Genomic DNA, 1,014,065 nt, shown 5'->3' on the forward strand with positions numbered 1-1,014,065 from the left:
TATGTCACCTTTAATACTCCATACAACAAAGAGGTGCAGATAAGCTGATAAGCAAGATCTTTCACAGTCTAAAACATTGGAAGCTCATTTACTTAGTCTGTTGCCTTTCCTTCCTGAATGTGTTACAGTATGCTGTGCCTGATGGACGACTGTATATCATCCTGTCTGAGAAGCAGAAATACAGACAGGTTAGGCCTCAGTTTATTAACCATAATGTTAATTATGGAAATGTTATCAAGTTATAAATGAAATACCCCTAAATTTTTAGAAGGAACTGAACCTAGAAATATTAACTAGTTGGCTCCAGATTATTCTGGGAGTGAGAAAGCAGGGAATAGAAAGCAGGTCTCTTGATGCTTGACCCTGTCCTTTCTTACTACACCAAACCCATGCTGCTTACCAGTCTGTTTGTTTCTAGGGATTATTCAAGGAGGGTCATTGTCTCTCATTCTCTTCCATTAGCAGTAGTAACCTGAGAGTATGTGCTTTGGATGACCCAAGACAAAAACTGCCACCTCCCTCCCACCTGCTTCCTTGAGTTAGCCCATGGCAGTAGCTTGAAACAGGGCTGTGGAGTGGCCAGGTGTTAAATAGCCCAGCAGTCCACAGGTCTTGTCTCATTGCCCACGGGGTTAGTCTGTCTCTCCTCCATGGTGCCCCTGGGATTCCAATATCTCCTGTCCTTTTCAGTGGGAGTATCTCTTAGAAATATAAGAATCCTCATATTTCTGTAGAGAAACTCAGTATGATACGAGCAATTTCAAAGAGAAGGCAGTTCTTTGAAGAACATTTTATTGATGGGATTTTTTTTACCCCTTAAGGAACATGAAAGGTTTGGTCTGAGAAGCCCAGGTATTAAACAGAATCATTTATACTTTGGGATTCCAAGGGAATGTGACCATGTTAATAAGCAAGCAAAACGTATGCAGAATCACAACACTCAGAAGCCAATTTATTTATATTATATATCAATTAGTAACATGTAGATGTCCTAAAATTGGTTGTGGTTATATATTGCAATCATTTCTAATCTGTTGCTCATAAAATGACTAATGAAGTTATGAAATACAGCCACAGACCTGATTCCTCTAGAGTCAGTGTGCTCCCATTCTGGCTCATTTGTTCATTTTCTCTCTATATATACACATATGAATGTGTATGCACATGCACGCGCACGCGCACACACACATGCACACACGCACACACACCCACCCTTCAACAACTTAGTCAAACCTGTAGCAGATTGGAGATCAAAGTTTATGCACTTCTAATTTGAAGTTTTCTTAAATAATTAATTCCAGTCTGGAATCACTTAAGTTTTCAGAAATCTCAAATGCTTTTTTTCAAACCACATTTTACCTGGTTTATTAAGGAGGGTAGAGAGGAAAGTTCATTGGATTAATGTTCGGGTAGTATGAGAAATATACCAAGTCAAATCCAGGATCATGTGCATCTATAGCAAGTGTTCAACCAGTTGGACTCAATTGTGGGTCAGAAATGTATGCAACTGTACATGAGTCAAACCTTCAGATTTCCCGTATGCTCCTTTTGATCATGTTTTGGGCTGTGGTAGCAGTTTAACTTCTTGAGCTGTGGGGGGAATATTAGAGGTGTAACCATGTTAATAAGCAAGTTACCTTACATCTAAGAATCTCAGTTTCTCCATGTACTGGTATATCTTTTCAATTATGGTGAGAATTAGAGATAATAGATATGAATTTCTAACATAGTATTTGTCACATAATAGGAAGTTATTGCTGTTATCATTCATAATAATAATAGCAGAGCCTTTGATCTACTCTGATAATATGAAAAATTAGCTGATTTTATAGCACAATTAGAACAGTCATAATAACTGGAAACTACTTTCCTCTACATGCAATATTTTCATTTATTTTTAATTCTCAAAGAATCCTCAAACAACCCCAGAAAATTTGTACTCCGTGATTTTCAGGAATATCATGCACTGAAAACAGCAAACTGACACTGTTTCTTGCAACATAATGGTGCTTCATGTCTGCCCAATAAATTAATTTCATTTTGATTGGCACTTTTGATGGAAGTAAATGTAGAGCCAACGAATGAACTGATCTGTGAACTCTTCATTAGCAAAATTCCATGTTTTGATGTCTTTTAATTTAACATATGTTGATATGTGGCAAGTTATTCTCTTTTTTATTGTGTGCAGGGTCAGTTATTGACCTTCATCTGACATTCTGTGTAATAGAACATATGTCACTAGAAAGATCTTTTGACATTAGTCCTGAATAAGCATTGATGCTGTAGCTGATCCTTTGCTCCACAGGAGTTTGCACAAATGGAAAGACCAATGTGAATGGCTGCAAGCTGCCTTCACAATCTAGGGAGGTAACATAATTGCAACAAAATAGCAGAAAATTTTTTCCAACTTTTCATAAGCCAGTCATAGTCCCTAAAGATGGAGATAATTATGCATTATATTTTCTTGAGACTAAGAAAGCTACAACAACAAAAAAGAGTCACAAAAACGCAGTAAGTAGTATCATTTTTTCCTCCTAGTTCATCTACTATTCAAAGATAAAATACTGTCAATGTGCATTACAATAGTCTATGGCTCTGTTATTTGGATACATTTCCAGAAACTGATGCCTCTAAAACCAAAAGCACTTCACAGGAGTTATGAATGTTAAATAGCATGTAGGTTTGTATTAATCAGCTTGTACTGCCATATAAATATAATAGCCAGAGCCACCTAAAGAACATGAATTAATCTTCTTACAGTCCTAAACACTGGAAAGTGCAAAGATTAAGGTGTTGTCATCTGATTCAGTTCCTGGCAATGGGATTTTTCTTGGTTTACAAGATGACTGAATTCTTGCTGTGTCTTAGGCCACCAATCCTATTGGATTAAGGCCCCACTCTCATTTAACTTTAATCACCTTTTAAAAGCCCCATATTCAAAAGTAGTCACATTGGGGGTTAGTTCTTCAACATATGAATTTGGGGCAGGGAGGGCACTGTTCAGATCATGGCAGGTGTAGTTTTAATATCATGAATTAGAAGAGTAGGAAGGAAAGATACACCAATGATAGGACAGGAGATGAATTTTGCAGGGTGTGGAGAGTAAACATTAAGGGGCTGGGGATACAGCTCAGTTGGTAGAGTGCTTGCCTAGCATGCACAATCTCCAGTACCACCCCCCCCCCCCAAAAAAAAAAAAACTAAACTGAGAGTAAGCATTAATAACTTAGTCTTTCAGCCCTAGAAGAATGAGTTGCCCTTAAGTTTATAGTCTCAAGTTTTAGTGCTATGAACCAATATTAAGGAAGAAACATTTCCTGGCAATCTACCCCACACAAGGGTGTGAACAAGCATCCTACTCTCAATGTTCTCCAGAATTCTCTGCTAACTGGCATTGTTATAGCAACCAGAGTGCCACTGCAAGTAGTCATGGTCATGGTAATCATCAAGCATCACTATGGCAACAGAAACCTCTGGAAAGTAAAAGAAAAAAATCTTAGACTGTCAAATGGAATCAAAGAGGTTTACAAGGGAAAGAAGGCAGAGTCTGAAATGAACATGAGGCTAGAGCAAGGTCCAGGGTAAAAAGAAATGATTATAGAGAAGCTGAACAAACAAGAGAGAAAGGAAACAATAAGGAAAACAGAAGGCAGAGATGTGGCTTGCATAGGAAAGAGGAAAGCAGGAAGGAACACATAAATATTAATAGTGAAAAGCATGCTCCAGTGAGAAGGGTTCATAGTATGTATTGATTTTAATAGCTCAGAGTTAGCTCAATATGGGACGGTAAGGTCTATATGGAAACTATTCAGTGTGCTAATATTAATATTGAAGAAATATTTAGAATGAGGCCACAAGTTAGTAAAAAGGGTAAACCAATTTGTGGAGTGCGTTTGGCATAGTGTCCTGCTGACTAGGAATTCTTATAATATTTGGTGTTCAAAGGTACCACATTTGAATGCAGATCTTTTTTTATTGGACATTGTTATTGCTTCAGACAAGGGCATGTTGCCATTTGGTCCATTACAAATATATATTTCCTTCATTAAAGGATCTTAATGGATTTTTTTTTCCAGGAGAGAATTAAGGTAATTACTTTAATACTATTAAAGAGTAAGTGGCAATGTCATTTGGAATTAACATTTCACTGAATATTTTCTGTTTTATTATCATTCAGTCAGGATTGAAGTTTTTCATGATCCAATATTAATTTTTGTGAAGTGAAAATATATGCTTTACTTAAAAGTGCCATGTAAATGTTGTTACTTTTTTCCTAGAAGAGTTGATCAAACGAGATTAAAGAAAGAATGCAGATAGAGACAGGGAAAGACATGATAGATGTAGTCATAAAGAAAGCAAAAGAAAAATAATAAAATCTTGATATTCAAGTATAGAAATAAAACTAGCCATTGGGGAGCTTTGGGGAAACGTAGCCCCAAGAATTTTTATAGGATTTTTAAGTGACAGGCATTTCTCTCTCAAGTACTGTGTTTTAGGTGTCATTTGCTAACATGGTAAGGGTAGTTTGTGGCCATTCTCTCTCTGCTCCAAATAAGTCAACTGGTTGTTGGTAAAGATGAGCAGACCTCTTCAGGAAGGACCAAGTGGCCAGTGGCCAGGGGCCCTGCCAGCCCTTTCCCAATAGTACAAACCAGGCAACTTATAGCACCACAAGACCACTGTCCCTCTGACACTTAGGATACATTCCACAAGCCTGGGTGCAAACAATACAATGCTTCTTTTCAAAAGTTCATAATTTGAAAAAAAAAAAAAAAGTGCAAACTTTCTGCATTCTCAAACAAAGTTAATTCTTCAATTGGATATTATAGGTATATTCTAATATTTTTCCTATTTCCCTCCAACACACACACCAAATATTACTATTTGTAAAATATGTATAAAATTCAATGAAAAACCTAAATAAAATAGGCAAAATAACCAATGTCCTATGTGTCCAAGAACTGAAACAAACTAAAAACAAAGAAACATGTGAATTGAAGCCAAATTAGGGATTATACCTTTAAAATAATTTGTCAAGTATTATGTATAAAAATGAAAATGCATAAATTATAAATGCATTAAATAATAAGCTGCATAGTGATTACACCTACTTAATCCTCACCCAGATCATCATATACAATATTAAATTATACCTTTTTGGTATTTTTCTCATTGTCTAAGAAAAGAGTTTTGACATATTTTGTAATCACACTCATTTACATTGTAAAATAGATAAATAAATAGAAAATATTGCACTGTAACTCCTATAATGCTTAGGAATTTTTGTACCATGTGCAGAGAGAGACCCCTACTGGAACAACTTTTTTTTTTAAATGCGAATATCTGAATCAATCCAGACAGAGAAACTTTGTGGTGAAAGAAATAGCCATGACACTGTAGGCTTTAAGATAAAATTTCAGAATGTATTTTGTCCCAAGATATAGGAGATGTTTAACTTCTACCACAAAAATATTTCTACAGCAGGGAAGAATTTGGGGGTTTTCTTAGTATTTTTTTCTTTGCTTATTTCCGTTGATCTTCAAGCTTGAGTAATAACATGGTCTGACTTACATCTCTGTCGCTTGAGATCTCTATTTCTTCACTCCTTACCAACCTGATCCTTGCACTTACCACGTGATGCAGTTCTAGAAACCTCTGCCCTGCCAGGCTGCCATGGCCACTCTGGGCTTTTCTTTGGCACTATTGTCTAACTCAGCTATTTTCTCAAACCATGGGATACACTTTCTGGGGAGGCAACAGTTGACTCCAAAGTACACACCTGCGTTTCATAATCAGGTGGCTCCGCATCACGTAGGCGTTTCCATGGGGAGATTTGATTTGTTCTGGAATTTGGTACTGTGCACATGTCCTTACTAGGATCCTCCTGATGATGTGTCTGGGATCTGTGGCTGGGAGTTACAGACTGGATTTCCAGGTAGCCCCGCGTGGTGAGGGTGCCCACAGAGACAGCAAGCCCAGAGACTTAGGAACTGGAGAAAGAAGTGCACAGAAAGTCCCCCAGGTTGACATAGGAAAGGGAAAGGCGGAGCAGTCCCTGCCCCAGCTCCTGGCTGTGGTGAAGTCCTTATCAAGGGTTCCTTAGACAGAAAAGGACCCTTGTTCCTGAGGGAGTCTGGGCGCACAGGGTGCAAGAAGGATGCAGATTTGAGAACTCACCTGAATCCTGAACTCCTCTGAATTGCCTACTCTTATGCCATTCAAATAGTTTTTCTATGTTTCTTCTCTCAGCAAAAACCACAAAAAATGTCACCCTGACCCCCAACCTAGGAGGCCACCACGTTCTCATCCCTCTCTCCTTCTGGTTTGAGCACCAGACTGGCCTCTAAATATGGCATTTTCTTCCTTTCTCCCAAACTTCCACCCAGTCCTATTGACCCCTAATTCCATTTTTTTTTTTTTAGACTCATGATTTCTTTATTTTCTTTTAAAATGTTTTTAAATTGAAACTAAGTGTAGGACTGGGAATGTAGTTCAGTGATAAAGGGCTTTCCTAGTCTGCACAAGGCCCTGGGTTTGATCCCCAGCACTGAAAAAAAAAATAATTGTATATATTTATGGGGTAATGGAGTGTAACATGATATTTTAATACAGGTATACAATATGTAATGATCAAATCAGGGTAAGTACATTTTCCATCACTTCCATTGTTTATCAATTTTTGTGTTGTAAATATTCAAAATCCTCTCCTCTAGCTATTTTGAAATGTATAATAAATTATAAACTATATTCATCCTACTGTCCTGTAGAATACTAAGACTTATTTCTCCTTCCATGTTTTGTTGCTCTCTCTATCCCTACTCATGATCCTCATTTCTAAACATGTTCTGAATCTACTTACTTCAATTTCTGGATGCTCTTGGGCTGCCCAGGAAGGCCACCATAATTTTTCACCTGGACCACCATGACAGTCTAAGAATTGATGTCTCCAACTAGTCAGTTCTCCAAATGACATGAATAAAATTGTAACTCTCTTATCATGAAAATATTCCATTTCAGTCCTGAGTGCTTTTTAGGTCAAAACTTTTTGGAGCAGCATGAAAAGACTCTATCCTCAGGACACTTGTTGGGTTTCTTGTTCTTTCTCTTGGTAGACACTTCCTTGCATTCTTATACTCTCATATAGTTTCAGCTGCTTCGAATTTTCTGACCATATTTTTGTGTGTATTGTTCCAACAGGAATATCCTTTGTCCATTACTAAGTATGCCAACATCATAACAAGCTTCTTTTAGAAACTTTTATAATTCTTCCTTCTCAACCCCAGTTGAAAAGAACAATTGCCCTCTGCATGCTATGACTAGAACTTGTACGTACTTTTATGGTTGCCCCTTTGCCAATTTCTTGGATCTATTTATTTACCTGCCACCTTGTCCTAGCTGGAAAGTAAATCTGTGAACCTGCTTCTGAGTAATGTTCTTATTCCTTAGCCTGGAGCTTGACTCGTAAAAGATATACCTTAAATATTTGTTGGGGATGAGGTTGTGATTCAGCAGTATAGCACTTGCCTCGCATGTGCAATGCCCTGGGTTCGATCCTCAGCACCACCTACAAATAAATAAAATAAGTGTATTATGTCCAACTACAACTAAAAAAAAATAAAAATATTTTTAAAAAATTGTTAAATATGTGGTAAAGTGCTTTAAGACTGAACCCTAGTGATTCTGAAGAAGTGATTGCTGAAATGTAGAAGACTTGTTACTTTAGGAAGGAGTCAGACTAAAATTTATTTTTTAAAAATGTATTAATGGTATTTTGTTATGCAAAGTTTAAGACAAATTTATTTCTATTATATCCAAGTCAGAACATAGAGCTAATATGAGCTGTCTTGGCATGTGCAATAGATTGTGATCATTTTGGTTTGAATGGCATCTTCACATATGATCATGGCATTCAAGGATCATCAGATTGGAGATAGGTTGATGTGAGTGAGGAATTAACATTCCCCTCCCTTATTGACATGGTCAAAGGCATTTCTAGTTTGAGCACCAGACTGGCCTCTAAAACATGGCATTTCCCCCTTGGGGCTAAAGAGGAAAATGGGCAGCAGACCTGCCCAAGGAAAGTCAAGATTTTATATATATATATATTTTTTTTTCTCTTTCCTGTTTTGTATTTTAATTCTTTCCTGGTGCCCCAAAGCCTCCAATTATACTTAACACTCTAACCTGGATTCAGTTGAGTTCGGGGGAAGTAGTGAACGTTGAGGTTCACTCTCAAGACAAAGCAGCTTAGGAGCCATCAGGGTGCCTTATATAAGAAGCTCTGGGTGCACTCATCTGGGCTGCTGTTTGCTCTCATGATACTGTATTAAAAACTAGAAAGGGTGCTCATTCTTCAGCATCCTTTCTTTACTTCTACCAGGGAATTGATTTAATCTACTGAATTTGTTAAAGCAAAATACTTCACTCCCATCTGATGGAAAAAAAAATGTTACAATAAATCCATAATGTTTGTAATGGGAGTGTCCTCTCAGATGTGGTACACTTGCACATTACAGACCCTGTGTACCTACACAAATCCTCTATGTTAATGAGATCAGTAGAATGCAACACATCAGCAGTCCAGAAGTGTTTGAGGGTGAGAACCTACTAATCTGGGCAAGTGAGGAGGGATGAACAATGAGAACATGATCACTTCCATTTGCACGAATGAATGATGTCTTTAAACCATCACAAAACTGTGTACAAATTCACCAGCCAGGGCTAAGAAATAGATAACTGCACCTGTAGTCCTGGACATCTACAGTTACAGAAAAGACTCTTTTGAAGCCAGTCCAAGACTTTTCCCCAGACACTTCTTTATAAAAGAAAGGCTGAGATGTCTGATCTTGTTGTTCCAAAGAATAGGATCCCTGCTGACTCTGACTGAATCTTCTCTACCCTAAAAGATGTAAGATGTCCAGTATTGTCTATTCATGTCTGGAACCATCTATTTTTATTTTGAAGGCAGTACAGACCTGGAATATTAACCAGACAGGAGATCGGTGGCAGGGCAAAGCGTGAGCATTGGCCAGTGCGAGTGAAAGGCAAAGGAGAGTCGCATTTTGCAATCAGGGACTGGGCAGTTAGGAAGAATGAGCTAGCTTGGAACATTTGATGTCATCAGAAGCATGCACATCAGAAACAGAGCAGTGAACAAAGACTGACTTGGCAGGGTTAGGAAGGAAGAGGAGGGATTGCTGGGATAATGCTGCATAGAGGAAGCACACTCTATATGGAGAAGCTCATGGGAAGAAAGGGAGCAGATTAGGCCATACTAGCTCACAGAGGACGTCTGTCACCATTCTGTCCAGAAGCCAATAGTTAGGGTTCATCCAACAGCTGAGAGGCAGAACTCCACCTCTCACCACAGCATCATCAGTGAGACAGATGCTCCTTTACCCAGTTCCCTGGCAGCGAGGACATGGCACGTTGCCCAGTATCAGCCGACTGTCTGCTCCTGCTCAGGAATTTGAAGTTGAAGGGTGTGACACTGACTTAGCAGAGGTTCCCTTGGAAACAGAAACTGAGGAGAAAAAAAAAAAATTAGATGTCAAGTTTTCACTGGGAAAGTGCAGTCAATCCCAGGGAAACTCTAGTGAAAGGGAGGAGGGAAGTGAGGGAGAGCAGGAGAGAAGGAAAATACAAAGGGACACATTCCCAGACTGGCATGGCTTCCCAAGAAGGCACAATGGGTGACTCGATTTTGTGGAGACACGTGACTACAGCAGGTGCGTGGAACCTATCCTAGGGCAGTTTCTGGGCAAGGCGTTGGTGTGGACGGGTTAGGCCAGCACTGGAGCTGCTTGGCTCCTCCACTAATGGCAAGATGCTGAGTGTGCAAAACCCAATCCCTTCCCAGGGGAGACTGATAAAGGAGGCCAACTTGACGATAGGTCAGTAAGAGAGTGATAAAACAGGGGAGAGATGATGTTTGCAGCATCGTGGTTAGCACCTGAAAAAGCCTGAACTATCTGCGGGACTGTTTGCCTGCGAAGCCACCTGGTGGCTTTGGGGTGCTACAGAAACTGGATTGGACACAAGTAGATAGTCAAGGAAACCCATAAAGATGACTTAAGGACACTTCTAGTATCCCAAGTTGGCTATTCCAGCATTGACATAACTGCAGTTGTCTCATGGCGAGAGGATAGTGGAAACAGGCAATTATTTCTGAGCTCTTTAGGGACTTTGTAAGCTACTGGTCATTTTCACTTAATCCACCTTCAGCTTGAGTTACTAGAGTGGAGTTTTCTCGCTTTGAAACCTTTTTGTCTGTCATAGCCCGTTATTCTGTAGTTTACTTGCTCTGGGGAAGGGTGCACATGAGCACATGCGTCATGTAAGCACCTGGGATAGGCGAACATATTTGTATGACTCTAGAATAAGTCATCAAGGAAAATTTGAAAATTTTGAAAATCATTTCAAATTTTTTAAATATTAGAGGGTAGGAAGAAAGGGACTAGCATGTGTTGGAAGCTACCCAACGTACCACATAGCCAGAGCTACACAGGCACCATTAATTGTCACTTGGTGGAAATCTAATTTTGTAATGCCCTCTCCCACCTATATCTTTATGTATATTTTTGTTGGTATCTTTGGATTTCTTATTGTATTTAATGCTATCTCTCACATACTAGGAAATGATGTTCAAAAATGTTCAGCAAATGGCAATGGAATCATGCCATATGCTACTCAAAATGCCTTTTCCAGACTAAGTAAAAACCTACTTTGTATTCAGTCTGCATACTGCAGCAATGTCATTTTCTTTTGGACCATGCAGAGCATAGTAATCTTGATGTCTCATCAAGCCTATTAACAGAAGAATTTACCTGTCTGTGTGTGTCTGTGCATGCACAAGTCTTTTGTTTTGGAGAATGACAGTGACTGTGATTACTACCTGCAAATCACTAAAGTGATGGCTGTGTAATTAACAATCATTTCCACATTGTACCCACAAAGATGCCCATTTGATTTTTAACCCATTGTTAATATTTATCTGATGTCTGCTTTTCTCATCATCCTCTGTAACATGCCACTTAGAGACATATTCAGGCAGCATGTTTTAGGAAACAGTGGAGTATCTCTTGTCCCAACAGCTCCTGATGCTGTCACACTCACTTATTTGGCAACTATGTGTGGAGCACCTACTGAGGGCCAGGGACTCTGAGGGCTCAGTTGCTATGTGGGCTTTAGAGAATGGTGAGCATTCCCTTAATTCTCCATATGGATTTTTGTGTTGGTTATGTTAAAACGTAAGTTGTGGTGATAAAGAACCCAAAACTCAGTGAACTAAGGGAAGTTATTTCTCTCACCTTATGGTCGGTCCAAGATGGGTAGGTGGGCTTCTCTGTTCCCGTGGCTTCCACTCCATCTTGGCCCTCATCTGTATGGTCAAAGGCAGGTCACAAGCATCTCCCTTGTACAGGACAAGTGAGGAGGAGACGGCACGTGCAGTGTCCTGAGGTCCCGGCTTAGACATGGTGCACATTTGACCTCTGTCCACACTACATTGGCTACATCCAAATGGAGCTTGGGAAATGGCTGTCATGCAGGTATAGCTGCATTCTCATGGAGGAAGGAAAGAGTAGCAATCATTATAATCCTAATAGTCTGTCACAGCTTCTCTGGACAGTCAGGCTTCCTCATGCTTCATTTTGTCAACTGAGTACTCAAGGTGACTTTTCACCATCACCCAAAGTCATTCTGAGGCTTCGCATTTGTTTGTTTGTTTGTTTGTTTTGGTATTTGTGATTGAACTCAGGGGCACTTGATCACTGAGCCACATCCCCATCCCTGTTTTGCATTTTATTTAGAAACAGGGTCTCACTGACTTGCTTGGTGCCTTGCTTTTGCTGAGTCTGGCTTTGAACTCAGGAGCCTCCTGCCTCAGCCTCCCAATCTGCTGGGATTACAGCTGTGCGCCACCACACCCAGATGATGCTTTGCTTTTGAAAACACAATTTTGATGACCAACTTCTCTAAAAGTTCACGTTGGTCCAAAGGAAATCATCTTTCTTCCCCATCCTGGATGTAGCTAGCATTTTCCTTTCACCTTTTTATCCTAGTTTCCTGACCCCAAGCCAGCACACATCTGCCCTCTCTCATTAATCACAATAAATTGCTCTCTCAGAAACTTTTTCTGGTTAAAATTTATTATTAATATTAATCTGGGAGAATTTATTAAAATGCATATTTATAGTTTAAAAATTTTGTTCTAACTAGTTATACATCACAGTAGCATTATTGAGATACTAATTTGTATGTTTTCCATTACTAAAAATTTAGAGAGTGACATGTTTATGTTTTCTCTGTAATGTTTATTTTTTTAATATGGCCAGGCCTCTTCCCTTCCTTGCTTAAGTAGGGGTGGGTGTGATATAGTGAAGGCTAAAAACAGAAGTTACCTGATGGTTTTGTTTTCAAGAGTCTGAGATAATTGGCAGGATTGTGCAAGGTCAGTTTTCTTTTCTTTTTCTTTTTTTTTTTTTCCACATTTAACCTTGCATCACAATTACTTGGAGTGTTTGTTAAAACACTCACCACTCTGCCCCTACCTCAGAAGTTCTGGTTTAGTGGTCCAGGGGAGGGCTTGATAATTTACATTCCTAATAAGCTCCCAGATGCTGCTGCTGCTACTGTTGCTCTCATCATATTTAGAAATGTGATACAGGTAAATCTGAGTGTGCCAAGAATGTCTCAGAAGCTGCATCGTAAGAAAGGAAAACAAAGTCTCCAAACTAGAAAGGGGTCAGAGATCTGGGAACTGGACGTCTTCATGCTGCCCTGGGGAGATACCATCAGAATGTCATACTCTGGTCCAAGGAGGAGCAGTGCCCCTGACTTAGGAACCATGTGAATTTTGCTGATGCTATAACAAAAGGGACCCAACTCTTTCTCTGTTTCTCAGGCCTTTGAAAGTTCTTCTGTGCATAGGATTGGCAGGACCATGCTCTGACCTACTAAAAGACTGTAACAAATTATGACATAGGCTGAGATCGAATGTTATTTAAAGCATTCTATGTGATAAAAGTCCTGTGTACATAAAATTCCTATATACTCCATAAGTTGCTAACCAGTAGTTTGCTTAGAACATGAGCTCTTTTCTCTCTATATAAATTATTCTGAAGCTGCAGGAAAGTGCCTTGAAAAATTACTTGGAGCCCTTGAATTAGCTCTGGAAGGGCACTGAGGCAGAAGGGACATTTCTGAAGGCTGTACCCAAGACCCTGACCCTCATCCCATTGGAACCCAGCTTGCACAGGTGTCTTGATGTTACAAGGGAGGTGACATGTGGCCCTGTTCAGCAGACTTCCATCTGCTCTGGGCCTCAGGGCTACCCTCTGTTGCACCAGCATTTCAGCAAACACTTTGACATTTTAGCAAGAAGGGGAAAGCTTTTGCAAAAATTATTACTGTTCCCTAATTCTCCCAAACAAAAGGCCATTCTGTACACATCAAGATGTTTAAAACAAATGTTCCCAATCAGAAATGTTTTCTATCCAAACATTATAAACAAAGAAATGTTTCCAGTTTCCATGCACTTATTCAAATAAAATGCTTTCTGGAAAGCATGTTAGGAAAATCTCCAAAATATCTGGAATATGTCATATAATGCTTTCTTCTGTGCCCTTCAAAATTACACTTCATTTTGGTTTGGCCAGCATTTTATTGACTGAAGCTCTAAGCATAGCCAAGAATAATGTCTGTTTTCTCAGTTATTTTCTGGCCATTTTCACAGAAACATGTAAGGACATGGTCACTATGTTTAAAGGAGTTGACAGGGAAAAGGAAAATGATATAATAAGATTTAAATACTTATCAAGAATTGAGAGTGAGGAGATGGTGCTTTCATAATGGGGACACATGGTTAAATAAAAGTGGAAAACGTCCCATTATAGGTTCATACAGGATCATGCTCTGTACAGACCACACGACTGATTCATGTAGAAACCTCTAAGTTTAGTCTTGGGCCAAACTTTATGATGCCACTGTTCCTCACTCTCTGCACACATTTGAGCTCTTTTAGGTCACATACATAGGACTCCTTTGGGCATGGCATAAGTAGAACGCAACATGCATTTATCCCTCAAAAGGCAGCAATCTATTATTTTTAGTCTCTTCTAGATTGTGTCCCATACATTTTTGGTAGCTATCAAATATAATCAAAGGTGTGAAGATAACTGTACACTGAGGACTACTATTGGTTCATTTTTCTCATTACAAAGTAAATTAGTAAAAGTAGCAGCTTCTGCTGTCATAAGGCACCAGTAGACCCGGAGTCTTGTGTATCAGAGACTTTTCTAAGTCAGCTGAGCAGTCAGCTTCCTGTCTACTGTGGTTTCAAGCTCTGTCCTGTTTGGTTACAGCATAATGAGTTCTTAAACACTACACTAGGAATCTTTCTACTTCTCATCTGTGTCCCCCAACATGCTCTGAGATTAATGCCACTGTTATCCCCAATTTATAGATCAACAGAGGCTAAGAAAGTTTCAGCTATTCAGTGGAGGGGTCAGGAACTGAACCTGTTCTATCTCCAGGTTCTGGTCATTAATGGCCAGACTACTTCATGGAGACACCCTTGGGATGACTTCTCACTGGGTAATGTCAGCATCCCAGAATTCCCAGGCTTGAGCAGCTTGTGTGCACAAGTGGAGACACGGTTCCAACTGGACTCTCCTGTCCTGCTCATTCAGGGCCTCATCCCTTATAAATGACAACCCTGCCATGCTCACAGAAGTTGGCTCCTGTGAGCAGCTATAGGTGGGCTTCAGCAGCCTAGTCTCTGCTCATACTCCTGCCCTCCCTAGTCACCTTCCCCAACTCTAGCTGAGACCCTGGAGATGTCCAGCTTTGTGACTTCCTACTGGAAAGGTTTACTGAGTGTTCCTGTCATTGTATGTTGTTCTCCCACAGTAAGCAAGACAGAAAATAAGAAAAGAATCAAATATCAAGTCAAAATCAAATATATATACATATATTTATATGAACATATATATTATATAATATATACATTTTGTATGTGGGTATGTGTGTGTGTATACATATACATATATTTGATGTTTTATTCAGCTTTTTCATCACTGTGACCAAAACACCTGAGAAGAACAACATAAAGGATGAAAAGCACATTTTGGCTCATGGTTTCAGAGGATCAGTCCATGGTCAGCCGACTTCATAGCTCTGGGGCTGAGTGAAACAGAGCATCATGATAGAAGGGTGTAGGGGAGGAAAGCTTCTCTGCACATACCAATCAAGAAGCAGAGAGAGCATTTCTGCTCACCAAGGACAAAATATAAACCCCAAAGACCCACTTCTTCTAGCCACACCCTCCCTGTCTGCAGTTGCCACTCAGTTAATCCATATTAGTGGACTCATATGCTGATTAGAGTTCACCTCTCATAATCTAATCATTTCACCACAGGACATTCTTGCATTGTCTCTCACATGAGATTTTGGAGGACACCTTGTATGTAAACCATAGCATTTGAATACATAATTTGTATATTCTTTTCTGAATGCTATGGTCTGAATATCTGTGTCCCCCTCAAAATTCATGCTGTAAATTTAATCCAATATATCCTAGGAGATGGAGGCTTGGGAGGTGACTAGATTGTGAAGACAGGGCTCTTGTGAGTGGGATTAGTGCCTTATAAAGGAGATTTCAAGAGAGCTGCCTATTCCTTTTGCCATGTGAGGACAAGGCTAGAAGGTACTGTCTATAAACCAGAAAAATGGGCTCTTACCAGGCCCTCAACCAGCTGGGAACTTGATCTTAGAACTTTTCATTCTCCAGAACTGTGAGAAACAAACTTATGTTGTTTATAAGAAAACCAGTTTATGACGTTTTGTTACAGTAGCCCAATGGACTAAGACTTGAGCACATTAAATAATAATAATAATAATCCCAAATTTGGAAAAGGGGCCAAAAATTAGCATGTAACCTTTCAAAATCATAGTACATTAGTGGTTATCCAGCAGAGGCAATTTCATTCCCCAGGGGTCATTTGGCAGTGTATGGAGACATGTTTCATTGTTAATTTCAGATCCCACTCACTTTAAACAGGTGGGCCTGGGAATGCTGCAGTTTATTTCACAACACACAGGATAGTCCCCGCAATAAAGTTGTTTGACCTAAAATGCAAAGGTGGAGAAAACTTGTCCTAAGACATTGTCTGCCAAGCCTTATTAAGGGTTCTGATGCACTGGGTGACTGTAACTTTGACTTTCCATTCATTATGTCTTATACTCAGTAGAGTAGATGTTAATTGCTAGAAGATTGACAAACAGCACATCATTTCTGTCTGGTATAAAAGTTTTATTATCCGTGTGGTCATTGACCAATTTATTTTATCCAATTTTTCAGGGTTTTTTTCTGAAAATATATACACCTGATGCTCATTATTCCAGGTAGTTACAGTCTATGAAGTCATCAAGAAAACTTAATTGGCCAATACCAAAGCTTTGCTCCCAGAGGAAATAAAAGACTAGTTTCCTACAAGCTTTTGGTCATAGCATTGTTGTGGGTTGATTGATAGATAACCTTGTTTTATGTGTTTCTATTTAAAGACACTTATGTGGTTTATCTTGTTGATTTATTAACTATGAACTCATGGCCAACAGCACTGCAACTCAGAGATGAGCACTTATATTTTCCAAGGCCCATCAGGGCCTTCTTACACTTAGGAACAAGAGATAGCACACCAAAACTTCTCATGGGGGCTATTTTGAACAATGAAATTACCCCCCCAAAACAAAACCCACAAAAATGTGTCACTAAAGAGACCATGAAAGAGACCCTTGCTTTAGTGGGAGTTGAAACAAGAAGGAAGAGAATTTCCTTGCTGGACCGCTGTTGGAAACTTGCATGTTAGGGAACTGAAACATTTTGTTATCCGCCCATGACTTCTGCAGGTTTGTGAGAGTTCTGCAAGTGACCTCAAAAGGGCCATGGGTTTTGACTTTGGGGTTACAAAGAAATCTTATCAAGTAGGTACAAACATGGGGTGCATTCTCAAGTGCCAACTCTATGAATAATAAAGATCAATTGTATCCCTTGCTCCTATTTTTCTGTGAAGCAGCTTCTCATCTAGTTGGTTCCTTCATTAGTGAATCAGAGGAAATTTGACACCTGCTCACCATAAACATATAAGAATTGTATTTTTAACTTGATGAAAATCAAAATAGACAACTGCATAGATTCCAGGTGTTAACATTTATTATTTAGATAGATAAACACTGGGTGATTTATGGGGCTTGGGGGCAGTTGTTCCCCAGGGCTTATTTTAGTGACACATGTCTCAACCCAGTTGGGGCTGGCTTGGAGACAAATGTACATGACAGACAGCTCACTGGACTTGGAGCATCTTTCCTTCAGGTGTCCTGGGCTGAGTCCCTGTGTCTGGCTTTTTTTTTTTCCTCCTTCAGGAGGCGCTAGTCCCCAGGCAAGACTACTGTGTGCTACAGAGCCCACCTCACAATCCCAGAATGTCAGACTTGCCTGACTCTTAGCCTAGACTCAAGCTGGGACTCCCAGAGACAGGTAGGATGCCAGTCTTTGGGGTCATAGTAAATACAACCTCAGGAAATCTGAGGTCAGTAAGGTTTCTACAAGACCTCTAAGGGGAAAGGCTCTTCCCTGGGGTGAATCCTTTACCCACTGAGGAAATCTTTCAGCACAGAGCTTTCTGGAAATTAAAGAAAAAAGGCCTGGGGCCTGTAGCAAAATAAACCTAAAGCCTCCTTAGAATACCAGTGGGAGCTGGTCAGAGAATTTACATGTTAAATCTTGGCAAATAGGAAGTTCTGCCTTTTCCAAATGGGACTGCTAATAGGAAAGCTGAAGTCTTGAGAGTGGAGATAAACTTAGAGTAATCCCTTCATGCCCAGAATCATTGTGGGCTTTATTTCTTGATGCCATTATATTTTGTGCTTAGGGAGTTTTAGAATTAAAGATGATGTTTTAAAAATTCAGATAACAAGTGGTGTTTTCCTTTTCTACTGCTTCCTCTCCTTGCTGCTCTCCTACCCCTTCCCCCGACTTCCAACTCTCTCTCTTTTCATCATGCAGATCCTAAATCAGCCACATAGCCTCAACCAGGAGGGATTTTTCTCCCTAGGAGACAGTAATAACTGAAAACATTGTTTTATAATGGCAGGAAAGGATGGGGTAGTCAGGGGAATGCTACAAAATATCAGTAGTGCCAAGATTAGGCTGAGAAACTCTGGTTTACCCAGGGCCCCTGAACCTCCTCTGTTCGGAGTGATAATAAGTACTTCAGGCTACATGGTTGCAACTACTCAACTTGTCCCATTAAACAAGACATATACAAGGTATCAACAAATAGGTGCAGCTGTGATCTAAATGAAGTTCCAAAACTTTATTTCTGGACCCGGAAGTTTGAATTTCACATAATTTTCATATTCACAAAAAAATTATGCATTGGATTTTTTTTCAGTGATTGAATAACATAAAGACATTCTTAGCCTGAAGCCCAGACAATAACAAATGGAGGGCATGATTTGGGCCAAGGTTCCAGCAAACAGAAAGCCTTTTGCTTCCATCTATTTTAGAGGAAGCACAGTATTTTCATTCAGCAGAACTATTTATTCATTTTTTTATTCACTTAAAGCATTTTAAAGTATGATTTGTGTTGTGTTAAATAGCAGTGATTCAGCTAAGAGCTGAGGGTGAAGAATAGTCCTTTTCATATGAGCAATGATGTTCTGTTCTGGTCATTAAGAACTGCATTTTTAATAGCCTCATGGACTGCAGAAATTATTCTTTTTCTTAAGTGTTTATGATTTGCTTATTTAATCTTGGTCTACTCTTCCAGCTTTCTTAGCTTCTGTTGGCTACTGCTAGATTTTCAGAGTGAAGCCAGACCCAATTTTCTCTGGGGCTGAAATTTCACCAGGGGCAAGTTCATTCAGATTCTGGGTCATTTACATTTTAAGTCTGCAATTTGATCTGATTATCACAGGCTGAGAAGAAACACTAAGAGCTTTTTTATGTGGGCTGGATTGGTTAACCCATCCCAAGGGCTGGGGTAAAACAGGGAGAAAGTGGAATCCAGAGAACAGTTGCTTTCTTTTTATTTCTCAGAAGGGTAATATTATGGTAGAGTTCCATAAACACCATTTTCCAAAGGACAGCTGAGAAAATCTTGAAAGTTTTACTGGAGAACCAAGAAGGGAAAGACATTTCCAGGAAGGAACAACTGGAGGGGAAAGGGATTATTATGGGACAGGCTGAGACATGCCTAAGAGAAGAGAAGGGGTCCCTTATTATGCTTCCAGTACTTTCTCCTTTCTTAAGTGGTATGAAGAGGGCCTGAAAACATTTCAAGAACCAGGCTGGGGATGTGGCTCAGTGTTGCACTTGCCTGGCACGTACAAGGCCCTGGGTTCAATCCCCACTCTGGGGAAAAAAATAATTAGAACTGATGAGAGAATGGCTAGTGACCAGATACAATATGAATATGTAAAAATCAATAATTAAAAAAAATTTATTGGGAGACATGATAAGGAAAACAAAGAATCTCCTTTTTAATGTCAATAAAAGACATAAAATAGCTAAGAATAATACTAACAAGAAATACATAGAACAAACATGAGAGGGTTTGCCTCTTGCTGAGAGGTACAATGAAAAATTTGAATAGGTTTGAGATGTAAAATATCAGAAGATCAGTCAAGTTTCCTTCAGTGAAGCAAAACTATCAGGAATCCCATGGGGTAGATGATTTATTTGGTTGTGGGGACCCATTGAGAAGTCAAGGTAAGGCTTTCCTTCTGCTCTAATGTGGGCCTCACATCAGCAGATCTGCCAAATGGGAACAACAACAAAAAAAATGGTCCTGGTTGTGGCTCCGAGGAAGAGCACTTCCCTAGCATGCATGAGGCACTGGGTTCAATTCTCAGCACCACATAAAAATAAAATAAAGGTATTGTGTCCATCTACAACTAAAAAGAAATATATTTTTTTAAATGGTTCTAAGTCAGGGAAAGCAGGGACAAAGCAGAATCTATGTCTTCCTTCACCTCCAACCCCAATAACATGGCTGATCTGGCCATGTAAGCTGGTGCCCTTCATGGGGAACCCATCACATGGACCTGGCCCAGACTCAGAAAAGCTGGAGGAGGAGATCTGGCATGAACTGGAGTTGTGGGCCCAGTTCCTGCTTCACTTCCATGCTCCAAATCTTGCACAAATTTATCTTTAGGTCAGTTCAAAGCAAAACCGTATGGAGAGGGAGAAAATGGGAAGCAGGGTTCCAGCTTAGCCAAGTTTTCCTTGTATAGAGCACCTCTGCATCCCATGTCTCTGGGTACTAATAACAAAGTAATAGCAAACACTTGGCATCTACTACATGCTAATAAAAACATTCTAAGTGTTTTACATAACTTTGAGAAATAATTTGTAAATAAAATATAAACTTCATATCTTTTTAAAACTAGTTTCATTTCTAAAAATCCAGAATATGATGTCAAAGGATTTACATGAAAGGAGTTTATTCCAGTATCATTAATAATAGTAAAAAACTGAAAACTATCTTAGTGTCCAAAAATATTCGCAGAAATGGTATAAAAAATTTAATAAAAAAAGGATTAATAAATTCATGTCAATGCATATGATAGAATATTATATAGGCATAAAAATGATTTTCAAACAAATTTTTAATCCCAGTTAATTCCTAGGAAAACGAGCATGACCACATCACACCTGAAATGCAGGAGACTCCAAGTAGAAGTAGAGGTGGTTGTTGCTGTTGCAATAATTTGGCTTCATCTCTAAGCTTTGTGGCCTTGGCCGAACTACTCATCTATCACCTTTTTTTTTTTTTTCTTTTACTCATTGGTAAGATAGAGATAAAACACTGCTGCAATCCAGTGACAACCTGATTGGATTCTGAAGCAGAAAAAGGACAGTAGTGGGAAATTGGTGAAATCCTACTGGAGTCTGTTTAGTTAATATTAATGTGACAAAGTTAATGTCTTAATTCTAAAAAGGGTGCTGTGGTCATGAGAGACACTGATGTTAGGGGAAAGAGAACAGAGGGCATACAGAAACTGTGTGCTACCTTTGCAACTTTCCTATACAACTGAAAAGTATTCTAAAATAAAAGGATCCTTTAAGGGGCAAAAAGAAAATGTGCATGGCATAGTGCTGAATAGAAAAACCAAATAAACATTTGGTTTTACTTTTTAAAATATGCATAAATAAAAATTTAGAGTAAAGATTAACAATGCTATCTGTGCTTATAATTCTTGTTGGTGAGACAATTAGTGGTTGAAATTTTCTTCCTTAGACTTTAAATCTCACATTTTCTTGTTCAAATAAGAAAAATGAATCAAATTCATTTTAAACATCATTGTAGTGGTAGGGAAACTGCTGATCAATGAATGGTTCTGGTGATCATTAGTACTTCTGCTAACAGGTATAGAAGAGCAAATGGATGGGCAGAAACCCAACGTGCATAAGATCTTATTTAGTGATTTACAAATCAAAGGACAGATATCATTGAGCAAGAGTCAAGCTCATGCCTATGACTTGGATATGTGTAAAAAGGAATACCCTGCATGTTCCATGGTTGCATCTTGCTCTACCCTTTCTCATGCCTCTGGAAGGTAGAATAGATTTGATTTGTCAGCTAAAGTTGTCTCCATCTCAAGTAGTTTGAAATAGTATGTTTTGGGTAATTACCCTGTACTCCTTACGTAATGGGTTTTTGGTTGTTGTTGTTGCTGATGTTTGTTCGGTTTTGTTGTTGTTCTTTTCTTCCATTTCTTCCTTGTCTAGTTGATGTAAATCTGGGATATGGAGAAGTGTCATTTGGTCCTTACTGGCCCTGGTATGATATTTCACTTCATTTAACCATCTTATCTTTTAGCCTCTTAGTCATATGGGTCCTGCTCCATCAACCCCAGGGGTGAGGTGCGTACCACCTGGCCTTTGGAACAGTATTTGCCATTGATGTTATCACACCAGCTTTTATTGAGCACATATTGTGTACAAGAGCATTGGTCTAACAACTGGAAGTGTACTAACATTCAGAGTTGGCATTTGCGAGGTTCTTGGGTTTCGCAGGACCCTCATGCAGACTCCACACTGGTGGCAGTAAAGCTGTAAGCCGGAAAACCCAACAACCCCACTGCAGCTGGCTTGAGTGTAACAGTAGCAATGAGAAACAAACTCAGAGAGGGGGCCGTGGACAGCCAGTGACAGCGCCAGGGTTGTGCACGAACTGACCCTCTTCTTTCTAATACTTTGCTTCCCATTGCACAGAAAGAATGTTGTGTTCCGTGGTGTGCAGAAAATATTTGCAGTTCATTTCTTCTGTGGGAGCCGGGAGGTTAACAATGAGCCAGGTGAGACCTTTCATTTTGCCTACATGTCTGGATTACAGGTGGCGGTGGCCTCATGCAGGGGATAGGATCAACACTCTTTCTATATCAAAGGGCTCAGACTCGTGTTATTAATGCTGTTCAACTAGTAAAACCCCGATGCTGCTTTCTCTCTTTGGAGACTAAGATTTATAAAATAAGTTTGGCTGTTGGCCCTCAAGGCGGTTGGAGCAATAAGATTATAAAACACAGACAAATGTGGACAAATGGGACCCAGTTGGGGGTTTATCTGGGTCCTTTTCTGCCATGTGATCACTTTCCCAGAACATGACAGAGGAGGAAGCAGAGGAAGCGGAGGAAGCTCAGTCAGTCAGCTGGCTAATTATAAGGTCTCCAGGAAAGGCTGGACATAGTGGGGAAAACTCTTTTTTTTTTTTCTCCCTTTCCCTCTCTTTGTATTTGCCTGGAGTCCACTTTGTGGTCTGTCCCACAGTCCCCAGAAGCATGGAAAAATCCACAGTTGGCCACATCCAAAGCTGTTGCCTCACAGCCTGGTCAGGCGAGAACAACCTTTGGTTTTGTTCCACTATCACCTTTTCCTCACCCCTCCACACCCCAGTTTCAGGTTCACTGCCACAGAGAACCCCAAACTGGATTCCCATTCCCAGCTAGATTTTTAGCTGATGATCAGAAACTCGAGAATATTACATACACCCACACACACTCACACACACACATACTCACATACTTAAACCACACACATATACACCCTCACACACACACATTTTTCTATGTGTGTGTATATTTTTTTCTAGTGTAAGCATATATATGTGTTTCCAGTAGAAAAAGTAACCAGAAAGAATTCCCTTTCACTCAGGTATTATTACCACAATATTTTCAATCAAAACATTTGCACCTAAAAATTGAGTCCGCAGACAATCCATGCCTCTGTTAAATTCACTTCTGCTTTGTTTTGAAGCAGTCAATTAGAGGGAGGAACAATGCTTCAAGACATCTTTCCCTTCCCTAAAGACCAAGTTCTAGAGTTTGGAAGTTTATCTCAATTGGCGTTAATAGTCTTCCTCCTTCTTGCTTCTTTGAATACATGGCATTTATTTTAACCCTCATTTATTACTGAAAATGAACAAAATCCCTCTCTCCTACCACGCTGGATGACGGGTTCATTCAGAGCCTTTTTACATTTTTTTTCCCATGCCCGTGTCCATCTGTGTAATATCCTACTCATCTGGGGCCAACTCCATCCTTCCCTCTGACCTCTGCTGGGAGAGGCTTTTAGGACAGTGATCACAGGTGTCTGCCAGAGAGTCAGAGTTGCTTCATTGCAAAGAAGCCCAGGAATAATAATAATAATAATAATAATAATAATAATAAAGTTTATGCCTGTCAAAACAATCTTTGGAGGGCAAAAAATATAAACACATAGATAGTTGAAGGAAAGGGAATGTGAAATTCTCTTTAACACAGATGCTTAACTCAGGACCATTCGTAAGAGAGAAATGCATATTTTTTAGATAAACTCATCACTTTGACAAAGACCAGTAAGTCTAATAACTCTTTGTTAAGGAGCCTGCCATGAAACAGACACTGTGAAAATCAGTGCTGAGATTTGGCAAAATTGGACAAAGATGCCAATGCATAGAGTTGTTAATCTATAAATTCAACTTCCAGGAAATATGTCCACAAAGTGACAGAGGTAGGAAGTTGTTCATTGCAGTCTTGTTTGTAATACCACTTTTTTGGGAAAACACCTTAAATCTTTACTAATAAGACACTGGTTACATAAATAGTGGTACATCTCTACACTGGAATATGAAATAACTTTTAAAAGACTGAGGAGATAGATAATGACTTCTAATTATAAGTAATAAATAAAAGTAATGAAAGGGGAGTCTATTACTTTCTGGAGTGGTTGGAAGAGCGGTCTATGCACATGTACTGTATTTTCTTAGAGAAGCATGCCGTACCTCCAGAAGGATATATGGAAACTAATGGCATGTGTTGCCTTCACAGAAGGGAACTAGAGAGCTGTGGAGAGAGACTTTTCTCTAAATTTCTGTCTACACACACACACACACATACACACCCCCCCCACACACACACACTTATGCGTCTGACTTTTAAGCCACACAAATGTATTCTCTATTTAAAAATGTAAGTAGCAAACATTTTTATTTTTAAGAAACACAATATCATCTTAAAGACAGTGTATAGATCAAATTTCCCAAATATGACTATGTCAATATGTCATACCTTTTAAGCACTTCCAATTAGGTGCCATGGACACTCTTTGAATCTGGTGATTTGGGGACCATGTGTAAGAGACAATTTAAATCTCAAGGGTAAATCCTAAAAGGCAACAGAGATGCCCCCTGGCTGTCTTCTTCTCTAGGGATGCTTGTCCTCTGCATGCAGTAGTTACCAGGTTGTAATGAAGCCAGGGAGCCCCTCTGAGAACTGACGTCCCAGCTGACAGCCAGAGTCAAGCAGGGGACCCCAGACTTGGGAGCGTTCCCCCATCATAGCAGGACCATCTTCGGTTACTGTTTTAAAAGTCACCAACTTCTATTGACCATGGAGCTAGCAGATCCTAATAGCAGATCGAAACATAGATTGTGAAGGATGAATTCCTATACTGTGGCTTTCTATTTAAATTCATTTTGTGGAGTAGCAATACTATACCATTCTTGTTAGGCACCTGGATTCTGGAGCCAGACTGTCCTGCTAAATGGAGCGCCACCACCGATAACTTTATGAGGCACTCTCTCTAACAGCAGTTCCTGCCATATCAGGCTTGTGTGAGTTTTAATAAATTAGATGTGAAGCACTAACTATGATGTCTGGCACAAAATAAATCCACAGTGACCAATGACACCAGACGCCAAATCCACAGTGACCAATGACACCAGACGCCAGATCTGACATCCTGCGGGATCTATCCTAAATGCAGCCTATGTCAGTAGAACTTGTAACCCAGGTGAATTCAGACAGTGTGAGCAAGTCCTGGCCAAAAGTTAGAAGCAAATGGGAAAGTCCTTTCTATGGCTAACCCTTTGATTCCTGTCTCTGCCTGTACCTGAGAGGAAAGAAATGTCATGGATGGGATAGGTCAGCATTCGGCATCAGTTCCACCTCCTGCCTGGGTGCCTAGAGTCCTGCAAAATCTGGTGAACTAACACCTACCTTTCCCAACTTCTAAAATGGGATATAAAAGCCAGAGAGTCTCTCGGGTGCAAGAGAGACATGGCCATGATTCTGTTGCTGGGTCTCTTTCTATTGGCACAAATGGCTGTGACTTTTTCTGGAGCAGAAGCCCTGTGTTTGCCACCCCTCCCCCCCAGTTGTGTGTTGAGAGGCTTCAATGACAGGCAAGCAGTGGCTACAGCTCCCTGATCCTGAGTCCTAGCATCAGCAGTGGGTTTTGAAGTCATCAATCCAAACATCATCTCCAGAAGTGCCATGTGTCCAAATCCTCTGAGGAAGCAGATATTCCATGGTGCTGATTGGCATCTTTTCTGGACTCTTCTCCTGCAGCCCCTGCAACAATGACGTAGGTACCCGGTCCCTTGCATTACATCCTTAAAGCACTTTTTCTTGCAGACAAATCCTTACTGATTCCAACGGGGAACCACAAATTTGTCTTCCCCGCAGCAACCCTGTTAAAGTGACTCATTTTTCTGACTTATTCATTGTGACCTTGCTGAGCTTCTCTTTATAATGGAATAGAACAAGAAAAGGAAGGAGCAGGCCGAGGTTGTGGAATGCTAATAAAGCAGGTTCCCTTTACAGCAGTCACAAACTGGTCCATAAGGTGGAAAACCTGCTGCTGCAGCACTGTGAGGGGGTATAAGAGAGTCTTGGAGTGAGAGCACCCAGGGTCACGGTCACACCCTGAAAGTACTGTTTGACTTTATAAGTTGTTGTTAGATATTTTCATTTCATCAAAGACTCAGATCGGTTTCAATCTCCTCTGCTATGCCACCTCGAAAAACTGATTTTTAATGCCTCTCATTAGTCATCCAAACAGCCTCCTGCACTGGGCTCTCTCAAAGCTATTCTAAACACTTTTTTCCTTGCTGCCTTCCTCCACTGAGCCTTCACTCATTCCTGTCACTTCTTTTTCCTTAGCAGTGGTCATATGATCCAGTTTTAGAGGAACCCTGCTTGAGTTGACTTCTAGAAAAGCTCTGGTTTTCCTTAAAAAGGAACCAATATGGTTAATGAGAGTTCTCTTGTTCTGTTCCTCCTGTCTTGAAAGTAGCAGCCATTTTGTGACCATTAGGTGACAAGCCAATTCACCAAAGATTGCAAAAGGAGAATATTTTAGAATGAGCTAGGACCTTTGGTGACACTATTGATCCTCTGCATTTACTCTGTATTCCAGACCCCTTGAGGCCTTTCCTTAAGTAGGAATAATGAACCCCTGTTCGATTAAGTAAGTCATACCTTGGTTGGTTGAATTCATGTATGTATTACCAATGGATGTGGAAAGCCAACTATATATTATTTATACCACTTGGAGTTTTTTTTTTAGGAGCACAAAAAGATAACTGGTGTAAAAGTACGTTGAAAACTATAAAACAAGAGCTAATCTTAAAGTCTTATTCTAAAAGGAATCAGATGATTTTCTGAGTAGCACAAGGTAGCAGAAGTTTCAGTGAAATGATAAATGATGAAATAAATGTGCCACATATTCCTTTCAACAACTCAGATGAAGGCCTGCTTCTCTCTTAAATTATTAATAACCCATTTAGTACTTTCAAAGCGCTTTGCCATCATTTGATATTTAATCCTCAGAATTTCCACAGCAGATTGTAAAGTCTCATTTTACAATGGAAGAAGAGAAAACAAGGTTTTTCAAAGACTTTCTTAGAGACGCCATATGCCTGTGCCAGACTCAGAACTAAAAATCAAAGAATTTAGCAGATCAGTGTGTAATTGGCTTTCTCATGTGGGTTTGATATGCAGGGCATAGCATGGCCCAAGGAAGCCCTAAGCATTTCGATTTTGTTTTTTCCTTACATACATATTCAAAGTGAAGTCCAGCTATCATATAGGATTCCCTATACTTATGAACAAAATGCCTTTACTTAAAGCATTAGAAGAGAAGAAGAAAGAAAACCTGCTACCAGTAATGAACTATATTTACACACCACCATCTTCATTCAATCCTGGTATGAAATAGATTGTATCAGATTACTTTGTTGTTTTCCTGATGTCCTGGTGGTAAGAAGTAAAAGGGTAGCTCCTTTGATAAGTGTGGGGGGACAGTGGGGGGGAAACGATGACAAACTATAGAGAAATAGCTAACTGCCTCAACAGGAAGTGGTTCATGTTCACCCTTAGGGACCAATACATACATAAATAAATAAATAAACAAACAAATAAATAAAAGCAGAGTTATTCATGATCAAAAATTCATCCACAAGTGTAGTGCTTGGAATCTTCTACCTTCAACCCAAGAAAATGTTCTGGTAATTTTAATCGTGTTTTGTTTGATGGAACAGAAATTTGGCCTTTTACTAATTATGTTATTTTCAAGGAAAATAAAATGTATGCCAAGCTTTTTATCCCAATTCTGAGTTAGATTTACATGATATGAGATCAAAAGGGGAAGAAAGAAAAAAAGGACTCAAACAGAAATACAAAAAGGCCTTAATTAAGTCTACATTATAACTATCTTCCTTTTCAAATCAAGAGAAGCCTGATCTCAGAATTTTCCAGGGCATCCCTGCTATTTCTTAGCTGTGAGACTTTGTTGAAGTTACCTCCTCTCCACATGGAAGTTCCTCATGAACATAATGATAAGAACCTACTTCACTGGGTGTTTGGTGGATTAAATGGAATGGCATAGCATCTTTCCAGTTTTGTCACTGCCTGCCAAAGCTGTAGACAGAAGGTCCAGCTAAGAAACAGGCACACAGAACAACTGCTATGAAAGCCATCTGAAGGTCTAGCCAGGTTGGAGTATGTGAGGGCAGCTCTCAGGACAGACAGCTCCCCCGGCCCCCTCCTGGGTTTCCCTGACTGTTGTTCAAGTCTTTCCTTCCTTTCATCTTGTGCCTGGCAAAATTTATCTCCAGCATATTTGGTAAAATACTAGGGGCAGGTCCTTGAGAGGTGGCAAGGGACACACCTTTGTCCATTAAAGGCATTAAAGGCAATGCTGGTCACTAGACATTAAAGGGGACACAGCTGAATTTTAGGAAGGAAGAAGGTGATGCTTAGCAAGATCTGGGTGTTTCTGAATAATGGAGGACATGGTCAAAAATTATTGAAGGGTCATTATTTGCCACAAGGAGTAGAAGATGACCTGGAAATGCACTTTGCAGAAGAGTAGAACCCCGACATGCCCTCTGGATTTCTGGCTGAGGGGCACGAGCTTATGAGAACAGAACACGCTTTGGGAGAATGGGAATTTTGGGAGACGTTTAAATCTCTGACACCTGGAGACAAGAAGGCTGTTGGGTATGTACCTTTTATTAAGTACCTCTTCTGCACTAGTTTTAAGCTAATAAAACTAGTGTTTTAGTTTTATTAGCATAAAACTAAAAGCAGGGTGTGCGGCTCACAACTATGAGAGAGGCTACCCTCTTGCATGTTTCTCAGAGCAGATATCCCCAGGAGATTGGAGCTGGGAGAGAGTAGGAGGAAAATGAGGCCAGACACAGACAGAGCCTCAAACTGGGCACACACCTGAGATACCATGCATAGCCCATTGATGTCAGGGCAGTCTTGACTTCTAAACGTTGTCACTGCCAGGAGGGCCCAGCAAAGGACTCAGCCCTTCACGCTCGGGACGCCATGACCACTTCTGTGCTGTCTGTCTGCCTTCCTGGTGGCTCCTCTGGGGATCCACCCATTCTCTTGTGACTGAAGCTAGGCTGAAAGGGAAAATAAGATGAAGGCAAGGAAAGAAGACAGCAAGGAATGAGAGGGCTCTGATGGAGAAGAGAGAGGAAACCAAGGAGAAGGGAAACCAAACAAAGGGAGGAAGAAATGAGATAAAATACAGCGAAGCAGTTTGCAGGGGATGGGAAAAGCACAGAATCAGAAACCAGTGTCCCGGGAGTGGGTATGTCCAAAGAAGGGCCTGGAGAGTGCCAGGAGAGAAGGGGGACCTTGTCTCAGGACCCGTGATGGAAAAGAATGTCAGCACATGCCAGTCAAAGACATAGAGGTCTATTTAGGAAAGCAGACACATACTCAAGGGAGAAGTGGGGGCAACTGCCTTTGGGGTAAAGCAAAGAATACAAGTTTAAGAGCAAAAAGGAGGCAGTTTCAGAGGGCGAGACAGCAACCTGTTGGTGTGGGTGTTGGCATTTTTGGAGGGACAGTCGCTAGGGCTGCCCTGGAGGTGGAGCTGCGCAGGTGTTCTGCCCTCAAGTTACTTCTGACAAGGGACCAGGACTCTGACTGGGTCGCTCAGGAGTTAACTTCATGGCTTTCATGGCTCAGGAGTGCTTCTTTGAGTTCAGAATCTCTCCCTTTATTCCTACATTCCTATCTCCACTAGGCACCTGGGGGTGCTGCTGTGTTGATCTAGACGCAGGAAGGGGACACTGAATCTTCCAGGGACTTGGAAAGTTGGACAGATGGCAGCAAAAGAGGGCTAGAGGAAGAAGACGCTCTCTGTTGTTCCAGAAGTCGGGATCAAAACGAACCATCTCAAGTCTGCTGTGTCATGGCTTTTAGTGGCATTGTGGTCAGAACCACATCCACTCGTATTTCAAAACAGCGATGCCCTTGCATGAGGCAGCATCTGTGCAGGGGAGGAGGAAGCCTATGAGCCAGGAGGGAGGAGAGACAGGTCAGTCCTGTGGGACCCCGGGAGCGGCTGCCGCTGAACCCTTGGGAGCAGAAATGATGTAACATCTGTGGGAACCAGCAGGTGTTTATTTTGCAGAGAAAGAAAAAAAAGAAGAAGAAAAGGAAAGAAAGTGAGAGGAGGGTGGGAAGGAAGGAAAGAAAGAATGAAGGAAGGAAATAGGGAAGGGAGGGAGGGAGAGAGGGAGGAAGGAAGGAAGAAAGGAAAAAAGAAAAACGATGAGGGCACTGGCTCTACTCAGTCGTTTCCTAAAACACATTATCATATAATTTATCCATCCTTGGGTTAATTAACTGTCGGGTTAAGCATTTGACACATGTGGTAGTTATTTACATGTGATATTATGCACAAGTTATTTTACTATTTTTTAAATTTAATTTAATTTGATTTGTTCATATATATATATATATATATATATATATATATATATATATATATATATATATGGCAGTAGAGTATATTTTGACAGATTAAACATACCTGGAGTATAACTTATTCTAATTAAGATCCCATGCTTGTGGTTGTACATGATGTGAAGTTTTAAAATTTTAATTAGGAAGTCATTGGGCAGAGACAGCTCCAGTGCTGTGGGTTTCTACACAAGCAAACAGGAACTGACTTCCGTGTCAGTAGTACAATGAAGCTTCAGCTTAACCCGACATCGCCAGCTGACCCCAAAGAGAGGCCTGGCACTTCAACCAATTAAATATTTTCTATCTTGTTTCCTCAAACATCTTATAAAAGTTTCCCCCTCATGCCTAAATTTCTGGTGTTTTGGTGATGCCCAATACACGAATCCCTGTTAACTTAAATACATTCTTTAAAAATTTAATGCATCTAATTTTATCTTTTAACACTTTTTTGTGTGTGTGTGGTGCTGAGGTCCTTGAACCCAGGGCCTTATACGTGCCAGGTAAGCACTCTAACAACCAACCTATATCTTCAGTGCAACACTATCTATTTTAAACAAGCTTCTGGTGCTTTTTTGTTTATGTATTTGCTTTGTTTACTTTATGAGATGGGTCATGCATTGCTTTATTGATCTACGAAGCCATCTCATAGACCAGAGCTAGATAGTATCAGAATCATTTGGAAGCTTGTTCAATACAGATCTCAGAGTCTACCTACCAGAATTTCTGATGTAGTGAATCTGCGGTAGGCGAATCTACATTGCTAACAAGTTTCCAGGTGATGCTTATGTTGCTGGTCCAGCCGCCTCACTTTGAAAACTACCGTATTTAACGAGCAATAGAATGTTTGGGTTGGGTGCACATACCATTACTATAGAGATACTTAAGTGCCAGATTGTGTTTCCAAGGATGACATTTTTAAAGTTTAGAAAAATTTTGTCTGAAGCATTAATATAAAAAAGTGATTAATTAAACTTTTCTATCAATATTAAAATGAAAGAATTATGTGATGTTTTATAGGGAAAGCCTCTGAAACTTGAAACTTTCACTAATTAGAGGTTGCACTTGGAGTTCTGGCCTTCCCAATGCAGTTTCTTCAGTTTTAAAATCTCGGACAAAGAGCTGTAGAGGAAAAATTTCCCTTCTTCACATGATCCCAGTTTGGCTCAGAGAGAAGGACACAGTCTCCCAACACTGTCCTCTTGGTACAGTCTTGTGTACTTGGTGACGAAACTGTGTCCCTCTCACTCCTGTGAACATAATATAGTTCGCTTCGCTTGGCCCATGGTGTACGCCAGAGGAGTGTATGTGACAGACAAGTCACCATCTTTCTTTGACTCCCTGAGCTCTCAGGTAAGTGAATCTTGTCTCCACTGCCTCCCTGCAGTGAGTCCACTGGGGCAGAATCCTTGCTCAGTAGACATCCCTCCTGAGGACAGTGGACAATGCAGGCCTGTCCTTGCAGTCTGCTGGCTCAGGGGACTCAGAATCTCATGTGCTGGCCAAATACCCTCAGTGGAAATGCTCAGAGATTGAATGTAAGAAAACTCCAGGTCTGAACTGAATTCCCCAGCTAAAGCAGGAAAGCTGCTAAGCCTTTAATACAGTTGACTGTCCTTTGGTGTTTCCATCATCAACACCTGGAGGGAACTGGGAGAGTATTTTAGAATTATTAAATTTCTAAAATACAGGCTGGGAAACAAATATATGCATAAAATGGGCACTTGGGCAGCAAAGGGTGGCGCAGAGAGGTGCAGGATCTTTGCCTAAGACCTGGTGGCCTGCTTAAGCTGGGCAGTTCATGGTGGCTTTTAACATGACCATAGCTAGTTCTCAGGTCCAGGCCTGTTCAGAGGCTAAGTTCCAGTTGAATGCCACCTCAAAACAGGTGGACTTACTATATGAGGCCTTTTGGGATGTTTATATGAAAAATGATTATTGCTTTTGTAGTTTTTTTCACCCCTCCTTATATTTCTCAATTACTTCTGCAAAGGCAAGTGAATTTCCCTAGGAGCACAGGACACTAATGTATTCGTTCTGGCCTCTGGCTATCAGGGTCAGCATTCAGGAGCAGTTCCAGATCAGCTGCTCCAAATTCGTTCTGCTTTATCTTGCTGTAAATGATAATAAGATCCGACCAGTATCTTGGGCTCAGACCTCTGCACAGAATTCTAGAAATCCTCTACCTCCAGGCTTCAACTGGGCCTGAACTGGGTATGCTGTAAAGTCTGCTCCTGGGTATGGGTTTTAGGGAAATTGATTATAGCTTCAAGCACAGAGGAATAGTAGAACTGACCAAGAGGAGTATAGATCTTTTTCTATGGGGAATATGCCACAATTGTAAAAGAAAGGTCAAAACAAAACAAGGCAAAGACTGAGACAGTCATTTTAAGATTTTGATGGAGAACACTTTGTTATTAGGAATTTGGATTGCTTAGTGATATATCAAAGAAAGAAAACCCTTCGCTAAGAGGTTTGAAGCTGGGCGTGTTGGCACACATCTGTAATCATAGCTACTTTGGAGACTGAGGCAAGAGGATTGCAAGTTTGAGGCAATTTAGCGAGCTCTTATCTCAAAATAAAAACATAAAAAAGGGCTTGGGCATAGCTTAGTGGTAGAACACCCCTTGGTTCAATCCCCAGTACCATAAAAAATTAAAAAATAAATTAAATCAAAAAAATTTGATCTTGCAAACAGACCAGCAACGAGAAGACATGGAAGCAAAAATAAAAGCATATACACTGAGAGAGAAGCTGAGGTGGAAAATTTTTCTCCTTTGAAGAAAGTTTGAACTCTTGAAAAAAATTTTGGAGTGGGAAAAAAGGAAATCTTTTAGCCCTTACTTGAGGAGGAAGAGTTTGGAATGAAGTGTCCTCAAAAAGATCAAATAAAGAAGACAAGATTACGAGACTTAACTGAGTTAATCCCCACCCGCCCTCCATGAGAGCCCAGAGAAAACTAGGGTTTTCTTTGAGACAGCCTCTTGTCTTTTATTTCACTCTTATTTTTTAAAAAATGTGATTATGGAAATTTCATAAGCACACAAAAGGAGAGAAAATTATATGGTGAGCTTCCATTTGCCATCTCTCAGCTTCAGCAGTGATCAACATACAGCGAGTCTTGTTTCATCTGGACCTCCCCACTCCTCCTCCTCCAAACCCCATTTTACAATTAATCTCAGGCATCATGTGACTTCATTTGCATAACTTCAAAGAAATAAGAACTTGAAAAAACAAGATTTAATCACAATACCATTTAGCATCTAGAAATTATTAATAGTAACTTTTTCTATTTATAATGTCTAGCTAGTTTTCTAATTTTACCATTTATTCATAAGTTTCATATATATATATATATATATATATATATATATATATATGAATATATATATATTTTTGTTGTTGTTGTTAAACCAGGAAAACTTTTGAATTCCATTTAGTTAACATGTCCATTAAATTTCTTTTCATCTAACAATAGCCTCAACCTCCCTCATTTTAAAATTTCTTGCTATTTATTTCTTGAAGAAATGTCATCATTTCTTTTCTAGCATTTTGAGGGGTTGACCATTAGAGGTGCAATGAGAAAGCAGGTGGGAAGCTTCCTGGAAGAGCTGCATGGGTGATTTCAGAAATGTTGGAGACTACATGTAGGTTAGAAGCATTAAGAAGATTAGCAAACTATGCATAAGCATTGTTAGACCAGCTGGAAGGGGACACTCAATTTAGGTGGCTAAGCTCGAACCTCCATGATTTGCACTGGCAAAGGTGCCCATGTTTGGGTAAAATAAAGCACAGTGAAAAAGAGCCAGGAGTTTCAAAAAAGTTCAGTTCTGAGCCAGAGTTAGCTGCTGGGCTGTTAGAAAGTGCCTTTTGGGTAGAATTATCCAACTCTTGGTGGTGAAGCTAGCTAAATATGTCTAAACAAAGAACGTATTTGCCTGAGTTAGCTTAGAATTCATTGATTTCCTATGGGGAGTTCTAGAACAACTGTCTGGTTTAAAAGTGGGAAAAAAAAAAAGATAAAAAAATATAAGATCCTTGCTTAACATTTGGATGGCCATGTTAAGTGACAGTCACCATTTTAAGGAAAAAGTTTCCCTTTCCCACCCAAGGGCCTTTCTGAAAAAGGCTCTCCACTCCCTCATACCAATCCAACCTTTAACTGCCTGCATTAGGACCTGCTGGGTTCTGATACCTGAGCCTCTCCCATAAAAATCCCAGAACTCAAGTCTGTTTTGCCTCTTTCTCTTAGAGAGAGATAGGCTTTATTGGTCAGCTCTGAATTTGTCTGAATTTGTCAGCTCTTTATTTGTCTGTCTAAGTGGCTTGAGTTAACATTTTTCTGAGAATAATTCTTCAAATGAGATCACTGGTGGTAGGAAGGAACTTCATCTGTAGGATAGGGGTCCTAGCTTAAAGGAACTTTGGGACCAAAGCTGGGCAGCTCAGGACTAAAACTCCCTTGGGATTTAGCCCTGGGAGGAGAAATATTGTGGATGGAGAAATAGAGTAGGGAAGAAGGGTGGGCAACAGAATTCAGGCTGTGAATGTGCCTAAGGAGGGAATGGCTGCTCTGTCACTGGGCAGCATCAAGCTCAAGGAGGAACAGGCTCCTCCAAATGCAATGATCAAGAGAGAAATTAAAATGCATTGTGGAAATTTCCAACCACACACCAAAGTAAAGAGAATAGTACAACATGTTCCCATCATGCAGCTCCAAGAACCATGAAATTGTCTCCCTTCTCATTTTACCTATTATCTCCCATGATTTTATGGTGCAATATGTTAAAGGTCTAAATGTCATATTATTTCACTAATACATAATGAAATTTTTAACATACAGAACACAGGGGAGACCAATACAGCTTTGGATTAAACAAGGGGAGTAGAGGTGCCAGCCCTGTACATTTTGAAGTTTTCGAACAGAGTATTTTAAATGCTATTTTCTAATGGTAAGAGAGAGAGAGTTATTCAAGTGATTTTCCCATTGGCCACAGAAGCTCAGTGTCAACATAAATAGACAGCTTCTCCCTTGGAGTTTGAAATTCCCTGGTAGTGACCCTAGACCACTTGCATAGTTATATCTATGTTGATCAGCGTGACACCAAAAAGATTTTACCTGTGACTTTGTATTTTCATCATGTATCTGCTTCTCCCTAGAATAAAATTCTGCAGTGTTTCATGACAGAAAATAAAGAATGGGAATCCGGAATGTACTATTTATGAAACTAGGAACAGAAAATTTTGCATAGGATAACTGTTCTAATGGCACGAAATTTGCTTTCTTGTCCTTCCTGTTCTTTGCGCAACGTGAGTAATTTGTGGTTGGGTTAATCTAACTTTGTAGTTGCTAAAGTTCTAGTCGTTCTTGTATCATCTCAAAGGTGGCTCAAAACATCACAGCTGCGGAGGCAAATGTGACCCCATCAGAGTGAGACCAATCCAATGAATGTGGAAAGCAAGAATAGAACCAAAGTTGAACTTAATTTACAGGAGGAAGGGGATTTTGATTTAGAATTTTAATGTTTTTTTCATAATTTAATAATCAAATATGACATTCAAGTTCAATATTTTGATTCTTGGGGTGTAAAAAGAATACTCTTTTTCTGGCCTAACAGTGGTATGGTTTTTTTGCTGAGCTGGTTGCACAAAAGCTTAGTACAACTCATGATCCAAGCAATTAAAAAAATTAAAAAATGAACAGGAGTAAATTTCCACTCTTTGATGTGGGATGATGTTAAGGTAAATTTAATGTTCCCATGCTCCTCGTAGGCCTCAGGGGCATCAGTGAGACAGGTCCCAGGAAGATACAGAATGTTCAGGAACACAGGAACAGACCTGCTCAGGTGCAATGCTGCCTTCCTCCTGGAGCAGGGGCTTGGGGTGAGGAGTCAGTCCTGCCCCTGGCCAACCACAGACTTGGCACTGTTGAGGCTCAGAAAAAGATACCTCAAAATGTGGCACTTTTATATGAATTAAAGCAGCAGCCTCAAGATCTCTCTGTCCTCCGCTCCGGGTCCTCTTTCTCTCTTGCAGCACAGAGAGGAGCTCTTTCTACTCCTCCCTTTTCTGACTAAGGGAGTTAGTTCTTCCAGAAGGAAAGTGATTGTCTTGCATTGCCTCCCTAGAATCTCATTAACCAGGGACGATTAGTCACCAGAGAAGCAACTCCATGCCATCCTCACCACACCTGCCCAGACACTATCATCTACTCTTCTGGGGGCTCTTACCTGAGAGCCGTTATTTGTATACCAAGACAGCCTTTGTTTGCAGTGTGGTTCCACAGTGGTCACCTCTTTCTCCACAGCTCACTTTGTCCCAGGTTACTGTGTGTTCTTCAGCACTATTCGTACCCCTAAAAATTATTCATTCCTCCTCTAGATGTGCCTGCAGCCCCCACGTCCCTGTGAGGAAAGACTTACAGACTTTTGATGCTCATTGGATTATGGGTGCTCGTTTTTCATTCTCATGACCCACCCCCCATGCACTTGTACATAATAATCTTGGATGCCTTTTCTCCTGTTAATCTATTGCCAGTTCATTTCAGCAGAATCACTTACACAGCCTTCAGAGGGCACAGAGGAAGTTCCCTTTGGCCTGATAGCAGGCCAGCTTGGCAGAATTGGAGAACAAACACTTGGGGAGAGTTACTGGGGAACCTTTCTACACTGGTCCCCACATTTCCAGAGTGGTCCCTGCAGGAAAGAACTTCTACCTACACTTCTGATCTATTGGAAGTGCCATAAGGGAGCTTCTGACCTTACACTTGATCCCTTGGGTTAGGAATTGTTCATGAGTGAGCCTGGCATCCCATGGTTTCAGCCAAACCCACAGAGCTGAGTTTGCTGGGCTCAGGAGCAAAGATTGAACCTTTATCTCTCCTTCTCTGACCACCAAAGTAAGCCCACAGGTTGAGGGGAATGGATGGAGCCCTGGAAGTGTCCCAGCAGGAGGCCTCCCTTCTTAAGGCTGAGTATATGGATGTAGATTCTGCATAGCAGACCAGGTTGGACCTTAGCAGAGGGGTGGTCCTCAGCCTCCTTTGAAGTGAAGTCTAAGCCACATTCTCAAACACGTTCACCCGAAGTCTTACATTCTCCTTGGGTTAAGATGGTAGAAGGGAGGACACAGAGGTTTAGATTGTTCACCCTCAAACAAAACAATTCTGTTTTCAACACAGCTACATCCAGTTAAAAGAGTAGATGTTGATGGAATCCACTATTGTCGGAATCTTAAATTTCTGACAATTAGTTGGTTCTACAAATTCTACAGTTCTCAAAACTGTTGTATCTTATCTAGATAAAGTTGAAGTAAGTTCAAAGTATAGTTAGGAATTTAAAAAAAAAAAGTTTATTTAACATTTAAAACTTATTTATTACATATGGCCCCTTAATTTTGAAGTCCAATTTTACTGAAGAAAAACTATGCAAATTATCCTTTTAGCAAGCATCCAAAGGATAAGCAATCTCCAGTGATTTTGTTGGGATCTGGGGGTCCAGAATAGATCTTCCCACATAACCACAGCATAGCATTCTTTGTGGTAGCTTTCATTCAGATTTTTAGATCCTGATTATATTCTGAGAAGCATTCTTTCCCACACTTACCTGAGCACAGCAATGAGTTATGTAGATACTTGGATCTCCTGACTGGATGATATAGTTTTGTTGTTTGTATATCCATACTTATCCTAGGCAATCGAGAAAAATTCTTAAATCTACATGTGATATGAGAAAAACACAAACTATATCTTTCTTTGAGAAATTGTTGTGTGTTTTCCTCACAATAATGCAGAACAATTTTACAGAAATAAAATAATATTGTCCTATGGTATCCCTTGAAAACCTGTTGTTCTGGATTTGAATTAACAAGTACCTCTGTTGTTGATTTAAGATTCATTTAGAAAACCCCAGGTGAGGGCGTCCAGCATACTATGTGTTTGTACGTGCAAATACCAAGTTACACCATCTTCAGAGAGTCCTGTGTAATTTTAGACTTGAATTTAAAGCTTACACTTTAGATATGATACTGCCATCATAAAATGGCATTTGAAAGCAAAATGAATTTCTTGTCCACAGGCGACCTGGGGACTTTGTTAACTTTTTTGGCCATAAGACATGATTTGCTTTCTTATCTAAGAGAACCATATTGTGTGTCACAGAATTTATTATATAATTTAGTTGCCTTTTGCATACATAAAATTCATCCTAGGTGTTACTTAAGGGGTGTTTTTGAGCATATTTTTAAGTTGAGTTTTTTAAAGCTAAAGTGCACGGATCCCAAAAAAGATGTGGGTGAAGTGAGGAATAGATTAGGCTACAATGAAAATTTAAATATTGTTTCTGAAAAAATGGCATTACCTAGTCTTTTTGCAGATGCCCTTGCTGGTGATACCTGGGATTGTCTGTAATTAAATATCTGCACCAAGTCCTCTCAGGACTTTTGAGGTTGTGAGGGGATAGACAGATGTGAATGTGGGGAACCTGACATTAAGAGAATAATTCTATAAACCAGGCCCACTCTGCTGACCCCCACAAGCTTTCTTTTCTGAGAAGCAATTTACCCCGCAGCCCTGCCTGGCCTCAGTGAACAGGATATGTTACATTCCTCGGCAAACTACCTATTCACTGCAGGAGAAATGCAGGCTCAGAATAATATTGATAAGAGGAACCCAAGGTGCCCTGAAGGAGAAGACTTATGACCAGATTCTGAAACTCTTGAGAGATAAGGATAGTTCCTTCTAACCTAAAAATCTGTAAGAATGTATGGCTAAGAATTCAATTAGAACTGGTTAGCGGGTGTCAAGGTGACCTAGAGTTGCCATGTCAGTGAGGACTTGAATGTCTGAAGTCACCCGGCTGTCAGTCCAAAGTCATGAAGTGGACCTGTGCAGGACTCTCTGCAAACTTCTCTGGGACCCCAATAAAACTGGAGTGCAGGAGAGGCACGCTGTCCCTCTCCTCTGAGAAAGATCCACTTTCTCCCTTGAGGGTATTCCCTTTCTCTTTTCCTTAGCTCTCCAATAAACTCATCCAATTATTCTGAGTGACATATCTGAAATCTTCCTGATTTGGTCGTGAGACTGGGTGGTGTCTTTGTGGTGCCTCAGTTTCTCAGAAGGCCCCAGCTCCATAACAAGGGGACCGGAATCAACATATTGCCCAATGGAAGCTGTCTTCAAGGCTAGAGTTGGAATTGATTTAGAAGGGACAAAGAGGTGACTGTTAAAATCTGTTTGGGATTTACATACTTCATTCCAGAAAATATTTCAGCTCTTCCTTGTCTGGGGTTCTGCCTTCTCTCCTGTGTTTTTTCTCTCTTTGGAGAGATGAGCAGCCTGGTACCCTTCTTTGTTAGTTCCCACAGAAATATAACTTAACACAGAGAAGTGATGGGACAAAGCCTCTTTGAGCTAAGGAGGTTGGAGTTATTAGTTTGTGAGACAGAATAGAAGTTTTGTACTAAGAATAGGTGAATTTATCATGTGGACTCTTAATGGTAGATCCAAGAAATGAATTTTCTCAAGTCTTGGATTTCAAGAATATGGAGCTAAAACAACCTGCATCTTAGCGTCTCTCCATCTTCTCCTCCCTGACCTTGGCTCATATTTCATTCTATCCCTGAAGCCTCCATCCTGGGTTAGGGGCAAGCTCCAACCACTGTGACCGGCCTCACTGACCTCTGCTTTTGTAGAGCCAGCAGAGTCCAAACGAAGTGAGAAATAATGGGCTGATTTTTTCTCTTAACTGACCCTTCGAGATGTTCAAGACAGAAGAGGGGACTGATGGGTTGATGCTTATTATTGCTACTGAAGCAAAGCCATCTCCAGATGAAAGGGGTGAGGTGCTGTGGATAAAGATCTATGTAGAAAGAGAGATTGTAAAAAAAACAGGTCAAGAAGGGCCTGAGCTAGCAATCGAGGGTGTCCATCAGGGACCCTACTCATTTCTAAGACCTTAGCTGTAAGGCCATCACCCCCTTTGATGGCATAGGACTGACATGACGAGATCACAGGGACAATGCCAGAATTGCCTTGACCTGTCTCCCCAACAAGGGGGATGCTTTTCTTCTCTACCTCCTAATTTCGCAACCCACTCTTCTCTTAATAGAGCAAGTGCTTCCAGGTGATTGGCTAGATTCTGCAAAGCCGATTGGACCACTTTCCCTAGTGGGCGGGATTGCTGTGCTACCCCAGGTTCCACCACTTGGAAGTCTCCTCTCTTCTGGTCTTTGTTCCACTGGGGCTGAGGGTCCTGCAGAGAGAGAGTATACTTTCTGTTCTTTATCTTTGCTGTTAGTTATTTGCATACTGCATCTGGCAGCAAGAACCTCCCCTTCAGTGGGCAGTGGGTGTCATGACCGGGGTTTAGCAATGACCAATGATTTCTCTGGGCCTTGTGCCTAAGTTTTAGGTTCCATCTCAATTTCATGAGCGAAACTGGCACTAAGGGTTATGGTCCAATAAGCAGTGCCTTAATTTTTATACGACATTCTTCCTTGTGTGAATCTCTCTTTTGAGAATTTCATGAAGAAGAGTTATTTTTGATAATATAGGATTTAGGAATATGGAAAGTTAGGGTGATAAGCTGTCCCTGTTTTCCTGGGACTGATGGGATTCCTAGAACATAGAACTTTCAGCACTAAAATCAGGAAAGTCTTTGACAAGCCAGAATGAGTTCATCATCCTAGCTGAAATGCAATCTTAAGGCCATTAAACCTCACATACAATTGTAATTTTTACTCTCTGAGCAGCCTTGGATATGGTAGCAACCTCATCTGAGCCTTAAAATTCTCATCTGCAGAATGGTTTTCTGAATATTTAATTAGACTAAATTTACTTCCCTAACATATTTCCTAGTCTTCAGTAGATGCTTCACTGTTATGCGTTTCTAATTCATTATCTTGCTGTTATTGGTACATCAGAACAAAAACCAATATTCTGAGAAGAAAGTACAAAATAGGAGAAGCCCAATGATTTTTCTGAGTGAAAGAATGAAAGAACTCTCCTGAGCACCCTCTTCTCAGCTTTCTACCCCAGTGTTAAGCAGAATCAGAATCAGGAAATAGAATAGAGTGGATTCCATTCCTGAAAAACCCAGAGACCACACAGTCGAATGTATGCAGGAACCACACAGAGACCAGGAGTGAGTGAAGGGGGATGAATGTGCTGGTGCAGGCTGGCCACTCATCCCTAACCAGCTATGACCACGTGACAAGGGCCAGGAGGCCCCATCTTACATGTTCTTTCACAAGAAGTTATATGTGTGATTTTTATGTGAAATCCACTAATTTCAATATGTTGACATCAAATTCAGACTTTTAAAAACAATGTATAAACCAATCAAAATATTCCAGGGAATTTTTAATCCTCTTGCTGAGTCTCTGCATTGGGTAGGAGAGTGAAATTGGATGGTCATACAACAACCAAGGAAATTTTATTTCACTCAGATTATTTCACATAGTTGCAATGAAAGAAAACCAAAGTAATTTAATGATTAGATAAGCAAGTAAACAAATAAACAAAAAGAACAGGAAGTTCCTGGGTTTTGCATGTGCGTTATCTTGTAAATCTAACAACTCAAGACTCAACCTGTGGGGTTGCAGAATTATAAAGGTGGAACCTGCTAGCAAGCTCCATGCAACGCTTGCAAGAATTAGCTGACAGGTTTCAAAATAGTTGGATATTAGTCATCACAGAAGTGCCTGCCAAAAAGGGTAGTGCATTGGGAGCACATCTGTGGTGCTCATAAATACCCCCTGCAGAGCTCAACTCAAAGAGGAAATCAGCCTCTAAGTCGCAAAGGCCAAGAAGCTGATACAGCAGAGTTTTATGTTAAGTGGTTGATAAACTCTCTGAGGGCGGAACTGTTCATTGGGAGGTAGTCAGCTCCCAGTGCTATTATGTGTTTGTCCTCTACCTCTTGGTGACAGTGATCTTTTCCTGGTGTATTTGGGTTCTGCCTACTCAATGAATCACATTGTATAAATCAAATGCTAATTCTATCCAAATGCAAATCCTGATGATTAATACTCCTATGTTACCTTGATGTGGTGAAATGAAGAAAACCTACACTTAACCCCAGGATACATCTCATTGCATAATGGGATCCATTTTAAAGGCAAGCAGGTCATAATGTTAGCTAAAAGAGCAGCAGAGACCATGTTAGGTACTATCGTTTTGATTCGCTACATTTCAAAAAGCATAGAAGTATAAAATCAACCAGAACCAACCTGCCAAATGGAGCATAGGCTCTTGTGATTCTGGAACCTTCAGTGCTGGGGTAGCACCATTCATCTGGGACCCAGGACAGAGGAGGTTGTCATCAACCACAGATTTCTGGGGGTCCTGGAGGTGAGGGCCAGAAACCTACTGTTGAAGGAAAAACCCATCCATGCATCAATTATACAGTTTTGCTTTTACCTTTTTCCTTTCCCTTTCTTTTCTTTCTTTCTTTCTCTCTTTCTCTCTCTCTCTCTCTCTCTCTCTCTCTCTCTCTCTCTTTCTTTCTGATTCAGCATAATTAAATGGCACAGTTAGAGACAAGGATAGAATTTTCTTTTTTGACTTAGCTTTCATTTTTCTTGTTAACACAATTGATTCAGAATTTAAATGCTGCTCTCTGACTACCAAGTATAAGAAGCTAAACAAAGAGTTGCATACTAAATTCATGCTTCCCAACTTAAAAAAAAAAAAAAAAAAAGAGAAAAAATCGTACAAGCATTGCAGGTCACCCCCGAGCAACCCATCCACTTCACATTGGCAGATTCTGATGGCAGAGGAAAGACCTCAAGTGTGGGTGAGGTTAAGAACTCCACATTGCCTTTTTGAACCTAGAAAATGTTGCTGATGTAAGGTGAACTTTTTTTTTTTTTTTATCATTAATCTACAATTCACCAGATGCTCAGCTTAAGCAAACTTGTTTGAAACCCTAAGACGTGACTCAAGCAACTCAGAATTGTTGCTTGCAGCTTGCCCACTCGGAAAGACATTTTTCATGGAATGAATCATTTGAAGACAGCAGGAGTCATGATGAAACCACCCTCTGGAGTTTGAAAAGAGACGAGGCTGCTTTAAGAGAGAAACAGGAAGTTGTAACTAGAAGCCATCTGAATATTAAGCCAGGGCAGAATGCTTGTAAAGTAGCAAGTAAAGTGGCAGTGTTTATTCTGAAATTCTCAGGCAGTCAGGCTGTCTTAGGCAGATCTTGATAAACTAGCCTGCTCCAGGTTTTTATCTCAGGAATCCCAACAGGACAGGAGAATGGAGAGGCAGCAAAGGTTTCTGTCAGAGAAGGATGAGTCTCAGTTTCAACATCAGGGAGCGGTCGAGCTGCTTGTCTTTAATTTTTTGCTCATCCTTACCATTTTGACAATCTGGTTATTTAAAAATCATCGATTCCGCTTCTTGCATGAAACCGGAGGAGCGATGGTGTACGGTGAGTGTATAAATGGTGGGATTGATGTGAGACTTGTTGCTTGGGCGTAATTAGAGACTTGTGCTCAGATGGCAAAGTACCGAAACTGGAGAAAATGTGCTGATTGAAATGTCATTAACTTGATGAAGGGTGCTTGCAGCCTGATGAATGCTAATCTCTTTCCAGACGAGCTGCCGAAATTTGCCTTGTCACAGGAGCAAATGTCATAGTCATGTTCTTGGGGAGCACATAATGCCAGTCTGTTGACAGCTGCGGGTCCCTTGTCATGTGGGGAGGCAAACTAGGCTCGCTGTTTGTTTCTGTAATGATGTTGGGAAGTGATGGTCCTGCGATCACAAAGAGCAGCCTTCATGCCCTCACCCTGAGTGCCTGTGTGAAGTTCTAGAAATAACTTCATTGAACATTGGAAGGAGTAAAGCCCTCTCCTGTCCACTTCTTCCAAGAAGAAATTTTGCAGAAACAGACCCCACCCCTCCTGAGGCAATCATTGTATCTAAATCCTTTTTGATTATCTAAAGGATGCTTTATTTTCTTAGATGCAAGGGTATTATAAATACTCTAGGGTTTCCTTATGCAATACTTTACATTCATCAGCCTGATTTCAGACATTCTAATTTAAAATTGTCATAAGTAGTAGTTGTATTTGCCACGTGTCTTTTTCATTTTACTTTTTTGGAAGCCAAAGTGTCAAAAAGCATTTGTCTAAAGTTTCAAACTCCCCAAATATTGCTCTTTTTGTACAATCCCACCATGTCATCCCTTCAGGAAGTTTGACAAAATATGGCAGAGATTAGCCATATCATCTTTTAAAGTAAGATGCAGGACATGAGTGGTTTTTAAACTGATGTCACTGATTGAATTGTTGGCTTTGCCATACCTGCCTCAGCCTAATACCCAGCAGGAACTTTGAATACAATGGAAACAAGTAAGCCGTTGCTATAATTCACAGCAAAGAATATACTTTCTGAGTTTCCCTCATTCTGGAATTCTTGAAGCCTTTTTATCCCTGAGGTTCACGGAACAAAATGAATGCACATTTGATATGCTACCCACGTGATGTCTTGAGGTCAACAATGTGTAATGTGATCTGAGAACAGAAGAAATCCTGTGCCCTAACTAGAGCCTGCTGGGAGATACTTGAGATATAAGGCCAAAGTTCTAGGCCAAGCAGTGTAATTTCTTTTTAGGAAGTCAATGTGCTAATCCATTTAGAGCACCTTCAGTTCCTTTGTATTAAAGGTCTTAAAGCAGACAGTAAAAATTGGAAAGGGGGGTGTCATAATCAGCAGAGAAATAATGCAATAGAAGGGAGGTGATGCTGTTGGAGACGAAGGCCCAGACTCCTGCATTAGCCCTTTTCCATCATCAGTGGACTGGAATCTTTCTGTCTGAACTAATAAATAATTGACAAGGGAATAGGACAAACTCTGAGAAGCCAGAAACCATGTAGCATCATATTAGAGAGCTATGGATACTTTAGCAAAACACCACAGATTTAAGGTTATCAACCTTTATTAGATGGAAAGAGTTCTTCAAAACCCGAATTTGCCAAAACTCTGACTCATTTACCAATTTCAACTTATTATGGTAAGCAGATAGTCTGGTAAAACTGATTAAATTTTGATGGCATTAATTTCTGATTAAATTTTGGTGAATTACTAGAATTCAGACACATTTTGTATTCAAAATTTCTAAAGTGAACTTGGAAAATTCCAGATTACCTTTCATCCCCAAGAACTCTATAAGCTATTTTAGTATTTTAAAATTATAAAATAGGAGTGCATTGTGCATTATTGTTGAGAGAGCATTTCTTTAAGGTATATTCTTAAGGCAGTTTAGGCTTAAAGTTTATAAATGTAGAATTAGTTTGGGCTGTCTAATTTCTGTTCTCCTTTCATGAGCTTTTTTATTTGAAAGCAAGTTCTGAACCAGTGCAATATAAAAAATCATAAAATTAGATACGTATTTACATATATGTACATATATTCCATTAATAGAATTTTGAGTATCTTTTTGAGTTATCTTGAACTATATAAATCAACGAAAAGACATATTTTAGTGTTGTTTAATTTTTGTTGTCAGAATCATAACTGTGGGAATTTAAGAGGATCTTCTCCAACTTCTTCATTTTTCAGAGGCAGAAAATTAATCTCAGCAAAGTGAAGTGACTTCCCCAAACCAAATAGCCACTCAGGGTAGAGTCCATGTCTGTCATGCATTCTAATATATTAGCAAAAAGTCTTCATTTTCATCTTGCAGGACAGTCTTTGAAAACCATCCATGTGGAATGACTTCTTGTGTTTCTTCTTCAGGGATGATCTAAATATTATATCTGAAATGTTCATTAGGGACTTTCTGTCAGGGAGGTAATAAAATGGCTTGAAACTATAACAGAGGAAAAAGAGGAACTCTACTACACACTTTTTTTACTCACAAGGGGATAGGAAATTCCAAGTGAATTAATTGCCCAGTATCTGTAAATGAATTTGGAACTCATAGATGAGAAAGAAACCTTAGAGAACACAAGCCCAATGTCCTCCCTTTGCAGACGTAGAAATAAAGACTTGGAGGGGTGAAGGTCATGTCATTCTTTAGCTGCTGAGCTGGGATTCAAACCATATCTCTTTACTAAAAGATGCTGAGAACTTTAAAAACAAGAACATTCTTCCAGTGACCTTCCAGGAGAGAGGATGTGTCTCTGCAATCCAGATGCTTCCTCCTGCTGTTTACCCCCTCAAGATTGGTCACATAGGTTCTCCTTTCCAGGAGTCCTCCTCCAAAACAAGAATAAAATTTTAGGATAAAAGTATACATATCTCTTTTTCCATCTGAGGATGGAACTCCTGTATTTTTGCAGGCGCTCTGCTGGGGGCATGTTGATAACCAACGAGAAAGAAAGAAAGCCAACTACATTTGCAACTTGGGCTTTTAAATATCCCTTTTCAAGGAGATGACATTTAAGAGAATCCTATGACTCACCATCTTTGCCATGCAGACTTGTAATGAAGTGTGTGAGATTCCGTGGTCTTGCTCCTAGGGCTCATCCAAGAGCTTGCCTAACAGCTACCCGTCTTCTCTGGGTGTTGTCTCTGCTCTCATTCACTTTTGGTATATTGTGTTGTTCGCCCCATGTCAAAACCCAGAAGTCTTTTCCCAAAGCACCAAATTTCCCATAATCTCTCTACTCAGTCCCCCAACTGCTCTTCCCCTGGCATTCAGCTGACATGTGTCAAATGCCCTTTAGAGGACTTAACAGATGTAGATATGTTTAATCAGTGTGGTTGGGAATCCAGTTTAAAAATTCCAGGGATCAAAGGCTTCCAAAATGAGCAGTTAGAGAAAATGATGGGAAAAGTGACCACGCAGAAGGTTTAACTTCTATTTTTTAGTTATGATTAGAAACAACTTTTAATTTGTTCACTTTAAAATATCATATGAAGGGTTGTAAAACCAAGAAAAACCATGCGTGGTGATTAATTTGTCTCTGGGTTGATTGGAAATAAATCTCATATTCCAAATACAGGTAATTCCTTATATAAAAAGTATCTTTTCTCTCATTATTAAGGATCACAGAATGCTTTTAAAAATTAGTGGAAGCATTATTTTCGCTTTAACAGGGATCCTAATGGGTACTTGTTTCTCATGACATTCCATAGCTCGTGCAATTTCAAAATTGAAGGGATAGAATCCATAACTATTTTAAAATATAACCCATGGTGATATTCATTTAAACTGGACTAAAAGCCTGGATGAGTATTAATGGTCAAAATATTGATTGACAGCAGCTGGTGCACTTAGAGCTGTTCACTTAGGGCCTTATATCACGTTCATCAAAGAAAAATTGCTCCTTGCTCCCTGATAACATTAAGAATCACTGGGGACTGCCACACTTTTCTAATTCCATGTATTAGAGGGTTGGGATCTGACCCTAGGGACTGAGCAACTTAAACGTCTTAGAATTCTACCTTTGGCTTCTTGGTCTTCCTGTCTAAGGGACTGTCTCTGAATTCTTGCAGAAATTTTGCTCACTGTTTACTGCGCCCGAAGGAAATTTCAAGCCACAAAGTTTAGATTTTGAATTCATTAAACTATGTCAGACTAAAATATTGTCTGATCCTTTTAAGAGTATGTTTAGCTAAAGCTTAATAGGTCCAATTTGATTTACTCAACAGGACATTTTTCAAAATTTAAAGAAAATATAGTTACAGTTATAAAAGCTATCTTCCTTAAAAATCTTCTGCAGGCATTAGTTTCATCCCTGCTCTCCTCAGAGGCTCCTTGGGATAAAATTAGATTGTTGTGCATGATGCATCTCCACCAAGCTGATCCAAGTTACCCGCCTCCAGTTCAGCCCTACACCCATGGCTTCCAGGCCCATAGGAGATGTTGACTATCACTTTACTCCCTTTACCTGGCTTGGAAGGTCCTTCTGGGGCTCTTTACCATTCAGACAAGAAATGCTCTGTGGAGAAAAAAACTGGAGTGCTCTTTGAGATGTGAGGGCTTTTAACCTTGATGATATTTTTCTCAGTAATTGTTAAATGCGTTACTTTGGGCAAGTGACATAACTTCTGACTTTAATTTTCTTATCCTTAAAATGGGGAGGAAATATCAACACCACTAAGATCCCTTCCAGCTCCTAAAATCCTTCAAAGATCAGGCCAAGACTGACGTCATCCATCTCCCTCTTTTAGCTGCCCAAGCCCAAACCAGCAGCTTGCTTCCCAGAGCCTAGTAGCCAATGAGATCCAGTTCTTTCTCCCGGACAGGATTTTATGTATCATTATTCCATCACTCTCAGTTCTTCCAGGCCTGCTTTGATTTTTAGGTGAGTGCTCTCAGTCAATCTGTGGAATTCCTGTCAGGAAGGTGAGGAGAATGTTCTACCTTCAGTAGAAACAGCGAGGGATGGCTGCATATTCAGAGACCTTGGATGCCTTTCTCATTAAAGTCATCCTGCTTTTTCTTTTAGAGAGAAGAGCTTGATTTTAGGCGAGTCATATATCTGGACAGGGTTTTCCATTGGTTTTAGCTTGGCTATAAAGTGTTTGCCAAATTCAGGATGAAATAGTGGAAGCCCCAAAGGTATTTTTCTCACTGTAGTTTTTCCAAAGTTGGTTTTTAATCAACTTTGGATTCCAAAATAAATAAATAACCTGTCTTTCTGAGTTTCTGAATCTCAAAGGTGTTGGCAGAGGAAGCTTTGCCACCAACTGTTCTGGTGACTCTAGGGTTCACTTCCCAGGCTGGAAAGGGTGCACAACAAGAAAATGAATTTGCAATTCAAAAAGTATCAATGTGGACACTATCTATAATCTAAATTGAATTAAAGTTATATGGTTAATGATGTAGAGACAGAGAACTAACATGCTTGTTGAACACCTATTATGTCAAAAAGTTCATAGATTCTAATGAGGATACTAAAGCCATTAACGTTTATGACATTAACTATGCTGTTGTAAGTATTTTACAAATATCAATTAATTTAATCCTCATAATAACCATTGTTTCCATATTTTTTGTTGGTGCATTATAGTTGTACATAATGGTGGGATTTGTTGCTTCATATTCATGCATGCACACAATTTAAAATATAATTTGACCAATATCATTCCCCAGTGTGTCCCCTTCCCCTCTCCATCTCCTGCTTGATCCCTTTCTTCTATATTATTGATCTCCCTTTGGTTTTCATAAGATCCCTCCCACCTCTCTTTTCCTTTTTCTCTCTGGTTTCCACATATGAGAGAAAACATATGACCCTTGACCTTCTGAGTTTGGCTTATTTCACTTAGCATAATGCTCTCTAGCCCCATCCATTTTCCTGTAAATGATTTATAATTTCAATTTTCTTTTCTATTTTGGTACCAGAGATTGAACCCAGGAGTGCTCAGCCACCAAGCCACATCCCCAGCCCTTTTTTATATTTTATTTAGAGACAGGGTCTCTCTGAGTTGCTTAGGGCCTTGCTAAGTTGCTGAAGCTGGCTTTGAACTCGGGATCCTCATGCCTCAGCCTTCTAAGCAACTGGGATTACAGGCGTGTGCCACTGCGCCTGGAAATTTCTTTTCTTTTCTTTTTTTATGGCTGAATTAAACTCCATTATGTATATGTAAGACATTTTCTTGATCCATTCATCTGTTGATAGACACCTAGGCTGGTTCCATAGTTTGGCTATTGTGAAGTGTGCTGCTGTAAACATGGGTATGCGTGTATCACTGCAGGATAATGACTTAAAATTCTTTAGGATAAATAACAAGAAGTGTTATAGCTGGGTCATATGGTGGTGCCATTTTCCTAGTCTTTTGAGGAGATTCATACTGATTTCCATAGTGGTTGTGATAATTTACCATCCCACCAACAGTGTAAAAGTATTTCTTTTTCTCCACATCCTCTCCAGCATTTGTTATTATTTGCATTCTTGATGACTGTCATTCTGAATGGAGTGAGATGAAATCTCAATATAGTTTTGATTTGCATTTCCCTAATTGCTAATGATGTTGAACAATTTTTTAATATATTTGTTGGCCATTTTTATTTCTTCCTTTTGTGAGGTATCTATTTAATTCATTTGTCCATTTATTAACTGGATTATTTTGGGGTTTTGGTGTTAAGTTTTGAGTTCTTTATATATTCTAGATATTAATCCTCTGTCAGAAGAGTTGCTAGAAAAGATTTTTCTTCCATTCTGTAGGTTCTCTCTTCACATTCTTGTTTGCTTTACTGTGCAGAAGCTTTTTAAATTGATGTCATCCCATTTACAAACTTTTGACCCTGTTTCCTGAGCTTTAGTGGTGTTATTGAGAAAGTTATTGTCTGCAACTGTGTGCTGGAGGACAATAATCATTTTTTAAGATAGAGAAACTGAGGCACCAGAAAATCAAGTAACTTGCTCGAAGTTACACATCTACTAAATATCAGGGCTGGGATTCAAACCTTGGTGGTTTGGTTCCATATGGCCACTTGGGATCACAAATCTGGGGCAGGGGGCAGGAGAGAGAGAGAGACAGAGAGAGAGAGAGAGAGAGAGAGAGAGAGAGAGAGAGAGGGAGGGAGGGAGATGTGTGTGAAAGAGGAGTATTATCATTTTTATGGTACAGATGAGGAGAGTGACCTTCAGAGACATAAAGTAATTGGTAACCAGTAGGGCTGTGCTCCAAACTCAGAAGTATATCACCCATGTTCTTTCACCCATTTTAGACATTTAACCCTCAAATAGTTGCTGTTATTTAATAAATGTCTATTCTGTGCCAAGCAATGGTACCTTAGGACATTACAGAAGAAACAGAAAGAAATGGAAATGAAAAATTAACAGCTTGGCCAAGGCTACCCAGGGTAATGGCAAGTGAGTGACGTCACATTTTGGCCACTGTTGTTCCTTCTCTATCTGCTCACAAAGTCAGGGGTGGGGATGTCGGAGGTGGGTTAGTTAAGTTTCTCTTTTACCTGGAACCGTCAGGAATGTTGCACTGTCCATAGCAAAAGGCCCAGCATGGGACACCATGGGAGAAGTGACGTGGAAGCTGGAGCTGAGATACTCCAGGGGAATTGGGGAGGCTATCTGGAACTGTTTGCCACCACCAGGAAAAGCAGTGCTGCAAGTTCATGGTCATTTGGGTTTTACAGGCCTGCTGTGGTCAGAATGGGCGTGGCAGGTGCTGGAACAGTTTGAGAAGGGACTGTGGATTCACGTGAAGCATACAAAATGGGCTTTCAACATGTGCTAGTTTGACTAAATTGAATTTTTGGAAGTGACCAAAAGCAGGAGCATGCATTATGTCTCTGGGACCTCAAAACTAAATGTGTGTGCACAAGGACAAGACAGTGTGGATTTTGATGGAGTTCCAGGACTACAACAGTAACCATGTGGGTAGGAGCCATTGTCTCACAGGACAGGACTTCTCAGGATGTGGCTCCTGGCCTGGCAGAGCCCTTTCACCTGAAGACTGCTTAGAAAGGCTCATACGTGGAACCTGAGCCGGACAAACTGACTCAGAGACCCTGGGAGTGCGCCCTGGCACCTGCACCTGACGCACTGAGGCTAAGAACTATCACTTCACTTCTGTTCCTCCCATCTTTCTTCTTTTCCACCCTGTTACCCTCCTATGGCAAAGAGGGGTTTGGGAGGCCATCTCCCGGCACTGGCGAGTCCCTATTTCACTGTGCAACACTCTGTAATGTTGCTACTCTTTTGTGTAAACATTATGAAGGAAGAAGGCATTTGTTTAGTCAATATGTTTCTAGTTAGATTATCTCTGTTCTATATTTCTCCTGTCAACTCTCTAAGGTGATTTTCAGCAAGGGTGTTAGCTTTTGAGTAAATTGATGGCTGAAACAGTTTCTACAAAAAGTTATCTGTGATGCCAATGTGAGAAATCCCCCAATGAAGTGTGTATGTTGTGTATATGTGTGTGTTTGTGGGTGTTGTATGTCTGTATGTATATATGTACATGCATGCGTGTATGTTGTATGAGTGTGTACATGTCTGGGGTGTGTGTGTGTGTGTGTGTGTGTGTGTGTGTGTTTGTACATGTGTGTGGTGTGTGTGTGGCATCTGGTATGCATCAAGGGTGGAAGGTGACTATAAAACATCTACCTTGGAGACATTCTGATGGTCAGAACTTTCTGGAATTTCTCATATGACTGAGTTCTGTAAGAAGACAGAAACTCTGAAGGAGGAACAGCTTCATGGATTGGTGCATAATGAGGAATCTTTCTGATAGGTGCCACACACCTATTCTAAAATCATTATGGGACTTTTTCTTCACCAAAGCCGTTCCATAGTGAGCCAGCACACAGCAATGAATTCTGTGTCCCTTTCAGCAACCCCCACGCTTTCCTTTAATCCTTTGAATTTAGGTTGGTAGGAGGGCAGACAAAGAACAAAGGCACTAAATAACGAGAAGGCATTGTGTATTTTTAGTTTCAGTTGCAACCCTGACTAATCTCAGGGTAAAACTAAAGTGCTACAAAGGAAAATTTTAGGAAACACATTTGGACATTTGAGATTCTAATCTTGTCATCTTTCATTTTATTTTATTATTTTTTTTTTTGGTACTAGGGATTGAACGCAGGGGTGCTTAGCCACTGAGCCACATCACCAGCCTTTTTAATGTTTTATTTTGAGACAGGGTCTCACTAAGTTGCTTAGGGCCTCACTGAGTTGCTGAGGCTGGCCTTGAACTTGCCTTTCTCCTGCCTCAGCTTCCCCAACTGCTGGGATTACAGGTGTGTGCCACTGTGCCACCCAGCATCCTGTCATCTTTAAAAATCAGTATTCTGACAAAAAACTTTGACAAGATGGAAAGGGGATGGATAAATATCAAATAAAAAGTCAAAAATTTTGAAGAGGCAATAAAAGCTGATATTTGTTAATATTATCTTACAGAGCATCCAATTTTGTCCAGCAGTTGGCTTTCTTAGTTAATTTATCAGACCTTTGCTTTCTTCATGGCCACATTTGAATCCCTAGTTCATTTTTTGAATACAAATGGCTGAAATAATAGCATCACAAAGCTACTGCCTTGAAGACTCTTACTGTTTAAAGTCCCATGACGGTGAAGAACCCTCTCCATCGAGCTTTATTTTATTCCTTTTATCTCAAAATTCTGTTCAGATGTTGGAAATTGCCCCTCATGTGAATATAAATTAAACCCTGATATCCCCATGTACCTCAATTTTCTTTGCTCCCTTCAAATAATTGTGTCCAAAGGCCGATTCCTCTGCTCCCAAACAGAGCCAACCAGCCCCCCACCAAGGAGCCCACTCAGTTCTTCTTGGGGACCTTCTCACCAACCACCTGAGTACACTTCACTCCTGTGCCATGCAGAGGCCCTTTGGCCCAGCTGCCCTGGGCAACTGCCTGACATGCCTGGTTAGCACTGTGCCTGTCCACCTCTGTGCACTCCCTCCCTCTACCCAGTGAACTCTTGCACATCCCTAAGAACGTACTCTGGGAAGTTTTCCCACCATTCTGTAGGGTTTAGTTGGTCTTCCCTTGAAAGTTCTTTAAGACTTTGTATGTTCATTTTTTAAAATTTGTTTTAATTTGCTGGGGATGTGGCTCAAGCGGTAGCGCGCTCGCCTGGCATGCGTGCGGCCCGGGTTCGATCCTCAGCACCACATACAAACAAAGATGTTGTGTCCGCCAAAAACTAAAAAAAAAAAATAAATATTAAAATTCTCTCTCTCTCTCTGTTTAAAAAAAATTTTTTATTTTAGTTACACATGACAGTACAATGATCTTGACATATCATACATTTGAATCAGATGGGATATAATTTCTCATTTTTCTGAGTGTATAGGTTGCAGAATCACATTGGTCATGCAGTCACGTATATACACACAGCCATAATAATGTTGTTTTTTTTAAAAAAAGAACTTTTTATCTATTAAGATGCAATTAGCTGCAAGTAACAGAAACACTGGCTCTTAGAGACTTAAGTAATAAGATATTTCTTATCTCCCGATAACTCAGAAAGAGTCCACTTCAGGCCTGCTTGATTGGAAGCATATTATTATCTATTGCCATTAAGGGCCCAGGTCCTTTGCTGTTCTCTGCCCTGCCCGTCTCAGTGCTGACTCAGTGAAGTGGGTGTGGTGGTCCCTGGTGTCCTAACCAGGCCTAGTGCCATTCTGAGAAAGAACAGAAGTCATCTCTCCTGTGTCTCTCTCTTAGGATATCAAAACTTTTCTAAGAAGTCACTGGCAGAATTCCCTTTGCTTCTTATGGACTGACATGGGATCACATACCTATTCTAGAAAGAATTCTCTCCAAGGGGAAGGGGAGCAGCCCTAGGGCTGAGAGTCAGGTCAGCTTACCTGAGCACAGATGTGGGGAGGATGGACAGCTAAAAAATCAGGGTTTTACTGGGTCACAAGGAGGTGGGTGCTGGCTAGCAATCAATAGTGTCTGATACACTTACCAGGTAGAAACATGATATTATATCCAACTACATAGTTTCAAGTTTCATTTTCCACTTTAGGAAAGGGGCACTGCCTCCTTAATCAAGATTATCCTTGGGTACAACTCAATTGGTTGAGAGTGAAAGAACTATAAAACTTACTTTTTCCAGTCTTTCTGTTTTAACTGCATTTGCTTTAGGCTCCTAACTTCTTCTAATTCTTTGTAGCATTTAAATGCCCACCTTTGCAATGGCCTAGTTCTGTACATGTGCACCATGGAGCCCGTGTCACCGTGCAGCTGCAGGAAGTACCCCACCTGAACAAAGCATCTGAAGGGAGTGAGCTGGAGCTGCGCCATGCAGAAGGACACTGTGTGAAAGGGAATGGACACAATCACAGTGTCGAATAAAGCCAGAGAGACCAGTGTCGAATAAAGCCAGAGAGACTTTTGTGTTTTAATGACAAGTCCACAATCTGTGATCTGCTTTAGTAAAGAGAGTTTCCATCTCTTATGGTTTGGTTATGAGGTATACCCCCCAGAGCTCAGGTGTCAGCAGATGCAAGAATGTCCAGAGATGAAATGATTAGAGTAGGAAAGATGTAGCCTCATTGGCGGATTAATCCATCAAATGGAGTAATAATTTAAATGGACTCTTAGGTGGTAACTGTAGGCAGGTGGGGGACAAGGCTAGAGGAAGCAGGTCACTGGGGGATTACCTTCCTGGTTGCCATGCGCGGGGCAGCCTTCCTCCACCATGCTCTTCTTCCATGAGGTTCTATCTCCCCTCAGGCCCAGGGCAATGGCCAACCAGGGACTGAACCTCTGAAACCATGAGCGCAAATAAACTTTTCTTCCTCTAAATTGTTCTTTTCAGGCATTTTAGTCACAAATTGACCAACACACCATCTACGTTCCTGGGGAACATCTGTGTTCAAGGGGAACTGGTTATAAAATTTCCGGCTTGTTATAAGGAAATGAGTATACCTTATTCTCAGTGGAAATTAGGACCATGGGATTTGGTAGGAGGAAATGGGCTGGTAGGTTAAGATATTCTAATGTTTTAGGGGCAAGGGCATTTTGTGTTCATTCTTTATAACTCCCACAAATCCTAGAGCAATGTCCTATGTCCGTGGCCTAAAGCCCCATGGAGGGAGAAGGAGAGTGGATGTACAATGTGGATAATGAAAGGAAACCCAGTCCAGAAAGACAGGGCTCTATTTCCAACCGTTCCTTGGTGTGAGTAACCCTGAGGCTGCTTCCTCTTTCCTTCCTCCCTCCCTTCTTCCTGCTTTGATAAACATGCTGTCAACTGCATGTCACACATCTGCTAGGTGACAGTTATACTGAAAGCTCTGCAAGGACAGGAACATGGCAGTATCAGTTGGGAGGTCCCTTAGATGTGACACTTAAAAATGTTGGTAACTGATGGATGCCACAAAGGATCCTTGTCTTCCTAATGCCAGAGGAGTTTGGTGACTTGGAGAAAGTTCAGCTACAATTCTGCCTAACATATTTGTCTTTTCTAGAGGAAATAAGAGCAGCACAGAGCCTCTGCCTTCAACAGTCAGAATGTATAGGCAGGAAACAAAGCCAAGGTCTGTGAAGCAATGCTGAACAATATAAGTTCTTATAAAACGGGCTCCTACAATGTGTGGTTCAAGTTCTAAGGGTTATAAGAACTCAAATATGAGGGCTCAGTGAGCATGAATCCATCAGAGCATGGGTTCCTACAGTGGGGATTCAAGAGGAACTTTCTAGAATAGTGAGTGCTTCAGGATGTCGTCTATCACCCAAGCTCCAGGGTCTGTGTGCTACTGCAGGGAGGTCAGGGTTCCTTAGAGAGCATGTCCACCTTGCTGCCACCGTAAGTGACTTGAAGAAGCTGGGGATGTGTTTAGACTAGAGATTCCGCCTGGAGAAGGCAATGCCAGCCACCAGTCATGAGGTAGATCTCACAGGAGTGTCCAACCACAACCTGGGGCCAGGGCTGTGTGCCCAATATGTGCCCAATTCAGGGTAGGAATCACTTTAGTGGGGGCAGGCTGGCTTCTTTTCCTTCCCAACAAATAGGGTTCCATTTTCTTGTTTTACCATAAGACTGGAATTTTAGGATACAGTATTTCTATATTGTGTTCATGGCCACAGCAAATAGTCTTTCTGTCCTGTGCAAAAGTGATTGGAAGTTTCTTTATCTGTATCTTTGTGTGGACATCAAACAACCTCTTCTCATTGAGAATCTTCTTTCTCTTTGCAGCAGGTGTGCACATGTGAGCACCTGGGTTTGTTAACCATGAGCCTTGATGCTGAGGTTCCACTATCCCTTCCATTTTAATTCCTTTCAACCTTTGGGGCCTGGGGACAAGTAGGGCCAGAGCCTTTTGACTTATGTGTTAAGTTGGGTCAACCAAGAAGTAGAAGCTGAAGAAGATACTTATCAAAAAAGGTTTATTGGGGAAAACTTCTTTGAGAGAGAGCCTGATGTGGGGACAACTGTCACACCTTGATGCAGCCCAGTGTTGGTGGACATGAGGAAAGAAAAAGGTTGGGTGGGGAATCCTTAAGCTGTAATGCAATTATAAGAATGGTTTGATGAGGCTTATGGGGTGAACGTGAACCATGGTTGTCCTTCAGAAGAGTCCCTAACTCCCTGCCATAGAATCCCAGCTGTGCACAGTCATTGGCTGGGAATGGGGTGGAAGTCTCTGCATGGACATGGGATGCAGTAGGAGATCTGAGAGGTGCATTTTTATGGCTATTACATGGGTTCACTTCTGGCTATAAGCAGCTTCCTCCATTTACCTCAGGCTGCTTCTTCCTAAAGGTTGGGACCAGAGCTGGCACAGTGGGTCAGGCAGGGCCATTTCGATTTTGAAGGCTTGTCTGAATTTAGCCACACTATGTACGAGGAACTTGCTACAAGGACATAAACTTGCTTTCCCCACTTGGGAAGTGACAGTGCACACTTCTCGTTTTCTTGTGAGTTCATTGAAAGCATTTTGCCAAAATAAGTGACATATCTGCGGAGAATTTCAAATGACATTAATAGGGGTTCTTTCTGTGCAGAACCCCTGCTGATACCTTCTTGTTCTTCCCTTCTTTGTATCCCAGGTGAGAAGAATAAGCAATCAACAGTGTCACTCGTGGTACCTGTTTAATAACTGTTACCAATGAGTGTTCAAAAGAGGCGTTCTTACTCAACCATCTTAAACCATCAGGAGTGTGGAGGATGCCTTTCCTACTGTCTCCTGTCTGGTTATTTTGTAACTACTTGACAGTGCATGGAAAGGGGCCCACTGGTCTGTGGCAGATCTTGTGTCCAGGGAAGGCTAAGTATGTTTCTATCTTACAAAGGTTAGGATACAATATTTCTAACTATTACAAAGGAACGGGCCAAACACAGGAATAAGCAAGGAATAAGTAAGATAAAAATTATTCTTGGAAGAAATTTATTTTCTTTCATGCTTCTCACTCTGATCTATTCTCCACATTGTTACCAAAGTGATAGTTCTTATATGATTATCTGATTATTGTACCCTCCTGCCTAAAATTTTTCAGTACTTCTGCATTATCATTGGACTAAAACATCAACACCTTTTAGCACAACAGAGGAGTCTTGTGGCCTAGAGTCTCAGCCCCCATCCCGTCTCTCTCAGCCCTTGTTTCTCTCACTCCCCCCCTCTCTCTTCCCCTCTTTTCTTTCTCTCCACTATTCTCTTCTGCTCTCACTGGTTGACTCCCCAAATGCACCAGATCTAAGTCCCTCTTTGTTTATATGCTGAGTTACTTAGGTTATCAGTAGTGATTGCAAACACAGCAATACCAGAATATCAGTGACTACATACAACAGAATTTAGCCACAGGAGGTTCTAGGAACTTGCTACGATGACATAGACTTGCTTTCCCCATTTGGGAAGTGACAGTGCACAATTCACGTTTGGGAAAGCAAGTCTATTTTATTTTTCATGCACTTAGTTGTCCAGTGCACGTAAGCCTGGTTGGTAGATGGCTTCCCTCCCCCCAGTTTCTGAGGGACCCATGCTGTTTCAGCTCAGTGATTTTGTCTGCCTTTGGAGCCTTTGGTTTCTTTCCATTCAGCAGATGGGGGTGGAAGGATAGAAGAGAGAGCCTCCACGCGCCTCTTCACTGCTGCAACCTGGAGTGACACCTATTGCTTTGGCATCTGTTCCACTGGTGAGAATGGTCCAGATGCAAAGCAGACAGGAACCGGTCCCTGCTGAGCAGCCGCTTCCCAGCAGCCATTCTGCAGAGAGAGCTTAGGTCCCAGGAATGTCCATCTGTCTGATATTACCTAGTGCCCTGGATCCCAACTCCATGACTCAGCTTGTCTTGGCACATCTTATGTCACCTTTAAGAGTCATCTCACATGTTGCTTAATTCCAAGGGTTTCAGAGTGTCTTCTCCATAACCTAGAGGGCCTCCCAGCTGGGACAGCACATAACATGCTAACTTCTGATGGCTTATAGGTCTTCACTTACATAAATTGGAGCTTCCATGGGACTGACTGTATTTTTATTTTAAAGCTATAAATGTCAGGCACAAAATACACACCTAACAAATGTTTTATTAGGGAAGTAAAAGGTTATTAGATTTTTTGGATTTCTAAGAGAAAGGTGAAAACTTCAAAATTGTGGGGTTTTTTTAAGAGTGAACTGTGAATGATGTCACATATCAATCTTAACTTTAAACTGAGGATTGTCTGGGCCTCTGATGTTTCTTTGCTGTTTGTTAATAAATCCATATTAGAAGAGTTCACAGTTACAAGACTACCATGAGTAACCGACCAGAGTTTATAAATGTGAAAGTCAAGGATTGTCACTTGGGTTCCCTCTTTATAAAAAGGAGTGTTCTGGCATTAGAAGGAGTTTGAATGGGGTAAGCAGAGTCTTGATTTTTTTTTTTTTTAATTCGAGAATATATCCCATAAAAGAGGTCTAGAACTAGGATAACTTTACTGTGGGCTGGTTGTTCCAGTGGCTCAGAGATGTCATTCAGGACCTGAGGTCTGTCTGTATATTAGTGCTACCATCCCCAATATACTGGCTGTGTCCTTGGACTGGATCTCCTCATGGTCACAAGATAGCTGCCAGCAAAAAATGGAGAAAATATAACCTTGGTCATATCTTGATGAGGACAACAGGTACCCCTCCATGAATACGCATGCTTCTTTTTGGTCTGAAAGGCTAACTGAGATCGGTTAGCTGATAGGTCTGCTGATCTGCAGACCAGAACTCTCCCAGGACAATACCATCTCCTGGTCTGTTAGATTACTCTGTGTCTATCACAGAGCAAAGGTTTTTGTGAAATACTTGGATGGATAGAAAAGGAGGATATCTCTTGTATCCAAAATTTCTGGGTTTGTTAGGAAGAAAAATCCTGGGAATTCATGCTGAGTATTCTAGCAATAGTGTCCACTACAAATATTACTAGAGATTGAACCCAGGGCCACTCAGCCACTGAGCTACATGCCCAGGCCTATTTTGTATTTTATTTAGAGACAGCGTCTCACTGAGTTGCTTAATGCCTCGCTTTGAACTTGAGATCCTCTTGCCTCAGTTTCCCAAGCTGCTGGGATTACAGGCGTGTGCCAACACACCCCACACAAATATTTTAACACTACATTCGATTGACTTGCTATCTATGAGTGAGCAATTTTCTAAACTAGGTAGTGATCCCACTCTTTCTCTTGCCACTTTGAAGCTTCCAAATTATATATTTAAAAGTATCCAGTAGTGAATATTTTGGATTGTTTTCCCCTAATACAATTATTCATTCTTTTTTTTTAGGCCTGATAATGGGATTAATTTTGCGATATGCTACGGCACCAACTGATATTGAAAGTGGGACTGTCTACAACTGTGGAAAACTGTCCTTCAGTCCTTCCACTCTACTGGTTAATATCACTGACCAAGTTTATGAATATAAGTACAAGAGAGAAATAAGCCAGCACAACATCAGTCCTCACCAGGGAAATGCTATACTTGAAAAGGTAAGTGTCCTATTGGGACATATATTTTTGGTAACTGTGCCATGTATGAGTCTCCATATGTAATATGTTCACATATACATATATGTCCATGATTACACTGTACTATTGGGGCTATTTAGTTGACCAAAGTGTCAAAACTTTGGATTATATATACTCTTGTTATAAACTCAATTGTCAATATTTTTTTTCTAGAAGATGGGAAAGGTTCTTATTTTTTTAATTAATTAATTAGTTAATTAGGTACTAGGGTTTGAATCCAGGGGTGCTTTACTAAGCTACTTCCCTAGCTCTCTTTATTTTTTATTTTGAGACAGGGTCTCCCTAAGTTGGTTAGTATTTTGCTAAATTGCTGAGTCTGGCCTTGAACTTGTGATCCTCCTGCCTCAGCCTCCCCAGCCACTGAATTATAGGCAAGCACCACTGTGCCTGGCTTGGAAAGGTTTTTAATATAATTCCTTTGCAAGTCAGAATTCTTTTTAAAAAAATATTTTAAAAAATCTAGCAACTCTGTATTTCTTGATACCCACCCCAGCTTTCATGAATGTGTGTGTGTGTGTGTGTGTGTGTGTGTGTGTGTGTGTGTTGAGTGTCATGGCATACATTGCCAGCTGGCTATTTGGTTCAGATCTCCCGTAATCCAAAAGGAAAGTATAGAGGAATGAAAAAATTTCACTGCAAACCCTGATCTTTTGACTGCCCACACAAAATGCTGGCCACAGTTTATAAATTCACTGACACATACTCTCAAGAGATTGTGACCCCATTGATTTACTTAGAGAATCTTAGAAAACAAAATTACAAAATGACTCTTCTTTTAAAAATGGCTTAGGGCCAGACACCGTGGTGCATAGCCGTGGTCCTTACAACTTGGGAAGCTGAGGCAGGAGGTTCGCAAATTGGAAGCCAGCCTGGGCAACTCCAAGACCCTGTTGCAAATAACCTAAAAGGGTGAGGATGCAACAAAAATAAAATAAAATAAAGCTTTTATTATTGCAACTTTGTTAACTGCTTCAGTTTCTGAAGGAAAACTTCCTGCTGCCCTCAGGACTGAGAGTCAGAAATCAGGTGAGATCACCTTTCGTGATGCCTTGTGTGTCCTGGATTATCTCTTGGAGCAGGGAGTTCCTTTTAACAAACAGGTGTATGCCAGGAACCAGAATGGCACCTGACTTCTTTCAGATCCTGTTGGATTGGAGCTGAGATCTGTCTGATACTGTGGAAGCACCTTCTCTCACTTTTATCCCATACAGACTTAGTTTCTTTATTAAAATATACAAATTTTTCCATTTCTAGAGGATTGGGGTGTGGGTCTACGATTGAGGTCCTAGGTCTGCCATTTCTCTTCATTTAAGATGAATTATTTCTGGTAATTTTTTTGACATAATCTTCTATGGTTATTTTTCTATATTAACTTCCTCAAGCACTTGGTTAGAACTCAGGAAAGTCAAACTAATTATAACAAAGTTAGACTTAGCTAGGAAAATGAATTTAAGCATACAAAAAGCAAGCTAAATAATATATTTCTTAAATCAATAGGAAAAAACATCTAGATTTTATGTTTTGGATTCTCTTATGTGGTTCCTTTTATTCACAAGGATAATAGGAATTTATCTATCCAGGGCTGAGGATGTGGCTCAAGTGGTAATGTGCTCGCCTGGCATGCGCGAGGCGCTGGGTTCGATCCTCAGCACCACAAACAAATAAAATAAAGATGTTGTGTCTACCGAAAACTGAAAAATAAATATTGAAAATATTCTCTCTCTCTCTTTCTCTATTCTCTCTCTCTTAAAAAAAAAAAGAAATTTATCTATCTAGAAATAAATGATTTTAAATGACCTTGTTAACAACACAGGATTTTGATTAAAATGCACCCTCCAGTTTTACCTTGATTCATACCTAGACATAAATTATTTCTCTCTTCACTTTCCTGCCATTTTTATCTGCATTTCTACATAGCACTGTTTCTCCAAACAGGTTGGATCCCTCAAAGATGCTGATAATGGTCCCTGTTGCCATAGCAATTTTTTTCCAATAAATGTCTGATCTGAAATTTTGATATTGTATTATTGACATATTGATTGCTTTAGCAGCCACTGAAGCCAAAGGTTTGCTTTCCAAAAATTAAATCAAGAGATGGAGAAAACGTTTAAGATGCCAGGGCCCTTCTGTTTTGTTTTGTTTTGTTTTTTTCCTGTGGGTGAATTCTGAGTTCTACACATCAAACGTTTTTCTTGACCTTGAATAACTCAGGCATTTTCTGGGTGAACTTCTAAATCATGTGACTCTGAATCACAATCAGCATTTGTTGCTTCTAAGCATCCAGGGCTGGCAATAGGTGACTCAGCACCCAGAGCAAATCCTCTCAGGTTGCTGGTGAGAGGGGGGCTCTCCTCTGGCAAACCTACCATGTTAGATGATTTTAAAGAAAGATGGGTTTGTAAATGGCCAGAATATGTCTTCCTTCATATTTGTTGTTTATGTGCCGATATTGGTAGAACTTAGTTGATCTAAAACAAACGAACAACCCATAGCTTAACTTCCTCCGGGACTTTTCTACGGCATGCAATTGCTCATATCAATCAGCCAATTAATCTATGTTAGATGCAAAGAGATTCCAAAAAAGGGCCCATTCACTGTAAGGCTTATGAAGAGGTAGCATGGATCACTCAGATATGCTATCACCCCTAGGTTCCTTTAACTTTCCAATCCCCAACTTTCTTTACTTATTTACTTTTTTAAAAATATTTTTTAAGTTATACATGGACACAATCTCTCTCTCTTTTTTTTTTTTTTTTAATGTGGTGCTGAGGCTTAAACCCAATGCCTCACATATTAAAGGCTAGTGCTCTACCACTGAGCCACAACCCCAGCCCTACTTATTTACTTTTTAACTGATACCCCAAATTGTATATATCAAGGGGGTCTCATGATGTCTTTGTACATGAGGACAATGGAGACTGTGTAAATCAGGTTATAAATATCTCCTCAAACACATGTCACTTCTTCAGGGTAAAAACAATCTGTTTTTTTTCCCAGATTTTTGAGATATACAGTCCATAATTGTTACCATAGTCACCTAACTACAAAAGGACACCAGAACTTCTTAGTCCCCTCTAACTGGAATTCACTACCCATTGATCATCCTGTCCCCACCCTCCAGTAACCACCATTGGACGCTCTACCTCTGTGAGATCAGCTTTCTTATTTGTAAAGTGTGGAGATTAAAACTCATTTTGTAGGATCGTGTTAGTTATTTAAATGAGATGATGTATGTAAAGTGCCTGGCTAACATGGGGTCTTTACACCTCCCTGTGTCACTGCCACTACTTTTACCACTAGAATGCTACCACCAACATCTTGTCACTTCTACCTCCAAAACAATGGTAGTTTCCACCACCATCGAAAACATTCATGTTTGATGCTTAATATATGTCAGGGAGGAATATAATTATGTTTGGTCATTTATTTAACATCCATTTGGAGAGATACTGTCAATGTATAATATGTTCCGGTGTATAATTTAGCTCTAAATTGTAGCATATGAATTATAAAAACCATAAAAATTTACAGACTAGTGGTAGTGGACGCTTGGGTTTGTTAGGGAGGCTTCCTGGAGGATGTGGCATTGGAGATGGACTTTGAAGGATGGGTGTGCTTTCCATCGGCAGCAGGGATTGAGCCCAGAAATCATTAGGGCAGGGTGGATTGGAGGGTAAGATGGCAGAGTGTGGCTATCCAGATAAAAAGGGAAGAGGACTTTGGGGGAAGGCTGGACACTTTGGATCCACGGAGACTGCTTGACTTATGAGAACAGTATATGGAGACACTTCTAAGATTTTAAGGCTGGCTGGGAGAATACGTGGTCCCAGGGTAAAAGGGAAGGAAATTTAGATGAAAGGGATATATGAAAATGACCTTGGATCTGCATCTAGAGATCACCTAATTTAGAGTAGGAGGGAGTTCTGGCCTTATACAATTGAACCTCATCTTTTTATAGATGATCCAAACAAGAACTTAATCACTAACACCGATTTAAGTCAGTGGTCTGAAATCCATTTGCACTTTAAAATCATTTGGGAACCTGAAAAACATCCCAGTACCTGCATTCTACCCCTAGAGATTGGCTTTACCTGGTTTAGCTTTGGGTTTTCAGAAGATCACAAGGTGTTTCTAATGGGCAGACATGTTTGGAGACCATGGATTTAAATCCTGTGTTACCTTCAAGTGAACAGGGTGAGGAGAGAGATGGTACTTTACCCTTCACCCCCACACCCCTTACTGTTATGGGTCTACCAGCCTCTTCTGTTCCCTCAACTCACTGAGAAAGTTTCTGCTTCACTATCTCTGCATATGTCTTCTGTCTAAAATGCTCTTTGCTCTTGCCTTTCCAAAATCAGGTTCCTTCCATCTCTGGAAGTCTTAGCTTGCAATGCCTTGTGTTCAGAAAGGGCTTGTCCCGAAAATATTCTCACACTGTGTGTTCTCTCAGCCTCTCTTCTCTTTACTTGCAAAGTACTGAGCAGCATCTGAAACTCTGTATGAATTTTCTTGCGTTTTGCTTATTATCATTCTTACCTTGTTTACTGTCCACTCATTGGTAAACTTCACAAAGGCAGAGGAATATGTCTCTTTATTGACCAACATATCAATAAAGAGCCAGTCATGGTGCCTCATACCAAAAAATAGTTGGTGAATGAATTAGTAACTGAATGAATCTGAGAGCTTGGAAATGCACACACAGCTGGATAAATATGTAATATGTGAAAATCACCACAATGAAGTTGGTAGAAATGTAGTTCCTTGGGTATTTACCGTTTAATCTAAGTTATTCTGTAATGTTATTTATGTGTATGCAGATAATAAATTACCATCTAGAAAAATTAAATGATGGGTCCAGATTCCCACAACTGGTGGGCACAGACAGAATAAGTGGGGTCTCAGATAAAGCACTTGATCCTGTGTCCTGAGGAATGGTTTATTGTACCCCATGCTACTGGACAAGCCCTCCAAGGGTCCCATGGACAGAGAAGGAAGGGTATCTGGGGCCAGGCCCTAAGGGAATTTTCAGATGCACAGAGAGAGGGAGATGGCCAGAGCTGGAAAGAGCGGAGATTGTTACAGTTTAGGAAGAGATCAGCCCAGCAGAGGCCCGGAAGCCATCCCAGGGCTTCCCAGGTTCTTTTCCTTCATGGTATATATTCAAGGGAGTATTTGGCCTTTGTTTTAAAAGTTATAAGATTTGAAAATGAGGTTTCCTCTTAAAAGAATATAGTTTGGAGACTTGGATGAAATGCCTAACTTCAGGATTTGGAGAGGCTAGCACGAATTCCTATGCTGTGTAATCTCCTCTTGGAAGATTCTGTAAGAGGACATATATTTCTGGGATGGTTAGGCATTGACGTGTTTGGAAGCAGAACCAGGCTCACGGCTTTATGAATGTTTTCCAGTAAGAAAGTTAAAACTGGAAAGTATGAGAGCTACTGGCACTTAAAAAAGCAGCAATACACCATGATTTTATGCCCTGTATAAACGTACAAAAATTTCAGGAAATACCACATCCCAAACTTGTTTTGTTCGTGCTCAACACAGAAAAAAATGTAGAAAAGAGATTTTTTTCACTTAAAAGACTGGAGAAAGAAGTATTATATGCATTATGAGCAAATGATAAACTCCACGTAACCTTCTGCAAGAATAAAACTAGACCATGTTGCTCTGTATCTATCCCTTCCATGTTTATAATACTATTTGCCAAGTTGTTCTGTGGATCCAAGAAGCCCTCACCATGTCTTAACCCCATGGGGCCAATATTCTATTACACAATGGCTTTATAAATGTTAATTTATTATGTAATATTTAGGGTACAAAAATGTCTGCTAAGTATTTCTGAATTTCCTTGCAATAGAAAGTTCAAAACTTGTTTTAAAGAGCAGTTGATAAAACATTCATCTATTACTGATGCTTTGGTTTCTATATTCGTTCAAAACAAGTGAACTCACTGGGTCCCATCAATTGTGATTCTTAAAGAAGACAAAATCTCAAGGAGTATCCTAGTAAATCAGAGAAAAACACAATGAAGCTGATTGGTAGGGGAATCCACAAGTATGGTTTAAGATAGATGAATGAAGGAATCAGTCTGTGCCTCTCCATACAAAGAAATGAAAAAATAACACTAAAATGCAGGTACCAAGGGAGTGGGTCAAGAAACAAAGGCGCCCAGGAAGGAACAGCATTTACTTGAACTAGGATGATGGGAAAGATTTCGAAGACTGACTCTAAGGATGGTGGTGGTTAGTGGGGCGTGAAGGTGAGAGGGCATTGGAGGCAGAGGGAAAATCAGGATATGGAGGTGGGAAAGGGAGGAAAGAATACCCCAGGAACTATTTCTAATTTGCAAAAGTATGGAAGACCAGTAAAACACAGGTGTTATGCTTTGGATGTGAGGTGTCCCCCTAAAGCTCACGTGTGAGACAATGTGAGAGGGTTCAGAAATGATTGGGTTGTGAGAGTCTTAACCCAATCAGTGAATTGCCCCCCTGATGGGATTAACTGAGTGGTGACTGGAGGCAGGTAGGGTGTGGCTGGAGGAGGCAGGTCAGTAAGGATGTGGCTTTGGGGTATATATTTATATCTGAAGAGTGGAGTCTCTCTCTGCTTGGTGATCATCATATGAGCTGCTTCCCTCTGCCACACTCTTCCGCCATGATGTTCAGCCTCCATTCCTTGAGCCCCTTGGTTATAGAAGCCCAGAAGAGTGGAATGCTGGGAAAGTGAGGAGATCCCTAGGCTGTTGTATCCAGCAGAGACAGAAGAAGCAGGGAGCAGATGGAGAAGAAGGAAGAAAGAAGGCCATGGAGGGTTGGGACCACTTGGGCCCGAGGAGGAAGTGGGAGAGAAGCTTCCTCTGCTTTCCTGGTCTTCTGGGTTCACATGAAGGGGAGGGAGTAGTTTTGCAGTTGTCATCATTTAGGAAATGAAGCTGGTTGGTAGGGGAATCCACAAGTATGGTTTAAGACAGATGAATGAAGGAATCAGTCTGTGCATCTCCTCGTCACTTTCTTTACCACTGACTTGGCACATCCCATGTTCACAATAGCGGGGTGGAAGGGTCAGCAGGCCGTTTGACAGGGAAGGTCTTCTTGCAGACCTAGTAAATTTTCAAAAAGTTGTCAGCACAGTTAAATTTATACTTCCTTTCACCCACAAATCATTTGACTATAGTGACAAAGTCAAAGGAAGCTGCCCAGTGGAAATGTTGCTTCCTATGTGAACAGGCACGCTCACATGGCAAGGGAGATTATCTTTCAGCAATAGGTCCCATTTTTTCCATAAGAAGACTCTTCCAGGCTGCAAATAAGTCAGCAGTGCTCATATCAATTGTGTTGATAATACCAGAAAGTTTTTAAAAAGAAACTCTTATTTATAGAAATAGCCCATTGTATGACTTTGTAATTTTGTTTTTGCTGCATTAAATAAATTCAATGTGATGTCTTGATTTTCCTCACTGTCCAACTTTTTCTAAAGGTGATTTTTTTTAACTTTCTGTGGCTCCTAGTTTTAATTCTGATATATTTATTTGTAAACTACTTTTCTACTTTTCAGTCTTTCTCTCTACTTGATTATCCTAGCCACAGAGGCCCGGGCAGAGCTCTTCCAATAACAGGAACAGCTTGATCAGAGACATCGTCGTACCATGAGATAAATATGGGCAGCTAACTCTAGGACACTCTTGGGAAGGATCAAGAGAGGACTGGAAAGAAATCTCCTTTAAAACTTCTCTAGGCATGCTGAGAGAAAGCAAGCTTGGGATGATAAATGGACATGCAGTTTTTGAAGAGCTTTTGTGAGATGCTCTCAAGTGGAATGGATTCTATGCCTCCGTTCCACAGAGAACAGTGCTTCATGATTTGTGTTTCTCTATCCTGACAATTCTTGGCTCTTAACACACGAGACCGTCCCAGAGAATCGCCAGCTTGGCAGTGGGTAGGATGAGGCTGTTTGGACAGACCGAGCTGCTTTCAATCCTAACCCTTACTTAAGAGATCATATGTTAATAAAGCAACTTAAAATGTATTTATTTTAGCTGTTTTCCTCCACCTTCGTTCAACTTCCTTTGCAGACAGTTGGCCTGCATGAGAACCACAGAATCATTCCAAGACTCTAAACATTCCATTAGGTTCTAATGTCATCATTGAACAACGCAGATGTTCTTACTCATTTAGTCATTCAACAAATACTGATTTGTTAAGAATTCTCCATATGCCAGACATTTGTTTTAGGTACAAGTACAGCAGTGAATGCAATCAAGTCTCTGTCCTCATGAACTTAGATTCTCGGGGAGAGATAGCCATGGGACAGTTCAGCACCAGCATATGTCACCTAATATCATGTGGAGACACATGCTACGGGAGCAGAGTTAGCAACATGAGAAGATGAAGCAAAGAGTATTGAGATGTGTCCTGCAGAGATGGCCTTCCCAGGTGGACAGAGCTGGAGCAGACAGCCACATGCAGGTCAGAGTGAGCCACACAGAGATCTGGAAGGAAAGACTTTCAAAGCAGATGGTACAACGACATAACATGAGGTTCCTGTAACATGGAAGTCTTTATTATTATTATTATTATTATTATTATTATTATTATTATTATTATTATTATTTTGCTATCTTATGTATCAATATTCCAAGAACATTTTGTCTCTACAGACTTTAGGAAAACATTTGTTGCTGTAATAGATAAAAGAAAAGAAGAGAGAGGCCAACTCTTGCAGTGTTTCCTCACCAAATATAAAATGGAGAGAGTTTAGGGGAAGCCTCTCCCACCTGCAATGCTAGCTGGCATGCTGAGAGGGTAGGCGATGCGGAAATTCATCTGACCTCTGGGCAGAGGACTCTCTGCTCCCATCAACTCATCTTCCTTCTCCTTCTTCTTCATAACTCATCATCCTCAGGACTCATGTTCTGAGGAAACAGAGGCCTGGAATATTTTTTCAGGGGGGATTTTATTCTAAACAACTGTCTGATTTTATTTCTTAAAAACAAAACAAAAGTAGTGACTCAAAACAATGTAAAGGCTGTTGGTGACAATGGTCTCTTGGCTGCCATATGATTCGAACACACAAATGTCTCTCACATTCACTGAGGCTGGGAAAGGAAGGAATCTTGTGAACGTGTATGAATTGGGCTGGAACCTCAGGCTGATGCTCTTTCCAACAAACCCAATGTGGTCAGGTAGAGGGGCTGTGGCAGTAAAAGGAATGGCTTTTCAGGAAGACTTTTTGTCTTTAGACCCCACAGAATATCCCAGATTGCCTTGGGGAGAGAAACCTGGGGAGTTCTACCTCTCCCCATGACCCTGCTTTCTCACTTTTGCCTGATCTTAGCACATCTTAAAGCATGAAGAACTTGCTGGTGGCTCTTAGGCTTTTGCAGTTTGACTTGCAGAAACTAAGGGCTTCATCCATCTGTCCTTCTATCTGCCTACCTCCAGAGGGGCTTAAAGTGGTAGCTCAGATACAAGGTGCAGGAACCAGGGGAGTCAGAGTAGAAGAGCTCTCTGAGGACCAGTGCCTCATGGTGCCAAGGAGCTGCCACCTGCTGAGGCCTCACAGCACTGGTTTCACAGCTCTTTGGAGAGGAGTGGGTGGCTGGAGACTGTGGCACTGTTCTGCCCACCTCCTGGGCCCACTCAGGATCACAGAGTTGTCCAAGAGGTGGATCTTTAGAAAGTGTGGCATATACCTTGTTACTTGATTCCATTTTCTGTATTTATTAATAAGTTCTGTATTTATTACATATTACCCCAGAATAAAGTGTCCCTCCTGCATAATCTTTCCAAAACACCAAAATATTATCCCTCTAAGGATCAACAAATATGGTGGGAATTGACATATATGAAGTAGCGTAATATTGTGGTTAGAGCCCCATTCTGCTCTCAGAATGCTGCATTCACACCACAAATCTGTCCAATAGAGCTACTGGTGTCTTTTTTTCTTCAAAGGAGGTAATATTAGAACCTACTTCAATGAGTTATTATGAGGTCTAAATGGAATAATTCATGTGAAGGTTTATATGCCAGACATGGAATAAGCTCTTATTAAATATTAACTATTACTATTAAGCACTAGCCAACTTAGCAGTTAAAACACTGATTTCCAAACTCTTAATTCTGTACCCTGGATCAGTCAGTTTTGTATTACTATACGTAAATACCTGAGGCAGCTAACTTATAAAAAGGAAAGGTTTATTTAGTTCCTACTTACAGAGATTCGAAGTCCAAAAATTGGGCATCCCTATTGGTTTGGTTTGTGATGAGGGCATCAGACAGTGGCACATCATGGTGAGAATGTATTTAGGAACAAATGGTCACATCAGGAACAGGAACACAAAGTAAAAGGATGGGTGGAGCCAGGTTTGCTCCTTTTATAACTGTCTTCTCTAATAACTCAAGTGGGCACACGAGAACTTCCTCATTCCCCAGTGATCTAAGGACCTTGCACCAAGTCCCACTCCCCTCAGATTCTACCACTTCCCAATAGCACCACCCCAGGGACTGCTTTTACCACAGTGGACCTTTGGGGAATATCAACCACTGCCAAACCATAGCCCACCCCAGTCAGTAAAGTGTCTGTGGGCATATGTACATAATACATGCCTAATTATTTACAAATTAGGTGCAAATACTACATATCAATATATAAAATACGTTGTAAAGCAAATATTTTTAAAAGGATGACATACAAATGAAATGCAAAAAAAAAAAAAAAGTTCCAAGTAATTTCTTTCCCCATCCAAATCATCTCCACTCCCTAGAATGAGGACGCCTAACCTAAGAGACCAATGTAATATCTTTACTAGAATTATATTTTTATTTTACTAATTTTGATAACTTCTTAGTCCACTTGGGGCACCCCCTAATGCCCAAATGTCCATAATGGAATAGTACAGGCTGGGTGAGCATCAGGTGAGCGCCTTCTTGTTGTGTTGTGTCATAACATGGTGGAAGGCACCACGTGGTGAGAGCAGGGAGGGAGGAAAGGAAGTGAGCACATCTTTTTAGCAAGGACCCACTCCCATGATAACCAAGCCATTCCCATGATAACTAACCCACACCTGGGATAACAGTTGATCCACAGTAGAGCAGAGCATGACCTAATCATCTCTTGAAGGTCCCACCTATCAACACTGCTGCCTTAAGAATTAAGTTCCTGACACTTAAACTTTAGGGGACACATGAACACCATAGCAATATCCTTCTTTAAAAATCCCCCTGTTTTTTGAAATCTTCAATGCAATATTCTGAGTCTCACAGCACCAGGGGTGCGCATGAGGTCTTGCTCTGTCATAGGGATGTTCTTTGGGACTGATTCGTGGTATGGGAACACTTGCTCCTACTTTCAGTGACCCCGCACTACTGTACTCCTATGTCCAGTGATTGTGTGTTGTAAATCCACAGTCTAGTCTCCCCTGTCATGCTCCATTGTGTCTTAGCTGAGTTGCACGTTTCCGTCTAGGACCCCTCGGGCAGTGTCTGTCTCCTCACTAGCTGCAGGCTCCAGGAGGGGAGGGGCTGCCTCTGAGTAGTGCTCACCTTCTGTTCCAGGGTGCCCGGCACATGGTAGGTACTTCATGGACCTTGATAGATGGCAGATGATGTGACTAGGTGTGTGTCCTCCTCTGCTTCTTGGTGGCTACTTCTCACTGCTGCTCTACCTGCCTTAATGATAGGCTCTTTTGTACCTATATCTATCAAGGGCTTCTCCTGAGGGTGAATACGTGGGCTCTCGTATGGTTGCTTACTACTCAGAAGGCTGAACTGCTACATCTCATCTTCAAATAATTGGGTAGCAAGAGAGGGAAGCAGGGAGAGATGAAAGACAGGAAGGGAGAGAGAGAGAGAAGAGGGAGCTGAGTACCAGAAAGAAAACAGAGAAGGAGTGGGAGGGAGAAAGATTTCCCATTCGATTTTAAACCTGAGTAGATAAAACTTAAAATGGATCTTTCTATTCTTTCGCCTTTGATTTGTTCCTTCTAAAATATTAAACTATGGCAGGAGTGCACATTTATCCTGGCTGGTCTCCAGCCAGTGGTTATATAATGTTTCACCCGACTGCATTTCCCCTTCTCTGGTCAGTAAGAAGCGCCTAGCTTGTGCGGCCACAGGGAGGACCCACAAGGGTCAGGAGGAGTCGGAGCACAGGCATGGTAACCAGGCTGTCTCTGGATGCTATTTAAGCTTGTCCTGAGTTAGGAGTCTCTGCTTCCTCTCTCAGATTGGTCTCTGATCCTGAGGCTCCCCGGGCACTGATGAACCAGGTTCTGGCCCAGGCTGGTATGCAGAACAAGAATGTGCTACACAGTGAGATGTTCTTCACTTTCCTTTGGACTGTGTGCTATTGGGTTCCCCAAAAGCATCATCCTGACATGGAGTTTATTTTAGTGGGCAGAATTCTTACTAAATGCCCTTGAAATCAAACCTATGGACAGCAGAAGCAAGCCTGGGGGTCAGGAGGAGCTGGACTGTCATGCCAGCCAAGGAATCTCTCTGGCTCCTTGGGAAGCTCTGAAGCTAGAATGGACCTCAATTGAACTCAGCCAGGCCTCTGAAAAAACCCAAATGTCCTGTCTTTGGGTATGGCCACTCTGAAAGGGGGTATGGCCTTGGTTAAGGTGGCTGTACAGTCCTGGCACTCCCTGAGGGTGGATCTCACTCCTAGCAGCAGAAGCAACAAGGCTTTCCCAGAGGGAAATCTTGGTGGCACCTCATGGTGTCACATTCACTGATCTTCCGTAGGCCGGGAGCCTTTCTGTAGGTGTATGCCCAAGAACAGGACCTATGTGATGAGTTAACACAGTGAAATGAGTGCAATGGAGGGCAAGAACAGGATTCTCACAGCTCTTACAAGCTGGGAGTATTTACAGAAATTTTGCCAGCCAGATTGTTGTTAAATCATTGGCAGCATGAAATGGGCTTTGGTATTAGTATTTACACCACAGAAATTGGAAATGCTACGAATTAGGACATGTGGAATTTTTTTTTTCCTTCTAGAAATGATTTATCAGCACTCTGCTGAATGTATGCTTGCTTAAGTCTATTTTTAGGAGAAGAGCAAGTATCCAAACACCACATTTTCCACCTCTCTAAAAACTTCTCACATGATATCCATCTCAAAGATCTACTTTCAGAGCTTCCCATCTTCAGCTTAAACCCTAACCACCTCTAAGGTGATGAAAGGAAGAGTATAATGTTGTACATTAGATCTAGGAATGAATCTCATTCCTGCCATTTCCTGTATAGAGACCTTGATCAAGTTCTTTCCTCTGAGCATACTTTTTTTTTTTTTTTTGTATCACTGAGGCAGGGATTTGTGATATCTACTGTAGAGTTTGCTTTCAGAGCCAAATGAGTAAAGTTATCTTCAGTGTCAGAAATGCTGTAAATAGTCTGCTTCTTTTCCTCTTCTACACCATCTGCCCTTGATGGTATGAATTTCTTCTTGGAGTAAAAAGTCTGAGGTAGGATGATAAGAGGAATTTTGGTATTTTTAAAAATACATATGTTTTATATATATTGTATACACACACACACACACACACACAAGTTGTAGATGGACACAATACCTTTATTTTATTTATTTTTATGTGGTCCTGAAGATCAAACCCAATGCCACCACCCCAGCCCCTTGGTATTGTTTTCTAATGCACTGATTTTTAAGGTAAATGTGCCATTTTTAGTAATGTATCACCTTTAATTTTAAATCACCCTTTCTGCTGATTTCAGCACACACACCCCACCCCACCCCCACCCCTCCAACATGCCTGCTCTGATTGTGGTCCTTGCTGACTCAGCCCTTCCCTGCTCGCCTTCCCAGGCCATTTGCTCCCTGACGAGGTCTTAGGATAAGGAAGCCGCACACACACACCTCACAGCTGAGGCCTGATAAAGATAATGCAAAATCCAAAAAGAAAAAGAAAAAAAATGTTAAGCCAAAAAACAACTCTGTGGGCCTGGGATTCTCCTGCATATCCTTAATGGAACACACAGTGTCTTTTGCCTTTAAAGATCTGCTAAAATGAAGATCAAGTTCAGACAGAGGAAAAATAAATCACCCTTGATACACAGGGCCTCAGCTGTGCTGGATGCCTGAGTCCTGTAGAACAAATGGCTCAGGTGAGATGGAGGACCAGGCCCTTCTCACATCTGTCTGTTACATTATCTTCTGTTGCTGATGTCATATCAGCCTTAGAATGGAGTCACCATGTCATGGTAATACCACAGTCACACAAGATGGCAGGGAAGCCCCTACATGGAGGGCAGACCCATAGGAGATAAGCACCACCCAGTCCAAGTAATTGAAGGACCAGGGCTCTGAGCATCTAAGTCAGGAGTAGGAACCCGGGTCATTGGTCTTACTTAGGCAAGAACAGTCAGCATTAGCCAGAGCTGTTCTGTTCAAACCAGGATGTGTGTTCACCTTAGAAAAGAGTCACACAGATAACAAAGGAGGGTTCATGCCTCAAGAACCTTATGAGAAACATAGAGACTCTAGCCATGGGTGATTTGCTGCCATAACAATGATCTGGAAAACCTCTGTGTCCTTCATGGATTTGCAGCCAATGTGAGACCCAATCAGAGTGGAGTGGGTAACCTGAATCCACTCATGGGTGGCTGACAGGGGAGAGACTGTGGTTAAGAGGCCAGCAAATACCACTGACCAGCTGTGTGATCTGGGCTATATGTAAAGCTTTTAGAATAATGCCTGTCTCATAGTAAGTGCTCAAAGTATATTAACTTTGGCTTTCTATCATTATTATTGTCAATTAAGCAATAGACTTGGAAGTAGAAGCAATAGTTTGAGTCTAGCACTTGTTGCTTACAAGAACGTTGGTTCTGTTTGTGTAAAAATTGTGTTTTCACAATGTTTAACTCAAGATGAGTTGCTGTACATGAAGGACATTTTTAAACTGTAACAGCATTATGGGGAAATATAAGTTATTATGTTTTATTATGGATTATTATGATACTTAATTGACAACTGATAAATGTACCAGATTACATCTTCAATGCAAATATATATATATGTATGTGTGTGTGTGTGTGTGTGTGTGTGTGTGTGTGTGTATATATATATATACATATATATATATGTTTCAGTGATCTATCGTTTTTAATAAAATAGTAATAAGTTTTCTAATTGGTGAGACAATACTCAACCTTCTAATAATTTTTTGAAAAGAGTAAAATTAAGTAAAATCTTTGGCCATGGCAAGGGTTACCATTGATCACCTTTCCTGATTCTGTTATCAGGCCCTTTCAGATATTTTATAATACTTAAAAACCATAACAATCCAGATCCCCCCGCAACTATTTTGGGGATACTGGGGTTTGAGCCCAGGGAAGTTTACAACTGAGCTATATCCCCAACTGTATTTTTATTTTTTATTTTGAGACAGGGTCTTACTAAGTTGCGTAGGGCTTTGCTAAGTTGCTGAGGCTGGCCTTGAAATTGCAGCCCTCCTGCCTCAGCGTCCCAAATCACTGGGATTACAGGCATGTACCACTGTGCCCAACTGGGTCCCCACTTCATAACTTTTTCTTATCTTTCATTTTTCATCTTTCATGATTCATTGATCCCTTTTAATGATAACAGTCTATTTCAGATGCTCACAGTTCAGAATGGCTTTCATTAGCCATTCTGTTTTGTTTGTGATATAACTTTCTAGCTGATAAATTTATGGGAAAATCATTTTAGAAGGATAGGAAAGTTGTTTTTTTTTATTATTTTGTTTTGTTGTGAGAGGAAGAATCCAAATAATTCCACAATATCATGTAAGAACTGTAAATTTTGCTAAATTTTCCTCTGGTCTTTTTATATGATTTTTCTACTCAGGTTAAATCAGTTGATCTATAGAGAACTCCATAACTTGCTCCATTTACTTATTATCATAACCTAAACCTTTTATCAAGCTTTTAAAAAATGCAGTGTTATGTGTGGAAATGTACTTAACTTTGAGTTGTTCCTTAATGCTCACAAGTATAAATAATGCTTCAGTGAACATTTATCTACATAAAACTTTCCTTATATTCCAAAGTATTAAGGAGGTTGCCAGATAACAGATACAAAGCATTTATTAGAATAAGTATCTTCTGGAACTTTGAAAAAGCAGTTGACAATAGAAGAAAAGCCAGCAGAAGCCAGTAGGAAAGGATGACCCACCAAAGACCCTTGAGCTTTCCTGGCACAATTGGCTGTCCCATGTGGAAGAAGGAAGAATTAATCCGAGCTCACATTAAATAAATAAATGTAAGATGAATAATGACCTAACTGTAATATCCAAATTACAAAATTTAAGAAAATATCTACTTATAACATGAGGAGAGGGAAAAACAATTAAAAGTCATCCCCAAGATCTCCAATAATAAGTAAAAATGGAATGCACTTTACAACACTACACTTTGAAACTTTTCTATGGAAAAGACAATGTCAACAAAGTTAAAAGACAGAAAAGTTTAAGGAGATAATGAAAAGGGAAGAATGTAAGAATGTGTTTGGAAACTAAATAATCAAAATAGAATAGTAACCAGACTCTCTGCAGAGCTACTCAACAAGAAAAAGTCATACTGGGTAGACAAGCATAGTTCATTAGTAATGGGAAATGAAAATAAGCAATAATGTGATATCATTTTATAATCATGAGATTGCCCCAAACTGGAAATCTGCCAATACTCAGTGTTTGCTAGAATGTGGGGAAATGCTCAATAATCTGCTGTGGGAGTGTAAATTGGTGTGATCACTTTAGAGTTATTTGACAGTACCTACTAAGGTTGAAGATTCCTTTACCTTATCATTCAGCAGTTCTACTTCCTGGTATTTTCCATTTATAGAGAAACTTTCAAGTGTGCACAAAGACCTAAGTCACAAAAATATCCACCGTGGTACTTTTAGGATGGCACAAAATAGGAAAAACCTAATTACCCATCAACAAGAAGGGCTTACATTTATCCAATAGAAGGCTACCCAGCAGTTTAAGTGAATGGACAAGATTCACGTATATATTAATGCAGATAAATGTCCCAAACAATGTTGAATGCAAAAAAGTAGGATAGAAAATATTTATTAAATTTCTGTAAAATTTTAATACTACTAATTGTAGTTTATGGATACCCATATACATGAAGTGTATGAATTCGGACATGGAGGGAAAAGGACACCAATGTCAGAGTACCAGTTCCTTCTGGACAGGGGTGAGAGAGGGAATTCTACTCTGACATGTCACTTAAAATCCTTTGAAGGGCTCGGGGTGTAGCTTAATAGTACAGTGCTTTCCCAGTGTGTGCAAGGCCCCAGATTCCATTCCCATGCATGCAACACCCTTCTCAAAAAAAAAAAAAAAAAAAATTGTTTGGAGCAAAGTTAAGAACATAAATATAATAAGAGAGAAATATTTCTGGTTAGGATTTCTAGGTTCAGTACAGCCTGGGAGTGACCTGGACCTGATACATATTCCTTGATCTCTTTAGGGGACAATATTAGGTCAGGATTTCAATTTTTTTTTTTTTCCCAAAGCAAAACTGGCACAACTTCGTAGTGTATAAAATAGGGAAGCAGAACTGCTCCCCAGGAATGGGAGGACTGAGTCCAGTAGGCTCCAGGCCAGTTGTCCCATTACCACCACCCGTCCACGGAATGGGTGGCCTCTAAGGCAGCTTCTCCATCAGACAGCCCCTGTGTCGACAGCACTAGGCAATTCATGACCTGAGCCTACCTGAGATACAGGGAGAGCCTGCCCCAAGCCAGGCTGTGTAGCAAACACAGGGGGAAAGGAATTAGCCTTTCACCAACCTAATATGGCCATTCCACAGATCTGAAGGTCCTGAAAGATTCTGTCCCATTTTCTAAAAGATTCATTTTCCTTTCCTCTCCCTCCCCTTTCTTTTCTTCTCCTCCTCCTTCTTTTTTCTGCTCTTATCACTTCTTGAACTCCTAAGTTTATTTAACACCTCTTATTTTTGTTGTTGTCACTGGGTCCTGGTTACCTCTCCTGCCTCCTAACTTCCCTCTTCTGACTCTTGTCCCTTTATTCCCATTTTTCATCCAAGAGCCATTTATCCAATTCCTAAAAGGGCCACCTCCTGCCCTCTCCAGTTAGGGACCTGGAGTCTACCACAAATGCTTCCTCTCCACTTGATTCTGCCTTAACCCCAGGACCCACTTCTTGGGTGAAGTTAACCCAAAGAAGCATTTGCACACCTCCTGATTATGAAATCCACAGGATTTCTCCTCCATCCTTGAGCTGCTTCTTCCTGTAGCTGATAGAGGGTTAGGGTAGGTGTGTCAGCTCCTCTCCAGCCAATCCCTCCATCAGCCAGGAACAGAAGTTTCTTTCTTTTTTTTTTTCTTCTGCTCGCCCCTTTGTGTATTCATCCAGTTTCAGATACATAATAAATATGGGAAAATGTATGTACCAAATGCAGAAATTTAAAAAGTGCTTGTTGCCTCTCTGAAGTTCCAGTTTCACTGGGAACCCTGGGTTTGTACCTGCTAAACCTGACCCCCCTGCGTCAGGGAGCAGCAGCTCCTTCCTCCACTTCCCCACCCCCTGGCTTTCAGTGGCACTGAGCTTCCTTCTCCTCACTCTGACTGTTCCTTCATCATCTCCTTTTCTGTCAGTACCCCTCTCCTCCTCCCCAGCACTGTGCTTGGCCCTCTTCTCCTTTCTGTGACACTCCTCAGGGATCCCATCTCTTCTCAGCAAGTCATTTCTTCTCTACCGGTGATTCTTATGTTCACATCATGAAAGGTTCACTCAGTATCTTCTCTTGTGCTTACCTGATTTAGTAACAAGTAGAGAAATAGATTCAGGAGTCAGAAAGATGGAGATCAAAAGAAAAATGCTAGAATGAGCCTTGGTCTGAGGGATGAGGGGACCTTGGCTAGATGCTCTACAAGAACTGACAGAGGAAGGAAGGCAGAAAGCATCAGCGAAATAGGGAGTTTTTAGGGAAAGGCTTGGAAGGGATGTCTGTTACTTCTGTCCACATTTGATTGGCTGGAACCCAGTCACATGGCCCCACCTGACAAGAAGGAAATGAAGTCTACATGTCTGGCCAGGATAGAAAGGAAATGGGTGTGTGAGCCCCCAGCAGTTTCAGCCACACATGCCAGATGTGCTGTTCTGTTTCTTGCTCTTTTGACTTGGCAATAAGTTTTGGAGAGCTACCATGTCAGTTCATGGAATCCTCAGTTTTTCCAACCGTTGCATAGAATTCTGTGTCGTGGATGATGTCCCAACATATTTAACTAGTCTATTTCCCATCATCCTCAAGGGTTTTTTTTTTTTTTTCTTTTTTCCATTCTCTCATCTGCTGTGAATATTCTTGTATCATTCCACACAGGTTCAAGTATATTTGCAAGAAAAAATTCCCATATAAGTTGTTGCTAAATGAAATAGTATATAGACAGTTAATTTTTTTTATTTCTTACATACATGACAATAGTGGAATGTGTTACATTCATAATTATCCATTCACAGCACAATTTTTCATAACTGTATATAAAGTATGTTCACACCAAATTATGCCATTTTATATATATATATACATATATATATCTGTATTCTACTGAACTACTAAATAAATAAACTCTAAAATAACATTGTCTTGATTTTTCTTCATCTTTAATGAACATAGTTTAAATCCATCCCCAGTGGATTTGAGAGAGGTGTATGGTCTGTAACTATGCTCTAGGCCTAACCTCCCCCTCATCCCTTGTGACCCTACCTGGTCTATTTCTGTTCCCCAAGCACAACTTTTGCCTTCTATACACAAACCATTGATTTTTCATTCTATTTATTGTAGATTCAGGTCCATGCTAATCAAAATCCTTTAAATTCATTATTATAGTTAATCCTCAAAAGCTCCTTTAGGTTGTAGGCATTTTTATGCTCATAATGCAAATGAGGAAACTGAGGCTCACAGAAGTCAAATCAATAGACCAAGGTCATCCAATCAGTGTGCACTATATTATTAAGTATTCTGGTCCATTCTGTCTCTCAGTCTGGTGTTTCTCAAGCCAAAGCATAACTTAAGAAAGAGGAAAGAGAATGTTTACCCTTGAGCAGTCTCTAGGTGTGTCCTAAAGCTGCTGCCCAGAGTGAGCCAAGTTTTCTTTGAAGTCTCCTATTTGTATTAAAAATGCATACAGATCTTGAATTTCATTTTTTAATACATCTGCATTTATTTTAATATTTAAAATTGTTTAAATTATTTGCTATCAACTATAACTGAAACTTCAGAAATCTGCCAGCTTCCTCTGTGGCTTAGGGAAAGCAAACCCACTGGCCTAAGTCAGACAAAAGGCATGTTCTGCATGTGGGTGCTCCTGAATAGACTCCCACTTGTCCTTCACAACCTGGCTCATATGCTGCCCCCATTTCAGCCTTTTTGCAAGGCCAGAAATCCCAGAGTGCTATTTGGCTGGGAGAACCCTGAATTATAGCTTAACTCCATGCTCAGAGCTTCTTCGGTTATACAGGGTCTTCTTTTCTTTGGCCACAACCTTCATGGAATCAGTCTCTATTACATAGCATATCTTCATATTCCTTATAGCTTGCAAAATTTGTAATGAATAAATCATTGAAGATGACCAGTCTCTTTATTATGCTAATCTTTTTATTTGTCCAAAAGAATCAGCAAAAACCAAAATAACAAAAGCCCAGTTCTTAATTCTAAATCTGGCTTCAAGTAGTTACATTGGTACAATGATCCCTTGGAAAGCACATATGTAGTTTGACTGTGCATCTACATCCTATTCTCAGTGTCCCGTTGATTGACATTGGGCCCACTATTAATTTCTTCTCCTGTCTCTGGAAAATAACCATAATTTCATTTGCTAGCTACTACTCAGGAATGTTGTCAGAGTTGATGAAACAATGTTTTTAAAAGACCTCTTTGGAAAGACCAGGGCACATAAATCACAGTCCCTCACTAGGATATTTATTTTAGAGTTTATTTATTTAGTAGTTCAGTAGAATATAGATATTTCTTCCCAGATAAGTCATATTGAGTCAGTGCATGCCTTACTACTCAGGTCCAAACAGAATTTTGTATCTCTAACCTTCTGATGAACTTGGAAATTAAACTTGGTACATTCTTTCTACTCTTGGAAATTTTCTGGTTGTTTATCTGTGTGAACATATGTCTAGGCCATTTTTAGTCAAATACTGGTGCACGTGGGAGATGATATTTAAAATACACTGCATCATTGTGAACACACTGATATTTCTCTCCCCCCATAGTATCTTTAAGAATTGAGTTCTGATGTTTAAAATTTTTCACAGCTTTCATGAAACATGCATAATACTTCCATCTCAGAGTCTCAGGTCTGTTTTTCCAAACGAACCACACTTTGGATTGCATAATAGAACATTTAAAAACAAAATAATATGAATTTTAAATTCTGGTAACTGTCTAAAAATGTTCTATTCGATTGCCACTAGCCACCAGTGTTAAAGTAAAAATTCAGTCATTCAGTTGTCCTAGCTACAGTTCAAGTGTTCAGTAGGTCATGTGACTGGTGGCTACTGTTATTGCACAGTCTTAGAACACATCCATCATCACAAACAAGGTCTGTTGGCCAGTCCTTGTCCCTAAGATTTGTGTCTTCTAAGACTAGTGGAAATCCCATTTGGGGAACATTTTTTAGCTTTCTGCTCTTCTTTTTCCTCTACTCTTCCCTTTAGATGCTTTTCTCCTTTGTATTATAATAAATAATTGAATTGTTTAGTCTTTTTAAAAACCCCAAGGCATTGATTTGAACACAGAATATGAGGAAAATGACATGTGGAATTCCCATCTGGAGGTTGGGACAGTGGCAGATCCAGCCATTTCTGAGAAATTGCCTGGGTTTGGAGTTACTCCCAGAATTTTGATTTAGCAGCTCCTAAGCTTACAGCAAGTCTGAAAGGAACACAAATCTGTTTTGTATATACAAATAAATCCTTGTATGCTGCATGCCATTCTCAGCCTGCCAGTTTCATCTGGTTGCTCCAGAAAATATAATTCAATAGCACGTTAGTTAACCTGCATGCAGCGAGTGGGGCACCCTGATTATTGGAATGTTCTGGTTGAGTGATTAACCTGATTTTTGCAGAAAAGCTGCTGAGGCAAGGATTTTCTGTTAGGAGTCTGTGCCACCATGGCTTGCTCTTGCAGATGATCACAGTCGTGTTGCTTCATTCCCCCAGCACTCAGCAATACATCTCCATGCTAAAACCTTCAAACACGCAATTGCTATACTTGCAAGAAGCCTCATAAAAATAGATCAACAGTGGTGTCTCTGATCATCCTAGAAAAGAAAGTAAAGAGAGAAGCAAATTAAAATCTTCATGCATGTTTTACACAATTGGGAAACCTTCAGGACTTCCTGATAAGAGAGCAAGTATAACTTGAAAATATAAAAATATATATATAAAATATTTAAAATATATATAAAATATAAAATATGCATATAAAATATAATATATATAATATAAATATATATAATATAAAATAAAATATAAAATATATAAAAAAGTATAACTTGAAAATATTTCTTTATATATTTAATTTTCTTTAGTGATAACACAAAGTGCTTACTAGATGGCAGGCAATGCCCCAAGGGCTTTACAAAGATTAATTCATTCTATTCTCATAGCCAACTTCTTATTAGATACAACATTATCATGTTCACTGTAAAGATCAGGAAACTGAGACACAGAGAGTTTAAATTCTCATCCAAGTCCCTGAGTTTGGGACTTGAACCCAGGAAACTTGACAGTGAGTATGCATGAAACTATTGTAGACCATTCGTTTTTCTCTTTCCTTACACTGTTGGTTTTCTTACAATAAAGGCCAGAACATCTGAAGGTAAAAAGAGAAATCAAAACATTAATGCTTCTCTCCAAAATCCATTATAAAATTTCTGCACCAAAGGGAAAATTTATTAAGACCCCAGAATAAATCATAAAACACAATACCTGCTAGCAGTAGGCTGGTTTTCCAAAAGTAAAATAATATAATGTTTGATTTCTATGTGGGATGGACAAAGCATTGTTTTTATCTTCTGTGTTGATTGTTGTATTCAAAAGGATTTTTTTTTTTTACTTAGGGTTTTGAATGAGCCAATGTAACAAAAGAGATGACTACAGTGTCATTGTGCCTATATAATGGAAGTGTAAAATTCTTCTAGAAGTATGCAATGTGTGCTCCTGAGAGAAAACCAACCATAAATGAGCTGCTACTATTTAACAGGCACTGACCTCAGGGTTTCATAGACTTGGTTTCTTCCTTTCTGTCATCCCTCGCACCTAATCTGCCCCATTGGGTCTTCCAGTGTCCCTGGAAACTGCCCTTTTCTCCCCAGCTCCCGGCCTCTACCCTCTCTCCTCTTGATTATGCAGCCCTCACCCCCAGGGCTTCTCTTAAAGCTTCTCATCCTCTCATCCCTGCCCCAACCTCCCACTGGGACCTTTTCCATTTGAAATCACTCCTAGCCCTGTTCATTCTCACCTTCTTCTTTGGGCTCACCTCCCCCTGCTCCTTCCACTCTGGCCTTCATTCACAAATCCTTCCTGCTATTTTCCACCTTAGATCTTTGCGGGTGTTATTCTGTCTGCTTGGGGTGTTTTTCACTCATCTCTTTTTGCGGGGGACTTTTCAAATTTTGCATTTTAGCTTAAATGTCACTTCCTCACAAAGCCCTTCCTGGTTGTCCTGCCTAATCCCTCCTTGCCCTCTCTGACACAGCCCTTTGATCACCAGAGCAGATAGTTTCCTTAAGTCCACCTTCACAACTGGCAAGGAGGCTCCCAGTGGCAGGCACTGGGTCCCCACTCTGCCTCCAGTGTCTAGTATAGGGTCTGACAGGAAGAGGTTCTTTATGACCAATGGATTTTCCCATTTGATAGGATTCACTCATTTTTAGAAAACGGCACTGGGGTCGGCTGCCTGTAGTTACACAGGGAGGGTGTGGCCTACTTTGCTTAGGATTCTAAGGACAAAATCTCCTGGAGGACATCAAAGGTGTGGACAGAGTGAATCTTAAGTAACATGCGGTAGCAGAATAAAAGGCAGAGCCTCCTTATGTTGGGCATGCAGAAGGTCAGAGTGTAGGAGATAGGCAGGCCTGGGAGACAAAACCTGGGTCTAGAAGCTCAGCTCCTTCATTTAGTAGCTGCCTGACCTTGACCAGCCTAAACCTCTCTAAGCTTTGGTTTTCCCCTCTATAAAATGGGCCTGTTCACCCTTTTATCTCTGGTGCCTAGCGTACATCCTGGAATGAATGACCTAATGAAGAGTGAATGAATGACCTAATGAAGAGTGAATGAAATGCATGAATTCCCCCGTCTTTGTTCCTGCAGGGACTTAATGAAACATCACATTTACATGCCTGGGAGAGAGCAGGAACTTGGGCCTGCTAAAAAAAAAATCTCTTCCTTTCTCCTGGCCAATCTCTTTTTCTTCTCAGGTGTTCTGTCACAGGTAGTACCCCACCTTGGTCTGGGATAAGCCAAGGGAAGGTCTGAGAGAGCTAAGGGCTTGCTTCCCTGTTGTCTCCAATTCATCCATAAGTTGAACATGTATCTGTCCTATCAGGTGGTGAACTAGTTATTATGTGGAAAAACAAATCAAAATAAGGGCATGTTCCTTGCTGAAGAAATTTGCCTCTTGGTAGGAGAAACTAGAAAACATGGGTGAGACAGTTATCTAGACAAGAAAACTTAAGGCCGTTCACCTGATCAACAGCAAGACTGGGAAGGAAGTCTCTCCATTATTCTCCCTCCTAGAGATGGGTGCACCTGTCACGGCCTCCATTCCTCCTAAAGGGAGGGATTGTGTAGCCCCTGCGATCCCTGGATGAAGGATCTAGAAATTGCCACCTCATTAAAGGCAGTCAATCTAGGCCAGTGCTTATGGTCCTCCCGAGGCCTGGTATGAAAAGATCTGAGCCCATCACATTCCACTTCCCATGGGTTTGAATCATGATAAACTGACATTGGGGATCAAGTGGGCCCAGAGATTACTGTGAGAGTGAGGTCACACTGGCCAGGGAGAGAGCTGAGAAAGAAGCAGAGGCCTCAGGGTCTAGGATGGGGGCCCAGATGACCCCTCTGGATGCTCAGTAATATAGGAGGTGTGGCATCAACAGGTGACTAACTAGGTTTATGAAAGGGAACTAGGCTAAGTTAGGTGGCTGCTTCTTCCTCCATATTTCTCTTCCCATATGTTAATCGGATGAGCAGAGTTGAAGGTCCAGGGAAGGCAGAAAAGAGCCTCTGACATTCCCAGCTAAACCAAAAGGGAAAACCGGAACCAAGAGAGGCTGTTCTTTTTTTTTTTTTTTTTCCTTAAATAATCTTTACCTGTAATGAAGGTGAGTATAATGCATCCTGTTTTAATAAGTGCTTATTTTTCCTTTCCATTTGAGCGAATTATTTACTGAGCAATAAGCCAAACAGTGGGAGGTACTGAGGCTACAAAGAATTGACTAAGGCATCATTGTGACCCTGGATAAGCTCCCGGATTAATGGGGGAAATGGTTAGACACAAGCCACTTGTCATGAGAAGTATGTTAGAAGACACAGATGCTACCAGGAGGGTCCAATGTGCTGAAACAGCACAGAGGAGAGAATGGTCTGCTTGGACTAGAAGACCAGGCTGACTTCACCAGGGACGTATAATTTTGAGATTCAGTTTCAGAGAGGAGTAGACTGAATTCGCACAAAGGGAAGGAAATTACAAATTTGAGTTGTGAAACCCATACAGCAAAAGACTTTTATGAGTATTCTAATGGTGAGAAGGCGACATAATGAATAGCATGTATGAGAGAGAGAGGGGGAGATGGAGGGACGGAGGCTGGGGAAAGGACAAATGGTGGAGAGGAGTGGGAAAAGATGAGGAGAGTTTAGGTGGCTTTAGAGATTAAGAGAATTCTTATTTTCAAATGACCAAGTATGTGGCAGATGTTGGATTCAAGAATTCCTACCTCTCACTGCATTGTATTTCATACTTGTGTCTTGGCCAAGTTTATTTTAACATTTAAGTAAAAACCAATAAAGAAATACTGGAAAAATCCATTTTCATTTTCCAATGTGTTTTTCCACAGTCTGGAAAGAATTTTAAACTTTGAGATAGGATAAAACAGGGAACATGAAAAACCAAATATGTAAAATTTTTGGTTTGGAAAATACTAAATAAATCCCCAGTCAGAAGCCAAAACAATGGAGTACTGTTAATTCCTTTGATCAGAAAAAAAAACAGCATATAATAGAAAATATTTAAAATATGAGAAACGAATAACTAATCAAAATAAAAGAAAACTGTTCTTCCCTAGACAGATTTCATTGAGTTTTTGTTATGATTATTGTTAGTAATAGGATGGAAATTATAAATTCACACTGCATTTATGATTCTAAATTTATATTTTCTCATATTTTCATATCTTCTAATTTAATAGTGTGTTAATATGCCTCATATAAACTTAGCAAAAGCAACCATTGCTGTTTTGTGTTTTTTTTAATGTTTTTAATGGCCTGAAGTAACATTTTTTCTAATTGTACTTTTTGACTTTTCTGGCAGATGACATTTGACCCAGAAATCTTCTTCAACGTTTTACTGCCACCAATTATATTTCATGCAGGATATAGTCTAAAGAAGGTAAATATATAATGATCTTTTCTTTTTCTTTTCTTTTTTTTTTTAGCCTTAAAATAGAGAATTTTGCTTGTACTAAAAGCAAACAAAAACCAATTATTTTATGGACCTACCTATTTGGCAAAAGTATCATTATCTTAGATTGTATAATAAAGATTCAAACATGACATACTCAGAGTTGTTCTGAACCTACTATGTCCAATACCCAGGTCTTAGTCACGTGCACCTATTAAGCCCTTCAAATGTGGCTAGTCAGAATTGAGATGCTCTTTAAGTGTAAAATGTCCAGCAGATTTCAAAGACTTGGTATTTAGGACAAGAATGTAAACTATCTCAATAATATTTTATATTGATTTCATGTAGAAATGTTAGCATTTTATATATATTGGGTGAAATGAAATGTTATCAAACTTCATTTAAAAAGTATTTTTAAATTTATTTTAATGTGGCTGGAAATATTTAAATGACATATGGCTTGCATTATGTTTCTGTTGGGCAGTGTTATTCTAGGTGATTGTAATGAAAGATCTCATGCAATAATATTGGGTTTTTCCATCAGGGTATAAACGTGGGAAATGCTATTGACATTCACAGAGAGAAAGCCTGGTTTTGCAGTTTCTCTTTACTTAACACCACTGAGGCTCAGCCTGACTGCACATTTCATGGGTTAGTCATTCACATACTCTGTGCCACAGGGTGAGGCCCTGGCCTTGAGATGCAGAAGTAATGTGCTGCTTCTCAGCTAGCTACCTAGTCCGACCGGGGAAATTCCTGGGACTGTCCTCCCTTTGGCCTCTCTTCTCCAGTGGCCGGCAACTTCTCCATTACAGATCTGATGGCTATGTGTGTGCTCCAGGCTCCCTCTTGCTGTCAGTGCTGGCTATTCAGATCCCACTAAAGCCCCGAAAGGGAGTTTTCCTAAGCAAGCCTTCGAGAAGATCTAGCAGGCTGAATGGATTGAGGTCATCCACCCTCATGGGTAGCCCCAATACCAGGCATCCTTTCGTGTTTGATTCTTTAAATTGTTGAGGTTTTCTAAAAATGAGTTTCCTCTCATTCAGAAAACATACAAGTTAAAGAAGCCAGAGCTCACGAAAGTCCAAGGGCAACTTAAATCTCTTAAGATAGTTTTTTTAAATAAGGAGTTGCATGCACAATAAAACTTGAAGTGTCCTCCATGAAATGTCCCAGAGTCCTGCATGGTCATTCCCCGAGTCCCTTCCCTCCTTCTCAGTCCATCGAGCTCTGGAAGTTGCCTCATCCCTACCCTGTTGTCTTCCAGATGGCTTTTTTCTCTGTTTCTTTCCTTCTTCCTTTGTCCCCTTGCAATGAAATCACTTAAGTCTCCATGGGCACAGTAAGGCCAGGAATGAAGCTCCAAAAACAAAATTTATCTAAACCATAAGGAAGGTCAAGGCTGGGAAAAACATACATTTGTTTTTATTTCCTGTTCCACTGTGAATGCAGATGTACTCCATGAAGGTTTTATTTTTGTTGTTTTGGTTTTTTTTCTCCCCAGAGACATTTTTTTCAAAACTTGGGATCTATTTTAACATATGCCTTCTTGGGAACGGCCATCTCCTGTATCGTCATAGGGTAAGTGACAGGAGGAGTTGGAGATCCAGGTGGCTGGGGGTCAGGGACCTGTGGGAGGGATCTCACACTTCCTGGATTCAGGCTGGTTGGGCCAGTTGTCTCTTTTTTTCAGTGCATCACATCTGGGTTTGTTTGGTTTGATTTTGTAGTTTGTTTGGTTTTGTTGCCATGCTGGGGATGGAACCCAGCACCCAATGCATGCTAGGCAAATGCCACACCAGTTAGTGACAGCCCCAGCCCTAGGCCTAGTAAATAACATCTTTGTCCATTTTTCCAATTCGGTTCCAAAGTTTACATGTCTTCCAACAAATATGTGGCATCAAATCAAAGCAGACTGCAGTTGGGATTGCTGGATTTTCTCTGTGATTTTTGGACTTCTGATTTAGGGAATGAGAATCCTTTGGCTTGAGTTATATGGAACATATTGTGTTATTTTTCAGCTCAACAATGTAGACATGTTCACCCTGCAGATAAACTCATTTTTTTCCCATCATCTTTGCAGGACCCTACTTGTATTTGACAGAAGTACAATAGTCACTATATGTCAAGGGGGTTCTTTTTAAAGGAAAGTTTGTAAGAGAACCGCATGAAGCCGATAAATCCAAATACCAGCAGAATTATATAATATTGGGATGGCTTTTGGGTTGATACACTGTAGAATGAGAACTTTTTTTCTCCATGTATTTTATTGGTTGTGCCACTGAGCTCTAAGTCAAACTGTAGAGACTCTGACTCGCAGTGCACCATAAAGCAAAACGTGGTCCAAAATGATGAAGCCCATCCAATTCATTTATAATCCTATCGAATATATTAAAGCTCCACTATAGAAAAAAATGTCCAAGTGCTTGCTATGACCATGATGATGTAGATGTCTTAAATTGTCTGTTACAGCCAACTCTACCCAGGGCTTTTACTGCAGACAGCTGCTAAAGCTATAACACAAGAAACTGATGCGGAGCACACCCCATCCATGCCTCTAGCCTTCTCTCATGCAGTGTTTAGTGCCTGCCAGTGGAAAGCTGGGGAGGTGTCAGGAAGTGTCTTCCTGCAAACCTGAAAGCAGGGGGATTTTTTGTTGTTGTTGAATGTTTTGCTGAATTTTTGGGTTCAGACTAGAGCAACTCAATTTACACTATATGAAAATATTCAACAATGTCAAGGCAGAGAAGATGCTAAAGATGTTAGCACCTGAAGATGGAGGCTTGCAAGAATGTAGAGGGGGAGGCTTATCAAGTCTAGACACCTAAGTGGTCTTTAAACTTTGTGTTGAGAGACGCCGTGCACCTGATCCTTCATAAAGCGTATTCTGGAGGGGCTTTTCTGATCTGTGAGTATGTCATAGCTTCCTATTCAAATTTCAAAACTGGCAAGGACCTTAAAGGCTTATGTAATCAAAGCCCCTCACTCTGAAGCTGATTTATCTTGAAAAGCTAATTAATTAGATCATTCTTAGATCCCTGAGAGACAAGGCCATGACCAAGACAAGACTCAGAACTCCAGTTCCTCACACAGCAGGTCTTGCCCCGCCCCCTCCTCTTCTAGAAGTTTCATCCCAGTACATTGAACCTATATACTGACAGAGGTTTATGAGATATGTGGCCTCTCAACAAATGTCAAGTGCTTTCTAGCACAAATTGATTTTAGAAGTTTTATCAAACAGGGATTTGAAATTCATATCAGATGCAAATTTTAAACTATTAGAAAATACTAAATTAAGGAATAATCATTTTTCATGATTACCTTGTTTCCTTTGTACAACTGATTTTAAATATATTTCCATGCACTTATTTTTACTATATACTTTCACTATTATGAAATAGATAATTGTTTTTTTCTTGGGAAATCTTATCCATTCATTCATTCATCTATCTAACCATTAACTTATTTTTGCAGTACTGGGGATTCAACCCAGGGCCTCATGTATGCTAGGCAAGTGCTCTACAACCAAGCTACATCCTTATCCCTTTTTTTTTTAAGACAAGGTCTCACTATGTTGCCCAGGCTGACCTTAAATTTGTGATCCTTCTGCCTTAGCCTCCAGAGTAGCTGAGATTGCAGGTATGCACCATAAGCCTAGATTTTCATGGGTGTCTTAAAATCCCTAAGGAAAAAAGAAACAACACATACTGTGTGTGTGTGTGTGTGTGTGTGTGTGTGTATGTGTGTGTGTGTGTGTGTGTGTGTGTGTGTTGTATATAACTGCTTACTTATAAATATTCCAATTTAAGGGATCTAGTAATTTTCATGTCTTAGAATTCAGAACTCTTAATTGAATTTAAGTGTTCATCAACAATTTTAAATGGAGAGTGCTTTGAATAAAAGTGTTGTCTTGAGAAAACTCAGAACCATGTATTTGTTTGTGCTGTGTATAATAAATAAGAAGAGCAAAAATGTATAGGGTGCCTTTTAAATGTGGGTGGTGAGATTAAAGTGTATAGGGAGAGAGCATAAGCATTTCAGAATCTTTTCTAGAAAGAAAAGGGACATCATTGAGGAGATTGAGCTTCCAACAAGGACAGGCTGGTACTGCAGGAAGGCCACTTTGCTGGTCATGTGGAAGAGGACTTTTAGTGTTGGGCAAAGATGTCAGAGAGGGGACCAATTTTTTTTATTAGTTGCTCAAAACATTACAATGATCTTGACATATCATATATCATACATTTGATTCAAATGGGGTATGAATTCTTATTTTTCCCATGTGTACAAATTGCAGGATCACATTGGTTATACAGCCATGTTTATACATACTGCCATACTAGTATCTGTTGTATTCTGCTGCCCTTCCTATCCCACCCCCTCCCCTCCCCTCCCATCACCTCTCTCTACCCCATCTACTGTAACACATTTCTCTCTCTCTCTCTCTCTTTTTTTTTTTTTTTTTCAGAGAGGGGACCATTTAAGAGGTGATTTCCACCCACCAGGCTGGAAGGGGGCCCAAACGGTGGCAGAAAAAGTTGTCAGTTTGTTGAAATCCTGGGAGAGAATGGGGTCTTCCAGGGCGAGGACATTAGGGAAGAAGGGAGGGACAGAACTCTCTGAAGGAAGGGGACAGGTGCTCACAAAGGAAACAGGAAGTGTGGCGTTCAGAACAGGAAGCAGATCAATGGAGGAAGAGGAAGAGCAAAGGTGGGCAGTACTGGTCACAAGGAAGGTCCCCTGGCATAGGAATTGTAGTTTCCATTGGATTGGGCCCCTAAGAGGTGAGGGGACCCTTGATACTTGTCCTGTGGGTGAAAAATGAAGGATGAATATTGGCAAGTCCAGTTGTTATAAGTAGGTTATGATAAGAAAGGAGAATTTATTTTTATGAGTTCAATCTTGGAATATAATTTCAGAACCTTCAAAAGAGAGACACATACTTAAATTCAGACCAAACCGATAGTATCATAACTTGGGGACCCTATTACATGAGATAGACCCAAACCTTATAAAAGGTTTATATTTTTATAAATATATTTTTATGATACATTTTATGATAAATTAATAGTGGTAAGAATAATCACAAACATTTACTGAATACTTGATATATACGTTATGGTCTGGATGCGATTGTCCCCCAAAAGCTCATGTGTAAGACAATGCAAGAAGGTTCAGAGAAGAAATGATGGAGTTATGAGCACCTTAACCCAATCTGTAAATTAATCCCCTGATGGGATGAATTGAGTGGTAATTGAAGGCAGGTGGGGTGTGGCTGGAAGAGGTGGGCATTGGGGGTGTGGCTATGGGGTATACTTTTGTATATGAAGAGTGGAGTCTCTCTCTGCTTCCTGATCACCATGTGAGCTGCTTCCCTCTGCCACACTCTTCTGCCATGATGTTCAGCTTCACCTTGAGCCCCAAGGAATGGAGCCTGCTGTCTGTGGATTGAGACCTCTGAAACCATGAGCCCCAAGTAAACTTTTCCTTCTCTGCAGTGGTTCTGGTTGAGTCCTTCATTACAGTGGTGAAAAAGCTAACTAAAACATATACCATGCCCTTTTTAAAAGTAATTTACAGGGATTATCTCTTTTCATTCTCAAAATAATCCTATTAAAAAGATATTACTTATTACCATCATTTAACAGATGAGACAACTGAGTTTCAGAGAGAATAACACAGTGGGCAGTAATAGATGGGGATTAGTAATTAAATAGTCTGGCTCCTGAGTGAAATTCTTAATGCCCAAATAACTGTGCTTTGCTTCTGTTTGTTGAATATTCCCATTAAAAAGTAAAATTATGTTCATTAGTCAATATTCAGTAACATGCCACTGTGCTTCTTTCTTAGCCCAGCAGGAGTTGTCAGAGATGTGGGAGATTTTTATCCAGGAATTTCACATTCCTAGGGGTGGGAAGAGAAGCCTGTTTTTATGCAGATGTCCTCTTATTTGCATGAATTGGGCAGGAGGAAGGGAGGGCTCAGGATGTCCCTTAGACTGAACCCTGGTAGAGTGACTTCTTGGAGGAAGTGATCCTGGTGAGTTACTTAGTGGAGAAGGAGAAGGCTGTCTAATTTTGCATGCCAAGCACATTGGTTCTGATGGGTGTGGAGAGCCTTGTGCAAGGTTTCAGGTCAGAGGGTGGGTTTCCCATTGCTTCACGGTCTCAGAGGATGAGGGTTCTGAATGTTATAGTCAGCCAAAAGAAGGTCAGAAAGTCCCAGATCAGAACCACGTAAGAATGGGAAGGCCATGAAAGTGAGGACTACATCTGATCAGACTACAGGCTGGCTTTAGAGTAGGGCTCAGGTGCTTTATAGGAGTTAAAAAAAATTTTTTTTTTTTTTTAATTGAATTGATTGAAGCCAGGGACACTTAACTACTGAGCCACATCCCCAGCCCTTTTTAGTTTTCATTTTGAGACAGGGCCTTGCTAAATTGATTAGGGCCTCCATGAGTTGCTGAGATTGGCTTTGAACTTGTGATCCTTCTGACTCAGCCTCCTAAGCTGTTTGGATTACAGGCATGTACCACTGGGCCTGGCTAGGAATTAAAATTCTTGTATTCATTTGAATGGGTTCTTAATTAGGTTTATTAACTCAATATCATTTCTGAAATTAGATATAAACTATCTTTCATATTACATGGGAAAGTTTAACAATATCCCTTTGGCAATAATATATAAAAAAAAACAACACTTTTTTTGTTTTGTTTTTTAAGGATGAACTGTTCTTAAAAAAATTCAACCACCTTATTTAGTATCATCCCACATTTTGTTGCTTAAGGAATATTATTCTTAACTATATCACTGTTTGTTTGTTTTAAAAACATGTATTTGAAATATTTCTGTATTTAGCTCCTCCACTTTGGGGAGCTGTTCCTTTACCTTTAACCCTACCTCTACCTACACACCATGCAAGTGACAATGACAACTTATACATTTTGTCCTAAAAGTCAATAGTGTCTCTGAAATGCTTCTTTTTCAAGAGCAATGAGAACAGTTATTCTTTTAGTTTCTCTATTAATGGAAAATTAGAACAAATTCCACAATATAAAAACTATTCAGAGAAAGAACCATGAATCTAAATGATCCAACAATGGGGTGTTAATTTTAAAGAAGAGTTATTCTTTAGATTTCCTCCCTGTGCCAGACACTGACCTAAGCTTTCTACATGTGTTATCTCATTGTATTGTCATAATACCCTCATGGGGCAAGCACTACTGTTACTGCTGTTGACTGGTGACGAGTCCTTACTTCCCCGATGTTGAAGAATAACACCAAAGAAGCACGCCAAGGCAAGGTCAGAGTAGAAATAGAAGTTTATTAAAGGACAACAGAAAAGACTTCTCCCGAAGGAAGAAGGGGACCCAAGAGGTGGAATCCGTGGAAGTGCGGCTGTCTCCCCTTTTTATAGTTTTGGTGATGGAATGTAGGTTGGAGGCCCGAGGGGTGGGACACAGGTAGGCTTAATTATCACTTTTTGGGATGGGATTATCACTTCTCTGGGATGGGCTATCTCCAAATCTGTTGGGGCTGTTTCCTGGGCTCCATTAACATTTCTTTGAGGTGGACTTTGGCCTAGGGCCTTTTCAGGACTTCATTAACATTCCTTGAGTTGTCCTGCGTTTTCCCTGAGTCATTCTCAGTATGGCCTCCATTTTAGATTTCACTCAATATTAGATGCGATTTACCTAACTACACTGACTATCTAATTTTAAATCTGGCTTCACTACTATAAGGCTGAGACTTGCCAAAAGTTACACAGCAGGTAATTGGTGGCCCATGGCTGAGCCAGTGGACTTCAGAAAACACATTCATAGGACCTCCACATCCTCCTTCCCTCCTAACATGACAATTTATACTCCCTGTAGTATTTTGCAGTTAATAATTATATCTGCCTGATAAAAATAAGTCTTCAAAAATTTCAGATATTTGCATTTATCATTATGGCTAGCAGTCACAAAAAAAAACCTTATATATTTAACTGTGAACATAATTGTAAAGAGAAATGTCTTTTCTTATTGACATTTTGGTAGGAATTGTTTGAATCTATTTTACTTCTTCAAATTGCTAGACTCTTGGAAACCTGCTTAGGAAAACCTGGATTTATAAACATGAGCTTGTTCACATCATTCATGTCAACATCTTCAGGACTGTTGATCTTCTGTTTGGGTTCCTTAATACCACACTACAGATGCTGTGTCCAATACCCATAGTGCCCTCTGGCCACTATGCCTGCTTACCTGGGGACCTTCCGTCCCAAGTGACCTTGGCACTGCCTTTGGATCTACTGTTGCTCTGTTGTTAACTAGGAGAAGTGATGGCGAGGCTCAGTACCCAGAGCTGGTTTCTAAACCTGGAAGAAGGAACACAGTGTAGTCCAGAACTCAAATCTGAAGGTACTATCTTATTAGGTAGAGGCTAAGTCATACCTCAGTGCCTTAAGCTGTAACCTTGACCAAGAACAAATTACAACTGGTTCTTACCCCAGCAGAAACTCTAAGAGGGTGCATAGAAGGACTTCAGAGAGGCAGAGGAACACCTTCACGTCCCTGTGGGTTTTTCTTGGGAGAAACTCTGCATAGATTCCACCATTGCATCAGATTCTCCAGGGAGTTAACAAAGCAGAGAAGTTGCATGTTTTTCAAGAGCCTAGGCCAAGACATGGTCAGAACAGGGAAGATTTTATGTATCTCCATATTTAGTTAGAACTAAAGGCTTCTCTCAAGGTGGCCATCAAGTCTGGAATTATGCACACTATTTTTTTTTAATCATGGATTATAAGGTAATAGCAGTATGCTATATATTATGTATTTGTCTGTGTTCCCAGACTTGGGGCCATCCAGTATATATTTCAAGAGTGGAAGTACTGGGTTGTAGGTCTACGAACAAATATTTGTTTTTACAAAATAACTCCAAGTTGTTTTCTGAAGCAGTAGTACCAAAATTTCCTCTTAACTTTTTGGCAATCTAATAGGCACAAAATAAAATTATATTATGGTCTTTAGTTGTATTTCTCTGATTAGTAATTAAGTTGGTTATACTTTTGTAAGATATCTTTCCAAACTTTCTTTTTTATTAAATTGCTTCATCCATTGCTTCATTAATTTGCCAGAGTTCTTTATATGTTACAAGTTTGTGTCTTATACTTTGTAGTCAAACTTGCAAATATTTTCTCTTATGGTTAGTATTTTTAAATCTTTGTTTAATAAGTCCTTCTCTACCTGAGAGAAAGATTTTCTTCTTAACTGTTAAAGTTTTGCCCATGTAAGTCCATGTGCTAGACTGATTTTTGTATATGATTGAAAGTAGACATCCCATTATTTTTTTTCTTTAATGAATAGCCAATTATCTCAATACTATTTGTTGCCTGGTTTTACGTTTCCCTAGGATTTTCTGCAGTGCATTGTGGTTTCTTTTTCTAGACCCTTAATTCCATTCAGTTGGTCTGTATCTCTACCAATACTACACTGTTGCTATGTGGCTTTATAATGGGTCTTTATAACTTATAGGGAAGAACATAAAGGATACTTATCTTCTTTAGAGGTATGTTGTCTATTATTAGTTCTTTACTCTTGTAAAATTTTACTCCAGTACATACATTTATAAGTATATGAATTTTTAAAAAGATATGTTCTTAAATTCTTTGTTTATATTCATATACGTCAGCACTGTTTCTAAGCGTTTGCCTTAGGGACCCACATGCACATGAGCAAGAGGAGACATATAGGAGGTTATTTGTAGCAGCACTATTCACAATGGTAAAAACTTGTAAATAACTCAGACTCCATTAGCAGGAAAATAAATAAATAAATTCTCATAACATTATGATTCAAAGGTAAAAAAATAAAATTGTCGCCTATGACAACATACATAAATATCAGAAGCAAAGTCTAACAAAAAAAATGTCTAAAATCAATGCATCAGATTCTCTAAAGCACATGGAGGGTGACATCACTTTATAATGGTCACAAAGGACCATAATTAAATAAGATCATTTAAGCATACGTACAGGTGGGTTTGAAGGTGTAAATGCATGTTTGAAGGTGTAAGTAAGGGGACTAAAACCACAAAATTCAGTGATGTGATTATTTCTGGGGAGAAGCTAAGGAAACAGGATGGAAGGAAACACAGAGCAGAGATAAGTTATTGATAACATTCTGGTTTGTGGGTTGCAGTGTTTTTCCAGTTATTCAATATATTATTATAATAACTTATATCTTCTATATAGTTTTTTGCATGGATCAATTATGTTAAAAAGAAAATAAAAGGAACAACCAGTACAAGGAGGTATTTAATAGATTTGTAAAACTCTGCTTGATTGTGCTGCGTATTTCCCTTCCTGGGGAAATAAGGGAAACTCTGATTCTTCTATTGTTTTTCTCTGTTGGATTTTAAGAAGAACAACTTATTGGCAGGCTGCGGAGACAGATGTGCCAAGAGCAGATTTGCCAATATCCCCAGGTTAGCGCTTATCAACCCCACACCCCTCTTTTCTTCCTCTCTCCTCTTCCACCCATCTTTTTTCTTTTATTTTTCCCTCTCCCAGTCCCTCCCTCCCTCCCATGTTTTGCTTACTGCCCCTTGAGACTGTGTCTGGGCTGCTGCTGTGGGTGACTCCATTTTCCATTGGCCTTGAAAAGGCAGAGCTGGGGAGGCCCAAGCATCCTTTGTGCATTCATTTACTCCCTGGATTCTGAGCTGGCAGGAGTAGCTGTCACCGGTGTCCAAGAGAAAAATAAAAATTCTGCTTCCCACACACAGCCAAAGAACAAAAAAATAACCTCTAATCTATCAAGAACAGCTTCAGCTGCTTAGTAGTGTGGCTTCTCGGGGCCATATCATAGCGTGCAGAGGCTGGGCTTCTGGCAGCAGAGAGGAGAATGAAGTTTATGGGGAAAGAAACAAAAGGCCGGATGGAGAAGGCTGTGGAGAAATCAGAGATGTAGTTTGGAGGTAAAAGAGGGAAGGCGTTGGAGCCCTTTGAGTTTGTACATTATTCATCGGCCCAGTCCCCTGCAGAAACCTGGGCAAGGTTGGGGATAAGAATGACAAGACAGGACAGACAACAAGAAACAAGCTCTCAGGGAATTGAAACAGGAAGCAAGTAAAACCTGACTCCAAGTTAGGAAGAGAAATGTTGAAGAATGTTAGGTAAGATTGTGGTGATGCACAAAGAGAAATGTCTGACAATGAAAGAAAAGTGTAGGAGTAATGGAAAAGAGCTCTATTCCAACAATGAATTTACCTAAAGAGTTTTACTATTGCACAGTCTATCCTAAGGATTCCAACTGTTGGATTCCTTTTTTTAAAATATTTATTTTTTAGTGTAGATGGACACAACACAATGCCTTTATTTTTATGTGGTGCTGAGGATGGAACCCGGGTACGCCCGGGCTAGGCAAGCGCTCTACCACTGAGCCACAATCCCAGCCCTGGATTCCTTTTTAATGGAACATTCGTGTCTTAAAAGTACACTGTTCACCTTTACTCTCTACTACCCTTAGATGGAAAATTGAATATTTTTTTCTCAATTTGACCAAAGTTTGAGGGAATAACTATAATAAATGTGACACAGTGCACATGCATGCACACACATATACTCACAAACACACACACACCCCTCTCAGATAACTGGTATTCTCCCTTATTTATTTTTACCTTTTATCTATTGCTATATAACTAAGTGCCCCAAGACTTAATGTTTTTTTAGGATAACAACCATTTTATTAGTTCGTACTTCTGTGGTTCAGGAATTGAAGCTGGCCTCCTCTGGGCATTTCTGTGGTTTTCATCTGAGGTCACTCATGTGACCATAGTCACCTGGTCATCTGATTGGAATTAAATGCTCTAAGATGGGCTCACTCACCTGTCCACTGGTTGATTTCGACTTTTGGCTGATTGCTCTGGGTAGGCACAGGTGGAATGATTCATCTCATTCCATGGAGCCTTACGTTCCCCAATAGGCTGGCTGAGGCCTCCGTAACCATTAAGCATCAAGTCGGCATTCCAAGATGGTGGGAACAGAAATGCCTCAGGGGCCCAGTCCCAGAAGGCAGGTGATCTCACTGACTACATTGTGTTAGTCAAACTATGACAAAGGCAGCTGATATCCAAAACATAGGGAACCAGGTTTCAGCTTTTGCTAGGAAACATGATAAAAGTATGATAAAAGGGGATGCACACAGGGATGGGAAGAATTATTATGCTGTCTGAGTTAGTGCAGGCTGCTATAACAAAGTACCATAGACTGAGTGGCTTATAAACAACAAAACTGTCTCACAGCTCTGGAAGCTGATGGTTCAAGATCAGTATGTCAGTCTGGCCAGGTTCTGGGTGAGGGCCTCTCTCAGGATTGCAGATGGCTCACTTCTTTTTGTATCTTCCCATCATGGAAAGAAGGTGAGAGAGCTCTTTGGGGCCCATACAAGGGCACTACTCCAAGTTATAAGGATAGGCCCCACCTCCTACTACCATCACCTGGGGGTTAAGATTGCTATATACAAATTTGCATTGCAGGGTCCATCTTTGCAAATAATCTTCCATGAGAACGTGCTATAGAGTCCCTTCAGAAATATTAAGGTCAGAGTTTGCATTAAAATATACTACTCAGACTGGTTGTGGTGCTGCTTACCTGTGATCTGAGAGGCTCAGGAGGCTGAGACATGAGGATTGCAAGTTCAAAGTCAGCCTCAGCAATTTAGTGAGGCCCTGTCTCAAAATAAAATTTTAAAAAGGGGCTGGGGATGTGGCTCAGTGATTAAGCACCCCTGGGTTCTATCCCCAGTACCAAAGAAAGAAAATAGTACTTAGAGCAGGGCATGGTGGCATATGTCTATAAATAATCCCAGCTACTCTGGAGACTGAGACAGGAGGATTCTAAGTTTAAGACCAGCCTAAGTAACTTAGTGAGACCCTGATTCAAATTAAAATAAGAAGGGATGGGATGTAGCTCAGTGATAGGGCACTTGCTAAGCATGTGGCTGGGGTTCGATCCCTAGTACTGCATGAGAAGAAATAAGACCCAGAACCTGGTGTGAAACTTATGGCTTGCAAGTAAGACATGATAGAGAATCAAGCTAGCCATAAAGGGGTTGACACTGGCCTCTTCCAGGAGACTTCTTAGAATTCCAGAACCAGTATACAATGAATTCCTGTCCTGATGATGTAAGTGACTTATTAAGAAGTGTTCTGTAAGGTTCTATGTTTGGATGTGTTTGTGGAAAGTGTATATAAAGCTCAAAGAAGTTGAGTTAAAGAGCAGGACTCTCTAAGTTTTGAATGCTGCCCAAACAAGAGGCATTTGTGGAAAATTGGCCCCCCCACTCAGTCATACTGGGGAGTTATAGAAAAAATTTATTTAATTTGAGAATTTCAATTGCTTTTTTTTTTTTTTTTTTTTTTTTTTTTTTTACTACCAGCTGTTTAGAGAATGAGGAGGTGAGGGTAAGGTGGCAGAAACTCTCAATGCAGCAGCATCTCTGCTGGCAGGCTCTTTCAATGTGCATTTGCCTTCTCAGGAGCTTTGCATCAAGCCTGGTTTGCATCCATGCTCTTCTGGCTGGTGGTGGCACTTTGGAAGAGGGTGGAGCTTTAGGGATGGGGAGGGCTTGATCTTAGGAGCTTATTCACTTTGCTTGAGCAGTTTGAGAAGTGGCAAGTTTGGATGTGAATCTGAGTGCCTCATCGTTGCTGAGGCTGACTTTGAACTCACAATTTTCCTGTCTCGGCTTCCCAAACTGCTGGAATTACAGGTGTGCACTACTGTTTTGCCTTAATTTAATCTCTACAATAAACATCCGAGATACATATTTCTGTTGCTCCCGCCTTTTTTTTTAAGTGACATGCCCAAGGCTAAGGTTCAGATTGTTTTAAGTAACTTTTCCAAAATATGATTAATCCGAGAATTTGTAGTTAAGTTGCCGTTGCAACTTAAATAACATTCTTGGAACTTTAATGCATCAGCAGCATAGGGAGCCTGTTAGAAATGCAGAGTCTTGGACCTTACCCCAGACCTCTGAGTCCTGCATATTAATAAGAGCCCTAGGTGATCAATAAGTAGGCATGCTAAAATTTGCTTATGCTGCTCTCCCAAACCTAGTAGAGAGATTTAACCCCATACTTAGGGTTTACTAAGGATGGCCTATAGGGATGGAGGTAATTGAACCAACACAATCTGTATTCTCCAGGCATCACTGAAATTAAACCAAATCAATGAATTTTATAATTCATATCCACCAGACTTACATGGAACATACCTGGATCAAATAAAAATGTGTCTCATATAAAAGGCAACTGGCAGAATACTCAGTCTGGCCCACAGAGCAATCATATAGAAAATGCTCAACGTTCTGGTCTAAGGATTTTAGCACTTCAAGTATGGGAGGTGCTCAACCTGATTTAGCAATTATGCTCTGATGTCATTAAATTAAAATGGCCCCAATAAAAGGAATAGAAGTCAATCTTAACTACAGCTCGGAGATGTTTTATTGCTCTATTTCACAGTTACTAATTCCCAGTGCTTGAGAGGTATCTATAAAGAAAGTTCCCATAGTCAAGCTGCATTATCAACAGAATCATGAATAGGAATGATGACATCATTGCTTTAGCATTCAGGAGCAAGTGTAACCTTGAAGGTCACTGTTGTTGGTGAGAAGTGCCTAAAATCTTTTAATTTCATAGGATTCTTGATCATTTGTCCACTGGTTGCACCTCCTTCCTTTAAAATGTAAAATGTAATTTCAACACTTTTCTGATTTTGTTCTCATTTTGATTGCAATTTTCTTGGAACCTCTATTCTAGTGCAGATTATTAAATTTTTTCCACATTGTATCCAAGATACCATGTCACTTGTTCTCTCTCCTCAAGTAAGCTCTACACCATACAAGAAATATTAACTGTGACAATGACAATTGCTCACATTCATTGAGCATTTACATTGTTTCACTTGTATGCTGTGAGTACTTTTATTCTTTAAACACACCTTTAAAAACTTTTCTCAAAAATAACACAATATATTCATTTTTATAATAAAATTGTCTCCAATTTGCTTCCTTAATTTAATCTTTACAATCACATAAAGATTAAATTATTCATTAGAATATTAAAGAGGTTGTTAGAGTATACTTTTATAGATATTCTTCTTTATAAAATAGAGTCTTGCCAAACATTTATTAACTTACAATAGAAACTTAGGGATCCCAAGAAAGAATATAGAATGTACAATGCAAAGAGTGAACCCTAATGTACAGTATGAGTTTTAGCTAATAATAACATATTGATATTGACTTACAAATTGTGAAAAATGTATCACACTAATACAAGATGTTAATAATAGGAAAAATAAAGTAAGGGGGTAGATGGGGACATATTTTGAGTACTTTCTGCTCCATTTTTCTGTAAACCTGAAACTGCTCAAAATAATAATGTCTAGTAGCTTAAAATAGAATGTGCACATTACATTTTACATATTTTCTTTCATAGCAAATAGAGTTTTAAAAATATTTCCTATGGCCCTATTGGTCCAATACCCGGAAGAAATTGGAGAGCCTTAATCTCTTTCTAAATGGAGGATTCTCATTCTTTGAATAGTGAACCCCCAGAGCTCATTCAGATTATTCTAGTGGTGGCATCTTGCTTGATCTGTTTTCTACACTTTATCTCTGTCCTTAGATCCAGCTTCCTAAGACTCTCACTAGAAGCTGGACTCTATAAGGCTGTTGAGAAACTTTCCATCCAATTAGCCTCATATATGTGGTGGCCCCTTTCCCAACTCCTTAGAATATGAGTTACAAGTACCATGCTTTCTAATGGCACATGTCTAATCTTATTTCCTTTGTTTTACAGAATGGCTATTAGCCCGCTTAAGGTCTTGCCTCTCTTCAAGTATCCAAACTACCCTATTGATAAAGTCATGAGTGGATAAAAGCTTTGCAAGAGAGCAGTGCTATTGTATTGTCAATCTCCAATTAACTGTCATTCGATAATTACATTTCTGAAGAAAATTTTCTTCTACATTATGACCACAGTATCTTCATTATAATTGTTTTAGTTGCATTAAATATTTTCTTCCTTCCAAATACTAACCATAATATCATCATCACCTGTTACTAACTAGTTCTTTCTGTCCAAGTCTTACTTGCTATTTCTATTTCAAAGTTTACTTATGGTTTAGTTTGGGCTGTCTTCTTTGTAGGCACATCCAAAGCTTGTAATATATGTAGATAAATTGCTTACATGATTGTGAAGGTGTTACTTTTAATTTGCAGCAAAATTGTAGCTATTCTGGATTGCAAATTTAAGGCCTCCACAGAAATCGATGACCTGATTACTTAACAAGTTCTCCACTGCACTTCTCAGGGCTAAATACAATTACAACCTTATCCTAACAGAGAAAAATTAAGAGTTTAGGAAAAGATAAACATTATCCTCTAGGAGTGGGAAGTAAATGGAGACTCATTTGAGAGAATGTAAGCAGTTGTGCTGTACCACACATGCTTTAGGAAATCACTTCTTTTCAAAATGGCCTAACTTCTTTTATTGGAAGGGAACTCTCTCATGTTATAAATATGGAACAAAGGGTACTTTCTTCATAGCTCTTGAACCCCTTCACAAAGTGCTGTCACGTGGGTCATCCTATTTGCATTTCCCAACAGCTAAATGAGATGGGCAGGGTCAGGAATTATCCTGCTTTATGAATAAACTGAGAATAAGAAAACTGAGGTTAAGTGATTTTATCAAATACCGTTATTTAATATTGGTCAAATCTGAGAATAATATATTTTTTCTAATTCCTGGATCTCTGTAAATGCTTTTTATACTTGGTTAAGGGCCTACCCACCCTTGAAGCTCACTCCCCTGTTAATCATTCAAAACAAGTAAGGCTTGTGACCTATGATAGATGTGACATATTATAATAGGATATTATATATGTGTATGTATCCATATGCATATCTATACACACACATGCATATACATAGCACTTTCAATTTTTTATTGAGTCTTAAAAAATATGTGATTTCAGTTGCCCATCAAGTCATCTGGGATATGAAATTTTGCCCCCAAAGACATTGCTGAGCAAATTCCATACATAAATATAAATCCAGGTGAAGTTGTTTAGGACACTGGAAACACAACTTATTGTTACTGAAAGAGTCTAATGCTGGTACTAGTGCTTTGTTCACAGAATTTTGGAGAACTGAGTTTAGGTACTTGAGAGGAAATTACATGCACAGAGTATGCAAGCCAACCAACATTAACTTGTTGAATTGCAAGCCAAATTATACTTTTCAGTAGCTGTGTCTGGAATCTTTTCTTAGACTCAACTGATCTATTACTTTCACTGATATGCAGTTTAGCTTGACTACTTCCATTGAATAGTTTTTTGTTTTTTTTTCTGGTAAGGAAATTGGTTTTCCTGTTGGAAAAAATAGTACAGAAACCTCCCTTAAGGTTTCTCTCTTTTTCTTTCTAAATTTAGCTAATTTTCCACATATCCTATTAGGAAAATACAGTTTCTTTTATTAAAGTTTTACTTTTTACATAATTGCCAGATGATTTCCAGCCTTCCTTTTTCTCCTTCCTCTTTGTATCCCAAAGGGACCAGCATAGTTAGGCACTGATATACAGTTCCCCAAACCATTCTTTGCTTCCACCATCTCACCAAATTGAAAAATTCCAGCATTCAGAAATACTTGTGGGATTTTTGTTTTAAATTCCCACAAAATGAAAGAAGCTCTCCTTAAACATTGAGTGTTCACAGCTGTTTAGATGCTTTAAAACAAGTTTTAAGTGGTGTTAATACTTTTCAAATAATTTAGCTATGAGTATATACCACAGTTTTATCATAATCTTGCTCCAAGCAGAAGCCAAAGAGCTACAAACAGCACCATCTGCAGGTTTTTCTGGCCTGTGAGCCCCATGCTGCTGGGTTGGAAGGAACAAGTACACCAACTGAGAACAAGAGTTCAGAAATAAATGTTCATGGTGATTTGAGAAAATCACTTATGTCTGTTAAATATAGTTTTACAATTCAGGCTCACATTTTGTAGAATATAATATGGTCAGTTATTCAGCATTCCATTTTTTATTGCATTTCACAAAAATATCAGAGTCAATAATTTGAAAATAATATTAATTAAATTAATTATGACTGCTTCATCACAGAGAATTTGAGAAAGCAGTGCTCAGGGAGATCCATTCAAAGATTTTCACTTGTAAAGGCATTTCACATAGGAAAAGAGAATAGTTAGAAAATCAATTTTAGATAATAGTGTTTTAAAAGTTTGGTTAAAAGTTCATGAGATAGATAACTAATTTCTCAGGACAAATCTTAATTCCATTAATGTTATCAGAAAATTAAGCATTTTTAAGGAATGGAATTATTTTTTTCCTAGAAGGAGATTTTCAATGAAAAATGATTTTGACTCAGATAAACTTTGATTCAAATTTTCTTTTACTGGAGTTGGGAAAAAGAAGGGAGCAGTTTGGCACCTAGTATATGGGGAACTACCTTCCCTCCTGCCTGGAGCCTTCACCTTCTCTGGGTGTCAGTTTAAATGAAAATGGCTGCTTTCCAGGAAGGGCCAGTAGACCTGGGTTTCAGGCTTGATCTCTGTGCTAGTCCCCATCACCAGGCTGGTGTTTCTGAGAAAGAAAGGGGCTAGGGAACAGGCCACAAATGCCCTTTGGTGACCCTGTTTGTTCCCCTGAAGACCCAGATTAATGTATCTTTCACCAGATAGATTTTCACATCCTGAATATTGTGAATTGTCTTCCCTTCAAACTTAATTTTTATACTGAGATTATATCTTAGCACTCTGATAAGTGAGTTTACAAAAAGTCTTATGATCAAAAGTGTTCAAAATTTACAGTCTCTCTAAAATAACAAACATATGTCAAGATATATTTTCCTCCACTGAAACAGCACTCTCACCACAGTTACAGGTAAAATGCATTCATGTTGAAAGGAAAATAAAAAATTGCTTTAGAATGTTACTTGGGATGAAAAGAATTCTGATCCCTAAATAGTCCCCTCTTTGTAGGCGCTCTCTGGTCTTTTTAACATCAAATAATATTTATGGGCCTTTTTAGATTTAAATTTGAGCCTTCTTTCTCTAATTGACCAGTTTATATAAATCCACCAGTCTGCAGGAGAAATCATAGTTATGGAAAATAGCTTTTATTTTAAATGGTGCATTACTCGTTCTCTCCCTTTTAAAGAAAGGGGGAAGAAAATATTGCAAATTATATTTCTTAAAATGGAAGAGTTGGCTTTTCAGTGCTTTAACATTTGTATCCAGTATCTGCTTTGCAGTGTAGGTTTGTTTTAATATTTCCCCTGTACAATTTTCCCTTGAACAACTGCACTGTTCAAGTCCATCAAATCACTGTTAAGAACACAATATGGAGGGGTTAATGCCCTCCAGAGGAAAAACTTTACCATTGGTTCAGAGATTGAGAGCTCTCTTAATAATGACCTTTCTACCCCCTCCCTTTTAGGGTAGAAATAATAGTTTGTCGTATGTGTACTAAAATCCTGTCAAACTGCCACTAGTTTTAATAAACGTACATTTTGAGGAAGCTGAAACCAATAGTAAATTAGGCCAAAAATTGTGATTTAGATTTAAAGAACACACATTAACATTTTGAGGATGAAAATTTTTATGTAGAACACTATAAGGATGTGTACCTCTCAGTGTTCCAAAGATTTACATATAAACTAGATCTGTAGCATAAAACAAGATGACTATGTTTCTAGCCCTCTCACACCCACTGAGCTGAAGGCAGATTTTAACTGTGTTTAAAGACACCACAGTGTGTTATTCTAAGTTTAAATCTCAAGATCATTTCAAAGTTGAGATTTTCTTTGCCTTATTGGAAAGAAAAGTGAGAACTTAGGAAAAAAATAACCAATAACCACATGCAAAAAGCCATTTTGGTGAAATTATTTGTGGATTTCAGACTCGGACAAATCCTAAATGTGGAGAACAGAGTGTGGATTCTATTAAAATGGATGTTAGGCAGGAGGGGACAGCTGTCACCATCTAAGAAGCTGAAACTCCACTCCAACATCAACAGGAGGAACTGATCCTGCAGGGTAGATGGCCCACCAGCTGTAGCGTTTGTTTTGTGCCCTCTGGTGGGAAAATGTGTAAATCACAGTTTCAATAGTTCCCAGCCAACTCCATAAAGCTTACTGTTTCTTATCTCTGGGCTTCAGGTAACAATCAAACTGCAACTTCAGGGGAAATAGATGACATCTTCTTGAGACAGAGGGAGTTACCTTGGGTATCAGCTAATTCAATCTCCTAATTTTACCCAGAGATGACAGATGATTTGGTGAGGCTTAAAATGAGTGATCTATGCATTAGTCAGTTCTCCTGTGTCCCAGGGAGAGTATTAATAGAGTACCTACTAAGTGCCAGACAATAAGTAATCATTTCATTTAATCTCATTGACTGAGCTTATTGTAATGCTTTTGCTCTTCATTCTCCCTGTTCCTTGAAGGTGTTCCCAGGCCTAACTTCATATCGACAGCCTACTAATATTAAGACTCTGAGTATATTATTTCTCAACGCCTTTCAGAGAGAGGCCGTTGGGGGGCAAAATAAGCAGGGGTGGGTCGGGGTTCCACCCCCATTCTCCTTCAGGTTAGTGAGACCAGAACCCTGAGGTCTGGGGCATATCCCACAGTTGGTGGTAGGAACGGGGAACCCAACTCCAGGCCACCTATTCATGGGCTAGTTGGAGACAAAGGTCCATGGTGTGGAGTCACATTGGGACTAGGGAAACCAGGAAAGCTGAGGAAAAATGCACCAAGAAGGCAGTTGATCCCTCATGGATAAGTGACAGGGTCCCAGAGGAGGCTGGAAACTCACTGGCATTTCTGACCAGCCTTCTACTGGACTCATGAGGGTATTGCTAGGTCAGTTTGAAAGACTCAGGGTATGTAAAAGGTAAAAAGGTATAAGATATGAAAGCTTTAGCATTAGAAGATGTTACAGTAATTACATGGTTCAGCTTTTGGTTTTTTAAAAGTTGTCTCAATTTTTTCTTTTTTTTAAATATCATACATTATATAATACTAAGAGCTAACATGGGCGACCTCTTACATATTGTGTTCTAATAACTTCACATTTATTAAACTGTTACGTTCTCACACACACCCTATGAAGTGGGCAGTGTTTTGTTCTCAGTTTACCAATGAAGAGACAGAAGCCCAGAGAGAGAAGGTACCTGCCAAAGGTCACATGTCCAGACAATAGGGAGAGCTGGGATTTGAACCACTGAGGTGGTCAGTCCTCAACCTGTGTTCCTAACCAGTACATAAAACCTACATTCTGGTAGGGAAATCCTTGCAAATCCCCGGCCCAACTTAAAAAAATAAAACACATGCTGGAACCTGTGAAGGCTCCTCCCTTGTGCCTTTTCCAGATGTTTTTCCTAGTTGAGTCCACAGGTCCCAACAGGCTGTGATAGATCCATAGGTGGTATTATCTTGCCAGGTTTAAAATCTCCCTATTGTACTGACTTGCATGAATGTTACCTAGAAGTTTACTAGTTGATTATTGATTGAGGCCAACAAAATAAAATTTTTACCTTCTCTTTCTTTTTGTCTTATTTGTGGGTATTACCTCATTTTGAAACAAACAAACCTTAATTTTTTAAATTATACTTGCATTTGAAAAACTTCTAGGATCTAGTAGTCACTCATCAATTGGTAAACTAATCACCATCCTAGGGACAAGGATGCAGTCAGAGAAACAAACAATGGCTTGTAGTAGCTCATGAGAGCTAATGGTTAACATTTCAGGAATTTTGTAAATTAACTGTCATTTAATTTTGTATATTAGAAAACAAGGTTAATAAGTACTAAAAACTTCACTTTCTGATTTTTTTGGGCTGCATTTTATTATCATGTTCTTGAAGATACACACACACACATACATACATATACATATATGTATATGTATGTATGTGTGTGTTGTACCTGCAGGCTAGAAATACAGTGTAAGGATGTGCTACTGAGCATCTCTTCCCAACTCCAGGTTCAGAGACCTCCACATTGGTAGCTTGAAATTGGTCATTGTGTAATTATTTACTCCATGGAAATCAACAAATGCTACAAAATAGGGCTTTTCTGCCAAACAACTAGTCATTCAACATTCAGCAGAACCCCATTAGTTTTAATGAAGATTAGTATACAAAATAGAATTTTGGCTGTAATAGAATCAGTAATTTGAAGAGCACATACCCTCAACATTTAAAAAAATGAATAAATAGGAACAAATGAAACAAATAACAAACCTCACCATGTTTCCCAGCAATGGTGAAGCGTTATCCATCCTTGAACACAGCTAAAATCAACCCCATTTCCATATTCCCAGGAAGTCAAGGTTCTCTGAACTTTACACATGGAGACACAGATTTGATATCGAGCCTGTGAAATTGGAGCCACCCAGGTGGGATCACTTGGGGGCAGTGGTGTATATGAGGGTTCCAGTCCCACCTCTGTGATCAGTTTTCCACAAACTGGACTTGGAGCAACCACTAAGCTTGCTAATCTGCACCTCAAAAATAGGCTCAAGTCTCCTTTATTTGGGTGAATAGGCATCTGCAGCATTTAACCAATGGTGCTATGGGCTGTGATGGTGGTTAGTTCCTTGTAGGCCTGGTTTTCACTTCAGATAATAACTTGGCGGACAAATTGCTCAGGAGCATCCCTGTAATTCTGGGCTTACAGAATGAATTACACATGATTTAACCTGGAATTTGAGGCCATGGACTAGAACCTTCCTTCTCAGATATCAGTATTTGAACACATTCAAATCCACAATCCTTGGTGTACCGGAAATAAGTTTCTTGAATTTTTTTTTTCTAGAACTAAAAATTGTTTTCTGTTTTGCCCCTTTGGTATGCTGGGTGCCTGAAACTAAAGCTCCTTCCTGGAATCCTGTCCAATTCCAGGCTTCAGAGAACCAGGAGACAAGGGGTGGCGCCTCTGGTGCTGGGAGCTTCCTGGGCACCCTGGGGTCACAGAGATGCGGTAGTCTGGACTACAGTTCCCTGTTCACTTCTGTCCTGGCACAAAGCCCCTCTGGGGTTGCCAACAGTCTGGGCCACATCTGTGCCACTCGTGGTCCCAAGGGGAAACATTCTGCTGCCCACCATCCCTCCATGCACACAGATGCATCCCAGGCTGCTCTGCCTGGACTCATGGCCCAGCTGTGGCTCTGACCCAGGCTTGGGCATTTCCTCTTCCTCTTCTGCCCAGTCTGCAGGGGGTCCTGGAAAGGAGTCAGCATCTTCCTCCTCATGGATTCAGGAACGGGATGTAGTCACTCCTCCACCCCTTGGTAAATGAGGAGAGGAAGAAAAATAAGTCCCCCACTGCTGCCTCCAAGGGATAATGGAAACCACTGGCATTCTTTTCTCCTCATTATGTCCACAGCAAGAAACCCAGCAAGGGACAGAAATGGGAGCAGGAAGAAAATCCCCTCCGCAACAAATTCACTCTGAAGGTCCTGGAATTCCTGGTTATGACCAAGGAGCTTCCTGAAGCCTACATCGCAGTAGAGAGGTGTAGTGTAGAGAACTGGTCCCTGTTCAGCCTCTCTAGCTGTCCTTGAGCTCCAGGATCCTTCTCCCGTGTCACCTGCTCAGAGTCCAGGGTGTCCTCTGTGTGCGGTCTAATAACAATGTCATCCATCTGGAGAGTGAGCTTTGCTCAATCAGTCACTCTGCCACTGTCTTCTTTGGGTAACTTCATATACTGTAGGTGGTTGAGTCATGATGCCATCCAAAATGTCACAGGGAAGAACTGCACCTCAGCACAATTGTCCCCCGATGAACATTGGCTCTATTTAGAGAACACACTTCTCCCTGGTCCCCACAGGGGCTGGCAGTGGGCACAGCTCAGCTTGTCCTGAGAAGCCCTGGCAGCTGCTGCTTGCTGGTGCTCTGAGCCAGGCTCCAGGAAGACCATGCTCCAAGGAGAACATTTCCTCTTCTGCATTTTGAGCTGATCATTGGCAATTTGACAAGTGAAAAGCAGTATCTTCTTGTAGTTTTCACCTACATTTCTTTTCTGGGGAAGATGAAGCCTCTTTAAACTCAGGTCTGTGCCATTTATATTTCCTTTTAGTGAGCGACTTTCTTTACATCTTTTGCCTTTTTTCTTTTATTTGCGGGGGGGGGGGGCAGATACTAGGAATTGAACTCAGGGGCACTTGACCACTGAGCCCCATCTCCAGCCCTATTTTGAATCTTATTTAGAGACAGGGTCTCACTGAGTTGCTTAGCCCCTCGTTTTTGCTGAGGCTGGCTTTGAACTTGTGATTCTCCTGCCTCAGCCTCCTGAGCCATTTGGATTACAGGTGTGCGCCACCACACCTGGCTTGCCTTTGTGTGTGTGTGTGTGTGGTGCTGGGGATTGAACTCAGAGCCTTGTACATGGAAGGTGCAAGTACTCTACCAACTGAGCTCTATCCCCAGCCCCCCTTTTTCTTATTGAGTTGTAGGGACTCAACACATTACTGATATGAGTCCTTTGTGAAATGAGTTGCAAGTATTTTGCCTAGTTTGTCATTTGTTTATCATGAGTTTCTTTAGGAATAATTTTTTTCCATATGATTGATGATATCCATTCTTGGTTTTGCAGAATTTAGGACTATCTTAGGCTTTTCCCAGTTAGAATTAAAATTTGAAATTTTCTTCATTTTCTGCTTGTTTGTACTTGGATTACTTGTTTGCCTTAGTATTAAGGTCATGATGTAAGGCTCTAACCTTACATGCCACTGCCATAACCACCAGACACACTTCCATAGGATTATCACCTACTTACTCCTATGGGAGTATTTGTTGAATAACCCATCTCTTGCCCACTAACTCAGAATGCCCTCTGTTACCTTCCATGTTCACACATCTATCTGGACCCATTCAAGAATGGGTCCAGATAGATATCCATATCTTCTATTTTACTGATTTCCTATCTTTTTAGTACCAGTTCCTTACTATTTTAATCATTATGCTTATATTAAGTATGTTTTAATATCTAATAGGCTATTGTCTTTTCCTTTTTTTTCCACAGACATTTTTTTTCTGACTATTCTTGCTTCTTTACAAAATTAACTTGGGATTCACCTGTATAACCTATCTCCCAAATCATCTATAGGCACTTCTATTGGGATTTATAGATCAACTTGTAGAGAATTCATATATATATGAGGTTGAATCCTCCTATTCAAGAAGTATGAGACGATGTAAGCAATTTATTATGAATAATAAAGTATCAATGGAAGGGAACTATTTATATTTTTATAGTTATAATGAATTCCAGGATTCATCTGCATTCACATTATTGCGTTGAGATACACCATCTCTTTCGTGGGAACTACAGTTGCAGGGATCTCCCTAGGAATTCCACCCACCACCCACCTATCTTATCTCTGCACTCAAGGGGGCTGTTCTACATGTGAAAATCATCCCCCTTGCATCACACTGGAGGGGTGGGGGCTGAGTTGCAGCCAGAGCATATGCTTTTATTTATCTGACTCAGATTGCTGTACTTCATTGACCTTTTCTCTGAGTTCTGCCTTTTCAGATCAGTATTGGCCTAACTTGCTGCTATATTTTTATATGCTTGTATGAAATTTTTATTCATTGACTCACATGGAATTATAAGTTAGCATAGCTTCTTAGAGACTTGGGGGCCACAAGGCTGTTCTTAGTAGCACCAAGAAAGCATTTGGAATAGGGTGTAAAAGAAACAGTTCTCATGTTTTCTTGTATTTTTCTCCTGATTATGTTTTGTTTCAAAGGAATGCCTTAGGGGCTGAAGAATAAAACATGAAATAGACTGGGCCAGTATCCACAAGTGAACTCGATATGGGCTTGTCTCCATTTACGTTAACATAGGTGAGGGTTGCGTGAACCCGCCCCCGTCCCTGGGGGCTTGCAGCAAGAGGAGTGAGGCCTCCTGGTGTAGGAAAAGCCTGATGCAGAAAGGAATCCAGAGCAAGTTGAGGTTGTTGAGGTTGTAGTAAGGGTTGAACAAAACACTCAGGTATTTTAAGATTATAAAATACATTATTTTTTTTTAACCTCATCAGTCCCTTATTTCATCTCTAAATACTAGTAGTAACAATATTAACTATTCACTATGTGTCTGTTAAGTAGTTTACCTGCATGTTCTCTTTGAATTCAGGAAACTCTATCATATCTTTTCTTCTCACTCTACAGATGAGGAAATCAAACTTTAGAAATGCTATATAACTGTGTTGCTCTGACAAAATACCTAAGAAAAACAACTTACATTTAATTTTGCTTCACAGTTTGTTTTAGCTAGCTTTTCCTTGTTGTGATTAGAACCCTGGCAAGAATAATGTAGAAGAGGAAAAGTTTATCAGGGGAGTGTCAGAAGTGTCAGTGCATAGACGGTGACTCCATTGCTCTGGGCGCAAGATAAGGCTGCACATCACAGGGGAAGAGCCCAGTGGAGGGAAGCTGCTCAGTTCAGGGCTGGGTCAGAAAGGAGAGAGAGAGAGAGAGAGAGAGAGAGAGAGAGAGAGAGAGAGAGAGAGAGAGAGAGATGGAAAGGAAAAAGAAGGGGCTGCCAAGCAGATGCACCCTTCCTGGGTATGCTCCAGTGACCCACCTCCTCCAGCTACGCCCCATCTGCCTACAGTCACCACCCAGTCTGTCACTTAAAACTAGGATGGACTAATTCGGTAACCACTATCACAATCCAATAAGTTCCCCTCTGAATATTCCTGCATTAAAAGAAGCTTCTGGGGGGGGCATCTCCTCTCCAAACTGTAAGGTTTTAGTTCATGGTCTGCTTGCTCCATTGCCATGGGTCTGGAGTGAGGCGGAGCATCATGGAGAAAGGAGGTGGTGAGGCAAAGCTGCTTACTTCATGACAGCCCAGAAAGCAGAGAAGAACAGAGAGAGAAAGAGAGGAAGGGGCTAGGGACGAGATACAGTCCCTGAGGACTATGTCATCAAGGACCCACTCAAGGACCCACTCCCTTCAAGTAGGCCTTGGCCTCTAGAGTTTCCTCCACCTTTGCTGCATTGGGAACCAAGCCTTCAACACATCAGTGTTTGGTGGACATTCCAGACCAAAACCATAGCAATAACTCAGCTGAGGCCATGCAGATAGTATATAGGAGAACCTGAATGGAAATGTCATCTCTGAACAACCAGGACAGGCTACATCTTTCACAGTAGACTAAAAGACCTGTTCTTAGCTCTTTGCTTTAATACAAAATATTTGTCAAAGTGATAAAGTATGAACTTTGATACCAACTGTTGCACAGTGACAGGAGTCTAATCTTGTTTAAATAAATAGCATTGGAGTATCAGAATTGGAAACTTTTCCAAGAAATCCCACTTCTCCATTTCACCACATTTTACTGTGTAAGGACATGTACACAGCACATTAATATGCCACACTCATCGTTGGTACATAGGACTGCACGTCTGGGTAGCCACTCTGTCTGGGATCTGTGTGTTGTTCTTTTAACTGTGAATAACTATTGGGTTTCTTAAACCAGTTCTTCCAGTGTTTAGAAGAGCTCTAATATCCTATAAGAAGGGCTATGAATGTAGCTCAGTGGCAGAGCATTTGCCTACCATGCACATACCCTGGGTTCAATCCCCGGCACAACAAAACCAACACCAATATCTTGAAGGAAGGATTCTCTTACTATAGTCACACACTCAGGGCAATGTGATACATCTAATTCCAATGGAGTCATCTTTCATCCCCTTCAAAATATAGAACCATCTCAATGTCGATAATTTGGGAATCAAATGCAGTGCAGGTTGTTGTGAAGATTAGGTAAAATGACACTGTGAGATGTATAGCACCCCCAATGCATGGCATTCTTCTGAGTGCTTATCTGTTCTTTCCCTTGGCTGAGAACAAGAGTGAGGAGCCTTGTATGTGTGTGTGTGTGTGTGTGTGTGTGTGTGTGTATGTGTGTGTGTGTGTGTGTGTGTGTGTGTGAGTGTGTGTATGCACCCTTGATGTCTACAGGGGTCAGTGAGTGTGGTGTGAGAGGAGAGGAGGTAGTGGTGTAGAAGAAGGGGAGGGAAGTGGTGAGACAGATGCAGAGGTAGAGCTGGGGGGAATGGCTATGGCTGCCATCTCTCGCTACCTGTCATTCCCTGGTCTGAAATGCACATCAAGCCCATCAAACACAGGAAATCACAGCAGAGCAGCCCACCTCAAGAAAATATATTTTGATCCTGAAACAAATTCTGAAGGAGTGAGAGACTAGGAAGATATAATTACTGTCTATATCGTTATTTCTAAATCATTAGGCTTTTCCTTTGTAATCAGTAGTTTATAAGAAGGGAAGGTGCCAGGGAGATTCACGAAATGATGAAGATGGTTATAAACTGGATATCTAAGTAGCCATTTCTTTGAGGAAATAGATTGTTGTTTTTAAACATTCTTTGAATTTTTTTTAAATCATGCTCTAAAAGATGGGAAGATTCATACTTATTGTTGAAAACATTTTAAACCTTTTCACTTCCATATAAACAAGACTATACTAAAAGTTCTTTACCTGAAAAAGAAAAGAAACTATAGAAGATATTTGTTGAGAGTCCACTGTGTTCTTTCCAGTGGGCCTTAATGCTATAGGTGTCCAAGAACACGATGGGTCCCTAGCTACATGGAGGCGGCCCATGAAATTATTCTCCTTCCCCCAGAATACAACAGTTAATGTAGCCCTTGAAGTGAACTAATTTTTCACACACACACACACACACACACACACACACACACATATACATTTCTTCTGTTTCACAGACAAATTATCTGAAAGTCAGTGCCATCTCCCATGTGCATATGATTGAGAAGGTTAAATAAACTTACTCAGTATGGAATATTGAGGATGGGTGGGGAATCTTCTCTGTCTCCCATGTTCCTGTCACTCAATCCTGCCCATAGATACCTTGACTTGAATAACAGAAAGGAAGTCTGTCCACAGTACTCTAGTCCAATCTCAGTCTCTTCACTCTGTCCCCTGCAGAAATATCTGGAGAGCCAAGGAAGGAATCCATGCTTCCTGAATGACACAGATTCTTTACACACCCTAACCTCAGTATTAGCACAATTCTCACGACTTTCTCCAGCTCAGGTACACCGAAATTGTAGTGGTGGTAATGATCTAGGTTCTACTTTCTCATTGCTTACAGCAATCATGGGTATGACTGCTGCACTTTTTAGATCATTTTGAAAAGTGATAAGTTTATACTGAAAAAATGGAATTAAAGGACACGTGAAAGGAGCTTCAAAACTCCTCTGTTTACCTGTCCATTTACATCTATGAACAGGTATCCCAGTTGCAGAAGGAATCACATTTGCAATTCTTTAATGGTTAAATCAATCAGTGATCGCTAAGTTTAACTGTGATGAGAACAGCCCCTGGACATGTTTTTAATGGTGTGGCAGTGGTGTGACAGAGGAAGCAGAAATGTGCAAGCACTTTTTTAGTCCTCTTCCTGAGCCAAGTCTTCTAACATCCTATTGGCTAAAGCCAGCCACTTGGCTGCAGAGAGTCATGGTAAAGGGATGCACAGGTGGAGAAGTGGAGTCTTTATTGCAGTCATTTATATATATATCCTGCATAAAAAGTATATATGGCACAAAAGTAATATTGAATCCGACCACACAGGGTCTGGTTTGACTTTAAGGTGCTGGAATTGTGTGAAAATAGGTTTTCTTGAGTAATAGTGCTTTCTCTTTCCCTACTAAAGAGTGTATTGGAAAACAAAACAAAACAATGAACAGCCAAGCCTGGTGGTGCATGCTTGTAATTCCAGCAGCTCAGGAGGCTGAGGCAGGAGGATCTCAAGTCCAAAGATTGATAGTTGTCATACAGACCACTCATTAGCACCAACTGATGAGTGATGCTTTATTCCTTTTGCAGCCAAAAAAAAAAAAAAAACTAGTATATAATCGAAATGTTATTTAATTCAGTTTGATAAGCATTTCTTTATCATGTATGAAGTGCTTGTCATGAATAAACAGCCTATTGAGCAGCATAACCATAACAAGAGATCCCCCACCAAACCCCAAATGCCCCCATCTTTTCTAGGCAACCTCCTGACAGTGCAGCACACCTAGAAGATCAGATCCCCAATAGGTGGAAACTTGGGATCGCTCTTGGCTTACATGGGGATGGATCCAGGGGCTTGCAACAAAATACCAGATGGAATGAAAAGAAAATGAAACATTTGGCAAAGCAATTCTTCACCTTTCCAGATCACTGGGACAGCCACAGGGGTCGATGACTGTGTACCTATCAATTTTCCAAAAGTGACTCCGAGGATAGCAGTTGGCTCTGTTTTGGGAGGCAACTTGCATTGTGTGTATTTTGCTTTCCAAAAGAGAAAGCATTAGAAGCATCCTATCTGGAAAATGACAGGCTATTATTAAAATTTCTCCCATCTACTGCATGGAAATAGGCTGTATCCACCTTCCAGAGCTGATATAGACAGTAGGATTTATCATGACCCTTAGCCACCCTAGGGCACTTGTGTCACATGTTGGATACCATCAATGACTTTCTCCATCACATTTTTGATAAAATTAATACCTAAGGGGGAAAAATAGGTTTTCTTGAGTAATAGTGCCTTTCTCTTTACCTACTCAGAGTGTACTGGAAAAAAATTAAAAATAAACAGCCGAGCCTGATGGTACATGCTTGTAATTCCAGCAGCTCAAGAGGTTGAGGCAGGAGGATCGCAAGTTCGAAGCCAGCCTCAGCAAAAAAGCGAGGCACTATGAAACTCAGTGAGACCCTGTCTCTAAATAACATACAAAATAGGGCTGAGAATGTGGCTCAATGGTTGTTGAGTGCCCCTGAGTTCAATCCCTGTTATACTCCACCCCCCAAAAAATCCAAACATTAAAATCCTGTAATGTGGGTTTGAGAAGGAAAGGGGCACAATGTGACAAAGGATGGCCTTCAGGGGTTAGAGATTGGAAAGCATCCTATTAATGATAACCTGGGAAATGTAAATAAATCCTCCTATTTAAAAAGAAGCAATGTGGACTTCGATGAGACTCTCAGAAAATGCATTTTGATGCAAGAAGAATATTCTGTCTGTCTGACTGGAGTTTTCTGTGTTCAGGTTTGTCATCAGCATTACCTCAAAGAATCCACTAGGTGGAGATCCTGAGCCATATTCCGTGGCTTATGACAAGAAGGAAGAAATGGGCAAAACATTTTATTTTGCTTTTTCCTTCAATTTTCATTTTTTTTCCTTTTGAAAGATTACAGAGTGGAATTATTTATCGGTTGGTATATTAAAGAAAATCTGGCATGTACAAACAAGCACTTCAAAGGTTTTTAGTAACACCTATCACTGGAGGCTGAATTGATACCAGGAATCAGGAGTGTAAAACCCACAATGGTTTTTATTATCAAAGAGAAATGGAAGAGGATGTGTTCTCTTGCTAACACCACAGTGACCACATCACACATAAGTTATTTGAACTGATTTGTTTACGAAGACATTCATCAACAAAAGGATGCCTTGGACTCAAAGTTCTTTGTTCAGAGTCTAGTAAGATAAAGTCAAGATGGAAAGAAAAAATTGCGAAAGGATGTAAATTTCTAAGCCTAGAGAGCTAAATGACTCTTACATTAGCAATTGACACAGATATTTGAATGTCATCCCGGTTGCATCTCATGCAAGTCACCTGGGTTCCAAAGGAAGAAGGTAGGGGTCCTCCCTTGGCTCCCACGAAGAAGCGGACATGAATTTCCAATTCTGCACCCTAAATGGGAAAATCAGTACACACAGCCACCAAGAGCCCCATTGGAAGGCTAGCAGTGTCTTGTCCAGCATCCAATGATTCTCTAGGATTCCAAGAAAACCTGAGAACTGATGGTTTCATTCCTCTTCCTCCTCCTCCTCCTCCTCCTCTTCCTCCTCCTCCTCCTCCTCCTCCTCCTCTTCCTTCTCCTCTTCCTCCTCCACCACCACCACCACCACTACCACCACCATAGAGCCCCATAGCACAGCAGGAGTGAAGGCAAAGCCTGGACTGGAATCCTCCAGGGTCTGTTCTGCTGGCTGCCTTTACTCTTCATCTGGTCCATCTGAGTTCCTCTGCTGTAGGCTCGCCTTCTAAGGTCATGAAACCTGTAAAGCATTCTCACAGTGGTGATACAGAGCTTTAAATCAGCGATGCCAGCAGATGCAGAATCCAGCGGTAACCTGGCCACTAAACTGTGTGACCTTGCTCTTTAGGCCTTAGCATCTTCATCTGTCAAGTGAAGAGGGGGGAGAAGAGAATCTCCTTGTACTATCTGTGTTCGCCCACATGCATATTAATTTCTCAGGCAAGCTTAGGTCAACTTGAGAAAATAATCCTGAGCAGTATCCTTACACTCCTTCATAAAAACACAGTTTATTTTAATTACTGCTTAAGGATTTCAGCAGCATTCAATTTTAATGAAATTGCTAGGTTATCCAAATAGTCCAAATGCTATTAAAATTGAAGCCATTCTACAAAGAAATGATATTGGATCTGGTTGGTGGTAGTTATTGTAATTTTGGAACATTTTCTATAAAGCCAGTGTTCAGTGTCTTCTTCAGGTTTACTGTCATCAGGAGATGGTGGGTTTTGTCTGGGACATTTCAAAGGAAGGCCTAAGAGAGAGTCTGGCTCTGAGTCTGTCTGTTTGCTCTGGTCCCTCCCAAGTGGGATTGCTGTGTGAACACTCACAATGAGACCTGTGAGATTTGGGTGCAGAGCTCCAACATGCCTTGGGTTTGTTTAGGTTGTTTTGTTGCCAGTCTTTTCCAGTAGAACATGGAGATCTGCTGGTGCCTACGATATTGTTATTATTCTATGACTAAATATATCTCAGTGGGATTTAGGAAAAGATCCTTCCTCTGCAAGAAGATGGAAAAATGTTGATGGAAGGGATAAATGCGTAGGATAATAAGCTAAACATGGGAAGACAGGAACCAGACTGGAGGTCTCTATGCTATTTCGGCCATGACTGGTGGTGACAGAAACCAATGCAGGGAAGCTTAGGCAAAAAGGGGTGTTTACTGTAAGGATAGGGATGTTTCACAGATCAGATCGAAGCAAAGGAACTGGGCCTCAGGAAGGATCTGGACTAAGGAGCTGGACAATCATTGAGAACACAGGACACTCACTTTCTAACTCTTTCTGCATTCTTCCACTCATCTCCCTCCTTCTGTCCCTCAGTAAACGTGAAGGGAAGAGAGCAGACATTTTATAGTCCCTGCCTTGGTAGCTTCTCAGCAAGAAAAAAAGAAAATTCTGACTGGTTATTTTTTTACATTTATTTATCTTTATTTTTTTAATTTTTGGTACTAGGGATGCTTAACCACTGAATCACATCTGCAACCTATTTTTTTTTTTAATTTTGAGACAGGGTCTTGCTAAGTTACTGAGGCTGGCCTCCAACTTGCAATCCTCTTGCCTTAACCTCCCAGGTCATGGAATTACAGGCATGCACCACCACACCCAGCTGACTATTGTTTTTTAATCCCAATCCCAAATTCTTGGGAGGAGGATCTGAGCGGACTGACCAGGGCCATGTGCCTACCTTGTTGGAGCATGTCTGACCCAGAGAAGGGAAAGTGCACATGTGGCTTTCTGGGGCCCCTTCTTTGGCTGTACCAGGGATCTGTCATCCAGGGAAGAACAGAACATGCCCAATATGGAAGGAAGCAGAGTAACCCAGTGGTTAGAAACAGGGATCAGGATCATCGGACTTTGCTCGAGTCCTTTCTCTGCACTTAGTACCCATATGACTTTGGACATGTTCGTTTACCTTCTCTACCTTGGTTTCCTCGGCCGTGAAGTGAAGGGGGTGTTGTGAAAGTGCAAATCCACATCAAATCCACTTTTGAAATTATCTGACACCAATTATACTCCCAACCCACCACCCCTACCTTGGCTCATTCTCTCTTCTCAACTCACAACTTTATCTCCTCATAGCTTCAATCTTGAACATCCTCGAGATTTTCTCATCTTCTGAAAAATGTGATGGCCACCCTCCTGTCGGTGGAGATGGGTACAGTCATTAGGTCCTCAGGGTAGCAAGGACTCTCAGCTCAGAGGACACAAACAAACAAACAACAGTGAACTTGGAGAATCCATGCCACATTTACTGAGAATATTATCATGGTGATCATTCAAAAGTCATTCCTCTTTCTGAACACAACATTACATAACAGGTGTATTAACCAGGCTGAAAGCAAACAGAGGAGACTTGGGAGAGAGCATCTTTCCTACATAAGTTTTTCATTTAAGGAAGCTAATTATATGCATGACAGCAACCTTGGGTTAGTGAGGGCCGTTGACCATGAGTGGGCGATGGCCTCATTACGTAGAATTGGATGTTATGAATGGTCATCATTAAGACAGGATTCTACCTTTATTTAGAGGCCAAAGACACAAAATTCAGTTTCCCCAATTGGGCATTTGGGGATAGTTCCAAGGTGATGGAAGAAGATGAAAGGGAGCTTTGGAAACCGTGTGGCAGTAGCTGCAGCGAACTCTGGTGCTGCCTTCCCCCACATGCTTCCTGAGCCCTTTCCTTTGCCTGGAGAATGCTTGACTTCCCTTTGATCAGCTCCTCCTCATCATCTTCAGACTTCTTGCCAACCCCTTCAGGGTCCCCTTTCAAATCCAGTCTAAGGTAAATAGAAAGGGTCACCTATTAGTCTGTCCTTGAACCTAAAAAGGATGTTATAACTTTATTATGAAGAAGCAAAACTACAAGGCGAGATGGGACTATGTCAAGAGATGGGAAAAGTCAGCCATGGTGCTCAACAGTGGTTCTGACCTGAGTGGGCGGGTGGCGGGAAGAGGCACCTGTCTGGCATTCTGGGATAGCATTCTTAGTTGTCTGAGGGGTGTTATGACTTTTGGTTCCTGGGAAACCTGAACATTCATTGACTTGCAGTGCACGGGGAATTTCTACACAGGGAACAATTCTTACACTCCAGGTGCCAGTAGATCTGTTGAGAGACCTTGGGAGAGTGGGATACACTGATTATTTCCATGAAGGTTCCGAAAATGGACTCCAAGCCGATGGCTGTGACCAGCAGATGTGTCTTGTTTGCCCTGAAGCATGTCTTATAAAGATTCAAGTTTGCCTCTTGGGAGGTCCATTTTCCATTTCTCCATGAGGCCCACCCCCTGGTATTCCCACCAATTTGCTCATTTGTGCTAGTAATGGGGAACTTGAAGGCATTTAACTCTGCTTGGTGGTTTTGGCTAAGGGGTCACAGATCTTTATTACTGAAAGAAAAGTAAGCCCTGAATTCTTCCTGGCATTGATTTAATTTTTCTTCCTCTGGCATTTGTGAACTGTTGGGCTCCATGGATCATCTCTGGCATTGTTTATGAGGGGGCAGTTCCTGGGACATTTTAAGAATATTCTCCAAGTTCTCTTGTCCTCTGATGAGTCCATCAGTTCCCCCAACAATTTACCCAAGTCACAGTAGAAGGTATTTTCATTTCATACAGACATGATTTATGTCTTTTCTAAAAAGCTTTGAGGCAGCTTACAGTAACAGGACAATTAAGAAATAGGAATGGATGCATTTAAGAAATCCATTAAAAGAGTGAAAACTACCAGGATTAATTTGTTACTTTAGACATTTAGTTTAACTCTGTGCTCCCTTAAATAAACCAAAGAATGGGTTATGTAATTCATATCATCCAATTAAGAGAAGCATATACTCTTACAGAGATGTATTTTTTGAGCTGATATCAAAGTCTTCAAATATTTTCTTGCATGGATTTTGTAACATGACTATTCCTCTTAATACTTTCAGCCTGTCTGTATTTACTGCAACAAAAATAGATTATTCATCTAACAAACCAACGTCCTCCCCAAAGTGCCCTGGGCTCTCATGTGCAAAGGTATAGAGAGCCAATAAACACTTTTGGAAATATAGTCATCCCTTGTGGTATCTGAGGGATTGATTCCAGAAACTCCATAGATTCCAAAATTTGAGGGTGCTCAAGTCCCTGATACAAAATTGTGCAATATTTCATATAACCTATGCTTATCTTCCCATATACTTTAAATCACCTTTAGATTACTCGTAAGGCCTAATAATAATACAAATGCTATATAAATAGCTGTTATATTGTTTAGGGAATAATGACAAGAAAAAAGTCTATGCATTTAGTGCAGATGTGATTTTTTTTTCCCCTGAACATTTTTGATCTGCAGCTGGTTGAATCCACAAACATGGAACCCACAGATATGGCAGGCTGACTCTAATTTGAAAATATTTGGACATTTATATCTACATGCTTAGTACACATAAGACAGGGGTTCTAAGGCAAATGGATGCTGATGCCAAAATGTGTCAGGCAACTTGGAACATAGATATTTTTAAGAAAGCACATTAAAATATGGCACTAGATTCAGATAGTATGTGGGAACCACACCAGTAGCCCCCCACCCTCCCACTCCCACTTTTTATACTAAAACCCTTTCCTGATCACTCAATAGCTTTAATTGGTTTATAGAAAGGATTTCTGAAGACTGATCATTACCACTGTCCTGTGAAGAAGAGCTTTTCCTTCCTGGATCCTGAGGTCTAGTTATGAGATCGTGCCATAGACAGGCCCGCAGGTGTCGTCTCTCTCTGAGACAGTGTGACAGATGAAAGGCCATTTGTTTGACTTTGCATGGGTGCAGAAAGGAAGGAGGTGGCCTGATTGGTCAGAGGTGGTGATTTACCTGCCATGGTCTTCCTGGGACTTGGTCCTGAAGCCAGGGCTTTGTCATCCAAGGCGTGCCATGGAGCAAGTTTCTTCCCAAACCTGTTTCCCCCAAATGGTATGGTATTCATCATTTCCTTTTCTTTTTCTGGGAAGCTTAAAGAGAAATGCAGAGCCAACTTGCTTCAACTTATTTCTTGATCCCCAACACAATTCTTTCTCATTCTTCTTCCTGGTTCGTTTGAAAAATCACACACACATACACACACACACACTTGTACAACATACATATTTGGCATAATGTATATTATGGTATTAAATTCTAAGCAACATCAAATTCTTTTTGAAAGTTGGGTGGTATGTATTATAAACCCATTAGATAAATAATGAAGCATACTTTTTGTGCTTTTTAGCAATCCTCTCATAGTTCTCTCTCTCTCTTTTTTTTTTAATATTTATTTTATTTTAGTTATCGGCAGACACAACATCTTTGTTTGTATGTGGTGCTGAGGATCGAACCCGGGCCGCACGCATGCCAGGCGAGCGCGCTACCGCTTGAGCCACATCCCAGCCTCATAGTTCTCTCTTTTGGGGAAGTACTGGGGATTGAATTCAAGGGCACTCCACCACTGAGCCACTTCCCCAGCCCTATTTTGTGTTTTACTTAGAGACAGCATCTCACTGAGTTGCTTAGCGCCTCGCTTTTGCTGAGGCTGACTTTGAACTTGAGATCTTCCTGCCTCAGCCTCCCAAGCTGCTTGGATTACAGGCACGTGCCACTGCACCCAGCTTCATATTTCTCTTTCTCTTATACCTGTTTAACAGGACATTTCTCTGTGGCCACAGTAAGCATTTACAGAATGAACTCAGGCCCTAGTTATTCTAATAGACCTCAAATGCATTTCCAAAACAGGAGATCATATCAATTTTAATATTAAATGACAGTGATCAAAGTTGCATACTGATTTAGGCACTGGCTCTTTCCCTGTGACCTTGAACGTAAGGTGTAAAACTTCTTGCTCTGAGCTGCCTATGCACGCATTAAATGCTGGAGATCATATCTGTGCTCATATAACTATTTGGAGGTTCACCAAGTCTTACAGATACCTACCAGTGGGGATCCAAATATGTTAACAGAAACCAAGGCAGTGAGCCTGGGCAACCTACTAAGAGAGGAAGTGTCTCTGGCTTTGCTAGGTGGTGGCAGGCAAGCAGCTGAGGAGCCCTGGCAGCTCCCCGTGCTCTCTGAGAAGGGTTGGAGGCTCCTAAATCACTCATTGTGCAAACATCTCTCCACTAGCAAGTCGTGGTTGTAAGATTATACATCCATAGAAAGGGTTTGATGGTGCTGTAAACCACTCAAGCTCAGCTCTTATAATTCATGGAAATATCAGCTCCCCTCAAGGGAATTATAGGCTGATAATTACCATTTGTCCAGGTGCTATAAACCAAGTCAAGTGACTTTGGATCTCTCTCTAGCAGAACTAAATCCCATGTTGGGTGGGGGGTGCACATCTTTGACTAAAACTGAACAGCTTAACGGACAGGAATCATGCCACCCAAATGGAGTCCTCTGGGTACACATCCTCCCTCATCTCTCCTGCCATCCACCATGTTTAAGTTGAAAATCCTTTTTTTGGAGGCACCTCTATGTAAACCGATTCCTTTTCAATACTCCAGAAGCTTCTGTTTCTGCCACCCTGGGTTTTGTCCCAGGACTTGTGGCTGGATTTTCACTCCTCTGTTTCCCCCTGTCCCTTTCCTCTCTCTGCATCTGCCTCTGTCTGACTCACCCCTTTCAGTCCCTCGCTCACATGGGGACAGGTCTATTCTGCAAGGGACCCACGGAGGCCATCATGTCAATACAGCGAATGGGTGGTGGGCTGAACACATTTCCCAGTCATTGCCTGCAGAGGCCTTTCAGAGCAAACAATCCCCAAACCCTTCACATGCAAGAAAACGCTCCAACACTCCCCTGGCAAAACCATCTTGTTGGGAGCTTGAAAAGGGAAACCTTAACAAAGGAAGGATAGAAAATAAACATTGGCAGGAGCTTTCCGGCTATGCACCTTACTCCTGTTCAGAGGGATAAGAGCAAGACAAAGTCCCAGGGCACCCTGGGGTTACCCAGGGTTTCACTGAAGAGAGAGCAGCACAAAGTCTCTTCCCTGTGTCATTGTCACAGATGCCAGGCCATCTTCTACTTGGCCTCAGTTGCCCACTGTTATGGCTCTGGGTGGTTAATCCTGCCAGATGGTGGCCCCTTCCCCATACCTTTGTCTGGAGCCTCTCTTTGACACAAGCTCTGACAGGTGAACCCTGGAGGATGCTTGGGCCTCAACCCCTTCTCCTGGCTTTTGGAAAGAGAAAGAGAAATCCTGAAGCATCTAGACGTGCCCGATTGTAGGGAAGCTTCATTGTTGGTCTGCCCCCCATCTGTAGGAAGTTTGAGTGAGTTCAATGTGTTGGGTTCTTTACCCTTTATTAAAAATATTTTTTCCTCTTTTTCCTTTCTCTGTTTGAGCCAAGGTTTACAAAATTAATTTCAAGACTTTTTTGCATCCATTATTCATATTGATAGATAACCCTCCATGTCAGTCTTACAATCCTAGTGACCCCAGCGAGGCTAGGGATGGCTGTGGCATAGGACTGGAGAGCCAAGTCCCTTCTGGGCTCCACCACTAAGCCACATTCATCTACAGACAGGAGCTGACAGAGACTCACGGTGCTCCTCAACCTGCTATAGCCTGCAAAACCCTCTTAGGTGGCCATGGAAAATGGCCACAGGGAAATGCCAGTTGTGCTCATCAATGAGTGTCCTGAAGGACACTGGGAAAGACCAAAGGCCACAGGTATACAGGTGACTCTGTTGGCCTCCTCCCTTGTCCTCCTCTACCTTATTATTCCATTCACCCAGAGAAGGGGCTGGAGCTCTCTAGCTTGCAAATAATACAGAAAAAAAAAAAGCAGTGTTTTGGATCCATGTTTGGTATCTCTGCAGAGTTCAGCTATCTCATTGCTCCACACCTTGCTTGCGTTTGGTGTGAACAAAGTGGTACATCTACACCTTTGCCCCACATAAGCCAAATCCTCATTTCAAGGAGGCAGAAAAGTCTTCCAAAGGCGGCAAAATTATGAGATGGCAAAGCTGCAGCCCGGAGGCAGATGCGGGCTTTCTCAAAGCACAGCAAAACTTCTTGGAGCCACTCTGCTTCAAGGGAATGGAAGGAGAAGGAGGGAAGGTCTGAACTTCAAAGAAATGTAAATAAAAATTCCTCCCGCTCTGATTTTAATCTTTCCATTGGTCCTTTCTGTGAGGGGGTGGCTAAGTGAGTGGATTTGCCTACTCCTTCAGTAAATCAAAGCCTTTCAAAACAGGCTCATCGGTGGGGACTCCTTACCCCGGGAAACTGTAATTGGAGGTAAATATTAATTCCAGAGGAAGGCCTTTGAGCCCGAGAAGTGCAGCAACAATGTGCCCCCAAGGAGCCCCTTCTTTTCTGTTCCGTATCCGTTGGAAGCGGATTGTGGGAGCAAAGCTTATCTCCCATTTTTATCCATTTTTAACAATGCTCTGCCTACTGCTAGTTAAACTGAGCTGCCTTAAGCTCAACACAAAAAGCTCTTTTCAGAGCATCTAGCAGATAACTTTTTTTTTTTTTTTTTTTAAAGAAAAGAAACCTTTTCACATAGCTCTCCTGGTGCCCTTTCATGCGCTGGGGCTCTGTACAGGCAGCCAGGCCCAGAGATGGCGTTTGGGGACAAAGACATTACCAAGTATTAGGTCTACAGTGTTCTTTAAAGTCGCCGCTGTGATCTGGCCCTTCCTCTTGCCTTTCTTACAGAGCCCACTGTCACCTCCCCTGCAGCAGAGGCCTGCAGGGGCAGAAGCTGTGTTTTGTTTTTTTGTTTTGATTTTTTTTTTGGTCCACTGGTCAGTAAATCACAGTGAGAGTCCCAGGCCTAAGCAGCCTCCCCTTCATCAGCCATGGCGTCTAAAACCCTTGTTCTCATCTGGAGACTCTCTAGTCTGCAGGGGGCTAAGGTGTTCAAAAGAGAATTCAAAGCAGACAGAGTGGTGGCTGGATTCTGCCAGGGGCCTGTGAAAGACTTCTTCATGTCCACATCAGGGTGCTCCAGAGGATTGGAGGATTGTCGTGCTCCCTGACAGAGGGACCCATCTCTGGGATCTCAGCCTCCTTCCACAATAAGGGCAGGGGTGGTGCTGCAGCCGAGGAGATTTCTGAGAACTCTGTGGTTTATTTTAAAAATCTCTGAACATCACTTTGAAGTCAGTCGACTTTGAAGTAACTCTGAACCTGGTTCTGAAGGGTTTGACGAGTGGCTGAGGTGATTAGGAAGGTTCTGGGTAGAGAGGAGCCCTCTCCTCTCAACCCCAGCAGCGCCTTCCTCTCCCCCGCCTGCCATGTTGGCAAGGCCGCCTCAGTGATGGTGCACGAGGCCCTGGCCCAGAATCTCACTGGCCTCCACTCAGTGCTGGGAGGGAGGAGAGCTGCCTCCTGTGTTGCACTCTTCAGTTGTGGCCCTACCTGCTGTCTTCACCTCCTTTCAACATTCTTATGTGGATGCCACACCCCACCCCGCCTCATCACTCTGACCTTGATGAGTGTCAGGCTCTTCACTCCAGAATGAAGCCTCCTGCCTATCACAGGTCCATGTCCCTGGAAGTTGAGTCTGAAGCAGAGGTGTATGTGTGCAGATTGATTAGGGGTGGCCTTGTGATTAAGAGCTGGGCAAGCTGGGGAAGGAGGCGGGTGGCTCAGAGGGAAAAGTTGAGCTAGGGTGCAGTTCCACCCAGAGCCCCAGCTGACCTTAAGGGACAGAGCACCCTGGAGTCAGGATGGCCCCTCAGAGTTGTCCAAGGGCACAGGAGGCTGGGGCTTTATACTTTTTATATCTTTGGATGCCCATGGAAGAAATAAGCCCTGGATCCTGGTGTTTTTCTTTAACCAAGGCACTTCCTATGGGGGACTGAACCCTGTGGGCTGTTCTTGCAGCAGCAGGGGGAGGAGTCCTATATCCCTGAAGGGAGATGAAGACCAGGCACCATCTCTTCCATTACCTTTGGGAGAACTTGCTGGGGACACCCTCCTAGTGAGTTGAAGGTGAAAGACTTGCACAAGGCCACGTTCTCCAAGAGGGTTCAACTCTTCTCCATGTACAAGAGCCTGTTTATGCAGCTGCAAGAACAGCACCTTGACTCACGCTGCCATGCCAAACCCTGGCCCCAGTTGGCCTGGCTTCCAAAGCACAGTTGCCCATTAAGGAGGCCTTCATATCTCATCGAAGCAGCGGCTGAAGTGTGTCTGGGCCAACAGCCCTGGAAACTGGGTCTGCCAGCTGGAGGAGAGAAAGCCAGCATTCGGAAGCAACAGGAAACTTGGATTTCAACAGAGAAAGAAATATATAAATATTTATCTAATCACATAATTAAAAGAAATCCACAGCCCTGGACAGTTGCGATCTAAATGGCCCACTTCGTTAAAATGCAGACGTTCTTGTGAAATGCTTTCAAATATTTTCTCAATAGGCTCTCTCCTCCTCCATGACTTTATTTTCTAAAAACAGAAGCAAATAAATATTTGTCATACATGTAGGATCTAAATTGTATATATGTATATCTGCCTTTCTCTTTCACGCTTCCTGTTTTCACTATAGAAATGTTATTTGTGCTTAACGAAGCCATTACCAAATAGTATCAGGAAACATTTTTGTCCGTTATCTCTACAGGACAGCAGCAAATTTGTCTACACAGGTGAGGGAAATGGAGAGCTGAATTATTCAGTGAATTTGATTAATGTTTATGTCAGAGCAGGAACTAATGTATCAGTAATGGGGAAGTTCAATTAGTGCTTTAATTAATTAGACTTCTGTTTTTAGCCCTATTGTGAAGGATAATTATTTGTTAGCTTTGCTTAGGACCTGGGTTTAAGGCCTTGATTACAGGTATTTTAAAAAATACAATGCAAGGCAAAGTTAGAACTCGGAAGGAACACTAAGCCTATGAGAATTGAAAATCAAGCACATTGTCATTTACTGACGTTATTAAAGCCTCTATTGAAAGTTAGAACAAAGTTCAAAATAAATTATAACAGAAGACAGGATTGCAAGTAAGGTCTCTGGATGCATTAATTGTTCTATTCTTTCATTTGAATTTAGGGCCACTTTTAACCATAGTATCAAGACAATACAGTATTATGCATTTAACTAAGAAGTTGACTTTAATCTGTCTGTCTTTTTTTCTCTGCTAGGAGCTTTTTCTCTTTGAAGGACAATGATAAGCCTACTAATAAACATCAAGATCCCAGAGGCTTAATCGTACAGCAAAATGGAGTAGTACTTGCAAGGGGGGCGGGTGCATAATTTAGATTTTCCCCCAATTCACTGCTAGGGTTTAATTACATCTGAAAGGCAGAATGATTGACTTAAATGCTGGACACCTGCATATGAATTTTTCTTTTTGTTTGTTAGTTTAGTCTAGCCCATGGTCCTCAAACTTCAGAGTACATAAGGATTACCATCTTGAAATACATTCTTGAAACCAGAATAGCTATACTTCATAGACCAGTTAAGGGATTTCCGAGTGAACCCACCCATGGAGTCTAAGTGGCTCTGGGCATCCATAGCCACTGGTTCTTGCCATCCTGCAGGAAGGATGTCAATTGATTAATACTGTGTATAGACAGGTATTTATTAGAAAAGTGAAAAATGAGGATCAGGCACAGTGCAGGTATTGCTTGGACTGGGGCCTCTGGAGAGAGCAGAGAGGCCCTTCCAGAGTCTGGGGTTTATAAGGGTTTGGGGTTCCCTTGTTCTTGCCTTAATTTTGCAACCCCCCTTTAAATGGTTTATTACCCTGTATAGTCCTCAGCTGATTTCCTTTGCGAGGTTCTTGATGACCTAGTCATAATGGGTGGGCATGATTTTGATCCTGAAACAGTAGTTCCCTTAAGGAGTAATGGTAACTATGGCTGGTGTAGTTTGACATCCCAGTTCCCATTTTCCAGATGTTTGTCTGTTTTGTAATATTCCCTGTGATTCCGTGTCCCATGATCTATGGATTATCTTTGATGTATGTCTAAGGTCCTCCCTGTAAGTTACAGTCCCTCATTGTCCTTCCCCTACCCACTTGTTCATGGCTGGCTAACTATTTAACAAGAGGACAATTCATACTATTTGAGAATATAGTAAAAAGCAAATCAATCATTAAGCTGCTTAGGTCTGAAAAAAAGCTGAAAATCAAATTTTTTATCCAAACTAACCCTTCTTCTCTGCTCCAACTAGCTTTCGGGTACTGCAAAAATAATGTGCTTCTGATAATGTCCTGAGATTTATGAATTTTACTGGCTTTTTAATTTTGAATGAATTAAGTGTTTTTGTTTTATTTTTTGGTATGGGGATTGAACCCAGGGACACTTAACTATTGAGCCATATCCCCAGCCCTTTTTTAAAAATATTTTATTTGGAGACAGAGTCTTGCTGAGTTGCTTAGGCCCTCCATAAGTTGCTGAGGCTGGCTTTGAACTTGTGATCCTCCCACCTTAGCCTCCTGAGCCACTGGAATTACAAGCGTCACCACACCCACCTGAGAGCATTTTTACATTTAGTCCAGGAAGCAGCCAGTTTAGTCTCTGGTATCCGTGGGTGCTTTCCTGAGTGGGAGAGATGGAATCCAACTCTAGCTGTAGACATGAAATTCTTAGCCTCACTCTTTGATTCACAGCCTTTTGCTGTGGGTTGTGATTCTTTTAAATGACTGCAGTGTTTTCAAAATGTGATTTTACAGTAGATTTTCTTCTTAACTTTAACCATGTATGTATTTTTTTAAGAAGGAAGAAAACATTTCTCAATTTTGTATGCTGAAGAAGAACACCAGAGCTATTTCTTTCTAAACACACAGCAGTTCCAGTGCCCCAAAATAAAGCAAAGAGATAAATCCATCATTTATAAATATTAATTTAAGATAACATACAAATGCATAATACCATAACTCACAATATTTTTTAACATAATGTTTTATTTAGTCTATGTCTGTACCTTATTACCATTGTTCATGAGAAAATAAAGTTTTGGGGAAAAATACTGAAAAATTCAGAAAGTAGATTGCCATATTTAACTATTTTCTTTGATAAAAAAGAATTATTTTATTATTCACATGCCTATTTGATAAAGTATAATCGTTGCTATATTTTGAGAGTTTTTTGTTTATAATTTTAGTTTATGCCTGTCTCCAACTGGTAACATCGTTATTTTTTATCTGTAAAGGTAAATTATCTTTTTCAACTGTTTTATATAGTTGACATAAATCTGTCCTATTTTACACTACCCTTTTAAGGTTTCTGAAATCTTTTTATGAAGAAAATGTGGGTGTGTATGTGTGTTTGGAATGAAGCAAATTTGAAACAAGCAAGTAAATAAACACCTACATTTTTAAAATCATAGGCACATGCAGACTTGTACCTCTACATGGTAGTATTGGAATAAATCAATGCAATCAGGAAGAAAGCTGTTTATAGATTTGGGCATGTATAAAACATATATATTAAGCATGCATATGCATTAGGTTTATTAGATGTGCTTCTCACTTGCTAGGCTAAAAGAAATCTGTCAAATGTGGTCCCTGCTGTATGGGGCTCAGAGTCCCTGAATAAAAACAGCATATATAAGATATCACGATACCTTGAGGTAAGTTCTAGAAATACATATGTCTAGGCCTGATGGAAAAATAGAAACTCCTCACAAGAAAGATATTCTCTGTTATTAAGGCAGCAAAGAAAAAAAACCAGAGTTAAATCATCAAGCCTTGGAGAGCTTCACTGGAGGGATTAGATTAGATTAGGAAAAGGAAAACAGAGGTGGTGGTGTTGGAGCATCACGAATCGCATACACATACCCTGGGACTTGGGTGAGGACGACCAACCTTTAGGAAAGAGCTCATTTGAGATGGATGACCCACTCATGAAACCCCTGGAGCAACCTATAATGAATAAGGAGAGAGTTATAGAGCAAGCTCTGGACTAGGAATACAACAGGCAACCGGTCAGCAAGATCCCTGCCCGTGGGCTTCCATGGCACCGGGAGAAACATCAGCAAGTAAACCAAGAACCAAAGAAGTGCAGGATGTGATCAGACATGCAGGTGAGGGGACATCAGGAAGTGATAGGAAGTAAGATGTTCTCTGAAGGAATCCAGGCATGAGGAAATATGACAGCGGAACATTCTAGATAAATGTGGAGACCCTGAGGTGGAAAGAGCACAGGGGCCTTCAGAGAGCAAAAGAAAGGAAGGTGAGTTTGCAGAAAGGTAAAGCAGGGAGAAGCAGGACAGAAAGGAAGTCAGAGGGGAGCCAGACCAAGGGCTGTGGTGGAGCAGTTTGGCTTTTATTCTAAGTATGGTGGGAAGTTCTTGGGTAGTCTTTCCGCAGGGGAGTGATGTCCAAGAAAACTGGAGTTGCCTTGGATAAATAAAAACGGGCTTTCATCAGAAACTATTGCAATAGGGAGAAAGAGACCCCATTATAGGACAATATAACAACAACAACAACAAAAACAAAACAGTGGGGATTTAGGACCCAGCTGGGAGTCCTTGGATGGATGAAAAATTACTAAGAGGGAACATCATGAGTAATGAGAGTGTTCTTACCTACCCTCAACAGGTCTCTTGCTGAGAGTAGGCTAGAGAGATGAGATTTCAAGATGGGCTATTCTCAGTAAACTGACATAACAGTATTCTGGCTCCTGAGGAGAAGGCCCAAGGACAAGGCCTCGTTGAAAGAGGGCTCAGAAGAGCCTGACTAGAGTTTGGTCAAGGAGAAAATCTTTCTCAGTCTCTCCTCGTGTTCAAGAAAAGAAGCAATAACATGCTTCATTCTTTTGGGTAATGTAGGTCCATTTTCTCTTTCAGTTGTCCTTTGTTCAGGAAGGACCAGTGAATCTTTTGGTCGTAGGCGATATTGTTGGAGGCAAAGAAGTCAGGCATATAATGAGGACTGGCATGAAAAGAAAAAGAAAAACAAAGATCAATTGTTGGGAACCCAGATTCTGAGTCCACAGGGTGGCCGGTTGAGGAGACTTCTAGATATTGGGCTAGAAGAATCTTTATGTGGTGGAGCGAGCACTGCAGTGACAGTCCTGAGTGGTTTGAATGTCTTTGGTGACAACACTGGTTTTATCAGCTCTGCTGAATCTTGACTTAGCCGCAAGTCTCTAACATTTGTGGATCCTAGGACGGGAGCACAAATGATGGCCCAAAGCCATGGACCTAAATATCTAAAGGTGCAGGTCAAGTTGGCGCACTCCCACTCTACCTTCAGAATGACCTAGAAGTCCAGCTCGACTTGGAATTCTTGAAACTCCAAGTGGACAGCCAAAACATAGAGACAACGGGGTTCAAGAGCCCTACTCTACTCTGACTCCATCCCAGGCTTAGAAAAAGGACCCCTGGAGACCTAGGAGCAGTCCTGGGACCAGTAGGGGATTCTGTGCTCTCAGATGCCTGGACCGTCGACTGGGTGGGAGAATTAGAGGCTCACACACTCCCAGCCTATGGGGGAAGGCCCACTGGACAGGGTCTGTGAAGTAGAGACCTGGAGCAGGGGGCTATTTAGCCAATTTCAGGGCAGTGCTATCTGTCCAGAAAGCTGAGGGGTGAAGTAGGAAGTGCCAGGAGACAGAAAGCAGATTAAGTTTCCAAGGAGAATTCCAGAAATGAGTAAGCCAAACCAGAGCCTGGTTGTATTAGCTTCCTTTGGCTGCTGTAACAAATTACTACACATTTGGAAGTTTAAAACCAACCAAATAGATTCTCACAGTTCTGGAGGTCAAAATCTGAAATCGATATTGCTGGGCTAAAATATAAGCATCAATAGGGCCACTTTCCTTCTAGAGAAGGATTCTTTAGGGGAGAATCCATTCTTTTTCCAGCTTCGGTAGCTGGGGCTCCCAAGAGCCCAACTTCCAATTTTCAAAGACAACAATCTTTTTCTGTTCCATTTCACATCTTTTCCTGTGTGTGTGTGTGTGTGTGTGTGTGTGTGTCCAAATCTCTCTCCCTCTCTCCCTCTCCCTTTCTCTCTCCCCAGCCCCTCTCTCTCTCTCTCTCTCTCTCTCTCTCTCTCTCTCTCTCTCTCTCTCTGCGTGTCACAGGATGCATGTGATTGCAGTCAGAGTCCACTTGAACAATTTAGGGTAATCTCTCCATCTCAAGATTTTCAAATTAATTACATCTGCAAAGTTCCTGTTTTCATATAAGGTTATGTTTACAAGTTCCAGGAATTAGAATCTTCTTTGTTCTGTTTTTTAATTTTTAGTTGTAGATGGACACAAAATCTTTATTTTATTTATTTATGTGGTCCTGAGGATTGAACCCAGTGCCTCACACATGGGAGGCAAGCATTCTACCACTGAGCTACAACCCCAGCCCTAGGAATTAGGAGCTTTAGCTTTATCTTTGTTCAGCCTATCACAGCATTGTACCTGGTCTGATGATTCAAGCAATAGCATATGATTTTAAAAGACTTAAAACATATTAGGGGGAAATTTAATTAAACTCCTTGTTTAGTTAATATAGAAAGAAAAATATTTTCATCTTGGAAATTATAAAGACCATCTTCACTGATGACAGTTTTTAAGAAAAGGTCACTTTTTCCATGATTAAGCAGGAAAACTGACAGCCAATGACCGAGAATGCAAGACTTGTTAAGCCAACTCTTTTTTTCTGATTTTGTTCCTATTAATCAGTGCTATTTTTATTTGTGAGGATCAGGCAGCAAACCATAGCATGCCGGAAAGAAATAATTTGAGCGCTTCTTTAAAAAGGTGAACGTCCTCAAATTGGCAGGGCCTGATGACAAGGTTTTTTTCCTGAGAATTTGAGATAGCAGTCTTAAATTGAATTCAATTCAACTTTTCAATTAAACTCAAAATGCATTTATTGAGAGACTTTGCTAAATGCCAGGCACTGGGCTAGATTTTGGAAATAGAAAGATAAATTGTATCCCATCCATGTCCTCTGAGAGCTCACAGTTTAGCATGTGAAAGAGTCACAGAAACAAACAATTAAGAAAATGAAAATACAATGCATTAGGTTGGGAGGGAGTATGATGGAAAAGCTGGGGATAAAGGTCCAAATGGAGAAAAAGGAGAACCTAAGGAAGGATGTGACCCTCAGGGAGGGCTCAGTACATGTTTCAATGAATGGACTTTTGCCCTCTCCTCCCTGCCCCCCACCCCAACTGTAACCCATCATCATTTTGTGTGAACCACTGAATAACCTCTACACTAGTCCCAAACTGCCATTTTGCCCTCCCAAATCCATTCTCCACAATGGGTATGGTGTCTTCCCTGCAGGAAACCTCCGATTGTATCCAACCTCATTGGAAACAGGATTGCATCCACTTTTGAGATTTTTTCTGCATCTTCATTCTCCTGCCTTCTTCTTCTTCCCAGAACCTCTGAGCTCATTCCTGCCCTGAGGGTTTGCTCTTGCAATAACCCCAATTTGAACTTGACTCCCTTTTTAATCCAGGCTTCTGCCCAGGTGCCTGCCTGGTAGAGGGAACTCAAAGGCACTCCCGGTCAATGTGTTCTTTCCACAGCACTTACCCATTTCCAAAATGATCTCTTCTGTTTATTTTTTTTCCCATCCTCCTTTGGGATGCAACTTCCTTGGGGCAGAGACCTTGTTCTTGTACAACACTGTATTCCCAGTGCCTGTCACATAAGCTAAACTTGGACTCTTGGAATGATATGAAAATTCAAAAATTATGCTGCTCAAGGTTGGTAACCTAAATGGAAAGAATTTCAAAACAAAACAAAACAAAACCCACAATGTCTATTGTCCTAGGCATCGGTCCTAGCCTTTCGGGACGCTTAAGAGTTAATCCTATAAAGATCACAGTACACAGCCGTAAAGTTTTCATGAAGGACAGTTTTAGTGTTCTATTCTTTCCAGTCTCCTCGTCTAGTCATTGAGCTAGAATTATGATGGGAGTAAAAATGAACTTAAAGAATACAGCGTTGCTTTAAAATGAGAACATTCCAACCGATAATTTGAATGTGATCACTCGAATTAGTTATGTCTCTTCTTTCACTTACTGGATCTTTTTTCTGCACTTTAACAATAAACATACCTGTGAGCTCTTTGCAACCCAAGAAGCTTATTATAAAACCACATACTGGTTGCTTCAGTATGCTCAGTGGTCAGCATTGGTCATTTACCAGTCTCGATGCTGTGTTTCTTTTTTCTGGAAGCCTCTTCTCTCTTTCCTTTGAGTTTTGGCCTGAGCATCAAACTGGTCTATTTTGTATGCCCATCATATTAAATTAGAGGTTAAACTGAAAAAGCCTCTTTGTAGAAAGGTCAGGCTCTTTTTGAAAAGCTTCTGGCATTCAAAGTTGAAGCAATAAACAACAACAAAAAAAAAAGAATGGGAAAGTCGAACAAACAGGCCTTAATTGGCCATTAGACTTGGAACGCACTGGAAAGGACTCTGGACTCTGGATTATCCACCGCGTCTAAGGGAGCTTCCCTCAGAGGGCACACCTCTGATAAATGCCATCTAATTCCTCTCTCATTAAAAACTTCCTCTGGATGTTGGCGTGGTAAAGATCTGATCTAAAGAGCTCTCCCTGGCTCACACCTTTCCTCTGATTTTTTCCACTTAATCAGATTGAATCATTATTTATTTGACTAATTCAGGAAACATTTAAACCTGTTTTTCACTTAATCATTTTGACTCAAAAAGCCACTAGACCAGTAGAGATTTTTTGAAGCCTGTGATGTTAGAGCATAAAATAGTGGGTTGTAATCACTCTCTAAATAAGACAGGAAGAGAAAGAACTGGGAAGTTGTTTGAATGATGAGCCCACATGCTGGGGAGGCAGAGTGGGGAGCGGAGATGGGGCCCTGGGGAGCATGGGCCACCTTTCCTATTATCATGGTTCAGCTCTGAAGGGGTTTTGACTTAGGGACACCTGTGTGAGAGACTTCTATGTATGGGTGACTGTCATTTCCGATTAACACAGCCTGAAGTCCTGTGACTAGGGGCCTCTGAGAGAGTCAGTGTCTAAATCAAGAGGCACCATGAGGGATGTCTTTGACAGGGGTGTGAAGCAGCCCTATGCCCTGGTTCCTCAAGAGGACAGGGGGTATCCACAGATTTCTACCAGCCTTATGGATGTCTGAGGACACCAGATTCTAGGAGTACAACCGGGATGTGGAATTGGCATTAATCTGGGAGCATTAAAAATTCTGGGCTTTCAAAGCTAAAAATTACTTTGAGTTCTGTGTTGTAATATCTGGAACATGATATTTAATTGATGTTAGCGACTAGTATTCCTGTTAATCACATTAGCTACCCACCACCTGCATTCATAGAATCCTAGCTGGATGGTTATATGGTCCAGACTTCTGCCTTTAGGGGCTTAGAACTGTCAGAAGTTATCAAGATGAATTTTCCACTTGCATTCATATCTAAAGAGTTGTACAGCAGGAAAAAAAAAATAGCCCTTTTTATTTTTTGAGATAGGCTCTTGCTAAATTGCTGAGGCTGGCCTCCAACTTGGGATCCTCCCACCTCACCCTCCCTAGTCTCTGGGATTATAGGCATGCAACACTGTGCCTGGCCTCCAGCCTTCATTCCTGAAATAATTAGGAATGCCATGGAACACTGACTAGCACATACCAATGCATTCATCCAAATTAGAAGCACATATCAATGCCTTTATGTAAGTTACACAAAAGTGCCCCCTCCTCAGGGGGGCAGCTTATTCTCTTGGCCACGGGTTCTACAGACAGAGTAAGGTTGAGCTTCAGCCCCAGGTTGTCTTCCTAGAATGGCATGCACTGGCCCAGGACTCCACGGTGGTCCTCCTGGAGTGAACTTAAGAGGACCTCCAGGAAACAGACCACAGGCTCTCCTGAAGAGGTGCAATGTGTTTATTTAAACTTTTTTGAAATAATTGATTGGACATTCTTGAACAGTTTTAGAGTTGCAGAAAAACTGAGCATATAATACAGAGTTCTCATAGCCCTTGCCCTGCCCATATGGTTTCCATTATTATTAACATCTTATATATTAGTTTGAAACTCATTTGTTACAACAAATTGGTTCTTTTGGTACAAATAGTGGACTAATATTGATACATAATTACTTTTTGTGTTTATTCTTATCTTTTTTAGTGCCTTATAGTTGTACATGATAGTGGGATTGATTTTGACATATTCACAAATGCATATTACAGTTTTCTTCATTTCAACTGCCAGTATTACCTTTTGCTCTACTGTTCTTTCTTCTATTTTTTAATTAGTGAATTATAGTTATAAATAAAATTTGCATGATACATTATTATTAAATACAATTCGTAAGCTATCCAAATTTTCTTAGTTTTTACCTAGTGTCTTTTCTCTGTTCCAGAATCCTATCTACATATCACATCACATTTACTTGTTGGGTTAGGTTCCTTTAAGCTAGGACAGTTTCCTACACTTGCCTAGTTTTTCATAAATTTGACTGACTTTTTTTTTTTTTTTGGTGCCAGAGATCGAACCCAGGGGTGCTTAACCACTGAGCCACATCTCCAGCCCTTTTTATTTTTTATTTAGAGATAGTCTAACTAAGTTGCTTAGGTCCTTGCTAAGTTGCTGATGCTGGCTTTGAACTTGCAATCTTCCTGCCTCAGCCTCCCAGGTTGCTGGGATTACGGGCGTATGCCACCACACCTGATTGTGATTTTGACAACTTTGAGGAGTATTGGTAAGGTGTATTGTAAAACACCTCTCTACTCTAATCAGTGTGACAGTTTTCTCATGGTTAGGTTGGGATTATGAGTTTGGTGGAGGAAGATCACAGAGGTAGAGTGCTTTACATCCCATCAGATCACCATACTGTCAACATAATTTATGACTTTTGACATTGACCTTGATCACCTGGCTGAGGTAGTGTTGTCAGGTTTCTCCACTGAAAAGTTACTTTCTCTTCTTCCACACTATTCTTTGGAAGGAGGTCATTATGCACAGCTTACTAAGAGGACATAGTTAGTTATCTTCTCCCTATTTTTGGTGGACTATCTGAACAATTTTTAAAAATTCTTCTGCATGAAGAGATCTCTCTTTCTTTCCCTTTGTTACTTTTGTCAGCTATTTGTTTATGTCACTATGGATTCATGGATCTTTCTTCCATACTTTGGTTGATATTCCAAGGCTACTTTATTTTGTTGTTTCTATTTTATTTTATTTTATTTAGAGACAGTCTTACTAAGGACTCTTTCTCATTGATGGCTCTATCAGCGGGCCCCGTGCCTGTTTGACACACTCCCATTATTGTGGAGTTTTGGGAAAGGTGGTGCTGTAAGATGCTCCAAGCTAATGTTGAACATTTCCTGCCCCACACTAGAATCAGCCTTGTCTTCAAGGAGCCCTGGTTCCTTTATTGGAGAATGGTATTAGAACCCAAGATCTGAGCACTAGGTGTGCTTGCTGCTGCTGATAGTTTCTTTGAGGCCCTCTGAATCAACAAGTAAAGATATCTATGTGTGTATCCCAATCTTCATTACGTGCATATCTATAAATCTTTCTTTATGTAGCCATTTGTATCCATATTGAGTTAAACATATTGAGTTCCTATTGATGTCTCCAACTCTAAGCCATTACTACATTCTAGCTTCCCTCCCAGGCTGATCTATCAATTTTACTTCAAAGGTGAAAAACCATTTATTTAATTGGTTAATTCCGGTGTACATGTATAGCAGGGCCTGTGCTTCTATGAAAAACAACCTCATCACCTGGAGTCTAGCACTATGTATGGTTCCATTTGCCTTTAGTCTTATTGACTCCACTCATTTCCCAAAATTTTAGATCAGCCCTTTTCTCCTATCCTCTTTAGTGTGGTTATTTCATACATTAGTAACACAGGATTGTCTTAGCACTCTGTATTCTTTCCTAGAGTTCCCCAGTGGGAAGATATGATCGTTTATTAATTAAATTAATCTTGTGTTTGTCAAAACATATCACTGAAGGTATATAAGATGGTTTTATAAATGGATGTCTTCATTATAATGATATGCATGCATTTTAATTTTACTAGGAAAAAATATGTAACTAGCCTATTAAAACTAAAATTTCATGAACATTTTAAAATTAGGACAAAGGTTAATATATTTAATTTAAAAGCAGAATCATAGTAATGAAAATTGACAGTAACCAAGGAATGGCTGAAGTTTAGAAAATTCAGAATTTATTTATGCATAGGGCCTATCTACATCACACCCAAACAAAGATGTACTATCCAAAACCCCATTTGCCTTCAGTCTCTCCATTTATGACATTCTTGGAAGTTCAAAACAGTCAACAGTCTAGACTTGTGTGAGTGAGTGTGTGTGTGTGTGTGTGAATTATATATATATATATATACACATATATACATAATTATATATATAATAGGTATGTGGTGTGTGTTCTCAATTTTTTTCGGACTAAAATAGCATGCTTCCAATCTCATCTCTTGTAATTTTATGCTACATGAGGCAATCCTTACCTTGGCAACTTCTTACCCAGTTGGCCGCTTCTTAAATGGGTAAAGTCTAGGGAACTCCAGAGTCTTTTGGAGGAGGAGCTAGACTTTGTCAGCATCTTAAATAAGACAGTCTTGGAAGTAACAGTAAATGCTGGAGAAGCAGCATCTTGGATGGAGCATGGGTAGGCCCCAAATATGACATGTATAGAATAGTGTCAAAAAAAAAAAAACCAAATATGAAGAGTTTACTAAAATACAAATCACTGGGACCCATCTTCATTTTCCAGTTCAGTAGTTCTGGGCTGGAGTCCACGAGGGCTCATGTGTAACACATTTCCCAGAGATGCTAAGGCTGTGGGTATGAGGCCCACACTGGAATCATTGGTCCGGTGGTTTAGGCAGTGGCATAGGAGATGTGCTTCAAGAATTGATATTAAAAGTATAATTGCTTGAAGGCAAAATCCTCAAATGGAATTGTAGGTATATAAATGAAATTAACTTTGGACCTTGGAGTGCCCTTCATTGTATTATTGTTACTGATCACAGATTAAGATGACATGAGTAAGGAAGTACTTAGCTTTGAATTTGATAAAAGTGACAATCATCATATCATCATTTTTGCTGTTATTCTTTTCTGTCATAGCAAAGAACCTCAGATTTTAGATGGTGATCCATAGGCCTAAGTAGTTTGGGCAAAAACAAGGAATTTTTTCAATTAAAAAAAAACAGTTTAAAAAATACCTCAAATTTGTTTCATTTTTTTTTTAATTTGACCATTTGTTGAGTATCTTTAAATATGAACACAGAAATTTGAAAGTAAGTCATAGCCTCAGACATACTAAGTCAATTTTTAGGAGTCTCTCTTTACAGCACAAAATGAAATATGAGAAAATGCAGGCAAAGCTTGAGAACAGAGATAATCATTTCAGCATTAAAAGTGAAAATTGGAATTCATCCAAACGTCCAATATCAGGCAACTATTTAAATACCCTATATTAAATGCTAATGATAGGGTGCTTTGCAGCTCCTAGAAGTCAAATGTGATGGTGTGTAAAAAAGAAAAATAGCAAATTGTAATATTTTATAAATGGCATGAGTTACAAATGGGTAAAAATGAATAAAAATTAGACTGTCAAGAAATGTTCCCAAGTGAGAGAGTTTATTACAGGGGTAAGTGCTGCCTCTGGGTGTAAACCCAATGGGAGTCGACCACAGCTTCCACACTCTCTAGCCAGGTCTCCTTAAAGGAGTTTCTGAACCTCTTCATATCCTCTACTGTGACAGGAGAGTTGATACAATGAGAAATAGATGTTTGATATATTTTTTTTTTTGTATCTACCATGGAGCCCTTAAAATCTTTGGATTGTCCCCAGTGGTAGGAGGGATGGGAGAATTCTTGTTAAGGACCTCCTTCTCCTCCATGTGAGTTCATGCTAGTGAAATGTATCTTTCTGAACCCCTGGATAGCTTCAGGATGTGAAGCTCACAGTAAGACCATGGCAACCCAACCTTAGGGGTAGGGAAAGGCCTAGAGTTTAATCACCAATGGCCAATGATTCACTCAATTATGCCTTTATAACAGAGTCTCCCTAGAAATCTTTAAGAGTGGCATCCAGAGAGCTCTGGGCTTGAGGAGGACATCAAGATGCTAGGAGGGTGATATGCCCAGAGAATGCATGAAAGCTCTACCCCTCCCCCATATTTTCCCCTGCGTCTCTCTTTCATCTGGATACTCTCCAGTTGCCTCTTTATAATAAATCAGTATTACTCAGTAAAGCACTTTCTTGAGTTCTGTGAATGGCTCTAACAAATTACTAAACTCAAAAGGGGGTTGTGGAAACCCCTGATATGTAGTCGGGTGGTCAGGATGGTGGGTGACCTGGGTCTTGCGAATGGAATCTGAAGAGGGAGAAATCTTATGTGGAATCTAATGCTAACTCCAGGTGGATGATTTCAGAATCGAATTGAATTCGTGGGCACCCAAGTGGTGTGGAAAGACTTGGAGAATTGCTTGTTGGTGTCAGAACACCCCAGGAATGATACCATTATTAAGCTGTAACAGTCAGAATTTAGTCAGGAAAGCAGATCCACTCTAAGAATTAGAAACAGAAAAGATGTAAGAATAATCAGAGGCTTAAAAAGCTGTTGGAAGAACTGGAAAGGGAAGTCAAGGTGATGGCTACTTGAGTAGCCCAGGTAGTAGGGGGAATTGTGGATCCCATACACAGGTGGGGCTTGTGGGAAACCTTGTGCTATCCAGTTCCATCTAAGCCTGGAGGTACATGGCAGGAGGGAGATTCAGAGGCTATTATACAACTAATTTCTTCTAAGACCCACATGTCTGCCATTGCAGGAGGAAGAAGAATGGTTTCTGTCTCCCTCCTGCTTCCAAGTGTGCTAAAGCATCTTATTAGCTGGCAAGAATGTAAATTTCATGCAGAATTTAAGTGGTAATGAAGTCTAGGAAATGTAGCTCTTGGTGTTCCAACCCCTGTGATAAAGCCCCAAAATGTATAAGAATCAACAATACTTATCACTTAAAAATGACTTAACAATTCTAGCATGTTATCACGTAGGAGTTTTGTGAGGAGTCAATTAAAGAATGCATGTGATGTCTCAGCCATCCATATGGGTAGTTTTACATTGTTCATATAAATATAAGCATTCTTGTGATGCTGATGATGTCACAGATGGGTGAGACTGGATATTCTGTCTTGTTTCAAAACTTTTCCCACATTTTCCAATTTCCTATGGTAAAGCAATTTTTACTTAGGAGAAAACTAAATAAACATCAGCATAAATACCAGGAAGCCGTGTTTTTCGTAGCTGCATATTAAATATTGGTAAAAGAAAGCATATAAGAAACTGTAATATTAGGTCCTGAATAAAATATGTTTTCTACACAAACCAAATATACAGAGCCTCACCCTGGATCTGTTGGAAACTCGAGATTAACACATGTTATCAGGGCAGCCCCTCCAGCTCTGGGAGTTTTAAAACTCCTTAATAGGAGTCTTCTTTGAGGTATTGAGTGAATTCTGAATCAAGGCTTTACGTCTGTGATTCAAACTTAATTATTCTAACCTGCTGTCTTCCCAAAATAAAAATGCTTCCAATTCCTGTTAGAACATCTTGGTAAAAATTGGAAAAGGCACATGACTAACAGGAAGCACATTCAATGTACCTGGAACATAACAAGTAATAGGAAAATGAAAAGAGCTTTTTCTTTTTTTTCCGGTGAACCCGGAGAGACAATTCCAGTTAAAGACCAATTAGAATAGCAAGGCAGAAAATGTTGTTTTCATGATGAAAATGGTATAAAAGATTTAGAAAGTGTGATCCTTCCAAAACGACTCTCAAAATGTGACAGACGGCCATGACATTTTTAATGTGGCATGAAGCCTACTGAGTTATCATTACTATAAATCTTTAATAATATAAAAATTATAACTTGGTATTTTAATCAAAGAATATTATTAGAATGACTCAAAAAGCTGAGCTTAGCTCCAGTTGGTGTATTAAAATAATTCTTTCAAATACACCAATTATGATTGTCAGAATAAGTGGGAAATAATTTATTTAGGAAGTAACCGCATTCTTAATGTTCCCTACCCACTGACTCAGAGCTGATTAATACTTTACAAACCAGATGTGATTAGCCGGCAGCCTGGCTCAGAAGAGTCATCTCATTATGGGCCCATTATTGTGTTAGCCCTTTGCTCAAGTGCTGATTAGTGAGTCAATTAACTACCGTCTCCTTGGTGCGCAGGAGCACAAGGCTGTGATGTCTTCCTCTTTTATGATTTTTACCTACTGTAATCTTATTTCAAACATCATGAGAACTAAGAACAAATAGGAGGGAGACTTCTGAGTCTTCACCCTTTCACTAATAGTTGAAAAAGACCCCAGAAACTTAGATGCAAATCACGAGAGAGTCAATGGTTAGTTCCGCAGAGCTCCCTGTTGAGGATGTCCTTTGACGGTTCAACCGTGTGCAAACACTTGCTTCTACAGCAATATAAGTTCGAAGAGGGGAGGATTTGGTCTTGTTTATCCCTGAATCCAAATGCCCCAAATTGTGCCTGATGTGTAGTAGATGCTCAATAAATGAATAAGTCAACCACTCAACATGCTGGTAGTGTACAAGGCCAAAAGAATATGGTTCTTACTTTTAGGGAACTCCCAGGCCAGAGAGAAATAGACATAGAAACAAATAGATATAAGTGAGTAGGCAATAAATTATTAAAATGTAGATACAAGGAAGAGATTAAATTTGGTGTGAGGAGGAAGTTGAGAGTTGGGAGTTGGGACAGAGAAAATTTCTCAGGGATGAGAGCACGTAGGTTTTAAAGAATCGGCAGAAACTCAACTGTCAAAGGGATGGTTCCAGGGACAAGACACAACATCTGTGAAGTGTGAATTTCTGATTGAAAATACAGCAAGCGAAGTTGTTTGCATAACCCATAAATGTCTGAGATTTTGTGGCCAGGATTTTCAAGTAGAGAAATGACAACTCATGGGGAAAGAATAGACTCGTTGAATGGAGAATCTAAAAGTGGAATTGTTAAAAATCACTGTCAGAGAGACCAAGGTCGAGAGGGGCTAAGCCAATTGCTCAGTGTCACCTGGCAGTGAAGCAGGTCAGGGTGGGAGCTGCGACCTTGTACCCTGACACTGTGCTGTCGGCGGTATTCGCCAGTCATGCATTCAGTTCATTCTTTCATTGAATTTTTATAACTGAAAAATCAGTTATTCAAAGACTTATTTAGGTGGCCATGAAATCAAAAGGAAGCCTAAGATTTGAATATTGTATAGAATCTTATGTTTTCCTCTCGCTTTCATCTGGTTTGTTCGTTCATTCATTCAGCAGTCCTAAGCCCTCGCCTGTCAGGCCAGGGCTGAACATGACACGTGGCACTCTGTGTCCAGGTTTTCCTTGACAATGAGTAAAGCCTAATCTCCAACTTCACTTTTCCCAGGGTCGCGGAAATATTAATGCAAATCTAATTTTACTAATTATTTTAAATCAAGGATTTCAAGCCAGGCATGGTGGCACACACCTATAATCCCAGGGCCTCAGGAGGCTGAGACAGGAGGATACCTCAGCAACGTAGTGAGACCCTGTCTCTACATAAAATATAAAAGGGCTGGGGATATAGCTCAGGGTTTAAGCATCCCTGGATCCAATCCTGGGTACCAAAAAAAAAAAAAAAAAAAAAAGAATCAAGAATTTTGGGATTATATAAAATATTACTTATCAAGCAATTCCTCAACTTTCCCAAAGGGCTAGTGTCCTTTTATTTTAGGACTTTAGGGAGCTGTCTACTTTTGTCCTTCCCATCATTGATTGCAGATTCTTTAATTATTATTAAGATTTTCATTTAGGTGGCTGGTTCTCAAAAGTCAGTTCAGCTACTACTTTCTCTTTGGGGAATGAGAAAAAAAGAGAGTTTACTTTCATTTCATCTTACACAGAGGACAAGAAGTAAGGTCTTCACTTGTCTGACTGTTGATTTTTTCAGAGATTGCATTCTCTGTCACAGCTGATAGACCCTCTTTCTACCCAAAGCAAATGTTTGATTCTGAGGCTGCAAATTATTGTCATTTTATAGATGGGTCCAATTGGGCTGCGGCCAGATTGAAGCAACAGCTTCCCATTCCCCACTCCTCCATGCCCCCTGGTAACCTTTGCTTTACCTTCTGTTTCTGTAGTTTGCCGGTTCGGATAGTTCATATAAGTGGGCTCATACAGCCTTGGTCTTTTGAAGTCTGACTCATTTCATGTAGGATGACTTTGTAGCAGGTTTCAGAACATCCCTTCCTTTATGGCAGAATAAATTCTGTTCAGCGTCAGTTCGTTGAGTGTCTATGTTTTCACCGCCCTGGATTGGATATGTAAAGATAAATAACCAACACCTGGTCTGGGTTCTCAAGTTGTTCACAGGGTGCAAATGGATGAGAGAAGGGCTGGGAGAATGAGGATCGAACAAGTCAATCAATCGTTATTGATCATACGATGTGCTAAGTATGTACATGGAGAAGTAGTGTCACAAGTAAAAACAAACAAGTATTCTGCTGCCTTTCCTGTCCCCTTCCAGGTGATCCTGCAATCTGTACACGTGGTAAAAATAAGAATGCATACCCCACTTGAATCAAATGTATGAAATAGGATATGTCAAGATCATTGTAATGTTTTGAGCAACCAATAAAAAAAAGAACTCTAAAAAAAACCAAGTAAACAATGTAAAACAATAAGTGGATTTATTATCTCAAGTAGGCAGACATGCGGAGGCTGCACATTTGTCAAACTGAGCAACTTACACCAAGGCCAGATTCCTTGCTCCTATCCTCTCCATCCTCTTGGCATCCAGCTAAACTCCCCTCTCAATTGGACAGTAGCTGACACAGTTCTAGGCAGCTGTTTCTCACATAGAGACATCCAGAAGCTGAAAGGGGCTGATCTCTTCCTTGAATCTCCTTTTAAATGCTAAGACACATTTCCAGTCATATTCCCTGGTCATGCCCTGCAGGCTCTCCTCCTGTTTAATTGGCCAGAATCACCCTCCATTCCCATTGGCTAGGTGAGTCAGGGTCATTCACCCAGCATGCACAGGGAGCTACCTGAACACACAGAGGTGTCCCTGGATACTTTGGGACACAGGTGCTATGGGGTGTCACATCAGCCTGAAGTGGGAAGACCCTCAAGTTGAATTTCTCTCAGTGTTCACCAACTAGTGGCTTACATTGATTCTTTGGTAATTAATGATGCTGTTTCTAATATTAGAGAAGTCTATTCTTCTTGGGAAATGTTTACAATAAAAAGGCATATATATATATATATATATATATATATATATATATATATATATATATACATATAAAGAAATAAAAATGTTTTGGTTTTGGTCAGAGGAGGGAAAAGTTTATTTGGCTTGTTTCAGTGCATGGCCCCTTGGAGCTATTGATTGTCCTGTTTGTCTCTCTGCAGGTAGTTACCCTGGGGTGTTGGGGAAAGTTGTCTCTCTATTCCCTGCAAGGCTACCCCACCAGAGACCTGCATGAGGTGGGCGCTCCTACTGGGACCAACCTAGGAACCAGTCCATAAGGCCTGTGTTCTAAAGTCTTCCTGCAGTGTGCTCCCATCCTCCACTCTCACCCCCAGCCAGGGACACACCAATGTGTAAAATCTCCATTCTCCTCCTACACCTATTTCTCCTCCCTTGCGCCCTCCCCACCCAGCCTGGAAAATGCTCTCTGGTCTGTCCTTGGAGTTGAGAGTGGGCAGACTAGAAAACCTAGCTAGGGCTACAGTCTCAATCTTCTCTGATCATTATGATCTGAGTCCTTTAAAGCCTGGGCTTTTGACAAAAACCCCAAAGCCATTTTACTCTATTTATTTGAAAGTTCAAAATCTGAGAATTTTGAAGCCAAAAGCTGAACTGAGGTGAAACAAAAAGAAGTTAATAGTTCCCGGGAGGGATCCGCGGGGGATAGCCATAGCCCAGCGCCAGTAGAGAATTAGGCAAAGTGTGGTCTTCACCTAAAACCGCCAAAGTCATGGACAGTTTCGACTGCTTTTTGACCTTAGTGGTACCACTCAGTATTAAAGTCACTCAGCTTATTAAAAGAAAGTCTGCTTTATGTTCTGACTGGATTTGTTCTAATGATAATCATTGCTATATTTCATTACTTTTCATTTTGATCCGAGTTTTCTTTCTTTGGACTCACACACGGGTCACCATTATTTTCCGAGCAAGAAAACCTCCTTTCAAGAACCCAGCGGTTCCTTGGAGTTCCCCGAGGTGTGGCTGGGAAGGAGGTTAATGAAGTACTTGGATGGATTCTGTTGAAGCGAGCATTTATCTATTGTAAAATTGGACATTAAACTTTTAAGCGATAATTTGTTAATGAGAAGTTATAGTCGAAGTGGTCAGGGGCTGCCCTCAAATCTCCAGTTGCAATTCCTGTGGGTCTCATTGAGACATTTGCACACACAGCTGGAGGCGACATTGTATAAAGCTCTTCCTTAAAGATGAGTGCCATAAACACTCACTTTCATTTATGAGAAATGGGTCATTAATGGTCTTTAAGGTATCCCTGCCATGAGGAGCAGGAAATAAAGAGATGCCCCACTTTTCTTTGCAGGCTCTTGACTTTGTCCATGAATAGATCACAGATTAAAGCCAAAGCAAGAACATTTCACCTAAAATACTAAATAGGACTTGGGAGGCTAAGTTAAGGAACTTTTCTATTTTTAACAGAGAGATGTAAACCAGCACCAAGTTTCAGACAAGCAGAATATTTTCAATACGCGGCACAGTATGCTTACCTTTTGAGATATGAGATCTGGGCCTTTGGTTGTCATCAAGTTCAGCCTCTGAATCAGTGACACATGCTCCAATAAACACCAAGTGACAGCTCCTAGTCACTAACCAGCACGGGGTTCCTGGAGCAGATCCAATCCTCAGGAACAGAAGCCATGTAAATAAACTCTTGTCGGGCGGGTCATGCACCAAAGTGAATCCGAGGAAGACATCAAGGCGGTTCTGGACACATTGTCGGAGCTGAACAGATGGCAGGCAGGAGACGTGCTTATAGGAGGCACTGGAGCACAATTTCAAGTGATGTCTCACAGGCTTTGGCAGTTGGAGAGTGATGGAAGCAAACAGATAATAGTGGGTATTACTAACTAAGGAGTGATCTGGCTCAAGGATGACCTGGGTAAAAGCACATAGCAAGACGTGATCAGAAGAGGGTCCTGGATATAGGGATGACCACAGCTCAGGCACCAAAGAAGGGGACAGTGACCTTTGGGACATTCCTGGGTCAGGAATGTAGCAAGTCACTTTGTCACATCTTCAAAATCCCACGCTCACTGTGGAGCACTGCATCCAAGACCATGTTGACAGTAAGAGCACTTGACAGTAGAAGGGGACAAGTGCAGCCACATACTTCCTGCAACTGAAGTATGGTTGAGGACGTGTAGGGAGGCTGAGCTTGCAGGAGGGCAGATGAGTGACAGCAGCTGTGCATCTGGAGAATTGAGGGACAACAGAAATGAAACAAGGCTGCTAACAAGCAGGCAGACTCTCCCTAGCCCTTCATAGACCCTGCACAGGCCCAGGAAGGAGCAACGGTTCGTTCCAGCCTTGCCAGGGTGTGTATATTAAATTAAGAGGATTGATTGGGAACTTAGACTTGGAGAGCAGATAATGATGACTGACTATTCAACTTCTTTCCTGCTACCAACAAAGCCTGTGTTTTTTTCAGACGTCCACCTCTTACCCCCATGGAAGATGGTGGCCTTTTCCCTCACTCAAGAGTCAATACCTATAGATGTGAACAGGCCCCTGTGAGAGGGTCGTTGGGAATGGGAAAACCAGCTCTGGCCAATGAGACCTGGGGAAAAGGCATCCTCTCTCCTAAGAGGAAATAGCCATTTCATCTCTGGCGATGGCTGTATCTATATATAATGGCTGGAACAACTTGCTGTAGTCACCATGTGGCAGCAAAAGAATCTGTCCTTAAATGAAAATGGCAGAGCTGAAAATAATCAATATAAGTCAAAGGACTTTTTTGTCATTGTAGCCTATGGTACCAATAATGTTTCTTTTTAAAAAAAAAATGTTTTGCTGATTATTCAGAAAGTTTACAGAGGTATGTGTGGGGGTGAACATAGGTCAACCTGCAAGGGTTTATCTTCTGTCCTCTCCATCTCTATCCATCCATCCCTCCATCCATCCACGAATTTATCCATCCATCCATCTACCCATCTATCCATCCATCCATCCATCTACCCACCCACTCACCCCATCTACCCATCTATCCTTTATCAAGTACTTATATTGTGCCAAGCATTTTGATGAGCATTGAAAGCTAGGACAAATTGAGCAGCCTTGTGCTCTTGCATCATCCCAGCCTTGTTAACAGTGATGATATGATATAATGTTTTGTAAAACACCAATGTACAAATGTCTTGATAGTCTGAAGGGTGGAGTGATGAGTTCATATCTCCAGGTCAGTGTTAGAGAAGGACATACAGAGCATGATAGAACTTCACTATCATAAAATGCAGAAGCAAAGAGCAACAGAAAAAAATCCCAATTGCTTCAGCCTAGATGTAAATCTATGTAGCAAGGTAAGCTGTGAGGAAGCACACCCTCTGCATTATACAGGAAGCCCAGAGAATGGTGAACAAGAGCAAGAGGTCATTTTGCTTATTTAGATCCCATAGGAAAGAGGAGGAGGGTTGAGGAGGAAGAGAGGGATAGAAAATAGGCTGTAAGACTAATCCTTGCTCTTGAATCCCACCCGTCCACCCGTCCAAATTACCCCCAAATACCTCCCTTTCATATGTGACCAAACAAGTGAACATTCTCCCTGGAGTCCTCACACCCCACCCCTGTTTCTTCCTTCTGCCCCACCTGGCATTAACATGTGCACTTTGACCACAAAAGCATTTATTTCAACAACCACCTGCTCTGGGTTTGATACAGTTTGCAGAATGAGGTACAGAGATGAAAACCAGATCCAGTCCTTGAGGGCTCAGAGACCAAAATGGAAAATACAAATACATCTAGTAACCATCACATAATCAAAAGCATTAGAATAAAAGTTATGAACTCAGGTGAAATCCTTGAGAGATAGCATGAGGGGACCTGGCCAGGTACAGAGAATAAGTTCTGTTGCTGTTGACTTTGAAGGACGAGTGACAGTAGGAGCTGCCAGGCTGGGAAAGGCCTTCAGCCACAAGTAACAACAAAGACAGGGAACCCCAGGAGTAGGTGTTTAAGGTGAGAATCTTCTAGAAAATGGTAAATCATAATAAGGTGATTTGGGGGCAACAGGTTCTCTCACCTGGGAGTGATACAGGATGGGCAGGGCTATGGACAAAGGTATCATCATCCTAAGGAGTCTACATTTCATTGATTGTCGATTTCTTGAGTATATCCCATGTGCCCAGAACTGTGCTAGGACCTAGAGGTACCAAAAATCAAACCACAGTCTCTGCTGAGGAGGAGGTCTGGACCTGTGGAGGAGACAGACACATCAACAGGAATAGGAGAGCTAACATTTAGGGAGCCCAGCACTCTCCCATGATCACATCATGTATTCTTTGTCACCAGCTGACCAGGCTGGTGGGATGAGCTGAGTTCAAAGGAGCTGGCTCCTTTGAGAAACGGCGAACAAACTACACAAAACACGAACATGAGTTTCTAAGGTCGAGGGTGGGACTGCTCAGTGACCCCAAGGGTCACTCCATACTGTATAACAATGGAAAAAGAGAGAGAACACATCTGGAACCCTCCTATTTATTGAGGAAAAGACATTCAATAGAATATTCCACCCAAATAAGGCAAGGAGTAGGATTTCGAAGGGTGAAGTCTTGCTTGGTGATGTCCTGTGGTCAGCAGATTGATTGACATCTTTACAAGTCACACCCTTCTCAGATGTGGTCTGGGACCACAGGCAGAGCAAGAGGAGAGGCACATTTGCATCGCACACAGCCCAATCAGCGTGCAACGCCAGACCAGTCAGTCCCCTCTTATGCTCAAATGTGCATAGCTCACACACAGCCCATGGATGGCTCGCGACAATTTTCACAACATCCAATGAAAACAGCCAAATATTATGCCAGTTTTGAAGAAGAGGGCCTAAAATGCATAGAAAGGTTTAGTCATTTATTCAGCTAAAATGTGGAGGAATCTAGATTCAAACTCAGATCTATCAGATCTCAGGGCCACAGTAACCTAGAAGGTTGGAAGCTCAGTGAATTGGTACCTATCTCGGGCTGGGTTGTTCAACACCAGTGTCCTTAAGGAATTGAGGCATGTGCTGTTATAAAAGTGAGACCACTTCTTGGTGGTAGGGGAGGTAGGTATTGGCACAGCAAGCAAGGAAAGAGGTCATGAGCCTCAAGCAGGGCCAGGTCAACAACCACCTTTGGTAGAGAAAGTGGGATGTTGTCAATCCTAGAGTGACCAATGGACATCTCCATCATTTCACCACCACCCTACTCCTCAAAAAATCTCCACCCCACCTATTGGGACCACCATTGCCCTATTGCCAGACCTTGAAGATCATCCTTGGAGGCTCCATCTCCCTCACCCTCTTATCAATACTCAGGACTCAAGGCCATTTCTGTCTCCTAAGCAGATCTCTAATCTGTTCCTTTCTCTTTCCTCACTACAGCTTCTCTCCCCCACCTGCCAAACTTAGGCACCATCATTCTTTACCTGGAGGATGAGGAGGGTCTCCTCTGGTGACCTCTGAACCTCCACTCAGTAGCCACAGGTATCTAAAAATAACAGACCACATATTTTTCTGGCTTGCTTGGAATTCTCCTGTGGCTTCTATATATTTCAGAGATTCCAACACCTTACCATGGCTGGAAAATCTCTGCCTTTCTCTCCAAGGTCCCCGCACTCTCTCATCTCCTCGTCCACCTTACTCTACTTCTGGTCAGATCTCCAAATCCTCCTCACCTCAATGCCATGGTCACACAGCTCTTCCTGCCTAGAGAGGTCTAATCCTCTTCCAGAACTTCAGCTGATGTCCTTCTCTTCCTCCTAATTTCAGCTTCAGTGACGCTTCCCTGGATCCTCCTTCCATGGATGGAGGGGATCCCACCATCCCACTCTGATTCATCCTCCATCATTGATATACCTAAGTCTGCCAAATCCCAAGAGGGCATCACCTTATCTGCTTTGATTGAACTCAATCCCAAGTGACAAGCCCAGAATAGTCACTATCCTTAGAAATGGGATTGTTCTCTGTAACTCTACCTACTGATAACTGGAGACCTGTGTACAGCTAAAAGGCAGAATGACCATGGAGAAGAAATAACATCTGTGCAGGAAATGGAGGGAGCATGTCCAGCACTTTGATTTAGCAGGCATAGGGCCATGGTGACCATTCTGGATAGTACCTGGCACAAAATAGGCTCACATAAATATTTGTTGAATAAATTAATGTTTGGTAAATGACTCACTATTGCTGTTGACAGAGACCAATAATCCAATAGTAACAGACTCCTTGATAAGTCAGAGCCCAAGTACAGATGGGCCACTGTCAAAAGCACTTCCTTCATCTGTGAAGAGAAGGCACTCAATATAAGTCATGTTTTCTTTTCTCAGCTGATTTTTATTTTGCTCTCCAAATTCAGAACTAAGATCCACTTTTTAATGGAAGACAAACCTTGCCAGGCAGAAAATTTTGGCAGAAGAGAGGCAGAAGTCTTTCCCCTTGGTAATATTATTTACCCAAGAATGATCTAATAATATCGAGGGAAGCTATTGTAAAGCCTCAAAAATGGTGAGAGACATTTTGGTCCTCAGAACCTGATGCAGTGTGGGTAGTTTAAATGCTTATAATTCAAAAGGGACATCAGCCCAGGCCATTGGAATTGGTTTTGAAAAGGTAACAATGGTTCGCTCCATAGGTGCCCCAAGGAGAGGAGAAAGCATTTTATAAAATTTTATAAACATTTTATAAAATTTTCTTCACTCTCCATTTGTATTTGGAGATGCAGTCATGTACAGGAGCTGCCTTCAGAGAAGATAAGGTTTTTGACTTTTGTCTCCTTCATCTTTGAGGACGCACAGGAACATTGTTTTTTTTTTTTTTTTTTAAATCTCTATCAGTCAACAAATATTTATTAAATGCCTGCTACGTGCCAGACAGTGTTAATTAAAGTGTGTTCTCTTTTGTCATGTTAAAATGCTAGGCTTTTATCATTGTTTGTCTTATAATTAGGGAAGTAACTTTTCCATTTTTTTTTCTTTTCCATTTGCTCATGACTTTCTGTGGGGGTTGGGATCTCTTGTGTTCAAAATCTTGCAAGATTATCTCAAGCCTCTAGGGATTATTAAAAGCCCACAGTAGGTCCAATCCTAGAGGCTCTGGCCTGAGTCCTTTACACTTTATGCTGGGGGCTTTTCCTTGAGAATTAAGGAAGGCTTACTACTGCCTTGGTTACTACACTTCCAATCAACCATATCTTCCCAGAATAGAGTTTCTTCCATCTGTCATTTTATAAAGGAGATAGATCCCCAACCTGTGAAGACATTATTTAAATAATAGACTTCCAACCTATGAAGTTGTTATTTAATTAACTGAATCCATCCTTTCAAAAACTCCACCCACAAAATGTACACTCACCCATCATGGCCCCCTATTCTGAACAAACATATTGCAGCTGTTTCCTAGAGTATTCCCAGTAGAGAGGCATCACGGGCTACATTCAGCATACTCAGAGGCAAGCACAAACCTGATGGTGTATTATGAGGCCAAAAAATTAACAAAATGTAGTAATGGTCCTTATTTTTTTTTTAACTTAAAAATGAACTTTATTGGGGCTGGGATTGTGGCTCAATGCTAGAGCACTTGCCTAGCATTTATGAGGCACTGGGTTCGATCCTTAGTACTACATATAAAATAAAGAAAATAAAGGTCCATTGACAACTAAAAATAATATGTAAAAACATGCACTCTATCAAGGCATAACTTGCATCCAGTAAAATCGCCTTTTTTTAAGTGCACAAGTTGGATGAGCTTAAACAAATGTCCATGTTGTTCAACACCATCTCAGTTAACACATCAAGTGTTACCATCACCCCAGAAGTTTCCATGGTGCCCCTATGCAGTTGGTCCCCCTGCAGCCAGCTCCCAACCACCATTGACTAGAACTATCTCTATAACATTATGACAATACCTGGGCTGGAATACAGAAAAAGACACATCCCCTGCCTTTGAAGTCTTTAAATGCCAATGGAAGAAGAAAAAATGAAGACTAAGAAATTCAACGGCAAAATAATGCTGTACTCAAGTGTGAAGGGTGCATTCCAGGGGTTGGGCAGTGGTGGGTGAAGGGAGGCTGGATGAAGAACAGAGTTCTGATGCAAACTCTGCTCAGAACTCTGGGTCTTGGCTGTCACACACATAAAATGAGGAGCTTGAATCACCAGACCTCTAAGGGCATGTCTAGCATCTCATCATTTATTTTGCACGCAAGGGTTAAGACAGCCCTCTAGTGCCTTGGATTGCCAATTGTGTTCAAGTCCATAATTACTCTGTGGTAGGTACAAAAATGACTGACTTCACTCACAAAATACATTTTCATACAACTTAATTTTTTAAATGTTTAGCATATTAGACTCTTCTCATCAGAAGCAATCATTGGAGTGTTATTTCAATCTATTTACATAATTTGAAATAATTTGCAGGATCTACCTTTTGGTTCAGTTTTGAGAAATATGTTAATTGATGTTTCCCAGTCAGGAAATACTTACAAGACGGTGTCCTCAAGGGTTCTCCTCTTTCCTGCTGGCTGCTCACCTTACTCAATGGTAGCTTTTCCTCAAAATTAAATTTCCAGAAAGTTACAATTCACTGAAACCGGGAAAGAGATAGGTAGGGAAGATATGGGAGAAGAGATACAGCTGTTGTCTTCGATTCCAATAAGGGCAAAACTGCATCTCTAGAAACCAAATGAGCATCTAGAGCCATTATCTAAATATGATCCAACACTTCTGTCCATTAGGGGGGCTTTATTTTCCTTTAGAAAGCATTGCAAACTTGACCAAGTTAGACTTATACTTCTCAAATTCTAATCACCTGGGAATCTTGTTAAAATGAAGATTCCAGTTAGTGGTGTCGGAGGGCCTTGGGATTCTGCATTCCCACCATGCTCTCAGGTGAGGCAGGTGCCAGATGGAGGGGTGATCCCAGTGGCAAAGTGTCAGAGGAACTGAGTAATGGGTCATCTCACCACTCTCATGCAAGTGCATAAAAAGTGCTTAATTTAGAAATGTCTGCATACTTGGGGAACATGCTTTCTGCGAGTTAAATCCAGTATACAGTCAGTGCTATGACATGGCTGGGACTCTTGTTGAAAATAAACATTTTTCCACAGGGTAACCAACCCACTGGTCCAGTCTTCTCACTAGAAAACATGTCATGCTTCAGATGAACATGAAAAATATGAAAATCATCTGCTACCCCAAATCCCTGGAGACCTGTGTAGCAGGTATACAGGTCCCAGCCATCCCCTTCCTGGTCTCTGGAAGAACTCAGACTTGAGGGATGGAGGGCTTGATTCCCTCCATCAGGGCACCTAGGATTTAGGATCTAATTCTGTATATGCAGGCATCCAAGAAAATTTTTGTCTGGACCTACCTTGCTTTTCAACAATGTAGCTTTTATTTTTGAGGGTTTTTCTTTCTTTCTTTCTTTTTCTTTGCCCCCCCCCCTGCTTATTGGTTTGTTGATTTCTAAAAGCAATCTTGGTTCCATCAATCACATTCCCAGGGAGACATATTATTTTTATCACCTAAGGAAGGCAGATGCTGAAACTCAGAGCAGATTTATGTGTTGTTGGGTTTATTTATCTGTGGGGTACCCGAACTAAATCAGCCGTTTGGGCTGACTGGTGAGGAGGGAAGTGGAGGGTGAACATCATCCTGTAGTCCAGAGATGGAGGGGAAAATTACAACTTAAAAGTTGCGTAGAAGGAGTAGGTGGCCTTAAGCAGTGGCCAAGACTGGCGATGTGGGATAAGGATTACACAGGAACTTGCTTTTAAATGAAATAGAGAGTTAGGAGACAGAGAAGTTATTGGCCTCCTGAGCCCTGTTTGTTCTCAGGAAATATTAAAATAGCAATTACCAGAAATAATTGAGCCTGAGGAGTAGAGAACGGGTAAATAAACAGAAATTGGTCTTGGAAAATGTAGCATAGAGACCAATTAGTGACCCACATAGGACAAACTTGGCTCAAAATGAAAAGAAAACTTGGGAGGAATTGGGGAGTGAAAAGAAAATGTCACCAGACAAGAGAAAGGGGAAACAATAGGAAAAGAAAGTTAAAGTCAGGGGGTTTTGATCAAGTGGTTTGGGAGGGAAGCTTGAGACACTGCACTTTTTCTGGACTCTGGGAAATGTGGCCTTTGCCTCAGCCCCTTGCCATCCATTTGTATTGGTGACAATGACTCAGTTTAATCTGCCAGAAGAATTGCTGGACTCAGGAGGAAGGGGAGTGTCACCAGGTTTTAGACCTGCCAAAAATTGCACTTGAACAACCCCCTCTCCCATCTATCAAATTTTCTAACACTTAACATGGTACTGCCACCCCTCATTCACTTGGGAAGAATTGTTTTGGCTTTAAAAAAGATTTCTTAAAGGCTGTCTTTAAAATAATACTTTTGTTTTGCCCATTAGTCAGGCTGCTGAAATATAAAACAAACCTTCTGTTAAAAATAATAATCATGTTTCACTGGGCTGGTCTTCAAAGTTCACCTCAGAAAAGGCTCCACAATTTCCCTGCTTGCTGTGAGCTCTGTGTTTTAGTCAGCTTTTTGTCTCTATGACCAAAAGACCTGACAAGAATAATTTAGAGGAGGAAGACATGGTATCAGGAAGGAGAGAGAGAGAGAGAGAGAGAGAGAGAGAGAGAGAGAGAGAGCGAGAGAGAGAGAGAGAGCGCTTCTCTCATCAGGGTCAGAATACAACCCCCCAAAGCATGCCCACAGTGTCTACCTCCTCCAGTCACACTCTACCTGCCTGCAGTTACCATCCAGTTAATCCAGATCTGTGGATTAATCCACTTAGGTTACAATTCACATAACCCGATTATCACATCGCAGAATGTTCTTGTACTGTCTCACACATGAGATTTTAGGGGAACCACATATCCAAACCACAACAGACTGTGTGTCTATTTTCTCATTGTCCTCTCTCATTTCTCCACACCACCATCAGCTCCTGCTGAGCCTTACACCCTCCCCACCTCACCCCCATACCACCACCGCCATCATTCTTGCTCCTGTGTTTCACTTGCATCCAAGACTGTCCTGAGAGTCTCTACTGCCTTGACTGCTGGAAGGAAGCTGGGGAAACTGGCTGAAGGGACTTCCCCACCTCCACAACCCTATGCAGTAATGCCACTCCCTGGGCCTGGAATGCAGATTACTAGAGACCATCTCCATCTTGCCGTCCATGCGTCTTTCATCTTCCTCCACACTGAAGGCTGCACTGCACCTGCCCAGCCACCACCAGGTTTTCAGAGACAATGCATTAAAAAAGTGTTTCTTTTGACGTTGGCAGAGAAAGGATTAGGACATGGAACTTCCCAGCAGGCTGCTCTCTCTGCCCACCTGAGGGGTTTCTCACTAGGCCCCTGTGTACATCTCCCTCATGTATTCTGTCAGGACCTGGTATGGGAGTGCAGGAGACATAATAGGGATGATTTTAAAGGTATTTAAAAGCTGGGCACCAAGGTGCACACCTGTAATCCCAGTGGCTCTGGAGGCAGAGGCAGGAGGATCATAAGTTTGCCAGCCTCAACAACTTAGTGAGGCCCTGTTTCTCTCTCTCTCTCTCTCTCTCTCTCTCTCTCTCTCTCTATATATATATATATATATATATATATATATATATATATATATATATCCATCCCTGTTTCCTGACACCTCTGTATATCTGTGTTGAATTAAAAAATAGATAGATAGATAGATAGATAGATAGATAGATAGATAGATAGATGATAGATAGATAGATAGGCTGGTGATATGGTTCAGTGGTTAAGTGCCCCTTGGTCAATCCCTGGTACAAAAATAATAATAATAACAGATATTTAAGAGAGACTGGTCATGGTGGTGTATGCCTTTAATCCCAGCATCTTGGGAGGCTGAGGCAAGTTCAACGCCAGCCTCAGCAAAAGCAAGGTGCTAAGCAACTCAATGAGACCCTGTCTCTAAATAAAATACAAACAAAATAGGGCTGGGGATGTGGCTCAGTGGGTGCCTCTGAGTTCAGTCCCCAGTACCCAAAATAAATAAGTAAATAAATAAAAATAAAGGGTATTTAAGAGGTTATGGAGTACAAAATTTATATCTGGACATCATTCTTTTAAGTGAGATATGGTTAAGGAAAAGGCTTAGGGAATGAACTACACATGGGCTAAAGCTTTAAAATCTTACGTTAGTCCTTCCTGATCCTGTAGAGCCAAGACTTTCGCCTACCTATCCCTTTGCCTTCCTGAACTGTACCTAGAAGAGACTGGACATGAAGTCACTTTCCAGTGCTCTGCCCACTCCCTTGTTGAAGTCTGTGTGTGTCTTAGGGGCAGGTGGAGGTGGGGGTGCTAAGGGAGACTGTTGGAAGCAGCAGAGGTGGAGAGGGAAGAGATAGATGCTGGCTCTTTGCCATCATCAAGACGTGTCAAGACAGCCGTGGGCCCAGGGGACTTTTTAAGGAGGCTCATGTTGGCAGGGAGCTCTGTTTCCTGACACCTCTGTATGTCTGGGTTGAATTTAAAAAAATAATAATAAAACTGCACCTGCTCATTTGTTCCTTTCTCAGCAAGCAAGGCCAGAGGCGCTGGCAGCTGCTCCATCCTCCTCGGGTGGCCCCGCCTCGCAGTGCTAGTGCGGACTTTGAGTGCCAGGAAAAGAACAGAGAAGCAAAGCCCTGGGCCTAAGTAAATCTGTTTTTCTTTTCCAAATTATTGGTCATTTCCAAAGCTATATGCAACTCTTAGAATACTTGCCTCATGATACCAGCAAAAGAGGCCGTGAGACTCTCCATCCATCCATCCATCCACTCATCTTTACATCTCATATGGTATCAATATATCATATTACATCACGCAACTCATGTAATACATGGTGTATCATGATCCCTGTTTTTATCCACCTACCAATATATTGTTATGTAAATATTTACGGATTACATGTTATCAGAATGTTTACAAATATCAATTAGGCTTGGCCTAAGATATTCATTTGCAAGCCTTTTAAAAATTCTACCAGCTATTAGGGTTAGGAATTATAGGTAAGTATGAAGGCAAAGGTAGATGAGTTATGGAATGGAATAATTATTGGGTGTCTACTCAATAGTAAGAGCAATTTTTCAGGAGGAAGAGCCATGTATGAGGCCTGTGTTCAATCTGCCATGTGGATCTCCAAGTGGAGGATGATGAAGGGCGATGCTGTAGTTTGGATCTTAAAGGGCTCCCAGAGGCCCATGGGTCAAATGCTTGGTCCCCAGAATGTGCTATTAGAAGGTGGCGGAACCTAAGAGGTAGAACACGGCAGGAGGTCTTTGGGTTACTGGGGATGCGCCCTTAAAGGGAACTATGATTTTATTAGCCCTACATGTTGTTCAACAAAGAATATCATGCACATATTTTGTTTGTAGGTAAAAAAAAAATGAACTGTTTCAAGTAAAATATGGACTTGTTTTAAGTAAAAATATGGACTTTGGTATCTTTCCAACCACCATTTCCTACATCTTTGTTAAGAATCTCACCATCTCTCACATAGGAAAAACAAGCAGATATTCAAATAAAATGATGATTACATTGATCAGGGCAAAGTGATTAAAAACTAAAGATCCAAAACTCTTTTTTAATTTTTTTTTTAGTTGTATATGGTCTCGATGCCTTTACTTGTTTTTATGTGGTGCTAGGATGGAACCCAGTGCCTCACACTTGTGAGGCAAGTGCTCTACCACTGAGCTACAACTCCAGTCCCCCAGAACTCTTATCTTTTAAACTAATTCCTCCATCTGTGAAAGCCCCTACTGGAGAGATAAAGAATATGTCGTGGTTGCATGACTTCTTCTGTAATGAACAATTTATTTTATTACCAGGCATCATCCCTGTGCATACAGTGCCACGGGCTATTGCAGCACCCCCTCCCCACAGGCTTTGGTTTTCTTGCCTTGGGAATACAGGTGACTTGAGGAGTTGCAAGTCCTGTCCCAAAGAGGGAGTAGTCTAAATGATGGCAAGTCACACAACTGACTTCTAAGACCTGTTTGCTCAAGGAAAATTCGAGCCTTCTATCTAGAGCTTCTTAGTGAAGTGTATGCTGAGTCCCCTAAAAATGCAAATGAGAACTGACAGCAATGTTAAGAAATTAATGTCTAAGAAGTCAACCTCCATTCTCTGAGATGCCTACTGTGCAGTAAGCATAACAGCCATCCAGGTTGACATTGTTATCCTCAGTGTGCCAAGGAAGAGACTGATGTTCTGAGAGGCTAAGTTTTCTTAGGTTAGACAGCTACAAAGTAGCAGGGTTTAGAGTTCAACTCAGAGTTTCTGACTGCAAGATGAATATTATATTCAATAGTCACCTGGAAATCAGAAACCAGGGTCATGGAGGAATGGAACTCATGATTGATAATTTTTGATCAAAGGAGGAAGGAAAAAGCCATTTTCAATACCTGAGAGCACCTGTGTGGGCGATCCAGGTGAATTGCTGGAGAACTGGGCCCAGGTAGCCTATAGAGGGCCCTACAAGGGCTCAAAGGGTAACTGCCCTCCTGTAAGTGGACAGGGGCCCCAGAGGTTTCCTCTCCAGATGAGAAGTGCTGGGGAGTCTCCCTGGCACATTACTGCCTGCACTTTAATTCAGATCTTTCAATTCCATAACAAAGGCAGGAATGTTCTCTTTGTGAGGACTCTGTTGGTGTTATAGATACTGTATCAACAAAAGCATGAAAGAATTATGCAAGGAAAACATTTTCCCCTGAGTTTCATCTCAAAATCATACATGTGGGGGAGAGAAATATGTAAGAGGAATAGAAAAATGTAAGTAAACACTGCAAATCAAACCAGTAGGCGGGCTAGCACATCCCAGGATTGCAGGGAGAAGGAAGGGATGATCGCGGTTCTGTGTGTTCTCTCTGTTGCTTTTATTGCTAATGTTTTCAAGTCAGAGGATCCCAAATTTGCCAGTTCCTAAGCAATGTCTTGGGTGAGAAGCACTATCTTCTTCCTTTCTCCCTAGCTTCATTCACTCTCTCCCCTCCCATTCAATTCTCCATGACTTGTTTGATTTTCATCTTCTGTGGTTTCAACTTTTAAATCACTGCCTGGATTCCTTCACCCATTATCATTGAACAGGGTCAACTGCTTGATTTGGGCCACTCTGAGAATGTCATGTCCACATTTTGATGTGTAGGCCTACTGACCATGCTACTGTTTATACAGCTATCTACTTTTGACCCCCTTATCTGTAAATGGACAGGGTTCACCCTGCAACAGAAACTGTGTTCTTTGTGAACTTGCTTCTATTCTTACTCCCGGAGAGGTAGCTCTCCAAATCGGAGACTTTACTGGAAGCAAAACATTCTTCCAATAAATGGGGTACATCTTGGTTGAAAATAATATATCAGAATTCACAAACACAAATGCAGGAAGGAACTAGATCGAGGATGTGAACATTAAAGATCAACGTGAGAGTGCTTCAGATTGTGGTGCACGTGGAAAGTACACCCATCTACAGGAGGCAGCCTCCATTCAGCTCTAATGGATGGTTTCCATGAGGGAACAGTGGCTCCACACTGCCCCATAGTTTATATTTTTACAGATAGCTTTTTTACTGTTAGCCACTAATTCTGACAGTTTAAAAAATACTCAACTACCAGCTTTACAACCTCTGTGGTAGGGGAGGAGTGAAAGACGCCACACTCAGGTGGCACCATGCATTAGGAAATGGTGACCCTATGCATAGTTTAGGCCCTTGCTACTTAAAGTGTGGTCCAGTGACCAACAGCATTGGTGTCACTTGGGATTTAGAGTCTCAGACCCCACTACAGAAACACAGTCTGTAGGCTATCAGAGTTTGAGAAACATTGACACCTGAATGAACAAAGGCATCCCTGGTGTTCCAAGGGGGCCTCTGCCATGACTCACCCTCCCTGGGCAGCACCACCAGAGACTCTGTCAGCTCTAGGAGCTATTTATTCATTGTTTAGCAGCAGCAGGTTGTGGTTCATTTACATGCATCACTTCGGGCCCTTCCTCCTTAGCCCATCCCTGGTCTCACGGTCTGTGGTCAGTGAACACAGAGCTGTTCCCCACACAGACCTCGCACTGCCTCCAAACGACAGCAAAAGAGCCAAGTGAAAGGCTTTAGCAGTTGCTTCTGCTTTCTCTCTGGAGTTCCCTCCTTTCTGCCCCTGTGCCTGCTACACATTCCTTTGGGCGGTACCTCCACATGTCGCGCCTCCCCTTTGGTCATGTTCTTGCATGCTTTTTTGGCTTGTTTTATTTTGTTCTGCCTCAGTCCTTTGTCCATGGTGGTTTAAAAGGCTCCCCGTCCACATTGCTTTCCTACCGTTGTTGGAGTGCTTCCTTAGGATGCTTCTCTTTCTGAGTGTCCTGCTTCCTCTTGGTGCCTACAGCCTCGTGAAATTGCCCAAATCCTGTCTCTTCTCCCAGGCCAACAGTGCCCACTCTTCTCCACTCCCAGGAATCTAGGATGAGACCTGCAATTAATCTCATCTTCCATGTGAACCAATAATGAGAAGTTAAGTGTGTCATCCCTTGGGATCCGTGGATGATGGGTTCCAGGATCCTCCCCCTGTCTTGAATATGAAACTCCACAGATGCCCAAAGTCTTTATATAAAATGACATACTGTCTGCTTATAACCTTGACACATCATCCCAAAGGCTTTAAACATCCCTAGGTTACTTATAATACTTAATATGTAAGTGCTATGTAAATAGTTGTTGTATTTTTTAGGAAATATTGACAAGGAAAAAAAAAGTATGTACATCTTTAGTATAGATCTGATCTTTTTCTTTTATTTTTCCATCCCTAATTGCTTGACTCTAAGGAATCCATGGATACAGAGGGCCAACTGTATGTGATGTTTTCCTAGGAAATACAAACATTTGAAGAAAAAGCATCATTTCTCTCTTGAAAATAGCTCAAGGTAACAGTTCTGTCAAATCCAGCCAAGTTGTGCTGAAGTGTGATAGCTTGGTGTGCTGTAGGATAGAAAATGACATTTTTAAAAATAAAGCTCACATTTTGAAAATGTATCTAATTGAAGATATGTTCTTTGAAAATAATCTCATTGGGAAATATATCTTACCAAAATTTTTAATAACCTACCTCCTCTGGCTTCTCTATGGCAATGAAAAGACACTATGCTGCCTTCACTTCTTCGCTTTGCAGTATGGGAATCCTTGATTGATGATGGTCCTGTCTCTCCAGGACTCTCTCATTCCTGCTTTGACTTGCCCTTCCATTTCTCCCTTCTCTTCACTTTACCATCCCCATAATTTGGTAAATAGCTACAGAGAACCATGTGTACATGATCTGGAAATGGCTAAGACAGCCTGTCTCTGCCTTCATCCTGCTAGGAAAGAAAGAGAAAAGATAATCAATTGTTTAATCCTAGGGTGAGAAGTATAAGTGTTATAAAAGCTTTTATTAATATCATTATCCTAGGCATATGTATGATTGCATGAATGGATTGACTGTGCATAGTGAACAACCAGAGAAATGAAAAGTTGTGCTCCATTTGTATATAATGAATTGAAATGCATTCTTCTGTCATGTATCAGAACAAATTAAAAAAAATTTTAAAAAGCTTTCATTAAGCAGATCTCTTTATAATAAGTCCAGAATGGTTTCCTCAAGAAAGTAATGTTTGAAGACTCTTGAAAAGCAGAGTAAAGAAAAATCATAAGGAGTAGCTCTGTTTGCCAGGGATAGCAATAGTGAGATATCATGACTAAAGCAAGTTCTCTTGGACACAAGAAAAAGCCTCAGTGTTAAATGTGTTGGGCGAGCCTGCTGAACATCCTATTTGGGGCCAGCTGGGAGAGCAAGCCACATCATTCCCCAATCTTGGGGAGTTAAGTGAGTTTTGTGAATTCCACCTCCAACTTGCTGGGGAGATTGAAGTATTCAACATAGGCAAGGATAACTTCATCTGTTCTCATTCTAATCCCAAACTGCAGAAGCTACTGTCAAATTAGGAAAAAGAACTCCAGTTCACAAAATCAATATCCCCTGACTGATTTTGGTCCTATCAGACTTGTTTTTATTTTTGCTCTGATCAGTAACTCAATACTAGAAAATGTTGTTAATTACAAAATTTCTCATCTTCCTCTCTCAAGTCTTTGCCTTTTTTTTAACTTTAGCTTTTTACAAAACCATCAAATTTCAGAATCTGAAATCACCTTAAGAGTTATTTAGTTCCATCCCCAAATTTGTTCCCCCAAATGCACCTTTATCTTTTTTATGGAGTAAGCCAGCATCCATTTTACCAGATACTTCAGAGAAATTTAAGTTCCTCTAGGATATGAAGCTCACTACTCCTGCAGTAGTGCACTTCCACTGCATTCTTTGGGCATTTGTTCAATAAGCTGACCAGACTCTTTGGAATATCTGCCCCTTTTTTCTTTCCTGGATTTTTGGAGCAACACCTGTTAACATTCCTTTTCTCACTTTCTTGTGACCACCTTCCAGTTCCAAACTCTGGGGCCATGTTCCTTCCTGGCTTTCTCTGGCAGGGCAGACGCAACCCTAGAAACATGTTGTTGGCCTAACATGTTTCTGATCCCTCAACATTAGGAGGCATTTTCTAAGTGGGGTGTTTAGAATAGGAAGCTGTGTTAGTGGAGATCTGATCAGTATTGAATATGGTGGGATTAACATGCCCCAAGGGCTGCCCAGTAGGCTTCTGCCAATCCAGGTTCTCTTCCTCACCAGCCAAGTCCTTCTTCTGCCTTAGATCTGCCTCTTGGTATCTTCTCTAATCATTTCACTGGGCCATGGATATTCTGTGTTGTTAGTTGGAAACAACACATGCTTTCCACTATGTGGATGACTGAACCCATGAAGCTATTTGTGACTTTCTGGCAAGCTTGCCTTCGCCATCTTCTGCTTGGGTCCCTTCCCACTTCCTTCCAGAGGACCTGAGACTGGATGTGCTGATGTTGAGAAAGGTGGTCACATTGATACAGGCCAGCAACAAAACCAAGCACACTGTCAAGATCCATTATGAAGAGCCAGTCATCTTAAAATGACTTATCTCTTCCCAGAAAGGTCTTGGCAACTTTCCGTGGTGGAATCAGATGAAAACATGTTTCTGTGTTAAAAGCTGCTTATTGAACACTTCTCTTGGCTGCTTCCAAATGAGAGCCTTTCTCAATTCATAGGTTCTTTGAAGGAGGTAGTCAGTGCTTAGTGGTCTTTTGTGCTTCCCAACAAAAACAACAACTGAAAGAATTTTAAAAAATACCTTGAAGTCATTCAGCAGTAGTTCTTGGTGAACACAGAAAGGGGGACTATTATTAGTATCATCTTATAGACAAGGAAACAGGAGAAGAGGAGATAAGTAACTTGCTTATGGTCAAAGAGCAACATTTTATCTTTTGGCAGATTCCCGTTAGACTTGACTGCCTGTTTATTCCTCTGTTACCCCAGTATATCACCCATTATCTTTCTTTCTTTTTTTATTTTTTTGTCCAACATCTGCCCAGGGTTTTGGGAATATACTAGGCACTCTATTAAAAATGCATTATATAACTTAATAGGTAAACTTGATTCTTTTCCTCTTAAACCTTCTTGTTATAAAGGAAAAGCACTAATTCTTTATGTATTGCATCCTTGAAGATCAAATCAAGCTTGATAATGGCAGATGTTTTGTTCTTCAGAAAATGGAATTAAGAAATCAAATCACTAACTATTGTTCCATTTATTCTTAGCCTTCATCTGCAGATGGTTCTTGTCACCAGGTTCTGTCTTAAAGCTGAATTCAAAGCCCAATCAATTCAGATCAGGTGGAGCCATAGAGAGAGCTGCATATGTTCCAGTCCATGATTAGGAGTGGAAATCCAGTCTTTATGTCAAGTTGGTGAGGGTTAGTGACTGGGGAGAGGGGCATAAATGAAAAGTAAATTATATCAACAGTCTGTGGTACAAACCATATTTCTGGATGGCTATTGGAAATATTCCCATAGTTCAGTTAGTACGGGCTCATGCCAAGTCTAGCTCTAGTCTGGTCAGTTAATGTTATGTCAGGGACACTTAAGAATAACAAAGTCTAGCCAGGTGTGGTGCATGCCTGTTATCCCAGCTGCTCAAGAGGCTGACACAGGAGGATCACAAGTTCAGGGCCACCATCAACAATTTAGTCCTTAAGCAACTCAGTGAGACCCTGTCTCAAAACTTAAAAAATAAAAATATAAATAGAAAGGACGGGGGATGAGACTTTATGGTTAAACACCCCTGGATTGAATCTGTAGTATAGTCAAGAAAAGAATTTCAGCAAACCACATTACCTTATTTAACAGATACTTATATTGCCAGGTAAGTAGGGAGCAGTGGTGACCTCAAAGTTCAGGATATATAAGAGAATAACTTCTATATAAGACTAAAGTTTTTATTGTGCTTTTGTTCTCTAAAGCATTTAGTCATTCCTTCTCTATTTGATTAGTGGGTAACCTCTGTTATTAGAAGAGAAGCCTACGAGAACAATCTGTCTGCTCTGAAAAGTGAATTGAAATATTACAAAAGAAGATCACTCTGCCCCCTCAGAGGAATTTCAAGTAACTAGTTGTATTACATGCATCACAAGCAAAACAGGTCATTTGAAGCTCTCCTTTCTAGATGTAAAAGGTTTCAAAAATATATTGATGTAGTTGGAAATGAATCGAGGCAAGGAATTGATGTTTGATTTTCACCATTCACAAGATAAATTGTTCATTATATCTTGTCACTAATAATGACAATATATTTTAAGGCCATCAATCAAGTGGTAAATAGTATAACATCTTAATTTAAACGAAATATGTTTAAAACATCTACATTATTTATGAGCTTGCTATACTTGCTGAAAAATTGATCGGATTGGGGAAAATCCATAGAGTAGCATTTTCTTGTTATTTGCGTTCATTGCAAACAGCAGTTGGTTTCAGGGTTCCAAATGGTACAGCTGGAGAACATAAATATGCTTTGGGGAATATGAAAAGAGATGGAAAATTCTTCACGAGTAATATATTAGTCAAGTTATATTCAAATCACAGGTTTTATTCCCTTTGCTGAAATTCGGGCAGCAGAGAGCCTTCCCTTTGCCAGTGGAGGTGAACTCTCCAAGGAGCAAACTAGCATTGGTTCTGCTACCAACCGGGTTCAAGTCATTACCTGGTTCAGTCTTGATTTCTATATTTTTAGAAAAAGGGATGTTGGACTGAATCATTCCTAAGTTGTTTTGTATCCCTGATCTCAACAACCGGTCCCCAATAATGTGCTGACTTTTCACTGAGGGAAAATGGCAGAGAACAGGCTGTGGGTGTGGATGGGCCCCTGAGTGCCTTGTGTAGTTACTTCATCTAAGAAAGAACACTGGACCTTGATTTTATCTGCCTCCCAGGAAGGATGAGAATAAACGAGGCAGCAGTCCTTTGTGTGTTTTTAAAGATGAAAAGCCATGGCTAAGGGCCAGGTGTGCATGTATAGGGACAGTGGGATCTCCTTCCTGCACTTGCCTTAATGAACTTCATTCTTTGAGACATTTTGACTAGCATCCTCACTGGTTATACATGAAAGATTATATGTACATATCTGCGTATCCATGTATGGATATATGTATGTTTATATCAACACACACACACACACCCACCCCCCCACACACACACATACACACACACACATTCATACTGCAAATCAGACCTTCTGAGCTAATATAATTCAGCCCAAAGCAAAAAACAAACAACAACAACAACAAAAAAACTACTGTATTGTTTTACTAATCAACACTATTTCCTTAAAAAAAAAACATAAAATTTCTGCTAGGATTTTTTTTTAATATTTAAAAGAAAAATCTTGAAAATTCTTTTTGCCACTTTTTAAAAACTTGGTAGGATTTCCCAGTGACCGGCATCAGAGGTGATGAAACCGAAGCATTCCTCCATCTGTTTCCCTGACAGGGAGCAGTGTTGTCTCTGCACCTAGGATACAAGTCTTTGTACAGCTGCAGATCAAAGGAACACAGAGGTCTGTTCAATTTTACGTATAAATGGGTGACTTCTTTCACCCTCTCCCCCACTCCTTTTCTATGAGGAGCTCCAAATTGGAGTCACAGTCACAGCACCTTGATTCTTCACATGCTACTCAATAATAATCCTATTCAATAATTTTCTGTCATCCCAGATCAGCATGAAGACCAACTCATGAAGCTGTGGCTACTGAGTGCTTATTATGTGTATGTGGGTTGGTTTTAATTGAGTCTCAGGCAAGCACCATTTGTGAATTCTAAGTGCTGCCTTTTAAGACTTCCACCAGGGCATACAAATGGCTGAGCTATTTGCTTACCTAATCACATCCTTATTTACTCAAAGTGTGGTGTGAGATCAGCAGCAAGGACACCATCTGAGACCTTAGAAGGGATGCAGAATGTCAGGCCCTGCTCCAGACTTCCAGATTCCCAGGTGTTTGGCCTGGATATTAGAATATAAGAAGTGGTGATTTAGAACACTTGCTTTGAACCCTAGCTGCATTTAAAGAATACTGATGCCTGAGCCTCTGTTATGGAGATTCTGCCATACTGTCTGTGGGGTGTGGCCTGGACATCAAGATTTTTGAAACCTACTAGTCAATTCTAATATGCAGCAAAATTTGAGAACCAATGTATTAGACCATGTAGCAGTACACAGTGGACACATCTATCAAAATGAATCACCCAACTTTTGCCATCTACTTTCTACACATTACCACTCATTTGGGTGGCTTTTGCTGCCTTTAACTATAGTGATTCCCCTGTTCCTCTGCCTCCTCCCACAACTCTTGTCTGATTTAATCTGATCTGCAGGACAGACTCAAATCCAATACCGTCTTTCCTCTAACTATGGTGCCCCTTCCCTCCTCTCAATCCATCAGCACTCAGCTTCAGCTTTACTAAGCTTGTAATTTTCATTGAGTAGTTTTTGTGCACATCATTCATTCATTCTTCCTGAACCATGAGCTCCTTAACCCCTTACCAGCTGGCAAGGCTGGGTAATGTGAACACGGATTGAGATTGGAGCAGAGGAGGACATGGCAGGCCAAACATATTGGCTGTCTTCCAATTAGTCAGGTAAGATAGGCACACAAGAAATGTGTGGGTGAAATTTAGGATCTGGATGAAATAAAGACAAGGGTTTGGTCAACAGGATCAGAGAATGGATTCTGGGGATACAAGTTGAGAGAAGGATGGCAGCGAGAGATCATTGGTTCTATCCAGGGAGCATGAAATCATGGTCTCTGGAAAGAGAAGTGGAACACCCAAGTATACAGCATGAATCTCTGGGATCACTCGAGTCCTATAGGGTCCATACATCCCATGATATGGTGCAAGCTGACCAGCTCTGCAAGGGAGGTTGCTATTTGGGGTACGTGGTGCCCTTAGTGAGTGTAGCTGGCCTAACTGCTTCATGATTCCTCTGGGTCTTCTCCTGTGTGCTTAGGTAGGTCAGAGAGCAGTGGGCAAGTGGACTTGGTAGCAGATGCAGAGTCAGGAAGTGATCCCCTTCATCCATGAAGGAGCCAGCTTGCTCCTGCACAGCGGATATGAGAAACACAAAATCAGGATGCCTGGTCAGGTTCTCGCCTAAGTGGAGTTCATCTTTGAGCCAATCTCTACCTCCCACTGCATCTCAACCTTGCAATTTATGCCCACTCCATATTCATGCTTGAGATTTATATCATATTTCCTCCAAGAACCTTGGAGCACTTCACAGAAGGGAGGCTTGATCCCCTGCAGGCATCTGCGTGGGTTGCTGTAGCAGCAGGAACTGGCACAGAAATACAGGGATGAGTGAAGTCTGGCAAGGAGGCCCAGGAAGGTGACCAGCGGCAGGAAACCAGGCATCAGACATGTGAGAGGTGGGCTGGCCTAACTCCCTTTCAAGTGTCTCAAGGTGCTGGGGGCTGGGACCCACGCAAGATCAAACAACAGGGTATTTCATTGTGACCTTTTGTCTGTAGTCTTCTAATCTTGAAGGACCTTTGTAGCTGCTTTCAAGCCCTCTGGAAGCTATAGGTAGGAACTGTCTTGAAGAGAAATTAGAGAAGGTGCATGAATTTGGGGAGAGGACCCTCCCAATGTGAATCAGTCCAGAGCTAAGGATTTATGAGTTCCCGGGGAGATATTATTCTTGAATAGATGCCCCAGAAAAAAAGAAAGTGTGGGTCTGACACTATCCACAACCTGTGAGCTAATAAATAGGATACATATTTGCAGATCAGATATCTGCGAGCACATCATAACTCTCATATTGACTGTAGCACCCTCAGGTCCTGGGTTCTCCCACCAAATTCCATGCAGTGGTCTATTTCACAGGCATGCAGGGGGCAGGGTGTGGCTCTTCTGACAGTTAACAGGACTGGTCCATGCAGTTTTGTCTTCAGATTCCCAACAATTCCCCTTGCTTGTTCATAACAATTCAAAAAACTGCCTTTGCTGGTGATATAGCCATAATTTGGTGAAGGCCATATTTAAAGAAAGAAAAGGAGGAACAGGAGGAGTTTCTTTATAAAAATACTGACATTCAGATGACATTCTAAAATCATCAAAATAATTTGAACTTCCTCGAACTTTTTGTTTTGAAACATTTTCACAGTGTGCTTTTAGGTGTGGAGTTTAATAGTGTGAAACAAACACATGAAATTTAAAATCAGTGCATGTATTATAAACACTTAGTAAATTGGGTGTGTTGAGCATTTCTGCAAATTCCTTTTACCTAGTCCCTTCTACTGAAGTCAGTCATGTGACAGCCATCTGTGATACTCAACTGTTTGAGGTCAGGTCATGGATTTCCATTTTTGAATCCACCCTAGCACCAGTACCCTGCTTTTTAAAGAATAGCACTAACTGGGTTTTCCATTTAGCGTAATGACACTAAGTTGAAATCAACGGTAGCAAATTTTGCTTAATAGGCAGCTCTGCTGCTGCACACTGTAACCTAGGCTGTCACCAACCTCAGATGGATCTCTGGAGGACAGCTCACTCAGGTTTGCAATCTTCAGGGAATATCATGCACTGGATTTTACTGGATTTCCTGTCCTCGTCAGACTACATCAGTCCTGTATCCTGAGCCATACAAAATACTTTCTGTGTAGTGCTCACAGAATATACCACTCTGGGTGTGGTACTGCATACCTGCAATCCCAGCAACTGGTGAAGCTGAGACACAAGGATTACAAGTTCCAAGTCAGCCTCTGCAACTTAGCAAGGTCCTAAGCAACTTAGCCAGACCCTGTCTCAAAATTTTTTTAAAAAGTAAAAATAAAATTTTAAAAATGGGCTAGGGGTACAGCACAATGGCAAAGCACCTCTGAGTTAAATTTATAGTACAAATATATATATACACATGTATGTATATATGTGTATGTATGTATATATGTGTATGTATGTATATGTGTGTATGTATGTATATGTGTGTGTATATGTATATATGTACATATACATATGGTATATATGTGTGTGTGTGTGTGTGTGTGTGTGTGTGTGTGTATATATATATATATATGGGTTCACTCTTTTTCTTAAAGAGAGAGAGAATTTTTTAATATTTATTTTTTAGTTTTTGGTAGACACAACATCTTTATTTTATTTTTATGTGGTGCTGAGGATAGAACCCAGCGCCCCATGCATGCCAGGCGAGCACGCTACCGCTTGAGCCACATCCCCAGCCCCTGGGTTCACTTTTTAGCCTCTCAGTTAATGTATTTATAACTAATTTAGTTTTTATCAATAATTATGTAGCAATAATGACAATAGCTCTATTGATAAGAATTCATGGCACATAGTAGGTGCACAGTAATTTTCAACTTATTATAATTAGCAGTGTTAATGACCATTGGTAGATTGTTTATAATAACAATGACCATAATGAGCCCACACTAGTCAGGTTTTGGTGTGTGTGTGTGTGTGTGTGTGTGTGTGTGTGTGTGCGTTTGCTTTGCTGTTTTATATTTTGGTCTCTCTGAAGGAAGCAGCTAGCATAATAGTTACTTTAGGTCCAGGAGTTAATTTGTAGTAAACCAGACATTTGTCTTTTTTAAAGCAAACGAGATGTGTGCTTGTGTGTATGTGTGCATGTTCACACCCATACATCTGTTTCTTCTTATTTCAAAAGCATTATAGAATTGGTAGTTAAGGGTGTAAGGTATACAGGGAAATAAATTTATTCAAGAAGGTGAAAGACCCCTACAATGAAAACCACAAAACACTGAAGAAAGAAAAGGAAGATACTAGAAGATGGAATGAGCTCCCGTGTTCATGGATTAGGAGAATGGCTATTGTAAAAATGTTTATACTATTGAAAGTTGTCTATGGTTCATGGCAATCCCCATTAAAACACCAGTGACATTCTTTGCAGAACCAGAAAAAGCAATCCAAAAATTCGTATGGAAACATAAAAGACCTCAAGTAACCAAAGCAATCTTGAACAAAAAGAACAATGCTGCAGCCATCACAATACCTGATTTCAAAATATACTACAGAGCTAGTTTAAAAAAAAAAACTCTGATATTGGCATTAAAAACAGGCATTTAGACCAATGGAAATAGAATAGAGGATCCAGAAATAAACCCACTCATCTCCAGCCAAGTGATTCTTAACAAAGTCGCCAAAAACACTTTGGAAAAAAGACAGCCTTGTCAACGCATGATGCTGGAAAAACTGGATATCCCCATGTAGAAGATTGAAACTAGACTCCCATCTCTCACCCTGCACCAAAATCAGCTCAAAATGTATCAAAGACCTTAATGTCAAGCATAAAACTTTGAAAGTAGTAGAAGAAAACATCAGGGAAACACTTCAAGAGATTGGCACAGGCAGTGATTTCCTGAATAGGCCTTCAAGAGCCCAGAAAACAGAAGCAAGAATTGACAAATGGGATTACATAAAATTAAACAGCTTCTGCACAGCAAAGAAAACGATAAAGGAAAGGGCCAATCTACAGAATAGGAGAAAATCTTTACATTTTTTTTCATCTTAGAGATGATTAGTATTCATATGTAAAGAACACAAAAAGCTTAACAAAAAAAAAAGAATAAGTAATACAATCAAAAAAAGGGCAAATGAGTCTGCACAGACAGTCCTCAAAAGAAATACAAATGGCCAATAAACATATGAAAAAAAATGCTCAATATCTTTAGCCATCAGGAAAATGCCAAATCAAAACTACACTGAGATTCCATTTCACCCCAGTCAGAATGGCTAATGTGAAAAAACAAATAAATAAAACCAACAAAAAAAATGAAAAATAACAAATTCTGGCTAGCATATGGAAAAAAGGAATACTTCTATACTGTAGAAAACAGTATAGAGCTTTCTCAAAAAACTAAAATCAGAAATACCCTACGATGCAGCTACACCACTCCTGGATATTTATTCAAAGAAATGAAGTTAGCATACAAAAGGGAAACCTGCATGTCCATGTTTATTGTGCCACTATTCACAGTATCCTAGATACGGAATCAATCTAGAAGTCTATCAGTAGATGAATGGATAAAGGAAATATGACATATATGTACAGTGGAGTATTATTCCGCCATAAAGAAGAATGAAATTATCATCTGCAGGAAAATGGACATCATTTAAGAAAAAATAAGCCAGACATGGAAAGACAAGTATTGTATGTCTTCTCAAGTATCTAAAAAGTAAAAAAATAAAATAAAAAGACCTGAAACTAGAAGAGGAACTATTTGGGAAGTGGAAAGGAGCTGGAGAGAAGAAAGAAGAGAGGGAAGGACAGAAAGGGTAGAAAGGAAGGTGGACATGATCTAAGCATGGTATATGCATGTATGAAAGTGTCACCGCAAAACCCATTAATGTGTCCAAATAATTTGTGTAAATATTATAATATTTAAACATGTATAGACTTTTGTGTCCATCTGACTATATTCAAGTCGAGATCTGTCATAAGCTGATTCTGTGACTATGGGCAGGTTACTTAACCTCTCTGATTCCTAAAATTTTCTCGCTTGTAAAAAGGAATAATTACAATATGTAACTCAGAGGATTACGAGGATAAAATAATGTCTGTTGTATATTATATCTTGAGGATAAAATGTCTACTGAGTTCATAATGATGCTTATAATGTACATTGTTTTTATTATGGCTATTATTTTAAGAGAACTGGGGAAATGCAATGAAGCTAACAAGAAGAGGGTCACATTTAATCCCACTTATGTAACTGCATTCATCATTAATAATGGATTACGTGTTTCTAGTTTTTTTGTTTCATAAATGAATACCTAAGTGTAGTCAAATTTATAAAATTTTATTAAATTAAAAATAATTGACTTTGCCGTGACCAATAATATTCTTACAGATAGTTTTAATAGTTGCATATTTAGTCCATCATGTGTATATTCTGCAATTTGTCCTGAATTGTTTACTACAATAAATATTTGTGATCTGTTAATAATCTTTTTATACACCTTTTGGTACCTATTTGATTAATTTATTAATATTAATCCACAGGAAACCAATAAGTTATTGAATATTTAAAATATTAGCATTTTAAGATATAGAAGCCCTGTAATTTTAATTTACAGCAATAGTGTATGAGGTTTCTGGCTTCCTTGTTGTTAAGTCTACGTACCATGAATACATATGTTTTTATATTCTCCATTTTAATGGCTTCTACGCAATATGAAACAATCATTTTAATTTGAGCCTTGGATTTTTAACCTGTAAAATTAACTAATAGATACAGAATCTCAGAAATATAGTCACAGGTCATAAAGTTGACATTGATTCCAGAGCCTGTTAAAGCTCCCTATTTTTTTAAAAAAATTTTTAGTTGTAGTTGGACATAATACCTTTATTTTATTTATTTACTTTTATGTGGTGCTGAGGATCAAACCCAGCACCTCACACATGCTAGGTGAGCGCTTTACTGCTGAGCCACAGCTCTACTGCTCTATATTTGAAATGCAGTTCAAATGAGAATGGATCACGGTGGGCTTGGGCTGACCCCACAAGATGCTGAAGGGCGAAACGAGGAGCCCTTCTGTGGCAACGTCATGACTATCTGGAATGTCCTAGTGTCATTCAGACTGGCAGATTTCAATCCAGGGAGTGACTTGGAGAGCAAATGGAATTTGAACTTCTCTGTTTTTTATTATTTTCCATCCTGTTAACTGCATGTTCCCATGCATCTTTATTCTGTTAACTAATATATTTTAAGCACTTAGTAGGGAGCCTGCCACTTACTAGCGGTTCAACAATAAATATCTATTGAACAAATAAATCAGCTGGACGAAACTATCCTGGGCCTGTCAAGAAATGGCACACTTGCACCCCTCAAGTGGCCTGCCGGGTCAAGCACAGACGACCTGCCAAGAACGAGGCCCCTTGAACTTGCATCTTCACCTCGCCACAGTCTTGTCCTGCTGGCACATTTGCTCACAGATGCTTACCACCTGCAGCCTGAATGAGATTCTGTGTCCTGTGCTGGACACCACACTCCGCAGCGTGGGGTCTCCATCTCTAGCCCACCATAGATGGGCTCACTAGCGCCCTCAAAGGGTAGTATTATTTCTGATTCTTTGGCAGACTTCATTCCTGCCCAGGGCAGCACCTTAGGGGGTGGTTGGACTATAGTATAGGACGGTCAGGTATCATGCTAAATAGAGACCCACTCTTCTAGGCAATACGACGTGGAGGTTAAACCTGACCAGGCTGTGCGCCAGACCTCGATTCAAATCTGGGATTCACAGTTTACTGTGTCACTCACATGAGTCACTTAATTACTGTGTTCACTGTTCTTATATGTAAATGAAAATAGTAATACCCGCCTTATGGGATCAAAGTGTGAATTGAATAAATTAAGACAATGCAAAGTAGAAACTGTAAATAAATGCTAAGTGCTATTTTGATCATTGCTAGTAATAATAATGACATCATTGAGAACTTACTATGTGCCCAACACCGTGTGTTTATTATTTCATTAATTGTTAAAAAGCTCCATGCACATTATTGTTACCCTATCATATGACTAAAGATATTAAAGATTCAAAAGTTTTAGTAAGAGCATAAAATCCTATAGCCAGTGTGTGCTACTGCCTGCAATTGTGTCTGAAATAGATGGATATATTTCACTTACAATTTTGAAATATCTGTATTATTGTTGAAAGTATAATTTCTGATCTTTAACCAAAGCCTCCAACCTCAGAACCATTCTCAAAAAAATAATAATAACTTTTAAGTGAATGTATTTAAATATCCCTCTGTTGGTTTGATAGTCGGTAGTTTCTAAGCTCTTACAGACCTTAGATTATACTGCAGTTCAGTTCACCAATCTCTGTCTTTTCTCTACTAGGTTTTAGCAAAATCAGTCAGCCAAATAAATAAATAAATAAATATAATTTAAAGACTACAGGGTGCCAGAGGATGACCCAAACAGAGGATTTGCATTTCATACATAGGAAACTGAGGTTAGAACATTCAAAACCGGAGCAGCATTTCTTGTAAAACCTCATGAGTGACCATGTCAGCATTTGATTGCTCATCGACATTGCACATGCTCTGACCTAACAGGGCTTCTCTACGAGGGCGGAAGTGCCCTGACACCCGGAGCAATGGAGACTTGTCTATTGTAAAGTGGCTGGATGGCTGTGCCCTGCCAGTGGCCAGTATCTTTCTCCTGAGATGACAGATTTGAAATTCGAACCCTCTGCAGACAGACACCCCCAACAGACCAAACAAGGAAAACTGAAAAGCAATCCATTTACAGATGTCAACACAGCCACTGTATTTGTAGGCATGATTTGTAGTGCCACGTTTGACAGATTATTTTTTAAATCCTTGAGATTTATCTTGTTTCTATTGAAATAAACAATAAAATACCCTGTTACCTTTTGCTAGGTGAATGAATGGTGATATTTGGTTCAGAGATTGTAGTGAACTGAGAGCCAGTGGCCATGAACGGGCAGGATGGGGTGGTTGTACAGAATGCCTGTTCAGGAGGAATGTTTGCAGTGATAACTCCACTCAATATTTAAAGATCTTATTTTTCTCTTTTACAGGTTAATTGTGTATGGTTTTGTCAAGGCGATGATATATGCCGGCCAGTTGAAAAATGGAGACTTTCATTTCACCGACTGTTTATTTTTTGGTTCAATGTTATCTGCTACAGATCCAGGTAACTGCTCAAATAATACATTTCCTTCTTTTTAAGAGGCAAACCTTTAAATTGAATGCTTCTCCAAAGGCCATTACCTAAGTATTCCTAATAATAATTCCTTATTTCTCATCACTTGCAATTGATATATCTGTTAGTGATTAAAAAAAAAACAGAAGAAATTAGTGAATGGTCAGCTAGCTCTCAAGAAATTGGTCAGAATGTAATTTGAGTCATGGGTAAGTTTTTATAGACATTATAACTTATTTCTATAGAACTTTCAGCCATTTTGAGCAAAAGTCCTTAATTTTCCTTGATATTTCTTCTTTCAATAATCTCTTAACTTAAATGTTTAAAAAATATTTTTTATGAATTGCTTACTGTGGAACTTTTCAGGCATATCATAATTAGGGAGCATAGTAAAAATGATCACCATATACCCTTCAGTAGTTATCAAATATGACTGATCCTTTCCTCCCCTCATTACCTCTCATCATGACAGTTGTCTGTGTTAAAACAAATCCTAGACATCATATCCGAAGTGTAAATATTTTGAAAAAATGGATGCTGTCATTCTAAAACCTAAAAATATTCACATTCATGATTTGCTAATATCAGAGATCTATTAGCTGTTCAGGTATCCCCAATTGTCATTATCATTGATAATTATCATTGATAGTTTATGTACAGTTTGTACAAATCAGGGTCCAAACAAAGAATACGCCTTACGACTGATTACTCTCACTGTTGAATTTTTTTGGATCTTTAAATTACTCTCCATTTTTAAATGTCACGTATTGGTTTTTTTAAAAAATAATTTGCCTTGTGGTTGAACTGAAAATAGTTCTTTCAGATATTCCTAGGTGTCTCATATTTCTTATAAACTGGGGTTTAGAGCTGAGGCTTAATCAGATGCAGGTCCAGCTCTGGTTTTTTGTCAAGTTTACTTTAAAGGTGACACTGTGAGCCTTCTATTGCATCACATCAGGAGGCCACAGCCTGATCATCACACTGTTGGATTTCTGCTCCAGCTAAGACCACAGAACACACTTGGAGGGAACAAACACAGTGTTCAGTGCCTGCTGCCGGGAGAGTGGGCACTTGCTCCTCTGTGGGACCATGGGATGATTCAGAGGGACTTAGAAAGGACTTATAAGCAGACCTGGTTTATATTTGTGATTTTAGGGAAGATTTAAGGAATCAGGTTTAGGTAATGTCAGGAAGTGACATTAAGGCAATTAATCTACCTAGAAGAAGAAAGAGTAGACTAAGCCTACAGCAGTAATTGGCAAAGAAGTCCTTTCAGAGACGGGGCTGTTTGGTCAGTTTCATGGTTTGGACAAAGTTCTCGATTTGTGTTTAGACATGATTATGGAGTAGGCTTGTTTTGATTTGGTCCATCATGGTCACAGAGTCACCTCGTCTGATATTGTTCTGTGGAACTGTTTCTGACCAAGAGGAACACAAGGCCTGGCTTGCTAATGTCCAGGGCTGCTTTTCTCTTCCTTAGAATGGTCCTCCGCAGCTGAGTTGGTAATTTGTTACAAATGCAGAATCTCAGGCTCAACCCCAGACCTAGTAAATCAGAATTTAATAGTTTCCCCAAGTAATTCGCATGCACACTAAATTTTGAGAAGTTCCTCCATTTAGAGTTCCCTTTTCTGCCTAATGGCCTCAGTACCTATTGATGGTGGCTGTTTAATCCAATATTTATTAGGGATCACAAACTAGTGGTAGGCAAATTCTATCCTATTATGCAAATTCTATTTATTAGCAGGTACTTTCCTTAAATAAGTCATTTTCCGGCTCAACTATTTGAGTACTCCATGGTATATTATAAATAAGAACCAAAAATAAATAAATAAATAAACAAAAAGTCAGGACAATTGATTTCCTTTATTTTCACGATAAAGAGCTGTTTCCCTTGTGTCCTCTACATGTTTACCCAGGAGATTGGTTCTTTAAAATATATCTTTACTAACACATGGATTTCTTTTCTCTTTTTTTAAAATTTGTTCTAGTTAGTTACACATGACAGTAGAATGCATTTTGACACATCATACGTAATTGGAGTATAACTTTCATTCTTCTTGTTGTAAATTATATTTACACAGATCATGTAATCACATACGCATATAGGATAATGATGTTCAATTCATTCTCTGTCCTTCCTACCCCCATATCCTCTTCCCTCCCTTCCCTCCCCTCTGCCTAATCCAAAGTACCTCTATTCTTCCCTAGCTACCCCCACATATGAGAGAAAACATTTGGCCTTTGGTTCTTTAGGATTGGCTTATTTTGCTTAGCATAATATTCTCCAGTTCCATCCATTTACCCACAAATGTCATAATTTCATTCTTCTTTATGACTGAGTATTATTTCATTATGTATATATACCAAAATTTCTTTATCCATTCATCTATTGAAGGACACTTAAGTTGGTTTCATATTTTAGCTATTGTGAATTGAGCTGTATAAACTTTGATGTGGCTGTGTCACTGTAGTGTGCTCATTTTGAGTCCATTTGGTATAAACCTAGGAGTTGGATAACTAGATCAAATGGTGGTTCCATTTCAAGTTTTCTGAGGAATCTCCATACTGCTTTCCAGAATGATTGCACCAATTTGCAGTCCTACCAACAATGTATGTATGTACCTTTTCCCCCGCATCCTCTCTAACATATATTGTTGCTTGTGTTCTTGATAATTGCCATCTGAATGGAATGAAATGGAATCTCAGTGTAGTTTTAATTTGCATTTCTATGATTGCTAGAGATGTTGAACTTTTTAATATTTACTTGTAGACTCATTGTATTTCTTCTTCTGAGAAATGTCTGTTCAGTTTCTTAGCCCATTTATTGATTGAGTTATTTGTTTTTGTTGGTGTTAAGTTTTTGAGTTCTTCATATATCCTGGAGATTAATGCTGTATCTGAGGTACATGGAATACATGGATTTTAACATAGTTGATGTGTTTCAATCTACTATTGTTATTGTTATTAATGATCAAAATGTTCCATTTTTTGACAAATTTATTTATTTATTTTACAGTACAATGCATTTTGACATATTGTACACAAATGGAGCACAACTTCTCATTTCTCTGACTATACATGGTTCAGAGTCACTCCAGTAGTGTAATCATACATGCAGATAGGGTAATAATATCTGTCTCTTTCTATAACCCCATCCCTGCTTGGATAATTAGAAACCTCTTCCAGTTTCTCCAATAATCTGTGCCATGATCCCAGTGGTCTTTTTAAGCCTCTTGCATTTGGTGGGACTAGATATTCTAACCTTATCTTGTGTGTTTCCTGCACCCTGACTCACAACCAGCCATTCCTCCAACAGGCCTTGGTCCTTTCAAAAAGGAAGTCTGATTAGAGACCACAATCTGGGCAGTAAGGGTTTTCATTGCTCCTGAGCTGGTCATGGTTTCTAGACCCTTTTTGTTAAGGAAAAATCATATCACAAATTCCTATTAGTATGTTCAGTTCAAATTTAGGCATATAGAAATTTTATATTAATTGTCTTGAATTTTAATTTGCATTTGAATTTTCTTCCTTTATTCATCCTACTATATTAATATAATTTCTTCCCTGCTTAAAATATATGCTCTCAAAATTATAATACATATACTATTACTAAAAATATAATCACTGAAAACTGCTTGAGATTTCATTGTGGTTATTTTTAACCTTTAAATATATCCCCCTCGGGATGTACAGTTGAAAATTGTTCTGTTTTAAAATCACTTAAAATTATTCCTCCATGTGGTTCAGCCAAAAGTCAATGCACAATAATGATCATCTGTTTAATTCTGCTTGTTTTAAAATTAGATTTAAAATCTATAGGATTCTAAAATTTAAAAAAAAAACACAGAATAAAACTAATCTATTCACTATCCCTGTCCCGTCTATCCCAACTTTCCAACCATTTTGGGCAGCTTTTAGCTTATACTTTCATTTGTAAGCAAATGCACAAATATACATGCACTAGTATATGCTACTTTACACACGGTTGTCCACCTTACTTTTGTTTAATTAACAGTATTTTGGAGATTACTACCTTGCAATATCTAAGATCTTTCTCATCCTCTTTTGTAGCTATAGTGCACCACAGTCTATTCAGCCAGTCCTTTATCAATGTACATTAATGTTCTTGTCTTTTGCAATTACAAATGGCATTGCAATTAATATCCTTGAAATGAATAGCTTTTCATATTTGCCAGCAATTCTTTGAGATAATTTCTAGAAACAGATTAAAAGGTAAATATATCGGTAATTTTCCTAGATGCCAAAATTCTCTCCATAAAGTGTGTACCCTTTGGCATTCATCCCATGATACGTGACAGTCCTTCTTCTTCACAGTCTTGCTAATACAGTAGTCTATCAAAAGTTTAGATTTTTACCCATATATTAGATGAAGATTTCTACGTGGTTTGACTTAGCATTTCTCTTTATGAGTAAGGTTGAACATTTGTTGAGATATTTAGAGTTTGTAAGAATTTTTTTGAAGACTAATTATTTCTAAGATGTCTTTTCCAATTGAGTTGGTAAGTTTGATAAGCCCTTGATATATTAGGGATTTCTGTAATGTGAGTTACAAATGTTTTCCCAGTTGGTCACCTTTCGTTTTGCTTATGGTGTGGGTGTGGGGTTGTTAACGTATGCCGTTGACCTGTTTCCTAGAAGATGTTGAAATGAAAATGAGTCTGAGGTATGGAACCTTGTGCAATAGAGGATCATGGCCCAGCATGATGTACAGGAATAGACTGCTCCAGCCCCGGGGTTAGGAATGACCTGGCTACTACATCCCTGCTGGGGGATTTCATGTTACACTTGCTGAAAGATTTCACAGCACACTTGCATTACCCTGGGGAAATGCAGTCTTCACTTGGCAGCCACCAGAAGCTTGGACTCAAAACAAAGTATTTCAGTCCATCAGTGATTTCTTGCTAGTTAGGGTCATTCTCTGCCGACACATATGGGTAGTCAGGCTTTCCAAGTCAGGTCCTAGTTCAGGTCACCTTTGCATAAACCTGCATGTTGAAAAGCATCGAAGCCATTGTTTCCTGGTCCCCACACTATAGACTGAGTTTGTTGTGTTCTCTGGAGTGACTCGGCCAGCCACAAGCACAATTGAGTTGTGTTCAAGCTTCGCTCTTGTGGCTGGGGATGTCCCAAAGGTTATGTTTACATTGATACAGAAAAAAGGATTGAAGTGGGGGGAATATCCAACTGGGTGAGATGATTATTTTGCTGCATTGTATCAACCAACTGATCTGACTAGATTTTTTTAGGATACAAAATTGTCTCACAACCATGAAGAGAACCTTGGGAATCAACCAAGCCCCCTGTCCGAGTCTGGTGTGGATCAGCTGTATGACTTTGGGCAGCCAATAAGCTTCTCTAGATTTTGTGGATTCTTGGAGGTGGAAGATATGCAATCTCATCATCTAGCCCTCTATTTTACAGATGAAGAAACTGACTCTTCATCTGTAAAATCAAAGTTTCAACCAGAGTGCTAATATCCTTCTGGCTCTAACGTTCCACGATTCTAATTTCTGTGAGATTGGGTTTTGTTTTAAAGAAAGTTAAAACAAAACAACTTTTGTTTTAAAGAAAGTCAGTCAATCCAAAGTCTGTCACCTGGATATTCTGGGTTTCTAACCCCAACTCAGCAACTGCTAGAGATGATTTCTTAAAGGCAGAAACCCACAGAGAAGCAGGAACACTTAAGTTCCCTTCTTTTACGGGAGCTAATTGTTATCTTAAAACACGCTGAACCCACTCTCTGCTAAATTGGTGTAATTTAAGATCTTCAACAACCTTAGAACACCTAGTTAATCTTACCCCACAATTATTCACTTATTGCCTAAATTCTTGTGACTCACTAATTTACAGAGGAGAACCTCTGCTCTCCAGGGCGGATATTTCTTGGCCTTCTTTAGATTAATTCTTTTCCATTTAGCTAAATCTTAGCTAGGTGTTATTATCTGTTCGTATTTGTCTTTTATAGATACACATTTAGACTTAAATCCAATTCTTCCCACATGTCTCAGACTCCCTTCAGCCAATTTTTAGTTGAGCTCCACTTAGCATGATTTGACTATAATTTGATTAATTTTATGTCCTCTTTCCTCACTGGTGAGGATCTCGCTGCTGATATAAAGGTCATCACCAGCACTAACAGTGAGTGGGTAACTAAGGGCAGAACCCCAAGAGAGAGAGAGAGTTTGGAAATGGCAGGGGAGGAAAGAGAGGGCTTCAATCAGCAGGCTGTCCCTTCTTCAAGAATGTTCAGAAAATGGGGAGCAGGGGGATGGGGCAGAGGAGAGGAAAGAAAATCAAAATGCAAGACAGCAAAAGCTCCAACCACTGACCATGGCTGCTTTCCATAACAGACCTCATTTTGCAGAGGGTGAAAACCTGGGAAGGAACCCTCTGACCTCACCCTGCCCTCCTGTCTCCTTCATGACTGACTCGGGGCCCAGTTGGATAAACTTAGACTGTCCATGATATTGATTCTGATTAATACACCTAATAGGGCATAGGTGAGACAGAGAGGGATCGTCAAGATGTGCAGAAACACAGACAGCCCAAGCCTTGAACAGAGTCAGTCTTGTTCTTGACTCTTCTTGGCATTTCTCCTTGCTCTTTGCCTTGTCTAGGCCTTTGCTCAGATGTTGCCTTTGAAGTGACATCACCTTTGCCAGTGAGACCCCTTCCTGGCTGTCCTCTCAAAAACGGCATCTTCTTCTCCGCAGACAGTTACCTCCAAATTCCAGTGCTTTCCAGGCTCTGTCCTCATCTTACCTGTCTCCACAGCACAAATTATATTTATTTATTTGTCTGTCTCCTAGATGGGAAGGTTTTCTTCTTATTTTTCTGGATTTCTGGCCCGCTCTCTTTTCAGTCTGGTATTTCCAAGTATGTAGAACTGAATCTTTTCAATACACATTTGGGGAATTAATGAATGAACCCCTTTGTGGAAGAAACTATGGGAGCAGAGTGGAAGGGGATCCATTCTCAAACATGAAAGGCGAAGCAGTTGGACCTCACAGTTCACTCTCACAGATGAGAGGTCCCAAGGCCCTAGGAGGGACAGTGACACCAGGTGAGGGTAGAACTCCCAAGCAGATAGCTGAATGCAATTGTGGTTTCTGACCTCTGAAAAAGACATGTTCAACTAAAACCAAAGTAAGTGCCTTTCTCCTTGCCAACTGTGGAGTTGGTACTTCTTTCTCCCGGTTGACCTGCTGGGTCAGTAGCTGAATACTTTCTAGGGAGAGCAAGCCATGGCTGTTGTGATACTGTGGGCTTTTACAGGCTACAAGTTATTCAATAGAGTAGCTTCTTTGGGGGAAAGAAAAAAAAAAAAACTCAGCACATTACATCAAGTATGGAATAATCACCCAGAAAATGCCAGAAACTTATCCTGGTATTTTACAGGACAACTCTTCCCTCAAGGTCTCCAGGAAGCCACTTATTCAGCACATGTGATCTGTGCATTTTCTCACTTCATCAATTTCCCTGTTTCCTATTTGGATTAAAATGCCTTCATTTTATATGAGGCAGCTGCATTGAGACTCCAAACACAGATGCACTGTTTTGAACTCCATAAGTGTTAGTCCAGCATTAAAAAGCTACAAAATAATCCTTACTTCATAGTTGTGGAAGAATTAATCCAGGGTGTCCTGGGTTTAGGTGATGTTGGATAGGGCAGGCTGTACAGGTGTTCTGTCATAGAAATATAAATACACCCCAGGTTTCAAAGACTTAATATGCAAAAAGTAAAATATACCATCAACAAGGTTTTTAATGGTCTTTTTTTATTCTTTTTTCTTTCTTTTTTTCACCCCAGTGCAAAGGATCAAAACTCAGGGCTTTGTTCTTACTAGGTTAGGTTCTTATCACTAAGCTGTTTCCCCAACCCACAGATTTTATATTAATTACATGTTGAAATATTACTCATTCGATATTGAGTTAAATAAAATATCCTATTAAAAATAATTTTACCTTTTTTTTCTTTTTATTTTTTAATATAACTATTAGAAAATCTAAAATTATGTATGTGGCTTGCATTATGTTTTTGTTGGATAGAACTGCTATGGAGCAATATAGAAATGGAATTGTTGTAAGCCAAATACACCATCCTTAATAAAAATACTACAATAATTTAAGATCGAATAGAAGAATTAAGCACAAATACAGTGCACTGTATAGATTATGGCATTTGGTGAAATGCAGGCAATTTATTTTTATGAGATTGAACTAATACGTCTGAAATTTTCTTTGTAAAGTCTCTTTTCTCTGTCTCATTTTTCTGCTCCAATGCATAATAACCCATAAACTAGTTTACACCCATGCAGTTAGAAGCAAAGGAAAGAGAAAGGCAGTAAATATTTGTATGATTTAAATATAATAGATGTGTCATCTAAACCCAAAGTACTGCAGCCTCTGACTTGGGAAAAGCAGATTCAATAAGCTCTGGCCCAAATGTCTTGATTGTGTTGTTTTCCTTAGTAGAACATAAATAACATGTTCTTAAGACCTGACAATCTCAAGAGTTGTTTTTCTTAATGCCCATTACTGTTTTGTTTTATACAGCTTGCAACAAATCCAAGAAACTTGACATTTACGTTATGTTAGCCTTGTTTCAGAGTTTGTTGACACATTTAATGTTCCTGAATTGGGTAAAATCAGAATCCAAAATAAATATTTATCTAAACAGAGTAGATGGAGATGACCTGTGTAGCCAGTTGGGAAAACAGTCCATACCTAACTCTTCATTAAATGTAAAGTTTAAAAATTCAGCTGATGTAAATTATTTGTAGAGTTCTCCAATTAAACAAGACAAAATATACATGGTGCTTAATAGGATCCATTTCTTTATCATCTTCATCCATAAATAATATTTAATAACTAACTAGATTGAAGCAGGGTACAGTGGCACATACCTGTAATTCCAGCAGCATGGGAGGCTGAAGCAGGAGGATCACAAGTTCAAATCCAGTCTCAGCAACAGCAAGGTGCTAGGCAACTCAGTGAGACCCTGTCTCTAAATAAAATACAAAATAGGGCTGGGGATGTGGCTCAGTGGTCGAGTGCCCCTGAGTTCAATCCCCAGTACACCTGCCACCCACCACCCCCCCAAAAAAAAAAAAACTAGATTGAAGAAAGTACCTACAAATGCCTCAAACTACAAAGGGCTCCTTCAGTTTTGCTGAACTGAGCCTCATCTTCTCCATCTACAAAATGGGGATAATAAGATTATTTTAAAAGACTTATCATGAAGATTAAATGAGATACTTTTTTATTGTTATTAACTTTATGAAAGCACTAAGATAAGATTAGTTGTTTTTTTTTTTTTACCATCAGCATAATAGAACAAGATATATAGATTTTGCTAATTTCTCTGGCAATGGTCATAGGTTGCATGAATCTTCATACTTGGTTGGTGGAATGCTCCCCCTGAACAGCTTCACTCATCTGTGAGCTGCTTGTGAACACCGGGAGTGTCATATATGTGATGTGGTCATTTTACTTTGGAAAAAACCCAAACATACTTTTTAAATTTGGCTGGAGCTCAGTGGTAGAGTGCTCTCGCCTATCACTGCGAGGCCCTGGGTTCGATCCTCAGCACCATATATAAATAAAGTTATTGTGTTCAATCACAACTAAAAAAAATAAACATCAAAAAATAAAAAATAAAATAAATTTATTTTCATAGACTGAAGGAAACAATTTTAAAGGTAAATTTGAACGTTGTCGTCTTATCCCATGTATGTGGTATAGCACTCCTTAAAATTATGGGCACTCTTCTAATGTAATCACGAAGCTATTATCAAACCTGCAGGATTTTCCATCACTCATTGCTATCCTTCGATACCCCGTCCACATTCAGATCTCCCTGATCTTTGTTCTCCGTCTTTAATCAGAGCCCAGACAAGATTCACAGGAGATATTTAGTTGTCGCTTCTCTGCCTTCTCTTTTAGTCCAGAGCACTGCCCCCTCCCACCTTTTCTTTGTCCTATGATCAAGGAAATTGGGTCAATGCTATAGGAAAACCCATGCTCTAAACGGGTCTGTGTGCTTCCTGTGGTGTTATTTCATGATCCCTGTATCCTCGTGTTTCTCTAAGTGAAAGTTAGTTTCCCCATTAAACTTTCATGGCATGGTTTCTTATTGATCCTTAGAGCCTATTAGTTTCATTAGGATTGACAAAATAGCAAGTCTGTTCTAATGCTGTCATTTCTGACAAGTTATTAGTTAGAATTATTCCTGGAGCAAAGCCATCTTATGTTCTTACTTTGAGCCACTCCTACATCATCAAAAAGTAATGTACAGCTGTTGTGTGTATCCTCGGTCAAGTAAACAGCCATCAAGAAATTCCCATTTTATATATATGGTTTTGACTTAACCACAAATAATCATCATACCTAAGATAGTAATAGTAACTTTTGTGGTAGGCAAAGTAATAACACTCCCAAGCCCTAATTTCCAGAACTTGTGAATATGAACACATTAATTTACATGACAAAAGAGACATCATAGATGTGATTAAGTTAAAGACCTATGACTCAGGGGATGGATCCAATATAATCACGTGGGTCCCTACAAACCAGGACCTTTCTGGGCTGTGATCAGGAAGATGTGACTATGGAAAAAGGGACTGAGAGATAAAACAGGGCTGGCTTTGAAGATAAAGGAAGGGACTTGAGCCAAACAAAGAATGTAGCTGGCTTCTACAAGCTGGAAAGAGCAAGGACACTGTCCCCTGCAGCCTTGGGCAAGGAATGCAGCCCTGCAGACACCCTGATTTTATCCCAGTGAGATCCAAATTAGATTCAACCACAGAACTATAAGATAACAAATTTTTGTTGGTTTAAGGCACTAAGTTTGTGATAACTTGCTACCAGAGCAAGAGAAAGTCAATACATTCCTAAAATGTTATCAAATATACAGTTAGATTAAAATTTCCCAAATTATCTCATAAAAAAAATTTATAGCTGCCTTCTTACATCAAGGATCCAGAAAATGTCTGCAGATTGTTTTAGAGATGATCCAAAAATAATAAAATCATAAGATATTTTTGTGAAAAGAGACCTTAGGGATCATTTAGTCTGATGCTCTTATATTCTGAAAGACAAAACTGAGATTTAGAAGTGAGTAACTTGGCTCTAGGACAATCGTTTCAAAACTCAACGTTGCAATCAGTCATAAATATTCCTGAGGGTCACCAGTGAATTCTGGGAAAACGGTGACCTTAACTTGCCTCCCTTAATCTTGATTATTCTACTTTAACTTATTTAGCAAAGGTAAAGAGCTGTGGGCCTCTACATGCCACTGAGCACCACTGAAGCCTGAAGATCTGAACAGTTCCCACAGATACAGCAGGTACAAAGCTCCCTCTACTTGAAGTAGCACGACCGTCTAGATGCCTGTCTCAAAGAAGATGTTAGATGGCAACTACAGCCTGGAAAGGGTTGGTAGAAAGCAGGGAGTAGGTTGACAATGACCCCACATGAGTGAACTTGACCTTGATCCCTGGGTAGTGTGGTGGCCTCCTCCAGGGTCCTGAAGAATAGCGCACTTGCTTCCCACCACCAACCTGTCCTCAGCCTGCTGTCACAGAGGGTGGTCCAATACTCTTGAGCCCCTAAATCAATAAAGAAAAATGAAAACACATCAAGACTTAACCTTGATGGTAAGCCTGAAAGGACCAGTTGGAATAAGCAGAGCACACACTCAGGGAGTAAATTCCCAAAGGGCTCAGAAGATGATTGAAAACAACCTTATAAGAGATTTTAAGGGGACCAACGGCAAATACAGTCCACTATTCTCCAAGTAAGCAGCTGAATAGACAAAGAAGGGTATGGAGAAGTTAAAACCTGAATTAGTGGAAGAGTAAATAGAAAAATCACTTTTAAAAGAACAGAACAAAATATAAAAAAGATATAAATTGAGAAGAAAAGAATAGAAACTTGATGAATAAGCCCAAGAGACATTGCATGTGAATAGTACTAGTTCCAAGGTGAAGAATAAAGAATAAACAAATGAAGTACATCTTTCTGGGTTAATAAAATGACTCGAGTCTGCAGATTGTCTGTCTGAACTCACCACATTTCAGACAGCATTGAGGAGAAAATGCAAAAGTATACATCTAGACAAAATTCCTAAATTATAAGAAAGAAGAGAAAGCTGAGAAAACATTCACCCATAAATATAAAAGAATCAGACTGCCATTGTATTTATCATCTGCAACTCTTGATAGTAGAGTAATATCTTCAGACTACAGAAAGACCTATTTTAAGTCAGGCCTCTGATACCCAGCCAACATGTCATTCATCCATTTGAGTGTAAGAAAGCTATTTGGAATAGACAAGAATAGCATAACAGAATGAGACCAGTTAGAAAATAGTCTAACTGAACATTTAAGCCAGTTGTAAATATGATTGAACTTTTTTTTCCATCAGAGAGTCTTTCTGACTGATTACAAATCTACCCACCTACTTATATGTAGTTTACCAAACATACTTAAGAAATGACTTTTTTAAATTATAAGTAAATTGAGGTGCCAAGAGAAACCAGGAAAATGTAAACACAAAGAATATTGAGTGAAAACAGTAATAACAAACAAGGTGGAATTTAAGATTAAAAGCACTGAATAAAGATATATAATATGTGATAAATGGCATAATGGTCAATAAAATGCAGTGTTCACGAAGCCATATGCACACACCAAAATGTAGTTGCTAAATATGTTTAAAATGTTTTCAATGTATGTTATGTTTTTGTCTCTGTGGCCATAATCCTTGACCAGAACAGCTTAGAAAAGGAAAAGTTTATTTTGGCTCATGGTTTCAGAGGTTTAGTATATTGTGGGCCAAATCCATTGTTCTGGGGCAACTGAGGCAGAACATCATTGTGGAAGGACATAGTGGAGGAACACTACTCTGTTCATGTCAATCCATCAATATAATCCATTATACCAACGGAGTAGGGAGAGACCACAGGGAAGATGAACCCTTCCATGGCATGTCCTCAGAAACTCACCTGCTTCAGCCATACCTTCTCTCATTAGAATCACCCAAAGTAAATAAATAAAAAGCAAATGAAAATACCTTAACGTTGAAAATTAAGAAGAAATCCAAGAGGAAACCTATTTAATATCTAGAATGTAAAGTAAAAAAGAAATTTTGGACCAATACCAGAGATATTTTTTAAAAGACTGAAAATCAGAGGAATATTTGTAGTATTAAATATCTTCATTATTGAAGAAAAACAAAATGTGAAGAAATTTAGAACATACCATAAGAAACCAGAAAAATAACAAAATAAACCCAAAAGGTCATAAATAAGGAATTGATAAATATCTGAAAACATTAAAATAGAAAATAAATAACACAAAAAGATAAACAGATCCAAAATTAATTCATTAAAAAGCCATGATGATGGATGAAATTCCTTATGAGCTTCACTGAGAAGAAGAAAGACTAAATATTAAAGACTGCGTGATGGAAAGGAGACATATCCTCAGATAATAAAACAATTAAAATAAAATTTTGTGTAATTCATTAGCAAAAAAAAGTTGACTCTAAAAGAAATTTTAAAACTTGTTTCAGTAATAAATGGGAAATTTGAAGTCTAAATACCACAATACAGATTGGAAAGGTGATTAAAGATTACCACTGATAAGGCACCAATGATCAGATAGTGTCACCAGTAAAATACATCTAACTTTAAAGGAAATAATTCTGAAAAAAAAGTTAAACTATTGCAAGTCACACAGAAATTTGAAAATATCCCAATTTCTTTTAAGATACCATAATCCTAAAATTAAAATCTGAAAAGAACTGCACAGAATAGGAAAATATTAAACCATCCTACTTGTACTTATAAATATGTTTGAAATACAATGCTTTTAAATAGAGCCTACCAATGTTAGTTGTAAAAGTTCAAAGATTTTGTTTATTACTGTATTCTTAGTGATTAGACTGTAACCTGTCTCAGAGGAGACCATCAACAAATATTTATCAAATATATAAAGACATGAAAAGAGTAATAATACTAAGTATAACATTCCATGAAATTAAGAGTGGTCCAATATCATGGAATCCATCAATATAATCCATTATACCAGTAAATTAAAGGATAATCAAATGTGTGATCATATCCCTGAGGTAAAGGCATTTGATAATATGCAGCAGGATTACTAATGCAAATTTGAAATTTATAAAATGAAGAAAATAAAATAATTTAGATGTAACTCAAAGTACTTACCAAAATCTAACAGCAAATATTATTCTAAATGAAAAAATAGAGATTTCAAGAAAATTGTATTTATAGAGAACTCTTTTCAATGATGTAGGTATAGGAAAACCAAAATGAACAGGACAGGAATCAGGAGCTTGGAAGCAGCCAAACAGTTGTTACTCCTAGATTCTAGGTATGAGAGAAAGTGGCCCCTAGAACCCAATGAAAGAAAGTTTGTGAAGTCTATCATCTATGGAGAGCAATAAGCTTCTGATCAGGGACATTTTTAGTTCAAGGTAACACTTAATTGAAAACATCAGGAAATTAATACCTACATTTTTCTTTCCATCATCCTTCTGGTCTCTCCTGGGGCTCCCCATAGGATAAACTTAATCAAAACTAGAGGTCCTGCAAACTTATTAATGATGTTCACGTGGTCAGTGTGGCAAAGCAGAGAATATGTAGAGAAAGACAGAGGCGTGGCGAGACAAATGGAAGTAACTGGCATAGAGATTCTAGCATATTCAGTAAAAAAATATATAAATGGGTAAAAGTTGCATAACAATGAAAATTTAAAAATAAAGCTACCATATTTTGTTGATGTTATACTATTTTAAAAACTATTAGAATTAAAAAGAAAATACTGTGAGGTGCCTGGATACAAGATAAATATACAAAATGCAACTGATTTAAACATATATTCTAGCAACAAATATCTAGAAATAGAATGCAATATCTACAAAATTTGTGCATATTTGAGACTAAATTTAATCAGAAAGAAAATAATAACATTGATGTATATAAAATATAAATTAAGACATGAACAAATGTAGAGATGTATCTTTCTAGGATGAGCAGATTTAATCATGGATGTATTTTCTCTTTCTCCTTTACTTGCTCCTATGTTGTTTTTTTTAATAAAGTATTTTTTAAACAACAAAATAGTTTAGTAAACTTTGTGATCCCTGTTACATCTCATAAGTATCCCAACAACTTCTAGATTATTCTATTTTAATACCACCTCCAAGAATGATTTTAATGTTAGTCTTTGGATACTAATCCCCCTTGGCTTTTTATGCCTAAAAATATCTTCCTATATTTGAACAGAAATTTGACTAGATATAAAAGAGTAGGCTCAAAGTTATTTTTCTTTTTCCCTTATTCATTCAAATATTTCTCTACATATTGATTTTAATCTGCATCTTGTGCTTCTATTATCTGAATGTTTCAACTCTATTTCTATCCATTATGTCTCGGAACATTTTTAAAATATCTTTTTAATCTCTTCTTTCCTGTTTCCTGCTGGCAGAGTTCCTCAATTGAATTTCTCATGTATCTAATTGGTATCTTTAGCTGTATCTTTTATCCTAGTGTCTATTATGTTATTTTTTCCCACTAGTAAATTTTTCATACCTAATATTTCCTTTTAAGTATTTTCTCATTTCTTCATTTAATAAGTTTATTTAAAATGTTGATTTGTCTACTATAATACTTTAGTTTCTGTTAGTTGTTTTTACTGCAAGTTATTATAACTCTCAAGTATTTAATTAGATATATATTGGAGAAGAACCTCAGAACTATAGCTGTCACTTCTTTTCTATCATTTCACTAGCTCAGTAGTTCTTACCTGTAGTGACATTGACTCTGAGGAGATGTTACCCATGAAGACAATTTTTGCTTATTCCAGGTGGGGAAAGGGGAGCACCAGGGATGTAGCTCGGTAGTGGAGTCCTTGCACAGCATGTGCAAGGTCCTGGGCTCAATCACCAGTACAACCAACAACCACCAAGTGGGGGGAGTAGACGAAGGATGCTGTTAAACTTGATGTACACAGAACATCCCCCCCACACACACACACACAGTGGATAATTATTTAGCCTAAATGGTCAATAGTAGAGAAACCCTGTCCTAGCTAATTCCTTGGGCAGGGTTTAGACCCTTAGAAAGGAATGACATTGGCAATTTACAGGCTCCAGGATTTGTAGGTAAGGAGGCTGCTCAGATTCCATCTGTTCTCATCAACTTTACACCATAGATCTTTTGCACTTCCCTGGTATTTCCCTGGTGAACACCTTTCCCCAGGGCCTGGATAATTGTGTGTTTTGTACAGCTAGGAACTGAACAATAATTACTTCAAGGAAATGCAAGTGAACCAAAAGGCAGGACTTAAACAGTTTTTTCCCCCTAATTTTTCTGTTCACCGTTGCATCCAGCTGCCTATTGCTGGAGGCTACTGCATTCTTCTGAGCTCCATGACTCTCTCTTGCACACAGTGACCCAAGACAGCCCTCCTTCTCCCAAGGATTTCTCATGGCCTCTGTACTTGTCATTTGTTCCAATTCCATCTTTCTTTATAGTCTCCCTTATTGGTTTTGAGGAGAAAACCAGTAGTTTATACTAGATCATCATCTTGGTGATGGGAAGAATACTTTCATAAAAGTCACTTTCACCCAAATTAATATTAAAATTCAATACAATTCCAATGAAATGGGACAAGTTATCTTACAATGTATAATGTCGAATAGAAATATGAAACATATCTGTCAATCAGAGATAAGACTATGCTATAAAACCATCATAACCAAATCAATATGATATTGGTCTAGGGGTAGAAGGTCCTGTAGAAAAAAGAGAATCAAGAAACAGATCTCAGCATACACGAGTATTTGTCAGAAGTGGTATTTCAATTCTGTGGGGAAATATGGTTTATATTCAATAGATGGTACTGCACAATTGACTGTCTATCCTTTTAGAAGATGATAAAACTGGACCTGATAAAATCATTTGCAAAAATACATATAGAATCAAAATGTAAATGATAATGTTAAAAATTCCTGTAAGACAATTTACAAATCTATGTTAAGAGATTATGGTCATAAAAATTCTTAATAAAAGATGGAAACCTAGATGAAGAAATAGATACACTTGACTACATAAGAGAAAGTACTTTTAAATGGAAAAATATACTATAAACAAAGTCAAGAGATAAACAACATACTGGGGGCAATCATTTAAATACCAAAGACTACCCCTAATATACAAAGGAATCTTTTAAATGGCAGAAACGTGAACAGAGACTGTGAGGAGGAAACCCACACAGGCCGCAAATGTGAAAGGTTGGATTCCTGGGAAGTCATGGAAATGTAAAATAAAGTAACAGCATATCATTTTATCCCTAGCAGTTTGGCAACAATTATAACACCAACTAACAGTCACTGCTGGCAGGGATTCAGGGAAAAGTGGACTCACACATTTCTAGTGGAAACGAGAATCATTAACAGATTTTTGGAAAGCAATTTGGCAACCGCTATTATAACTTAAAATGCATAGTCCCTTCTGACCCAGCAAGATGACTCCTTGGCAGTCTGTTCCACAGAAGTAAAAACACTAGTTCTGAAGGATGTATAGACAAGGATGTTTATTGCAGCATTTTTTTTAAGAGGATAGATTGTAGGACATCTATACAACATCATGTAGCCATTAAAGAGGATAAATGAGTGCGCTTTCAGTTGACTTGGGAATTTTCCAGGGAGGCATTGTCGACTGGGTAAAGTAAGATGCAGTAAACAGTATACACAATATGATTCAAATTTTAAAAAAATGATTGTCACTCTCGTGTATTTATGCATAGATAACCTACTCAAGGTTACCTACACACCTTGTACCTTGAAAAGCAGGACTTATGAAGTATAACGCCATAGGGACTAGTTTTTCTTCTACTGTTCCCTTTTAAGTGTTCTAGGGCTACTTCTTTCCTACTTGCTACATAAAAACTTTTGTTTCTTTAAGTTGCTCCTTCAAACTCAGGTCAGTGGCGCCTATGTCCAATGTCATGTGATAAAGCAAGTTCTCATTTCTCCCACCCTCCCTAACCTTGCGCAGGCTGTCTGCTTTCAAGAGAGCAGCTGGGTTGGGTTCTTACCCCTTTCTTCCATGCCTTATTTATCCTTTGGTAGATGCAGTTTCTGAATTCTCTATGGTGGGGGGAGAGGTGAGAAAAATAACTTTTTTATTTGATTGCTCATAAGCCACTATCAGAGAAGCTAAATATTCTCAGCCTATGAGATTTCTCAGGAGAGAGGCAAATATTATCCCATGGTGTCCCCAAACTCCATGGGTGACATCTTAAGCTGTATGATCGTCTAGGTGCTTTTCCATAGGCTTGAGAAGAGGGGCAAACATTCCAGCCTCCCCTTGCAGGAGTATGAGACACCCAACTTACAAATAGCAAAAGAACTTCTGCTACAAATCTTAATCTTTAGACTGGGAACTTGAGACCCTTTAGCAATCTTAATATGGGCAAGAGATTGAAGAAAAAATAGTCCCTATGGCTATACCTCATGCAACTAAAAAAAAAAAAAAAGTGCTTTAAGATTGTGTATCTCAGGCTGGGGGCAGAGCTCAGTGGTAGAATGCTTGCCTAGCATGCCAGAGTTCCTGGGTTTCATCCCCAGCACTACAAAAGAAAAGAAAAAAGAAAAATTAAGATTGTGTATCTAACTATAGCAATTATTTTTCTTTCTTCCTCAGTTGCAATATCTCATCTAACATCTGTTAAAAATACATGTGGTAGTTATAACAAAGAAAAGTTTAGTATAAAGAGAAATTGGTGAGACATAAACTAGATTGTAAATATGGATTACTTGTGAAGAGGGGAGATGGATAAGAAAAGATGTCAAAAAGGAAAAAGAAACACATATTATTAAAATAAAACAAGCAAATTAGAAAAGGGCATATACTTTATGACCACATTTATGCATGTATGTGTAAGGACATCTGTGTACTCAAAAAAGCAAACTTCAGAATTTCATAAAAGTGAAAAAATTAACCAAACATTTTTATGCCATGTTAGTAAATCACCAAGAAGTATACTGAAAAGATCTTAAAAGGAAAATCTTCATATTCGATATGATATTGTGCATGACATGAATTTTTAAACATGCACAGAAGTCACATTTTACGTGTAAGTCACACTTCCTGACTTGCTCCAGCAGCTGAAGTGTGCAAAGAATCTAAAATGCTCGATGCAGCCCTGAGCACTGGATGTTGGCTTTCATAAAGAGACTACTGGCTCATGTTAATTGAATTTAGAAAATTCACTGTGGCATTATCCTGTCTGAAGACCAAATTAAATGCATGGATGATAATTCATTTATTGAAATTAGAAGCCAAAAGGAATATGGATACAAAGTCAATGTCTGTTTTGTTAATGTCCAGGCAACCTCCACTTGACAAGTGTCGTAACACCAGGATATTTTTATTAAGGAGTATTAGAAGGCCTGAGATCTAGTTCAGTTCATATTGCAAATGCACAGGGAAAATTCAAGCTGGCTGCTTAAGTTTTCTTGGTTTTATTTTTCTAGAGGAATGTGATGATCGTTGTGATTATTTACTGCTCTAGTGGTTCTCCAACTTAAGCATGCATAAGACTCACTAGGAGAACTTGTTAAAATACATATTACTGGGTCCCACCTCCAGAAATTCTGATCCAGTGAGTCCAGAGTGGAGTCTAAGGACCCTTGCTACAAGTGCCCACTCATGCTAACATAGCTGGTCCAGAGACTCAGTGAATGTAAAAACCAATAAGTGGACTATTTGCTTTTCTGTGTAGGTGTGGTGAATTATAGAGAGCAAAGTAGACTCTGCACTGATGTTTCTGGACATCAATAAATATCCATTTATGAACTCATAGGACACGCATGTCATTTTAAGGGTGGTATGTCTTACTTCTTAGAATAATCATAATAAATCTTCCTCATATGTATTTCCTGCTAAGATAATGTAAACTTATCATAGTTCCCAGGAGCCTAAAAAAAGGGGAGAAAGTTCTCCAGTAGAACTTCTAAGACTTCCGCCTCTGGGAGCTATGTCTTCCAGGGATGCTGGGACCCTGCTGTGACCTGGTCCCTGTCTGTCTCTGAGGTCCAAATGTTTTCCAGCATGCACTACCTAAGACCACTGCTAGGTGTCACTCTAACTCTGGGGTGAATCGGTCTCAAGGGAAAGCATGAGTGAGGACTCTGGATAAGGTAGCCCCAGCTCCTATTTGTGGGTGAAATGCCTAGAGGAGAGGTCCCGGGAAACTGCATAAAAGGATCACAGTGAGGGATGGATCATCAACTTTCAATCTCAAGAGGAACTGCCACTAAAACTAAAATAGGCATGTGATGGGGTGGGAGAGTTATCTAAACATGAGGTGGGATCAGGTCTTCCAGTGGACGGAGCATCCTAGATGTTGTCTGTTCATTACAAGATGAGTATTCATGAGCATCGGAGCATCACAGTTTAGTTCTTCAACTTCTCAGAACCCCACTTTTTGCATCCCTAAAATAGATGCTGTCAAAACAATGAAACAGAGAATGCCTTCCAATGTTTGCCAGAAAGAAGAAATTGTCAGATCAAATGAAATGCTCTATAGGAAATTATTTTTAAATTGCTTAGGTTTAAAATAAATTTTTACTAACAATTCTTCTTCTTGGGGGCTTCATTTGCTTTAGAGCTAACGCTTCCTTAGCCTTCTTATTCATTTATTATTGAGCATAAAATTGCCAGATATCCCGTCTCGTCTGAAGGAGTCATACTAAAGAAACTGTTTTCTCATATTTCATTACTTGCCACTCCTGTGGCAAATTCCAAAAGTAAGGAGATTAAAAAGAAATGATAATCCAATTATATCTGTCTTCATGCGGAATCCACTTTTTGTAGTACTTGCTGAACATTTAAATATTTTAATTCATAGGGGTTTCCCCGATATTTCCAGATGTTGTCCCTGTAGTTGTATCAGGAATTGCAAAGGGTATTTATAAAGACTTCTCTACTTTTCTTTGTTTGGGGTTGTCTAGATCATAGAATAATTAAGCATGGACAATTTATTTCCTTCCCCTCATCCTTTCCCACTCCATCCTGCCCCAACCATAAATTATAAAGCCAAACCCAGATCTTTGTTTGGGTTGGTACTTCACTGCCTTTTCAAACCAGTTGCACAGCTTCTCTAATTAAAGGTGGCTTTCCTTCCTAATTTGACAACCAGTCCACACCCTGAGTCACTCACTAGTTCAGCCCACGAAGGGGTGTCATTACCCATAGCCGTCCTCTCCTTGGGTGCCTGGATGACACAAAATAATGGCTTCTCATTTTGCAAGGCTTCTGAGTGTGGGGTTTTTCTCTGGAACAAATTCTCCAACTTGGCAAAATTATTATTGTCTGTGTGGCACAATCAGATTTCAGAAGCACTAGAGAAATGTGCAGAATTCAGTTTTCATCTTTTCTATTATTAACACTTTGAGGAAATCATAGTGGTCTAAAATGAAAAGCATCTCCACACACCATATTTGCAAGTCACAGTTTTCATTTAACATTTAAGTAGTAGGGAAAAAAAAAAAAGAGCCACCTTTGTCCTTTAAAGTTTACTGCAGTGTAACTATTCCAGAGGTACATGAACTATCTTACCTTTGATCGTGTTGATAATCCGAAGACCCTTTCTATTTGGGGTTACTATGGTTACGGCTGCTCGGGTGATGTGTGAGCTGCACTGCTGTTTTGATAAAAATAGGTATTAACTACCAGTCATGGTGCTTCACATTTCACTGGAGTTCTTGCAGAAGCACAGCATATTTTTAAAGCAGGGGTGGGGAGCATTTCCAAAGAAGCACGAGGGAACATCTGCATAAATAATGGTGATTGGTCATGTGTATAAAAATATTTTTAATTAAATTCTTTTTAATTAAACGGGGCATTTTGCTGAATCCTTCTCTGTTATTTGCACTGAGCTTAGCCTTGAGGAAGATGGCTGATTAACAGACCCCAGAACCTATAATTAAAAGCAGAACTGTTATTTTTGGAGAAAAGCCTCTTCAGTAAGGGTGGCTTAATTGGGCTGTCTCTCATATTTTTTTCATTTGTCATTGAACTCCTCGGTTAAAATCTTTATTAATTTTTGTAAGAGAGGAGAGATGATTGCCAACATTGGTATAACCAGAAGAATTTTTGTGTTCCAGTTTTGTTTTCCTTCAGTCTCTTTGATCACACTTTCTCTTCATTGTTGTGTTTCAATATTTAATTGTGGCCTTCATTTACTTCTTTTGTTTAGATGGTGTCTTCTTTCTAGAACCATGTATTTTTTTTTTAACCTCCCAGCCCTCTCTGTCTCTGCATTTCACATTTTTCAGACTGCACCAGGTTTGTGGCTTTTCATCAGGTGTGTTATCAACACTCCAGATAAGAATCCAAGAGACACTAATTTTCACCCACAGACAAAAAACAAAAACACAACATAATCAACAAAAAAGTCTAATATCTGGTATGGAAATACTGTACTGCTTTTGTTGTGGAGCAGTGAGTGAATTATCCGTGTGCTTTCATTGAATTCCAAGGGGAAGAGAAATGATACCTCTGAGGAGTCAGAGGAACTGATGGCAGTTCACTTCCCACCGAAAGCACCTTCTAGAGACCCAAGACAGACCGCCATCTTCACCATGCAGCCTGTGTGTCACCTGCACATTGTCATTTCACAGTTCTGGACCGTTTTCTGTCCCTATCTGATTCCATGTTAAGCACACTGCGACAGCATCCGTTTAAAAACCTCTACATAAACCTGAGTCTATAAAACACCGTGGCATAAACCCAGGTTCTATTCTTGAGCAAATTTACTCAGAAATAAAAATAACAGCTTGGATTTATACTGTGTATCTCTTTCAAAGAACTCAAATAACTTCCACATACAGGACTTCGGTTCTTTTGACATCATTGTCTTGGGTACAGAGGACCCACTTCTGAGGTGAAATAAATAAGGCACAGAGAAATTTTAGGATCAACTTGCAATTTCATAGCAAGTCAATGGATAATAGATATGAATAGGATTTCTGTTTTCTTAGATTTCTAGACCGTGTTGTTGCTTATATATCATCAAAATATCTTACTGACTCTAGTTAACTTTTAGCCAGTTCCAAAATCAGCCCTGTCCTTATTCCACCCATCAAAGAAATGGCTGCACTGGAGCCAAAGGTGTAGAAAGTACCGAAAGCCACTAATTGGCACACAATTAAAAGCTCCATCTGAATTCGACTACCTGGAGAGCATGTCATCTAGTGCTAACAGTCATTAACTAAGTGTGCACAAATGTATCATCTAATTTGATCACCACCACAGCTATTTGATTTTCCCTGTTTCAAAAAAAAAAAAAAATAGAGACTCTAAATACTTCAGTGCTTTATTTGAGTTTACGAGGCTCATGAGTGGCAGAGACGGGAGACAAAGCATACCTGATATCCTTCATCCTACACCACTGCTATTTCTCAAAAGAGAGGAGTGATGTGCCAATCAAGCTTTGGATGAAAATGAAACCTGACAGTCAAAAATCAAGTTCTTGTTTTATTATTGATTTCCTGCGACAGACATTTATTGATCACCGGCTATGTAGTAGGCGCTGGGGGAGTCACTGAGGCAGACAGTGGTGACCAGACAGAATCTGTTTTCACGAAGCTCTCAGTCTAAGGGGGGGGCGGGCGTGCAGACACACCATTGGCAGTAGTTAAAATATAAGACAGTGGTGATCTAGGCAGCTTCATAAACAGAGGGCCCACAACCACTGGAAGGGAGAAGGCTTGGTCTCCCTCACCTCAAGCCAATATTAAGGCTGAGCGAAGAATATAACACATCAGCAGGAGGAGCTGTGAGTCATGTGTCTTCTCTGCAGGAGACAAGCCTATGATTAGGGGTTTTCCATTCCCATCCAAGGCCACGGACAGCAAGACCTGCTCATCATTAGCAAGGGAGCACTGGGCTCAGGCACTCTTTGGGGTGTCCCGTGTTATTACCTGAGAGGTCAGGGTCAAAGTGAGGACTCGTGCACTTGACATTACGACAGTTCTCTCCTCTTTCAGGCAGAGAAGGGTGAATCTCATGATCACCTGCCTTGATGCTGTTCTGCCCTGCCTTTGCTGTTCTGCATATCATACCCCTGACCCCAGCCCTGCACCAGGGGCCATCTGCATAATTAGGAAATTTTGAACACTTCATCCCTGGAGTTTGGAGTATGAGAATTGTCGACATTTTAGGTGTGGAAGGACCTTAAAGACCATCTTTTTTTTTTTTCTTTTAATTTCTTCTAATTAGTTATATATGACAGTAGAATGCATTTTGACATAAATGGAGTATAACTTCTCACTCTTCTGGTTTTATATGATGTAAAGTTACACAGGCCATGTAATTACATATGCACACAGGGTAATAGTGTCTGGTTCCTTCCACTATCCTTCCTACCTCCATGCCCCCTCCCCTCCCTTCATTCCCTTTGTCTAATCCAAAGTACCTCTATTCTTCCCTCCCCCACCCCTTACTATGAATTAGTGTCCACATGTCAGAGAAAACATTCGACCTTTGGTTCTTTGCAATTGGCTTATTTCACTTAGCATGATATCCTCCATTTCCGCCCATTTACCCACAAATGCTACAATTTCATTCTTCTTTAAGGTGGAATAATATTCCACTGTGTTTATATACCACATTTTCTTTATCCATCCATCTGTTGAAAGACACCTAGGTTGGTTTCATAGCTAAGCTATTGTGAATTGAGCTTCTGTAAACATTGATGTGGCTGTGTCACTGTAGTATGCTCATTTAAAGTTTTTTGGGTATAAATCTAGGAGTGGGTATAACCCTATAACTGAGTCAAATGGTGGCTCCACTTCAATTTTTCTGAGGAATCTCCACACTGCTTTCCAGAGTGGTTGCACCAATTTGCAGTCCCACCAGCAATGTATGAGTGTACCTTTTTTCTCACATCCTCACCAACATTTATTGTTACTTGTATTCTTGATAATTGCCATTATGACTGGAGTGAGATGGAACCTTGGTGTAATTTTAATTTGCACTTCTTTAGTTGCTAGAGATGTGGAACATTGTTTCATATGTTTGTTGATTGACTATTTCTTCTGTGAAGTGTCTGTTCAGTTCCTTTACCCATTTATTGATTGGGTTATTTGAGTTATTTTTTTTCTTTTTGGTGTTAAGTTTTTTTGAGTTCTTTATATATTCTGGAGATTAATGCTCTATCAGAAGTGCATGTGGGGAAGATTTTCTCACATTCTATGGGCACTCTCTTCACATTATTGTTTCCTTAAAGACAGTCTTGCTCAACCTCATTTTTAGATGAGGACCCTAGGACCCAGAAAAAGAAAGTAAATGCATATAAAATAGGAATTAGGTATTTTTTTCTCAAATGCAGATAATCAAGGGGTAATTTGTGAGGGAAAAGAGAGTCAGAGAAGAGTTTATATGCCTTCTCATTTTTTTTTTTCTCTAGAAGCCATTTTTGAGCATCAAAGGGAAAACAAAGTAGAAAGTACCATTCCATTTTATGGACAGACCCCCTAATGGGTTCAACAACATGACCAGTAGCGCTAATAATAAAGACCACTATTTGTACTCTCAATATGCCAGCACTTTGCAAAAAATGAACCTACTTAATCATTCTCCAAAAACTTATGAGGAAGGAAATATTTTTATCCTCATTTGACGACTGAAGCTTAAATGAGGCTTAGTGAGGCTCAAGATCACCCAGTTCATGCATCACGACTTGGATCTCAACCCTGGTTGGTCTGACATCAGAGTCAGGTTCCCAGCCACCATCCTCCACTGCAGAACAGAGTTATGAATAGCAAGGTCTTGGCACCAAGGTCTTGCTTTAGAAGTTGGAAGCCCAGTTTTGGAAAGTTGGCATCACAGAACAGAATTGGAGACAATAATAGATGACAACAAACTATATAAATGCTTCCGGATATTGAAAGTGGATAAAGCAAGACTCCAGGTGTTCTGAGGCTGGGATTTCAAGAACACACTGAAAAACCATTTGAAGTCATTCAACAGCTCGTGGACAGCTGGGAAACAGCTGTGGTTGAGAGAGCTTCTGGCTTGCTGGTTTGGGGAACAGAACGGCTCTGTTTAAATGAAAGCAGTTCATTCTCAGCATCGATCAAAGACAGACCTGCAGGACAGAAGTTTTGAAAGTCAGTGCCCAGCCCACACTTGCTCTTAATGTGTTAAAAGAAGGATGTTGCACATTGGAGCAAATTGGATTCACATAATTTCTTAGAAAATATTTCTTTATGGACTGGATCATTTTTAGGGATCAGCTTGGCTGGAGAGGTCAAAACCATGGAAAGTGAAGCCCCTGTGTAAAATTTAAGGAGCACTGGCTCTCAGGGTCCTGCGAGTGATTTAGGGCGCCCACTGGTGACAGACGGAGATTGGTTCTCCTTGCTCTGTGAAGACTCTTAACCCCAGGGATTTGAATTCCTTGAAAAGCAGCTTTCATCCTTCTAGAACAAGTCCAAGAAGCAACAGAGGTTGAACTTTAGACCTGGGTGCTACAGATAAGAAACATTTTGTTGTTCAGTTTCTTATTTTGAACTGAAATGAAGAGAGCTTTCTGGAACAAGGACTATCAGGTCAATGAGTGGCAAAGAAGTGACTGATCATAAAAGAGAGGGAAGCCACTCGGATCCTCAAGAGTGAACCACGTGGCACGTACCTTCAGAGATTCATTCATTCATTCAATAACAGAATTAATTGCCCACCGCTTGCCAGAAACTATCAAGGCATTGATGGATACAGATAAACAATTAGTAGCAATGATGACCATTTTTGTCCAAGAGGATCAGTTAAAAGCAAAGCTGAAGTGTTTGCAGGATATTTCTTTTCTTTTCTTTTCTTTTTTTTAAGGATAAATGCTGCTTTCGCCTAAGAAAAAGTATTTATCTGCAACTGAAATTTTTAATCTTATATTATTATCCAGTCCAGAAAAGATTACTATGGAGGGCTAAATTTTCAGAAATGGCAAAGCTAGACCATGCCGCAGAATCTGATGCAATATAGCACTTTTGAAGCTGGTTTCCTTTTCCCTCCTTCCCTGACCTTGTAAACTACTGAATTGCAAAGTGTGGTTTGACTCTTCCTATTAGATTCTCTCAAGCCAGAGATGTTTTCCATTGCAAATAAGATAAAATCACAACACTTTTTAAAACACAAACCAAAAGCTTCTGGATGGACAAACTCCTTGAGACTGGTAATTCAAGTTCACTGCATCTGAGGAGGGAGCCAGGAGTCTGGAGGGCATCTATATCCATTGCTGGGTACACTGTAGGTGCTTAATAAGTATTTGTTCATGTAGATCCCCCCGAGGTTGTCGTAGCAATGGCTGGATGGGGGCATCTGATTCTGAAGAAGAGGAAGGAATACACGAGACACTGAGATTACTGGTTGTTTTAGTCAGCTTTTTCATACATGGCACCAGGAAGTAGAGAGAGAGAGACTAAGCTCAACTCAGAAAGTATAAACCCCAAGATACGTGCATGCCCAGTGATCCACCTCCTCCAGCCACAGTTACCACCCAGCTAATCCCTATCAGAGAATAATGCAATGATTCGGTTAAGGCTCTCAGAACCCAATCATTTCACCTCTAACCTTCCTTGAGTTGTCTCATACATGAGCTTCTGGGGGACACCTCACGTCTAACATAGCCTGGGTGTGGGTGAGATTGCTTGGGAAGAGTTCCTAGAGTCAGAAGGGAGCCCAGGATGTTTTCCTGGGCAAGGGACACAAACTTCTCCTGGTCTACCTTCAACCTCTCCTCTTGCTCTTTCCAAAGAGATGGGTTTAAAAAGGAAAGGGCAAGAGGCTGGAGAGGTTGAAGCAACATCAGGAGAGGCTCGTTTCCTCCAAACCAAGGGAGAGGAGCTCTTGGAGAGACAGGAAGTGCTTGCAGTGAGAGGCCACATCAGGACCAGCACTCTGGAGGCCCAGGTGAAGTTCTGAGGAGCACTGGGTCCTCACAGACAGCATCTGTGGCCTTGGGGAAGGGGCACGGAGCACCAGGCTTTATGTTCTTGTTATAGTTTTGTAAACGGCTTCCTATCCTTTCTGACTCTGAAAATAATGCACATTTATTATAGAAAATTCAGAAAAAAATGCCAAAATGCTCGAAGAAGAAAATGAAAAGGGCCATTGTTCACCTCTATCATGACAGCTGCTTTATGACGTTGGGCTGTGTCTCCTGAGGCATGGCTGGCCTGGGCTGTTAACCTTGGATGCTGGTTTGGGCCCCCTCATTCCAGTCTCAGCACTGATTCTTTAGTGACTGTGTCCAACATCCTGTCTGTGCCCAGATAGGATAAGCACTGCAGAATAAAGTGATTTGATGAGCTATAAAACAGGGCATTCTGAGCAAATGAGTGGTCTGTTGTGTGTGACGATGGCACCAGGAGGTGCACACATGGATAATTACATCAGAGCAGAGGGCCTGTGGGCACATATACTCTCAGCCGACAGCGTTGTCATTGGTCCAGGGTTTTCTAACAGCATTGTCATTGGTCCAGGGTTTTTCTTGCTAAGCATGATCTGAAACAGATTTGTCTAAGTGATTTCTTTTCTGCCAGGGGTGCAGTAGGAGCAGGAAGGGCAGAGCTATGCTGAGAATAGGGTTTATCCCAGCCATATCTCCACTCCGCAGTTGGGCCTTGAAAAGCCAAAGGTCTGGGAGACAAAGCTTAGCCCCGCCGCCGCCATTTTGAAGTTGCTATTGTGGGAGGCAGACTGTCTTTCTTTTTCTAGGGCTGATATAAGAAGTTACCAAAGACATAGTGGATCACAACAGCACACATTTATTATCTCACTGTTCTGAAGGTCTAAAGTCCCATTTACCTCAGTTGTGTTCCTTGAGTCTCACCAGTCCAAAATCAAGGTGTTGGCTGGCTGGGCTCTTGTCAGGAAGCCATGAGGAAGAATCTACTTTCAAGCTCCTTCAGGATGTTGGAAGGACTGAGATCCCTGTTTCCCTCCTGGACAAAAGAAGCTATTGCCCTCAGTTCCTAGAAGAACTCTCTCTAGGGCTCTTGCAGATGACCCCTACCTCTCAGATCCAGTAAGTGTGCATTGAATCCTTTGCACACTCAGCCTTCCTAACTTCCTCCCTTTCACATCTCTTCCATTGCACCTTTGACTCCTGTCTACAAACTTCCTCTGCTTTTAAGAACTCCTCTGTTTAGATTAGACTCCACCCCACCCCTGGTGCAGATGGTCTAACATAATATGCCTTTTTGAAGATCAGTGGCCTTCATTACCTCTGCAAAGCCCTCTGTGTTATGCAAGAAAACATTTCAGATACTCCAGGGATTTGTGCTTACACATGTTCAGCCTCTCGGGCAGGGTGACCACAGGGATGGGTAGGTTTGGGATATGGCTCCTTCCTGCCTGCCATTTCAAAACCTTCCTTTCACACCAGCCCTGTGTGGACTCCTCTCAGTATTATTCTTATTTGCTATTGGCAGTTCTGCTGTGCTGTTTCGTGAGCAGCCTTATTCACCCTCCATGTTGAAACAGTTCCCTAATGTCCCTCAGGGTCTTGACCCACCGGTTAGAAAACGATGATATATCTGTTTGTTTCATACTTTTTTATAGCAAGAGAATATTTTGTTTGCAAAGCTCCCATATTTTATGGATACCATAATCATGACTAACACAACTGTCCTTTGATCTGTCTCTTTCTTTACAATTGTTGCATGTAATGAGCCACAGATTTATTTTTACCTTCAAGGTGACGCATCCTAACTGTAGCTTGTTTTTGGATCCACTGATTTGTGAGTAAATATTTGCACACCATGTTTCTTTTTGCAATGACAATGTGGGGTTTGGGGTGTGGCTCAGTGGTAGCACACTTGCCCAGCATGCATCAGGCCTTGGGTTAGAGCCCCAGCACTGCAAAAATACAAAATTAATTAAATAAGGATAAAGTGGCAAAAATGCTTAAGTGATAATAATCCTGATTGGAAGACGTTTATACAATAGGGTGAGTCATCTTCACTCAAAAATGGGCAGACTGCACAGATTTCCATTAAACCACACCATGGCTCATTAAACCTCATTGGTGAGAAAATTGGGTCTTTGTTAAATGTTTATGTTCTTTGCTGATGTTAAACTTAGAATATTCCTGTTGTAGGTACCGTGGGGAAAAATTTCAAAGCACTAGTTAAAGTACCAGCAGATTTCAGTCCATAAGATCCCAGACACAAGACATAAAGAATATTTTCTACCTGGATTTATTTTCAGGTTTCTTCCTTTTCAAACTTTGTTTTATGTCTGAATTTTCTTTTTCATAGTGCCAAAACTCATGACCTTCTGATTACCTTTTTCTACTTTCTGTGACTGCCAGGGGTGGTTGGATGTAGATTATTCTCAAACACCATGCAGCTGTGGTTGAAGTCAAGGATGCATGATTGTCAATATTGTATTATGTACTCATATATTGAAGAAATAATCTCTCCTCTCAAAGCATTTGTATTTCAAAAATGGGCTTAATACAAATAACAGTGACAGAAACATTTCTAGAAGTGGAGTTAATGTAGAAAGAATAATGTACTTCATTTAAGAGTTATTAGAAATTCTCTATATGAATGCCAAGAGAATCCATTGGTTATTGCATGGCAAAAGATATTAAGATCTAGGGAGCCTTTCTCAATGGGAACCCAACACAAAAATGAAGCTCTGCAGGAGAATCTCAGGGACTACTTCCTCATTTGGGGAGTGGGGGAGGGGAGTAACCAGGGATTGAACTCGGGGCACTCAACCACTGAGCCACATCCCCAGCCCTATTTTGTATTTTATTTAGAGACAGGGCCTCTCTGAATTGCTTAATGTCTTGCTGCTGCCGAGGCGGGCTTTGAATTCACCATCTTCTTGCCTCAGCCTCCCAAGCTGCTGGGATTCCAGGTGTGCACCACCACATCTGGCTACTTTCTCATTTTTCTCAGAGCTGATGCTTAGCTTGTGTTACTCACAATGGATAGGAAATCAGTTAGTTTATTATCCACAATGCCTTAGAACAGTAACTCTCAGGTTTTTTTTTTTTTTTGTATCATAACACTTTATAATTTGTCAAAATGAAAAAGGATTCCAAAGAGTTTCTGTTTATGCATGTATTGTGTATTAATATTTATGATGGTGGAAATTAAAATGAATCTTGATTTTTTTCATTGATTTGTTTAAAATAGCCATCATATACATGTTAAATAACATATTCTTGAAAAGTAAATTTATTTTCCAAAAAGATATAGTGACCTTGTTTTTACATCTTTTGCAAAACTCTTCAAAGTGTGGTATAATAGAAGACAGTGAGATTCTATATCCACTGCTGCATTCAATCTGTTGCAGTAGCATCTACCAGGTAGCCTCTGGAAAATTCCAGTGTGCATGAATAAAAGAAAAAGAATGGGAAATGCAAGTAGTACCTTCATATTATTGTGAAAATGATTTTGACCTTGAGGATTTCCTGAATGGGTATTAGGAACCACAGGGGTCCCAGTGTGGCCCTTTGAAAACATTTCCTTGGGCATCAGAGCTGTTTCTCTCAAGGAACCTGGTTGAGAAGGACTGTAATAGTGTGCTTGCCCATACTATCTTCTCCACTGCTAACTCAGTGCAATATGATGCATTAATACTGAGGGTCAAAATAAAATAGCAATGCTTTAAAGCCAAGTCATTTGTGACCTGTCATGTAACTTCTAATTTAAAATGACTTCAAGGAAGGACCAGCTATGATTAGCTTTCTAAATCTGGTGCCATTTCTTCAACCTGGTTCAGAAGGGTTAGATTTTCCAGTGGAATTTCTAGGATTACAATTGCCAGAGTTCGACTGGCAAAACCCATCCATGTACCAATTCTACTGGCAATTCATTAAGAAGGTAGAGGCTCAGAGTAATTCCAGTATTCCAGCTAGCCAGATATCATAACTATTTTTAGAAGCCCCTCCTTAAAAATCTTACCATGTACGATATTTCAAGAGAGTTGGAAAAGTTACACAATTTCATCCTTGATCCTCCCTCGGAGATAAAGAAAATGTATTTTCACAATAATCAATTGGGAAATGGAAAAATGCTTCCTCATTGATGAGAATACCAGGATTCTCCACCTGTCAGGCCTAACATGGATGCAACTGCAGAAGCCTGAAACATTTTTGATTCTCCATGTGTCGCAGACAAGTGTCAGACATACTGATTTGCACAGGAAACCATAGAGCACACTCTCTGGGGACAGCCCTCATCTTGACGGGGCTGAATGATGGCTTAGAATGACAGGGGTAGGAACGATTATGTCTTGTTGTTCATCGACCCAGGCAGATCTTGTGCTAGGTTGCTGAGAACTGCCACATTAAAATAGCATTTGAAATTTAAATATCTTATAAAACAGTGAGAAAATATGGGTCAGAGAGCTGCTAAGAGAGATGCTAGAGAAGGGGCTGTCACTAAATCACCCTGAAGACTTAGAAGCTACTAAAAGAGTCTCAAGAAAGTGGTCATCATTAAAAAAAAAAAATACAGAACATCATTTAAGAATTAATGTGTTGAGCTACTAATGGGGTCCGGCAGTCCCTATCTGTATTTTTATCTCCAAGTGTGATTGTTACCTTTGAATTGAGGAAAGGTTAGTTTTATTGTTCTAATAGAGTTGCAGTATGGGACACAACTCTTGATGTGATGTAGAAACTAATCAAAATATCGTGCTATTTCTGTATTGGGGTTTTTCTCTTGCAGACTGAGAATTATCCTGTACTTGACCTGAATCTTGGTCGTGAACCTTGAATTCATCTCCCAGCAGACATTCTGTACATTTCCACTCTTGGGTGGCCTCTGACTCTTGCATAGGTCCCCTGGCCCTCCTGAGAAAACCCTGCCCTTCTGCCCCTTGGTCACCCTCTACCCTCTCCAGAGCTTGCTGCAGCTATTTCCCCTTCTTGTCTCTCTGGCTTCTTCTTCTCAGCCTGTGAGATTACATATCTAGGAGAAAGCCCCCAGTGGGCTTCAGAGTCCGTTGGCTCCAGCTTTTCCTCCCGTGTCCCTTAGCATCAGCTTCTGAGAGGTGCAGCCCACACCAATGTCGCCTTGCTCCCTACCATCGCCCTTTGCTGAATGGATGTTGGAGCTATTTTCTCAGGGACCTCTGATGATTCCATAGCAGTTCTCAGTTCCTCCAGTACCCTAGAGTAAGGTGGATGTTCATCTCTCTGAGCTCAGAGATCAGAGGCACATATTCCCCCTGATCACCCACCTGAAAGGCAAATTGGATTTTTCTGCAGAAAAAAATCAGGTATGAAAAGGGTGTGGAGCAGAAAAGGAATGCCCAGCCAGGAGTGAACAGGACAACCTGCCACTAACAGGCGAGTGGCACCTACGTAGGAGAGAAGCGAGAATGACCAAGTCCCTTAATAAAATCAGAGGTTAAGAAACCAGATGTGTCTCTCCCCTTCCTGTCCACATAGCATCCGGAGTATTCTCATGCCAACACAGAGGGATCATCTTAAATAGGCATTGGTTTTTAGCCCAGCCTGGCCTGGAGTTGTCCCTCCAAGCCTAGCAAGATGTGCACAGAGCTGCTCTGAGCATGTCCACAGCTCTTCCAAGACATCCTCTCCTAGAAGGTGCCATGGAGGGAGTATTGGACGCTGTGTGTGAGAGTGAGCCCTGCCAGTGGGCTCATGGAATGAGATTTGTTTTATAAGTTCCAAGCTTGGCAGCAGAGTGGGTGGCTAATTTCCTGACTCACCTATTCAACTCATTTGTGGTCCTGACAAAATGCTCCTCCTTGCAGGACACACTGCCTGGCTTTATTTCCAAGCGGTTCCATTTCTTCACAGGGTAGATAGGAATTTGCGAAGTCAGAGCCTTTCCTTTTGTGTGGGATATCGTTTCTGAAGTGGAGCTCAGTTCTTTCTTCAAAAGGAATTGTGGGAATGTCAGAGAAGTTTTGAACTAAACTGAATGTTTAATTAAAAGGCTTTTCCCCAGAAAGGCTTACAGCTCTCTTTGGAAAAAAATGCCAGAGCTCATCCCCATAGGCCAGAGTGGACTTCATAACTGAGGGCGTGGGGGAAGGAACCCAGGGTCTTACATCTCTGCTCATGAGCCTAAGAGACCTCCCCAGAAGTGGAGATGAACAGCAAGTCATTTTCAGATCTCAAAAATACAAATGAACAGCTATAGAGACTAAGTCAACCACAGATCTGCTGTGATAGAATTTTCTATTAAAGAAGAACTTGACTATTATTTCACAAGATTCTAGCAAAAGGAAAAAGCTATTAACTACACCCCCAATTGAAATCTCTTTGTTTTGGTTAGAAGCAGGGCCTTGACTCTAACCTAGAAGGAGAAAGAGATTATTCTGCAGAAGTATTGCTACCAGCCACCACTACCACTGCAGAGGCTGAGGGTTGTGACAAATGTCAAGAGCTACACACTGGCAGAGTAGGTCTTTGCCATTTTACCTGGCATGATTAATAAGACTATTTCATTTGAGTAATGAAATTGATTCTATGCCCAGTTAAAAAAGATGAGGTCTAGCCAAACTCCATGCCAATTCCTGATTTCTTTCTTCTTTTTCTTTCTTTTCCTTTTGATTCTTGCAGTTGTATCTGCTCTAAAACTAGATATTTTAAAAATAAATGAATAAAATATTTATTTTTAATTGACAAATAAAAGTGACATATACTTATGATATGCAACATGATGCTTTGAAATATGGATTGTGGAGTAGCTAAATGAAGCTAATTAACATGTGCATTATCGCACATGCTCACCATTCTTTTTGTAGTAAGAACACTTAAATGACACTCTCTTAGCAATTTTCAAGTGCATATTACATTGTTTTTAAACACAGATACCATATTTTACAGTAGATTGAAATCCAGAGTCATTCCTTCCTGTCTCTCAAGACCACTGATTCTCCATCCCAAATACCTTGGGAGTGCCTCTCCCATCGTGTCCTCACTGATATTACCTCCTGTTCATCCACTCATGAAGGGTTTTCTGTGTAAGCCGTGCTAGGCTGTGGTAGTGATACACAGGGAGATGCGAACCAAGGACTAAGTAAAGTGCCAAGCACTGTGGCCACTGGTCTATCAGCACCAAGGAGCCAGATGCATAAAATGCACAGGCAGAGCATTCTATGCAGGAGTTTGGGGGCCTGAATACAGGCCTCCTCCTGTCCTGGGGCAGCGCCTCTATTAATGGAACCATTGGGAAAGCCTCCAGCCACATGCCCTTTCCCCGGCCCTGCTGCCTGAGCTTTATTTCTGAATCAGACTGTGTCATCTGTCTTATTAAAACCCTTCTGTGATCCCCTCTTGTGGCAGGCCGGGGGAGCTCCAAACTTGATCCTACTTGTAAAACCTGCAAACTCAACTTGCCTTTCTTTTATCCCCCCGCCCAAGTAGCACTCTCTTACATCACCTACTTACTATCCTCCCAGTCCAGGAAATAGGAGAGAATGGAAATGAAAATCCCCACTCTGCCTTAAAATGTTACCATCAGTCTCGTTTTCAACCACCCTCTTTCACCCGTGGCAATCAATCCAATGGATCATTTTCCTAATGATTGCTGTTCACACTTTGCATAACTCTTTCAAATATCAAGGCACTGAATAGCTTTGATGAACACAGATAATCAGCGTGTGATTATTTACTGTCCTGAAGTATTCGCAAAGGCTCGAGGCAAGTGCAAGGCTTATAGTACAGTGCTGCAGGCCACCTGAAACAAGTTACGCTCTTAGGAATCTTGAGTTTGTGCTTCTAGATGATGCCATCTCAGGAGAGTGTAAGAGCTGGGGGCTGACACCCTCTCCTTCAGAGGAGTGGACCACTGCAACAGTATTTATTCATTCATCTATTTTGCGATTTGTGCATTAAACAGTTGCAAGTTAGTTAAATACTATGTTGAAAAGGTGGGTCCCATCCCCAGGGATCTTCTAGTCCCTTCTATGTTAAGTTTGTCATTTGATCCAAATGCTAGGATCTTTTTTTTTTTTTTTTTTGAAAACCACACAAATTTATTTAATATAAGAGTCATGGGACATGAGAACCTTTATAAGGAAATAAAGACCTGAAGAAACAGTTAAAATGTTTTAATAAGTTTGATGAGAATCCAATGGTCATAGAGAACAGTGACAGAGCAAAAGTGTGATCTAATAGTAATAAGCTGAGGGGGATTTAGGAAGGCCTGTTTGCTCAGGTTCTTCTCGGTGACCTTTTGTCTCAGAGATAAGGATGCTCCTTTTCTCCGGTATAGGAGAAAACCTCTCACCTGAGCATCTTATGACTTGCTTTGGGGAGATGAAAATAGGGAAGTCCTGTTTCTGCAGCTTTCTCAAATTCCTTCAGTTTGAACTATTCAGTGTGCCAACATGACAAGTTTTGAGGCAACTTGTCTTGAGGCTATTAATACTGCTTCTCAGTTCCCATCTACAGGATGAGTGTGTTCTTATTCTTGCAAATCCTGGAGGACCTGTTACTGTCCACCCGTGTTCTCCCTGCAAATGCTAGAATCTAAAAGGAATGGACCTCTTTGTGGCTGAGAAGTTAGGGGTTTCAGAAAGGGTGACTTGAAAGATTCTTAAAGAATGAATAAAGGGCTCTTTGGTATCAAGAAGAGTCTGTGTATGTGTGTGTGTGTGTGTGTGTGTGTGTGTGTGTGTGTGTGTGTTTGTTTAAGGAATGGGTGACTGGTAGCAGGTGGATGACAAAGAAATTGATGCCCTGTTAGAAGAAATCAAAATGCAAAAGTAGCTAAGAAAGCATATTGTATGTTTGGAAAGCTGTGGAAGTTCAGCATGGCTTGAGGAAAGCAGCCAAGGATGCAGAGAAGGAGTGCAGAGAGAGACATTGCTGGAGAGTAAGCAGGCCCAGATTGTACTAAGGAGCTCAAATTTGTCAGCACTGGGGAGCCCAGAGAAAGCTCCATGCAAGGGAATGAGATGATCAGCCTTTTGGGGAATAAAGATCTGGTGCCCTGTGATTTGAGAAGACCAGTATTTAATGACTGCTGTGTAGAAGTGACCACAACCTAGAAAGTTCCATACTCTGTCCAACTAACTCTGCATCTTTTTGTGTGTGTCTTCTAGTGACTGTGCTGGCCATTTTCCATGAACTGCATGTCGACCCGGACCTGTACACCCTCTTGTTTGGAGAGAGTGTGTTGAATGACGCAGTGGCCATAGTCCTTACATAGTAAGTACCAGAACTTGGTCTGTGTTTCTTTAACCACGTAAAATATGTCCTCTTAGAGATCATTCCCCATTCCTTTAACATTATCTTTTCTGTATGTCCTAGAGATACAGGCGATTTCTAGCTTTTAAGGAATTGTTATCACAGAAAATCTCCAATAATAGGCACAATTCATTAGGCACCTAATTTCTAATACTACTAATGGGTTTTGCATTTCCAGCTTATTACAAGAAACTACCCAGAGGGTAACAGATTTTTTTTTTCCCCTCACTGCATATCTTTAGCTGATCCACTTAGGGTTCCTCAAATGCACATAAATGAGCTTTCTTCATTTCAAATCAATATCATTTTTTTTTCCTCATACAAGTTACTTTCCAGAAAATACACTAATAGAAGCCTTGGTCTTTATGGGGAGGTGGACAGATTGGAGCTAGAACTTGAGGGTTCAGAACACTTTGGTTTCTCAGGGCAAGTGCAGGCTTTGAATCATCCCAGGACAAATGGAAATGAAGGAGCTTCAAGTAAGACCTAATGTGATGCCCCTTTGTGCTGGAGGATTCGCTGTTTGAGATGAGCACCAGTGTTCTTCCCACATGCACCTCCTCTTTAGACACTTATCATTTATATTTAATAAATGCCACTTTGGTGGCTGTCAGTATGTCAGAGGTCTCTTCTTGGTTTTAGATTAAGAACAACATTTTGGGCAACTGTCAGATATCCCAATGGAAAGTAGCTATCTGATAATTAAATGTGACAACAGGATTCAATTCTGAGCGTTAATTACTTCAAATGCGGTTGAAAATGTATTGTGAAGCAACAAAGGATTTTAAAAGTCAGATCTCACAAGGGGAGGAAGAAAGAGCAGAACTACTCTTTTTTTTTTCCCCCTGCCAGTTGACATTTCTTAAAGTTGCTGCCCTAAAGTCACCACTAAATTCAGCAACTTTCAAGTGAGTCTCCAAATACCTTTTACCTGGCCACAGAAGGAGGGGCCTTTCTCCCTGCCTCAAAGGAAAATATCAGCGAGTACAAATTAAAAGCAAAAGTCACGGGCAGATTCACAAATGTTAAAATGATGCTTTTAAGGAGACACCAAGAGCAATTAATTAGGACATCAGGAATCCCTGTCCAAGAAATACTAACATTAAAGCAACATTTGGAGTAAAAATTTTTAAAAATCTGCTGAGCCCTCAGTTTTACTTCCTGAGCTGCTAAGTTGTAAAAGGCCAAACGAAGCAAAGCCACTAAAGCGTAAATGAGCTCAGGAGAGAACCACACAGCTACAACTGTCCAGCCTTTGCGTGATGGACACTGCTATCCACAGTGGTTTCCCATTAAAAACGCAGACACCAAGGACGAAGGTTGATTCCATGGTGCACAGGCCTGGGGGCACCTGAAACCAAGCACTTCCTGTCTCCTCAAGCCAGTACCTGGTTATTACTGGAAATGCCTCTCCTTCCCCTCTACCCATGTCTTAATAACATCTTCACCATAAAATGTGGTTGGCATGGTAGCAAGGTTCTTTTCTGATCAGGAGACATTGGCCAACCCCCAGCTTCCTAGTTTTGGTGATACTGATACCATGCACAGTGACCCACTGGGTTCTGATTAAAATAAAGGTCATCGTATTTAAAAACATTTGGCTGCCCTAAGTCTCCAGTTCAGATCTACCAGCTCTCCTTTCACCTGGTGCATTTGACCTCACTATCCCCTTCTTGAGCTGTGCTGCATACCCCCCATGCACCCACGATGGCCTTCCTGGGTCTGCACTCTTTTCCTCCAGTGCTGCCTGGGGCTAACCACTTCCTTCCCTGTACAACCTTCCCTGGGTCGTTCTCTTCACTCTCTCTTGCTCCTTAAATGTGCTTTATAGCATGCATGATGATTTCTTTAAAATCTACTCCTACACAATTCCTTCTTGGAATGCCCCATCCCCACCTTCTCTCTTCCAACCATTTTCTAGCTCCCTTAGGAAGTCCTATGCTGATATCATTTAAAGAGTTTCCATGACTTTCAGACCACAAGTTCAAACATTTATCTCCCCACTTTTCTTGTCTTTCACACTGATCCAAGCGCAGCACACCAACACAGCCCTCTGGGAGACAGTGCCATGCCTTACCTTACTGTCCCCTCACCCAGCATTGCCGTCCCAGTTCCTGTCTCTACCCAGTGGTCTCTCAACTCTCACCCACCGTCTGCTCCTTTAGGAACCAGCAGCCCCCAGGCTGAGGCCCAACCTCATTCCTGTGCCTACCTCTGTCAATCCCCTTCTAGCCAGCATTGGACTACATGTATATTTGCCTTTCTAAATTGTAACCTTTTGAAAGCAAAGCATATGAACTTGAAGTGTGTGTTGAAAGAACAAACTAAAACTTGTATATGTGTCTTCCCTTTCTTAGTTCTACTTTTGTGAGATTTTGAAGCTTAAGAATAGTGATGGGGCTGGGAATATGGCTCAGTGGTCAAGTGCTTGCCTACAATGCATAAGGCCCAGATTTGATCCATAGCAACACACACACACACACACACACACACACACACACACAGAATAGTGACAGCTATTCTTGTATCATAGAAAACAAGTTATACATTTTGATGTGTAATTAGGAATACATTATCCCCCATACATTTTAACCATGAGAGAGATATTCCAAGACCTTGATAAGAAGGCTGAAACCTTGGATTTTTATTGTTTCCTTCCCTATATATACATCCATACTTGTGTTAAAGTTTATAAATCAGGCACAGTGAGAAATTTAACAACAATAACTAGTAAGAGAATAATTATAACAATATACTATAATAAAAGTTATTTAAAGCTTTTGAATCCTTTATTTTGTAATTTCCCACTTATATTTCAGACTTCAGTTGACCATGATTTAATGAAGCTACAGAAATCAAAATTGTGGATGTGTAATAAAGACTACTGTAATAAAGAACCCAATTTATTGACAACTATGCCCTTGGCAGTGTCTATAGAACCCCTTTGTAATAGCCATGCACTTTCATTTACCTTCCCATCTTCTTCCAGATAATATTGCTTAAGAACCATCCTCTTTGGTTATAATGTTTTTATATTTTTAATTGTCAGTGTTGTGACAATAGTGTGCTACAGCATTTAGCCACAGACTATGCCGGCCTTAGACTGTGCTTGTCCAAGAAGCAACTAATCATAATACTGTTTCTTAGGTTAAATGCCCTCCAAACTTCAGACAACTAACTTATAATTGAATTTCATGACTACAACTCTTATACATAGCACCAGGTGATAGATGCTACTTTTCTTTCTTTCTTTTTTTTTTTTTTTTGTTCAGTACTGGAGATTAGACCCAGGGCTCACACCTGCTAGGTGAACTCTCTGCCACTGAACTTTATCTCCAGCCTTTATACCATGTGTCCATAGTTGAAAATGATCCAGAATTACTTGTCCCCAAATAGAAGTAACTTTATTTAACACAAGAGTTCTGAAATTAGTTTGCCCCTGAACTATACTGTTATTTCAAGAATACAGGAACATCATGCTTAAACCTGATCCACACTGGCTCAGGAATGAGCCCCACATGATGGATTTGCATTTCCAAAGTTGTTTCATAGACCGTGAAGGTAGGCAGAAGATGTAGTGAAGAGATATGGAGGGGTGTATATTTGTGAAACCCAAACAAAGACATTGATTTCAGGTGCACGTGGCACAGTAGAAAGAAGCCTGAATAAGAAGCCACAAGATCTAGTGTCAGGTTTACCACTGATGAACTGTGCAGTTCTTACAGTTGACCAGAAATCATCCTAAACTGGGGTGAAGAAAAAGGGAGTCCATGTTGGCTGATTTAAATAAGCAGCAGAAATAGAAATGGCTGAGGAAAGGACCCAGAGAAATAAGCTGGACCCTCCTTCCTCATTCAATTTCTCTGGTCACAAGATGGCCGCCGGCATTTGGCAATGCTGTCTCTCTCTTGAAGAGCTGGAGAGAGAATCTCTGTCCCACCATTCCCATCCTAAATCTTGGTACCTGGTAGATTCTGACGCAATTCCAGACCACCTTGGAATTAATCACTTTTGCTAAAGGAATGTACTGTATTCACTGGCTCAGGCCTAAGTTACATGTCCATGAGTTCCAGGGTGTAATTGGCTTGATTTGGAGCTGAGACCAGGAATGTGGTATTATTGTTCAGGTAATGTTGCCATCATAGAGGAAAAGTCGATGCTAGATAGAAACATAATAATAAAACCTACAGGACCATACGGTGATTCTGTGTGGCCATAAACTGTCTGGACTTATTTCCTCATCTGGAAATGTAAGAATAGTTGTCTTATTACAAGATTTATAACAAAATTATCCTAAGCAACATAGAAAGCAATACAGTTGGAAAGGTTCTATATATTTATCATCTATGTAGTCTGGGCTACACAAACTGAATATACTCATATAATTTCCATCATCATTTGTATCAGCGTCTTTCACTGTACTTACACAGATCTCTCTGTTTTCATTAAAACGACTATTGATAGATCTGCTTCCAGTGAAGCATTTCTTCATAAATATGGCGTTTTATGATCCAAAGAATATAGAGAGTAACCATTTTTACATGTGATTTTCCCCCATTAGGAATGAGACAGTTAGGACATTGTCTAAAGTTGATAAATCAAGAAATAGAGGTTGAAGTATATGACTTAAAGTTACAAAGTACTTACAACCAAAATTGATGCTGCTCCAGTCAATTCCAGGAGGGTAACTTCCACACCTCTCAGAGTAGGAGATCCAGAGATGCCGCACAGAGCTGATAAATCAGGAATGGAGCTGTACGCATATTACTAAGACATAGGGCAACCATCAGAAGAAATAAAAACATAAATGGTTAACATCAGGTGCCTGGATGTGTAGGATCATGATTTAGGCCAAGGGGATAAAGATAATTTTACTCTTTATTTTATATTCATCTGTGTTGTCTGAATGTTTTTAATGTGTTTGAATTATATAGATTTAAATATTTTTCACTCAAACAAGATATCAAAAGCAGAAACTATAAAGAAAAAGCCTATTTACTTGATAACAATTGAGTCAAGTCATTCTGTCCTAGGCAAAAACCATGCCAGAAAAATAAACGGCAAGTAATAAACCAAGGGAAGAAATAAAATGCATGTGTAATACACACAATGAATTGTTAATTTCTTCAATATACCACACTCACTCGTTATGTTACCTTGGGTGAGTTACTTAATCTCTCTGGGCCTCAGCTGCCTTATTTGTAAAATGACATTCATTTGTCCTTACCTCATTGGACAGAGTGAAACATGGAACACCTAGACTGAGGACTGGCTCTGGGAACTTGGTACACTGTTGGTTGTTAAATCCTGCTGTTACTCTCATCATTAAAGACTGATAATAAAAGTCAGCATGATATAAAAATGGCAAAGGATATAAGTAGGCAACAAACAAAAAGAGAAAGTCAGACTTGGCGTAAATGAAAGTTTGAGAAATGGGAACCTGTCTATATCACTGGTGAAAAGTGACAAAGATTTTACAAAGGAAATTTAGCAATATTTACTGAGTCATTAGGCTTTGCGAATCATTTGATCCAGAAATTTCATTTCCAGAAAGTTATCCTAACACATAATTAATTTCTCCATGAAAATGAATGCACTGATTAGGGTCAGAAGTTGTACTAGCTTGTGGAGCAAATTGTGATGCATTGATGTCATGGGACCCTATGCAGTCATTTAAAAATGATATATAACAAAATGTGTGGATGCAAAAAGACATTCACAATATATCTTAAAGCAAATAAGAAAAAATTTAATACATACATATATATTTAACAAAAGTAACATTTATATTTAATAAATATTGCTAGGAAATTTTAATATATAATAAGATCCAGTTTGATTAAAAAAATCACAATCAAATATATGTGGGAGTTTATATATTATTAGAATATGCCAAATTATCTACTAATATATAAATACATGAAGTTATGTATAATTATATATTTGTTATATGTAAATTTTGTATGTTTATGTTAGCTATATCAATGATATAACATAAAATATGCACCATTTGCATATAAGTATAATTTTTTAAATATTTATTTTATAGTTGGACACAATACCTTTATTTCACTTATTTATTTTTTACGTGGTGCTGAGGATGGAACCCAGGGTCCCATGCGTGCTAGACCAGCGCTCTACTGCAGAACCACAACCCCAGCCCCCTAAGTATAATTTATATAGATTCAAAGGGTTATGTGGAATCACAGGCAATCTTTATTTTCTTCTTTTGGCTTGTCTATTTTTATTGGAAATAGAGTAAAATATTCACAATCAACCATATTCCAAAGAAAGAATCCCCATTAACATAGTTGATAATTGGCAATCTTCATTTTAATGCAGATTCCACAGAGATAGATATCCAACTTTTTTTTTCTACCCATGAAAGATCAGAGAGAAGATTTTGGGTGGTTTTGGCCGTTTATCTGCAACACAGAACTATTGCTGGCATTGTACTGAAAACTCCACTTGTAAAATAATTCCACAGTGTGCGAATGCCTCCAGATTTTCTTAGAGATAAAATAAGAACCTCATTAAACAGCTGGCTCTTAGATGACAATAAATACATACTTGGTACCTTTATTCCCTGTAAAGCAGATGCTTATAAAGAAATTCAATGCAGTTCATTAAAAGAGAGGGAGAAATGGAGCATCCATTTTCTCATTTTAAATGAGAGTGTTATGCTGCTTGGAAGTTCTTACTAGGAAATGTCATTTAAAGTGTGATGCCAGTGAACGCTTGGCACTTAGAATGAGTGATATTTTGAAAGACCACATTTCTTATAGCCCATGCATCTTAAGGGAAATTTAACATGAAAGTTAATGGGATGACTGTGAGGTTCAAACAACCATGGAACTCAAAAGAGCTTTGAGATATTATCCAGCCACTCAACAAAAATTACTGAGCACCTACACATGCTGGACATTATGCTGCGTGTTGGGGATACAGACTGGATGGGCACAGTCACCCATCCTGCCCTCAATAACCTCCTCACTGAAATAGGCAAACAATAGCTATAACGGGATTTGTTATATGCAACAAACCTTTGCTCTAAAAAATCATCTCAGAAAATGGCTGGGTAGGGATTGGTCATAAAAATATGTCCCAAGGAAACCATCATCTTTGTCAAGTAGCATCACCTCTAAAAAGACTGCAAGCTCATTGAAGGCATGTTACATTTTCTCCATCCCCACAACACACAGCTAATTATTTGGTAGGTTCTTCAGAGATTCTTGAAGGAGGGAATTAATATCTCTTCAGATGCAGATGGGGACATTTTACTAATTCCCTCATTAAAATCTATTCCAGAGGATGGATGTTTAATATTCTTTATTCTGCTCCTTCCAACTATTTGAAAAGCTTTATTCGTTACCCTCATTAGCTCTAATCTTCTCCCATTTGACCCCTGGCTCTACACAGAGGTGATAAGAAGGTGCTCCTTTTTGATGAGAATAAGCTGAAACTGCTATCAGAACCAGAAAGTATAATATTTCTCATGAATCTGCTTAACTTAAAAACAAGTTTCCTGTATCTCGATGCATCTTTCTGAAGGTAATTCACTTTGATATTTGCCTTGGAAACCAATAATCAGCATGAAACTCATTTGTTTTGATGCCTGTCTAGATACTGGTGTGATACATAATTAAATGAAAAATAAGTTATGGCCCTTTTTGCTTAAGGACTCCCTGTGCAGGCAGTCAGTCCCATGCTGACTTCATTTCTTGGACACCAGGTGGCGTCACATGGCAGGAATGGGAAGGACACCCTAGGATCTTTAGAAAGAAGCTGGGCAGCACTGCCCAGCTGACACCGACACGGGGCTGTGGGGTACAGGTGTTGGCTGTCCATGGTCCTCTTGCTGTGGCTGTCTTGTTTGCTTTTTACTTGTTCCTTATCCTGGGTTCCCATTTCCTATGACTCTGCAGTCTTCTTCATCCCCGCTCTCTCTTAATGTCCCTGTTCAGATGACTAGGACTTGACCTTGGTTTTATTCTCTGACTCCATCCCTTGTCCCTGGGATTAGATCTGATGTTTACTCCCTGATTCCCTGGATGTCAGCCCCCCTGTGACAGAGAGCTTGGTTTACTCATGTCAAGCCATGCGTGACAAATTGGCCTACCAAAAAATAAATAAATAAAAGAAATCCCTATTGATGATTTCTCATCTCCATTCCATTGTGCTTTAATTTATTGGTGCATAAGTCAGATGTAACTGACAGGAGCCCAATTCAAATTAGTTTAAGCAAAGGAATTCACTGGCCTGTGTAGCAGGGGTCGAGCTGACTCTGGGCAGGTGAGGCTCAGGGATTGTAATGTGGCTGACTATTCTTTCTTTTTCTCTCTTGGCCCAGATTTCTCTCTGAGTGCTAGCTTCATCCTTTCCTAGTACAGAGAGATGGTTTGCTCTGTGATGCAGAAGATGGTGACTGACGGCATCTCCAGGCTTCTATGTTTTTTAGCTCAAATTAAAACTTCCTTCTTCCAATATTTGCATATTAGTCACAACACTGGCTCAGCTGTATCAGAAAGTCACCACTAGCCCCATGACATAGTCATCTGAGGGAATTAAACATGGTGATCGGTTAGATCTGAATTGTATCCCTATAGCCAATGGCATGGAATCCACTATTAGAAGATAGTGGTTGGAGTATAAGCTAGATGGGCATCCCCAAACAATAACTATCCTATTCCATAATAGAATGTTTAGAACGTGGTGGTTTGAAATCAAACACATAATCCTTAGGCCAGTTAGAAGTTCTTTATTTAAAAAGGCAAGTGTTCTTTTCTAAACGCAGAGTTGATTTTGAAAGAGAGAAAAAAACATTCCTTACATGTGAAAAACAAGGGAGAAATCAAAGCCCAAGTAGGAGGCCACCATTCTAAGGATTTTGTATAGGTTCAGAGGTTTTGGTGCTGGAATCCCATTTCCATGTGGAAATCAGAGCCCCATCTTTTAGTCACGCGATGCAACTTAAGCAAAGTTCTTTCAATAAGGGCTTCGGTTCCACTTTTCCATCCGCCTTAGGAAACAGTAAGGGAACTTTCTATCTGCCTGTAATTTGAGAAATCAAAATCCCTGGCCCGGCAGTTGTGATATAGGAAACGCAAGCCAATCAATTCACATAAGAAGTTTTCAGGACTTTTGAAACGAATGTGCCAGCAACATCCCATCCCCTGCAATTCAGATTATACCAAAACTGATATAAAGTGACACTTTCACACCCAGGCACACGGAAATCCCACAGAAAAAAAAAAGCCAATCCTTCCTGAAAATGAGCTTACAAGGAAAAGGCCACCAAAGGAAATAACTTCAGCAAGACGGAAAACCAGGAGATAAGAAAACAAAAGTCAGTCAAAAGAACAAGTGTCCTAAGGAACTAACCGAACACTACAAAAAGATCATAAAATGGGCATGTTAAAAAGGTTGATGGAGAAGCAGAAAAATTTAGGAGATCATGACATAAGAGAAAAAGAGAACTTTTCAAAATTAGAAAATGCAAATATTCACATTAGAAACTAAATGGATGGCATGAATGTCATATCAAATCAACTGGCAAAACAGAAGATGAAGTTGGCAACTAACCCAGAATGCACACAGACAAAAGCTATCAGAGGCTGGTTAAGAGACAGAGAGCATGAGGAAATCCAGAACAAAACAATAAAATCTTCAAGAGAAGGAACTAAGCAGAAGTGAGGAGAATTGATTTGCAGCAATATTTGAAAAGAGAATGGATAATCATTTTACAAAATTAAAGAGACAAATTGACATATCCCATTATGTCCAGAGCTGGATAAATCTGAACAAATCCACATTGAAACACATTGTAGTTTTTAGGGTTTGTGTGTGTATGTGTGTTTTTAATTTTAAAAAGTTTATTTGACTAGACAGAGATTCATGAATTGGGTAGCACCAACCAGGCTGCAAGTGACTGGGGCTTCGCCAATGGGGCATAAGAGGAAAATGAAAACAATGAAGTTATTAAAGTGAAATGAGATGTGAGATAATCAAAGGCAAATGTGGGAATCTTAAAAGCATTCAGAGAGATGAGACAGATTACTTACAATGAAGATTATTTACACATAGTTTAGATGGCAACAGTTTTTTTCATTGACAGAAAGAGCATAAGAAGACAAAGAAATAATATGTTCAAAGTATCATGGGGAAATAAGCCCTAGTCTAGGTCCTAAATTCAAATAAAATATCATTTAAAAATAAGAATGAAATACATTGACAGATAGCCACTTGTATATAATCAATGATAGAACTTGCAAAGGATATGATTAAATAGAAACAGGAAACTGAACTCAGAAAAAAAGTGAGAAACAAAGGATGTTAAGCAAAGAAATTGGCAGAAACATTCATCAATAAGGGATGACTGTGACAAATATGAGGATGATTAGTGGGTGGAGCCAATTACTCCATAATTCACTACAATATCCAAAGATGGTGGACAGTAGATTGTCATGGAGGGAGACAGAACGTGGAGAAAGTGGAGATACAACAAAAGACCTGTTTGAAACCAATCCAAGTTTCACTTAATTAGCCATATTCATCAAAATATTTTTTTAATGGTGCAAAAGAGTCTGAGGTTGTCAGTTAATTCTTTTCTAGGTAGTATATAAATGTTGAAACCAAGCTCTATCTGCGGGTAGCCTTCAACAGTTTCAAATAGAGATACCTATTTGTTAGAAAACTGATAAAGTACTTTATCTTTCCCTTGGTCATCTTGCTTTCTCTTACTCTCTTCTCTGATTACCTCATGTTCTCTTATGGTCAAATTTAGGATCACACTAGGAATTCACCTATTGAGTTCTGTGCAGTTCTTGGGGAGAAGATAACCCCACTTGTGGTGAGCAGAGGACATTTTCTGTCACACCAATTATTGATATGCTGTGTAATAGAGATGTTACTAGAATTGTTCTTTGTGTGTACAAAATTTAAAAATTGGCTTTTAAATGTAAATTGGAGCTGATATTTCTCAGCAACCAAGCAGTTTTGAGAGAGAGAGTTGGAGGAGGTAGTTCGGTCTTCGGCTGCATACCATTATTAATTCATAGTAGCTCCTTATTCATTTGCGCCTCCTGTTTGAAATTTAGTCTCTCTTGATTGGAGGACCCAGGGGGGATTATCTAGTCTGGGCCCAGAATGACCAGTCATGTATTAAGACAGCGATTGTCACTGAGCAAAGAGTGCATTAGGAAAAGTGGTACAGGGTTCCAATAGAATAACTAAGAAATTACTGATTTAAGGGACCAGAATAGCCATAATAGTATGATCCCTTCATTTTCTTTCTATAGTCAAGCTACTTAGAAAGCTGAATCATAATCAGCATCTACTTTATTAATTTACCACAGGACATTACTGTCATTGGGATTTCAAGTACCCCAAAGATCATATGATAAAAGCAACCTTGCCTGTAGCAGACCTGCATATTAAAGAAAATAATATCCAGGAGCTTGTAGGATGAGCATGGTTTTGGACGGAGGGTAGATTGATGTGTAGGATTTTTATCTGCATCCTTCACCCAGAAGCGGTGTGTTTCCAAAGGGACTTGAAATTTGACGTGCTTGGCAATCCTTCTGAACCGAAGCCAACATTTAGGATAATTAAAAGCTGTTCAATGTGGTAAGATAAAGTAAGTCTGGCTCTTTCCCCACTACACAGAGCTGAGATAATAACTTGCAATGTTTGGTTCTGTGATTCTTCTCCATTCTTCCATGGCTTACCAATCCTTTTGACTGATAAGTGGCACTTTTATAGTAATACACTTGCCATTAATGTCCTTTAATATTGGGGGGTGGGTTACTGGTAGTGCTTGTGCCTCTTTCTCTCTGTTGTGCCCAGGTGTACATTCATAGAATGGTTCTTAGTGGCAGCTGGTAGTTCCAAACTAGGTACCAGGGCTCTCTAGGAGAAGAATGAGTCATGACTTTGGCCTCCTGTGAAGTAAGATTTCCTAAGGCTGACAAGCTGCTTCTAGTAACAATATGATCTTAAATACTGAATGTTAATTTTCTGGCGGAAGTTTAGAAGCTTAGTCTGAAGGAAGTTATGTCTCTCATTTCTGGGGAAAAATGAACATCTAAACAAACAAACAAACAAAAACTCTAAGTAGTTTCAGGAAGTCTGGAAGAACTTTTCATCCTATTTTATTTCTAATGTACTTAAGACTGATTTCTCATTCTGAATCATCAAGAAAATGTCTTTTATTAAAGGTGATCAATTCTGAATTCTGAGGAAAAAAAATTTTCTGGAGAACAAGAGGCCAAATCAATATGCAATCATAATTTTGGTCCAAATTAAAAACTCTCTCGTGTCCTGGAGAATAATCTGTTCCTATTACTTGGGCTTTGTAATGAATTTACGTGGCAGGCTTATTGCAGGTTTTATGTGGGCTCTGCCTTACTGGGGCATGTAATGCTTAGGGAATCTGATTAAAACTTTGGGAAGGAGCAGCTGTTCAGCAATAGAGGGTGAACACAGGGCCCATTTTTCAGAGCCTGACGGCAAGGCCTGACAACCTCAGTAGCTCTTGGATGATAGATGAACTGTCTTTGAATGCCCAGCTCCTGTGCTAATAGCTTTAAAATATCGGTTGTTTATGGGAAAGAAGTTGGGAGCTCTTATCAATTTTCTTGTCCCACGGGGCCCTCAAATACATCGTTTTTTTTTTTTTTTTTTTTTTTTTTTCACTGCCAGAAAGGCAGGCCGTGTTGAAGAGAAAAGGAAGAAATCCTTTTACCACTTTGATGTCCCTCATGGGTTAATAGCAAGTTTCTTATCTTGGAAGATAGTGGAGTGACTGCCCAGTCAATTTTTACCTGAAATGGAATCCCTAAAATTCAGAACAACCTCTTGCTAGCATTATCCTATAGAATCAGAACCAAATATAGTTTCCTCTGATTTTTCTAAAGGTAATGAATCTAAATTGGATGCAGATGAAATTCCAATACCAAAGCCCATGCCAAATGACTTATTTCTCAAATAGCAGATAAACGGTCAACTTGGATCTAGTGCCATTAATGTGAGGGTGCCATATTTGAAGCCATTAATTTACATCCTCACCCTAATTTGCTCATCGGTTTGTCTTTTTTTCATCTTTCTCCTTGTTCCCATCGTCATCTGTCTACTTTGCTTTTATGGATATCAGAATATCTTCCAAGTGGAGTTAATTCTTCCAGCTGACCACTGGGATTTTCAGATGTGGTCTGTTCTCAGCTGTCTATCATTAGTCTTTTCATTAGCATGATTTTAAGAAGACTTTATGGGAGGAAGAAAAGCATGCATTCAATTTTCTTCTTATTAGTAAATCTGGTAAAAGTTTTGGTGGAAAAACATTAATCTTAGAACATACCTCTAACAAGGATTGGTGTGTGATTTGCTTCTCCATGGAGGAGTGGAGGAAGGCTGGGCTGCAGTCAGGATTCAGGCTCTTCTGGTCTGACTTCATATGGTTGAGCAAGTTAACCAACCTCTTCAGCCTGGCTTTCTCGCTTCATCAAGGTGCAACTTTAACATACCTCACCTTGAGAAATAAAAATCTGTTGAGATTTTAGAAGTGAGATTATACTGAAGCTATTAATTATGAAGCACATAAGATGAACTTGATGGGAAAACAAGATGGTAGAAAACCAAAGCCCAAAACATGTACAATTGCTCACTAAAATGAATGTAACAGGCTATGATATCCATCAAACAGGGATGGTTTGAAATTTTGAAAAATGAAATTATAGAAATTTAAAATATGAAAACCAAAAGAAAATATTTAATAGATATATGATTGTCTAATCAGAAAACACAAGACTCAAATGGCAAAATCCTAGAGAACTCAAAAGATCTGGCTGCACAGAAGATTGATAGGCAAAAATCAATAGCTTTCTTAAACTTCAGCAACAATTAATGATAAAATATAATGAGAAAAACTGTTCTGTTCCCAGTAGCACTTAAAAATATGATATAATTAGAATAGCTTTAAATAATAAATGTACAAGATATCTGCAAAAAAAAAAAAAAGTTAATTTTGGTCAAGAGCAAAATAGCCTCAAAAAGTGAGGAGACTTTTTATGAGATAGGATGGGAGGATTCAATATTGTCAAGTGGTTAACTCTCCTTTAGGTAATATATATATTCAGAGTAACCTTCCAAAGTCCCAACAGATTTTGGCAGGGGAAGTACTAGGGATCGAACCCAGAGGTGCTCTATGACTGAGCTACATCCCCAACCCTTTTTATTTTTAATTTTGAGCCAAGGTCTCACTAATTTGCCCAGGCTAACCTCAAATTTGTGATCTCCTGTCTCAGCCTCCTGAATAACTGGGATTACAGGCATGTGTCAATGTGCCCACCTTGAACAGCAGGATAAAATATTTTTACTCCACTGGACTTCCTCAGAACAAACTAAAACTAACAAGAATAAAAAATGTTATAGCACTTGTAACAGGGAAACAATCTCAACTCCAAATCATAAACTATGAAATATTTAAGCATGAAAATATCGCTGCTGAATAATCTTAGACAAGAGATGGAAAGAAGTTGGGCCAAGTAGGTTCCTCTCAGACCTAACCAGCACATCCCTTTACTGAATGGACCAGCCAACGTTCCATTGTTTAAAGGACAGATAAGATCAGGTAGATGGGCCAATGGAGAAATTAAGAAAAACAGCCTGATCCTTGGAAGTGGCAGACAAACAGAAATCATGCTGACCCATTTCTTGTGTCCTAGCCAGGGACACTACTGGAGGCTATTTTCACGGAAGTGGGGCAGGGCAGCAATTTCCAAATCAAAACATAATTATTTCTGCAGTGAGTGGTGCGTTTCTCTACACCACCTCCATCTGAATGTCATGAACTGCAAAAAGATGTATTTCCAACAGAAAGGAAAAAACAAATGCTTGTGACAATGTGTAGTAGCACAGCCCCCAAATTCCTGGACACTACTCCTATCCAGAATGGCTCCCTATGAACTTCCCCTTAAATCTATAGAATACATAGAAGGGATGCTAGGCCAGTTCCCAGGCCCAAACCTTTAGAAACTAACAGCTTTGCTTCCTGTCCTTTGGAGAACTTGCTCTTGGAAGCTAAGCTGCCCTGTAGAGAGTTATACCTGGAGAGAGAATGACAGCCAGCAACCAAGTGGGTGATCCATCTTTGAAATGGATCCTACAACTCCTTCAGAACTGATCCAGCTGATACCACGTTGAACAAAAATGAGCGGAACCCCCTGAGCCTTGCCCAGTTTGCAGAAGTATAAACCAAATAACTGATTGTTGTTTTAAGCCACTAAGTTGTGCACTAGTTTGCAATACAACAATGGATAAACATAACAAAAATCCAAAGTAAAACTTCTGTTAGCCTCAACTTATTCCACCCTAGTTCACTCCTTTTTCTGTATATGTCTTTTGTTTTGTTTTGTTTTTGTGGTGCTGGGGATTGAACCCAAGGCCTGTGCATGTGATGCAAGCACTCTACCAACTGAGCTATATCCCCAGCCCCTGTATAAGCCTTAAAATATCAGTTTTAGTTGTTTTTTTTTTTTAAGATGAGCACTATGGTTTGAATGTATCTCCCATTATGCATGTGTCAGAAGCTTAATCCCCAATGTGCAATGTTGATCTTTAAGAGTCAATTCAGTTGTTAAGAAATCTGCCCTCATAATGTACTAATGTTGTTATTAAGGGAGTAGAGAACTTACCATAGGTCTGCATTCCTCATAAAGGGATGAATTTGGTCTCCTTCTCCCTCTCCTACTCTTTCTCCATTTTCCTCTCTTGCCCTTCCCCCTTCCTCCATGAGATGATGCAGTATGAAAGCCCTCACCAGGCTATTATCACAGAAGTGGGGCAGGGCAGCAATTTCCAAATCAAAACATAATTATTTTATTTTATAAAAAAATGACTACAGAAAATATGATAGTTCCTTGATGTGGAACTTCTCAGCCTCCACTGTAATTAATAAATATTTATTCTTCATAAATTATACTGTCTCAGGCATTATGTTTTAGCTATATAAAATGGACTAAGAGAGTTAGAAATTATCAAAAGGACTCGGGAGTGGTACAGGTTCATCAAAACAGTGAAGTACATATTTTTAAAAACCTAGTACAGGAAATATAAGACAGAGAAGAGCCCACAGCTCTCAAACAAATTTATCAAATGTCATGAAAATATTTTAGGCAGAGTTCCTCATTCTCTTGAAGTACTTACAGATGATATGGATCCATCTCCATTTCCCCCACCCTTTTATCCCCCACTACTTCCTCCTTCCCCCCTCTCTCAGGCAAACAAAAATGTTCAGAGAAGAGATTTCAGATTTCATAGAAGAGACAGAATAATTAAGGGAGATCAAAAGTGTTCTGCCAATGCTCAGAAAAAAAGCTAGAGAGAGAACTAAAATCATGAAGAGGTCAAAGATACTTTAGAAGCAATCAAAATAATATGAATTTCTCTGAAAAGATTGGTATGGACTGTAGGAAATAATACAAAACAAAGTAGAAAAGATACATAAAAGTGACTATAGAAAATATGATAGAAATGGATGACAGACAAATGGATGGTTTTAAAATACATGTAAAGTGTTTTAAAACATAGTCAAACAATATTCTCCTGAAATAATGTAACAAATGGCTTGGAAGAGTATTAAGACTCATTGGACTCCAGGAGAATTTCATTTGGAATCAATAATATAAGGAGATAATCTAGTAATGTTACCGAATGTCAAGTTAAATAAAGAAATATAGGGCATCTGGGTAGAAAATTCAAGTCATTCACAGGAGCAGAAATAATCAGGTTGGCCTTCAACTCAACCACAGTAACATTCAATTTCAGAAGATGGGAAAGCGGCACATTTTTACTTCTGAGGGAAGGAATGTGAAACTCAAGCCAAATTGTTCTTCCGATACAAAGGCAGTAGATTGAGTGTTTTAATAAATGGTATGAGGCAGTGGGCCATTCGTTTGTAAGAAGAAGCTAAATGCTGAATTCATATCATTCCCAAGGAAAAACTGGCAGAAGGACTACAGGAAAAACATTAGGAAAAACCATGAAAATATTAGAAATTTAGAAAATAAGTTTTAATGCTAATGGCCTTTTTAATTAAGGTTCAAATCCTAGAAATGATAAAGAAAAAAATTAAGCAATATACACAAAATTTAAAAGATAAATAATAACATAAAAGATACATAACAGCACAAACAGAAGACAAATAATGGACAAATAGATGACACTAAATAGAAGAAAATATTTGCAATATCTCTGACAGTCTTAATATCTTAGTATATAATGAACACCTACTAATCAATGTGGAAAGATAAAAACAATCTGAATTAAAAGCCTGAATAAATAGTTTATAAATCTATGTGTTTTGTCTGTGTAAATATAAAGATATATCAATATGTGTATGGTCAGTGTTGACAAGAATAAAGAGAACTGGACACTTAGGTACTTTGTATCAGTATTAGCCAAAAATTTAAATGTGCCAAGTAAAGCCGCTTTCAGTAATCTATCTCAGGAAATATTTGCTTACATCAACAAATATATTCATGTACTGCACCATTGTAAGAACTACAAAAATGTAGACAGCTAAAGGGTCTATTGATAAAGAAGGGATTACAATATTTTGCTACAGGCAAGCTATGGAAAACGTTGGAGCCTTTAAAAAGGATAAGGCATGGAAAAATCTTTAAGACATGTTAAGTTACAAAATAAAGTTTCTGAAAAAGGCATATTGTATCATAGTATTTATTAAAAAGCAAATCAGTACATAAATGCAAATAAATGGAACAGAATGGCTTTTGCATTTTTCTTTTTATACTTCTGCAATTGCCTTAATCTTTAAGGCAGAGTATATTACTGTTTTACTTCTGTAATAAAAATGATTTAAGTAATAAATGCATTTTAATGGGAATAAGAGTATCCCTCGGCTCACCCGATACAGTTTTAAGTTGTGTTTACTGCTGTATCATGATCACATGCAACGGGTATAATAAATTGGCCCTCTATCATGAGCAGGTCTCTATCGACTAATGAATGCATGCACAGGTACATAGGATCCAATAGGTAGAGGCTTGTAAAAGGTTTGTAGAAATATAAGGCATTAATGTGCTAGAAAAATCTGATTTTAAATGATGAGACTAAAATCCTTGGATTCATGCATGTGTCTCTAATGCCAGAACAATTGATTGAAAGCTGAAATCTTTGGCCAACCAACCAGTTGTTTAAATGATTAGCTAGGTGATTGAATCAGTGTTCTGGAACAGAATAGACCTAGCCAGGCCTGTTAGATCCCTAACACCCCTACTTAGCATTGTACCCAGGTTTGTGGAACCGTTACTTCAGTGTCCAAAACCATGAGAACAGCTTATCAAGCCAGCCAAATTTGAGATATATTACCCAAGAGTGGACTTCCAAAAATAGAAATAAAACCTTCCCCTAGTATCAAAACAAACTCTAAATTTTCCATTTAGATTGTTTTTCATTTCAAGTTCCAAATTCTCAGCTGTATAAAAATGTTTATGAGATATGAGATATTGGTACCAGAAAAGTATTTTTTTCATAAGTTCAAAGTTTATTGCCATGAATGGAAGATCTAAGTCCTTTGGGGACCAGTCAGGTAATGCAAACGTCTGATGGTCTAGTATGTAGACAACAAGAAGTGTTGGGACCAGGTGCTGAGTGGAAGAATATGCCCTCCAAAGTGATTTAGGTTCCACTGTGATCTTAAACAGTGCAGCAGTAAACCCAAGCACAAACATAACTGGACATGGCCAGTTTGTAACCCCAGGATTAATCACCTTAAACCCTCTGATTTCACTAGGATCTTTTGATTGCCATCCCCATCTCAGGCCACTCATTTCCACTTTTCCTCTTTTATTTCTCCTTTTTAATCAGTCAGGAATTCCCTCCAAGTCTTCTATGGTCAGACAATTATTTTGCAAAGTTAGATGGCATCCCACCTTTCTGGCACTCTCAAGAACTATTCAGCCACCAGTTCCCATCTCTGAGCCCCCAGAGCAACTTTGTTTGGAGTCACAGACTTTCATACGGAGAAAGAGAATAAAGGTCAAACAATCCAGTTATGGACAGGATTGGTTTTTCAGCCTGATGTGACCCTCCCAGATTTGGTGATCTCCAGGGAAGGCAGGACAGCTTTGAAGAGCAGGGAGTCTTTCCTTCCAATCTTCTCTTACTGGCTTCCCTATATCTTCAAGCCATGGACCTGGGACAACCTCTTTGAATCGTGTAGCAACTGGCAGCCTATGTTTTCTTTGGCCTGCCCAGTGTTGACTGATGAGTTTTTTAAGAAAAAATTGAATCTGTTCCCCAAATATCCCTCAGGACAATTACAGGCATTAAGAAATGACCACCCCTCCCTATAACCCAAGCACAACACCTCCAAACATCCAGGATCATTCACCACCGATTAGTGAGTTGGCACAGTGATTATTCATGGAAGAGCTAAGAGGACAGGAGATATTCTTTTGCTTCTCTATCACAGGAAGAAGAGTGAGGACATCTCACTCACGTCACCCACCCAACCCCTGGGGAACTGGAACTTAGCAATGTTCCAGTATGGATCAAGAGCATCCTCTCTTTGATACAAAAACCATGTAAATATTTTAAAAAGCAAAGCTATTGAAAAGAATTAAATGTATTCTCTTCTGCAGACCCTGACCTCTAATCTATAAGACCTGGTTCTGCTTCTATTCATCATCTTAGTGGCTCTCCTGTGAGCAAGTTTGTTTCTATGTTCTCAAAAGTGCATTAAAGTTTTTGACCCAAATGCAGGGATTATTTTTAATCTTTAATAAATTTCTCTTGGATTTATGCACAGTGCTTGGCCTCTCATAGAAACATGTGGACTAATATGGAGAATTTAGAATTAGATGTAGGCAAAATTAAGTAATTGAGTATTGATTCCTGCATCAATAAAATCCAATATTTCTAGCAGCTTGGCAGAGAGTTCTACTTAGGAACTTACTCTGTATAATATTTTTATCAATGGCTGAGATCATGGGACAGACTGTAGGCTTGTCAAATTTGCAATTGATATGAATCTGAGACAGATTGCAAATACAGCGTATAAAGTATCAAGATTCCAAAAGATAGCAATAGGCTGGAGAAACAGAACGCCACCTGTATTAAAGTTTAGTTTAACACAACCAGTCTCTGAATTATTAATTATCATTTTCATAATCATCCTGCCAGATTTGGTTGTAGACTGTTAACTGATGAATAACCTTAGGTAAGAGCATTTCCAGAGAAATATACTACAAATAAAGTCTATAATCTTCAGAAAATACATTAGAATATAAATTCATGTTCTTAATTTGTTAAAATGAGCAAATTAAAAAACCAAACTGTGAATCAAAACTCCATTTCTCCCCTTAAATTTTCACATAATGACCTCAACACAGGCCTGAGAACTCTGGTCATTTTTCCCCATGAACAACATAATTATTAATAAAATGGATATCATATGAAAAAATCTCACAAAGGTCAAAGCTTACCTTCATTCTTCTAACTAAAGGAATAGCTTTGGCCTCTTGTTCACAAGATCATTTCCTCACTCAAACTGATATGTTCAGGGCAAAAAGTATTTGTGGTTATCCTGGAACTTTCTAGAAAATAGCTATGTTTCTAGGATTTATCCCTTTTTTCCCCTTCTTTCTCCCATCTGTAGCATCTCTGTTGTGCCTATGACATAATTGAACAAACAAGTGGTTATTCTGTGTTGTGATTTCTCTGAGTTTTATTTTTTTCCACTACTAAAGTTGATTGGTTTTGGGAGTTGTTTAAATGAGTCCAAACTCTGTCCAGAGAGCTCATTTTGCTTCTTACTGAAGAAACACAAAGAGAATTATTACAAAGGATAACAAAATGTTATCTCTCCATTTTTTTTCTCTTTATTACCCTCACCCTTGACCAAGTGGAAGATAAATAGCTATTGAATTTAACAAAAAAATATACATTTTTAATTTTACATCGAACCTCATATTAGCAACTTGGGAAATAAAAATGGCATAGCTGGATTACCTTCCATCTCCTTGCTCCAAGTGATTTCTCTGCCACTCTGTTTTGACATTCTCAACTGGCCCTTCAGACTTGGCCCTGGGGATGGGAGAACTTCTTTCCTGTTCTCCACTGCATTTCTGGGGCCTGGTGCCTAGATCATACCACATGCTCAACAAAACTATTTCCCTAACATCCTTCTTCACCCAGCACAGTATCTTGCACAACTAGATGCTCAAAGCACATTTGTTGAGCAAGTATATGGAGATCAAATGAGCTATCAAGCTATCAAGCTTAGTAAAGGATCATTCATTAATCAGTTAATGGCTTGAGTGGACAGACCATTTATATCTCCATCACTTTTCCTCCATCTGTGACTGACTGCAGTTACAGTTTAGAAATATCACCGTTTTCCCTGGATGATCTTCCTCAAAGGCAACTTCCACACATGCAGAAGTTCCAACTGAAAATAAGAAGATGGTCACAAATTTACCAAAAAGAGACTTTAATGATTTAAACACAGTGAAGCTCCTCTGCTGATATTTGTGACCATTTTAATCTTTTTGGTGGAAAAAAAAATAATTAACTGAGCTATATTTTTTTAAAGAAGAAATTTTTAGTGTATTAATCTTAAGGAAAATGAAACAGTTTTCACTGTGATGTTTTAAATACATCTTTGTGCTTGATTCTCAGCATCAGTAAAGTGAGAGTGTTGATTAAATGCATCCTAATTTTCTGTAATATAACTTTGATGCCACAAAAGTGTAGTTCAGAAAGTGATTTCATAGCTCAGAAGATGATTTGGTCTAACAGAAATAATCAACTAAAATGACTCAAATGTATCTCTACCGTTTCGTCTTACTAACAGTGTGTATTATAGAGTGAGTCACTGGAATATTCTCTCTCCTTTAATCCTTCCATCTCTCCATCCTCCCTCTAGCTGTTCTTTAGTAAAAGAGCTTCTGCCCCCCACTAACTAGCTCACATTCTAAACAGAAGCATGCTCCCAGAGGGAAAGAAGTATTTTCATAAGGGTGTTTGGGAAGGATCAATGTGCATTTGGAGTGAGCTTTACAGTAGAATATAGAGTACATTAAATTAAGACATTAAATCAGAAATGCAGATTACATTAAATAAACTCTGGCCTGTCCTCCTGGTAGCTTATAGTTTAATTTGGAGCTGTTTAATTCACAGTGAGTTTGTAGTTTTAAGTCTCTAATTAAACTGAAGAAGTAAATATCCATCTTCCTCCTAGCTGTATGTTACTAACTTCTTACCTCTTTTTTTTTTTTTTTGGCTCTTTGTATTTTAGCTGGTCTCCATCAAAGGTGGAATTTTTCATTATTAATTTCCCAGAACTAAATCCATGCATAGGAAATTCAGAAAACTGAAAATAAATTCCATGTGGGACATCTATACAAGAAAGAGACCAAAGGGTGGAAGACAGGAAGGAACAGGGGAGTGCTGGGGAGTGATGTGGTCAAATTATATGATTATATTGTGTGCATGTACAAATATGCAATGACAAATCCCATAATTAGGAACAACTATAATGCACCAATAAAAAATGTGGGATTTTTTTTTTAATTTCATGCTATAGAATAGAAAACAATAATAAAAAGAAGTGGAGAGGTCTGAGGACCAGAGGATAAGACCAGTCTAATTCTCAACTAGTGTTGAGTGCTGCAAAGCCTGACTCACTATAACCCACATGACATAGTCCTTTGGGACCACTCTTCCACCTCCACTTTATCAGAAAGAGTTCTGCCAGAAAAGAACACCCGCCCACTCCCCGGTTCCACTCCTTTGCTGCACGGAACCACCTCTGCACACAGAACACTGTGTCTGTGCTGTGAGCGACAAGGTCAAGGGATTGACCTGTAGAACAAATGGGGCTGCCATGCATCTCCAGAACTGAGTGGTAGCTCTGGACTCTCCACTCTCTTGCTTTTTTTCCTCCATCAAGTTGATGGGCGACATCAAGCAATAGACTGTAAGTTGGGCTCTATCCCCCACTTCAACACAGCACTCTGCCCAGAGGTCCTGCTATGGACACAGCCAGTGATTTTTGTGCCAGTTAATGATCCCTGCTTTTAAAAGCATGTATGGCAACCTTCAGGACATCCCAGAATCTCTTTATGGCCTTCAAAAGCTGGTACTCATCACCCAAAACTCAACCCTCTTGCATAGTTGTTGTGGGATAATCATGTTTCCATTTTGTTTCTCCTTTTTCCAAGAGTGGTTATAAAGCCCCAGATGGACGCCAGTACCCTCTGAGTTCGGATTGAGGCTTCCTGAGGAGCTGGGCTGGGTACTCACAGGGCCACACCCCCATCTCTGGGCCTAGTCCAGGCCCACTGCTGCTGAGCTCTGAGGGCCCCACTGCCCCACTGGTCCACCACCACACAGCCCCCTGGTGATTTTATTTATTTTCAGTTTTTGAGTGTTTACTGTATGTCCGGTACTGTTGAGTGATTTATATGCACTTCTTATTCACATTGGATAGAGGAGAAAACTGAGGCTCAGGAAGATTATGCTCTTTGCTCCAAACTCCTCAATTGGAAACCAGCAGAACTTAGGATGGATCTAGTACTCAGATATTTGGTACAATCAAGTGAGATAAATGGAATAAATATCAAAGGAACGAGATGAAAGAAGTCTCACAAGAATAGGACACTCTCTGCAGATGAACCAAAAGATCATGGCATGATCCCAGAAACAGGAGATACCAGGGGAAAAGGGATTCCTTAGGCCTTCCAGCATTCTGTAGCAGGACACAGCAGTGACCAAGGGTTTGGGGAAAGAATTCCAGGTGACTTGGAGCAACCTGGGTTGGAGCTCAACCAGCCACTTCCTAATGATCCTGGACAAGGTCCTCGGCCAACAAAATACAGATGCAACTTCTGTGAAAGCTGAATGAGACGGGCTCTTTGTTTACCACCAAGGATCATGGACATGGTATTGTCATTTAGCCCTTGGGTCGGTGTGGTCGGAGCTTGCTGAGGCACTGGGAAAGCCAAGGTTGTTCTGAGGAGTATTTCAACCCAGTTCTTACCCAAACTGCTAGCCATGTGGGTGGCCCTCCAGAGTCAGCTGGAAGGTACTGGAGATTAAATAGGACTAGTTTATCCTCTTACCCAAAGCTATTGTCCTGGTAAGATGAGGATTTATGTGCCTTCCCTCAGGATTGACACAGCATGACACCATGAGATGAATTTTTATCTAGGGCATTGCAAAACATTGTACACATGCATTGAGCTAAATAAAAGCCCCTGTAAAGATTTTAATATTTGGCTGCTATGCATGGGAAACGCGCGTGCATTATGTATAAAATGTAAATTTTTGCAAATTTGAAAATCCCATTTTCATCAGACTAGTATAATGGGTCTGGTTTGCTTTGAATGCGCTCCCTTTTTAAATATTAGTTACTCTTTGAAAATGTGTTTTCTTTCCTTTTCTTTTCCCTTCACACACAAATAAAATTACACTGCTTAGAGTATTTATCACAAGTTCCCTCAAAAACTAAGCCCTGTTTGGTATTTTGCTTCAGAAAATTGTAATATTATAGCAGCAGCATTTTGGAGGTTTCCTTTTTAACCTCCTTGCTCCTCTTCTTGTCTCCCAGTTACTCCTTGTGGACATTCTTCAAGAACTCTCTATAATATTAATAAAGCACCGGGCTTAGAAAATTGCCTTAGCAACTCTGCTGAATGAGTTAGACGGAGGCTTGGGGGTTGTTGAGGAAAAAAAAAAAATCTTTTCTATTCTGTAAGATTCTTTTCACTGCTAGGATGAACTCGATTGGGGAAGCCAGCCCAATTTTCAAAATGCAGGGTATCTTGGTTTCTGTCTTTTGATGTGACGCTCCATGGAAACTGCCGTTTCTCCTCTCCTCAGAGAAGTGACCTAAACCCTCTGTGTCTTTCATTCTCTATTTGAAAAACACTAGGCCAAAATCTATAGGAAATTCTGTCTACTTGCTCCCACCCCCCCCCCCCGCCTTTAATAAATAGCTGCTTTAAGATTATCTCTACATTCACAAGTGAAAGTCGATTTCAGTTTTGAAAGGTGCCCTGTCTTCCTGTTAGGAAGCTCAGGAGAGTCTTTTCACCAGGCAAGAGTGACTCCCTCCAGTGCCTCCAGGGAGGCCAAGAATGTTAGAGTGCAGAACTCCAGCGCCTGATTTTGGAGGCAGAATTAGAAGAGTTGGAAGAGGCACTTTGAGTCCCTATGAACTATCTATAGTTACCTGTATCTACCAGCATTTCCAAATCTGGGTTGCACCTTGAACTTCAAGGGCTCTTTCTCTCTTCAGTTGCCCTGAGATTATACCCATGCTAGCCCCACATATTTTTTCAAAGATTTGTTCTTTTTAATTACACATGAGGGTAGAATGTGTTTTGACATATCGTATATACATGGAGTATAACTTCCCTTTGTTGTGGTTGTACATGATGTGGAGTTACACTGGTCATGTATTCATATATGAACACAGGAAAGTTATATCTGATTCGTTGTACTGTCTTTTCTACTCTCACCCCTCCTCACCCCTTCCCTCCCTTCATTCCCCTCTGTCTAATATTGTGTGTTAGCATCCAAATATTAGAGAGAACATTCAGCCTTTGATTTGGGGGGACTGGCTTATTTCATTTAGAGTGATAGTCTCCAGTTCCATCCATTTATCAGCAAATGCCATAATTTCATTCTTCTTTATGGTCCAGTAATATTCCACTGTGTATATATACTACGTTTTCTTTATACATTCATCTGTTGAAGGGCACCTAGGTTCGTTACATAGTTTAGCTATTGTGAATTGAGTTGCTATAAACAATGATGTGGCTGTGTCACTGTAGTGTGCTCATTTTAAGTCCTTTGGGTATATGCTGAGGAGTGAGATAACTAGGTCAAATGGTGGTTCCATTACAAGTTTTCTGAGGAATCTCCATACTGCTTTCCAGAGTGGCTGTATCAATTTGCGGTCGCATCAGCAATGTATGAGTGTACCTTTTTCCCCACATCCTCACCAACATTTATTGTTACTTGTATTCTTGATAATTGCCATTTTGACTGGAGTGAGATGAAATTTCAGCGTAGTTGTAATTTGTATTTCTCTAACTGCTAGAGATGTTGAACATTTTTCATATGTTTGTTGATCAGTTGATGTCTTCTTCCGTAAAGTGTCTATTCAGTTCCTTTTGCCCATTTATTGGTGGGTTATTTATTTTTCTGGTGTTAAGTTTTTTGAGTTCTTTATAGATCCTGGAGATTAATGCTTTCTCTGAGATTCTGGAGGCTGAAATTTTCTCCCATTCTGTCGGCTCTCTCTTCACCTTCTTGATTGCTTCCTTCCCTGTGAAGAAGCTTTTTAGTTGGATACCATCCCATTTATTGATTCTTTGTTTTACTTCTTGCACTTTAGGAGTCTTGTTGAAGAATTACACTTTCGGAGTTGGGTTAAGCTGACATGATGGAGATGTGGGCCTACTTTTTCTTCTAGTATGCTCAGGGTCTCTGGTCTAATACTAGATCCTCCATCCACTTTGAGTTGTATTTTGTGCAGGGTGAGGGACAGGGGTTTAATTTCATTTTGCTACATATGGATTTCCAGTTTCACCAGCACCATTTGTTGAAGAGGCTATCTTTTCTCCATTGTGTGTTTACAGCGCCTTTGTCTAGTATGAGACAACTGTATTTGTCTCACATACTTTTGGGCAGTCTCTTCCAAGGAACTTCTCTGTTCCACCTCAACTTCTGTCATCCCTGGCGGTTCTTGATGAATGAGATGGTCTTGACACAAGTTTCATCAGTGGGCCATGGAAAGGAGGCCCTAAGCCTTATTGCCTATAGGACTCTGTGGAGGATCCCCTAGGGGGATTCAGGAAACGGTAGATGCTGAGCTCTTCCTCCCTCCAGTCCATCATTCTAAGATCTTGTGCGAGTACCTTAGTCCCAGCTGTGGTCTTGGTGGCCATACAGGTACCCCTGGCAGCCCTTTCCTCTTTACCTTCTCTGATGCTTCCTGAAGCCCTTTCCCAATCCTCCCTGGACTTCTTTAGAAGCATCTTGACTGGTCTCCCTGCCTCTGGTCACTGATTCTTCAGCACGCTCTTCTCACTGCCATCAGAGTCCTGCTCTTGCACGAGCCAGTCCTGAAACATCCGTGGACTGTCTCAGACCCCACCTGGCACCCCAGGAACAAGCCCAGCCTCCTCAAGGCACCCCTAGCCCTCCATGGAGTCACCTTGATCTGGCTCTCCAGCCCCTTCAGGAATCGTTGGGCATCTGTGGGCTGAGGTAGACAGATGATCAGGTGGGCTGGGAGGCCACAGGCAGGACTCTGGGAAGATGGAGAGCCCGTGCCTCACCTGAAGGCAGAGGCAGCTACTCAGGTCTGATTTTTGCAGTGCAGAAAAGTAGGTCCAACACTAATAACTCTGATTTTTCAAGACAAATTAGGAATCTATTTTTAATATGAAATCTCAATTTTTAAATGTTGAAAATGATCATTTCTTTTAAACAATGAAAGGACAATGGACAGGCCAAATGAAACAGGGCAATCAGATGAAGCCCGTGCACCACTGGTATGCAATCTATCCATCCCCCACTCCCACCCCCATACCTCGCCATCTACTCTAATCCAGGTTTTGGCAGACTTTTCCTAAGAATGTTTAGATGGTATGTATTTTAGGCTTTAAGGGCCATACAGTCTCAGCAGCAGATACTTAACCCTGTTGTAGCACAAAAACACTATGTATATGAATGAGCATAGCTATGTGCCAACAGAACTTCATTTCTAAAAGAGGTGGCAGGTAGCCTTAGGCCCATAGGCTTCAGCTCCTTTCTGCTCACCCTAAGATATGATACTTTCTCTAGAGACTCCCTGAGAGGGTGAATTTCTGTTCCTGTACCATAATTGTCATCTCCTTCTTCATTCATCTGCCTTTCCTAGGCATCTCTCAAGATGGAACTCAAGAGCGCCCATCCTAGAAACCAGGCCTGACTCTGTAAAGCCCAGCTGTACTGGGGGACTCTGGGTTTCCATTTCACCCTAAGCATTTTTCATGCATCTCTTGTTTCCTCTCTCTTCCTCTCTGACAAGACCATGTTCATCTCTCAGGCAGGCACTAATCTAATATCTAATTTATTGAGCAAGAAGGAAGAATTGATATATGTAAGTGAAATTTAGACATCAAATTTAAAAATGTCAAATACAAGATCTTTTATTTTTTTTAAGTGGACACATAATATTGTATAAGGTACAAGTATATAGGTTACAGTTTGACACCTTGATCCATGTGTGCACTGCACATTGGTCAAATCAGGATAATCAGCATCTCAAACAATTATCATTTCTTTGCTGCTGAAAATTTTAAGATCCTCTCTCTAGCGATTTTGAATTATCATCAACTGTACTTACCTTGCTGGGCCACACCAGAACTTATTCCCCTATCCAACTGTAACTTTGTGTCTGTTCACTCTGCCTTTCATTCCTTTTAGAATAGTACTCCACAGTGTGTCTAAGCCATAGTTTCTTTATCCATTCGCCTACTCACAGACACTTGGGTTGATTCCATACCTGGGCTCTTGTGAGTGGGGCTGACATGGAAATGCAGACATTCCTTTTGATGTACCAATAACCAGCAGGGGGGTTACTAGATTATAGGGTAGTTCTATTTTGAATCTTTTGAGGAACCACCATACTGTTTTCCATATGGCTGTACTAATGTTCATTCCCACCAAATGCAAGTCAAGATTCCCTTTCTCCACCTTCTCACCAGTACTGGTTATCATTTGACTTTTCAGTAGTAGCTATTTTAATGGGAACCAGGTGGCATCATATGATTGGCACCGTGATTGACACCACTGAGCATTGTTTCATAGAGTTGTTGTCCGTCTGTATGTCTTCCTTTAAGAAACATCTATGTAAGTCTTTTGCCCATTTTTAAACTGGATTATTGCAGGGGAGGTTGTCTTTGCTGTTGAGTTGCTTGAGTTCTTTATATATTCTGGATATTTGTACCTTATTAAGTGTGTAGTGTGTAAATATTTTCTCCCATTCTGTATGTTGCCTCTTCACTCTATTGATTGCTTCTTATGCTATGCAGAAGGTTTTTAGTTTGATGTAATCTCATCTATTTTTGTTCCGTGTACTTTTGGGGATTTAACCAAAATAATCTTTGCCTCACCCAATGTCATGAGGTTTCCCTGATGCTGTCTCCTAGGACTCAGAGGTCTCTCTTCTTTATCTGTATTTATGAGAGGCTTCCTAGGATGTGTCACTGAATGTCCTTGGGAGCAGCCAGGAGGAGTTGTCAGTGTCCTGAGCCAGGGGTCAAAGGTGAGGCCTGTGCTCAGCGCTTAACTGGGTCAACCCTAACCCCTTTAGGATCTTGATTATTGACATCTGTAAAGTCAGCTTGACATGATCCCTAAATGTCCCTTATATCCCTGGGAAATGTTCTCAAGATGTTTTAAACATATTGAGAGAGAACTCTTTTCAGTGCCGTAATTGAGTGGTAACCTCAGAGATTCTTGAGAGACAAATAACTCTTTACTTTTTTACTCAATGTGCCCAAATTATTTGTTTGGAGGTTTTATAGGGGATTTTGTTGTTGTTTTATAATATTTTAAAAATAGTTTTCTTTTCTCCTTCTTAAATATCAGTTCCAAGTTTTTTGTTTTATTTTAACTTCTAGCAGCATCTCAACTCTCTCTGATTTGCTATATATAATATCTTACATTTTAATAGCAGCTAACCAGAATTCTCTAAACATCTTTGAATTATGTGGATGGTAAAAGTGAATAAAAGCAGAGTGCCATGTGTTGTGAAATGAACACAAGATCTAAAGTTAGTTGGATGCAGGTTTAATTCCTCCTTTGTCACTCACAGAGTGCACCCTTGGGCAAGGTACCTCACCTCCTTGAGTACCTGTTCTCCTCATCTATAAAAGGAGGATAATTATTCATGACTCATGGTTGTTATGAGAGTCAACGATCATAAACTGTTTATAGCACCTGATACAATTCATAATTAAGACTCAAAAATGACAAGTACTGTGTTTATTGTACAATTATTATTGGCTCTGAGCTATTGCCCTGTTCGTGACTCTTGGGTGGTCCCAGTTAACCAACATGGTTAGGGGCTTTTTCCCCATCTGGTCCAATCACATCCAAGATGAGTGATAGAAACCATCAGGTGTTTAGGCAGTTTTTGCTGGCAGTGCTCTTGGAAGATGGCTCTCCAGAGCATGCTAGTGGCATGTCCCAGATACAGTCAGGAGTCAAAAAACTAGCTGAGTCCAAGGGTGATCATTTTCAGAATATGGGGGGAGGGTCACAACTTTTTTTTTTTAATCTGTATTAATCAGTGACCAAATGTTTTATTTGTAAAGGGAGCTTAAGCTACTTTTGTAAGGGAAAGCTGCATCTGAGCTGATGATAACGTGGCAGTTGCTTTCCCAACTTGCATCCAGTGTTCATGACTATCAAGGTCCGTGGCCCAGCCCGCAGTAACCCAGCGCACCAGGGATCATCATCCACAGCTCACAGGCTTCTGGGTCTGCCAGGCACAGAGATGCAGCTCAAAGGTGAGCCAGGTGACTTGGGTATGCTGTGGCTCATGGGATTCTACTGCCAGCAGCTCCCAGACGGCATCACAGGGGTGGCAACCCTTTGAGAAGCCATGCCCTCTAATTGTAAGGGCAGAGGAGGACAGGAGGGGAGCAATGTGTCCACTGGCCATTTGGTGACCTAGCTAGCAGTATTAGTCCAGGGGTCTATTAGGGAATCTTCTTCCTAGTCCCCATGGATAGCAGCAGCTCAGCTTTCTGTAAATAAGCTTTGCCTTAGTCTTCTTGGTCTGCAGCATCAGGATGCCAGGTCTTCTACGACGAGGCCCCCCCTCTCAGCAGAAGCTGGAGACATGCCAAGAGGCCAGCTCTTCCAGCCAGCGACACATCGAGCCCTCTTCTCCTGAGAGTATCTTACCTCTTTTCAGGGTTGGGACTGTCTGGAAGATGGCGCAGGAGCCCTGAACATGAGAGATATCTCCTGTGCTCATTTTAATACCTGGCTTCCATGATTTTTTTTTTAATTTCAATTTTTCTGAGCTCTTGGCTATCTTTTGAAAAGCCAAGTCAGATCGTATGTGAGAGAACACCTAGCAGCCCACCCGACACGTAAAACGTGCTCATGAGCCTGGAATGTGGATTGATGGTTCTACCACCCATCATGTCAGCGGGGAGATGCCCCATACCCTAAAACTGCGGTCTCTATCTTTCTCATACAAATAAAGAGGAAAAAAAAAATTAAAGCATCCTGGATCCCTGTTGAACACCATGTGAGCAAAGACATGATCCAATTACAGCGCATTCAGAGAGCAATTTCTCCTCTTTTTATTAGGCAATCAGCGAAATGTACTTTATTGTCTGTTGGAGGACTATGAATTAAAGTGCCTGGAATCTGACGGGAGCCCTGTACAGTCTATTTTCCCCCCGGGCTGGAGGTTTCCCTGAATATGCTCTGTGGCTCATTAGAAAAGAGAGGCAGCAATGATGGAGAGCCGGAGGACCAATCACAGGGCCAAATATACAGCCTGCCAAATGAAGCGAAGAGAGGACCTGAGGGGAGAGGCCTCGGGAGGTGATGGAGGCATACCACAAATGAGCACAGGCACCTGGTTAGGAGCTAGCCGGAGCAGGAGCATGAATTCAGCCCAGCAAATACTAGTCCCAAGCCTGAAATGCTGTCCCCATCACTCACCCTGGTGAAGGCTCCCAGAGGAGACTAGGAAAGGACCGAAGCTCATTCAAGTAAACAGTGGCCTTGTGGAGCAGGGCAGACAGCAAAAGACACAAGCAGAGTTAATGTGCAGAACCTGGGAAGGAAATTATAAAATTTGAATAAAGGAGATGTATGCTACGTTCTTTGGTAGGAATGCTCCATATTAAAAATGCTGCCTTGGTCCATTTTCTGCTCCTATAACAGAATACCACAGCTGGGTAATTTACGAAGAATGGAGGTTTATTTGGATCCCAGCTCTGGAGGCTGGGAACTCCAGAAGCATGCTGCGGGCATCCGGCAAGGGTATCTGTGCTGCATCAGCCCAAGGCAGAAGATGGAAGGTCAAGAGAGAACCAAACTATTTTTTTTTTTTTTTTTTGGTACTGGGGATTGAATCCAGGTGCACTTAACCACTGAGACATAGCCCCAGCTCTTACCAATTTTTATCTAGAGACAGGTTCTTATTAAGTTGTTTAGGGCCTTGTTAAGTTGCTGAAGCTTTCTTTGAAAATGCAATCCTCCTGCCTCAGCCTCCTGAGCCACTAGGATTACAGGCATGTGTCCCCACAACAGGCACTTTTATGACAATTCTACTTCTGATAGTTGACCCAATCCTGTGACAATGACATTAGTCCAGTCATGAAGGCAGAAGAACTCTCATGACCTGATCACCTCTTATTAGTAATGCCCCACCCTGTGGATCAGGTTCCCAACACATGAACTTTAGGAAACATATTCAAGCCACCACATCCTGAAGTTAATTTAAAAATGTAATCTACTTCCCCCCAAAAATAACATTTTATTTTCTAATATTGGATAAAATGATTTAAATTTCATATGAACGAATAAGTGAGTTACAGTATCTGAAGCAATTCTGAAAAATAAAAATAATGGAATAATAAGATTATTATAATTATTGCAATGTCATAATGCTATACAGATAGACATGTCAAATGAACAAAAATCCAGAAACAAACAGACATGCATCTGTGGACATGCATGCACTGGAGCTACAGGCTTAAAAGTAGCATTCTAATTCAACAAGAAAAGAGGAAAGAGGTAAAGTTGAGAAATTTAGGTGCACAATTAAAACATGACAAAAAGAAAACAAAGTCATAACTGTTGTCAAGTCTTCCATGAAAACAGATTTCAGGTGATTTTTTTAATGTTAAAATAATATATAAATAACATCATGAGAAATGCCCGACTTGATACTACTTGATACTACTTAGTAAGCCCTTGATCAGTATTTGGGAAGAAATTTTGGTCATAAGATGGGATCACAAAATTTGAAAAGTTTCAAACATCTTGAAGACTCTGATTGCCAGGGCTTTAAATATATTAAAATTACAGATGGTTTCACAAATTCTTCATGATTCTGTACTTAATTTTCTCTTCAGTAAGTCAATGTCTAAAGCTGCCAAAAAATTAAGTACTTGCTATTGATGTTTGAGATTCCTTTTCCTCGTTTTCCAATTCTAAGATTTTGTAAAAGAGACAAAGGAGAAAAAAGAGAGAACGCTTTGGACCCTCTCGAGTTAGACATTAATCATGTGATTCTAGCCATAGTAGGGCACACACCAGGAAAGACATTGGTTATGTTAAGAGTGGTTTGCATGAAATCATGCTTTATATCTTTTTAGCACTTCCTGGAGTCAAGGAATCAAACTGAGAAGAGAATACAGGCTGTATATTATTGGGAGACTATTGCAATCAGCGCAGCTGTTTCTAAATTGTTTGTCACATATTTCAGCCCCTGCTGTGTTATTTTTCTCTCTTTTTTTTTCCCCACCATTAGGAAGAAAAATCCATATTGGTCCAATTTAGCTTTCTTAAAGAGCTTCAAGTTTCTAAGGGAGTTCTTTAAGTAAGTTGCTTTTGAGGTAATTCTTTTTGTTTATGTTTAATATTCAAATTGAAATCACAGTAGTCCCCTCGATGTGGCAGGCTGGAACATTTCTGTGAGTGGTGTCACAGAATTTGCCCTCAGGGATCTATGAAAATCTGACTTGGTGTAAATCAACTGGGAATTCCCATCCCTGTCATTTCAAATCGGCTCAGACTACTGGCAGGTATTTTGGTCTGTTTTGCTGTAAACAAAGGGATCCTATGAAATGGAGGTTTGATAAATACACACCTTCTGTTGGAAAACCTTGAAATAACCTCAGAGAAGCAATTATTTACCTGTGTTTTCAATCAAGTATCCGCATTGTCAGGCTGGCATTCTAATCCCCAGATGTCTCCTGCAAACACAGTGGAGAAGGAGGATGCCACCCTGAGAATCAGTGTGACTTCAAGCCAGGCCAGCACTACACCTCTTTGGCTCAGATGATCCCGGGGATGAGGGAGACTGCTTAAGGACAAAAAGACTGCACGGAGTCCAGACAGATAATATTCCTTCTGAATTAGTTGCACTCGTACAAATTCATGTGCATTCAAGGTTTAAGACTGAAACAAGATGAAAATGCAAAGTTTAATTCTGTGCTGCTTGGGTGATATATTTTTCCCCTCAAGTTGACACTGCCAAGGACAATCACTGGCCAGGACCACTGCAACTCTGCAGCCACCCAGCCCACCTGGGGACAAGCTGGGATGATGCATTGGCCGCATCCAGCACTGACTGTCTGTGTTTAAGAAGATTCTAAACTGATGATTGACCCAAAGCGTTCACTTAAAGGTACTCCCTGCTTTCATCGCCCAGCGCTTCTCATTGGTCTTTATGACATCGTATTCCTTGGGCTCTTGACCTTCCATCCAAGATCTGCTCAGAATCAACCCACTCAGTGTTTTTCCACTCATGCTTCCATGTGACAGAACACTTCCTAATCACCTTGCAGAACAGGATCTAATTTAAAACAACTTTAGAATATCCATAAGTGGATATTCCTTTGAGGTTCCCCCCCCCCCGCTCAAGTATCAGTGATTTTTGAAGTTCCACAGATTAGTTGTATACTACTTTGTTTTCTCCTTTGAACTTCTCTGTTTGATTTTTTGCTGCCTGCTCCCAGAATACAGGCAGAACCAAATGACTCAATGTTAGAGAAAGTTATTTATTTGAAAAACTCTTAATATTCATTGGTTGAAGATAGTGCCTGCCATAATTATTTGGGATTTTTAAAATGAATTAAAGGCAAACACTTGATTATAAAGAATGTTTCCCAGTTGAGGGTGCTAGTGAACTCTATAATCCAAGTGACTGCAAGTTCAAGGCCAGTCTGAGCAACTTCATGAGACCCTTAGCAATCTAGCAAGACCTTGTCTCAAATTAAAAAGTAAGAAGGGCTGAAGATGTAGCTCAATAGTAAAGCAGCCCAGGGTTCAATCCCTGGCATCACAATAAATTTTACAAAAATAAGAATGTTTTCCTTCATTATATCATGATTTTATAACTCTTTTGAACACACATGTACACAATGTATAAATATATATCATACTCAAAAATTGTCTCATACTAAACTTCAAGTACATCTAACCAGTCATCTGCTGTTGAATATAGTTTTATTTTATTGTGTGCTTTTGGCGAATTCTTTCCATCACAAACAAGTGCAGTAATAATTACTAAGAATATAGAAATGGTGTAAGGAAGGAAAAGTGGAAGAAAAATCATGTGGAAATTGACAAAAATATCTTTTTTTTTTTGTACTGGGGATTGAATCCAGAGACACTTTACCACTGAGCCACATCCCCAGTCCTTTTTATTTTTTATTTTGAGGTAGTATCTCAATAAGTCACTTAGAGCTCTGAACTTTCGATCCTCCAGCCTCAACCTCCTGAGTTGCTGGGATTACAGGTGGGCAACACCATGCCAGTCTCACAAAAATATCTTAAGGAAAATGTAAGAGAAACTAAGTCAATAAAAAGTTGATGGTTTTAAAGTAATCCATTCTTTGGAGTTATTTTATTCAACAGGTCTCTTGTAAATTAATTTTTTTCTGCTATCAAGTCCTGTTCCTGGGTTCCATTAAAGATTTTTGCTGTAAAGGTCTGGTTCTCATTAGGGCTCACAGGGGGGCTGTCTCCAACCTAGGTGTTCCACTCATGTAATAGGTTTCAAATATATTCCTTGCTCCTTAAACCTCAATTCCTTTGTCTTTCTTCTGAGTTATCCTCTAGCATTGACTTAAGCTCTAATTTTCAGAAATATCTGTAACCTCTTAACATTTATAGACTCCACCAGATCTTAATATTATGTCACTGTTCTTAACTTTTTCTTTGCAAGTTTTTCCCCATTTTCAAAGAAATTATCTGTCTTCCCTGGTAGAGTGAATGTCTAATGTCTTCACTTGGGGTTCTTGTCTCTTTATACCCATTTTCAGAATGTTTCTTTAAAAAAAAACAGGGAGAATAAAGATCTTAATGGAGGGAAAAAATAATGTTCTAAAATCATCCCTTCCTCTTTCATCTTGAATGTCTTCCCTGGTATCATTTCTTTTTCTTTTTCCTTTTTTCAAATATGCCCATGTGTTCCCCTTCTATAATCCTAGTGATCTGGGAGGCTAAGGCAAGAGGACAGCAAGTTGGAGGCTGTCTGAGCAACTTTATCGTCCCTATTGTTTGCTTTTGCATCACCAAAGCTAGTCACTGAGCTGTGCTCCTGTCCTTTTCACATCCTTTCTTAACCCCTGTAAACTGGCTTCCACCACACCAGTTCTTTACTTGGTTTATTCGATTTAAACTGCCTTTCCTGAGAATGTGGGCTTCCTTCTTCTCTGAAACTCCCACCTACCTTTGAGGGATCCCTTCCATTCTCTGCAGCACTCACCTGATATCTCTCACCCTCTGCCTCTCCTGGACCCCTTCCTCCTGATATCAGAAGGAACAAGCCTTAAACATCTCAGCTGTTTCTCTCTTGGCCTTTCTTCCTTTTGATGACTTGCCGGTTCTCATTGTTTTATGCTCAACCTCTTCATCTTATCTATCCGGGGAAGCATTTTCTTGAGGCATGTCCTTTTCTGCAAAGGGAAGGTCAAGCTGAGTGGATCTGGGGAGAGTTCCTGGTAACCGAGGTCTCATTCTCCCTCATGAATGACACTTGAAGGATTCTAGGTCAGACACCAAGTCACCTCAAATTCCCAAGACGTCTTTCCTTGTCTCCCAGCCTCCATGAGTGCGTGTAGGGCACCAGTGCCGTGTGCCTGTAGCCTTCTGTGATCCATTTTCTGTGTCCCAAGAATCATCGAGATTCTTATTTTTACCTCTTTTGTTTTGAAATCCCACCTCCCTGTGCCTGGATATAATACTCCTTCCCATTCATCATGGTTAGTATTTGATGGGGTCTTTGATTTAGAAACTCATATTCTTCAATCTGAGAAATTTTCTCATACAATTTTCTGGAGAAATTCATCTTTTCTTTTCTCTCTTCTTTTTCCTGAAGTGCTGAGGATTAAACCTAAGGATTTACCACTGAGCTGTACCCTCAGCCCTTTCAAAATTTTATTTTCAGACAGGGTCTTGCTAAGTTGCCCAGGATGATATTGAACTTGCCACTGTCCTGCCTCCACCTCCATAGATCATAGCCACATACCACTGTGCCCTGCCTTTTTCTCTTTATACACCCATTTAATGAACATATTAGAACAATGCATGTGATCTCCTTTTCTCATCTTTTTCTCTCTCATCAATTCTTTATGTCAACCTAAAAATCTGTCTATCTGTGAACATACTTAATGGGAGATTTTCTTAACATAAATGTTCAAATTTTGACATGGTCATCTCAGCCCTGTATTTTTGATTTCTAAAAACTCTTTGACATTTCCTGAATGTTTCTTTTTCTATTCTTCTATTGCTGTTTCCATGAATGTAATATCTTCTCTTGCCTCTGAGACTATTGACAATAGAGTTTAGGAAAAAAAAAATTGATGCCTTAAACCAATTTGGGGGACTGTTTCCTACAAGTTCTTTTTTACCCCCTTGTATTTTTGTTTCCTTATCTTTTTCTCTCACATTCCCAGAGAGGCTAAGCTGAATATTCACACCTAAGATCGCTGGAGGGAGGCAAGGTCTGGGCTGGCCATCTGGTGCACCTCACTGTAGGATGATTGAGAAACCTGGCCTTTATTCAGAGTGCCTCCAAATTGCAGTATCTGCAAGCTGGTCTGTTTCTCCAGGAAATTCCTCTAACCACGGATGTAAATCAAGGGCCCATGTTCCACTAGCCCTGCATACATCTGGGACCCCTCACAGTTGATTCTCTGCTTCACCCGCCCCTCATCAGGGGCCACATCCCATCCCCTGCCCCCCCCCAGGGGGGGGCTTGGTTGTCCCCAATCTAGAAAGCCTCCCAGGTGAGATCTGTGATATTGGCCGGCTGCTCAGAGAAATGGACTGGATATTTTAAATGACAAAATGATGCTGAAGTTCATCTGGAAAAATAAACATTTAAGAATAGCAAAGAAAATTCCACATATTCTGAACAGTGCTAGGGAATGAGCTCTACCAGATATGAAAATGAATTTTGAGGCTCAGCCATTAAAGTCTGGTGCTTGTGAATGAAAAGCTTGGCAGATTTGTGAAAGAGTAGTCAAAAAAGAAAGAGAAAGAAAAACAACAGAATAAATACATTTGGAAATTTTGAATATAATAAAAATGGTTTTCATATCTGTAAGGGAAAGATGAGTTATATGAAGTATTCATTGCAATACTGTTTATAATAGCAAAAAATTAAAATCAACCTAAAAGTCCATCAACAAGGAACTCGTTTAATAGATGTAATATCTGCATATAATAATTTGTAGCTATTAAGAATAATGAGATATATCTATTGAACTCATTTGGAAAGATATCTAATATCTTAATTAGATATGCAATTTACTGAATAGATATGGTGTCATCTAATAGTCATTCTTTGAAAAGCATATGTATTTGCTAATTAGACATAAAACTTCGAGAAGCCTAGGGATATTAACAGTGCTTACCGCTGAGAGTGAGTCTTGAGGTTGGAGAAGTCTTTTACTTTTGACTTTACACCTTCTGCACTCTGACTTCTTTTTTTACTTTTCCCCCATGAGAATACATAGCTTATATAAATAAAATTTTGTCAAAAATTAATAACATTGCTAGCTTGCTGCCCTAATACTAGATTATATAAACAGTTTTTAAATACAATTGGGGGGCTAGGGAGGTGGCTCAAGCGGTAGTGTGCTCGCCTGGCATGCGTGCGGCCCGGGTTCCATCCTCAGCACCACATACAAAAACAAAGATGTTGTGTCCACCGAAAACTCAAAAATAAACATTAAAAAATTCTCTCTCTCTCTCTCTCTCTCTCTCTCTCTCTCTCTCTCTCTCTCTCTCTCTCTCTTAAAAATAAATAAATAAATAAATACAATTGGGAAGCTGGCCTGCCCTATAGCAAGCATGTCCATGAGCTGGGATGTCTTCAAGCTTGTCATCATCCCACACCTTTGCCCTCTGGATGCCTACTGTCAATCACCATGCTTTCTAGCCTGCATTCCTTTTGGGTCATCATCTGTGGTTTCTGGAGCATCCCTTCAGAATTTTTATGGACTGGCTTGTTTAACATGAATGTTTCTCCAGTTTCTGTTCTCTTGGGTCACCTACTCTAGTGGCAGCAGATCTGTACTAGAACAGTCTGAAGGAGGCAGGCTTACCTCAGCCCTGCTGTCACTCACTGGAGTGAAGAAATGGATCAGATAAGGGAGTGTCAGAGCACCACCCACAAAAGGCTCAGCAAACCATGTCCATCATGAGAACCGGAGACTTTACCTATTTGAAATGTCTTGTGTTGCAGAGGAAACTTTTCAAATACGTTAGTTATAGAGAGAGAATAAAATCACCAAGATGTTTCAGAAAGCGGATATTATTTTAAGACTCAAAAGAATAAAATACGGCAAACTTTGTATTCCTGTTTCTTCCTCTTGTCTCCCTTCCCTAACATCCTTCACCCTGCACGTACCCACAGCCTAACATCAGCCAGTTTTCCTTTCATTTGCACTATATAGACTGACTACCATACCTAGACCTATAAACAAACAATATGGAATACTTTTCTATATCTTTAAAATTTTACATAAATGATATCATATTGTATTTGTTTCAGTTATGTTCCATTTAGCTACAAATAATAGGATAATTAAATAATTAAGAGCATTATTTAATCTTGTATAATAAGGCTCGTTGTGAGAAAATGGTCCAGGGGTGGTCCATGGATGTCATCAGAGGTGATAATGATGGTTTTGACCATCCTGTGTGTGACTTTTTCTCTGTTTGTAAATTGGTTATTTCAGAAGTTTACATTTTGAGGAGGATAAAGATGAAAGGCAATGGAAAAAGCCTTCTCCTTGTTAATTTTATCATTTTATTTTGGAAGAGAAAGGTGCCCAGAGATCTTCATTTGCTAGAATTGATGCACTCCTTGGTGTAAAAGAGGGCAAGATGTTGATTTTAGCTTATAAGATTTTGTAGAAAAAGTCATTGGAGAAGAGAAAGCTCTTAGTGAGTTTTAGGTAGCCAGTCAAGGTGCCAGCCATGTTTATACTCTTATAACTTGCTTTTTCCATTCATAATTATGTTTTCTTAGAATGTATAAAACTAGTAATTCTAGCTATAATTCATTTGTGTTAGCTGCTATATAATATTCCGTTGTGATATATTCATACATGTCATAACTTATTTGTGCATTTCCCTATTAATAGAGCTTTAAGTAACAGCTATCTTATTTTTACATAATCACCATGAGAATATCCTTGTATATATCTCTTTGTACTCATGTAAGAATTTTACACATAAAGTTATATAAATTTAATATATGTTATAGGACATAACACATTTAAAACATATGAATCATATAAAACATTAAAATACTCATGTATATTTCATATGTATGCATACATCTTGGCTTGTTGCATGCTTCCTATATAAATGGATCTTTCTCTGCTTTTTGTTTCTCTTTTCCTGTCTTTGTTAGACTGAGTTCTCTATGTCTCTTAAGGTTGTGGTTTTACTGCTGTGGAAATGTTCATTCTAGTTGCTCCCACTATTTTAGTCATTATCCTCAGATTTTTTAGCATGCAAAATCAACACTGTCTGAAATAAATATCTCTAGCATCATGCTGGAGTTAAAATGCTTTAATTGCTTGCATCCCTTCCATCATTGACATCATCATCTAGTATTTGAATTTCCATCACATTTTGAACCACTCAACACTCATTATTATTTTTATATTTAGTGTTCACAATAGTCTCTACCTGCCTAATGTTGCTTTACGCACCAACTCTTCCAGTTCTCTTCTTTCTGAGCCATTTCCTTCAGTGATTCTCTTACTAAAGTTGCTTGTAAGGTCAGGAAGTCATCTCCGTACTAGTAACTTAGCAATAGAGTGTAAACATCTATTTTGTCCCCCACTTTTGAAGCATGACTTATTTGGGTATAGAATTGACAATTGACAAATGTTTTTCCTCTGCACATTAGGTATATAAGAAAATTTTTTCTTAAATGCTTTTGTTATTGATTTAAAATTCTCTGCAATTGTTATTTTTTAATAATGTGTCTTTTCTTTATAGTTGATTTTTTTCTCTTTATAGATCATAATTATACAGTTTTATAGCTGTGAATCTGTGTGTTTGTATTTTATTCCCCTCAGAATTTGACACGATTCTTCAATTCTGTGGAAATTCTGTTAGGACAATCTCTCTCTCTCATTCCTCTTCTTTGTTCTGAAATTCCTGTTAAATATATGTTGGATCATTTCAGTTTATTCTGCATGCCTATTAGTTCTTTGATATTTTATCTCCTTTTCACCCATGTCTAATTGGCCTCTTCAGACCCTGTTCCCTTATTGTCTTCTGAGCTACACTGAGTTTTTTATTTGATTGGCTACCATTTCTAATTTTTTTTTCTGTTTCAAATTGGATAGAGTTATGTTCTTTCATTCCGTGTTGTATTTAATTTTGTGATATCTTAAATGATTTTAAATATGGCTGTTTTAGAGGAGTTTTCAGATTTGCTATTTCTGTATTTTATGGTCTTAATTCCTTCTTTTTAAATTGTTCTTTTTTTTTTTTTTTAGTTTTCTGTTCCATCCATCATAATGATTACTCTGTTTATGTTATTTTTATGTTTTGAATATTTTTGTGAAAAAAAACTAGAATGAAAATAGAAGATATTTACATAGTTCTTAATGAAAACACAAAAACTGATCTCACAGCAGAGTGTGTGCTCAAGTGGAGGTCTCTAAATAGCATCAGGTAGAGTTGATAGTTCTAGCTGTGAGTTTTTCCTTTGGTTCCTACTCTTGGGAATTCTCTCTCTCTTTTGAGTCCAGCTATGTGTTTAAACATCAAAAGTTATTTGCAAATTTACATATGCTAATGCAGGTAGGAATCCTGCATCCCTTTAATACTACAGCTGCTGGAACCCCCATAATGACTCTCTGAGGACACAGAACTTGCTTACACTGCCTGCTACCCCCACCAGCATTGAAAGGTGCCGTAAGGTCACCATACAATTCTGTACAATTCCTTTAACGTGTGCCAAAGACAACAACTGCTAATTTGATTGTCTCAAGCTGAAATGACAAACGTGTCTCCACAGCCAGGTCCCATCTGCAAAAACACTTTGTTCCATCCACACAGTGTTTAAATCTTTTCTATGGGATGCCAGCATTTTTTAAAAATTGGCAGATTTCTCATAATGGTTTAGATGTTCAGATTCCCTTTTTAACAGCGAGCAAACAAGCAAAATATAAAAAGAAAATGTATGTTCCCTCTCTGTGACCCAGGCCAGTATGTGTGAGCAACTTCTGGCTCTGGTGTTCAGGGTTGCTGTCCATCTCCTTGGTTTCCACAGGTGGCTGATTCCTACATTACTAGGTGGGTCCTCCCAGGCACCTGAGTTTGCAACTTCTGGTCTAAAGATGAGAGAGATTTGCAGAGTGTCACTAAATAAATAAGTCACCATTAAGATTGTAAAAAATATGTAAAAGGTCGATTAATCTAGTTAGCCAATGTTTTAGCAAGCAGCCTCTTCAACACCCTGAGATCAGGCTATACTAAAGCCTGGTCCGCAGGGTGCTCCAAAGAAAGTGCATTTATTCTGGGGAGCAACCTGAGGTTCTAGAGAGATGCCATACAGACCATGTATCGTTAGTCTGAACACCAGGGTTCAGTGTGGTTCAGACAAACACTAGGGTGGCTTTCCCTTAGACTTCATATGGGTACATTTGTCCTTTTGGAAGTTCAATGGTCTCTTCAGAAGCCAAGTCTCCAGAACTCTTTACTCTTGTTTTAGTCAATGGGGCTCTCCCCAGAAACTTGCCAGGGTCTGTGGCTAATGAATAAGAATTGGACCCGTTTCCATTTCCAAAGTATTTCTTCTTTCAACCTTGCAAGAATTCAACATCATCACAGCTACGTGGGTGTGCTGTGGACTCTTAGGAAATAGCTGTATTATTCCCTGGTAGGTTAGCGATTTATTAATTTGGTACTAATGTGGAAAATTAGCCTTTACTGTGTTATAACCTCTTCCATATAAATTGTGTTCCCAAATAGTCAGAGAGGCATTTTAATTGTTTTTGAATTGCACCCCATATACTTCCACCTCCACTCCAGCCCTCACAAGAGGCCCACTCGACTTCCCACCATCTCCTGGATACTCCTATTGTCCCTCAACTCGAATGCCAGCCTGTCTTTCTCAACAGGCTCAAGAAAGTCATTGCTTTCATCAGTGTGCCCACGCTGCTTTCCTCACTCTGCAAAGAGCAAGTGTGTCACCTGTCATTATGTAGGGTTCTAGACGCAGCTTTGAGCTTCTTAGGAGCAAGGCCTGCTTGTCTGATTCATCTCCAATTTCCAGAGCCTAGCGCTCTGCACAGCATGTGATGGGCACTCAGCAAATTCACAGTACCCTTATATCCACAAGGGACTTGAGTTGGTTTATAGAGCTAAGGAATATTTATTCCAAACAGGAAAGTTTTTTTTTTAAAAAAAAAAAAAAAAAAAAAAAGGCGTCTCTTTTTAAAATGGGTTATCTGGTACAAATTAGATCCTTAATTCAGAACTAACTTTTGTTTAGAGCCTCCTGGCAACAAAGTAGAAAGGGAAGCACCTCAGTTTATATGACTGTCCAGCTCAGCTAAAGAAAATGCACAAATCTTTAGCACTGTGTGCTTTCTGTTTGTTGTTTGATTTGTTTAATGTTTTTCTGTTATTGAACTCCATGAGACATAAGGCATAGGGTGACACCAGAGATAATGTTTTTGCTGAAGAAAGATGCAGAAGAAGTCTTCAAACTAGATCTTCTAAAATCCATCTCTATAAAACCTAAAAGTAAAGCAATAGTCCTTAACTAAGGAAAGTTAGTAGCATATATAACAGTTTTGTAAAGAAGTTTCCCATTGACCAAGTGTGAAAAAAATTTTAAATAACAATTAGCTATCCACTTCCATGTGACAAATCATCCACCTTTATTGCTTGATAAACTTATATGTATCAGGTCACATTTCTGAGGCTCAACTTAGGCCAGGTGGTTCTGACTCAGTGTCTCCCACAGGGTTGCAGATAAGCTGTTGGCTACAGCTGCAGTATCTGAAGACCCAGTGGGACAGGAGGATGTATTCCAACCTTGTTCATTCTGCTATTGGTCAACAGCTCCAGTTCCTTGCCACACAGCCTTTCTAGTCAAAGCTGTAGGAGACATGGCTTCCCCCAGAGAGGATAACTCCAGAGAATATTAAGAATGTGTGAGAGGGGCAACCAAAATGGATGCGACATTTTTTCTTTTTTTCTTTTTTATTGGTTGTTCAAAACATTACAAAGTTCTGAACATATCATATTTCATACATTAGATTCAAGTGGGTTATGAACTCCCGTTTTTACCCCAAATACAAATTGCAGAATCACATCGGTTACACATCCACATTTTTACATAATGCCCTATTAGTAACTGTTGTATTCTGCTACCTTTCCTATCCTCTACTGTCCCCTCTTCCCTCCCCTCCCATCTTCTCTCTCTACCCCATCTACTGTAATTCATTTCTCTCCTTGTTTATTTTCCCATTCCCCTCACAACCTCTTATATGTAATTTTGTATAACAATGAGGGTCTCCTTCCATTTCCATGCAATTTACCTTTTCTCTCCCTTTCCCTCCCACCTCATGTCTCTGTTTAATGTTAATCTTTTCTTCCTGCTCTTCCTCCCTGCTCTTTTCTTAGTTGCTCTCATATCAAAGAAGACATTTGGCATTTGTTTTTTAGGGATTGGCTAGCTTCACTTAGCATAATCTGCTCTAGCGCCATCCATTTCCCTGCAAATTCCATGATTTTGTCATTTTTTAGTGCTGCGTTATACTCCATGGTGTATAAATGCCACATTTTTTTTTTTTTATCCATTCATCTATTGAAGGGCATCTGGGTTGGTTCCACAGTCTAGCTATTGTGAATTGTGCTGCTATGAACATCGATGTGGCAGTATCCCTGTAGTACGCTCTTTTAAGGTCTTCAAGGAATAGTCCAAGAAGGGCAATAGCTGGGTCAAATGGTGGTTTCATTCCCAGCTTTCCCAGGAATCTCCATACTGCTTTCCAAATTGGCCGCACCAATTTGAAGTCCCACCAGCAATGTACAAGAGTACCCTTTTCCCCACATCCTTGCCAGCACTTGTTGTTTGACTTCCTAATGGCTGCCAATCTTACTGGAGTGAGATGGTATCTTAGGGTGGTTTTGATTTGCATTTCTCTGACTGCTAGAGATGGTGAGCATTTTTTCATGTACTTGTTGATTGATTGTATGTCCTCCTCTGAGAAGTGTCTGTTCAGGTCCTTGGCCCATTTGTTGATTGGGTTATTTGTTATCTTATTGTCTAATTTTTTGAGTTCTTTGTATATTCTGGATATTAGGGCTCTATCTGAAGTGTGAGGAGTAAATATTTGTTCCCATGATGTAGGCTCCCTATTTACCTCTCTTATTGTTTCTCTAGCTGAGAAAAAACTTTTCAGTTTTAGTAAATCCCATTTGTTGATTCTTGTTATTAACTCTTGTGCTATGGGTGTCCTATTAAGGAATTTGGGGCCCGACCCCACAATATGTAGATCGGAGCCAACTTTTTCTTCTATCAGACGAAGAGTCTCTTATTTGATATCTAGCTCCTTGATCCACTTTGAGTTAACTTTTGTGCATGGCGAGAGGAGGGGATTCAGTTTCATTTTGTTGCATATGGATTTCCAGTTTTCCCAACACCATTTGTTGAAGATGCTATCCTTCCTCCATTGCATGCTTTTAGCTCCTTTATCAAATATAAGATAGTTGTAGCTTTGTGGATTAGTCTCTGTGTCCTCTATTCTGTACCATTGGTCCACCAGCCTGTTTTGGTACGAGTACCATGCTGTTTTTGTTACTATTGCTCTGTAATATAGTTTGAAATCTGGTATCGCTATACCACCTGATTCATATTTCCTGCTTAGAATTGCTTTTGCTATTCTGGGTCTTTTATTTTTCCATATGAATTTCATGATTGTTTTATCTATTTCTACAAAAATGCCTTTGGGATTTTGATTGGCATTGCATTAAACCTATAGAGAGCTTTTGGTAATATCGCCATTTTGATGATGTTAGTTCTGCCTATCCATGAACAGGGTATATTTTTCCATTTTCTAAGATCTTCTTCTACTTCTCTTTTTAGGGTTCTGTAGTTTTCATTGTATAAATCTTTCACCTCTTTTGTTAGGTTGATTCCCAAGTATTTTATTTTTTTTTGAGGATATTGTGAATGGAGTGTTTTTCCTCATTTCCGTTTCAGAAGTTTTGTCGCTGATATACAGAAATGCCTTTGATTTATGCGTGTTGATTTTATATCCTGCCACTTTGCTGAATTTATTTATTAGGTCTAGTAGTTTTTTGGTAGACCCTTTTGGGTCTTCTAGGTATAGAATCATGTCATCTGGAAACAGTGATAATTTAAGTTCTTCTTTTCCTATTTTTATGCCTTTAATTTCTTTCATCTGTCTAATTGCTCTGGCCAGTGTTTCGAGAACTATATTGAATAGAAGTGGAGATAGAGGGCATCCCTGTCTTGTTCCAGATTTTAGAGGGAATGCCTTCAATTTTTCTCCATTCAGAATGATACTAGCCTGAGACTTAGCATAGATAGCTTTTACAATGTCGAGGAAAGTTCCTGTTATCCCTAGTTTTTCTAATGTTTTGAACATAAAGGGATGCTGTACTTTGTTGAATGCTTTTTCTGCGTCTATCGAGATGATCATATGGTTCTTATCTTTATGTCTATTTATGTGGTGAATAACATTTATTGATTTCCGTATATTGAACCATCCTTGCATCCCAGGGATGAATTCTACTTGATCATGGTGCACAATTTTTTTGATGTGTTTTTGTATCCGATTTGCCAGAATTTTATTGAGGATTTTTGCATCTAGGTTCATTAGAGATATTGGTCTGTAGTTTTCTTTCTTTGAGGTGTCTTTGTCTGGTTTCGGAATCAGGGTGATGTTGGCCTCATAGAATGAATTTGGAAGAGCTCCCTCTTTTTCTATTTCCTGAAATAACTTGAAAAGTATTGGTATTAATTCTTCTTTAAAGGTTTTGTAAAACTCCGCTATATACCCATCCAGTCCTGGGCTTTTCTTGGTTGGTAGTTTTTTGATTGCTTCTTCTATTTCATCCATTGATATTGGTCTGTTCAAATTGTGTGTATCCTCCTGACTCAGTCTGGGCAAATCATATGACTTAAGAAATTTATCAATGTCTTCACTATCTTCTATTTTATTGGAATATAGGTTTTCAAAATATTTTCTAATTGTCTTCTGTATTTCTGTAGCATATGTTGTGATATTGCCTTTTTCATCCCGTATGTTAGTAATTTGAGTTCTCTCTCTTCTTCTCTTTGTTAGCATGGCTAAGGGTCTGTCGATCTTATTTATTTTTTCAAAGAACCAACTTTTAGTTTTGTCAATTTTTTCAATAGTTTCTTTTGTTTCAATTTCGTTGATTTCTGCTCTGATTTTAATTATTTCTTGCCTTCTACTACATTTGCTGTTGTTTTGCTCTTCCTTTTCTAGGGCTTTGAGATGAAGTGTGAGCTCATTTATTTGTTGGTTTTTTTTTTTTTTTTTTTTTTGAGGAATGACTGTCAGGCAATGAATTTCGCTCTTAAAACTGCTTTCATTGTGTCCCATAGATTCTGATATGTTGTGTCTGTATTTTCATTTATCTCTAAAATTTTTTTGATTTACTCCTTTATGTCTTCTGTAACCCATTGATCATTCAGTAACATATTGTTCATTTTCCATGTGATGTAGAATTTTTCCTTCCTTCTTTTATCATTGATTTCCAGTTTCATTCCATTATGATCAGATAAAATGCATGGTATTATCTCCACCCCTTTATATTTACTGAGGGTTGCCCTATGGCATAATATATGGTCTATTTTTGAGAAGGATCCATGTGCTGCTGAGAAAAAAGTATATCCACTTGATGATGGTTGATATATTCTATATATGTCAATTAAGTCTAGGTTATTGATTGTGATATTGAGTTTTATAGTTGCTTTATTCAACTTTTGTTTGGAGGATCTGTCCAATGGTGAGAGAGGTGTGTTGAAGTCACCCATAATTATTGTGTTGTGGTCTATTTGATTCTTGAACTTGAGGAGAATTTGTTTTATGAACATCGCAGCACCATTATTTGGTGCATAAATATTGATAATTGTTATGTCTTGTTGGTGAATGGTTCCTTTTAACAGTATATAATGTCCTTCCTTATCCCTTTTGATCAACTTAGTCTTGAAGTTGATTTTATTCGATATGAGGGTGGCCACCCCTGCTTGCTTGCGAGGACCAAGTGCGTGGTATATTTTTTCCCAACCTTTCACCTTCAGCCTGTGTATGTCTTTTCCAATCAGATGTGTCTCCTGGAGGCAGCAAATTGTTGGATTTGTGTTTTTAATCCATGTTACAAGCCTATGTCACTTTATTGGACAGTTTAAGCCATTAACGTTTAGAGTTACTATTGATATATGGTTTGTACTCCCAGCCATATTTGATTATTTGTCTTTTTTTTTTAATTTAGTTTGTTTCTCCATGATTAGCTTTCCCCCTGCCCTTTGTCTTTACTGAGGCACTTCCCACTGATGGTTTTGGTTATTGTTTTTCATTTCTTCCTCGTGTAGTGTTTTGCTCAAGATGCTTTGCAATGCTGGTTTTTGGCTGCAAATTCTTTTAACTTTTGTTTATCATGAAAGATTTTTATTTCGTTGTCATACCTGAAGCTTAATTTTGCTGGATACAGAATTCTTGGTTGGCATCCATTATCTTTCAGTGTTTGAAATTCGTTGTTCCAGGATCTTCTTGCTTTCAGCGTCTGTGATGAAAAATCCGTTGTTAACCTTATTGGTTTACCCCTGAATGTAATCTGCCTCCTTTCTCTTGTAGCTTTTAAAATTTTCTCTTTGTTCTGTATATTGGATATCTTCATAACAATGTGTCTTGGCGTTGGTCTACTGTGATTTTGTATGCTTGGTGTCCTGTATGCATCTACAATTTGTATATCCATTTCCTTTTTTATTTTTGGAAAGTTTTTTGTAATTATTTCATTCAGCAGGTTACTCATTCCCTTGGTTTGAATCTCTATACCTTCCTCTATCCCGATGACTCTTAAGTTTGGTTTTTTTTATGTTATCCCATATCTCTTGGATGTTTTTCTCGTGATTTTTTACCAGCCTTTCTGAGTTGGCTAGACTCTTTTCAAGATGATATATTTTGTCTTCATTATCTGATGTTCTGGCTTCTACTTGCTCCACTCTGTTAGTGATACTCTCATTTGAGTTTTTAATTTGGTTTATAGTTTCCTTCATTTCTAGAATTATTGTTTGATTTTTTTTTATAATCTCTATCTCCTGGTAAAGATGCTTAACTTCTTCTTTTATCTGTTTATGTAATTCATTTTCAATGTGTTCTTTCACTGTTTGAATTTGCTGTCTCATATCCTCTTTAAGGTTCCATTCCATCTGTCAGAGGTATTCCTTGAGTTCTTTATTTGACCATTTTTCTGATGACTCTAGGTCCTCCTGAATATTTAGGCTGTCCTGCATTGTTTGTACTCCTTTTCTCCCTTGCTTTTTCATGCTGCTCATGTTACTTCTTATTCTGTTTGACTGCTGAGTTACTGTTTACTCCTATAAATTTATTTGATGCTTGGGAGGAAAGGTATTAGAAGGGAAGGGAAGAAGTCATTGTCGCCACTGGTTTCAATGAAGTTATCTCCTCCAACACGTTTTGGTGACGTCAGTTCTCTGCCATGGTGGTATCCCATGTAAATGGCGACAGTTTGTTCTCTTTGCCGGGTGACCAATGCAATGGGTGGGTCCTGACTGTCTCTCCCAAGCTCTGTTTCAATCCTGTAGCCACTGCCTATGAAGGCTCGGTTGGCATTAACCTCTGTAGGATCAGAAGGGCCAACCAGTTGTTTCAGCGGAATCGTTTAGTGCTGAGTCACAGCAGTTTGTCTGCGAGAAGCAGGCGAACGGGAGCTTGAATTCAGCCGATTCGGGCTCCATGTGTGTTCTGAGAGGCCCAGACTGTTCGCCCCAGATCCACGTCAGCTCAGCATTGCCTAGTGATCCTGAGCAAACAGCATTTAGACGGTTTATGACTCCCTATGCCCGCGCAGCTGAAGAGGTCAGAGACTTGATCTCTCCGCGCCCGCTGCCATGTTCATCTATCGACATTTTTTCCCTTGTAGTCCTGAGGATGAAACTCACTGCCTTGCTCATGCCAAGCGAGTGCTCTACCACTGAGCCACTCCCCCGCAGCCCATGCCATAATCTTTTACCTCCAATCTCAGGTGATACACCATTACATCTGTTCCACTATGCTGATCACACAGACCATCCCTAGTACAATGTGAGAGAGGACTACATGGGTATGAATCCCAAGTGGCAGGGACCATTTGATGCCATCTTGAATCTATAAGAAGGTTTGGTTCTCATAGTTGGTCCTTCTGGAAGCCCAGGTATAAGCACTTTTTAGTATTGGATGAAATCCATGCAAAACTGATTTCTGTGGTTAGAAGTTCATACTTGTGCTATGAATCAGTGATAAATGTATATGCTTCCAATCACAGGAGGCAAGCCGAGACCAAATGGTGTGAAAATGTGCAGATCTGATTTATATATTTCTTTCCCATCTTTGCATTGATAAAATCAATAGTTTTCTCCAAAGAAACTTGAATATGCTCAAGTATTTAAAAGACTGCTGATTCTTGCATATACAATATGGAATAGGAAATGTTGGCTTTAAAAGCTTTAGGTTCACATGTGGTCAGCAGGATTCCCACCCACAAGTCTTGGAAATGCCATTTCAAGTGTGATTTTCAGTAAGACTTGTTCATTTCTTAAAATTTTTTATTTGTTTTAATTAGTTATACATAACAGTAGAATGCATTTATGTATTTTGATATATCATAGATGGGATATAATTTCTCATTTTTCTGTGTGTACATGTTATTGAATCACATTGGTCATGCAGTCATATATATATATATATATATATTATATATATATAAAATATATATATATATACACACATATATACAGTAACAATATCTGTTTCATTCTCCTATCCTTCCTATCCCCACATCCCATCCCATCCCCTCCCTTCACTTTTCTCTACCTAATCTAAGGTGACTATTTTCTTCTCTAGTGCCCCACCACTCATTGTGAATTAGCATCCGCATATGAGAAAACATTCAGTCTTTGGTTTGGGGGATTCACTTATTTCGCTTAGCATGATCTTCTCCAACTCCATCCATTACTGGCAAATGCCATAATTTCATTCTTCTTTAAAGATCAGTAACATTCCATTGAAGATATATATACCACATTTTCTTTATCCATTCATCTATTTAAGGACACCTAGGTTAGTTCCATAGTTTAGCTATTGTGAATTGAGCTGCTAGAAACATTGATATGGCTGCATCACTGCAATATGCTGATTTTAAGTCCTTTGGGTATAAACCAAGGAGTGGGATAGCTGGGTCAAATGGTGGTTCCATATCACCCTGATACCAAAACCAGGCAAAGACACATCAAGAAAAGAAAACTTCAGACCAATATCCCTGATAAACATAGATGCAAAACTTCTCAATAAAATTCTGACAAATCGCAATCAAAAACATATTAAAAAGATAGTGCACCACAATCAAGTGGAGTTCATCCCAGGAATGCAGGGTTGTTTCAAGATTCAGAAGTCAATAAACATAATTGTCATATTAATAGACTTGAAAACAAGAATCATACGATCATCTCAATAGATGCAGAAAAAGCATTTGACAAAAGCTTTGACACACCTTCACGTTCAACACACTAGAAAAAGTGGGGATAGTAGGAACTTACCTCAACATCATAAAACCTATATATGTTAAACCCAAGGCCAGCATCATTCTAAATGGAGAAAAATTGAAAGCATTCCCTCTAAAACCTGGAACAAGACAAATATGTTCTCTTTCACCACTTCTATTCAATTTCATCCTTGAAATTCTAGCCAGAGAAATTAGACAAAAGAAAGAAATAAAAAGGGATACAAATAAGTAAAAAAGAACTCAAAATATCACTATTTGCTGATGATATGATTCTATATCTAGAAGATCAAAACAAATTTCACAAGAAAACTTATAGAACTAATAAATGAATTCACCATAGTAGCAGAATATAAAATCAACACTCATAAATCAAACACATTCCTATACATTAGTGATGAATCCACTGAAAGAGAAATTAGGAAAACTACTTCATTCATAATAGCCTCAAAAAAAATGGGGAATCAATCTAACAAATAGGTGAAAGATCTCTATAATGAAAACTACAGAACACTAAAGAAAGAAATTGAAGAAAACCTCAGAAGATGGAAATATCTCCCATGCTCCTGGATAGGCAGAATTAATATTGTCAAAATAGCCATACTAACAAAAGCATTATACAGATTTAATGTAATTCCTATTAAAATTTCCATTCTTCACAGAAATATAAAAAATCAATCATGAGATTTATTTGGAAAATTAAGAAACCCAGAATAGCCAAAACAATCCTTTGCAAAAAAAGTGAAGCAGAAGGCATTACAATACCAGACCTTCAACTATACTACAGAGCAATAGTAACAAAAATGGCATGGTATTGCCACCACAATAGACAGTAGACCAGTGGTACAGAATAGAAAACACAGAGACAAACCCATGCAAATACAGTTATCTCATACTAGACAAAGGTGCCAAAAAATTCACTGGAAAAGATAGCCTATTCAACAAATAGTGCCAGCAAAACTGGAAATCCACATGCAACAAAATGAAATTAAACCTCTATCTCGCACCTTGCACAAAAACCAACAAAGTGGACCAAAGACTTAGGCACTAAAACAGAGACCCTGTGCCTAATAGAGGGGAAAATAGGCCCAAATCTTCACCATGTTGGCCTAGGATCTGACTTCCTTATCAAGACCCCTGAAGCACAAGAAGTCAAATAATGAATAAATTAATTAATTAAAAGGCTTCTTCTCAGCAAAGGAAACAATTGTGAGGAGAGAGCCTATAGACTGGGAGAAAATCTTTATCCATGAACCTCTGATAAACCATTAATCTCTGGGATATATAAAGAACTCAAAAACCTTAACACTAAAAAAACCCACAAATAACCTGATCAATAAATGGGCTAAGGAACTGAACAGGAACTTCACAGAAGAGGCTACACAATCAATCAACAAACATATGAAAAAGTGTTCCTCATCTCTAGCAATTAGAGAAATACAAATCAAAACTACACTAAGATTTCATCTCACCCCAGTCAGAATGGCATTCATCAAGAATAGAGGAAACAGGGGCTGGGGTTGTGGCTCAGTGGTAGAGAGGTTGCCTAGCATGTGTGGGGCACTGGGTTTGATTCTCGGCACTACATATAAACAAATAAATAAATAAAGGCCCATCGATAACTAATAAAAATTTTAAAAAAGAATTCAGGAAACAGTAAATGTTGGCAAGGATGTGGGGGAAAAGGCATACTCATACATTGCTGGTGGGACTGCAAATTGGTACAACCACTCTGGAAAGCAGTATGGAGATTCCTCAGAAAATTAGGACTTAGTTTTAAAGGGCCTCAGGGACAGGGAAAGAGGATCTATCAGGGAAGGCCAGGTACTGTTATTATTCCCACTGTCCAGGTGGATTAAGCAACTTATGCACAGTATTCAGAGCTAAGCATCAGAGATCATATTCAGCCAGGAGAAAACAGACAACCTCTTCACTTGAAACTACATGTAAAATTCACACCCCCAACCCCATGCCTGTATTTCCAATAGCCATTTAAAAAGAATGATTACAACGTGGGTCGTGAATGAAATATTAATTAAAGGAATTTAAAATAATTTCATAACTATTATTAAGTAGTGTTAAAAGAATGTGCTTAGACAATAAGACTTTCTGGAAGATAAAAGAAGTGTCAAAAATAACTAAGTCCTTTTCAAGGCAGCAAGTGAGTGTTTTGACAACTGACCTCATACAGCTGGCCTCCCTCAATGGGGAGAACTTCTTAAAAGGCAGACTTTAAGATCTCATGTTGAGATCTTGAAAGTTGTTGACCTGGAGTCCTTGGGGCTGAGCCAGAGCCTCAGCTTAGGCCAGGAGCATGCACAGGAAGAGGGCCCTTTGCCCGAGCCAAGACTACGTGCAGCTGGTCCCATAGCGAGCAAGCCTGAGACTTGCCAAAGAAAAATGGCTGAACGGGCTTCCTCTCCCCTGATGGCTGGCTGTTTTGAAACATCAAATATACAACAGCAGAGTTAACTTTTTAACTGTTAAGGACAAATAAAACCTGTAGGAGTAATTTGTTTTTAAAAATTGGAGAATAGCATTGGCTAAGAACTTCAAACAAATAGAAAGTGGACTGTTAGATTCAGGCTGGAAATACCCCAAAGCAGATCTCCAGGAGCAGCCAGGGGCTTCTGCATGCAGTGGGGATGGGGGAGAATATGCAAGGGGTTGTAAGGGTGGCCTGCAGGGTGGGGCCAGACAGAGAGGGATGAGGGGGTGCAGGAGCAGTGAGGAAAGGAGGGGGCTGAGTGATGGTGTTTCCTCCAGAAAAGTCAGCAGGGGGTAGTGCTCTCGCAATTTCTACCTGACGTAGGTGCTTAGAAAACTGTGCAGAACTGGGGGAACCTCATTTGGGTTGATGCTTCCTGGTGGCCAGATAATGGGCTTGATAAATCATGCCCTCACAGCGTGCTTCCCAGGGCTCTGGGCATGAGAACCTAAGAATGAGAGCACCTGGCTTGTTAGCTGGAGTCCATGGTGTTGACCTTGAGTGAAACTCTAGCAGGACACCTGAGTTCTTGTTTGTGAATAGGAATGATGAGAAATCTAGTCTGTGATGTGCCATCCATCAGGCCTCTGTTTCAGAGGATTCCTTTAGCAATAAGTGCCCTTCTCCATTCAAGTCTATCTTGCAACCGGATCCTCATTACAATCCAGATACATAATAACGGAGCTGACACTATTGTGGCTCCCTTTCCACAGAGGAGCCAATAGAGGCAAAGATGAGTAGTAACTAAGCCCCCAGGGTGGCTCATCTAACAATAATGTCGCATGTTCTAAGCCCTGCCATCATCCCGCTGCATTCTTACATCAGCACTGAAAATTATTGTGCTTTGAGAGGTCGAGTAGCACGTTCAAGAAACTGCTGCCTCCTGTGGTAGCAGACTCTCTCGCCAAGCCAGAGGGTGTGAATGCAGCTCTCTGACCCTCCCCAGTGAGGCATACATCGTAACAGAAAAGGCACAAAGCCAGGTGAATGAGCAGGACACCTGGCATCGTTTTTCTCCTCCATCTCTGAATTCCTAAAACAAGTATTCGACCTATTTGGATCTGCAAAACTTGTGTTGTAAAATACTCCCATGCCTTGCTTCTTCTTTGAAATTATAAACATCTCAAACACAGGGGTCACATTTTATCTTCCAGACGTCTACCATTCCAGCCCAGCTCCGGGACTCACTGACTCTGGTTTTTCTCAATTCCTTTTTTGTTCAAAATGCCTTCCAATAGATTTCTTGGAGGTATACTTACTTGGAAAGCACTGTTATACTTGGAATCTGTTGTGCTATAAATTCACATTAAGGGTGGGAGGGTTATATGAATTGTAGTGCTGTTTAAATACTAGATTTGGAAGCCATGCCTAAGTGTACAGATTTTTTTTTAAGTCTATGGAGATGATATGATACAGTGAAAGAACAGGGATTCTGAGGAACATAAACCTTGGTTCCCCATTTATTGTTGAAGTAGATTTGGCTAAATCACAACTTCACTGAACATCAGTCCCTAAAGCTACAGAATGGAGCTCACTGTAAAACTTACTTCACTGAATACCATGAAACTCAGATGAGATACTATTTTAAATACTTTGTAATTCTGAATTATCTTTTGGGGGTAGCAAGTATCAAAAATCATTTCCCATCTCAAGAGACTAGTCTATCTCACCTCCACATCCCCAGTACCTATAATCTGGCAGGTGTTTAGTAGATACTCAGTAATAATCATTGAATGAATAAACATGAACTTCAAAAGAAATAATCATATCAGAATTTTATCCAAGAGAAGACATTTTGAAAACTAGCTCCCCCCCGACCACCAAAAAAATAAAAATAAACTAGCTCCCCCACCGTCATTATTGGGGTTTCTTCTCCTGCCAGCTTCTTATGTCTAAGAGAAATGACACGTGTGCTCAAAGGACCAGGTTTGAGCAAGTCCACTGTGGCCTCTCTTGCCATTTTGTTTTGCTTAGTTAAAAATAAATCACAATGAACTTTTTCCCTATCTGAATCCTTCAGATCTCCAGCAGGCCCTGCCAGGAACAAGAGAGGTGGCCCTGTGGTCTCTTCTCCCAGCCTTGACACAGTGAAAACAGAGAATTTGAAGTAGGACAAAGCGTTTCTGGAGAAAAGAGTTTGGCTAGGGTCTATTATCAGTCTCTACCTCTTCTACATCAGCTCTCAATTAATGTTAATGTTTAAATCTGCTACACCAATGAGTTCTACTTCCTTTTTATTTTTTACACACTTAGAGAATTCTCATCCACCCCTAGAGAAGTTCTCTCAGTTCTTGCTGCCTTTCCGGACAGCTGAACATCTGCAAGAAGCATCAGGCTAGAAGATAACAGGTCAGAAAACAGGAGTGGGGACAGTTGAGTTAGTTGTAAGACCATGAACAAGTGACTTTATGCTCCATGTTTTCTTTGATTTCTGGGTTAAAAAAAAATAACATAAAAGAGCCATTAATATCTTACTTAGAAAGATAAACAGATAAAATATTTGTGGACACTTCAATTTCTTCCAGGTCTTGAGAGATCCATAAGATTTTTGTTCCTTTATTTTAATGATTTCCATTGATTGCATATTCTGTTTATGTATGAAATATTGACAATTTAGGACCTGGAAGGAACTTGGGTTCCTTGTTCCTCATAGCACTTGTCTGTGGCCAGCCAGCAGTGCCATTTTCTTCACAGGATCAATAAGGAGTGAAGTGCTATTGGGCAAGTCACAGAGAGCACCCGAGGCAAGTTGGGACAGAACACAGACAATAGTTAGCTCATAAAACCTATGGCTCCCAGGGATTATTGCAGGTCATCTCTCCACCGCACATTTAATAAGAACCCCCACCACAGACACGGCTGATTATTCAGATGTTAAGCTCGGCCATGTTTCTTTGCAAACAAAGATCCGCCTCACAGAATAAAAGAACCACTATGCTTCCCAAGAAAAATTCTTCTATTTTTGGATTCCTGGGCATTTGGTGATTTATCCTGTTTATAATTCAATAATTTTAGTAACAACAAAATAGCTATAATCAATAGTTTAGTAAAATAGTGTGAAACTCAGAAACAGAATTATGTTTTTTTAAGCCTTCATTGGTAATATGGGATGAGGCAGAGGTCACAGGAAAAAATATATCCTTTTCAGACACTTCCCCCATGAGGCACACAAGCAGGCTCTCCTCCTCTTGGTCCAGATGATACTCTGTACCGAAGTGACAGCAAGAAATGGCCTCCAAGGTCACTGGGGGATAGCTCCTTTGTTGCTTAGAAGGAGGAATTGAGGCCACCATTCCAGAGCAGGGAGTTCTAGTCACTTAGTCATGTAATTTGCGGCATCTGGCCTGGTTACCAAGCAGAGCCCAATATAAAAACAAAAGATTCCTTCCCCAAGTAAGACACCACCCTTTATATGGGCATCTCTATGTCCTGTGGGTGCCCACCAGACCACACACACAGAAAACCACGTGGGACCCGAGATAACCAGGTACTGAGTCCTGTAAGCCCTGCTTCCTCCTATAACATTCTGGGGCAAGACTTGCAGAGTTAGGGGAAAAAAGTGTCTTTTTCAAAGAATGCTTTTGAAAGAAGTCGTGTAAATAGCGATAACCTGGTGCTGATAATCTGCCTGCGAAAACTGGATGGAAATTGAACTCACATTAGCTCTAATTTACCATCAATTCAAATACGGAGCTTTAAACAAAAGCAAAAGGCCTTCTCAATGTCCAGCCACAGCCCATCCTTTGCTTCTGTCCAGACTTAGAGACACATCTCCCTTGTCCTGGTAGGAGACAGGAGACCATTACAATTGGGCTTATCTTCTGATGCCTCCTGGAAACAGCTGTGTTGTCTGTGTGGATACAGTTTTAAAAAAATGAAAATCACCATGGCAACAGTAGCAGCCACTTATTACGGAGCAGTGGAAGTGACGCTGATATTTGTGGGAAAAGCTATGCTCTCAGAATATGCACACCTTACACTAGAGGGGATTTTTTTTTACACTAACATTTTTTATTTTAAAAAGAAAAAGTTACAAGAATGTGCTCAAAAGAAAATTACCAAGAAACTGGAGGGCTCTGGGAATTGGTCAAGTGGGAGTGGAGGATTCTATCTGCAGATCTGAATTGAAACCCACCTGTTTCACAAGAGCTGTGGATACCATGTTTCTAGCAAGAGTAGTGCACAGCCCGATGCCTATTATGTCTCTCTAAACGGAATGGAATTACTGAATAGCAATGACAGTGACGATTAGAATGTTAATTGAAACCAGTCTCCTGCTTCCTTTAGCACCCTGTGTTCCTTAAAGCTTTGTGCAACCTCTAAATCTGAGACCATAGAGACCAATTTGCTCCCATCTCAGTCAATGAGTATAAAATAATTTAAGAATAAGCTTAAGTTTTCTCTTAATTCTGAGATTAGTAGCATCCTTTATGGGCTCATGCCAAATGTGCTGGTACTTTCTTTTTGCTCAACATTAAAGTGAATGCAGAGGAGTGCTAGAAAAGAAAGATGTGTGTGGTGTGTTCAAGGACTCACACATGGAGACAGGGGGTCTGTATGTTGAGTGTTTCATATTCCCTAAGCATGATGCCACATCATTGGCGGGGAGGCAGTGCCAGAGATTGAAGTCAGGGGTACTCAACAATTGAACCACATCCCCAGCCCTATTTTGTATTTTATTTAGAGACAGGGTCTCATTGAGTTGCTTAGCGCCTCACTTTTGCTGAGGCTGGCTTTGAACTCATGATCCTCTTGCCTCAGCCTCCTGAGTCACTGGGATTACAGGTGTGTGCCACCATGCCCAGCTAGATGTCATATCATTTTAATGACCCCCATACACCTTGCCTTTGGTAGAAGCAGCCAGATAATTGAACAGGAACTGTCTAACTATGAAAGATTAGAAAAGAGATCTGTGGAAAAGATAGGACCTTTAAAGACTGGTCTCCAAGACTACAGAGGAATAAACCTGAGTGTAGCATCAAAACCCAAATCCTTCACCCACCTCCAAAGAACTCTTACACCTGAGGAAACATTCATGTGTGTTTACAGGGTGGAGGGAGTACTTACTTGTGTCTGAGTGCAGGTATATGTGCCTTGAGAAGAGATTATGCCTTACATTATCTACTTAATCTCCCCCAAGGTGTGAATCTCTTAACTAAAAGTCAGTCTATATTTTTTCAGTTATGGGCCTTAAAGCATTGGGGTATTATTTTACCATGGAAATTATATTTCATTCAAACTTTACTACACCATTTTGTGCCCTGGTTTATTTTCCTCCATCACTCAGAGCAGGCAAAAAGCCTATAGAAAAAGGTTTTGCCCTGGGCTACAGAAAACTTATCGCAAAAAGGCTCCATCTCATTCTATTCCAGAAAATAATGGAAAACCAAACACTTTCCCTCCTTTAAGCCAGGGATTGTTTTATTTTTATTATAGGATGGGGCAGCACACGGAAATCCACCAGGCGGGAAGGAGCAGGCTCCACTGTCCTCCTTTCTGCCACCCAGTCCTGTCTCCATTCAAACCAACCAAGGAAACATTCACCCAGCACCATCAGAATTGGGGATCAGAACCCCACTCGATGGGGCCTATCCAGGGGAAACTTCCTTGCAGTGTCCTCGCCCATATTTATCCCATGTGTCATTGATCTTGGCAATCAGGATTAATGTTCCTCAGTACGAGCTTTTGCCAGACTGCTTGGTTCTCTGCAGTGTTCCCTGGTGCCCACACTTCTGTCATGCCACCCTAGTCAGTTTAATCATGGCACTGCATCAAAACTAACTTGAGCTGGGTGCGGTGGTGCGCGCCTGTCATCCAGGAGGCTGAGGCAGGAGGATCACAAGTTCAAAGCCAGCCTCAGCAAAAGCGAGGGGCTAAGCAACTCAGTGAGACTCTCTCTCTAGGGCTTGGGATGTGGCTCAGTGGCTGAGTGCCCCTGAGTTCAATCCCCTGTACCCCCTCACACAAAAAAAAAAATCACTTGAGAGGCTTTGAAGAATGTAATTCTAACAATTTTATTTTCACTAAACTAAATAAGAGTAAAGGATGTGTTGACTTAAGTCCTGCTGCAGGAAAGGAACATTGAGAGTAATGCAGTAATACAGAGGGAAGACCATCATTCTCTTCTTCAGGGAAGATGCAGATGAATTTTTCTGGATACAGTAGCTTCAGGCAGATGTTTGACAAGGGTTGTCGGTAGAGAAGGGATCACCCCTGGCATGAACTGCATCTTACTATAATCGCTCATTTAATAAATGTACTCAGCTTTGTTGAACTAACTGTGAAGCCAAAAGGAATACGTTTCTATGAGAAGAGCTCCCACGGTTGAGCAAGAAGGGTCAGGTTGACCAGCTTCACTTAGCGCCTCTCCTGGCGGGCTTGGTCTGCAAGGGGCCTCTGCCTCACACCCTGGTGTGTTTTGAAGAACAAAATGTGCATTACAGGAACAGGGCTCCCGGGTTCTATTTCTCAGTGACATCCTATCTAGATGTACCCAAGTTTGCCTTGGTAACAGGCTTAAATCATTTTGCCCCCAAATGCATCTCCATTTGGCAATACATTCCATTCTGATAGAAAGATAATATTTTAATTATCTGTAAGATTTAGTAGGACAGATACCAACTTCCTATGAGATAACAAAGTAAAAGTCCCACTTTTGAAACATAAGCACTTTGTTACTCCTAGGGGCCAAGTCTGGGAAAAAAGCTAACCCTGTTCTACTTCTGGTTCAGAGAGTCTTCTTTCTTGGGATAACTATTAGGGCCACAATTTTTTTCTTATTTGCCATTAAATAAACGCACAAATAAAAATCAAAAGAAATGTGCAGATAGGAGTTAAACTAGATAGTTTAAAAACTTCACCAGTTGAAACTACCTAAGTGTAGAACTTATCTTTGGGACCACCAACCTACAACTAACCTTTCCTTGAAGCGCTGACTTGCTAAACCATGCACAGCGTGGGGGCGGGCAGTGCTTACGATAGAGATGGCAACACAGGAGATTGGGTAATGTTGGGTAAGACCCTACCACTAGTCCTATCACTTAACTTGCCACATGAATTTGGTCACACTGGCTGCTCCTCCTCAATTTCCCCTTGTGTAAATAATACCATCTCTGCTATGGAGTTATCGTGAGAGTCAACGGTAATGAATACAAAATTCATATCACAGTTCTGGCTTACAAATGTCCTTCCATAAATTGCAGCTATTAACATTGCAATGTAGAAAGCAAAAAAGTCCAAGAGAATTTCAACACTGAGCATTTTGCCAAAAACAGACCATGTATGCTTTCCAAATTTGGTATTTAAGACCAACATTAGGCTGGCACCGTCAAGAGGGATCACTCAATTTACTAACAAACTGTCTTTTTATATCTCACTAATTTATTCTATTATGATTTGAGAAGCCAGGAATTACTCCCCCCCTCCCCCCGCTTATCATTTTGGGATCTTCCCAATTAAACTCTTTTAAAAAAAAAAAAAAATCCAGAATACTAAGGGCTGAATGTTTTCCCTGTAGCTCATTTGACAGAACTGGTACCCTCCTCCTCTCCACTGCCACCTCCACAGAACGGATGGTGACAGAACTGAGGATTGCCAGGCAAATCCAAGGCAGAGAATGTCAAGGGCCCCTGCCCAGTTCTCCAAGACTGTTTCCTGAGCGTCTCCCAATCCTGGCATTAAGCTTGTGGGGATTACCATGCATTTTTCTGTGGGCAAAGTTACCTGGGCCTTCACCATCACATTTCATATGAAGTCAAGGTGATATAATCTCTCCTTGTACCCCAACCTCCCCTGAATGATGCTCATTAGCGTTAAGCGATAAAGGAGGCTTTTTCATAAGCAAAACAGGGATTCTGTCATTTCTCAGCATGTAATTTTTTAATAGTCGCTCGCTCTCTCTCTCTCTCTCTCTCTCTCTCTCTCTCTCTCACACACACACACACACACACACACACACAGGATCTGAAAGGTGCCGCAGTCCTTTATTTATCTTATTTAAATGGTGTTCTCCTCTCCTATCACCTGCCAGCCTGTTTCTATTCTGCTGCTTTCTAACAATGGCCCTGAGGCATTTTTTTTAAAACTGAATTTTCTAAGAAGGTGGTAATAGGCTTGAATGCGAGCCTAATGAATACACTTAATCCAGAGGAGACAGTGAGGTGTGATCATTGAATTCTATCCTTTCTCCCAAAGAATTTGCAGTTTATATATAACCTTAGTCCCACCTGAGAAGCAAAGCACCACTCTCGCTGGTGGCATAGCCAATAGGTCGAAGAATGGGACTACAAAAAGATTAGTAAAATCTACAGGCGTGGCCCGGGAGGAGTCAGTAGAAGCGAATTATCAAAAAGCAGCCCTGGCTACCTCTTGTCCACCCCCCCACCCCCATACGAGGAGCTCATCTGGGGTACCTTGAACCAGCTCCTCCTTCTGACCATCGGCTTCCTGTCTTAGGAGCCACATGAACGGTTCTCTACTTTCAATCAATTTCAAACTAAGTCAACTGCATCCCAAAGGTGTGTTTGTTTGTTTTTAATTATCAAAGTATTTTATTTCAAAATTTGACCTCTGGGGCATTTCTCCCCTCCCATTTGGTCTCATGACATGTAAACAATGACAGTGGATCTTTTGAAGAAGCTAGTCTTGGGTGAACTAAATAAGGTCTGGGGGCTGCTATGTCTCATACAATTTTGTTGACCCTCATTGTTTCCTGCCACATGACCCTGAATGAATTAAAATAATACCAGAAACATTATCAAAGCCATGAAGAGAAACCAGTGTGGATTCAGGCCATAAGTTGAGTGAAGCTTCCTGATGGTACCCTGATGCGACTTTTCGTCATCCCCATGCAGATGGAACCCTTAAAACCTCCCTTTTCCATCTTCATATATATTCTGGTCTGCCATTATTCAGTTACACTCTCCTACATGGCTGCTCACCCAAAGCAGCCACATAGGATTCCAGCGGGGCAGGAAGCATCGAAGGGTCATGGATCAAGGCTCAGGGTTTCCTCCTTGCCAAGGGGCTCCTGTTCCATGTACCTTGCACAGATTATCCAAATCTCCAGCTCTCATTTCTGCAGATCTCCATTTGCCCTGCTTTGGACCACTCCCTCTTTGCTCTGCCACCAGTGTTTTTGAAATTCCTGCTTAAATATTTTTTTTAACCACGGGGAGGGTCATGGGCCACATGAAGGTTTTTGAAAGTTAAGAAATGTCTTTTTTTAAAAAAAAGAAAATGCATGTGTCTATTTACAGATGTTTGGTTCACATCCATACCTGTACTCTGAGAACCATCAATTTCCTGGTCCCCTTACAAGTTGTTTACATACTAATTATGACTTGTTTAACTCATTGTACCTTAAACTTTCTGCTGTACTCCTTGCAACTCAATTACTAGCAAGTCTCCCAAACTACACACTTATTTCCCCAGGCTCTGAGCTAAAGCCTACCTATATATGTGAAAACCATCCTACTGGTCCTTCAAGGCTGCTTCAACATCCAGAGCCCTAGTTTGAGCAATAGCTCGAGCCCCTCCATAGCTCAGCAGTGACCTTGACCGATGAAGGGTTGATCCTCATGCTGAGTCCCTGACTCCAAATTCTAGGAACTGTCTTGATTGCACAGAATGGGAGAAATCTATAATGCTCGAGTTTGGAATGTATCAGTTCTTAGTTCTTGCCAGGTGTACTGGTTTGAGATTTAAATATACCTTAAGGTCTGGGTTCTTAAACAAAGCTGTGTCCTGAAGATTCAGAGCCAGAGATGACTCTTCTGTAGCATATCACTCCCTAGCAACTTCTAGAAGCATATGATTTAAATTAAACTTTAGGTAGAAGACAAATGCTTTTTTGGTAAGATTTGTTGGTCCGTAGGTCCCATGTTTCAAACACAAAATTGAAATCTGTAGGGGTGAGGGAACTTCTTGGTAAGAATATATTTGTTTAAGAAGATAACTGTGTGCTCTGCTCCCAAAGATAACTTGAACTCAAGTGAAATTATCTGCAACTCTAAAAAGATGGATGCAGATTCTTAATTAAATTAAGCAGTGATTTGGGGGCCCAGATGCTCACTTAATTGCTAATAAATGGAAGAACCATGCCAGGGGGAGAATGGGGGTGGCAGGGAGAAGGGCCTGGGGAAATAAGTTGATCAGTGCAAGTATTTTCCAGGAGTTGGCTTGTCACCAGGTAAAACTTGAGTCCATCAACGGTCTCAGGCAGCTGTTGATAATTGGAGCCAGGGTTTGTCTGGTACATGAATGAAAAGGCCTCGGATTAGGGAGGCGGCCCATTGTCAGTGAAAAGTCCTTGGACCCAGCCAGAGGAAGCCAGCACTTCCTTCAGCTGCTCATCGCTGTCCACCGTCCTCTGCACACAGCATCTATGAAACACTGCAGGCTCCAGCCCCTGTCTGTGCCAGGCGCCGACTCCTCTTTATCTCTATGTAACATGCAGTAAGCTGTGAATTGTGGTCGCCATGAAAGCAAACTCCACTGGTTCCATGCTTTCGTCCCTGATTGGTGCCAATCAACAATTCTACAAAACCTTATCAGATTCTCTGTTCCCAAATGTATTTCCCTTCAGGTACAGCAACAGGGTTTCTGTGGAATGTCTACCTCGGTGTCCCCTTCCCCTGAAAGGCAGCTAGAAATCCAGCTGTGTTAGATTGGCAAGACCACTGTGGATCTTTTGTTCTTAGTTATTGTTTCAAAAAAAATTTTACATGCATCCCCTTGTTTGATACTCTCCCAGTAGCCCTGTGTTCTACAGGCCTCATTAAGAAAAAGATGAATTCGATATTTGATCTAGCTGAGCATATTGTTCATTCCACCCCAGAAGATTCTTATAATGTTCTGACACATTAATTGGAATTCCTCAATGCCTCCATGTTCTTAGAAATACAGCTTAGTTTTTATTGATTTCGTTGGAGGAAATGGTGAAAGATATAGCAATCATTTCAACAATAATGTCAGTACAAATGGCAAATAACAACAATTACAACAGCTAACATCTATGGAGTGGTTTGTAGGTCCTAGATGTCATTCTAAGCTTTGTATATGGGTTCACACATTGAATCCCTGCTCCGTCAAAGAGATATGGTTATTATTACCATTTTCCAAGATTCAAATACCAAGCAACAAAATTATTTCTGTAAAGAGACAGTAGCCTTATACAAGAACGGGATGAACAGCCACATGACAATACAGAGGATATATCTCAATTATAATGCAATTTTTTTTCTTGCCAGTTGGGACTAGGAGTCCTAAAATCTTCAACCTCCATGAGTGGTCTTTCCCTCAGTCGTATGAAGGTGAAGCTTTTGTTGAATCATTGTCTCCGTGAGCACGCTCAGGTGATGGATCCAGGTGTTTCTGTTCCCTTGTCTGTATTGTTCACAGACTTTCAATCAGTGAGACCTGAATGGAATACCTGATGTTCCATTTACTAGCAAATTAATTGGGGCCTATGATTTAACCTTCCTGGGTCTTTTTATCTCTAGAAGGAGAATACTTTCTTCATTAGATTGTTGGAAGGATTAAATGAGATGAAATACGGAAAGTTAGTTAATCTCATTAAGAGAGAGTTTCCTCATCTGTAACATGCAGATGATAATAATACCTACTTCATGGGGTTACTCTGAGGGCTGAATGAAGTAAAATATAAAAACGTTTAACATAGTACTTGACACGTAGCAGATGCTGTATAGGAACGACACAGGAATGAACAATAAGAATTTTGATTGCTCAGGAAACCCAAAGGGAGGAGAGTCTGGCCCCCTTCTCTATTTTAACCTTGGGGATTAATGTTTGGTCTTACTTGCACCTGTTTGTGATTATATTTTAATTTTAACTAGATTTCCATCTTTAGTGGCTATTAGCCTACTTTTGCCTATCTTTTTATATCCATTATGACTAAAAGTTTCATGTATCACAGTACTCTTTGGAGCTAAGATTTCATTAATGAGGATGAAAAGAACTGAAAAGTTGGAGAAAAGGTGAAAATTCCCATTAGGCCACGTGAATTATTCTCTCTTTCTCTCTCTTAAATGAAAAGGCTCACAGTAGTAGGATTCAAATTCCTGTTTCTGTTTCAGATGGGAAAAGAAAGAAGAAGAGTATTTGCAAGTTACTTTTATCTTGAGAACTATCTCCAGGTTCACTTTCAATATTAGGTCTAAGAAAATTTCTTGAAGCCCACAGACTATTTCAATTCTGACAAGACTTTTCAGGCTAAATTGAAAAGTAATTTAAGGCCTCCTTTTAAAGAAAATGCACACATAATTCATAACAAACGTCCTTTAACTCTTCTTCCCTTTTAACCAATTTTAAATTCAGAGTTCTCTTTGTCACTTCAGAGTCAGAACTTAATGGACCAGAGCCACTTAGGAAACTGTCAAATAAGCTTTATTCTGTGCAGGAATTCGTAACTGTTCCTGATGTCATTATCAACCTGCTTCAACCTAAGTCATCACAGGCACCTTCATTGCATTGCTGTGGACGCACGTGTCCTCACTGGCCCACATACGCCACCGTTTTTAGTGTCAGGATTTGGGTGAGCACAGCAAAGCTAAGTGCCCTGTATCAGACATGGATGAAGTTGGAAAATAGCCAGTCCATGACCCTTGGGGTGAGAGGTTCCCGGAGGCCGCATCATCCAACTGTCTACAGCTCCCGCAAGTATCTCTTCCATTCTATGGTTAAGCATCTCCAACTACAAAGAACTCACCATCCTTTTGTAGAATCCATCTCATTTTCATTCAGCTCTAAGAATGAGGAAATTTTGAAATGGAATATAAAGCTAACATCTCTCCCTGATGTTTTACTTTGGGACTTCATCTCACCTGCTGGAAACAAAGAATGAGGCCAGTCCTTCCTCTGCATGACCACCTTTCAGATGCTCACGGCCGCTGTTCTGACGAATCCATCTGTCCCCTTTAAACTCTTGTACTTACCCTGTCCTCCTCCTGGCCACCGTGGTCTTCCCCTGTGGTCTCTTCTTCAGGTGGCCACAGCCATAGTGCCCAGGAGAGGCCTGGTGCACAGTGGGGAACAGGTAGTCTCTTGTCCAGGTTTCTCTGCTGGTATTAAAAGACTTCACCTGGAATTTTCCCTCTACCCAACACCCTCCAGTGGCTGTCCTTTCATTCCTAGAAGAAAACACTATCAAATCTGCACCAGAGCTGCCTGGGTCCCCAGTTCAGGACCTGCTTCCCACCCCTCCCCTTGCTCACTTCCCTCCAGCCTTCTGGCCTCCTTGTGGCTTCTCAGACCCACTGAGCCAGCTGGTTCAGGGCCCAGACAGCTCCCCCGACCTCATTCCACACAGGTCTCCACACGAGATCCTCCTCCTCAGAGTGGCCTTTCTGAAGCAGCGCCCTGTCCCTCTGTGTCCCATCTCCTCATGTTGCTTTGTTTTCCTTTCAATCTGTTCTGGTTGAATGCGAGGTGTCTCCCCCACAGTTCATGTGTCAGGCAAGGCAAGAATGTTCAGAGGCTTGAAATCATTAGATCATGAGAGCCGTACCTCATCATTGGATCAACCCATCTGATGGGGAAAAAAAAAATTTACCTATTGGCTTTAGTTTTTCATGTTTTTATTAGTGCACTATAATTATGCATAATGGTGGGGTTCATTGTTACATATTTATGCACGTGCACAGTATAACAATATAATTTGGCCAATATGATGGATGAATAATTTGAATAGACTACTGGTAACTACAGGCAGGTGGGGTATAGCTGGAGGAACTAGGTCACCAGGGACATGCCCTTTGGGGACTCCATCTTGTCCCTGGCTCACCCTACCTCTGGCTCCTGGCTGCTGTGAGCTTTCCTTGGCTGTGTCCTTCTCCCATCATTCTTTGCTTTACCTCAGGCCCAGAGCAATGGAGCTGACCCACCCTGGACGGAACCTCTCTGAAACCATGGGCCCAGAATAACTTTTCTTCCTTGAAATTATTCTTGTCAGGTAATCTGGTCACAGTGACAGAAAGCTAACACACAATTGCTGTCATGAAATCATACATTTACTTGCTCAACTGTTTATTATGTTGTCTTCTCCACTGAAATGTAAAGAACAGGAGGTCAGGAGCTGTTCCTTCCCTGATGTCTTGTCAGTGCTTAGAACAAAGTGTGAGCACCGTACGGGCTCAATGAATATCTGTTGATGAAGGGGACCATTTCATCCTGAGACCGCATTATTCTTGGTAGAGCCCAGATACAATAGCTTATTCTTCCCACCAGAAATTCCCCCTTCTTTTTCTCCTGACATCAAAATAGCAAAACAATATTAGTCAAAGATTTAGAAAAATCACTCTCTGGGTTTGAATTTGGGTCCTTAGGGAGTAGTCATTAAATGGTCCTCCAGAAGCTGAAAGAGTTAATTAATGTGCCTTCCCAAGTCCAGATCTCCACTCTTCAGGGCCATTGGCCCTTGGGAAGGCAAAACCCCGTGCAACGAACTCATGCTCAGTGAACTTCTGGCCAGGACCTCTTATTATTAAGAGGCAGCTCTTCTAACCTCCCAGGGTGCCTGGAACGCCCCCAATTCCTGAAGTCATTATGTTTTACAGCAGGTTCTTCTGACAGAGCTTCATCAGCCTTTGGCAGAACATAAGCCAGAATAATGGGCAGGCAGATGCCAGAATGAATTCCGATGTGTACACACAATTCTTGGCCCCATAAAAATCAATTCCTTATTCATAATTAAGCAACTTCTCTGAGAAAGGGCAGGTTGGTACAGTTATTAAAAGATAAATAATAGATAAGGACCCACTTGTTTCTTTTTCTTCTTTCTTCTCTTTCTTTCTTTCAGGCATAAAGAATTTTAAATGCAAAATAGTCTTGTAATTATTGTTTCTTCTGCTTGGTGTTGCCTGTGACACCAAAGCCCAACAAAACAGAATAGCTTTCACACGTTTTTTTATTACCCCTCCGGGTTGTGTTGCTCCTTAAAATGTGTCTTGAAGAGCAGAATGACCAGGCAGGTCTAGACAGGGAGAAGAGGAACTGGAAGCACTGGGACATGAATGTCACAAGTCACAAGATGGGTTCATCCCGGGGGTCTTTTCCAGCTTCACACATTGGGATCTGGGACAGTATCTGAAAACAACAATAATAAAAATGTTATTGTCTGACTGCATCATAAAAAGAGCAGGAGGACTTCCCAGCTTGAGGACCACATGCATCCTAACTAGCTTAATGAAATGAAGCAGCCTGATTCCTAAAGACCAGGGAAGGATGGGGGCCGGTCTTCTCTGGAGAGAGGGCAGTGTTTGGGGTATAAAGCTTCTACCTTTCCCCATGGGGGCAATTCTTTCCCCTCAGCCATGTAAAAGGGACTTCACTAGAATCACCCAGAAAGATGGGCTGCCAGCTCACTCCCCAGTGAGGAGCAATGTGCAGGAGGGCTGAGGCCCTCTCAAAGCAGAGTAAGGGAAGAAAGATACTGGCTATGGCTCCTCAGACTACAGGATTGAACAAGAACACAGGGACTGGTGCCTCTTCTGCCTGCAGAATAAAGTAGGAGTCACCTGGAGCAGGACCTGGAGGTCCCCTGGGTTGATATGTTTGGGGAGCAACCCAGTGTTTTTGGCCTGGGGAGGGTGTGCCAGGGAACCTCACATTAAGAAAGATGGAGATCAGGAGAAGAGTGAGAGCCACTGAGCTGCCCATTTGGCCACTCATCCCGGCCATGGAGATGGGCTGGGAATGCCTGTAGCTGGTAAAGCAAATGGAAGATTGAGTGAGACCTGTGAGGAAGTTCTCAAAAATTAGTGACACTATCGAGTTGGCAGAGGGCTCTAAGAGAGGCATCCAGCAGGACCCAGAGACTGGGCACCCTACTCATCACTGACTGGGCCAGACATCCCTCCTCCAGCCTCCAACACCAGGGGACACTGGTACCGCCCCTCCTCCTTTCTAAGCTATCCCGTGGATGCCCTAGAAGATTCTGCAGGGAGATGAGGAATCCCGCTTTGAAGATTTAGGCTTTAAGCTGGACTGCGCTAAGTTTTAATCACTAAAAGAAACTAAATAATGGAATTTGACCAAGACATCATTAATGGAACTACTTACCCAGCATGAAGAGGGATTCAATATAGTAAAGCTGAAAGCAGTAATTGGAAAAGAAATAAACCATTTCATATTTATGTCCCAACTAATCAAGAACTCTTCAATGAACTGGTGCCAATAGTTAGAAAAAAAATTTTTTTGTTAGGGATTAAAGATTTGGCAGAGGAAATGGAAGGAATTTAGTATCTACTTGGCTCTAATAATCATTTTCTCATCTTTTTCTTTACTGATTAAATTCATAGAAATTATGAAAGGGACACAATGTGTTTGCTTAGTATTTCCTTTTCATAAGCTTTCAAGTATCATGGATGTCATTCATGTTAACACAGGAGGGAAGAGTGTACAGAGGGGAGCAGAAAACAGTTGTTTTAAGGAGGCACCACGGATTGCAAGAGCATTCTGGGAATTAGGAGGACCCGTCCAAGGAGGACGTGGGTTGAAAGTGCAGAGGCCTGGCAGCTTGAGGTCTGCGGATGGGTAGGCAGTTTCTATTTGGTAGTTTCACTGCAGCAAAGTATTTAAACAGGAGCAGTAAAGAAGAACAGGATTGGATGGTGTTCCATGCTGGAAGACCTTGAGGAAGACTGTCATGATCAAGACAGTGATGACTTAGTAGGATCCAGAATGGGAAGGTGGCCAGAATCACAGAAGGAGATGGCATTGGGTGACAGCACACTTTCAGCTGTTATCTCATATTCACCCTCAGCATCTTTTTTTCTTCCTCCTTCTCTTACTTTTTCCTCCTTCTTCATCACCCATATTTGTTGAGCAGTTACTATGTGCCACATACCATTCTGCACAAAATTATTTATGTGATCAAATGATCCCTGCCTCCAGGAGATCTGGACCCAGGGACCTGTCAGTCAGAGTGTGAGAGACAGGTGACAAAGTTTTAGTTCTGTTTAGACCAAGGTGTTGATTGGACGTGGAGGTTGAATACTTCTTTTAGAACTAAACCAAGAACACATACAGAGAGAAAAACAGAGAAATGAAGGCAGAAAAAAACAGACTGGTCATTTGAAGAAGGCAGATTGACTTAGGAAATGATTGTTTACTTTTTTCTATATACCAGGTGCCATTCCAAGTCCTGAATAAACATTAGGCATTTAATTCTTATAGCAACCCTCTATGGTAGGTACTCTTGCCCTTTTGTAGAAAGGGAGGAGGTAAAGATAGTTTAAGTAACACGCTTAAAGTCACACAGCCAGTAAGATGGTTGAGATCGACACCCAGATCTCAGATGCAGGTCTACATCCTTGATACTCCCTAAAATATTCTTATTCTTTCAAGAAAGTCTATTCTTTCAGAAACATCATACAGACCAAAAGATGGGTTGTTGAGAAACACTAGAAACTTGTTTGTGCCTGTTTTTTCTTAAGTGGTATACTGAAAAAAAAATGATCCTTATTAACTTATTAAAATGATCCTAATTAATTTGCTTCCATCAAAGAATTTGGGCTATATCATTCATTTTCAAACAAAAGATGCTGCACAGGCTTATTTCTGAGTATGGATACCACATAGACTGTTATCAAACTAGTTTTTGCTGAATAATCTGTTCCTGAGTAGACTGGATCAATAACCTGGACTTATTTCCAATTTATGAGCTAAATATTTAAACACCCCTGTGTATTTATGGCCATATCATTTTCAAAGATACTAGTGCCATCCGACTCAAACTTTCATTCCTAAAAATGTGGAGACCGTGGATCCACTTTCACCAGCTTGTGCTCTAAGCAGGGCTTTTGAAGTGTTCCCCCTGCACAGGACAGAAAATCCAATTCCTTTTTCTCTTCTCCCCCTCCAGTATTAACATCCACTGGTTCAAGCATCTCCTGTGGCACAGGGGATTAGGGGATTAGTCCAAAGGGCTGAAATTGCTGGAACAATGCCATCTTTCGCTTGGGTTGAATTTGGAAAACCCCACATGTGCTACCCAGACCCCATGCTGTTTCTAACCCCTTGCATCTGCTGATACCAAATTCAGAGGCCAGTGTTGCAGCTAGAAAGCAGAACCCAGAGAGATGTCCCTTGCCAGGAGCAAGAGCCTAGAGGAACAGCTTTCTAAAATCTTGGCAATCCCGAGAACTGCAGCCTGCCTGGGCCATGAGGCCCCTGCCCACCTTACCTCATTTCTCACCAGAAGACAGAGGGCATTTGCCTGCAGAATACCTCTCACTAAACTCACTGAGGCACAACTCAAGCTGAGGCACCTGGCTTGCTCTCGTCTCTGGAGACGACCCTTGCTTAGCCTGCTGAAGATGCTTCTTCCCTCCCTGAGGCCCTGAATCAACTCCTCTGCAATTAAAGTAACTTTTTCTCATTCCCATGGCCATTTTCCTGGGGCACCCATCTGGTCGGTCCATTCTTGCCTTACACCCACTTCTGTCCCTGTGCAAAGTGACTAGCTCCTTCCTAATGACCTCAAAGCTCATCCCAGGAGGCCAAACACTGTCCTTCTGCTCACAGTCGGAACTGAGACGTTGTTTAGCACCCACAACTCTGCTGTCTGTCTTTGTGAGACCTGTGGAAAGTCCTTAACAGGATGACAAGTCTAGTGACAGTAAACTTTCACTGGGTATTTATTTTGAGGAAAACAAAATAATCACACTCTGTGAAAGGTTCTGAAATCTACAAAGTACATATGTGAGTTTAAATGCGTCTCTGATCCTCACATTTCGAGAGGATCAATACTACTGTCATCTCCATTAACATGGGAACAAATTGAGTCTCTATAGGATGAAGTACCTTTCCAAGACCAGGCAGGCAACAGGTGTCAAATTTGGGGCTCAAGTGAAAAAACACTAGTGTCAGTTTTATTGGTGCACTGACAACCCCCAAAGTATCCACAACATGACTACATATAGTCAGTGCCCAGTTAAAATCTGGTGAATGGTGACTCATTTTGAGAGATGCTTCCTTTCGCTAGCCTCCTTATTTCCTGCCTGACTTCCTTTCTCCCTTCTTCTTCCCAGTCATCAACCTTCCTTCCATCAACCTTTATATAACCTGCCACATGACTGATACCAGGCCGTGTCCTGAGCATATGAAGAGGAACAAGGCCCAGGCCCAGCAAGCACATGAGCAGGTTCCCTTGAGGAGCCCTGACTCATGCCTACTGGGGCCCAGGGCTGACTCATCCCTGTGTGCAGGACCGTGCAGGCCAAGCTCCTGGGCTCGGCTACAGGATGCCAACGTTGACAGTCAGTGCTACTCAGCTCCCTGATATGGGTTCATGTGGGTTCCTAAAATGATGCCGTTTTTAAAGGAAGAAATAAGAGACTGACTTTGTGAACATGGTTTCTGTGTGACCCTAATTTCTCTTTTCCTCAGTCTATTTTATAAAAAGGAAAAAGGAAGAAAGGAGGGAGGGAGGGTTTGCTATACTGGCCCTATTCATCTCTCAGAAATGTTATAGAATTGAACCAAATTAAATGTAGGCGTAAGAGGACTAAGCATTATATCCCTGCGTGGGCTCCTATGTGTTCCGAGCATGGAGTCACGGGCTCAAGATGGCGCCTCCCACACCCCACCCACCTCGCCATAGGCCTGGTTATACACTTCGGGCTCCAGCCCTGATCACGCAGCTACACCTAGAATGTGCCCCGAACTCGCCCTCCTCCCTGCCTTTCTTCACTTTCTTCCCACGGCCTGGAAGACCCTCTCCCCATCACTGTGTGTCCACTTGAAACCTTGCTCAAATAACTACCTCCTTTATGTTAAAACAGTGCCCAATTCCTCTTCTGTCCCATTACATTTTGTGTATCTCTCTCAGCCTCACACTCAGCACTGGGACTAGAGCCATGTGTGTTGGTGTCTTGGCCTTTCTGCCTGGTTGCGACTTGCATGTACCAAGTGTTAATAAAATGTTGAGTAGAATTCTGCTCCCCTTCTCTGTGTGCCCCCTTGTCTGCCCCCAGCACCCTGTACCTAGTACATCACCTAGAACATAACAGAAACCCAGTGAGCCTGTCCTGGGGAGCCATGCATGGCAAATTCAATGGATCATCTGCATAGCCAGGGAAGTTAAGCCTTCCCCTTCAGTTAAGTCAAAAATCATGGGAAGAGTATATAATTGGACACACAGAGGCTGTACCCTGTTGGATGGCCTTCCCAAGCACAGACTCCAAATCAATGGGGTTATGGAGATGAGTTTAGGGAACACGCTGGGGAATTTTTTTTCAAATTATTTATTCTACATTGATTAAGAAGAAATATATTTATTACATCAAAATGTACATATGATAGCGTACATATTCTTTAATAAAATCTCTTACTTTTGAATATAAATGAGTTGATTTAAAGAAAAACATTAGATAAATAATGGTACAGAATATGGCCAAATGATGTGATGGTGGTATATTCCAGAAGCTGCCAGATAGAGAAAACCCTTCTAGGGGTGTGGAGATGGAGGGGAAGGGTAAAGAGATGTCTTTATCCTTTCAGTGGCTCAGATCTACTGGAAGCAGCCCTGGGAATTTCAGTTATTTACAAAGCTGCATTACCATGCAAAGACCTTTGTTTGAAAGGAAGAAAGAAGTGTAGCAGTTTCCTTGTCCATTGTTTCTTCCCTGGAATGAGGAAATCTGCTGAAAGTCAAGGCCAACACTTCAGACTTCACAGTCTTGGGCCCCAGGTTTCCTGATGGCCAGCGGAGGGTTACACCTTTCCCCAGGACTGGCAAATACAAAGGCCCCGAATATGGGTTTGCTTTTCCTTTTTTTCCTGCAAAGCATAACACTTTACAAAAAAGAAAATCACTTCAAAGGCAATCCTTTTCTCGCATATATTTCAGAGCTCCATTCAAGATCCACATTCATCTTCCTTATCCAATTACAGGATCAAAGCAGAAGTGTTTGGCCTACTTTGGGGGTTTAAAGACATCGAGGGGGAAACTAAGAACATTTAAAACTACCTTCTTTATGCCATGTATCTTCCAGAAGGAGAAATGGAATCTGTTCCCCCTGCACTGTCTTAACTAGTCTCTAGATGGAAAAAGTCGGGTCAGAGAGTTAACACGTTCTAATCATCTGAGCACAGAAGATTCAGTTACAGCTCTATAAATCCCAGTTTCATCTCAGTCATTGGGTCTAGTGTATTTTCTCTCCAAACTGCCATAGTCTTTTCCAGAATCACTGCCAAATTCTTGATTTTTCCTGATTAGTTTTAAATACCCCATGTTAAAAGAAAAATTGCAATAAATAAATAACTATTACTTCTTTTGTCTCCCTGAAGTTGCTAGTTCCCATGCATCTTTTCATTTTAATGCTATAATATGGAGTTCACATATCCCCAAAGAAGGCCCACCTCTTTATTCATATTAACACTCTAGGGTTTGAGGCCTTGTTTGTTTTTTTTTTTAAAGTACAATATCCTCAAAAATATTTAAGTGAACAGACTGCCTATTGGTGTATTGATTTTTCTCTATGGAAATAAATCTGTTGGCAGCCACCAGAATTGGGGTATAAAAGATGACCTTGGGCAGCTGCTGCCATTTGTTATGGTGGGAAGATGAGGGTTTTGTCTCTCCCTGGGGGTTAATATTGTGATGTTCTGAATGCCACCAGGGCTCTGTTTCTGAAGGGTTACGCTGGAGAGAGGAAGGCTTTGTGGTTTATGACAAGATCACGGCAGAATATTTTGTGCACGCCGTGATTTGTATCACCCATTTGTGCACAGGCCATAAAAGTGCACTTTTTATCAGGAACATTTGTGAATATATAACAGCACTGAAGACATATGGCCACTAAATAATTCACAGTTATCTATCTTCTCAGCAGATTCCGTATACACCTACCATGTTTTAATGCCTAGTTTGCTCAGAAACAATATTCTTTATGACCCTTCCAATATAAAAATGTTTACTGACTGGCAGAAATATATGAATACCATGGGATTGGACTGTAAGGTAAGAGAAAGCTTTCTGCTTTCTCTACCTCTTCTCCTCTTCATCCTTTCCCCCTCAACCCTCCCAACCAAACTTGTAGGACAAGGTGCCTCTCCCAAAGGGGGTGGGGACTGTGAAACTACTTATCTGGGCCATAAGATGGAAGTCACTGACTAATCTTTCCTCTTGTCTTTTCAGTTCTATATCCATTTACAGTCCCAAGGAGAATCCAAATGCATTTGACACCGCTGCGTTCTTCCAGTCTGTGGGGAATTTCCTGGGGATCTTCGCTGGCTCATTTGCGATGGGGTCTGCATATGCTGTTGTCACAGCACTGATATCCTTTATCTGTCTGTGGAAAGCTGGGGTCTTCTGAGAGCACCTAGTATCCATGGAATGTTTCTGAGGATGAACAACCCCCAGGCCAGTAAATGGTTCAAGTTGGATACAGCACTGCAAAGTCCATCTTGGTTCTGAGTGATCGTCCCTGGAGGCACAAATTGGCACCCAAGGCAGAGGGGGCCAGGATCTTTCTTGTCCAGGGTCAATACTAGCACTCTTGATAATGTCTCATCTTAGACTATCAACAGCCTTTTTAAAAAATGCAATGTAGGGAAAGTAGTGGGCAGAGAACATCAGCATTGGCTATACTAGGGTCGAGAGGAAGAACTGAAGGTCCAGCATCATGGACATAGGATGAACTGGGGGTGATAACCTGGCTGGGCTCTGCCTCCTTTTCATGCTTGTGACAGTCACTAGCCTACAGGATAAGCCAAGCCAGATATCACTACGGATTTAAAAAGTATCCATAACTACTGTATTGAAGGGAACCTGCAAACAATGCAGAAATGACATGTTTGCCATATCTGGGACACTGTGTCCTTGGATCCTTTCTTTGATGTTAGGGAGTAGGGAGGATGGGTAGAGTTCCTGAAGGATCCCGGGTGGGGTGGGAGTGTCCTTGTTCTAGTATGCTGTTCACCTAGAAGAGCTGGATGGGGCAAAAGTGAGTCAGAGTTGGGGAAGAAAGCCAGAAGATCAATGTCAACTGTGAGGACTTGAGGCCAGAGAGAAGAGACAAAAAGACAAAGAACAATGGCCAAAAATCCCAGAGAAAAGAGAAGAAAGGAATGTGGCCCACAAGGGATCAGAGCCCAAGGTAAGAAATGCAAACTGTTGGAGTCTTTTTCCATGAGAACTAGTCCTGAGATTCACTGAACAGCTGCTAAAATGTTCCATTCTAATGAGGGTGTCTACAAAGAGTCCAGATGAATAAAATATGGTGTCTGCCCACAATGAATGGCAAGCTTGGGAAGACGAGCTCTACACTGAGAACTGGATAGAAAGTGCCAAAGCTGTAGGCAAGCTATTGGGACTGTAAAAATTCAGAGAAAGACCACTGTGTCTGGAAGAGTCCAAGAGACTCGTGGCCAACTATTCCAAAAAATAATTTGAAAAGTGGTATTTTTATGCAGAGAAGGACCTTGGCTTGGCCTCGAAGATAGGTAGGATGGAGGCCAGGGCTATGCAGTAAGTACCCCAGGAAGGGAAGACCAGCATTTGCCCTGGTGGAGGTGGGACTGAAGAGAAATGGACAATAAGTTCATACAAGTGGGATGGAGGCTGCCGTGGAATACCTTGGAATGTTCTTTAAGAGGCTGAGTCTCGCTCTGTGGTCCACAACTAGCTGCTGAAGTTTTCTGCTCAGAAGAGGGACTCTCTTGTTTTTAACAAGAGAGAATCTGGTCCAGGGGATGGGTCAAAGGAAAGGGATTCAAACCAAGGGAAAACCACAGCGAACTGTGGAGAAGCATCAGAATGGAACCCAATGTTTAAAAAGGAGACTCTCTGGGACCTATGATAGGTTGTTCACAAGAGATGAAGAAGGGAAGACTCAAAGTCTACACCAAAGCTTGGTCCTGGAACCCCTGGAGAATGACACCTCCCCTGAGAGAAATAAAGTCAGTCAGAACTGGTTTCCAACAGCAAAAGTGATCCTACCCAGTGCTGTGGTATGTCGGGCCCTCCACTGCTTGTTCACAATGAAGTGCCATCCTCAACTAACCTGCACACCACCATATCAACAGTGCTTATTGGGCACTAACAGCTTAGAAAGGATAAGCTGTGGGCCAAAGCCATGTCATCAATAAGTGAGCCCAGAGTGAAAATGCATACTCCCAAACCACTTCTTCCTGTTGCATCTTAATCACTAGCTGGAGTTGCGCTGAAGGTCATGTGTGGTTGAGAACAGAGCAATAATAATGGTGACAGGAACACTTAGGCAATGTCTGGCCATGCACCACCTCACTTGGATCAACCTTGTAGGGCAGGTTATTATCATCCTCACTTGGCACACGAGGAAACCGAGGCATGAGGAGGTCAAGGAGCTCACGATGGGTCATGCACCAGTAACAATGAACATGACTCTAATAATATCATCTAATGTTCATTGAGAGGTGTACCATGTGCCAGAAGTTGCCCTGAGCATCTTGCATGGATTATCTCAGATTTTGCAAGGATGCCCAAAGGCAGGTGCTGTTATTATCTCAAGTTTACAGCTGAAGGAGCACAATTTAGGTTAAACAACTTGGCTAAGGCTGCACAGCTAGGACTTGCAGGGCCAACAGGCCTGAGGGAGGCAGGTGCACTGCTGTCCCTCCACCTGCATCCTCTCATCTCCCTTCCTGACTGAGGCAGAGTCTCCTCAGCTTATAGCTCCAGGCTCTGCACCTGGGGGTTAACTCAGAACCCAGCTACTTTCTAGAGGTGGTTAAGTAAAAAGAAGGCCCTGTAGCCCTTTGAGATCCTGTTACTTAAGCCTGGACTGAGTCTCATCTTTTTTATATATATAATTTAGATTATATATTTATGAATATATTTATATTTACTTATTTCTTTTTTTAAGAGCCTCCTCTTTAAGACAAATCAGAAGAGGAATTCTGAGGAATTCCTCTAAAAACAAAGGCTTCCCTCCTCCAAGCCACAAAAAGGGGTTTTGAAAGGGGCCTAAGGGCAGCCCTTTTTCACTCCATAGAGTTGCTTTTGGGGTCTTGCTAGTTCTATTTTCAGCAAAGATTTTTTTTTTAAAAAAAATTTATATCGCTAACAGAAAAAAATTAATATCACTTTTGTTGCAGGGTGCTTTTCTGAGTTTTTAACATGTACTAATTGGTATAACTGCCAATGAGGTAGACTGTAGTATTACCTCCACTTTTTGACAGGACATCAGAAGCCCAGAGGGGTCAAGAAATGTGGATATGGTGAATACAAACCCACATGGAGTCAGTTTCCGAGGCCATCGAGTCATCCTGCCTCCTGGCACTCTGTGCTTTCTAAACCATTCAAAACATTTTTAGCAACTTCACCTCATTCCACTCTCCACACTGTGGGAACGGGCACTGTCTTTATTGCCAGCCCACACAGGACAGGGGAAGGCCAGGCTGCTCCTTGGGGATCTCCTTCTAGCCATACTCTCCTGGGCTCCTGGGCACCTGCCACAGCTCTCCTAAGGGCACACCCCATGCATGGCCTGAGGCCAACTTCCAGAGGTTTTGCACCCACAATTTACTGGGTTTATACTCTTCGTAGACACCTCTGCTGTCTGAAAACAGGTTTGAATTATTTTCATGGGCATGTTCAGCCCCCAGCAAAGCATGGAATTCACTCTGGTCTTCCAAGAAGGGCCCATGGAGATTGGCACTGAAAATCAGTCTTTCACTCTGAAATATCATTACCAGATCAGCTTTTCTCAGCCAGTATGGTGATGTAGCTATCAAACCAGTTGGTGTTTCCCTTAACACATTTTATCACTTGACCAAATTTACCAAACTGTGTGAGTTCCCAATGCTGGAAACGGGCCTGTTTTTCCTCCTGTCCTGGAGTGCCTTCCTGTCCGCCGAGGCTGCCGGCCTAACAGGTCAGTACTTCATGCCGCACAGGGAGCTAGGGGTGTGTATGTGTGTGTGTGTGTGTGTGTGTGTGTTTATGCACGTGTCTAGGTGTGTACTCCTCCCTGACCCAGCAGGAGGTGAAATGAAGTCTCTCTCAAGGAGTGAATGTGAATGATTTGTTCAGAATCAGCCTCTCCTTGGTACCCTGGGGAGAAATCATAATAATAATCCATCCATTTTGTACATAATAGCTTCATAGAATGTCTCCAAAATGCTCTTCTCTCCTTGCTGGACGGGAGAGGATGTTGAGATGACTGATTTATAGGGGTGATGGATGACTTTACAAATGGAAGTCTGCACTTAGTGGGAAAAGGTACACACACAATCGTTCCATAGAGAAAGACCTTGGCTTTCCACCTGCCATCAGCACAGGATCCAGTGTAGACAGCCTCCCAGGGAATGGCCATCTCCCACACACCAGTGTTCACGATCTCTGCCTGTGTGCTTGGCAAGTCAGAAAACACAGATTCAATGTGGCAGCTTTGCACTTGCATGTCTCTTGGCACAGAAAGTCCACGTAGGGAGTCCTCTGAGGTGGGGCAGCTGATAGAGGGGCAGTCCCAAGGCCTGAGGGCCATGGATCCTGTGATCTGGCTTCCACAATTAGGTCGCCTTTCTGTGACTGTGAGGGTTTACGCTTGAGTAGCTGCAGTGATTGGGTGCTTTTCCATGTAGAAGAATCACTGAGGCTCCGAGCAAATGTCAAAGCTATTTCTCTCCTAAAAGCTGATTCCCTGCTTCTCCCAGGTTTCAATCCTGAATCCCTTGCTGCCTTCTGCATCTTAACTGACAGTCACATGGTGAGAATCTCTGCTAAAGTGTTAACCAATAACGAGACATGCTTCGCTGGGTACTTGCATTTTAGTAGGTGATGCTTTAAGTCTAAATAACAAATAACAATAAAAATTGACCTAAATTGAAGATGGACCATGAGCCAGGCTCTGGCTGGCTGCCTTTAACAGAAGATCTCATTAATTTATAGAAAGATTCAAAATAAGACACTATCTCCATTTTACTCAGTTAACATTGAGTGGTACACTAGGGTTTAAATTTTGCAAATGGAAGTCCAGATTCTGGACTCTTGAATACCAAGCATCACTACTTTGATGGAAGCTCACCTGTGGATTATTATGCAGACCTCCAAGAGTGGGAAGATAGAGTCCTAGGAGCCTGCCTGGTGTGCTTGATTCTGGCTGGTTTGGGCTCTCTTGTGAATGCTGTGACAAATTGTTTTAGCAGTGACAGCCTTCTTCTCTCATCAACTGACCCAACTTACTGCAGAGCCTCAATAGTGCTGGTGCTAGAACAGAAAGCTGCCTCCCAATTCCAAAGATCAAGATTCTGCCCCTATTAGGCCCTTGTACCCAAATTATTTTTAGTGCAAATTCTACTGTGTTAGTACATTGCCATGTTATTATGCATCTCAGAAAAAAACAACAACACTAAAAGAATAATCACATCCCTTAAATGAAATAACATAAACTATTGATATCATTGTCATTCCAAAAACTTGAGAGCCTGCCCCCATATTGTGTGCTCTATTTAGTACTTGTTGTAAAATGATCTAAGTAAAGTTGACAATAAGAATTAAACATTGTACCTTCCTGAAAGGTAAAGAAGTATGTTTAAACCACTGAATGTCTTTTAGTCTGCTGTTGAAGTTTAATGAATGCACATACTCTCTCTCTCTCTCTCTCTCTCTCTCTCTCTCTCTCTCTCTCACACACACACACACACACACACACACACACACACACACTATTGCCTAAGAGTCATACAGTGCATTTCTGTGTGTGAAAATGATCTATCTCAAAATCACATAACATGAGCCATGCATATCATGGGACCGTTTAGTTGAGGATAAATACAAAAGTGTTCTGAGAGAGTTTTTCTGCAAGATAGGGCAGCTGTTTGTTTCTATAACTTGGCAATAAACATGATTCTGAGCTTTCTGGAAGACAAAGTCAAAAGGGAAACATGAGAAGATATATAGGAATAAAAAGGAAATCACACTTATTTATAAAAATAGCAAATGTTTTTTTCCAGTACTAAAATTTTAGGAGAATTTATCACATGCATCCTTATGTAAGGAACTTTGAACATCAGAATGGAAAAAATGTATTTAATGCTACTTTTAGAGAAGATGGAGATTCATTCTTCCTGTGGTCATTTCTCATATTGACCTTCAAGGAAATCTGAGGCTGGTGGTATCAAGTATAATCCTCTGAGTTCCTCCCAATGTAATGATAAAATCTTTTTAGTTCTAGTCCATAGGTAAACTAATGTGATGCAAAGCTAAAATCTGGGGGAAAAAATTTAATGCTCAATAAATGAATATATAATATGGAATGCAGTGAATTAAAATGGAATGGGCTGTTAGTTTATGAATTATTACGTACCAGGCAGCAGTCACGAGCCTTGCTTACATGGTCAGGGCTCACTAAAAGCACTTCACTCCTAGAGAGGATGGTAGTGTGCATGGTACAGAATCCTCTAGCTGTGACCCTCCAAAGTGGGTCTTCAAGGACATCCACCAAGTGAACAGGACTCTAGGCCTGCCACCCCGCCACATAAGATTTCATGTGAAAAAGGGATTTCTGCTGCCTTAAGGAAAGCATACCTGTTTTAAAGTGTAAAAGTATATTTTTTTCATGTTTTCTTACTCCTATGTTAATATGTGTTTGTTGTGAAAATTTTAGAAAATGTAGATTCATGAAAGGACATAAAATTAGAATCACTTATATTGTTATTTCCTATCAATAACTATTACTAATATTTGTCTGTGTCTATCTAGTTAGAAATATATGTACAGATATATATATATGTTTATGTATTAACATATGCATTTACATACACACTCAAATATAGACACAATTATTTGCAAAAATAGCAAACTATATATAATATATATTATATATATATATATATATATATGTAATTACATATGCATGCATGTATTTATAATTATATTCCTGTCATTATTAAGTAATTTGCTCATTTTACAGGACCATTCATGGTGGAAGTTTTTCCATGATATTAAGTAGTACATTAACTCTCCATAATTTATTTTACATGATTGTTTGAAGTCTTTACTATTATTATTGTAATGATAATCCTTACAGCTAGGTGTATTAATTTTATTGACATAACCACATAAGAGTTAATACAAAGAGTAGAATTTTAAAGTTTTGTAGAGGTTTATCTAAATTGTCCTCTGGAAATTTCTTGTCCCTATCTATCCCACCAACAGTGTGGAAGAGGTTTCATTCACCCATGCCTTCTTCAACTTAAGACTTAGTAACCATGGCTAACCTGCTAACCACATTCCATTTCATTTTGGTTGACATTACATTTTTGCTGAAGAAAAGAATTTTAATGCAGAAAAAATTGTAAGCATTCCCTCTAAAAATTGGAAGAAGACAGGGATGCCCTCTGTCACCACTTCTACTTAACATAGTTCTTGAAACTCTAGCCAGAGCAATGAGACAGACAAAAGAAATTAAAGGGATACGGACAGGAAAAGAAGAACTCAAATTATCACTATTTGTAGATGACATGATTCTATACCTAGAAGACCTAAAACATTCCACCAGAAATCTCCTTGAACTAATAAATGAATCCAGCAAAGTAGCTGGATATAAAATCAACATCCATAAATCAAAGGCATTTCTGTACACCAGTGACAAATCCACTGAAAGAGAAACTAGTAAAACCACCCCATTTACAATAGCCTCAAAAAAATAAAAATAAGATACTTGGTAATAAATTTAACAAAAGAGATGAAATACTTCTACAATGAAAACTACAACACGCTAAAGAAAGAAATTAAAAAGACCTTAGAAGATGGAAAGATCTTCCTTGTTCTTAGATAGGCAGAATTAATATTGTCAAAATGACCATACTACCAAAACCACTATACAGATTCAGTGCAACCCCAATCAAAATCCCAATGGCATTCCTTATAGAAATAGAAAAGGCAATCATGAAATTCATCTGGAAAAATAAGAGACCCAGAATAGCCAAAGCAATCCTTTAGCAAGAAGAGTGAAGCTGGAGGCATTACTATTCCAGACCTAAAACTATACTGCAGAGCAATAGTAACAAAAACAGCATGATATTGGCACCAAAATAGACCTGTAGACCAATGATACAGAATAGAGGACACAGAGTCTAACCTACATAACTACAGCTATCTTATATTAGACAAAGGCGCTAAAAACGTACATTGGAGAAAAGATAGACTCTTCAACAAATGGTGCTGAGAAAACTGGAAATCCACATGTAACAAAATGAAATTATACCTCTGTCTCTCACCATGCACAAAACTCAACTCAAAGTGGATCAAGGACTTAGGAACTAAACCAGAGACCTTGCACCTAATGGAAGAAAAAGTAGGCCCAAATCTCCGTCACGTTGGATTAGGTCCTAACATTCTTAATAAGACTCCTTTAACACAAGAATTAAAACCAAGAATAAATAAATGGGATGGATTCAAACTAAAATGCTTCTTCTCCACAGAATAAACAATCAGTAAGGTGAACAGAGAGTCTACAGAATGGGAGCAAATATTTACCACAAGCATATCAGATAGAGCATTAATCTCTAGGATATATAAAGCACTCAAAAACTTTAACACCAAAAAAACAAGTAACCCAGTCAATAAATGCGCCAAGGAACGGAACAGACACTTCTCAGAAGATATACAATCAATTAACAAGCATATGAAAAAAATGTTCAACATCTCTAGCAATTAGAGAAATGCAAATCAAAACTACTCTAAGATTTCATCTCACTCCAGTCAGAATGGCAGCTATTAAGAATGCAAACAACAATAAGTGTTGGTGAGGATGTGGGGAAAAAGGCACACTCATACATTGCTGTAGGACTGCAAATTGGTGCAGCCAATCTGGAAAGCAGTATGGAGATTCCTTGGAAAACTTGGAATGGAACCACCATTTGACCCAGCTATCCCACTCCTTGCTTTATACTCAAAGGACTTAAAAAACAGCATACTACAATATCAAAGTTTATAGCAACACAATTCACAATAGTTAAATAATGGAACCAACCTAGATATCCTTTAGTAGATAAATGGATAGGGAAATTTTGGTATATATACACAATGGAATATTACTCAGCATTAAAAGAGAATAAAATCATGGCATTTGCAGGTAAATGGATGAAGTTGGAGAATATAATGCTAAGTGAAGTAAGCCAATCCCCCCAAAAAACAGATGCCAAATGTTTTCTTTGATACAGAGGATGCTGACTCATAATGGCATTGGAGGGGGAGCATGGGAGGAATGGAGGAACTTTAGATAGGGCAAAGGGGAGGGAGGGGAATGGAGGGGGTAAAGGGGTAGGAATGATGGTGGAATGAATTAGACATCATGACCCTAAGTACGTGTATGAAGACCAAATGGTATGAAAATATTTTGTGTACAATCCGTGACTTGAAAAATTGTGCTCTATATGTGTAATATGACATGAATTGCATTCTGCCATCATGTATAGTAAATTAGAATAAATAAACAATTTAATTTTAAAAAAAGAATTTTAAGTACACATCTGTATTTGTTGGCATTTCTTCTTCAGCAAACTACTTGTCCATCCCCTTTGTCCTTTTCTCCTGTTGAAATGCTGATCTTGGTTTGTCACATTGTGTTTTAATTGCTCTTTACTTATTAAGAAAATTAACCTTTTGACTCTCTTTCAGGCTAGAAATAATTTTCCAATTTATACTTGTACCTTTTAAAATATGAGACATTTCGTTTGGGTCAGGGAAAGTAGTTAGTATGCACATTTTCAAGTTTTGTGTGGTTAATTGTATCTCCTCCTTAGAAAGTCCAAGTGTTTCCTCTAACAATAATATATGCTTTCTTCTAATAGGTGTCTGGTTTTATTTTTACAGTGGAATCCAAATGGAATTTGTTTTGATATGAGGCATGGGGTCTATAGGAATTTAATTTTTTTTCCTGATAGTTAATCACTTATCCTATCAACCTTTTCCTAGAAATTTGGAATGTTTATACCATTTCATTTATTTTAGCTTTGTGGTTCATTTTAATATCTAGTAAATCAATCTCTCATACCCATACCCCATTTTTCAAAAGTTCTTGAGCTACATATTTAGTATTCCACATGGACCTGAAAATAACTTCAGTTTCCAAATAGAAGATAACTTTGGGATTCCAACTGGGGGCGCATGATATTTTTAGATTAATTGAAGAGAAGTGGTGTTTTTATAACCTGAGTCTTCCCACACAGGAATATGTTATGTCTATCCATTTATTTAAGTCATATTTTATGATCCTCAGTAAATTTTTATAGTCGTCTTCACATTAGATCTACAAATTTCTTGTTAAGTATCTTTTTAGCTATCTTATATTTGGGGGTGCTATAATGAATGGAAACTTCTTCCACTGTAGCTTCTAGCTGGTTATCGTGTGTGTGTGTGTGTGTGTGTGTGTGTGTGTGTGTGCGTGCGCGCGCGCACGTGTGCATCTAGATTTCTCTGCCCTATTTGATTGACTTTTTGAAGCTCTGAAATTCAGATCTAGAGCTGATGTGCTGGATTAGGATTAACAGGTAGAAGTTACCATGGGCTGTCAGCTCAACAGCATTAACTGAAGCCTCCTAGCACTCAGTAAATACGTTCTGAGCAATGAAATGAATGATTTTAACTCAATTAAAGGGAAAACTTCCCAAATCTGAATAGCAGACTAGTAATTGATTTATAAGGTCATAAGTGCTTGGCTGCTTGATGACATTCCTGCACCTTCTTTACGTCCCCTGGCCAGGATATTCCTGAAGAGATCCATATATCAAGGAAATGATTTATCATAAATTGTATTCATCTGTACTTTGTTTTCCTAGCTAGCAACTTAAAAATAAAGCTGCATAGTCCTGAGGAGAAGAGCACAGTAAAGAGGGGCGTGGTGGTCAGGTGTGAGGCTGGGCTGCCTGGCACCCCATCTTACTCTCCCTGGGAATCATACCCTGATGTCTCTTCGGGAACCAACCACCAACCCTCCTCTTCTGGATGGCATCTCCTTAACCAGATGTCCCACCCTCCTGTGCTAAAGAGAATGAGGACTCTGAAGCTATGTCAATCAGGCACCCTTTCCCTGGAATGTGAAATCTCGCAGGGAGATGCAGGAGGATGTAAAGCTCTCCACATCTGTTCTTTCCAGCAGCCGAGCCCTACTGAGCCCTCCTACTGATTCTTGCCACCAGGTCCCCAGAACTGCCAAGAGAGAGCTCTCAGGCTCCTTCCACTGACCTCATTCTGGTTTCAGCAGGCGGAGTCCATTTTTATTGCTTACAAAGAAACTGAAATGGTACAAGTAAAAGAGTAAACCAGAAGCTATTTTATCCAAAGAAACTGCATAACTTGGAGACCGTTAGAAAGGAAGTGAGGTTCAAAGGCAGTACAGTCTCCAGGCTGGGATCCTTGGGACCATCTTGTGCCAGGTGCACACTTAGCAACAAACAAAAGGAATCAAGCTTTTAAAGACAGATTGCACGGGGTTCATTATGCTGCCATTCTGGCTGCCATTTCAGCTTCTTATCGGATTCATCACGAGCACTTCACTGGGGGGACATGCTCATTACCACATCTCCTGCATTCACTTCCAGTTGCTACTAATTTGATGATGATCATTTGATTTATTTTGATCATCTTTTACTTCAAGGGCCACATTTGCAGCCACCTCCTCTCGGTCTCTTGCAAATTGCACCTGCAAATGTTCAATAGTCACATGGAAGAACTTGGTTTTGTGGAAACAAGTGGCTTTTAGACATGCAAATGAGGGTTGGTATTTCTATTACCCAGAAGTCTGATTTTCTGCTCTTGGAAATATACAAGTGAGGTTTGAAAAAAAATTTTTTTTACTTGGGAAGACAGGACAGAATATAAAATACAAGCAAGAGGTCTTTCTAAGAGATTGTGCATGTGGAAATGGACTTCAGGGTCTCTATAAGCCAGGAAAATTAGGAAGAAAGAATATATGTGAATATGTCTGCCCTACTTAAAAAAAAAAAATCATCCATGGAGGTATGTCTCTGGTTTCTGGCTCTTCTGACTTGCCCAGGGACTGGAATAAGTCATTCTATTAATTGGTACCTCATTTTCTTCACTACTAAAGTAAAAGGATTTTACTATTTTCTAATGGGAGGACACTGTCCCCATACAGAATGTGCCTTTTAAGTAAATACATGACCCTCAGCTCTCCTCTCCATCAGGTACCCACACACCTGCTTCCCCGATTTCTGATTTTCTTATCCAGAGGCCTATTTACTAAAAGTCATTAGGTTACTGAGCCATTATTTTAAATTGAATATTGAAAATAATTCAGCAGTATTATGTACAGCATAATCTCTAATAGAATTGAATCCTGTCATAGAAGCTGCTTTTCAGTTTATAAAGATAACCAAAAAGCACAGCTGGACAGGTTGTTAGAAAATTCATTTTTATAATCTGTTTCCCAGCTGAGACTTTGGGGGTCAGGTTTTTTTTTTTTTTTTCAAGAAACAGACTTTCAGGGCCTGTCATTAAACACCCGAAGAGTAGGATTTCTAATGGCAACACTGACACCACGTCTAATGACTTCCCTGCTTCCAGGCAGTGCTGGAATAACGGCAGCTTCCATTTTTAGCTTCCTGGGGCCTATTTTATGTTCACCAGAGGCAAAGGAGGGGGAGGGGCCATTGGCTTGGCTTATTCTCTCATACAAAAAGTTAAACAATGCAACCCACTATTTACTGAGCTTAGAATGACCTCCATCTAAGGAAATAAATGTTTAAAAATATGAAGAAGAAGAAGAAAAAAAAAGTCCTGATTACTAAGTAATGGTGTTCAGTGAATCTAGAGAGTAGAAGACTGAAAAAAATTTTATAAATGTAGAAATGTAAAAATAAGTTACACTGGTCCATTCACTAGGGAGTCAGACGGGATGTCTGAAATATGCACATAACACACACGTGTGGAGTTCAACATGAAGGGTGAGATCGGTGGAGTCCCTTCACCCGGGCATATTCCCCTTGGTCTGCAGGCACAAGGACCCCCTCCCACTGTCATGGTAAGGAAGAGCTGACACTTGGCAGCTCGGGTCTGCTTACCTGTTCATCAGCTCAGTCCGTGGAAGGCTTCAGTGGAGTAAGCAGTCAGGAGAAGGGGGTCTTGGGAACATTTTTCTCTTTTACAATAAACAAGAAGGAAAGATTTCCAAATGAAATGACCATGACCAGACACCGTGTGTCTCCACTTGACCTGTGGCAAGAAACTGGTTCTTCACATCTCACCTCCATCAACTCTCAGATGGGCAAAAATTGGTTTGGAACTCTTAAAGAAGGCTTTTAGCTCCGAGGGGGATGTGTTCCATTTGACTATTCCCTGATGCATCAAATGTCTGAGTGGAAACAATATTCCTGGAGCTCAGTAAATACAACTCCAGGAGAGGACTCGGCTTGGATCTTATCTCAAAAACAGCTTCTAAGTACGTATCATTAGGCAGCATTTCTTAGCTTAAAACTTCCCCTGCTTTTATATTGCAAGGACCATGTGATTGCAACTTAACCAACACCTCACCAACAAATGAGGGGCCCCGGTGAGTATCTGCAGAGACAAAAATAAAACCTGGAGGCTCAAAATAATAGGCATTCAAGCTGTGGAGATAGGCACCCAAAATTCTCAAGGGGATTAGTTATCCAGCACAGGGAACCACCGCTGAGCATGCTGGGATGTCATCTCCACAAACACAGAGTACCACTCCTCCTATTGACAACTCCGTGTAACTCACACCTGCTCTTTCTTGAACCAAATTGCTCTTCATTTCAATATGCAAACAACCTGCACGTGCAACGAAAGTAGTGGACAAATTTACCCCTGCTCTCATCACTGTAAATATGTTCAGTCTTGATTTAACATCTCCTCCAGGTGCCAGGAGGCATTAAGAATAAAGAGGAGATTCATTCTTTCTCAAGAACCCATCTATAAGCTTGTAGAAAATTATGAAAAGATGACACAAATAACCTTTATATAAGTGAAGGAGAAAAGGAAGTCAGAAATAATTCCTAGCTCCCCATACCCATTACATCAATGATTCCTTCACCAAATGGGGAGTGCAAGTGAATGCATAGAGGCAAAAGTTCATGGGGTGGGGGGATCCCATGCAAGTGTGGATTGTCCACCTGGCAATTGGATATGCACATCTGGGATGAGATTGCTAGTTAGAAATTTAGGCAACACTGGTACGAATGTGTTAGCGGTTCCAAAGAAATGGAAAGGCAAGGAGGCTAATCCTGATGGATACCAAAACTGGAGGTGAAATGCCAGGGAGCTAAGCAAAAAGGATTTTTCTTCTTCTCCAGACCTCAAGTTTATTTGTATAAATACTCGCTACTACCTTAGGAAGAATTTACCTAGGGAATTTGTTGCTGTTGTTTTGTCGTTAGATGGAGATTGATAAGCCTTTCAGTATAGACATGAAGTTAACAATTAAGTGCATGTGTGTGCTCAGCACTGAAGAAACCAGAAATAAGACCCTGGTTTCCTATTATTTTCTATATTGATGTTCTTATATTCCACAGACTCATGTCTAATCTGCCAACTATGGAGTTGCCAAACATGGCCCACTAGACAGTAATTGTACTCTTTGGAAACTTGGATTCTTTCATATTCCCTGAAGGAGTTATCCATTTTGTTAAATCTTTGACTTCTCAGTTCCAGGTTCACTTTCAGTGGTGGTAGGAAACCTGTCAGAAATGTCTCTTTTTACTAGATCAAGAATAAATAAAAGTGTGGCGTGGAAAAATAACCCATCAACCTTAAAACCCCTCTGAGTACTATCTGAGAGCAAGACACATTTTTTCTTTTTTACTCTCTTTCTGTGTTCTGATGATATAATCAATATTTCCTGTCCAAAAATGCAATATTCTCCAGTCTTAGAAACCCCTCAAGTCTGCATTTAATGTCAAAGAAAATCATGCTCCATGTGACAGACATTTATTTTTCTGCTTCTGAATCTGAAGGCTTCATCAACTTTTAATGAGAAAAGAACTGTGGGTTGTTATCAGCAGCAGAGACCCCAGGTGAGAATAGTCTTTGAATAGAGCATTTGCATATAAGAAGAAAATGGCCCTGCCACTAACCAATCCATATAGATACCTACTTGAATATGAGGATCAAAGTCAAATCTCTCCCCATTCTTTTTTTTTTAAACAAATAACATTTCTTGTAATAGAGATTAATTCCATTGACAAGCCTGCAGATGATCACCCGGTGTTTCCTGGGCACTGTTACGGGTTGGGGAAGTGGGGAAAAGGAAGTTTGTGGACTTTCCCTTGAGGAAAACTGGTCAAGAGGGAGACCCAGGGTAGGCAAGATGACAGAAAGTCAGTGTGAATCTGTGGGGTCTCATGCAATTCTTTCATCTGTTTATACAGATCTTGATGCAGTGTAAAAATGAAACCACTCATATCATAGACATTTAAAATTAGAAGGTGCTTAGAAGTTATCTACCGTAGCATTTGCCAGAGTTTCTTGACAGTGACTGGAAAAAAAATAAAATAAAATAGATTTATCATGCACCATATGCGTGTATATTTATTTTTATTTATTAACCATAAGCATAATTATATTAGAATCTGCAAAAGTGCTGATTAAAATTGTGAAGTTCTCATATTTTCTACCACCCTTCAGTGGATTGTCTCACATGCCCCAATTTGAAGACCACTACTGCTAACCACCTTTTCAACTCAGGACAAAACATTGGTTCAGGCACGACTCCTTATGTGCTACATTTATTTTCTTACATAATTTACCACCACACATTGAACCTTTATTGTATAAGCAAGTAAATAGATATACACAATATGCTCTCTGAGAGGGTCAGGAAGTAAGAATCATGGAAAACTGTGAAAATAGAACTTGTATTGTCCTCTGAAAATTGATGTCTCTGAAAATAATTTACTTACCAAAAGGATCATTATTTTTCCCAAATAATTATAGACCTCCTTATGCTATTTCCTAAATTTCTTTCTTTGCCAATTAACTTAAGCTGATTTGTGTGCTTCTTTGTGGTTTCTCAAAACAGTTCTTTCAGCTAGTGTCAAAAGTGTTGGTTCTAGTTTTGTTCAAAATTTCAGAAATGAGCGCTTGGAGCTAATCCTTTGGGGATCTTGTCCATCACTGGACAGATGCTAAAAGGTAGTCTGTGTACAAACATGAGTCAGATACTCCTATTTTCTCTGATTTCTTTCAGAGTTTCTTATTTATTTCAGGTTCAGATTTTTTAGCATGTCCTACTCCACGAAAACATAAATATAGGTACATGATTCCATTCATTACTGCCATAGGACCCCATAAATACAACTTCAATCCAAGATCTTACTCATGCAATGTACCAATCGCATTGAATGGTGCTTGTCTATCTAGCAGAGATGGAAATAGAATAATCATATTTTATTTTTGTTGAAAAAGAACATGAAGAACTGTTTTGTCAGTAGAGAACAGACAAAGTAGATGTCTAATTTTTATGAATACTAGGACTAATAGAACATGCAAGATACTTTAGAAATTTATAACAATGTTTGACAATTAACCATAGCTGATTCTCCCAAGTTTTGTATTTAGAAATGTTATAGTTGATTGATTTGAGTGTGTATTTATTTCTCATCTATAATGGATTCAAATCCAAAGCGGGATAGTAGAGCATGTTTCCCAGACACCCACCCTGTCCCCTACCTCTCTCCCTTTTCTCATGTTGGGTTCTCTATTCCTGAACCTGCACCCCCAATTTTTTTTCCTCATCTTTCAAGACTCAAATGCCTTTGTGTCCTTCAGGAAAACTTTTCCCTATGCCTCCCCAACCTTCCCAACCCAGAAAGAAGTCACTCCCTCTTGGGGTTCCTATTTTTTTGTGTCACCCAGTACAGTCTACTGGGTTTTAGATGTCTTCGTGTAATATGCTGCCTCTGTCAGGAGACTGAGCACTGCTTGGAGCCTGGGACTAGGTTTACTCAGGCTTGCGCTCCCCACAGGCATGACTGATGCTTGGCTCCTATAGACCTCAACAGATGAGTAGCAACTGCGTGACTCACGGGTAGCCAGGCTAACTCGTGACCATCTGGTACCTTACACTGAGGGCTACTGAGAGTTGTTCAAGTTTGGATTCCTGGGAGTAAGGAGTATGTTTGCACCTGCTTTCCTTGATATTGCACTGAAAAGGAAGAGAAAGCAACCAAAGATTCCTAAAGGTATCAAACGTGGGAAGCTATAGTATTTCTCCCCCAGCCACTTATGGACCAGAGAATATTGTGTTTGTCCCTGAAATGAACTTCTCCAAATTATCCTTTCTTCTCACACTTCTTTCATGTACTTAGGATATCTAGGCTCAATACTTATACTAACTTACTTACTTAATATTCGTCATATTAGTTTATACTCAGAACAGACCCATGAGACAGGTGGCTGCTCTCCAAATGAAAATTCTGAGTCTTCAATGTTAAAGCCACTGGCTCATGCCACCCATTTTATGACAGTGTCCACACCAGACAATGAACTGGCGGGGATGGAGGCCGGAGAGGCCCTAGGGACTGAGAGGTCTGGAACACGCTGATACAACTCTTAGTTTTACGTACCTAGTCCCCATCCTGCATGTTCTCTCTTTTCATGAATCTCTCTGTGTTTAGGCCATACTTTCTTTTTCTTATTTCTTTTTTTTATTGGTTCTTTTTATTCATGACAGTAGAATTCATTTTGATGTAATTATACAAGCATGGAATGCATCTTATACTAATTCATACTCCCATTCTTATAGATGTGCTCTGTGGTGAGATTTACTGTATTATACTCATATAAGTACAGAGGAAAATTATTTTGGATTCATTCCACTGTCTTTCCTATTCCTATTCCCACTCCCTTCCCTTCATTCACCTTTGTCTAATCTATTGAATGTCTACTCTTCCCTGCTCCCCTTGATTAGCTTCCACATATCAGTGAAAACATTCAACTTTGGCTTTAGGGGATTGGCTTATTTCACTTAGCATGAGAGTCTCCAGATCCATCCATTTACTTGCAAATGTCATAAAGTCATTCTTCTAAATGGCTGAATAATATTTCATGGTGTATATATTCCATGTTTTTCTTTATCCATTCATCTGTTAAAGGGCATCTAAGTTGATTCCATAGCTTAGCTGTTGTGAATTGAGATGGTATGAATCAATGTTCATAGTGTGAACCACAGAGTGTGGTCGCATCACTACAGTATGCTAATTTTAAGTCTCTAGGATATAGACCAAGGAGTGGGGTAACTGGGTCAAACAGTGGGTTCCATTCCAAGTTTTCTAAGGAATCTCCATACCGCTTTCCAGAGTGGTTGCACCAATTTGCAGTCGCATCAGCAATGTATGAGTGTGCCTTTCTCCCGCATCTTTGCCAACACTTATTGTTGCTTGTGTTCTTATTTACTGCCATTATGACTGGAGTGAGATGGAATCTTAGAGTAGTTTTGATTTGCATTTCTCTAATTTCTAGAGATGTTGAACATTTTTTCATATACTTGTTGACCATTTATATTTCTTCTTCTGAGAAGTGTCTGTTCAGTTTCTTTGCCCATTTATTGATTGGGTTTTTGGTTTGTTTGTTTGTTTGGTTGGTTTTGGTGTTAAGTTTTTTGAGTTCCTTGTATATTCTCAACATTAATACTCTATCTGAAGTGCAGGTAGCAAAGATTTCCTCCCATTCTGTAGGCTCACTCTTCACGTTCTTGATTGTTTCCTTTGATGTGAAGAAGCTTTTTAGTTTGATGCCATCCCATTTAGTGATTATTAATTTTATTTCTTACACTTTAGGAGTCTTGTTAAGAAAATCAGTTACTGAGCTGAAATGTTGGAGCATTGGGCCTCCAACATATTCTAGTTTGTTCAGGGTTTCTGGTCTAATTTCTAGATCTTTGATCCACTTTGTGCAGGGTGAGAGATAGGGCTTAAATTTAAATATTCATTTCTATTATGTTTTTATCCTATTTATTTCAGATTCATTTTCATGTCACTGTCTAACTTCTTGAGGTAAACAGTTCATTTATTATCAAACTGTTTTCTAATGAAATGCAGGTAAAGCTATAAATTTTTCTCTAAATAGTCATTTGGTTTTTAGCCCATTGATTTTGATAGGGTATGTAGTATGCTTATTATTTTTCATTTCTAAGTAAATTAAAATTTCTAATTTGATTTCCTATTCAATCTGACTGTATTAATAATAATTAATTTTAAAATGCCCAATGGATACATTTATTTAGCTATTTTTTGTTAGTTTCTAATCTTATAACACTTTGATCAAAAGATAAAAACAATTTATTACCTCACAATCACAGGATGTGATTTGTTTGCTTTTAAAAAATTTGTTTTTGGAAAGAGAAAAATTCTTGAACTATTTTTTGGCAAAATATATCATTAATTGTATTCCATGCAAGTAATTTCTTTCACATTCTAGTATTGCTGACTGAGATCAAAAGGAAATAATTTAAAAGTAAAGAAAAAAGAAATAGAATGAAAAAGGAAAAAAAAAAGAAAGAAAAATGTTTAAGTCTCTCAAATGTCCTGGATGATAATTGTTCTCTGAAATGAAAATTATTTCATAGAACTATGTCAATTCTGGAAAGCCAGAGAAAGAAGAATAGAGAACAAAACACAAGGATATAACTTTAAAACATTTTTTAAATATATTTTTAGTTATAGATGGACATGATACCTTTCTTTTATTTGTTTATTTTTTATGTGGTGCTGAGAAATGAATCCAATGCCTCACAAGTGTTAGGTGAGTGCTCTACTACTGAGCTACAGCCCAGCCCAACATTTAAAAATTATCAAAATATACTTATTTGACAAAGAAAGGGGGTAACAGTTACTGTGTCTCTCCTTTGGAGCTGTTCTCTAATTGTCCCCAAATGCTAAGGAGACAAGAATAAGGTGAAAGTCTCTTTTCAGGACTATGCAAGGTCAAGGCCCAGCCACTGCAAGGGTAAGTTGAGACTCATTACTATATTTGGTCAAAGACGTGCCCCTTGAAGTTCTGCCCAGAGACCAGAAGCATGAATGTCTCCTGAGAATGTGCCCATGAACAAATGTGAGCTCTGCCCCATCTCCTGAAGCAGAATCTGCCTTTGAATGAGACTCCAGGTGACTTGGTGACTTAGTGATTTGTATACACACTGACATTGTGGCGGTACCGGTAGAGTTCAGAAATCTCTCTTGCCTGGTACAGATTGCTGGGCCACAGTTGAGCTTCCAAGGCAGGTTCCATGGCACTGAGAGAAGCCAGTCCAAGCCCCAGGACTAGAGAGGCAAAGGAAAGCCAGCCCGGGAGCTCCTAAAAGGGAACTGTGAGGCTGGGATCCAGACCTCTGAGGACTCTGCCTGGCTGCAGCTGCTTTCTCTGAGGGGTGCCATTAAGGCTGGACTAGATGTGCAGGAACATACAAAAACAAAATCAGAAACATCAGAGGCTGGATCTGCCTGTCAGCACCATGGTGAAGACCCACGGCTGAGATGCAGCTGACAAAGAGCAGGCACAGAGGCAAAGTGAGTCCTTCTCTGCTCCAGGGTGCTAGTCTCCCTCCAGGGCTGCACAATGGCAGAGCCTAGCCACACTGGCTAAGGAGAATGTGGTTTGTAGACCTCCAGTGCCAGGGTCAGAGCCAGGAAAGAAGGGTGAGTTTGGAGCTCAGAGCTTGAATAGATGACTGGCACAGAGAGCACCTGGCCCCTTCCTTTTCTTTCTTATATGTAACTGTCTGAGATCCAGGGCATTTAAGAGAGTCATCCAGATGCCCACATAACAGTAGCGCTAGTAGTACTAGGCATGGGTATATAAGAACATAATGACAGTGGAAGTGACATTCTAGCAGGGTGCAGTGGTGCATGCCCGTAATCCCAGTGACTCGAGAGGCTGAGGCAGGAGGATCACAAGTTTGAGGCTAGCCTCAGCAACTTAGCCAGACTTTGTCTTGAAATAAAAAATAAAAAGGATTGGGGATGTGGCTTAATGGTTAAGCACCCCTGGGTTCAATCACCCCCCCTAAAAAGAACATCCCAAAGACAGAAAACTGTCACCTTTCAATTTGTTTCTGTGGCAGAGAGTTTTATAGATGCAGTGGTCCTCTTTGTCCACAGAAGGTTTGTCTCAAGACCCCCCGTCTATGCCTGAAACCATGAATAGTGACAAACCCTGTGTATATCCATCCATCTTTTCATATGATAAAGTCCAATTCAAAAATTAGAAACAGCAAGCTATTAGCAATAACTAACAATAAAGCAGAAGAATTCAAACAATATATTAGACTAGAAATGATTTAACACCTATGGGTTGTTATTTCTAGAAATTTCCATTTAGGATTTCCAGGCTGCTGTTGATTGTGGGTAACTGAAACCCCAGAAAGTGGAACTGCAGATAAGGAGGGACCACTGTCACAGGGGTATTTAGATGAGACATTTCCAAAATGTGTTTGCACTTGTGAAAGTCATACTAATTACAGTAATTTGTGTGATTTAATTAATTACCAAGCTATAAAGTTATGATTACATATGCTAATCCTAAGGGTCAGATCCACTTGGTGGCTTTGTTTTTCTTGTGATACTCAGCCTCTGGTCACACTGGGCTCACTCCTCATGGTTTGTTGTTCGCATGATGCACACATAAGACGTAAGACCCCAGAAGTGTTTAGCCAGGACATTGCTCGATACTGCTCTACTGGAATTAAGGAAAGAAAAACAAATGTGGCAACTGAGGGAAAACCTCCTCAAATGACAAGCCTGGTCAGCGCCGATATGTCATCTTCATCATCAGATCTTTGACCTCATCCCCGGGAAATCCAAAATAATGTTTTTTTGATGGCTCAGGAAGGCCTTTAAAACTTCACAGATGGTCTAATATAGGCCGGAAAGCACAGAGAGTCTGTGGAACGTGGAATCTCGGCTCTGCCACTTCCAAGGTGACCTTGAGTAGATTACGTCAGCGTCTTTCTCATTTGAGAGCAAAAGAAAACGTTCATTTGTGTGTCGGACAGGTACTCCTGGAACGCCTACCACGTGCCTGGTACTGTTCTCGGGGTTAGGGACCAGTGAATCCCTCTATTCTTAATGAGATCTGTATTTCAGTGCAGGAAGGCAAACAGTAAACACAGAAATAGAGCACATGTTAGGTGGCGGTAAATAATATGGGGAAACAGCAGGATAGGTGACTAGGGAACCATGAGGAGTCATTTGTACGGAGTGAATAGAGAAGCTTGCCTGAGAACATAACATCTGAGGGGACACTGTGGAGGAGAGCCTTCCACCCACTGGGACCTGGAAGAGCAGCAGCTCTATGGTGGAACAGGCTGGAGAAGATAGTGCCAGGCTGGGAATGTGGCAAGAGATGGGCCCGGGAATTACAGAGAGGGGAGAATGGTGCCTGCCCAGATCCTGGGAAAACATGGCAAAGATTTGAGCCAAGGACTGACATGATCCAAACATTTCTGGGTGATGAATAGAACCAACTGGGGAAGGTGGAGATTCCAGTTAGGAAGATATTGCCATAATCTAGGCCAAAAATGATGGCGGCTTAGAAAAGGATGTTAAGGGTTTGAGGTGTTGAAAGGTGGCTGAGCTCAGAGTAAACGTGAGAGGACAGGCCAACAAAATTGCCAACACACCGTGAGAGGAGAAGTGGAGGGTGGTCTCACAGTTGTGGCCTGAACAGCAAGAGAATGGCTGTGCCCAAGGTCGTGGGAGGGGCTGGTTAATTATGGTAAAACTGTTGTGAGATGATAAAGTTAGGCAGTAATCAAGAAGATGAAATTATGGCACTGACTGGTAAATGGATGGAACTGGAGAATATCATGCTAAGTGAAATAAGCCAGTCCCTAAAAACCAAAGGCCAAATGTTCTCTCTGATGCTAACACACATCAAGGCAGGGAAAGAGTAGAAGTTCATTGGATTAGACAAAGGGAAATAGGGAAGGGAAGGGGTAACCCCACATCATGTTCAACCACAAGAATGGGATCCTAACTGGAATGGGTTGCACCCCATGTATGCATAATATGTCAGAATACACCCTACTGCCATGTATATCTAAAAACAACAACAACAAAAAAAAAAAAAAAAGAAAGAAAAAGAAAAAGGAAGATGTAAATGCAGCCAGCCTAGTTCAGTCCACAGTACCTATTCAGCCCTCCTCTTCCCTCTGCAACTCTGGTGATCCCGTCTTTCATTTTTGTAAGTTTTTTTTATTTTGTTCACTTTAGTTATACATAATAGTAGAACGCATTTTGACACACTATACAGACATGGAGTATAACTTCCCATTCTTGTGGTTGTACATGATGTGGAGTTATACTGGTCGTGTATTCATAGATGAACACAGGAAAGTGATGTCTGATTCATTCTACTGTCTTTCCCATTCCCCATCCCTCCTCCCGTCCCCTGCCCCAGTCCAATCTGGTGAACCTCCACTACCCCCACAACCCTACCTATTGTGAGTCAGCATCTGCATATCAGGGAGAACACTCATCCTTATTCTCAGATCTCAGAACAAAGTTACTCTTACTCACCACCCTGCAAACCTGCCCTTGCATTCTCTACCTCTTCACAGATCAATATGTAGTCAAAACAGTTCCGCAGCAGTGAGAAGGTCAGCAACCCTCATCTAGAAGACTTTGAACACATTTGACAGAGGTAGATAAATTACATTTTAAAACAAAGGGAAACATTTGCTATCAAAACAAGGCACATGGTCATCCTCCTAGTCCCTTAAAGTATTTAAAGTGCTTTAGTACCCCCCAAAGTTTCCCCAGTATTTTTTAATAGAAATTCTGTGAAGAGGGAAATATAATATTTTATAAGATTTTTTTCCTTAGAATTTATGCAGAGATGCTAAGAAACTGAAATCTTTAGAAATGTTTACTGAATATGTATTTCCTACTTATTTTTATTCTTTTATCTAAAATTTGGAAGCATGGTATTAGGAGCAAATAAGTAATGTAAATGTCTATGTGTTTGTATTATGTAAATATGTCTTAGCAATATTCTATCCAATGCTGACTTGAAAAATAACCAACATGTAAATAGACGCATACAGTTTACATATAAAAAAGATAAGTTCAGTTCTTGAAAATTCTTTATTGCAGATTCATTTGAAATGTCAGTATTCACTTCACACATCTCTGTGCTCTTAAGAATCATCAGCATTTAATTTATGAGTGGTTTTAGATGGAAAGATTCTGCTGTTTAAAATTAAATCTAATCCCCTTGGTCTGAGTTGAGGAATACTTGCTTCTTGCATCTTTTCCAAAGCCCTCTTCTAGGCCCAATTTCCCATCATTAATCTAATCTTGAATCCAAAAGGGAACATGGCTTCTACCACTTCCTCAATCCAGCCCAGGGAAAAAAAACAGAGGGAGTAACAATTCCTGGGACAAATCACATATTTGTCTCATCACTGCTATCCCTGTGTACCCAAGAACCATCTAGTGCACACTGTCTTCTACAGTATTAAAAACTGAGTAGAATGCAATTTAAGAAATGAACCTTACAGCTAGCTGATGGCCCACTGCTGCTGGGCACATAAAAATAACCAGTTTACTTTCGAGGAGTGTGGGTCTTGGGGGATGGTGGATGGGGGTGTGCCTGAGATTACTCAGCCGTGGAAGGACAGGGCACCCAGCTTTGCCAAAAAGGCGAAGGAACACATAGGACTTCTCTCTCTTGCTTGGCAAGTGGGAGCATTGGCAGGAGCCACAAAACCCTTGTTGACTTAGGCCTGAGACTCATGGCTTTTAATATTAAATTATGGCATGATGGGACCCTTTTCAGGCTCCCCAAGGTACACAGTGGAAAGCAAATGTCTGAGAGAAGATATCAATATTTAACATAAAATTCAGCAAAGTAATTGGCACTGGCTACAAGAAGCCTAGAGGTGACTACACTGTCTTTTGTTCACATGTTTCCAAGATAACTTTCCAACTCATGATCAGGGAGTCCTTGATCTCCAAGAAGAATCTGCTTTTCATTTTTGTTAGGAATACTTCATAGTGCCTTCCTTCATGTGTAAGCCTGCAAGACTCATGTTTGAAGCAGGTGGTGAGATTGACCTGGGTCTCATTATCGTGGTCATTATTAAGAGTTTTGACTCTACTGGCACTGAGTCTGTCTTTCAACTGGGAGGGCCCTACCTTCTGACTTAGATGGGAAAGAAAATTAATTTTGACTACTCTGTTTTTGAATTTCAGGGATAGTCGCTGTTCTCTTCTGTGGAGTCACACAGGCACACTATACCTACAACAACCTGTCGTCAGATTCCAAAATGAGGACTAAACAGGTAAAAGAAAAAACTCACTACAGGCTTTGTCTCTTTGTCAGTGTAATGGTTGTGCATTCAGAAAGAATTTTCTTAGTGAAGAAGAAAGTAAGCTTGAGGCTTCATTACGGGTTGGATATTTATAGATTTTTTTTCCCCTCCAGGATAACCATTAACAATTCTCTTGGTAAGCAAAAAATGTAGTTATAATAGTCTCTTCCTCCTGAGAGATGGGGAACATAGACTGTCAGTCTCGAAGATGAAAGGCCTACCATCAGTAATAATTCACAGTCACTTACATCTAAAAGCATTATAAAGCATGTGAGATTGGGTAGTTACAGAGAGAGAAGGAGAGGAAGAATACGGAAGTGATGTTTGGTCTTTAATTGAGTGCTTTTGCTTCTAAGCAAATTCAACTGCCAGTTGTCTCACCAGCAGAATGTATCTCCTTTATTCTGAGAACACATCTGTTTGGTTTATTTGCATGTGAGCGTACATAGATTCCTTCCATAAACGTTATTTACACAGCCACTTTGTGCCAAGAATTCTGCTGGGTACTAGGAATACAAACACAGCATATGACTGCCTTCAAGAAGTTCCTCAAGTCTATGATGAGAATGAAGGTGTATAATGAACAAGAATCCAGTGTTAAGGACTGTGATGGAAACATCTGTGTTGAGTGTTTGAGAACATTCAGTAGGGCATCTTCCACTTAGGACTGGAAAATCAGGAGAAAGTTGCCAGAGATGATGTCCAACCTTGAGCTAACTAAAGTAGTGAGATAAAGATTTGGGGTCCAGCAGGGGGCGAAAGGTCGCAAAAAGGGCACTTGAGGCCAAGGGATCAACAGGGACAAAGTCTCTGACTGAAGCTCTGAAAATAATTCAGTGTGGCTGGTGCTTAGGGTGAGGCTGAATCAAGGGGGATTCAGAAAGGAGAGACCATAGATAGAGCCACAGACCAGCTTATGAAAGGACTCACATACGTTGGGAAGAATGTTATCCTACAGATAATGGGGAGTAGCATAATTAATAAGAATGTATTGTGTCTCACACTTCTCGAGTCCAAAAGACTAAAATGAAGGTGTTGGCAGAATTAGTTCCCTCCAAGGATATGAGGGGAAATCTGGACTATCTCTGCCTTAGCTTCTGGTGGTTTTCTGGCCACCTTTGATGTTCGATTATAAATGCATCATCCTAACTCTGACCTTCATGTTTACGTGGCATTCTCCCTGTGTGCCTAACTCCAAATTTCCCCTTTTTATAAGGATACCAGTTATGTTGGGTCTGGGACCCACCCTCCTCCAATATGACTTCATCTGAACTAATTACATTTGTTAGTTACCTATTTCCTAATAAGATCACATTCCAAGGTTCTGAAAGTTAGAATTTCAACATATGAATTTGGGGGCAGCACAATTCAGCTCAAACATGATGTGTTTTGTTGTTGTTGTTGTTGTTTTGTTTATTATTATTATTATTATTGATTTTTTTAAAAAAAAATAAATGACAGTGGAATGCATTACAATTTAATCCTTAGCAGGAAGAGTGAAGCAGATGACATCATTATACCAGACCTTAAACTTTATTACAGAGCGATAGTACCAAACATGATGTTTTTAAAGGTCCTTAGGCAGAATAATTTTAGGATAGCTGGAGTTCCATTTTAGACATATCACTCTGGAAGACAAGAGGAACATGAATTACAGGCACTTGTATCAGTTAGCATTTGCCATGTAACAAACAATCATAAACATCAGTGGCATCCAACATTAAACATTTATTTATCACCCACAAGACTCAGACATTTTGACCAGAGTTGGACTTAGTGGCTCTGCTTGTATCAACTGAGCTTTTTGTATGTCTGTGGGTTTGTCAGAGGCTCTATTCTAGGGTAAGCTTGACTGAGGCACCTTTGTCTTGTGCCTGTCATTTTTCTGGTTGAAGAATATGCCCCATTGTTGAAGCAAGTTCATTTCAACCATTTTGCCCACATGACATCTCTTAAATATTCTATTGACCAAAGAAAATCATATGGCCGAGTTCAAAGTCAAGAGGCCAAGCAGATTCCCAGTCCACACTGGAAGGGCACTGAAAAGTTACGTGGCATAGAGTAGGGATATAGCATGCTATGGTGTGGATTTTAGGTATCCCCCCACAGCTCCTGTGTTAATGCAGGAAAGTTCAGAGGTGAAATGATTGGATTCTGAGAGCTATAACCTAATCAGTCCAGCCTAGTTTGAATGGACTGACTGGGTGGTAACCATGGGCAGCTGGGGCATGGCTGGAGGTGCTGAGTCACTGGAAGTGTTCCCTGGAAGGGTGCATCTGGTCTGTGGTCCCCTCTTCCTTTCTTTGCTTCCTGGCTGCCATGAATCGAGCACTGCTTCCCCACCATGCCCTTCCACCATGATGTCCTGCCTCACCGTGGGCCCTGAGCAATGGAGTCTGTCGTCTGTGGACTGAGACTTCTGAAAATGTGTTCCCCAAATAAACCTATACTCCTCTAAATTGTTCTGGTCAGGAATTTTGGTTACAGCAATGAAAAGCTTCACATAAGGACTGGTGAAGAATTAGATTGAATGATTCCTCAAATGCAAATGAAGGCAGAGAAGCTGCTCTAATAAACCTGATGACGCTGAAACTTGAGATGTAGAGAAAGCAAAGGGACATCCAAGAGAAACCTGTAACCGGCCAGAATTTCCTAAGCAGGAGTTCCCGAGGGCTTGTTTTCAAGCTCTCCATAGTAGTTCTTCTCATTGCCATCTGTCACATCCCAAGCTCAGTTGGTCCTGATTCTGCCTATACGGGCTCAGGGACTCTACCAGGCCACTATTCCTCCCTGCTCCTCACCTCAGATGGTTCAGAGCAACCACAAAATGCATTTACAGAGGGCTCCTAAGTAAAATAAAGGAAATCAACCAAAAGAAAAAAAATTTAAAAAGACACCAAATCCAAGAACCTCCAATGCATAGTCTTCTAGGATCCTTATCATATTGAAGACTGTTAGTATCCTCTAGGGCTTAAAGGGTTGGTTTTTCCTGGACTCTTCTCATTCTCTGAGCACTTGTATGCTGGGAAGCTGATTCCTGTAGGGACTTGGGCTTTTAAGCCATGCTATCGAGACCGCTCAGCAGAACTTCAGAGATAACTCAACTCATGGCAAGATAGCAGCCCAGCACTTAGGGGAGACAAAGCCCAAATCAGTGCCCTCCAGTCTCTGTTCTCCCTCTGAATGCCTTGACAAGTGCTCCCTGATGGGCTGCCAGGTTTGTTTCACAGCACTCTCCTTCAAGGAGGGAGTCTGTTACAAGTACGTTCTTTAACATCTAGATAATTGCATAACCCTGTTCCATCCCCCACACTGCCTTCTTTGCTGGGTGTCTGGGTCATCCTAGGAATTAACACCTGCTAATTCCTTCCCATTCCCTTCTCATGCCTTTGCTTGCTTCTTTCCTTTCAGGATCTATCATCTTCTATTTATTTGTTCTCTCATAATACATGCATATATAGCGTATGTACGTATTTATATATACATGCATATCTATGCATACCTATGCCCAGAAATAACCTGCACTCCAGTATAGAGACTCCAAGGTCTCCACTCTAAACAAAATGAGCTCAGAGGTCCTTGGCTACATCCGCACTGGGTTAGCATGCAAAGTTCAAATTCCGTGTGGGAAACCAAGTTGTGGAGAAATGGTGAGGCATGTGGTATAGAGATACCTCTGCACCCTATCTGAAACTAGAGGTTTAGAAGGATTATCTGACATCATCACATGAGTGCAGGACACAGTACCTCCCTCTGCATCTTCCCATGCCATTAGAAGGAGTGGTAGCATAGCTTCTTTGCTTCTCTTCCCAGGTCTGTTTAATAGAAGAATAGGAAGTCACTCAGTGAAGTCTAGGGAAAATCCATGGAAATCAACTTTGTGTTTTAAAATCCAAAGGTGATATGATTTACAAAGGAATTTTATTCATCAACTTTGTCTATACCAGCTAATCAAATAACTATCTGGATAGGAAGGTTTTGGAGAATTGTGTGTTCTTTATAGCTTCAAGAATTAGATTGCCTTTTAAAAAATTACATTTTCACCTTAAGATGTTTTGTAAATGATCATTATCCTGGGAATGTAGGTGAACTAATTTTTTGCTTGAAAAAACATTGTGCACTGCTGTGTGTGACACCAGGGAACCTAAAGGAGATCCTGGGGTTGTTACCTGCTATGACAATCTGCACTTTGGAGGCAAAGCATCCTATTAAAGAGGGTGTGAACATGTGCAGCAGTCCCTTTCCCTGACTTGGAGAGGTTGTTACTTTAGTGTGTGCACATTCAGTCCTTGGGACACACAGATCCCAGAAGCCCTGCCTCTTGCCCGGGAAGCTGCATGCTGCGAGGGATGCTCAAGGTGGGCCTCAGACATGGCAGTCTGCAGTCTGGAGGTCTCACCCTGAGCCATCCGAAGATTGTGTGCAGACCCAACAGATCCATTCACATAAGTCCCGGCTGCCTCCCACCCCATCTCTTCTCCTCAGCCCACAGGGCAGGGTGCTAGCTGGTTACCTCGGCCAAACTCCAAGTGTTTCCAGCAACTGTCTTTACCTTGCCTGAGGCTGGTATGCAAAACCATATACTTCTACACCGTCCCTCTTAACTAGAAATTCTCCTTCCCTTCTTGCAGCTCCTGATTAAAAATTATTTCCAACAGATCCACAAGGGTATAGGATATGAATGTGAATAACGAACAGTTATTGTTCATTAACATGTACAAAGTACTCATCTCATTTGCTTTCTTCCTACCTTTTTACCTAAGAGGTAGCTCTTCTTATTACCACTAATTACCTTCACTCATTGGACTAATATTTTCTGAGAGTCTACTTTGTGCCAGCCACTGCTCAAGATGCAAGGCAGGTGGGGGAGATAGGATGGTTGGTATGGAGAGACGGGATTGTAATTTTAGATAGGATGCCCAGGAAATGCCGCAGTGAGAAGGTGCAGAAAGTGAAAGAGGGAGTCATGTGAGTATCTGGAGCAGAACCATCCAGAAATTGGGAAGAACAGATAACAAAGGCCACAGAAGCAAGGGGACCCGTGTGTCTGGAGCAGAGTGAACCAAAGGAGAGAGCACCAGAGACAACATCAGAACAGTGACAAGGGGATGGATCAAAGGACCCAAATGATGGAAGACCACACTGGAAACAAGAACAGGTGTGCCCGAGATGGGATTTAAGTTTTGAAAGAATGGAGGTGTCATTGTCAGGAATGGAGCACAGCTGTGGGACAGCCAGTTGACACAGAATTCTGCAGTTCAGGGGAGAAGTCTAGACTAGAAATACAGTGTTGTTGGTCATAGCATGGAGATGATGCTGAACACACAAGACTAGAGGGGATCAGCTGTAGTTCAGATGTTGAATGTCCCCAAGGACTTATATGTTAAATGCATGGTCCCCAAGGTGGCACTGTTGGGAGGTGGTGAAGCCTTTGAGAGGTGGGGCCTAGTGGGAGCTCCTTAGGCCAGGGACATATCCTTAAAGAACCCTGTGGTACCCCGGCCCCTTTCTCCTTCTCTTTTGCTTCCTGGCCATAAGGTACTCTCCCGCCATGATGTGCTATCTCACCTCAGGTCCCAAGCTATAATGGCCAATCAATCATGAACTGGACCCTCCAAAACTGAGAGCCAAAATAAACTTTTTCACTTTGTAACTCAAGTACTTCAGGTGATTTGTCATAGTTACAGAAAACTGGCTAATGCAAGATCTCAAGGAGAGTGATAGAAGTCCAAACACCCAGCCCTGACGTACTTACCTATTAACTGGCCAAAAACCAGCAAAGGAGAAATCATGGCCAGTAAGAGAAAGAAAAGCCAGAAAAGTATGATTTCCTAGAAGTTGAAGGAAGAGTATGTCTCAAGAAGGGGCTTGATGAATTATGCCAAATGCTGCCAAGTATCAGGAAAGACGAAGAACAGGAGCTATTGATGTCACTGGTAAGAGCCATATTGGTGGAATGGCAGGGGGAACCTGATCATTGTGGGTTCAGAAAGAATTGAAGTAAAGTAGGAAACTGTGCATAGACAAATCTTTCAAAGGTATTTTTCTGTAATGGAAAAAAAAAAAGTAGGGTCAAAGGAAAGACTTTTTATTTTTAAAGTGGGAGAAATAACAGTAATTTTGTGAGCTGATACGGGTGATTTAGTAAGAAAAGATGTCGTCTTAGAGCGTTTGCCATGTCATAAGGTCAGACTTCAAACTCAGATTTTATAATTTGGTGGATCAGATAATTTTGCCTCTTCTTAAATACTCTTTGATTAGTTAGATGGATGGTAGTAATTTGTGAAGCTCAACTGCATTTCCTCAATGAGCCTTGAGTGGACGGATGGGTGAATGAATGAATGTTTAGCTACCTTTATTACATTTGCACTTAATTCAGGTACTCATTTATCTCATATTTGACCCCATCACCTTTGGAAATCTACCAATTTCTGTGCATTTTAATTTTTTGGCTAAAATCCAAGTTGGGTTAGATATAGATGCTCCCGTGCACTTGCTTTTGAAAAGCCAGAGTCTTTATCTGGCATTTATGGGCAAACAATGACATCTTCACTATAGAACATTCTTTCCAGATGCTTATTTTATTTCCTTTTCCTCCCCAGATGATATTTTTAGTTTTTATCACTACTGAAAGGAAAAGCAGCAATGCAAATCCAAATTTAAATTTCCAATAAAAAAATATAAGACAATGGGAGCCAATTTGGATGTGCTGTGCATAACTTTGTAAGAAAACTCAAGTAAAGAATTTGGAAAATGGGAGGGATGAGATGACATGGTGGAAAGAGCACTTGGCAGAGAGTCTCACCCCCACCTCTCCTATTAATGGCAGGGCGTTGGATAATTAATTTAACACACATGAGCTTCACTTTTCTCATCTGTAAAGTAATTTATTGAACCAAAGGACTGGATTTTAAATATCTTTCTCTAGGTCTAATAGTCTATAAGTGAACATGAAGCATACATTCGGTTCTTCCTCCTCGACTAAGGTTGGGGCAGTGATATGCAACACAGGGCCAGGGTTTGCTATTGATCTTGAAGCCACATGACTGGGTAGACCAATTTAACAAGTTGTCAAATTAAATCTAAGGATGAGGCATTCAAACATCCAAATCCTTGGTTCATACTGGGGTGAAAATTTTCATGCTGGGAACTGGATGGTTCTTCTTGGAAAAATTTTCAGCTCCTGAGTGAGTGGTTGCAATGGCTTTTTCTAAGATTGCCGGCTCCACGGGTAGAGAGAACAAACCTCATACTGCCTGCACTCAGCCTCTCAGGGTATGACTGAAGGGCTTTCCAGATTTTCAATTCTAGCATGGGCTGAGAGTATACAAAGCCCCATGCAGTGGCAGCATGGCAGGCACCATGCCAGAAACCAGGGGGACAGAGGCAAAGCAGATAGAATTCTGACCCATAGGAGGTTGTAATATAGCAGGAGACCACACACACACACACACACACACACTTTCTCTCTCTCACACACACACACACACACACAACCTGTGCAAATGCGCACACACACTCACATGCACAAACAACAGTCCTAAGTAGCAGATGATAACAGAGAAGGAAGCGCAGCCTGTCATGGGAACCCAGAGGACTGAAGTGCTTTCTGGAGACAAAGTGTTCAGGGTGAGCTAACTGGAGGGTTGGGGGTTTTAGAGTTTGTGTGTAAGAATAATTCAAAGATAAATATGCAGAGTTCTTGGGGCCTGAAAACAGAAAGAACAGGATATGCAAAAGCACAAAGCTAAGAAAGAATTTGACAAGTCTCAGAAACAAAGAGGTGACACTGTGACTAGAACCTGGGTTGCCTAAGAGAAGTAGGTTGGGGTGGATTGGCTGCTAGTCGAGGTTGAGGACAGGGAAGGGCATGTGGCACAGAGCTGAGAATTCAAACGCAGAGGTGAGTTCAAGGGGAACCTTTGGTGTCTCAGTTCAGTGAATTTTGGAAAACTCTACCCTGTGAGACCCAAATAACCTTCACAGCATCATTGAGGAAAGACTGAACAAAGGACATTTTGGAACTAGAAGTATGCTTGTCCCTATTGGTGGTTTTAAGGGTTATTTTAAGGGTTATTTGGAAGCTCTCGTGGTCCTTGTCTTCCCTGCAGTTCCCTCCAGTAAAGGACTTACACATATCACCTCTAAGTTTACCTTAATCTTTTGTGACTCTAGACATATTTCTGTCCCATCTCATCTCTTAGGATGCTGTGGTCTATGTATAAAGTTTATGGAAATTTACCATTTGGTTTTATCTTGGACTTAGGAGCTCAATAAATTCTTTGCTGAATTAATAAATAAATTAATGAATGAATGAATTATGACCATTAACATTCCGAGATTAAAAAATAGAGAGGAGAAACAATGTATTCCAATGAATGGTTTTATTTAATTCTGATAGCATGCATTAATTTAAATTTAATGAGTTAGAGGCACGAGGCAAGTGTCTAGGGTAATCCTGAGAAATTGAAAGAAAAGTCAAGCACAATTCCATTGCTCGTGTGAGTTTCCTGCAGTGTGTCTCTGCCTTATTGATTTACATTACAGTGGTTTTTGATTATGGTTTTGTCCATTTTTTTTTTCTCCGACACTTAACAAAAGCAGTCACGTTCCATCCTAGTTACCTGTTCTGCAGCCCAGTGGAGAGAGAATGTCCTGGGCAACAATGCCCCTGCCTCCTGGCTTCTGAGAAGATCAAAGATATCTTCATAGAGCATAGAATTGCCTTTATTTTTCACTCTAATTACATGTCTTTTGTCAAGATTCCTACCACTTTTCTTCCTTTCATTCAAAGTACCTTTAAAAATACCATCTCTAGAAGGGTTGAATTTATAAATGATGGTAAAGTGTTTAAATTTCTCCTTAGCTAAGCTGGTGATTCTTTTCAATGAAACTCATTATATTGTATAAAGGACATTTAGTAGTTCGGCTAATAAGTGTTCCCTTTTAAATGCTAATTAGAGTGGAGCTCCCACATCAGGGCAAGAACAGGCTGTACTTTCAGGGCCCGGAAAGAATTATTGTCTGAGCCCCTGATCCAGAAGTCTGTACTCCACAACCAACTTGCAGAGGCCACAGATGACAATTGGCTCCCTAAATAGTGAGGACCTTCTGTGTTCTGGGTACTAGAGCCCAGGCTTAGTGAGCACTACAGACAAGTAGAAAACTCTTTATCTTCCCCTGGACGATTCTTCATGTCACATTTTGTTCTCTGACAACACTGTCGTTGGACTGCTCAATTAAATCTCTCCTGCTTTCTTAATCACACACCTGTGTTTGTTGATGATAGCATATAATTGCAGCTGGGAGTTTTAAGTCGTAAAAAATCAAAGAAGTTCAAAGGTAGGTGGGGCTGTAAAGTTAAAACTCACAGGGAAAGAAGGCTGCTTTGCTCTTTCTCACTTACAGAAAATAAAAATAAATATCATTGATCCTTAGATATCAACATATAAATATATGAGATCAATAACCTTCTATGTATGGCCTGATTTAATACAAAATGCAAAAAAAAAAATTATCTGGATGGACTTTAGAGATCAGCCAGTCTGTTGCCTGACATTCAAGACAGATGGCCATCCGTTATTACCTTAAAATTTCTAAGGATGGCGGTGGCGCAACCCCTTTTAATAGCCCATTACAGTTTTATCGCCCTGCTTGATAGGTGCAGGTATGAAGGGCTCCAGTCTCATAATGGCATTTGGGGATGACAAATGGAAATTACTGTAATTTTTCTACTCATTTTAATTAAATTTTATGAACGCAGCGCAGAAAGGTGGAATATGTGTGCCTGAGTGTGTGTTTGTTTTTTTTTAAATGTTGCCAAACTTGAGGATGCCATTTCCTTGACAGTCTTGAAAGATTGGACATTTGTATTTTAATAAAACTTCAAGTCTTGGGTCAGTTTCTTCAGAAGAGAAATTGAATTATTTCGAGAGGCCCAGCTCAAAAAATCCAAAGAATCCCATCAGTGGAGAGATGATATAGAATTCTGAATAAAGGGAAATCTAATAAGTGAGAAGAAGTTTAGTTTTAGGAAAGTCACTTGATGCAACTATTCTGGGTCCCATTGAAAATGAACTTGATTGGAATCAGGAGGGACCAATCTGTTCTTGTGGTAGAAGAGAATATCTGTTACAATGGCCCTGCTTCAATAGGGAGCGCCCAGGTATCAAACTATTTCTGATATTTTTCCCTTTGATTCCAAACTATAAACAACAACAACAACAAAAACCTATGCCTTTCCCTTTTTTACTGTGCCTTGCTCGGTTCAATTAAAATTTCAAGGACAAACGAGAAGGGAAAAGATACCTGATCAAAGGTATTTTTCTGTTGGGAAGGAATATTTTAGTCATTATAGGCACCTAAGTCTACACAGTTCTCTTCCCCAGAGATCTGTGAAAACAGGGTCAGTGAGACTCACATCTGGAGATTTCCAGGACGTTGATTCTGCTCCTGACTCCCTCACCTTCTACAGATGCTGTGTGGACGACAGCACGGGCCTCCAACACAAGACCAGGGCAGAAGCTGTCTTGGTCAACTGGACACAGCGAGGCAGAGAGGGGTTCAGAGCCAGCCCTGAGGATAGGAACGGGAAGCGTTTTAGCACTTGGAGTTCTGACACCTTTCTGGATAGCTCAAGTTCTGTGAGCAGGGTCTTCCCCAGAGCCACGAGGGTGACTAGGTCTTACCTTTTTATGTCCTTATACAGGTGTTCTCCAACGCTGGTCTGCAGGCTGGTGTCTCAGTGCTTCCTTTTGACCACACTGCCTATATTCATTTCTGGCATACATCAATGATTCACACTACTCTCTTAGGGAAAACATACCCATTTTTCCCCTTTGGGCTGATTTATTGTTGGGCTTTTGGCTTTCTTTTATAATATCAAGTTGAGGTCTGTAGGGGACATGTGAATCATTCAAGTATTCTAGGGACTAAAAGACTTTGAGACCATCTAACCTAGGGAAAATTAGTGTGATTTTAGGGCAACACTTCATTCTCATTGCCTGTACCAAATGTTTCATGTAGTTGCTGTGCCGTTCCTAGGACTCAGATATACTGGCCTACAGAACAAGGCAAGAATATTCTTTAAGGGTGTCCCTTATATCCCGGGCTGATTAAAGGCTCCAGAATGTTCACAGGCACTAACACAGGTACGTAGCCAGTATCCTGGCAATGCAATGCAAGGGGAGGAATCTGAACTTTATCCATAGTTGGGATTCAGTAACATAAGGATTCATGTGTGAAGAACGGGGTAAGGCAAGAAGCCAGAGGCGGGAAAGACGAAACTTAGCTGAAGAGGAAACTCTGTTTGTATGGGCAGGGCTCTGACACAGTGTGAGGGTCAGCGCCTTCTCCTGGAACCCTGAGAATGAAGCTGGCCCTCTCAGCCCACTCCTCCATGGCCAGCCTGCACCAGGAGGAGGAGGAGAGTAAAACCGAGGCAAGACGGGGCAGGACTATTTGGGAACACGAGTGACTCTACTGGAGCCCACCCCTCTTCCCAGAATCTTGAGCAGTTAAAATTGAATGAATTTGAGCAGAGGTGCAAGTAACCTCTAAGGGATTATCCCTGAAAGAACTAGACACACACACACACACACACACACACACACACACACACAATAGAAAACAAGAAAGTTTTCCTATACTGGTTAGAGAGACACAGAAGGAGCAGAGACCAGAAGACAAGCAAATATGGAGCTTAAGGTGCCAGCAGCAGAAATAGCAGGTGCCCCAAGGAGTAAAGCTGTCCTGGAATTGCAGGTGGCAAGTCATCAGTGAGGGGACAGGGAGGCAAGGCAACGGCATGGAACAAAGCCAGGGCAGGCTGGTGCAGGCAGGGTCTTCCCCATGGCCAGGCAGAGTGCTAGGCGGAACTTGGTGGTGGTCAACTCTACACTCTGATGATGTGTGCCACCCTGGCCCCTCCTCTTGAAAACTCCCAGAGCAGTAATTCGCCACCAGTAATTCTGGGTACACATCAGATTTTTTTTTTTTTTTTTTTTTTTACAAATCCCAGATGCCTGGTCTCCAGACCCACAATTTCTATTTGTTTGTTTTTTAAATCTCAGGTTTCAATATTTTTGATTCTGCTTAACTGCTTCTAACGAGGTAGGATTTTAAAAAACACTGAACACTGGGTAAGGAGATGCTGAGGTCCTGCCAGTTAGCGGAGGTTTGGGATCCACCTGATCAGATTCAGAATGTCCAAGTGACTTGAAGGGGGAACCATATGCTGGTGGGCATGGGGAACAGGTTCTCAAACCAGACTGCACATTGGAATCACCGAGAGCTTTAAAAATCTCAACGTCGGACTCATCCTCCAGAGATCCTGATTTTATAGGCGGCAGGACTGTGCTGAGTTCCCCAGGTGCTTCTAATGTGCAGCAACACTTGAGAATCACTGACCTGGGGGACATTCAACTCACTTGATGAAGTTCCCCTCTGGGATCTCTATAAACATTCAAGAGAAAAGGAAGCTCTGCGAGGGATTTAATATTCTGTGTGAGTAAGTAGAGACTCAGAAATATCAAGATTTGAGTTTGTAGAAAGGCATTTATTTTCATGGCGGGGGCGGGGGATAGTTTCCAAAACATCACCCAAATCCTTAAATCCGGGAAGACAGTCACATGCCCAAACCAAAACTTGGCACGGTCCCTGTACAGTGACTGGTTCACGTCCTCACAGTTCACAAACAGAGGTTCAACGTCTTCACAAATTCATTATAGTAATCATAGCATATAAAAGTGTAAACACTACACTAAAAAGTGGGGATCTGTTCTCACTTGTTTAATTTTTGACTTGATAAAATACAGATTTGATTAATATTTACTGAATATTTGCCCTCTACTGTCTAAGGCATTTTAATGAAAATGAGCATATTAATCCTCATGTCACTAGCCCATGATCTATAGGTATTATTTGCACCTATTTTATCGAGGAGGAAGCTGGGGTAAGAGATAACCAATTTACATGCAACCACACAAGTCTAGATACATGGTGAAAATGAGATTGGAATAGATTCCAAGCCCAGTTCTTTTTCCACCTCACCAACCTACCTGTCTTCCATCTCTATTTAGTGCATCCAAAATATCCCACAGGTCTCCTCTCATTTTCCAGTTTCAGGTTCATATACAAATGTATGATGTGTTCATATAGAAATATATATGTGATGCTTTTCATGAACATGCTTTTAAAGTTGCTAAGTATATAATTGATAGGAACTTAGGGTCATCTATCCTGTCCTATACTAAAGACAATCTAGAAAAGAGTAAAAATTGTCCTCTTCTTTTTCACCTGAATTACTGGAGCCCCAGTCAGTAATATCTTCTTAAGAGTCGGTCTTGGGGCTTAAGACACAGAAATCAAGTCTGTAGTTTCATCAACAGAGGTGTTCCTTAAACGACAGTGATTCTAATTAGCATTCTCTACCACATAGAGTTAGGAGAAATCTTACGATATTTCTTAGAAGCTGACTAAGGCACGAGTTGGTAATTTTTCAGAACTGGGCAAAAATAGAACATTTTATACATAATAGAGTAAGTATTTGAAGAAAAATCAAATGTGTATTTTAAGTGTTTAAAGAAAAATCAAATGTATATTTAAAGTTAAAATTTATGTGCAAATATCCTTCATGTTGTGATAAGAATTTTGGAATCTTTCACATTCTCAAGAGTTTCTATCTTAGAATAACTTATTCTGCTCAGCAACTCCCTCCCTTACAAAGAGCACCTTTGAATCATGAGTCGTAAGTATTCTAGAGACCCATTGCACCATAAGGGACATATTCAAGTACTTGATTATAGAGAAAGAACCAGGTTCATCCCTGAAATCCCAGAAACTTGGGAGGCTGAGGCATGAGGATCATGAGTTTGAGGCCAGCTTCATCAACTTAGTGACACTGTCTCAAAAAATAAAAAAGACTAGGGCTGCAGCTCAGTGGTAGAACACCCCTGGGTCCAATCACCATTCCCATTAAAAAAAAAAAAAAAGATAAATAAATTCTATTTCCAAAAGCTTATTTAATATTTAATTTTAAGCAAGTCACTCAATGTTATCTATAGTTAAGCAAACGAAAACAAAGGAACAAAAAACATAAAAACTGATAATTTATAACTGGACATGAAAATATAGCACCCAGATGTCGCATGAGCAGTGTGGGACATAACCTGACTCTGAGTTTCTGTTTTCACATCAGTCTTAACTGAGAAACAATATGTACTAGCAGATTTTGTGATATAAAAACTACACTGATTTTGGGGGCAGAACTTTTAAGCTGTCTTTTCAGGCTTCTTCTAATCTGTGTGTTCATCAGTAGCTTAGTTTTACATCTCCTTGAATATTTATGTTTATATAAGCAGCACCTCCTCAGCACCTTCAAGTGCTTTTAAGTGATTGATTATTCTTCCGAATGTTTTCTTTGGTCAAAGATTCTGATTTAAGTGGTAACCTCCAGGAGTCAGGTATCAGATCTACTTTTAAAAGAAAGGATGGTTTCATTTCCACGGTTCTCCTGAACATTCTGATGATTTATGCCATCAAAGTTACTTTTTCTATCAGTTTTTTTTAAAGACCTCAACCTAGGGATTCTATTTGAAAAGGAAGTGCTTGATTTAAATTGCATCAGAAGTTTCAGCTATGCTACAGAACACACACACAAAAAAGTGACTTTTTTAAAGTTTTTTTTTTTTTTTTTTTTAAACAAAATGTCAGGTGTACCATTTGTTTCCCAGTAAAGGTTGACTTCAGTAAGGGCTTTGATTCAAAAAAAACCTCAAGCCAAACTAAGCATATTTACCCCAAATACATTTTTTCTGATTCCCACTGCCTGTTCCACCTCATTGAATGGAGTTTTTAAATGTAGCAACCACTTGGGCCAATAAAGGAATCCTTACATCTGTCCTGCTGGTCAGCACACAGGGCTTGGATGGATGCCAAGGCATGCTCTGTTGCCATCTCTAGGGAGCAAACCCAAGCTCTGTGGACCAAAATGCCCCAAGGTTTAATAGGAGCCAGTGGTCTACTTGCTGAGACCTTCCACCATCTTTATCCAAGCATCCTCAGGGCTTGACCCTGGGGACCAGCTCCTCCAGGGATCTATAAGAGTCTGTGCTCAGGGAAAAAAACACTTACCACAGGAATCCCACACTTCAGGGCAGCCATTTTGAGGAAACTGGTATAAAATATTCACATTTCACTGCTAGTCAAACTTCACAAAGTCACACTCTACCTTTTGGACTTTGACGTTGATGAAGGGAGAGATGATTTGACCTGTGACTCTTCTGAACAGAAGTTACACATCACTTAAACTCATTTTAGAATTCATTTCCAGATTTTCAAAAGCACCAATGTATCCTGTTGGGGGTTTTTGTTTTGTTTTGTTTTGTTTTTTCATTCTTTTGAATTCCAGATGTACCTGACTCCTGAAACATCATCATGTTTTAATTACTATGAGCTAGACTTGAGTTAGAAAGTATCATCTGATAAAACTGAGTTAATTTCCATGTGTGAAATGCAGTCATTCTTCTCATCAACAGAACTGGTTTTTAAGTGAAATCTGGGCAAGGTGGTTATTATGCTCACTTTTTACTGTATGAAATCTTTAATAAGAAAAGCATTTACCATAGCTTTGTGAATTATTCCAATGCGCAAGATATGACTCAATTTATTCATAGGTGCTTGTGTTAGAGATTGCATTATATTTCAGACAATAGTCTAGGTGGACTAAACCCAGACATTTATTGCATTACAGGAGAGCTCTACATTATTATTTTTTGAAAAATATACATAATAGCTCTTCATAAATGCTCACCTCATTAACAGAAATGCCATTTCACTTTAGCTACAAAGACCTTTCCCTGACAGAGGTACATTCACAACAATGGCCTATTGGAATTCTGTTTCTCCCTCTCTCAGACGCTTTAAAAAAAAAAAACCCTCTACTTCCAAATGATTCAAAGATATATGATATTTAAAGATGTAGGAGTCTTTTTTTTTATTATGCATCAGTAATACAGCCAAGGTCAGTTTTTCTGTGTTTTGCATATGCTTATCTATTTGACTACTTCAATCATTTTAGCCTCAGTTTCTGCATTGTCCTCCCCATCTGTGTGTATTTATCTTTTTCAAAGCATCTTCTCCTGGGTTGAATCATGAGTTTTAGAATCATGAACACTGGCACAACAATGCCTCCCAGAACTCAGAATACACCTACTGATTTCTCCTGGGCGTCTTGAGGGTGGTCTTCATGTAGCCCAGCACCTAGGAAGGAAGGCAGGGAGGGGGCACATGCCCTGGATGGAGGAGACCTGGTTTCTTGGTCTTGCTCTGCTCATGCTCAGCAAGGTCCTGGGTCCCTGTGAACCGTGGCATGTGTGCCTGTGAGCACAGGAGCCGGTTCTGATTTCACTGGTATCACAGTGCCCAGCAACATGCCCAGGGCAGGCAGGTGCTCACTGGACACGCATGGGCTGAATAAACAAGTCCAAGGGTTTTCTTCTGCAAAGGGTCAGGCCCACACTGGAGAGCAGAGAGTGACGATCCTACAGTCTCTGCTCTCAGGGAAGCTACACAAGGCATTAAGTAAGGGACAAAAACATGGTCCCCTGGTATATAACAAAGGGGCCTGACTCAGCAGGCTTCAGAACTGAGCAGGGATGCTTGAGCTGAGGCCTAAAGAACACGTAGGAGCAAACAGACAAAAGATTCTGGAAAGAAAGGGAACAAGGCAGGCAGAGGCCTCATCACCAGAGAGATCAATTCCTCTGAGGGATGGAAAGGCAATGGCCTCCCTCAAGTGATAATGTGAGTGACATGTAAGACCACATGAATGGACGTACCATGAACCATAGTCGTAGGGGGCTGGAGGGAATCCTGGTATTCAAACCAATCCATGTTAGCTTTGACCTATTTGGAAACAGAGGCCCAGAGATGTCTCAGCAAATTCCGGACCTTAAAATTAATTTTTTTTATTTCCCTCCTTTTTCTGTCTGAGTTTCATGCTTTTTTATTTAAAAAAAAAATTCGAGTAGTACAAAAGTTTGCAAAGTAAAATTTAAGTTTCTCCATTCTGGAAGTAAATGCTATAAGAGGTTGGTGTATATCCTTCAAGAAATTTTCTTTGCACTTATATTCCTAAACACAAGTGAGATTGAACCATATAATGGTAGTTCTCAAGCATTCTTGATGACAGGACGTCTTTATACTTGTATAAATTATTGAGGTCCCTAAAGAGCGTGGTTTATGTGAATTATATCCAGTGGGGTGCTACAGCGAGAAGGAACCAGCTCTCAGCTCCAGTTCAGGGTAGCCTGAAACCAGCCACAGTGGGAATATTTATACCATAGAATCAGCTAACATCTCAGAGCAGGACTGTCCTTCCCCAAGAGAACCACTTGTCCCACATTTACCAGGACACCACTGACTATGTGGGTCAATGTTTACTATGTTAGAAATTTAAAACAAGGATTTTTAGAAATATTTAGTAATCAATTTTAAAAGAATGATAATAAACCCATTCCATGTTAACATAAATAACACTTTCTGTTTACATTTTTACAAATCTCCTTGATGTCTGATTTAATAGAAGGCAGCTGGATTCTCATATCTGCTACTGCATTCAATCTATTGTGATACCACAAGTTATAATCTCCAGATACCTCCACCCTGTACTCATGTACTCTGAGAGCTGTCCCTGTACACAAATTCTTTTCTTTTTTACTTTTTACCTTCTAAAGCTTTTTGGGGGTGAGGGGGCTATGATATAAATCTACTTCATGAAAATGTGACATATCATAGATGCTGAATTGCCTAGATCATTTGGTCTTGTTTTTATTGCTATTTTTCTTAATTTATATCCACATATTGTATCCTCTGGAGAATAAAGAGGAGGTCAGGTAAACCATGCTGAAGGTGGCAAATAACACTTCTTTCTGGAAGATTTTTAAAAGAAGCCCCCACACCTGATGTCTGTTTGATTCAATGCCACTTCTGACAGGTGATGCAAAAATTACTAGCCCACACATGGCTTTGAGTCCTTTGTTCTCTCACCTGAATCTCTTAGCATCCTCAGAGATGGGTTCTGGAACCCCCCATAGAAACACAGCTCTGTGGAATCTTCAGTCCCCTAAAAAGACATCTTAGTCTTGGCACCTTCCTGTAGACTTTAAATCATGTCTAGATTACTTATAATACATAATACAATGTAAATTGCTGTTAGACTCTATTGTTTAAGGAATAATGACAAGAAAATAGTCTGTGCATGTCCAATACATATGCAAAAATACTGATTTTTTTCAAATATTTTCAACCCATCATTGGTTGAATCTATGGATTTAGAACCCACAGATATAGACAGCCATCTGTACTCACCAAATAGCTGTTGTTGAATGAATAGGGTTGTTAGGAGGATTAAATTAGTTTTCACACATTAGTTTTTACAGAGTGTTTGTGGTTCATAACAAGCTCTATATGCATGTTAGATTTTGTTGTGGTTGTTTTGTTTTTTTCCAAGTGCTAGAATTAGCCTCATAATTACATCTTGCAGTTCAAGCTTCTGATCTATAATGGGGTCATTTTATTCCATGAAATAAAACTTAAAATGCTAAAGAGAGAGAGAGAGAGAGAGAGAGAGAGAGAGAGAGAGAGAGAGAGAGAGAGAGAGAGAGGTTGACACAAAGCAAATCCACATTATTGCAATTTTTTCAATGAAAGCAGATAGAGCAGCTACCAACCTGAAGCTGTGTTAGATCAGAAAACATGTAGCAGGAATGCGAACCTTGACAGTGCTGTAAGAGGCGGGACCCGCCCCTGCACAGCTGTCTGATTCCTGTCTTCCTTTCCTCGTCATTGCAACCACTATTGGAATGGTGTTTCCAAGGTTTCTGGTGGGATTAAGAAAATGCATGTGCCCCTTGACAACTGGTTAAGGTTTTTCCTTTCAACCTAGCAATTATACCCTGAATATTTTACATCACAATTCATGTGCTTATAGCCACTTCTTGCGTATTAGTCACAGTTCTCTAAGTTTCTGGAAGACAGGTATTTACCTGCTGCTTCCAGGCCAGTGAATATTATAAACTCAATAAATGCAGTTTGCAATAATCAAACCACACTCAGGGTCCTAGTATTAGGAGATGATGTGGGCATTAGACTCCAGGAAGGCCTCAGGCTCCTTGTTCTCATTCCTCCCTGCTGGGGTCATGGGGATAGCGTCCCTTCCTTTCATCTGAAATTCAGAGACAACTTAGGGTTCTCCCTTGACAGACTTTTCTTTTTGCAAAATTGACTAGAAATATAGCATCAGATACAGTACCCAATTCTTCTAGTCTTCCATTTGTGAATTCGTCCCTTTTTAATGTACAGATTAACGAATTTACAAAATACAAATACTACATAAATTTCTATACGTATGAAACCTTTTAAAAATATTCTGGTTTCTCAGTCTCTCCTGAGAAGCAAATAAACCATTCATGGTCACTAAGTCCTTGAAATTGAAAATTATGACTTTCAGGGTCTTGGCTCAATTTTACTTCAAGTTGTCTTACAAATTAAAAGTCCCTACTTTGATATGTTTGATTCCCCCAATATATAAAACCAACCAAACAAACAGGGTTGGGCCTTTCCAACAGCCACTTGCAGATCTTTTCATGGGATGACTTTCCCGAACAGAACTCATAATACATTTGTTTGATCCAAAACCCTAGTGGGAATTGCATATCAAAGACAATTAAAAACGTTTTAGTAAAAGTGGGACTAAAATCATTTCAGATGAATTAAGACATCCTCTGAGTCTTTTCCAAAAGCCAAAATGAACTAGGTCCTTTTTTTTTTCTCTCTCCTATGCTTTTATAATTTTTTTTAATAAAAAACTTGAATTTGTGTCTTTCCTAACTATGCCAGTATTGTGCTACAGGCCAGGAGGTGTTGGCCTCCTTCCAGAAGGCCTCTCCCACCCTGACCACAGCTTCTGCTGTACCTGTTCCAAAGCCATGGCTGTGTCTCTGGCCCTCGAGACACAGTAGATGAGAGGAGTCCGTGACCATGTGACTTGCTGTGGCACCCGCTCCTCCTGGTCTTTAAATGTGCATGCTGTCCTTCAGACTTTTCTCCTTTCCTCTGGAGTCTAGGCCTCTCTCTTGTCCTGTGTCCCTCTTTTTGTGGTGTTGGTTGCTCACCTCTGTGGGTGGAGAACCCCAACCAAGGAACCATACTAGACTGTACCTCTCAGCTAGTGTGCAGCTGGGCACACAGGAAGGGTTCACAGCGTATTTGTGGCCCTTCCTTCCTTTTGAGGTGGAGGGAAAAAATACTTAGGTGGAAATGAATGTGCAGAAAGGTGTGTCACCCTAGACTTCTTCCTAGATGAAATTCACTCATTCCCTGATGGCACAGGCCTTGCAAAAAGGTAACTTCATGCTGCTGAGCGGCTCAATGTTCTGTTGTAATGAACCCCACCCTCATAACCAAGTTAACCAACCATCCTGGTTTGCTCTGGACTGAGAGGATATACTACCAGGATGTAGGACTTTGGGGGCTAAAATGGGGAAAGACAGCCCCAAACTAGGACCAACTAGCTGGTCACCGTGATCATTGCATTGCAGTCAAATTTCTGCATTTTCTTATCTCCTAAATGTAAAAATAAAGAATGTCCAAACTCATTATAATACTCTAGTAGGTAAGATTATTGAGGGCCCACTGTGTACAAATGGCTGAGTTAATTTACTTAATCCTTTCAATAATCCTTGATTATTCTAATTAATTCTCAGTTTTTCCAATAATTCATATCTCCGTTTTACCAGCAGGTAAAAAGACACAGAAAACCAAAATAACCTGACTGAGGTCACAGAGCCTGCAGTGGTGGAACAGGGAGCTGAACACAGGTCCATAGTTAGTACACAAAGGGGCGGGGGGCGCCTACTTCTCCATCCCATGACTGTCTGGGCTTTCTGCCCGAGGAAGTGGTTCCTGGAGGAAAAGAACAGTCATGTTTTCTCTACTCCTCTCTGGCTTTGGTCTCCTTTCTTTGGCCATTCCTGTGCACCAAATATCTACTTTTGGTTACAACCAATCAGCTCTGGCAGGGCCAGAGCCCAGCCACAGCCTGATGACACTTCCCACCTTTTCCTAGGTACATACTGTACAGCTCTTGGTATCATGTGCAACTCCCTGTCCTACTAAGCCTGTAGGCTTAATGTGGGTATGTGGGTGTGTGCACATGTCTTCCCTTTCTCTTCTCTGTGGATCAGTCATTTGTCTTCTAGACAGATTAGTTCTAGGGTTTTAAGGACCCAAAGTTACTTTCATTCCAGTCCTTTCAAACCTTGCTTGGGCTATTGTTTCCTAAGCTGTGACATACATTAGAACTAATTAAAATTAAATAGAGATCAATACTCTGTGCCTCAGTTGTGCCAGCTGCATTTGAAAATCTCCGTGGCCACCCATGGATGGTGGCCACCATATTGAATCACCTCTGCCTGGACCACTGCTCTCTGAAAAGCATTTCCATCTGTGACCCCTCTAGCCTCTAGGTTCTGCTTCCACTGCTGAGTGTCTCGGGGAGGATATTAAGTGCTAGGAGGGAGGGAGGCCTCTTGCTAGATTTGGAAGAGTTTTGAGTCTTAGATGTGATGCTGAGCAGTTTGGCTTTTGTTCAGTGGAATATAAGGAGCCATCCAAAATTTATAAACAATGGCATGAGCACATCTGTTTTAGAAAGGTAAGAAAGGTAAGATGGAAGATGAACCGGAGCAAGGAATCTACAGGATTACTGAATTGTCTTCATTATATGAGACTGAGAAATTTGGATGTAATACCACTAAGCACATAGACACCAAGGCAACTAGTCAATTAAATGGAACAAAACAAAACCCTACTTAATCTAGTTCCTTCAGCCTTGTGCTACTGTTCCCTGATTCTTACTCTCCTGAACCAATGGAAAATTCTAATAATTAAAAAAAGTGTAAGCTTTGTCACCTGTTGTTATGGTTTAGATAAGAAGTGTCCCCCATAAACTCATGTTGAAGGCTTGGTTCCTAATACCAAAGACGTAGGTCTCATGGGAAGTGATTAGATCATGGGGTCTCTGACCTCCTCAGTGGATTAATCCATTGACAGCTGTCTGGACTACTGGAAGGTGGTAGAAACTATATGAGGTGAAACCTAGTCAAAGGGAGTGGGTCCTTGGAGGTGTGCCCTTGGGGACTGTATCTTGCTCCTGATCCTTCCCCTCTGTCTCTTTGCTTCTTGGCTGCCATGAGCTGAGCAATTTCCCTCCACTACACCCCTCTTCCAATCCTTGCTGCCATGCCTCAAGCCAGACAACCTTGGACTGAAATCTCTGAAACCCTGAGCCCAAAGAAATCTCTCTCCCTTTAAGATGTTCATGTCAGGTGTCACCAGGCACAGCAATAAAAAGCTAACTATTACACCTGTCAATGAAACACTTCAGAAGCTTTGGAGCCTACAATGCTTCCAATGTACTAATCTATTTAGTTAAAATCCTAAAGTATAATAATCTGATTGTAAAGCTTTGGGGAACACATTACGTGCTGTATGTGAAAAATAATAAAAGTCAAAAGAAAAAACAAAAGTACTAAATCTATGAAGGAGAAAGAAAGGTACCAAACTGTGCTATCGAATCTTCTCACGGTGACTTTCCATAGGCTTTTGAATCCCAGTAATTGTGTCTACACGTGTGTAGAAGTAGGGGACAGATCTGGAGATAGAAAATCCTATTTTAAAATAAGGAAAGAGCTCCCTAAATAACTCCGATCCTTATTACAAGTCAGATTTTTTTAAATTGTTTTTTTTAGTTGTAATTGTCTTTTTATTTTATTTATGTATTTATATGTGGTGCTGAGGATTGAACCCAGGGCCTCACACATGCCAGGCAAGTGCTCTACCACTGAGCCACAACTCTAGCCCCAAGTCAGATCTTCTTTAAATGAATTCAACACTATCTATGTATACATCCCTGGTTTCCTGGGGTGCCCTAGCCCCTTACCCCACAGGAAGCTTAATATATATTTCAACACATAAGATAGTAAAGACTGTGTCCTGAGCTTCCTTTTATGCCTTGCTGAGTTTAGGATCCTCACAATGGTTGCCAACTCCTAATATTTCAAAGACTGTCTACATTAATATTTTTCAAAGCCCCAAACCTTGGCAAGGAACAAAAATTGTTTTTGAATCTGCTTCAAGAATTAATATTAGAGAATAGGAGGTTTTTCCTCTCAGCAAATTGAAGCTGAATAAATTGTTCTCTGTCTCCTTAGAAATGGAATCGGTTACTGGAGGTAAGCATGGCTCTGAGGAGGCAGGGGGCGGCTGTGCTCTGGGGGACCACACGGGCTGAGAGGAGGCTTCTGTTCTCTTACGTTATGGACAGCTCTGTTTCTCGAAACCTGCTGTAGGAGCTAAATGCAGCAAGTAAGCATATTAGCCTGGAGTTACATTAACGACAACTGGAATTGCAGGGTTATTATTGCCTCTTTTTCTTTTATTACCAAATACCCACTGAGCAGCCAGCTCCTAAGCATTCCAGAAGGTGTGGGGAAGTGTGGGGGCGGGGTGGTCCTGTCCTTGATGCCTTGACCCAGGGTACAGACACCTACCTGTGCAGCCCTCTAGATGGCGCCATTCTGTGGAACCAGAAAGCCAACCCAAGAGACTTCTGTAGCTTTTAGGCCTTGACTTTGCCCACTCTGTGCCCCAAATAAGAGGGTATTTCTATGACTTGAGGGTTTCATTTCTCCAATTGATTCCAAAGATCCAAACATCTCAGAATCGGGCATGGTGGCTCTGTAATCCCAGCAGCTCCAGAGGCTGAGGCAGGAGGATCTCAAGTTCAAAGCCAGCCTCAGCAACTTAGTGAGGCACTTAGCAACTCAGCAAGGCTCTGTCTCTAAATAAAATATTAAAAAGGGCTACAGATGTGGTTCAGTGGTTGAGCAGTCTTGGGTTCAATCCTCAGTAACCACCCCCCAAGCCAAAAAAAAAATCTAGACATCTCAGCCACCTGACAAAAGGTTTCAGGGGTGACATTGATTTTGTTATTTTTCCTACTTATAACACTAACTGGTAAATGTAAAACAGAATAATGAGACTAAAAGAAAGTCCTGCTCCCTCAAGGCAACCTCTGTAACTGCTCATATTTTGTCATTATTGCCTTCCAGTTTTTTGTGTCAATTTTAATTTAGTCAAGCCTAAACCGCATATGTCCAATTTTGTGTATGGTACTATGTACTTGACAACTGTAACCTGAGCACTTCCATTCCAATTTTTAATTCCACTTCTTTCTTTCGTCATTATTGGTCAAATAAATTGATCTAGATAGCATCTACCTTTGTGTTACAACCTGTGAATTTTGATAATTTCATTCTTTCATATTTATGCATCAATTTAAATTGGATTTTGATAATTTCATTTTTTCTTATTTATGTATTCTTTTGAATCATATTCCACAAAAATTCATTGACATTATCTAAGTGAAGTGCTATCTTTTAAAAGGATAGAACGTTCCTAGGAACTCACAGGCCTAGAAATATGCTCCAAGGTTGTGATGACATTTGAATGCTAATTCCCCGCAGAAATGATGAAATACTTCCCGGGAGCCTCACAGAGCACAAAGCAGCTGGTGGGGCAGTTTGGAGGAAGAGATTCATATAGTGCCTCATCATTCCAGGGAAAGCCTCAGTCACTAGACTGACTGAGCCAGATGACTCTTCACTTGCCACTTACTGGCTGTGTGATCCTGAATACATCACTTAACCTCTCTAAGTCTCAAACACTTCATCTACAAAACGCATCCTCACACAGGGTGACTATTAGCCCATAATCCATGCTTTGTCTTCGTTGTTCACTAAGAGGCCCTTTCAAATATGGGTCAATTTAAGTAAGCTTTATAAAAATAAAAAGATAATATTTTCCATAGACCTTAAAAATAGGAGAACTATGCTCTGAATTCAGTGCATTCCCATTTGTCTCGCATTTTTTAAACAGGTAGTGATGTTTTCCCTACCACACAGTTTATTTCAACATCTGTATAGAATTCTATATGCTTTGTTCATCTCAGTAGACTGTGGCTATAGACTCTTTAAGAAATCCAATTTGACTATGGTGTCATAATGATGGGGGCTTGGGAAAGTCCAAAGGATTAGTCTAGAAGAAGTTAGGAATTTTTTTTTTTTTTCAAAAATAAATACACATGAGCTGATTTTCATACTGTCAGGTCTTTTCAAATAGCTGTTGATGTACACAGGAACAACGTGGTCACTGTAAGTTCTCTTCTATAGCTTAAGGCTGATCCCTTCCTCTCTGTCTGCTCATTCTCTACTCCTGCCCCTCCTGCCTGTCTTCACTGATGGACTCAACCCCAGCTTGACTGAGGAACTGAGGCCAGGCTGGGTGGGAGTCCCTCAGCCTCATCCCCATCTCAGTTCAGCCTCCATGCACCCCTCTCCTTACTCAGCCGGGACATGAGACTTCAGCTGTCATTTCTCCCTCTTGCATCTTTGACCCCCAGACATCTCTCAGCTGGTTCTCCTCATTTGTCACCTTAGATGAGATACATCCATCGAGCCCCCTTTTTAGTTGGTTTCTCTGAGATAACCAGTCTTCCTCCTGGTCTTCTCTTCTAAGTCGTCTGCTCTGCTAAGGCATTGACGTCTACATTCACAAAGGACCCCCAAATCATCTTCTCTCAGAATGCTAAAAAAAAAAATGGAACATTATCATTAAATTTCATTGTTTGACTTAAGTAAAAAAGCCATGTGAAGTCAGCTTTCCTTTTTATACATAGGCAGGATTAAAAATAAATATTGTATATACCTTAATATTTCATTACATTCTCCACCTCCTTACATATAAATAATATGTACAAGGTTGTCATGATTTATTGTCTTCCAACAATTGTCATTGAGAAACCCCTATGTGTTGGACATTGAGGGGATTACAGAAAAATCTGATAAGTTACTCTTCATTGAACCCTTCATTTTTGCCAGAAGGTTTACATAACAGCCTTGCATAGTAGGTATTAAATTCCCCAATTTTATGTGGAACTGTGACAAGACTTCAAGTTCTCCAGGTCACATTGTGTGGAGAACAGTGACAGTGATTGGGAGACCAGTGTCTGAGATTAGGGCCCCTGATGACTTCATGGTATGGCATGCTTGGTGCCTGCCTGGGAAAGTTTCTGTGCAAAGGTGCAGGATGCTGGGTTGCTATGGTAATGCCCTTCATGGGGAAGCTCTGTACTAGAGTCTTATCAGCCTCAGCTTTGCTCTCAGGCACACAGCTCCTGGGAATGAAGGAATTCTCTTGCTAAGACAACCACAGTTTTTCACCAGCTCTGCAGCTCCTGAACCTGCCCACATAACAATAACTTTAAACAATGAACTTTCTTGAGAGCTACACAATGCTCCTAACATTGCACATAGCAACTATAGAATGTAACTGAGGAATAAGCTGCATAATGTTGCTAACTCTGTAACTTTCATGAATACAAAGAATAATGCTTGCCTAGTCTTTAATCTGATTAATGAGCATATATAATAAAGATGCTGGTGTAATTCTTTAGACCTGCTTCTCCATCAGAGAGCAGCGCCATCCCATCCCAGCTGTTTATTTCACATTCTGAGTTTGTTAGTCTTATTTCTTCCAAACTCCCATCACCCCTCGCTGGAACCTGCTAGTTTGGCTGTGCTGGTCGTAGCAATACTGCCTGCAAACAGCTGAGTCCAAGCTCTGTTTCCTACCTCAACACTTTCTTTATGTGATCCCACTCTAAATATAAAAAGTCTAAGAGGTACAAATTCTGAGGAAGAATAACTACTGGGAATAGCTTTCGGTTTTGATAGAAGTAACTATAGAATTATTTTTATCTATTTACTTGCTTTTCAAAAAATTAAGGAAAATATAAAGGTCAGGATTTTGAAAGAGTTAAAAAGAAATTACTTCACATTTTTCATTTCAATAAATAAATCCACTTTTCATGCACTTGGAAAACAAAGATTTTTTTTTTCCCACTGTGATCAAAGACCTTACGAAAACAATTTTAGATGAAGAAAAGTCTCTTTGGGGCTCACAGTTTCAGAGGTCTCAGTCCATAGATGGCTGACTCCATAGCTATAGGCCAAAGGTGAGGCAGAACATCATGGTGGAAGAGTGTGGTGGAGGAAAACAGCTCAGGACATGCCAAACAGGAAGCAGGGAATTCCTCTCACTGGGGACAAAATACATAGCCCAAAGACACAGCCCAATGACCTACCTCCTCCAGCCAACCCCTACCTGCCTTCAGTTAACATTTAGTTAATCCCAACAGGGGACCAATTCACTGATTAGGTTAAGGCTCTCATCACCCAGTTATTATACCTCTAAACTTATTTGCATTGCTTCATGCATGAACTTTTGGGAGATACTTCATATCTAAACCATAACAAAAGATAAACATTATTTTGTAAGAAATATGAAAATGAACTCAGAAAAGTTAAAATGTTGGACTTTTGATGGCCACTCCCAACACCTATGGACTAGGAATTTTTATATGATTCAGAGAGTACTAAAGCTGTGTCTCTCTGACAGCTCATTAATTATTGACATTTTCCCTTTTGCTCCCCATAGATCTCTGAAACTGGAAGAGACCTTGTTATATAATTCCCAAATGAAAATAAGCAATGACCTGGGACCCAAATGAAATCAGGGCAGGCCTAATGAGAATCAGTAGGTGCATGTAATGAGAGGCAGGCTGTGGGCCTAATGAGAGATTTAGCAGGCGCTGTCTCTTCTTTTTGTTAACCTTTTTCTATTTCTCAGGGTAATGTTTTAGGTCTGTTTTACTAGAATTGTAATTCTATCTCCTATTATTCTTCCTTTTATTCCTATAGGTTTCTGACACCATGATTATAATGGCATGAAGTGACAAGGCTGTATCTTAGTGTAGGCAGTTATGCAGGACAGTGTAAAGAATCTTGGGCACATCTTTAGTAGGTCTGATTGTTTCTATGCCATCCAACAGTTCCCAGTCTTCTCTGATCTTAGAAGTTGGTTATCTTGTTGGAAATACTAGATGCTTCAGACTCTTCTCCTAGGTCGGGAAGAAGAAGGCGTAAGAAGTGATGATTCAGATGAAAGATGGCACTGTTGAGGTGGACTCCACAGTTGTTTTAAACTCATTGGGAAATAGAGCTAGAGATCATTAAATGTCTGACACAGGCAGAGGAGGGAGAAGTTGTCATGCCCATACTTGATTCTGACCACTTTTGTGTATAGAGAATGTAAGTCCTTCTGTTTGACCATGAACTCCTTGGAGATAAGAACTGTGTTGTATTTCCTATTGTGTCCCCAGTAGCTAGCACATTTTTGGCACAAAGGAGATAGTCAACCAATATTTGGGAATAAATGGAAATTGAGTCAGGGGGATGTAAATAATGGTCTTAAACTATTCTCATGTCCAATATATGGGCCAGATTTGTCCAGTAAATAGGTCTTAACTATGAGCAACTCTTATCTACAGTATCTCAGAAAGCACTGGTGTGTTCTTCATGGAGAAAAACATATCCCTTGAGAAATTCACACCTCAGATTTGACTTTATGAGTATTTGTGGTTTAAATTATAATGCCAGTGAGATCCAAGAAACCAAAACTGAGAAATCAACTTAAAACATGGTCTTAGATTGGAATATTCTAGGAACAAAGGGAAAACAAAGACAAAGCATCTTTGGGAGCCACACTCTCAACCAAGGCCACAAAATGTCACCTTTGCTAAAGCCACCAACATTAACTTACAATCCAAAATGAAAATGTGCAAAGAAGCAAATCACCATGAAAGATGGCAGACATAGCAAAAAGCAGAATTAGACCCTATGCTTTCTAATAATGGAATAATCAGATAAAGATTATGAAATGTATATATTTAAAATGACTTAAATAAATGAAAGATGAAAGCAAAAATTTGAGATGGAAAATTATTAAAAATTTTATCAAAAATAAAATTATTATTACAATAAAATTACCAATAATTTTAAGAACTTATTAAAATAAGGAGAAAACAGATTTGGGAGTCCTTGTAAGGGGATATAAAGAATAATTCACTTAAGTAAAATAAATGTGTTGCAGTAGAATGCATAACTTCCCACCCAGGAGAAAAATAGAAATTTTTAAAAAATGAGTCCATGATTACAATAGAAGGCAAGAATAGAAGCAACAATAAACCCGAAGTATAGATCAGGCAGGGTAGTTTGAAAGCAAATGATAGAAATAAATTCAAATTCATCCATATTAAACAAAAATTGTAAACAAACTAAACTCATGAGTAAAAAAAAAGAGACTATCACATTTGACTTTTTAAACTTTTCACTGAAGTAAAATACACACAAAGAAACAGGCATATGATTGTGCAGTTTGCTTAATTTTCAAAAACAGAACTCACCTATGTAATCACCATTCAGATCATGAAACATAACATTACCAGCACTTCTGAAACCCACTTTGTGCCCCTTTAAGTCACCCTCCTGCTCACCCCACAAAGAGCAACTATCTTGACTCTAACCACATAGATTAGTTTTGAGATTTTAATTCAAATATGATTAAAGATGTAAACATGAGGGGGAAAATTATAAAAATTTCAGGAGGCAGACTATCATTTCAGTGTAGGTTTTCAAAGTACAAAAATTATATAAAGGAAAAATTGACTACATTAAAATAAAGAACTTTTGTTCACCAAAAGACATGATAAAGGCAGTAGAAAGTCTATTCATGGGTGGGAGAAAATGTTTGCAATTTGACAGAAAACTATGAAAGGATAAGTTATCCAGAATATATAAAGAATTTATATAAATCACTGAAGAAGATAACCTACTAATGATTTTTAAAATTAACAAAATAGATCAACATATATTTCACTGGAGAATAAATATCAATGGAAATCAGTGTATCACAAAATGTTCAGCATTGTAGCTACTTGGAGAACTCAAATTCAAATAATTACTAGATTGGAAAAAAAAACTAAATATGCGATGCAGTATCTAAGAGTACAAACTCTGGAGTCAGACTATGTGTATTCAAATACCAGATCTGAATGCTAGTTGTGTGCCTTTAGCAAATTACCACATTCCTTTGGACATTGGTTTTTTCATCTATAATAGGAGACTAGTAATTATTCCTACCTTTCTTAGTCTGTCTTCTATTGCTAATACCAGAGAACCACAGACTAGAGAAGTTAGTTATAAAGTTAATTATGGTTTATGGTTCTGGTTCAGAGCAGAGGGGCCACATCTGGTGCTGGTCCCTTTGCTAGTGGAGTCCGGAGGTAGTGCAGGGCATCACATAGCAAGAGATGGGAAAACAAGAGAAACTCAACCAAAATGACTTCTACTGGAGATGACAACTCTGGAGATGACCTATTAACCCATTAAACCATTAATTAGTGAATGGATTAATCTGTTCATAAGAACAAAGCCCTAATCACCTCTGAAAAGTGCCCACCTCTTGGGAACTCATAATGGGGATTAAGTTTTAACATGAGTTTTGGAAGGGTTCAAACCATATTCAAATCACAGGGCTACCTCATGGAATTATTGTGATGATTAAATTAGTTATTATGTGTGAAGCATCAGAACAGGGCCAGATGCCTAGAGAGTTCATTTGCTAATTGTGTATCTTAGTTCTGGCTGTTGTAATGGGTTACCATATACTGGATGCCTTCAACAGCATATATTTCTCACATTTCTCTAGGGCTAAAAATCCAAGGTCAATGTGCTGGCAGATGTGTTGTCTGCTGAGGGCCCTCTTCCTATTTGCAGATGGCTATCTCCTTGCTGTGTTCTCACATGGCAGACAGAGCAAGAGATGTCTCTTACATCTGTTCTTATTTGTAAGGGCATTAACTCCATTATGGGGGTCCCACCCTTGTGATCTCATTTAGAACTAATTATCTCCCCTCATGACCAAAAAATACCATCACATTATATATTAGCACTTTAACATATGAATCTGTGGGGAGACACAAACATTCATCCACAGCTATGTTAATGATTACGATTGTGGAATGCCCTCTGGCCTCTTACATTTCTATCTGCACTAACCTAACTTCCTAGATAATCTTATTCAGAATAATGGATTTACTTTACACCTGCAGCCTGGCCTCCCAATCTATACTCTTAAATATTCATATGCCTTCTAGACATTTTGATGTGAATATCTAATATTAATCTAAAACCTAATGTGTCTAAAATTGATTCCCGTTATCCCCTTACACTCTCTTATCACTCACCCAAAAATTCATGCAAGCATTGACTTCCTCATTAGGAGCAGTTCCATTCTTCCATGTGTCCAGGCCAAAAATTTTGATCTCACCTATGATTTCTTTATTTCTCTTGTACCCTTTGATCTTTCAGCACATTCTCTCATCTCTATTTTCAAAATATATACCATTTGTTTTCTCTTCTCACAGCTCCATTGCCACCGTTCTGGTCCAGGTGAATGACACCTCCCAACTATATCATTACATTAACCTTCTAACTGGCCTTTCTACCTTCAGGCTATTCCCAACTTGGTCTCTGGAATGATGGCATTAAAGCATAATCAGAGCATGTCTGTTTGTTCCTCAAAACCTTCTAGTATCTTCCCATCTTCCCTGGTAAAAGTCAAAAGCCAGTCCTCCTGAAGTCCTTTAGTCTGCTAGATCATCTCACTCCTGGTTCTCATTCTGGTCTCCTCTCCTTCTACTCTGCTTCTTTGCTTCAACCTGGTGAGATTCCTTGCTGTTCTTCAGGGTCTCTGTGATGACATTCACTCTAACTATAATTTTCTTCTCTTACGTATCTGCTCATTTTCTCCCTTACTATTCTCTTTAAGTCTTTATTTAAAAGTCTCATCTCTGTGATACCTTCATTGCACATGGTCTAAAATTTCAACACCCATCTTGATAGTCTCTCTCTCTCTTCCTGCTTTACTGTTTCCTTAGCTCTGATCACTCGAACATACTCTTTATTTATCTTATTTAAAATCTCCTTCACAGAATTTAAGTTTAAAAGTTAGAGATTTTGCCAGTTTTGTTCACTACCGCATCTGCAGCACCTAGGGCAATGACTGGCACATAACAGGTCTTCAATAGCTTTTTGTTGGATGAATAAGTAAATGAATGGAAAAACAAACATCAAGTTTGGGCAAGGATGTGGAGCAACTGGATTCACATTGCTGACGAGAGTGTAAATTTGAACAACTTTGGGGAAATGATATGATATTATCTAGTAAAGCTAAAGGTGGAGGATATACCTTATGACCCAGAAACTTCACTCCTGATGGACACTCTCTAGTTAAACACCTTATATATGCCTCAGGAGACAGGTGCAAGAACAGTCAAAATTCAACTGTTTATAATAGTAAATAACTGTCCATCAACAGAATAGACAAACACATTTCTGATTATACCACTTAGCATAGAAAATAAGCAAATCCTAACTATAGCAAAACAACATGGATGAATCAGTTGTTAAGGCAATCAAAATGTTGAACACTATATAAAGTGTGATTTCATTTAATATAAACTCAAAAAACATAAATACCAAATAGTATATCTGAGATATTAATGTATGCAATAAAAGTATAATGGAAAGTAAGGAAATAAATTACTCAAATTTAGTACTGTGACCACAACAGAAAGAAATAGGAAGGGATGGGATCACAGAGGACCCCAGAGAAATTCTGAAATGTAAAGGCCGTACCTCAATTGTATCTGAAGTATATAGACATTGTATATATTTATGTTTCACAATTATAAGTATTACATAATGTCTACCCAGTGTACAACAACTGATTTTAAACAAAAAAAATATAAAGAAAAGGAAATACAAGTTAAAGAAGTAGATAGTCTATTCATTAAACAGGAATTCCAATTGGCCAATAGATGTGAGAAATGGCTCAAACTTTAACAGGGACTACAAAATTAAAACTATAGTAGAATAATAATCCTGGGATTAGCAAAAATTGTAAAATTTGATTGGATTGGGTGTTAAGAATATTTTAGGGAACCAAGTACTCCAATATACCACCCATGGAAAGGGAAAACGACATGCTCCTTGGAGGACAATTCTGTGTATCTCTTAAAACTAACCATGTGCAAACCTAGGACCAGCAAACTATCCCTCAGTATATTCTCAATATGATACTATGTTTGCAAAACATGTAAAAATGGTGACATTTATGTGGGGTGGAGAGGAAAGGATCAAAAGAAGCAACCAAATAGGACTCCATCATTGGTACTATTCCAATTTTTAAAAGCATATTTATATATTATTTGTTTAATTAAAATTGATTTTATTAAAGGAACAAACTAAAAGCTGTGAGCAAAATTTGCTGAATACAGCTAATAAAATTTAACATTTAATTGAAATTAAAGCATTTATATCCTTTAATGATTATATCAAAAACCATGAAAGACCTAAGTATAATGAGTTAAGGTGCCAGTGTGAGAGGTTAGAAAAAGAGCACCCAGAACACATCTAGAGAATGCAGAACTCAGCTAAAAATAAAGATAAAAGCAGAAATAAAGGAAATGGGAAATAAAGCTGCAACACACAGGATCAACAAAGTCAAAAGTTGTTTCTTTGACAAAACTAATAAAACAGACAATTTTGATTAGTCAACAGGAAAGAGCAAAAACGAGCAATGCTATAAAAGAGAGAGAGAGAGAGAGAGAGAGAGAGAGAGAGAGAGAGAGAGAGAGAGAACATAACCAGAGGTGCTGTGGAGACAAAAAGACAAGAACTACATGTATAATATATGCAAATCAATCTAAAAACTTAGGTAAAATGACAATTTCCTAGAAACATATAACTTATCAAAGTATCTGAAGAAAATAAAAACTAAAGAGGCCTGTAGCCATGAAAGAAACTGAATCAGTAGCTAAAAAAATCTCTTCACCCAAAACACAAGGCCTGCATTGTTTTGTAGGTGAATTCTAACTTTCAATTTTGTATGAACCTTTAAAGAGAAAAGGCAAGGAGGGATGCACCCCAAATCACAAGGCTAACAATACTTGAAATCAAAACCCATGTCAATAATAAAAATGAAAAGTATGTTCCAACGCAGAGGCAAAGGATGTGAACAACAAAAACAAAAAAAATTAGGGGCTGGGGATGTGACTCAAGCTCGCCTGGCATGAGTGCGGCCCAGGTTGGATCCTCAGCACCACATACAAACAAAGATGTTGTGTCCGCCGAAAACTAAAAAATAAATATTCTCTCTCTCTCTCTCTCTCTCTCTCTCTCTCTCTCTCTCTCTCTCTCTCTCTCTCTCTCTTCTCTTTAAAAAAAATTTAGCAGGCCAAGCTCATCATTATTAAAAAAAAAAAAAATTACTTTATGTCTAATCTGAGTTTATCCCAGGAATAGAAGAACACTCTAATATTAGAAAATTGTAAGTGTAATTTACCACCACATTAACCAATAAAGAGAAAATATAATCTCAGTAGATACAGAAAAAGTATTGAATACAGATATTTCAACACAAATGGATCATAAAATTTTTTAGCAAAGAATAAAAGGGAAGGATTTCCTTTCTCTGATCAAGAATATCAAATAAAAACCATATGAAAAAATAAAAAAAATATGGTGGTGAAGTTTTAGGAATGTAATCCTTTTTCTATAGTTTTATTTAAGTATTCCACTTTTTAATCTATATTTTTGTTGTTTTCCATCCTTTTTCTTTTAAATGTGAATATCCTGGATGTAAATCTATGTATGCTTGTCATATGATTTCCTTAGGATAAATTCCAGTAAGTGTAATTGCTCAGGTCAAGGTTTTCTGTCCTATAAATCCGTATTATGTATTCCTCAATTTCCAAGTGGGATGATTATACAGTTTTAGTGCCACCAAGCACTTCTTGGGAATTCTCATTTTATCCATTTTGTTCTTTCAACAGATGTTTGTAGAGTATTATGATATGCTAAGCTCTCTGCTAGGAAGTGGCTCAGTGACAAACTAATCCAATGTAGTCAGTGTCCTCGTGGAGCTTCAAGACTAGTTCTGAGGTTCTCTTTCTGTGCTCTTTAAGAAGTTGCCTGTTTTATGACTTTACTCACTTTTCTGAGCATCCAGATTGATTTACCAGTGAGGCTTGATTTTAGGGTATTCAACCCTTGAAATGTAAGCGGCCACCAGGATTGAGATTTATTTGGGTAGCATAAATTTATTTCCTAAATAAAAATAGAGCAAGTGGTAGAAATGCACAGTTGTTCTTAGATGCACACACACAAAAAAAAAAGTTTCTAAAAATAGGTCAATCAACAAATCCAAACTGTAGTGTGTCTCATCAGGCCCAGAGCAACTCAGCCCCCAGCTCTCCCTTGAGCAGCCCCTGGGGTTGTATGGTACAATGGTCTGCCTTACAGATGAGCCTTGAGTTCAGTACTTCTGATGGGCGTTGTGACTTGATGCAAATTCAAGCAAGGAGACATTGTCCCTCCTTACCATGTATCACCAGGGATCAATTCCAGCCTCACAAAGGAATGCAAAACTTAGTGCTGATGCAACAGTGAACCAACCTCAGCCAGTTCTTCCCAATCAAACCTAGAGAGACTCCCTCACTGAAGCTGAGCAAGTAGCAAAATCTAAAAGAACAGAGAGCTTGGAGTGGCCTTGCAGTGGAGGAGGATAGCCACAGCAGGACAGCAGCCAGAAGCAGAAGGGTAGAGCACTTCTGGTGGAGATTTTAATTTCTATCCTGGCCCCTTCCCCTTCTTGGGAGTGATCATCACTCACCCCACTGCCACAGCCCAGGGCGCCCACTGTGGTGTCAGAGAGGAAAGCTGATGAAGGTACAAGTTGACCAGTTGCCCTGCAGCTGGGCAGCCTCTCCTGTATTTCTTGAGCCTCCAATTCCCAGGGCAGTTGGAAGATGACCTGAAGAGATGGTCTCTTCCATCATTGTCTCCCGTCTAAGAATTTAAGTGAATTTCTGACAGTAGAGTTGCTCAGTAGGGTATCAAAAATTGGGGGCGGGGGGGGGTAGTTCTAAGGGTTCATTCCTTTCCCTCTCCTGAGAATCACCAAAGAACACTGCAGGGTAGGGGGCCTCTCCCCAGATACATTGCCAGACAAGACTCACCCCAGGAAACCACAAACTCACAGCCCATAAGAGTGAGCTGCCCTATGAGTAAAACCATGATAAAATAGACCAAAAGTTAAATGAACCAATCAAACAAAATTATTGGAAGAGTCAGATCAAGAAATGAAAATAGCCAGACATGGTTGTGCACACCTGTAATCCCAGATGCTCAGGAGGCTGAGGCAGGAGGATGGCCATTTCAAAGCCAGTCTCAGCAAAATCAAGGTGCTAAGCAACTCAGTGAGACCCTGTCTCTAAATAAAATACAAAATAGGGCTGGGCATGTGGCTTAGTGGTTGAGTGCCCCTAAGTTCATCCCCAGTATCCCACTCCACAAAAAAAAGAATTGAAAATAGGCACATTTAGTACACTTAAAGAGATAACGGAGAATATTAGTAATATGAAGCAAGTGTACAATATAAGAACCAAATGGATTTTTTTTTCTTCATTCTAAGGATTGAGCCTAGGGATGCTCTACCATTGAGCTAAATCCCTACTGTTTTCTTTTTCATTTGTGAGACACTCTTAGTAAGTTGCCCAGGCTAACCTCAAATTTGTGATCTTCCTGCTTTAGCCTCCTGAGTCAATGGGCTTACGAGCATGTGCCACCAACCCCAGGTAACGTTTTAAAATTAACATAGAGAAAAAACAGATACCTGAGTGTCTATATACTTTCGTCCAACACAGAATTGGAACCAGTCCATTAATGAATGTCAGATAAATCAAACACTCATTTTAAAATGACACAAATACCTCATATATTTACTTATATAAGTACATGTTTATTTCCAAAGTTTTGATAAAATGGAATTCTATTAAGTTTTTCATTACTGTGACAAAATACTCAAAATAATCAACTTATAGAGAGAAAAGGTTAATTTTCACTCACAGTTTCAGTTCACACAAAAAACCACTGGGCCTGGTTACTTTGGGCCTGTGGTGGCAAAAGTACATCATGGCAGAAGTACAGGGCGGGAGGAGGGCTATTTACTTCATGGCAGCCAGAAGCAGAGAGAAAAAGGAAGGGCCATTTCCCAAGATTACCTTCAAAGGCACGCTGCAAGGAGCTAATTTGTTTCACTAGTCTCCATCTCTTAAAATTTCTACCACCTTCCAATAGTGCCAGTCTAGAGATCAAGTCTCTAACACATGGGTTGTTAGATGACATTTAGGATCCAAGCTATACCAAAAGATAATGCATTTTCTTCTAATGCTTTTGTTTTGAATACTAGAATTCTAGCACACTCCAATATATGGGTTAGAATTTCTAGTTTCAAACTATTTCTGTCTCTTAACTTATGTGCCAAAAGTTAGACAATATCCAAACAACATAAATTAAGAATCTTCCTTCTATATTAAATACATATTTTGCAACGTTTTACAGTTATTTTGCTCACTACTAATTTAGTAGCATTTTCTAAGCAATCCCATTGTATCAAGCCTTCTTACATATTTAATTTAGTTATTTGGAAAACATCAACACTAGCATACTCAGATTTAATAAATTTATATAGTTAAGCACACAATTACAAATACCAATTTAAAACTGGCATAAACAGATTTTAGAGCCAGCATAATAGACTTTTTAAGGGAAAGATTCATGGGGCAAGAGCCCAAGTTATTTGGGCTCACTAGAAAATAGCCTACTGCCATCAGTCTGTATGTTCTACAGAAGGATTGGGGGCATTAATCCACAGAGCAGAGGCTCATGAAGGCTTATCTAGAGTAGAGCCTTTCCCTCTATTAATGTATGTGATTTGTTTTGTATTTTGAAAACCATCACAAATACACATATGACCAAGAGGACTTCCTGAGGGGGCTATCCAGGTCAACAAAAGCACTTAAACAAGTTTAGAACAAATATATAATTGGCCACTAGACCACCAAAATAAGTCAAAGCTGAAGTTCTCGTTCAGAATTGATTCATGCATGCAAGGTTTTTATGTGAAAATAGAGCTTCCTTCATTGGAAACAAAGAGAAATACATTCTTGTACCATAATAATTCATAATTTTTGACATTTTGCCTATATCATCAAGGATGTGCAGTAACTTCAATATGCAGAGGCTTTATGGAGGGGAGCTTTATAAATCTCACTGAAAAAGAAAGCTCACCCAAGTTAATCGGTACAAAAATAAGAATTTTCTGGAGTTCAATATAAGCACTGACAATCTACAGTTGCTATATTTTAACAGTCTATCACAAAGGAACAAGTCAAGCAAACTTAATTTTCATCCGCTATTGATTTATTGATATCCATGCCTTCATAAAAATCACTTGATAGTCATTCTCCAATTGAATGGCTTTACCCAAATGTCATATTTTCTATCTTTCATTTGCATTGATTTCTCTGATTTATAAAGACTCTTTCATACTCTCCAATTTCTCATCAGGCCCAGCTGAATCAATGTTCTACTCTAAGCTTCAAGTCTTCTATTGAAATGCATTTCCAAAGTCCATTCTGCCAGAGTTCAAAAATTGAGCTCAAAATCCTCTGTATTATGGAAATGATTTTTAACCCTTTGTTGCATTTTATGTCCTCTTTCAGTCAAATTCTATAACTATCTACAGAACAAAAAATAAGAGTTTGAATATCAAGCCAAGCATGGGGGTACACACATGCCTGTAATCCCAGTGCTTGGGAGGCTGAGACAGGAGGATCTCAAGTTCAAAGACAGCCTCCGCAATTTAGGGAGGTCCTAAGCAACTCAGCAACATTCTGTTACTAAATAAAATACAAAAAGGGCTGGGGATATGGCTCAGTGGTTTAGTGTCCCTAGGTTCAATCCCTAGTACCAAAAAAGAAAAAAAAAGAGAGAAAGTTTAAATATTGTTGTTTACATTTATTATAAGATTGAGTGTTACATAAATTTATTAGACTTAAAAAATATATTGAAAGACACAAGAAAATATCTGTGCCTCTTTACTTCTGTATTTGTGACATATCTACCCACACATAATTTCTATAGAGTGACCCCAAAGCAAAAGTAAAAGTTTAATAGAATCTTTGATCAAGTTAAACAAAAAATCAGTTTAGTAAGTTCCCGCATTCTTTTTCTTCAAAAATAAAGGATAAGGGAAGAATGGTAAATTTTTTTTTTCTGAAAAAAAGTTCTGATTCCTCTTGTACTATTAGTGAGTCTAAAAAATGACCTGATGTGTAAGGCTTATCAAAGGAATTTAAATATGATCAATATACTAATATAAACAATGGAGTTTATTAGGACTACATAACATAAAGCAAATAGCATCTTGAAATCTTTAAGCTGGTTATACAATTGTTATTTCAGACATGTGCTTCAACTTCTAACTCTAAAACACTAGAGGTGAAATCCGTTTGATTCTAGTGTTCTGTGTTAGTCCTGACAATCTGATGCATTTTACTGTGAAACAGCCAATCATGAAACAATCTTAATAGCACCTTCAAACTTAGATATTTCAGTTTGCAATATCAAGGAAATGGGATTGTACTGAGATATGAAACATAGCTCATGATATCTGGGGCTCAATATTCTGTTAGTTGCCAGTGGTAAATTTGCATGTAGAAAGAGCACATATGTTCTCATAGTAGATGGGGTGGTACACCCTCATGCATGTCTTGAGTGATTGTCACCCAGGTGACTGTCAAGGGCTGGGATATCAGTATTTAATCCATATGCATAAATTCTAAGAATCCTAGATTATTAGAAATCTTAGTTTTTATTTATATATTGTTATGGAATGCAAGTCTATGCCCCCCAGAATTTCAATTAATACGTTGAAATTCTGTTCCCCAGTATGATTGGTATTTGGAGATGGGGCCAATTAGGAGGTAATCAGGTAATGAGAGTAGACCCCCCTCTTAATGGAAAGAATTGCTTCCTCTCCCAGTGCTCTCCATCATGTGAGGATGTCATGAGATGATTGCCATCTGCAAACCTGGAAATGTGGCTTCAGACACTGGATCTGGGCTAAGATGTGGCTATTCTTCATCCTCTCACTCAAGATTTAGCACAGGCTATTTACAAAGATAAAAGACACACAAGTAAGGTACAACACCTAGAGTTACCCTTTATGTCATCTGTGAACTTTGAGTGATAATATCATCTCACTGTGCATTCATATAACAAATAGACCACCCTGAGGAGGCATACTGATAATGTGGGTTATTCATGTTTGATCAGCTTATATAAGAGGTATCTCTGTCCTGCCCCCTCAATTTTGCTATGAATTCAAAACTGCTCTGAAAAGATACTCTTTAAAAAACCGCACCCAAGATGAATAAGAAAGGAGACTGAGTAGCTAATGAAAAAAGTTAAATAAAAAGGAGGAGTATTAACCTTTTAGAAATTTGATAATGTGTGAAAATTTAATAGCAGTGCCTAGTATTAATAGCAGTGTTTCTCTTGATTTATTTATTAAGGGATTTTTTTTAAAGCACAATTTTAATTTCGGCAGAAAAATTTATTGTTTCAACTAGCTAATTTTCTTTAGCGAGTATTTATTGGCGAAAGCATAGAGAAACTAATTATATTATTCACAACTTTTAATTTTCCTAGGGCAAGTACTATTAGGTTTACTGAAAAGACCCTTCTGAGAAAACTTACAAGAATATAATTGTCTTTAGTACAGTCCCCACCCCCAACCTTGGCAGATGCAAAGGCCTCACAGTCTAAACTGTGAAGCCCCCAGAAAAATGTTTAAAAACTAATAAGACTGTTGAATGAAAAGACCAGTTGCTGTCTAAATGGTAGAATAGCCTACTACTACAACAATTCTGATAGAAATCACCCAAAATGCCAGACCCAAGTTGTACCAAATAAAACGATACCCTGTGCAACTTATTTTTTATGAACCAGAGAAATAAAAGTAGGAGAGGTGGTGAAAAGTGATAGAGAGTTAAATTGCAGCTCAACCTATGAAAGATTTTCTTACAGAAACACATAATGTCCAGAAACTCCATTTGCATCCTTAGGCGGTATTGAAGTTTTGGCTTTTGGCAGTGTTCAGTGGCAGAGGGGGTAGCCGGTCCCTCCACTGACCGGAGTGTTGGAGAAATTAAGAATTGGCTAGATGCTTGGACTGTACACAAAATGATTCTCCCCTTGAAGTCTGGTGATTCTAAACTCTGCATTTGTGAGTGTGTGTGTGTGAGTGTGTACACACAAGCACATGTGTATATTTAATTTCAATAAAATATATCTAAAGCCAATCTTATTTTAGGACCAATATTTATTGCTTATCAGTACCCTGGGAATAAACACTTTGCAAAACTGCATAAGAAGCTATTATTAGCTTAATGGTATATTAGCAAAAAATGCAACCTTACAAAACACCATACTTCTGCTTTATTAGCAAAAAAAAAAAAAAAACCTAAAAAAAGAAAAATCAAATGGTGTTTACTGGCTAAAGTAATTTAGCAAATCCAGAGAAAATAGCCTTCCCTTTAAGTTAGAAGCTTGAAGATTTCAAGAAAATCAGGCTACAGTATTTGCTCAGTATTTATTCAGTTTAATGAAGCTCAATTCCTTGCAGCTGTAACTACATTTATTTCTTATATTAACTTTACTTACTTAATGATGCCTATTCATCTTCCTAAAATGTGTTTTGTTGTGTTTTTATAGGCTGTGCTTTTGAAATTCTCGTGGTTTTAAAAAGTAAAATTAGGTTTACAAAAGACAATGAAATGCAAGAGATGAGAGAGGGCTGAGCAGCGGGCAGGGTGTGCAGGGGCCCCGTTGTCTCAAACAGGGAGAAACACCTCAAAGAAGCATGGCAGTGGCATGTCATTGCTACTGTGGGGACAGGACGGGAGAGTCCTGCCAACTTGAAGAATCTGATCTTAGATTTGGGGCCCAGCTCCTACAGGTTGGGTAGAGATGGAACATTCAAACTGGACAAAGTTTATTTCATTTTAGGCACATATGTAATCCATATGTACAATGTCGCTCTCTCTTTCTTGCTACACACACACACACACACACACACACACACACACACATACACATTAAAGCTATGTAGTCATTATCCTATTTCCCTGGAGCACAGTGGAAACTCCAGAATTACTCCAAGGGAGAAATGGGTGATAAAGGGGGGTTATTTGGAAGGTTTGTCTTAAAATTACAAATACATGGCAAAAGCTCAGTTTTTACTCTTGAATGATTGCAGGGTAAGGAAGATGGGAGATTGACTCAGATGGGCCAATTGAAAAAGACATTTGAGAGAAGATAAGATGTCCCATATGAAGCTACTCCTTCTCAATTAACTTCCACTTCTCAATTAACTTCCACTAATTGAGAAAAAGGAATTTCCCTTTTGGGTAAATTTATTTCTTCACTTGAAAATAAGCTTCACTTCATTTGAAAGATGTGGGATCACAGACATCCTTCCAACCCCAGAGTTGTTCTGATGAGCAAACAAAAATGTATATGTAACAACAAGTGCTTCCCCAACAGTGAAGTATTGCGAATGTTCATTAGAAGTTCCAAGCAGATACCTTGTGGCTTCTGAACCTGAATCCCATGCCCTGGGGAAGCCGCTTGCTCTGGGAGGAGTGGTAGGGGCCTGGACAGAACCAAAGACAACTCAGGTCGTCCCTGGGCTGTGTGTGACTTGAGTGACTGTACAGATGCCTTCAAGTGCAGTTTCCACAACTACAAAATGGGAATAATGTTACCAATGCATGGGTTTTCTTGCCTTTATAACACAGATCATTTAAAAAAATATTTTAGAGTGAAACCGCTTCATATATTTCCTAGAAAAATTTAAGTCCAAAAAAATAGAAGCCCCATTAGTGTTATTCTGTTTGAGAAGTAATAATATTGACATTATTACAATTTCCAATTTCCTTTTCCTATAAATCATCAGCTTCATAAGGGAAGGCTAAGTCTGGAAACCACAGCCTTCAGAATATCCTGGTGGCAAAGATTTCCATTCAATTCATCTCCTACACTGCCTCCACAGCCCCTAGGAACTACTGGATTCACTTTGAACAAATTTTCTGAGTATTTAGGACTACATAAATATTAAAATCACAAGAACCATAATTTATATTTTCAATAGAATTTACTGTAATGGTCCCAATACAGGAATAAAATTATTTACTTATACCACAGCTTGCTCAAAATAGTACAGATGTATTCGATAATATGTAAAAATAGAAATCCGAGGTGTTCTCTAAAGAAAAAATCCCAGTTAGGAACAAAGACAAATTTAATAAAAGAAAACAAAAATACAAACCAAAGTTAATTCTGGAGATAAATTTTCTAAAAAAAAAAGAGCATATTAACTCTTCATTTCAAATTTTATTGCAGTTTGGCAAGTTCTTTATCATCCCAGTTAAAATGAATTTTGAGGCCTTTCTTGAAAAATTAGGTGAAACTCAGTAGCTTGTGTCAAATTGTACCAGGCATAATATAAGGTCTGTTGAGGAATTCATGTGAATTTAATTAGCATTGGTTAGTTAGCCAGATATACTGAACTGCTGTATAATTTTTCTGCATGAACTATAATAATGTGATAAAAATTTCATTCTTTTGTGCAATTAGGAGGAAAAAATCAATCAGAGTTGGTGATAAACATATTTTATAAAATAGATATGATCTTTTAAACTCTTAGTAAGAACAGTAAATAACTCAGGCTAAAGAGCATAGTATCTAAAAGTTCTTCAGAGAAACTTGGCTTGCTGACCAAATTAAATTGCTTAATTAACATATGAATGGTTGCCCTGAACTTTCAGAGTTTTTAAAGGTAGATTGTCCTCTTTTGCAGTTTTAATATTTCTCTAGTCTTCTTTAGCACTATTAACTTTTCTTTTCCTCCTAAAGAAAACCTTTGCTGAGCAAAGATTACTTTAATCTGGATTCTCTCCAAAAGCTCACAAACTGAATTAACGGAAACAAAATAAATGTTGTTTATTGTACTGACCAATAGAAAGATGAATCAAGTTTATTTTTCACTGACCCTGCGTGGGGAGGAAGTAGATTGGAGGTTATTTACGATGAATTATGAGTTGACTTGTTTGAGATTTATTGTTTTTATTGTTAATTTTAAAATTACTGCCTTTGGGACAGAGGATTTTTCTTTCCTTTTTCTTCTTTTTTTTTAAATTTTAATTTTCTCTAAAATTAGCCAATATTTTCACTCCTTTAATGATTGACTATCTGGGACCAGATTCTATCAAGTAAGGTCTAATGGTCAAACTGGTTGTCTGTTGGTGTGGTCTGGCTGTTGCTTTAGATTCTCCTTTTGAAATGTCTTCAGAAGATTTTTCCATGTAAAACCAAACTTGAATTTGCCTGCGGATTTTCATTAAGTGCACCAAGAAGGAAATTATAAGGGCTGTTCATTCAGAGGAATGTTTTTACATGCTATAACTAGACAAAGGAGTGCTAATCAGTATGGCTGGGCTGCACTCCTTTTAAAGGAACCTTTTTAAAAATGCTAACGATCATCTACAATTTAAAATAAGTGAATCTATCAGATTGTCAAAGGTTTTTAAAAATTGATTAAAAAAAATTAATGTTGCCAAGAGTGTGGGGAAAAGAGTACCCTCTGCAAAATGAGTAAAGATGCAAATTGGTTCATTCTTTCTGAAGATCAGACTGGTAGATTGCTTAAAAAGGAAAATTAATGTATAGCTTTTGACAGAGGAGCCCACGTCAGGAGTTTTACCTAATCACACAGATGGGGAGAGATGCCTCTGTGAAGATGCTCAGAGCAACATGGTTTCTAAGTGAAAAAATCTGAATACAGGTGTCTAAGAATGCATACAGTGAAACCAAATGTGGTTAGTAGGAAGATACAAAGGGATTTTGTGCTGCCATTCAAAATTGTACAGTAGATTCAACTTTGTTTTCATGGAAAGAGGCTTATCAAATAGTATTGAGTTAATTAAAGTTATCTATACAAACATATAGCCAGATGTATCTGATGTTATTATGCATGATGACTATATACTTATGGCTATACAAACAGAGAGAGCACTGAAAAAGATGTCTTACAAAAGGAAAATTGGTGTTTTTTCTTCTTTCATTATTGTTATTGTCTTTCTTTCTGCACTTGCAAATAACTTTTAAAGAAAAACACTAGAAACAGGTAGAAATGCCTGTAACCTACCCAAAATAAAAAGATGAAGAGTTGCTGCTAAGCAAGGCTAGAGGAAGCAAACATTAGCAAAGGTTTTTATTCTATTTTAAGATTTTTGTTCTAATTTAATCTAGTTCTTAAAGCTATGAAAGCAGCACAGTTTCATGGTATTAAAAAAAAAAAAAAAAGTAAATGTGTTAGTCAACTTTCATTGCTGTGTCCCTGTGACTAAAATACCTGACAAGAACAATTTAGAGGATGAAAATTTTATTTTGGGCTCATGGTTTCAGAAGTTTAGCTCATGGTTGGTTGACTCCATGGCTCTGGGCCCAGGTGAGGCAGAGCTTCGTGGTGGAAGAGTATGGCTGAGGTAAGTTGTCAGCTCATGGCAGTCAGGAATCAGAGAGAGAGAAAGAGGGCAGGAGAGACACAGTCCAAGGCCACTCCCCAAATGACCTACTTCCTCCAATTATGTCCCACCATTCAGCAATCAATGTATTAATCTAGGAAACTTATTAATCCACTGATGAGATCAGAGTCCTAGTCATTGCCTAAAAGACCCACCTCTGAACCTTGCTGGACTGGTGACAGTGCTTTCCATACAGGAGCTTTTAAGGATATTCCAGACCCAGACCATAATAGTAAACCTCCATAAGGTGACGTGAAAGTTTTGTGGATGTGTATAGGAACACACTCCGATGGATTTGTACATATGCAGACCTATCTTTTATTTCTTCAGCTTACCTTTTCCTGTTTAATAATGGATGTTGGATATCTCCTATATCATCAATACATAATGGAATTCTCTAAAAATATACCATTATATGAAGGTATCATTCTTTTTTTTAAAAAATTAGAGTATTATAGATATACATAGTTGTTGGGTTCATCCTGACAAATCATACGTGAATGGAATTTGATTGCACTTCAGGATCCCTCCCTTTTCTCTCCCCCTTTTCCCACCCATCTTCTCTCCTATCACTCATTCTCCTTCATCTACTCCACTACACTTCCTTTCACTCACCTATTTATTTATATTTGATTGGTTGTTTTTACTTATGCATAAAGGTGAAATTCCCTGGGGCATATTTATATATTCATATAACATTATTTTTTGAGAATGGGGAGTCCATCTTGAGTTTTTCAGGATTTGTTATTTTTTCCTCAAATTTGTGTATAGTGTGTGTGTGTGTGTATACATATATATCACATTTTCTTAATTGAATGTGCTATTATTTAAACATTTCTTATATTATGGATGTTTGTTTCCAAGTTATTTCTAATACAATACCTATACCACTTCCTGATTTAAAAATTATAAACAAAATAACTGATGAATTCTTGAATAATTGATAGATAGGTTTGGTATTCTCATGTAAATTTTTCATTCTTCTGTAATTTATTTGGGTGTAAGATGTGAACTAGGAGTCTATCTTTAGTTTTTCAAGATTTGTTAATTTTTTCTCAAATTTGCCAACTTATATTGTAATATTTGCAAAGAATTTATTTTCTCCAAATTATATAACAAAATTGTAATTTCTCTCTAAATTGATATACATTTATGGTATAAAATGAAATACCACAAAATTGACTGGAGTAGGGGACCTGGCAAAAATGAGTTTCACCTAGAAAATTATATATGCAAGTTGAGGTATCGATGCAGGATTATGGTATCAGGACAACTCTCCTTTGGAAGGCAAATAGAAAATCTGGGTAGTATACAGAAAAGGTGGTATTCAGAAGAATTCGAGGGCACCAGAATAGCCAGAATTTGAAAGGCCAGCTACTGAATAAAAACAAATAAGACTAAAGAATGAAGTAGGCAGGAAAAAATAAAGATAAAAGAAATTAATGAAATGGGGGAAGGGTACAATACAGAAAAATCAACAAAGCCCAAGTTGTTTTATGAAAACACTCTTTAAATTGGAAACTCTCTAAAAAGATTTATCAGAAATGAAAAAGGAAAGAGCCAAATTACCAATGTCAGGTGTGAAAGGAAAAACTAGAAGCAATAAAACATGGAGGATATTATGAACAGCTGTATGCTAATAAATGTGAAAATGTAGATGAATGACAAATTCTTTCAAAATAAAATTTACTAAAATGATACAAAATAATCTAATTCTATATCATGGTTTGAATATGAGGTGTCTCTCAAAACTTCATATGTGAGACAATGCAAGAATTTTCAGAGGTGAAATTATGAGATTATGGGACATGTAGCCTAAATCAGTGGATTAATCCACTTATGAAAATTAACTGAGTGGTAAGTGTAAACAGGTAGGGCGTGGCTGGAAGTCAATGGGAGATGCCTTTGGAGTTTATATTTTGTTCTTGGTGAGCAGAGTGCTTTATCTCTTTCTCTGCTTCTTGGCTGTCATATCCTGAGCTGTTTTATTTCACCATGCCCTCCACCATGTTATTCTACCTCACATTGAACCCAGAGATATGAAGTTAGCTGACCATGGACTTGAATCTCTGAAACTGTAAGTCTAAATAAACTTCATCCTCTAAGTTGTTCTTGTCAGGTCTTTTGGTCACTGCAACAAAAAGCTAACAAACACATATGGGTATCTATTGAAATAATTACTTATATAAATAGAAATCTATCTACAAAGAAACTACAAGCCCAGAATTAGTCTTAGTGTTTCAGCAAGAAAGCAACCAATTTTTTGATACTTATATAACTTTAACAATACAATCTAGTGAGTACTACACAATATATAAGCACAGAAACCTTAAACATATATCAAATCCAATTCAGTGGCATATGAAGAAAGGATAACACATCTTGATCAGTTAGGTTTTATTGCAGGAATGCAAGATTGTTTCAGCATTTAAATCAACTACAGTAATTAACTACTTTGAAAGAATGAAAAAAACATATAATCATTCTAATAAGTGAAGAAAAGGTATTTGACAAAAATCAACACATTCTTATTTTTCATATGACTATTCTTAATACACTAAGAATAGAAAGAACTTGTGTAATCTGTTAAAGAGCTTTCTATAAACTTAATAGAGAAACATTGGAAGTGGGGTTTTTTTTGAGATTGAGAATAAAATTAAAAAACTCATATTACCACTTCCATTCTACACTATACTAGAGGTCTTAACAAGTGTAATGAAACAATAACAAAAAAATATAAAAAGATGCAAAGTGTTGAAAGACTGAAAAGGAAGAAAAAAGCCCAATCTTATTTTATAACCATGTTTCTTAAAAAGAAATTGTGAAAATCCCAAAAAAAGAATCAATCAATAAACTGAGAATTATTAAATAAATTTAATAAAGCTATAAATATAAGATCCATTAAAAATCATATTTGTGAATATAGCAACAAACAATTAGAAAATGAGATAGGAAAAAATTTTATTTTTTATAATAATAATAAATGGTATCAAGCACTTAGAAATAAATCTAAATAAATTATACAAAATCTTATTATAGAAATTACTAAGAGAAATTAAAGAAAACCAAAATAGTGATGAGCATGAAAAATGTTCATGGATTTAGAGCTTTAATACTGGAAAGATGTATATTTTGTCCAAATGTATCTACAAATTCAAGGCAATTCCATCTAAAATACTAGTAGGAAATTTTGGGGCAAAGTAACAGGATGATTTCTAAGTTAAAATGATTGTGTCAAGAGGAACAAGAGTGAATCTGAAAAACAACAAAACCAAATGTTGGCTAGAAGATGAAGCAATTAAAACTGCTGATGGAACTTGTGTACTACATGCAGATACACAGTTAACTTGTAGTGTTTGTCAGTGTTGTATTTCAATGAGCTGAGTGAATAAGTCAAATTAAAACCCTGAGTTATCCAAAGGAAGCCAATCTCTAAACTAAATCTTTAAGACCATAGAACCCCAAGTAATGTGTATAGCAAAAATTCTCATCATATCTCAATAACTAGCAGGGACAGTTAATTTGTTCCATGTACTTTTCCTTTCTCATTAGGGTCATAAATAGATTAAAATTGGGGTTGGGGGAATAGTGGGCAACAATAACAGACTGTTATTATCTGAAAAAGTAAAAAGTTGACCCCATGCCCTTCTGTTTATATTCTAATAGAGTGGAAAATGTCTTTAAAAAACTAGTGCAGAACTGTGGAGGGGAATTTTGATTTAAATGATACACCTCTACTTCAAACCAAAATGATTTCTTTGTCTCTTTAATTCAAAAGTCCACAGGTAGATTTTGCTTTGGTGGAGGTCAAATACAGGTACTTAAATAGTGCAACCAAGACCCAGCTTCTCTCACGACCATTTCCCCTACGATCAGAAGAATGGCAGAAGCTTCCTGGACATCATTTGTGAAACCTTTTGATTTCTCATCCAGTGAGAACACAGGAATCTTTGTCCTGCAAGATCTTTTCCCTGCCAAGACCTCATGGAATTTCTTTTGCTCTCAATATGTCACACCCACTTTGGGACCAAACACATTTCCTAGAGAAACACATTGATTTGAGTAATTTAGTCACAAGGTTACGTGCTTCATATCTGAGCTAGGGAGATGATGTTGAACAAGGGAGACCCTCCAGGGGAATATTGGGGTGTCATCACTTAAGAAGAGACCGAGTAGATTCCAGGAGAAATTATATGAATTTAAATTTTTTTTTTCTATTAATGTTAAAAACTAGGTTGCTGCTAAGGATTAAATACTTGTGCCTTCCCCCAAATTTGTGTTGACTCCTAATTCTCACTGGGATACCATCTGGAGGTGAGAATTTGGGGAGGTAATTAGATCTTGGTGATGGAGACCTCATGAATTGAATTAGCATCCTTATTGTCTAGAAGAGACACAGAGAGATAATTTCTCATCTGTGTGAGGACAAAGCAGGTAGGTGGCCATTTGCAAACCAGGGAGAGGGTCTTTGCCAGCGTGGAAGCTGGCATCTTGATCTTGGACTTCCCAGTCCTCCGAACTGTGAGAAGTACACAACTGTTACTTTAATCACTCAACTCTCACTTTTGGAAAAAGTAAGGTGTTGAGGGCCACAGCCGAGTCAGGATGACGCATGGCATTTTTGCCAGAAATAGTGGTTGAGAGGTGAGGCCAGCGAGCCATTAAGATTATGACTTTTGAGTTCTTGCGGAGTTCCCGTTGAGTTCCGCTTGAGCTCTCGTGGGGATTCCTGAAGAGTTCGCATTGGTTGGGGAGGTGCCGGAGGAGGGATTTCCGGTTGGTGGTTCCTGGAGGAGCCACGCGTGGCGTTCGGGAGAGTTCCTGGGGAGCGTGTGTGGAGTGTGCTGGTGGAGTTCAGAAATAAAATTTGTTCCTCTTGAGTGGCTCGTGATTTGTGCCCAGCCAGACTGCGGCAGTAAGGATATAATGAGGTAGAAAAAGGTTGCCCCTGAGCCCATGTTTTCAAGTTTTCTGTGGCTATTTGAGGAGCATGTTTGTTTATATTACTCTAGAAACATAAAATGAGTGCTCAGGATACTTGATGGCCGATGTCACTGCAGAAGGACCATCTTGGACTGAAAAAGCTGTGTCTTTTTTAATCCTTTCTTTCTATTCCTGGTTTTAAATAACGTTCCTGACAAGATTCTGCTTTTCTTTCTGTCAACTGTCAGGGAACAGGTATTGGGCATTATTTGTGGGGCTGTAAATACATTACATGAAAAAATAATGAGTCCTTAAAAAGTCAAGAGAAATGCCTCCAGAGACGTTTACCTAACCATGATTTATGTAGGTCTGGGAATGAAGTTTCAGAAACTTCCAAAATGAAAAGTCTGCAACGTAAAATAAAGTCTCTTCCAAATCTGCCTTTGTTGCCCCTGGACACATTTCCCTTTTACTTTTAATATGGAAGTTGGAGAACGTTTTTCATGTTCAAGTTAAATTGTTTAGTTAATGGTCTAAGAATAACTCTCAGGCGCATCCCTGGGCATAGCACACTCCATTCTTCTGACGGAATTTGATGTATCTATTGTGTTCTTGCTGCATAAACTGATCCCTGGGATTAATCATTTTCTTTTTTTTACCAGTTAAAAAATGTAGACATTTAATGGATATGCCTACATCAGTCAATTTAATGAGTGTCATTGTCTGGGGCTCGAAATCAACTGATCGTTCTAATGCTAAAATATAATCGAAGTTCATCCTTATTCCAAATTTTCCAAGTTTGTCTCTCTCCTGCCTGCCTGAGGAGGGTAATTTAGTCTAAGATTTTTTTTTAAAAATTTGGTTCTTTGGGGCCTGGGTACTTATGTACATCTCCTGGATGATACATGAAAGGGGTTAAGCCATCCTGCATCATTTACTACAACTCGGTTTATGTTTCTTGAATGGAATATTTTGCCATCTTAGTAAGAATCACTGCATGGCAGGATCATGCTGGTTAGTACTACCTGGGGTAACTCTTGTAGCCTCACAGTTGAAAAGAATGGGCATGTGCCCATGCCTGTGGCCTGTGTCACCAGGTAGAGAGAGAACCAGGTAAGTCAACTGACCTGACAGAATTGGTGGGGACCACAGGCCCCAGAGAGGCTGATCACATTGAATGGCTTTCCAGATGACAGAGAACCACCAGTTCATCAAACACAGTTCCCAGAATTTCAGTGGGCGGAAGCCTGAGTGATAATTAATGGTTTTTGGTTTCTGTTTTATTTTCAGTTGTTTGAATTCATGAACTTTTTGGCCGAGAATGTCATCTTCTGTTACATGGGCCTGGCGCTGTTCACCTTCCAGAACCACATCTTTAATGCTCTTTTTATACTTGGAGCCTTTGTATCCTTTGAAATACAAAACATGGGGTGATGAGAGAAGAGAGACAACTAGTGACTTTTAAATGTACGACCTCAGTTTCCCTGTGAGGCTCAAACTCAGGCAGATAATGCCATTTCCAGTCAGGAGAGAAAAACATCCTAGCAAATTGGGGACTTCATTAGATACCTGTAGTTCAGGATAAGACATTTGGAAAATACTGAGGGAAATAAGAGGGAACACTAAAGGAGAGTGACATTTTTAAAGTATTCCAAGTATGTTTAGCTAAAAATTTATAAATCATTTACATAAAAATTATGTCAAGACATATCTTATGGGAAATGTATTTAATTGGAATTCGTACATCAAAAGGCAAGCAGGATTATTAAGCTTTGGAGATGTTTTCATTGCAAGATGGTAAAATTATTTTCTCAATGATGGCCTTGGAACTAACATAGAGTGAGGAACTGATGAAAGTTGCATGATAGATATACTCTCAACATTATAAATATTGTGCACATGTAAAATTGTTTCAATAAGAAAGCATCTTTGCTTTCCCAAGAGGACAGATAAAATCTAGACTTCGTCTTCAATGCAGAGGACTTTCATATTCATAGGCTTGGGGCAGGAAGCATTCCCAATGGGAACAGATATCTGCCTAAAGGGACACTGAGCCACTAGGAATGTCCCCAGGCATGGTTAGCAGCTGCGTCCCTCTTCCTATGTGGAAAATGAGAAGATACCTTCTTGGAGCACTGGTAGATCATCCTCACAGCCAGGAGAGCTGACCCTTCTTATAAAGCTATCCTAACTAAGCACCTGCACTTACCATCTCCTTCTCCTTTCACTGAGCATTCAGCTGAACTCTCAAATTAGCCTATCATGCTAATTTCATCAGATTCTGACTCTGTCTTATTCTCAAATTTTATTCAAAACCAGGATCTAAGGAGAAAGCTCCCTCTTCCCAAATAATGTTACTCTATTGAGAACAAACCACAACAGACCATCAGGAACGGAGTCAAAGACAGCAAAAAAAGAAGAGATGGATACACCAGTATTTTCATAGATTTTTTTTACTTCTACAACCTTGATTTTAATAAAATGCCTCTTAAAGCGGCAGTTGTATCACATATTTAGACAGACAATTCCTCTCAAAATTAAATCCACTAAAAAAGAAAAAGGGAAGCAAAACTGGCTAGATACGAGTGTATAAACTGATGGAAAGTGAGATGCGAATCATGAGCAGAAAAGTGCATTTGTCCTTTCTAAAGCGCTGCTTGAGAAGATAATGCCAGGAACAGTCGCTGCCTCACATTTCACAGCAGAATTGAGGATGGAGCCAGTCATTGGCGCCATAAATGTGATGAGAAAATTCACAGTGATTGAAACGGTATGGGGCTAACAATTTTAAATCAAGTATGTATTCAAAGACAGGCAGAGTTCTCTATGATTTCTGGAAAGGAATTGACATTGAGAGATGACTTCTGGAAGCAAGATGGACAGGTAGGCATTGACATGTTTATCTTTGTTTTCTGGGTCGTAATATAGAGCAGCTTAAGGACACAATATTTAAGCTCAGAGTCAACCCCTCGTCACAGTGACATTTTCCTCAACGCGTCCTTGTGCTTGTCTACAGCTCGCAATTTTTGTTGCCAGAGCCTGCAACATATATCCCCTCTCCTTCCTCCTCAATCTGGGCCGAAAACAGAGGATCCCCTGGAACTTTCAGCACATGATGATGTTTTCAGGTATGTGAACTGCATTGTGCTCACACAGTATTACACAACCAGGGACACCACAAGGAGCCCAGGGACACCACGAGGAGCCCGAGAGACCCACCGTACCCAGCACCCTGCTGGTATTTCCTCAGGGAGAAGTGACAGCAGGATTTCCCTTTCCAAACAGGGAATGCCACTGAAGAGAACTCATTGATATATAGCATCTTGTCAGAAATAGGCCAAAGGTGGCCATTTCACTTTCCCCTGACCTGTTTCAAATCAGCTTCCACACGGAGGAAATTGAATTATCTTTTGGGGAACAGCATGATTAGGGTAAGTGGTGAGTGATCAGTGCCATCCTCATCCAATGTTAAAGTTACTTCTTAGAATCCCTGCTCCTTCCCCATGCCACGGTCCGGAAACTTCTCGTGGTGACCACAAAAGCAAATTGGATCTAAGAATGCTCTGTTATGAGTTGAGAGAATAGATGTGAACTGAGCACTCGGCAGATGCCCAACAGGAGTTCCGGGCTCTGGTTGATGAACCAGCGAGATCTCTGCTCCCAAGGAGCTTATATTGTAATCACTGAAACCCCACCCAAAGGCTCCTTCCAAAAGAGCACAAGATGACTCTTTTGACAGCTGAACAACTCTGGAGATTGAGGTTTCTTTCTATCCAATACGTTTTCCACCCATCACTCTTCTTTGGGTACATAGTTCCTAGACCCTACATGTGTTCTAGGTACACTTGTAGCACACACAGCAGCAGTTTATTGGAGGATATACAAAACCAGAAAAGAAAACTGCTATCAGAATAGTACCAACAAATAGAATCGAGGGCACCCAGGGGCCTATGGAAAAAGTGAGAGAAACTAACACTGATATTTGCTATTTGCTGCTCACTGTCATCAATCCTGCGAAGCAAACATTAATACATTTAGTTGATGAGAAAACAGAGGTTCAGGATCTCCAAGGGGTCAAGTAGCTTGGTCAAGGAGAAAAGCACCCCTGAACCTAGCTCTGTGAGACTCCCACCTCCAACCCCACCAACTACCTAAAAATTCACATTCTTAAAAGTAGTACCAGGCACAAAAGGTTTATTTCACCTTTAGGTCTATTCTAGCCTCTTCCACACAGTGGAACGGGGACAACTCCTAGATTGAGAATGAATTGTTCAATCACGTACAGACAAATGAAGATCCAAGGTTAGAGAGCACCCTCTGAGTTTTCTGGCAGGACTTCCTGATATTTCCAGACATGGTAGGGTGAGAGAAAGAAGCATAAAGAAGGTGATGTGTTTGCTAAGTGACCTTTGGGCTTAAATCAACAATGAACTTTGGCAATGAGTGGACTTTCATTATGGAAAAGCAAGAGGTACATTTGATCAGTTAACAAATAGGAGGCTAAGATCGGGTTGCATTTTTGCAAAGCATTACTAGGATCTGGAAAGCATTCATCCTTTTTTTCCCATCAAAATATCTATAGCTTTAATCTGGAGCACAGCAGTTTATTTTCAAAACTTGGATATTATTTTCAACATTGCTTTTTTTTTTTTTTTGTTTTGACAATGAGAATAATGTGAGGTTTTTGATGATCATGTTGGGAGGCAAAGTGTCTGCTCAAATGGCCACCTGGCTTGATCATTTCTCTGGGCTTTGGCACCTTCTAAGTTTGCTTAGCTGTAGGATTAGAACTTCAGTAAAACCCGATAGAAGTCAGCAGTATGGTGAGTACAGCCAAGGGTTGTGAGAAGAGACCCATAATTTAATGAGGGCTTTATGATATTTCAAAGCAGGGGTTAGCAAACTATGAGACCCAATCCGACGACCCATGCTTATTTTGTTTATGAAGTTGTAGTTTAGCTACACCCCTTTGTTTACATAGTGCCTGAAACTATTTTTGCATTTTAGGAGGGAAGTTGAGTAGTTGTACCATAGACTCCGTGGTTTGCAAAACCTAAACGATTTACTCTCTGCCCCTACTCTAAAGCATTCTCACCCTCCAGAAGGAAAACAATAACACCCCTCACATCAATGGGGTGGGCATTACTAGTTTAATCCATGGGAATGCCAATCAGCTAATTCTCATCATTAAAAAGACCAGCATATCCAGTTTTAAGGACACCTACCTGCATGTGACATTGATGTCCAGAGAATACCACCATTGTGTTGCACATTGAGCATCTTTGTCATCCACCAGACACTGAGTCACCGTTAGTAATTTATCAGCTTAAATGCAAGGGTCGCAGTCACCATGGGTTAAAGTGGGCCTCTTTCTATGTATTTGACTAGATTTTTGTCGTATACACTTTTCACATTAAAATGAATCTGAACAACAAAGAGATTGGTTTCTTCAGATTTTTAACAGTCATCTTATTATATGTTAATAATATTGATAGTATTCCTTGGTAGGGTAGAAAGAACATTGGAATTTCCATTAAACAGCTGTCTTAGCTTTCATGGGAGGACATTGCAATGTTAGCTAGTTACGTAACAGAACCAGAGATGCTATAACTCAACAGTCAATTTTACCTTCCCAGGAGCTTACAAGGACACCAGTTTGAGACTCAACAGTACACAGTAGGATGGGTGTTAGTGTTGTCTCTCTCTTTCAAAAATTTTTTATTGTGGTTACAACACGCATAACAAAATTTACCATCGTAACCATTTGTAGGTGCGCAGTTTAGTGTCAATACATTCATACAGTTGTGTGGCCACCACCACCACCATCTCCATACTCCCTCCAACTCCTAAAATGGAAGCTCTTTACCCCTTAAACAATAACTCTTCACTCCCCCTCCTCTCGCTCCGTGGCAACCACCTTTCTCTTTTCTGTCTCTGATTTTGACTATGCTAGCTGCCTCATTTAAGTGGAATCTTATAATATTTGTCTTTTTGTGACAGGCTTATTATTATGTCCTCAAAGGTTATCTATGTTGTACCAGATTATAGAGTTTCTTTCCTTTTAGAGACTGACCAATATTCCTCCATATGTATCTAACATACCCTGCCAGTCCATTCATCCATCAACAGATGCTAGGGTGACTTCCATATTTTAGCTCTTGTTAAAACCTGTCGCAGTGAACGTGAGTGCACACATGCCTCTTTAAGACTTGCTGTTGGTTCATTTTGATGTATATCCAGAGATAGAACTGCTGAGCCGTGTAGTGATTCTATCCATTCCTACTGTGTTCCAAGGTGGCTGGACCATTTGGCATTTCTACCAACCATGCACAGGTATTCTAATGGTTCCACATCCTCACCAACATTTATCTTCTGGTGTTTTTTTTTTTTTTTTCTTTTTTAATAGTAGCCATACTAGTGGGTATGAGATGATAGCTTGCTGTTTCGATTTGCATTGCCTCAATTGTTAGTCATATTAAGCAGCTTTTCATGAAATTTTTGGCCATTTGTATATCTTCTTTGGAGAAATGTCATTCAAGTTTTTGTGCCCATTTTAAAATCATGTCTTTTGTCTTTTCATGTTGAATTTTAGACTTTCTCTGTTGCCTGGAAACTAACCCTTTATCAGATAGGTCATTTACAAATATTGCCCCTAGTTCCATTTGTTGCTATTTTTACTTGTTGGTATTGTCTTTTGATACAGAGCATTTTAAAAATTTTTATGAAGTCTGATTTGTGTGTCTTTCTTTTGTTACCTGTGCCTTTGGTGTTATACTCAAGAAACTATTGAAAAATCCAATACTTTGGGCCAGATTCAGGGTGCAGACCTCTAATCCCACCACTAGAGAGGCTGAGGCAGGAGGATCCCTTCAGCTCAGGAGTTTAAGATCAGCCTGGGCAACACAGTGAGGCCCTGTTTAAAAAAAAAAAAAAATCTAATGTTGTGATGTTTTTTACCCTATGCTTCTTCTAAAAAAATGTATAGTTTAGCTTCTACTAAGGTTTTTAGTTCATTTTGAGTTGAGTTTTATATGTCATGTAAGGTAGGTGTCCAATTTGACACCTTTTAAAAAATTTGTTTTTAGTTATAGGTGGACACAATATCTTTATTTTATTTTTTACATCGTGCTGAGGATTGAACCCACTCCCTCATGCATCCTAGGCATGCACTCTACCTCTGAGCCACAATCCCAGCCCCCAGTTTGATTCGTTTGCATGTGGTTATTCAGTTTTTCCAGAATCGTTTGTTGTAAACACTGTCATTTCCTCATGACTGACTGGTCTTGGCAACCTTGTCAAAAATTATTTTTCCATATATGGGAGGGTTAATTTCTGTTCTCTCTACTCTACTCCACGTCACCAGTGCCTTTGTCATTTATATGTCTCTCTTTCTGCCAGGGCCACACTGTTTGACTGCTGTAGCTTTGCAGCAAGGTTTGAAACCCGAGTTCTCTAACTCTGTTCATCTTTTTTTTTTTTTTCAAAATTGTTTTGTTACTGGAGATCCCTTGAGATTCTATATGAATTTTCTATTTTTTAAAAAATTTTTAATTTGTTTTAATTGTTTAATGTTTACATGAAAGTAGTATGCATTTATGGGGTACAATTTCTCATTTTTCTAATTGTACATATTATAGAATCACATTTGTCTGCAGTCATATATACATACATAAAGTAATAATGTTTCATTCGACTAACCTCCCTATGCCCATATCCCCTCCCTCCCTTCCCCTCCCTTCACTCCCCTCTACCTAATCTAAGGTAATAATATTCTTCCCTAGTGCCCCCTCATTATGAATTACCATCCACATATTAGAGAAAACATTTGGCTTTTGGTTTTTTGGAGATTGCCTTATTTCACTTGTGATTTTTTAAGGCTAGCATCCTCAAAAAAAAAAAAAGCATTTGCATTTTGATGGGTGTTGTACTGGGTAATACTGACATCTTAATACTATTAAATCTTATAATCCATGAGCATCGGAAGTGTTTCCACTTATTTATGTCTTCTGGAGTTTCTGTAAACAGTGTTTTGGAGTTTTTTGTTTGTTTGTTTTTTAGTTTTTTAGATTTCTTTTTTATTATTTATTTATTTATTTATTTTTCATTACAATTCTTAATGTTTTGGAGTTTTCATTGTCCCAATCTTCCAACTCCTTGGTTAATTCCTAAGTATTATATTGTTTTGCTATTATAAGTGGAAAAACTTTTATAATTTTATTTTCAGATTGTTCTTGGTTGCTATTACTGATTTTGCTGTGTTAACTCTGTACCCTGCAACTTTACTGAATTTATTTATTACCACTAATAGTTTTTATGTGTGTGTGAAATCTATATGGTTCTCTGCATGTAAAATCATATCATCTGTGAATAGAGACTGTTTTACTTCTTTTTTTGCAATTTGAATGCCTTTATTTATTTTTTCTTACCTAATCACTAAGAATAGAATTTTGAGTACTATGTTGAAGAGAACTGATAAGAATGAACATCTTTACCTATTCTTGATCTTATAGAAAAAGCCTTCAGTTTTTCGCCATTGAGTATGATATTTGCTATAAGTTTTTCATACAAGATTCTTATTATGGTGAGATGCTTTCTTTCTATTCATAGTTTGTTGAGCTTTCATTTTGGTGGTATGGAAGTCATAAAAGATAGTTTGATTAGGCTGAGGCTCAGTGGCAGAGTGCTTGCCTAGCATGTGTGAGTCACTGGGTTCGATCCTTAGCACCATATACAAATAAAATAAAGGCATTCTGTCCATCTACAACTACAAAAAAAAGAAATTTAAAGATAATTGGGTTTTGTCAACTGAAAAAAACATGCAGTTTTTTCCCTCCTTCATTCTGTTAATGTGGTTTGTTACATTGATTGATTTTTGTATAACAAACCATCTTTGCATTCCAGGAATAAATCTCACTTGGGCATGATGTATGATCCTTTTAATCTGTGCTGAATTTGATTTGCTATTACTTTATTTTGTTGAGGATTCTTGTATCAATGGTCATAAAGGATATTAGTCCATGGTTTTCTTATAGTGTCTTTGGCTTTGGTGTGGGGCTAGTTATGGCCTTTTAGTAAGAATTCCGTGTTTTCCCTTCTCCAATTTTTGGACAAGTTTTTGCAGAGTAAATATTAGTTCTTCTTTTAAATATTTGGTACAAGCCAGGTGCAGTGACATACGACCATAATCCCAGAAACTCAGAAGTCTTAGTCAGGAGGATTGAGGGCTTGAGGCCAGCCTGGGCAGCTTAATGAGACCCTGTCCCAAAATAGTCATTTAAAAAAGGACTAGAAATACAGCCCAATGGTAAAGCACCCCTGGGTTCAACCCTCAGTACCAAAAATTAAATGAAAATTAAAAAATGAATGTTTGGTATAAATCACCCATGTAGCCATCAGGCCCAGAGTTTTTCTTTGTAAAAAGACATTTTATTACTGATTTAGTCTTCTTAATAGTTGTAAGTCTATTTAGATTTTCTATTTCTTCATGCTCTAGTTTCAGTAATTTTTCTCCCTAGAAATTTATCCATTTCATTTGTTACCCAATTTGTTGGCATAGAATTCTTTACAGAACTCTCTTCTAATTGTTCTATGATTTTTCATGTTTCTAGAATGGGTAATGATGTTCCCATTTCCATGTCTTATTTTAGTAATCTGGATTTTCTTTCTTTGGTTTCTTAGTACATCTAGCTAAAAGTTTGTCAATTTTGTTGACTTTTTCAAAGAACCATCTTTTAGCTTCATTGATTTTTCTCTATTATTTTTCTTTTTTAAATTTCATTTATCTCTACTCCAATCTATTACTTCCTTTCTTCTGGTAGTTTTAGAATTAGTTTGTTCTTCTTATTTTTTCTCCAGTTCCTTAAATTATAAAGTTAGGTTGTTAATATTCATTGCTTTTTAATATGTTTATAAGTATAAACTTCCTGCTTTACTCTATTTTTGTTAAGTCCCCAAAGTTTTGTTACATTGAATTTTTATTTTCATTCATTTCTTGGTATTTTCTAATTTTCCTTCTTACTTCAGCTTTATCCATTTGTTATTTAAAACTAAATTTCTATGAATTCATGAATTTTTTAGTTTTACTGCTGTTATTGATTTCTAACTTAATCCCAATGTGATTGGTGAATTTTGCTTCATATGATCTATATATTTTTAAATCTATTGAGTTTTAATTTGTGGTCTAACATATGGTCTATCCTAGAAAATGTTCTGCATGCTCTTGAGAAAAATATATATGCCGCTGTTTTTAGGTAGAATACTCTGTTCATCTGTTGCATCTAGTAAGTTCAATATGTTAAGCCCTCTCTTTCTTTATCATCTGTCTGGCTGTCCTATTCATTATTGGGAGTAGGGTACTGCAATCTGTGTTATTATGGTACTATCTATTTCCCCCTTCAATTCTGTCAGGCTTTGCTTTGTATATTTTATGGTCTGTCATTAGGTACATACATGCCTATGGTTGTTATTATCTTCTTGCATTGAACTTTTTATTAATATGGGATGTTCTTCTTTATCTCTGTAAACTTGGTTGATTTAAAATATATTTTTCTCTGATATTAGTATGGCTACTACTTCTCTCTTCTGATTACCATTTGCATAGAATATATTTTTCTGTACTTTCACTTTCAATCAAATAGTGTCTTTGGATCCAAAGTTTCCTGTAGACAGCCTAGAATTGGATCATATTTTTTATCCACTCTACCAGTTTTGATTGGAAAGCTTAGTATAGTTGCATTTTAAAGTAATTACTGATAAGAAAGGACTTCTGTCATTTTTCTATATGTTTTCAGATGCCTCAGAACTTTTCCTACTTGTTTTCCACATTATTTTACTCTTTTTTACTTATTTGATTTTTTTTTTTTACTACTACTACTACTACTACTACTACTACTACTACTACTACTTCCTTCCATTTTGTGTATATTCTATAGCTATTTTTCTTCATAGATACTATGGAGATTGTATTTAAAATTTCAAACTCATTACACTCTAATTTTGATTTATGTCAGCTACATCAATAACATAAAAATTCTGCCTCTTTACAACTCTATCACTGCCCTTTTTGGTTGTTGATATCACAAAAATACACATTTTTACACTGTGTTCCTTAAAAATATAAAACTAATAATTCTTTCACATGTATTAGTCTCTTAAACTTGTAGAAAATGTACAAATCAAAGTTACAATAATACTGGCTTTTAGATTTACCATTGTTTTATAATGTATTTACCTCTTAAATCACATAAAGACTGAAAAGACAATGTTATAAACCATGTAATAATACTACCTTGTAAATTGTACATGTGTTTATCCTTATTAATATCCTACTTTTAGATAGCCATGGTGGCACACACCTATAATCCCAGCCACTCAGGAGACTGAAGTAGGAGAATTACAAGTTTGAGGCCAGTCTCAGCAATTTAGCAAGACCCTGTCTCAAAATAAAAAAAATAAAAAGGACTGGGGATGTAGTTCAATGGCAAAGCACTCCTTGGTTTAATTCCCAGTACAAAAAAAAAAAAAAAAAAAAAAAGTTAATTATGATGTGTTTTGGTGTGCCTCTCTTAGAGTTCATCTTACTTTAACTTCACAGACCTTCTTGGATGTTTATATTCGTGTCTTTCATCAGACATCAATGGGAAGTTTTCAGCAATTATTTCTTCTTATATGCTCTTTGACCATTTCTACTTGGTGATATTCTATAGGTTCCTTAGGCTCTGTTTAATTTCCTCTATCTTTTTTTCCCCCTATTCCTCAGACTCAAAAATTTCCATGATTTCCTCTTCAAGTTTATTGGCTCTTTCTTCTGCCTGCCCCAATCAATATTTGATTCCCTCTAGTGAATTTTTCATTTTACTTATTGCACTTTTTAGATCCAGAGTCACATTTTGATTTCTTTTCGTTTTTTTTTTTTATCTCCCTGCTGATATTTATATCTTGCTTAAATATCAATTTATGGGTTTTCTCCACACATTCCATTACTTTAGCATCTTTAAGACCGTTGTTTTATAGTTTTTGTTCAGTATATCTGCCACCAACTTTTTTTTTTCAGGGGATAATTTCTTAAATCACATAAAGCATGTTAAGGTATGAACTTAATGCCTTCTTGGGTCTTCGTGAGTCTGTGACTTTTCCATGACTTTTTAATTTTTTCTCTATATGCAGTTATTTTTTTAATGTTATGATCTTTAATGTCTGGCTTCCAAAATGGGGAAAAGTGCAAAACAAACATATGAGGAATAAAAATAGCACTGGCCTTTAAATCTCCTGGAAGCCACTTCAACTAGTGAGCCAGGGGCCAGCAACAATGGGGGAGGTCCAACAACAACAGCCCCTCACCTCTTTGTCAACAACTCTGTGATCAGAACCAGCACCAGTGATCAGAGCATAAATCCCTGATACCTGCAGGACAGTGTTCTTTTTGCCGTCCTTGACTCCTGCTGGGTGTTTGCAAGCAGCTTCAGGAATACCTATGCCCCTGTGATGGGCAGCTGCCACTGAGCTAAGAGTAGAATCTGAACAAACCCTAACCACAATTTGCTGTCCAAGCCTTCTGCTGAAGTTGCAAACCTTAAATAGACACCAGAGTTCCAAGAGTTACAAAAGCAATTCTACCAGCATAACTGTTGTCTAGGCAGGGAGACAGATTCCTGGCACTTCCTATTCTACTAATCTTCCCAAAATTAGTTATTGGTCCCTTTTGGAAGAGTAAAGAGAGAGAGAGAGAGAGAGAGAGAGAGAAAGAGAGAGAGAGAGAGAGACATGAAGAGATTGGATACCTTGCTTACAATAGCTTAACCAATTAGACATGAAATTGTAAACTGAGCCCAGTCCTCCTGGCTTCAAATTTAGGATCTTTTCATCTACACGATACTACCTAAGATTTACCCTCAAGGTCATGAGAACAAAAGTTAAATTAAAACCATGTCCTTCCTAGCCCAAGCCAACCCCAGCATGTCTAACATGTCCCTCATGCAAACTTGACCTCCATGTAGTCCATAACAAACTGAACACATGGTTAACTCTCCTCCCAGCCCTAGGCGGAGGGTCCCACTGACCCCATCAGAACTATCAGGTGAGTTCCCCACATTCACAGTGGTATTTTTCTTCAAAAGGGAATGCTGCAGACTCAGCTTGATTTTCTGCATGAATTCTGACAGCTGTACCTCACCCAGGACCTACAGTTTTAAGTAAATTTCCAGGAAACAAAGAATTTAAAGGGTCAGTTTAAGATAGCTTAAGCCAGAGGTGGTGTTAACAAAGCAGATCAAACAATACACTGTTCAGCCTTTTCTGTGCATGTGAGCGTAATACCAGCTGACACCTTAAAGGATATTTACTTCAAAATATAGTCTAATGTTAATCATGCTTAGAGTGTGTTTGGTGACCCAGTAAGAGATAGAGACAGTCAAATGAGAACCTCAACTTTCTGTCTTACTCAATGACACCTGCCATTTGATAAGTCCTTTTCCATTATCTTCACTCTCCCTTTTTGCATGCCTTTCTGACACTGGGTAGGAGACAAGTGCTGTGAAGCAGAGGTAGATCACTTGGGAGCTTAATGAACTTAAGCTTCTGTTTGCATCACCTTTTCATGATCCTGGGACAGGTCCTGGTGTTCTAATGAGCATGCTCACATTTTTATATTCTCTTTTCCTAAAAAGAGCCATGAAATGGGTCAGCTTCAGGCCCCATAAAACCTGAGCTGGATTTGCCACCAAATCTAAATGCCTCTGGAGAAGGAATCCAATTGTTTCTTACTCACCTCTTGGTATACAGAGGGTCTTTGTCGAGTTTTGAAACAAAGGCTTGCTGTGTAGACAACTGCTGTGCAGTGATGTTTTCAAGTAAAGATCACATTGTTCATGGAGGACCGGCAGCCTCTGCCACCCTCTGTCCCAACCTCTGCCTTCCTCTCCAGACCCAACCAGACTGAATGAAGCAGCTGTCAGGGCTGAGATTGAATTTCCCACCTGGCATACCCCCCACCCCATTTATTTTGTTTAGACTAGTAATCTATGCATGGGAAGCCTTGGAACATTAAAACGATGAATGGGGTCCCCCGCTAAGAAGTCTGTCCTTCTGTCTTGAAAAATTTTAATAATGCAAGTTCTATTCTTGCTAACTTAGATGCAGTTCAGAGTCAATCAGGGAAGTTTACCCTGAGACACTTTTAAGACCTTCTTTAAATTCAAGGCCAGGAGGCTGTAACTGCTGTGGTGTATCCTGTGACACCAGCACAAAGGGCTTAAGAGAAGTGCTAAGCTCCCCTGAAACTGTTCCGGCTGCTCTCCAGCACAGTCCTAGTTAATGCTAGCAGTGAGCAGCCCCCGCCCCAGCTCTCAGTTCCCTTGAAACCAAAGAGGCAGAGCTCTGTGGTTTAAATTAACGGAGGAGATGTGCTTCACACAAATTAGCTTCCCTATTGATGTGGCGCATATTACAAAGATCAGTCCTCTTGTTTTAATTCAAACCCATGTGCTGCAATTTTTATTTAATTTAAAACTAAATAAGAGCCAGGAGTTGCTAGAAGGAGGGGAAATGCCAAGCCTAATTGAGTCCTGGCAGCCCTCCTGAAACCATGTGACCTGGGAACTGTGGAATAGCAGGCTAGGAAGAGACCATGCAGGGCTGCTCTGCTGTTCAGTCCAGGAGGGAGGCTAGGGAGCCACCTGGGCAGGTGTAGGAGCTAGAAGAAATGTCAAAGAACACTGTTGCCTGAACTCATCCATTTCTGCTGCACTTTAAAGAAGACATGAAACCCTGTCTTATCCTATAACTAGGAAAATGTGAACACAGTACACGGATTTATATGGAACCTCACCCATAAGCTCACATAGCCATAGAAACAAGAGCACCACATTTTGCCAGTCTTTGTGGCTAATATTCATAATTTATTCTATTGTCCACACGCACTCATGAACACTCAAATTGCTGTCAGCACCAAATGATTAAGAGAAAGACCTGGAAGAAAAATTTTCCACTAGCATTAATTGTCTCTTCTCTCAATTGTGACAAGTTGGCCAGTTCTGTTCAAGTTCTGTGGAACATTATGTTCTTCAGCTCATGGAATGCCAGTGTTCTCTGGAAGGATGGCTTAAGAACCACTGCCAAGGTGGAGACCATCTTTCCCTGAGTCATTTTGGTGAGACACCCATCAAGCCATAATCAGAATCCAACTTGAGACTTTGCCCCCAAAGTGTTTTGAACTGACATCAGTGACAACCAGGAAGAAAAGACAAATAAAAATGAGGAGAAAGAAAAATGAAAGTGAAGAAGGAAGGAGGGCATTGTTTTCAGCAGTGACTAGAAACAAGAATCTGTGTCCAGGATTTACCCCAGGCAACTGGCACCCCATTAACCCAAGAGGACTATCTCATAACTATTGCTGGACGCTTCCATGCCTTCTTGATCCTGGATACCCAAAAGTGAGGTCCTCAGATCAGCAGCTCTGGCTGAACCCTTGGGAGCTCATTAGAAATACTGAATTCAAATCTGCATTGTAACAAGATCCCCTGGTAATTCAAGGGCATGTGAAAGTTGGAGAAGAATGTCTCAGAACATAATCACAATTCATGACTTCTGTTCTGAGCCTGTCTCTTCAATCCCTCCCTCCCACCTCGCTGTTCTGCTCCAGACCCTCCTAGATGCCATTCTTGCCTCTTGTTCTTCCCTTCACCATCTGGTCAGCATAGCACTATTTATTTATCCAGTTATTGGGTTTCTTCCAGTTCCTTCAGCCTGCTGAGAGGTCTTTCCCCCTTTATACAAGGCTGTCCCTCTGCCTGAGACCCTGGCCTCAGTCACCCATCTTCACTCTCTGAGTCAGTAATTCCTTGTATCCTTCAGGTCTCTGCTTAGACCTCCCTTCCTACTAGAGGCTTTGTAACTCCTCAAGTCTGAGCTGATGTCCCCCTTCTCTGTTTCCATGGCACCCATTACTTCTCCCCTCCTGGTAGGCATAATATTCTGCCATTATCTCCAGTTTGCCTGGATATATCCCTTTAGGCTGGAAGCTTTGTAAGGACAAAATGCCTCTCTTTATGTCTCAGTCCCCAGTTCACAAGTTGAAACTGAATAGCCTTCTGCAAATATTTGGTGGTTCATAGGTAAATGAATAAATGGCCTACAACATTGACTAACCAATCAGAATTGTACTTTTCACACATATTGCCACTTCAGATCCATCCATTCCTATTTTATTAGCCCTGGGAACTTTCCATTCCAGAACTGCCCCTAGGGACAGTTCTAAGACCAGGCTTACCCGTTCACACAGGTGGGAGATAAGCAACCTTAACTTTAAAACAAGAGATCAACAAATAAAACCTACTCACATCTGGCTCAAAACTCTTCCCTGAAAGTGAGTTGATGACAGGAAACATTGGTAACACGTCCTTAAAAGTAACATGTGGATTTGAGAATTTTTTCAGGTCTTTTCTTGCTCTGGGTTCAGGGAATGTATTTTCCTATTGAAAAATCTCAAATGATTTGAATCAAGAATCAGACTAAACCATTGTTAGGTCCAGGCATATTTCTTCAAATGCATATTGCAAAGGTTATGTGAGAATCTGAGCCCAAGAAATGGATTCTCCCCTTCTTTTCCCCTTGATCCTGATTCCAGAAAAATATCACCCATGTGATGCCGTATTGTGGTCTAGAATGTATTGCTCAAGCCTCTCTCTTGGCAACTCTTTTGCTCAGATTTTGGTGTTCTCTCACCCTCCCAAGCTACATCTCCTACCTGCCCTGGACATACTAGTGTGATTAATTGGGCCACTAACTCTTTCTTACTAGGAAGAGTACTGGGCCAGCCAGTATTAGTCCACTAACCAGTTCATGGGGCACAGAGTTGGAATGTTTTTCCAGTAGAGAATATGAACCTCCACCACACCCCCATCTCTCTCAGGTGCCAACCACCCAGCTTGGGTCAGACATCAATGATCAGGAACTGAAATAGGCCTTTTGAGGTGGTTAAATGAAGCAGGGTTAATCAGCTTATGCAGGAAATGAGCCACAAAAATGTTTTACCAAGTGTGTCAAGAAGTCACGGAAAGCCAGCCTCAGTGGCACATGCCTGTAATCCTAGCAGCTTGGGAGGCTGAGGCAGGAGGATGGAGAGTTCAAAGCCAGTCTCAGCAAAAGTGAGGTGCTAAGCAACTCAGTGAGACCTTGTCTCTAAACAAAATACAAAATAGGGCAGGGAATGTGGCTCTGTGGTCGAGTGCCCCTGAGTTCAATCCCCAGCAGCCCACATCCCCCCAAAAAAAGAAATCATGGAAACGTCCTCTTGGATTAGGGATCAGCGGGGCAACAGTGCCGCGACAAAGCAGACAAGCCCAGCAGGCCCAAGTGAATCACAGCTCCCATTAGGTCCTCAGAGCTGCAAATGCTGAGAAGTGGTTATATGATGACGATGAATTAAGAACATCTGAGAAATAACTTAGAACGGGGGCCAGCTCCCTGCCATTGTTTTTTTCCCATTACTAAATCAAAGCATTATCATTCTTCACTTAGCTCCAAAGTAAATTCACAATAAGAATTACTTGCTCTTGCATTTTTACGTCACAAATTAGGTTTTGCCGTTTGACTCACCACACAATTTTTTAAATGGAAACTCCTGTTTTGACAAAGTGCAAGAACTCGGGCCTTGAAGCAGGCTCAGCCCTTGGGATGAACCCTTTCCAAACCACAGAGATCATCATATTCACCTTAGACAGCACTGAAAACCAAACTAGATAATATAGAGAATGGCCACACAGGTGACAAGACAGCTCCTGGTGCTTACAGAGATAGGGCTCAGATAAACTCCCAGAAAAACGTCCTCTGAGAGACTGAGGCCTTCATTCCCAAGGAGATTGACTGAGACATCCCTGGGGAGGACATAGGCTGAGGTGAAGGCAGGGATGGTCCCTGCTTCCCTCTCTCCCTCCCTCTTGGAGAGACAGTTGTTGAGATTCTGCCTTTGATCCCAGCAGAGACTGATTCCCAGCATTGACACATGAACCCAAGTGTCCTAAATCAGAGTGTCAGTTGTTGGCAAAAAAATACGTTTTGTGTGCCCTCCCCCGCACAGCAAGTGGACACGTGTAAAATGTCACAATCTATTTTGACATTTATTGAGTGTGAGAAAGTGGAAAGACCTTGGAGGTGACCAGACCATCATGTGTTTTGCCCATGAGACCACGGCAGCTTCTGACGCACTAGGTAACCCAAGGCTATGTTCCAGAATCTCCACTGCCACTCCCTCTGTTTCAGAAGGTCCCAGAAGGACACAGGAAAACAAACAATTTTATCACTTGATTCAGGAACTTTCCATGTACACTTAGATTTTTCAGGATGTCCAGAAAGAATAAATAACTGATTGATAGTTATAACCAAATAATCTGCCTACTCAGGTAAACAAATGAACTACATAATTATTTTTCTTCCTGAATTTATTTACTAACTGCTTGCTTATTTCAGCATGGAGTAGGCAAAATCCTAGAAAACTATCAACATAAGCAAACCAACATCAAAAAATTAATCTATCTGTGCCAGGCATAAATCCCTGTAATTCTGTCCTCAGGTTCTATAGATAGAGTTCAAAAGAAGGCAATAAGATTTCCTCAAATGAGTTATATGTGCAAAAGAGCAAAAAGCAGCTACACTTAAAAAGGCCTTGTGCCAAATATCCACAGTCCACTTGGGAATTTTCAGCATTCACTCAACATAGAGAGGAAATTCAAACGCTGGTCAACCAAGTCCTTCACAGACCGACCAAACCCCTGTGAGTGAGCAAGACCCCAAGCCCCACCTCGCAGCCTCCCACTGACTCTGCCAGGAACTCTCTTCCCAAAAGCCTTAAAAAATCAAATTCTTACTAATAACCATAATTTTTTCTATTTGTTTTAATTAGTTAGACATGACATCAGAATGCATTTCAATTCATTGTGCACAAATGGAGCACAACTTCATTTCTCGATGTACACGATGTAGAGTTGCACCACATGTGCAGTAATACATGCACCTAGGGTAATATGTCGATCTCATTCCACCATCTTTCCTACACCCATACCTTCTCCCTACCCCACCCTCTCCTTTGTCCAATCAAAGTTCCTCCATTCTCCCCACACATTACCCCCCCCCATTATGGACCCACATCTACTTATCAGAGAGAACATTTGGCCTTTGGTTTTGGGGGATTGGCTTGCTTCGCTTAGCATGATATTCTCCAACTCCATCCATTTACCTGCAAATGCCATGATTTATAACCATGATCTTTGAGCTTTGTCATCGGTTAAATGTTCAGTGGGGAGTGAGACACAGGTTTCATTGCTAGCTGTACCTTTCACTATGGAATTTTGGCCACACATTTCATCTTTCCCAGCCCCGATTTCCTCTGCTGATAAAAATCATTCTGTGGTTCTACAGACAGAGCACAGCAGAAAACCTCAGGACAGTCTAAGCTGCTGCGACACAAAGACTCCCAAGTTAGTGATGGTAGTCATTCCTTTCTGGCTCGTGTCACAGGCCAGGATTGATATTAACATGAAGGAGGCCTCTTCTCCAGATGGAACTCAAATATCATCAGGCTTCTTCCATCCTAGGACTTTTTAGCCCCCTTAGACAAGCGTTCTAGAGGTATTCCATGGACCAAGTGTGCCTTGGCAACTGGTGAGAAATGCACGTGCTCAGGCCTGCGGCAGACCCCCTGAATCAATCAGATGCTCCACCAGCGGCACCTGGGGATCTGAACTTGAATAAGTCCTCTCAGTGATTCTGATGGGTCTAAAGTTTGGGAACCACTTCATGACTTCATGATTTATATCCAGCCGGTGGGAGGGAAAAGAGAGCTGGGGATAGGAACAACTACTTCTTAGAACCCTGAGCCCAAAGTGACACATATCTCTTCTGCTCTCAGTTCATTGATGAGAAGAGTCCTACGGTAATATCTAGATGCAAGAGATGCTAGAAAATATAGTTAATGCAGTTATCACAGTACACCATGAGCTCTCTATGAAGGTTTTAGTGGACAAAATAGCCATCTTTGCCAGAATAGCCCTGTGCAGTAGGAATATTGCTATCATTTATAACTCTACCCTTATGAAAAAAAGCAACCCTAGATAACCCGGCAAATATTGGTATTTGAGGCCAGATAATTCTTTACCTTGGGAGCTGTCACATACATTGTAGGATGTTTAGCAACATCTCTGGCCTTTAGCCTTAGATAACAGTAACAACCTCACCTCTCCCTATTTCTAGACAATTCAAAGTCTTTCCAGACTGCCAAAGATTCCTTGTGGGGAGGAGGAAATGCAAATCGCCCCAGATGAAAGACACTAGTCTAAATAGAAAACTAAAAGTTGACCTTGGGAACACAATGTGACCATAAGTTAAGCATGGCTCACAGAATGTTAACTTTGTTTTGATCTTTATTAGCCTTTCTCTTGAAATCCTCTGTTGCAGATTTCCACTAGCAGTAAGGATTATTCCACAGTTTACTACCATATCCATCATACCTACATGAAAAGAAACTTCCCAAGCCAGAGGCATCCATGCATGTTGACTTTGAGTTGCAACAGAGCTAATCCTATTTACCGTTACCCTTCCTGACTGCCCAGGGCTTCCAAAAGCAGGCTTCATTTTACACAAAAATATACTGAAGTTCTGTTTCAGTCTTTCTCAGTAGCCTTATGTTTAAATGATTCAAATTCAGGAAGAGAGATGAAGGGGGAAAAAAAGTTCTGCTTGTCTCACACAGACTCAGTTTCCAGAAGAACTCATTTATTTTTGAATGCAGGTTTTGCCACCGAAAACAATCTGTTGGCTTCACTTCCATGTGATAAAATGACGTTGAGTTGAAATGGGAACCATGTACCAAGGTTGCACTGCTCTGGAAAAAGTATTTTGAAACCAGACTGACATTTTTGCTGAATGTAGTTACCTTTGCAAGGTCATGAGACTAGCAAGTGTAAAAGCAATACATAATTCAATTTTAGACCCATACCAGGCTTTGATTTACCAGACTAATGATAAGTATGTGTTAAATCTTTGAAATCAACTCCCTCATAGCAGTCAAAATGAAAGGAAAAAAAGGGATTACAAAGGATTATATTCCAAATGAAAAGACAGGCAGCAAAATAACTCATCGAAAAGGCATTTCTTCTAAAGGACGAATCAGTTTCTCAGGGACATCTCTGCATCCCTGTCCATCTATGGCTCATTTCCTTCTGGGTTCCAGTTGTACTTTCAAATGCAAAAATGACCTTTCCTTCATCCATTCATGCATGCATTGGCTTAGGAGTGCTAATTCTGTGAGAGGTACCGTTCTGGAACTGTGGATGCCACTGTGGATGGGCAAACCAGGGATCTGCCCTCCCCAAGTTCATTTTCTAGGTGAATAATAAAGAAAAACAAACGTGAATGTTTCAGATGGTGATATGTTCCATGAAAGACAGACCAAAAAGACCTGAGTGAATCAGGTGGGGCACCTAGTCGAATGGTCAGGGCAGTCTTTCTGACCTGAGATGATAAGTGGCAATCAAGGGACAGTCTAGGAGGAGTCCTGTGGGTAGAGGGAACAGCAAGTAGAAAGACATTGAAACAAGAACAAGCATGGCCTAAAATAAACTTCACCTTGCTACACTCTTCAAGGTCTAAACTGTCATCCCATTTTCTCACTTTATAGCAAAGAGAGTCTCCTTTCTGCCCTGAACCCTGAACTCACATCCACCCACCTCCTCAGCCTCTGCTTGGAAGATTAATGGGCATCTCCGATTAAAGATGGTTTCAGTACAACCTTTAATCACCCAGTACCCAAATATGCTCTTCCCACAGCTTTCTCCAGTTCTTCAAGTTGCTCAGACCCTAAGTTCTTGGAGTCTTCTCCTCATAGCCCTCATCTGATCCAGCAGCAAGTAGTTACAACCTTCAGCATACATTTAGCATCTACTAGAGGTGATAATGCATTCACTTCTCATCTGAACTAAAGTGCCAGCCTCCTCCCTGGTGACCTACCTCCAACCACCTAGAAATCTATTTTCCATATCAGAGCCAGAGTTATTCTTTTAGGCATAGAACAGATCGTATCACTATCTTGTATAAGACCTGCCTGAAGCTTGCCAACTTAAAATAAAACCCAACTCTGCACCGTGCAAAAGCCCAGCATGATCTGGCTCTATCACCTCTCTGACATTAACTCCTTCCACTGGCCCCCACCCTTGTCCCTTCATCCCACTGAGCCTCCTTGCTGCTGCTCAGATGTGACAGGCATAATCTTCCTGAGAGCTTTGTACCGACTATTCCTGAAGGTGAACAGATCCCCACCTGTCTTCTCCGTCTTTTAAGGTCTCTGCTCAAACATCAACGAACCATAGAGGCTTCCCTAGCCACCCTAACATCCCAGCCCTCACATCTGCATTCTCTCTATCCTCTTACCCTACTTTGTTTTCTTCATAGCATCTCACATAACTCACCTGAAAGCATCTTTACTAATATTTCGCTAATAAACCCTGTCTGGGTCCTGAATGGATGCATGAATACATGAACAGTACTTTCTCCTATCTGGAGGGCCTGAAACCCCTGCAATTGTTTGATTTAAGAGCACTTACTGAGTTTCTGGATATCACAAGAGCTAGATACAGGAAATGTGGAAGGCAGATGTCATTCCAACATTCTAAGAAATTAAGAGTTGCAGAAAAGAACAGATCACATTAAATAAGATTCATCTCAAGCTATTACTTAACAGTACAAGTGGCACAAGTGGGAGGTTGTATAGAATTTCTAAGAAAGAGAACAATGTGGATTCGAATATTCCAGGAAACTTCGTGGAGTGAGATGAGGTTAGAAAGGTGGTTCTGATGGTGAAGTTTGGAGAATCCCCAAAGAAAAAGCAGAATTCCAGAATGGAGGCAAGGGGCTGATAGCGGGGTCCTGGCTCAGAGGCAAGGACAACAGTTGTTCATGGGAAGAGAGGATATTGCCTTGCTTATGGAGTCTCTCAATAGACAAGAGCAAGTTGATGGGAAAGGTGGGCTGGGATTCTGGTTGGGAAGCTACTCATGGTTGCTGAGCTGAACCATGACCTCATGAAGCTGGGTTTTGAGAAAAACCTTCCTGAGAGTCGTGGGGTGGAAGGAGGAGAGAAGAAAAGCTCTGGGGCCTAAACCAATATGTCACAGGGGCACAGTCAGGGTATGAGGTGATGGGCCTTGGGCCAACGTGGCACAGTGGGATGTGGGGGCACCCACCTGAGCTAGGATGCATGGGTTCTCTGCTGAATCGGAATCTCAAGAGTCAGGTGACTGGCCTGAATGACTACATATGTTCTGAAGTCCCACATGATTTTGATGGGCGCTTCTCATTAAAGACCACAAGTCTAGCCTTAAAACCTTTATATAGAAACGAGGTAACAGATACCAGCACTCTTGACTCTTCCCATAAGGCTTTAAGGGTCTCAATATGTAATAAAAAGGCAGACACTGGACGTGCAAAAATAATCACTCAACCATTACATTCAACTAGAAAGTATCAGTCACTTTTCCATATATTATCTGGAATGTGGAAGAATCAGAAGATTCATCTGTTTGTTTCTTTATTCAGTGAATACTTATTGAGCATCTATTATGTGTCTGGGATTGCTCTAGATGTTGCAGGCAAAAAGACAAGAGTCAATTGAAATGCTCTGTAAGTGCCCTGGGGACAAATATGGTTGTCCCACCAATACTAGGCAGTAAAATCCAGGCTTTGCAGATCAGCTATAATTAGGCAAAGTTTGAGAGAGAGCTACAGAAAGAACTGGAGAGAATTTGGGTGAAAACAAACAACTCAAGTGTGCAAAACTGTGTACACAGAGACTCTTACCACTCCATCCATTTCAGTGCCTTAAATGCTGCACATCTGTTGACAGGGTCTGATGAAGCAAAGCAATCTTACCTTTTTCTTCAGTCTGCACTTTCAAAACATCTCTTTTGCACCTCTCATATACCTTGTCACAGTTTACCTTTTAAGAGAGTCTTTTTTTTAGGACCCTGAGCTCAAAAATAGAGGATCCAACCTCCCTCACCATTTCCTTCCCTCTCTGTCTTGGACAGAGCTTAGCATGTAGTGAACACTCAAAAAATGTTTATCATTTTGCCTTATTGTTTTGCACTTTAAATAAGGATGCCCTAAGAGGTCTTTATATTCCTGAGATCTAAATATGTACACAGACAAACACATACATCTGTGACCCCCATCCATTCAGAACACATTTGCAAATTTTTAATCGATTAAAAGCTTCACTTTTGCTCTGTAAAGATAAACAGGAAGCTACAGCTCTCTGCAGCAGGGGTCCTTGCTAGAAAGCCTTCCTTGGTTCAATAGTCTTCTATTGTTATGAATAGAACACTAACATAATTAACATAAGAATCCCTAGGAGGCCAATTTCAAATGCAACCACATTTAATTGTAGGTAATTCTTTTATTCCCCAGGATGATGCTAACTTTCCAACTGGGGATATGAAATATGTCAAAATGCCTGCAAAGTCAACCCATTTAAAATGAAATGCTATAGCCTAGTAACTCCCAAAAGTATAGAATTATTTCCATCAGTTGGCCAAAAACAAAGAGGAAAGGAAAAGTAAGCCAAAGGGTCAAAGTACCCAGAATACAAAATAAAACAAAGGTTTTGATGAGTTCTGAATTTCCCGTTTCCAAGCAAAATAGTATGTATTCTTTGGAAATGTTTCCCTAAGAAGCACACCCTAAGTCAATATTAATTTTTCATTTCTTACTATGTTTCTGGTAGCCTAAGTAATTTGTTTCAATTCTAAAATTCTCTATGGCCCAAATCCATGGTGTTAAGATGATAAGATCAGGTGCACCCAGCCTCCACACAGGAGGTAATCGATGCATATGTATTAGATGAAACAATGAATGGCTATTGATTTGACATTCAGCCAGGCTCCACATGTATAATGAGAAACCTCATAAACGCATCCTCATAAAGGACGAGCGGGACAGAGGCAATAGTTTGTTCTAGCTGGACTTTGAAATTAGCTTCACTTTGTCCACGTGGCAGCCTTACGGTTCCCAAGCCCAAGCTTCCTGCATTGCCAGCCATCTCACATGTGGAAATATTTTAAATGCCACATGTAACCAGGGCTATTGATGGATGATCTCTTCCCTGAGGCCATCATCTTTACATGTTTTACAAGGTGGCCATCATATTCAGAAGTCATCTTGTCAACAGCTTGGAGTTTGGCCCTCAATTAGCAGTGTTTCTCAGCCTGCCACAAGGATATAGCTGTACTTGTCAGTTTTTTCCCGCAGAAATCTCTAAATTGCATGTCCCATAAATAGGGATTTTAATATGTAGGATATAAGTAATAATATAGTATTATATACATGTACTAGAATATATATTATATATAATATATAACATATAATAATATAATATATTAATAATATACAAATATAAAATATAATAATGTTATATATTATATATTATAATTTATGATATATAATATATATGTAATATTATTAATGGGTGTGGCTATGTGATCCCCAGTGATGGGAACACTCTTTCTCTTCATTACAGGCCTCTTAAGTGTTCAGAATTTCTGATGTATAGAAATTCTTTTATTAATATCTACTTCAAATAATATATATAATATATGTACATATATATTATATATATATATATATATAATATATATGTATTAGAAGTCAGATTAATAGATCTCTTTGAGTCTTTTATTTAAACCAAGTACTGCATGCATACAGATAATTTAGATTTAAGGGCATAGTTATGCTAGTTTAACATAATAATGATACATTATTAAACATACTTAGGAAGATTAATGATTCCTTATATCCCGCCCTTGATATTCAACATGAAAGAGTTTACAGTGAGCATGACATAGCACGTTTAATTTGTATTCTGTGTTCTTTTCTTTCTCACACAAAACCAGAAGTAAAAAAAAATTCTCCAAATATTCATAGTAAGAAAGAAAAACAGTGATGTCTCTTCACCTAATGCCTCTAGTATCAGCCAACTTGGAGGTCAATGTTGCTTTCTGGGCATTTCTAGCAATATCAGCTTGAGGACTAGAGAAAATTAAAAGATCACCTTCTATCTCGAGGCCTGCTCTGTGATTGAATGCCGCTAGGAGCTTTACGTTGACCTATAAATTCTTTCTTTAGATACAGAAGTCTGTTGCAAAACTGTTCCTTGAGTCGTTATTCCCAAAGGACACCATTTGTATTTCCTGGAGAGAATATCATTAAAATAGCTCCCACTATTAAGGGCTACCAATCCTCCAGTCCGCCTGTCCCCAGCTGGGTGTGGCTATGTGATCCCCAGTGATGGGGACACTCTTCCTCTTCATTACAGGCCTCTTAAGTGTTCAGAATTTCTGATGTATAGAAACTCTTTTATTAATATCTACTTCAAATGTTATCTTCCTTATCTTCAGGCCATTTCCTTGTCTACATGGAGATTTAGAATAATTTCCCTCCTCCATTACACTTTGTTCCTGGAAGGTATTTTATAATCGGAATGTGCGCTCCTCTCTCTTCCTGACGCTTCCTTGTTTCAGGCAAAATGTATTAAATCTCTCATCTAATCCTCCAGATCTCGTTATGCCACTTGGCTCTTATATGTTCTCAATGTAAAGATAAAAAGAAGCATTGTACTCTAGGTTGGGAACATGGAATAAGAGCAGGATGGTTATAGTTTTCTTCATCCTCCCCCATATCTGGTTTATAAAATTGAGAAAAGATTTGGAAACTTGAAAGCCATGTGCTACAGTAAATATTATAAAAAGCAGACCATTGAAATTTTATGTTTCTAATTAAAAAAAAAATCACTACTCTTGGACTTATATCACTATCATTACAAACCTTTATTTGTCCTGTTACACAACATAGGAACAAGAAAAGGTCTTGCAAGTCCTGGGTTTCTCAAGGGGGACCTTCTACTTTATCTTTTTTCTTTCCTACCTGTTTTTTGTTTGTTTGGGTTTTTTTGTTTGTTTGTTTTTATTTTTGTTTTTTGTACCAGGTATTGAACCCGGGCACTTAACCACTGAGCCATATCCCCAGACCTTTTTTGTATTTTATTTTGAGACAGGGTTTCACTGAGTTGCTTAGGTTCCTTCTAAGTTGCTAAAGCTGGCTTTGAATGCACAATCCTCCTACCTCAGCCTCTCGAGCCACTGAGATTATAGACATGTGCCACTGAGCCTGGCTCCTACCTGTGTTTTTATTACTCTTCACCAAAGTCTACATTTCTATTTTTATTAATCTCATTACACTTGGAAGTTGTAGCATTTACTATTTAATTTACTATTTAATAAATGTATTAAATAGTAAATGTATTTAATATGGATTCAAAGAAAAACCTCTATCAGTACAGTGTTATTAAAGAAGAAAAGGTAAAATAAGAAAAAAGCAGATTTTAATAGATTAGCAAGGGTCACAGAGATTGTAAAAGTATGTATTCAGTCTGGAATATTTTTTAAATGTCTTTAAACTAATTACTAATTTTAAGTCTATAAGTTTAGTTTTCCTTATTTTCTCATACATTTTTTACAATAATTGTTCCTAGGAAGATTCTTTTTTGTAGATATGTACAAGAGTAATCAAAGTTTTTGTAGAAAGACAAAATAATTGGAATAATTAAAACAATTTTGGAAAAAAAGAACATGTAAGAAGAATCACTCTACCCAATGTTAAGGTTTACTATATAGATATAATAATCAAGACAGTTTGCTATTAGAAAAATAGATATATAGCTCAATGGAACAAAATACAGAACTCAGAAACAGAGTCACATAAATATACCTAACTATTTTTTTACAAAACCTAACTCAATGGGACAAGTAAGCATCCATAGGAAAATAAAAAATGAGGCTCAATATAAATCTCTCACTTCATAAACATGCTAGAGCAAAATGATCATGGACTTAAATGTAAAACTATAAAACTTTTAGGAAAAAAAAAAAAACTCTTTTGAGATCTAGGGCTTAGGCAAGATTCTTAGACTTGACTTCCAAAAACACAATTCATAAAAAGAAAACTCAACAAATTAGATATCATCAAAGTTAAAAAATTTTACTCCGAAAAAGACTCTTCAGAAGATGAAAAGACAAGCTACAGAGTGCAAGGAAATACTTCCAAACCATATATCCCACAAAGGGTTATTATCTATAACACATAAAGAATTCTTGCCAGGTGTGGTGGCTTATGCCTGTGATCTCAGCAGCTTGAGAGGCTGAGGCAGGGGGTTCTCAAGTTCAAGTCCAGCCTTAGCAACTTAGCAAGACCCTAAGGAACTAAGTGAGACCTTGTCTCAAAATACAACATAAAAAAAAAAGAGGAATCTGGGGAGTGTGATTCAGTGGTTGAGGCCCCCTGGATTCAATACCTTGTACCAAAAAAAATTTTAAAGCTCTCAAAACTCAGCAATAAAAAAAATCCAACAATTAATTTAATTATTCAAATTTTAAAAGGTAAAGAAGATATGAAAGGCTATTTTATAAGGGGAGGGGGGATGGATAACAAATTATCACCTTAAAAACTGTTTAATTCCTTTAGCCGTTAGGAAAATAGAAATTAAAACCACAATAAATTATCATTTGTACCTATCAGAATGTTTAAAAAATAAGGACACCCCCAAGCCTGACAAGAATACAGAGAAATTGGACAATTTTAATATTGCTGGTGGAAATGAGAAATGGCAGAGGTTCTCTGGAAAAAAAATTGGATAATCTCTTTAAAAACTAAACATGCAAATCTCATTCAAAACTCAGTGGTTGCACTCCTGGGCATTTATCTCAGAAAAATGAAAATTTATGTTCACAGGAAAAACCTATGTGCCAATCTTAGCAGCCTTCTTTATAATAGCCATCAACTAGAAACAGTCTAAATGTCCTTTAATAGGTGAGTGGTCAAATAAACCATGAAACATCCTCCCCAGGTGATACTACTCAATTATACAAAGGAACAGAGTACTGAGACATACAGCAACGTGGAGACCCAGGGAATTATGCTGGGGGTGGGTGAAAGGCAATTCCAAAATGTTATACACTGCGTGCTTCTATTTACATAACAACCCTAAGATGACAAATAACAAAAACATAGGCACCCAGAGCAGATTGCTTGCTGCCAGTTGTTGAGGACACATGAGGGAAGAAAGGTCATAGCAGGAAAGATCATGGAGGTGACAGAAATGTTCTGTATCTTGACTGTTTAGATGTCAATATTCTGGTTGAGATATGGTGCAATAATTTTGTAAGACGCTATCAATAGGGAAAGAAAGGAACGTGCACTTAGGAATGTTCTGGGTTTTTTTTTGGGGGGGGGGTTGTTTTTGTTTTGTTTTTTTGGTACTGGGGATTAAACTCAGGTCCACTTATACACTGAGCCACATCCCCAGCCCTTTTTTATATTTTATTTAGAGACAGGGTCTCACTGAGTTGCTTAGGGCCTCCCTAAATTGCTGAGGCTGACTTTGAACTCATGATCCTCCTGTCTCAGCCTCCCAAGCCACTGGGATTACAAGTGTGCACCACAGCACCCGGCTCGGTGTTATTTCTTAAAACTCCATATGAATCTAGAATTACCTCCAGATAAAGCATTTGGCTAAAAAAAAAAAAAAAAAAAAAAAGTAATTGTGTTAGTAAATTGTAAAGATAAAAGCAATTGAAAAGAAAATGAAGCGTGCAAGGGGCTTATTTTCTCTTTGGGGTTTTCCTGATAGGTTTGCGAGGAGCGATCGCGTTTGCCTTAGCTATTAGGAACACGGAATCTCAGCCCAAACAGATGATGTTCACCACCACGCTGCTCCTGGTGTTCTTCACTGTCTGGGTATTTGGAGGAGGAACGACTCCCATGCTGACCTGGCTTCAGATCAGGTAAGTGGTACTGTTAGCCAAAGAGGTCACTCTGCCCCATGGCCGTGCTATTCAGTTTCTGGTACTGCAGAATGATGGACAGTGGTAGACCTGGATCTCTCCCTAGAGTCGAGTTGACCTTCACTCTCAAGGTGAACCAGTGTGACCCAGCACCAACCAAACTGACTTTTCCAAGAGTGCTAGAAATCCTAGAATGGTGTCTACTTACAACATGTTCCTAGGCATGGGTTTATTCATCTACTAGTTCTTCCACTTCACAGTATTACAGTGTGATGTGTGATGGAATTTCCAAAGAGAAAGTAAGACATGGGTCTTGTCTTCCAGATAGTCTAGTAGGATTATTACAGAAAAATCAGTGATACCAAGGAGAAAATGAACTTGTTTTAATTCCTCACAGCACTTAAGATAGAAATAGGGACATGGGAACCCTTGAATATATCTGGTTGGAGAGACATATGTTTAGCCAAAGGGGTGCTACAGACAGAAGCCAGATACTTTCTCACAGGAAAAAGAGGTCAAGGCTGCAGTCAGGAACCAAGCAGTAGTCACTGGCTGGAAGCTGATTTCTAGAAACCTGAAGCATACAGGTGGCAGACACATAGACAAAAATGGATAGCTGGAACAATGGGCAAAACTATTAGAAGATGTTCTTTATGTAAATGTTTCTGTGACCTGGGTCCTCATTTTCGTTCCCTAGGAGGTAAAGCAGTGTAGGCAAATCACATGTAATTTCTCTAATCCCTACATCTTGAATGTTATTCAGTCCCTCCCTGGATTCCATCCATTCTCTAAGGCAAATTCCTGTCTACCACATCTGACAGGAAAAGGTCCATCTAACTGGAAAAGGACTTTCAAGAAGATCCTTACAGATGAGTCCTCTCTTATAGTTGCCTGACATATAATAGGATTGAGTAAGTAATTGATGAAAAAATTAAGAGTATAATCACAAACATAAATGCTGTTGTTAAGCATTTACTAATAAACTTTTCTATCCACTTGACAAAGAGAAAGCAGAAGCAGGCCTCACACATTGAGAGGAAGAAAGCTCGTGCTTAAATCAGGCCAAGTAGCTATGCATTAAACCAAATTCAAGGGGAAAAAAAGACCTCTCAAAGTGCTGTGAATATTGCTAAACACATAAAAGGGCTTTGACTAAAGGTGAATAGAGAGTGTTTTGAAAGGCTTGTTGAATTATTTTCTAGTCATATAAATGTGGTCTGCAATTCCTTTCACAGTGGTGGTTACCTGTGGGCGCCTATGGATGAGTACACATATTACATTAAACTCTACAGCCCTGGATCCCCTGGAAATTGTTACTTAGATAGTGGTGAGCTGGGTTTCTAGGAACTAAATTCAGGAGGCTGGATCCATGCATGGAAAATGAGGGTGTGGAAAGCAAAGGATAAAGGATGCCAGTGCCCACAAGATAAAAGTCTTAAAATACTCCATCAGGTAAATCTAGAATATCTAGAACACAAGGTAGCAATGGCAAGGTTTTCTTAAAGTATTCAAATGCAACTTGCTTTCTGTTGTTTCTGTCTTTACCCTGTAGAAATTGCAAATCAGTCATGTGTTTTATCCTAACTCTTCTCTATACCTTCCAAAGACTTCAGTGGAGACTTCCAGTAGGTATTGTGACTTACGTGGTCTCTTGAGCCTGGTTCCACAGGGAAAGGGAAGTATAATAAGGGCCTTCAAGATGTCAGGACAGCTATCCAGATTATAAGACAGATTTTGATAATAAAGGATAGTATATGTGACTGGAGGTCAACCTAAACCAGTATTATTTGGGCTTGGTGGAGATACAGCATGGGATTACAGGTCATGGACATGCCCCAGTGGGAATCGGTTCCCAAAGACTTGATTAATTTGACCCCCATCCAGGAAGGGAGAAGGGTAATGGTGGGACTGGATGTATTAGGGAAAGAAGTCAATAGGGCTCCAGTCTAGTGGACAAGATGGTAATCTCAGCTGAGAAATAGAGTGTAAATCTGAATTCAGGGCATAAACCCAGTCAGAAAGGCCAGAGACCCATCTACGAGGATGTCAAAGAGAGAAAACTAAAGTTCATTGATACAGAGAAACCCTGGAAGTCAATTCAGGCAGATAGGGTACAAAGCAGCAGGAGTAGGACCAGTGGCTTCTCAAACTTGGGTGAGCACAAGAAGCACCTAGAGGGCTCATTAAAACTCACATTGCTGGGCCCCTACTCAAGTTGCTGATCCCCTAGATCTAAGTCAAGGTCTGAGGATTTGCATTTCTACCACAGTCTAGGAAATGCTGGTGTTGCTGGTCCTAGGCCCACACTTTGAGAACTGCTGGTTTAGAATTCCTATCCCTGGTGGAGATGGAGCTGATATTAGATACTGACAGATTTGGCTAGGTTTGCACAGGACCCCTGAGGCTGTGCACCTAAAACAGAAGGAGGCAGAGGCTCTCCAAGGAGGAAGCGTCACTATGCATTGATGAATGGGGGGAAATACGACATAATCAAATAAACATTAAGGAATAGGACCATAAGTTAGGATTTAAGCAAGCACATACACATATGCATGACATGAATTTGATCCTACTATGTTCTAGTGATACCATCTATTCTCCACTTCCCTGTTCTGCTTTGTAATGTTATCAAAGATATTCTCAGTTCCATATGCCTTTAAATTCGCAGCTGTCCATCATTTGACTACATTTAGCAAGGCTTCACTTGTTTACTGAGCTCTATCTCATTAACCAACTTTCATGTCAGTCTCTTTCCATAAAATGCCAGAATGTAAGTAGATCGCAATTTTAATAAAATGACAGAAATCAGGAAGCTTACGGGGGAGGTAATGCAAATGTGATATTGAATAAGAACAAACATCCTTGCTTGGAAGGCGATTTGTTTGCATGTGTTACGTGGCCTCCCGTTCTTGAGTCTACACTTTTTTTTTTCTCTCTCTCTTAAATTATCAGGCAGGTACTTGAGTTGTTTTTTTCATCCCTTATAAAATTTTCCATTCAGCCACAAACTACCACAGTAGGATGCAAATAAAATGTTTTATATAAGGTAAAAATTGGTGGTATTAATACAAATTGCACTTTGATATGAATGACTTTAAAACAGCAATGATCCTGTGCTTAGAGAAACTCTTAATGATCTTTAGATATGAAATACATTCTCCATGATTAAGTCTGGTCCTGAGCACCAGTCAAGTTTCTTGTCTTGAAGCCACTTAATTTTCTTTTAAAATTTCTCTTAAATTTTAAATTTTCTCTTGATTTTTCTCTTTCGTACCATATTAGAAATAAGCCAGATATTTGTTTCTCAAAATTCTAGAGAAAAATAAGACACTTCTCCAGCATTATTTTGGAGGTTTTCATGTGGAGGAAATCAGTGTGGTGACTTGATTAGAGTGTGGAATACATTAATACTGGCCATGAGGAAAACCCAACTCACGGTCTCCAAGGACCAGCTCTGCTGTTAGGCAGGAAACTAAAGCAATCCAAAGCGGCAAGCTTTCCCCGCAGAGCTCAGTCAACAGGATTATCAAGCAAATGATCACACATGCTTACACATCAACATCAAAGACCAAGGAGGTAGCACTCTCTGGCAGTGGCACCAAATAATTAAGGTTGGGATGGTAACGCCATGCTTGGTTTGGGGTAGGGCACCTCGTGGAGCTAACAAGCTTTCAGCAAACAGTCCATGAGAACAGAGCCCATACCACAGGCAAACCCCTCCTGGGCTCCCCTAGATAAGGTGTTAGACCCGGCTCTTCAATATATATACACCAAAACACAGTGTGCCTCGACTAATGACTGTATATGGCCTCCAGACTGTGACCTCCAAACACTAGTAACTATCGAACAAAAGTAGCCAGCATTCAAGAGTCACTATTCTGTCCTGGATCCTAGAGAGCAAAGTGCCAGGCACAGTGGCTGCTGTCTTGCCTCTGCTCTGTAAAGCAGGAATAATAATAGTAGCTACCCCACAGGGTGGATGAGGCCTAGCGAGTGGCCACACTGTGGGGCTGCAGAGCCAGACTCCAGCTCAAACAGCCCAAGCCCAGAGCCTGTGTCCCTGAGTAGTGTACTCTTCTGCCCCCTGACTAAATGAGCTTATCCTGGAGGCCTGCAATGTGCCTTGATTAACATATCCTCTAGGGGAAAAAAAAGACATGTGCTTTTATAGCCAAGACAGGCCTGTTAAAGACAAACACAGGAAACCTTCATCCATCATCAGGACTGGACAGACTTGCTCATGCAGTGCAGAAGTTCTTCGGTACCGTCTTTCTCTTTGACCTGGAACTGTTAAAGGTAAACGAAGCCAACTCTAGAGGAGACAGTGGGGACATTTTTCTTCCTTAATTATATGGATTTATAATTATAGGAACTGCAGGAACTGGTCACCTTCATCTCCACCCCATTCAGATCCCAAGCCTTTCTGCTGTCAGGTTCTTTCCCAAATCAACCTAAAAAAAAAAAAAGTTTGCGAACTCCAGCCTGTGTCCATTGCAGACGGAAAAACTTCTAGATGGTGCAGTGCCTCCAGTATCAATATTTTAGTTAAATATTTAAATTCTATTTTTGGTTTATGACCAAAAGCCATCCTAGAATGCTTTCTTTATTAGTTATACCCACTAGCTGCAAAGCTTTAAAATAACAGTCATCCTAGGAATGTACACAGGGATAAAGAGAGAATTCTCCTTGGTAATATTCTTGAATCTTGTAGCAGAGTTAAATACACTTGCTTATATGCAGACTTCTTTTATTACTGCGGGGGACCTATCAATTTAATATAATGGAGAGATACATATAGTCAAGTTCCATTGATAGCTGTCTTCTATTTGGTTTCATTTCTAGGACCCAAATTTGCATGTATGTTTAATATTTTTAATTAGTTTATTAGTGTAGTAAATAAGTGCATACAGTCTGGAGTTAGGATATGTGAGTTCCAACCCACCTCTGTTTCTTACTACCTATGGAACCGCACATGGTAAATCCAGCTTTTGTAAGCCTCAACTTTATTATTTATATAATTGGAATAATAATAATAACAACAACAATAATAATACCTCTTTAAAATTTATAAGTATTAATTATTGAAGGTATGAGGAACATACAGTTTAAAGTAAATGCCCAACAAATATTGCTGTAATAGCCAAAAGACTCTTATATACCCCTTTCTGATCCAAACATTCTTATTATTGCTTATGTCACTTATACATACACATAAAGTATTAATTAATTACATAGAAAACCAAACAAAAATAGTCTCTGGAGAATTTAATTCCTTTTGTGTAATAACTAGGTCCATCAATTTCATAGACAACTCCTACTTCTTCTGCATTCAAAATGATAACTTCTTAAAAATTCTCACAAAAAGAATTGCATGTATCCAGCAGCTTAAATTGATTCTTTCTAGAATATGCTTCTATTTCCTTCCTCACATAATAATCTTTGCTTTGGAACTTTTCAGACATTTAATTTGCATCATTTCATCACTTTGTATTGATTTTCATAACTTGTATTGATTTTGTACCAATTTATATACTTTGTGTCACTTTGTTTCAATTGGTAGACCTGAGAAATATGCTCTAATGAAATATGGAAAACTGATTTACTCATTTGAAGTAGAATTATACTTGCTACTTGCTACTCCCCTTTAAAATTATGCTCTCTTTTCTTTATTTTCTTCTACAATGTTTCATAAATCCAAATATTTATTACTCGAATCAATCTAATTTGACATATTACATTAGTAATATTGGCTAACTGTAGTAAACTTTTGTTGTCCTAAATTATTAAGGCTTTATAACAAGTTTTGTGAATTAGCAGCTCCTAAATTAGCTCCCAATGCCATCTGGGTTCTTTAAGCTGCCTTCTTTCTGGATACAGAACCTCTCAGCTCCAGAAATAACAGTCTTTCTCTCCACAATTGCCAGGAGCTATATTGTTATTTACCTTCTCTGAACATTTTCCTGAGAACAACAATATCAATAAACTTTACCCATTGGGTCACCAATGGTTGACAATGGTCATTCTGTTCTGTTGATGAGAATGTATTAGCCTGTTATCATAAAATAAAATCCAATATATAGTTGCTTTACTTCAAGTAATCATTATATTTCTTTAATATGATTATTTTTTACTTATAGATGGACACAATACCTTTATTTATTTATCTTTATTTATGTGGTGCTAAGGATTGAACGCAGTGCTTCACCTGTGCTAGGCAAGTGCTCTACCACTGAACCACAACCCAGTCCCTGTTTCTTTACATATAGATGAAGTCTGGAAGAAAAGTGATTTTGACTGCAGCAAATGGAGCAGATTATTCAAAGGGTGGCAGAGTGGGTTCTAGTTCTGGCTAGAATGGAACATTCATACTTCATCCCCATCTTTTCCATTGAATTCAACCAAAATCCCTGGGCCAAAGACATGTAGCAGTTCATTAGGACTCTAAAAAGCAAATGGTAGATGACAGATTGGGGAAGGGTGGCTGGAACCAGAATTCAGAGAGAGTACTGTTGAACCTGCAGTGAGTTTCCCACATTTTCTTCTCTCTGGAATCTCTTGATTGGATTGCAAAGAACAGAACAAGGAAGGAAGGAGGAAAGGAGGAAGGAAGGAGGGAAGGAAGGAAGGAAGGAAGGAAGGGAGGGAGGGAGGGAGGGAGGGAGGGAGGAAGGAAGGGGGCCAGGCCATGAACAGAAATTCTGTTTCTGGTATCGGGAAGAGGAAAAAGGAAATTCATGGGTCAGATGAGTGGGAAAATTCCCTGGATTAGTTGCTGTATCTTTCATTCTGTCTCACTCCAAAACCAGGCAATCATGGGACAGCAGGTGACAGCAGCAGCAACAGTTAGGTGGACACCTAAAATGCCAACCAAAGGAACTGTGGTACCAGACCATAGGCTAGGATTCCCATTGCAGATTTTTCTGTCTTAATCCTCTTATTAATTACCCTTGGAGTCAAGGTGCAGTGTCCTCGGGAAATCATGGAAATATATAGCAATGCAAACCAGAGACTTGCTCCTTAGCCAGAGGACCAGAAAAGGAGGTACTGGGAAGCTATCAAATGTAGAGACAATTGCAATGATAAAGGAGTTTAAGGAAGTTATCCTATAAAGTTGCCATTAACTTTTGGCTCACTCCTAAGCTATGTATGCCTGTATGTGACCCTGAACAGCACCCAAGTCTTTGAGAAATGCATTTCAAGACAGAGAATTACTCAGGTCCCAGACTGAACACTGGGAGACACATAGGCAGGACAAAGCTGAATAGCACAGACTTTGAAACTGAATTGACATTGGAACCACAGATAACAGAAGGCAAGTGACAACTTGTTTCTAGGACCTACTCTGTTTGAATGTCTGATCAAACAAAAATTGTATTTGTCCATGGGAGAACCCCTATGTCACTTAACATATCCAGATCCAGAGTCACTTAACAAAATATTCAAAATTTCCAGGATATGTGCAAAACTATTCAGCATGTGACAAATGAGGAACATCTTAATATCTCTTAAGCAAAAGACAATTAACCAAATGCCAACTCCAAGATAATATACAGATATTGGAATTAACTGATCAAGACTTTAAAGCAGCTATTATAACCATGCCCCAAGAAGTCTATGCAAATATAATAGAAATAAGCAGGGGGAAAAAATCAGCAGAGAAATACAAAAAAGAAAGAAATGGAAATTTTAGATCTGAAAACACAATAACAAAAATAGAATAACCACTGAATTAGCTTAACAGCAAAATAAAATATGACAGATGAAAGATTCAGTTTACTTATAGACTATTTTTTAAAAACTATCCAATCTGCATTATAGTAGAATGATTTTAGTTTTTTAAAGAGAGAGAGAGAAAATTTTTTAATATTTATTTTTTAGTTTTCGGTGGACACAACATCTTTATTTTATTTGTATGTGGTGCTGAGGATCGAACCCAGCGCCGCACGCATGCCAGGCAAGCACGCTACTGCTTGAGCCACATCCCCAGCCCATGATTTTATTTTTTTAACCATCAAGGTGCTCTTTAAAAACATATCCAAGGAATTTCTTCATATGGTAGGGAAATAACATTAGAGAAGATGTTGGAGCAATAAAAATGAAGGAAAGGCAGCAGAAAAGGTATAAATATCTATTTACTATGATAAACACTTTTTCTCCTTTTAGTACTCTTAAAACATATATGATTGTTGAAAGAAATTTTTTAAGTTTATATTATGGGGAAGTGAGCAAAGAGGCCTTCCTATAAGGTGATTAAATTTTATACATTCAACTTGAAGTAGTAAAAAATTAGCTCAAAATAACCTGAAAATTTACATATTTATATTGTAATTTCTAGATTAACCACTAAAATATGAAAATGAGATGTATTCAAAAGTCTGGCATATATATATATATTATATATATATATATATATAATACAAAACAAATACAAATTATACCAAATTTATATTATATATGTATACATATTATACATATGTACATATATGTAATATATATACATATAAATGTAATATATATATGGAATACAAAACAAATTCAAATTATAACCCAAGAAGGCAGTAAACCAGGAAAAAAAAAACAGAGGTAATAAACAGAAAACAAGTAATAAGATGGTAGATCTAAATTAAAACATACCATTTATTACATTAAATTTAAATCATATAAATATAACAGTTGAATGAAAGAGTCAAATTGTATAAAAAATAAGAGTCAACTATATACTGTCCATAAGAAACATGTTGTAAATATATGATATAGGTAGATTAAATGTAAAAGAATGAGAAAAGTTATACCATGCAAACACTAGTCCACTTGAGGCTGGAGTGGCCATGTCACTCTCAGACAAAATAGTCTTCAGATCAAGAAATTTCCCAAAGATAAAGAGGACATTGCATAGTAATTAAAGAGTCCATTTACCAAAATGATATGACTGTATAAAATGGGAATGCACTTAACAACACTGCTTTAAAACACAAGCAAAAAAAGAAATAGATACATCCTCACTTACAGTTGGGAACTTAATACTCCTACCTGAATAATTAATCTAACAAGTAAACAGAAAATCAGAAGGACACGGAGGAACTAAGCAACATTAATAACCAACTGGATTTAATTGACATGTGGAACACTCTACCAAGAGCAGCATGAACAAGTCCTATTGTAAGTCATCAACAAACTTTATCAAATTAAGGAGGACTGATAGCGTAGAGTATGTGTTCTCTGACCATAATGAAATTATACTCCAAATAGAGATCATAAAAAATATTTGGGGAATCTCCAAATATTTAGAAATTAAATAGCACAGTTCTAAACAACCTGAAAGTCAATAATGAAATCTCAGGGGAAATTAGGAAATATTTCGAAGTAATGGAAAATGAAAATATAACATATCAAAATTTGTGTGATACAGTTAAATTAGTGTTCAGAAAGATACTTATAGTTCTAAATGCTTATTTTAGAAAAAGAAGGATAGTAACAAAACTTACTAAATGATCCAGCCTTCCCTTTCCTGAGCATTTACCCATGAAATGAGGGTAATCCATGCTACCTATTACTGAAAATTAAATATGTAAGCATTAAGTGAGAAAATACATATTAACATCCTTTGAGCAGTGCCCAGTACTCATTATATAATTGTATTTTATTTATATTTTTTATTTTAAAATGTTGGATGAACCTTATTAATAACCTCTTAGCACATGCTGAGATAATCATATTGTTTTTCCTCTTTGTCAATATGATGAAATATATTGATGTCTTGATATTGAAGTATCCTTACATTCTCAGGCTAGCTATTTTGCCCTAAAATTTTGTGTCTGTAATAACAATAACTGAGAGTAGACTGTACTCTTCTTTTTTTTGGGTAGGGACACTGTCTTTAATGGGTTTAGATTTTATTAAGGCTGTGCTATACTCATAATATGAATTAAAGACTTTTCCATTTTTTCACAGTCTGAAAGAGCATAGCATGAAATGATCTGATCTTTAGAAGCTGATAGAAGTCAGCTTAAACCCTAAGCTCCTCATTTTTAATGTAGGTCTTCAATTACCTTCCCAGTGTCTTCTACAGTAAGTGGTACATTTAGATATAAAATTGTCATTGTGGAGCTCAGGAATGACCACGTGTTGGCAATTTCATATGGTTCAACTTAATAGTAAAATGAATATCCACGTACCCTTCCTCTGGTTTTACCCATTGTCAATAATTTGCCTATTTTGTTCTTTTTACCTTTCTCTCTCTTTCAGATAAATAGATGATAGATAGATGATAGATAGATAGATAGATAGATAGATAGATAGATAGATAGATAGAGACATAGAGACAGGGATATACAGATGTACACACACATATATACATAAACTTTAAATATATTTATATTTATATGTAAATTTGTGGGATTGTTTTGCTGCTGGTACTATTGTTGATGGGCTGTGCTAGGGATCAAACCTAGGGCCTTGCACATAAATGCTAGACAAGTACTCTACAACTAAGCTATACCACCAGCCCTGTATTTCTTTCTTTCTTTCTTTTTTTTTCATTAAACCATTTGAATAAGAACAGACTTATCTAAATACAGAAGCATACATTTTCTAATAAAGGACATTCTCTAATAAGGACATTCTCTTAGAAATCAAAATGCCATTGCTATATCTAAAAAAATTTAAAACAACATTATTATGATACCATTGCTATACCTAAAAAATACATATTCAAATTTCTTAGTTACTACAAAAAATTCAGGTTGAAACTTTTTTTCAGCAAAAGTACTCATTGATAGTGTTTTGTGCTTAATAATGTGTGTTTCCTGTATTGCTTATTGTTTTGGTGCTGGGGGTTATATCCTATATGAGCAGGCACATGCTGAGGGCTGTCCTGCTAGTAGCCACGTACAACTGTGGGTGCTCTGCTATCCATTCACACAGTTACAGTGGCAGCTCCACTGTAAAGGTATATACTTTTGCATTTATAATTTATTTTCAATCTTTGGGATGATATTCAAGCTCTAGAGAATATCCTTTGTCCAATAATCTTCTACTCACTGTTTGAGCAGCCATTGATGATCCTCACTTGATTAAACTATTGCATTTGGGATTATTCCATTTTGATATCTCCCTGATAGTCTTTTTTAAAAACTTTTTTAGTTTTAGGTGGACACAATATCTTTATTTTATTTTTATATGGTGCTGAGGATCGAACCCAGTGCCTCATGCATGCCAAGCGAGCATGCTACCACTTGAGCCACATCCCCAGCCCCCTGATAGATAGTCTTTTAAAGAGAGTTTCTTAATTGCCAAATGATTATAATGTTAACCACCTTTTTATTATTTATTTCCAATTTGTTGAATTATCAGAATGTAACCTGTGATCGTTCTACTTTTTCAAAAATAAGATTTTCTTTGTGACCAAGAGGATAAGTAATTTGGGTGGATGGATGTCCCACAGACATGAATAAATGTGTTATTTGCTATTTTCAAGAAGACAGTTCTACACATATATATTAAATTGAGTTTCTTGATTATATATGCAAATTCTCTATATCTTTATATTTTTGCAAGATGTATCAGATTCTGAAAGAATTAACATTAAATTTCCCACTATAATTTTTGTTATCAAAGTCTTGAACTTATGTAGCATTAATGATATTATTATATATGACTATTAATAATGATATACATGTAAACTTGGCTGGCGTGTTTATGTGGTAGATCATTTCATCACAATTAGAAAATCTTCAAATTCACCTTTGCCTTTGACTGACATGTCTTACTCATCCCAGAAATAAAATTTAAAATGATCATCTTCTGCACACATTCATGTCCCTCTTTTATCTTCTAGCCTTGGTTATGTGAAATCCTAAAATAAAGAGAGAAAGCAATATTAAAAAGTCATTTTTATAAGCACTAGGCAGTGGGGACTTCCTCTCTTTGCCTCTATTTTATTTTGTTTTTTCATGAGCAATGAGCTAGTTTTGCTTGAAATAAATTTCACTATTTAATTTAAATCAATATCATATAATTCCCTGGAATTCTTAACTCTTGTCAGAAGATAAAGTCTTATTTTTCAATCTGTTAAAATCTTTTACCTGCTACTCTGCATTTTAAACCTTCATGAAACTGTTTAAGAAAAATTACTGTGCAAAATCCAACGAGCTATAATAAAATATGTATTTTGCATCTACCCTAAAGATCAATTGCATAGCCAAAATATGGGATTTTAACTGGAACTTTTAAAACTAAGTGTTGGGTTCTGCCACATAGAATCATATTGAAGAAATTCCTTAAGACAAGGAACTGCCAATTAGAGGCAAGATATGCTTTAATATAGATTTTGTTGTACTCAGTGCCTACCCCTGAGCCACATCCCCAGTCCTCTTCTTTTTGGAACCCTTTCTCCTTGCTAAATTTGCAGTCTAGAGTGGCCAGTCATGAAGCTGCATCTGTGTTTAGAGATGATTCAAAACTCAAGTCTAACCATTTGCTTCTCAAAGGCCCTGGAAGCAATTGAATTCTGTGGAATTCAATTCAGACATCAGGGGTCACCTCCTGTCCCCTCTCTCCTCCTCGGGCGCAGTATCCACACAGGAGTACCTATCAGGCAAACTATCCTCTTTTGAAATCCAGTGCTGAGAGGCCAGCTATGGGTTGGGTCGCCCCCTCTGAGGGCCATGGCAGCCCACTCTGGGGTCCTCGAGGGCCCTCTGGCTGTTCTGCCCCTGCTGCAGCCTGTGTCCTTATGCCTCGAGGTTTATTCCTATTTAGTGATCAAAATCATCCCACCCTTTTCTTTTTTAAATTTACTGTCACCATGAGTCTGTCCATTTTTGTATGGGGCCTCTGTCGTTTCCGTGGGATTTTCACAGAGGGGAGGTATATGCATTTGAAATAGGAAACTTAATTGTGTGTTTCATTAACCAATACCAGGCATTTGAGCAAGGGTTTAATTTTTGTGAGTATTCAAATAACGAAAGCTTGTTTCCTAAAATTAGAAAACTAAAAAATTATTGTAAGAAATAAAATTCACCTGAAGTTGTTTCACACAGAGATAATTACTGCCAGCACTTGAGTACATTTTTCTAAAGCTTTTTTTTTTTTTCTTGGCAAATCATTTTTTACTAAATTCAGATATTCTGTTTTTTTACTTAACAATATAGCATGATCACTTTCCAGTTTTATTTAGCTATCCCTTGAAATTATGTTTTCAAGGACTGAATAACAAACACATATGAATATGCCTAAATTACTTATTTAAATTGGTGCTAAAACACAGTAGGCTAGAATGATGTTAGACGATTATGAATGATATTGTGATTATTACATTTTTATACAAAGGTTTTGGAATCTCTGTTTATTTTCTTAGGATAGATTCCTAAAAGTGGGATTGGCAAAGCGAAGGACACCATACTTTGAAAGTTCAAAATACATTTTGCCACAATTGTTTTTCCAATGAGGTTGAGTTAATTTAACCACCAGCCACATAATCTGTTCTTTCCTTGGCAATTTCCCAAACTGCTTCTTATTGGCCTCGTATGCCTGTGTGTTTCTGCAAGGCCTAACATTGTTTTTAACGCTTTACCCCCAGCTCATTTCTCCCAGGTCTGCAGAAAGATGTTCCTTTTTGTCATTCAGTAGAACCTCTTGCTGGTCTCTGTGCTAGTCCTGTCTTTGCTAGGACTTAAATATGGAGAAGGTGTTCCAGGCTCCGCATTTGCTAGCAGACAGGTGTGTGGATTGCCCCTGGCTCCCCTCAGCGCCCATCTGGCTGTTCATCACATCCCTGTCCTGGAGTCATAGCGAGCAATTCCATTTGAGGCATTTAAAACACAGGCACAAAGGACTTTCTGCTTTCTCCCTGCCTGGCCTCTGGGGCCTGTGACCAATGAGGCACACTCCACTCCTGGCATCTCCACCTGTGGCCACCAGTTTGCTGATGGGACACACACAGCCTTGGGACAGTGTGCCAAGTCAACCTCCATCTCTTCATCCTTTCCTTTCTTCATTCATATTTATTCAACAAATATTTATTGGACTTCTACTCTGTGCCAGCCAGCACATAGAGCCTAGAAGAAAGAAGAGACAGACGTCCCACCATTGTGTAGCTGATGCAAACTCCCAACTTCCGTTTCTGCCCTCTGACTTTGCCACAGGTTTTTTGATTGATAGGAGCACATGTTCTCTAAACTGGGGCAGACAGAGGATATGAACAGTGTGTCTCTGCTGTCTTGCAGACAGACAAAGGTGCTCCATCCCATGAAGGGAGACAGAAGAGAGCACTGGTTGCTTTCTTCACAACATCCCTGTCTGCCTTATTGAAAATCCCTGTGAGGTTGTAACTCTAGCTTGTTCATTATTTGGGTTTTCAATGACACTGGAGTTGTTTGCCTTTTCTGGGACTTGAAAAACATTTTAGTAGGAAGTTAGCAGTCACCATTAGGAGGTGCTAACTGGAAACCATGTTGAAGAGAAGTCACACAGAGAATTTGCAAACCACAATTTGCCCTAGAATTTTCCCCCCAAGGTGAACTTGGAGGCAATGATTTTCAGAGAGAGAATTTCTCTGTTGGCAATAATAGAAACACAAAACTATGGGAGTAAATTTGTTTTGTAAAGCTAATGATGCTACAGTATAGTTTTATTTTTTTTTTTACTTGTTTCACTTAATATTTCTACCTTCAATCCTCATCACAAATATTCAGCGAGGATTTTGTTTTTTCCTCTGTTGCTGAGCTGAATCCTCAGTCTATTTAACTCAGTTGGAAGCCAAGGTGAAATGGAAATCTGGCTTGTGTTTACATCTCCACATAAATTTCTCATTTGGGTTGTACAGAGTGAACCATAACTTCCAATTCATGCTATAAAAAATAACATGATTCTGGCTTCCTCCAAGTGTTATTTCCAATAGGTGGGACTTCAGTGGCATAAGGAGGTAGTTTGTGACCCATAGCCTATGCAAGCAGGAAGGTAGAATTTTGTTGCTCATGGCATCAACATATGTGTTTCTGGGACTCACTTGGTCACACAAACATCCCTCCTTCAACTACACATGCATGTGAGTCCACACACAGGAGTGTGCCATGCAGACATCTCATGCCATCTTGAAATGCTGTTCAGACATTTCACACTTCTCCTCAGTATAGGCTCCCCCTCTCCTTACCTAGATGGCTCCTGTTTCTCCTTCATGCCTCCAACTAAGAGTCAAATATCTCCTCTGAAAACCCTTCTCTCAGAAGCATCTTCATGCTCCAGCTAGAATAGGTTTTTTCCTGCTTTGTGCTCCCACCTCCACCCCAACACCTCCCTTCTCACAGATCACAGGCTCCAGAGGGAAATCAGGGTACACTTGTACATCTGGATGGCAGCTTCCATTGGAGACCCTGGGACCCCTGAGGGCAAGGGAAGGGCTGGGCCTCTTGCCTCAGCTCTTCACACAGGCCTGGGAGGCAACAGGCACTCAGCTTCTTGAGGCTGTCCATGGATCATCCTGACATTCCCAGGCCCATTTGCTCTCCCACTCTACTGGACAACAAATCCTACCTCTTCTTCTCTCCTCGGGCGCTCATCTCTTCTTCCCCAGATTGCTCTTTAAGCTGGTGATCTTCCCAATTCACTAAGAGGATGGAAGCCATCAAAATGATTCCACACACTGCCCCCTATGAATATGTACCTCCCTGCATCCGTGCCCTTCAACTCCACCTTCCATCTGACTTGCAGTAGACAGACCGGCCTTGCCCCAGTGAAGGCCAGCCTTCCATCAGTGAGTTAGTCACAGCCTCTCACTTACTGGAACACATCAGCCCAACATCTGTCTGTCTTCTCTCTTATATCCTCATTTTGTCCTCTTCATTAATTTGAAAACCTGGCTTAATTACTTTCATCTTAACGAAATTAAAAATGATCTTTTATCTACAACTGTACATGCATGTGAGTCCAGCCACATGCTTTCTTTCTCCAGCCACACCCCCATCCATTGTCTCTTGTCCTTTATAGCAAAATCCCTCAGAAGATGTCTACAAATCTCTTCTCACTCTATCTTGAACCTGTTCTTATCAGGCAATGGCGCATCATTCCACCCAAGCTGTTCTTATTTGTATGTATACTCCCCTCCATGGTGATAATTCCAATGATCTAGCTCACTTTTCATTTTTATTAGACTATCAACCACATTAAACAAAATTGATCCTCCTTGTTTGAAATATTCTCTTCACTTGGATCCTGGGACATACTCCACTTAGCTTTCTTAATGCCTCCCTATTTGCTTCTTGACCAGTGTATAAGTCAACTTTTGCTGCAGAAACAACTAGCCCTAATATCTCAATGGTTTCCAATCACAAAGACACCTTTCTTATTAGAGTTATAAAAGACTTGTGGCCACCTATAGGTCTGCCTGACACCACTGGGCTCATCTGTGTCTCAGCTCTGCTAGACTCCATTGGGTCTCTGTGCCATCTGTGCCTAGGGAAAAGGATTAGTGCCATTGGCAGCGTGCTATCTCTCCTGGCAGAGGATGGGAACAAAAGGATGGAGACACCCAAAGTTTCTAAGAGCTTCTGCTCTCCAACTGCAGAGGGAGAGCCACAGTTTGGGCAGTTGCTATCTTCTTACCAAGAACATATCGAAGGGGTATTTCCCATTGGTGATATAATGGAACCTATGTGGAGTTGTCCTTGACCCTGGAATGTCACCTGGGGGGACAAGATCATGGCAGAACAGGGCAGAACATACCTGAAGTTGTTCAGTCAAACGTTCAGGGCCCAGGGAACCAAGGGTTAAACAACCCAGGGGTAGGGCACTTCTGAAGGACCCTTATGAATGTCCATAGGAACCAACTTCCCGGTATCCACCATAGCCAAGGGAAATACACCACAGTCACCCAGTCAAAAGAAACTTTGTCACCTGCTTACTTCTTCTCCTTCCTTGTCCCCTAGCCTCAGAGAAGCCCAGCTATCAAGTAGGAGTGGGGTAGGGAGGAGCTGGAGGAGATAAAGAAAGACCCCTCGTAGCAGCAGGCCCCAGTTGGTGGAGGGGACTTGCTTCCAGTGAAATTCAGATGCTGTTATTATTTCATACAACTGAAAACAGCTTTTACCAAACTGAGAGTATTTCTGTGATTACAAGTGACCAGAAGACATTAAAAAAAAAAAAAAAACTATCATAGAGTAATAAAAAGTCACAGGATCCCATCCCATGGAGGGAGCCTGAAGAAGTAGGTCGGGATGTGTGTATGGTCCTGTTTCAATCCCATGAGCCTCATGTGCTCTCAGTGCCCCAGGCCCCTCTGCTGTTCCCTGGGCTGATTGCATCTGCCTGGGCCTCATAATACTCCCAGGTTGATCACAATTTCTTGGAAACCTGGTGACGTCATTGACATGTTTGACCATGAGACCTCAGGGGCCACAACCTTCGTTTACCATTGGTCGGCCTCACATTTGACCCTGTTTGTGTACAGGAAATCTAGGCCTTTGGCCAATTCAGGACCAAAGCATTTTGCAGTTAGAGTGTTGAGGCCCATTTCCTCTTTCATTTATAAACACAGTTGGAGCCGATTCCAAAGTGTCTTTAGGAAGTCAGTAAAAACATTTAGGCATAGCTATGACTGTTTTATGAAATTTCATCTATTGTTTTGACCCCGCCTGTGCTTAAACAAGGAAATAAATGCCCTGGTGTGCCCACAGCGGAGTGGAGGCACGTTCAACCGCGACACCACCCACTTCAAGTCAGGAAACTCCAGCCAGAGATCCATTTCCTACTTTATTAAGCCCAGGAACGCAACTGAGTGTGACTAAGGGTAACTGAGAACTGGGGTCCGTGGAATTTGTTTTCTGGCCAAGAGAACGACAACTCAATCGCTACTGGAGTGAAGTGCAAAATATATTCTTTTGCCTTCGTTAGAGCTATTGTTACTTGTCAAGCTTCCTTGAGACTGTGAGATCAAACTTAAACAGGAGAGCATGAATTCCCACTCTTGGAAACGAAGAGAACCACTGGGAATATTGCCTTCCATTCCCAGTGCTACCCATGCTCCGTGTCTGACCTTGAACACCACAACTTGGGTCCTTTCTTACACTTAGAAGAGAGACTATTGCTCATTAACACTCAATACCAAGCGAATTTTTTAGATGCTCATTTAGACATAGAGTCGGCTACCTCTATCCCTCACCTGGGGGTTTATTTGCTTATCTAATTCTTCATTTCTTAAAACGGTACCCTTTGCAGAAGCACCTCAGGGTACAAGCAGCACATTAAAACAGTAATTAAAATAGGTAAAACATTACAGAGCAGCAATCAAAGGAGCAGCAAATGAGGCTATGTCTTAAAACACCATTGTGCTGAAAACCTTAAGAAAACAGTTCACCTGGTCCATGGAGCAGCCACGTGGGCACTGTCATGGCTCTGAGAAATGGTAACTGTGGTGCTATGAACTATTTTAAACCTGGCCTCTAAGATGTTATTTCCAACCCTCCCTACCTCGGCCCTACTATAGGCGTGGCTTGTTTTATAACGCCTCTTAATGTGTCTCTTTAGCCAGAAAGGGTTACAGGGGATTCAAAGGCCTCTTTCTTTCCCAGAGGCTGTAACTAGAGTCCTCAGTCGTACTTTACATGGCTTAAATGGCACCTGATCATGCCTAAGTACTGGAACAATCAAAAGACCATAACCTCAGAGAACAGTCTTCCCACTGAGTAGGAAAATCCTTGTCATCTATCCCCAGTTCCCACCCCATCGGGCCCCCATAGACTGGCACAGGTTCCCTCCACGACATTGTGTCTGCTCCCGTTCTGGTGCAAGCCTGAGCAAGGGCCTGTTGTTCGCCACTAACTGACTTCACCAGTCCTGTTTGACTTTCTAGTGTTATTAAAGCTGATTTGCGATGTGGGGTTTTAACAGTTTAGCATTTGCGTGGGTAGCAAGCAATCTGCAGAAAGCCAATAAAAGTGTGGTTGTCCAGTTTTTAAGCATAAGAGGGTTTGGTGAGTGTTCTGTCATAGGAAGCTGAAAATGTATTGTTTTAATGGGGGCATCGCTTACTGAGATGCTGCTCTGTAAGGACATATGGAGTCTTTTCAGAAGTTCTGGAGGAAGCCTGTCTTGTTTTTTTTTGAAATTGTCCCTTCAAGTACACCTTGGTCTACATCAGTCTTCAAGGGCAGAGTTCCGTTCTGCAGGCACCTGACTCTGGCCCTGTCTCTCCCCTTCTAACTAAGCAAACCTTGCACCTGTCATTCTTCCTACCTAAAAGGACCACTCCCTTTGACTAGCAAACATTCTCCATGCCAGCTAGACTCACAGGAAGTTAAGCATTCCTGTCTCTGTGTCTTGTGTAGGGGCTAACTTCTCCTAAATGCAATTATTCATTTACCCTTTGACTTCATCTGTTAGCCTCTGGGCTTGCCGAAGCAGGGACTGTGCCCCATTTGTTTTGAGGACCCCTGCAAGGCATCTGGCAGTAGTATGTTGCTGAGTTTAGGGGTTAAAAAGTATTGACCTTGGCTGTAGAGTTGGATCTGGATCCTAGTCCCACTGCTTTCTGAGCCTCAATTACCTCATCTGTAAAATGGAGATAACCATGATTCTCCCTCAGGCATTCATTTGCTTATTCTTTATTCAACAAATACTGAGAGCCTAAGATTAGGTGTTTCTCTAGGCTCCAGGGATACAGCAGAGAACAAACTATGATCTCATTTTCCTAGAGCTTATACTGTAGTAAGAGTGTAAACAAGAATCTGTGATCTTATATGGTGAGGATTTTAGGTGAGTGTTGGGATAGAAGGTAAAGTAGGATAAGGTGACAATATGAAGAGGTCTTTTTTAGGAAGCAAAATCTTGGGGGGAAAGCGACTTCATCAGAAACTCAAATGGAAAGGTTTCAAGCAGAAGAAGGAGCAAGCAGAAAGGCCTTCAAGGAACACAAGAGAGCATGGGAGAATCGAACCAGGGAGATGCAGAGCTGCAGGGGAGACAGGAAGGGCCTCTATTGTGCAAGAGCTTGTTAACCAGGCCAAGGGCTGGCTTTAGCACAAATGTGATGAAGGATTTTGAACAAAGGAGTAACAAGTGACCTGATTCAATAAAATGAAGATTGGCTAGTGGGTGAGTGGCTGGAGGGTATAGGGTGGATGGGTGGCTGGCTGGCTGGATGGATGGATAGATGGATGGAGAGTTGGTGGATAGATGGATGAATGGAGAGTGAATGGATAGATGGATGGGTGGATGGATGGGTGAGTGGGTAGGTGGATTGATGAGTGAGTGAATGGATGGACAAGGGTGTAGGGGAGTGGCTGACCTGCTGCTTAGAGGATATTTTAAAGAACATACCACATATTGCCAAATTGAGAGTTCAGGGCTGAGGTTGGGAACTCTGAGAGAAGGGCCACAGAGAGACTGGCCCTTTTGTGCCCATCGAGGGCACAAAATCATCACTTCAATATAAGTCCACACTGAAAGCTGACAAGGTATTTTTCTGGGGGGAAAATATACAGATATTGGCTCGCATGAATCTAACAATTGCAGTCTTCGGTTATTCTAAATGCCTGAGAGATACACATGTTCACCTGCCAAGATGCCTTTGACGGACCCTTGGTTTCTCCATGAAAGTGGACAGGCCACTGGCTAACACAGAAATGCCTGTGAACTTGTGTTAAGGTATCCAACACAGAGGGAATATTAGCAAGCTGCTAAAACCTGAGGCTTTCTGTGAGGGTCACACCTTATTAGCGGGCACGGCCCCCACCTTCCCTGGCATAACTGCACACCCTTTTCACATGACCTAAAATACCCTTTAAAGCTCTAAAAAGTGCCTCTTAAGTAGATAGTCTACTGCAAAGTGGAGAAAGAGATTGGGGGAAGAACTGAAAGAGGTTATAGATTATCCCATTTACTGATGACAACCTAGGAGATTGTCAGTGAGTGTTTGCCATCTGAGCAAACAAAAAGTAAGGTCCTAGGAAAATGGGATTTAGGATGAGTGGGTATTGATGGAAGGGAGGAAGGATGGAAAATGAGAAAGATAAAGGGGAAAAAAATCTAGATTAACAAGAAAATATCACACCATAAGGTCCTGGGGAAGGATGAGCCTGACTATGAGCACAAACTTCCTGAAGTCACAAATAGAGCTGGTGTCAGGTCAGAAGATGAAAAAGTCATGTCAGGCTTATTCCAAGGCCTGTTCCCCATAAGCATACTTCACACAAAGCTACGATCATGCTGGAATTTCTCATCCCAGTATAACACAATGTTCAGTAAAAACCCTGCACCAGGGAGGCAGGCCAGCTCCTCCAGATTTCTACTGCTCGCTTCATAGACAGCTTCACATGCTCAGTGGGGTGTGTCCCCCACTCTGCCAGTTATAAACAAAAGAGCAACCTCCCAGCACTCACCCAGCATTAGCCCAGAGTGATTAAAGATATCATTAGACTGACTTAAAGGACTTTCTAATTTCCAACCGGAAGGATTTTGAAATTGCTATGTTCTCAGCACTTGCAAAATCTGTAGGTTGGTCTCCCCAGCAGAAGGAAGTGGCAAACGAAAGTCAAATACATTCTCAGCCACATCAGCCAGGGTTCGCCATGTTTTCTGCACTGTTTGATCCATCTTAGCTGTCTCTTTGCAGCCATCAACACAGTTGGAATGCAGCTGGGGAGAGCTTACAGGCAGAGTGACGTGGGTGGGTCAGCTCATTCTGTGGCTTTGGCACACCCACAAGGTCAGGGACAGGCTAGGTTTGGCACCAGGGTGGCCTCTGAGCTCCTGAAGCCATGGGCTGCTATGTACTTAATTTTAGTACCTGAGGGAGGTAAAGAGCCTTAGAAGACCCACCTCTGCCCCAGCTCTCCTGGCTTCTCCTTTGTCCCCATGGCCACATATCCCATGAACAGCCTCCCTCCCACCTCCCAGAGCCCTTAACAACCAGCCCAGTTGCCTCCTCTCTGAGCTCAGGTCCCTGTGTTCTCTGCCACCCCCTTTCTTTCTGTTCAGCTAGTATTTATGAGGTGTTGTGGAGAAAAGGGGAGTGGGGGGTCCAGGGAAGAAATGCATGGTCCCAGATTTTGGACCCTGAGTAGAAGGATAATCGCATGTGAGTGAGTCCTGTGAAGCCAGGTGTGATGGGTGACCCATAGTGAGGCCCCTCCAGACCTTTGCTCCCAAAGACCGATGGCTCAGGATGCTCTTCTTGCCCCCACGCCCCTTCTTCCCCACCCTTCTACGTCCAACTCTGTTGTGGCAACTTTGTGAGCCTTTCCTGATTCCACATGAGCTGAGCCTTTACACTCTGAACTCAGTCCCCCTGGACTCTGAAAGTGTAGTGAGCTCAGCCAGAGGCAGCGCAAGGTCCTGGCTCAGAAAATGGGCATGGAGGTACTAATCCTGGGTTCTGTCCTTCATAGCTGTGTCACTTCTTTCTATATCTCTGCTTTACCATCTTCAAAATGGGGGCAAGAGCATCTATGGCACAGGGCTCTCATGGAGGATCAATTGGGTTAGCTCAGAGGGCGCCTCACCTGTGATAAATGCCTATCCCCATTACACATTCACAGGCTGTCACTCCCTGCAGGCTGCGTGACTCCTCAGGGCACAGAACCTGCTCCTTTCCTTTGGATCCTCACCACTGCGGCTGGGCGCAGCACAGGCAGGACAAACACTCAAGAATTGAATGTTGGACAAATTGAAGAACTGAATAAATGACAAATCAACAAATGAATGGGCATAAGAAACAGCAAAAGCCTTGGGCTCTCAGAGCCAAGACACCTGAGTCTAGCCAGTAGCATGACTGTCACCAGTCAAATAAGACCCTGAATCTTTGTGGGCACTGATTTTCGTGGTTGGGCAGGATATGGCTCTGTGGCAGCAGAGGGGACTGAAGCACCCTGGGCTGGTGGCTGGAGACAAAGGTCCTGTTCCTGTCAACAGCTAGGTGGCTTGATCCCCAAACTTGGTTTCCTCAGTTGTCAAAACAGGCGCTAGACAGACCAGAGGGCCCCAAACCATGCCACTCTCTCAGGCTGGAAGCTTTGCAAAGCAGAATGTTCGGACTCTTGATATTACTGGGATGAGGCTGGTAATCCGTGTTTTTAAAAAGCTCTGCAGGTGACTATGGAACTCAGGCATGGGTTTGGGAATGACTGGACTGGATTTCTCCATCTGGAAGGCAGAGAGATGCGCTGGAGCTCCCTTTGCATGCACACTGAGGGCTGCTCTAAAGAAATCTCCATCGTGTTCCTTAACCCCAGAACCTTCAGTGCAGTGGACTCCCCCGAAAACCTCTGCTCTGTGAGGGGTGGAAGGATGGAGGCCAGTAGGCCAGTGCTCTGAGAAGACTGGGCCTCGGCCCCTCCACAGCACATGCAAAATCACACGCACATGTGATAAGCACAGGAGAAATTGCCACCTGCAACTGAGCCATGCCACTTATAAATTGTGATAGGCCTGGTTAATTGTTTTGCCTGTCTAAGCACATTTTGCTTCACCCATTTGTCAAGCCGAAGGAAGGTTGCTTTATAAAAGGGGATTTAATTAAATGTTTTGTCCCAGCCTGGCCTTTCCCTTCTACATCTGCATGAGGCATGTGTCATATTTTCCCTGGAGGCAGGAAAACAATTTAGTGGAAATGAAGGATCCATTGATTTACTATTGAAAAAGGAAATGCCAAGCTAACAACTCCCCTCTATAATTTTCTAGTGACCATAAGAGAGAGCCCAGCCATTTAACTTAAAGACAGCATGTTCCCGGTACACCTGGCTCTTTGTATCTTTCCGTACCAATTCACGCTGTTATGTTTATAGCCTTGCTCTTGATTGAAATTATTTCACGAACACTCGGAAGAGCTATTTTCTTCCCTGAACAGAATAAATGTTTCTGGTAAGTAAAGTCCTTTGATTGTTTCCACCGCCACTTTGGTGACTGGGGGTGGGGAATCATTCTTCCCCAAGACCCTAGCAGTGGATCACGCCTCCCTGCCGTCATTTAACCATGGGTCTCCCACTGTGGAAAGATTTTAACTTGACCTACTTTCCTGCCTGTTGAGCTGCCTCGGGCCTCAAATGTTCTAGTAGATATCAACTGTTTTCTGGGTTAAAGTCTTAGATTTTTAGCTCAATACTGCGTCCCAGTGCCTCAAAGGAAGCAGGATGCATTCATAGTCTGAGGGAGCTGGTTATGACAGGGCCCTTGCTGGGTGTCCCCTGCCTCCAGCCATCCGGCGGCCACTGATTACCATCTTGGAATCTGAGCCCGTCTGGTGTAGGATCAGGGTGGTTCTGGAAGCACCTTGCTTCATTCTGAGAGGAGAGGGCTTGAGAGTAAACAGAAAAAAATGAGGGACTGGGAATCAGAAAAACGCCATTGGCCACAGGAATATCATATCCAATCTGGGGGCTTTGGCATCCATTCCAGTGCTAACGATCTATGATTGATTCCCTCAGACTTTGCTGAGCACCTGCTATGTGACAGCCACTGTGGCCAGGGCAGTGGTGGGGAGCAAAAGCACCTAGCCTTCCTGACAAAGTTTGGAAGTGGAGAAAGCAGGAGGAATCTGCCTTCACAAAAGCAAACATGAGATGTCAGTAGGGTGGTCTGTACCAGGGAGACACCGGTGCAATGCCTCCCATACAGCATCCAGGAGTTGGTGAAGGCCTGCAGGAGAGAGTAGGCTTTCAGTGGATGCCTAAGATAAAGAGGAGTTAGCTAGGAGGAAGAGGGCTTCAGGCAGGTCCACCCTGACGGAGGCAGTGCTAAGGAAGACACCCCGCTCCTCCAGCTGAGGATGCCTGTTTCCCTGGCTGGGCATTTGCCTTCTCTCTTGTTGGTCCATTAGGAAATGCACGAGCTGACCTCTGGATGGGAGCCGGTCAGCCAGAATGTACTTACACCTAATTAGCCACCAAATTACAGTCCACGGAGAGGAAACGTTTTATTCTGCGGTTTTATACCAACAACCAAAGCAGGCACATGTTTGCCATTTCCTCTTCCACCATGCGAGAGGAAGGCAAGGGAGCAGCCTCACCTTCCACTGATTTCCACAAATCATCTAACCGAATTGGAGGGACTCACTGGAACAAGACAGTAACTCACCTCGCTCAGTTCCTGGCAGGCCGAGCAGGAGCTGGCAGAGGCTGTTTTGCATTTATAGCACTTTCCAGCTGAAGGCCCCAGAGTGCTCTGTGAGCAGTGATGGCAGCAGGGCCTCGTGGTGCTTAGTCTCCTAATGAATATTCACAGGTGAGGGCCTGGCTCCTTCCCAGCTGGGCTGGCTGAGGAAGGGGCCTTACGCTGTCCCCTGACAGAAGGAGGACTGAAGCCCAGGCCCCTTCCCAGTCCTCTAGCAGGCTCCCACTTCTCCTGTGCAAGTGGAAGCCGACAGCTCTGCTGTGTGCAGAGGTGCTATGGGGGCTGACGGGGACTTAGAGCAGGCAAGGGCAGAGAGGGACTAGGGGAAAACAGGAAAGCCAGTCCTGAGATGAGAGGAGGAGGGTGTTATGGTCTGGATATGAGTCGTTCCCAAAAGCTCCCATGTGAGAAAATGCAAGAAGGTTCAGAGGAGAAATGATGGGGTTGTGAGAGTCTTAACCCAATGAATCCCCTCTTAGGGATCAACTGAGTGGTAACTGAAGGCAGGTGGGGTGTGGCTGGAGGAGGGAATTGGGGGCACGGCTTTGGGGTATATATTTTGTATCTAGCGAGTGGAGTTGCTCTTTCTGCTTCCTGATCACCGTGTGAGCGGCTTCCCTCTGCCACACTCTTTGGTCATGGTGTTCTGCCTCACCTTGAGCCCTGAGGAATGGAGCCTGCTGTCCATGAACCGAGACCTCTGAAACCGTGAGCCCCCAAATAAACTTTTCCTCCCTAAAATTGTTCTGCTCAGATCTTTTAGTCACAGCAGCAAAAACAGCTGACAAAAACAGAGGGTGAGGAGCAACATGGTTTGGCTTTGGTGGCGGGGAGGGGGCTGGTTGGTAATAGAGGCACAAACACCAGCCCAAGTGACTTATAGGACTGTTGGTGTCTGTGGCTTCCCTTTCTATGCTCTTCCTCATGGTCCTACCAGGGGCCGTCTGTCCTTCCAGGAAGCTGAACAATCCTGTTATGGGTGTCACTGTGTTAACCCCCAGGTGTTCAGGGGCTTGACTGAGCAGAATAGAGAGGAGGGCACCCAAACTGGGGACTCCTGAGGATCTCAGTAGGCCTGGCCTCCTGCCATATCTTAGATCCCACCACTGCACCACCTCAGGCTGATGTTCCTGTCCTTCCAAAACCCCTGTCTCCTGAAAAGCTTGGTTTCACTGATTTGCTCGTTCAAGATGTCAGGCAAAGTGTTAGATTCCAAATGAAAACGTTTTCCCTTGCTCTAACATCTCTTTCCAAGTTTTCTGTTATGAGTCTACAATATTTTGGATAGTATAGTTTGCCACAGAATCATACCTGGAAATGGAAATGTGTAAACTATGTATTTTAAATAGTGTTAGAAAAGTAGACCAATGGTTCTCACTTTTTTAAAGCTCTTATTTATTATCGATGCACTTAAGTTGTAGGATTTATTGTTACATAGTTGTACATGCACACAATATAACAATGTGATTTGACTGATATCATTTTCAGTATTTCCCCCTCCCCCATTCCTTTCCTCTTCTCTACTGATCTCCCTCTGATTTTCATGAGATACCCCTCCCACACACACACACATACACACACACCTTTTCCTTTTCCCTCTCTAGCTTCCACACATGAGAGAGAACATACAACCCTTTACTTTCTGAGTTTGGCTTCTTTTGTTTAACATAATGTTCTCCAGTTGCATCCATTTTCCTGCAAAGGACATGATTTCATCCTTCTTAAAGCTCTTACTTTGTAACTTTTACTTTGTTATCATCTCCTCCTCCAAGAAAGCATGAGACTACTGGACCCAAACTCTCACTATTCATCTGCCAGCACCTTTCCTCCAACTCAGAGAATGAGGTGCTTTTGGGGTTTTGATAGAAAACAAAACTTTAAAAAAAGACAAATAGAAGACAGTGAGTCATAGGTTTTGTCCTCAAGATGCCCATAACATAGTCAGATAGGAAAGATAATATAAAAATATAATTTTATAAAAATAAACTATTATAAGAATACGTTATAACATGTAAGACAAAAATGAAACAATTATTTTTAAAGGACTCTTGATGAGGTTCAAGGGAAACCAGTAGAAGGTATGTACCTTCGGTGCAGGAAGGGAAAACTTGAGAACAGAGGGACACTGAGGCCAGGCCTGCAAGGAGACAGGGTCCAGGACTGCTGCAGAACAGGGTGGTTTACTGAGCCGAGGAAGAGCGGTCAGAGGGGCCCGGGATAGACCACATGAGCATAGTACAGAGACAAGAGGAAATGGAAGAAGGGTTGAGTGTGGACAGGTCTTGGAGGGTACAGGGGACTGGGGTGGGGGATCTGCTTCTGCAATCAGGGGCATTGAGACTGTGGGAGTTATACCTGAGTCAGATTTATCCAACTGCAGAGGTTAGCATTAGTGTTGCTTAGTGTGGGGGGAGATGGAGATTTATAGAACTGAACTCAGGTGAGTTAAGATGAGCACCCGACCCAGGGGAATAGCCATGGGATAGGGAGGATGGGCAGGGACAGGAAGTGTTTCAGAGGCAGATTACGGGGGAAAGGGGTGGGGAAGAATCTTCTTTCAAATCTGCCTTCACTGGATGGGGCCAGCAAGAGTCTGGGGTGATTAATATTTGCAACAGAACACTGCGAAGGAAAATTACAGCACAAAACAGTGGCTGGAAGGAAAATTACAGGACATTCTTCCATGCATTCTTCTGCTCAGAGAAATTGCAGGAGATGCCAACATAGTGAAAGTCAAACAGGAGACCTCCGAATAAGCAAGAAAGATAATCTGGGAGGCTTCTCTTTCTTTCCTTTCTTCCTCTTTTCTTACTTTTAAGTTATCAGTCACTGAATGTTTATAAAGCAGCTACATTATGCAGGAAACCAAAGAAACATTTCACCACCCAGGCTCCATGGTCAAGTGACTCTCAATGCATTTGCAGACAGAACTGCATACGCACGTCATCAGTACATCATATTCTTTAATTTGTGTTCAGACACCTTGGAAAAGATGCTGGGACCTGAGCTTGAAAGATGGCTTACATTCAGGGAAATTAAGTGTGTATGTTGGGGGTGTCATTAGCTGGTGCTACTAGGTGCTATATACTTGACTGGTTACCTGATTATTATACCCATTTTAAAGTTAAAGAAACAGAGGTGCAGAGAAGTAAGGTTACTTATCCAAGCCAAACAGGTGATAAGAGGTAATGGGGCGAGCCAGACCCAAAGCCCATCTGTAGCACAGCGCCCCCTAGGGAGGGAGAAAGGAAGTGGGGAGTCCCCAGTGAAAGGACCATGCCTGTGATGTAATTAAACTTCAAAAATATCCAAACGCCAAAAGTTCAATATGAACCTCTCCACTTACTACACTTTCTAGTTGGTCTTAATAAGATTTTCTACAAAGATCATTCTGCTGTTAAGAATCTGCATATTTCCTCAAGATTTGGGGCAGAGTGGGACCAGATGGAAACACACGAATAGACAGAATATAAATTAATTGCTTTCTGGAGAGTTTCCAGAGTCAAACAGGTTTATTCCCTGTGTCATCTCACGCCCACCTCCTGGCACTCAAAGGGTGAAGAGACACCCAACTTTTTATATCATCAGCAGATCTTGATTAATCTGGCAAATGCCATAAATCAAGGAGCAGTGTGAAATTGGACACTAAATGTATTGGACATTATTATAAAAAGAGAAATTGGATAATTTCTACTCATTTCTATCTGAAAATGAAAAACTGCCAGGGTAATGAATCTCCTTGATCTGCTGAAATGCCTATCGGTTATAAAGTACTTTTCCATCAAAGAGATAAGCAGAGTCAAAACAATAAAAATTATTCATCACAACATTCTTGAATAAAAGTAAATAAGTCTCCTTGCTGCTTTGGGGGATAACCCTACACACACACTTTCAAGGAGCCAGGGACCATCTATAAAAAGAAAAGAACTACAAAGTTAAAGTCAAGAGGAGCTCTTATTGCCCTGACAACTGAAGTAAAAAGACATCTACTATTGTTACCTGAACTAGGCATCTTTCCATAAAACCAGGAGCAATGGTGATTCCTATGATTGAGCCCAGATAGGTTCGCATGAGCAAGTCTGTCAACCCAAAAGCTATATTTAAATAACTTTTCATCGTCAAGGTTAACCTTCCTCTCATTGTTCAAAGAAAGGAAATTAACTGCCACCATTCAAATCTCCAGGGCTGACTGGTGCTATTGGTCTGATCAGAATGTGTCCAGGGATGAGAAGTGGCTTCATTTGGGATAAAATGCAAGATCAGCCAGGTGCCAACCCCTGGGGGGAAGAACTGCTCACCAACTGACCCCAGAGCAACCTGCTTGTTGTACCAACACCTTTCTAAGTTCCTCCAAACCTGGAACCATGTGGATTTCCCTTCTTGCATGAATTTTGGGTGTGACCATAGTGTGGCAGCCCTCCAGAAATACCTTTTTTAGTTCCTGTTTGTCCTGCATTTGATAATACTTACCCTGCACCTTTTAATGAGACCAGTCCCTTTGCGGGAGCTGGTATGAGTAAACAATGAACTAGACTTCGGACTTTCTAGGCCCATTACATTCCCAGGAGCTACAAGGGTTCAGTGCATGGCAGGTGCGCAGCACCATTAGTAGTCTTACATGAAACAATCCACGCATACACTTAACAACTATTTATGTGCCATGTACTGTTCTAGGCACTTGAAATTAATCAGTTAATGAAGAAAAAGAGACAGAAATGCCTGCCCTCGGGGTAAGTATGTAAATTGCATAGTATATTAACTCCTGAGTGGTATAGAAAATAGGAGAACAGAGAGTAAGGGAGAGTTCAGGGCTGGATGCAGGAATGGGCTTGGATTGCAGTTTGGATCAGCGTGGTTCAGCTAGGCCTCAGCAATGGGGTCTTGAACAAACTCTTGAAGGACAAAGAGCATCTTAGCAGAGGAAAGAGCCATTAAACGACCACTGACATGTTGCAGGGATGTCAAGTGGGCCAGGTGGCTGAGGAGTCAGTGAGCAAGAGAGCAGTAGAAGCTGAGTTTGAGAAGTAGGGGAGATTGGGCCTGATGGAACACTGTAAGGACTTGGCCTTTTACTTGAGAAGAATAGGAAGCATAAGGAAGAGCGATGTGATCTGATTGGTATTTTAAAGGCTTTAGAATATTCTACATTCTGCAGGGAGGCAAAGGTGGAGGCTGGGAGTCCACCGTAGCAACCTGGGCACATCAACAAATGATCCACTACTCTGTGCTGCTGTGACGGCATGAACAAAGATGGCGCCTAGAGCAGAGAGTGTGGCTATTTCTTCCAGGAAAGGCTTCCGAGGGCTGTTGGGTTATAAGTCAGTTTTTCATCATGTAAAGAAATACCTGGAAAAAAAAAAGCTCCACAACTATTGGCTCTATTTTGATCCACAGTTTCAGAGATTACAGTCTACTGTCAGGTTGATTCAGCTTGGTCCCAGCCCCTATCATCTTCACCACCTCCCAACCATCCATTAAAATTACAAAATCCACTGATGAGGTCAGAGCCCTCATGATCCAATCACTTCCAAAAAGCCTCACTTCTGACTCAGTATTGCTGCACTGGGGATCAAGCCTTCAACACGTGAGCCTTTGGGGAACATTCCAGATCTAAACTGTGAACAGCTGTGACTTGTGAATTCAACAAAAATGAAGGGGGTGGGGAATGGGAAGGAAGGAAGAAAGCAAGGAAAAAGAAGAGGAAGGTAGGAGAGGAGAGAGCATGTCAGGAGAGCAGATCTCCCAGAGGCCCCACCAACAGACTTCTGCTTTGGTCTGTTTGGCACAGCCAGGTGACATGGCCATTTCTACGTGGAAGGTGGCTCAGAACAAGGAGCTGGGGACTGGGTGTCAGCCAATGGTGCTGCCACAAGTCCTTGAATCCATCTGGTGAAAATGAAGACAGTGCCCTCCTAGGACAGCCTGGCTGCCTGGCACCGGCAGGACTTCTGCCAAGGAGAACTCTCCCCACCTTGGCTGGCATTGTGCACCCTCCCCAGGAACTCCAAGAGGAAAGGCTTCCAAACCCTGCCCTTGCTGCCTGTTCCTGAGCTTCTCTGATTCCACAGGAAGGTAGAGGCGCTGCGGTGGCCCTCCCTGGAGAAAAGAGGTGTGTGTGCACGTGTGCATGTGGTGTGTGTGTGTGTGTATGTTTGCATGTGTGTCACTCCGCATTTCTTTGAGACAGCCGCACTCACTCCTGTTTTGTCAGCAGAGGTTTCTGACCTAAGTCATGAAGCATGAAGCCACACGTGTCGGGGGGAACTCACAGCTAAGCATTCATAAATCATGTCATGAGTCAGCAAAGTCTTGACTTTAGTGGCTGCAACCCACATTCCACGATCCCAGGTGCCAGCTGCTCCTCTGTCCTCACTTTTTACAAATCTGTTCTCCTGGAGGTCCCGATGATATCACTAACCCTCCTGTGTAACTGACTGATGAGACTGAAAAATGCCCCTTCCCTGGGCAGGTCCTTATTTTAGCTCAGCCTCTGTGGCTGAAACCCTCTGAGGCGTAGACAGGGCATCAGAGCATCACGATCCTATGCCAAGCTCCGCCCCTCACTGTCCAGCCAATCAGTGCATCGTTCTGGCTTCGGTCTCCTCATCTACAGAATAACAAAAGTGAGGAGATAACCTCTAAGTCCCTCCCTGCTCCGCTGCTCTGTTCGGTGACCCAGACCAAGCCAGTGGTCTCTGGATGGCACCAAGAGGTAGCCTGTCTCCAAAGCATCCTACAGGGTGCTGGCACATAGCTGGCACTCAATGCTCATAAAGATGAACTTCCCAACCAGGTGAGAAGGGTAGTAGGGATGGACTTCTCTCTCTGCTTGCAAGTAGACTCAATGGGGCTATGTCTTCTGTCTGTCCTTTCTCCAGTCCTATCCCCATCCAACCGGAAGGCAAAATCTGCACTCATCCTGTTGAGTCGCAAGTCGGACCCTCACCCCAAACATCAGACACATCCTGTAACCTCCCATCGCTGCCTGGGGTACCACCAGATTGTTACTAGTTCAAAACACTTACTACTTTAAATATCCCATTAATAATAACACTGAATAGTTATTATTATTATATAAAATAGTTATTATTATTATATTATTATAAAAGGTTATTAACACCTTTTCAAGGCTGCAAGGGCTCTCATCTGCTCTGTCCCGGAAGGGGTGGTTTCTTAAGCAGTTAACCAAGTTGTGGCTTCTAAGAGCTGAGCTGAGAGCCACCTGAGGGACCCCAGAGGGAAGGATTCCCAGGAGACATGCTCAAGAGAAATATCAGCATTGAGTGAGTGAGGAACGGGGACTAAAGATGAAGTATCAGGGCCCAAGATAGATTCCACCATCACTTTCTGCCCTTTACCTATGAACTGTCAGGCCTTGCTGCAATACTTCTGTTCACCCCTGAGTCCTCTGAAACCCCCATTTTCTGTATGTCCCTTGTCTCATCTTCCTTTTTATTGTCACCTAACACTTGTTCTATACAAAGCCTTTTATCATAAGTTGCCTCAATTTGGGTTTTGTAAAAGATGGAATATGAGTAAAAAGAAGGTTGCTTAGTAATTACTAGAGATTAGTTACTCTTCAACATAAGAGACCTTGATGCTATAGGCAGAAGATCCCAGAATTGGTTTGCTGTTGTTTGGTTTGGTTACCTGTGATTGAACCCAAGGGCACTTAACCACTGAGCCACATCCCCAGCCCGTTTTTTTTTTTAACATTTCATTTAGAGACAGAGTCTTGTAGAGTTGCTTAAAGCCTTGCTAAATTGCTGAGGCTGGCTTTGAATTCATGATCCTCCTGCCTCAGCCTCCTGAGCCACTGGGATTACTATTGCTATTGTGTCCAGCCCTGGAATTGTTTTTAAATATCTAAAAAATAGCTTAATTATCTGTTTATCTCAATAGTTTTAATTATATAACAAAATACAGTGGTACCATTTCTTAGTGTTAGTCTGAGACCACATAAAGCCTCAGAGTAACTTCAGTAATCTCTTACATGCATGAGCGTGTTATGCAAGCCTGAGTTTTGCCGTCATTTCTGTGGATGTTTTCTGGGCCTTTAACCCATGTCATCTTTAGCACTCAGTAATCAAGTGGAACATTGCCCAGGAATCCCATCCTAGCTGATAGTCGGTCAGGGTCTGAAGAAGTTGCTCTTCAAATTTGTTCTACTTCATTTTCATGGATTTTTTTTTTACATAAACAAAAATTGATTGTGCCTTGCTTTCCTAGTCACCATGGTGCTCATAGATACTAGGAGACTGCAAGCCTGATCCAGGGGCCAGCCACCTGAGTGTGATGCTGTCTCTGCTCTTTGCACGTTTCCTAGCCTTGGCACAGCTACCCAGTGCCCCCATTGCTGCAGGGACAGGGGATTGTATATTGAAGGTCCTTGTGAGGATGAAATGAGTTTATATGTGGTCAATGTACATAGTACTTTAAAAATACAGTACTTAAAACAGTTATTGGTGCCTAGTAAGTACTCTGATAGCACTCACCATTATGAATGGTCATCTTTTAGTACCTCTAGTAATTCCTGTTTCCATTGGCTTTTTCCAAGATGGAATTGGGTGTCACAAAATTTCTACTTGATCCTGAGGAAAAAAAAGGTAGTTTCTTGTGCATGCCATCTGCGTGTGCGGACTTGATAAATATTAAGAACATGAGCCTAAGTTGAGATAAAAGAGTTTATTCAGGGCTGAACAGGAGCAAAGGGAGAGAAAGAAGCCAAGAAAACAGAGAATCAATGAACCTGAGTTGGGTGTTTTAAGAAAGGAAACTGATGGGTTTCACATGACACTGCTTATAAACCTGCATCAGCCTGGAATTTTCCAGTGGCTTAATTGTGAGGGGCCAAAATGGTTCCACACTATGCCTGAATATAAAAAGGTTGATTAAAATACTTTTTTAGTAGTTCATATCCTTGAAAATAAAGTCTCTGCTACAACCTGTGCCAGTAAGAGCTAGTAAACAGCTAATTACATTATAACATGGGTTTTTTTAATTGTTAATTATAATAAAAGAAGCAACAACCCAACAATAATTTGCCAGTCCGTACATCTGTGAAGTTTAAATGGGAAAATTGCCTCTTGTCTCAGCGAGGATGTAATTGATTCTTGGGCACTTAACGATATAATACCAGTTGCTGCCTGTTCTTTTTTCTCCCTTCAAAGAGCTGACACCATTATGTCACTGATATAAATGGAATCTTGAAGGTGCATCAAAAATTCTGTCTTTTGGTGGAAAAAAAGAAGCCACGTGGCTCTTCAGTTTAGAACAGGGGCATATGCAAGTGGGATGTACCCTGGGGTCGAGGTTGGAGTCAACCATAGCCAGAATATTTTTGCCCTTTTCTGTGGGGTGGGGCGGAGCCCATTCTGTCAGGTTAGCAACGGTCATTGTGAACCCTGTAAAATGTTTTAAAGATGTTTTAAAGGCCTGTCAAATGAGGGCGCAAAGAAGCTCTGTCAGAGGCCATCTGTTCTCATGTCAACTGAAGCTAACTGGAAAAGAACTCAGGGTTCCTGAAACTGAATTTGATTAGTGGCGTTGGACTAAAAAAATACCCGTGGAGAGATGACTTGCAGAATGGTTGCTTTGCACCCCACCCCCACCTCAAGCAACCCTTCCTGTGGTCTTGCTGCAGCTCCATACTCGATACCCCAGGATAGAAAAGGAATAAATGCAAGGAATCCACGACAAAATGCTGTCTACATTTCCCTCCCAAACAGATCTTTGCTTTAAATGCCCTTTAAAATTTTCCATTGTTAATTGAATCAGCCACCCTTGGTCATGGACACACTTCAGTCCTTTGTAGGAGAGCATGCCTGTATATTTTTAAATTGCTTCAGAGGTATATTGTCAATGAGATAATCACTTCCTTATACTGATGACTGGATATTTCCTAACCTAACATTTTAGTCTGATATGATAATCATAGAGAAAAATGAAAAATTTTTAAAATGCCTTATTGGGTCCCAAATGTATATCAAAACTAAGTTTATAGCAAAGGTTATAAACATATCAAAAGTAAGTTTATATCCAAAGATTACAAACACATCTAGGTTATTTTAAACTTCCATCCATAAAATCTACAGCTATTGGCCTGAATAAGAGTTTAGAACATATTAGCAAATGTTTTTGGCTGAATTTTATTCTTCTGAACTTCGCAGAAGGATCATACTAGACCTTGCTCCATGGCCTACTCCCCGAGGGGCAAATGGATCCCACAAAAGGATGTTTCCCACATAATAACAAACAGTATGGGGCACTCACAGAGCCAAGGGCTCCCACTCAGATCGGCCGCGGGGACCTCTGAATCCACACAACTTGTAGGTGGCAAAGCTGGAGGTCAAGCCCACAGCCTGTAGGTCCAGCCGCTTTGCCCACCACTGCACGAAGCACCTGTGTTCACTCTTAATGTTTTCAAGTTTCTCATTGTTGGAGAGAGTTGCCTTTTTATTTTTTAAAAAATCAGACTTTTAGAGTCGCAAATATAATACAAAGTTCTTTTTTTTTCCCTGAAGTACTCTAAGTTGTTCAACCGCTATTCCATCACCTTCAAGTATGCTCGTGTATGATTCGGACACATCAGAATTCTCCTACTTCACCACAACACGGCCACCAGGACCAGAGTCTTCCCCGGACATCCAGTGATGCCCTTTCAATGCAGAGGCTGCCGTTCAGAGTCACGTGCCGTGTGACCTGTAGGGTCTCCTTGGTCCACTTTAATCTGGAACAGTTCCTCCCTTCTTGGTTAACTTTCATAACCTTTGTATTTTTGAAGATTACAGGCCAGGTAGTTTGTAGTAGCCCCTTTTGGGGGCCATTTCTGGTATTTCCTCATAATTAGGTTCAGGGTTTGCACCGTGAGCAGGAGCATCCCAGACACTAAACTGACTTCCCACTGTGTGCCTTCAGGTAGCAACAACTGGGATACATCCCATCAAAGGAGGGATTCATAGGGATCGTGTGAGGAAGGAGGTATCACCAAGTTCCTCTGCTGTAAAGAGACCCTTTTACCTCCCCCCTCCCCATAATTTATAAGTATTTAGTGGAAAGGGACTTACGTATCCATGTGTCCTGGTGCTTCCATTGTATCAGCATAGGCTCAAGGTTTTCTAGATTATTCCATGGATACAACTTGCCACCAATGCTCTTTATTTTGAAGTTCCATCGGGAGCCCCTTCCACCTGTCTGCTCCGCCCTTGACATGGTCTTCTCATCCTAGGGAATGTTTTACTAATAGGAGCAACGAGAGATTTCAGGTTCAACCTGCACCTGCCGGGCTCAGCCCTAGAATCAGCGTTCTCCACACATCCCTGGTTTCCTTCCATGGAGAGCTGTACTGAGCAACCCAGTCCTGGTGTTGGGTGTGCTTACTGCTGCTTCAAGGCTGGTCCTATCAGTGGAAATAACAAGGAGCTGTGTGTACGTGTGGGCACTCACGTGTGTGCACACAAAGAAAATTCCATGTATTGCTCATTTCTAAGTCTCTGAGTATTCTGATGGTCCATTCTAGCTTTTCCCTTTCCGTATTTGGAGCTCTATTCTCTGACAGTGAGAAAACTAACAGCCTGTGTTTTTCACCAGGGGGCTCAAGGAAAAGGAGGAAAACTGGATTAAACATCAGGAAAATGGGGGGTTCAATTGTGGACTGTCTCTTCACTAGTTCTACAACCTTGAACATGTTTTAAACTGCTCTGAGTTTTCCATTTTTTTATCTGGTATCTTGATCATAATACCGGGACATGCAGGGTAGGGGATACAGCACAAAGCCTAGGCCAGGCTGCTCTGAAACTCTGGCTATGTGACCTTGAACAAGTGACTCAACTTCTCTGAACCTTGTTTCTTGATCTTTAAAATGCAAATAATGCTCCCAGGAAGGTTGAAATATGTCAGTGTATACAAAACTACTAGGCACTGGTGCCTGGTAGATATAGACAATCAAATATGCATTCCCTTTACCTTTCTTCTTGCCACACTGTGAAATAATAATAATAGCCATAATTACACCTATATAGAGTAATAGACAGCCAACAAAATTTAAAATGATCATGTAATTTCTTAAGTACCATCCAGTAGTAACCTTCTGAAGATGGCAATTGAGTATAATAAGTTGCATTTTTATGGTATTCGCGCCCTTCTGGAATATTCCCAAGGTGAGTGGAATTGGGAGGGGTACAGGACTGGCCCAGCAATGAGGTTCTACTTAAGGACAATTTGCTGTAGAGTTCACCTGTCATGCCCACTGTGTAATAATAAAGAGTGATGGCTTGGGCCGGTAGGATGCCTGTCCCACTAAGAACTCTACAAACGGGTTGCTAATCCTTGCTGTGTCCCCACAAGGAAGGTCTTACTTTGTCCATTTCATATATTAGAAAACTGCAGTCGGAAGTTTCAATAGCTCTCCTGAGGCCACACAGCCAGGAAGCGGCTGGCAGAGATGGACAAGGACAGGCTCCGGGCTCCAGAGCTGGCCTTCTTGCTGTTCAGGGTGTGTTCCCCATCAGGAGGAATGTACACAGGATATGATCCATCCAGGTTATCTGTGGGACTCTGGCCATGTTGCCTTTGGGCAGAGAGACAAATTTTAAATTGCTTAAGGTGAGCCCAGGGCATTACCCCCAGTTCCTGGCATTCCATGCTCCCCTTTTCGGGAAATGGAAAAGTAGTTCTGCAACACAATCGGATGAGTTGGCATCTGCTAGGGGCCAAAGAGGCTCCTGCAGAGGCTGACATCAATTCAGTCTCATTGTTCTTTTCCTTTGCTTTTCACAGGGCCGTGGTCCTGTGGGGTGTGCTTGTATTTTACCTGTTTGCTGGACTGGACTGTGAGGTCTAGGATCGCAGGAAAAGCATTTGGGTCATCTTTGTCTGACCTGTGCTAAAACAGGGCAGGCCCTTCCTAAGTATGGATTAACTAGCCGGATGGGATGGATGGATGATACCAATAATCATCATTCTTAGAGATGTGGGTAGAGATGAACACCAGCCAATGGGAAAGGAAGGACATGGCACAGAGAGAAGAACAATTATAATTTTTTTTCATAAGGTAAATACTCTAGAGTGACAGAAATGCTATAGCTTATTGTCATGGTGTATTAGAGAAGCACAGAGGTGCAAGTATAGGTGTTCCATACCACAGAAAGGCTGCCGAGGTTGAATCCTAGCTCTGATACTAACTCACTGGGTGACTTCTTGTAAGTTACTTAAGCTCTCTGTGCCCCTTCTGTTAAATAGGGTCAATGTGAGAAAAGAATGCATTTATGAACATAACACACTTCCACAGTACCTGGCATACAGTAAGTGCTTCATAAGTACAGTATCGGCTTTCTTGCTTTGGCAAAAATTAAGACTCCAAACAGAGTAATGAAAAGAAAAGAAAGTACCCAAAGCCACATAAAACCAAGAAAATGTGTTCTTTGTCCAAAGCATTGCACAAATGAAATTACCATAAACTGGTAATTGGCACATGTGGTCTCAAGGGAGAGGGATGAGGAAATGACAGAGAACTCAGAAGCGTTTCCCTTTTTCATTAGCATAAGTGTCATGAACCAAACCCGCCCAGTCACCACCGTGTGTAGAAGCAGACTTGAGTGCAGAGTGCATACTCGTCCCTGCCAGAGGACGATCAATCAGAAAGTGACTCCGAGCCTCCTCCCCGCTGCACGGAGGCTGCTGGAAGTCGGAAGAAATTCACACAATCAAGCCGCTGTTTTCATTTTAGATTCATGATCTCAGGCTCCAGCCGGCACTCGATACTGCAGAGTAGTCTCTCCAGGTTCTCTCCCAAGGTTCATTTTCTCCCTCTCCGACACTTGGAATTCATTTCTTCTCCACCCTCCGCTAACCTCCCGTGGCCCCCATCAGCCAATGGCCTCCTGTCACCCTTTGAGGCCACACCGCAGGCACAAAGCCTTCACCTTCCCCACCTGACCTGCCACCCTGGCGTGGCCGGCCGGCCTGTCTCCTCCCAACACAATCGAGAAGCAATTTCCTTTAGAAGTATGTTCAGAGGTTCTGATGTCCTTCTGTCTGCTCCAGGAACTGTCTCTGTTCCTTGATGATGAGCTTGAGTAAGAGAGGCCGCAAATCTGTGTGCCACTGGGTAAGATTTTGATTTTCTTGACTTTCTACTAAAAACCTGCACAATGGATAATATTATGGACCCCACATTACAGGCAAGAAAACTGAGAACCAGAGGGTGTACGTGACCTGTTCTCAGGCCACAACACCAGTAAGTGATGAACCCGGGCATCTGGTTCCAGAGATGGAATTCTTAACCCCAAGTAACCTCGCCATGAAGACCAGAGAGCCCATGTGGAAAGAAGGGACAAGAAGTCACGATCTCTATGTAAATCATTCAGTGCTGAGAAGGGACCTGCCTGCTGAACTGGCTTCCTTCCTGAGGGATGTGAATAAGAACCAGGGCAGCAGAGTGTATGGGGTGGTGGTGGGGTATCTCTCTTCAAACACCACTGTGACTCGGACGCCCCTTCTTCCACTGTCCCGGCTTCTCTGTCAGATCAAGCAAGATTTGATGTCCCCAAACCCTATATCAGTGGCTAGGAGGGTTGAGTCGTGGAGGGGCATCTTAGAAGCTGCTCTGACAGAACCCCATGGGCAGGGAGGCTTAGACCACGGGCTTTGTTTTAGTCAGCTTTTTCGCTGCTGAAACTAAAAGACATGACCAGAACAATTTTCACAGAGGAAAAAGTTGATTGGGCTCTTACAGTTTCAGAGGTCTCAGTCTATAAGTGGCCGACTCCATTGCTCTAGGCCTGAGGTGAAGCAGAACTTCATGGCAGAAGAGTATGGTGGAAGAAAGTGGCTCAGGACATCACACCAGGAAGGAAGGAGGAGGGAAGGGGAGAGAGGGGAGGAAGGAGGAGGAGGAGGAGGAGAAGGAAGAAGGAGGGAGGAGGAGAAGAAGGAAGGAGGAGGAGGAGGAAGAAAAGGAGAAGGAAGAGGAGGAGGAGTAAGGGAGGAGGAAGAGGAGGAGGAGGAGGAAGAAGAAGGAGGAGGAGGAGGAAGAAGAAGGAGGAGGAGGAGGAGGAGGAAGAAGGAGGAGGAGGAGGAGGAGGAGGAGGAAAGAAGAAGAAAGTTTCTCTCACTATGGACAAAATAAAACCCCAAGGCCATGCCCCCAGTGGCCCAGCTCCCCCAGCCACAACTTACTTGCCTACAGTTGCCACCCAGTTAGCCCAATCAGAGGATTAATGCATTGATTAGGTTGAGACTCTCATAACCCAATCCTTTCACCTGTCAACTTTCTTGCATTATCTCACATATGAGCTTTGGGGGACACCTCGTCTCTGAATCATAACAGACACTGAGCCTCTCTTGGTTCTAGAGACTGGGAAGACCAAGATTCTGCTCGTGGTAGGGGCCTCTTCCCTGCTGGCTGACAGCCACCTTCTCAGTGTGACCTCACAAGGGCTTCCCTCCATATGTGCAAAGGGTTCGCCCCCACCACCTCGCTTTCTCTCCCTACTCGTACTATAGTGCTATTGTCCTTTTGACTAGGCCCCTACCCCTCGTTTGCTCTTCATTACCTCCCAAACATCCCATCTCCAGTTAATCACATTGGGAGTTAGGACTTCCGCTCATGAACTGGGGTGGGGGGCGGGGGCACAATTCAGCCCATGAAAGGGTTATTTCCATCTATGACTCCAATGCTACCTCCCCTGGCAGCAGTGACAGAGGGTCACCCAGCTTGGAAAGAGCTTCCTAACTCAGGAGAAGACTCACCTTTTCCCTCTGGGAGGCAGCCTCTAGATCCTGAGTCCCCTTCTTCTCCAGAGCCTCCTTCCCTCCACTCTCCCTCCCCTCTCTCCTGCACCACCAGTACCTCCTGTGAGACTGATGGCCAATGTCAACACACTAATGTGTTCTCCTAAATGCCGTTCCACTAAAACAACAATCTCTCCTTTACCCGGTCCCCATCCTTCTCCACCAGTGCTACCAGACTCAGAGAGTAAACTCAAGAAAGATGGCCCTTTTCACGGTAGCTCCCACAGGGAGCTGGCTTGATTGGCAGTCTGCAATGGGTTCCTGACATGTACAGTCGTATACATGCACAGGTGGATGCATGTCACCACACATACTAACAAAAATACAGACATGTACACAGAAAGCCACACATACCCACAGTCTTGAGAGGGGTTGTGAAAAGAAAATGAGAAATTGAACTGCAATTGGGAAAACGAATGATGTGAAAGCTGGAATAAAAGAGCTCAGGCTGGGTCTCTGCCTTTCCACTGAATACTGACTGCTCAACTTTCAACACATTTTTCAAGTTCCTGCTCCATGTCTGGCCCTGGGAGAGGCACTGGCCCTTGCTTTTAAAAGGTCCATTTAAAGAGACAGGGGCCTTAATGGGCTTTTTCAGGGGAGCAATGGGCCTCGTACCAAGAAAAGCCATAGTGTTTGTTCACCCAGGAAATGCTGCTTGGAACAAGCTAGCACACCTTTCCAATACACACACACACACGCACACGCACACGTGCGCACACACATGTTCAGTTAATAATAGTCTCTGTATTTTAGTACCTCCAATTTGGCTTCCAGAGCAAGAATAGGAAAATGGTCCCCTGGGACCCACAACTTGAAGGAGCCCCCAAGCAGAAAACCATTAAGACTCGGTCAAGGACAGGCCCAGCCAACAGCCTTTTCTTTGCTCACTCCAAAGTCACACTGAGGTTCGATAACAGGTAAAAAGGTTCTTCTTTTTCCCCATGGCCTCCCCTTCTACACTCCTGCACAGGCTCCTGCTGCCCCCACCCCACCCTCGTACCCTGTGTTACCTGTGCCCAGGTGTCCAGCTTCCTTCTCTGAGGCCGGGAATCTGCACTCATGAGCAGCATGAGTCTGGTGCTTCGTTGTAACGAGTCGCCTTTGAAAAGCCAATTTCAGTTCCTCTCGGGCCTCCCTTAGGACTGCATCTCTGAACACAGTGGATCCTTTCAAACTTCCTAAAGCGTCAGAGCATTTCCCCTCAGAATTCATCTTTTCAAAGCGCTATTTGTGACAAACCCTTGAAAATTACAAGTTTCTTGGATGGGTGTTTGTTAAGCCAGCCGTCTTCTACTTTACAACAAATCTCCGTGCCCCCAGGTGGCTAGGGAGGAGCCTCTGCGTGAATCCAGACGCTGTGACCAACCACAAAAGCCCTGTTACCCAGACCCAGTTGCTCTCTCAATAATCACGGGACCACGGGGTGGGAGAAAATAATTGGAAATTCTTCCTGTGGTGTTCAGAGGCCTCTTCTGGAGGTGGAAGCCCATGCATTTTTGGATGAGGAGCACACCAGTTCCTCTGATGAGATTCCAGCTGCAGTCCCATGGGCCTTCTCCCTCCTACAGAAAGGAAAACTCAGGATTGGCCCACAGCCTTCCCGTGTCATCGCTTTCCAGGGTCAATTCATGCTGCAAAGGTTGGGCATTATGGGAAGGGACAAAATGACCCAAATGTGGAACCTGCCCTCATACTATGTAGGGTTTGGAATAGGAGAGGAGAAGGGTGTACAGATAACCTAAGAAATGGCAGATCATGTTAGGTGCTGCCTCTGAGGAACAAACAGAGCCATAGGGCCCCAAGGAGAGAGGCATGAAGTCCAGCCGAGGCTTCCCGTAAATGATGGCACCTCAGTTAGAGAATGAGAGTCATCCTGCCAGAGAGTGACAAGACTTCCAGGTGAGGATAGTGCGGCTTCAGCCACAGAAGAGGGGATGCCCAGCATGGCTTTGGGGACAGTGGGGATCTATGTGATGGGAACATGGAGGAGCAAGCCTGGTCGGATGGTTCCAGCTGAGGAGGCTCAGCTCACAAGGCCCTGGACACTGTGTGTAGGAAAGTGGACCACGGAAAGCCTTGGAGCGATCGCACCTGCACTTAAAGAAGACAAGCTGCCCTCTGAGGAAGTGGCTGTCACAAAGAAAGCATGGCCCTTGTCCCCTGTCCTTAATTCCTTCACTTGAGACAACAAAAGTGAGATCAAAGACAGAGTCCAGAAGATTTATCCAGGAGGAGCCAGGTTGGGGACTTCTGGTGCCATGGTCCCCACAAGACCCGATGGCCGGTGGCAAAGGAGGACCTTATGTTTCCTCAGAATAAAAACCCTTGATTTTGTGGCTCTCTGAAGGAGCCCATCTGTCTGTCCCCTTAGAAAAGGGGCTATGTCTCCCATGGAATTTGAAGAGGTCTCCAAGCCGACTGCTCACTGATTCTCTTATACCTAAGTGGGGCCTCCCTAATGAGCCACATCAGTCCCATTCACTTGAAAAGGGTTCAATCCACCCCTCTGTAGAAGGGCTATAGTTTGGCGGCTTGCTGGTCACCAGCCTGCAGAATAGACGCTGGCACACTGCCTGGCCCTGCCCTGTCTGAGAACACCCCAGCATCTGACCTACATGGGTCCTGAGGGAGCACAGAAAAGTGATTAGGAAATGTAAAACCAGTGAAAAATGCAACTGAGTTAAAGGGACTCTGTATCCAGAGGGAGAAAGACGAGGCTGAACTGCTAGACCTGGCAGCCTCATTTATAGTGGAACTAATGAAAAGAGAGAGAAGACATTAATAAAAGTAATTAAAACAAAGATAGAACGAGAGCACAGAAAAGGCATTCTGGAACTAAAAATGATATTTCTGGAATTTTAAAATTCAGTAGACAAATTGAAAGGAAAAAAATGAATGCTCACTGCTGAGAATAGAATTCATGTTCTAGGAGATTGATTTAAAGAGCTATCTCAAGCCATAGAAAATGAGCCTTCAAAAATAAAGATCATGTGGAAAAAGAAAAAGAATTGGAGAGTAAATCCAGAGCGTCTGCCATCTTAACAACGGGAAAGCCAGAAGATGTGAAGTAATAAGAAGATAATAGAAGAAAATATTCCTTAAGCTGAAGAAATACTTGTTCTGTCAGGTTGAGAAGTCCACTGAGTCTTAGAAAGGATGAACTAAGGGGAAGGGTTACCCTTAGACATATATTGGTGAAAATGTTATATTTCAAAGGATAGGAAGTGTGTCCGTGAGCTGTCTGTCACTATAACACCTGAGGCAATCCACTTATAAAGAGAAAAGGTTTATCTTGGTTCAGTTGTAGAACATTCAGTCCATGATCCACTGGCCCCATGGTTTTAGGCCTGTGCCAGCAAATCATGGTGAGAGCACATAGTGGGAGCCACTGACCTCATAGCCAGGAAGCAAAAGTCAAAATAAGAGAAATGGATAGAAGTCCCACACTTCCCTTGGAGGGCACGCCCCCCTCCCCATGACCTAAAGACCTCTCACTAGAACCTGCCTCTTAAAGGCCCCATCACCACCTCCCAGGACTGCCACTCGGTGGACCCAACATCAAACGCATGGGCCTTTGGGGTACACTTAACATCCAACTATCGTAAGAAAGAACTACTGCAGACTTTCTGACAGGAAGAATAGCTTGCTCACTCCTCATCTGAAATCCTAAAATCCAGAGAATATTGAAATAATACCTATCTTGACACAGGATTATTAATAAAAACTGATTATAATTCTAAAGTTATACATCCAGCCCAAGTATCATTCATCTGAAAGGACAAAAGAAAAGAGTAATATCATAGGCTTTATCCTCTAGTTATAATCCAGTGATAGTATGAATCATCAACAGCAAATAACTATCAAAAATTTTTAATTACTTGTTAATTAAAACATTCTTAGTTATTTTTTATTCAATAGGCAAAACTTACCTAAATTTTAACATTATCTAGACAGAAAAAAGAAGACGTTTTATACCTAAGTATATAGGACACAGTTTAATTGTACTCAAAGGGAAGTGTATTTCCTTAAATATTTTTAGGATATTAGAAAAATTTAAATGAAACTAAAAAAAGAACAGGAAATAAATAAAATTTATGGATTCATCTTAAGATGTTAGAAAAAGAATGGCAAAGGAGAAAAGAAGACTATACTGACAGCAAGGCCTTGGGGGAAAGGGGGGGATATAATTCTGCAGCACAGCAATGAAGGCCGAAGAAACAGACGCTGCAGGGTCAAAAGAAAGAGCTAGATCTAGAAGCTGTTCTGGAGGTGAGATGATCATGGTGTCCAGAGAGGAAGGGAGAGGACTCAAAAAGGAACTAGAGTTTGACCTTGGGTGATGAGGTGAAAGGTAACTCTTAGTACAACAGAAAATAGAGAAAAACACATATGTTGAGAAGGAGGATGTGTTTGTCAGCTTTCCATCACTGTGACAGAATACCTAAAATAGTCAACTTATAAGCAGGAAAGGTTTATTTTGGCTCAGGGCTTTGGAACTGTCTGTTCATGGTTGCTTTGATCAGTTGCTTTGGGACTGTGGTGACATAGTACATCATGGTCGTACATGGCAGAGGAACTTGCTCACCTCATGACAGCAGGGAAGCAAAAAGAGAGAAGGAGCCAAGAGCCCAACTTCCCATTAAGGGCACACCCCCAATGACCTAACTTCCTCCCACTAAGCCCCGCCTCCTAAAGTTTCCACCACCTCCCATAGGCTGGAGACCACGCCTATAACACTCAGATCCAAACTGAAGCAGAAGACAAGTTTTGCTTTTGACTACAGGGAGTGGGAAATGCCAGCAGTGTGTGCTGTACTGCAGGAGGCACGGTACCCACCATAAATCTGAATGTGCCCTGCTCACCCAGGATCCCTGTGCTGCTAGCCCAGGGCTGTAGCTGCCACCCCAAAGTGACAAATAAGAAAAAAATGCACATGGTTAAGATAGGCTGTTACCAGAAAAGTCCAGTGCAGGCTGTGGAGTGAGAGAGAAGGCCTTGTTCTCTCCAACCCTGTCCTGGACCACAGTTCAGAGAGACTGACCTCAGGAACTGGGGTGGGGTGTGGGGCTACAGAGGCAAGCAAGGTCAGCATTTCCTCTTCATTATTCAGCTCAAATGCCCTACTTAGGAAACCAGTGAACTTCTCAAGAGATTTGTCCCTGAAGTATTTAAACACAATCTCTGTTGTAGCTCAATGACTATTAAATACAGCTTGAGCACTTCAGCTCAATTTATGTTTTCTTTGTCCTTGCTCTCCTCCTGTCCCTTCAGCCCAGAGTCCCAACAACACATCACGGAGAAATTTAGACTTTGGGAATCAGAAGAATCACTAGTCAAGGTCTCTTAATATTCGGATAACCCTTTTTAAACACATCTAGTAACACAGGTTCTGGCTTCCATCCAAGTTAATGTTCCTGTACTCCTTCTAGGAAAAGAAGCAGATCAATAACAATATTCACCTGGAAACAAAGAGCCAGGCAGGAGACACGCAGCAAAGAATTTCTCCTGTCCTGTGCCTCTACTTGGGCCATCTTTATTTTCTCTTTGATGCGGAGGATGGCTTCTGGCTAAGTCTGTTTGCTCAAACTTCTACCACTGATTTGTACCCAGTTAACTTAGTCCATGGGGAGGTTTAAGCTGTGGCTGAAATAATAAAACCTTGCCGGTACTCTGTTCAAGGCCGTGAAACAAAGGACTTCTGAGAAGCTAAGGTATCATTCTGAGTCCCAGGGATGCTTAAGGTGTGGTGAACTCAGGTGGATCTTTCCTACCCTGGAACCTGTATCTGGGAATGTCATGCTTTCTCCCCAAAAAGAAATTCTCCCAGGTTCAACCCATGGAAGGTCAGATAACTATTTTTATGCCTTGCCACTTTTCAGCCAAAAGGAAAGAGGACATCCCACCATTTACAATAGAAGTCTCTTTGAGCTAATACATTGGTGGTAACCGCACATGAACCCTATGGCCCCAGACCTCATATTCAAATGAACTCAATTCATGCTCAAGGAAAATAAACTTGTAGGCATCCAATGTAGTTCTGAGAACCACTGAGATAATCACTGGAGAAAAGGGTATTCCTGAGCCTAGAATTAAATAGCCTCATTCCCAGGAAATTGTCCAAATGCATCTGGGCTGGGTTTCTTTCTTTCTTTTTTTTATTTTTATGCAGATCTTTTGTAGAGTCAGTTTCCATTTCTCCTGGCTGATGATGCTCATTAGCCATCCAAATAAAAATGGCAAAGTGGCCTGATTCGTGATCTCTTTTCTTAAGCCACTCCTAGCTCTGTGGATTTCATAATAGCATCCATTTGGACATTTAGGCAAGATCTTCTTTCCCAGGCATGAGTGAATACTGTTCTTCTCATATGTAAACTGGTATTTTTTTTTCTCTTTGCATTAGCTGAAAGTGAATTTTTAATAATGTTCCAGAGAAAGTCCTTTGTTTGGGTGATACTTTCAGATTTGGAGGCATGGATCTGATTTGGAGAAGGTCACCTGGTTAGAAAAGGTCAAAATATTTAAAAGACTCTCTGCTCACAGTGACATAGGATCATTTCTTGAAGAAGTAGCTGTCCTTGAGGGTTTTCTTCAGGTCTTATGTTTCTTCTTTTTTTCTTTTCTTTTTTGATGGCATCATACACATAAATACAATGAAGTGCTGATACTGTCACCATCATGGTCCCAGAACGGGATTATTGACATCATCAGTGGTATGTTTTTCCACTCCTCATTGTTCAACTTCATTCTGTCCTAAAATAGGACCTGAAGCTGTTGACTTAAGTTCCCCGTACCCAAAAATGTACTCCAAAGACCAGCTGCATCCCCACCAGCTCAGACCTTGTTAAAATACTGAATCTCAGGCCCCATCATGTACTAGTATGGACTGAGTTGCATCCCCCTCAATAGTCATAGGTTAAAGCTCCAACTCTTTATGTATATGTGGAGATAAGGCCTATAAGCAGGTAATTGAGGTTAAATGAGGGCCTAAGTGTGAGTCCTGATCTGATAGGATTAATGTCCTTGTAGGAGACACCAGTGAGCACATGCTTACTCTCTGCTTCTGTCTCTGTCTCTCACACAACAAAGAAAATATCATGTGAGCACGCAAAGAAGGCAGCCAGGAAGAGAAGTCTCACCAGGAACTGAACCAGCCAGCATCTTGATCTTGGACTTCCCAGCCCCTAGAAATGTGGAAAATAAATTTCTATCGTTTAAGCTATCCAGTCTATGGCTTTTTATTATAGCAGCCTGAATTGACTAATGCACCTACTAATCATGTGAACAAAAATAGTTACTCTAACAGGATCCTCAGGGGACAAGTGGGCATATGGAAGTTTTAGAAGCACTCTGCTTTAGTCAACCTTGATTGTGACAATATTTAAACACCTTACCTCTTCCGGCCATCATTTCCACATGGAAGGAACTTCAGCCTTGAACTATAATGGAGTTTGGAATGAGCCTTAGGATTCTTAGGCATGGACTTTTTAATTCTAAAGATCCATGTCAGCCTCAATTTGCCATTCTCTGAAATGGAGAGAACCCACAGACTCTTGCCAAGAGTAAAGAGTTACCCTAGAGAAACTCTATATGTCTGTTGCACTTTCTTTGCAGGAGGGGTCTCTAAGAGGGTCACTAGCAATCGTATGGTGCAGAATTGAGCTAAATGCACAGTTCTTTGAATTATACCAGAGATCTCCAAATTTACAGGCATACTTTTTTATCTGTGGTGTCTGCCTGCCCCTCAGTCTACTTGGGAGTCCGTCAAGTTTGCAGGGGCTAGATGTTGTTTGGAACATTTACCCACATCTTTCAGAATCCTTGGATATTTTTCTACTCATAGAGGTGATTGTCACGGTTTCAATATTTGTGTTCCCTCCAAAATTCATGTTGGAACTTAATCCCAATGCCACAGTATAAAGAGGTAGGGCTTTTAGAAGGTAATTAGGTCGTGAAAGCTGTACCTGCATTGATGACTTATAAAAGGGCTTGAGGGGGCAAGTTCACCCCTCTGTTCCTTCTACCATGTGAGGACACAGCATCATCCCCACTGGGGGATGGAGCAGCAAGGTGCCATCCCCCAAGAAGCACAGAGAAGCCCTTGTCAGACACCAAACCTGCTGGCACCTCGATCCGTGTTCTCAGCCTCTGGATCTGTGAGAAGTAAATATCTGTTGTTTGAAACTTACCAAGTCTGTGGAATTTTGTATAGTAGCACAGACTAAGATAGTAACCGGTAAAGACCTATTTCTTCCTTCCTTTCTCTTTGGTATCAATAATACTGGGTGGGACGGGATGTTACCAGATCACGATCAATAGCCAAGTGTGTCTTGCTCAAAATATATTACACATAGCAATTGACATCTGAGAGGGGACAAATGAGCAAGAAATATTTGATTACTGTGGGCTAGTGCCTGAGAAGAACTAGTTCTAAAGTGGGAAAGAAGAGAGGCCCTACCCTCACCAAGTCTCTCCTCTACCACATGGTGGCAAGAGCATCCTAGGTCAAGGGTCAGCAACGGCAGTTCCAAGCCAAACAAAAACTGCTTACCGCCTGTTTTGTATGTTATGCCAAGGAATGATGATTTTTATACTCGAGAATGTTTGGGAAAAAAACAAAACAATTTTAAAGAATTATTTCACATGTGAAAATGGTGAAAATTAAGATTTCAGTGTTCATAAAATACGACTAGAATACAGTCACCCCACTTAGATGTTGGGTTTCATTGCTACAACCACAGAGTTGAACAGTTGCCATGGAGTATGGCCTGAGATTCTTACCACTGGTCTCTCACAGGATAGGTTTACGGCCCACTGTCCTAGAGAAGGAGTAGGAAGGTGAAGCAAACCAGGTTGTCTCTGATGAGTTTGGGACTCTGGGTGATAATCTGTGGTTATCATGTTTGTGCGTAGAGTTTGGGTTTCATTTTCAACTTCAATTAGGTGGTTTAATCTCAGAATCCCCAGGGATAGATGTTAGGTATCAAACATCATACGACTCTTACATATTGCCTAATTGTTCTCCAGGAGAATTGGAGAGATTCCTTATGCCACGGGATAATTTTTCTAGTTTTCCTGAATGTTATAACATAGGCCTCCCGACAACCCAGAGGACGTACCTGACTGAGTTTACTATTTCTTTCTCTCACATTAATAAGGCCCAAGATGACACGGTGAATCCTCCCTGAGGTCCCCACTTCTTTGTCATTACTGTTCTGCATTCTTGGCTGGTATGCAGAGCAGAATAGCAATTTCTCCTGTTGCTTTCATTTTCCTCTAAGCAATGAAATTGTCAACAGGGAAAATCAAGAAATAATCAGATGTCTTGTGTTTTGAAACCCCAGATTTCCAACAAATATCTGAAGCACTGGAGACCTCAGAATTAGAGCTCTTGCCTCCTCTGCGTTCTCTGTACTTGTAGAAAGTACATCAGAGCTTCTGTCTGACCTGGGGGTTTGTATAATGCTCCCAGAATAATCCTTCCACTTCTCTTTCATCCATGCATAAGTAGTCTTTGTTTTGTTTTTCTGCTAAAATTTATTTGTTTTCATTAATTGTATGTCTCTCTCTCTCTCTCTCTTTCTCTCTCTCTCTCTCACACACACATTCACACACACACACACACTCGCACATGTACACACAGTGCCAATCCTCTATTTGTGAATTTTTTGAGCAAACCCTATGTGCCCATTAGTCATAATCTAGACATGCATCTTGATCCATCAAAATATCAACACCAAAGAGAAAAGGAGGCGGAAGCTAGCATTTATTGAGCACTTACTACTTTCTATAAATAAGCCTATTGCCTTACCTTCACCTCTAGATTCCTTGCTGTCTGTAGAGCAGGCTCTGTCACTCTCTTTCACAGATGCAGAAACTAGGATTCATGGGAGCAGTGTTTTTGTCCAGTTAAAAGGCATTGGGCCAAAATTCAAACCCAAGTTATCCTGGGTTCTAAAACGATCAAAGGCATTCGAGTACATCTCTCTGCCCAAGGGTAAAATACTGAGTGCAGGTAGTTTGAACAATGTAATGATGCACTTCCAAAAATATTTAAGTTATGCACTTATTTTTAATCCCCAATAGCCTCTTAAAAGTAGTCACCACCATTTACCATCTAGATCCAATGCATTCTTTTTTATATATTTTAAAGACATTTTACAAATAATTTTCAGAAATAAAATAAATGGATAGTAAAAAGCAAATTTATTCAAAATTTCAATGATTCAAAAATAATAGTACATATGATGTTTGCATATAAACAAAACAAACAATTTTTATTCTATATTTTCCTGGGTTTGATAGAGAGATTGATAGATGGATGTGAAATGGGTAACTCTGTCTGCCTGCAATTAACTACTTATAATTGTCATGTATGAACCTGAGACATAGTCATTTTATAAATATTTATTCCAGATTTCAAATATTTTAACAAGAGACTTTAGCTTATCATTACTTATCATTACTCCTGGCTCTTCTTTGTGTATTTCTACCACCATAATACAAAACTTAAATAATTTTTGGAATCTTTACTCCAAACATTGCTGAAGAGAAAAAGACTATCTAGAAAACATTTTTAATGTTCAATTTACAAACGACAATTCAAATAATGAGTCTATTATTTGAATTTTCTTCTGACCATCTTCATAATTTTCATATACATACTTGATTCAGCATTTGTCCACTTGCAAATCATATCAAATAATTTGGATACAAAAACATAAGGTGGAGGGCTGGGGTTGTGGCTCAGTGGTAGAGTGCTCGCCTAGCATGCATGAGGCACTGGGTTCGATCCGCAGCACCACATAAATGTAAAATAAAGATATTGTGTCCAGCTAAAAAAAAAATTTAAAAATAAATTTTTTAAAAAACCCTTAATATGGAAAGGTCATCAATATAGCTTTTAGAAATGTAGGGTGGTCTAAGTTGCAAAATATTAAAGTTCTAGCTATTAAATGACTGAGTGAGAATGCCACATTTCCTTTCTTCTTTTGGAATTATATTGCTCACTCACAAATTCTTAAGTTTAAAAATTCATCCAGAACATTGTCATCTGAAGAGACAGAGTCTAAGATTTTGCTAATACTATACAATCAATTTGACCAACATCCTTAGAGTGTAGAGTTCTGCTGTCTCTTTGCATTTGCCTTCTCATTTGTCAATAATTGTGAAATGTATTCCTTTGCAAATTTTATTCTTCTTGTCATAATGGTGAGAAATGAAAAGATTCTGAATTTTCAATCGTGTTCAATGAAAGCTAAACAGACTACAAGTAAAGTACTTCTCGTTTCTTTTTATACCTTCTGACAGTTGATGGAATACCCTGAGCAACATAAAAATAAAACTAAAGGATGATAATATTGGTGACTCATTTCACCATTGTATCTAGATATACCATTACTCTTTTTTGTTTTCTTATAAATTTGGTCTATTTTAGCATCATTCAAAATAATAAGTAATAATGAAATAATTTCTAGGATGATGAAAAAATTTTCAAGATATAGGAAAAATAAGATCATTAAGATTTTATTATAGATCTTAGATTTTTTTAAAAGTGTCCAAAGACCTATGCAGTAATTACATGACAAAATGATCACTTTTTAAAAATGTTTTTTTTTGTGTGTGTGTGTGTGCTCTGGAAGATTTAAAGAAAAGAATGTTAAGTCATGAAATGTTAATACTTATAAATAGAACTCCTCAAAAAAGAAACTCAACTAAAATTAGGTCCAATGGACACTGAGAGTTAAGAGATATTAAAATATATAGGTAGCATATCAATCCATGATTTCACAGACATTATTATTAAGATAAAACTAAGCTTGTAAAACATCAGTTGAGTAAGACTTCCAAAATTCCTTTGCAGGGGACTTGGCAGACCCCCTGCTCAATGAAAGAGCCATTTAACTGATGAAAATTATAAAACATATGATTTAAAGTCCCTAGAAGTCGACCTAAAGGAATTCAGGCAATCCAGAAGCATTCATTCAAGAAAATCTATTCAATTTTAGTAAGAAGAACAGAACTCTCTGGCATTTGTGCAAGAATGAGCTCTTATGCCGCTGTTTCCCATTCAGTGCTATAGAACCTGTTCTCCAGGTCAAAGCAGCTAAGAATACAGGGACGTCTCAAGAGTCCAATCCCAGGGCTGTGGTTTTACCACTGGTGTTTCACAGCACATTCCCAGCTCTACATTGTAGAAGCTCTAGTCCAGGTGAAAGCAATTTTTAAAAAAAAAAAAAAAATGGTGCTCCTTTCTCCCTCCCTTGGTGGCTGTACCCCATATGCAGCAGGCCAAGAATATGGGGGTCCAATCACCTCACCTTCAGCTTCCACTGACAGGCAGAGGTGCCAGAACAGAAGGGACACAAGGGACAAACTGAGAAGGATGTGAGTTCTAATCTCCCCCCTCAGCTTCTGCTCATAGAGTGGAAGATCCATAAAAGGAGGACCAGCCCAAGAAGATGAGGACCATCCTCCTCTTTCCTCACTCCTCCCCTGTAGGATAAACGTGCCATTCCAGGAGAGGCAAAATGAGATGTCTGCAGTTCCACAGCTCTGCTGAGAGACTTGACCTTACTTGGGATGGAACAAGGAGGGACTCATGCCTTAGCTTTATCAAAATCATTGAAGAACTCAGTGACAGGCAGCGAGTTTGGTTGAACTAATAGTTCCATGAAACAAGTAGCAATAAACAAAATGGTGACCCAATCAGAGTACAACAAATAAAAGAGTGAGAGAGAGAGAGGAGTAAAAGGAGTTCTTCTAGTATGACATGCATGTCGAGGTGACCAGAAGGCTGTACACATGCATCTAGTCAGGAGCAAACAGAGAGGGAACTTGAGAGCTACCAGAACCTGGCTATAAGTGGAACAATTCTGAAAGCATTCCCAAGTCACACATGGACCTGTCATCCGTGGAGGAAGACTTACTGGTTGGAGGAGTTTAAGCAAAACTTAGGACCAAAATAAATAACATTCGTTAAGCCATGCTGATCCAAGGACAATGTCTAGGAAGCCAGACTTTAAAATACACACAAAGGGGAAAGAAAACCTCAGGTTCATCAGAGAGGACTAAAGGCAGGGAAGGTGACTTTGCACAATTTGTCCAGGCAAGCCATTCAACAAGCCCACCATCAAACAAAACCCACAACAGCCACAGGCTCAGGATGGTGGGGAAAGGGCTGATTGAAATCCAGAATTGCCACAGTGTATTGTCTAGAATGTCGAGGCAGAAAAGAGGAAGAAAACTTAGAAGGCAGAGGAGGAAGAAAGGAGCAGCAGCAGAAGCAGCGACAGCATCTGCTTTGAGTGCCCCAGATGTGCAAGTGAGGAGACAGAGACTTCAAGGCAGCTACTGGAAACATATTCAGAGAACAACAGAAACCGCGTTTAAAAAGTAAACTAAGATGACCATGGCTTGCCAAACAGAAATGTCAGTAAAAAGATAAAAATCATACTAAAAATGAGAAATTGCAGAAGTGAAGGAAAGTACAATGACTAAAATAAAAAATCAACTAAAGAGCCTCAATCATAAATTCAAACTGGAAGAAATAAGAATCCATGAACTCGATATGTTATTAGAAGGTGTATAATGCAAACAACAAAAAAGAAGTTTAAATGGATGAAGAAAAATGAACAGATCATCAGAGACCCTTGAAACTTAATCCAGCACACCAACATGTGTGTAATGGATATTCTAGAAGAACAAAAGGAGAGAAAGGGCAGAAAAAAATAGTCACAGACATAATAGCTGAAAAACTCCCAAATATGATGAAAAATATTAATTCTACACATTCAAGAGGCTCCGTGAACTCTAGAGGAGGGAACAAAAGGTAAGTCATAGCTACACACAATACCCAAATGCAGAAAAGCAGAGACCCGGAGAAAATCTCAAAAGCAGTAAGAGAAAGGCTATTCATCCCACACAAGAGAACCCCAAGACATCAACTGCAGGACTCCCTATCAGAACTAGTGCAGTCCAGAAGGCGGTGGGACAGCAGATTTTAAAAGGCCCGGAGAAAAAACTGCCAGTCAAGAATCCAATGGCCAGCAAAACTCGCTTTCAGAAATGAGGACAAAAATATATTCCCTGATAGAGACTAAATTGTTGTTAGCATACCTGCCTTACTAAAAAAAAAAAAAAAAAAAAAAAAAAACAAACAAACAAAAAAAACTACAGGAAGTTTTTCAAAATGAAAGAAAATGACCCCCAGACTGTAATTCAAATTTGCATGAAAAACAAAACGAGCTGGTAGAGGTGACTGTGTCTTAACTATAACTGACAACATAACTAGAGAGCTCTTACCCTTTCTTCTCTTGATGTGAAAACAATAGCATAAAATAATATTTATTAGATTGAATGGTGGGGTCTGTGGGACATAGACAATGTGACAATGACAGCCTAAAGGAGGAGGGAGAGGAGAAAGCCACCCTGGAGCAAGTGCAGGATGTGAGACAGTAACTCAGACCCATGGGAGGAAAGGTGCTCCAGGAAGGGGAAGAGAAGGGAATAGGAAGACCTTATCAATGTGCTCCTCTGCTTTCTTCCCATTTCTTAAGATGTGAGATAATATAAAGCAATAATAAGAACACTGAAGCATATTTATAACATATGTGTCTTAAATATGAGGGATACGTGACAATTAATGCAAGGGGGAGAGGGAATAAAGTGGACTAAATCTTCTGTATCTCACTGGAATTAAGTTAGTACACATCCTAAGCGGCGTCTGATAAATTAAGGTGTATATTGTAATCCCTAGAGCAGTCACTACAAAAACAAATAACCAAAAAGTGGTGAAAATCAATAGCAGAATTAAACATATAGAAAACAAATAGCTAAATGGCAGAAGTAAATCCAACTCTATTAATAATAATAATAAACATGAGTGAACTAAGTAATTAAAATGCAAAGACTGAGGAAGTGGATTTAGAACTACAAAAACCAGAATAAACTAAATACAAAGATACAAATATGCTGAAGGCAAGGAAGATGGAAAAAAATAAACCATGTGGTAACCATAGCGATATGGAGTATCAGACAAATAGACTCTATAACAAAAAAAAAAAAACGTTATTAGATACACAGGGATATTTTAAAATAATAGAAAGGTCAATTCATTTGGAAGCTATAATAATTAAAAATAAACATCAACTTAACAGCAAACAAACTGATAGCATGAAAGTTTTAAAAAGTTAAATAATAGAACAAATCAGTTATGAAAAAAAAAATTTTATAGAAGTGCTAAGTGCCAGAGTTTGAGAAATGCCACATTATACCATACTAAAACCATATTATTTTCAAATTTCAAGTTTGCATTGTTATATACTGACATTGCAAGCAGTAAGTACCTTTCATTAATTTTGAAAGTTTAATCTTTCCTTCTTATAGAAGTCCATTCTTACCAAAGATTTAAACATTTTTCCTAATGTTCTTCATCTTTACTCCTTCATTAAGGATAGGCAACATATCAAATTAAAATAAGCAATCTAGATTTAAAAGTTGGTTGAAATCTTAGTTTTATTACCTACTCTCCATATAACCTCTCCAGAAGATCCACAGATCTTGGTGAACTTATTTTTAAATAATACTACAGAATGAGACAATCTGAGGTCCCTTCCATGGAGGGTGGTGAGCCTGGTGTTTTCCCCACAAAAATGAACTGTCTTTATGAAGCTTATACTAGGAAAGCCAGCAAGATCTGGATTGCTCACTAGGGTCGACTTTCAGCTTCTAGAAAGGCTTGTCAGAACTCAATATCTGTATGGAATTCAGTTAAGTTAGAACATTGAATAAAGCATATTTTGCTTTTGGTCATAACCAGGGGACACTGCTTGGGAATACTTTAATTCCTCCTGTTAAGCTTTTACCATGTTCTGTGGTAAGATCTTCACTCATAAGACCCACAGTTGACCTACGGCTGGGAGCATTTTAGTATACCAAGTTAGGTTTGAACATTCATGCACTTTAGAGAAACCATTAAAAACACAATTCTAACTTCAAGGTTGAAACAAAAGTATGCTTATGTAAGATTTATTACACTCAGGAGTTCCTTAGGAAATTTCATGTGCCTTGGTTTCCAGTTCAAGTGAGACCTTTCTGCAATTGTGTGCTTATAGATGTAAATAACTGTCTATATAAGTCTATGTCCAGATAGCAAGAAAACGTCATATTCAAACTGAATAATTTAAAGAGACTTAGGAACTATTTAGAAATGTGTGGACTTGCATAAGAAAACCAATAAAGGACAGTGCAGGACTCAGGGGTAGAATCATTGAAGAGTAGCTACTAACCCATACTTGAAAGGGAAGGAAGCAGACGTATCTGTAGAAATAAAAGAGGGTAGCTGTATAGAGGGAGCCACCTATCAGAAGCTGACATGTTCACAGAGGGTCACAGATAATCACTGGTGACTTGGAAGCAAGAGATCCTAAAAGGTAATTGGCCAGTTCTTCCTATTGGCCAAACCAATCTAAAACCAAAGGGCAGGAGGTCACAGCTGTTGTCCCCCACACTGCTAACCCCTCAGAGCCAGGATAGTTTGAAGAAGAGGGAGCAGATACAGAGGGGGAAATTGGAAAATGTCAGCCCAGTTCCAGAGGATCCAGGGGTTATACAGAAGAAATGTCCATGAGGTGGTTATTTCACCCATGGTCAGGATTAGGGTAAGGCAGACAAGATCCAGTCACGCTCAGGATCACCCAAATGTTCAGCACTTGCAGGAGCCTGAGAGGATGTCTCATCTGCTTTACTCTAGACCTTATCCAGTTACTTAGAGTTGCTTACTATATAGAGTTAAGAAAGGCAATGAATTACCTTTTAATCCATAAGCATAAACAGAACATTTTGTTAAAAGATCTCAAATATCTATTTTCACTTTTTGTCCCCAAGACCAGCAAATAATAGACATGAAATATGAAATATTTCATGAACTACCCAGAGGCTAGTATGTACAATAGCCAGGCATTGCTATTAACCTTGGATTTTGATTATTTTGTGGATTTATGTCATTGATTCCAACTGAGCCTCTTTTTTCACATCTTAATATTTCTGAGGTCAAGATGTATCTTACAATCAGTGATGCCCCAACTGAATAGCAGTATTTTTTTATTCCTTAGAGGTACATAGAGTGATAGGATATTTTATAGTTGATATTATCTTAAGTCTGGTGAAATTCAGTGTTTAAGTACTTTGTAGATGTTTCACAATTAATACATTTTTCCTGTCTCCCATGATATCTAACATGTAGTAATGGTCTTGATATATCTTCAAACCAGTATTTCATGAATGAATGAAGGAAGGAAGGAAAGCATGAAAGAATCTACCTGTTCTAAATGATATTTGATTTTAGTGTGGATAGTAGGTGTCAGGAAGAGGATCCGTTCATATACACTGGTTGTTTGAGCTATCATGATCCTCTGGAACTATAGGCTGCAAAGCCAGAACAATGCAGTTGCATGAGCATCCACTTAACTCTCATTATTTCATTTCCTGCCAAATTGATGCTAATTCTATTCCCATGCTGTGCACTTTCTGTGGTCTTCATGATAATTTGAGAACCTGTTTGACAGCAGATTTTTTACCCGCTCCTTCCCACTTTTCCTTTCTCGTCTGCTCTAAAACAACTTCTTCTTAATAGCATTTTCATCAATTCTTGATTCACTTTCCTGATTTTAAACCACTGATTCTAAAATCAAAGTGCATTTTTGCAATGCAAGGCTAGCGTTAACCATGAATTCTTTAACTTTTTCAAGTTTGAACATTTTATTATTTCCTTTTAGCACAGTCATGCATGCAAGCCTGTGCTTTGGCCCCAGTTGGTTTGGCCAGAGAAAAACATTATTTTTCTAGTGATTTACTTTAATCCCTCTCAGCAAGAAACTCAAATTATTTTCTTCTCTTTTGATGAGTCACGGAGTAGCGGGCTTCCTAGCTTACCCATTATCTCTTCCTGTCAATTTCCTTTTTAAAATTAAATTATTTATTCACATTTAGCAAAAATAAAAATGATGCGTTATTAAGACTAATTCTGACTTAACTCTTCTGGGATGAGAAAAAAGCATTTTCATTTTAAAAAGTAAATATAGATGCATTATATCTTAAATATGTGCGTATCACAAATATTAGTATTAATTATTAATAGCATCATATGGTATTTCAAAGTCTTAACCACCCTAAAGGAAAATAAGATTTCAATTGTTAGTTTGCTGAGATTATGGATCACAATCTACCTCCAACTGTGGGCTTAAAGAATGGTTTCAGCAGCCATTATTTATCCCAAAGTTGTTTTAATTTCAATTTTAGTGATTTATTACTGTTGGTAAAGCCATCTTCTTTGGCTTTACTTTATGTTTTAAATCCATGTGAGTAGTAATGCCACACGATCGGCAGGATGCTCTGACGGTCAGCCAAAAGCAATAGATTTACTGGCACAAAATTACTGTAGAACCTAGTTGCTAGTGCTTTCTGATGGCTCACTTCAAGAAATGGGTTCTAAATCTTTCTTTTTTGTTACATGTAATACATGTAACACCATGTATTACAATAACTTTGGATCTTCTTCCCAAATTTCATGTTTTATGTAACATACGAACATTATCCAAAGCAGACCCGATGTATGGGCTATTGCTATTATGAGATATGTCTTTAGCTGTCTTTCCACCTGTGTCTCCCTCACTTCTGTACCCAATCGTGCCTTCTCTCAATACCTTTGGGACCTTGGGCTTTTGTTCTCACCACTTGCTGCTCTCAGGAATAAGTCTGATGGAGTCATTTATAAACAAGCCCAAATGTTACCTTTCCCACGTCCTGGCCCTTTAGGTCTGGTTTTCAATAGGGAATGGAGAGCTTTATCTCATTCTAAGTTGATTCTAAGTTCTGACATTAGCAATTAGAGAAGGCCATGATTTGGGGAGGTCACCTTCTCAATCTAGCTTGTAGACTACCTGCCTAACTAATGGGTAAAGCCAAGTTGGGATGAAATGATCAGAACCAACCACTGGAATCTCACCTTTCGCATGAGTTGTGTTGTAGATAAACATTCATCAGTTTTGAAAGTGCTGCTGTTCACCTCTAAGGATTCTTTCCAGAACATCATTCCACAAAATTAGTTCCTCTTCATCAATTGCTTTGCCTGGGCCAACTCTTCTCCAGGATTATTTCATTGAATTTTAGTATTCTCTAAATATATCTTCATGTACTTCTCTATTTTTGTCTATACATATTCTATTATATATATATACATATATATATATATATATGTATTTAAATCCATATATATATTCAAATACACACACACACACACATATATATTTTTTTCAAATCCATTCCTATGTATATATTTTTTCTTTGGGGTAGCAGATACTGAACTTAGTGCTTTGCCACTGAGCTACATATCTAGCCCTTTTTATTCTTCATTTTGAGACAGGGTCTCACTAAGTTGCCCAAACTGGCCTCAAACTTGCCATCTTCCTGCCTTAGCCTTCTGAGTTGCTGAGATTACAGGTATATGCCAACTTGCCTGTTTCAAAATCTCAATTTCTGTAGATGACTTTTATAAGAATAATATGCTCCTTGCATCAAGAGAGCGCATTCCCATTCTAGCTCCTTCCCTTATCAGCCTCCCACTAAAACCTGAACATACCCAGGAACAGCAACAGGAAGATACTCTGAGATCTTGCTCCAGGCCCACACTGCACACCACTCTTGGTCCAGATGGAGAGCTGGTGTTCCCTGTAGCTGGGGCTTGGAGTGAGGGAAGAAGATGCATTTTCAGTCTTGTCATATAATCCTATTTGTTTGACTGTGAGGTGACCACAGTGACTTTTAGGTTGCAGGATTTCCATTATCCAAAGCTCCCTGACCGTCTAGGATTTTTTTTTTTAACCACTTTTGGTTCCATACCAATGTAGAAAGCATCCTCCTATGACTACTTGATATTCAGTGATAAAATGTTTCCCTTCCCATATAACATGTTCAGTCTGACATTGAGGAGACACCCTGCTTGGTAACACACAAGAATTGAAACAAGCTGATCCACTTGAAAGCATGGTTTTTCTGAGGATGTGCATTTGGCTCTGATAAATCCCTAATTGCCCAGGCAGGGTACCCAGAGCGAATCCTCAGGGAAGACAGGCCAGATGCCCTCATAAGTTATCACATCTGTCTTCCCACCAAAGGGTGTCAGTGTGTGCTTGTGGCTTAGGTCAAAAGAAATTAGTCTGCATATTCATCCTCAAACCAGTTTCTAATTGATCTCATCTGTAGCCTGAAATTAGCTTACATCTTGGCAGAACTAAGCACTCCAAACTCAAGGGAAGTTTTGCCAAACGTAAAGCACAGGATGTGGCGCTGCATTACTTGTGTCCATGACGTGTACTTGTTTATTGATGTTTATTTTTCAAAGAACATAATGTTTTCAGCATACTTATACGTTCCCAAATGTATTCCTAAATTGTCAGACCTGTGTAAACACTGGCCACATGGCTCATCTGTGCAGCCAGAACACACCTACTCTTCTCCGTCTTTACACTCCCAAACCCCCATTGTCAAGAAGCCTCCACCGGAGTCAGAAGTTCCAAAGAATCTACTGTAAGACCAACTAAGGAAGGGGAAAACACAACTGCTATGTTGGAGGTACCTACAGTTAAATGTCTCTTCAGAAGACCTAAGTTGACAACATCAACAACCACCTCAAGGACAGCAGCCACCACTTCCAAACCCTTCCTTGGTTGCCAGACCTGGGATGGACCCCATACGTGCATTATCCACAAGAGCTCCAGGAGATGGTTACTATCCATATCTCCATTTGTAGAAAAAGGAACTGAGGAATAGCTTCTTGTCCTGTAGTCACATAATAGTAGGTGGTGAGACCACATGGTCAAGGGTCTAACTCCTGAAGGCTGTGTGTCTCTTATTAACTGTTAGGCTGAGTTTTCAGTAAACTTTGTCAGCAAAGAGGATAGGAAAGGCCAGACCTTTCTCAGTCTAATCGGCCTGAAGGTGTTCATTGGAATCTGCTCCAGCTCCATACTCTCTAGGAGAACGTCGATAGTTGTGGGCAGCCTCAGATCACCAAGACAGGAAAGCTACACAAACCCTTATTCAGCCATTTTCAATGTGATCATAAGACAAGTCCCAAGGCTGGGAAAGAGTAACCTGGCAGAGCATACACGGGACCCACAGATAATAGTTTGTCCCAGAGAACAGTTCTGCTCTCAGAAGCATCCTAGCCTCATATTATTCTCTCCCATAGGAGGTTCACAATTGTACCACATACTTTATGTTTCCAAATTATGGAATCTCCCTTTCTGCTTTCACTTTATTGGCAGATCTCATCATATCACTCTTCAAATTCAGAGTCAGTCACTACAGAGTATACCCTTGGGCTCTAACACTAGTCTTTGAATGGAAATGTAATATTATCTACCCAGTCCCTGACCACAGGACCAGTATCCCAACCTCTCAATGTGGTTCAACTTTCTTTGCTTGATAGAACCACAGAACCAGGGGTTAGGGTTGTTCCTATTCTTGGTACTAAGCCCACATTGGCCATATAGTCCTTGTTAAGTGAGATGTCCCACTGTCTTCAAATACAGAGCACACCACACCTGTCTCCAGCCCCCGTGAATGTTCTCAGTCCTCCGACCTTGGCCTTGAAGAACCTAGTACGCCTCTTTTGTTTCTTATACTTTGCCTTTGGGTCAGAACCTCCTCTACAGACAAGCAAAAACCCTTAAGAGGGCGGGTCTGTGTTGCCTGACTTGGTAACAGTGTGGAGAGCCGCTATTGCTTCACGCATAATAAGAATACTCAGACCCTGTGGGATCTGAGCTTCAGTTTCATCTTTTGAACAGGATTTCCTTTCCGGAAAATTCCCATACATGTTTCTCTTCCTTTAATATGGTTAATGGCCAGGGAAAACCACTCAGGTGTCCCAAGTGGAAACTCAGAAACATCTCAACACTCTCTTCCTTACCGTCCGTCCTGTACCCTGCCACCATCCCACGAGGTACTCAGCTCCAAAGGCTATCTCCTCTGATCCACCACCACTATGTTAGTTTAGACCCTAATCAATTCTCTCTGTTGGACCACTGAAGTAGTCTATGACCCCCCCCATGCCTCCAGGGTCTTAATATCATATGCCTCCAGTGAGCTTTCCAATATATCAATCTAATTATTTCACTCCCGACTGCCTACAGAGAAACAGAACGAATTGCTTTCCTAAGAATAGTACTCAAGATCCTTCACAATTTGGTCTCAAGTTTCATTATGCTGTTTACCTCACTATGTGTGGCCCTGGAGGACACACAGAGCTATACACCATGTTCCAATCTTCGTTTTTTAAACTTCTTTGGCTTTGCCCCTGCTGAACCTGTACTGCCCTCCCCCCCGCCTCCCTTACTCCTACCATGAAACTCATTCTTGCTTCTCAATATTCAGTTCCCCTGTAAAACCTCCTACTCCCCCAAAGCCCCCTTTCATTGGGCTCTATGTTGTCATGTCCAATAATCTGTATGCAATACTCATCAGATCTTCTTTATTTCCAGTGTCTGCCTTCCCCATTAGATCCTGGGTCATTGATGGCAGGAGTCCTATCATTGGCCTCTATGTCTCAGCATCTATTATTTATAGAAAATCTTATCTTGGCTTTAATCTATTTTATATTTATCACTCAACTTAGAATACATCAATTTCTCCTTAATAATAATAGCATTAATAACAATAAGAACATCAACTAATATTTAATGACTGCTTCCAAGATGGCAGCCAATATGTTATACACTTTATACATAATAACTTATTTTATACTTGTAATAACCCATAAAGTGTGTTCACATTATCCCCATGTTCAGTTGAGAAAACTATGATTTTGAGAGGCTAAGTAAACTTGTTTCAAAGTTAAAAACATAGTCAATGGTAGAAGAAGGATTTGAAGCCATATGGCCTGGCTCCAGGGTCCAGAGTCTTCCATACTGTGCCTCGCTAAATCAATAAAATGAATTAAAGTGAGTTCTTCCACTCACTTTAGTTTATGCACCTGTTTTCCCAAAATGAATTTTAAAATATTTGAATTATTATTTGAATTAGATTAACTTTGGTCATATACAAGCTCCAGTAAATTTATTAAAAGGCTACCAGGAGAAGGCAAGTTTCGCTGCCAGATTTTGACTGTCATCTGATGTTCTCTTGGCTAACAATAGTCCCCAAACCTCAGCAAGTGTCTCTCAGTCTCTTTCATTGTCAAGCTGTATTTATGTGCCCAATATCCAGTCACTCTTCCTTTACTGAAAATGTCATTTTTTACACTTTGCCATCAAATACAGTTCTTAGAGGAAAGAATTCTCCTCCCCCACTACCCATCCCCTGTCAGCAGGGGGCTCAAAAGAATCAAAACCACATCTAAGACTATTGGAATTCACACAATGAAACTAAGCCCTAGTAATATTTCACTGCTTTTCTGGAGGTGCAAAGTGATAAGAATCAGAATGGATGCTGTGGACTTTAATGGGAAAAGTGAGCCTTTTGTGTTACTTACTTTGCTTTCCCTTCAAGAAAAATCTCAACTCCAGAGCATTCTTTCTGGCCATGGTTAGGCATGGGAGCATCCTGAGATTTTAATATATCTAATAAAATTCACTAAAGAATGGAAGCACAATAGGAAGGGAGGTGTATGATGGTGCACCAGAGATGCGTTTTACTCCAAAAATGGAGCTGGATGCTCACTGAAAATGAGGAACCCGGAGCAAGATGTTCCTGGGCACAGCTGGGAACACCGTTTTCATTTCCATTTGAATACCACAGAGGCAGCACTGTACTTGCTTAAAATTAAAAGGTGCATCAAGAATGCAAAACATCATATCAAATTTTAACCAGGCTTTTTAGTTGCTTTATAATCCTTTACTAGTTTTGTTTGTTTTTGTTTCATTTGGGTATCAAGGATTGAACCCAGGAGTGCTTAACCACTGAGCCACATCCCCAGTCTTTTTTTTTTTTTTGTATTTTATTTAGAGACAGGGTCTCGCTGAGTTGCTTAGGGCCTCACTACATTGCTGAGGCTGATCTTGGGCCAAGAGCCTGAAAATTTCAAGTGATTGGGGAATCTAAGACTGAGGAAGGGGCACTGGCATAGAATGAAGAATACTGGTTAGCCCTGAGATTTTCCCCTGAGATTACAGGCGTGCACCACTGCACCCAGCTAGGAGCACCTATAGTAAACTATGATGTAATCCTTCCTTTTTCTTTTTCACATGTCCTTTTTGCTTCCTATCCCTCTGCTTTCTTCCTGCTCAGCTCCATCTTCTTCTTTCCTTCCCTTCGCCCTTTAGATATCTCCCTTTCTGTTCTTACTGTCTTCTCATCCCATTAACTTATTAATAGGTTATAAATAAGTCCCAGTCTGGGAAGCCTGGCCCTTTTTTGATAGGCACGTTTTACTTTGAGAGCAGAAATCCCCACTGTGCACTGGACACTCCCTATGGCTCCCTGGTGGCTGTTGTTATAAACACAAGGGCCACTGAGTGCAGGACCCAGGACAAGGAGGGTTTATCTCAGAAATTAACAAAGCAATGAGCATGGCAGGACTGAGCTCTGGCACCACTGACAATAAGAAAAATAATAATGCTAACAGTTGCTGCCAGCCTTTCTTAAGAGCTTTCTACGTACTGGGTCCTAAGAGAAACCCTTCACAAATGTTTTCTCACTTAATCCTTACCACCATCCCATGAAGTAGGCTCCCTTGTTGTTCCCTTTGTACTGGGGAGGAAACCGAGACCAAGGCATACTGAGTGGTCCAGGTCACTCAGCCAGTGGGAGGCAGAGCCACATTTCTCAACCCAGGTAGTCTCTCCAGATCACATCTGGGTGTCACTGACCCTTAGCAATCACAGGGTGGCCCTGAGGTCTCAGATTCCAGCTAATGCTGGCATAGAATGAAGAGTACTGGTTAGCCCGTATGGCTGCATATAACCAGATAAGTGAACCAAGGATAGGCAGGGTTGCCACAGACAGAGCCGTGTGGTCACAGGCACACACAGGAGCAGAGAACAGAGTTGGGGCAGGGCAGCCACTTTGGGCCAAGAGCCTGAAAATTTCAAGTGATTGGGGAACCTAAGACCGAGGAAGGGGCGCCAAAGTGGTGATCAGAAGGGGAGGGACAGTGCTTGGAGGTTCCAGAAAGGAGGTGGGGCATCACAGATGCCCAAACCATCAGCCTAGAGTTTGGAGGGAAGGAGCTCAGACCTGGGAGAGGCACTGGCAGATCCAGAGCTCAGAGACAGTATTGGGTACTGGGCTCAGAAAGAAGGACAAGTCCAGTTACCAGGACTGGGACACTGTATCCAGAACAGATGGACAGAAGGTTGCTTGACAGTGAGGGAGAAGGGACTACTGGGATATCACTGAGCAGGGAAGACTTCATCCCATACACCCGTGGCCTCAGCTGGGGTGATGCCACATAGACATGTGGCATCACAAGCTGCATGACAACCTGCCTTCCTTCTAATAATCTCTCAAAAACCCATAGTGTGTAAGTGATCTTTTACACATAAAGATGAGTGGATGCAAGGTGACCCTAAAATAGGTCTCTTTCACACTCTGACTTGCTTGCTTGAACCATTGAGAGAGAGAGAGAGATGCTGCCGGCATGTTTGCATAACCCCGGGGATGCCTTGCGAATGTGCCAGACGTGTCAATATCAGCCATTACATATCGTAACCAAGAAAAGGCAGAAAATAGCCCTTGGAGGCAACAGGGGTGTCCAGGTGTAAAGCAAAGAACACTGTGTTTTATAAGCCCTTCTGCAATGATTGAATTCTATTCTTTTGTGTTATATGTGTGTGTGTGCGTATCTAAAAAAAAAAAATGTATTAAATTTGACTGTCACATTATTAGTCCCACGCTCAATTAAAAAGGAGTAGTGGCATGAGGTGGGGGGGGGGACATAGGAACAATATGCTAACATATGGTTGCAGCTAGAAAACCCAAGGCAATCTAACTAACCCAAGGCAAATACAAGAATTAAAAAAAAGAAAGAAAAATAATAGTAGCCAGGGATCATTTAATGCAGTCATAAAGAGGTTCAAACACCTCTCAGAAATCATTACAATGCAGCGCATGTTAGACTTTATGGGACCAATGGCCATGCTGAGACCTCCGGTTAAGATGAGAGCACCCCACTGCACTGTGTTTAAGGAGGCAGGGAGCCAAGCCATATATTTTAGCAAGATTTTTATCAAGAGGAGCCAAAACTCAAGTGAAAGAAGGCAAGGTTCTCGTGTGCCTTTCCCTCACAGCACTTAAACTATAATAATTTTTTTTTTTTTTTTATAACATGCTCATTAAAACTCCCAACCTGCAGGCGTGTGAGGGCTGGGACCAAGTCTGTTTTGCTCACCCTGGCTGCTCCACGAGGCCAGTGATTTTCACAGAGCTTCTCTTTCCTCAAACCACTTGAGATGTGGGTCCATTCTGTGCTCGGCCAAGAGGAGCTACAGGACTGGCCCGGCATAGGCCCTGGGCTGCCAGAGAGTGGACGGAGGGAGGACACTAGAGCTTGTTCCCAGCCAGGCCTCCGGGATGCTTCACACACGGGAAGCCCAAGAACTTAATCTGGCGCCATCAAGCCTTGGTTCCATCTGGCTGCTGAGATAATGGGAACTAGAAATGTCTGCTTTGACGGCTACTGAGGAGGAAAGCTTACATTTTAGTGGAAAACCTCGGTACTGCCTCAGACTTTAATTGGGGCTTCTTAGGAAATTTGATTGCTGTTCTCTCCAGTTTTCCAGACAGACAGGCCCTGAACAGGTGCAGCAGGAGGAGCTTCAGGACTCTCAGTTCAGTTCACAGCCTGAGTGCCAGGTAGCTCTTGGAAGGGGCAGTCCTGGCCTATCCCAGTAATAGAGAGAGCTTCGGAGGCCACCGTCTGCACCTGCCGGAGAGCTCAGATCCTCAGACAAGCCTGAGGGCCGTTCAGTCCTATGAGGGAGAGTGGCCAGTAGCCTCCACACATGGGCCCCACTCTTGGACTGAGACCACTCAGACACCATGGCCACTACCTGGACTGGACTCCCCTGGGAGGCCTCATCCTCACGCCCTTCCACTCTCTCCTTCCCCTTCCCACTCTCCTGGCCCTCTCTCCCCCCCTTCCTGCTTCTCTCCTTCCCCCTCCTCCCTGACAGCCTATCCCTTCCGTTTCCCCTCCTTAAATAAATGAGTTGAAACCCCTCTTTTGAAAGGGCGAGGGTGACAGGGAGGAGGAGACTGCTCTTCGGGTTCACACATGGGCCTGAGTGGCGGCTTTCAACTTTGCCTTTACCTCCCCACCCAGACAGCAGACCAGGGTGATTGAGATCTTAAAGTTTAGCCAAGTGGCTTCAGAGGAAGAACTCTGTGGGAGCCTCAGCCCAGCAGCCTGACTCCCCGGCTGGGGCCTTCCGCCCACCCAGAGACACATTCTCCTGGGGAGAGGAAGTTCAAGCTTAGGGGGCCTCTCTTGCTCTAGTCCTTCCAGGGGCCTGGGAAGAGCCCCCGCACTTCGTTCCCAGGGTCCTATGTTTTTTTAATCTTTGCAAAAGGAATATATTTTAAACACGGTGGAGTTCAACTGCTGTTTCTTTCCATTATGGCCTCCCCTCCCTCGTCCTCCTCTGCTTAGGGGGCCGTGGGCCCTGAGGGGCTCCAACTCAGGGGAAGCTGGACTGGGACAGCACTTCGTTTGGATTGAATGGCACACATTTGTATGGGCCCTCTATAAGTCACTGCTGGCCATCCCAGGGTAGGAAACGTTTATAGAAATAGTGCATAAAAACTGAATTAAATATGAATGTGTCCTTTGGCACCTGGCACCAGAAGTCTGTGGGCAGTGGAGGAAAAACAAGGTTGGAAATGCACTGAGCCAGAAGAGGTGACAGAGAATTCTTCCAGTCACGGGATGTGTAAAATTCAGTTCTCACTGATGCCCTGTCAAAATGGAAATCCAGAAATACATTCAATAAGGGAGATGTGGAGGGATAAGTGTGCTGCAGGTTGTTTATGGAAAGTGCACGAAATGAAATTGATCAGAAATCTCACACTTTTAGAGCATTACCCTAACAGCGATGCACACTGCAAGCGTGCATAAGGGTGAGGAAGCAAGCTCTAACGTCTCCCCGCTATCAATAATTTTGATCCATATTGCAAGAGGAAGGGATACCTTTCCTTTCTATTCGCCCTAACATAAAATCGTTATCATGTGAAGAAAGTATCAAAGAATAGAAGCAAATATTACAGAGGGATTACTTTACAGGTGTGTCAAACCACTCATTAAAACATTATGTGTGTGTGTGTTTTTCTGAATTTTGAGATGCCTATTTCATTTACCAGCTTTTTTTTTAATGTGTAGTTTTTCAGTAATTTATTTTCTCTTTCTAAAAAGTCACTTTTGTTTCCAATTTGTATTTGTATTTTTGTATTCCTTTCCTTGAAGAAAGCCCCCCAATTTGTATAAGCCTCAGCCCCCACAACCTGGATCCTCCCTATGGGAAGCTTCATTGAACATCTGGACAAAGATATGATTTTCTGTCTCGGGAACCCTGCTCTAGATGGGGCACCCACAGTCCCAGGAGAGTTTGTTCAGTGGGTTCTATTGTGGTACAATGTTGTCTCCCCTCCTGGATCCCTGTTTCAGAGCTATCGAGGTCTTTTGTTCCAATGGCTCCCATCCCAGGCTCTCAGGGTCTCTGTTCTTGTTAGGAAGGACAGGAGCAAGAAATTGGCGTTGATGCTCAATCTCTCCAGCTGTGCTGAGGCCCAGCTATGCACATTCTCATTTGACATCAATCTATTTGAGGGTCTTCTGATGGAGGGAAGGTAGGATGGTTTTCTGCCAAGTCTTTTTTCAGATTTGCAGGTGATCTTATGCACAAGGTGATCTCGTGCTTTCTGTAGCAGGGCATTTACCAGTTTTCTGCTTTCTTTAACAGAGTTGGTGTGGACCTGGACGAAAATCTGAAGGAGGAGCCCTCCTCATATCAGGCAAGTTAAACAAGCTAATGTATAGTACTTAGAGATATGAGATGTTCTGTTTCATGGACTATTCCAGGTTTGTCCAACATGGAACCAAGAGGCTCATTCTAAACAGGGCTGCCTCTGTGAATAAAATAAATCAAATACAACAGAATGCACAGGAATTCAGGGTGTTTACCATTTTTAGCGTGCCAAGGCTCAGCACTAGCATGAACTTACAGCCTCTCTGTGGCAGCAGGAAGCCTGAAAACTAAAATGTAGGAACCAGACCATGGCCCTTAAAATGAGGCACCCTATGATTCAAATCCCTGCCCAGCAACTTGCTAGTTTAGTGATCTCAGTGAATTTACTCAAAACCTATCCGGTTCATGTTGAGCACACAACAAATAGACCTGTTCCTCCCACATGGCTTCTCATTAATCAGGTATAAGTTACAGAAATACTGAAACAGGCAGGAGCCTGCAAAACTATCTAGGTGATCCATTCCTGACTTAACTGAGCAATGATTATTATCTACAGAGACCTAAACATCTTTTCAGAAAATTGTTCAGAACGATGTGCTATTCCCTCGAGGAGAGAAAAGTTATTCTCCAGACTCTGGATTTGAAACTGATAATGTTAGTGTTGCATTAGCCATATTTACCTGGATGCTTAAAACAGATGAACAAATGTGTGGAAATGTTATACCTTTTGCTGCAATTGGAAGTAAGCAGATGTTGTTGGGATAATGTTGTCAGTATGTGATGTTGCTAATGAATCACGTTATGATCATATGTGAATTTGAGGACAAGCTACCTTGCTTTGTTTCACGGGGGTTTTTCCCCACAATACAGCTAATGAGGCACAGCTCCTTGGTGTTTATGAGCAGGAAGCTGCTTTCCTGGTTCACACGGGTAGAAAGAAGGAAGGAACCTGTGCACTGCAGAAAAGGCTGAGAAAATAAGTTGCCCTGAACCTGACTCTCAAGTGCTTGGACTTTGTTGTCTCCTGTGTTACAAGGCCGGGCTGTGCTGTTTTCAGATCTCATTGCCCAGGATGTACAACTAACTGCAGGGCTGAGCCCAGCAGGGGTGCCCAAAGCACTGGGATTGGGTCCAGGTTGGTGACCTTAAGAAGGAGATCAAAGCCCATCTCCAGGCCTGGCAGCAAGTAAGGTCCGGTAGTGGCTGAATTTTGAAAAACATTTTCATCTTGTACAGGTCAAATAATCTATTCCCCTGCCTTCAAGCAAAACTTTCATCTAAATCTTGTTATTCTCATACACCTTTTTCTTTAAAAGAATAAGAAAATTCTTTGTCTTCCTCTAAGTGCCTCAAACTTTGTAAAATCACATATAATTATTGGTAAAATTTCCTGCTAGCCTAACACCTTCCTATTACATTTTGAAATATTTTATTTTAGTTCATTCATGTGATGCTTTAAAAACAAAGTTCTCCATTGTTAATTCAGTAATAACTCTTCTCTGAAGATATTTCAGCATTGAAAGGTATTATTTTCTTGTTGTTGTTAGAGAAATAGGGCAATAGAATCTAGAACCGTGAACACTATGGGTTATTTGCATCTTAGACAAAGTTTTTACAGTTTGAGTCTCAGTTTCCCTGTCTGCACAATATGAATGATAACAATGCCCACCTCTCCAGACTATTATAACAATCAGGGGAAATTATGTTTATGAAAACTACCCAATTTAATTAAGCTAAATCCATTTCATTTCATAAAAGATTTGAGGGAATTTTACCACTGCATATTACTAAATAATAGTAACATATTTATAAAGAATTTTAGATTTCAGTTAATAATAATAATAATGAAAGAATAATAAAGAAAACCAAACCCAGAGAGGGTATGGAGAATCAGGAATAAGCAAATTGAAGGGCCAATATCCTTGCTGTCATGGATCTGTAAGTGAGCTTTCGGGTAGCCAAAGAAGGCAGAAAGGAAATTATCAGTAACATACTAAATTCTCATCATTAGAGGGGAAAAAAATCATACTGCCTCTTCTAGTGGTACCAAACTTCACAGGTCACTATGTTTTAAAAGACATTCCTCACTTGGAGCCCCTTGCAAAGGACACAGTGAACTATCTCAGAGTGAAGTAACTGATATTATAATTTACCAGGTTCCCACTAAACTGCTGCTGCTTACAAACAACTTTGCTTTTAAGAAGCAGCCTCTGTGTGTCTGTGTTCACCATAATGTGTCACTGCCAAGGTCATTAGGTTTCAGAAAGATGTTTTGTCCACATGTGGGGATAACTGGTCAGTGTCAAGTACAGGAAAGGGTGGGCTCATACCCAAAGTAACAAACAATGGTATTTATGCAGCTGTCAATCAACCTGGACAGAGTTGGGTTTGAATATTTTTATTAGTGCATTATACATAAATGGACGACAGGAAAATGAGAGTTTATGGGGTCTGAACAGACAATTTGGGAAAACAAACAAACAAACAAACAACAACAAAAAAAAACATCAGTCCTGGAGAGGATGTTGGAAAAACGTATGCTGCATGGTTGGTAGACTGCAAATCAGTACAACCACTTTGAAAAGAAGTATAGATGTTCTTCAAAAGACTAGTAATGGAACCACTATGAGACTCAGTTATCCCAGTGGATAAGCATATACTAGTCATATTACTAGTTGTGAAGCATATACTAGTCATATTACTAGTTGTGTGTGTGTGTTTGTGTGTGTGTGTGTGTGTGTGTAGTTTGCTCCATTTCAATCATTAGTACTTCCACTTTTCCCTCCCCTCTTGTCTCCCCATGATTCCCTTCATCTACTCTATTGCTCTTTCTTCCATTTATTTATTATTTTTTATTGGTGCTTTATAAATACACACAAAAGTGGAATTCACTGTGATATATTCATATGTGCATGTAGCATAATTTGGTCAATGTCATTCCACAGTTCCCTCTCCCACCTCACCTTCCTTCCCCTCAATCCCTTTCTTCTACTCCACTCTTCTCCTTTCTATTTTCATAGGATCCTCTCTCTTTTTTTATTTTTTTACTTCCATTTCTCTCTAGCTTCTGCATATGAGAGGGAACATTTGATCCTTGACTTTTTTTTTATTTCACTTAGCATGATGTTCTCCAGTTCCACCCATTTATCAGAAAATGACATACACAATTTTATTCTAATTTATGGATGAGTGAAAACTCCATTGTGTATATATACTACATTTTCCTTATCCAATCCTCTGTTGACAGGCACCTGGGCTGGTTCCAGAACTTAGCTGAATTGTGTTTCTGTAAACATTGGTATGCATGCATCACTAGAGCATGCTGATTTCAGTTCTTTTGGATAAATACAAAAGAGTGGGATAGCTGGGTCATATGGTTGTTCCATTACTAGTCTTTTGAGGAATTTCCATACTGCTTCCCAAAGTGGTTGCACAAATTTGCAGCCTACAAACCATGCCTGAGTGTACCTTTTTCCAATATCCCCTCCAGGACTGGTTTTATTTTTCCAAATTGTCTGTCCAGACCCCATCTGCCCTCATTTGCCTGTCACTTACTTATTATCAGCACCACTGGTTCTGTTGGACCCCAGAACATAACCCTAATTCTTAAGAATGCATGTTTCCACTTGATTTGCATTTATTAAACTAGGTTTGCATTAACCAGGAAACTAATCTTTGTACTCATCAAAGGCTATTCTTTGTTCTTAAAAAACAATCCTATTCTCTTCTTGTTGTTGTTCTTTTTAGTTATACATGACAGTAGAATGTATTTTGACATGTCATACATACAAGGTCCTATTCTTAACTAACCAAAAGCTAAATCTTTCACAAATAGTTATGACCATTACTGACTGTGCATGCTCAAGATCAAGAGTAAACATGCATAATTACCTGTGCCTATTTGTTGAGGGCCACGGCACCTATTCTTGTTCCGCTTGTGGAAAGTGAAATAAATAACCTTTGGGATCTAAACTTGTGATATTTTAACATAGTTCTAAGCACCTTTCATGTATTGCTTCACTTGGTTTCCAAGATACCCCCCAAGTGGGTGCCATTATTGTCCTCATCTTACACATAAGGAGATCGTGCACAGAGCATGACCTGACCAAGGGCACACAGAAGGCAGAAGTGAAGTCTGAGCAGACAAGTCGGCTCCAGAATTTCCACTCTTCGCAAGTGCACATCATTCATTCCCGCCCCTAATTCATTCCACTCACTGTCAGGTCCTAATCCAGGCGTGAACAGGATTTGGCAGTTGTCATTTCAAAAGTCTTCTCCCTTGCAGAATTTCTATTCTAATGAGGGACACTGGTGAGAAAGGTAAACAGCTATGTAGTTTAGGTTCAGGGGAGGACAACACAGAGCAGTGGAGATGGAGAATGGAGGGGAGGCTGTTGGCAAGGGAGGGTGGGCCTCTCTGAGAAGGTGGCATTTGATCAGAGAGCTGAATGATGTGCAGAAGCAAGCCATGTAAGATCTGGGGCACCAGACAGAGACCCTGGAGTCACAATAGGTTAGTGGGCTCAAAAGCAGCAAGAAGGCCAGTATGGTTGGAACTGAGTAAACATGGCAGGAGCAGATAGAGATGAAGTGGGAGACATGGACAGGAGCCAGCTCCCGTGTCAAGGTGGTGAGCCTGATTTTATTCTACATGTGGTGGGCACCCTTGGCAATTTAGAGCTTGAAAGTAGTAGAACTAATCCTTTGCAAAATTTTGTTTTTCTTCCCACTTCACTGTCCACTGTTACGATAAAGCTAACTTTCATCATTTCTAACATAATGTCATTTTTTAGAACAGTGATTGTTTCTCTGTGATTTTTCCTCATGTTGACTTCCAATTTTCTTTTGCTTCCCATAATCCCTTCATTGAAATTCTGGCTTGGGTTGTCCTCCGTGTGTGTGTGTGTGTGTGTGTTTGTATAAGCTTGGTGGATCAGTTCTGGTCACTGCTGCGCAAGGAAGTCAGAACAGAGCTCAGAAAGGTCCAGCGAAAGGAAACCGAAATTGCTGAGAGGGGGGTACAGCTACCAGAGGGATGGGGATTAAAGGACCAGGATTTCTCCAACAGAAAGATGAGGGCTCAAAAGGGACACAATGAAGTATCTGTCAAAATATGATGAATAAGGCAAGCAAGGGTTGATTGGCCAACCCCCAGAGAACCTTCACCTAGATTACCTCTGAGACTGGGAGGCCAGATAAAGAGGCCAGATAAAGGCACTAACAGTGACTACTCAGGGCCATCCAGAGGTGCAAGGGCTACAAATATAAGCAGGTTCAGGAGGAGAAGAGATTCATTACCAGAAGGTGGGGTCAGCTGGGCCATCAAGTAAAATTTCCTTTTTCATTGCCAACATTTTTTTTAAAAGTCCTAATAATTTATAGAGAAAAGAATAATTCAGCTTACTTATCCATGCCACACATTGAACAATTATCAGAATATTGAAATTAGTGGTATTTTGATAAAAGCCAAAATGAATATTTCAGAGCAAATACTTTGGGTTTTCCTTTGCTAAAGTTGAGTTATTTTGAGCTATATTTATTTATGGCTTATACATTCAAAAGCATCCCCCTACTAATTTTTCACTATATAGGACCAAATTCCATACATTTATCTTACCAGTAGATTCTACTATTCCATGTTCTAAAAAGCAAGACTAACCAAGAAGAAGAGCAAATCAAGGAAGGTGGCAGCTATATCTTAGTGAGCCCTTTCTATATATTTTACATATAAGATTAAAATGACCTCATCTTTACCTTGACCAATCGAGACTACTGGAGCCTATTTTATAAAGGATGAAATTGAAGCTTAAAAGAGGAACCTTCCAAAGATAACAAACCACAGATGTTTGGAGCCAGGACTAAAAGCCAAAGCTTAGTTACCCTCACAGTCCCCTTGTTACATGCCCTCCATGGGCAAGCATCCGGTCCATAATGCTGATCTCTTCTTGTTCCAGTCAATTTTGACATCACTATGACCAAAGACCTGACAAAAACAATTTTAGGAGAGAAAGTTTATTTAGGACTCACAGTTTCAGAGGTCTCGGTGCATAAATAGCCGACTCCATAGCTCTGGGCCCAAGGTGAGACAGAACATCATGGCAAGAGGACTTGGAGGTAGAAAGCAGCTCAGGACATGGCAGAGTTCCACTTGCCAGGGAAAAAATATATACCCCAAAGGCATGACCCCAGTGGCCCACCTCCTCCAGCCATACCCTACCTTCCTAGAGTTACCACCCAGTTAATCCATTCAAGTGGATTGATGTGCTGATTAGATTAAGGCTCTCATAACCCAATTGTTTCACCTCTAATTTTCTTACATTGTCTCACACACAAACATCACAGCTCAACCTTAACACCCTTCTTCCCAATAAGGTAACATTTAAGCAATCACTTTTCCTTTTACTCTCCCTGTTACTCCTGGGCAGCCTACTGAGAAAACCAAGAGTATTCTCATCTCCATGGACTGGAGCATATTCCTGGTCCTCTGCTCTGATTACCTCAATGTGGAGTCCTTCCTTTCACCCTCTATTCAGTTGAGGGCATTAGTCCATCATCTAGGATGTACCTAAAACAGTGTGTCCATGCTTCATTTACAGTGGAACTGTTGCCTTGCAGTAGGAGGGATCCTAATTCCATGGTCCTCTTCTTGCTACTTCCTCCAGGCAAGAGCTGAGCAGCTAGCCAGTCTAAATTCTTGTTCATGCAGATATCTAAGGGAAGAACGTTTCAGACAGTACAAAGTCCCCCAGGAAGGAATATTCCCAACCTGTGTGACAAATAGCAAAGATGCCAGTATAGCGAGAGAAAGCCGCAGGGAGCAATACAGGATATGAATCAGAGATGTAGGCAGAAGCCAGATTGTATCTGTTACCCATTGCCACATCAGTGCTGCATAACAAACACACAAAATCTAGGAGGCATGCAACAATAAGCGATATTTATACCACAAGTGCGTGGAATTCGGCTGCTCTAGTTTGGACTCATTTTATGTGTCATGGTCAACCAAGGATTGGCTAGTTAACTCTACCCGTGTTAGCTGGGCTTGCTCACATATCTGGAGTTGGATGGCTGTTGGCTGGTCCAGGAGAGCCTTAACTGGGGTGAGTTAGGAGACTGGGCTGTGTTTCACATAATTCTCATCTCCTCTAAAGATGAATGAGCAACCCTGAGCATGTCTTTCTCCTGGAAAAGACAGAGGGCAAGAATGTCAGCAAAAACAAGCAAGGTTTCTTGAGGCTCAGAACTGATACATGGGCACTCCTGCTACCCTCTATTGATCAAAGAAAGTTACAAGGCCATCCCAGAAAACAGGTATATAAATAGACAACTCCTTTTTGGCCAAAGCACTGCCAAGTTACAAGGAAAAGAACACAGATACAGGGAGGGATGAAAAATTGGGACCTCTAAAGCAATTGATCTACCCTATAGATCATGTGGGCTAAGGTAAAGTGTTTGGACCTTATAGTAATCTGTAAAATTTCAGTCTTTGGAAATGGATTGAGGTTTTTTCCGAAAGTTCAAATTGGTCTATCTCAGTAAACATTTTATATGTAGTTGGAAAAAACGTGTATTCTGGCAATGGTTTGAATACTACCCCCAAACAACTGCACAATATAGTTGTGATATTCAATAAGCGCAATTGTGTCCAGTGGATTCTTTTCTTTTCTTTTTAGTTTATTTATTTATTATAGTTGCTGATGGACTTTTATTTTATTTATTTGTTTGTTTGTTTATTCGTTTATATATGATGCTGAAAATTAAACCCAGTGGCTCACACATGCCAGGCAAGTGCTCTACCACTGAACCACAAACCCATCCCCTTTAGTTTATTTATCATTTATTGATAACATTTCCAGCTGTAATGAGGTGTTCCTATCTCTCCTATTTAGTCCTGTCAGATATTGCTTCATTTACTGCAACATTTTTTCACAGGTTTTAGAATTGTGTTTTGATGGTGAGTTTCTTTCAACGCTTGGGAAATTGTATTCTGTTGTTTTCTAGTCTCCATTTTTTTTTTTCCTGATGAAAAGTCAGTAGGATTTTTGTTTTATTTCTCTGAATACAATATGACCTGTTTTTAATCTGATTTCTTTTTAAGATTTTTCCCCTTTATCTTTAGGTTTAGAAGTTTGACTCCGACGTCAGCTTTGCTTTGCTTTGAATTTTTCCTAATTCAGATTTACTGAGTTTCTCAGGTCTTCAGGTTGATATTTAAATCAGATTTGGGGACTATTCTAGGGTTGTTTCCTTAAGCATGTTTGTTTTCTATGGTCTCTCTGCTGTCCCCCTCGCGTTCCAGTTATGTCTGCGTTAGGCTACTTCATGCTAATTTCTCACATCAGTTAGACACGCTTTTCTATTCTTTTCACCTTATTTTTCTGTGTTCTGCAAATTGAAGAATGTAATTTTTATTGTTCTCTTTTCAATAAAAATTTGTTACCACTTTGTTCTGCCCTTAAACCAATATAAGTAGGTTTCTCTTTCCAGATGGTACACTTTGGGGTTCTAGAATTTCTTTCTTTCTTTCTTTCTTTCTTTTTTAATATATAGTCCTCGTGTTTCTGAGCTCTTTAACTGTGTGCTCATTGCTTCCATCTTTCTTTTCAAATTCTTTGCATATTTTACAGCTATTTTAAAAGCCTCTGCCTGTTTATTCTGATATCTGAGTCATTTCAAGCTTTGTTTCTACAGATTGCCTTTGATTTTTTGTCTGTAGCTCATGCTTTCCCACTCTCCCCCATGTCTCGTAGTTTTGTGATATGCTGAGCATTATGAATTTTACACTATTGGGAATCTAAATTGTTCTATAAGGGGTGTTGGATGTTATCTGGTCAGGCAGTTAGTTTTATAAGTTGTGGTTTTGTACTTGTTTTGACTATTTTCATTTTGCTTAGTTTTAGGGGTTGGTCATTATTCTAGAACATTGTCCTTATTCCTAAAACATATTTCGACTGAAGCCTCAAACTAAATACCTGACTTTCTATTTTGGCTGGGCTAACCTCCAACGTCTTCCAGCACAGTGTGATCTTAATCTCTCCGTTTATTTCTCAACTTCACGACAGCTGCTCTCTGCAAGGCTTTTGTGGACCTCACCCTGTGCACAGGTTGGTCCTCAGCCAAGGACCTGAGGGAACATCTACACAGGCGTCTGGTGCCCTGTCTGCTAGGTTCCCTTGTCTCTGAGCCACTGCCTTAAAAATCCAGCCACTTGGGCAACATCTAAACTCCCATCTCTAGATCCTCAGCTCAAAAAAAAAAACCCTGCTCTTCTCTGCTTGGACCTTACTTCCTTGCACTTCAATTGGGAAGGAACCTGTAGGCAGAAAATAAAGGATAATATAGAGCTCACTCATTTGTCCCCTTTCCACAAGGATCACAATCTTTTGCTGCCTGCTATCCAATACCTGAATCCTACCATGTTTAAGATGCTGCTTAGTCTACCATAGCCAGCCACTGTATATTTTGAAAGTGATTTTTGAAGCGGTTTTATAGGGTAAGAATTTGTTGTGTTTGGGTTTGCTTTCTGATGCATATAGCATACAAGACTAAATGTGAGACTCTTATTTATTATTTACTATGGTGGTTGTGTTTCTAGGAGCTGTTATTAGGAGATGGCAGGCACCTGGAGACCCAAGGTGCATTTTCCATTAGTGTGTGTGCATGTGTATGTGAGAACTATCACACTTATTAAATCATGATGCAAATCAGGCATTAGATAATAGTACTGCAAAGCAGGTTCAGTGAGATGGTAGGAACTTCTCTTGTCTATACTCCATGATTTTTTATCTTTATCTTCAATCTTCAGTCTGTAACATCAGCATGTTGGACCCAGAATTAATTTTTACATACTTTCAAAGAGGAACACAGAAGACCACAAACAATTTCCTTAGTGAAAATACTGTAAAAATGTAAGCATCACCATTTTATTACCTTTCCCCAATTCCTATTCCATTACCTTCTATATGTAGAACTCACAATCCCAATATATAGTTGTAAGTTTCCTATAGTTATATAGTGGCTTGAAACAATGAACATTTGTATCTCAAATTTTTTATGGATCAGGAATTTGAAAATGACTTAGCCAACTGAAAATTCACCTTGAATAAGAATCTCAGGGTCCACTTTATGGTTGCAGTCAAGATGTAAGCTAGAGTTACCATCATTGGAAGATGACTGGACCTGGAGAACCCACTTCCATGTTGGCAGGAAGCCTCAGACTCAGTGGCAATGCATGGATGTTGCCACAGAGCTGCTTGACTGTCCTCACAACATGGCAGCCAAATTCCCACAGAGCAAGTGGTACAAGAGAAACAGCAAGGAGGAAGTCACAATGCATTATAGTAGACTAGAATGTATGTTGACACATCATACATAGATGGAGTATAACTTCTCATTCTTCTGATTGTACATGATGTAGAATCACACCAATCAGATAGTCACATATGCACATAGGGTAATAATGTCCAATTCATTATAATCCAAAGTGCCTCTATTCTTCCCAAGCTTCACCCCATCCCCCTTGTTGTTAATTAGTATCAGAGAAAATATTTGGCCTTTGGTTTTTGGGGATTGGCTTATTTCACTTAGCATGATATTCTCCAGCTCCATCCATTTACTGGCAAATGCCATAATTTCATTCTTCTTTAAGGCTGAGTAATATTCTATTGTGTGTGTGTGTGTGTGTGTGTGTGTGTGTGTGTGTGTATATATATATATATATATATATATATATATATCATATTTTGCTTATCCATTTATCTGTTGAAGGACATCTAGGTTGGTTCCATACCTTAACTATTGTGAATTGTGCTTCTATGAACATTGATCTAGCTGTATCACTGTAGTATGCTGATTTTTAGTTCTTTGGATATAAACCGAGTAGGATAGCTGGGTCAAAAGGTGGTTCCATTCCAAGTTTTTTGAAGAATCTTCATACTGCTTTCCGTAGTGGTTGCACCAATTTGCAGTCCCACCAGCAAAGTCACAAAATTTTTATGACCTAAGTCTTGATATGATATATTGTTATATCTGCCATATTTTATTCATTAGAAATGAATCATTAAGTAAAGCCCACATTCCATATAAAGGAAAATCACCCTCTATCTTTTAAAGAGAGAAGAATCAAAGGATTTGTATATACGTGTTTTAAAACCACCATACTATTATGTTCTCCCAAACCAATTCATTTTCCCTTGAATTATCTTAGATCTACTACACAGACCAAATCATCTAGAGCAGGCTCTTTCTTTGTAGTTTAACCACAAGCTTAGCCCACCTAGTAGTGTGGACTATCTGTGGGAAGATACCTGTGACATCTTAACAGTTTTATATATGCTTGGCTGATTGTCTCCTTTATGTTCTCCTTCTTACACATGCATTTTCTGATTCTGTCTTTTTGAGAACATTTATGAATTTATCTGGGTACAGGAAAGGTTAAAACATTTGTATAAAAAGTGCTTTCTATGTTGAACATTAAGAATCCATGATTTGACTTTTTAAGAAATTCCTCTTTGCCCTTCAATTATACTATGGTTCCTCTTCAGAATCCAGAAATTTTTCCCTTTAATGGCCCAGAATCTGGTTCTCTCCATGGTAATTAGAAAATTATGGCAATGAACTTGAAATTATTATATAAATACACTCCACATTGGACGGAGATGGTAAAGTGAAAGTACTATGGACTCCATTCCCACATCACACATACTACCCAAGTGCTTGGGAATCCAGAAGGAGCTCTGTGGGTTTGTTATGATAGTCATTTGCCTTTGCTATCATTCGACTCAACTTTCACCGACTTTAATATTAAATATGAAATCTGGAGGAATATAAAGGAAAATCCTGCCTTTCGCCCATAATCCCTTGTATCCCCCAGAGATAACGAGCAAACCCCATGTGATTACCTTAGAGCAGGGTTCATCCAGCTCACTCAGCAAGGGCCCCCTATTTGAATACTGACAGAGGAATGTATTTACATTTGCTTCGTTCTTTTCATTAAAATTAATGCAACAAACCATCCCTTCTTGCTTCAGTGTCTGGTTTTCACAAACTTCTGGCAAGAGCCCTTAGTTTACTCTCAGGGGTTCAAATAAGTCCAAAATAAAGAGTACCATTATAATTTTCCTTCTCTGGGGGCTGCTAAGCATGAGGTGGGTCATTAAAAAGAAAACCAGCCCCTTTCTACTGTGCCCAGTCATTTCCCAATCGCTGGTCCCAATCTCTGATTTAAGGGGAAATAAAGAAAGATATCCAATGGCCCAGTCATTTTTAAATGTTTCCAGAAATAGAGGAGAATAAAGGAGCCAGAAATCCCACATATATCATTGATTGATTGATTGATTCTTAGAAATATCAAGGCAAATAAAAGTTGAGATTCAACACAGTTGAATTTACAGTTTCCATCTCCAGCTTCCATTTACAGCTACAAAACAGAGTTGGTAAGTGTACTATTATTACTAAATGGAGGAAGTGTCCAGATTTCTGTTTGCCCCACCGTGCACATCACTCTCCCTCTGGACTAAAGGAACCTCACAGAGAAGAAATATTAGTGATAAAGGAAAATACCACCAAGTTCCAGATTCTTCTGGTCACTGCTCACATCCATTTGTCCTTGAGGTGTGAGCTGATCTCTACTTCAGAATAATCCAGATAGATTGAAGCCACCTGCTGTCCTCTGCCCATCTGGACCCTCCCGGGGAACCTGCTCTCTGTGCTGCCTCATCAGATAACTTCCTTGTCCACAGGGCCGCAAAGCATGGCCTTCCTTTGGCACATTTATCTTCAACCCCCAGTGCACAAGCTGGGTACACACTAGACTAACTCATTTATTTCTACTCATTTATTGATGGCCTTTCATAACCAAGTTATTAAGTCATCAATAACTTCAGAGAAATAAATGAATGGATCCAGAACTGGGCCAACAGATATTTAAGACATACACTGAAAATTTTAACTAGGATCAGCAGAAAAGTCAACCCTGGGTCATCAGTGGAATTTCCCCCACCTGAGAAAAGCTCTTTCTCCATCTTTTCTTCTAATTGGAACCCAGTATATTTCTTTACAAAGTAGTGAAATGAATGGCTTCTCCAGTCACCCAAGTAAAGATGTGAGGGCACATGGCTGTTCCATCTCAGTCTCCAAGAGCACAGCACTATCCTGACCTCATCTTCCTTCGAACTTTTGCCCCACTTTGAGCCCCGCTGACACTTGGAGCTCCATTTAGAAGGGAGGAATCTTGGCTGCTGAGAGGCATGACAGGTTTGCTTGGAAAGCTTTGCACTCCCCAGTTGCCTGGGTTTGGTCATCTGTAAAACAGGAATAATAACAGAACATCCTTTACCATATTATTGTAAGAATCTGAAGAGTTAACATACCCAAAGCACTTAGAATACCACCTGGCTAATGGTAAGTATTCAAGAAGTGTTACCTTGTCCAGCACGGTGGTACACACCACTCCAGTAATCCCAGAGATTCAGGGGGCCAAGGCAGGAGGATTGCAAGTTCTAGGCCAGCCTGATCAACTTAGCAAGACCTTGTCTCAAATTTTAAAAAATAAAAGGAACTTGGTATATGGCTCGGTGGTAGAGTACCCCTGGGTTCAATCCACAGTATCAGAAAAAAATTTATAAATAAATGAATATATATATACACACAAACATACACACATACATACACATACATAATATTATATATATATATACACTCTGTGTGTGTGTTTGTGTGTGTGTGTGTGTGTGTATATATATATATATTATTTCTAAATGATTTTAGGAAGTTAGAGACCAACCCAATTTTCCCAATTCATTTTACAGACAAGGAAACTGCAGCCCTGTGAGTTAAATCAGCTGATTAAAAATGCCTGTGCTTTACAACATTTAAAGCCTGAGTGAGATGCTGCAGAAAAGACATCGTCTTTGGAAGCCGGTGGTTCTAGACAGCAATTCCAGCTGTGTTACTTTTATCCCTATGACTTGGAGCTGACTTCTCTTCTCCCAGCTCCCAGGCTCCTCCTGTGCAAATAGTTCTAACACACCCCACCTTGACAGGTTGTGGTGAGAACTGAAAAGTAATGAATGAAAAAAATTAGTGGCTGGATAATGTCCCTAGCTTGCTAACTAGTGTTGATGAGCGCTCAATAGCTGGAGACTGCATTATTGTCCAAGTCACTCAGCTGAGCAACTGCAGGGGGTGGAGCTAGAATGCGGGGCTCCTGACTGCCAGGAGACTTCACCGCTCAGCACCCCCCTTACAGCAAAACAAACAAAAAGGAAATTTGCTGGCATTCCTTTTTATCAGTTTTATTCAAATCTTGAATCTTGTCATCAGTAGACATTATCAGCTGTCAAAAAATCACCCTTGCCTGTTGATAAACAACACTCTGTAAGTCCTTATTTGTCTTAAACAAAAGAAAAAATAGGCAGGGGGTGGGAGGTAGTTCCCACTGTCATCCCAGAGCTTTTCTAACTAGTTTGGTTCACTGTGAGGAGATTTGTTCTGCCAGTGGCTGAAATTCAACATGCAGTTGGGGGATGGTGGCCCAGAAATAAGTTACAGATGTTGCAAGATGATGAAGAAAATCTATGTGCGGCAGTCATTTTGCAAATTCCACACCTTTGGTGGGAAAGAAATAGAGATAGGTGCAGGGAAAGAGGAAGGGATATCCAGACACAGGGGTTTCCTTTTGGGAGGGAATATGAATGCATTCTAACTTTAGATAGAAAGGCATGACATTTTAGCTCTATCAAAATTTTAAAAAATAATAAGACTAATAATTGGTGTCCCACAGTGAGAAATGGAAACATGGAATTGATTTCATGTCCAAGTAAGTTTGAGAAAAACTTCCCTCTTGAAAATTTATGATGCTCATTTAACAATTCAAGACTCTGAGAAGTTCTGGGTCTAAAAATGCTGTTTAACACTATCCAACCCATCCTTCCCTGAGTGATTGGCACAGCATTTCCATCAGTATCGTGAACAGTGAGTGGCATACTAGGGAACACCATTTAGGAAACAACAAAATTTGAAGAACCAGAGGTCTTCACTCATGTGAAGAGCAATGAAAAGTTGGAATTTTAATTTCTCTGTGAGTCTCTGCTGCAACCATTTTAGACAAAGGATAAATGGCTGGCTAAAAATAGACCCCGCTTTACTTTCTCATATTCCCATTTCATTTGTGAGAGATGGACCACAGCATCTGCTGGTACACATGTTTCAGAGGACAGAATACAGCCCTTTATGTTCAGCTATTTATCATCAACTGATATTGGAACTGGCTGGGAAAAAGCCAAAATAAAAAAATAAATAAATAAAGTAAAATAAAATGAAAGCAAATCAGCCTGGCTTGTGGAAGGGCTGCCTTTGGTGCAGCCAATGGGCTTCTCTTGTCTTCCATGTATCAAGTCCTCAGAAGAATGGCCACCTGGGAACGGGGCTAACTCATGGTATGATTTGGGGATAAAAATTGGGGGTCTAGAAAAAAGCAAAAATTCACATGAAGATACAAAGACTTTTAACAGCAGAGATCATTATAATTGGAATCTGTGGGAATTCCCTTTTCTGAATATGCTACTGAACATTCTCCCCAGACTGCAATTTTTTATCATCTCTCTCTCTTTCTCTAAAGTTCACAGAATTTTTTCACCTTCTTTCCACTTTCTCACATTTTCGTCTTCCACGCTTATGTGAACACCATCACACATTTTCTCTTTTATCGTTAATTCCCTGTTCCTCTTCCCTTCTTTACAGCCCTTGTGGAAGGGAGAAGGGACACACACATTCAGTTCTCACAGCCCCCCCCCACCCCCATCAGGACTATCTCTTTCAAAACTCTTCATCACCTAAACAGCAAGATATCAAGTATCAGCCCTTGGTAGTGATCTGTCAAAAGGAAAATGAGTGGAAACTTGTGGAACAATTATTAGACTGTTATCATTTCTTTAGCCTTGACCTTTCAGTAATCCATAAATAAATGCCACTCGTTCCAAATTTGATAAAAGTAAACAGCAGAATTCCCATAATGGCCATCTGACAGAAATGTCATTTTTATTGAAGTCAAAAAAAGTGGCATTTCTTAGCTCTTTAATAAAATTAGGATTATTAAGAGAAGTAAATGTTGAATTATCCCAGAAGTCTCATCCGCACAGCAAGATCTATGAGCTAATTTGCTTGGCAGAGTCTCCACCATTTAAGTAAAAATGCTTATACTTACAAAGGTTTTTTTTTTTTTTTTTTTTAATATGGTTAAATTTAATTTAGTTGGACATGTATTTTTATATTAAAATGTATTTGACTATCCAATGCCTTTTTCTATGGTCTCTCTCTCTCCAGGGAGCAAATAACTTGGATAAAAGTGTGACAAAGACAGAGAGCGCTCGGCTCTTCAGGATGTGGTATGGCTTCGACCACAAGTATCCTTTAGTAGTGGGGACCTAGCAGATCCTGCCTCATGGCAGGGGATGACTCTGAGCGCTTGTCATCCAGGTATACGATCCTGCTCTTCAGAAACACCGAAAGGTAAAGCAAATTCACAGCCCAACTTATAGAAAGGAATTTTTTTTTTTTTTTTTTAAGTATAGTTCATACGTAAGTGTTACATGGAGCTAACGTGAAATCTCTGCGTCACATGTATTTGATGTTTTGGTGGCAATCTGATATTTTCTAATGCCAGATGATGACGTCATATGTATGGTCCTAAAGAATCTATTTTACTGTTCTTTGTAAAGATCTTACTTCTGATCAATTCACCCAAGGGGACCTGCTTGGTGGATGGCATTGTAAGGAGCGATCTCAGCAGCCTGTGGCCCAGGTGCCCTGGAGCTCTTCCTGCACCCTCTCTGAGGAGCCCATTTGTGAACTTTTGTTTCATGCTGTAAAAAAATGAAGGGATAGGAGTGAGGGTGGGGTGAGAATGAAGGCCCCTGAAGGACCGAGGAGACTGGGTTGGTTCATCATAGTGTAAAATAGCATTTTTCCTCCAGGCTCACTTGAGTAAGCTTTTTTCTGGTAAAGGGCAATTTTAAAATTCTAGCAATGAGTGTAAACATAGGAGCTCAGATACACCTTGTCATGTGGTTTCAAGGCTGAGAAGTCAGCCCTGAAGTGCTTTGCCATTGTGAGTTGCAGTAAGCCGTCCATCTCTAATCCCAGGCAAAAGCACAGGGAAGAAAGGAAAGAATTACACTGTGAATTGAATGTGTTGAGTCTTTGTAGCTCCTTTTCCAAGGTCATAAGTCCTTCTCCTTTCAGTGAGAAAAATGTCAGTCACTAGGTGATTTTAAGCCCCTAAGCAATGATTAAAGCCACAAGGAATCAGTGGGAGAGGAAGAATTAAGAACAGGAAAAAAGAAATACAAAGAACCAGTGAAGAACAAGAGGTTAAAATGGAAAGGGGAAATAAGGCAAAAAAATATAAATATAGGAAATTCGCATTTGGAAGAAAAGCAAGTTAGAAGGAATAACTGCGGGAAATAGAAAAAAAAATAAGACAGAAGGGAAGAGAAGCCATTTGAAGGGACAAGCAAAAGTAAAACAATGTGAGAATCAGAAAGTAACTCTGCCAAAAGAGAATGTTCCAGGAATTACAAATTGGTGATGTGGAGGGAGAGGGCTTTTGAGGTGACAGCTCTGTTGTCCTGGGCCAGATATCTCAGCTCCCTCAGTCTGAAGCTTTTGTGGCCAGGGTGAGTTACCACCATCTGAGAAGCAGTGCAGGTTGGCCATCTACTAGCTCTTGCAAGTTCTGGTCTCATTACTACTGGAAGCCTTTCTGGTCTTCCCAAGGGAAGCTAGTTCTTAGCAGGTTATTGCTGGCTTATGGTCTTGGGTTGATTTATTTTCTAGAAGTGGGATTTGCCCCTGCCATTTCTATAAGTATCTGATAGCCAAATTTGTAGGAAGCTATTCTTACATTCTTTGACTGAAGAGTACACATAATGAGATATACAATAAGAAAATGGTGCATTGGAAATGTGCTAAAAGATTTTTTTTTCCAAACTCTGAAAGTGCCTCAAGGAAAGCTTTAGAATGAAGAAAAGGAATAGAGCAGAAAAAATTAACTTGGAGACAGAAAATGAAAGTTGGAACCTACCCAAATCTTTAGCTCAGAGCAGTGACACTAAATTCAGATGATATCATAGTTTTGAGTCTCACTTTTCAACAGGGGTTTATTTCCATACAATTATGGACAGACTAGCAGAAATGAAAGCAGATTTATACTCCCTGTAATACCTCTTCGTGTGGCAATTTGTCTTCCCCGGGCATTCATTCTAGAAATTGCGGTTGCTGCCATCACCACGCAAATGTATTTTCACTTAGACAGCTGAGTTTTTGTGTCCTACTTATCCTCTGAGTGTCTACATAGAGAACAGCAAATCAACCAGTCTCAACTCCATGATCTCTTGATGAATGTGTTTTTGGAGACAAATTGTCCACTTGACATTTATGTTCATTCTAGGTTCACCTAGAACCCAAGCGATGTGCCCCGTGAACCTCAGGCCATGCCAGCCATTGTCAGTAGGTGGGTGATCCCTCATCCCAGGGTCAGGTTGCCCAGCTGGACCAAATAGAAATTTTCAGGAAGCTGAAAGCAATGGATTATGCACTTTAGAGCTGCTCAGGCTTTATTTTAGTAAAATCATTTCATGCCAATAAGGCATAAAGAAGTATTGACCAAAGAAAAAAAGAAGAAGAAATAGGGTTTCAAACACACCTGTATCAGCCAGGGTTCTCCAGAAAAATGGAAACAGGAAAAATAATTTACATATGCATGTATGTACATATAGATTTATTTCAAGGAATTGGCTGATACAGTTGTGGCGGCTAACAGCTGCAAAAGTTGAAGGCCAGACTCTTGGTCCAGAAGATCAGGCAGGAGCCGATACTGCAATCTTGAAGAGGAATTCCTCCTTCCTAGGGAAAGCAGTGTTGCTCTTAAGACTCTGTGGCTAATGAGATAAGCCCGTGCACATTGTTGAAGACAATCTCTTTTACTTAGAACCAAGTGACTGCAAATGTTCTGCACATCTCCAAAATGTCTTCAGCAGCACACATAAATTGGGGTTCATGTGTAACTGAGAACTCTAATCAAGCTGACATATAATACTAGTCCTCACAGCACCCAATGCACATCCAGTAGGTGCCCAATATTTCAGACCCAAGGATTAAAATACCTTCTTAATTATTTCATTATTATCAATAAAACAAACCATTGGGGTTCACTCATTTTTTTGTCTTATTTTTTATAGCATGAGTAATTCACATATTAACAAAATTTTTCCCAAAACTACAGGGGAAAAAAATCATACAAATTAATATTCACTAAGAATGAGCAACAGTTAAGCACTGGGTTGAGTGCCTTTGCATTTGGAGTTTGATCTCACCTCCCAGCAAGGCAGGAGGTTGGGAGAGTCGGGAGGGTATGAGGCAGCATAAATGGCCCGTTGATTAGATAGATTGGTCTCTGTGCAAATCTGGGCTTCCCTGTTTAAGAGCCTTGTTGGAAACCTACTGTGCCAAAATGGATGATTAATTAAGATCGCATAATGATTCATTGTGGGCAGCAGTTCTGAATATGGCAGTGCAAAGAAGAAATCAAGAGGTGGGGGAGGAGAAGGAAAACATGTCACCAGGCACACGGGTCTGTGTCATCTCTATGACCGTTCTTTTTGCTTTATTTCATTCTTCAGCTATCCTCTTCTTGGTGGAAAAACTGAACTCCCAGATAACTTAATGAAACTTTCTGAACTTTCCACAGTGAATGAGATTCATTTCCATAGTCCAAGTCCAGGCCTGTGTCACTCCAAAGTCCCTGAGTACACTAAAATGAACTTCACTGTTCACAGCTCTGTGTCCACGGTATCTCCTACTCTAACTGTAAACCCTCCTATCTCAGTATGTTCATGAAATCTCCGTGAATAATTGTGATTTCTTCTATTCTGTTGTGCAGCGCTCATTTTTCAAACATTGGTGGGCAACGTATGGGGTGAAAATAAGGTTAGGGGTCTTTGCTGGCCACCCAGCAGGCACCCCCATGAAGGAGTCCCTGAGTCCTCCACTTCTCAGGGGCAAAAATGTACGAGAAAGAATCTAAGTGTGGCTCTGTTTCCTAAGAGATGAACTCAAGCTAGCCAAGCTCAAAGGAGGCAACGGTATAAACCAGACACCAAGTTCTTAATTCATCACATCCCCCAGGAGGAGATATATCCTTTTCCAGCAATGAAAAGGCTCAAGTTACAACTAGTCCCTCAGGTCCACCCTTGCCTGCTCTTGCTCTTGGCTCACTCAGCTCTAGCTGCCCTGTCCTTCCACAGACATAGCAGGCACTGAATCTGCTTCCGGGCCTTAGCACTGACTCTTCCTTCAGATAGTCAATACCTCTGTCTTTCCCCTCTTTCCTTCAGCTTGTCCCTGAGACCCTACTGGCTCCATATTTAAATCAGAAGTCTTACCAAGAGCACTCTCTCAGTACTTCCCTGCTTAATTTTATTTTATTTTTTTTCCACTTACCGCCACCTGACACAGAATGGATTTAGTTTCAAATGTCTTCTCTAAGCACCTATTTAGGATATATGCTTTCTGGGGGTTAGAGATTTGGGTCTATTTTTGTCCTCAGGGTACCTGGCAAGGAGTGAATACTCAATAAATATCTGTTGAATGAAAGAATGAATCGATCAGGCAAGCAAGAAAATGAACGATATTTTCTATCCAGGGCCCCCTTCATTTCAGATATTGATGGAGCAGAAATGCCAATTCATTATCCAAAGGTTACTAAATGAGTCTGAAGGCAGAGCAAGGCCAAGTGTGGATAATCTGAGTGTTGCCATTCAAGCTGCCCCGAGCGCACACCCACGCATGGCCCAGCCTCAGTGTCTCTCTCCTTAGACAGGGACGGCCACTCTCAGCAGACTTGGTCCCAGTTGCTTCAACTGACCTCCTTCCTCTGTACGTCCATGCTAGAGGGGAAAGGAAATGTTTATTTTCATCAATCTTCTTAATACATCCATGAGAATTCTGTAGATTTAATTCAGTAGTAAGCTTGATTAACAATGCTCCCAGGTGTTCACCATTTCAAGGCTAGGTTTCCAATTAAAGTACTATCATTACTGATTTCATATAAATGAATTTTTTTTTAAGAAGTCACAAAGCAGTCTGACCTCTTAAACGAAAACAGAAATGGCCAAAACGTTAGTCCTAGTAACTTAGGTGTCATTAGTGCAATGATCTGGTACATTCAAGCCTGGCTCTGGATGAGAAGCTACTCCTCTGTGTGGGTGACTTTGAATATAGCTCCTCTCACCAATCATGTGTTGATTTTATCAGCACCAAACTCAAAACTTTAGATTCCCCTATCCTATCCTCCCCACTCATAATATCATATAATGAAGAGCTTAGAAGCTAAAAGTGATGGCTCCTTATTCATATTTTAAGATAAAGTTATTTTGCTTAGGTTCCTCCTGCTGCAACAGGTATGAGAATCTCATGTCACCTTATTCACAGGTGACTGTGATCCCACCATATGGTCTGCCTCCTGGAGTCTCTTTTGATTCTATCATTTATCATCTCCGGTCATAAGTGTGTATGTATACTAGTGCTGCAAGAGTGAACGGCCCAGGATAAAAATGACATTTTCCAAAATAAAAAAACACAGCCTAAAATAATTTTTAGCACTTCCTCTGTGCCAGCAATAAGAACTTAGGTGATTGCCAACATGTTACCCAAGCGTAAAGATTGCTCAGAGATAACAATAGATTGGCATGTGGATGCAGTGATGGCTGTGTGAAGCAGGGAGGATGGAGACCTTCTCCCGTCACTGGTTTGGAATGAGGATCCCAGTGAAGTCTTCATTCCACAGAGTGAGGGTCCTTGGCAAGATATATGGGTGCCTGGGCTCTTGCATGTATCATTTTGGCAGGAAAAGTGGTAGGCACCAGACCCCCTCCTATAGTGACAGGTGGCAGTTGCACTCCAGGAAAAGTTAGCAGGAATCTCAGGATCATTCAGAACAGTACGTGGAACCGTGTATTTAATGTATTTAAATGTGTTGGCATTTTATAATCTTAACCAAAGGAACAAAAACATTTAAAAAAAAAAAGCCTTCTCCTCCTAAAATTTGACAGAATTCCTTATATGCCACACAGTTACACTGGTGTTAAATTGTAGGTATGAATACTGTGAGCAGCAGTTTCCATTTTAAATGATGATCCCTGAGTTGCAGTTTTTCCATATCCTGACAAGTTGAAGCATCCATGAATTATTTATTGGGGTGGCACCACAGCCTTGTGAGTGACTTGAGTTTACCTCACAGAGATCTCTCGGAGGAACGTAGAATGTTAGTTCTGCGATCCCTGTTTTATAAATGAGGCAAGGAGCCCCAAGGAGGGAAAAGATGAATCCGAGGATGAACTTGGAGGCAGCATTCATCATCAACATTAGACCAGGCCACACCCACCTGAGGAATCCCAGCATCACAGTCCCACCCTGGTGCCTGTGGTCCACCCACAAGTTCCAGCAGCATCGGTATGTGTGTGATGCTGTGGCTGCAAGTGTGCCTGGCATGCAATTAGCAGCTTTAAACTATAGCTTCTTCTGTCACTCACCAAAAGCTTCACCAATCTGGGAATGACGTGTGTTTTTCTTTCATCAGTCAACAGGAGAGGCAGCAGAGGTTATAAGGAATCCATTTTTCCATGGATACTTTAATAAGTGGCTACTATGTGCCAGGCAATACACTAGGTCCTAAGACCCAGCAGCAGACAAAGTAGGCATGCTCACCCTCATGAAGTCTTGCTTTCCACCTCATTAAAAGGAGTTATGGCCCCAGAGCCCTCTGAAATCACAGGAAAGAAAGACTCTGACATCACCAGAACTAAATGGGAGACAGATCCTTTTTTAGTGCATTATAGTTAGACACAATAGTGGGATTCATCTTGACATACACATAAATGTAAATAACATACTTTTATCCATTTCAATCCCCAGTACTATATTCCTCCTCCCTCCCCAGGGTCCCCTTTCTCTACTCTATTGGTCTTCCTTCTGCTTGTCTATTTTTTAATTGGTGCATTGTGGTCATAGGCAAAATTGGAATGCATGGTGATATATTCATACATGCACATTCACTGACAGATTCTTGACGGGAGCAGTACATTAACGTCAACGGTAGTCCTCACTTGCAAAACATAACCAGATAACTGCCAAGTGGTTTTAGAGAGCACCAAAATTTCAAAATATTTGAGACAAAAGAAATCAGCTTTCTAAAGGTTCTCTCTAAATATATCCCCAGATAGCACCCCCACTAGAGTACACCCACAGCCTGGTCACAGCCCCTTGTGTCTGGGACAGCAGTTCACCTGATTATCGCTGGGGACTAAGGCTGGTTTTAGTCATCCTCATTTTCACAGGTGCTGCTGTTGAATGATCTGGCAGACAGCTCTTGACTTAGCACCAAAGTGAAGTGAAATTAAAACTCCCCGAACGTAAACACCAGCCTCCTAATTCTCATGCTCTTTTGGTGGGAGGCAACAGAAAGGAATTTGAACAGTACCTGTCATCACTTGGATCTCCCAGGGTTTCTTCTCCCATATAATGGGAATAATCCATAGTATCCTCTGCTTGGGCTGAGTCCATCCGAAAAATTGACTCCTTATTATGATGGCTTCCTACTGATGCTAACTCATTCATTGAAACACCCAAAGAGTGCAGTTTTCTCAAGATCCTGTGGCCTAAATACATTGTGATACTTGATAGTTGGAATAAAACTCTCCTGGAGACCCAAGAGGGAATGCAAGTGGGATTGTGTGGGCTGCTGCCTAAGCAAGATGGACGCCCCCCCCAACTGTGATAGTAAAACATGGTGGGTGCCAGGATGCTGAGTTTTCTGTAATGATTCTAGGATCCTGCATGAGCTTTAGCTTCCCTGCATTATTTTGCCCTCTCCTTGTAAAAATTTTAATGATATTCCTCTTACATGAGAACGTGCTCTCATTTCACCTTCACTTTCAGTAAACAAAATGAAAACTTGAGATTTATATAAACAAGAAATCAGAAAGTAACTCCTCTCCTTGTAGCAAATGGATTCACTGAATGAATTCCTTTAAGTCAAATTCCCAGAACCCTGAGTGCTTTCTCTGTGTAAAACACTGTACTACACTTTCTTAACTCGTTCGTTGATTTGTGCATAGATTGACCATGTGCTTATTGAAACCTCCCACATGTGTGGGTCACCATCCTGGGCACCAGGGATAATACGGTCACGGGCCAATTTCTAAAAATCTTGCCTTTCACTATGATTCTGGCTCTGAATTTCTGATTTACAGATGTCTTTTCGGGAACAAAGCTACGGAATAGAGAGACACTTAGACAATCCACTGTTGATTTTTATCAAATAGGAGAAAGTATGTGCCTTAGTGGTCGGTTGTTACTGATTAGTTATTGTGACCTGGTCAGTTCTGGCTGTGTAATTTTAAGAAAATTACTTAACTTCCCTGTTCCTCAGTCTTCCATCTGAAAAATGGGGATAGTAGAAGTTCCTACCTCAGTGGACTCTTTTGATGATTCAATGAATCTACCCAAAGCTCAATAAATGTTAAGTCAGGTCACTATTATGACCTATTGACAGCCATATCTCCTCAAGAGAGGCACCATGTAATCACCATGTAATCATTCATCACTTTTTATTACCTGTGAGCGATCCCACTTTCCATTTTGATACATTCTGGAATTAATTTTTCATTGCAGCCGCTGGATTTTAATACCATCAGAACATCTTCAGTCTCCATAAGCAAAAGGCCTCATGCTGGCTGTGGGTCAGACTTTATTCTTCTTATTTGATCTTCAGCAAATGACTGTAGTTAAGCTAAGCTGGACTTTTTGTGTCCTTTGTCCTGCACATACAGTTGTTTCGTTTATGATTTTTCTAAGTTAGAGTCCATCATCCCATAGTTATTTTTCTGAAAATTACACCAAAGATAGCAATTTGGGCTTGATAGAGAAGAGCAGCAATTTTTCTGTTCCACAATGGAAGCAGCACAATCCTTTGATGATAATTATTCCTCTTCTGTCTTCTTGCGATAAAGGAAATCTTTCAATTGTACCTTCCAGGTGAAGCTGTGGTGTTTTGTCATTAGTGATGTGATGTTACATTGGAGATTTCGAGGTCAGTAATGAATCATTTTATTAGGAAAAAAAATGAGAGGGGGAAAAAAATGTCAAGACTTACAAAAACGTGCGTGCTGGGTTTTTTTTGTTTGTTTGTTTGTTTTTTGTTTTTTTTTTAAAGAGAGAGAGAATTTTAATATTTATTTTTTAGTTTTCAGCGGACACAACGTCTTTGTTTGTATGTGGTCCTGAGGATCGAACCTGGGTCGAACCTTCACGTATTATCATCTGACAGTGAGACAGGGTCCTGGGTCTTTCTGGGGACTGCAGCTCCTCAGCGCTTGTCTGCATGTGAAGCTGTGGTTGACAACACACAAAGCGCCCTGGGCAGGCATGGCCCTGCCTTAATTAAGGTTTCCTTCACAGGGAAGATGGTGATGATATATCCTCAATGTGTGTCCAACCACCTCATAAATAAGAGCAGGCGAAGAGATAAGCACCATGATGGTTATGGAAGAAGAGCTAGCTGCAGAAATAAAGAGTCTTCTTGCAGTCAGGTGGGAAAATGTCCACGGAGGGATTGGGACTTCCTAACATGAAATTCAATAATGAGAAGGGAGGAAGAGCATTCTGAGCAGAGGGAAGAACATGGGGGAAGTTCCTGTGATAAGTGTGGCTTGAATGGATGACAGAGCACCTGAATAAATCTGCCTGAAAGGTACAGAATTGCAAGAAAGAGAAGAGAGGGCGCTCTCTAGGGACCGTGGATAAGCCCTCAAAACAAAGCAGGAAGCTCTTATTCCCAACCACCTGACATCATCGGAATTCTCTCCTGTTGGTATTAATTCCATATTTTTTGTTGGATGCTGAAGATAGAATGGTGTGTCACGGGCTCAAGTGTCACTTAAAGTTTCCTTTCTGTCACATATCTGATTCATCCCTGTGACAGTCACTTATCAATACGACATAATTCCAAAATTGGGTTTAGTTTTAATCTCCCTCAGTAAAAAACAATAATCTTTTATTCTCATTTTATTCGGTTGTTTTAAATGAACTCGGTTATAATACTTTTTCCCTAGAAAAAATTATGTCTTCTACCTCCTTCTGAAGCCAGAGAGGTAAATAAGAAACGTTATCTGCCCCCAAGATGCTAGCATCCTGGTAAGGTAGCCACACCAGCCACCAGTGCACTGAGAACTTCAGTACAGTTCTAAGCAAAGAGGACTGTCAGCCCATTCATGCGGATGCCACAGAATACTTCAGCAGAAATTTGTTTTACACAGTTCTAAAAGCTGGGAAGCCCAAGATCAGGGTGCCAACCAAGTATGGTGTCTGGTAAGACCCTGATTCCCCAGGTTCACAGAAGCAACTTCTTGCTGATTCCTCATGTAGCAGAAGGAGCAAACCAGTTCCCTTTGGCCCCTTTTATAAGGGCACTAATCCCATCCAAGAGGCACAAGTCCTCCAAACCTAATCACCTCCTAGGAACCCCCCCTCAGTGCCATCACCTTGGAGGTTAGATTCCAGCATTTGAATTTGGGGGACAGAGTCATTCCACAGCAAGAGTGATGGATGCCAGAGAGGGGTACAGACAACTAAGCAGCTCTTAGGGGATCAAGGGGACCATCCAGAATTTGGAACTGAGCAACAGAGTCAGAATCCACAGGGCTGGGGTGACAGTGCAAGGGACTTTCAAGCACAAGCAGGATGGGGGACATTTGGAAAATGGCGAGAGATTCATTGCAACTGGTGGGAAGTGAAACTGGGGAGTTTTCATATGAGCAGATTGTCACAACTGTCATGGTCCCACCTGTCAAGGCCCAGAGGATGGATTATCTGCTTGACAGCAGAAGACCAATGCAGGGCTGTAGGCGCAGAGTCACTCAGTGTGGTTTGTTATAATGAAGAGGCCCAGTGACTGGACAGACAGTGATGTGACAGAGAGAACAATGAACTGAAAACCATCCAGGACAGACAGTTGCTCCTGAAAACACCGACTGGAACATTCTCATTCTACTTCGAAGGATATTTTGGACCCGTTCAACATGTGTCCCCAAATATAAATGGGTTAAAATGTAAAAGTATCACTTCACTTAGAGGCTGAGTCTTCTTAAATTTCCACTAATGAAAAGAATCCAGTGACATAATTATTAGGGTCGGGGTCTACCAGGACGCTTCCCATCCGCCTCTCAGCTTACCTTCTGGTATTTCGTTAGCCATCCACAGTCAGAAACTGGAGTGTTTCTGACAGAGGTTTTAACTAATATAACAGAAAATGTTTGAATTAAAACCCACTTTCAAAGAAAAGGCTGTGCTTTGTTCTCCAACTGGTAAACTAGATCTCACCAGCCCTCAAGAGGCAGCCTCCTGCCAAGAGGAGCGGGCGCTGTGGGCTTTTAAATGTAGGGGAAGAAACACAGGAGAGCTGACCTCTTGCCAGAGGAAACAGACACATCCTGAAACCTCTGCCTTTGACATCCCTTGAAGCCATTTCCTTGGAATTCCTTGAAATCCACCCATGTGTTGGGTTCCACTGACCTGTTGCCAGTAAACATGGCCAGAACTGATTTCTAGCTCAGACAGGATGCCAAGCAGATCTACTCCTGACCCTCTAATGTGTACTCCAGAGCAAGAACAGGAAAGATGGTAGCAGCTTTGTCCCTTTGCTGGCTACTTTTTCCCTAGCGCCTGCAACACCTCTTCCCGCACTCCTTACCATGACCTTGACGGCTTGGGTTACAGGTGCCCAGCCCTTTGCCTTTTCTTCCCCTGCCTCATGGAGACCAAGAACCTTGCTGAGCACTCCCAAGGGAGGCATGCCACATCATCCACAAGAGGTGGGGGACCGAGGCTGCCTGTACACACTGTAGGTTCTGGGCTCCCAAGAACATCGGCAGCCCGTACCCCACACCCCAAGCAGCTCCAGCAGTACAAGCTCAGAAGGCTGGTCTTTAACTAGCTTGGCCAATTTTTTTTACTTTTTTTTTTTATTTTGTGTTTAGTCTGAAGTCCTCGGGCCTTCTCTGAACCAAAATGTTCAGAAGATGAACATTATGGTAATTGGTAATTGTACAAGCACTTTGCAAACATCAAGTGCTTCATAAAGTTGAAATGATACTAAATTCACTGACAGGTTTATAGGCCTGAAGGCCCTCAGACTCACTATGCAGATATAAACAAAGAACTTTATTACATTTTTATTATTTTAAAATTCTAACTGATTTCCGGCCATACTCAAGATTATGATGAGCACATAAGTCTCTTCTCAATCTATAGACATGACTTATTGAGAAATCTTCTCACTCCACCATGTCTGCAGGGCCTAAAATCCCTCTTTTGTAGATCTCCTGTTATGGAATGGACGCTCCCCTCCCCATGAATTAGCTCACTAAGAATCCCTGCCCATGACCTTCCTGCAAGTCGGAGCTGATGCTTTCCAGCCGAGATCCTTCCTTCCTGGCTTAGCCTTGTAAGAAGTGTTTGTGTTCCTGTTCAGAACTAGAGATTAAATCCCTGGTGAACACACCTCTCTTGCTAGCCCAGTCTTTTTACAAACCTTTAACAATGTTGTCAGGCCATTTAGAAGAGACAGATAAGATGGAAATCAGAGTTTTTCAAAGTGCTCTTCAGAACTCATTAGCGTTTTCTCAGGATCAGTTCAGTGGGTTCCTAACCAGAACTTTTTTAGTAAATGAAAGTGCATGGCAGAATTAGAACTAATTGTTGTTTGGTGACACTCATTTCAAGGGGTGTGCGTGTGGGTACGTATTTCTACTCAGTGGTGACATAAAATACATTTCTTAATAGGGTCATGATCAAAAAGGTTTTAAGATCTAGGTCTGTGCTGGCATCAATTCCTTCTGCACAAACACTCAGGCCTGTTCTCCTAATTGCTTTAAGTGTCCTGCAAGTTGTACAAGGAGCTGTGAGAGCTCAGAGAAGGGAGAGCTTGCAATTCTAGATTGGTTTTGGGGAGGTGCAGAATTGGTGGATTTCAGCCAGACTTTGAGAACAAGGTAGAATTTGAAAAGTAGAAACTGGAGGGACCCAGAGAAAGGCTGGATGAGGAGAGAGAGAAAAGTATCCAAGCTGTGGGCACAGCAATAGGTTTGAAGTCTGACTCCTTGTCTGGCCTCATCCCTGACCCCAGCTATGGAATCTGAGCATCCCATTATTTTCTGATCTTTTAACAAGTATAATCATATCTTCCTTGCAGAGAAACTGCGATGTTGAAATGGAATAAGGCAGATGGATACACTGAAAGTTAGCAAGGACCAACCACACATGAGAGAGGCTCATTAATTTTCCTAGGCAAAGCAAAGGTCACCAATAGAGGTGAGGAGGTGGCAAGTGACATAGGCTCTCGGGATAAAGTGCGGATTGCAACTTGGGCCCTTCCGGTCAGCTGTGATGGACAGAGAGTCAAAAAAAGCTCTGCTTAGGAAAATCTGTAAAGATTTTTGGGTATTGGGTGAAGGTGTCTGGATTTGATTGGGTGGATAATGAGGAATCGGATGGTTTGTAGACACAGGCGTGACAGAGTCTTGTTTTACAAAGATTGATCCTACAGCATCGATTAGGGAGATGTTGCAGGGTCCTAAATTACGGTAGTTGTAATGGGAATAGAAAAGAAAGGGACCAAGGCTGGAAAACTCTGGAACCCAGTCCATAGACCCTGATGCAGTATCCCTGGGGGGTTGGGGGCTGCAGAGAGGAAGGGCCAGGTGGGGGCCAGGTGGGTGCAAGCAGGGATCTGTGTGACTGTGCAGTTCCAGCCCTCAGAACTGCAAGTCTGCTAATGGCAGTCAGAGAAACAGGGAAGCCGGGAGGCCATGCACACAGGGGGAAGATGGGAGGTTGACTTCCTCTCTGATAGATTTCTGTTCAGGCCTCCTGCTCCATTTTCTTGCTGAATCTATTCTTCTTTGGGATAAATAAGAAGTCACTTGCCCAGACTTGCCTCACAGAAGGAGGTCTCGAGACTTCTGAGTGAACTTGTTATTTCTCTTTGAGCTGCTTTTTCGTAGAGGAATGGTCTACAATTAATATCCTGCTCCAAAAGAGGCTGAACATTTGTTTCAGTATTTTGTGCTAATTCCGTCTCATCAACTTGTCTTCTGTCAATAGATGTCACTTAAATTAACCTCCTGGCTAACTTGTGTAATGAATACAACCCTGCTGGACCACATCCTACCAAGTCAAGTTCAGACTCATTAGCCTAGAGCAGCCCAGAGCATGAGTCAAATAGCTTTGTTCACATCTTTGTCATTATTAGCTGTGTGACGCAGGAAAAATAACTTGAACTCTCTGAACTTTGCTATCCTAATCTGTAAAACAGGGATAATGACAATGATGATAAAACCTATTTTGAAGGACTGTGGTGAGATTTAGCATACCTAGGAAAACTAGGACCTCCATAAAGGGCTGGTCTTGTTGTTATTACTCAAAAGTACGAATTAACATGCTCACCACCCCCCTTTATAGCCAAACACAGCAGCCTTTCCCTAGTTCCAGGGGGAAAGGCTAAGCTTGGTTCTGCCTAAGGAGAGGTACTTCCCAGGGCCAGCCCTGGCAGGACCTGCTCCTACAGGAACAAAATGTTTCCACCAGCCCTCCCCAACCTTTAAGCCTAGTTATAGACTCTTCAGGCAAAATAATTTTGTTCCTGCTCAGCATAGTCTGAAAATACCAAGATATCCCTCACTGAGACTAGACAGAGGTGGGACTTCCGCACGGTTACTCCTGACTCACAGCAGCTGGGGCAGAGTGTTGAGGGGTGGGTGAGAAAAAAGTGGGTCCCCATGTTGGCTGCAGTCAGCAGAGGCTGGGGGCAGCTGGCTTTCTCCTAATCATGATCAGGAGAATACTGGGAATTCCATCTGGTCATGAAAAGAAACTGCCTGTTTCTTTCATCACAAAATGCACCTGTTAGCATTATATACAAGCCTCTATTATTTAAGTGAATGGAGTATTCATTGGGAGAAAAGTCAGGTATTTTCCAACTAAACCAAAAATCATAGTCAATGAACCTGTAGCTGGGCCCCGAGGTCACAGCAGCACATTTAGGAGTCACAAGTCCTGGTTTGACCCAGGCTTTGCTGGCCACACAAGCTGAGCTGGATAATCCCTCCAAGGTCCAGTTTCCTTAACTGTAAAGGGAGAGGAATCGTCCTCCCTGGATGCTTCCCCATGAGGAACTTCCCTGATCCAAAGCCACCCACACTCAAGCCCAGGAAACCCCCAGGCCTTGAGATCCCATAATTCTCTTGGGCTGGGGATGGAGCTCAGTGGCATAGCCCTAGTTTAGCATGTGCAGAGTCCCCAGAGCTTCCATCCCCAGCACCCAAACCAACCAACGGGGAACCCATGATTCTAACATGTCCCTCCCCGGGTCTTTGGTAGGCTTGGACATTTTTCAATCTATTCAACTAAAAATGTAGGGCACAGCAGAAGTGCTTCTACCAATGTATTCTGTGAGAATTTGGCCTCTCATGGGCCAAACAAAAGCTACTTTTATAAAAAGGAGTATATATTCTCTTTTGCTTTTATCTGAAGAAAGGAAAATGATTCTCGGGTCTCTGTTACACACTAGAATCTATTTTCCAGAAATATGGCTCATGTGTCTTGTTTGTTATCTTCACAAATTCAACAAAATGGAACAGCTCTGTTCCATGGCATATAGTAAATGAAGGTGCTCGGGGCGCTTGCTGAGGCTCCCGGGAAGTAAATAATTGACATATTAACTTCCTGTGATCTAGTCACAGGATGCATACATGAAAACAAGAGAAAGAAATGGGGCCCACTCCAACATGCTGCCCTCTGCATTGCTTAACCTCCTGTCCAGCCCAGCATGACCCGACTTTACCTTCTTTCTAATAGAAACAAAGAAGCAATCTCTTAACCTGGCTCCTGACAAGCTAGGAACTCATCTTTTCTATGAGGTGCCTTAAACCGATTGTCCCCACACAAATAGTTTTTCCTAACTGCCTCCCCTTCATCTTCTTGGTTTTGGAATAATTCTTTCAAGATAGAGTTAGAAATTGCCGCTCACTCGTGGGAGTTAGCTACAAGATGCATCTCAAGTATTTGGAAGATAAGGTCGAAAAGCCATCTATCCCAAGTCACAGAGGGTGGCTGTAGATGAGAGGGGGAGGGGAACTTTGCTGGTCACCTTCTGTCATCCCGTGCAACAGGGGCATTGCTCTCTCTCCTTACAGGGGAGGAAACTGAGGCTCAGAAAGCTGGGACTCAACCCAGTGCAGAGAGGCCTGCCTATCCGGGGCCCTTTCCCCATCCTGTGCTGGGTAACTCTGGACCTCAAGATGCAGGTGGTTTCTATTTGATTTTTGGTTCAGCCAAAAATGCCTGCATTTTCTTATGACTAAATTATCTTTGGGGGAGAAGTTAAATTTCATTTTTATTTCTCCACTCACCTGTTTCCTTTGAGTAATCTTCTCGGTTTCCCCTTTGGTCTTTCTCACCACTCCATTTGTTAAGGCAAACAAATAAGACTATGCCCGCTCCTTCCCCACACCACCATCTGATTAAGTGGTACCGAAAGCCCCTTTTCCATGGCAACCTTAAGGGATTGGTCCCCAAGCTTGGGAAAACCACTGAGCCAACCCCACAACCAACACAATGGTGAAATCTAGCTCCATGTTCCTGGCCAGAAAAATTTTGATCCATCATCTCACAGGTGGGGACATTCTGGGGTTCCAGCTGCCTTTTCAGTTGATGTCTCCTCCCAGGTTCAAGTTCAGGTCATTGTATTGCTAGATTATTTCAATTATCCATAGTTTAGTGGGTAATATGAAATTTCATTTCCTTCCATTTGCTTCTGTGGAATATCTAGTCATTTTCTTTTCCGGAAAAAAAAAAAAAGAAAAGAAAAAAGAAACATTAATCTTGCCCTAAACTGTGATATTTCTTATTATATGGTGAAGAAAATTAACAAATCATCTGAAAATTTTTGAAAAGTTTGACTATAAATTTTTTCCTTACCCTTTTTTCTTTTGTGTTCAACCTAGCATTTTCTTTCTTTCCCTTTTCATTTTATCCAAAGGTTTTAATAAAAATAATATAATAAAAAAAAGATCACATTTGTACATAAAAAGAAATGACACTTTAGAATGATTAAGATTGATTGGCAACATCAAGAATCCGTTTGGGGCTGGGATTATGGCTTGAGGTAGAGCGCTTGCCTAGTATGCGTGAGGCACTGGGTTCAATCCTCAGCACCCCATAAAGTAAAATAAAGACATTGTGTCCACCTATGGCTAAAAAAAAAAAAATAAAATAAATATTTTAAGAAGAAGAATCCGTTTTCTCTGGCAGGTAGTTGAGCTTTCATTTCCCTGAGAATAATGGAAAAATTAAATGAGGATCCATTTGAGTAAAATTATGTTTTTCATCTCCTCCATCTCTATATTTCCTCCTCTGGACTGCAATTCTGTGTATACAATCATCTTCCTCCCCTAGCCAAATGAAAAGGAGAGAGTATTTTTCCACGGGTTTATTATGCTGAGAGAGGTTCTACTGGCATATAGGGAGAAATCTATATTCAGATAAGAATATATATATAATAAGCCCAGGCTTGTCTGGAATTTGTTTTGCCTGTGGTTGGTCCCTCCTACAAATTTGAGGTGAGAGGAAGTTGTTAAAATTGGACTCTTGTGCTTTGTAGCTTCATCAAAAAGAAATCCTTTTAATTCTGTAGCTATAAAGACTTGGAAAAAGCCAGACATTGTTCCTCCTTCTATAGACAAGCGGTATTAAGAGTAGCCCTTCTTCAAGCTGATAGGGACCCCATCACTAACACCCATCCTTTCCCCACCGTCCTCTTCACCCAGGTGTGAATCCCATGCTCCATCATTACAATATTATCACCCTTGCAAACACTCCATATTCCATTGTCTTTTGTGTTACACCCAAATAAAAACAGCCATTACTGGAAAAGTCCCAAGCAGTAATTAACCCAATACTTTGTTTGGAGGGGAACCACAGTAGAGTGGACGGGCCCTGTGGGAGAGAGTGACTCACAGATAAAGGTTTCCTTTGAACTATGGATCATCAGCCTCACATGGACCCCTTCCAGCCAACATCCTACTTCACACCACTCGTCTTTTTTTTTTTTTCTGCCATTGCTGTTCCAAACCCACCTCTCCTTTCCTGAAATCCCCAGCCCTCTGACTTTCCTTCTCCTCTCAACCAGCGATCTCATCTCCTGCTTCACAGAGAATCTAAAACTTAGTAAATGGGAACTCTTCCCATCAATCAATCAAACATTAAAGTCTATTTCTACCTTTTCTTTCTCTTTTTCTATCTAGTCAACCATTCTTTCTCAACCAAATCCTTCCAAATAACTTGTAAACATGTGTAAGTCTTCACCATGTGACAACATCCATGTCAATGGAAGCTTCCCGTGACTTCGCGACTCCTCACGTATCCTCTTCTCAGGAAAACTGATCATACTGATGGTCTCAGTGCTCTCCTCCACCCACTCCTTAGCCCACCTCCCTGGATCCTACTTGAGCCGCCTTACTAAAGCAGTTTGATAAGGTCAAAGTCATTAAACCAGATAGGTATTCTTCAGTCCTCTCCTGACACATCTTCTTAGCAGCATGCGATACTAGGAATTGCTTCCTCCTTCTCTGAACACTCTCCTTCTTGTTTTCCATAACCCAGTTATGGTTTTAGTCTCCTCCTAATTCCCTCAACAGCCTTTGTTAGACTCCTCTTCCTTTGCCCATTGAATGCTAGAGGTTCGTGAAGGTTCTGCTCAGGGCCTTCTTTTCCTTTCACTCAATCCTTTACCCCTATAATTAATGATGGTTGAATATGATGATCATTATTATCCAAAGTACAGATATGAGGACACAAATTGGTGTTAAAATGCTATGTATACAACCAGAGATATGAAAAACTGTGCTCTGTATGTGTCATAAGAATTGGAATGCATTCCGCTGTCATATATAAATTTAAAAAAATACTCTACCCCTAGATGATTCCCTGATAATCTCAGATTACAATAACAAGCACACCGAGATGAGTACAAATTTATACATCAGACAAACCTCAGACACCTACATGTGACTTACCTGATCTCTGCACTCACATGACTGAAGACACATCCCAGTCACCAGGAGTCCTCCTCCCACCTACCCCCTATCCCATGTTCCCTCCATCCCATCATTCAAGCAAGAAGCTCTGAGTTTTCTTCTCTCTCTCTTTCTTTCCCTCTCCCTCTCCCTCTCTCTCGTTCATCAAGCTGTACATCATAGTTCACCACTTCTAATGCCCTCAAAATTTACACTCAACACAAATACTTCAGAATGTCATGATTGCTGATATTCTTTGGTTGAATTTTTTTAAAACAAGAACTGCATAACACTTTTTCTCCCTTGCAACACACTAAAACAAGAAAGGATTATACATAGGGAAATGACGTAAGTGTAAAACACTGCACAGGGTCAAGTATTTTTTGAAAAAACAATTGCATTCCAGGAAATATTTTGTTTTCTCAGAGAGAAACAACATTAATAGAGGCACCATTCTTGTCACCTCCCCAAGGTCAGAGTCACTAAATTACACAGAACTGAGACACATGAAGGACTCCAAACTGCATCAAGAATTTCAAAAGGTCTTACCCTCTTAGATGCATTCCTTTCTCATATTTGATGGAGTTGTAAAAAAATTTTATAGTTAATATTTTGATCAGCATGTCTTGTAAATGAGCATCTTCATTTTGTATTTCTCAAAGGCCTGTACCTTGGTCTGTAAAAGAAACATCTCTTAATATATTTAAAAATATTATCTTTAGTTCTAAGCAGAGATCATAGTTAGAATAAACATTTTGATCCTCTTTTGGTCTTGGCCATGTGTACACTAGTAGAGAGAAATGTATTCTTCTGCGAAACCTCCTGAGAATGCACATATAAATTCATTAGGATATTGAATTGTTTGGGAAAATAAAAATTACAATTTTGCAAATAAACTCTTGTACCTATATTGAAAGCTCAATATTCATGGGCACTTTCCCAAATAATAGGCCTCCCTCTGCCAATATACAAAGCAACCTCCATCAGTTAATAATTGGCATGAGTAATTATTAATCTAAACAACAGATGACATCAGAGAAAACTGGCATAAATTATCCCAAAATGAACTGTGAGTGAATCTGTCCATTTTGTGAGTCTAATTTACATGATTCTTCTCCCTGCTGTTCCCTTTGTAAGTAATCTTTCATTTAAATAATTTCTAGCCCCAAAGCTGGACTCATCATGATTCTGGGTATTACGTGGGTTGGATGGGTAAGCCATTCTTTCAGCTATTCTGACCACTGACCAGTACATCTAACTGTTAGTTTAGATAGAATATCGCTCAGGTAGTTGGCTCAGTGTCTTGTTCAAGTCTCAGATCACAGCCATAGTCTTTGTATGGTAACTCACGCAACCTAGAACCATATTCTGAAAGGTTGAAGCACGGGCAAATATCCTAGGTGAAAACTTACGTTCTCTGTTATTTTAAATGCATGAATAGCAGACAAGAGAGCTTTCATTTCACAAAACTGTAAATCATCTTTGGCACTATCAGAAGAATTGGCAGGAGACATACCACCTTCAGAGGCCCCCTGAGTTCCAGCAGACCCCTTAACTACACTCTGAGGGGACACAATAGGAACTCCTGCCGCTTTTTCTCTGCAGTATTTTCCTGCTCCATCTGAGGCCACATTACAAAGCCATGTCATTGATTCAATCGACAACCACTTGTGGCAGTTTTCTCCCAGCTGTTGAAAATTTCTCCTCCCACCCTGTCTCTTTGCATCTTGGTAGAGCATCTTATTCTGAGAATTGACTTACTGTCGCCCTCCATTCCCACACTTTGCTTAGAAAAAGAAGTTTAAAAGAATGCCTTCCTGCTCTTACCACCACAAAAAAGAAAAATCGAAAGGAATTTAACATTTCCTCTCACACACATGCTCATGAGCACACACAATTAGTCTCCTTAACAATAAAGAGGAAAAGAAACAGGAGAAAAACACATCCGTAGCCCCTTTTGGTGTTAATTCAATGGAATACATGTGCCTTCAAACCATCTATTAAGGTCAAAGCCATTATCTTCTCCTCTGGGTGTCTAAACTGCCTGTAGCAGCCATTTTGGTGAATAAGGGGAGGAAGACTAGAAAACAGGATAGTTGCAGATTTGAGAAACAGTAAAAGTTCTGGTGCCAGAGATTGCAATGATATCACTTGTATAATTAGAGTCGTTTTTATATTACTAGCATTTGAGGATTATATTACCCAGCATTTGAAGGTTGCTTTGACAATTTGTTCACAGATAAAGTAGAAAGAAGGAATAATTGTGTCAGGGAGAGAGACATCTCTACGTGTGTGAGTGTGCACATGAGTATGAGTGTACTTACATGCCCACTGTGTATGTCTGAGATTGAACATCCTCCAGGTACAACAGGCCCAACCCAAATGATTACATACATCCTCAGTAGGAATTTTTTTCAGCTCATTTTCAGTTTGCTCGTCTTTTGAAATAAGGTGATATTTTACGGTAACCGTATCACCTGATTTGAACAACTTGTTCAAGTTAATCTTGAAAAATCTGGTTCTTGGCAGCTCTTTGGCCTTGAAGGTTATTTTATTTGGGGTTGATGCTCTAGTTGCTACATAGATGGTGGCACTGAGTGGACCGCTTTAAATCTAAGCCGATCCAATAATAAACTGCAATATGTTGGCAAGAGATATACAACCTCATAAGGAATCTTCCCCCTCAGTAAATGCTGGACCAGAGCCTACCGATCATAAGGAAGCAAAAGTTCTCTGTTGGTTTCATTGAGAGGTTTCTTCCTAAAGGATCTGACAAGCAGATCCTAAGATGGTCAGCAAAGTGCTCTGATGTGTGACGTATGAACCTTAGTACTACAGCTCCCACCTTGACATTAGCCTCCTGCCGGCTGACAGGAGAGCTAGATCCTGCCTGTGACAGGGTGTTCCTATAACACAGCCCAAATCCAGAGGATTCCCCAGGAACCAATGAAAAACAGTGTTTGGTTGATGGGCCTCTTTTAAGGGGGCCTATACTTATTTTATATTCAAGTTTGTATTCCTTTTGTTACACTCCCCACACACAAATTGGGTAACCTGCAGGCTCTACAAAATCTGAATATACTTCTGTCCATGTGAGTAAACATCATAAGGCAAATAAGATAAATTTGTGGTTTTATAGTATTATTACAAATAAATACATTATTTATTACAAATAAATAGATCACATGATTTCAATCCCTACCACCCATATTGAACCATTTTCTGCATTTCCTTATTGCAATAGTTTTGGTGAACAAATAAATGTTCGGTTTACTTGAGCAGGGTTCAGAACTTCCTCAGGAAGTTTAATTTTCGATTTGGCATCTGAAGTCAATGTTTTCCTCTCTACATCTCTCCCCAATCACTCTGCACAGCTTCCCCTATGTCTGACACCCTTGCAAGCCAAGTGTTGCGTTCTGAAGAGCGTGTATAAGTTCCCAGATGGACGATAATGGCAGGTGCAGGGTGCCCTTCAACAGCCTTCATTCTTCTGTATGTATGTTGCACAACCATGTCCTGGAATTGCAGCTCAATCCAGCCGTGAATTGGTTATTATTTCCATAAAATCCCCAGACCACAGGCATGGAGTCTTCCAAACTGGTCCCATCTCAAGTGTACATTCCCAAGACCACAAGTTCATGGGAGCTAAGCACCCTTAAGCCCACTGCTCCAAAAAGCCTGCACAACAGAAGCATGAAAGAACCCTGAAAAAGATCCTAATTAAAGAAAATTGCCTCCCAGTTATACCAAATTAATGCTACCCTGAGATCCACAGAAAAGAATTTATTATATTCAATGTAAGTGTCCAAAGGCATTTGGACAGACTTTTCAGTCTAAAGGATAATGGAGAGATAGTCTGAAAAATTTTGTGAAGAATTTCTTCCAGAATTTTCTTAGAAATAAGTGCCCCCTTTTCAGTTTCAATTTCTATTCTACTACCAGCAAAAGTGTTTAATTTTGGCTGACCCTAACTATACAAAATATGCATGAAGGAACAAAGTCATTCGAGCTGATGACTTACCAATTTCTGTACATTCCCAGTCTCTCTTCTTTACATGCCTCATGTCAACCCACTTACATCATCATCTTAGAATAAAGGAAAGGGTTCCTGGTGAAGTTTATGAACCATAAGAGAATCTTGACTCAGTGCAAATAAGACCTGAGCAGAAGACCCCTTCTGAGTCTCTTCTGTAATTTAGACTTGGTGAGTTTGGTGGGGAAGTCAGTCATGAGAATGGCATCTGCGAAGGAGGAGGGAGTCAATCCCCCCATCTCCAGCAGAATCTTGAAGAAGGTACAAACAGAGAGCCCTGGGAAAGCTGCCAAACACCTGGAATGAAACCTCTTTGAGAGAGTCTCTTCAAGGACTCCATCAGCTACAGAGTGGTTGCAATGGAGAACCATCTGGTTTTCCATTGAGAAATTCCAACCACTCATTAGCACCCTTTTGCTCCCCATTCCAGCCTCCAGGCCCACCACTGTGTTGGCACGTCACAGGTGCTCAAGTAAATGTCAAGATAGTGTTGAATCAGCAGGGAATGGAACAACTCTCCAGCTAACTGACACTAAAAACACTAATGATTCACAGTGAGAGACTTACTCTGTTGCAGGTTGCTGACGGGCATCATTTCTTGACCTCCACCCATTGTTTCATTTATTCATTTGCTTTTCATTTAACTTCTGTGGCCTGGCATGGTTGAGCACAGAATCTGGAACCTACAACTGTATTAGGCCAGTCAAGCATGAAATTATAGTTTGTTGGCTGAAGACAATGCCCAAGGGAGCCCAGGAGACCAAGCATGGCATAACAGTACCCAGGGATTCTAACATGAATTTAATCAACCGTGATTCCAAGTCACTTATTATTTTGTTTACAATGCCATGATGCAAAAAGTTTGCCTGCTGTATCCTCCATGCTTTTGAGATCTCTCCCATGCCTCTGAGTTCAACTCAGTTGCTTTTATTTTCCACATCAGTTGCGACTTTTTTAGAAGTTATAATTGTATGCCGTGCACCCCATAATTCAGGCAGCAGTGTTATTTTACAGAAACACTTGTCACTCCCAGAGTTGTATTAATAACTGTAAGGAAACAGTGAATTGAGCAACTGTTGTTAACATGAACCTAATGATCAGAAGTGAATTCAGCCAAGCTCAGCTTTTGGAGCGGCAAAGAAAATCATCACAGTATCTGTGATGACCAAGCACCCGGGTCCACATCAGCAATCTGCTGTTTTAGAAGCAACTATTGTTCCCCAGGTGTTACCACATTTTTAAATGACATGGCAGTAGAAGGAGATGGGAATAAATCATCCCAGTGATTTATTCATGTTTAGAAACCAAATAGTTTGTCAATGTAGAAATTTGGGGGGTGGGGGATGACATGTAAGAACTTCTCATCATGGAGTGAGAAACCAGGCGGAATATGACTCAAGCAGAGAAAATCCTCAGCCAGGCCTGAGCTGCACAGGTGAGCCATGTGTCTCCCCTCAGACCACCCACCTCAGAGGAAGCTGTGCAAATTGCAATTAATTACAAAAGAAGATGAGCCCCCCCCCCCCCGCAATCCAAGGTGTCACGTGATGAACCTCCACACCAGGAGGGAGCTCTAATGAGAAGATTGTGAGACAGAGCAAGGCAGAATTCCAGGGGACTCACAAAGAATTACTGATGATGATTGAGAGGGACGCCATTGGTGGTGGGTAGTGGCATAGGAAAACCCAAAACCTGTCTCTCAGACTGTCAGTCACACAGTGGCACACCTAGGTGGCATTAATAAAGTTTAAGTTATGGCATCTGAAGGGGCCCAGCTTTCTCGACCACTCCTTGACTATCATTCTCTAATAAGCCCACAAAGCTTAACAGAGAACAGAAATGGAGAATGCTTCACTCACAGAACATTCTTTCAGGTTGTGGGTCTGGAGTGGTGTGATGTTGTGGAATGTGTATTCCAAACCCATGGGTTCAAACCCCCAGCCTCTTTTACTAATAACTGACTGGCCCGGAGAAGCCATGTTTTTAAATCTCTGTTTTCTGATTTTTAAAAATGGAAGAGAGTGGTGGTGATTTTAGCAACTCGTAGCCTTGTATGCAATCCTCAGGCTGCTTCGTGTGGTTTTCAATATAAAGAGGATGGATTGGCCCAGGACCATTCTGATTTTTACCTCTACCCAGTAGCTGCTTTAACTGAAAACAAACCCATTCAAGGCCACTGGAGTGGAATCAGATGCGTCATTATTTTCAGAGCATTGTTTTAAATATATGCAAGCCCATCTCAACATCTGCATGTGCAGTTTTGTTGGGAAGGAGTTAATCAGGAAGGAATGATCAAACCTCGCTGCCTAGCTGTCTCGCCTCCTCCCTCTCCCCAGCTTTCTGCTTCCCTGGCTCTCTGGGTTTCACAAAGGTGTTTGTTAAATAGAACACTGTCCTGTCTGCCTGTCAGTGTTTTCAGTCTGACACAGAAAAACATAAAGACCAAATCGGGCCCAAAATGCTTACAGTGCCCTTCTCTTTGCCACATTCTTTATGCAAACTGAAATATTACAGAAAGCAGAATTTAGTTTTACTTACAATGAAGCCTCTCAAAATGTACTTAGGCATAACTGGGCTGACAACCATAACACTTTGACATTGTAATCAAGACGAGAGCTCTTTTCTTTCTAGAAAACTCTCCAAGACCACTACGATGAGGGAGCCACTTTTTAGCCTGAAATCCACATTTTGTGACTGTTCAATTATATACGAGTATACATCTTAACAGGATTTTTTTTAATTTAAAGGGATAGCCAGATTAGTCTTATACAAAAATGACTTAATTAGCATTTAAAGATTCCTCCTTTCTTATCATTTTCCTAGAACATAATGTCTGTGGTTCCCCACCAGGGGGCCATGGCTGGGTCCACTCTGGTCCTGAAAAGAAGCAATTGTCAGTCTGACTTTCAGAGAACCCAGGTAGATGCTCCTAGGCCAACAAAGAAGACACAGGGCTAGAAATAAAGGGAGGTGGGTACAAGGCCAAGGTCATCATGGGCTGGGGATTTCCTTTCCCATTTTTCTGTTCCTCAGGAAACTTCGTCAGAGTTGCCCTTAAAGGTTTCTGAAGGTTGTACATGTACATCAACATCTGCATGTGCAGTTTTGTTGGGAAAGACTTAATCAGGAAGGAATTATCAAACCTAGCTGACTAGCAGGTGAGAATCCCTCAGGACACCTCTTTAGAGTTCGATTCCTTGGTCCTACCTAATCCTAAAGGTTGGCAATCTGGGGACAAGGACAGAATCTGTGTGTTTAACCAGTGTCCTAGGAATTCTGCTATAGCATGGGGCCTGGAAAGCTCTGGAAAAGTCTGAGGGCCTGTAAAGAAGCTTCCCAGCCACAATCATGTGGAGGCTGGCCCATGTAGAGGATTCGTTAACAGGCAAAAGTGCCGTTTTGCTGGTGGACTTTGTAACAGGTGGAGGTGATGTCCCATGGTAGCTTAAATTGGCACTTCTCTAATGATTAGTGATGTTGAGCATTCTTTCATATGCTTGTTAGTCATTGGCATAGCCTTAAATAAATGTCTAGTCAAGTCCTTTGCCCATTTTTAAATCGGTTGGTTTAGTTCCATTGCCCATCTGTGGGGTCCTTTGTGAATTCTGAATATTAACCCCTTATCAATGATTTGCAAATACTATCTCCCAAGCTATAGGCTGCCTTCCCTCTCTGTTGATCATTTCCTTTGATGCAAAGAAGTTTTAAAGTTTGATGTAGGACAATTTGTCTGGTTTTACTCTTATTCTTTTGGGCACCATATCTAAGAAGTGGTTGCCAAGTCCACTCTCAGGAAGGCTTTCCCCTGTGTTTTTCTTCTAAGAGTCTCATAGCTCAGGTAGGTCTTTGATCCATTTTGAGATTTTTATACATTATGGTATAAAGTAAGGGCCTAACTCCATTTTTTGCAGGTAGATGTGTGCTTTCCCAAATATCATTTGTTGAAGAGACTGTCCTTTCCCCATTCTGTGACCCTGGACTCTTGTGGAAGATCATCTGGACATATGCACAAGACCGTATTCCTAGGCTCTTTATCCTGCTCCATTGGTCTACATGTCTGTCATTATGCCAGTACTATACTGTTTTGGTCACTTTGACTTTGTAATATGCTTTGAAATCAGGACATGTGAAGCTTTCAATTTTGTTCTTTTCCAGGAATCTTTTGGCTATTGGAGGTTATTGAGATTCCATATAAATTTAAAGAAATCTTCTTTTTCTATTAAAAAAAAGGCATTGAAACTTTGATGAGGTTAACATTGAATATGTAGATCCCCTTTCTGTATAGTATAGACATTTTCATAATAACAATTTCAATCACAAACACAGGATATCTTTCCAGTTATTTGCTTCTATTTCAATTTCTCTCATCAATATTTTATAGATTTTAGTGTATAAATCTTTCACCACCTTAAATTTATTCCTAATTATTTTATTCTTTTTGACAGTGCTATAAACAAGGGTTGATTTCTTATTTTCCCTTCTGGCTTGGTCTTTGTTAGTGTATAGAAAAGATTTTTGTGTGATGGTTTTGTATGCTACAACTCTACTGAATTCCTTAGTTCTTATCATTTTTTGTGGGATTTCAGGATTTTCCACACATAAGATCATGTCATCTATAAACAGAAATAATTTTGCTTCTTCCTTTTCAATATGGGTACTTTTTAGTTCTTTTGTTACTTGGCTGATCTGGCTGGAATTTTCATTACTAGCATGAATGAAAGTAGCAAGAATGTTTGCCTTCTTCCTGAAAGCTTGTTTTTAGCTTAAACATGAATTTATTGCAAATTTTTCCAATATATATAGTTTTCTGTCATTATCCATAGCTTGACAGATCTTTGTGATTTGGATTGTCATTGTGAATGAGTTAGCATATGTAGTTATAATGTTCCTATGCCCTTTGAGAAGTTTTGGTTTCTTCCAAAAAAAAAGACTTGGGTCAATTCAAATCGAAGCTATTATTACTGAGCCTTTTATTTAAGTGCCTTAAAAGATGATTCCATTTAATCCACACAATAACACTTTGAGGTAGGTATTGCTACTCTGGCCATTATATAGAAGACTGAGACTCAAAGTCATGAAGCAAGTAAAGGAGAAATTGGGTCATGAACCAAAATCTGTCCAACTCTAGAATCCACACTCCTGCTCACTGTGAGAAAGTCCCTCCAGTGCAGTGGTCTGAGCCCACTTCTCCCTGGGGCATCTGCTACTTGTCAGTACATCACCTTTCAACAGCTCTTTGCTAATATATGCAGCTTCTTGAAATCTGGAGACCAGGATTGTTAAATCTTTAATCCCATTTTAAATCCACTGGCCATGGCCTGCAGATGGACCCAGACCTCTCCTGAGAGACAAGTTCATGGGATTTCTGACAAATCTTCTGTGTTCATGCCACTTCTTCAAGACATGTACAAGATCCAGTTGAATTTCCAGATAATTAAACTAACAAGAAGTTCAATTGATTGACACATGTGGATATTTTACCCAGAGATTTCTCATGTCTAGAGTGATGCTCTTCACACCACTGTACCAGATTCTTTCTTCAAATATAAAACCAATAAAAGCAAAACTGCTCATTTGAAGAGGGGATGGAAATCCTAGACCCTAAAGTTAAACTTACTTCTCTTCACCCAGAAATCCACTGAGGTCCCCCTCACCCACTGAGGCATCCTGGAAAGAACACATGGAAATCCAAAATTCTAGGTTCTCTTTCCAATAATGAGTTTTTTAAAAAAAATTTAAAAGACAAGCAGCTATTAACAGAATGGATAAGATTTTGCCAAGAGAGTAAACAGGAACAAATAAAATACTCTTCCCTGGTTGCATTGCTAGGAATTACTGCAATCTGATCATTGAAGCATTAGATGCAGAACTAGGAATTCTGTTTTACATTCCACTTCTGGCCTCCATGAGGCTCCCTAGACTGTAGAAGCATGCCCCTCCCAAAGCCCAGCCTTCATAGTCAGGTCGGGAACAGCCTGCTGGCTTATTATACATGAGATCCAGGTTGCCCAGCTAAATACACAGCATAGGTACCAGCTATTATAGCTGCCTCTGTTGTGTAGAGCGATTCTAGAAATTTCAAACATAGTAAGAACCTAGTGTTTAATGTGAATAATTCTGCCCCTACCAATTCCTGTTTGCTACTTCTGAAACAAACTGGATAATTAGGAAGCCATGAAGCATGATTTGGTGGCTAAATAACAACTGGGGAGACATATCCAAATTTCACAGGCATTTGTGAAAGGATTTTAAGGTGAGTCCATGTGTCTCTGGGTTTGCAAGGTTTCTTTGTACTGCATACAGGAATCACAACCAAGAAAACAGACCTAGTCAGGGCTGCAGTGTGACATGCACCTGGGAGAACACAAAGCGAGAGCACTGGTCCTAATGAAAGTCCTAAGCCTGAAAAGAACACTCCGTTTCCCATCAGGCTTTCCATCAGGCGGGTGTAAGGACCATTCTAATTGGCGTCAGGTGCCCTCTGACCTTAAGCAAGTTACTTAAAGTCTCTGGAACTTGGTTTCCTCATCTGTAATTCAGAGAGTTAATGTGGAGATGAAATGAAATGATTTATCTCTAGATAAGTCAGCAAATGCATGGGTGGCTGTCAAGCAGGCAGACGTGGCTAGCAGTACTACAAGACTCAGGCTTAATAATAGCAAATCCCCTCCCATCTTCCCCAGGTCATTGTCCTCTCTAGGTTCATCTCAAGGCAATAAAACCTGTTTAGTAAAGGAATAAATGTTTTCCTAATCAGATGCCCAGCCAATGAATCTCATCCCTTGAGCACATGAGAATCACATTGTTTTGGCTTTATTTTGTTTTAATTCTGGATAATTGGTCTGGGTTGGAGCTTAAATATAACAGGTATTTTTTAGCCAGCACCCCAGGTGTTTCGGTGTGCACCCATCCTGAGAACTAATGACTTAAACTCTTAAACAATATCCTACTTGTTTTTCTGATTCATGGTTCTCCCTACTCCAGTTCACTCTCTAGGTACGGGTTCAAATAGTTTTCCCAATGATCAAATCTGACCTTGTCACTGCCTATTTAAAGACCTCAGCTTCTTTGCCTGGAGCAAAGATGGCGCATCGACTTTTCCTATGTGCCAACTCTGATAAGTCAGTTAAGGCTTCTTAAGACCCTGTGTGGGTAGAGAATTCCAAGAGTTAGCCTGGGCTTGGCAGGAAAGCACACAATTTCATGCCAGATTGGGGACATCTGCCACACGGACAGGAAGACGGGAGCTCTGGGATTTTCCATTCCCAGCCTATAGAATAAAGCCAAAGCTCTAACATGACACAGAAGATCCTGCAGAGGTTATTTCTCTAGCCGTATTAACTGCCTATAAGTCAAAAGCTACATCCACAATCAACTTCAGATTTTCTCAGTTTTCCTCCCAAGTATGAAACTTGAACTTCATGGCTTTGCTCATGCCGTTCCCTTTGCCCAGAATGGACTTGCTCTTTTTGTCCTCCCGATCATCTCCTTCCTAATCTAACTTTAAGATTTAGATTGAATGTCACCCTTTCTGTGATGATTTCTGACTGCCCAGATATAATTAGTCTCTCTTTTCCACATCTAAGCTGCAATGTACTTTTCCTTTTTCGCCTGTTTTTATAACTGATTTTCTCACACCAGATGGCAATTTACTCTATGTTTACATGCTCAACCCTCCAATACACAATGCACATCGTTGACGCTCGGCACCGGTTGACGAATGACTGAACGAACAAACGAATGGATTCCTTGGCTGCAGATACAATCACACACGCATCCTTGTTTCCCAGTGGTCAAGCAAGAAACCAACACATAGTAGGAATGCGGGAGAAATCTGCTGAGTGACTGAAGCCGTGTCTCCAGGCTCTGCTGCCACCCATATGGCACAATAATCTGGGCTCATTCTGAGTCACAAATCACAATCTGCCAGAACGCATCCATCTGGAGAGCCCGCTCCCCACAGCAGCTTTTCCTTTCAGTCTTTAGGCCTGTTTTGTTCCTTATTCAACAGGAAATTATTGAATGCTAGCAATGACTCAAAAATAACTTGGGAAGCTATAAAAACTGTAAAAGGTCTATTAGTAATATTGCACAGGATGCTTTAAGGCAGGCCTGCAGAGCAAGGCATCTAGCTCCCAGGGTTTCTTTATGCGATGATGTTACAGCTGCTCTTACCCAAGTGTCAGGACGACCCACCAGCTCCACATAACCCTCTCCTGTGCCATTCAGCCTTACTGCCTATTCACTGTGGCAAAGCCAATCATCTGCTATGTGAGGAGTAAAGGAAAATCGGCCAGGATTATCCCTAATTTGTAACTGATGTGCAGAGAAAATGTTGCATCCTTTTTTTTTTTTTTTTCTCACTCCATCCTATCTGAAACACAGATGCTACATTCTCTTTACTACAGGTGAGATTCTGGCCCAAACCAATTCTTTTCTAAGTCACAACAAAGCTGAGATTCACGAAGAGTTAAGTTTTCTCGATTCCTTGTGATTTACTCATTTAAATCGGCATCGTTACTGAGAGCAGAAACTATTTTGGATCCACGCATAAGTGGAATATGTAATATAGAATTACATTATAATGAAATATGCATTAATGCAAGCTTCATAAAGTGCTTTTCATGTTCCGCGGGCATCCAAAAGTTTAAAATGCATATAATCTTATTTTAGTTGCTGCTCAAATGGTGATACATCAGGTTAATACACTTAATTAAAAGTCATACTTGAAATGTTCGAAGGGATAGTTAATTCAATATTGACATTTACTATAATACAGTTAAGCATCTTGGAAACAAGACAGCGGGATTTGTCACTCCCGTGGACCTGTGGGGAACAGAAAAGGGATGTTTTTGGTTTTCTTTTTTTTTTTTTTTTAATTTTCAGGAAACAGCATGTGTTTGAAACCCAGGAAAATGCAGCCCTAAAACATTTGCCATTAATAATAAATTGGGGGAGGGGGGCTGAGGAGACACTCCCAAAATAATATCCAAACAGCTTAACTGTCTACTTTTAAATGAAGATTAATGAGCTAGAGATATTTGGGGGAGCTCTGCGTTCCACTGTTCCTATCGGACTGCTGAGCTCAGGACTCAGAAAGGTGCCCTTTCTGATGACCTGGCTGTCCCCTGTGTTCTTGAGATTTGAAACTGATCGAGTCCACTTCCGCCCTCTTGGCACTGAATTTAAAATAAAAGACTGACTCATAGCATTCACAAACATCCTGACTTCCGATTCATAAAGCTTAATCCTTTTACTCTCCCACCCTAAAGTTCACCTTTGTTTTAAGATAGGCCTTGCTGTGGTCTCTGCTCCTGCTGGTCCTGCTGGACATGCGGATGATCAGGTCACACTCTGCCCTTACCTTCACCATCTGTCCCCACCCGGAGTCAAAGCCTAGAGTGGGAGGTCACTGTCAGGCCAAATTGTGCTTTCCACGAACTGTTCCCATCAGCATTTTTTGGTTTTTTTTCCCAGTACTTCGAAGGCTCTTTCTCAGGATTTCCTCCTAATTACCCTCCCTCCTGTATCATGAATTTAAAAAAACAGGGGTCAAGATGGCAGCCCAGAGCCAGCTCTACAGGGAAGAAAAGTGCTGGAAGAAGCCAACAATTGACACCCTGCAGCACGCGGGGGCAGGAGGCTCTTGTGGCCAGATTGGGATCCATGTCCTGCCACCAGGAGCTACAGCCCCTAACCCAGGCTGTGTCTCAAAGTGGCAGCTGCCCAGCTGCCAGGATGATGAATGCAATGGGAAGAAAGCTCTCTCCATCAGAAAGTCGAGCACCTCTCCATCAGCCCCCAAAAGCAAGGGACCCCAAAGCTGCCTGGGGGTTAGGTTGTTCCCCTAGAAAGCACTCTGGGCGCTGGAGCAGGGGCATCCCTCACGCCTGCATTGTGAGGATGGCAGAGTTGGGGTGAACCCAGCTTCACCCCAACAAGAACTTGATGGGAAGTTTAAATTGGTTTGCTAATCAGTGATTGCAAAGTTCATGTCAATACAGAGGGGATGGTACCAATGCAGACACATTTCCTATTTTGTTTCTTGTGGCAATCCTGAGTACCCTGTTCTCCCCACAGGTCTCAGGTTCTCATCTGTTTTCTGAACTAACCCATCAACTCCCCAACTGCCACCTCTAGCCCAAACACACAGGTTCATTCTCCTGCAAGGGACAATAAAGGACCAGGTCTGAAAGGCTGACCTCATTAGGAAACACCCCTTTTGCTGCACACAGGATTTATTGTGTTAGGAAGAAAGTGTTGTGTGGGGATAGGAAACAGCTTAAGTGTTTGGATTCTTGAAAGTCGAACATTTGACTATATGATCTTTTCGAGCAAGTACCGCTCAGAAAGGTCAATTTGAGTGGAAAGATCAAGGTCCACACAAGCACTAAATTACATTTGCAGGGCTCTTTGGCAAGGTCCTTAACTAGGTAGAACATGGGCAAGCAAGAGTGAAGCAGAATATTAAACAACACAAAAACACTAAGTCTTGAGACAGGCAAGAACAGCTTCACCAGAAAGGAAAACCTCAGGTACTGTTGTCCCAGGGGCCCGTAACAAAGAGGATACTGGGGTGGATCATGCTAATCAGGGAGAGCAACCCAAATATCTTCCAGCAGCTAAAGAAACAGGAGAGGCCTGTGTACAGCATGTGGAGCCTGGGAAAGTTCAAGCGTATTGTTACCAGGGTTCAAGATTGACAGAAATGACTTCCAGGTGGAGAGCTAGAAGTTCTGAGGAGGCAGATTGCATTGAACTGGGCTTTGCATACTACACAGGTTTTGAATCAAGGAGACAGGGAAAGGGGAACACATCCAACGTGATTGGGGGTAGCCAGACTGTTCCCTTAACACCCCAGTACAACCTCTTTCTACTTTGTCTTCGGTACTTTTTCTTGCAGTTCACAATAGTTCAGAGAAACAATGTTTGATGTCACCAAAGATCTTAAAGCCAAAGGATTATAAACTATTTTATAATTTTTTTTAACTAATAGGCTTTGCTTTTTAGAGCAGTTTTAGGCTTACAGAAAATACAGAATTGCCATATCATCCCCTGGACAGTTTCCTGTCATTAACATCTGACATAAGTGCAATTAACTTGTTATAGTTGATGAGTCAAAACTGACACATTGTCATTAACTAAAGTCTATAGTTTACATTGGAGTTCATTCTCTGTGGAACACTCTATGGATCTTGACACATACGTAATACGATGTATCCAACATTATAATATCATATGTAACCATTTTGTAAAGGAAGCAAACATTCTGATTTCTCTTTATCTAGTCTGGATTAAAACACAAGGAAGTGGGCTGGGGCTATAGCTCAGTGGTAAAGCGCTTGTCTCACATGTGTAGGGCACTGGGATCGATCCTCAGCACCACTAAAAATAAATAAAGATTTTTTAAAAAATTAAAAACACAAGTAAGCAGGGCAAACATAGTACTTGTGCAAAAAATAAATAAATAAATAAATAAACAGAAAAACCCACCCTGTTAGTATGCATTTCAAGCAGGAAGGCAGGAGCCTTTCACGGTTTTCTTAGACTTATCCAAGTTTACAACTTATCCAAATCTCGTCCACATTTACAACTTCTAAAGGAACACCAAATTTGGGGGTTGGACAAGTCAGTGTTCCAAGAATTGAGAATGTGCTTGAGAACTGGCACTGCTGCTCATAAAAATTACTGCATGTGCTTGATTCTCCTCTCAATAGCCTGGGAAAACCTTCAGCTTCTATCCCAATTATAAGGAATTGGCAACATGAGAACATGCTCAAGACTCTGAGTTCAGAAAATCCTGTTAATCCTGATCACACACAGACTAGTACCCCCAAGTACACTGAACAAGAGATACTGAGGGATATTTCTATACATCTAGTAGGTGGCCAGAGATGGAAGAACCAAGAATAGCAAAAGGGAGAGGAGTAGGGAGAGGGACTGGGGAAAGTTCAAATTATAGGAAACAGGAAAGGCCTCAGGGCACAAGAAACTGAAATCAATCTACCAGTAGCAATAAGAGGAGATGGGAAAAAGAAGAACTGATAAAACCAATGCCCCCTTTCCTCTTGCATTAAAAATTCATCTTATTCTGTAAGGTATGTTGTACACTGTTCCCAGGTCCAAACTGAGTTTCCCCTCCCCCTCCCCCATGTAAGAGGAAAGATTATTTTTCTTTCACTCCTCCTATGGACCCCCACCCACACTGTCTATTTTTTTTTTCTTTTGTTTTCTTTCTTTTCTTCAATTTTGGGAAGTACTGACTTTTTAGAGAGGAAGTTTAGCCCTCCTTAGGATTTATCATTTGCCATTTGGGAAGAAATTGCTTCCCTCCTCATTCGGTCCTGTTTGGAAGGACCTCTACAAGTGGGTTCTAGTTAACATTCTACTGGAATGTTCCCATCTCCCCTCTGTGCTCTCAGAATGTCTGCAAGGACCATTTGTGAGCTTCTGGAATTATCCTAAGAAGACACTTTTTTGAATGTGTGCATCCTGTCGGCTGACAGATCCAAGGAGATCATTACTTTTATTTTAAAAATTACTTTTATTTCACCCTGCATGTGGCCTCTACTCCTATTTGCATTAATCATGAACAGGAGACAAGAGAAAATGGGATCTGGCTGACAGACTTACGTAACCATTGATTTTAAGTGTAAGAAGAAAGATTATTTTTCTTTCACTCCTCCTATGATATAAAACCCCATTGATTAAGCAAGTATTTATGTAGTGCCTACTAACTGCCAGGCACTGTACTGGGTGCTGGTGATGAAAGAGACGGCCCCTGTGTGAAGTATACAATCTAACAGTGCCTGGGGGAGGCAAAGATCCAACTAAGAAAGTGTAGTAACTACACAATGTGATCAGAAGCTGCCATAATGGAGAATAACACGAGAGGCAAGGCGCTACATTAAAGATGGAGCCAGGGAAGAGCTTTCTGAAACTTAAAATGAAGGATAGCCAGTCCCCTGAGCTTTCCAGGCAGAAGGAAGGAGATGGGAAGAGTCAAGTACATACAAGAAACAGAAAGAAGACTGGTATGGCTTAAGAATAGTAAGAGAAAGTGAGTGGGGAGGGGTGTTGGAGGCCTGCAGGCCAGGCTGAGGAGTAGAGATTGTGTTCCAAGTCACCTAGGCATCCTCAAAGGGTTTGAGCAAAGTGATAATGTGGTCTGGTTGACTTTTTCACCCATCACTATGGTTGCTGTGTGGAAGATTGTAGGAAAGAGAATGGTGGCATCCAGAAGGCTGGTTGGGAGGCTGTTGGACTAATGCAGGCAAGAGATCGTGGTGGCCGGATGCAGGAAGAGTGATGCCTAAGATCTAGTCTGGAGGTGGAATCACAGGATTGCAACACACTGAGTAGGAGGGAAATCAGGGCTAATTCCCAAGCTTCCAACAGGCAGCCATGTGGATGGTGACGCCATTTGCAGAGAAAAGGGAAGACTGGATGGGGCCAGGGAGGACTTGAGAATTCAGTTCAGTCTGAGATTAGCCAATGGAGGTCATGAGCAGCCAGTTGGATATATGAGTTCAGTGCTTAGAACAGATAAGAATATATGATTTGTTTACCTATAAATGCTCTTTAAAGCCATGGATGAGATCACCCAACTCAGTTGATTATTTTCCTCCAGAAAGGAGGAAAGGATCTTGCTGCTTCCAGAGGAAGACATTTGATTTGCCAGAACATGTGTCCCTGTACAGGTGCCAATACCTAGCAGCTTCAGAAATGCCTCCCAGGACCAGAAGCTCTGTGAAATGAAACTAAGCACTACACGGGTGCCTGGGAATAGGGAATGCCTAGTAAATGTCAACAGAGGGTGAGATGGATGTAGGGAACAACTTCATTTTACTCAACTTCATTTTGTTCTTTCCCGCCCATTTCAAAGTATTCATTTCTCCAATATGAGTCCAAATGAAGTCCAAAAATTCTTTAACTGCTCACCAAAGATTTGTAAATTTTTTTTCTCCCCTTTATTGGTAACAACTTTTTGTTGAACTTTCTTGAACAGTCACATTCGACTGAATACATGAAGTGCTCACAGAGCAGTTGGATACATGAAGAGAAAACCAATACCCAGTATTGGCGTCAGAGTTTCAATCAGAAGAAAACAGACACAAATTTCCTAAGACAATATTTTAAACCAGGACATATTTTGATGCTTACGTATTTTTTGAAGTCATTTATCTTAGATGACTTTTCATTGCTGTGACCAAAAGACCTCATAAGAATGATTAAGAGGAGGAAAAGTTTAGTTTGGCTCACAATTTCAGAGATTAAGTCCCGTGGTCAGCTGACTCCATAGCTCTGGGCCTAAGGTGAGGCAGAACTTCATGGCAGAAGGACATGGTAGAGGAAGGCAGCTCAGGACATGCAAACCAGGAAGCAGACAGAGAGTCCACTTTCTAGGGACAAACTGTAAATCCCAAAGGCATGCCCCCCAGTGGCTGTCCACCTCCAGCCTTAGTTATCTCCCAGTTAATCCAATCAGTGGATTGACCCCACTGATAAGGTTAATAACCTAATTATTTCTTGCATTTGAACATTCTTGTGTGTCTCCCACGTGAGCTTTTGGGGAAGGCTTCATATCTAAACCATAACAGCATTCTAGAACACGCATGAGTCTGACATATTCCTCCGTGTCTGTCCTGAGCTGGTCATAGAGGCAAAGACTGGGTCCGCAGGGCTTGCATTAAATAGTTACTGACATGGCAGGAATGCATGACTGTCCATTTTGAGGCTGCACCTAATAGTACTCACCATCACTAGGTCCAAAGATTTAAAAATCCACTGATTCCAAGGAGATGTGTTCTCTGGAACTGGCCAAGGCCTTCAGAAGTGTCTCTGATGCTCAGATGCCCCTGCCCATATGTCCTTAGCAAAGTTAAGGAAGCCTTGGCACCATGACTTGTACACATGGTGTGGGAGAAAGCACTGGGGCTTGGGAGCCTGAGGTCATAGACAGAGGAAAACACCAACAGGACAGCCAGGCTGGCCGGTCATAGCAATCCCCAACCTGACAGAACTGTCTGAACCGTAAAAAAGGGTGAGGTTTGGGGTTACAGAAGATGAGGAAATGAGAGAGGAGTCATTGACCATGTTCCAAAGATCTATTAACAAATGCCTACCCAGGCCACGGTTGCAAGTCCCCCCTGGGACTCCAAGCCCCCACCACTGCTTCAGCTCAGAGCCGACTGTTTTACCCACGGGCTCCCAGGCAGGGTGTGCATGAGCCCTGTGTTACAGGTGTGGAGAATCTGGGGTTGAGGGGAAATTAAGTGCCGTGGTGACGTAGCCAGCAAGAGCAGAAAGAGAAAATCCAACCAGGGCCGCTGAACCGTTAGCTCAGAACTCTCCTCACTCCTGTGGAAAAAGACACGTTAGAGGTTTCATTTTGACATTTTTCTCTGATCAGTGAGAAAACACAGAAATAAAGAAGAAAACATCAGTCATGGACCATCTCTCCAGGCTTTTTTTTTCCTTTTTCAGTGCCGGGGATGGAACCCAGGGCCATGTGCATGCTGGGAAGTGGTGTACCACTGGGCTGCACCCCCAGCTCCCCATGGAAGGTTTTGATCAGAGAAGTGACATTATTTTAAGAAGATTAATCTGAGAGTAGCCTATGAGGTGGGATAAGCAGAAGAGAAAGGAGGCCCTTTAGCAGCTGCCAGGAGTCTTAATGCAGATGAATAGGGAAGCAGCCAGAGCTGGCTGAGCCTCCACATGAGCTGCCACCGCCCTGGATCTTCCATTTACTCTCCTCTCACTTAGTCCTAATAGGCACATTTTGCTTCCAGAGGCAGAGGAACGTGCCTGTAATCACACGCTAGGAAGAGGAAGGTCCCTGGCTGAATCCTGGCTGTTCAGAACCAGAGCTGCTTTCCCATAAGGCCATGTTGTTGGAGCCTCAGGGCTGTGTGCCAGCTGTGGGAATGGAGAGGGAGAGGGGTCTGGGCTGAGACCAGGCTCCCCCATTGCAGAGACCCCACATTGCTCCTCTCGTTCAGAGGGTCTCATTGTAGAAGGGCTGGTGCAGTTCTCCCCATGCCCCCGCCCAGTAGAGCAGACACTTAAGGTCCCACCAGGAAAGAGGTGATAACAGCAAACAGCAGCTTCCTGTTCTTAGAGGGAAGCAACTTCCCCTGCATTATCATCCCACGACCAACAGCTCACTGACAAACAGAGTGCAAAGGATGACGAACACATTGGGACCCAGTGTACAGGGCCAACTAAATAATTGGGAGATTACATAATCATTTTCTTAGGCTGATAAAACCGAACATAAGCCTGCTTCGAGAATCCATTTTTAAAAATATCAATATCCTCAGGGCGCATATGTATTATAAATGAAACTGTGTGTTGGAAACAAACAAAATATCACTATCTTTAATGATTAGAATTGTGTGAAGACCATGATGAGCACTCTGGTCTGACAGACCTTTAGGTTTTTTTTTAATCTGTAGACATCCTATTTAGGTACTCGTTCATGCCCTAAAAATTGACCTTGGAATTTCTGGTTTGAGCATACACACACACACACACACACACACACACACAAATACTTAGAACCACTAAGGAGAAACTAGTTCATGGAAAGAAGCATAGATCCATCTTTTTCTCTTTCTGGTTGTCTCAGTCAAGATTCCTCAGAGAAACTGAACCAATAACATGGGTAGGTAGGTAGGTGAGTGGGTGGATGGGTAGATGGACGGATGGATGTTTACCTATTTATATAGATATTAATTATAAGGAATTGGCTCATACAGTAATTATGGAGGCTGACAAGTTCCAAAAGTCTTCACTCAGCAAGCTGGAGACCCAAGAGGCTGATCATGTAAATTCCAGTCTGAGGCCAAAGACAGAAGAAGACTTATATCCAATTCAAACACACGTAGAGAAATTCGGTTCTCTCTCATTTGGTCTTTTGTTCTATGTAGGTTCTATGAGACCCACCTGCATTCGGGAGGGTCCTCTGCCTCACTTAGTCTACTTGTTCAAATGTTAGTGTCCTCCAGAAAGCCCTTCACAGATCCACCCAGACGAATGTTGGAGTAGACATTTAGGTACTCTGGGACCCCATTAAGTTGACGCATAAAATTAATTTTCACACTGGCAGAATTGTCTTAGGAAAGGGAAGAGTCAGAAGAGATGTACTGAAATGTCAGGATTTCTCCACTGTCTTCCCATAAACCAAAGGCTGGGGACGTACCACAGTCCCCCTCTCCTGGGAAGTCACTGGACGGGTTGAGCAACTTCCCCCTTGACAGGCTGGGATGAGGGAGAAGATGATCCAGCTAGGGCAGTGCAAGGGTTCCCAATGCAGAAACCAGAGCCCTAAAGCATCACTCTGATGTGCAGGTGACACCCTCCCTGGGAGAGTCACCATAATATCATCAGACTCTCAACAGGTGTCTACCTTACACAAGATTAGGAATCACTGCTCTGGAGTGCACCGAATCTTCCATAAGGGACTAAAACTCAGAACTAAGAACCACTGATACGCCATCTATATTTGAATTAAGTTCAAGTTTTCCTTATTTACAAGAAGAAATAGACTTTAGAGCAATGGCTGTACTATTTCGACGGATTCTTTGAGTCTTACTGATCATATAGTTATGAAGTTTGGAGGGAAATCGTAACATGGAGCTGACACACCGACCACAGTGCCCAGAGAAGAGAGCTTGGTCTCAGTGGAGACAGAATATGGACAACACAAAGTAACAACTTAAATGAAGGCAGCCAATGAACAGCAGGTGTATCCAGAGCAGTGACCCTGCCAAGCTTGGCCTCCCAGAAGGTGCAGGACTCCAGGTAGACATACTTGAAGACCAGACGCACCAGCCCGGATCAGTGATGAGCAGGCACAGAGGGCAGGTCTTGGTCAATTCCACACACCTCACTCCCTTCTTGTCCGTATCTGTTACCACTCTAGCAAGTCTATGATTAAAAATCTCCAGAGGTTTTCTTCCTGGTGAGTAATAACTTTCAGGTATCAGAGTCCTGGGGGTGCTGTAGCAGAGTGCCACAGACTGTGTGGCTTAAGAGAACAGACGTTTATTCTCTCACTGTTTTGAAAGTTATGTGTTTGAAATGAAGGTGTCAGGGCCATCCTCCCTCCAGGACCCTAGGGAAGAATCTTTCCTCGCCTCCTCTAGCTTTTGGTGGTTGCTGGCAATCCTCGGCATTCCTTGGTGTTATGGTCTAGATCTTTAATATCCCTCTAAAAGCTCATGTTAGGCAGTGGGGGAATGTTCAGAGGTTAGATGGTTAGATTATGAGAGCTATGGCCTCATCAGTGGATGGCTCCATTTGATGGATTATTGATTTGAATGGGACACTGGGTGGTAACTGTAGGCATGTGGGGTGTGGTTGGAGGAAGTAGGTCTCTGGCTCTGGGAGCATGGCCTGAACTATATCTGTACATGGTCCCTTTCTCTCTCTCTCTCTCTCTCTCTCTCTCTCTCTCTCTCTCTCTCTCTCCTTTCTCTCTCTTTCCCAGCCCCGAACAATGGAGTCAGCTGACCATAGCCTAAGACCTCTGAGACCATGAGCCCCAAGATAAACTTTTCCTCCCCTAAATTGTTCTTGTCACAGTGACAAAAAGCTGGCTTCTAGATGAGACACTCCAATCTCTGCCCTTGTCTTCGAATAGCATTCTGCCCGGGGCATCTATCTCTAGGTGCACAGAAGATTTCCTTCTTCATATAAAGGCACCAGTCATGTGGGATTTTAGGGTGCACCCTAATCCAGTATAACCTCAACTTGATTACATCTGAAAAGACCCTATTTCCAAATAAGGTCACATTCACAGGTGCCAGGGTTAGGACTGTTATTGAACCCACAGTACTGCAGATTCAGAAATTTCCTCCTCTTCTAGATGTTTGTTGTCTCTGAAGTGTTGATGCTCCAGAGTGCAGGCAGTAATTCGCTCCATATCTGTTGATCAGCCACTCTGCCCCAGGCCAGCTGCAGGCACTGAGGGGACCACAGTGGATAGGCTGGCTGAGCTGCCTGCCCTTGCAGAGCTCACAGTGCCACAGAGAGACAGACTTGGAACAAAACGAATTGGCAAAAACACTCGCTGTCACTCCAAGGAGACCATCCAGGTAGCAGAGAACTGGGTTATCTCCACTGGATGAGCAGCTCATGAATAGAGGACAGGCAAAGATCACAAAGTCATGGACACAGTGATGGCCCCACCCAGTGAATGTTCCAGAAGAGCAAAGAGACCACCGAGAACAATCATCCCCATTTCAGAGTCAGGAAAACAGAAACACAAAATGAGAAGGCATTTTCCTCCCACTCGCTCTGCCACCACTTTGCCCTCATAATCTTACAGATGTTTCTTGTGAGGTATTCGATTTCAATTTCAGCAGAAATCCTGAGTGACTTGTCACCTTCCCCACGGAGCTCCCCCCACGCGAGCCCATCTTCCTTTAGGAATTCGTATCTTGCAACAGACTGCAAATGTCAACCAAAGGAAGAGACAAATGATAATAATACTCTGGGAGCTGCAGCTCTTGACGAATTCACAGAGGCCCGTCTCTAGAAAAACATCGCCTGCTAATTAAACAAACCCCTTTCTTCTGACAGATGGAAACGTGGGGAAGATCTTATCCCATCAGAGGGAGGGCAGTGGCTGCCCTGCGCCGAGGGCTTGCTCTCTAAGAGAGTTGACTCAGAGCGCTGGTCTTCCGAGCCCTTAGCAACCATGAACTAATTACTCCAGGGAGGTGTTGACTCATTGTAGTCAGGAAAGGTGAGACAACACGGTGGTATCCCCAAGGTCAGAGGGAAATCAACAAAATTCTGTTGCCAAGGATAGAATCTGGGCAGCCCGGGCCTGCCTTGACCACCAGAGTCACTGCTTTGCATTCCTTCTCAAGCTGCTATTGAAGATGTCAGTTCAAGTAACAGGGGCTCCCGCTCAGCCAGTGACAGGGCCTGTGGGGAATGAGGTCCTGTTTCATTACACACCACTTTGAGAAGCCAGGTGTGTGGCAGTGTCCATTATCCTTACATAATGGGTAGCTATTGATTTACTTAAGTTTTTTTTCTGTTCAATGGCTATTTATTATAAGATGTCAACATTATTTATGATAAGACATTGAAGTCAGGATAAGAGACTTGTCTGAAGATCCAGAGTTAGTGACCTGCAAAACCAGATGACACCCCAGACCCAACCTGACTCTATGACCCCTTTATTTAATATAGTCACAATCTATGTCTTCTCCGTCACCTTCCCACTCTCCATGTCTCCAATCCTCTCCTTACAAGGCCACCTTCAATCCCATCTCTCCCAAGAGGCCTGCAATGCCCGCCAGCCCCTCGGCCTCTAGCTCCTTTGGCCCTGCCTCTGTCCCTGCATTAGTGTTGGGGATCCAAGCAACACCTACATTTGTGTAGAGGAGGGGCTTATACCTTGTTTCCAGGTAGGTAGCAAACTGAGCATGGCAGGTAAAAGAAAACCCAGGAAAGACAAGGGAGACCCCCACCCCATGTCAGGGAGAGGAGGCTAAGAATGGCAAGCCAGAAAGCTTGTGTCCCATAAAAGGCAGCCATTTGTGACTGATAGGCTGCTTTGTTTTATTTGAGTCAATATGGGCATCTGGATGGTTGGCGATTACATTGAGTGGCTAATTGAGAGGTCTGTATATAGTTGGGAGTTCTGCTTCACCATGCTGTGCATTCCCAACAAGCAAGTCACTGTTCCCCTTAGTGTTGGTTTCCCAGGAGAAAAATGCTCCTGATGACATTTCCCTCATATTCACTTCCCAGAGTTAACTGAATGTTACTTCAAGTTCCTCAAAGAGGTGATACAAAATATCTGCTTATCTCTCTTAAAGACTTCATGAATGACAGATTCTTCCCAATGTATTTTAATTTCTCATTTTCCTTTTGAAAAGTCCCAGTCTTGATCTGCTCAAAGAAGGGTAAAAAAATTTAAGGGCATTGATTAATCCGTGGTAAAACAATCTTAGGTGTAGGTTTTTGAAAGCAGATTTTCTAAGAAAAATAGGAAAAATAAAAAAGAAGTCTCTCTATCAACATTCAGCCCACTGCTGGTGATTGTGACAAACTTCTAGAAATCCTATTGGGTGGCAAAAGCCTATGAAGGGATTGGGACAGGAACATATGGAAGAAAATGGAGCATAGAACATTTCAAAACTTAGAAATCATGAGATTTATAGGCTCTGCTTTCTTTAAAAGATGTCTGCCTACCCCAGTAGGCCGAAGGCGGGCACTTTGGAAACACTGGTGGAAAGTTTGGTTCACCGGGTCTCATCTTAAACCCCTCTGATGTGCGAGGATCAGGAGGATTGTGACCTAGGAATGTCTTTAATCTCAGCAACACTGAGACATTCAGCCTGAGAGAAAAGCAGGGCGGCAGGAGTGTTCCTTGCCTGGGGCTCCTGAGACAGCAGCTCTGCAGGAGAGGTCTCCTGGGGCAGAAGCAGGTCTGAGGAGGGCTGGTGTGGCCACAACTACTGGGTTCTCATTTCTCAGCCAGCCTGATGTCTGGCCGGACAAGTTCTTGCCTCATTTCTTTTAGAAGCAGATAATTAGTGCCTTTAATTCTGAAGGGGTCTGAGTTAGGCTGGTTATTTGAGGGGGGGAATCATTTATTTTTCTCTGGGAAGAGCTCTGCAGTAGACTTGTCTGTGTAGGTAATGATGTTAACAATTATCCAGGGCTGACTGGGTTTCAGGCCCTGTTCCTCACACAGGAAGTGCAAGTGTGAAAGTATTTAATCCTCTGAGCAACCCTTGGGGTAAGACTGAGGTCGGGTTCCGTGCCCCCGACTCAGAACCTGTGTCATCATGAGGAAACAACTGTCCGGACCTCTCTGAGCCTCGGTTCACTCATCTAGAAATGTAAATAATGATTGTTCCGTCCTCAATGGCTTATTGTTATTCAATGCAGCAGCAATAGTATATATTGCTTTAAGTGTTCGATATGAATTTGTTCTTAACATTGTCTATATCATCCTTCTTAACACCTTTCCTAGTGTGTCCACTATATCCCAGCAGGGCCAATTTTCCCCACTACTTTATGTTTGGGGTCCATGTCAGATGGTCAGGGTTTATCAAATACCCACAGTGTAGTACTTCCCATTCACATACCTGACATGGGACAAAAAGGTATTTTCTTAATATTAATGTGACATATCGATGGCAGCACAGTCCTACAGGCACATCCTCGAGGCAATTTAGTTTCGTGGAATATCGTCTGCTTGTCACTCTGCTGTAACCAGCTCTTCTGGGAAACACAGTAACATAACAGAGGTCCTCTTGGCACCAAGTTTATAATAACTGCCACTCCCCAGGGGACATATGTGCTGCCATCTTCCCTCTCTGCCTCCTGCTTTCTCCTCAGTTTCCTGGCTGCCATTTGGACGCCTCCCTTCTCCATCCAGATCAGTTTCCATCTCCCTTTTCTCTCCTTCCCTCACAGCAGAGGGCCCTGGGATCCGGTTCCCTATACCATTATGCAATTAGCACAGGTTTTAGCATTATCCCAGGGCAGCATTAAACGTGGGGTCTATTTTAACTGTGCCCAAGAGGGAACTCACATTCTTGTGACAATTAAAGGAGCTACTGTAAAACCTAAAATTGGTACAGAGCATAAGTATCATTTAAATCTCTCTGACCAAAGGGCAAGCAAACCCCTGGGTCTTTACGACCTTGTGATTCCTGACCCAGGATCCTAACACGTGATTTTTGAATTTAGGGAAAGTGACAGAGTGGCATCTTTCGGTGTTGGGGTGATGAATATCTGTTAGGAGCTAAGCCAAGTACTTACTCTTTGTGCAAAGCAGCAGAGGACCACTGAGTTTTGCTCCACCGTGCCACACAGCACAGCAAAGAGTGCTTGACAGAGCCGAGCTGAACAGAATCGCCCGATGGAGCCTGTGGCTGTTAGAGGCCTTCACCACCCACCAGCCCCGTCAGGGTGAGCCAACTCTGTCTTTGCAAAAATCTAATTTTAGAGAGATCAGAGCTTGGTAATGTGTGCCCAGTGTAATAGGAATAAAGTGTGACTTCCATTAGTTAGATGACCAGAAGATGTACTACAGCCTGTCTATGCTTTGCCGGGACCTACAGCTGACGCACTTTAAATTTAATTTATTCTCAAAAATTGATTTTCTTTATTTGATTTACTTCCCCCATCAGGCCCTCTACTGAGACTGCCCAACTGTATGGCCATTAACGACAGGACTCCAAAATTTCCTTGAGTGTCACACCTTGGGGTTGTTCCTTTCTACAAATTAGACTCTTAACTCTAATGAGAACATCTTTTAAAACCACACAGTATTTTGTTTGGTATGCAGGGTATGGAAGGGCTGAGGCGCTGCCCAGCAGCCAGTGTGCGCCTCACTGTGAATACAGTGAGGGACCAGTTCTAGGATTCCCCAGGCGGTTCTGAGGTTAATCTCCAAGTGTGAGTCTTGCCAGAGTGGAGCAGGCCAGCTGGGCTGCATGTCACTTTGCCCCCAGCTTTGCAGACAATGCATTACTGAAGCCAGGTGACATTCTTGTGACAAGCAGACCACAGGAAGAAAGGCTTCGTTTCATCCCTATCAGGTCTCCTTGAGAAGGACTGGTCAGGAGGGAGAAGCGGGGCTAAAGGAGATCTTTTTTGGCCATCAGCTCGGGAAACCTCTTTCCTTCCACTACTTTAGAATGATTTAGAATGACTCGTTTCCATGGAGTTTTGTTTTAAATTCTGAGTTCATTTGTAGTGATACTTGCTAATCAATTTTAAGTGGAAACAGCTGCTCTGTGTCACTCCCACAGTCCCTCTTCAAACCCTGGAAAACCATAATTCAAACCATCCTCTCACACCCTCGAGCCATACCGAGAAAGCTCATTTGTATGGCTCTGTCGGCTGGGTTCCTTACTGCTGGTGCCTTGGGTCGGCCCCTCTATGAGGGCAGGTCAAGGGGAGAAAGGATCAGCACAGTGCAGGGGTCATGCATGAGCAGGAAGCGACCTCAAATCCTGACATCTGATGAGGGGTAACATATCTACAGCAAGGAGCATGATCTATGTGGGACCTAAATGTTTCTCTTTCCATTGGTCCATTCCAACACACACTTATTGAATGGTTGATATTATATGCTAGCCAAAGCTCCCTGCTAAGGGTGAAGATGAAAAACTGCAGACCCAATGCTCAAGGAGATATGGGCCAATGGGGAAGAGAGGACTTTTTTTTTTTAATGTCATAGAATTAAATGTAAAGGTTGAGGTGAGCACAAGGTAAGTGGGGGCTCAGAGGAGGGTCGCCTGCTCCATCTCCCTCCCACCGGTGCCACCCCACAGAGAGAAGGGATGGTGGCCTGATCAGCTTCATGCCTGGGCCTGATGTGGCCACTCCAGGAGATGGGCTTGGCCCAGTGTGGGATCAAGGTAGGCTGCAACCCTGTCTGCCTCCCTGCTCTGTGCTGTAGCCCTTCTCATATATGACAGAAGCACTTCCAAAGTCTGCATCCCAGCCAGGGCCATTCTCTGGATTGCTACGAAAGAGTTGTGCTGCCTCGCCTCTACACTGAATGGCAGGAGCAGGAAGGCAAGAAGTCCAAAGATGTGGAGACTGACCCCCACACCCAGGGCCCTCAGGACAAGGTATCTCTATCTGTAGAATGGGAATAATACTTGGAATATTTGGGGAAGACTTAAGGATAAAATAGAACCATTGATGTCCTAGCCAGGGAGCATGAAGAAATCATATAACCAAAAAGGAAGTGGAGTAGGGACACCAGTGTTTCTGGACATTGTTACTGAGAACAGTGGAGCTATAGCTTAGATGATTGCCAGTCCCCAAACCACTGAGCCCTGGGTGTGTTTTGTGAGTCACCTGTGGAGATATGTTCCTGTGGCTACAGAGGAGGAACAAAGAAAATGCAAGAACAGAAGTGTGGGATGGAACTCACCATGTCACTGGTCCCTGCCCTCCCTGAGTGGCCTTAGGGCTGAGTAGAGTTTTGGAATCACCAAGACACTAAGTCAGTCCTTTGACTTACACTAGAACTCAGACTCCATTTCCTCAAAAACAGCAATAGCCAAATCCCCTTTGGAGGATTCTCATGAGGGTTAACTGTGGGTCCCATATGGAAACCCTGGTTATGGGACTTCATCCACAGCAAAAAAATCAATCAATGCCAGGATTCTGTTGTTGTCATCAGCTAAACCTCCTCAGCCTCTATTCTGTTTCTTGTGTAATATTATAGCTTCAACAAAATCTCCTGAGAGGAATTAGTTAGCTCTCTTACCCAGACAGTGACCTGAGGGAAGATAATTGAAAAAAGAGAAGGTATGTAGCTAAAGAAAAGCTTGTTCTCTGGGGAACTCTGGGATTATCATGGAGCCAGGGCTGCCATCTTGGTCTGAGCAATGGTCAGGGGTGTGAGAGGAAAATGCCTGGGGATGACTTCAGTCCTCGAAAGTCTGGTGTTAATGGAAAATAGTGATCAGCTGTACCGAAGGAAGATAAAGTGGTGGCCAAACAATGCCACATGAGGGACTTGGCTTCGATAATGAGGAGACCTTCCAGGCAGTGCAGTTGCCACCCCAAGGATTGGTTGCCTGAAGGAAGGTGTAGAAAATCACTTCTCAGTTAGCTGTGTCAAGCAGGGTAAGTTTTCATCTACTGGACAGAAAGGCCAGGCCATGGAACCGCAGACTCCCTGGGTCCCCTCTTGTCCTCAGGCCTGGTGAGCCAGTGTTCAGTTTTGAAAGGCCATTTATTCTTACTGCTCTGGTGTGTGACATTGAGCAGCTCCCCCTGCTTCTATCCTGTGGGACAGACCCAGAAATGGTCAGGACCAAGGTTTGAGCAAAGATATGAGAATGGCTTATTTCCGTTCAAATGCTCATGCTTCCAAAATCAGCAAGGCCATCTTCTGTAGAGGAGCTGATGTGACATTGCAGTTGAAGGTCAGGTGTTTAAAAATCACTTTTGTTTTTGCTCCAAAGTTTATTTCTGCTCCTTTTGACTTGCCATTGGATTGGGCCTTGTGGCAACGCATCTTAAACCATCTACCACCAGCACCCAGCACACACCAGTTCCCACTCAGTAAATGACAGAAATAGGTTATGTACCAAATCCTCTGGCATTGTGAGAGGGCAATCGATTATTTTCCTGAAATGTTTCAATTCCCTAAAACTTAAAAAAGATTTAACAGATTCTACTGTCATCATTCAGACTTTGTTCCTCCACGAAAAGCAGAGCTTAATGTTTGCTTTCACCTTCCACTACACAAATAGTATGCTTTTCTTTCTCCAAAGGACGAACTCATGTCAAAATGTTCCCTAATAGAGTAGGGATATATTTTCAAAATATTTTCTAAGGCAGGCTTTAGGAATTTATCAGAGAAAGTAAAATGGAATGGCAGTCCTTGCTCTTCCTGTTTATGTTGCTTAGGGTTGATACTCAGTACACAGTGGAGGGGTCGAACCAAGCAATAGGTGGGGACAAGGTCATTTGGGACATGTTTCTTCTCCCACTGTTGGCAGCATAATCAGACATATATCTGAAGAAAACATGCCATAAGGAAAGGAGGGTTTTTCTCAAAGTTCTTATTTTATGTAATAATGCTTGATATTTCTCCTGCCTTTAATACAATTACTTAGTCCTAATTTTCCCCATTACGATGGCTTTGTTCTCATCCAGGTCAGAGGTATAGGTACTGATGGCAGAAGCAACCCAGCCTGCCCTGGAGGAAGGCAACTTCCTCTGGCTCCTAGAGCAGACTTTCTCACAACCTAGCAAAGCTGAATTATCATGAGGCCGAAAGAGGATTCTGAATTAGAATAAGAAGTCCCAGGTTCAAGCCCCACGACGGACAACCACTTCATCACATGCTCTGCAGCAACAGAGCATTCTCCCCCATGCTTCTCATATCCTCATCTGTAAAGATGGAGGCACACGCCTCACCAAACGTTTGCTGGGTCAGCTGAGATGCTGTGTGTGAAAGTTCTCACAAGTTAAGTCCCATGCAAATGCATGATGATAATGTGACATTTGAGTGTCTTTATTCCACTTAATTTCCCAACTAGCCGGGGGGGGGGGGGGGGTCATGACCAACAGAGCAAGCAAGCACATCAATGTTTTAATGAAGAATACGTCTGATCCCAGGCCAAAATAATAGGCCACTTCACTTTGCCAGTCATGTAAGCTTTCTGTTTTGCTTTAGTAGACAAAAAATTATCAAAATCTAGATGATCAAGTCATGTTTATTTTTGTTTTCTGTCAGGGCCTTCTCCTGGGTTTTCTGCTTTCTGAGATATCCTTCTCTTCATTGTTAAAGTGTAAACCAGAGAGAGAGAGAGAGAGCGAGATATGCTGGGCAGCTAAGAAGGGGCCTCACCACTGGAGAAAAGACAGCTGACCGAGAGCCAATTAGTGCACAGTGGACTTGCTCTTAAAAAAAAAAAAAAAAAAAAAAAAGACCCCTACCTCCCACTGACCATGTGTGGTAAAAACCAGTTCTAGTCCTGGCTGAGCTGGATGGGAAAAGATCCCTTGGAAATCACATTGTTTACACAAAGTTCTTCCCTTTTACAACCTTGGGCAACTTGCTTGACCTTTCTGGGCGCCCGTTTCCTGATCTCTAAAATGAGAGGCCTGAGGACATCCGACATCCTCCCAGATAAACAACCCAGATAGACTCAAGGACATTCATAACTGAGAGATGCGAGGCCCAGAATATTTTTGTAGAACTTAAACATCCCTTCTGATTTTCTGTTTATGAAAATAATAACTACCTGTGCTATTGGGTGCACATGCAGTCTTGGGAGCATGTGAGGGGCCCCGAGACTCATGTCCCCCTGGATGCTCCAGTTCTCATCACTGCCCTCTCTGCACACATGGGGTAAGTGCAGGACTTTCCTTAAGCCCTCGCACACAGGCCCCCATCTCCCTTTCTACAACTGCACGAGCACTCTACAAGTAGATGCATCCCTTGCGTCAAGAGAGTGGGCAGGAAGCAGAAAGTATCCATTTCTGACATTGGTGAAAACTTAGATTCTAAATTGGGATTTTAAGGGGAAAAAAAAATAAAGTGTAGGACTTTCTGGTTTTGTTTTGTAAAAGGCCACACCACCCCCGCCTTTCACTCCAAGCGTTGCAGCTCTCATGCTGGCCCCATACCAGTTGTAAATTCATAGCAGCCCCAGATTCACGTGACTGTCTTCTAGAGAGGTGGTTACACAGTCCTGTGGGAAAGGAGGAGAGTGCCCACTGGAAGCTGTTCTGAGTTTGCAGACCTCACTGGCAGGTGGACTCTAGCTGGTGGTCGAATCGTGGTTCCTTAGGATTTGAGCCTTTGGGTTGCTTGAAAAATGGAGAAAAGGGGAGGTCCCCTGAGTTGTCTCTGAAGGTCAAAGGTGGCACCAGTTGACTCCTGAAGGCTGTCACTCAGCAGCCCTGCTGCAGGAAAAGGTTAGATTAAACTAAGAAAAGAGCAAGCCCCCAAACAATAAAAGCACCATCATTCCCAATAAGCAATACGTGTTTCGGCTGGGCCTGTGCCAGTTCATGTTAAAAGGGCAACCTTAAATTTAAAAAAAAAAAAAAAAAAATTGCTTAAAAACTAAGGCAGATCCATTGCCCAGCCAGGACTCAGCCATGAAAGGACCAGCACAGATGAGGCCAGGCAGGATTTTAGGGAGCAGCAGGACTTCCACTGACAGAAACTTTTCCCCTTTTACTCACCCTCTTGGGAAAAGTTCAAAAATTTCCAACCATCAGGCACAGGACCAGATGCCCCCTGGAGAGTCCTCCTGGGAATTCACGTGGACCAGACCCAGGGCTGAGAACATTCCTTCCCTCTTCCCAACCTTTCTTTTAAGGAATGACTAGATATCCCCAAAAGACCACTCGAGATGGAAGGAAACAAAAGGTTAAGAAAATGCTCCTTTCAAGGAACATCTGCTTATTTACCCGAGTTCCAGAAACGTGAGAAAGAGGATCTGGAAATCCTACTCTCCACTGGGAGGAGAGGAAGCCTTTATCCTTACCTCATAAAAACTACTGAGAAATCATGAAGCCCTAAGTAGTCAGGGGGCCCAGAGTTTGAGCAAAATGGGGGTATACTTGGAGGGGAAAAAAGTCATCTAGTAAGCCCAGTAAAAAAATAACTTTTTTATTGAAGAAAGAATAATTGCAAAGTACAATCATAAAGGTAGCCCCTGGTGTTCCCATAGCCAGAAACGCAAGATTATAACACTGTATTCCTCTATCCCCCTTCCTCATGATCCCCCTATCTCATTATCTGGCCCCGGGGTGAGTCAGTCAGCCTTCCCAAGCCTCAGACGACTCAAGAGTAAAATGGGTTGACCTTTGAATTAAAGGAGATTTAGAAATAATCTAAGAACGCTTGATTTATGTATTCAGGGTTGGAGGCAGAGACTCTTCAATGTGAATGGAACTTGAAGTCCAAATAGAATCTGCACAACAAGCCCAAAGAGGGAGAAACGGCTTTCAAAAGGACATTAAGACCTTGCTCATATGTATAAATGTCACGGAGTTGGCCAAAACAGATTCAGAGCCTGTAAGCTCTTTGGAGATTTCCCTGCAATCCCTCTGTTTTATAGAGGGGGAAACTTAGCCTAGAGAAGCTAAAGGGACTTACAAAAGATCACCCAATATATGCCAGTATCGAGGTAAAATTCGGGTGTCTGTCCTGGGAGAGACCACGCACACCAGGGGAAGCTAGGCCATTATCTCATATAATAATCACCACTGTCTACCAAATGTTTTCCCTGGGCCAGGCACTGTGCTCAATTCTGTTAATATTTGGGGCCATTGAGCCCCCACACTGTGCATGATGGGTGTTATTATCTCCAGGCCAGCCGCATGACTTGCAACCTGTCACATAGAGACACTCATTCAGAAGGTCCCTGTACTTGGTTTAATGCTCTCAGCTGCCATCTTGAAATCCTCAAAAAATTTTTAAATAAGACCCCCCTTCTTTCTTTTTGCACTGAACCCCACAAATAATGTAGCTGGTCCTCATGATCTCTTTTTGGTAGATGTGTCAACATAGGCTTAGATTAAAATAAATTGCTTACCCTTGTTCTGGATCAGCCACCAAGGATGGGGATACAGACATGGTGTGATCAGGAAGGTAAAGGTAGGACGCAGACACTCTGTTCACCTAAGGGAGTGACTTCAGAGATTTTTGGAATTTTACTTCTTCTGATGGCCTCAGGTCCTGGTGCCTTGGGGTCATGTGGCACATAGGGTATCAACCATCCCAGTTTTCCCTGGACTGTAGGAAATTCTGGCATGTTGCCAGAGCAGAAGCCCTAGCATGCAGGCTCAAGGGACCTTTAGCTTACTCATTCTGTGACCCAGGCAAGTCACTTTGCTGAGCCTAAATTTCCTCATATGAAAAATAAGGAAAGCAATACTAACCCCATGAGCTAAATGTTAGGTTCAGAGGTCATACATACCCCATGCATTCATTCAGTGTGGTCACCCTGAAGGTTTCGATTTTTATTTATTTAATTCTTTAAATATTTATAGAAATCTATTAAGAGCCAGGTTTTGTGGGACAGACTAGGATATCCCCCGCTCCTGTGGGACTAACCAACAGTGTGCTCATAAACACTTAATCAGCTCTCTGGAGAAAAGTAAAATCAGCTTCGTTAACTTAGGCCAATGTCTATGGTGTAAATAATCCTCCTTGGCTAACATCAGTAGCCACTTCTGTTCTGGGGATGCTACACCTGCTCATCACTGAGCTGCCCCTCACTTAGAAAGGCAAGACAGACTATGAAGCACAGAAGAGAACAGAGAAGGAAAACAGGTCAACAGGACTTTGGAGGAGAGTGCAAAAGGCCTCCCTCAGGACCCGAGACTTCTTCTGAGAGTTGAAGGAGGCACAGACATAAGAGGAGTGTGCAGGCCAGGAGGAAAGAGAAGAGGGAAATGGTTTGAGAAAGACCTGGAGCAGGGAAAGCCACAGCTATGGAGGAGCAGAGACCAGAGAGTGCAGCAACCAAGTGTGCCATGTTCAAGTTGGGTTTACGCTAAGGAAGCCTTGGGCACAGTGCTTACGTGTTAGAGCCATCACCCTGGTGGACATGTGGAGAAAGAGCTGAAGGACAAGATGTTGAATAGAGAGACTGGGCCATGGTGGAAGGTGCTGGGGCCTGGGATAGGTTTTGTTTTTATAAGTGCTTTTATTAGTGCATTATAGTTAAATATAATAGTGGCATCATTTTGATATAATCTTACATGCATGGAATTTAATCGGCTCCATTTCAATCCCCAGTACTTCCTCTTTCCCTCTCCTTCTCCCTTCCCACTCCCCGATCTCTACTTTGCTGATTTCCCTTTTATTTACTAACTATGCTTTTAATTGGTACTTATACATAAAGGTGGCATTTGCTATGGTATATTTATAAATGCACATAGCATAATTCTCTCGGATTCATTCCACATTTTCCCCCTTTTTTCTGTCCCTGTCCCTCCCCCTCAATCTACACTTATCTTCCTTCTATTTTTGAGATTTGACCCCCACTTTTGGTCCCTCACTTTGGACTAGCTTCTGCATATGAGAGAAAACATTCGACTCTTGGTTTTCTCAGTCTGGTCATGTTTTCTAGAGTCATTCCTCGGATCCATGGGAGAGTAGTTCCAGAACCCCAGGGGATAATAATCCACAGATGTGCCAGTCCCTTAAAAAATGGTGTAATATTTGCATATAACCTATCCAAATCCTCCCACTTGCTTGAAATCATCTCTAGATTACTTAGAATACTTAAAACAATGTAAATGATTGGTAAATAGTTGTTATATTTTGTATTGTTTAGGGAATAATGACTAGAAAAATATCTGTACATGTGCATTACAGAAGATATATATATTTGTAAATATTTTCAATCCATGGTTGGTTGAATCCATAGATATCTTGTGGGTGTGGAGAGCTGACTGTATTTGTTTAACAGATATTTATTGAGCTTGTGCCATGTATCTATCACCATTCTGGGCGCTGGTGATCCATCAAAGAGAACTGCCTTAGCCTTCATGAAACTTACAGGCAAGTTGAAAAAGGTTTTAAAAAATGGAATAATAGTTAACTCTTGGGTGTCTACTGCAAGCCAGGCACAGTACTTACCACTTGGCCTACATTGTCTCAGTGAACTCTCACACAGAGATAGGGGACAGATTTGGAGGTTACCTTTGTGAGATTAGGTGGAAAACTGGAAGCAGGCACGGTCACTATCTAGGCACCTGAGTCACCAGCTGTGAGCTTGTGGCGGGGCTGAAGTGTGTGCATGCTGGACCAAGGGGTGAAGTAGGCCAGGACCTCTGGGGAACCCCTGGCCTTCTGTCAACAAGTCCCCATCTTCCTGCGCAGTGGCCCTCCCCTGGCTCTCCACCGCCTCCCAATGGTGCTCATAAGGAGCAGTAGAGTTTTAGTCGAGAGCAGGGTATGTGGCTCAGGGATAAGGTGTTTTTTTAGCATGCAAAAGACCCTGGGTTCAATCCCCAGCACTGCAAAAAAAAAAAAAAAAAAAAAGGTTTTGAGAGTCTTAGGAAGAAGTCAATCTACATTGGAATAACAAAGAGAATGGTATCTGTATTTGTCAGAATTTCACATTTTAGAATATTTTTAAGGATTTCCATTTTTATGATTTTTTTCCCAGATCAAACAAAGAGAAAAACCAAAAAACCAAATCTGATTAAATTTCCAATTAGACTAGACCACAAAGGAACATTTTCATAGACTATTTTGTCCATCATGAAATAAGCATAAATTTGGCAAAGAGTGAGCCTCCTCCACTACTTGACAGCTGAGAAATGGAGATAAGCCAAGAAAGAAGCCGAGGATACCATTCTGTGACGCAAGCCACATTTTCAGCCAGACACTCTGACCAATGACACACTTTTTGTTATCTTCAGTCATTTCTTTTTTTACAAGGTGATGGGCAGTTAGTTTTGATCAGAGCCTTTAAATAGAACTGACTTCCACTAACTGGATCCATCAAATGTGCCAAAAGATTTCGTCGAGACCCTTGCACACTAGAGCATTTATATTTTGTAGGTAGCCTCCTGCCAGGCTTTCTCTACCTACCAACTCACCACCCCTCAGCATCTCTGTCACAAAGACATTGAAACGGAGTGGTGATGAATTTTTATGAAGGTGAAATATTGCCTTGAAGACTTTAAGGTCGGACAGACCCAGTTCAGAGCCACGGGACCTGATTTCCACCACTCATGGGCTATATGAGTAAAATAAATGGGAATCTTTTTCCTAACCTCAGAAAGTAAGAATAATTTTGAATATCTGGTCCAGGATCAAATATAAAAATGTAAGTGTTCTCTAAAGTTATTATCCATAGACCCACATCAATTGGTTGGCTTGAGTTGTAAAGGTATTTGCAGTAAGAATTGTCACCAGCAGGAGGAGCTAGACTGCCAAGGAGTGTGGGGTGCTGGGCTTGAGAGCCAAGGGTGCTTGCCACCTGGCTTGCAGGTAAATTCTCAACCCTTGGGATGATCTGTGTGTTTAAACTAAGTCCTAAAGCCACAGGACCTAAATTTTACAAAGAATATTCTAGACTAAAGGGGTATGTTAAACCAACCTTTTAAAAAAGAGAGATTTTGAATGTCTGAGAGAACATTCTGGAAACAGTCATTATTATTCACATTATCTCTGGAGGAAGAAACTTCAGAAAGGCTCGGTTTTATCAGCAATGATAAACTGTTATTTATTGGCTTCTCTGAAACTAGATCTTGGGTGCCTCATTTATGAGCCAGCCTTGACTGGACTTTGAGTCTGTCCACTTGAAACCAAGTTCTCCACTCAAGGAGAAGAAGCCAAGACTAAACAAGGCATAAACATCCCCCTTATCCCAATGTGTCTCCCTTGCAAAGCTCCCAAACTCAGCCCTCAAAGGAGTGTTTCCTGATGCCCAGCCAGTGATACAGAACATATTCCCACAGTTTGGATTTTCAAGCCTCCTTCCCACCTTTGTTCTCCCCAAGGCCATCTTTCCAGTGGTAACCTCACCTATGTATGAGAGAAAGGAAAAAGGGAAAAAAAAAAAAAAAAACCATTGAAGACATTTTATTTTGTTATCATAAGCTGACCTGGTCTAGTTATGTGGAAGAAACAGATCAGAACCACTAGCTTGGCTTACTCAACCACCATTCCAGTGGGTGACTAAGAATTGACTGTAATTGCTGCTTCCCACAAAGGCCTGGGAGGGCCCTTCATCCTCCTCCCCCCAGCCAGCCGACATCCACTGTAAATGTTTTTCTGGAAATCGATGCCAATAAACGCCCAGTGGAGCATTTTGGTTTAGCTTCCCAAAGACTAACCTGGAATGAATAAAGTCCTCTGTCAAAAAATGGAGGAAGTAGATGTTTAAACCACCTCTTTAGGGGGCCAAGGGCAATATTTGTGCTGACCTAAATTAAGTCCTTCTTGGCCTAGGAGGTGGTGAGAAGGGCCCAGCAAGTTCTATAAGGGAAATCTCACACAAGGCCTTTATCCCTAAGATGTGGGCAAAGAGACCCAGGGTTAGCAGGACAACATGGAATCAAGTTCTGGTTCCGCCCTTCATGGTGCCATACAGAACAGGGCATTTATAAATACCTCTTTGAAGCCTCGTTTGGTGGTCTGTAAAATAATATTAATAAGAAGAAGAAGAAGAAAAAGAAGAAGCAGCAGCAAATAATAATAATACCTGTCCAAAGTAATCATCCTCACATGCAGGCCTCATTGTGCCTTGTCTGTTTAACACTGGGTGTCTGGCCCTCCCTGACTATTCTGTAGCTGTCCCTGCCTCTGCCCTCCCCCTACCTCTCAGACCAGCACTCCTCACATCTAAGGAGTTGTCCCTCGCCGCCCCCTCCTGCCCTCAGTAACTCTCTCCTGGAACAAGGGAAACCCTTGCTCCTCCTTCGAAACTCCGCAGGCCTCTTTCCCTGCGGAGTTTTCCCTGGCTCCTCTCTGCTCACCTCCTGCACCACCCGGCTCTGGCTTCGTTTCTCACCTGTACCTTTCTCTAACTCATCTGCCCAGGATCCAGATGGGCTCCTTTTTCTAATTTGCTCAAAGGCTGTGAAGAGACTGGCAGGGACCCTGGGGGAGCAAGGGTCTGTCTGTGGGGACAGGAAGGAGGCTGGAAGCCGCGTGTCACATGTCACTCTGGAAGTTGGGAAAGGAAATGCCTGGAGAGCCATCGGGCCTCTGCGGGGGAAGGGCAGGATGTGGTGTGGGGAAGGGGAGGGCAGGGAAGGCTGCCAGGGAGTTATAGGGATGTCTAGGGCTTAGCCGGTGGATTTGTGATGTGGGAGGGACTCTTCTGTCTTGAGGAGGATAATTGAGAATAAGGAGGATTATGCAATTTGAAAACATCCAGTTCCAGAAAGCGTGATGATTCCTGACAGTGACCCACTTCAGTGGTACAGGTCTTGCTTTTCCCTTCCCCAGGTCTTGCTTTTCCCTTCCCCAGGCCTAAGTCACTGTCATGGTTTGGACCTTAAAGGTCTCCCAAAGGTGATGCATTCAAGGCTTGGTCACCAGCCTGTGATCCTGTTGGGAGGTGGTGCGACCTGTAAGTGGAAGGAAGTGAGGTCATTGGGGGTGTGCCCTGGTTGCTCCAGGCCTGCATAATATTGGAACATTGAGGCCGAAGAACATGGTGGAGGAAAGCTGCTCAGCTTATGGCTGCCGGAAAGCAGAGAGAAAGCAGGGGAGGAGCCAGGGACAAAATACATAATCCCTCAGACATGTCACCAGGCACCCACCTCTCCAACCACATCCCACTTGCCATAGTGACCACCCAGTTAGTCCAGACATTCACACTAAGATGGACGGGTTAGGATACATCTCTCATGATCCAGTCCTTTCATCCATGACCATTCCTGAATGAACAGGAGTTTGTGGAGGACACCTCACATCCCAAACCAGAAGGATGTCTGAGTCCATTTTGCAAAGCTAAGGTATAGGCGATCATCCAAAGAAGCTGGCAGCTTCCATCGGCCCTCGTCTTCATCCCTACTCCCACCCCCATTATCTTTAAAGCTCCTGATCCTCAATGTCACTACCTTGAGTCTCAAGGGGCTCCTGACCAGCGGTGCCAAAAGTTAGTTAGAGGCTCATGACACTATGCTCAAGGCTGGGGTAGGACAGCTGGGTGGGGAGCTGATGGCATTTCCATCCTCTCAAGGATCAAACGAATGAGGACCCAGCCTTCCCTGCCTCTGCCCACAGCTCTGACTCACCAGAGTAAGCCAGGTGAGCAGACGGCCATTCTTTCTCTCATTCTGCTCCCTCTTCCCGGGGTGAGGAAGGGCAGTTCAAGACAAGGAGGACCCGGAACCTCTCTTGGATTCCCACTCTGCCAACCTCTGAGTGCTGTCTTTAGGCTCTATAAGAACACCTCCTCCAGGAGTATGAGTCGGGTGGAAACAGAGACTCAGAGCCTATTGCACATGAGAAAGATGCCTTTTCAGCTTTGGGGCAGCTTTAGGAAGGTGTTTAGGAAGATGTTAACTGAAAACACCAAAGAAAGGCCAATATTCTAGGCAGTGGTCCTCAACCTCTGGGCAGTAGCAGAATCACCAAAGGAACCTGGCACAAACACAGGGGCCAGGCCCCATCCTGCCTTGGTGGCCCAAGGCTCTGTACACTCTCCCAGCTGATTCTGACACACTCCCAGGCATGAAAACTACTGCCCCAGGAGTGGGATTGCCCTGATAGCGTCCAAACCAACTTCCAAAACCTCCTTGTCCCCGTGACCTCCAGCCCCAACTGCAGATGGACTTTTCCAGCCAAGGGCCAAGACACAGCCTAATCCTGCCAGTCTTCCTGCCACCACTTAAAAAAAAAAAAAAAAATCATTTCTCCCTCTTGCTGATTCTCTGCCTCTCTGGGGTGTGTTAAGCCCAAATTTTGTGTGAACAGAACAGGAAGCAATTGGTTCCATTAAAAGAAGGAGAGAGATAGAAGACTGCAGTTTGACATGTGACTGATTTTCAAGACTCACGAAGTTTGCATTTTGCATAGCTGTCAAGATTTAGTCAGCAAATCAGAAGCGCCTGGGAGACGTGCAGCGGGGGTGTTTTTGAAGCTACATCTGACCAAGCACCAGGCCTGTGGTCACTTTGGAGGATTAGCCAAGTTTCCCAAATGAGAAAATATAAAAACATAAACATGCAAAGATGTCCCAAGGTCACACCGAAGGCAGCAGTGGGGAGGATTAGGAGCTCAGTGCTCTTTATCCTAGGCCTGTTTCTGAGCTACAGAACAACACAGCTTCCCCAGTGCAGGTGTTAACCAGACTACTGCCTTTAAAGTAAGGGTAAAAAAAAAAAAAAAAAAACAAGTTCTTATTTTGGCCATATTTCAGAAAATCTCCCAAGGAAAAAAGGATCCATCTGAAGGGAAATTAATTGCTTCAAGCTCCCAGAACATGAATCAATTTGACTTCTCCCCATGCTTACAAAAGAGTCCTTTAGAAGCTAGAGAATGGTTCCAAACTTGCTGTAGGTAGCTTTGGGGAAGGAAAAACATTAAAAAAAAAAAACATTGATGCTCAGACCTCACCCTGGACCAAATCAGAGTCTTTGGAGGTCAGACATAAGCATCACTATTTAATTCCAATATGCAAGGCAACTTTGAAAACCAGTGCTATAGAGTAGCTACTCAAATTGTGTGTATGTTAGGAACATTTAGGAGCTTCAACTGTGAGGTTTGCATCCCACCCCACCCACACCCCAAGACTGTGATTTACCTAAATGGGTTTAAACTCACTTTGACATACTGAGTACGGCCTGGGTTGGTAAAAAAGATTCCCCAAGGAATTCCAATGGAAACTGAGTCCAGGCACCACTGCAGTGTACTCAAAGCATAGCTCTGAGGGTCAGGAGTCTGCATGGCACCACCAAGCTACTTAGAAAGGCAGAATCTCAGGCTCCCATCCCCCACCTGCTATATCAGAATCTGCCTTTTAGCAGGATCCCCAGGTGATTCAAATGCATAGTAAAGATTGAAAAACACCCTTTTAGAGAGGTCCCCACTCCTAGAAAGAAAATAATTATAAGTTTTTGCATTGCCAAATACTGAAGTTTATTTCCTTCTTTCAATCAGGCACAGTATAGCATGATGGCAAATCACAGAATTTTAGAATGGAACTAAAAACAGCTAATAATAAGAAATCATAGGCATGCCAAAGCCTCTACAGGCATTACTAGATATTTACCACCACTCTTTGACACAGGTATAAGTACTGTACTCATTTCACAGATGACCAAACTGAGGCTCAGACCCAGATGAACTGCTAAAAGACCACACAGATAGGCAAAGTCAGGACTGACCCTCAGGCTTACAGTACAAAAGTTAGTTTTTAAAGTTAGTTCATTTTAGTTATACATATTTTGGTGTTCATTTTGACTTCTCCTTTCCCTTTTCTCCTCCCTCTCCCTGTTCCCTTTTTTCTCCACTGATCTTTCTTCTGTTGATTTATAGTTTTTTTAGAGCATTATGGATATATGTAAAGATGAAATGCATTGTTCTATGTTCACATATGTACGTAGGAAGATTCATGTATGTACGTAGGCAGATTCATTCCATTGTTTTCCCTTCTCTGGTCCCTCCTTCCTCCCCCTCAATGCCCTTCCTCTACTCCACCCATCTTTCTTCTATTTTCATGGAGTCCCTTCCCGGGCTTTTTACTCTGACTTTGGTTCAGCTTTCTCATATGAGAGAAAACATTTGACCCTTGACTTTCTGAGTCTGGCTTATTTCCCTTCACATGATGTTCCCCAGTTCTATCCATTTCCCAGCAAGGGACATAATTTCATTCTTCTTTATGGCTGAGTAAGATTCAATTGTGTATGTGTACACCACATTTTCTTTATCCGTTCATCTGTTGACGAACACCTAGGCTGGTTCCGTGGCTTGGTTATTGTGAATTGTGCTGCTATAAACATTGATGTGGCTGCTGAATCCTACACTCTGCTCATTTTAGATCTTTCGGATATATACCAAGGAGTGGGATAGCTGGGTCATATGGGGGTTTCTTTCCTACTTTCTTGAGGAATATCCATATGACCTTTTCATAGTAGTTGAACTAAGTTGTAGTCCCACCAACAATGTATGAGTGTACCTTCCCCCCACATCCTCTCTAACGTTTATTATTTGTATCCTTGATAATGAAATTAGAAGCTTTTGCCTAGTCAGTCTTGCCCAACCCGTGTGCCAAACATCCTGAGTGGGATACAGATGTGCCCAGATACTGACCCCTCAACCCTCTGTCAGGTTTAACAGGGGCTGGGATGGCCAGTTGCTATAGAAAAAAAAAGATTAAGAAGTACTTCTCTTAATTATATTTTTAAAAAATCATCCTTTTTGCCCATCATTGAAAGAGAAACTTTCGGTCTCCTAAGATTTTAGTGGATCATCTGACATGACCTAACTCCTAAAGACCAGGACAGGCTCCAACCCCAAGAGTCCTAACTGCCTCATGCCTCCTCCTGCCCAGCAGAGGGTGTCAAAGTGGGAGCTCCCGACCAGGAGCATCCTAACATCTGGGACCTTGTAAGAAATGCAGACTGCAGGTCTCCCTACCACCAACCCCACAAACAAGCTTTTTAACAAGCCCTTCGAGATGGTTCTGGTGGTCTGTAGTTTGAGAAGCAGAACGCCCGCTGCAGCAGGCGGCCCCCGAGGACCCTGCCTGAGCTCCCGCTCAGAGCGTTGGTGTTGGAGCCCCCAGCACAGGCCGGAGCTTCTCTGCAAATAGAGATTCCTTAAGGGGCTTAGCTTTAAACTAAGCCGAAATTTACATGCTGATTTAATCTTCTTAGGCCCTTCTTTACCTTTTAGGAAAGAGCTATAATGTTTTAGAAAGGAAAAAGCAAATGATGGCTAGCAGATAAAATATTAAATGCTCTTTCCCATGCTTTTAACCCACTTTCCGGTTGGGCAATAAACACCGGGACATCAAAAAGGGAGAGGAGAACTGACATTTCTTAAGCACCTTCTGTATGCATACAGAGGTACAGGCATACAGAGGTACAGGCATGGCTACTTGGCCCACCCATCATCTCATTAAATCCAGTGATCCCTGTCTGAGGCATGAGGAAACAGAAAGATGAAGTGACTTACGTAAGATCACAAAGCGGCGGTGGCCTTGGGGCTTGTTCCACTGCCTGTATTCTTTGCCCTCCAGCAGGAAAGAGTTTAATCACCCCAGTATCTGGAATAATTGGATTCCAGAAATCCCAGAATAAGCTCCCATCACAGATCTCCCTACTCTGAGCCCCAGGGATGCCTAACTCAATACTCCCTTCCTGGGTCTTGGGATAGGCTTGAGCGGCTGTGTTCTGTGTTCTTGCTGCACGGTGGAAGCTGCTCTCAAAGCTGAAAAGCACGTCAACCATGAAGAGTCAAGCAGCTCAGCTGTGCCTGAGCATCCTGCGCCACTGACAAGTCTATTCTTACCCGGGAGCATCTGTTCCCAGGCAGCAGGTGCCCTGCTGAGCAGCCTGGAGTCTGGCTCTTCAGAAGACCTGGGGATCTCTTTACCACACCTAGGACCTGGGAAACGGAATCCCGAGGGAAAAGAACTCATGAGAGTGGTAGTTAGCCACTTTCCCCCGACCCGCCACCTTCCCAGGAAGAGCTCCTGTTTATGCCAGTAATTGCATCAGTGCTTTGAGCTATGATTCAACACAAAGGGCACTGGCTGACCTGACCACAGATGCAGCAAGGTCTGTGTGGGTGGCATGTGGATGTGTACAGGCTGCCTTTCCTGCTGTTGGCACCAGCACAACCTCTGAACACCCAATGGCCAATCCCATGTTCCCTCACAGCACGGACACAAGGGCATCAAGATGGACACACGGACATCCACCACGTGGCCCAAGTGGCTAAAACCAATACCACAGAACTCAACAGGCCAAAAAAAAAAAAAAAAAAATTGCCTTAGCCTATTTCATTCATGCAAGGAGAGACCACTCTCTGCTCTGAGTAATTTTGTTTGAATTATATATTTTTGTCAAGATCCGGGTCAGTTGTTTCTGTAAGGGTCATTTCTGCTTTTTGTTGGAGGTTAGACAGGCCTGAGATTCCTTGTGGACCTGCCTCCAGTCCCAGGAGTGCCATTCACTTGTCATGGCTGGGATTCCAAGTGCCAGTCCCACTCCCTTATCTGGGTACATGGAACACTCCACGGCTGACTCTTAGATTAAATTGAAGAATGAATTCGGTCAAGTTGCAGGATAAAAAAATCAACATAAAAAAAATAGTCATTTCTCTGCACTACAACAAACTATCCAAAAAGGAAATTAAGAAAACAACCCCATTGCAGTAGCATCTGAAAGAACAAAATACTTAGGAATGAACTTAACCAAGAAAGTGACACACTTGTACACTAAAAATAACAAAATACTGGTGAAAGAAATTAAAGTAGACACACACACACACAAAAAAAAAAAAAAAAAAGTCTGTATTCACACAACCCAAAGTGAGCCACAGAAGCAAAGTAATCCTATCCAAATTCCAATTGCATTTTTATAGAAATGGAAAGGACAGTCCTAAAATTTGTAAAAAAATCACAAAAGACCAAGAAACACTAAAGCAATTCTTGAGGATAAAAAAAAAAAAAAAAAGAACAAATTTGGAGGCTTCCTATTACCTGATTTCAAAACAGACTACAAAATTAGAGTAAAACAGTATAGAAATAGATAGGCTAATGAAGGAGAATGGAGAGCTTCTGGCCTCTTGGTCTACATGCTCTGTGCCATAGTTACACCTACACAGTCAACTCCTCTTTGACAAAGGTGACAAGGACACAAGAGTCCCTTAAAACAAACAGTGCTGGGAAACTCGACATCCACATTCAAAACAATGAAGTTGGACCATGTCTCCCGCCACTCAGGAAAATCACCTCCAAATGGATTCAAGATTTAAACATTTAAGACCTGAAATTGCAAAAGTCCTAGAAGAAAACTCAAGAAGGGAGTTTTCATGACATTTGTCTAGGCGATGAGTTATTAGACATGACACCAAAAGCACAAGCAACAAAAGCAAAAATAAACAAGGGGGGGTGTCACACTCAAAGCTTCTGCACAGAAAGGCAGTGAGAGAGAGAAAAGGCAGCCTGCAGCCTGGGGGAAATGTGTGCAAACCATGACTCCACCAAGGGCTTCACAACCAGACACATTTGGAACACCCACTGGCCAGGGGCAAAACAAAAAACCCCAAAACGAACGTACAAAACCCCCACCTGATTTGAAAATGGGCAGATGTCTTGGATAGACATTTCTCCGAAGAAGACAAACAAAAGGCTTGTGAAAAAAATGCTCCAAGTCACTGGTAATTAGAGAAATGCAAATCAAAACCCCAATGAGATGTCACTTCACACCAGCTAGTGTGGCTATCGGGGCATATATATGACATATAAATATATAAATGTAAATCTATATAAGTGTGTGTATGTGTGTATGTGTGTGTGTGTGTGTGTGTGTATATATATATATATATATATATATATATAGAGAGAGAGAGAGAGAGAGAGTGTATTAGTGAGGATATGGAGAAATTGGAACACACTTGTACACTTTGGGTGGGAATCTAAAATAATGCAGTTGCTATGGAAAACAGCATGGAGGTTCCTCAAAAAATTAAAAATAGAGCCATCCTGTGATCCAGCCATCCCACTTCTGCATCTCCATCCAAAAAAACAAGAGCCAGCTCTCCAAGGGTGTCTGCAGACCTACGTTCAGCATTATGCACAATCGCCAAGACGTAGAATCAGCCTAAAAGTCCGTTGATGAATGAACGGGTGGAGAAGATGTGGTAGGCGCGTCCGGAGGAGGACTGTTCATCCTTGCCCAGAATTCTGGAAGGCTTGCCTTAGAAGCCCACAGGGATGAGCAGGAGGACGTTACACTAAGTGGAACCAGCCAATCACACAAGGACAAATACAGTTTAGTTCCACTTCCATGAGGTCTCAAAAGCAGCAAACTCATTGGAAAGGAGTAGCTGGTGCTCTCCAGGGGCTGGGGAGAGGGAGAACAGGAAGACACCATTCAGATGGTATAAGGTTCAATTACACGAGGTGCGTAGGTTCTTGGGGGTCCTCAGTCCAATACTGTGTTTATAATGAGCATACTGTTATCGTGCTATGAAAACTGTTAAGAGCATAGATCTCATGTTCAGAGTTCTTACCATAATTAATTAGCTACTTAAGTCAAGGAAAAGGTTATTCATCTCTGATGGGCCATGCCATGTTATTAACTATTGCAGGGCCTTGAAGCACTAGGGCCTTAATAATGGAAAGATCCAGAAGACTAGAAAGGGAGAGCCCTCTGTTGTCAGCGGGTGAGGGAGGCCCCCTGAGCAGCTCAGCATAGGGAGGCAAACTTTTGCTGGTTCCTGCTCTCATACTCCAGGTTGTATTATGTTTCTGTGGAATCAAGGAATGTTGGAAATGTTTGAAAAGCACACTTAAAATCCTGTGGCTAAAGAGAGAGGAAAGCTAGGAGAAGATATAAGCAATGGGAAAAGATTAACTGTGAGATGGATACAAGAGGCAATAGGCTCATTGCCAACTATAGCATCCTCTGTGGATGGTGGTAGGGCCAATATTTCCTTTAAAAAATGTTTTAAAGAGTATTTTAAAGTTGGGTAACATCTACTGAGTATGATCTCATGGACTATTTTATTTCATCTTCCCCAAACCATTTGTCTTAACCATGTACTGAAAGAAGAAACTGAGGTTCACAGTCATCAATAGGCTTGCCCAACATCACAGAGCTGATTAATGTCATTAGGGAAATGACACTTGAATAGTCTTTCTCCTTTTTTCTCTGCATCAGGAAAGCCACCTCAATATGCCCACGAGGACAAGGTAACAGTGCAAGTTAGGGGAGCTTCTAGACGTGAGAGCAAGAGAAAGAAGAAATTGGTATAAGCTGGACATTGGGCTTCAGTGTGGAGAAGACAGTAGGGATTGGGAGGTACTACAGGATAAAGGAGGGTTCCAGGCAACATCTGAAGCAAACAGTTGCTACTTAGAACTAATTGGTGGTTACATTTTAGGAATACAGACCCTGTTGCCAGATCTGCTGAGTCTTTGAGAGAAACTAGAAGTCAGATTTTTATATAAACTCTCCTGCTGTTTGTTTTAACATTGACTCAAAAAATCTTAAAATATCAAACACAAAAGACAAAATTTATCTTCAAATGAAACTTAGCTCATGGATTGAGAGAGGTAACCTCAACTTTTTCAAAACCAATACTACCAAACCATAAAATTGTATAATAAATAGTGGGTAATCTGATCAGCTCCTTCATTTCACAGACAAAAATTCATGCCACAAATATTAATTGAAATTATGAATTATCTCGTAATAATGTATTTTAGACATGCAGTGATTCTTTTTATTGCCTGGGTCATGTTTCAAAAGAGCAAGAAAGAATATATATATAGGTTGACACACCAAGGTAGGAATTCCAGTTGTTCTCATTGGGAGCTCTGTGACCTTCAGCAAGTACTTTAACCTCGCTGAGCACTCAATGTCTTCATCTGCAAAATTGTTCCACTGACATGTGAGTTACAGTGAGATAAGATTTAAATGGAGTAATCAGACCTTATCATACATGAGGCCTGTCAAAGAGAGTTTGGTCAGAGCCCTAGAGATACCACTACCCAGCCTCCCCCTCAGCCCTCTCTTGCCTGTGAATTTCTTTTCTTTCATCCTTTAGACAACTCATTTAGAATCCAGTTGATTTCCTCACAAAGTAAATGCAAAGTAGAAACTGGGACTTTTAATTGTATCTGAAGCAAGCTCTTCTGCTAGATTTCTTTGCAGCCTTGTGGGTACCTTGCTTGTGGAGATTTGAAAATGCAGTCAGTTTTCAAGCTTGCCTTTCTGTAAGTGTTTTATTAGTTGAAAGCACACAGAAAACCTAGGCTCCTACATCCCTTCCTCTTCCTGCCTCAGTGGCCTGAATTCAGTGTGCTCTTCCCCTCTGTAAAGATCAGCAGCTGCAAGAGAGAGGAGGCTATTTGGGTTTAGTTTTGTTTAGTTTTATTTGAGGTTAAGTGAATCCCACAGCAATGAGAAATCAATACAGTATTTGGCCAGATAGACATTATTAAAGCACCTAGATTAAATGGAACATAAATAATAGTTCATTGATTTTTTATCCAACTTTTTGTAATTTAGTTTACAAGAAACAGAATTATTCTCAATGCACCAAGCATTCGACATAGCTGAGTGTGTTCTACAGCATCTTATATGAATTTATGCTTCATCATATTGTCGTATTCTATTTGTTTTTACAGAAACATTATAAGCAAAGAGATTTATAAACTTTCTCTTCCCTTTTTTCACTCTGTAGTTCCTAATCGAATGCTTCATTTTAACAATGAATACCTCCTGCAAAGGTTCCAGAGCCGTTCAAAACATTGACTTTTGCTAAAAGATGGAATTCTTCAGCATGAGTAAATACTGTAGCAATCTTGCTTTAAAATCTGATTATGATGATTAAAACACCCTCTGACTTTAAGACTAGCCTATGCTTGACTATCACATTATTCAAGAATTTCCAATTCCAGACCAAATAAGACTTGAATAAGCTCCTGTAATTGACAGTAACATACTAAAATTCATAGTCACCAACCTCAATCTCAGATTAGATGCAACAACACAAAGCATACTGGCGCAATGATTCTCAGTCCTGAGGTAGTAGATTCCATTTGGAAGATCTTATCTTTCATCAGCACTGAGGATACTAAGGGCCATTACAGGGGAAAACACCAATTATGCCAATAACAGAATAGCTGTAGTAAGATAAACAATAGGCATTGGTCCCCCACCCCTCCCCAGCCACTTCCAGAAGGATCTGTTCATGTCAGGTTGCATATGTAATGGTGTGACTGCAAAGCTAACTTTATGCACATAGTATTGACTTTTGGCAGAGGGAAGCCTAATAATACCAAACTCATAGAAGAATGAGGGATACGTGCAGAGGCACATACGCACCAGGCCACTTGTTAAACTGGGCCTGAACCCATGTACACAAGTAGGTCATTGAAAGTCAATGCAAACCAGGGCAGCTCCCCTGGCAGGAAACATTAACCTGCAGGAGGAATCTTGCAGACAAGTGATACATTTTAGCCGAGCAGCTATATTTTATTTATGAATTGATATAAGCATAGAGATATATAGGGAGAGGAATGCATATAATGTGCTGTCCTTAAACACACTCCAAAATATAGATGGGAAGAGAGATTTATACCTACACATTTTCTAATTTAAGACCTCCCCACCCCCCCACCCCCTGAATAAAAAAGAAGTCAGAGTCCGGGGCCCTTGTTCAGCAGAGTTTTTTCTCTTTTGTTCCCGTGTTAACCAGCCCCAGGCTCCTGTCTCAGTTAAGACCTCTCACTTTGTGGCCAGAGCAATAACATCAAAGCACAGCAGGATCAGGGAACTCACATAGGCCACTTACTCTTATAGACAAGGGTCTTGTTTTGGAAGAGGTCCTTAGAAGGCAGATTTCTCTTCATAGGGGTCCACTCAGATCTGAACCTATCTTCGACATGTTAAAAACAGAATAGGAGGTCAAGAAGAGACCTTTGGATCACCCAATCCACACACCTCATTTTTCATTTCTGGGACATTTCCCCAACCACAGGGGCTACTCAGCAGTCACAGGGAACCAGAGGGACCTTGTTGTGGCCGGGAGGTAGCCAAATAAGGATCTGGTAGAAAAGCATATGGACTCTAGAACTAGGCCAAGCCAGGTGCAAATCTCAGATGTAAGAATGGAGCCCAACTCCCCAGCTCTTCTGATCCTCAGTTTCCTACTCTGAACAATGGAACTAACAGTGTAAGCTCACAAGCTGTCATCTGCAAACCAGAAGTGTTTCATGATTCATTGGTGGCAGATTTGAACATATCTGAACTTACTTGGCGGGAAATCCTCACCTGAAGTGATGTGAGACGTCATGGTTACTGTCATGGTTATTTATCCTGTGGTAGCCGGGTGCCACGGCCAGGTTCATGCAAGGGCTTCTGGGTTAGGTGGAGAACTCTGGCACTCTTGCACCTCTCATTGATTCAGCTGCAAAATTTCACTGTGGTTCTTCCCTGATTTTTTTTTTCCTTTCCCCTTTAAACCAGAAAAGGGACATCAGAAAAGGAGGAGACTCGGCTTGTAACATAGTGGTGTCTTGTCATTCTGCAACACAGAATTACTCTGACAGAATCCATGGTAGCTCAGAAGAAGAAGAAGGTTACATGACATGGCAAAAATTCTTCAAGACAGACATTAAATCTGCTCCGTGGGAGCTGGATTTAACTCCCAATTGCCATCTTCTTTTTCCTCCATGACTGGGTGGTTTTAAGCCAGGTTTACTCTTTCCTTTCATCAGATCTCCAGCCCAACAACCTTTCCCTCTTCTTTTCTGAATGTTGACCTGTGAGGCCCTGGGACAGTCTCCTTTGGCTGCCTGGAGAGAATATGTAGCTTGGACACATGATCAAGGTCAACTTCACACGTGGGCTGAGTAACAGAGCTGAAGTGCGGGAACCCTGGGCAGGCTCAGGCTCAGAATGAGCCCTGCCACCTGGCTTTCTGCCATGCCAGCCATTCCTCTTTGAGACCAGTAGGGTTTTGTCAGCAGGAACCATCTAAGACAAATGCCACTAGATGAAGCTAGGTCTCATCAGCTTAGCACTTTGGTAAACAGAGACTGACAGGGACTCCTGTGGAAAGTAGATTTGGAGATAGAGGGAACGAAATGAGGGGTAAGGTCCTGGGGGCGGGGGGTGCTGCTCCAAGAGACTTTGACAGGGTGTGAAGGACAAGTTTCACCAATCTTACTGTTCCCTGTGCTGCTTTCAGGCGGGTCAAAACCCTCCCTGCTCTGCTGGCCTGGCCCGGTCTCAGGCTTTCTCCCAAGCCCTTCTGCCCTCCATTGAACCGATAACATTCTAGTCCATAGGCAACAGACATTTTTTGAGTGCCACCTAGGGCCAGGTCCTGGGCTACGGCCTGGAAAGAGGAAAAGAAAGCACAGCTCTGCTTTTGAAGGACTCAAACCTTTCAACTACCTAGAGGTGACTGAGTGACGTGATTTGACTGATTCTCAAAATAAGTGTATGGAACGCCGTGTCTGGGAGGTGGGGAATGTCAGGTGCTGTGGCTCTCAAAGTTGAAAGACACTGCTCACGTCACCATGTTTAGAAAGGTCTTTGATTTCATGACTTCTTGGGGTCCCCAAGCCATCTATTACATAACATCCATTATCGCAAGGTGCCTGTCCTCGTTGGCACATAAGCTGGGTCGTACCCAATTTCAGCCAGATGTGCTCTGGAACTCAGAATCTGGAGGGGTTCACAGGTGACCTGGTGCCTCCCTTTTCCATGCTATGTGGGGTGGCTGAGGGCTTCATCAGAGGGGAAGCAAGAAAATATCTAGCCCCATTATTCATTGAGGCCTGCAGGCAGGGTACAGAGAGGGATGGCTTCCTATCAGAGTCTGAGGTTGGAACCACATGCCCAGGTTCCTGCTGGTTTCTGCCACATTCACTCCTCGGCTCACCTGTTTAACAAATATGTGTTGATCCCCTACTAAGGAAGGAACTGCATTAAAAACTGAACTTCTCCATCATCAAGAGACTTGCAGTCTTCCTAGTGGAGTGGGAAGAAGCCTGGACAATTCCTTGCAATTCAAGGTATGAGCCATGGCATGATTAAGGTGACCACAGTCCTGTTTTCCCAGGGAGGGCCAGGTTTGCACCTGTTGTCACTGTATTATGGCATAAGTGCCCCTTTCCTCTCGTATGTGTCCCAGTTTCAACAATAGATTACATGGTCCCCTGCTCATCACAGGTGCAGGCTGTGGATGTTGAGAGGAAGGAGGACTGAAGAAAGCTTCTCAGGGGACCTGACGCTTGAATTTGGCTCTGAATAACTAAGGAGGAGGTAGCCAAGGACAGTGGTTGAGTCTGTCCTCAAGTGGGAGAAGTAACAGATGAACCAAAGGATGAGCCAAGACAAGGCTTGGCACAGGCAGTTACCTGAAGGACACAAGTCTATGTCTCCAGCTGTATCAGGCTAAGGAGTTGAGATTCCTTCTAAGGAATGCAGGAAGCCTTTGATGGGGTTGTAGCAGAGAGGTCCCATGATCTTTGGCTATGAATGGAATTAGAGGTGAACTACTGAACTGGGCCAGTCATCAGAGCCCCAAGACCAATGAGGACACTATTACAGTCACCCCAAAGAGAGGTGCAGGCAGCCTACTTGAGGGCAATAGCTGTGGGCTGAAAAAAATGAATGGATGGATGGACAGATGGGTGGATGGATGGATGGATGGGTGGGTGGGTGGATGGACAGGTGGATGGATAAGGAGCTCTTTGCAAGGTGGAACAGGATAAACTGTGATTGACTAAGATGGTGGAGAAGAAAGGGTTGAAGGTCAGGCCCATGTTTCAGGATGAAAATGGACAGTGACCCCTTCAACAAGATGGGAAGCCCGGAAGGAGAAACAGGTCTGGGAGGGAAGACAGCGAGTTCAATTTTGGTCAGGATAAAGGTGAAGTGCCCTTGCTATCTCAGTCCTAGGCCTTTTCCAGAGTTTCAGTGCTGAAAGGGTAAGACAAAAGGACATTTTAAAAGCATGATTCAAAACATTCTTGAAACTCAATGAAACAAAAAGCCAAGTCAGCGGGTACTGGAGCAGCCTTGTTACTGGCACAATGAGTCACTGGCTGCTGTTGTTTCGGAGGCAGTGAATTGAGCCTCCAATGCCAAGCTCCTCTGTTTAGCCCCACAACAGAATGGGTGTAGACAAGGGCCCTGTAAGCATCCCTTCCACCCACCCTGAGCACGGAGCTCTGGGCTTCCAGCCTTTGCCACCACTGACAGCCCAGCTGTTGTCAGGCGGTCCCAGGCCCTCATCAGGCAGAGAGAGATCCAAAACCTGATGGTGGATGATCTGAATGCCACCCAACAGCCACATCCGTTCCCTTGCTGCCACTTCCTTGTGTCCCCAACATCCCTGACACCATTGCACAGCTGGAAGTAGTCCAGGACAACTGGGTTTGCTTTTCTTTTCACCAGAAAGGATCAGAGCTTTGATTTGCCACAGTGGTCCATGGATCTTCCAAAGTCACTGGAAGATTTGAAGTCCTCTACTGGACTGACCATTTTTGGCTCTGAGTGTCATAGTTTATTAATATTATTCATCTTGGTCATGGTGTAAGCTATTACAGTGACCACATGTTTGTAGAGATCCTACTCTTGCCAAGTAAAAAACAAGAGAAATTACTATGTGGAATGTCACTGTCAACAGGGATCTGCTTGGTAATGCAGGAGGCCTCCTTTGTAGCCTTCCTGAAATCATCTCATCTAAAACCAGCTGCGTCAGTGACAGGCTTGAGTCCATTGTCTACAACCCCAGGCCACCCGAGGATGTATTATTATTCATCCTCCGAGGGCTCCCCGTGTTGCAGAGGCCCAACCTTTGCACACAAAGCCAGAAAATTCAAGTTGCCTTTCATAACTTGTTAATGACCCAGGGCTAAGGTAAATCTTCTAAAGAGAGCCTAAAAAGAACTCTTAGCCCTGAAAATACAAACAAGTAGAACTTGAATTGTATTTTTTTTTTTTTTACTTAGCGGTCCTAAGAAACCTATGGACATTTGGATTTTATAAAGTATGATGTGTTCTTGGGTTTTGTTATAATGGAAGGCCAGGCTTTTTTTTTTTTTTTTCCTGTGCTCTTTTTGTGTATAGCTGGAATTACAATCATCATAATCAAGCATTTAAGCAAACAAAAATAATCATTTGAAAGCTATTTTCCATAAGCTCTTTAGTTCTCAATTCACTACAATTCTGTTCAGAAGGAAATGTTCCATTTTTGCCTATTGTAGTATTGTCAGCCACAGAAGCAATGGCCAGTTCTCTACATATAAAATTAATTCCATTCCAGCTTTTCTGAATAAAAACAAATCAATCAAAAGCCTAAGGGGTTTTTTTTTTTTCCTGGAAAAACTTTTTTAGATACAGGCCAAAAACTACTGAAGAACACCATTATAGTTATACTCAAAGAGAAGCAGGTGTAATTTTGAGCCCTTCTTGGAAAAAAAAAATCAAAGTTAATCTCTGGGAATATTACTCATCTTTAAAATAATCTTTGGAGTCCACTTTATATAAATGCCCCTCTTAACACAGGAAATTTCTAATTGAAGTGCAAAGTTCTACAGGTGCAGTGATTCTATAAACCCACTCACTATAATTCTATTACCAATGAAGAACGAGGTGCTGAGCGGAAAATGGGAAAATGACAGCATTGGGTTGCATGAATAGCAGTCTCAGGAACCTTTCCAAGTCCTCAGGGAATAGCTGTGCAGTCAGCTCCTTCTCTGTGTGAGCAAAGAGAGAAAGAATTTGTAAGGGTGACACCAAACAATGGGAGACCTTCTCCAGGTTCTTCCTTCGACTTCAGCAACCTGTGAATCATAAAAACGAGACACGAAATCACAGGGAAGCCCAGGATGGCCAACACGGGAAGGGAAGTTCCCAGAGTACAAGGAAGAGGTAAAGGAAGTTTGATTTTTTTTTTCTTCTGAGTCCTATCAGCCTTTCCTGTCTGCCCAGACCATGTGACAATTTGAGTCATCCAATAAATCACAGTTTGCTTTACTAGCCTGCTTCTAAACTGGCACAGCAAAACCTTTGCCCAGGGTGAGAACTGGCCAAGCAAAGGTGGAACATAAAGAAGGAAATGTCCCCAGCTTCACCATTTCCTCCCCGTGCCAACTGACCACCTGGAGATGCCATGCCGGATGTCCATGGGTCTCCCCGCTGGCCAGCAATCATCTCCCATCCCAGGCCAGCCCCGGTACCAGGCCAGAGAGGGGCCTGAGACGGGGCCAATTCTGCTGTCACACACTTCATAATGTCCAGAAATAGAGGGATCTCGTTTTGCTTTAAGATCTCTAATCGCATCGCCTCTAATCTCTCAGAGGTGACCTGCCCTGGCACCAGTTCCACCGTCTGGCAGACGCTGAGATGTATTCTTCTAACATGTTTGGAATTAAGCTGAGGTTTTTGCTTCCTGGGGAGACACCAGAGGATGACCTGCTGATGGTTCCATGTGGTCACTGAGGTCTGCTGAGACCAAGTTCCAGATACATTTAGATGCAGAGCTTCAGCCAGAACTGGGAAGAACCAATGGAAGAAAAATAACCTCTACACAGCACCAACAATGGCAGCTCTCGCCTGAGCATGAACGCTCTAGAAAGCCCTGGCTGAACCTAAGGTTGGGAGCTAGAAAGGACGTGGACACCAGAGATCTATGGGGACCACGGGATCCAGCTGTGCTGTACTGAGAATTCTTGGACACTTCAAAATATCATATTTACTCCTTGGACTCTGGATGGCATCAGGTTCCTGTGGCCCTGGAGAAGCCATCGGGAGGGACTGCTTACGTGGCCTCCTCCAAATGCTCAGAAAGGTCATGGAACCCCAGTGTCCATCAGCACCATGTGCACCCCGCCCAGGGTACCTGCTCAGGGCACCCTGCCCAGGACCTCATCACAGCTCTCTGGCAGGATCCAGGAAGCTCTACCCAGCCCTCCCTACCTCTGCCCACCCTGCCACCTCCCAACCACACACATAGCAGAAAGCAAGCCACCCAGTTAAAATCAGCAGCAGAAAGAAAGCCACCCAGTTAGGAGAAAATGATAAAGACTAACATTCAGTCAACAGATGGTGAGCGGGGATATGAAAATTTCCCGGCATTTTCTAAAATCATCAACTTTGAATGACCTTGACCTCCCTTTTTCTGTCTGAAAGAGAAGAGAATCTTTCAGTTCTGGATATGTCACCCATACTGATAGCCCAAGCCACGTCTCATACTCCTTCAACTGTTTAGTGCCTGAAATTCTCAAAAAACACCACAACTTGTGAACAGAAGCTCAAAAGTTTAATAGGAAGAAAGGGTGAGGGGAGAAAAAGAGATTCCGGAGCCTATCCTTCTCCTTTTTGGTCCTCCAGGAACAAGGGACACATGAGGCAAAAATATTAAAGCTTCCGTCTCTGCACATGGAAGTCTCCAGTAAACTTCCCCGTGGAAAACATTATCATACCAAACTGTGGCTGATTCCGCCCTAACCCAAGGCCCATGAGGCATACCACAAAGTTCCCAGGTGTCGTTCTCCTGTTAGGTTGATAGTTTCAAGTGTGAAGGATGCCACAGCAGCCTCAGAGAAGGTAGAAAAGTGGAGGGAGGCCTTCTCTAAGAAGCCCCTCTGAGGACTCTTTCCAAGGTAAGAGCCCCAAAAAGGGGCAGCCCACAGCACAGGAGCCTGCATTGACACCCAGCCTCATCCCATCCTATTATATAGCCATGGACCAGCCTCTGCCTCCTGTTTCCTCATCCATAAAATGAGAATAAAGATAAAACTACATCCTGCGATTAACAGAGATTTTTTTCATGTAAAATGCTTAGCACAAAGTTTCCAATGTACTTCATGTTGAATAAATGCTGGACACCATCAATGTTGCAATTCTGAGTCAGAAGTGCGGGAGGTATGAGCTGGCCGCTTTTGATGCTAATTTAAATCAGAAACTGAACAGTGTTGCATAGAATCAGGGGACAGAAACAGCAGGGACTCATCCGCAGCATGGAAAGGACCATTGATATCAGCGCATATTTACACTCCCCAAGCCCTAGTTTGGACCGATCAAGAGGGATCTTGAAGGTATTTGAAACCTCACGTGGATCCAGAGCAAATGACTCTCAGGGTCACTCATCTTATCAGCAGGATGATTTGCTGGGTTTGGTGGGTGACTGCCGCAGTCCAGCTGCAGCAAACTAGTCGGGGGGTGACGAACAACTTGTGTAGATTGATACAGCAGGAGTGGGAGCCGTTTATTGTAGGATAGTAGCGGTATTTATATATTCCATACAGCTTATCATAATTAACATAAACTAGATACAGCAGCCAACCAATAAGGAATCTCCACACTTAATGGCTCGTTTTTGTTACTTTATAAACCACTCCCTCTGGCATTTTGCCAGGCGCCATCCAGACTTGTTTATAGACTCTAACATTTCTCTGGCAAAATGCCAGGTGCCATCCTGACTTGTTTACAGACTCCAACAGGTGACCCATGAGTGATCCCCCAGTGGGGGTTGGGGGACTGGTGCTGAGAGCCTGGCTGAAGGGGAAGGGCCTTCCCACCTTTGCAGAGTGGTTCTCATGAGCTTCTGGTTTTTGAAAAGGACTTTAAATGGATAGCAGAGAATCCACACACCAAGGTCCTCTCAAGTGGAGGTGGAATGCTCATAAGATCCAGTTTTCTTTACCAAATTCCAGTTCCCTAAGACTCAGGATAAGCTGGAGATATCTACAATATAATCACATTTCTGAGAAACCAGTTACTTCCACCCGTGACCACAACTGAGTAGTCGAGGGATTTGATGAGGGAAATTCTTGGCCCTGCTGAAACACTGAGAGAGGCCTTCTACCCGAAGGACATGGTCCATTCCGCCTTTCCAATTCCTGAGAGTGGTTTCAAACTGGGTTTCAAAAAAGGGCTGAACCCTGAGCCCCCTTGAAATTTCTGGAACTGGCATCAAATGAATCTTCCTTCCCAGAACTCCTAGCAGCAGTTTGATATTAACAAGGAGAAAAGAACAATTATGGTTTGGGACTCCGAGTGCCACTTTATGTCACTTTAAAGGATGAATAGACTTCCAGCTCAACTCAGCTGTCTGCTCACAATTACAAAGCAGTGGTAAACAATTGTGGCAAATGGGAGGTTTGATTTAGGAGCGTGGAATTGCATAAGGACCCAGTGCCTTCTCTTCCTTTTCTGTGGCAAGGCAAGTGGGACAGCTCCTGCCACTGGCTTGGCTGAAGTCCAGATCTGCACCTTACCGAAAAATAAGAAAGAAAAGAAATAAAGAAAAGGACCTGGAACTGTTTATGAAAGTGAACACACAAACACCCACAAGCGAATCTACCAAAACATTTTTTTAATTATTTTTATAAGGAGAGGATAATCATATCATGAGTCACGGTCTCATTTGCTCTCTGGTGGTTTTATTTGGCCAAAGGATCATATTTGTTCATGCCAATGAAATCTTTAGTGGTTTTAATAAAAGTGCATCTTCCCATCTTCTCAACGCACCAATTTCCAAACAGCCTTCTAGGCTCTACTCCCAAGATGTGGGTGGGGTGGATATAGGCAGGACTTCCTCTCTCTCAGCACCCACAATTCACTCAGAGGGGAAAGCAAGCTTTGCACTCACTCTGAAAGGGGTCTAGACCCCGAGCAGGGAAGACTTTGATCTTGAGCCTAAAAGCATCTTATCCAAACACACATTCATTTAATCTTGCAACTCAAGAGTAAAGGAGCCTTCCAAAGTGGTGTGGGACGACCAAGGGGACAAGGTTGGGGCTTACAGGACAGACGTAAGGTGTACCCAAGGAGCCAGTTATCTGTGATACCTGGTCTCAGGAGAAGAGCTTTGCCTGTGGGGGAGGCAGAGCAATATAAGGCATTCCGAAGGCAGGCAGGCTCCTTCCTCAGGACATTCCAGGACTGTGAGGTTTTATATACCAGAAAATGTAAAGAAAAACAAGAACTGCCCGGGGGCACCCCAGATGGCTGAAATCCACAGCAGCTGTTCTCCCACCTTTTCCTCTTGTCACAGGCCCAATCCCCACTCATCCCCAAGGCCCGCTCCAGGGTCATTTCCCATGACCTTGTGACTGCCCACTAAATCCAAAAGAAGGTACAGGTTTCAGATAATGCTCTTCCCAAAGAATCTGCATGTGAACAGAAAACCTGTAGTCTCTTTTCAGTCTCAATGCAATGCAACAACCACCAGTTGAAAGGAATCACTTCTGGCTACTGGGCATTACATCTGAACACAAGGAGGAGTGAGACAATGTCCCTCCCTCAAGGAGCTCACAGTCCACATACTGTCGAATCATCAAATGATTCTGGTAGATTATAATAAGTACAGTTAGAAATGGGCCCACCAGAGCCCACAGCAAAGAAATCCCCTAGTTCAGGTCCAGGAATGCTGGCAAAGGAAAAATACTGTCATATATCTATTAGGATTATTGTTGGTTGTGTATGATGCAAAAATTCCAAATAGCAATGAATTAATCAAAAGAGAAGATAATCTGTGGCTGGTAATACTCCCACACTCCTCCTGCCTTTCTTCTCTGCCATCCTTAGTATGGGTTTCAATTGTCAAGTTTACCTCTTGAAATCAGAATGGTTGCTGAAGCTCCAGACAGTTTATTCAAGTTCTAGGCAGAAAGGGGAAAAACTGATAGCTAGAAATTTCATCTAGCATCTTCTTCCATTTTGCTAGCCAGTCTGCTGGGGAAATAGAGCACTCAACAAATTAGTGCTTCTACAGTAAGAAGAAAAGGGGGATTAGATATTGGGTAGGCAAGTAACAATGGACCCAATTGTCTTCAAAGAACCAATGGGCCTTCCCAGAAAGAAAAAGAGGGGGGGGAAGGCCATTTGAAACAACACAACACGCAAAGTCAGATAAGTCTTAAGAATTTGGCGGATAGGGGAATGATGAGGAGCTTGGGAAGGCCTTCCATATCAGCTTTGATAAATCAACCTGTTTCCAAGTGTGTGGATTCTCTAATCTTGGCATATGCATCATGGTCATTGTTATCCATAGGAACCTTTGGTTTGGGTGGAATTTGATGTGGAGCCCCCACAGTGAAAAAGCTAAAGAGAAGCAGCTCTGGTTCAAGGTGCAGTGGGAATTGCAGTCAAAACACAGGCACACTAAAAACATCACAGCAGGTTACCCTCAGACCATATGATAGGTTGTACGTGACACACAAATGAACTTCCATGTTCGGACTGGGGTCCAATCTCCATGATATCTCCTTATGTGTATATGTATATATTCTATTCGTAATGTTTACAAAAATATTCCAAAATCTGAAAAACACTGAAATCAAAACACTCTGGTCCCAAACATGTCATATAAGGGATTCTCTGCTATGTAGACTAACCAGGATAATAAGCATTTCCAAAATCTCAGTGGTTCATTGAGCAATGTTTCATTTCTCTGTGACTTAAAGGCTGCTAAGAGATGAGCAACTCTCTAGGGAAATTGTCCTTCATGTGGTGACTTGGAGACCGGGACACTCACCTGTGGCTCCTCTGTCTCAACCTGAAGCCTGCTTAGTTTGCTGTAGAGAAGTTGTCAGCCAGAGGACCACCTGCTGGCCTCTCATGTTCACCTGTAGCAGGTGAACATGGGAGGCCATGACCACCACACATTGGTCAGTGTGTTAGTCATCTTTTTTTGTCACTGAGACCAAAATACTGGACAAGAACAATTTAGAGGAGGAAAAGTTTATTTGGGGTTCATAATTTCAAAGGTTCAGTCCATGAATAGCCATCTCCTTGGCTCTGGGCCTAAGGTAAGGCAGAGCATCATGGTGGAAGGGCAGTGGCAGAGGAAAATGGCTCAGCTCACGTCAACCCTGAAGCAGAGAGAAAGAGAGGGAGGAGAGAGAGAGAGAGAGAAAGAGAGAGACCAAGGTGTCAATGACAAAATATAAACCCCAAAAGCACACATCCAGTGACCTACTTCCTCCAGCCACACCCCACCTGCCAACAGTTACCACCCAGTATAGTAGTATTTTCAAATTATTAATCCATCAAATGGATTAATCCACTGACTTGGTTGCAGCTCTCATAATCTGATCATTTCAGCTCTGAATATTACTGTAGTGCCCATCATCAGCTTTGGGAGGGGGGACAAATCATGTCCAAACCATAACAGCCAGAACTAGTTATATGGCCCCTCCTACCTTAAGGGGTGCCAACACACCTACTTCAGATACCAGAATGAGAAGAACTAGACACTGGTTAGTACTAGGTTATCAGAATCTCATATGAGGAGAATGGAAGAGGGGGTGGAATGGATGGGATGAAACAGAATAGAAAAGAATAGAATAGAACTTAGAATGAGAAGGAGAATAGTTCCAACTACACCACATGAAATTCATTTGTTTCATGCGTGTACACATAGCCTGAAGAATGATTCTAGTTTTATTTGAGAAGGGTCAAGCAGGTATTAGAGCATGTGCTGAGTAGCAATTGTAAAATGTCTTTCTAGGTAGGGGTTGGAGTTGAAAAAAAGTTTGAAAGTGACTGCATCTGAGAGGGAAAATGTACCTGGAGAGAAGGACATTATTTATGACATGTGACCCTGTACCAGCCAAGAGCTCTCCTTTGTCTCCTTTGTCTGCTCAAAGAAAATGGAGTTTCTAATGTCTCTTGAATGGTTTTCATTCCTCAGCTCAAAAATAACCCAATGTCACCCGTTAACAAACTCAGTGGGTTACAGTCAACTCGTTGCCTGAGTTTGTGTGTGTGGATGGGGGTGGGAGCCTTTGTCTTTCTCAAAGAACTGCAGGCAGGCCTCCTATTAGGCAATCTGCTAAATGGCCAGAAACAGAATGTACCCATAGAAGGTGGGCAAGTTAGAAGGGGATTCAAGGACAACCAGGGCTCAGAGAAACAAACGTGATGACAAGAAAGGGCTGCTCTAAAATGACACTGAACACCTGAGGCCCTGGTAAGGACCCCACCTTCTAAGCAAACATCTCACCTCAGTGGAGACATGGGGACCCTCGTCATGGGAGTGCTTGCTTGAATTCTTGCTGTGAAACTATGACATCAGTCATACACTGACTGTGCCTCCCTGGGGACATTCACGTGGAGGAGAAGGAAAGAAGGGAGCCTTGGGGAGAAACTCTGCAATGAGCTTCTCTGGCTCCAACAGCCCATAAAAGAAGTGTGATGAACCTGCAGGGCCTGTGGTCAGTGTTACACTAGTAAACTAACTTGAGAATGTTTGAAATATATTTCTAATACTTGGAACTCCTCAAGGGACACAGTAAACAAATAATGTTAGCTAACATCTACTGAGTGCTTAGCATGTGCCCAGAATGGTGCTAAAACTTAGATCTATTTTTATCTCATTCAATCCTCTCCTTTGTGGGGTCATTACTAAGTTATTTCCATTTTACAAGGTTCAAAGAGCTCAGGAAACTTGAGCACTCAGATATTAAGTAGCAAAGAAGTGATACAAAGCCAGTGGAAGGGGGGGCAAGGATTTTAGCTCAATGGTAGAGCATTTACCTAGCATATGCAAGGTCCTGGATTTAGTCCCCAGTACTGCAAATAATAATAATAATAATAATAATAATAATAATAATAATAATAATAATAATAATGATAGGGCACACAAACCTACACTGAGTTTTTAACTAATACAAAAAAACTATAAATAAATAAACAAAATTCTTGGGCTTATTCAGAAGCAGCAAAGTGTTATAGGCTGAATTGTTTCCACCAAGAAAGATACATTCAGGTCCTAACCCCTGGAACCACAAAGGGTAACCTTATTTGGAAATAAGTTGGTTTGCAGATGGAATTGGTTAAGATGAGATGGGGGTCATCCTGGAATAGAGGGTGTCCCTAGTCCAATGTCACTGATTTGCTTATAAGAAGATAGTGAGGTGAGGACATGGGAAAATAGGGAGAATACAATATGGACAGAAAGTAAAGATTGGAGTGATGCACCCATAAGCCAAGAGACACCAGGGGTCTCTGACCATTGCCCAAAGGTAGAAGAACTTCAGACATGGAACATATTTGCCTTCAGAGCCCCCAGGAAGAATCTCACTTCCACCACATTGATCTTAGACTTCCAGCCTTTAGAACTGAGGGGCAGTGGTAAATTCTGTTGTTTCAATCCACCCAGGATGTGGCACCTGGTTATGGCAGCCCAGGAAATGAGCACACAGGTTAATCACAATCTCTAAATCGTGTCCCTGCCCAATCTCAGAGCACCATGTGCTTTAGAGACTCATGCCCACATGCAGAAGCAGTCCGAGTAGCCAGGTCCTGGCCGTGGGATTTGGTGCCTGCTATTGGCTGTTCCCCTTTTCCTGAAAGTGCTGGTAAAGTCTCTTCTTCAGCTTCATTCTCTGAAATCTTGACCTGGGAAGCCTACACTGGAGTTGTGGGGACAGAAGCGAATATTCCTATCTTCCCAGAGGCAGAGGACAATATGGTTGTGCATCCCTGTGGGATACCTGTTCCTGCCCACCAAAAGGACATGTCCTCTCTCAGGCTCACACTCCATTCTGGAAATTGAGGGGGTGCTGTGTGAGCCTGAGAGGGCTTGGGCCATGCTGACCACCTCTGCCTTAAATATGGTTTCTGGGGCTGCTGGCTGAGACTCCACCTCCCACAAGGCCATGTTCCATCAGTGATGGGCACAGGAAGCAAATGGAAATGTCCTCCAAACCGTGTCTGAAGTTCTATCTTTGGACAATGGTCAGAGACCCCTGGTGTCTCTTGGCTTGTGGGTGCATCCCTCCAATCTTTACTTTCTGTCCATATTGTGTTCTCCCTATTTTCCCATGTCCTCACCTCACTATCTTCTTATAAGTAAACCAGTGACATTGGACTAGGGACACCCCGTATTCCAGCCTGGGAGCAGATGATGCCTCAGAGTCTGAGTCTCCAAGGCACGTCAGGCCTGTTCTCAAAACCCATGGGACTTATAGGGAGTCTGTTAGCTAGGCAGCACCTCCTTCACTCAGAAGATCCACAAAAGCCAAGACTCACTCCATGTGAGTAGCAGCAACATTTTTCTCCAAAACTGTTTTCTTTCTAAACAACATGAGCCAAGTGTTACAGGCCGTATGGCACGAATGGATTTTATCAGCATCTGGTTGGTTGGCAGCAAAGATCCCTGGGAGTCTGTTGGTCCCATCGTGTCTCCAAAGGGAAAATTTTAAAGACCCAAAGCAGAAAGAGAAGCAATAGTACTGAAAGTAATATCATTGCTGTTATTATCATTGCACTATGCAGCCCAAACATGCCGCACCTCCAAACCCTGGGTCCCTCAAAAGACCAGGTACCACTCTGCTCTGCTGCAGTGGGTTCAGGAGGCTGTGGAAGTGCAGATTCCCAGCCCACCTGGAAACTGGCTCAAGGGCCCAGGAATCTTCATATTAACAAGCTCAATGGGAAATTCTGACATAGTCAGGTGAGCAGCTTGGAGAAGCCTGGGGTTTAGTCTTTCTTCGTATTAAGACCCAAGATGCAGATCAAATGGACTCTCCGGTTTCCAGCAGCCTCACAATTCTATTGTGTCCCCTGTTTATCTTGGGTCTATTTGTCCTACTTATGCTGGTTTCTTTGGTGCCCTAGAACTGCCCTTTTTCCTTTAACCTGTCCAACAAACCCTGCTGCCCTTCCTCTGTCCCTGGAATGTCTGGGTCTGAGGAGCCAAGAAGAATTATTTAGCATGTGATAGGCAGATCCTCCAGATATCCCTGCTACAACCAACTCCCAGAACAAACAGGATAAGAAGCATACCTCTTTATCAGCCCTTCATCTGCCTTCCTTCTTAATATATAATCACTCCTGACCAGTTTCCTAACTCAAGCCTGGATGGGAGTAGAGATGGGTTTCAAAGCACCTGGGAACTCTCTGAAATGTCATGTGAAATCAAATGCAAATGATGAAACATGCTGGTATTTTTTCACAGAAGCCACTGACAGGGAAGGTTAAGAACTATGGCTCCAGGCATCGTCTGACTCACCTGGCTCACCTAGCTGTGACTTCTGTGCTCATTGTGATAATTCCAAGCTACATTGTTTGATCAGGGACAGGTCTCAGCTTAGGCAGCTCATAGAGGATAATATAAAAATAGGCCATGTTTCTTTTGACTCCTAGCCTGAATTCACTACTCACCCAGGATAGATCAAATATAATACAGTCCACGGAGGATTCTAAGAAGATGGCCATGACATTGACTTCACAGTCTTTAAATGTTTCAAGTAGAACATTTAAATAATTAAACTGAAGACCCTTGAACACATCTACAGCAAATGTGTTACACTATTTACACTAGGGGCAAGTTTTCCCCGCAAACCCTAAGTTATGAGTGGGTGGAGACTTCTATTTTCAGTAGCACAAGCCTCTGTTCAGGAAAGAGGAAGCCACTGGGCAGTATCTGGGGCGGCGGGGGTGGGGCCTAAGAAGAGCAGTGACCCTGAGAGCCAACAGCATTGCCTGGAAAATGTGGCAAGTGTTTTTTGAAAAATGTCACTGACACCAGAGTCCGGCAGGGAGTGGGTGGTATCACCTTCTCCTACAGGAGTCACTTAAGGGAGAGTGGAGGACCAGAGCCGTCAAGACCCCTGAGCTCTCATGGTGGAGCCGCCAGGGAAGGACCCACACTGAGGATAAACTGCATGGAATGGAATCAGAGCTGAATAGTGTAGACAGTGGTGACAAAGGACAGACAAGGTATACTGTCCAGCGCAGCAGGCAGGTAAACAGGGCAACAAGACCAGAAAGCAGCTGCCACAGTTTTGTATAAAAATCACAGAAAATGGGACTCTGAAATTGGAAAAGCTTTCCTAAACCCTGAATCATCCCATAAGTTCAAGAAATAATTTCATATAAAAATGAATGGAAAAGAATAGAGGCCAGGGGGCTGGGCATATATATGCTCAGTAGGTAGAGTGCTTGCCTTGCATGCACAAGGCCCTGGGTTCTGGGTTCAATCCCCAGAAGCACCACCAAAAAAAAAAAAAATAGAATAGAGGCCAAATCTTATGCAGTTATTATGAGGGAAAGAGTGGATAGGAGGAGAATACCATACCCACAGGCAAGGAAAGTATGCCAGAAAGATACATCCACAGAATGGATCATGAAATACATTAAAAGACGTTGAGAAAATGATACAAGAATGAAACAATAATATCAGCCAGAATTAGAAAAATATCAAAATCTGGAAATAATTGAAAAGAAAAGGAAAAAAAATCTTTTCAGAAATCAAAACTAAGTGAAAAGGCATACAAAAGCAAATAAACACAATAGGTAATACCTTAAGAGATATAGCAGATAAAATTTTTTTAAATCAAAAAGTAATAAAGAAAAAATATAAAGCATCTGAAAGAAAGTGACAACTACTGAAGATAGGTGAAAAAAAATTGAATATTCAGAAAATAGAAGTCCCTGAAGAAAGAGAACAAAATGAGGAAATAGCAAGTTCTAATGCAAGAGAACTTTCCTGAAATAAAAACACATGTAGAGCTACACATTGAATGAGCACTCCTGTGCTTACCAGCCTGGAACAGACGACACTGGGCAATTTAGTGATACTGATAAACTCAAGATAAAATCCTTTGGACATCTAGAAAAAAATATGTTATTTATAAGAGGAAAATTATATTTTGTTATACTTTTCAGGAACAATTCCTTATGGCAATTGAAATAGAATAATATATCTAATAATATATCTATACTCTCTCCAAGAGAGTATAGCCAATGGTTTTATTTCCAGCAAAACTAACTTTTAAAATATAATGAGCACAAACTTATCAGTAGTCAAGAATTCAGAGAATACTGACCCCAAGAAACTTACTAAATAACCAGTTTCAGAAAATCAAATGACTAGACAGACAGATAAGGCCTGGAGGTGAGAATTTGATAGGACCAGACTGAATGAGGGAGAGAGTACAATATGTATTGGCTACATGTTCAGATATAGTTCAGATATGTAAATATAGTACATCTATATATAGTTACATTATAGTTTTCATGCAAATGGAAATTTAGATTGAAAAAATATTTTAATGCAAATAATATTTCAGAATATACAAAAAAGTTTTAATATCTTAAGTAATTATTATCATGGTCACATCAGTGTTACTCTGAGACTGCTCTGTGTGCAATACAGGAAAAACAGTTGGTGATTATGGAATATCCTAATTCTGTTATCCTGTGTGTCTCTGAGATTCATAACCAGAGATAAATAGCAGTTAACTGATGAAAACAGATTCTACACACCTTTCTAAGTTCAGTGACTTCCTATTAATAGCCTAAAATTCAGCTACAATGGAGTATTTACACCATAGAAATTGGAAAATGCTATGAATCCAGCCTTTCTTTTCCAACAGAGTACATTGTTAGATATTGACCAGCACTCCACTGTGTGCAGAAATCCTTTTGTGGTTTCAAAAGACCACTTTTCACCAAAACTAGAAAAATCCGGAGAAATGTTCAGCTCAAGGTCTGAGACAGGACATGTACAAGACAAGCCTAGAACAACTGAGGACACATGTGATGAGGAAGTTACCAAAGGCACTGGTGTCATGTCAGGAGGACTGAGGAGCCAATTTGAAAATATTCTCACTGACCAAAGATGAGTCAATTTGAACATCACCAGGGATGACTGCCATCAAATACACTGAAATCCATTACTTGAAAGTGATATTCGAATAAAGAATTAGTCATCTTCAGAGAGTGAAGGGGAATAAATCAGGATCTTGAAAACGGACAAATACATGGAATGACTCAAGCCTTTCCTACATCAACTGTATCACTGACTATACCAATCGGATAAATAAGTGACTCTTTATAAAAGTATACCCCCTAATAAAATTATTTTAAAGACAATTAGAATTTCTCTATTTGCAATCTCTATTGAGGAAAGAGAAAGCATTACACCCCAGTGTAATGGCTGCTAAGATACAATACTCCCACAGCCTGGCATGGTCCCTGCAAGCACACGGAGCCGAGCTGGGATTCCTCCCTTGAGCCAGTGGAGTGAGAAGAGCTTCCAGAAGAAGGCTTCTGGTTGGACTCTTAAAAACTTCCCTCCCACCTGAACCCCAACACCAGCCAAAGAATGGCTGGTCACACACTTGACCAACAAGGCAGGACAGTGAATGTACAATTGCAGAATCAGACAATCTTCCAAAGAGACGAGGAGGAACGTGATTCGTTAGGCCACATTTCCTGAGCACCAAACAGAAGGAGTGTGATTTGCATGTTGGAAAAAGAGCAATGGGGTATGTACAATTTGGGGGTATCCTCTGCCAGCTCTGCTCCTGGGTGTGCTGTAAATAACAATATGGTGGGGAAAGGAGTCAGCAAGTTAAGGGCAAGTGGGACCTAGTTATTCTGCAGAAGCATTCAGGCCTGAAGAGCCAGATTGGCACCCACCCCAGGATGCACTTACCCTTTCCACCCACCTGGCATCCATCCCTGACCATCTCTGGTAGCAAGCTGGCCCTGGATGCTAAAAAGCAGTCTGGAAATGGAAGGAAGAGTGGGTTAGAAGAGACTCTGTTTACACATGTATGCATCTGGGAAATGGAACTATAGTACTCACCTTGGGTGTGAGAGGAAAACAAGGCAAGTGAAAATGCTTTATAAATGAAAATGCAGAATGGAGAGTAATCCTGAAAACCCTACACAGAGAAAAAGTGCCTGCCTTCTTTGTGCATCTGTGGGTTGAGAATCATTCTCCCTTACATGAAAATCACTTCCCTACACCTACAGACACACGCAGTGCTCCCAAAAGGTACAGTTTTCTTCCACAAGCTGAGCCGCGACGTGCCATTAATCCACTCCCAGCTGGAACACCAGGGGATTCATCTTCTCCAGCCAAATATCTGTCCCATCCCTCAGGCAAAATGGAACAATTGGCAAAGGCCATTACATGGGCCTGGGTTCAGAAATAAATGAGGGGTTTTTTTTTATACCCATCTTCACCCTAAAAATTATGGCCTTATGGATGTAAAGAACCATGTCCTCATATTTTTCCATTGAAAGTTGGAGTGTCTCGTGGAGGCAGTTCTCCAAAGAGAGATCACTGTGCTCCCAACAGATCATGGGTCACCTGGGGTGCTTGATAAAAAAAGAGTCCCAGGCCACATTCTAGACCTCTGAATCTGAATCTCCAGGACAGCTCTCAGATCTGAACTTCCTACATGATCCCATCCAAGATGATCAGTCTAGATGATCTTCACCCTGAGGCAGATTGAGGGAAAGACAAGACTGAACGTAGCTCACGGGGCTCTCAAACCAGACTTTTGAAGAGGCCCAGAGAGAAGGGATGCCTGAGTCATCTTGGCTGTCATAGCAGAATCCACAGACGAGGGGACTCAACATTGGACATTGATCATCTCTCACAGATGCAGAGCCTGGAAATCCAAGAAGAGGGTGCCCAGCATGGTTGGGTTTCCATGACGGTTCTCTTCCTGGCTCACCAATGGCAGCTTTCACCCTATGTCCCCACACAGGGTGTTTAAGGTGGAAAGAGCAAGCTCTCCAGCATTATAAGGGCACTAATCCCATTACAAGGGCCCCACACTCATGACCTCCTCAAATTCCAATTCCCTCCCACAGGCCCCCACCTCCAAACAACCTTACCTCGCGGGGCAGGGACTGGATGCCCAGGGTTTCATTCAACACATGAATTGGGGACGGGGGCACATAGTCCATTTATAGAGATGGATCTTTGCTTGGGGTTTTTGCCTCTCTGCAACCCAGGCAAAACTACTTAATACGAAGCAGAAACCTGAGCAAGCTGGGCACCCGTGGTTGGTTTTAGCCACTTACAATGAATAAAACATGATGATTTAAAATAACCAAAACCAGAACAAACAAAAGAGAGAGAAATTAGAGTTATCGGGTATTTCGGATGTTCATGCAGTTAAGTGCTAAATTTAGCTCTGGACCTTCTCAGAGCTTCTCATTCATTTGCTGATTGTCTTTCCTATTTCACGCACGTTAGATCCTGACTAGAGTTGCAGCTTTTACTCGTCCTGAACCAAACTGCCATGTCCAAACTTATGCCCTTTAAAGATGAGAAAAGTCACTGTTTTTCCCCCAAGAGTTTAACATTTTGTCTCGATGTATTTCTAGCTTTATTAGAGAAGCAAAAACTAACCATACCAGAAAGACCCAATGGGGAACCTCCCTCCCCAAACATATACTAGAAACTGATGAGAAAAATAATACATTTTGTAAAAAACTGCAGTTGAGGTTTCTTCTGTAGATCAAAAGATTTTTTCTGACTTTTAAAGAATTCAGGTAACCCTGGAGATACAGCCACTGTCCAGACACTGCTTAACAATGAAGAACCCGGAAAGTCACTGATTCCCTGATTTCACATCAGTTATTCTATTAGACAAGTCCAGTTACTCTGTGTCTCTGTGACAGGAGGGTGACAGCTAGATGTGATGCCCGAGTCTCTAGTTTCAGGCCTGCTTCTGCCATAAATTAATTGGCTGGGTTCCACTGAGTAATTTATCTGCCCTCTCTGATCTTATTGTCTTTGTTAATTCAGCAACTGTTTTGAGCATCTAAAATGTGCCAAGCTCTGTGTACAGGGGAAGTGGATACCTCTGCTCTGGAGGAGGCCACAGGCTGGAGACAAAGAAGTTTTCCATCTTATAATATAATGGATACTTCTCTTGTGTGGGTGCTTTGTCTGTCCCTTGCTCATTGGACATATAAAATAAAAACAAGAGCAGGTGAGTGATAACAGAATAAATGAATAAATGAAACACAAAGGTAATTTTCAGGCACCTTATTTTATGCTACCACCCTTTTGGGGTATCCTTTCTCTATAACATGGGCCTAAGTTGTCCATATTTGATTTGACCCTTCTTCATCTTTAATCCTCAGGGAAACCTCATTCGGTGGCTATCATCTGCCCTTTTCTTGTCCTGCTCTAGAAGTTGCTCAGAATCAGCTTTCATCCCTCATCTTACCTCTGAATATTTTCCTTTATCAAAAATTCAACAGCTGTCCATCAAGCACCAAGCACTGGGCCAAGCTAGATGCTAGTAAGTGTGGACCTGCCCCCCGCCACCGTGACTGTGGTTGGTCGCTTGTACATCTCTCTGTGTCCACAAAGGCCATGCCTCATCCTGCCCACCCATAGCTATTGATGGACCAGAAGTGCCAAAATGGCACCGTGCTCCCCAGGGGAAGTCTAACACCAACAAATTCTACCCCCTTCTCCTTGCCAACCACTTCATGCTGGCCCCATGAACAACAATATTTAACCAAGATAGCTGTTTTGAGTGTAGGACCAGCTTAAATTTTCCACCCACTGAACAGCCTGTGAATCCCAATGCTACCCCCAAATGCCCAGAGTGCCAAGCTGGAATCTCTACCCTCAGTATCAAGTTCCCCCCATTATTTGAACAATGAAAGGGACAGTAGTTTCTCCAGAAAGCACTGCTCAGAAAAAATCAAATTTTTAAATATTTTTTTGATTGTTGACAGACCTTTATTTTATTCATTTATTTATATGTGGTGCTGAGAATCGAACCCAGAGTCTCACACATGCTAGGCAAGTACTCTACCACTGAGCCTGAGAAAAATAATTTTTTGTAAATAGAGCACTTGAATAATATATTTGAATAGTATATTAGTATATTTAAATAGCATTTGAATAGTATACCAATAGTATATAATAGTATATTTAAATAGCATTTGAATAGTATATCAAAGTTTGAAACTACTTCTTCATATGTTATTTCAGTTAATATTCATTAAAAAAAAACAAGGCTGAGCAGGGAAAAAAAAAAAAAAGGTAGGCCACAGTTCCTTTGGTCAGTAAAATGGGAGCGCTGGCATTATTTCCAGGTCTTCTAAGTCAAAATCCCAGAGCCTTTCAGTGATAGCTCCAATAGCATTAAATCTAATTTAAGGAGATACCTCTTCAGGATTAAAAGAAGAAAAATGTTCATTACGCAGTGCTCTATTTGCATTTTGCTTATGTAACATTATCCTGGCTTTTGGCATTTTGATTTTTTCAGTATACTGAGAAGCTCAGTGGAAGTTGCCCAGGCCTCTCTCAAACTCTTAAAGCTTTAACAAGCCTCTTACTTTTTTTCAAATGACATCTCTAAAAATGTTGCTTACTGGCTGACACTTTTCCATCTAGAAATAAAGTTGGCTGGAACTTCAGTTGTACATATATCTTGTCTTCCTCACCTTCCTAAAAGACATTCTCATTGACCTGGGCCCTCTGTAAACCCTAACAAGATGGCGCGTCCTCACGTGCCCCAGCCTGTGAGGGGCTGTGGATCACCAGCAGGCTGAGCCTCGTAAGCTTGACTCTGTAGAGAACCCAGCTGGCCACACGATTCTGTCCTGATAAATAAATTATCTTCTTCTCTGGGTGATGAAGGTGGATTCAAAGTAGCAAAGGGCGTCTTTGGATTATTTAAAATCATAACACCTCTAGGCCTCCATTCCTTCATCCATAAAATGAAGGAAATAACACTCTAATGAAAATTAATGGAAGATCATCATGGGCTTTTAAGATTTGTAGGTGTAGTTCCAAGATGTTAGAGCAAATGTCAGTCTCTGAACTTTAATTTTCTTTCCTTGGTCCTCTCTGGGCTCAACAGCTGCCTGTCTGAAAGCAAGAGTCAAATTTTCCATTTTGGTCGGATCTGCAAACTCTCTGAGTCATCTATGCGGTCATTGTGCTCTTCTTGCAACCAGGCTGTGTGCATGGGTGTCCCCTGTCTCGCTGCTGCCGTGGTGCCAAATGATTGGTAACCAGAGGCAACTGGATTCCAGGTCCCCTCTGGGCTGCATCCTCCCTCGGTGCCCACGTGCTCAGGGCATCACAGGGATGACAAAGTGGCTCCCTACAGCTATGGACAGGCTCCTGTAGAGTCATCTCCTGTAGTCATCTCCAAGATGTGCTCGCACCCTGAGCGCCTGGGGTGAAGCGGATCTTCACAAGCCAGCCAATGTTAACCGCTTTCCATTTTTCCCTTTCCCTTTTTATTACAGCTTTTTGGAAAGTTGATGAGGTGAAATATTCTCCAGTAGAGGAAATAATATAAAGCTTAAAAGTCATTTCTGATGGAATGGTGAAATAATTCCACTACTTTTCTTTGAACGAAAAAAAATAATAATAAGGCAACCTGAGGCAGCCTCTGGGGATTTCATTATTGATAGATTGGAGGGAAACACAGTGGCTTCAGATGAGCAGGTTTTTCTTTTAACTAGTTTGAGCATTTTAGGATGAAGAGATGAGAAAGACAGGTGCTAGACAATAGGATAAACCTGGCACCGGCTTATTTACATAATTTTGTATAGAAACGCATTGATGTACGAAGGATAAAGTGACTGTGTTGAAATGGTGAAAATAAAGTACCTTGGAAAACAATCTCTGTTCACTACCCAGCTCTGAAATAACTGAACATTTTATGAAATACCTCTCGCTTCTTTGTGAAAATGACTGGTGGTTTAAGCCCTGTGCATGCGGTTTTAAGAAAACACCATCTTTCATGCTATTGTTTAAGGTAATTCTTAAGAATGATTCCTCTAAGCAGATGAGACATGAAGTGGGGGAGGGAAGAGAAATATCTGCACCTCACTCCAACCCAGCGTGGACCATTTACCATTTCTCCATGATGAAAGGCTATCAGGAGAGCTGGAAAAGCATGCGGAGCAAAGATTATAAACAGCAATTTTTGCAGGCCAAATTGCTTCCTGAATGAGGGTGTAGGAGATTTAAAGGTGAACATAAATGTCTCGTTGGTAGCATGCAGAGGTTTGTGCTGCGTGAGAAACGAAACCCTAACTCCCTTTTGACCAGTGTTCCTTAACAGGCCTCTCAGATACCTGAAACCAGTTTTAACCCACTCTGGCCCTCCACTGACCACAACCTTACCTGAATGGTGCGGTCCAATTTCCAGGCTGCTCACCAGTCCCCAGGCCTATGGGGTGAGTAATGATTCTCGTGGACAAGCTTCGTGAATACTGATGAGCCCAGAAACCTCAGCTGTTCCTCGCCGGCTTGAGCAGGCAACATTTTTTAAATTCACTGCTCCAAAAAAGCATTTCTCTTCTCTTTTCAGTTGTTGCTGATGTTGGCTTATTCTTCTTTTAAAAAATGCAATTTTTTATTGTTACCAATATTTTTAACCATAAAATGAACTTGGAAAATGTAAAAGAGGTAATGTGTCCTCACAAACTGCTGCGTTCTGAGCTTTTGATTATTAGGCCCGTGCTTTATAGCTCAAGGGAGTGGAATAAAAAATTGCTGAGAAGCAATTAGAATCATTACCAGCAAATCAGAGTGTCAGAGCAGAGCCTTGGAGTTGGAAGTACCCTTAGAGGTTGTCCAGCTGGCCACCCCTTATAAATACAGAAAACTACATCTGCAAGATGTTCCAGACCAGCAGCCTCAGCATAACTTAGAACTTGCTAAATGAACATTCTCAGGCATCATCTCAGAATCTTGGAGCTGGGAGCCCAGTGATCTGTGTTTTAACAGGCTCTCCACCTGGTGCCAGTTCAAACTGGGAACCCCTGGGCAAGGTCAGGGGTTCTAACCATCACTCACTCTATAAGTAATTTAGTGTGGCCTTCCAGAACCCAGTGGAAGCCGAAACTCTTCGGTTACATGGGAATCTCTGTATGAAGAAGATTATTGTTAGTTTGTGACATTCCACTGTGGTGACTTCTGATCATGTCTAGTCTTGTGACCCTCATCCCCAAAACCCTGCAGAGCGGAGAACCTTTGAAGGTAAAGTATAACCGAACTTGTGTTTTGAGAACTTCAGGATAATCAGGAGCATTTAAAAACCAACATGAGACACCTTTCCTACTCTGAGGTCACAGGTTAGCTTGTGCCAACAACTCCTAATTCCTCCCCATGTCATTGGGTGCCAATGAGGAAAGTCTGAATTCCATTTTCCCTCCCTTGAGCACCAAGGTGGTGCTTAATTGGCCTGGGTTGTCTAACAACTCTCTGCTTGGGCTTGGGCTATGTTTACAGCCAAGTTTTCAGTGCTGACTCAGGGAAATGCTGAGCCACACCCATGGCAGAAACCTGCTTTGGCAAGCCAGGGCAGTTCGGAAAAGGGAAAGTAAGCATCTATGGTCCTGCTCTTGTGGACTGGTTTCTGCCTTCCTCGTGAAGTGACCTGTCTCTCTCATTGTCTTTCCAAAACCAGGAAGAGCTCAAGGAGGACGATGCAGAATGCATCGTGAACCAGGATGAACTGGCCATGAATTACCAAGAGCAAAGCCCCTCGTCCTGCCATCCTCCTGCAAGGCCAGGCCTGGACCAGAAAGCTTCGCCCCAGACACCAAGCAAGGAAAACATTTATGAGGGAGACCTCGGCCTGGGAGGCTATGAACTCAAGCTTGAGCAGACTCCAGGCCAATCCCAAATGAATTAATGGCATGAGGAGCGCAGATATAATCACTTGTAAGGCTGGGGTGACTGACGAAAAGGAGCCAGACAGAGAAGGCAGAAGCTGCAAAACACATGAAGAGCATAAATTGGAGAGAATCAAAACCTTGCCAGGCGTATCTTCTGGCACCTCCAAAACTGAGAAGTCTTATCAGCCCTCTGTATGATGCATCTGAACTTAGTTCTGTGACACAGCCGTGTTTATTCGTGGGTTGGGTGGGATGGGGGCAGGGAGGTGGGAGTCCTGCTGGGTCAGGGTGGTGAGATAGGGGTGCTGGGTCTGTAGGGTGCCGCTGCTCCACAGGCAGCTGTCTGGGACCTGCACTTGGATTTCCAATGTTATTTCCTTCACGGGGAAGAGTTTAAAAATAAGAAAAAGAGCTTCTGAAAGTAAACACTTTGTGCCTAAGCCAAAGGGAATGTCCAGTTGTTCATTAAGTGGTAAGTTTTGTATTTTTAGGACTTGACACCCACTTGTTCTAAATGACCCCGGGGTCATATGTGTTCAACACCCACTGTTGGTGGCCTCAAAGAACCCACGGGGCATTGGGGACCGACTGACTATTCTTCTTGACATCCTTTTGAAGCTGGTGGCTTACTGCTGGGGATGGTGATGCCAAATGCAGGGTCAGTTTCCAGCATGGTAAGACCCCAGGCTGATCTCTCTTCCAAATACTCATGCTTCGCCTGAAGAACAGGCCTTCATTCCTCGCTTGTATTTGAACCACATCTTGGCTGTGTGGTGGTGGGTCCCTTCTGTATGCTGGGTGATAGGGTTGCTCTCCACCGGGCGGGAAGCTGTGCAGGAGCCCCAACCTGCCCTCAAGTTCACAGCTGTGAGCAACCAGGGGGCAGCAACTGATGACAGCAGGCTGATGACATGTGGATCATACCAAGGATCAGGACAAGGCACCAGGACCTGCCTTACAAAGAATGGCTGATGGCCCGTGTTCCAGAGACCAACACAATAGCTTTAAATTCAGCTGCATGACCTGTGCCTTTGAAGCCATAAGATACCTCAAAGCTCGTTTCTCTTGAAATACAGATGTCAATATTAGACTCCAAAGAGCAGGCTCCCAACTCAGGCATCCTGGCTATATGATGGGTCTGCTTTTCGGGAGGGGGGCGGGGGGACGGGGGTGATATCTTCCTCAGGCTCAAAGCTTATAACTAACGTACGCTTTGCTGACCGTTGGCCAAGCCTTAAACGTTACTCGTGCTGGTGTCAGGTACACCGCTATGCACATGGATTTTTTAATTTTTTTTTTTTTTTGGCTTTCCAAATAGTAGAATCTGAGGCGCAAATTGATTTATACTCCACTAAGTATATTCTTGACATTCCAGGTAAATAGGGCAAGTGGGGCAGCATGGAGTTTTCTAATTTGACTTCATCCTAATAAATTTTTATTGTAAATGACCACTGTGTTGCCTAATGTTGTTTTTGTTTTTTAATTTTCCAGGACCTTGTAAGGCACCAGGACTCAACCTCCCCCCACCCCTTACAAGGCATGGCTGATGGCCTGTGTTCTGGAGACCAACACAATAGCTTTGTGTTTATAAATAGATAGATTGATTTGTAGATGGACACAATACCTTTATTTTATTTGTTTCCTTTTTATGTGGTACCAGGGATCAAACCCAATGCCTCACACATACTAGGCAAGTGCTCTACCACTGAGCCACAACCCCGGCCCCCACAATGGCTTTTAATTCAGCTGCATGACCTGTGCCTTTGAAGACATAAGATACCTCAAAATAGGGCAGGGGAGATCTTAGTGCCTTCCAATACTGGGGATTGAACCCAGGAGCGCTTAACCACTGAGCTATACCTCCAACCCTTTTTATTTTTTATTTTGAGACAGGGTCTCACTAAGTTGTTCAGGGGCTTGCTAAGTTGTTGAGGCTGACTTTGAAATCATGATCCTTTTGCCTCAACCTCCTGAGCCGATGCAATTGTAGACATGTGCCACCACACCCAGCCTCATGCTTTATTTAAACGCATCTTCTCTGTCCAGGCTAATTGGCAGTGCTAAGCTTCTCTTTTGTACCCAGAGTGCTAGGTAAAGCAGGTTCTGAAAGCAAACCTAAAGGAGATGCAAGGGTCCTGGGGCGTATGACAGTCAGAGGGGCTGGAAGAAGCCACTGAAGGAATAAAGAAAGCAGTGTTGGGCTGGGACTACGTCCCAGAGAAGCAACACTGAGTCGAGCAGAATGGCAGGACGTCTTCTTTTCCCCCAGGGGACAACCAGAATGTAGGAAGAGCTACAAAAATAGGGGGAAGAGATGCTAAGGAAGGGAAGAAAGAAAGAGGTAAGGGCTTATCTTATTTCTGCCCCCATCATTTGAAGGAAGTGAAGAGGGCTTAGTGTTTGCTTTGCTTCCAGTGCAGAAAGACACAACAAGGAAAGAGACGATTCCCCTAGAAAAGTCAAACATTGGTGAGGACACAAATGGAGAGGTGGGACAGACACACTGAGGAATGGAGAGGAGGGTGCCCAGTCTAAAACCAGCTCAAAGAGGGAAACCAAATCAGGCCTCTGCTTCCCAGACGAAGCCCCTCCTGCGTAGAAACAAGTCTCTTTCCAATTGAAAGACATGAATCACTGCTAGGAGTGGGCACAGTGCGTCCAGGCTGAGCCCAGCAGAGGCGATGCCCTGCCTCTGATGGTGCCTCACCCAGTGCGGAAGATGGCGTTCCAGTCTCAGGAGGTGGTTACCAGCCGCCTTCCTCTCTGTCCTAGACCCTGGAGAGGCTGGTGTCCCACTTAGCAATTCATAGAACCAAATCCCTGTCATGCTCCTGTTATGAAAGATAACCATTTGTGATCTCAAGCAATGCTCTGTACTTTGATCCGCAGTCTCAGGACTGTGAAATTCAAACCTATTATTTACTGCCAGTTTCTAATGAATAATAAAGGCAAAGGAGTTTTATTCAAACCACTAACATTATTAGAGCTTTAAACAGGACTAATTAATTAACTGACTTGAACTTCTTGCCATGTGCATTACAGGCACATTCAGGGGTGTGCTTATGCACACACACACTCACACACATGCAAATACACACATACACACATGCACACACACACATACACACAAACACACACACAAGAGTTCCACTCCCTGGCAAGTTCCCAGCTAAATCCTCTATGGTGTTCCCCGTGATACTTGGGCATTAACTGAGCTAGTCTGAAGTCTGGGGGCAAGGGCCATCAGGGCCTTGATTCATCATAGAGTTTCTAAAATTTCTTAGCAATTTTAACAATATAAATCAAAAGTTGAAAATTTAAATACCCTTTAAGTCAACAATTTCATATACAGAACTTTTATGCTAGATATGTGAGAAATTATACCTATGGAAATAGTAATTAAAACAATTAAATTGCCATCCTGGTTAAGTACATCCTGGCACAGCTGCATCATATGAGCTGATATGGAATGATTTGCGAGATCAATTGTTAAATAAGAACAACAAGGTGCAGAACAGAGTGTGTTCTGTGCCTCCATCCCGGCAGGCTAAAGAAGAAGCAGTAGAATGGTCCCACCTTAACAACTGGGAGGGGATGTGACCTTTCACTTTTGTCCCTTTTGAGCTGTGTACACTGTACATACATTATTTCTTCAAGACCAAATTAAATAGTGATTCCTGCAAAATAACTCCTTCCAAGAACTGAGTTACAGAAGATGGAGCATAAGACAGAGAAGTTGATAAATTTCATCACAAGTTTTTTGAGGCCTTGAGAATACAAAGAAGCTCAATAGCTTCTGGTTTTCCTTATTAACATCATTTAAGGTGCATGAATGCAAACTCTGTAAAAGGTCTTGAAATTCAATGTGAACTGTGACTCAGTTCCACTATCAAATATCTAGTTGAAGACAACTTTAAAAAAGAATCTCTTATTAGATATCAAAGCATATGATAAAGCAATAGTGACTAAAACAGTATGGTATTGTCCCAGAAAAAATAGATCAAGAAAATCTAACACTAGGTATAGAAAAAGAACCATGAATACATTTAGAAATTTGGTTCATAAAAAAATGGTATTTCTGGGGCTAGGGCTGTAACTCAGTGGTAGAGCACCCACCATGCACATGTGAGGCACTAGGTTTGATCCTCAGCACCACATAAAAATAAATAAAGATATTGTTTCCAACTACAACTAAAATTTTTTTAAAAAAAATGATATTTCTGTTCAAATTGGGGATAAATTAACCATAATTTATAATTATGCTTTTAATTTGGAAAAAGAAAATAAGATGATATCCTTGGATATGTTAAAGCCAATTTCCAAGCAATTTAAAGAGCTAAACAATAAAAAACAAAACTATAAGATATCAAAAAATAAGTGAATAACTTAAAATATGCAAAGAAGCTTGGCTGGCTACAAGGACAAACAGAAACAAATGATGATAAATTAGACTGCTTAAAAATATGAAATTTCTTATGATAAAAGACACAACAAAAACAAATATTTAAAAATATTTTTTAGTTGTTGATGGACTTTTATTTTATTCACTTATTTATATGCAGTGCTGAGAATCGAACCCAGTGCCTCACACATGTGAGGCAAGTGTTCTACCACTGAGCCACAACCCCAGCCCAACAACAAAACAAATTTTAACACAAGAAATAAACTGGGAGAAAAACACATGCATATACTTTTTGTACGTGTACGTGTATTAGACTAAGTATTGTTCTTCAGAAAATACAAAGAACTCCTGCTAATGCTTGAGAAAAGGAAAAAAAAGTTTCCCGAATATAAAATTGAGCAAAAAACTATGGAGAATTATATATATATTATATTATATATATATTATATTATATTATATATGTATACCTCCTATTCAGAATTGCCACTGTGAGCTATTTATGCAGAAAATAGATACTTGGCATGTAGGCATAAGGAAGTATACAAAGTGATATTCATTGTGGCAGTATTTTTATGGCCAAATATTGAGGGAAAAAAAATATCCACCATAAAGCCAAAGAGTTAACTATGCTCAAATCAGGAAATACTCTGTAGCAATTATCCTGTATAGAGGTGAGTCTGTATGCATGCACTCAGATGGAAATATTTCCAAATTATATGATTAGTGAAGAACAGTCTAGAATGATAGATAGTAGACTGATAACCAAAAACAGGCAGGATTAGGAAGACCGGATCCAGAGAGCCTTTGGGTTTATCTGCATTCTCGTTAACCTTTATAATGAAACTCTAAACATGATTGTCCTGTTTATTCAAATAAATTTAAAGATATGAAAAAATATAAGTAAATAAATTAACATGGGTACTATTGTTGAATTCTATCTCAGTAAGGAGGAGCCATATAAGAAAACATGGTCCATTCTGAGAGTGACTCCAAGATGGGGGAGAGGTGCCTGGTCAATGGTCCAATGAAGAGGCTAAATTTGAATAAGGTCTTGCAAGATGAAAGGGTTTTCCCAGGCATACCTGAGTGGTGCCGGCCCAGGGGGCAGGAGATGGGGCTGGGTCACTAGCAGGCTACAAGGTGGCCCAGTGGAAGGGAACAAGATGGGAGGGCCAGGAGGGAGGGGGCTACAAGTTATCTTGCATGGTTACCATATGGATTGCTTGTGTGTTTGAGGCTGGGAAATGGGAGGATAAGAGGCAGAGCTGGAAATGTAGAATAAACAAAGGAGACTGGGCTATGATCCTGTGAGAATGGGGAGCTCTTGAGGTATTTCATGCACAGAAGATAATCTCATGGGTTGTGGGGAGATGGTGCAATTCAAGTAATGATAGAGGCAGTACAGAGCCCACGTAGGGTGCTACTTCAATAGCTCAGGAGAGAGAGGAAGAGAGACACAGCTAAGGCAGGGTTAGGGAGCACAAAGAGGGTCAGGTCCGAGCTGAGCTTCAGAATCGACCAAGTTGATAACTGATTGGATATGAAGGTATGGAGGCCAGAGGGGAAGCAGAACAACCCCAAATTTAAGTCTCAGGTGATGACTGTTTGAGGAATTCAACCACTGAGAGGATTGAGGAGAGGAGCAGGTTTCTGGAAAAGCCAATGAACTCAACTCTGAGCACATTGAGCCTGGGGTTCCTATAGAGAACAGAAGGGAAACATCCACGTGTTACTCAAGTGAATGATCTAAAGTGTAATGAGGGGCTGGAGTGAAACTCAGTGTTAGAGCTCTTGCCACGCATGTGGAAGGACCTGGGTTCAATCTTCAGCACCAAAAATAATAATGATGATGATGATGGTGATTATGGTGATGATGATGGTGAAGATGGTGTTGGTGATGATGATGATGATAAATGTTTGAGTAAAAGGTCCAGGCTGGGGATGTTTATTTGGAAGGATAAATGGCAGCACAGGTTCACTGAAGAGCTTTTCAAGTATGATACGGCCCTCCTCATTTTCCTGCCAGGAGATTTTGATATGTGCTCCCTGCAAGAGAGCTATATCCTAATCTCTAGGAAGACAGGCATATTTTTCTTCCAAAGACATCATAGGTGGTTTTGATTCCTACCCTGCAGAGAACCACTGACAAGAAGAAGAAAAAAAGACATGGGACAGGGAACTGAGAAGTGCTAAATTCGGGGATTGGATAGAGTATGAGCCTGGGAAACAGCCCCTGGCGAATCCCTTCCTGTGAATCCAAGGCGACCTGGCATTTGCATGGAGCAGGGGAGAGGATGCAGAGAACTGTTGACCTCCACTGTGGCCTTACACACCTGTCCACCTCTCCCGGCTGTGACGGTCAGCTGGAGCAGATGATCAAGTTCCCCGGCACCCGGTATATAGCTATTGATGTGGCAGATGGTTTTTTTCCTTCATACCTGTTAGAAAAAACACCAGACTTGTTTGCTTTCAGCTGGCAAAGCCAGCAACACAACTTCACTGTCCTACTTCAGTAGCTTGTCATCTCCCCAGCCCTGAGTCATCCCTTAGTCTTCAGGGACCTGGATCACCTTTCCCTGCTCTCAGACATCTTGCTGATTCACTGCATTGACGACATGGGTTCCTAGTGATCAAGAAGTAGCTATCACTCCAGACATAATGGTCAGACACTTGCTTGTCATAGTTTTGGAAATAAATTTGACAAAAATGTAGAGACCTTCAGCCTCAGGGAAGTGACCAGGTCCCGTGGTGTGGGGCACCTTGAGATATCCCTTCTAAGATGAAGGATGAGCTGTTGCATCTGACCCCCGTCCACAACCAAGCAAGACGCACTGGCCTTGGATTTTACAGGAATCGTATTCCTCATTTGCAACTTCAACTCATTTTCCAGGGTGGAATTTTGTCCTCCCAAAAACATATGGGACAAAAGAATGTGACTTTATTTGGAAACAGAGTCTTTGCAGACGTGATCAAGTTAAGATGAGTCGTGCTGGATTACAGTGAGCCTTAGCTCTAAGGACAGCTATCCTTAGGAGGAGAGAGAGACGCACAGGGCAGAAGGCCACGTGACACTGATGCAGCTATAAGCCATGGGATGCCAAGGATGCTATAAAAACTAGGAAAGGGTCATGGAATAGTCTTCCCTCAAAGCCCCCAGAAGGAGCCGATGCCTTGATTTCAGACATTTCTGGAACTGTGAGAATGAATTTCAATTGTTTTAAGCCACCCAGCTTACAGTACTTGGTTACAATATCCCTGGGAAATGAATACACCAAATAACCTGAAAAGCTGCTAGTGTCAGTTGGACCCAGGACAAGAGAAGGTTCTGGAACAGATCCAAGATGCAGTGCAAACTTCTCTGACACTTGGACCATATGATCCAGTAGATCCAATGGTGCTTGAGGTAGAAATGGCAGATAGAGATCCTGTTTGGAGTCTCTGGTAGATCCCTGTAGGTGAATCACAGCACGGACCCTTAAGATTTCAGAGAAAATTTTCAGCCATCCTTTGCAGATAACTACTCCTCTATTAAGAAACAGCTCATAGCTGGTACTGGGCCTTAGTAGAGACATTTAACCACAGACCACCAAGTTGCTAGGTGACCTCAGCTGCCCATCATGAAAAGGGTGTTATCTAACCCAACAAGACATAATGGTGAGTACACACAGGAGCACCTCATTATTAAGCAGAAGTGCTATCTAAAAGATCAGGCAGACCATGAAGACACATTCTAATTTATGTGAGGATGTGGCCCCAAAGTCCAAGTTCTCTCTGCTGCTATTTCACCTTCTCTCTCCCAACCTGTGCCTAAGCCTCACAGGGAACACCATATGAACAGTTGCCTGAGGCAGGCCTGGTATACAGATGGTTCTGCATGATTTGCAGGCTCCACTCAAAAGTGGAAAACTGCAGCACCACAGTTCCTTTCCAGAACATTTCTGAAGGGCAGAGATGAGGCAACCCCTCACAGTGAGCAGTGTCCCTGGTTGTTAATTTTATTTGGAAGGAGAAAAGCCAAAAATAAGACTGTATCCTAATTCATGGGCTGTTGCCAGTGGTTGGGCTGGATGGTCAGGAGTTAGGAAGAACATGACTGGAATATGGGAGACAAGGCAGTCTGAAAAGGGGGTGTGAGGGTAGACCTCCCTGAATGTGAAAGAATAGGAAGATATTTGTGTCACCAATAATCAAATGAATGACCCACTGTGGGCACACCAGTCAGCCTCTTTTTCCAGTCACTGGTCTGTTCAATGGTCTCATGAACCATGTAGCCATGGTGGCTGGCATGGAAGTTATGCATGGGCTTAGCAACATAGACTTTCACTTACCAAGTCCAACCTTGCCACAACCACTGCTAAGTGTTCAATCTACCAGCATCAGAGACCAATATGGCACCACTCACCAAGGTGATCAGCCAGCTACCTGATTGCAGATGATGATGTTGGATCACTTCCATAATGGATAGGACAGCATCTGTTCTTTCCAGAATGGATACGTGGACATTGGTTTGCCTTCCCAGCAAGCAATGTTTCTGCCAGAACTACCATCCATGAACTTACAGAATGCCTCTCCATCATCATGGTACCCAGCACCTCATTGCTTCTTATCAAGAAACTCACTTCACAGCAAATGAAGTAGAGTGGTCTGTGCTCATGGAATTCACTGGTCTTAACAAGCTCCCCATCCTCCTGAAGTTGCTAGCTTGATAGAACAACTCAGGATAGTGCTGGCTAGGTGGCAAAAGCTTGCTGGGCTAAGGCAATATCCCCTAGGAGGCTGCAGATGCTCTGAATCAGCATCTAATATATGGTGCTGTTTCCCCCCTAGCTAGGATGAACAGGTCCAGGAATCAAGAGACAGAAATGACTGTAGCACCACTTTGTATTAACCCTAGAAATCTATAGTCCAAACTTTTTCTTCCTGTCCCCAGCACCTACCATGTCCTGTGATTAAAGTCAATGAGGAACTACACAATCCAATTCAGGGAAAATGTCTAACGGCCCAGACCCTTCAGGAATGAAGTTTTAGGATACGCTTCAAGCTCAAGAACCACAGTTAGCTAACATGCTTGCTGATAGCAAAAGAACTATGGAATGGGTAGTAGAAGGTGGTAATTATAACATGTAACTGTAACTGGCAAATACCAGTTACAACAACATGACCATATACAGAAATGAGGACTTTAAAAACTACGAATATTTTCTTACTTTGTTATAAAATATTGTAAAGACATTCAACAAAGTTTTTTTTCTTTTCTCTAGGACATTATTGTCTGATGTAAGATATATTCATAATAGTTAACTTTACATTATAAGTAACAAGTTATAGAAAATCAAAGTAGAAGAAGAAAAAACGATGTTAAGAATTGTGCATTCTCTCCTAGGGAAAGGATTGATGTGTTTTCTGTGGTATGCAAGATAATTGCAGCATTTGGAGGAAGTAAGACTGTCGTTGTCCCCATTTGTAGACCAACTGACTTAAGAAGACCCGGATGGGTGCCAAGTGGACAAGCATGGACACTCGTGGGCATTTTTATGCATCAATTCGGCTACTTGTTGGTGTCCACTATTTAATTCAAGACCAACCTCATTGTTGCTGTGAAGATATATTTTGTACATATGATTAATTTTCATAAATAATTGACTTTAACTAAATAAGATTATGCTAGATAAGCTGAATGTTCCTGATTCCATGGGTTGAAAGACCTCAAGAACAGATCAGAGGTTTCTGGAGGAAAGGAGAGATTCCATCTGTGGACAAAGTATCTTCAGCTCATGCCAGCAAGGTGTAGCCTCCTTTCTGAGGGCCTTCCCACAGGTCTCCCACTTACCAGCCCTCACAGTCACATAAACCACCAACTCTTCACAACAAATACCTTACTCTTTCTCTCCCTCCTTCCCCACCAGACTAGAATCAAAAGACAAAGCCTGGAAGAACAGTTTTCACAAAAACAAATGAAGCCAGTAGATTATTTGATGAATCCAAGTGTGTTCTCTAAAGAAATAATTCAGGGATTTGTTTCGTTAAAAACACGTTTCCATACTACATCCTGATTCATTCATGGTGGTGACCCCCGTCTCCCACCCTTCTCTGTAGCACAGTTCAAGGGCAACTGATGCTGATACAGATGGCCCTGAAGCAAGATCTTGAAGTACTTGTAGGACTAAGGAAGAAGTGTTCAAGTACATCCATTATTCATGGCAGGGCAGCTGTTAGGCTAGGTGCGGGGGCAGTTCTGGGGTACAAGTTGTTTACCTATTTAATATAGAAGGTTCATATGCCTCTCAAATATTTTCCATCAACCTGTCATTCATTCTGTTCAACAAACATTTATTAATGTACCTCTGATAATCAAGGATAGGAATTGCCAATGTCAGCATCATTAACAGGGTAAATAAAGATGGGACAGAGGGAGCAATAATAGGATTCAGAAAGTACATTAATCCAGAGACAGGACGGTCCAGTCCCTCACCTCATCACACAGATTGATTAGTTTAGCAATGAGCAGGGAGGAGACGGGAGCTCCAATGAGCCAGCTGGAGGGAGAGGAGTACCCAGGACATCTGACTGCAGTACTGCAGAGGACAGCTTCTCCACACAGGAGCCTCCTCCTCCAGACCCCCACCTCCCCACTGGGTGCTGCTCAGAGGGAGGAGAGCACGTGAGCAAGGGCCTAATGCAAGGATCAGACTCAAATGCCCCCTACTCCATAATACAGCCTTATACACATATAAAAGCCTCCTGTGAAACTCACCAAGCCCATGCTTGGTCGACAGGCAGCAGAAGTGACCGATTCACCCTCACTGCAACCCCTTTGCCCACTCTCCAACTAGCAGATGGCAAGCATCAAGACATGTTGATTGAACAGAACGGAATCGAATTAAACCTGGGCCAGGTGGAGTTCCGTTGTACCTGACACTCTCTCTTCAGGGATAAAAAAAGTGGAAAGATGGCAAAAGGTGGAAAAGGAAGCAATTATTAGTGGATCTTTTGAGATGGGCTTACTTTTCCATACATAAGATCTCATGGTATTCTCACAGCTACCCTGGAAACATCACGGGGTAAGCCTGGCTTTATGTACATGGACCCAGGGGATAGATGGTAAGTCTGTGGCCTACAGTCTTATAGTTGGTAAATAGAGGAAGGGAGTTCTGAACCAACAGTAGGACTACAAGGACCACGGTTTTCCCCAACTATGCCAGGCTGCCAGATAAATTAGCACAGTGTGTCTGTTAGGGTTGAGACCTTAGGAGTCCCCTTAAAGCTCATGTATGAGATAACGTAAGAACTTTCAGAGGTGAAATCATTGGGTGTGACAGCCTTAACCCACTCCGTGAATTAATCCTGATGGGGATTAACTGGGTAGTAACTGTAGGCAGACAGGGTGTGGCTGGAGGAGGTGGGCCCTGGGGGTGTGCCTTTGGGGTATACATTCTCTGTTGAGCGGAGCTCTCTCTGTTCCCTGGTATGACATCTTGAGCTGCTTCCCTCCCCCATACACTTCTGCCATGAGGTTCTTCCTCACCTCAAGCCCCAAAGAATGGAGCCAGTTGTCTGTGGACCGCAACCTCTGAAACTGGGAGCCCCAAATAAACTTTTCCTCCTAAATTTGTTCTTGTCAGGGATTTTAAACATTGGATCAAAAAAAGCTGACTAAAACAGTGTCAATATGCAGTGTTAATATGCAGTAAGTACCAGCATTGGACAGGGAACCAGGCAGATACAACCCAGCTGTATGAGGTTTATGGTGGTCAGACCAGAGACTGGAGAATGGTTATATACACAGCAAAGGACAGTGGCCCAGAATGAAATGAAGGTCCCAGGATGCCAGGCCCTGGGTTAGTCAAATCTCTCTTGGTCCTAAACTGCTGAAAGCCATACCAATCTAGCTGAAGAAGAGAAGTCTTCTCGAGTATAACTAGTCCAGAAGTTGGCTTTGGTACAGCTAAAGGCCCAAACCGGGCCATCAAGATGCCGCCTTTCTCTGCCCTCTCTGCTCCCCTCCACCTTAACCTCATTCTCAGGAGGCCCAGTACAATGGCAAAGAGACCCATCAGCACCTCTGGGCTTGCCTCATCCTTATAACCAGTAACCCCCAAACCATGAGCGTAGCTTCTCTCAATGGCTTTACTAAAATCCTAGGAATAAAATGATTGGCCAGCCTAGGTCACATGCTCACCTCTGCCCCCAGTCATATTCACCCCAGGGCAGAGTTACTGGTTGGTCAACCTGTGTCACATGCCTGTCCTGTGGAGACTTGAGCAGGAACTTTAAATTGACAGCTCCTGCAGAGATCAAAAATGAAATCCTTTGTGTTGTCTCCTTCCAAATTAACCTGGGTAGCCAACAGAGTGCTGTGGAGATAGTGGTTCATAGTTACAAATCATTTCCATTTCTCTCTCACCTCTCTTGGTTCTTCACTCTGGGGGAAGTCAGTGGTCCTGTTGTAAAAGTACTGAAGCAGCCATGTCCACCTGAAGTTCATGTGACCACAGGGAATTGAGGCCTCAGACCAATGTCCAGCACCAACCCATCAGCCATGTGGGCGAGCCACCATGGACGTGGATCCTCAGAAGTTGACAGTCTCAGGTGACAGCTTGACTGAGACTTCATGGGAGATGCTGAGCCAGAGCCACCCTGTTAAACAACCCCGGGATTCCTGATCCACAAAAAGTGTGTGGAATAATAAAAATTCTCTGCTGTGTTTTAAGCCACTAGATTTAGGGGTAATTTATTATGTAGCAATAGATAATTCCAGTAACGAGTTCCTGGATGTGCCAAAAGAAGTCAGTAGACATCTATACCATTAGGCACACTTTTACTAACAGAATCCTTTGTTTAATAATAAAAGCCCTAAAAAACCAGAGCTTTGGCTTCCCTGGTCTTAACCCATGTCTAATTTCCTCTTCCCCTCATTCTGAAAACAGAAATGGGGTTGATGGCGGCAGTGAAAACAGCAGCACCCACACCCGCCTGATGGGGTGGCCCAGGTCCCCACAGGTAGCGAATGGTTGAGGGAAAAACTGTGCAAGTGCAGGAGGCCAGGTGCTGGATGACATGGGGACACAGAGGGGGGAAAACTGCCCTGCCTTCAGGAGCTCCCAATCTGGGCATAGAAATAAAGTAAAAATGTTCTTCTCTTCTGTACTCATAGCCAAGTTAGGCTGAAGAGGAGCCCTAATAGGAAAAGTATCATGGTCCTGGTTCTCCACCCTGGTGTCCATTGGGCCCAACTAGAAAGTTTTAAAAACACTGATGCCTGGGCCCCAGCCCCAGAGATTCCAACTTAATCGGTCTGGAGTGTGATGTCAACCTCGGGATTTTTTAAAAGCATCCGAGGGGATTCCAACGTGCAACCAACATGGAGGACCTCTGGATTCCAGGAAGATTCCCAGAAGGAGAGATGTCATAGTGTTGAAGGAACCAGTCGTTGGGATGGGCTGTATACCATTTCAAAACTAGGGAGGACAGTACAGAGAAAGGGTGGAACTTAAGCTCTGGCCAGCAGAGGTGTAGTCATGTTTTCTAGGGCAATGAGGATCACATTAGTTAAAAAGTAACTACAAGGTGAAAAGGACGGTGCTAACATTTTTATTCTAATTCTAAACCCTCAGGTTGGGTGCAACAGCACATGCCGATAATCCCAGCAGCTGGGGAGGCTGAGGCAGGAGGATCTCAAGTTCAAAGCCAGCCTCAGCAACTTAGCGGGGCCGTAAGCAACTCAGCAAGACTCTATCTCAAAATGAAAAATAAAAAGGGCCAAAGATGTGGCTCAGCGTTTGACCACCCCTGAGTTCAATCCCTGGAACCAAAAATAAATGAATAATAAATAATTCTGAACCCCCAGGCTTTAAGCACATGCATTGCTGAGACCACTGTCAGGCTACAAAAGCACCAACTCACAAAACCTGTGAATCATCAAGTTCTAAATCCTTGGCATGCAACACATTTGGGATATCATTTTAGGGAGTCACAGCTGCTGCCCGAACAAAAGAAGAAAAAAATAACTGCTCCCTTCAAGCCCCCGTGACCACGCAGCAGCATCCGTCACAGCACTTCAAATTGTCTCCTTGTCATTGACACCAGATCCAAAGACGAGAACGGCATCAGAATCTGGCTCAACCCTGGCTCTGTCCACCTCGGCCATGAGTCTTCTAAGTCCATGGATTTCCTAGTGAAATTTGGACCAAAAGCCATGCCCGGCATCCTGCCCCCCACCCTCACCCCACAGTCTACACTAGCTAGAAGTGGAGGGATGCTATTGATTCACTCTGGATTTCCAGTTAAGTGGGTGTTAAATCCTTCCTTCAAGGCCTGCTGCTGTTCTTCCTGTAGAGAGTAAGGTGGGCCTCCTGCATCCATATCAGCCGGAAAGGAACGTTCAGAACAGGGCTTCAAAAACTTCAGTGTGCGTTTGGATCCCTGAGGATCTTATTAAAATGCTGATTCAGAAAGTGTGGGTGGCATCTGAGGTCTGCCTCTCTAGAAAGTTCCCAGGGATGACTTGGAGCAGCCAGAGGCCGGAGCAGCATTTTATCAGGCTGGGGCAGATATCAGGGTCTGCAGGTAGGTGGGAAGTTTCAGAGCTAAAACCACAAAGCAATCTTGTTCACAGTCATGTCACTCTTTTAAAATGTGTTGTCAACTGAGATTTTTCAGAGACCTTCTTTTATTTTTAAAAAATCTCTGCGTATATGATAAGGAAAATATTAGTTCTCCCTGTATAATCTTCTAGTTAATGGGGCAGCACTTATCCAGTGAATGTATTTTCACCTTATTTGAGCATCATTTTTTTGTTTGTTCCATATGTGTTTTGTTTGTTAGTATTGCTTATTAATCATCACCACAATTCATAAACATTGGTCAAAAACTCAAGTGTAGGGCCAGGTTGTAGCCAGTGGTAGAGCACTTGCCTAGCACGTGTAAGGTACTGGGTTCAATCCTCAATACCACATAAAAATAAATAGATAAAATAAAGGTATTGTGTCTATCTACAGCTTAAAAAAATGTTTTTTTAAAAAACTCAAGTGCAATTCACTGGAGCATTAAAGTGGAGATGGGAATAGTAGTAGATATGGCAATTCAGAATGGCAGACACGTAGGTAGCAAACGAGACTCTAAGAAGAACACAGGCTGAGCCTCTGGTGGCCAGGCAATCAATGCAAAGCTTGCCACTGCAGATAAGCAACCGCAGGAGAAAAGGACCCGAAACTGGGCATTACAGTTCAGCCCTCTCCCTGCAGGACTTCATCTGCGATGAGCTTGCCAGAGATGGACATGAAGTCAGTAAAACTCTGCCTTCATCTTCAGGCACAGAAGGACTTCTCTTACCTTCTCTGAGAAGAGACACTTGAATTTTTCAAGAGCAGGTAAAAGACAATAATTTCCAGGACAAAACTGACAAGTTTGGCCAATTGTTGAAGCAGTCCCAAGCCATAGGAATGCCTTTCAAAGATGTGTACCTAGCAGAAAAAAAAAAAAAAAAATGAGTCAAGCTATATTTTTTATTAAAATATAGTTGGTTAAACCAGTTTAATTAAAAAGAATGAAGTCTAGGACATGATTATTAAGAACAAAGCCTTTCTGATCATGTGTGTTTGTTAGTTAGCATTTCGTTTTTCAGTGGGGCAAGACCATCAAAGGAGAGGTTATAAATCAGTTCTTGGTTTATGGAAGAGAAATGTAATAAGCCAAACGTTATCATTCACACCTGTAATCCCAGCCACCCAGGAGACTGAGACAGGAAGAAGGCAAATTCAAGGCCAGCCTCAGCAACCTTAGCAAGACCCTGTCTCCAAATAAAAAAATACAAAGGACTGGTGAAGTAGCTTAAGGGTTAAGCACCCCTGGGTTCAAAAACATGTCCAGTACCAAAATGGGGTGGGGGGGAACTTGCAAAAAAACTTTCCATTTTGAAAATAATTGTTTTGTGCCTAATGGGGTAGACCTCGAAAGATCATACTAAGAAAGAAATACTATTGGAGTAGCTGGAAAATCTTGAACTAAATAAATCTTGGTGATTGTAATCTTTCAGGAGATACTTGATGGTCACCAATATATCTTTGACCTTTATTTATCCAACAAATATTTAATGAGCACCTACACTGTGCCAGGTATACCTCCTGCCCACAGAAGCCTGCATTTGAGCAAAGACTGGGCAAAGGTGAGCGGTGAAGCAAGTCTGCAGGCAGAAGTTTCCAGGCTCTTCTGGAACATTCAAGGCTAGCAAGGAAAAAAGTGTGGATAAACAGAATATGGAAGACAAAGTCAGAGAGGAAATGAGCAGGGGAGAGGAAGTTCGGGGTGGTTCTTGTAAAAAGTTTAATTTTGTTCTTAGTGCAATGAAAGCCAACTGCAGCCCATCACAAGGGCAATAGTAACACATGAATTCTAACTGAAAGGATCACCCGGCAGCTGTGTGGAAATAGACTTTGGAGAGGTGATGATAGGAATAAGGGATTCTGTTCAGCTATAGCTACGTCACAACTACAACCTCACTGACACAAACAGGAAGAATTTATTTAGTTCATGCATCTGTCATTTAAAGGTCTGCTGAAGGAGGCTGGGTGCCACTGGGGCAGTGTCACCAGGACTGGCCTCCACTTACCATCCTCCTCTGGGTTGGACCTGGATTTTTTTTTTTCCCATGGGCATCCTTGGCACTATAGATGGCATTTCAAGCTATATCTTGATTTAAGATTTAAGTTTCATACCAGATAGAATTGCCACCACCGAGTATAGCATTTTTCAGCAGGCCATGTATAAAGGGACAGAGAGTTTTTTTGTGTCTTGATCACCAAAATGCTCTGAAATTCAAGGGGTCAGGGGCTCACAGATGTTTTCTTTAGTGAATAAGAGATGATAGATGATTGATAGATAGACAGAACTTTTTTTTCTTTTTGCTGCTTGACACAGGACACCAGGAGAGAATATTTTTATAACTTATAACTTCAACTATGTTGCTTGAATTACATATCAAAGTTTTACGTTTGGTGTCCCAAACAGCCTGAACTTATCATTTCAAAAGCTAAAATATCACATTTTTAATGTTGGGGATAAGATATCCGTATTTTTAAGAATCAAATTGCAGATAACTCCATCCCTAGAAGTGGCAATTTTCTAAGACAATTCCCTTCTGAAAGAGAAACACATGGTTTATTAATGGGCATGTTTAAAAGCCACATCTAAATGTTATGACAGAATTAGAAGATTTACAAATACAACCAAAGAGTAAATAAGAAATGCATGCACTATCATCTTCCTTGTTGAAACATTCAGATTTCCACAGAACAACAAGCTAATCGATATCAGGCTGATGGGCATCAAGACACAGCAAGAGGGTGCTCTGCCATGTTCTATTTAGATATCCTCACAGAGCCACCCAATATGTCCCTTCATTACCAAAGACTTGTAATTACGTGTTAAGCCTTTCAAATTCAGGAGAATTATGAGCTAGGAAAAGCAATGAACTGGATGGTGAAATTCACCTGTGGCTCAAACCCCACCACCAAACAGGATGTGGATACTTTGGTGAAAGATCTTAAACGCTACATTATCGTGTCTCCCACTGGAACAAAATTATTGTGGTTTCTATTCAAATGCAGTTTTAATTATGCTATGAAAAAAAAATAGTGTTGAATCTTTTTTTCCATGAACATGGCAGCCCACAAATACACCAAATGCCTGCTAGGTAGCTCATAAATTGCTAACATTTTGAGAAACACATGCCATGAAGCCGCAAGCGAATCCAATTCATCCCCTCACCTACCACAAGTCAGGCTATACTAAGTGCCTTTGACAGATAGCCTGGGATGGAATACCGGAGGCTTTCTATTTGAAGGAGAAAAATATATTCCTAATCATTTTCAGCCTGTAACACCCAGCTGTGCCAACAAGCCCAAGCGAGTTAGGAGAAAGATGGAACAAGTACAGCCATAAAAACAGTGACCCTGCACATTAAAAGGAGAAAAATACACACAACTCCATTTGGCAGCTCAATTAAGATGACCTCTAGTTATCACACTTGTTACGATGACAGCTCCTCCGGCTAAGACCCACTGCACTTGACTTTCTCTGGTGGCCTGGAAACAGCGGGGGGAATTTCTAGTTCTTTCTCTCCGGGCATCCGCATTTCACAAGCACTTAAGGTTAGCCCTAACCTCAAAAGAGTTCTTGCTCCAAGGGGGTAAACTTTCCTCCCTTGTAGGTAATTAGCCCACGGATGCATCTCCCCCACTGGGCTGATCTTCGGAAGGGCAGCATTAGCAGGTCAAGTTCAAGTGCTGAAGGCAGGAAGCACAGCTGCTGAAGATGCCCGAGAGCCCTCTGTGGGGAGGGGGTTTGGCCTGAAGATCTCTAAACAAGCCCTGGGAGACAGAGAGACAGTGTGAGCCACGTGGTATGTGACAAAAGTGTTGGTGTACATACAGAGGAGTCTGTGCCAGCGTATTTATTCCTCCTGGGACACAGGTGACACCTTTTCAGCCTTTCACAGGGATTTCACAGGGATTCTGAATCAGGTGAAGGAAGAGTTGGAGGTGGTGAGAAGCTAAAATATATGCACGGCCCCTGAAGGACACTGGCAGGGTAGGGGTGGGGAGGGGAATATTGTTTCAACATTATTTTTCATGCAACACAACTATAAGAATGAAGTCACAATCAGCCACAGCTGAAATAGCAATTGATTGAAGGAGAGTAAGAGATATGGGAATGGAGCCAAGCGAAGCTGAGTTAGCATGGACGCAGAGAAGACAGAGATATGGGGACTGAAATGTCATTATCGGTTGAGCTGACCCTGAGTGTTCAAATTGTTTCTTTGTTTTCCCTCTTCTAGATTGGTGAAAAATGCAGGGATTTTGCACTACTGCAGAACAAAGAGACCCATGACCTCAGATTCCCAAGGTTTGAAACTGAGTTTATAGGCTTCGGACCCTTGCAGTTCAATTTCAACACTTTGAATTCCCTCCCCATTCAGGAATTTGGAGGGAAACCTGAAACCACGCTTTCTTGGCCCCCTCCAGCAGCAGCCCCACCCCTGCTATGCTAATGGGTGGGTTTCCTCACGCAGAGGTAAGTGAGTGATCGCGGTACACAGAAAATCCTCAGAAACACATTTGCCCTCTGAGACACCACCAGTACGACCCATACATATGCATGAGTTCAGCCATCTGCAGAAATAAACCAAAAGATTGTCAATGTGACAGAAGAGATTGGGAACATTCAAAACTCCAATCAAGGGGACCAGGGTATAATTTCAAAGAAACAAAACTCAACTGTGATTGTAATTGAGAAAAAAAGAAATCCTAATCAAATTGTATTGTACCCAGTTTGAGAACAGACTCCAGGACACAAAAAGAGTGGTTGGCCTGGAGCCTGGAGAGGGCAGCCCACAGACCTGCCAGTACCTGTCCAGCTGTGTCCTGATGGGAGAGACACCTAGGCAGGTATTGTCTGCCATGGTGAAAGACTGGCACCTCAGACCTCCCCAGGGCTACCACAGACAAGGAGGAGGAACTCAACAGCTGTGCTGAGCAGCTGCCCCCTAATAAATACCACATTCTGATCTTTGCTGAACATATCATTAAAAGAAATTTGCCTTTGCTGGAACACAGCTGTCCTGTGTTAAATACAAAGACTCTCTCAAATACCTTTACTTCTCTCTGCCATGACTGCACAGCTACTAGGCAACCTTCTGATGATAATTCTCCTTCCCTGACTAAAAGGGAAAAGGCTCACAAATGACATATATATATATATATATATATATATATATATATATATATATATAAAAATATCAGGCACCATCATTAAATATGCCCAGTGACAGATGTGTACAATCCAGTGTAATCATCAGTCTCTTTTGAGCATAACTGGTTCCAGTGAATTCCTAGGTCAGATTCCAAGTCAAGTCACCCTGCTCTCCAGCTGAGGACTGACCCTCTAATGAGTTGACCATTCTTAAGCCTCTCAGGGACCCATCCACTGGCTCTCTGCTGCTATCTTCACATGACAACTTGGAAGTATGAATTCGTTAACTTTGAAATCATTATCTCACAAGAACTCTTCTATCACAGAATACCTCGGGGACAAGCAAGCAGATAATTTTTACCTGCACCTGCTGTGGTCAAACACTTCCTAGTGTGACACGGGAAGAGAAAGAACTTACAAGTAAGGGGGAGAGTTTTTGAGGATGCACACAAACCAGAAGTTATTCTCTCCCCACTTAAAACCAGAGGGACCCATGAAGCCCATCCACACAGAACAGGAAAAGTCGGTTGTACACTGCCACAAACATGTAGCTGCAACACTACACAGCATGTTTTCAGAAGGCATTTATGAAACGGGGGGAAAAAAAATCTCTCCAGAATCTAAGCTTTGGTGTGGAACATTTTATTAGCTTCATATTGTTATTATAATAAATTATCTCAAATTCAGTTGCTTAAAGCAACACATATTTATTATGTTACAGTGCCAGTAGTCAGAAGTCCAAAATCAGTCTCACTGGCCTAAAGTGAGCTGGACAGGTTCTTCTGGAAGCTCTGAGGGAGACTCTCTTTCCTTTTTTCTATGGCTGGTGGCTGCCTGCATGCCTCAGATGGTGGCCTCTGCCTAGCCTCACTTTAACTTCTGGTTTCCTTCATCACATTTCCTGCTTCTGACTGATCCTGTAATTACTGTAATTACTCTGATCCTATCTGGAAATCCTAGCATACCTTCCCATCTCAAAACCCTATTCACATCTTCAAACTGCTTTTCTACCCTATAAGGTAACACATTCACAGGCTCCAGGAATTCAGGTGTGGTCATTTTGGGGAATCATTATTTATCCTACCATACGTATATCATAGCTTGGGTGGGAATAGGAATAAATGATGTGATTGAAGTACAAGTGATAAGCCTGAAGGACCGTCTGAGTGGCTGCATTCTCACAGAGAGCTCTCTGCACCTTGGCTACAGGCTCTGACTCGGAAAGAATATGCGTGCTTAAAGCGGGCTGGCATGAATCGGTGTGGGACAGGTCACTACAGGATAATAGCAGGGACTAATGCAATGCCCAGGACTGGCACAACATAAGGAAAGCATACTAAGTGAGCTGATGAACACCCCTGATCCCAGCCAGGTCCAAATTTTACCAGGTAATTAATACCAGAAGCTCATCGAGTATGTTTAGGATCTTTGTGGTTTTATTTCACAAAATATAAACTAGATGAGAGTTGTATTCGACATCATGCTTACTTGCCCCTTTTTTTTTTTGGCCTTTATAAAATCCTGGGTAGATACCTCCTTCAGATCTTATTAAGCAAGTAACTGACCAGAGAGTATAATTAAAGCTGGTAGCCACTGTGCCATGGTCTAGGGTGGGTAGCTTAGGCTCATATCCTGACTTAGCCCTGTGGACGATGCCTTTCCTTCCAATGTCAGGCATGCTGAGAGGCCCTCATTAGCCCAGAAGGCTCCCAGCCCACCTTACTATAAGTCTGTGAATAAAGATCTCATATCAAGTTCTAATATCAAGCTTGGCTTCCAACCAGGGCCTATCTGAATACAGACATGTATTCATGTCCTCTTTTTAGCTGTGTGACCATGAACTGTTTACTTACCTTTTGTGGTACCTTGGTTTCATCATCTATAAAATATAATCTGTACCTTGAAGGTTATGATTGTAATAGATAAAATAGAAGGGAAATATGGGAGCACACCATTCAAGAAATAGCTATCAATATGATTTTCTCATGTGTGAAACAAGAATCCTGACATACACGGGACTTTTGTAAAAATTAAGTGGGGGACCACCTGACACATCATGTGGCACATAGAAGATGCTCAGTACTGATTCGTTCCCAGTCCCCTTTTCACTAAATCCCCACATCATGCAGTGAGTTAACCAGGAAAGAATTATTAGCTCCAGAAAGATAACTTTTGACCTGAGCTGCTCCTCCACACCACCCTGTCCTTCTCCCATCAGCTTGTAGGCAGAGACACATCTTTCAGATGAGCTCACCATGCTCCACTGCCCCCAGAGCCTATCCCTAAGGAGACAGGGCACCCGGTGGCAATGGATTGGGACAAAGGTATGCAGGAAGGTGTCCATCTTGAACTGCTCATGAAAGGATCCTGTAACAGAAACACAGCTTTAACAAGCTCAAGAGGAAAAGGCTAAGGTGGAGATTTTGTTGGCTAATACAAAAGCCATGTCCAGTAGGCATATCTGATGAATATGACTGGATCTAGGTACTTAAAAGACCTTGTCAAGACTTGTGCCATGCTGTGTCCCTTGCCTTTGCTTCCATCTGTTCTGTTTTACTCTCTCAAGTAATTACCTCTGAGTATGGCTTCCAGCTTAGCCAATTCAGCGAACAAAAGGAGCCTCTTTCTCAATAGTTCCAACAAAACCTCTGGGCCAGAATTCACTGGCCCATCTTGGGCCAAGTGACCAATCCTATACCCATCACTGAGCCAGAGGACTGGACTATCCAACTGACCAGGGTTAGGGGATGTGCCCACCCTGGGAGCCAGAGGGTATGTATGTTAGAGGGACTGAGAGGAAGCTCCCACCTGAACTCATAGATTGGAATTTGGTGAGGAGTAGTTTGCCAAAGAAAAAACTGCAGTACTAAAATTGGAAAAAGCATAAGTAGGTACTAGGGAAATAAAATTTTCCAGAAAACCCAAGAGACAGGGGATGACAACTTGAGGTTGTCAGGCCAAGACAGCAGGCCCTGGATATGGGAGAAAAGATGGGTAATGGTGGAGCAACAACTCACGTTACATTCTTGCCTGTCTGTCCACCACTACGAGAATTTCCATATCCCATCTGCCTTTCAGAACAGGTCCATGACTCATTTTCACATTTCCTCAAGGAGATAACCTTGGGTGGGCTTCAAGGTCTGGATTGCAGTTAGACAAGCAGCGGCATGCCTTGCCACGGGTCCTGGGCAGGCAAGGGTGAAGCAGAAGATAGGAGCTTAAGACAAGGAGTTAGAGAGCCAGGCATTATGGCGCACGCCTTTAATCCCAGCAGCTCAGGAGGCTGAGGCAGGAGGATCGCAAGTTCAAAGCCAGCCTTAGAGATTTAGCAAGGCACTAAGCAACTCAGTGAAACCCTGTCTCTAAATAAAATACAAAATAGGGCTGGGGATGTGGCTCAGTGGTCGAGTGCCCCTGAGTTTAATCCCCAGTAACCCCCCCTCCAAAAAAAAAAGAATCTGTCACAGGGCTGACAATAGTTTGGCTTCAAGAGCCTTATTTGTCAAGGGTAACACACAACTGGGTAGAAAAAAAAAAGAAAAGAATCTTGAAATCCACAATTTATTGATGGGATCATTGTGTGGGTCTTCGCCCAAATGCTGGCCACACTGAAAATGACCACATATTCCTGACTCCATGCATCTTGTATCCCCATCCATCCCTAATCCCTGACAGCTCTGCAGTCCCTACAGGGTTACTGACTTCCCTTCTTATAAGCAACTTTATCAAAGGCCTCTAGAAAGGCTAAATAAATTATAACCTCCAGTCTCTTTTATCCACTGCTTTATTTTTAAGGACTTGTGACAGGTTCAAGAGGCGTGCTGCTCCACAGGTGTGCCCCGTCGTTCCATCCAAAGCCCTCCCATCCTGGTGACTCCAATGATTCCTGTTTGCCTCACTCATCCCCCTTACAATGGAAGAGGAATTTTGTCTTCCCTCTGTAGCTCCCGAGAAGAAGCCATCGCCCTTTCTTCAGCCTCTGCAGAGTACGATCAACGTGGCTTAAATTAAAAGCAAAGTTCAGACGTGCCCACCCATGGTTGTACAAAACCTGCTTTCAGAATGAGGTGATTACAAACCAAATTGGCAACATAGCCCAGAATGTTGGTGCTTAACTGGTCACATGTTAAAAATCACTCAGGATAGATTTTTTTTTTTTAATAACCATGCCTGAACCTCACCCTAAACCGATTAAATATAAATCTCCAAGGTTGAGGCCTACGTTCTGGAATTTTCTTTTAAATGTGCAGAGTGGAATTGAGAATAACTGCATGGGAGATTTTGGGGGTCTCAGGGCATTAGATCCAGGTCAGCATTTCTAATTCCTCTGCAGGTTTGTGTCATCTGGGAAGAGACATCTGCAGAAGTCTGTAGAACTAAATGTCCCATTCATTGTCTCTTGAGCACCTAAGGATGATGATCTTATGAATTAAAGAATCCTGAAGTCAACTCTAAAGGAGGTCAAGTGTCCTGAGAGAAAAAGAAACTGTCTAGTCACAAAGGAGGACGATGACTGATAAAGAAAGTTTGGGGCTGGGGTTGTGGCTTAGAGGTAGACCAAGGGTGGGGCACTGAGTTTGATCCTCAGCACCAATAAAGATATTGTGTCCACCTATAACTAAAAAATAAATATAAAAAAAGAAAGTTTGTCACCAAAATGAAAAAAATTCAGATCCACTGAGCACAGTTAGCAAGATCTTACGGTGACAGTGTGTCCTGGTGTTCTTGTTCATGGATGCTCACTTGCTACGTGCCTGGGATAAATCTGCCAACCTCCCCTGCCAAGTTTACCCACTTAACGCATGGTATGGCCTTCTTGGCATTTGAAAGATTCTTTAAAGAAACAAAAGACCTTAGCCATCACCTAAAATTAACTGCCGATCTATAATAACTGAATGAAAAAACAGCTCAAGTCATTAATGGGACAGAGGAGCCTGTCCTAATAAACACTCCCTTCCGTGACTTTCATCCTATTATTTAAAGATGCAGGAGACAGAAATGCACCAAATTAGGGGGAAAGTAAATTACAACTCCCTTTCTGCGCTGGAGACACCCTTAGAAAAGTGAATTGATCAGAAGTACTCGGAACAGAAATACATTCCAGGGAAGTTAGAGATTTCCCAACTGTGAAGAAGGGTAAAACCCCACGAGCTCTCAAAAGCCATTCCAGATCTACAGATGCTTTCTCTTTTTTGTTGCAGAGAAACAGGAAATCATAATAGGAAGTGAGGCGGACACTATGGTGTTAACCATTGCAAAGCCCCTCAATAATGCAAACTGGTACCTAAAAGCCAAACTAAAATGTCCAATGAGGAAGACTGGAGTCATGGCCCACATACCAAAGCATCTTGGCATCAGTCTTCCTAAGTCCCCAGTTATCCTAAGATGAGTAGCTGAGAAGGTGACTTCATGTGACCTCCATTATCAGAGGAACAGAACCTGAGAGGTGGCTGCTTTGTTCTTGCTAGGCCTGTGCATCTGGCCCTAGGGACCAATTCCCTCTTGATCCTGGAGAGGACAGTTAGCTACTGGGGTCCTCTGTGTGCATTTATCTGAGATGGAGGACAGGCAATTCATTCCATAATTTAAAGTCGAGGACCAATGTCCTTCCTTAGAGGACAGTCAACCTCCTAAATTTGTTCCAACTAAAACAATGGTTAGCAGCTTAGCTATTCCTTTCTTCCTTCTTCCATTCACTCTTTCAGGAAGCATATATTACAATTCTATTTGTGCCAGACTTAACACTGTACAAGCCTGTAACCAACAATGAAGGCATTGCCTTCATTCAAGGAGTGGAGAAGAGTTGGGATGAAAGAAGACACAGGGTGGAAAGGGAAGGGAACCTAGCCCAGACTTGAGGGGTAGAGTCAGAAGATGCTTTCTGAAAGTGTCAACTGAGCTGAATATTGAAGAAATGAAGAACCCAACGAAGAAATTGGGGAACGTTCATTTGGGGAGGAAGAACTTACGCAAAGTCAAAGGGGTGTCCATCCAATCAGAAAGAGCATCTTAAGCATCCCAAATAGGGCTGGAGAGTGAGGAATTTAAAGAGAAAGAGAGAGAGATGGGGTGGACAAGAGGGGTAAACCCAAGCATGAAGGGTTGCTGCTGGCTGTTCCAGAGTTTGGATTTGACACTACGCTAATGTGGAGTCAGTGGCAGCTTTATGTGGGGTACAGTGAATAGCCAAGAACAGCCGAATGAAGGATGGAGTAGAAAATGGAGAGAAATAAAGTGCAGAGGTCAGTTAGGAGCTCAGTAGAGTAGAACTAGAAAAAACAGGGATCTCGAAGACAGGAGTGAGGAGGGTGGGGCTCAGTGACCCACTGGACATGAAGGGCACAGGGCCTGGGATGAGTGCATCTCCCTGGAAGACAGTGAACGGTGAGAGAACATCTCCTGGAGGAGGAAAAGTGTCTGGGGAGAGGGTGAAGGCTTCAGCTTTAGTACAGCTGCAACAGGTCACTGTCAGCGGGTGAATTTGTAAATCTGAGCTTGGGAAGAGAGATTTGACCAGGAAGGAGGAAAGTACCTTTGGGAAAGGAGTACATGGCCAAGGCCAGAATCCTCACTGCAGGAGCACGTGGCTGGCAGTAGAGAACTCCACACAGCCTATCAGGAAGCTGAAACCCCAACCAACACTCCCACACCCGGGAGTGGCTACAAGGTACTGAACCAGGGGCCGGGCAGAGTGTGGTGCACCTAAGGATCTCATTTCACCATCCAAACAGTTGGGGTGGGGATGGCTTCCATTATTAACCTTGTTTCTCAGGTAAGCCATCAGAGGCTCTTGGAGGTTGACAAACTGGCCCAGGTAACAACCTAGTAAGCAAAGGAACCAAGTTTTGAAGCTCATTCAATATGAGATGGTCTATTACCACAATTTGCAAAACAGAACTTTTCTTCTCTCCCACTGTGTGTCAAGAAAAGAGGTGAAACTTTAAAATGCAAACATTGGAAGAAGAAATTTAATGATCTGGGGGTGAGAAGAAAAAATAAGATCACATCAGAAACTGCCCGAGCCAAGCCTGCCTGTGTTGGGGTGTGGAGAAGTAATGTCAGTTAAACCTCATGAGATTCATCTTTTCTAGATCTGACAAGCATGCTAACATTTTAGTTTAGTTCATGCTACATGAGAAAAAAACCACACAGGTTGGGTGGGTTCTCTAGGACAACAAATGTCACAGAACAACAAATCTTAAGGCAAGTAGACTCTGCCAAAGAGCTTATTTTCTTCAATGAACCATTTACAAAGACAGTGCCTTTTCAATTCCTTGACATGAGACAGGAAGGTTCTCACATCATTTCCTGTCCACCCCATAAACCCACCCCTCAGAAATCTGCATCTCAGCTGGAAGGTCTGGACTTAGCCTACTTCTGCTTTCCACACTTGAAGTGTTCAGATGTGGCTCAGCAGGAGCCTGACCTCATCTCAAAGAGGGGTCCTTGAGGGAAACCGTACCATCCATGCACTCTTCTGCAGCATCCCATGAAAGGTCGTGTTCTCCTTCTTCAGTTTACATGGATGACTGGATCTTATCATCTTCGGAACCGGTTTTTTACAAGATGAGTGTTTTTCTTCACTAAACACAAGTCTGACACCTCTCTCTCTCTCTCTCTCTCTCACACACACACACACACACACACACACACCCCTTTCTTTCTAGCAGACTCCTTCTGCCTTGGTGAAGAGGCAGTCAAGCGGAAAGCAAAATCAGGAAGTGACAGACGACACAAACAATTGTCCAATTAGTAATAAGAAAATTACAAGCGCTGGAGGTCACCACTCATGTTGAACAACCAGCTCAGCAAAGAGCCTTGCTCCCCATCTGATCGAATTAGAGCCACTCTGGCCACACTGACCTGCTCCCCCACATGTGGAGCCACCTGCAGTGCCATGCTCCCTGGGTGCTGGCAGGTAACATGGGGCCGTCGACGCCTTTGATAGAGTCACGAGTTCCTGAGCCCTTCAGATGCACCCTATTTCATCCATTCTAAAACATGCTCTCCCCCTCATATTTCAACACTTTTGAAGCCCAGCCATGCTTTAGAATCAAGGCAAGTTGTCTTGCCTCTGAGCGACAAACATGGTCGTGGCTGCTAGTGTTGTCATAATTTCAACTAAGTGGAACATGTGGCTGCAGGATGTGTGTTGACGTTCCGCGATGGTTAAGAAGTTCTCAAAATGTGACCCTATCTGTCAGCATTCAAACAATGCGGAAAAACCTAGAAACAGAGGCTTGGGTGCCAATTGACATTTGGGGATGCCAAGGCAGCCAGCCTATCTGGAGTGAATGAGGGAGAGGAGGAGAGAGAGAACAGGAATGTGGGAGAAGGCCCCACAGTAGGAAGCCTCCGGCCATCTGAAAGTCTGAACTTTATCTTAAACACAAAGGAAACCCAGGCCATTAAAAGTCTTTGACAAGTAGAGTGACACAGATAAAAATAAACTTTCTAAATATGACTGTGGCCCATCATGTTAGGAGGACCTTGTCCATATTCAAGGGCCCTCCATGGAGGGCTGGACTGGATCAGTGGCCATAAGATAGAGAGGGGTGGATACATCCAAGACATATTTTAAAATCAGAATACATAGGACTGAGCCACGGGATGAGGAAAATGAGTGGAAGCAAGAAATCAAGGTGACTTTCTAATTTGGAGTTGGGACAAATTGGTGGACATTGGTACCATTTATGGAGCTCAGGTAGAGAGCTGTCTGAGCAGGGCTAGGAGTGTGGGGAATGGATTGTTCGGTTTGGGACATGTTAATTTAAGAAGCCTGTAAAGTAGCCAAAGGGAGGAGTCAAGATGACACCGGAGGCCAGAGGTATAGCTCAGTTGGTAGAGTACTTGCCTTGTAGGCACAAGGCCCTGGGTTCAATCCCCAGCACCACAGACACACACACACACAAAATGACATCGACAAATGGAGGAGTCTACTGAGATGGACCTACAAATTTAGGACCCATTTTCCTATGGATGTTATTTAGCACCGCAGATTTAAACCCTGGATGAACACTTATAAGGCAAGAAGATGAAGGAAAAGGGGACTGAGAGACTGAGTAGAAGTATATGTCAGTCAAGGACAGGAATAAATAAATGAATCATAAATAAATAAAGTGATAGAGCAGCAAAGAGAAAACCAGAGGAGTGTGCTATTACGGAAGTTGAGCTGGTGTTTCAAGGAGAAAGTGGTCAGTAAGTTGATGATGGGGCAAAATAGACATTGGATTTCTGAAGTAGAGGCTGCTGGTAACCTTGGCAAGAGCCATTTCAATGGCATGTTCTAGATCGAAACTGGATGGGAGAAGGCTGAACAGAGAATGAGCAGCGGGGAAGTGGCGATGGCTTATGGAGACCTCTCTTTAGTGATGTTGCTATGATGAGGTTTAGGAGATGCAAGAAGAAAATCGCGATAACAACAGAAATAAGTGAAACTGCTATTTATTGAGCATCGACCATCAAATTGTCTTCAATTCTTACATGTATTATCTCTGTGTTACAGAAGGTCAGTGAAATTCAGGACCATTCCCAAAATCATGCAGTGTATTAGTTTCCCAAGTTGTGTAATAATTTACCTGCACATAGTGACTTTAAAAAAATCAAATTTGTTCTTGTACAGTTTCTGTAGGTCAAAAAGTCAGGAATGGGGCTGGGGTTGTGGCTTAGCGGTAAAGTGTTCGCCTAGCACGTGCGCAGCCCTGGGTTCCATCCTCAGCACCACATATAAATAAATAAAATAAAGGTATTGTGTCCAACCACAACTAAAAAAAAAATTATTAAAAAAAAGTCAGGAATGGCTTAGTTGGGTGCTCTGCAAAGCTGGGATCAAAATGTTGGCCAGACATGGATTTTCACCTGGAGGAAACACTGGGGCAACTCGTAAGCTCCCTCAAGTCTATGGCATAATTTATTCCCTGTGGTTATAGGATTTGTGACAGCTTGCTTCTTCAAAACCAGCATTGAAGAGAGCAAGACAGTCAGCTAGAGACAGGGAATCTCATGCAATCTAACGTAATTATAGAAATGACACCACATAATATAATAACAAGAGGGACAATCCATTTCCTTGGTCATATTCTGTTGGTTAGAAGCAAGTCACAGGACCTACATACATTCATGGAAGAAGACTGACCTACACAAAGGCCTGAATGTCAGGAGGAAAGGGTCCTGAGCCACATTAGTATCTATCCAACTCACAATGGTATTGGTGACAAATTATGTTAATTCTAATTCTCATTCTCTTTAAGTTTGATCATGGAGCTTTACACATATAAGAACAAGTTTCTAAAAACATCAAACTGTGGAAAATGGAATATACTCGCTACAGAGTTACTAAGTTCTCTATCACCAAAGATGCCCAAGCTTGAGTTGAACAATCATTTAATGTGGGTGGGGCTAAAGGGTCAGGTTGTGAAGCAAGATGAGGTGAAGGAACCTGAATTTGGTAACTAAGTTCTGATTGTTCTAAGTGCATCAAAGAATCTCAGAATGTTAAAATCAGGAGGAACCTTTGAGATGAACCCTGGCCCCACAATTAGATAAGAAAATTGAGATCTAAAAAAGTAAAAACCTATTTGGGGACTTAATAAAAGGTACTTGTGATAGAAAATGAATGGGCATGAAATCTGTCTTTAAGAAGATTATAACCTAATTGGGAGAAAGAGATAAAATACAACATAATATACAATAAACAAGTTCTATGTGAAATCATGTTTAAGGTACCCCAGATATCCAGAAGAGAGGATATCCAGAAGAGAGGATATAACCCTCAGGAGGAGGAACCAGTTGTGGAAGCAGATGATGAGGCCAGATTCCAACCAGTGAACATTGAAAGTATCCAGGCAGCGATATCCTATCCAGAGGTTCTTAAGTCCTGTTTTTTGTTTTTGTTTGGTGCTGGGTGTGCTCATAAATTATCCATTGAGCTTATTAAAATGTTTTACTTCTTTAGACATGGCAAGTCTGGGTGAAGCCTGAGATTTTGCATTTCTTTTTTTTTTCCTTTTCTGTTTTATTCTAATTTGTTATGTATGACAATAGAATGCATTACAATTCATACAGAGTACAAATTTTCATATCTCTGGTTGTACACAAAGTAGAGTCACACCATTCCTGTCTTCATACATGTACTTAGGGTAATGATGACCATCAGACTCCATCATCTTTCCTACCCCCATGTCCCCTCCCTCCCCTTTGCTGTATCTAGAGTTCATCTAATCCACCCATTCTCTTCCCCCACAACCCCATTACGAATCAGCCTCCTTATATCAGAGAAAACATTCGGCATTTGGTTTGGAGGGATTGGCTAACTTCACTTAGCATTACATTCTCCAACTCCATCCATTTGCCTGCAAATGCCATGATTTTATTCTCTTTTAATGCTAAATAGTATTCAAATGTGTATATATACCACATTTTTTAAATCCATTTATCAACTGAAGGGCATCTAAGTTGGTTCCACAGTTTATCTATTGTGAAGTGTGCTGCTATAAACATTGATGTGGCTGCTTCCCTGTTAGTATGCTGATTTGAAGACCTTTGGGTATAGACAGAGGAGTGGGATAGCTGAGACTCTTATAGCGTAAGAATTAAAATCAAGAATCAATAAACAGGATGGATTCAAACTAAAAATCTTCTTCTCAGCAAAAGAATCAGTGGACTGGGGATGTGGCTCAAGCAGTAACACGTTCACCTGACATGCGCGGGGCGATGGGTTCAATCCTCAGCACCACATAAAAAAAAAAAAAATAATAACGATGTTGTGTCCACCAAAAACTGAAAAATAAATATTAAAAAATTCTCTCTCTCTCTCTCTCTCTCTCTCTCTCTCTCTCTCTCTTTAAAAAAAAAAAGAAAGAATCAGTGAGGTGAAAATAGAGCCTACATTTTGGGAGCAAATTTTTACCACATGCACATTAGATAGAGCACTAATCTCTAGGATATATAAGGAACTCAAAAAGCTAAACACCAAAAAAAACAAATTACCCAATCATTAAATGGGTTAAAAAACAGACACTTCTTCTGAAGATGATATACAATCCATCAACAAATACATGAAAAAAATGTTCAACATCTCTAGCAATTAGAGAAATGCAAATCAAAACTACTCTAAGATTTCACCTCACTCCAGTCAGAATGGCAGCTATCAAGAATACAAACAACGTAAGTGTTGGCGAGGATGTGGGGAAAGGGTACACTCATACACTGCTGGTGGGACGGCAAATTGGTGCAGCCAATATGGAAAGTAGTATGGAGATTTCTTGGAAAACTGAGTTCAGAATCTCATCACCAGTTGAGATTCTGCATTTCTAATGAGCCTCCAGGTGGCAGAGATGCTCCTTGTCCTCAGAAGACCACAGTCTGAGTAGCCATGGTCTAACAAGGCAGTTAGATAAACAGATCTCACGCACCTTCATTCCTTCCTTCCCCACCTCATCCTGCTGTCTGTTCTCTGAACTGGAGAGACTGGAGGCCAGTGCCAGAAAGAGAAGTAGGGACCCCCAGCTTTCTATCAGGAAGCACTTTCACCAGAAGCCAGGGGACAGGGGATTACTATGGGACCTGAGAACAGAGGATGCCTTTGAGTTGATACAAACAACTCACCCACCCTTTCCCACCTCCAGCTCACACTCATTAACCTTCCTTTTCAAGGAATGCAAAAATGGATGAGTCTGTCCACCATTGCAAGAATTCAATAGTGCAGATCATTGTGTCCAGTTAACCAGGCACTGTGGCCTTGATGTAATAGACAGGTCTCATGCAGAGGCTGAAAACCAAACATAAGGAGAGAGGAAGACACCAAAAGGAGAATCAGAGCTAAACAGAGAAGATGCCAGAGCTAGAAAATCATGTCCCAAGATGTCCTCTCTCGTTTTCAAGATACACCTAGGCCCACTCTAGATAAGAATAAATTACAAACATGCTGAATCCACAGCCCTTTGAGACTGTTTTATCCACCACATTCTAGGCTCAGTGCCCAGGCCACATGAGTTCTTTGCAGACCTACAAAAATGTTTGAGGCCAGGATAAATAACATTGACTCCCAAATGTGAAAAAAAAAAAGAAAAAGAAAGAAAGAAAAACAACAAAATACAAATTAATTGATGTTCACTGCCAAAATGCAATATTATTTTAACCTCATTAACTGTTCAGCTTAGTATTCATAAGAATTTCATTACATCTGAAAACTATTTGTAAGTTACATTTGCTCACCTTGCAAAAACTCCTAAGTAAACACAATGGTTGCCAAGAAACCCAACCAAATTGCCAATTAAGTAAGTTTTCAGTAGCCAATGATTTCTAAAGAGTCCTACAGAAATCTTTTTTCTTGATTCATAGTAAAATATATTTTTAATGTAGGTTTTGTGTGTATGTTAATAAATATATGTATATATATAATGTGATGTGGGGCCTGAAAGCCAGACACCATCCCAAGTAAAGGAATAGAATAGCAAAGAAGGTAGAGAGAAAGTAGCAGATAATGAAGTAAATGTGCAGTTTGAACCAGCTTCTCCCACCCACCCACTGAAGCAGGCCCAGGTGAGTCCCACCACAGGGAAACAGTCTTCAAGGACTCTGGGAAGGCCACCTGTGCTGCCTCAGACACAACCAAGAAACATCCACTCTACGTGCTACTCTGTGCCGTGTTCTCTGCCAAGTGCTGGCCGAGTCATGATCTTGGGGCATCATTCAGAGAGCTCTTCCATGTTGTGTCATTTTCATATTTACAAGGTAAGGGGTCACAGAGGACCCCCAGGCCTGCCCAGAAATGAACACTAGTTAGTGAGCAGCCAGTTAGGATTCCTTCAAATCTCTGTCTGACCCCAAACCAGCCCCCTCTCTCACACACCCTTCCCGGGGGCAGCCACCCTGATCACACCATGTTTAGGATGTCCTATGGGCTGTGCTGTTAGTGTGTCATGGTCTGGATGTGTGGTGTCCCCAAAAGCTCATGTGTGAGACAATGCAAGAAGGTTCATAAAAGAAAGGACTGAGTTATGAGAGCCTTAACCCAATCAGTGACTTAATCACCTGATGAGATTAATTGGGTGGTAACTGAAGGCGGGTGGGGTATGGTTGGAGGAGGTGGGGTATTGAGGGCGTGGCTTTGGGGTACATATTTGTATCTGGTGAGTGGGGTCTCTCTCTCTGCTCCTGATCATCATGTGAGCTGCTTCCCTCCATTACACTCTTACGCCATGATGTTCTGCTTCATCTCAAGCCCTAAGGAATGGAGCCTGCTGTCCATGGACTGAGACCTCTGAAAGTGTGAGCCCCCAAATAAACATTTCCTCCTCTACAATTGTGCTGGTCAGGTCTTATAGTCACAGTGGCAAAAGAGCTGACTAAAACATAGTGCCGTGCCTCTTCATCAGGAACCAGGAACATAAGCCCTGCCCTGGACCCGGCCCTATCACAGGACCCCAGGGAAATGGCCTTGAAGGTTTCAGATGAGCTTCTTCTCTGTCCTCATTTACGCCTCCCTGTCTGGGCAGGGTTACCCGGCATCTGAGCAGCCTCCCGTGGCTGCCCTCCCCACTTCTTCCTTCAGAGGGTCAGCCATGGCTGCAGCAAGGCCAAGGGCAGGGGAAGGACTCTCCCAGGTCCTGCTGCCCAGCTAGTCTTCTCACCTCTGCCCGCCCACCACTTCTCTCAGCAGCTCTGGCCTGGAAGTGACTTTGGGGGATGGACAGGAAAGCTGAAGGACTTGACCTCATCTCAAGAGCAAACGTACCCAGTGGGCCTGTCTCCGGGGGCCTCCTCCTCGGGCTGCAGGGAAATGATTCAGGACCCCACACCCATCGCTAGTGACTGGGCTAAGTCAGAAGGGAGTAAAGTAAGCACTTGACCTTTTCACATAGTCTTCCAGTTTTCATCCCCTTTGTTAAAAGTACTTAAGTATGAAGAACGGTCAGCAGTAAGAATATTTCTCGCTCCTTCTGTGAGAGAGCGGTGCTACAGAGTTTGAGGGCTCCTAGACAATTATTTGGACTTTCCCCCGCCACATCTGTCTAAGATGGAAGCCGGTGTTCCCGTCCTTCCAGGAGGTTCTGCAGGGACCACAGTTAAGGGCTGGCCAGAAGCCAAAGCAAATCAAAGCGAGCAAAAGCCATCCTGTTCTGTAGGAACAGCAGTTAACCCCAGACAATGACATAAACACAGTCATCTCAACAACAGGGTTGCATTCTGAGAAATGCATCGTGTGTCATGCAAATTTCAAAGGATGCACTTGCACAGACCCTCCCGTGACAGCTGAGCCCTCCACACGGCCTCTTGAAGCAGTCAAGACACTGGGTAAACACCAGAAGCCTGAGGCCACAGTCAGGTGTGAGGCCACTGCCTGTCCTCAGAAGATTTCTTTGTTGATGAGTAGGAGTGCTCTATGAAATACTGATAAAAGTGTACCCGAGGAAAAGCACAGGCCAGTGACATCGCCGCTTGTGGTCACCATCAGGCAGGTACGGGACATAATGATCTGTGCTCTGCTTTTATCCACCAGCATCTCTCCAAACACAGGAGAGACATGTTGCCCTGTGACAAGGGCTTACCATGTCACCAGGAGTCTGTCAGCTCCCACCACTGTCAATGCTGTCATTGACCTATGTGTTTAGGTCATACACATGCTATACTTTCTTGTGAATATTTAGCGATTTTGTTTTCTAATTCCAGATTCTTCTTCTTATTTTTTTTCCTAATTCTAGGTTCTTATTCTTGTTAACCAACATAGCCTCTCTCGCCTCTCTCTCTCCCCTTTCTTTACAGACTTGCTCAGTCATCCAACCTCCTTGTCCTCCTTGTGTTGAAGACCCCCCTACAGCTGGGCAGATGTGACGGCTTTGTCTTCCGCCTTCAGCTTCTGCTTCATCCTGGGAAGATTCATGACAGGATGACTTCACAGGTGGCAACCAAAGTAGATTCTCAAAACATGACGTCCACCAGCTCAGACAGACCCCGTACGTCTCGTTCCCTTGATCTACTTGGAATTTATTTTTGTAAATGACAGTGGATAGGAGTCCTCTGTGCTTTTCTTCCAGATGGAGAGCCTGTGGCACTCAGGTAGCTTATTAAATAACCCCTCCTCCTCCCCTGAGCTAAAGTACTGCGCTTTCCTCCCCGAGATTCTCACATACGCTGCCATCTAATTCTGAACAGTCTGGTCCATACAGCTCCCCCTACGCCCGGGTCATATTGACCAAGGACGGTGACACTTAAGCGTTCATGCTTAGTGAAGCAGGTGCCTCCTTGTTAGGCTTGTTTTTACTTCCACTGCTGTTCCATCTTTTTTCCACCCAAAACTTAAAATCATCACATCAGTTTACCCTTCCAAAAAAATCACCGGAATTCTCATTAAGATTTCATTAAAATACTAACATGGACATAATTGATTTATTGTGGTAGGAGCTCTTCTCACCCCTGAACACAAGTTTTTCCAACTATTCAGATGTTGCTTTACACCCTTTCACCCCGTATATGTGTTTAGGTCATAACACGTGCTATACTTTCTTGTGGATATTTAGGAATTTTTTTTTCTAATTCTAGGTTCTTATTCCCAGAGTAAAGAAAAGCTTGTATCCAACATGACCAAATTCTCTTAGAGTGATCTAGAAATGTTTAGGACTACGCTTTCTTTGTTTTTCCAGATGAAGATTCATCTGATCAGTTTAGTTCTTTTTTTTCCTCCAGTTTTTATAGAAAGTATTTTATTATTTTGTCTTAGATCACTCACTGAAACCTCCAAAACAAGACTCAATTAAGGCAATAGTTGATATTACTGCTTCTGTCCTGAATTTCAACCTGCTGCTAATACATTAGTCCTAGAATATTTCCTATTTTGTTTGCAAAAATCGTCTTTGTCATATTTAAATAGATCTATTTTATTGCCACTTAGCGCTGGATTTTGTTTTCCTTCATCAAATACCTTTTCAGTACTTATTACTCTCATCATGTGTCTTTTGTCTGTCTCTGTCTGTCTCTCTCTCTCTCTCTCTCTCTCTCTCTCTCTCTCTCTCTCTCTCTCTCTCTCTCCAATAGTGAGGGTTTGAGGGTTGAACACAGGGCACTCTGCCACTGAGCAACATTTCCAGCCCTTTTTTTATTATTTAGAGACAGGGTCTCAAACTAAGTTGCTTAGGACCTCGCTAAGCTGAATTGGGACCTCAACTTTCAATCCTCCTGCCTCAGCCTCCTAAATTGCTGGGATTATAGGCATGCACCACCATGCCTGGCTCTCTTCATTTTTTGATATGACAAATAACACTGACAATTTCGTAGTATCCAGCTGCACTTGCCCCTCCTGCTTGGTTATAATGTGCCATCCCACTTTTTGCTAATATTTCATTCTTAACTTTTGCCAACTTCATCTGTAAGTAATGTCGGCCTATACATTTTCGTATGAGTTGAGCAACGACTAGTTTTGATATTGATGTTACAGTGTTTCCATTAAATGATTTTGAGAGATTTCCATCTTTAATCTATAATCCTTAATCATTTTTCTATGGTCTATAATAACACTGGCATTATTTTTGCTTTAAGATGAAATGTTATCAAGCTGTGAAATCATCTGATCATAGTCTTTTTTTGATGTTTTTATTGGTGCTTTATAGTTGTACATCACAGGGGGGTCAACTTTGACATAATTGTTCATGCACAGAGTACAGTTTGCTCCATTTCAGTCCCCAGTCCTTCCTCCTTCCCTCCTTTCCTCCCTCCCTTCCCCTGTTCCTTTTCCTCTACTCTCCTGGTCTTCCTTCTATTTATTTATTGTTTTTTAATTGGTGCTTCATAGGTACACATGAGGGTGGAATTCACTGTGGTATATTCATATATGCACAAAGTATAATTTGTTCGATGTCATTCCACTGTTCCTCCTTCCTCCCCTCAATCCCCTTCCTCTACTTCATTGATCTCCCTTCTATTTTTGTGGGGTCCCCTCCTATTTTCCCCTAATTTTGCTCTAGCTTCCACATACAAGAAAAAACTATTTGCCCCTTGACTTTCTGAGTCTGCCTTATTTCTTTAAGTAACTTTCTAATTCTTCCACAGTGATTTTTCTATTCAAGTTTTCCACCTCTTCTTGAGTCATTTCTGGAAATTGTATTTATCTGGGAAATCATTGTTTCTTTTGGATCAAGTCAGCAATCAGTGGCCTAGGGGCCAGATCTGGCACTCCATTTGTTTTTCTAGCTATTGAGCTAAAAAAAATGATTTATTAATTTTCAAATGGTTAAATTTTTAAATGGCTATTTAAATGCTTTTGCATAATAACCTCAAGTTTACCTCTTGGTCCAAAAACCTAAAGTATTTACTACAGAAAAAAAATTGTCAATCCATGTTCTTAGTTTCAAATAGCCTACCAATGAGTTGTATGCAATATTCCTTTGTAGTTCTTCTTTTACATTTTTATTTTTTCATTTGTTTTTTTTCAGATATACATGATAGTAGAGTGTTTTAACCTCTGCATTATCTGTAGCTGTCTCTCACACTTAATCTTGTGTATTTTTGCTGTCATATTTTCTTCCAAACCAAGCTCATGAAGAATTTACCTATGTGATAAATATATAATATGCAAGAAATTATATATTAGTTTTTCCCAAAAACTAATTGTTAAAAAAGTACATACAAATTTCTAATCTTTTAGTTTTCTATTTCATTGTTACTGTAGTATTTGGCTGTTTCCTCATTTTACCACTCTTTTGGTTACCACTTAGAAATACAAAACACTTTCACATAATCTAGAAAAAGTGGTCTTGTTATCACTTAGAATGTTTTTTTGCTTGCTTGTTTGTTTGTTTTTACTTCTTGGAAGCTTTTTGATTTGTTTTAGGCATACATTTTAATCATATTTCTCTTATGCATCCATGAAAGGAAAAGATAAAATTGTGTAAAGTATTTCTGAAGCATGTTACCCCAGTGAGTTTGGCTCTTTTAAATCGCTATGGACTCACTTGTCAGGGTTGAGGTTTTGCCACATAGCAGTATCCTCTGTGCTGGTGAAGCAGCGTTTCTTTAAAAAGAGTGTTTTGCTCTGTTTCCAGAATTCTCTTTTAAGCTGTTGATGCTCATTCTGCAAGTTTTGATGCTAGTTATCTCTTATCGGAAGTGTCATTTAAAATACGTCAGACCTCACTCAGCACTGATCACCCCTGTTCAGATGATGCTTAAATGGTTTTTTGACTGACATGCCAAGGGATTTTAATCATGTCACCAGAAAGAACAGTCAGGTTCTTGCAGCACAAGCAATAACAATGAGGTCACACCCTTTTGAGGTCATCAGAAATTGAGGACTGATCCTAATTTCTCAGATGTCAAAATAAAACATGAAGTGGGTCTGGATGAAATAGGATAATACTTACTTCCTGCTTATTTAGGTTATTTTATATTTTTTGCTATTTTAAGACAATATTTTCGGGTTTAGTCTTTCTTCCATATTAACAAAGATATTTAAGGCTCTAAATTTTTCTGTGAAAACGGCTTTTGCAGTAACTATTAAGACTTTCACATAAAGCATCCATCTCACTGCTTTTAAACAGACTACAAATTCAGATTTGGTCCCTACTTGTTATCAAGTGTTATTCATTTGTTCTTATTCTTTAGGAAGAAATATTTGGGGATACTTCCCTGTACTTGCTTATTAATATATTGAATTATGCCATGCAATTAGCCTTATAAAATCTCTACATTTAAAAATGTGATAAGGTAGGGCCAAAAGCATAGGTCAGTGGCAGAGTATAAGCTTAGAGTGCATAGAGGTCAAGTGCTAGCACCAAAAAAAAAAAAAAAAAGATGAGATGTCCTTTGTGGAAACATATACAACTAATTTTATAATTTGTTATAAACATATAAAATGTATGAGACTTAGTCAAGGAAAAGGAAATAGAGCAAAACAAAATTTGCCAAGAATTTAAATCAGTTTCATAATTGCCTTATTGGATTTATACTGATTATTTAAAAAAAAAAAACTAGAAAGCTTTAAGAATTCCCAAGAAGTTGAGTTTCTGAGCTAGGAGTGATGTTCTCTCTTAACCACGTGGTCAAGCTGAGGTCCTCCTTCAGCCATAGAGGTCGGAAGGGTGGATACTCCTGTGGGATTGTGAAGGAGACCACCACCCACAAAGGAACTTCCGCAATTGTGACAGGCTCAATTTTTTTTTTTTTTTTTTTTTTGACTCATGTGCTGGTTACACAGTTCTCTTCCATGGGTGAACATTCTATGGTTTTTGCACATTTCAACAGGTATGTTTCTTCCTTCTTTTTTAAAGTTGCGTGTAATGAGACCACAAGGTTGGGTTATTCGACGTCATTTCTTCTCTCTTTGTGAGTTCCCTAGTCTCTCCAAGGCACATTGATCTAAAAGAAATATTGATCCCACCTTAGACCTTTGGGAAACTGTTTCCTGCCCCTGTTCCGTCTTTCCTTCAGAGCTCTTTTCCTAGAGATCCAGACAGGGTACTCTAACTACAGTTTAGCCCAACATTTCTGTGGCTTCATTTGCTCTTGCCAAGCCCTATATAGGTCAGGAAAATTCCCCCCATCCCGTAGCTATTCCCTCTACAAAGCATGACCTTTAAAGGTCATGGTGGCAGAAAAAAGAGGAAATTGGAGGTTACACCCATGAGAACCCCAAGAGCCAGTGTATGGTCAACATCCCCTCAGCCTCAGCCAGTGCCAGAACCCAGTCACAAAGCTCCACACTCACTGGGTGGTGCTGGGGAAAAGGAGCTGCCATTCTGCTTCTGGGGGGCCAACCTCAATGGCCCAGAGAAGCACATATTGCATCTCAACCCTGCAGTCTTCTCAGCTGTGCAAGATGTCTCCTAGTCCTGCAAACCAGCTCTTAAACTCATGAAACTGACATTTTTTAAATTCATTTGTTTATTCTGATTGGTTATATATGATAGCAGAATGCATTTTAATTTGTAGTACACATATAGAGCAAAATTTTTCATGTATCTGGTAGTACCCAAAGTAGTACACATTTCGTGTCTTCATACATGTACTTGGGATAATGATGTCCATCTCATTCCACCATCTTTCTTACCCCTATACTCCTCCCCTCCCCTTTGCCCTATCTAAAGTTCTTCCATTGGCAACCACATATCGGAGAAAACATTAGGCCTTTAGTTTGGGAGGATTGACTTACTTCACTTACCATTATAATCTCCATCTCCATCCGTTTACCTTCAAATGTCATGATTTTATTCTCTTTTAATGCTGCGTAATATTCCATTGTGTATATATGCCACAGTTTCTTTATCCATTCATCTATTGAAGGGCCTCTAATTTGGTTCCACAATTTATCTATTGTAAATTGTGCTGCTATAAACATTGATGTGGCTGTGTCACTATAGTATGCTGTTTTTAAGTCCTTTGGGTATAAACCAAGGAGAGGGATGGCTGGGTCAAATGATGGTTCCATTCCAAGTTTTCCAAGGAATCTCCATACTGCTTTCCATATTGGTTGCGCCAATTTGCAGTCCCACCAGCAAAGTATGAGTATGCCTCCCCCCCCCCACATCCTCACCAACACTTATTGATGTTTGTATTCTTAATAGCTGCCATTCTGACTGGAGTGAGGTGAAATCTTAGAGTTGTTTTGATTTGTATTTCTCTAATTGCTAGAGATGTTGAACATTTTTTCATGTATTTGTTGATCGATTGTATATCATCTTCTGATAAGTGTCTGTTTCTTAACCTATTTAATGATTGGGTTATTTGTGGGGTTTTTGGTGTTAAGATTTTTGAATTCTTTATATATCCTAGAGATTAGTGCTCTATCTGATGTGCATGTTGTAAAGATTTGCCTACATTCTGTAGGCTCTCTATTCACCTCACTGATTGTCTCTTTTGCTGAGAAGAAGCTTTTCAGTTTGAATCCACCCTGTTTATTGATTATTGATTTTTATTTCTTGCGCTACAGGAGTCTTATTAAGAAAGTTGGGGCCTAATCCAACATGATGGATATTTGGGCCAACTTTTTCTTCTGTTAGGTGCAGGGTCTCTGGTCTTATTCCTAAGTCCTTGATCCACTTTGAGTTGAGTTTTGTGCATGGCGAGAGATTGGGTCTTAATTTCATTTTCTGCTGTATATGGATTTCCAGTTTTCCCAGCACCATTTGTTGAAGAGGCTATCTTTTCTCCAAAATATGTTTTTGGTACCTTTGTCTAGTATGAGATAACTTATTTATGTGGATTAATCTCTGTGTCCTCTATTCTGTACCAGTGGTCTACAAGTCTATTTTGGTACCAATACCATGATGTTTTTGTTACTATTGCTCTGTAGTATAGTTTAAGGTCTGGTATTTTTCCAGATGAATTTTATTATTGCTTTTTCTATTCCTATGAGGAGTGTCAATGGGATTTTGATTGGAATTGCATTAAATCTGTATAGTGGTTTTGGAAGTATGGTCATTTTGACAATATTAATTCTGCCTATCCAAGAACAAGGAAGATCTTTCCATCTTCTAAGGTCTTCTTTAATTTTTTTCTTTAACATTCTGTAGTTTCCATTGTAGAGGTCTTTCACCTCTTTCATTAAGTCAATCCCAAGTATTTTTTAAGCTATTGTAAATGGGGTAGTTTTCTTAGTTTCTCTTTCAGAGGATTTGTCACTGATGTACAGAAGTGTCTTTGATTTATGGGAGTTGATTTTGTATCCTGCTACTTTGCTGAATTCATTTATTCTAGAAATTTTCTGGTGGAATTTTTTGGATCCTCTAAGTATAGAATCATGTCATCAGCAAATAGTGATAGTTTGAGTTCTTCTTTTCCTATCCATATCCCTTTAATTTCCTTCATCTAATTGCTCTGGCTGGAGTTTCAAGAACTATGTTAAATAGAAGTGGTGAAAGAGAGCATCTCTGTCTTGTTCCAGTTTTTAGAGGAAATGGTTTCAGTTTTTCCTCCATTTAGAACGATGTAGGCCTTGGGCTTAGCATAGATGGCTTTCACAATGTTGAGATATGTTCCTTTTAGCCCTAGTTTTTCTAGTGACTTGAACATAAAGGGGTGCTGTATTTTGCTGAATGCTTTTTCTGCATCTATTGAGATGATCATAAGATTCTTATATTTGAGTTTATTGATACGATGTATTTCATTTCTTGATTTCCATTAGTTGAACCAATCTTGCATCCCTGGGATGAACCCCACTTGATCATGGTGCACTGTCTTTTTAATATGTTTTTGTATTCAATTTGTCAGAATTTTATTGAGAATTTTTATATCTATGTTCATTAGAGATATTGGTCTAAAGTTTTCTTTCTTTGATGTATCTTTGACATCGGGGTGATATTGGCCTCATAGAATGAGTTTGGAAGTGCTCCTTCTTTTTCTATTTTATGGAATAATTTGAGGAGTATTGGTATTCTTCTTTGAAGGTCTTGTAGCACTCAGCTGTGTATCCCTCTGGTCTGGGGCTTTTCTTGGTTGGTAGGCTTCTGATGGCGTCCTCTATTTTGTTGCTTGAAATTGATCTGTTTAACTTGTGTATATCATCCTGATTCAGTTTGAGCAAATCATATGACTCTACAAATCTGTCGATGTCTTTGATATTTTCTATTTTATTGGAGTAAAAATTTTCAAAATAATTTCTAATTATCTTCTGTATTTCTGTAGTGTCCATTTGATATTTTATTTTTCATCACATATGTTAGTAATTTGAGTTTTCTCTCTCCTTCTCTTTATTAGCATGGCTAAGGGTTTATCAATTTAATTTATTTTTTCAAAGAACCAACTTTTTGTTTTGTCAATTTCTTCAATTGTTTGTTTCAATTTCATTGATTTCAGCTCTGATTTTAATTATTTCCTGTCTTCTACTGCTTTTGGTGTTGATTTGTTCTTCCTTTTCTAGGGCTTTGAGATGTAATGTTAGGTCATTTATTTGCTGACTTTTTCTTCTTTTAAGGAATGAACTCCTTCATAGTGTCTCAGAGATTTCAATATGTTGTATCAGTGTTCTCATTTACCTCTAAGAATTTTGTAATCCCTCTTTGATGTCTTCTGCAACCCATTGTTCATTCAATAGCATATTATTTAGTCTCCAGGTGTTGGAATAGCTTGTATTTTTTATTTTATCATTCATTTCTCATTTCATTCCATTATGATCTGATAGAATGCAAGGTAGTATCTCTACTTTTTTATTTGCAAAGATTTGCTTTGTGACATAATATATGATGTATCGTAGAGCACTATACATATGCCCATGAGAAGAAAGTGTATTCGTTTGTTGAAGGATGAAATAGTCTACATGTCTATAAAGTCTAAATTATTAGTTGGATTATTGACTTCTATAGTTTCTTTGTTTAGCTTTTGTTTGGAAGATCTTTCCAGTGGTGAAAGAGGTGTGTTAAAGTCACCCAGAATTATTGTGTTGAGGTCTATTTGACTCTTGAACTTGAGAAGTGTTGTTTGATAAATGTAGATACTCCATTGTTTGGGGCATATATATTTATAATTGTTATGTCTTATTGATATATGGTTCCCCTAAGCAGTATGATATGTCTTTCTTTATCCCTTTTGATTAACTTTGGCTTGAAGTCTACTTTATTCGATATGAGGATAGAAATCCCCATTTGATCCCACAGGCCCTGTGAGTGGTATGGTTTTTCCCAACCTTTCACCTTCAGTCTGTGGATGTCTTTTCCTATGAGATAAATCTCTTGAAGGCAGCATATTGTTGGGTCTTTTTTTTTTTTTCAATCTAATCTGCCAATTTATGTCTTTTGATTGGAGAGTTTAGGCCATTAACATTCAGGGTTATTATTAAGACATGATTTGTATTCCCGGTCATTTTTGTTTATTTTTGGTATTTAATTTGACTCAGTTTCTTCTTTGGTTGGTTTTTCCTTTAGTGTAATACCTCCCTTTGCTGATTTTTGTGGTTGTTTTTCATTTCTACCTCATGGAATATTTTGCCAAGGATGTTCTGTAGTGCCGGTTTTCTAGTTGTAAATTCTTTTAATTTTTGTTTATTATGAAAGTTTTTTATTTTGTCATCAAATCTAAAGCTCAATTTTGCTGGATATATGATTCTTGGTTGGCATCCATTTTATTTCAGAGCTTAGTATATGTTATTCCAGGATCTTCTAGCTTTCAGGTTGAGAAATCTGCAGATTACCTAATTGGTTTCCCCCTATATATAATCTGATTCCTTTCTCTTGTGGCTTTTAAAATTGTCTTCTTATTCTGTATGTTATTTTCATTATAATGTGGCTTGGTGTGGATCTGTTGTGATTTTGTACATTTGGTGTCCTCTAAGCCTCTTGTATTTGATTTTCCAATTAATTTTTCATGTTTGGAAAATTTTCTGATATTATTTCGTTGAATAGATTGTTCATTCTCTTGGTTTTTAACTCTATGCCTTCCTCTATCCCAAAATGCTTAAAATTGGTCTTTTTATGTTATCCTATAATTCTTGAATGTTCTGCTCATGGTTTTTTACCATCTTCCCTGTGTGGTCAACTTTATTTTCAAGGTTATATATTTTGTCTTCATTGTCTGAGGTTCTGTTTTTCAAGTGATCTAATCTGCTGGTGATACTTTCTATTGAGTTTTTACTTTGGTTTATTGTTTCCTTCATTTCAAGGGTTTCAGTTTGTTTGTTTGTCTGTTTTTTCTTTCAGAACTTCTGTCTCCTTATTAAAGTAATCTTTTGCTCCTGTATTTGCTTATGTAGCTCTTTATTGAAATGATCTTTTGCTGCCTGTATTTGCTCTCTTATATTATCCTTTAATTCACAGAACATTTTAATTATGTACATTCTGAACTCCTTCTTTGCCATTTCTTCTGTTGTGCTGGCCGTGGATCCTAATAATGTTGTATTTTGGTTTTGGGGGGGGGGCACTTTCTTCCCTTGTTTTTTTTTTTTTTTTTTTTAAGTTGTTCATGTGTCTTTTCTTCTAGCACTGTGGATCTGAGGTATTACAGTTTTTACCCTATAGGTTTGTAGTGTCCCTGCAGGGTTCCAATACCTCTCCATTAAGAAGGGAGAACAATATTAACAGATCCCAATACAAACAACATACAGCTTTAAACCAAATATCTTCTCTTAAGATGTTTATAGTTTTGCACAATATACAGAAATGGTGAGCTCACTTATTATCCACAATATAAACAGTAGATTTGCGAAGAGTCTACAGTTTCTTGTAGTGGGCAAAGAGAGAACCAGGGGTGGGGTGTAGGATGTGATGTTAAGGAGGTAGGAGGTAAGGATATAGAGTTATTAGATCTTAGGAAGCAACAAAGAGGAATCTAAAGAAGTTGGTTACTAGCAAGAGAAAAGAGAAAAAGTGATTTTGGGGAGACCCGTAAGTGGGAAGACTGTAGAGAAAGTACAAAAAAACAAAGAAAAAAATTAAGAAAATTAAAAATGTAAAAATAGGAAATAAAAGATTATACAATACAACTGTAATATACTATTCAGACATCCCAGTCCTCTGTAACCTAATTCATGAAGAGTACTTGGTTTCACTAATCTTGGGGATGTGAAGGTGGGAGAAGAGAGAGAAAAAAAGGAAAATACAAGGATTGCTTTTGTTGGAGTTCAGTATCTTTCCTGCTTCCCTTCTCATCCAATAGGTGGGGTTGTCTGTTGTTTGCTGGTATCTCCACCCTCAGGATGCTGAAGGTTGCTAAGGTGGGAGGGGTGGTCAGAGGTGGGGTATAGCACTTGCCGGTCCCCAATGGGAGACTGCACCCCAAGGATCTCCTTTGGGGCCGCTGTGTGATGTGGGACCTGTTCTTATCTCCTTGTATCACCTGTAGCCCTCACAGTTCCTGGCCTCTAATTTAGTCTCTAAACTGTATCTCACCCCCTCCCTCTCTACTCTGCAATCAGGAACCTCTCTCTCCAGAGTTCTTTTGGGCTGTGCTCTGGGAGCTGCCCACCTGTCATGGAGAGCTATTTGTATTGGGCAGTTCAAGGCCAGGCTTTGCAAGCTACAGACTGGCCGCGTAGCTGCAATCAATCACTGTGCTGGGTTAGTGGTTGCTGGGGAAGGGGGAGTTGGGGACTCCATAGTCCCCTTGATATTGCTTCTAGGCCCCAGCCAGTGTCCCAGGCTGGGAGTTGCTCCAACTAAAGATGGTGACAAAGGTGTCCCAAGATGGAGGCAGCTGCTTTCAGAGATGGGGTATCGGGTCGGATGGGGCAGGGTGGTGGCATTGGGCAGCGTGTTCAGAGTGCAGCTCTGTGGTGTGCAGTGTTGTGGCTGGTGGCTGTCTCCAGAACCTGTTCGGTGTCCCCAGGTGCAGGTTACTGTAGGGACTATGGCAGTGGTTGCAGTGTCCCCAGATGGAGGCTACTGGGAGAGCCCCACGTTGCTAGATGGGGATCCAACAGGAGTGTCAGCCAGAGGTCCTGCGTGGGCGAGTGGCCAGGAGTCCTGCCAAAACTGATATCTTAATCCCTTGCCCTTCATCATAAAACCAGAGGGTGCACGTAAAACACTTTGCTTTATGTTCATTGCAGCGCTATTTGTGATAACTGAGATATGGAAACAACTGAAATGTCCATCACCTGATGAATGAATAAAGAAAATGTGGTACTTATATACAATGGAATAATATTTTGCCATAAAAATTAATGAAGTCTCATCACTTGCAACATCATGGATGGGACTTAAGATCATTTATGTTAGTGATGTAAGTCATGCACAAAAAGATGGGTACCACATGATCTCACTTATGGAATACTTTAAAAGTTGATCTCATGTAAGTTGAGAGTAGAATGGCATTATCAGAGAATAAAGGGGTGGGGGAGGATGGAGATCAATCAAAGGATTCGAGGTTATAGTTAGGAGAAAAAGTCCTGGTGCTGTTGCACAGGAGGATGACTACACGTAACAGTTATGGACTATGTATCTCAAAAAGCTAGACGAAAGGATTCCTGAATGTTTTACCATAAGGAAATGATAAATGTTGGAGGAGATAGATATGTTTAACCTGAATCAAACATTACACAGTGTGTACATGGGTAATCCACATCACATCAGGTCCATTAATACATACAGTGCCTATGTTTTATGTATCAGTTAAAATTAATTAATTAACTGATTTAATTTAAAATTTTAAAAAGAAGGGAGGGAGGAGATAGATTCCAGTGTTTGTGTCTAGTTAGAATTGGGAATGTGGAAGGGAATTTTGCTTAACTTTCTATCTACTTTCTTATTTAATTTGTTTTAACTTCTCTAATTTTGCTTGAATACTCCTAAGTGCTGGTCCAATTTCAGCTTTGTGTCTTATGTATATAAACAATATACATACAGTCCTCTGTGCCCATGGACTCCCATCCATGGATTCCAAAAACCTCAAATTGAAATTTTCTTCTTTTTTTTTTTTCTTAATGTTGTATTGCTGGTATGGGATTAGAGGCACCATGGCTGCTTCTGTATTGAACCTGTACAGACTTTTTTCTATCATTTTCCCCTAAACTATTCAATATGTCTAGAATTTACATGGTACTCATATTTTATTGGGTAATACTAGTAATTTAGACATTAAATAAAATATATAGGAAATGGATCACATGCAATTACTGTACTACACCATTTTCTATAAGAGTCTTGAGCGTCCTTGGAGTCTGTAGTCAGTGGATTCAGTCCATCCCCGTGAATAGAGAGGTATGACAATATTTAAAGAACCAAACTCCTCAGGTGATATGATCAACAAATGTCTTGACCATCTTCTCCTCCTCCTCATTCAAGTCCATTCTGGGGGGCTCAATTTTTCCCCCTGGCCTTAGATGAAATTGAAAGCAATTCTCATATTTGTATGGTCACTCCTCACTAATTAAAAAGATTTTCAGCCTCTTGCAGTCCCCAAATTAGTCTTAGTTCAGAAATTAAAATATCCAGTCCTGGGTAACAGAAGATTCAACTTCCTCTGGAATCTCATCTTCACATCCCCAGGTTAGACGGGTTGGAGAAGGAAACAGAGGTGGTCAACTCTTTTACTCTTTCTCCACCTTGAGCTATTCTCCTCTCCATTCCCTGGGTGGCTCCCACCTTCTCTTGGCTTAGAGAGCAGGGAGAAGTAAGGAGCAGAAATATTCTTAGCAGACAGACATTATCATGAGTCGGCACACTATGAGAGTTAAGAGGAGCGGGCCTGGCATAGCCTGAGATGTTACGCCTAAGAGTCGTCCAGTGTGGTCAAGGTCACTTCATAACCAGGTGTCCAGGGAGCTCTGGGGTGCTTTCTGCCAGTTGGTCAGCACTGTTCACTGATAACACTAAAACTGGTCATTCGAACCTGGTCTTGATGAGACCCCAAAAAGCTTTGCCATAGGAGCTAGTTACATAGCAAAAAAAAAAAAAAAATACTCATATGACCAGCAAGTGGCCAAAACTCCACTTAGGGCTCTCTGGTTGCTGGATCTTCTGTGAACACATCGTGGTTCCTGATCTGGGACAGCAAGTACACCCTGCCTTACAGAGGAAGACGCCTAGAACTTGCACCCCTTCTCTCCTAACCCTTTGCTGGAAGATAGCTTCTGCTGAGGTGCACATTCTTGCTCTAACACTGATGCTATGCTTTCCTGCAGTTAATGTAGATCTGAAGGCATCGTCCAGTGGGACGCTGAGGCTCTCCTCTAGCCACCAGCCCCAACTGCCACCATCCGTGGAACTCATGTCACACTTTCTAGAATTTTCTGAATTTTTTTTTTAAGGATCATTTTGGTAGATTCTTCAGAGACACAATAAAACACTGGGGCTCTCCCACAAAACAGGGTTTCAGCAGGACCCAACAGCAATACTGCTGGGCTCTCCCTGCCCTTACCTGTCATCATTGTCATGTTGAGGACACCTGCCATCAGTTTTCTCACACTCAACATTTGATCAAAAACAAACAGGATCCCTCCCCCAGTTAGCTTGAGGAGTGAAAGCCACCGCTTTGGTGGCCACATCTTTTCAGTCTTCTCTCAGAGGAAAAAAGCAACAATAGTCTCTTTCCCCTGTGATGACCCAGATGTGACTCAGATGTCTCACATGGTAAGCTCACTAGCGCCCCTCTCCTGGATATGAAGTAAAATAAAAATACCCAGCTTTCCAAACAAAACTTTCTGATTTCTATTTAACACTTTTATAACCCTGATGGCTAAGGGATATGATATAATATAATATAATATAACATAACATAACCAGACCCCAACCTGGTTCTAAGCGCCCTCTGCACATCCTGCATGGTGACCTGGGTCCTTACTTGGTAATAGAGGTTGATAGCGTGGTCTCCAGGCCCATACCAGGGAGGGACATGTTAACATCCTTACTACTTAAATAACTGGAAATTATGTATGTGAACCCCAATCTACTCCATCCCCAAATCTAAGTTCTTCCTGCTATGCCAGACCACCCCTCCTATGTCAATCTAAGGATTTGTTTCAAATGTGTCTCATGTGTTTTTGAGAGTCTTCTGTCTGGTCCTGGAGATGCCTTTCCAGATGTGATTGAGCCACACCCTCCCTTCTCTTGGTTTTGTTTTCCACCTCACAAGGGACAGGAAATCCAAGGGAAGCCATTGGTTTCCCTTTCCTTAGAAAAATGGGAATGAAAGTAATTAGCTCCTATATTTAACAAATAAGGTCATGTTAATCATTATCAAACTTATAGTCTCTTGATATTCACCTCTTCCCTTTGGAAAAAAATGTACCTATACTTATATAGATATCCTGAACAAATGCTCAGGAAAAACTTTTAAAAGCTTTTGCTGCTGTGAATTGATGTTGTAGAAACCCATAGTTTCCAATTTTTCACTTCCAACTGGGGCTATATCCACAGGTGTATAAATCTCTCTGCATCCCGTGGGTGATGTGGCTGTATCCATTGTGTGTAGTACATGTAGGGCTATCTGACACCCTTATCACCCTGAGGTTTGGCCACATGGTCAGCTGGTCAGGAGTCACTAGGGAGATGTCTTCCCACCACACAATGACTTCCTCATTTCTTCTATCCACCTCTTCCCATGAATGTTCTATGGTGAAAGCAAATCTAGAGAAAATTTTATGAAAGACAAAATAGTTTTTGTTTTTTTAAAATACAAAATAAGCATTCTTCCCCAATAGCTCTTCTCCAGCCTCATAAAAGAGACAGCAGGACCTCTGCCATGGAAGATGTTTGTGATAACCAACCCCGGACATAAATCTCTAAGGCAGATTGAGCTCCTGCCACACAGAACAGCATGCTGATTCACTGTTCCTGAACCCCCCCTCCAAACTGCAAGGGTCAAACAAGCAGCTTCGCATTAGCTGCTCCTATTTCAGGAAGACTTGAAATGATTTTTTTCTATAAATTAAAAGGGGTTTTGTTGTTTGTTGTTTTTTTGTTTGTTCATTCCTTTAATTGGTTCTGGGAATTGAACCCAGGGGTTCTTTACCACTGTGCTACATCCACAGCCCTTTTTATTTTTTATTTTGAGGCAGGGTCTCACTAAGTTGCCTGGGTTGGGCTATAACTCACCATCCTCCTGCCTCAGCCTCCTAAGTCACTAGAATTTCAAGGCTGCACCACTACACTCAGTGTAAAAAAGGTTTTGTTGTTATAATAAGTGAAACAACAGGAAAATATAATAAAGAAAAAAAATGTAAATACCTTCTCCCCACCTCCTCCCTTAGGGAATCCAAGACAGAAGCTTGCTATGTATCTTCCACCTTTTTTCATGATCATTTGAACATCGACAAACACATACACTTATGCACAAAATAGTGCTTTCTTTGCCAGCAATTTTTACATGATACTATTCTGGACACATTACTCTACAACTTCTCCACTTAGGTCAGGTATTAATGAGGTGATAAACTTGACTCCATATAAGAGATACTCAAATTAACAAGACAGACTCTTTTTTTAATCTGATTTAACAGTCCCAGGGTAGATGGTCCTAGAAGCTTCTGGAACTCTACACCATGGTCTAAGTCAGTTTCTCATCACAGTGTTAATTCCAGGGAATAAGATGGAGGTAAAGAGGAGGAAAAGATGGGCCTGCCCCGCCTCCACTCACCCACCTCTTAAGACCACAACACAGAAGTTGCTGGCTCACCTCTCCTCATCTCATTAACCAGGACCTGGTCACATGGCTATATCTTGCCTCAAGGGAAACTGGGAAATGCAGTCTTTTTCCTGGCATCTATGTCATCTGCAGAGAGTGGGCTTAGCAGGGGAGAGGGGAAGTATAACCCACTGCCTTGGCCACAGCTAAAGCTCTTACATGTTGCTCTAGATCATTCGTTTTAATAAGCACTCAACTTTCTAAGATGTAAATAGATCATAGTTTACCCAGTGGTTCACAGATTTCTGAATGGGGTTATTTTCAGGTTTTTGTTTCCTCTATGCCACAACAAGCAAGAGTATGGAATTTGAGTGGGGATGTTTCAAATAGATTCAAATGAATCCAGTGCATTTTAACTCTCCTTGACAGACAGGTGGAGGGACTGTTAAGTCTCTCTTCTTCTATATTAAAGAGTCTTGAAGAAAGATGAAGAAACTCATATAAAAGGCCACAATACCCACTTGTTCCCCCTTATCTTCTGAATACTTGTGATTCCCTTTTCAGTGAAAGAAATTGTTGAGGCTTCATAAATGGAACTAGACAGAGGTACTTAAGTAAGAGGAGGCTGTCTCTGAGGACGAACAATGACTTTGCTTATTTTCTTTCTTATTTTTTTAATATTTATTTTTTAGTTGTAGTTGGACACAATACCTTTATTTCACTTATTTATTTTTATGTGGTGCCGAGGATCCAACCCAGGGTCCCGCATGTGCAAGGTGAGCGCTCTACCGCTGAGCCACAATCCCATCCCAACTTTGCTTATTTTCTAAAGACAATAGATCATGGACTATAATGTGGGAGGTATGACCCTTCAGCTTAATTTTCCTTCAAAGCTGAGAGTTTGTAGCTCTGGGATCCTGGCAAGACAATGGCTTTGTTTTAGAACTGGGATTCTCCGTAACCTGTAACCTGAATGCATCATCCTAATACAGTCCTGGAGGGAGAGAGAGAAAGAGAGGGAAGTACAGAGAGAGGGAAAGAGAGAACAAGGGGGAGGGAGCAGAAAGGAAGGAGGCAGGGAGGGTGTGAAGGAAGAAGGAAAAGACATGCAGTAACCTTCAGCACCAGAAATAGGTCCAGGCAGAAGGATCTGTGTCTTAGTTAAGTCTCCTTGGTTCTAAGTAACAAAAAACCAGCTCAACTTAAAGAAGTGAAGGGTAAGTTAAATGATGGTACAGAATTATTTTAGGAGGCAATGGGGAAGTAGAATCAGGGAGGAGCGAAATCCCAAAGAGGGGCACTCCTTAGCAAGCTGCTTCTCTTCTTCCCTAAGCAGGCCAGCTCTTGATGCTTCTCTGTGCATATGTGGGCAGAGGGTGAACATGTCAGCTCCCAAGACTCTGTCCCGAAAGACAGAGCCTGACAGTGTAAGCCCAGCTTCCAACACTGCATCCCTGGGTGTAAAAGCATAGTCCCCAAAGAAAGTAAGTTATTGTGAGCTGAGAAGATACCAGAACAAAGTAGCACTTTGGGTCTCTTAATAAAACAAGGATAACATATAAATTTCTGTATGATGCTGGCCATCTTTGGACTTATTTTATGGATTCAAGGTTCAGGTCACACAGCCAAGGATTCATCATAACAGATATAGCAGCTCTTGTCAACGATATGTAGCAAGGCTTAGCACTTAATCCAATAGATCTGGAAAAGCCAACTGTTGTTTTACAATTATCTGAACACTGCCCCAGCTCACAGGAAGGAAGGTTTGGAGTTTTATCTGCACACTCAGACACCACTCTCAGGAAAGTCCTTCCAACCCTTAATACAATGCCTACCTTCTCCTAGGAAGGTATAAACTAGGACAAAAACCAGCTCAGGAAATGAGAAGGAAGTTGAGTGTAGGTGTGGTATTTCTCACATCCAGTGTAGAGGAAGGCTGGTTGGAACAGAGAAACCTAATATACTCCGCCACCCATCCGGTACATTTCAAAAGAGGGAGTCATGTCTTATGATAAGTGCTTTGAATCTATCACCTGCTTCTAGAGTTTGCTAGAAGAAAGTGGACACAGCATGACTTGGAAACTCACAAGCTAGCATCCAGTTCTGTCCAGTCTTTTGCTTCTCTGGCCTTAGATAAGGTATTTAAAGATCTTCCCTTTCAATCATCTTCAAATAGAATAACAATGTCTATTTCAGAGAGTTGTCATAGAAATTAAATAAGGCTGTCAATATGATAGGAAATCTTAGTGGCCACTGGAACTCTGGTTGGCTCATTGATTTATTGATTGAATCATGGATAAAGAAGGTATAACAGCATGAAAGATCTTATTGGAAATATCAGGTTGAGGTCATGGCTTTTTCCTGGAACACTATCATTTCTGAAAGTGACCCAACAGTGTCAGCTGCATCCTGCCAATCACCAACTCTAAGCACTCAAATCTTGATCTCCAAGAAGAACCAGGATCCTTGGAGAGCATAAGAGTGCATATCTTGTAAGGAGAAAAATTCAAGATAAATCTGGAATAAGTAAAGATGTTTTAGAGTTAGGATCCATATTAAAAGTAAAAGGGACCCAGCTGATGATGTGAACATTGAGCACAGATTGACAGCACACTTTATAATTGATTGAAATAACTTCTTGCATGTAGATAAAAGACCCAAAAAATCTGAGTAACACTCAAACATGGCAACATAAAGTATTCAAAATGGCAGTTGTAATGAAAAAGAAATATGAACATGATAAATCATGCTTAATCTTTGTGGACTTTAATAAGTATTATTTTGAGAATGTTTTGTTTTATGTTTGGGGTTATAAGACAGACACACAAGGTAGGTGGAAAATAGTGAACTTTAAAAAGTTGCTAGTAAGCCAACAAATAATGGGAAAATTAGAAATTGGATCAAGAATAGGAAGGGTAGAACAGCACCTGTGGCCAGAGGCAAGTGGGGAGTTGAACCAATGACCACAACCCATTCCCAAGAGTCAACCTTGTGCACCAAGATGATGAAACACCCATTGCAGGTCAGTGTCCCCCAGGAAAGGCTGAGGTGGAGATGGTGAAGGAGCAGATACTCAGAAGTGCAGGTGGCTTCTTGTGGAGTAGTCTTGGGTAATAATTCCCATAGGGAGTGAAAGAAATTGGACATAGGAAGAAGTTGAAATGAAATGCATTCCAACAAAGGGCTTAGCCATCCCATGGGATCATGAAGTTGGGATGGCCCTTCAAATGATGCAAATTGAAACAAGAGGCCAGACTCCCCACCCCTGCACTAATGCTAGGTCAGGCTATTCCCTAGAACCTAACTTTCTGCAAGGCACCTTCTTTTTGCCTAGAGTCCTGGGGAGGACTTAACTCCCAACCATTAGCAGGAAACATTTCAGAGGGGATGAGCCATTGACACTAAGGGAAGGGTCTGGTGCTCTGTGACAGTCACTGCAGTCCACGCCCTGAAACCATCAAATCCACGTGCTTCATATTTATAAGCCCTCCCCATTTAGAAAGAACTCCTCCAGGATTCCAGCTGATTTCTCCTCCTAGGGAAACCCAACAAGAGAAAGGTTAACAGGACAAACACAACTCCCACCACAGCTGCAGGTTTCCAGTTGCCCCACCTCTCCCGGGGTGTACAGTGTACTGGGTGTGAGGTTTTCAGTGGTAGAACCAGGACAGCTCAGGGCAAACTGAGATGGGTGATTGGGCACCTTGGCTGCAGCCAATACACTACACCTGCCTTCTCGGCTACTTATTCTAGATGTTTCACCCATCAGCTACCAACCCTGCCAACCTAGAGCTCCCCATTCCCTGTCAAGACTATTCCTAGTCACCATGCTCTTCTTAGGCCCTGATGCAACACCTGATCATTTTCCCTAAAAATTAGTCCGATGAGAGTCACCTGACCCAATGTGCCAAACATGGTCTTTCCTGCCTTATTCTGCAATATATCAGTCCCATTTTCTGATTATTATGGTCAACTAACTCTGCCAAAATGGTGACTTTTTCCTTGATTGCTGGTCTCTTGGTACAAGGATTCCAAAGTGACTAGTCGGGATCCATACCTTAAAGTTTAGTGGTACTCATACAGCATTCCCCAATGGACGTATGTAGGGCCTGTAGACCCACAGATGGAAGACTAAAGCAAAAATTCCCCATGGGGCCACTGGGAGGGACTACAAACAGAGCCATTCATACTTGCACCTTGTATTTCCCAGACTCATATAATAATAAGGTGCAAGTTAGTTTAGGGGAGATACTCTGTTAGTTTAGGGGAGATACTCGGTCCCCCAGGATGATGCCGTTTCATTTTGTCAACTCTAAGATGGCACCTCAACTGCACTTTCAAAAGGCTATTTTATTTCTCTTTCAAGCTAGAAGTTTCTGGAGGGTGCAGTATAGAGACTAGTGGATCCCATGGTCCCATACCCACTGTCATACTTCTTTTGAGGTAGAGTGGGTTCTTTTGTCCAATGAAATGTTCTAGCAAACCCCACATCAGTGCATAAAACACTCTGTAAGCCCTTGGATAGCTAGGATTCTGGCTGAGCCCTGTGGGAAAGGCAAACCTACACCCAGAAAATGTGTTGATTCTAATCAAGATGAATCACTTCCACCTCTTCTAGAGTGGCAGCAGGTGGTCAACTTTCCATCAAGTCATAGTGTTGTATTGGGACTTGGTGTTGGTCTCCATTGCTGTCAGACTGGACTTCCAGCGGTGACAGTAAATATACCAGTCATGGTAAGTGGGAGCCCCTGAAATTGTGCTCATGCTCAGCTCCCATCTCAGCAAACAAGGCAACTTACTCTTTGTGGAGGTACCCAAGGTATCAGCACTGAGGTGACTGATGACAGAGACAGGCTGATGACAACTGACCCTGTAAAGCTACTCTCTTGCTAACATGTGGCAGCCAGAGTTGGAAGAATATGAATGGAATGCCGGATGGAGTGAGGCTGGGGAGGAGGGAGAAATATAAAGTTGGTTAAAGAAGAGTTTGTTGATATGAGAAAACTCTTACAGGATATGGGATTTAACTCTAAACCTAGCAGATGAGGCCAAAGTGCTGCAAACACGTTGCTTTTGGAGTGTGGAGAAAGTACTGGCCACACACCTAGCAAGGTGTGATAAATATATGTACTTGGGTGTCTTCTATGACTTTTAAAGTTCTATGTCCACTATGAAACATTTCCCAGACAATTATGGCCTAACTCTCCATGCAAATAGTTCTGAGATTTCCTTAGTCGCCCACGGAGCTCTTCATCTAGTTATTAAACAACTCTTTTCATACACTGAAAGGCAGCATATGCTCCAGGGTCTCAGTGACTACCAGCTGAAGCTAGCAATGAATTATTTGAGATTTTATCCAAAGTCATTTCCGCCAAGAAGCCAGTTCAAGTTCCTGGGTTGAAGAAAATCAGAAAAATCAAAACAAATTTAGGTTTATTTCCATGTGGTATCATTAACAAAAATTACTAACCTACTGGTGCTTCAGAGGAGTCAGGAGCCAGACAAAGATTTGGGTTTTAGAACGAATCCCTTCTCACATGTGTTTTTAAGTATTCAGAGCTTCTAAAATGCACGATGTACATTTAAAATGACTCTCTAGGGAGCATTAAAACAAACTCCAATGAGTTTGTTTCCTTTTCTTCCTAATGTATTTGAGCTCTGCTCCTGAGATGGGAGACCTCTGTCCCTGGGATAATAACCTCTCTTGGAAGCTTTTAATCCTCAAGTCGAATAAGATGCATGAGCTTCCTCCTTCCATAAGAGAAAGGTTAACAGGAAAAACACAACTCCCACCAAAGCAACTTTCATGTCCAAAGAAGACACCATAAGATGCCTGCTCTGGTCCTTGATGGGATTTGAGTTGAGCTTCATGAAGGGTGAGTGATAAGGGTTTAATTTCATTTTATTACATATGGATTTCCAGTTTTCCAGCACCATTTGTTGAAGAGGCTATCTCTTCTTCAATATATACTTATGGCACCTTCATCTAATATGTGGTAACTGTACTTATGTGGGTTTGTCTCTGTGTCTTCTATTCTGTTACATTGGTCTTCATGTCTGTTTTGGTGTCAATACCATGCCATTTTTGTTACTATAGCTCTTTAGTATAATTTAAGGTCTGGTATTGTGCTACCTCCTGCTTCACTTTTCTTTTTATCTTTTTTCTTTTTTTTTTTTTTTTTTTTTTTTGGTGGTGGGGTACTAGGGATTGAACTCAGGGACACCCAACCTCTGAGCCACATCCCCAGCCCTATTTTATTTATAGACAGGGTCTCACTGAGTTGCTTAGTGCCTTATACTGTTGCTGAGGCTGACTTTGAACTCATGATGCTTGCAACTCAGCCTCCTGAGTTGCTGGGATTACAGGCATGCACCACCACACCTGGCTCACTTTTCTGGCTAATTGCTTTGGCCAATCTAGACCTCTTATTTTTCCAAATGAATTTCATGACTGCTTTTTCTATTTCTATAAAGAATGACTATTGGAATTTTAATAGGAATTGCATTAAATCTGCATAGTGCTTTGGGTAGCATGGCCATTTTTTAAAAATATGTTTTTAGTTATACATGAACACAATACCTTTATTTTATTTGTTTATTTTTTATATTATCCTGAGGAATGAACTCAGGGCTTCACACATGCTAGGCAAGTGTTCTACCCCTGAGCTACAACCACAGCCTAGTATGGCCATTTTGACGATATTAATTCTGCCTATCCAAGAACATCTTTCCATCTTCTAAGGTCTTCTTCAATTGCTTTCTTTAGTGTTCTGTAGTTTTCATTGTAGAGGTGTTTCACCTCTTTTGTTAGATAGACTCCCAAGTTTTTGTTGTTGTTGTTGTTGTTGTTGTTGTGTTAAAGTCTGTAAACAAGTCAGGATGGCACCTGTTATTTTGCCAGAGAAATGTTAGAGTCTGTAAACAAGTCTGCATGGTGCCTGGCAAAATGCCAGAGGGAGTGGTTTGTAAAGTAACAAAAGCAAGCCATTAAGTGTGGAGATTCCTTATTGGTTGACTGCTGTATCTATTTTATGCTAATTAGATAAGCTGTGTAAAATGTATAAATACCACTCCTGTCCTACAATAAACGGCTTCGATTCCTGCTGTATCAACGTACACAAGTTGTTCGTCACCCCCCGGTTATTTTGCTGCAGCCGGGCTGCAGCATTGTTGTTTTTGGTTTTTTGTTTTTCTGGCTATTGTGAAAGGAATAGTTTTCCTGATTTCTCTTTCAGCTGATTCGTCATTGGTATATAGGAATGCACCTGATTTATGGATGTTAATTTTGTATCCTGATACTTTGCTAAATTTGTTTATGAATTATAGAAACTTTCTAGTGGAGTTTTTTGTGTCTTCTAGATATAGAATCATGTTGGCAGCAAATTGGAATAGTTTGAGCTCTTCTTTTCTAATACGTATAGAGACCCTGTGCCTACAAAAAGAAGAAAAACTAGGCCCAAATCTCCATCATGTTGGCTTAGGAACTAAATTCTTTAACTCCTAAAGCACAAGATGTAAACTTAAAAATTAATAAATGGGATGGTATCAAACTAAAAATCTTCCTCACAGCAAAGGAAACTATTGGGAATGAGAGGTTTTTTGTTTTTTTGTTTGTTTGTTTGTTTTTTTATCCTCAGATAGAGCATTAATCTCTGGAATTTATAAAGAACTCAAAAAACTTAACACCAAAAAACCAAATAACCCAATCAACAAATGGGAAAAGGAACTGAACAGACACTTCACAGAAGAGATCTGAATGGTCAACAAATATATGAAAAAATGTTCAGCATCTCTAGCAATTGAAAAATGCGAATTAAAACTACACTGAGATTCCATCTCACTCCATCAGAATGGCAATTGTCTAGAATATAAGTAACAATAAATGTTGGCAAGGAGATGGAGGAAAAGATACACTCAGACATTGCTGGGGGAAACTGCAAATTGGTGAAACCACTTTGGAAGGCAGTATGAAGATTCCTCGGAAAACTTGGAATGAAATGACCATTTGACTCAGTTATCCCACTCCTTGGTTTACACCCAAAGACTTAAAATCAGCAAACTATAGTGACACAGCTACATCAATATTTATAGAAGGTCAATTCACAATAGTAAAGCTATTGTAACCAACCTAGGTGCCCTTCAACACGTGAATAAATAAAGAAAAATGTGGTACATATACACATGGAATACTCAGCTATAAAGAAGAATGAAATTATGGTATTTGCTGGTAAATGGATGGAACTGTCATGCTAAGTGAAGCAAGACAATCCCCAAAAATCCAAAGCCAAGTGTTCTTTCTGATATGTGGATGATAACACACAATAAGAGGGAGAAGATAATAGAAGTTCCTTGGATTAGACAAAGGGGTACGAAAAGAAGGAAGTGGGAATGGGATTAGGAAAGACAATAGAATGTACTGGACATAACTTTCCTATGCTCATATTTGAATACGTGAACAGTGTAACTCCATGTGCAACCACAAGAATGGGAATTTAACCTCGATGTATATATATATACTAATTCAAAATATACTCTACTGTCATGTAAATCTAAAAAGAACAAATAAAATTTTAAAACAAATAAATAAATAAAAAAGATACCTAATCTGTTTTCACAGGTTTGTTTGTTTTTTTTTTTTTTTCAGACTCTTCCTTTTTATTTCATATTGAGTTTGTATTTAAGTTTTAAGTCGATTTCCTGGGTCACCTTCTCAGCAAATATCAGTCTCGTTGGCTGGAGCTGTCCTAGCAATAAAGGTCCTGTTGTCTGACACCATGCCTGGCCATGTCCTTTGGCACTTCTTCCTTCCCCGCAGATCCACTAAACATGGTAACCATCCCCTGGAGAAGGAATCCTCTTCTCCTCTGGGATGACTTTCCCTGAGGTGCTGTAGAGGCCAGGAAACAGTCTCTGGTTTCCAGAGGCCTGGATTCCGGTGCCAATGCTGCTACTAGATAGCTGCGTGACCTTGAGCAAGTCACATCCTCTCTCTCTTTGAGTCCTCATGGATAAATGGAGGCACCAGATTAGATACTATAGTTAAGAAGTCTGACTCAGTTATTATCAGCACTTGGAACTGGTACCCCTTACCCCCTCACACACTTCCCCTTCTCTCTCACATCTGGGACGTGGATAAGAAAACCCTGGTGCTCCCTCAGTGAAGTCTCAGACCACACAGGTCCCTTTAGCATGCAGGAACCCTGCCCTGGTCCCATCCCCAACCACCCCAAAAACCCAAACTAGTCTCCTTCCCCTGCTCTTGAGCCATTTTTGGTCCTATTTGGAATGTACCCTTCTCTCTCCAGAAAGTCCCATTCTATAAATGACAAACCTTTATGTCCCCTATTGATATGCATGTGGCATGATGAGTCTCAGCATCTGAACCTCATTGAGGAGGGGCTCCTTCCAATTTGCCCAGAGTACACAGCAGATAATCTCTGAGGTCTGTATTCTAAGGCTACACCATTTAGGAGAAATGTAATGTGAGCTGCACATAAAACTTGAGTTTATTTAACCCAATACATGCAAAATGTTATTAATGTGTGATCAATTTTGAAAATATTAATGAGGTAGATAAAGATTATTTTATTCCATACTAACTACTCAGAATCTAGTGAGTATTTTGACCTACAGCATAGTATAATTTAACTCATTTCAAGTGCTTCAAAACCCAAATTTGGCTAGTGGTGACTCTACCAGGCAGTGCAGTTCTAAACATCCCAATGGCCAGGCACCATAGCACTCAGCTATAATACCAGCGACTCAGGGGGCTGACACAGGAAGATCACAAGTTCAAGGACAGCCTCAGCAACTCTGTGAGACCCCTAGCAACTTAATGAGACCCTGTCTCAAAATAAAAAAAAATAAAAAGAGCTGGGTGCAGTAATCCCAAAGACTCCGGAGACTAAGGCAGAAGGATTTCAAGTTCAAGACCAGCCTCAGCAATTGAACAAGGCCCTAAGCAACTTAGCCAGGCCCTGTCTCAAGAGAAAAAAAAATTGAAAAAGAGCAAGGGAGGTGGCTCCGTGGTTAAGTGCCTTGGGGTTCAATCCCAGATGCCCCCACACACATCAAAATTAAAAAAATAAAAAGGACTGAGGGTGTAGCTCAGTGGTAGAGCATAACTGGGCTCCATCCCCAGTACTTAAATTAAAAATAAAAGATCCCCAATGGAGGTCCCAAGAGCCTAAAGCTACGATTGTCCGTAAAAAAAGTGTTACTATCTTCATGAAAACCAAGCAGGCATCGATTCTAAGAAGCATTCTTATTTCATATGCCATTTGCCAATTTAATTAGGAATGCCATAAATTGATAAATAAATTCAATGGTAATACATTTTAAAAAGTGTGACTTGGAGCAATTTTCTATATGTAGACAGTAGTTTCCCCTAAGGTCCCTGACCCCAGGGAAGGCTGTGAAGTGACAAAGCCAGTGTTTTCAGTGCTGTCACCCATTTGGTGTAATGATCCCACAAGATGCTATATCTTCCCTCTGATCCTCTCTACTTAATTCCTGCCAGTCCTTGACATAATTATTAATAGCAGGCAAAGAAGGGCTATGGTCTAAATGTTTGCATCCCCCAAAATTCATGTGTTGAAATCTTAACAGCCAAGGTGATAGGGTTAGGAGGTAGCCACTTTAGGAAGCTATTAGGTCGGGAGGATAGAGCACTCATGAGTGAGATGCCTGCCCTAAAGGCTCCAAAGAGGTTCCTTGCTCCTTCCACCATGTGAGGATACAGCAAGCAGTCTGCACTCTGCAGTCTGGAAGATGACCCTCACCAGAGCCCAGCCATGCTGAAACCCTGATCTTGGACTTGCAGCCGCCAGAACTGTGAGAAATAAATTCATAGTGTTTACAAGCCTCCCAGTAGATGGTATTTGGTTATAAGGGCCCCAGTGAACTAAGCCAGGGAGTGTCAGTGATAAGCACGCACTGCATTATGGGAATCCTTGATATGACCCTTGGATTTTCAAAGAGGTCATCTAAGGGCAACATTTATTGAGCACAGTGCTATGCAATGAGTTCATCTAATTCTTCAGCAACCCTCTAAGAAAAACTTTATTTCATTTCTATAGGCAAAAATAAAGAAAAAAAAGAAGGAGAAGTTAAGACACTTATCCAAGGTCATATTGTGTCTCAGTGGCAAATTTAGCTTTGGAGCTTAAGTTGGTAGAATTCATGAGCCCATGTATTTCCTTGAAAACCAAAAAGGGGAATGATTGATAGAGGCAGATGAGAGCTAAGATCCCAGAAGACAACTACTTACTACAGCTCTTCTTCCTAAACCCACTCATCCCTTCTCAATGGACATAACTCTTGAACTGTGGGTGGCTTCCTCCATCAGAACCACCATCAAATGTCAGCTCTGGCCACAGTCCTTGGCCACCCTGGTGAGTCAGCTGGTTTCCTTCACAAGGCTTCGGGGAGTGCTAGCAATGGGCAATACCCTTTCAAAATGTGCCCTCCTGAGCTCCAGGGAATGCTTGGGTGCACAGCAGCTGTGCAAACTCACACAAAAGGGTCGCATGTGCACTTGGGAGGTGAGAGTCCGCACAGCTGAGTGATCACAGCTTATCACTCACGACACAAGAGCCACACAGCTGCAATTCTCCAGAGCCTGGCAGCTAGGGTTGGGCAGATATTATTTGCTTTTCTTGTCTTTTGGCTTGACAGCAGCGACCCAAAGACCTTGGCCAGGTCTAAAGGGCCGCCGGGCAAGCCAGCCAGATCGAATTCCAACCCAGACAGAGAGCTGAAACCCAAGAAGGAGCCATTCATCAGCATAAACAAGGTCAGGGCAGCCCATGGCACAAGCAATCCCTTGAAACTCTGGGGCAAGGAACCCTCTCAACTCTGTTTCCAGCTAGTGGCACACGGCGGTAGTGACATTGATCATTGGCAAGCTCTGGATATTAGGGAAAGGTATACAAGGAAAGAGTTGTGGGACCCCTTAATAGAGAAAAAGGTAAAAGGGGTGGTGCAGGCCCTGTCAATAATGTGGATTAGATCCAGACTCCCTTACAGAAGAATTTTCTCTGCCACTTTGAGCTAAGAGTCAGAACGTTTCAAACAGCCACCTCTCTAGGACATTGTTACCATTTAAAGATACTTTACAAATGCCTGGTTCAAGCCTACCTACAAAGATTTGCACCAAGTTATTTTGAACCATTATTCTCCAGTTCCTAGGTATTTGGAATATAATAGCTAGAACTGCTGCTAGGAGAGCAAACAGCCCCACGACAAGACAAGCCCTGGCTAGCTCAGTGTGGGCCTCAACTGCCCAATCCTAATCCTACAGAGAACATCCTTCGTTTCTCAACAACCCTCAAGGAGCAAAACCAAATTTCACTCAGAGTTGTCTTTGTCATGCACTTCCCCTGATGGTGATTTAAATCCTGGTAACTCTAAGTTTGTAAAAAGGGATGCCATTTTTATCTTGAGACCCCAGGTTTGGCTAGCCAGAGGCAAGTACTCCCCACCTAATGTGGGGGAGGTTTGGAGGCAGGATCACTGTCCCGGTGGGTCCAAAGGACCCACTTATAACCAAGGTGCCCATCGTGGGATTGTTAGGGGAGCCAACAGCCTAAGGTGACAAGCCACATACTGAAAGTGACAGAATGAAGAGAAGGATGGAGAAGCTGTGTCCTCCGTGATGGTCAATCCGGGAGTAAAGAGGATTTCCTCACGCCTGAGGTTTAATGTTGTTTACACTGTTAAGTTTTGGACTTATGTGGGACCTATTGACCTTTCTGCTGTCCCCTTTCTCCCTTGTGGAAGGGAAGGTCTGTCCTGTGCTGTCCCTCCACTATATCTGGGAAGCACATACCTTGTCTGTTTTCACAAGCTCACAATTGGAAAAAGATACCTTGAGTCTCATCTATGTCTGATTTTGGACTTTGGCATTTAGAATTGATGCTAAAATTAGTTAAGACTTGTGGAGCTATTGGGATGGGATGAATATATTTTGCATGCAAAAATGACACAAATTTGGGGATTTGGAGTAGAATGCTACAGCCTGAATTTTTGTACCCCTTGCCCCACCAATTTTTTGAAATCCTAACTTACTATGTGATAATATTAGGAGGTAGAGTCTTTGAGAAGTAATTAGGTCATGAGTGGTATTATTGTCCTCAAGTGCCTGGTTCATCCAGGTGTGATGGCAAATGCCTGTAATCTCAACAACTTGGAAGCCTGTGACAGGAGAATGGCAAGTTCAAAGTCAACTTCAGTAATTTAGTGAGAACTTAAGCAACTTAGGGAGAACCTGTGTCCAATAATAATAATAATAATAATAAATAGTAAGGGCTGGGGATGTGGCTCACTGGTTAAGCATCTATGGGTTCAATCTCTGGTTAAAAAATGTGTGTGTGTGTGTGGTGTGTGTGTGTGTGTGTGTGTGTGTGTGTAAAGACCCCAAGGAGCTCTCATGCTCTTTTTCCATTGAGTGAGGGCACAGAACAAAGGCAGCCATCTATGATCTCGGAAAAGGGCCCTCACCAGATCCCAACCTTGCAGTGCCTTGGTGTTGGGTTTCACAGCCTCCAGAACCATGAGAATAAACGTTTGTTGTTTAGCCTCCCAGTCGATGGTATACATCATGGCAGCCCAAACTAAGTCAGACTCCTCTTTGTTCACTGTGTGCCGGACCCAGGGCTAAGCATTTCACATACCTCATCTCCTTCCATCTCTATAACAGGCCACTCTCTCTGATGATCTTGTCGTCTCCTTGTTCCTCTCACACATGTAGGCATCTTGGGTGGGAAGCTCATCTGTCTCACTCAAAACCATTTCCCCATTGCTGAGAATGGTACCAGGCGCAAATCAGGCACTCAGTAAGACCTTATTATGTGAATGATTTCACCTTCTTGAGAATCCAGCGATGAAAACATTCTCCTCCTAATTTTAGCAATGAAAAAACTGAGTCAGAGCAACTCAAAATTCTGTAGCTAGTAAGTTGCAGAACCAAGATTTGAACCCAGATCTTTAGGTATAGCACTGAGGCTCTGAAACATCAATGGTGACTTGGGAAGTGGTGGCTGGTAGAAGCAGTTCAAGATTGGCCAACACCAAGGACACAGCTTCTCTATCCTTCTCTTTATCCCATCACCTGAGGCTATTGGTACCCCTGGCCATCTCAGGTTGGGTACCTTGGTGTTAAGCATCATGTGCAAATGATAACCTCCAAAACTGGCACTGAGACCCACCTTCCCTGCAAATCTTATTGAGAACAGAGGAACACTTCCCAAAAGCAGCCCCAGCAAATTTCCCCTGTCATCTTTTTGGCCAGAATTGTGTCTCCTGACCATACCCAGCCTAAATATATAATAAGGGAAATTAGGGGACCATATTGCTTTAGACAGATAAATATTCACCCTCAGGAGTTGAGAAAGGGCCACAATTGCTCCTCCAGGACATAAACCCAGAGAAGAGTGAACAACTGGAATTCTGTTCATGTTGCAGTTGTTATTATTGCTTAAGAAACATCCTTAAACTTGGTGGCATAAAATAGCAATGGTTTAATTGTGCTCAGAGATCATTTGGAAAAGATGGCAGGGATGGTTAGTATCTCTTTGATGACATCTAAGGCTTCCGGTGGGGGGATTAAATGATTGGGGGACTAGATAATTATCTGGAGTCTTCTTTACTCACCTGTGTGGTACCTGGACGAAAAGACCCAAAGGTAAAGCTCAGGCAGGAAGTTAACCAGAGTACCTCCACCTGCCCCACCACGTGGCTTGGGCTTCCCCCTAGCAAGATGGCCTCATGGGAGTCAGACTTCTAACCACACTACCCTGGGCTCCAAATGTGAGTGTTTCCACAAACAATCTCCAGTGTTCCAAGGCATCGCCTTCGGGATTCAGCCTAAGAAGTCCCACACTGCAACTTCCCATCGTCCTCTGTTGGTGGAATCTCTCGTAAGACTCAAAGGGAGAATATAAACACTCTTCCTTAGTGAAAGGAATATCAAAAATTTGAAGCTATTTCTTAATAATCACACTTCCAGAAAACATCTTGCAAGTTTTTCCCGTAGCCAATTCCCTGTTTAACGGTGAGGCTGCAAGACAGACAACCTACCCTTCGATTTCATCTATAATTTAGCCATCAGTAAGGTTAGTACTTTTCAAAATGCGTGAGAGACACTAGGAGTTGTAAAGTTCGATGAGAAAGAATGGGCTGGTTTACAGTGACTTTTCTTTAGTTTTTCCCCTTGGTTACAAGTTCTCTCAGTCCTTCCTCACAGGTTCCACCACTCTTACGGCCTGGACCTTTGAGCCTGGTTTGCTCCAGTTTATCCATCTGTAAAATGGAGGTAGCCATCCCCTGGAGGAGGAGGTGCCTGACATTCCTTTTCTGTATTCACAACAGACTTTAAGGTCCTTGGAGACAGTGCTGTTTAAATGCAAAATGTTGTGACTATCATTTCGTTATTTGAAAACCTAAACAGCATGAGGATGCTTCTGTTGCCCCGTTGCTAGGTTACTGACAGACCTCCCTGCCTGCTCTGAGATGTGCAGACTCGCTGCTGCTTTGCACCCTGGCAGCCTTTCCTGGGCTGAGGAGGAGGTGGGAGAGAGGGTTGGCCTAGAGTCAAACTGCTGTGGGCATCACTGGGAAAAGAGGGGGTTTAGCTTCCAGGTACTATGGCTGTGTTTGTTTGCTCTTGGAATTCCACAAATCAACCTCATATATCAATGCTAACCAACAGCAGGGCTTGACCCTGGCAAAGTTCAGATCGCTTCACCATACGTGCTTTATTGTCCAGAGAGTACAGAATGAGGTAACCAAACGTGGCAAGCAAATAATAATACCTGGGACACCTTCCATACGCTCAAAACCTGACATCGCCCTTCTGACACATTTGCCCACATATTTTTTTTAAAGAGGAGAGACAAATCTCATGCTATTAATATTGTACCATTAAAAAGATTCCTTCCACGACCGAGTCATCTCCTGTTGACAGCCCCACCGTAGATGCTATTGTAAAGTCTAAAGAAAGATAAGCTCTCCAGATATGACATTTAGATACAGTGACAAGTAATTACACACATTCACAAAAGAAAGAGCTCTTGCTCTGTGTCCCTCCAGGTGAGGACGATTTATTGAATATCTTCTACGGCTGGAGAAAAACTTTCTGGCAGCTTTCTCCTAGTGAGTCTTTGTGTCTTTCATAATGATTTAAGCCAGGGAGAAGCATCCCAACTCTCAAAAACCCAGAGATATTTTCTCCCTGGTCATGTAACTGTGAAGAGTAATTTTAGAAAAATTCTGAAATGATCTCATCAATGGGGATGTGCTATTCAGTATTCCTCTGAAATCCTCTACCCATCTGTTTCCCTCTAGAGCAACATGGGAGGGAAAAAAAGCAAAGAAACCAATAAAGTTGTTACACACAAACAGAGGAAAGGAGGGAAGGAGAAAGGCAAAGTCAAAAAAGGAGACAGATGGAGATCAAGCTGCTGGAGAAATCTTCCTGGACAAGGCAGGGGAGTGCAGACGAGTCTTCCTTGGAAAACCACAAAGTTCGTTCATATGTCAACAAGGATTAACTGGGCAAGTTCTCTGTGCCAGGCCTGTCCCAGGTGTCGGGAAGTATCAGTGAGCCCCGCCAGGGATGCAGATCAGTCAGAGCAACCAGGGAAGTGCAGGAATGTATGCGCATTGACAGATCACAGTGGCTGCTAGAAAAGAAACCCAGTGGCTGCGGTGAATGTGTGTAAGTAGAAGACGTAATTTCCATGGGCAGATCATGGAAGACCTCACTGAGGAGGTGACATTTGCTCCTGAGAAACACTAGTAATCTGTAAAAGGTGGCTGGAAAAGAAGCCAACCCAGCAGAGGCTCATCGGTGTGTATGCACAACACTGGGACCTAGTCCCCAAGGGGACCAGAAAGCGAACCTCATTTGTTCACTGCATTTGGAATGAGAAATGCATGCTGAGCTGCAACCTGTGGGCTCTCTCTGCCCCTCCCTCCATTTCCCAGGATCCCTGAGTGGATACTTATTCTGTTTGGAAGATGGTTGGTCCCCACTAGCTCTCTTTTAGGTCTGGAGTGAAGTCAAAGAAAATTGCCTGGTTGGTTTTTGTAATTTGGCCTGTTATTCTCTTTCGTTCCTTGTTGTCTTTCACAGACTCTTTGCCATCTTTTACCCACATAAGCGCCCACTCCATCCCTTGATATATAATTAAATGCTTCCCAAGAATCCAGCTGTCAATAAGGCTTTGCAGTAAGCCACCTTCCACAACAAAATGGGAAAGGATCTCAATGTGTACACAAGGTAAATTCATGTTATGCCAACTTAAAATAAATAAATAAATAAATAAGGTTTCTGGGGCAGGGAGAAAAACCAAACATTTCTCTTGATGTTGAAAGACTTCCTCAAGAGGACTCATCTTACAAAACCTCTAGCAGTGCTGTCGATTAGCTACAAATTAAGTGAAAATCATATAAACTCTGTGGGAAAAAAACCTAATACTGTCTCTGAAGCCCTTGAACCATTTTCTGAATGTGGTACAGCCACATCCTCCGGATGCTGGGAGCCTGGGCAGAGAAGGAAGGCAAAATTCACAAGAACTGGATCCACTTATTCAGAGTCACATCTGCCGTCCTGCAATAAACATTCTATATGCAAATTGCCTCAAGTGACTTTCCAGAAATTGACTAGTTTCTTACGCTCTATCTTAACACCCAAAGAAATTGGAAACATTTTTATGGCTTACGTCCATAATACATTCCTTCAGTGTGTGCTGTGTTATCTGCCAATATATTAAACTCTTCTTTTAGTACTTGCTAATGCATCGACAGTTCATATTTTTGTGACCACGGGGGGGGGGGGGGGGGGGGGAGGCTTTCAAAATTTTTCATCCAAATGAGAGCTATTAATGGCTACCACCAAAGTGAGTTCAAGCTTCTATTGTTCTAGAAATTAAATTGTTTCAAAGAGAAGGAGGAAAAGTTGTGCAGATTAAAACCATTTATGATGTAGAAATTAAGCCCCATTCATCTGGAAATGAAAAGTCTTGGGTAGACCGGGTGCTCTGCTTTGAGTTATTCTGTCCTGGCCATAAAGCTCTGGACACTTTGTTGCAAAAGAATTTCCAGCTAAGCTTTGTAATCCAATTAAAGAGATCAAGTAAAGCCACTGTCCATCATGTTTTCTTTTTAAATTATGAGATGAAGATGATTGTGTTTTTGTTTTGTAGGCTCCGAGGGGGATTAAATGTTTGATCATGCTCTTAGAAGTTTCATTTTCCTCCTAATCCTTGCTTTTAAGAAGAGTTTGGCAGGGACCTTCACCGTCGTTGTTTCTTTTATTTGGCTTCCCTGGAGATTTGCAAAATGGTAACAGGGCCCAGTGCTCCTGACTTCCACAAGAGACCACCTCATCCCTTTGAGGGCTCAGGTCTCAGCCCTGCTCAGGTCTCAGGCATTGTAAGGTAGTTTTTAATTTGTATCACAGTGTTAAAAGCTAGAAAATATATTGAATGGAATTAATCCCACAGAATCCCCAGTTCCAACTGGGGAGCGGTAGGTGGATGTGTCCAGTCAAGGTTTTCTGGGAATGCCTGACACCAAGTCACAGCTAGCTAGAATGACCTCCTCCTGTTGGGGACCACTTGCTGGGCATCGTGAACAAATTTTCCATTGTGACTAATAGAACCCAGAGTACTGTTGTTCTAAGTCTTCCTCATTGTATAGGTGAAAAAGCCCCAGTGCTCAAAGTTGCTCACCGTCAAAGTCAATGGTGGCAGAGTTGGGGCAAGTACTCGGGCTTTCAAGTCCAGGACTGTCTGGGTCACACCAGATTCTGCATGATTTTTTTGAATTTGTTCAAAATACTGTATTCCAGGTAATTTATTGATTACATAAAATTAAGTTAGCTATCTGATTAAGCGAAAAGATGAATCTTATTAGAAAGAGAAGCCTGGGCTGTATGATGTTAGTTTTCTTCAAATTAATTAACTCAGTAGAATCCGTAGCTCGAGGACACAAAGAGCATGTATAAATTATCCTGCAGTTTATATAAAAGAATAAGTAGTCAAGAATTGTTTTTAAGTTTTCAGAAAGGACAAGCCATTTGAATTTTTATTACCACATGTGAGAATGCATTATAAAAATCAACAATTAGCCGGGTGTGGTGGTGAAACTTGAGAGGCTGAGGCAGAAGGATTGCAAGTTCAAGGTCAGCCTGGGAAACTTCAGTGAGACCCTGTGTCAAAATTTTAAAAGCAGAAGCGGGCCTGGGTATGTAGCTCTGTGATAGAATGTCCCTGGGCTCAGTCGCTAGCAACAAAAACAACAACAAAAATCCAATGATTAGACTAGTATAATACCGCTTTGAACTGAGCATATACATATTTAGAAAATATTGATATTCTAATGCCTAAATGCCTCTTGAGACTTAAATGTATTTCAAAAATAAGATTTTAACGTGGTGGTCAAATAAAATATTATTCAGTGAATGGCATTGGTACAATTGGCCATCTGTTAAGTAAAACAATAAATTTAAATTTATTTTTTTAAAATATTTATTTTTTAGTTGAATTTGGACACAGTACCTTTATTTTATTTATTTTTATGTGGTGCTGATGATCGAATCCAGGGCCTTGAATGTGCTAGGTGAGCGCTCTACTACTGAGCCACAATCCCAGCCCAATAAAGTTAAGTTTCTATATCACATTTACACAAAAGTTAATTCCAGATAGTTTAAAGATTTTTAATATTTTTAAATTTGTTTTTATTGACAAATAAAAATTGTATATTATTTATAGAAAACAATGTCATGTTGAGATCTATGTATACACTATAGAAAGAGTCAATCCAGCTAATTAACATTATCCATCACCTTGCCAGTTGATCAGTTTTTGTGGTGAGAACTTGAAATTTCTGTTTTAACAATTTTGAAATATACAATATGTTATCATTAATTGTGGTCTCCATGCTCAACAGCTGTATTCATCAGAGAAATACAAACCAAAACCACAGTGAGATATCACCTCATGCTTGATGAAATGGCTATTATCAGTTATCAAAAGGATAAGTTTTAACAAGTTTTATTGAGGATGTGAAGAAAAAGGGACTTTGGGTGAGAAGTTAGTTCAGTCATTCTGGTAAACAATATGGAGGTTTCTCAAAAAACTATAAGTAGAATTATCATAGATCCAGCGGTCCCACTTCTGGGTAAATATCCAAAGAGGCTGAAGTCAGTAAGTCACAGAGATACCTGCACTCCCAGGTTCATAGAAGCATTACTCACAATAGCCAGATGTGGAATCCATGTAAGTGTCCAACAATAGATGAAGGGAAAAAGAAAATATTACATATACACATATACATATATATAATATATCTGCATATGTAACATATAATTATATTGAAGATAAATAAACAAATATGCACAGGATACTTCATATCTTTTAAAAGAAGGAAATCTTGACACTTGCAATAGATGGGTGGGACTGAAGGACTTTAAGCCAGACACAGAAAGACAAATACTGTATGATCTCACTGATGTGTAGAATCCCTAAATTATCCTCAGAGAAAGGGAGGATGTGGGGAATGGGAAGAGGTTGATCAAAGCGTACAAAGTTTCAGAATTAGACTGGAGTGAGAAGCTTTAGTGACCTATTCTACTGCATGGCTTGAAGATACAAATGTCCAAAGTGACTCAAAAGTTAATTTTATTTTACATTTATCAAAATGTGTATGTCTATCTATATTTGTGAAAGTCAGTACATATTATTAATCTATAAAAGTCTTATAAATAAGCTGATAAAAGAGAGGCAAGCCAACAGAAAAGTGGGTGATATATCTGAAGAGGAAAAGACATAAAGAACAAATATAAATGGAATAGACCGATGGACAGACAGATAGATGTTTAATCTGGTTAAGAATAAGCATGGGGGAAAAAAAGAATAAATAAGGCATGGTCAAAACACCAACAATTATTTTTCAATCATTATGATAGAAAATCTTTTCCTATATCTCTTTTGTTAATTTTTTTTTAGTTGTTGATAGACCTTTATTTTATTTATATGTGGTGCTGAGAATAGAACCCAGTGCCTCACACAGGCCAGGCAAATGCACTACCACTGAACCACAACCCCAGCCCCTGCCATATCTCTTTAAAAAATAATAATAATAATAATGTCAAGACTAGATGTAAGTTCAGTAGAAGGGGATTTGTACACACTAACCAGAAGTGTACTTCCACAGATGGTCAGTTTTACCAGCATATATCAAAAACTTTAAAATGTTTTGAAACATTTCGACCTATTAACTGCCATTCTACATATTAATCCAAAGAACCAAGAAATATACCCAAAAAAGCTTTATAACTAAGGATTTCCTCGTAACATATTCATAGCTGAATAAATTTTAAAAAACATTGGGAGTAACCCAAACATCAAATGTAGGAAATGGTTAAATACAATGTAATATAGCCACATGAAAGATATCATGTAACCATCAGAGATCGTGTTTTTTAAAAATATTGAAAGACAAGAATTACTATTTTTTTAAAAAAAAAAAGGCAAGTGAAAACTTTGTAGTGTATGCTACATATTTCTCTTAAAAAATTTGGAAATCATATGCTGAAATATTAATCCTTTTTACTGAGAGTTAGGATATTGAGTGATAGTTTATATTTTTCACTGTTGCGAATTTTTTAAATTTTTATAACAACCTTGTGTTTACAAGAGAAAAAATATTATTAGTAAGACAAACATAAAACGCCTCGGTAGCAAGGGGCCCAGGCTGGTCCAAGAGCAGCAAGCCCCACTCCTACTCTTGACATGTTGATTTAAACAATTGCTCCATACTCTGAATCCTGAGTGTCCACTATGCTGCTAATGGTTATGGCTGGGCAATGACCCTGTGAGGTTCTCAGGGGCTGGAGGAGGTGGTTCAGGCTTCGGGTGTTGAAGGAGAGAGTAAAGCTCACCACCATTAAGAATTCCCTCAAGTATAGTCAGTCCCATTAAACACTAACCCATGGTAGAAGCACCAGCCATAAGACAGACTCCCCTCCTCACACCTGCCCCTTTAGACACAGTTGGGCTTTCGTGGTTAAGAAAGATACGAATGTCTTTTTCCCTAAAGGTTTTCTATAATGCTCATTGTATTCTGATTTCACTTGGAAGACAATAAATAGGGATGTCAATGAAGAGCAAGCAGTTGCAGCTGTCCCCAGGGTACAAATAGCCCAGAGAATTCGTGTAAGTCAGGTGAATTTGTAGAGGACAAAAGTAGATGTTATTCTGTTGGGAAATGAATCACTACCTGGGAAACAACCTCAGAATTCGAAGGAACTTAACAAGGCTCAAGCAGAAGCTGGAACTACTCTTCCTGCAGGAGAAACAGAGAATATCCCAAGTTCAGAATGGACAGATTCAGGGAGCAAAACTTTATCTAGAGGTTGGGGATGCAGTCCAGGGGTAGAGCTCTTGCCAAGTGTTTCAGTCAGCTTTTGTGTCACTATGACCAAAATACCCAACAAGAGTGGAGATCACCCACTATTTCAGAGGTCTCAGTCCATAGCTGGCCGACTCCATTACTCTGGGCCCAAGGTGAAGCAGCACATGGGGAAAAAACCCGGCAGAGGAAAGCTGCTCAGCTCATGGTGGGGTCAGGAAGCTGGGAAGGGGGAAGGGGCCACCCTTCTAGGTCCTAGAAGATGCACCCTTCTAGGACCTGGCCCCTGTGACCCACCTCCAGCCATGCCCACCCAAGCATTCATTCAAACTAGGATGGACTGATTAGGTTACAGCTCTCACAATCATTTCACCTCTGAATTCCTATGTTCATGCAGGAGCTTTGGGGAGATCCTTCATATCCAAACTATAATAGCATCCCCTGAGGATTCATTCTCTGCTTCCAAAACGACATCTTGAACTCTATATCCTACAGAGGTGACAAATCCAGGGTCTTCACATGGCAGAAGTTGGAAGGGCAAGAGGATACAAACTACCCGAATCAAGCTGTTTTAGAAAGCTATCTAATGCCATACAGTGCCGCAGTCTGGCTGGGCACAATTCAGGAGCCACTTGTCAAAAGAAAATGAACTTTATTTTTAGAACACACACACCACACCACACAGCTCTTCAGGAAAACCCTCAGAGCCCAACTGCCACCACCGGCTTCCCACAAGCCTCCAAACCTCCCCCATTCCTCCTGCTCTTGAGTCCGATTGGCTTGGTCGTGTGGGCGGAGCCAAAAAAAGTCCCCCAATGAGTAGCTCCGTGGTCTGAAAGGGTGGGGAAACAGCCCAATGAGCATCACCGCAGAAGAGCCAATCAGTTGGCAGCTAGAATTTTGCTGGGGCTGCTGTGAGCCAATCATCAGCTGGCAGCTGGAAGTTTGCTGGCAGCTGGAAGTTTGCTGGGGCCCCTTGGGCTGTGGCTCTCAACAATACAGCAAGGTAGATTGACACCTCCTGGTCACCTCATCACCTAAAGGTCCCACCTACCAAAACTTTTGCTTTGGTGATTGAATTTTGGAGGGTCAAAACTCAAACCATAGCACCTTGAAAAGTTGGATGGTGGTGGTTCCATGGTAATCCTATTTTATTTTGAAATTTTTTAAAAAATGAAAGGATAATGAGATCTACTATGAAAACAGATCCACTCAGCTACAGAAGAGCTCTACCTTAGTGGTCCATATTCATGATCTAATCCTTTTATTACAAATAAGCAATCAAGGCTCAATGAATATCTGAGGGAACTCAACAGCATGCAAGAAAATCACTAAGGTAAACAGAATAACTCATTACCAAGGATGCATGTACAGATTTTGAAAGATCTGCATACATTAAAATAGAATAGGATACTTGAATGTGGTGCAGAGAACAAATACAGCATTTTGAAATTTTTTTAAAAATACATAGTTATCAAAATAAAAATCAATATAAAAACTAGGAAACAAAGTCAAAGAAAAATTGTAGAGTAGGAATAATAATTTAAAAGGAAGAAGTAAAACTAGAAAAAAAAGAGTAGAAGTGTGGTATGGTAGATAACTTCAATCCAAGAAAATTTGTTTTTCCTTTGAGGAGAAGCAAGGTCACATTTTATTTTATTTTTTTTCTACATTTTTTGTTGGTGGCTTATAGTACATAAATAATAACTGGATTTGTTATCACATATTTGTACACGTACAAAATATTAAAACATAATTTGGCCAATATCATCTCCCAGCATTTCCCCCTCCTCCCCACTTCTAACTAATTGGTCCATTTCCTCTACTGCTCTCCCTTTGGTTTTTAGGAGATCCACCACTACCTTTCTTTTGCTTCCTTTTTTCTCTCTAGTGTCAGCATATGACAAAAAAAATGTATGGCCTTTGATATTATGAGTTTGACTTAATTCACTTGATGATCTCTAGTTTCATCCATTTTCCTGAAAATGATATACTTTCACTCTTTCTTTATGGCTGAACAAAACTCCATTGTGTATGTGTACCACATTCTCTTTATCCATTCATCCACTGATGGACACCTAGACTGTTTCTGTAGTTTGGCTATTTGAGAATTGTGCTGCTATAAACATGAGCATGCATGTATCACTATAGTAAAATGACTTTGATTCTTCTGGATAAATAACAAGGAGTGGTATAGCTGAGTCATATGGTGGTTTCACACCTAGTCTTTCAGAACCTCAATACTGATTTCCAAAGTAGTTGTACTAATTTGCAACCCTACCAACATGTAAAAGTGTTCCTTTTTCTCCACATCCTCTCCAGTATTTATTATTTTTGTATTCTTAATGATTGCCATTCTGACCCGTGTGACACAAAATCTCAGTGTAGTTTTGATTTGCATTTTCTTAACTTCTAATGATGTTGGACATTTTTTTTCATTTCTATGCCATTTGTATTTGTGGGCCATTTGTATTTTGTTTTTGAGAAATATATGTTTAATTCATTTGCTCATTCATTAATTGGATTATTTTATTTTTGTGCAAAGTTTTTGAGTTTGTATATTCTAGATATTAATCCTCTGTCAGAAGAGTAGCTAGAAAAGGTTTTCTCCCATTCTGTAGGTTCTCTCTTCACATACTCAATTGTTTCCTTTGCTGGGCAGAAGATTCTTTTTAATTTGATGCTGTCCCATTTATTAACTCTTGGAATTATTTCCTGAGCTTTAGGGGTCCTGTTGAAAAGTCTTTGCCTATATCTATATGCTGGAGAGCTGACAACATTTTCTTCTATGAGTTGCCTATTCTCTGTTCTAATCCTTTGGTCTTTGATCCATTTTGAGTTTATTTTTGTACAGGGTAAGAGATAGGGGTCTAGTTTCTTTCTTGTATGTATGCATAAACAATTTCCCCAGCACTGTTTGTTTAAAAGACTGTCTTTTCTCCAATGTATGTTTTTGACATCTTTGTCAAGAATCAGTTGACTGCAGATGTGGGGTATGGCTCCGTGTCTTTTATTCTGTACATTGGTTTATGTGTCTGATTTTTTGCCAGTATCATCAGTTTTTGTTACTAGAGCTCTGTAGCATAATTTAAAATCAGGTATTGTGATGCTCCAGCATTGCTTTCTCGACTATAATTGTTTGGGCTATCCTGGGTCTTTGAGTTTTCCAAATGAATTTTAGTACTGTTTTTTCTAGTTCTGTGAAGAATGTCATTGGTATTTTGATGGGGATTGCATTGACTCTGTATATTTCTCTTGGTAGTATAAACATTTTAACAATATTAATTCTGCCTATCCATGAACATGGGAGGCTTTTCCATCTTCCGAGGTCTTCTTCAATTTGTTTCTTCAATCTTCTATAGGTTTTTATCGTAGAGGTCTTTTACCTCCTCTGTGTTTGTTTATTTGTTTGTTTTGAGGCTATTGCAAATGGAATTGTTTTCCTTATTTCTTTCTCAGTAGATTTATTGATGGTATATAGAAAAACTATTGGTTTTATAAACTGCTACTTTGCCAAATTTGTTTATTATTTCTAGCAATCTTTTGGTGGAGTTTTTTGGCTCTTCTAGGTATTGGATTGCCGCAGTCTGGCTGGGCACAAAAATAACCGGGAGGTCACGAGCCACTTGTAGGTTCAAACAGGAACTACTTTATTGCCTGAACCCCATGGGAACTCTCTAGAACTCCACCGAAACTCCGCAAGAACCAACAGGAACTCCGCGAGAACTCAAAAGTAGCGGGCACCCAAGGCAGCAGGAGCCGCCCCACTGCCAGACAGCAGAGGTTTATATATACAACTGAATACACAGCTTGTTTCGATTTAGCATCATCCAGTTACAGCAATCAGTCATCATCTTAATAATTATACACAGCTTATCATCATCTTAATGGCTCGCTGGCGTAAATCTCAACCACTCCTTCTGGCAAATTGCCAGGTGCCATCTTGACTTGGTTGTGGCTCTCAACATTGGATCATATATCATCTGCAAACATTGATAATTTGACTTCTTCCTGTTTTATCCCTTTTATTTCCTTCTCTTGCCTAATTGCTCTGCCTAGAATTTCTAGAAGTATATTAAATAGGAGTGGTGAAAGTAGACATCCTTGTCTTGTCCCAGATTTTAGAAGAAATGCTTTCATTATTTTCCCCATTTACTATGAGGTTTGATCTGGATTTTTCATACATAGCCTTTATGATGCTGAGGTAGGTTCCTTCTATACCTAATTTATTCTATAATTTTTTCATGAATGCATGCTGAATTTTGTTAAAAGTCCTCTCTACATCTATTAAGATGACTGAGTAATTTTTATCCTTAATTCTACTTATGTGATGAGTTACATTTATTGATTTCTGTGTATTGAACCATCTCTGGAATAAAATCAACTTGATCATGATGTACCATATTCTTAATATGTTGTTGAGCATGATTTGCTAAAATTTTATTAATTATTTTTGCATCTAAGCTCATCAGGGATATTTGTATACATATTTCCTTAATGTGTCCTTATATGATTTTGATATGAATATGACCAATTCATAGAATGAATTTGGAAGTATTTCATCCCTTCCTATTTCATAGAATAGTTTAAGGAGTATTGGCCTTAGTTTTTTAAAGGTTTGGTGGAATTCAGCTAAGAATTCATCTGGCTCTGGGATTTTCTTTGCTAGAAAGCATTTTATTGCTGCTTCTATCCCATTACAAGTTATTGGTCTATTTAGGTGTTCTATATTCTCTTGACTCAGTTTTGACAGATCTTATTGGTCTAAAAATGTATCAATTTCTTCTAAGTTTTCCAATTTATTAGAATTAAATTTTCAAATAGTCCCTAATGATCTACTGGGTTTCTGTGAGGTCTGTGATGATTTCTCTTTTTATCTCTAATTTTATTTATTTGGATCTACTTTTTGTTGTTGTTGTTACTTTGGCTAAAGGTTTATCAATCTTGTTTATCTTTTTAAAAAACCAACTCTTTGTTTCATGATCCTTTGTATTGTTTTTCTTTTCTCAAGTTCATTAATTTCAGCTCTGATCTTAATTATTTCCTTCCTTCTACTGATCTTAGAATTGGTTTCTTCTTTTTCAAGGGCATTGAGATGCATCATTAGGTTGTTTATTTGGAATATTTCTGATTTTCTTATGTAGGCACTTATAGTTCTAAACTTTCCACTTAAAAGTGCCTTCATGGTGTCCCAGAGGTTCTAGTATGATGTAACACTATTCTTATTTAAGTCTAAGAATTTTTAAATTTCTCCATGTAATTTCTTCTATCAAGAAGAAGAAATCAAACTCATTTATCATTCAACAGAGTATAGTTCAATCTCCATGTTTTTATATAGCATCTGTAGGTTTTTATCACATTGATTTCTAAATTCATACCATTAAGATCTGATAAGATGCAAGGAATTATATCAATCACTTTTTACTTGCTAAGAGTTGCTTTAAGACCTAAAATATGGTCATTTTGGAGAAGTTCCATGATCCACTGAGAGTAAAATGTATTCAACTGTTGTTGAATGAAATATTCTATATGTGTCTGCTAAGTGCATTTGATTTATAATATTTTTCATGTCCAGAGAGTCTTTACTAAGGTTTTTATTTCATCTAAATGATTTATCTAATGGTAAGAGAGATAAGTTAAAATTATCCAGTATTATTGTATTGGGGTCATTCTGAGGCTTCAATATGAGTAGTGTCTTTTATTTAATTAGTTGCACCGACATTTGAGTTATAAATATTTGTTATTGCTATATCTTCTTGTTGGACATTCCCATTACCAGTGTGAAGTGACCTTCTTTGTCCCTTCTGATTAGTTTGGTTTGAAATCTGCTTTGACAGATATGAATCTAGCTCTGCCTGCTTGTTTGGGGGTTCCCTTCACATTGCATATCAATTCCATCTTTCCACTTTTGGCTAACTTTGCCTGTAAGTTGCATCTCTTGCAAACAATATATAGCTGGGTCTTGTTTTTCAATGCATTCTTCCAGTTCATTTCTTTTTATTAAAGAGTTGAGACCATTTATATTCAATGTGATTATTAATTCTTGCCATTTTTGTTTATTTATTATATTTAATTTAGTCCTGTTTTTCATTTGCTTAACTACTCTCCAAATTATATTTTTTATTTGTCTTTTTATTTCTTCTGTGTAGAGTATTTCTTTAATTAAGTTCTATAATGCCAATTTAGCAATCATGCATTCTTTTAGTTTCTGCTTATCTTGGAAGGTTTTTATTTCATCTTCAATTTTGAATGATAACTTTGCTGGACATAGCAGTCTTCGTTGACAGTTATTTTCTTTCAGGAAATAGAACACATCAATCTAAGCCTTCCTGGCTTTTAGAGTTTGGACTGAGAATTCAGAAATTATTTGATTAGCTTGCCTCTAAATGTGACCTGACTTTTTCTTTTGGTGCTTTTAAAGTCTATACTTGTTCTGTATGTTATGCATTTTAATTATAATGTGTTATGGAGAGATTCCTTTTTTGATCTTGTCTATTTGGGGTTCTGAATGTTTCCTGTATCTGGATGTCCATCTCATTCTAGAGGTTTGGAAGTTTTTCTGTTATTATTTCACCAAAAATGTTATCTACTTCATTAGTCCGCATCTCACAACCCTCCTCAATTCCAATGATTCTTATACTTGGTCTCTTAATAGTCCCAGATTTCTTATATTTCCTGATCATGGTTACTTATTTTCTTTTATTTAAAGCTGTCTAGATATTCAAAGGCTGGCCAGTTTGTCTTCCAGTTCTGCGATTCTATCTTCAGCGTGGTCTATTCTATTAGAGACTTTTAACTAAACATTTTTTTTAATTTATTGTGTCTTTCATCTCCAATATTTCTGTTTGACTCTTTTTCAATATTTCTAACTACTTATTGAATTTCTCATTCATAACCTATGCTCTATTCATTCAGTTGTTTCTCTGTGTTCTCTTGGAATTCATTGATTATTTTTATAGTGATTCTTTTGAATTCTTTATCTGGCATTTCATCCACTTCGATACCTTTGAGGTTAGTTGGTTGTGAATTACGAACTTTAGAAGGTGTCATGTTACCTTTTCATGTTTCCTATATTCCTGTGTTGGGTTTCATGTATCTATTGAGAGAGATTTCTTTTCCACTCTTATGTGCAGGCCTTGTTAGGGCACAGTCTTCATTTGCCAAGGTGTCCAGACATGATCTAGATTGAGAATTCTTCTCATAGCTGAGGTAACTTCAGGCTTTGTGTTCATTCTCTTAGTTTTTGCAGTAGCAATGCACATTCATATGTGGGACCTAGGGGCCAACTCTAGATGTTTCTACTTGAGGTCTGGTCATTAGTTTGGATTTTTGCCTTTTCTATTCTTTGTATTGAAATATTGCTGAAGATTAGGTGTCATTGTGTGTGGAGCAAGGTGCACTGTCTTTTGATGGAGCTGAGTTCAGCAGCAGAGTCTCTACAGTGAATTTGTAGCATCCTTGTAGGTTTTTACAGAGTAGGGAGAGAAAAATAATAGCAACAATTGATGCAAACAACATGTAGCATTAAAATAAATACCTTCTTCCTACTATGACATCTACAATTAATTAATTGTCACACACACACACACAAAAAAAAAAAAAACAAACAAACAGAGGTGGAGGGGTCAGCGATTGCCAAGAGCAAAAACAATAAGTAACCATAAACTAGATCTGGCATTAAAGCAGACAATAGGTGTCAGCTATGTCATCCACAGGAGTAATAATTGCAAAAGCATTAATAGCAGGACAGAAATATATAAACCAGTTATTTCTAAAAACTGGTAGAACCATAGTTAATTAAAAGAAAAGAAAATGTGATAGGAAGGTAGAAAAGAGTTCACAATTTCAAAAAGTCACAGAGAAAATTAAGAAGAGATGTATCAGGTGCTGGCTAAAAGGAAGGGGGGAATAGGGAGAAAGAAAAGGGGAGAGCAATAGAATATGGCTATTAGCAGGAAAAAAAGAGAGAGAAATAGAAACATGAGAAACAAATAAATGAAAACAATACAAAACAAAACCAAAATATACAAACCAAACCCCTAATCCTCAAAAGGCAAGGAAAAATAACTACATTTTTAAAAGTGCTAAAAATCGGGGGGAAAAGAAACAAATACATATATGTCTATATGTTCATGAACCAATCAGCACAGCAAGAACACGAAAGAAAGAAAGAAAGAAAGAAAGAAAGAAAGAAAGAAAGAAAGAAAGAAAGAAAGAAAGAAAGAAATTGATTGATTCTTAATGAAAAATGAAGGAATCCTTTCTACTGAATTCGTCAAAATAGTCAACAAGAATGGATGATATCTGTCTATGCCTGACTGTCTTTCAATTTCTTCTTGAGCTATGTGCTGAAAGCTAGAGCAAGTTTTGGAGATTGTTAACCCTTTACTCTTTTCATGTTACTCTCTAAGCTGCCAGTTGGAGTGGCCCAAAACTGAGGCTGGTTCAAATAAGTCTCAGCTTCCCTTCTCACCAGTATGGAGCTGGATGGGATGGGAAGTACCATCAGCAGGAGCTTTTGTCTGCACGAATCAGATTGGTGGGGCTGCCCCAGAGTTCTGCTTGTGGGACAGGGGAGCCAATCCTCCCCACACTCTGCTGCCCATGAGCACAGCCTTCCCAGACTTAGTCCCTGAGTGTGTTTGCAGCTGCCTGTTCAGATCCCTGTCCTACCTCCCGGGTCATGTGAGCTGCCAAAGAAGCACGTTGGGCTCCCCTTTTTTTCTGACTTGAATCCCCCTGAGTACAATCTTCTCTGTACCTATTCCACTCATATTCTGCTAGTACACCATAACCCACTTGGTAGGTGCTTGTTGGGATGGTGTAGCTGTGTTTGCTGTGACCTCCCAGCTCTGCAGCAGCAGTGGCAGTGTGGCCACCTCAAGATGGCTTCGCCTTGACTCTCTGTGGCCAGTTGGGAAATGGAGACACTTTTCAAGCACCAGTGCACCGTATAGACTCTGGGTCAGCTAAATCCCAGCTGCTTTTCTGATCTTGCTTTTCCATACCAAATCTGTGTTTCTTTCTTAGTTCTCCCTCCCTCAGCGCAAAACCAGCTCTGCTACTGCTGCTACCGCAACCAGCTCAATTCCATTGTGGTCTTTCTTCTTGGTTGAATATGCCCAAGTTTCCGAATCTCTTAGACACTCTGTCCGATAATTGAGTTTTAGTGAAATCCCTCTTTCACCTACATGACTGAGAAGCAGTGCTCCTGCTGTTTGAATCCCAAACCACAGATCAAGTAGAAATGCAGATTTCCTCTATTCCACTATTCTTAATGAGCTCTCAACCCAAGAATTCTAAAACCAATCCAACAGAATTTCCAAAAAGAAAGAGAGGATTAGAGAGAAGGAAATAATTAAATCAATATACAAGAAATTTTCCTAAAGTAGAAGCAAAGTTTCAATGGCTGAGCAAAGTAGCCCACACATATACTCATGAAATTCTGAAACATCCAAGATAAAAGAAGCTAAAACTTCCAAAGCCAAAAAGAAAAAAAAAATCTACAAAAGAACCAGCATCAGACTTATCATCAATCATATTATATGCTAGAAGATATAGGAGCAAGGCTGGATAAATTCTGATAAATTCTCTCCTACCTAAATTCTATAGCTAACCAAATTATCAATCAAGTGTAAGGGTGAGATAATGACTTTTTAAACATATATGGATTTACAAATTTTACCTCACAGTTACTTTTCCTGAAAAACTTACTTGTCATGGTATTCAGCAAAAATTTAAATGAACTACATAAAAGATGAAGACCTGGGCCAAACCAGAAATGTGACAAATAAAATAATAAATAGAATCTTAAGATGATAGCCATGCAGCAATTTCAAAACTACAAATACAAAATTAAACACAAAGTCAGAGATCTTCCCCAAAAAATGTCTTTATTTGTAAAAATAGATTAGCCATTTGTGGTGGTGCCTACCTATAATCCCAGCAGCATGGGAGGCTGAGGCAGGAGGCTCAAGAGTTCAAAGCCAGCCTCAGCAACAGCAAGGCCCTAAGCAACTCAGCAAGACCCTGTCTCTAAATAGAACACAAAAAAAAGTCTGGGGATATGGCTCAGTGGTGAAGTGCCCCTGAGTTCAACCCCCAGTACCAATAAATAAATAATTGCAATAAGAGTGTAATTAAGAAATTTGATAAGCTAATTGTGTAAAGCCATTCCAGTGTGGTTAAAATCTGAGTCTCCAGAATCAGATTACCTGGTTCAAATCACAAGCTGTGTGTATGACTTTGGATGGTGGTTACTTATATTTTCTGAGGCTTAATCTCCTTATCTGAAAGATGAATATAAAAAGAATTCCTTCATAGGGTTTTGGTGAGTATCAAATGAAATAGTGCCTATCTAGCCCCTGTCCCTCATTACTTCTTATTTTATTATACTTTTTGTATCAAGAAAACGGCCAATTGGAGACTTTGCAAAAGACAAAACAAAGCTGTCAAGAAGTGTCATGTGTCAAATCAAATTAAAATGCAGTACGATTTTGAACACGTGAAGTAACATGAAGCTAAAAACAAAATTTACTTGACCTTGAAGATTGGAGTTTTTGCCTTTGAGTGCCACGGGTTTGGTGATTTAGGATTATTTTTCCTTCTCTAAAAGTCTAATCAAACTACTTGGTTCTCCACTGAATAATATTTACATAATCATAATTTCCAATTGCCATTTAATGGTATTCGATTTTAAGAAACTAACCTATCGTCAAAGCACAGAAGACTTAATTATAGTCACAGATCCGAATATAAATGTAATAAACCTTGATCATGTAAAAGTAATGATCAAAGCCGAGACGAGAGGGGCTGGAGAAGAGGGGAAGGAAATGTAGGGGTAGAATGTCTTTTTTTTTACATAATGACTATCCTAGAAAATCTACTTCTGGGATGCAGGTTATGGTTATAAGTGAAGCCCAAAAATACATTTAAAATAATATAGCTTTTAAAAATGGCAGACAAGCATGGGAAGAGAGATGGTAATGCTCTAAATTCTTTAACTTCCAAAGCCAACTTACTTCCTGAGAATAGGACCTGGCAGCACAGGGTGGGTGATGTCCTGAAAGCAGGCCAGAGGATAATTTTCCTTTTTCTCTTACGCCCAGATGCTTTTTGGATTTTTTTCTTATGCATCTGTATTACTTATATTATTCAGTAACGTGAAAAGCACCGGTCTAGTTGGTCAATAAATATTTATAGAGTGCCCCCTATGCTCCAGGCCTTCTCTAAGTTCTGAGGAGTTAACAACATAAAATCCTCTCCCTTGGAAAGCTGACATTCTGGTTAGGGAGACCAAGAGTAAATATGGAAATGATCTGATAAATAAGCTAATATCAAATAATAGCTGCTGCAGAAGGAGTTGGGAAATGCGATGGAGAGGGCCTGCAGGAGGACAGAGGGAATCTGCTTTATCTGGGAAGATCAAAAAGAATCGAGGGCCCAGCGAGAGGATGCTTGCACCGTGTGCACAAGTTTCTGGGTTCAAACCCCAGCACTGGCGGGGGGGGGGGTTGTCTCTGGGAGGGGTAGGAGGAGGGGACACTGGAATTGAGAGGTGAACAATGAACGAACAAACAAAGAGAAGGCAACCATGAAAGGATTGGGGAAAGCATTGCTTTCAAAGGCCCAAGACTCGAAGAAGCTTGGCAGATTCCCAGGCTAGACCTAGTTGGTTGTTTGAAACAGAGGGTGTAAGGGAGAGATAACAGGAGGTGAGTTCAGGAAATTTGGCGGAGCCAGATTTTAGTGGATTTTTTTAGGTCATGATTAATCATTTGTTGTTGTTTTTCTTTTTCCAAATGAAAAAAGTTCCAAGTTATTCGAGGAATTTAAGTAAAAAAAAAGTGATGTGATCTGAGTTCACTCTCACTTTAAGAAGTTTGTCACTTGAATCAGGCACTAGGATTGTATAAGGAATGATTTTAACCACTTTCCAACCAGCTGTAGAGTAAGTGAGAAGCAATGGAAGTGAGTGCAGGGTGGGCAGAGGGTGCTGCAGTGGTTTGGAGTAGGGTGACAGCAGAGGAGATGGTGAAACAGTCAAATTCAGAATGTTTTTGTGAAAGAACGAACAAGGCTCATTTGAGAAAATGCCCATTTATTGAGAAACATCTGCATATTTATAGAGCTGGGGGTGGTTTGACAGTTATGACAGTTTAATGGTTGAGTGGTTTGACAGTTGGCATGGGGTGCATTCTGATTGGTGGATAAGGATCATGTGAGCCAGCAGGGCTAGTCTGATTGGTGGGTAAGGATCATGTGAGCCAGCAGGGCTAGTCTGATTGGTGGGTAAGGATCACGTGAGTCAGCAGGGCTAGTCTGATTGGTGGGTAAGGATCACGTGAGTCAGCAGGGCTAGTCTGATTGGTGGGTAAGGATCATGTGAGCCAGCAGGGCTAGTCTGATTGGTGGGTAAGGATCACGTGAGTCAGCAGGGCTCACCATTGGACGGCTCTTCTGGGGGATGGAGAAGTTAGTCTTCGGAACAGCCGGCTCCCAACAATTTGGAAAAAGAATAAGACCCCGGGGGTTAATGGTGGTGGTGTGAGGAAAACAAGGAACCCACTGAGACTGCTCAGTCTTTTTCAGGAGAAATGGAGAGGATGGTGATGCCCTTTGCTCAAGTAAGAATGAGAGGAGCAGCAGTTTAGGGTAGAGAATGTGGGAGGCACAGTGCTTGCAAAGGAAAAATCCTAGCTGTGTTCTGATTCGGTTGTGTTTCCAAAGATGGCTACAGTGAGACGCCCACCCTCACCTCCATGCTCTTTCGGAGTGAGATCTTGAGGTGGAGCATTTTCCCTCCCTTCAGATTCGGCTCACGATGTGCCTTGTTTTGACTAATAAAATGCAACAGGAATGATGCTGTGGAACTTCAGGAGTAAGGCATCAAGAAACCTGCAGCTTCTACCTTTGCTAATTAGAATGCTAATGCTTGAACTCCAGCTGCCCTGGAAGGAAGACTAGGGTAGACACCTGCAGGCAGTCCTGTCAGATGAGAGAGATGGACAAACAAATTCAGGCCTCACCACCAAGGCTGCAGTAAGTGAAGCCATTTTCTCTAATTTCATTCACCACCAGCCTTGTAAGAGGCCCTCCTTGTGCCCTGTGGACAAGAGAAACCCTCAAGTAAGACCTGCTCAATTTTCCAGTACACAGAATGGTAGACAAAGAAAATAATTATTTTGGACCACTAAGCTTCAGGGTGATTTGTTACACGGCATCAATAAGTGAAAGAAGAAATACTCCTCAGCCTAATTGCTATCAGCTACTGAAAGATAATGAGGCATTCTGGAGTTGGATATAAAGAAACAGTGCAAAGGTCAAGGAAACGGATAGAGTTGAGGTTTCCAGGAGACTGAGGCATTTCTGAAGCAGGAGTTTTGTGTTAGTCATCTTTTTGTCGCTGTGAACAAAATTCCTGACAAGAACAACTCAGAGGAGTAAAAGTTTATTTGGGGCTCACAGTTTCAGAGGCTCAGTCCACAGTTGGCCGACTCCATTGCTCTGGGCCTGAGGCAAGGCAGATCATCATGGAGGAAGGGCACGATAAAGGAAAGCTGCTCAGCTCATGGCTGGCAGGAAGCAGAGAGAGAGAAAGGAGCCAGGAACAGACAGAGTCCAAACCCAAGTGACCGACTTCCTCCAGCTGTGCCCACCTGCATATAATTACCACTCATTAGTCCACCTAACTATTAGTGGATTCGTCCAGCAAATATATTCATGAAGAGGTCAGTGGATTAACCATTGCCTGACTCCTCCCCACCCCCACCAGAACCCTGCTATATTGGGGATCCTTCTTTCAAAAATGAGTTTTTCTAGGGTCATTTCAGATCCAACTCAAAACCATCACTACCATTGGAAGTGATGACAGAGAGTAGAAAAACTGAAATGAACACTTTGAGATGATGCTGTTGTAACTGATGAAAATGTGATGATTATGATCACCAGATAAAGTGGCAGTGGCAGTTCAGAGGAACCAAGGAGGTCAAGCAACAGAGAGGGGCAGCATGTGCAAAGGGTCACCTGCACAGATGTTAAAGTTGCCAGCCACAGGGAGAAAGAAATGACCTAATACCACGTTTAAGTGTGTGTTCTCTGGGACCAGATTACACTTCCAACACTGACTCTGTCACTATCGCTGGGTGACATTAGGCAAAGTATATTATCTCAGTTAACTCAGCTAGAAAACTAGGATGGTAATAGCAGGTGGCTCATAGGATTATAAGAATTAAATAAAATAACGCCTTTGGGGTGCTCAGAGAGTTCAGGGAAAGAGAGAGCGCTCGGGAGGTGCTGGCTCTCATTATCATCGTTCTGATGATAAAGGCAGCAAGCAGATGCTAGAGGCAGCCAGGACTAAGGTCAGCGAATGACAGCAACAAGGTGGGGTGGCAGGTGGTGCCATCTGATGATGTGCTTCAAAGGGCCTGAGGTCTTTGAAGTTGAAAGCCAAAGAAATGATTAATTAAAAGCAGAAAGGGGAGTAATGAAGACACAGACTCTTTTCCCAGGCTTCAAGGTCTATGAGGTAGGAAATCAAAAGTGTCTCCTTGAGAGGGCTGTGGGGAAAGCAGAGTCCTGAGGGACAGCCAGATCCTGTCAGAGTGACGGGGTAAAAGGATCATTCAGAGAAGGAGATGGGAACTTATGTTGGCTGGTGACAGGCCATGAGCTGTGAAGGGACAGTGGGAGGCTCGGACACGTGAGGAGGAGCAGGAGAAGGGTCAGACTTTAGGATGTGCAGAGGGGCACGAAGACAAGGCGTGCCAGAGTTCAGGGTCAAGGCTGAAGTATTCATGACCCACATGGCATTGGTCCAGAAAGCCTCCCAAGGGGAAATATGGAAGGATCTAGAACCAGCTATCCATTCTTATGGCTCAAAATCTGAGGAATAGACAAGGGTCTCTTCAGGGCTGTTCTTCTGGGCAACTCACTTCCTTTGCAACTTTTAGAAGGTACCTGGGAGGTGGTGGTAAGGTGGAAGGTATCTACCCACCTATCCCTAAGGTTAAGAACCAGAGTATCCATCTGTGATCCATTCATGCAAACTCAAAATGATTGTAGAGGTTGAGCCACTTGATTCTGCATAATTAATGGCCAGGTGCTTAACATCTTCCCTGGCAAAAGGAAGGACCAGTATCAGCCTTTATAGTGCCTTAATGCAAATCAGGAAAAGACACTCCTCCTGACAGTTGCAGCTTCCTAGGTGTATGGCTCAACCGACACATTGTGTTGCTTTCTCTACTTTCCCATGGCAAGCATACCAACATGGAGGTGGGCCCCACCAGGTGTGCCCTTACCATGCACAGCATTGCACTGGCTGGACATGATAAAACTCATCTTCACTCAGTTCTTGTGTTGGTTCTAAGTGTGCTGCCCTGAACAATCACTTCCCTTCTTGAAGCTCATTCATCTTTTGGGGGATTTCAATTACATTCACATATTAAATGAGTAGGCTGGACTTGTTCGGTTCATGCATGTGTTCATGTTATTACATGTCTGGGATTTTTGCTGTGCACCAAAAACACAAAGTTGACTTGGAAACACACAGTCTTTTGGAAGACAAATGTAGATTCCCACATTGCAATGTAGGTTCCATGACAGAGTACAGAAAGCATACAGAGAAAACCATAGGAACATAGAAGAGTTCCTGCTGATCACCTGTCACACATGCAACAGGTTCTAGTCAATAAGATAAAAGAAGTAAAGACTTCTGAGCAGAGGTAGTGAAAAGCCCCTCCACAATTCTCCATCCAGTATCCTCTTATCCTAATACAATATTCCTGAGAGAGGCCTCATGTTGAGATAGTAAAACCACAAAAATAAAGCATCATGCATTCCTGAGTCACCACATGATAGGTCGCTACCTGGACCCATAATGAACTTGGTTATGAGCAATAAAGAAACTTGAGTCATAAAGGTTTTGATGTTGATTTGTTACTACAGCAAAACCTCAACTATCCTGACTGATGATGACTGATGTGGGTAAAAAGTTAAATAATAATGGATGAAAGATGAATTGCCTTCTAAGATGGATGGGTCTGATTAACTGCTGGTGACTGAATATATATGAAAGACTAGACCCAAGGCTAAATTGCATAGAATAACACAGGAAGGCTGACTCCAATGTCCCTGTAGTCCTTAAACTCCTCACTCAGATTTCCTCCAAATAAATGTAGTATAAAGCATTTAATTATTTTTCTTTAGGTACCTACCCTCCCACACATAAACCAGGTCCATAAATGAGGATCCACCTGGAAAATTACAGTTCCACCTCTTCTTGCCTGCAGTAATTACATTAGCAATGAGTGCATAAAGCAAGCCATGCCAGAGAAAAGAGCCAAAGTTATCTTTCTGGAGAATCACTGAGTAATAGGTTTCTTTCTTAGGGCGTAATTATGCAAATAGATCTAAGTCTGCAGTTGCTAGAACTACCTTTACTATGACATAGAATGTGCCTGAAAATGACAACTTAGAGAGAATCAGTGTTGAGAAATGTATAGACAGTATTTAGGTGACATATTTATCGTGCTCAGGATACCCACATATGACAGCCCAGTCTCTCCGTGGAGTTGGGCAGGAATCCACATACCCCAAGATGTAGTTATGGAGCAAAGCAGAAATCCTGTACCTACTTCATCTCTGTCTGGAATGAGAAAGAAGACCAATAACAGCTTTGAGTGTTCTGGGTACAACCGGTCTTCCCTCTTCTCTGCATCTTCATTGACTAGAGATAAGATGGGTTCCTGGAGCTTTGTGTGCTCTAGAAAAGATCCACCACACCTGTCTACCACCCCAACATTCATAGATTCAACATCATTATCTGCCTTGGAGTCCATCTGGATTAATTCATCATGACTCTCACTCCTGTCTGTCAGTATTCATAAGACACGTGACTCCAGGTCATCCCACCTCTCATCCCAGACTTCCTCTGGTATGACTTTCTTTCCAACCTCTCATCCAGCTCCTGAAACTCTCCCTCCTGTGTCCTCTGAAACTCACTGCCCATCAACAAAATTCAGAATCTCAAGATCTTTCCAGATCATTCCTATCACCTCTTTGCTCCAACTGGAATGGCCTATCTTCCAAAGACACCAGTTCCCTTCAGCCCTCACAGTGGTGGACTTTTTTCTCTCACACAATCATCATACCGCCTGGCCTGGAGGTGGGTTAGGAGCTTATTGGCTCCTCAGTGACATCTCATTTCTTCCTAAACCCCTCCATCTTTGAATGACATGCCGTCCAGGCTATCCCATCCACCACTTGCCCTCATTGCAATCACCTCCAGACCCTAGGTCACAGTCTCTCATTGTTTGTTGCTTTTAGCTTCTAATTTACATACAAGCACATGCCTGTCTTGACATTTGTTGATTTCAATGCCAACATGGATGAAACTTCCAATACGGATCCTCCAGGTAGATGGGTCAAATTAACTGCTGGTCTTTGGATTGACTGAATGTATAAGAGGTCTCCCTTCCAGAGATTTCTTCCTCCTCCCCTTCTCCCACACTGACCTCAACTATTCAGTCACATGGTCATATTTTTAACTTTATCCCAAACAATAATCATGTTATTATCTCAGTTTAAATTTTCCCACCGTCCATCCGCCAATTACTAGTTCTTCATTTCTCCAGCTAGTGCCCCAACCACAACACCTCTTTGATGCCACCAGGATAAAATCTATTGTTCCGTCCACTTTTGTTGTTCATTCTCTTACTTTCTACCTTATACAGCTTAGAGTCTGTGGCTCATCCCTGTAATCACCCTTTCCTCTTTTCTCCCTACCTATCTAGAAAAAAAAACCATAGCTCTAGCAAATCCAGCACTCACCCTGACCCACATCTGCACATTCTAGCAGGAAGAAAACACACAACCATGCTGTCGGGTCTCACTCCAAAGTCGAGACCTCTGTTTACAATTTTTTGTGCTGCCATTACTCCTACTGTTTGTTTTTCTGAGTCCACTTCCTTTCCCCCCCTTCCTAGATTTCTCCCCTCTTTTCTCACCCTCCCTGACTTCCAACTTCCCTGAGTAAGTAGAATTAATCCGATGTAACTTTCCAGACTTTCCTACCACCCTATCTTCCAGTACCCCCACTGCCTCTGTGTTTTCTGCCATCCTTCTCCTGCAGTGGATTAACCGTCCACACTCCTAAGACAGAGTTATCCCCTAGTACACATGATTATGTCCTCCCTTCCTGCCTACTCAAGGATATCAATCCAGAATTTACTCCATCTTTTCTGCATCATTTTCTCTTTCTTTACTAGAACTTTCATGCCAGCATACAAACTAGTCTTAATGGCAATTTAGTTTAAAAACTAAATCCTTTAATCCCAGTTCCCACTCTAGTTACCATCCTGTATTATGTCCCACACCAAACTTCTTCTCAAAGGAGTTTTTATACACAATGTCTTCAATTTCTCTTGGTTCCGTCTCTCTTGAGCCTACTCTGTCTGGCTTTCAATCCCACTACTTAACCAAAGCAATTCTATCAATTTACCCAAAAGTTGTTGAATGAATAAATCCCAATGTCAGTTTCCAGTCCTCCTCTGACTGGACCACTCAGCAGCATTTCCTACAGCAGGTCACACCCGCCTCAATACACCTTTGCTCTCTGTTTCCAGGACACGCTCAACCTTGGTTCTTCTCCTCCTGGCTGCTCTTTTCTGTCTCTTGTGTTCATTTCCATAAGTCTCATGTCCCTAACTTGGAGCTCATATCTCAGACCTCTTTTCTTTTCTGTTTCTACATACCTTTGTGACCTCATCTGGTTCATGGTTTAAAATACAACGAAGTCCTTAATTTGTTATTTCCATCCCAGATCTCTGCTCTGAACTCCAAGCTCAGCCATGCACCTCCTACTCAGCCTCACCACTTGGGCATCTGATAGCCATCACCAGCTTAATTTGTTCAAAACCAAGATCCCAATCACCCATCCATGCCACCCCCCCAAAAATCTGCTCCTTTACAGTCTTCCCAACACCAACAGCTGACAGTGGCATCCTTTCGGTTTCTCAGACCAAACACCTTGGCTTCATGCTGGACTCCTCCATTCCTCACATTCCTTATCTAATCCATAAGCAAATCCAAAAGCTTCTGCCTTCAAACTCTTCTCACATCCAATGTCACCACCCTAGTCTTCACCTGACATCATCACTTGCTTGGATTCTTGTGATAGTTTTGTAAGAGGTCTTTCAGCTTTTGCTTTGGGCCCCTTACAGTCTGTGATCAACACACCAGCTCTTTAAAGTACAAGATAAATCGATAACATGCTTCTGCTAGAACTCTTCAGTGCCTTCCATATCACTCAGAGTAAGTACCAAAGTCCTTACAGTTCCCTATAAGGCCTCACCTGGCCTGGCCACCTGTCTGACCTCATCTTTCCCCTTTGCTCTCAGTCTGTTCCAGTCACGCCCATCTCCTGCTGTCCTTGACTGTAACAGGCACCCTCGCACCGCACCACAGGACTCTTAGAGCTATTGTGGCCCCATCTCTGGACCTAGAACATAAATATCTGTTGAAAAATGAATTTGAATCTTCATTGCATCATGTTTGTCCAGTCAGTTCAGTCTTCTGACACAACATAACAGACTGAGTACCCATTTCTCACAGGAAGAGGCCACAGGTTCAAGATGAAGTCTCCAGCAGACGATATCTGGTAAATACCTGCTTCCTGGTTTGCAAATGGCTGCCTTCTTGCTGTGTCCTCAGAGAGTAGAGAAACAGAGCAGGCTCTCATATCTCTTCTTGTAAGGGCACCAGCCCCATTCATAAGGACGCTACCCTTGTGACTTAATTACCTTCCAAGGGCTGCACCTCCTAATACCATCACATCGGTGATTAAGATTTCAACACAGGGAATTTGGGAGGGATACAAACATTCAATCCATAGTAATCATCTATGCACGTGACCTTAAGCAGGAGGCCTAATCTCTCTAAAGTCTCATTTCTGTATTGGTCAAATGATAATATTTAAAAACCTGCCTCATACTTCCATTTCTACATTAAGTAACATCATATGTGGGAAGTGTCTTCCATTTTTCCAGAATTATCATAGAAGCTAAATGAGCAGTTATTTTTGTTGTTTTTGCTGTTGTTGTCCTTAATCTGCGTTATTGCAACAAATTGCAGTCAGGAATATATATTGCAGTCGAAAGATATCCCCCTCATCCTTCTAGAACCTTCAAGGACCAAATACAGTCCCAGTCTGAGCAGAATATCTCAGGCAGACAGGTCCCTTGGCCAAACATCCCCGGGTCCATCCACCACACTCAGAGCCCTTTGTGTAAGTACACTTTCTCTCAGGGAGAAAATAGCTCACCCGGGTGACACCAATTCCATCATGCAGGACACCAGGGTGGTATTCTGTGCAATGAAAGTAATTTACTAAATGGTCCTCTGGTGCCATGGAGGAGTGAATTCATTTTGCACAGGTCACAAGTTTACTTCCAGAGAGCAGCTTCCTCCCTGCCAGAGCAGGCCCATGTCTAATGGAACCCTGAAGCCCAGCACTGGGGCTCCACGCAACACTGGTTCCTCTGAGTCCTGGGCCTCAGCAGCCGGAGAGGGAGGGAAACAGGAGCAGTCGCCGGCAGGGAAACCCAGTGTGTTCCCCACAGTGGCAACTTGGGACTATTAACTTGCCCAGAAGGGACCAGAAGAGGAGGGAATGGCCACCATTGGGAAGTGGTAGAAAAAGGAGGAAAAACCCAATGACAACCAGAGCCACAATAAACCTACGCCTGATTGGTGTTGGAGATGAGAGAGAGAAAGAGAGAGAGAGGGAGGAGAGAGGCACAGGGGGTGATGTTGATGACCACAGAACCTTCAAAAACTATCATCCCCCCACATCAACCTTCCACCCCCGCCCTTCCCTCCTGGCATTTCTTTGTTTTAAATGACCTCCTTCTCACACATGTGTGCCCTCCCCATGGCTGTTCTTCTCAGAGAAGTAACAGCATTTCTTACCAGATCTGGATTTAGAATCTGCCCTTTCTGGAGCATTCAGAAATCCCTGGAAAATGTCAAACAAAGCCACGCTGCGTGAGGAGATATCCCCACGCCCACAGCACATGCTGCCAGGGCAAGTGAGGGTCACCATTTACTTCCAAACTTAACTCTTGGAGCTGCCTAAGATCAGAAGGAAATTCAACAAAGACAGCACTATTCTTTTTTTTTAAGAATAGATTTTTTTTTTAGAGAGAAGAGATACAGAATTTTTTTTTAAATATTTTTTAATATTTAGTTTTCAGTGGACACATCTTTGTTTGTATGTGGTGCTGAGGATCGAACCCACACATGCCAGGCGAGCACGCTACCGCTTGAGCCACATCCCCAGCCCAGACAGGACTGTTCAATGGCATGAAATAGCCATTGAGCCAATTGTCATCAAGCTTTAAAGGTGGCTTCAGTCAGCGTAGGCAAAAAAGATGGCAGTCTGTACGTATCCTTGTCCATCTCCGTGGCTTCTGTCGTCCCCTCTCCACTTTTTATTTGCCTCCCAGAAATCTCAGAACCTGAGCTTTGATTTTTTTAAGAAACCAGTTCCAACCTGTATGACACCGGTCTATGGGGAGTTAAGTGTTTTGTGAAAAAATAATAATTCTTGGGTCAATTTAACTTGATAAAACCGAAGTTGAAAAGAGTTCAACCCGTGTCTTTTACTGAAAGACTTTTCCGTGCTTTTCATCCATGTGCTGTGACTCGCACACACACCCTGGGATGTTTTCCACGCTCTCAGGGACAGCCCACAAGGCCAATCCTGCAGCGGACACATTTAGAGAAATGCTAGATTACATCTTTCTCTTTTCCTGACCTAAAGAAATGATAATAGGTTTTATTGTGATGTGATTCTAAACAACAATTTTCATTATTGTTATATCCTGAACAATTTGAAAATGCTGGTTGAAATGCATCATAAACCCTTCAATTAATATTATGGAAATATGAGCCCCAGAGATCATAAGCTCAAGTCTCCACTGGTTACCAATGGCTGGCCCAGTGGTCATAGCCCACAGACCTCCAGGTTGAATCCTGGCTCCCTTCATTTTTTGATTGTGTGGCCTTGAACTGATCACTTCCCTCCTCTGTTCACAGCCCACAGCTCCGTGCACATAATGAGAACGATGATGATAATCACAGTACTCAATTGTTGCTGTGAGATTTAAGAAGTTAAAATATATACAGAGTTTGAAACAGTCAACACTAACGAAGCTTTCGTATGTGTCATAAATCATTTCAAGCTCTCAGGAGCAAATGGTGCACAGATCCTTTGAACCATAAGATTTATTCCATTGCCCTTCTTCCTCTAAGAAGGGCATGGAAAAGAAAAAGAAACTATGGAAATTTAAGTTAGACATTAACAAAAAGACGAGATGAAAAAGTTATATAATATTTTGATGGAAAAAAAATAAGAGATTGTTCAGTTTGGGGTATTTTTATAGAAAAATATCAGATCCGGATTAAATTGCAATTTAGCCTACTTACAAAATGACTCAGGGTCTAGGGAGATATTAACATTTTGTGTAGTGGGTATTCAGACAAATATTGATGGGGACTTTTGTATAAGCTGAGCAAAAAAATTTCGAGATTTTGCTGTTTTAAATTTGCTGAATTGAAAAAATAGTGATTTCTATGTCATAACACCACCTTTATATCCATGCCATGAATCCTCTGTTAGCAGACAGATGTCTTGGTGTATGACTAGACTTAGGGGAGTCTCCTGAGGATCCTGATTCTACACTGAGAATCCCATGTCCCTCTTGAAGCCTCTTTTCGGACCTCTCTCTTTGTCCCCAGTCTCTCTCCGTCTGCCTCTTTCTCTCACCAGCACAAACACCAGACTCTACCTGCAAACACTTTTTTCAAAACTGCGTCTTCTCCTGTCTTCATATCCTTTCAAGCTAACCTCAGGATTCCTCAAATTAATTTTCTGTCCTTACAGACATAATGAGTGACTGAAGGACGCCCCTTCAGACTCTCTGTTCTTAGCGTGGAAAAGGCACCTTACATTGTGTAAATCCTACTGAGACCAGAGCCAAAAAGCCAGTGGAGTCTCTATAAATTAATTGTCACCTGTTATTTTAAAGACACATGTGTACCTGTTTGCTGTTGGTTGCCTGTCCCCAGGCCCATTCTTTGCCCTTCTCTGTACCTCGCTGAGCCCCAGACACTGACTCCAATGGACAGCGTCAACCTGGCTCCTGTCAAGTGGCTCTCGGTTGGGTTTGGCCCTGGGAGGAACCTCAAGGTGAGACAGGAGGAAAGAGAGCATGCCTCTCTTTCCTGCTGTCTCCCTGTCCTGAGCCATGTTTTCTGGTAGCCCCTGCATCCCTCCCGGACTCCAGCTCCACTCCCCTACCCACAGCCTGTCCACTCCCCTACCCACAGCCTCTTTTTGGCAGCCTCTTGAACTATGTGAATTGGATTATTATTATTTTTGTTTTGCTAAGATCTTGACCAATAAAAGAGGCCTAGTAAGAAATAATTTTATGCAAATCAATTATTAATGTTATTTGTAAATAAAATAGCTTATTTGCATAAACATATAGTCTCAAAGGTAAGGAAAAAAAAAAACACAGTTGTTCCTTCTCAGACTTACCACCATCCAGGTGATTTTTTTTACAGAAAAACATGCCTACTGCAGACATCTTAATTTTTTCAGGAGTTTAAGTAATATTCAGAATTCCTAAGTGAGTTAAAGTGCTTCATCTGTAGGACCCACTTAGACTCAGAGATAATTACTTAGAAGAGACTAGAAATGTTTTGAAGTATATAAAGCAACGTTCTCTTTCTTTAAAAAAAAAAAAAAAAAAAAAGGAAAGAAAGCTTATGTTGAAAGTTTTAATTCAGAATCCACTTTAACAAACCTCTTGGGATCCTTGCTCCTGCTCTTTCCTCTACCTAGAATTCCCTAGATCTCTTTGTGACTGAACTTTTCTGGTCATTTAGATCACTTAGAGAGGGCTTCACTTGTCACTTAGAGAGGGCTTCAAGTAGCCAGCCACCTTCCACCCCAACCTTCTTAATTTATCCCTGTGTGTGACACCTTCTGCATCTGACGCTTTTCTGTGCATTTGTTTGCCTTCTCCCTTGCTGAGACATAGCTTCATAACACCCGAGACATTATCTGTCTTATTTACTGCTATGTCCTCAGCACATGGTCCACAGTAGGTATTCAAAAAATATTGTCGAATGTCATAATAACTAAGTTATGGAACTAATCTAGGTGCCCTTCAACAGATGACTGGTCCATGCACACTATGAAATATTACTCAGCCACAAAGAAGAATGAAATTGTGGCATTTGCTAGTATATGGATGGAACTGGAGACTATCATGCTTAGTGAAATAAGTCAATCACCAAAAAAACAAAGGTCAAATGTTCTCTTGGATATGGGGGTGTTAACACACAATAAGGGAGTGGGGCAGAATAGAAATTCATTGGATTAGACAAAGGAGAATGGAGGGAAAGGGGGATGGGATTAGGAAAGACTAGAATGAATCAGACTTAACTTTCCTATGTTCATATATGAATACATGACCAGAGTGACTCCACATTATGTACAACCACAAGAATGGGAAGTTATATTCCATGTAAGAATGATATGTCAAAATACACTCTACTGTCATATATATCAAAAAGAACAAATGAAAAAATAAAATAACGTTGGATGAATTAATAAATGAACTGACATTTTATAAGAAGAAACTGTAATAAAACACAGTGCTTGTTCTCAAAAAACTCATAAGTGCAAGAAAAAAGCACATGGAAACTGGTAGTAGAAAAGAGTTCTGTGATAGAATACACAGAATCCCACTTGTAGCTATGGCCATCTTAGGGCAGAACAATTGCCCAAATGAACAAACTACAAAGGTCTGATAAGAGGTGAAAAAAATAAAATCCATTTGAACACTTTGGAAACACTCAAGAAAGCCAGGATTTGCAGGACCGGGAGCCCAAATTAAGAGCCCAGCGTTCCCCTATGTCCTCAGAGCATTTTCTGATTCACATGCCCCAGCGTGGAAGGGCTGAGAAGCCAAGCAGAACCAGCAGCTGAGGGGTGGAGGGAGGTTGTGCAGTTTACAGTTTCTTGCAAAGATGGACAGACAAAATCTTGGAGTCCAGAGTCAGCACAACAGAACTGAGAAGGCCAAGATCTAGGGCAGAAAGGAAGCAGGCAGGACTCAGCCCAGCAACTTGGACAAGATTTTTCCCTGGAGGCATTTACTGACTCATAAGAAGTACGTGGAGACAGGCAGATGGTGCTGGGAGAAGCTGGGCAGGGTCGTCCTCAGCATTACTTGGTGAAAATTTTCAAACCTTCCCTCTGGAGAAAGCATCATTCATAATTTCTTTAATTTTTTTACACACATATTTGATATTTGATATAATGCTAACAGATATAATGTTTTTGTAATGTCAAGAGACATTACAAAAAAGACAATAGAAAGAGACCTTCCAAGAGCAAAGGAGTTACTTAAATACTGGAAAACACCTAGGATTGATAAGTTAATGAAAACAGATGGCAAGGTCTATAAAAAGAGAATTAGATCTGCAAAAAAAGAATCAAATGGAAATTCCAAATTGATATTAGAAATTAAGAATTCAGTAAATCGATTTAAAAGAAGATTAGACATACCTGGGAAAGGGATGCGAAATCTGGAAAATAGGTAAATGGTAATTAGGGGGAAAAGATGGAAAAGGAAGCAGGAGGCATAGGGAACACAGCAGAACAATCTAATATAGATGAAATCAGAGAGTCAAAACAGGAGGAGGGAAAGAAAGGAGCAGAGAGATATGTGAAAGGTAATGACCACGAATTTTCTGGAACTGATGAAAGACATCAAGCTATAGATTCAAGAAGTCCCTCAATCTAGGCACCAGGGTGCACACTTGTAATCCTAGTGGCTCAGGAGGCTGAGGCAGGGGGATCATAAGTTCAAGGCCAGCTTCAGCAACTTAGCCAGATCCTGTCTCAAAGTAAAAAGTAAAAAGGGCTGGAGATGTAGCTCAGGGTAGAGTGGCTGGGCTCATCCCCAGTATCACCAAACAAAACAAAACAAAAAAACAATTTCACCTCCAACCCCACAAGGATAAATACAGAGGAAAACAACACACCAACATATACTACAGGAAAAAAAAAAAACAATACAAAGACAAAATTTTATAGTTACCTAAAGGTGAAAATAAAAATTTTACCTAAGAAAAATCAGACAAAGAATCATAATAAGATAACAATTCATTTATTCATCAAGAAGAATTCATTGAGCACTTAGTATATGACCATTATTACATTCAACCTTAAGAAAACCATGCAGCCAATATGGAAAGCAGTATGGAGATTTCTTGGAAAATTGGGAATGGAACCACCATTTGACCCAGCTATCCCTCTCCTTGGTCTATAATCAAAGTTGACTTAAAAACAGCATAGTACAGGGATACAGTCACATCCATGTTCATAGCACCACAATTCACAATAGCTAAACTGTGGAACCAACCTAGATACCCTTCAATAGATGAATGAATTTTTTAAATGTGGCATATATACACAATGGAATATTACTCAGCAATAAAAGAGAATAAAATCATGGCATTTTCAGGTAAATTAATGGAGTGAGACAAGATAATGCTAAGTGAAGTTAGCCAATCCCAAAAAACCAATTGTTGAGTGTTCTCTCTGGTATAAAGAAGCTGATTCATAGTGGGGTAGGGAGGGGGAACATGGGAGGCATAGATGAACCCTAGATAGGGCAGAGGGTTGGGAGGAAGAGGGAGGGGGCATGGGGTTATTAATGATGGTTGAATGTGATGAACATTATTATCCAAAGTACAGGTATGAAGACACAAATTGGTGTGAATATACTTTGTATAAAACCAGAGATATGAAAAATTGTGCTCTATATGCGTAATAAGAATTATAATGCATTCCATCGTATATATAAATTTAAAAAATAATTAAAAATAGTAAAAAAAAAAGAAAGAAAAAGAAAACCAAATATACTACATGACATTATCCGTGCCGTCTAGGAACTCAAATTTGACATGCAAGAGAGACAGAAATACCAACAGTCTTCATAAAGTCTGACAAGAAGGGTTTTGAGGGTTTTTTTTTTTTTTTAATCTCAAAGAAAGTGTGATACTTGGAGCAGGCCGGGGTAAGTGGGCACAGGGAAGCTTCAGAACATTCATGAGTGGTCTTACTAGAAGGTCAAGAACTGAAAACCCAACTAAAGGCACAGAGAGGTGAAGCTGGACCTCTCATTGAGAAATGGTGAGTGGTCTCTTGGGGTTGCATGTGGGGAGACAGCAGGAAGATGCAGGTGGGCCCCACCACAGGCTTTTTAAGCGGGAAAGAAGGGCCTGGTCCAAGGCTCTCTGTAGAAAGAGTGCCCTGGGGGGCAACTGAAGGGTGCTCTTGAGGGGAAATCAATTCCAGCCCCTGAGACCAGCTAGACGGCTGTTGGTTGTCATGATCCAGGCAAGCAAGCCAGGTGGTGACCTAAGCTAGTGCAACAGAAATAGGCAAGGAAACCCGAGAGAGCCTTCTCTAGACGTTCCAAGGTTAGAATCAACAGGACTTAGCAGTCATTGACTATAGGAAACAAACATGTAAGTCAAAGTCGACTCCAGGGTCCAGAGGATGTGGCAGTGGTGTCCGGGCCAGTGTGGCATGTGGAAAGCACCACGAGGCTTGTCCAGTTAGAAATATCAGTGGAGATTCCAAAGGGTCCCTCGGGAGCTAGGAAGTCCAGTCTGGAGTCCAGATGTAAGATCAGGAGCCGGCACCAATTTGTCAGGGCGAAGGAGAGAATGAGGTATCCGGTAAAGGCACCAGGACAAGAACCGTAAAGAGGGGACTCCCAAGTTCACGTCTCCATAAGGCAGATCATCCCGCTAGGATGTTCCTGGGTTACTCATTGTGAGATAGGTGAAAATATTTTAATTGAAAAAAAAAATAATTAGGATGCTCATTACATGGGAAAACCGTTAAGAGAAATAGATCTATTACCCTTCGTATTTTATGTTTTCCTGAAGCTTTTTTGCTAAGCTGCATCCCAATTTTTTTTCTGCTTCGACAGCAGAAACACTAATGATGTGAGCTGTAGTTAAGAAGCCTTTCCAAGTCCCCTGCTTGAAAGCTTCAGTATGAATAATGCCAGAGGCGCTGGGGGCGGGGGAGTTTCAAGGCTGCGTCTGTACTGGGTTTTTTAAAATAATGCACATCAAATAAGGAAGAAACCTCTTTTAAAACTCAGATGAAGTTTCCACAATATTAACTTAAGTATTTTTAACTTAAATATATATGCATATACGTACGCAGTCTGTATAGGGCAGCTGGGGAAACTTTTTCTCCACTATCAGTGGATAGGTCCCCCTCATTTCAGATATGATTTATGGATGAGAAAAGAGTTCATTAGTGAGATTAGAAGCATTTTTGCAGCCCACACAGTATTGCCAAATACTATAGTTCAGGTCAAGAATAACAGACTTCCTTTTGCTGCAGAAATTCCCTCAGAGGGGCACACCGGATATGATTTGAACTTTTGTGTTTTTTCTGCTATTTGTGGTTTATTTCTTTAAAACTCTGCTTCAAGTCTTTGAGACTACTAGGAGAGGCAGACTCTTAAATTAAATTTGCACATTTCATCTTAGGAGATGACGGCCCCAAAGTATTTTCCTATACCCCTAAAAGCCAGCACCCCATAGCATATACTCTTAGCAGTTCTGCAGTTTAAAACAATCTGTACTTGTTCATTCATTTATGCTGCCTGCCCCCATTTTACACACACACACACACACACACACACACACACACACACACGTGTATAAGGAGGCAGAGCAAGGACAATTTCTTTCCCTGCAGGTTGGATGCCTGGGGCCTATGTGAGTAGGGATGCTGCCGTCTCATGCCACGCCAATCTCAGGGCAAAATGGCGGCAGGATGGAAGCTGCTCATGGAGCACCAAGTTCTACAAATCTCCCAACAGCCCACCTTTCACCTTCATTTAGCTTCTCTCGGGAGTTTTATTTTCTGTGTAGGTTCAGATCTCATAGATTGCCATTCTCCCAAACGAAAAACTCTAATACTGGCAGTCAGGACCACGAGATAGAATTGTGCACAGACAGCGACAGGATGGGGTAAACATGAGGTCTACATTCAGTGGAATTTTTTTGTGGTTTACCAAGATCTGTGTTGCAGGAAGAGAGGAGGGAAGTGCTCAGAAGGCCAGTTTCTCAACTCTTGAAAGTACCAGAGAGCCCCTCTAAGAACAACTGCCTTGTAATCAGCAAGGGGGACCCTGTGACACTCAGAAAGGGGAAACGAGGTGTCTTTATACTTGATATGAGAAGATAAACCCTTGATCTGTTAAAAAAAAAATGGGGATGTGATAACATACACTTGAAAGAAGTCCTAGTTTGTCCTGTAAAACTTTCATGAGTTGTCAGCTTGCTAAAATTTTACCTCTCTTTCTCTAATTGCTCAGGTGCAATGTCATCTTGAAGGAGCTAGTTTCTGCATTAAGGATCACCAAGGAAAAGAGAAACCAACTGGGAGCTCAAGGAAAACTTGATGTAGGAGGTAGCATGAGAAGCCAGCCCAATTGCTTTTTTTTTTTTTTTTTTTTTTTTTTTGAGACAGGGAATCACTATGTTGTCCTGTCTGGCCTTGAACTCGGGACTCTCCTACCTCAGCCTCTGGAGTAGCTGGGAATACAGGTACGCACCACAACACCCAGCTCCCAAGGGGCAGATTTTTTTTTTTAAGGAGAAAGAGAGAGAGAGAGAGAGAGAGAATCTGTTTTGTAGATGGACACCACACAATGCCTTTTTATTTTTATGTGGTGCTGAGAATTGAACCCAGTTCCCACCCTTGCTAAGCAAGCACTCTACCGCGGAGCCACAATCCCAGCCCAAGGGGCAGACTTCTTAAGGTGGTACTGGGGAGAAGAACACCATGGGAATAGGTGGGGAAAGTGAGCAGCATGTTCCAGAGACCACAGACTCCAGAGAGCTGTGATGTCCACATATGGGGTAGGAAGAGAGAATTGAGGAGGAGTCTGGTCCAGAAGAGTAGTGGTGGACCAGCTCCTGGAGGGCCCTGTTCGCCAGGCCAGGTTGTTCAGACTGAATTATGCCAGCCCGGGGAGTTAGAAAGATATCTGATGGAGGGAGGCTTGGTCCTATCAGATAATCCCCCCAAATTGCTGACTGATACGGCCTAAGGCATTGCCCTCCTGAAAATATTTATAATTCAACTAAAAACTTCCTAAAGGAAAATTAAAGTGTTTGCTAATCCACAGAAGGAGGTACGAAATGAGATGCCGTCTGCAAGGGGTGTGTCATGGAACAGGGACTCCCAGACGCTCCTCAGTGCACCTCTTGTTCAAGTCGACTTCTTGAACACCAAGCTGACATTCCCCATTGCTGAGCTATAGAGAACGGACAGCCCAAAGGTTCCCTACCCTTTTTCTCCTGAGACACAGAAAACCAATGAGGGTCCCTGACAGCATGTTCTCCCCCTCAGCTGGGCTCAGGGCTACGTGGGCAACCAGCTTATCAAATGGTCTGAGTGGAAACTCTCAGCATTCAAATGGAAAATTGATTTACCTCCATTCACTGCCTTCAGATTTGCTCTGTCGGGTCTCCCTTCTCTGTCTCTGGACCACAAACTTGATAGATCTTCAAAAATTTACAGTCAGGGTCAGTTCTACACATAAGGTTCCTTTTGGTAATCAGGACTCCTCTCAGGCCTGGCCCAGTCTCAATCAAAATGTCACATTTGCCTACCATGCACGAGGCACTGGGTTCAATCCTTAGCACCACATAAAAATAAATAAATAAAAATAAAGGGAGTGTGTCCAACTATTAAAAAAATTTTTTTTAAACATCAATCCCACAAACTTCAATGCTCAGTCTCCTCTCTCTCTTTTTTTTAAAGAGAGAGAGAGAATTTTTTAATATTTATTTTTTAGTTTTCAGCAGACACAACATCTCTGTTTGTATGTGGTGCTGAGGATCGAACCCGGGCCACACGCATGCCAGGCGAGTGCGCTACCGCTTGAGCCACATCCCCAGCCCCAGTCTCCTCTCTCTTGACAACCTGAGCCCCTCCCATTCAGCTTAGCCCTGACCCACCTGGGGTGTGGACAGAGTCTGTATTTCCACTGCCCTGTCACAGTTCCTCCATTTTGTCCTTCTCTCTTTCAGAGTTGGAACAGGAGAAGGGGTGAAGGTTCAAAGTCTGGCAGACAGGCTACCTGGCTGGTGTTTTATGACCCCACTTGATATCCTGGGGATGCCCTCACACAAGACTTGGGAGGAAGAACCTTCCCCTTTGGGGTGTATATTCATGTCCTTGATCAGCCTCCTTGAACTTCTAGCCTTCTTTTCGTATAGGTACCAGATCATCACTGGTTCCTCCACTTCTCAGGTATTTCAGGGCAGGTCTAGCAGCACCTCCCTAGGAACTTATGATCCCATAATTGTTGGCTTTGGCCCTTAGGATGAATGTTTCAAGGCAGCAGAGGTGTCATTCAACACCTGATGTACACACAAGTTACCACTCACTCATGGCAAATTCCCCCTTACTCACGAAATCACATCACATGCAAATTAATGAAATGAAATTATTATACAGGAACCCCTGGATCTGACCTAATTTATTTTAAAAATATATTATTAGCGAACTTGGTTACCTTAAGCATGATTAATGACAAGTTTCTTTTAACACATTGGAACTGATGTTTTGCTGCATCAACGGAGCCCTTCTTTTACTTGGGTAAGTATGATCTTATGCCAAAGAGAGAAACTCAATAGAGAGAGGTCCATTTATGTGGACACGTAAGTTCTAAGATGTCAGTGGTAAGTATCACTTTGTATTATAATCACATATCATGTGGGCAGGTGAGAAATCCTAGCTAATTGCACCTGGCATCCCTGATTCTCCTCCCTAAGAAAGGCAGTGTGTTGGCTTTTTATCACTATGACACATACTTGAGAAAAACATCTTAGAGGAGGAAAGATTTATTTTGTCTGGTGGTTTCGGAGGCCTCAGTTCATGGTCCATTGCTCCATTGCTCTGGATCTGTATAAGGCAGAACATCACAGCAGAAGGACACAGCAAAGGAAAGCTGATCACCTCATGGCAGCCAAAGAGAGAGAGAAAGAGAGGGGAGGGGGCTGGGGATAAATTAAACCCTTCAAAGGCAGGCCCCCTGTGCCCTACTTCCTCTAACGAGACCCTACCTCCTAACATTTCCTCCACCTCCCAAAAGTGCCATCAGCTAGGAACCAAGTCCTCAATTCTAAGTCCACACAGGAAGGAAGGAAAGTGATGGATGAAACAGAAGAAGAAGGCACAGAATGTGTGGCTTGGAGGTGTGAGAGCAGCTTCAATCGTACAACCCACAGCGCACTTTGTAGTATCTTCCAGTTATAGTTCTTGAGTTGAGAATACCTTTGGTCTCTGGCCAAATGTGTGGGGATCAGCATCATGGCTACTGCCCAAAAGCCTGCCCCAAATTCCCCAGTCCTTGGATACAACCACACATCTTCACATATTGGTCTCCTGCAGATTAGGGATTTAATTCTTATAAGACTGGGACACCCGCCATATGCATTAGCCTCTGTTTTTGCCAACAGAGAGGTTCATGGAGGGTCACTAATTTTTGTCAACTTCCTAGAGTCTTCTCAGTTATCTAAAATTTTTAGAATCATATGCCTGTCTATCAGTTAACAAACATCCAAGAAGAACCCACCAGGCTCAGGACCCTGTGGGACTCCCGGGTCTACAGAAAAATAAAAACCAGCCAACCTCTAAGAGCAGACTTATCGGATGACATAACAGCTCACAGTATATTCTCTTTGAGATGAATTTCAGGAAGTGTGTCAGGAGGGAAGGAAAGATGGAAGGGAGTTCATCAAGAGAAAGAAGAAATGAGAAATGTCTAGAAGACGCTTGGAAGATAGAAATTAGGGATTACGAATCATGGCTATTTTAATAAAAGGCAGATCTAGTGATTCAGTCAGTTCTGGAAAGAAAGTAAGAATGACTCATGAACAATCCAGATTCTTCCATCCAACAGCTTGGGTCTGGTGACTACTCAGTCCTTACCACAGAAAGCATGGTCCACGGAGAAGCAGCGTCGGCAGCACCTGGGAATTGGTCATGAATGCAGGTTCTCAGGTCCTACCCCAAGAACAACAGAACAGAATCTTTTTTTTTTTTTTTTAAGAGAGAGTGAGAGAGAGAGAGAGAATTTTTTAATATTTATTTTTTAGTTCTCGGCGGACACAACATCTTTGTTTGTATGTGGTGCTGAGGATGGAACCCGGGCCGCACGCATGCCAGGTGAGCGCGCTACCGCTTAAGCCACATCCCCAGCCCCAGAATCTTAATTCTAACAAGATCCTAAACTGACTCATGTGCATTTTCAAGTCTTCAAAGCACCTGTCTCAGTGCCAAGCATGAGCCATACACATCTGTACCAATGGAGACCAGGAAATCCGTTCTGAGCTACTACGGGGGAAGCAGCCCAAATCATATCCTTCTCCTCTGCAAACCTAGAGGATTGTCACCTGGCTGGTGCCTCCTACCTGGCACCCAGTTCCTTCAGTGAGAAACACTCATTGCTACAGCCACTTTAGAATTCAAGAGAGCCCTCTATGCATACACTGAAGCCATCAGAGTGATGCTGAATTAGAACTCATTTTCCCATAGAAGAGTGTTTGTGATGGTTTGGAACTTTTTATACTTGTAAATTAACTTATATTTCCAAAAAGTGATCTGAAACAACTCACACCAAAAGAGATACATTCAATAAGGCTAAAGAAAAGAAGACATCTGTAGGAAAAAGATGTAAAAAGGAAAAGCTTCAAATACCTGGGAATTATCATGATTATGTAAACAAAGCAATGACAGTATCTCTGAGGTTGCTGGTAGCCAAAGCAAAAAGGGAAACATGACTTTTTTTAATCTGAAACACCCCATTCAAGGGAGGTAAGAGGAGAAATAAAAGTTTAGGATCTTGTTAGATATCAATGTCAGGACGAAGAAAGTTAAAATTTAGAGAAAGATTAAAGAAACAGAGACCCAAAATCTTCAGGAAAAAAGAAAAGTAGGATTAGACCCCAGATGGGCTTAAAGAGTAAATGTTTTGCATTTTATACCCTTCAATCTCTGTCTGAAACTCCTCAGAAAGGAAATAGCTCTCCTAGGTCTGTGTCCCCCGCCAATGTGCTAAATACAACGTGTGAAGTCAATGCCGGTGATCAATTTTATGAAACATATTTTCTTCTTCTCCTCTTCCTTAAGAACTTATAAAACACTAGAATTTTCAAAGCCCTTGTTTGACCTACACAACCGCCTTTGGAATTGATTTTCTCCATAGCACTATGAGGAAAACAGGCCCCAAAAGTTTGTGCCACTGTCCAGAAGTGAACCTGGAATCCACATCCCCCAACATCACATCTGGTGTACTGGAACCTACAAGCTGCCCATTCTTGGAAGTCAAGACTTAATTTCAGTGAGCTCTCTGAAAGTCTCATTTCCAGCTACCACATAGCAGATCTCAGGGGAAGTAACTCTTCAAGACAAGCAGAAGATGGATCTATAATATACTGCAAGACCAGCAACTGCCTACACTTAGGAGTCCATTCTTAAAAGGGTCAGTACAAGAGGCCTCTCCATATAAAAAATTCCTGCATGCATGTGCTTGACAGCTCCAGTTCAAACCTTAAGAGGAGGCTTTAAAGTCTAAAATAACTCTGAGAATGGGGAAAAAAAAAAAAGGTAAGTCCACCATAATCAAAGAAAAACAGCCGAGAAGAATGAAAGAGACCTCTGCTGGGATTGGCCATTCAGCGACAAGCGAGTCTTGCCAAGACTATAACTCAGGAAAAGGTGTCAACATCAGAACTGAGATCGCAGAAAATCAGCGTGAGGATGAACCGTGCCGTGGGGCAGCTGATCCACACAGCGGATGACAACAAGGCTCAGAATACAAATAATGCCACCGCGGCTGGAGAGAGAGAGCCCAGAGCCATTCACTTCCAGAAGGAAACCTTCATTGTCTCCCTGCCAGCAAAACCGAGCCAAGAACAGAAAAATCTCCAGTTCCTTCTCTCCTTGCCACTAGTCTACCACTCAGGCAAACAAATTGGAAACCTGGGGCCCTGAATAACAGATCTCAGCTCAAGACGCTGCCTGGGAACAAAGCAAATCTGCTGTGACCCGTTTAGTAACTGACCGAGTTTCCCTGTTTGTTGGCTGAGGCTGGGAAGCTCGGAGTGGAGTCTAGACCTGCCCTGGCAAGGTCAGGACCAAACAGTGCGCATTTCCCTGTGGCTTGGGTTTTACATTTCCTACACCAGTGGCTGACATGGAATTTTTGTAGGCCACATTAAATTGGCTTTGGAATGTGGTGGGATAAAGATTAAAAAGGGGGAAGGAAGGAAAAGAAGGAGGGATTCAGGAAGTCCACCCACGATTGTATGTATGTTTGAGAGACAGATTGGATGCTGGAGTTCTTCATAAAAACCGTCCAGGCAAAACTAAATAAATTAAAAAATCAAGCGTAAAATATTGTCCAGGCAAAGTATGTCATTAGGAGAAATAGAATGAGAACATCGTAACATCTAGAAAGAATTCCACCAGAGCCCTCACAGGGTGCTGCCGGGCAGGAGACGGTCAAGGGAGGTACTGGCACAATGAGACCACAGGACAGAACTAAAATCCTCGGTGTGGTGGCCCCACCTATGCTGCCCACGATCCATTACCAAGAAGTCATCATGCACCACACACTTCCCATGCTGTCCTTTTTAAAAATTTTAGGAATAAATCACTTATAGAAAAATGTAAAGATCTGAACTATTCCAATCCATAACTTTTGACCATTGCATACCCTGGTGTCACCCCAGGTCCCTAGACCAAGCACGCTGCCCCATGGCATTCCCCTTGCTCCATGTCACTCCCACCCGCCTCTTTCCTTTGTCTTTCTGATATGGTCATTCTCAAGGTGTGCATGGGTACCTGGTTGTGGTTTGAATTTTCATTTCCCCCGAGGATGAGTGATTTTGAACAGCTTCTCACAGACCCGTCAGCCATTCGAGAAATGTCTGTTCAGTTTCCTGGCCCATTTTTCAGCTGGGTTATTTATTTTATCTTGTTATTTGTTTTTATTTATGGAGCTGTTTGGAGTCCTGACATGCTTTGGATATTTACTGCTTGTCAGATGCACGACTTGCAAATATGTCCTCTCATATTGTGGTTCGTCCTTACGCTGTGTTGATGGCTCCCTCAGCCCTGCAGAAGCTTTTTAGTTGGATGCTACCCCAGTTGTCTATTTTTGTTTCTGTTGCCTGTGCTTTTGAATTCAGACCCACAGAAAGCATTGCCAATGCCAAGGTGGTGAAGTCTTCTCTCCCTATTTTTTTTCTAATAGTTTTACAATTTTAGGTCTTTTGTTTAAATCTTCAATCCATTTTGAGTTGGTTTTTGTCATGGTGTGAGATAGGGTACAGTTTCATTCTTCTACCTGTGGATATCAGTCATCCCTGCATCACTTATTGAAGAGACTATCTTGTCCCCCATTGTGTGGCCTTGGAACCTTTACTGAAAATTAACCATACCTGTGTGAATTTATTCTGGGCTCTCTGTGCTGTTCCACTGGTCTCCATATCCGTTTTTCTGCCAGCACCAGGCTGTTTTGACTACTAGAGCTCTGCCATATATTTGGAAGTCAGTTTGCTTAGGACTGTATTTGTTGCTTGCCGTCTTTTGTGATTCCATTCAGATTTCAGGATTGTTTCTTTCATTTTTATGAACAGAGCCATTGGAATTTTGATAGTAATTGCACAGAATCTGTAGATTGCTTTGGGTAGTGTAGACATTTAGCAATATTGTCTCCCAGTTTATGAACACAGCATGTCATTCTATTTATTTGTGTTGTCAATTTCATCAATGTTTTATATTTTTCATATAAAGGTCTTTTGCCTCATTGGTTAAGTCTTCTTTTTGTTTAATCTGTAAATGGGATTACCTTCTTGATTTCTTATTGTAACAGTATGTTTTGATGGCCAGAAATGTTCACTCTTGATGTCACCTAGCCCCATTTCTCAATCTTATTATGGTTAATGCTTTTCATATTCTGACCAAGAATTCTTTGCCCACTCCAAGATTGCTAAGATATTCTCTTCTATTTCCTTTCCAGATCTTTATGGTTCTTTTTTCTTTAGCAATAACTTTATTTATTTATTTATTTATTTATTTACGTGGTGCTGAAGATTGAACTGAATGCCTTACACATGCTAGGCAAGGGCTCTGTCACTGAGCCACAACTGCTGCTCCTCCAGTAACCATGGTCCTGATTATATATACTACATGTATAATCCATTTCACACTTTGTGTGTGTGTGTGTGGTGCTGGGGAACGAACCCAGGGCCCTGTGCATGCAAGGTACGCACTCTACCAACTGAGCCATATCCCCAGCCCTCACGCTAACTTTTATATATGAATTGACGTGGGGGTCAAGGGTCATTCACCCCATATGAATAATCCATTGTTCCAGAACCATTTGTTGAAAAGGCTTGCTTTTCTTTCTCTAAAATAACTTAGAACTTTGGTCAAATCACTATGTCTTTATAAAAATCCTGTGATATAGATTCCCTACTTTATATATATATTATGAAACCAAAGCTCAGTAAGATTGAGTGATTCACCCAGTGTCACCACCCCTGGTGTGAGACAAGGAATACATCTCCAAGTCTCACCACCTATAAATAGGTCACCCTTTGTAGCTTCCTTCCTTCAAAGACCCTCTCAAACCCTTGCTCCCCGAGAAGATTTCACCAATGTTGTCTATTCTTCCTGTCTCACTTTCCTAAATTGCAGCTGCACCCGTGATGAATCATGTGATGAATGCTCTTATATCAATTTGCATCATTTTCCAATTGATATCTTGTTCACCAGTAAAATTCTTTTCTTCCCCATCTAAAAATACTGATTTGAAGTTATTCAGCTCTTAACTTCGATTTGTGCTTCTACAACATCAAGCACAATCGGTGCCTCATCAACTCTTTCTCTGAATGGATAATACGTGTTCATTTAATCAATGAGTCCATGCCCTCATTCCTTATCCGAGGTGTTCTGAATTACATTAGATCTTACCAGATCCTATCTCAGTTCCTCCTGCCCCCCTGGAGTAAACAGTGTTGGCACTCTCTCACACAGAGCCACAAAAGAAGGCTTCCAAAGGTGACAATTCCCAAGTCTCCAGTTAGTTTCTTCCTCTCTCTGTTTGCATAACCAGTTGGTGCTAGAGATGAGCAGAAAACTAGTGAATTTTGAAACAAAAGGACTTCATTTCCAGAGATTTTTAATTTGTCAAATGAGCAACATGAGGGTTAGCTATAACTTCATGAATACAGTGACTTCCCTCCCCACAATGCAGCAGCTCCCAATCCTACCAACAGTTTACCATTGCAGAGATTCAGGACAGAAGGTCCAACACTGGGCTCACTGTGCAAATTTTACAGAATTATAGGAGAGCACTCCCCTATGTGAAACTTGGAAATTACGGAAACAGACACTGAACCATTAGAAAAGTGAAAATTTGAAAGCAATAGTTAACTCTCCTTCAAACACCATGAGGGAGCAAGAGGAGACACAAAGAACAAGAGCCAGAGTCAGAAGAGTAGAGTTCAAGGCCAAGCCTCACACACAGAACTGTGTGCTGAGCCCCAACCCAGCCACTGCCCAAGCCGCTGCCTCTTCCAGGGTCATACTTCTGAGAGAGGCAGATCCTGCCCCTCTCAGGTAATTCCAACTACTGGGTTAAACAAGAACAATGAACACTTGTAAAAATTAAAACGCTCTAGACTTATATTCCGCACTATGTGCTTTCATTACCTTTTTATCTCACAATAACTATCTGTACGCATGGCCACACGGAGTCATGGGCCCCAACCATGCATGTGGCACTTTCTAGATGATGGAAGGATGTTTTGAGGTGATCCTGGCCACAGGCCACTTTAGCCTTATGAACCCTGTGTGGACTCTGAACCCCTGGGTAACCCCAACAGCTTCATTTGGCCTACTTCACACCTGTCTTGTGGAGACAGGATGCATGAGCTGCTTTGTAAACTGAAAGGTCCAGGAAACTCCAGCCTTGTCGTGACTAGGAAGCATGCACGACCTACTAGACACGAAGGAACTCAGGAGAGACTGAGGACCCAATCATGAGGCAGGCTCAGATGAGGAGCCCTCTGAGGAGTCCCAAAGAAGGCATTCTGAGGAATCAAAAAGGCCAGTCTCATCCGAAGATGGGAGGTTATGGAGCAGAGCTTCCCACAGGCAGGTCCAAACCACAGGGGAACCAAAAAAAACGCAACTAAGAAGCAGCGACCTTGGAAGGCAGGCATGTCCAGAACTCTGAAAAGCCACAGGCCTCGGGCTCACAGAGGAAGTAATGCGGTGACTGTGAAGTGAAATGAATTCTTCAGGATGGCTTGTCCCTGGGAGGGATTGATGGAGCAATCTCCATCCCAAGGGCACCGTCAGCAGAGAATCCCGGGGTTGCTGCAATAAAGGCTGAGGGCCCCAGGAGAGAGGGGAGGCCATCCACCTCTAGAGACTCAGCACAGGGCGATAAATCACCGAGACAGAGAGCAGTGTCCAGTCACTCAGAAGGAATTTAGAAGCTGAAAGCTAGAGCATATGACACAAATATGACATCCAGGTCACATGAAGAGAAACACTTGCTACATAGTAACCGTGGAGAAGGTGAACTTCTAAATCCGGCTCAAGGGGCTGTGGGCCACCCCTCATAGCAGAATATCTCAAGCATTCCAATTTCACAAGCTGAGTTCCACAGAGAAATTTGGCAAATCCATGGGGAGACGAGGGACAAATCATTCAAACTCTAAAAAGGACCTGCTGATCATTTCCTTCATCTAAATTATTAGAATACCTTCTCAGTTCTACCTTTGAAAAACAAAGACTTTTGCAATCAGCAACGGGTCTCACCAGTTCAGTCACTCAAGAGGAAGTAACGCCGTTCTGTCAAAATTGGTTTATAGACGTTTATCTCAGAGTCTCTGAAGGTCTTTGTGATCTTGTAGAATTCTCTGAAGAAAATAACAGCAACAGGGAGACTGTCCCCAGATCCAAAGAAATTTGCTGGAAATATATGTACATGCACAGGAACTCAATTGCACACACAAAGTAGGAGGCCCAAAAACTCAATCAGCCATGAAGCCCCATAAAAACAGAGCCACCATTTACCAAGGAATGGACCATACCATGGCTAACCAAGCCAAGCATCTCACAGAGTGGGGCTCATTTAACCCTCCAGAGAACACAGTGATAAGAATAACATTGGCAAGTCCCATGATTTCATTTAGTTCTCAGATCTAGCCTTAGAAAGCATATTATCCCATTTTACAGAAAGGCTCTAAAGACACCCAATAACTTGCCCATGATCATATACCCAAGTACCAGCACCTTAGTGCTGCTAGACCCTTCCATAGGACACAGATGAGAGAACTGGGCCCCATCATCAAGGAACATGAAGCTGGTGAGAAGTGGTCAGGACTTGTGCTCCAATCATTCCAATGCTCTTAAGATATGGTGTTAAGTCAACTCTCACGCTCAGCCTAACTTCTGTTTGGATTTTCTTATGGTTAAGATATGAGGTGTCCCCCAAACGCTCTTGTGTAGGACAGTGCAAGAAAGCCTAGAGGTGACATGGTTGGGCTGTGAGATCTTGACCTAACCAGTGCATTAATCCCCTGATATGGATGAAATGGGTGGTAACTGTAAGTGGGGAGTGGTTGGAGAGGGCAGGTCACTGGGGGTGTGCCTTTGGGGTTTGTATTTTGTCCCTGGTGAGCACAGCTCTCTGCTTTCTGTTGCCATGTCCTGAACTGCTGTCCTCTGTCATGCCTTCTGCCATGATGCTCTGCCTCACCTCAGGCGCAGAACTGTGAAGTTGGCCATCTATGGACTGAGATCTCCAAAACCATGAACCAAATAAATCTATAAATCTTTCCTACTCTAAGTGTTCTTGTTGTTTTTTGTTTGTTTGTTTATTTTGTTTTGTTTTGTTTTGTTTTTTCTGGTCACAGGAATCCCAGGGCCTCAAACCAACACCCAGGTCCCATGTTGAGGGGCTGCTCATAAGAAGCTGGGCAGATGTCCAAGTGACCCATCCTAACCATGGCCTCCATACAGCTCTGAAGGTGGCCCAGAGAGCCAGGCCCCATAGTGCCATCTCCCTCACACCTGCCCTGGCAATGGTGGTTAGGATCTAAAGTTAATACTTGTAGGGAATGTGGGAAAGAAAGTCTATTGCTTTGTTTTCTTTTATTGGTAAGTTAATCTAGAGCCCACACTAGAAGGAAGGAAGATGAGCACATCAGAGTATTGGGGACATCCAAAGCTGGGGGTTATCATCTTTCCCCATGAGTGGTCTCTGTCCGAGATTCTCCTCCTTCCCTCGTCCTGCGTGGGCATGGGACTCAGGCTAAACCCAAGTGGACATTCCCAGTAAGTGAATCTTGAGGGGAAAGAGGCAAAGAGGGGTTTCCGTGGTTGAGTCACCCAGCCACCATGCCCTGGACATGGTGACAAAAGTTCCTGCTGCAGAGTTTCCCAGGGTTTCTCCAGTCCCTGTTGTTCAGAAACGTGGTCCAACGGCTTTCCCTTCTGTTCTGTGCCCTAAGTTCACACTGCTACCTCTGGTCCAAGGGCTTTCTCTTCTATTCCTCCAGCACGTTCTCTTTCTGCTCAGGTTATCTAGGATTGGCTTCTACTGCTTACAACTGGGAAAAAAAAAAAAAAAAAAAAGACCTCCCTGCCTCTCAGGCTGACCAAGACCTCAAGGTGCATCAGACCCTGGTGAACTGGGCTTCTGGATCCTCAGCAGAGACCAAGAGGTGACTGATAGGGAAGCGCTAACAAGTGGAGAAATGTAGACTGTTTCAAGAGACAAGGAGATGGGGAGAAAACTCCTGTTTTGTTGGGTATACACACAGTTTTACACCCCTGAAATCCTCTGTCCCTTGCACAACTCACACCTTTCAATGTCACTCTTCAGTGAAACACACAGATTTATTGACCTGTGAAAAGTATTTCACTGTCCAGAGCATGATGTTAATGAGAGCAGCACTCCTGATTGACCTTTGTGGGCTCATGACCTAAGCTGACAATCACAGACACGAATGTCACTCCACACCAAGTCAGGGCTCTTTTGACATTTCATGGGGCTGGAGCCAGGCAGCTGATGGGCAACACTAATCAGTGTCACAAATTCAGACTCAGACCATATTTCTTAGGACCCTGCTCCATGCCAGGTAGTGCATTAGACACGTCACATGCATTATCTCATTGGTCATCAAGTAGGACCTTGTGACAAATGGATTTGACTGTATTACACATGAATGACATAGCCACAATGAAGAAGGTGAGAAAGGAAGGAACAAAGCTATGTAATTTTTGGAAAACAGAATCTCCACTGGATATTATAAGGCTAGAATCAAAAGAATGTATTGAACAGTGAACTCTACCTGGTAAACCTGTTTCTCACAGGGATTTGGGATTAGGAATTCTGAAACCACTTTATACGTATACCAGTGTTGGACATAAAAGTAGATAAAGTGTAGAGAAGGAGAACCAGGTTTCTCACTGTTCAAGAAAGAAATTACAAATAAAGAAAGGTAGAGGTTGGAATCAATCCTGTGGTTCCGGATTGAAGCCAGAGGCAGCAGTGAGGACTTCTGGCTATTTTTGTTATTGTGGTAAAATAGACATAATGTGAAGCTTACAACCTAAACCAGAAATTTTTAGGGGTGCAATTCAGCACATTCACATCGTATCCTTTACATTATTCTGCTCTGTCACCAACTTCCACCTCCAGAACTCTCCCACCTTTCTGAACTGAGCTTCAAACTGTGGAGAGTGGTGACAGTGATTGGGAGACCAGTGTCTGAGACTTGGGTCCCTGATGACTTCATGGCTGTGCCATGCTTGGTGACTGGGAAAGTTTATATGCAAAGGTGTAGGATGCCCAGTTGCTATGGCAATGCTATCCATGGGGAGACTCTGTTGCAAGAGTCTTATCGGCCTTGACCTTATTCTCAGGCACAGCAGCTCCTGGGAATGAAGGAACTTCCTTGCTAAGATAACCACAATGTTTCCCCAGCTCCACTGCTCCTGAATCTGCCCAGGAATTAGTAACTTTAAACTTTGGACTTTCTTGAAAGCTGCACAATGCTCCTAACATTGCACATTGCAACTGTAGAATGTAACTGAGGAAATAGCTACACATTCTTGCTAACTCTGTAGCCTTCATGAATGCAAAAAATAATGCCTGCATAGTCTTTAATCTGATGAATGAGAAATATATAATAAATATTGGTAGTTTAATTCTTTAGACCTGCTTCTCCATCAGAGAGCAGTGCTCCACCTGATCCCAGCTTTATCTTCAAGATCTGCGTGTGTGACTCTTCATTTTTTTCCAATCTCCCATCGCCCCTTGCCAGAACATGTTAGTTTGGCCAGGCTGGTGGCACCGTACCACTGGACAGAAGCTCCACTTTGTCCTCTCCCCTCAGCCTGTACTAACACTGTTCTACTTTCCTTCTCTGTGAACTTGACCTTTCTAGTTACTTCATGTAGGTGAGATCTTATAACATTTGTTCTGATGTGTCTGGCTGATTTGATTCTTTATAATATTTTTGAAGGACACTCATACTGTAGCATGTATAGGAATTTTATTCCTTAAGACTGAATAATATTCCATTGTGTGTATATGCCTCTTGTTTATTCATTCATCCACTAATGAACGTGTGAGAATTCTCTAACTTTGGGCTATTGTGAATAATGCTGCTGTGAACATATTTAAGTCACAAAAAATATGTAAGGAACTGCTTAATTCTTTGTATATATACATAGAAATATGGTCATTTTATGTGTGATTTTTTTTTTGAGGAATCGCCATACTGTCTTCCACAGTGAATACATCATTTTACAGTCCCTAGAGTGTTATTCAATGGTTTCAATTTCTCCAAGTCCTCAAAAACACTTGCTATTTTCAATTTTCTGGATACCAGCCATCCTACTAGTGTGATGTGGTATCTCATTAAGGTTTTGATTTTCGTTTCCCTAATGGTTACTAATGTTGAATATCTTCCTGTGCTTATGAGCTATTTGATATCTCCTTTGAAAAATGTATAATTGAGTCCTTTGCCCAATTTTATATTGGGTTGTGCTGCTGCTGCTGTTGTTGAGGTTTAGGAGTTATTTGTGTTATGGATATTAATTCTTTACCAGATATATAATTTGCAAAAATTTTCCTCTCATTCTATGGGTTGTCTTTCTCTATAGTATCCTTTGATCTCCACCAAAAAGGAAATAATTTTGATGAAGCTCAATTTATCTAGTTTTTCTTGCATTCCCTAGGCATTTTTATGTAATAGCCAAGAAATTGCCAGATTTGATGCCATGAGTCATTTCCCCTGTTTTCTTTAAAGAGTCTAAGATTTTAGCTCTTGTGTGAAGGAGGGGGTTTTGTTTAATTTGAGTTAATTCTGTATGTGGTATAAGGTTGGGGTTCAATTTCATCCTTTTGCATGTTTATATCCAGTTTTCCACATGTAAGTTTATGTTATCTGTGGACAGAGATACTTTCACTTCTTCCTTTCCAATTTCGATAACTTTTATTTCTTTTTCTTGCCAAATTGCTTTGTCTAAGACTTCCAATTCTGTATGGAGGAACAGTGATAAGTGGGCCTCCTTGTCTTGTTCCTCATTGTGGAGGAAGCACTAACATTTTTCTCCCATTGAGTATGGTGGATGGAATTCTGAAATACAAAATGGTATTAGTAGAAAAACTGAGAAAACCCTAATAATAGACTGTGGTTATTGAATAAAATCATACCCATTTTAATTCTTAGTTGTCATAATATACTGTAGTTGTGCAAGATTTAACATGAGGGAAGCTTGGTAAAGGGTCTATGGGAACTCTGCACTACTTTTTTAACTTCTCTAAGTCTAAAATGATCTCAATATAAAACAGATTTTTTAAATATCTGGAAGGGATAAAAACGCACATAGAAAATACTTTGGGGCCCTGAAATATCATTTTCCTAAGAAATCAGGGCACATTTTTACTCTTTATGAATTAACTATTCATAGTAGGTATTCACTACTTCTGCCCACTCTGCAACAGAAGAGCCTTGAGGGCCACTGTTCAGGCAGCATACGTAGGGAGCCTGTGGTACCTTCTTAGGCACATCTGAGTCTGAATTTGGGGAAATTCTTGGGGGGAAAGTTGTTTCCTATATCCATAATATAAAAATATCATTCCAGGATTGTAGTGAATATGAAATGAGCTCCTATTTAAGAAAGCATTTAAATCCGTGGTAGGTATTCAATGACTATCCTTTTTGCTTTTTTCTCTTTTTTTAAAAAACATTTTATAATACAAGAGAAAAACAAGATATGGCACCTTTTACATTAGGACCTGACACCTTGACTGGGACAAAATGTACACATGTGAAATGATTACCAAATAACAGCTTTACATTGTGATGTCATCCAGCGCTGAGTTCATTAGAAAGCGGGACAGTGTACCTCAGAGCACAGCGCCCACACAAGGAGCAGAGATGAGAGGAAAGTGGGCTGCCATTGCTGGCGCCATCTTTGAGAGGGTGGGACTGTCCTGAGCTTGGTGTGCACAGATGAGGAAAGGATGGGGCTGGGTGGGATGGTTGAGCCTGAGAAGGAAGAAAGTGAAGACCTGAAGGGAGACAGGATCGTATCTGGGTGGGTGCCAAGTGAGGCACTTTGCAGAGACAGGAGACCACTGGGCGGTAGATGCACTTGCTTGGAGCACAGGATGAATGGGAGGCAGTGGGGAAAACAGGCCAAGTGCAAGTAGGGCAGGATTCAGGCTGAGTCATTCTTGACACCAGAGGCAAAAGAAGCTGTGGTTTGTCCCCGAGTAAAGGTGAGGCTCAAGGGAGGCATGTAATGTTTTAGTTTGTACTTAACCACAGAAGTGTTTTAAACAAAGGAGCCACGCGATCATAGCATGTGTTTCAGGCCAAAATCTGTTGCAAGAAATCCAAAGCACTCTGGCAATTTTAGCTGGAGAGCATTAGATGCCTATAAAATCATTGAAAGGGCTGGGGGACTGAACTCCAGGCTCTTCTATTAGAATAGAGGATTAGGGAGATTGTGAACTGATGGAGCTTTCTGAGAAAGCAATTGGATGATATCCATCAAGGCTGTAAATGTATATATATAATCTTTGAATCATTATAGGAAAAAAATCAATTCTAGAAAAATCTATCTAAAAAAAAATCTTCACTTATGAACACAAAGATGAACATGCATGGAATTATTCATGGGACTATTTTTCTACTAATGACAAATTAGATACTTCTAAATAAAAAGTTAAGTGAAGCCTGGTATATTATGCTGAGGAGGAGGAGGCTGCCAGGTGACCCTCTGAACGTTCCTGCTCTGTTGGATTCTCTCACGAGGAGAATGCGCTCATGTACGGCTTGTAAAAACATCAGTAATTGGTCACCTTCTCCAAACTCCTATGTGACATGCACTGAAGAAAATGAGCCTGCACTTCCTTCAAATCAGACCGTGTCGGGGTGGGGGTGGGGGAAGTAGCAACCATGTCACATACAAAATGAGCTATTGTCCAACTCAGGTCCAAGTGAGAGCTGATGTGAAGACCAGGACAGTGCCTTGTGGTTTTGTCGAAATGGACTGGAGGACATGGCATCTGGAGTGGGGAGGGGGTTCATTTTTCTCTGGTGTATTAGAGTTGTAAGTGGTATCACAAGGGACGTACGTGTTGAAAGGAGGTGACACCCTCTAAGTGGATTAAAAGACTGAAGATCTAGGCTGGAAGGAAAAGGAAGGCTGGCAGCCAGGAAGACAGACAAGTTCCCACCCAGGCAGGCTGCGGTCTGGTCCATGGCAGGTTCAGTGCCACCCAGCCCTGCCTTCCACAGCCTTTCCCTAAGGGACTCTGAACCCTTGCTCCACTCCCTGATAGTTCTAAACCCTAGCAGATACATCTCATTATCAAACAAGTTAGGAATTTTATGGCTTGGATATAAGGTGTCTCCTGAAAAGCTCGTGTGTTAGGCAATACAGGAATGTTCAGAGGAGAAATGACTTGGTTCTGCAAGCTCTAAGCTAAAAAGTGGATTGATCCACTTGATGGATTTATAATTTGAAAGACTACTGCACTGGGAGGTAACCAGAGGCAGGTGGGACATGGCCAGAGGAAGTAGGTCTCCAGAACCAGCCCTTGGGGATTATATCCTGTCCCTCTGACACCTACCCTGTGCCCCCTCTCTTCCCTCCCTTCTAGTTACCATGAGCAGAGCAGCTTCCCTCTGCCACACCCTTCTGCCATGATGCTACCTCACCTCAGGCCCAGAGCCATGGAACCACCTGTCCACAGACTGATCCTTGGAAACCATGAGGATCAGTTGCTCTTGTTAGGTATTTTGGTCAAGTGTTAAAGGGCATCCGCCTCCTCTTTGGTCTATTGTGAGTATCCGGGGCCTTTCCCTCCCTACGCCTCCATAACGAGAGACTTGTCTCAAATAAAAGTGCTCTGATGCTGAGGAGGCCAGCAGTGATACATGTTAACCACGCTCGGGTAATTCAAATACATATTTTGCCTGGTTATTAAACAGTTATTAAACAGATGCTCCAAACTGCCTGTCCTCTGGCCTAGGTCTAGCAAAATCATTTGCTTCTGATTTTTGAGCACTTCAAGTTTTCTTGGCACTTTATGAAGCACATAAGCAGTGGAGGCTCCCCAGAGAAGAAGCAGCCTCACTTCTAAAGAGGGAGTCAGCGGCTGCGTTCCTCAGATGAGTATTTATTGAGCCCGGAAGCAGAGGAGGCGACAGCCCCAGCCCACAAGCATCGGCTGGAGCAGCGTGCCCCTTTTCAGGTACCCCATAGCATGAGGAAATGAAGCAAAAGATTGGGGAAAGTCTAGGCTGGTCAGAAAGGAGGGCTGGGGGGTTTGTATCAGCTGTCTTCAGCAGGCTGATGGGTTCTAATCCAGCAAGGAGTTTTTCAGCCCGGACCAGGGAGACAAAAAAGCAAATTCAATTGAGGTTCATAAAACTTATGAAGCATATGCTGGAAAGTGCCTCAGCAACTCACTCCTGAGCTTTGTCCCATAAATAACACAAGGACAAAGAGGTGAGGAAAATGAAATTGGAGACTAGGAAAAAAAAAATCTCTTTTTCACAAGGAGTTTAGATGAGGCTCTTTCCTGCAGCCGGCGGAGGTTGCCAGAGCACATGGGATAGCAGAATGTCTTTGGGGAGGCCCATTTCATTTCCATTTTTTTTTAACCACTTTTGGCATTTGCAGGTGGGTGGTATTGGCACTTTTTGATTTAGGATGTAATTATATGTTTATTGGAAAAGGAAGGACTCGGAGGGAGATTATTTCCCATGTGCAAGAGTAGTTCATAAATACCGTATTCACCTCTGCATCTCATCCGTGCGCCCTCCACGCTGCCCTCATCGCTTTGGGAGAAGAAATATCTGAATTTCTTTCCTGTGGATGCAGCAAAGGGGGACCAGAAGGCTCAGTCACATCGCGGTGGACTCGGAGTCCCAGTTGGCTGAAAGCTGGAAGAGGCTGAAGACGATGCTCCCCCAGCCACATCGAGGGGAGTGCAGGGGTCAGACTCCACCTGCAGCTGCCTGAAGCCCAGTTCCTCTTCCTCTCACACGAAGCCAGGGGCTGAAGCAAGGGAGGAGGGTTGAGGAGAGAAAATGCAATTACCTGAGGATGCGTTGGTTGTTGAATTGTTTTTCTTAAAGAGCCAAGAAAAGCAAATAGGATGCTAACTGACCTGTCTGACTTTAAATCAAGTCACTCCTGGCTAAAATGATGGGACCAGAGGTGCCTCTTGAAATCACAGCTACAGAGAGAGCAGGGTTTGTATCCCTCCAGGAAGAAGCTGGGGGATGTGACCCAAAGGAAAAAGAGCCAGGATAAGCAAGGCTGCTGAATAAGAACTGCATGAAGCCCAGCCAGATCCAGAGACACAAGTGGCCCATCTGCTTCCGCACAATGGAGTGCTTCAATTTAAATTTTTTTTTAAGAAACAAAAGACATAGGAGGCCAGATGCCATAATTTAAGACAAAGCAGTGGCTAGAAAGGCCAATTCTCCTGCAGAGAAATAGACTGTATATTGTTTTCATTATCCACTCATACACTCTCTGTTTTCACATGAAATCTAGTACCCATTTCAAAAAAGGAAATCTATATGTGTCTGCTAGCCCATTGTGATAGAAGCCATTTGTATCAGTTAGAAATGTATCCAGCTACAAATAACAGAATACCTGATGGCCAGGGACTGAAATGGATGAGGATTTATTGGCCCTATGCTAGAAGCCATCTGCAGGGAGGGGGTCAGCCGTGAAACAGTAGCTCAGAGACTCAACACTGGCACCAGGATTGTAGTTTTTCTTTCTGCTCCATAAGACTTCCATATTAGGACACCGGCTTTGTGTTTATTTGCTTCAAGGTTTCAAAGTAGCTGCTGCACTTTCACTCATCACATCTACATTCCAGGAAGGAAGAAGAGAAAGGAACAGAAAGGGGTAACGTTTGTATACAGAAAGCAAATGCTTTTCCACAATTCCTTCGGAACCACGGTATTTACAACTCAGTCACCAGAATGGTATCGCATGGTCATCAGCTGCTAGGGAGTCTGAGAGGTGTTTATGTTTGAGCTGGACATACTGCCAATCCCACCCAAAATGCCACTCTGACTGAAGTGAAATTGTATATTGGATAGGCAACCAGCAGGACCACACAGACAGCTGAGCTGACCACACCACTCTCAGCCACAAGCAGCACCCAGACAATTAGCTTCTCTGTCATTCAGTGTAAATGTTGTGGTCTGCTGAGCTGGGACATTTGTCTGAGGAACACTGGCATTTTGTGCTAATATACAAATGTATAATGCTGACAACTTGGAATATGAGTTAGTCTTGTGAATAGTTTAGTTGTCCAAGTCTATGAAATGGGTATAAGCAGAGTTGGGGATTCTCCGGTGGGGGAAGGGGGAACTAGCTCTCCTAAAAATGTGGAACATGCATTTAATCGAGTTTTCTCCTCTGCTGCATATCATGCCTAACATTTGTGATTATTTTTCTTATAGTTACCCAGTTTCCAGTTCCATTAAAAGAAATGGATATTGAACGATATAACTCTGGAGGGCCTGACCACAGGACTATGTCCCAGGTCTGACCCCTGTTAGAAGTTCATCTTTCTCTACCTCCACCCTTTGATGTAGGCTCTGAAATCAGCCTGCCTGTATCATAAGTCATGGCAAGGGCCCCTTCCTCAGAGAAGCCATCCCTCATCTCTTACCTCCCACATTGGATGTCTCCTTGTCCTCTGTTTTCCTTTCTAGAATTTCTGTACATGTATTGCAAAAATGCTCAGTGGTTGCAGGAGCTCTGCCACTGCTCTCTCCTAGGCCACAGCAGGGTCTGTCAGGTAGAAGATGTCCAATAAATGTGGATCCAATGACTTCTAAGCAAACATCCACTGAATTATTACTAGGCATGATTCAAAATGTTTCAAACATATCAAGGCATTAACTTGATAGCCACCTTATGAAGAAAAACCTGTCGTCCCATTTTTTCGGTTGAGAAAACTGAGGCTCAGAGAGATCGAGGTTGCCCAAAAAATGGCATTGCTGGGATCCGAGTCCAGACAGTGACTCCAGAGGCAGGCTGTTAGCCATTGTGCGGCTCTGCCTCGGTATTGTGGGAGTTTCTGCCACACAGCACGGTGGATGGTAGCCGTTCACTGTTCCTTCCACGTTGAATTGGGATCCGGTTCTTGTTCAGTTTCACAATCATCCTCCCTTCTTTATCTTCTTCTCCTTTCTCAGACCTCACTTCCCCACCATTCACATGACCCTAGATCCCTCTCGATACTTCGTTAGTTAGGCACAAGATAGGCCCTGGTAAACATGAGCATGATGTTAAGCACAATAAGCCAGACTCAGACAGTCAAGGGTCACGTGTTTTCTCTCATATGTGAAAGTCAGGGAGGAAAAGGGATCTCATGAGAGCAGAAGGGAGGCCAGAGAGAAGGGAGGCCAGGGTGGGGAGCCTAGGGGTGGTACCCGGAATGAAACTGATCACATTGTGTTATGTGCATGTGTGAATATGTTGATGAATGCCATTTATGGCATATAATTGTGCACCAACAAAAATTTTTAGTTGATTAAAATCTCTAATTATGTGGGAGTCAGTTTGTTCAAAATAACATACATTTTAAAGTCAACTGTGAGAATGGTTATCCTTTTTGATCAAAGAACTTCAATGATGGCAGATATAATTTTGCTATATCTCTTTATTAAGTACCTGCTTTATCTCTTTATTAAGTACCTGCAATGTGCTATATGCTTTTCATACGTTATCTCTAATCCTTTCCTTCAATAATCTTTAAAGAAGCTAAAATTTTTCTTTTTTTTTTTTTTTTTTTTTTTTTTTGATACTGGGGTTTGAACCCAGAGATGATTAACCACTGAGTCACATCCCCAGCCCTTTTTCATTTTTTTTTTTTTTGGTGTGGGGGGGTGCGTGGGTACTGGGAATTGAACTCAGGGGCACTCAGCCACATCCCCAGCCCTATTTCATATTTTATTTAACAGGGCCTCACTAAGTTGCTTATTTCCTCACCATTGCTGAGGCTGACTGAACTCATAATCCTGCTTCAGCCTCTCAGGCTGCTGGAATTACAGGTAGGCACCACTGTGCCCGCCCTTCAGCCCTTTTTAATTTTTAATTTTGAGACAGGGTCTTGCTAAGTTGCTGAGACTGCACTTGAATTTGCGACCTCCTGCCTTAGCCTTCCAAGCCTCTAGGACTATAGGTGTGAACCACGGCGCCCAGCACATTTTCCCATTTTTGAATTGAGAAACAGAAGCATGGAGAATTTCAATGAATCATCTTAGGTAATGTCATTAGGAGTAAGGGGAGGTGGGTTTTGTGAAAAAAAAAAATTCAGTGCCAATCCAAGCCCAAGGTCCTCATGAAGGAAACTTAACAAATAATAAACATTCAACCATGTTCTCCAATGAAATAAAGATCTTTAAGGCATCACATGACCCATACGAGACTTTAACTAACAGAACTTTTCCATCCAATGAGAGACAGTGCTCCACTTCTTCCCACCACTTGCCAAAGAGGAAATCGTTTCTGAAACTGTAGCAGAAACAGTTCAGAAATCACAGAGGAAGGGAGCGTCTGGAGTCAGTAGTCGAGGTAGTCATGTCTTCTCTGCCCAGCGTCTTGCAGACAGATTCCTGCGTCTGTCACATCTTATTCTCCGCAACCTTTTTTTTTTTTTTTGGTACCAGAGATTGAATCCAAGGACACTTAACCACTGAGCCACATCCCCAGCCTCTTTTTTATTTATTTATTTTTTTTATTTAGAAACAGAGTCTCACTAAGTTGCTTAGGGCCTCGCTAAGTTGCTGAGGCTGGCTTTGCACTTGTGATCCTCCTGCCTCGGCCTCCCAAGTCACTGGGATCACAGGCTTGCGTCACCACGCTCAGCATTCTCAGCTCCTTTCTGCAAAGGGTTTGTGAGCCCTAGTCCAGGAAATCACACCCACCATGGAAGGACAAGAATTGGCTCAGCACTGCAGATGATGACAAAGTCATGCTCATCCCCCATTCACAAAAGAGAAAGTAAAACAGCACTTGGGGCAGGTATGACCCCTCGCCTGATGACACCACCCTGTGTCCTTTTCTCCATTTCTAAAGGAAGCTTCACCGTCCAGCACAGGGTGTAGAAGCCAAGGAGAAGCAGGAAGTACAGCTGTGTGGAGGCATCGGCAGCATCAGTGGGATAAGCCCGCCCTGCTCGGGTTTGGCTTTGGGGGAAGTTACAGTGACTCATGTTCAATAGCAGTTGCTCTACGTCTCCGCCACAACTCGTGCGATTTCACTACGTGGTGCTGTGACGATGCTTCTCCCAGAGAGAAAACATCCTCAGACTTCCTCGATAGAAGGTCTTCCCCTGGACATCAGGGACTTTGAGAATTTCTGCTCATTTCCTCAGTCAAGCAGAGGGTGGGAATGAAGGATCTTCCAGGTCCCTTAAATGACAAGCTGCCTGTCACAATGGCAGAGCCAGACAGCTCCAGACTCTGCCACCCACCAGTAATCAGGGTAACTGATCCATTGCTCGAGGGTGGACATGCAGGCTGCACACAGAAGCTGGTGGATGAAAGCCCAGCCCAGTGGTCTCTCTGAGCAGGCGCCATGATGACTTCTGCCCTTAAGTGGAGGGACCGGCAGGAGCCACTCTTCCCCCGCGGTGGGGAGTTTACCGCACAAAGGAGCCAAAATGGCTCTTCCTTCAAAGGTCAGCGAGACACTGCCTAAGGGAACTGTGACTTCAGACCTGACCTCACTGGCTCCCTAAATGACCGCAGAGCACATGAGCTGAGAACTCTCCTTGATCCTGCCACAGCCGCCCGTGGGCAGTATTGGCCTGACAGTCCCATCGCTCACCCAGAGGAGAACAAGGCAAAGAAAATACCCGGGAGCCTTCCCACATCTAAGTCCACTTGTTCCAACCAAAAAATGCACAAAATACTGTTTTTCTTTGTTTATACCATTTCTAGCATCCAAACGCTGGCTAAGAGACACATTACCATTACTGCCATCACCCTCTGTGCCCATAACCTGCTCCTTTCGCAAAATATAATTATTCTCGCTCTCCATGCTTTTAGCCAAAGATTAACTGGTAGCAATTTAAAAGGTCAAAGCCGAGATCAAACTGTGTGTGTGTTTTAATCTCCAAAAAAACATGTAAATCGGCCCAAACTTCAAAAATAACAAGCCAGGCCAGTAGACTATATGTTCATGAAAAGTTTCCTGTGACATACCAACCTGTGTCCGCATCACCAGCCTTGCATCCGTGCACCAGATGTAACCCCCGATGAGCTATCAGCCACGGTACAGTAAATGCTCATGCTTTATTGAAAAGGAGCGAGCAAACAGAATAGAAATATCACAGGCCAAGCGCTCCGTGGTGGAAATGAAGGTTGTCCCCAGCGTGGTGGCCGTGATGATTCATTCAACCAAATGTTTAAACTAAATGCCCTGGTATGTTTGTATTGATCGTACTTATTTTCGTTGACAGAAATCGTATCTGCTAACTCCATCTCTGGGTAGGGGGGTTGGGTCTGGGGACCATAAATCCCTCCAAAGGACACCATGAACTGTCCTGAAAAACGAGCCCCACTTTTCACAGAAACCAAGCGCGTTCCTTTCCACATGGTTGTTCTTCAACAAGAAATAATGAAGGAAAACAGTGCCGAAATGTGCTGTGCAATTCTTAATGGCATTTTAATAGTTTAAATTAGGAGTAAAAGGCCTCTCGGTGTGCGATTTGGCATAAACATTGCCCTTTCGTGATATTAATTGGGGTAGGGAGAGATGTCAAATAGCAGGCCTCAGTTCGGCTCGCACGGTGAGGCAGCCGAGTGGCACAGAAATCCCTCAGCACCTCCAAAGCAGCAGCCAGCCACGGGATTTCAGAGTACAGCAAAGCCTACCTGCGCCCCACACCATGGAGTGACTACAGTGTGATGTGCCGCGGTACGCAGCTGACAGCTTGCTGTCCTAGATGTGGCAACTGCTTAATTGATGTAATGCTTAGCACTTCTACAAAGTGATCAGAATAATGACGTTCGAAAAGACATCAGCAGGGGAGTGCAGGTTTACCGTTTGGAGATGTACCTGAGACCACTGCGTGGAAACAGATAAGGTTGCTAGCTCTGTGCACTAACTGGCACAGGCGTGGCCGATTTATTCTAAGGCAGAACCTCCATTCCTCTTGCAAACCCTGAAGACACACTTGTGACAAGAACAGGCAAGGTCCCTCCTCTCCAGGAACTCCCAATGTCAAATAAATAAACCAACGAAATATCAATCAGGCTAATAGGATGAAGAAAATAAAATTAGCGAATGGCAAAGGAAGTGCTCATGTGGTCAGGAGGAAGGGGTAGGTATGCTGAGACCTGAATGGCAAGAGGGGAACAGCCATGCAGAGGTCTCAGGAACAAGTATCCCAGGCAGAGGACACAGGAAGTGCAAAGGCCCTGAGGTAAGGTTCCCTTTCCCTCCGGACCCACACAAGACCATGCAAGGCAGATCTTCTTACTGCAGCATCTCTTGAACAAATGGCCTAGCTCTCAGGGTAGAAAATCGGGCTTGTTTCTCATATCAAAAATGGCTACCTCACTGAAGGAGTGAAAGCAGGGTTAGGGATCATAAGGACACAAAATGCCAAGAGGGTAGGAAATACAAATGCTGCTTTCAAAGTACAAGGTCAGGTCTCTCCTGGACAGTTACCGGCAAGCAGCAACCCATGAAATCACAGGTGAGAAGAAGGGGGGTGGCCTGAGAAAGTGTGGCAGACACCAAGCAATTTGTTCTATTTCCAACAAACAACAAGGGGTCACATACCTTGCTCCCATGTCCGCAGACCTGGGTTGGTCATGAGTTTTCCTCTGCCCCATATTTATCAGGGCAACAGTAGCTGCCCTGTTAAAGGGATCACAAGAGGACCATGCCGTGAACACACGGGCCTTTGAGGGAAACTACAGATCCAAGCTAGAGATGGAGCTGAAGACCGTCAGTGTGGACAGCAAGAGCCAACGGGAAGACGAGTCTATATACATGGGAGAAGTGGACTTCCTCCACATCAGGATCTCTGGATGAAGAAATGACACTCCCACGTGGCTTCCAAATGGCACCATGCTGTATCTTGAGAGATGAAAACGGAAGACTTGAACGGGTCTTATTTTTTTCCGCACCTAAAATCCTAAGAGCAGAACTACTGATGAAATGCAGCCCTCTGTCGACATAGTCACATGGAGCCCAGAGGAAGTGATAGAAGTACCTGGGTGCCCTCTCCAAGGCCATTGGAGATGTCCTTCTCTTTGGAAGGACCCTTTGTGAAGTCTAGTGTCCAGCCCTGTTCAGATGGATCTCTTGAACACTAACGACTTTAATGATCACGACCCAGGTTTGATATTTCAGGAAGAGCTCATCTCTTGAGAGACTCTAGGCAATGCCCCAACAATTCATTTTGTAAGAATATATAGAATTCCTTCCAATTTCTGATCTTGTGTTTTCTCCTTCTTCGACTATAAAATGCATCAACCACAATGTGGAAAGTCTTTGACTTTCTAGATAAGAAGCATTCGATGTTTTGATTTATATGATTGCTCAACTGCATTACCCATGTGGGAAATTGTTGGCTAAATCAACATGATTGAATTGTATTCCTAGGGTTTCTCACCGCACTTCTGTTTGATCTATAAGGAGTGATTTTGATGAGGAATCCATAGAAAATGGAATTGAGACATCCTTCACCAAAACAGAACAGATTGGCTTTTGCACTGAGTTGGCCTTGGAGTTCATATATTACCTGCTGACTATGTATATAACTCTGATATCCCTCGGGGAAATGGGTGTTCCAGAATATCAGCTATGCTGAGATTTCATATGATTCAACCATCTTGGCAGATGCGTTACCGACTGGGAAATTGGATTTTTTAACTAAAGTGTAGGTACACACCAACACAATGGTAGAAAAAAAAATGAAGTATATACTTAATTAGGATCTAGCAGTCAAACAACTAGCCAATCTAATTATTCCTCTACTAAATTGACCTGTAGCTTGAGCAAATGGACTGAGTTCACCAGTTAATTAGTGTGTTAGTCAGTTTTACATCACTATAACAAATACCCAAGACAATCAACTTATAAAGTAAAAGGTTTATTCTTATGCACAGTTTTAGAGTTCCTAGTCCATGACCAGCTGCCCCTACTGCTTTGGGTCTGTGGCAAGCTAAGCTGTTCATCTCATGGCCAGGAAGTGGAAGAAAGGAAAGGAAAAATACCAGTGTCCCACAATCTTTCAAGGGCATGTCCCAAAGACCTAAAGAGCTCCCCCCAGACCCACCTGATTTCTACCATCACCCACTAGTGCCAATCTGGAGACCATGCCTCTAACACAGAAGCTTTAGGGGAAGTTTCAGATCCAAACTATAGCAATACGGAAATAAGTATACATAGTCGACACACACCAAAACATGCAAGTATATAATCAGAGATTATCCATAATCTCTTTTCTTTTCAGCTACAGAAGCAATAAACTGTGCTGCTCATGGGGGCAACCTGATGGATTGTCAAAACAGTAACTATTCAATGAATATTTGCTTAGACACGGTAAATAAAATAAATGTATATACCATTATTTCGTAACTTTTAGAATAGTAGCTTATGTCCCAAAAACTTGCAGGCCATACCAAATACATTGATAATAAAAAATGTATTGAGTGGCATATGCCTGTAATCCCAGTAGCTCAGAAGGCTGAGGCAGGAGGATTGCAAGTTTGAATTCAGCCTCAGCAATTGAGTGAGGCACTAAGCAACTTAATGAGACCCTGCCTCAAAATAAAAACAAAAAAGAACTGGGGATGAGGCTCAGTGGTATATTATCCTTGGGTTCAATCCCTGGTACCAAAACAATTTTTACCGAGAAGAAAGGAATGAAAACTGGCAAACACCCAACAAATACCACCTGTACTGAGGCTTCAAATTATTCTGGTCAAATGACCAGATAGAGTATACACAGATCTTAATTTCTGAATACCATTCTCCAGTAAAAAGGAATCCGCACTCCTTGGAGAAATGACTGATTTAGAGTCACAGAAAGGAAAATAAAAGATAATCCTGAAACATCCCATGCTACCAAAAAGTAACAAGTCTTCAAAGTGACAGGGTTGTATCAAAATTGGCCGATTGGCCAACTTGGGTACAGGTTCAGCAATAATAGTATGATAGGAGTAGATGATTCCCACAGAATAAAAGAAATTCCATATTGATATGCATAATTGAATAAACAAATGAGAGAAAGGAAAGCTCTAGCTGTAGAATTCCTTGCGATCAACTTCTAACTAATAAATGTAGAAGGAATGATGGAGGTAAGTTATTATTTGGCGAATATCACAGTCATGATTGTCGCAGGCAGGAATGATCAGTGGGTGCTAAAATTAATGGGCATGAGTATGAGAAACAAGATATGAAAATGGTCTCAAAGCATCTTCCTGTAAAACACTTAATACAAAGAGGAGAATAGCAACTTGCCAATGGAGACAACTGTGAGACCTCACCTTGCAAGTTTTTAGAGTTACTGCCACCAGTTATCCAATCAACCAACCTTGTGCCTCCTGATACATTGCACAAAGAAGGACACAGCATTGCTTCCATGGTATGTGTATCAAAAAATGTATAACCTGGCCAAGCATGGTGGCACATGCCTGTAATCCCAGGGACTCCAGAGGCTGAGACAGGGGGATGGCAAGTTCAAGGACAGCCTGAACAATTTAGTGAGACTCTGTCTCAAAATAAAATAATAAGAAGTATTAATAAGTGGTCAAGCTCCTCTGCATTCAAACCTCAGTAAAGAAGAAACAAATGCCTAGCCTGAATCTAGTCATCATAAAACGTTTGACAAACCCTAATTAAGGGATCTCCCACAAAATAACTGGCAGTGCTCTCCAGAAGTGTCAAGGTCATGAAAGATAGACGGAGCGGCAAGCTGTCACCAATTAAGGAAAACTAAGAAGATACACCATCTAAATGCACCCTGTTGTCCTGCAAAGGATTGAGGACCAGAAAAAGAACATTCGGGGACAATTAGAGAAATGTGAATAAGGTCTCTAGATTATACAATGTTAATATTCTTATTTTATCATTTTGCTGTAGTTAATATGGGTTACTAACATTTGGAAAATCTGGGTGAAGAGTATATATGGGAATTCTTTATGCTGTTCTTGAAACTTTCATAAGTCTGAAATTATTTCAAAATGAAACAATAAAAGAATTTTTTAAAAGTTGCTAAAGGTTCTGCTAGAGCTGGTTGATGTTCCAACTTTTGTCACTGGGACTGAAACATCTGACACAAACAACTTGGAGGAGGAAAGTTTTCTTGTGGCTCAGGGCTTCCAAGGTTTCAATCCATGGTCAGCCTGCTCCATAGCTTGGGGACCGAGGTGATGCAGAACATCATGGCAGAAGAACATGGCACAGGAAGCTGTGGAGGAAGTTCTGGTGAAGAAATGATACTCCTAAGTGGCTGCTCTCAGAGAGCATGGTGGGGGGGGTCACGGGGACAAGAAATCCCCTTTCAGGTCATGCCTCCAGGGACGCACTTCCTCCAACGAGGCCCCTTCTCCTCAAATTTCCACCACCTCCCTTAATGCCATCAAACCCTTAATCCATCAGTGATTTGATCCACAGATGAAGTCAGAGCTCTCATAACCCAGTCACTTCCCAAAGGCCCACCTGTGGACATGGCTGCATTGGAGATCAACCTTCAGTCATGACCTCCTGGGAGATGCGCTTCATGTCCACACCACAGCAGGTGGAAGTGCCAAGTCAAGCCAGCCTTGAAGAGACCAGGCTCTGTGGTCTGCCAGAGAGCTGACCCAAGGGTCACCAACATGGGCAGCAGCAACCTGAAGAAGCCAGGATTCAGATAACCTGCCAAACCCCTGCATTCACCTGGCAACCTTAACCTAGACCTTTGGCCATACTTATCTATTTATACCCACAGATGCCTTAAACCCTGCCCTGTTTATAATTGCTCTCAAAATAGAGGACAAGCTTCTTTTTTTTTTAAATATTTATTTTTCAGTTTTCGGTGGACACAACATCTTTGTTTGTATGTGGTGCTGAGGATCGAACCTGGGCCGCACGCATGCCAGGCGAGCGCGCTACCGCTTGAGCCACATCCCCAGCCCGAGGACAAACTTCTTAATGGGGTTTTGGACAGGTTACTTAACCTGTTCCTTATTCACTTGTAAAATGGGGCCAGTAATAGAAGCTCAGTCACAGGGCCACTGTGAGGATTAAGTGAAATAACTTGGAAAGTATTTCTCTGGTTTGGAGAAAGTTCTCAATAAACGTTGGCCACACTGCTCATCCTCTTCTTCATCAGCCTTATTCTTGGGCTTACAAAGCCCTCCCAACTGCCTCGCCAGACTCTAGCTCCATGAGAGTGGGCACTGTGTCCATCTCAGTCACCACTGTCACCCCAGCACTTCTCACAGCTGACTTCTTAAATGATTAAGGACATAAACCAACTGCTATCACAGATCCCAACTGCCAGTAGCTTAAGCAAGGCAGAAGTTTGTTTTTCTCTCACATAACCATCTGACGTGAGTAGTCCATGACCATAAGATGCCACCAGGATCCGCACCCAGCTCCTCTCTCAGGGCGGGGCTGTTCCCAGAACCTCCTGACCTCATCCACATTCCAGGCAGCAGGAAGCGGAAAAGCTCCAGGAGGAAGGACACGCCCTTAAAGGGCACAGCCATGAGGATGTATACACATCGCTTCTGACTTCTCCTCACTGACCAGAGCTTGGACACAGCCACACCCAGCTGCGAGGGAGACTGCAGAATGCACCCTTTATTCCGGCAGCCATAGGCCTTGCTAAAACTCAGTAGTTCCATCACTATGGGTGAAGGGAGAATGCTACTCAGAAGCCACCAGCAATCCTACGGATGTCAGTTCCTGGCCCTCGTTCTGGACATCCTCCCTGCTGACTTCTCCCAAACCTTTGCACTCCTTGCTTCTTCTGCCAGCCACCCTAACCCAGCCACAGGTCCAGCACTGTAGAGAATTTCACCATTCAGGCCCTGGAAGAGATGGTACTTTCTCTGCCAAGTCTTCTAGAGCACCCCATCACCACCCAGCAGGGACGGGCGACACCTCCCTTCATGCAGGTCTTCCCCCTCCCTGACCCTGTCCTACAGTGGCACTTGTCACGCTGTACCTGAACCGTTCATGAGTCTGCCACAATGGAAACTCCTCCAAGAGGGCAGAGAAAATAATATGTCTGTGTGTCCCTTGCACATTACAGCTCTTTAAATTTCTGAATTATTAATTACATACTTTCAAGAACTTATATTTGAATTTTCTAGCTACTGTGGCTTTGCCCAGTGGAAAAATATTCTTGGCATAAATATGACCACCATGCCCCAGATCCAGGCAGGAAGTAGAGAATGTACCAGGGAAATCAGACCCATTGCTTATGAAAGAAAGGAATCCAGATGCTTCAGGCCCCGCAGGACCCTGGGAAGGCTCTTCCTGCTCCTAGCTTACATTTATGCCTGGCTGAGCAGGAGGGTGACAGAGACCTGTCACCAACACCTCCCTGAAGGAAATCGGCTGAGTGTGTGGTGGCCTCTGGACTCTGGAAGCACATGCTGCTTCCTGAGCAAGCAGAGTTCACGTGGCAGCCTCAGACTCCGCTGGTGGAAGTCACAGCACAGATGGCCCTATGAACATGAAAAGCCTGTTTAATGTTAAAAGCCTTTGATTTTTTTTTTTCCAGATTAATTTCTCCTTTGGTGCCCTGTGAGCTGTAGGCAATACCGTATAAGCCAAGGAGAGACAGCATTTCAACCAAAATACTGTATTTCCTTACTTAATACCATTTCCTTTAATTCCAAATCAAAGTCTTAAATACATGCATGTGGATTCGGGGTTCATTTTTGTTTTTTTGATGAAAAAGAGTGAAGGGTATGGTTTGGGGTTGTTTTGCTTGTCCATGTTTTAACAAAAGGGAAGAGAGGAAAAAAAACCTACAGAGCCCAGACAGAAGAATAAAGAGAGGTTATCATTTGCTAAAGATGATCTGTCAGAGGACACATCCTAATGCTACCCCTGGGTTTAGAAATCCTGTCTTACTCTCTTTTCCTTGCTTAGTCCCCATTTTCCTCATTTCCAAAGCAGAATTGTTGTGGACTCCTGTTTGCTGAGGGAGGATTTCTCTCAATATTAGCCCATCAAGCATTCTGAGTGTTCAGCTACCCTAGGAGTTTCATTGCATTTAATTTCTTGCAACTACATAAAGTCAGTTACAAAACAGGGTTTGGAATGGTCCTTGGCTGGCAAATGACAGTGTCTTCTCATCAGAAACCACCACCTGGAAAGAGAAGCCAGCTATATAGTTATTTTTTCTCTGAAAACTCAGGTGAAGTGAAGGGTCACCCAGAACTCTTCCATACAGAAGCTACTAAGCCCATAGATCACTCTGGGTCCTTGGCCCATACTGATCTTGGATGTCACCAGGTGATAGCACAGCTATTAGTCAATGGCTCTCTGGTTTCATAGTGCTTAGTGGTTGTTCAACAGGCCCCCGTGACTGACAGGTCCTTTCTGGAGGAAGCATAGCCGGATCTGTGTTCTGTGGCTGTCTCCTCTGTCACTGAGCGCAGTGCTGTGGCATGGAACAGGAATCGTTGTCACAGTCACAAGGCAATATCTTTACTCTTGTTGTTAAGTACATAAAACTGTGGAAGATGACAGGCTGACAGTGTTGTTTTTGTTTTTTTCATCCTACTCTGAACATCACAGGATGTCTTAATGCCACGAGGACCTGATCTGGGAAAGCAGTACCTGTGTGTGACTAAGTTCTGAACGTGCATCTGTATTAACCATGGCACTTCTGATTAAGAAATCAGTCTTCTCTAGTCACTCTGTGTTGCTCCAAAACAGGAAATACTTTCCCTGTAAGGGCATTTCCATTAAAATTGCTAATCTAATTCAAAATACAGATGATACCTGATGGTAATTGAAACCAGAAATTAGATCTCAATTGATTATTTGGATTAGATAACTTGAAGTAATCTTTGAAAAACCTGAAAAGAGAAAATAAGGATCTTTAAGTAATCGTCCACATATGACGAAGGAGTTGTGTGATGTTTTTACCTTCTTATTGAATGACCAGGTCTACTCCTTTTTTTTTAATTTGACAGTAGGTAGTATAGCTATGTTGGTCTAAAATGAGAACTACAAAGATTAACTGGGAGATAAAGCTGAGTGGTAAGAACTTGAACTCTGACCTTGAAGTTGAGGGTCAAGGTGATGAAACAGGCTGGCTCTACCAATTACTAGCTGGGTGACCTTGGGCAATTCACTACTCCTCTCTGAACCTCATCTGAAGACAGGGACATGAGTAGTGGCACCTGAGAGGATGATTCAGCACAGAGTTCTAGCTACAGCCAGTGGCTCTCATCCTTTGAATGCCAAAAGAAAGAGGATCTCTTCTCCCCCTTTCATTGCAAATAGAACAAATCTAAAAGGGCTGGTACTTTTTCTGGAGGAAGAAGGAATTTATCTGCACCTCTTGGTCGTGAGATGCACACAAGCCCTGTTTAGCCCCACCCTGCACAACTCTGGTATGTTCAAATGCTATTTGTCTTTGGGATTGCTGCCTGGAAAATAGACAGATAGATATAGCCATCTATTTCCATGCTCTGTTGACTTTTCCCCACACTCTGAGGACTGTCTTTCAGTGGCAGAGCCAATGTGGCCACCTTCACAGAATACTCTAGCCCAATAAATGCTCCCAGGCTCCCCTGAGATGAGTGTGCTCTAGAGTGTGTCTTATTTAGAATCCAGTGGCCTTTCTCTCCGCCATACATTGGGAATTGCAAACCGTGTTGGCTGACACACACGGTATAAATGAAGGCACTCAACCTGCTGCAAGAAACAGAGTTGCCCACTGGATACTAAAGTGCAAGTTAGCACAACTGGGATATTTTCATCAAAATGGTGATATAACAATCTATAAGCAATTAGGAACTTGCAGAAGTCCTCTGATATTTGGAGGTACCATAACATTTTTGCAACTGAGAGAACTGACTCGTGCTCTGCTGTTTGCAGGCTGGGAAAACTGATGGCCAGAGGTTCTAAGTTATTTCAGGTGGCCTGAAAAGCCTGGAAGAGTGTCTGCCAATGGGAATGCCAGGACTCCATTCCCACGGGCACAGTGCTGAGTCAGTCACCGCCCCCACTTCCAGGAGGGCAGACCGCAGCTCCAGGGACACAAGTGCCTGCCTTTCCTGCCCCCGTCTTGAAGTCTGCTAACGTTTTTAAGCAAATCCTTAAGCTATGAAAAAGAGATGACTCATTCTTTCTTTCCTGCATTATTCAAAAGTTGAATAAATCATTTATGGCCCATGTATACATGTACAGGAGCATGCATAGATGATCCCTAGATAGACCCTGTCTTTACAAATTTACTCAAAATTCACGTGTGATGTTTGGATTGTAAGACTCCTAGGGCAGAATCATATTCTCACCGAATGGGGTGAGCAGAAATCAGGAAAAGAAAAAAAAGAACAAGATACCTATTGTCATTTATAGCTAACATAAAATCTTAGAGAGCCTGACCCATCAAACGTTCTCATCACTTGAAAACAAGCTCAGAAATAAGAATATTTGTTATTTTTCTGCTATTTATACAATACTTGTTTTCCTTTAGCCCTCCCAACAGTACACACTCAAAAAGATTCTAAAAATCAAATTTTCCGGAGTGAGCCACATGGCTAAGAGCCTACAAGATGGAAGCCAAGAATTCATTTGAACGGGTTGTATTCCCCAGACTGTGACAGAATTCAGGTTTCAATTAGCCTTCTCCAGGCTCCCAAAACCAAGAGGAACCCAGTGGGTTGTTAACATATTCATAAGCAAGCAAGAGCTCTGTTCTTTGGCGGGCCGCCAGTACCCAGTGCCAGGGAGGATCCAAGCATTCGAGGTGAAGCCACGGGGGTCTTTCACCTCCCCCACTCTGTGGAACTGGACCAGCTGCATATGCCACACCTGGCTTCCAGATCATCTTTATCTACGTGTTTGTGAAACCCACCGGCAAAATGCCCTCTGATGGAGTCGTAAAATGCAACCAGAATTACTGAACTGAGATAGTGCTGCTTGTGGCAGCTCAACTCTCCAGGCTAGACGCTTCCAAAACGAAGTTGACTACAGGCCTGTAGTGCAGTCCTTCCCCAAAGCACATGAATCACCTGAAGATCTCATTAAAATGCAGATTCTGATCTGGCAGCCTGGGGAGGGACCATTGCTGCTGGCCTGAAGACCCCACTTTGAGTAGCAATGTTGTAACATGAGATCATCCCATTTACAATTAAATAAACATGGGCTGGAGGTAACCCAGGTGCCAGGCACTGGGACTTCTGCTAGAGGACACAGATAAGACAAGGATTTGGCCTTGGAGGAGATTGTCATGTAATAGGAGAAGCAGCTTGAAACACTCCAGGTTAAGTTTGCACTGGATACCAATCCTCTTGACTTTTCCTCTTATTAAGAATGCCTACCTATCCCAGGAATCGCAGCAAAATCTCCATTGGTTCTAACTGGGTCAAGTCTCCATTCTTAACCAATCACTGTGGTCCTGGGAAAGTCAAACTTCCAGCACAGCAGACCCTAGAGTTCAGCAGAATCACATGCATCACGACAGCAGGAGACATGGACTCCCAAAAGAACATCAGTCGCTCCAGAACTATTTCATTCACTACTGTCTGTGCAGATGATAGAAGTGAAAAGTGTGGTTTAATTGCTCCCAAGGAGATTAAGGTTAAGTTGAAATATAGAGCAGATTGACACGCACCGAATCATTTGAAGTCAGTACAAAAGACTACACAGCCCAGTGCTCATTTGTGCCCAGAGAAAGGAGATATCAGTGTGGACTGGAAGAGAAGTGTCCACAGGCATAATGAGCTGGCTTGTGCACTGGGACGTGACAAGACCAAACAAGTTCCAAGAGGGAACAAGGCCATCTTTGAAAACAAAGACAACTGCAAAGTCTTGGGGTGCCCAGATCAATGAATGCTTTCTACCGTTACCATCCATGACTTGAGACTTGACATTATAGCTCTGTGGTTTCTTATCATCTTCACTGCCAATCCAATATGGCTACATGAGCCCTTGACCAGTAACATCTTCAACTATCACCTCAGAAGTGTAGGTTTCAGGAATTCCTGACCCCACTGTGTTCTATATTATGTATCATACATAATCTGATCTTGTAAAGTTCCAGTCTGCTATCCCTCTAGCCCTCCTAGTTTTCCACTATCCATTATCCAGTTATCCATCTTCTGCAAACTTAACATAATATAACTAGGAATATAACTAGGGGAAAAGCAATTTTTAAACTTATGACAGTCACAAATGTCCAAAATAGTAGTGATGATGAAGATGACAGTGTTGGTGATATCGTTTATTAACATTTATTGACTGTGATTATGGGGCAGCCTTTTCTGGTTCTGAGTCACTGAGTATGAGATTTGCTTTTGCTTAATTTAGCTCAGTTTCTCAAAGGAGCCACAGTCTGCATTTGGAGCAGGACAGTTCTTCATTACGAGGAACTGGCTAAAGAATGGCGGAAATTTCAACACTGCTCAACACATTTCCTGGTCATGACTAAAGAAAATAATCCAGAGGCTATCCCTCCAATTGTCCCCTTCCCCAACCAGATTGATTCCAGAGACACTCCCATGTCCAGTCAGAACCACTGGCTTACCACCACACTGGGGGTCAAAGCTGATGTTGACAATACATTTGAGAATATGGACAAGAAGCAGGGCCTCTCTGAGTCTCCGTCTCTTCTATAAAAGATGGAGGATCATAATCATACTTCTACCTGGTGGTTGCAAGTCTCAAATGACCCGATAAATTATTACGAGACTATGTGGTGCGTTCGTTAGAATGGTGTTTGGCTATAAGGAACAGAAAGTCGGCAGCAACAGCTCTAGCAAACAGGCGCATGCTCTCTCCACATTGCAGGTATTCTGGAGGCCCGTGGTCCTTGGCCGGTGCCGTGGCTTTAGGATGTCATCCATGTCCGTGGCTCCACTGCTTCTCTAAAGCAGCTTTTACCATCATGGCTGCCTGTCACTCACAGGATAGAGGCCTCACTTCTATACTCAATTTGGAGGCCAGCCTGGGGATGGTGGGGTGGAGAAAGAGAGAAAAGGAGGAGGACAGAGTGGAAGAGGGAGGAAGGGGGAAAGGAAAGAGGGAAGGAAGGAAGGAAGGAAGGAAGGAAGGAAGGAAGGAAGGAAGGAAGGAAGGAAGGGGAGGGAGGGAAGTAAGGAAGGATTGTTAACACCTGGAGGAAAGCACATCTCAAAATATAGTATCTACAAGGATTTCATCTCATGATTTCCATCTCACATCCCATTTCTCTGCATCACTTAAGACTAAATAAATGAATGTTCTTATTTATGTCCAGCAAGCATGGCAGCCCAACTAACTAGCGAGGCTCATGGCTGGCCCACATCCTAACATAGTGGAGGCAAAGTGCACAGCCTTGTGTGTAGTGGCCTCTAATGAAAATAGCCTCTGATTATTCAAGGTAGCAGGAAAATAATAAAAGTGTACAAATGAATATAGAAGATGGGTATTGGTTTGAGACCACCTGGCATCCGTTGTCTCTACTTTCAATCATTATGACCTGATTTTCTCTGAGAAATGACTTTGCATTGTGTGTGGATTAGTGGATCAGCCAAGGTGCCCTGCTCCGGTGCCAAGGAACAGACATCTGACCCAACATCACCAGTCCAACTCTCTCATCCAGGACTTCTAAATGTGCAAAGCAAAAAAAAAAAAAAGCAAAAGAGAGGAAGGGTGATTAAAAAGAAGAAGGAGGAGGAGGAGGAGAGAGATAAGAAAAGAAGGGAGGGAAAGAAACTAAAGTCCCCAGCCTGGCTCTTCAGCAGTGCTTCACCTGTAACCGAACCCATCTTTCTCAGTCGATTCCCTGTTCTGCTCCATCTAGTTGGGTCAGAACTGAAGAACCTGGACCGACCCTCTCAGACCACCCACCCCAGCTGTCTGCTTGAGTTTCAACCACATTTCCTCCCAAAACATGACCCGAATCCCAAGGGCACTTCCTCCCTGGTCCCCCAACATTACATAAGGACATAGATAATTCTGAAATCATTGAAAGCCTAGTCAGAACCAAGGAAATACAAAAAAAGCTTCCCAGAGAACCCCCGACCGGGAATTCAAGCTGTGACTTCTAGTTTGTGCTTTCCCTCTAACTAGGAATGGGTCTCCATCCATGTTTCTGTGCTCGGTTTCCAAACTGGTAGCTCTGGATTCACCTGGGATTTTACAACAGGCCAACATTTCCTACCTTGCTATGTCTCCACCTGCCTGCTGAGTTCTGTGTGGCCTTCAGGGTTACAAGTCATGTGGCAGCATATCCCCTGCTTCTTGAGGCCACCTTGCCTCTTAAATACACCTTACAACTTAAATACGATGGCCTTGAATCTCCCCCTCATCATGGGGAAGGAAACTTCCTCCTCCCTCCCAATCATGTCCTGGGGTGAGCCAGCACTTCCTGAACCAAACTACCAGAAATACCTCTCCATAGTTCTCTGCCTGGGGGAACTGGTCGAGATTTGTCCCATTGTCAATCCAGGTGCCACTGCCCTGACCCTTCAACCTGCAAAGCACCACCCACTCAAGGCTAGAAGCTTTACCAGAGGTTCTGGGCAACTCCATGGCTATATAGGCTTAATGGGGCAAATAGCTCCATTCTGACCACTCTCTTCCTGTCGCTGGCCATTGTCTTCCCTTCCAGGAAGCATCTCTGTAGTCTCCCTACCCGGACTCTAGTATTTAGCCATTTGGCCCCTATTATTTCTTCTTTCTTCCAATCCCCAAATTTCCTATTCAGTTTTTTATAGAGCTTCTTTCCACCACCAAATGGCCTTTTACTGTGTTTTGCTAAACAACAGGATAGAGGCCCCACTTCTATACTCAATCTGGAGGCCAGCCTGGGGATGGTGGGGTAGAGAAAGAGAGAAAAGGAGGAGGACAGAGAGGAAGAGGGAGAAAGGGGGAAGGAAGGAGGGAAGGAGGGAAGGAAGGAAGGAAGGAAGGAAGGAAGGAAGGAAGGAAGGAAGGAAGGAAGGAAGGAAGTCATTGTAAGAGGAATTTGGACTACTTGCACTTAAAATAACAATTACTTTTTCTTTATGTTGCACAAAAATGCATCTCTAAAGATACACCTGTTCCCCAGTTGGAGGCCCAATGTAGGCATTCAGGATGCATTTCTCAAAAAGCATTGGACTGGAACCAAAAAAGGTTTGCTATTTTGTAGGTATCTCTTAAAAGGAAACAGTGTGATCTCTGATGTACATGGCAAAAAGAAAGACTGTGCCATTCATTAGCCATGTGGCTTGGGAAAACTACCCATCTAAACTGATATGCCCTTCTGTACAACGGGGGTCGTCTTAATACTGATTGCATGGGAATCAAATGGAATCAGACTTAATAAAGCACTTTGCAGAGAGTAACCCAGCATTGTCTTGCTATTTAGGGCATTTGAAAGTGAAATGAAAATGATGATTGAAAGTTATAAAGAGCAGAGCACATGAAGAAGCCACTTGGGAAATATGAAAATATAAATGAAAAACTACGTGCAGCGAAGATTTAACCTAAATAATGGGATCTCGGAACTCGCGTCCTTGGGAGAATACTGGTCTCACCAGGAAGTAGGTCTGGTTAAATAACAGGGAAAAAAAACAGCTATAGATATAGATAGTGAATGAAGATGTGTTTCCATTCCTATTTTTCTTTCATAAAGTAATGTAATGCCACCCTTCATATAAAGATACCTGGGCACCAATAGGAGAACATGAAATATTTTAATTTCTCCCAGAAACTGGTTCAATCCTAGAGAGACCAAGAGTTGGCCAGAGTAACTGGGACATCTGAAAATGGAAAGGTAATATTTAGACATCGATGTTGTTTCTTGAAAAATTTCCAGTCTCTGAAATGATTAGAAGATGATCAAACTGGGGGTAAACTCTACATGTCAAAAACAAATAATGGTCTCAGACTAGATTGCAAGAATACATTTTCTTACTTGGACCTTAGAATTTTCATTATATATCACTTTTCCTTGATGGTAATTCACTTGTTAACTTTCTTTTAGGCCTCCACTTTCATCTGTATTAATTTGTCTTCTTTTTTCAGTTTCTCATCTGACACACATATAAATGAAAGTGGAATACAGCAGTGCTAACTCTAAAACCTATTGACAAAGCATCTGTGCCTCCGTCTCTTCTGCTCCGGCTTCTTGGGCAACATTTGTTATTTAGCTCCCATTTATTAAAGATCTAAGTACAAGAAGCTGCCTTGGTACAGGGGAAACACACACACACACACACACACACACACAAATAAGATCCAATCCCTTCTAGGGAAGGATCTAGCCTAGGAGGAGGAAATACGCCTATTAGCCTGATTCCAATCTGCAGTGATAACACTGATAGATCTATGTATGCAGCATTATAGGGAACAGAAAAACATTTCTGCATCTTGGAGCAGGACTGGCACAAAGATCCAGAACCTTCAATAAGGAGTAGAAATTCACAAGTAAAAAAAGAAAAGGGAGGCAGGCAGAAAGAGAGAGACAAAGTGAAGAACTGAGACCCAGAGGAAAATGCGACATTTCAAAACCAAAATACAAATCATCTGCACCAATTTGACTTAACACAATAAAGAGGAATGCCAGTTGGCTTAGGACATCTTGTCCCTTTACTCCTTGAGCTTATTGTGACTCAACCTTTTGCTTTTCCATGGACTTTCTGTCTCTATTACATACTAAGGAGAAGCCCCACAAAAATGAGGAGAGCCCCACAAAAGTTCCAGAAGGAAGGAAATATTATTAGTGGAACCTGTCAGCATTCACATTCCAGAGGACAAGGAGGTCATGTTCTCCGTCCTCATGTAAGATGTCTGTCCTGACCTGTTCTTAGAAGGATCCCAGGTGCAGCACAGGCTCCCTCCATCTTCAACAGGACCATCCCAAATGTTATTGTACTCAACCAGTGGTTAAGAGGGTGTTGTCAATCACTGGCTGCAAACACCAGGAAGTACATGTTGGGTGTGCATACTCCACTTTAAAATGCCATCATTGCAGTGTGCTCAATAAGCCTCACTGTAGTTACACACAATCACACGGGTTTTTGCACCCATTTTTCATTTGCACCATTATTCGTTCTCTCCTGTAGCTAGACATTTAATTCCTTGCATCTGGAGACAGTATCAGCTTCAGGGACATACAACCTGCACTCTTGCCCCCTGCTTAAAGGGGGCCCCATGCTTGGTGTAACTGTCATCTCGAAGGCCTGGTTTTTTTTTAAACAAGGGCCTTGCACTTTTTTTTGCTCTGAGCCCTGCAAATTATGTAGCTGGTCCTGTCCAGAAAACTAAGCACTTCAAGGTGAATTTCTAGCCCCAACTATATACCTGGTATGGAAACCACTGCAAAACGTTTCTGAGTATAGCTTTGGGTTACAGGGGTTATTTTTACCATCACTCACTTGGTAGGGTGACCATCACAAACCTCAAAGGTCAATCAGCCCCAAAATACTTTTGAAATTTCCTTACAGATGACTAATTCAACCAAAAGTTAAGCTCTGGCCTTGACCACCCTTTATCATGCTGTTACCAAGCATACAGACAGGCTACTGCTCCTTCAAAACTTCTTTAATTTTATAAACAACAACACCCCTCAAACACTGGTTCAGAAAGTTTCCCATTCTACAAACTTGATGTGTTATGCAAAATCTAACATTTCCTTTAAAATAATTTGATTAAGGGTGTGCAGAATTGCCTCAGATGTAATAAAAGTCAAGCCTTGTGATTGCAATTATTAAACACTTGTACCAAGGCCTGTACCCGAGTAGTTCATTGGCTTGTATTTTTGAACTGCAAAAGTAGCAGCTGGAGGTCCAGAAAGAAGGAAAAGTATTTCAACAAATTATTTTCTTAGCTGTGAAAGGCTTGAAAGGGCTCTTCTCAAGGTGAGTGACAAAAGAGGTATATAAACTATGCACTTACCTGGGGATATCCCATCACATACCTTTAGCCATCCCTCAAATTGCGATTGTCATTTTGTACCTGTCCACATTGGATCCTGACACAGAACTGTCACAGGTTCTGACACAATAATTGGCCATTCACTCTCCAGAAGCCTGAGATCAAAAGTGAGCTCACCACCTACCCATTAGCTGGTATTGAAACATTCTCTGAGGCTGCGAATATAGCTCTGGAGTACAGAACTCACCTGGTATACATGAGAACATGGGTTCCATACCCAGCCCAAAAACAGAAAAAAATTAAATATTCTTGTCCAGACTCCTTCAAGACAATGCAGGAACTCAATATGGTGTGTGTGGGTGTGGGTACGTGTTGTGTACGAAAGGAAGAAAGTTGGAGAAGGGTGATATAGTGACATCTCACCCTTATTTACCATGTCTACAGAAGAGACACGCCTCTTTAATTTCCCTCTTGCTCTTCCTGAAGTCATGTCTAGAGACTGGGATTCAAACATGATCTTTATTTCATTGCTCAGTGGCTAGGGAATATTAACGTAATAGCCTCAACCAAATTCACATTAATTTCAAAACCATCGCCATCATCCAGCCACAACTCTACTGTGTGTAATAGAAACCCTGCCCAGGACTGGCTGCAGCCAGGCAGGGATGCATGGGATAGACAGCCGTTGTCTCATTCAGCATCCACAATAGAACAAACTCCCTGAAGTAACCATTCTTGGGTTAAATTTACACCAGAGCACTTGTCTGCACATTCACAGCACAGAAACAATAAGTTCTCACATGGCTTCTACAAAAATGAATCATGTTACAGCCTCTCCTAGGCACCTGGGCACATTTGTTCTGCAGGTATGTTCTGATCCCTGCCTGCACATTGTTCATATAGTTGGAAAAATAAATATTAAAAAGTTAGTTCCTTATTTGGAAACTTTCATTCCTTCACATTCATAAATTCTGCCTTTCTGTTTCTAACTCATCAGTGGGAACTACTGGTCTATACACAAGTTTCCCTGAACATCTTAAAGATATTGCTTACTGCCTGCATCTAAATAGGGCCCACTTCTTTCAGCAAACCACAGTGAATAGCCTGGATCTGTCCCCAGACAGATAACACATTCTTCAACTCTTACCCTCTGAGCATTTTCAAAATTAGATAGCTACATAGTTCCTTCACTTATCTGATAAATATATATCCAGAACTCACTGTGGGGCAAACACCGAAGGGTACAGGTTTGCTCCAGCCCCTGCCCACAAGGTCCCCGTGGGTCAGTCTGAATGAGGCCTTTCAGTGGCTCTGAGCTTCCTGAAACTCAAGCACCCACACTGTGCCTCTGCCTTGTTCTAAAACCATATATGTTGACTAAAGGCATGGCATGGGATTTATTTTCTACATAGAACTTTCCAATTAACACAGACATTCCAAAGCCAAAAGTGTAAGTCAGGAGTGCTGTTAGTTGAACAGGGCTTAAAATAAAAATCAACTCTAATAACGTGCTCGGGAGAATGTTTCCTCCTGCTGATGGACATCTTGCCAGGCTGGGAAATGTGAAAAGATCTCTTTCATGTGTGCTGCATCCAAAACTGTCATAGGCTCTGTTACAATTTGTTGTGGCCCAGGCCTGTTTGCACCAGGGGCTGACAGGAGCTTGTTAACGCCAAAAAGGCTCCTCTCCTCAAACCGGCAGAAGCTGAATGTCACTGATATGACTATCTCAGCTGTTAGTAGGAACAACCCTCTTCTCACTTTCCTGGAAGGCAGTTAGGTGCAAATCTCCAGGAACAATTCACCTTTTAAATTACAGAGTCCAAGAGTGGCAGAGTGGAGAGGATAAAGCTGCCACAAAACAAGGAAATTACAGGCAAAAAACCTGTGCAAACAGAGTGAGAGGGAACTGTTGGTGTGAGCTTAATATTTCATCTGAGCAGAGGCCAGGAATGTTCTGGAGACGGCTAAGGCTCTGCATAGCATCTAATTTTTTTTTTTTTAATACAAGATCCAAAAACATCATCATCCTACTTGAGCACAATCCAAGTCACTGGATATACTGGGAGAAGAATGAATTCAACTGCTTAAAAATCCTTCACTCAAGAACCAGGCATGAATTTCACTGTGGTGGTTAAGAGCTGATTCTAATGCCACATGAAATTTGTTTTTAAATGGTTATTTTATTCAGAATGGTTGCTTTTTAATGATGCTATCTTAATTTCCCATTAAACCCTTTTTCATCTATAGTCATCCAACATTAATATTTATTTTGTTCATTTAGTTTTAAAGTATTCTTAAATTAAAGCTCTTACAAATGTTGCTGAAGATAATTCAGCATAGGCACTACCACAAAAAAAAAAATCATGAACAATATGATCACTGTGTCATAACTGTAATATAACTTAATAAACACAATATTAGAAACTATTTTAGTATATTAAGAAACAACCATTCTAGAACATGTTATAAAATCCACTGCCATATATACCTTAAAAAAAAAACAAACCTATACACTTCTTCATCTCGGAATTTTTACCAATGTAGTTAGATCTCACACTATAATGATAATTATACTTTTTTTTTTTTTTTTGTGTGTGTGTGTGTGTGTGTGTGTCGTGTTGGGGATTCAACTCAGGGCCTTGTACATGCAAGGCAAGCACATACCAACTGAGCTAAGTCCCAACCCAATGATAGTCATACTTAAGAATCACTTTGCATTCAAATATTTTCCATGTATGTATTATTTTTCATTGTCTTTTCCCTAAAATAAAATCTTCAGAATTTATACATATCAGCTTTCAGAAAACTCATAACAAATTATAGTAAAATAAAGCCATGATGATATTGAACTTGTACCGTATTTAATGCAATATACAACCACGCTGTCTCTTGTTTCCATTTGGGTCTCAGAATTTCTTATCCTAATACAACATTCTGCAGAACGCTTCAGTACAATATGGGTTCAGGACACAGCAATATCATATCCATTGCAGGAAAATTCAATGGTTTTCTCCCTGGGAAAGTACCAAATCTCAAAATCCTACACACTAATCCATTTTTATTTTCTCTTCCCCATAATTCATTTTCAAATCTAAAAGAAGCTCTTGGCTGAAGCCTTACACTGTCTGCAGCATGTGTTTTCTTTGCAAATTTCGTTTTAGGAAACATGATAAAGAAAGTAACATATCCCATGGGCATCCCAAGTAAACCATTATAAATTCATATTCTCTTTCTCACTAATTTGGATGGTAAACGAGGAAGAAGAGGAAGAGCCCATAAGTGCCCTTACTCCAAAAAGGGAAGATAAAACTTCTCTGCTTTTCTAAGCCTGGGTACTGTGTCAAAGGCAGAAAAACACTCCAGACAGATACTTGTGTCACTTTGCTAACTGAAGAAGTTGCTACCGTCGCCAACAATATGTTCACATTCACTTTTGAGGCTTGTGTTCTAATCATCAGAATTTTCTAAAATTATATACTTTTTAAAAAGACTTTTCCCAGAGCCAAACTCATGACAAAAACATTAGTCTCAGCTTCAAGGTTCCCTGTCTTAACTCAATACAGTAGAAATCAAAAGCAAATGCATTCAAATCCTCAAGGGCTCACTTCTTCCTTTCTGTACTTGGAGTTCAACAGGAGAGTAGTTTGTGCATTTTCTTCCACTGCCCGTCTTGGTTGTGCCTGTAGAATTTGAAGATTTGTTCCATTCCTGAACACCTGGCAGGCTGTGATTTACATGTGAGAAAACAATTCCAGGGTTATTATCAAGGAGCCAGAAGCTTCTCCCTGGTTAGCTGTCCTTCAGGAGAGGGCTAGAAACAAGGGAAGGGGGAAGGGAAGCAGATTCTATCTGAAGCTCTGTAGGACAAGTAACACAGGTAAATCCAAAGCAAGGGAGGCAAATATATTTAAAAAAAAAAAAAAAAAAGAATATTATTTATTATCTTCTTTATTAATACTCACATGTAACCTTTGCTTTTTTTACACAAAAGTCTACTTTAGAGGAATGCCTCCTTAGTTTATCAGGCCCAGTGGGGCTTTTTTTCCTGAACCATTTCCCCTTTGTCCGCCCCACCCCCCACCCACATCCAGATTACTCTTACATGTTCACAGATACCACGAAAACTTTGTAAACAAGATTTGGGTTACTGGAACTAGATTTCATCAACATTCCACTTCAAAATGGAAGGCAGGTGGGAGAGAGGGTGAGAAATAGGAGAAAGGGGAAGGGGAAAGAGACAGGGGACAAGAGAGAAGGGACCACTGTTCAGAACTTTCAAGTCTTACCTTTTCTGAGGTTGTGTGTGTGTGTGTGTGTGTGTGTGTGTATGTGTGTGTTTTCTGTTCCTTGAAATTCACTGACTCAAAACATCGACAGCTAGTGCCTGTGTGGTTATTTATATTATATATCTATAATAGAATATGTGGGCTACCTCAGTTTGGGTCTGGGCTGTTTGTTTAAACACATCACAGTTATCTTTGTGGGCGTCTCCACAGAGTGTCGGATCTCCTGGGAAACTCTCTCAGAGCCGGGGCTTCCGAAGCAGGGTCTTGCTGAGGTCTTTGACCTCCTCGGGGCTGTTGACCCGCTCATAACCCAACACGGCCATGGGCTGGTAGCAAAACTCCTCCACCTGCTTGATCTGCTGGAAGGTGAGTGCCGTCCGCCAGGCGTTGGCGGCCTGTGTGGCATTGCGTGCTGATACCACGAATGGCTTGGAGGAGGATCCTGAGCCACTGGTCATGTTCAGGGCAAACTGCTCCATTTCTGGACTCACCAGCAGCCCCACAAAGTCGTACACCCTCCGTAGCGTCTTAATGGGGTCTCCCACCAGGTCCTCGTACCGCACCACCAGGTAGTGACCCTGCAGCCAGTCGGGGGGCTGCAGGGCTGTCTGCAGCGTCTTGGCCATGCTGTTGCAGATGACCTCCATAGCGCCCAGGGCATGGTAGTCTGCGGGGCCGCCCATACCCTCCTTCTTGGCACCCAGCTTGTGGCCGGCGGCCTCCAGGAAGGGCATTCGATGGGCTCGCGGATCCCGGCTGCGCACCACTTGTAGGCTCTCACGGATGAGGCCGTGGCGCGAGCGGATGCGTGAGCTGGCAACCGCACGGGGATCACGCACCAGGTGGATGACCTTGAGGTCCAGGGCCGGGTCTCGAAGCAGTGGTGCCAATACTGCCACGTCGAAGACGCGCACGCCCTTGATGACCAGTGTGCGGTACTTGCGGCACTCCTCCTCAAAGCGTGCCAGGCGCTGAGGAGGGCACTTCTTGCACACCCGGTCGTCCACCAGTCCCACGACCTCCTTACGGTAGGCGGGGCACAGTGGCGACGAGCACACCACTTTGTTGGTGGCTGCCCCAAAGATGCCCAGAGTAGTAAGGTTGCGCCCCCCACTGCCCGCCGGACTATACAACTGGAAAACGGAGAGATCGCAGCGATAGAGAGCGCTCAGCATGTCCCGCGCTGCCCCCTGCAGGGAAACGGCGTCCCCGGGGTACAGTTTTTGCCACACGTGCCATACTGGCTCGTAGAGGAAGAACACCTCGGGGTTCTGGTTGAAAAGCTCGCCGAAGAAGGACGAGCCCGAGCGCCACGTGGTAAACACATATACCAGCTGCCGCTTGTCCCCGCTGTCCCTGGTGCCCCGAGTGCCATTGCCTGGAGGGGCCGCGGCCCCCACCACTCCCAAGGCTGCTGCAGGAGCTGCCCCGACGGCGGCAGCGGGAGGGCGGTACGGAGTGCGGGGGTCCAAACGGGTGTGAGAGCGGGGTGGAGCCGCTGGAGGCGGCCCCGGGCGCCCCCAGCTGCCCCCAGCTGCCCCTGCCGCGGCACCCAGCGGCCCGTCGGGGTTGCACTGCTGCAGCGGCTCCTTGTGCCATTTGTAGTCCAGGAGGTTGAGCATGGTAAGCACCAGCAGCAGTGCATAGCCCGCACACAGCACCAGCGCCTTCCTGCGGAACACCTTCATTCCGAGCGGGGACGCGGGCCAGCGGCGTCCTGGGCGCCGGGGCCACGGCGGGAGCAGGGCGCGTGGCGCGGCGGCAGGCACAGCCGGGAGCAACCGGGGCAGCGCGCCCGGGGGCAGAGCTCGCGGCGAGCTGCGGCTCATCACAGGCACAGCTCCGGCCGGCAAAGCGGCGGAGGCGGCCCTGCAGCCCGAGAAGGGGACGCAGCGGGCCAGCTGCGGGCGCCGGGACTGGGGCCGCAGCTCCGAGGCGGGCGCAACGGCAGTGGCGGCTGGTCCCTGGCGCCCAAGGCTGGCTCTCCCATGGCAGCGGCTCGGAGTCGACCTGTGAGGGGAAGCGGAGTGAGTGGGTGCGCTCCAATCTCCCTCCCAGCTACCTCCTCCGCCTAAGTAACGCCCACCCATAAGTCTGCCGGCTCCCCCACTCACCTGGAGCGGCGGGCGCGCCCCAGAGCGGCCCCGGATCACACGGGGGGACTGTCCGGCTGTCACTCCTTCCTCGAATTCTCTTCTGCACTTTTCTGCTGGGGGTCCCTGCGCCTTCGAGGGAGCCGCGGGACTCTGCAGCCCTAGCCCTGGACAGAGTTTCCTGGCAGCGGGCGCCCTGCAGCTCGGAAAGGGAAACTTTCACAGGGCCCAGAGCCCTGCTGCGCGCTCCGTTGAACCCGGCGCGTCCCGGCTCCAGCGACGTCTCCTCCTCTCTCTCGGGACCGCAGCTTCCTTCCTCGCTCTAGGGGGCGAAGCGGGCTAGAGGCGACGGTAAGGGTGGCTTATACGCGACCCAGCTCCGGGCAAAGCGGCTGTCGCTGTCTCGCTCTCGGCCTCTGCACAGCCAATCTTCCCATCTCTCTGGCTGCGGTGGACGGGGTGCAGCGCGACCCCGCAGCGGCGGCGTCTGCTTCTTCCATCACCCGGAGGATGCCCGGGCGGGCAGCGCAAGCAAGCCCCGCCGCTCCGTAGCTTCAGATTGGCCCGGAAGGACCCTGCATACACAGCTCTAAGCAAAGGAGCCCCGGTCCGCAGCGCTCTCCTGCCTGCCCCGCCCCCGGGACGAACCGCTTCTGGCCAACGAGGTATCCAGGCAGAGAAAGCCCCCGCCGCCGCCGCCGCCGCGCGAAAGCGGCGCCTGGGAGGATGCTGCTACCCGACTCCCCCTACGCCGAGCGCCTGCAACGCGCTCGGGCCAGCCTCTGCGAGGCTTCTGCCAGCCGGCGCGGGTTGGCGCGCGCCGCCGTCTGTCGCCGGGGCTCCTCCCCTTCGCCGAGCTGCCCTCCTCCTCCGCCTGTCCCACGCCCGCCCTCCTCGCAGCGCCTGACTCCCGCCGCCGCCTCCTTGGGGGCTGGAGATGCGACCCGGTTTACATCCGCGCTGCTTGGGCCGCCATCCGCGGTTGGAAAGACGTAGTTCTCTGTGCGCAAAGCGCCGGTGCGCGGGCGCGTGATTCGCAGCCTCTGGGGCTAGGAGCTACCGGAGACTTAGATTCTGCGTGGCTGCAGGACTCGGCCCTGTGCTACTCTCCAAGAGAGTTGGTGATAAAGTTTGGGCAGAAATCCCCCGGCGGCGGTTCGCTGTCTCCGCCTTCCCTCAGGGTAGACACCGGCGGCGGCTTCTCGCGTAGCCCAAAACACACCGCTCCCGGGAGCGCTTAGAGAGCCAGGAGCCGCACTCTCAGGCTTCTGACACCCTGCTGGCCCTTTCCAGCTGTTCTGTGGTTTCTCCCATAAGGAGGAAGTAATAAATCTTTTTGACCCCAGGGTCAAAGAAGATTTCAGTTTTGGGTGCTGGTGGGGAGCCTTCTCCTCGCACTGGACAGTATAGACAGGGAGAGGTTTCGTTTTTATTACGCCCCCAGCAGATGCTCTGGCTCTTTCTGCTGTGTCCACTGTGATTGACGTCCTCCTGAATTGGGGTGATGGGGGAAGGGGCGATTCTTTGTTCTAATTTACAGGGAAAGGAAAAAAAAAAAAAACTTGTCCTGATTCTTGGCTTTAGAAATGAGATCAAAGAACTTTACTCCAAAGAAACACAGATGTTGGAACTTGAAAGTCGTTGTTTAGTTAGTTTAGATTGGTTTAAGTAATTTTTAAGGTCATGAGGAAAAGCTCCTCTGCCCCCCCCCCCGCCCTCCTCTCGTAGCTTCAACTTCATCTGTTAAATGGGGACAAATCTAAAAGCCTCAGGCGATTGAGCGGTGATTGGACTTTAGGTTGGGCACATTGCCAATAAGACCCCAGTTCAGGCCCAAAAGACTCTGGGTCCTGCAGGTCAGCGACCTCGGGTAAACCGGCGTTGTATAGTCTCTTGTCCGACTGGGATTCTTAGGACAAAGTTGCTATAAACGCTTTATAGGATTTGTAGCTGCCTCTTTCAGGGGAGGACCTTATAAATTTAAAGTGCTGCCGTTGGCGCCATTGTTCTTCAGTGTCTTGCAGAATTTTCTGGTACAAGAACTCTTGGAAAGCTGCTTAACTCGCTTCCCGTGGGTTTGTAACTCGCTTTTTAGGGGTTTAGTTTCACGGTTGAAAAAAGATATGTTCAAAAATTTGATTTAGTGTCATTTTCCAGGAAACATCCATAGTGTCATGATAGAGTTGAGCTAATTTTCCCCCCTGGGTTCTGACAAGGGTCACAGATGAGGTGTTTCTAGGACAGATTTTGCCAAAACGGGGTTGGGAGGGGATAGAATTCAAATTTTATATGTAGCTTTCTCAAGTAGCATAGCATTACTTTTGGGAATTGGTGAGGACACCGGAAGTTTTTGTCCCTATTCACAGAGGAAGCTGGTAAACTTTAATTAGTGGCTTCCCACCTTTCTTTTAAAGGGCCACCCTACCTCCCTTCCAGTGCTGTTCAAATGTTCCTGTCCCTTCTTCTCTCCTCTTCCCCACTCCCCGCAGAAACTAAAATTATGTCCTCACATGAAAAGTCTGACATTAAGAAAAATAATTTATAATATTTTCTGTTTAAATACCTAGGAATGTGCATACCCTGAAAGCACTGAGTTGCCATTATAAGGACCCTTTTAAAAACAACTGTTTGCATAGAAACAATTTTGTTGCAATTTTGTAACACTTTACTGGAGTTGGCAAAATAGTAAATGCATTTGCCAGACGCCCCCACAGCCAGTGCTCAGCTGGCATAAATTTACAGGTTCTAGCATCTCCGCCCTTTCCAGCAAGTATTTTAACATTTTGCACGATATCATGATTAATTGTGAACTTTCTGACAGCTAATGGCATACAAAAACTTGATGACACCTTCCTGCATTTGTTCTGAAATTTCTCTTATTTTAATCTACTTGTCCTTTTAGCATAGTAATGACCCAGACCTACAATAAGTTTCATAACAATGTCATTCACAGAAGATCCAGTCATGCCACAGGGCTGTCCTCAATTTCAGCTTAGTGTTTGATTCTATCTTTTCCAGGATGCACCTTCAGTCTCTGCTGCCTGTGGCATGGGAAGGAGACATCTGTTGGAAACTTGCTATGGCTGCTATCTTATCTCGGGCACTCTAATGTTCTGGGGTACCTTAGGCCAGGTACCACCTGGGGAAAATGGCAGAGAGATTTTCAAGGAACTTCTTCCAGAGTCTGAAGGGGGCATTATGGTTTAGATGTGAGATGTCCTCAAGATCATGTGAGAGATAATGCTAGAAAGTTCAGAGGTGAGATTATTGGGTTCTGAGAGCCTAAACCTACTCACTGCATTATTCCACTTGAATGGGTTAGCTGGGTGATAGCTATAGGCGGGCAGCATATGGCGTGCCTCTGGGGTATATATTTTGTCCCTGGTGAGCCCAGCTTAGTTTCTCTCAGCTTCCTTGTGGTGATGCCCTGAGCTGAAGTCCTGTACACTCTTCTGCCATGATGTTCTGCCTCACCTCAGGCTCCAAGGAATGGAGTTAGCCTTCTAGGACTGAGACCTCTGAAACTGTGAGCCCCAAATTAACTTTTCCTCCTTTAAAATTGTTCTTGTCAGGCCTTTTGGTCACCGTGGGGGAGGGGGACTTAGTAAACTAAGAGAGACCAGGTTACCTGGACCATTCATATCCAGGCCTGCCTATGTCACTGGAAAATGTTTGTCCCTGGGCACCAAGACAGAGTCATCCACCAGTTTGTGTTTTCAGCAGATCTGAATTTTCAGTGGGATTTGAGTATACGGAATTAGATTTAAAATCCCTGACTTAATACGTGCTGTCCTCTTTAGTGCAAGAATCTCTCTCTTTTTAATTTTCTATGTTTACTGTGATAATTATGTATGGACCCATTACACAGCCCAGGAACCTCCAGAGATCACCACTCTACTTAATTTAGCTTAGATGTAATGGTCAAATTGCAAGGGAAATTTTAACAAATACTTGCCTTACTAATCTCAAAAAGGAATAGCCCAGATAGTCCTGGGATTACCAAGGAACTGAAGCAGCCATTTTAAATCTTCCCTCAAGAAAAACAACAGCCTCAGAAGGATTTAAAGAAGGATTCTACCCCAACTTCCAGGTCTAGACAGTTCCTTAGACAAACCCTTCCATGGAATAGAAAAGGGTGCAGAACTTCTCCAGCTCCTCCTGAGGTGATGTTGACTAGAAGAGGGATTTCAGAGAAGGAAATCAGTCCAATTCTCTGATTAATGTATACATAAGACCCCTTAAAATATCAGAAAAATAGATCTAATCAAGTATGGATGGGGTTAGGGTGAGAGACAATACACTACCACCAATTTGAGTTTGTCCCAGGAACAAAAGGGTGATGATTAGTACTTATTAAGCACCTACCCATTGCCAGGGGCTGGTCTAGCTCTACAGGATATCGGTGTAAGAGAGAGACCTGGTCCCCATCCTCATGGAATTTACACTCCCAAGTGAGAGATATTCCATCCACGTGCATTTAAACAAATAAGATTATTTTAGAGATTTGTAAGTGCTGTGGAGGAAATAAAATAGGTCAATGTGACAGAGAGTGACTGGATGCAGCTATTTTAAATTGGGGAGATGATCTTTGCAAAGGGAAGTTGACCCTTGTGAAGAATAATGAGGCAGCCAGGTGAAAACTGAGACAGAAAGTATGTGAGACAACGAGAGCAGAGTCCCTGAGCAGGAATGAGATTGGCTTGTTTAAAGGCAGCAGGAGTCCAGTAGGACTGGAGCCCAGCAACTGAGACCGTGGTGACCCACGACAGGGCATACCTGGCTTGCAATACCCAGGTGGGTTGTTCCTTCATGTTAACTTTAAAATGCAATTTGTTAAGAAGTACAAAAAAAAAAAAGATGTTATGGGAGAAGTACACTCAGGTTCATTTCCAAATGAGTCACTCTGGGATTGCCCTGGTTTGGGTTCTACTCCCTTCTCCCCAGAACCCACCTGGATTTGCTCAACCTTTCTGATCCTTTCCTTTTTGACTGAGCCCAGCTGTATATTTCCTGGGTCTCTCCCCAGCCCTGAGGGTTGGCAATAAAGCCTTCCTGCAGGTTGTTCTCTCCCCGAGACACCAGAGGACAGGGGCTAAGCTAACTGAGCAGGAGTTGCCCTGCCACACATAGCGAGAGCTACCACCTTCTGTAGTCCACCAGCCATCACTCTGCTGCCTGAGGTGCACATCCTCCTGGGGTCTGCCTGCCCCACCTCCATGTTTGAAACACCCCACTGCAATGTCACTTTGGTAGGACCTTCAGCCAATTCAGTCCTTCACTGTCCTCCCATGGAACAGGTATCTTCCCAAGCTCAGCCAGGTAGACATTCTGTCTTCATTCATTTGCTCGCTCACTCATCCCATGTGTATCATGCTCCTGTCATGTGCCAAGCAATCCAAATCTTCAGCGGAGAGATGAAGAGATGGGATGGGACATGGCTGCTGCCCTCTCGTCCCATTTGTGGAGCTGATAGAGAGATGACCATTCTTCTCTCAGAAGGGATCTTATCTCTTCTCAGGCTGCTTTTTTCTTTAAATTCTGTTAGCTACCCCAAATGCTTCCACAAATCCCTTCCATCCCCCCATAAAGTTTGTCAGAGTCTATTTCTGTTGCTTACCATCAAAACTCCCTGACGGGGCTTCCTACTTACTGCAGACTCGGTTTCCTTCATGCTCTTGTCTCTGTGCCTTGTTGTCCACATGACCTTAAGTGGTACTCTCCCTTGAGTCTCCACCCTTAGATTCTGGCATCTAGCCAGCCAGGCATCCTAAGGAACTCCATCCCAGTCCCACATGACTTGTTTTCTTGCCCATGCTGGTTGGGCTGCTCACTGGAGGCCCCTGACAGCCAGATCTGCTTCACACTGGCTGGTACACCTTTCCTGTCAGACTTACTGCTGGAAGCCATAGTTTATCAGTACTGTCTTACCTCTGTCCCAGGGACTTGCAGAACTTTTTATTATTTTTTAATTATAGCACCCTATTAAAGAGTAGAGATATTAGGTGGCCCAGGAAGATAAAAACAAGAAAATTCATCAAAAGGAAAATAACATGAAACTAGGGGTACAGTCCATGTAACAGTTCATTCCATGAGATCCTGGGCAGTGGCTAGCAGTAAATCAAAGTGCTTGGCTCTGAGTTTCCTAGTAGCTATAGTAAAGAAGGAAACCCACTTAGAAGACTGACAGCTTTGCCTGACATAGAGACCCAAGAACACCTTCCCCTTCAACACCAACCTGGGCTTCATTCTGGGACTTGTGTTCGCTGCTTAGTTCCCATTAAAGGCAGTGTCAGTGTCTCGCATGTAAGTGTTCAATAAGTATTGATGGACTTACTGCGGGTCCTTATATAAAAAATTCTGCAGTGTAGAAAGTAGACTATGTCCTTAAGTATGACTCTACAATAAAAATAATTTTAGAGTCAGGGAGAAAGGTGCTGGCTCTTATGAACCAAATCAATGCAAGCTAATGGCCTAATGTCAATGCTTAGCTCACTTGAGGCAATTTCATGTGGGCCGCATACACCCCCTTGCTGGTCCGGCCTCCTGGCTCACATCAGCATGTTTTGCAAAGCTGTTTATCGCATCAAGGTGGGCAGGGATGACTAATTTCTAGGAAAAGGCTTCTTGGAGAAACTACTGCCTGGAAACAAGAGCCTCAGCTCTGTCACCTGCCCCCACAGCTCCAAGTGCCAAACATCTCCAACAGCAGCACAAGCTGTCTTCCATGATCCTTGGCTGAAAAGTGGCCTTGAAGCCTTTTCAAAATCATCTCATTTCCTCCAGGGATTTCCTCCTCAATTCCCCGCTATTCATGAGTCATGAACCCACCAAAAGGGGGCCATGTTGGAATTGGGCAGCATCTCTCGCTCTGACCACTGCCCCTCACTGCCATTGAGAGCCTCAGTCACAGGAATTCCTTCCTGAAGCCAATCTGTTCTTTCCATAGGAACCTGCCGTTGGCGGCTGGGTGCTTTCAGGCCAGGTTTCCTGGAACCTGCTCACAAAGATGCCCATCCCCCGGAACTGTCAACACTCTAGACAGTCTCCCACCTAGTCCACTCACCCAGGAGAAATGACTGTCACTGCTGGATTCTAAAGCACAATGTTTGAAAGCCTAGAGCAACTTTGACACTGAGGTTTTTGTCCATGATCAGAAATGTTTTAAAAATAAATAACCAGTCACCAAAATCAACTGTCACAGGAAGCAGAGATAATGTCATATTAGTAGAAACTCCATGAGACATCCATTTGGCTCTACAGTAATAGGATTCTGTTTAAAACAAATAAAGGGACATCTACAGCAATGCACCCATGCCTTCAATGTCACTTCTGCATCAGGTACTACAGTACCTGAGGAATGGTTGTCAGTTGGAAAACCTCTTATTGACAGAAAGAATTATGTTTCTGGAAATTAAAAAACAAGATGTAGAGGCTCATGTGCAGAATTTGGAATCAACCTTAGATTTAATTCCCTACAAGTTAACCTACAAGATCCAGGCTACTTGGAATGAGGTATCTCAGTGGGCCTCAGTTTCCCTGCCTATAATACAGCAGTAATAATAGTCATCTCACAGAATGGCTAGGGAAAGATGAGCTGAGCACAGGCATGCCCAGGAGTGGTTCATAAATAATAATTCTTTCCCCAACCCCAAGAAAAGTCCAGGTGAAGGTAGTCTTTTCCAACAAGAAAAAGAAAGAACTCAGAATCTATAAGAAGTAGGATTCTTTGCCTTTCTTGGTAGGGACATTAGGGATTTGGTTCAGTGATGGTTTATAAGAGGGGTACAGAGGGTTGTGGTCAAGGTTTATAGGGACAGAAAGATGGAGAGGAGAGTTCTGTGGTCAGCAAATAGAAGGGACCCAAGCATGGCCAGAGTTTGCTATGAGTTTTATGGTCCTTGACATCCTCAAAACCTCGCCACTCACTGTGTGTGATCAGTGGGTCAGCCGGATTAGAATCCCCTGGGAGCTTGTTAGAAACACTTTTGGGCTGAGACCTCCTGGGTTAGAACCTGCACATTAACAAGATCCCGAATAACTGGTGTACGCATGAGAGATCTGGAATCATGGTAGCAGACACTTGAGCATTTAATGATGAGTGAACACCTCAATAAATAACACCAGGTTGGACATGTGGGTGGAATGACTTCTCTCCCTGAGCTTTTCTGTTGCATAAGTTTGGCAGTTGGCCAGTAGAGAGGTTTCTAGAGCAGCTGCTAATCCATGCCATGCACTTGAGTAAGTTAGAAAGAGACATGTTGATACCCAGCACAGCTCCGTGTCAGGGTGCAGAGCCACAGAGAGATGCAAGCTACTTTATCAGAGCCACTCAGCTCCCCCAGCCGGAGCCTCTGTGCAGGACCCAACCTGCACATCGGTCTGAGAGCCTCAGTACGAAAATAGGTAAAATAGTGCTTCCCAATTCCCAGAATCAGCCCATCACGCTCAACTTCCATATTTTCCAACAGCAATAGAAACAACTGCTTTGCTAGCATTAAACAGAAAGAAAAGGAAATTATAGCAGCGTTATTGGTTTCTTGAAGAAAAGTGAATGCTCTGGGCACATCATGAACCTCACAGTACATGTGGCATTCTCAGCCATGTTCTCTGTACTCTTGGAACTTACAGATAAAACGTTGTGCAATGACCTATGATTTTCCATAGATGGCCTCTGAGTTCAATTTCTATGGTGTATTGGTGAATGAAGTGGAATGTCAGATTTCATACATACACTATGTTGGCACCACGGGATAGAAAATCCAAGAGGGGAGAGAGAAAGTAGCTCTCAACCTAGATAGCTTCATTCCACCTCTCCTCAGCTCTATGGATACTGTTCCCCTCCCCCTTCATCTTCTATAACAATGTCTGAGTTCTGAATTCCCCAAGCTTTATGTCAACTCTTACTACTTTGGCTTACTACTCATGTCTAGTGACATGCTGAAAAGTTGGATGCGATTTTGACTCCAAATGTAACATCTTATTATTAGTTTTCCGATGAGGTGTCCTAGTCCTTCTACACATTTCTTTTTCTCAGTCACGACATTACACATGGCTGTACTCATTTCAAAGAAGCAACCTTTCGGCTCAAGTGTAGTTCCTGCCACATCTATTTCTAGAGCACGAAACATTTTGTTGATTGGGGAGCTGTTTCTTTCCCTTTGCCTTGTTAGCTGTCTATTTGTATGCAAGATTTCATTGTTAGGATACAACTTATGCAGAAAAGTGTCTTCTGCAAATCTGTGCCCCACTTACAGTTTTTTGAGGGAAAAAAATCTGCATCTTAATGCCACAGTTCAAATTCCAGTTCAACAAATATCTGAACCTGTAGCCTTCCTATAAAAATATATTGCTTTCTTCATCTCCAACCAATGCCCCTTCTGTCATTTATTTTAGAATCTAATTGGCTTGATGAAATTTCAGTACAATATAAGAAACTGAGAATTTCTGGTACTGAGATATCTGTTTCGATTTTTATGACAAGTACCTGTGTTCCTGCAGGTTGACTTTTTCATTATTCCTTTATGGGTGGATGTTTGTTTCTTTCTTCCTCCTGTATTCTCTGTCTGGAACACAGGAGAGTGGTGGACTAAGGTCAACCATGCAAATGTCCTGCCAGTGGCATTGCTGGGCTCTGTGCCCAGAGAATGCAGATTTGACATAACAACATCATAACATGTGGTGTCGTGCCTGACAAAAAGTGGGGTTAGCAGTCACTAGCGACAGACGGAAGCCCTCTCCTCCTAGTGGGAATTAATTCTCTGCAACTCATATGCATGACATAGTCCCCAAAGCTTTTGGATCCCTGGTTTGTTTAGTTCTGTCCATAATGATGTGGAGGACACCACCTCTTCACTTATATGGAGCATTTTTGCTGGCATCACCAGGTCACTCTTGGATATCCACTTCTCAAATGTGGTCCTTTCTCTCAGAGTACGTGGTACAGAGGAACCCAGGAGAGGTGGTGCCATTTGGTAACATTGGGCTAAAGAACATTGTTTCTGTAAACCACTGGATTTGGCCAGCCATGCTAGCCATCAGCTTGGGTGTTTATGGCCCTTATGGAACTCCCATATCACTCAGGCAGGCAATTGCTTACTTATGTTCGGCTGGAAACCCTTAGAAATATGTGCTCAATAGCTGCAGATGTGCCCACAGCTTGCCCACTGTCCCAGAATGGGTCAGCAATCTTTGCATCATTTGAAATAACCCACACTATAATCCCCTAACAGAATATTATCCATCTGGTCTTTTAAGGCAAAGTGCTGAATATGCACTGTGTGTATTTGGGGCTCACATTCAGTTTAATCCCATGGTTCCTCCTGATTGGGGAAAAAAAAATCTTTATTTACAGACCCCCACATCACTGATTCTTGCTGCTAGTAGAAGACAGATGATGTCATCTACTTGCACGACCATGGTTGACTTTCAAAGCAATTGACGGGTGCTAGTGCTTATAATCTCCCACCAGAGAAGGATGGAAATTTCAAGAAGGCTGGGAATGTTAGTACTAATTTTGCCCATGAACAGCTTGGTCCAGCAGAATTTGAGCATCCTTATTTCACGGTGTCCTCCAAGGACCAGTGGATGCCTAACCATTTATTAGGCTTATCTAGAAAGGCTGAATAGGGAAGGAAGAAATAAAAACCTCCTACGCCCAAGCATTCTCCTCCCAATCTCTCCCACAGAAGTGCTGCCTAACTGGAGCAAATAGGCAGGTGACCCTCCCGGGGACATGAGAGATCCAGAAAAGTGCTGACACTGAGCTGGCCATTGACTGCAGCTGAGAGCGGAGGAAACCAGAAGCATCCCACTTGTTTTGCAAGCTATTGGCCATCATGAAGGAGGGTGGCCCCCACATCCTGTGCCTGTCTTCTGCCCTCCAGCTCTGTATTAATCCTCTAGATTCACGGTTTCTTTCAAATGGTCCAAAGGCCTTCCAAAGGTGAGGCTAGAACACATCCCTTCCCCAACCACTGAAACCATGACTCCAAGAGTGGGTCTTGGAAATCAGCCTGCTAGAAAGTCTTCCAGCTGATTCTGATGCACACTGAGGTTGGGGACCATGGTCAAATGCAGCACAGGCCTCAACACTTGGCCCATTTGGAAGCCCCCCTTCCTCCAATGCCAGTCTCTATCCATTGAAAGCCTCCTCCAGAGAGCCTTTCAGAATTTATAGGAAGAAGACGCAGCCAATGCCCACAGCGCCTTCGGTGGCTCATGTTTGAACCACTACCTAAGCTTACATAGTAGAGATGCCTGCACTTCTTGTTTTCCCTGGCATGGGCTTTCCTCATCTTCATCTATTCCCCTACCACTTTCCTTCTTTTTTGTTACATAAGATACTACTTGTCCTGTTGCTTAATATTTTCTTTCATCTAATTCACTGTTCAAGACCTAACCTATGTTAGTTCAAAAAGCAATTACATATCACCACCATAAATGGAAAACAAGTATCATGTTCCAGAAATAAAAAGTAACCAAACAAGCCAGGTGTGGTGGCACACACCTTTAATCCCAGAAGCTCAGGAGGCTGAGGCAGGAGGATCACAAGTTCAAAGCCAGCCTCAGCAACTTGACAAGTCCCTGAGCAACTTAGCAAATCCCTGTCTCTAAGTAAAATATAAAAAGGGCTAGGGATGTGGCTCAGTGGTTAAGTGCCCTTGGGTTAGATCCCAAGTACCAAAAAATAAAAATAAATAACCAAAACATAAGGAACGAAAAAGAAAGTTATTAAATTCTGGTTGATTATGGCCTCTAAAAGGCTTAGACAAGTTTTTTGTTTCTGTTTTTTAAAAGAAATGGATATTAACTATCAAATAGTGTAAAGACAGACCATCCCAGACTGAAATTGAAAATCATTTCTCGTTCTCCTGAAAACTATCACACATACCATAAGTAAGTTCCTATTCTTTGTGAAAAATTGCTGCAGATGTGAAATTTCACAAAGACTGTAGTTGATGGAAGATACATCAATTCAAAGGCAGACAAAAGAACTCAACCTAAATATTTCCTAGTACCGCCATTTACACCTTTAAAACTGCTTCAGAACTTAGCACGAGTGCTTTGCATACAGAATTCACAGAACAAATATTTGTTGGGGAATGAATGAAGGAATGTACAAACATCCCTGTTGTAAAATTGATTTGGTACCTTTTCTCAGTTTAACTGCTCCATTAACCTCCAGTGGTTCATTCAGTTCTGTGTTTCCCTATTACGATACAAATTCTGCCTCTGAATTCCTCCCCCCAGGTGCTGTGTTCCAATTATCCAGTTCAAGTAGACAGCACCTGATTTGCATGTGATTGGGTTGCAAGTCAGTCTGGTCATTCATGGAGGGTGAAGTGGAATTTTTGTTTATTTTTTACACTTTCCACTTTGTATGCCAAATTAAATTACCTTTTTCATTTATGCGTGGTCATGAGCCACATGGTTTGTTCGAGCCACTAGTTGGTTTTAAATTTGGGTTTTGGTTTAGGGCTGTATAATATTAATCCCCCACTCACTAGCACTCTGTACCTGAGGGGTTGTTTACTGCTGTGAAACCTAAAGCAGTTTGCTCTCAACCTGAAGGCCTGGCTCCAGCTCACTGAGCAAATGCTTCATGCTATTTTCTTATTAATTTAATGGTAAACAGTTTCATTTCTGACTCATGAGCATTGCAAAAATGCTAGCAAACTTCATGTACCCAAAAAATCAGAGAGTTCTTTTTGAAACGGCTGTGTAAACAACTTGTACGCACAGTTTGCTTTTGTTGTTAAGGTTTCTAGTTTAAAAAGATTTTTTTTTAAACATGTGCTTTGCTTTGCTTTTAAGGGTATCTAAATCTTTCTTCCAAAATAGTTCATAATCAATTTTTTTCACAAATTCTGAGCCACATGGCAAATTAATCTGTTGAAACTGTTATAACAAAATACCATAGGCTAGTTGGCTTAAACAACAGGCATTATTTCTCATAGTTCTGAAAGCTGGGAAGTCCAAGGTTGAGCTACTGACCAGTTTAGTGTCAGATGAGGGTCTTCTTCCAGGCTGGCACCTTGCTGTCCTCAGGTGGCAAAGAGAGAGCTCTCTTCTTCTTACAAAGCCACTAATCACATCACGAGGCCCACCCTCATGATCTCATCTAACCCTAATTACTTCCCAAAGAATCCAAATACCAACACTTGGAGGTTAGTGTCTACACATGATCTGAAGGGGGGCACAGCTCAGGGGGCAACAGGTCCCACACACACAGTTATAATATTAAGGGAAAATACATTCTGCTTCCCATTAGGCTTGCATTTTTACTTACCCAACAGCCAAACTCTAGTATGACTCATATATTCAGCATATGTTTTTTTTTTTTTGAGGAGCTACTAAAGGCATATTTCTAAATTAAATCACACACCAAAAAAAAAACTAGTGCATCTATAGTCCTTTTCCATTTCTAACCTTGTTACAACTGGCTCATGGGAGTGCATACTGCTATCACCTCTTCCGGAGGACCATTTGCTGGGACATGCCAAAATCCTCAAAAATGTTTGACTCAGAAAATTCCAGTGCGACTACTGACAAACCTGCTTATTCAGTTCTAACTACAAAAAGATGTTGAATATCTTTTTTGTTGTTCTAATTAGTTATAAGTGATAGTAGAATGCATTTTGATTCATTGTACATAAATGGAGCATTTTCATTTCTCTGGTTGTACACAATATAGAGTCACATCACATGTACAGTCATACATGTATCTAGAGTAATGATGTCCATCTCATTTCATCCTTAATTCCTGTCCCCACCCCCTTCCTTACCCATCCCTCCCCTTTGCCCAAAGTTCCTCATTCTCCCCACACCCCCATCCCCATTATGAATCAGCATCCACTTTTCAGAGAGAACATTTTGGCCTTTGTTTTTTGAGATTGGTTTACTTCACTTAGTATGATATTCTCCAACTCTATCCATTTACCTGCAAATGCCATGATTTTATTCTATTTTAATGCTGAGTAATATTCTGTTGTATATATGTACTACAGTTTCTTCATCCACTCATCTATTGAAGGTCATCTAGCTTGCTTCCACAGTTTAGCAATTGTGAATTGTGCTTCTATTAACATTGAAGTGGCTGCATTACTGTAGTTTGCTGTTTTTAAGTCTTAGGGTATAGTGGTTCCATTCCAAGTTTTCTACGGAATCTCAAGTCCAAGCATCGTTTGTGAAAGATGCGGCTCTTCCATTTGCAGTCCACAGCAATGCATGAGTTCTTTTACAGAGCTATCTGTCTATGCTGTTCTTCGGCTCTTACCAATCTCATATTGTGGAGTAATTAGGCCTTTTTCCCATATTTCCTTTTGGCTTGTTTGTTTTTTTTTTTTACTTTAAGGTTATTCAAACATTAAAAGATTGCAGAATAAGGGTTGGCTTGGTGGGCTTGGTCTTAGCAAAAGAAAACATTCAATGAGGTTTGCAGAATCACATAGGTTGATTGTATTTCTTCTTCTGAGAAGTGTCTCTTCAGCTCCTTAGCCCATTTATTTATGGGTTATTTATTTTTTTGGTGTTGAATTTTTTGAGTTCTTTATACATCCTGGAGATTAGTGTTTTATCTGACATGCATGTGGCAAAAATTTGCTCCCAAAATGTAGGCTGTCTCTCCACCTCATTGATTGTTTCTTTTGCTAAGAAGAAGATTTTTAGTTTGAATCTTATGTAAAAAAAACAAGAACAGCCAAAAGGACATCTGGAGAAAAAGGTAAGAAAACTTGCTCTTTCAGATAGCAGATCTTAGTGTAACCCCATACTTCACACAATATGAGATTGGTACAGAGACAGAAGAACAGACCATAGACCAGATAGCTCTGTCACAGACTCATGCATGTGTGGCACTGCAAAAGGAAAGAGACGATCTTTCACAAACGATGCTTGGACAGTTGAGATTTCATATGGGAAAGAATGACATTGGACATGTACCTTGTACATAAAACTCAATTCCAGCCAAAAGATAAATCTGAATGTGAACAAAAACATAATGATTTTAGACAATATTACAGCAGAATAGCTTAATTGTCTAAATAGTGGAAACTTATTTAAGCAATATACAAAGTCACTTATTATGAAGAAGAGAGAGTGTGTGTGTGTGTGTGTGTGTGTGTGTGTATCTACATGAGAGCTGCTTTTCATCAACAAATACTGTGAAGAAGTAGTGAAAAGACCAAGCATAGAATGGGAGAAGATATTGTAATGTGCAAGTGACAGAGGACTTCTATCCACACGATATTAAGAGCTTTGCAGATCAATAAGAGGCAATTTGCCTAATGGGAAACAATGCAAAACATTTGAACAGACTCTTTGGAAAAAAAGACAGCCTTGCCAGTGGACAAAAAGTTTCTCCATTTCATTAGTAATCAGGAAAGTGCAATTAAAAACTACAATGAGATACCAATAGCTGCAAAGGGCGGCAAATAGAAAATGACTGGCAGCGCCAACTGTTGGTGATGATGGGAACTCCCAATCTCTCCTGGTGGAAATGTTAAATTATTGCTAGCTTGGAAGAGAGGTTCTGGTACTTTCTAGCAAACTCAAACGTTTTCACACTCTATGACCCAGAAATTCTACTCATAAAATATATTCACTAGAGAATCTATGGATGTGCCCACCAGGAGACAGACATCTTCAAAGCGATCCTGTTTATAAAACCCAAACACCAAATTAGATAAATGAAATGGAATGCGAAATGAAAAGGAACAAACTAAAGTATAAACACAAACATGAAAGAACAATGTTGAGTAAAAAGAGCAAGAAGTGTTGACCCATTCATAGAAAATTCAATAGCTGAAATTAAACTATATTCTTTTGAAATGCATCCATAAGTGACAAATTATATTTTTAAACAGTAAGAAAATGCTTTTCCACAAAAATTAGATAGTGGTTTCCTGTGTGGAGAAGAAACCAAGGTGTGCTTGATAAAGACAGAGGTTTTTGGAAGGGACTCAAAATGTTATATTTGTTAACTTAGATGGTGGTACACGATTATCAGTATTAACTGTACATTTTGGAGTACTTTTCTTATGTGTCACAGATTTTATAATATAAAAGAAAAATAAAAGGAGAAGAAAATCAAAGAAAGAAGAAGGAGAGATGGAAGAAAAAAGAAGGAGTGAGAGAAATCAGGAGAGGGCTAAAAGAAGGAAAGGGATGAAAGAGCAAAGGGAGAAAATAAAATAAATTGGAAGTGGAATGATCAATAGTCTGATGCATATTCTACTTCAGAAATTTGTGTTCCACTCCTGGTGGAAATGTTAAATTATTGCTAGCTTGGAAGAAAGGTTCTGATATTTTCTAGCAAACTCAAAAGTTTTTGCACTCCCTGACCCAGCAATCCTACTCATAGGTATATTCACTAGAGAATCTATGAGGATGTGTCTGAAGTTTCAACTAAGACTGTCACTTACAATATTGTCTAATGCAATCGTGTAATCTAAAAGTTCAAAAGTAAGGAAGCAAATAAGTATAACCATGTGACCAAAGACTGTGCAACCATTACAAATGATATTATAGAAATATATTTGCTAACAAGATGGATCATTTAGGGTGGTAGACACCGAGATATGCTTCCGAATGCCCATGCTGAGTAGGACTTGCTGCCCAGCTGCAGGGAGTGGGGTTGGCATCCCCCTGTGGCCATCAGTTACTTCAGTGTTGGCCTTAGCTGCAGAGAGTTACTGAGCACAGACAAGCTGCCACCTGACTTTGCCCACAATGGGGGCCATGCCCTGTGGGATGACAGAGCAATAAACAAGAGCCTTGGTCCTTCAAAGACCATGGTGTCACCTTGGAGGATTTAAAGTCATCATATGTTGAGGCACATTTATTACAGCAGCTTTGTCTTGCCTAATGTAGTTGTCTAAATTGCAAAATCAGGAGATTTAGTATAAAAAATTCAAAAATTTCTGGATTGCATCAAAACATCATCATTGAATTTCTGTTCTTGCAAGATAATATGCCAGAAAATGGTGGTACTAAGGGGCTGGGTTGTGGCTCAGTGGTAGAGCGTTCACCTAGCATGCATGAGACCCTGGGTTCCATCCTCAGCACCACATAAAAATAAAAATAAAGACATTGTTCCCACCTAAAACTAAAAAAATAAATATTAAAATAAAAAGAAAGAAAATGGTGGTATTCAATTTAGAAAGGGACAATTTCTTTGAAGGACAGCTTTTTAAAAATCACACACACACACACACATACTCCCCCACACACATGCACACACACAGAGGCATGCATAAGCACATGCTGACTCAGCTTTGATAGTGATAGTCTCGTATGGCAAAATCAGCTCATTTTATAGACTGAGGAAGCAAAGTCCACAGAGTGACTGGCTGACAATCCCAAGTTAACCCAGATGTGGGCCTGGAATGATTTTCTCAACCTCTACTTTGTCTTGTAACCGCCAGCTGCGCGTACATCTTAAACATGCCTCACTACCTGGACACAATGGAGTCACGTGTTGGTTTTGACCATTTAACCTATTCCTATTTTTTTATAAAAGCCAAGGTCATTTTATATGTTTGTTGGTTGTTCATTGTTATTTAAATCTCTGGTAACACTGATTTTGCATGATGCTAGAAGTATAGCCATTCAGCTGGCCTGTTTGTAAGCAGCCTTGAGCCATCAGCAGTGCAAATATCTCCAAGAGTGGTCTCTTTGACGGCATTATAGCGGCCATGGGAAAACGTCTCTCTTGCTGGGCATAGTAACTTGGAAGTCTGAGGCAGGAGGATCAAAAGTTGAGGCCACCTGGGCAACCTAACCAGACCCTCTCTCAAAATAAAATGTAACTCAGAGTGGGCTGGGGTTGTAGCTCAGTGGTAGAGCACTTGGGTAGCATGTGTGAGGCACTGGGTTCAAATCTCAACACCACATAGAAATTAATAAATAAAGGTCCATTGACAAGTAAAAAAAAATTTTTTTAAATGTAACTCAGGCAGAAATGCTCTTGGTGGGTTTAATCACCTGTACTGAGAGAAAGGGGTGGGGGAAGAGAGGGGAAGAAGAAAAGAGAAAGAAGGAAAGAAAGAGAGAGGGGTGCAGGAAGGAGAAAGGAAGGAAGAAAGAAAGAAAATTGTCTCTTTCTATCCTTATAATTTGCCTCAGTGGATTCTGGAAATCAGAAAATATTCACTGAACCCTTAAATACTGTTGAATCACTGATGAGAAGCCCAGCATCTCGTTGGCAGCTGGCTGGCACTGCAGGCTCCCCAGCCGGCTGAGAGCTGTGCAGAGTGTTTAGGCTGTAAAGTCCAGGTTGGGCCTGATTCACTCGAGTTTGCAAAAGGCAGGAAGTTCACATACACAGAGGCCAAACGACAGCTCGGGCGCTAAGTTTCTCGGCTTTTGTCAGTTTAAGTTAGTGCTTTAATGCAATTTTAATAGGTAGTGATTTTATTTTGTATCTAATGAAACCAACAGAGCGTGAAAATAGACATCAGAATTTGGAAGATAATGAGTCTGTTAGCTCTGGTGCCAGCGTGGCTGAGCGAGGTACAGTCCTTAAGTTTCAAAGAATAGACGGCTTCAAAAGAGGCTTTTATTAGCTTCATTAGGGTGGTCATCAAATGAATGATTTCATAGCAGATCTAATTAACCAAAGAATGTGCAGAACCTGCATCTCCTTCCTGCTAATTGGCATGGAGACTCCACATCAGCCACCTTAGGAATTCAGCATCCGGTAAACTCCATAGAATCTTCGTGGGAAGAGGTTGCATGAGGGTGCATTTTACAGCCAAATTCTGAACAAAACAAGATAAAACCTTCCCAGCCTTCCAGTTCCCAATGATGGACCCACTGGGAACACCTGCCTATCTCCTTCCCTTCCCCAGCCACCAGGAATGCCTTGACTAGAAAAGAGCAGTGGCAGATGACATGCAGGTATCTGGAGCAGCAGCAAGTTCTGCCAGGGACAAAGAGCTGTCCTGGAGCAAACTATCTGATGGCACCCAGGATGGTCAGGACCCTAGAGGGGCTGGCTCGCCTGGGACAACGGCAAGCAGGACACTGGCCCTCCTCCAGAATGAAACCCTCCTGAAGTTGACAGCTGACTCCTCTGGTCACCTATAAGGCCAGCTTATCTGCATTCCTCACCCACTTAGGCAGAAGCACAAGGCTGGGTTTCAAAAAAGCCCAGACCTACGCATCTAGAGAGGAGACTCATGCCAGCTTCTGGGTGCTGTGGAAAGAGGTCAATCAGAAAAAAGAAAAGAGATCTCAGACAGTAAAACATATGACCAAATCGGGAGCAGTGGCCCAGGCCTATAGTCCCAGCTATCCAGGAGCCTGAGGAAGGAGCATCCAGAATTCGAGGTCAGCCTGGGCAATAGAACAAGACCCTGCCTAAAAAAATTTGAAATACACACACACACACACACACACACACACACATAAATACATATATACATCACCATCAAAATTTTAAAAAGAAAAAGAAAGAATGGTGAAGAGGATTGATGACCAAGTTGTTAATTTTAAGGCAGAACCAAAAATCTTCCAGAATAGACATACACATACACACAGAGATATACACATATATACACAGCTCTGCGTGCGTGTGTGTGTGTGTGTGTGTGTGTATCTTTGGCAGAAAAGTAGAAATGTAGAATATATATTCAAGAAATTTGACATCTATCAAATAGTAATTCCAGTAAAAGTGTCCAGTCATACCTGAAGAGAGGAAACAATCAAAATGGTAATAGGAGAAGATGCCCTGAGCTTTCTTGTGAAGATAGACATGAATTTTCAGGTTGAAAGGTTCACCAAGTTCCAGACAAGACTGAAGAAAAGACCTTTATCTAGATACACCCTGCTAACATGCCCTGACTTCAAGGATTAAAAAAAAAAAAAAAATTCTAGGGACTGGGGATATGGCTCAGTGGTAGAGTGCTTGCCTCTCAGGTGTGAGACACTGGGTTCAATCCTTAGCACCACATAAAAATAAATAAATAAAGATATTGTGTCCATCTACAACTAAAATGTTTTTTTAATTCTAAAAATTTCCAGAAAAAAAGTCAGATACTAAAATGGAGCAAAAGCCAAGCTTTTCTTAAGCAGCACTAGACTATAGAAGGCAATTATGCAATAAATACAATAGTCTAATAAAAACATTATTTTCTACCTGAGAATTTTGTCTCCTGGCAAATATTGAGTCAAATATTAGAGTTCAAAAGAGATTCCCAAATGAGTCCCAAAAGACTTATCATGGGCTTGGGGTTGCAACTCAGTGGTAGAACACTTGCCTTGCACATATGAGGTTCTTGGTTCAATCCTCGGCACCAAATGAAAATAAACAAATAAAATAAAGTCATTCTATCTAACTACAACTAAACAAAAATATTTAAAAAAAAATTATCACCTACATATCTTAAATGAAAGAACTAAGCAAGTGAAATTAAATGAAATAAAACAAATTCCATTTAATGTCATGAGTGACCATGAAATATGATCTTGTAGATAAGAAAGAGACTAGGGGAATTTAAGGGGAAACCCGCTAAATCTGAGACATTTGGAAAAAGTCCCTTCAATGAGCAAAGTTTTTGTTGCTATTGTACACTGCTGTCATTGTTGTTTTGTTTGTGTTGCTATTACATGTTTTTTGTTGGTTTTTATGTTGCTGGGGATCAAACCCAGGGTCTCACGCACACTAGGCCCAATTCTACCATTGAGTTATACCCCACTCTACCAGGTTTTGTTTGTTAGTTTGTTAGAATTGTATCTTCTGCTATATGGTTCAAATCATAGATGGTCCTACAATGACCAATACCCACATAACAACATTACTATAAATGAGTTAATGGGTTTTCAATTTTTAGAATTAAACTAAAGACAGGATGAAAGCTTTCATTGTAATGTATGAGCAGAATAGTGCAGCAAACCATAACATTGTAAGTGTACCAAGCATAACTGAGAGGTGGAGATGAGAGAGGAGGAGGAGGAGGAGGAGAGGAAAGGAAGAGGAAGTGGTCTACTACAGTGTCCTCAGCTGATGGCGGTCTCTAGAAGAACTAGGCAAAACAACAAGCAGCAAAGCAGTCTTCTTTCTAGATAAAGGGAAATAGAAAGTTTCCATTTGAAGTTTAAAAAAATCAAGAAATAGAAGTACAAGCCTATTACTTCAACTTATGATTGTAAGTGCTAGAACAATTGAGGACAAAAACTACTGGCAGAGGTTAGTTTCTATGTTTTACTGTTTTATATGTTTAAAATTTAGTATTATACCATAGTATATCTTTCTTATGGATTTTTTTAATTTGAATTTTGCTTAGGGCCTCACTAAGTTTCTAAGGCTGGCTTTGAACTTGTGATTCTCCTGCCTCAGCATCACGAACTGCTGGGATTACAGGCATGCACCACGAGTCCAAGCCTTATGGAATTTTTAAATTAAAAAAAGAATTTTTGCATTTATTTAGCATGGTAGTCTTCAACAGTGTTTTTTAAATGAAGTTGATAGGAACACACTGAACTGAATAGCTTCATGGCCTTTACTAGATTGCAAAAAACACTTATCTTGAAAGAACTTTATTTAGCTGGAGGATAGAAATCAAAATGCCGTCTCAGAATTTTTTTTTTCTCTTTTTTCCTCTTGAAGAAAAAAATGAGTTGCTTGTTTGTGTGAGAACTCTAAAAAACATACACAATTATACACACTTTTAGATTAAGTTTATAATCATCAGACTATGAAACTATTACTGTCACCCCTATGTTTCATACAAACATTAAGGGAAAATGGGCAATGCTATATACTTTGTCTCTTTCTGAATTCAGGTAAGCTTATCAGAAGCTGAATGGTGGTGGTGATGATGGTAGTTGTGGTTATGGTGATGGTGATGATGATGGTGATAGTGATGGCGATGGTGGTAATGTGGTGATGATGATGGTAATGGTGATGGTGATTGTGATGGTAATGATGGTGGTGGTGATGGTGTGTGGTGGTAGTCATGGAGATGGTGGTAGTGGTTGTAATGATGATGGTAATGGTTGTTATGATGGCAGTTGTGATAATTGATGGTGAAGATGATTTCATATACTGGGGCTGGATGAGAGGCTGGAGAGCAGGGAAACCCTAAGGAAATCCCAAACTCTGTGGCCTCTGGGATCTTAGCAAACAATACCAGAAGCCTATAGTGGCCTATCCACATTTCTTTGGGTGAAATAATTGCAAATTCTTTCTCAATCTCTCCACTATAACTGTGGCATCTTTATTGAGTAGCAATAAAAATGTACTATCTTACTATTTGTAGAGAATTCCTGTAACATTATGTGGCCTTAGTATCTTTAACTCTCTCATATCAAAGTCAGAGCTTAGCTGCCCTTGACAGTTTACAATTCTCTGCCTCCCAGTTCCTCAATGTGGTCTGTTCAGGTATCTGCCCCACACAACTACTTCCTACTTACCAGGTCCCATGGGACAGCTAGATATCTCCTTTTCCACTCTTCCCACGGATCCTCATACCCCACATGCACAGCACAGATATGGCTCAGTGACCTCCTCAGTCACAGTGTGATTCCATGGAACTTGTTCCTCTCTGCTGAGCCCACCCATTAGAACTTCCTGAGGGGAAGTTCCTAGGTTTGCCCAGGACACCAGAGAAGGCTCTGGCCCACAGATGCCTCATTCTTTCTCTTGTTGCCCACTAGCTAAGCACCCATGGCCCAGAAAGCTCCCTCTTCCCACTGGTCTTGAGAGGTCTGCTGCCCTCTCCTCTCTGGAATCTGCAAGAATCCACAGCTTCTGCTATTTCATGAGTTTTATGACATTGCCTGCTCTGTGTCTCACCTGACCCATACACCTAGGCCTAACCGTCTTCCTGGCCGGGGCCCTCTTAGAGCCTGAGTAGGGTTGGGAGAAGTAAACTGGACCCGTCATACGAGAACCACAAGGATGACTGGCAGCAAGAACAAGTTTTCTGCAAAGAGATACCTGCTCACATTGGACAGCTAAGGTGAGGCCATCCACCAGAGTGAAGATACATCCATGAAAATACCCCTGGCTCACTCCTTGGGAGCCCTGCCAGGAGAGGACCAGAGTTCACAGCTGCTCCCCAGAGAGAACTCTGAAACAACTGAGAAGAAAACACATCACTAGCACCAGCAAGACTCCCTCCTGGAGTCAGCTGCTTGAAAGCATTTAAAATCTGGGCTCTGGAATCTAATTCCTGTTCTGAAAGCTGAAGACCTCTATGGAGACCAGAGGGGTCAGGTGGTTCAGAAAATCAGCCAAAAAATCTAAATCGTTCCAACAACTTCCTTGAGGGTGTGTGTGTGTGTGTGTGTGTGTGTGTGTGTGTGTGAGAGAGAGAGAGAGAGAGAGAGAGAGAAGAGAGAGAGAGAGAGAGGGAGAGAGAGACAGAGAGAGAGAGAGGGAGAGGGAGAGAAAGAGCGAGCGTGCGCGCAGGAGGGAGGGAGGGAAAGAGAGCAGACAGCATCAATACAGTGTTAAAATCACCATTAGAAAAACAAGGTTTTGTCTTTTACTTGGGAATGAGGGAAAGCATGTGAGTGTCCTCTGCAGATGCTGTAAGACAAAACACGGTCCCAATGGTGGTTGGTGTCTAAAACCCAAAGGAACACTGGAAATGTTCATGAGGACACCTCACCCTGATGACACAGCTCACTCTGCACCAACCGCTGTTCCAGATGTTCTCCGTGTCTATATGTCACTCAGAATTTACCACGGCCCTAGGGAGTAGGTATCATTATTAGTGTCCCCACATTAAGGTATGTTTTAGTCAGCTTTTTCGTCACCATGACCAAAAGACCTGACAAGAACAAAATAGAGGAGGAAAAATGTTTATTTGGTACTCACAGTTTCAGAGGTCTCATTCTATTGATGACTGACTCCACTGCCCTGGGCCCGAGGTGAGGCAGAACATCATGGCGGAAGGTTGTAGAGAAGGAAAGCTGATCACAATAATCAAGAAGGAGAGAGAGAGAGAGACAGAGACAGAGAGTGCCTCTCTGTCTTGGGAAAACTATAAACTCTAAAGGAACACCTTCAGTGACCTGCCTCCTACAGCAACACCTTACCTACCTACAGTTACCACCCAGCCAATCCATGTCAGGGAATTAATCCACTGATTAGGTTACAACTCTAAAAACCTAATCATTGCACCTGTAAAACTCTTGCACTGCCACACACGTGAGCTTCTGGGAGACACCTCATATCTAAACCATAACCAGGTAACTGAGACACAGAGAAGAAAGTAACTTACCTGCAGTTACACAGCTAAAGAGATGGAGTTGAGATTTGGACCCAGGTAGTTGTTTATCCATTTCAAGCTGTTTCTTCTCAAAGTGATGTTTTCATCCTCCTCAATGTTTTTAGGTATGATTTGGTTTTAAGAATCATAGTTTATACCAACAGGGATTTTAGAGATTAGGTAGATTGAATGTCCAGTCTCTCTACCTGATTTGTACCCTGGCATCCTTGCTCCTCAGCAATATGAATTTGACACTCCTATCAAAAGGTGGAGTTCATCCTCAGCACAGGTATCTGTACTGAACTTGTCTGTTGCTTTAGCCAAGAGAATACAGTGGAGAGAAGTTCAGCTCTGTTGCTTTAGCCAAGAGAATACAGTGGAGAGAAGTTAAGCAGGCTCCGAGTTTAGGCCTTACAAGGCTGTGCATCTTCCAACCCCACCCTCTTGCAATTTCCTGTGGCCACCATGGTATCAGGAAGCCCAGATGAAGCCCAGAATCACATGGAAGGAGAAAATCACCAATTGTCTCAGATGAGCCCAGACCTGGCTGACCTTCCCATTGAGGGCACAGGGCTTGTAAGACAAGCAAACAGCACTTCAGTAACCCTCAACTGTGAAATCATAAGTCATCATCCTTGTAGGCCACCAAGGTGTGGGGGGTGCTGGTTAGCAGCCATAGTGACTGATACAGAGATCACATAGCACAGCACACTCATTTTACAGCTGAGAAACCAGGTCCTCAGTGCCAGGATTAAGATGGAGCCAATCTGGCTTGCCTTCTGACCTGGGTCTTGCCATAGACAGAACAAGGCCTAGGCTCAAGAAGCCCTAGGTGCTGTGGGGTTTCCATGCACTGTGAGCTAGAGGGAGAGGAAGCTGGCTCAGGGACCAGAGCCAGTGGGTGTAGGGGGGTTCCAGCTGCAGGCCACAGTGGTCAGACCCTCCCCCTTCTCTGACTTGGTAAAGTACCCAGGAGACCTCAAGATCAGCACCTGCGGGTGGTGGGGGTGACAGGTGAAGGGAAGGGCCTGTCTACAGAAGCTGGAGAGCTCTTCCACCCTGTGCTTAGACATAGCCCCTGAAGGCCCCTCCTGGTGACCTGAGCTTCAGATGCCAGGCTGCAGAGTGTGGGTTACACTCCACATCTGTCCCCTTGTTGGAGGCAAGGTAACCTCCAAGTCACACACCTGCCACAGCCACCATGCTGGGCTGCTCAGGCAGCAAAGTCAGACAGGGCTGAACTGGGTGAAGGTGTCTAGGGACACTGAGTGACAAGGGACGGACTGGAAGTGAGAGAGCAGAAGAAACCCAAGAGGGCTCCCAAAAATACCTCTCTCTGCCATGCCTCAGTTGACTATTCTATGCACACAGATCAAGAAGAGGGAAGAAGAAGGATCATTTGAGGGCCCCAGAGCAGTTTGTCCCTCCTCTCCAGTGTGTGCCTGGCATGCTGTACACCTCGTCTTCTCTCCCTGGGCCATGGCAGGAGGATCCTCCCCAGTTCTGGACACCTCCAAACTCTCTTCTTTCTAACCTTCTCCCATGATGGAACAGACAGAACTCTCCAAAATTCAAATCTAGTGGTGCCCTCTTTCCTGTGACAATGTGACATTGCCCCACCACCACCATGGCCTCCACCAACCACGTGCACATCACATTTGAGATCCTTTGCTCCATTATCATAGACATCTGTACTATCATTTTAATGTTTTTCTTTTTTGACTTAATAAATGGCTTTAAGTCATTCTAAGCAATAATACCCATGACACTGTGGGTTTCATGTGCTGTTTCTAGTTTTTCTCAATGTGCATTACAATAATTACATAACTGAAAAATGTAAATGTTCCTTGTGTGCCACTTAAAACCATCCCACTGACTGTATTTCACTCTGAACCCTATCGAGAACGTATCAGTCTGAATAGCTGTGTTGCAAAAAATAGGAACTGAGTCTGATTACCATAAGTAAAAAGAGATTTTTGTTAGAAGTCTGTGGAAGACTGGGTAGTCTCACAGAATAGAGAGGAAAGCAGAAGATCCAAGCTTGCAAAGCACAGGGCCAGTAGGTGTGGCCAGGGGTGCAGGGGCCACAGGGGCTGTGTCCCAACCCCATCCGGAGAACAGGAGCTGGAATGAATGTCGGCAATGTCTATCTTCACATCACTCAGTGATTCAAATTCCAGAGTGAGAATTCCTCCCAGGCTGCTTGGGTCCACTGCCCACCCTGAGCTGTACTGGCCCAAGTGTCTTTATAGAATGGATATCACACAGCAGAAAGCACTGCCCATGATGAGAGAATTCTTGTCCCCTTTTTGACCATGAAGGCTGCCTCTTCAACAGTGTTCATGGACAGAATATTTCACCAACTGCCCATGAAAGCTGGAAAGAAGTCTGTATCTTTTTGGTAATATCTGGTTCTTTAAAGGGATTTTTATGCTTTTTTATTTTATGTTGGAGATTTTTAGAAGAAAGGGTGGGCAATAGAGGACACTAGTAGCATTAGGACTGTCTAGCTTTAGAAAATAAATCCAATTTAAATAGGTGAAAAGTACTTTTTTCCTCACCACCTATGGATTTCCTGGGCCCAAAAGAAATTCCTTCTTGGGGCTGAATTGGGGCTCAGTGGTAGAGCACTTGCCTAGCATGCATGAGGCACTGGGTTCAATCCTCAGCACCACACTAAAATAAATAAAGTAAATGTATTGTGTCCATATACAACTTAAAAAAAAAAAAAGAAAAGAAAAGAAAGAAGTTCCTTCTAGCACATGTCCTAGAACCAGCTAAGCTCCTCCTGGTTCAACTAGAAAACCCAGAGCCAGATTTTGGCCCATTGATAGTAACCCTGTGGCTTTTAACCACATTTAGAACACTTGCCTAGCATGCATGAGGCCCTGGGTTTGATCCCCAGAATGGGGGAAAGAAAGAAAAGAACTGGATACATTCCTTACAAAGCTCTACCTACTCTTTTTTGAAGGCTACCTTACATATAACAAACCAGGAGATGTAGATGATGGTGATTTGTGCACGTGTGTGCGTATGCGCACTCACGTTGTTAAAATGAACCACCTTTAATCTCAGTTTTGGTCGGAGTTCCCATAATGTCACAGGACACTGGCCTGCCCCTCCTGCCCTCCAGTTTTATAAGAAATCCCAGGAAAGTTTCCAGAGATTCCCACCCAGGTTCACCACTTGACTTCTGACTGACAGCAGGGTGACATTAGGCTTTCAAGTCTCCTTTATGCATAACAACTCTAGTAGATCACATTGACCCATACTGACGGATTCTATTTGGAACCTGTTCTTACAGATTTTATGGTTAGAGAGAATTATCCTTATGTCCCCGAGTTCCGGGATCTGGTCTGTATAAGGGTCACAAACGTCACCCCCTTCAGGGTAACTTGGGTTCTTCTTATCAGCATTTCAGGCCTGCATTTCTCTTGCAGATAACAGGTTGTTTGCTGAGAAATGTAACATGCCTTGCCCACTTAAGCTGGCAGGGCTGCTGGTAAATTGCTTTTTAGAAAAGAAACCATGTGGGGGTCAGCACAGTGTACCCAGTTTGTAGAATTATTCCCTGAGCCCAGTGTTCCCACTACTCACATTTGTCTGTTCCCTGTCATTAGGGCCAAGAACAAATCAATAGGCGGCACGTACTTGCACATTTTATGCATTGGTACTAGATCACTCATACTAGATTTGCAAAAGATGGGTCAAAAGAGAAGTTCGGAGTCCAATACCACCTGGAGTCTGAAGAGTTAGGCTGCAGACACTGAGAGGTCACAGAGAACACTATTATTGAGATGGGAAATTTTTCCTCTCCTTCCTTTCTTGGAGAGAAGTAGGAAGCAGGAGAGCTTTTGTAAGAGCTTGTGGAGCAAAAGGAAGAAACATCTGGTTTCTTCTGAGTCCTCGGGATTCCTATTCTTTCAACACACCAGTTCCACAAACACACAGACTTGAGATCACAGGAGTGAATTTTGCACATAGCATCTATTCCAGGGCCCTAGTGCAAGTTTTCATGATTTTTCACAAGAAAACCATCACTGTTAAATGGGAGCCCTTTCTGTGGTTGGACCTAGAGTCCTTCTAAATCTAGTGAAATGCCACTCCACCCTGAAGCCCAGACTCACCCTAGGGATCTTTGGGTTTTGTTTTTTTCATCTTGGAAGTTTCCCTTCCTTCTGCCTTTGGCCAATACTGGTCTTTTGATGCTCTAAGAACTGAAAAACTGTTTCCCCTTTCTCATAAAATGTGTTGGCAGAGGCCACAGCCCCATGGCTGTCAGATAGATACGTGCAGACTTCATGGAGAATGAAGAGGGAGAAAAAGAGAATACAGACACTGGGCCCAGGTGGCTGGGAAATTCCAAGATGTATGTCTGCAGAGAGCCTGGGATATATCTTGACCAGATTATCAAACCAGAAATCTAGCTGAGAGGTCCTTGCCTGACTTCTCCATAGCCTGGGTGGTTAAACAGCCCTGCTTTTCTCTATGGGACCAAGAGTAGAGTTCCTAACGGGGAACAAGCCTACTTCACCTAATTGGAAAATGCTTCAAGTTTGGGTCTTTCTACATCTTCTTAATGACAGGTTACAGTAAATGTTCAATACATTTTAACAGATGTGGTAGGAAGAATGGGTTGTGCAGGTTAAAGCAAGTGGGATGAAATTCTAGCAGATAAAAGCATTCTAAGTTGAATGTTTTTATTATAATTACAGAGAAACTCACAGATTCAAATAATGGATTCAAAATAAGAAACTATTTCTTGGTTTTCTGAGGTTATGACTTCAGAACATTATCTTTTCTGAAAATCAAAATGCAGCAAATGAGGTTCTTTTCTTCACCAATTGTTTAATTATTTTTCATTCATTTCTGGGATTATGCCTGATAGCTAAAGAGAGAGAGGAGAGAGAGAGCTCAAGGCACACTAGGGTTCCTTATTAATTTTACACACAAAACACTTTCAAATATCCCTATATAGCATACTGCCAACAATAAATATTTTAGTCTCAGAAATATAGTTTATGTTAAATTTATGGTTTGGCAATAAACTGGCTCTCAGCTTCTTAAGCTATTCATTATTTTCCAGAAATTTCCAAAGATAGAGGTTGAAGAAAGTCTTTCCAGAAAGAAAAAAATAATAATAATGAGTTAACACAAGAAAGTAATGGGCAAAAGATTTGAACAGACACTTCCCTAGAAACCATATCCCCTTTTCATAGTCAGAAGGTTTACCAAGCATGACAGCAGAGTCCACACCCACTGGAAAATCAAAAGGGACTGAGATTCCCATTGCCAGACTCCTTTGGCTCGAGGGCCCAGCTGTGACCTCAGCCTGGCCAGTCAGTCTCTCAGAGGAAGCAACCAGTAAGAATCTAGTCTGCCAGTGGCCATCTGTGCTGTGAATGCCTCAGAGTCTGCCACTGTCCCAGCCTGGTTTGTCTACCTTCCTGGTGATCAGGGGCTGCCCAAGAACTTTTTTCCTCAGTCAGCGCAAGTCAGTTACTGTTACATGCTGCTAAGAGCACAGATGTGTACAATGACACTGTGCTTGGATAAAATGCCAAGTCTCAAATGTGTGCCTGTTTCCCACCCAAAATATAGAACTGCTCTTTTGATTTGAATCTGGAATGTGCCCCAAAAACCCAAGGCAAAACAATGCAGCATGTTCAGAGGCAAGTCCATAGGCTCAGGAGGTTGCTGACCTCATCGGTGGACTAATCCTTTTCCTGATTGACCATTTGAATGAATTTACTGGGAGGTGGTGAGAATTATGGGTAGGTGTGGCATAGTTGGAGGAAATAGGCCACCAGGGGCATGTCCTGTTTCTCTTTCTCTCCACCACCACCCCGCCACCTTCCTGGCTGCCATGAGCAGAGCTGCTTTCCTCCACCATGCCCTTCTACCATGGTGTTCTACCTTACCTCAGGGCTACACAGACACAGCCATCTGACCATAGACTCAATCCTCTGAAACCATGAACTAAAATAAAGCTTTCCTCCTCTGAGTTGTTCTTGTTAGGTACTCTGATCACAGTAACCAAAGGCTGAGTAACCCACCTCACACTAGCTCTTTTCCACCAGATTTTAAAAAACCACTTATGAAATGCAAAAATTCTTTGGAATTATGTGGACAAAACAAGTCTGTGTATGTTTCCAGAAGAGCTTATTTTACTACAAGGAATGAAAAGTTTGGAGTCAGAGAAAAAATTCTATAAAGAAAGGCTGTCCCAAAGCCATGTTCTAGAATGTTCCTTCAGGCAGTAAATGGGAATCCAGCCCACACAGCACCCTGCTTGGGTTTCAGAATTTATGGAGCTACCTAGGAGAAGAGAAGGGCATTTTCACAGATCCAACAAGCCAGCTAGAGCTCTGAAAAGCATTTCATTCAGCCATACTTCCCCCTGGGTTTCACAGCTTCTACACATTTTCTTGCCCTATACCTTTTTTATGCTACTGAGATAAATACATGACTATGGTCTCTTAAGAATTCATCTTGTGAGTTGTTTTCTTCTCACCAGCTGCAACCTCCAATCACAGCATGTGGGGCCATAGCTAGGGACACTGTAATCGTGTCTCAGAGAATGAGCCCGGAAGGAGGAGAAGCTGCAAACACCAGGAAACCCTGAAGGTGAGAGGCCCATCTGGGAAGAAAAGGTCACTTTTAAGAAGATGGAAATTAAAAAAAAAGAAAGAAAGAATATCCCTTCTCAATCTTACAAGGCCAAGATACCCGCAACCATTAGAGACTATCACACACCGTTCACCTACAAATCCATCCAAGCATCAGGTACTTCCACTACAAATGGGTTAAAGTAGATGAACAAGAGAGCTTGCCCCTAGATTGTCACTACAGGCAAGGAAAGGAGTCCCCAGGGGCTCTCGGCCATGAGACCAAGACAAGTTACTCAGACCAAGTTAAGTTCCTGCCCACTGGGGTCAATGACTTGGAAAGTCACTTGTATTCTGCAGCCTTTGGTAGGACACCCTAAGCCATCTCTCTTGCATACCTGCAGGTTGGAGAAAATTCTGTGACGCAGTCTGTCACCCACCTCCCCTTGGCATATCTCTAACCGGCATAGATGTGGCCAGGGCCAACTGGCCTCAGGATAACCCACTGATTCCTTTTAGGAGAAGGTGCTACCAAGAAAAGTTTCAAGGCAGGCCCACATGAGAGAGACCTGTGACCCTCTGCCCTCTCCATGAAGCAGGCACCTTTCCCCTGGACCAGAGAGCAGGGAAAGGGCGCCTGTCCTCCAGCTCTGCAGTCTGCTTTTGTCTTAAAGGGATGACCCAACACAGCGGAGCTCACAGAGCACTTGTAGAACTGCCAGGATAGAAGACAAGCAGTGGACAGGGTTCAGCTCCTGACCTCTCTCCCACAGCACAGAAGGGTCCAATCTGGAGTGGCTCCCACAGGTCAGCCTCAGGCATGTGCAGGGGCCTGGGGTGTCCCAACTCCCAGTTTTGAGGAGGTTGAGCATCCCAGATTGTCCTCAGCCTTCTGTGTCCCTTTCCCAGGAAAGATCTCCACCCAATCAGAGATGGACATGATTTCAAGATGTGTGCAGACCCCTGAGCTTCAGCCACTGCAAGTTCAAATGCATTCCCTTTTCCCTAGCCGGTGGTGACAGCCAGGAAGCCGGCAGACCTGGACTCACCCACCATGCCCAATATGTCTCTGAAATTTCCATTTCTGCAGGGCCTCCACAACACATTCTACCAGCCAAAGCCCAGAGAGCTAACTCCTCAGAGAGTTTCAATAATTTGCGTTAGCATTTTTCAATATTATTCCTAGATGAGACACAACTTTATTACCATCTCAAGCTGCCCTTTTCAATTCTAATATTCTCATATTCTTTGCATCCCCAGAGGCCCCTTTCCTGACAAAGATATTTACCTTAGATATATGTAACTTCCAAGAGTCTAAAATATGATCATAAAGCTATTATTAGCTAACATGGTGGCTTTTATCTTCTCCAAAGCAGAATTCACATCGTTAATAAGTCTTTTAAGATATTCTTCTTTGCAGAGCTCTCCTTTATCCCCCTATGCAGGGAGGACTTATTATAGACTATATCTTGGATCCACCAGGGGACCCACAGAATGAGGCCTGTGTGGCATTTTATTAGCCCAATAGATTATGTTCATGATACAGAGGGAGAAAAAGCAAGTTAACATCCTCAGGAGTCTTGTAATGGTCCAAAGTTTTTCTTTCAGGCCAAAGAAAGAGGGTGAAGTGTCCACCTGGGCAAGAGAAAAGCCAGGCTCTTGAGTCCCTTCTGCCCTTGAGAGGTTAGAATATTGTAAATCAACTCTGAGAAGTCCCCTCCAAATTCTGGGTTTGTCTAGACAGTGGCTCTTAAACATGGGTGCTTCTCAGAACCACCAGGAGGGCTTGCTTGTTGATGAAACAAATAGCTGGGCCCTGCCAGAATTTCTGGTTCTGTAGGAATGCAATGGGGCTCAGGAATCTGCATTTCTAAACACTTCCCAAGGAGGCTGCTGCAGCTGGTCTGGAGACTTTGCTGCAGAACCACATGGGTTCCAGGTTGGGTCAGTGTTTTAGGACACCCTAAGGTGGTCAAATAGTCCTTGGGTCCCTGGCCTTTGGAAGTCCAACTTTCCCTAGATAGGCCTCAGGCCCAAGCAGGCCAGTGCTATCAATGCAGCTGCTTCCTCCTGCTTGCTTCTACTCCTGTTTTGGGCCCTGCCAGAATGGATTACATAATTGTTCAGGCCCAATGCAAAATGAAAATCTGGAGGCCTAACTGTTCAAAAATTAAGAATTTCAATACAGCAACAACAGAGCATTAAAACCAAGCATGTGTCCTTTTCCCCAGGGCTTGGTCCCTGGGACTTGAAGTTCAGACCCAAAACCCTGGTTCTTTCTCTGCCCCATCCTCCTGTCGCCCTCAAGTCTTCATGGAAGAGTTCATCCCACCTCCCACCTCCTTGACTCCACAAGTTTTGTCTCTCAAAAAAGGAGTATCAGCCCATCTGGGGAGGGAAATTTAAATACCTCTCAAAACTGTAGTGTTCTTACACTTTGATACAGCAATTCTACTCCAAGGGATTTATCCCTTTATTCCTTGAAGTGGTCTCACAGTGCTCAAAACCCATTCATTGGTATGTTTGTGATAAAATAAAATGGAAACAACTTGAGTGCCTGTCAACATGAAGAGGAAGGAATTCAGGAAACCTAACAACAAATTGTTAGTCATGACCCCCAAGAATTTTCACTTAACAATGTATACACTCTAAATTTTAAACTTTCCTATTACTTTTCAAAATTATTTGAGTATGTGTAGAACTGAAAGATACTTAGGACCACCACCAAAACAGTTTTCATCCAGAACCCTTGACCACTCTCCAGGGCTGCTCCCCAATCCCTGGTCTTGGTCCTGCTCTTTCTAGCTCTTCTCCTTTCACACTGGGACATGGCTCAGCCCAATTCAGCCTCTCAGGTAGCACATCAGCCTGACTACAGGTGGATTTGCTGCATCTCAACGCATGCAATTACCCCTGCCCTCAGAAATGAGCTCCCATGGAAACCTAATACGAATATATAAAGGATTTATGGAATTTCTTTTAGATCTATTGTTTCCTTGTTGCTGTTGCTTCCTCTGAGTAAATAAAACATATTCTTGCTTTAATGTTTGAACTTTGGATATGAAACAGGATACCCATTAGATACCTCAGAGTCAACATACTCCACGAGGTTCTCCTCAGTGACAGGTGACATCACATCACTCTCTTGCTCAGAAACCCCTGTGAATCCTCTAGGAAAAAAATCTGAAATTCTCAGCCTGCTGCTCCAAGCCCTCTGTGTATCTGTTCCTATTGCCTTCCTGCTCTTATCTGGCATGTGTCATCTCTCCCAAGAGAGCACAACACTATATGACCTATATGACCCTGAGTAGATGCCATGAGGGCTGATACAAGGGACAGGGGGAGGTGCTGACATTGGGGTGAGGCTTCTCCCCCGACCCCAGGCTGTGTCTCAGGTACCACCTCCTGTCATGACAGAGAAAGCTGGCGGGGCTGGGGTGTCCAGAGGGAGGAGAGGTTTGATAAAAGATGCCTCATAACGCCAGGAGATACCAACCAACCCAAAGAGCTCGGGTTGGGTCTAAATCACTAAAAGAAGCCAAATTTTCAGATTTCCTTGGATACCAAATTCCTTAGTGTGCAACACTGGGGCTGGACGATTGCCCCTACCACCAATCCACATGGATCATTGTCCTTGGTGCAAGAACAGATCCACAGCACTCCTCAGTGATGAAATGCTGAGAGGGCAACAGGGAGGCTCAGGGAATTGGAGACTCCATGCCCATGCTGGTAACCCAAGTGTTTTGTGAGCTCCTAAGGGAAAGCACAGGAGGACCACTCTCACTGGCCCTACCCCACTTATTTATTCCCCAGTTAGCTTCCATCTGTGCTTATGCTCTGTGATCCTTAAGCCCTGTTCTTCCCCAATTACAAAGACTGCAAATCAGTTAATCACATACTATCCCAGACTTACAGGATTTTAAAATATATGTTTAAGAAATTTGGGGAAAAATTAGAAAAGGAGGCAGGGTAGAGAGAAATCATCTATAAGGCTATTAACCTACTGCTATTATTTTGATATATTCCATTTTAACCTTTTTCATATGCATATTTTAATGTGTTCATAAATATAATTTTGCATCTGGCTGCAGAGTCCTCCAGCCTCATTTAATGGCCCCATAATATTCTGTCCAGTAAATTCTTGGCAATCTACCCAACAGTTCCCCTATATTTGGATGTTTGAATTACATCTAATTCTTTATAGGTGCCAATAAAGCTCTGATGCATGCATTTTTAAAATTATTATTTCCTTAGATCAGAAAAAGTGCAATTTCTGGGTTAAAGTATATAGAGATATTTAGGATATGATACATTTGGTCAAATAGCATCTTAAAAGGTTGTACCAATTTACAGTGCAATAAGCAAAGAATATCAGCCATTGAAATATTTATTTCCTATGTATGTTTCAAATGAATATTTGCAAACTTAACAGGAAGGGGGAAATAAACAGGATTTTGTAGTTGGAAGGAACCTCAGATCTAACCCAGCATTTTTTTAAACTTGTATGCATATCGGAATTATCTGAGAAAGTTTTGAATAATGAGAGGTCCAGTGAAGCTCTTGAAGAAATGGTTGTTTTAGGGGGTCAGGAGTAAAAATGTACAAGATGGGTCTGGAGTATTTGTTATTTCAGAAAACTAGGAAGCTGTGAAAGAACACTGTCACCTGTTAAAAGGACTCACAAGCCAACTTGAAGAGGCTCCCACTGACCAAAAAGAGGAATTCTAAGGATAAGAATTGTGATAGATTAAAGCACATCAAATACGTTAAAACCTATGAGGTTATAATGATACTAAAAATTATAATAAAACTTCAGTGGTCACTTTGGAGGATGACAGTGAAAACCCAGCATCAAAGTGACTTTGAAATCTGGAAACTAAAAGAAAAGATTCAAGCGCTTCAGCAGCCTTTTCTGTGTGAACTGTACCGTGGAGTAGGCAGACAGTAGCTGAGGGGAAGTTTCTCTGTATTGTCCCTGCTAACAAATGAAAAGGTAAAGATAAATTGGGGCTATCATCAATTGCAACCCCAATGAATTAGTGCATTCAGGCAGTGACCATCAATGGCTGCTAATGCACAAAAAGAAAGAGCACACGTTGTCTGCCCTCTACCTCCTATATGGTCTTTGCCAAAATGTCTGAACCTGTCTGATCAAACCTCTAAATCAAATTATTGATTTTCAGAAAATATACATGGTGGGTGGGTGGGTGGAGTTACAGTCAGCAAAACCCAGACTGTGGAAAAGTCTGAAAGACAATGTCATTTCTACAACAAAAATATTAAAGGAAAAAATATAAAGCTGAGGACAGGAATGTATTCAAAATGACTGAAGAGATAAACTAACCAATCATAATGCAAGGGCCTGATTTAAAACTTTAACCAAAAATAACAAAAGGAAACCTTTTTACAACACAATTAAGGATTTGTGAACACTGACAGGATTTCTGACAACATTAAGAAGCCACTACTAGTTTTTCTTCTGGTGTATGATGAATAGTGTGGGTATTTTTAAAGTCTTTACTTGTAAGAGAAACATACTAAAATACGTACAATTAAAATAATACATCAGGAATTTATACAGACCAAAGTGGCTGTGAATGAATGGGATCCATTATATTATTATTTCCACTTTTGCAAATTTGAATTCTCCATGATTAAAAGCAAATAGATAGGGCTAGAATTGTGGCTCAACGGTAGAGTGCTTGCCTTACACATGAAAGGGCCTGAGTTCAGTCCTCAGCACCATATAAAAATTAAAAAATAAAAGGTATTGTGTCTAACTACAACTAAAAAATAAATATTAAAAAAAGCAAATAGATAAATATCAGATCTTAGGTCCACCCAAGACTTGCTGAATGAGAATTTCAGAGGTAGGACTCTGGAATCAGCTCTTAAAACACCCCTTGCACAGAGGTGGTCTGTGGACAAGTATCTGGGAAAGTGACTTGACTCACGGAAACTGAGGCATAAGGATGGAAACCTTCCTGCCCAAGCTCACAAAGCCAGTCCATGGAAGAAACAAAGTTACCTGACTGAACCAGGGTTATTTCCCAGGTCATGGACAGATGTACTAGCCCTTTATTGTTCTTTCTTCTTAGGTAGCACGATGCTTTGACCCCTTTAAATACATGTCTAGAAGGTGCCCTCGGAGTTGTCTAGGCTCATTCATTACCCCTTAGTACCATTGGACTAACTATCCGTGAGCAGCTCAGTGTCTATTATGGAAAGGGAAGGGGTCTTTTGGGTTATACCTATGCATAGCAACTCAAACTCAAAACCATGAATGTTATTTTCAAATAAGATTATAAATGGAGGTCACCAACCTTCTCCAGTTGTCCTCCGTGGTTGGGAATCCAGCTTTAGCAATAAAGCCCCTATCCTCAACCTCCTGTGAGGTTCTTAAGCCACCGACAGTCAACATTGCTACTCTTTAATCATTAAACACCACCTCTTGAGATTGATGATTTTGCTGATGCTAGATTATGAATCCTGAACAGAATAGGGGGTTATCCAGTTTTAGGAGTATTAAAATGTTGGAGGTGAGGAATGACCTGAGTCTGGGTTTCTTGCAGTAACTGCCAAACCCTGAGATAAAGGACTGAACCAATCCAGTCTTGGTGGATTATAGGAATGTAATGATAGAAGGGGTTATAAGTTGTGACAGAAAAAGGTGAGGGGGATGGTGGAGCGTCTGGTTTTTTTCTGACTCCCGTTCAATGTGAGGACCTCTTCTTGACTTCTGGTGATGGAGGCATCGCTCCTAAACTGAAAGGGGCAAACCTACACCAAAAGCACTGACCCTCTTTGGCCCAGGAGCTAGGGTGTCACATCATCCCTGATGGAGTGGAAAGCTTATGGGAAGACTGGTTTCCTCTTCCGCATTGCTGCATTTGACTTTCAATAGTGATATCCTTTAATAATTAAGCACAAGAACTTTAGGTCCAGTTTCTGATTAACTCACAGTACAGAAGGATTGCATGGCATTTCAGCCCCAAGGGTCATTTGGGAGGTTAACTCCACCACACACAGGACAGAGTAAAAAAAATGGAAACCCACCTGGGTGGTCCCTTGTCTGCATTGTTTGGCTTGATTCCTAAAACTTTTATCAGAAATATTTTCCCTCCTATCTTCCCTAGTCTTCATCTCATAGCACACATCTACATTCATAAACTTCTCTCTCTCTCTCTCACACACACACACACATAAAACCTGGCAAAATTATACATAAAAACTGAAAACCAATGAAGTCATCTAAAGGCTTACATTTAAGTTATATATTTTCTCTCTTCTAAAAATAATATTGTGGTTGGGGATGGGGGATGGGTTACAATAGATTCATACTGAGAGTCTTTGGCTTTTTGCCTCAGCTGTCAGAGGAAATCAGGGTGGACCCGAGGACATGGTTGCCACTCAGCATGGCTTATGCAAGTGGGGCTGCTTTAGACCCACAGATTTCTCCAGATGACTAAACCAGTTACTTCACTCATCTAGAGAGCCTGCCAAAATCTCCTTCTGTTTTATAGATTCCAGAAATCTCCCCAGCTGGAGCAAGTCATTTCACCCAATTTAAATTACTTTTTAAAATCATGTCATAAATTCCTAGGGTTGACAAAGTTGGGGTCAAATACCTATTCCCCAACATGGTATTATATTTGGAAAGAAAGTTAACAAGATGCATTATATGAACTATAAAATGTTTATATCTTTGACCCAGTAATTCCATAACTGAAAATAACTCAAATTTTTTTAAATGTATGAAATAAAAAATGTTAGGCATAGTATTCACTACAGCATTATTTAGAAGAGAAAAAAGTGGAAATAATTCAGATTGATAACAGGGTACTGACAAAGTAAACTACAATAAATATAACAATTAAAGTTATGTTTTCTTAAAGTTGGTAACAAAAAGATAAATCCACCAGGAGAGCTCTTCATGGACGTTGAACCTTCAGCAAAAAGACAGGCTGAAGAAGGTTGGCACTTCGATCCTTCCCAGAGGGGTCCTGGCCAGACGGCTCCCCTGGGAATCTGGCTTCCTTAGCCTGCTGCTCCCATCCTGCAGATTCCCATGTTGGGCTTTCCAGGTGCAGTCAATCCTCGGTGCCTCCATAGGTTTCCACTAATTCCTTTTTTCTTAATTTAACTAGGTCTCTGTTGTTTTTACCAAAGGACCCTCTGAAAAATAAAGTTGCCTAATCACAATTCCAAAGTGTTTTCCAAAGTATGTTCAGTGGAACGTTAGCCCTCTGAAATCAGGTTTCAGAAACACACAGTCCCCTGCCTAAGGATCTGTGGCACATCCTCAAGGTCCAGGGAAGTGCTGCTGTAAAGAAGCCTGATGGGCCAGGTCTTCCCAGCTCAGTTACCCACGCAACTCCATTCACAAATAATACCTACCAACAGTCTGCAGTGCAGTAGGTGGTTGTAGCAGTGGACGGCAGTAGTACTGTAGACGGGAGTCTACACAATTTATCATTTCTTCACATAACCAGCCGAGAGTAACAGGAGCACTATGTCCTGATCAGCTGCCTGTTGGGAGTTCTGAACGAGAGGTCAAGTGAAGTCAATCTTACAGTGAATACCTAGCCTCTGTTGAGGGAAGGAATCAACAGCATTGGAGAAAATGCAGAGAGGCCAACTCCTTCACTAGGGAGCTGCCCCATGCTTGGGACAGTGCTATAAAATCCCATTTCATCTCTATGGCTAAGAGCCTCCTTTCTGGTTCCCCTGCTTCTTCTCTGGTCCCATCCCAATCTGTCTATATAGTGGCCACAGTGATCTTTCAAAAGCGACATCAGGGTACACCCCTGCTTAAAACTGACAAGCTCTACCTAACCTCACCTCGTGGCATACCCTCCTTTCCTCACTGCAATTGGGCCACACTGTCTCCCATTTCTCAATGTCACCAACACCATTCCCCTCTTCAAACATGCTCCAGCTCACTCATTTAACCATCTGAAATGATCCCATTCAATTTTTAGTCTGGCTCTTCTGATTAGTATGTAAGCTCCAGGACAGGAGTTTGATAGCCTGTCCAGTCATCACCATTTGTCCCAAGTACCTGGTGAACATGTCAATGAGCAAGAGGTTGGCTCACCCATGCTGCAGGTGAGGAAATGGGCTCAGAGTGCCTGGGCTAAACATCTGCACCAACGCTACAAAGTTGGGCAACAACTGGAACCCACACTTTACATCTGAAGGCTGAAAGGAGTCTTTGAGTCTCTGGAGTTCAAATATTATGTTGGACAGTTGGCCAAGTCCTGCTGGCCCACACAATACTCCAAAGAGCCCAAAGGTCCTTAGGTCTGTTCCTTCAAACATAAAATTATGAGTGATTACACTAGCACTGCATGTCCTTACTCCAGTCTTTCTGTATTCATTAATCAGAGAAACACCAGCTTAGCCATGACAAGGGAGTTTACTGTACTTGCCTTACCTGCAACACACCTGCAAGGAAAGAACTAAAAGCTGCAAAGACAGTGGAAAGAGGCACTATAAGGCAATCAGGGGAGGTAAGGAAGGCAGGACAAGTCTTCCATTTCTTCCCAAAGTTCATCACATTTCTTCTATTTCACCAAAAGGGTCTTTTCAACAGAGGTAAGTCACCTTCCACAGTCATAGGAGCTTTACAAGGCCCTCAAGGATCTCTAGATCCCCAGTGGGTGCCATGTAAGGACACATCATGATAAACTGACAAAGGGTCAAAATGTGGGATCAGACACTAAAAACAGCTTGAAGGTTTTCTTCTTATAATGAGTTAAATAAGGAGTTATGAGGTCCTGGGAAAGCTGAAGTGAGACCTGTGTACCTAAAGAACTCTTGAATTCCACTGTGAACTCTGGCACTTGGAAAGAATCATTTCGATCCTTCACTGGCTAGGACAGTATTAGGATCTGTGCTATAGCTGCTAATCATGAAGAATATTTTAAAGATAAGGTGTTCCAGATAGTTGAATTCTGCAACTTATGAAAGGCTCTGAAATACACAGTAGGCAGACTATTTTTAACACAAAATTTCTTTCATTCTTCATATACTGCTAGTCATAGTCTCACCATATAATAGTGACAAAATACACACTAGATTTTATTATAAAATATATGCAAATAAAGAATATTCTGAGGCTAGGCACAGGAACACACACCTGTTAATTCCAGAAACTCAGGAGGCTAAGACAGGAGGATCACAAGTTTGAGGCCAGCCTTAGCAATTTAGTAAGACCCTGTCTCAAAATTAAAAAATAAAAAGAGCTAGGAAGATAATTTAGTAGTCAAGTGTACCTGGGTTCCATCCCCAGTACCGAGAAAAAAAAAAAAAAAAAAGGAAAAGAAAAGAACATTCTGAGAAGTTTTAATAAGTTTCACATTAGTCAATTAAAATGATCATTCCTTGCCTAAAGCCTTCCTCTTAAATCAAATTAAGCATGTTTTCAGGATAATCCATTCAGAATGAAACTAGTATTTCTAGATGTAGCTGTCTCTTGGGAAATCCTTAAAGAGTGGTATTTCTTTTTTGTGTTACTTATATAGTATCTGGCACAAAGTTGGACATGCTGCAGATTTTGGGGGAGAACACATTCTTAAAGTAAGATGTGTTAGAATGAGGATGAGCATTCTATGAAATACATACACTTGCTACACATGGTATGTAATCTTGAAATTCACAGGGCTTAAGTTCACTTTAAATAAATGCTACTGTAACTAGAGAATCTAAAGTTACCTACTTTCTGGATCCTGATACCTAATTATATCCTGTGCGAGAGACCTACATTAGCCCAGACTGTTTACCTTCCCAAAAGTTAGTGATACAACAGATCCTTGTTAAAATGTCAGCATAACCAAAAAACAACTGAAAAGCATTTTCCTAAATTATCTTAATAAACTGTTTATACCCAGTAGCTATAGCATAGTGCCATAAAACAAAACATGCTGAAACAAGAAAAATCATCTAACATCACTTCATTAATAGGAATATATTCAGCTGCTCAGGTAACCAAGCTATAGTGAGGTGTTTGTTTTCCAAATTTAATGTTTCAGCTCTATGAAGGACCCTAGTGTTTTAACATGTTATGCTCCTCCAGATTCATGTTTTATAGCTCAGAGAACTCCAAAAAGCTTTTTTAAAGTAAAATAGGATGTGTCAGAGGTTGAGAATGAACATCCTATGAAATTCGTAAGCTACACAATATTTCATCTTGAAATTCACAGGGTTTAAGTTCACATTAACTAAATGCTACTGAGTTTAATTACACTCCCAGTGCTTAATTCTTTTTCGTTCTCTCTCAGGATATTGCTCTATACCTGCTCATTTTGTTGCTCAGCTCTGGTAACTGGGGTGCGTGTGTTTCATATTGAACTTTGACAAAGAATCCGGTGCTTCACCAAATTTAATACTGTTCTCTAGTCTATTCTCACATGCACCCCTTTTCAGCTACTTACATTGATTTTCCTTTCTGGGATTCTACCTTTCAGAAACTTTTCTTGGTCATAAATGACAACTGATGAAAAAGTATTTTTAAAAATCTACTTAATAAAATGTTTTTTTCTCAAAGGAGATTAAGAATATCATATAAAAGACTGGAACAGGAGATTTTATTTAATATGCAATAAATGTGCTAATATCATCAACAAATTTATAAAATGTTAACCAATACAAATCAAGTGTTTAAAAATTCTCAAATTTCAGTGCTATTTTATCTCATTTTAGTTACAAGATGTTCTCATCACTCATTTTCAGGAATACTAAATGTTTAAGTACCCCTATGACAACCACATGCCAGTGATTTACATGATTTCTTACTTTGAATAACCACACAGATTATTATCTTTGTCTTATAGGAAGATGATGAAATTCCAAAAAAACACAACACACCTAGTAGAGGAGAAAGGCTGGTGTTCAAATCCAAACATAGTTATCAGACTTTTCTTCTTCCTCTACTACTATGCCATGCCACAACACACTGAAGTATCAAAAAACAAATTATTCTAAAACAGAATGATACTGTTTTCTAAGACAGAGGAAAATAACTTTTAAAAAATAAGAAAAGTTTTCTTTGTAGCAAAATGAATATCTAGTAAAAAAAAAAAAAAAACTAAGCTTCCTACATGTCAAAAATTTCCTTTCTCATGAGGCAATTAAAAAAAAAAATCAGGAAAGCACTGAAGTATGGTCATTGATATTAATCCACTACACTTTCAAAATTGGTTTGCACTGAAAGTGTATTTTGCACCCCATGCTATGAAGTGTTAATGTGAAACTACATCATATATAACCATAAGAGAACACAAAGTACAAAAGGCTGGGAAAATGGTAAAGAATTTTTAATTCAGTGGTGTGCTCTGTGATCTTACTTTCTAGAGTAATCAAACAGAATGAGGTTATGAGGTATGAGGGGTGGGAGAGGAAGGAGAATATGGGGAGTTGTTTAATGGGTAGAGTTTCGATATTGCCAAAATGAAGAATATTGTGGAGATTGGCTGCATATCAATGGGAATACACCTAACTCCACTAAACTCACTTAAAAACAGTTAAGATGGTGAATTTTGTTAATAGCATTTTACCGTAACTAAAATAAAGTGGAACCATTAAATTATTTTTTAATGTGATAATGATGCTGTGGTTTATGTTTTAAAAACAAAACAGAGATACAAACCAACAAGTTGATAGATATGTGGATATTTGTTGTAGTAGCTTACTTTTGTATGCATTTTAAATTTTCTTCACTGAAATAAAATAAGCAGAACAAAATAACTTTTTTAACAAGGAGAACAAGGAAATAAATTACCCAAACAACAGAATCATATATCATGAAAATATATGATTAGAGTTTAGATTATAAAATGTAACATTTTAGTTTTAACTGATAAATGTGACACCTCACTTTTTCACTTAGGACAGAGCTGCTAAAACTAGACATGGTTTTCATTAGACCAGGCTTTCATTAGAACAACTGTATGGAGAAAATTACATGAACAGTCTAAATTTACTATGAAAACAATGTATTTTATTAAAGTAATTAAAATTCAGAAAACAACAACAAAAGGGAAATTTCACAACCTTTGTTAGCAACTATATACTCTTTATGTAAAAAAACTATAAAGTGACAGTCTGATCTGAAAAGCAGTGCCACAACAACCCTAACCCTTAAGTCAAGGGTAACCAAACTCAGTTGCTGCAGAATATTTCAGCAGAGCTGACTTCAACTATATTATGCTTATTTCTGAAAAACTATCTTTTCTATTATTTCAAATCACCAGATACATAACATTCAAGAGTCTGTTAAAGTGAAAGGATAAAACACAAATACTCCAAGCACAATTACATGTAAAAACAACTGAGGGTATTGAATCTATAGATCTGAAAAACTATACAAATGACCAACTATACACATAATCCATTTACACTGAGGTTCCATGAGGTGGTACTGGAGGAACACAGAGGCACTGATTCTCAACAGTGGAGCAGGCTCACTCTGCATAGCAGTACACTCCCAACCCTTCCGTCTGTCACCACCACACTGCCCCTGGGGGTTTTACTTGTGTATTACTTAAATCCGAACAAGTAGATGATAAAAAAAGAAAAGAGTCAAAAGGATGAGAAACACTCTCTAAAATCTATTCCAAAACATGCATCTGAAAAGAGACCAAGCACTTTGTAAAATTTGAGTTTTTACAGGAATATTTTCCTTTAAATTTAGTGTCTTCACTAGTATCTGCACTGAATTTCATAATTAACTTTTCCATTAAAATGTCACTGAAGAGAAAAAAAAATTTTTGTTTTTTAAATACACAATCTCAGAAACGTACTATATTTTTAAAAACAACTTTGCTAAAGAAATCACACTGTTGTGGTCATCAGACTAGTTTAAGTCACTTTGGCAATATATTTATTTGCTCTTATTTTTAATAATGATAAAACTATTATCATGGTCATGTAATTTTTCAGAATTTATATCACCAAGAAGGTAAATGTATACAAAATATTTCTAATAAACCTAAATTTGATCAAAATTTCTTTAAAATATTTTCAAGTGATCAAGAATATTATTAAAGTTTCGTCCCACATAAGTCACAGCATTTCCCCCAAGATTCATTAATTGGGATAAAAGTTTCTGGGTAAGTTCCTAGGAATGGTCTATAGTAAAGAAAAACTGGGTCAGTGTAAAGTAATTTCTGCAAACTTTAGCAAAAAGGCCAAGACTATTCTGAGCCAAATAAAGAGCATTCTTTTGTACTACAGATTTTTGTTATGTTAATTCTTTAGTCTCTAACTTTTCAAGATGTTAAAGTTCATAAATTCTCATGTTTACTAATATAACAAGGAATACAAACAATGTCAAGAAAAGATTCACCAACATGATCCTTTTCAATCACTGGTCTCTTTCCAGAAAGAGAGAGACCAACACTTATTTCCTTTCTTTCACCTGGGAGAAGAGAGTTACATGATGTTAACTTGGTAAGAAATTACTGTGTATAAATGGTAGATTTGAGGGTCAAGAATTTAAATGATGCCCTTTGTAAAGATAAGAAAATAGAGGATTTCCTCTTGTGTGTAGTTGTGGCAGAGGACAGTGACTATTACATAGCTGGAACATGGTAAAGAAAGTGTCTATGCACATTTCAGTCAACCTAGAGACATTTGGCTATGCACTATATGTTCTGTAGTTCCAAACTGATAAACAATAAGCTTTTATAAAAATATGGTAGGATATCTTCCTCCCACAATTCACCAACTTCTGATCCTATTCAACTTTCACAGAATTTACAGGGAATTTAACAAGCTTACTCTAGATATTTCTTTATAAAGTAAAATTGGAACTAACCTATCTTACTATTAGCAATTCAAGAAAACAAAATCCAATAAACACATTAACAAATTTCACCAAATATATTCTACTAGGCCTAAGCAATCCCCCTTAACCAAAAGTAAGCCAGTTTTATCCACTGCAAAGACAAACTACAATAGTTTTATTGAGATGTATATAAAGAAAACTGCTGAATTCCTTTGCAGTAGGAAAAATTACCAATAAGCACCCCAAACCACTACTCACTCCTCCTTCTCCAGGTTTTTTTTTTTGTTTGTTTTTATTTTTGTTTTTAGAGCAAGAGGAAAATAAGCATCCCTTGCAACTTAACTGAAAAAATGATATCATGACCATTTCTAAGCCTATACAAGATAACAGTGAATGGGGAATGCTAAAATCACCAGCAATTCAACACTAGTAATGTTTTTGCAAAGAAAGGTAAATTATATAAAAATTACATTCTTCCAGGCAACGATCGGGGGAATAAATGGTTACTTTAAAATAATGACATTTATAGGTTTTTAGATACCAGCACCAAATGTCCATATTAATTATTCTGAACAACTTTTAGAACTTAACGTTTTCTAACAAAATGGATAAACAAAAAAGACTGAACAATAAGGAAATAACTTCCAAGTAATACTTGCATGCTAAGACCAGTTTATAAAATAACCTGATAGATTGGCTCATTTCCAAAGCTCTTGTAGATTTGCCCAGTTTGGACATAGTATGCCTCAATGCTCAACTAACAAGTTTCTTCCCAAAACATGGACACAAAGTATCTTATTTTTTGACAAGGCAAGACAGCACAACAAGTTGAAAAGATTTTTTTTTTATAAGCAAGGGAAATCAAAACAATCCATTATTATAATAGCTTTCTACTTTCTCTGTTAAAGAGAAAAATACATCAAACCACTATGTAAAATGCCTAAATGAAAAACTGAAAGCAAGATTGACAAATAATAGTGTCAGTTCAAGTCTATGTAACCCTTTATTACATTATATTTATAGTAACATTATGGTCAACACTACACAAGTTTTTTTCTTTTTCTCAGACTACAGGGATTTTATTCTCATTTATAATAGATTTTAACTCTGAAAATGGTTTTTGCACCTTAAATTTACAAACCATTGGATGTTAAATTTCCTGAAAACCATTGTATTTTTAAATTTTACTTAGAGCTACACCTAAAGCCAAACTTTCTTTAAAAAAAATTAAGATGTTTTAAACATAAATTTATAGAAATATTCTGATACCGGTGTTTGAAAGACAGCTCACAGAAGATTATAAAAGGGCAACTATCATACGAAAGAATTCTATGGTCAAATCTTGTTAGAAAATTTCTTTTATAAATAAACTTTTTCCATGATAGAAGACAAAAATCAAGAGATTTCATTTTCTCCTAAAAATAAGTAGTTGCTCAAGACATGGGTTGAGTGTATTGAAATAATATTGCTTCTTTGAAAAAAGAAAACTGTTTAAGTCAAGCATTCCATTCTCTGGGTATTGGAATTATCCAAGAGAACCTTACTGAAGAAAACTAGTCAGCAAACCTACCAATAGTAGTTTCAGGTCCCTTAATTTTGATATTCATCTTAGTAAATATAAAACTTCAGCTACTTGAACACTGGAACTTGTAAAGTGCATTAAAGGGTATAAGAAACACAACATTAATGCCAAATTCACTTTGTAGGAATTCAAGGGACTTGATATCACCAACTGGGCAAAAAAACAACATTATACTTTTCTGTTCAGATTTTATTTGAAATCTAATTCAAATTGTCAAAGCTACAAAAGGGGGGAAGACATCTGTATTATTTTTGCTAAGTCACAACATCCTAAAACAAAATACTACTACTGCCAGCAGATCCATTATACACATTTCTGATGAAATTCATTAGCACAATAAAAATTTCATCTTCAGAAACAGCCACAATGAAAGTAATTTATACAATATAAAACAATGACAGGTCTACAGATGCAGTTACTCATGAGTTTACACATGCATTCACAAACAAACAAAAAAAAACCCAGGAATGCTCTTTCATTTGATTTTTTTTGTTTTGTTTTTTTAAAAAACAGACCATTCAGGCACAAAACAAAATCGCATTTCCAATAAGTGACAGCATCTTAAAAACATATGTCAGTGTTTGTTTTTCTTTGACTTTTTATGAGACCTGTGTGGAGATCGGGACTGGGATCTGGATTTCTTCCCTGATTTTTTAGGGGATCTAGATCGTGATCGCCTAGACCTTTTAGGTGTCCTTGACCCAGATGGTGATCTAAGGAAACAAAAAAACAAAAACAAAAACAAAAACAAAACAACAACAAAAAAACCACAATTTATCATGTGATCAAAACTGCATATCCATAAATTGTTTAAAATGATCTTTAAGAGAGCACAATGAAAGTCACTAAAATAAGACTGAACTTCTCAAGTTTATATTTTGCCCAGTGTGTGTATAGGCAACACACACACACACACAAACACACACACACAATTTTGTAGTTACTATGCAATTCATCAATGATCATCAGTTAAGCACCTATTTGTAAAGAAATATTTCTATGTTCCCTACCCCTGCTCTACTGAATCTAAATCTCTAGAGGCAGGGACTGAATTTGCATTTTTAACAAGCCCACCGTTAACCAATGTTCTCAAAATTTAAACCTCTAATCTACAAGGTAACTTTCAAAATGGCACCTAAAACACAGCAGCTTTGCAACCTATCATCTTGAGGGAAAAAACTTCAAATTACTACAATATGATTCAAAGGCATCATCTGAGAGCATTAATTTTGTTAAGTGTTGTTTATGAAGATTTTCAAAATGAAGAAATATACAAGTACACATATATACATATATACATACTGTAAGAGAACCCTACTGAAAGATTTTACTAATAGTTACAATAATAAAATGTTAGTATATAAAGCAGTTTTAGCTCTCGGAAAAAAAATCCAATACCAAATAAATAAAACATTTCTGAACCACTTTTAGTTCTATGAAGTAAAAGGAATAAAGAATATAAAATACTAAATTACATACTGAAGAAATGGTATAAATGGTATTTATTTCCACAAATCCCTACCCACAAACTTGTTAAAAATATTCCTATGGGGGGTGCATTTTTCTTTCAGCTTTGACATAATCTGAGAATATTCTACAGAAACTAAAGAGCAAAATGAAAAGCAAAGCAACTACCCCCACACCACAGGAAACATTGGATACATCGAAAATTCTCAGCTGGTCTTTAACTTGTTGGGAGCCTTCTTGTACTTTAGTCATGTGAGCCTGGGGTAGGGATGTGGGGAATAACAACCTAAAATGAAACTGTTATCTCTCTTTTAAAACTCTGCCAACCAAATTATGTTCAAAAGCTTGTAGAATAATAAGGATACTGGTATTTAAAATATTGTAAAAAATGGCTTGCATATTTACCTTTTGGCTTTTTTGCTAACATCCCTAGGAGAATCTTTGTGAGATGACCTGGACCGAGAGCTTTCTTTATGAGATCTCTCTGAACGCTCTGAACGCTCCGATTTTGGTGATGGGGATTTCACTCGTCTACCACTGCTACTGCGAGATGGACTGGGGGATGTACTATGTCGCCTTTTCCTATGAAACAAAGCCCCAAAACATTTCATGAGTAAGCAAAGGATTAGGTATGTGTTTTTCTTTTATTAGATTGACAAATTAATTCCTACCAGTTTACACCACTGTGTTAATATTATTTTCCATAACACTCAAAAGTTCTTTGTATATAGAACAAGTCTTAAAATAGATTGATCGAGAGAAAACTAAATTCAGCTAAACTAAATTTTCTTTTGCTCTAAGACAGATTACTGAGACAATCAACAAAATTAATTAAGTTTCTGGATTAGATAACAGTGAGGTTTTCTTTAACGTTATTTTTCTGATCTGATACCTTTATTGAGGTTAAATGAATATGGTTAAGATAACATGGCATCCTATTGTCCAATTATTCTTAAATGATTGGAATCACGAGTGGAAAAGGAAAAATAAAGCAGAAGTAGAAATATTTTAACATTTGGGGGATGTAGAAGGGAACCTAGAAATTCTTTATTCTTTCAACTACTGTAAATCTGAAATTATGTCAAATAATATAACAAAAAGTGACAGATTTTTGTTACCAAAACAATTAGCGTTACCTGAAGTAACTCTAGAAAGGGTGAACCAGAATTTATTTGCAATTATTTGGTGTTTTTTTTTTATTTGAAAAACCTCAATTATGTTGACTAAAGCAATGTTCCTTCCTAAGAGACTTAGGAACTACGATAGTAAGAGATAAAAACTGAAAGAGAAATGCTTAGAATGAAGACTTAAAGCAAGAAGCAAGTCCCTGTGGCCTATGTACACAATCTCCTTTCAAAATAAGACTGAGAGAGGTTTACAGGTAGCAGCCTCAGCACAGAAACCAGAAAAAAATTCTTATAACGGAGGTAAAAAGGAATATCTAGCAAGCTGCTCTGTTATTTAAGCTTCATGTTTGATACCTAATACTGTAACTGAATACTTGCACTCAACTAAGGCTAAGGCTACCATAAGATACATGTAAAGGGAAGATGCCCTACTTAGTTAAAACCAAGCAGCAATTGTCTACTCCATTTTTTCAGCTAACTCTGCCTCCTGCAGGCAGGAGTCAACAAGTTTATTGTAAAACACACTTCCAGTTTGTTGGCATCAATAATGAGAATATTATAAAATCAAAAACTATTGCAAAACCAGTGTACACATCAGGATGTTATACCTTTCTTTCCTTGTTGGAGTACACTCATCTTTTTCCTTCTTGTCTTTGGATCTAGATTCCAACTTTTCTTTATCCTTCTTATCTCTTTCTCGTTCTCTTTCTAATTCTTTCTCTTTCTCCTGTTTTGTTTTTATAAAGAAAATATTTAGTTGCTTAAAAAAATTAATCAAGGTTAATCACTTATATGTAACAATATTTTCTCATTTAGGAAACATTTTTTAACATCATTACTTAAGATACAATATCATTTTCAAAAAAATCTACCATTCCAGGAAAACTAGTTCTTGTACTAATAATTACCATTATAACAATAATGACATTATAATGATAATAATAATAGCAGCTACATATTTACTTAGTGCTTACCATAGCCCAAGTCATGTACTAAACATTTTTCCATATACTATTTCATGTAATCCTTTACAAGACCCCTAGGATCAGTAATATCACCATCAGTCTAGAGATAAAAACTGAGACTTGGAAAGATCAAGTACAATGTCTATAGTCACACTGAATGGTGAAGTCAGGGTTTTAGTTCAAACTTTACAGTCAGATCTTGTCCTACTTCCTAATCCCACGTACCCACTGCCCAATTCAAAAAAAAAAAAAAAATCAGAAAAAGCTAGCAATGCACTGAACTTTCCATCACAGATTACAATTAGTAAAAAGTAATTCTTCTAACTGCGCAGCAAGTTGATTTATTCAAGGAGCTCTTATTAAAGGAAAAAGCTGAAAAGAGGAAAATGGCTATTCGTAATAATCTTCCACAAAAATTTTATTACTGAGAAACAAATACCAGCTATAATAGAAACTTTAAGTGCTAATTTATAAAAATATACTGACTACATAATGATACAATTATGTACACCAGAAAATAGTTTCTTTGCTCATGTCACTTGAAATTCTGATTTGTATTGCTAACAATATAAACAAATGAGTGGTTACAGACAAAAAATCCAGACAACTGGTTCTTCAACAAGAATTCCTCTATGATATGTATCAAAATGCTATTTGATGGCTGACAATTCCAATTTTTAAGAAGTTATAGAAGCCTATACCAGATGTTGGAAAACTTTTTCTGTAATGTCAGATAGTAAATATTTTGTTTTTGTGGGTCACATACAGTCTTTGTCACAAGTGCTCACTCTTGTCACTGCAGCATAAAAGCCACCATAAACAATACACAGTGAATGGACATGGCAGTGTTCTAATAAAATTCAACCTACAAAATCAGGCATAGTCTACTGATCCCCAGCACATGCCTTCACAAAACACAAGCTTGTCTACAACTACAGTCATGGAATGTAAGGGGACTAAAGTGGTCATACATGTATTACTCATTTTAAACTTGCTACCATTAGGATTAGTGAGGACCAGAAGGTTTCTGTACAGATAAATAATCTATCACCATTCCAAAGGAATTCAGAGGGTAAAGATTACTAGCATCTTTTAAAAAAAAATCTCATTCATATTTTTACAAATACAACATACAAAGTACAAATTTTACAAGTGGTGCTGAGGAGATCTTTAGGAAATATTCTCGTGATTGAAATGCCTACTATATGGAAACCATACTACAGTTAAACTACTTACAATGTTTCACAAATTCTAATTCAATAATAAAGCATAATAATAGTAGTTATCATCTAACAATCTTGCAGAATTGGAAACATCACCCCAGTTTCACAGAAAAGCCAGGTGCACATCAGAGAGTGGCACTAGGATTCCACAGGTCTGTGCAGCACCTCAGTCCCTTTACTGGACTGCTCCCCATTATTGGTTCTGCAAATGAATCATTTCAAGTGCCCTTCTATAACTTTTTCCTATTTCTCTGTTTTTAGTTCTATTATTACCATTATTACATTATTATTTTTCAGACAATCAAAATATAGGCTAAAATAGCACCCCCACCAAAATTCCTGAGTTTCTTCAACAATTACCATGTGGGACTGCTACTTCTAGAATTCTCTGCCTATTCCTACATATTTTTTTATGTACAAAAATACAAAGTCCCTCAAAGACTTGGAATTCTGGGGTAGGGGTTGGAGTTGTGGCTCAGTGGTAGAGCGCTTGCCTAGCATGTGTGAGGCACTGGGTTCAATTCTTAGCACTGCATATAAATAAATGAATAAAATAAAGGTCCATCAATGTCTTAAAAAAAAATTTAAAAACATGGAATTCACTGACAAGCCATTCTCTACCATTTACAGAAGTCCTAAAACAGCTTCCTGACACTAGAATTTCTCAAACCCTGTTTCCATCTGTATTTCGGTGCCAGTTTTCAGGGTAACGGTTGTCTCACTGTCATAAACTTCTTCCTGTAGGGTTCTTTCAGTTTTGAAAGCATGCTCTCACTAGGATTAATCTTGTAGTCCACAGGTTGTACCCTGAATAAAATAGTATGCTGTTGCCTTAAGACCTCTTTTCCAAGTTGAAACGGTTTTAAAATACTGAAACTCACATGCTTCTAACTGTCCACCAGTATACAACATTTATACATCAAAGGATATAAATGGAAATATACTTTCCTTAAGTATACCAATATACTAATATTCTAAGACATCAAATAAGTAATTTTGGAAATCATACATTATTAAACATATTTATTCCTTACTCGTTGAAGAAGTTTATCTCTGTAGTGTTCTACTTGCTCCTGGAAACTTTGGCCTGGTTTTTTAGGTCTTTTTCCAGACTCTAATTCATCCTGAAACTTCATAACTTTGAGCTGTGAAATAAAACATTTTTAAAATAAGTATTTTCAATTACTTATAGTTTCTTAAGAACCATTTTGCTCCCCTCTACAGTAAAGTGATACCTGATTAGCAATAATTCAAAATATAACCTAAACATAAAACTGTCTTATCTGAAGGCTACTTGTCAGACAAGCCCATCCACACAGAATCCAAGTAATCAGACATCAGGTCACATGCTCTCTACACAGCCATGAGAGTACTCAAAAAACCACATGCTTCATACCCTAAAGAACTTATTCTCTCAACACAATTATGAATTGGGATCTGGTTCCCCAAATTAGAAAGGCAAGGAAACTGGAGGAAAGCATACTGCCAGGAAGATACGTGTCAACAGAAAATAGATTAAAACACACACACACACACACACCCACATCCACAAAGGCAGTATTCTGGTTAAAGTTGGTGTTAGAGCTTACACAGAGCTGCACAGTCTGAAGATTTACTCTATTTCTAGTACAATATAATCACTGAATATCAACGTACAAAGAAAATATTAAAGTCATATTTAGAAAGTACTTTTTAAGACAATACTGATTTTTTTTTTAAAAATCAGAAAATGTTTTAATTCCATATCTTATAACTTATCCTTTAGAATGTCCACATAAAACCTATTTATACAAGAATATTCACTGCAACACTATTTGTAAAACTAAATTACCTACATGTTCAGATAGAGATTTCTGGCTAACTATACACAAACACACCAAAAAATCTGCAATAGTAATCAGAGAACATATATAAAAAACTGGTAAAATCAGTTACAGGGAGAAAAAGAATGGAATAGGTGAGATTAATTTCATTTTATTCTAGAGATTTAAGTATTTTAATATTTTTTTACTACTACATAAAAAAATACTAAAATGAATAAACTCATCATGTATTTTGAACTTGAAGATTTCACAAAACAGCTAAAATAAAAACTATCTGGAGGCTTAAAGGAGCTTAAATCATCCAAGAAATTTCCAAGGACAGATACTTTCTTCTTGGACTAATGGAGAGCAAATAAGGTAAAGATCATGAGGACTTTGTGATTGTCGGAAGTTGAGGTGGGAAGTACACGGATCCTAGATGAATCCACCCTGTAAAGTCCCAAACCTGTCCAATCTAGTTTTACTCAATGAGATGGGGAATGCATTCTGGTCTAATGGAATTACCAGAGGTTAACATCTAATCCTGCTTTATTTAGACATTGATATGTCCTTTAAATGGGCTATGTGCTGCTACACATTTTATTTATATTGGAAAAACCAAGGTCTCATTTGTTTTAGGCTTTCTACCCCCACTTGTCATTACAAATAAGACTTTCCAATAAAATGGAAACAAGCTATAATTTCTTCCCAGTCCAAAATTAAAGTGGTATTTTCATGATTTTTGAACTTGATGAATGTTTTTAATAAGTTCTCTAATTTTTTCCCTTTTACTACCTAATTTCACTTTTGTACATAGTAAGTAAGGGTTTTATAATTGGAGTTTTAAGGTCCTCTCCTCTTCCTTTTAAAATCTTACAATTCTTTGCACTTTTTTCATGTTTTAATGATTATTACATCTTAAAAGACAGTTTTAGGCTTTCCACCCCCAGTAAGATATAAGTTTAGATTGTAAGATGGGGGTGCACAGCAATATAAATGGCTGATCTCATCACTGTATGCAGCCTTGACCAGAATAAATCAAAATATGTTTTGCAAATCAGAATTAAGTATCCAAAGGGCAAAAAAACAGACTGAGTGTCATTTATGGGAAAGGAGAACTTCCTAGACAATCTTTTAAAAATATCATTATAAAATTCCTATTTAGGGGCTGGAGTTGTGGCTCAGCAGTGGAGCGCTTGCTTCTTACATGTGAGGAGCTGGGTTCGATCCTCAGTACCACATAAAAATAAATAAACAAAGGTATTGTGTCCATCTACAACTTAAAAAAAAATATTAAAAAGAAAATCCAACTTAGGTTTCTGCTGATACAGTCTACCTCTGGCTTAATCAAAAGTCCAAGGTACCCAGAAAAAAAAAGGTGATTATAGGCCTCAACGTAAAAGAAAGTAGCCCACACAATGGCTTGTTGCCTTGGGATAATGACCAGGTTTCACCTTCCTACTCAACTACTCATTCTTTCCTTAGGGACCAGGTTAGAAAGTGATCTTTCTCCTTCAATAATACAGAAGATCCTTCACTTGGCTCCCAGTCCACTATTCTTTTCCAACTCCTCTGGCAGAAGTGGGGACAGCGGAATAGGAAAAGGCAATGCTATTTAGGTACTACTCCATGGTATCTGAAAAATTAAGAATCTGTTCCTGGTCAACACTATAATATCATATCCACCAAGGTGAAACTTTATTCCATGTGATTAAATCTTTATTGCATGTGACTAAATCTCAGTACTAGCAAATAAGGGAGAAGAATAAGATAATTAGATAATGCTAAGGACTTGGTTCCAAATCAAAATCCAATGAGTCAATTGTGAAAGGTAGATACCATGAAAGCAGGAAAAACAGCCACTGAATATTTAACAAAGGGAGAAGCCAGACTACAACAGAACACACAAAGCATGGAAATGTATACTCTTATGTATGTACATGGGGTGTGCATGCACACATGTATATCCCACACGTATATATGCATATAATGTAGAAATAATAATGTTCATAAAATCCAGCCAAGTTAAGAAAAAGCTAAATTATACAGCTTTCTTCTCTTTATGTTAAGAAGCAAATAGAACATTTTAAACTAATTTTAAATAGTCTATTTTGGCATTTATAAGGGGTAACTTAAATTATCAAGAAAATCTATTTTATTGAACTCAATATTTACTTGTATTTTAACAGTTTTATTATGTCAGTTAGGCAAAGCCTCTCAGTAAAATAGAAGGAGGACTGAGAGTTAGGAAGGGGCATGTGCTCATCAAAAAAGGTCCAACCCCTAACTGTGAAACATTGAAACTGGGCTAAATAATGTCTAAGTTGCTTTGTGGCTTGGAGCTTATATTACTCTGTCTCTAGTTTTTGATCATCTAGACTCCAATACATATTGTGCCACTATTACATGGATGGTTTAGACAAGTTATTTAAAATCTATCTCCATTTACTCACTTGCCAAATAAAGATAACAGTATTTCCCTCATAAGGTTTTTGAAGAGATTGATTGTGCAGCAATCAGCACAGTATTTAATGATACTCAGTGTTAGCTGTGTTTGAATTTGCTGTTAGCACAAAGTTTAACATGTGAATAATTTAATGCTTTCTACTAATGACTTATTTTTAACTTTTTTAAACCTATACCACCCAGTAGTACTTAACTGCTTATGGCATGAAGTAAATATTCAAAAAACTGTTAAGTGAATGGACATAACACTCTTCTTATGTTCTAGACTGACCACTGCTGTTATTTGCTAGGAATGTTTCATTACCTTGATACTTAAAAAAAAAAAAAAAAATCTTTCTTTCTCTGACATGTCTGAATAGCTTTGATTTTAAAAGGACATTTTAAAAAAAGGAGATGGAAGTATGGAGGGAAAGTCCATGAAATGGTCTGGGCTCTCCTATATATCTTTCTCCTCTTAAAGTTATGACCCACTCAATGTCTACTCTTTGCCCAGTCATTAAAAGTAGACATATTTTAGTCCCCTATAATAAAATGTAAATATCACTTGAGGGTGCCAGAAAATATTCTATCATTCCCTAGTTACATACTGCATACATTCAAAATGTAATGAATTTCCTACATGATTAAATATAATCTATTAATTAGAATTTATTTCTTCAGAGGCTCTCTTATGTGCCTGCCATATTCTAGAGATAAAACAAAAGGAAAGACATTAATCAATGAAGTAAGGCAGCAAACAAAATTCATGCACACCCCACAATACATGTAAAATTACACAGAGATAAACAAAAGGAACAGGGCTGGGATTGTGGTTCAGTGACAGAGTGCTTGCTTAGCACATGTGAGGCACTGGGTTCGATCCTCCAGCACACATTAAAAAAAAAAAAAATAGATAGATAAATAAATAAGGGTGCTGTGTCCATTTACAACTAAAATAATAATTTAAAAAAATTAAAAAATAGAAGGAATAGAGTCCACAAGAGAAGAAAAGGCTATTATGAGGGAAGGGATGCTTAAACTAAGAGACCTGAGAGGCTCAAAAAAAATGGAGGCTTCTAAGCAGAGAGGGGAAATGGTATGTACCCAAATATGCTGTCAAGAGAGAGTTGAACCTGACGGAGAAGGTGAAAAGCCAATGGAGTATAGCTTCAGTGTCACTGCCATACTGACCTCAATCTCACGAAGCTTAGCTCGTTTTTCCTCACTCATTTCAGAGTATTTAGAGAACTTGGACTCGGTCATTTCTTCTTTGATTGGATTAGAGTACAAGTGATGCTCTTCAGATTTGGAACTTTGGGTATCATCTTCATCTTCACTTTCTTCTTCTTGACTTTGGAAATAAGTAGAATACATGGTACGTCAAGACATCAAAAAAAGGTTACACTTTACAGATTGGAAATTTATTTTTCACTGTCATAGAGCCTAAATAACATTAGCAAAATATATGAGGACAATTCATCCCTAAAACATTTCTTGTAAAATATCTGAGTAAATAATATTTTATAGACAATTTTGTAAAACTCATTTTTTCCACAGAATAAGTTTGAGCTTCAACATGACACTTTTAATAAATTTTGCTTATGTTAATGACGCCTGTGTGCCTTTCATTCTGCAAAAAATTTTCTTTGCAATAGTTAATATAACATTTAAATATAAATTTTAAAATATACAAAGGGCTGGGAATGTAACTCAATACTTATTTGTGAGGCCCCAGTTCAATCCCCAGTATAAAAAGAAAAAAGAGAAAAAAAAAAAAAAACCCCAAGAGCTATGTTACTTGGATAACAATAAATATATACATATTTTCAAATTGCTAATATAATTTTTCAAGGCCTGATCAGTTGTTTTAACTGATTTTGGCCTTAGCCCTCAGTTAATAGTTCCAGGTTCAGTTCTCATCACAACTTCTTTTGCACTTCTTTTAAAGAAAAGGGAAGTTCAAAATTAAAATGTAGAATTCATTACAAATGAAATTCTTTTAGGAATTCTTCTTCCAAGTCTTAATAGGCTATATTTTTGTTAAAATCACATTTCTCCCACAAATGCAATAATCACTAGCTTCAAAAAGCAGCTCTAAGTAAAAAGGCATTTTGGATTCAGCCACTAGAGAGTAGTAGTGAGGCATAAGAGAATTTCAAGAATCAGAAAGTTCTTTATGTAATTCTTTCCCCTCACTTTCATAGTTATTTTTATATTATCAAGATTTATTTGGAGTTCCTAAAAAAAAAAAAACAAAAGTATAAATTATTCTTATTCATGCTATCAGTGAATTATTTCAACATCAATACTAAAAGACAGTCATATTCCAAACATTAACACAAATAACAACTTTATGTCAAGAAAAAAAAATTCCCAATACCTTTAGAAATAAAACCTACTTCACAATATATTCGAATTCTTTGAGTTCTCTGATGGCTTTCCTATCTTTCCTGCCTTCTAAATTAATTATTTTGAGTACAATACACATTTTAAAGCAGTGACTTCAAGTTCATGAGATGTGACTAATGATAGGATCATGGACATTAAAGAGTTAAAGATAATCACTGTTTTAAAGCAAACTGAATTAAACCAGACTCCTAAACTCCTCAACCTCAGACAGCTATTTCCATTACTTTATCATAACCATTGCTGACCTATTCTGATCACACCATTTCTGGAAAGACATCACTGTAACAAGTTTTCCTCATCATATCAATCTGTGTTTCCACAATACTTCCTTAACATTCTAAAGACCCATTTATATATTTGGAAATAAGTAGAATACACATAAATTTCTGTGTTATGCTAGGACAAAAAGGAACTTTCCCCTGTTCCTTCTTCCATTTGGGAATAATAAAAAAATTACAGAGATATTTTTTAAAATAAAAGCCTCTGTTTTACATCCTTGATGCCACCTCTTCCTACTTAAAAATCTATTTCCTTTGCAATGTTTAAAATGTTCAACGCCCCCTACAAAGTACAAATACAATCTTGCAGGAGAATCTGGGAACAGAGATTCCTATAATCACGTATTGTCAAATGCAAAAACAATTTTGGAGTAATTACCAAAAAACAAAATTAAGAATATAATTTCTCTATGCTGCGAAGAAAAGGTTGTACTTCTTTTATTCATTCTTAGTTCAGCTGAAGTGTTACATTTAAATAACAGAAAAGAAGCTCCCACTCACATTTTTTAAATCATTTTTGTGGATTTTCATAAAAAATAAATAAATCACTTTTCTGTAGATTTGGTAACAAAGATTTGAAACAAATGTAGTCAGTCATTTAGCAATTACCAAGTGAGAATGTACAATCACAGAAAATAAACTCAAAAGCAAAGTGAAACAAGATACATGAACAGAAACCAAATCTCTTTATTCAATAGAAAAACTATGAACAAGTAAAAACAACCCTCTCACAAGTGCTTTTAAGAGTGAAGTTTTCCTCTTCACTATTACTTCAACCATTAAGGAAAAAAAAGGAGTGTATATGCACTGGAAACAGTATATTTGAAACTTAGATTCTTACTTTTGATTTTCTTCTTCTTCTGATTCTTCGTGCTGGTCAAATAACTCCCACTTAGAAGTTGTTACAGCTAAACGAAAAGTAAAGAGGATACAATATCACAAGGTAAATTAGCATTTTTTCAGCTGCTGCCTAAGAACTGAATGTTTATACTATAGAAGTTTGTAATCTGTTTATGTATTCTTTGAACAGCCAATTCTATGTAAAATCTCTTTCCTAACACCTACAATTTTACTCAGACTCAAAACTGATAAAAAATTTGTCATTCTTCTTTCTGTGCTGGATGGTAACATCTATCAATTAAGTGCTAGGTCCAAACTGCATCTAATAATAAGCATTATGATTTTTCTGAAATTGACCTCTCAAACAGATAGCTTCCCATCTATACTTTCTACTGAAATGCCTTAACCTTAAAAGTTTTTGGTATTTCTCTGATTACTCTCAATGCCTCCCAACTGAAGAATCTAAGAATCTAAGAAATTATTACTAGAGTAACAGCAACCACAATAAAAGCTCACACTATACATAAAATGTGGTTAACATTGAATCTTTAGAATGAATCATGTTATAAAACATAAAAGGAAAATACACACATACAAACATATCAATGATTAATTTATAAGAACTCAATTTAAAAAAAATTTTTTTAGTTGTATAGTTGGATACAATACCTTTACTTTATTTATTTATTTATTTTTATGTGGTACTGCGGATCGAACCCAGAGCACATGCAAGGCAAATGCTCTACCACTGAGCCACAACCTCAGCCCAAGAACTCATTTTTTTGAAGCTTGATATTTGCTATACCTTTACTCACCTTGTGCTTCCAATTCAGATTCATCTACAGCTTCCCATTTTGAAGGGGCAACTTTAAATATAGGCTCATTCTTCTTTGAGTCTTCAGTTGCATCCACTAATGGAGAAAGAAGAACTATTAATTCTCACAACTAAGGGATGATCCAAGCTACTGCATTCAGGAATATCTACTCAATTATTAAAAAACAGAGTAAAACAAGGCCACACATGGAAAAATATTGATAGTATCAAGAACAAGGATGCTTCTGAGGTCCAAGTTTTTAACATTATACAGAACCCCACCCCATCCCCATCTATGAGGGACACACTCCAAGACCCTAGTGGATACCTGAAACCAGACAGGCACTAAACTCCTTATATACTGTACTTCTCCATATATACGTATTTATAATAAAGTTCAATTTATAAATTAGGCACAGTAAAAGAGTAACAAAAACAATCATACAGTAGAATAATCAAAACATTATACTGTGATACAAGTAAACCTTAGGAATTATTTATTTTTGGAATTTTCCATATAATATTTTTGGACCAAGGTTAACAGCAGGTAACTGAAACTGAAAGTAAAGTGGCAAATAAGGGGAATCTACTGTACATATCAACTCAGAAAACCTTGGTTAGTAATATTTTAAGTAAATGAAGAAACACAGAAGTAAAATAAATATATCTTGAACACCTTTATTTAACTGTTGTCTAAAATATCAAATCCCTAATTTGTTTAATATTTTAACATAATTTTAGGCAGCTAAGAAAACTGAATCTGTAGACCGGAAATGTAATAATAAACTGGTAAGACCAGGTACATGGCATTGTGAATATAATTGTGAACAATATTTGATCTATAATTTCCTGACAAGACAAAAAGAAAGTTACTAATATCATAGGAGGCCGACTATCTCAACAAAGAAAGGTGACCATAAAAAATTTAGTCTTTTCCTTGGGGCTAGGGTTGTGGCTCAGCGGTAGAGCACTCACCTAGCACATTCGAGGCACTGGGTATGATCCTTAGCCCCACATAAAAATAAATAAATATAATAAAGTATTGTGTCCAACTACAACTAAAAAAATATTTTAAAAATAAAGTCTTTTCCTTGGTATAAACATTACCTTGGTATAAACATATTCAAGGATATTTGAATTTTGAAAAGTCAGAAAAATTTGACACCTTAACATTTTATTAAAATATTAAATAGAAATAATTCTTTCCATATTAGCATGAATAGAAATTAGTTTTGGTAACTAAACTTATTAACTACATTTAATGCTTGAAATCTGAACTTACAAGGCACTCCATCCAGATCATCATCAAGACTTTTTATAGGAACTCCATCAAGATCATCAATGGGAGTAGCATCAATGGGAATTCCATCCACATCTTCTAGAGGTGCACCATCAAGCTCTTCTTCAATGGGAGCACCATCGAGATCATCTGGTACATCCTGTAGAACCACATACAACTAACTGTAACATTTTCTTTGCTTGTTAAAGTCTCATTGCTATAAACCTAATCCAGTACAAGTAAGGTTGGTTGGATACCCACACTCCCGGGTACAACATAAGACAATAATAGTTTATTGTCCAGTCTGCCAATGAAACAGAAACTGGTACTTTTCTTTATATAATATTTACCAAGTGCCAAGTACCATGTGAGTCAATGATGAGCAAATCATAGAATTTATGAAAGGATTTTTGTGGTTATTGTTGTCAGGAAATCAGATAATCACAACAACATACAAATAACTGTTACAATAATGAGGTATATCACCATCCTATTAGAATGATTAATAAGGAAGTTTCACTTTGAAGAGAAAACACTATCCACTTAAGAAACTGAAACAAAACCCATGAGTAGGGAGGATCTGGAAGGAACTTGCATGAGTGAAAATGTACAGCTTGACTATCAAAGATGAAAGACTCAAGAACTATTGAGGTAAAAAGCAACAGAATGGAGGTGAATAGAATCTGCTATCATGTGCTATACCTTTTCATATACGTATTTACTTATATAGTTCTTTAATAAAATGAAGTCATGCTAAATACAGATTGTTCCCAACTTACTTACAATTATTTTTCGAATTTATAATGGTGCAAAAAAAAGTGATACACGTTCAGAGGTTAACTGTACTTCAAATTTTGAATTTTGATCTTTTCCCAGGACAACAATATGTCATATGATCTTCCTGTGATGCCGGGCAACAGCAGCAAGTCACAGCTCCCAGTCAGGCACATGCTCATATGGATATGAGTTATCACCATTTTTTGGATACAGATATTTAGCAAGTTACATGAGATATTCAATACTTAATTTAAAACTAGGCTTTGTGTTAGGTAATTTAAGTGTCCTGAGCATGTTTAAGGTATAGGAGGGTAGCTATGACATTCCACAGATTAGCTGCATTAAATGTTTTTTTCAATTTATGATACAATCAACTTACAATGGATTAATGGGACCTTATCATAAGTCATGGAATATCTATATATGGCTCATTCTCTAATGTATCAGAAATCTTTCATGCCATCAAAAAAAAAAGCCACTAATTTTTACATAAAGACAGAACACAGAAAATTCCCACTATATATAACTTTGATTCTAGGGCTCTGGTAATTTTAGCAATAAAAAAAAAATCATTATTTAGTGTTAAACAATAGATTTTTTTTTTTAAACAAAGAAATGCTATCCCCAATTTTCCAAGAAATCTCCACACTGCTTTCCATATTGGCTGCAACAATTTGCAGTCCCACCGGCAGTATATGAGTGAACCTTTTCCCCTCACATCCTCAGCAACACTTGTTGTTTATATGCATAATAGCTGCCATTCTGACTGGAGTGAGATGAAATCTTAAGAGTGGTTTTGATTTACATTTCTCTAATTGCTAGTGATGATGAACATTTTTTCATGTGTTTGACAACTGACTGTAAATCATCTTCTGAGAAGTGTTTCTTTAGGTCCTTGACCCATTTATTGACTGGGTTATTTGTGGGTTTTTTTTTTTTTTTTTTTGGTGTCTAACTTTTTGAGTTCTTTATATACCCTAGAGATTAGTGCTCATCTGATGTGTGAAGGGTAAAGATTTGCTCCTAAGATGTAGGCTCTCTATTCACCTCACAGATTGTTTCTTTTGCTGAGAAGATTTTTCAGTTTGAGTCCATCCCATTTATTGATTCTTGATTTGACCCAGCTATCCCTTTTCTTGATCTATACCCAAAGGACTTAAAAACAGCATACTACAGGAACACAGCCACGTCAATGTTTATAATTCACAATAGCTAAACTGTGGAACCAACCTAGGTTCAATAGATGAATGGATAAAAAAAAAAATTGTGGCATATATACACAATGGAATATTACTCAGCAATAAAAGAGAATCAAATCATGGCACTTGCAGGTAAATGGATGGCGTTATAGAAGATAATGCCAAGTGAAGTTAGCCAATCCCCCAAAACCAAATGCCAAATGTTTCCTCTAAGGGGGCTGATTCATAGTGGGGTAGGGAGGGGGAGCATGGGAGGAATAGATGAACTCTAGATAGGGCAGAGGAGTTGGAGGGGAAGGGAAGGGGGCATGGGGTTATTAATGATGGTGGAATGTGATGATCATTATTATCCAAAGTACAGGTGTGAAGACATGAATTGGTGTGAATATATTGTATATACAATCAGGGATATGAAAAATTGTGCTCTGTATATATAATAAGAATTGTAATGCATTCCACTGTCATATATAAATAAAAATTAATTAAAAAAAAACAGAAAAGAAATGCTATTCACATATGTAACATACCACACTGCAGTCCAAAAACAAATTTCAAAAATAATCAGACAAATATAGAATGCCTACCTCGGTTTCCTTTTCTTCAATAATATTTACAAGTCCTAAGAAAATATTCTGTAGTTTGATCAAAAATGGTTCTGGATAAATTGCCCAATCTTCCCATGCTCTGAAGCAGGTCATTACCCGTTGCTAAATAAATAGGAAATAGAAAATGAGTTACTATTGTGGGCAGTGTCTCAAAGTTCAGTTCCTAAGAAACAACTATCATGATTTGCTGAATTTTCCTTTAAACTGATACCCTTCATAAAATTTTCAAAAAGCAAATATTTCATATTTAAAAAAAAAATCAGTGTCACCTTCAAATTAAAGGGGAGCAGAACAACCACAATTGTTTGCTTTTCATCACATAAGGTCAATTCCAATATTAGTACTAAACATGAGTCATATTCTGGGGTAGACTTAACAGAAATTTAGGAAAGTTGAAAATCAAAGTAGCCAAGTTTTAACCTGAATCCCCTGTGGCCCAATAAATACTTCAAGTATCTGGCTAACATTTTCCTCTGCCCTTCCCAAAACTGTCAGTTCTAACTTAGGGTAAACATTTCAGAAAAAAATATTTAAAAAATAGATTTGTCTAAATCCTCTAGATGATGGGATCACTGGCTATCTTTTTAATATAAAATTAAAAAATTTTCTTAACAAAGTTTTCTTCCCATGAAAGTATATTTACTTATTCAATTATAAGTTATTTTTTGGCTTTTCTTAATACCAGTCTATTGCTTATGAAAAAAAATTAGTAGCTGAAAATGCTTTCTAAATATAAATAACAAAAATGTACATTCCCTAATCCAGCCACACTGTATGTACCATTACAAAACAGTTTAACTTCTGAATGTACTCTGTGGGGGGGGGGGGGGACACCTAATAGCTAAAATATTTAAATAATTAACACTTAGAACTAATCTGATAAAACAAAAAGTGATGTATTTTATCTTATACTTTTAAATAATGAAGGCAGCAGTAGAATTTTAAAACAATAACTTCTAATATGCTTTTCTAGCCCTCCAATGCCCTCCTCTTCCACCTATCTAGAACACTTAAGGCAAAAACAGAAAACAATATACATACCTTAAAGTTTTCAGACTGCAAATGGCCTTGAATTGTACGATAGGTAGCATTGAGGTCTGAAAATATCTGACATAACTTTGTTTCAAAACTGAAATTTAAATAATATATTCTTTAAAATAAAAACTGTTTGAAATTGCACCTCCTCTTCAAAATGCTAATCAATGAAAACCCCTCTTGGACTTAAAATTAAGATCAAGGTGCTTTGACTTCTACTATTCTACATTTTCTCCAGTAAAGATCCCCAAGAGTTGTAAGTACTAGTTCCCTTCACAAACAAGGTACTTTACATTAGGACACAGTTGAACCATCTATTTCAACTTCTGTTTTATAAATAGGAAACTTATAAAAAATTAAGTGACTTGACCATAGCAAAAGCAGAGTAGGATCCATTTCTAAATTTCCTTTCAGAGACAAGTTTTGTTCCTGAGCCTAATTTATAAAATAAACACAGAAGAGGAACTCTTAGAACCTGAAGAAGAGACAGCTTAATTATAGAACAGCAGTATAATTTCTTAATGCCTCAAAAAAACATTAACAATGAAAATCATACAACAATGAACAGAAGAAAATGGAGATGTTATAGTTAATGTTGTATCTTTGCTCTACTCCTTTATGTCTGCTGTTACGTACACTGCTTATTACAACAGCTAAATAAGAAAAGATGTTATTTTTTTAACTTCACCTATCTTGTTATTTTGTCGACATTTAAGAATCTGATATTTAAAAACTGATATAAAAATTAAAACTTCCCCAAAAACTGATAATTCAGATAACAGCAATTTAGTTCAATAAATCCAGGCCAATTTAAAAGAGAATTCTCTAACCATAAATAAATTCAAATTATTTCTTCTTTGTGGGCGATGTTAACAATTGATCCTCTTTTCTAAACTCCTTACCCTTAATTATTTTATTTCGGGAATATCAGCTTATATCATTATACTTACAATTTTCTATAATATGAAGCATTGGCAACTTTGGCTGAAGAGTTGTACAAAACATCAGAAACCAAATATAATCTGGCAATCTATAATGCCAAAAGATAACACAAATGGATTAAAAATAAAAACCATTAGCCAATAATATATCTAGAAAAAAACTCTATTGTCATTTCTTGGAATCAGGGGCATAAGGCTAATGTTCAGCTATAATTTAATAATCACTCCCAAATTAGAAAAGTTATATGAAATGCAACATCATCATGGAAATGACACTAGCAGGGATAAAATCTGTTAACTCATTTATAGTTCGAGTTGTTGGTTACTTATATGTCGATGACAAAAGTTTCCCAGGCAGAGGAAAATAAAACTACATGGGAAAGATTTTGTCAAAGTTCTTCATGCAAAAAGAAAACCAATTCCAATTCAAAAAGAAGTCAACTATTATCTCCTATTTACTTAATTAAACATTCAGAAAAAGAAACCATTCCCATACCTTTTTAGGAAGAGGTGTCTTTAAGATAGACAATGATTCAGTAATGCAATCCACTATTTCTTCAGCAGCTTCAGCATTATTAAGACAGAAGACCATTGCATCTCCAATATCATTTTTTCTTGGAGTTAATCCCCGTAAGATTTCTTCTAATTTGTCCCTCTGTCTGAAAACAAATTTTTAAAATTATAAATATTTGCAGATACAAGTTTCAAATGCCATTATAGTTTTTGCTCACAAGCTAATCTCCTTAAAGTCCACTCAGATAAAACAGATCTGAAGAATGTATTAAGTACCCCAAACTCGTTATCATTTTAATTTTTTTTTTTTTAGTTGAACACAATACCTTTACTTATTTTTATGTTGTGTTGAGGATCAAACCCAGGGCCTTGCATACTCTAGGCGAGCACTCTACTGCTGAGTCACAACCCCAGACCCTCATTATCATTTTTTTAAGAACTTATTTACAGAAGAATACTTCTCCTGAAACTAAAAGTATTCAATGACTTTTTTAGCTTACAAATTAAGTAAACTTAATATTATGGGTATATTTCTAAATCTTTACAATTATCTCATCATACTAAAAAACCTTCTTGTTCTTTACTCTCCTTTCTTGAAGGAAGTCTTATTACTTGAGCATTTTGGCATGGGATTAGGGCAGGCTAACTTTGTCTGTAATGAATAAGATCACAAATATTTTAGGTTTTGCAAGCCATATGGTCTCTGTCAGTCACTCTACTACTATAGCACCAAAGCAACCATAGACAACATGTAAAGAAATGGGCATGGGCATATTCCAATAAAACAGTATTTACAAAAACAGGAGGTAGTCAGATTTAGGCTTTGAGCTGCCTGCAGATTCCTGGATCAAAGTAATAATGGACCCATACCTACAGAAACAAATACACTCAGATATGTAACACACCATTAGCAAATGCTCTCACAGACAGTGCATCAAAGCAACATGTATTAAGATAATAGAAGGGGCTAAGGTTGTGGCTCAGTGGTACAGTGCTCGCCTAGCACATGTGGGGCCCTGGGTTCCAACCTCAGCACCACATAAAAATAAATAAATAAAATGAAAGTATTGTGTCCAACGACAACTAAAAAATAAATATTAAAAAAAAAGATTAATAGACTATGCAATGAAGTCTAACTTTAAATGCTAAAAATTCTTTTAGCTAACTTTTCCCTATGAGATATATAGAGCATCCTCCAAATATTTAATAGATAAATATCTTTCTGCTTTTTAAACCAGGCTAATTGCATTTACCAGGGCTGAGTGAGCACTAATAACATGTTTGCATGGCAGCCATCTCACAGCTCACACACTGTAAGCTCTATGAAAGACTTTGCATAGTCAACATCTGACCCCCTCCTAACCACACAGTAATTTTTCCTCTTTACGTTGCACTCAAAGAGGCAAGAATTCTAAGAGTCCCTAGATAATTCCTGTAAGAGTTTGAAGTATTCTAATGCCATGTTTAAGAGATCATCAATAGTTTTATCACCAGGCAGAGGACACGGTCAGTAGAACAGACATATATATTTGCCATAATGTTTAAAATTATAAAGCATATGATGAAAGATGTTAATATTTTAAATATTCACAAGTAGAAAATTATTGTATTTTAGGGTTATACCAATAAAACTATTAATTAAAGCAAAGTGACTTTTCTGAATATATAACAGAAAGAAAAAGCATCTTACTCTTCCTTGAGTGCTCCCTTCTTACTAGGTTCCTCTACAAAAGCTTCTGTTTCTTGTTCTTCTGACATTCCATGAAGGTATGGATTTAATGGTGGTGGCCTCCAAAAAGATCCATTTTTGAACATACGAAAATCTTCTGTCCGCCATTTAGTTGGAGAATCTCCCTAAAAATTTCCAGGAAGTTATTAGAAAGGTCTAATAACTCAAAAGTGAAATTAACAAAGCAATTAATTCTACTTGCCTGCAGAATGGAATAAAGCTTCCACCTGTAGTAAACATGGGCAGGTGTCTGGTTTTCAAATAAGAACCTAAACAAAACAAAACAAAAACATTATAGACATCATATTCTTTTAGAAAGGGCTATCTTCAACTAAATATAAACAAATGATAAATATTATTTGCCCATTTAGTTCTAAAAAACAACTACAATCAAGAGACCCCCCAAAATTCCTTATATTTTGCCATCCGTTCCTTACCCCTTCCCTGCTGTCCCAAATCCAGACCACATTAATGATCGAGTTCAATACTTAAAAGGCATGTTTCTTGCTGGGTCTTACAATGATTTATATGGAACACTTATAGGTCAGATGCTGTGTCAGGCAATGGAGAGATTTTTCTCAACATGTAATTTCAAAAGTAGTGATTTTACACTACTTAAAGAGTGTTAAATTAATGTCTTAGATACCATAGCAATTCAGAAAATAAACAATTTCCTTTCAAACTCGTTTAACTATAGTTTATGAGTGTCTTTCATTGAAAACATAATGAAAAGTATTTTTCTCCTAGACAATGCTAAAAACAATGCTATTTAACTAAATCAAAATGTGGTAGAAAAAAACTGATCTAAGCATTCTAATCAACAACTGACATCCTTTTGCAAAAATAATCTTGTACTCTGAAATTTTATTCTTAATTCCTAAAAGCAGTTTAAAAATACACACCTGAAAATATCATACAATTTCACTTATATGAGATACCCAAAGCCAAATTCAGAGATATATAAAGTAGAACAATGGTTGTGAGGATAAAGAGCTGGGGAGATGGAGAGTTATTATTTAACAGGTACAGGATTTCAGGTTTGGAAGATGAAAAAAGTTTTGGAGATGGATAATGGTCATGGTTACACAACAGTGTGAATGGATTTAAAAGGCACTAAACTATACACTTAAAAATTATTATAATGGTAAATTTTATGTTATAGTACCACAATTTAAACACTACACACCTGAACATAGGATTGTTGATTTCTCTGTTCATAATCATAGCTTCAAACATTGGCCCTTCACGTACAACAAACTCTATCATTCGATGTATCAGGGCGAGCAAATTCCTACAACAACAACACAGTTAAAGAAAATGGATTCAGACCTACCACTATATAAAACTATACTTGACCTAAATTACTACAATTGAGCAGAAAAAGATCATTCTGCTGACTAAAACAGAATTTAATACCAAAAAAGCAACCTGGAGCATACGATAATGCCTTGTGCATTAAGAGGGAGTGGGACAGTGGGGGTAGGGGAGAGGGAAGGTAGGAAAGGTGAAGGGAGGGTGGGAAACCACAACACAGCCTCATAGTAATAGAAGTTTAATTTTCTAAATGTCACTTAATTTTATTTTTCAAATGCAAAACATTAAATCCTGAATCACAACTAATTGGAAAGCTGTAAATATATAAAACCAGTAACTTATAACTTGCATATTAAAACACTAAAATTTACATACTGTCTGTTTTAAAAGAAAATATTCCTAATCCAAGCACTTTTGTAGTTGTATTGAAATGTTATAACCATGACTATAATTTATGAAAATGCAAAACTACATGTCAAATTTAAGGCCTGATGTAATGAAAAATCCATCCAATTCCTGTGTTTTTCTGGTACACATTATACTAGATGGAGTTTTTATTAAATCTGACCTTTAATGAGGCAACATCCCTTTGAAGCACACTTCAAACTAGTTCACAATTCATGGCATGTACAACTCTGCCTACATGTTAAGAATCAATGAAGAAATTATATTGCCAAAGCCTTAAGTGAATGGAGTCCTACTCTTTCCAAACTGGGGGACATGGTGAGATGCCCTTCCCATTCTTCATAACCATGATGTTCAAATATTTAAGCCAAAAATAAATATACATAACTTTTTCCTACAGTCATTTATTCTCTGAATTTTTAGAAGGCCTTTACTGATTTTTTTTTTAATCTGAAGCTAAAATGTCTAATAAAAGACTCCAAACACAATTTCAGACATTGATGATAGTATCAGGTAAAAATGACTCAGCTTATTTATAAGCTGCTTTTAATTTCTCATTTCACCAGCTGCCCAGCATACAGAGCTGGCAAATAACAATTGGGAAAAGCAAAAGGATATTGGCTCTTGGTATAAGGCACACATTTAAAGTTACATCTTTAGCATTCCCAGCTCAATTAAGTTCATATAACTGCTAGAATATAAATATAGTTATAGAACAAGACGGATTTTTTTTTTTTTTGGCTGTATATAACTCCCTGTTTCAGAGTACATGGACAATAAAATAACCTATCTTATGTTGACTATAATTATTTTCTCACAGTTTTCAAACAAACCTACTTAAGTGGATGCTAAAATCTCTACATAGTAAAAAAATAATTTAATTCTAAAGGAGGTAAAAAATTATATGCAGGTGTAAATCTTAACAAAGGGGCAACTATACATTTAAAACTATTAATTCAACCATAAATTGTTAAAACTAACAAAAATCACTGAATCTTGAATTTAAAAAATTATTTTCCTTCATAGAAGTATTAATAGTTCTGCAAATATGCAGTTGATATCCAAATGAGAATGTATTCTCAGCATCCATAAAATTAATGACATTACTTTGAAGAAAGGGAGATACTGTAAAATTATGATTCATTCCAAAATTCCTACTGCTGTGAGCCAAATTAAAGTAAAGGGAAATTTTATATATCATAATATATAAGACCATTTACTAGGTGGACAAACACAATACACCCAGAAACTTGTATAAATTAAGTCAAAAGCAACTTGACTTCAGTATTAAAGATAGATGAAAAATGGTTTAGCAAGTTTAAAACCAAAGGGTTCACTCTAATGGTGAGTCAAGACTTTTCAGTAAAATGTATACTCAAAATTTTGTTTAGAAATAAGCTGAGCCACAAGTAAATACTATGGGATATATGTTTTTTGAATATTACAAAAAATACTTTCCTGTGAATGCTTTATTAGTGGAAAAAAAAACCCACTATAGTTTTAAACAGGCTTGTAACTGGTAAAATCTATTTTTACAAAATTAAAAGTTTTTAAATGTTTCATGATTATTTAAAATCAAAATCTGACAATTAGTTGTTGCTAACTTGAATTCAAGATTATTAAAGAATTGTAATCATACTTTTTTCCTTAAGAATTTTGTAATTTCCTTATTTTTAAAAAAATGTTGACTTTCTATCAGGATAAAACAGTGTAGTACAAAAAGATAATATATTTTAAAGTGCATTATTTTATTTTAAAATGGTAATTATCTTATTCTGGGAAACCACAACAAAAAAAAACAAAAAACAAAAAAATTGTCTCTCAGTTATAATAAAACCACATTTATTGGAGTCGATCGTACCAATGTCTGGTCAAAAACTGTATACTTTCCCAATCCATCCCATGATGTTTTCCTGGTCCCCCGCTGCCGCAGACAGTTCAGCTGGTGTTGCTCACCAAGGCCAATGTCAAAGAGAATTTGGTATTCTTTTGTGTTCATTTATTATTCAACCAGTGTTGTGTTCCTGTGTTTGGGAAAAGGCTTAGCTTGACTGAGCAAGAGCATACCTAGAGTATGAATTCTTCTGCATTGATAATATATTGAGAAAGGAAAAAAAGGAAGAAAGAAAAATAAAAGAATTCCAAACACCTATATTACCACGGAAAAAAGACTCTAAATACAGTGTTCACAAAAATATTAGGAATTTCTTCTTAAAATTAATTAGGAAAAAATAAATAAAACTATGCCCTCAGTAAGGAGAATGCAAACCAAAGTTGTATATTAAATGTGGCTAATTCAGAAATCAAAGAAGAAGGAGGAAAAAAAAAAAAAGATTGGGTCAAATTATAACATTATCTAAAATTTAAGATGTTTTATTTAAAACACCTATTTTCCCATTATAATAGTCTAACATTAGAACAACTCCACATTAAATCTATTAAACATTTTCTAACTCTAAAGCTATAAAAATTCTCTACATTAATAACAATAAAAACAAAATATAATGACATAAAATTGCAAAGCATACTAAAGTTAATTAAATTTCATACATCCCCCCCAAAAAGTACTGGGAAGGAACCATTGCTCAGTCAAGATATTACCTTTTCCTCAACACCATTTTTTTTTAAATTCAGAAGGGGATATTGTCTATATTTAGATCAGTAATAATAAAGAAAAACATGTACCTTTCTGTTGGGATAACCACTTTGACTATGGCTTGCGACAGAGTCTGTATATGAAGTCACATCAGATAATAAACATAGAATATGTGAGTATTGTTAACAAGTAACAAGCAAAAATATACATATGCATTGAAAATACTACACATCTAATCACAAGTTTTGCAGGCAATCACTGCATTTGAAGTAATTATATACTAAGCAATTACATAAATGCAAATGGATGTGTTCAGTGAACAATAAATGTTCACCAAATGCAAAGAATCAGAACATTCCTGCCAGAATGCACATCAATGCACTGAAATAGGTACTACACTGAGAATTATCAGATAAAGATTTTAATTTGTGAAATAATTAGCTGTTTGCCTCTGATCATACAGTTTGCTACTTTGTTCCCAAGCCTTTAAAACCAGCCCTGTCATTTTAAGTGTAATTAAGTCACAACAGAACCAACAGATTCTTATAACTTGAAATTCAGTTGGTTTTATGTTTAATAAAGAGAAATACTCACCCTTTCTTTTTACTAGATTAACTTTTTTAAAATACCACATATAATCTCAAATATTCTAATACCTCAAACCTTGAGAGTTAGCTAGCTGCCATCCAAACAATTTAACTATTTAGGTGATCTTTCTAATTGATAAGTCATTTAACCAAATAAAAACTATCACTTTCTCAGAACAAAATAAATTTAGATACTGCACTTAAGCAAACCTGGATACAACACTGGACAAAGGGGGAGAAAAAAACTTAACAAGTGGTCAAAAAAGGAATGGTAGCCACAAATAAAAATGTGACCTAGTATTTCAATACAGGGTTTCCATGGGCTAAGGCAGGGAACACATCTATTTATTTCTTTAAGAAGTTGCCAAACAGAATTACACACACATTTTCTATAAAATTGTTGAAAAGAAACACTACCACAGATTTAGTATTTACAAATTAGAGGCGGCCCTATGTACATTTTTTAAATTACCTTCTCAAAATCCTCCTTGTTTTTAGGTGGTGGTAACATGGGAGCATTGGGGTTTTTTAACCGTTCTCTAGGCTGCGCATTAAAAGGCAGTCCGGATGGAGGTGGGGGAAGTGTATGTTCCATCATAGAAGGCGGAATGTATATTGGATGTGGAGGAATAGGTACAGCTTTACCCCAACCTAACTTCATTTCAAAAGACATAATCATTTTTCCTACAAAGGAAGAAAAGAAAGGTCACTCTCCTAAGTCTCTAAAGAAAATAAAGTATATCTGGTTATTTGAATTATATTTCATTTTTAACCTCTTCATTCCTCACTGGAGTTTACATAACTACTTGTACCAACCAAAGAAATGTCTAAATTCTATTAAGTGAATAATTATAAAACTTTCTTACCATTTAAATTTTTTAAAGCTCTTTCAGCATCTCTTCTATTCATAAAGGCCACAAAGCCACAATTTCTTTCTCTTGCTCTTTCTTCATCAGTTCTAGGCCACATAATTTTCACACTAGCTAATGGTCCAAATCTTCCAAATTCTTGGCACAGCATTTCTTCATTCATCTATGAAAAGGCATTAAGAGTTTTTCGGTTTGAAAAAAAAAAAAAAAAAAAGACAATTCTATGCCAATAGAAAGCAAAGTAAATTTTGCAAAAATGAAAATCAACATATTAATGCAACAATTCTCCCTTCACACACCAGAAAATCTACACAGTTAGTAAAATCCTGGGGCACTCACACTTATTTTCAAATCACAAACGTTCTATTTCACTTAAATAAGATGCCAGGGTAGGAAGGCTGAGTGGCTTAAGAGAACAAAAAGCATATTTAACTCCCTTCTTTCTGTTTTAATATTTTAGAATCTAAGTAACCTGTTCTACAATGATGGTTTCTATGTCTAGGCATTTAGCAGCATTTTTCAGGCAGGAATAGTTAGCCCATTTAAAAGGAAATATTTGTTGATGATGAAAGAAAAAACCACCTTCCAACATCAAACTACTTCTCACTAGTATAATCCAAGAGCAGGGAAACAAATCAGTGAATATATAATAGGGTTAAATATTCTAATAAGTGTTTTGTTTCCCTTTGTTTTTTTTGGTTTGGGGGGCAGGGTTGGTGTGTGTGTTACTGGGGATTGAACCCAGAGGTATTCTACCATCAAACCACATCTTCAACCCTTTTATTTTTTTGAGACAGATCTTGCTAAATTGCTGTCCTCAAATTTGCAAACCTTCTGACTCAAGCCTCATGAGTCACGGGAATTACAGATGTATACCACCACGCCCAGCTCAAAAGTATCTGTAAGTTTTGTTTATTTGTTTTGGTACTGGGAATTGAAACCAGAGGTGCTTTACCACTGAGCAACATCCCCAGGCCTTTTGTACTTTGAGACAGGATCTTGCAAAATTGCTTAAGTCCTTGCTAGGTTGCTGAGGCTGACTCTGAAAGTGCAATCTGCATGCTTCAGCCTCCTGAGCTGCTGGGATTACAGGCAAGTGCCACCATACCCAACTGTAATTTTTCAAAAGAATATTCTGTATAATACCACTACAAGTCCCATAACATAAATAACAACATCGAAGCAGGAAAATAATTAAATATTAAAGATAAAACCACAAATACTAGTTTGTTGTTAGAAGCAAAAAAGAAAAGTAAGCTATGTATTACGTATTATAAAAATATGGACATCACCGGTCATAGTCTGATTTGATAAATAATAAAACTGGCACCTAGCAAAACATTCCATATTCAGAGTATAGTCCAGTTACTGGAAGAGGAGACAAGCCCTCAAGAATTTGCAGCAAAACAATTTGGGCCATACTAATAAGTCCCAAATCTACAAGATAATTTTAGAGCCTCTCTAGTTCCATCAGATTTGCAAATTTCAGAATCTTGATTTTTTTTTTTTTTTTTGGAGGTGGGGGTTGGGGGTACTGGAATTGAACTCAGGGGCATTCAACCACTGAGCCACATCCCCAGCCCTACTTTGTATTTTATTTAGAGATAGGGTCTCACTGAGTTGCTTAGTGCCTTGCTGAGGCTGGCTTTGAACTCACAATCCTCCTGTCTCAGCCTCCCAAACTGCTGGGATTAAAGTCATCCGCCACTACGCCAGTCTTGATTTTATTTTTGTATTGACTAAGAAAGCAATTTTCTTCCTAAGCATAAAGCAATATTATTTAACTAATATTACCTGTGGATTAATGTTTCCAAGGTATAAATTAGTAGTACTTGGATCGCCTACATCATGTGAGCCTGGTGCATAATCATCAAGAACTAGGGCAAAAAAGAAAAAAAAAATTATAACTTCCAAAACACAAAGTTTGGATAATTTCTTATTAATTAAAAAAGCAAAAAAACGGTATTACCACCAGATGATCGATTTCTCCTGGAAGGCGCGTCCACTTAAAAGAAAGGAAAGCAAATAATTCTTAACTGTCAGTATAATTAAGTACAAATACACACAATAAAATAAATGTCACTTACTAGAACGACGCTGACCATCAGAATCTGACTGAGGCGGCTCAAATCGACTTAACCTGCCTTTTGTTTTATGCCTCTCATCACGCTCTTCTTGAATTCTGTTAAAAATATTTACAATCAATAAAAATGAGCTACAATTCGCTTATTCACATTTAATAATAGAGTCTATCCAAGTGTCACCTTCAAATAGCCTGAAATATTGTATTTAATTCAAATATTGTAATGATAACCAAGATTAGACAGTCCCTATTTTTATCATTCCAGCAATGGAAAACAAAGACCACTTTTAAAGTAAAGAGGAAATTGAACATTAAAACCACTGAATTTGTTGTTTCTTGTTATGCTTAACCACCCCTCACTCCTACACCAGTGAGTTCACTGCTTCTACTGCAAATAGAACTCCAGTCATTAAATAAAAAGAACTGCATCCATATAATCCAAGCAACCTTGACGCTGGACTAAATGCTAATTCATTTCAAATATGCTCCATCAAATATCTTTATAAAGATATCTAAAATAACCTCATAGCAAGCTGTTAATAGTAACTATATTCCTCATACCTGCATTTCTAAGTATCAGTTCAATATACCTATGATAGTTCTTCTTATTATAAAACTTACTGTTTCAATTCTTCTTTGAAAAGTTCCAAGTTGCTTTTTTTCTTTTCTTTCTCCCCTTTCTTCAGTGGCTATGACAATGACAATTCAAACAAAATAAGATTTCAAAAAAACTGTTGTATGAAATCATATTTTAATCATTTTTACTTCAGTTTTATTACATATTCTAGTTATTTAAATTCAAAAGGGAGAATACTTCTGTTATTGATTATTCCCTATATTCTTCCTGTTCCCCCAAAACAACAATAATTAAATTATTAAAATGATTAGTTAAAACAACAAGTAGTAGTCTTAGTGAATAAAAAAGCTACTAATAAGTAGTCCTGAAAAAAGTATGTGGGGCATGGAATTCAAGAACAGTAAGTAAATGAAATGAACTGCCATGTAAAATAACTGCCATAAACAACTGCTGAAAATATGCACAATTCAAAGCAATCACTTTTGGAGGATATAAATTACTGAAACAATGAGTAAAATCTACTACCAAGATAATTCAATGAGGAAGAATAGTCTTTTTGACAAATGGTGCTAGGACAATAAATTACCTACATGCAGAAGAATGAAGATATACCCCTACTTCACATTATATGCAAAATTATTTCAAAATAACAAACAGACCTAAATGTAAGAGCAAAACCCATAAAATTCTTAGAGGAAAACAGGAATAATGTCATCTTTATGACACTGAATTAGGCAATGATTTTTTTTAGATACATGATATCAAAAGCACAAATGACAACATTTAATTAAAATTTTCCAATTCCATGTTTCAATCAAGAAGAGTAGCCGGGTAGAGCAGCACATGCCTGTAATCCCAGCAGCTCAGGAGTCTGAGGTAAGAGGATCACAAGTTCAAGACCAGTCTCACTTAGTGAGGCCCTAAGTAACTTAGTGAGATCCTGTCCCAAAATAAAAAGGGCTGGGGGTGAGGCTTGGTGGTAAAGTACCTCAGGGTTCAATTTCCAGTATTCATCACCCCCACCCGCTGAAAAAGGGCAAAGCCAAGCCACAGAACAGAAATCATTTACAAACCATGGAGACAGTAAGAAACTTGATTCCTGAAAATATAAAATACTCTAAAAACTCAAAAATAAAAAGACAATCCAATTAAAATATAGGCCAAGGATTTGAATAGCTATTTCTTCAAAGATTATGGACAATAAACACATGAAAAGATAGCTGCTTAACATCATTAGGTAAATGTGTCTCAAAATAAAAATGAGGTACAACTTCACAAAGACGACAGAAATAATTTTAACAAGTGCTGGTTAAGATACGGGTAAATTAGAACCATCATACATTACAGGCAAGATTACAAAACTTTGGAAAACAGTTTAGAAGTGTCTCAAAAGGTCAGAGAGTCACTATGTGACCCAGTAATTCCATATGTGGAATTTAACAAGAACTAAAAACTTACACCCACACAAAAAGCCATATATAAATATTTACAGCCGTATTACTCTTTTTTTTTAATAGTAACACCTGTTAAGGGGATACAACCCATCATGTAATGAACCCATCAAGTACCACATAGATAAAACAACATGTGGTATATCATAGAGTGGACTATTGTTTGACCACAAAAAAGGACTGAAATATTAATATATGCCACAAGAAAGATGAACCTTGAAACATGCTGAGAATAGAAGCCACACCCAAAATACCATGTTGATGATCCCATCTGTATGAACTGCTCAGAATAGGGAAATCCAAAGATAGAAAGTAGATCAGGGCTTGCTAAGAGCTGAGAGTATGAGGGAAATGGGGACAACTAACTCTGGGCACAGAATTTCTTTGGCGAGTGATAAAAATGTTCTGAAATTGGAGAGAGGGGACCCATTGAACAACGATGAATATACTAAAAAACTACCTAATTGTACACCTTAAAAGGACAGATTTTGTCAATAATTATTTTTTAAATACTTTGGAGTATCTGAAACACTACAAGAAAACTCAGCCTCACAGGATACAAAATCAACATACAAAAATCAATAGCTTTCTCATATATCACCAATGAATCTGTTGAGAAAGAAATAGGGAAAATAATTCCATTCACAATGGACTCAAAAAATAAAATATCTAGGAATAAATATAACCAAGGAAGAGAAAGACTTTGACAATGAAAAGTATAGAAAACTGATGAAAGAAAATTTTAAAAGACACTAGAAGATGGAAGTGTAAAATCAACGTTAATAAAAGGGCCATATTACCAAAAGCAATTCACACATTCAATGCAATCCTCATCAAAATACTAATGACATTCTTTACAGAACTAGGAAAAAATAGCCCCAAAGTCATTTGGAAGAATAAAAGACCCAGACAAGCCAAAACACTTCTAAGCCAAAAAAAAAGCAATGCTGGAGGCATAATACCTGCCTTCCAATTATACTACAGAGCCATGGTAACAAAAACTGCATGGTAATGGCATAAAAGCAGACATATAGACCAATGGAACAGAATATAAGACACGAAGACAAACCCACACACATATAGTCATCTGATCCTTGACAAAGATGCCAAAAATATACATTGGAGAAGAGAGCCTTTTAAACAAATGGTGCTGAGAACTAGCTATCCGCATGTAGAAGAATGAGACTAGATCCTTCTCTCTTGCCCCTCACACAAAAGTCAATTCAAAATAGATCAAAGACCTCGAAATTAGACCAGAAATTATGCAATTCCTAGAAGAAAACACAGGGTCAACACTCTAACATCTAGTGCACACAACAACCCTCTCAATAGGACTCCTTAAAATCTTTGCAAGCTACTCTTCTGACAGGATTAATATCAGAATAAATAAAGAACTAAAAAAAAATAATAATAACCCAATTAATAAATGGGTAAATGAAGGAAACAGATACTTCTCAAAAGAAATAATAAATACAAATGGACAGTAAATATGAAAAAATGTTCACAATTAGCAATTAGGGAAATGCATATCAAAACTACACTGAGATTTCATCTCATTCCACTTAGGATGGCATCCATCAAGAATACATACAAGGGGTCTGGGGTTGTGGCTCAGCAGCAGAGCACTCGCCTAGCACAGGCGAGGCCCTGGCTTTAATCCTCTGCACTACATAAAAATAAATAAATAAAGGTATTGTGTCCAACTAAAACTAAAAAATAAACATTTTTTTTAAAAAGAAAATACACACAAGGCGACTGGAGTTGTAGCTCAGTGGTAAGAGTGCTTTCCTCGCATGTGGGAAGGCACTGAGTTCAATCCTCAGCACCACATAAAAATAAAGGTACTGTGTCCATCTACAACTAAAAAAAAATATACTTAAAAAAAAAAAGAATACACCCAATAATAATGCAAGAAAGGATGTGTAGAAAAAGCACCTTTACACTTCTGGTGGAATTGTAAATTAGTACAACACTGTGGAAATCAAGTTGGAGGTTCCTCCAAAAGTCTAGGAATGGAACTACCATATGACCCAGGTATACCACTCCTTAGTATTTATACTAAAGAATTAAAGTAACAATACAACACACAAATACTCATGTCTATTGTAGCACAATTCACAACAAACTGTGGAACAGACAAACATTGATGTGCCCATCAATGAATGAATGGGTAAAGAAAATGTGATATATATATATATATATATATAAGTTTTATTTAGCCATAAAGAAGAAAGAAATTATGTCATTTGCAAGAAAATGGATAGAACTTGAGAGCATTATGTTAAACAAAATAAGCTAAACTCAGAAAGTCAAGGATCATGTTTTTTCTCATATGTGAAAGATAGGGAAAATAGAAAAAACAAATGGTAGGGTATAGATGTCTCATAAAAACAGGAGACCAAAAAGTAAAGGAAATGTACCAGGTAGAGAGGGGGGGAAGAAAGAAAGGGGAAAAACTCAGGAATGATACTGACGTAACTATACTGTCAAATAGTATACATGTATGAACATCATAAACCTACTATATATAATTGTAATGTACCAACAAAAAATATGGAAACAAAAATAAAAACTAGAAAAAAAATCAATCTCACTGTTCAATTTAATCATACTTACTCACCAAATATGACTTCAAATGACATTACCCACATCTACCTATCTACTATTCCCCATAAAAACCCCACCATCAAAGAATACCAAATTTTTATAAACACTGAGAATATTTAAGATATAGTGTCACTAATTCTGATAGCAATTCCACAAAAAAGTTCAAAAATGCCTTGGAAAACATACACTACACACTGTTAATAATTTAAATACCTCCGTTCAGAATTTATTCTAAAGCTAACTCCTTTATTTTACATTTATACCCCAAATGCAGACAACTTTTGACTTGCAATATATGTAATGTGTAAGTACAACAAACAATGTTCATCTATGTGGCCTATTCTTATAATCTCTCATCTACATAAATTACTAGGTTAGAAAACATGAGAACTCAACATCTACCCCCCCAAAATTAAAAACAAACTGCTTACAGTGGTAGTACTGAAAGTATCACTGGGAGTGTCATCTTTGAACCTAAATTATTTAAGGATGACTTACAGGTTTTTTGGTTTCTATTACAAGAAGAGATGGTGGTCTTTCATTGGACGACTGATTTGGAGGATTTTTTTGATCTGCAAATCTTGAAGATGGCTTATAGATTTTACCTCTTTTTTCATCTGTTTCATGTTCTTCTGAAATGTAAAATGCTGTTTCAAAACGAATTTTATACTATTTGATTTTCTTTACTATTCTTATTTAAAAATAAACAAAAATTAACAGTATTAGTACTAAGATTTATCACTGTTAACATGTAATTAAATTGAAATACCACCATACCCCGCAAAATATATACCCACTTTACAGTAAACTATTAAATACATTAAAATTTTTGCAAAGTGCTCGGCTATCTTAAATCTTGAAACATATTAATTTTTTTAAATTATCTGGCTTCAATATCACCTTACTAAGTCACATTTGGCCATTGATTTTGCTAATTAATATAACCACTAGAGGGTGCTAATAGAAAGGAAATGGGAAAGTCAAAGCAGTCAGGCTTCTTCCATAATTATCTACCTGCAGTCATTCAACCAAGACAGGATTTGCTCAAGGACTAAAATACTGACACTCACCTTTAGCTGCATTAACAACACCCCCTCGCACAAATGTTTTCACTTTATTACCATCACTTCCTTCAAAAGCAGCAAGAAATTCCTCATAAATCTCCGCAGCTGCCTTTTCATCCTCCTAAATACATAAGAAAATATTAATAACATATTATAAAAGTATTATTGTATATGTGATTAAACTCATCAAGGAATAATGAAGATAAAACACTTCTCTTTTCAAGTAAATATTTATAGTTGTAATATCTAAATCTTAATAGATATTAGATATTAAGTACTACTAAAACTAAAAGAAGCTCTGCTCCTTTAGTAGCAATTGGTAGAACAGAAAAGAACCCACTACACATAGACCAGAAAGTAAATTTGCTTAGGGACAATCCAAGGGCCAAACCATAAAACTGACTGCATGTAATACAACCAACATTTACAAAGTTTCCAAGGCATGATGACTTAATTCAGTGAATATAAAGATTTCCTTTTCAAACTAATGAAGATATAATATATGAAGTAAAAGCAACAATCTATTCCAGACACACAGCGCTAAAGAAAAAATGAACCTTGACATTTTCAATTATAGATATTTTAAATGTTCACAAAGCATGTATGAATAAAAAGAAAACAGAACAGAAATAGGTAAATTTAATTAACAGCATGTAAAAATTTACTATTTATAAGAGGAATATCTCAAAATTGTTACATACAAGGGAGGAAACAAGTCAAAGAGACAGTGAGAAATACATGAACTTTTCAATAAACGATGTTAAGATAACTGGACAACCATTTGAAAAAGATAAAAATCAATCAACTTTTTACACGATGTTACCAGATAAACTGCAGATGAATCAATTTGATTTTCTTAAAATTAAATATAGAAGTACTAGAAGAAAATATGAGGAAATTCCTTTATAAGCTAGGAATGGAGAAAACAACTGAAAAATCAGAAATCATAAGGAAAGATTGATTATATTACAATATCAGAAGGAAATTTTTAAAAGAATCAAAAAACTAGGGGATAAAAACCACTGCAAGTTAAATGATAAACAAAGTGCTAGTAGAAACTTATAGTTCAGATATTAGCAGACAGTTGAAAAGAAAGGAAAACGGGTCAAGTTTATCATAAGAGAAATGCAAACTTGAAACTATACCAAGAAATTATTTTCACCTAGGAGACTGACAAAGTATCTTTAATGTCATCTACTTGCAAAGCCGTTGGGAAACAACCACTCACATGTACTCATAGGAATCAAAACACCCCCCCCCCATAGAGATTTTGACAATATGACAAATATAGCAGAACTACATTTATGCATTTATTATTCAGCCTAGTAGTTTTCATCCTAGGAAAATATCCCAAAGATACACTAGCAAAACAAAACAAAAAAACACATGCATAACACTATCCATAATAGCACAGCATTACGTGTAATGGCAAGAGACCAAAACACAAATGCCCTCAGTAATTTTTTATGTGAATAAACAATCGCATATCCGCATAGCTGTTTAAAAAGGATAACAAATATTTCCATAATAATATCTATGATATAAACTTTTTAAAAAGCAACATGCAGTATTCTATATATATAGCTTGCTGTCATTCCTCTAAGAGGAGTACAATTTATGCACACAACACACTTCCCTATACAGAAAGATGAGGAAAAAAAAAATTGTTACATACAAGGGAGGAAATAGGTCAAAAGGGACAGGGATGGAAAGTGAATATACCTCTAATACACCTTCCTGGGACAGACTTTGTCTTGGGGATGAACTGAGAACACCCCTGAAGTCAAAAATCTTTGGGAAACATTGCTATGCTGCCCTTAAGAATCACTCACATTTTGAAGGATAATTCAAGATATATTTTAAACATTACCTTTTTCTTTAATTCCTCTTGTTCCTTCTTACTTAAAGTTCGCTTAGCTGTGCTCATTTTTCCAATGCTGAATGCCTTAAGTTTGTTTTCTAGAAGAGGCTACGAGAAGAAATAAAGAGCATGTCTTTACATACACATTCTTAATGCTATCTTTAAATTTAATACACCTCAACTGATAACCAAGTCTCTGAGACAGGCTTTTTTTTTTTAATTAACTGTAAAGAAAAGTTAGGATTACTCTAGTCTTAGGTGCCTGCCTTGGACTCCACTCTGATATAAGTACCTATTCATTAAAGAATGGTTTATTTGCTAGCTCAAGGTCAATAGCATCTCAAGGCCTTTTTGTTCATCTTTAAGGTAAAAACAGAACAGACAGACTGACACCAAGGTATAGGGCAAGAATAAAAGCACCTGAAGAGGGAAAATGTAAGTCTCTGGGCAAAAATAGCAATGATTAAAAAAAAAAAAAAAACAGATCCTCAAATACAGAGGAAGGGATACGTTTTTCTATGGTTCAGGAATTAACCATCTATAGCCCTCCATTTCAAGATACGATAAATATATCATGTCCTTTTATAATTTAGTAAGTTACCTCATTCTTCACCAGTAATGTATTTATGAACATAATAATCTTATTTTTCTTTGCTGGAAACATATCACTTAATTTTACATTTCATCTCAAGTAAAACTGCAACAATTAATTTGAATACACATTGAGCATACCAAATTGGAAACTTTCTGAGCATCAATATGATGCCATAAGTGGAAAATTCCACACCTGATCTCGTGTGACTAGTCACGGTCAAAACCTAGGTACAATAAAAGGATTAAACAAAATTATCTTCAGGCTATAAGTATAAAATTTATATAAAACATAAATGAATTTCTTTTTAAATTTTTTTTAGTTATAGATGGACACAATGCCTTTATTTTATGTGAAGCTGAGGATCAAACCCAGTGCCTCACACAAGCTAGGTGAGTATTCTACCACCAAGCTACAACCCCAGCCCTAAATAAATTTCTTGTTTAAGACTTGGGTCCCATCCCCAAGGGTAATGCATTATGTATATGCAAATATTCCAAAATCTGAAAAAACTCAAAATGCATAACACTTCAGACAAGGGACACTCAATATACATAATAAAATAACGTTTTAATGAAGTCTTCATATATGTAACTTAGATGGAATTTCTTTCTAAAATAGGCGTAAATATATTGTCTACAGACTTCTAGTTGCTCAGTTACTCATTTGATTCATAAACTTAAAAGATAGAACTCTTTATTAAACACAACGTAAAATATTGAAATTTGAAGGTTTCTGGGACTGAAGATATAGCTAAGGGGTAAGGCACTGCCTGGCATGAATGAGGCCTGGGTTCAATATCTGGCACCACAAAAACAATTTTTTCAAATAGCCAGGTGCAGTGGCACAGGCCTGTAATCCCAGCAGATCCAGAGGCTGAAGCAAAAGGATTGCAACTTCAAAGTCGGCCTTAGCAACTTAGTGAAGTCCTAAGCAACTTAGCAAGACCCTATCTCTTAATAAAATATAAAAGGGGTTGAGGATGTGGCTCAGTGGTTAAACGCCCCTGAATTCAATCCCCAATACCCAAAAAAAATATATATATACATATTTTAATTAAAAATAAAGTCCCCTTGAGAAAAAGAAAGCAGTTTATAAGCCGAAAGTCAATGCTGGGTTTCAGAAACAGATTTAAAATAATTTTTCCCCCTCAAAGTGGAAAGAAAAATATTTTGCTATCATTCAGTGTTTCTGGAATCATCTTCAAAAGTTTAAATGAATGATAAAATTACATTTAAATTCGATGAAAACCATAATTTAACAAAACAAAATTTCTGCGCTCAAGCTTTATTTATATCTGAAGAGCTACATTTAGACATCCAAGAGAGAAATAGCTAAGGAAATCAAAGAGTGTTTACTCAAAGGAATAACAGTCATCCACTGAAAAGTTTGTTTACAGAGTTTTACTGAAATGAAAAAAAAAAACATTAGACTGAAAACAGGATATTTTAAAGACGTGTTGCTGTAAAATGGATCTCAGAAATATTTATGCTTAGAAATATTAAACAAGAAAAAACGTGTCACTGATGCTTTAGACTAGCTGGTGATGATTATATTATTATATTTTCTGAATTTAATCAGAAACAAAGTTATGTTAAATAAATTAAAAACTAAAAAAGCCCAAGAGTATTTTGCAGATGCAGGAGAAAATATGTTCCCTCTCTCAATTCCTGAATGCCCCAGGCATTACACTTACCAGCAGACATCACCTGCTCCTACTTGCTTCCCAGGGTAAGACCATAAGCTCTCTAAGAATGAGGACTAGGGTTTAATCATCTATATATTTCCAGTGACTGGTATTTGGCACTTGGTTCAATGAACCAAAAATTAAAAATAAATTTGACAATAGCCACCATACATCTAAAATGCTTTGTTTTTAAAATATCATTAAGCATTGTAAATGAAACATCTCATAAAAACTAAAAAAAATTCTTATATGAACTTGAGTTTATTATTAACAAAAAATGTTATTTTCTAACATGACAAGATGAAACAAGTAAAAAACCAAATGTTCCATCATCAAATTCAATCAAGGATAAATTAAAATCATTAACTATCCTTTCCTATCTACCAATACTCACTCTTGAGAGATTCTGATGAGGAGAATCACAAAGGCTCTCACGGGCACTTTCATTCCTATAATTATGTTTTCTTGGACTCTTAGGCCGTGTCCGACTTGGCATATCACTATCTGAGGGTCCAGATGCATCCATCTTCAGGAAAGTTAAAAAAAAAAAAAATTCTTTTTAAATCACGTATACAGTACTGAAAACTAGAAATGATCTGAAAGTCATGACAAATTTTATTATAGATTACCAAAAACCATGTTCCTTATACTGCTGCAATCACCCTTGATATCATTAGCAAAATCCTTAAGAACAGGGCCAAGTTTTCCATAATTCTAACTCCCACTTGAAAGCACAAATATAGTGGTAAAAATCAACTCTTATTCTTTAAATAACAGATTCTTTTCTTCATTTTTAAGAAAATGTCTACCAAATACCCAGGTCTGACTAACCATAGTTTATGTATCAGTTGTTTCTTCAAGTGAAAATGGAATTGCATGCAAAAAGCAGCTAGCTTCATTCCCCAACTCAATCTCACACAAGTAATTTTCCACAGGACAAACATCACACCTTGGTAAGGATAAGTGTTATACTGATTTCATCACACACTATTAAAAAGACCCACATATAAGTCAAGACTTAATAATAATATTACTAATTTTATTGGTTCACTAAGAACATTCTTAAGTGAAACTAGCATTTTTCATTGTGCCTGGTGGGAAGGAACAAAATGACTAGCAGTTTTGGCACCGCTTCCCTGATTCTTTAACTGTAAAGAGCCAATAGTTTACCCACCAACTGCTTTTGCATCATCAGTGCAAATATCAAAACAGTGAGAAAAATAACTAATGCTTTAGTTTTGAACTCAAAGACCCCGGAAGAGATTCTTAACAACCCCTAGAGGTCTACAAAGCACACTGTGAAAACTGCTCTAATAACATACCTAAAGAATCATTCATTGCAACATTCAAAGTGTCAAAAAGCAGGCTGTGGCTGTAGCTCAGTGGTAGAGCACTTGCCTAGCATGTGTGAGGCACTGGGTTCAATCCTCAGCACCACATAAAAATAAATAAATAAAACCATTTTAAAAAATGTCAAAAAGCTTTAAACAAAATGTTTATGTGTCTACCAACAACAAAAGAGCTTAATAAATAATTGTACTTCTCCAACATTATGATGCCATTAGAAAGAACAGATCAGAGCATGCCAGCTGCCATGCAGAAAATTTCAACAGGTATAATGTACACTGAAAAAAAAAAGTGTCCAAATTTTGCAATCCCACAATATCTAAGTACACACATTTATATGTGCACAAAACTTTATAAGCACAATAAAAAAATAAGGAAACATACATATTGAGTTTCTAAGATGGTGTAAGGCGGCTAACTTATACAAGAAGAACACAAAATAAGAGGGAAAAAGAAAAAAATGTGCATACAGTGTAAATGTATTTACTTACCATATAAAGTCATAGGTATGGAGATATATACACAAAGAAAAATTATATTTAGTTTTTAAAGGAAAAAGACAAAAGACTGTCTTTTATACTCACATGTGCATCTGAAGAGCCAGATGAATGAACATCTGATGATCTGGTCTACAAATATTAAAAAAAATTTTTAAAAAGTCAATATTTAAAAGATTAAAAAAAGTCTTGTTAAATTAATAGTTTCTTAAGTGATATGGATTTAATCTTCCCTAACTTTTAGCAATTCCTTCCAGCTAATAAAATTGAACAAGGGAAATCTCTGACTTTTGAAAAGATTGAGATTCAAGATAAATGTGCAAATAAATTCTTTAAAATTCAGAAATCATATTTCCAAAAATATGATATAAATGTTAATGGACTATATCTGAGGAATAGTTACCTTTATATAGTACAGACTGGAAACGTAACCATCATTTTTACAACAGAATTTTGGTGCAAAAGCTCTTCCCAAGTCATAAGACAGACTATCGCTCCAACACTGCCCAAGCAGCAACATCTTGATCCACAGCCAAAAAAAAAAAAAAAAAAAAAAACCCAAAACAAAACAAAAAAAACTTCCCTTTTGCCAACAATGAAAGCCACATGAAGAGACTCTAACAGCAAGAAAATCCATATATAAAACCATTGCTATCTAGAAAAAGGTACAAAGTCTACTATAAAAAAAGGGAAAATTATAATACCAAATCCCCAATAGGTCACCATTTGCAACTTGTTTTAAGAGACCTGCTTCTAATTCATCATGTCAAGGGCTGACTGTAGAGATCCCTGCGCCTATAGGGTTAAATCCTCAGATAATGGCACTTTCCAACAATGGTGACCATTAAAATTTCATCTTATTTTTTCTTAACTGATTTACATCTCAGACTACACATGGCACAAAATAATTTGTTGTTGTTTTCAAAAAAACATCTAGGGACAAAAAAGCCAGGCTGCAAGGCTATTAGCTGAATAATACATGGTACCTTTCTGAAAGTTTTACATGGAGACTAAGAATTTAACATTGTCACTAATGTTTTTATTTATTTATTTATTTTTGAAGATACTGCATGATAAGATTTTACTTCCGTATTAAAGTGAGATTTTCTTTCAGTGTTAAAAGTGAAATCAAGAATCTTAAAAATCACAAATATCTCACCTGACCCTAGCTCCCAGTTCTAGATTTCAAATAAAATACACACTAATTTTCTAAAGCAAATTAAACATTTATTATGTTTTAGAAAAGAGCAAATACAGGAAGATTCATGAGTTCATGAAGTATTGCTTTATTTACCTTGTCCCAACATAAGACTAAAAGCAGCTGATCTGATTTTCTAACTCAATTTACTCCCAGAACTCCACTGTATTGAGCCCTAGGCAAAAACTAGCCCAAAACAGGCATGCATTTAGATATCACCCATCTTCATTCTTTCTGTCCATCATTTTCCTGTCCTCAACTTTACTGTGCCTTCCCCGTTCATTTTCTTTTCCCAGCTGACCTTTCTTAATAATCAAGATAGTATAAAAAAATAAGCATTTTTACATTTTTACATTTCAACTTTGTGAAACATTCTTTGAAACACAATTTGAAATACACCTATTTGCAGACATCTAAAAATTAGAAAATCCAAGATAATAAAAGGAATACAAATTAAGTGAAGAGGCTGAATGGACTTAAAAAAAAAAAAAAAAAAAAAAAGCCTTCCTAAACACCAGTATTAACCTGCTAGGTAACAAACACAATATTGTAATGACAGGAACAAAAAACATAAAACACGCAGAAACCACTTTAAGAAATCCAAGTCACTTTTTGAAGACTAATATTCCTGTATGGAAAAAGACAATATTAAAACTATGCGAATGATACTCACATTTATTTATATATTTTAATACAATTTCATTCAAGAGCTCAAAATTCCAAAGGGAAATCTTTGCAAGGGGGTAAAGGAATTGCTCTAACACAAGAATAAGAAGCATGCAAGAGAGTAGTCTTTATTCTACTGGTGCCGCATCCAAATCATCAATTTCTAGGATTTAAAACTAAGAGTCACAAGAACCTGGACACTCCACCTATTTCCACAGAGTTAACTCTTTCATGACTCCAAGTCATGTAGTCATAATCTAATCAAGAATATCACTTGAATAACCTTCCACCAAATTGGTGAATGATCTCTGAAAGTAATCTGTTCAAAAGTAGCATTATGAATTTGCAAACAAAGCAGTAACAGCATGGCTTAGAATAATGAATCAGCCAATTTCAATTAACCTAAAAAGTCATGGTTATATTTACTGCAAACCAGACATTTACCACTGATATGCAGCCGTAACTACACAGCATTCAATGAAATGTTTTTAGAACAACAACAAAACAAAAAAAACATTAAGATTAACAGAGAGATGCAAGCAGTTGTTAATAAGGTTTTTAAAAGGATGACCAATTTCAAAAGCTAGTGGTTGAAGTCAACAGTAAATGTACCACCACAGACCTCTCCCTCTTCTTAACCTACACCTGAACCGTATTGTCTTCGGTTGTTTTTTCTCAACTGAAGAACACAAATCAATGATGCTTAAATATCTTCTGAAGTTTATAACACAATTCCTCATCCAGATGAAAAGACTCAAATGCAAGAAATTAAAGGGCAGAATAAGGAAAGCTTAAGGCAAAAAAAAAAAAAGAAGCAGATGTAAGAACTTTATCTTAGGACAGCAAAAATAACAAAATTCAAAAAGATCAATCATTTTATTGGTTGCTAAGGTGATAAATGTAAAGCCAACTATATGATACTTATGGCTCTGTATCTTATTGGCCAAGAATAAAAACTACCATTTTATCTTGCATAGCCCCATACCTAAGTTTTCAAATTAGTAGGCTATGCACAGCAATGTTCCTCCACCACCACTCCTGCCTGTCCAGCTCACCATTCCATCTCCTAAATGCCTTGCCCTCTAAAAGCATCAAAATTTTCATCCAAAGTTGAACAATTTCTCCCAAAGGAAATACATCAGCACCTTTATTATACAAAAATGATTTCCAGTTCTTGATCTTCAATTTTGGTCATCTCGTGGATTTCAATCTATTCTCAAACCGTCTCCTGGATGTCTTCACCTATGTGTCTGCAAGGTCCTCAAATCTCACATGTCTAAAATTCCTCCTAAACTAGCTTCTCCTTAGTTTCTTCATATGTGAAACTGAATAGCACCCATCTCAAGATTGTTGTGAAATGCAAATACAGGTGAAGCTCTTAGAAAAATGTTAACTTAATAATTGCTCAGTGTTAACCAGCAGCAGCAGCATTCTAACAGAGTCATCCTGGACACCTTCCTAATCAGCTGAGTGAAATTGTGAGACTTAACATAGATCTTGCATACAGACCTTTTGTTTGATTTAGATCTTCCCTTCAATTAATCACTTACTGAATACTTCCTAGGCTGGTACTGTGCCTTGCATTTTATGCTACTGTGCCTTGCAAAGTAAAATAAGATACAGCTCCTGTACTTAGGAATGGATTTAAAAACCAAGTAAAACAATGTGGCTATGTCACAAGAGCACAGAAGGCAGGCAAATCTTAATTGGGTGGGGAAATGAAGATTGTCAGGGAAAGCTTCCTGGGACAGGATCTTGAGGTGTGATTTTTTTTTTTAAAGCAATCTTCAAAATGTGCCAACACCACTGTAATAACCTCCAAATTGGTCTTAACCCTTAAATCCTTCCTAAACTATGACTTCAGAAGAGCTCTCCTAAAGGACTTCACTGCCTAAAATTTCTCCCAGCTAATTTTATTCCCTAGCATTCAAAGTCCTCCACAGTTAAACCCAAACTTATCTTTCCAGTCTTTAACCCATTTTATACCCAAGTAAGTGCCCTATGCCGATTAAATCAGAGCAATTCTCAATCTATTTCCCACGTATCTATTTTCTTCACCTCATCCCTCTCCTTTTAACGCTCCTATCTATATCCTTGAGACTCTCCTCACTGCTCAAAGGACCCAAATTTCATGATACTCTTGAAGCTGCCTTCTCCCCAAGCTCTAATGTGTCATCTCCCTACTTTTAGACACTTCTGAGAGCACTGCCTTATACTATTATGTGAGTTAGCTCTCTCCTACTAGAAAGCATGCTCCCCAGGAGTAGGAACAGACTAATTTCATGTCCTTTTTTGTTGTCATTTTTTAAATTTTTTTTTTACCTTAACAGCAAGCACAATATCTGACAAATGAGAAAGCCTCAATACACTTGTTGACTTAACCTATCTAAACAAGTACCTACAAAATTATACCCCACACTGTCAACACACTATGTTGTCTACTCATTAACAAATAGCAGCTACCTGGCTTAATACCACTACTCAAGCCAAACCAAGGTTTTACCCCTCAAAAAAAAAAAAAAAAAAAAAAAAACCTTTGTAAGAGCATTAAGATTTGCACTATATGTAATATAGTTACATAACAATCTAACATGATTTTTTAAATTACATCCAAAACACTACCAATATATAAAAAGCTTTAAGTACACTTTGTCCTATAGTATTAAGAGAGGTGGTTAACTTCTCAAGGAATACAACAGCCTCAGGTGTTATTGGCAAATGTATCTGAAAAGTTGTTTCAAGGCTGCCAGTGCACTTCAGTGTAGAGGCATGCTTAGCATATGCAAGGTCCTGGGATTTGATCTACAGAATAAAAAAAAAAAAAAGTCATTTCAGCAAAATATCCAGTACATGGCTGGTATGCAACGAATGTTAAAACTATATAAGGCAAATTTTTGTAATATTATTGTTATTTTAAAGTTCTGCACCAAGTTGTATTTTTCTTTCAAAAGTGTTGCTCATTGTACAAAGGTGCAGGAGTCTTTAACATGTATGCCAAACGAACTCTCTCATTTGCCACCAAGGCGAATGGCTCTCTTTCTTAGGCTTACTCTCCAAGAAAAAAAGATTCAGAAACAAAAAACAAAAGAAAACAAATGCTAGAATTTCAAAAAAACATCAATTCAGTCTAGTAAGAACTTTAAAAAACCATATCAACAGTCATAACAAATACATAAGGATCACAAGTCTAGATTTTACCTTTTTTTTCCTCTAGGTGATTTTTTTGTTAATCAGCAAAGGCAGACAATAGTTCAAAGCATTTCAGTATTCTATGTCCAAGGAAGCCAGTAGTGTTTCCTATTTTATCCATTTACCTCTTTAACCCAATTTATTATAATATGACAAAAAAAAAACAAACAAACAGGTACCATCAGAATGAAATAACAGGGCACACAATTCCACTATATTATCAATATTACCAGCACAGGAGATACAGAAGAAAAAGGAAATACCAGATTCTCTTTATAGCCTCCTTTGGCTGAGCATACAAACAATAAAACTGAAATTCAAAATGTTAAATTAATTTTTATAAACTAAATTCTAAAGAAATACGTTTAACAATTTTATAAGCTCACAATAAGAGGGAGTGCTTTCAGCAGCCCCTCCCAGGGCATGTCTCTCCCTCTCCCCTTTCAAAATCAAAGCTCTAATATGGCACTAAACTCCTTCCTTACCCAATTAATATTAGGTTTAGTCTATCCTGTTTAGTCTAAACAGAAATAAATGCATAGGAAATTTTAGTTCATTTCCAAAACATTTACTGAATGTCCAAATCTGCCAGGCTTTAAAATGAAAAATACTAAGCAGGCATGATAACATGCCTGCAATCCCAGCAGCTCAGGAGGCCAAGGCAGGAGAATCACAAGTTCAAAGCCAGCCTTGCAATTTATCGAGGCCCTAATAAGCAACTTAATGAGACCCTCTCTCAAAATAAAAAATAAAAAGAGCTGGGGATGTAGTTTAGTGGTTAAGTGCCCCTGGGTTCAATCCATGCTACAAAAAAGAAAAAAAAGAAATAAAATTACACAGAAAATAAGAGCCTGGAGGTCTTTTCATTATAGACAACTATACATATAGGTAAGTCAATTGACACACATTTGTAAAAATGTAATTTTGAAGCTAGCTAGAAGAAACTGTACCAGTTATCTATAATTAAAGAGATGTTAACGATTTTGCTATTGTCAATGGCAAAAATCCTGCATGTTATTTTTTTGTTTTGTGGTACTGGGACTGAACTGTGTGGGCCTCAGGCTTGCTACGTACATCTTTAAATTAATGTTTTCTTCAATGTCAAGAAATATAATTAATAATCATCCCAACCTATATCAATGGAAATTTAAACTACCAAAGAAGAATGAGCATAAAAAAGAAGTATCTGTTCACCCTTTCTGTACTGTGGAATATAAGCCATTTATCTGCTCTTTCCAGAAGAGGGAAATAAAACCATAGATCAATGACCAGAAATACCAAATACTGTAATACTAGCCAAAATGATCGTATAATCTCTATAATAAATTCTGGAGTTGCATTATAAGTAAAAAGCGGCAATCTGGGAAGTCATTATAACAGCTGATAACTTAGATTCAAATTCTCTGGATCACAATGTATCCTGACATTTTGAAAAAACAATTACTTTTTATTTCCTTTAGGAAGAGAAGAGAGGAAGACCCAGATTTGTTATGCATTTTATAGACACTGACTCACCGAATCTTTATATCAACCTTGTAAAACAGGGAATGTATCTACAACACAAATGAGAAAATTGCAATTTAAGAGTTTAAGCAATTTTCCTAATATTCCTGCAAATATAATGAACTATCAAGTCAGGATTTGAATCGAAATCTTTTGTTATCAAAATTCATAACCTTTCTACTACATCATGGAGTTTCCCTAATAACAGAGAAATCACGCCAATACACGATTTGAGTGGGTTCTGATTCCTTTTAACAGACATGGATAAGAAATCTGTTGAAAGCATCAACAGATGATAATCTAAAGGATCATAAATAGTAAGACTCATTAACAGAAAACCCAATAATTTACTTAGAAGGAACAGTCAGTCACACATTCACAACCATCAGTACTATTTTAGAAGGAAGACTAAACAAGCACATTGAAATGTTTTCAATGTATCCAAGGTCTCAAAGACGGGATACTTCATACTTTGAGAAGAAACAAAAATTGTGAATTATCATAAACGTAGCAAGCTTTCCTAACAGTTCCCTAACAGCACGTGGAGCTATTTTCATCACAAATCTGTTGAATAGCAGAGTGGATAGAGTCAGGTACTACTGAATTTAAGCCAACTCTCTCTCTCTGAAGGAAGGGGAGAAGGAAAAAAAAAAAAATCTACTGGGGAGGGATGGAAATGATATGGAGCAAAGGTTTGATGTAAAGCACCCCAAACTGTCCACCTACCATACTTTCACCTAACTAGAGGATGTCTGATAAGGACATTAACAATTACAAACTAAATAATTTGGTGAACATCATTTACCAAATGGCATTAAGACATGTTTATTAGAAACTGAGAAAGCAAAAATAAAATGGATTGTGATGTCTCGCAGATCAAAGAGCAAAGGCGAGGCTCTCCTCTTCTACCTAAACTTCCTAGTTTCTGACTCAAAAATCATAGTCTGTAAGTCCCTAGAACCTTTCAGTGTTACACAACTTCTTTCATCAACATCTCAATGCTCACCAACTGACTACTTCATGGCAGTAGCAATATTCTAATATTGAATTCCAGATGAGAAACTCAACGCAAAACAAACCATTTTTAAAAAAAAAAAAATTAAAAAACGATGAAATGACCCGCCCAAGATGGCAACTAAGACCTGATATCAAAATCTTACTGACGCTAAACTATTTCCACAGCTCCCTGGTTTCACAAGATGTGCGCTCCGTTCCCTGTAAACTCAAGCGGAATTGACTGGGTATTTTCCAAGTCCACGGAAGTTCTTCCTTTGGCGGAACACACCACACGGAGAGAGGGACCCCGACTCTGCGACCCTCCCGAAAGAGGGTTCATTTTTCACTTCCTCTCCACGGAGGTGAAGGCCACGTGTAGAGCGCAGCGATAACCTTGGCCACGCAACCCTGCCAAGGGTGGCCGCTCCCGCCTAGCTACTTCCCACCCCGCGTCCCCTCGCTCTCCGTCCTCCCTCCATAAACCTGCCACCCGAGAGCCCACGTACTCCTTGGAGGGCATGGAGGACACCGAAGATGGCCACAGCAGGTAAGACACGAAAGCCAAAGAACCAAGACAAAAAGAAACCGACACCCAAACACCGGGAGGCGATTCCCGCCTCTCCCGGGCGCTAGTCCGCGGCCTCAGAGCCCAGCCGACTGGACACAAGGGCGCGTTTTCAGGACTTCAGGTCTCCTTCTGAATCCCTGACTTCACTCCAGTGCCAGGCAAGGGGCAAGCTACACACGCCACCAGCCCCTGGGCACGCCGGTCTCGAGCCGAATCCAGGCTGGGACCGAAGGGGGACATCAGGCCTCTAGACCTGCGCACCACGGTGCGGCGGCGCCCAGGCCTGCTGTTGCGACCAGAACGGAGACCCCCACCCCAGCAACCCCTCGCCAGGCGGAAGCGTCCGTAGACCCTGGATGACAGCCATAGACCCACTGACTCATGAAGACCTCTAAGAAATTACCTTTGAACTGGCCTTCTGAGATCCGCCTGGCGTTTTGTCCGCCATCTTGAGCTTTGCCCCTCCTTCGGCGGCGGCAGCAGCACGAGCGAGTCGAGCACCGAACGATTGGATCTCAGCGCAGCCCGCCAGCGGCCCGTAAGGCTGAGCAATCGACCGCCGGGATTGTGGATGTAGGCCTAGTCGCGCACGTGACTTCCGGTGCCAGTCACTTCCCTGGGCCCGCCTCCTCTATGGGTCTTCAGGCTGTCGCGGTTCCTGGGCCTGTCATTGGGCCCGGGAATTTAAAGCATTTCCTTTTCCTGACTTTCAGGGCCCGCTGATACTTCAGTCTGTTTTCCCAGAGCCGATTCTTGATAGATGCAGGCCAGTTTTTGTATTTCCTGGGCGGGAAGAGAACCAGCCGCTCGTTAAGAAATGCGAGGGCTGTCTGGGGAGGAGTGTTCCCTTCAATTCAGAAAATGGGTCTGATCGAGAAAAGATACTGTAAGCGCCACCTCGGGAGCTCACCTCCACATAGGAAAGCAATTTCGCAGCTTTCTCAGATGATGAATGTCGAGATAGAGTTGTGTCTGCAAAGCCCAGAAGAGAAGCGTTTGACCCAACCTGAGGGTGATCCGATAGAAACTGGGGCGTGCGCAAAGGGATGCATGCAAAGACGGTGAATGAAAGAAAATCGTTAAATATAGACCGACTTCTAAATCGAGTGTACATGCAATCCTGTGCCGTTTTTTAAATTACATTTCACGCTCCGGTATTGTTTTCATCTTTAATCACATAAATGGGGGAAGCGCCATAAGCTTTTCTACTTGGTACTTTTGGGGGGTTCTTAATCAGGATCTGGATTCAAAGAGGGAAAGCTTGCTTGAGAAGGTCATTGCCTGAACGGAGCCAGGGAAGGAAAGTGGAAAGGGCATACCGGTCAGAGGAGGAGCTGAAGTGAAAGCCTTGTGGCATGAGTCAGGACAGCCCGTGCATTGTGCAATAAGGACTCCCGTCAAGTTTTATTCGACCAGATGTGGGAGGGACGTGACTGGAGAGGTGGATGGGAGCAAATTCACACAGGGCACTGAGGTAACCAGTGTAGTTAAGAGTTGGAATTCTATTCTGAGGATGAAGAGTGTCCATCAACAGTATTAAGTAGAGCTTTGATGTGGACAAATATTTGTTTTAAAATGTTCTGAGGACTGGGGCTGGGGGAATGTTCATGACCTTCTGTCCCTAATGCGTTTATTCAAAAATACTTCTGAGCCCTGTTTTGTGTATAAAAGTCTACCCCTGGTGTTGTAAGGCTTTCAGAGACAGATAAATAAAGACTGGTCCTTATGTGATGTAAAACTTAGGGAGGAATGGAGGAGACAAGGAAACAACTAACAAACACTATGCATGATTTAGTTGAGGCTTCAAAGAAGGATCAATAGCCCAAGGAACTCTGAAAGAAGTAGTTAATTCTGGAGTAGGAATGGGTGAAGAGATGGAGGAGGGTTCACAGAAGAGAAACATGTGAGCCATCTCTGAGGAAGTAGAACTTTGTCTTGGGTGGTGAGGGAACCCTTAGAACAGGATCTTCTACATGACTGGCCCTCCAGAGAGGTCAATGGTCATATGCACCAGGTACTGAGGAATCAGCAGGCAATCCTCCTGTTTCCTGTGAGGCAATGGAGGTGGAAGAAGAGACAATAAACAATCAAACAAGAAATGATCAGAAAGTGACAATTTCTGTACATGAAGTAAAACAGATTGATGCTTTGTACCCTCCAATCTCAGATCCTGCCACACTTTCTCCAGTTCTGAGCTTTTGCCCTCGCTCTCACCCTGGCCTCTAATTAAAGTCTAATCAGTTTTTTTACTCTTCCTGAAGATGCCACTTCCTTCCAGCAGCCTCACAGACCTATATCCTTGGCAGAGCCTAGACTAGATTCCCTGCTCTGTTTCCATGGGAACCTGTTCTTTCCTGCTTGGGAGCTTATCACACTGGATCGTAGTTGGTTGTTTAGCCTAGGATTAGAAAGTGAAATCATCAGCTGAGTTGGAGGGAACAGGAGTGGGATGGAGTGTGCCTAGTGGTGTTCCTGCAATGCCACAGGCTGACTTTGTCACCATCAAGTGAACATATGCAGCTTTTCAGTCAAATCCCCAAAATCCTACTTTAAAAATATTTTTTACTAAATATTTGCTAGGAAAGAGTAAAAATAAAGGAATATAGGCTTTCTCCCTTTCTCCTTTTTTATATGATAAGCCCCAAAGCAAGTCCAACAAATGTGACCTGCCCAGAAATAATATGGAGGCCTTACTAAGACCAATTAAGTACACTTGAAAAAATTCAAAACCAAGTTGCCAGGTGTGGTGGTGCCTGCCTGTAATCCCAGCAATCCAGGAGGCTGAGGCAGGAGGATCACAAGTTTGAGGCCAGCCTCAACAACTTAGTGAGGCCCTAAGCAATTAGTGAGACCCTGCCTCAAAATAAAAAAAATAAAATGGTTGGGAATGTGACTCAGTGGTTAAGCACCCCTAAGTTCAATCTCTGGTACAAAAACAACAAAATTCAAAACCACAATTTGAAGCAGAGTTATTTATACATTTAAATTATGAAATCTTAGTCCTATCGCTCAACTACAAACATGGGATGAAAATAATCCAAAAGGAATTTTACAGAATCTGAAGAATTTAATTATGTTCATAATTATTATTAACAAGGGACCTCACATAAGTAGTAAGAACTATACAATCAATTGACCTCAGTCAGCATTACCTTTTTACAATCACTCAAAGTACACCATTTTTCTCTCTCTGATGCTACTCTATTCCCCACAGCTGCCGTTTGTTTTTTAAGAGTTTTGCCTAAGCGACTCTGTTCAGCACAACTTACAAAGTCATCCTAGATACAGTCCATGGAGGTGTTTTGTTTGGCACAGCCAGGGGGATTTTTCTCTTTAAAATTTGAGCTAGCCTTTAAAATTGGAAGGTTTTACATAAAGTTCGCCTTTTGTTGAAATATGGGAAAATTGGGCAACAGTGGGGTACAATCCAGGTTGCTATAGCAACCTCTGAGGAAGTGGACCATGCACCCCCGTTGGCCAAGCTCTCATGTGGTGCACAAATTCCTCATACCCTGCCTGCTTGTAGACATTTTGGTCTTCTGCATCTGACACACAGTGTCAGTCTTAGCCAGGGGTGATTATCAGAACATTAAAAAGGCACCATCCAGAACCAACTTACCAACTAGGCAGAACAAAAAGCTCACTCAACTGCCAGAAGTCCACAGTACTTGTGGAGGTCCCCCAGAGCGTTTTCAAGGACAAGTGGAGTGGACAGAGCATTTCACAGTATGGATGGCTGTTGAAACTTTGCACATTGAAAGACAGTGTTAGGATTTGGATTCCAAAGCTCTACAAGAAATTCAAAAAAGCTCTACAAGAAGTTCAACAACGTTCATGGTAGAGCTTTTAGGAAATGATTGGACCAAAAGGACTCTAATGTTATTGGTAACTTGACTGGACTACCAGGTGGTAACTGTAAGTTGGTGGGGCATGGTTGGAGGAAGTAGGTCACTGGAATTATGCCCTTGGGGACTGTGTATCCTGTCCCTGGCTCTCCCACTCTATCTTTCCTGGCTGCCATGAGCTGAGCAGCTTTTCTCAGTCACACCCTTTAGCCATGATGTTCTGCTTTGCGTTAGGCCCAGTGCAATGAGTTAGCTGACCAGGGACTGAAACCCTGAGCCAAAATAAACTTTTCCTCCCTTAAGTTGTTCATGTCAGGTATTTTGATCAAAACAATGTAAAACTGACTAACACAGAGACCTTAAAAATGAGTGTTCAAAGCCCAAATCTCCCAAGTTATTCCAACAGACTGCTCTCAATTGATGCCACTTTCCTTCTAGAGAATTTTAAAGCAGTTTCTCCCTGTTCTCTGGGCCTCAGGACAGAGGTTGATGAAAGCACAGTCCCACCCATGGCTTCATTTTCTAGTGTATAAAAGACAAAGAAAGAAGATAAAGGAAAAGTCAGCAGCCAAAGATCAGACTTTTACCTCTGTTGCTAGGAGAGATCCCAGCTGCTTTTAGGAACAGTCAGGGAACAGTCTTCAAGGGAAGGCCATCTGTGTGGAATTTCCACTCTTCCTGATGAACTTGATCACCTGCCCCACGCCCACCCCACATTACTAGTCTTCCAAGTGGGATTTCAGTGGCAACAGCAGCTTCTCCCCTTACCCCCCCTTACCCCACCCCAAAATTACCTTACTCATTTATTGGTTATAAATGGAATTCCTTAGACAACAGCAACAGTGGCATTTTTTTAAAACCACAAATGCCTAAGAGGTAAGAGATAGGTAAAAATGGTGTCGAAAAGCACATAATCCAAGAATAGACTGGTGACATGCTGGAAGATGCCATAAATTGCTATTTTAACTATGATCCTGATAGGAAGAATATTTGTGTAGCAATTATTATATCAACAAGACTAATAAAACTTCAGGTGGTCCAAATGGAATATTATGGAAATAGTTGTTTCTAAGGGAGAAAGGGAGTGTGTGTGTGTGTGTGTGTGTGTGTGTGTGAGAGAGAGAGAGAGAGAGAGAGAGAGAGAGAGAGAGAAAGAGAGGGGAAGAAGGACTCAAGGTGCCCCTGGCAGATCAGGAGAACTAGCATCTGGGGAGCCCTCTTTGGTCATAGCCTGACTGTCCAAAGGGGGACTTGGCTGGGACCACTTCATAAGGCTCACTTTGCCTGCGACCTGCCTTTAGCCGGTGGGTAGCCTGCATATCTCCATGTGACTAAAACTATTGAGACAAGACCAGGCTAGGTGGAGAATGAAGTTATGAAGAGAAAAATGAAAACAAGACTATTTCCCTTATCAATTCCATCTGATTGCTTGTGATACAAGTCCAGATGCAACACCGCTAAAAAGCCAAGGCTTCACTTTGACATTGCTGATGTGGTACGTCTTTCTGTCAAGGGACATAGACTGCTTTTCTTCGTTTACAAGTTTTGTTCCGTTTCCTTCATGTTAACTTTGCATATTTCCTGTCAGGTTAATTCTCTTTCCTGTTAGTGCTATAAATAGAAAAAGTTCTCTTTTGTTAATGTCCTAAGTGACTGTTAATCCATTGATTACTATACATTAATGTTGTGTGATGTGTTTATTGAATTATTTTATTATCTGTACAACTTATCAGTTTATTCTCTTGTGCTTTCAGGCATAAGATCAGATCAATTGCAAATAATTTCAAGCTTACCTTCCCCTGTCCCCACTTATTTTTTTTAAAGAGAGAGTAAGAGAAAGAGAGAGAGAGAATTTTTAATATTTATTTTTTAGTTTTCGGCGGACACAACATCTTTGTTTGTATGTGGTGCTGAGGATCGAACCCCGGGCCGCACGCATGCCAGGCGAGCGCGCTACCGCTTGAGCCACATCCCAGCCCCCCACTTATTTTTTAATCTTATTTTTCCCCACTGGGTAATTATATGAGCCAATGTGTACAGAATAATATTAGGAAGAATGATGCTAATCAACACCCTTGCCTTGTTCCTGGCCTTGGTGAGACTGCTTTTTTAAAAATATTTTTCTAGCTGTAGATGGACATACAGTATTTTTATTTATTTTTATGTGGTGCTGAGGATCAAACCCAGTGCCTCATACATAGGTACTCTACCACTGAGCCACAGCCACAGCCCGAGACTGCTTTTAGTATTCTCATGAGGATGAGGATGAGGACTTGAGAGACTCAAGGAGATTCAAGGTGCCCCTGGCAGATCATGAGAACTACATACAGCAATATCTGAGGATCCTGGGCTGTACAATCAGTTATACATTTTTTTTAAGCAAACTACGGAATGGAAAATATAGAATTTGAAGTTCACATTAAAAAAAAAAAAAAAAAACTCAGGGACTATGAGGATACGCCAAAGAATGCTGATGACCAGGCCACCATGTTAGGGAAACACAAGACAAATCAGGACATCTCCATGTCTTGAGAAGATAAGAAAACAAGGGAGAGATTCCTGCTCTGTGCACCAGGGACAAGAGGCAGTGTGGCAGGTGGATGAGGACAGGTAGAAACTGGTTTAGTTTTTATTGCTGCTGTAAAATATTACCACAAAGTTCACGGCTTATAGCAAGAGAAATGTGTTCTCTTACCATCTTGGAGGTCAGAAATCTAAACTGGGCTGGCAGGCATGTCTCCATTTTGGACACTCGGGAGGTGAATCCTTTCCTCCTCTTCCAGCTTCTGGAGTTCCCAACCCCCACTGCACAACCAGCAAGGCCACGTCTTCTCTGTGACATCTGCCTCCACCCTACATCTTCTTGATTCTGACTCTACTCCCTCCCTCTCATATGGATTCTGTGACTCCACGAGGCTCGCCATGACAATCCAGGATCATATCCCTTTGCAAAAGCCTCAATCTGTCACATCCACAAAGGGCCCTCGTCGTGAAGAGGACACTTACACATTCGAGGGATGAGGACGTGGACACCTTTGAAGGGTCATTGTCCCGCCTATCCCAGAATATATCATGAACTTTCTGTTTCTGTATTGTGTCCCTGGCTGGCAGGGCACAGCTCTTGCCCCCACCAGAGAATTGACATGGAAATGGCTCTACTAACTATATTCCTCTCCAATCATTTGGGTTCTGAAATGATTCCTGGGGAATCAATAGGTAGAAGATGTGGTTCTGGTGAAGAAGGGATAACATGAGACCAGTACCTGCTGTCAAAGGGATTGGAGGCCGTGGAGGAGACAAACGTCTCCCTTGTATAAGGAACCCCAAATTTCTCTCAATTTAATTTTGTTTTCTTCAGCAGTTTGGCAAATTCCAAGAACCACCGTTGTCATTTACTGTTTTGCCACATGGCGGCGCTGCTGCGGCCAGTGAACAGAGACCCACAGTCCCTGGTAGGTTTTCCCTGAGTGATCCTGGTGCTCAATGTTGACACACTTGTTACAACTCCACATCTTTCTAATATCCTGTCATTGTCAATCAGGTTTTCATTGGGCATTTGTGCTTGTCCCGGTGTTTCAAACTGTGCCGAAAAGAATGATGCCTTCTTAGAGGAAAGTTAAATGTGATAACATCGTGTCATGCTGCTCTGTGCATTTAGAGGAGAACAGTTTGGAAATTATCAGAGATGACAAAACTATGAGAAGAGACATCAGAGGTCACCTCTCTGCGATTGAGCTGGCTTTGCTTCTCCTGGAGGGCAGGGGCATGGCTGAACTCCAGCACATAGTAAAGAGCCTGGCAGAGGAGGCTAAAGATATGTATTGGTTGAATAAGTAATAGATGAACCTGAAGAGGAAGACGGCCTTATAGCGCTCAACCACGTCATATCATTGTTGTCCCTACACAGACAATAACAAAAAGTTCCTGCAATCAGATTCTATGTTATGGGGCATGAGGTCCAGGGTATCGAAGCTCTAGTTAGCTGCCGTCGGTCTAGTCAGTGTGCCAGAGGCTCCCAGGGAATGAATGGAGAGTTCAGAAGGTGGGGTGGAGAACCAAAGCTAATTATGGATTGTGTGAATACAGGGTCTCAGATACAGAGGCAACTATTTTTCAGATGTCTTGGAGATGGTGCTGCAAGTGATAAGACAAGATTTTTATTAGGATAAGTGTACATAACATAAAATTGACCATTTTAGCCATTTTTAAGTGGCTTTAAGTACATTCACAGTACTGTGCAAGCATCCAGAACTTTTTGTTTTGTTTCCCAAACTGAAACTCTGTACCCATTAAATAATAACTTTAGTCAGGTGCTGTGGTGTATGCCTGCTGTCCAAGGTATCCAGAGGCAGAGCCAGGAGGATCACTTGAGTCCTGGAGTCTGAGACCAGCTGGGCAAAATAGCAAGACAGGTTTCAAAAACGTAAACAAACAAAACACTCCCTTCCCCGCCCCTCAGACAATGGCAACCACCCTGTACCTTCCGTACCATGTGTCAGAATTTCCTTCCTTCCTTTTTTTTTTTCCTTTTCATGGTGCTGGAGGTCAAACCCAGAGCATCTACAGCCTGGGCAAGTGCTCTACCTTCTTTCTTTTTAGTCTGTTTTTGTTTCTTTTCCGCCCCTCCCCCCTTCCTTCTTAAGGCTGAATAAGGTTCCATATTTTGTCTATACACAGTGTGTTTACCCATTCATCTCCCATTAGGCACTTGAGTTGTCTCTAGCTTTTGGCTGTTATGAATTATGTCCATTGTCGTAGCATTCTCCAACGTATGACAACTTTGTCTTTATGCAGACTCTCAGATCCTAAAAGGACACTGTCAGGTCAGTGGGGTGGCAGTGACTTAGGACAAAGCAACCCTCACGGGAAAGAAACATCATCAGGCACCAACAGAAACGCCTGTCAATCAGCAGGACCCCCTGGCCAATCCTGGAGTTCAGCCAGCTCCCCCAACCAACTCCAATGGGACAAAGGACTCTAAAAACACCTTTTCCTGTCCCAAGCCCTTCCCTAAAAACACCTTTTCCTGTAAGCCCCATAAAAGTCCAGTCCGGTCAAACTTCCACGCGGTTTCTCCTCAGACCCTTCTCCTGTCCACTCTGTCGGTCTGATCGAGTTCCGCCTGGGAGTGAGCCTCAATAAAGCCTCCTTTGGCGGCCTTTGGTCGCTGCCCACCTTTGCCTGATCTTACAGACACTTACTATCCTGTGGGTATTAGCAGAAAGAATGGCATGATGGAGGTCCTCAGGCTTGACATCTCTTTGAATCTTAAAAAAGAAGTGTGTTCGGAGAATCATGCTGTGGTGCCCTTGAAGACCAATTCCTGGGAAAAAAGAATGATGCAAATTAAAACCATCTTCCTAGAGAAGAGCACAGTCAAGAAAGCTATGGGAACGGTTTCCAAGGAACAAAGACTCCTCCTTGTCACTCCCTAAGGCAAGTGAGAAAGCTTTGGATAGAGGCACAGAGTCACTGAGATCTGATTTCAACTCAAAGTACTGAAGAATTTGTTAACCTCTGAAAGTGTTTAACACAGGAACAGTCAACCTGGGTGAAATGGGTGTCCTCCGTGAGAACTCACACACGGTAGGTGATTTCAGAACTGAAGGAGCGCAGAGGACCTGCGACTTCTGTTACTCCAGCATCTCTGTCTTTCTCATGCCTGAAACATCAGGAGAAAACAGAAATGACCGAAGAATTCCAAAGTCAGCAACTATTCAGTGTAAATTTTGTTTAAATATCTCCCAGTGTCCTGTTCCCCAGGTGAAGTTGGAATCTGACTAGCTAATCCTTAAAAAGAAAGAGAGGGAAACACTATCCAATACAGTGACCTGAGCCAGGACAGATCACCAGGTACACTGGGGTACCAACTCAGAGGTCCCAGCTCTCATTTGTGTATTAGACTAGGAAAACACCCTGGTAAATCCAGATCAAATTAAACAGAGCCTTGTTCTGTTGCTAATTAATAAAAATTAATGACTCCAGTTTGTCTAGTTTAGTACACTTTGATAGTAATTTCTCTCCATTGAGTTTTTCTCTTTTCCATTTTCACTAAAATTTGCTGGGGAGAAGAAATGCCTGAAGAAGCCCAGTAGACCATTCTGAGACTCTGAGGTTGGAAAATAAATTGGAATGACCTCCCTTGGATGGCAATTTGGCCACGGCCATCAAAATGTGAAATGCACATACCCTTTGACCCAACAGTCCCACCTGTAGGAATTTACCGGCCAGGTGCACTGTCACACAGGTGAAGAACATGTGCAGCAAAAGCCACTACAATGCATGACCAAAAATATCCCCAACGTCCACCAATATGGGACTCAGAATAAGGTGTGGCACATCTGAAGAATGCTGTGGGGGCAGGGGGCAGCCTGAAATTCTATGCCACTGTAAGAATGAGGGATATTTTCTTTTTTCTTTTCTTTTTTTTAATTTTTTTTGAGAGAGAGAATTTTTTAATATTTATTTTTTAGTTTTCGGTGGACACGACATCTTTATTTTATGTGTATGTGGTGCTGAGAATCGAACCCAGAGCCCTGCACATGCCAGGTGAGCGCACTACCGCTTAAGCCACATCCCAGCCCAAGTATACTTTCTTTATACCGTGGATACACTACTGCAAAGGCAAGGTAGGTGTGTGTGTGTGTGTGTGTGTGTGTGTGTGTGTGTTTAAAGAAAAGGTATCTGTAGCTATACGTACAGTACACATGTGTGGTAGACAGTTTTTATAATGCCACCAACAATCTCCTACCCCTGATCCATGCCCTTATGTAATTCCCTGCCCTTGAGGGTGGGTTCGATCCAGTGAATAGCTTCTAACAGAGAGAACGCATCAGTATCAGAAAAAGAAAAAAAAAAATGACAGGAGGTTCTTCTGGGATCAGGTTAAAAAGACTTTGGGTGGGCTGGGGTTGTGGCTCAGCGGTAGAGCGCTTGCCTAGCATCTGGGAGGCCCTGGGTTCAATCCTCAGCACCACATAAAAATAAATAAATAAAATAAAGGTATTGTGTCCAACTACAACTAAAAATTAAATATTAAAAAAAAAAAAAAAGACCTTTGGCTTGCCTCCATGGTCTTCACTCCTCTTTTCTCGTGTTGGCGTGTTGTGAGATGCTGCGTGGAGGGGTCCACCAGGCAGGAAACTGAGGGAAGCCTCTGGTCAAAAGCCAGTCACAAAATGAAGCCTTGAGTCCCACCACCTGTGAGGAACAGGACCCTATGACAAGGCTGGAGCACAGCTACACGGGGACTGCAGCACTTGGTGGCAGCCCAACTCTAGCCTTAGGAAAGACCTTGAGCCACAGGGCCAGCTCAGTCCCTGGGCACCAGACCCACAGAGTACATGGGACCATGTGTGTTCGTTGTTGCGCACACTGCAATCCCAGCAGGAGGATCGTGAGTTCAAAGGCAGTCTCAGCAATTTAGCGAGGACCTAAGCAACGCAGCAAGACCCTGTCTCCAAATACATATTAATATATAATATATATAAATATATGTGTGTGTGTGTGTGTGTGTGTATGGCTCAGTGGTTAAGTACCTCTGGGTTCAGTTCCCAATACCACTCTCCCAAAAGTTACATGAGGTAACAATTTCTGGGTAATAGCACATTGATATCCTTAATGTTGACAGATATTGCCAAGTTATCTTCCTCATCGTTGTGCCAGTTTACACTCTGTTCCATGTGGATGATCCTGTTTATTTCCCCCTTTCATCTATGCAGTGTGTTAGTGAACTTCTGAGATTTACTGAACAGACATAAAATGTCTGTTCTTTATAGTTTTTTTTCATTTTCTGTGCATGAAATTGAGATCTTTTCACATTTAAGAGCCTTCATGTTTTCCTTCTGCACTTCACATCTTTTTCTCGTTTTTCTGTTGGTGATAATTTTCTTATTGATTTTTAGGAGCTCTTTACATAACAGGAAAACAAAATCTTTATGAATGATAAGTGCTATGGGCTTTCCTTCAACTTATTGCTTGAATTTTGATTTTCTTTATGATGATTTTGTCATGGTGAATGTCTTCAATTTTTTAATTTGTTCTTTTTAGTTATATGTGACAACAGAATGTATTTTGGCAAGTTATACACGCATAAAGTGTAACTTATTCTATTTATGATTACATTCTTGTATTTGTACATGATGCGGAATTATTCTGGTCACATATTTAAATAGAAGACTAGGAAAGTTATATTCGATTAATTCTACTGTCTTTTTTTTTATTAGTTGTTCAAGACATTACAAAGTTCTTGACATATCATATTTCATACATTTGATTCAAGCGGATTATGAACTCCCATTTTTACCCTGTATACATATTGCAGATTCACATCAGTTACACATCCACTTTTTTACCTGCTGCCATACTAGTGTATGTTTTATTCTGCTGCCTTTCCTATCCTCTGCTATCCCCCCTCCCCTCCCCTTCCCTCCCCTCCTCTCCTCCTCTCCCATCTTCTCTCCCTATCCCACTACTGTAATTCATTTCTCTCTCGTTTTTTTTGCCCTTTCCCCTCACTTCCTCTTATATGTAATTTTGTATAACAATGAGGGTCTCCTTCCTTTACCATGCAATTTCCCTTCTCTCTCTCTTTCCCTCCCCCCTCTCGTCCCTGTTTAGTGGTGATCTTCTTCTCATGCTCTTCCTCTCTATTCTGTTCTTAGTTGCTCTCCTTATATCAAAGATGATATTTGGCATTTGTTTTTTAGGGATTGGCTAGCTTCACTAAGCATAATCTGCTCTAGTGCCATCCATTTCCCTGCAAATTCCATAATTTTGTCATTTTTTAGTGCAGAGTAATACTCCATTGTGTATAAATGCCACATTTTTTTTATTCATTCATCTATTGAAGGGCATCTAGGTTGGTTCCACCATCTTGCTATTGTGAATTGTGCTGCTATGAACATTGTTGTAGCAGTGTCCCTATAGTACGCTTTTATAAGGTCTTTAGGGAATAGTCCAAGAAGGGGAATACCTGGGTCAAATGGTGGTTCCATTCCCAGCTTTCCAAGGAATCTCCAAACTGCTTTCCAAATTGGCCCCATCAATTTGCAGTCCCACCAGCAATGTACAAGTGTACCCTTTTCCCCACATCCTCGCCAGCACTTATTGTTGTTTGACTTCATAGTGGCTGCCAATCTTACTGGAGTGAGATGGTATCTTAGAGTGGTTTTGATTTGCATTTCTCTGACTGCTAGAGATGGTGAGCATTTTTTCATGTACTTGTTGATTGATTGTATGTCCTCCTCTGAGAAGTGTCTGTTCAGGTCCTTGGCCCATTTGTTGATTGGGTTATTTGTTATCTTATTGTTTAACTTTTTGAGTTCTTTGTATACTCTGGATATTAGGGCTCTATCTGAAGTGTGAGGAGTAAAGATTTGTTCCCATGATGTAGGCTCCCTATTTACCTCTCTTATTGTTTCTCTTGCTGAGAAAAAAACTTTTTAGTTTAAGTAAGTCCCATTTGTTGATTCTTGTTATTAACTCTTGTGCTATGGGTGTCCTATTAAGAAATTTGGAGCCCGACCTCACAATATGTAGATCGGAGCCAACTTTTTCTTCTATCAGACGCAGAGTCTCTGATTTGATATCAAGCTCCTTGATCCATTTTGAGTTAACTTTTGTGCATGGCGAGAGAAAGGGATTCAGTTTCATTTTGTTGCATATGGATTTCCAGTTTTCCCCGCACCATTTGTTGAAGATGCTATCCTTCCTCCATTGCATGCTTTTATCCCCTTTATCAAATATAAGATAGTTGTAACTTTGTGGATTAGTCTCTGTGTCCTCTATTCTGTACCATTGGTCCACCCACCTGTTTTGGTACCAGTACCATGCTGTTTTTGTTACTATTGCTCTGTAGTGTAGTTTGAAATCTGGTATCGCTATACCGCCTGATTCACACTTCCTGCTTAGAGCTGCTTTTGCTATTCTGGGTCTTTTATTTTTCCATATGAATTTCATGATTGCTTTATTTCTACAAGAAATGTCATTGGGATTTTGATTGACATTGCATTGAATCTATAGAGAACTTTTGGTAATATCGCCATTTTGATGATGTTAGTTCTGCCTATCCATGAACAGGGTATATTTTTCCATCTTCTAAGATCTTCTTCTACTTCTCTCTTTAGGGTTCTGTAGTTTTCATTGTATAAATCTTTCACCTCTTTTGTTAGGTTGATTCCCAAGTATTTTATTTTTTTTTGAGGATATTGTGAATGGGGTGTTTTGCCTCATTTCCATTTCAGAAGTTTTGTAGCTGATATACAGGAATGCCTTTGATTTATGCTTGTTGATTTTATATCCTGCCACTTTGCTGAATTCATTTATTAGTTCTAGTAGTTTCTTTGTAGACCCTTTTGGGTCTTCTAGGTATAGAATCGTGTCATCCACAAATAGTGATAATTTAAGTTCTTCTTTTCCTATTTTTATGCCTTTAATTTCTTTCGTCTGTCCAATTGCTCTGGCCAGTGTTTCAAGGACTATATTGAATAGAAGTGGTGATAGAGGGCATCCCTGTCTTGTTCCAGACTTTAGAGGGAATGCCTTCAATTTTTCTCCATTCAGAATGATGCTAGCCTGAGGCTTAGCATAGATTGCTTTTACAATATTGAGGTATGTTCCTGTTATCCCTAGTTTATCTAGAGTTTTGAACATAAAGGGATGCTGTACTTTGTTGAATGCTTTTTCTGTGTCTATCGAGATGATCATATGGTTCTTATCTTTAAGTCTATTGATGTGGTGAATAACATTTATTGATTTCCGTATATTGAACCATCCTTGCATCCCAGGGATGAATTCTACTTGATCATGGTGCACAATTTTTTTGATGTGTTTTCGTGTCCGATTCGCCAGAATTTTATTGAGGATTTTTGCATCTAGGTTCATTAGAGATATTGGTCTGTAGTTTTCTTTCTTTGAGGTGTCTTTGGTTTCAGAATCAGGGTGATGTTGGCCTCATAGAATGAATTTGGAAGGGCTCCCTCTTTTTCTATTTCCTGAAATAACTTGAAAAGTATTGGTTTTAATTCTTCTTTAAAGGTTTTGTAAAACTCCACTGTATACCCGTCCGGTCCTGGGCTTTTCTTGGTTGGTAGTCCTTTGATTGCTTCTTCTATTTCATCCATTGATATTGGTCTGTTCAAATTGTATGTATCCTCCTGATTCAGTCTGGGCAAATCATATGACTTAAGAAATTTATCGATGTCTTCACTATCTTCTATTTTAATGGAATATAGGGTTTCAAAATAATTTCTAATTGTCTTCTGTATTTCTGTAGCATCTGTTGTGATATTTCCTTTTTCATCCCGTATGTTAGTAATTTGAGTTCTCTCTCTTCTTCTCTTCATTAGCATGGCTAAGGGTCTGTCAATCTTATTTATTTTTTCAAAGAACCAACTTTTAGTTTTGTCAATTTTTTTCAATAGTTTCTTTTGTTTCAATTTCGTTGATTTCCACTCTGATTTTAATTATTTCTTGCCTTCTGCTATATTTGCTGTTGTTTTGTTCTTCCTTTTCTAGGGCTTTGAGATGAAGTGTGAGCTCATTTATTTATTGGTTTTTTCTTTTTTTGAGGAATGACCTCCAGGCAATGAATTTCCCTCTTAAAACTGCTTTCATTGTGTCCCATAGATTCTGATATGATGTGTCTGTGTTTTCATTTGTCTCTAAGAATTTTTTTATTTCCTCCTTTATGTCTTCTGTAACCCATTGATCATTCAGTAACATATTGTTCATTTTCCATGAGATGTATGATTTTTCCTTCCTTCTTTTATTATTGATTTCCAGTTTCATTCCATTATGATCAGATAAAATGCATAATATTATCTCCACCCCTTTATATTTACTGAGGGTTGCCCTATGGCATAATATATGGTCTATTTTTGAGAAGGATCCAGGTGCTACTGAGAAAAAAGTATATCCACTTGATGATGGTTGATATATTCTATATATGTCAGTTAAGTCTAGGTTATTGATTGTTATATTGAGTTCTATAGTTTCTTTATTCAACTTTTGTTTGGAGGATCTGTCCAATGGTGAGAGAGGAGTGTTGAAGTCACCCATAATTATTGTGTTGTGATCTATTTGATTCTTGAACTTGAGGAGAGTTTGTTTTATAAACGTCGCAGCACCATTATTTGGTGCATAAATATTGATAATTGTTATGTCTTGTTGGTGAATGGTTCCTTTTAACAGTATATAATGCCCTTCCTTATCCCTTTTGATTAACTTAGTCTTGAAGTTGATTTTATTTGATATGAGGATGGCCACCCCTGCTTGCTTACGAGGACCGTGTGCGTGGTATGTTTTTTCCCAACCTTTCACCTTCAGCCTGTGTATGTCTTTTCCAATCAGATGTGTCTCCTGGAGGCAGATATTGTTGGATTTGTTTTTTAATCCATGTTACAGCCTATGTCGCTTTATTGGTGAGTTTAAGCCATTTATGTTTAGAGTTACTATTGATATATGGTTTGTACTTCCAGCCATGTTTGATTATTTATCTTTTTTTAAAAAATTTGGTTTGTTTCTCCATGATTAGCTTTCCCCCCGCCCTCTGTCTTTACTGAGGTACTTCCCACTGTTGGTTTTGGTTATTTTTCATTTCTTCCTCGTGTAGTGTTTTGCTCAAGATGCTTTGCAATGCTGGTTTTCTGGCTGCAAATTCTTTTAACTTTTGTTTATTATGAAAGATTTTTATTTGGTTGTTGTACCTGAAGCTTAATTTTGCTGGATACAAAATTCTTGGTTGGCATCCATTGTCTTTCAGAGTTTAAAATACGTTGTTCCAGGATCTTCTCGCTTTCAGCGTCTGTGATGAAAAATCCGTTGTTAACCTTATTGGTTTACCCCTGAATGTAATCTGCCTCCTTTCTCTTGTAGCTTTTAATATTTTCTCTTTGTTCTGTATATTGGATATCTTCATAACAATGTGTCTTCGCGTTGGTCTACTGTGATTTTGTATGCTCGGTGTCCTGTATGCATCTACAATTTGTACATCCATTTCCTTTTTTATATCTGGAAAGTTTTCTATAATTATTTCATTCATCAGGTTGTTCATTCCCTTGGTTTGAACCTCTATACCTTCCTCTATCCCGATGACTCTTAAGTTTGGTTTTTTTATGTTATCCCATATCTCTTGGATGTTTTTCTCTTGATTTTTTACCAGCCTTCCTGAGTTGGCTAGACTCTTTTCAAGATGATATATTTTGTCTTCATTATCTGACGTTCCTGCTTCTACTTGCTCCACTCTGTTAGTGATAGTCTCATTTGAGTTTTTAATTTGGTTTATAGTTTCCTTCATTTCTAGAATTATTGTTTGATTTTTTATAATCTCTATCTCCTGATAAAGATGTTTATTTGCTTCTTTTATTTGCTTGTGTAATTCATTTTCAATGTGTTCTTTCATTGTTTGAATTTGCTGTCTCATATCCTCTTTAAGATTACATTCCATCTGTCTAAGGTATTCCTTGAGTTCTTTATTTGACCATTTTTCTGATGCCTCTAGGTCCTCCTATATATTTAGGCTGTCCTGCATTGTTTGTACTCCTTTTCTTCCTTACTTTTTCATGCTATTTATGTTACTTCTTGCTCTGTTTGACTGCTGAGTTACTGTTTACTCCTATAAATTTATTTGGTTTTGTGTGTCTCTGGGGTCTCTCTTTTGTGATGGGAGACTATGACTAGAGATGATGAGTTTTGTTGCACTTTAGTGCAGATTCATTCATTTCCTAAACTGTGTACGGATTCTGATGGCATATAGCGGTCTGTGGTTTGGTCTTGGGACTTATATTTAGGTCGAATGATGTGATGGTATTGAGGTTGGTATCTCTTGGCAACCTTGGAAGGTTGCTCTACTGATGAGGGATATTAACAGGATAATGGTCTGGAGTATTTGGAGGAAGTTAGGGTCTTGGTAGCACTATATAATGTCTCGGAACATTGACCTATAAATATTTAGTAAATTACACATAAACAGCGTCGTGTTGCTTTGGAGGAAAGGTATTAGAAGGGAAGGGAAGAAGTCACTAAAGAGAATGAGAGTAAACAGATAGAATTCAAGGAAAGCAGAATAAGGAAATTGAAAACAAATGAAAAGACAAAAGAAAAAAATAAAAAATAAAAAAAGAAAAAATTTAAAAAAATAAAAATAAAAAATAATACCAAAAAATATTTTAAAAAATTAAAAAATAAAAAAAAATAAAAATTCAAAAAATGCAGTCTTAGAGTTCGATTAACTTCTCTTCCAGTAGGTGGAGCTGTGCCCACCGGGCCAAGCTTCTCCTCTCAATGCATAGGAACCAATCACTGTGCAGCAGCTCCTCCTCCCTGACTGGGCGGGTCTCCACTCCTGAGTGCCTCAGGCTGTTTCTTGTGTCTAGTCACCTCGCCACTGGTCCTGTTCACAGGTGATGCTCACCATAATACTGGTTACACGCCAGGTCTGCTGCTCACGGGAGCCCTATTTTCTTGAACAACTGTGCACACTCTCCCTGCTTGCCAGTCCCTCAGCCCCTAAGGTTGTGGAGCTTGGGGCTGAGGGCCCTCAGCATATTTTGCTTGCCCTCCGGTAGCAACGCCCCCGGGAGCTGGTGCAAGAGACCTCAGTTGTCAGCGCTGATGGGAGCAGTAGCCGGGGTTCCCACGCCACTCCTGAATCCCTCAGTCTGACTATCGCGCTCACGGGAGAGCTGGGAGGGGCCCTTAAGGTTTCCCCGCTGTGTGGAGAGGGAGGGTTAGGGGGTTACACACCTGCCACGGCTGGTTTCTATGAAGTTATCTCCTCTACCGCATTCTGGTGACGTCAGTTCTCTGCCACGGTGGTATCCCATGCGAATGGCACCCTTTGCCGGGTGACCGAAGCAACGGGTGGGTCCTGACTGGCCCTCCCAAGCCCCGTCTCAATCCTGTGGCCACTGCCTATGAAGGCTTGGTTGGTATTTACCTCCACAGGATCCGGGGGGACCGGGACTGACAAGCAGTTTCTGAGGGATCGTTTAGCACTGAGTCACAGCGGTTTGTCTGCGAGACGCAGGGGAATGGGAGCCTGAATTCGGCCGCTCCGGGCTCAGTGTGTGTTCTGAGAGGCACAGACTGTTCGCCCCAGATCCACGTCAGCTCAGCATTGCCTAGTGCTCCTGATCAAACAGCATTTAGACGGTTTAAGACTCCCTATGCCCGCGCAGCTGAAGAGGTCAGAGACTTGATACTTCCGTGCCTGCCGCCATGTTGGATCTCCTCTACTGTCTTTCCTATTCCTCTCCCTGAACCTCCTCTTCTGTTTCCTTTTGTCTAATTCAGTGGATTTCTATAATTCCCCTCCCCAACCTCCCTTGTTTGGTGTTAGCATCCACAAATAAGAGAAACATTTGGTCTTTGGTTTTTCAGGATTGACTTATTTCACTCAGCATGCAATATTGGAGGATATTTTATATTTAATAATATAATTAAATAAATTATTCAATAATATAATTAAATAAATTAATTCCATTATTTCATTCTTCTTTATGGCTGAGTAATATTCCACAGTGTATATATACCACATTTTCTTTACCCATTCATCTCTTGAAGGACACCTAGGTTGTTTCCACAGCTCAGCTTTTGTGAATTGATGAGCCAAAAATTTTCGTTGTGTAACAAATGTCCTCATGTAATGCCACATGTATATTTATTTGTTTTTTTCATGCATAATAATATATTTCTTAAAAACTGGCCTCTGTGCTTGCCATGACAAAGAGAAAGTAAGATTCTTGGGGGATCAGGGTGAAATTTTTTTTTATTCAATAAAAATATGAGTAGCTAATTTTTTGTTTTTGCAAATATACAAAAGGATCTTATAAGATGACTAATTTTTTTGATATGTCACAGTTTTGTAAGAGGACAAAAGGCACATTTAAATAAATAATCACAGGACCCTGTGACAAGGCTGGAGCAGAGCTACACAGGGACTGCAGCACTAGCTGGCATCCCAACTGAGGAGGGCAAAACGGGAATGTGACCAGCATTTTCTGTGTGTGGACATGCACTGATCCATCAGTGGTCACCTTGCACTCTATTTATCTCCCTCCTATATCTGTATTCCCACCACCATTCACAGTTCTTCCAATAATTCCCAAGACCCATTTCTGAAACTCTCATATACATTTTTCTATATTCACTTACTTTTTTTGCATTTTTCTCCCTGTTTCTATAGGTGCGTTACAGAAGTACATATGGTGGGATTCGTTGCTACGTATTCATAGGCGCACACAGGTATTGATATAATTTGGTCTATGTTCATTGATATTCGTGATTCACAAGGAAGTTTGTTCGTGCTTTCTTTAACTTGGACACGCGTCACATCTTTTCACATAAATGGTCCCGTCCGCCTCTCTGGGGGAGGAGGAAAACGCCATCCTTCTGGGTCCATCCTCTGCTTATGGCGGGCCTGGCTCTCCTGGGCCACCCCTGGGGTCCAGCTCCCCCATGGGCCCTGTGGCTTTCTGCCTCCGTCCATGTCTCACACCTTCCCTCGGCCTGAGGTGCTCTTCCTCCCAGGCTCCTCTCCTGACTGACCCTCTGCCAAATGCAGGCCCAGCTGCAGGCTCTCCTGACCCTTCAGCCCCCTCCTGCCCAACCATCGCATCCTCACCCCGGGATCCTGGCCCCTGGCTCCTTTGGGCTACCCCTGTATTTTGTTCTGAGTTGCAGCAGGTTTTTACCTACCGTACTGTCACCTTTTCTCTCTTCCTTACTGGACGGTGACCTCCATGGAGATGAGAAGGGAAAGGGGTAGAGAAACGGAGGTGGAGACCCTGGAGCAGCATGAACTCCTCACTTTCCCATTCCCAGTGGAAGATTCTACCAGAACAGAGGCAGTGGATATGTGTGGGCCACCCAGCGGCTGCTTTCCTCCTTGACATGAGTTCATAAGAGACGTGTGAGCGTTTACACATGTGCACCTTAAAACGCACAGGCAGCAAACTTCAGTTGCAGTTGACAGAAGCCTCCTTACTTGTGTGGCTTAAACTAGAGAGAAATTTTATTCCTTCACCCATGAGACATTCAGAGCAAAGATTGGTGTAGGATTTGTGGATTCAGAAGCTCAGCCTCATCCATGTCTCTGCTCTTTCAGTCTTCTCCTCAGCTCTAATCTCTTTACAGTCACAAAATGGCTGCCACCGCTCCCAACATCACTCCAAAGGGAATAAGTGTTCTTTTTTCCTGAAAGCATCTTTGTTAATTTAAGACTGAGCAGCAAAAATTTCCTAAAACTCTCTCAGCAGACTTTTTCTTCATGTCTCATCGGCCAGACATGTGCAGATGCCTCTGCTAAACCAGTTGATGGCAAGAGGAATAAGATGGTTATGAGTGGATTACAAGGGACAGGTGGCTGAGCAGGAAGTGCACTGTCTGAATAAAATCTGACTCTGGGGCTGGGATGTAGCTCAGTGGTAGATGATGTGCCTGGCAGGCTCAAGGCCCTGGTTTCTACCTCTAGCCCTGCCACAAGAACAGCCACAGGAAAAATTCTGGATTTTGGCTGAGAAGAGGAAGAAAATCAACTCTTACTTTGTGAAGACTGAGGCTCACTGACTTTTTACACTTTTTTAAACATTTAGCCACATTTGTATAATTATAATTAGCAAATACTACATTACTCCTGCTACCCTAAGAGATACGTTTCTTAAATTGTCATACAAGTGACCCAAATCCAGCATAGAACATGGATGATAAAACTTGGAGCGCTGGTAGTACCCGTTTCGTTATCTGGGGAAGATCCAGTGGGGCCCGAGTGAGAAGAACAGGCAGCGAAAACTGTAACTATGCCAGAGTTTGAGAAGAGATGGAGACGATGGATTTTCCCACCTTGCCCATCTGGTCGGGATCCTTCAGTGAGCGGGAAGAACAACCAGGTCCCGCACAGACGAGCCTTGCATGTGTGGCACAGGAACACCATCAACAGCATGGGGACCTCGGGCAATGAATTTCAATGTCCTGAGCCTCAGTTTCCTTATGTGTAAAAGAAATACTAATAAAAATTTCTGAAAAGACTTGAGAATCTGGAATGAAATCACACAGCACAATACCAGGAATACAAGAGTAAAATGCCCAACCTCCCCTCACAGCAAAAACAAAACAAAAGCAAACAGTGTTATAATAGCACAAGATCAATGGGGTAGGAAAAAAGATCTCTAACACAGACCCATTCGCACAAGGGAACTTAATAGGCACTAAAGATGTCACCTCGAATCAGTGGAGGAGAAATGAACTTCTCATCAGATGGTGTTGGGAAACGGGCTTATTAGAAAGAGGGGGAAAAAAAAGCCAGTCCCCATCAATCACTGTACACTAAGGTCAGGTCACAGGACAGTGGTGTAAAACACCATTTTACTTCCCAAACTAGTGGAATGGTCTCTATTGGAATGAAAGATCTATTCTCAGAAGGCCACACCCAGATTCTCCATTGGCTCTTGACCTCTTCAAAGAGATTTTGGTTTCCCATGACCAGGCACAAGGACTCCTCTTCACAAATGACACATTTGTGGAAATTTTCTATGAATTCTATTCTCAGATCACTTACCAAAAGGAAGTGTTCTTTGTTCACCAATTCCAGTGACTGTTTACTTTAGGATGTGTCCTTTGTTGCTGTCATGGGCAAATTGAAGTTGTGGTTCATTTTGTTTTCCATTTCCAGTCAGTTAAGTTATTTACATAACTAGATAGATTCCATCTAGATATCTGAATATAGATGGAAAAATCACATGGGGTCTGTTTGGCTCTAGAAAGGTGGCTGGTAAAACCAATTAAATACATTTTTTAACATTTTCTTCCTTAGTTACTATTTGATTCTAATTTAAGAAATGCCATCTGCTATGGTTTATGTTTACTTTTTTTGGGGGGGGGGATTAAACTCAGGGCCTTGTGCATGTAAGGTAAGCTCTCTTTCCTAACCCTAACCCTAACCCTATATCCCCAGCCTCTATCATGTTTTTTGTGTGTGTATTTTGATTTTTACTATTGATTGATTTTTATTATTATTTTTGCTTTAGAACTTTAGAGTTGTCACTCAGGTTTTTAGAATAGGCAGTCCAGTTTTGAGAGAATGAGGGACTCCTCAAATAGTTTGGAGGTGTTTCCTTTAACCACTAGAGGGCGCATTGCAGTTGGATTTTCTTTTTCAGTTCTGTTTTAATCAGAATGTGTATTTCAAGAGAACAGCAAAGAGTAAGAGCTACCTGGTTTGGGTTTCTTTTTTTTTTTTTTTTTTTTTTTTTAATTTTTTTAGTTGTACCTGGACACAATCCTTTTATTTATTTGTATGTGGTGCTGAGGATTGAACCCAGGGCCCTGCATGTGCTAGGCGAGCACTCTACCACTGAGCCACAACCCCAGCCCCAAGAGCTCCCTTGTTTTATGTAAGTGAGGAAAGAAACTTTCATTATTTTAGTAACAAATGTTTATATCTTGAGGAAGGGCCAAAATAGAGATGGGGAACTGAAATCTTTGAAATCTAAATCCTGCTAAATCCAGATAGTCTTTCACAATTAAATAAATGCATAAAACTTTCTCTTCAGTTACTAAGTGGGGAGAGGAAACTCTGACTCGCTTGAGAATAAAGAGTCACAATCATGTATAATAAAAATAATGGGGTCCTATTTAGAATAAGTTATACTCCATGTATGTATAATATGTCAAAATACATACTCTACTATCATGTGTACCCAAAAAGAACAACAACACAAAAGGGTCACAGTGTCAGAGCCAGGCTGTGATACAGGCAAAGGAAGCTGTGTGGAGGGTGCAAAGAGGGAATTTCCTGCTTACAGAGAAGCACCCACATTTTATCTTTAGGCTTTGATTGGCAATATATGCATATCATAAAATTTAAGTACACAATAGTACACAGCGAAAGATAGTTTCCCTTATGCCCTGTTCTCCCTACAGCATAGTCTCCCTCCTTCAAAGCCACCACTGTGATTCATGTCTTATATATCCTTCAGAAAATTTATAAATTTATGGACATTTAGCCTAGCAAATATACCGAATTTCCCCCTACAGAAATGGCAGTGTGCTAATATACTGTTCTCACGGGTTTTTTAATAATTATTATTTTTTTAGTTTTAGGTGGACACAATATATTTATTTTTACATTTATGTGGTGCTGAGGATTAGACCCAATGCCTCATGCATGCTAGGTGAGCACTTTACCACTGAGCCACAATCCCAGCCCCTCTCACTTTCTTTTTTAACTTAACAATATATCTTACAGATCTTTCCATAGCTGAACCCAGATGTCCATCTGATTATTTAGAGCTGCCTGTCACTGAAGTCACATTATTCACTAGGTTACATTATTTTGTAATTCTATTAAATTATACCCACAATTTATATAATCAGCCTATACTTGTGGACACTTAAGTTGTTCCTGAAAAGAAAAAGAAAAAAGAAGTCGTTTTACATATGTCGTTTTGCACCTATTTGTCTATAGGATAAATAATGGGGCTAAGTTAAAGATTATGCACAATTAGAATTCTAATGGGGGATGGGATGTGGCTCAGTGGTAGAGTGATTGCCTAGCAGGTTCAAGGACCTGAGTTTGATCCTCAGCTAAAAAAATGAATAAATAAATAAATTCCAATGCTGCCAATCAAATTTCCACCAACCTGTCCTCCTGCACCTGGTTCACAAGGTTTGTACTTTATTTTTTATCTTAGTCAATCTGCTAGATGAACAATGGTATTTCCTGGTATTTCATTTTGTGTTTTTCTGATTATAAGTGAGTTGAGCATCTTTTTATGTGTTTAAGAGAAAGACTAGTCTTAATCAAGGCAAACTCCTACATAAAGGGTTAAGATATTAAGGTATTAGTCACCCACAGGAACAACTATATTTTTAAGAGGGAAAAGAGACTCTTCACCCCTCTTTCTGTGAAGACCCACACTATTCTTTTGTATGCTGGAACCCTAGCTCTCCCCACCAAGGTATGATGAAGTCAAATGCCACCAAAGAGAGGCCATTATTTCTAAAATACCTCCCATCTCCATAATCCTCAGCCCTTCCCTGGGCCCCAGGGCCTTTCCCCTGAGCTTTTAGATTAACTCTGTCCACAGAAATAAAACACAAGTCTTTCGTGTAATTCAATGTTGTAGCTACATTTTAAAAAGCAGAAGTACTTGTCAATACTTTCAATAATCATTTTATTTTTTTAATATTTATTCTTGAGTTTTAGGTGGACACAATATCTTTATTTTACATTTATATGGTGCCGAGGATCGAACCCAGTGCCTCCCGCATGCTAGGTGAATGTTCTACCACTGAGCCACAACCCCAGATCTCTGATAATCATTTTATTTAATATATCCAAATGATTTCAACACATAGTCACTATTAGAGATTATCGATGAGACATTTTATATTCTTCTTTTTGAACCAAATCTTAGTAATTGAGTGTATGTATTCACACGTGGTGTAGATCTCAGTTCAGACCAGCCTAGGTTTCAAGGTCTCAATAGTGGCGCATGATTAGACCAACACCCTCTCACTCCCCGTACCTGACGTTTGATGTGGTCATCAATCAGCCTTCCCTGTTGGATATGGAAAATGAAAAACCCCAAAATAGTGTGGCCTGGGAAAAGGGAGTGAAAAAGAAACCCTCACATTGGTAGCTTTCATCTCTTTCAAGATAAATCCTTTTCAGATGCTGGCCACTGGTGGGGAGAAGGTGTTTCATCAAACCTAGAATCATCTTCTCTGAAAACACTAATCTCTTCCAAGATAAATCCTCTCCAGGTGCTGGCCACAGACCCCCAACCCCCAAACCCAAATTCCTGAGTGCCCAAACTGACATGTCACTAAACCACCTCTCAGTACAACCTCTATAAGCCCAAACTCTTCCTGTGGCCAGAGGCTCATTTTCCATCAGGAGAGTGGGGCCATTCCCAGGTGTAATCCTGTTCCTGAATAAAAGGCTGAAATGATCCATGAAGTTTGCCCAGGATTTTTGTGCTAACAATCCCAGCAATCTGTATTCCTTCAGTTACAATTAACTAATAAATAAGACACACTACATTCTTTCTTTTATCTTTTCTTTTCTTTTTGGTACTGGGGACTGAACCCAGGGGTACTTTACCACTGAGCACATCCCCAACCCTCCATTCTTTAATATTTTTAAATTTAAAGATAGGGTCTCCCTGAGTTGCTTAGGGCCTCACTAAGTTGCTGAGGCTGGCTTTGAATTAGTGATCCTCCTGCCTCAGCCTCCCAAACTGCTGGGATAATGAGCAAGCAAGATAACCACCACAACCGACCAGTCTTTACATTCTTCTTGAAAATTAGGTTGAACCATAGAGCTAAAGGGAAAGTTCTGAGGTGGGATGGAAGAAATGGGAGACAGGTAGAAAGGAGACGTACAGGAAGGACAAGGAAATAAGATTTTAATTCAAAAGCTCCACATTATTTTCCAGGCCTGTCACTCCCTAAACCTGTCTCTCTCCCAGGCAGTTACTTCCAAATTCCTGAAAATCTACCAGTGCTCTATTAACTAAGTCCCCAATAAATTTATTAAATAAAGAAAGAGACAATATTTCAAGAAACCTATAATTTAGGGGATTCGCCTGCACTATCTATTGAATAGATAGTGAAGACCCCTTCAGCCTGTGCATTCTGAAACTGACCAGGCACCATAAACTGTCTGGATATCTACAGACTAGTGTCAGTCTTAGGGACCTTTCCATTCCCTCCTCTCATCAGGTTTCCTTTAGAAGAAGAGTCAGGCCAGGCACAGTGGCGCACACCTGTAATCCCAGCAGCTCAGGAGGCTGATGCAGGAGGATCACAAGTTCAAAGCCAGCCTCAGCAAAAGCAAGATGCTAAGCAACTCAGTGAGACTCTGTTTCTAAATAAAGAACAAAATAGGACTGGGGATGTGGTTAGGGGCCGAGTGTCCTGGGTTCAATCCCCAGTACAAAAAAAAAAAAAAAAAAAGATATAAGTGTTTCATCCCCAGCACAGAAAAAATAAAATTAAAAAAAAAAAATCAGAAAGTATTAAAAGACCAACCGTGAAGTTTTCCTTGTCCCTCATCTCCACAGACCCCACTCCAGTTCCATAGGTAGCCACTGTTGTTTGTTGTTTTTACAAGAACTAATTATTCCTCGAGCATTTCAACTGAATAGGAAGAGGAATCTGAATTCTTATTTCCTCCCATGTTATAAACATTGAATGGGTATTTCATGCCCCACTCTGTGTCTGGAACTGCCTTTCCGTATCCATCGGAGAATCTACCTCCGTTCCTTCCACAGCAGCAGCACCTTCCTTAGGACTGAGTGCTCCATGTCTTCACCAAGCCCCTGCTGCTGGGGTCTTGAGCTGTCTTCAGTGTTTACCACTATTACACAGTTCCACAATGAGGAACCTCGTACCCATGTCCCTTTTCGTGCACGCAAGTATGTAAAAGGGGAAACTGCACAAAGTGTAATTGCATAGATCATTTTGATAGGCAGTGTCAAATTGCCTTCCGCAGGCGCTGCATGAATTTACACTCTGTAGTGCAGAGCTCAGTCTTCCTAACTGCTGCCTGATGTTCTGAAGTACACAGGGCACAAACCACAGCATCTGGGCCCCTCCTACTGATACAGTTCATGAGGTTGTTTTCAATTGTTGTATCACAAACAACGCTGCAACAAACATCTGTATGTGTACTTCCTTGTGCATGTATTTCTCTAGGATAATTAAAGAAAACAAAGAGCAGAGAAAGCAGCTGGGCAAAGCCTGGAAGACAGAATGGAGCTCAGAGTGAGGAAGGACAGGGAGAAGGTCTTGTGGTTGGGGCCAAGGAACAAAGCAGGAGAGGAGCCTGGGACCTCAGGGCAGATGTAGGGCTCGGAGGCCACAGCAAGGTTTGGGATTTTATTCTAAGATCAAGATTATCTGAATTACATTTTAAAGGATCACTGGGCACTGGGCATGGTGGTTTACCCTTGTAATTCCAGCAGCTTGAGAGACTGAGGCAGGAGGATGGTGAGTTCAAAGCCAGGCTCAGCAACTTAGTGAGACCCTGTCTCTAAATAAAATACAAAAGAAAAAAGAAAAAAAAGGGCTGGGGATGTGGCTCAGTGGTTAAGTGCCCCTGGATGTAATCCCCAGTACAAAAAAAAAAAAAAAAAAAAGAAAGAAAGAAAGAAAGAAAGAAAGAAAAGAAAAAGAAAAAGAAAAAAGAAATCAATCAGTCAATCACTGGGCTGCTTCATGGAGAATGACTTGGAGGGAACTCGGGGAAGCAGGAGAGCAGGCAATGATGTACATGAGACCAGGCATCAGAGACCAGGCTGAAGTGAAATGAAGAAATCCTTAGCAAGTTGCGTACCCAGCACCAGTTTAAAAAAAAAAAAAAAAAAAAAAAAAAAGGACTTAATTATATTTGGTGAATGAATGGGAAAAAAAACTTTCCCCTCTCTCTGCCATCTGTCTTCTGGTGTCCCTGCTGGCCTTTCCAGTATTTTGGTTCTAAATTCCTGCCACCCCCTCCAAATCTGGAGTGTGGTTAACAACGGAGTAAACCACGTTCATTAACTCTTTGCCTGCAGTCCGCCAGGATCATGAGCTGCCAAGTAATGCGAGTTAATTGCTCGCACATCTTCAGGTTTCTTCTTTTTCTAACATTATCCTTTTTTTCAAAATAAAATCCTTCTTTTCCTCCCTCTGTCCCCTTTTATTATCAGTGGTTTTGCCGTATACTAGAAAAGGTAGATGGAGGAATTAATTTATTTGATTAATGAATATAAAATTATTATGGTTAAGTTTATTGTTTTAGACCACAGCCCTATGGGGACATGAATAAATGTGATTGCTTTTGCTAGAATATTTGTTAATCCTGTGGTTTAGTGCACTGATAATGGAGCCCACTGCTCCCCTGACTTTTAATGAGCTTACCCCACTGCCTAGCAGAAAGCAAAGGAAATAATTTTGCAAACACATGTTAAGAAGACTAAGGGAGTTTTCAAATCTCCTTATGATCTCAGCATGTCACAAAGGTGCATTTAAATGTAATTTCCTTTTCCTATTCTTATCATTTTCTCTATAGATTTTTTTTTTAATGTAACATAGAAATCTAAGGGACAGGTGCTTTGGGCTGAATTGGGTTTCTCCCAAAATTCACATGCTAACACCCTAATCGCCAAATGTAGCTGTAGTTGAAAATGGTGGTCCCTAGTGCAATAGAGCAAGTGTCCTTGTAAGGACAAGAAGAGACACCTGAGCTCTCTCTTTGCTATGTGAGAAGGTGGCAGCTGTTGGAAGCCAGAAACAGAGGCCCCACCAGAGACTGACCCTACCAGACCTCCCTCTGGGACTACAAGCCCCCAAAACTGAGAAAACAAAATTTTGTGGTTTAAGCCACCTGGTCTATGATATTTTGTTATAGCAGCCCTCGTTGACTAATACAATAGAACTCTTAAATCCTTAAACAATATGATTTATTCCTAGCTATTATTCAGATTTTAAAAGGCTCATATCTGACTTGGAGGCCTTAATTAATATGATCTGTTTTAGCAGGGATGGAGTTTTGCCTTCTTTTTGAGTAAATAACCCTGACACAGTTGTACAACGATAATAGATTCAGTGCCTGGTTGATTCAGGTCACATACACAGTCGTAAAGTGAAATCATGTTATTACGAAATCATCAGGGCTGTCCAGTCAAGGACAATAGACTGCCTACGTGTCAGATCAACTGTAAACTCCTGCGTCTCTTCCTCTGCCCTCCTACAAATCAATGCCCACGTAGGCAGGCGTATTTTCTCCCTATTTCTTATTTAATAACATGAAATTAGAGGCTTCTCATTGGAGAGAGTGAGCTTCACATGCGCATCTGCGTCCTGCTGTTCCAGAGACCATCACTGTGTGGGTATTTTTTTAAGGGACAGGGATAAAAATTTCAAAATTAAAGAGACGAGGACAGGAAGCCACCAAAGGACTGTACATTTCTGGAAGACAAATAAACAAAGCAGAGAAAGCCAAAACCCAGAACCCACCAGGATGAGGAATACAGGGAAAGTTGAGAGACTCCCCCCAACAAAGTTTAAAAAGGACATCACACCCACTATTATAGTATATTAATCTATTTTCTGTGGTTACAATAAAATATCTGAATTACTTGTTAATAAAAGAGGTTTATTTAGCTCACAGTTTGGGAGGCTGAAAGGCCAGCCTCTGAAGAGGGTGCCCTTGATGGTCTTACAGGGTAGGGGATGGGAGCACATGCAAGCAGTGAATTCAGTGTCACAGGAAGCCAGACAGCAATGCGGGGGTCCAGCTCATGCTTCTATAGCAACTCCCTCTGTGGGAACTGACCTGGATCCCACAATAACCACCTTAATGCCTCTGAGAGCAGCACCCCCCTTGACCTAAGGACTCCCCAATAGGTCCCACCTTTTAAAGGTCAAACACCTCTCTGAAGACCAAACCTCTGACCCATGAACCCTTAGGGGACAAACCATATCCTAACCATAGTACAAGGTGGAAGTGTTCAATAAATGCTAACTATCACATTAGTCTGGAATTTGCCTTTGCCAATACATAGACATAGACAGGTCATTTATTTTTTGGTAGAACTCTGTAATATTCCGTGACTTGTTCATCCATTTCCTCATTTGAGAAACTTCTGGATTATTTTCATTTTGGTTCCCCCCTCCCCGCCTGCCCACCACCCACCATGGGTGTAGTCTTATAAATCAGCAGATTTTAATATTCTGTCAGTATGATGGATTTTAAAACAATAGCTTACCTCTATTGTGATTTGCATTTCTCTAACAGAATTGAGCATCTTTTCTTACATTTATTGGCTATTCGAAGTTCATTTGTAAGCACTATTCACATCCTGTGCCTATTTTTCTTTTCCCGTTTTCCTGTTTTCTTCAAGAGATGATGAGTTCTTCATAATGTGAAGATATTAATTTCTTGTCTGTCCTATATAGACTTTATTATTTCTTGCCTGGAGGAAATTTCTAGTTTTTTTTTTGTTGTTGTTGTCAGATACATCATTATTTTTTCTTCATGGCTGAGGAGTTTTTTTTCTCATTGTATCTTTCAAGTCTCTCCCAAACTGAGATTTCATAAATATGCCCCGATATTTTCTTCTGTTATTTTTATTGTGTTTTCTGTTTAAAATTTAGATCTTCAATCTGTCTAGAATTTTTTTTTCTGTAGTGTGAAGAAATAATAAGAAGTAACAATAAATTAGCTACCTTTTACTGAAAGACTTCTATACCCTGGAGACTCTACAAATATTTCTGTTAATTTCACATAGATAAGAACATAAAGGATCAAAGAGATTAAGGAATCAGGCAATTTCACTCAGCTACTAAAATAAGACTGAGATTTAAACTCAAGCAATTTTTACCCTGGATCTTCTTCTCCTAAATATCCAGATGAACAGTTGATTCTGCAACCCCACTGAGTATACATCCTTTTCCGTTGAACCAAAACACAAATTTCATGATACAAATTCTCAAATAAGGTCCCCTGGATTCCACTGACATTGTGTCAGACTAAATTGTTTTGATTTTAGAAGTTTGTAGTAGGTTTTGTTCTCTCTCTGGTAAGGCAAGTATTCTTTCACTACTTTTCTCAACCTACCCAATAAAATTTGCACATTTTATTCCACATAAACATTTAAAACATTTGTTCAGTTCCAAAAAAAGTCCATATTTGCATGTTTTGACTTGGACTATATTAAATGTGAGTTTTAATCTGTTAAGAATTGACATTTATACATTTACATATTCATCTCCCTATTCGTAATATAATATTCCATTTATTTTGATCCTTTGATAAAATGTTAGAGTTTCCTTTTAATATGATTCTTGTACTCATTCATGACTTATTTTATGATTTTTGTTATTTTTGTGAATAGAATATTTTCCCCATATAATAGGTAATTATAGAAGAAAAGGTAATTATTTGGGATATGTATCATATTCAGCAATTGAGCTAAAGTAGTTATTCTAATTGTTTTTAAATGAAGTTTGTTTGTTTGTTTTGCATTTTCTAGGAATGCTGTCAAACGTTTATTCTCTTTTCCAATATTGATACCAGTTGCTAAATTTATGAACAGGGGATCTTATTACATAACTTAAAATCTTCAAAATACTGAGCCCTAGTAGTGAACGTGGATACCCCAGCTTTGCCTTGATTGTAATGGCAGTAGCTTTAACTTTGCACTCAATATATGATGTTGCTGACTGTAACTCAGTCTTCACTATGCTAAGATAGTTTCCTTCTTTTCCTATTAAACTTGTAATTTATTTTATTAGAAAACCTACTTAACTTTATTCATTTTTATCTACTACGTAATCTTTTTTAAAAATTTTTTAAGTTGTCAATGGACCTTTATTTTATTTATTTATATGTGGTGCTGAGAATCATACCCAGGGCCTCACACATGCTAGACAAGCACTCTACCACTGAGCCACAAACCCAGCCCTACTACCATAATCTTAATTTCTATTTTTAACTTGTTAGTAATAGTCCAGATTATTGTTATATTTTCTAATGTTACGAAATACTATAATTCTGGAATAGGTACCACTTGGTCATTTCTACCATCTCAAACCATTTATGAATATGTCAAAATGAACCCCACTATTATGTATAACTATTATGCACTAATAAAAAATAAACACTTCTAGATAAAACATTATCAAATTCAGCAGTATGTTAAAGGAATGGTAGAAAAAGATATGGCAGTATAATTAGAAACCTAAACTAGTCAACCAAAAAAATACCGAGTAAAAGAATTAAAAAAAAAAAAAAACAGCTAGATATATGTTATATGTCAAAAGGCAGTAGCTATACATAAACAGCAGTTAGGACTGGGTATGGGAAAAAAGTACTATTCATATCATAGTTATACATTTAATAGAATTTTTGAAGAAAAATGACTTGAGTGTTCTTGAATTTGTTAAACATAATTTTGAAAAGTGGAGATAAACATGGGTGGAGTGCTGTGTGCTATCTAATGATTAATTCACGGGAGACCACATAGCGATAGAGCTGGGGACACAGGGCTGGCTCACTGGGTCTTCCTTCCCTCAGCTGGGACAAGTGCAAGGGCCCCATTCAAAATGATCCTGTAGTTTCCCAAGAAATTACTGATTAAATTTTGCTTCGTGAGAGAATTCCCAGAGTTAATTCCCGTTGTTTGGTCTTTGCATCAAAGCACAGGACTGATGTTCACTTTAAAAGTCTGTTAAATATTGGGCTGTCACTGTCAACTATTTTCTAAAAAGCTATACATGTAGCTTGGACAGAAAGTCCCCTATAAAGAAAGAAACAGAAATGTGGTATATATATTCAGTGGAATACTACTCAGCTTTAAAGAAGAATAAAATTATGGCATTTGCCAGCAAATGGATGGAGTTGGAGAATATCATGCTAAGCAAAATAAGCTAATCCCCCAAAACCAAAGGCTGAATGTTTTCTCTAATATGTGGGTGCTGATTCAAAATAAGAGGGGAGCTCTAGAGAAGAATACCTTTACCTTAGATTAGGCAGAGGGAAGAGAGGGGAGGGTAGGGGATGTGGGGATAGGAAGGATAGTAGAACGAAACAGATATTATTACTCCATGTATATATATGACTGCATGACCAAGGTGATTCTACAACATGTACACTCGGGAACATGAGAAATTATATCCCTTCTACATATGATATATCAAAGTGCATGAATGCATTCTACTGTCATGAATAACCAATTAAAACAAATAAAAATTTAAATAAATAAAGGAGGCATTTGATGCACTAAACCTGCAACCATGAAGAACAATGCTGGCCCTTGAGTATACACTCAGTAAATGTTTGTTGAATAAATGAATGAAGCTAACTTTGACACAAAAGCTTAAATTACCAAATGTGTGCATAGCAAGTCTATGTTTGGTGCTACAGAAATTCCTTTGTGAAATTTAGAGTCCTACAACACATATGCAAATATAAATTTAAATAAACATGTAAGCAGTACCAAGTTCAAAAAGAAAGAAAGAAACGGGGTTGTCTTATTCATTGGAAGTTTCCTATTTCTAGGAACACATGCATTAATTTATTAATTTAACCCCTATTTCTTGCACAGGATGCAATGTACCAGGTGCTGGGACAGAGGAATAACACATCAGGGCAGGCCGCTGCCCTCAGGAGCTTACACACTAGTGGCTTCAAATACACAGAAAGTATGATCAACTCCACTGTTTTCCTTCATGAATAACAAAATGAAGTGCAATTGGTGAATGAAGAACTGATTATCTCCGTGTCTCATTGAAGAAATAGGTTATTTTTTTTTAAATTACAAACATATTTAAATAACAGTATACTCAGTAATTGCTAATGCTACATATAAGAAATTCCTATTTCCAGTCTGACTTTGCATCCTGCTCCCTCTGCTGCATCAGGCACAGGTTTTCTAAGTAGAGAGGGAAGCCGCATTTCCTCTCTGCCTTTTCTCTGGGGCTGAGGTCAGCCTTGGGCTGAAGCCAGCATGAGTCAGCTCCCCAGCATGGATCCCCTCTGCAGAGGCTGGCCCTGATACAGCTCCCATGGAACACCTACCAGCAAGTGTCTCTGGGCCAGGGCAGCAGCGGGCAGCAGCGTCTGGTGGATCCCTGCCGGAATACAGAGGGAAAGACTTATATGATTTCCTAGGTGGGCAGGGTAGGGCGACCAAGCAGGAGTCACTGAACTGTTCACATATTTGGTCTCCTCATTCTATTTTGGGAACAGCAAGGAAACAACTTAAAAGAAAAAAAAAATGTAATAGTACATAATAGTACAACTGGTAACAGGGATAAATTCTTAGCATCTCAAAACACTTCCAGTGGAGATCCGGATGAACCATCAGAGGTGTTTAAAATAAAAAAGGATGTATATTATTCTATTTCAGGGAAATATCCACATTAAAATATCAACATTAAAAATAGAACATGAAATTCACACGTGGATTGTAATTACATTAAACGTCTGTAGGTATATTTTAAAAGATTAGAAGTTAGAATATCGCCAATGGTTTGGAATGTAACTAGGGTTTTTCTTTTTTCCCTAGAAATTCTTTACTTAAAAAAAAAATAACTTTTATGCAAATTGGAACAAATGGCAACTGACATTTCGAAGTACCAGAGCTATTCTTGACAGACTTACAAGAGAAGAGCAGAAGCAATTGCCTGCATGTTGGGATTTGTCAGCCTGTCCCCAAGTCCAGCTCCAAGTCCTGAGAAGTGGACCGGATTCTGCAGCCCCATCCCCTCCTGACAGATCACACTGATGTCACCTGTTCGGTCCACACATGCTTCTCAGCTCCTCTGGGATTCTGGTCACTGTGCTGCATCCTCTTCCTGCAGATCTGGATGGGGCCTGCCGTGCATGGCCACCTCCCCACCCAAGGCTGACTGCTGGCCTTTTGAGTTCTCCTCTTGCAGGGGCTTCCTCCCAGAACCTTTAGGTGGAGCTGGCCTGTACTTGACCCTTCCTTCCCCTGCAGTTCACTAAATGCCCAGACGTTCAACCCATTCCAAAAGTTCACCTCCTTATATCTCAATGGCTTCTTGTTTTTAGGAGTCCCTATTACAAGTTGAACATCGGCTGGGGATATAGCTCAGTTGGTAGAGCACTTGCCTCACATGCACAAGGCCCTGGGTTCAATTCCCAGCACCACAAAAAAAGAAAAAAAAAAGTTGAACACACTTGAAAATTATACTATTTTAAGTTGGTGTCTCATGATATTTCCATTGAGTTTGTTGCACCTCAAATAAGGGGGACATAGGAATAACAGAAATGGCTACCGTTTATTGGTACCTTTTTGTGGCTGGCACTTTTTAGACATCAGTCTTCACAACAATCTTGGAGGAGAGCCATGTGGTTTTCCTTTGCAGCTCAGAGAGGCTCAACAGCTCACCCGAGGTCACACAGCTGGTACATGACAAGGTCAGACTTCAAACCTGACCAAATCTGACTTGAAAGCCAGGGCTCTTTCAACCACCTGTCACTGTGTACCTACCCTCTGCAGTCTCAGAGAAGGCACAGACTAAGAGTCATAGACCCAGCAGAGTGTCCCTGACATCTTCATTTCTCTGGGCTTTGGTATCCCTCATCTGTAAAATGAAGTAGTTGAACTTAAAAAGCTACCCAATAGGAAGGAATAGAAGGTGCAAGCGAATTGGACAAAACGGGCCTCCACTGCACTTACAGACCCCTTAGAGGCCATCATAGGTCCTTGCATGACACAATTCCAGGCAGTTACCTCTTCCCCAAAGAGGAGAAAGGGTCAGGATTGGTCACACAGCCGAATTTTCTAGCTGTCACATGAAGAAACAAGCACAGGATGCCCCAGGTACAGGAAAGAGAATCCTTTCTGACAGACAGCTCTCTGCTGGGGAAAGTCAGGTAGATCCATTACTGGCCACCACCCTGGGTGCAGGATTGACTGGCAGTAAGGAGGTCCTCTTGGGACAGGACTCAGGGAGTGGGATCTAAAGGTGCAAAACAGAGTGGTGGAGGAGATACATCTGGCTCTATTTTTTTGCACTCAGAGCTAAATCATATCATCACAGGCTCTGTCACCAAAGAAACCTGCAGAATGCAAACGAGAGGAAGAATTGCAGTCGGAATAAGTGCCCCCAGAAAAGGTCAGGCAATTAGGCATAAGTTGTTCTTTTTCCAGGAACCGCCCCATCTGCAACCTTCCTGTGTCACCGCACACAGACACGTAACCACCGCTTTTAAAAATGCAAGACCACACTTCCCTGAGTTTCTTATTGAGCACATTAGGTGAAGCGAAATCCAACCTCAATCAAGCTAGAAGCCATCTAATGTTCAATGGCTATGGAGGCCGAACTCAAATCTTCCTCTATCCTCCCACACCCAAGTCTCCCAGAGATCTTTTCCTTCCCGAGCCTTTGCAGGTGGTGCTGGGCTGGATTCTGCCTTCAGACAGTTCTCTGGGAGGCTGTCAGGTCATGTGGCACCTGCAGGAGCTGCTGTGTTCCAGAGAGGGCACAAAGAGAAGGTGCTGGATACACCGAGGCCCGCTGTCCCCCAACTCTTCCTGTGGAACGGTGCTTGCTCTAGAGCTGTGCGTCCCTGTGAAACGTGCCACCTGACTGCTAGTGGCTTCTGTGTAAACCACCGTTTTAGCAGCTACCTGCTCAGCTATGCTCTCACCAATGGCTCAAAAAACCAGGATGTGGTGGTCTCCAAGGCTCTTAGGGCACTTGCAAAACTCCAAGCATCTTAAAACAGCCTTTCAGGAGGAGAATCTGCTAAGTGCCCAAAGCTCAGGCCATAGGCCCAGAGCGTAATATTTTTATACCTCTGTGGCACCGTATCTGCCTTGACATTTACTTCTCTATTTCAGTAAAGGTGAAAACATGGTGAGACAGAATCCTAAACAGAGCTGCCGAGCTGCCAGGGTTGCTAAATGAGGCTATTAATAGAAGAGATTTGAGGAATTCTCTTTGATACAAACGACTTTGTTAGAATTGACCTTTAAAATTCAAATCAAACACTGCTACTCCTTCTACCCTCATGGCCATGTTATAGGTGGTTTCCTTCCAGATAAATGACTAGTCCTGCAATCCCACGCGCCTGCTCCGAAAGGCTCCGCCAGGCAGGGGTGGAGGATGTGGCCAGCACCCTTTTTTGATGATGTTATGTTTTGAAGGTCCCTAGTGATCGATCTTAGTGCAGAAGCCACTGCCCTCGTTACAAGAGATTCACAGCCAATGGCTTCTGTGTTTTCTATTTCTGGGTCAGTACTTCTGGGTTGTGGAGGTCAGTTCATTAGAGATGTTTCTGCCCCAGCAGCATCAATACACATATTCTGAAATGAGCCTAAATCTGGGCTTAGCTTTTAGGGACAGTCTTTTTAATTATTCCACGAATGTTTCCTAAGTGTCAGTCACTCTGATGGGAGCTTACATTTCAGAAGAGAAAGGAAGAAATATATAATACATCACATATTATATAATGTCAGATAATGCAACTATGAGAAATATAAAGCAGGGTGAGGGGGCAGAGTGACAGGGACCCCATCACTATCATGTCAGGGTAGACAGCAAGGTCTCTGGGAGGTGGCAATTCAGCAGAGAACTAAATAAAGGGAGAATGTCAGAAAGAAAAGTAGTTGAGGCAGAGGGAGGCAAAGAGAAACAGAGAGTGCAAGGGCCCTGGGGCAGCTGTCAGCCCACCAATGAAGCAGGAAAAGGTGCTTATCCTTCAGGGGAAAGAACACACACCTGGGCTGTGAGCATGGCTGACAGGGCATGGGCTACCGACCAGGCCCCTCTGCCCTCAGCTGGGCCACTGTGACAGGCCAGCCTGTGTACAGCCACAGGAAGCCTCTCCTAGCGGCACATGCTTGGGACTTAGCAGAACCTCAGGAAGGCTGGTGCTGTCAGAGGAGAGGTCAGAATGAGGGAGAGCAGTCATGAGCAATCACAGTCTTAAAAAATAATCCTTTTCTTACCGTAACTAAGCACCACCAACCGTGAAGGACAAATGTCAAGTCAGCCCTCCACGGGGTTCCCCCTCCCATCTCTCAATAGAGGGATGGTTTTCTGCCACCAATTATGAGGCTGCTGTAGAATTTTAAAATCACATCAACCCTAGTGACAGGAACATTCCAACATGGAGACTTGAGGTTGGCTCTTCCCATGCCTGTCTCATACAGGGAAACCCCCTCCACCCCCTTTCTAACCCTTCCTTTATTTGTACCCTTGCTGGTCTTTTCTGAGCAATGTGTTCTGTGCAGCCAAGCCAAAACAGCCCAGCACAAATAACTGATACTTAATATTTTTTAGATTTTAAAAAAAACTAACTAAAACACATTTTCATCATCCCTTCTTTCATAAGAAATCTCTATCTTCATGAAAGGCTTTTCTTCCCTGCCTTATTTCTGAATTGTTTAAAATGTCTGACGAACATCTTGACAACTCCATATCCAATGATTAAATTTTTTTAAAAAGAATTTGAGAAAACAAAGTATGATGTTGTGTTTGCATCTGGCAGACCTGTGTTAGTTGGTCTCCGCTAAGTGGGGGTTGAATTTGATGTCCACAGGTATAAAGCATGCTCATTACTGAGGACCCTGTTAGAAATGCTAACTGAAGATTTCAACATACTCTGGAGCTGGGAGTATGGGATGGAATTGTGGCCCACAGAGCCATCCATTCCCACCCTTCTTCCCTCCCAACATACAACAAATTAAACCAGGTTAGTATAATCAGGAAGCCTGCTGAATGCAGGAGTTGGCTGGCTGTGCAATTTAAAGAAGAAATGAAAGAAAGATCCACTGTCCAGCATCCACCCCCATTTGCTAACTACAAGTAAGCAAGCAAGGACACTGTTAGTACAAAGGAGAAATCAGTGAATATGAGATGGGCGCTAAGGGACAGGCAGACCATCCTCCAGGATTGATGGCTTTCCCAAAGACAAGTGCGTGGATGTCTCGTGACACTTAGTTTTGCCTGGTTCATTTGTCAGATGGCATTTAACCCTCACCCCAGCCCTGACCCCATCCCCATGGGGATCAGTTCTGGGGTGCAGGTGTCCGTAAGAGCACATTACTTCAAAGTAAAAAACATCCAAAGCTAATGGCATTTGGGGCAGCATTAAAGTTCCCAGTTTCAAAACGGCCGCACCCAGTGAGTTCTCACAAAAGGGCTGCCTTCAAATATGGGGGAGCCATTGCCCCTCCAGTGGAGAGCAAGAACAATTCTGATTTGGCTCCACCGTGCTCCAATTCACTCCTCTGCTTTTCTACACCTAGATCCAGCTCTGTGCCCCTAGTGCTGATTAGGGCCTGCTAAGTACACAACTGGGGACTATCTCCCAAATGCTCACCATGGATCCACCCAGTAAGCCCTCTCCAGTGCCGGGAAGTGTCTAGACAGGGAATTATGTGGGTATGAGAATGGAGTGGCTCCAGCTGAGGGCAGCAATGGAGGGATCAAGAGCACACCACCACCAAATCCATTTTGACCCAACTTCCCAGAACCCAAGGCTCAAAGGAAGCATGCCAATGGGTGACCAGGAGAATAAGCATGTTCCTAGAACATTCGTCCTTGTTCAATGTGGAGAAATGACTTAAGTGTACTGATAAGACACATGGGTCTCCCCAAATGCTTATGGTTTGGACACAAATGGGACTCGAGATGAACACAAGGTCACCGAAACACACTCTTAAAACAATCAATCCACCTAGGATACATACAACACCCTCTGTTAGTCTAGTGATTGGCACCTAGGTAATCATGTTCACAAATATTTTCAACAAATAGATATTAACCCTCAAAAAAAAAAAGAAGAAGAAGAAAAGAAGAAACATCATTACATTATAGAACTAAACAGAACCAGCGACAAGCAAGTTTCATTGAGGCCCAAGCTGAACCCTGTAACAGAGATGCCCTCCCCTCGAAGTCAAGCGTGTGATGAGGTAACAGGATACTTCCCTCCTGTACCAGTCAGCTGCTCTAATTGATAATATTGTAATAAATGCGAAGATTATCTGTGAAATCACAGAATCTGCTCTTTGCCTCTGTGCAGCAAGCCTCTGGGATCAACAGATGTTCCTCCTTTAGACGATGACACTTATTATACTAAATGTACCTGATCACATCCAGGGTCACTTTCCACGTGTGCAACTGCCCTGTCTGGCATGGTTCTTTTGGGGAACTTTCTAACCACACGCAGACTCAATAACCCTTATGGCTGACCTTTGGGCCAAGATGCAACAGTGTGTGTTTCTCATCAACAGTGCTCCTTTAATTATTAACAAGATTTTCCAATAACGACAATGATAAAAGAAAAAAAAACTTATGATGGAAGAGGATAAGTCCCTTTACTGGAAATGTTCAAGGCAAGCTTCTCAGGAGCAAGTGCCTATGAAGGAAAGGTTGAGGGGGTTGGAAAGAAAAGCACTGGACTCCGGTTCTGCCACGGGGCTGCTGAACCTCTCTGTGTCTGTTTTGTTTTGTTTGGGGAGAGTGTGTTCACCTTGCCACCTTGTCCAGCTGCCTCCGCCTCTCTCCCAGGTCCAGGGTGGATTCCCCCTCCTGACTCTCAAGTCACTGGAAAGAAGTTGGGGGGGGGGTCACCATCTGTTGTGCATACTAAACACCCAACCCGTTGTGACTGGGATTTTTTTTTTTTTTTAATCATCACAATAAGCTTTTCAAAGGTTAGAACCTAAAATCCTAGAATCTTAGAATAGGAAGACCACTTAGTTCCTAAAATCCTCTAGTCTGACTCTTCTTATTCACGGTAGCTGTTTTTGTTTATTAATTATATGCTACTTTCTGATACTGTACAAACAAGGGCAATGGACTATGGAGCAGAGGTCAATAAACAAGTCCCATCACCCACCCTTCTCAAAGTGTTTTGACCCTTCCCTGGGCCTCAATTTATTGCCTATCAATCACCCCCATGGACTACATACTTAAGCTTCATATTGAAACTGATGAGACTTACACAGAAATTGTAATCTTTTATTCTTCACCTTAGTCTCCTGTGCGCCCACTTTGGAGACCCCGGGGTAGAAAAAAGGAGAATGAGCCGAGGTTGGGGCATGTGACATTGACCCTACATGGAAACTTCAAAGGGAAAAACATCCTCAACAAGTCTTCCTTAGCATTTCTTCAAGAGAGAAACGGTCAGGGAAGAGGCAGGAATAGCGCTTTCTCTCCAGTTTCCAGCCCCCCTCTCTGAATTTCCAATCACACTTGTCCCCAAAGGTTGTCATAGTCACTTCTGATGCCATAAGATTTTCTACCACTAGGGAGCTCATACCCTGTTGTTTGGCTGTGACCCTGTCTGACCTGGGAGAGTGTGGTGGACACTATCATGGCTACTTTCAACTTGGAGAAAATAGAAGCATTTTGTTGAGACTGTATATTCTGAAGACGGGGATTGAATCCTTGAGTTCTCTTTCTAAAGATTCTTGCGTGCAATTAACTCCTAGGTCCATTGTGGTTTATTGTTTACTTGCTTGGCTCTTTGTTTTCTGGCTAACGTGAGACTAAAAAGTTATTTCCTCTGGAAGATAGGTATCTTATTAGCAACTGGCATGTTTTTCTGCTGATTTTACAGGTCACTAATTGTCCTTATTAGAAAACATCAAATTCGCTGTGAAATTTTATATATGCTTCATTTCATTAGAGAGAACCACAAAGACACCGATAGCTGGTCTAGAAGAAAGTTACTAAAGCAAATCAGACTAGAAAAAGTGTTTATCCAGTTTGCCACACAGCCAACATATGATTGCATTTTGCAGCCAGGGCCCAACAGGACCCTGATGTACAAAATTTCTACAGAACTACCAAAATCATGTTTGCAGCCTCCATTTGGCAAGCTTTCCATTGAGAACAGGAGCTGGTTTCTGTGTCCAGACTCCAGCACTGGCTTTCCACACACACCTTGAGGGGCGGGAGTTGGCAGCCAGCACATTGCTTCTATCTGTTCAGCCAAACCCAGCAACTTAAGCCTGGTTCTCACTGACAAGAGGCAGACAGTTTACTGGAATTAAAACAAACTACAAAACCCAGCATTGGTGGGAGGTGGGGAACACATTTTTATATCACAATTTTAAAAATTAAGAGACATTAACCCTATAGATGGGTACTAATTCAGGAAAAAATCACATTGCTATTTTATAATGAAAACCTTTTATAATTAGAACACTCTTGCTGTGTCCTTTATTCCTTTTTATTTAGCTTTGTCAAGATACAGCAAGGTTAGCTGTCTGGGCTCTGCACCAGTGAATGTTCATGAACACCTCTCACTGCGTGGCTGTACTTGACTTTGCACCTCCCACGGGACAAGGATATATGAGAAAGGAGAAAGGCAGAGACCATGAAGGATTTGTGATCACTTACAAGAATGTTGTGACAGGGTGCTGATTGTTTGACTTTATAAAATAACGACTTTTTAAAAGAACACTATATTTTATTAAGAGTCCATTCTGCCATTCTTAGATGCAATGATAAATGTTATCTTATCTAGCTAGAGATGGTGCACACTCATTTACAGCCAATTCCATTATTTTGCTTGAAATGAACTTTTTATTATATTTTTTCCAATTATGTAAGTGAGCTGACATGCAACAAAGAGGTTGCTAAATGTGGGAATTATTATAAGATCAACATTTTTTACAGGCTACAGCTTAGGCTGTTTGTGGAGTGATAAAGAGAACATGAAAAGAAAATTTTTTCCCTGTCTGCCCTGGATTCAGGTTTATCATTCCTAGGCTTGAATTAAGTGCCTGAATCTTAATCCCTTTCACAAATTAGCAAGTTAGCATGGGCCCTCCATCCAGATGTGAAAGGAAATTAGATTTCACTTTAAAACAGAGAGTGGGAAACCAGAGAACACTAAAACAAAATACTGGTTAAATAAATGCAGCAAACCTCATTTATTAAAATCCATTAATCAGGAATATGTGCTAGGTCAGACACAAGACCAGAGTTTGCCTTTGGCCTAATTGTGTAAGAGTTTGCTAAATCAATTACTAGTGGAAAATATTTCAGAGAGAAGGCCAACACTTCTAAAGAGACTGTTAAGTAATTCTAGACATTTATAATACAGAATGATATCCCAGTTATAAATAATTTTTATCCATATCTTAAAGCCACCTTGAGCCTCTCCTAAGTAAATCTTCCTTAATTTACTTACAGGATTTGCTATAGTTAGGAAGGTAGCCTTTTATTCTTGAAATGAACTTAAAAATGAAAATTGAAAGCTTTTCCTAAATCATTCCTTTCTTCCCTACTGTTTCCTTTGAGTAAAAGGAGTTGCTGGATGTTCCAGCTGAAATACATGAAATCTAGAACAGCATACCTGGGTTCAGGTTCCCCTTCTACCACTTAGGCCTGTTCTTTATGGTCAAGGGTGCCTCCATTTCCTCTTCTGTAAAATGGGATGCATGATACCTAAAAGATTTGAAAACTATAAGGTGCTTAGTGCTTATTGTCGCCTGTACCACAGGTTAGAGATCAGTTAAACTCAGCCATACCCCCAGGGTATCACTGAGAGAACTATTTAGAACACACAGGTTTTTGAGCCCCTCTTTCTTCAAGGGTCAAGGCCAAATCACTTGGAGTCTTCGAATCTTTTGTTCTTGCCTCCAGCCATCCAACCTATCCTGCCAGGTACTTCTGGTTAATTATGCATAAGTTTTACCCAAGCCTGCCATGTCTCTAGGAAATGATCTTGCTTTCTCTCTTCAATTCGTGCTAGAATGCACCTGCTCCCTGAGGTCTTCTTTCATCCACGCCCTCCCTTGACTCAGGCGCAGCTCTGCTTGGGAATCCCTTCTTAATAAATTCCTCGGATCCTAAGACGTTTTCTGAATCGCCAGGTCGTCAAGTGAAGTTTTTCACTAAAATGCGGAGGTTCCAGCAACCCGTTCTGAGCTGCCGGACTCGGGGCTCCAAACAAGAATCCTAGTTACAGACGCAAGAAGATAGGTGGGCTGTGGCTCCAATGGCTGGTGAGCAGGAGCGGAGGCTAGTTTGGGGACGGTTCCTCTGGACAGGACAAGGGTGAGGGAAATAGGAGGATAGTGACGCACCTGAATAAGTCCGCTAGGGGAAAGGGGATAAATATAAGGCTTGGTGTAGTGCTTGGAGTGAAAGGCCGACACGCCTGCACGCAAGGATGAGCGAGGGGCAGGGAGAGAGAAGCAGCACCAGGTATCTGACAATGACAAGGCTCGGATCCGGACCCGGTAGCAGAGTCCCCGCCCCGCGTCCCCGATCTCCGCAGTGTCCCCTCGCGGGCCACCTCGGGAGATGACTGTCAGCGCATCCCTCCGCCCCGCGCGGGCCCGGGCGCGCCGTCCCTCCCCTCCCCCGCGGCCGCAGCTCCCCGCCCCCTGAGAACACGGCTCCCCAGTGTCCTCTAGAACGCCCGCGTGGCTGTCGGGTTTCGAATCCCAGAGCCGACCCTCACCCTCGGCCGGAGCGGCTGAGCCGCCGGCCAGCCTTTGCCCCTCGCATCAATCATTAACGGGTCGGCCTGGGCTGCGGAGGCCCGAGAAGGGGGATGGTACGGAACTCGAGACTGGGGACAACTCTATCCCCCGCGGCGGCCGCGAAACCCTAGCCGGGGAGGCCCCCGCCCTTCCTCAATGCGCCCTCCCTCCTTCCCTCCCTCCCTCCAGCGCCTCGGCTCTCACATCCCCGCCTCTCGCTCCGGGGGCGGCGGCAGAGGCGCCCGCACCGCGCGATGCCCAGTCACCGCAGCAGCGCCGCCGCCGCAGTCCGCCGCGCCGCCGCCGCCGCCGCTGCCGCAGCGCGGGCGGCCGCGCGCGGATAGCAGGGAGCTCGGCGAGGGGGCCGCCGAGCCTTGCGCGCTCCTGCCGGTCGCAGTGCTGCCTACTGATTGTTTTATGATTTTATTTTTTTATTTAGGAGCAGGTACTCGGAGGCTCGGGTCTGGTCTTGAACCTGCAGCGACGCCCCCGGAGCGGGCACAAAGGCCCCGACGGCGACCGGCCGGGGCTGCCTAGCGCGCGGGAGCCGGCGCCAGAGATCGCCTGCGTGCGCCCTAGTGGAGCCCCGGGCACCATGCCGCGGCGCCTGCAGCCCCGGGTCACGGGCACAAAGGGCCCTCCCGCCACGGCTGCCGCAGCTTCGGGGGCCAACAGGCATTCTCATCCCGCAGCCTCCGGGGACCTCCCAGCGTCTGCCAAACAGTTATTGCGTTGGGACGAGGTCCCCGACGACTTCGTGGAGTGCTTCATCCTGTCGGGCTACCGGCGCCTGCCATGCACGGCGCAGGAGTGTCTGGCCTCGGTGCTGAAGCCTACCAATGAGACGCTCAACTTCTGGACGCACTTCATCCCGCTGCTGCTGTTCTTGAGCAAGTTCTGTCGCCTGTTCTTCCTGAGCGGCCGCGATGTGCCCTTCCACCACCCGTGGCTGCTGCCCCTGTGGTGCTATGCGTCGGGTGTTCTGCTGACCTTCGCCATGAGCTGCACGGCGCACGTGTTCAGCTGCCTGTCGCTGCGCCTGCGCGCCGCCTTCTTCTACCTGGACTACGCGTCCATCAGCTACTATGGTTTCGGCAGCACAGTGGCCTACTACTACTATCTGCTGCCAGGCCTGAGCTTGCTGGACGCCAGAGTCATGACCCCGTATGTGCAGCAGCGCCTCGGCTGGCACGTGGACTGCACACGCCTCATTGCCGTCTACCGTGCGCTGGTGCTGCCGGTGGCCTTCGTGCTGGCTGTCGCATGCACGGTGGCCTGCTGCAAAAGCCGCACCGACTGGTGCGCCTATCCGTTCGCCTTGCGCACCTTCGTCTTCATCATGCCGCTCAGCATGGCCTGCCCCATTATGCTGGAAAGCTGGCTCTTCGACCTGCGTGGCGAAAACCCAACGCTCTTCGTGCACTTCTACCGTCGCTACTTCTGGCTGGTGGTGGCCGCCTTCTTCAACGTGAGCAAGATCCCCGAGCGCATCCAGCCAGGCCTCTTCGACATCATCGGCCACAGCCACCAGCTCTTCCACATCTTCACCTTCCTCAGTATCTATGACCAGGTGTACTACGTAGAGGAGGGCCTGCGCCAGTTCCTCCAGGCCCCACCTGCTGCGCCCACCTTCTCGGGCACTGTGGGCTACATGCTGCTGTTGGTGGTTTGCTTAGGGTTGGTCATCAGGAAGTTCCTAAACAACCCCGAATTCTACAGTAAAAAGTGAGCCTCCGCCATGGAGGAGGCTACTGGTTTGCCCGCCTGTTTGTTTGGAATTTATGTTGTTGCTGTTGTTGGTTTGTTTTCAAGTTTTCTTGTGTTTCCTTCTTTGCTCAAGGAGGGTGCTGCAAAACCACAAGGGAAAGGTCCACTGCTGTTAGGGGATCCTAGCCCACTTGGGGCTGAGGAAAAGGAAGAGAGAGGGATCAAATAGGAGGCAGAGGGCCACAGTAGTTCTTGCCCTTGGAAAAAAAGTCAGATGGTGTCTTTGACATCTGGAGATTTTGCAAAGACAGAGAATAAAATCCCAAATAAAACCCCAGTTTGCTTTTCCAGTTGTCTTCTGTGTGTCAGTGGTGATAACAAGAAGCCCTTGTGAGGTCAGGTATGCAATAAGGAGGATAAATAGAATCCCTGGGTACTTCCATTTCAGTCTGAGGAATGCTTGGATTTGTCAAAGAATGGAGCTTTGTAGGAAAAGGGCACAAAGACACAAACCCAGGGCTTAACCTGCTAGGAAATGCATGGAATGTGAACACAAGTTAATTATTTGAATACGTTTCTCAGATGTTATTTAAATAATAATATATATGATGATTTTGCATAATTTTTCAAAGCCTGTGATATGCACTGAATTTTCTTTGTCACATAGTTTTGAATTTTGTAGCCTTTTGCATTGCACACTTGAACTGGACATCAGGGCAAGCTGGTTGAGAGTACTGGATTACTTTTTTAAACAGTGTTTTCTGAAGGCCTAGGAGTGTCAAGATACAACTGTGAATGACTACCTTAGGGACTCTGGTTAGACTATTGGTGAGGCGCTCAAGTGGTTTGTAGAGATCCCAGATTCCTATTTACTTTATTCCACAAAACCCATCCTGACTTTTTTGTTTGTTTGTTTTGTTTTTAATCTTATTCTTTCCTTCTCTATTTGTTTAAATTGCCACTGGAATAAATGTGCCTTTTAAAGCAATGCCCAAATGACTGGTCCTCAGACACAGTTTCTTGCATCAGGAAAGCAGCAGGAATAAGCTTTTCTTACTTTACTGCAAATCAGGGTTTAACATTCCACCCAGGAGGGAAGGAAGGTGGTGTTGGTTTTGAGTGTTTGGTAGAACCAGAAGTGGCTTACACGGGCATGCAGAGCATTTGGCTTCTCTATTGAGAGAAGAAGCCAACCCACTAATGTGACCACAGTTCCTAATTCAGATGTCGGGGAGGGTGAGAGGACACTGACACTGCCCATCTCTGTTTAAAATTAAAACTGTAATATTCAGGAATAAATGCATTTATGTTATGAAAACAGGAGCTTATTACTTGAGTAGTAACTGCAACTTTTGAGTTAAATGAGATTACACTTGCCCAGTTAAATACTAAAGCGTCATCCGGGTCCAGGGTATGGAAATGATTGGCAGTCACCCTAAATCATTGAAAAATTAATGAACACACCCCAAGATGCTTTCTAATGATCTGATTGGCCAGTGTTATTCAGACTCGATTAACAGAAACCACTGAGGTAGCTTATTTATATACTTAACACTCTTGGTAAGTCGTTTTGGTTAAGAGCCAAATAAGTCTGTGAATAGAGAGTCTTGACCTCATGGCATAATTTAGATCAAGCACAGACAATAGATGAACACTTACCTCAGCACTAGTAGGATGGCGCTCCTAGAAAGATTGCTGTTTTTGTTTGTGTTTTTAATAGCCACTAGAATTGTAAACAGAGAAGCTCAGCACAATTCCCTGGAGGAACCAGTATCCTTGAATGTGTTAATTTGCACACAGAAGTCAAATTTATGTAGGTCTATATTTGATTTAGGACCTCTTAATGGGCTCTTCAATACACTTTGCACAGTTCCAGAGGAGTGTCAGTGTCTACCCCTTTGCAAAGTGGAAGAAGAGTGCCTGTTAGGTTACGAAGGCTGGTAATTTGTTCTCAGCACAGATGTTATTCCTCAGCTGTAACTTAATTCCATACACGTGTTCAAGGACAGCTGTGGAAATCAGGATATTTCCACATGCAAACTTGTTTGCATGGTATTGTCATCTCCTCTAGAGCCCCAAAGAATGTTGATTTGGAAACTAGAGAAACAGGTTGAAGAGTATCTTGCACTTCCCCTGTCAAATGGGACCTCCCTTTCAGAAGGAGGGAGACTTCTGAAAAGGATCCATGGATTTGAGAATAAGAACAATCCTGGCATTTGTCATTTTAAATTTTTTGTTGGAGATTTTCTGGATCCACAAACAGAATTCTCTTCTTGCCCTGTGTCTTTGTCCTTAAGCAGGGGCCACTTAAGGATAAAATTATACCCCTATCATTTTCAAGTTGATTATGATGCATGAGCCAGTGAGATGACACACTTTTCCCTGGGAAGGTTAAACTGCCCAGTCTGTTCCAGAGAGAAACAGGACTCCTTTTCCTCTTTCCTTTGCCTCTTCCTTCCCCCCATGTCCTTCCCTTCCCATTCTACTTTAGATGTTATATACCACACGTTCCAGTAAAGGAGGATATTCTAATTGACAACAGTGATTGGACTTCATGTCACGTTTGCAAACAGGTACCACATATGCTAAGATCAGGAACAATTTGTTTATCTGTGTTATTTGCTAAATGACATCAGATTTCTGTTAGGAGAGACAATTCTATTTTAGAAGCAAATGTTTACTGAGTCTCCACATTTGCATGGAACTATCCATGTATATTGCACATTTCAAGGGAAACGTGGCAATCAGAATAAAACATCTTTAAAAACATTTTTTCACACTCTTTATTTTGCCACATCTATTAAAATTCGGTTTCACTTTATTATGCTCAGTTGTTCAAAATACAAGACAAATTATAAATAAGAATTCACTCCATTATCTTTGCACAATCTACTCTGGCAGTAGAATTTTGCAGCATATTATGTAATGCATTTTATTTTTACTTGTTAGTCATGATCTAGATGACATCTCAAGGAGCAGCACCATAGAGTCATTCTTGGGAGAAGAGGATGTTTGACTTCTGTGCCTGTCACCGGTGGGTTGGTCCCTGGGGCTGACTCAGGCTGACTCAGTAGTTTAAAAGGTTTCCTCTCTTCTCTGCCCTTCTTGCAGCTCAGGTGAAAAGGGTGACCTTCCCAGGGAGAGGAAGTGGAGCTCTTTGGTCTTGTCATGACTTGTAAAAATAAATGTGATCTTTTCCACTGGCCATACGCTTTCTATAAATAATCCAGGGAGAAAGTGTGGGGCTACAGAGCTGGCCAGGGTGGCCTTCACATGTTTCCATTCATAAATCCTGTAAGTGCTTGCAGTCAGAAAACCGTTAAGCCTCATTCATCATTGCCACTTCCTGGGAACCATTTCTAAGAATGTAGAATTTGAAGACGGAGGTGATTTTTATATTTTTCTGGTATGGTGCTGAATCTGAGGGCTAGCAGCAATAATAAATCGGGATTTTTAAAATCTTTGAATCTCACAACTTTAGTTAGTCTGCACAAGCAAGAGACAGGTTTGATAGAAGTTATCTTCAAGATTTTACCATGGGTCCAAGGGGACAGAATTGTGTTTTCAAACTGATTGTAGGATGTGGGGACAGTTATGCGCTCTGTCGTGTTTTCTAGCCTGCACAACTTTGATACCTGCCTAAGCACAGAGACCCTAACTGCATGTATTACATATAATATATGGGTTTCTATGTTCCTTTAATTGATTGCAATTTTTAAATAGAACAAAATAAGAAATGATCATTTTTGAAATCAGATTACAAAACCCAACAAAATGCCATCAGTCGAGGTTGTCTTTGTGACTTTGTCAGTGTCTTTGGTTGCTGTTTATGCCTTCATTCATGTAATCCCTGAGTGATCATTGACCACCTACTATATGTAAGCTATTGGGCAAAGATCCATATTGTCACAGCCATCTTGGAAGATAACTAGAAGTTTGGGTCTTCTCTCCTTTCCATTAACATAAGCGCAATACATAGGATCATGTTTCAATTAATGTGCTAATTTGCCTGCAACCAATTGTTTTTCCTGTCTGCTTCTAAGCCTTTGGTTAAGAATGACTTGAAAATTTAATGTACAATCCAGGTAAAGGGATAGTGTGCCCACGTGCAGAACTGAAAAATTTATCACCACTATTAATTAATAAAGATACTACTAATAATAACAATTGGAAGGTTTATAGTATTCATATCATTATGAAGTGTGATTCATTCAAAGTGCCTAAATTATGATGTCATTAAGTGAATTTCATAGAGAGTGTAATAAAGTTTAAAAAAAATACACATATGAGTTCAAGTGCTTAAATATCCGAAATTAAAACTGAGACGAATGTTCCAGCCTTTGCCCTCTTTCAAGGTCTGTGTTGTAACTTATAGAGCATCTCTTAGAAAAACTACCTGTGGGGGGATTTGGTTTGGTTTGGTTTTTTTTTGTACTGGGGATTGAACTCAGGGGAGCTTAACCACTGAGCCACATCCTCTGTCCTTTTTATTTTCTATTTTGAGACAGGTTCTCGCTAAGTTGCTGAGGGCCTCGAAAAATTGCCAAGACTAGCCCTGATCGGGCTCGTGATCCTCCTGCCTCAGCCTCTGGAGTTGCTGGGATTACAGGTGTGTGCCACCATGCCTGGCTGGAGGAATTTTTTTTTTTTTTTTTTTTTTTAAGGATCCCTTTTTTAAAGGATCTGACTTAATTTAATAAAATAGGAAGAGGACATGGGAAAAGGAGACCAAGGAGGATTGGATTCCAGTATCCAGAATGAGGCAAGTTCCAATATGGACACTTTTGCCCATGTTTTAAATTTTGTACCTGAAAAATCACGTGAACTCTCAGGGTGTTAGTATTTAAAGAGGTAGGCAAGGAATTCTATTCGACACCTCCTGTGGCTTTTGACTTGAGCATGGAGCACCTGTGTGTATTTTGAGTGGTACATTTATCCTCTGGCTTAATGTCCTTGATTTGTTTCCGTACAATAGGACATAAGTGAAAAGGGCTCTGGGGGATAGCACCAGCCAATTGTAAATCACCCTTTGAATGATTTCCTTGAAGGATTGCCAATATCCTGATATACATTGCCTGACAGTGAACAAGCCCAGATACTCTGAAATAGGAAGCGTCCAGTGGCTGAAGCTTAGCACACTATTTCTTTGCAAGAGACCACATGCTTGGTCTTCCTCTTGAAGATCTGACTTCTTCAGAATTATGAATAATTATTTCTCAATTATGAAAATGCATGTCAGTTCTTCTTGGTCACTATTCCAAAAAGCTAATATAAATTTCTGCTGTCCTTTTTTTTTTTAAAAAAAAGGACAAACATTACACTCTGGGTTGCAGATTTCTAACCAGTTTGTAGTCCTGTTTTTTTTTTTTTCCTTTTGCTTTATTTATTTATTTTAGAGCCGCTTAAGAGTCTGTGGGCATGTTGCAGAATTAGAGTGTTTATTTATAGGTCAGAGGCCAAGAATATTGAGCTGCTAATTGTGGCAGGATGTGACTTTTGAAAGCTCTGAAATTTAATGTACACCTATGTGCAACAATATGCACTCACTTATTGTTTAACTCGTTTGGGAAAGCAGATTTTTCCTTGAGCTTCTGAAAATATTCCCAGTGTCTTTTGCTTCTAAATGTTATACAGGAGCTTTCCAGCTTTCTGTTCCCAACCTCTGAAAGCTATTCCAAACCTGGCATTTCTCAAGGAAAATATTCTTGAATGTGCAAAATTATTCTCCAGCATGTAAAAGTGGCAGGCCACCTTGCTCATGCCTTACAACTCCACCCAAATACACAATAAGCACTCCAGGCTGGGAGCGGGTGTCCTTCAGTTGGTTATTTAGGCCATAAAGATGTCATAAGGATGACCCTTCCTCTGTTTACCACATGGAGAGAGGACACCATGTAAATAAGCCCATTTGTAGATGAAGTACAGGGACCAGTTAACTTTCATTTCATTCTTTCTCTTAGATTTATTTCTAGTTAGCACAACCTGTTTTTAATACACTGGATGCAAAAAAAAAAAAAAAAAAAAGCAAAATTCATGGGAAACAATTTTGAAGAAGTATTTTAATTTTATATTGCAAAATTTGTAATAGCCGTTTGTTTGTTAATAAAACAGGCCTTAGCACCTGGAGGAGAACCAGTGCTTTTTGGAAAGCCTCATCTTTGTCCTAGGAGTTTAATCACCTTGAGTTCTTATCCAAATGAAAAAGACCTCTCAGTTCTTTAAAAATGTAAATACCGTAGAGCTTAAAGACAAAGGATTTTTTTTTGTTTTTTTTTTAAGAAGAAAATATGTCCGATAAGTTCTATGTGTGTAACAAGGTTAAATTTAAAGTCTTTTAAAATTCTGGTTAGAAACTTTTTAAAATTTCCTCTCCCAGGAAGATCTAGCTAGGAAGGTCTACTTTTCTGCCAGACAGGTTCTGGGTTTCTGGAGGTGGTGAGCAAAGCAACTGAGTACCCAGACACTAAGGAGGTGACGAGGGTGCGAGGACAGTGACTACAGAGCCAGTAAGAAGCATAGCCCTGGAAACTCTGTCCCTTGTGTCTTTGAAGTGGGAAGAAGAATCAGCCCCAGGTCATTGCTACCTGGAACAGGAAAAGCTTCTTGAATTTCAGGCACAGGCAGAATTCCGTGGCTGCCTTTCCCCTGCACACAGCACGCTGCAGCTCAGAACTTTCTTCCTTTCAGCCTCCCCCAGGCCACCTCTGCCACCTTGAAGCCTTGGCTGTCCAGGAATCCAGCCTTGAAGACAGAGGTTCCTAAAAGGAGTCCTTAGCCTTCTCTGACCATCTGCCTTAGGAGGTGCATCCATTTCTAATGAAGAATTTAAAATGCCATGATTGGTACGGGGATTTCTGAAAAGGTACAACCAGCAGGTCCCCTCTGCAGTAAAGGGCATTCCTTGAAGGGCCATGTGCACATTCTCCCTCAGGTCAGAGGCAGAGGGAAGATTTAGCAGTGATCCAATAGGGAACCTTGATTCTTTTTTTTTTTTTGTTGTTGTCTTGTTCTGTTTTTATTTTTTGTTTTGTTTTTAAATTCACTTAATGGTGATAATGGAAAAAGAAAGGAGTAAAGAATAACTTAGGCATAAAAAAATAATTATTCTTCCCACTGCTTGTTAAATTAATTCTTCTCAGACGACCCTGACTTGGGTCTCTGCATCCTCAAGAGCTATATTTAGCTGGCTGAAGAGGCCTCCTCAGGACATGGGAACTTCTCTACCTGGACTATGAGGTGGTTTTAGGTCAATAGTGTGTTCTGACAGAAGAGCATTGCTTTATCGTAATTCCAGATTTCCTGATAAATCAGCCAAAATAGTCTTTAGAAATAGATATCATTTCGGTCAATTCTGTGCATGTAACGGAACATATTGTGACTCCTGTTTGTCGTACAGTTTGCCATGATTTCAGCTTTCTGAGACATTTGTTCCCTGCAGTTTTGAATATGAAAGTCTGTATAAATAATATAACTATGCATTTTTTTGCTGAAAAAAAAAACCACAAATGGATGAAATAAGAATAAAACATTTGTAAGCACAGCCTTCAGGATTGCCTTTGTGTGCCTGTCTGGGAGATAGCCTTTAGCAAACACAGTAGTCCTACATTACCAATAAAATGTGTGGAACACTAGTAAACATGATAAGAAAAAAAATACTCTTTTTATATAAAAATCAGCAGGCAGAGGGAAGGGTATAAGTTTGTCCCAAAGAAGAACCCTGAGAATGTTACTTTTTGTAGTATTAGTTAGATGAAAAAGAAATTCATCAGTTATTTCAATGCTATATCTTCTTTAAAAATGTATATGCAGGGCTGGGGATGTGGCTCAAGCGGTAGCGCGCTCGCCTGGCATGCGTGCGGCCTGGGTTCGATCCTCAACACCACATACAAACAAAGATGTTGTGTCCGCCGAAAACTAAAAAATAAATATTAAAAATTCTCTCTCCCTCTCTCACTCTCTCTTTAAAAAAAAAAAAATGTATATGCAGACAATGAAATCTCCCTTGTACCTCCCTGTTTTTCAAGGACATTTGTGGTAGGTTCAGTGGTACACTCCTATAATCCCAGTGCTCAGGAGGATGAGGCAGGAGGATTGCAAGTTCAAAGCCAGCCTCAGCAACTCAACTCAAATATCTGTGGTTCATGGGCTTCTGGGCAATACTGCCTGTCCCAGACTCCTGGTGAGGAATATTAATTTAGAGTGTCTTTGTCCCAAATAACCTTAGCAAGGAGGACTCACCTTCTGTTCTTTTTTTGGGAGTTGGGGGGTACCAGGGATTGAATTCAGGGGCACTCTACCCCCGAGCCTCATCCCCAGCCCAAATTTTGTATTTTATGTAGAGGCTGGGTCTTACTTGAGTTGCTCAGCACCTTGCTATTGCTGAGGCTGGCTTTGAACTTGCGATCCTCCTGTCTCAGCCTCCCCAGCAACAGGGATTACAGGTGTGCGCCATGGCGCCCAGCTGTACCTTCAGTTCTTATTCTCTGTGGCGATTACTTAGGCTACACCATGTTGACTTTTAAACGCTCAATGAAGCAAGAAAAGGTTCATAGGAAGCACACTTGGGTGTTCACAGAAGGCAGGACACTGACCACACATGTCTCTGGAAGGACAGGGAGCCAGACAGGGCCAGAGACTGCTGCCTCCCCCCAGGGCAGCTCTCCAGAGCTCTGCTACCAGAGGAGCCATCTCTGACTGCTTCCTGGCCCTGTCACGTCTGTCCCTGGGACAGATTCCTGGGAAGGAGTACCTGAAGGCTACCTTAGGTGGCATGGACTCTTCTGGAGTCAGGGTACAACTGCTTGTTACTTGAGCCCTTGGGGATCCACAGGAGGGTGGAGGTGAGTTCCCCGCGCCCCCCAGGAAGGGACCATGGCAGATGAGAGCAACACAGCCTCTTGCTCCAGCCCCGTGGCTCTCTGGGACACAGCCATCCCACTAACTGCCACTCTGAGGGAGTCTGAGGAGACAAGAGCTTGGGAATGTGAGTACCATGTCAAGCCAAATGTCCTACTAATGTCCCTGCTGAAGCTCCCGAGCGTCTGGTTACAGAGGAGGTAGCCTTTCCACACCTGCTTCCTTTAATGAAATACAGCTCTTACCTGTTTAGGAGCTGATTCTAGGTTCCCTTGCACTCTGGCTTTTTGTTAGTTCCTGCCCATGAAAGAAATGGTGGAAGATTGGATTGGAAGGAAGGAAACCCATGATAAGTATTTTTCTCCTTCTCTCCCTATTCTTCCAACATTTTCCTAGGATCCTCAGTCCTGCTTGTTGTTGGCAGTCACTATATCACCCTGAGGGAAGGCAAAATAAGAATAAAGCCAGCATATGGAGTGGGTCAAGTAAAGTAAACCACTAAGGAAACCTTGATCAATCTGTGCCTGAAGCCTGCCCACCTTTGGATGCTTTTCTTACGTAAGCCAATAAATTCCCTTCGTTTTAAGAGTCAGTTAAAGTTGTATTTACCCTTTGTAAGCAGATGATTAAATTGATCTGTAAGATTTGTTTATCTCCCAGTTGTGTATAATAAGATTTGCGTAGCTCCTAGCCCACCTTGACGCAGAGAGTCCCTCATTTCAGGACCTGCATGCTAACTAGATATTGACCGTGCTTTCATTTTTAAGTATAGATTTTCTGTATTAGTACTCACTACCACCCCTCTGCAATGCCAGAAGCACTTTCTCTCCTGTTCTCCAGTGTAGAACTGAACTTCCCTAACCGCTTGTATTACTTCCTCCCTCTTAAGAAACCTCCCTCCAGCCATTACACAGCGTTCTTCTGTATGTTTGCAACCACTTCTACTCAACAGAGTCCTCCTGTGAGCACATAAACATGTACTACTTGTTGCTTCCATCTTCTAATGTCACCCTTTCCCCACTGTGTCACTGCTAAAAATCACCCTCTCCCTCTTCTTTATAGCCAGGCTTTCTGAAAAAGAGTGGGGAAGACTCTACTTTCTTAGCTTCCTCTCACTCCGTCACAGCATCCTGGCTTGATTAATCTCCCCTGAATGATTCACGAAAATATCTAACAACCTCCTTGTGGACTGAGAGAGATTTCTGAGACTCCCTTCTCCTTGGAACACTCTTTCCTTGGCCTCTGTGACTCTGTGCCACTCTTATCCAATCTCCTTTGCTGGCTCCCCCTCCACCCCACCCCGCACCCCCAGTCATGCCTGCAGTCAGTTTTCTCAGAGTGCGAGCACCCACTGACCAAGTTAGTTTGAGCAATTGGTCACCAGCTTTCTGATTGGGTGGCTTGCTCTCAGCCTTCCTATTCATGGCAGAGATGCTGTAGTTCTGGTTCAGGAAGCTTAACCTTGCACTTGCTCCTCCAATTCTTCCAGTGAGTTTTTAAGCCAACCCATGCCTACTCTTAAACCCTCTTCAACCCAGCCAACTTGAGCGGATGCTGTTGTCTGCAATGAGCTCAAATGGGTTCATCAACTAAGCAGGAAAATCAGGAATGCTGGAAATGGGAACCTATAGCTCTTCCTTCCCCAAACCACTGGCAAAAAGGCCGTTGGGCCTCCTCAGAGAGTTTGGTTCTACTTGAAAGAAAAAGGGAACATTGGGAAGATAATTACGTGGGAAATTTTATCCCCTTCATAATGACCTAAAATAAGAGAGACACACAACACGAAAACCTGAAATACATGTCAAATGAAAGAAATCTGAAACAACAAATTCCATAATCTGTAAGTATTGTTTCCAGGTTCAACATAGTTTGTATAATATTCATGCCAAGATTCAATTCTGAATAACCAAAAATCCATGAAATTAAAAAGTATACAAAATTCTAACATTGGATAGGAATTCTATGAGTCTTTGATCTAAAACCTTAACTGTGTGGTCCTCCGGCCCAGGGGAAGCAGCCAGAAGTGAGGCAGGCTTTTGGAAGCTGCTCGAATTCAGCTTTCCCAGGATAAAGGTGTTTTTATCTATAATGCATCTCCTACTTCTACCATCATACCCTGGATTTCCCTGGAGAATGGATCTGCTCTCCCAGGCCATGGGCTGGTGTCTGACCGAAGGCAGGCCTGCATGCTGAGTCCTATATGGTCCCTTATCTACCTGCACAGGACTTCATGTGAGTCTGGGAGTTAACCCATAGCTTTCCAATTCAATCACTCATTTATTCTCTCTGTCTCTCTCTGTCTCTTTGTCTGTCTGTCTGTCTCTCTTTCTCTCTCATTGTTGTTCTCTTCACCCCTCTTAAGTTAGCCAGAAGCTTTTCATTTCCTGTGATTAAAACATATTAACTGAGGACTTCTAGTTCCTAGTATGGCATGTAAGGGACTTGGACATTGTCACTCTGGGTAACAAGTAAAAGGCTAACAAGAAGAAACAAGCCAAACTGAAAAATCAGTAACCCTTCTTAGATAAGGTAGATAAGGTGGCAGATCATACGGCTGCCCCCCAAATTAGAGACACAGGTGGATAGAGAATCATAGCCCACCAGAGCAGGGACCTATGACAAAAAAAAATCTCTGCAGGAACCATCACAGAGTTTGTTTTTTGTTTGTTTCACCCAAGACACATATTTAATTTTCAATAAAAAAAAAACAGAAATAAAACAGTTAAGGTTTTAGATCAAAGACTCATAGAATTCCTATCCAATCTTAGAATTTTGTATACTTTTTAATTTAATGGATTTTTGGTTATTCATAACTGAATCTTGGCATGAATATCATACAAACTATCTTGATACCTGGAAACAATAATAAAAGGCAAAACACAGTTTGAAAAGACAGAGCAAGGGCTGGGGTTGTGGCTCTGTGGCAGAGCGCTTGCCCCCCACATGTGGGGCACCGGGTTCGATCCTCAGCACCACATAAAAACAAACAAAATAAAGATATTGTGTCCATGTGTAATTAAAGAAAAAAAAAAAAAAAGAAAAGACAGAGCAAGCCACAGAACCAGGCTCAGTCAGAGTAGGTTCAGACTCGGGATTTAAAACAGTTATGCCAAGAGTTCCGATGGGAAAAGTAGGCAATAGTCAAGAAGAGATTGCTAATCCACAGAGAGAAGGGAATTTTAGGGAAGCTTCAGACCCAAATACAAGCACATATTTTCAAAACTGGAAAACAGAGAGGAATTTAAAAAAAGGCTGAGAGAAAAGAAAATGCGAGAAAAGAATACCCAAGAACTATGGAACAATCACAAAAGGTGTGATATATGCATAAGGGGAACACAGGAAGGAGAACAAAGAGAAGGAAACGGAAGACTATCAACCAACATGCCCCAGATTTACAGCTTGAAAGGGAATGAAATTTTACACATAGACCAGACGTGACTTGCAAATCACTTATAAATGATTTTTTTTTCCTCTCAACTGTCTCAGAAGTCCACTATCAGTTTCTGACCTCCAATAACTTTTTTTTTTCTAAAAAATGAAGGAGGAGAAAATGAAAAAAGAACGTGGAGACTTAAGGAATCTGATTACCTTTATAAATTTATAAATAATGTATAAACAACTTTTAAACCATAAATTAATAGAAGATTCCACATCCTGCCTGCTTGCCTAATTCCTGCCCTTCCTATCTTGATCCTCTACAGCTATAAAAATATGGAAAAGTGAGAGGTGGAGAGAAGTTATGTGAACATTTATTAGTACAAAATGTAATCCTGCAAGGGCGACATTATTACATCAAGAGGGACCTGAGTGGGTTTTGACTCCAGCCCTTCTTAATTCAGTGGTTGACTGAATTAGTTCATCTTCGTCCCACCGTACATCTGTTTTGGTGGTGACCTATAAATATCAGAGTTCTTTCAGTTTCTTATTTTAGTTCACACAAGAAAATGCCACACAGTACAAGAAAAAAACGGGTCTAAAGAAACAAATGTTTTCTACAGACTTATGTACATAGCACATCCCCTGTGAGAAGGGCGTGGTCATGCCCTCTTTTTCTCCTGTTGTTGCTGTAGATGTTTTGATTTGATTTTTTTTTTTTTTTTTTACTTTTGATTTTGGGGGTTTCCTCTTTGCCCATTTTATCCCCTACTGGAAAAGTCAACTATAAAAGATGGAGGGTAAAAATTATTATTATAAATCTCTAGTCTATTTACGTGGTGCCAAACGCAAGCTTGTTAATATTTAGGTGCCAAATTATTGTGTAAACGCATAAGGGGATCCAGGGCAAGTGGTATAGGTCACGGTGTCTCATCACAGATTCTAGGTAGAACGAAGTCACAGAGAACCAGTGGGAAGGAAAGTCAGGGCATCTTCTGAGCATCGATGGCAGCTCCATGGCTTTCTCCACATCCTACAGTTTCACAGAATCATTTTGGCCCATGGGGCCTACACTTGTCCTGTGGTGGTGGCAGAGGACGCTGGCCTGTGACTCAGACTGAAAAGTGGCAAGGCCTGGGTCCTTCCTTTCTTCTTGGGCATAATGAAGTGGGGCTCATTGTGTAAGTATCTGGATATCTTTATATCATAACCCCTTTTCTCCCCATCTGGTCCTGTAAATGGTTTTGACAAATACATCCATCAAGCCGCAGGGTCACCTGCCCCCCCACCCCACATACACCCACCAGTACAGATGACAGTTCACAGTTCTGAAATTTCCTGAAGAGGGAACAGGTGTCGTCCTAGAAAACAGGAGGCCTACCAGCAATAGTTTCCCAGGCGTTTGGGGCAGCTTAGAGTCCACCAGCACAGTCCTCTGACAGGCTCATTGTCACCTCTGTCCCCACAGCAGTCAACTTTGTAGAAAGGCAACCTGAGGATCCTTACAACAGGGAAGAAAAAAACTGGACCCCAAGTTGGAGTGGGAGATTCTTGCCCTCCATGGGTCACACACACATCAAACTCAAAAATACCCCTGTCCCTGTAAGAGAATGTCCAAGCTGTAAAGTTTTGCAGAAAGATCATCTTCAAAACTCATATGAGAGAGAGCAGAGGGGAAGTGTGCAGCGGCTGGGGAGGGTGTAGCCAGGGAAATGGTGCTCACTGGAAGCCTGTAGGGCCGGAGCGGGCTCATTAATACATTCTGAACAGCCAGGGGCACAGGGGTGTTTTCCAGGCATGAGAGATTGCAGGGGACAGGGGATAGGCGCCTGTCGGGGAGGGGGCAGCAATACCTGCCAGGCAAATCCAAGGGCCCATGCAGAGGGAAGCAGGGTCAGAGAGCACACCAGGGGCCAGTGTAGACTGTTGGACCTGGTAGTGGGACCCAGGGGATGTGACCTGGAGTCCTTGGTACTGCTGGGGTCTCATGGAAGTGCCAAGTCCTGCTTCCTTCTTTCTCCTAGGAAGAGTCTCCTTGCCTCTTGCCTCTTGCATCTGCAGGCTTGGACTGAGCGTGACTCTCACACCATTATTGCATAGCCTTGTCCTCTTAGACAACGTACTTTTGCCTCTCCGGACCTCCATTTCCTTAGGCATAAAGTAGGCTGGACATATTAGCTACACAGTAACATAAGAATTCAATGAGTGGATGCCGTGGGTAGCAGTTCAGTACATTTTAGCAAGAACTAATTGCACTAGCTCAGGCTCTTAAGTCCCTTACTTCACCCAATCCATGAGGATCCCTGGGTCCTATGTGGACTCAGGGAGAAAAAAGAACTGGAATTAAGACTTTCTTTTTAGATCAGTGCTGTGCAGTAGAAATAGAATAATGCAAACTACACATGTAACTTGAAATTTTCTAGCAGCCTCATTAAAAGGGTAAATAAAATCAAGTCAATCAACATTGCTAATATATTTTATTTAACCCCGTATAACCAAAATATTATCACTTTAACCTGTGGCTCAATGCCAACATTCAAGTGCTTGACCAGACCACCCATGTGCTGGACCACCCAGCACCAGGTTCCTCTTGCCTGGATCTATGTATGGAGACTGCTTTTCACCATCTGGATCTTTGACCACCTGGAGTAGTCACCCGCCTCCTCTGTCCATCCACCACAGTTCACCACGGCTTCACCATTTAATTTCTATGCACCATGTGAAATTCCCTGTTTATTGTTTCTCTCCCACCCTTGAAAACTAGGTCCTGAGACCATGCGGTGGGATCTCCAGCACCCAGTACAGTACTGGCACATCGTAGGCACTCCTCTAACACTTGATGGACGCATGAATTATCAAACGGACACATGCAAATGACAAGATGTGCTGGTCCATGTTGGAGGAAACTAGTTTGACTTCATGGAGTCTTCACTTCAAAAACCGAAAACATTTAACAAGGGGGAAAAGGAAGCTTTAGTTTCTATTTATGTCGTGCTACCCCAGTAACAGCTAAAACCAATGCATCAAAGTCTGCTTTCCTTTCTGTACGTGCTTCTGAGTGAGGGAAATAAATGGCCTTGCTTTCTGGCAGGTGAATAAAATCAGCGGCACTAGTGTTTGCATGTTTTCTGGGACATTAAATTCTCAAGTCCCTGTTAATAAGGGTAATGTGAAAAGCAGGGACAGATTTTCTCAGACCTTAAAATGAAACTTCCAGATGACACACATGTTGTTTTACCGGCAATGATAAAGCATTTGTTTTCTGAAATTAATGTCAGTTCCTATCAAGCCAAAAATAGAACAGCACAGTAGCACAGCCACCTATTCTACACACAGAACTACCCAGTGGTGGCCAAGGCGACATCTCGGGATTGTGGGAACAGTAATCATATATTTGAACAATCAGAGGATGAAAATTCTTCTATAAATTGGATGGTTAATCAGGCAATAACAAGCAACTCAGTGATATCTCCATGCCTGGTTTATTAACTCACTCTCTCCACTGTTATGACAGAAATGTCAGACTTTCTTTAACATCTTATTTACTTTATAGATTATAAATGTAAGCCAACTCAAAAATTTTAAGATTTTAAAAAATTATCAATAGTTTTAAGAATAAAGTTTTAATATATCAAATATGAAGCTGAGTCCAAATGGTGAAGTGCCAGCTTACCACACATGGGTTAACTCCCACTAATAAGAAAGAGAAAAAGATAGGTGAGCTTGGGAGTGTGTGTATATACGGTTGAGATCATTTCACAGTACTGCATTCTCAATAAAACTGAACATTTGGCCTAGGAGTCAGTAACATCATTAAGGCCTATTTCTGGACAAGCAGTGTGATTACATGTATTTGCAGCACCTGTTATAATAGATTCATTCGTTATTATAAAATGATTGATAAAACAGCAGTTTCCAAACCTATCTGCACAGTAGAATTACCTAGAAATCTTTACAAGACCACTGATTCCCAGGTCTTCTCCTCAGAGATTCTAATTCAGGCAATCTGCCAGGGCTTTGGAACCTGCAATTTCATAAGCTCTCTTGGTGACTCCACTGATCAGCCCAGTCTGGGAACCTCTGTAGCAGAATTTTCCAAGATTAACCAAAGAGGCTCAGTGTTCAGGGATTCTCATTTGCATGGGTCTCTTGCAATGCATAGTATATGATTTTTTAGTTGTAATTCATATTCCTTTTCTAAAAGAAGTTTCCCCTAGTTGTAAAGGAAACAGTCCTCACAAAACTGGGGTCTGCTTCTGCTCAGAAACTGTACCTTAGTGAGAAGACTCTAACCCTAGGGTAAATCCCAAACTCTGACCCTTTTTTTGTCTGGCTTACAAATTAAGAAGAATTTTTTTTTCAAATTTAAATGGTGGCAAAAATCAAAAGAATAATTCTTGAAATATAAAAGTTACATAAAATAACAAATTTCAGTGTCCATAAATAAAGGTATATTAGCTCCCTGCAACTGTCTATACACGTTGCCTGTGGCTGTTGAGTTGAACCATTGCAACAGAGATGTGGGATCCACAAATTTACTGTCTGGCCCTTTTCAGAAAAAGTTTATGGAGTCCTGACTTGTGCTATCCAATGACAGCGTCATAGACACAGAAAATTGATTTTTAAAGGGTTGCTTTTTTTAATGTGACAAGCAGGGCAGAATAATCATTTAACATAAACAACTTACCAACATTCCCAAATGCAGAAGAGAGAGGTTTATTTTATGAAAATATACAAGCAATTAAATTCATACAGGAATAGCAAAAGATCTGATAGAACCATAGCATCTTATTCAAGAGCCCTTAGAGCAGGCTGTGCTTAGCCTCTTAGGATGGAAGACGGAGGGTTTGTGGAATATACAGGATAGGATTATTAGTAGTAAAAAACTTCCAAGTAGAAACCATAAGAAAAATCTTGGAGGACAGTGCAAAAAGAAAATATGCAATTAGATCAACCATAAGCATAAAAATAGGGTTGCTCTGGGTTTTGAAAAAGTGTAGTAAAATGTTGCTAAAGTTACATATCAAAGTCCATCTTTCAGAGATGGATTGGTAAATCCGTTAAAGCAATTCTACAAACAATGTTTAAAAACATTTTAACAATAATGATTGGATGTTTTGGGCAAGAACTGTGTCAGATCATCGAATTCTGGCAGCAAAGCAGATGAAAAATATTGATTTAGCTGTCTCTCTTCATAGATGAATGACAAAAACATGCAGAGCTTCTAGGGTCATTCTGAAGGGCCAGGACCTCAGAAAAGTGGCAAGCAAGAAAGTCTGTCAAAGACAACTGTCCACGTGGTACCTGGGTTCCTGTGAATGCTGACTGTTCAGTTTCTGTACATGGAGCAGATTTCCTAATCAGGCAAACAGCAGGTGGAAAACTAGATTAAAGAACAAAATCCACTGGGAAGATAAGTCAGTGAAAATATTATTAGGTTGGGAGGCCAAGGATAAAGGCAGACACTTTTTTTTTATTAGTCAGCTGATTCGGCAGCGATCATGATTGGATTGCACAAAAGAGAAGGAGAATCTTCCTTAACTGACACAGGGGCCTGCAGCTTTGAAGGCCCACATGGTCTGCTGCTCCAGCTGCTGCTGGAATTCTGGCTATTTGAAGCCAATTTGTTCTCTTTTGAAGGAGCCCAGGTTCCTGAGTTCCAAAGCCCACCTGGGAATAAGATCCCAACATTAGTCCAACTTTCCCATGTTCATAGAGAAAGAGTTTAAGAGCTGGAGGGTTAGAGAAGAGTGGCATCCCCTGAAGGATGATTTACCAGACAAACAGAAAGGAACAAGGAAGGAGGGAGAAATTTGGGAGCATGGGCTGTGTACCAGGCACTTTGTACATGTCACTTCACCCTCTCGGCCTCCCCTCTAGATAATTATTATTGATTCCACTTCATTGAAGAAAGAGACTGAGTACCATGTTCACGGTCAGCCAACCAGCAACCGTGAACCGATGAGCTGCTGGATTCATGAATGTAAATGCTGAAATGTGAATGTAGGCCTGTCTGTCTATCTTCCTGGCCCCTGATCCTTACTCCAGCTCACCATCCTGCTCCAGGCGGGCTCTCCAAGTAGAGGAGGCAGCCTGCAGAGAGACACAGCTTCACAAATACGTCTTCCCCTTGTCAAGGACCACCAACACACTTCTTAAGTTTATCAGAGTTATAACAATAAAACTGAACCCAGGGCCTTGTGCATGCGAGGCAAGCACTCTACCGACTGAGCTATATCCTCAGCCCCGCTAAGTGTCAAATTTTGAATTTAGGAAATGTCCAGGATTAGGTCCCTTTGAGACTTCACACAAACCTTCCCCCCCGCCGCCCCCAACTAGCTGCAAAAGCCATCTCCTATTAGGTGGATGCAAAGTTTTGCTGCCTGAAGGTTACTCCAGACAGGTGACCAACCCTCCTGGCCCCTTGTTCCAGCTGTGACTGGTCTCTTTTTTCACAGCAGTCCAATTAGAAATGAAGTAGTACTTCAGTTCTAAGTCATCCCTCCCCCCGGGGCCTTCCTTACTCAGGCCATTATCGTAATGAGTCACATGGTCTTCCTTAGTGATGGCCAGCAAGAAAAACACAGCCAGTGGATCTTTACAGGAATTAGTAAAAGCATCCTTTAAAAAATCGGTTAAGGAACACAGGCCACCACTTAGAAACCAGCAAGGAAGTCGTTTGATCAATTTGTAAATACTTTGTATTTCTTCCAAAATTTCATCCTCAAATTGTTCAGTTTATTCTTTCTCCCCAATTGCAGACCCTTCAGAAGAGCTGTCAAAAATATCTGTCTCAAAAATCCTGTCCACTCTAAATTTAGCAGATTTCCTTTGTGAACCTAGACCTAATCTCAGATTAAACAAAACAAATGGTAGCTAAATAGATGGCCTATTGAAATCTGTTTGCTTTGCCACAGAGGAACAAACCAAAGCTTTCCTAATTTGCAGTCCAGAAAACTCCTTTCTCAACTTATCAGTAGGGAAAGGAAGACCAAGTTTCAATGTAAACAGACATTCTGTAATTATAGGATTTTAGGTTTGAAGTCACTTCACTTAATCTTTGCATGACCCAGAATTCAACTCAGAAGATTAAAAGAACAGCATTTGCAATTCTATTCATGAAAATTAAGGACTTGGCTGGGGTCAATAAAGCTGAGGAAAAAAGAAAAAAAAAAACATAAGCTGGTAGGCAAAGCAAGGTAATCCTTATTCCAGTGCAAAGGGAAAAAATTAGTTATATATTATTTCTATTAAAATAAGTAATTCATTTGTTTTTTGATTTGTAAAACAAACACACACAATATTCCACAGTGAATTGCTCCATTTGGGAGAACCAAATGAGGATTCCGTGGTTGGAGTAACTCCAGAAGCTTATCAGATCTAAATAAAAGATTGATGATGATCCTGACTTTAAAATTTAATGTCTAAGCTACCTACTAAATTTTACATTAGAAGAAAGTCAACTGTACTGTAAATCAATAAAATCAATTATGCCTCTCTTATGGATTGGATCTTATAAGATAAAATTATATATTATCATGCTTTTTCAGAGCGCCTTGTTCATTACCATTTGTCCAAATTTTCTTTTTGAAGGATTTAATGGACAACATTAACATATGATACATCACAAAACCCACACCTCTAAAAATACCCATTTTCTTAAACATTGCTGATAGACATGGTCTTTTATACCTCTAGGTATGGACACTGGATTTGCAAAAACAGAACAATCTAATAATCTGATATGCCCAAATTCAAGGAAATAGTTTCCAACTCTTAATTCTGTTGAAACTGATCATCTTCCTGGAAGAAACGGTCGATATAGCAATCACAGCTGTGAGGCTTCTTTGTAAATAAATGCTTAGCGTCTGTTTACCCAACACCTTAGTAACTGTGTAAGTCTTCTCCCAAAGCCAGGTTACCAATTCACAGGGGCTTTATCTTTCGCTAACCCATCTCTCAAGTGAGTAAAAGGCTTGTGAGAGAAGGTAAATGACCTTCCACAGGTTTGAAATGGACTGTGAGCGTTGGCAGTTTCTTTCCCCCTCTCCGTCTCAGTGTTCCCACAGCTCTTCTTGTTCCCCAACCTCCAACAGGGGAGGAAAAAAAATCATGTTAATAAATAATTGCAACTGTAAATACATCTACAAGTTTGACTTACTTTGCTTAATATACTGTTCCCAAGGTCCATCCATTTTCCTGCAAATAACATAATTTCATTCTTCTTTATGGCTGAATAAACTTCCATTGTTTATATATAACAGGTTTTCTTTATCCACTCATCCATTGACAGATGCCCAGGCTGGTTCCTTAATTGGCTCTGTGTATTATGCTGTTATAAACATGGATATACATATATCACTACACTATGATGGCTTTCATTCTTTAGGATAAATACTGAGGAGTGGGATAGCTGGGCATATGGTAGTTCCATGCCCAGTCTTTTGAGGAAACTCCTTGCTGATTTCCTAGTATTTGTACTAATTTACAGTCACACCAACAGTGTATTAAAGTTCCTTTTCCCCAAAATCCTCTCCAGCATTTGTTATTTGTATTCTTGAGAGCTGCTATTCTAACTGGACTGACTTGAAATCTCAGTGTAATTTTGAGATACATTTCCCTAATAGCTGAAGATGTTGAGCATTTTTTCATTTATTTGTTGGTCACATGTATTTCTTCTTTTGAGAGGTGTCTGTTTCATTCATTTTGCCCATGTATTGATTAAGATATATTTTTCTTAAATATATTTTTAGTTGTCGTGGACCTTTATTTTATTTATTTATTTCTTATGTGGCGCAGATAATTGAACCCAGTGCCTCTCACATGCTAGGCAAGTGCTCTGCCACTGAGCTACAGCCCCAGCCCCTGAGTTATTGGGGTTTTTTTGGTGTTAACTGTTTTGAGTTCCTTATGTATTCTGGATGTTAATCCTCTGTCAGAAGACTAGCTGGCCAAGGTCTCCTATTCTATAGGTTCTTGCTCCACACTCTCGTTTACTTTGCTGGGCAGAGCTTTTTAATTTGAAACCATCCTATTTATTTTTCTATTTTAATATTCTTATTAAGTGGTATAAAAACACCCAGAAAGATGAAAAAATGTGAAGCAATGATGATGTCTGTCCTAATACGAAGAACTTTCTTTCACTGCATTGTTTCCCTTCACAATGACCTTGAAGTCACAGGAGGCAGTGATGCCAGGACATTTCCTCTTCTTTTATTACAAGTAGTGGGATTTTCGAATCAGTGCCCCTGCCTTCAGTCCTCTCATTTATAATCAAGAGGGAGTGTATTTGGGCGGGGGGGGGGGTACCAGGAATTGAGCTCAGGGGCACTGTACTACTGAGCCACAACCCAGCCCTATTTTGTATTTTATTTAGAGACAGGGTCTCACTGAGTTGCTTAGCGCCTCAATTTTGCTGAGGCTGGCTTTGAACTTGCAATCCTCCTGCCTCAGCCTCCCAAGCCACTGGGATTACAGGCGTGTGCTACCACCCAGCAGAAGGCCAACAGGAACAGGACAACCACACCCGTGGGGTCTCTGTGATCCGCATTCTATTTGTAACATCCTATTTGTTGATTCTTATAGTATTCCTTGAGCTTCAGGTACCTGTACCGGTATATTGGAACGTTGGCGCTATATTTTCTTCTAGTGTTAAAAAATTTCTGGTCTAATTCCTAGGTCTGTGATCCATTGTTGAGTTGACCTTTGTGCAGGGTGAGAAAGAAGGATCTAGTCTCATTCTTCTACATATGGATAACCAGTTTTCTCTGCACCATTTGTTAAAAAGACTGTCATTTCTCCAATGTATGTTTTTGGTACCTTTGTCAAGGGTCAGATGACTATCTATGTAGGCTTGTCTCTGTGTCATCTGTTCTGTTTCATTGGTCTGTATGTCTGTTTTATGTCAGTGACACCACATTTGTCATATTAACAATCTATTGGAATCCTCCAAGCTTCTACTTCAAGCTGATATAACCTATTGGATATAAATTGTGTTTGTGTATTTATCTTCTTTGGGGTTTTGTTTTTGGTTTTGGGGTACTGGGGTGTGAACTGAGGGTAAGCTAATCTTTCTTCCTACTTGCAAATAAGGAGGTAGAAAGGGCACAAGGCTCTCACCCTGCACTCCAGGAGGAGCCAGGCTGCTGACTCAGCCCTGCATGGCTCCCTGTCACTCTGCAGTCACCATGTGACTACCTCTGCCACAACTGCCTAGCCAGCATGACAGGCACTGAGCAAGGTTCAGTTATGCACACGTCCTGCTCTTACTGCTGGTCCCCCTGCGCCAGCTGGGGTGCTTCTGTGTTTAGCAACAAAAAGTCCAATTCAGATGGGCTCAGAAAACAAAAGATGTTTTGATGAATAGTTCAACAGGGGAGGGTTCTAAGTTTAAGTGCTGAAAATTGGTGCTGATGGAGGTCAAAACAAATCTGTTGAAAGGATACAGGGTAGCCCAAAGCCTGGGCAGAGAGGACCACTACTTGTCCCTGGATGCACCTGTCCCTGGATGCAGGGTATCAAGGGCTGCTCCTCAAACTGTTGCCACAGAACCCTGCACTGCCCTTATAGCTGCCCATACCACAACAAATTCCCCAGTGTCTTGGCTACCTCATGCCACTAGCATGGGATCACAGGACCTTGGACGTTTGATGGCCGGGTACAAAAGGAATGTCTGTGCCCTTGTAGGGAAGCTGCCTCCCGTGTGACTGTCTGGCCTGTTTCTACCCTGCAAGACATCACTCTCCCCACAGTGATATGCATGTGGTAGGAGAGCCCCAAACTTGGCCAGGTGCTCAGCAGGAAGTCCAGGTCTCACATCACATCTCATAGCATTCAGGAGAGAGGCATCTGAATCCCCCAAATCCCATGAAAGTCCCAAGCTTTCTCTGGGTTTCCACATCTAGTCCCTGTACCATGGGAATTCCATGAGTTGCTGACCCCTCATTTCAGTCCAGAGGTTGGGATTACTCTGATTGATTTAGGCCCATGAGGGATCATTGCTAGAGCTGGGATAGGGGCAATCCCTGTAATCCCATATCAATAATATGATTTTTTCAAAATGAGTTGATGCTTGATGAATGCTGGGGAGAAAACATGGCCTCCTCCTAACTACTCTCACTGGTATTTTAGAACTTAGATTTAATACCTTCTCATTAGTTTTTTTTTTTTTTTTTTTTTTTTTTAAACATACCCGCTAATTACCTCCTCAAATAGACTACATGATCCATGGAAGCAAGGACTAGATTTACTACAGAACTCTCTTAGTACTTAAAGATATTACGGGCACTCAATAACTAATAATAAATCAAAGATTGTTCCATTAAAAGTGATCAATTAATCAACACCATTAAAGTGGGTCAAATAATTGACCACTTTTCATCAGTTGCTTTAGTTTTTCACAGAAATTCATTAGGTTTATGCACAAAATGAGAATAAATATTTCTCTTTCACATAATAAGGACAACAGAAATTCCTTTTAAAGGGTTTTAAATTACTTGGGGGAATAAGCTTCAATAAATAAAAGCATTGGTCTTATTTCTCTTAGAGGCTTAAAATTATCCCAAACTATCTTGTTTATGGGGTGTATATTTATTGTGTTGCTTTTGGGTTTACATTTGAAAATAATTTATCCTTTTTCTCCCTTTCTATTCCAATCTACAGTACAATTAATACAATTGTTCATTAGAAAACACACTTTTCTTCAAAAGTGTGCTTTGCCCTGTTTAATGCTGAAACAAATTCCCTTTGGGTAAAATGATATAATAATACATTTTATAATTACTATTCTTACTCTATTAACTATTAAGTAAATCTCACTTTACGAAACCACATTAGGGTTGGGATTGTGGCTCAGTGGTAAAACGCTCACCTTGCACGGGTGGGACCTGGGTTCAATCCTCAGCACCACATGAATATAAAGGCATTGTGTTGTGTCCATCTACACTAAAAAAATTAATTTAAAAAAAAAAGAAACCACTTAAGAGACCACATTTATGTAAAACCCTCATCATTTGCAGATAAGCATTACAAAGAATTTGGTTTGGGGGGGGGTTTGAACATTTTTTAATATATGTATTTTTAATATTGGTAAACCAGTAACTGGTTTAAATAACTAATGTGGAAATTTGGCGAAAGCGCAGTTTTATGGATTGAGAGTCCATTTACATAAGTAGTTTACGGACTATTCAAAAAGCAATGACAAGGGCTAGAGTTGTGGCTTGGTGGTAGAGTGCTTGCCTGGCATATGTGGGGCCCTGAGTTTGATCCTCAGCACCGCATAATAAATAAATTAATTAATTAATTAAATATCCATTGACAATTAAAAAAAAATATTTTTAAAAAAGCAGTGAGGTCTTCTCCCTAATCTTCTGAGGATCTAAGAAAGAATTTTTGGGCTGGGATATGGCCCAGTGGTGGAGAACTTGCCTAGCATGTGTAAGGCCTTGGGTTCAATTCCAGCACTGCAACAAAAAAGAAAAAAACAAGAATTTTCTTGTTGGAAGTTGGACTTACCACCTTGGTTTTCCTCTGTTGGTGGGTAGAGTGTGCACCTTCACTTCCTGCCTCAGCCGTCTTTGCGTTGTGACCTTGCACTTCTCTTTCCGCAGTGAGTCCTTTAGCATTGGGTTTAGCCATGTAACTTGCTTTGACCATCAGCACAAGAGAGGAGGGCAGATGTGCCAGTTCTGGGCCCAGGCTACAGAAGTCTTGATGCTCAAACCCAGTTACTAGAAGACAATGATCCGTTGTCATGCAACCGAGATCTTGTGGATGCTTATTCATAAAAACAAACAAACAAACAAACAAAAAACTGATATCATCATCTTGTTTTAAAATTACTTGAATCAGTTCTTATGGGGATGAATTTATTTAACATAAGAAATAAAAATTGAGACATCATCAAGATGGCAGGCAGTCTATCATCTCATTATAGGATCATCAATTTGGGCAGCTACCCATGAACAAGGGCATCACGAAGAGATACGACCTAATACATGTTAGGATGGGGCTATAGTTTGGATGTGTAATGACCCCAAGGCCCATGGGTTAAAGGCTAAGTCCCCAGCTTGGCTCTACTGAGAGGTGGGGGAGATTTGAAGTGGCAGGTCCTGTGGGAGGTCTTTGGTCACTGGAGGGTGCCTTGAAGGCAATAGTGGGAAACAGAATGGAAGCTTCTCAAGAAATTAAAAATAGACCTATCATATGATCTAGCTATCCCTCTTCTGGGTATAAATCCAGCAAAAAGGTATAAAAGTATAAAGGCAGCAAAACTAGTATCTCAAAGAGATATCTATCCTCTGAAGCATCCTCTCTCAGATGAAAGGATAAATGAAATTTGATAAATACACCCCGCCCACACACACACACAGGAATACCATTCAACCTGTAAAAAGAAGGAAATTTTGCCATTTTCGACAACATGAATGAACATGGAATACATTATGCCAAGTGAAATAAACCAGACACAGAAAGACAAATCCTGCATAACCACACTTCCAAATAGAATTAAAAGAACAGAATTCATAGAAACAGAGTAGAAAGTGGCTATTAAGGGTCAATGGGTGGGGGAAAGAGGGACATGTTAATCAAATTTCTGATTAAAAGATGAATGAGCTGGGCACAGTGGTGCACACCCGTAATCTTGCAACTCCAGAGGCTGAGGCAGGAGGACTGATCACAAGTTTAAGGCCAGCCTCAGTAACTTAGTGAGGCCCTAAGCAACTTAATAAGATCCCGTCTCAAAATGAAAAATAAAAACCACCAGGGATGTGGCTTAGTGGTAAAACACCCCTGAGCTCAATCCCTCGTAGAAAAAAAAAAAACAAAAACAAAAGATTTATGGTGACCCAATGTTCAATATGGTTACAGTTAACAGTAATATATAATATACTTGAAATTTGCCAAGAGAGTAGGTTCCAGTGTTCTCATTACACATAAGGTAATGAATATGGGGGCTGGGGATGTGGCTCAAGCGGTAGCGCGCTCACCTGGCATGCATGCGGCCCGGGTTCGATCCTTAGCACCACATACAAACAAAGATGTTGTGTCCGCCAAAAACTAAAAAATAAATATTAAAAAAGATAATGAATATGTTAATTCTTTTGATTACTCTTCTTGATGCATACATATATCAAAGTATCACACCAAAAATATAGACAATTTTGTCAATTATACTTCAATAAAGCTGGGGGCAAGTGAAGGCCAAATAAAGATATTCTCATAAATAAGTAAGTAAATAAATAAATGATATTGCTCACAAAAATCAAGACTCCAGATCCTGAGATTCTAGACTGTCCAGAGACAGTTTTTAGGCTTGTGACTCATCTTTCTGCAATATAATTAAATAAAAAGTTATTACATGTTTTTTGTCCCAGAATCCCCCCAAAAAACAAAACAACAACAACAAATCATTGAGAACCCCAAAGAGCCTTTTATTTTTTTTGGTAGATTACATCTGTTGATATTCACAATATTAGAAATTAAAACAAATTGAAAAATATTCATTTATCGATTCATTTAAACCAGTCATATACCTATTACAGTTAGTACAAACAACACATATTTTAAGAAAAAATAACTAAATTTTCTAGAACAAAATAATATGTAATAAGAAGGCAACACTGTCATACATTTTTATAAATTTCCTTAATGTCTGGTCCAGTAAAACACAGCTGAATTCATACATTTGCTTATAGCTTAAATTTGCTGCAATGTACTTTCTTAGTTGAAGCATATGAAAAAAATCTGTAAAAGTAGGAAAATAGAAGAGTATTAAAGTGGCCTTTTTGAGTAATTGAAAAAATTCTTTGGTGATACAATGCCTAAATTTCACAAGTGTTAGTTTCTTAAAGGATTAGTTGCAAGCCAGGCACAGGGATGCATGCCTATAATCCCAGTGGCTTGGAAGGCTGAGGATCGCAAGTTCAAAGCCAGCCTCAGCAAAAGCGAGGCACTAAGCAATCAGCGAGACCCTGTCTCTAAATAAAATACAAAAAAGGGCTGGGGATGTGGCTCAGTGGTCGAGTGCCCCTGAGTTCAATCCCTACTACCAAAAAACAAAAATAAAAATAGTTGCAATACAGAAGCTAAAAACATACTGATAACCATTTTGTACTATTACATTAAAATCCATTTATCTGCACTGTGAACAGATCTTTTGTGTATGCATGATCATGACCCCATGAGCCCCCTGATAGGATCTTGGGCGCTCCCAGAGACCTCTAGAGCATACTTTTGGTATGGTTACAGTTAACAGTAATATATAATATACTTGAAATTTGCCAAAAGAATGGGTTCTAGTGTAAAGTATCAAATAAGCTTTGATATTTATTACTGGTGTAAAGTATCAAATAAGCTTTGCCTATATTCTCCTGTATCAGGCAATTGTGTCTTTCACATCTGGGCCACTACCCATGAGGCACAAAGGACATTACCCACAGTGTCACTTATTACATCCACAAAAGCTGAACTGATTTTTTCTAATCCTTAAGTAAAAAAAACCAAGGAACACAATGAGTTGTGTTTCTATAGAAAACATGACTGTTTCTTATATCACTCTTAACCAATGTGCTCTGGCACGAGATGGAAGTTTAGGACAAAGATACATAAGACAGACAAGGTCCTTGCTCATGGGGCACTTACAGCCTTACAACAAGGGAGACCCACAAGAAATAAGCAAATGCACAAACACAGATGCTCACTTCAGGTAGTGACTAGCATTCTCAAGACTATAAGGACCCCCACAAAACCCAGCCCTGATGTTGCCTCAGAAGGAGGAGAAAGTTCACAAATCTGCAGAACGATGCAAATCCAGGTCAAAACCACAAAGAACTCTCTGGGGAGAGAGAGGGGGTGGCTATGACCTCTGTGGGCAAATGATAGGCAAAGCAGAGGAAGTCACTGTTGGGTCATGGCAGGACAGAGTTGCAAGCTGTTTTCTCTCTCCGACCCCTGGGTCATTGGCAGATCATTGCCTGGTATCACCCTGAGGCAAACTATCTGCTAGAGAGAGGTGGCAGGATACTGTGAAGGTAGTGCCCGGGCAGGGTGAAGAATGGCTAGCAACAGGGGTATTTGGATCCAAGCAATTCCATTTCCAACCCTTCCATCTGGAATGCTAGGGATTGCTGACTAGGCTTTACCTTTAGGCAGGACAGGGTAAGGCTCCCTGAGGGACATGTGGGGGTGGGACAGGGGTAGGAAGTCAAGGATGTGGCACTGTAAGCTCTTCTCATACTCACCAGGAGGTACTCACCTGAAAGTTGAAAGCCCGCCTCTGCCACTTATTAAAGACATTGGGCAAGTCATTAACCCACTCCGTGTCTCAGTTTCTCCACCTGTATGTAAAATGAGGACAATAATAGCACCTACCTTGTAGGTTATTTGAGAACTGACGGAACTTATATACGTAAAGCACTTAGACCATGTATGTCTATAGATATGGCCAGTTACCATCCAAATCCATTCTCATAGGTCCTTAAAGACACAACATGAAGGATACTCACTGCAGAGCTGGGGAATGTGGGCATTGAATGCACTCCAAGGGCAGGAAAAATGAAAGCACACTACAGAATACCAGCCATCAGTTAAAAGCAATGGACCAAATGTATCTACACAGCAAATGTAGAAGAGCTTTAAGGCTCACCGTGGAATGTAGCACATAATAACAAGAACAAGGTTCCTATAGCACAGTATCACTTAGGAAAACCTAAAACATTCAACAAACAAAACACCACCTTACGTTGATATTACATGTGTGCAAGGATTAATAGCTATACCTTATGGTGGATGAATATGCAAAGGGAAATACAAATGAAAACCAGGAATTAATGGGGAAAGTATCTGTGGGGGAATAAAAAAGGTAATAATTGTATACCACGACCCAAGGCATGTGATTGGCTTAGTACTTTTTATGTGAGGTATAAGAAAATAGAGAAAGAATGGAAGAGGGAAGGGAAGGGATGGTAATTTATTAGATAGTGTTTGGGCTGCAGGTGGGTGAAGAACATTAAATGGGGTTGAAATGGCAGCCCCTCTGAAGAGGTAACACACAGGCCGAAGTGCTAACAAATGTACCCAGCCACGTTAGGAGCTGGGGGTGAGCATTCCAGGTAGAAGGAACAACAGGTGCTAAGACTCTAAACCCAAACATGGCATATTGAAGGAACAGGGAAAAAAAAAAAAAGAGGTATGTTTGGAGCACTGTATGCATGGAGATGAGCTTTAATTAAAAAATAATAATAATAATCTGGGGAAGCCTTTCCTCATGTGCTAAGGCCTCACATAAGTATAAGCTCACTGGTTTCAGGGAGTTGACAGTTTCCAAGGAAAGGAGAAGTCCTTACTGGTCTGATAGTGATCTGGCTGGTGACACAGAAGTGAGGTTGAGCTCCAGGCAACCCGACGACGGCAGACCTGAACTCGGCTCCCACAGGGTTGAGGGAGCCAATTCCCAGTCCTGGGGAGGCAGTGACTTCAGTGTGTCCAGGCTGGGGACACTGAGTCCTCCCTGCAGGAGGCTGGACAGCAGTGGGAGACCACAGAGCAAAGCTTCAGACGCCCACGGTGCATGCTGTGGTCCTACTGAGTACTGGGGTCTTTGCTGGGACGCCTTTCCACCCATGCCCTCTGGCATCTAGAACTGGTTTCCTTCTGCCTCCCCCTTTCCCAACGATCCAGAGAACAGCCAGTTCTTGGTTTCCCTCAAAAGAGCACTTGGTACATCAAAGGCACAAACCCCAGGTTTTCACTCTGTCCTGAGGCGTTGACTTCTCAGTGCTGCGAAGCAGAGAAGGGCTCCTTCTGAAATAGAAACCCACCGAAAAGCAACAAACTGCTTTTCATGAGCAGAAAATCCTCGAGAAGAGGGATCTAGTCTATCTTGATTTCCATCTTGTCCTCAGGCCCAAAAAAATGTCAGATCTAAGATGCCACATAGAATGGGTGGGATTAGTGTGTGCTTGCACATGCACACATGCCTGCACATACACATGTGCACACAAATACGCCTAAATTAACAGAAAAAAATGGAATTTTCTTTTTTATGGCAAAAGCTCCAACTAGAATGCATCTTTCCCAAGATAGCACGCATAGATGTAGCTTTGTTCAGCATCAATTTTTGCTCCCAAAGAATTGATTTTCCTCACTGGGACTATTATATAATAATGTTTATCTGGCACCATGTGCCAGACACTGAATTATCTCATTTAAACTCCACAACAATCCTATGACTTATGCACGATTTTATCCTCATCTAAAACAAGAGAAAACTGAAGTTAAAGAGGTTCAGAAACTTTTAAATGATGGGTTTTCACCTGACCCCAGAACGCTTGAATTTCTGAAAGTATCAAGTTTTACAAAATAAAGGGTATTAAAGTTTGACCTGAAACAACTACTGCTCTTCCGAATATTGTTTTCCTTTTTTCTTTTCCCAACTAATCCATATGCAGTCATGTAGCGCATATTGATTTATCAGTCAATGGAGGACCACGTAGGCCACAATGGTCCCATAAGATTATACAGGGCTGGGGTTGCTTGTAGCTCAGGGGTAGAGCACTTGCCTAACATATGTGAGACACTGGGTTGGATCCTCTGCACTGCATATAAATGAATAAAATAAAGGTCCATGGACAACTAAAAAAATATATTAAAAAAAAAGAATACACAGGGCTGAAGCATTCTACCACGTTGATGAACAAACATCATTACCCATGTATTCATGGTGACTCTGGTGTGACCAAACCTACTGTGCTGTCAGACACATAAAAGCATAGTATACACAATTATGTACAGCACATAATACTTGATAATGGGAATAAAGACTATGTTATTTCTTTATGCATTTCTATACTACACTTTTTATTGTATTTATTTATTTATGAGGCTGGGCATCATGCTAGGAACTTGTACATGATAAGCATGCTCTTCAGTACGGAGTCATAGCCCCACCCCTTATCATTATTTTAGTCTTCTTCTACTTACAAAAAAAAAAAAAAAAGTTCAAGGCCAGCAGCATCCTCATGCATCACGCACCTCATTTTACCACGACTTGATTGCGTCAAGGGGCCACATTGAGTGATTGGCCTATACCACTAAGGTGTGCATCAGGATGCTGTGATGTTCACGCAATGAAATCTGCTAACACTGCATTTCCCAGACCATGTCCCCATCACTGAGCCTCGCAGGGCTGCACTGAAACCTTTTTTAAGGAGCTCAAAGCTTTTCACAGTATTATAGCCATTTAAAATATGTTTACCAGCCAATTTGCAAATGAGCAGTAAAAGTGAAGTCTTTGAGGTCACGGTCTGTCTTGGCATTGATTCTATGTTTGTTGTAATTCTAGTTTCCAGCTTTGCCCTTCTTTTTTCCCTCTAGTTTTTCTTTCTCTTTGCACTAATGGTTTAATTGCTTCTTGTGACTATAAAACAACGTCTGAGCATTCTGAAAATTTTGCTGCAGTAAACATTCTTTATCTAAGTCTGGGTTCCCTGGAAATTATAGTCTGAGGCAGAACTTACAATCGAAAGCTCTCCTGGAAGAGTGCAAAGTCAAGGCTGCAAGGGTGAAGCCGGACAGCACAATGAGGGTGATATAGGTGATATAGGCCTGTCACTCAAAGTGGCCCCTTGACACAATCAAGTCATGGTAACATGAGGTGCGTGATGCATGAGGATGCTGCTGGCCTTGAACTTTTTTTTTTTTTTTTTTTGTAAGTAGAAGAAGACTTAAATAATGATAAGGGGTGGGGCTATGACTCAGTACTGAAGAGCATGCTTATCGTGTACAAGTCCTAGCATGATCTCCAGCCTCATAAATAAATAAATAAATACAATGAAAAGTGTAGTATAGAAATGCAAAGAGAAGGTGCTTTAATACTGGCCTCTGCTTCACTAGAAAGCACCATTGGTTACTGAATCATGTGGAAGTTTCCAGAAAAGCTACATGAAACATTTCTCAGAAGAGTCCTTTGGGGGAAGGAAGAATTTATCCATGGGTTCTCTCTCACCTTCTGCCTCTCCATCAGTAAAGTCTGCTTCACTGGAGATTAGCTTCTGAAATTCTGGCTTTGTCGCTTGACCCCACTGGGCAGCCACCAGGGAAGCAGCAGTTGCATCTTCCCGTGGTGAACCTCAGAACACATGGTGAGTGTGCAGGCACAAGCCAGGGACATTCCCTTTCTGCTTGCAGCCTGCAACCTCTGGGCCCTAGCAAGCCAGGGTGCCCCCAGCAGTCTCACTGTGTCAAGTACCTGGTGACAGAGAAGGCCCAGCGAGGGATGGAAGAGGCCAGCAGTGTGAGGCATGAGGCAGTGTGACCTTGAGCTGTGCCAGGAGCAGCTGGCAATGGGCCCAGCTGCCTGAGCCTGGAGAACATTGCAACAGCACGGGTACTGTAGTGATGGTGTCCCCAGAGCTCCTCTACAGCAACGATCAAAACCACATCTCCCCTTCTTAGAAGAAGGTGATCTTCCTGGAGGGTCATCGTAGCCTTGAGTAGAGAGCCATGGCTGAGGACCAAAAGCTCAAACTGTCGGAACATACTCACGTGGGTCTCCTAGTACACACACAGACTTCTCACTGCGTGGACCTAGAAGTGCGTGCAATGGCAGGGTCGTAGGAATGTCCCTCTTCAACTTTACCAAATATTGTCAGATTGCAGTCCTAAATAGCAGCCTTAAAGTCAGGTGTGGTGGCATGTGCCTGTAGACCCAGCTACTAGGGAGGCTGAGGCAGGAAGTTCACTTGAGCCCAGCAAAGACCCTGCCTTAAAAAATAATAAATTAATTAATAAAAACTTCCAAGAGTCGCTTATTAATTACTTGGTCTGATTCTTTTTTTTTCATACAAGATATGTCTAAAATTCATCTATGGATCCATAAATTTTCAGAGAAACAATTCACCAAATATCCCTATCACAATTCTCTTCTTATTAAACTGGAATAGGCATCTCTCACCAAACTCACAGGAAAACCAAAAGTAAGCACTGAAAACTACCTATGAGGTATTGGAATTTGAAAAGAGAAGCTATTTAAATCCACGTTCATTTATTTTTTAATAACTTTTTATTCTATTTAATTATTTTTATGTGGTGCTGAAGATTGAACCCAATGCCTCACACGTGGTAGGCAAGCGCTCTACCGCTGAGGCCCAGCCCCAGCCCCAGCCCCAGAACTGCAAAGGGCATTAAGATCTATTCTTAATGCTCTTTGCAGTTCTCCCCACACTCACCCCAGGCACACACAGGCGCATGCGCATCACAGCGCTTATTTACATTCATCCACTAGACAAATGGCTTTTGCTGTTGTTTCAGAATGCATGCAAAGCAGCGTTGGGCAGACTCTTTACCATGCTGCAAGACCCAGAGTGTCCCTTGGAGCTTCCTAAGGTTCTCATGCAAAGCTGTGACTACCAGGGCTAAACACACATGGCTTCAAGTTAGTTCCAATGTGATTTTCCCTCCTTTTCTGTGGTATCGGTATATACCAAGAGTAGTGATAAGCACGGTCCCAGGGCATAGGGAAACACGATATCTGTAGAGATTTTTAAGACAACAATAAAACAGACTAAAAGTTGGTCTGATTTTGTTATATTTATACTATATGCAATTCTATGTAATGCCAAATACTGTTCCCCTCCCAATTTTTTTTTTGGCCTAAGCTCTAAAAAATGTCTGTGGTTACTATTTAATTTTGTAACAAATACAATTAACATATCATACTGCTTATCCTTTAATAAACATTATTTTCTACATGCAAGTTAATTCAGAGAAACCCTAACATAACCAGATTTAATTACATGCCTTATTTAAGAGCTAAGTTCCTAATTGTCCAGAATCACTCAAATTTGAGCTGGCTTTGGGTGTGCTTCACCTATTCAACCCTGCAGAACCCTCTGCTTGTGCATTAAAGAACTACATTTGACAGAAATAGTGGAGTACAGTGGTTGTGGCAGAACTTGAGCAAGTTCAATCCTTTCTCTTTCAATTTAATTTTCTCATAAAAGCACACTTGTATTTTTTTATTATTAAAATTTAAAATAGTGAAAGTTCCTAATAGGCCCTGGGTTCAGTCCCTAGTACTGCATAATAATAATAATAAAGTACAAGGTGTAATATTTTTGTTAAATAAGTGCAAATTTTAATTCATGCAAGAAATATTTTGCTGCATTTAAAAACTATCTTTAGGAACTGAACTGAATTCTTTTAATTACTTTTTCTTTCTTAAAAATAACATTAAACTGTAGTGTTATTATTCATTTCTGTAGCAGACTAATATGAAGGTATATGATTTTTCTTTCTTTTGAACAGCAGTAATATAATTAAGAAGTACTGATCCATCACTTTCACCTCTTTTTGATAGTGTATTCATTTATTTTATGGACATGATTGTATATACAAATTTCAGTTAAAAATCTCACCATGTTTCTTTTCAGTCCATTATTATGATCCCCTTCATTCCATGATTAACTAAAAATAATGTAAGGAGGTGGTGTTAAAATTGACTTGCTGGGCTGGGGTTGTAACTCAGTGGTAGAGCGCTTGCCTTGCATGTGTGAGGCTCTGGGTTTGATCCTCAACATAAGAATAAATAAATAAAATAAATATTTTTTAAAAAATCGACCTGCTCCATGTGCAGATACACAGAGTACACCCTGCAGCCTAGATCCCTTGGGCTGCACTACAGACTCACCCTGGAGAGCTCCCTGCCTGGAGACACTGCCCCCTGCTGCTGGGTATGAATTTGCTCACAGGACTGATGGATTAACACTCTCCCAAAATCCTATTCTTTTATTTTGAGACACATATTTAACTAAAATGTCAGCTCCACAAAGATTAGAACTTTGTCCTGTTCACACAGATCCCCAGGAAGAGAGTGGGTAATTGACACGTTTTGTTGAATGAAAGAAGGAATGTGGGTGTTCAACCATACATTTTGGAGAATATGTGTTAATATTTCTGCATGTTTTGTGCATATGTTCACAGTAAAAAATAAGAGTCTTACCAAGAGCAGATCATAGATCTTAATTTTTTTTTTTTTTTTTTTTGCATTTTCCCCACCACTGATCTCCCCAATGTCAGAGACTACGGTTACAGATCGACAAACAAATTGATTTACAAGATCAGATCTCAAAACACTATTTTGAAGTATTAGAAAGGCCAAGGAGTTAAAATTTTATAAAAAGCATTTTAAATTTTTTTCCCTATCATCTTAGTTTTGTTTTTTTAAGAGGATAGTGGGACAGGGAGAGGTTACAGGGAGAGGTTCTCTTGTAATTAAATTTAAAATGCTTAGAAGGCAGATGCAACTCAGTGGTAGAACATTTGCCTAGCAAGTGCAAAGCCAAAAGTTTGATCCCTAGCACTAGAAAACAAAAAGAAAGAAAACAAAATCTTAACTTATTAAAAGGATACTAATTAAAAATATACTGATATCAACCTTCACCAAATTTTAATAATTAATAATTTAATAATCTTTCCATTCAATATAACTGATGCCCAGGAATGCATCTAATATGTTTCAGAATTTCCAAACACCAAAGTCACCATTACACTCGAGGTAAGAAAGGAGGGAGAATGTAACTGTTAGAGCTTTGGGGCTGTTCACATAAGATATTATTTCAAAGATAGGTAGAATAGATTGTTAAAGATCCTAAAAATTACACAGTCTAGCCTCAGTTTTTTTTAAGTTTTATTAATTTTTATTTTTTTAAATACACGACAGTGGAATGCATTACAATTCTTATTATACATATAGAGTACAATTTTTCACATCTTTGTATAGAGAGTATGTTCATGCCAATTCATCTCAGTTTGTAAATAAAGAAGCCGGAACCCAGAAAGCATAAGGCTTTTGTCCAAGGTCTCGTAGTATAAGGGTAACGCAAGGATCAGAAGCCAGCAATCCTGGTTTCCACCTCCACCTTCGTCCTAAAGAACAGATTATTCAACCAAAGCTCTTGAAGCTGAGAGTTCTCTGGAATAAAAGGATTTATGGAGCCATAAATGCCAGCCAGAAAAAAAAAAAAAAAAACAAAAACAACAGGTTGTGGGACAAGTTCCCACTTAGGGGAACTTGGGGCAGCAAGGCTAGATGGTAGCTGGAAACATGTCTGCCAAATCCAAGGGCCAAAAGCATTTTTGTAGTTAAAATTTGGAGAAGGAAAGCATAACTAGTTTACATTGCATGGATGTCGTGGTCCACACCTGTAATCCTGGAAACTCGGAAGTCTGAGGCAGGTGGATCCTAAGTTCAAGACCAACCTGGGCAACTTAACAAGACTCTATCTCAAAATAAAGTAAAAAGGGATAGGGCTGTAGCTCAGTGGTGGAGCGCTTGCCTAGCCTGAGCAAGGACCTAGTTCCATCCTCACCACCACAACATAAATAAACATTATTAGTTTACACTGAACTCTCATTGGCTATAAGACAAAAGGGGTTGAGATAATGCAAAGCAGTGAAATTTGAATTGGAGAACAATCTATAAGGAGAAGTACTTGTTGCTTCTGGATTGGTTGGGGCTGAACAGTTCGGAAAGCATCTCTATAAACAGGATGCAGTGGCACCTGGTGGTCACTGTGATGGAATTTAAGTCAAAATTTCAACGTACAATCAGAATGTGAAACGGTTTTACTGGTTGGATTTTAGCTGTTAGCTGATTAATCTATCCTCCCCTCTATCTTCTCTTGTAATTAAATTTAAGGCATCTCAGATAAGAATTTTGTTCTTATCACAATGTACAAGAAAATGACTCTATATGTGCTTATCATATCAAATGGCTGAAAGTATTTAAGAGCTTCAGAGCCACATCTGTTTATTAATGGCCATTGGCTAAACAATGGGAAAGAATATTATAAAGATATCATTACATAGGCAGATAACAACATACCGATTAATAACGCCTTGAGGAAAACTTGAAGAATTACTTATTACAACATATCTATGTATAAGAAAATTAATAAGGGCTGGGGTTGTGGTTCAGCAGTAGAGTGCTCGCCTAGCATGTGGGAGGCCCAGGGTTCGATCCTTAGCACCACATAAAAATAAATAAATAAACCTATTGTATCCAACTACAACTAAAAAATAAATCTTAAAAAAAAACTAATAAATATTTTCTAAGAATCTACCAGGCACATAGTTATTCCCCTCAGAAACCATTGAGTGAATAAATAATAGCACATACTTTCCATAATGCTCACCATACCCTTGTTCTAAGTGCTTTATATTCACCAACACCTGTAACCTTTAAGACAACCCAGTGAATGAATATCACTCTTACCATCATCCCCATTTTACAGTTAAGGAAGTTGTGGACTTACCCCAGGCCAGGCAGATAATTGGAACTCTGCCAACCTGACCATCCATCTGGCTCTATAGGCCATGCCAACTGGAATCTACTTTCCAACTTAAGGAACATACATTAGAAGAGGTGCATAGCAGTGAAGATTTAAGTAACAACTAAGAAAAACCAGAATGTCCTTGAGGCAACGTACAAGCTCCAAGTGATTGGTAAATCAGTGCCAGAAACTTAAGTTGCAACAGCTGAAGTTATTTTAATAAGCTATTTGCTGCCCCCAACAGAAAATGTTGTGGACTGAATTGTGTCCCACTTCCCTGCCCTGACGAATTTATGTGTTGTTCTACTCCCCAACACCTCAGAATATGAGTCTATTTGGAGACAGGGCATTTAAAGAAGTCATTAAGGTAAACAAGTCATCAGGGGGGCCCTGGTCCAATCTGACTGGTATCTTGATTAGGAAGTGGGTTAGGACCCAGGCACAAACCAGGGAAGGCCTTGGGAGACAGACAGAGTGCAGCCAGGGAGAGGCTCAGAGTGGAACCCAAGCTACCCACTGGGACCTCCCTCGGCCTCCCAGCCCCCAACACCATGAGGAAGTAGATGGCTATCTAAACCATGCAGTCTGAGCGGGCTAGGGCTAAGGCGGAAGGAGACTGGAGAGTTCACAGAGTTAAAGGAAACGTTAGACATTTGCAGAACCAGAGCCAGGAACTTCAAGGAGGACCTGGGCCTCAACACCCCCAGGACATACGACTGATCTCTCTCCTCTCTTCTCTTACGGTTCACTTCATTTTTATTTGAGAGGGACTTTCTTTACCATGGAGGAGAAAATGTGGAATCTGTGAAAGGATAAAATTACAGCAATTGAGCTTCACAATCTTAATTACTTTATTTTCAGTTCCAGAATCAGGCAACACTTCATTCTATAGGTGGAGTTAAGTGGCAGCTTCACATCAACAAGATGGCGACTCTGGGCAGGCCACTTGGTGAGGGAGGCCCTTCAGAACTGATGAGGAGCAGGCCAGGAAACAGACCACGCTGGGAATTTCAGTATAGGGTCTTACGATTTAACATCTGAGCAGCCATCTTAAATGTTAACGGGCTGGGGCTGGGGCTCAGTGGCAGAGCGCTTGCCTAATATGTGTGAGGCACTGGGTTCGATCCTCAGCACCACATTAAAAAAAAAAAAAAAAGTACATCAACAATTAAATGTTAACTGCCATCTTATGAGATAAATTTCCCTTTCCTGCACTTCCTCTTACCCCAACTCCTCCCACCCCCATTAGTGACCTACCCCATGGTAACCCTAAGCCAATACCAGAAGGACATGACCCCTTGACTCGGGAAAGCCCCATGGTACCACTGACCTAAGCCAAAACCATGCTATTCCCACCCGCCTAGCTCTGACACAAGCACCCCCAGTCTAGCCCAAAGCATCACAGCTACAACTCCAAACCCCTGCCTCGCAAAAGCTGAACACCCGAACATCTGGGGTCCTCTCTCCTCTCTATAGAGAGATGGCCTTTATTTGTCAGCTCTGACAAATAAACTCTCATGTGTATCTCTGCCTGGTCTCTGTCTTTCATTTCTCACTTACCCGTCTCTCATTCCTTCCTTTCCCTTCATCCAGAGGCTGCAGGAGATTCTGCTGTGACGGTATTTACAATCAAATGCAGAAGGAAAAAACAAGGAAAGTAATTCTAAATTGCTTTTTGGAAAAGACTGGAAGCCCAAGTATATTTACAATGGAGATCAGAAAAAGGGAATGAGAAGGAAGAATGGAAAAGAAAATACAGAGGGAAGGAGAAATGGAAAGGGGAGAATTTCATGATCGAGAGGCATTTGTGACATCTTATTTAGAAAGAGAGTTGCTGCACATCAGATGTAGCCAAGTGGAAAGAGCTCGGTGAATGTGAGAGGCATCTACTAAATCAAGCAGTTGGGGAGGAGGAAGTACTAACTGCAGCTTTTGCGAAGGTAGGTGTGGGATAAGGGACAAGAAATCAAGAGATTGATCCAATGAAGTGAATTCAGAGAACAGAAATGCATCATCTAAACCGGTGGAAGGAGGAGGAAAACCCGATGTAGACAGTGACCATGATGTTATGAGCAGCAAGGATGATGAGACGGGAGAAAATAAAATGAAATGCAGAAGAGAGAAGGTCACAGAGACCTCTAAGAATTACCCCAGGCATCACAGGAATTAAGCTCATTCATGGTCATCTAGTGAAGAAAGAGGATGTGGTACCAAAAACCACACCAAAAGTTCCAAGTCAAGAGGACATAGAAAAGGGCAAATCCATGCCGAGAGAAGCAATCTGTAGGCCAGGGAAATTATCATTATTGGTAGTAGTAGTAGCAGCAGTAATAATAATAGTAGTAGTAATATTTTGGTACCAGGGATTGAACCCAGGAGTACTTAAGCACTGAGCCACATCCCCAGTGTTTTTTTCTGTTTTATTAGAAACAGGGTCTCCCTGAGTTGCTTAGGGCCTGGCTAAGTGACTGAGGTTGGATTTGAACTCACCTCAGGCTCCCCAACCAGTAGAATTACAGGTCTGCTCACCTGTAGTTGGCCTAGCCAAGTACCTATTGCTCCTGGTTAACCAGGAGAATTATTCCATTAACTGTGACCACCAAATAGAAAAGAATTCTCTCTGGCCTAGAGAGGCCAGTCATAGAGATTCCCATGGGAAGAGGCATGAACAAGAAGATATACTGAAGAGAAGAGAGCAGAGAGAAAGAAGCGACAGAGAATGGAAAAGGGAGAAAGACTGGGAGGAATATTCCTCTGGAGAACAAGAAAGAGGTAGGCAATCTACTGGTACCTTGAGAAAGAAGAGAAAAGCAAAACAAAAAAGAATACATAAAAGTGAGGAAGATACAGAAATGATAAGTACAGAGATAAGGAAAAACAAGAAATAAGCCCTCCATCTTCAGAAAGAAATCAAGACAGAAGGGAAGGCAGCCCAAATTCTAGAATAAGAAATGAGTTTCTTGACCAGGAAAGATCCAGCAAAACAAGAAACATGGAAGAGGACAAAGAAAGAAACCAGGAGAAACCCTCTCGCCCTGAAACATCACTGGGAGCAAAATACAGACTCACAGAGGAAAAGCAAGGGCAAGGCCAAGAACAAGGGAGACTACCAAGGCAGTGAGCAAGTTTGCAAGCAGAACAGTGAGGAAACTGTGGTATCAGCTAGAGAGAGGTACTTGACCAGGCCACTAGCCTGGGTTCATGCAAAGACTTGTGTTAAGAAAGACGGTGATGAATGGCTGTCCCAACAGGCAGATGTATGGAAGCACAGAGCACTGGGACTTGCTTTGTGAAAGCATAAAGAAATATGTTCATAATGGCTGGAAGGGATTTTAAAATATATTTCAACATTTATTTTTTATTTAGGTTTAAATCAAAAGTCAGTCCTTTTATCCTGAATGTTTAGTGGGATTTATCTATAACATTTCTTTATCAATGCCACATTCTTGGTTGTCTGCAAAAACCATAAGACTGTGCTAAATCCCTCCCTATAACTACTTAATGAGGAAAATTGACTTCACTAAAACCTTTAAAAAAAAAAGCTCTCCTAATAATGTTGCTTTTGTTGCAAGATCTGTTTTGTTTCATAGATACATTTCAAATAAAAATGTGAATTTGAAAAGTAAAATAGAGAACATTGTTATACTCTGTGCTCTAAAGTTCATATTAAAGTGTAAAGTATTGCTTATGTATCTTGTCTAAACTTCTTTATAAATTTTTTTCCACATTTTTTATTGGTGCATTATAGTTGTATATAATGATGGGATTTGTTGCTACATATTCATACATGCACTTATCTAAATAATTTTTTAACCAACAACATAGTTGGCCTAAATGAAGATTAAAATAGTGATATGAAAAAGAAAAAAAACATATAGTGTTCCAATGAGCCCTGCAGAAGATGTCTGTTTTGTAGACAGAGAGACTGAAGAAAGCGGATTGGTCATTTCAATTTACTTTTCTTGTAAGATGAGGACAGAAGACAGAACAAAAAGAAAATAATTGATTAGCTAATAGTAGATTATTTCAGGTCACTTCTTTGGGGTAAGGATTAAGGAAGAGGGGATTTCATTATCCTGCCAACTGAAACTGATCTATTTCAGAAACTTAGTTATTCCCTCTCTAATCCTCTCTCCTAAGGTCAGATAAACTTGGTGACAGGAACTTCAGCATACATGACTCCATTTTGATTATTAGCTTGGTCCTTTGGTGCAGCACTTTAAGCCAACCAAAAAGTTAATTCTCCTCTTCTAGTGGGGTGTCCCCACCCCCCTTGGCTGCTCTGTGTGCCTGAGCCTGCCTCTTGTGATTCACTTTATCTAGAGACAACCTGGCTTCTGCTGGGACCAGAGGGAGGTCTCTGAGAAATGAGGAAGGAATCCGGGTCCAACTACCTCTTCACAAGACTTTCCATAAACCTCTCATTTCCAGCCCTGCCTCTCGCCTTCCCTTTCAGAATAATCTGGTGCCTCTCCAGGGTGCTGTGCCATGAACCAGCTCCCCAGCTGCAGATGCTCGGGTGTCCACCTCCTCAGCTTTGCTGGGTTACTCCCCACTCATCCAGCCCCTGTCTATTCTATCTTCCAAAAGTGAGTTGAATGGACTCCTTACTCATCCATCCTCTTTGTCCTGTGGACTTAAGCCTTCTGGCTTCTTTGCTGTTATTTTAGTGCACTTTGAGAGAGACCAAAGGAAAATACATGTTTTTAAGCTGCAGGGTTTAACCAGAAGTCTATTTTGGGGATTTTCAAATAATCCTGCGAGACGCCAAAGTGGTTGGCCTTGAAGCTTGAGAGTGTGGAGTGGTGCAGAGGACAGGGAGGAGAATGGCAAAGAGAAGGGTGGGCAGGCTCTAAGTAAGGCAGAACATCTCTGCTTTTTACTGTTTTATATTTTAGGCATCTAAGATTTCACTGAAAGAAAGAGCCTTTATCTAAAAATAGGAAACCCTAAAACCACTGTGTGACACCAAGCTGTATCCTACAGATTTCTTGGAGTTGTAATCACGTCGTACATTTCCTACCCTGTTTTTAGTTCCCTTTTGTCATTATATTACGTTATAAACATGTTCCCATATCTCTGTAGCTTTTTCTTTCTTTTTTTTAAACATTTTTTGTTGTTGTTGATAGACCTTTATTTTATTTCTTTATATACAGTGCTGAGAATCAAACCCAGTGTCTCACACATGTCAGGCAAGTGCGTTACCACTGAGCCACAGGCCCAGCCCATAGCTTTTTTATAATTAGTTTATTAACCCAATCCCTGGTGCTGGTAGGCCCTTGGTAAATAGAGATTGAGCTAATTGTTACATGATTTGACAGTTGTTCCTAATTTATTTATAACTACAGGTTATGTGAATAGTTAGCCTGTTTCGTTCATTCATTCACTCACCCAATACATCGTTGTTGAACACTTACCATATGCTGAGAACTGGTGCATGTGAATGTAGCAATGAATAAGATAGACTGTTCTTCTACACAGAGCTAACAGTCGAAAGGGGAAGTCACAAGTAAAGTGGCAGTCACAATATAGATGGATCAGAGCTATGGGAAACAAAAGGGATTATGGGAGCACAGCAAGGACATTATTGGATTCAATAACATCATCAATCAACCAGATACAATGGACATGTAGGGAGTACTTCATCTAACAACAGTGGAATACAATCTTCTCAAGCTCCCATGGAGCAAACTCCAAGATAGACCACATTCCTGTCCATTAAACACACCATAGCAAATTTAAAAGAATAGGTATCATCCAATGTATTCTTTCAGATCACAATGGAGTTAACCTAAGAATCAAGAACAGAAAAAGGTCTGTAAAATCTCAAAATAGTTGCAAATTAAACAATATACTTCTAAATAACACATGGATCAAAGAAGACATACTATGAGCATTTAAAAATGTTTTGAACTAAATGAAAACATTCTCGGGATGTTGCAAATATATTGCATACAGGGAAATTCATAGCACCCAATGCATATTGTGTTAGCTTTATATCACTATGACAAAATACCTGAAAAAAATCAACTTAGGAGGAGGAAAGATTTGTTTGGCTCATGGTTTCAGAGGTTTCACTACATGATCACTTGGCCCTATGGCCTTGGGCCTGTGGTAGCACAGTACATCACAGAATGAGCATGAGAAGAGCAGAGCTGTTCACCTTACGGTGGCTGGGAAGCAGAGATAGAAAGGTAAGGGGCTAGGATCCCAATATCCCCTTCAAGGACACACCCCCCAATGACCTAACTTCCTTGTATTAGGCTCCACCTCCCAAAGTTGCCACCTCCTAGTAAGAGCACCATCAGCTGGGGACAAAGTTCTCAACACATGAGACTTTGGGGGACATTAAAAATCCAAATCAGGAGAGACTCAAGATGGCGGATAAGAGGAAGGCTGGCTGCATTTCCATTCGCTCTGTGGCTTGGGATTCAAGCAGTGGGAGAACTCCTTCTCAATCATAAGGAAAAAATAAAATCATGTCATTTGCAGGAAAATGTATGGAATTAAAGAGCATTATATTAAGCAAAATAAGCCAATCTTAGAAAGTCAAGGGTCATGTTTCTCATATAAGCAAAAGCTAGAGAAGAAAAAGGGCCATGCCGGGGTGCCGCAGTCTGGCTGGGCACAATTCAGGAGCCACTTGTCAAAAGAAACTAACTTTATTTTTAGAACCACGCAAGATAAACAAAACAGCTCCTCAGGAAAAAACCCTCAGAGCCCAACTGCCACCACTGGCTTCCCACAAGCCACACACCCCAACCCAGCCTCTTCCTCCCACAATCCTCCTGCTCTTGAGGCCGATTGGCTGGGTCGCAATGGGCGGAGCCAAAAAAGTCCCCCAATGAGCAGCTCTGTGGTCTGAAAGGGCAGGGAAACAGCCCAATGAGCATCACCGCAGAGGAGCCAATCAGCTAGATGTTGCTGGGGCCGCTGTGAGCCAATCATCAGCTGGCAGTCTGAAAGTTTGCTGGGGCCCCTTCGGCTGTGGCTCTCAGGGGGGGGGGCGAGGGTCGGGAAGGTGTGTATGTGTAGAATCTCATGAAAATTGAAGAAAGAGGATCACCAGTAGAGTAGAGGAAAGGGACCAGGTACAGGGAGGAGAAAAGGGAAAGGGGAAATACTGAAGAACTGTGTCGGCCAAATTATATTGCTATGTTGTATGCATATATGTAAAAGTGAACCCCTCATTACGTACAACTATAATGCACTAATAAAAATTGTGGAAATAAATAACAGAAAAGATCCAAACCATAACATGTATGTTAGAAAATATGAAAGATTTAAATATCAATCAACTAGGACTGGGGCTATAGCTCAGTGGTAAAAGTGCTTGCCTTGCATGTGTGAGGCACTGAGTTCAATCCTCAGCACCGCATAAAAATAAATAAAGATACCGTGTGTTCATCTACAACTAAAAAAATAAAATAAAAAATCAATCAACTAAATTTCTATTTTAGAAACTAGAAAAAGAATAGCAAATTAAATCCAAAGTAAGCAGCAGAAGAAAAAAATCAAAGAACAAATCAATGAAATTGAAAACAGGAAATCAGTAAGGAAAAATCAATGAATCCAAAAGCCTGTTCTCTGAAAAGATTAAAAAAAAATTGATGAGCCTCTAGCCAGGCTAAGATAAAAAGAGAGATAGCACAAATTACTAATATCAGAAATGAAAGGAGGAACATGACTAGAGGTCCCTCAGGCATTAAAAAGAAAATAAAAAATACTATGAACCACTCTATACTCACAAATTTGATAACATTGATGAAACAGAACAATTCTCTTACAAATTCACTCTGCAAAAACTCAATAGGTACAGAAAAAGCATTTAACAAAACCCACAGGAAGAAATAAAGGATGCAAAGAGGCTTATAGACATTAAGAAGTTGATTAAGAAATTGAATCAACAATTAACCTTTCAAAACAGAAAGCAGTAAGCCCAGATGAGTTCACCAACTCTGCCAAACATTTAAAGAACAATTCATACCGACTCTTTGCAATCTCCTTCAGAATAGATCAGCAGAGGAAATATTCCTAAACTCATTCCATGTGGCCAGCATTACCCTAATACCAAAACAGACAAAGATGGTATAGGAAAAGAAAAGCACAGACCAATATCTCTCATGAGCCTAGATGCAAAATCCTAAACAAAACACTAGCAATGGCTGGGGTTATAGCTCAGTGGCAGAGCACTTGATTAGCATTTGTGAGGCACTGGGTTCAATCCTCAGGATGACATTGAAATAAAAAATAAAAGTATTGTGTTCATCTACAACTAAAAATATTTTAAAAAAACATTAGCAAATCAAATCCAACAAGGGATAAAAAGAATTTCATACCACAATCAAATGGGATTTATCTCAGGTATGCTAGGCTGATCCACATTTAAAAATCAATTACTGTTGGATAACAATTAATTGAATATTTCAAAATAACGTAGAGAGGATTTTGCATTTTCCCAACACAAAGAAATGATATATGTCTGAAGTGGACATGCCAGTTACCCTGATAGGATCACTACACATTGTATGCATGCACTGAAATGTCAAATTGCATTCTATAGTATGTAAAATTACTATGTATCAACTAAAATATTTTAAAATAATGATTTTAAAAAGCAAATAAATGTGATTCATCATATTAACAAGCCAGAGAAGAAAAATTACTCAGTAATGTCAATAAGTACAGAAAAAGCACTTAAAACCCATCATCCATTCATGATAAAAACTCTGAGGAAACTAGGGTTATCAAAGGAACTTCCTCAACTTGATAAACAATATCTACAAAAATACACAGCAACCATACTTAATGGTAAGAAACTCAGTACTTCTCCACTACAATCAGGAAAGACACTTTACCACTGCTTTACCACTGTTTTACCACTGCTTCTGACATTTCACCAGAAGTGCTAACTAATGTCATAATAGGAAAAAGGATTGAAAAGACATACAGATTGGGAAGGAGACATAAAACCATGTTTATTGGCAGAATACATGATAATCTTAGTAGAAAAAAATTTTGAAAAATTGACAAAAGAACAAAACAATAACACAAACCTCTTAGGTTTCAGAATAACGGGGTTAATCTATGAAATCAATCATTTTCCTATATAACAGCAATGAATAAGTGGAATTTGAAAGTAGAAACAAAATACCACTTATATTAATGTTCCCAAATATAAAATACTTAGGAATAAATCTAACAATATATAGAGAGAGTCTATTTTACGAATAGATAAATAGGTCGATAGAGCAGAATGGAGAGCAGAAATAGATCCCCATCAATACAGTCATCTGACTTCTGACAAAGAACAAAGGCAGTACAATGAAGGAAAGACAGCCTTTTTAGAAAAACAAATATTGCTGAAACAACTGCACATCCACATGGGAAAAATAAAATGGCTTTAGACCTTGACTTTATACCTTTCACAAAAAAAAAAAAAAAGTCTTAAAATGGATCTCAGACTTAAATGTAAAGTGCAAAGCTATAAAAAGTCCTAGAAGATAAGAGAAAATCTAGATGTCTTTGGGTTTGGCAATGACTTTTTAAATATGCCACAAAGGCTAAGAACCATGAAAGAAACAACGGATAAACTAAATTTAATTAAAATAAAAATTTTCTGCTTTGCAAAACACACTGTCTCGAGAATGAGAAGACAGGTGACACAATAGGAGCAGATATCTGCAAAGGACATATCTGATGAAGGTCTGTTACCCAAATTATATGAAGAGCTCTTAAAACTCAACAGAAAGAAAACTTTAAACCCAACTTAAAAATAGGCCAAAGACACACACTTCACCAAAGAAGATATGCAGGTAAAAAATTAGCATATCCCCATTATGTCATCAGAGAGATCAAATTAAAACAAGGTACATCTACATACACTTTAGAGTGGCCAAAATTCAGAACACTAAGGATAGCAAATACTATCAGGGATGTGGAGCAATGGGAATTCTCATTTCTTGTTGGTGGGAATGCAAAATGATAGAGCCACATTGGAAGACCAGTTGGCAGCTTCTTACAAAACCAGACTATTTAATCCAGAACTCCACACTCCTTGGTATTTACTGAAAGGAGTTGAAAACTTATCGCCTCCCAAAAACTTGTATGCAAATATTTTTAGAAACTTTATGCATAATTGCTAAAACTTGGAAGCTACCAAGATTTCCTTTAGTAAGTGAATGGACCAAGAAATAAAATAAATTTGTCCTCAGAGAGATACAAATGGGCCATTCAGAAAATGAAGCATGGTTTTAGCACCAAAAAGAAATAGCTATCAAGCCACAAAGAGACATGGGCAAACCTCAAATACGTATTGCTAAGTGAAAGGAACCAATCTGAAAAGGCTGTATATTGTGTGGTTCCAACTGTATGACATTCTAGAAAAAGCAAAACTATGGAAACAGTAAAAGGATCAGAGGTTGCCAAGGGTAGCAGGGGATAGAGAAAGAAGGAATGAAGATGCAGAGCACAGAGGAGTTTTAGGGCAGTGAAATTGCTCAGCATGATGCTCTAGTGATAGATACCTGTCATCGTAAGTCTACACAAACCCACAGAATGTAAAGCACTAAGAGTGAGCCTAACATACACTTCAGCATCGGGGTGACAGTGAACTAGGTTCATCAGTTATATAACAAGTACCACTTTTGTGTAGAGATGGTGATAACTAGGGAGGCTATGCCTGTGTGTGGTCAGGGATACACAGGATGTCTCTATACCCTCTGCTCTAGTTTTCTGTGCACCTAACACTGCTCTAAAATAATTTTAAGTCTAGTGAAAAATGAAAAATAAGTACGACATGCTGAGTGCATATGGGAAAACAAATAGTACGTGTAGAGGAAGCAGGAAGTGCAAATGGACTGAGGACAGAGGAGGCAGTGTGCTTCCCAGGACCTGGAAGAGATTCAGGATGCCTGGAGGTCAAAGTGCTCATGGGTGAGCACCCTGGGTTGGGTTGGATGATGAAGAGTCTTGTGATCCCTAGACTTGGTTCTGTCATGAGGACGGGGAAAGCCATGAAACAATCTTGGAAGTGTTAAGGGACACAAGGTGGAAGAGCATCCATGACATCCTGGGGAGAGATGAGAAGTGAGGAATGCCACCCGATCCCTGGGACATGCTGATAGGGATGGACAGAGGAGAGGAGCCTGCAAAGGAGATGAGAAGGAACAGCCCGAGATGTTGGGTGAGACCAAGCCGAACGCTGGTTAAAGAAGCCGAAAGAAGACAGTGTGATGGAGATTGCAAAGTGGTAACGAGGATGTCACTGGGACTCTTGATAAGGGGGTTCCAAGTAGGATGGCCAAACAGGAACCTGGCCACAGTGAGTTTAGACGCATCTGAATTCCGGCGTAACTAGGCAAGATGCTCAGGAATCATGGCTGAAAGGGAGAAGAGAAAGATAGGGCCCAGCTGAAAGGGAAAAAGAAAGCAAGAGATTGGAGCCCATTTGAATGCTATAGTGGCTCCCTAGTACCACCAATTTAAAAACAAAATACAACCAACAAAATTCTCCTGTCTATTACTATTTGGACTCCTCCAAAGCTTGGCTCCAACTACCTTTATTTCTACTATGGTCTGAATGTTTGTGTCCCTGACATACGTATGTTGAAATCTTACCCACCAAGGTGATGGTAGGAGGAGGTGGGGACTTCTGGAAGTCATTAGGTCAAGAGGGTGGAGCCCTCATCAAGGGGATTAGTGCCCTTATGAAAGAAAACCCAAAGAGATACCTTGCCTTTCCACCATGTGAGAACACAGAAAAAAGATAGCTATGTTCCAATAAGTGAGCCCTCACCAGACACCAAGTCTGCCAGTGTCTTGAACTTAGACATCCTTGCCTCCAGAACCATAAGGAATAAAATTCTGGTACTTATGATATTTTGTTATATCAGCAAGAATGAACTAAGACAATTTCCCACTTCTCTCCACTGCCACACTGTGCTTCAGAGAGATGAGTCATTGTCCTCCAAATAAGCTCCGTAGTTCACCACCCTTGTTTCCTAGTCTATGTGGTTTCCAGTAGCTGAAATGGCTTGTCACGTACCTCTGGTACAGCACTGGTATCACCTGCACTGGCCACCTTCAGCTTTTGGAAACCCCACAATTCTTCATACTGAGAATCTCCAGAGCTCATGGTATGTCCCCAATCTCTGACCCTGCTTATCTTGAGTATCTAAGTTACATGGATGTCAGTGGTATACCCCTACTTCACTGGAAATTCCTTGAGGGAATGGGTTGTAGCTTGCTTAACATTCTGTAAGGTCTTCTGCGCTAAGATTTCAATTAACATGCATGAAGTGATGAGTGAACAAAAGTATGTATGAAAAATTAATATGAGAAAATTTATTTTTTAAAAGAAGTTGAACATACAAAAATAGAGAATAAGACAGAAATTACCAGAAGCTGGGGGTGAAGAAAGCAGGAAATGGGGAGTCGTAGGTCAAAAGATGTGAAGTAGCAGATACGTGGATAAGCAAATCTAGAGATCCTGATACACACCATGAGGAGAGTAGAAACGTTGTGTTGAGTTTGGGATTTTTGCTGAAAGAGTGGATTTTAGGTGATCTTGCTACACACATGAAAATGGATAACTCTGTGAGGTGAAACCTCTGTTAATCCACTTGACTATAATAACAATTTCACTATGTACGTATATATTAAAACATCATGTTGGACTGAAATCCATACCTTTGTTGTTTTTGGTTCCACAGAGTTGGTCAGCTGATCTGCTGTTACTTTGTCAGGAGTCGAGGGCAAGGCCTTCACCTGGGCTGAACTTGGGCCCCGGGACGTAGTCTCTGACGTCTCAAAGATGGAGCCATCTCAGTTCTAAAGCACAGGACCATGCCTGTTAGATTGCCTGCAGAAGGTCCTGCAAGACCAACCAGTCAGTCAATCAATTACTTTCCTTCAAGACTACCAGCCCCTGACACCCAAGACCGAGACCTAGGACTCATTGTCAAATCCTCCTACTCCTGAGACTGTGCCCCCACCTAAAACCCTCCCTGACTCCGTTTACAAGAATAAGACTTTTTGCCCCTAACCAGCAGGAAGAAGCTACAGAAGAAAGACCATCGTCCCCAGTATCTATAAAAACAAAAAGGGAGGAATATTGGCATCAGATCTGCCATTTTTGGTCAAGAACCATTTTATCTAGGAATCCTAAGTTTTGATTCTGAGGCAAATGCTGCTCAGCTTCCCGTAAAACATGTAACTGCTCAAAGGTCAACCCCACCCCAGCCCATGTCTCCACTCCTAAGCATGCATGTGAAATTCCTCCAGCAGGCTATAAAGCCCTCTGTGAGTGCCACATGCTGCTGCTCTCCTTGGAGGGACAGGCTTGTCAGTTTGTTCCGTGCTACTGACAACAAATCTCTTGTGTGAGATGCCAGCGTGTGGTGTGGTCTGTGGGTTTTGCTAGTGTCCTTTCAACTAAATTCCCCACTTTGCCAATTTTTAAGAATAAAATTCTTGGACTTTTGTTGCCGAAAGCTCAGTCCTTGTCCAGGGTGCCAATCCAATGATGAGGCACAGTTTTGAGGAAAAGGAAAAAAAGTTTTATTACTTTGCTAGCAAAGGAGAAACCCTCCTGTCCCAGAAGCTGTGATTCTGCCAGGCATCAAGAATGGGGCTTTTAAAGAGGTCCAAAACAGAAGTACAAGCCGTTGAGCCTGGGATGCTCGGATGCTGGTATTTCAACTTATTAACTGACAACACCAACTACTCTACAGTTAGGATAGGAAAGTGCCTCTATCTCACATGCCCTGTATCTGTATCTGCCCTGCCCCAGGAGTTAACAGCTGTAGGACTGTGCTGTGGAAGCATGACAATGTGGCAGCTGCTTCATGTACCCCTTTCACTTAATTTTCTCAACTGAGGTAGGTACTGTTCTCCCATTTTACAGATGAAAAAATGGGTTAGGTGGGAACTTGTCAAATGAGTGACTCTGAACAAAGCACCTCGCATTTGTAACTGTGGCTGTGTAACTAACAAGATCCCTTGAGATTTGATGTTCCACTAAAACAGTAAAAAAACATTTAAAGAGATTGTGCCAGTTTTGTGGGGGAAAGGGCCACAAAAGAGCTGTTGAAAATATAAGCTCTGAAGAATATTTAATTGCATTAAACCTAGTTTCCCACAAAGGCAGCATATGTCATCATGTTAGGTGATTCTGATGTACGTACCATGATGAAGTACAAAAGGGGATTTAAGCTGGGCATGGTGGTGCACACCTGTAATCCTGGTGGCTCGGAGGCTGAAGCAGGAGGATCACAAGTTCAAAGCCAGCCTCAGCAAAATCGAGGCACTAAGCAACTCAGTGAGACCCTGTCTCTAAATAAAATAGAAAATAGGGCTGGGGATGTAGCTCAGTGGTAGAGTATCCCTGAGTTCAATCCTCAGTACCCCCCCAAAAGGGGTGGGGATTTAAAGGACACAATGGTACTAAATCACTAGAATATATAAACATTAGATGGCAATGGGGAAAGTTTTCTTATGGGAGGAAATGTGATGGTCTGCAAAGATGCATGCTGCCCACTATATTACCAGAACAAGTTCATTCCTAGTAACCAATTTACTTGTCTAGCAGTTGATTTTTTTATTTATGAACCTGAATGCCAATTTACAAATCAGCTGTTTTCCAGAAACTTTAAATAAAGGTCTTTAATATTTTTTAAAAATACAAACCTTTGTTAAAAGAGTACTAAAGAACATGGAAGTGTTTCATTAGAGTACACAGTTGATGCCCGGGCAAGAGGCAACTCTTACCTCAATCCTTTTCTGGGGCCCTACATTCTTATTAAATAGCAAGTCTCCAGAATACTCACATAAACACACACACACACACACACACACACACACACACACACACACTCACACACACACTGTGTTCCAAATAAATCTGATTCACTCTTCCATCATGTGATATGGAAACTATCATCACTCCATTTTATAGATGAGTAAATTAAGGCAGAGAGGACAGGTAACCTTCCCAAGGTCACATAGCTAGTGAATGGCTAAACCAAGACTCCAAACAGAGGTCTATTGGCCCTTGCAGCCCATGATCTTACCTAGTACACCATACTGCTATTGCTGGCTTCTTTCTGCTTTTGTTATTGATTTGAAGAGTGGAGAAGAAAAGATTTTAGAAAATACTCTAATAGTAGAGTCAGGAGGTAGAGCTCAGAGCTAATGTGCTTGCCTAGCATATGCAAGCCCCTGGGTTCCATCCCCAGCAATGTAAAAATAAAAATATTCTAACAGTAAGTACTCTCAGTAATATTGACGCAAGAGATTATAAAATGTGCACTTTAGGAAGCTCTCAGATTGGTAGAAAGACCCAGGGATTCTGGGGTTTTTTTTTTCTTCTTTAAAATTCAGTAATAAGTAAACAGCATAAACAATAGGAAACTTGGAGAAATAGGCAGGAAGCATTCAGTCAATAAAAAAGAAACATGTTGGGATACTAGAAAGAAGAGAAGCAGTTAGATAAGAGAGCGATTAACTTTTCCTGGTGTTTTAGTCAGCTGTGCATTGCTATGACCAATAGACCTGACAAGAACAACTTAGAGGAGGAAAAGTTTATTTGGGGTCACGGTTTCAGAGGTTCAGTCCATAGTCAGCCCACTCCATAGCTCTGGGCCAGAGGTGAGGTAGAACATCATGGTGGAAGGGTGTGGTGGAGGAGAGCAGCTCAGGACAAGGCAAACAGAAAGCAGAAGGAGAACTGCATTCCCCAGGGACAAAACATACACCCCAATGACATGCCCTGCCATGACCTACTTCCCCCAGTCACACCCTACCCTTCCTGCAGTTACCTCACAGTTAATCCATGTCAGTGGATTAATCCACTGATTAGGTACAACTCTCATAATCTAATAATGTCATCTCTGAACATTCTGGCATTGACTCACATACGAGTTTTTTGGAGACATCTCATATCTAAACTATAACACTTGGCTTTTATTGGGCAACATCTGATATTTTAAAAAACCCTGAAAATTCAACCACCTGGCATGATTCCGAGAATTGATTTCTTGTAAAATTTTTATTTGCCAGTGTTTTTTTTTCCTAGGAACATTCTTTCTTGATGACACAAAAATTAGGTGGCCTTAGTTCTTCAAATTTATAAAAATGACTTTTTTGCTTACATGATTTTGGTTTTCCTCCTAAAGAGAAACATCAAGAATAGAAACTTATAACTGCCTGGAACAAGAACCCTGCCCTCATTCCTAGGTAATGATCTGGGAGTTGGGCAGGATATTTTCTGTTTTCACAAACATGTTGTGGTAGGCCTTTCTTCATTCATCGGATGACATTACTCATTGTTTCTTGACAGTGATTATTTAGTAACTCACTTGTTTTTCTGTGAGATACCATTTCTAATTAGCTATCCATTACAATAAAATCAAAATATAGCTCAATTTCTGCTAAAGGACTGTGGTATATTCTTCAAATCAGAAAAAAAAAATTTATCTCTATGGTATTATAAAGAAATTAAGTTCCAGGAAAATTCTGAACAAAGTCAGAAACATCCAGTTATAGTCCCTACTTTGGCTGGCTTCCCAGTAATGTCATAGCGCCTCTTCCCCAAATAGTCTACTAGAATGGGGGCTTCTCATTTTGAAAAAGATGAACAGTCCATTCTTGTTGGATGGGGAAAAGACTCCTTTGACATGACTCCCTTTCTTCTCTCTGACCACCTGCCTTCCATCATAAAGCCCTCCATGAAACTTCTTAAAAGTAAAAGTGACATGAAAATAGCTGTGTTTTGAGGATTTTCCCCCTCTCAGAATTCTGGGTCAGCCCTAGATAATTAGTTTCTGTGAAGATACTTTAATACCCCTTAGTGAATCTTTTTAGATTCATGAGCATCCGAGACTTTTATAACCAATTTATGACTTATTCCTTTTTACTTTAAGAGAAAAATTCAGAAGTTGGTCTGAACGATTTTTCTCAAAGGGTGGCTCTGAGAGAAGACCCTAGAATTCAGAGGCACTCAGAGTCACATTTTCAACTGGCCGCAGCTGACCCTAAGGTGGTGGGTGAGACAGGGTGAGGCCGGGGCAGGCATGAAAGGGGAGAGGGCCCAGCAGTGGGAGCAACCTGGTTCATCTGAACTGCGTTACCCAGTATTAAAGACAGCAGTTCTGCCATCAGGCAGATCTGAATGCAAATCCCAAACAGCCAGCTACTAGCTCTGTGACAATGCAGAGCTCCCGAACCAACATGAGTGTCTGTTTTCTCATTTATAAATTGGAAAAACAATGCTGTATCCATCAGGGTCCCATCAGGAGACACACTGTACCAGTTATCTGATCAGTGAGAATTCAATATAAAAAAAAACCCTTCTAACTAGGTATAGAGTGAACTTGGTAACTAGTGAGGTCAAAAGGGAACACTTAGGAATCATAGCAGTAGCAACTGCAGCCTCATCTCTACAAGTGAGGAAAGGGGAAGAAGTCAGAGGGATAGCGAGGCCCTCCAAGGATGGGGCAGCAGAGGGCTGGCACTGTCCCTGAGTGGGTGCAGAGGAGATTGGTCCTTCACCTGAAGGGAGAGCTGCAAATTGGAGTCCGCTGTGGCCCCAGCAAGGGAAGAATAAGTTTGGTTGATGGGATGCTCATGGGAATAGGAAGAAGACCCAAGTCTGCAGGGGAAGAGCAAGGGCTCTTTTCCTTCCTCCAGCCTGGCAGTCACTTTTGGATTTCCCCATGGCAAAGTCCAACAGGGAGCAGCTGGTGAAGGAGAAATGTGCTCTGCAGAGACCCAGCCCCAGGGTCACAGAGCAGAGTTCGGCATGGTGAGTCTGGAGCTGAGAGACAGAAACCTAGTTCCTGACACAAATGGCCTTTGCTGAGTACGCACTCCATGCCAGGCACAATGCCAAGAATTGTACATGCATTACTTATTTAAAAATTAATGAAGTGTGCCTGTTTTATAGATGACTAAGAAAGAAAGCAGGGTTTACCTGACTTCCCAACCCCTCTGATGAAAATAACAAGATGCTGTCTCAGTGAGTAGATATCATGTCTTCCCCTACCAACATTCCTCCCCTGCTCCAACATGTTCAATTTGTAGAGCTCAGTGCTTCTGGGGAAATGCTAAAGGAATGGGGAGTGAGGCCTGTATATGGAGGAAGTGGACCACCTTGTGGCTCAGAAGTAAACACAATGTGGCCCTGATCACAGGCAGATGGGGAGAAAGAATAAGAGATCTGTAAAGGAATTCACCTTGCAGGAAGAAGACTAACTAATGGCTGAGGAGCCATTCAGAGAAGCAGCATAGGACTGAGCATAAACTGTGAAATCTAATTTTAGTTTCCCTCCACTTAATCCTCATTACAGATATGAGATGTAAGTAGGGGTGATGGTTTTATCGTCCCATTGAAGAGGTGATGAAATTTTACCCTTGTTTTGTTGAAAGACTTACCCAAGGTCTTCCAGCTAACAAACAGGTGACAGAGCTTGGAGTTGGCTACCTTCTGACCGGGGAAACAAGGAGCGTCAGCAAGCCCAGCCTATCAAACATGATGCTTAGCCAGGCTTATTACCTGGCACTGACTTGAGAATGATTTTGGAAATTAATTTGGTGCTTCAAATGTTCTTTTTATATCTATTAATGGAATTTGATTCTTCTATTGATCATATCAACAACCCCATACAGCTTCTCATATCAATGGAGAGGAAAAAACTCCTGTAAGAAAATTCAATTGGTCAATAAGAATTTTTGAAAATCCTGAGAACTGCTCCATCCTCTCCCACCTCATTTCCTCAGCTATGTGCCTCTGGTTCTCCAGAGCTGCCCTACAAGTACCCTTCTTCAGAGGGTACAGTTTGGCAACAGTCGCTACAAAAATCAATGCTGAGCGCAGGTAGCACTTAAACGGCCCTGGGGCTGCTCCTGTGTCTGAGTCACTCTGTTGGTCTGGAAGTCTCAGTGTTGAATGATGCCCAAGGACATTTAGACAGACAGACAGACTGACTGGTAAGTTCCTTCCGTTGTCCATTCCAATTCCCCACTGCCTCACTCTGTCTACCTGCTGAGATGCAAATATCTGTTGCTGGGGACAGACTCTGGCCTCATTTATTCATGCAACAAATGCTTATCATGAGCCTAGACTAATGTCAGATATTGTGCTAGCCTCAAAGGATAGAAAAGCCCACAAATACTCAGCTCCTGCCCTCGACTGAATTATGAACTTCTAGAGAAAGACTCATACCAGTAAGAACAGGGGCTGTAAAGCAGGGCGTGCTGTGATGAACCTGTGTATGGAGGACAGGGCAGGAGAACAAAGGAGAGGCCTGCTCTCCCAGAGGTGGGGGTCAGGGAAAGATCATAGCTGACCAGTGCTTAGGGTGAACCTTAAAAGACACCATGCTTTGCTTTTATCTGTTCCCCATGTCTCTTTTCTTCCACTTCATAATCTTCATCTCTTAACATTTTGGTTTTGTGCTTTGAGAGTCTTCATTTGATCTCCCAATCCACTAATTCAAATGTCAAATGATAATCTTTCCCTTTTACTTATTCTTAGATTTTTGCTTAAAAAGTCCATTATTTTACTTTTAGTAAGTCATTTTGTTTGTTCTGTTGACTTCCTAGTGATGGTAAGTTGATAGATAACGTATACACATAAATAAAAGAATGGATATAAATACATTAATTTAAAGATACTATATACATGTACATTATGTTTATCTCCATGGCATGTGTGTGTGTGTGTGTGTGTGTGTGTGTGTGTATGCTTTAAAATATTTCTTTAATGTTTGCTTTGTATTTTATTTTTTGGTTCCATTAAATTTAACAAAGTATTTAGTAACTGTTACTGAGATTATTAACATGTTTTTTTGCTTCATATTTTGCTGTTTTAATTATTACTGTCGCATGTTCCAGAAGTCTGTCTGTCTTTATGTATGTGTATACAAATACAATTTATATGCATGTGTAAACACATATGTTAATACCTAAGAACTGGGTGAGATTATGGATTATTAATTTTCTTGATTTTATTGTCTGTGAATAATTTATATAATAAATTCTTATTGCTTTTACAATAATAATTTTAAAAAGACACCATGCTTTGTTACATACATTCCTGTGTTTATCGCAGGACTCTCCACTATATCCAGGGTCTGGAATCAACCTACAGATAAATTGACAAAATCTGTTACTGGGCCAGGGCTGTAGGTTAGTGGTAGATCGCTTGCCTAGCATGTGTGAAGCACTGGGTTTGATTCTTGGCATCACATGTAAATAAATAAAATAAAGGTCCATTAAAAAAAAGAAAATATGGTGTATATATATATATATATATAAGTGAATACTGTTTGCCATTAAGAGCATGAAATTCTGTCATTTGTGAAAATGGATGGATATAGAAGATACTCTGTTAAGTGAAATAAGTGCAGAAAGACAAATGCTACATGATCTCATAAGTAGGACTTTCTTTCTTCCTTCCTTCCTTCCTTCCTTCCTTCCTTCCTTCCTTCCTTTCTTTCTTTCTTTCTGATGGGTCTCCTGCTCCCCAGGCAGACACTGAGCTTGTGGTCTCAAGTGATCTGGCTGGGATCACAGGTATGAACCACCATAAGTGAAATGTAAAAATGATTTTATAGAAGTTGAGAGCAGAATAGTGGTGACCAGGCACTGGAAAAAACAGGAGGGAGGGGCGAGGAGAGGGAGTCAGTCAATAGTACATTGTCATTGCTCAATAGGAGGAAGAGGTTCTGGCGCCCTGTACCACAGCCAGGTGAATGTCATTAACCATGATGCACTATACACCTCAAAATAGTTAGAAGAGAGGAATTTGAATGTCTCACCAAAAATAAATGATACAAGTATGAGGTGATAGATATGCTAATTAACCTGAGTTGATCACTACCCAATGTACATGTGAATCTTATAAATATGTATAAATATTATATTTGAATCCATCAAAAATTTTAAAATTTAAAATGAAAAATATGGTAGGATTGGTCATATGTTAAAAGCTTGGTCCCAGAATAGTCCTGTTAGAGGTGGCAGAAGCTTTAAGCTTCGGAGTCTAGTGACAGGTCTTCAGCTCACTGGGGGTGTGCACTTGAAGAGGATTGTGGGACCCCAGCCTGTCAGTCTCCTCTGCTTCCTGGCGCATGATATAAGCAGTTTGCTCTACCATACGTTCCCACCGTGATGAGCTGTCCTGGCCAGAGGCCCCCAACCAATCAATACCACCTGATCTTGGACTAGAACCTCCAGATCTGTGAGCTACATAAGCCTTTTTTTTCTTTATAAGTTAATTACCTCGGGTATTTTGTTGTAGTACTGTAATTTGAACTAAGAGAAAAAATTTATTTGCTAGTGGGTGAATGTATGGTTAGATAGGGGAACTGCAAGCGGAGGAAACTGCACAAGCTTGCCACTGTGGCTTGCATGTGACAGAAAACCTGATCCCAGCTGAATTAAGTAGAAAGTGAATTTATTGCAGAACTAAGTGAGAAAAAAAAATGTACAGGTATAAGCATATAACAATGTACATTTTTGGCATGGATAGATTCAGAGCCCAAGAGCTGTCTTCCGGCCAGATGAAATGGCTCTAATGGTAACAAGATAGTGACAACAGATCCAATCTTACTTCCTCTCAGCTTTCAACTCCGGAGGAAACAGCACTACCACATGACACTCTTCTCAGAAAACGCCAGTGGCCCCTAGTGGCTCTGGGTAGGCAGCAATCAGATGAAGAAGTCACTGGGGCTAGCAGGGTGAAGTGTCCTGGGACACTCTGATTGTGTCCTGGGACACTGGGGTGGAACTGTCCTCACAGGACAACCTGGGCTCAGGGTCTGGAAGGACAATCTGCACGCTGTTCTTACCAAAAAGAGGGGTTGACACAAACCTCTGGTTCAGCACTGGAACTGCTGCCACCAGGAAACTGGAGTTCACACCAATAGGCTTCTCTAGAAGCACTGATTTCTGCCCCTCCTGCCTGGAACAGCCAGTTTCCCCAGAGCCTCACTTCCGGGAGGTTTTCACTGATTCCCACAGGGGAGCACCAGCCTCTGGAGGGAGCCTGGGGACAGCTGTGGTCTAACCTGGCTCCATGGCCCCTGGGGAGCCCTGGCCTAACCACAGCGCAGGGTGTGGTCCCTCCCTTGTCTCCTCTCCTGTTCTCCCTCCAGCTCCTCCTGCTCTGTCCCTGGGTCCACCAAGGCCAGCCCACAGGTACACCACTGCAGTTTCTAATTTTTGTAATACATTATTGGAATCTCATCGTGGGAGCAGCTACAGGCTTCATCTCCCAGGAGCCAAGCTTCTGGCTTGTTCAGCAGGCCACTCCCGCACTCAGGGACCCTCTTTCTACCTGAGGTTGTCACCCTCAAAACCAAGACGTGTTCTGATACAGGTTCTTCTTTTTCAAGAACTTTCTGACTTATCCACTGTTCCTATTTCTTTGCAGCCTTTCCTGTACAGATAAGAGGCAGGGATATATATATAAATAAATACATAAATCATAAATATGTATATATGTTTTGTTTCAATGTGTTTATAAACTATTAGTATTTAAATAACAAATGTATATGTTTTTGAACGTTTCAATAAAAATGCTACAAAGCTGTGTCACAATTTAAAAGTCACTCTCCTAAGGTAACCATTGACAGGATGATTTATATTTCCCTCTTTACATTTTTCTATAGTTTGCAGAATTAATTTGCTAATTATATTTAAAAGTAATTAATTCCATTTAATTAATTTATTTTCTCTAGTGAACAGGTCTTGTTTTATAATAGAAAATAAGGCCAATAAAGCACAATTTCAATGAAGAACCAAACTTTCCTTCATTTTCTGCTACTTATAATAGGGAAATCTAAATTCTTTGGCTGAGGGCCCAAACTGTAGATAATGAATATTTTAAATTGTCCCTATTGAGATATAAATTGCACACAGTAAAATGTAAGTATTTTAGGTGCATAGTTCAAAGGGATTTGGCCAAAGCGTAAACCCAGGTAGCCACCACTGCAGAGAAGATTTAGAACATTTACGTTGTTCCAAAGCCCCTGTGCCTCACACATGCTAGGCAAGCACTCTGCCGCTGAGCCTCAAGCCTGGCCCCAATAATTAATATAAATTTAATTTAAATTAAATAGTCATATATGTCTAGTGGCTACTGTATTGGGCAGTATAGATCTAGATATATAGCTAAATTACATCCAATGTTCTAATTTACTATTTTTCAGTCTAATATCAAAGTAATCATAGTTACACTTCAAAGGTAATGACATCATGGAGCTAATATTTTGAAGGGGCAGAGATCCAACCTCAGGAAAATTAGAGAAGCAGTGACAATTAAAGAGGCCTTGCTCACCTTCTTGGCTACTCATTGTGGCTCATGTTCTCATGTGTTCTTTTCTGGAAGTCAAGTAGAAAGGTTCTCCTATTTCTCTAGTTTCCTTCATTTTGGGATCTGCTAAAGCTCTTTGATGAGCTGGCAACCCAGAGAAAGGTTCAATCAAAAGCAGCTGGGTTTTATCATTATTTTGGAGATAATGACGTGACTTTGTAGTTTTTCTTTTCAAATTCATTTTTAGTACTCCGTGTTTTGGTCTAAATATTTATATCTACTCAAAATTTTTATATGACAGGGCCTCAGGAGGCTAAGGCAGAAGCATTGCAAATTCTAAGCCAGTCTCAGCCATTTAGCAAGGCCCTAAGCCACTTAGCAAGATCTTGTCTCAAAATAAAAAAATTGGGATGTGGCTCAGTGGTTAAGTGCCCCTGGGTTCATTCCCAGGTGCCCAAAATGGCGGCTATGAGAGTGCATCATGTAGGTCTCCCTCCAGGAGAAAACTGGTAATAAAGACAGTCATGGCAGCCTCCATTGGCTGCACATTTGGGACCAATATGCACATTTCAAACATGCCAAGGCTGCACTCTATCCTGGTTGCTTTCAGCCAAACACAGACAAAGTAGGGGACGAGAGCCAGTCTGTCGCTACCCAACAGTCTCTTCTATCAGGCCTTCCTCTGGAGTGCCTCATTGCCTTAGCCAAGGTTTTGTTCAGGGCTGCGCTAAGGTCTGAAGCTCTTCCAGCCCACCCTCCTCTTTCCCTAACTCCTCTCCCAGGGATCGACCTTCTTCAGTAGCTCCCACCTACTCATGGTTGCTCTGCCCTTGACCCTCCTTGGCATTCCTCCTGATGTATCCCTTGCATGTCTAAGTCTGCATTAGTATCTGCCTCTCAGAGGCCTCAAACCACCTGACACAAAAAATGAAAGAGACTAATTATTTGAAGAAATAACTTTAAAGGACATTCTCTACACAGAGGACTGGAAACAGGTCTGTTCCATCCAGCACTGTACCTCCAGGGCCTAGTGCAGCACTTGGTATAGAGTAGGGTCTCCATAACCTGTGAAAGAAAGGCGGGATAGAAGGAGAGGAGCAGGGGATTGGATTAGCTGGGATAGAAAATCTTATTAGCCTTAGTGAATTTAAAAAAAAAAAAAGAAAAAAGCTATAGAATTGGAATTTCAAAAAGGGAGTGCCAAAGTGTAAAAATTTGTTAACGTGTCTTATGGTTTGGATATGAGGTGTCCCCCAAAAGCTCCTGTGTTAATACAGGGATGTTCAGAGGTGAAATGATTGAATTATGAGAGCTGCAATCAGTTTATCCTACTGTGAATGGACCAACTGGGTGGTAACTGCAGGCAGTTGGGGCATGGCTGGAGCAGGCGGGTCCCTGGGGATGTGTCAGGAAGGGTGCATCTGCCCTGCAGTCTTTTTTGCTTCTTGCTCTACTTCCTGGTCAGCCATGCATAAAGCACCACTCCTCTGCTATGCCCTTCCAGCCATGATGTTCTGCCTCCTCTTGGGCCCAGATGAACTGGGCCTACCATGGACTGAGCCTCTGAAACTGTGAACCAAAATAAATTTCTTGTCTTCTAAATGGAGAGACGAGAAGCTGCCTAACACAACATGTCTCCAGCATCTTCTTGCACGCATATTCCATACATGTGTCCATATCTACATAGGCACAAGTGATAAAAGGAGAGGAAATCATGTGCATATTTTATACATATTTTTATGCCTAGCATTTTTCTCAGAATACCCAATATCTACAAACATAAATAAATATAATACGAAAGTAAAAGGGAAATGAAACAACCAAAAAAAAAATTCTCTAAATACTGCCAATGGAAATATTAGCAGTTGAGAAAACAGAGACAATTGGCAGCTCCAGGCCCATGACAGTGCTTCTGTTGCTAAGACTTCCCATTTGCACAATTAGTCCTACACAGCGGGCCAGAATGCTCCTGTCATTAGCGTCTGGCCAATATCCCCCTGGTTAAAAAGCATCAGTTGCAGTGTCCCCAAGAAAAGGCTCTGGATTCAATCAAGAGCTGTAATCCTATTAAATTCAATTCAACAGCAGTAAGTCTCATGCTGATTTTTAAAATTAATAACCATTTAATACCCATAATAAATATATGTTGATGCTCAGGCATTTTGGCTTTATTTAGAATTTACAGAGAATGATGCTTTCCCACATGAAGATACTTTTGCAGTGATCTTGGCAGGAAAAAAAAAAAAAAAGTATAGTCAGAATTCCGCTTGTTCCTTAGGAAAAATAAAGTTTTTGTTGAGATTATTTCAAAAGCTTTTCTAGGACTGTAAAATGTTTTCCGTGTCTGAGAGCAAAAAATTCAGGCCACATGCTTTAAACCTATTTTACTAATATTATGGAGTAATATTATGGCTTTATGACTGCGTTCATAACCACAATTTCAGATATATATAAATATGTGTGTACATATATTTGTAAAATTTATAGTTCTGTTTTAAACTCAGAATTCCATAGGATCTCTTAATGGCTGTGTCTCAAAGTTCTAATCCTTCTGTTTGCACATAACACTTATTTGGATAATTCCTTTTAGGTAGTTCTTACTTTTTCGTAGACAAAAAACCTTAAGCGATCTTGCAACACCTAACAAATCAGACTCAAATGGGAAATTCAAAGGCTTACTACAGAAGTTTAATGAGCAATGAATATTAATCTTTTCCTTGAGTAACAAATACAGAGAGATGTGAATTGAGGCAGATTATTCACTGTGCCCTAGAAGAGACATAGGTAAACAGGAAGTTACTTGTGAATGGTATTAAGTGCCGCAGTCTGGCTGGGCACAATTCAGGAGCCACTTGTCAAAAGAAACTAACTTTATTTTTAGAACCACACATGCCAAACAAAACAGCTCCTCAGGAAAAAACCCTCAGAGCCCAACTGCCACCACCGGCTTCCCACAAGCTACAAACCCCAACCCAGCCTCTTCCTCCCACAATCCTCCTGCTCTTGAGGCCGATTGGCTGGGTCGCATGGGAGTCAAAAAAGTCCCCCAATGAGCAGCTCCGTGGTCTGAAAGGGCAGGGAAACAGCCCAATGAGCATCACCGTAGAGGAGTCAATCAGCTAGATGTTGCTAGATGTTGCTGGGGCCGCTGTGAGCCAATCATCAGCTGGTGTCTGAAAGGGCAGGGAAACAGCTCAATGAGCATCTCCACAGAGGAGCCAATCAGCTAGGTGTTGCTGGGGCCGCTGTGAGCCAATCATCAGCTGGCAGTCTGAAAGTTTGCTGGAGCCCCTTCGGCTGTGGCTCTCAACAATTAAGATAGAAAAAGATTCAGTATTCTTCTGTGTGTGTGTGTGTGTGTGTGTGTGTGTGTTCATCATCTTAAGTCAGTATCTTATTACAGTGATGTGGACACTAAAATTATTGTCTTTGATCTTCTTTATTGGTAACTTTTCCAAAAGCTAAGAACCAGAAAGACTTGGAATGAAAACAAACTCTTCAAGTCCCTAGATATGATTTTCTCCTAGAAGAGACATTGGAAAGGAAAGGAGCTAACTAACGTGGGACCACTGTTGTCTTTAAGTGGTAAAGTTAAGGGTGATTTTCTTTTCTTTTTAAATATTTCCCAGACTTTATGTAATGAGCACCCATTTCCTTTCTACTCTGGAACATTTCTGCTTTTAAAACAAACCAATCTGTAGTTACTGAAGATGGAAGCCTACACATCTTAAAGGAGAGTCTGTGTTTTCAGCCCTTGGTGTGGATAGAGTTCAGAGGCTGACACCAAGCTCTTGCCCCATGTTTCCAGGATGGGTGAGTGAAGAGGGCACAGGGACCCCCCAAAGTCATCGGAGGGGAAAGGCATCTGGGTGGATGGCCCTCGGGTAGCTGTTTCTTGCTCCAGACTCTCATAACCAGTCAGTCTTGGTGGCTCATCCTTGGGGTCTTGGCCCTTCTCTCAGGTGGCCATATGGCACTGCTTTCTTGGCAGACAATCGCTAGTTGGGCATGTCTCATGATTATGAGTAACAGTGAATCCTGGTGAGACAGCCGCATGAGTTAGCTACAGAACACTCAGCTGGCTTAATATGTCAATCTACCGAATAAAGTCACTTAAAGGTGGTGAGTGTCTCTATCAAATAAAAAGATATTTATTACTTACAAATGATGCTGATCACTTTTATAGGCAAAGGTGTGTCCCTCTAAGTCAACAGAAGGGAACAATTCTGAGCCATTTTTGTTTGCTTTGGTGTTGTTAATTATACTTCTTACTTCATGATCTTCATTACCATCAGTGATCCACTTACTTAGCTTTTGAGGTTTTTTTTTTAGGATCAATGTAGTTTTTTATTTTTTGTGTGTTGACACTTGTCTTCATATCTTAAATCTAAGCCTTATCTCTATTACATGGTAGAATTCTGAGTTCTCCACAAAGTCTTTTGCAAATTCTTAGAGCTCCACCTCCATTTGGAAGGTGGGCAGCTATTGTTCTGGAACATTCACCCCAGGCTGTGTCCACCTTTCCTGAGAAAATATCTGCTTACCTAGGTTAGCATAAAATGACCAAACTGGGTGCAAACTTCACGGATCAGCAGAGCCTTTATTCAGCAGTGGAGTGTTTCGTCTGATGGACCCACTTTCCTGGTGGAAAACGAGCCACTGGCCAAATGAGAAATCTGTGCTTACATATGTTACATTGAGAGATGACTTAATTCTTGACAGAGCATGTCAGTTTGGACACTCAAGAAATAGGTTGTGAGAATTTGAATTTTTTTTTTTTTTTTTTTTTTTTTTTTACTGGGCAATGTTTTCACATGGAGAAGAATGGAAGGTCTGGGTTCAGTGCTTATCTCTGTCCCTTCAGGGTCCCATTGTACTGTCACTGGGAAAGGATGTATTGGGCAAGGATCAATGTTATCAATGTGTTGCCTTCTTCCTCACTCCTTCTTCCCAGGCCATACTATTTTGGGGTTCGTCCTTTTCTATATCTTACAACCTGGTGCTTCTAGAGAAAGAAAGAGGAGGGAAAAATCTCTTTCCTAAGAAAAATCTCTGGAGACTTCTGAGTCAGTTCTTGGTCTCATCTTCCACCAGGGGACTTGAGGAACAGTGAATGGAATCAGTGTTCACAGAAGCACAAAGCACAAAGGAGGGTGGTTTCCCAAGGAGGGGATTCTGGATAGACAAGCAGCGCATGCCAGTCCACGACACCGACCATCTCCATGTGCTTTGAGCATTTGTGTGTCTCAAGAGAGGATCTGATGGATTGGCATGCAGTATTGATTAAGAGTTGAGTTTGCCAGTCAGGGTAGATTCAAATCCCAGGTTTTTGTTTCCACGTTAAAGGTTCTGTATCAATGGATAACTTCTAGAAACGTCAGAATCTTCACCTGTAAAATGATAATAAGCATTCTTACCTCACAGGGTTCTAAGAGAATTAAATGAAATATTATTGAACAGCACTTAGCACTATGTTCCTGGGACATAGTAAGTGCTCAGAGTTAGAGATGATGTCAGCAGCAACAGCAATGACGATGACAGTGATGGTACATTCATGGAGAGCCTTCAGCAGATGGTTTTATTGCAAAGCAGCAAGAAGCAGCCAACTCCTGCATGTTCCAATTGGCCAGCTTTCATGAGGTTGCTTTGACCCAGAGAAAACCCTGACCCAGTCCATTGGGTCCAGGAGAGTGGAACTGGTTTCACTAGACACATTAGCAACTTCATGCACAAAGACCTCCCTTCCGGTTTTTCTCCAGCAAAGGGGTGCAAGGAGACAGGCGAACTAAAATGGGTAGATCCCTATTGTGAACATCAGTCATGTTGGTACCTTCATATTATTTTTTGAGAAGCCTTTTAATACTTGGGGACATTTCTACGTTATGTGACTCTTATCCCTCAGCCTCCCTTGCAGCTGAGATGACATGTAGCATGCACAGTACTAATCAGATGCATCTGCATGAGACTTTGATCAAAAGAGATCAACATAGACACAGGGGGGTCTGTAATAAGCTTTCATTCTGTGAGGGCAGGAGGGGTGTCTGGCCTTTGGGGCAGGAATGTTGCAAGGGTTAGGAATCCCCTGAGGTGCACACTGAAGTGTCCACTGCAGGAATTTCCAGGATCTGTATTTAGTGCTCAGTCTTGGTGGCAGCAATGACAATAGATTTCTCACTGGGCCTCTTCTGAGGCAGGGTTTTGGCCATTGTTCCAGGGAAATTAGCTTTGAGACTGGTTCCCCAATTGTCTTAATGGTAACACCATCTATTGCTGTTTTTAAATGCAACACTAAGTGGACTTGTTTGTTTGTTACTAAGAAGCCTAACCAATTCATTTCCTCTCTAGCATTGTCTTTTTTGAGGGGGGCAGTGGTGGGAGGGGATGGAGGGAAACTCTAGTTTTCTTCCTAATGTGTGTTCACAAATATAAAAAATATTGAACTAATTTTTAATTCTAAAATTTAAAGGACACAAGTATGTCTACTAATTGGGTCTGTGCACAGAACTCAAAGATTAAAGAGAGTTTCTAAATGTTGATAGTATCTAACATGCTGAATTCAGGGGTTGAGGATGTAGCTTAGTGGGAGACTGCTTGTCCAGCAAGTACAGGCCCTGGGTTCAACCTCAGCACCAAAATGAATTTAGGAAAGGCATTTCCATCACTATAGTATTAATATTATAACTCTGCACTATCATATTTTCCTAGATAAAAGAACATGAAAAAAAATCCCATTTGATAATTTTGAAAAACCACAGATATTATGGAAGCATCATGAACATGTATCATCACTAACTTGGACTGCACAAAAGAATTTCCACATGAATTGCTTTTCAGATACTTTTCATTTCTTCTATAGATTTGCAGCACTTACAAATCTAGAGTCCCACATGGTTTGGATGGAGCAATGTCACCTTCAAGGAAGCACAAGACACACTTATGCTCCGGATGTGACTCAGGATAGTGGAAAGGGAGATCCAGCCACTCTCCATTTTCTCCCCTCCACCCTCTTCCCCTCAGAAAGAGGGTTCCTAGACTGGGTGCTCAGGCACCTTTCAAGATAATTGGGGATTCTCTATATCCGAGGGCAATTGTACATGAAAAGTCCACTTATTTTCATAAAATAGGTACCAAGCTTTTATGGTAGGTATTGAAAAGTTGCTTAGGATTTTATCTTTAAAATGAAACTGAAAATTAGAAAGTTATATTTATTTTGTGTTCATCAAATTTCAGTTATATTTGAAACTGTGTGCTAATTCTCTTCATGAACAAAGAATGAATCAAGGTGAACTTTGTAGACAGTTTTCCTGACAAAACTACAGAGCAAATACAAACATCTCCTCTTTTACCTCTGACTCTCACAGTGCAGTGTATAGGAGATCACTGCTACAGTTCTAATGATCCCCAAGGCCCATCTGTTAATTGCACCTCAGCTGGTGGTACAATTGGGAAATAGAAGAACATTTAAGAGGCAGGGCCTAGTGGGAGGTCTTCAGGTCATTGGGGGTGTGGCTTCAGAGGGGAGATAGGGCCTCCAGCCTCTTCCTTTTTCTTTTTCTTTACCTGCCAGGAAGAAGTGAGTGGTTTCACTCTACTTTGTACTCCCTCACTGATGTGCCATCTACAGGCCCAAAGTTATGGTGCCAACCAGTCATAGACTGAAAGCTCTGAAACTGTGAGCCCCAACAAATCTTTTCTCTTTCTAATGTGGTTAGCTCAGGTATATTTTACAGAAACAGAAAGCTAGCACAGTCACTTTTGGAAAAATATTGTGGGGGCTCCTGCATTTTTCTCACAGGTTTGTCTTTGATGCCTTGTTATTAAAAATCATTCATTTTGGGGCTGGGGTTCTAGTTCAGCGTTAGAGTGCTCTCCTCTCCCCAGGTTCGATCCTGAGCACCACATAAAAATAAATAAGTAAAATAAAGATATTGTGTCCATCTACAACTAAAAAATAAATATTAAAAAAAAAATCATTCATTTGGGGGCTAGGGGTATAGCTCCATGATTGAGCACGGGCTTAGCATAAGTTGAGTTCCTGCACTCACACACACACACACACACACACATACACACAAAGTCATTCTTTTTTGAAGGGGTTTTTTGGCTGGGAAACTTCTTCAGTTTCTTTCCTTCTGTTTTGTTACTGAAGCAACTCATCCAGGTCTTCATTTCTCCAAAAAAGTTCATTAGTCTCCCCTTTATTTTAACATAGATTACATTCATTCTATGAAACTCTGGGTCTTTTACAAAATCAATACTGCATTGTGATATAAATGTGCATTAGATTTACATTGCATTTTCAGATATTTATAGGGTTGGTGAACTAATCAGAGGCCAATCACTAGACATACTAGACACAGCTAAATGCTCATACTATGTAGCAAGGAATGCTTGAGTGGGGTCTAATTTTCAAGTGGTCAGTTCATTGGTGAATATTTCCATATTCCCATGTCTTTGATTCTGCGCCTGCTAACTGCAGAGACTGGATAGTATACATTTGGGGTAAAAGGATCACTTTACATTTTGAGAATCTACCCTATAGCTTTTGTCATAGTCACCTCTCCCCTTCCCCACTGCCTGGAGCTCTGTGACTCCCTGGCCATTAGACTACTTTTGCATTGCAGAAGTCCAGAACCTAGTCTCAGAGAGATGAACAATATACACACATCTTCAGAGTCCCCTTGGGTCTGCCTCAAATTTAACACATTAAACTTCTCGGGACAAGTAAGGTTTATAATTTTGGTTAGAACTGTAGTTCCAAGTCAAATATGTGTTTTTAAAAGCAAATAATATGAGTCTTAATAAACTTTTAAAATCACATGGTGAGATCAATGTCTTTCTTATGAGTCTCAACAACAACATAATGATCAGTGTTAGAAACCCAACTCTTCAGCAAGGATATGAACTCATTCTCATACTATAAATTAGGAAAAGAAAACACCACTGAATATTTTTGTTCAAATAGTTTTCTATCTATTTAGGCATGCTTAATATTTTGTGCTTTTTATTTTGAATTTCAAAAACTTAGTTTAGTCCTAAGAATGAAGTATTTTCTGGCTATGAGGACTCCGAACCATTACCCAAACTGAATTGCACAATATTTTCACTTTGTAATTTCAAACTATGACTTTTTAATAAACTATCATCTAAAACACTTATGCTATTGGGTAGCTTATTCTTGAAATGTGTGCAAAATAAACAATCGCTATTTTCCTCTTTGTCGTTCTAAAGAAATTTTTATTGAGTTGAGGGTGTAAGTTTCAGGATATAATGCAGCTTGCCAAATTCTGTAATCCCTTGTTTAAAAAAAATGTAATACAGGGTGTGGTGCCTTTAGGGAACTCTTCAAAAGTTGTAGTTTATGTGTTATTTTTTTCTTCGCTTTTTAAAAATGCTAAGATAATCTGAAAGTTGCAGGGAAGTTCCGATTACTAGTATAGACTCTTGGGTTTTCCATTACTAAAAAGTCAGGTTACTTTCTGTAACCAGTTTTACCTATTTCTTTATCCCAAGTGTTTATATTCTCAACATTACAAGCACATCATTAGAAATGAATTCTTGACAAGTTTTACTTTAATGCTTACATTTTTTCTTAAAAAGTTGAAAATATTTAGAGGGAATAGCAGAAATCAGGCATGAAATTAAGTTGTAGCTCCCATGGGTAGTATGGGTATTGAAAATTTCAATTCATCCATTCTACTTTTATTATTCTTTTATTAATCCCTATTATTGGGAAGAACTTACCAAATATAAAGGTTTACAATTATTTTTGTGTAATTAAATAAAGGAAAGACTCGATTCCACAAGGCTAGAATTGTTCTTCTTGGAAAAACAACTTCTCTGTACAGCTTAACTCATCAATACTAAAGAAAGAAATTGGAAAGCTTCTTTCCCAACTGTTGGATAAACTCTTCTAAAAACAGAGAGATGCCAGCAGAGAAATACCATTTCCAGAACATAACATGGGCTGGCGAGATTAGGTGATTCTGCTTCCGCCCTGATTATTTGACATTTAATGAGAATTCACTCAAAAATCGCTGGCTTGAGATGGTTGATTTAAATCCCCCCACAAAATGTATCCCCCTCCTTATTTTGAAGAACACGAAAAACAGAAGAATGTTCTGAGATTGTGTATGTCTAAGGTAAAAGAATAAGACCCGGAGTTAAAATACGATAGAATGACTTTGCTTTCCTCTTGGATCTGGATGTTCGAAGGCAATAAAATAGGGAACCCCAGGTTTTGCAGCAATCAGCTAAGTATAAAAATGGTACTTTGTAAAGCAACTATGCGGGGGGGGGGGGCACTCTCCAAAGCAAACCAAGACGCTCACCCCAAGACTGGTCCACGGATGGCGGAGCCAGGCCCGCCTGGGTACCACTTGGTCCCCATCCTTCTCCCCGCAGTCCCCGCGGTGGGTCCCGGGGCGCACGGAGGAGACGCCCGCCCGCCCCAGGGGAGGAGGCGGCTCTGGCCTGGGAGCCGCCCCTCCTGCCGCCGGAGAACAAACGGGATATTCAGCAGTGGCCTGTGGCTGCCAGAGCAACTCCTCAGGGGAAATGGAGCTTCGTCAGACGGCACCGTGATCGCCTATAAAAGCGCCCCCGCCCCGCCGGCCGCTGCGCACTCGGGGTACCTGGCTGCCCGCGGCGGCGAGCGAGCGAGCGCGGCGAGTGAGGGCTCCCGGGCCTCAGTGAAGCCGGGGAGCGCGCCAGGGTCGATGCAAGCGGGGGTGTGAGCCCCGGCGGGTGCGAAGCGGGGTGCGCGCCGGCGGGGTGGAGCCCGCGCGTCCACACCGGCCATGAGGGGCGCCGGCGCCTGGGCCCCGCTCTGCCTGCTGCTGGCCGCCGCTCGGCCGTCCCGGCTGCAGCCCCCGGAGAGGTAACACAACCCCAGCCCTCCCGCTCCCCTGCAGCCTCGCGTGCCGCCCCTCTCCACGCGCTTCGGGGCGCCCGGACCGCCCTGCGCTCGCCCCTGTGCCGAGTGGGCTCCGCGTGGACCCGCGCCCGGGCTCAGCAGTTGGCCCGGCCACCACGTGGCGGGGGTAACTGACCTGCCTCTCCTCTCCCCGAGTATTTAAGGGAGCGGAGGGAAGTACCAGGGCCCACATCTGTGGCCTCTGCTTTGATTGCTGTTTTTGCCCCAGAGGCTTTGCCCAGGGATGAAAACCCAAGGGGAACCCAGAGAGCTGCTCCAAAAAGTTAACTCTTTGCCACCCTTTGGACGGCTCCAGGATCTGGGCTTAGAGAACCAACCCAGGGCCAGTTTTGGCACCTCCTCTTCCAGTATCTCCATCAGCATCAGCCTTCCTTTTCAATGGGAGGCGCCACCAATGGCCAAGGATTTTCAGAAGAGGGGAGGAGACCTAGGCATGGCTCCAAATCTGGGAACTTCAAAACTTTAATATTAACTAATTGCTGGCTATCCTTAAAACCTTGAGCCTCACTCAGCCTGGCTCTCACCACTTCTCCCCCTCTCTCCAGTTAAGCTGATCCACTAACCATTTTTTTCCTACAAACTTGAATGTACCCTGGAGGACCAGGTTTTATAAATGTATATATATTCCTAGGTAAATGTATTCCTAGGCGATTATGATGGAGACAGATGGCATCTGGCCTGAGCGCTTGATCAGGCTGTAATTTAAATATTCTGAGAGCTAGCAGCTTTCAGATCCATGATCTGGTGCAAGCAAGTATTAAACCATATTAACTCTCATCCATTTCAGTACATCTTTCTGAGGGTGACATTAGATTGTTAAACCATGTTTCAAATTAAGTATTCTTTCCTCTTTTATTTTCACAGACCTGTTTTCACATGTGGTGGCATTCTTACTGGAGAGTCTGGATTTATTGGCAGTGAAGGTTTTCCTGGAGTGTACCCTCCAAATAGCAAATGTACTTGGAAAATCACAGTAAGCATTTTTTAAAAAGGTATTCTCTTGAAAGTGGGCATTGGAAGCAGAGTAAGGCAGTTGCCTTTTCTCTCTGGTGTGAGGATTTGGGTTAGAGGCAAATGTCTGAATAAATGAAATGTTGGATTTACTTCAACTATTTGGGAGATTTTTATTAAGAGATCGAGTGGTGTCCTGCATTAGCGATTAGAAAGGGCTCAAGATAATGCTTGAAGGAATAAATTCTTAAAGCAGATGTGTTTCTGAGAACCTAGCCTGACTCAGTTGAATTTTATGGATGCCTGATGAAGGCTATTTTCAGTCAAAGAGTCTGTCTCATGACCTCTGGAAGTTAGTTATTCCTCATGGCTGCATAAATTCCCGGTGGGAAATAAAAGATCAAAGATATTGCTATGACTACTTCATACCCACTAGGAAAAGAAAATAGAGAGAGGAGGCAAACACACACACACACACACACACACACACACACAAAACCACTTTATGTCCCTGGATGGAAGCCACCACTAAAAGCAATCTAAGAATAGAGAATAATAATAACTGGGGCAGGGGACTCCATAACAATACTAGATTATGCTGAGTCAAGATCAGAAGCTGGATCTTGAAACAACTAGTGTTTTAAAAAGGGTATTTAGAGTCAGCCGGATTGTGTTATCTTTGTAGTCAGTGTAGCAGCGATTGTTATCTTTATTTTTGTTGTTGTTGGGAAGTTGTTTGGTAATTGAAAACATTGGTTCCCCCAGAGCTTTCTTTAGTCAGGCAGCGCCACCCACAGATTCTGATTGTAAGAAATAGCTGCTTCTGACTGGGTAAACTAGCATTTACTGTGCCAGGTCGTTAACACGAATAATCTCACTGAATCCTCAAACCACTCTAATAAGGTATTATTATCCCCACTTTATAGATGGAGAAGCTGAGCCCTCAAACAATTATAGGAACTGACTTGATAAGTCCTACTTTATGTAAAGTGAAACTTGTCCTTCAAGGAAGCACTCCCACTAGGAAGGTCACTTGCAGAGGGGCTGGGGTTGTGGCTCAGTGACAGAGCACTTGCCCAGCATGTGTGAGGCACTGGGTTTGATTTTCAGCACCACATATAAATAAATGAACAAAATAAAGGTCCACCAACATCTAAAATTAATTTTAAAAAAAAAAGAAGGTCATTTGGCAGGGGCAGATATGAGAGGGCCTCCTCTGTAATGTAAAACTCAGCTCTTATGTGCATTCATGCCCTCATATAAAATGTTAGCCATCTGATGAATTGGTACAGATTTCATTGTTTTTACAGCACATGGAGCCAGGAGAGAATAAGACATAAAGATTAGCTTAGAAATATTGATATTAGCATAAATGTGAAATAAGTCTCTGAAAAGTAACTCATAAAAGTAACTTGTTTTTCATATTATAGCTGCGTTTTAATTGTAATTAAATGCTTGCAAGTTTAAAACATCCGAGAAAATTATTAGCCCAGAAGCATCACATGCTTAACAAGTTGAAATTCATGGTTGGCCAGTGTTTTGGGGGGATTGCAGGACAGTGTTGGTGTGGCCTGAAACATTGACTGGGGGCTGAGGGGGGGGGCGTCCAGGCAAGATTTTCCTTGACAAAGGAGGGATTTGCCTCTGGAGAGGCCTGTGGCCTCATTCTTCTGTGTGGAGACAAAGGTGGTATATGTTGCTTCATTTGAATGCAATGCCGAGGTGAAAGCTATGAGCCTGTTCCTGGAGTCCTAGGCCAGAGGTCTGACCCTGGGGGTCCCAACAAACCAGATACAGCCACAAGCCACCTGGAGAGTTCAACTGGAGAGATAAGTGATGGTAAAGTAGGAAAGGAATGTAGTCAGTGTGGCCATAGGGGAGGAAAGGGGAAGGGAGGGAACATGCCTTGTCAAACAGACGTGGTCAGACTGTGGCCTGGTGGATCCTTATCTCAGGTCTGATTCTTTGAGGTTCTGTGGAACCAGGGAAATCTTTATTGCTTGAGGGAGCAATTTTGTTCCATCAGAGGTAGTCTGGCTGGCTCTTATTGGAACCTGGGCTAAGCCAAGGAGAAAAGACTCAGAAAGAACAGGCCACAGAGCAAAGTGGAGTTGGTTAGGACTCCCTGAAGGGCCCAACTTTAAAGGAAGCCGTGTTACAACCTCAGCAGACCTCTCTGATTTCAAATTCTCCTCCCAACCCTCGTCAACTGCGTGTCCAGGATTTACCTTTAAATCTCAGGTTTATTATAAAGACAAAATGATTTTTTTGGTGGAGGGGCAGGTACTGGGGATTGAACTCAGGGGCACTCAACCACTAAGCCACATCCCAGTCCTATTTTTGTATTTTATTAAGAGACAGGGTCTCACTGAGCTGATTAGCACCTCCCGTTTTGCTGAGGCTGGCTTTGAATCGTGATCCTTCTGCCTCAGCCTCCCAGGCCACTGGGATTACAGGAGTGGGTACGTAGAGACAAAATGAGACAGTGCATCTAAATCCCTGAAATTAAGAGCCTGAGGGGGAAGAAGTTTGATTTACCTCAAGAACCTTGGAGGCCAGAGTGAGGAGTTTGGATTTTGTTTTGGGTAAGAACCAAGGGAGGATTTTAAGCAGAGGAATGAGTCTGATTTTAAAAGATCATTCTGGCTGCTGTGTGGAGGCTGGATTACAGGGGGGTAAGAATGAACACGGGGAGATGGATTAGGAAGGTGACGAGGTATCCAGGAGGAGATGGTGGAGTAAATAGGAGGGCAACAGAGAAGATGAAGAAATGTGGAGACCTTTGTCTCAGTGTTTTCTCAGCAGATCGGCTGAGGGCAGATGCACTGGTCCTGGCCCCTAGTATGGCTGCTGTTCTGGCAGGGCTATGCTCTGCTGGGGCCTTCTCCAACCCAGTCTCTGAAGTCTTCCTGAAGCTTGTTGGTCCAGTCCATTTTCCTGCCCCTCAGTCAGTAAACCAAGAATAGGGTCCCCACTGGGTGATTCAGTGTCACTTTTGTCAAAACATCACAGCCACCTTTTTCTCTGACACATTTCTAAGATGTTTTTTTCCATCACACAGATGGGAAAATCTTGGGAGTGGCCTTTGAACTTTGCGGCATGCAGTGGTGCACACCTGTAATCCCAGCTACTGAGGAGGCTGGGGCAGAAGGATTGAGAGTTCAAGGCCAGCCTGGGCAATAACAAGACTCTGTCTCAAAAAGTAGAAGGGCTGCAGATAGCTTGGTGGTAGAGTGCCCCTGGGTTCAATCCCTGATACTGGAAACACACACACACACACACACACACACACACACACACACACACACATAATCAAAACACTTCATTTCCCTGAAGAGGGAAAGAAATATGCTTTTTAAACTCATCTGCCTCCCATTTCATTCTTCTGAACTGAACATGTGTACCAGCAAGGTGGCCTTCACCACCAAGTGGCTTTCGTTAAACTATGCTATCAGTGGAGAATGTGGACAGTCTGGTTTTAGTGTCTATGCTTTGAGAAAGGTGAATACTAGTTGTCACAGCCAGACTTTCTAGCCACTCGTGTAGGACTTTCTGGTATGGAAGTTTAGCCTGCAGATTAGAAATTTAGATTTGCTCTTATTTTTACTTTTCCCACTGTTGGGGATTGAACCTGGGGCCTTGCACCCTCAAAGCACATGCTGTCAGTGAGGTGCATTCCCAGCCCCTAGAATAGGACTTTAACATTTTTATAGCAATTTCTTGGACAGTTGCACTACCAACATTGGCTGTTTAAAATTTAAATTAATTAAATAAAAGTTCATTTCCTCAATCAGACTCACCACACTTCAAGTGCTCAACAGCCACATGTGGATAGTGGCCGCCATACTGGACAGTATGTGAGTATTTCCATCATCACTAGAAGTCCCTTAGGACAGTTCCAGAGGATTTTGAGGTTAATTTTACTCACATAAACATGTTGAGCATGAAGTTGCTCCATGCCAGTCAGTTGTACTTCTGCTTTTCAAATGGGGAAGCTGATATTTGCCCTTTGTGCTTGTTGACGTTGTGATTGTAACTTAAACCTGTTGACTCAGCTATCTTTCTGGTAACAAACTCTCAATGGCCTCAGTTACCCTGAAGTTTTACTAATTAATTTTGCTGAGTGTGTTCTTAAAAACGCATGACTTGACATTAAATCAGAAACTTTAAGAGTTAAGAAATAGCTAAGCATTTTGTAATCCATCATGGGAGTGACATTTTCTTAGTTTCCTGTAGGAGCAGTCTTTTGGGATTGTAATCCAAGGGGCATTTCATACATTTGTCCTTTGTATATGAGGGAGTGGGCAGGAAAGGAGGGTGAATTGACAGCTAAGGTCCTGTGGAACTTGAGGACCCAGCCTTCTAAGAAAGCTTGGAAAAGTCACCCTAACCGACTTAAGGATAAGAGCAGCTTGTGCCAAGTCCTGCAGCAAGACAGGGAACTCCAAACATGAACCGACCACCACCCGGACCCCCTGTGGCAGTGGTTCTCCTGCAGGCCAGGATTGTGTGCGGAGGGCAGTAAGAGATCTCTAGACCCTTAAAGGAAGTGGGCCACCATCAGTCAGAACATGGCTCATGCCATTGGGCTCTCTGCAACGTGGGCAAGAATGCTTTCCAGAAGCCTGTGTGCCGGAGACACACAGGTACAGGCAGTGTGAGATGGGGTGCTGCCTGCTAGAGGGGGAGCCAGGCGGAGTGGGCAGTGAGAGAAAATCCAGCAAGCACCTTGCATTCCCAGCTCCATAGCCCTGGGTGTAAAGACCACCAGTCCATATAGACTCATTACAGATTAACAGCACCCTTGGCAACTAACCACGACCTCTGTGTCTTGGTATTTTCGCCTATGACTTCTTCATTTTATAAGTCCCATAGTAGAGTCAGAGATACATATTAATGATTTGATCCAAACCAAATACGTTCTTTTAGGGAAAAAAAGACATTAACACTAAAATATCTTGCGAAAGCAACTCTATTCTGAGTCTGACTTGAGCTCTATTTGGTATGGATGGCTAAGTGGGATCGACCGAACTTTTATTTACAGCAACTGCAAATTAGAGGGAATTTAAAGCCCAGAGCCTTCTAAGAACTCTCCTTTATCTGGTGTATAGGAATTGTTCTTTAAAATTGGTTTCTGAACTTAAAACCAAATAGAACAGTAAATGTGCAAGGCAGTAGCTGTTACTATCTCACCAAAACAGCAATTGGCATATAGAGATTGGTGTAAATAATTTCGTTCTTAGATTTAAAGCTGAGCATATTTTAAAAATCAGTTTTTAAAATGAGGTAAGCCATGTATATAGTCCTGTTGTCTTATGTCATTATTGAAATCACAAGGTTTATATTTGTTATTTATAATCCCTTCCATATTTCCAAAAATATCTTAAAAGTACTGAAATTAGCCAGTTAATTAAGATTTTAATTATTGTTTTTAGCATAAGTCTGACTTTTAGAAAAATCAGCAAATACTTGAGCAATTTAAAATTTAGTCTTGGGGCCCCACCTAGAAAACAACCTTTTATCCCTTTGACTCTGAAGTAAATAGTGTGGGAGGATCAAAAAATCTTATTAGTCAGAGTTAAGAAGAAAATTTGGCAATACAGTCTGTCCTGTTTAGGCCAAAAGTATGTGAATTTCTCCTCATTTATCTACTTCAAGCAGAAGACGAAAAGCATAAACTGTCTCGCATAGAAAGAACTTCAGATTTCCCACCTAATGCATGTAGTATCATTTGACAACTACCTATTTTTCTATCCTGCCAGAATTTAATATACTTGTTACTATATAGATCAGAGTACTAATATAATAATGTATGTTTTTGAGCATGCCTTCAATTAATGTTGAATCATTTAATTTCATTTGCAGGCAATTCTCCGAGGTTGTATGCAAGACAAGCATTAATGTGCCCATGTCACATTTAGGGAAACTGAGGCCTAATGAATTTGCATCTTGCATAATATCATCATGTTTGTAAATGGTATGAAAAGAATTAGGACAATATATTCTGACTCAGTAATACAATTACGCCCATACACTTATTTATCAAATAAATAAACATTCACCAAAATTTATTGAGTGCCAGCTATGGAGTAGGCATTGTGATGGGCCCTGGGAGCAAAAAGACAGGGCATAGCTTCTGCCCTCAGTGAGCTTGTAATCAATGTACTAGGGAGTAGACAAGAGAACCAGTAACAGTTGTGTGTGTGAGTTATATTGGTGCTCACTGTAAGTAGTTTTATGTGTTGACAATTTGGAGTAGACCTTTGTAAAAGCTTTATTTGACTTCACACAGGCCTTGATATTTCTGAGTATACCTAATAAACAATTATATAAGCCAGGCAGGGTGGTTCACACCTGTGATACCAGTAGCTTGGTTAAGAGGATGGCAAGTTCAACACCAGCCTCAGCAATTTATCGAGGCCCTGAGCAGCTATCTCAGAATGAAAAGAGGTGGGATGTGGCTCATTGGTTAAGTGCCCCTGGGTTCAATCCCCAGTACCAAAACCAAAACACAACAAAAAACAACTCCCCCCACCACCCCCAAAAAAGCAATTATATAAAGGTATTTCTGTACCCTTGCCCTGAGGGTAATTTTGTGACTTTGTTGTGTTAAAGTCATCATAGGAATCCATCCCCCAGAAGGCTGATTACATTTAAACTGACTGATTAAACTTAAACAACATTCATATTTAATGGAAAGAACTCGTAAATTAAAAATATGAGTGGGATTTATGTCCTTGCAATAACTTTTGAATGGCTTCGTAAGAAGAAAGCTAGCAGGGGCGGGCATGGGTTTGTGTCAAAATTGACACATAGAGTGATGCTCTGGTCAGTCAGTGCCAGGTATATAATTTGAGAAAACAAATAATGAATTGAGGCAGGAACTCAACGTTTAAGTCACTTAATTATACCTGAGGGTGTAGCAAGGGGTTCTAAAATTACTAACTATGATTTGTCTGGGGTAACCACAGAAGGATAGATAGGGGAATGGAATTTTGGCCTTAAACACATATTTCCTGGCTTTAAACTATACATAGGATTTAGAATTATATAGAGATTGAAATTCCAATCTTAACTATGGGTGTTTTTTTTGTTTTTTGTTTTTAAATGAACGTTATATCTGTTTTACTAAGCATAGTTATTTCAACTGCCTGAATAGTAATTTAAGATGCTGTGTTAATTCATTGACACTTAAGGAAAGTGACAATGAATATAATTAACAGAAAATGTTTCCATATCAAAGCTTGAGAACTGCATGAATGGGAGTAGAGCCTACAGCTGGTTTTTTGTTTTTTTGTTGTTTTTTTGTTTGTTTGTTTTTATCAAAAGTGCATAACTGGAAACGTTAGGATCCTTAGGACACATCAGTAACCCAGTTAGGCTTTGGTGGAGAAGACGCTGGAAGCTGGAAGTGTCCCTGCCACCCTGACTCCTCTGGGAGGCAGGGCCAGATGCAGCCTCTATCAGTGATCCAGCAGGTGACATTTTCCCACTGGGGCCTCTGTCCCCCTTTTACTGATTGTTTACTCTTCTGCTTGCTTTGGAGGCCTCTGGTCCTTGTTTCCATTTTTTTCTCCTTTTGATTCTTCACATGGAAACCAAGAATGTTTTTATTGATTGAAAACCTGATGCTCTGTAAATATGTTTATTTGTGCTGCTTATATTTTTAGTGCCGCATGCAGGCAGGGGAAACTAATAGAGAAGAAAACATGAAAATGGAGTCTTCCATTGGGTTTTTTCTTTCTACAAGAGATTCTCTTTGACAATTATTCAGAAGCAAAAAAACCCTCTCCTTTCTGAAAGATCACTGTAATGATAGAATTCAAGGAGACACATTTTTTAAAGGCAGTGTAAGTGGAGAAGGCATCCATAGAGGTAAAGCACTAGAACGGAATTTTTTTGATATTTTATGAATATATATTTTATGATTCTATTTATGATATTTTATGAATATATAATATTTATGAATACCATTCCTTGCCTCCCTCCAGAGTTCAATTCACTGAGCAAATTTGAATTGTTTCATACATTTGCAAATTTTTTACAAATGTTCAGTTTAAAAAGACGGTGTCCTCACTTGTTGGTTGCTTTTTGTTGAAGACCAGAGAAGTATTTAGAGGGGTCCTAGTTCCAAGGCTAGGTTTTGTGGGTCCCCCCCCCATGTTGTCCTGCTTAGTTAGGAAGGTGCCCTGTGGACAGCTGCTGTCCCGGGTTCCTTGCACAGAGAAGCGTTTTATGTGTGAGTTATTGTCCTTTGATCCCATGGAAAGGGGAATCATTACCCTCTCCTCACACAGCTTTAGCTCGTAATGTCACAGCTTTATCAATAGTGGCCGTAGTGCTTTGGGGTCCCCTTGAATTTCTAACTCTAGGAACTTGGGAGAAAAGAAGGGTTTTCTTCAAATACATTATTTGTTAGCTCCTGAGAGTGGGTGTGGCAGGTCCTGGAGAACCAGAATAAACATCCAGAAATAAATGGAACACCCGCAGAGAGGTGGGGAGCTGGAATGAAAGCTGCCCAGAGCACTAGCTCTGCCTCACTTTCACAGCCTCCCCCCAAGGCACTCCCGGGCACTGCACATAATCAAATAGTGTTTTCCAAAAACGTGAAGGGAGGGGAGATCAGTTAGGCAGAGATGGGCCAGTGGAAGCCAGTGGCTGTTTTACTGCTGAGTGCTCCTGGCCATGGTTGATAGGGGTTTGATTGCTAGACACTGACCTAAAACCCCTGGGTTACTGTCAACTTCCTCTGAAGAAATCATAATTTATTAATTCACTAAAACTGGAAAGTACCTACCTAAGATCAGGTGCTGGATTGAACCCAGAAATAGCAGTGATTGGAAACATCACAGCCCCGAATGAATGGGGGCGGTGAGGAGGGAGGCACTCAGTAGTCAGAAATGACTAACAGTGGCCACATGGTGACAGGGATCTTGGTGGAGGGTCATATGCATGGCATTCCTCAGTGCTTAGCAGAATGGGCTTTGGAGAGTCACAGTGACAGAGATTTTAATCTCTGGCCACTTACTTACTAAGTGATGAAGTTTCTGGAACTTTCTGAAGTTGGTACCCTGGATATCATGGTCCAACCTGCCCTGTGAGGTTGATGTGAGGATTGAAATAAGTAGGAGACAAGGCCTCTGCACAGCGCTTGGTGGAGTCAGGCGCTCAATAAATGGTGGTGGTGGTGATTATTTTTTTAAATTTCTTTTCCAGATCTGTAATGAGGAATGAAAGTGTGGCATTTGTGTGGGACTTGTCTACAGGCCAGATTTTTTAAGCCGGATGGTAATCCCTTTGGGGCATGGCGAATTCCCATTGAAAATACCTGCTGCTGATCACTGTGTCCTTTCTTCATTTAAACATGAGCTTTCATAAAACTGTGCCCGCAAAAGAGCTTCCAAACCCTCCCTGCTTTGCCCAGCCTCCTCCACCCCAGCACCTACAGCGGGTGCCTCTTGACTTTTGGAACCAGGGTGTTTGGAAGCAGAGAAAAGATTGTCAGTTAAAAATTACAAATTAGGCTGGGGGTGTAGCTCAGAGCATGCAGGGGGCTCTGGGTTCAATCCTCAGCACCAAAAAAGAAAGAAAAGAAAAAACAAAGTTGCAAATAACTTTGTATCTTTAGAGATTGAGATTTTAATTTACCTTTGGAGTCCCAAATCACCAGAATGGTCCCTTCTAATAACACAAACTAAAGAATTTATTCATTTATTCCTGATAGAGACACGTGGCGTGGTGGTTAAGAGTGAGTTCAGTTTCTGGAATTGTCCTGCCTAGATCCAAATGCCAGCTCCACTGTGGTGGTGGTGAGTCTCCAAAGATGACACTTGAGGTGCCACACCTGCTGGTTTTCTAGTGTTCCCCAACGTTGAATCTGGGATGGCCTGTGAAACAGACAGAATAAAGCAAAAATGATAGTTCTTGACTTCTGGGGCTAGGGCATAAGAAGGCTTTCAGCTTCTGTCTCTGTTTTTCTTTTCTTTCTTTCTCCCTTTTTTTTTTTTTTTTTGCACTGCTGGGGATCAAATCCAGGTCCTTGTACTACACCTCCAGCCCCTGCCTTAGTTTCTTCAAATGTACACTCTGGGAGAAGCCAGCTGCCTTAGAAGGACCACCATTCTGTGAGGAAGCTCAAGTTGGCATCATGGAGAGAGATGCCCAGGCAGCCCCCAGCAGTTTTAATCTTCTTAGCTGATTTGCAGCCCCAAGAGGGAGGGAGTTATCTTGGAGGACTAGTGTGGTTAGGCCTTCAGATGACAATGTCCTCGCTGCTAACCTGGGAATTGTTGCATGAGAAGTCAAGAACTCTCCAGCTGAGGCCAGTGAACCCACAGACCCATAAGAAATAAGAGCACATCATTGTTTGAGGCCTCTCGTATTGAGGTGTTATGTTATACAACAGATGGCCAAAACAGTTATTTCCTTGCAGTATTTACCTTGGACTTTTTACTTAACTTCTTGATTCCTCAGTTTTCTCATCTATGAAATGTGGATAACTCTACTTCCTACCTTCTAGGATTGTGTTAGGTGTTATGGTATTAAGATCAGTACCTAGTGCATAGTAATACTCAAAAAATCATTATTATCTGTTCATGAAATATTCATGAAATACTTACTGAACATTTATTATGCATCAGGCCCTGTTTTACATTCTGGGCATATAGTTGTGTAGGTCCCTCTAACAGTGACATGTGCAAAGCAGAACTGCATTCAGATTTAATATTGGTGTCTGGATGTTCACTTTCTAGTGTATAGAGGTGAACATTCCAGAACATCCTGAGGTGAAATGCTTATATGCTTTCCATGTTTACATCCTGTTACTCAGTTGAGCTACAACTGTATATTGTACTCCTAGTATGTGCAAGAGTACTGTGAAGCAGTATTAATGTTGACTTTGAAGCATGTTGATTTTATGTATAAAACCATCTGGGGTTGAACTTGCAAGCAGTTAAACAGTGAAATAAATTAACAGTTAACATTAACCAAAAGAATATATTCTATTTAGCTAGTTAACTTTTAGAAAAATGTGATTTTCCTTTAGAGTCAACAAAGGCTAATGAAAATGCAGCTGAATGATAGATCGTATCATAATTTTGACATTTGTAGAATTGTTGAGCTAGCATATATCACTCAGCCACCTTTAGTATTGCATTTGTTTTAGATATTTCATTCCATGTGGGTCATAAACTTTTTGGGGAAAGTATTTTTATGAGGAGAATTTTTTACATCTTGTGAAGATGAATTAACAACAACATTCGTCATCTTGTTGATGATGATAGTGGGCTCTTGTGATTTTTCCACATTTGCCCAAGATTTCAGTGATCATGGGCTAAAAGTGAAGGAGATGGGTGTGGTTGTTTTGGGTTGTGGAGCCCTGCATCAGGAGGCAAGATTTTTTTTTCCTACTTTGGGGTTCTTTTGTAAGCTATAGTTAGGAAGAAGGTACCACACTTATTGTGGATGCACCGGAAGAATGTTGGCATGGAGACTGATGGAATTTGGAGGTGATGCAGTATTTACCAAGCACAGCTCTTCTGGGTGCATAGAATACATCAGGGATCATGGCTGACTCTTACCCTGGACGGGCTGCACGTGCCTGGCTTGTACTCTGAACAACAAAGAGGAGCCAACAAGGGGAAGGTAGGAGAAGCGGAGGCCATTGAGGGAAGAGGCGGGCAGATCTTGTAGGGCCTTGTGGGCCGTGGTGAGTGCAATAGGAAGTCTATCCGTCGGAGCCCCAGTAGGAAACAGCACACTCAAAATACAGTGATTCAAGGGGTTAATCTGCAGAGGAACTCTCTAACAGGGCAGGAGGCCACAAATGATTATGTGGTGACATGGGACTAATTGCAGCCAAGCTGTCAGCACTTCTGGCCCCCAAGGGAGATGAGGGAGCTGTTACTAGAACCCAGGAGTCAGCACAAGATGACCTCATAGGGAAAGAGCCTTGGCCTGACTCTCTGTTTTCAAGGTCCTACTGGTGCTTCCAAGGCCAGAAGCAACCAGAAGACAGATGTTGATGTGTGTGTTTATTCCTGGAGGTCAATCCCAGGAAGGCAGTAGGATGGAGAAGGGGAGAGAGGGGTCCAGAGGGACAAATGGAATGTAGAGGGCACAAGGAGGTTGTATCAGGGTTCTCCAGAGAAGTAGAATCAATAGTAGATACATACATATGTGTATATATCACACATTTATAAATACGTACACGCACGCATATTTAATATGCACACATATGTACATATATAAAGACCTTTATTTAAAGAAATTAGTTTATGTGATTGTGGTATTGTGGAGGCTGGGATCTGAAATGCATAGGGCAGGCTGGGGACACTCAGTAAGACGTGATGCTGCTTCTTCCTCAGGGAAACCTCAGGTTTGTTCCACTGTCCCTCTGAATTCCCTTCCAACAGATTGGATGAGGCCCACCCACATTATTGAGGATGATCTCCTCTATTTAAGATCAACTGATTGCTGGGTACAGTGGCGCATGCCTGTGATCACAGGAACTTGGGAAGCTGAGACAGGAGGATCTTAGATTCAAGGCCAGCCTCAGCCACTTGGCAAGACCTTGTCTCAAAATTAAGAATAAAAAGGGCTGGGGATGTAGCTCAGTGGTAAAGCACCCCAGAGTTCAATCACTAGCTCCGAAAATAAAATAAAGTCAACTGACTATAGATGTCGAACACCTCCACAATATACCTTCACAACAGAACTTAGATTAGTGATTGATTGATTAACTAGGTACCACAGTGCAGCCACGTTCCCACTTCAAACTAACCTTCACAAAGCAGGGTTTTAAGCAGAGGGGTGACATAATGTGGCTTGTGTTTTAAAAGGATCACCCTGGATGCTGTGTTGAGAATAGATCATGGGGTGTTAGAAGGCTGTTACTGTCACTGAGAGGTGGTAGCTGGACCATTGTGGGAGCCACGAAGGTGGTGAGGGATGGTCAGTTGCTGGATATATTTTTAAATAGAGCCAATAAAAATTGTTGATGAGCAAAATGTGAAGTGGGAGAGAACATAAAGAGTCAGGGCAGAGCTTGGGCCTGAGCTGACTGGAAGGATGGTCCTGCCATCCGCTGTGCCAGGGGAGGGCAGGGGTCTGGTTTTGGGGTGTTAACCTGAACTGTGCATTGGCTCCCGAGTGGTGATGTCGCTGAAGAATGTCATCCAAATGCTTATACAGAGGAAAGAGGCAGCAGGTAATAGTTTGCTTCCTTTTCTTGAACCAGCGCTTTAGGAAATCATATGAAAATTAGAAAGGTGACCCATTGGCAGTTGGGGAGTCCCTGTCCCTAAAGTATGCAGTTCAAGATCTGAGTGGCTGTTTGCCACTGTGCTAGGTCTGCTGGCTGCTGAACAGAAAGGTTCTCGCAAGCTTTGAAGTGGAGAATGGTAGATTGTGGAAAAAAATTGCTCCGTGCACAGGTTATGTTAATGAAGATATTTCTTCTGCTTCAAATGCCTGTGGAGTGTGTCATAGCAGGAAATCCCATATCTTGCCCAGCCTGGTTCAGAGCCCAGATGTCACTACTTTACCTTGAAAACAAGGTCTTGGGGTTTTTGGAGGTGAGACTGTGGCAGAAAGGGCTTGGTGTGGGGAGTTTGGAGTGTTTCCAGCACTTGATGTTTTCTTCACTCTCCAGAGAAGTCAGTCGATAACATGATGGGACATATCTTCACACCACACCCAGATGTTGCAGCAAAATGTGAAAAATGCTTCCTAGAGATAAATCTTATCGGAGACAGAATCAGGAATCCAAATGCTGTTCTTGCCCAAGTTGAAACTCACCTTTTAAGATCTCAAGCGTGATTCTGTCCATCAACCTGACATGTTACAGAATGTTGAGTTCATGAGGAAAAAATGACCCATCACTTCCGGGTCCTTATTTGATTTGACTCTCCAGAACCATCTAAGGAAGTCAGCAAACACTGCTTCCATTCTTTTTTTTTTTTTTTTTTTTTTTTAATTTTCTTTTTGTAGTTGTAGATGAACAGCATGCCTTTATTCTATTTTTTAATAATTTTTTTAAAATTGTTGATAGATTTTTATTTTACTTATTTATATGCGGTGCTGAAAATTGAACCCAGTGTCACACATGCTAGGCAAGTAGTGCCACTGAGCCCCAGCCCCAGCCCACTGCTGTCATCCTCGACTTCTTATTACTGTGGGTTAGAATTTTCCAGTTTGTAGAGGAAGAGAGTAAAAGATAAAACTGATTGCCTTTTTTTTTTTGGTACTGGGGATTGAACTCGGGGACACTCAACCACTGACCCACATTCCCAGCCCTATTTTGTATTTTATTGTTTAGTGCCTTGCTGTTGCTGAGGCTGGCTTTAAACTCGAGATCTTCCTGCCTTAGCCTCGCAAGCCCCTGGGATTATAGGCATGTGCCACTGTGCCCTGCTTGATCACCTTTGAGACTATTACCAAATGGATTGACCTATGTTAGAAGTACTCCTCTTGCTCATGTGACCATAGTACTGTGTTAATTTTAAGATAGTGGTATGAATTTGATGAGGTTTTAAAAACGGAGCCTAACACTGATGGCCTGTGTATATATCAATATCCACTAAGTGGCCTTGGAGGCCGAAAGTTTCAGAAACACCATCTTAGATGATGGTGTTGTAGAGGGAAGAAGCCCTACTCAACCTTTGTCCTTTCCTTAGAGCCCAGCATGTGACCTGACACATAGTGGATACAGTACTTAATAAATATTTTATTATCTTATGGAAAAAAATTGGATAGCCTTCATGGGAGAAATGAGAGGACTACCATCTTCTCTTCTGTCCCCTGCCCTCCCCTTAAGGGACTCACATTCCTTTGAGAAGAGTTTACAGCCAGCTGTTTCATTACTCAATTTTATTATTTTTTAAATATTTATCTTTTAGTTGTAGTTGGATACAATACCTTTATTTTATTTATTTATTTTTATGTGGTGCCAAGGATTGAACCCAGGGCTTTGCACAAACTAGGCGCACGCTCTACCGCTGAGCCACAACCCCGGCGCCCATTTCTCAATTTTAAATCCTTTAGTTTTCTCAGACATCTCAGATACTTTCTTTTTTTCTTTTTTGAGGTACTAGGACTGAACCCAGGGGCTCTACCACGGAGCCACATCTCCAGTCCTTCCTATTTTATGTTGAGACAGGCTCTTGCTAAGTTGCAGAGGCTTCTCTCAAACTTGCTATCCTCTTACCTCAGCATTCCCTAATAGCTGAAATTCAGGGTGTGCGCCACCACATCAAGTACTTTTTCTCATATGAAAACAAGAACTGCAAGTTGGGCTGTGATGCAGTCCATATTTATCCTACACCGGCCCGAGTTCCAGCCCCAGCACTGCATACCTAAAATGTCACAATCCTCTATGACAGTTCTGCTTTTGATCCTTTGTGAAACTGTCAGATTAACTATTGGTCAATTCTTCCTTCTTTCCTTCCTTCCCCTCCTTCCCACCTACTTATCTTCTTTCCTTCCTTCCTTCCCTCCCTCCTTCCTCCTTTCTTTCTTTGATGGGAATCACACCCAGGGCCTTGTACATGCTAGGCAAGTCCTCTACACTGAGCTATATCCCCAGCCTAACCACATAAGTTAATAGATGGAGTGGCTGTTGATTACGGATGCAATTGGTAAAATTAATAAAACAGGATACATTAGATGTGGCATGTAATAAATAACTGGGTTCTTATGATAGATAACAGGATGATAGGATATAACTAGAATTTTTTACAATTTGTTATGCAGATGCATATCATTTTCAAACTTCTCCTGACAGGTTTCAAGTTTGCAGTCATGTGAATGGCACTTAACCAGCAGCTTTGCTGTGATAGATAATAATTTTAACCAACAGTCACTGAGCATTAATTAAGTGGCCAGCTTTGCTCTGAACTCAGTGGATTGCTAGCTGTATGTTCACACCTCCTGCCCGGCACTGTTGTTTCTCTGTTTTATTTTAGGCATATCTTACATACAGTGACATGCACAGACCTAAATTTGCAATTCCCTGAGATTAATAGATGCATGCACCTGTGTAACTTTAACCATGGCAGGCATTTCCAGAGCAGAAGTGTTCCTTTTGTTCCTTCCCAGCCCATTCATCCCTTCCCTTGAGGGGCAGACAGCATAGATTATTTTTTCCTGTTCTAGAACTTCATAAAATTGAGGTACTCTAGAAAAGTATGTGCTTCTTTATTTCTTGATCATTTTTATGCACTAGAATGCTTTTTTGGTTTATCTGTGTGGTTGCAGGTGCCAGTGATTTGCTCCTTCTGTTTCTGAGTATGATTCCATGGTGTGGCTGTGCCACAGCTAGTTTGTGCTTTCTCCTATTGATAGGCATTTGTGTTTTTTCCAGATTTGGACTGCTATGAACATTTTTTTTTCGAAATGTATTTTTATTCATACGTGTTTCTTTTTTTCTAGGAGTTTCTGAGTCATGGGATCAGAACGTTTTAACTTTTTGAGAAACTGCTCGTCTGGATTCCAAATGGGTTGCCCATTTTACACCCCCACCAGTAATGCGTGGAATTTCTATTTGCTCCACATTCTGGACATTTTTGTTTGTTCCCAGTGGTGGGGATGGAACCCAGGACCTTGTGCATACCAGGCAAGCCTTCTACCACTGCATAGCACCCCTGACCTTAATCATCAGGCTTTTAAATTTTAGCTGTTCTAATGGGTGTTTGGTAATATTGAATTGTGATCTTAGTTTGCATTTCCCTGTTGATAAAGATTGAACTCTTTTATGTATATATTACTCTTAGTGAAGTGTTTGTTCTTTTGCCCCTGTTTTTATTGGATTATTTGTCCTTTATCATCAAATTGTAATTCATTTATTCTGAATACAAGTTCCTTGTCAGAAACATGTATAGCAAATATTTTCTTCCCATGAGTGGTTTAGCTATTTGTTTCCCCATCATGTCTTTTGATTAGCAAAAATTGGAAAAAAAAGGGGGGGGGTATTGAACCCTGGGGCACTTTACCATTGAGGTACATCCTCAGTTCTTTACATTTTTTTTTTTTTAATTTTGAGACAGGGTCTCACTATATTGCCCAGGCTGATCTTGAACTTGCGATGCTCCTGCCTCAGCCTCTCAGTCCAGTCACTGTGATTACAGGTGTGCACCACCATTCCCAGCGAAATTTAAAAAATTATGACATCAAATTTACCAGTTTTTACTCTTGCAATTAGTGCTTTCTTGCCATCCAGGATTGCAAAGATAGTCTTCTATGATCTTTTTCTAAAATATTTTTAATTTCATCTTTTACATTATGTCTGTGATCTATCTCACATTGATTTTTGTATGGTATGAGGTAGAGCATCACAATTCATATTTTTCTATGGGGGTTTCCAGTTTTTATTTTGTTTTTTTAACACTTTTTGGAAGACTGTTCTTTCACCCGTTGTCGTAATAGGAGATTTTATTTATTAATTGATTGATTGATCATGGGACCTGGCTCACACAATTGTGTAGGCTGAGAAGTCCCATCATTTGCTGTCTGCAAGCTGGAAAACCTTGTGGCATAAGTCTGAGCCTCAGGCCTGAGAACCAGGGGGCTGCTGGTATAAGGCCCGGATTCCCAGTAGAGGGCCAGGGGCTCCAGTGTCTGAGTGCAGCAGAAAATGAATGTCTGTGCCCTTCTTGCTCCTTTCTGTTCTGTTTGTGTCCTTGCTGGGGTGGTGGATGCCAGCCTTCGTGGGTGAGGGTGGATCTTCTGAACTCCTTCTACTGACTCAAATGCTCATCTTTTCCAGAACTGCCCTAACAGTCACACCCAAAAATAATGTTTTTCCAGCCCATGTGGGAATCCCTCAGCAACATCAAGCTGACACATAAATGAACCATCAGACTCATTGAAGTGCTTTGATACTTTAGCCAAAAATTAATTGACCATATCAGTGTGGGCCTGCGTTTGGACTATTATATTCCATTGATCTAATCGCTTATCCTGACTGTTTTTCTGTTGCTTGCAGGGAGTCTTTTGGACATTGTTATTATAATGATACCAAATGAACAAATTAAGTGAATCGTATTCTTTAAAAGGAAAAAATTAAGCTGTAGATTAAAAGGCCTGAGTGTATCTACATTTCCTTTCTTCCTACCCAGTCACATCAATTATTCAAAGCTCTCTGTACTTTGATTTTGCTGGTATATTTATACAAGTTAACATATTGACTACATAATATCTGTTTTTGCAGTTATTTCTACAACTTCTCCATATATTTTTATTGTTGGTGGTGGTTTGTTCAGTTTTGTTTTTTCATAGGGGAGATTGAACCCAGGGCCTCATGCATTCTAAATATATACTTGACCACTGGGCTACACCTCCATGTAGTTTAATTTTTGCTTTTTCATATTGTCCTCTGAAAAGCAATGAGAAGCCCTCTCTCCTTATCAGGGTGTTGCTTTTTTAAAAAAATCTCTGTAGAAATTATGATCCGAAAATTGACAAATCAATTATGATTGTCCCTGGCCAGTGCAATCTCCAGGAGATGCTGTCATGAGCATCTATTGTTATATGTAGGGCAGTGTCACTGCACTGTTTGGGGTACCTGGCCTTTTGTTCTTGGGCATAATATGGTTGCCTGAAACCAGATGTGCAGTGCAGCTCAGATGCTCATCTTTATCACAAGCTAAGTTTTGATGCTTTTCGATTTGTATTGGAAAAGTTTTTACAGGATTAACCCCAACATAAAAATGTCTCAAGATTTGAAAAGACATTTCACCAAAATGATAGGTGAGTGGGGAATAAGTGCATAAAGAGATGCCTAGCATCGTTAGTCATTAGAGAAACACAAACAAAAACCACCATTTGGTACCATTTCACACCCACTAGAATGACTATAATCAGAAGATAGATAATAGCAAGTGTTGGTTGTTAACTATGTGGAGAAATCAAAATTCTTGTACACTGCTCGTAGGAATGTAAAATAGTGCAGACACGTTGGAAAAGTTCCTTTTAAAGTTAAACATTTACCATAAGAACCAACAGTTGCCCGTGAGGTTAAGAATTGGAGTTATGTTTGAATGCCTTTGTAGGAACAGATACCCTCCCAGGGTCCCTCCTCCACCCCGACCAGCAAGGAGGAGCCTCCCTCTCACTTCCCCTCTCTTCTCCCTCTGTCATAAAAGGTTGTGCTTTTACTCTGGGAATCAGAGGGCTCTGGATTTGGCAACTGCCAAGTGTACTGGAAGAGGCCAGTATAGGTCTCTCACCCTCCAGTACACTAACGTCTGTGTACTGGAGGGTGAGAGACCTATTCCCCTTTCTCTCTGTCTCCCTTTGAAAGCTGAAGGAAGGTCTTTACCCTGCAGACAAGGCATCAAAAGATCTTAGAGAAGATGATCCACCCCAGAGAAAGGGCCTCCATCCAGGTACTGACATTTGGGAGGCCTTCTGTCTCCATCACACTGGGGACAAACCTTGCCCCAAGATTCCATTAGCCTTCTCTCACTTCTGAATGGGAACAGGCAGTTGACAATTCCTGAACATTCAAGGAAAGCCTGTTACATGAAAAGCAGAGCCCTGAACAGACAGAAAAATTCCAAAGAGACACCGTACAGAGCAGAAGAAAATGTCAAAACAACTGTCCTTATCCTCAGGGATATTTTAAAAAGGTCCGATGCATATAAAGTAGAACCAGGATGCTGAAGAGAGAAGCAGCAACGTAGTAAACACTCTTGGAAATTCATGACTTGACAGTAGCAATGAGAAGTCAATAGAAGGACTAGAAGGTAAATATGGAAAGGATAGAAAGTAGAAAAAAGAAAAGGTAGAATACTGAAGAGAAAGGGTAAGAAAATTAGAGGATCTATCTAGGAAACCCCAACTAAATAATGAGAGTTCCAGAGAGAACAGAGAATATGGAAGGAGGGAATTATCAGAGCAATAATACTCAGCTCAGTGAATTAAAAAAGACAAAGCACGTCTGTTAAAATTTAGACAAGAAAATCCTGCACGCTTCTGGAGACTGGGAAATCACATAGAAGAGAGAACAGCACCAGCCTGTGGGGAGCTGGAAGGTAGGGGGAAATGCCCTTGAAGTTCTGATGAAAAATATTTTAAAAACAAAGTTCTGTACCTCCCAAAGTGGCAAAGAACTCTGAGTACAGAAAAGGCATTTTTAGATAAGCAAGATCTTAACCATTTGATCTCCATACACCCTTTATAAGAAGACTACAAGAGGATGAGCTCCAGCAAAATGAGGGAATGAAGCAGGTAAGATAAAAGACATTGGGGCTGGGGGTGTGGCTCAGTGGCAGCGCGCTTGCCTGGCATGTGTGAGGCACTGGGTTCAATCCTCAGCACCACATAAAATAAATAAAATAAAGGTATTGTGTCCATCTACAAATAAAATTTTTAAAAAATAATTTAAAAATTAAGAAAGAGTAAAGAAAAGAAAAAGGACATTGGAGCCCTGGTGGATTTCCCAAGTCAGTGATGAAGCAAAGTTCTGGCCTGCCAGTTGTGAGAGTAGCCAGTCCTGATGGGACAAGGACAGGGACAGGGAAGGAAGAGGAAGGGTGCCAGAAGGTGGTTTCCAAGAAAAAAATGGAAACTGAAGGCCTGACTGTTACTCAGAGGGGTTTTAGTGATACGTACCATAGAAAACTCAGCAAACCAAACACAGGCATTTATTAGCCTGTTTATAATTAGCAAGTTGTACAAGAAGCCCTAAACAATTTTGCAAGACCTTAAAATAAAAATAAAAAAATTTTATTTTTTATTAAAATAAAAAATAAAAAGTGCTGGGGATGTGATTCAGTGGTTAAGCATCCCTGGGTTTAATCCCTGGTTCAAAATAGAAAAAAAATGCAAGAAATGTCACAGTTCAGCTCAATAGTGAATAATATTTATGAGTATAGTAAGGGAACTTCTAAATATTGATTTAACTAGACATTTGATGGAGGAAAAGGGGGGAATAATAGGAAAGACAAAGATAAAAGTTAAAAAGGATAAATCAAGAAACAGCAGCGCAGCTTATTATTAAGAAACAAAAAAATTATTAAGAAAAAAAAAATGCTGAAGAGTTAAATCGGTTGTCTTTGAGGAGTGGATGTTGGGGGTGGGAAGAGGGCAAGGACAGTTATTTCCTAGTAAGGCCTTGTGGTGCTATTTTAGATCATAAACTATGGACATTAACTTTTTATATATAAATTGGATTTTGAAGCAGATTTAGTTCTCTCTTGTGGCAACCAGATGCTGCCGTGTAAGTCCTTCCTGTCTGTTCAAGAGGACCTCTGGGCTCCCGTGTGCCTCTGTTCTGTTATATATGTGTTTATTACCTGACTGATTTCTCTCATCCCAGAAGGGACAGGCTTCTTGTTTCATTCTTAGTAAAATATCAGTATAGTTTTGTGCTCCTGATTCATTACAGATTTATCTTGATGAAATTCCAGATTACAGAAGTCTTTTCTTAAGAATGCCAATTTCAGTGTTTTTTTTTTTTTTTTTTCTTTAAGCCACTGAACAGCAATCAGCTGTATCTTATTTAAAAAAAAAGTTTTTGGAAAAAAAACTAGACACGTCATTAAGAAGAAGACACAAGTGCTGCACGTGACAAAATGGCTCTCACTAGCACAGGGCTCCCCTGGCTGTTATATCTGTTGCCCTTAAGATCGCTGTCAGACAACAGGGACTAGCAGTTGAGGGTGGGGACACTTTTTCCTCTGGAAATCTCTACAAGTCATGTTTATCCTGTTCTGGATTAACTCATGTTGACAACTTTTGGAGAATTGAAAGAATGTCCTAAAGTGACTTAAGGACTTTGTTCCATTTTTTTTTTTTTTTTTGGAAGATGTGGAGAAATTGGCTAGTTTTGATTTTTATGACCTATCTGCAGTCATGAAATGCAACTAAAAGAAATTAGTATCCTTACTTTAAAAAAATTATAATCCTGGGCTGGCGTTGTGGCTCAGCGGCAGAGCACTCACCTAGCACACGTGAGGCCCTGGGTTTGATCCTCAGCATAGCATATAAATAAATAAAATAAAGGTATTGTGCCCACCTACAACTTAAAAAAATAAGCATAATCCTGTATACATGGATTGAGGGACTGGCATATGAGCAATTTTTTTTTTTTTTTTTTTTTTTTTGGTACCAGGGATGCTTAACCACTGAGCCACATCCCCAGCCCTTTTTATTTTTTATTTTGAGGCAGAGTCTCGCTAAGTTGCTTAGGTCCTCACAAAGTTGCTGAGGCTGGCTTCAAACTTTCAATCCTCCTGAGCCTCTGGAATTACAGGCGTGCATCACTGTGCCCGGCTGGAGTTCATGTTTTGTCCCAGCTGATGTGTGTTACTAGGATGGCAGCTGGTATTTAATGAATAATTGTCACTTGGAAACCAAATAAGCAAATGACAATAGAAAATCCCCAAACTGTTCCCGCATCTGAGACCACAATATACAAAATAAAAATAGGAGACTTCTCCTTCTTCATGGTGGCCTACCCTGCACTTTCTGGATGCCTGGCTCCCAGCCACGTCACAGACACAGATGCATCAGAGTGGGACAGTCCTGCCCGTGCAAGGTTCATAGTGCACTGTGAGGCAAAGGATGCACTGCAGGCACCTGCGCGACTTGTGGATGTTTGGGACTCTGCTGAGGGAGAGAGAGCAGTGAGGTCTTTGGAAGTGCCAGAGGGGGAGATAAGGTGTCCCCAGGTCTGGGCTCTGGGAGTGGGGATTGGGGGAAGGTAGGTGTATTTGTCCCTAACTTTGAAATTGGGTTGAGAGTCAGCAGTGGGAAATTTCAGGCAAGGAATACAGGTGTGGGGAAGGAAAGGGCCAGGTGTGTTTGACACTGGGTAGAGATACTCCAGCCAATGGAGAGCTTCATGGCTGAGGAGGCTGCAGTGGCAGACTGGTGGGCACTGAATTCTGTTATTCTAAAGGAGTTGAAGCCTTTCTGTTCTCCTTCCATCCTTCATTCAGGAGTGATTCATTCAGTGTTGGTGTTGGGATCCAGTGGGGCAGCTTCCAACAGGGGAGGAGGGAGAGGCCTCCATGCCCGAAGGCTGGGTGGCCATATGTCCTCATTTGTCCTGGAAAGGTCCACTATGTACTTGCCATTTGGGCATCTCGTGTGATTTTCCATTTGTCATGGATTTTTTCATTATTTTAAAAGAAACATTACTCTTTTTTTTTTTTTTTTTTTTTGGTACCGGGGATTGAACTCAACCACTGAGCCACATCCCCAGCCCTATTTTGTATTTTATCTAGAGACAGGGTCTCACTGAGTTGCTTAGCACCTCACTTTTGCTGAGGCTGGCTTTGAACTTGTGATCCTCCTGTCTCAGCCCCCTGAGCCGCTGAGATTACAGGTGTATGCCACTGTGCCCAGCAGAAACATTACTCTTTAATAGTTAATTTAGAATAATCCAGGATGCATTTGGTAGAGCTTCACTTTGTACTTCTGTCTTCTGTGGTCGTCTCGTGTAGATGTGTCAGGCACAGATGCAGTGCTGAGTGCTCTTTCCATCGTGGGGTTAAATGCAAAAGATAAGCAGCGAGAACTTGGGTCTCTCCCCACCCTTTCCTGACATCCTAGGCTTAGCTGCAAGGTGCAGTCAGTCTTCGGTGGCAGAGGGACTGTAATCAGTGCTGCTGCTCCTGTCTGCCACTTGAGGTACCAGTGCCATGGTGGGAGTCATGGCTGGTGAAACACATGAAGCCACCAGGGTATGCTTGGCTGGTTTGGTGGGAAACATGGGACAGAATAGCTTTGGTGTAGATGCAGTGCATGCTGGGAAAAGGAGGCTGTCCTGCTGGAGAACAGAGAACCCGAAAGCTCTCGCTGGAGCGTTTTTTTTTGTTGTTGTTGTTGTTTTTTAATTGATTGCTCGTTATAAATCTACAGCTCTTTGTTTGATTCTTTGGTCATGCTTTTATTTTGCAGGAAACCTTTGCAGGAGCAAAGAGCTAAAAAGAAATCTCACGTTTAACGGTTTAGGCAGTGAATTTCCAGTTCTCAAGAAAGTGCATGATGAGTGCACAACTTACTCAAAGCTATCACTTATATCCACCCTGGGGTCCTAGTGACAGTGACAAGAGAAGCCCCTGTGAAAAGGAATGCCCCTTATTTAATGCTCCAGAACCTAAGCTGTAGTCCCTTACGTGGTTGCCCATGTCCCCATCCTACCTGTCGGCAGGTAGTTCCTGTTACTCTGGTTCTGCTTTGCTCCTCTATTTCTCTTGGCAAACTTAAATTTAGTCAGCCTTGCAGCCCCATAGTGCAGGGCCACAGCTATTATCTCCTCCAGGACAATTATTCCTTCACCCTTAGACAGCATTTGTAGCAGAGGCATTATGAGAAGCTTATCTCTGTTGATTTCACAGCCAAGTCAAGACCCATCTCTCTTCTCAGCTTAAGAAGCACTATGGCTACTGACTGGATGCCTCTCGGCCAGCTCACCAGGCTCAGATAGCGGAGTCATGGGTGGTCATGGTGGTGCCATAGGGATGAATGTCTTGGCAGGGACGTTGAAAGTGCAGCATGTATGCTAGAGTTTGGATCTTGAATGTGTCCCAAAGGCCCACGTGCTTGGACCCCAGCCCATGTCACCACTGGAGGTGGTGGAACCTCTAGGAGATGGGGCCTATTGTAAGGAAGTTAGGTCATTGGGAATGTGCCCTTGAAGAGGATGTCGAGACCCTACCCCCTTCCTTTATCTCTCTTTTGTGTCCTGGTTGCCTTGAGGTGTCCAGCTTTGCTCTGCCGCGTGCTGTCCACCATGATGTAATGTGTCATCACAGGTCCCAAAGCAATAGAGCCAACCAACAATGGACTGAAACCTCTGAAAACAAGAGCCCAAATAACCTTTCCTCCTTTTTTAGTGAACTGTCTCAGGTACTTTGTCACAGTGATGGGAAAACTGACGAACACCATGTATCTTGATGATTCTGAAATTCTGAAATTTTCTCACTTTTGTGATTGCTCCAAATTGTGTGTGTCCACTCCAAAGATAGGTGCCTTGAACTGAATTCATCTTGCCAAGTGTACTCCAAGCTGTCAACAGTCAGGCAAAGTTGTCATCTCCCTGACTGATGTGATGGTATAGCACACTGATTCATATAGAACTTGTAGCACCAAAAACAACAAAGACGACAGCTGTCTGTCTCAGACACACTGTGTAAGAATAACGCGGGAATGTCACTGTCTGGGTAATTAACAGAGTGCAAAGCTTCTCGAACAGACAAGCCCCTAAATCTCAGGGGCCAGCACAGTGAATGCCTATTTCTTCACAGTCCTGTGCAATTTCGGGCTGTCCTTCAATCATAAACCCCTTCCCTGTGTGGAGTCTGCAGTCTCCCGGACCCTCCGGTTCCTCCACCAACTCCTCTCCTTAGAGCAAGAGAGACTCAAGAGGATGTGCAGGGTGTTCCTTGGCTGTGCCTGGAGAGGGTACATCACTCCCTTCTACATTCCACTGGCCAGAACCCAGTCACCTGGCCTCAGCCTAACTGCAAAGGAATCCAGGAAATGCTGGCTTCTGTGTGGCTAGGAGATGAAATGAGGTTTGGGAGCATTTCCTTGGGCTTGGCCAGAGCCAGGTCACAGGAAACACAGGCAGGTGTAAGTCCTGGTCTCTGCTACTAACTCACTGGGTGGCCATGGGCAAATCATTGTGGCTGCTCTGAGCTGTTTCTTCTTCCCAGAAGGGTGCTAATGATGCTTGTCCTGCACATTTGATTTTACATTCTTATATAAATGTATGTGCTAGCAGCAGGTGGTGTGGCCTGTACCACTTTTTTTTTTTAAAGATTATAAGGATCCAGTCAATGAATATTTTTTGAGCATCATAACAGTCCAGCACTGGACCAGATGTGGAAAAACTCTGCTCTCTGCAGCTTAATTAAGATGGGAATCTTGTTCCAAGTGTAGTGGGAGAGTCTTGGTGGTTTTCAGCAGGGCAGTGACTGAATCTCTACAGTAGCATGTGGCCTGAACTTGATGTGGATAGGGTTCCCTTCTTCCTTCTTGACATCAAGCTAGTAAAGTTTTTTGGGGGGTGGAATTCCTAACAACCAAAGAAAGTGTTCATAACATCTTTTTTTTTTTTTTTTTTTTGGTGCTGGGGATCGAACCCAGGGGCAGTTTATCACTAAGGTACCTTCCCAGTCCTATTTATTTATTTATTTATTTATTTACCTGTCTATCTATTTATTCATTCATTTGAGACAGGATCTTGCTAAGTTGCTGAGGCTGGCCTTGAACTTGAAATCCTCCTACCTCAGCTTTCCAAGTTGCTGGGATTACAGGTGTGCACCCCCACACCTGGCTCATAATATCACGTGTTATTTTCACTAATTACATGCTTTGTTTTCTAAACATGTACAGACTTTCTCTTAAAAAGGGTAATATTGAAATGTCCACATGAATAAGGCCTTGTAAGCTTCTGAATTATCCTCCTCTTGGAAGGCCGCCAAATATTTATACATAATTTTCACATAATTTTTTCTGGCTTATCTTTGGGGTGATGTGTGCAAGGTGACCCTGAGATTGGGTGCCTCTTGGGCTTTTTGCAAATAAACTGTGGTCTGCATTTTAGAACATCAGTTAGCAAAGGTCTGTTTGTAGAAAAGGGAAATCTTAGAAGATTAAAACAATGATTTTTTAAAAATGAGATATGCTGCAAAAACAGATCTTTTTGCTCAAAGTAGTAACTAACACGTTGGGGAGAAGAAAAGCTATAGATACATGGAACCCTCTCATTTCTGCAGCAATGGACTCCTCCACAAAATGAAGCTAGCCTCGTATTTGCATTTAGCTCTTAGTGTCCTGGAAATGCAAACCATCAGCTTAAAATGCAGTTCCCGCGTTTGCTGGCAGGAACCCCAGCATGGACAGACTTGGCACCTTCGCCTGTGACCGTAAGGACGTCCCAGGAGCTGCGGGTGAGCTGAGGTCATGGCTGCAGCGCTAGGCTTTGGCCTACATGAGCCAGCTGCTGATAGGAAAAATCACAGGACAGAGGGTTGTTTTCCTACAGGCAGATAATGAATCCCCTGGTCAATACAAACTCCCTAAATAGTAGCTTCATCTAATTGCCATCAAAAAAGCGTGCTCATTGAGTTTTTGTGTTGTGCATGTTAGCAGTTACAGAAGATTTGAAATATAAAGTTTCCAAAAAGGTGTCTTGGTTTTGTGAAGACTGACTTAGAAAGGAGAGTGGTCTCCTGGCGCTGTGCCACAGGCAGGGCAGGAAATGTAAAGAGGCAGCAGGAAGTTGTTGGGGAGGGACCTGTCCATGATTTGTACAAAGAAGTTGTGTTTCACTTAGTACCTGGCAGAGTCATTTGTTTAACAAGTGCTTCTGATGTTGAATCTTCTTGGGACCATGAGCTCTGCCAGGGCTAGGGGTGCCACATTGAGCGAGGCAGGAAGGGTCTTTGCCTCCTGGGGCTCCATCTTCATCACAGTGAGTAAGTGGGCTGAGACTATTCAGGTTCAGAGGCCTGGCGGATGGGCTGCCAAGTGGGCAGAGCCCATCCTTAGGGGGCTGGAGGGCATCTGGGAATGCCTCCAGGAAGGCACGACCCTGGACCTGAGACCCTAAGCATGAGTGAGAGAAGGGCAGAAATGGGCACATGTTCCTGGTCAAAGGAATAGCTTGTGAAAGTCCTGTGTCTTTTAAGTTTAATTTTTATCTTTCCCCTTTTCTTTCTCATCTCCAGAAAATTCAAAGATGCTCAGGTTGTAGAACACTGTGGACAGCTATTTTCATTAATTTTTAAAACATTGAAAAACACAACTGTATATTTTGCATCTACACATATCTATGTGTATCAAATGTTTTAAATGGCAGGGAAGGACACCCAGTGAGTTGGGGACAGTGTTTGCTCTGAGAAAGGAGGAAGAAATGATGCCTAGGATGAGGACAAAGGACACGTCATTTTTAACTTAAATGTTTTATTTATTTTTATTAAAGGAGACTAAAATTGAGTTGACAAAAATTTAACAGAAGTCAATTCTGGATGGTTGGTATTTGGGTACTTGTGAACGTTATTTAATGTATCTTCCTGTATTTTAAAAAATATCCTTATCAAAGGAAAAAAAAATCAAGAATATAGACTATCTTCACCAAGTGGAAGGTTTGTCTTCAAGAGCAAGCTTTCCAGAGTCCTTTCAAATGGCAGTCAGGAACTCTCATCAAAGTTTGCATCACAGGACCTGAGATGCAGTTTGATGCTCCTATAAAAACGAACCTTCAATGCTCATATAGAAAATGAAGAGCAGACATTGTATTATATTGAAAAGGTTCACAGCAGCATGTCTTTCCATTTATAATATAATTTCTCCTTGACCTTCAATACAGGATGACATCTCTGGTTACTGTAGACCCATAGTGGTGCAGATCACCTCTGCTGTGTTACAGAGCAACGTTTGTCAGGGTTGTTGGGATCAACAGCTGCGCAGAATTGCAGTGAGGTAACCCAGTTTCTATTGCTGAACATATTTGTGCCTCATTTCTAGAGAAACCTCAACTCTTCATTGAAATGAGAGCAGATAAAGAACTTTGGGAATGAGTAATTCATCCTGTTTGAAGAAAGGCCTGTGGTCCTTTTCAGCACCCGACTACAAGACAGAATCAGCAGTGTTCCCTGATATTATGATTTAGATATGAGATGTGCCCCAAAAGTTCACGTGTGGGTCAATGCAAGAACATTAAAAAGTGAAAGGATTATAAGAGCTATCACCTAATCGGTGGGTTAATCCACTAATATGGATTAATTGGATGCTAATTGTAGACAGATAGTGTGTCGCTGGAGGAGGTGGGTCACTGGGGGTGTGCCTTTGGGGTTTGGCGAGTGAAGCTCTCTCCCTGTCTTCCGGGCTATCATGTCCTCTGCCATGCCCTTCCGCCATGATGTTCTGCCCCACCTGAGCCCAGAGCAACTAACCCAACTGACCATGGACTGAGCCTCTGAAACTGTGAGCCCCAAATAAACTTTTCCTCCTGTACATTATTGGTCACAGCAAAGCAAAAGCTGACTAAAACACCTGAGCACCATCTAAAAATAGAGAACTTACCAGTGGAACAGACCCTGTGGCCCTGTGCCTGCTCTGTAATCTTCTAAAGGCCCAGGGACAGTCCTCCTCATTCTTGCCAACGTCAGCTCCTGGTTTACAGTCACTGCCTTCCACACTCTTCCTTTTATAATTCGTTGTGATTTCAGTATCTGTGGGTGATCCTTTTGGGTCCCCCTCCCTCCGTCTCTCTTCAGCCTCCCACTTACCCTGCCAATTTATCGTCACCTCCCAACAGTCTAGGTTCTTTTCTGTGCCTAACAACAGATTCCACAGTCTGGCTTGATGGTCACTCCTTGGCTAAATCTTCTGCCCTCCTGCCCCTCCCTTCTTTCCCTCTCCCACCTCCATAGCTTGAATCCGACTCTCCACCTGCCCTGCACCTCCACCCAGGCGACTGAATGTGGGAGGGGGACTAACAACACCTGTCCCTTCCTGGTAATGGGTCGTAGTCTCATCAGTACCTTGACTTCAGAGGGCAGTAGCTGCTCAGCTGCTGCCTTTCCTTCTTCTTCTTTTTTTTATGTACCAGGATTGAACTCAGGGGCACTTAACCACTGAGCCACATCCCAGCTCGTTTTTATTTTATTTTTGCTGCCTTTCTTTCCCATGCCTTCTCCTCTGGTCCCAAACTCCCGCAGGCTCTCTGCCATCTGCACTTGCTGCTGATGACCTTATTTTCCTTTTCACCAAGAAAACAAAAGCAGTCAGGAAAAAAAAAAAGAAAAGAAAAAACAAAAACCATATGCTCTCACCCCCTTACCCACCACCCTGCCTGCTTGCTTCCCCGTCCAGGCCTGGGGGCCCAGCCGACCTTGCTTCTGCCCCTGCCACTCCTCCTGTCCTGAGCCAGCTCCAGGAGTCTCCCAGCATCCTCCCCTCTGGCTTCTGAGTTCCTCTCACTCCCATCAGCGTGCCAGTGAGCCCTCGTGAGCTCGTCCCACTGCAGGTCCCGGTGAGCCTGTTCCCACCCCTCCTTCCCCCTTCCCTCCTATCTCTGTGTTCTTGGAGACAGCAAAACCCTTTGAAAGGTTGTCCATCTTCATCATCGCAGATCCCCCCACCCCGCCCTTCTCTCAGTCCTTCTCCTATCAGGCTTCGTCCCTTCCATGCCACCTAAGCAGCGTGTGAGAGTCAGCAGCCACCTCTGGTTGCTAACCCCCGGGGCACTGAGCCCTCTGGTCTTCCTGGGTGTTCACCTCCCTCCCCACTCAGCCCAGCCTCAGGCCACCCTTTCTGCCTCCCGAGCTGGGCGGGCATCTCTGCAGAGCAGGCAGCACCCTCTGGGGCTCAGTCTCTGACGTGGCTCTGCCTCATCTCACAGAGCTGAGGACTCCGCGGTGTCCCCAGGCTCCACCTATTCCTTGTCCTCTTCCCTTTCCTATCTCCATTCACTGAGGGGATTTCTCCACGCTCCCTAGCTGCCAGCTGCCCCCCATACATCGACACCACTACTCATTATTCATGTGACCAGGAAACAGATTAGTTTGGAATTTTTTTTCATGAACAGGATGTTTTTTTTTTTTTTTTTTAGCGATGCCTAGGGAACTTTCTGATATTTAAGCTTTTAGATGTGGCATCACCTTTTGATAGATTTCTGGTCACGGGGTAGAGGTTACACGCAAAACAACAGCAACAGCAAACTAGGGACCTGCCAAGGGAGCTCTGTGTACAAATCAGGTGCTTTTCTGCTGTCAGCTTCTACGTGGTAGCTTTGGAGCTTCTGATATTTGCATCATTAAGATAAGCTTTTAGCTATTAAAATACATCATGGCAAAGCATTTTATTACTCAGATACAGTTTGCATCATGGTGTGTGTGTGTTTGTTTGTATGTGTATGTGTAAGTGTGTGTGAGAGAAAGAAAGCAAATAGCGCTGGAAACACTTCCTCTTATTTAGAAAAAACAAATTCCTGGCACTGAACTCAGGGACATAAGGAAGCTGTGCTAATGATCTCTTTACCCTTAAGTCTCAGTTACTTTAGATGAATATAAACCAATCAGTTCGGGGTGTGTTTGTGTTTGTGTGTGTGTGTGTGTGTGTTTAGCTGCTGTTCTTTGTCATGTCGTAAGCAAGTTTCTACAGAACCAAAATCTTACACTATTCAGTGGAGACGTCATCTAGTTGAAAGGGTCAAACAAATGTGATCAAGACTTTATAACTAAGCAATGGGAGGGAAGACATTACAAAATGGTGTGATCTGGGAAGGGATGAGACTTCCATAACCCGAGAACCCTACCGAATGCTTCTGTAGCTATTTATTTTGGTATTTATTTATTTATTTATAGCTTTTTTTTTTTTTTAGAGAGAGAGAGAGAGAGAGAATTTTTTAATATTTATTTTTTAGTTTTCAGTGAACACAACATCTTTATTTTATTTTTATGCGGTGCTGAGGATCGAACCCAGTGCCCCACGCATGCCAGGCGAGCGCGTTACCGCTTGAGCCACATCCCCAGCTCCTATTTATAGCCTTTTTGTAGTCTTCTTTTTCTAGTTAGAGAACGAAGAAGCATGTATCACAAGAATTACATGGGGGTCATTATAGTGAAGAAAAGCTGATGAGAAAGTGAAAGGTTATCTTTGTAGTCACTAGTGCATTGTATTTCAAGTCTACCTCGTGTAAAATTTTCACCTGGAAGATAAATAAAATTTCATAAAACTTACTTGAAGAAGGGATGATTCTATTATTACTCAGTTAATTCAATCAGTACAAATGTTGGTCCAGATTTTGAGATTATCCCCTTGTCATATTTGTAAGAAGTGATAATTCAGATGCTTCTTTGCCAAACAGACTGTCTGGGTGCCATGGTATTCTAGAATATTTCAGTACGTGCTGGGGTCCATCGGAAGGGATATTCTTTGTAAGCAATGACTTATCAATAAGACTGATCCAGTAATTTGCAGCTTTGTGGAAACAAATTGTTAAAAGTATAAGATTGTACACCCTGGTAAATATTGAAATTGCCAAAAAATAAAGTACTCGTGTTTTATTAAGAATGCTGTATGCTAGAAAATTTTTCCTGGCTTACTTCAGATTTGAGAGAAGAAAAAGCATCCTCTTGGGGACTTCAGTGGGCATGCAGGGCAGGTACCCTGCCATTGTGCAGCATCGCAGCCTGCAATTATGCTGCTATCTGTCCACTCTGGGCTTGGGTACTTGCCAAGGCCTCAGACTCTTTGTTCATGACACTTTTCCATTTGGCCCTTCTTCTCCGCAGGTTCCAGAGGGAAAAGTTGTCGTCCTTAATTTCCGATTCATAGACCTTGAGAGTGACAACCTGTGCCGCTATGACTTCGTGGACGTGTACAATGGCCACGCCAACGGCCAGCGCATCGGGCGCTTCTGTGGCACCTTCCGGCCTGGAGCTCTAGTGTCCAGCGGCAACAAGATGATGGTGCAGATGATCTCTGATGCCAACACCGCCGGCAATGGCTTCATGGCCATGTTCTCTGCTGCTGAACCAAATGAAAGAGGTACGGTTTCTACCCCGTGGCCATGACGACAGTAAGGGCAGCTCACTTTGACTGCATGCTGCGTGGGTCAGGCGCTGTTCTTGGCACTTCATAAATGTTTATTCTTTATCTAAAGCTTAAGAGCAGCTCAGAGAGCTAAGGAATGCCACTAAACCATCAAGATGGCATTAAAAAAAAATCTTCTTAAAAGTCTGAATACATTCTTGTAAAAATTCCAGTATAGAAATTTGTGGAGTAAAACATGAAGCTGACCTCTCTGTTCACAAACAGAGGCACAAACACACTCCTTGACCCCCACGTAGCTCCTTCTAGAAGGAGCCCTGCCAGTGGTTTCCATCTCTTTCCATGTGTTTATGTTTGTGTCCTTTTACAACAGCCTTTAAGAATATAGGGAGATCATCTATTCGTATTATTTTACTTAATTCTGTGTCTTGGGGTATTTTCATGTCAGTACATGTGGAATTTCCAAGGGTAAAATCCTGAAGGATACCTGTGGCAGGTAAGCTTTAATAAATTTTCAGCCTTTCACCTGAGGGCACTCCCGGGTCTGCTGTAAGTTTTTTTTTTTTTTTTTTTTTTTTTTTTTTTTTTTTAAGAGAGAGGGAGAGAGAGAGAGAGAGAGAGAGAATTTTAATATTTATTTTTTAGTATTTGGCGGACACAACATCTTTGTTTGTATGTGGTGCTGAGGATCGAACCCGGGCCGCACGCATGCCAGTCAAGCGCACTACCGCTTGAGCCACATCCCCAGCCCCTTGAGCCACATCCCCAGTCCCTGCTCTAAGTTTGAACTGCAGTGCGACAGTATGGACTTGAGTGTCAGAGGGTCAGATCAAGGGCTCACAGCAGTCAGAACTCCGGGGAGGAGATCCTAAGAGGGCGCTGCAGGAGATATGAAATATATGTATAAAATTGACAGCTCAGTTCTCCCATGTAGGAGAGAACCCATTTGGCCTTGCACGGAAGTGGAAGACAAGAGCTGAACAGAGATCACTACTGCCTTCCACTGTCAGAAAGACAGATCTTGAGTTTGTCTCCAGCCAAGTTAAATATTTGCTGCAGCAAAAACTGCTTTTCATAGAAACAGCACAGAATCTTGATTGTAATATATCATTGATAATGTCCACCACCTAATCATGTAATGAATAGGAAAAGTGAGTGCAGGTTCATGGAAAAAAAGATCAGTCAATAAAAAGACCCAAGATGACTCAGATGTTGCCAGTAGCAAATAAGCACTTGAAAGAGCTATTATAAATTTGTTTCAGGACTTAAAGGGAAACATATGTAGAATAAATAAACAGAAACAGAAATTGTAAAATAAATAAATAAATAAAGTGATAATTCTAGAGCTAGAAGATACAAAATCTGTCATTCTAAATTTTACCTGATGGGCCAACAAGTAGATTGGAAATGGCAGAACAAGAGTCAATGAGTTTAAATGAAGATATCTACGCTGAGGCACCAGGAGGAAAAAGATGGAAGAAAAAGCCTCAAAAACCATATCAGGGGTCCAAAATGTCTCTTATTTTTGTCCCAGGAGAAGTGATCATACTGCAGAAAAAAGCTGAAGAAATAATGATTTCTTTCTAACTAAATTTAGCAAAGAACAACAATTTATAGAGCCAAGAAGGTCAACAAAGCCTAAATGGGGTCAATGAAAATGAAGCCACATCTAGTCACATCATAATTAAATTGCAGAAATCTGAATATAAAATCTCAATCATAGAAAGCCAAAAGATATACAAAAACAACCGTGCAAATGGTGGCTCTCTTTCTTCTGAGGCCCAGCCTTGCTAAATTGCCCAGGGTGGCCTTGAACTTGTAGACCTCCTGCTGTAGCCTCCTAAATCTCTGGGATTACAGGTGTGTGCTGCTGCACCTAGGCTTTCTCCTAATCAGAAACAAAGGAGTCCAGAAAGCAGTGTCACCACATTCCTGAAGGGCTGGAATAAAACTGTCAACCCAGATTCAATGGCTAGTCTTCAACAATGAAACTGAAACAGAAGTGTTTGTAGATAAACACTATAAATATCTGAAAGACATTTTATACTCATGTCATGAGAAATAGTAAAGAGAGTTCTCCAGGTTGGGAATATGACCCCACAGGGTAACCTGAAGGTAATGGAAAGCGTGAAGGTCCTTGGAAATGATTCATATAAAAGGCTGTGCATTCTTTTCTTTTCATTTCTTCATGTGTATGTGTTCAAAACAAAAAAAAATTAATACTGTATTATGGAATATATAACACATAATGTTATATGTTTGCAACTAAGGGATGGAGAGAAAAACAGAGCTATGCTTATATACTCACACACACAGTACATGAAGAAGTACAGTATTATTCCAAGTAGATTGTTGTAAGTTAAATATGCATATCGTAATCTCTAGGATGCCCATTAAAGATGCAAGAGTTATAGCTAAAAGCCAAAAGATTAAAATAGAATACTAAAGTTATTATAACTTAAATAAATCTGAAGGAAGAATAGTTGGAATCAAAGAGAGTGAGACAAATAGGAAGTGGCATGCTTAATCCAAGCACACTGATCAGGACATTAAATATAAAGGATTAAATACTCTAGTTAGAGACAGCCAATTGTTAGAATGGATTCAAAAGCAAGACCCAACTATATGTTGTCTATGAGAAAGCACTTAAAATACAAAACCCAAGTAGATTGAAAATAAAGGGATGAAAAAATATTAAGCCTGCTTCATTAAAATTAAAATTAGGCTGGTTGCAGTGGCACACACCTGTAATCCCAGGGGCTTGGGAGGCAAGTGAGGCAGGAGGATCACTAGTTCAAAGCCAGCCTCGAAATTTATCAAGGCACTAAGCAACTCAGTGAGACCCTGTCTGTAATAAAATACAAAATAGAGCTAGAGATGGTCAAGGGCCCCTGAATTCAATCCTTAGTACCCCCCCCCAATTAAACATGATCTTACAGAAAGACAGTTACAAATGTGAATAGATATTCTACAGAATACTATAAAGAACTCATACAACTCAATAATAAAAAGGATAAAGATCTCAAATTTAAAAGTAGGTAAAACACTTGGACATACATTTCACAAAGGGAAATATAAACGGCCCATAAGTACCTGAAAAATTGCTTTATATCATTAGACATCAGGAAAATGCAAATTAAAGAGATACCATCACCTACCTGTCCTGTGGGTGAAACAGTCAGAGTGTTTCACCTGAAGAGGTGTAAAGTGATATAGACCCCTGGGGGAAGTTTGGTAGTTTTTTATGAAGCTAAACATCTATATTTATTCCTGGCCCAGCAGCTACATTGCTAGGTATTTATGCAAGACAAATGAAAATACTTGTCCACAAAAATAATCTTAGTGGCCTCATTTATAGTAGCCTAACTGGAAGTAACCCAAATGAGCATCAACAGAAAAATGGGTGAACAAATTGTCGTGTTTCCATTTCAATGGAGTACACTCAAGAATGTAAAGGAACAAACCACTAATGTAGCAGTGGGCAGTGAATCACGGTATGTAGGAGAAGGCCAACTGGAAGAGCACTCCCTACCTGACTCCATGCATACGGGACTCTGATAAAATTAAGGTAAAAATTTTCAGTAAAGTGCTGTGAGGAGTTGACAGGTTGGGAGGGGATTCCAAACTTTTGTGAGAAATGAATTCTAGATTATCGTAGGAGTGTGGCTTACAAAAATACATCTATTTTCCAAACATGTATAACTAAGATTCCTGCATTTTAAAGTATGTGAATTTACCTCCCCAAACGTGTGAAGTGACAGTAATAGAGACAGGGAAGCAGGTGGTGGAGACTGGGTATCAATGCAGATGGAATAGTGGAACAATGACAGTTGTTGAATTTAGGTGACGGATGTGTGGGAGGTCATTACATTAACTATTCATTTTATATATGCTTAAAATTTTCCAGTAATTAAAAGCCTTAGGAATCACTCCAAACTGAATTTTATAATATGTTTTCTTAAATTTATATATTTGTTTTAAGAATGCATTTCTATGTTGTGTCAGGTTGGAGACAGAGCTCACTGGCAGATCATGTGCCAAAACATGTGCGAGGCCCTAGGTTTAATCCTCAATCCCACCAAGAAAAAAAAAAAAAAAAAGAATGATTATCTGTGTCAAAAAATTTTATTAAAGTATGTAAATTCTTTTAGATTCAATTCAGTTTTAATGTGCTAATTAAATTCAAGTGAAATTAAATTTAAATTTTGTATTGAAATAACTTTCTAAAATTGTTTCTGCCAACCTATCTGTACATGTGCATTACATATATCAGATGTTTGAAATAATGATTGTCAGTACTAATTGTGGTTAGTTCAGGTGGTGGGATTTGGGGTAATTTTTTACTTTCTCTGCATTGCTGAGTGTTTATATTTTTTTATTTTACAAATAAAAACTATTCTTAAAGATTATTAAAGATATATATGTATACACACATATGGCACATATAGTTTTCTAGTAATGATAGTTGTGTATATCAACTAATTAAAATTTTCTCCATGGGCATTTAATAAATAACCAATACCTTGAAGGTTCTTAGAATTCAGGAGAGTTTTTGAGCTAGAAGCTTTCTTTCTTTCTTTTTAATATTTTTAATTGTATATGGACACAATACCTTTATTTTATTTATTTTTTATGTGGTGCTGAGGATCAAATCCATTGCCTCATGTGTACTAGGCAAGTGCTCTACCACTGAGCCCCAGCCCCAGCCCAGAGCTAGAAGCTTTCTGAATGAGTACACCTGCCCAAATGTTTTTTCTTCATTCATCCAAAAAATTGAAAAAAAGAAGCAAATGCTTTCATCCCTTCCCTGTCTCGTGCTGATCTGTCAGGTCACAAATCATTCAGCCCGTATGTCTGTGTGTGCAGCAGATCATCTCTGTAACCTTTTTCTTCAAGAGAAAATTGTAGAGCTTCTGCCATTGCCTTGGTTACTGTATTGTCACCTGATACCCCACATTCCTCATCTCCACCTGGCTGTATTGCTGTAATCTACCATAGGATATAAACTTGTGTTTTGCTTTTTTTTTTTTTCCATATTTAATAACTTCAGGAGACCAGTACTGTGGAGGACGGCTTGAAAGACCTTCTGGTTCTTTTAAAACCCCTAACTGGCCAGACCGGGATTACCCTGCAGGAGTCACCTGTGTGTGGCACATCATAGCCCCAAAGAACCAGGTGAGGCTCCTTGATAAAGAAAGTGTGCATTTGTGAGCTGCCCAGGTGGTGTGAGGGGCCCACCCAAGAGCCTCTGGTTTGGAGCTAAGGATATGGGGAGAGAAAAGTTCTATTGGATTCATACTTCTTCCTGTGGAGAGGGAGGTTGAAATTCTCCTTTGTACTATTTCACTTGCAAAGTCATGGTTTTAATTTCTGTAGTTATGATTTTCAAAACAGTTTTTAAAATGCAAATACTGGACCATCCCCACTTGAGGTTGTTTAAACCTGCAGCAGATGTTCTGAGCGTGGTGGTGTGAGCAGCAGGGGCCAGCAGGAAGGAGAAAACCCCAGAACATGTGCTCTCGGAGCTCTGGTCACTCACACGGCAAACCCTGCTGATGGCCCTCCTGCTAAGCAAGCCAGACGGTCTGGTTCGTGAGCTTCACAGAAAGCCAGGCATCTCATCTCTTCACAGAACCATATGCCACCGTGGGAGACTGGTCTGCTTTAAGCTGTTTTGGGTGTTATTTAAAATAAAATGTGTGCAAGTTCCGCACAAAAATTGTATTGCTTTAAAACAATCAATAGAGAAGGTGTGGTTTTCCAGTAGTTACTAGTTCATGGTAATGTGAATTTTTGTCCTTTTGGGGAACCACTTTCAGATATTAATTATAGGGCAGAAACTGGCGCAGGAATAGATGAAAATTTGTTTGTAAAATTTTAAAACTAACTTGGTAAAGATTATTATTATTATAAATACTATCATAAGGCAGGGTGGTAGAGTTGGTATTATAGTAGCTCAATGGTAGAGTGCTTGCCTAGCATGTGTGAGGCACTGGGTTCGATTCTCAGCACCATATATAAATAAATGAATAAAATAAAGGTCCATCAACAACTTAAAAAAAAAAAAAAAGCATTATTATAGTCTCTAATCCAAGCACAATGAGCTCAGCATTGTGATTTAAAAAAAAAAAAAAAAAAAAACTTTTCTAAACTGATCTTTCATGTAACTTGTATACATATTATTTGCCATATATTTATTTTTAAAATGGACAACTATTCAGGCCAGTATACCATTGTAAGTCATTGATTTGAGCACACACACACACACACAAATACACACATAAACACACACATACACATTTTAATCATAATCCCCAAACTCAGTTTTATTTTTTAGAAGAAAAACACAGTCATTTATTTGATAATGGAGGAGTCTCAAAGTCCATCTGAAACATTTTACAGTTTAAAATAACATTTAAAATTACATTTCTGAAACATTTAAACCATTTTGTAATTCTTGAAATTACATTGGTCACTCTTTTCTCTGTGACATTTATAAATCTGACCAAATATTTCAACTTAATTAACTTGAAGATTACAATTCAGCATCTCTCTTCCGTGATGATTTAACGTCTGAGTTTGAGTTTTGTTAATGTGACTTTTGGCTTCAGCCGGTGAGTTTTCCATCATCATTGTAGCATTTGAAACCACTGGCAGCTCTGTCCAAAAGACAAAAATATAGTGGGAAAATTAAATCCTAAATAATTTTTATGCAAGTCTGTGGAATTTTTCTACTGCAAAAAAATTCTGCCTCCACCTTTTCTCATAGCTTGTCTCCCTTATGTTCTTATTTATTTACTTATTTTAAATCTTCTGTCCATAAGTTTTTATATGACGAATTTCTAAGTAAAGAAAACCAAGCTAATTTTTAAATGGAAAGCATAGTTGCTGGTGAGAAATCACTTGACCCCTAGGAAATATCATAATACAATTAAAATAAACCATTAATCTCCCACCATGGATGCTGATTCCTTTGCAGGTAGGTAAATTTGTAGGTGCATAGCAATTATATTCCAAGCCAAAATTTACCTTTGTGTGCATTTGTGATGTTGTTATCATCTTCACCCAGATGACAAGTCTTCATTATCAAATAGGAATTATTGCCCATTGATAGGAATTAATTTCCACTATCTTCCCAGAGGTTGATGGACAGGGTTGCTGTACACCTGCTGCTCAGTAAAAGTGGACACTGCTGTCTAAGGTCCATGGTGTCAGTGAATTCCATGAGATTTCCTGGGATTCACACGTCAGAGGTGCTCTTAAAGACTCTGCTTTTCAGGGGAATGATGATTATCCATTAAATGGAAATTTCCCATCCACTTGAATAATTTAACACTATTCTTGGTGCTAGAGCAAAATAATCAAGAAACACTTTAGAATCCTAATGACTCCGTACATCGATGCTTTTATGCAGCCTCTTCAAAAACCTGTCACATCCTAGGTAGGCTGCGCTCAGCACACTCACCTTTCCAGAAAGACATTCCACTCCCCTGAATCTCTGATCCTAAACATTTGACTCCTTTACGTGTGATAAGAACATGCGTCTGTCTCCTTCCCTCAAAAGAACAGCTATATCTGCTCATGCCCCGCCAACAGACACACCCTGCCATGCTCTGATGCTGGTGACATATACCAGATAATACTTCTGATTTTTGTTGGTTTTCTTTCAGAGAAGAATGAATACAATTAGAATATAGTCCCCTTTCCCACTCTGACACACACCCGATTATCCAATTAGTCTTTATTTTTCTCAATTTTCTCTCCCCACCCCCAGGTTTATTGAGGTATAGTTGATGAATTAAAAAAAGTGTATATTTACTGTTTAAAGCATGATGTTTTAATAAATGTGTGCATTGTGAAATGGTTACCACATGAGGCTAATTAACATACCTATCATCTCACATAGTTATCCTTGTGGGCATGAACATGTGTTTGTGGGTATGTGGTGAGAACATTTAAGATCCACTCTTGAAATTTTCAGATATACCACACATTGTTATCTGTAGATATTGTGCTATAGAATACATCTCCAGAAGCAACTGTAGCTTTGTGTCGTTGGAGTTAACGTGGCAGACTTCTGTAAGCTATAGGTGAACAGAGCTCCTGAGACCAAGGTTGATCAGGGTTTGAGATTATCATTTATTATGATTAACAATGAAAGCAAAAAAAAAATGCCATACTTTTGTTGACTCAGTAACAAACATTGGGACAAGAATTATCATTATTTAAAAAAAAATTTTTTTAGTTGTCGATGGACCTTTATTTTATTTATTGGTCTGTGGTGTTTAGAATCAAACCCAGTGCCTCACACATGCTAAGCAAGTGCTCTACCATTGAGCTAAAACCAACCCCATCCTGATACAAGAATTATTGAAACAGAATCAATGCTTTTTTTTAAAAAAACAAAGAAAAATCATGGTATTCTACAGATCTGAGAAATGGAAATTTTTCACTTAAGATTATTCAACAGTACTATTTTTGACACTCCTAATGTTGTGCTTTCTCTAAAGCTTATAGAATTAAAGTTTGAAAAGTTTGATGTGGAGCGAGATAACTACTGCCGATATGATTATGTGGCTGTGTTTAATGGTGGAGAAGTCAATGATGCCAAAAGGATTGGAAAGTATTGTGGCGACAGTCCCCCTGCGTAAGTGGCTCTCATTTGTGTCATTACTATTTTAATAACTCTGAGTTTGTTTTTGTTTTGTTTTGTTTTTTGGTACTGGAGATCGAACCCAAGTTTGCTTAACCACCGAGGCACATCCCCAGCCCTTTTAAAAATATTTTATTAGAGATAGGGTCTTGCTGAGTTGCTAAGAGCCTCACTAAATTGCTGAGACTGGCTTTGAACTTGCAATCCTCCTGCCTCAGTCTCCTGAGCCACTGGGATTACAGGTGTGCACCAGTGCACCTGGCCTGAAGTTGTTTTTTAAAATAAATTTCCTAATCACATTTATTTTCTGGAAGATTTTATGCTGCTTTTTCTTGAGTTTCATAATTCTTGGAGTCCCATTTGGCACCATTAAGAGAATATAGCCACCCCAGGCCTGAGGCCACAGCAGGGAGAGCATGGTGAGGCCTAGAAGGTCACGTTAGTGATGCACCAGGGTCAGATGCCGAGCCAGACAATTGGGGGTATCAGTGCCCTGCAAAGGTGAGCTCAGGTATCAGGATAGAATGGGAAATCCTGAGAAGCAGACAATGGCTAAGTATTGGGGATCCAGGCAAGAAGGCCTGGAAGCTGATAACAAAAATGGGTGATCGTAGTTGATCAGGATCTGTCCTGGACAGTTTGAGGCCTCGTACTTGCTCCTCATGTCGTAGCCCAAATCGACAAGCTCCGTCCAGTGGACAAATAGAGAAGACTGCAACCAACAGTTAGAGAAAATATATTCTTTTCAAGCAAAAATGGACACTGGAGAAAGAGAAACCATAACTACCAAATAATTAAAGAAAGTTGATGAGCAGTTAGGTTTTCCTACCCAAGCGGTAAAAACTAAGCCCAGATGGCTTTTATCCATGAGTTCTAACACACATTTGAGAAACAGGAATTTTCAACACTACACAGATTATTTTAGAGAAAAATAAGCATTGTTCCACAATTTATTTTATAAATTTAGTATAAACTTGACATCAAAGGGTAGGGATAATATAAGAAAAGAATATTAGAGACCAGTCTCATTTATGAATATGATGAAAAACGAATTCTAAAAGAAAAATATTAGCAAGATAAATACAGCAGTGTATGAAAAAATACCCTATGACTAGGAATTCAAGGTTGGTTTGAATCTAGAAAATCTTTTAAATTTATTTATGCATTTCCAAATTAAAGTGTGACTTATGGATTTAATTTTTATTTGTTGGAAACATTTTACTGAAAATACCTTTTCTTAATAGCTTGATTAAAAAATTTTGTATTTTAAAAAATACTTTAAAAGTAACAAAAATATTAAGAACCCAAGAATAAACATTAAAAAAAAAAACCTTGCAAAGGCCTTAATATAGAAAATTACAAATCTTTACTAAGAGATATTTTCAAAGACCAAAATAAATGGAAGTATATACAGTGCTCATGAATAGAAAAACTCTATTATTTACAACATAAGCCTGGCAATCTGATTCTAAAACTGACCAAGTGGCAAGGGTGACGCAGTACACAGCATCGAGGGTGTAGGTGGACAAAATTAAGTTCTGAAGTAGAAAAGCCCGTCAAGAGGACTTGCTACAGGCATATCAGAAAGCTGTTGAATTAAGACAGCGCGAGACCCCCCTGCCCCTGCTGAAAAATAGGAGGAGCCAGGCGGGTATGCCTGAAATCCCAGCGGCTTAGGAGGCTGCTGAGGCAGGAGGATTGTGAGTTCAAAGCAAGCCTCAGCAACTTAATGAGGCCCCAAGCAACTTAGGGAGAGCCTGTTCTAAATAAAATATGTATAAATAAAAGGGGCAGGGATGTGACTCAGTGTTTAAGAATCCCTGAGTTCAATCCCAGGTACCAAAAAAAGAAAAATAGGGTAGAAATCATTTATTCATGTGAAATGTGAAATGAAATTATATTCATATCTATAAAACATAAAAATCAACAACAGGTGAATCGAGAATGTAAAAAAGAAACAAATGAGAATTTCAGTTCATCAAAATACACTATAAAGGGGGAGAAGAGAAGGCACAAGTGGACTCAAATTATTTTTTAGTTAATGATGGAACTTTTTATTTTATTTGTTTTTATGGGGTGCTGAGAATCGAACCCAGTGCCTTACCCACTGAGCCACAACCCCAGCCCTGCACTCAAATTTTTGGAACACACATTTGACAGAGTCCTAGGTTCCAGAATATACCAAAATAATTTTAAAATAAGGAAAAGACAACTCAATAGGAAAAGTGGGCAAAGATATTTGAAAAGGTATTCCCAAGAGAAGAAAGCTGCACAGTGAATAAACCTTTGAAGAGTGTAAATTGGCATAATCTCTTTGAAAATCAGCTTTCGTTATCCCCTGAAGTTGAATTCATCAGACAACCATGTATCTGTGACCTAGCAGATACCTGCCCTCCTGGTGTACCAGTTACAGAGTTTGCCCGTGTGCACCATGAGACATCAGTCCACTGTTATCAAGAGAAGGTTTAAACTGTGTTCTAGGACACAGCATCAAAAGCAGTGCATAAACCTCACAGTTACAATGTTGAAAAAAAGCCCGGAAAAATAAAACACCACGCTACTACTTTTATATGAAGTGTTAAAACATGCAGATCTATACAATATACCGTTTAGTGATGCATATGTATGTGATGAACAGGAGGAAAGAAGGCAGTGATAAACACGAAGTTCAGGTGAGTGGCTCTTCCTCGAGGGTGCGTAGGGAGGCCATAACTGAGCCTCATTCATTCCTGAGAAATGTGACTGGCACAGCCTACCAACTAGCCCTCTGTTCATAAGACTATTTTCCCATAGTCAGAATACTTCTGGGTAGGGCAGAAAATGAGAAAACTTGTTTCTGGAGCTTTTCTCACGTTAAAAATATGACTAGGAGGAGCACTGGCTAGGTGGGTGTCACCTTACCGTACTTAGATCTGGCTCAGTGCACTATGGGTGCCATTGAATTAATTCAAAAACATTTATATATATTATACCCTGGCTGTGTGCTGGGTGCCATGTTAGGTACCAGAATACAGAGATAAGGAGCAGGAAGGAACAAAAACAAAGCAGATAAGTAAATTGGCAAGGGAATGTCCTGGATGGGGTCTTTGGCCCAATCTGGGCATGTGACCAGAGGAAGCTTTTTGGAGGAGATAGTGCCTCTTGAAGGAAGAAGGCATTGCACTTAATCAGAGGCAGAGGGGAGGTCAGCCTCACCCCAAGCAGAAGAAACTCTGTCAAGAAAGATATGCAGGGGAGATAGACGCTATTTCTGGAAACTAAACCTTGAGTTGGGGCTTGAGGACGAGGCAGAGGGATGCATTGTTCCTTGTCCCGCAGAGGTGGGAGTGCATTTAGACAGGGTTAACATGCCCAGGAGCTCTAGACTCCCATCCTAGGCAAGGTGAGAGGGGAGGCTCGTTCGGAGGTTGTTGCTAGGGTCCAGGTGAAGCTGAGGAGGTAGAGATGAAGGGGAGGGATGAATCAAGAAATATTTAGGAGGTAAAGTTAGCAGGATATGGTGGTTGGCTGGCTGTAGTGATTGAAGGAGGGAAAGACTGGAATGACAAGCTGGAGACAGCTGACACAGCTGGCCGTATGCCACATGAGACCAGGGAAAGCTCTGCGAGATCTCGCCTTGCCTTCCTAGCTGTTTGCAACACGAATTAGCAGATGCAACACTTGGCCCTGGGTATATTATGGCACTGTGATTCTGTCACATTTAGACAAAGCTCAGGGGGAAAAAAGCTGTCTTTGTTACTGAAAGACTCCTCCATGAGAAAATTCAATTTCCAATACAATGCCTCCAAGAATATCACAGAAACGCAGCGGATGGTGACTGTGATTAAAGCATCACGAGGAGAAGGCAGACCTGAGTGGGTCTCGAGACTTCCTTTGCTGCTCATAATAAGTGCTTTTTGTAATCCTTTAAACACGATTAACCTGTTCTTAACTTGTAATTGTATGGAGGTGAGAATGTAGGTGTTTAGTGCATCGTTTTTTATTTACTTAATGGAATGCGTTTTCCAAAAGCAGGTTAGCATATTTCTGTTGAAGGCTTGAATCCCAGAAGCATTATTTAAATTACTTTCGTCACTTTGGGGACTAGAAATATAAATGTAGGCCATGAAATTCAGTTTTATGTTTGTCCCATCCCTTGGCTCAGGTTATTATTCAAGATGGAAAATATTCTGCAGTTTTTCTAACTGGTTGGTTCAAGTTCAGATCTACCCACTCGGAGCAGCTGGGCGGGGAGGATGGTGTGGGGAGAATTGTTTCATTACGTTTTGCCTAAGAAGTGACTTGACTGGTGGCACCTCCAAAAAGAACTTAAGTCAGATCCCTGACTAATTCAATTCAATCACTTGTCCAACCTTTGTCTGCTTCTGGATTCGTTTTTACATAGAAGCAACCAAACAGCATTTTCATTCTTATTTAAAAGAACAATAGCAAACCTTAAATGAAACCGCTGTCTTGTATAATATAACGATCCCCTAAGATTTCAGAGAGTTTTTGGACTTCAGTTATCATCTGTACCAGGTCTTTGGTACCCACTCGCCAGCAAGCTCCTCCAATTAGAGTTCTGAGTGGTGTGGTTGGTGACTGCCAAAAGAGAGTGATCACTTTCTCTTTTTCCTTAAGAGCATTTCCTAATGGGCATTATAAATAGCAAGCTCTCCTTTGTGGGCATGCATTAGAACTCCCATTAAAAATGAGACGGAAGTGCCTTTAAACCCTGCATGACTTTCTTTTTTTTTTTTTTTTTTATCCCAGGGTGAACAGCCCACTGAGATAATCCCTCTGGCTGTATCTTTATAGGGAGTGGGAATTTGTTCATCAGATTTGTCCATCGGATTCTCTGTGGCCAGCATCTGGTTCCCCAAGCTGGCTTGAACCCACAGTGTTCATTCAAAAAACTGCCCTCTTCCCAAGTAGGCAAACCCTGAGGTGGCTGTGGAAGCCAAACACAGCATCTGCGTACACACTGGTCCCAATGTCTACCACGGTCGCTGTAGATCACTGGATCCTGGGTTCACATCCTGATTCCCACAAAATTGCCACCGGACCTTGGGCCAATCACTTGAACTCTCTGAACTTCAGCTGACTATTCCATAAGAAGGGGATAATAACGGTGGTTGTGGAGATGGGTTGGGAGGCGCACGGTGTTGAGCTGAGCTAACACCTGGGAGATGTTGAGCTACTGTGTTAACATTTAGCAAATCAAGACTTGACCTTTTTAATGTCTCAGCTTTTAGGTGTAAATAAATGGCTAATGTATTTTTAAAAATCAATGGACAGCTAGAAAATTTTACATTTTCAGAGAGGTACCACTTAAACCTTAACATATATATGTAAACATGTTTTCTTCTTTTAGACCAATTGTATCTGAGAAAAATGAACTTCTTATTCAGTTTTTATCAGACTTAAGTTTAACTGCAGATGGATTCATTGGTCACTACAAATTCAGGCCCAAAAAATTACCCACAACGACAGCAGTACCCGTTACCACCACGTTCCCTGTAACTGTAGGTAAGTTTTTCTGTTTGGAAGTTTAGTGCAAAAACCTTAGGAGTATGAAAATAATTCTTTTGAAGTAGAAAAAAATAAGAAAAAGATACCAGAAACTAAAATACTAAAGTGAAAACTTATGTAAGAAAATAACACAACACTATTAATGAAGGAGGGATAGGGTAACAATGCTTACAAACTAATAGCTTTAAAACCTCATCTAAGAAAATGATGAACACTTAATAGTTACTAAGGAAGCCTATTGTTTGCCCAACTTCCCTTTTTTGGCACTTACAAAAGTGTGGTTTTTCTTTTTTTATTCAAAACATTTTAACACGTAATTATGCATATTCGTGCAGTACAGTATGATATTTGCTATGTGTATATAATGTGTAATGGTCAAATCAGGGTGATCAGCACTTTTAGCTCCTTAAACAAATATCCATTTCATTGTGTTGGAAAACTTTGAATGCCTCTCTTTTAGTTCTTTATAAAATCTATAATAAATTGTTGTGAACTATAGTCACCCTACTGTGCTATAGGATGCTAGAACTTATTCCCATCTCACTGTAATTTGTATCCCTTAGCTGACCTTCCTCTATCTCCCCTCTCTCCTATCCTTCTGTGTGTTTTTTTAAATATAAAATTGTAGTATGTTAGGTTAAAGTTCTTTCTATTCCTGCCAGTTTTCATATCTGCAAATTTTAAAAAATGTTTTTATAGTAGATGGACACAGTAACTTTATTTTAATTTTATGTGGTGCTGAGGATCAAACCCAGTGCCTCACACGTGCTAGGCAAGCACGCTACCGACTGAGCTATAGCCCCAGCCCAATGTCTGTAAATTTTGATTGGGGATTTTTTGCTCCTAAGCAAAATGTCATATAAGATACATTACTTTTTTTTTCAAATTGAAGTAAATCAAACAAAAATATTTAAAATATTTCAGAAGTTGTTTGGGAAAACTGGTCTAGGGCATAGTGTAAGGACTAGAGAGGCAGGAGTAGGTCTCTATGTATATAGTCTTTATATTCTATCTCTCCATCCACTGGGATCTCAGGATTCAGATTAAAAATAGGTAAGTCCAGGGCAGAGGAAAAAGGGGGGAAGCCTTAGGATATGAAATAGGCTGGAATAAGCCAGCTTTGTTGCCTGCCATATTGTGCACTCACTCTGGATAGGGCTGACCTGAGCACAGGCTGGCACTTCCAGGTCTGGTTTTTCTGGGCACTCTTCAAGTGGGCCACCTTGTGGCCTGAATGTGCACTGCCTCGCGTCACTGTAGTTCTTTCTCCAGTTCATCTCAGCAGGCCTGGTGTTCTTACTTTGTCCATTGTTAACTGTCTGGTCACACCCCAGGTGCTGGTGGTTCTCTGGCTTTTATCTCAATCCTAAACTTTCTCTGAAATTTCAAACATGTATTTATAATTATCTCCTAGACATTTTGAGACTGCTGGCCATATAAATGAAAGCATATCAAATTCATTTTTATCACTGTTTTCTGCCTCAAAAATACTTCTTTACCTGTTTCCCCAAACATATGCACATCTCTAGTAGCCACATTGTCCTCCTTTATCTTACTTTCTGACGGTGACCCTGCCTGCCCACAGGCCATGTCATTGTGCCATTAAACTTACTTTCTCCATTTGTGATATCCTATATGGCAGCCATGACTGAGCACTTGAAATGTGGCTAGTGATAGTAGAAACTAAAGTTTGCATTTGATTTTAATTAATTGAAACTTGAAAGCCTCTCAAGGCTAATGACAACCATACTGGGCAGCCCAGGAGCCCAAACATTTTTGGTGATGTATAAGACCCTTCACTCTTTGCTCCTCTTTAGAGCTTCGTTTTCAGGCCCTGTCACCTCTCTCTGTATGCTCTGAGTGTTTTGGTTTTAATCCAAGTGTGGGGGAAAGCTGTGGGTAGGTTTAAGCCAAGTTCAAGATTAGATTTGCATGTTATGAAGATCACTCTGGGCACTGTGAGGTGAATGGATTGTAGGAATTTAAAAAATGAGTAGGCCAGGTGCTCTGGCGCACTCCTGTAATCCCAGCAGTTCCATAAACTGAGGCAGGAGGATTGCGAGTTCAAAGCCAGCCTCAGCAAACAGCGAGGTACTAAGCAACTCAGGGAGACCCTGTCTCTAAATAAAATACAAAAAGGGCTGGGGATGGGGCTCATTGGTTGAGTGCCCCTGAGTTCAATTCCCAGTACCCCACTCCCACCAAGGGAAAAAAAAAAAAAAAGGATGAGCAGGTTCTGGTTGTCCAGATGAACTGTGCTATGACAAAAACAAATAGTCAAGAGATGAATGGGAGACGGTGACAGGTCATGGTGGCAGGAGGTTTCAGAGTGCCACCTGAGCTTCTGGTTCGTACAGATGGGGCATAATGCTATCATTCACTGAGGCAGAGAATGGGGTTTGGGGGGTGATAGACAAATTAAGCTGTGCCCTCGTTGGGTTTGAAGTGTCCATGGTACATTCAGGTAAAGATGACATGCACTCAGACTTATGGGCTGTAGATGAGGAGAGCTTGAAGGGGAAGAGGCTGTACTGGATAGTAGGATACCTAAATTGGAGACATTGGCAATGAGTAATTTTAGCACAAAGACTTGTGCATCTGGGACTGAATGAGATAGAGATGGAGCGGGGGAAGGTGCTTGTTGAAGATGAGGACAGGGGACTGAGGGATCATGTATGGGGAGGTGGACCTACCAGGAGGGTTGTAGGAAGGGACACATGGAGAGGAAGGCTAAAAACCGGGGCCCTGTGAGAGGAGGGTGGTAGATGACAGTAAGATGAAGTGGGGAGGGGTGACAGCCTGTGACTTAAAGGCCAGAGAAGCCGGAATCCACCAAAGGGTGACAAGGAGCAGTTCAGGAGATCCACCCAGCTCCCAGATGTTCTGAGGCTAAGGAGCCTGTTTCCCAGGGACGTTCTCTTTCACTGGTAATGCTAATTATTAGTGGGAGTACAAATTCAGAGTGAATAAATAATAAACTCACAGAGGAGTCAGAAGAACATATTAGAAGGCCAACATTACATTTGTGGATGTTTATCCAACAAGCACAATTCTGTTGTTTTTTGCAATTCTGTTTTCTTCTTAGCATCTTGTCACACATAAAAACAATCATCAGCAGATACTTTAAAAACATTTTAAAGATGAAAATGGGGGTTTCATATTTGCATTTGATCAACCCAGGGTTTCTCAACCTTGGCACTATTTACATTCTAGGCCAGATAATTACTTGTGTGGGGGGTCCCATTCATTGGAGGGTGTTTAGCAGCATCCCTGACAGCTACTCACTAGATGCCATTAGTACCCCCCCCCCCGAGTCATAACAACCAAAATGTCTCCAGATATTGACATATGACACCTACAGGGCAAAATTACCTCCAGAGGAGAGCCACTGTATTTATCTGTTTAGTTTTATTTTTAAATTTGTCTACTTCTCGGTTTTAAAAATCTTAATAGTCAATGCCAGGCTCAAAATAAATATTTAACGAGTACTCGCATCTTATTACGGATGTAACACTTTACACATGAGCAGCATTTCCAAAACCTTGTACCGCTCACATTTAGGCAATTGCATTTGAAGTGCACCAAGAAAGCTCCTTCCCTTCTCAGGGGAACACCGTAGGATTCCTTTTGTGAAGTGAAGGATTAAGCTGTATTTTATGAGTTCAGATTTGTTTGCCAGGTTTTTCTAAGCAGGGCACACACAGAGTGTATCTATTTTGGGTTGTAGTGTTAGAGTTATATCAAGGAAGAAGAGAACAGAGCTAAATTTGGATTATCTTTGATCTCAGGTTTAAAATTCAGTACAGGGTATTGAGTTGCCCTGAGGAAATTAGAGTAGCATGAAGAATTTCTTCTGCATGGTTTATAATTATTTCATTGCAATGGTAGATTGGTGGCTCAGAGAAAGCAGTGGTAGTCTTAAAAGGGGATTCAGATATAAAACTCCAATGATACTTGAGTTCATTTTCCTGAGTCTTATGTCTTTCTTCTTTGAATTAAGGTTTAAAACCCACTGTGGCCCTGTGTCAACAGAAGTGTAAACGGACGGGGACTCTGGAGAGCAATTATTGTTCAAGCAACTTTGGTAAGAAATTAAAAACAAATAAATTAAAAATAAAAAAAACACCTTTTCTCTTTAATCAGAAACTGGAGACTCCCTGCTTACCCTTTAAGGAATTTCCACAAACTTAATGGTGAAGGCCACGGACATTGTTTGTCTACCCAAGAAAATGATTTCCTATATGCAAGCGTGTGTTGACTTGTGTTACTCAAATTGTTAGATTTTACAGCTGAGAAAAATAAGCATTCAGAAAATGTGCTTTTTCTACAGAAGTGTGATAACTGGACTCTTGGTTCATTTTGTTGCTATTCTCTGTATTCCGGCTGAGTATTCCTGAAAAGACTGGTGCACTTTTCTTCCTTCACATACTTTGCATGATCCAGGTTTTTTTTCACACATCTGGAATTCAAGTTAAGTGCATCAGAAACATAGCTAAGCTGACATTCATCAGCTGGCCTCTCTCAGAAGAAATCCAAGTATTTCCTCTGTAGTGCACTTCCAAAGTACTAAATTATGATGTGGAAATCTGAAGTCCATTTGGAAACTCTTATGGAACCTGAGGAGATAGTACTTGGAATTTCTTAAGAGTTTTTTTTTTTTTTCCAATTAAAAAACGGTACCATCTGTGAAAGCTACTTAAAAGCAGTAGATGCTAAATTTGGTTATTTTAAAAAGCAGCTTAAATGAAACATTTAGGAAGTTTTATCAAGAAAAGAAAGTTGCTACAGCTCCAATAGACTACCCAAAATAAAGGGTCTCCCCAGACTTTACTTGCCTTTGTTGGTGCCTTAAAGTGGTAACTGTCTGTAGCCCCAGTGACCTTTATGGTAAAGAAGGTATAAAGACATTGAAGAGGGGCTGGGGTCATGGCTCAGTTGTAGAATGCTCGCTTTGCATGCATGAAGCACTGGGTTTGACCCTCAGCACTGCATAAATGTAAAATAAAGATATTGTGTTCACCTAAAACTAAAAAATAAATATTAAAAAAAAGGACATTGAAGCGCCTGGGGTCCTAAATCTGATTGCAGTTTGCTTACTGAAATTCAAATAACTGACATTAAAATGAAAACAAATAGCAGCAGGTGTCATTTCTATCACATCTAGGCTAGTCACCTGTAGGAGGTGGTTCAGGAAATTGTCCTTCCTGTGCCTTGGAAACCACCTGATCATACTTGGTTACAGATTGCCATTTTGCAGTGATCACTCATCACCAGGAATAAGGAAGGCATGATAAGAATACCGATTGTGGTGCTTGGTGCACTGCATAAGCAGCAAGGAGTGCTCACTTTGTCCCCAAGGGGTTAAGCTTGACTTATGCCATTGATTGTGATCATATGCACCGTTACCAAATACTATGACCAGTGGCCCAGGTGTTCTTAGCCAGAGCTGGTAACATTCCCTGGGGCAGTTGTTAGTTGTCACAAGAGCTAGGGAGTGCAACTATTTTGTTTTGTTTTTTTTTCTGGGCAGAGGACAGCTGGTAAAAATATCACTCACTACAAGCCCTATACCTCAAGGAATTGTCCCCTTAACTCCTAAAATGCCAACTGCATCCCTCAAGAAAGACAGCATCTTTGTATGACTCATAAGAGAGACTTTCCTCTTGAGTCAAGATAGAAAAATGGAGTTCTACATAATGAAAAGCAACTGACTTTTGCTAGATTTTTGTTGTTATTTTGACTTTATTTTTGTTTTGTTTTTCTAAAATATATTTATTTTTTAGTTGTAATTGAACACAATACTTTATTTTATTTATTTTTATGTGGTGCTGAGGATCAAACCCAGGGCCTCGCACTTGCTAGGCGAGCTCTTTACCACTGAGCCACAACCCCAGCTCCTTGTTTCATTTTTAAAGCAAGAAAAAGTTTTTTAAGTTATCCTTCAGTTCTATACTTTGACCATTAACTGGGATAAACAGGGTGAATAAGAAAGAAAATATGAAAGACCCAGATAAAGACAGATTTACTGATTAGTTTGAGGACAGAGGACAGCTGTGGGGAGGCATGGTGGACGTCACCCATAGACACACATCCTACCCCAACCTCCTAGTATGGTATCCTCTAAACAGTTAGGGTCTTGTTGAGCATTCACAGGCAGAAGCCATGAGCCTGTCCTTTATTTGGAAATTGATCTACGTGTTGGAAGGAATATTTTAAGGAGTCCCCATCTCATCAATAGACTGCTGTGTGGCAAGTGTTTGGGTTTCTCTCCTAGCTGCCAACACCTAACGACCAGGGTGGCATTACGTGACCCTTTTTTACTACCTGAACTTTGGTGACAAAATACACAAAATCCAGCTTGAGAGTTCATCAAGGGCCCATTCTTTTAACATTAAAATGTCACATTTCTGAAACTTAGAAGAGCACAAAACTACCTTCAGTTCTGCTTGCTTTTGCCTTCAGTGTCGTGTTTCCTTCCGCAGTATTAGCTGGCACCGTCATCACCACCGTCACTCGAGGTGGGAGTTTGCATGCCACAGTCTCAATCATCAACATCTACAAAGAGGGAAGTCTGGCAATCCAGCAGGCCGGCAAGAACATGAGCGCCAAGGTCATCGTGGTCTGCAAGCAGTGCCCGCTGCTCAGAAGAGGTGAGGAGCAAGAGAAGCGCTAGGCTTCCTTCCAGGGCGCTCAGAGGCAGAGAAGGAAAGGAGAGAGCCTCTCTGAGCAAGTCATGGATCTTTCCAGGCCTGGCTGGTGGAGGGAAGTAAAATCAGGGCTAATATATGCCCACATCTAGTAGAAAAGGAAGCCTACGGGGTCAGGCAGAATTGGACTATAATCCTAGTCCTTACAACTTGTGGAAGAAGAACAGGTGAGGGAAATAAGGAGTGAGTCCCAGAAGCATCTGAATTTGATTCAACAAAGAACAGATATGAAGGCAGTAGTTCAGGAGAGAGAGATTTTAGACTTTAGACTTTAGATTTTAGATTTTAGACTTTAGATTTTAGATTTTAGACACTTCGGGTGCCAATACTGCATTAAGAGGGAAAAGTCTAGCCAGCATTAGGAAATGCAGAATTGAACTTCAGAAGAGACAAGTATATTTGGGCTAGAATTAAAGATCTGGGAATCATTTGCATAGATAGGACCATTAAATGCATGGAGAGGAATGAATTTGTTGAGAGAGATTATGGAAAAGGAAAAGTTACACCAGAGGCAGAGGCACATGACTTTAAAGACTTTAAATCAACTTAAATACTAGTTCTTTAATTTATAAATAATATGTTCCACAGTTTAGAATTTTAAAAAAATAAATAGGGGTGTAAGATAAAAAGTGAGACCCCTCCCTTTTCCCCAGAGGTACTATAAAAATTTCCTTACAGAAAGCTTTATCCATATAAAGCATGGGCCTCTATGCTTAGGTGAATGACATCCTATGTACATTTTCTACTGCAACTTTTCCCCACAGAAAGTGAATGGCCTTAGTCTAGACCTGTATTAGCCAGCCACACCAATGTATAAAAAAAATAGTATAACAAATAGTACTTCCTTAAGTACTTTTTAATATCTATTTTTTGCAAGGGACTATATCAGTGCAAGCATGTAAACCATCTACTCTCAAGAAACTTCCATAGTATCTTTGCATAACTGTGCAGAGAGCTCTTTCCTTGGAGTGGTGATAACGTCTGGTATGTACTGTGACATACCGTGATTTCTGAGTCCAATCCTAGCTAAGTCCTTTCCTCAGTCTTGTCACATACTTCTACCACAATTAAACCACCCTTCAGTGCTGTGCCCCCCGACCACAATACTCACTTCAGGTAAGCCTCATTCTGTGTTCAGATTGTTCAGAAGAGGCAGGAGGCTGGCAGCCCCATGTTGAGTTGACATCTGCAGAAAAAACAGCAAAGGCTCTGTAAAGAATATTTCTTGCCAGATCTGCCAGGTAATGCACAGTTAATGTGCAGATATTGCACAACTAGCTTCTTTATGGTCTCCTAATGCTGCTGGCAGTCTAGCCTTGAGGTGACATCCACCTGCCCAGCCTACCAAGTTATATATTTCTCTTTTTTTCTTTCTTTTTCTTTCATTCATTCATTCTTTCTTTCTTTCTTTCTTTTTTTTTTTTTTGTACCGGGAATTGAACTCAGGGGCACTGGACCACTGAGCCACATCCCCAACCCCATTTTGTATTTTATTTAAAGACAGAATCTCACTGAATTGCATAGCATCTCACTGAGGCTGACTTTGAACTCGAAATCCTCCTGCCTCAGCCTTATATTTATCTTTTGATATACAGGGGACAAGAGTGGAATAAAAGAAGGAGGGAATCGGCTCCTCCTGATGACACTTTTCCATAGCACTCTAAATCGTTAGAGTTCAGCTAAAGCACCTCAGCTGAGCCCCCAGTCTCAACTTAACTGAGCCAAACTCATCAATGTATTAAAAAATAGAATCACAAATAATAGCACTTTTTAGTACCTATTTTTTTGCAAGGCACTGTCTGAATGCAAGAAGCATGTGAATCATCTGTGCCCTCAAGAAGTTGACATGGCAGATTCATGTTTGACCCCAGCAGAAGGGAGCGGATCACTAGTTGCCAGTTGCCAGAGAAATCCAGACAGACACATTATGGGACTATGAGAGGCCACCTGAAGAAGACCCATCATGAAACATTCGAGGCCCCTTGAGAAAGGGGAAGCGTTCATGTTAATAGTACATCATTCATAGTGAGCATCAGGGAGCTAGCCAGACCTGCAGCACCACAGGGTGGAAGATGACTGGGTCTCACTGTTTCATACAGGGTCCTTATGTTAGCAGAACTGGAAGATGTTACTGTTGAATCTAGACCTTTGCTAATGAGAGTATTAAGCCAGATTTTATCCTAGAAGGAATAAAGGTGTATCATGTACAGGAAAGAACTTTATCCAGAGGTAAGTTTTAGTCTAAATTTAGACTAAGAACACAGATAAGGAAAACTATTTATTGTATATTTTCTTTCTTTAGGTCTAAATTACATTATTATGGGCCAAGTGGGTGAAGATGGGCGAGGCAAAATCATGCCAAACAGCTTTATCATGATGTTCAAGACCAAGAATCAGAAGCTTCTGAATGCCTTAAAAAACAAGCAATGTTAACAGTGAACTGCATCTACTTAAACTGCACTCTGTCGTTGCCTTTGAAAGATCTGTTTTCCCTAAGTAGCAAACACACACACACACACACACACACACACACACACAGCCATACATTTAATCGAGCATTCTGAAAGATTGGACTGACTGACTCTTCACATGACGTAGGTGTGAGGCCTCCGAAGCTGCTGCTGGGAGTTCAGAGCCTGCACCAGGAAGCAGAGATCTGAGAACCTGCCAACTTGGTGCGGTGACAGGAAGCTACGGGCATCAAGCATTGACAGCTTGGAGCAGTTTGTTTATGCGTCTCTGTAAAAGGATATTTGAGATTTGAGTTGTGTGAGGATACAAAAAAGATTTTATAAGTGCAATATTTATAGTGATATTTGTTTTATCTTCAAGCATTTGCTGAAGTGTAACAACATTCTTCTCTTGCATTTTTTAAATCAAAGCTTAATAAAACATGTAAAAATGATTACACAGCAGCCGTTAAAGTTGTTCTTATAAAAAGTGGGACACCATTAAAAATATACTCTCTTCTAGCAGTAAGAATATTATTTACATATAAGGTTGTCTTTGCATTGTTTTGTTAAAATACTTAAGCATTCCAAAATTTCAGGGTCTCGGTGGACAAATAATGTCGGTAGACTATAATTTCTCTCTGCAGAAGCAGAAAATATTAGATAGAGCTAGAATGGTGTCCCTCAGAGCTAGTCCAAACTCTTTCATCCTGTTATTGAAACAGAAGCTCAGGTGAAGCTCGTGACTTGCCCAGAAGGCACATCTCCTGAGAGACAACGCAATCATCTTGGAGTCTGAATTTCAGACTCAGAGCCCTCACTGTCACTGGAAGAGGCCCTCCCTACCCAGCAGAAAGCCCCTTTACCCTGATTTGAAGAATTTAGGTAAAAAATTCTAGTACTTAGACTAGTATTTGCTAGCATAAATAATTGGCCTTTTACAGAGCTTGAACTTAGAAATAAGCCTGATGGCTCCTTACCTGTTCATCCCAGTTAGCTGGATCAGGTTGTACCAGCTAAGATACATTCTGCCATCGCTTTTTAAAAATATTTTTCTTAGTTGTTGATGGATCTTTATTTTATTTATTTATACATGGTGCTGAGAATTGAACCCAGTGCCTCTCACATGCTAGCCAAGCACTCTACCACTGAGCCACAATCCCAGCCTCTGCTATTGCTTTTTAATAAACATCTATTTTCTCTCAGCAGGGGAGAACTGTGAAGGGCCTCCCATAAATCACACAGCTGCTTAAAGTGTACCTATACCTGTAGTGGGTGTGACAACCAGCCTTCCAGGAGGGTCCTGGTCAGGCTATGGAGGTGGGGACAGTCATGTCTTATCCAAGAGAGTAGAAAGAGCATTAAGCATGAACAAAGACTTGGGTCACAAAGTCTCCCATGGTAGAAACAAAGTTTTAGAAATAAGGGAAATATTATTTTGGGTGAAAAACAATTCCCAGTCCTGGGGGTAATGGACATTTAAATGATAGCAAAATATAAGTTAAAAAGAAGAATCCCTGTTTTGGCAGAGGAGTGAGCAGAAGTAAGTAATAACTATGAACTGGCTGGCAGGGTTGGAAATCATTCCTAAGCTCTCACACCGAGATACCCATCTATTCCCGACTCACCAGCCAAGGAAGTGGATGAACTAGAGGACCCAGCAGATTGCTGAGTGGTTTTTTATTGGCAAGGGCCACCTTCTAGAAAGGCACCTCATCCAGCCAGGATGTAACATGAACTCCAATGGATTCCAGCCTTCCTTTTGAGAATACCTGTTAGTTCCTTTCAGAATACTTGCTAGAGGACTTTGGAGTAATTACTTAACATTCTGTTTTCTCTTCCATCTTCACAGGATCTTTGTACTGATGCATCACAGGCAGCATGTTTAGAAGGATCTGCTTCCTACATCACCAGTGAGACTGCCTTAGGTTTCTGAGTGGGACTGGAGGTGTAGTAGGGTAAAAACTTAGAAAAGTCATCCAAACTTCATTCCTTTGACATCTTTGACACAGACTTAGAACTGCTAAGGGAGTCGTGACTAATAGTATGGCCCTAGTATTATTGTGTTAGCTTTTTATCTCTGTGACCAAAATACCTGACAAGAACAACTTAGAGGAGGAAAAGTTTATTTTGGCTCCCAGTTTCAGAGGTCTAGTCCATGGTCCGCTGAGTCCATTGCTCTGGGCCTGAGGTGAGGTAGAACATCATGGCAGGAGGGCATGGTGGAGGAAACCTGCTCAGCTCATGGCAGACAGAAGGCAGGGTGAGCAAGGAGCCAGGGACAAAATATGAATTCCCAAGAGCATGCCTCCAGTGACAGACCTTCTCCAGCCACACCTGTCCATGGTTAGCATCCAGTATAGTAGTCCTTTTGTTAATCCATCAGTCGAATTAACCTGATTATGTTATAGTTCTCATAACCAATAATTTCACCTCTGAACAATGTCTCTCATCCTTATAGCCAAACCATGACACTTGTCTTTTGATGCAATTACTCAAAACAGAGATCATCAAGCTGAATAGTGAAGTTGTTTTCTGATCCAACATCCATTCCATAACTTCTGTTATGAAATCATTTATTTTGTCTGCATTTCAATTTCCTTAGTTTTAAATTGAGGAAGTGAAACTAGATAAATTCTGACATTTTCTTTAAGGAATTCATTTTAAATTTTTATTTGTGTGTTATAATTACACATAATAGTGGGATCCATTGTGATACATCTGTATATGCACATACCATAATTGGTCAATATAATTCCTCAAGTATCTCCCCTTTCCCTCTCATCTTTCTCCCCAATCGTCTTCCTCTACTGGTCTCCCTTCTTTTTAATATTTATATTTTAGTTGTAGTTGGAAACAATATATTTTATTTATTTTTATGTGGTGCTGAGGATTGAACCCAGGGCCTTGCATATGCTAGGCAAGTGCTCTTCCGCTGAGCCACAATCCCAGCCCCTCCCTCCTATTTTTATGAGATCTTTTTTCCTCTCTAGTTTCCACATATGGGAGAAAACATATAACTTTTGACTTTCTGAATCTGGCTTATTTCACTTAACATTTATGTTCTCCAATTCCAAAAACATGGGTCATTTTACAAATTTGCATATCAGCCTTGCACAGGAGCCATGCTAATCTTCTCTGTATTGTTCCAATTTTAGTATATTTATATAAATACATACATATAAAGAATGAATAGGTGACCATATTGATTGTATCACAAAACATTTCAGATTTATAAATAATACTAATGTGTTTTAAGAGGGTCTTGATAGCTCCATTTTCATCCTTTTGCATCAATTTAATTCCTGATATAAGGATCCAGCAAATTCCCCAAGTCTTTCAACATTAGTTGAAAAGCTTACCTTTTTCCCCCTTCATGTAGGGCAGTGCTACCAATGTCCAGTGAGACTTTATGGACTACTGAAATGATATAAACTAATGATAAAAAAATTTTTTAAAGAAACGCCTAAGTTAATCAGAAAGCTCTCATGTGACTTAAGTAATATTAATTAGAAACTACTTTTGCTTGAATTCATGGGTTTATTTATGCAAGTGCAAAAAAATCTGTGATAAAATAAATTAGATTAGCAAACATTAAAATTTATTTTGCCTAAGTGTTCTAAATCCCTTATATTGAGAGTGAAGGAGAAAAATATTAATTTAGAACTTTGATAACTTAAATATTTACATTAACATATTTAGGATAATCAGAAAAGATTAGAGTATTGAATTTTAAAACTAGTAGAAGGAAAAAAAAGAAAACCTTAAAGAAAGTGAAATAAGGAAAACTGCAAGAAAACATGATGGTAGCAATACAAATGTATCAGTAATTTTAATAAAAATAGTTAAACACAAAAGTAAAAAGTCAAAGGCAGACTAGATTAGGGAGGAAAAAGTCCAACAATAATCTATTTGAAGGAGACTTCTAAAACAAAAACTGAGAGGAAAAGGATAGAAAAAAAACTTTATGAGGAAAACATTAATACTAGAAAACAATAGATTTAAAGGCATTATTAAAGATGGTTATAAAGAGACACAACAATTCTAAACCTGTATGCAGCTAATAACATCCTTTAAAACATCTAATATTATATAAATGGAAAATATCAAGTTCATTAACATAATGGAGGATTTTAACATTTCTCTCAGTAATTGACATGTTTAAAAGAAAAACAGGATATAGAAGTTTGGTTTGGAGCCAGAGTTATGCAAAAAGTTATGCATAAAATGACAGATTTACTTAGCAAACATAGAGAATAATACCAAAAGCACATTACACTTCAGAACATATGGAACAATTTCAAAACTTGCCCATCTGCTGTATCACGAAACAAATCCCAACAAATTTCAAAGGTCTAGTATCATGAAGATACCTTTCAACAACATCGAAGAATTAGAATCCCCCCCAAGTAAACAATAATAACAGAAAACCCAAGAAAAACACTTTACTAGACATTCATAAATGTGCTTTTATTTTTAAAAATATTTTTATTAGTTATTGATGGACCTTTATTTATTTAATTGCTTATATGTGGCACTGAGAATCGAACTCAGTGCCTCATGCATGCTAGGCAAGTGCTCTACCAATGAGCCACCACTCCAGCCCATAAATGTGTTTTTACATAACCCATGTGAAAAAGAAACCAAAATGTAAAATAAATTACTAAAGACAGAACAGTAACAGAAATACTGCATTTTTAAAATGTGTAGAATGCAGCTTAAAGAGCCCTTTACATTTATCAGGAAGTTAGTAAAAGAATAACAGAATAAAATTATTTTTCTATTGTAGTGTTGGGGATTGAACCCAGGCAGGCAAACACCCTTCCATTGAGCTAAACCCAGCCTACAATGAACCTATAAACAGTAGAGAGAAATAAACATAGAGCATAGACTTGTATTATTATACAGTGGAGTGTCTGGAAACCTTCAGTTTGCTCCTCTGTAAAATAAGAAAGATGAATTGCATCTTTCTGAGATCCCTTAGGGTCTCAACATACGTCCATGTCCTTTATATCCCAGATTATACAGGTTAAAAAGTAGTATAGAAATAAAACTAACTAGTGGGCTGGGGATATAGCTCAGTTGGTAAAGTGCTTGCCTAGCACGCCCAAGGCCCTGGGTTCAATCTCTAGCACCAAATAAAATAAAATAAAATTAACCATTCTCTCCATTTTGAGCACTTTGGTCCCTCCTTAGACTGGCTCATTATTTTCTGAGGCTAACTCCTCCTTTCCTGTTTATTTACTATCTCACTGTTCATCTTCTCTCGCTCACCCATCTTGGTGGTCTGTTTGTTTTTTGTAGATGGACACAATTCCTTTGTTACTTATTTATTTAGTGACTTAGTTATTTATTTTAATTGGTGCTGAGGGTGAAATCCAGTGCCTCATACTCATAGGTAAGCACTCTATCACTGAGCCCGAGCCCCAGCCCCATCTTGGTGGTTTCTTGATCCTTGTCATAAAATTAAGTCTTTAATAAACTAGTGTTTTAGAAAAGCAGGGTCTAGACAACTTGTAAGTTCAGTTTTCCAACCCAGATGAATAAAAATTAATTCAAAATAGCAATGCTTTCAGATACATTTTACCCAACCAAGTAAAATGAGTTCAGGATCTCAAGTCAGTCATTATATAACCTTGAACAAATTATTTAAAATGCCAATTTACCCATCTATTAAATTAGTAGAAGTAGATGATTTAAGTTTTCTTCCAGTCTAATTTGAGGACCATTAGTGCACACAATTTTAAGTATATTACCTCTAGAATATTTACACATATAAATAATACATACATAAATAATGCCTCAATTTCCATTCAACCACTCTGTGCCTTCCAACATTAACATGCTACAGAAGCTGAGCATACTGGAGAGAATAAGAGAATGTTCTTTCCATGCTTAGTTTACTTTTACAGCTTTAAGAAAAGAAGAAAAAAGGGCTGGGGATGTGGCTCAAGCGTTAGCGCGCTTGCTTGGCATGCGTGCGGCCTGGGTTTGATCCTCAGCACCACATACAAACAAAGATGTTGTGTCCGCTGAAAACTAAAAAAAAAAAATAAACAGTAAAAATTTCTCTCTCTCTCACTCTCTCTTTAAAGAAAGAAAAAAGAAAAATCTGCAATAAAACAAATATTATAGAAAATACGGTGATTTTTTTGCAATTTCCACTGAAATATTTAATGGGGAAAATGAGTTTTAAAATATGGAGCTGAATTACCTCGAAGAATTTGTTCAATTTCTGAATGAGTTACCGAGGCAACCTGTGCATATTTCTCAAAATTATTTTGAAATAGCTTTCGAAAGTTTTAATATTTTCCAATGAGAATAATTTTGCCCAAAATTAAAGGATGGATTAAATAAAAAATTTTAATGGAAAAACGGGGAGAGAGAGATATCCAGATTCTTGGTAACTGGATAAAGAAAATGAAGCTTACCTGTAATTTATTTGATTGGCTGGGATGGTTCTTTTTTTAAACATACATTTACCTCCCCCACAAACCTGCTGTTTTACCTCTTGCATTACTGTAATTTAATCGGCATTAGATATCTCTCTCTCTTAAAGATGGTTATTTTTAAACCATGTAACTTAGCACATAAAATATTTCCTAATTTTTGTGTGGTATATCTGAAGTGTTTATTTCAAAACGCAGGTAGGAGGAGCAGGAGGCGAAAAGACAATATCAAGCTATCAAATGAAAGAGAAACACTTTACGGGAAATTCTTCTAAGTATATCTTCCAGAAATAGTATGTTTATGAAAGGGGCAGTAATGCCTGAAAGCTAACAAATTAAATCACAAAGGAAAAATTCAGAGCAGCCATTATTCCTGACGCTATTAATATTTCCTTAGTGTGATTCTGAATAATTAGACCCAGTTGGTTTACTCCCCAGGGCCTAGCACCTCAGCCTATTTGGTAGTTCATACATATATTTTTTTGAGAAAAATAATTTAAAACAGTCTAAGGAATCAAAAAAGTTTCCTTTATCACTAAAATATTTTATTTATTAGTAATGAGATGAAGGACATTTCCAGTTTTATCATTTTTCTAGAAAGACCAACAATGTTCAGTAGTTGGTTATGTGTGTCCCTCAACTAATTAATAATAACCTCTAGTTGCTTCTAGGAACAATGTTAATATGAATGAAATGAAATCTGAAGACATTACCATCTGATCAAACATACTGGTCTTCATTGGGGCTAGCATAGGAGGTAGAATCTCAATCTGTTCTTTCAGTTATTAACATATAATAAGATTGCTGAGAGAAGCTATAACATCTATAAAACATTGCTGAGAGAAACTAAGCAAGGCCTAAATAAATGGAGAGATGTATCATGTTCATGAACTAGAGAACAATATTGTTAAAATGTCAATTCTTCCCAAAGTGAGTAGATTCAATACAATCCAGTCAGAATACTGACAGGAATATACATACATACACATATATATGTATATATGTGTAGCGATTGAGAAATTCCTTTTTTGTTGTTAAAAATCAGAGACCCTAGATACAAAAATAATTTTTAAAATGTACTGCATGTGACCATTTATTATTGTAGTTTGCCCCTTGGTGTTGCTAGTGATGGGTACTGACTTATATATTCAGTTTTCTTTTGGAGTAGTGATGAATTATAAGATTCCACAGTATTTTCTTATCTCTTTAATATGTTGTAGCACTATATTTTATATTTTCTCATCAGATTCATTGCATGCAATCTTCTTTCCACCAGATCTTGGTAGCCAAGGTTTTATCTTTTCTAGTATGTACTGTTGAAGAATTACACAGTATGTAACCTTTGTAACTGGTTTCCTTCATTTACTTTTAAAATTCATGCATGTTATTACATGTCAGTAGTTTATCCTTGTGGTAGCACTATAATGTATTAACCTACCTAGGCCTAATTATGTTCCCCAGAATTCACTTCCTTATATGCTTCTAGTTAGGGTGGGCCACAAGAGACATCTTTTTTTTTTTTTTTTTTTTTTGAGAGAGAGAGAGAGAGAATTTTAATATTTATTTTTTGGTTTTCAGCAGACACAACATCTTTGTTTGTATGTGGTGCTGAGGATCGAACCCGGGCCGCACGCATGCCAGGCGAGCACGCTACCGCTTGAGCCACGTCCCCAGCCCAACACAAGAGACATCTTAGTGTGACATCTGCACAGCAGAGGTAAAGCAGTACCTATTCTGTTCTTTATGTGGACACTTCTGTAACTCAGACATGTGGTACCTCCCTGCTAGCTCACCTCACTGATGTGGGCAGCAGCCAGGCTTACCAATGTTCCATTTTTCCTTAGATCCTACTTCATCTCTACTTCCTGAACCAATTGTGTTTTAGCAACACACTTCCAACAGCAGGGAGTAAAGAGCAACCGTTCTCTCACGGGATACCACTTCATAAGGCCAGAGACAAGAGCACTGCCATGGTGTGTCAATCCACCTTCATGGGTTCCAGCTTGTCATCACTCCCTCATTTATATCTGTCTATCCTTCCTACCTGCCAACCCCATTAACTTCCAGTTACAGCATTAGATGCAAAAAACAGTATCACCAAGACTACTTATCAACTCCAAATAAACAGACCACTACACAAACATGCCTGCAAGTATCCTAGAAGTTCTGCTTCTCTGACTGAGACAATTCCTTTTCACTGTTGAGTAAATTTCCATTGTGTGTACATACAATTTTTTAAATTCATTCATAGTTGATGAACATCTAGTTGTTTTCCATTTGGGTCATGAATAAAGCTTCTATGAACATTCACATACAGGTCCTTCTGTGGACATATGGTATTCATCAATATAAGAGGAAACAGCTAACAGAATCAAATGTGATTATCACTAGAGACAGGAAGGGGTACAAGAAACATCGAAGGTTGATATTTTTGCATTTTAGTACTTTGTTACAATGACTTTTAAAAACAAACATCACTGAATTGTACATTCTAAAAAAATAAATCTTATGGTATGGGAATTATATATCAATTTTTAAAAGTATATAATAGAATAGACAGACTCTATGACAATTTGTGATTTAATGTCAAGTTTTATTCACCTTTTTTCTTATAATATACTCATTCAAAATATACCTCATAAGTAACTCATGCATGCAGTAGGCACTCTATAAATATTTTAATAATTAGATGTTTTTTAGAATGACTAAAAATCCTGATGTAAAATCCCAATTGGGAAGTGCATAATCCCATCGTAGACAAAATATAACTTTACAATAAACATTTTTATAAGAATTTGCCCCAAAGAGGGAACACTTAAAATT

At 40.7% G+C, this 1,014,065-nt stretch overlaps 5 protein-coding genes, 3 non-coding genes and 1 pseudogene across 13 annotated transcripts; 5 read left to right on the forward strand and 4 right to left on the reverse strand.

Moving 5' to 3' along the window:
* The first annotated feature begins 43,737 nt into the window (after positions 1–43,737).
* Slc9a9 (solute carrier family 9 member A9) lies at positions 43,738–580,844 on the forward strand. Its single transcript, XM_076867799.2, has 16 exons — positions 43,738–44,027; positions 60,735–60,937; positions 87,550–87,627; positions 89,144–89,220; positions 179,753–179,868; positions 217,046–217,151; positions 293,942–294,080; positions 297,554–297,659; positions 318,961–319,049; positions 370,870–370,983; positions 372,596–372,707; positions 399,302–399,455; positions 469,301–469,351; positions 485,626–485,709; positions 579,058–579,163; positions 580,399–580,844. Exons 1-16 carry the CDS (start codon positions 43,853–43,855, stop codon positions 580,624–580,626), a joined length of 1,938 nt encoding a protein of 645 aa, XP_076723914.1. The 5' UTR covers positions 43,738–43,852; the 3' UTR covers positions 580,627–580,844.
* Positions 580,845–731,078: 150,234 nt separating this feature from the next.
* Positions 731,079–733,165, reverse strand: Chst2 (carbohydrate sulfotransferase 2). Its single transcript, XM_076868050.2, has one exon. It carries the CDS (start codon positions 733,097–733,099, stop codon positions 731,507–731,509), a length of 1,593 nt encoding a protein of 530 aa, XP_076724165.1. The 5' UTR covers positions 733,100–733,165; the 3' UTR covers positions 731,079–731,506.
* Positions 733,166–780,727: 47,562 nt separating this feature from the next.
* U2surp (U2 snRNP associated SURP domain containing) lies at positions 780,728–830,222 on the reverse strand. Of its 4 annotated transcripts, none has more exons than XM_076868574.2 (28): positions 830,068–830,222; positions 821,632–821,676; positions 820,095–820,226; positions 817,431–817,529; positions 815,567–815,681; positions 814,995–815,125; positions 810,483–810,550; positions 809,866–809,960; positions 809,748–809,783; positions 809,573–809,655; positions 807,776–807,941; positions 807,382–807,593; positions 806,412–806,455; positions 803,194–803,298; positions 802,210–802,276; positions 801,969–802,132; positions 800,262–800,424; positions 799,775–799,854; positions 798,831–798,918; positions 797,769–797,891; positions 795,212–795,368; positions 793,931–794,026; positions 793,117–793,183; positions 790,780–790,939; positions 786,376–786,486; positions 783,762–783,880; positions 782,432–782,608; positions 780,728–781,272 (listed from the first exon to the last, which is right to left on the reverse strand). In XM_076868574.2, the coding sequence occupies exons 1-28, from the start codon at positions 830,110–830,112 to the stop codon at positions 781,134–781,136; spliced, it is 3,087 nt and encodes a 1,028-aa protein (XP_076724689.1). In that variant the 5' UTR covers positions 830,113–830,222; the 3' UTR covers positions 780,728–781,133. The 4 variants fall into 4 exon arrangements, with proteins under 4 accessions (XP_076724689.1, XP_076724688.1, XP_076724687.1 ...); XM_076868573.2 differs by having other exon boundaries at positions 809,751–809,783; positions 814,995–815,128; positions 830,068–830,221; XM_076868572.2 differs by having other exon boundaries at positions 814,995–815,128; positions 830,068–830,221.
* A 34,882-nt stretch (positions 830,223–865,104) lies between these two features.
* Trnav-cac (transfer RNA valine (anticodon CAC)) lies at positions 865,105–865,178 on the forward strand. The gene has a single exon. It is a non-coding gene; the product is annotated as a tRNA-Val (tRNA).
* Positions 865,179–874,409: 9,231 nt separating this feature from the next.
* On the forward strand, positions 874,410–880,450 carry Paqr9 (progestin and adipoQ receptor family member 9). Its single transcript, XM_076868392.2, has 2 exons — positions 874,410–874,559; positions 874,925–880,450. The coding sequence occupies exons 1-2, from the start codon at positions 874,557–874,559 to the stop codon at positions 876,212–876,214; spliced, it is 1,293 nt and encodes a 430-aa protein (XP_076724507.2). The 5' UTR covers positions 874,410–874,556; the 3' UTR covers positions 876,215–880,450.
* A 4,613-nt stretch (positions 880,451–885,063) lies between these two features.
* LOC143407926 (nuclear speckle splicing regulatory protein 1 pseudogene) lies at positions 885,064–917,047 on the forward strand (annotated as a pseudogene).
* A 30,537-nt stretch (positions 917,048–947,584) lies between these two features.
* Pcolce2 (procollagen C-endopeptidase enhancer 2) lies at positions 947,585–1,005,253 on the forward strand. Of its 3 annotated transcripts, none has more exons than XM_076867701.2 (9): positions 947,585–947,950; positions 948,872–948,980; positions 981,214–981,469; positions 986,523–986,647; positions 989,983–990,119; positions 995,479–995,633; positions 999,637–999,720; positions 1,002,119–1,002,286; positions 1,004,646–1,005,253. In XM_076867701.2, exons 1-9 carry the CDS (start codon positions 947,871–947,873, stop codon positions 1,004,774–1,004,776), a joined length of 1,245 nt encoding a protein of 414 aa, XP_076723816.1. In that variant the 5' UTR covers positions 947,585–947,870; the 3' UTR covers positions 1,004,777–1,005,253. The 3 variants fall into 3 exon arrangements, with proteins under 3 accessions (XP_076723816.1, XP_076723818.1, XP_076723819.1); XM_076867703.2 differs by lacking the exon at positions 947,585–947,950 and adding an exon at positions 965,387–965,570 and having other exon boundaries at positions 948,894–948,980; XM_076867704.2 differs by lacking the exons at positions 947,585–947,950; positions 948,872–948,980 and adding exons at positions 954,921–954,935; positions 965,387–965,570.
* Positions 968,166–968,265, reverse strand: LOC143409055 (small nucleolar RNA SNORA17). Its single transcript, XR_013092569.1, has one exon. It is a non-coding gene; the product is annotated as a small nucleolar RNA SNORA17 (small nucleolar RNA).
* Positions 1,005,254–1,007,868: 2,615 nt separating the features above from the next.
* LOC143409092 (U6 spliceosomal RNA) lies at positions 1,007,869–1,007,978 on the reverse strand. Its single transcript, XR_013092600.1, has one exon. It is a non-coding gene; the product is annotated as a U6 spliceosomal RNA (small nuclear RNA).
* Between the last annotated feature and the right edge of the window lie 6,087 nt (positions 1,007,979–1,014,065).

The sequence above is a fragment of the Callospermophilus lateralis genome, chromosome 10, assembly GCF_048772815.1.
Source record: "Callospermophilus lateralis isolate mCalLat2 chromosome 10, mCalLat2.hap1, whole genome shotgun sequence".
In the NCBI taxonomy this organism is placed as follows: Eukaryota; Metazoa; Chordata; class Mammalia; order Rodentia; family Sciuridae; genus Callospermophilus; species Callospermophilus lateralis.

What these genes read in the sequence shown, in the direction of transcription:
- Slc9a9 (XM_076867799.2), top strand. Translation starts at nt 43,853, where the DNA reads ATGGAGAGGCAGCAAAGGTTTCTGTCAGAGAAGGATGAGTCTCAGTTT. An exon ending in GAAATGCTATACTTGAAAAG is followed by an intron (nt 60,938 to 87,549) that starts GTAAGTGTCCTA and finishes CTTTTCTGGCAG; the next exon opens with ATGACATTTGACCCAGAAAT. An exon ending in CGAGGCTGCCGGCCTAACAG is followed by an intron (nt 297,660 to 318,960) that starts GTCAGTACTTCA and finishes TTTGAATTTCAG; the next exon opens with GGATAGTCGCTGTTCTCTTC.
- Chst2 (XM_076868050.2), bottom strand. Translation starts at nt 733,099, where the DNA reads ATGAGCCGCAGCTCGCCGCGAGCTCTGCCCCCGGGCGCGCTGCCCCGG.
- U2surp (XM_076868572.2), bottom strand. Translation starts at nt 830,112, where the DNA reads ATGGCGGACAAAACGCCAGGCGGATCTCAGAAGGCCAGTTCAAAG. An exon ending in CTCATCAGAATCTCTCAAGA is followed by an intron (nt 817,530 to 820,094) that starts GTGAGTATTGGT and finishes TTCTTCTCGTAG; the next exon opens with CCTCTTCTAGAAAACAAACT. An exon ending in TTCAAAGAAGAATTGAAACA is followed by an intron (nt 809,961 to 810,482) that starts GTAAGTTTTATA and finishes TATTTTTAACAG; the next exon opens with AATTCAAGAAGAGCGTGATG.
- Pcolce2 (XM_076867701.2), top strand. Translation starts at nt 947,871, where the DNA reads ATGAGGGGCGCCGGCGCCTGGGCCCCGCTCTGCCTGCTGCTGGCCGCC. An exon ending in TGTGGCGACAGTCCCCCTGC is followed by an intron (nt 990,120 to 995,478) that starts GTAAGTGGCTCT and finishes TTCTTCTTTTAG; the next exon opens with ACCAATTGTATCTGAGAAAA. An exon ending in CACGTTCCCTGTAACTGTAG is followed by an intron (nt 995,634 to 999,636) that starts GTAAGTTTTTCT and finishes CTTTGAATTAAG; the next exon opens with GTTTAAAACCCACTGTGGCC.